Raw genomic sequence first — 996,983 nt, forward strand, 5'->3', positions numbered from 1 at the left:
GATGAGTATTTCCAAATTCTAATCCAAAAACATTTGCACAAATTCACTTCCCATAGTGGCATATGAGAGTGCCCATTGCCAGTCTCTGTCTGCTGATTGGTTACCTCTCATCCTACAGAAAGAACCAGAATCAGAATTTTACAGGATTTGTATCCTTAGACCTAGTCCATTTACTGGGCCACAGCCCTATTTCCAACTGCCTAATATATCCCATTTCCATCAAACCTCTATCTGCAACAGATCCCTCCTGAGGGCTCTGCTCCTGCTGTGGCTACTATCATCAGGACCACATACCCCTTCTTTTGTCTCATATCTGATCAGGAACTCAGTCTCTCATAATCTTTCTCTTCCCACAGTCTTTCTCATTCTTATTACTTTTTTCTAGCTCTATGGCTAATATCCCAGTTTAGGATCTTACTGGCCCCTGGCTGACCTCTCTGTCTCTGATCTCTTCTACCTTCAATCCAACTGTTCATCTTTGTAAAACTGTCCTTGGGTCATAGAGTCCTCTAATATTTGAGAACCTTCAGCTGCTCTCCATTCCCTGCCAGATCCTGGCTGAACTGTCTCTCCCATCACTGGCCTACTCCCTGAACCACCAACATGCCCGGTGCTTTTCTGCATTTGATCTTGTCAGTCCCTCCCTGAAGTTCTTTTCCTTATCTCTGCCTACCTGAAAACTATGTACCCACTGAGCCTAAATATATCTGGGCAAACAGATTTCCAGATGGGGGGGAACACTGGGGTTGCAGATTATGTAGAGCCTCTTAGGACATTGTAAAGACTGTGACTAGGGCTTCCCTGGTGGTGCAGTTGTTAAGAGTCCGCCTGCCGATGCAGGGGACACGGGTTTGTGCCCTGGTCCGGGAAGATCCCACATGCCGCGGAGCAGCTGGGCCCATGAGCCATGGCCACTGAGCCTGCGCCTCTGGAGCCTGTGCTCTGCAACGGGAGAGGCCACAACGGTGAGAGGCCCGCGTACCGCAAAAAAAAAAAAAAAAAAAAAAAGACTGTGACTAGACAGAATTGAAGCAGATATCATTATCTGTGGATATAGGCTTTGTCTCTGCTCACAGATTATCACCAAATGCTTTATACAAATCAAAGATTTAAAAAATAATAATGTTTTTATGGCAGGAAGAAATTAATTTGCTTCAGGTTAGAAAGGATGACACAAGATTTTGCCTCTCCCAGGAAGGATTTCATTAAGCAGAAGCAGAAACACTCAATCGAGCAATTGCACCTACTTGTGATGTATAAGGACCCTGAAGTAATGTCCTCCCTCTTCTTCTTTTGTGTGTCTTCATTAACTTATTTTTTTAATTTAATACAAACATGACAATCATTTCTACTTCTAAAGAAATGCTTCTTAAATCATAATAGAAAACTACTTGCCTATTTGATCTAACTTGATTTCAGATTTCATATTTATTCATTACTAATTTATAGGGTTGTTGGGAGGATTAAATGAGTTAACAGAAGTGCTTAGAACAATGCCTAGGACATGATAAATGGTCTATAAGTGTTTGCAGTAATAATGTTACACACGCACACATACACACACACACACACACACACATGCATGCACACAGTCCATTCATCCATTTACTCATACAGCAGATTACAGCTATGTATCAAGTACTATGCTATGCACTAGAAATGTAAAGACATATTAAGCTGGTCCCAAGGATATCAGGTCTAGTAGAGAAAACAAATATATAAGCATATAATTTTGAGGAATATTTAAGGGGAAGTGATAGCAAAAGGCAGGAATGAATAATTCTGCTTGAGAGAGAGGGTTACAAAAAAAATGTTGCTCAAGCCTTATGGCTAAGTGTAACCAGTTGAAGGAAGTTAGAATGTAACAAAGCAGAGGAAGCAAGTTTTAACAAAGACATAAAGTCATGGAGCAGCAGGGCATATCTGGGGCCTGTAAATATAGAATGGCTGAGGGACCTCCCTGGTGGTCCAGCAGTTAAGACTCCACAATCCCAATGCAGGGGGCCTGGGTTTGATCCCTGGTGAGGGAACTAATACCGCATGCCGCAACTAAAAGAAGAAAGATTTCGCATGCCACAACTAGGGATCCCGTGTGCTGCAACTAAGACCCGGCGCAGCCAAATAAATATTTTTAAAAAATCAAGCAACTGACTTAAAAAAATATAGAATGGCTGAAGCATATGTTAAAAGGGAAGATGGGAAAGTACTCAAGATTCTGAGAGTATTGTATCCATGATAAAGAATTTAGACATTCTTTATAGGGGATAATGGGCAATTGAAGGATTTTAGGTAAACTCCCATTTTAGAAATATGCAACAAGAGTCACAAATTCAAATACCTCTGAGGATCAAGCAAATAAAAAATGTGTAAATTGGGGGCTGGTCTCAAGTGGTGGGGAGTGGTGGAGGAGACAAACTGAAAAGTGTATAAAGATATTCAAGTGATTAAAAATGACAAGAGAATATAAGTTGCTAAGTAAATCTAGCCTGAGGGCTGCCAGTTTGAACCCCTAGTGTAGAGCCTGTGTTGACTCTTTGGGGAAGAGAGTGGAAGGAGGTTGGAGACTAATTAAAGACTCCCTTCATGCAAAACAAAATGAGGAGCAAAAGCAAGATAAAAACTGCAGGGGTGGTGAGAACGACCTGACTTGAAAGATACCTAGGGAGGAAAATATGCATAGGTCCATGATGACCCATGGGAAATAAAAAGGAAAGAAAGCTAGAATAATTCCCAAGTTTCTGGCTTAGATGACTAGATACATAATAAAACCATTTACCTCTATAGAAATGGAATGGACTGGGGAGCAGGTAGACATAATGAGTTTGGTTTTAGAAATATTGAGTTTGGAGTGTTTGTGGGTCATCCAAGTGCAAGCTCCCAGCGGATGGCTAGATTCATAGATGCAAACTATAAAAGAACAGGGTTGGAAATACAGATTTAGGAGTTACAGATGGAAATTAACAACACAGAAGTAGTTGATATTGTCTAGAAAAAAGTGTGAGCAAAATTATAGAGAAGAAATTCTTCATCTAAATGTTTTAAATGCTTTTGTTTCTGTGGTCATTTTCATATTCATTATATCCTAAGAATTCTTTTTACTTAATTTTTTAATTCTTTTTTTTGCGGTACGCGGGCCTCTCACTGTTGCGGCCTCTCCCGTTGGGGAGCACAGGCTCCGGACGCGTAGGCTCAGCGGCCATGGCTCACGGGCCCAGCCGCTCCTGCAGCATGTGGGATCTTCCCGGACCGGGGCACAAACCCGTGTCCCCTGCATCGGCAGGCGGACTCTCAACCACTGCGCCACCAGGGAAGCCCTTTTAATTCTTCTTATGTGAATTTGGAATGTAGTAATGACAGTGATAAGCTGTACAATTTCTTCTTTTTTCTTTTTTTTTAATTGAAGTGTAGTTGACTTAACAATGTTGTGTCAATCTCTGCTGTACAGCACAGTGACTCAGTTATACACATATAGACATTCTTTTTTTATATTCTTTTCCATTATGGTTTATCCCAGGAGATTGGATGTAGTTCCCTGTGCTGTACAGTAGGACCTTGTTGTTTATCCATTCTAAATGTAATAGTTTGCATCTACCAACCCCAAACTCCCAGTCCATCTCTCTCCCTCCCTGCCTCCCCCTTGGCAACCACAAGTCTGATCTCTATGTCTGTGAGTCTCTCTGTTTTGTAGATAGGTTCATTTGTGCCATATTTTAGATTCCACATACAAGTGGTATCATATGTATTTGTCTTTCTCTTTCTGACATACTTCAGTATGATAATCTCTAGTTGCATCCACGTTGCTGCAAATGGTGTTATTTCATTCTTTTTTATGGCTGTGTAGTATTCCATTGTATACATGTACATCTTCTTTATCCATTCACCTATTGATGGACATTTAGGTTGTTTCCATGTTTTAGCTATTGTGAATAGTGTTGCTATGAACATAGGGGTGCACGTATCTTTTCAAATTATAGTTTTGTCCAGGTATATGCCCAGGAGTGGGATAAGCTGTACAATTTAGCATGGGTATTAGAGAAACCAGTCTGTAAATAACATATTCATAGAAATTGTAATACATACCTGTATTTTTTACACATATTGTTAAAAGCATATATCATGCGATTTCATCCAATTACCTTAGATGGTTGCTTGCTAACTCTTTTATTTGGAAAGACATATGCCGAAAAGGAAGGGTGAGTATAAGTGTATGAGGTGAATGGAGACAGATTATACATAAAGAATAGCACAGCCATTGTCTAAAGATACTGTTTACATATTGTGAGTGTGTGAACTCACAAAAGGCAAGAAGTTAAGTTTTTAAAATGAAGGCTAGTTCCAGCTAACATATTGTTTACAATCTCTGTTTCTAACCAGCAGTGACTCAACCCTAATAAGAGCCTTTTGTCTGGAACATTTGGGAGCAAATCTGGAATGAGGCAAGAGTGAAACAGGCTCCCACGTTAAAGCATAACTATCCCAAACCCAAGAATGGGTCAATCCCTGTCCGAATGTTTACTTTGGGTCCATCTATATAACCTATTAAGAGTCAACTTCAATTAGCAAAGACAACTACTAGAAGGATAAGGGAGAAATATTTTGTTATCACTGTTTGCTCAACACTTGCCCCCAATCCCAACCAGCTGTTTCTATATAGCTGAATGACTTCAACTATTCCAAAATACTTCAAAAAAAATCTTCACTTCATTTAACAAATATTTATTGAGAATAGACTGTGTCATAATATGACTTAAGTACATATAATACAATATGAACTACATAATTACATAGTTATATGGCACGCAACACCAAATAATAGATGAAAAATATTCTTTTTGTTTTAGGTTCATTCAAAACCAAGAAACTTTAATTTTCCCTTTATAAAAATGCAGTTTGATTTTATCCAAGGATAATATAGAATAATACCATACTTTTCTATTTGGGCACGGGAGTACAAATAGCTATGTGGGTGATAGGATGTGCCTTTCATGAAGATATATCTTGGAATGCCTGCATTGTGCACAGATCCAGATGGTCAGCACTATTAGCATCACCAGGTCTATGAAAAAAGAAATTCCAACTTCCTCTGTTCCAGAAAGATATATAAAAGCAGAGAGAGCTTCTCGTGTCATTGATGGAATCTTCTCATAATTAGGAGAAAAGAGTAAAGAAAGAAAATACAGGGAGATAATTTCATAATAAAATCTTCTCTAGCTCTTGAAATTTTTTTTTAAGCAGAGATTTACTACTAGAATTTAACAAATTCTACTTGTAATCCCATACTTATATTTTTTAAAGCTTGTAACAATCCAGGTAAAAGGCAGGACTTTGAGGGTTTTTTTTTTTTTTTTTTTTGCGGTACGCGGGCCTCTCACTGTTGTGGCCCCTCCCGTTGCGGGGCACAGGCTCCGGACGCGCAGGCTCATCGCCCATGGCTCACGGGCCCAGCCGCTCCGCGGCATGTGGGATCTTCCCGGACCGGGGCACGAACCCATGTCCCCTGCATCGGCAGGCGGACTCTCAACCACTGCGCCACCGGGGAAGCCCAGGGTTTTTTTTTAAAGCACAAAAATACTCAGAAAGTTACACCCATAAAAACTTGTAGCCATCTATAAAATGTTCTTTGGGCATAGTGATATCCTTGTCACCTCAGGAAGTGAGGCATGTTGGGGAAAATGTGGACAAACTGGATCCAAATGAAGAGGAAGGACTTATCAGAAAACTCATCAACCACGGAGTCTGTGCTAACTCAGGAGCCTGGATATCAAACACAAGTGTTTGCTAAATGGAATAATACTTTTACCACATGGAGTATTAAGCAGTCACTGTTTTAATTACACTGAGAATGAATTACAATTGAGGGTTATGATCACCTTAATCAATGAACAACTGCTTGTCATGTCACTGAATTAACAGTTTTACAAAACATTTTAGAAAACTTCTGAAAATCCACTGACAGCAATTGAAGAGACCCAGCAGAGGTCCTGAATATCAGGATGGTAATTTGACCTAGATTCATGTCTTTTATTCTTTTTGATAGCTGTTATCTAAACTCTCACTCCATATTAAAAAAAATGTTTCCCCATAGAAGGACTGAACATCATGCAGAGATTCTTGGCTTAGAAGTAGGTGCAATAATGTGGCTCTGTATTATTTCCCCTTTGGGAAGAGAATGAACATGTTTTTGGTTGTAAATGAAAGAGCTGTACTATGCTTTGTGCATATTTAATCAAATAGTTTTTAAAATTATGAAACATTTTAGACACCAAAGTATAGACTCTATAAAGAATACTGAACACCTATGTAGCCATTTCTCAGCTCTTTAGAAACAAAATATTAAAAATATAATTGAAGCCATTTCCTCTCCTCCCACAAATGTAACTGTGAGAACTGCAGAACTTTTGGCACCCAACGACTCTGTCCAAACTCTTGCACTAAGAGACTTGATCAAACTCTAGCACGGTCTTTAGCAACTTAAGGCTGTGTCCCTAGGATGACCCTGGCCTCCAATGAACCCCATTAAAATGCCTGATTGAGAAAGTGCAGTGGCTGCCAGCAGAGTTTACTGTTTGATCTAGCCAACACCTGATGATAGGTTACTGATGTCTCTTGGAGCATTTACTACAAAGGGCTTACATCTGTGAATATGTATCTATTACAACTTAGACGTGTCCTTCTCAAGGACCTGAGAGCCATTCCTTTGAAATGTAATCATCAAGAAGGGCAGGGTCTCTGTCTCTCAGGCTCTGTGCGAGGGAAGAATCCTAACCTCGAAAATTACGAGCTAGCAGACACAGCTGGCCTAATCACAATTACACTGACCAATGCTTTGTAATTTTTCACTTGTCTGCCTCTGAGTCCCGCTCTCCCTGCTCCCTCTTTCTCCCTTTAAAACCCCTAATCACCTCTGCACAAATCAGAATGGATCTCAGCCCACGCCCCTACTGTCCGTAGTTTCTGAATAACATCTGTTTTCACTACTTAACTAATGTCTGGTTTTGTTTATCTTTGAGAACTGCCATTCCAATTTTTCTATATATCATTCTTGTGCATTTTTTAAAAGCACAATACATTCTATAAAAATGTATATTGTGCTGCCTATTTTTAAAGCCAAATATAAATGACACCATACTTTACCTACCCTTCCGCAATGTTTTGTTCATTTAACATCATATATTCCAGATTAATCCATATTGTTACATGTGGCTCTACTTCATCAGCATTAGGTCCAGGGCTTACAAAAGCATTTCCCTAGGTCCATCTTCCTGAACCCTGTGCTCAGCCCTAGGCCCAGGGATGGTCAAGGGGAAACCAAAAGCCGGCGCTTTGCTGGTGATGGTAGACACCGAGCTTGGATGTGGAGGCCGAGGAGTCCACCCACGTGGAGTGAAGGGGAAGTAGGGTGGGAAGAGAAGAAACTTGGCAGCTCTCCCTGCTTGGAAATCCAGAGTTCTAGAATTCTAAATTTGGACTTGCCCTTCTGTGTTGTTAGAAAGATATGTTTATAAAGGTGGGAGGCTAGAACATATTTCCTTTACTGTTTAGCTTTAAAATAATAAAAAAAAAACTTTTAAAGTATTCAAACATAAAGTACGTGGCCTCCATTTGTACTTCTGACCGCGCCCCACAAACAGGGGTGAGCGTGCCTTTTCCTTACATCCCACTCTTTTCTCAAACACAGCTGTTGCACGAGGAAATGGCCCAAATGTGGCTATGCTCCTATCTGCACCCTCCCTGTAGGATTCCCCCCTCCCCTCGCCTCTCCACTATTTAAGACAATCAAACATGACTTTAAGCAGGACGCCAAGACGCAAAGAAGCCGCTAACTGGACGCCAAGAAGCGACCCTCTCAAGGGCCTCCTACTGGGACGCACGCCCTCGCCAAGCCCCGCCCACTGCGCCCGGCCCGGTCCCCGCGGCATCCTGGGACATGTAGTCTTTGGATGGGGTAGCGGCTCTCCACGTCTCCTCCTCCAAGTTACCTTTCGCCCTCGGGACGTCGTGACGTTGCGTTCTGCGCGTTGTCGCCTCTTCCCTCTTCCTTTCCCTCTCCAGAAGCTCAGTCCCAGACTTCCGAGGACCTTTTACGACGTTGGGTCTGAGTTGGCCTCGGCGCCAGGTCCACTTTTCGGCAAAGTGACGTGGACGTCAACAGCAATGGCGGAAGGAGAAGAGGTCCTGCCACTGCCAACGTCGGGGGGCGACGGCTGGTGAGTGAAAGCCCCGGGCTGCTTTGCACTGCTTTTCTATTCTGCCTTGTCACCACCTTGCGGGTCCCTGCGGCACCGGCAGGCGCCGGCATGGAACGGGAAGACCCGTCCTCGAAGTCCGACGCCCTGCCCCGCCCCCTCTGCCTACTGGCTCTCCTCTGCCAGCCCAGTCCTGCCCAAGGGGCTAAGCCCGGACTCGATGGGAGAGGGGTGTCGTCCAGCTGCTGGGTCTCAGTTCGGCCCTCCTGGTTCATCCGCCGGTTTCCAAACTGTGCTGGAGAAGGGTGGCTTCAGGGTTGGGTTTGGCCGGAATTCCTGGCCCGGGGAGTCAGAATAGGCTGGTGAGGAAGGAAGATTCGCGGATGCAGATCTCAGGCACTGGAATACCATTTGAAGAAAAGACCCTTGAAATGACTACCGCGACCTTTGCCTGAGGGTTCAGAGGTTGAGAGATACACCCAGGGAGGATCCCTCCCACATAATTCAGACATTTTTTGTGCTAGGTTTTATTTCTCGTTTCGCGTTCCAATAGTTAACACCCTTCGTTTCTTGCACACAAGTCGTCTTTTCCCTTCCTACCACTTTCCTCACAGCTCGATTTCAGAGATTTGGTTGCGATATAAGACACTGTTCTTGCTTTACTCAAGCCTTTGTATGCTTACCTGATCTATTCTCAGGGTTGTAGGAGGATGTCGGACAATTTTTGGTAGACTTTAGTCACCCAGTGTCGTTAATCTCTGGGAAAGTCTCCTACTTTTGAATTAATTGATCTTCACAATACACTTTTAGGGACAGCAATGTAAAAAAAAAAAGTGGAACCTTTAGAGGCTTGTAGAATTTTTACAATTGATGTAAGTGTATTGACTGCCGGTATTAGTTTTAGATCTGCTTGTTCATCATATATGTACAGCTCACTGGCACTCTAATTATAATCCAGGACATTTGTAGACATGGAGTTTAATTCCTCAGGAAGAAATGGAAATCGGTGAAAGGGATAGATAATACAGTAATTGAGAAGTTCAAGTCTCAATTAGCAGACATCTCGCATCACCTTAGTACATGCACTCTCCAAGGTGTAGGATGAAAATTTATGTGACCTAGATGTAGTTTCTTTTCTCGATTTGCTTATCTTGGTGTTGGGGAGCTGTAATAGGAACACTCAGTAAGAAGGTAAAATTCCTCTGGTTCTTTGGGAGTGTGAAGAAAAGTGATATGAAAGTTCAGGGAGACAGAAACCATGTCCACTTGGAGTCATTGGGGAAAGCTTTACATGGCTGGAAGTGTTTGAATTAGGCCTTGAAGAATGAGTAGGATCTAGACCAGCACTGTCCAATAGAAGTGTAACGTGTACCACACATGTAATTTAAATTTTCTAGTAGCCACATTAAAAAGAAACAGGTGAAATTAATTTTAATTATCTATTTTATTTAATTGAATATATCCAAAATATTATTTCAACATGTAATCATTGTTTAAAAAAACAATACTGTTACATCCTTTTTGTACCAAGTCTTAAAATTCGATGTGTATTTTACATTTATCATACATCTCTGTCTGGTTTAGCCACATTTCAAATGTTAAATAGCCACACATGGCTGGTGGCTAACATGTAGGGTCAGATTAACAGAGCAGAAAGTTCTCTATGAAGTAATAGCATGAGCAAGGACATAGGCAAGAAAACTAATGATTTGTCTGGAGCGTAAGGACTAGAACATCATGAAATTTGCTGTTTTGGAAGAGTGAATTTGTTGTATTATAAACTGGCTGTAATAGCTGATTGAAGGCCACAAGGGGAAGTGTTTCTAGAGCTAAGGTGTCTTTAAGTTCTTAGGTTAGGAGGATTGTGAGCAGGTGTCTGATTCACAGGGGCAAGGACCATGGAGTGAATGGTTGCTAGAGGTAGTATTCTCTCTGGCATTTCTGTATCTTTGGTGAGGCTTCCCATTTTTCTCTTTTTATTTTCACGAGTGGAGGAACCCTGAGTGTTCTCTGATTTTTATTCTCCCTCCATTCTCTTCTAATCTTTTTCTCTACTCCCTCCACGCACTGGTCCCCTAGAAGTGAGTTTGAATAGAGTCAGAAAAGATTCGGATTTGGAGCCACAAGTTCAGTGAAGCCTCTGTTCTCAGAGTGCTTGTTAATTGGGTTGTTATAGAATGGAGAGGCTTTATTCTTTTTTAAAAAAAAATGCTGTGACATTTTTATTGTAATTTTTTTAGATAGAAATTTTTGTGAAATATATTATATATCTCATTGCCTAACCAAACTCATCTTAATGATTTAAGGTCATTCAGTTTACAAATGTAAGTGTATAAAAATAAAACTAGGGCTTCCCTGGTGGCGCAGTGGTTGAGAGTCCTCCTGTCGATGCAGGGGACACGGGTTCCTGCCCTGGTCCGGGAAGATCCCACATGCCGCGGAGCGGCTGGGCCCGTGAGCCATGGCCACTGGGCCTAAGCGTCCGGAGCCTGTGCTCCGAGGTGGGAGGGGCCACAGTGGCGAGAGGCCCGCGTGCCGCATAAATAAATAAATAAATAAATAAATAAAACTAGGTCCCTGTCCTCAAGGAATTTGTGGACTAGTTAGAGGAGACACATTTAAGAACATCAATAACTGTTATATTTCTGTAACACACTGACACCTTTCGGGCCTATTTAGGCAGGAAGGGTAGATTGTTGCTGTTTAAATGGTCCCCTATAGCCATCCCTTTTTGAGATTGCTTTTTATTAGTTTTTCCTGTTTTCTTTCTTTGTTGTCAGTGGTATCTCCCAGTTTGTTCCTGATCTGTGAAGGTAAGTAACTGAACTTGTTAAATTATCTATTCATTTGTAAAAAGGCTCAGGATGGGGCCTGAAGAGCTTAAAAGTACAAGATGTCACTTTTACTTATTTACAGTTTTTCAATTATGTTCTAGATCAGTGTTTCTCAAAACTTAAATTTGCATTGGGGTTACCTGGAGAGCGTGTTAAAATGCAGATTCTGATTCAGTAGATTTGCTTGGGACCCAAGATTCCATATTTCTGACTGACCAGCTACTGGGTGATGGCATTTCTGGTTCATGAACCATACTCTGGTTATCAAGGTTCTAGATAATGTGTATCTCCGAATGAGTTGGTCAGAGGAATATCTGTATGTATGTTATCTCTCTGTATGTTATAGTGTATCACCTAATACATTATACTATATATATTACATAATTATACTATAATTTATCTGACTACATGATTTATCATTGCTCTTTAGCTAGCGAACTTCTCATGGGCAGTGCTGATGGCAGGTGGCTCAGTAAATGTTTATTGTCTGAATGTGTGTATGAATGAATACAGACTTTTGTGAAATCATGTGCAGTAATATACCAAGCTGTCAATTCATATAAATTTTCTGACTCCATTGTTTTTGTGAGCTGTGTAATTGTCTGCTGGTGTAATGCTCATTTTTTATGGAAAACCAGGGTTATCAGAAACTGTGTCAGCTCTCAAACTTTCTGAAATTGCAGCCATATAAGCTCAGAGGGCATGGAGAAATCCTTGTAAAAATGTTTACAGTTTGAAATGATTTAAGTTTAATTAAAAAGTTAGTATAAGCTACAGGTTTGAAAATAAAAGAAATGTTAAATTATTACAGTCTAAAGATTGGTCATTATTCTTCTTGGTATTGAAGAAACCAGCTTTGAAATTGAGGCTTTCATTTTCTGAGGCTTTCTTTCTGAAATAACTCCTTAAGATCTAAAGTCATGATTAAAAAAAATTTTCTCTTTGGTGTACAGATGGATTGTACAACAACTGTTGGTATTCTGAGTTTGCTTAGTTAAAATTTTTTGTACAACTTTTCTTAAATTGTTGCTAAACTTCTATTAAAATTGTAGAAATATCAGTTCCATAAAGAAGCTTCTATTGTTGTAATTTGAAATGCGAATAGGAATTGTTTTGAGAATAATGGGGTCTTTTTCAAAGTTTTGTGCACTTTGTGAATAGTACTCTCAGTGCTTTCCATTTCATAAGCATTGAAATAGAGATTTAAAGGGTCACTTAGGGAGCAGGTGATTGCAATTTCAGACATGATAAAATCAATAAAGAAATACATTTAATATGAAAGAGAATGTAACCCATTGCTTAAGAAGAATATTGGTAGCTTGTAGTTATAGCAAGACTAGGTATTACCTTACAAAAAATGAAGAGAAAATGAACCTTACTGGCTGGAATTAGGAGTTTTTAAGTGACAACTGTTAGATTTTGTAAACTGTAAGTAGAGGGTAGACAAAAATTAGACATTAAGACTTATTTTGTTTATAGTATTTACATTAATGTTATTATTGTAATTCAGATTTTACTGTTTTTAGAGGTAATTCCTAAATAATAATTCACACTTTTAGGATTTTGTTCCTGTGGATGTTTTAATATCCACAGGTAAGAGTTAGTAATTGGTTTTTGCACGCTAAAGAAATGTATTCAATTAATTTATTTCTATTTATTTGTACTCACTGCTGAGAATACAGGTGCATTCCCTATCTGAGTATAGTGAGGCACTTCACGTAATTCTGGAGCACGAGTTAAGTGTACTGCGATACACAGCCAACTCATGAGTAGGTGTCTTCTGAACAGAATTGATAAAGTATGCTTAGCAAATCTTTTCTGCTGCTTATGGTGAAATGTGGATTCTACTTGGTATAAACCAAAGACAGTGCCCCCCTGCCCCGCCCCATGTATCAAAAAGCAAAATAGAGGCAAAGCATTCCTAATTCATTCAGTAAACATTAACTAAATACTGGTTATATTCAAGCTGCTATGTAGTGTTGTAGAAAAAATTTGAAACATTTAAAACCAGAACTGTGCATTGTTCTGACATTCTTGGGCACTGCAGTTTTTCATCATTTTAGCCCTAGGAATAGATACATGAAGATATCTTCTGAAGATACTTAAGTACTTGTGTTGTTGGAAATTACATGCTTTAGCAGAGTAGTATAGGATTATACAGCTTGAAAAGGGACAATGCTTGAAGTGACTTATTTAGATATTGAGAATTACACATGGAAAACAAATCAGTCCCATATGTTAGGTTCATAAGAGCAAATTGTTGTTTGTGGAAATGCAAGAGCAGTAAGAGCCAATTAAAAAAAAACACCTATTTCCTGAAATTTAATGTATATTTGTTTTTAAGAGTCTGTCTTACCTTTTGACCTGAGTCGAGAAAATGATGACTAATTAAATAATTTGTTTCACATCTTCCTTCTTCTCCAAGGTTAAAGGAGGTTTTTCTTATCCCTAAGCAGACATAGCATTTCGTAGTTGGGTGAGAACCCTGTAGCATGTGCTTTCATTACTTTAAAGCAGTTGTTACATAAAGCTAGTTGCTATGGTGGTATTTAATAATTTCACTAAGAAGATATAAGAAAATACTATGTTTACGTAGAGCTTTATCTTTTGTATACTATCTCATTTTGGCTCTTAGAACAATTCTATGCAGAAGGGAAATTATGAATTATTGTCCTTTCCTTGTTAGAGATGAGAGAACAGGCATAGGGAGGTTAGACAATAGACCCAGTGAGTGGAAAATCTGGAACTTAAACTCATGGCTCTTTAAGCCCTGTGCTCTTTCTAAAGTTGATTGTGTGTACAGTGTATAGTTCACAAATACTTTAACAGACAGCTAGAGAGAACCCAGTTAAAAATATGCTAATCCTATACCCAATCAACCATGTGTTTTGAAACATACAATATGCAAAGTTGTGCTTTGTTGAACATATGGTGTGTATTTTCTGTGGCACTTTACAAGGCTCTAAGGATATGCATAAGCTGTGAAACACATTATTTTTCTTGCATCCACAGGAAGGGACAATTCATGAGTGATATGGTGGGATATGATACAGAGCATTATATACTATAACTTTATATCTCTATGGTTTTCATAATGTGTCCTCATATCTCTTGCCAAAAATCACATAAATAGATTAGTTTTTTATCTTAAGATATTATGGTTACAGGGACTTCCCTGGTGGAGCAGTGGTTAAGAATCCGCCTGCCAATGCAGGGGACATGGGTTCGAGCCCTGGTCCGGGATGATCCCACATGCCGCAGGGCAGCTAAGCCTGTGCGCCACAACTACTGAGCCTGTGCTCTAGAGCCTGCGTGCCCTAGAGCCTGTGCTCTGCAACAAGAGGGGCCACTACAAGGAGAAGCCCATGCACCGCAACGAAGAGTAGCCCCCACTTGCTGCAACTAGAGAAAGCCCGCGCGCAGCAACGAAGACCCAACCCAGCCAAAAATAAATAAATAAATAAATTTTAAAAAGCTATTATGGTTAAAAATATCATCTAGATTATATATATAATATGTTATATATTTAAATGTATTTATGTAATAAGTTATATATTAAATATATGTAAATATATAAGTAATACAATTATATGTATCATTTATGGAAGTAAAATTACAATTTTTGATTTACTTATTTAGTTTGTGAGAGCACAGTAGTGGTATTTAATTAGAACATGTAAACAATTACACAGTTTTAATAACTCTCACCTCAGTAATTTTTTCATTGTTTTTATTCAGTGATGTAGGAGAAATAAGAAACTTGCTTTTAAAATCGCTTCCTTGTGGTTATTGTCCCTCTACAGAGTTTCTGGTCTCTGTTTTGAAGTATAAAAGTGACGCATAGAAGGATGTATTCATCTCATATGGGTGTGCAGTTGAATACCAAACATTCTTGAGCTTATTTAGTAGATTCCATTTAGATTTAACCACTGACATGAAAATAAATGAGAGCCTTTTTTATTGAATAAGTTCTCACTAATGTTGGAATTCAGGTTTAAAAAATAAATCCGTTATGTATTTCTTTGCCAAACTATGATCTCCATTGGTAAAGTACCTTTGGAAAGAATTGCCCAAATGTTGCAAATATTGTCACCTCATTTGCAGTAATTGTTCCTTTATCTTCCAAAATGATGGTTTCAAGAAAAGGAATATTGGGGGTATTTCTTTTCTCATTACATTTTGAGTAAAGTGGAAATTTGTAATAGAAACAGGTAATTTGCTGTTTTGTGTTGACTTGTGCTGTTTTCATCCCATTCTTTCTTTGAGGCAAAAGGTATACACTATTTTCAGTTTCCAGATAAACTAGTGCTTTGGTTGGGGGGTGAGGGGAAAGACGCTGATGCATTTCTTTTTGCCTTAAACGTGCTAGAAAGTCACCTTATATGTATAGAAAAGAACAGTGTGTTGGGGACTTTTTATTTTGAGGAAGCATGGAAGAGGAAGAGGATTTAGAACACTCTCTAAAGTTAACTACTCATTAGTAGAGAGATGTTCTTCCATTTTGTAAGCCAAGTCTTACAGAAAATGCATTGCAACATTACACATATGGTAAAGTTATAAGCAGCTGTTTTTTTAAATGCTTACACAAAAATTCCTGAGTTTTTTCTTAGCAGAAGAAGGTATACCATTGGTGCAATTTGATCTATGTGGATTATGGATAAAAAATAAGTTTATGAAAATTTAAAGCATCTGGTCCATTTGTACTGTAGTTAATTTTAGTAGTTTACAGAGCAGTCTGTGATCACTGTCTCCTTTGCCTATTGCACAGTGCTGAAATATTGTAGCTATCATGTTTGTTTGTCATCTCAAGCCAAGAGGACTAGATTTAGCACCTTCTTTACTTGGCCAAGATCCTAGTTAAACACAAATTCTGCAGAGGATTACAGTATTTGATAGGGGAATCTCCCAAAGCTGCTTTTGTGGATCTGATCCTGATACATAGTTTCACTATTTTTTTTTTTTCAAGCTGGTGGATGGGGTGTTTTTCCCCTTGGCATTCAAATATACATTTTGTTAAAATACTGTAACAGTGTGTCTGACAAGAATCCAGATAACTTCAAGATTTTGCAGTTAACAAATTGTGCTCTCATGGACTGTAAGGTGTCATGGTCATTTCCAAATGTGCCATAATACTATTTGCTGTTAGAATGCTTTGAAAATTTGAGATTGGTATTTTAAAATAAGTTGCATAATACATATTATGGTCAACTCCATCCATATCTACTGTACAAGCAAATCTGTAACAAAGTTCTGGTATTTCCATTTCGAACAAATGTCACACAAAATATTCAGGAACAAAGTAAGGAGTTTTGGTTTGGTAGTAATTTGTAACAAGTGTGCTAACAATAGTAGCAAAATAAGTTCAGACAAAGCTTTGGTGCTGATGTCTCATGACCTGGGCATTAAGAAATAACCAGAAGTCTGATGGCACAAATTAAGTCATGAAACCACAACTCAATATGTGCAACTTGTCACTGTTACACAATTTGCTGGTGCTCAGGACTAGTTAGCTGGCTATTTTTGAATTTTAAATAATTGATCAGAAGCTTGTGCCTGGGTATAATGTGTATACATGAGCAAGCTGGCCTGTCATTGTTTACTCTGTGCTCATCAGCAGTTTACATTCTAAACAAATTGGAATGAACTACAGCTCAAAAAGAGCCGCTCCTGTCTCTGTTCAATGGGATTAGATAATAGGACCTGGGCTAAAACCTTGGAGGAGCCAGCTAGACTGTAAGCTACATGAGAGCACCGGCTTTGTTTACTGCTAGATCTTCAGTGCCTCACACAGTGGCTAGCATGTAGTAGGTGCTTCAATACATATTTATTGAAGATTTGAAAAAAGAATACTTTTGTTAGGGAGGAAAGAATTCAGAGCATGGGTTAGAGAGAGTTACAGGAGAAGTACTGCAAACTGAAGGCAGAGTGTTTTAATGAGAGAGTCTAACTTTGCAGAGTATGTGAAGAAGATGAGGACCAGGAACGATGACTAATGACTCCTTGGAGCAGTTTTATTAGAGCAATGGAGGGTTTGAGTGAATGAGAAGAGACAACGTGGAGGCGAGTGGAGACTACAGTTTGCAGGGCGTTGAACCGTAAAGGGAAAGAGAGAGATGACTTTTTGAAAGGGAGGTCACATGTAGGACCTTTTGAATAAGCAAATGTGGAAATATTGGGGGAAAGGAGAATAATCATAGACTATATTGTTCTTTATATATTTGAATGCTAGGAATACTTTCAGTGAAGAGTTCTGAGTCCATTTTCTCTCTTGGCTCTGTTTAATACAGTAACCCCTCTGTATCCTTGAGTTCCATATACAGGAGTGTAGAACCTGTAGTTTTGGAACCCGGGAATACAGAAGGCCGACTGTACTATGGCGTTTTATATAAGGGATTTGAGCATCTTTGGGTTTTTGGTATCTGCAGCGGGTCCTGGAATCAATCTCCAACCGATACGGAGGGATGACTCTACTACTGCTAGCAGTCAGAGGTTTGAACAATATCCTTTGCAGTAGAAATAACACATTTAAGATGTTTACACAGCAGGTGTTGGGCTTTTATTGATTTCCCCTGTAATGCGGTTTTTGTATTTTTCTTGTAATCACATAATAATGTATCTTAGATCGTGACCATTTTAAGACACAAAATTAATTTTTTAAAAAATTGGTAATTTGGGTTTTCTCTAGTTTCTCTGTACTCTGCATTTAAGCTTAGGTGATTATGTATATTTCTAGGTCCTAAGTGGTCTTTTTTTTTTTTTTTTTTCGGTACGCGGTCCCCTCAGTGTTGTGGCCTCTCCCGTTGCGGAGCACAGGCTCCGGACGCGCAGGCTCAGCGGCCATGGCTCATGGGCCCAGCCACTCCGCGGCATGTGGGATCTTCCCGGACCGGGGCATGAACCCGCATTCCCTGCATCGGCAGGCGGACTCTCAACCACTGCGCCACCAGGGAAGCCCCTAAGTGGTCTTTTTGAACTACTATAATCTTTGATTTTTTAAATAATTACAGGAAAGGATTGGATTTTAAAGAATTTTGAAAACTAGTGAAGTTGACTTAGCTTACTTGGTAGACTGAGAAGCTTGATGAATTAAAACGATTTGTTTCCAACCCAGAAAACATTCTGTCCTAAGTGTTTTAGCAATTTATCTCAGTATGCTTTTGGGTGACAAGAGTCTATTTTGAAGTTGAATAGGCTTTGGGAAGTCATACAGGCCATCTAATAAGTTGCTGGGAATGATTGCTAATTGCTTAACTCTAGGGCTACTTCATTATTTCATATGTATGCTTTCTATTAAAAAAAACTTATTGAGTGCTTACTTTGCCTTTAAAGATTTAATCTTGACTAAATGAAGAGTTACTTAGTATTCCTACATGCATGTTTTCGCTTGTCTTCTAATTTTAGTTTTTTCCACATTTTACTGTTGTCTCATTTGTGCCTCAGGATTTGTGTCACATGTACCCAGCAGTGGTTCATGTGAACAGCAACTCACTGTCTGACACACTTCTTTTTGGGGAAACAGTGAATCTTCAATGCCTGTGGAGTCTTGTATGGAGACGGTCCTGAAAAAGAAAGTTGGAAAGGACAGATTCAGGCAAGGTGTAGTCATTAAGATGGAATGAAAGAGGAGTGGGAGTGATAGTCTAGTAGAACAGGAGATAATTCATGTGTTGTATAAATACTCTCCACCTCTTTTGATTGGATGGTATCTGATACTATCCCTGTTTTACAGGTGAAGAAACTGAGTTTGTATCTTAGGTCACACGGCTGTTAAAATTGTATAGAATCTGATGTCATGTTTTCTGATTTTAAATTTTATATTATTTTCTCTGTAACACATTGTTTCTAAGCCTTTATATTCTTAATTTTTGATGCTTTTGCTGTTGAGCTGCCATGGCAACTGTTTAGGAGTCTGTTCCTTTCCCACACCGGTATTTAGCAAGTAGTATCAATTTGAGAAGTTAAAGAGGCAAGGCAAGCTGTTACCCCCTTAACAACGCTAAGGTGAGGCTTGGACCCTTCATAGTGGTACACTCCCTTCATTGAAGTAGTAAATGAGGGTTGACACAAAAGCTTCCTCTTAAAGCCCTAAATTAAAGAGTCTGTAAACTATTTCTAATGAAGTTACTTTTTTGAGATGTAATTTATGAATCATAAAAATACATCCATTTAAAGTGTACAGTTCACTGGTTTTAGTATATTCCCAGAGTTAAGCAGTCATCACCATGATCTAAGTTTAGAGTGTTTTCATTACCCCCAAAGAAACCCCATACCCATTAGCATCCGTCTTATTCCCCTGTCACCCCAGGTCATAATGATCTACTTTCTATCTCTATACATTTGCCTGTTTTGGACATTTCATGTGAACAAAATCATACATATGTGGCCTTTGTGTCTGATTTCTTTCACTGAGCATAATTTTCAAGGTTCACACGTGTTGCATGTTATCAACGCTTCATTCCTTTCTATTGCTTAGTGTTCCAGTGTATGAATACACATTTTATTTATTCATCAGATGATGGACATTTGGATTGTTTCTACTTTTTTGGCTATTATGAATAATATAGTACTGTTATAAATATTCTTTAGAAGTTTTTTGTTGTTGCCTTTTTTAATGTGATAAGACATACATAACATAAAATTTGCCATTTTAACATGTACAATTAAGTGACATTAAATACATTTACAATGTTGTGCAACCATCACCACTGTCTATTTCCAGAATTTTTGATCATCCCAAACAGAAACTCTCTACCTAATAAATAATAGCTCCCCATTGCCCCCTACCTCCAGCCTCTATTCTACTTTTTGTCTTTATGAATTTACCTATTTTAGGTAACTCATATAAGTGGAATCATACACTGTTTGCCCTTCTGTGACTTTTTTTTCCCCACTTAGCATTTGTCTTCAGAGTTCATTCATGTTGTAGCATGTGTCAGAATTTCCTTCCTTTTTAAGGCTAACATTCCATTGTATATATATATATGTACCACATTTTGTTTATCCATTCATACATCAATGAATATTTGGGTTGTTTCTACTTTTTTGGCTGTTGTGAATAATACTGCTGTGAACATGGATGTACAAATACCTGTTTGAATCCTTGCTTTCAGTTCTTTTGGGTATATACCCTGAAGTGGAATTGCTAGGTAATAGGGTAAATCTGCGTTCAACTTTTTAAAGAACTGCCAAACTTTTCCACAGTTGGCTGTACCATTTTTCATTCCCACTAGCTAGCAATGCACAAGAATTCTAATTTCTCCATATTTTTGCCCCCTCCCCCCCCTTTTTTTTTGATACTAGCCATCCTAATGGATGTGTTATATAGTATCTCATTGTGGTTTATGTACAAGTTTTTGTGTGGTGTATGTATTGTATTCTCTCGTGTGTATGTATACCTAGGAGTAGAATTGCTGTGTCATATTGCAACTTTAACATTTTGAGGATCTGTCAAACCAATTTCAAAAATAGCTGAACCATTTTACATTCCTACCAGCAATGTATAAAGGTTCCAGTTTCTATTATGACTTTTTGGTATTAGCCATCCTTGAGAGTGTGAAGTGGCATCTCCTTTGTGGGTTTTCCTTTTTCTCATTGTGGTTTTGATTTGAGTTTCCCTAATGGCTAATGATGATGTGTGTCTTTTTATGTACTTATTGGCTATTTGTGTATCTTTTTTTTTTAAAGAAACGGTAGTTTTTATTTATTTATTTATTAATTCATTCATTCACTTAGGCTGTGTTGGGTTTTTGTTGCTGCGCGCGGGCTTTCTCTAGTTGCAGCGAGCAGGGGCTACTCTTCGTTACGGTGCCCGGGCTTCTCATTGCAGTGGCTTCTCTTGTTGTGGAACACGGGCTCTAGGCACAAGAGCTTCAGTAGTTGTGGCACACAGGCTCAGTAGTTGTGGCTCGTGGGCTCCAGAGCGCAGGCTTAGTAGTTGTGGCGCATGGGCTTAGTTGCTCCGCGGCATGTGGGATCTTCCCGGACCAGGGATTGAACCCGTGTCCCCCGCATTGGCAGGCGGATTCTTAACACTGCGCCACCAGGGAAGCCCCTGTGTATCTTTATTTTGGAGAAAGGAGAGTCGTCAGATGCTTTGGAAAGGTCAAATTAAGGTAAATGTTTGATTATTAGGAAGGAGCATAGGGAGAGTGGTCCCTCTGGAGTTGTGGGTGTCAGAGAAGGAGGAGGAACGATTGGGTGCGTAAGAGGAGGAGTTGAGTGGAAGATGAGGGAGAAGTGGTGACATATGTTGTCAAGAATACTTTCAGAAAGCTTTGCTGGGAAAGGAACAACCAAGAGTTTGGTTACCTACGTGAAAGGAAAGTTTGGAGGAGTTTTTGTGGTTGTCATTATCGATGTTGTTTCTAATAGCAATACTTGAGTATATGGCTCAGAGGAAAGAGCCAGTGGAGAAAGAGAAGTGGAAGATAGGAGAGAGAGGGATAATGGTGGCACATGGCTCTAGAGGAGTTGGGGTGGGGCGGGGTGGGGGAGGGAGGGATGAGGGAGATAAGACCCAGGTGAAGTTATCAGTCTTGGACTAGAGAAAGGATACCTAGACATCTGTGCATATAGGGAAGAAGGAAATGATGTCTGGGATAATAAGTTACTTATGTTTGGTTTTGGAGAGTGGCTGAGATCAAAGGGAAGAGAAGCCTGCTGTCCTATATTTTCTTTTTGGAGTCAGAAGTAATGTCACTTGAGGTAAAGTGGGCTGGGTAGGGAGTCTGAAGAAAGTGGTAAATAGAAGATTTTTAGGTAACATTGATGCCTAGAAGAAATAGATGGTGGTGAATATATGATAGCATCATGAAGTTGTCTTAATTTCTTTTCCCATGAAGTCCTCAGTGAGCAGAGTATAGGAACAAAGAAAGTAGAACTGGTTAGATTATCCCATTGTTAGGAGTTTGCAGCTTTCTGAATGTGGCAGGAAGACAGAGGAGTGAAGTTCAGGGTGTTAAGAATGTGCTTGAAGTCTTAGGCCATGGAATTAATACTGAGGACATAAAGTGAAGCCACATGAAAGTTCTTATAGCAAATCTGTGCCACCCTTCCACCCTCTACTTTTAACTCCTTACGCAGGAAGCATGGGGAGGATATCCCTTCTCCAAAATTAATTTTCTTCCATGCTCAAAAATAGAAACAAATATTTTTACATCTTTTAACTTCCTTCCAAGTTTATCATATATTTAAACTTTTAGAAAAGTTTGTTGTCTGTATGGGTTGCACTTGTTTATTTTTTTTTACACTTTCAGTATTCAGTATGAGAGAACTAAAATAAATTAATATATGTATGTTACATATGCCACATTGTTTTCTTCTTACTGATTATGTGAAATAGTCTTAAGTAGTAGATACTTAATACTTTAAGCAAGGACATATATGTTTGAGGTGAGAATTTTTATCATCTTTTTTCTCCTTGCAAGTATTTGTGCATTTTCGAGGATACAGATAATAATCCCCCCTAAAACAAAACAAAACAAAATAAATTAAAATTCCCCTGTAAGTAAACCAGTAGAAATAAACTTTTTAAATATCCTTCCCCATGTGTATGGGAAAGACTGGGTGGGGAGTGGGGATAATGTACTTTTTCTTTTAAACATGTATGCTTGGATGTTAATTTTATTTTATTTTTTTAGTTATTTCTGAGATATACATTTTAAAGTAATAACTAGAATTATGACTTATAACATTATACCTTCTACTCCACCATCTTGGTTCCTCCCTGGATGTTAATTTTAAAATTTTTTCTTAAAAACTTAATACATGTCCTTAATATCATAAACAGTTTCCATTTTATTAATTGTTTTTTAGCATTTTAAACTGTTGCTTAGTATTCCATCTGCTGATTTAAATCAATTCCTCATTTTAGGACAACTTACATTGTGTGTAGTTTTTCATAGTTAAAATAAGCACTGCTTTGAACATGCCTGTAGCTGACTCACTTTACTCATTCTTAATTATTGCTTGGTGAAAGGTATATATGTTAAAAGGGAATCCATAAATGTTATTTAAATTATTCAAAAAGTACATACAAATATAATATGTATTATAAGTATACTCAAGCTGTACTGACTGATGCTATGTGAGAAGTGAAAGTTTCCTTCCTATTTCATTTCTCTGAAGTACCCACCTTTCACGATTTTGTTTTTTGTTCAAATGGATACTATCATAATTCTAAATAATATTTGATGCCTGCATTACCTAACTTTTAACATTAAAGAATATTGATTATTGAATAATTCTTGAGGGAATTTGTGCTAAGGATAAGTGGGAAAAGATTAGCACAAGGAAAATTTAGAAAGTACATAAATACCAAACAGTAGGGGGACAGCCAAATCAATTACTCAGCCATTAAAAATCTTATTTTTTAAAAGTATTGAATGACTCAGAGAAATGTGTGTGATATTTTTGAAAAATATAAATGAGTGAATCCTGCAGAGCATAAAATTATATATTCAATATAAGGACTTACCTGGTAGTCCAGCGGGTAAGATTCCAAACTCCCAATGCAGGGGGCTCGGGTTCGATCCCTGGTCGGGGAACTAGATCCCTCACACATGCTGCAACTAAGAAGTCCACATGCCGCAACTAAAGATCCTGCATGCCACAACTAAGACCTGGCGCAGCCATAATAAATAAATAAACAAATATTTTAAAAATACGCTTATTAAAAATATACATATATTCAATATAACAGTTTTTATGTGTATATATGTTTCTGTACACACACACATACACTTACACACATACATATATATGAAAAACTGAAAAGTTATTTACGGAATGTTAATCTTATGGTAATAGAATTGTGGTTGTTTCTGTTTTTTTTTTTTTTTTTTTTACTTTTAATTGGAGTACGGTTGATTTACAATGTTTTGTTAGTTTCAGGTGTACAGCAAAGTGAATCAGTTACGCATATGGATATATCCACTCATTTTTAGATTATTTTCCCATATAGGCCATTACAGAGTATTGAGTGGAGTTCCCTGTGCTTTACAGTAGGTCCTTTTTAGTTATCTATTTTATATATAGTAGTGTGTATATGTTAATCCCAACCTCCCAATTTATCACCCCCCCCGACTTGTGGTTGGTTTTTATATTTTTTTATACATTGACCAAATTCTCTAAAATGACTTTTAAAAATGGGAGAATATCATTAAAATAAAGTAATATAAAGATAGTGTGTTGACTTTTGTTTGACAGTTTTACCAAAAAAGGCCATAATAGAAAATATAAATGCCATATAGACCAGTTAGCTGTTCAGAATTAGAAAAAGCCATTTAAGAGCCACATACTTCCCTCCAAGCCTTACTCCTTCACTCATAAATACTGGTCACAAGGAGCGCAGTTCCATATGAAAATGACTGAACAAAAATCTCAGCAAGATAGTAAAGAAAGCAGAAAATTTATCCTCAGAAGCATTTTCACATTTTAAAGAGAGGCAGTATTTTAATGCATTTATTTACTTGGTTTAACTTAAACTTAGAAATAAATTATTTGGGGCTTCCCTGGTGGCACAGTGGTTGAGAGTCCGCCTGCCGATGCAGGGGACACAGGTTCGTGACCCGGTCCGGGAAGATCCCACATGCCGCGGGAGCGGCTGGGCCCGTGAGCCATGGCCGCTGAGCCTGCGCGTCCAGAGCCTGTGCTCCTCAACGGGAGAGGCCACAACAGTGAGAGGCCCGCATACTGCAAATAAATAAATAAATAAATAAATAAATAAATAAATAAATAATTTGACTATGTGATCCCTAAATTATTTTGAAATTCCATAGGAACATGCTATCCCAAGTTCTTTATTAATAATAACACCATTAACTTTATAATGATGAAATATATTTATAAGAATCTTAAGGTCCCTTACATGTTTTTAGTTATCTTTTTTTGTAATATAATTTAAATACAAGAAAATGCACCAATTTTAAGGGTGCAGTTTGATGAGTTTTACCCAGCGTGTACAATCATGTATCCAGCACTGCACTTCCATCACCCCAAAAAGTTCCCTGTACTGCTTCGTAGTCAGTCCCTTTTCCTACCCCCGGCCCTGGAAGCCACAAATCTGTTTCTATCCCTATAGTTCAGCCTTCTGTAAAATTTCAATTAAATGGAACCATTCAGTATATACTAGTCTTTTGTTATAGCTTTTTTCACTAAAAACATAATGCTTTTGAGATTCATCCATGTTGTTACATATAGTTTTTGCCTTTGAAATTCAGAGTAGTATTCCATTTTATACTACAATTTGATTTTCCAATGATGAGTGTGATGGGCATATGTATTTTTCCATTTGGAGGCTGTTATAAACAAAGTTGCTATGAATATTCATATATAAGTCCTTGTGTGAATATACGCTTTTGTTTTTCTTAGGTAAATATCTAGAAGTTGAATGGCTGGGTTGAATGGAAAAAATTATGTTTAACTTTATAAGAAACTGCTGAACTGGATACCAAGTTCAGTTCCATTTTTCATGCCCACCAACTGTGTATGAGAGTTGCAGTTTCGCCCTACAATAAATAACATTTGGTGCTGTTAGTCTTTCAGTTTTTCTGGTGGGAATATAGTGCTATCTCATTATGGGTTTGATTTTTATTTTACTTTCCTAATGACTAATGATGTTGAGCTGCTTTTCGTGTACTTATTTGCCGTTCATATGTCTTCTTTTGTGAAGTGTCTGTTCAAATTACTTGCCCATTTTTTGTTAATCAGGCTTTTGTCTTACTATTAATGTTACTCAAAGTGGGAGTGTGGCTGCTCCCTGCTCTGAAGCCAATAAAGAGGCATGGTGGAAAGGAAGGTTTGTTTTATTTGGGGGGCCAGCAGAAGGGGGTGGGGGGTGGACTCCTGCCCATAGGCCAACTCCCACCCACTGACAGTCAGTGGGCAAGAGATTTTATAGGTGAAAAGAGGGGACTACATGCAGAAACCGCATAGTCAGCTCTGACAGTCACCTTGAAATTGGACATGTAGTGGTCTGATCAGCGTCATCTTGTTTGTTTTAAGTACAATTAATCTTCAGTTCCAGGGTCGGTTTGTTCCCGTTTCTTTGAGGACAGTTCTCAGAATTGTGGCAGCTTATGTCATGGCTGCAGTCTGGTCGTCAAGTAGTTAACTTCTTCCACCTGGTGGGGGTTTTAGTATCTATAAGACAGCTCACAGGATATGGCTCAGAATACTATCTGTAGCCATTAAAGAGGAACTAAAGGTCCTTGACTATGCTTAGTGACTAAACTATTATTATTTAGTTTGTTGGACTGTTTTCCTTTGTTTCTGCATTTTCTCACTTCTCTGATTAAACTTATTCTTTGGCTGAAGTTTTTCCACACACAAAAGGCTGGCTGAGGACATGGGGGCAAGGACCATAAGGTCCTGCTCCGTTTCATTAAGTTGTAAGCATTTGGTGTATTTTTTGGACACAGTCCTTTATCAGAAATTTTACATTTTTTTCTCTCATTCTGTGGCATGTCCTTGCCTTGTTTTTCTTTTCAAGAGACGTTTCTAATTTTAATGAAATCTAATTCATCAGTTTTTCCTTTTATGGATCATCCTTTTGGTACATATCTAAGAACTCCTTTGTAACCAAGGTTACAAAGATTTTCTCCTATGTTTTTCTTTCTAAAAGTTTTATAGTGTTGTTCTTGCTTTCAGATCTAAGACCTGCACCGTGCCTGCCTCTTGTCTGTGCTAATTTGAGATCCTTTCTCACTCTTCCCATTTGGTTCTTTACTTCCTTTTCTGCCTGTTTCTGGCTTTGCACACCTTCTGATCAGAATATATCCTGTTGCCTTTTCTGGGGACTCCGAGTTCCAGTCCTGTCCCATTTTTTCCTGGAGGTCAAAATACATTGGAAATCCCCTTTGATTTTGTTACGATAAGAAAAAGTCAATTTTTATTTTTCAGTTTTTTTAAACGAATTATTTGTTTTCTAATGCTGGTCCTGCCTTTTTAAAAAAATTTATTATTTTTTAAAGTTTTTGGCTGCATTGGGTCTTCGTTGCTGCACACGGGCTTTCTCTAGTTGCAGTGTGCAGGCTTCTCATTGCAGTGGCTTCTCTCGTTGTGGAGCACAGGCTCTAAGCACGCGGGCTCAGTAGTTGTGACACACGGGCTCCAGAGCGCAGGCTCAGCAGTTGTGGCGCACGGGCTTAGTTTCTCCACGGCATGTAGGATCTTCCTGGACCAGGGATTGAACCTGTGTACCCTGCATTGGCAGGCGGATTCTTAACCACCGCACCACCAGGGAAGTCCCAAAAAGTCAGTTTCAATTTAAAAGTCAGCTATTGGATTCTCTTTGGTTTTCTATATAAATGATTTTACTTAGAAATAATAATTATATATTTCATTTCATTTAGTCTACTTATATTTGTTTGTCTTACTGCATTGGTCAGGTATCTGGTAATAACGTTGGTAAGTAGAAGCAACACAGGCATTCTTGTCTTGTTGCCAATCTTAACAGGAATGAATTTCAAGTTTTGTTTTTTCCATTAAAAATGACATCTGCAAAAAAAAAAAAAAAAAAATGACATCTGCAATAGGTTTTTAGGAGAAAGCCTTTAAAAAGCTTAAAAAATTCCCTATTTCAAGTTTTCTAAGAGTTGATTCCATCTGGAGAAGAAAAAACTTAACTTTATTAAATCCTTTTTCTTTATCATTGATCACCCAATCTCTCATTCTTTGCCATTAATGTGGTAAATTACAGTGAAAGATTTTTTTTAAACACTGAAACTTCCTTTCACTTTTATGATTAATTCAACTTAGTCACAATGTACTATTTTTTAATACGTTGCTAGATTTGAATTTTTTGTGTTTTTCAGTGTCATAAGTCAAGTTGGCCAATATTTTTTACCTGTTTTTTGTTTTCAAAATTAAACTTAATGGCTTGGCCTTTTTCTTTGTTCTGTAAGAAGTTTTATGAACAAGGATTTTCTGTTCCTTGAGAATTAAATAGAACTTGCTTGTCAAAAAAAAAGTCAGCTATTGTTCAGTAATAATAACAACAGTAATAGTATTCGTGGCTTCTATTTATTGAAGAATTATTATGTGCCAAGTATTGCACTGAATGCTTTGTGTTCAGAAATTTGTTTAAGTGTTAACTGATCTAATACAGGAACTGCTTCTATATATGTTACTTGCTTAATATTACATGGCTATTGAGTTGGGCCAATATTGGTTCTCAGATCTGAATCTAAAGCCTGGATTCATGAACTTTTTTTAAAGATTTATTTATTTTATTTTTGGCTGCATCAGGTCTTAGTTGCGCTGCGTGGGCTTTTTGTTGTGGTGCACAGGCTTCTCTGTAGTTGTGGCGTGCAGGTTTTCTCTCTCTAGTCATGGCGCGCAGGCTCCAGGGTGCGTGGGCTCTGTAGTTGTGGTGCGTGGGCTTAGTTGCCCTGCATCATGTGAGATCTTAGTTCCCTGACCAGGGATTGAACCCACGTCCCCTGTGTTGCAAGGCGGATTCTTTACCACTGGACCACCAGGGAAGTCCCATGAACTGTTCTGGTATACTAAATATAGTTGAATTTTTAAAATTATGGTAGAATAGATACATAAAACTTATCATTTTAACCTTTTAAGTATACAGTTCAGTAGTGTTAACTATATTCCCATTGTTGTGCAGCTAATCTCCAGAACTCTTCTTCTCTTGTAAAACTGAAACTCTATACCCATTAAACACAAACTCCTCATTCCCCCACTGCCTCCAGTCCCCAGCAACCGCCATTCTGCTTTCTGTCTCTATGAATTTGAGTATTCTGGGTGCTCATATAAGTGGAATTGTACATCATTTGTCTTTTTGTGACTGGCTTATTTCATTTTGCATAATGTCCTCAAGAGTCATCCATGTTGTAGCACGTGTCAGAATATCCTTTTCTAAGGCTGTATGATATTCCATTGTGTGTGTGTGTGCGTGTGTGTGTGTATGTATACATGCATACATACATACATGTATATGTATACACACACACCCTATTTTGTTTATCTGTTTATCCATCAAAGGGTATTTAAGTTGTATCCACCTTTGGCTATTATGAATAATGCTGTTATGAGCATGAGTGTACAGATATCTGTTTAAGTTTCTGCTTTCACTTCTCTTGGGTATATATCCAGAAGTGGAATTGCTGGAGCATATGGTAGTTCTATTTTTTTGAGGAATAGCCATACTATTTTCCAAAGTGGCTACACCATTTTACATTCCCACCAACAGTGCATGGAGTTGCAGTTTCTCCACATCCTCACCAACATTTATTTTGTTCTTTCATTCTTTTTTAAAATAGTAGCCATCCTAATGGGTGTGAAGTTTTAATAGACTTGATTTTTAAATTCTTCCAGACTTTCTTGGGAAGAATGAATAATTAATAAGTATTATGTATGCATCATACACTTAACCAATTGAATTATTGATATTAATGTTCAAAATTATGAGACAGTCATGGATTTCCCTGGTGGTGCACTGGTTAAGAATCCGCCTGCCAATGCTAATGCAGGGGACACAGGTTCGATCCCTGGTCCTGGAAGATCCCACATGCCGCGGAGCAACTAAGCCTGTGTGCCACAGGTATTGAAGGCCGTGTGCTCTAGGGCCCATGCTCGGCAACAAAAGAAGCCACCGCAATGAGAAGCCTGCGCACCGCAACAAAGAGTAGCCCCCGCTCACCACAACTAGAGAAAGCCCACACACAGCAACAGAAACCCAACGCAGCCAAAAATAAATTTAAAAAAATAAAATTAAAAACAAAAAAGAGACAGTCATAATAGCCACAAAGTTGAAACAAATCAAATGTCCATTAAGTGATGAATAGTTAAAATATAGTACATTCAATGAAATATCTTTTGGCAATAAATAGCATGTGCTGATACATGCTACAACATTGAAAACGTTATGCTAAGTGAGAGAAACCAGACATAAAGACCATGTATGTATGGTTTTATATATAAAATATCCAGAATAGATAAATGTATAGAGACAGAGAGTAAATCAGTGGTTGCTAGGCTCTGAGAGGTGGGTATAGGGGAATTCAGAATGGCTGTTAATGAATATGGATTTTAAGTGCAGAAAGATATGTAAAAAAATTTTAGGCAATGGACTGTCTTGTTTTCATCCCCTATTTGGAGTGTGTACAATTAAACTTCGCAAACATTTTGAAATTATAGGGAAGAGAAGTGTTTAGAACATGATTAGGAAGAAAACAGAATTTAGAAAAAAGTGTAATATATAGTTAGTTTTTCCCAGTGGCAGATTTTCTGTAACTTTTTAAGTTTTAGGAACACAACATATAGTATAATCTAGTTGCTTTTAAAAATTAAAACTTTAAATATGATTCAATGTACAGCTTATTTGGAAAATAATTACAATACTTCAAATTGAATATATTAATCCTAGAAGCATTTAGAAATGAATGCTTAATTTGGTAGTGTTTGAAAATTCATGTCCCCTCACCCCCTTAACTTGTGTTGTGCAAATGCTTCAGTGTGCTAGAAGTTACTCACCATTTGGTTGAGGAAGAAAAATCTAATTCAGTTGCTAACTTAAATATAATCATTAAAATCATATAAATTTAGTCCCATTGTTTGCCTTGCTGTGATTAGCAGATCGGGTTACAGTGCTTAGATTAGGTGATTTTGCCTCAGAACATCAGGTATGGAGAAATTCCATTAGGATTTATTTAAGTTTTGAAAATATGTCATTGATAGATCATTGACAGAAACCTATACTATTTTTTTAAAATTAATTAATTTATTTGTTTTTATTTTTGGCTGTGTTGTATCTTCGTTGCTGTGCATGGGCTTTCTCTAGTTGACGCAGTCGGGAGCTACTCCTCGTTATGGTGGGCGGGCTTCTCATTGTCGTGGCTTCTCTTGTTGCAGAGCATGAGCTCCAGAGCACAGGCTCAGCAGCTGCCGTGCACGGGCTCTTCGGCATGTGGGATTTTCCCAGGCCAGGGATCGAACCGTGTCCCCTGCATTGGTAGGTGGATTCTTAACCACTGCGCCACCAGGGAAGTGCTATACTGTTATACAAACAAATGTTACAGTTTCAAGGTACAGGTACAGGAAGAGATGCCTTTCTGCTTCTTTCTAACCCTAAAACTTTGGATTTGTTTTGCCTTAAATCTTTGAGCAAAGAAGACAATTACTTACTTTTCGTATTTACTAGGATAAATGGACAAGGCCTGTACTTTTCTATTTTTAAGACCTGTCTGAATATCCAGTACATTTCTATCAACTTTATCTTGTAAGGATATTAAGAAGCCACCATAATCAGAGAAGACTTAAAAAATCTCAACCCACCCAGTCATACTCCACCAGACGTACATTTTTCTTTTGGATATTAGGTATTGCTTGTTCAAAAGTAAAAAGAAATTTGCTTTCCGGGAAGGAAAGTTCTGTCTGAGAGCTAAATGCCATAGAGTTCCTATCTCTTGTTAGGAAATTGACTCTTTTATGAATTAACTTCACTGTTTTCAGCTCTTTTACTAATTTTACATGCACATTTGTAATGTTCAAGGTCTGATAACTAAACATTTGAACACCTTGTTCAGAAGGTAACATTACTTCTAATTGTTTAGTTTGTGAGAAGTACCTTTGACTACTTAAGGTGGAGCATTTTCTGGTCTCTTGCTCATGGTTGTGTTCCTGGAAACCACATTTGTGGTTCCCTGGGGGCAGCATCAAATAATCCAATAGCAGCTGTATCAACAGAGATGTGCTTGTATATTATTATCATTATTATCAAGTACACTGAGGATTGGACATTTTGCCCCAAAGTACTGACTTTGTTGTCTGGAATAGTAAGGGATTTGGCAAAGTTCAAAAAGAAACCAAAGATTTTACACTGAAAAATGCAGAAATTCTAGGGACTTCCATGGTGGTCCAGTGGCTAAGACTCCGTGCTTCCAATGCAGGGGGCCCGGGTTCAGTCCCTGGTCAGGGAACTAGAACCCACATGCCACAACTAAAGATCCCGCCTGTCGCAACTGAAGACTCTGCATGTGGCAAGTGAAAGATCCCGCATGCTGCAACGAAGATCCCACGTGCCGCAACTAAGATCTGACGCAGCCAAATAAATAAATAAATATTAAAAAAAAAGAAAAATGGAAAAATTCTAGTTCTTCATTAATTTGGTAAAAAGAATTTTATCTCATTAAATGGGGTTTTCAGTTCATTTACACATTTAATCATTTAAAAGTATGGTATTTATTAAGAAAGATTCCATTACATTTTCTTTGTGTAATGATTACAAACAATCCTTCGAATTCTAACAGGCTGTCGTGTACATTTTGGCCAAATAGAATAGATAAACCCCAGTCTTTATCAACTATAGACCTTAATTAACTGTCTCAACAGTAGACATGACGTTTCTTTCACTTCCTGGTCCAACACTTCGGTAACCATATAGCAAAAGAACGAAATGTTTCTTGTGTGGTTACTAGTTAGATTCTTAAACATATGAGTTTGTAGTAGCTTGGTTAAGAAATCTTTCAAATTTGATCACGGCTTTTCTGTTGAATTTGAACCCAAGTGATTACATTTTCGTTTAATTCCTTTCCCTTAAGGGGGCAACACTTTGGGAAATTTATACAGTTAAACTAATATTCTTGGAATCCTATGAGTAGAGGAAGGGATTTACATTATCTTATTGAGAGAATGTAATGGGAGTAATTTATTTTCCTCAAAAACCACAAAAATGACAAAATCCTGGTTTTCTGATCCTAGTGGGATGCTCTGCCTTTTAGCCTGCTCCAAAGAATTTTAGGAATTGGCTAAGTTAGGGATTTTTATTTGTACAGATTTCTTATGTATTGTATGCTAAAATTGTAAACAATGACTGGAACCTTAGCCTTTGAGAATTCTGAGGGAATTAGCTATTTTAAGTAGTTATTTCCTGGCTAAAAAACAATTCATACCTTTGTGAAAGTTTTTTTTTTAAGTATTGTTTTAACCATATACAAATGAAAATAAAATTTATTTCATACTTACTTTTCTCCTTAAACATAGTAGACTAAACATAACTGCTTGATGATTTACTTGATAATTTATTTGATGATGTGGTATTATTTTGCTTTAATATATAATAAATACAGTGATGACGTTAGAGTTTTTTTCGTTCCTCTAACAGTTATTGAATATTCACTGTAAGACAGGTATTGTTCTAGGCATGAGATCTGTATAGTTTTGTAGTAGTATTCCCATACCTTGAATTCTTGGCCCAATTTTATGGTTTCTCCTTCTTGCCACCATCTGGCATAATGTTAAGAGCATAAATTCTGGTACCAGACTGTTAAAATTGCAATCCTAGTTCTACTGCTTACTAGTTGTGTGACTATAAGCTATACAACCGCCCTTTGCCTCAGTTTTTATGTCTGTAAGCTAGGGCCAGTGATATAATCTGTTTCATAGGGTTATTGCAAGAATTTAAAGGCATGTGAAATGTTTGAACTGTGCTTGGCACAAAGTTAGTGCTATAGAAAGTTATTAGTCATTATCCCTACTATGAATATTACTATTACTATGACTTCTCAATGCTGTTTGCCCTGTTTCCTGTTTTTAAATTTCTTTAATCTTAGCAAACAGATAACTAAGCTTGCTAGAACTAAGTGTAAAATAAGAATAAATTGACTGTATGAAACCTGAGATTTCCTTTCAAGAAAACAAAATGTAGTGTATGCCTTGGCATTATGTCTAAGAACCTTTCTTTCTTAGACATAACCTTTAATAGGTCATACTTATAAATGAGTACTGAGGAAGGAAAAACAAATAAAATTTATCTTAATAAATGGGACTTGTCTTTCAGGGAAAAAGATCTTGAAGAAGCTTTGGAAGCAGGAGGTTGTGATCTTGAAACTTTGAGAAATATAATTCAAGGGAGACCACTGCCTGCTGATCTGAGGGCTAAAGTTTGGAAGGTAACTAGAAACTGAAACAAATAAAATGTAATGACTTAAGAATAATATTTTAGAATTTTTATTTTCAGTTGTCTTAGTTGCAGAAGTACATGCCACACTTAGAAAATTCATCAAACAGAGCAGCTTGCTAAAATGTGTGTTTCTGTAGTGTTTGGTATATTTAATAATTCAGGTTTTGAAAGGCAGTGCTTTCTTTTGTAGCCATTAGAAATGATGTTTATGAAGATTGTTCACTGAAATGGGAAAATGCAACCAATGAGTAAAATAGGATATATAATTGCAGATATGGAATGATCTCAGCTATGTTTTAAAAAAAAAAGGTAGGGAGAAGAAACAGGTCTCTGGGTGTTAGAATTACAGGAGATTGTCCTTTGCTTTATTTTCCGCTTCAGCTGTTCTCTAGTACATGTGTATTATCATTTTTAAATTTTAAATTAAGATTTTTTTTATGATGAAAAAAGAAGTAGTTCCCTTTGTTAAAACGTGTAAGCAAAGTATAAGATAAAAAACCATCTGTTGGGCTTCCCTGGTGGCGCAGTGGTTGAGAGTCCGCCTGCCGATGCAGGGGACACGGGTTCATGCCCCGGTCCTGGAAGATCCCACATGCCGCGGAGCGGCTGGGCCCGTGAGCCATGGCCGTTGAGCCTGCGCGTCCGGAGCCTGTGCTCCGCAACGGGAGAGGCCACAATGGTGAGAGGCCTGCGTACCGCAAAAAAAAAAAAACCATCTGTTATCTACCACTTATAGGTAGAACACATAATAATGCCTTGGTGACACATCTCATTTTTTCCACTCTGCACATATATATGTAACATATATATGTAACATATATATGTAACATATATATATATGTAACATATGTATGTAACATATATACAACTGTATATAGCATTCTGAATGTTTTGTTATAGAAATTTAAAACACATACAAAGTAGAGAGACTTGTTAGTGAACCCCCATTTACCCATCACTTAGCTTTAACTGTTACCAACATTTGGCCAGTCTTGTTTGATTAGTATTCTATCCTTTCCTCCCCACCCCGCCCACTGGACTATTTTAAAGCAGATCCTTGGTAGCACACTAAAATATTTTAGTATGAAAGTCTAAAAGATAAAGACTTTTAAAATAACCATAACACTATTAAATTGAAAAGAATGGTAATTCCTTAATGTGTCCTCACATGGCTGAAGGGACAAGGGAGCTAACTGGGGTTTCTTTTATAAGGGGGCTAATCCCATTCATGAGTGTTCCACCCTCATGTCCTAATCACCTCTCAAAGGCCCTGCCTGTATTTACCAAAACATTGGGGATTAGGTTTCAACATAAATGAATTTGGGTGAGGGGACACAGACATTCAGTCTATAGCATTAATGATGTTTGCTTGAAATAAATTTACATATATAATTATGTAAATATTTTGTGTAATTCATTTTATTCACTGGATTAACATGAAATAGTAAAATTTGCTATAGATACATTACTTTGTAATCTTTGAAGTGTGCATTATTCCTAAATTCAGGCCTCCATTATTATAGCATATTTTCCAAGAATGAGAAATAACATATGAAGCTGTTTGCTTTTTTTAATCTTTCTTCCAGATTGCTCTAAATGTTGCAGGAAAAGGAGATAGTTTGGCATCCTGGGATGGTATTTTAGACCTGCCAGAACAGAACACTATTCACAAAGATTGTCTGGAGTTTATTGGTAAGTTTAATAATTGTTTTCAAACAGGGAAAAAAATTTCAAATAATTTTTGGATGGAGGAGTTGCTCTTTAGTAGAATTAACTTGTTATAATTTGGGATATGTTGAATTTGTAAAGGGCTAATAAATAGCTTTAGAACTTCTTTTTTGAAATTCTTATGAAATAATGTCTAATATTTTAAGAGAGTCTGATTTTTAGTGTTTCTTTCGCATTATGTTTGATTAAACATTAACATACTTATGTTTAATTCTTTAAGTACCTTTACAGTTTTGTGGCAGTTTTAAATTGTTTTTTGGATAATTGAAGATCTGTATGATTGTATACAGTCCTCAGATTTAAGGGGGCTGTGTTCCAAAAGTTCATCTGTAAGTCGTAAGTCATGATCTGTTATAGAAAAAGTATTGTAAATCATGGGTGAATAGGTTTCCAATCACCCCACAAGGTCTTTTGAAGATTAAATTAATTTGGTTTGTATTTTTCTTTTTTAATTCATCTATAGTCCATTGGTCTTTTTGTTTCTTTCTCTGTCACATTTTAGTTAAATTATTGGCTAAATAAGCTTTTTTGCTAACCTCAACAGAAGCACTATTGCTGATGTGGGCAAAGGAAAGGGAATTTGGTGGTGGAGAATGAATCACTTTCCCTCCCCTTGACAAAGCTATAGTGGCAGCTGCCCATTATGGGGCAGATGATAATCTGTTATTTGGAAAACACTTTTTTGCTTTCCAGGAATGTGGGTTATGCCTACCTTTCCTGCTTCAGATTGTCCATTCTTGTATATATCTATATGTTATATAGATACATATAAGATACATATATATCTATATAACATATATATATAGGTCAAGTATTATTAACTTAGTAAATACTGAATACCTAGTGAATATGAATAAGTATAAGGAAAAATATGCTTTTATGTAGTTCTATTTTGCCCTTGACATACTCTAAATAGAGTAAGGTAGTATTGTATATTTGTAACCCAGTATTTTGTCCAATAACTGAGCATCTAACAGGCCCTTGGTAACTTTATTTTGACACTTATTTTCTAGACCAGCTTTCAGTGCCCGAAGAGAAGGCAGCAGAATTACTTTTGGATATTGAATCTGTAATTACCTTTTATTGTAAATCACGTAACATTAAATATAGCACGTCCCTTAGCTGGATACATCTACTCAAACCGTTGGTGCATCTTCAACTGCCACGCAGCGATTTATACAACTGCTTTTATGCTATCATGAATAAGTACATTCCCAGGTAAAATATTATTTAGTTATTACACTTTTAAAAATGAATAAAGGTCTAGTTTGTTTTGAACTAAAGTTGTTAGATTTATTTTGATGGTAAAGTAAATGGTTCAAATAATTTTTAAGGTTGTTTGAATCATAATTGTTACTTGACTTTATTTTTGTGGTTATAAACATTTTTTAAAGGATTCTTTAGTTAAGAATTTATGCAATGGAATATTACTCAGCCATGAAAAGGAAAGAAATTGGGTCATTTGTAGAGACGTGGATGGACCTAGAGTCTGTCATACAGAGTGAAGTAAGTCAGAAAGAGAAAAACAAATATTGTATATTAATGCATATATGTGGAATCTAGAAAAATGGTACAGATGAACCTATTTGCAGGGCAGGAATAGAGACGCAGATGTAGAGAACCGGGGGGTAAGGGGGAGTGGGATGAATTGGGAGATTTAGATTGACATATATACACTAACATGTGTAAAATAGGTAGCTAGTGGGAACCTGCTATATAGTACAGGGAGCTCAGCTCAGTGCTTTTAGATTGACCTGTATACATTAACGTGTAAAATAGATAGCTAATGGGAACCTGCTGTATAGCACAGGGAGCTCAGCTTGGTGCTCTGTGATGACCTAGGTGGGTGGGATGGGGGTGGGGTGGGAGGGAGGTCCAAGAGGGAGGGGGTATATGTATACATATAGCTGATTCACTTCGTCATACAGCAGAAGCTAACACAACATTGTAAAGCAATTATACTCCAATTTAAAAAAAAGTAATTTATGCTTCTAGGGTTTATATATGCAGTATAACTCTTCATAGTTTTTTGATTTCTTTACTTATAAAACAGTAACATAGTGTCTAAGTAAAAAGTAAAATTTTTGGAGTGCTGCTACTTTTTTTTTTTTTTTTTTTTTTTGTGGTACGCGGCCTCTCACTGTTGTGGCTTCTCCTGTTGCGGAGCACAGGCTCTGGACGTGCAGGCCCAGCGGTCATGGCTCACGGGCCCAGCCGCTCTGCGGCATGTGGGATCTTCCCGGACTGGGGCACAAACCCGTGTCCCCTGCATCGGCAGGCGGACTCTCAACCACTGCGCCACCAGGGAAGCCCTGGAGTGCTGCTACTTTAAATGAGGTGCTGGGGTTACAGCTTGGAATGTAGTCCTAGAAATACAGGCGTTGAACAAGTAATTAGAAGTGCGCTGAGTGTCAGGAAGGTGAAATATAGAGTGCTATGGGAATGTATAATGGGGGTGACCTAACTTGCCCTGGAGGTCAGGGAGGTCACCTCTGGGAACGTGACACTTAAGTTGAGTCTAGACAGATGTGTAGGTCGTTGTGGGGGGCAGGGGAAGGGGGGTGGGTAGTAGCAGGTGTTGCACTTACGAGGCCAGAAAGAATTCTTGTAGTTCTCAGTGCTGTGGATCAGGTAGTCGGGATTTTAGAGCCAAAAGGGACTTTTGACATAATCTAGACCAGTGGTTTGGCTGCACAGTGAACCTTTGATGCACATTGGAATCATTGGGGGGAGTTCTTAAAAATTCTGATGCCCATTTACATACCTGACTAATTAAATCCCATCTCTGAGGAGGACATTGGTGCACTGATGTTTGTTTAGGTTTAGAGCTTCTCGCTTGATTGCAGTGTGCAGCTGTTCTGGAGCTTGATAGTTAAGTGACTACCATTTTTTTCTGCTTTACTGTGCGGTAACACACTATATTAGGTGTAGGTCCTTTGTGTATTTTCTCATTTAAACAGTGACCACTGTAAGGTATGTATCTCTGATTTACAGCTGCAGAAACTGAGGCAAAGAAGGACATTAAATGACTTATTCAGGATTACACTTCTGCTTTATGACTGAGTCAGGATTTGAACCTAAGTTTGATTGGACACCTGTGCTTTAACTAATAAGGTTCTCCACCCTCGTTGCTTATTAGAATCAACTGAAGAACTTTTTTTTTTTTCTTTTATAGCTTAAAGTATCATTCACATATTACAAAATTCATCCTTTTAGTAGGTACAATTCAGTGGTTTTTAGTATGCTCACAGAGTTGTGCAACCATAGCCACAATCACTTTTAGAATGTTTCTGTCACCCCCAAAAGAAACCCCAATACTCATTAGCAGTCAACTCTCCGTTTTCCCCTAATACTGTCAGCCCTAGGCAACCACTTATCTTTCTCTATGGATTTGCCTATTCTGGAGAATTTATATAAATGGAATCATATAATATGTGGTCTTTTATGACTACCTTCTTTCACTTAGTATAGTGTTTTAAGGATTCATCCATATTATGGCATATATCAGTACTTATTTCTTTTTATTGCCAAGTAATATCTCATTGTATGCACAATATAAAATACCACATTTTATTTACTCATGCAACAGTTGCTGGACATTTGGATTGTTTTCACTTTTTAGCTATTATGAATAGTGCATTTGTGAACATTTGTGTACAAGTTTTTATGTGGACATGTATTTCATTTCTTTTGGGTATGTACCTAGGAGTGGAAATGTTGAATCATATGGTAAATCCGTGTTTAACCTTTTGAGGAATTGCCAGATTTTTCTACAACAACATTTTATATTCCCACCAGCAGTGAATGAAGATCCCAGTTTCTTTGCATCCTTGTTAACATTTTTTTTTTTAAATTATAGCCAGACTGAGTGTGAAGTGGTGTCTCATTATGGTTTTGATTTGCATTTCCCTGACAGCTAATGATTTTCTGCTTTTTTTCATGTGCTAAGTGACAATTTGTATATCTTCTTTGGAGAAATGTCTGTTCAGCCAAAGAACTTTTAAAACATACTGGTTCTTGAAGTTTCAACTATAAATAGACTATGTAGAGCCATGTAGGGGTTTTTTTGTTTTTGTTTTAACTCCCATGTGACTCTAGTGTACTCCAGAGTGGAGAACCTCTGTGCTACCTGGAAGCGATAGTGCTTCATGTTAGGAAAACAGACCCAGAGATGCCAGAATACAGGGCTAAGGTCATGGTAAAGCTGAGACTGGAATTCATATTTGGGAGTCTTCTGTTATACTAAGTCTCTCAACTGCTTATATTCTACCACCTCTCAGTGTAACAGAGCTAGTAATAGCAAGGGACATGATATTCCAGCTTTCTCTCGACAGAATGTTGGCGGTGGTAGTTACTAATAGAGGGATTGGGGTTTACATTGAGCTGTGTAACATACCGTCTTGTCAGGTTCTCCAGTTACTGTTTCCATGAGTTCCACATGTAACACAATGCTCCAGGGTCAGTGTTAATACCCCTGCATAGGGCCCAGCCCCACAAAATGCTGCTAGAACAACTCCACTATAATGTATCTTCTTATTACAGATTCAGATATAACATAGGTAGAATTCTATCAAGCACAGTGCTTTGCAGTGGAGAGTAACTTTGTAATACACAGCTATTAAATGAATAGATGCTGTTGCAATGGCTGACTCTCTGAGATGTTCCACTTTTTCTGAGGCAAACTAGGCAATTGTCCTTACATCGTATGTCCCTACTCTGCTTACAACCTGTGTTTATGTGTTTTGTTTTAGCAGTCTATTGCCTTGCATACGTAGAGTGGGGAAAGTATTCAGATTAAGGAGGAAGTAATCTTGCCAATATGAATCCACTTCTGTCTTTGGGCATCTGAATTACCAATTTAGGGCTTTTTCTACAAAACTTCCCTGTTATCTGCAGTATTAGAAAATGGTAGATAGAGGGTCATACCAAATCCTGGCATTGACCTTAGAGCTTAGTTTTGTAGAAATTATTTTTCATTATTCCCATTGGAATAGCACTTTGAAACATTCCTTATCAATGCTTTTATGTTAAAACTGACATTCATTTCATTAACTTTTTTGCATGAAGCCTTTTACCTTGTTTCAGTGTTTTTTTTTCTTTGGCCATGCCCTGCAGCATGCAGGATCCTAGTTCCCCAACCAGGGATCAAACCCCCGCCCCTTGCAGTGGAAGCGTGGAGTTCCAACCACTAGACTGCCAGGGAAGTCCTTCAGCTTTTTTATAGTTTGCTTTTTTTAGACTGTACATCTACCAAAGTACCACTTGTTGAAATATTAAATTACATATGTGGAAGGGTAGTATGCATAATGGTTTAATGCCCAGTTTCTGTGTACAAGTCTTAGTTCCATCACTTCTTAGCTACATGACCTTGGGTGGGCTGCTTGACCGCAGCTAAGCCTCATTTTTCTCATCTGTAAAGTGAAGATGATAATAGTGTCTTTCATAGTTGCCTGTAAAGATAAAATGAGGTAACTTTGTAAAGTGTCTATTATAGTGTCTGGCACATGGTATTTCCTCAATAAATACTGACTTTTATTATGATGGCCTGTGCTTTGAGCTGTTTAAATTTTTTTAAGTTTTTAATGATTTATGAGACATAGGGGAACAAGGTAAGAAGTAGTACAGTTACTCAATAAGGTCAGTGTTTGGCACCTCCCAGGATTCACTCTGAGCACCTGATACCCAGGCCACTTCAACAGCTTCTAAGGCTCTGGGTCCACTATTTTGGAATGTTCATCTGTGGCCATTTCAGACTTGTACCTTTGCTGAAGGATTCCTAATTGAGTACATTAACTGTGGAGCTAACCTGAAGCCTTTCTAGGAGTTTCTTCTTATTTGGCAGGGAAGAAGGGAGCTGGACTTCCTCAGGACTCTCCAGATATCCTTTTGGGATCCAAAACTTATCAAAACAACCTAAGTGGTCCCACTGTTTTCATTGGTCCTTGTAGTCCTTTCTCCTGAGTGCTGCCTGGGTTCACCTGGAAAGACTCTGCCTAGAGTTGGCTGTAGACCTGATGTTTCTACAGACTTCTTTCAGGTCAGGTATATCAGGTGTTAGCAAGAGAGGTCTGCCCGGTTGTATCAGGCAGGCTTGCTGTTGTCAGTGCTGTGGTGTTCAGATGTTCTGTGGTAGGGAGGGGAGGTGGGTATTGCAGGAGGATCGGTTACTGACATGATCATTTCTGACCTATTAATGCAAGAAACTTTGCTGCTTTTGTTTTTTAGGGATTGTTCTCTGAAGGGGAGACCATTTCATCTTTTCCGATTACTCATCCAGTACCATGAGCCAGAGCTTTGTTCTTTTCTTGATACAAAGAAAATTACTCCAGACTCCTATGCACTCAACTGGGTAATAAAGTGAAAGTAGGAACACTTAATGAAAAATAGCTTTCTATAAAACTATAGTTAGGTGTTTTTTTTCCCCCCAAGGAAGAGAAAGAAAAGCACTAAATTATAGACTATTACTATTTAAACCAAAGGAGTAAAATTATTGGCACTTCAAAAATGATTTTTTTTTGCTCTTCACTTACATTAGTTTAAATTATTTAATATGAAGTTTAGCCTTTTGTTGTTTTACAAATATATGTAAATATATGTGATATATTTACTTATGTATAATATATATATGTAATATATATAAATATATGATCTGTATCAGTTCACTTTAAAACTGTGATTAAATTGTTGATAGTATGTATAAGAATTGATATCCAATGACAAGGAAAATAACAAGATTATCAAATGATTAATATAAAAGAATATAAAGTACATCTCAGGGACTTTCCTTGTGGCGCAGTGGTTAAGAATCCGCCTGCCAATGCAGGGGACACGGGTTTGAGCCCTGGGCTGGGAAGATCCCACGTGCCGCAGAGCAACTAAGCCCGTGTGCCACAACTACTGAGCCTGCGCTCTACAGCCTGCGAGGCACAACTACTGATCCCACGCACCACAACTACTGAAGCCCACGTGCCCTAGAGCCTGTGCTCCGTGACAAAAGAATCCACTGCAATCAGAAGGTTGCGCACTGCAACAAAAGAGTAGCCCCCGCTTGCTGCAACTAGGAAAAGTCCGCACGCAGCAATGAAGACCCAACGCAGCCAAAAAATAAATTAAAAAAATTTTAATAAAAGTACATCTCAGTACTCTGTCATTCTATATTTGTATTTTTATTTTTTTTAATTTTATTTATTTTTGGCTGCGTTGGGTCTTCATTGCTGCGCATGGGCTTTCTCTAGTTGCGGTGAGCGGGGGCTACTCTTTGTCGTGGTGTGCGGGCTTCTCATTGTGCTGGCTTCTCTTACTGTAGAGCACTGGCTCTAGGCGCACGGGCTTCAGTAGTTGCGGTGCGTGGGCTCAGTAGTTGTGGCGCACGGGCTTAGTTGTTCTGCAGCATGTGGGATCTTCCTGGACCTTAGCTCAAACCCGTGTCCGCTGCATTGGCAGGTGGATTCTTAACCACTGTGCCACCAGGCAAGCCCTATATTTGTATTTTTAAATGGGAAGTTCTGTTATTTCTAGGTCAGTGGTTCTCAAACCTTTTGGTCTCAGGACCTCTTACACTCAACATTTATTGAGGAGCCACAATTTATGTGGATTATGTTGGTTAGAAATTAAGAAATTTTAACCATTTATTAATTCATTTAGAAGTAGCGATAAATCCAATGCATGTTAACATAAATAGCCTATTTTTAAATGAAAATTAACTATTTTCCAAAAAGAAAATCAGAATAGTGACATTTTTTAATATTTTTGCAAATCTCAATATTTGGTTAGGGCACAGGCAGGTACGTTCTCATATCTTCTCTATTGAATCTGTGATGATACCATATTTCATGTAGCCTTTGGAAAATTCTGTTGTTCATTTGTGAGAGAATGAATATGAAAAAGGCAAAATCTAAGTATTATTATGAAAATAGCTTTGACATCACAAATACCCTGTAAATACTCTTGGGGACTTCCAGGGCTCCTCAGACCATACTTTGAGAACTGCTCTTCTAGGGTAACTTGAAGATCTTTCTGAAACAGTGATTGGGTTCTAGAAGAATATACATATATTCAAAATTTTTAATGTATTCCTTGATCATGTCTTACCTAGCTTTTCTTCAGGAAGGATTCCATTTCTGCCACTTATTAACCATGTGATTTAATACACTTAGCCTCTGAGCTTCGATTTCTTCATCTGTAAAATGGAACTAATAATAGTACCTATCTCAGAACATGATGAGATGAGTAATGAGGAAATGGTGACTAGAGAATCGCAACTGGTTTCAGCTCTGGCATACTAAATCTCACACTGCAGCAGCCTATTCTTTCATTCCTTCTCGGCTGCAGTCTTCTCACTTTGAGTAAAAATAATAAAATTGTAGTTTCTCTGAGATTCATATGTTGCTATTAAATCTACTTATTTGTGTTGAAGTAAGAAACTTTCTTTTAAGCATTCTGGTATGTTAATAGGGATCTCTCTTGTCACATTATGCCTGGTAAATGCCATTTCTGTGACCAGAACTCTGAAGTAGTACTCAGTGCTGCTAGCAGATTGTAACTGAGTACTGAAACTACCAGTTTCACTTTGTCAATGCCCCAAGTAGTTCATTCTTGCTACTAGTATCATGTCTATGGGATGGAGTCTTTTTTTTTTTTTTTTTAAATCATGAGATGAAACAAAATGAATTCCTAAACTTTGAGAACTCATAACTGTGAATGATGCAATGGTAGCTTTAGTTTAGCTAACTGAATTTAATGAAGACCATATCAAGATGCTATTCTGTTTGTATTTGCATCTTCTGTATTTGTAATAGTAATTTTTAAACAGTTACAGAAAGCATTCGAAGCATTATGTACTTTAAAAGCTTTGAGGTCAGCTGTAATAGCAGTTACATCAGCTGTGGAGTGTCAGGCTTTTTCTAGCCCAAACATCACCATTTACTAGCTCTGTGATGTTAGGAAGGTTATTTAATAGACGTCTGTTTTCTTACCTATAATATGGGGAGGAAAATGTCTATTTTGAAGGACTGTTGTGGGAATATTTAGAATAAGAGATATATAATAAAAGATATGTGGCAGTAATTTAGTACCTGGCACAAAATATTCACTAAATGTATTTGTTCTCATTAGCTCCCTTTAGCCATTAAGACTGTTTGAAATTTAACTTCTAGATGGAATTGTTTCTGTATCTAATAAAAATGGAATAATCTAAAAATATCACTGAATTTATGCAATTTAAAACACAGTTGGGCTCTAGAGGAACTTACACATTAACAATTCTTTTATTTGAAGTAGAAAACCATAGAGCTCCTGAAACATTTTGAGGGACGTGAATGTTGTCTCATCTGTTTCAAATGATGTGCAAGTAAGATTGGGGAACAATTTGCCTTTAAATTGTCCTTACAGTTTCATTTGGTGCTCTTAACTAAAATTACCATGCTTGATCCTCACAATTACCTTGCAAGTTAAGTACTTATAGTAGTTACCCTCACAGAGCTCGTGGGGTTATTATGCTGTGGCAGATATGTGCTAGTTACTGTATATATGTGCTAGTTACTGTATATACTCTAGGTTAGAGGATGGGTAGTAGTATTCCTTTTTTTTTTTTTAAAACAGAAGTAGAAATGGAAGCTCTAGAGGTTAAGTGACATACCCTAAGTTATACAGCTAGTAAGTGGCTTCATTGTGCCTTGAATCCACATGTTCTGCCTTTGGATTACATAGAGTAAAGTTAAGGTACAACTTAAATATCAGGTACAGACAGTTTGATATAGTGTTACTCATTTGCCTGAATACTTTTAAAAGAACAAGTCGTTGCCAGTGGTTTATCTCTCTCATTTCATTTCCTGATTACAGCTTGGAAGTCTTTTTTCCTGTTACTGTTCCACTGAAGTCACTCAGGCAATATGGGATGGATATCTACAACAAGCAGATCCATTTTTTATTTATTTCTTAATGTTAATAATCCTTGTTAATGCAAAGTAAGTATTAAGTTGACTAGATTTTTTCCTCTCTGTTCTCAGGGTGCTCTGTTGATATTTAACTCAAATTCATTTGATTCTCTTTTTACAGAGAAGTCATTTTAGCACAGGAGTCTAACAGCAAAGAAGAAGTTATCCGTAAGTATTATTTAATGTGGAGAAAACATTTCAAGTCAGTTTTCTGAAACTCGGTTTCCTCATGTATAAATTTAGAATACTCTAGAAGAGCTCTGAGGTTCCATTCAACTCTTACACACTCTCCACGTACAGACCTTAAAGACTGTTGCCCCTGATTTGCCACCCTTATTCATTCCTTCTATGTATTTTTCACTCTTTCAATTCTTTTCCATATACTCTTTTTTTGGTTTCATTGTTCAGATAAACTGCCCTCCTCTCACTCTCCCCTTCCTTCTTCCTTAATTTGCCTTTGAATACTCAGCTCTTACAAGTGTATCCGTTGTTGAAGTCTTGGTTCTTCGTTTGGGTCCTCCCCCACTCTAGCTCCCACACAGATTTAGTTACTTGCTCTCTATAGTGCCTGGCACTTTGTACTGTGTGTGTTACGGTGTTTGTCTCACTATGTTATAATGATTTATAGTCACATTTCTCAAACCAGACAAAGTTCCTTAAGTCAGGAACCATTTCTTGGTCATTTTTTATTTCCAGGGACCCTGACATTTATTATGTGTTCATTGAATAAATCACACTATTCCAATCGAGGCTAATGAATTTGATTTGATTGCCAGATACCATCATTCACTAAGAGCAGAACTGTATTAACAGTTTCAGTTCCTTTGGGGAAAATCCACTTCTCAAGCAGTTTTCAGTGCATCACTGTTGAGATTCCATTTATATAGTTCAGATGTTGAAGATAAACCAACTTTGATATGTAAATAATGTTCATTACTGTATTTTTCACAAAAAACCTTTTTAATATTATATTTGTAATCATATTTCAGAGTTCTTGGAAAATACTCCATCCAGTTTGAATCTAGAAGATATAGAAGACCTTTTCTCTCTGGCTCAGTATTATTGCAGTAAAACACCAGCTTCATTTAGGAAGGTATCAGACAAGAAATCACCTACTTCAGTATTTCACATTTTGTGCATTGTTTTATGTTTATGTTGTATCCACTTCAGTTAAAATACTCTAGGTTGTCCTTCTTTTCTTTTTATGTGTTACAGTTTTGTGTGATTTTTTTCACTGTAAATACTCTCCCTAACGGAGGAACAGACATTAAAAAAGATACTATACAAATATTCTAGGAACCATTTCACCTCTACTCTGATTATTATTTCTGATCATGAGACTATTGACTATAAGGTACTTCTTAAATTAATGCTTCCTTGATGTTAAAAAATATAAATATTACAAAAATCTGATGGAGGATATATAATTATGCCTTCTTTATCTGGAGTTCAGCTTTGCACAAGTTTAATGCTGCTGAGCTGTCTTTTAAACAGAAAAGGGTCACTTAGCTCCATAGAGACCTAGAACCTTTCTCAGATCAGACAAGTGCTTTCAAGAGAAAGGACACCAGATTAGAAGCCCAAGTGCTGTGAGCTCCTAGAAAGTAAAACTCTAAGAAGCAAAAGCTAGTAACGGGGAGGCACAGGAGTACCATTTATAAACAATTTGTGACCTCAGGTGCTCATGAGAGCATTATTGTTTTTTTTGTTTTTTTTTTTAAGGCATTCTAGCATCATAATTGCTAGTTGGAAGTTATCGTGTCACTGAAACATTAAGATGAGATTAAATTATGTTCAATATAGTGTGTTCAGGAGGCAGACAAGGGAAACCTTGTAAGAACATTTCCCTCAAAACTAATTAATTACAAAAGAAATTTATTTCTAGGGACTAGTTTCAGCTATTTTAATAATTGCCTTATGTAGAACACCTCATTTCCCAACAGTGTTGACTAAGTTAGGTGGTGGGGTAGTGGTTATGATACTGGATGAAAAAGAAGTCTTATCCTTTTCTTTCCAGTCTTTTAAGAGAATAGCTTTTATTCTTCAGACATAAATAATCTGCACTAGCAGTTGCTAATTAGAGCAGGTTTTAGCAGCATATTACACAATTTATGCCATGTTTTTGTTTTCATTTTATTAAAATATAAAAAGTTGTGAGTAACCATTTAAAAATTTACTATTTAAATATAGGTGATAATATAGAAAATAGCTGTGTAGAATGTGTTATTTTTTCTTAGTCTTTCATTTTGTGTGAAATCTAATGGGGACTTTGTATGCAGACTTTTTGTAGCTTTTAGCCTGTAAGATATGAGAGGATATGTTAAATCACATGACTCAAAGATGTTATGTAATTATTTTACCTTTTGTCTTGGTCTGTTGAGAATAGTTTTAGGAAAAAAGTTTGATTTTATTTTTTCTGCATAATGTTTCAAAAATTCCTCTTCACACAGGATAATCACCATCTCTTTGGTAGTACTTTGTTGGGAATTAAGGATGATGATGCAGATTTGAGTCAGGCACTTTGTCTGGCCATCTCCGTGTCAGAGATCCTTCAAGCAAATCAGCTTCAAGGGGTAAGTAAAAAAAAAAACCCACTGTTTATCAGAAGACTATCCCCTTTAAATGCAAGGAATCAACATTTCCTCCCTGTTTGTTGATTCTCACAAAATTAATTTACTATAACAATGTAGTTGTTTTGCTTTTTTTGAATGATTAATGTGTTAAATCTTCTGTCCATATGCTCATTTTTAAACTGCCAGCTTGCATGTTATTTTACTTGTCAACAACTAATTAATTTTGACACCAATGTTTGTAAATTGCCAAATCTTTTTTCATATTTTAGCAAAGCAACTGAATGTTATATAAAGTACTTAAAAGGGTGGATTTAGCATTTAACAGTTAAATTTTGGATACTTATACAGCTAATTGAATTACATGGTTTAATGCCAAAAGGCATGTTACAAAGGAGAATTGAGGATATACCATGGTTTTCTGTCTGTTGCTGTCTTCATGAAAATCTTTTTGCTAACAGTGCAACAGTTAACCGTGTGTGTTTGGAAGATGGGATGTATTTCGAAGATGGAGAGAAGAGGAACGGACATGGAAAGACAGGCCTTTTACAGTAGATCTTTTTAAAACAAGCATTTCACATATTTTTCTTATTAGAACTATTACTTAAAAACAAATCAGAGCATGTAATCTAGTTTAAAGAGACCCATGTGAACTTCTTCAGTTCAGACTGGCACTGGAGAACCTCCTCTCACCCCCAAAAGACATTTATTTAATCCTTATGTGAATTGCATTGTTGATAAGTGTGTGGGCTTATTTTCAGAAACAGGAATTGTATCTACATCTGTGTTTATTTTCAGAAACAGGAATTGTATCTACATCTGTGTTTATAACTACATAGTGTTTTTAAAAGTGTTTAACATGATAGACATTAAATTATTAAATTCCAGTATAATTAGTTTTATAGCTCAAACTAACATTCTTCTGCTACATATTTTAAGACTTTCTAGTCAAGAACAGTATATACAGAGTATTTTAACTACTTAAAATGAATAAAAGTATTTAAGATCTTGAGGTTATTTTCTTGAGTCTGTATGGATCCTCCTATGTGAGATCCATTTCTAATCTATCTGTTTCCCCTTCTTTGGTTAATTGTTAATATTATATTGTGTAAAATGTGACCCTCATGGCAAGTTTTATTTTGTCAAATGTTTCCCTTTTAGGAAGGAGTCCGGTTCTTTGTGGTGGATTGCCGTCCTGCAGAACAGTATAATGCTGGGCATTTATCAACTGCTTTCCACTTAGATTCAGATCTGGTTAGTATAAATGCTGATTAAAAATTTTTAAAAAGTAAGAGAAGAAATGGATTTCTTTTCTTTAGCCCATAAATAAATACACATGTACCAGATTGGGGATGTTTTTCTTTCTGCTTAAGGAGGGAGTCTCTGCCCTTATAAAAGTGTTGCCTCAGGTTTCCTTTTCACCTAGGACACCCTTTTGGCATCATAAAGGGTAGATGAAAGCACTGTTAACTATGGCTTACTGTTGCTTACCATTGTTATGTCAGTAAATTCTAAACTTCTTACTGTGAGCTACCTGATGTAGCACTCAGCATAGTGTCTTGCACTTAGTAAGTACTCTGTGAATATTAGCTCTTCTTATGATTGGGTAATTAGTCTATAAGCCTTTTTTTCCATCATGAGTACTTATGCATATAATAAAGTAATATTTAATAAGGGTGGTATCTGGTGTATAGGGGCTCAGTTGTTCAAATTGCTGTCCTAGGGTCACTTGAATTGAAGGACTAGATGAAGTAGATAATTAAATATTGTCAGAGATGCTTAGAGCATTTGGTAGGACTGGGACTGACATCATTTAAGCCCTTCTGGGGTTATTAGAGCCTCAGGGATGGAGAAGACAGAAAGAGGAATAACTTCTTTTGCTGACTATTCTATCTGCCCTTCTTCCCAACTTGTCTGAAAAAGTTGACACTGAAGCTGAAAGGCCATGTTGAAAGGTCTAGGTGGTATCAAGAGGAAACTCATGGAAAATGGAGGTGAAACAACCCAGAGAGTTTGGGGTGCTATAGGTGAAGAAGGCAGTCCTAGCTTGTTTGCATCCTAAAAGTGAACTCTGGGCCTTTCTCTTCCTTGATTCATCTAGGAAGACCTAAATGGTCCTTCTTTTATGCTTATTTTTAAAATGTATTCATCATTAATAACTTGGTTATTCTTAAAAAACTCAAAGGATGTCTCCAGAGTTGACAATTACTCTCAGTTTGTTTAATCATCCAGACCTTTAATATGTCTTTATATATTTCTTACTCACTTTTTTTTTTTTCCACTTGATTTTTCACTTAATAGTTCACTTGCATTTTCACTTAACAGTTTTTTGGAGATCTTTTCATTTTAGTACATTGTTTTTAATGGCTGTATAGTGGTCCATGGTACAGATATACCATAATTTATTGCCTGATTGATGTACATCTAGAATGTTTTCAGTTTTCTTGTAATAAAACAATGCTATAGTTAACATCCGTATATATATTTTGTGGACTTGTGCAAATACTTCTGTAAAATAGACCCCTACAAGTAAAATTTTGGGGTTGAGAGTTGTGGGCATATACAACATTACTAGAATCTGCCGTATTGCCCTTTAGAAAGGCTGAATCAACTGATACTTTACAACTGTAAGTGAGAATGATTGTTTCATACCATCAGCATTATTGGACATTACCAATTTTTTATTTTACAAGAATGATGGTCATTCTTGTTATTACTAGTGATGTGCATCTTTTTTCAAGTGTGCTGTTAATTTGTATTTTTTTTATCAATGCAAATTGCTTTTCTATGGTTTGTCCATTTTTCTATTGGATTTTCACTGTGCTTTTTTTTTTTTTTTTTTTGCGGTACACGGGCCTCTCACTGTTGTGGCCTCTCCCACTGCGGAGCACAGGCTCCGGACGCGCAGGCTCAACAGCCATGGCTCACGGGCCCAGCTGCTCCGCGGCATGTGGGATCTTCCCAGACCGGGGCACAAACCCGTGTCCCCTGCATCGGCAGGCGGACTCTCAACCACTGCGCCACCACTGTGGAAGCCCCACTGTGCTTTTTATGAACAGTTTTTTGAACAAATTTTTGTATTTATTGGCATACTTGTTTTCTTGAGGGTAGGAAATCAATTTTTTCATCCTCGTATCTCTAGTATCTAGAGTAGTGCTGATGAATAAATGGCTTCTACTATTTCTGAACTGTCCTCTAAGAAATTCATGGTTTGCCATGTAAGTGGAAACTAAAAAATATAGCTTGTTTCAATGTATTGTTTTTGTCAGGGACCCTTCCACTCAGTGTTAAACTTTTCTTGTCATGATACCTAAAGACACTGAAGCTTAGAAAACAAACAGCAAAAACAATTTTTTTTGTCTAGTAAAGTATTTTCTTTGCATAATTTAATCTTTCTGTGAATTTTCAACTTTTGTTTTCTGATGTATTATAGGTACATTTATACACATTTCTTTTATCCCAGGGATTTTATTTATAAGAGCCTTTGTTTGGGGAATTCCCTGGTAGTCCAGTGGTTAAGACTCTGCAGTTTCATTGTTGAGGGCCTGGGTTTGATCCCTGGCGGGGGAACTAAGATCCCACAAACTGCGTGGCATGACCAAAACAAACAAAAAAAGGCTTTATTTTCATGGTGGCAATATAAATATTGTTTTTTTTTCCCACCCTGGGAAAATATTTTGTTTTGCAAATGTATAAGAAACACAGGCTTGCCACATTAAAAAAATTTTTAATTGTCTAGATGCTCCAGAATCCGTCTGAGTTTGCACAGTCAGTAAAATCCCTGCTGGAAGCACAGAAGCAGTCCATTGAGTCTGGCTCCATCGCTGGTGGGGAGCACCTCTGTTTCATGGGCAGTGGCAGAGAGGAAGAAGACATGTATATGAACATGGTCCTGGCACACTTTTTACAGGTATGCCGACAGATTAGTTCAGTTTTCCTTAGTTACTGCTATCACCTTTAAGAAATTCTCCTAGGTAATTTTGTGCTGTTGTCTACCTTGTCAAATTTATCTGTTTTTTTTTTTTTTTTAACACTTTATTGGTTTTGTGTCTTGCCAACAAAGGTCTTCTCCCCCAGATTTTTCTTGCATGCTTATGTGTTATACTTTTATGTTTAAATCTTGGCCCATCTGGAATTATTTTTGTGTAAGTGAGGTAGGAATCAAAAAAAATTTTTTCCCCAAATAGCTAACCAGTTGTGCTGTCAATATGAAATACTACCTCTTTAATATACTGAATTCCTCAATGAATCAGGGTCTATTGCTGGATTATTCTTTTGCATTTTTCTCTATGCCTATTCATGCCTCAGCTTTTTACAGTTGCTATATAATTCATTTTAATATCTTCACTTTGAAATTGAATAAATGTACACGTATATGTATTCATGACACTTAGCCACCTTTCCTTTTTGTGTTTAAATGTTGTCTTCAGCACGACTAATTTGTATCAGCGATTTTATGCAACCTGTCCCCTCTACCTTTTCTACAAAGCCTCACTCAGTGATGGCTCTTTCTTTATAAAAATGGTTGTTTATTAGGTATTCTTTGGTAGTTTATACATTAAAGTCCTCATTTTGTGTGGCCCTGAACTATGGAATCAGGAAGACAATAGGAATGCTATTACACAAGCCACTCAATTTACATCCACTTTACTGGGAATCTGGTTTGAGAAAATTAGTCTAAAGCAGGGGTCCCCAACTCCTGGGCAATGGACGGGTACCAGTCGGTGGCCTGTTAGGAACTGTGCCGCAGAGCAGGAGGTGAGCAGTGGGCGAGCCAGTGAAGCTTCATCTGTATTTACAGCCGCTCCCCATCGCTCCCATTACCGCCTGAGCTCCACCTCCTGTCAGATCAGCAGTAGCATTACATTCTCATAAGAGTACAAACCCTACTGTGAACTGCGCATGCGAGGGATCTAGGTTGCGTGCTCCTTATGAGAATCTAATGCCTGGTGATCTGAGGTGGAGCTGAGGCGGTCCCACCATCCCCAGATGGGTCCATCTAGTTGCAGGAAAAGAAGCTCAGGGCTCCCACTAATTCTGCATTATGGTGAGTTGTATCATTATTTCATTATATAGTACAAAGTAATAATAATAGAAATAAAGTGCACAATGAATATAATGTGCTTGAGTCATTCTGAAATCATCCCCCACCCCACCCCCCATCCGTGGAAAAATTGTCTTCCACAAAACTGGTCCCAAGAAAGACTGGGGACCGCTGGTCTAAAGGACAATCCTTGAAAGACAAAATCAGAGAAGGAGCAAGGTATTTGGGAGAGGGATTATAAGGTAAAGTTATACTTTACTGGGGGAAAGATTTTAGAAGTTTATACAGAATAACAAAAATAGGTTCTCAAACTCATTTTACTTATAAATTTAATTGACCTATTCTAAAAATGGCCTGGTATAGGCTGTATATTATGAAGGGTGTCAGATGGCAAGAATTTGGAATATTGTGGACTTCTATTAATAATTCGAGCTCTTAATGTGGTTTTAGAAATCCCCCCCCCCCCAGTTTTTATTGTGGAAAATTTCAAACAAATCCACAAGTAGGGAGAATTGAACTCTATAAATTCTTTGTAAAGACATAACCACATTATCACTCTACACTTTATTATAAAAAAAAGTAACGAGTGTTCAAGTTCCCTTGGTTTTCTCAGGATCTAAAACAAGACATTGCACTCTGGTTGGTATCTTTTAAGTCTCTTTTAATTTATAGGTTCCCTTTCCTAATTTTTTTCCTTGTACATATTTGTTTGGAAAAACTGGTTACTTTGTCTTATATTTTTCCACAATCTGGATTTTGCAGATTGCATTCACACGGTGTTGTTTATCAGGTTCTATCCCTGGTATTTCCTGTAAACTGGTAATTAGACCTAGGGACTTGTTAGATTACTTTTGGGGGTGGGAGGGTTAGGAAGTCTTGGGTATTGTGTACTTCCTCAGGAGGTAAATACTGCCCAGATCTCTTTCCTTTTTGTGTCTTTGTTTGTTTATCATTGCTTAGATTCATTAATTTTTAGTAGTTTGTAAAATGTTAACGTTCTGTCATTTCTTCATAATTAGCTGTAGTATTTGCTTTTGTATTTCCTTTTTATAAAAGACCCAAAATATTTTGGCAAGCTTTTAAAAACCATTCTAGTAACATCCGAAAATACAGCGTAACTGATTTTGGTTTGACTCTGTATCGCACTATTGGGACTATAATACAAGTAAAATCACAGTCTCATTAGTAGCCATGAAGTTGTCCACTTCTTCCCACTCAAGCACCAGACCTTATAGTACACACGATAAATGTATGTACTTCTCTGTGCCAAAGTCCAAAATGTCAAAGAAGAAATTCAGAAATTTAGTATATAACCTTATATTACATTTGTCAATGCTTATAGAACTATCAGAAGTTTTATAGAATTTTTTTTAAAATTTATTTAATTATTTTATTTTTGACTGCGTTGGGTCTTGGTTGCTGCACGCAGGTTTTCTCTAGTTGCAGTGAGTGGGGGATACTCTTCGTTGCGGTTCGCGGGCTTCTCATTGTGGTGGCTTCTCTTGTTGCAGAGCACGGGCTCTAGAGCGCAGACTCAGTAGTTGTGGCACACGGACTTCATTGCTCTGTGGCATGGACCAGGGCATGGAACCCATGCCCCCTGCATTGGCAGGTGGATTCTTAACCACTGAGCCGCCAGGGAAGCCCCCAGAAGTTTTAATTAAATTGCATTTGGGAATAATTTTAAATTTTATTTTCCATTTCAGAAAAACAAAGAATATGTGAGCATTGCCAGTGGAGGATTTATGGGTAAGGTTTTAATTTATTAATCCCTTTGTCCCTACTTTTCAGAGGAAATTATACTATCACTGGAGCTGATTTAGAATGACCAAATTAGTTAATGGGTACACTTTCTCTTCAGTCATTCACTATTTTCAGAAAAGGCAAGGCCAGCAGGACATACAGATAAAGACAAACACAATAGACAATTGCAATGAGTGAATATATAGTGGAAGACTGTTGAAGTGGATGTGTATTAATTAGCTTGTATTTGTAGAAAATGTTTTTGTAAAGAGGGGTGAAAAACTGCCCCACATGATTTGTTTCTGTGGAGAAGGAAGGATAGATAGGACTGGGAAACAAGAGTAGGAGGAATAATTTTCACTGTATACTCTTTGCGCTATTTGCTTTTTTGTTTGCTCTGTTTTCACTTTAGTTTTGAACTACACGAGAGTATTAGCTGCTGAAAAAATGTTGACTGAATAGAATAAAACAAATAAGTTGATAATTTCAAGTCTGCAGATAATATCTGGTAATTCAGGATAGTAAAATGACAGAATCCCTACTAGCAAATATTTGAGAATATATGAAGGAGTAGGTCAGGATAGTAAGGTTAAAAAAAGACTATCTTTTTTCCTTTTCTTTTTTTTTTTTTTTACAATTATGTTATTTAAGGGTACAGATTTACAACTAGTAGATAAATAAGTCCTGGAGTACTAAGGCACAGTATACTAATGCACAGTATAGTGAATATAGACAACAATATTGTATTATAATCACCAAACTTGCAGAGACTAGATCTTAATTATTCCCACCACAAAAAAGAAATGGTAATTGTGTGACATGATAGAGGTGCAGCTGTTGCTACAGTGGAAGTCATATTACAGTATATAAATGTATCAAATCAACATTTTGTATACCTTAAACTTACACAGTGTTATATGTCAAATATATTTCAATTAAAAGATAAGGCGCCTTTCATTAGGAAAAGAGATATAAAAATATTGAACTATAATTACTAGGAAAATTAATGATAAAATCAAATTAATATTTGTTGGAGGCAATAGAATCCTGAGTTTGAATCATAAGAGTCTTATAAGGATTAAGTTCTGGCTTAATATGATTTTCTTATGTTATGACTTAGACATTTTGATAGGTTAGGGTCTATTTCTTCTTGGTCTTTGTTGATATTAGCAAGAATTATTTCTCCTGTATATCATGGCCTGATAACTAACTACCCTTGAAGCTCATACCCAAAGTGATTTAACAAAAGGTCTTATTTAAATAAGTACTAGTGTTAAGCAAGTATTGGCCTAAGGCCCAGTGTTATTTATTGGAAGTTCTGACAACATGATACAAAACGTCGTGATACAAGACACTTTTGAGAGTCTGAAAAGTATTCTTTTATAGCACAGATATCCTAGGTTTTAGGAACTTTTTTCTAAACTATGAATTATTTCTTTTCCAAGAATAATCTCTCTTTCCATAGCAGTTAATGCCTAAGACTGCTTCTTTATTATGGGAAGGATTAACTGATGTCTCCTTATGGTAAACAAAAGCCACCGTAGGTTTTCTATTAATCTTTTATGTCATAAAACCATTGCTAAGATTATTTATTAATACTTTAAGGATTACCTTCCAAAGAGGAAAACATCAAGCCTATATATATAGTTACTGTTACCCTTAGGGTCAATTAAGAAAAGTTATATGTGTATAGAGAGAGGGCTTTAGAAGGAAGAGGAAAAGGAAGGCTTTCTGTAGCCTGGGGTCTTTTAGTACTTTACAGAGGTACTGAAAGAAATACCTATGATTATGCCCTTGGATCCTTTTCATTCAGCTATGACATGTTTATTGTACTTCTCTGGTATTGAGTCTTTCCAAAGGGTTTGATACGTCAGGACTTTTTTTTCTTCTTCCTATTTATCTTTAAGCACTGCAGCAGCACCTAGCAGACATTAATGTGGATGGACCAGAAAATGGATATGGCCATTGGATTGCTAGTACCTCAGGCTCAAGGAGCAGTGTCAATTCTTCTCTTGATGTAAGTGTATATGTAGAATATGTCACCAGAGTTGGATAAATGCCCAGGTGATTAACAACTAAACAGCTACCATAACAGAAATGGAGTAAAAATAATTCAAACACATGCAGTGAGGAATCATATTATTGTGAGGTTAATGAAATGGTGGGAGCAGGCCTAAACAGCTAAACTAGCCAGGAGTTCTGGTGGTCTACCTGCTGAATTCAGATTTCTCCCTCTCCAGCTGCAGCTTGGTATCACCTAGTGACAATTTTCTACTCCAGCTTAAATGTCAGTGGAGATAATTCTGAGTCCCGTGACTAGCTAGGACTCTAAAGTGAGCTGGCTCTAGGAATCTCCCAATTAGTTTGGGTCTGGAGAATACTGAGGCTCATGTTTGCATCTCCAGCATACTGTCTCTGTAGCTCTCCTCCCCACCACATACCTACATGATTAAAACTTCAGTCCACCCATATTTGAGAATGGGCCAGGCAGAGGAAGACAGGAACCAGTTGCCAATCCCATTTTATTTGAGTTTTAGGTATTGAGGTGTACATTACTGCAGGGTTTTGCAATAGTGGGTAAATCCATTCTGTTCTACTTTGGAAATATTTGGGCAATAAGTCTTGTGTGTTTTCAGTATTTCATGTCATTTGAACTAGGTGTCATTAAATCATTTTCTTAACAAGTAATGGTCTTCATCTACCTAAAGGTCATTCTTTAAAGAAATAGAGGGAAAACTCCAGTACAGGGTGATGGTTACAAGCTTGGGCTTACCAGTCTGACTCACCTGGGTATTCAGGTTTTGTCTTCACAGTTTACTTTCTTCATGATCTCTAGCAAGATCTTTTCCACTCTGGTTTCTCCATCTGTGCAAATAGGGATGATGATAATACAGCTTTCTTCACAATAATGACATGAGGATTAAATGTGCAAGTGAATGTAAAGTGTAGTACCTGTCACTTATATATCTTATAGTAGTTATTATAAAATTGTAACTCATTAGATGATTGATTGAGGCTTATCTTCAGCCATGTAAGTCAAAGCAAATTATTGCCAAATTATCAGCGGATAAGTCTTCTCTGAGAATTAGGTTTTCAGCTTGATCTAGGTATCTAGGAGCTCACCATTTATTTAATAAGTATTTGCTGTTTTCATTTTAAATATCTAAATAGTATAGATGTATTATAATGTGTTCAGTTAGTCCCCTTATTGTTGAATATTTACATTGTTTCTAGTCTTTTACTATTATATACACTACTACAATTAAGTTTTGTAGTAATATATTTGCATATGACATGATTATTTCATCCTATAAGTGAAATAACATGATCAGAAGATTACATGTCAAAATCCTTAGAATTCTGCATTATTGTCAAATTGCCCTCCAAAAAACATTATTCTAATTTATATTCCTGTCCACAGCTTTGGATGGTCCTTGTATTGAACTTTTTATCTTCAGATTTGAAAAACAATGATTGAGGCTAAAGATAACTGTCTTAAAGATGTGTTACATTCAGAAGTACCAAAGAATTTCCACAGTCAGTTTAATTTGGTTTTGAATTTGGATATGGCAATGGGAACATGATTTTTGTGTTATTTAGTTAATGACTTCTCTTAAAAATAAGAATAAAAAAAATAAAAAAATAAGAATAATACATGTTCATTGTAGCATCATATATAAATATGAAAAATATAAAGAAATCAAAATTATTTATAACCCAACCATGGATAACAGCTATTCATAGTTTGAAATATTTTCTTTAAATCTTTTATAATGCATATTTGTTTAGTATTTTATTTTAAAAGTAGTGATCAGAGTGTACATACAGTTTTATTTTCTGCTTTCTCATTGAACATATGAGCATTTTCTAGTATTTTTAAATGCTTTTTTTTTTTTTTTTTTTTAGTATCAGTATAGTTTTCCACCAAATCCTAGGACATTTTCTGATTATTTCCTCCCCATAAATTCTGAAGAAGAATTAATAAGCAGAAGATAGGCACATTTTAAAACTTTTGACATCTACTACCAGCTTCCCCTGTAGGGTATAAAGGAGCAATTATATACAACTCAAGAATTATACTCACATCTATTACACTAGGTACATAAGAGTGACTTTTCTTGAGAAATTAAAGGCCTAAGTAATAATGTTTTAAACAGCAAAAATTTACAAGGAATAAATGTTTAAAAATTTAGCTATATGAATGATATTCTGATTATAATTTTGCTTATCTTTATAGAGTAATCTGAGCTAAGAAAAGGTCAATAACTTTATTTCTTATTGAATAAATAAGGTAATTTCAGCCTCCACACATTTATGTGTGTAATACATATCCTCATTTTTCATTTCTACCTTCCATTCCTAAAATGGTTTCACCCAGTGTATCGGTCTGCTGGGGCTGCCATAACAAAATACAACCAACTAGGTGACTTAATGTATTTTCTCATAGTTCCAGAGGCTACAGGTCTGGGATCAAAGGGCTAGCAGGTTTAATTTCTCCTAAGGCCTCTGTCTTTGGCTTTCAGAGTACCACCTTCCTGTGATGTTGGTACATGGCCTTTTTTCTGTGCATGTGAATCCCTGATGTATCCCCTTCTTCCTGTAAGAGTATCAGTCATATTGGCTAGGGCCCACCTCATTTAACCTTAGTTTACTCTCTAAAGGCCCTATCTCCGTATTCAGTCACTTTCTGAGGTACCCTGGGGATTAGAACTTGTAACACGAATTTATGGTCGGGGGGTGCACCCAGTTCAGGACATAGCATCTAGATAACCTTTAGCAGTAGCGTATCTTGCTAATCATTTGGAGAGCAGTTAATCCATCAGTAAGTTGTTGTTTGTTTTTCTTTTTTTCAGGGTGAATCTTCTAATGGCTCAAATGATAGAGGAATGAAATCACTAGTAAATAAAATGACTGTTGCTTTGAAGACAAAATCCGTTAATGTCAGGGAAAAAGTTATCAGTTTTATTGAGAATACATCAACTCCTGTGGACCGGTGAGTTGCTTATACAGTATGAATTTGTGATGAGTAATTAAAACTATAGAAAAGTATCTTAACAGTAAATGTTAGTTGAATAGAATGTGCTCTAGAAAAGGATCGTATATTACATTTTTTTTATTAGATGATTCCAGTTTTCGTTGTCATCACAGAGATGTTCTTTATTGCTATAAAATTTTACTGTAAAGATTAGTCTGTCTTCTCCCACTGCTCAGAATAGGAGGCAAGTAATAATTCTGCCCCTTCACGCCATTCATTAGAAAAAAATTATTCCAATGGTATTATGTATATGATACTTCATATAGCAGCTGCTTCCCACATGTCAAATGGTTGGGAATCATCTGCTAAGTGCAGTAATCTCATAGCAGGAATCTCTTTCTCCGCTTCAGGAATTTAAAACCTAGAAAATTTGGTCATACTAAATCAAGCAGAAACCCGTTTTTGTAAAGTTTAAGAATTCAGATCTTCATAGAATTTTGTTCACAGCATGTGTGACCCCTATTTTCCCAATTACAAATGAAGTATCCAGCTAACAAATGATAAGTTTAAGAATGTCTGTTATATTGTTTCTTACTGGAACTGTGAGGGCACAGTATGTTTTTTTTCCTCCACATGTTGGTCTCATTGATCTTTCTTGTTCTTAGGGTTCAAAGCTAACCTAATAATCCCAGCGTGAAATTTTTTCTAAGCAAGCCTGATCTTGGAAATGTGTTATAGTATTTAATTTCACTCCCATGTCTTACTTGCAGCACCCTAGGAGAGTTGAAGTATTTGATTTTAAGAACTGAATATAAGGCATTTACTAATTTTCACTTTATTAAATAAAGGACATATGCATACAGAGATTTTTTTTCCCATTTAGTAAATAGCAAAGAAGATATAGATTATTTTCACTAATCCAAAAAAATTGTACCTTGTCTACAATGGACTAATGTTAAAGTGTTGTTATCAAGGCTGAAAGGTTTTTTTTTGCTCATTAAAATTATGTCTGCTTTCAAAAGCCTTAATTTTAAAATTACTTTTAGTTAGTGCATTCTCAATTAGGGTACTATTTTTTTTTTTTTTTCGGTACGTGGGCCTCTCACTGTTGTGGCCTCTCCCGCTGCGGAGCACAGGCTCCGGACGCGCAGGCTCAGCGGCTATGGCTCACGGGCCCAGCCGCTCCACGGCATGTGGAATCTTCCCCGACCGGGGCACGAACCCGTGTCCCCTGCATCGGCAGGCGGACTCACAACCACTGCGCCACCAGGGAAGCCCTAGGGTACTATTATTGGTACATTTTGTAGCATGAACACTTAAAATTTATTTTAAAATGAACTAGTGATAATTCTAAATTGAAAAGACTATTTTCTCTTCGTTAAAGAATCACTTGAAACTGACTTTTCTTCATTTTTCTTTGTACTTGGGATGATCAAAATATTCTTTTTTAATATACCCCCGGGTTAGAAAAACTGATTATATTTTTGTTTTAAAGCTTTTGCATTTTTAATAATCATATTGTTCTGTCCTCTGCCTCAATTTGCTATAGAATGTCTTTCAATCTTCCTTGGCCAGACAGAACATGTACCGAGCGGTAAGCCAATGAGTAGAGCAGCTTTACTGGACCATCCTTTTCCTTTAGCATGCTTCATGCTGTCTATAAGCCTCATGTTGTCTTGGCTAAAATTTCATGCAGCTGTTTCAAGTGCTAAACTTTTCTCATTCTGCTTTTAGGAGTGTGTGATGCTGATATGTTTTCCTTTTGGTTTTTTGCTCGATCATTTTAATTTTTTTCCTTGCCTTCTTCTTTATATCTCCCATTCCTCATATGAAAATCAAGTACATTCAAACCCAACAACTTCATAAAATCTGCAGTTTTTATTCTGAGACAGAGGAAGGTGAAACAAAGAAAATATGTAGTCTCAGAGTTAGGAGGGTATTAGCTTTGGAGATCATTTACTTCTGTCTTGTGCTCTAACAGTAGGGAAAATTATAGCATCTGAGAAAAGGCACAGTTTGTGGTTCAAATTTTTTGTTATTTCATGTACACTATGTAGTTTTATAATATTGCTAGGTTTTTCTTAATAAGATGTATGTATTTAAGTTGGTGAGTTAACATTATATAAATTGGTGTGAACAAACTATAGTTCTAGGGTTCTACCTTTGCTTTTCCTTGAAAGAAATTAGGCCATGGTGGACATGTTAAAATATAATCCATCTCTTCTCTGACCCCAATAAAACGGGATACTCATCATTAGATTCCATAGGTTTAAAGTTTAGAAATCTACTGGATCTTCAATTAGGATAAACAAAAGAACATTATACTGTATGGCTTTACAGTTTTTATACTCATGATTTTTCTGCAATTTGAGTTTGAATATCAATTATAGCAATCCCTATGAACATTTAAAAAGAAATTCTAATCATACTTTGAATGTAAGTTAAGCTTCAGAATAATGGAGTTGACTTTTTTAGCAGGTCATTTCAATATTTTCAGTGAATTAGAAGTAGCATTTTTAACAATAGTTTACTTTCAACTTACGGATAAGAGTTGGCCAATGCCAGTTACAGACCTTCTATTATAATTTTAAAGGAGGTTGCTTCTTTTAAAATTATAATCTATTTGTGAATCATCTTTCTGTTTTCTCTTGTTACAGGACCATTGAATTAGTCTAATTTTAACTCCCAAGTTTTATCACAAATAATTCTTTAAACATTCAAATTATCTTCTCTAGTCCACAGGCAGATATATCCATTTTGAAAATAGAGTTTAGTGAAAAGTTAGAATAAATTGGGTTGGTTTTTGAGGTCAGTAAATCAGGTTAAAATCTAGTCAAACTCTTGTAGATTTTGTTTCTGCTAAAAAAGCATAGATATACTGCTTTTTTTTTTTTTTTTTTTTTTTTGCGGTACGCGGGCCTCTCACTGTTGTGGCCTCTCCCGTTGCAGAGCACAGGCTCCAGACACGCAGGCTCAGTGGCCATGGCTCACGGGCCCAGCCACTCCACGGCATGTGAGATCTTCCCGGACCGGGGCATGAACCCGTGTCCCCAACCTGTGTCCCCTGCTTTGGCAGGCAGACTCTTAACCACTGCGCCACCGGGGAAGCCCTATACTGCTTTTTAAAGAGTCCAGCTTTTTTTTTTGGATGTCATTTATATTCTGGTTCAAGCATTTACTGTAAACATTATCTTTGTTACTTTCTATGTTATAGTAGTTTATACTTCAATATCAGGAGAGCACCAATAACTTAATCTCATACAATTTTATAATCTAGACCGCACTAAAGTATTGTTACACAAAGCTGTATTATCTTTGCCTTTTGTAAGTAAGCTGAATCTGAGTTTCATAGGTATTTGAATTATTTCTTTCATTTTCTTTAATGAGCATAGTTTGATAATTTATTGGATAATTTTACATTAGATATGCTTTAACATAAAAAATGATTTTATAACTTAAACTGTAAGCAGTGTATTGATTAACTTAATTCTGTTATATACTCAACTCTTACTGGTTTTCTGTTGAGGAATGTTGTTTTGGGAGAAATAAAGATTTAAGCATATTTTAACAAAATTAGGTCTTCATTTTTATTGATGATATGTATTAAGAAATCATTTAAAATACAGATTTGATCTCTGTCTTCTGGAAAAATTGAATTCTAAGACTAAAGACACATAACTTGATTTTTTTCCACATTGAACTCTCGATACATGACAAGGAAAAAAAAGCCATAGTTTTCCTTCATCGTAGAATATCTTAGCTGAACCTTACTCTACAAATAATACAATACTCTTTCTCCAGAAACATGTGGTATTTTGTTGAAATATTTTAAGTTTACTTATTGGTTTATTTGAGGTTACCTGAAAAGTAATGAGGTATTGATTTTTATATTAAAAAAGAGAGAGGTCATACTTCCTGCAGAACTTACTAAGTTTGAGTTTACATGTTTATGTTTCTGTCACTTGAAAGTGAAAGGCAAATTCATTTTCATGGTTTATTTATGTAAAAGAAGTAACATCTTAGTTTCTGTTTAAACAAAAGTAACAGTAATGAAAAAAAAAATGAGAGGAAAAACCTTAAGACATTTGTACCCATATGAGAATTAGGCACTCCTACTGGAATTTGAATATTTGGTTTCATAAACTATTTTGTCTAACAAACGTGTATGTAGCACTTGCTGTATGCCAGGCATTGTTGTAAGAGCTTTACCAAATATTAACTGATTAAATTTTTTTGTTTATTTTTGGCTGCGTTGGGTCTTCGTTGCTGCGCGCGGGCTTTCTCTAGTTGCGTGGAGCGGGGGCTACTCTTCATTGCGGTGCGCGGGCTTCTCTTGTTGCGGAGCATGGTCTCTAGGCTCACGGGCTTCAGTAGTTGTGGCTCACGGGCTCTAGAGCGCAGGCTTAGTAGTTGTGGCGCACGGGCTTAGTTGCTCTGCGGCATGTGGGATCTTCCTGGACCAGGGCCTGAACCCGTGTCCCCTGCATTGGCAGGCAGATTCTTAACCACTGTGCCACCAGGGAAGTCCTAACTGATTTAATTTTCACAGTAACCAGGAAGGTTAGATATTGTTACCACCATTTTACAGATAAGGCACAGAAGCACAGAGAGGTTAAGGAACTTCACAATGCATTGGTTTTATGTGAACATTAAAATTGTTTAAAATTTAATTTTTACAGATTTGAAAACATTCCGCATACCCAAGACCTTATGCCACTTTTGCTAACAATTTCCTTATCTTGTTTCAATTTCCTTAACATAGCTCTCCTGAAACTGGGTGGTACATGGTGGGCGCACAGAACATTTGTATTTTGTTTTAATATTCAAATGATACTTGGTGAAAATCTTTGGTAACTTAAGTAATGATTTCCCTCCTAAAATTCTTTGAATATAGGCATGTGAGCAGCAGTGACAGAGTGGGAAAGCCTTACCGTGGTGTAAAGCCTGTTTTCAGCATTGGGGATGAAGAAGAATATGACACAGGTATGGCAATACACTAATTTATAGACTGCTTTCTTCAAGCACCAAGAGTGATTATAGAGATAATTCTGGGAGTAGCTGAACAACTGCTTAAAAAAAAAAAAAAAAAGACACAGTGAAATTCTGTAGAGGAGATTGGAGAGTCTGTGGTTTTTCTATTAAGAGTTTGGTTTTGGACATCTTAAATTATGCCATAGAAATGCTGAGTAGGCGGTTGATTATAGGAGTCTTTAGCTGAGGAGAGAAGTCTAAGCTGGTGATAATCTGGGAATTATCAGTGTATAAATAGTATTTAAATCCATGGGATTGGATTTAAATCCCCCTGATCCACCCAGGTAGGAGATTGAGGGAATTGAGACATCTGAAAAGAGCCTTTTGAAACTGGAGGCAGTAGCCTAAAGGGCCACAAGATGGGGATATTATGCCAGGGAAGCTTGTCATCCTCTGTGATTGTCTTTCTTTATATTTTAAAAAATAATTTATTACTTTGGTTCATAATCCCACTGCCCAGATTACCCTGCTTAAGTAATCATAATTAATATTAATGTGTATTGAGTTAGAAAAAATATATTAAAATATGTATGGTATGTAAAGTATACGTTATATGTAAAAGTACAAAATAAGAAAAAAATACTCCCAAATCTCATCTTGCTTTTTCCACTTAGTAATATATGTTTCATATTTTCCACCTCAGCCTGTATACCTTCACAATTCTCTTTCTATTATACAAATGTACCCTAATTAAATCATTCTGTTCTCTTTCTATTATACAAACATACCATAATTAAATCATTCTTCTCCCAATTGACACTGGTAGTTTTCCAGTTTTATTTCTGTTTCAAATAGCAGTGGCTATCTTTATGCATATATCTAGGTTAACTTTTGCAAGTATATCCAGAGGGTAAATTCTTAACAGTAAGATTGCCAGATTAGAGGGACTCACATTTGACATTTTAATGGATATTACAGAGTCAACTTCTTGAAAACTGCATTGAGGTAAATGTAATTTTCTATATATTATTTCCTTTTTTTTTGAAGCAAATACGCAGAATTTTTATTTTCTCCTACACAAAATTTTTATATTCCTGTATATAAAATCCAAAAATATACTTCTTCTTTTATTTTATATCATAGTAAAATAATCAGTACATTGTATTTTATTTCTATACAGATTTTTCCCCAACACCTTCTCTAGCTATTCTTTATCTTCTGTTTCATGCACTTCTGTGTGCTATTTGTAATTGTTTCCTTTTCTCTTTTTTCCTCCCCCTCTTTTGCCATTTTCCTGTTACCTGTCAGTCTCTATCTCTCTCTAAATATGTGTTATTCCATTAACAAAGGGAGGAGGGAAATGGATGAATAAATGATGGTATATTTCACATATCATACATGTATATATACACATATATATTTACACTCTGGAAAATTGCACAGTAATGAAAAATAAGAAAACTAGAGCTATGTGTGTCAACATGGATAAATTTTACAATGTTGGGAGTAGGATAGCAGTTGCAGAAGAATACAATTGAACAGTGTACTATTTATATAAATTTTACTTAAAATGCAAAACGCTACTGTATATCATTTAAGAATTTTCATGTTGGGTTAAAAGTAAAGATGAGACACCAAATTCACATAGTCACTGTTTCTTAGTGGGGAAGAAAGGGGGATGTGCCTGGGCAGAAATCCATGAGTGCTTCACTTTTTTATTTAAGCTAGAGGTGAATAGATATGTGAGATTTCATTTTTTTATTATGTCTTTTTATATTTTGATTTCTTAAAAAGCAAAGAGAAGAATATTTACAATTATTAACTCTAGAGAGTGTAATTCCCCTTTGTTAAATTAGAAAAGCAAAATAACTAGAATGTCTTATATTTCTTTCGCAAAAAATCCCACTAAATAGATTTTTACTTATCTATCCCAGCATGGATTTTTTTGTTGTTGTTATTTTCCTTAAAATCAGAAACCAGCAACTCTGCAGATGGAGTGCAAGCTATAAAAATATTGAATCACTATGTTGTACACCTAAAACCAGTATAATTTTGTAAATCTACTATACTTCAATTAAAAAAAAAAAGAAACCAGCAAGAGAAAAAGAACTCTGCCATCTTTGCCCTCAAGATAGATGCTAATATTATTATTGGACAATTCTGCCATCACTCAACAGACTAGTCATAGATTAGAGTTATGTTATATAAATCAAAAAAGTTGAGGGCTTCCCTGGTGGCGCAGTGGTTGAGAGTCCGCCTGCCGACGCAGGGGACACGGGTTCGTGCCCCGGTCCGGGAAGATCCCACATGCCACGGAGCGGCTGGGCCTGTGAGCCATGGCCGCTGAGCCTGCGCGTCCGGAGCCTGTACTCCGCAACGGGAGAGGCCACAACGGTAAGAGGCCCGCGTACTGCAAAAAAAAAAAAAAAAAAAAAAGTTGAAATTCCTCATAGTTTAATATTTTAAAAGTATATTTTCACACCATATAGAATGATGTTTCATAATCTTTTATAGTAGTACCAGTGGCATAAGGAAATATAGTTGCTGGGTTAGAATTTTTTTTTTTCCAACAGGTGTGTTTAAAATACTACTGAAATTTTTTTCAGACTATTAAAAAATGTATCATTCTTAAAGTTGGTGATACCCACTTTTAACATCTTATAATTCTTTATAGATGAAATTGACAGTTCTTCAATGTCAGATGATGATAGAAAAGAGGTTGTAAACATTCAGACTTGGATAAACAAGCCAGACGTCAAGCATCATTTTCCTTGTAAAGAAGTGAAAGAAAGTGGACACATATTTCCTAGGTACTTTTTAAAATACCTTCTTCAGAAGTAAAATTGAATTTAGGGAAGTAATGATATAAAAGGTAGCTGCAGAAGAAATTTTATGTATCCAAGTACAATAAGATATAATTTCCTGGGGATTTCCCTGGCGGTCCAGTGGTTAAGACTCTGAGCTCCCACTGCAGGGGGCACGGGTTCAATCCCTGGTCAGGGGACTAAGATCCCGCATGCTGTGCAGTGCAGAAAAAAATAATAAACACACAATGAGATATAATTTCCCTCTGTCAACTTGTATTATATGTCTTGAGTTTTAAAAAATATTTCTAATGTAATTTTTTATTTTGAAAAATTTAAACAGAAAAGTTGAAGACATAGTACATTGAATATCTTTATAAGCCTCTCTCAGACTCACCAGCTTTTAACTTTTTTTCACACTACCCCATCTCTCGTTATGTTTGTATATACATACACACATACACATACACTTTCTTTTTGTCATACCATTCAGAAGAAGCTTATAGATATGACACTTTACCCCTAAATGCTTCAGCATAAATCTCCAAAGAATATGAACAGTCTCCTCCACAACTCCAGTAGCATTATCACATCTTTAAAAACTTTAAAATTAATAAACATCATTCAACATACAGAACACACTCAAATTTTTCAGTGTCTCTAAAGTATCTTTTATCCTCTTTGTTTTTTTCTTCCTGGTCCAGGATCCAGTCCTGTTTCACACATTGCATTTGCCTGTTATCTCTCTTTAGTCTCACCCAGTGTAGAACAATACTGCTTCCCTCACCACACTTCCCCCTTTTCTTCATGTTGAATGAATCCTTTTTGAGTCTAGGCCAACTGTTCTGCAGAATGTCCCACATTCTGGATATCTGATGTTTGTCCTGTTGTATTTCATAAAAGTATGTGAGTATTATCACTATACTAAAAGTGAGCTGAGACACAAAGCAGGGTGTGTGTATTAATAATTCTATCCCTATTTTGCCTGCAGGATCCAGTTACAGAATATTATTAAATATGTAAGGCAGTCCAGGTATTGCTTAGTGGTCTTTGACATAAAGTATACGTTATGGTATGTTGAATGAGGATAGTTTACTGTTAAAAGTCTGAAAGGTAGTATATTCCAAATACCATATAGAGTAGATTCTAAAAATTTATTATTTTAATGATTTCTAATTGTATTGTAGTTTTTATTATATTAAATATAATTTTTGCTCTTAAACAGTTACAGGATTATCTGTTAATAAAACATTAATTTTGCATACAACTAAAGGAAAATTAAAAGCTGTTACTAGATAGCTTATTTGTTTATAGACGATCCTTTGCCTTCACTTTTTAACTCAAAAGTAATTTCATCTGGAGTTGAACATTTTTTATAATTGGGGCTGTTGAAGTAATAGTTGTTTTAAATGACATTTCTTTAAATTCTTTTTGTTTTTTTAATGCTTTTGTCCCTCTCAAGTCATCTGTTGGTTACTGCAACACATATGTACTGTTTGAGGGAGATTCTTTCACGGAAAGGATTGGCTTATATACAGTCTCGACAAGCACTAAATTCTGTGGTTAAAATAACATCCAAAAAAAAACATCCTGAGCTAATTACCTTCAAGTATGGAAACAGCAGCACTTCAGGAATAGAAATCCTGGCAATCGAAAGGTAAGATTTTCTTAGGTTGATGTTATCTGAATTGCTGAATTAGTTCATTATTAAACACGGTTTGTTTCTCTATTTTGGGGAATGGATGGTGGAACAGGATACTTGAACCATTTCTATTAGTATTCTCGCTATCTTTTTTCTTACAAATTTGTAGTAATATACGGTTTAGCCATTAGCACATGATTTCATTAAGTGCAGTAGCTAATTTCACAAACCTTTTGACAGAGGGGTCTTTAGGAATAATCTACACCAGTGCTACACTAAATGCTGGTTTGCAATGAAATACGAGCTTTTATTTTCCTTCATCAAATAATTCTTGTTTTAAAAACGTATCAACGAAGTAAGCAGTGTGCTGGATGATGTAGTTAATTTACATTCTGGTACAAGTTCTTCCTTACCTCATTGTGTACCAGTGACAAACAGTTCATGGACCGGCACAAGGGCCGTAGACCACACTGCTCTCGAAGATAAACCATCTTTAATCTTACAGGTAAAAATGTGAAGCCCAGAGGGGTTGAATGACTTCCAGGTCTTCACACTTGTGTTAGAACCAAATGTAGCCCTCCTGACTCCTGATCTCCAGTTCATTCCACCTTGCTCTATGCAATATGAAAAATCACCTTGCTTTTGCATTTAGATTTTCTTTCTTTAAAAATAACTCTTTTGAGTATATGTTGAAATAAGTGATGGGGAGTACATAGGAGGGCATCTGTGCTTGATTTGTAGGTTACTTCGACATTGGAATTGATATCTAAGATGAATCCTGAACAGAAGGCTCTATATTAATATATATATTTTTCCCCCGTAGGTATTTGATTCCAAATGCAGGAGATGCTACCAAAGCCATAAAACAACAGATCATGAAAGTTTTGGATGCTTTGGAAAGTTAAAATAAAAGAAAATTATTTCAAAAGAAATTAAGGCAACCAAGAGAACTATGGACATATTTTCCTGACTGAATACTAACCGGAGACTTTCATTTGCTTATGGGGGTGCTTGAATAGGAAGTCTAAGAAGGTGTAAATTATTACAATCAATCTCTGGAAAGTTAAATTTTTTTAAAATTTTCTTTTGCATTTTTGGTTTTGTAAAATGATTTCTTATAAAGGTCAGTTATTAAATGACTTTGAAGTAACTGACCGTGTGCCCTTATGAACTAAGGGTGCAGAATGCAGTTCTGTTTTGAAGAGCTGTTTTAAGGGAACATGCATCAGTTTAGATTTAAAAACAACCATACACATATATATTTGCAGTGTCTTCACTGAAAATTAGAGGTAGAATTCGTTGAAGAGACCCCTTTAATTGCTACATTTAGGTTTACCCACTGAGCAGTATCAGAAACTAAAAAGTATTACATAGATTAACAATTAGCTTGCTGTTTCTGTTCTTAAAAAGAGTGAAATCTTTTTTAATGCAATGGATGAAGATTCCAGCAAACTCAAATGCAGACCAACTAGTGAAATGTTGAAACATCAGTTTCTAAGGTCATCTTTGCACCATTAGCTAATAGTTTGAACACTTAGTGCTTCAGATACTAAACTTCATCCTAATTGTCTCTAAGGAGCAGTTAAAAGCATTATAATAAGTAGGTAGGCATGTTAAGATTAAAATTAACACTTGGGGGACTGACTTGTATCTTTAAAAATGTCATTGGTCTTTATTACCAGAGGAATATTTGATTTAGAATGTTTCAAAACAGGTGTTGAGTACACATGGATTTATCCTCAGTGAGATTATGTCTGTGACCGCACTATTATCCACCTAAAGAAAAGCCAGATAACCAGAGAGCTGTCTAAACTAGTTTTTATCATCACTTTCTGAAATTTCTTTTTCTTCTTTGGTTTTTGTTCTCTTACTAAAGTTCCAGTGGTTTGAAAAGATTTTTAGTCTCTTAATATGACAAAACTGAAAAGTGGTCTGCTTTATTTTGCAGCTTTCTCAGTTTAATTCATTGAGGTTCATATTAGACACATTTGGTGAAAGAAATCCAGGAACACGTTTGGGACCATGGAATGACTGCTTATAAAATCTGTTTGGGAAGTAGCAAATCCTCACAACCTGCTATGTCCTAAAATGTAATGGATTGTCTCTAAGGGGTTGATAGGAGAAATATTTAGATGTATTCTGTTTACAGCCAGTTATTTTAATTTACTTAATGGAAATCAAGTGAAAAAAAGGCAACATAATTCAAGATATTTTATTCTAATATCTAAATAATAAAGTTTGAGTGGTTGAAGACATTTGCATGAAATTGCACCTGGTGCAATACTTGATATTTATAACTCTCCCCACAACTGTTGTATTGCATTTTTTCCCTTCTTTTGGTGCCCCTTTTAGAAATGTCTTGAAGTCTCATTTTTTGCCCATTTCAGCCATGGGACTTCTTTCATAATATTAGTGTAAAGATATTTGTGTTACTCTTTATAAATTACAGTTGTAAATAAATCAGTACAGTTTGCTCAAAACTTTGTTCTTAAGGACAGTGTGTCTCTCCCTCTCTCTTTCTTCCTTTCCCCCCATTTGTAAATCTCTATGGATACAACAAAATTAGGAAATTGAGGGCTATCCTTTCAGTGGAATTTAAATGTTCAGATTTTAGGTTTGAAAGTATTAGATTCCTATTTCTGTTCTTCTAGATGGGGAGGAGGAAAGAGGTAGTTTAAAACTAATTACATTACATTCTACATGTGTAAATTCCTCCCTTGAACTACTCATCTGAACTTCAGTTTTCTCATCTGAAATAGCCCAGTTATTAGTCATGAATATCAAATGGAAAGATGTTTCATTGATTGTATTAGGCACTTATGTAGCTTATCCTCCCTTCACTGTCCCGATAACCAGAGAACTAGAATTCACTCTGGGATATCCACCTCTCGTGGACCTTTAAGGATTGCAGGGGTTGCAGCATTATGTGGTTGGTATTTTCTGTATTTTCAAGATGAGAAAAACAAGGCTCAAAGAAATTGAAAAGAAAAAGTCCCCCTCATCTCTCCCCAATCCCTGGGAATTATTATTGCTTATTAAGGTGTAAAATTAATCCCCTATGTAATATTTGATGACACTTGTCCACCATTAATAAAACATGTTTTCTAGTAGAGATGATAAATTTTTACTGATACATACTCAACCATTTTGCCACTGGTATGTTTAATACAGGACCATTAAAACTCCTTAGCATGATATTCTAACATACTAAACTAACTGCCATAGGTTGACAGTTCTATTTAAAATTTGACAGTTTGGCTCAGGCTGCCATAACAAAATACCATAGACTGGGTGGCCTGAACAACAAATTTATTTTCTCACAGTTCTGGAAGCTGAAGTCCGAGATCAGGGTACCAGCATGGTTAGGTTCTAGAGAGTTCTCTTCCTGACTTGGAGATGGGCACCTTCTCACTGAGTCTTTGTATGTCTTTTCCTCTATGCTCTCAAAGAGAGCTCTCTTGCTCTTTCTTCTTCCTACAGGAACACTAATCCCATGATGAGGGCCCCATCCTCATGATTTCATCTAACCCTAATTACCTCCCCAAGGCCCTGTCTCCAAATCACACTAGTGATTAGGGTTTCATCATATGAATTGTAGGGGTACACAAACATTGCCTGTGACAGTATTTTTTATCATGAACAGTGTTGGATTTTTGTCAAAAGTTGTTTGCATCTGTGGAGATAGTCATGTGGCTTTTCTCCTTTATTAAAGGTTTATTCCATTAATTGGTTTTCATATGTTAAACCAACCTTCTATTCCTGGGGTAAATCCCAGTTGGTCATAGTGTGATCCTCACAACAGTCTTAGGCTATGTGTGATATTATCCCCATATTATGGGTGAAGAAATAAAGGCACAAAGAGGATAACTATTTCTAAGATATATAGCAAATAAGTGTTAGAGCCAGGATTTAAAACCAGACCATCCAATTCCAGAGTTCATGCTCATGACTGATAGGCTATGCCTGACTTCTTTGTTGGGGTCTGGAAACAGTAGGCCAGAGCTAGGGGCCTCTATCAGGTCACTGCTCACTTTTCTCTCTTCAGGTCACCAGCTTCACTCCATAGGTACCTTTCTAGTCCATGTAGGTATTTTAAGTTGCTATCCCTATGCTGCTAATAACTTGCCCAAAGTTACATGGCCTTTCGGTGATGAAGCAAAGTTTTTAACTCTGGTCTTCTGATTTGTAGACAATTGCATCAGAAATTTAGAAGCAGTTATACATACATTTACATACACACACCACCCCTCTCCTTCGACTCTCACCCTGTGCAAAGCTCTAAACCCAATATGATAATTCCCAAGTTTGAGTCTTTTGTTTTTTGTAGTATCAAACATTCTTCTAGGATCTCATCCACTCTTAAAGTTTCTTCTCTTTTTCTGGTGCAGATGATTCCAATTCCTCCTCCTGATTTTCAGTCCTTCATCTCTCTTAGTCATTTGTATACCTACCTCACCCCCAAAATTGAACTCATGTTCCCCCAGACGAACTTGCCTAATACTACGAAGGATTGACTAGAGGGTAAGATGCTGGTGGAAAGGAGACCAGTTATGAGTTGCCTGTAGTAGTCTTCCCAAAATGAGGAAGACCTTGCTGTGGATGGTGGTCGTGGGGACAGAAAAAGGGGCAGCAATCAAGGGGTGCTTCAGGAGAATAAGAAGCGCCCTGTCGCTAGCCAGAGGTTGGGGGTAAAAGACTTGAAAGACACAGAAGTGACTTAGATTTTTGGGAGGAGGGGATGGGGAGCAGAGGGAACTGGAAAACAGTATAAAGGGTGGTGCCTGTGAGTGAAAGAGGAAAGTGCGGATGAGAAGCTCTTTTAGAGGGGATAAATTTAGTTTCAGACAGTTGAGTTTGAACTGGTATCAAGACATGTAAATAGAGATGGCTGGAGATGGTGGAATAGGTCCTCTGGAGTAAAAATGGGAATCTGATCAGTACCAGCCTGGACATGGACATTAAAGCGGTGAGACATGGTTGGCAACAGCAGAATTTTAGCTAGGTTTTTAGAGATCCATCTAGTGTAGTGATTTTCCTCTTCGCCTGCTTTTCAAATGTCTGATGAAAGGGAATATGGAAACACGCAGGCAGAGCTGCTGCGGTTGAAGGGGCAGGGAGTGGAGTGGTGGAAGGGCTGCACAAACTCAGCTCACCTGCCTCTCTCCTTCTGCCTCTAAATCCTTTTGTATTACACATGATGACAAGGTCCTGAGAGTGAGGTGATTTGCCCTAGGGTGTTAACATAAAATAAGTGGCAGAGCCAGAACTGGAACCCAGCATCTAGCTTTTCTATTATGCCCAGAAAGTTCTAAGGGAAAGCGCAAAAACAGTTTTCATTTTTATTACTTTCCTCTTCTCTAGAATCCGGGTTGGCAGTTTCCCTGCATGGGATGTAAGGAACACAGCACCCACCGGTTCTTGGGCTTGATGGTCTTCTCCTGCCTCTTGGATGGCTCTTTCCCAGGCTTCACAGGCCCCTCTTCTGCCTGTGCCTCTCACAGTCCACTTGAGTTGTTGTCATTTGCATTCAGAGCTCCATCTTGGTCTAACCTTCTGATGACTCCTAAATCAGTCTCCAGGCTGGGCATCTGAGCTTGAGGCTTATGTCCAACCGCCTACTGGGCATCTCTACCTGGATGTTCCAATAACATGTCCAGCCATGTTTGGAACCATTGTTGGATACAACTTTATGCCAATAAACTTCCAAGTCTAAATGAAGGGTGACTTTTTTTTTTTTTTTTTTTACAGATTGTAAGAGGCTAATATTGAATAAGGAACCTCAAAAGGCTATAAGTATAGCAGAATTTAAAACGTTATTAAAGATCTTTCTGCTGCCAAGCCAGGTCCAGATAGTCTGTTAAAGCTTCAAAAACCCCATAATTGCTATGCATTTCCCCTTGAGTTTACTATGAAAGTGTTAAAATTTAAACTTTTAAAAAGTCTTAAAATAGTACCATGAACAGCTATATATCCTCCTCCTAGATTTAATAATTAACATTTTGCCATATTTGGTTTATCTCTATATAAGCACATTTTCAAGTCAGACATTCTGACACTTCACCCCTAAATACTTCAGCATGCATCTCCTCAGAGTGAAGACAATGTCTGGCATAATCACAGTTATCACACAAAATTCATTAAAGCATCAAATATCCAGTTCATATTTAAATGTCCCTAATTGTCCCCAGAATGTTTTTTATATAAAGTGTCCTTTTAAAAACTAAGATACATTTCAATATAGTTTATTCCAGAGTATTAAGAATAGCAAACTTTATTCGTCTTATGATCTTTGATCCCCAAGCCTGACAAAAGCACAAACACAAAAATCAGAAAGCAATCCTGACTAATAAGTGCAAGTATCCTGAAACATTATTAGCAGATTTCAGCATATTAGAGGACTGAATTGTTGTTGAGGATATTCTGTCTGAACCCAGTTTCTCTTTTCCCCTCCCCAATCACGTAGCAGCCTTGTAGTCCAATCCCACTGTTGTCTTGAGTGCCTAAATTAACCTAGATAATTCTATCCTCGTCACGGCGACTTGTTCAAATAGCCCAAGGCAATCAGCCTCTGGTATTTCCCCTGGCCACAGAGGTGATGCAACTGGCAAGAGGCTCAGTTCTTTCGCTGAGAATCGAAGAGGCCGGTTGTTAAACATTGACTAGTGCACCACCCGGATTTTGGTCGTCCCTTGCCTTTCGAGGATCTGACTACAAGGATGTTACATAAACAGCGGGCGATTAATAGGTGTTTGAGGCTTGCTGGAAAGAAAACACCCTCTCCGCGGAGACAGCAGGCCAGGAGACGAGGCGGGGCGGGGCGGGGCGGGGGCGGATCCTCGGACGCTGCGGCACCGCCCCTCGCGGCGCCGGCGCGGTGACCCACAGACCTCCGTTCAGGCTCCGGTGCCAGTGGTGCTTCCTGGCAGAGCCATGGCTAGTAAGTAGCGCCGCGGCCCGAGCTCGGGCTGGAGGGAGGCTTCGGGCGCGGCGCCAGCGGACGGTCTCGCCGGCTCAGCCCCTCGCCTCCGCGTCGTGTCCCCGCCGCGCCCATGGCCTTCCTTGCTCCAGTGGCCGCAGGGCTGGGGGCCCGAGCGGCGAGGCCGGTGGGCGCGGGCAGGGCGGTGAGGGGAGGCCGCGGAGCACGGCGCGGTGCACGTCGGGGATTCCGGGCTTCCGGGAGGGCCGGCGGGGCCGCGGGAGCGTTGGGCCTGCGTGCCGGAAGGGCCCGCGCCTTACGTCCCACTGGGCTTGTGTGAAACGGAAGGCAGAGATTCCAGGTGCGTTCCGGGCGCCCCTACTCCAGATTCACCTGCGCGGGAAAGGGCGGGGGCAGGTGCTCATTTAAAATGCCACTTCCGCACCCTCCCTGTGATTCTTGCCTGTTTCTCACCGCTGCCCCCGCTCAGCGACCCGAAGACTGTGCACTTTCAGTAATTATGATACTTCTTCAAATGTGAAACTTTGTCCCGTGGGATTCTTGGAGACTGTTGCTAGGTTTTAGATTGAGTTTTTTTTTTACATCTTTATTGGAGTATAATTGCTTTACAATGGTGTGTTTGTTTCTGCTTTATAACAAAGTGAATCAGTTATACATATACATATGTTCCCATATCTCCTTCCTCTAGCGTCTCCCTCCCTCCCACCCTCCCTATCCCACCCCTCCAGGCTGTCACAAAGCACCGAGCTGATCTCCCTGTGCTATGTGGCTGCTTCCCACTAGCTATCTACCTTACGTTTGGTAGTGTATATATGTCCATGCCTCTCTCTCGCTTTGTCACAGTTTACCCTTCCCCCTCCCCGTATCCTCAAGTCCATTCTCTAGTAGGTCTGTGACTTTATTCCTGTCTTACCCTTAGGTTCTTTATGACATTTTTTTTCTTAAATTTCATATATATGTGTTAGCATACAGTATTTGTCTTTCTCTTTCTGACTTCACTCTGTATGACAGACTCTATCCACCTCATTACAAATAGCTCAATTTCGTTTCTTTTTATGGCTGAGTAATATTGCATTGTATATATGTGCCACATCTTCTTTATCCATTCATCCGATGATGGACACAGGTTGTTTCCATCTCCGGGCTATTGTAAATAGAACTGCAATGAACATTTTGGTACATGACTCTTTTTGAATTATGGTTTTCTCAGGGTATATGCCCAGTAGTGGGATTGCTGGGTCATATGGTAGTTCTATTTGTAGTTTTTTAAGGAACCTCCATACTGTTCTCCATAGTGGCTGTACCGATTCACGCTCCCACCAACAGTGCAAGAATGTTCCCTTTTCTCCACACCCTCTCCAGCATTTATTGTTTCTAGATTTTTTTGATGATGGCCATTCTGACTGGTGTGAGATGATATCTCATTGTAGTTTTGATTTGCATTTCTCTAATGATTAATGATGTTGAGCATTCTTTCATGTGTTTGTTGGCAATCTGTATATCTTCTTTGGAGAAATGTCTGTTTAGCTCTTCTGCCCATTTTTGGATTGGGTTCTTTGTTTTTTTGTTATTGAGCTGCATGAGCTGCTTACAAATTTTGGAGATTAATCCTTTGTCAGTTGCTTCATTTGCAAATATTTTCTCCCATTCTGAGGGTTGTCTTTTGGTCTTGTTTATGATTTCCTTTGCTGTGCAAAAGCTTTGAAGTTTCATTAGGTCCCATTTGTTTATTTTTGTTTTTTTATTTCCATTTCTCTAGGAGGTGGGTCAAAAAGAACCTTGCTGTGATTTATGTCATACAGTGTCCTGCCTATTTTTTCCTCTAAGAGGTTTTTTTTTTTTTTTTTCCCCTGTATTCTCAATTTGCTTTATTATTTATGACCTCCAGATCTCTGGTGAGGAGGACAGGACCTGTCCTGGGCTCCATTTTTTTACCAGCTGGTTTAGTCTTAAGTTCATGGCAGCCTGCCCAAGCTATGGCAGTTGAGCAAGCTTTAGATAGTAAAAGTCACATCTGATGTCCTTTGCTGCAGACCATTGGCATAAACTTATTTATTCAGGATTGTGTCCATGGCAGGCATGTTCCGTCCATGTTTGGCTGAAAGAGCAGGCAATATTGTCACATGCTCAGGGAAGCTTTCCTCATCTACCCCTTAAAGATTAGGTCAGGCCCCTGGTAAATGCATTTGTTGTATGAGTTTTTTTTTAAAATAAATTTATTTATTTTTGGCTGCACTGGGTCTTTATTGCTGCGCGCTGGCTTCTCATCGCGGTGGCTTCTGTTGTTGTGGAGCAGGGCTTCAGTAGTTGTGGCTCACGGGCTCAGTAGTTGTGGCTCACGGGCTCAGTAGTTGTGGCTCACGGGCTTAGCTGCTCCATAGCATATGGGATCTTCCCAGACCAGGGCTCAAACCCATGTCCCCTGCATCGGCAGGCGATTTCTTAACCACTGTACCACCAGCGAAGTCCCATGAGTTTTGTTTTGTTTTAATGAGTTTTTATGTAAATGAATTTTCCGGTTTTCTGCAACTTAGCTCTTGGATTCATTCTGGTTTTGACATATGTCTACTTAAATCCAGTTCATTCCTTTTATCTACTGCATAGTGCTTCATGATATGACCATTTTATGTTTTCTATTTTTACATCTTTATTGGAGTATAATTGCTTTACAATGGTGTGTTTGTTTCTGCTTATAACAAAGTGAGTCGGTTATACATATATATATGTTCCCATATCTCTTCCCTCTTGCGTCCCCCTCCCTCCCACCCTCCCTATCCCACCCCTCCAGGCTGTCACAAAGCACCGAGCTGATCTCCCTGTGCTATGTGGCTGCTTCCCACTAGCTATCTACCTTACGTTTGGTAGTGTATATATGTCCATGCCTCTCTCTCGCTTTGTCACAGTTTACCCTTCCCCCTCCCCGTATCCTCAAGTCCATTCTCTAGTAGGTCTGTGACTTTATTCCTGTCTTACCTTTAGGTTCTTTATGACATTTTTTTTTCTTAAATTTCATATATATGTGTTAGCATACAGTATTTGTCTTTCTCTTTCTGACTTCACTCTGTATGACAGACTCTAGGTCTATCCACCTCATTACAAATAGCTCAATTTCGTTTCTTTTTATGGCTGAGTAATATTCCATTGTATATATGTGCCACATCTTCTTTATCCATTCATCCGATGATGGACACAGGTTGTTTCCATCTCCGGGCTATTGTAAATAGAACTGCAATGAACATTTTGGTACATGACTCTTTTTGAATTATGGTTTTCTCAGGGTATATGCCTAGTAGAGGGATTGCTGGGTCATATGGTAGTTCTATTTGTAGTTTTTTAAGGAACCTCCATACTGTTCTCCATAGTGGCTGTACCAATTCACATTCCCACCAGCAGTGCAAGAGTGTTCCCTTTTCTCCACACCCTCTCCAGCATTTATTGTTTCTAGATTTTTTGATGATGGCCATTCTGACTGGTGTGAGATGGTATCTCATTGTAGTTTTGATTTACATTTCTCTAATGATTAATGATGTTGAGCATTCTTTCATGTGTTTGTTGGCAATCCGTATATCTTCTTTGGAGAAATGTCTGTTTAGCTCTTCTGCCCATTTTTGGATTGGGTTCTTTGTTTTTTTGTTATTGAGCTGCATGAGCTGCTTACAAATTTTGGAGATTAATCCTTTGTCAGTTGCTTCATTTGCAAATATTTTCTCCCATTCTGAGGGTTGTCTTTTGGTCTTGTTTATGATTTCCTTTGCTGTGCAAAACTTTGACGTTTCATTAGGTCCCATTTGTTTATTTTTGTTTTTATTTCCGTTTCTCTAGGAGGTGGGTCAAAAAGGATCTTGCTGTGATTTATGTCATAAAGTGTTCTGCCTATGTTTTCCTCTAAGAGTTTCATAGTTTCTGGCCTTACATTTAAGTCTTTAATCCATTTTGAGCTTATTTTTGTGTATGGTGTTAGGGAGTGATCTAATCTCATACTTTTACATGTACCTGTCCAGTTTTCCCAGCACCACTTATTGAAGAGGCTGTCCTTTCTCCACTGTACATTCCTGCCTCCTTTATCAAAGATAAGGTGACCATATGTGCGTGGGTTTATCTCTGGGCTTTCTATCCTGTTCCATTGATCTATCTTTCTGTTTTTGTGCCAGTACCATACTGTCTTGATTACTGTAGCTTTGTAGTATAGTCTGAAGTCAGGGAGCCTGATTCTTCCAGCTCCGTTTTTCATCTCAAGATTGCTTTGGCTATTTGGGGTCTTTTGTGTTTCCATACAAATTGTGAAATTTTTTGTTCTAGTTCTGTGAAAAATTCCAGTGGTAGTTTGATTTAGTTTTGAACGTGAGTTTTGCAAAGGCACCAACCCTGATTATTTGTAATTTGAGTCCTGTCAGGTGAAAATGAAGCACCTGTTTTCTTTGATTTGTGCTTTTGTGGTAAGAGGACTGATTAATTTGCTCCACAGTGAGCCCCCCTCACACCCACTGCAGAATGCCCACTTCTCTTGGGGGAAAAAAAAAAAAAAACTGGGCAAGTTTTTTCTGCACCTGGACCTTGAGCTTTCAGGTTAGGTATTACATGTTACTTACACATCCCCATTCTGGATCAGCCCCAGCGATGAGTTTCTAGCTGTGTTTGTTCCCAGATCTTTGCCTGATTCTTTTACATGAGGCAGTGGAGTGCTCTAGGCTCAAAGTCTGGAGACCGGGATTATTACAGCCTTAGCTCAGCCCATGTCAACAAGTCATTTGATCTCTCTGAACCTCAGTTTCCTGTCCTTTAAAATGGACATTTTTAAGAAATAAATGTTATTTTGAAACCCTTAAAAAAAAAAGAAATAAAATGGACATAAACTGTTCCTATCAAGGGCTAGTGAAGCTCCCTCAAGATGGTAAGTTTTGTGGAAGTGCTCTCTGTTTTTCATTTCAACCTCCTGGAGCGCAGTGCAAGTTGGTGGCTGAATGAACCCTCAGGATCAGGGTATAGAAGTCCTTTTAGGAACTTGCCTGGTGGCGCAGTGGTTAAGAATCCACCTGCCATTGCAGGGGACACAGATTCGATCCCTGGTCCAGGAAGATCCCACATGCCGCAGATCAGCTAAGCCCGTGCGCCACAACTACTAAAGCCCCCTCACCTAGAGCCCGTGCTCCGCAACGAGAGAAGACCCCGCTCGCTGCAACTAGAGAAAACCTGTGCACAGCAAAGAAGACCCAATGCAGTCAAAAAAGAAAAAAAAAAAAAGTCCTTTTACACACCTCCCTCTGAGTGTGACTGTCTCTTTCAGAAGAGGCTGATGGACTTGAGAGCTGTGGTTCTTGGTGGGGTTGAGGGTGGTGTTGATCTGACTCCCTTGAGGAATGTTTTCAAGTTACGTGACCTCAGCCCCACCCACCCAAAAACAAACAAGGTGCTCATTCTGTCTACAGTCCAGATTTTGGCTTGCTTCTGGCTGTGCCACTCACTTTGTTGACTGTCTTCGTGCAGCTTTTCCTCTGCAAGCTTCTTGTTTCCTCATCTACGAGATACTGTTAATGATACCTCACAGATGCTTCCATGTGTAAAGGATCTGCCTGTTCCTTCTGCTGTTTCCATGTTGGTCCCTTCAGTTAAGATATTTTATCCTTTGTTCCCCTTGGTAAGTCCCTAATTTTTAGAATACAATGAATATTAGTACAGCCAGGGACCTGACAATGAAAAGTAGTTTCATTTTACTGCTGAGGAGATGAAGTGACTAGTGTCTCGTCCTCAGCCTCAGGGAACTCCCCAGTGGTGGAATTGTCCGGCTTCAGCCCCCCTGTGGAGCGGGTGCTTTGCAGCATGTCGGGCAGTCCCAAGCCTGGTGCAGGACAGCTGCCTTTCTGGGTGTGATGGGCGAGAAAGGAAGCCATCAACAGAACCATGGTGGACTTCATCTTACCCTCCTTCAGAAGCAGAGACAAACCCAGCTTCTAAGTTACAGTGGAGACCTTTAGTTGGTCTGTGATGTTTTAGTGACAGCTCAGGCTGTTTGCCCCAAAGTAATTATCCCAGCTTTTGTTTCCTGTTTGGTTTTCATCCAGTCTTTGAAACTATTTGACAAACTGCATTCCGGGTTAAATTTAGTTCCTCTCAGTATATTTAGGAGAAGCCAAGGAATGGAACATCTGAGTTTTCCTACTTTTGGGGTTAACCCTGAGCCAAACAGGCCTTCATCAAAGGCTAGGGTCTGTCAGTGTTGCCTCTCTGGGGATGTTTTTACAGCTACAGGAGAGACCCAGAGAGAGAAGTCACGAATGGTGGGATTTCAGACTCCACAGCAGAGGCCAGGTAGGGAAGCGAGGCCAGGCCATTACTGATAATTCCTGAAGTTTTGCAAAACTTTGTGGGTTACGAAATGGTTTGGAACCTTTAATGTAGCCTTTCATCAGACCATAAGCAAAAACTGTCAGTCAGGGTCCAGGCAGGACTCGGAAACCACACCAGTCACTTGAACAGGAAAAGAATTCATATAAAGGACTATTAACCAGTAAAAGGTGATTACTGTAAGAGCTAAAAGAGAACTCTATAGGAAAAGCAAATGTAGGGTGTGGCTACTACCTCAAGGAAGGAGTAAGCCTGGAGGAGCCGCTAACCTGCTTGCCCCAAGGCTGACAGCAGGTCTGGTTGGCAGAGCTGGCCACATAACATGTGGGACTGAGTCTCCAGTGAAAATGTGGAGCCGCTTGTTCAGATAGCAGGAAAAAACGCTGTTCGGTTTTCCTTCCACAGTGTTTCCCTCAACCTCTCATGGTATTTTTCATTTGCTACTTAATGTTGTGCTCCTTTGGGCACGGGAATACTCATGGGGTGAGTGCAGACCTGCCCAGGGGCCCTGCCCTGTGACTAGGCACACGTGCAGCCCACTGGTTGCCAGGCTCCCCCTCTACCTGCAGCTGGACCAGTGCACTGTGTCCCAGCTGGTGACGGGGACTTCGAGACAGGCATGTCCACTTCCCATGGGCCTGCTGCCCCAACTCACGGTGGAGCAGACTTCCAAAGGGATTTCACCTGCTACGCTGGGAGGTGCTCAGCGTCTGGACTGGGGATAGACTGGAGGCCGGAGTTCACATAATAAGGGATAGTCGCGTACTCAGACCTAGTCTTCTTTCTTCAAGCCACATTCTCACTTGTAAGGCAGAAGCTGGCCCTGCCTGCTTCACTTCAGATTCTTGTGCCTGGAATGGGCTTTGCCCACGGATGTGCTCTGTCTCAGGGTTGCTCAACCTCAGCGTTATTGACATTTAGGACTGGATAATTCTTTCTTGTCAGGGACTGTCCTGTGCATTATGGCATGTTTGGCAGTGTCCCTGACCTCTGCCCACTAGATGCCAGTAGTACTGCATTAGCTGTGACCATCAACAATGTCTCCAGACATTGCCAGATGCCTTGGGGGGCAAAATTAACCTTCCATTGAGAAATGCTGCTCTGTGTGATTCAGCAGTCAGATCTTCTGACAGCTGTTTTGTTTTATCTTCATCCTCAGCTTTCCGCTTGGCCCTCATCCAGCTTCAAGTTTCTTCCGTCAAATCAGATAACCTCACTCGAGCCTGTGGCCTTATCTGGGAGGCAGCAAAGCAAGGAGCCAAAATAGTTTCTCTGCCAGTAAGTATGGAGGCAGCCACCCCTTTCTGGGAACTGTTGTCCCAGCAGAATAATGTCCGCTAGCTCTGGTTGTCCTTCTGTGTCCTGGGGTCCAGCAAGGTCCTGTGGGGCCCCAGGATTGTTCCATGCTTGTCTGGAAGATGACCCTAGCAAGAGTCTTTGTGATAAGATGTGCCTGCATGCTTACAGGTTTTTAATTTAGGTCACCTACTCTGTTCAGAAGCCTAGTAGGCTGAGGGACTTAACCTAAAGCTAAAATACTCAGTGCCTCAGATATTTACCTTCTTTCCTTGTGTACTTTAGTCTTTACAGGACCAGGACATATTGATTTTAGCGCTAAGCTTCCAGCATTTAAAAAAATTGTTGAAAGTTGTTGAAAACTGAAAATTGTTAGAGACATTTAGGAAGTCTGTGGTATCTTCCAAAGTGTGGTAAGCCAGTAGGACTCTGCATCTGTCTCCTACGTCATCTCTTTTAGAACAGAATCAGCTGAAGATTGCGCCACATTTGTTTGTCAGCAAATACAGGGTCAGCCCCAGAGAAGGTCCTGCACGTGTCAGGACATGCATCTACTGGCAGAGGCCTGCTGGGGTCAGTGGGAGAACTATTCCCGACCACCCAGTACCCCACTATGGGGAGGAGGCAGCCGTTTGCAAACCCTGGAGAATTTTCAGGGCTACCTTATATTTTATTTTAGGCTCCAGGCCATTACAACGTGGCCAGTGAGTAGGAATCTTCAACAAGGGAGCTCGAGATCTTAATTTTGCACCATGGGACTCACCTGTACTTGCATCTGATAACGGGTTCTTGTTGGTTTAAGTTGCTAGGGGTAAAAGAGTCTAAAGGCCAGGAGTGAAAGCACTTGAATTCCCCTCTACCTAACACGTGTTTTGTACAAGTTGGTGATCCTCGGCCTTGAGTTTCCTAGCGCAGTGCCTGGTGCACAGGCAATCTCAGTAAATGCGAAATGAATGAACTAGAGTCGAAATCTAGTAGTTTTGCTTTTCTTTTATCACAGAGCTGTTGAGACATATTCAGGGGAGTGAGAGATTTTGCAGGATCAGAATGATAGTGCTGGAAGGGAGCTTAGAAATAGATCATTTTATACATGAGGAAACACCCTAACCTCTGTGGCTTTCAAAGCTTCTGTATTTTTAAAAAACACAGGCTTTATTACTTTACATAGTTAATGATATAGTACTGAGACTATGGAGTCATCCTAATGCCCAAAGTCCTATGCGTAAGCCCAGTGGTAGTGGGGCCTGGGTGCCCAAGGCTGGGAAGGCGTAGTTCTCCTGCGGACTCAGGGAGAGGCAAGTGCGGTCTTTTGCCAAGGTGACCAGGATCTGGGATAGCACGCTGACTTGTCTCCTCCAGCCCCACCTGAGTCAGGGGCTGAGTCCTGTCTGTGTCCACAGGCTCTTTAGCCCTGAGGTGTCCATGTTTTTCTTATCAGCTGTGTTTTACCCCTTTGAGAGCTATGTCTTTTTACAGCAGAACTTTAAAGTGAGTTGGGTGTTTTGGTGTTTTTTCCCCCTTTTTCTCTTCCAACATTATTCTAGGAATGCTTTAATTCTCCATATGGTACGAAATATTTTCCTGAATATGCAGAGAAAATTCCTGGTGACTCCACACAGAAGCTTTCTGAAGTAGCAAAGAAGTGCAGCATATATGTCATTGGAGGTAACTTCCTACCCTCAAGGTATAATGGCCTAAACATTAAAAACATCTGAGTAACTTTTGTTGTTACATTTAAATCATGGAATACAAATTAGCTATCAAAAAGAATGAGGTAGGGGCTTCCCTGGTGGCGCAGTGGTTGAGGGTCCGCCTGCCAATGCAGGGGACACGGGTTCGTGCCCCTGTCCGGGAAGATCCCACATGCCACGGAGCGGCTAGGCCCGTGAGCCATGGCTGCTGAGCCTGCGCGTCCGGAGCCTGTGCTCCGTAACGGGAGAGGCCACAACAGTGAGAGGCCCGCGTACCGCAAAAAAAAAAAAAGAATGAGGTAGATCTGTATTTAGGAATGCAGAAGGATCTTTGAGACACACTGTTCAGTGGAAAAAGAGCAAGTTTAATATGAAATGAACAGGTACTTCCATACAGATGAATGCCCCACACAAAAGAAGGTTGTATATTTTTATATGTATTTATGTATGTAAGACATAGTAAATACTGTAGAAGGACACACACCAAACTGATGATAATTTTCTCTGGAGAAGGAGTTGGAAGTACAGGGGCAGGTGGAAAGAGAAACCATATCTGAATGTCTTTCATTAATATAGTGTTAAGATTATTTTTTTTCCCATAAAGAGGCCGCATACATCAAAGGTAGCTTAGAGTATTAGGCTTAGTGAATTAAGTCAGACAGAGAAAGACAAATACTGAATGCTATCATTTACATGTGGAATCTAAAAAAAGAAAACAAAGGAATGTATATAACAAAATGGAAACAGACTCACAGAGAGAACAAACTAATGGTTACCAGTGGGGAGAGGGAAGGAGGGAGGGGGAATATAAGGATGGAGGATTATGAGATATAAACTACTATGTATAAAATAAATAAGCAACAAGGTTATATTGTGCAGCACGGATAAATAGAGCCATTATTTTGTAATAACTTTAAATGGAGTAAAATCTAAAAAAATACATTGAATCACAATGTTGTATACCTGAAACTAGTATAATATTGTAAATCAAGTATACTTCAATTTTAAAAAAGTAGCTTTATTTATGTGGTTTTGTTTAAATAAAGTGTTCTGTTTGTTTAAATAAAAATACAATAAAACTGTTTAACATAGCAAACAAAATTATTTCTCTATTATCATATAGTAAGAATTAGAAATGAATAAGAGGAGGAGAAAAGAAGGCAAAGCAAGAAGAGATAGAATTGCAGGAACCATATTCAGTGATGGAAAGACTGGCTTACATTCCCACCTCAAGACCTTTTTGGATACAGTTATGTTGCAGGACCTGGTGAATTTAAGTTGAGCAACAGTGAATTCCCCGTGTTGCACCAATGCTTCAGATGAAGTGTTGCTCAAGATCAAAGCTGAATTCAGAAACAGTTTGGTTATTTTTGAAACCTTTCTTTGGCATCTAACCTAATTATATTTCACCTACACTCTGAAGTTGGTCTCTGAAAAATCATATTCAAGAAGAAAAAAACATGATTAACCCTTAGAAGATAGTAAACTTTATTGTGGACCCAAGAAGATAGTAAACTTTATCAAGCCTTTGTCCTGTTATCATAAAAGAATGCTTTATTCAGAGTGTTTTCTATGTCTGTGTGTTTCTCCTCTCAATGAAAGGTTCCATTCCTGAAGAGGATGCTGGGAAATTATATAATACCTGTGCCGTGTTTGGGCCCGATGGAACTTTACTGGTAAAGCACAGAAAGGTAAGTAGAGAATGTGGCAAGTCTCATTGCCTCCTGAGAATTTGCTTTGAAGTTCCCAGTAACTCTCATCATATGGTACACACATCAGGCATTTGATTAGTTGGCACAGGTGGCTATTCTTGGCTGTTGGCATTTTGATATAAATTGTAGGCTCAGCCTATCGATTTCAGCCAAGGAAAAACCTACAGGAATTTTGATTAGGATGGTATTGAACATACAGTGATCCAACTTTGGGGAGAGCTGACATCTTTGCAGTAGAAGTGCATGCATATACATTTAGGATTGTTAAGTCTTCTTGGTAAGTTGACTCTTTTATCATTATATGTCTTTTTTTTTTTTCATTGTAGTACTCTTTGTCTTGAGGTTTAGCTCTGATATTACTATAGCCACTCTAGCCTTCTTATACTTACTGCTTGTATGGTACATCTTTTACTAATCTTTTATTTTCAGTCTATATGTCTCTTTATATTTAAAATGCTTCTCTTGCAGACAGCATGTAGTTGGGTCTTGCTTTTTTTTCATTCTGACAATCTTTGCCTTTTAACTGGAGTGATTACTCTATTTATATTTAATGTAATTATTGATATGGTTGGATTTTAAGCAGATAGACATTTAATTATTTTTTCCCTTTGTTCCTCTTTCCTGCATTCTTTTGGGTTGAGTAGTAGTTTGCTTTTTTTCCCCTAAGTTGTTGCCCTGTGACAATATACACGCTTATATTGTCACAGTCTACTTAGTTAATAATATATTTCTTCATGTGAAATTTAAGAATCTTGCAATTGTATAGGTCATTTCTTTATGGTATGGTTTTCATACATATTGCATCTATATACATTATGAATCCCACAAAACACTAATTTTTAATTTAAGTAGTCATGTGTATTTTAAAGAAATTAAGAGAGAAATATTTTGTGTTTACCCAAATACTTACCATTTCTAGTGTTTTTCTTTTCTTCCTGAAGATCTTAGTTCTGTCTGGTATGTTTATCTTCAAACAAAAAGACCTCCTTTAGCATTTTTGTAGTGAGGCTCTGCTAGCTATGAATTATCTTAGTTTTTATTTATGAATATACCTTTACTTTGCCTTTATTCTTTTTTTTTTAAATACTTATTTATTTGGCTGCGTCGGGTCTTAGTTGCAGCATATGGGATCTTCATTGCGGCATCTTTCGTTGTGGCGCGCGGGCTCCTCTCTAGTTGTGGCGTGCAGGCTCTAGAGTGCACGGGGATTAGTTGCCCCACAGCATGTGGGATTTTATTTCCCCGACCGGAGGTCAAACCTGCGTCCCCTGCATTGGAAGGTGGATTCTTAACAACTGGACCACCAGGGAAGTCCCGCCTTTATTCTTAAAAAAGATTTTTGGTGGGGCTTCCCTGGTGGCGCAGTGGTTGAGAGTCCGCCTGCTGATGCAGGGGACATGGGTTCGTGCCCCTGTCCGGGAAGATCCCACATGCAGCAGAGCGGCTGGGCCCGTGAGCCATGGCCGCTGAGCCTGCGCGTCCGGAGCCTGTGCTCCCCAACGGGAGAGGCCACAACAGTGAGAGGCCCGCGTACCGCAAAAAAAAAAAAAAAAAAAAAAAAGATTTTTGGTGGAATAGAATTCTGGGTTGACAGTTTTCTTTTTTTCCTCAGAAGTTTGAAAGATGTTATTATTCAGTTATCTTCTAGCCTCTTTTTCTACCCCCGATATGAAGTTAGTGATAATTAGTATTGTTCTTCTGCATGCAATTCATGTTTTTCTCTACCTGCCTTCAAGGTCTTTTCATAATCTTTAGTTCTCACTATTTTGACTCTTATATTCCTAGATATGGTTTTCTTTGTATTTGTCCTGCTTTGTGTTTCTTGAATCTGTAAAATTTAAGTCTTTCACTGTATTTGGGAAACTTGGGGGCATTATTTTGTTAAATATTTTTCTGTCCCATTCTCTTCTTATGGGACTCCAGTTTTGATACTGTTCACCAAACCAGGTCACCAAGGCTCTGTTTTTTATTTTTGTTTTTCAATGATTTATCTCTGTCTTCTTCAGACTGGGCATTTTCCATTGACCCATCTTCAGATTCACTGAGTCTGTCTTCTGTAATCTCCACTCTCCTGTAAATCAATCCAGTGAAATTTTTAAAAAATTCAGATGTTGAATTTTTCAGTTCTAAAATTTTCATTTCATTCTTTTTCATAGCTTTTATTCCCTACTGTATTTTCTGTTCGTTTATGCATTAAGAGCTTATTTTTCTTTACTCTCTTGAGCTTAGTTTCAATAGCTGCTTTAAAGTCTTTGATAATTATCACATCTGGGTCTTACTGGGGTCTGCTCCATTGCTGCTTTTTCTTTAAGACTTTGGGTAATATCTTTGTGTATCTAGTAATTAGGATTGTATATTGGATTATATGTTGTTGAGATTCTAACTTCTATTACATTCCCCTGAAAAGTGTTTAATTTTTTATTTTAGCAAGTAGTTAATTTGGGCATACTCAAACACCAAACTCTTTTTCCTTTGTGAGGTGGGTAGCAACTTCAGCTGCTCTGTTCTACTGTAAAGTTGTTTAGCTTTAGCTGGGCTGCTTGGAGTTTGCCCCACACATCTTTAGTTCATTGGTTAGTCAGAGATTTGGACAGATTTTATATGTAAAATTTAGGGCTGTTCTTTGGCTTTCTCCTTTTCAGCAGCATTTCCCCCTCACTTTCCACCTGCCATGAAACTCTATTCTCTGGTTCCTCAGCTGGTATGATTGTGCGTAGTTGTCACCACCACTCCTAGCAACAGCTGGGGCCTTGCCTCCAACTAAAAGCTGTAAACAAATGGGAAACTCACACAGCACTAGTCCCTTCTTCCAAGTGTTGACTTCTCTTCTGTTTCTGCCTGATTTTGATTATTCTCAAGTGCTTTTAAGTAGTTGTGTTTTTTATTTTGTCCAGAGTTCATAGTTATCTGTGAGAAAGCTGGTCTGATAGGAGCCACTCTGCCATTAGTGGAAGAGGACCCAGCATTGAGCTATGTTTCTTTTTTTTTTTAAGTTAAGTATATTTCTTTTTAATTAATTAATTAATTAATTTTTTGGCTGTGTTGGGTCTTCGTTGCCATGCAGTCTTTCTCTAGTTGCGGAGCGTGGGGTTTACTCTTTGTTGCGTTGTGCAGGCTTCTCATCGTAATGGCTCCTCTTGTTGCGGAGCACGGGCTCTAGGTGTGTGCGTTTCAGTAGTTGTGGCGATTGAACTTATATTGTCACAGTCTCAATATAAGGGGGTGCTCAGTAGTTGTGGTGCATGGGCTTAGTTGCTCTGCGGCATCTGGGATCTTCCTGGACCAGGGCTCAAACCCGTGTCCTCTGCATTGGCAGGTGGCTTCTTAACCACTGAGCCACCACGGAAGTCCCAGCATTGAGCTATTAACCCAACTCTTTAAAGTGCTTGTTTTCAGAATTGAGTTTTCCAGGCCATGAATATGATATATATCTCTCTCCATTTACTTAGGCTTTCTTTAATTTCTCTCAAAGTTTTTTAATAGTTTTTTGGGTATAGTCTTGTATATCTTTTACTAGATTTGTTCCTAATTGGTATTTCTTGATGCCCTTTCATTTTGTGTTTCTTGCTAGTGTACAGAAGTAGAACTAATTTTTAAAATATTGACCTTGTATATAGTACCCTTGCGTAAACTTATTCATTCTAATAATTCATCTGTATATTTCCTTTGACATTTCTTAGGTATACAAATATATCATCTGAGAATAATGGCTTTTAATTTTTTCTTTCTAATCTTTATCCTTTTTATTCCTTTCCTTTGCCTTGTTGCTTTGGTTAGGACCTCTGGTACAGTGTTGAATAGCAGGTGTACTTACCTTGTTCTTGATCTCAATAGGAGAAGGGTTTTAATGTTTCACCATTAAATATGATGTTTCCTTAGATTTTTTTTTTGCAGATATTCTTTATCAGATTAAGGAGGTTCCCTTCCTAGAAGAGTTTTTCTGTTCCGTTTTTTAAATAAGAATGGATGGAGAAGTTTACCAAATGCTCATTATGCACCTCTTAGGATGATCATATGACTTTTCCCCTTTATTTTGTTCATGTGGTAAATCACATTGATTGGTTTTTTAATGTTAAATCACATTGGCTTTCCTTGAATAAATCCAATTTGGAAGTGATGTGTTTCTTTTTAATATATTGCTGCATTGGGTTTGCAAATTTTACCTATTTGTGATTGCTCACCCACTCTCCACCTCTTCTGCCAATGTATCAGTTTGATTCTGATTCTGAGAAGTCTTCATTTAGCATTTATATTGAGTAAAAAAGCTGCACATTAATTGCTTTCCATAAGAAATCTAGATGTTGATTTGCACACCACTAAGGAAACAAGGGTCTAAGACCTACAGCATCATTTTTCCAGTTCCCTGTGTTAGAAATCATTTTGATATGATGTCAGTCAGCTTGTGGGGTGGGTTGTGGGCAGATTGGGGGTGCTGTTTGTACAGTTGATCTTAGAACACCCCCAATGCTGGCCATGGAAAGATGTTTGTTATTATTGTCATGAACCCTGCAGAAAAGAGGTAACCGAATCCATTATTTGTGATGCAGCTCCATCTGTTTGACATTGATGTTCCTGGGAAAATCACATTTCAAGAATCTAAAACGTTGAGTCCTGGTGATAGTTTCTCCACATTTGATACTCGTACGTACCAGATAAATTCACCTCTTTTAGCAGTCCCTGTAGAAAAGGATCAGGTAGTCCTATGTTTTTCACTTCTCTCCCTTCCCAACCTCTTTACAAAACCTGACTGAAAGGCCAGAAGTGAGAAGGGCAGAGAATGGTCAGAGATCTAGAAAGGGGGGCTGGATGGAGAACTGAGGGTTTGACATGGTTTTGCTCTTCCATTTGGTCACAGCCTTTTATTAGTATGATAGCTTCCGGCCTGTACCCATTAGGCCACGATTGAACACCTCCCACTTATATAAGAAGCATTCAGTTAGAACGAGTTTCTCATCTCTGCTTTGCTGTTGTAAATGATGTCTTCACGAGGTGAGGTCCAGGCAGGAATAAGCTTATACATTTTCTCCATCCATGGGCCCTGCATGAATGTATTCCTGTCAGTGTTTTGTGATCATTAGATCTTGGAGGCTTTCCCCTGCTGCACCATGAGGGAGGAGCTTAACTTTTTGTTTGTATATTTTCTGTTTGGAAAACAGCTTACTGCAGAGTGGGCCTGGGCATCTGCTACGACATCCGCTTTGCAGAGCTGGCACAAATCTATGCACAGAGAGGTAAGGCAGCACTACAGTTATGTTGTGTGAATGCTTGGAGGTTTAATTTGGGCTGGTCTTTGTGGATAGAGGGAACCCTTGGTCAGAAAACCTGGAGGAGAGGTCTTAATTTCTCTACCTCCATATGAATTCTCAGACTTCTCCTGCATATGGACAGTATGGTTTTTTGGGGGTTGTAATTTAACACGCCACATAGCTGAGGGAGGAGCCATACTCCTAAACTAAACCTCTGCTCTACCCTTTGAGCCCTTCCGGCTACTGTGTTTGGAAAGAGTCACTCGGGGCCCAGTAGAAATGGTCTGCGTGCACATGGCTTTCACCACTTACTAGTCCTAGATGTTGGGTAGTTGAAATGTAGTCAGTGACATTTTGGTCCAGAGGAGCATGCTACCATCCTGGAGAAGCACCAAGTCAGATCAGAAGATTTGGGTTCTGGTTCCAACTCTTCCCCTTAATTGGCACAATACTTTGGGTAAATTACTTAATCTCTGGAAAAATATGCATCTCCACAGGAACAGTGTGAAGATTAAGGAGAGAGGACTTACAGAATTCCTCATATGGTACTCAACAAATATTAGCATACGTACTAGACTGCCAAAGATACTCTGATTCCAATTTATCTGTCGGTGAAAGTGAAGTGGGTGCAAACGGTTTGACTCCCTGCTCAGCAGAAGGTGGAGGCACAAGGGCTCTGGGTTGGCAGTCTCAGTTGAGTCTTAGCAATAAGTAGTAGAGCCCTACTCTGCCCCTCGTTTCAATTGACAAGCATCACAAAACATGGTCCTTGGCCATGGGAGCTGACCACATGATGCTGAGAGGAATTCGAATGACAGGTTCTCCACTTTTTTAAAGCAAAGTCACATGTTGTGGTTTTGGTTGTCAATACCACTTTTCTTGTGTGTATGTTTTGTGTGTGTGTGTCTAGAGGAATTTAGAGCCATACCTAATGCTGCTGACCCTGTCTGACTTGGCTGAATCTTTTTATGCTTGGGGAAGTTTGAGTTTGGTCCCTGCTGGGTAAGGAACAGAGGGAGGGGCTCGTGTGGTTGGGTGTCTACCTGCATCTGCTCTTTGGCCTTTCTCTCCCCAAGGCTGCCAGCTGTTGGTATATCCTGCAGCTTTTAATTTGACCACCGGACCAGCCCACTGGGAGTTGCTTCAGCGAGGCCGGTAAGAAAGCATCTCAAGCACACCTTCAGGAGTCTCAGTGTTTCTTTGTGGGAACATTTCCAGTTTGGTGGAAGCACCAACCTTCCCCGTAAGGAATGCTGCCTCTGACTCAGAATGCCCCGGCATCCAAATGCAGTTGAAAAAGGTGACTCTTTTCATCTTGCAGCCCAAAAGGAGGGCTTCTAGTGTAGGGCACCTTCTCCTCAGAAGCCACAGCACCAGTCTCATGGATTTTGGGGACTGTGAGTTTTGAATTTTGAAGAGCATTCACTGCATCAGGTGGGCAGCAATTTCATTCTTCTGTGTTCAGGCATGGATTGGTGTCTCTGATACAGTTGCCAGCGACTTTTACAGAGAATTGGAGACCCACGGAATGTATGTGTCCGAAGCCAAGGAAAAGGCAGGGGTTATTTTAGCCTGACAGCCCTAGGGAGAGACTTGTGGTCTGCACTCTGTGGACCCTGTGCTGCTCAGACTGGGTGTTTATCCTACTCCATCCTCCATAGTGTCCTGTTAGTCTTGGCACTCTGCTAAGAAACTCATCAGTTCTCGCTCTTGTAAGTCCTGAGCGTTGCACAGCTATGTTGTGCATGTCACAGTTGCTGTTTCCCTGGTCCCCTGAGGCTGAGGAGTGGTGAAGGGAAGATGGCAGAGGTGTGTGTAACATGGAAGGGGCAAGGAGTGTGACTGTGTAAAGTGTTCTGCAAAACAAATGCTGGTCAGAGATGAGTTTTTTTCATTAAAAGATTTTTAAAGTGAGGTGTTACATACTTACAGAAAAGTGTACTAGTTTTAAGTTTACAGGTTAGTGAGTTTTTACATATGTATTCACCTATGACCAAGATCAACATCTTGAACATTTCTAGTGCCTTGCAGTGCTCCCTTTTGCTCCTTCCCAGTCAGTACTCTCTTCTCTCCGCCCAGGGGTAGCCACTAGCTCATGTCTGGAGATGATGGTAATTTTTATTGGAAGGGGATGTAGAAGTGTTTGGCTGGTTGCGTGATGGAAGGCGGGGTAGGGGTACGTGATACCCATGAGTATTAATAAACGCTGCCTTGTTGAAAGGAAGAAAAGCTTGGGAGAGACTGGGATGGTCTGGCATGAATCTGTTGATTGAGCCCAGAGGGCTCTGGGTCAGGTGGCTTTGGTGCACCCGGGCTGCCACCCGAAATTCTTGCCTAATTTGAGACAATGGGGCTGCCACATTGGCATGGAAGGGCCCTGCAGCCCTGCAAGGTGTGTTGTCCCAGAGCAAGGCCAGTCCATTCTCTCTGGCCACCTTGACTGCATTAACCAGAGAAGCTCTGCTCTTTACTGTTACAGGTTGGCTCAGGCCGGGGTTTCTCGGCTTTGGCAGCACTGACATCTTGGGCTGGATGACTCTTTGGTGTGGGGGCTGCCCTGTGCATTGCAGGGTGTTTAGCAGCACCCCTGGCCTCTACCCACTAGATGCCAATAGCAATCCTTTAGTCGTGACAGTCAAAAATGTCTCCGGACACTGGCACATGTCCCCTGGTGGGCAGAATTGCTCAAGAACTGGCTTATGCAATAAGATCTTTTTTGAAGAGAGGGTTCTGTGGCTTTGGATGTTTCTTCCACATCTGAGCCAGCCTGTCCTATCCTAGTTTTTGAAATAAGGATCTGTACACTTAGGATAAAAAGTCACAGATCTATGTAATCACTGTATAATTTACCTCTTTTCTGTCCATTAACTACAGCGCTGTTGATAATCAGGTGTACGTGGCCACGGCATCTCCTGCCCGGGATGACAAAGCCTCCTATGTTGCCTGGGGACACAGCACCGTTGTGAGTCCTTGGTGAGTTGGCTACACAGGGACAGGCTCACGAGGAGCTCGGGAGATGGCACTTGGGCAAGTGGGTTGTCTGATTCCTGCCTGGTCCCGCCCCTCCCTCCACCCCCATCTCCCCACATGCCTGCCAGGTCTCCAGGTCTCTCAGTGAGAGAAGCTTCCACTTGAAAACCATGTGAGAGAGAAACGGTCCTGCTCTCCTGACTGAGTGCTTGGCCTCAGCCCTCTTCTGAGTTTCTAAGTGACTTTTAATGTCAACCAAACTTGGAAACAAGGCAGCAGTCACGGGTGGGTGGTTTTAGTAAAAGAGGCTCCCAAACTCTTGGCTTTTGGTTAAAATTTAGACAGGGTCAATGGTCCTAGGGCAGGAATGAGTTGCAGGTTGAGGATTTGCTCCCTGCATAATGATTAGAGGAGAGTGGAGGATGGGATGAATTAAGGGGAGCTGTGAACTTGTCCTCTGTGAGAGGGAAAAGCATTTTATTACTTAGCGAAACCAGCATGGAAGTCTGCCCAGATACATATGTTAATAGACATATCTTACTGGCATTTGTATAGTTTACATAGTACTTTCACACACATAATCTCAGTGTGAACTCTCAGGGACTTATCTTTATTTAGCCCAGTTTATAGATGGTAGACTTGAAGTTTACAGGATAAAGTGGCTAGAACTGGTGTTTGGATCCAAGACTTTTGAATTCAGAACTGAGATTTATTCCATACTACTTCTCATATGTCTGTATGATTACAGACACATAAGCACACACACACAGATACGCATTTCTACAGTTTCAGGATAAATAAACCGGTAACAAGGCTGAAAAGGCTTAAACGTCACTGTGGGGTTCCTAAAGTTTCTCTCTGCTGACTTTACAGGACCCACAGATTAAAGTGTGTGGTGGGGAAGGCCTTGGAAGATGTGACCAGTGAGAGAGTCCCAGTGAGCCTCTTGCACGCTAGGATTTGGGAGGCATTGAAAGACTGGAAGGATTGAGTTGGCTTCAGAATTAAACTTGACTCAGGTTCCTCTGCAGATGTTAGTGATCAGCTTCCTGACCTTTTGGGCAGCTCTGCTCCCCAGCTGGTTCTCCTAATGAACTCTGTTACTGATCAAGCTGGCTGCTCTGACACAAAGTAGTTGTATAAGATTTACCTTTATTTCTTCCTTTTTAGAATCCCCCCCCATTCGGTTTGGGAGCCCTCTGGCTTATATCAGCGTTGGTATAGGCGCCTGGGGTTAACATAGAGATCTTTGAATGCCAGGGCAAATGGGAAAGAAATAGAAGAGACTAGAAAAGGATTCAGTTAAATGGCATTAATGATGGTGTTTGTAGCTCATTGTGCCAAAAATTTGTGGCCATCTGGTAGATGGAACCAATTATTATGTCAGATTGTTTGTTGTATCAGATTACTTTGTTTTGTGCTTTGGAGAAATTTCATTTCACAGATATGTTTCTGAAGCTGTTTTGGGCCAAGAGCCTCAGCACGGGAAAGAGTTTTCCAAATCAGCTTTTCCTCAGATTTATGGAGTGTTGCTGTTCCCAGTGTGGGGTTCCTGCCAGGGCATGGTTCTACCATTTCTACCCAGGCCCCATAGGTTGAAACCTTTCCCTCAAACCCTGAAAGCCATTAACATAGGGATCCAGGGATCGCAGGCATGAAACCAGAGATCCAGGCAGATCTGGGCCCTGCCCAGGCCTAGTCTCACCATCCGCATGGTTGGGTAGCAGCCTTGGGAGGTGTGAAGAAACAGAGCCAGACTCCCCTTGTAAAGGGGTCTTGAATGTACTCACGAGGAGACAGATGGAGCTTCCTGTTGGTTATAGGTGTCTCTATTCCCAGATGTTTACATCCGTCGACAGAAATAATAAATAATCTATAATAGGAATAGAAAAGAGTTTTATTCAAGCCAAACTGAGGGCTGTAGCCTTTGAGACAGCCTCTCACACAGCTCTGACGAACTATTCTGAAGAAGCATGGTTTGCGGCACAGTTTTATATCTTGTCAGAACAAGGAATGTCAAACACAACAGGTGTACATTCTTTCAAGATTTCAAAAAAAAAAAGATCAGCATGTATACAGCAAGTGGTATGGCCTTGGTGCTTGGGAAGGGAGCCTTATATAGAAAGAGTATTAGCATTGATGTCTCAGGAAGGGAGGCATTTATTTCCATCTTCAGAACGAACATTCTTTCCTTCTGGACAGTGCACCCTTTTCTTTAATAATTAAAGCAGATGTACAATGTATGTGTGATAGGCCACAAGGCAGGCTGTTCCAGTTAGCATAAAGTTTAAGTTAAATGATGTATAAGCCAGAATGACTTCCCCATACCTCATTATGTGAAAATTTCTTCCATCACATCTTAGAATAATTACCATTCCCTAGCAGTTTGTGGGTTACAAAATACACTCCATAATTTTCTCACCAAGTCCTCACAGAGCTCATATTTCCACTTTATGGGTTAGGAAATGGAGATTCCAGATGACTTGCCACAAGGCCACACAGCTACTTCAATGGTAGAACAGGAATTTATGCCCCTACCTTCTTGTTTTAAATCTCAGATTCCTTCCCCTTTGGCCTGTGAGATGAGGAGGAAAAACAGAGAGATCCTGAATATCAGCAAACATCAGAGAATCCACTCATTCTTCCCCTGAATCTTTTTCAGGGGGGAGGTCCTTGTCAAAGCTGGCACTGAAGAAATGATCGTGTATTCAGACATAGGTAAGATTAGCTCTGGCACAGTTTAGGTCTCTGGTGTCCCCATTCTCTGAGGCCAGATTCCATAGCTGTGAAACCCTGTCACCTGGAGGGGCACCTTTATGCCCCACCCTCCTCATTTATCCTTGGTTCTCTGGCCAAGCCGTGGGGCTGTATCTCAGCCTGAGTTTTCTTGGTTTGGTTTGAAATGACTACAGGGGCATTGCCAGGCTGTCTGTGCCTCCAGACAAGGCCTGTGAGCAAATTACTTGCTGAGGCTCTGGTTGTTTTCATAGTGTTTGGGGAAGAAATTCCCGTCGGTCGGTAAGGAATTACATCTTACTAATAGTGCACTTTTCTGTTTTTGCAGACCTGAAGAAGTTGGCTGAAATACGCCAGCAAATCCCCATTTTTAGCCAGAAGCGCTCAGACCTCTATGCAGTGGAGGCGAAAAAGCCCTAATGTTTATGTTTCCAACGTGTCATGAAACAGAAGATATGTTTCTACAACATAATCAACTCCCTTCTGAATTCTTTAATGGAGATTCTTTTTTGTTTTTTTTTAATTTCAGCCTTTTCCCTTCCTGGATAGGGAAGCTCTCTGTTGAGATGGTGGAGCATCAACTGATGCTGGTATTCTCCACACCATATTAAATAGTCAAAAAGGACTCAGGCTGGCATAGACGAGCAGAAGGCAAGGGAATGGCTGTAAGTCTTCCATATTCAAGTTATCTCAAAGCAATTAGTAAAAGTATCAGATCTTGGTATCCTTAATGGTTGATTGACCAGATATGAATAGATCTGTGTCATGAACTTCTTATCTGATTGTTGGAGTTGGAATCCATTACGTAGAAAACTTGTTCTTTGAGCAGTACCTTAAACTTACATTTTTGGTCTGTGAGTAGCTATGGAAAGCAAGGTGATGGATCCTTGGTGTTGGCTAGAGGAGATGGCAGCACCTTTCCTAGCAGCCTTTGTGCTCTTCAAATTCAGGAAGGAGCTAACTATTTAAGACCCCCTTAGTTTTAGGGGAAACATTGTTTCAATAATGAGCCCCCTGGGAGAATGGCAGTAGCATAATTTGTCAAGGTAACTAAAGTGTGAGTCTCTGCAAAAGATTTTCTTGATAGGGGTGAGTGTCTTTTTCTTTTCTCCCTAGTAACACTTATAGCTTGATAAAGGTAAGTTTTTAGCCCAGTGGTTTTCAGAATCCTTTTACATAATTAAAAATTAAGAATTCCATTGAGGTTTATGTATGTTATAGCTAGTGGTGGGTTGGTAAATGTTTAATGACCAGCTGTCTGAGAAGAAGTCGATTTTGTAGTAGCATTTGCCAATTTCCATGGTGTACTTACTGCCAAATTCAAGCTATCAGTGTAACACCTCTAAACACAGAGCTGGGAATAGATGTGCTCGATTGGCTCTTGTGAGCTGGTGCAATTCTACTCTAGCACACCACTGTTTACATATATATAGATATTTGCCATACTGGAAAATAAAATTTAAAACAAAAGAATACACGAACACGCATCCCATTATCTATAAGAATGATGACATTATCATGTGCAGTTTAACCAGCACTGTATACGCAGAAGTGTTGTACAGTGAAAAAGGCAAATGACTTTTTAAAAATAAGTGTATAATTTGGCAAAATTTGACATGTATATACATGAAACCACTTCAATCAAGATAATGAATATACCCACCACCCCTAAAAGCTTCTTTGTGCTCTTTTATAATCTCTCTGGCTACTCCTCACATCCTCAGGCAAACACTGATCAGCTTTGTCAGTACAGATTAGTTTGAATTTTTCAAAATTACCCAAAAGTGGAATCATACTATAGTTTTTTGTGTCTTCTTTCACTCACCATAATTATTTGGAGATTCATCCGTGTGTGTGCTTCAGTAATTCATTCCTTTTTTATTGAGTTAGTAGTCCATTGTATGGATGTACTGGAATTTATCCATTTACCTGTTGATAGACATTTGAATTGTTTCCAGTTTTGGGCTATTAACAAATAAAGCTGCTAGCTACATTTTGTACATGTTGTTCATTTCTCTTGAGTAATGTCCAGGAGTGGAATGGTGGAGTCTTGCATGTATTTCACTGCCAGTGCCATTTTACTTAGCAGTCTGTCAGAGTCCTAGGTGCTCCACATCCTCATCACTTGGTATGGTAAGCTTTTAAAATTTTAACGATTTTAATATGCATGTAATGTTATTTCATTATAGCTTTTTCTTTTATTTTTTTTGACGGAACGTGGGCCTCTCACTGTTGTGGCCTCTCCCGTTGCGGAGCACAGGCTCCGGACGCGCAGGCTCAGCGGCCATGGCTCATGGGCCCAGCCGCTCTGCAGCATGTAGGATCTTCCCAGACCGGGACACGAACCCGTGTGCCCTGCATTGGCAGGTGGACTCTCAACCACTGCGCCACCAGGGAAGCCCTCATTATAGCTTTAATTTGTATTTTCCTAATGACTAAGGATGCTGAAGCATCTTTTCACGTGCTCCTTTGCTGTCTGTATATCCTCTTTGGTGAAGTGTCTTTGCGTATCTTTTTCCCCTCTTTTTATGGGGTTATTTATCCTCTTATTGATTAGTAAGCGGTCTTTATATATTCTAGATAAAAGTTCTTTGTTAGGTTTTAATTTTTACAAATATATTCTCTTAAGTTTGAGGGAAAAAAGTCTTCATTTTCTATTTTTTTTTTTTTCCGGTACGCGGGCCTCTCACTGTTGTGGCCTCTCCCATTGTGGAGCCCAGGCTCTGGATGCGCAGGTTCAGCGGCCATGGCTCACGGGCCCAGCTGCTCCACGGCATGTGGGATCTTCCCGGACCGGGGCACGAACCCGTGTCCCATGCATCAGCAGGCGGACTCTCAACCACTGCGCCACCAGGGAAGCCCAGTCTTCATTTTCTTAAACGTATTATTTAAAAAGTAAAAGTTTTAAATTTTCATGAAGGCCAATTAATTGCTTTTTTTAAATACAGTTTGTCATGAATTTAGGTCTATGACCCATTTTATTTTATTTTTTAATTTTTATTTTATATTGGAGTATAGTTGATTTACAATGTTGTGTTAGTTTCAGGTGTACAGCAAAGTGATTCAGTTATACATATACATACATATAACTATTCTTTTTCAGATTCTTTTCCCACGTAGATTACAGAGTATTGAGTAGAGTTCCTTGTGTTAAATAGTAGGTCCTTGTTGATTGTCTTTTATATATGGCAGTGTGTATATGTTAATCCCAACTTCCTAATTTATCCCCCCCCCACCTTTCCCTTTTGGTAACCATAAGTTTGTCTTCTGTGAGTCTGTTTCTGTTTTGTAAGTTCATTTGTATCATGTTTTTTAGATTCCACATATAAGTGATATCATATGATATTTGTTTTTGGCTGACTTAACTTAGTATGATAATCTCTAGGTCCATCCACGTTGCTGCAAATGCCATTAATTACTTCATTCTTTTTTATGGTTGATATTGCATTGTGTATATTTACTACATCTTTATCCATTCATCTGTCCATAAACGTTTAGGTTGCTTCCATGTCTTGGCTGTTCTAAGTAGTGCTGCAGTGAACATTGGGGTACGTATCTTTTCAGAGTATGGTTTCTTCCAGATATATGCCTAAGGATCGTGATTGCTCGATCATTATGGTAGCTCTATTTTTAGTTTTTTAAGGAACCTCCATACTGTTCTCATAGTGGCTGTACCAATTTACATTCCCACCAACAGTGTAGGAGGGTTCCCTTTTCTCCACACCCTCTCCAGCATTTATTATTTGTAAACTTTTTTAAAACTATATTATTTTATTAATCTTTTTTAACATCTTTATTGGAATATAATTGATTTACAATGTTGTTAGTTTCTGCTGTATAACAAAGTGAATCAGTTATATGTATACATATATCCCCATATCCCCTCCCTCTTGAGCCTCCCTCCCACCCTCCCTATCCCACCCCTCTAGGTCATCGCAAAGCACCCTGCTGATCTCCCTGTGCTACGGGGCTGCTTCCCACTAGCTATCGATTTTACATTTGGTAGTGTATATATGTCAGTGCTACTCTCTTACAAACTTTTTGATGATGGCCATTCTGACCCACGTGAGGACAACTCATTGTAGTTTTGATTTGCATTTCCCTAATAATTAGCAGTGTTGAGCATCTTTTCATGTGCTTTTTGGCCATCTGTATGTCTTTGGAAAAATGTCTATTCAGGTCTTCTCATGTTTTAATTGAGTTGTTTGGTTTTTGTATGTTTTTTGTTTGTTTGTTTTTCCGGTACGCGGGCCTCTCACTGTTGTGGCCTCTCCCATTGTGGAGCACAGGCTCCGGACGTGCAGGCTCAGCGGCCATGGCTCACGGGCCTAGCCGCTCCACGGCATGTGGGATCTTCCCAGACCGGGGCACGAACCCGTGTCCCCTGCATCAGCAGGCGGACTCTCAACCACTGCGCCACCAGGGAAGCCCCTGTATGTTTTTTGATATTGAGTTATATGAGGTCTTTATATACTTTGCAGATTAATCCCTTGTTGGTTGCATTGTTTGCAAATATTTTCTCCCATTCTGTGAGTTGTCTTTTCGTTTTGTTTATGGTTTCCTTTGCTGTGCAAAAGGTTTTAAGTTTAATTAGGTCCCATTTGTTTATTTTTGTTTTTATTTTCATTACTCTAGGAGGTAGATTCAAAAAAATATTGCTGTGACTTATGTCAAAGAGTGTTCTGCCTACATTTTCCTCTAAGAGTTTTATAGTATCTGGTCTTACATTTAGGCCTTTAACCCATTTTGAGTTTATTTTTGTTTATAGTGTTGGAGAATGTTCTAATTTCATTCTTTTACATGTGGCTTTCCAGTTTTCCCAGCACCACTTATTGAAGACTGTCTTTTCTCCATTGTATATTCTTGCCTACTTTGTCATGGAATAATTGACCATAGGTGCATGGGTTTATTTCTGGGCTTTCTCTCCTGTTCCATTGATCTTTGTATTTCTGTTTCTGTGCCAGTAATATACTGTTTTGATTACTGTAGCTTTGTAGGATAGCCTGAGGTCAGAGAGCCTGAGTCCTCCAGCTCCATTTTTCTTTCTCAAGATTGCTTTGGCTATTCAGGGTATGACCCATTTTGAATTGGTAATTGTTTGTATATGGTGTGAGGTAAGAGTCAAGATTTTGGTTTTTTTTTTTTGCTTATAGCTATCCAGTCGTTCCACTGAATTGCCTTGGCATCTTTATTAAAATGAATTGGCCATATGTATCTTGATCTATTTCTGGACTCGTCTCTTCTTTTTCATTAATCTATTTATCTTTACACCAGTAACTTACTATGTTGATTACTGTAACTTTATTTTTTCTTTTTTTAAATGGTTTGGCTCTTCTTTAAAAATTTATTTTATTTATTTTGGGCTGCGCTGGGTCTTCGCTGCTGCACGTGGGCCTTTCTCTAGTTGTGGTGCATGGGCTTCTCACTGTGGCGGCCCCTCCCGCTGCAGAGCACTGGCTCCAGGCACATGGGCCCCAGTAGTTGTGGCTCGCGGGCCCAGTTGCTCCACAGTATGTGGGATCTTCCCGGACCAGGGCCCAAACCTGTGTACCCTGCACTGGCAGGGGGACTCTCAACAACTGTGCCACCAGGAAAGCCCTGTAAATTTATAGTAAGTCTTTAAGTCAGATAGTATTAGTCCTCCAACTTATTTTTCAAAATGGTTTAAACTAAGTCCTTTGTATTTCCATACAAACTTCAGAATCAGGTTGTAAATTTCCCCAGAAAAAAAGCCTGTCGGGGTTTTCACTGGGATTGCATTGAATCTATAGAACAGTTTGGTGGAAAGTTGAAGTCTTATCCATACTGAATCACTGACTCAGGAACATGAGATATCTCAGTTATTTAGGCCTTCCTTAATTTCTCTCAGCAGCGTTTGTTAGTTCCAGTATAAAGGTAATGCCAAACTTTTGTCCATTTTATCCCTGAAGACTGCAATTGTTTTGATGCTGCAGTATTGTTTTGGAAACATTTCTAGTTTTTCATTGCTAGTGTATAAAATATAATTTATTTCTGTATATGGTCTTTTATCCTGAAACCTTGCTAAATTCACTCTAGCAGCTTTTTATATGTGTATTCCATATGATTTTTCACATAGATGATCATGTCTGCAAATACAGTTTACAAAATAAGCTTCTTCCTTTCCAATCTGGTTCTTTTATTAACTTATTTATTTATTCTGGCCTATGGCACTGGCTAGAACCTCTAGTACAGTTCTGAATAGACTAGTGAGTGAACATATTTGTGTTGGTCCTGATCTTACAAGAAAGCACTTAAGTCTTTCAAAGATGCCTTCAATGAGGTTGGGGAAATTCCCTTCTATTCCTAGTGTGCTGAGAGTTTTTATCTGGAAAGGATGTTGGATTTTTTTTCCAGATGTCTTTTCTGCCTTATTGAGACAAACTTATCTTTTTTCTTCTTTAGTCTATGTTTATATATTGTGAATTATACTGATTTTGGAATGATAAACCAAACTTACATTCCTGGGATAAATTTTACTTGACCATAATATATTAAGTTTCTTTTAAAATATATTGCTTGGGCTTCCCTGGTGGCATAGTGGTTAAGAATCCACCTGCCGATGCAGGGGACACGGGTTCAAGCCCTGATCTGGGAAGATCCCACATGCCACGGAGCAACTGGGCCTGTGCGCTACAGCTACTGAGCCTGCACGCTGAAGCCCACGTGCCACAACTACTGAAGCCCGTGTGCCTAGAGCCCATGCTCCGCAACAGGGGAAGCCACCTGAATGAGAAGCCTGTGCACTGCAACGAGGAGTGGCCCCTGCTCGCTGCAACTAGAGCAGCAACGAAGACCCAACACAGCCAAAAATAAATTTTTAAAAAAACCCCAAACCCTCTGCTTTGTTTAAAAAAATAAATAAATTGCTGGGTTTGATTTGCTTACATTTTAAGAATTTTCTTTCCTTGTAATACCTGTGTCTAGTTTAGGAATCAGGGTCTGCTGGCCTCAGAATGACTTAGGATGTATTTCTTTCTCTTCAATGGACTGAGAACTATGTGGTAATTTGTATCTTGTCTCTTAATTTTGATTATTCTGGTCATTTATCAATTTTGTTGATCTTTCAATAGAACCAGCTTTTGGTCCCATTGACTTATCTGTTTTTCAGATTTGGTTTTGCTTATTTCTGCTCTTATTTTCTTTCTTCTGTTTACTTTGGGTTTCATTTGCTCTTATTTTTCTAGTTTCTTAAACTGGGTGCTTAGGGTCATTGAAGACCTTTCCTCCTTTCTTATAAAGTTGTTTAATGCTATAAATTTCCCTCTAAGGATTGCTTTAGTTGCATCCCCAGTCTTTGATGTATTTTCATTTTCATGTAGTTTAAAATATTGTCTTATTTTCCTTTTAACATCGTCTTTATCCAAGGGTTATTATTTATGTTAATTTCAGAATATTTGGGGATTTTCCAAATCTTTCTGTTATTTATAATTTGATTCCATTGTGGCCAGATAACACACCTGTATAATTTGAATACTTTTAAATTTGTTTAATGAGATATTTTATGGCCCAGAATATGCTCTTAGTAAATGTTCTATGTGCAGTTGAAAAGAATGTGTATTCTGCTGTTATGGGTAGAGTGTTCTGTAAATATCAATTAAGTCATATTGGGTGATAGTGTTTTTAAGTGTTCTATATCTGTAGTCATTTTCTAATTTTTCTATCAGTTATTAGAGGGGTGTTGATATCTGAGTATAATTATGGATTTGTCTGTTTCTCATTACAGTTCTCTCATTTTTTGCTTCAGGTATGTTGAAGCTCTCTTATTAGTGCATATTTAGGGCTGCTGTGTCATCTTGATGAACTGGCCCTTTTTTCATTATGAAATAACACTTTATCTATTTTTTTTGCTCTAAAGGGACTCTGTCTGATAGTAATGCCAGTCCAACTTTCTTTTGATTAGTATTATCACGATACCTCTTTTTCCATCAGTTCTTTTAATTTTAACTTACTTGTGTCTTCATATTTAAAGTGGGTTTCTTTTAGGCACCATACAGGTGGATCATACATTTTTTTAATCGTTTGGTAATCTCTGCCTTTTAATTGGGGTTTTTTGACCATTTATATTTAATGTGATTATTGATATGGTTGCATTTAAATCTACCATTTTAAAATTTTGTATTTATCTTATTCTTTGTTCCCTTTTTCCTTGTCTTCTTCTTCTTAGATTAACTGAATATCATTCTTTGATTCACTTTGTCTCCTCTGTTGGATTATAAATGATAATTCTTTGTGGTGTTATTTTAATTGTTCCTTTAGGGTTTGTAGTATGCATCCTTAACATGTCAGTCTACCTTCAAGTTGTATAACACTTGATATGTATGGATCTTACAGCAGTATACTTAATTTCACTCCTTTTTTATTGTCATATTTTGTACTTCAACATATATATAAACCCCACAACACATTGCTGATTTTGTTTTAAACAGCCAGTAATCTTCTAAAGAGATGTTAAAAGTAGGTAGGTGTCTTTTATGTTTACCAACACATTATCATCTCTAGTACTCTTCATTAGAGTAGATCCATTTTCCTTCTGCTTGAGGGACATCCTTTTACATTTCTGGTACTGTAGATCTGCTGGTGATTAATTCTTTCAGCTTTTGTATATCTGAAAAAAAGTTTTATTTTGCTTTCATTTTAAAAAATATATTTTTATTGATTATAAAATTCTAGGCTCACCTTTTTTTTTTTTTCCTTTGAATAATTAAAGTATTTTGCTCTAATGTCTTCTGGCTTACTTTCTCAGAGGTGAAGTGTACTGTCATTTGTACCTGTTGTTCCTCTTGTAATGTCTTTTTTTTCTCTTTCTGCTCTTAAGATTTTTCTCATCACTGATTTTACAAAATTTGATTATAGGATGTGCTTTAGTGTAGTTTTCTTCATGTGTCTTATGCTTGGGGTTCTGTGAGAGTCTTGCATCCTTGGGTTTAAGTTCTCATCAAATTTAGAACATTATCAGCTACTGTTTCTTAAAAGTTTAGGTTTCTGGGCAAATGTTCTGCTCCACTGGCACTAGTTTTAAGTTTTTTATGCTGCTCCTTAAGCACTGCTGTATAGGTTTTGGTGGTGAATGGGTTTGATAAAGCCAGGTGATGGAAAGGGAAAAAATGTGTTCTGTGATGTCTGCACTCACCAAATATATTGCCAGGGTGGCAGGCTTAATATGGGCTTTTCTCCTTTATGCCTTATGAACACCTTTGTGTCAAGAGTTTCTTGTCAAATTATTATCTTCATTCAGGTCTATTTCTTCTTGAGTGAAGACTGGAGGGTAATTAAAAATATAGCTGTTGAAGAGACTTCACTTTAGGGAAAAAAAACGGTCTTGTTAAAATCAGGAAGTAAAAAATTAAGCCCCAGATCTACAAATTACTAAAAACACATACATACAAGGACATTACCTCTTGTTCAATGATTCCTTGGTAGCTGGTTCATAATTCACCAAATGAATAAGAATCTGGAAGAATGGAGCATGGTGGTAAAGGTGCAGTTTGTGATCCTAGCTTTTCTTGAAATATTTTAAACCCTATAAATGTATTTCTTTGTGTGCAACTATTCTAACTACTATTGTGTCTGTAGGATCATTCTGAAATTTTCTCCCTCAAAACAAAAACCATGCCATCCTGTAAAAAACTTTTCTTTTCACCCAGTTTCTTAAAGGAGTCATTTCTACTCACCAGTTAATTCTTGTTTTTCAGTTACTTTACAGACCCTTTTAGACAGATTCTCCCCTCATCATTCTAGTTACACTTCTCTGGCAAAGACTACTAATGATCTATTTGCAGACCTGTCCATTTGGCCTCTTGAAATGCAAGACCATCAATGTGACCTTGGTCTTAGGTCTTACTATCTCTCTGACCACTTTTTCATTGCCAACTTTGTCCCTTAGATGTTGATGTTTTTAGTCCTTTTTGTCCTGATGTAATCTCACCTACATGCATGGTCTTAAGTATATGCTGATAATCCTCACACAGGTAGTTCCACTATTGGTGTCTCCTAACCAGTTTAAAGAAAACAGCTTCATCTTGCTGGAATCTAACTTGGATGGCTTATTTTCAGCTCAGACTCATAATGTCCCTTAACTTAGTTTTTGTGTGTGTTGTTTTGTGATGTCCCCATCTTCTAGAAAGCTCCTTACCTAAATCCTAATTATTACTCAAGGCCTAGCAGAATTTATTACTGTCATGTATTTCCATACCACAGTGTATATAACTTCATGGCACTGAAACTCATCCTAGTTTTGGAGCTCCTTGAGCCACCCAATGAATATGTGCTCAGTAAATGCTGAGTTGCAGTGAATTCATTCCTACAGTTTGTACTTGTACATGTGCCAGTTTTCTGGTTAAATAACTTCTGTATATTCTGGAATGGTTCCCTTACCCTAAGGGATTCTAATCTGGGGAGATCTAGGACATGGTATAGCTTCATGTAATTTAGAGCTGGATGGGAACTTCATTTACTTAAGATCACACAGCCAGTGGAAAGCTGTGTTAGTTAGAACAAAGGTCAACTGATCCTCAGACCAATAAGACTTTTCTCTGCACTATGCTGTGGTCCAAAATAGACACTGTAATCTTCTAAACTCATGAAAGATTAAGCTCGAGATGAATTAGTAAGAGCTAAGAACATGTAGAGATGGGTAGTCCATTCTCCATAGGTCTCTCTAGTTTCTGCATGTCTTGCAAATAAAGGCACTGAGAGCTTTTATTCCAGACTGGTATTTCAAAGATGTTTGTATAAAGTGAACAGCTTTAGAAGACAGATGGTCTCTTTACTAACCAGTACAATAAAAATGTTTCCCTCTGATGCAAAAGTTAGGCAGGTTTGCGTGTGGCCAGCTCATTAAGATCTGGGTTTCCTAAACTCAGAGTTCCTCAGCTGTGATACAAACCCACTCCATGTGCAGCCTCCACCTAGATTATTCCAGGTTACCTCCATGGGATGTGGAGTGCAAAGCAAACATGAAGCTCATGTTGCTTACCGTGCTCTAAGTAATTAAATCCATTGTCTCTGACCCAGGATCTCACATCTTCTAGCCTTCATGAAACGGTTGTTTGAAGAAGGGTAAAATCTTAGACCCTTCAGTGTTCTTGTAGATATTCTGAGAAATAAAATTGGGTAAAATTTGCTTAATATAGCAGTTCACTGAAATTTAGACTATGGGTCATCTGTGCAGAGAATCCCACCTGCTCAATCTGGTCCCCCCTTGCTTTAAACTTTCCAGCCCCCAAAATGGTGTCCAGGAGTCTGTTTCAGTCATGGTCTTCCTCCCTTCTATTTGCTCTAGAAGCCCTGTCTGCCAAACCCTCTCATGGCCTCTAGGACAGCACTTGCAGAGTCATGGTATATTCCAGTGCTAGAAAAAATGCTGGAGAAATTGAACCACGTGTCTCTGGGCTCTAACGGTAGCTGTCATGTCGGCCCGCAGCCTCCTCCCACCTTGAACTTCCTCCCCTCCTTTGGTTAGCACCATTCCTGTCCCAGTGATCAGCAGGCTCTTTAATCTCTTCTAGCATGTAGGCCATCTAGAAGAGTCTAATATTAGCTCTCAACCCCCAACAGAATTTATGCACCTTCTGCTTGAAATAAACCAGACTGTAGTTTTCATACTGCCTAATTTTAAGAGTTTCAAAACACCTGGAAAGAGCATCTTACTTCTGATGTTTCTTCTAGGTATCAGCAGAGGCATCTCAACATTTTTACCTCATGAAGAGCAGGCTTTTGGCCTGGTGATTATACCACGCTCATATGTATTTTACATCACAGATGCTCCAGCTCTTGACTAAACCTCCACTCTGGGCCTAAAACACCTTTGGCCAAAACTTAAGTGCATGTGAAGTCATGCTGAACTCCGCGATACTCAAAATAATTCCTTTAAACTGTAAGCTGTGTTGTATACAATAACCGAAGGAGTATTAGTTTCCTGTGGCTGTTGTAACAAACCGCCATGTATTTAGTGGCTAAAACAACAGGAACTCACTCTCATAGTTCTGAAGGCCAGAAGTCCGAAGTCAGTTGCACTGGGCCGAAATCAAGGTGTCAGCAGGGCCGAGCTCTGCTCTAGGGCAGAATCCATTTCTTGCCTTTCCAGCTTCTGGTGGCTGCCAGCATTCCTTGGCTTGTGGCCACATCACTCTGATCTCTGCCTGTTGTCGCACTGTCTTCTCTTCTCCTGAAATCTCCCTTTTACAAGGACATTTGTAATTATATTTGGGGTCTACCTAGATAACCCAGGATATTTTCCCCATCTCAAGATTCTTAACTGAATAACACCTGCAAAGTCCATTTTTGCCACATAAATAGGTAACATTCACAGGTTCCAGGGATCAAGATTTGGATATCTTTTGGAGGACCATTATTCATTCTATTGCAGTGTGTTAAGGCTTATAAATAGATCAAGTTAAAATTCTTGTCACTTTGTTTGCCAATCAGTTTTGCAGAGAACTAAAGGTAGGCTTGATTAATTATTACCCCTCCCATCACCACTCCCATATTATTTCTTTATAAATACAAAGACCATACAACCCAACTTACCCAGGACAGTCTTGAGTAATTATTACTTTATGCTCAAAAATTTCTTGGGTAAATTATATAGTCTTCCTGTTTATAAACAGCCTTAAGAAGATGACAATTAGTTGAGCTCTCCTGGGAAAAAGGACTATTTAAACTACCATTTGAGTCTCCACAGGGCAGAAAGTTCTATCTGAATTGTGTTTTAAAGCCAAAGCTGCTTACTATTGCTTTGAGATGTATTCCCTATTCGTACCACAAATACTCAACGGTGGTAGATATTTTCAGGTATCCTCTCTTAAAGGCTCCAAGTGGTTGAAAACTGATCAAAACTCACTGGTGAAACCAGTTTTGAGTATAAACTTAGTCACAGGCCTCAGGTCTGATTGGTAACCTTCCAGGCTGTTGTGCAAGTATGGGTAAGGTATAGGTAGGAATAAAGTAAATGGCTCTACTAGCAGTTCTTAGAGCTTTGCTTCACCAGGAGGAAGGATGGGGAAACTCCATCTTTAATACCGAAAACTTACTGTGCTTCAGATACTAACGTGTCCAGTATGTCCCTTTTTTCAAAGTTAGTTTGAGCCCACAAAGAGAATGATAATGAATTTACCCAATACTATGGTAAATGAATACCTATCTTTCTATTTAAAGAATAGATTGAAAAGCTTGAATGTAATATTTATTTGGTGAATTTACACGTGAGATCATTTACAATAGAAAAGACACAGACAGATGCAGCTTTCAGTGCAGTTTCAAATATTTTTCAGAACAGGCAATAGTCCATGAGGATGTGGAATGTTAGTACTGAATGGTACATGCTTCAGTTTCCTTGGTGTGTTTTCTACTGAACCCCAAGGGATAGGAAGCGAGAAGAGAGAAGAAAATATCAGTGTTAATGTAAATACAGCCATGCAAATAAAAACTTCTTTTTAAAGTCAGAGGTTATTCAGAGATACAGAACATTTCTGTATTCGGGGCTTATAGTAGGTGCATAATTTAAAAACTAAAATGCAGAGCTCTCAAACATTCCATTATCCAAACCATCTTAAATTATGTTAACTGCCCCCCACCAATTATTGCCCCTTCAATATTTTCCAGACTCTGACTTTGGAAGGGAGTCATTTCTAGTAGCTTCTAAAAAGACAGCATTTTGACAAAACCTTTTGGTTTCAATAGGATAAAGCACCCTTTTAAAGAGGGGTAAAATGCTCATTTACTCCCAACAATGTAAACTCTAATTAGATTCCATTTCCAGAAAAGTACAACTGAAGGCTTGCTCTTTTTATTATACTCAGACTTAAGTAAACCTCTCCCCACCCTGAATATCTCAAAACAAGAGACTCTTTAAGAACACCTCTCCACCCCCACCAGAAAAATCCAGCATATAAGCAAAAGGATGATCTATAAAAGTAACAATTGGAAAAAACACAAAGTGATTTCTAAGTAAGAGGGTGAGGTAAAGGTAAAATGAACAAAACAAAATAAAAATCTGCTGTCAGAAACCTTAGTGTAGTGTGGACACGGTCAGTCAGCCGGGCCTTAGAGACCAAGGTTAGTTCAAAACTAAAATGCACTCCACGTGTCCTCAGCATCTTTGAAAATACTGGCTCAAAATCCCTTAAGTACATGTAGCCATAGTTAAGAAGCATTAAACTTGTCACTTCAGGAAATATTATGCTTCTGGATCTAAGACTTTCATCCTTTTTTTTTCCTTTTTCTTTTTTTTTTTTTTTGTGGTACACGGGCCTCTCACTGTTGGGGCCTCTCCCGTTGCGGAGCACAGGCTCCGGAAGCGCAGGCTCAGCGGCCATGGCTCACAGGCCCAGCTGCTCCGCGGCACGTGGGATCTTCCCAGACGGGGTCATGAACCCGCGTCTCCTGCATCGGCAAGGCAGACTCTCAACCACTGCGCCACCAGGGAAGCCCGACTTTCATCCTTTTTGAACTGTTAGGCCACATTTTCTTCACTAGAAATTTTAAGCTAATTAACTACTTATCACACTTACTTTGTCTTTACATACACAACCAACCTGCATTTTCTTTAAAAAGTACACTGTTAAATAGTAATACCTATTGTAGAAAATAGCCATGGGCAATTATAAATACATTTTCATTTCATCTTACCTCTTGCCTGGTCTGCTCTCCCATTAATTCTCAGTCTTCTAGCACATATATCAATTAGAATATCTTGCTTCTGCATAATTTACTCTATGAAAACCAGCTGCTGTAGACTTTAAGAACGATGTACATTATCCATTATAGTTGAAGGGGGTCAAAGGTTTAAGCGTCGCCACTGCATCTAACGTTCTGCAGAATCAGAGGCATTGTGCATGCTGACGGTGGTTAAAAGGGTCTCAATTTTGCTGTCGTAAAAACGAAATCCCCACTTAAGCTGTTTCCTTCAAAAAAAAATTAACTAAAAGGGATTAATCAAATCTAAAAGAATCTTATTTTACAGCACTTACTATGTTAATTTAAAAACCAACATGCTGTAAAACTGCAAAATACTCATATATTATACACACACACACGCACGCACACACAAAGACAAGATCATCCAGAACACAGTCACCCTCCCACCCCCCTCAAAAAAAAAAGTCAGATCAACAAATCAAAATTTTTATTTGCATGGCCAATTATCATTTGTACTCTTTGCAACTTCATTTTAATATCCCTTTAACAGGTTCTAAGCTTTTGTTGCACAGGGCATAAAAGCTGCAACACTGCAAACTTTCTTCAACAGGCACTCCCACAACACCTAAAAATGAAACAGATGTAACAAATGACAACAGCACAGACAGAAATACTAAGCTCCACCATTCAACGCAGTTCACGACAGTGTCTTTAGGGTTCAGTTGAAGAGGGGGTAAACTCCTAAAAAGAGGGTCATTTTCCTTCCCCCGTATTTTATAATGTCGGTGGTTTTAATCCATATTTCTTTGCAACTTCTGTCTGGGCATGGGCAGCATCACAGAGTGAGTATAGATGAGCCATCTCCATTTCTGATTTGGCCAGGTTAATAGCTTTGTTGAACATGTCAATGGCTTTCTCCATGTTTCCTCTAAAACAACAACAATTTTAAATGTTTCAGATTCAACAAGCACTTCACAGAATGCAATGAAGTTTATAAGTGAAGCTACAGGGAGCCTGACCTTTAAGTTTCAACTATGATTCTAATAAAATGCTTCTTTATAACAAAATAATGCCTAGCATATAGAAAACACTCAATGAATGTTAGCTACTATTACAAATACTATATGCTTATATTATGCTACTTGTGGTCTTTGTTTGTGGTCTTTGTTTACAGATAAGAACAGTGAGACTAGAGAAACTAAATGACTTATTTAAAATCATAATCATATCTGGTTCCTAAATTCTGCTTGTTTCTACTCCACCATGAGGCTCCTTTAGAAAGCAGTGACATAGCCTCAGAGAACATTACAGGTATTCAGGGGCCTTACCTTCACAGATCTGTGTGAGCCCCACCAGCACATCCCTTACCCAACACTCTACTCCATACACACGGGTCTCCCTGAGTTCACTCATGCTCATAATGCTCAGATTATTTACTGCTTCTCTGCCTGATTCTAGCCAAATCCTCACCTTTCTAAGGCCCAGTTCAAATACAATATCCTCATGAAAAATACTCTCCCCTTCCCACGCTAGAGGAATTGGTCGCTCCCTCCCCACTGTTCCCATGATTCTATTGTCATTCTATGCACAGTCAGATGAATATATATTGATATTTGTTTACACCACAGTCTTACCAGATCCTTACGGGACACCTTTCAATTCCTAGAACCTAGTACAATGCTTGGTAGCTAGTATCCATTTTTTGAATAAATGGATGAATATGCTTGGTCAAAAAATATATAATTTATCTCTTACACTCTAACTGTGATCAGGCTCTATATACTTGCCAAGAACCAAGAGCTATTTTAAGGTAACTAGTACTGGCTATGTATATATGCATACATGCATGTAATCTTAAAATAAATACTGTATTAAGTCCCCACTATATATATGCCAGTTAGAATCTAAGAAGTACAATGTACCTCTGGGGAGACTGTACTCAATCTCCTACTACATATATTGATACAGTACATAACCGACTTAATTAAAAAGAAAATAACTTTGAGAGTTCATGTTCAGATATTAGGTAGACTGCAGATTTGCTAAATCCTAGGATAATCAGCAATTTCATTCATTCACATTCACTTATCTATTTGTAAAGCAGGATTCAGAATGGATTTCTTAAAGTACAATTAACACACAAACAAAATTCATCAAACCCCATAAATCAGGGGTCCTTAACCCAGGCTCTAGGAACAACTTATCTGCAAAGAGTTTTTGTATGTGCATTATTTTAGGAAAAATCCACAGCTTTGCTCAAAAGATTAAGAACTATTACCCCATCATATTCTAGTATGAGAATATTTTATACACATTAACAAACTGGCAATTAAGAAATAATTTAATATTTATATGCAACTGTCAGTATAGATGGATAAAAAGAATCACAAAAATTTTCATCAGCCTATATATATTCTGCCTACTCTGGAGCAGAAAGAGGACCCCAGAAGTGACTGCATGACAGGTTATTAAGACAACTCCTACTAATTCCTGACAAGCAATGGTGGCAAGATCTGTTACTTTCGGCATCAGTGAAATATGGGCTCATGTCCTCTTTCTACGTGCTTACCATGTAACCTTGTTATTTTAACCAGTCTGGGCATCAGTTTCTACACTCTTCAATTAAATGGAGGATCATATAACCTCAACCTTTATAAAGACTGGGGTAAAAATCAATTGAAATAATATTTGGAAAGCTCCTAGAGTTCAGTACCTGGCCTAGAGTAGATCTCAAATGGACGGCAATGCCAGTATCAAGATGGTACATTACACTAAATTCTATGGCATAAAGAGTTATCACCTATTAATGGTGGATCTCAAGTGCAACTCTGGATAAACATTTACAGAAAACAAGAAGTTACATGAAAGAATTCCAAAAGTTCTTATCCAACTCCCTGATTTTAAAGAAAACTCGGGGGGCTCAGAGGTGATGGTGCAATTTGCCTAGCCACTTGGCTGTAGCAGGATCTAAGTCTTCGGGCAACGTGGCTGCCAATCCTTATGCTACACTGCACTGCCTAAGTACACTGCAGATGTTTTCCCTCCAAGAGAAATAATACAGGTGAAAGGAGGAAAAAACACAACAGGTATTGGAGAAAGATCAAGTTTCCCTTTCTAATGTATATGCCTGACTTAAACAACTTTTAAGTGTGACTTTTAAACAGGAAAAATAATTAAACAAGGCAAATCAAAGTTGTATAGTTTCAAGGGAATATTGCCTCAAAAGGCACGACATGTTAAGACTTAAAAATTTAATGATTATTGACAATAACCTGTCTATAATGAGAAGAATGAAAAGATAAATATGGAGATGCCCTAACTTTCCTAAGGACAGACTCTAGAAGTTACCTTTGTACTTCAATAGTTCCCATGGTTTCATATGCAAAATCACATTTATTGTCAATTTCAATAGCCTTGCTGATAAGCTCCAAACCTCTATCCAGATCTTGCTTCCACTGAAGCTGAAGTAAACTGCAAATGCAAAACAGCAGTCAGATGTGACCATGGCCCAGTATCAACTGGCTCTCAATGAATTTATAATTTAATTTACATGGAAAAACAAACTCTAAAACAGTACAGAATCAGCATCAAATTGGTTTTTTGCCCTCAATTTATAATGGTTTTGTAGTCTAAATTCCTTATTATGAAAAGAGTGTCCAATGGTCTAGGCTCTATTATTAACTTATTTTGCACAGCTTAATGTTTTACTCTGTATAAATTTAAGTGAAGTTTTAAAATGACAATTCAAGTATACTAGGACAGGAAAAACTTATCTTACATGTTTCCTATTTTGATACAAGTTAACATCTGACAGGATGTTCAGAACTGAAATACTTAAGCTAGGGTGAAAATAGCATATTTACTAATTATTGTATAATAATGAAACATAAGTAAAAGAAAAAGTAACAGTGAAGCATGCACAGCACTAAGAAATTTTTCAGTTAACACTGACACTATCTACCACAGTCCCCTTTCTCAGCGACCAAAAGAAATCCATCTTACTACTATGCAAGAAATTTAGTTTCTTACTGGAACAAACAGACCCACAAAAATACATACCCTTTATGAACGTATGTTGTGGCATTGTCTGGTTCCAAATTAATACATTTATCATACATTTCATCAGCTTTACCAAACTGTTGTTGATCTGTTAATGCCTATGTGAAGAGATACTTCAGTTAAATTTAGGTAACTGTCACCCTAAGCAGTTAAAAGTATACTGCTTATTAATTATTAAAATTTACTTCATGTAACCATTCATTACCAAATTATTGTTTTGGGGATTAAACTTATTTAAAATGTTGCATCTTAATTATTGGGGTTTTTACATAGCAATATTATAAATATGAAATCTTAACTGTTCTCTTTATTAAATTTGTTAGTAATATGCAATAGGAGAAGATCTAATAAACTCTAGAATACAGAAAATCCCACTCTTGGTGCAAGTTCTAATATCAGATTCTCACAGGTACATTCATGTCACTTATTCATAATTTATCATAATATATCCTAAGGGAATTACTTTAAAAACAATACTCATTTGGAAGGATAAGTTCAGATAGGTATGTTAACTGTTATCAGTCATTCCTTAAAAATGATTGGTCAGAGAAAGCAGCTACAATCAACTGTTTGAAGGCAAATCCCATGGCAGAAATGGAAGGCTTGGTTATGTGGATACAAGATCATGCTGATCAAACTGTAACTCTGAGAGTTAGCCAGCATCTAAGCTCAGCTTCAGGGTTCAAAGAAAAAAGTCATACTATGTAACTGTATGTAACTATACATAACTCTCTATGTATAAATAAAATTTGCTATATATAGTAAAGCAAACATCAGAAGAGGGACCAAAAGACAGAATCTTTAGTGCAAACAGACTTGTAATAATGCTAGTGCTGATAAGATGATGCTCAAGTAGGGCTTCCCTGGTGGCACAGGGGTTGAGAATCTCCTGCGAATGCAGGGGACACAGGTTCAAGCCCTGGTCCAGGAAGATCCCACATGCCGTGGAGCAACTAAGCCTGTGCACCACGACTACTGAGCCCACGTGCCACAACTACTGAAGCCCAAGTGCCTAGAGCTGGTGCTCTGCAACAAGAGAAGCCACCGCAATGAGAAGCCCTCGTACCGCAATGAAGAGTAGCCCCCGCTCGCCGCAACTAGAGAAAGCCCGCGCAGCAACAAAGACCCAACACAGCCAAAATAAAATAAATAAATTTATTAAAAAAAAAAAGATGATGCTCAAGTAAGCCAAAACCTGTTTTGAAGGTAACATAATGAGGGAGAAATGTACAATCATGAAACCTCTGCAAAAGAGTTGTTCCTAGTATTTGGTTTCTTTAAAAGCTAGTCAGTGGCCTTTGCTCTTTTAGCTGCTTATAGAAATCTGCACCAAAAAAGCCTTTCTGAATTTCATTTCAGTGATGAAGATGCTCCTGTCACCTTCTGGCTTGTTCCTAATTAAATATAAGCCCTAAACCCAAGTGTACTATTCAAGTGTACTATTCAATACAAACGTCATACAATTATAATGTGTGTTTGTCCTATTTTAACTTCTATACATTCTATAAAATTTTATATATACATGCTTTCACAATTAATTGAGCATGTAGTCAGCAACCAATGTATCATTTTGTTTTCTGTCTAGGAATTATAAGAACAAAGACTGAGCAGATAAGATTTCAAACTGAGGTTAATGAATTCCTGGGTTGCAGAAGTAAACCCACACACCTATGGTTAATTAATCTTCGACAAAAGAGGCAAGAATATAAAATGGGAAAAAGACAGTCTCTTCAGCAAGTTGTGCTGGGAAAGTTGGAGAGCTGCATGTAAATCAATGAAGTTAGAACACACCCTCATACCATGCACAAAAATAAAGTCAAAATGCCTTAAAGACTTAAAACATAAGACATGACACCATAAAACTCCTAGAGGAGAGCATAGGCAAAACATCTCTGACATAAATTATACCAATGTTTTCTTAGATCAGTCTCCCAAGGCAATAGAAATAAAAACAAAACTAAACAAATGGGACTGAATCAAACTTACAAGCTTTTGCACAGCAAAGGAAACCATAACCAAAAAGAAAAGACAACCTACAGAATGGGAGAAAATATTTGTAAATGATGAGACAGACAAGGACTTAATCTCCAAAATATACAAACAGCTCATACAAATCAACAACAAAAAAACCCAAACAACCCAACTGAAAAATGGGCAGAAGACCTTAATAGACATTTCTCCAAAGAAGACATACAGATGGCCAGCAGGCACATGAAAAGATGCTCAACATCACTAATAGAGAAATGAAAATCAAACCTACAACGAGGTACCACCTCACACCAGTCAGAATGGCCATCATTAAAAAGTCTACAAATAACAAATGCTGCAGAGGGTGTGGAGAAAAGGAAACTCTCCTACACTGCTGGTGGGAATGTAAATCGATACAGCCACTATGGAAAACAGTATGGAGGTTCTCAGAAAACTAAAAATAGAATTACCATATGATCCAGCAATGCCACTCCTGGAAATATACCTGGACAAAATATGATTCAAAAACATACATGTGGGGGTGGAGTCAAGATGGCGTACTAGGAGGATTTGGAATTTACATCTCCTTACACCTAGGGTACCTACCAGGCACCAGTGGGGAACCATGGTCAACTAAGGGGACAGGAGGAACTCCCAGTGACCGGGTAGGATGTTGGGTGTGGGGGGAGTGAAGGGGGAGAAGTGGAGGTGGGACGGGTCTGGTGCCCCTGAGGGGTGGCTGGGGGAGGGGAAAGGATCCCACATCCGAAGGGGAAATTGGGGAACCACTGGGAGGGCAGAGGATCAAAAGGGAGTGTAGCCAGGTTTCCCCTGCCCCCTTGGGCCCCCAGTAAGAGATACCGGGCCTGATCCTCTGCCCACCTAGGACCCCTCCAGCCACACGGGTCCTGAGGGAATGGGAGGCAGGGAAGGGGGAGCAAAAGTAAAGGCCAGACCTATGGGACTGGCACCCCTGAGGGGTAGCTGGGGGAGGGGAGGAGTTCCTACACCCAGTGGGACCTACCCAAAGTTAGGAGTCCAGTAGCAATGGGGGAAGACCCTGAGGAGACGGTTGGGAGAGGGGTGCGAAAGAACAGAAGGGAACACGGCCAGTGCTTTTCCTGTCCACTTAGGCACCGGGGAGCCTGTTGGGCTCCGAGGCCTAATACTCTGCCCTTAAAGCCTCCCTCCTGCTCCACAGAACCCAAGCCCCGACCCTACACCCCCACCCAGGACCCTACCTCTGCACTCGGAGACCCCTCCAACGCGCTGGGCCTAAACCCCACCCACACACCCTCACTCAGGGCCCGACCTCCAAACTCTGGAACTCTACACTCCGGAAGCCCTCCTTTGGACATACTGCCTCTCCCCTTCCTTGATCATTCAGGTCCTAAGCAGAGGCCCCACCCCATGCTTGAAAGTCACCCCGCCTAGGCTCCACCCCACACTTAAACGACACCCCCCCCACCTGCCTAGGTTCCGCCCCACCCTAAACCCCACCCCTGCTAAGTCCCACCCCACCTAAACTCTGCCACCACGGCCAAGGCTTTTTTTTTTTTTCCTTTTTCCTCTTTTAGATTGGGGTTCTGTTTTACCTTGTTGATTCACTGTTGTTGATTCTTTTATATTATTATGTTCCCTAATAAATTTTTTATTTTTCTAATTTTATTTTATTCTTTATACTTTGCTAGTGATCTCTCCTTTTGGCTTGTTCCCCCTTCCCCTTTTCTGTTTTCTTTTTTCTGGTGTGGTTTTATTTTACATTGTTGCAGTTGGTTCAATTATAGTTTTATTTTTCCTAATACATTTTTTATCTTTCTAATTTTATTTTCTTTGATACTGTACAGTTTGTTTGTTTTTTTCTGTTTTCTTTTTTTTACCGCACCACAAAGCTTGCAGAATCTTGGTTCCCAGGCTGGAGGTTGGGCAATGAGCTGCTGTGGTGGGAACTCCAAGTCCAAACTGCTGGACTAACAGAGAACTTAGGACCCCAGGGAATATCATTCAGAGTGAGGCCTCCCAGAGGGCCTCATCTCAGCACCAAGACCCAGCTCTATCCAACTGCCTGCAGACTCCAGTGCTGGATGTCTCAGGCTAAACAGCCAGTAAGACAGAAATACAGCACCACCCATCAAAAAAAAAAAAAAAAAAAGGAAATTATAAAAAATACGTTACAAACAAAGGAGCAAGGTAAAAACCTACAAGACCAATTAAATGAAGATGAAATAAGCAACCTACCTGAAAAAGAATTCAGAGTAACGACAGTAAAGATGATCCAAAATTTTGGAAACACAATGGAGAAAATACAAGAAACATTTAACAAGGATCTAGAAGAACTAAAGAGCAAACAAACAGAGATGAACAACACAATTACTGAAATTAAAAATACTCTAGAAGGAATCAATAACAGAATAACTGAGGCAGAAGAACGGATAAGTGAGCTGGAAGATAAAATGTTGGAAATAACTGTCAAGAAGCAGGATAAAGAAAAAAGAACGAAAAGAATTGAGGACAGTCTTAGAGACCTCTGGAACAACATTAAATGCACCAACATTCGAATTATATGGGTCCCAGAAGAAGAAGGAAAAAGAAAGGGTCTGAGAAAATATTTGAAGAGATTATAGTCGAAAACTTCCCTAACATGGGAAAGGATATAGACAATCAAGTCCAGGAAGCACAGACAGTACCATAAAGGATAAACCCAAAGAGAAACACACCAAGACACATATTAATCAAACTATCAAAAATTAAATACAAAGAAAAAATATTAGAAGCAACAAGGAAAAAGCAATACATAACATACAAGGGAATCCCCATCAGGTTAACAGCTGACTTTTCAGCAGAAACTCTGCAAGCCACAAGGGAGTGGTAGGACATATTTAAAGTGATGAAAGGGAAGAACCTACAACCAAGACTACTCTACCCAGCAAGGATCTCATTCAGATTCGATGGAGAAATTAAAACCTTTACAGATAAGCAAAATTTAAGAGAATTCAGCACCACCAAACCAGCTCTACAACAAATGCTAAAGGAACTTCTCTAGGCAGGAAACACAACAGAAGGAAAAGACCTACAATAACAAACCCAAAACAATTAAGAAAATGGTAATAGGAACATACATATCGATAATTACCTTAAATGTAAGTGGATTAAATGCTCCAACCAAAAGACACAGACTGGCTGAATGGATACAAAAACAAGACCCGTACATATGCTGTCTAAAAGAGCCCCACTTCAGACCTAGGGACACATACAGACTGAAAGTGAGGGGATGGAAAAAGATATTCCATGCAAATGGAAATCAAAAGAAAGTTGGAGTAGCAATTCTTGTATCAGACAGAATAGACTTTAAAATAAAGACTATTAAAAGAGACAAAGAAGGAGACTGCATAATGATCTAGGGATCAATCCAAGAAGAAAATATAACAATTGTAAAGATTTACGTACCCAACATAGGAGCACCTCAATACATAAGGCAAATGCTAACAGTCATGAAAGGGGAGATCGACAGTAACACAATCACAGCAGCGGATTTTAACACCCCACTTTCACCAACGGACAGATCATCCAAAATGAAAATAAATAAGGAAACAAAAGCTTTAAATGACACATTCAACAAGATGGACTTAATTGATATTTATAGGACATTCCATCCAAAAACAACAGAATACACTTTCTCCTCTAGTGCTCACGGAATATCCTCCAGTATAGATCATATCCTGGGTCACAAATGAAGCCTTGGTAAATTTAAGAAAACTGAATTTGTACCAAGTATCTTTTCTGACCACAATGCTATGAGACTAGATATCAATTACAGGAAAAAAAACACAAACACATGGAGGCTAAACAATACGCTACTAAATAACCAAGAGATCACTGACAAAATCAAAGAGGAAATCAAAAAGTACCCAGAAACAAATGACAATGAAAACACGATGACCCAAAACCTACGGGATGCAGCAAAAGCAGTTCTAAGAGGGAAGTTTATAGCAATACAATCCTACCTCAAAAAATAAGCAACATCTCAAAAAAACAACCTAACCTTACACCTAAACAATTAGAGGAAGAAGAACAAAAATATCCCAAAGTTAGCAGAAGGAAAGAAAACATAAAGATCAGACCAGAAATCAATGAAAAAGAAATGAAGGGAAAGATAGCAAAGATCAATAAATCTAAAAGCTGGTTCTTTGAGAAGATATAACAAAACTGATAAACCATTACCCAGACTCATCAAGAAAAAAAGGGAGAAGACTCAAATCAATAGAATTAGAAATGAAAAAGGAGAAGTAACAACTGACACTGCAGAAATACAAAGGATCATGAGAGATTACTACAAGCAACGATATGCCAAGAAAATGGAAAACCTGGAAAAAAATGGACAAATTCTTAGAAAAGCACAACCTTCCAAGACTGAACCAGGAAGAAATAGAAAATATAAACAGACCAATCACAAGCATTGAGACTGTGATTAAAAATGAAATTGAGACTGTGATTAAAAATGAAATTGAGACTGTGATTAAAAATCTTCCAACAAACAAAAGCCCAGGACCAGATGGCTTCACAGGAGAATTCTATCAAACATTTAGAGAAGAGCTAACACCTATCCTTCTCAAACTCTTCCAAAATATAGCAGAGGGAGGAACACTTCCGAACAAAGATGTCACAAAAAAAAGAAAACTAGAGATCAATATCTCTGATGAACATAGATGCAAAAATCCTCAACAAAATACTAGCAAACAAAATCCAACAGCACATTAAAAGGATCATATACCATGATCAAGTCGGGTTTATCCCAGGAATGCAAGTATTCTTCAATATATGCAAATCAATCAATATGATACACCATATTAACAAATTGAAGGATCACAACCATATGATCATCTCAATAGACGCAGAAAAAGCTTTTGACAAAATTCAACACCCATTTATGATAAAAACTGTCCAGAAAGTAGGCATAGAGGGAACTTTCCTCAACATAATAAAGGCCGTATATGACAAACCCACAGGCAACATCATCTCAGTGGTGAAAAACCGAAACCATTTCCTCTAAGATCAGGAACAAGATAAGGTTGTCCATTCTCACCACTGTTATTCAATATAGTTTTGGAAGTTTTAGCCACAGCAATCAGAGAAGAAAAAGAAATAAAAAGAATCCAAATTGGAAAAGAAGTAAAGCTGTCACTGTTTGCAGATGACATGATACTATACAGAGAGAATCCTAAAGATGCTACCAGAAAACTACTAGAGCTAATCAATCAATACGGTAGAGTAGCAGGATACAAAATTAGTGCACAGAAATCTCTTGTATTTCTATACACTAAGGATGAAAAATCTGAAAGAGATATTAAAGAAACACTCCCATTTACCACTGCAACAAAAAGAATAAAATACCCAGGAATAAACCTACCTAAGGAGACAAAAGACCTGTATGCAGAAAACTATAAGACACTGATGAAAGAAATTAAAGACGATACAAACAGATGGAGAGATATACTATGTTCTTGGATTGGAAGAATCAACATTGTGAAAATGACTATACTACCCAAAAGCAATCTAAAGATTCAATGCAGTTCATATCAAACTACCACTGGCATTTTTCACAGAACTAGAACAAACAATTTTACAATTTGTATGGAAACACAAAAGACCCCAAATAGCCAAAGCAAGAGCGAGAAAGAAAAACGGAGCTGGAGGAATCAGAATCAGGCTCCTGGACTTCAGACTATACTACAAAGCTACAGTAATCAAGACAGTATGGTACTGGCACAAAAACAGAGATATAGATCAATGGAACAGGATAGAAAGCCCAGAGATAAACCCATGTACATATGGTCACCTTATCTTTGGTAAAGGAGGCAAGATTATACAATGGAGAAAAGACAGCCTCTTCAATAAGTGGTGCTCGGAAAAATGGACAGCTACATGTAGGAGAATGAAATTAGAACACTTCCTAACACCATACACAAAAATAAACTCAAAATGGATTAAAGACCTAAATGTAAGGCCAGACACTATCAAACTCTTAGAGGAAAATATAGGCAGAAGACTCTATGACATAAATCATAGCAAGATCCTTTTTGACCCACCTCCTAGAGAAATGGAAATAAAAACAAAAATAAGCAAATGGGACCTAATGAAACTTCAAAGCTTTTGCACAGCAAAGGAAACCATAAACAAGACGAAAAGACAACCCTCATAATGGGAGAAAATATTTGCAAACAAAGCAACTGACAAAGGATTAATATCCAAAATATACAAGCAGCACATGCAGCTCAATATCAAAAAAACAAAGAACCCAATCCAAAAATGGGCAGAAGACCTAAACAGACATTTCTCCAAACAAGATATACAGATTGCCAAAAAACACGTGAAAAGATGCTCAACATCACTAGTCATCAGAGAAATGCAAATCAAAACTACAATGCAGTATCACCTCACACTGGTCAGAATGGCCATCATCTAAAAACGTACAAACAGTAAATTCTGGAGAGGGTGTGGAGAAAAGGGAACCCTCTTGCACTGTCGGTGGGAATGTGAATTGATACAGCCACTATAGAACAGTATGGAGGTTCCTTAAAAAACTAAAAACAGCACTACCATATGACTTAGCAATCTCACTACTGGGCATATACCCTTAGAAAACCATAGTTCAAAAAGAGTCATGTACCACAATGTTCACTGCAGCACTATTTACAATAGCCAGGACATAGAAGCAACCTAAGTGTCCATCAACAGATGAATGGATAAGAAGATGTGGCACATATATACAATGGAATATTACTCAACCATAAAAAGAAATGAAATTGAGTTATTTGTAGTGAGGTCAATGGACCTAGAGTCTGTCATACAGAGTAAAGTAAGTCAGAAAAACAAATACCATATGCTAACACATATATATGGAATCTAAAAAAAAAATGGTTCTAATGAACCTAGGGGCAGGACAGGAATAAAGATGCAGACATAGAGAATGGACTTCAGGACACGGGGAGGGGGAAGGGTAAGCTGGGATGAAATGAGAAAGTAGCATGGACATATATACACTACCAAATGTAAAACAGATAGCTAGTGGGAAGCAGCCACATAGCACAGGGAGATCAGCTTGGTGCTTTGTGAGCACCTAGAGGGGTGGGATAAGGAGGGTGGGAGGGAGACACAAGGGGGAGGAGATATGGAGATATACATATGCATACAGCTGATTCCCTTTGTTATACAGGAGAAACTAACACAACATTGTAAAGCAATTATACTGCAGTAAAGATGTTAAAAAAAAAAAGCATGTTCCCCTATGTTCATAACAGCACTCTTCACAATAGCCAAAACATGGAAACAACCTAGGTGTCCATCAACTGATTAATGGATAAAGAAGATGTGGTACATATATATACAATGGAATACTACTCAGCCATAAAAAAGAATGAAATAATGCTATTTGCAGCAACATGGATGCAACTGGAGAATATCATACTAAGTGAAGTAAAGTCAGAAAGAGAAAGACAAATACCATATGATATCACTTATATGTGGAACCTAAAATATGGCACAAATGAACCTATCTATAAAAAGGAAACAGACTCACAGACATAGAGAACAGACTTGTGGTTGCCAAGCAGGAGTGGGAGAGAGAGAGGGACAGACTGGGAGTTTGGGGTTGGTAGATGCAAACTATTACATTTAGAATGGATAAAGAACAAGGTCCTACTGTATAGCACAGGGAACTATACTCAATATCCTGTGATAAACTATAATGGAAAAGAATATATTAAAAACAAAGAAACAAAAAAAGAATTCCTGGGTTGTACTTCATACTGCAGAATTTCAACCCTTAATAATGCAGTGATGGTAGGACTTTATATAATAGATCCGACACAATCAATCTTCTATAGTCCCTCTCAATAAACCCTCAAAAAGAAAGTTTTATCCTGTGGAACTTTTCTTATAACTGGACTAAAGATAACATGAAGGAAATTAAAAACAAAACAACCCTAAAAATGTCTGGAGGTAGGAGTCTAATACAGACGGTCATTTTTAAATGCTTCCTGTTTCTGTGATGTTTGGGGGGATAAAGGAGGGAGGGGAACAACATTTCTTTGGAATAAGAAGAATAAGAGAAAATATATAGAGTTTTGAGATGGCTGGTTTTTGAGATACCAAAAGCAGCTTTCACCTTAAAGAGTAAGAAAGAAACAGTCATTCAGAGATCAGTTACTTAGAGGAAAAACTCTTTAACTGTGGCTATAAGAAGTTAATCATTTTCATTTAAATGGATAATTTAAAATTAATAAATAAGTTTTCAAAGACTTCAAACTATAATTTAAAAAGTGGGGCTTACCTGGTGGCGCAGTGGTTAAGAATCTGCCTGCCAATGCAGGAGACACAGGTTCGAGCCCTAGTCTGGAAGATCCCACATGCCACAGAGCAACTAAGCCCGTGCACCACAACTACTGAGCCCACACACCACAACTACTGAAGGCTTAGAGCCTGTGCTCCTCAACAAGAGAAGCCACTGCAATGAGAAGCCCACGCACCGCAACAAAGAGCAGCCCCTGCTCGCTGCAACTAGAGAAAGCCCACGTGCAGCAACGAAGACCCACTGCGGCCAAAAAAAAAACCAAAAAGTGAAAATAATCTGAATTTAAATCCTACTTTCCATAGCTTCGATCCTAAACCAAGGAAAGCTTCAAGAATTTTAAACAAACCGGAGAGATTAAAATGAGCTGTTACAGACTATCTAACCATTTAAAAGAACAGTGATCAAACAGAAGAAAAACCTTTCCAAGGACATTTCCCTCACCAATTGCATACAGTAGATTTTCCTAAGATAATTATATTTCGCAAATCCAATCCAAATGAAAACATGAGGGAAATGCTCTATTTAAGCTTCCCCATGTTACAAGTTTAGGGCCACGGTTTTCAAATTGTATAACATAGGAAGCCCTCTTAAGATGATCCAGGACCATCCTGGGGACCAGGAGAAACAAAGCAGGAACAAAGCCATCTGCTTCCACAAAAGCTGCAACAAGAGAAGCACTATTTTCTGATTTCCAGGCTAGCATTCAAGATATGAATGCAGTTCTTTAAAAAAGATCTGGCAAGTGAAAAAATATGAAAAATGACATTTACCTGGGCATATAATGCATAGCCTTCAGCACACCTTGGAAATTTCTTTATGACCTCTTCAAAACCTTTCATAGCTGCTTGGATTTGTGAAGAATTGTTTCCCGTATATGCTTGGCGATACTGTGTAAAAAAATCAAAACAGGCCGGTCAAATCAAGAACTCAAAAACTCAGGAAATGTTAACATATTATAAAAGTCACACAAAATTACATAAGTATTTCCAGAGAAGCAGGCAATCTGCTACATAATTTGCTGCATCTAAAAGGGTTCCACGGGAATATCTCTAGAGCAGGGATCCAAAGGCTATGTACAATTAGGACTTCATTGCCACTAAACAATTTCAAGATGTTCAGTATTCTAGAAGACGACAAACTAACTTGTAACAGGTTAACTTTGTACATAAGTAGGGGAATTTTAAATTCAATATATTATCACTTTATTATTTATTTTTTATTATTACTTCATAATGAAAGTATTATAAAGCTTCATCTGATAACATTTTTAATCTGTAATATAAATGTGTTTGTGACCCAATTTCTTTCTTTAAAAGGAAAATCCTTTTAGGACTCAGGGTATGGGGTTAACTGAAGTATCTGATTTCACTAGAAATGGCCTTATTTTACCTAATTTTCAACTTTGTGTTTCTGAATATTAATAGCTCTACAAAGGCGAAATGAGAGATGAGTTATATGGTGTCATGATTGCAGACTATTTCCTCTAAATGCTTTTGTTCTTCATACTGGTTTATGGTAGAGAATTAGAGAGAAGAGTGCTGTTTAGGGGGCATAAAATCAGGGACAAACATCTATCAAGATGAACCAAATAAGGCATCCAGAGAAATACTGGAGCAGAACCTCAAGTAATACACACTTCTACTTTCCTAAACTGACATTTTTTTCTCCCTGTCAGTAGATGATTTTGTAGACAATAATACTCATTTTTGTTATCAATGGGAAATACTGATGTTTAGGAAAATACAAAAGAAAGTCGAACCTACCAATGCAAAACATTTCTGAGCTTGTGCCAGAGCAGACTCAGGTCTTAATCTAATACATTCATCAAAATCTGCTACTGCTTCTTCAACTTGATCAAGCAGTATTTTCAGCTAAGGAAAAAAAGTACATAGATAAACGCAGTTCAAAATAACAAGTACACCAGTTAAATATGTACCGTGCCTCTTAGTTCAGCTCTGCATAATGCTATGCATGAAATTATTCAATATAGAATTACTTTCTAGAAATAGTGAACTAGAAAATCTTATAATTTTAAAGGAAAGATTCTAAAACTTAAAACCAGTGTCCAATTTTTTTAAAAAGCACTATAAACCTACCATTTTTCATCACTCTTAAGTGATTTTTCTTCTAGAAAATGAAGTATCTGTACTTTCAAACGTCAAAGTAGATCAGACAGTAGATAATTACATTTCAAATTAATCTTAAAAGACACTACCAGTAAGGATCAAAATACCAAGAATTTTAAGGTTATCTCAACACTTCTTAAGACCCTTCAGACAGAAATATGAGATAAAATTCTCCATTAGAAAGAACCTGACTTTTCTGTTATTATATGGATTAGCCCATACTTTCTACTCTAATGCATTCCAAGCAGCCACGTCACACAAGCAGATTTATAAAGCCGTGTTTTCTCCAGATGAGGCTGAAATTGGGAACTGTTTTCTTCACTATATATTTTTACTAAAAAACAAATGTGCATGTTATAAAACTCCATTCAGAAGGTATTTTTTTGATACTGTCTGGATAATTCAGGCTAATATTTCCTTACAGCAAGAAGCCCACAAAAATCATTCTGTTGATTCTAGCATTAACTCAAAATGCTCATTACATTTTCTTTCTTTGTCACTACATGTTTTTAATGTTTTAATGTTGAAACATGTTTTACATGTTTTTAATGTTGAAAACCTATGAAGCAGAAACACCTGAAAAACAAACCTGATATGCAAAAGCCAACATTTATAGCCTTCCTCTTCCTTTTTTTTTGCAAGTAAATATCAGGACAAATGTTCAAGATGGGACTAAATAAATGCCAACCCAAACTGTAAACCACTCTGATACTTTGTTCACAGCTATCACAAGTGATGCAAGAAAACTTTAAAGACATTCTCAAAATGGTATCAAATTCCTCAATTCAAAGATCAGAACTTTTTAAGAAAATTAATTTACCTGTCCTCGGTGGTGATAAACATCTGCATTCTGAGGATCGATGTCGGCAGCCATGTTAAAATCCTGAGTAGACAGCAAAGGCTGCTGCTGTTGCATATACATGCTGCCTCTTTTGATGAGAGCATTTGCTCGAAGCTATATACCCCAAATGAGGAAAGATTCATCATTACTACTTTTATTCTAATTTAGTTTTTTTAAAATAACAGCTGTATTGAGATGTAATTCACGTACCATAAAGCTCACCCTTTAAAAGTATATAAGCCAGTCATTTTTAGTATATTCAGAGTTGTGCAACTGTCACCACTAATTCTAGAACGTTTTCATCACTCCCGAAGGAAATCTCATACACATTAGCAGGCATTCCCTATTTCCTGCCTAATTCTCAGTCCCCAGAAACCATCAGTCTTTTTTTCTCTTTCTATGGATGTGTATATTCCAGACATTTCATACAAACTGGAATTGTACATAATGCAGTCTTTTTGTGACTGGCTTCTTTCACATAGCATGTTTTCAAGGTTTGTCTATGTTGTAACATGTATCAGTACTTCATTCTTTTCTTTTTTAAAATATCTTTATTGGAGTATAATTGCTTTACAATGGTGTGTTAGTTTCTGCTGTATAACAAAGTGAACCAGCTATATGTATACATATACCCCCATATCCCCTCCCTCTTGAGCCTCCCTCCCACCCTCCCCACCCCACCCCACCCCTCTAGGTCATCACAAAGCATTGGAGCTGATCTCCCTGTGCAGCTTCCCACTAGCCATCCATTTTACATTTGGTGGTGTATATATGTCAGTGCTACTCTCTCACTTCATCCCAGCTCATTCTTTTTTAATGGTTAAATAATATTCCATTGTATAGATATATCACATTTTATTTATCTGTTCCCCAGCTGATGGACATTTGAGTTGCTTCCACTTTTTTTTTTTTTTTTTTTGCGGTACACGGGCCTCTCACTGTTGTGACCTCTCCTGTTGCAGAGCACAGACTCCGGACGCGCAGGCTCAGTGGCCATGGCTCACGGGCCCAGCCGCTCCGTGGTATGTGGGATATTCCCGGACCGGGGCACGAACCCATGTCCCCTGCATCGGCAGGCGGACTCTCAACCACTGCGCCACCAGGGAAGCCCAAGAAGGCTTCCACTTTTTGGCTCTTATGAATAATGCTGCTATGAACATTCATGTACAAGTTTCTGTGTTGACATATGAATTCAATTCTCGTGGGTATAGTACCTAGGAGAGGAACTACTGGGTCACATGGTAACTCTATGTTTAACATTTTGAGGAACTTCCCAACCCCAACTAATTTCCAAAGGGATTTTACCATTTTATATTCCTACCAGCAATGTATGAGAGTTCCAACTTCTCCATATCTATACTAATACTTTTAATTGTCCAAATTTCTGATTACAGCCATCCTAGTGGGTATAAAGTGATACCTCGTTGTGATTTTGATTTGCATTTCCCTAAGGGCCAATGATGCTAAGCAGCTTTTCTTGTCCTTATTGGCTATTTGTACATATTCTTTGGGAAAATGTCTATTCAGATCCTTTCCTGGTTTTAAATTAGGCTATCTTTTTATTGTTGAGTTGTAAGAAAACTTCTTTAATATATTCTGGATACAAGCCCCTTATCAGATATATGACTTGTGAATATTTTCTCCCATCCTGTGGAATGTGTTTTCCCTTTTTTTGGTCACTTGTGCTTTTGGTGTCATGCCTAAGGAACCACAGCTTAATCTAAAGTATTGAAGATTTCCTCGTATGTTTTCTTCTAAGAGTTTTATAGTTTTGGCTCTTAACATTCAGGTCTCTGATCCGTTCTGAGCTCATTTTTGTACATAGCATATGACAGGCATCATCACTTGCCATTAAAACAAAAAATCATGATCATGAAATAAGAAATAGGGTTCTTCTCTAAAATCTTTTTCAAGGCAAAAGTACATACAAATGTCTTCCTCAATGAAACAAATAAGAATGCCCTCACAACAATAACAAAAACACATAACAGAACATATTTGTAATCATCAGGAAAATCAGCAGGAAATAAAATTAATTATTACTAGGGTATCTTCAACTTGAAAATCTATTTTGAGAAGGACTTTTAACACATACTTTTCATTTGGAGGTGAATAAAGCCAGAGTTCACTTAATTCAATGAGGAAAAAGAGATGTTAACCATCTAATAAGGAGTACAGCACTTTGGCAGCTAACCGCTATTCTTGTTACACTGAGTAGAAGGCTCATATTCGACAGCCCCCCCCCCCCACCGAATCTTAATTATAAAAATGACTACATACACACAAGAACACTTAGAAAACGAAAAGCTGTTCCAACCACACAACTGCAAAAACTTTTGGTATATTTCAGTATATTTCTATATTATATTTTTAGATCTTGTTTTTTCCTCATGTAAATAAAATCTTTCAGAATATATTAAATGTGTTTATTTTTTATTAAATGCATTTTATAACCCTGTACTACATATTGCATGTTATTTACAATACTACCTATAGCACTGCTACATCACCTTTACCCCTACCCAAATATAGTCCAATACAGTAAGCAGAAGCTATACGGGGAAGCTGAAGCTACCACATATTATAGGGGAAAAAAAAAGGTCCTTTCCTAGTTAAAGATATCTATCACTGACATTTATGATTCAGTTTCACTGCACCAACTCAATCATCATTAGGCGTAGTCCCTTCCAAAACAAAAAATAATCTTTTGGAGAATGGCAACTGAAATGCCAAAACTTTGGCAAAACATACCTAAAGGTCTTATTTTTATTTATTATTAATTTTTTCACATGCACACATACAGAGTTTTAAATGTACCTTCACATTAGCTTCTTTCAAGCTGATGACCTTATCTAAATCTGGTTTGGCTGCGTTGGCATTACCAATAAGCAAGTAGAAAGTAGCTCGTAGTAATAATGCTTCTGCCATGTATTTGCCTTGGGCATCTATTTCTTTTGAGCATTCACTTATGATTTTATCATAGTTTTCTTCCTCCATATACTGTTTGGCCTTTAAGTATCCAGAGCTGAAAATAAAATAAGCACAGGAAATTACTATTTATTACTAATAAAATGAACATAAAAAATTACTAAAAAAGCATCAAATGCTAAAACTTGCCACGTTTAGTATACCTGACTTAAACAACTGTCCTCCTCCCCTTAAACAAGTTAGCCAGTCAATGTGAGACTGGAGTGTGGGTGGTGGTATGCGGGGCAGTGTGTGTAACAGATTAGGATTTTTGATGCAGACTGGGATTTTCTTGCTGCCTTGAAGAAAGAGTTTTAAAAAAGGAAACAACACAGAAAATGGCAGAAACCTAGGGTTATTGCCCAGGCTTCAACATTTAGACACATGAAAAGATGAGCTAATGACAGACTGATCTGCAACATAGAAAATGATCCTGTCTTATTCACCTTCTTATCTGTGGCGCATTGATGGCACGCAACAGTTATTTTATGACTAACAGAAAGAACAGAGAAATAGAAAGTTATCAAGTGAGTTTAGGGTCACAGAACCCAAGGGAAGAGGTGTGACCTGAGTTGTACTTTGTAAAGATCACTCTGGCTGTGTTGTGGGAAATGGACTGTAAGGGAGCAAGAACTGGAGGCAGGGAAATGTCTATTGATAAAAGGCTCTCATCCAGAAGTTGTGCTGTTTCACCTAAAAGAACAGACCTAGAATGAATAGGTGGAAATATCAAAGAAGCAGACTCTTCCATCAAATAGTACTTAAAGAAAACACCTTCCCCTACTTTTTAAAAAGCAGTGACCACAATATCATCACTCTTTTAAGATGATGACTTTTATTGAGAAGGCTTGTAGAAGGAATTTTTTGAACTGAAAAGGAATTTATACTATATGTCCTTTAAGGGGCACTGTAAATTACATTTTCTTATTTCATTTGCTACATATTCTGAATAGAGAAAACTGGCAAGTGACCTAAAAGTTATGTCAGTCAAAGTCTTACAAACTCTGTGCTAACCTTTCCTATAATTACATTCTAATATTCCCTGCACTCTAGTTTTATTCCTCAGGTCACCAGGGTAAGACAAAATAATTATTAAATCAGATTGGAAGTAATAACGGTTCCTATTTATTGAGAACCTAAGTGCTAGATACTCACAAACATGACCTCTAAACCTCACAATAAGCCTCAAAGGTAATTATTACTTCCCCATTCAAAAAATGATGAAGCTAAGACTCAGAGTAAAATAGAATTCAAAAACTTAGGACCAATTCCAATTAGTGTTCTGGTGAGAGATAGCTATGTCCTGCCACCTCTCAAGACAGTTTTTAGAATAATGGTATTAACTTCACTGTAGTTTTTCTGGGATAAGGACTATTTCCTAATCAGAAGAGGCAATTATTGGCATCACCTTAAACATTTACTTCCCATCTACAATCTTCTCAAAGAGATTCCTCACGAACTCACTCAAACTTGAACATCTTGGCACAATTATACATAGTATCCTCCCTTAAAAGGTGGCCAATAATGGTAGAAAAATTGGGAGATACAACTTAAAAGCAATCTTTTTCCTTAAACCTTCCAATATGCTATAGATGCAAAATTATGCTTTGCTTTGGGAACAGTATTCCCTTTTCTTCCAAACTCATTAGAAAATGTCATGTTGGTAATAATGTTGTACCTTCTCTTAGAGAGGAGAGCTAGCCTCAACAGCAAGATAAAAGTATTGATAAATATAAATGGATAAGCAGGCTAGATAGCTTATATACTACATTATATCACTTGACCTCCAGTTGTAAACATAGTATCTTATACTTTGGTTTCAGCTCTCTACAGGAGCAAACACAAACCCAAAGAATGGCATTTTCCTAGGCATGCAGGAAAAACCTTGAAGAAAGTCACTCTTTTGGGCACTCCTAAAAATTAAATTATATATTATAAACTTTCTTGCACTAAAACATCTGGATATTGAGCTACACAATCATTTTTTAAGTTAGTGCCCCTGTTCAAATATAATCAACCACTTGATCTCCACTAGGATATCTCTTGAGAATATCATGTAGGACCTTAAAAGCAGGGCAGACTTCTGGCAGTAAAACCTTGAGTCACCAGAGAGGTAACTCTTAGGGTGTAATAGACATGTGTGAGAAGAGAAGTATTTTTATTATTATAATATTATTATATATTATAATTTTGTTATATTTATATCTATTTATAAACAGATTTTTTGGAGATAACTCAGAGTTCCACTTTGGCTCTATGGCAGTAAAAAACCCCACAACCACGCCCCCGCCAAAAAAAACACAGAACATTAAGCAGATACTATACTCAAGACACTTACTTTTCTTTTACTTCTAAAGCCTCCCCTTCCTTGTCTTTATCTTCATCAGACTTCTCTCCTTTAAGCATTGGCTGAGAAATTATATCATCCGTGAAAGAACTGAAGTAAGATTTGATAAACTGTGGAGATGGCATCAGAGGTTCACGATTCTGAAATTTAATCATATTTATACACATCAAAATAGAAAACACTAACCAAAGAAGCAGATGCTTTTGTAGAATACTGAGAACCACTGTCGTAAAAACTGGCGTCTCATTTTCAGATAACTGAAGAATATCAGGCTCCAAACCGTAGTGCAATAGACAGTGGAACTGGTAATGCTGCCAGTCCCAGCTGTTCAAAGTAGGTTTTAAATGAGAACCTTCCCCCTCTCCAAAGATGTAAAATGTCAAGAACTCTTAGAACCACTCACTAAAAGAAGGTGAAATCTGCAACAAAGGAGGTAAATAACTGCTGAGTTAAAATTATCTCCTTCTGAGTTAAAATTATCTTCCTGTCCTAGAAGATTAATATCTCAATTTACTACTCAGGACCATGTCTTACACAGGTGCTAAAATGTTAAGTCCATCTACCATGGGCTTTCATTTGTCCCCTACTTATTCTGCATCTGAAGATCTCCACTGGAGTAAGTGCCACTGAAAGCCAGAATGAAATCTCATTTCCTCTTTTAATTATTACTTTTTCCCATGGCAACCTGATTCATAATCATAGAAGTATTTTGTTTCTCCTTATTATACTTAAGATGATAAAGTTTTAAAGGAAGAAGGAAAAGGGACTAATGTCACCAAAGGGCTCTCATAACATATTTTGGATCCTTTGCAAAATTCAACCCGAAGACTTTAGAGTTGAAATACGGTATTCTAAATTGTACGTATAACAAATACCATTTCTAATATTTTGGTAGATTTAATGTCTTTGTATTTGAAGGAGGGGAAAAAAATGAATCTGGCTTTGTAAGTATATGATCTAATCTAGGATAGATGAGAGTGGGGTAAATAAGAAAACTGAATAGAAAAATCTAAGGAATTCACACTCTTTTTTTGGTGCTCTCTCTGGGGAGAGACTCAGTGTGTCTTTTTTTTTAAATGGTACAGTTACTTTTTAAATTTTATTTATTTATTTATTTATTTATTTATTTACTTTTGACTGTGTTGGGTCTTCGTTTCTGTGCGAGGGCTTTCGGGCTTTCTCTAGTTGTGGCAAGCGGGGGCCACTCTTCATCGCGGTGCGCGGGCCTCTCACTATCGCGGCCTTTCTTGTTGCGGAGCACAGGCTCCAGACACGCAGGCTCAGTAGTTGTGGCTCACGGGCCTAGCTGCTCCGCGGCATGTGGGATCTTCCCAGACCAGGGCTTGAACCCGTGTCCCCTGCATTAGCAGACAGATTCTCAACCACTGCGCCACCAGGGAAGCCCCAGTGTGTCTTAATTACCATTTTAAATCAAATGGTCACCACCAAGTGATAAATACACCTAACTTAAGTATTTCACTGAAGACCCTGTGTTGGAATATATAAGTGGCAATCATCTACCGCTTCAGGGAAAAAGCTTAAATAGAAATTTAAATAGCCCTTACTGAAGTTGAATAAATCATTAATGTCTTGTAGTTTCCTATTTCAGCTTAGAAATGAAGCTACCACTTCCGTGTCTTTCAGAGTTACAAATTTAAAATGAGAACAATATTTTATAAGTAATGGCCTTAAGTATCAAAGGAACAAGATATAAATTCTAGCTCTGCCACTTATTAGCTATGTGACCTTACACGTCATTCTCAGTTTTCTCATCTCTAAAATAGCAATAAAAATACTATCCTTATTTATCTTATAGGGTTATTGTAAAAATAAAAATAATAAAATGAAAAGTATTTTGCAAAGTGGAATTTACAAAGTGGAATACAAACAGGTTAGAAAATATATGTGGAAACTAATCTGGAACCTATATAAATGTAGGTTATCGTATTTTCTTACTACTCTGCAGTCCAACCAGTATAACTACTCAACAATAGCATTATACTCAAGGAAACGAGGTTCCTTCAAAGTTCAATTTGTGAGACTCTAACATGGTATTTTGCAAAATATTTTGAGGAGCACCAGTTCTAGTTCCTCAAAACAGCATGTTCTACCAGATGCTGAAGGGAAGGAAATAAGTTCCAGAGTTTAAAGAGACTGAGAACCAGTATAGCTGTATTTGGAGATTCACAACACATACTAGCACAAGAAAGTCCTGCAGTGAAGAAACCTGTTTTAACTGTTTTACTCAGCTAATATTCAGAGATGTAAAGTTAAAAATACAGATTATTAAATCAACTTAAGAGAAAAGCAAGTTATTATTAAAGAAAAAAGAAACAACTGCCTCGATATTATGAAATTTAGCAGAAAACCTCTACCTATGTTTAGTAATACCTGTGGTACTCCCACAGCCCTCTACTTATATCCCTCCATGACACTTTACCAATATCATGCCTTTTATACTTATTAATGGTCCCTCTCATTAAGGACTTTGTAAGGGCAAGGACCATGTCTTTGTACCTACCCTCCTAAAATGCCCATTATGGACCTCTGTTCAATAAATATTTCTTGAATTAAACCATGTACTAACTGTGTAAAACCAATGCCAATTTATACAGCATATCTTTAAAAACTTTAAAGAGTACAAGTTGGCAATTTTTTTCTGTAAAAGGCCAGATAGTAAATATTTTAGGCTTTATGTGCTATACAGTCTCTGTCACAACCACTCAACTCTGCTGTTGTAGCTTAAAAGCATCTAAAACAATGTGTGAGTGGCTGAGTTCCAATAAAACACTATTGGCACATTATTTATAAAAACAGGTGGCAGGCTGGATTTGGTCTGTAGGCCATTGTTTGGCAACTTCTAATATACATGAATTCTTTCAATATCCTCCAGGTGCAATACTGGACATAGTTTACATTCTTATTTTAAAAAAGTAAACCACAAAAGCCCAAGATTACAGGAAAAAGAAATATAATCTGGATCTAATTTCAGTTGTAACCATCATGCCCAAGTTTAAGCAGTATAAATTAGAAATGACCCTTCACAATGTATACTCCCTCTATTAACCAATTCAGATTAACTTACCTTATATTTTTCTTTGGCTTTCTCTTTTCCAAGAAGTTTAAGAACTTTATCAGCTAACAGCATGCTTTGCTGATTTTGGAACCCTTCTAATATACACACAGCAGTGACATCTAGAAATGATGCAGAAAACAAGAGTAAGTATGAAATTATCACAAACATGATTAGCAGCATCAAATGGATTCAATGTTACCACAGAAAGTCAAACTACATGCATAGCTTTATGTGGCTATCATTTCCAATAAACTGATTCTTAACACTTTAGTTTTACATACTTTACGACCAAACTCAAAGCTCAGAAAGTCACTCTACTTCTCTAGAATTCACTTTCCTCACCTGTGAAATGAAAGGGACTATACTACACCATTTGTGATGTTTCTCATCACTCCAACATTGTACATAGCAAATAAAACAAGTAATCCAGGAATATTCTTTTCTGGCCGGTTAAGTATATGCCAAATCAACATAATGTGGCTCTCTTATGTCTGGTCTTTTTATAGGCCTCAGGGTTACTCCTCGTCTCCAAAGCCATCTTGCCACAGAGCTCTCAATTAAATCTGCTTCAAAATACCATTTTAACCTGGCTATGCTAGAGCTCAACACACAGTTGGTCTGAAATTTAGAAGATCAATGTTTCCTTAACCTCTCAACTTTTCATTCAAAGTAGTGAACAATGGCTGTCTCTCTCTTTTTGAACTCAATTTCTCACAATTCCAAATCCTTGCTCCTCCAAACAAGTCAATCTGCTGTATGTTCCCCTGATAATCTGGCTAGTGCCAATGTCAATTCCCCATCCCATTTCTCCATCTAAAATCCATTTAAACTCCTCTCTACAATTATCGCTTAATAACTTCAAAGTTTGGTTCAAAACTCAGAAGTCTCTTTTCCAAAGCAACACTCCTTCTACCCACCATCAAAGTACATGATACCACAAAACCTCAAGTTTTTCTAAAATGTTCTCTAAACCACTCTCAATTGGTAATCCTGATTTTAAAAAATAAATAAATAAAACAGCTTTTCCCTTTTAAATAATGTTATCTAAAAAAAAATTATAGCTAAATTTCTGATTATTGATGCTTTTAAAGCAAATCTATGTAGTGGAAAGTACTTTTCGACTGCAGAAATTGCATTTTTGGTTTAGCTCTACATCACCCAGAAGACTGTACTTTATAGGCCAGTGACGGATACCCTAATTTGAAGTTTTGGCAACAGATATGGCCAATTAGAGGCCAAAGAATATTTATAATATTTACTGAGAATGGCAAATTCACTTGCTGCTTTGTATCAATTACATAATTTCTAACTGAGTATAAGATAATGTCTGAAAATTGCAAGGGCAAAAAACAAATGTTTTCTTTAATGATTCATCTCAAAATTATTTCATATTTATATAGGATATTAACTGAAAAATACGTAGAATCTTAGAAACACTATCGCTCACTAAAACCTCTCTTCTGATTTCTTATTCATGAAATTACACTGATGCTCATTAATTGCCAAGTTTAAAATGTGTGGTATATAAACTCTAAATCATTTAATTTACCATAGTGGGGAACCAAGACAGTACTCAAGTATCTGCAATCTCAATTTAAACTAGAAATCAAAGTCTCAATTGGGGAAGAGTAAAACTTTTAAACACAATTGATTTCTCTACTCATAGGCAGAGTTTCATATAAATTTCCCAATGACTATGAAGCCTTTAGTAATTTTCATACATAAACACAAAAATACCCTCACCTTCTAAACATTCCTTCTTATTGTCTAGCTTCTCGTGGGCTTTTGCACGTCTAAAGAGAGCTTTCACATATTTGGGATTAAGTTCAACAGCCTTTGTACAATCTTGTGCCACCTCTTTCCATTTTTGCTGTAATGAAAGTATTAAAAAAAAGTCACACTAAAGGAAGCACTGTTTGACAGAAATCAGTTTTCTAAACCCAGTAGGCCAAGTATTAAGAATCCCACAACAGAAAAAATATTCCCAATTCATACAAAGAGTTAATATCCACAATACATTATAACAGCTCATATAAATAATTGTAATAAAGATTAGCAACCTAATTTTTAAAAATAGGTAAAAGACATATTTAAGCCATCTTTCTACCACCAAATCTACAACCTACCTGCATCTATGTGATATCATCTCCTCCTTCCCTCCTGTTAAAACTGAGGAAACACCCCTCTTCACCAAAGGCCAACCTTCCACTTGTGGTATGGATCCACATTCTCTCCACTTCAAGGACTTCACTGTTAGCTATCCTGCCTCTGCACCAATCTGCTTCTCTACTGAATCATTCCTATTAGCATAAAAACACTTGCTTTAGTATTTTCCACCTTTTAAAAACACTCCTTTGATTCTGTAATTCCCTGCAGTTATTACCCCATTTCTTAGCTCCTGTTTATTGCCAAACCTCCAAGGAGTCGCCACTCTACTTGATTTCCATTTACCTCACCGGCTGCTCCTCCCCAATTTCTGTAGCTGACTTCTCCCCTTCTATCTGATTTTTACATGCTGGAATGCTCAAGGACTCATCCTTTCTCTCTCTTAGGTGATCACATCTATTGTCCTCATAGTATATAACATCTAAAATTAGATGACTCCAAACTTTATCTCTTTAACCCAAACCACACTCCTAAAATAGAGACATTTCTCAATTCAACTGTCAGCTGACTCACTCCTTCCTCAATCCACCATTATTAAAACTCCTGCTTCTCACGCTTCACATCCAATACAACAGCAAATTCTGTTGGTCTTCAGCTTTCCTTCATGTCCCACTTAGGCAACTACAGCAACATCCTTCCTTAGTCTCCCTGCCTCCACTCTTGCCTCCCTCCAATATATTCTTGACAGAACAGTGAGAACAATTTTAGACGATGTTCCTGCCCTATTTAAAACCCTTAAATATTTCCCGTTACACTCAGAATCAAATCCAACCTTCTTACCATTGCAAGGCTTTGCCTGATCTGGCCTCTGCTACCTTTCCAGTTTCATCTCTCTATACCCCAGGATCCTTTATACATACTTCTTTAATCATGGCAAACTCCTGCCTACCTCAGAGCAATTACATACACTGTTCCTCCATTTGTAACACTCTATTCTGCACTGTTTTACGCACCAACCCCACTCATTCGTCTATTATAGAATCAAAGCATTTATCAAAATGTCATTTAAGTTGTTTTGCGATCCTTGAGTTCTATGCATAATTGTTTGCTTTTATAGACCCAGCTCCTACTACACCTTTCATATACGAAACAGTCAATAAAATTTCGTTGAACAAAAAATGCAGAGAATATAAATACCGAATAAACATAGAAAAAGATTGTCCACTTCACCAACATCTCAAAAATTGCAAACTAAAACAATGAGAGAGAATTTTTCTCCTACCAGAGTGGCAAATATTATTAAGACTGATAATACACAGTCAGTGAGATACTGGAAAACAAACATGTTCATATATTACTATAATAGGTATTGATACTATCTTATTTCCATTTCTAGAATTTTATTCCCCCAAAAGTATGCAAAAAAATACTTACAAAAATATTTACTGCAACACTGAATGCAATAGGGAAAATAGGAAGTGATTCAAATGTTCGTCAACAGGGAGATGTTACAACCATGTAACAGCTACTACATATAGCCTTTAAAAAGAATGAAATAGATCTGTGTGTGCTATGAGAAGCTGTACAAGATACAGTGGCAACTGAAAAAATATGCTGCAAACAATGTAACAGGAATTCATCTTTTGGTCTTTTTCCCCCCACATATGCTACTATTACATATATGCGGACAAAAGTTGAAGAAATAAACTCAAACTGTTGAGGAGGATGGGGTCACCAGAAACTTTAACTTTCTGTATTATCTAATTTCATAAAATCTGATATATACAACTTTGGATTGTGTGTGTGATGAGCAAAACTAAAATTTGTTCTTTTATTTATTTATTTTTTTATGAGTCCCTAAAGGTAATTTACTGGTTTTAAAACTACTTTCATACAGAATAGACATTCAGAACTATTTTCTGAACTGTGTTTGGACAATTCCATATAATGCTTTGCATGAGAAGAGGGGTATCAAATCATCAAAATGGACTTTCAGGACAAAACCCAACCAACCATGGACCCAAGGCAGGCCCCCAATCAGTATTTTCTCCCGATACTGGTGTGAAAAAGACAGCTTAACCTTAATATCCCAAAGATTCTTTACTTTTTATTTTCCTTATTGGGACTCTTGAAGCCTTGTGCCTCAGTGTCTCCAGAGTCTTCCCTCTCTCTTGGCCAGCAGCCGCTGTCCTCCCCACTCTGCAAGGTGTCTATCTTTCTGCTTTCGACTTTTTTGCAAGTCTGCCATGAAGTCTATGCCCTGCTTCAGGCTCTGAATTCTCTCCTGGCTAATAATTTTCATCCCTGAGTGCAATAGCTTCTTTGCAGCTTTATAATAAATGGTCTCTGGTTTGTTGTAAATCATAGCATTAGTACACATTAGTTTGAAGTTATCCTTTAGTTCTTCTATGGACTGGTAATCATTGTTCTTGATCTTTTCTTTCATGGTACTAAAATCCATTGGGTGTTTAATGATCATGGAGTAGCTGGAAGCAATAAAATCAGTCACAGGAAATGAAAAGAAAGCACTTGGGTCTTTCCTCTGCAGTCGTCTCATCAGTTGATTCAAAGCTTCTTGAAGGGGTGTCTGTTCTACTTCTTGTTTGGCTAAAGAGCTTGCAAGAGGCTTCTCAGGAGGCAAGTCTGATCCTACGGGGGTCAGACGCTGGAGGTCTTTTTCTGCCTCATTGTCCATGCCGTCCCGATCTCGCTTCTTTTTATCTTCCTTTATTCGTCGCCATTTTCTCCCCTTTTCCTCCCCTGGAACCTGCTTCTCTCTTTTCTTTCTCTTTTTCCGCTTTCGGTCCTTGTGTTTGTAACGATCGTTTTTGTCTTCTAAGAGGCTGGAGTCATGCCCGGAGCTGCCCGTGGAGAGCTCCGTGATTTTGTTCCCTCCCACTTTGAGGACCAGCTTCAAGGGCTTCTCTACATACTCCTCGTAGAGCTGTTTGTCCGACTTGTGCTTCTTGTGCTTCTTGCCCATGTCCGACTGGGCCCCGGTGCCCGCCCCCCGCGCCAGGCCCAGGCCGTGCGACGCCGCTTCCGGTCCGGGCCAGGCGAGCGGAGGGCGGGAGCGGGGCCCACGAGACCCCGCGCCTCGAGGCAGTGGTACGGCGCGCAGCCTCTCACGAAGAGCTAAAATTTGTTCTTAAAAATCTATGTAATTAAAGGATATAAAAACCAAACAAAAATCCTGTAATTTCAAAACAACTTCTAAAAGTTTATTAGATTTGAGTGGCATTAACTGAAACATTATGCAAATAAAGAGAAACAAAACGAACAGAAAAACCAACCTAGGATACATACCAACTGCTCAAAGGCAGCAGCTCTGTTTTGATAAAACGTGGAAAGGTCAACATTCTTCTCTGTAGGGCACAAACTGATGGCCTCAGTATAGCACTGAATAGCCTGTTCATATTTTCCTGCTTTAAAATATTTGTTGCCTTTGTTCTTGGCTGCTTGGGCTCTATCAAGAGAGTTCTGAAATATGAGGAAACAATCATGAAAAAGTTATCAATACTCAGTAATAGATTTGGATCACAGTGATTAAATGACAACACTGAAGAAAACATGGGAGGGCAGAATGGCTGTTCACAATGCAAGTCACTCATATAAATATCGTCATGGGATAGAGTCTTAGTAACAGGATTGCTTAGCCAAAAGGTTTATATATTTTTAACTTGAAAAACACTCAGACTTCTCCCAAGAAAAGGCTGTAGTGCTTGAAAGTACCACTTTTCTGCCATTCCTGCCAGCAAGAGATATGATAGCTGTGTTTAATTTTTGCCAGTCTAATGAGTATAAAACAGTGGTTCTCAATCAGGGATGATTTTCCCTCTAGGGTACCTTTCACAATGTCTGGAGACATTCTGATTATCACAGCTAGGGGTCAGGAGGAGGCACGACTGGTATCTAGTAGGTAGAAACCAGGAATGCTGCTAACATTCTACAATGCACAGGACAACACCTGCACACCACCACCTTGATCCAAAATGTCAACAGTGCCTAGGCTGAAAAACCCCAGTGTAACATAATTCTAGTTCACATATTATTGTAATTCACATTTTCCTCACTATCAGTGAATTTGAAAATCTGTTCATGTTTGTTTATTGGCCACTGGACTTTTTCATTCTGAAAACCACTTATTCACACGTATTGCTGTTTTTCTATTAGGCTGTTTGTCAACAGTGTAGAAGAGATACTAGAAACACTTTGCCATCTTCATTACAATTGTTATCCCAAATCTATTGTTTGCTAATCAAATACATTTGGGGGACTCCTATCTTTGTCTCAGAATCTGCTTCCTAGAGGAGCCATCTCACATGCTTCATGATTTGGTAGTTAATACCCACTGAGGACAGTTGCAAAAGCTTCAGTCAATGTTTGGGAAACATCTTTGTAGACAAATCCAGTTATCTAGGTTCCAGCTACTAGGTCCAAGAGCTTCATGGCACATCTTCACCCCAAACTTTATTGTTTTTCAACATCAATTTTAACAAATATGTGATTACGAAAGAACCCGTGTTATCTCCAACAGGTAAGCATTGACAAAGCAAAAGCAGAAGTAGCTACCTCCACAACTAACTTACAGGGAAGGCTATGTTGCTTGGGGCCCAGGGCATCTCAGTCACAAAGAGACGATGGGATAGCAACCTTCTGTATCTGCTTTTTTCTCCCTTCCTCTTGCTTCATTCTTCTTTGCTACCTTTCCCCCCCATTTACCTTTTGTTTCCCTTCTCCTTTAGTCTGAATGTAGCTATAATTTTTTGTTTTTCTTGTTTTTTATTTTTTTTATAGTGTGCAAAGAAGGATGTGTAGGAAACTTTAAGTTCAGAATATAAAACAGCTAGTTTAAGCTAGCTAGTGTCAAGAAGAAACATGCTCATTTTAAAATAAGATGTGGGAGGATGAAAGGAGCCAACTACAACACAGAGTAACAGATAAATATGAAATCTTCCACTTGTAAATAGCCTAATCACCTTCCAAAAACTTTGACAGTAAAAATCCTCAGCACAAAACATTCATACTAGAAGACAACTAGGACTCTCTTATGTAGTTGTGGATTCTAGTTGCTGGAAAACTGCACTTGAAGCAACCTCATCAGTCCTCCCACTCCACTAAGAGAAAGAGAAGTCAGACTGGAGTAGGGCTGTATCATTCAGAAGGAGTGAGGATCCCCTCCACCCAAGAGACAAGTGACAAGCATACTTTGCCTATCTTCCAAGAGACCATACTGTCAAGAATTGCTAACATAAAGGAAAATTAATATCATAAAAGAGAGGTACCTGATTCAAATAAAAAACTAGTATTTGAGAAAGCGGGATAAACAAAGCAAACAGAAAATTTAACATGAGAGGAATGAGAGGTTATCACAGACATTTTTAAAAAGGCTGCTTCTAAAGAGCACCAATTAGACATCTTGAAAATTAAAAAGGTTTATTACAATAAACTCAATGGATGGATTGTATATTAGAATGGGCATAACAGAGGAGCAAATTAACAAGAAGAAGGCAGAGCCAAGGAAATCTGCCAGAATGCAACAAGAACAGAGGACAGGGAGGTGAGAAATTTGGAGGAAAAGTTAGATGATATGGAGTATAAATACTGAAGTTCCAATATCTATCTGAATTTTAGAAGGAAAGGCATAAAAAGGAGTGTTTTAAGAAAATATTAGAAAAATTTCTGGAGTTGAAAAACAAAGACACACATTTTTAGACATATCATGGTGAAATTTCACAGTAAAAATCCTTAAAGTTTTTAGGTGGAAAAAACCCAGATTACCTACAAAGAAAAAAAGAACCAAACTGGGGTCATACTGTCACCAACGTTAGGTATTTAAAAACAATGAAGCAACAACTTTAAAGTCCTGAAGAAATATTATCTTCAACTTAAAATCTTATACCTAGCTAAATTAGCATTTAAGGTTGAACACAAGAACAGAAACAGAGGTGTACAACTTCCTTACCACTAAAAATAAACCCCAAAGCAGTGGAGATGATTAATAAAACAAAAAGCAGGAAGGAGAGGGTAAAGGAAGAAACAAAAAAGCGGAGTACATATGGCAGGAATCATTAAACATGTCAATAATAACAATAAATGTGAATAGGTTAAATCTCCCTATTATAAATAAACTATCTATCTACCTACCTACCTATTTATTTATTATTTTTGGCTGCATTGGGTCTTTGTTGCTGCACGCAGGCTTTTCTCTGGTTGCGGCGAGCAGGGGCTACTCTTCGCTGCCGTGCGTGGGCCTCTCACTGCAGTGGCTTCTCTTGTTGCAGAGCATGGGCTCTAGGCACGCGGGCTCAGGAGTTGTGGCTCGCGGGCTTAGTTGCTCCGCGGCATATGGGATCTTCCCGGACCAGGGCTTGAACCCATGTCTCCTACATTGGCAGGCGGATTCTCAACCACTGAGCCACCAGGGAAGCCCAAATTATTTAAAATAAAAAATAACCACATGCTACCTATAAGGCATGACCTAAAACAAAATGACAGGTCAAAAAAGAATGTAAAAGTTACAGAATGTAAAAAAGAATGTAAAAACGTTACAGAATGCAAATACTTGCAAAGAAGAAGGAAGTATCAGACAAAAAGGCAGTATGAGACAAAATACCATTCACATGCCTCAGATGGAGCACTTCTGTGGGCAATTTTATTGATAAAAGATACAATCTGCCAAGAAAACATCATTACCACAAACCTTTGTATGCCTAATAAAACTTCAAAATAGTGAAACAATTACTTTTGATGTTAAATACAAAAACAAGAAAAACGTTATTTCAATTTCTTGTAAAAAGTTTACAATGTTTCTAAGTCATTGAGAACATAGCTAATACACAATCTAATAAGCTAGGGACTGCTGATAGAGAAAATAATGTATCAAATGCCTGTGAGAAGTATGTTCGGCTACAAACATATTGAAAATCTATTTAGTATTTTTACTAAAGATTTTCAGATTAAATAAAAAGAACGTTCTTTGGACAGAGTAATGACCTTGTTTCATTAACACAAACAGGCAATGAACTCTTTCCTGTCTACTGGAAGTTTAAGGCTACAGGATGTCACACAGACTACAAGGAGAAGCAGTCATGGTAAAGGCAGACAAGTTAAAAGAACAGAGAGAAAACTGGATAGGTATACAAGGCTTCCTCTCCTTAGAAAGATGGATACTTTCAATTTTTATTCAGCAAGGTCTAAATCAACCTAAAACCAACCAAGAGAATCTTTCAATTACCCATTTCCCTCCATTCAGTCAAGTTTTACAATAGATTCCCTTTAAAAAGTATTATAAATTCCTAGGGGCTTCCCTGGTGGCACAGTGGTTAAGAATCCACCTGCCAATGTAGGAGACATGGGTTCGAGCCCTGGTCCGGGAAGATCTCACACGCCGTGGAGCACCTAAGCCCATGCGCCACAACTACTGAGCCTGTGCTCTAGAGCCCGCGAGCCACAACTATTGAGCCCGCGTGCCACAACTACTGAGCCCACACACCTAGAGCCCATGCTCTGTAACAAGAGAAGCCACTGCAATGAGAAGCCCATGCACCGCAGCAAAGAATAGACCCCGCTTGCTGCAACTAGAGAAAGCCCGTGTGCAGCAACGAAGACCCAACGCAGCCAAAAATAAATAAATAAAATAAATAAAATTTAAAAAATTATTATAAATTCATTATCACCTAAGGCCTAAATCAGAACCTGCTTAATTTCCTTTCCTTACTGTACTGGAAAAAAAGAAAAGATGCTATGACATTGAGTGAAAAAGGATCAAATTACATAGGCAAATCACCAAATGGCAAATTTTCTCCCACTGTCACTGCAGAGCGCTACCAAACCATGTTTGGGGAGAACAATATCTCAGTTAACCTCCCTATCACCTTCTGCTCATTGCACCCCGCCCCCACCACCACATTACTTTCTGTCCAACTGCTTCCCTTCATTAACAAAAATGCAGAGAAAGAATGGCATTACAACAGGGACAGTACAGAAAAGCTGATTATTTTGGCCCACTGGTAAAATTTAGGACAAAAAGCTACTTAGCACAATGCCAGCTTATCAATCAACACCAGCATTCTGCTGTGTCAGGAATTAGACATTATTTTCACAAGCTTTGAGGCCAATACCAGGTAGAAATCAAAATAAATGCACTGGAGGAAAAAGTTTAAATTAGAAAATATATAACTACCAATTCTTTATAATATAAGGGATTTTTTTTTTTTGCGGTACGCAGGCCTCTCACTGTTGCGGCCTCTCCCGTTGCGGAGCACCCAGGCTCAGCGGCCATGGCTCACGGGCCTAGCCGCTCCGTGGCATGTGGGATCTTCCCGGACTGGGGCATGAACCCGTGTCCCCTGCATCGGCAGGCGGACTCTCAACTACTGCGCCACCAGGGAAGCCCAATATAAGGGGTTTTATTTCCAACTCTCAGGAATCCTTTGCACTGCTTTTCAGTCACTTTCTCCCCCACTCAGTCTACCTTCTCAAGTTATAATAAGAACTTTTGGAATTAAAGGTTGAAGTTGGAAAATAAGCCCAAAGACAATTTTGAAAGCATATTTCATAAATGAGAAATGAAGACATACAGCTCTAGAATGTAATGGGAACACCCTGAAATGCTATTATCTTTTCATGTGGTCTATTTTCATATCTAAAAGCTACTAAGGAGATTTAAAAGACTATCAAGACATTATGTTACTGGAAATCACTCTTGGTTTTGGTACCTTTTTAAGGTTCCGAACATTCCACAATATTTTACATTAAAATTCTGTGAAAATGCATCTTTCTCTTACTTTTCTTACAACAAATTAGTTTGATTGATCTGAAAGATCTTCTTAAGTAAGCTGGACCATATCATTTCCTGCTTAAAACTTTCCAGTAACTTCCCACTGCTATTGCCTATACATAAGCCTCCAAACTCCCATTACTCCACTCCTGCCACTCCAGCTTCCCACAGGTAACTTTGGTGGATTCAGAAAGTACTAATCTCTTCCTCAAAGAAAACAGTTTGAAAAGATTAGGTACTGAAAAGATCAGGTACTATGTACTCAATTTCCACAGGCATAAATTGAAACTTTGTGAATACTGGTAAGAATACAGACAAATTTTAAAAAAGAAAAGACATTCACTTCTGCCTAGTATGTCACACAATCAAAGTATTATTTAAAACAATCTATTAGATAACTTAGCTTTTTTTCCATCCAGGATTTGAATAAGTTTCATCTCTTCATAATGAATAACTGTCCAGCAGAGTCAACTCCATGACTCCATGTGATTCTGCTAAGTGAATTCAAAAAATATGTGGAGCTGAAACTTGTATAGAATCCTGACATTAATGCATGAAGCAAAAATCAATTGTCAAAATTACTCTTGAAAATTCTTCAGAAGAGTAACACACTGTAAATGCAAGTTAGGTGCTATTATTATCCGCATTTTACACATAAAGCAACTGAAGCCCAGAGAGATCAAGAAGCTTGCCCAAGGCAAGATTCAAACAAGCAATCTGACTCCACATTGCCTAAACTTTACTTCTATACTGCATGGATTGTCATCCACACTTTATGAAAAATGAATATCATCAGAATCACATCCAGACTCACACTCTGGAACTGAAACAAAGGAAACAGTTCAGGTATTATATCTTGCTCACTATTGACCCCAGAGCAAAAGGACAAAGAGAATCATCAGCATAATTAGGTCTTTTTCTTTTTGCCAAGCAAGTGTAACTGATTTCATTTTAGTTAAAAGCACATTTGATGTGACTCCACTGTACAACGATCATCAGGATAGTCTTTATCCTGAAGGAACTCTAGAGACAGTGCAGGATACAAACAAGTGAACTGGCAGCCTCTCAAAAGAACTACTGCTGATCAAACACTGAAACCCCAATTCACATTAAGAAAATGTACATTAGGTGACTAGAAACTTGTGTAGCTAATAACTAGAAAATTTTTAGTTCAAAGAGTAGCATATATACACATACTTACATACAAACTATGTGGGTAAAACATAAGGATTAGGAACAAATAAGTAATAAATCTAAAAGGAAACAATGAGAAACATAGTAAATACTATGTCTTCTTTCTCTACTACAAACACTGCTGAAACTTGTCAAAGAGACAAAACATAGGAACCTGCCCTCCACCTCCTGCAGAAGCAAATCTACTATGGAAAACAAGTTACATTTAAACACCAAAGCAACAAAGTATTGATACAATCCCCATAAATTTATTAGAATACAAAGTAAGAAAACAATCAGGGTTTGAATCATCAGTCAAGGCTACTTCAGTGAAGGTTACTTAGAACAATCTGCTCTGGAACGAAAATGACTAACAAACGACAGTCAGGAAAATACTCCACGGAGGAAAAACAACGCCAAAAGGGTTATTCAACACACAGACACAGAAGAAATTCAGGAGACCAGAAAGGGAGCTCTAAAACAAGTCCTGCGATGGTAATATGACTATGTTACAGACGGCTTTCAATGACATGAATTTGGTAATAAGGAATCAATGTAAATTCTTAGCGAGTATTTATAAAATATTACTCTGATGATCACACACATATAGTCACTAAAAGGAAATGAGCTAGAATCAGGTACATTAATCCATGTGTAAGGAAATAAAATAGGTACAGTAATCTCCCCTTTATCTATAGGGGATACATTCGAAGACCTCCAGTGAATGCCTGAAATTGTGAATAGTACTGAAACCTATATATACATTTTTTCCTATATATAAGTACCAAGGATAAAGTTTAATTTATACATTAGGCACTATAAGAGATTCATAACAATAACTAATAATAAAATCGAACAATTATAACAATATACTATAATAAAATTATGTGAATGTGGTCTCTTTCTCAAATTATTGTACAAATTTAATGCCTTTTCCATCTTAACTAAACACACACTGTGGCTGTAACTTTTGCAGTTTGAGTGTGACAGCAAAACTAGCACAGATTTCTTTCCTTCTTCACAGTTCAGAAATAGATTTATTCTCACCATAGATCTTAGCAACCTCACCATATGATTATTTTTCCTTTCCCTTTAAGTCAAGCACATTCACCTTTTCACTGAAAAGAAGCAGTTTAACGGCTTCTCTCTAGCGTATCTGAATTGCCAGCATCACTACTCTTGTGCTTTGGGTATTAAGTAAAATAAGGGTTACTAGTAGAAGAGTCAATCTGATAGCTACAAAGTGACTAATGGGCAGGATATGCTGGACAAAGGGATGATTCACATCCAGGGTAGGATGCAGTGCGACTGTGTATTGCTACTCAGAGTGGTGCACAATTTAAAATTTATGAGTTGTTTATTTCTGGAATTTTCCATTTAATATTTTCAGACCACCGTTTACTGTGGATAACCGAAACTACAGAAAGCTGAGACCGGGTAAGAGGGAACTACTATATTACTTATCACCATAATTACACATTTACATCCGGTTAAAATATACATGAGGTGGTTCCATGTTTCTCTTAAATGGTTTTATTCCCTTAAACTTACCAAATTCCAAAGGAATATTTTAAAATTTGGATCCCAACTTTACAGAAGTAGCAATCAACTCTGGAACACTTACCTCATGAGAAACAATCTTTCAGTATTTAATTGACCAATTGTTACTTTTATAAGAATCAAATCTAGGCTAAAAGATACCTAAGATATTAAAAGTCCTTTCCCATATTATGTCCTGAAATTTAAAAATCTACAACCACCCCACCTACTAAATTGTAACACAGAGAACTCTTTACCTAAGAAGAATCTACTTGTAACAATGCTGCTTCCAGGGCTTCCCAGGTGGCGCAGTGGTTTAGAATCCGCCTGCCAATGCAGGGGACACTGGTTCAAGCCCTGGTCCGGGAAGATCTCACATGCCGCAGAGCAACTAAGCCCTTGAACCACAACTGTTGAGCCTGTGCTCTACAGTCCGAGAGCCACAACTACTGAGCCCGCACACCGCAACTACTGAAGCTTGCATGCCTAGAGCCCGTGCTCTGCAACAAGAGAAGCCACCGCAATGAGAAGCCCGTGCACCACAACGAAGACCCAACGCAGCCAAAAATAAATAAAATAAATTTATATTAAAAAAAAGAATGCTGCTTCTGAAGGATTATGGTTGTAGTTCATACAAAAATCACATGATTTATAAAAAGAATGCCTAAATGAGGTTTACGACTATTAAACCAATTTCTAGGATAAACTGGTAGAATACAAGTGAAAAGCTGGAAATTTTGAAAAAGTATTCCGTTTGTGGGAATTTTTTAAAAATGTCAAATGATGAAGCTTCATCAGTTAATTCACTCAACACCTGCTATGTGCCAGTTTCTGAAAAACGGTGAGAAAGATAGAGCCAGTCCCAGCCTTCACAGAGTCAAGAGTTTAGTAGGAAAGACATGAATAAATGACTCTAGTACCATGTGGTAAGTGCTGTGGAAGAGAAAAATTCAGTGTTATGTAATCACATAACGGTATGCTTAGGTAGAAGTGTTTCAGAAAAGGTGAAATTACCTACATGTTGTGACTTGAAGGATGAGAAGGTAGGGGTATTGGGCATTGTTACAGAACATCCAAAGGCAAGAAACAAGTGGCAAGAGATGAAGACAAGAGGTAAGCAGGATCAAGATGACAGAGGGTCTTAAATCATGATGAATTTGAACTTTACCTCGGTGAGCAGTGAACAGACCACTTAACAGTTCTAAGCATGGGACTGTTAGGATTTACTCTAGCACTGACAAAATGGATTGGAGGAAGACACTAATGAGAGTATCAGTTATTCACTCAAGAAATAGCAGTGGGAATGGAGGAGTAGTCAGATATTTAAGAAGTAGAATTTTCTGGGCTTCCCTGGTGGTGCAGTGGTTGGGAGTCCGCCTGCCGATGCAGGGGACACGGGTTCATGCCCCGGTCCGGGAGGATCCCACATGCCATGGAGCAGCTGGGCCCGTGAGCCATGGCCGCTGAGTCTGCACGTCTGGAGCCCGTGCTCCGCAACAGGAGAGGCCACAACAGTGACAGGCCCACGTACTGCAAAAAAAAAAAAAAAAAGAAGTAGAATTTTCTCGACATGTTTCTAGATTGGATGTGGAGAACATGGAAAGAATAGAAAGTTAGGGATGATATCCAAGTTTCTGGCTTGGGAAACTAGTTAGATGACACACATTAAATGATAAGGAATAGTCTCAGGAGAAACAGGAGTCTGGTGTGAAACACTTGTAAGGTAATGAGGTGAAGATTTCCTTTAAATCTGGGCCTTTTGAGAGGTCTGGGCTATAAACAAGAAATTAGGGGGCCATCAGTATATAAGTGTTAAGTGAAGCTTCTGGAGGGCAAGCAAGCATCCAGTGAAGGTATGGAATATAAGAATGCCTATGACAGAACAATGAAGGTCACCAAAAGAGGCAGAGAAAAGAGCCTGGAAAGGAGACTGAGAGGAATCAGCAAAGAGAGGTATCAGGAAGTTTTAAAAAAAGCAAAGAAAATCAGGACAACACAGTGCCTCAGAAGCCAAAGGAAAAATTATGAAATTAAGAGAAGACAATGTGAAATATTGCAAAGCATCAAGTAAGATAAAGACTGAAAGGTGTTCTCTAGACTTAATTATATAAGAATGTCACTAGTGACCCTGATTTTAAAAAAAAAAAATTAGAAACAGATCATTGAGGGGGAAGAACTATTTCATTTCAACCATGACTGATAACAGCAGGTTACTCAGTTTTTGACCCCTTTATTAAAATGTTTAGGTACATCTCTCCCTTCCTATTCTAAAGGACTGACTTAGTGGTTCCTAAACATTTCCTGTTGGGATAACTCTTGTGTAACATTGAAAAAACTTGAACACTAGAATAACTGCTTTTTAAAATCATCAAATTAAAAACAATTGGATAAAACACTACTATAAAGTCAATAATAAATACATGCACATTAGAAAAAAAATCACAGGGACTTCCCTGGTGGTGCAGTGGTTAAGAATCTGCCTGCCAATTCAGGGGACATGGGTTTGAGCCCTAGTCTGGGAAGATCCCACATGTCGTGGAGCAATTAAGCCCATGTGCCACAACTACTGCGCTTGCACTCTAGAGCCCATGAGCCACAGCTACTGAGCCTGTGTGCCACAACTACTGAAGCCCAGGTGCCTAGAACCTGTGCTCTGCAAAAAGAGAAGCCACCGCAGTGAGAAGCCCGCACACCGCAACGAAGAGTGGCCCCCGCTTGCTGCAACTGAGAGCCCATGCGCAGCAACTAAGAACCAATGCAGCCAAAAATAAATAAATATATTAGAATAAAAAAAATCACAGGTTGCTTGAAAAAAGAAATACCTAAGACATTTGTGCAACCAGATACCATGCTTGGTGTATATGTGGGCATGATGCTCCCCTGTGATAACTCTGGTCCAAAGACTGAGAAGTCCTGTGGATTAGATGACTGGCAAAGAACCTTGCCAACTTTGAAAAATCTGTAATTCTCAAGTTTTCAAAATAAATTACTAAAGCAAAATGGCACATCATGGTAGATTTTATAATCGCCCGAAGTAGAATATGATTTAATACTTTACCTCTATCTCACACACTATCAACTGTGATTAGATGCCTCTCTGGTGAAATCCTAAAATCCCCATTAATTAAACAAAAATATGAATTTTTGCTTCTGCTTTACAAGTATATGCTATCCTAGAAAAAAAAATAATTTGATATAGCCTGCTTGCACGTGAATATCTCAAACCCAATAGACAGAAGCCCAGTTATTTTATAAGTTCATTTTTACATTAAGGCAAACATAAGCCAACAGACAATAACCACTGATTTTCCACTTTATTCACTGATATTGAACCCTGAACTGACAATATTTGTCCATTCCTTCATTGCCTTAAAAATTATAGCTATTGCTCAGGTGGAGAAAGAACAGTCAGAGCATCAGGATTCTGCCAGTTTTTCCATCAGTTCAAACAAATGCTTTCTTGTTTACAAAACCCACTGAGGTTGACAATTTAAAGGTGCTATTCAAATATAAAGCAATTTCTCCAACCACAGATAATAATAAATTACAATTTGTGGTCAGTTATATTTAGGTAGTCTAATAATAACTCTGAGAACTAGACTGAGAACTAGAACTAGAACTAGAACTAGACAAAAAAGTCTTTCAGTATTTATTGGTCACCATCAGCTAAAATACAAATTTCCATTAAAAAAATGGCAAAGACATTCTTACTGTTGCTTTACTAAAGGATCATCTAGTAACCCAAAGCAAGACTACAGGTACCACCCCACAAATTCCACAAGGACAGTATATGCAAGTGTTCTGCTCAGCTTTATTTTGGGTCAAAAGGAATCATTTTAAAGCAGTTCAAGTTACAAAGAATTCAATGTTAAAGTCTAATTTTTAGTGGCAGTCAGGTTAATTTAAAAAAATGTTCTGATAAAACTACAATACACCATGAAATTTAAATATTATCAGTGTTGACCTAGACAATGCTGAAAAGCTGAAAATGGGATTTAAGGAAATCTAAAATCTGAAAGACAGTTTGCTGAATTCTATCAAATACCAAACAGGTGAGGTGGGGTAGTATTTGAAACTGCAATGAAATATCAAAACCTTGTCTCTTTTATAGAAATTATCTTTATTTTTGGTGATTATTATAGAACAGAGAACTTTTATGTATTTTTCATTCACCTACTATTCTTCTGTGATTAAAATAAGCAAATGAAATAGGAAATGACCAGAGAATTTCATAAATATGAAAACAACAAGACAAATGATGACTAATTCAAAGAATCACCTTGATTACCACTCTCATTAATAGCACTCAGAATCACCAATTTTTAGGGCTGGAAGAAATATAAGAGATCCAATATTTTAATTCTCTTATTCTACAGGGATGACACTAACATCGAAGAGATAAAATGACTTTCTCAAGGTAACCATGTTGGAGAGCCCGATATAAAGCACACTTCTCCTGGTTCTCACAATCCATGGGTTCTTCCAGCATACCTGTACTGCATGCATTTTCTTTTTAAAGCAGTATCTTACTCTCCCATTAGAAAGACTATTTGGCTCTCTCAGGGCCTAGCACAACGCCAGAGATATAGGATGCACTAAACTAAGGTAGTTTGCTTCCACATCAGAACTTCCTTTAAAATTAATTTGACTATCTTAGTAAAAACATGTCTTCAGTCTGAATAATATAATGTGGAAATAACTTGCAAATGTATATAATTGGGAGTTTTTTGACCAAAGGTTACTGTGAACTCTGATTTACTCCGTAACCGCCACTGTACAATCTCAGACTCAGATAAAATCCTCCACCTCACGTCATCTCACCCCAGTATTGTTAAATGCAGCCAGGCCAATTCCCCCCACAGCTGTCAGATACCAGAAGGATTTAATAGTTCAACAAAGCCATACAAAGCAGTTAATTCACCAGACACTCCGACGCTTGGCTTAACCGTATGTCAGGCTTGGTCATGTAAATTTCCAGGTAAAATTTAAAAATGAATTTAAGATGCTTCTACCCCAAAAGTTTAAGAACTCATGCCCACAGATGAAATAAATGCCACTGAACACCATTTTACTCTTGTCAACCAACAGTCACTGTATTTACCTATCCCCAACCCTAAAATACTTCAAAAAAGGGGATTCGCTTGTTATTAAAAGATTATTACTAATTAAGTCCTAGGCCTTAGACATGACCAAGGCAATTCACATCACAACGTACCGATAGTTAAGGGAATTTGGCTTCCTTCATTAGTTAGTTAAATACAATCATCACATTTGCAAATGTCCCCGTACCCACAACGCTAAGGATAAATGCTGTGTCACTGAGAAGAAAAGCAAATATTTTTCTGAAACCAAAAGGAAGCTCTTAACGAATGTTGCTAACCTGTGCCCTCGGGCTACTCTATTCCCTATAAAGGCAGCCAGAACTGAGTTTCCCTAAACCCACGCGCTGCCTGTTGGCAGCTTCCGTCTGATGGGAAGCCCCCTGACGAGCACAACTCGTCAAGGAAAGGCTGCACCTGCCGGGTTCTACCTCCAGGGCTCGGGGCTGCTTCTCACCATTTCCAGGTGAGTACCGGGGCCCTCGGGGTGTCCGCTGCCCGGGGCCGGACTGGCCCTGCCCTCCGGGGTCTTCCGTTCACTGTTGCGCTTCAGGCCGCTGGCGTCGCCTCGGCCCCCGGTCTCCCGGCGCCGCCGCTGCCGGCTCCACAGGTACATGGCACCCGCGCCCAGCAGCAGGGGCGCCCCGACCGCCAGCGCCAGCTGCCATCGCGGCAGGCCCCCGGTGCCCGGGCCCGCAGTCGCACTGCCGCCGCCCACCCCACTCCCGGAGCCGGGAATAGCCGCTGCGACCACCGCCGCCTCCACAGGCTTAGAAGCGGCCATGACGAGGGTCCTCTGCCACCGCCTCCTTGCTGTTCACGGGCGCCACAGTCACCAGGCAGCGTGCGAAGAAAAACGGGAGGGAGGGAAGGACGGAAAGCACTGAGCGAACAAGCACGCTAGGCAGCAAGAGCGGACGACAGAAAAAGGCCAGAGGTCACCGGAAGCCCAAGGCATGCCGGGCCAGACCTGGCCGTCGTCTTTCCCTTCTCAACCAGGGAGGGAGGAGTGGGAAGGGAGGAGGAGTGGTGAATCACTTCCGGGTCAAGGTAAACTGGGCGTGTGGTGAAAGTCCCAGGCAGCCCTTTTTGTTTTCTTTCGTTCTGCTGCTGTTTGTGAGAGTAGCTTCTGGGATTTTGGGCCTCGGGTGGTAGCCGATGCCGTACCCTACGCCTTCAATAAAGAAGGGCAGAGGGCTCTCTGGTATAGCGAAGCGGAAGAGGGGCGCACATACTGCGGGTTTTTGGTGCTCGGGGGAGCAGAGGAAGAGGCTCTGTAACTGCGCTAAGAATGGGCGGGAGTAGCAGAAGAGTTCTGAAGATTATTGGCTGGCAGGAGTAGTGGGCGGGGCGTAGGCCGAGCTGCCTCGTTTATTGGTGGAATTTGGACCCCTGGTTTTCTCGTTACTGCCACGTTGACGCTACTTAGAGCCCGGCGGTGTTAGCTCCGTTGTCTGTACCCGTGTCCTCGGAAACCAACGGATTGGAAGGACTTTTAAAAATATGGGAGGAAAGAGCCAAAAGCTGAAGATAGCTCGCTGTATCACCGATCTTCTTAGCTCTACCATGGCCAGATTTTAGTTTGGACGAATTTGAGGTTATTGGGGGCAACAAAAGGTGGCACAAATCAGACTCGGTGGAAACGGGCAGATACAGGTTGGCTCCAGTTGAAACGGCTTGAACGGCGTCCCTGCGACTCACCGTCTGCGCCAATTACGAAAGCGATGACGCCTGTGTGTTGTTATGAGGTTCTCGAACTGAGTGGGTAGAAATGCGAAGACCTAGAGTTCCCACCTTTCTTGTACGTATTTGTGTCATACCGGATTCCGCTTGACACCTCGCTCCCTGGAGCATCCGCGGCCTCGCCAGTGCTCTGTTCCTCACACTGTCATGCCGTTTTGCACTAGATGTCTCAGCCCTGTTGCCACATCTCAAGTAGAAATGTCAGTTCATAGCTTTTATGTATCTAATAGCTTTGTCAAATCCTTTCCTCATGTTCTGCACCACAGGCTCCGGATGCGCAGGCTCAGCGGCCATGGCTCACGGGCCCAGCCGCTCCGCGGCACGTGGTATCTTTCTGGACCGGAGCACGAGCCCGTGTCCCCTGCATTGGCAGGCGGACTCTAAACCACTGCGCCACCAGGGAAGCCCTTAGAATTCTTGGTAGAAAATACTAAACAAGAAATTGTTTAGTATTTTCAAGAATAAAAGACAAGTATTAATAGAAAATCAGAATCCAGAACTATGGCTCCCCATTTCAGATATACTGATTTGCAGACCCTCATATTGAAAATTTACAAATAATGATTTTGCTTTTGGGTACAACAGGATTTTCAACATCACTATAGCGGTGCATAAAAATCGAGAAGAAATAATTTATTAAACGGCACTAAAATAGACTTAATGGCTTAATTAGAAAGCTTCAGCGTCATTGCTTTTCTCTTGCTTCATGTGGGTTCCTATGAGTAAATTGCTTTCGGGCTGTAGGGTTCCTTAGCAACAGGCTAAAAAGATGAGCTAAAAATAATAGCAATAGAATTGGTTTGATCAAATAGTGATTGTTGCAGGCAATGACTTCTCTCCCTTCCTGATTCCCAACCCCCAAAGGCAAATCTGCTGTTCTTAATGTAATTTTTCCCTTGCCTTTTCAGAACAGAGTTAGGATTTTTCTTTCTAAAAATTTCAATTTTTCTGCAGCCTCAGGGAATTGTAGAATGCTAGTAATTACAAACTACCGGTAGGAACTGAAACATATAAAGTTTTTAAAGAAACTTTATTTATTGGAAAAGGTAATAGATTGTTATTGTTAAAATTCAAAAGTTACTGTGAAAAGTGTCCTTAAAACCCTGTTCCCCAGCCACCCAGTTCCCTCCAAAGGCAATGTTAGAGTTCCTTGAAACATTTTGTTTAATTAGCAATTATTTATCTAAAGGGTTGGTTTTCTTTGGTTTTATTTTTAAGATTGGCATGTATATGAATTTGTCCTTGTTACTTTTATACTTTGTTAAACATCTGATTTCCATTCCCTAGTCTATTGATCTTTTTTCTCCCATTTTCTCCACCATTTTCTAATTGATTATAGTATAGAACTGAGTAAAAGTGTCACTACCTCTGTGACCTCACTGACCTGATGCATAAATTTCTAAGCTGTGAATACTGAAAACAGGTTATATTAAAGATTTAATTAGATGATATTTAAGGTCTTTTTAGTGTAATGTTTGTTACAAAACAGTAGACACTCAAGGCTTAGTTCTGTTTTTCTAAATTTTAAAGGCGAGAAGTAAAAAAATTGTCTCTTTTTTTTTAAGTTGAAGTTTTATATATGTGAACATAGATATTTTCTTGCTAGATTAATGGAAGTCAATAGAATAAGCTTTCTTCACTTTTCTGGTCTGTGTCTCAGGAGGCATTTGAATGAGGCTGAACATCTAATGGCCTAGGATGCAGAACACCTGAGTTCTTATTCTAGCTTTTATTACTACTAAGCTATGGGTGTGAATGGGCACCTGCTTTCTATATAATGTGACCAGTAGATTAGATGATTCCTAAAGCTTCTCGTAGCTTTAAAATTGTATGATTCTATCCCCTCAATTGTCATCGCTACATCAAAGCCTTTTTTGATTGGTAGAGTTAGTGGATAGCTGGTTGGTTGATTGGTAGCCAAGCCTTCCAGTGAGTCCACAAACATGCTTATCTTAGGCACATACATACACAGCTTGATTCTCTTTCAGTTCTTCCTTAGGTTTACATTCTTTCTCTTTTTCTTCACTGAAAAGTTACTTGAAAGAATTGTTTATACTTGTTACCTCTACCTATTTATCACCAATTTCATCCAAAATCTCTTATAATCTAGTTTCTAACTTTTTTACTAGTCTGAAACTGCTTTAAGAGTCACAAGTTATTGTTTGTTTTTAGCTTTCATATGCTTTTATTGGAGCACTTAATACCATGGGTCATTCTGTACTTGAATGGCTTTCAGGAGACTAAATTCTCCCCTTTCTTCTCCTCTGATGAATCTCTAGGTACATACTGTCCAATAGAACTTTCTGTGATGTTGGAAATGTTTTATAACTCTGATATTCAATATGGTAGACACTTGAAATATAGCTAGTACGACTAATTAAATTTTTCATTTTAATTTAAATTGATTTAAGTCCCTTCATGTGGCTAATGGCTACCATATTGGACAGTGCACCTCTAGATCTTCCTCAAGTAGGAGAATCCATAAAAATATATCCTCTTCTTTCTCTTCATTCTCTTCATTTGTAACCAAAGTACATCTCATTGTTTCAGGTACCATATCTCTGCAGATAATCTCTATCTTCACATCTCCTGGTATGACTTATCTTTTCACCTGTAGCCCTGTAATTTCCTACTGTTTATTCAGCAGCTTTGCCTGGATGCCTCATTTAAAAAATATATAACACATTGTCCTCCCTCCTCATTCTCTTCCTTTGTATAATCCTTTCTTCTCATAATACCACTATTACCTTGCTGGTTACCCATACTTGAAACCTTAGACCTTTTTGAACCTTTCTTTTTTCCAACTCTATCTACCCAAGTACAAGTAAATGTACCAATATACACATACATAAACACAAAATCAGCTGTGAAGTCTTGATGATTCTTTGTAATATCTTTTTAATATTTTTCTTCCTTTTCATGCCCCCTGCCACGTCCCAGTTCAAATATGTGAAAACACTTAAAAGCATGTCTGAAACATAGTAGGTGCTCAATAAATAGTTTCTTCCCTTCTTTTCTCTCTTTTTTCCATTTCATTCATCTTTCCTGAATGCTGTATTAGCTTCCCCACCTGTAGTGCCTCTCTTCTATGTGTCACTTTGCACCTTGATACTAGATTATTCTTCCCAAAGCATAACTCCAATTTCATTCTTTTTTTCTTTCTTTCTTTATTTGGTTACGCCAGGTCTTTCTTTCTTTATTTGGTTACGCCAGTTGCGGCAGGCGGGCTCCTTAGTTGTGGCATGCGAACTCTTAGTTGAGGCATGCATGTGGGATCTAGTTTGCGGACCAGGGATCAAACCCAGGCCTTTCATTGGGAATGCAGAGTCTTATCCACTGTGCCACCAGAGTCCCTCCAATTTCATTTTTGAGCTCAAAGACTTTTAGACTCACTCTACTTCCTATAAATGTCTCTGCCTACCCCCACATCCTTTCTTACACTTTGTCTTTTTCCTTGGTCCACATTCTTAGCAGTTATCAGTGTTTGAAATTATTTATTTATGTGACCCCACAATAGGACATAAGCTCCATGAGGATAGAAACTTTGTTCACTTTGTACTCCCAGAGCCTAGAAGGTATTCAGTATAATGGTTGATTTTATGTGTCAACTTGGCCACGAGGAACCCAGGTATTTGGTCAAACATTATTCTGGGTGTGTCTGTGAGGGTTGGTTGTTGTTTTTGTTTTGTTTTTTTGTTTGTATGTTTTTCTGATGAGATTAACATTCGAATCAATTCTACTGAGTGAAGCAGATTGCCTTCCCTAAAGTGAGTGGCCATAATCAGTTGAAGGCCTGAATAGAACAAAAAGATTGACCCTTCCTTGTGTAAGAGGGAACTTCAACTGTCTGACTACTTTGAGCTGGGACATTGATCTTTCCCTGCCTTTGGACTTGAACGGAAGCATTGGCTCTTTTCGGGTCTTGAGCTTGCCAGCTTTCACACTGGTATTTACACCATCAGGTCTCTTGGGTCTCTGGTTGTAGACTGCAGATCATGGGACTTCTCAGCCTCTATAATTGCATGAGTCTGTTCCTTTTATAAATTTCTATATAAATTTCTGGTTCTGTTTTTCTGGAGAACCCTAAGTAATACCAATACATTTTGGTACTAGGAATAGAGTACTGCTGTAACAAATACCAAAAAATGTGAATGTGGCTTTGGAGTTGTGTGATGGGTAGAGGCTGGAAGAATTTTGAAGCCCATGCTAGAAAAAGCCGAGATTGCTGTGAAGAAACTGTTGATTGGTATAAGGACATTAAAGATGATTCTGGTGAGGGCTCAGAAAGAAAAGAGGCAAGCAGGAGACAAAGCTTCCACCTTACAGAAATACATGAATAGTCATGAACAGAATGTTGGTAGAAATATGGATGATAAAGGCCATTCCAGTGACAACTCAGATGGAAATGAGGGAAAGGTTATTGGAAATTGGAGGAAAGAAATCCTCATAATAAAGTGTCAAAAAACTTGACTGAATTGTGTTGTACATGAATTTGGGGTGAGAAGGACATCAATTTGTGGGGGCTGGGGGCCTCATTCCCTGTACCAAAACTTGTGTTAGTCTACTAGGACTACTATAATCAAACACCATAGACTGGTTGGCTTAACTAACAGAAATTTATTTCTTACAGTTCTGTAAGGTGGGAAGTCCAAGATCAAGGTTCTGGACAGTTAGCTTTCTGGTGAGGGCTCTATTCCTGGCTTGCAGACGGCTGCCTTCTCACTGTGTCCTCAGGTGATTTTCTTTTTTTTTTTTCCTCACCAGAGGGGAGAGAGAGCTGCAAGCTCTTTAGGGTCTCCTCTTATAAGGGCACTAATCCCAGTGGACCAGGGTCCTACCCTCATGACCTCATCAAAAATATTCAGTGTATAGCAGGCACACAATATAGTAGGCACTCAATAAAGATTTTTTAAAGTAAACTATATTAAAGGGTATCAAAGAAGGAAAAAGTGGCATTCAAGATTGAATAGGTAGATTGCACCTTAAAACAATATTGAGTGTCTGCTATATGCAGGCTTTCCTTTAAAAACCTAAAATACTTTTTCTGGAACTTTCTAAAGCATATCACTTTTCTACTTGTTTTATAGAATTACATTTGTCCTACCTCATCGACTGGACTATAAGCATCCCAGGTCAGGATCTATGTCTGATTTATCTTGTGTCTTCTACAGTGCCTGTTCTAATGCTGTATGTCAAAACAAGGGAATATGTTTTCTCTTTTTGTATTGGACTATACAGAAGTTTATATTTCTTTTTCACAGTTACCACATTGCCATAATTATTTGTTCTCATGTGTGCTCCCCATACTCAATTTTGAGCGTCTGAAGGGTAGGGACCATGTTCTAGTCATCTTTGTACTCCCACATCTATTACGGGGCTGGGCATATAATGGGTATTTGTTAACATTTATTTATCTACCCAACATGATGCCCGAAATGTGGTCAATGCTGAATAAAGAGTTGATGAAGTATTTGACAGTTTCCTGACTACTGCTTTATCTCCATTCCTGTTGCCAGCATTAATGGTCTGGTGCCACCACTGCCGTCCAATATCACCGGTATCAGCTGGGAAATCAACTCAGTTGCTGCTACTGCTGCCATCACCAGAAATAGTCTGCTTGCATCACCACCATCATCACAGCTACTTGTTCCCAGTACTAAGCATGCTGTAATCACTGCTACCATCTCCACCACTGCAGCTGCTTTCACCAGGACCTGCTTGGTTCGTCCTTCGTATTCCACTCATATATACAAGTATTTGTTTCTTCTGAGCCCTCATGCTGTTAATTTTTCTCCAGTCTTTCTCATAATGGTTTCTGCCTTATTCAGCTTCCATCAGAGCATCAGTTGAGTGGGTGGTACTACTTTGCTTCTCAGGGGGAATGGCACTTTAATGATTCAATCAAGTAGTTGCTCTTTTTGCTGTCAGAAGAAGCCTCTGTATTATCTTCAGGGAACAATCTACAATAACCCTAGATCCCTCTCCTTAGCTGTGACTGTTAGCTCATATGTATACTTTATGCACTCATTTGCCACCTTTCTGCCCACTCACACAGATTCATAAGATCTTTCCATCCTCATCAACTTAGTTCATTGCCACCCACAAGAATCTATGTCATTTGCAAATGTAGAAACATTGCTTTGAGCTTTAATTTATAAAGATATTGCATATAGGTTATACTAATTGTGCCCTGCACAAGGATGCTGGGAGAAGTGGGGACTGAGATTCAGCCTGCACTTTGTTCATCACAGTCTAGTGTTAGGCTGTGCCTGCCAGGAGAAAGGTATTCCATTTTCTGATTTGCATGAAGATGCTGGCCCATCACTAAGTGACCCTGGTCATGCAGACCTGATCTTTGCACTGGTCTAGCACTGAACCTGAGATCCTCTATGCTATGCTTGCCTATCTTTACCTTTTGTTGTTTTTCCTAACCAGTGGAAAATAGCCTCAACTCCAGTAATGAGGAGGAGACTCAATTTTGTTAAATTTTGAAAAAATATAAAACCATAAAAAATAGTTTCTATACCTATCTTCCAGTTATCTATTGCTGCTTGGCAAACTGTCCCAAATGATAGTGGTTTAAAACAACTATTTTATTACATCTCACAATTTTGTTGCTGAGGAATTTGGGCAAGGCTTGATTGACTCTTTTCTTCTGCTGGTGTCAGCAGAGTTTACTCTCCTGGTGGATGGCTGGTCTGGTGGGTTCAGGCTTCACTCAGTGTCTTACACCTTGGTGAAGATAGCTTGGAGACTGGAATCATTTGAGACTATCAAGTGGAGCACCTTCTTGTGGCCTTTCCAGCATAGCAGTCAGGGTAGTCAGACTTACGTGACAGCTCAGGGTTCCCTGCTAGTGTGTCCTAGGAGTCCCAGGCAGAAGCTGCAAAGCTTTCCAAAATTTCACTTCTACCATGTTCTGTGGGTCAAACATGTTAGTAAGAACAGGACAGATTCATGGGGGAGTGAATTAGACTCCAACTCTCAATGGAAGAAGTAGCAAAGAGTTGCAATTAGTTTTAATCTACCATGATCTTCTACCAAGATGTAACCAAAGTTGTATTTTGCCATATTTACTTGTGATGCAATTAGAAAAACATTTTCATTATAGAACCTTGATAAAATAAACATCATATCTAAAAGTGAAATATTAGTAGTTTTCTTTTTGAAGTCAAGAACCAGTCAAGCTTTTCAGGTTTATTACATGTTACTGAAGTGTTAATAAGACAAAAAGGGAAATAAAAGGGCAGTGGAAACAAAGAAGTAACTTTTTATTATTTATAGACAATATGACTCCATAGAAAATCCAAGAAGATCTATAATCTAGTTCTAAAAAAATAGTTCAGCAACATTGTGGATAGAAGGATAACACGAATCTCAAATTGGTCCCTTGTGCTTTCTAAACTATTGGCTATTTTGTGATCCTCTTGTTCTTAGGTCTGATGGATGCCCTTTTATTTACTTCATTCTTCCTTCAGCATGGACAACTATATCAGGTCTTAGCTGTTGGTTGTGTGACCTCACACTTTCCACTTGGGGGTGGAGGACATCTTGTTGCCAATATTTGTTGCAGAGTTGTCCATGGGTGTTTTTTAAATTAATTAATTAATTAATTAATTTTTGGGTGTGTTGCCTCTTCGTTTCTGTGCGAGGGCTTTCTCCAGTTGGCAGCGAGTGGGGGCTACTCTTCATCGCAGTGCGTGGGCCTCTCACTGTTGCGGCCTCTCTTGTTGCGGAGCACAGGCTCCAGACGCACAGGCTCAGTAGTTGCGGCTCACGGGCCTAGTTGCTCCGCGGCATGTGGGATCTTCCCAGACCAGGGCTTGAACCCATGTCCCCTGCATTGGCAAGCAGATTCTCAACCACTGCGCCACCAGGGAAGCCCCATGGGTATTTTCATTTACAGTTGTGCTATTGGTTTTTATGTGGGGATTCAGAGAGATTGAAAAGCTATGCTATCTTCATTATTATCTTCCCAGAGTACTTGTGGTTCAATAGCATTTTGATCTAGTCGCTACCCATTTGTGTAACTCCCACTGTTTTATATATATATGCTTCATTAACGTTTTTCTTTTTAGTACGTTGAAGATTTCCCATTGTTTATTGATTCAAAATTTAATTTTTCCAATTTATTTTTCTAAATGTCATAAGTATTTTGTCACAATTCCCTTTAAATGTTTGGTGATCCACTCCTTTATTGTACATCGCAAAATTTTGCCCCTATTAGAAGTGAGACTCACAAGAGTCTAACTCCCCCAGCCCAGTTCTTCTCTGGAGCACTTCTCATGGGGAGGCTTATGGACTCAAGTTAAAAGAAAGTGCTGAGTTGCATCTATTTGACGGGCCTGGAGCAGTTCCTGTTTGCTAAGGTTTCCACTACAGATGCAAGAAAAAAGTGTCCTCACATTTTCCATGTGTCTGATTGTGGCAGCCCAGATTGCATGGGGGAATACAGGAAAAAAATTGCAACTCACAAATAAAAAAAAAGTACTGAGGCACTACCCTTAGACTCTGAAATTGCGCTGTGAAATTAATAACTGGGAGGAAGACTTTTCTGAAGTATAATACACTGATGAGCTGAACTGATAAAGTTTTTTACATAGTGGTAAATTTTAACAAACAGTGTGTTCAATCTGTTATAGAATAATAGGTGCTCAGGGATCAAAAAGACCTTGAGAGGTCGTACAATTAATAACACTCCTGGAGTCAGAGCTGCACAGGGTCCATCTCTGGTCCAGTTTCTGGCAGATGAGAATCAATGCTGTGTTTAAAGGTCTCTTGTGAAAGAGATGAGGTATTGTTTTATAAAAACCTATTACAGTATCTAAAAACTTTGACTCTGATGAAGCCTACCATTAGCCAGAATTCTGCAGAACTCAATGATGCTTAATGCCAAAGTAACTGGATATTTATACAACAAATATTCTAGTAGGCAAACCTCGAAAAACATACCTTATTTCCCTCACATATTTTTTACATCAACAGTGGTATATTTTTAAAATAGTTTTCATAATATAAGCTACATAGCTTTTTAGAATAAAAAATGATAATTATGTACCTTCACATACACGCTTTAGGACACTTGGTTAAGCAACAAGCAATCTGTGTCTTGATAATCACCTCAAAAGGCTTGCAAACTTCACAGTGTAACTGGACAACCATCATGGAAATGGATGATTACATTAGGATATGTTCCCTGCAAAAGAACATTCTGACAGTCAAGACATTAAATAGAACATAGCACACAGTTTCAAGCACTGCTTTCTGGCAAGTGAAAACTGTCTAAAAACCACTGATGTATTTTGACTACAAAAAAAAAAGAGAAAGAAAGGAAAAAAAAGAGAAAGAAAGGAAAAAAAAAGAGATGTAGCAGTGTAGTTCTTCTGTACATAGCATTTCTTTTCCAGAGTGAGACTGGCTTGGGCAAGCTTGAAAGCAGTGTGAGGAATAATTCTTCCCTTTAACTGTTAAGAAAAAATATGAACTAAAAAATACATTACTATAACATATAGGGGCTATGGAGGATGAAATAAAGGGAATGAAATGAAATAAAAGGAAATGAATGAAAGAGAGTGAAATAAAGGCAAAATCATCTATGCATTATTGCAGTCTTCTGGGGCAGCAGATGTGAAAGAGGGCACTGCAAAGCCACTTCATTTTTACACAGGCCAAGGATCATTGTCACTGATTACCTGGGCGCCCTTGATGTCTGATCACTTTATGAGAACACACACCACTAGTTTCCTACCCTCTAAGAGAAGGTAATTCCTTTCATATTAAGTACCATAAGAAAATGGACAATCAAACTCTAGAAAACTGCAGCTATCTCAGCCACTTGACACTTTGCATAAACACTGTGGCTTGGCAAGGCAGAGCATTAGAGCAGGGTCAAAAGGGCAGCTCCCTTTGGTCCCATGCTCCTGACAGCATTTCCTCAAGGCAGGTGTCCAAGCCCCTGCCAGGGAAAGCTGGCGGCTGGGCTCCCAGGGTGTGGCATGGCCTCCTATCACGCCCTGGCTTCCCAGACAGGATGGAAGAGCAGTTCTCCCCCAGCTGCCAAGACTTGACACCTGCTGCTGCTCCTTTGCTGTGCTAGATTTGTTATAAGAACTTTAGGACACGCAAAGTGGAGAGCTATCTTTCTCTCACACTTTAAAAGAGATGGGCTTAACTAGGGAAAAAAATGGAGGTGGACTAGTTTTATATAATGTAGACCAAATTCTTTTTCTTTTGGTGGTAAATTTATATCTTGTTACTTTGGGAAAATTTTTGGCCCAAGGTTTGAAGAGTTCCCTTTCCTTCCTGCATTGGGGTCCCAGAGACCACCCCCAGGCTTGGTGGCTCACTAAAAGAACTCACAGGGCTCAACATGTACTCATAGCTAAGATTTATAACAGTGAAAAGATACAAAGCAAAATCAGCAAACAGAAAAAGCCCTTAGGTGAAGTCCAGAGGAAACCTGCCTCAAGCTTCCAAGAGTCCTTTCCTAGTGGAGTCACACATGACGTGCTTAATTCCTCCAGCAATGTTTTGTGACAACACGTGTCAAGTGTTTACCAGGGAGCCTCAGAACCCTAAGCTTTTATTTGATGCTGGTCATGTAGGCATGCTCTGCCTGGCAGGTACCAAAACTCCGGACTTTCAGAAGGAAAGCAGTTGTTCAGCATAAATCACCTTGGTTGTACAAGCAGTATAGGCCACTCTCATCAGTTAGGGAGTTTTTTAATCTTTCTTTTTTATTGAAGTACAGTTAATATTCAATGTTGTGTTAGTTTCTGGTGTACAGCAAAGTGATTCAGTTATAGATATATATATATATTTATTGAGGTATGGTTGAATTACAATGTTGGGTTATTTACTGCTGTACATACAGCAAAGTGACTCAGTTATATATATATGTGTATATATATATATATTCTTTCCATTATGGTTTATTACAGGATACTGATTATATTTTCCTGTGCTTACAATAGGACCTTGTTGTTTATCCATTCTATATATATGTAATAGTTTGCATCTGCTACTCCCAAACTCCCAGTCCAACTGTCCCCTGCCCTCTCTCCCCCTTGGCAACCACAAGTCTGATCTCTATATCTGTGAGTCTGTTTCTGTTTTGTAGGTAAGTTCATTTGTGTCATATTTTAGATTCCACGTGTAAGTGATATCATATGGTATTTGTCTTTCTCTTTCTGACTTACTTCACTTAGTATGATAATCTCTATGTCTATCTGTGTAGCTGCAAATGGCATAATTTTGTTCTTTTTTATGGCTGAGTAATATTCCATTGTATATATAAACCACATCTTCTTTAACCATTCAACTGTCGATGGACATTTAGGCCATTTCCGTGTCTTGGCTATTGTAAATAGTGCTGCTGTGAACATAGGGGCGCATGTATCCTTTTAAATTATAGTTTTGTCTGGATATATGCCCAGGAGTGGGATTGCTGGATCATATGGCAACTCTATTTTTAGTTTTTTGAGGAACTTCCGTACTGTTTTGCATAGTGGCTGCGCCAATTAACATTCCCACCAACAGTGTAGGAGGGTTCCAGTTAGGGAAAGTTTTATATCACTACAGGGGACTGGTTACCAGCCAAGTTCCCAGATACCAGTTAAGGGCCAACCTTGCAAGGAGGCCTTTCTAAGGATAGGCAGTCTCAGCCTTCTGTGTTACCTCTTTTCTGCCGAGTCCACCTTCTTGGCCAAGGCATTTTTAGAGCAAAATTATTTTCAGTAGGACCCCATGCAGCAGGGTGAAAGTATCCTGTAATATTGACTTTTGTTATGCCCTCTAGGGGTCCTGGATTTAGCCAATTTAAACAAATCCCATTAAAAATAAAGATGATTCTTAGAAAGCTAGGTGGCTTTCTCCTTAAGTTTTTGTATTAACCTTTTTTAACCTGGCCTGAGCCATCGATTCAAGCACAGCACAATCCTGACTGGTAAGTTGAAGCTGATCTGCGTGCCTTCCAGGACTGAGATGGTCCATGATAGTCAAGGTACACACAGAGAGTACCCTTGGAAACAAAAAGTGTGCAACTGTTAAGTCACCCCAACAAGGACACACATTAGTCAGGCAATACAGGTTAACGAGGCTTCCAGTGTGGCTTCCCACTGTGGATCCTTCTGCCTTAGGGCTCTCTGTCCAGTCCAAATAATTCAGTTGAGTACCTAGTTTTAGAAGGATTTCCAGAAGGCAGTCAGTTTCAATCAGTTTTGCTTGTCTTTGACATCAGTTCATTTGCCTCATGAGTGGGGACAACATCTACAGGTGTTCTTCGTGGAAATTTAGGAGCTGGGGACATTCCCTGTTGTGTCACAGTCAGTGTTGTTAGGTGTGCTCATAGGCTCAGCAGTCAGTCTGAATTCAAGACCTTACAGCATCTTGGGAAGGCAGCATTGGCATTCAGGAGTGGTTCTTTTTTTTTTTGGCCGTACTGTGCAACTTGCGGGATCTTAGCTTCCAGACCAGGGATTGAAACTGGGACCCTGGAAGTGAAAGCGCCGAGTCCTAACCACTGGACTGCCAGGGAATTCCCCCAGGAGCAGTTCTGAAAAACAGCAGTTATAAAAAACAGAAATCATTACTGTCCACCTTTCCCTGCATCTCCCAGGTGCTGGCTTTTTGTTTTTTCTGTGTTATTACAAAATCAGTGTGTCTCATACAGTAATCTTAACTTTACATTTTTTTCCCAATCATTTTTTATTCTCATCTAGACCTTTCAGCAGGAAGTGTTTGGTATAAAGAGAGTGTTGAGAATTTAGCTAAGCTACTCCATGCTGTTGCTGCCTCAGCATCTATTTTGTTTGGCCAAGCAGCCAGCAGTGACCTTAAACTGACACTAGTCCCCTCAGGCAAACCCATGCCCCAGATGGCAGCTCACAGAGTCACAAGGAAATGTAAGTTCCTGATATGACCTCCCCAACAGCCCTTGTGATCAACAATCTCCCCTGCTTCCCAGTGCCTTCCCCTATATGCTCCTTAGATAAGACCAATAAGACCTTTGTGGGATTTATCAGAACCCTGCTCTTTTGGTTTGAATTGACCAAATCAGGCCTTAGCCCGGGAACCACAAAGCACTCTACCCATAGACTCTAATAAAAACATGTTCCCCAGGTCCTGCTTCTCTCTGTCTGCACTCTGCCTTGACCTCCCCATGTGGTCCCTCAAAGCATGCCAGGTACTTCCTCCAGGACCTGTGAGTAATAAACTTCTCTATTTTAATTCCTCTTGTGATCTACTGTTGAACTGCAACTCACCATCTGATACTCTGCACTCCACTTAATAAGTATTAATTTAACAAATCCAAACAGAGGAATAGAAAAATTTACATAGAAAAACAATTTTAATAAACTTAGCCAGAAAGACACATCATGTTCAGGAACTGGTAGGACAAAATCCTGAATTTTCAAGAATTTTCATAATGTGTTTACATAACTCTGACGCCTGTCATCCTGATCATTTATTCAGTAAATAGCCCAGAAAAGACCAATCTCTGTCTGGGGACAGCTATGTTTAATAATCAAAATTCCTAACTAAGAAGAAATGTGAGTGAAGTAGAATCAGGTCATCAGTCCATTGTAAATTTCAAATAATCTTAAAATCCAAACACAAGTCAACAGCAGTGAGACATGCCTGGGAAGGGGATAAGAACCCTATCTGTTAGGAGTGGGTGCAGAGGTCCCCTCCCCGTAATGTGCTCTCTCCCAACTTGGAGCTTTCGACAGGAATCACAAGTTAGATTTCTTGTGATTAATCATCTCAGATGCAATTAGTTCCTGCATTATACAGATCAAGCCACTAGAAGCTTGGTTTCATATGGTCCCGTCAGAGAACAAGCACTTTCCCATGGGCATCTGCAAGATACCTGTGTGGTCCAGTCAGCATCCATAATGTTTTTATAGTTTATGGCCCCATAAGGGGGGAGGGTCTTAAATCTACAATAGTCCCAGAGTCTGAGTTCTGTTCATTGAGCCTATGTCTGCTTTTAGAGGTCCATCACAATCCTTATGGACCAGCACAATCATTATGAGGTTTGATTCTACTGATAGGTCCAGGCAAATAGGATTTCTGAATTCAGGATTCCAAAAAGGACTTTTCTTCTTTAGCAGCGGCAAAGCCAAGAGACTACTGGGCCAGACAGTGAGGTTTCAAGTCCTTCTAAGCCCCTTTTATCTTGTCAGACTTAAAGTCCAAATTGACCCATTCAAAAATACGCACATTAGGCTGGAAAATCATCAGCCTCTAAGGGTTAGACATCTGCTTTTTTAAAAATATCTTTATTGGAGTATGATTGCTTTACATTGTTGTGTTAGTTTCTGCTGTACAACGAAGTGAATCAGCTATATGTATACATATATCCCCATCCCCTCCCTCTTGAGCCTCCCTCCCACCCTCCCTATCCCACCCCTCTAGGTGGTCACAAAGCACGGAGCTGATCTCCCTGTGCTATGTAGCTGCATCCCACTAGCTATCTATTTTGCATTTGGTAGTGTACGTATGTCAGTGCTACTCTCTCACTTCGTCCCAGCTTACCCTTCCCCCACTGTGTCCTCAAGTCCATTCTCTACATCTGCATCTTTATTCCTGCCCTGCCACTAGGTTCATCAGTACCGTTTTTTTAGATTCCATATATGTGAGTTAGCATACGGTATTTGTTTTTCTCTTTCTGACTTACTTCACTCTGTATGACAAACTCTAGTAGACATCTGATTTTATAAGAACTTATTAGCAAACTAAAACTTGCCTTTTAAAATGCAAAAGTTGATTTTCCTGTGGAGATTTTCTCTCCTTTTATGTTGTCTACCTTTTCCCATAGACTCCAACGGGCAAAAATCTTAGCAAAAATAATCAGATGTGAGATTTCGATACCCAAAGAGTTTAAATTTTAACCCATCCAGCAAAAGAGTTTACATTTTAACCCATTCCAGCAAAAAGCAAGGAATTTATGTTCTACTAACACCGTTTATTGGGCAGCTTTCCCTGACTGCGATAATCCCTCTAACATGTATGAAATTACAAGCATATAGTATTTTACATTTATTTTTATCATACATCCAGAAGCAATAGCCACAAAATAAAAAGCCATTTTTCTGAAAGTCTCTCTCTCTTTCTCTCTCTCTGTTTTTCATTGCAAGTTTACACAATCCCCTAGCAGTAAACTCAATGCTTTCAGAATTGACATTACAGCTGCTTAGAGATCCCAGCTGGAATGCAAGGGGCTGCTGTACCAGTGGATAAAATGTTGTTTTCCCCTTCTCCTTTATTTCTGATTTATCTAAAGTTTGTCTTGGCACTGACAGTCTTTTCCCCTCCCACCTGGAGGAGAGAACAAAACCCTAAGGCATCATCCAGGCTGCAATTGCAATTTTTAATCTCCTCACTTCAGCCACCATTGCCAAAAGCAGCCAGCACACTCAATGAGCCAATCCTTCTGGAGTTGGATGTATCATTTTAAAATTTCATAGGTAATCTCTACCTTTCATAGCAAACGTCATCTCTGCTGCCGTTTCATATCACAGATGACTAGGTAGCCACTTGGCATTGAAAGTTTATCATTATGTCCCCTTCATCCTTTTTCTAAATACTGCTTTAGCCATATTTCAGTGAGTTGGGCTTGTTTTAGTGAATCCCATTTCTGATACCAACTGCCACCCCCAGTTTGGAGATTTGTTAGAAGAATCCACAGGACTCATCATATAGTTGTATTTGTGGATAAGGTTTATTACACAGGATACAAAGGATACAAAGCAAAATCAAAAAGGGAAAGGCATATTGGGTGAAGTCTGAAGGATACCAGGAATAAATTTCCAAAATTCCTTTTTCCAGGTAAATCTCATAGGATGTGCTTAATTCCACCAGCAATGAGTTGTGGCAACACGTGTGAAATGTTTTCTACATGTTCATTAAAGACTTAGTGCTCAGGGTTTTTCTGGGTACTGGTCATGTAGGTACCCTACTGTGAACTGAATATCTGTGGGCCTTCAAAGTTCATATGTTAAAGCCTAATCCCCAATGTGGTGGTATTTGGAGATGGGACCTTTGGAAGGTATATAGGTCATGAGGCTGGAGCTATCAGGAATGGGATTAGTGCCTGTGTGGTTAGTTTAAATGTCAATTTGACTAGCTATGCGGTGCCCAGATTAAACATTATTTCTGGGTGTATCTGTGAGGATGTATCTAGATAAGATTAACATTTGAATTGGTGGGCTCAATAAAGTAAATAGGCCAATGTGGGTGGGCATGATACAATCAGTTGAGGGCTGGAATAGAACAGAAGGCAAAAGAAGGAGAAATTCACCCTTTTTTCTTGTCTTACTGCTTGAGCTGGGCGATCTCATCTCATCTTTTCCTGCTCTTGGACTGGGACTTATCAATACATCACTGCTTTCCCTGGAGGCCTTAGGACTCAGACTGAATTACGCCACTGGCATTCTTGGGTCTCCAGCTAGCAGATGGCAGACGGTGGGGCTTCCCAGTCTCCATGACTGTATGAGCCAATTCCTCATAATAAATTCTCCATATATATATATATATACCTTCTTTTCCCGCACATTTTCCAATATCTAAATTGTTTCTTGTTTTTTTTTTTTTTTTTTTTTTTGCGGTACACAGGCCTCTCACTGTTGTGACCTCTCCCGTTGTGGAGCACAGGCTCCGGACGCGCAGGCTCAGCGTCCATGGCTCACGGGCCCAGCCGCTCCACGGCATGTGGGATCTTCCCGGACCGGGGCACGAATCCGTGTCCCCTGCATCGGCAGGCGGACTCTCAACCACTGCGCCATCTGGGAAGCCCCCTAAATTGTTTCTGTGTATAAGGCATTAAGGGGAGGGCACAGAAGTCCAAGAAACTGATATTACTCAAAGAGGTTTTAAGATAAAGTCCTATTTCCTTTTCCCTGAAATACTTTGAAGTAATAATTAGATATTATCCGCTCTGGTTTCTCCATCCCCTGCCCACAGATTTATTTTTGTTTCAGAAACACACTTCAGAAAACACACTTCTGTCTTAGGAGGAATAGAAAAGAATAGGTCCATCCATAGTCAACTTTTGTGGACAGACCTGGTCCTGTTTCCCCAAGAAAAATTATTTGATTTCTTTCTTTAATAACAGAGACAACCAACAGTGATGACATAGAATTATGTGTTTTCTTTTCTCATCTGGGTCATTGAGAAGTCAGGCTTCTTCCATTCTTTAATAAAAATATTACAAAGTAACAAGCATGCGCCATGTTATTTAAAGCAAGAAATAAAAATGTTGCAAGCCATGTTGTGCTTTGGTTACTTTCCCTTAGTAACACAAGTTGTAGAATAGTGCTCTAGGTACATTGGTTACAGTTAAGCCAATTTTTACAGCTCAAGGAAGAATTTTTATATGGAAAATGTCCAAGAATGCCTCTATTTAAAAATGCAAGATTTAACTGGACAGCTACATGTAAAAGAATGAAATTAGAACACTACCTAACACCATACACAAAAATAAACTCCAAATGGATTAAAGACCTAAGTATAAGACCAGACACTATAAAACTCTTAGAGGAAAGCATAGGAAAAACACTTTTTGACATAAACCACAGCAAGATCTTTTTTGACCCACCTTCTAGAGTAATGGAAATAAAAACAAAAATAAATAAATGGGACCCAATTAAACTTAAAAGCTTTTGCACAGAAAAGGAAACCATAAACAAGACAAAAAGACAACCCTCAGAATGGGAGAAAATATTTGCAAATGAAACAATGGACAAAGGATTAATCTCCAAAATATACAAACAGCTAATGGAGCTCAATATCAAAAAAACAAGCAATTAAAATAAAAAATGGGTGGAAGACCTAAATAGACGTTTCACCAAGAAGACATACAGATGGCCAAGAGGCACATGAAAAGATGCTCAACATCACTAATTATTAGAGAAACGCAAATCAAAACTATAATGAGGTATCACCTCGCACTGGTCAGAATGGCCATTATCAAAAAATCTAGAAACAATAAATGCTGGAAAGGGTATGGTGAAAAGGGAACACTCCTGTGCTTTTGGTGGGAATGTAAATTGATACAGCCACTATGGAGAACAGTATGGAGGTTTCTTAAAAGACTAAAAATAGAACTACCATATGACCCAACAATCCCACTACTTGGCATATACCCGGAGAGAAAACCATAATTCAAAAAGAGACATTCACTACAATGTTCATTGCAGTACTATTTACAATAGCCAGGACATGGAACCAACCTAAATGTCCATCGACAGATGAATGGATAAAGAAGATGTGGCACATATATACAATGGCAAGTACTCAGCCATAAAAAGAAACAAAATTGAGTTATCTGTAGTGAGGTGGATGGAACTAGAGTCTATCATTCAGAGTGAAGTAAGTCAGAAAGAGAAAAACAAATACCGTATGCTAACACATATATATGGAATCTAAAAAAAAAAAAAAAAAGGTACTGATGAACCTAATTGCAGGGCAGGAATAAAGACACAGGCTTAGAGAGTGGACTTGACACGGTGGTCAGGGGGAAGCTGGGGCAAAGTGAGAGTAGCATCGACATATATATACTAACAAATTTAAAATAGTTAGCTAATGGGAAGCAGCAGCATAGCACAGGGAGGTCAGCTCGGTGCTTTGTGACCACCTAGAGGGGTGGGATAGGGAGGGTGGGAAGGAGGCTCAAGAGGGAGGGGATGTAGGGATATATGTATGCATATGGCTGATTCACTTTGTTGTACAACAGAAACTAATTGTACTGTGAAGCAATTATAATCCAGTAAATATCTATTAAAAAAATAGAAAGAGTAGTATTCCAGAGTAGTGTTTCCCAAAATGTATTCCGCCACATATTAGCTCTAAGAGTTGACCTTTGAAAAATGGATCCCATGGTCAAATAAATCTAGGTAATGTAGCAGAGCTATTCCTCTCTCATAGAGTTTAACCATTAGTGCATTAAAGGCTCTGATAAGTACAGCTATAAAGGACTTGTTTTTTGGACAATTCATGGAACTGGTGTTTCCTTAACACACTTCAGGATACACTGCCTCTGACAGAGGCTGTAATTGTCCCTTGTAACCATTCTCTTTTTCCTTTTAGTAAGAGAATCTCTGAATTGCAGTGAGGTACATAGCTTTCCAGGTAAACACTACATTTTCTAGCTTCTTTATAACCGGTTGCAGCTGTGTGAATGATTTTTTTGCCAGTAGAATGTGAGCAAAATTGATGTGAGCAAAACGGAGTGTTGCTCCTTTGAAAGGAAGTTGCTTGCCCTCTACTTTCCCCATTCTTGCTGGCTGGAACGCTAAATTGCTGGTGACTCAGTTTTGACCATCTAGCCAGACAACACTGCAGGGGATGCCAAATGAAAAGATATAAGGAGTCTGGGTCCTGGATGTTTTTGAGGACTCGCCGTTTATATCTGAATTGTTTCATGGAAGATAAATAAAATTCATTTTGTTAGAAGCATTCAAAAAAAAAAAGCGAGATTTATCAAAAGTTTCTTGGAATACTGGCAGAATGGTGGAGAGAACCCGGACTTTGTTATACTCCTTGCTCAAATGTGGCTGTGAAGCTTAGTAGTAATTTCACCTTGTGGAAATGATGATCTATTTGAATCTCAAGTTCCTCATCAATAAAATATGACGAAAATATCCCAGACACAGGCTTGTTAATAATGAAAATAGCGTACGTAAAATACTTGACTCCATATCTGGTGCAAAGTAAGGGGATCAATAAATGTAATATTCTCCTTACCTTGGGGAAAAAAAAACACTAAAAGACAGGGACTCTAATGCTCATAGAAGCTTTATTTATAATAGTCCCAACTGTAAACAACCCAAGTGGTAGCCCGAAATGACCATCAATATTAGACTGAATTTTTAAAGGTTGGATAATCATACTATGCAATACTATACAGCATGGATAAATCTCACTAACATAATGTTAAGTGACACGAAATAATACATACTATATAATTCCATTGAAAGAAAGTTCAAAAACAGGCAAAATTAATCTACAGTGTCAGAGGTCAGAAGTCTTAGCCTTTTGGAGGGAGGTTAGGTTGGAAGGGGGAAAGAAGGAGACTGCTGGGGTACTGGAAAGAGTCTATGTCTTTACCTGCATAGTTGTGGTCATTAGAAGGGTATATGTACGTAAAAGTTCATCAAACTGTACACTTAAGATTTGTACATTGCACATGTACATTATTTACCTTTGTACATATAAAAATAATATATCAACCCCCCAAAAAATTCCTCCTGTTTCTTTTGTCCCAGGAGCTAGATTTTATATCAATATCGAATTTATTCATTAGGAGAATATCTGGCTCTAGATATGACACACCATAGCTGGCTATCTTGCAGGCTGAGTCAGTCCCTTGTAAGTGGCCCCATTTCAGAGCTGGCCTGGAGGTGACAGGCATATTATGAAGGTCGTGCTCCAACACCATTAACAGCTGGAGATGCCATCACATGCCATCAGCAGCAAAACACAGGGAAAACCAGGCAGTGGACTGTGCTTCCCACCCTTAGGCTGCGAGGCACAAGCCCCAGCAATGGAAGGATTAAAAAGCATCTCAATTTAAGAAGACAGGGAGAGGGGAGGGGAATGTGGGCTGCACAATTTATAAATAGACATTACCAGAGGCTGCCTGATGGTGAAGTGGTTGTTTAGTAAATCTTTCTCCTTTAAGGATTCCATTATCAGAGACCATTTGAAAACATCAGTTTCGTTTTGTCTTTTGAGGGAGATCCTGGGTTTCATCAAGTCAGCCCTGTTGGGTAATATTTCTCTCTGGCAGATTTAGGAACAGGCCTTCGATATTTTGAATCACCTTTACATGGAGCACAAAGATGATGACGATGATGATGTGTCTTTTGCCAAATGGATGAGCAGCTTCTGGGGTCACAGCTGGATAGAGGAGGATGAGAGAGGACTCCGGGACCGCCATGGATCACAGAACTCCAGTTACAGGAAAACCTCCCTGCCCTGCCGAGTGAGTTATTATGACGGAACCGGGGGAGAGCTAGACTAGGGGAAGGGGATTTCTCTTAGATCTTTTTGAGAGTCCTTTGGTATAAAGTTATCTTTGGTTGAAAGTGAGTACTTCCAAACCTTTTTTTATACTCACAAAAATCCCTTTTATCGTTTTGTCTTGTCCTCCAAGGGACCTGATTTTCATCTATTAAGTAATGATTCCTTCATTTTTAGCAACCTAAGACATATTTAACCGCTATTCAGAGCTCCTGATAAGCCTGGCATAATCCTATTGGGTGGTAATATAATTCAAGCCAAAGGAAAGAAACCTGATGTTATAGTCTGTGTAGGATTGTTGTGGATCACTGTTTGATTTCCAATAGTCTTTTTGAAATACTGAAAATAGCTCCACTATTTGGTGACATCTAAGGAATTGGGGATTCCACATAATAAATCACTACCTCTGATAAATCTGATACACTCTTTCTGCTGGTTCTCATTTGGTTTCCTGGTGGGAGACAAAGCCAACATTCTACCACCCTCAGCACTATTTTTCCATGGCTAGGCAGAGCACCCGGTGTCAGGGGAGCAGGAAAGCTCCCAAGAGGGGAGCAGGTGGGCCTGACCAGGTGTGGACTCAGCAGTGGGTACACATGTCACTTAGAATTCCAGCTACCAGAGAATATTTCTCCAACCCCCTGCTACTGCTAACTCCAGAACCAAATAAGTTTTGGGGTAATGTTATTTTATTTTTAGCTCCAGAGTTCCCAGAAGCATAATGCATGTGAAGTAATTAAAACTTGTAAGGCAATCTTTTACGCCCAATGATCATCAAGTTTTTTTTTTTTTTTTGCGGTACGCGGGCCTCTCACTCTCGTGGCCTCTCCCGTTGCGGAGCACAGGCTCCGGACGCGCAGGCTCAGCGGCCATGGCTTATGGGCCCAGCCGCTCCGCGGCATGTGGGATCTTCCCGGACCGGGGCACGAACCCGTGTCCGCTGCATCGGCAGGCAGACTCTCAACCACTGCGCCACCAGGGAAGCCCAATCATCAAGTTTGAGGAATAAGACCTCTCTGAGACACAAATATTTGAAAATAGATCTCTTACCAAACGCGTAATCAGGGACAAAGGGCGCATTTCAACACCTCATTGAACTTCAGGTTCTTTAAGTAAAAAAGGAGAGAGGTTACACTGGTTGATCTCCAAGAACCCTTCTAGCTCTCGCTTTCCATGATTCTGTTATAAAATAAACACCTGCTTATCACACTCTCATTTCAATCTCTTATGCCCACTTTGAGTGAGGTATACATAATGTGTGAACCAGGAGTATGACTAGTGTTCAGCCAGACAGTGAGAACCAGGAAGAAACAAAGAGAAAAAATGAGATTCGCTATTGATCACAACAGCCCTTTGGAGCCGCAGAAACTATGAAATCAAAGAAAGAAACATGACTTATAAAATATAGTTTCTTGAATAAATTTTAATATCTGTTAGACTTTAAAAACTGGGATAATCTACCCTATTTCAAGAATCCACTTATAGGTTACAATATTGTTTGCCTTAAGCTCTTGGGGAATAGCAAAATTTATTTTGTATAACATTTCTAAATGGGGTCCATATATCTTTTCCTGCTCGTACTGGCTTTGGACATTTGCCTGAATTAACCTGTTTAGATTCTCTGAGTTGACAATGAATTCCATAATTATCAGGCTAACATGCAGAAAGCATGTGTTTATCTAAGGAGACAAATCATGGGATAAACATGACAACCTGACTGAGTTGAGAAAACACAGATCAGGGGACCTTGGGTGATGTGGGCAGAGTCCTAGAAAATGGGGGGTCTGATTCTTCATCTCTATTCACACAATGCCATGTATTTGTGAAGTGAATCTGTAGTTGGATACTTAAGTTTTCCTAACTCTAAGATGTGCTCAAATTTTTCGTACTTTAGAGATATGAGAAAAATTAGGTTTTGAAGTTTTGTGTTTTGCTTTGAGCTCAATAAAAGACCTTAAAAAAAAAAAAAGCTGGGCTTCCCTGGTGGCACAGTGGTTGGGAGTCCACCTGCCGATGCAGGGGACGCAGGTTCGTGCCCCGATCCGGGAGGATCCTGCATGCTGCGAAGCGTCTGGGCCCGTGAGCCATGGTCACTGAGCCTGCACTCTGCAACGGGAGAGGCCGCAGCGGTGAGAGGCCCGCGCACCGCAAAAAAAAAAAAAAAAAAAGCTTACTTTTAGCCTTATCTTTTTCCTTCTCTCCCCACTGCTCCACTCTAAGGCTCTTCCCTCTTGCAACCTATTAGTAACCTACATCCATCAGTATTGCATGCAAAGGAAGAGAAGAATTTTCCCCTTCTTTCCTATTTGAATGTGGTTTCTATTATGGCTCTTTGGCCTCATGGTTCTTGCAAAACCATAGCGATGGAGCATTAAATCATTAAACATATTTATAGAACACCTACTGTGTGCCAGGCATTGTGCAAGGCACAATAGGATTACAGGGAAAAAGAAGACATATGGTGTTTGTTCTTGTGGCACTTCTAATCTGGTGGAAGACACAAATTTGGCAGGAAGAATGAGGTAGACAAGGGGTAAAACTTGGTCCTTCTCAGAGAACACTACTTTTTGACAAGACTCATTATAATCTGCGACTGCTGATTTAAAGCAAATTAAAAAATCTAACTTTACTCTCCTGAGGTGCTTGGTGAAAAAAAAATAAGGTAAGTAATATGAAGTCTCTCTTATTACTCTCTCATATGAAGGTAGAACTAATCTACCCTCTCCCTCCATCGTCACAGGAATACAAACTTGAAGTAGAACAATCTCCATATCCCTTATTTATTCTACTCATTGAAAGTGAATTTTAAATAGTCTATTTGACTTTTTAGTCATCTTCTCCTTCAGCTTAACATGGTTTTCTTAACACTGTTCTATACAGTTAGGGCCTGGTGGAAGGGAGGATTATGCTGAATGAAAGATCTCTTCAAGGAGGAACTGAGTTCCCTGACCTGGGGCTTTGCTAACTCAACATGGACTTTCTCAGTGCTTCTTTGATGCTCACATAAGCACATGTGCTGGTCTACATCATATCATTTGAGGGGTACAAAATAAACCTCTACCTATCTGCACACAAGGGATTTTTTTTTCTTTTTGAAAATATAAAAGAGATGCAAGAGGGAGGGGATATGGGGATATATGTATGCGTATAGCTGATTCATTTTGTTATAGAGTAGAAACTAACACAACACTGTAAAGCAATTATACTCCAATAAAGATGTTAAAAAAAAAATCACCTTTAACCAATTTTATATTCTGTCATCATATTCTCAATTTAAAACTGTAGCAGATATATCTAATTTTAATTTTTATCTCTGATTGACCCAAGGGTGGCTACACACTCTCGTCCTTGTAGTATCTCACTGCAGCGGTGGTCCTCCTGTAGTTGCTCACTACAGGGATGGGGTGGGGCATGGCCTCCTTAGAGGATTTCTCAAACCCGAAGAGAGAGGGGATGCCCTAAAGTTTCATGACAAACAGTGGTTCCTTGTTTTTCAGATTAAATTTGTATTTAATTTTAAGAGGAGACAATGCCTTAATCCAAAGAAATGAAACTACGAATAGAATTTCAGGCATCAGGGATGTTTCTACAGAGGAGCTTTTATCATAATGTTCCATGGACTTGTTTCTTCTACCAGATGCTGAGATAGAGGAGTTGCTGGGAAGGCAGCAGAGTGGAGTGGGTAAGAGTGAGGGCTCTGGCAGCATTACTCTGAGCAAGTTACCTAACCTCTCTCTGTCTGAGATTCCCTCTATGTAAATGGAATTGATGATAATAGTACATACGTCATATGGGTATTGTTAAGATCCAGTGAGTAATGTATACAGCGTGCTTAGGACAGTGCCTGATACCTAATAAGTACTTCTTCTCCTCCTCTCCTACCCTGCACCTTCCCCTCTCCATCCTCCTCCTCCTTCTTATGTGTTAGAGTTTAAAATGTCTTTTAGTTTCCCTAAAGGATGCCCAGTGGATGGTAACTGGCCTACCATGTTGTTTGTTTTTTGTTTTTCTGTTTTTTTTTGCAGTACGCGGGCCTCTCACTGTTGTGGCCTCTCCCGTTGTGGAGCACAGGCTCCAGACGCGCAGGCTCAGCGACCATGGCTCACGGGCCCAGCCGCTCCGCGGCATGTGGGATCTTCCCGGACCTGGGCACAAACCCGTGTCCCCTGCATCGGCAGGCGGACTCCCAACCACTGCGCCACCAGGGAAGCCCTGACCTACCGTTTTACCAGTTGAACACTTGAATCTTTTTTTTTTCCTGATGCTGTTGCCATATATAGCTAGTTGACTATAACCCTCTTGGCTCTGTTGATAGGCAATTAGTCTACATTATAAAATATTCCTCACATAAAATTCTTTTAGACTAATTCCTAAAACCTACAAATTATTATTACTTTCGTAATCGAATTCTGTTACAACTGGTACATTATTAAAAGTCACGTTTACAGGAAGCTTCACATAGAAATAGAATGAAGTTGTTGCTGCTGTTGAAGACAGAAGTTTGGGATTATTCAGCCAAGGAAGAGATGTCTTACGCTTAGACATGGCACTTTACCTCTCCTGTAAAGTCACTAGTCACATGTCATAGGCAAGTCACTTAGCCAAACTAAGATTCATTTTCTTCATCTGTAAAAGGGGAAGAATAACTCCCTTGTAGGATTTGTTCTGAGGTTAGATATAAGGGCATGGTCCCCGGAGTCCCTGACACACACGGTGCACTAAGATTCAACATGGGTCTTACTGTCTCAACACCTGGATCTTTCTCCCTCTTGTTTCTCATCTTGCTGTTGATGGGTGGCTCAGGTGCTTTCATTTACTCAGAGGGCAGGAGGGGTACAACTGAAGGGTGATTGCAATTAAACCCAGAATAAAAAACATCAAGTAGTTAAGTTCTTGAAGTGAAGATGTTACATAACTTTTTTTTTTTTTTTTTAAGTGAGGACCTATGGCTTGGGGTTAGAGAGTGCATAGGATTTATTTTTTGACAGAAATGTTTTTCTGGGACCACAGTAGGAAACAGCATTGTTTTTCAGAGGCCTGTTTTCTAGTGAGAGTCAGGGCACTGGGTGGTTATTGCTCAGAAAATCCATGCCTGCTGCAGGCTTTGTAGCCTGGGAGCTGGAGAGTCCAGGTGTCGAGCTCGGAGCGTGGGGATCCCATTCCACGTTCTAGGGCCTGCTTCACGGCATGGGAGATAGATCCATAAGGTTGGTCCATGACCATGGAGGTGACAAGTCCAGACCTTGAAAAAGTCAGCTATTTAGGGCGTTGATTCAAGTCTTTGTGAGGGAACTTACATTAGAAGGGCATATAAAATTCCAAAAGTAGAGCTTACTTAGTAAGTAAACATTTTTAAAAGTGGTAGCTTTCTCCCTGTAACCAATTAGAGAACTCTTTTAAGCTTGTTTCTCACAAGGTCCCACACCAAAAGAGACTAACTGGAAATTTCATCTGCTATAAGGAGATATTGTTTATTTATATTGTGATGGAAACTCTTGCATTTTTTTTCAGGTCTCTCAATGGAAGAGGACATTTGTACAAACATCTGCATTTCACTCCCAGTCTCACATTTTTAAGTTTTATTTTTAAAATCTTAGTGTGGTGAGAATATGCAACATGAGCTCTAGTGTCTTTGGCAGATCTCTAAGTGTACAAGGCAATATTGTCATCTTTAGGCACAATGTTGTGCAGCAGATCTCTAAAACTTATTTTGCATAACTGAAATTTTATACCCATTGATTAGCAACTCCCCATATCCCCCTCCTCCCAGCCCTTGGCAGCCACCATTGTATTCTTGCTTCTTTCAGCTCGACCATTTCAGATACCTTATGTAATATTTGTCCTTCTGTGTCCCAGTCTCAAATTTTAAGTATTGTATTTTTCCTGATAATATAATACATGATCACTGTAGAAGACATGAAAAATACTAAAAAGGAGTAGGAAGAAAACAACCCCAGATTGCAGACAAAGGCTTTGATCACAGTTGGGTATGTTTTAAGATTGCCCATCTTATGATGTCCCCACAGCTTACCCATCCCAGCCCTCCCCCCTCCTCTCAGGCGCTCCCAGCCCTACCAGACTTCTCTTCCTTCTACGCCAGCAAGCTCCTTCTGTGGCAGGGCTTCTGCAAGTATGGTCTCATCCTCAGGCGGACAAGTGTTCTCTGTTTCCTAATTAACCCTGCTCACCCTTCAGATTGTAGCTTGTCACACCTTCACAGAAGTCTTCCCTCATCCTCCCAGTCACCTCAACACCCACCCAAATATATGTGGTTTTACTCTGCTATACCCTGTTATTGCACCTTGAACATTCCCTTAATAGCATTTGGCCAAGGATGCAGGCATATGCCCCATTTATTTATCTCCATTGCAGACATAAGTTCTAAGAGGGGGCCACTCTGTTTTGCTCCCCAATTTATCCATAGCACCAAGTACCACGTCTGACCTGCAGTAAATGGACTAATTTATACAGACTTACCTCACATATCTTAGCAACTTTACAAATCTTTTTTTAAAAATTTATTTTATTTAATTAATTTATTTTTGGCTGTGTTGGGTCTTCGTTGCTGTGCGCAGGCTTTCTCTAGTTGCAGCGAGCGGGGGCTACTCTGTTGCAGTGTGCAGGCTTCTCATTGCGGTGGCTATTCTTGTTGCGGAGCACGGGCTCTAGGCGCGCGGGCTTCAGTAGTTGTGGCATGCGGGCTCTAGAGCACAGCCTCAGTAGTTGTGGTGCACGGACTTAGTTGCTCTGCGTCATGTGGGAATCCTCCTGGACCAAGGCTCAAACCTGTGTCCCCTGCATTGGCAGGCGGATTCTTAACCACTGCACCACCAGGGAAGATCCAACTTTATAAATCTTTAACCATATTTCTGATTATTGTTTGAGAGTAAGTTTCTATATATGTGTATTAGTTTGCTCAGGCTGCCATAACAAAATACCACAGGCTGGGTGGCTTTAACAGCCATTTATTTCCTCATAGCTCTGGAGGCTGTAAGTCCAAGATCAAGGTGTCAGCAGGTTTGGTTTCTTCTGAGGCCTCTCCCCTTGGCTTGTATTGATAGATGGCACCTTCTCGCTGTGTCCTCACATGGTCTTTCCTCTGCGTGAGTATATCCCTAGTGTCTCTAATTTCCTTACTAATGTAAGAACATTAGTCAGATTGGATTAGGGCCACCCTAATGGCCTCATTTTAACTTAATCTTTAAAGACCCTATCCCAAATACTGTCATATTCTGAGCTACTCACGTAGGGCTTCAACATATGAATTTGGCAGGGTGGGAGTGGGGGGGAGGTACGACACAATTCAGCCCATAATAACGTGCAATGTATGGACCCAAGGAGGGAAATTATTTTAAGCCTTTTGACTCACTCATACTGCCAACGGCTTTCTAGGAAAGCTGTATCCATTTATAGTCCTACCAGCAAGGAATGACAGTGCCTATCCCCCAGCACTCTTACTAGTGTTAGTATTATTAAAAAAAAATTTTTGTTAACCTGGAAGGCAAAATTGTATGTGATATAATTTAACATAATTTTTGACTATCAATAAGCATAAACAATTTTTATGTTTGGTATTTCTTTTTCTTTCATTCTTTATACATTTATTCATTCAATATATATTTAATGAACTCATGCTATGAAGAAGGCAAAGTGCTGCATACTGAGATTCTAGCAGAGAATGAAATGTAGCCCCTGACATGAAGGAGCATACAGTCTAATGGAGAAGAGAGATGTGTAACAAAATTAACCAAATTATTGATGACAGCTATGATAAGTGTCATAAAGAAGTGTGAGATCTCAGGAGAGTGTCTAAATGGTGGTTCAGGGGCCTGAACCAATTGGGGTGGTAGGAAAGGCTTTCTGGGGAAATGCAGTTTCCACGGTGACTGAAGGGTGATTAGCCAGGGATGAGGCGAAGCGATGGGGTTGTGGGCGGAGTCACAGCCAGAGAGGACCACTTGTGAAAGTGCCTGTGCTGGGCAGGAGCAGGTGAGCTGGAGGAACTGACAGAAGACCAGTGAGGCTATGTCACTGAAGAGGTGAGGGTGGTGCAAGATGAGGTGTAAAGTGAAATGTGATCAGGTATGAATTTGACGTTGTTTTAACTATGCTGGCTGCTGTGGGAAAAGTGAAATAAAGTGAGTTAGGATGAATGCAGGATATCCACTACTACGAGGCTGCTGCTGGAATCTGGGTGAAAGGTAATGATGACTTGGATTAGGGTAGTAACAGTGGTGCTGGAAAAAAGTAGATGGTTTTGAGAGACATTTAAGAGGTGGAATCTGCTGACTTGGCAATTGGATGTGGAGGGGGGCTTCTGAATTACTGGTCTGAGTAACCGGGCAAATGGTGGTGCCGGTTTCTGAGTTCTGGGACACTTGAGAAGCAGGCTTGGGAAGGAGAGATGATGAATTCAAATTTGGACAAGTCAGGTGGGGTGCCTGTGGGTTACCAAGAGGAGAAGTTGAGTGGGCAGAAGCTCAGAAGAGAGGTCTGGGCTAACAAATAAATCAGAAACTCGGTTATAGATGGAAATTGAAGCCTGGGGGTGAGACATTGAGGGAGACAGTGTAAAGTAAGAAAGCAAAGGAAGGGAAGGAGGACTAGTTTAGAGTGTCGGGGGACGCCAACAGTTATGAGTAGTTAGAAGGGAGAAGTGAGCAAAAATGTCTAAAACACAGTGGCAGAAAGATCAAAGGGAAACCAAGAGGGTGCAGTGGTAGAAGGCAAGGGAAAGGCTGTTTCCAGAAGGGTTCAATAGGCAACTGGGTTGAATGCTATGGAGTGACTAAAGACCATTAAGTGCCCAGAATTTGGCAACACGGAGACCAATATCCTGACTAACATTAGTGTTAGATGAAAAAGTGTGATATAGCCTCATCCACCAGAGGGCAGACAGCAGAAGCAAGAAGAACTACAATCCTGCAGCCTGTGGAACAAAAGCCACATTCACAGAAAGATAGACAAGATGAAAAGGCAGAGGCCTATGTACCAGATGAAGGAACAAGATAAAACCCCAGAAAAACAACTAAATGAAGTAGAGATAGGCAACCTTCCAGAAAAATAATTCAGAATAATGATAGCGAAGATGATCCAGGACCTCGGAAAAAGAATGGAGGCAAAGATTGAGAAGATGCAAGAAATGTTTAACAAAGACCTAGAAGAATTAAAGAACAAACGAACAGAAATGAACAATACAATAACTGAAATGAAAACTACACTAGAAGGAATCAATAATAGAATAACTGAGGCAGAAGAACGGGTAAGTGACCTGGAAGACAGAAAGGTGGAATTCACTGCTGCAGAACAGAATAAAGAAAAAAGAATGAAAAGAAATGAAGACAGCCTAAGAGACCTCTGGGGCAACATTAAACACAACAACATTTGCATTATAAGGGGCCCAGAGGAGAAGAGAGAGAGAGAAAGGACCTGAGAAAATATTTGAAGAGATTATAGTCAAAAACTTCCCAAACATGGGAAAGGAAATAGCCACCCAAGTCCAGGAAGCACAGAGAGTCCCAGACAGGATAAACCCAAGGAGAAACATGGTGAGACACATAGTAATCAAATTGGCAAAAATTAAAGACAAAGAAAAATTATTGAAAGCAGCAAGGGAAAAATGACAAATAACATACAAGGGAACTCCCATAAGGTTAACAGCTGATTTCTCAGCAGAAACTCTACAAGCCAGAAGGGAGTGGCATGATATACTTAAAGTGATGAAAGGGAAGAACTTACAACCAAGATTACTCTACCTGGCAAGGATCTCATTCAGATTTGATGGAGAAATCAAAAGCTTTACAGACAAGCAAAAGCTAAGAGAATACAGCACCACCAAACCAGCTCTACAACAAATGCTAAAGGAACTTCTCTAAGGGGGAAACACAAAAGAAGAAAAGGACCTACAAAAACAAACCCATAACAATTAAGAAAATGGTCATAGGAACATACATATCGACAATTACCTTAAACATGAATGGATTAAATGCTCCAACCAAAAGACACAGGCTTGCTGAATGGATACAAAAACAAGACCCATCTATATGCTGTCTACAAGAGACCCACTTCAGACCTAGGGACACATACAGACTGAAGGTGAGGGGATGGAAAAAGATATTCCATGCAAATGGAAATCAAAAGAAAGCTGGAGCAGCAGTACTCATATCAGATAAAATAGACTTTAAAATAAAGAATGTTACAAGAGACAAGGAAGGACACTACATAATGATCAAGGGATCAATCCAAGAAGAAGATATAATAATTATACATATATATGCACCCGACATAGGAGCACCTCAATACAGAAGGGAACTGCTAACAGCTATTTTTTGCCATATTACAAGGTACTACAGAGTGAGGCCTGGAAGGACTTGAAGGTAACAACTCCAGCTTTTTGACAAATTCTTTGAGAAACCTGAGGACCTCCCCCGCCCCTAAAGAGGTTATCATTTACCCAAGGTCACACAGCTAGTGAGTAGCAGATTGACATACCTGGGTTTTCTGATTTCAGATCTGCTGGCCTTGTTGCTCCAAGTTAGCAGTTAGTAATGCCAGCATGCAGAAAGAGCACAGAGTGTGGTTACAACTGACTTGGATTGCAATCCTAGCTCTTCCCTTTATCAGCCATGTAGCTTTAGAAAAGCCATTTAATCAGCTTTTCTCAGATAAATAATAGCACTGTGGAAAAGCAAGCTTCTGCTTGTTGTGAGGGGCAAGTGTGTCTGCACATAGTAGGTGCTCCACCAACGGGACCTCATCTCAAACTCCAAACCTAGGTGTCTTTTATCCCAGAGTATGGGCCCCTTTGCCCACACGCTTGTGAAATGGGTCTAATCCTCTGTAACACATGAGATGCCAAGAAATCCTAAAGTCTCCATCAATTTTTATCATATGAAGTTTATACAGCATCATTCATTATAAGAAAAATACATATTAAAACAATAATACTATCTCACTCTTCCTATTTGTTGGCAGTTTGGGGAAACAGGCACACTCATGGTTTGGAATATTAATTTGTATCACCTCTTTGGAGAATAATTTGACAATACATATCACAATTTAAAATGCACTTATTCTTTATTAACCTACCTGTTTCACTTTTACAGATACATTCATACACATCCAAAATGTATATCACTGCAGCATTCTCTGCTACAGCAAAGTTTGCACAGGAACTAAATATACCTTTTAAAAAACAAAAACAAACAAACAAAAAAGAAAAAGTGTGAGTGAAAAAGCTGGAGTGGAGTGGGTTGGGGAGTGAGAGAAATTAACAGAGCAAGTGTCACAATTCTTTCCAGAAGTTTGGTTTATCTGAACTATCTTTTTTTTCATCATTTTCCAATTGTGATTTTAACACTGATGTCATTGCAGTACATGACCTCTATGTTTGTGTGTATTATGTGAAATACCCTTATTTTCAGAATATTTATTAAACATGCAGCAAATATTTTTAAAGTTTTTTCGTCTACCATATTATATGTTGTTTTTTATGCACATTAGCTTTATTTTTATATAGTTAAGTTAATTTTTTTCCTTATGACTTCTTCCATTGCTCTTTTGCTTAGAAATTCCTTCTCCATACAGAAAGCACACAGATATTTGCCTTTGTATTATTTCTTAAATGTTTATGGCTTCATTAAAAATTTATTTTGATCATTTTGAAATTTATTTTTACATATCATTTTAAGGCTGGAACACTTTATTATACCACCCTAATGATAGAGGAGCAACATAGCTAATATTGGGATGTTCTACTTACTGTTTTGACCAACTGACCCCACTGCCTCATTGCAGGAGAAAGCTCCTACTGATCAAGAAGATAAAATTTCAGTCCAACATGAGATTTGTTTGGTTAGTAATTTATGGACATTCTGTCTCTGTGCTAATATTGTGCAGTCTCTTTATATTGTAAAATTTTAAATTCTGTATTCCCAGTTTCCTGTGCTTCCCAGCATGATGTCATCTGACAGCCATCCTAGAAGTCATTCTTATGAGGACCAGGGATTTCAATGCCGTACTCACGTGCGGGATTACAGAAAATACTCAGAGGATGGGTCATTCAAGGAGCCCCTGGAATCAAAAAGAAGATCCCATTCCAAAATTCAGGCATTTTCAGAGTCCTTTGAACAGCAACTCTGCTTTAGAACCAAACGCTCTGTCTCTTCGGTACGTAACAGAGTTATTGAATATTTAAACCATTTTAGAAAAGGAAACCCAAAGGATTCATCCTCCCCTAGTTTGAGGAGAACAAATCTAACTTCTTCATTTACAGGTTGGTGTTGTGATCTTTGAAAAATGGCACTCAGTTTTAGATAGCCCAGGTGTACATAAAATTTTAAAATTATTATTATTGAAGACATGTGGTGTAGGAAGAATTCCTAAAGGAGCACATGTGGAATGTTTTTGTTACCAAGGTCCTCTGTTTTCATCACCCTTATTATAAATAATTGTGATTCATTCTCCTTCTACTATCTGAAGAAGAAAAAACTGCCCCTACTGCTCTTGTTCTCTCATATTTAATCTGGTAGGAAATAGTTTGTGATGGTGTTGTGTTCCCCTGTACTTTTAAAAAGCACACAGAAGGAACTCTCTGGACACTATGGTGTGAGTATCCAGGAATAGAGGAGCAATCCAGGCATTCACAGTGGCCTCGTCAGAGTCTAATTGAAGCCCAAGGGAGACAAAGGCAGGAAATGGGGGAAAGAATTGAAACACCACTGATGATGCCAAACTTGATACATAAAGTAATAAACTAGAGACCAATTAATTGCGGAGTAGTTTTTCAACTCTGCAACGTGCTCACTGAGTGGCCTTGAGCAAAATACTTTTGTTTTTGGTGGGTTTTTTGTTTTGGTTTTATTTTGCGAAAAAAGAATAATGATATGTTTCTGCCATGTAGTAGGCAGAGCAAATAAGTAAACCTAGGTGTATTGCCACCTGGGTCTTGAGCTATGCTCTGTGAATGGCCAGGGGAAGGCACTCAGGTGCTTGCTACCTCATTGTCCACCTGAGTGCGGTGCTTTCTGCCTAGCAGTGATGGCTGTTGGGATTGTTACTGTGCATCTTTGCCTCACAGGCGGCACCTCACTTTTGTCCCAGTGACCTTGTGTATCTAGATTCCCCTTCAGTAAGCTGCTCTCTCTACTGGATCATAAGAGGAATAAGGAAGGAGGCGTAGTGAACAGCTGTCACTTACTCTATCTAAACTTTATTAAGTTTCTGTTTTGTCTTTTCTTTATACTGTTTTTTTAAGATATGGTTTCAGACTTAGAGCAAGGTTGCAAGAATAGTACAAAACTACACCCTTCATCTAGATTTCCTCTAAACGTGAATATATTATCACATTTTCCTATACCCGCTCTCTCCTTCCCACCCCCAAACAAGGGCACAAGGACATAATACAGTACAATAATTAAACTCAGGAAATTAACACCAATACAAAACTTTTATATCTAATCTATTGACCTTATTCATATTTTGTCAGTTGTTCCAATAATATTTTTTAAAACGAGATTCCAGATCATGCAATGCAACCGATTTTCATGTCCCTTTAAGGTATTTTATTTCTGGAACAATGCCTCGGTCTTTTTCATGGGACTGGCATCTGAAGAGTACAGGTCAGTTATTTTTTAGAATGAAGCTCAGTTTGAGTTCATTTGATATTTCTTCATGATTAGATTCACATTATGAACTTTTGGCAGGAATAAAACAGGCGTGAAAAAATTCCTGTTTCAAAACTACGTGTTGAAATCATTAATTATATTAATTAGGGGACTGACTTACTTTAAATTCTTTCTGAAACAAGGGAGGGTATAAATATATTCTGAAAAAAATTTTAATCTGAACAATTCTTTGTTGATTCTGATGGCTTCAGAAAAACATTCATATCACATATTTACATAAGGGTGTAAATGTGAAATCAGTTTTTATTTAAAGAGATGTTCATTACATTATCCTTAAAATATAAAAATGTTTGTTTCATTCATTTCTCAAGTTCTTCCTTTTGAGTACCAAGATAACCAAGGCAGCATTTTCAACTTTTTTGACTCAAGAACTCTTTTCATAGTTATGTACAGTCGGCCTTTTGTGTCTTTGGGTTCTGTACCCATGAACTTGAGCATCTGTGGATTTTGGTACCTGTGGGCGGTCCTGGAACCAACACCTTTGTGGATACCAAGGGACAACTGTATAATAGCTAGAAACCTGCTAGGAATTTACAAAATCATTAAAAAATTTTTCATATTATATGATAAATAATTTTAAATTCAGTATTTATTTTATATCAGTCTTTAAAGAGTATATTATAAAGTTTATCTTAATGCAAAATAAAAAATTTGGAACATTGCATACTTTAAAACTTTTCTATTTAACAATTGATACACTTTTCTAAAGCTAACTACATTAAAAAGTGTGATTTTTCAGCAATTTAAAAAATAATATATATTGCCTTTTCTTTGTTTTGTTTTTTTTGTTTTGTTTTTTGTTTCTTGCGGTACGCGGGCCTCTCACTGTTGTGGCCTACTCCCGTTGCAGAGCACAGGCTCCGGACGCGCAGGCCCAGCCGCCATGGCTCACGAGCCCAGCCGCTCCGCGGCATGTGGGATCTTCCCGGACCGGGGCACGAACCCGTGTCCCCTGCATCGGCAGGTGGACTCTCAACCACTGCACCACCAGGGAAGCCCTATATTGCCTTTTATTTGGGGGCCAAATGTATGTATGTACTAATACATAGATTTAGATTTTACATCCTTTAGCACCAAGAAGAGCCAGAAACTGCTTTTGTGACCTGCTCATGACAAACAACATTAAATTTTTTCATTTTTATATTGAAAAACTCAACTGGCTTATTTTTTTTTTTATTTTTTATTTTTTTTATTTATTTATTTTTTTGGTACGCAGGCCTCTCACTGCTGTGGCCTTTCGCGTCGCGGAGCACAGGCTCCGGACGCGCAGGCTCAGCGGCCATGGCTCACGGGCCCAGCCGCTCCGCAGCATGTGGGATCTTCGCGGATCGGAGCACGAACCCGTGTCTCCTGCATCGGCAGGCGGACTCTCAACCACTGCGCCACCAGGGAAGCCCTGTAATTTAAGGGAGTGAACATAAGAAGGTTAGAATCATTCCGTGTATGATTCCCTTGCCACATTCCTTTTCAAAAAGCACCAGAAGGATATTAATTTTACTGTGCCATGGAATCACATCCCTCTGTACATTAGAGGCAGAGTAGTGTGCAGGTTGAGTTTCCTCCATAGACCACTTGTTAATGCCCAAGGCCACCTATTCCTTTATTTTATGACTAAACCTTTAGCAACACCCTTAGGCTTATGCTAATTTATTACTAGAAACTAAGATGTGAAAGTCTGCTAAATGATTAGAGTTTTCTTCATTTCTGATAATTAGGAAAAATGTGGAATGTTGTCAGATGTTGGCATATCTACCCTTTTCTGACCCTTCTTTTTCAGGGACCTGAGAGCAGAAAGGAGAGAAATGAGAGAGAATACCGGGCAGTGGAAATGAGGTCTTGCAAGAAAGTGGAGGAAAGAAGGAGCTCTGGGAAGGAAGTGTGTGGAGAAGCTTACCTGCCCGCCCTGTCTGAAAAGGGGCCCAAATAGTACTTTGTTTCCACACCATGACTACTGATGCTGCTGTGTTTTTCTGAGCCCCAATTCACCAGGCCCAGGAGTGGTAGCTGTAGAGTCTGCAGATGCTGAGTGACTCAAGTGGGTGGTTGATTCAGCTGCTCCCCAAGACAGCGTGCATCATACTCCAGCTGCTTTTCAGAGTGTGATCTGCTCTGTTGCCCTTTTATGGGAATAAAAAGGATAAAAGGTATTTTAATAGCATAAAGTAATTATTGAAAATGTGAAGAGAGATATTTAAAGAGCCACCCACACATCTTCACCAACCCTTCTTCCACATCACCCTGGCAAATAATCTTAAATAAAAGTCATTGGTGTGACTCGATGCTTACTCCCTTATTAGAAGTAATTATATAAGTATGTCTAAAGGCCATCATTTAATGAGAGCTGGTAATTAAGGTGCCAAGTACTGTGCTGGGAGTTTGAATGCATTACCTAATAGTCCTCACCACTCTGAGGTGGGACCTAGTCTTCTTTTCACTTGCTGGCTGAGGAAACTGGAGTTTAGGAAAGTTCAGTCACTCACTGGGGAGGTGGCAGAGTTAGGGCCGGAGCCCAGTTCATGCTGACTCATGTTGCTAACTTGAGGCAGGACCTTCATTTCCCTTTTGCAGTGGGTCCTGACTTAGTAGGTGTGTGATTTGCTTGTGAACGGGCAGATGTGAATGAGAAAAGCAGGACTTGGGAGTGGGTTACAATTTTGATGACGTGGGTGGAGACTGAATCTCCGAGATCAGCTTTATGCTCTGAGTTTTAACTTTATGAGACTATTTATTTTTTATTGAGGTATAAGTGACATGTAACATTATATTAGTTTCAGGTGTCCAACGTAATGATTCAGTATTTGTATGTATTGTGAAATGATTGCCACAGTAAATCTAGTTAACATCCATCACCATCCATAGTTACACATTTTTTTCTTGTGATGAGAACTTTTAAGATCTACTCTCTTAGCAACTTTCAAATATACAATACCATATTGTCAACTATAGTCACCATGCTGTACATTACATCACATCATGATTTATTTAAAACATATGGACCGCCTCCCAACTTTGCTTGTCATCTTTGCACAGGAGCTGTGCTAATCCTCTCTGTATCCAGAGAAGTTCCCGTTTGAGTGTATGTGCTACTGAAGCAGGCACTTCTTTTTTCCCCCCGGCTCTATTGAAGTATAATTGACAAACAAAATTGTATATATTTACATTGCACAGCATGATTGATATGTGTATGAGTATTTGACATACTTTGTAAAATCATCACCACGATCAGGTTAATTAACATATTGAGGCCATATTCTGTTTTTTTCCCTAGAAGAAAAGATAGTAGAATTCTCCCTATTTATTCTTTGTCTCTGTCTTGGATCATCAAATGCCCAAGGGCAGCTAGAATCTCTGTTTTGTAAAGAAGAAGGTCTCCCAAAACTACTACTCATTACTAATGTCGGAACTTACTGCTTATGTAAGAACAAACTAACTTTGGCATAGACAATAAAAAGAAGGAAAAGGAGAGAGAAAAAGAGAAGAGGAAAACAGTAAAAGAAAAGTAAAATAGTGATGATCATTAATTTGCATTCTTTCAATTCATACAACTTATACCTTCACCATTTTGAATTGACAGTTTCATGCCTCTTTTTAATGATCATTTTTCACACAGGTAAAAGATGTCTTCAGCTATTACATGGTGTGTTTGCCTGTTATTTGCCACCGCCAAGGGGGAGGATGGGACCTGACCTGCCTTTGAGGTCTGTGTTATACTATGTGTTGTTTCCACACCCTTGCTCTGGGTACTTTTCAGTCTTGCTAACCAAGTTTCAGATTTGGGCATGGTCTACTCATCTGCTGTGGCCCCAAAAGAAAGGTCTGGGGAGAGGTGGCCCACCCATGGAAAGGAGAGACGCCTGGAGTTCCCAGGGCCCATTGGCTGGCTGGCTGAGACAGTAGCCACCTTCCACTCCAGCCAGGATGTCTGTGAAGTTTCTTCCCCTTCAAGGATAGCAGTACCTGGGAAAATTAGGATTAGGACTTTTATACTATATTTTACCAAATTGGAGGAAAGTCTGTTTTCAACACACTTTCAGGACCATAGTAAATGGAAGAGGGAGGACTCTCTGAATATGAAGGTGACAGCTTATTGCCTTTTTTAAATATCACAAAATGATAGTCGTCATAATAAAAATACAGATCAAGAAAAAGAATGAAAATTAAAAACTCTTATTGTACCTACTCGGAGATAAACATGGTTAATACTTTGTTTTCTGTCCTTCCAGAATATTATCTATGTGTATACAGAAACACACACACACACACACACACACACACACACACACACAAACTTTTTTCCAAACATGAGTTCATTTCAGTTAATAGTGTATCATTTACATCTTTTAAAATAGTCAAGTGCATAATTTTAATGGTTCCTTGCTTAAAACATTCTCAAGTCTCTTCCATCTTTTTTTTTTTTTTTTTTTGCGGTACGCGGGACTCTCACTGTTGTGGCCTCTCCCGTTGCTGAGCACAGGCTCCGGACGCGCAGGCTCAGCGGCCATGGCTCACGGGCCTAGCCGCTCTGCGGCATGTGGGATCTTCCCCGCTCTGCGGCATGTGGGATCTTCCCCGACCGGGGCACGAACCTGTGTCCCCTGCATCGGCAGGCAGACTCTCAACCACTGCGCCACGAGGGAAGCCCAAGTCTCTTCCATCTTAAAAACTTCCCTCATAATATACCGATAGGTACCACTTTTTTTTTTTTACTTTTTGGCCACACCGCGTGGCTTGTGAGCTCTTAGTTTCCCTACCAGGAATTGAACCTGGGCCCTCGGCAGTGTAAGCACCAAGTCCTAACCACTGGACTGCCAGGGAATTCCTGCAAACTCATTTTTTTAAAGTAAGTAATTATTTCTTGCCCTGCCTGCCCCCAGTCTGTTTTCCCTGTCTCAGTGAATGGTTAGCATAATTTACCAGTTGTCAACAAAGAACCTGGTTGGGTTTGAAACCATCACGTACTCTTCTTGTTCTCCATTCAAATAATTATCAACTTCTGCTTATTTTGCCTCTAAATATCACTTGGACCTACCAAATTCCATTCTCATTGCCAGCATCCCACATCAGGCCCTTTATATCTTGCCTTGATTCCAACAAAAATGATAATATTTTGGATATGTTTGGTTAAATAGAATATATTATTAAAATTAATTTCCCCTGTTTTTTCTCTATTTTAATGTTGCTACTATTAGAAAATTTTAAAGTACCTCTATGTCTCATATTTCTATTGGGCAGCAATTATCTATACTCTAACTCTCAAGCCTCTTTTTATATTACTTGAATTTTATTTTTTAAATTCTAGGAGGCTTAAAAAGAATTGGAATTTAATTAATCCATGGTATTATTTTGGGTTAACTGGCCTAATACTAGTTACAACATTTTAAAGTTTATTAACCTGATTCTTTTTTCCTCCCTTCCTTCCTTCCTTCCTTCCTTCCTTCCTTCCTTCCTTCCTTTTTTCCTTCCTTCCTTCCTTCCTTCCTTCCTTTCTTCCTCCCTATTCTCTCCAAATAAAAATATCTCTGTTTATTCATATTCTCTTCTGTACTATAGTATGACTCATGTCAGTTTTATCATGTAATGATTTACTTACGTCTGTCTTCCCATCTAGACTGTGAACTCTTAGTAGTAGGAACCATATCTTAATCATCTTTGCATTCCCAGAACCCTTGCCTTTCACATAGTAGTGACGTAATAGATATAGTCTGAGAATGTGACCCTGAACAACCAGGGTTCTAGAACTTGAATTAATCCTGCTTATTTTAGGCAAGACACCGTCATATGATACTCTCTTGAAATAAAAAATTGTGTTGTAGATAGTATTCCCCCCCAATGGAAACATTTTTTACTTATAAAAATAACAGTATCGGACTTCCCTGGTGGTGCAGTGGTTAAGAATCCACCTGCCAATCCAGGAGATGCAGGTTCGAGCCCTGGTTCAGGAAGATGCCACATGCCGCGGAGCAACTAAGCCCGTGCGCCACAACTACTGAGCCTGTGCTCTAGAGCCTGGGAGCCACAACTACTGAAGCCCTCGAGCCACAACTATGGAAGCCCACGCGCCTAGAGCCCGTGCTCTGCGACAAGAGAAGCCACCACAATGAGAAGCCTGCGCACCGCAATGAAGAGTAGCCCCCGCTCGCTGCAACTAGAGAAAGCCCACGTACAGCAACGAAGACCCAACGCAGCCAAAAATAAATAAATAAATAAAATCTACGTTTAAAAAAACCCAAAAAAGAAACAAAAAAAAACAGTATCTGACATACTTTCAAATAATACAGACGCATGTAAAATAGAAAGTGACTGTCCTTTGGAAAAGACCAGTGTCAGAAATATGAAATTAATACAGTTGAGCACTACTGTCAAGGCACACTGATTACTCTAGGGGGCAGACTTGAGCCGACCTTTGGATGATAATGCTGGACACAGAGAAGTCTCCCTGTTGGGCCAATGACAAAATCACTAACATTACTTTCAGACAGAAAAGAGAACTGCAGCATTTCCTATCAAAACTCTTGGAGGTGGGTTTAAACTAATTAAATGTTGAGTAATTTTTATGACTTATTAATGTATTTAAAGGTACACATGAGGGAGGATGACAAACTTGTTATCTCTATGGGGCATGAAAAAAGAAAGAGGCATAAAATACTTGTGCAGATGATTTACATTTGCACAATGAGAAATTTTAAACTGGCAAAGGGAGGGATTATAAATTCTAATGATCTCTGTCTTTGGAGTTTTTAACATCCTACTGTAACCTTGGATTATCTAATTCTGTTTTGGCTGAATTCCTGCTACAACTTTGGAGCCAGTTATCATAGTAGTTGACTGAGAACAGTTCTGCCCCATCTGCTTGTATGGAGATGTGAGGAAAAAAACAACGGTGAATGGGAACCCTAGTGTACTGTTTATGGGAACGTAAATTGGTGCAGCCACTATGGACAAGGGTATGGAGTTTCCTCAAAAAATTAAAAATAGAACTACCATATAATCCAGCAATTTCACTTCTGAGTATTGATGTGAAGGAAACAAAACAGTAGCTCAAAAACATATCTGTACTCCCATGTTCACTGCAGCATTATTTACAACAGCCAAGATGTGGAAACAATCTAAGTCTCCATTGATGAGTGAATGGATAAAGAAGATGTGGTACATATATATGTATGTATGTGTATATATAATATATATATACAAATGGAATATTATTCAGCCATAAAAAGAATGAAATCTTGACATTCACGACAACTTGGATGGACCTGGAGGGCATTATGCTAAGTGAAATAAGTCAAACAAAGAAAGACAAACACTGTATGATGTCACTTATATGTGGAATCTTAAAAAAAAAAACAAGAAACAGACTCATTGATAACAGAGAACAAACTGGTGATTGGCAGAGGTGGGGGGTGGAGGGATGGCGAGGATGGGGGGTGAGAAATGGGTGAAGATAGTTGAAAGGTACAAACTCCCAGCTATAAAAAAAAGTAAGTCATGGGGATGTAATGTACAGTATGGTGACTATAGTTAACACTACTGTACTGCATGTTTGAAAGTTGCTAAGAGAGTAGATCTTGAAAGTTCTCATCACAAGAAAAACAAATTTTGTAACCATGTGTGGTGACTGATGTTAACTAGACTTGTTGTGGTGATCATTTCACAATAAATACAAATATCAGATCATTATGCTGTACACCTAAAACTAATATAATGTTATATGTCAATTATACTTCAAAAAGAGAGAGAGAAAACAAAAAACAAAGGAACAGAGAACAGATTGGTGGTTGCCTGAGGTGGGGAGGGGGTGTAGATAGGCTGTGTGCAAAATGGGTGAACGGGGTCAAAAGGTACAAACTTCCAGTTTCAAAATAAATAAGTCCTGGGGATGTAATGTACAGCATGGTGGCTATAGTTAACAATACTATATTGCATATTTGAAAGTTGCTAAGAGAGTAGATCTTAAAAGTTCTCATCACAAGAAAAGAATTTTGGAACTATGTGTGGTAGTGGATATTGTAGACACTGTAGTCATCATTACGCTATATATACAAATATGGAATCATTATATTGTACACCTGAAAAGAATATAATGTGTTTTTAAAAAATATTTATTTATTTATTTGGTTGTGCTGGGTCTTCGTTGTGGCAGGTGGGATCCTTAGTTGTGGCATGCGAACTCTTAGTTGCAGCATGCATGTGGGATCTACTTCCCTGACCAGGGCTGGAACCCTGGCTCCCTGCATTGGGAGTATGGAGTTTTATCCACTGGGCCACCAGGGAAGTCCCCTGAAATGTATATAATGTTACAGGTCAATTATAGCTCCATTAAAAAAAAAAAGCAAGCAAACAAAAAACAATAATGAACTGTGAAACTCCTCGATTTAAGCCGGCTTCTTTTCCCCAACTTGTGCATGCATGTGTGCCTAGCAACTCTTGAGTGACTTATACCCCAGAGCATAGCCCCCCTTGCCTTGGCTCATGATCTCTGAGTCTCTACCTTGTTCACTAATTGCCAGGATCTGCTTGTTCATTCAACAAAGATTTTTTGACTTCCTGTCCTATGCTAGGGATACAAAAGTGAGCAAAAGAGATAAAAACCTGTTTTCCAGGAGCTCACATTCCAGTGAGGAAGATAAATAGTAAACAAAAATCTACTCATCACTTCCTCAGAGATAACTAATTAAAAAAAATATTGTGTGCCTCTCTAGCTTGAAGACCTTGGCAAGCTCCTCATTATTTACAGAATTAAATCAAAACCTTTCAGCATGGCATCAAACACCCCAGTAGCTGGTTTTCAAACTTTAATGACAAAGTTATTATTTCAAACTCTTCTTACCTCCTTCTCTCTCTTCTCCTCCCTCCTCAGTATTCTGTGTCCTATACATCTTTCTTCACAGCAGATGTTTTCATTGCTATTGTGTAAATCGCCTTCAAGTGTTTTGGTGGAGGGATAAATGCAAACAAATGAAATCTTCATAGTGACTATTGTGTCTCTTTGTTTAGATTTTCCATTTGGGATGGGCACTGGTTAGCTGTTCATTAAGGGGTAATAATAATGTACTGGCCAGGAGCCATTTTAACCTGAGCAAGGAGCCAACCAAGTACTTTCCTAGGACTCTCTTTTCTTATCTCTGAAATACATTTATCACCTGTGAGTAGCTAATGCGTGTTTAAAGGTTGTTCTTTATGTTCTTATAAACAAGTGGCTTTTTTTCCTCACCTCTGAATTTGCAAACATAGTATGATAATGATGTCACCATTTCCAAGGAAGTGTAGGAACAAGAGAAAAAAAATGTTAAGAAGGGGGAATGAGAAAAACAAGATATGAGGACTTTTAAAGATCGTCTGATAAATAAGTTCTAGGGATGCAATGAACAACATGATGATTATAGGAACGACTGAGGTATGCTATACATGACAGCTGTTAAGAGAGTAAATCCTAAGAGTTCTCATTACAAGGAGAACTTTTTATTCCTGTTTTTTTTTCCTGTTTCTTTTTATTGTATCTATATGGATGATGGATGTTAACGAAACTTATTGTGGTAATCATTTCACAATATACATAAGTCAAACTTTATGCTGTATACCTGAAACTCAAACAATGATGTATGTCATTTATATCTCAATAAAACTGGGGGCGGGGAAAGGTCATCTGATTTAAGACTGTCTCATCCAAATTCCTAATTGATGTAAGAACTCCCTCTGCAGTGGGTCTGCCAGGTGCCTTCCAGGCTTCCTTCCCTCCCTCCTCCTGCCCCTCCCTTCCCTCCTTCCTTCCTTCCCTCCTTCTTCCCCCTCCTTCCTTTCCTTTTTCTTCCTTCCCTCCTCCCTTCCTGCCTCCCTCTCTTCCTCCCTTCCTTCTTTCCTTCCTTCCTTCTTTCTTTCTTTCTTTCATTTATAATTGATATATAATATTGTGTTCGTTTCAGTTACACAGCATAGTGTTCAGAATTTTTTTCAGATTCTTTTCCATTACATGTCATTACAAGATATTGAATACAGGTCCTTGTGCTATACAGTAAATCCTTGTTGCTTATCTATTTGATGTATAGTAGTTTATATCTGTTAATCCCATACCCCTAATTTGTCTCTCCACACCCCCTCCCTTGGTAACCATAAGTTTGCTTTCTGTGTCTGTGAGTCTGTTTCTGTTTTGTATATATTTTCATTTGTATTATTATTATTATTATTTTCTTTTGTGGATTCTTCTAAACGAGTAGAGGGTTTTGAAGTGCGACAAGGCATGATCCAAATAGTATCTGAATAAGATGACCTGGTATAGAGAACAGACTTGGGGGGATAAAGAAGAGAAACAGGGAGACTAGTTAGGTGACTATCATGGTGGTCCAAATAAGGAGATGTTTATGGCCGAGCTTAGGTTGGAAGTTTGGACCAAGTGAAAAGCAGTTTAATGAAGATTGTGTTTTGAAGGTGTAGCTAACAAGGCTTGCCGACGGATTACATGTGGGGTATGAAGGAAATAGTAACAAGGAGACAAGTCGTTGATGATTATGTGTGCAACTGGGTGGTATCACTTAGAAGAAGGGGGCTGATGGGAGGAGCAGCTTTTGAGGGAATATCAGGACTTCGGTTTGTTATCTTGGATGCCCTTTAGGTATCTAAGTGTCTGGACGGTGCTAAGACTGTACTTTCTATCTAAAGGTGTCCAAAGCTGCTTTAGATGGAAAATGTTTAAAGCTGACCTTTGCTGCTGCCAAAATAGTAGCCACTGGAGGCAGTCTGCAAGATGGCATCTTAGGTTTTTGAGGAAGCAATCAGAATACACAAAGGGGGAAATAAGTGTATAATTACATAATGTAGATTTCATATTTAATTTTATGGGAAAAGCAATAATTACTTGGCTTTTGGTTTTAAATGGAAATAGCCACTCATTGGGAAATAATTACTCTAATTTCAGTTTATTTTACTCTAGATCATTCTGTGATGAAAGCAGTTATCGAAAGAGGTCTCCAGAATGGAAGGAGTGCCAAGTCAGAGGTATATAATATGTTTTAATTCTCTCGGAAGAATTTCTCTTTAATGGCTTGTTTTTCATTTTCTTTCTTTCTTTTTTTTAACATCTTTATTGGAGTATAATTGTTTTACAATGGTGTGTTAGTTTCTGCTTTACAACAAAATGAATCAGATATATATATACATATGTTCCCATATCTCTTCCCTCTTGCGTCTCCCTCCCTCCCACCTCCCTATCCCACCCCTCCAGGCGATCACAAAGCACCGAGCTGATCTCCTTGTGCTACGCTGCTGCTTCCCACTAGCTATCTACCCTACGTTTGGTAGTGTATATATGTCCATGCCTCTCTCTCACTTTGTCACAGCTTACCCTTCCCCCTCCCCATATCCTCAAGTCCATTCTCTAGTAGGTCTGGGTCTTTATTCCTGTCTTACCCCTAGGTTCTTCATGACATTTTTTTTCTTAAATTCCATATATATGTGTTAGCATACGGTATTTGTCTTTTTCTTTCTGACTTACTTCACTCTGTATGACAGACTCTAGGTCTATCCACCTCATTACAAATAGCTCAATTTTGTTTCTTTTTATGGCTGAGTAATATTCCATTGTATATATGTGCCATATCTTCTTTATCCATTCATCTGATGATGGACACTTAGGTTGTTTCCATCTTGGGCTATTGTAAATAGAGCTGCAATGAACATTTTGGTACATGACTCTTTTTGAATTTTGGTTTTCTCAGGGTATATGCCCAGTAGTGGGATTGCTGGGTCATATGGTAGTTCTATTTGTAGTTCTTTAAGGAACCTCCATACTGTTTTCCATAGTGGCTGTATCAATTTACATTCCCACCAACAGTGCAAGAGGGTTCCCTTTTCTCCACATCCCCTCCAGCATTTGTTGTTTCTAGATGTTTTGATGAAGGCCATTCTGACTGGTGTGAGATGATATCTCATTGTAGTTTTGATTTGCATTTCTCTAATGATTTTTGATGTTGAGCATTCTTTCATGTGTTTGTTGGCAGTCTGTATATCTTCTTTGGAGAAATGTCTATTCAGGTCTTCTGCCCATTTTTGGATTGGGTTGTTTGTTTTTTTGTTATTAAGCTCCATGAGCTGCTTATAAATTTTGGAGATTAATCCTTTTTCAGTTGCTTCATTTGCAAATATTTCCTCCCATTCTGAGGGTTGTCTTCTGGTCTTGTTCATGGTTTCCTTTGCTGTGCAAAAGCTTTGAAGTTTCATTAGGTCCCATTCGTTTATTTTTGTTTTCATTTCCATTTCTCTAGGAGGTGGGTCAAAAAGAATCTTGCTGTGATTTATGTCATAGAGTGTCCTGCCTATGTTTTCCTCTAAGAGTTTGATAGTTTCTGTCCTTACATTTAGGTCTTTAATCCATTTTGAGCTTATTTTTGTGTATGGTGTTAGGGAGTGATCTAATTTAATACTTTTACATGTACCTGTCCAGTTTTCCCAGCACCACTTATTGAAGAGGCTGTCCTTTCTCCACTGTACATTCCTGCCTGCTTTATCAAAGATAAGGTGACCATATGTGCGTGGGTTTATCTCTGGGCTTTCTAACCTGTTCCATTGATTTATCTTTCTGTTTTTGTGCCAGTACCATACTGTCTTGATTACTGTAGCTAGCTTTGTAGTATAGTCTGAAGTCAGGGGGCCTGATTCCTTCAGCTCCGTTTTTTGTTCTCAAGATTGCTTTGGTTATTCAGGGTCTTTTGTGTTTCCATACAAATTGTGAAATTTTTTGTTCTAGTTCTGTGAAAAATGCCAGTGGTAGTTTGATAGGGATTGCATTGAATCTGTAGATTGCTTTGGGTAGTAGAGTCATTTTCACAATGTTGATTCTTGCAATCTAAGAACATGGTATATCTCTCCATCTATTCGTATCATCTTTAATTTCTTTCATCAATGTCTTATAATTTTCTGCATACAGGTCTTTTGTCTTCTTAGGTAGGTTTATTCCTAGATATTTTATTCTTTTTGTTGCAGTGGTAAATGGGAGTGTTTTCTTGATTTCACTTTCAAATTTTTCATCATTAGTGTATAGGAATGCCAGAGATTTATGTGCATTAATTTTATATCCTGCTACTTTACCAAATTCATTGATTAGCTCTAGCAGTTTTCTGGTAGCATCTTTAGGATTCTCTATGTATAGTATCATGTCATCTGCAAACAGTGACAGCTTTACTTCTTCTTTCCTGATTTGGATTCCTTTTATTTCCTTTTCTTCTCTGATTGCTGTGGCTAAAACTTCCAAAACTATGTTGAATAATAGTGGTGAGAGTGGGCAACCTTGTCTTGTTCCTGATCTTAGTGGAAATGCTTTCAGTTTTTCACCATTGAGGACGATGTTGGCTGTGGGTTTTTCATATATGGCCTTTATTATGTTGAGGAAAGTTCCCTCTATGCCTACTTTCTGCAGGGTTTTTATCTTAAATGGGTGTTGAATTTTGTCAAAAGCTTTCTCTGCATCTATTGAGATGATCATATGGTTTTTATCCTTCAATTTGTTAATATGGTTTATCACATTGAATATACTGAGGAATCCTTTCATTCCTGGAATAAACCCCACTTGATCATGGTGTATGATCCTTTTAATGTGCTGTTGGATTCTGTTTGCTAGTATTTTGTTGAGGATTTTTGCATCTATGTTCATCAGTGATATTGGCCTGTAGTTTTCTTTTCTTGTGACATCCTTGTCTGGTTTTGGTATCAGGGTGATGGTGGCCTCGTAGAATGAGTTTGGGACTGTTCCTCCCTCTGCTATATTTTGGAAGAGTTTGAGAAGGATAGGTGTTAGCTATTCTCTAAATGTTTGATAGAACTCTCCTGTGAAGCCATCTGGTCCTGGGCTTTTGTTTGTTGGAAGATTTTTAATCACAGTTTCAATTTCAGTGCTTGTGATTTTTCTGTTCATATTTTCTATTTCTTCCTGATTCAGTCTTGGCAGGTGGTGCATTTCTAAGAATGTGTCCATTTCTTCCAGGTTGTCCATTTTATTGGCATAGAGTTGCTTGTAGTAATCTCTCATGATCTTTTGTATTTCTGCAGTGTCAGTTGTTACTTCTCCTTTTTCATTTCTAATTCTATTGATTTGAGTCTTCTCCCTATTTTTCTTGGTGAGTCTGGCTAATGGTTTATCAATTTTGTTTATCTTCTCAAAGAACCAGCTTTTAGTTTTATTGATCTTTGCTATCCTTTGCTTCATTTCTTTTTCATGTATTTCTGATCTGATTTTTATGATTTCTTTCCTTCTGCTAACTTTGGGGTTTTTTTGTTCTTCTTTCTCTAATTGCTTTAGGTGCAAGGTTAGGTTGTTTATTCGAGATGTTTCCTGTTTCTTAAGGTAGGATTGTATTGCTATAAACTTCCCTCTTAGAACTGCTTTTATTGCATCCCATAGATTTTGGGTCATCGTGTCTCCATTGTCATTTGTTTCTAGGTATTTTTTAATTTCCTCTTTGATTTCTTCAGTGATTACTTCGTTATTAAGTAGTGTATTGTTTAGCCTCCACGTGTTTGTATTTTTTACAGATCTTTTTCCGTAATTGATATCTAGTCTCATGGCATTGTGGTCGGAAAAGATACTTGATACAATTTCGATTTTCTTAAATTTACCAAGGCCTGATTTTTGACCCAAGATATGATCTATCCTGGAGAATGTTCCATGAGCACTAGAGAAAAATGTGTATTCTGTTCTTTTTGGATGCAATGTCCTATAAATATCAATTAAGTCCATCCTGTTTAATGTATCATTTAAAGCTTGTGTTTCCTTATTTATTTTCATTTTGGATGATCTGTCCATGGGTGAAAGTGGGGTGTTAAAGTCCCCTACTATGAATGTGTTACTGTCGATTTCCCCTTTTATGGCTGTTAGTATTTGCCTTATGTATTGAGGTGCTCCTATGTTGGGTGCATAAATATTTACAATTGTTATATCTTCTTCTTGGATCGATCCCTTGATCATTATGTAGTGTCCTTCTTTGTCTCTTCTAATAGTCTTTATTTTAAAGTCTATTTTGTCTGATATGAGAATTGCTACTCCAGCTTTCTTTTGGTTTCCATTTGCATGAAATATCTTTTTCCATCCCCTTACTTTCAGTCTGTATGTGTCTCTAGGTCTGAAGTGGGTCTCTTGTAGACAGCATGGGTCTTGTTTTTGTATCCATCCAGCAAATCTCTGTCTTTTGGTGGGAGCATTTAGTCCATTTACATTTAAGGTAATTATTGATATGTATGTTCCTATTCCCATTTTCTTAATTGTTTTGGGTTCGTTATTGTAGGTCTTTTCCTTCTCTTGTGTTGCTTGCCTAGAGAAGTTCCTTTAGCAGTTGTTATAGAGCTGGTTTGGTGGTGCTGAACTCTCTCAGCTTTTGCTTGTCTGTAAAGGTTTTAATTTCTCCAACAAATCTGAATGAGATTCTTGCTGGGTAGAGTAATCTTGGTTACAGGTTTTTCCCCTTCATCACTTTAAATATGTCGTGCCAGTCCCTTCTGGCTTGCAGAGTTTCTGCTGAAAGATCAGCTGTTAACCTTATGGGGATTCCCTTGTGTGTTATTTGTTGTTTTTCCCTTGCTGCTTTTAATATATTTTCTTTGTATTTAATTTTTGACAGTTTGATTAATATTTGTCTTGGGGTATTTCTCCTTGGATTTATCCTGTATGACTCTCTGTGCTTCCTGGACTTGATTAACTATTTCCTTTTCCATATTGGGGAAGTTGTCAACTATAATCTCTTCAAATATTTTCTCAGTCCCTTTCTTTTTCTCTTCTTCTTCTGGAACCCCTATAATACGAATGTTGATGCGTTTAATGTTGTCCCAGAGGTCTTTGAGACTGTCCTCAGTCCTTTTCATTCTTTTTTCTTTATTCTGCTCTGCAGTAGTTATTTCCACTATTTCATCTTCCAGGTCACTTATCTGTTCTTCTGCCTCAGTTATTCTGCTATTGATCCCATCTAGAGTATTTTTAATGTCATTTATTGTGTTGTTTATCGTTGTTTGTTTCATCTTTAGTTCTTCTAGGTCCTTGTTAAATGTTTCTTGCATTTTGTCTATTCTATTTCCAAGATTTTGGATCATCTTTACTATCGTTATTCTGAATTATTTTACAGGTAGACTGCCTATTTCCTCTTCATTGTTAGGTCTGGTGGGTTTTTATCTTGCTCCTTCATCTGCTGTGTGTTTTTGTGTCTTCTCATTTTGCTTATCTTACTGTGTTTGGGATCTCCTTTTTGCAGGCTGCAGTTTCGTAGTTCCCATTGTTTTTGGTGTTTGTCCCCAGTGGCTAAGGTGGTTCAATGGATTGTGTAGGCTTCCTGGTGGAGGGGACTAGTGCCTGTGTTCTGGTGGATGAGGCTGGATCTTGTCTTTCTGGTGGGCAGGTCCACGCCTGGTGGTGTGTTTTGGGGTGTCTGTGGACTTATTATGATTTTAGGCAGCCTCTCTGCTAATGGATGGGGTTGTTTTCCTGTCTTGCTAGTTGTTTGGCATAGGGTGTCCAGCACTGTAGCTTGCTGGTCGTTGAGTGAAGCTGGGTGCTGGTGTTGAGATGGAGATCTCTGGGAGATTTTCACCGTTTGATATTATGTGGAGCTGGGAGGTCTCTTGTGGACCAATGTCCTGAAGTTGGCTCTCCCACCTCAGAGGCACAGCAGTGAGTCCTGGCTGTAGCACCAAGAGCCTTTCATCCACACGGCTCAGAATAAAAGGGAGAAAAATTAGAAAGAAAGAATTAGTAGAAGTATAAAGAAAGAAAGAAAGAAAGAAAGAAAGAAGGGAGGGAGGGAGGAAGGAAGGAAGGAAAAAAAGAAAGAAGATAAAGTAAAATAAAATAAAGTAAGATAATATATAATAAAGTCATTAAAATAAAAAAATAATTAAGAGAGAAAAAAAAAAAACGGACGGATAGAGCCCTAGGACAAATGGTGGAAGCAAAGTTATACAGACAAAATCTCACATAGAAGCATACACATACACACTCAGAAAAAGAGGAAACGTGGAAAACATCATAAATCTTGCTCTCAAAGTCCACCTCCTCAATTTGTGATGATTCGTTGTCTAAAGGAGGGAAGGAAGGAAGGAAAGAATGAAGATAAAGTAAAATAAAATAATTAAAATAAAAAGTAATTATTAAGAAAAAAAAAATAAAAAAAACCCAAAAAACGTTCAGAGAGAACCCTTGGACAAATGGTGAAAGCAAAGCTATACAGACACAATCTCACACAGAAGCATACACATATACACTCACAAAAAAAGGAAAAGGGGAAAAATCATAAATCTTGCTCTCAAAGTCCACCTCCTTAATTTGGGATGATTCCTTGTCTATTCATGTATTCCACAGATGCAGGGTACATCAAATTGATTGTGGAGCTTTAATCCGCTGTTTCTGAGGCCGCTGGGAGAGATTTCCCTTTCTCTTCCTTGTTCTCACAGCTCCAAGGGGCTCAGCTTTGGATTTGTCCCCGCCTCTGCGTGTAGGTCACCGGAGGGCGTCTGTTCTTCGCTCAGACAGGATGGGGTTAAAGGAGCAGCTGATTCGGGGGCTCTGGCTCACTCAGGCTGGCGGGGAGGGAGGGGCACGGAGTGCGGGGCGAGCCTGCGGCGGAAGAGGCCGGCGTGACGTTGCACCTGACTGAGGCGCGCCGTTCATTTTCCCGGGGGAGTTGTCCCTGGATCCCGGGACCCTGGCCGAGACGGGCTGCACAGGCTCTCTGGAAGCGGGGTGTGGATAGTGACCTGTGCTCGCACACAGGCTTCTTGGTGGCGGCAGCAGCAGCCTTAGCGTCTCATGCCTGTCTCTGGGGTCCGCGCTTTTAGCCGCGGCTCCCGCCCATCTCTGGAGCTCCTTTAAGCAGCGCTCTTAATCCCCTCTCCTCACGCACCAGGAAACAAACAGGGAAGAAAAAGTCTCTTGCCTCTTCTGCAGGTCCAGACTTTTCCCTGGACTCCCTCCCGGCCAGCCGTGGCGCACTAACCCCCTGCAGGCTGTGTTCACGCCGCCAACCCCAGTCATCTCCCTGCGCTCTGACCGAAGCCCGAGCCTCAGCTCGCAGCCCCGCCAGCCCCGGCGGGTGAGCAGACAAGCCTCTTGGCTGGTGAGTGACGGTCGGCCCTGATCCTCTGTGCGGGAATTTCTCCGGTTTGCCCCCGCACCCCTGTTGCTGCGCTTTCCTCCGCGGCGCCGAAGCTCCCCCCTCCGCCACCCGCAGTCTCCGCCCACGAAGGGGCTTCCTAGTGTGTGGAAACCATTCCTTCTTCACAGCTCCCTCCCACTGGTGCAGGTACGTCCCTATCCTTTTGTCTCTGTTTATTCTTTTTTCTTTTGCCCTACCCAGGTACGTGGGGGGTTTCTTGCCTTTTGGTAGGTCTGAGGTCTTCTGCCAGCGTTCAGTAGGTGTTCTGTAGGAGTTGTTTCACTTGTATTTCTGGTGTATCTGTGGGGAGGAAGGTGATCTCCGCGTCTTACTCTTCCGCCATCTTCCTGGAAGCCCTCCATTTGTATTATTTTTTGATTCCACATATAAGTGATATCATATAGTGTTTATCTTTCTCTGTCTGACATTTCACTAAGCATAATATTCTCTAGGTCCATCCACATTGCTGCAAATGACAATATTTCATTTTTTATGGCTAATATTCCATTGTATATGTACATACCACGTCTTCTTAAGCCAGTCTTTTCCAGATGACTGCCAGGGCTGGGAAGGCAGCCGATTTCATTGTGTTAAAGCTCTCGTGACTGATATTGTTAGCCTGCCACCCCTCCCCTGCAAAAAAGGTCCTTTCTCATACTGAGCTGCAATCTTCCTTTTGGAAGCTGCAATCTTCCACATGGAACTTGGTCTTTTTCTTTCGCTCTAGTCCCCTGCAGCATAGGTCTAGTCCCTCTCCTGAAGGGTGTCACTATAGTTCCTAGAGGAGAATGCTCATGACTTTCTCTGCCCCATGGTCCATCCCGTGGGGTTCCTCAGGTGAACTTTCTGTGTCATCCATTATTCCTCACAGAACCTGAGTTCCACAGCCGCATCACCCTAAATGCCTTCACTTGAACCTCTCTAGGTTGTAAATTTTCTGTTTAAATTATGGTATCCATAGTAATAAAAATGTAAGTGAAAATAAGAGGCCATTTAAAACTCAGACTTGCAAATGTTTAAAAAAATTAATTCTCAGAGCTTGGGGAGGGTGAGATACCATATTAAAAGTAAAAACTTGTTCGATTTTTCTTGAAATCATTTGTGTCACAAGAACAATGAAACTATTAGTAATGTAATCTCTTGGTCCATTCATGTAGCTTCAAATGGCATTATTTCATTCTTTTTAATGGCTGAGTAATATTCCACTGTATATATGTACCACATCTTCTTTATCCATTCATCTGTCAGTGGACATTTAGGTTGTTTCCATGTCTTGGGTATTGTAAATAATGCTGCTCTGAACATAGGAGTGCATGTATCTTTTCAGATTATAGTTTAATTATAATTATATTATATAATTATCATATTATGTAAGTATATAATTATATTATATATACTTATATAATATAATTATATACTTATATAATATAATAATTTAATTATTATATTATATAATTATAATTACAAATATAACTATATTTAATTTAATTATAATTATAACCAGGAGTGGGGCTGCTGGATCATATGGCAACTCTATTTTTAGTTTTTTGAGGAATCTCCATACAGGTTTCTTTTTTGTTTGTTTGTTTTTGGTTTTTTAATTAAAAAAATTTTTTTGGCCATGCTGTGCAGCTTGTGGGATCCTGGTTCCCTGACCAGGGATTGAACCCAGACCCTGGCAGCGAAAGTGCCGAGTCCTAACCACTGAACTACCAGGGAATTTCCCTGTTTTCCATAGTGGCTGCATGCACCAATTTACATTCCCACCAACAGCGTGAGAGAGTTCCCTTTTTCCACACCCTCTCCAGCATTTATTATTTGTAGACTTTTTAGTGATGGCCATTCTTACTGGTGTGAGGTGGTACCTCATTGTGGTTTTGATTTGCATTTCTCTAATAATTAGCGATGATGAGCATCTTTTCCTGTGCCTATTGGCCATCTTTATTCCTGACCACTGATTTAAAGCTGACTTGAATGCCTTTGAGGATCAAAGTGGAGTCACTGATCACTTCTTCTAAAGTAAGGGGTAAAATTTGCACCATCTTTTCTAATTGGATAACTCCTATTTTAGGGAAAAATGTTAGTAATGAGTCATTTATACCTAGGGGAAGCTTCTCGAAGTAGGATAGGTAGTCTTGTTTTTGAGAGATGTACATGGTCTACAAGTAACACTATCGGCTTGGTGGTGTTTGGTTAAACACTTGTATGTCCCTTATGAGCATTCTTAAGATGCAAGTAACTGTGTTTTGGAGACAGAGGCAAGTTAATGCCTGGCTTCCTGTTCAAGAAGTACAGTCTTGGGGATGCACATAGTGTCCTTGGAAAGACCAGGGTTGTTGACAGCTGTTGGGACTGCTCAGGGGAGTCTGCATTTTTAATTAAAATTTTTATTTTGAGATAGTTATAGATTCATATACAGCTGTAAGAAATAATACAGAGAGACCTGGACTCTTTAACTAGTTTCCCCCAATGGTAACATTTTGCATTACTATTTGCAAATATATTATAGTACAATATCCCAACTTTATCCCATGGATACAGTCAAACTACAGAACTCTTCCAACACCACAAGGATCCTCTATTTTGCCCTTTTATAGTCACACTCATTTCCCTTCCACCCCACCATCTCCTTAACCCCTGGCAATCACTAATCTGTTTTCCATTTCCATAATTTTGTCATTTCAAGGATGTTATATAAATAGAATCACAAAGTATGTACGAAAGGCATCTAGTTTTTCACATTAAGTATAATGCTAGCTGTGGGTTTTTTGTACCTGCTCTTGTGGAAGTTCTCTTCTCTTTTTCTATTTTTCCGAGCATTTTTACGATGCTGAATTTTGTTGAATGTGCTTATTCTATGTTGATTTATATGTTTGTGTTTTTTCTTTAGTTTGTTAATGTCATGGTTTATATTGATTGATTTTTGAATATTAAACAAGGACTGCATCCCTGGGGGAAAAAACCCATTTGCTCATGGTGTATAACGATTTTTATATATTGCTGAATTCTATTTGCTGATAGTTTTGCACCTATATTCATAAGGGATATTGGTTTGTAGTTTTCTTTTTTATTCTGTTTCTCTGGTTTTGCATCAGAGCAATACTGTCTTCACAAAGTCAGTTGGAAAGTGTTCTCTCCTGTTTTCTGGAAGAGATTATGTAGAATTGGTGTTAATTCTTCCTTAAAAGTTTGGTAGAGCTCTCCAGTGAAACCACCTGGGCCTGGAGATTTCTTTTTTGGGAGTATGTGAATTTGAATTAAATTTCCTTAATAGTTACAGGGCTATTCAAATGATTTATTTCCTATTAGGTGAGTTGTGGTAATTTGTGTTTTTCAAGGAACTTGTCCCTTTCATTTAAGGCAAATTTATGTGTGTAGAGTTGTTTGGAGTATTCCCTTACTTTCTCTTTGATGCCTGCAAGGTCTATAACGAGATCCCTTGTTTTTTGTACCTGACACTGGTAATTGGTGTCTTCTCTCTTTACTTTCTTTGTCAATCATGCTAGCAGTTTGTCTATTATATTGATCTTTTCAAAGAACTAGCCCTTTATTTTCACCTTATTATAGCAAGGGTGGAAGTCTAGGACCCCATTTGGCCTTTGCTGATGTGGATGTGGGGGAAGCCACAGTTTCTTCTGGGGTGTTTGGCTGGAGCATAGCCATTACTGTCTAAACTTATTTTGTCCTTCTGGGCTCCTGCTTCCTGGTTTTTTGGCTAACAACAAAAGACAACAGGCTTTTGCTGGGCTCCAAGTCTGGATCAATGAGACAAAGAGAAAATCCAGGGAACTCACCATCATGGCATTCCTTGGGTCCCTAGATTCCTAGCCCATCTGCCTCCTCTTTCAACCTTTCAGAGTCTTCTTATGTTTGTTTATATGTAAAGTCAGGATTTTTGGTGGTATTATACTAGCAGGAGAAACAGGGAAAATTATATCTACTCCATATTCTTGAAAGCAGAATTCTCCAGAAATCTTTTTTTAGTAGATTTTTGAGGAAGCAGTTCCAATGGTCAACAATATCAGATACTTGTCAATGGTAATGAATGTAGAAGCTTGATCATGTACCTTGACTATCAGCCCATTGTTGAGTAACTCTTGGGTTAAAAGTGTACCATTATCAGATTATGGATGTCCCAGAAAGCCAAACTCATGATTAATTTCAAGGGCCAAACTTGAAATTGAGTGTTGTGAATCCATTTACGTATTTTTTTACTTGGTGAGTGGGGCTCTGAATTTTTGGAGGGATTGTGGAGGTGAGATGACATGGCATTCAGGGCTATAGAGACTGAGGTGTCTGACTAGCCCATTGTGGCAGACAGACTCTAAGGCGGACCCCCATGACCTCCACCTCCTGGTTTTCAGAAACTGCAGGAGAATGAGACTAGAATCTAGGAGGCAAGGGCAGCTGCTAGCTGACATCTAGAAAGAAACTAGGGACACAGACCTACAGCTGCAAAGAAATGAATCCTGCCAACAACCTGAGGGAGCTTGGAAGTAGATTCTTCCCCCTTCCAGCCTCCAGATGAGGATGCATCCTGACAGACACTGTGAGTGCAGCCTTGTGAGACCCTGAGCAGAGGATCCAGTTAAGCCATGCCTGGACTTCCGACCCTTAGAAACTGCAATAGTAAATGTGTGGTGTTTCAAGCTACTACATTTGTGGTAATCTGTTACATAGCAATAGATAACAAATAGACCGACCAAGAGGACATTATCTATGAAGTGAAAGCTTTGGACATCAGAAGGTAGAGGCACTCACAATAAATTCTGACACCTATTCCTGGCAAAGGGCAGGTACGTTTATGTACCCATGTTGCGAACAAATATTGGAAACCTCAGTGGCATGCTGGGAGAGGCTGCTCTGTGTCTTGGTAGCCTCATCTGAAAGTGGAGATAATTTTAATATGTACTGCATAAGGTGGTTGTAAGTATAGGGGCTGGCCTAGTTCATGGTGTGTGACTCAATGAAGGTAGCTGTTGCAGTCTTAATGTTTCAATGAGCTCACATTTCTGTCAACACCCTCAAATTAAAATGGTGATTGATTTGCAGACTCTCCCAACTAATCAATCTTTCAAAGGTTTCCCCAGGATCAAAGCATCGTTTGGTCTACATTCTCACAGAACAAAGCAACATTTCTTGTTTTCCTACAGCCACCACCCAACAAAAATTCCAAACAAACCAAGTCTTCCAAGTCACTCCTCTAATCAGCCCTGGGCTTCTCTGCAGAAAGAACGACTTTTCTAGTTAATGAGGACTTCGGTGAAGGGTTCATTAAGTTTTTTCTTCCAACAAAAGAATACTGTCCCCATGAAACAGGCTCTTGAATTTCATTATTCGCTCCCTGGATAAAGAGGGGAGACTGAAGTTCTGAGACATGGCCTGAAGGCCCTTTGGGGGCGTGGGCATCCCTGAGCCCCAGTCCCTTTAACTCGGAAATGCTGGGGATTTAAGCCAGCGCGGGGCGCGCATTAATTTCAGCCCATGAACAGATTGAAATCATCCTGTTTAAACAAACCAGCCTAACTGCCGGAAAGGATCGGTATAACAGGGGCCAGGACAGGGGCAAGCCCTGGGTGAGGAGGACCTCTCTCCGGCCGGGCCCCTCCCACGCCCGCAGCGGCCGCCGAGTGCCACATCAGCGCCCGGGCTGCACTTCCAGGTTCCTCTTGAGGATGGAGCGAGCTGGCCCGGCGGGCGGGGGGCGGGCCCAAGGACCGAGGGAGTGGCGGGCGGGCCGGCCGGCCAATAGGCGGCAAGCGAGGAGCCCCGGAGACCAATGAGCTGGAGCTTCTGCTAGCCGTGGCCGCCGAGACTCGTGCCCCGCCGGGGAACCAGATGAGGCACATCTGGACAGCTGCGCTGAGGAACTGTGCGGCCCCTTCGCGGGCCCGACGTCAGCTGAGCACGTCCCCCACGTCCTCTCCTTTGAGCCACTTATTTATTCACTTTTCCAAAGAAGCAACCAGGAATCCAAGTTTAAAACTTTTTTCGCCCTAATGCGAGACGGGGCCAGATCCCATCCAACACACAGTTTAACTTTCATGGGGCTCTGGGATCAAAAGGACAGAAACAGCAACAGCAAAAGCCCAGCCGCTGTCTGATTTAAAACTGGCAAAGTGGGAAAAATAGCGTTGAGTAAGACCGAGTTGGGTAAGTTTTGGGTACGTGCTGGATATCTTATTTCTCCCGCTGTGATCTCTACCCTGCGTCTTTTTGCTGTTCTCACTAAGCCTTTATATCAGGGAGAGAAAAATATCGCTTGCTGCCACAAACTGCACAGAACCTCGTTTCCTTTTCTTCTGCTTTGCTAACATTTTAATGTAATTTAATTAAATTTAATTTTGGGGTTATCTGTATGCTATTTAAAAATTTTCTGGGAACAGAAATTTAACTGTTATCCTGTAAAAAGCCTCTCCTGACTTCAAAGTTGAATCTATTGATACATTTATTTTTCTATTTTCTTTCTGTGAGAACAGGTATACATTTGTAAAGCCGGAATTTTTATCCATCCCCCCTCCCTGTTTTTCTTAAAGTATTTATTTATTTATTTGGTTGCGCTGGGTCTTCGTTTCAGGAGGCTGGCTCCTTAGTTGCAGCATGCGAACTCTTAGTTATGGCATGCATGTGGGATCTAGTTCCCTGAGCAGGCATCGAACCCAGGCCCCCTGCATTGGGAGCATGGGGTCTTAACCACTGCACTACCACGGAAGTCCCCCCCCGCCGTTTCGTCAGAAGATTGAAAAGTTATCTGGCTTTCAGAATTAACAAAACTTTTGCTTCCTTTAATGGAATATTTAATATTAAATTATTTAAATCCTGAATTATATAGGTAATTACTGTTTCACTTACATGTGAATGTAGCTCAGTGTCTTTTCTATATTCTCCTGTCCTTAGTGGTAGGCCCAAATTCCTTGATGATTGTTAAAAAACCGTACTAAACGTGATAGACCACTGTGTGCATCAGTAAGCTTATAATTATATTATTACCCCCATAATTCTATCAGAGTAATATTCAGAGTGCTGTTAGATGTTTGTGCTTGCACATAATTCTGGTATATATTTCAGGACTTTAAAATGGAAATGATGGCAAATACTGAGCTAGGTGAATGGCCAGAGGCCCATTCCATCCCAAACATCTCTAATTGTCTCTGTTTAAGCAATGTTTTAGATTTGAGACTTTATCATATGTTATTTACTCTTGTGGCAGCTGTGGCCAGAATTGATCTTTAATTTTTGACTTAGAAAGCAGTAGGTGCCATAATTGCAAGTTGCAAAGTGTGTTTTTGATTCAGAAAGGCACTGCACACTGTGAGTGGAAGAGGTGAAGTGGTTTTCAGGGATGTAGGGTTAGAAGGAACAGTGTTGCAGAGAATCAGTATCAAGAGCCAGCTGGCCTGGTTCAATTTAAAACCCTGCCGTTTGACCTTGGGTAGGTTACTCAGTCCATCATACCTCAGTTCCCTCCTTTGTACGTGACGATAATAGCACCTATCTCATGGGATTGTCTTGAAAACTAGATGAGTTAACACGCGTTAAACCCTTGGTTCTGGCACAGAGTTAGTCTTTGCTGTTGTGCACACTCTTCATTGCCGTCCTTTTCGGCTTCCCGTGCTGCACTTGTTTTCCCAGCCAGCATTTTGACTTCTACACTAGCAACTAGTGTTTACTGAGTGCAGACCCCTTGTTAATTGGGCACTGTATATGGCTGTAAAGGAGAGAGAGTTTGGAGAGGGGAGTGAGGTGGAATTTATCAAGTGCCTTAGAAAGACCTAGAGGGCTCTGGGAAAGAGGATCTTTCCCTCTGGGAAAGAGGATGGTTTCAAGAAAGGGTTGGCATTTCTGGAAAAGGATTTTGCCAAATGGCTTTGGTTGAGGGGAAAGGGATCATAGAACAGAAGGTGGCAGGCACTCCAGGAGGAAGGGAAAGCATGGGCAAAAATGCACTGAGGCTGAAAAGTGTGAATTTCTCCTGGGGGGATGTTGGGTTGTGATGTGGGATAATCTGTGAGAGCTTAGTAGGTGGAAAGGTTGGAAAAGTGGGAGGGGTAGGAGAGGGTGGCATGGAGAGCCTCTCTGTGGGGAAGGAGAGGCTTGGGAAGTAAGATTGGTAGGGGGTCACAAGCTGAACTTGCAGCAGTTACATAGTTGGAGGTATTTCTGGAATGATCCATCTCTCAGTTTCTCCCCCTTGCCCAGCATACACTTCCTGATCTGCTCCACTGCTTCAGTGACCCCCACCTCAGGGCCTTGCAGGACTGACCAGTGAGTCTCAGCTCCACTTTTTGGACTCACTCTGTGAGTGAGTGGCTGTCTTGGAGCTCTACTGAAGTGGTCTGGCATCCTGGACTATTACCGAGGCTACATTTCAGAAACAGGTCATGCCCTAAAGTCTTTGACATGGATGTGATTGTTGCACCTGCACCCCTCCCCAACCCCTACACACACAGTGTGTGTGCCAAAAAGCCCTTTTTCATGCTGCTCAGAGAATCGAGCATTCACATGCTAATACTTATAACTTTAGGATGCACAAGTATTAAAGTAGATGAGACCTGTAGTATGCACCTAAGTGACAAGTCAGTTTGGAGAGCTCTGCTTTCTCTTCCTCGTGAGCACTGTGCTGTGTCAGAGAGAACCTGAGTCTGGTCCTGATGCTGCCGTGGACCACCTGCATGTCCTTGGGCAAGACATTGAGCCATTATGGCCCTCTCTGTGCCATCATCTGTAAAATGATCTCTAAGATCCCTCTTCCATTGGATGATCTTTTATTTCTTTTCCCTGGGACAGTCTGTTGCTTCTAGAAGGCTATTTGATCCATCTATGAGTAATGGATTTTCTGAACACTTAATATATGACAGACATTGTTCTGAGTACTTTACCTGCCTTAACTCATATAGCCTCTCAGTAATCCTGTGAGGGTTGGTACCTATTAGCTGAGGTGACAGAGGCACGGGCGGATTAAGAAACTTGCCCAAGGTCACACTGTACAAATGACAGACGCAGACCCAGACGGTGTAACTCCAGAGCCCAAGCCTTCACCACTAGTCTATGCTGCCTTGGGTGTAATACAGCAGGGCTGCTCTTCTTGTTTGTGGCGGTGGTAGTCAAGAAGTCCATGGAGGGAGAATCACTGGAGGGGGAGGGACCATTTGGAGGAGTGGGGTTGGTAAAAATTCCCTGCAGGGACTATAATACCAACATGAATCTTGTCTATGGGATGCATTGCACATGCAGACAGGAGATGTGTTACTTGTTTATTAGATGGAGCTCATTACAGATAATCATTCTGTCTTTTCATCTTGATTGAACAGAACCACCATAGACCCTGGACTTATGGTAGACATTCAGTAATGTCAGTTGAATGACTGTATCCTTTGAGAAACTGGAACAGAGTGTATGTGTCAAAAGTAATGGTTTCTCCTTTATTTACCTGCCTTCTTTCCATTTTACTACTTTCTCGAGAGGTAATCTTTGCTAATAGTTTGGTCTGTATCCTTCCAGTCCTTCTCCAAGAATCTACTCACAGGTATAGATCTAAACGTAAATATAATTTAAAAATATAAATGGAACTACAGTAGTTTTATTTAAAAAAAATAGAGAAACTATGAAATGTTCCAAGGCTTGTGGAAGAATGGGCAGATGCCAGGTACACTTTCTATTCCTATTTCTTGGGCAGCCTGGTTTCTTGTCTTATTTCTGGAGATGCTGTGGTTTGGGGATAGGAATGTCTCATGGTGAAGGTTAACGTAGGACTATTTTAGGTGTCTTATTATTAGTCATACCCAGTCTGGATTCGATATTTTTGGGGGAATTCATTCTTAAAATTTTTAATATGTTTAATTAACTTTAAAATATTACTTGAAAAACAGTTTAATTTGCTTTCTGTCTCATTACCTTAATGTAGTCACTCTTTTCAGTATAGCACACTGACCGAGCACATGGATTTTTGAGTCAGATGAAGGGTTTCAACCCTAGATCTGCTTCTTACTAGTGTGCCTTGAGCGAGTCACTTTCTCTAGGCTTTATTATTTATAAAATGGGAATATCAAAGGCATTAAATGAGAAAATCAATATAAGGCATTTAGCATGGTGTCTGCGTCATAGTAAAGCCTATACATGTAAGCAATTCATTTTTTTTTTACTGTGGTAAAATAAACATAACATAAAATTTGGCATTATAACCATTTCTAAGTGTATAGTTCAGTGACATCAAGTACATTCACATTATGGTGCAACCAGAACTTTTAATAAATAAATAAATTAATTAATTAGTTTGGCTGCCTTGGGTCTTCGTTGCTGTGCGGGGGCTTTCCCTAGTTGCGGCGAGCAGGGGCTACTCTTCGTTGCGGTGTGCGGGCTTCTCATTGTGGTGGCTTTTCTTGTTGCGGAGCACGGGCTCTAGACACGTGGGCTTCAGTAGTTGTGGCATGCGGGCTGTAGAGCGCAGGCTCAGTAGCTGTGGTGTACGGGCTTAGTTGCTCCGCAGCATGTGGGGTCTTCCCGGACCAGGGCTCGAACCCATGTCCCCTGCATTGGCAGGCGGATTCTTAACCACTGTGCCACCAGGGAAGTCCCTCCAGAACTTTTTCATCAAACTGAAACTCTGTATTCATTAAACAATAACTCTCTGTTACCTTCCCCTCCCCTCTCCTCACCCTCTGGGAACAACCGTTCTGTATTCTGTGTTTATGAATTTGACTACTCTAGTTACCTCTTATAAGTGGAATTATACAGTATTTGTCCTTTTATGACTGGCTTGTTTCACTTAGCATAACGTCTTCAAGGTTCATCCATATTGTAGTAAGTGTCATAATTTCATTGCTTTTTAAGGCTGAATAATTTTCCATTGTATGTATATACCACATTTTGTTTATCCCAAACAAAACGTTGATGGGCATTTGGGTTATTTCCGTCTGTGAACTTAACGTTTTGTGTCAATTTGTCTAGGCCACAGTATCCAGAAAATGGGTCAAACATTATTCTAGATATTTTTGTAAAGGTATTTTTAGATGAAATTAACATTTAGATTAGTAGACTTTGAGTAAAGCAGATTAGCTTCCATAATGTAGGTGGGTCTCATCCAGTCATTTGAAGGCCTTCACAGAACAAGACTGGTCTCCCTTGAAGAGGGAATTCTGCCAGTAGACTGCCTTAAGACTTGAACTGCAGCAGCAACTCTTCCCTGGGTTTCCAGTTTGTTAGCTTATCCTGAAGCTTTTGGATTTACCAGCCTCCACAGTCATGTGAGCCAATTCCTGAGATAAATCTCTCTCTCTCTTTCTTCATATATATTTACCTATATATCTATATCCTATTGGTTATATTTCTCTGGAGAACCCTGACTAATACTACATCTTTTGCCTGTTGTGAATAATGCTGCTATGAACATTGGTGTAGAAATATCTATTGGGGTTCCTGCTTTCAATTATTTTGGGTATAAACCCAGAAGTGGAATTACTTCTGGATCATAAAGTAATTCAATTTTTTATTTTTTGAGGACCTGCCATACTGTTTTCCACAGTAGCTGCACCATTTTATTTTTTTAAAATAAATTTTATTTATTTTTTAAAATAAATTTTATTTATTTTTGGCTGCGTTGGGTCTTTGTTGCTGTGCGTGGGCTTTCTCTAGTTGCGGCTAGTGGGAGCTACTCTTCGTTGTGATGTGTGGGCTTCTCATTGTCGTGGCTTCTCTTGTTGCGGAGCACGGGCTCTAGGTACGCGGGCTTCAGTAGTTGTGGCTCACAGGCTCTATAGCGCAGGCTCAGTAGTTGTGGCGCACCGCTTAGTTGCTCCGCGGCATGTGGGATCTTCCTGGACCAGGGCTCGAATCCGTGTCCCCTGCATTGGCAGGCAGATTCTTAACCACTGCGCCACCAGGGAAGCCCTGCACCATTTTATATTCTTATCAACAATGCATAAGGATTCTGATTTCTCTACATCCTTGCTAACACTTGTTGTTCTGGGTTTTTTTGTTTGTTTGTTTTTATTTTTAATAACAGCCATCCTCATGGATATGAAGTGATATCTTATTGTGTCTTTGATTTGTGTTTCTGATTAGTGATGTTGAGCACCCTTTCCTGTGCTTATTGACCATTTGTATATCTTCTTTGGAGAAAGGTCTATTTAAGTTCTTTGCTCATTTTTAAGTCAGGTTTTGTTTTCTTATTGAGTTGTAGGTGTTCTTTATATATTCTTGATGTTATCTATTTATTGGGCATATGATTTGCAGATATTTTCTCCCATTCCCTGGGATGCCTTTTCACTCTGTTGGTATCGTCGTTTGATGTAGTCCGATTAATATATTTTTTCTTTTGTTGCCTGTGCTTTTGGTGTCATATCCGAGAATCATTGCCAAATCAAGTGTCATGAAGATTTTCTTCTGTGTTTTCTTCTAAGAGATTTATAGTTTTAGTTCTGATGTTTGGGTCTTTGATACATTTTGAATTAATTTTGTATATGATGGAGGTAAGGGTCCGACTTTATTGTTTTGTATGTGGATATCTAAGCAATTCACTTATTAATCATTATAATGCTCTTCTCTTTATAAACACCATTAGAATACATATAGACATAGTATTAAAATATTGATTCATTCTTGACTTATTTTTAAAGCTATGTCTAAAGTGCTAATTTTTTCCTCATAGAATTACTCAAAATTTCTACTTCTGATAACTTTTACTCTCTACAAGAAAGAAAGATTTTTCCTATGGTTAAAGGGCATTGATTGCTGATAGCTTTCCTTCCTCTCTTTCCACCTTCCTCCCTTTCTTCCTTCCTCCCTCCCTCTCTCTCTCTCTTCCTTCCTTCCTTTCTTTCTTTCTTTTTCTTTCTTTCTTTCCTTCTTTCTTTTTTTCTTTCTTTTTTCCTAACCCTTCTAATTTCTTTTGGCTTTAGAATTAAAAAAGTAATCTATATGAGCTGAAAAAATTGAAACAGTGTATAGAGTCAAAACTAATGTTTTCCCCTTTTCTTACCTGCTTTCTTCCCATCCCACTACTGTCCCCGAGGTACCTTTGTTAGTAGTTTGGCCTGTATCCTTCTAGACCTTCTCCAAGAATCCACTCACAGGTATAGATCTAAACGTAAATATAATTTTAAAATATAAATGAGACCATATTGTATTCATTGTTCTGCCCTTGTTTTTTGTTTTTTTTTTTAGCTCCACACATACATAAGCATATACATGTATAATATACAAATCTCAACCTGTCACCTGAGATGTATAGATTTTTGTGGCATATCTTGTCATGGAGAACAGTAGGTGAAGCTAAAATGAAAGAATGTTCTTTTTCTATAGAAGACCATGCCACTTAAAGTAAGAGTGGCATTGGGCTAAGCTTCTCAAATCAGACTGCTTGCACTGTTCCTTGTGGCCTCATTCCCATGAAAACTCACTTCTTTAAGCTGAAAGGTGAACTCTTTCTCACCAAATTATGTAGAGCTCCCATTAACTTCACTTTTTTCAGAGCCAGAATTCCCCCGTGGCTGTGTCATTTCCTGGTAGGAACTTAGGTGTTTAGGAGGCATTTGAATTCCCTCCTAATGACCTGAAATCCTACTTACTCTGTTTTCTGACTTGAGTCAACAACTAGGTGGCCAAATAGACCCAGTTTCTTGTGTAGAGACACTGTGTTTATCCCTGGCCCAGAGTCTACCACCAAATACATTTTCAGTAAAAAGTATTATATTTCATTTGTCATAAATTTAATAGAAGAAAAAGAAACCAAAGTGAAATATAAGAGATTTTTGAAATTTGGGTAACTATTTCTTCAGAAAAAGATATATTAGTTCCTAAAATATTCTTCTACAGACAAAACAATAGATTAAAATATCAAAATATTGGGATTAATAACTACTCTCATAAAATTCAAATGGCATCCTTCATATCCAAGTAGCCCTATATTAAATTACTTCCTTACACTTTAAATTAAAAAAGTATAAAGTTCTGAATTTCACTTTGATATGTCTAGGTATGGATCTTAAAAAAATTTTTTTTAACATCCTGTTTTCTCTTGATGTGTCCTTTCCATTTGAAGACCCAAGTCTTTCTTTAGCTCAGAGAGTTTTTCTCCAATTATTTGATTCTTGCTTCCTCTCTCTGTAAGCCAGGAATAATTCGGACAAATGATTGTCAAAAACTCTTAAAGGAAGAGAGGAAAAGCCAAAATAGAGAGAGGTATGGTAGTAAGGAGCACATTTAGGACAGTTTTAGGGACACTGTATGTTTAATAAATAATGAAAATTCAATACCATTAAAAATGTTAGTGAAGAAGAAGAAAATCATGAAAAATACTCACACAAAAATCATGTCATAGCTGAACCTTGGGGATAAAGGTCCGAGGAAGAGAGAGTAATAAGGGGGAGAGAGAAAGTTGTGTTGAGGAAGAATGGGGGAACTGGGGTCAGAGACCTAGATGCTCCTTACCTTTAAGCCAGCAGGAAGGAGAACTGAACCCCAGCTTCTCCATCTCTGGTGTTGCTTTTCCTCCTCCTGCTCTGCCTTCGGTTTGTATGCACTAAGGGCATGAAGACAGACTGTGGAAGAGCACAGTGATCTTGGTTTTTTTCTTGCTGCTTGTGTGACTTTTCGGACAGGTTGTTTCCACTGTGGGGAGAAGAGGGATGAATCAATACCTCATCCTCCTGGGGCAAGTTGGGAACCTCTGTATGGACACTAAGCCTCATTTTCCTCATCAGAAAATCAGGCCTGTCTCTCCCTACTTCTAAGAGAGGAGTCATGAAGTACTGTATGTGATAGGGTTTTGTGAACTTTATTGTGCTCCACGGAGGATAGAGATTATGTAACCGTCATCATGCTTTAAAGCTCTTTCTTCCCAGAAAAATACACAAACAACTAATGGCTGAGTGACCATTTATGAGGTGTCAGCCCCTTCTCAGGGTTCTTCTCATTTTATCTTCATGGACACCTTATGGGATAGAGGCTCTTATTATTCCAATTTTATAGATGAGGTAACTGAGGCCCAGAGAGGTTAAGTAACTCTTCCAAGATCACACAGTGATGAAATCAGGACTTAAACATAGGATAACCTCATTTCAGTGTCTGAACACTTAACATTTATGCCATGTGTAATACACTCAGGAGTGAAGCAACTGCTGTTGATGGCAACTTCTCAGAGGGTTGGTGAGTAGTCGAGTCTAGTGCTGGTCAGCAGAGGTAGAGGTCTTTCTGTGTGCACCAGATTCCTTGTTCTGATCTGCCAGATTCCTCTTACCATCCTTTGTAATCCTGGGAGGGTGAACACTTTGTATCCTCTGTGCCTGATACACCCTAGTTCCGGCATCCATCACCCCTGGCCTGAATTACTGCCACAGTGTATTAAACTATCTGTGGTAAAGGATCAGTTTGGTTTTGGTTTTATTTTTTTTCCCTCGGTCCAGTGAAGCTTGACATTTTTGTAAAAATATAAAAACTCCTATTTGGATGTTGCAGCAATGTCGTATTACTCTAAAATGTTTTAAAGTTTCTAAACGTTTACTGTCCGTTTCCGTGATTATCTTGTTGCAGATGGTGAACAGTTTGCTTACTAGCGTTGGTCCACAGACTATGGCTTCACTAGCATTGTCCTTGGGTTCTCCTTGCTTTCACTCTTGCCCCCTGTAAAACAACCAGGATGTGCCACAAAGCAACCAGGATGATTCTTTAAAAATACACATAAGGTCCCATCATTCCCCTGCTTAAACCCTGCAATGGCTTCCCACTGCATTTAACATAAAGTCCAGATATTTACCATGGGCTGAAAGGTAATCTGGCTCTGCCTACATTCTCCCATCTCCATCTCCGCCTTGCCCACTCTTCCCCCAATGCTAATGAAATGTAGTCAGACTTTGGATAAAAAAGTAGGTTCAGGTAGAGAACACATAATGATTTGAGATGTGAGATACGCTTTGTTTTGTTCTTTCGTCTACAAGCTCAAGCTTGCACTGGTGCTTCCCTCACTTCCTCCAGGAGCGAGAACTTTGCCACTAGCTTCAAAATGAGTGAGATGGCCAATACCAAGTCCCAGAGAAGATTTGTGAGGAACTCTGCTCGAGTAATGTAACCTACTGCTCCTCTGATAGACTCAGCCTCATGATATCCGTATTCTGTTCACACCTTATACAAGCGTGTTAGGCTGTTTGTTTCCTTCCTCAGAAAATGGGACTGATATGGGTCAGGATTGTACAGGGGTCATTCCAATTGCTCTTGAGATTGGAGAATAAAAGATTGATAGTGTGATTGTTGTTACTGTTGATGAAAATTCATTGGTGGGGAGCATGACTTTATTCAGTGAGCTGAGGGGAAGCACACATCCTGGCAAAACAGTTTCTTGGTTGGTTTGACTTTGGCCCTGAACACTTGCCATCCAGAGGCCCTCTGTGTGGAGGCAGTCAAGATTCTCTCCCCATCTCACCATTGCTTTCTAGTCTCCAAATGGAGCACTACTGTTGCAATGAATGAGTAGGAAGCAGCTCCAGAATTGCTCATGTAGCCATGGAGAGTCATGGTTTATACAGAGCATGCTTTTGTAGCTGAAAGCTATAAAAGCTGGTGTGAACATCGTTTCAGGCTTTATCATTTCAATGCCTTTTTAACCCATTGCCAACATCATTTCAAGCTTTATCATTTCAATGCCTTTTTAACCCATTGCCAATTCTAATGATTTCCCAACTTTCAGAAGAGGAATTTTATTGTCTTTTGTTAATGAATTGTCCTGGTAATGAAAACAACTGTCAAATTTTAGCGGCAAGAAATTTATATTCAGTAGATCTGGGGATGTGAAGTAGGAATGTTCATTTTATCAAGCATCCCAGGAGATTCTCAGGCAGGCGGCTCAAGGACCTTATTTTGAAAAACACGGGTTAAAGTATTGATAGTATCTTTTCTGTGTAATACTGGTATTTAGTGCTAAGTTGACTGAATTTTAAAGAAGTTCTGTTTTTGCCCAAGATAGAGTAACAGGGCCAGATTTATTCTTTTGCCTGAAATAACCTGAAATAATATCAGATAAAATATATGAAACAATATACGGTTTTTGAAACGCTGGCCATCAGGCAGTGGGAAGGCAACGATCCCCAAGAAATCACAAACAAAAGAGGTGAGGGCTTGAGAATGAACTGATAGCTAGTGGGAAGCAGCAGCATAGCACAGGGAGATCAGCTCGGTGCTTTGTGACCACCTAGAGGGGTGGGATGTGGGAGGGAGGGAGACACAAGAGGGAAGAGATATGGGGACATATGTATATGTATAGCTGATGCACTTTGTTATACAGCAGAAACAGTAATGGGGAATAATTAACCCTACACTGAGCACTGCTCCAGACGTGCCTAACAAATCATAAAAAAGCAATATCCGGGCTTCCCTGGTGGCGCAGTGGTTGAGAGTCCGCCTGCCGATGCAAGGGACACGGGTTCGTGCCCCGGTCCGGGAAGGTCCCACATGCCGCGGAACGGCTGGGACCGTGAGCCATGGCCGCTGAGCCTGCGCGTCCGGAATCTGTGCTCTGCAACGGGAGAGGCCACAACAGTGAGAGGCCCGCGTACCGCAAAAAAAAAAAAAAAAGAAAGTAAAGCAGTTGTGTTTAAAATGTAAATACACTGTCCTTGACTGTCCTAGAGGTGTATTTCCATACACATTTTTGTACCATTAAAAAGTCAAATAGTCGAGGCCTTCAGAGTAACATTTTGTACATAACAAGCCGGAGTCTGCCACACCATGGTCTGTGTTGATATTTACCTTGGCTTCTGAGATAGCAGTTCCTCTTTGATGTCTATTGTTGTTTTTTTGAAATACTTTTCCTGTGTTTGATAACTCCAGCTTCCCCATTGGATTATGGTAAGGTAAACAGCCAAGCGCATCATGTATCCGTCCCAAGGGTTGGAGCTGGGAGTAGGGGACAATGAATGGAGGGCGAGGTGGGGCTAATTCTCTGAGGCCAATGGATGACTCGGAATCAAATGCCTTAGAGAGCAGTAAGGGCCAAACCAGGGAGGCCAAGATCTGCTGACAGGTCTAAGGGGTGGGTTAAGCCAGGGTCTAGAACCAGAAGCCTTTGAAATTCAACAGGAGTGTACAGGGATTGAAGTCACCAATGTCGTGTTAGGACTGTGAGCAAGGCTGAAGATTCAGACCTCTACTTCACCACCAGCAGTTTGAGGTTGGATCAGAGAGGTTACTCTGGGGTCATGCATGAGCTTAATGCTCTGGGGGTCCATAAATGAGCTCTAAGCTTTGAACCTGGGCTGTCTATTCTCCTCTGAGAATTAGATAGTTTTAAATTTGGTCACCAGGTGTGTTTCTCTGATTCATCACTGCCCTGAAGTTCAGCCTGACACCGTATCTTCTGGATATCTCTTCTTAGATGCTTTGCTGCTTGAAAAAACAAGTTTTCTTCAGTTTGGCTGGTGCTAAGCACCTTGCAATCCTCTCCCATTCTGCCGGTGCTGATATATGGCTTTTCTTCATACAACTTATAAATCTCTTGGATGCTGGAAAAGTATATGTTTCTTAAAATGTTGTATCTCAGATCAATTTGTAGGAAAGCTCCTACTTGAAGATGACAACAAGATACCATTACTCTCATTTGATGGAAATGTTACTTTCTTTGAAGGATTGGGACTAAATGGTCAGTCTTTGAAAAAATTGGAAGTCAGTTTGTCTTTTTTAGATTTTTCTTGACGTGGACCATTTTTAAAGTCTTTATTGAATTTGTTACCGTACTGCTTCTGTTTTCTGTTGGGGTTTTTTGGCCGCAAGGCATGTGGGACCTTAGCTCCCCGACCAAGGATTGAACCCACACCCCCTGCATTGGAAGGTGAAGTCCCAACCACTGGACCGCCAGGGAAGTCCCAAGTCAGTTTGTCTTTTAAAATTTTTATTTATTTATATATTTTTTACGCGGGCCTCTCACTGTCACGGCCTCTCCCGTTGTGGAGCACAGGCTCCAGATGCGCAGGCTCAGCAGTTGTGGCTCATGGGTCCAGCCGCTCCGCGGCATGTGGGATCCTCCCAGACCAGGGCTCGAACCCGTGTCCCCCGCATTGGCAAGCAGATTCTCAACCACTGCATCACCAGGGAAGCCCCCCAGTTTGTCTTTTAAAGCAGAGGTCTTAAAAGTCACATTTTCACCTAGAAAAGAGGCTTTTGATCAGAGGTCTTCAAAAACTTTACTTTTATTCCTAATGTCGACTGTACTATGGATTGGGTTACTGCAGCTGGGGTGCAGGGATGCATACTGGTCAGTATTCTCATGGTCACTATGATAGTTCTTGGGGCAGAAACGATTCACTTGCAGTATTCAATAATGATAATAATAACAACAACAGCAGCAGTGCTAGATGGTAGATGGAATAAGTTTATCACTTTCATTTCCTTCAAATCGGTATTGATTGGAGGAGGTTCTGTTCCTCTCTGGTGTTTTCCAGTGAGAGAGATAGGTATGAAAGAGATTAAGAGAGCATGGGTGATGGGACTTCCCTGGTGGTCCAGTGGTAAAGAATCCGCCTTACAATGCAGGGGATGCGGGTTCAATCTCTGGTCAGGGAACTAAGATCCCACATGTCGCGGGGCAGCTAAGCCTGCGCCCCACATCTGCTGAGCCTGCGTACTGCAGACTACAGAGCCCATGAGTCTGGAACCCGAGTGCCACAGCTGCAGAGCCCATCAGCCCTGGAGCTTGTGCACCACAGCTAGAGAAGACAAAACCCGCTACCACAACTAGAGAGAAGCCCGCACGCCACAGCGAAAGATCCTGCATACCTCAATGAAGATCCCACATGCCGCAACTAAGACCTGATGCAGCCAAAAAAAAAAATAAAGTAAGTAAATCTTAAAAAAAAAAGAGAGTATGGTTGAGGCTTTCTGCCTTTACCTGATGAGCTTAGGACCACATTCTGTATTCCTGCATGTATCTGGGACTTTCAGCCCACCAGGACGATGCAATCAAGGACAAAGGTTATGATTTCTGGAGAGAAATGCACAGAAAAGCTAGATACAATTTAACAATTGTTAATTGTGGTAGGCGGCGCTGGTTTTGTTTTGGCATTATTTTTAATTATTTCTGCTTGTGTGCTAATGAGTCAGAGAGGGTGGAATGAGTGGATGAAACAACTGAGCCCTGAAAAGCAGTTACATTCTGATTGGTTCTCAGGTGGAAGTTTATTTTTCCATGAGAAGAGAATCAGCTTGACAATGGGAAACCCTTGAAGGGGGCAGGAGCCTCTGACTTTGCTTCAGTCTCAGTCCTGCTTCCGTCTCCCCACTTTTGTCTCTGCCCTCTCCTCTCATGCCTCTTCCCCCCAAACCCACGATGGCCCTTCTGTCGGCAACTTTCTCCTGAACCTCATTTTCCCAGAAATTGCACAGGATTCAGAAGAGGCTATGGTGGGATATTTTCCCTCCTCTTTTCTGTGGATCTTATTTTTTGGATTGGAAATCTAATTTACATGCCACTCTAGAGGTCCTTCTTCAAGATTATTTTTTGAAATGAAGACAACCCATTTTTTTTTCCTGTCTTGAAAGGAGCTTTTAAAAACTTAGAAATGGAGAAAGGTCAACTGAGGGGATGTTTGGATTTTGAAGTATCCTGACACTGGCATGAAACCAGTTCTTGTGAAAACGAAAGGTTTGGCCTGTCATGAAAACACACCCGCTCCTATACTCAGACAGTACAGTGGTCCTACGTTTTATGGAAAACAGTGTTGACTCTTACACTGAGCACAGTGAAGCCTCTGGATTTTCCTTTTGGTGCAGCATCAGTCACTGATGGTGCTGAATCATGAAGCACATGGCCAGACTTGGGGATGGAGTATTGTTAATGAGGGAACTTTGGCCTGAGAAAGTAAAATTTCATGAAAAGCTGCAGGAGTATCATCTCTCCTTCATTGTTTGGCACATCATCACTTTATTTTTCCATGTTTTAGTTAACAAATGATATTGAGAAGTATCTTCTCCTTCACCATCTCCAAACCAAAGTCCATCTTTTTGTCTTTTTCCTGTGGGTATGATTTGAGAAGCAATCCATCAGGGACAATTCTGAGTCTATGTTGAATAAAAAAGCAAGAATAAAGGTGAATGATTATTTTTTCCTGGTGTTCTAAGTCATTGGAGAAATGATAAGGAAGTTAGCTTACATCACTGAGCATCTTACTCTTATAGAAAGGACCATTAGACTAGTGATTGGAGAAAGCAGTGGCATCCTTGGCAGAAAGACTCTGGTTTAAATGAGCTTCTCCACTGGCCTTCCTTTGGGCTCACTTCCACCTCTAGTCCATCTCATCATTAACCACATTTCTAAAATTAATTTATTAGAGGGGCAATTTGGTTCACAGGATGAGTGGATTTTGATTGGGTGTGGTGGTGGTGGTAGATGGAAAGGGGAGAACCTGATGATTATTCCACTGAGGGCCTGAACAACATGAAGAGGGAAGGCCAGTTAAGCAGAAAGAGAAAAAAGAAGCAACTGAGCCAATCTTCTAAAAACCTTTGTTGGAAATCTGCTTGAAGACTAATTTACTGCCCTTAGTCATATGGTTGAGTCATATTTTTTGTAACTAGTTCTTATAAAATCCAACCATTTCCAAGCTGATGACCAAAGAATTCTCTTCCAACTTGTTAGGGTAGAGAGATCTCTTCTTTAACCAAAATTACTGAAAATCTTTTGCCACCAAGCACTCAGATTTCTTACTGGGTCCACCCCTGCAAGATCAATTTTTCCAGATCAATCCAGTTGGTTAGGTTAACTGGGGCCCAGTTAATCTTAAATAAGTAAATACCAATTATAGGGGCAGAAAGCTTTCTTTTTTTTTAAATTGAAGTAAAGTTGATTTACAATGTTGTGTTAGTTTCTGGTGTACAGCAAAGTGATTCAGTTATTTTTATATATATATAAAACATATATATATATATTCCATATATATATATATATATATACACACACACACACACACACACCCCCCTATACAGGTATATCTCTATCTCTGTATACCTATACAGTAGGACCTTGCTGTTTATCTATTTTATATATAGTAGTTTGTAGTTGGTATCTGCTAATTCCCAATTCCTAATTTATCCCTCCTCTCCCTTTTCCCTTTGGTAACCATAAGTTTGTTTTCTATGTCTGTGAGTCTGTTTCTGTTTTGTAAATAAGTTTGTTTGTGTCATATTTTAGATTCCACATATAAGTAATATCATATGGTACTTACCTTTCTTTTTCTGACATTTCTTTTAGTATGATAATTTCTAGGTCCACCCATGTTGCGGCAAATGGCATTATTTCATTCTTTTTTATGGCTGAGTAGTATTCCATTGTGTATATATACCACATCTTCTTTACCCATTCGTCTGTTGATGGACATTTAGGCTGCTTCTGTGACTTAGCTATTGTAAAAAGTGCTGCTATGAACATTGGAGTACATGTATCCTGTTGAACTATAGGTTTTTCCAGATATATGCTCAGGATGGGATTGCAGGATCACGTGGTAACTCTGTTTTTAGTTTTTTACGGAAGCTTCATACCATTCTCCATAGTGGCTGCACCAATTTACATTCCCATCAACAATGTAGCAGGGTTCCCTTTTCTTCATATCCTCTCCAGCATTAGTTATTTGTAGACTTTTTAATGATGGCCATTCTGGCCAGTATGAGGTGGTACTTCATTGTAGTTTTGATTTGCATTTCTCTAATAATTAGTGATGTTGAGCATCTTTTCGTGTGCCTATTGGCCATCTGAATATCTTCTTTGGAGAAATGTCTATTTAGTCTCAGGGGCAGAAAGCTTTTTAATCTCCCAGGGGAACAGACACGTTTGTGGAAGTCCAGTTCAGGACTTTATCAGATGGCAGGAATTACTCTTCTCTCCAAGTGATACTAGAATAAAGTGACCCTTCGTAGAGTCATAGAGCTTTCCAGGGCATTCTGCCCAGGATGAATGATGCCCAAGAGCGTCTAATTCCACTATAGCTTCCCTACAGGTCTCTCAACAACCAGAAGACAAATTCTTTATCTCAGGGTCAGCTTCATGGTTGTGCCTTGTATAATAGCACAGGGCCCAGTTTTATTTTTTTGAATTTTATTTAATTTATTTTTTTATACAGCAGGTTCTTATTAGTTATCCATTTTATACATATTAGTGTATATATGTCAATCCCAATCTCCCAATTCATCCCACCACCACCCCTCCCCCTGCCACTTTCCCCCCTTAGTGTCCATACGTTTGTTCTCTACATCTGTGTCTCTATTTCTGCCCTGCAAACCGGTTCATCTGTACCATTTTTCTAGGTTCCACACATATGCGTTAATATTCGATATTTGTATTTCTCTTTCCGACTTACTTCACTCTGTATGACAGTCTCTAGATCCATCCACGTCTCTACAAATGACCCAATTTCGTTCCTCTTTACGGCTGAGTAATATTCCATCGTATATATGTACCACGTCTTCTTTATCCATTTGTCTGTCGATGGGCATTTAGGTTGCTTCCATGACCCGGCTGAAATGAACATTGGGGTGCATGCGTCTTTTTGAATTATGGTTTTCTCTGAGTATATGCCCAGTAGTGGAATTGCTGGGGCATATGGTAATTCTATTTTTAGTTTTTAAGGAACCTCCATACTGTTCTCCATAGTGGCTGTATCAATTTACATTCCCACCAACAGTGCAAGAGGGTTCCCTTTTCTCCACACCCTCTCCAGCATTTATTATTTGTAGATTTTCTGATGATGCCCATTCTGACTCGTATGAGGTGATACCTCATTGTAGTTTTGATTTGTATTTCTCTAATAATTAGTGATGTTGAGCAGCTTTTCATGTGCTTCTTGGCCATCTGTATGTCTTCTTTGGAGAAATGTCTATTTAGGTCTTCTACCCAGTTTTTGATTGGGTTGTTTGTTTTTTCATATTGAGCTGCATGAGCTGTTTATATATTTTGGAAATTAATCCTTTGTTCGTTGATTCATTTGCAAATATTTTCTCCCCCGGCCCCATTCTGAAAGTTGTCTTTTCGTCTTGTTTGTATTTTCCTTTGCTGTGCAAAACCTTTTAAGTTACATTAGATCCCATTTGTTTATTTTTGTTTTTATTTCCGTTACTCTAGGAGGTGGATCAAAAAAGATCTTGCTGTGATTTATGTCAAAGAGTGTTCTTCCTATGTTTTCCTCTAAGAGTTTTATAGTGTCCAGTCTTAACATTTAGGTCTCTAATCCATTTTGAGTTTATTTTTGTGTATGGTGTTAGGAAGTGTTCTACTTTCATTCTTCTACATGTAGCTGTCCTGTTTTCCCAGCACAACTTATTGAAGAGACTGTCTTTTCTCCATTGTATATCTTTGCCTCCTTTGTCATAGATTAGTTGACCATAGGTGTGTGGGTTTATCTCTAGGCTTTCTATCCTGTTCCATTGATCTATATTTCTGTTTTTGTGCCAGTACCATATTGTCTTGATTACTGTAGCTTTGTAGTACAGTCTGAAGTCAGGGAGTCTGATTCCCCCAGCTCCGTTTCTTTCCCTCAAGACTGCTTTGGCTATTCAAGGTCTTTTGTGTCTCCATACAAATTTTAAGAGTTTTTGTTCTAGTTCTGTAAAAAATGCCATTGGTAATTTGATAGGGATTGCATTGAATCTGTAGATTTCTTTGGGTAGTATAGTCATTTTCACAATATTGATTCTTCCAATCCAAGAACGTGGTATATCTCTCCATCTATTTGTATCATCTTTAATTTATTTCATCAGTATCTTATAGTTTTCTGCATACATGTCTTTTGTCTCCCTAGTATTTGATTCTTTTTGTTGCAGTGGTAAATGGGAGTGTTTCCTTAATTTCTTTCAGATTTTTCATCATTAGTGTATAGTAATGCAAGAGAGTTCTGTGCATTAATTTTGTATCCTGCTACTTTACCAAATTCATTGATTAGCTCTTGTAGTTTTCTGGTGGCATCTTTAGGATTCTCTAAGTATAGTATCACGTCATCTGCAAACAGTGACAGTTTTACTTCTTCTTTTCCAATTTGAATTCCTTTTATTTCTTTTTCTTCCCTGATTGCCGTGGCTAGGACTTACAAAACTATGTTGAATAATAGTGGCGAGAGTTGACATCCTTTTCTTTTTCATGATCTTAGAGGAAATGGCTTCAGTTTCTCACCATTGAGAATGATGTTTGCTGTGGGTTTGTCATATATGGCCTTTATTATGTTGAGATAGGTTCCCTCTATTCTCACTTCCTGGAGGGTTTTTGTCATAAATGGTGTGGAATTTTGTCAAAAGCTTTTTCTGCATCTATTGAGATGATCATATGGATTTTATTGTTCAGTTTGTTAATATGGTGTATCACATTGATTGATTTGTATATACTGAAGAATCCTTGCCTCCCTGGGATAACCCCAATTGATCATGATGTATGATTCTTTTAATGTGTTGTTAGATTGTTTGCTAGTATCTTGTTGAGGATTTTTGCATCTATATTCATCAGGGATATTGGTCTGTCATTTTCTTTTTGTGTAGTATCTTTGTCTGATTTTGGTATCAGGATGATGGTGACCTCATAGAATGAGTTTGGGAGTGTTGCTTCCTCTGCAATTTTTTGGAAGAGTTTGAGAAGGATAGGTGTTAGCTCTTCTCTAAATGTTTGATAGAATTCACCCGTGAAGCCATCTGGTCCTAGACTTTTGTTTGTTGGAAAATTTTTAATCACATTTTCAGTTTCATTACTTGTGATTGGTCTGTTCATATTTTCTATTTCTTTCTGGTCATTCTTGGAAGGTTATACTTTTCTAAGAATTTGTCCATTTCTTCCACGTTGTCCATTTTATTGGCATAGAGTTGCTTGTAGTAACCTCTTAGGATGCTTTGTATTTCAGCGGTGTCTGTTGTAACTTCTCTTTTCATTTCTAATCTTATTGATTTGAGCCCTCTCCCTCTTTTTCTTGATGAGTGTGGCTAATGGTTTATCAATTTTGGTTATCTTCTCAAAGAACCAGCTTTTAGTTTCATTGATCTTTGCTATTGTTTTCTTTGTTTCTATTTCATTTATTTCTGCTCTGATCTTTATGATTTCTTTCCTTCTACTAACTTTGGGTTTTGTTTGTTCTTCTTTCTCTAGTTGCTTTAGGTGTAAGGTTAGATTGTTTAATAGAGATTTTTCTTGTTTCTTGAGGTAGGCTTGTATTGCTATAAACTTCCCTCTTAGAACTGCTTTTGCTGCATCCCATAGGTTTTGGATCATCGTGTTTTCATTGTAATTTGTCTCTAGGTATTTTTTGGTTTCTTCTTTGATTTCTGCAGTGATCTCTTGGTTATTTAGTAAAGTATTATTTAGCCTCCATGTGTTTGTGTATTTTACGTTTTCTCCCCTGTAATTGATTTCTAATCTTATAGCGTTGTGGTCAGAAAAGATGCTTGATATGATTTCAATTATCTTAAATTTACTGAGGCTTGATTTGTGACCCAAGATGTGATGTATCCTGGAGAATGTTCCGTGTACACTTGAGAAGAATATTCCATGTACACTTGAGAAGAAAACAGTAATGTGCTGTTTTTGGATGGAATGTCCTATAAATATCAATTAAATCTATCTGGTCTATTGTGTTATTTAAAGTTTGTGTTTCCTTATTAATTTTCTGTTTGGACGATCTGTCCATTGGTGTAAGTGCGGTGTTAAAGTCCCCCACTTTTTTTGTGTTACTGTTGATTTCTTCTTTTATAGCTGTTAGCAGTTGCCTTATGTATTGAAGTGCTCCTATGTTGGGTGCACATATATTTATAATTCTTATATCTTCTTCTTGGATTGATCCCTTGATCATTATGTAGTGTCCTTCCTTGTCTCTTGTAACATTCTTTATTTTAAAGTCTATTTTATCTGATGTGAGTATTGCTACTCCAGCCTTCTTTTGATTTCCATTTGCATGGAATATCTTTTTCCATCCCCTCACTCTCAGTCTGTAGTGTCCCTTGGTAGGAAGTGGGTCTCTTGTAGACAGCGTATATATGGGTCCTGTTTTTTTATCCATTCATTGGACCTGTGTCTTTTGGTTGGAGAATTTAATCCATTCATGTTTAAGGTAATTATTGATATGTATGTTCCTATTACCATTTTCTTAGTTGTTTTGGGTTTGTTTTTGTAGGTCCTTTTCTTCTCTTGTGTTTCCCACTTAGAGAAGTTCCTTTAGCATTTGTTGTAGAGCTGGTTTGGTGGTGCTGTATTCTCTTAGCTTCTGCTGGTCTATAAAGCTTTTGATTTCTCCATTGAATCTGAATGATATCCTTGCCAGGTAGAGTAATCTTGGTTGTCGGTTCTTCCCTTTAATCACTTTATACATATCATGCCACTCCCTTTTGTCTTGTAGACTTTCTGCTGAGAAATCAGCTGTTAACCTTATAGGAGTTCCCTTGTATGTTATTTGTCATTTTTCCCTTGTTGCTTTCGATAATTTTTCTTTGTCTTTAATTTTTGCCAATTTTATTACTATGTGTCTCGGCCTGTTTCTCCTTGGGTTTATCCTGCCTGGGACTCTGTGCTTCCTGGACTTGGGTGGCTATTTCCTTTCCCATGTTAGGGAAGTTTTCGACTATAATCTCTTCAAATATTTTCTCAGGTCCTTTCTCTCTCTCTCTTCTCCTCTGGGCCCCTTATAATGCAAATGTTGTTGTGTTTAATGTTGCCCCAGAGGTCTCTTAGGCTGTCTTCATTTCTTTTCATTCTTTTTTCTTTATTCTGTTCTGCAGCAGTGAATTCCACCTTTCTGTCTTCCAGGTCACTTATCTATCTGTTCTTCTGCCTCAGTTATTCTGCTACTGATTTCTTGTAGTGTATTTTTCATTTCAGCTATTGTATTGTTCATTTCTGTTTGTTCTTTAATTCTTCTAGGTGTTTGTTCTTTAATTCTTATAGGTCTTTGTTAAACATTTCTTGTATCTTTTCGATCTTTGCCTCCATTCTTTTTCGCAGGTCCTGGATCATCTTCACTATCATTATTCTGAATTCTTTTTCTGGAAGGTTGCCTATCACTACTTCATTTAGTTGTCTTTTGGGGGTTTTATTTTGTTCCTTCATCTGGTACGTAGGCCTCTGCCTTTTCATCTTGTCTATCTTTCTGTGAATGTGGCTTTTGTTCCACAGGCTGCAGGATTGTAGTTCTTCTTGCTTCTGCTGTCTGCCTTGTGGTGGATGATGCTATCTAACAGGTTTGTGCACGTTTCCTGATGGGAGGGACTGGTGGTGGGTAGAGCTGGATGTTGCTATGAGAGCAGAGCTCAGTAAAATGTTAATCCGCTTGTCTGCTTATAGGTGGGGCTGGGTTCCCTCCCTGTTGTTTGTTTGGCCTGAGGCGACCCAACACTGGATCCTAGCTGGCTCTTTGGTGGAGCTAATGGTGGACTCTGGGAGAGCCCACACCAAGGAGTACTTCCCAGAACTTCTGCTGCCAGTGTCCTTGTCCCCACAGTGAGCCACAGCCACCCCCCACCTCTGTAGGAGACCCTCCAACACTAGCAGGTAGGTCTGGTTCAGCCTCCTATGGGGTCAGTGCTCCTCCCCCTGGGTCCTGTGCACAGTAGTTTGTGTGTGCCCTCCAAGAGCGGAATCTCTGTTTCCCCCAGTCCTGTCGAAGTCCTGCAGTCAAATACCACTAGACTTCAAAGTCTGATTCTCTAGGAATTCCTCCTCCCACTGCCGGACCCCAGGTTGGGAGGCCTGATGTGGGGCTCAGAACCTTCACTCCAGTGGGTTCTGTGTTATAAGTGTTCTCCAGTTTGTGAGTCACCCACCCAGCAGTTATGGGATTTGATTTTATTGTGATTGCGCCCCTCCTGCCGTCTCATTGTGGCTTCTCCTTTGTCTTTGGATGTGGGGTATCTGTTTTGGTGAGTTCCAGTGTCTTCCTATCGACGATTGTGCAGCAGTTTGTTGTGATTCCGGTGCCCTCACAAGAGGGAGTGAGCACACGTCCTTCTACTCCGCCATCTTGAACCAATCTCCAGGGCCCAGTTTAGATGGGAGGGCCTCATTCTTGGTTTAATGCTCTACTGTCACTGTTGTGGAAGTCCCAGAAATTTGTAAACAAGGGACCCCACATTTTCATTTTGCTCTTGGCCGTACAAATCGTGTAGCTGGTTCTGCCTGTATGCTCCAGGGTCACTCAAGTGTAACACAAGTGAGAAAATAAAATCAAGGACCCATTTCACCACCTTTCTCCAAGCTTATGTATCCAGACGAGCACCTAATGAAACTGCTGCCCATTCTTTGATCTTAATTGATTGCATATTTAACCTCCTTTAAGAGGAGTTGTCAGAGGTCTCTTTTCCCCTTCTAGAACCATTTCCATACTGATTTAGAACCTCTAGTTAAAAGAATGATTCAGGTCTTTGCAACATGTGGTACTCTTGTCCTTTGAAAAGAAGCATTTTCTACATCTCCTTGGTTTACTTTGGTTTATGGTACTTAAATAGCACAACCTCAATTTCATGTGTGCTTTTTACATACAGTCCAGTATGTCTTATTTTTTTAGGTAAGAACTAAGAAACATTATTATTGGCTGGTGGGCCCAAATACTGAACCCAGCAGCAATGGTTGTAAATATTCATTCCTAAGTTTTCTTAATCTTCATAGGTGCAGCTAAGCACAGGTAAGGGGTACACACACACTGCAGCATTTATCTACTCCCCTTGGGTGGGAATGAGTGTGAGTGGGTTGGCTTGGTAGGTTGACCCAGGAGAGAGAAGCAGCGTCATGGGTGGACCTAATCCCCAAGGAAGCCTTCGACTTTTACTGTGCTTCCACCCTGGCCACCTAAGCTAGATGGTTGAACAGTTTCATAGAAATGATTAGTCAGGAGGCAGACTTGGTGAGACTGGGAATAAAAGGATGTGACTCCTCTCAGGTACTGGAGAAACACCTGCAGACAGTGCCTGGGGAGTGCCTCCATGATTGCAAAAGAGTGTCTTCTGCTGAGCAGAGAGCATGCTTAGTGGGCTGACAGCCTTACATGTCTGATGACATTAATTACAGGGTATTATGGGCCAGGTTTCTGTAAGTTGGGTGGAGGTGGAGGCCACTGGCAATGTACACAATGCCCAGGGAGAAACATGTGAGTGGGAGGAAGAAAAGTAACTTCTCTGGGGCTGTTGCAAGGCTGATGCTGGTGAAAGATGCTTATTTTTCTTGAGCATTAAAGCAGCATCTGCCAGTATTGTCCGCTACTGAGCAGCACGTCTCTGATACTCATGAGCCGTGGGGAATGCTGGTAAAGGTAAAAGTGTGGTAAATTTTAATATTGTGTTTTCCTACTAGTTGCTTTTGGTGTGCACATGGATGTGTGTATGTGTGTAAAACTAACTGAAAGGTGTCAGATTACAGCCTATTGATTTTTTTTATTCTGTTAGCAAATTTTCAGCATTAACTAAGACATGAAGGCTTTGTTTTAGCTTCTTATTTCTTAACCCTTCTGCCTCAAATCTAAGGTGCTCGATCTACTCAGATCAAAGATGATGAGTGACTAGGAATAGAGCATTGGTTTGAAACAGTCAAAGGTTAGTTCACCATTTCTAGAGTAACTTTTAGTGTGAAAGAGCAAGAACTTTTCATTCATGTTGACCTAGTTTGACTCTACTGTGTATGTGTGATATTGTGCAAATAACTTAATCTTTCTGAACTTTGGTTTCCTTGTTTGTAAAATGGGGTTAATAATACCAGCTTCCTAGAGTGGTAAGGATTTAATGAAATAATGTTAGCAAAGAGCCTAGTGCAGTATCTGTCTCCCGGTAGAAACTCAATAATAGTTAGTTACCTTTAGTTTATCAACTTTTCCTCTAACCCTCCTTCCCTAGCATTGGAGTCATGGCCTGCCGTTCTCAACTCCCATAGTCATAGTGTTTCCACAGCCTGCTTATTGTAGGTTGTGGCTGATTGAGACAAAGCTAAGACCGTGTAATTCTAATGATTCTATGGACATTTCATTTTATGTTAGGATCTAGCATTGTAGTTAGATAGGCAGAGTAGAAGTGTGAAGGAATGTGTCTTAAATGCTGAATTCTACTTCACTTGATTTGTGACATTTTCCCCTTTTGGGATCTATAGGAATCTGGCAGCTAAAGCATACGTCCTGGTATCCACCCTTTCCATCCATCCATCCATCCATCCATCCATCCATCCATCCATCCATCTATCCATCCATCTATCCATCCATCCATCCATCCGTTCATTCATTTATCTATCCAACACTTAGGTACCAAACCACTATATGCCAAGCACAGTTCTAAGAGCCAGAGATTAAACGGTAAAGAAAAACAAAAAAATCCTGCATTCATGGAGCTTTTATTCTAGTGAGGGGTGATGCAATCAACAGAATAAGTCAGTAAAGTCTGTAGTATTTTAGATGGGGAATTATTATGGGGAAAGTAAAGCAAGAAAAGAGGATGGGGTGTTGAGGCACTTTGGGGTTTTCAATAGGGTGATCAGGGAAGGCCTCATTGAGAAAGTTTTTGAGCAAAGGCTTAGTGGAGTTAAGGGGGAAGAGCATTTCAAACAGGAGAAGCAGCAATTGCAAAGGCTGGAAGGTGGAGGTAAGTCTGGTGTGCAAGGAGAAGCAGGGAGGCCAGTGTGGCTGGTGGAGGAGAGGATGAGGAGAGGATGAGGAGAGGAGGCCGGAGGAATGACAGGGGTTAAATCACGTAGGGCTACGAAGGCTCTTGTGAAGACTTGGGCCCAACCTACATTTCAATAGAATAACACTGGCTCCTATGTTGAGAACCATCTGAAAGGGCCAAGGTGGAAGCAGAGTCCAGTTAGACCACTGTAATAATCCAGACCTGTACCAGAGTGGTCACAGGGGAGGGGGTGAGGAGTGGACAGGTCCTGGGCATATTTTGGAGGTAGAGCCAACAGGATTTTCAAATGGATTAGTTGTGAGAAGTGAAAGAGTGGAATCAAGGATGACTCTACATTTTGGAGGATGAGTAACCAGAAAGATGAAGTGGTCACTGAGTGAGGAAAACTAGAGCAGATCTGTTCAGGGATGTTAAGAGATCTGTTTTGGAAGGTTTTGGATTTGAGGTGTATATTAGACATCTGAGTGAAGATGCTGAGTGGGAAGCTGGATATAGGAGTCTAGAGTGAAGGTGGGAAGGCTGGGCTAAAGATAAAAATCTTGGAGTGGTGGACATGTGACATAATATTTAACACCATGAAGCAGAATGTTAGCCCCCAGTACTGAGGGTATATAGAAAAGAAAAGAGTTCTAAAAACTGAGCCCTAGGACATTCTAATTTTATGGAGCTGTGAGATTAGGAGAAAGCAGAAAAGACGGAGGGACCAGTGAAGAGGAAAAACAAGGGAAGAATATTTTCCAGCAGGGAGGCACTGATAGCTCTGTGAATTTCTGCTAGTGGCTCAAGTAAGTTGAGGACAGAATAAGCTATTGGGGGTCTTTTGTGACCTTGACAAAAGAGCTAGAATCAGGTAGGACCAGTAAAGAAGGGACAGATTGAAGTGGGGAAAGGTGAAGTTAGAGACTATAAAATTGCTGCCAATCTTCCTCACTCCCAATCCAGAAGAACCAAACCCCTCAACTTCCCATTTTTCTCATTCATCTTTATTTTTTTTTTTTGTCACCTCTATTAATCTTCATAAGCGACCTTAAATTCTTTTGGAATGAGCTGGAAAGTAAGCAAGATGGCGTGCTCCCCCCAAATAGGTTTGTCTCCCGCCTCTGTTGGGGTACAGGGCTTGTTATTACTTCCCTTCACGTCTGATGGTAGAAGTGTGGCCACCTGCCTGGTCCTGAGAGAGGGGGTGCCCCCAGGCACAGCTGTGCACACTGCCTTACACAGGCCCTTCTAGGAGGATGCATCTGGGGCGTGATCGTGGGGGGTACGTTGGAGCTTGCTCTCATCGCCTGTTGGTGAGGCCCCAGGAGTAACTGTGTTTTTGCACCTGTCTTGTTACAGGCTCAGAGAAAGGCAAATAGAACTCTTGAATTTGGGATAAACTAGAGGGATTTCAGAGGAGAGCAACAGAATGAGCAACATGATGGTGAAAGGAGGAAAGAAAATCGGTATACATGAGAAAGCTTCTCAGCTGTGGCTGTCGCCCTTTAGCGCTATGAAGATTCCTGTAGGCCTACATTTCAGAAGTGACTGTGGAGTTTGGCAGGTGTTTCAGGGAGGCTCCTTTTCCGGGCCAGGGCCAAAGGATGACTCAGCTGGCTTGGACATAGTTGGCTTTTGTTGAGGTACCAGGAGAGCTCTCCTGCAGGGTACTGGACACAATTCCCAGTAAACAGGAGTGTCTGCTGACTCCACCACTTCCCCCCTGTTGATTTGCTGAGGCTTCACCATTTTTGGCTTATGAAAACAAGAATGCTTTGGGAGCACAGAATATGATTTTGGGGTTTTCCTTTAGGACTGTGTTAGGATGCTAGTAGATGCCAGACACGGGACAAATTGGTGGGGCCCCCTCTTTGCTGCCCCTGCTGGGTTCTGGAAAGTGATACTGTCTGCTCTGCTGTTTATGTGACCTTATACATTGGGCATCTACTGGTAGTGCCTTTTTTAAAGATAGATTTATTTTTGTAGAGGAATTTTAGGTTCATAGCAAAATTGAGCAGAAAGTCCAGTGAGTTCCCATACACCCCCACCCTCCATACATGCACAGCTTTCCTGCTGCAGAGAGGTGCAGTTTGACACACCTACATTGACACATTATTATTGCTCAGAGTTCCTAGTTTATGTTGCAGTTCACTCTTGGTGGTGTACATTCTATGGGTTTTGGCAAATGTATAATGACATGTATCTACCATTATAGTATCATATGTAATAGTTTCACTGCCCTAAAAATCCTTGGTGCTCTGCCTGTTCAACCTGTCCACCTTTTTAATCCCTGGCAACCACTGATCCTGTTACTGTCTCCATGGTTTTGTCTTTTCTAGAATATCACGTAATGGAACCATATAGTAAGTATCCTCTTCAGATTGGCTTCTTTCACTTAGTGATATGGATTTAAGTTTGTTCCATGTCTTTTTGTGGCCTGATAGCTCATTTCTTTTTCTCACTGAATAATATTCCATTATATGGATGTGTTACACTTAATTATCCATTCATCTACTGAAGGACATCTTGGTTGTTTCCAAGTTTTGACAATTATGAGTAAAGCTCTTCTAAATATGCATGTGCAGGTTTTTGTGTGAACATGTTTTCAACTCCTTTGGGTAAATACCAAGGAGCATGATTGCTGGATCATATGGTGAGAGTATAATTAATTTTTGTGGGTTTTTTTTCTTTTTTGGCCGTGTTGTGTGGCATGCGGGATCTTAGTTCCCTGACTAGGGATCAAACCTGTGTCCCCTGCATTGGGAGCACGGAGTCTTAACCACTGGACAACCAGGGAAGTCCCAAGAGTATGATTCATTTTTAAAGAAGCTGCCAGATGGTCTTCCAAAGTATCTGTACCATAGTGCTTTCCCATCAGCAATGAATAGGAGTTCCTGTTGCTCCACGTTGTCACAGCATTTGCTATTGTCAGTATTCCAGAGATTAACCATTCTAATAGGTATGTAGTGGTACCTCACTGTTGTTTTAATTTACAATTTGCTAACGACATGATATTGAGCTTCTTTTCATATGCTTATTTGCCATCTGTATATCTTCTTTGATGAGGTGTCTGTTCAGGTCTTCTGCCCACCCACGTTTAAATTTGGTGTTTGTTTTGTTTTCCTTTCTTTTTTATTGAGATAAAATTGACATATAACATTGTATTAGTTTAAGTTGTACAAGATAATGATTATGTATATATATCGATATATGTATATATTGAGAAATGATTACCACAATAAGTTTCGTTAACATGAATCATCACACTCTGTTACAATTTTTGTAACAGAAAATTGTTACAAAATGTGTAATGAGTACTTTTAAGATCCACTCTCTTAGCAACTTTCTAATACATGCTATAGTATTATTAACTATAGTCACCATGCAGAATATTACATCTCCAGGTCTTATTTATCTTATAACTGGAAATTTGTACCTTTTGACCACCTTTACTTATTTTATCCCTCCTCTCCCACCAGCCTGTGGCAACCACCAATCTGTTCTCTGTATCTATGAATGTGGGGTTTTTTAGATTGCACGTGTAATTGAAATATTTGTCTTTCTCTCTCTGACTTATGTCACTTAGTATAATGTCCTCAAGGTCCATCCATATTGTCGCAAATGGCAGGATTTCCTTCTTTTTTATGGTTGAATAATATTCCATTGTGTATATATGTGTGTGTGTGTGTGTGTGTGTGTGTGTGTGTGTGTGTGTGTGTATGTATCACATTTTCTTTACCCATTCATCTGTCAGTTGTCACTTAGGATGTTTCCACATCTTGGCTACAGTAAATAATACTGCAGTGAATGTGTATATATTATTTTGAGATAGTGATTTTGTTTCCTTTGGATAAATGCCCAGAAGTGGAATTGCTGTATCATATGGTAATTTTATTTCTAAATTTTTGAGGAACCTCCATACTGTTTTCCATAGTAGCTGTACCAGTTTATATTCCCAAGAACAGTGCACAAGAATTCCTGTACTTCACATCCTTGCTAACGCTTCTTATTTCTTGCCTTTTTGATAATAGCCATTCTAACAGGTGTAAGGTGTTATCTCATTACAGTTTTGATTTGCATTTTCCAGTGACTAATGATGTTGAGTACCTTTTCATGTAACTGTTGGCCATTTGTATGTTTTCTTTGGAGAAATGCCTATTTCAGTTCCTCTGCCCATTTTTAAATTGGATTGCTATTTTTTTGTTATTGAATTGTATAAGTTCTTTATATATTTTTGATGTTAACTCCTTTTCAGATATATGATTTGCATATATTTTCTCCCATTCCATAGGTTGCCTTTTTATTCTGTTAATGTTTTCATTTGCTGTACAGAAGTTTTTTAGTTTAATATAGTTCCAGTTACTTTTGCATATTAACTTTGTATCTTAAAATCTTGCTATAAATGCTTATTACTTCCAGTTTTTGTTGATTCTTTTTGGATTTTCTACATAGATGATCATATCACCTGTGAACAAAGACAGTTTTGTTTCTTCCTTTGCAATGTATATTCTTTTATTTCCCTTTCTTATCTTACTGTGTTAGTTAAGATTTCCAGTACAGTGTTGAAAAGTAGAGGGAGTACCTTTGCCTTTTCCTGATCTTAGCAAGAGAGCTTCTCATTTCTCATCATCAAGTATGATGTTAGCTATAGATTTTGGTAAATAGTCTTTGTCTAGTTAAGGAAGTCACCTCTATTCCTAGTTTGCTGAGAGATTTTTTTGTTTTTTAACATGAATCGGTGTTGGATTTTGTCAAATGCTATTTCTGTATCCATTGATATGATCATGTGAATTTTCTTCTGTGGCCTATTGTTTTGATGGAGCACATTAATTGATTTTCAAATATTGAAACAGCTTTTCACACCTGGGATAAATCCCACTTGCTTGTGATGTATAATTATTTTTTATACATTGTTGGATTTGATTTGCTAATATTTTTGCTGAGGAGTTTTGCATCTATGTTTATAAGATATATTGGTCTGTAATTTTTGTTTTCCTGCCATGTCTTTGTCACATTTTGATGTTAGGATACTGCTGGCCTCATAAAATAAGTTAGGAGTACTCCGTTTGCTTCTATCTCCTGGCAGAGATTATAGAGAATTGGTATGATTTCTTCCTTATATATTTCATAGAATTCATCAGTGAACCCATGTGGGCCTGGTGCTTTCTGTTTTGAAAGATGACTAATTTTCTATTCAATTTCTTTAATAGATTTTGGGCTATTCAGATTGTCTATATCTTCTTATATGAGTTTGGTAGATTGTGTCTTTCAAGGAACTGGTCCATTTCATCTAGGTTATCCTAGAATTTGTGGGTATAGAGTTGTTCATAGTGTTCCTTTATTATCCTTTTAATGTTCACGGGATCTGTAATGATGTCCCCTCTTTCATACCTGATATTAGTAATTTGTGTCTTCTCTCTTTTCTCCTTAGTTAGCCTGGCTAGAGGCTTATCGATTTTATTGATCTTTTCAAAGAACAGGTTTTTGGTTTTGTTGATTTTCTATATTGGTTTTGTTTTCAACTTTATTAATTTCTGTCCTAATTCTTATTATTTCTTTTCTTCTGCTTACTTTGGATTTAATTTGCTCTTTTTTTTTTTCTAGTTTCCTAAGGTGGAAGCTTGGGTTATTCATTTTAGATCTTTCTTCTTTTTAAATATAAGCATTTAATGTTTTAAATTTCCCACTAAGCACTACTTTTGCTGCATGCTACAAATTTTCATAAGTTGTATTTTCACTTTCATTTCATTTTAATTTAATATTAAAAAATTCTTATGAGTTTTTTTCTTTTTCCCTCGTGTTATTTAGAAGAATGTTGTTTAATCTTCATGTATTTGGGTGTTTTCCAGATATATTTATCTTACTGATTTCTAGTTAAATTTCATTGTAGTCTGAGAGGATATATTGCATGATTTCTGTTGTTTTAAATTTGTTAAGGTGTGTTTTATGGCCCAGAATGTGATCTATCTTGGTTATTGTTTCATTTGAGTTTGAGAAGAATGCTGTTGGAGGAAGTAGTTTATTGATGTCAGTTATATTCAGTTGGTTGATGGTGCTGTTGAGTTCAACTATGTCCTTACTGATATTTTGCCTGCTGAATCTGTCCATTTCTGGTAGAGGGTGTTAAAGTCTCCAGATGGATTCATCTGTTTCTTTTTGCAGTTCTATCAGTTTTTGCTCGTGTATTTTGATGCTCTGTTTTTAGGCGCATATTCATTAAACATTTTTTTTTTTTTTTTTTTCGGTACGCGGGCCTCTCACTGCTGTGGCCTCTCCCATTGCAGAGCACAGGCTTCGGACGCGCAGGCTCAGTGGCCATGGCTCACGGGCCCAGCCGCTCCGCGGCATGTGGGATCCTCCCAGACCGGGGCACGAACCCGTGTCCCCTGCATTGGCAGGCGGACTCCCAACCACTGCCCCACCAGGGAAGCCCTCATTAAACGTTTTTATATCTTCTTGGAGAATTGACCCCTTTATCATTATGCAATGCCCCTCCTTATTCCTGATAATTTTCCTTGCTCTGAAGTCTGCTATGTCTGAAATTAATGTAAGTACTCCTTCTCTCTCTCTCTCTCTTTTTGGCCACACCACGTGGCTTGGGGGATCGTAGCTCCCTGACCAAGGATCAAAATCTCCTGGTCTCTTTTGATTAGTGTGAACATAATATGACTTTCTCCATCCTTTTACTTTTACTCTGTATGTACCTTTATATTTAAAGTGAGTTTCTTGTAGACAACATATAGTTGCATCTTTTTAAAATTTCTGATCTACTCTGACAATTTTATCTTTTAATTGATGCATTTTGATCATTGACATTTAAAGTGATTATTGATACAGTCAGATTAATATCCACCGTATTTGTTACTGTTTTCCAGTCATTGCCCTTATTCTCTGTTCCTATTTTTGTCTTTCTCTCTTTCTCTTCCTTTTGTGGTTTTACCTGTAATGCCTTTTTACATAACCACCTGTATTCCTCCCCCCACTTCGCCCCCGTGGCACACACACTCCAAAGGAACCTCCAACTCTGTGCAGCTTGATGTGAGCTGTTGCGGGGCCTCTGGTTCTAGTTTTTTCCCTGCATCCATTGGAGAAGCAAGCAGACACAGGCTGCCAACCTGGCTTCATCCTTTTGGATAACTGCAGCTTCTGTCTTCATCATTCCCTGTCTCTAAGCGAGTGGGAGCAGAGTATATCATCACTAAGAAAAATCTCTCACTTTTCCTGTCTTGTTCTAAGAGGTGGAGGGATAAGTGGAAGTGAAAAAATTAAGGTCTTCATGGTGGCACTGCCAGGCTGGGACGTGAAGCAACTTTTGCAGTATCAGGGTGGGATTCACATCAAGGAGATTTCCTGATTCTTCTTTGGCCCATGGTGGGTGATGAGTGGGTGAACATTTTATTAGCTTTCAGGATGGAAGATATTTGTTTTCCAGTCATTTCCAAATGTTGAAGAATACCTTTAGAAGCTGGGGGCAAAGTTTAGAGAGTGGAGCTCTGTGAAGGGCTTGGATGTGTTTTAACTTGGGATTTAGAAGAGCTTAAATTTCTCTGGCATGTGCTTAGTGCTCTACTGGCAATATTATGCAGGTGGAGTACGGGTGACATCTGCATCTCTGGCTGAGGTTGGATGTGGGAGGGATTAGCTTTAGTTTCCTCTTTTTGGTATCAGCCCCACCCTGGCATGATTTATTTGGATCTCAGATGTTAGCTGCTGCTGCTGCTTCTCAATGGCGCGCTATTTTATTTATTTATTTATTTATTTTTTCGGGCGTTAGCTGCCTCTTGGCTAGGGCTGTTAGAATACCACACTCACTTCAGCACGTACACACAGACCCTTGGGGCTGTTGACTCCATATCACTTTTTGCCAGCTGGGTCTGGCCTTCTCCTGCCCACTCAGGCCACAGCAAGGTGCTGCCAGCCAGAGCCACTCTGATAGGCGGGACTGGTGTGGCACCTGTTCGGAGTGACCAGAACCTCCTTGCCACATTTAGCTCCTGCCTTGCCCCTGTACCCTGGCTCCAGGATACCCCTAAGCCCATTTACCATGACTATGAAGAGTATTTCTGACCAGCTTAGTAATGTGGGGAGAGGTGTTTGTTGTTGATTGTTTATTGTTTCTGGTTGAGTAGGAGTTCAATAGAAGCCATGCTTTCCTAACACCTCTAGTCCTCTCTCAGGTAGCATTATGGTTCTCTGGTTATATACCTGCCCAGCAATGTTCAACCTTGTGTTCAGATCTACCCTTGAAAAGACAAAGGCAGGGAGTTCCCTGGTGGCCTAGTGGTTAGGATTCCGGGCTTTCACTGCTGTGGCCCGGGTTCAACCCCTGGTGGAGGAACTGAGATCCTGCAGGCTGCGCGGTGCAGCCAAAAAAAAAAAAAAAAAAGGCAAACAGTGGCAGGTGAGTACACGTTGGGCATGGAGATATTGCGCCCAGCTCCCTGACAATCATTCCCTCTTCCCCCTCACTTTCCAGCTTGTCCATGAGGCTATAATAATGGTATGCAGGAGAAATTCCATGAGATTTTTGGTTCCTAAGAACTAATTTCTCCCTGGACCATACCATGCTAAGAGGGGAGGGGGTGGGTCCCAGGCAGTGGTAGTAGGGCTGACTCTGGCCCCTGACCTGCCTCTCAGGATTAGGAAATATGGGCTATTTGGGGGATAAAGTGTCACTTGCCTTGATTTGTTTGTTTTTCGGGAGTGTGCCTTTGCTGAGAACCTGGGCCTTACTCTTACGGGTTATTGTTATTTAGTTATTTTTAATGGTACAACACCCTAGTGTTCCGTCTTCCATCTGAACTCACAGAAACACTCACACAAATAGGATGATCTTGGTCTGTACGTTTGAGAGCTTGAAATTCTTGTCCTAGCTACTGTCGTGTCTTCAACCCTCTACCCACTTGGCCCTGTCACAATGAAATAGTTTTTAAACATCTTAAGTCTCCAGTGTTACTCATTCATCTCACATAGTCTAACTCAATGCTTCTCAACATTTATCACGGCACAGAACACCTAGAACATGACACCATGTAGGTTTAAGTGCTCATTCCTAGGCAACAGGCCGGAGGAGGTCTGGCTTCCATAGGCTTTGGTCCCTCTTACACTCACCTGGCTGCTCCTGGGCCTGAGTGCATTTATATTCTCCTCTGGCACAACTGTTCCCACCAGGGGCACACCAGCATGCTGCCTCAAAGGTTAGAGGCTCTGGCCCAAGACCTAGTATAGACCACAGTCTCAGTGCAGTCAACATCTATAAGCATCTTTCAAGGTATCCTCAGAGGGTGAACATTCTTGCCCAGGGTATTGTGAGTTAGGGAGAACTAAGTTCCTGTGGTCCTGCCCTTTGCTCAGTGCAGTTTGCCACCATCTGCCCTTCCAGGAGGTAGATGGTTACCAATACTGCCTGTCCCCTGTCCCTTCCAGGTCAGCGAGCCTGGGCTCCTTGGCTCTGTGGCCACATTCTGAGGCTTAGCATGCTTCTTCCTACACTACATTCTTAAGTATTTTACAATTTCCACGTATTCCTGCCCCCTGGGAGCTAACATGGAGGCTAGTCCCAGGTTTGCTACATCTTCTGCACAGCTTAGAACATTGTTTCTTATGAAATGGTTGAAGGCATCCCAGGGTGCTCTGCTGATGCTGTCTGCTCCTGTCACTGTGACCCATATCCTGACAACTGGTCTGATGGGATGTGGATATTGCAAGAGCACACTAGTTCTCTTTTAGTTCTTTGGACTATGTGGTACCAGGTATTTCTTCTTACACTCAAAGAGGGCTATAAGCATTCTCATCGATCCATCCATTCATTTATTTACTTATTTAACAAGCCATTCAGCAAATGCTGGGCAATGAGGATGTAAAGATAAGAGACATAGTTCTTGCTTTCCAGAAGCTCACAGTCCAGTGAGGGAGACCCTAGATGTGTAATGATGGTATACACGAAAAACTCCGTGACAGTGCCTTGGGAATACAGAAAAGGGGACCCTCACACTTGGAAAGTGGGTCAGGGAGTTTCCTTGGCCAAGGTGAGATGACGGCTGAGTTGGTTTTTTTCTATCTCTTTCTTCCTCCTCTTTTCTTGAATTGAGTCATGCAGGATGTGTGTTATTGGTTGAAGGAAAAAAGGGTTCCAGGCAGCAGAAAAACTGTACAGAGCTAAGGAGGCATGTTAGAGAGCTTGACATATCTGGGGAACTTTAAATGCCACCATTTTGCTTGGTCATAGAGTTTAATGGAAGGCAACAATGGGATAAGAATCCCGCTAAAATACATCTGGAGGAGGAAGTGGACACTCCCATGTTAGCCTGCAATGGTCAGACTATACTTTAGAAATGAGAGTGTCTATGAGATTCAAAATAATATCTCATAGGAACCCTGGGATGTTTCACCTGGAGGAGAGAGAGGTTAGACAACAGTGTGGCATGACTAGACTTGTTAGGTATGGCTTCTGTGAATGAGGCAGCACAGTTGGGTAAGGGAGATTGGTTCTGAATCTTGCTTCTTTCACTCAAAAGAGAAGATGATGTTGGGACAGTTATGACATCTCCAAACCAATGTCCTCATTTATAAAGACTGTTCTCATAATACCTACCTCACCAGGGTTGATATGAGAATTAAATTATGTAATTTATTGATACATGAAAGAACTTAACGTAGTAAATACCCGAAAAGGTTCGTTTCTCTTCCCTTTCTTTTCCTCTCTCCTTTTTCTCCATCTTTCTGCCCTTCCCACACTCCCTTTTTCATGAATTGACTTTTTATTAAGTAAGGAGTACATGTCAAGCATCCTGCAAGGATCTATATTGTCCACTACAGCAGCCACTAGTCACACGTGGTTACAGAACACTTGGCATGTGGCTGGTCCCAACTGAGGTGTGCTGTGAGTGTGAAATACAGAAGTTGAGGACTTAGTACAAAAAAGGGAATGTAAGCTATCTCATTAATAATTTTTTCTATAGATCATATGTTTAAATGATAGCATTTTGGATATATGTGGTTACATAAAAATGTAATGAAAAATCAATTTCACCAGTTTCTTCTTACTTTGAAAAATGGGGCTACAGAAAACTTAAAATTACATATGTGGCTTACATTTTATTTCCATGGGACAGCACTGTGTGGGCTTTTGGGGACTCAATGGTGAAAAGAAAAACTGACTTTGCAGTACTTATAGTCTAGCGGGGGAAAGTAGAAAACCACCACCGACAACAAAAACAGTGAAAGGAAATAAAAACTAAATGGAAAAACAACAAATAAAAAATTTCACATTGTAATAAATACGGTGAAGAAAAGTTTCTATGCAAGGAAAACTGAAGGACCGAATTTAGATTGACTGGTCACGGAGGCCTCTCTGAGGGAGAGATGTTTGTGCTGGGCCTCCAGGGAGGCCTTCCTACATGGCATTTCCAGGCAAAGGTGGGAACACGGCATTCCAGCCAGAGGAAACAGACTGCCAGTCAGTATTTACCGAGTCTACCAACCCCTCAGCATGTGGTCGGCAATGGGGAAAAACTGCGGGGCTGCCAGACACAGGGTGACCCCATGACTCCTTTGAGCTTGTGGTCTGGAAAGGAGACAGAAGAGGCAGGTACCTCAGTGTACAGGGCTGGGACAACTACCAGCTCTGGTAGTGTCTTTCCTCCTCTCTCTCCCAGCCTCAGACCATCGTGGACCACAGTCTTGGCTATGCAGGTCCGTAGGGCTGGTCAGTTCTTCCTTCTTGGTGGGGAACACTCACATTCGGCTCTTTTTCCCTGTTCCCACTGCCCTGTCCTGACTCAGACTCATCTCAGAAATGATGTCTGCAATAACCTCTTAACCAGTTTCCTTGCCTCCAGACTCTTTTTTTTTTTAAGAAGATGTTGAGAATAGGAGTTTATTTATTTATTTATTTATGCTGTGTTGGGTGTTTGTTTCTGTGCGAGGGCTTTCTCTAGTTGTGGCAAGCAGGGGCCACTCTTCATTGCAGTGCGCAGGCCTCTCACTATCGCGGTCTCTCCTGTTGCGGAGCACAGGCTCCAGACGCACAGGCTCAGTAGTTGTGGCTCACGGGCCTAGTTGCTCCGCGGCATGTGGGATCCTCCCAGACCAGGGCTTGAACTCGTGTCCCCTGCATTAGCAGGCAGATTCTCAACCACTGTGCCACCAGGGAAGCCCCCAGCCTCTTGATTTAATATCTTTAATATCTTCTGTGCATTGGTGCCAAATTAATCTTCCTGAAATACTATTTACTATGCAACTTCCTTGCTTCAAAGCTTTTACTAGCTTCCTGATACTGACAGAGGAGCAGCGTGACCAGAGCTGCGGCCCCTCTCTCTCACTTTTCACCCTTTATCTTTCCTTCCCCGGGTAATGACAGTTCCCAGAGAAGCAGGGCCCACAGCAGGAAGAGCAGCCTCTTCAGATGGTCTTGAGTAAATTTTGAAGCCTCACCTCTGGCCATCTTCCATAATTCCATAAGGGCAGGAGCATATTAGTAAGAGCATGGGTTCCAGAGTCAGCCAGACCAGGTTCAAATCCCAGCTCTGCCATTTAACTTGCTGTGAGAACCCTTTCAATAAGCTATTAATCTTTTCTAAGCCTTACTTTCCTCCTATTAATACCAGGAACCTAATAGTAATTTGTACCCCATTTGAAGCCATGGATGTGCTGATTAACAGTGATGTCTCCTTTCATCCTGTATCCCTAGCGCCAGTTAACAGCCTCTTTTCACCTGGTAATGGACTGTGGTCCAACTTCTGTGCAGCTGTGATGTGGGCTGGAAACACTGGATGGAGACAGTGAATAGTGATGTCAAGAAGATGGATGGACCTCAAGAGACCATCCAGTGTGGGACCTCTGAGGTGCCCCAGTGTGTCCAAGTAGGTCCAGAGGAGTTAGTCAAAAAGCATATATATATATATATATATATATATATATATATATATATATATGCTTTTGGGGGTATTATCCACACAAGGAATCACTGAACAGAGACTTCACCTTCCTTTTCATTTATCTCTTTGGAAGATGTAGTATGTAGCGGGTAGCAGGTTGTCAACAAGAAAGGAATATAATATCTATTCCAGAATTAGTGCACCATAAATATTTGTAAAGTGAGAATACATGAAAGCTAATAAAGAAGTAAGTTTTCAACAACGCCTTTATGGAGATCAAAATGTCTATAAATTACCCCATCTAAATTACTGTAGTATTTGACTACAGGAAAAGAAACAAAACACCAACAGAAATTCAGAAAATATCTTGTATATTAGGCCCTTAATCTATATTTGCTAAATCTGTTGAAAGGAACAACAAGAATAATATAGTGCCCATCACATATGACCACTTTTATGACAGTTTTTACTTTGGGTTCCAAGACTTTCCTCTCTTATTCTACTTGCTCAGAACCAATTTGCAGAAGAAACAGTGATTCAGTGGCTCTGATGTCAGAATGCTGGGAATCATGAAGTGGTTGGACGAAGCACTGGAAATCCTCCTCGACCAATGGTTCCAAACGTATCATATGAGACTGACCCATTTTTAACATCATGGATTTCTAGCATTCCTCCCAACTGCATCCCACAATTTGATTGTGGCTATACTTTTACAATCTATTGATTGAGAAAAAAAGATAGCCATACCAATTCAGGTGGCCTCTTATCATGGAACCTTGGCCCAGGGATCCTCAGCTTACTTGATGGGACCACCAACATTTTAGACCAAATTTCTCATTGTATAAATGAGGCATAGGGCATTTTTGATTAAGAAATAGAAAAGGTGTAATTCGGAAAAGCATAGGATGTTTAAAAAGAGATCTGGAAATATTCAGAAGTCACAACCGAATCAACTTGGGATCTCTTACTTAGAGAAACATGCTAATGGATTTCATTCTTGGGGAGACAAAAACCCAGAAATTTCATTCTTGGGTTTTTTTCCTCTTATTTTCATGTGGTGCTTCACCATTTCTTCATTAGCTTCATGGACATTCCTTGAGAAATCTCCACACTGAGCTGTTGCAATATTCTTGACTCCATGGAAATACCTTCATGTGTTGCCAGATAAAACACAGGATACCCACTGAAATTTGAATTCCAAATAAGGATGCAATAGATGGAACATACTTAGGCTAAAAAAATTGTTCATCTGGAATTCAAATTTCACTGGTATCCTATACTTTATTGTTGTTGATAACTGTGGCAAGTAGACCTACCTACCTAAGTGCTGAAGGGCAGGAACTGAAAACCTGGGTGACAGTCTTGCAAAGCTGGCAACACTGGTTACTGACATGTTTTCTGGGGACCTTTCAGATTTCTGTCAAAAGAAGGCTCGTGTATGGTTTTCTCAGGGAGGCTTACTGTACTACACAGACACGCAACCAACTCAGACACTGGCAGCCCAGGCAGCAGCTGCTCATTCCTCTTTATTCCCTTTGTTCATTCTCGTTTACCTTGAGATTTTGACATGAACTTGCATATCTGACCTTTTGGGAGGTGGGGGCAGAAGCAAAGATGGAGATTTTTTTTTTCCTGAAATAATGGCTTTAAGTGTAAGATCAGGGGACAGGGGAGGAGGCAGGAGGGTAGGCGACTTCAGCCACTCAGACCCCCCCATTTTCCTGTACAAGAGTCACAGCATTTCCCATGGAGCATAGCGAGCTACAAAACTCTGCTTTTTCTTGTCTGAACTTGAATTTACAGGAGGCTGGAGTTTAGATGCCTATTTCTGTCTCATTTTTCCCTCACACCATTTTTCTTTCCCTCTATAAAGTAGATGCAAAAGAAAAACTGGCATTGGACCATTTTTCTTTTCATTAATTTAATTTATAAAATGGGATATCCTACGGTTTTTCTTCACTCCAATTGTAAAATCAGTGAATTTATTCCAAAAACATGCAGAATACTATGATAAAGCCAAAGAAACAGTTCATTTGATGGTTATTCACATTGAAATCCTGTCACCTAAGGGCAGACCTGTGAAAAGAATGACTTTCACAACAGACCCTAAGGGTCAGAGAGGTTTTCTTTTCTAGGAGGTTGGAAAGAAAGCTCTGCAAATCAGGCTACTTGTTGGATGAGATTTTGTTTTCTGCCCAGAAATGGGCTTTTGAAGGTTAATTTTACAAAGTTCTATGATGGTGAATGCCAGTGTCTGCCCTACCCATAAAGTGAGACCTCAAATGTTTGGTTGGTAGGAGGTAAATATTTGGAATCAGAGGGTATGAAGAAATAAAAAAAAACAGAGAAGTTAGTGGTAGGCTCTAACAGTTGACAGAAGAAACCAAGGACTAGAAGACAGTAGCACATGAGTTGGCTTAAAAGTTGGGCATTGGGCTTCCCTGGTGGCGCAGTGGTTAAGGGTCCACCTGCCGATGCAGGGGACACGGGTTCGTGCCCCGGTCCGGGAGGATCCCACATGCCGTGGAGCGGCTGGGCCCGTGGGCCATGGCCGCTGGTCCTGCGGGTCCAGAGCCTGTGCTCCGCAGCGGGAGAGGCCACAACAGTGAGAGGCCCGCGTACCACAAAGAAAAACAAAAAACAAAAACAAAAAACAAGTTAGGCATTGCTTAATTCATGCATCAAACATTTCTGAGTGCAAGCTTGGTGCTTGGATGAGTACGGAGCTCCTGGCTACTGAGAAGAGATTGAGAGTAAAAGTATAAGAAAAGTGCTGTGGTAAAGGGATGTGCAGGTGCAGTGGGACCAGAAAGTGTGCAGTCTAAATCAGACTGGAAGTTCAAGGTCAAGGGAAGAGTCACCTCCAAGGCCAGCTCCTTCGAGCTTTAACTTCTCTCTTATGGGTCACAGCCTCAGATTTCTCAGGATAGCCTGGATTTTCCATATGCTGTGCTGTCATCAAGACCTGTGACAAACAAAACAAAACCAAAAACAGGTCTCTTTCATTTCTTTTGGCTTGGCTCTTTCATTTCTCTTTATCTTTCCCAACTTTTAAGTAGAAAATGTCAAGACACAAAATAGTATCATATACCCATTAGCCAGTTTCAACAGTTACTAACTCATGGCCAATTTTGTTTTATCTGTTTCCTTACTCATTTCTCCTCTCTCCCAGATAATTTTGGTATTAGAATTCTCCAGAGAAAAAGAACCGAAAGGATGTGCGTGTGTGTATGAATATATGGAAAAAGAGAGAGAGACTGATTTAGTTTAAGGAGTTGATTCCTGAGATTATGGGGGCTGGCAAGTCTGAAATCTGTAGGGCAGGCCAGCAGGCTAAAGACTGAGGGAAGAGATGGTGTTGCAGTTTCTATTGGGAAGAAAATCTGGAAGCAGAATTACTTCTTCCTTGGAGAAACTCAGTCTTTCCTCTTGAGGCCCTCAACTGACTGAGCACACCACCTCCCTGCCCCATGCTCCCCCCACTGCCCCCACTCCCACTGGCCTGTGGAGGGTAATCTGCTTTTCTCCATGTCAACTAATTTAAATGTTGATCACATCTAAAAAATACCTTCACAGCAACATCTAGACTGGTGTTTGACCAAAAACTGAGTAGCATGAGCTTAGCCAATTTGACACACAAAATTGACCATCACAATTTGGAAACTAATCCAAGTCATCATATTATTTGGTCCATAATATTTTAGTATATATCTTTAAAAAATATAGATTAAGAAAAAAGCCTTAAATACAATACGATTTTCACCCCTATAAAATTAAAAGTCTTGAACTATTTTTGTGTGAATTAGGATCTAAATAAAGCTCATGCATTGCAATTATAAATAGGATTCAGGAGTCTTTGTTAATACACAAATTCTCTATTTGTTTTTCTTACAGTTTATTTGTTGAGAAGCCAGTTTGTCCTGTAGAATTTTGCATCATTTGGTTTTACTGGTTGCATCCCTATGATGTCATTTAACATGCTCCTCTGCCCCTACGTTTGCTGTAAATTAAGAATTACATAGAGAGGTTGGATCACACCTAGGTTCACTTGTTTTTGCAAGAATACTTCAGGTGCATCTTGTCGCGTCGTCTTTCTTTGTTATCAGTCGTCTTTGTTCATCATTGCCTGCATTTATTAGTTCATCAGGGCTTGTACAATTCTAAACTCTATCATTTCTTCTGTATTTATTAGCTAAAATATTTATATAAAGAGGAATTTCCCCTCATGAACTATTTGGGTACAGTTCTTCCTAATTTCCCCAGGTGGAGTTAATATACTTCTAGGAGTCTGCTGACATGTTCTTGAGGGGTGGGGAAGGAGGTCTGCAAGCTTTCTATTATAATCATCTAACTGCATTTTCATCCAGCAATTACTGAGAAATATTATAAGCCTATTCTACATCACCTGGGTGAGCATCTTGCATCAGAATTCAGCCAAACATCTCAGTGCTGAAGCTTACATTTTTGTACAATACTTAAGATCATGATGGGGCATGTAGCACTGATTTAATTATCAAGGGTTGATGAATAAAGAAGACGGGCTTAATATGTTAGACAACGTTCTGGTGGATTTTAGTTTGAATAGAGAGCTGAGTCAGTTTGTGGGGGGGACACAGTAGTATACATCTTCTGGACCAAAAAGTGTATGTGCTGTAGCTGTCAGTTTCAGAGTTACGTGTGAAAGCCCACTTATTTTAAAAGAAATAATTGTCTATTTGATTTGCATTAATTTATTTGATTTGTGTTGGTTTTGTTTCTATTTAATTTGTAAATTGGTTTTATTTTTGTAGTTGTCCAAGTACATATTTTTACTATTTAAGAAAGTTCATAATAAAAGCAATTTGTCAACATACTGGCTCTAAAAGAATTATTTTCCCTTTAAAATGTCTGTACCTTACAGACAGTTTGAGAAAGTGCTTTATCCCATTCTGGCTTTCCTAGGGCTATTAGCTAATCCCACCTTTACTGTAATTTGTCTTGTTAATGAGTGAGCTCTTTTATGAGCTCTTCAGGGGTTCTCTGGTGCAGCCAGGAGTGAGAAGTAGACGACACTAAGCCCTTGAGTCTCCCTCAGTGACGGGACCTGAGAGTCTAAAGAGGCTTCTTCTGCTCCTGTTCCCTTCTCCCCCCACCGTCTGTTCGTGATTTTTTTTTTTTTTTTTTGCGGTACGCGGGCCTCTCACCGTTGTGGCCTCTCCCGCTGCGGAGCACAGGCTCCGGACGCGCAGGCTCAGCGGCCATGGCTCACGGGCCCAGCCGCTCCGCGGCATGTGGGATCTTCCCGGACCGGGGCACGAACCCGTGTCCCCTGCATCGGCAGGCGGGCTCCCAACCACTGCGCCACCCGGGAAGCCCCTGTTGGTTATTTTTAAAGTTTTTATTTTTATGACTGTTAGAGGCCCTCCTTCCGACTGGCATTCCTAAGGGGGTATGGCAGGCTGAATAACGCCCCACCCCCAAAGATGTCCAGGTTCTAATCTCCGGAAACTGAGAATGTGTTGCCCTACATGTGTAGGGAAGGCAGAACTAGACTTCTACACATTTTAGGTTTTCAGCTGGGAGTTTTAAACAAAAAGACAGATTAACAGGAGGAAAAACTAACAGTCTTTTTTTTTTTTTTTTTTTTTTTTTTTAAGCACATGCAACACCCATCATATGGGACAAACCTCAATGAAAAATAACTCAAAGCAGCAGCTTAGAATTCTGGCTTATAGAGCATCGCCAATAAAGAACAATAAATTTGTAGAGAAATGATAGGACAAAGGAAAGCAGTTTAGGTTTCCAAGGGCGGCAAACTGTGGGAAGATAAACATCTGGGAACTAATGACAAAGATTTGTTTGACAGCTTCCTCTTGCCACCTCTGGGCTGATAAGAATATGTCTCCAGTGAAAGAAGAATGTATATCCTGCCTCTAGGAAGTAATGAGGAGGGCAGAGAGCTTTTCCTTATTTGCTGCTTCTTAATTGCCTTCAGCTCAAAATTATTTTTGTGTCAAAGAGGCATATTTTGGGGTGACGTATTCTGGTTTCCTTTAGTTCCCAATTTGAAATTTTATTTTTAGAAAGTGTCACATATTAGAAGCTGAGTTTGGTTAGAAGTTGTGAGATAAGAGATCAGCAAAGGGGGAGAAAAACATAGATAGGAACAAGCAGAAAAGGATGAAACACCGTTTTTCTCTCTACAATCATCACCCCCATTTTTACCAAAGATAGTCATAATAAGACTAATTGGTTTGCCAAATAAGTCTAATTGGTCTGATTATTTACATAAATGCAGCAAGAATAGAGATTGATCATGTAAGCTTTTTTCAGTCTGTTTTGCTAGAATTTTTGATAAAGAATATGAGATTATCTGGAAGCCAAGCCAAGGACTCACTTGCAATGCCTATAGATTTAGGTAAATTCCTCTCTTCCTGAGGTCTAAGATGTCATGAGGTTCTGGATCTGCTAGGAAATGACTTTCCATACTCATTGGTTAGGCTGGGAACCCTATAAACAAGATTTACCGGGTAGTTTTCTGAAGGGAGGCTTTATTGGCTCCATAAAGTCAACCTTAGTTTCTTAAAACCATCTGGTTATGTCCGAGTCTATGAACATCATTCTCAAATGTAACATTCCAGTCAAAGTCTTGGTAATATAACCAATATTTCCTACTGTGTTCTGTTCTAAGGAAAACAGATTCTCACTGAGTCTATGCAAATAAGTGTATTGCCATGAAAATAAGAATACTCAATAAGAACTTCTGAATTCTTGAGGGATCAGGTAGGGAGAAAATTCTGTTTACATAGATATAATTTACCAAGTTGCTGTTAAGTTATAAATAGTTTGATAGAAAAGAGAAAAAGTTTTTCTTAAATCTGGAAAAACAAAACATTAATGAACTGGCAATGTTTCAAAGAAAAAAGTCAGAAAATTATAATTCTCATCAGTTCATTCAGTTCTATGTAATTGTTCTGCTTGACCTTGGGTTAGCAGTTTTATGAATCAATCAGTTTCTCCATAACAATTCTGGAAATTCTTACGTAGTTCAATGGTATGATCTTAGAGTTATCAGAAACCTGTATTCTAGAGTACTTGTCAAGGTCTTTTCCATAAATCTCTTTAAAGACACAGCAATTTTGGATCATAGCTGCGTGTTAAAGCTTTCAGGAAAGCATCAGAATAATACAGTAATTTTCTGTGCATGCCAGAAGACTTAAACATGGCCACGGTTAAAGTTCTGATGAGAATTCATTATAATTTAATTGACAAGGAAATTCGGTTATTTGTGAGACAGACAACATTTTAAGGTGATAGCTGGAATTACGACTGATAACATACTAGGAATGTCAGATTTTATATGATTTCTGGACTACTTATAATAGTAACATACACCCATATAATATATTATAGGTATATATTGTATAATATATTATACAATATAATCTAAAGAAGGTTTCGTATCACTTCTTATTTCCATGTAATTTAACATATCAAATAAGCCTAATTAGTTTAACACTTCTCTTTTGAGAGAACAAATCCTTCCAGATTTTACAGGGGGCCTCTGGAAAATCCCAAAGTTAGGTCCAAATCAAAAAGACTTCATTTAGAGTTTGGTTTTGAAAAGTTTGTAAAAAATGTCAAGATGTTTAGAACACTTGATTTAATAGGATCGGAGGTCACTGTGAAATAATAGTTACCCATTTAACCACAGTGACAATAAAAAGATTTCAAAGGCAAATACACAAAGTTACATGTTATAAAAAAACCTTAGCTCTCTTAATATTGACTCAGTTTTTCTTCAGTAATCGAACATCTGATAAAGACAACATGAAGCACAGAAAATATATATTTTTTAACATCTTTATTGGAGTATAATTGCTTTACAATGGTGTGTTAGTTTCTGCTTTATAACAAAGTGAACCAGCTATACATATACATATGTCCCCATATCTCTTCCCTCTTGCATCTGCCTCACTCCCACCCTCCCTATCCCACCCCTCTAGGTGATCACAAAGCACTGAGCTGATCTCCCTGTGCTATGCAGCTGCTTCCCACTCGCTATCTATTTTACATTTGGTACTGTATATATATGTCCACGCCATTCTCTAACTTCGTCCCAGCTTACCCTGCCCCCTCCCTGTGTCCTCAAGTCCATTCTCTATGTCTGCGTCTTTCTTCCTGTCTTGCCCCTAGGTTCTTCAGAACCTTTTTTTTTTTTTTTTAGATTCCATATATATATGTGTTAGCATATGGTATTTATTTTTCTCTTTCTGACTTACTTCACTCTGTATGACAGACTCTAGGTCCATCCACCTCACTACAAATATCTCAATTTTGTTTCTTTTTATGGCCGAGTAATATTCCATTATATATATGTGCCACATCTTCTTTATCCATTCATCTGTTGATGGACACTTAGATTGCTTCCATGTCCTGGCTATTGTAAATAGAGCTGCAATGAACATTGTGGTACATGACTTTTTTTGAAGTATGGTTTTCTCAGGGTATATGCCCAGTAGTGGGGTTGCTGGGTCATATGGTAGTTCTACTTTTAGTTTTTTAAGGAACCTCCATACTGTTCTCTGTAGTGGCTGTATCAACTTACATTCCCACCAACAGTGCAAGAGGGTTCCCTTTTCTCCACACCCTCTCCAGCATTTATTGTTTGTAGATTTTTTGATGATGGCCATTCTGACCTGTGTGAGGTGATACCTCATTGTAGGTTTGATTTGCATTTCTCTCATCATTAGTGATGTTGAGCATCCTTTCATGTGTTTGTTGGCAATCTGTATATCTTCTTTGGAGAAGTGTCTATTTAGATCTTCTGCCCATTTCTGGATTGGGTTGTTTGTTTTCTTGTTATTGAGCTGCATGAGCTGCTTGTACATTTTGGAGATTAATCCTTTGTCAGTTGCTTTGTTTGCAAATATTTTCTCCCATTCTGAGGGTTATCTTTTTGTCTTGTTTATGGTTTCCTTTGCTGCAAAAGCTTTGACGTTTCATTAGGTCCCATTTGTTTATTTTTGTTTTTATTTCCATTTCTCTAGGAGGTGGGTCAGAAAGGATATTGCTGTGATTTATGTCATAGAGTGTTCTGCCTCTGTTTTCCTCTAAGAGTTTATAGTGTCTGGCCTTGCATTTAGGTCTTTAATCCATTTTGAATAGGTGCACATAATCTGTTTGGACTTGTTTTGATACGGTTGTTAACAGCTAAACTTGTTACATTTCTCTTTTTCCCAAGAGAAAAGAAAAAAAAATCTTTTTACGTTAAGGGGTTTTGACTAAGGGTCTTGTAAACCAGTACTTCTTATTTGGGAAGGGGCTCTGATTTAGCCCCTCAGGGGATATTTATCAATATATGTAGATATCTTTGACTGTCACAACGGGTGGAAGAGTGCTGCCAGAATCTAGTATGTAGAGGCCAAGGATGTTGCTAAACATTTTGGAGAGCACAGTCCAGCCTCACACAACAAAGAATTATGGGCATGAAATGTTAATAGTGCCGCTGTAGAGAAATTTTGCCCTAGACTAGTGTTTCTAGTTTTTAATGTGCATATGAATCACATGGGGATCTGGCTAAAATGATTCTGATTTGACCTCATGTCCCCAAAGGACAGAACTGGGCTACAGAGTGTTCTCTGTAGATAGGCATCCAGATATCATTATGGATAGAGCTCTTGATAACAGCGACTCCTTCTTTAGAAGGTGTGATGCAAATGAACGTGTCAACACTATTGATTCAGGTGTGGTCACTGCATTTTGGCTGTACATTGCTTAGTAAGTGAATCTAGGCCGTGGGGTGCCTGCACCTCTGCCCTGAAGCAGAGTGACATAGCTTTCTCTTCTGGGCAGGGAGTGGGTAGTAGAATACCGAGTTTGGAAGTCACATTTTTGTGGAAGCAGTTTGTCAAGACTGATGAATGTTCTGGGTCTTCCCTGGGACATCCAAGAGATTCAAGTTGGCTATGAGGCAAGGTTAACGGAGAGTGAGATTTGAATGTCACCAGAATGAGGTATTGAAGGAGCTGGAGGAGTCCCCTTTGCTGGACATCTTTAAATAGAAATTAGATTCTTATATTGTGGGAGGGTTTAAGGGGTCTGATGCATATCTCTGTTATATCCTTTCTTCTTTTTTTCTCAAACCATTCAGTTGCTTCTTATTGTCCATGGAATAAAGTTTAAATGTATTAACCTGGCATTTAAGGTTCTCTATTATCTGGCTTTAAAGACCCTCTTAGTTTTTTTGTTTGTTTTGTGTAGTTTTTTTTTTTTTTTTTTGCGGTATGCGGGCCTCTCACTGTTGTGGCGTCTCCCGTTGCAGAGCACAGGCTCCGGACGCGCAGGCTCAGCGGCCATAGCTCACGGGCCCAGCTGCTCCGCGGCATGTGGGATCTTCCCGGACTGGGACACGAACCCGTGTCCCCTGCATTGGCAGGCAGACTCTCAACCACTGCGCCACCAGGGAAGCCCTGTTTTGTGTAGTTTTAAGAAAAGTTAAAAAAAAAAATCTCAAAAGTAACAACCTAGGAATAGAGGGGGAACTTCCTCAATTTGATTCAGAATATCTACACAAAACCTACAGTTAACATCATACTTAATGGTGAAAGACTGGATGCGATCTCATTAAGACTGGGAACAAGGCAAGGTTGTCCCCTTTCACCACTAGTATTCAACATTATACTGGAAGTTCTAACTAATGCAATAATATAAGAAAAAGAAATACAAAGTATACAGGTTGGAAAGGAAAAAAAAAAACTGTCTGTGTTAGCAGATGATATGATTGTCTACGTAGAAAATCCCAAAGAATCAACAACAACAAACTCCTGGAACTAGTAAGTGATTATAGTTGCAAGATATAAGGTTAATATATAGAAGTCAACTGTTCTCCTATATGCCAGCAATAAACACCTGGAGTTTGAAATTAAAAGCATAACACTTTTTACCTTAGTACCAAAGAAAAAAGAAATACAAGTTTAAGAAAATATGTTCAGGACGGAGCCTGCGTTTCCACAGAGCTGAAAGTCCCGGCTTGGGGTCTGTTCCCTCCGCTGTCACGGAACTGCCCCGGAGCCCGAGGGGAGGGGAGCCTCACGGAGGCTGCCGGCTCTGGAGGGGCCCCGGTGGTGAAGCCGCAACAGTCGTGCGGACGACGGGCCGGGTTATGGAAGTTTTCAGTTCTTATGTCTTCAGGATAGAGACGAGGGGAAGATGGCAGAAGAGTAAGATGCGGAGATCACCTTCCTCCCCACAGATACACGTGGAACAACTCCTACAGAACACCTACTGAACGCTGGCCGAAGACCTCAGACCTCCCAAAAGGCAAGAAAGTCCCCACGGACCTGGGTAGGGCAAAAGAAAAAAGAATAAACAGAGACAAAAGGATAGGGACGGAACTTGCACCAGTGGGAGGGAGCCATGAAGGAGGAAAGGTTACCACACACTAGGAAGCCCCTTCGCAGGCGGAGACTGCGGATGGCGGAGTGGGGGCAGCTTTGGAGCTGCAGAGGAGAGCACAGTAACAGGGGTGCGGAGGGCAAAGTGGGGAGATTCCCGCACAGAGGATCAGTGCTAACCAGTACTCACCAGCCCGAGAGGCTTGTCTGCTCACTCGCCAGGGCGGGCGGGGCTGGGAGCTGAGGCTCAGGCTTCAGTCGGAGCCCCAGGAGAGGACGGGGGTTGGCGGCGTGAACACAGCCTGAAGGGGGTTAGTGCGCCACGGCTGGTCGGGAGGGAGTCCGGGGAAAAGTCTGGACCTGCCGAAGAGGCAAGAGACTTTTTCTTCCTTCTTTGTTTCCTGGTGCGTGAGGAGAGGGGATTAAGAGCGCTGCTTAAAGGAGCTCCAGAGACGGGCGCGAGCCGCAGCTAAAAGTGCGGACCCCAGAGACGGGCAGGAGACGCTAAGGCTGCTGCTGCCGCCACCAAAAAGCCTGTGTGCGAGCACAGGTCACTATCCACACACCCCTTCCGGGGAGCCTGTGCAGCCCGCCACTGCCAGGGTCCCGGGATCCAGCGACAACTTCCCTGGTAGAACGCACGGCGCGCCTCAGGCTGGTGCAACGTCACACCGGCCTCTGCCGCCGCAGGCTCGCCCCACATCCGCACCTCTCCCTCCCCCCAGCCTGAGTGAGCCAGAGCCCCTGAATCAGCAGTTTCTTTAACCCCGTCGTGTCTGAGCGAAGAACAGACGCCCTCCGGCGACCTACACGCAGAGGTGGGGCCACATCCAAAGCTGAGCGCCTGGGAGCTGTGAGAACAAAGAAGAGAAAGGGAAATCTCTCCCGGCAGCCTCAGAAGCAGCGGATTAAATCTCCACAATCAACTTGATGTACCCTGCATCTGTGGAATACATGAATAGACAACGAATCATCCCAAATTGAGGAGGTGGACTTTGAGAGCAAGATTTATTAATTTTTCCCATTTTCCTCTTTTTGTGAGTTTGTATGTTTCTGTGTGAGATTTTGTCTCTATAGCTTTGCTTCCACCATTTGTCCTAGAGTTCTATCCGTCCGTTTATTTTTCTTTCTTTGAAAAAAATTTTTTTCTTAATATTTTTTATTTTAATAACTTTATTTTATTTTATCTTTATTTCATCTTCTTTCTCTCTTTCTTTCCTTCCTTTGTTCCTCCCTCCCTCCCTCCTTTCTTTCTCTTTCTTTCTACTTTTTCTCCCTTTTATTCTGACCTGTGTGGATGAAAGGCTCTTGGTGCTGCAGCCAGGAGTCAGTGCTGTGCCTCTGAGGTGGGAGAGCCAACTTCAGGACACTGGTCCACAGGAGACCTCCCAGCTCCACATAATATCAAATGGCGAAAATCTCCCAGAGATCTCCATTTCAACCAGCACCCAGCTTCACTCAACGACCAGCAAGCTACAGTGCTGGACACCCTATGCCAAACAACTAGCAAGACAGGAACACAACCCCACCCATTAGCAGAGAGGCTGCCTAAAATCATAATAAGTCCAGAGACACCCCAAAACACACCACCAGATGTGGAACTGCCCACCAGAAAAACAAGATCCAGCCTCATCCACCAGAACACAGGCACTAGCACGCTCCACCAGGAAGCCTACACAACCCACTGAAAAAGCTTTAGCCACTGGGGACAGACACCAAAAACAACAGGAACTACAAAACTGCAGCCTGCAAAAAGGAGACCCCAAACACAGTAAGATAAGCAAAATGAGAAGACAGAAAAACAGCAGATGAAGGAGCAAGATAAAAACCCACCAGACCTAACAAATGAAGAGGAAATAGGCAGTCTACCTGAAGAGGAATTCAGAACAATGATAGTAAAGATGATCCAAAATCTTGGAAATAGAATAGACAAAATGCAAGAAACATTTAACGAGGACCTAGAAGACCTAAAGATGAAACAAGCAATGATGAACAACACAATAAATGAAATTAAAAATACTCTAGATGGGATCAATAGCAGAATAACTGAGGCAGAAGGACGGATAAGTGACCTGGAAGATAAAATAGTGGAAATAACTACTGCAGAGCAGAATAAAGAAAAAAGAATGAAAAGAATTGAGGACAGTCTCAGAGACCTCTGGGACAACATTAAACGCACTAACATTCGAATTATAGGGGTTCCAGAAGAAGAAGAGAAAAAGAAAGGGACTGAGAAAATATTTGAAGACATTATAGTTGAAAACTTCCCTAATATGGGAAAGTAAATAGTTAATCAAGTTATGCCAAGACACATATTAATCAAACTCTCAAAAATTAAATACAAAGAAAACATATTAAAAGCAGCAAGGGAAAAACAACAAATAACACACAAGGGAATCCCCATAAGGTTAACAGCTGATCTTTCAGAGGAAACTCTACCAACCAGAAGGGACTGGCAGGACATATTTAAAATGATGAAGGAGAAAAACCTGCAACCAACATTACTCTACCCAGCAAGGATCACATTCAGATTTGATGGAGAAATTAAAACCTTTACAGACAAGCAAAAGCTGAGAGAGTTCAGCACCACCAAACCAGCTTTACAACAACTGCTAAAGGAACTACTCTAGGCAAGCAACACAAGAGAAGGAAAAGACCTACAATAACGAAGCCAAAACAATTAAGATAATGGGAATAGGAACATACATATCGATAATTACCTTAAATGTAAATGGACTAAATGCTCCCACCAAAAGACAGAGATTTGCTGGATGGATACAAAAACAAGACCCATGCTGTCTACAAGAGACCCACTTCAGACCTAGAGACACATACAGACTGAAAGTAAGGGGATGGAAAAAGATATTCCATGCAAATGGAAACCAGAAGAAAGCTGGAGTAGCATTTCTCATATCAGACAAAACAGACTTTAAAATAAAGACTATTAGAAGAGACAAAGAAGGACACTACATAATGATCAAGGGATTGATCCAAGAAGAAGATATAACAATTGTAAATATTTATGCACCCAACATAGGTGCACCTCAATACATAAGGCAGATACTAACAGCCATAAAAGGGGAAATCGACAGTAACACATTCATAGTAGGGGACGCTAACACCCCACTTTCACCAATGGACAGATCATCCAAAATGAAAATAAATAAGGAAACACAAGCTTTAAATGATGCATTACACAAGATGGACTTAATTGATACTTATAGGATATTCCATCCAAAATCAAGAGTACACATTTTTCTCTAGTGCTCATGGAACATTCTCCAGGATAGATCATATCTTGGGTCACAAATCAAGCCTTGGTAAATTTAAGAAAATTGAAATTGTATCAAGTATCTTTTCCGACCACAACGCTATGAGACTAGATATAAATTACAGGAAAAGATCTGTAAAAAATGCAAACACATGGAGGCTAAACAATACACTACTTAATAGCGAAGTGATCACTGAATATATCAAAGAGGAAATAGAAAATACCTAGAAAGAAGTGACAATGGAGACACAACGACCCAAAACCTATGGGATGCAGCAAAAGCAGTTCTAAGAGGGAAGTTTATAGCAATACAATCCTACCTTAAGAAACAGGAAACACCTCGAATAAACAACCTAACCTTGCACCTAAAGCAATTAGAGAAAGAAGACCAAAAAATCCCAAAAGTTAGCAGAAGGAAAGAAATCATAAAGATCAGATCAGAAATAAATGAAATGAAGGAAATGATAGCAAAGATCAATAAAACTAAAAGCTGGTTCTTTGAGAAGATAAACAAAATTGATAAACCATTAGCCAGACTCATCAAGAAAAAAAGGGAGAAGACTCAAATCAATAGAATAAGAAATGAAAAAGGAGAAGTAACAACTGACACTGCAGAAATACAAAAGATCATGAGAGATTACTACAAGCAACTCTATGCCAATAAAATGGACAACCTGGAAGAAATGGACACATTCTTAGAAATGCACCACCTGCCAAGACTGAATCAGGAAGAAATAGAAAATATGAACGGACCAATCACATGCACTGAAATTGAAACTGTGATTAAAAATCTTCCAACAGGGGCTTCCCTGGTGGTGCAGTGGTTGAGAGTCTGCTTGCCAATGCAGGGGACACGGGTTCGTGCCCCGGTCTGGGAAGATCCCACGTGCCGCGGAGCGGCTGGGCCCGTGAGCCATGGCCACTGAGCCTGCGCGTCCGGAGCCTGTGCTCCGCAGCGGGAGAGGCCACAACAGTGAGGGGCCCGCGTACCGCTAAAAAAAAAAAAAAAAAAAAAAAAAAAAAATCTTCCAACAAACAAAAGCCCAGGACCAGATGGCTTCACAGGCGAATTCTATCAAACATTTAGAGAAGAGCTAACACCTATCCTTCTCAAACTCTTCCAAAATATAGCAGAGGGAGGAACACTCCCAAACTCATTCTACGAGGCCACCATCACCCTGATACCAAAACCAGACAAGGATGTCACAAGGAAAGAAAACTACAGACCAATATCACTGATGAACATAGATGAAAAATTCCTCAACAAAATACTAGCAAACAGAATCCAACAGCACCTTAAAAGGATCATACACCATGATCAAGTGGGGTTTATTCCAGGAATGAAAGGATCCTTCAATATACGCAAATCAATCAACGTGATACACCATTTTTACAAACTGAAGGAGAAAAACCGTATGATCATCTCAATAGATGCAGAGAAAGCTTTTGACAAAATTCAACACCCATTTATGATAAAAACTCTGCAGAAAGTAGGCATAGAGGGAACTTTCCTCAACATAATAAGGGCCATATATGGCAAACCCACATCGAACATCGTCCTCAATGGTGAAAAACTGAAAGCATTTCCACTAAGATCAGGAATAAGACAAGGTTGCCCACTCTCACCACTCTTATTCAACATAGTTTTGGAAGTTTTAGCCACAGCAGTCAGGGAAGAAAAAGAAATGAATCCAAATCGGAAAAGAAGAAGTAAAACTGTCACTGTTTGCAGATGACATGATACTATACATAGAGAATCCTAAAGATGCTACCAGAAAACTACTAGAGCTAATCAATGAATTTGGTAAAGTAGCAGGATACAAAATTAATACACAGAAATCTCTGGCATTCCTATACACTAATGATGAAAAATCTGAAAGTGAAATCAAGAAAACACTCCCATTTACCATTGCAACAAAACGAATAAAATATCTAGGAATAAACGTACCTAAGGAGACAAAAGACCTGTATGCAGAAAATTATAAGACACTGATGAAAGAAATTAAAGGTGATACAAACAGATGGAGAGATATACCATGTTCTTGGCTTGGAAGAATCAACATTGTGAAAATGACTCTACTACGCAAAGCAATCTATAGATTCAATGCAATCCCTATCAAACTACCACTGGCATTTTTCACAGAACTAGAACAAAAAATTTCACAATTTGTATGGAAACACAAAAGACCCCGAATAGCCAAAGCAATCTTGAGAACGAAAAATGGAGCTGGAGGAATCAGGCTCCCTGACTTCATACTATACTACAAAGCTACAGTAATCAAGACAGTATGGTAGTGGCACAAAAACAGAAAGATAGATCAATGGAACAGGATAGAAAGCCCAGAGATAAACCCACACACATATGGTCACCTTATCTTTGATAAAGGAGACAGGAATGTACAGTGGAGAAAGGACAGCCTCTTCAATAAGTGGTGCTGGGAAAACTGGACAGGTACATGTAAAAGTATGAGAGTAGAACACTCCCTAACACCATACACAAAAATAAGCTCAAAATGGATTAAAGACCTAAATGTAAGGACAGAAACTATCAAACTCTTAGAGGAAAACATAGGCAGAACACTCTATGACATAAATCACAGCAAGATCCTTTTTGACCCACCTCCTAGAGAAATGGAAATAAAAACAAAAATAAACAAATGGGACCTAATGAAACTTCAAAGCTTTTGCACAGCAAAGGAAACCATAAAAAAGACCAAAAGACAGCCCTCAGAATGGGGGAAAATATTTGCAAATGAAGCAACTGACAAAGGATTAATCTCCAAAATTTACAAGCAGCTCATGCAGCTCAATAACAATAAAACAAACAACCCAATCCAAAAATGGGCAGAATTCCTAAATAGACATTTCTCCAAAGAAGATATACAGATTGCCAACAAACACATGAAAGAATGCTCAACATCAAAAATCATTAGAGAAATGCAAATCAAAACTACAATGAGATATCATCTCACACCAGTCAGAATGGCCATCATCAAAAACTCTAGAAACAGTAAATGCTGGAGAGGGTGTGGAGATAAGGGTATACTCTTGCACTGCTGGTGGGAATGTGAATTGGCACAGCCACTATGGAGAACAGTATGGAGGTTCCTTAAAAAACTACAAATAGAACTACCATATGACCCAGCAATCCCACTACTGGGCATATACTCTGAGAAAACCATAATTCAAAAAGAGTCATGTACCAAAATATCCATTGCAGCTCTGTTTACAATAGCCCAGAGATGGAAACAACCTAAGTGTCATCATTGGATGAATGGATAAAGAAGATGTGGCACATATATACAATAGAATATTACTCAGCCATAAAAAGAAACGAAATTGAGCTATTTGTAATGAGGTGGATAGACCTAGAGTCTGTCCTACAGAGTGAAGTAAGTCAGAAAGAGAAAGACGAATACCGTATGCTAACACATATATATGCACTGTAAGAAAAAAAAATGTCATGAAGAACCTAGTGGTAAGACGGGAATAAAGACACAGATCTACTAGAGAATGGACTTGAGCATATGGGGAGGGTGAAGGGTAAGCTGTGACAAAGCGAGAGAGAGACATGGACATATATACACTACCAAACATAAGGTAGATAGCTAGTGGGAAGCAGCTGCATAGCACAGGGAGATCAGCTCAGTGCTTTTTGACCGCCTGGAAGGGTGGGTTAGGGAGTGTGTGAGGGAGGGAGACGCAAGAGGGAAGAGATATGGGAACATATGTATATGTATAACTCATTCACTCTTAGAAGCAGAAACTAACACACCATTATAAAGCAATTATATTCCAATAAAAATGTAAAAAAAAAGTTACAAACTGCTTTCCAATGGGGCTGTACCATTTTGTGTTCCCACCTGCAGTGTATGAGGTCCAGTTGTCCACATTCTTGCCAACCTGTGATATTGTCTTTTAAACTTTGGCTGTTCTAGTGGATATGTATTGGTATTTGTTATTTTAATTAGCATTTCCCAAATGAATAATGATATTGAACATCTTTTCCTGTGCTTCTTTGCCAGTTGCATATAAAAGTTTTAATTTTTGACAGATGACTAGACCTTTGTCAGATGAAGTCATTGCAGGCTACTCAGGCCAGCTTTCTTCTTTATTGTCAGCCCTGTGCATTCTGACTTTGACTACAGTAGTAGTAAATAAATAGTCTTGCTACGGGCAAAGTTTCACCTCCTTTACATGTGCTAAGAACTCAATGATAGACAGTCACAGAAGGAGGAGCCCTTTCCCTGTAGTGTTTAACCTCCTCAAATGTACTTGATGAAGACTATTTGATGGAACTATTCAGAAACCTTTTCTAGTCTCTGCCCTTATCTATGAGGAGGCCACATTTAAACCTGAGCGTTTTAGTGCCCCTTTGCTTGTCTCCACATACTCTAAGCCTTTGGTTCTCAAAACTCAAGAATACATAAAAAATAACTTGTGAGTGCTTGTTAAAAATGCAGACTTCTGGGGCTTCCCTGGTGGCGCAGTGATTATGAATCTGCCTGCCAATGGAGGGGACACGGGTTCGAGCACTGGTCCGGGAAGATCCCACATGCCGCGGAGCAACTAAGCCCGTGCGCCACAACTACTGAGCCTGTGCTCTAGAGCCCGTGTGCCACCACTACTGAAACCCGTGCGCCTGGAGCCCGTGCTCCACAACAAGAGAAGCCACTGCAATGAGAAGCCCGCGCACCTTAGCGAAGAGTAGCCCCTGCTTGCCGAAACTAGAGAAAGCCTGCACGCAGCAACAAAGACCCAACACAGCCAAAAATAAAATAGTAAATAATAAAAATAAATACTGGGGCTCCCCCTGCCGATTGATTTAGTAGATATGAATGAGCCCAGGAATCTGCATTTAATTAGCCTCTCCAGCTATTTCTTTTCTTTTTTTTTTTTTAAATGAAAGCTTCTTTCTTTATTTATTTTTGGCTGTGTTGGGTCTTCGTTTCTGTGTGAGGGCTTTCTCTAGTTGTGGCGAGCGGGGGCCACTCTTCATCGCAGTGCGCGGGCCTCTCACTGTCGCAGCCTCTCTTGTTGTGGAGCGCAAGCTCCAGACGCGCAGGCTCAGTAGTTGTGGCTCATGGGCCTAGTTGCTCTGTGGCATGTGGGATCTTCCCAGACCAGGGCTCGAACCCGTGTCGCCTGCATTGGCAGGCAGATTCTCAACCACTGCGCCACCAGGGAAGCCCTCTCCAGCTATTTCTGATCCTGGTTGCCACCGAGGCCAGGGTTTCAGGGAGGTGGGATCCCAGGCAGGAGCTCATCATTCATTAGCTATTTATTGAGTGCTTACTAGGTGTGAAATATAGGGGATATGGCCCTTGTTCACCAAGAGTTTACATTGAGGGGGGAAATAAGACTTGAATGCAGATAGGGTAACAGCTGCTTGTTCTCCAGGTTAGAGTTAGACTGTTCTTTCTTTCTTGCTCACATTTCACTTTGTGCAAGCCTCACATTGGTTTAGAATAATTTTTTCTAACTTATTTATTCACTTTTCTCTCTATCAGATTGTGTATTCCTTGAGGGCAAGTGAGCTTCACTGTTGACCTAAAGCATTTTTTTCAATCATCTTTTCCTATTCCTATAACTTTGATTTTGGCAATGACTTCAACCTTAGTACCTTAGCAATGACTCCAACCTTATCACCTTGCTTGAGGCACTGTATGTTACAAAATGGTTTCTCTTATCAATGATGCTTTATTATGTTACTGCTGCCGTAACCATTCCCTTTGTCGTCTGTCCATCTTGATGGCCTGGAAGAGAGGTAGCAAAGATCAGACATGCTCCATTGGCTTTGGTTTTCACAGCAGGTGGGACATGACTGTGGTCATGTGGGTGAGATGTCAAGGTGAGTCGGGAAGTACTCTACGGCACAACGTTTGGACTGGAAGTTAGGATGTTCAAAAGGGGGTGGTCCTTAGATTCACATTTATGCAGGCATTGTGACATTCTGAAGACTTATTTGCTCAAGTTCAAGCTGGAAAGATATGAGCACATAGGTTAAGTCTCCAAGGAGGAAGAGTGGGCAGTTTAGATTTAGACCAGTCGGTATCTACTTTTCCTTCTTGAGACTGGAACGATTGTAAATTCTCTTCTGGGAGAAGAGAGTTGCATTTGACTTGACACTGAGGAAAGTGTGACGGTAAGGATAATTTAACTAAGAATAGTCTTTCAAAACAGTTGAAATTTTGGAGAGAAAGAACTGGTATGGAATGATGGAGAATCAAAAAAATTTAAAGCTATATATGCTTGTATACACTTTGCTTTTAGAATTAAGGCAAACGGTAAAGTGAGCTCAAGAAATGGCTCTAATTGGTTTAGTGTATTGGAATATATAAATGTCTTGAAATATGAGTCACTAATTAAGACTTAGGGATACTTTATTTTGGTGCTGGCTCAAGATGAATTTTTAGTTTAAGTTTTTCTCCATGGTATTCATTTTATATTGAAGTTAGATATTTTGTTGAGATTCCAACAAGTAAATTGTAGGATTTCTTTCTCTGGGCTATTTTGAGTTCTCTCTTCTTTCTGTACACAGGTCTGGTTTTTGGTTTAAGTGACTTTGGTTAATGGGAATTAACACCTAACGCCTGATTTAGATCTTGCGATTTGCCCAATATTATCCCCAAGTGCTAGAGTTTAAAAATATTTTCGGGTGGTGAGTGAGTGTGTGTGTATGGCAGTGGTCAGGAAAAAGGAGCCAATGAGGATTTTAGGGGTTGCTTCTTGTCTTAGCCCAGAGGGTGATGGTTGGTGTCATTAGGAGCAGAGGGTTTTTTTCAGATGGGGAGGAATAAACATTTTTAGGATGAATGGCAGCTGGAAGCCAGTGATTGAATCTTGAAGCCCACCATTTTAGGTGGGCTGCCTGAACCTCTTTCCCCACGAGATTACAAATGGTGCGATTAAGCAGGGAGGATGTTGAGGAAGGACCTTTTGGTTTGCTATCCTGGTGATTTTCCCTGGGGTTTCTGCTAGCTTTCTGGCAGGTATGTTCTGCTTTGTGGAAGAGGAAAGCCCTGTGTTCTCCTTCCAAGGGCAATGTGTCTGCTTTTTTGATTGAGATCTAATTAAACCCTGGACTACTATGTTTTCATAAGCAGTGAGTTGTACCTGTAGGCAATAGAAAAACAGGTAACAAAAGACAGATATACAGAGAGTGGTTTTCTAGAAGTTGAGTGAAGTGTTGTTTGAGGATTTGAGTGATTTTTTCCTCTCCACAGTGGAAGTGAAATCAAATGAATGCCATTTTGTTGCCAGGAGCAACTGGGTCTGCTTAGTCCCTTAGCCAGGCAAATACAACAAGCTGCTTTGACTTCATTTTGTTTGGGTCTTTTAAACAGAGAAAGATTGGAAGCATCAGAGTGTTTCAGATTAAAAGGCTAAAGATACAGAAGTTCTATAACTGATACAAGAACAAGGAATCATTTCTTTTTTTTTAAAATTTATTTACTTTTATTTGTTGCAGTGCATGGGCCTCTCATTGCAGTGGCTTCTCTTGTTGCAGAGCACGGGCTCTAGAGCGCAGGCTCAGCAGTTGTGGTGCATGGGCTTAGCTGCTCCGTGGCATGTGGCATCCTCCCAGACCAGGGCTCAAACCCGTGTCCCCTGCACTGGCAGGCAGATTCTTAACCACCGCGCCACCAGGGAAGCCCGAGGAGTCATTTCTTATCCCACTCTGCTCATCTCAAAATCTTTCAACTATTCCCCATTGCCTCCGTAATCACATCCCAATGGGCTGTGCTGAGATATATTGGTCCATTCAGCCTTTGGGGCAGCAGGAACCTGTTAACTGGTCATAGAGGTGGATTTGGCCTAGAGCTGCACAATTCAGAAATTTTCATGTTATCTCCAAGATAGGTAGTATGTTTCACGTGTGTGTTCAAAGTACTTATTAGGTAAAAGTAAACATTTAAAAGCAACCACAGTTTTGGTAACTCTGTTTTGGAATTTTCTTCCTTTTTTTCCTATACCAGAAGCCTTAAAAAACAAACAAACAAACAAACAAACAAAAACAGGACCAGGCTCCTAACCTCTGAGAAACCTCAAGTACCTGCTTCACAGGCTTTCACAATATAGTGAAATTTCACAGGCTAATGGAGAAGGCAGACTTCCAGTAACTAATCACACAAAGAATTCATTGAAGTAAGAACTGGGTGCTTTGAGAAGGTATAAGAGCGGTCCTCTCCTATCTGGGCCATCAGGGAGGATTTCCCCAAGCAGATAAAACTGAAGAGGCTAGGGGAAGTCAGCCAAGTTTGGGGCAGGAGAGAGTTGACATAAGGAAGCAGAGGCAGTAAGTATCAATAACCAATTAGTTTTCAGGGACATAGGTGGACTTTAGGATGACTCTCACATTTTGGGTTTGGGCAAGTGGGTGAATGGTGGTAACTGGAGGAAAAATTATTTTCTGGTAATGGATGGGTAGATGATTAGTTCAATGGAGGTGTTGTATAAATATGTGATCTTGTATTATAAGAAGGGCTTAGTTACTCTTGTTAAGTTAGAACTTCACAGTGTATAAGGCACTATATAGGTCCAGTGGGGAAATAGAAGAATAGATTTATGGTTCCTACTTTCAAGGAGCTTATTCTTTTTTTTTTTGCGGTACGCGGGCCTCTCACTGTTGTGGCCTCTCCCATTGCGGAGCACAGGCTCCGGACGCGCAGGCTCAGCAGCCATGGCTCACGGGCCCAGCCACTCCGCGGCACGTGGGATCCTCCTGGACCGGGGCATGAACCCGTGTCCCCTGCATCGGCAGGCGGAGTCTCAACCACTGCGCCACCAGGGAAGCCCAAGGAGCTTATTCTTTAATTTCAGTCAAGGAGTTAAATAACCCCTGAAGATTCTAGTAACACTCTAAGACAACAGTAGGAGAAATGTTATAGGCAGTACACAAATGATTGCTAAGTGAATTGTATAGGTGCTTCTTGCTTTTCTGCAATTGGTATCCAAGTAGAATTGCTCATCTGGTTTTACTCTTGTTTTACTTTCATAGTTTGAGATGGGTTGAGGATAGCATGAGCTTGTTTAATAATACTGTGGGTTATTTGCTTTGGAATAACTCATTTTAATTTTAAATTTGTCTCATTTTACAGAAGAGGAAACTAAGGCATGAGAGGTTAAATAACTTTCCCAAAGTCATGTAGCTGGTAAATGGTAAAGTTGGGATTCAGATCTAGTCAACCTGAATCCAAAGTCCCCTCTCCTCAGTTTTTAAAAAATCCTATTCTTTTTATTTTTTATTTTTACTAAATATATCCCCTATCTCCTAATTTTAGGCGTATATATTGTTTCTAATTTGGTGCCTGTATTTCTGGTTAGACCTTTAGGATAAAGTCCTGGAAGTGGATTTCCTGTACCAAGGAATGTAAAATTTTTAAGGTTCCTTAGAACATATCAAATTCTTTTCCAGAAAAGTTCAAAAAATTTACAGTCGAGATGTACTTTTCAATCCCATGTAGAAGCATTTGTCAATTTCACGTGGTTGTCTAAGCCAAGATAAATAAGAGGACTCAGTAACACTGTGATAAAGATGGTGGTTAGGATAATGAATCACAGAATCTGTTAGAGCAGGAAGGAACTCCAGGTGTCATCTAGGCCACCTCTTTCTTTACTAATTAAGAGCCAAGGCTCAGAGAGCTTAAGGGACATAGTCCAAACCATACGTCTAACAGAGTCAGAGTTAGGATAAGAAGCTGCTCTTAGCACTGTGTGATACATTGAGTCAGAGTCTCTTGATGGTAGGCATGATTCAGGGGTGTGCTGAAATGTCCATCTGGGGTCTCAATTGGAGACTTAGCAGACTTTTAGTGTTGGAGTCAGCTTCATAGTTCCCCCTTGAAACTTCACAGTTGTGTCAGAGGGATGTGGAAGTAACTCAGAGGGATCTGCCCCGAACTGAGACGTCCAGTACCCACCCAAGGAGATAAAGAACTCTTCTGGGCCAGGGGGAACCCTGAAATCCCCTTTCATGAGTTCTCCTGCAGCTGGCCTACTCTGATCCACAGGGATGATTCTGAACTCTCTTTTCGTTATTCTGTAGATGGTACAATATGTTTGAAGAAAGGGCTGCTCACATAATTCAAAACTCATATAATTCAAAACTGGTTTTCTATAGCACTGACCAAAAAAGAAGGAGGATATTTCTGTTTTTTATTGCTCGATCATGTAGCAATAGTGTAAACAGAATTTACAAATTGATTTGGCTTGGTATCCCTCTGGATAGGCTGGGTTAAGCTGTTAAACCTCAACATTTTAATGACTTAACACAATAAAGGGTTGCTTCTTGCAAAAATCTGATGCAGGCTGGTTGACTGTCTCCTATGTTGCCGATATGCCATGCCAGGGTTGCCAAAGCATGGGAAAAGAGAGTTAAAGGAGCCATACAGTCTCTTAACTGACTCAGCCTGGAAGTGACAAATGCCACAGTCCATTGGCCAGAACTAGAAACGTGGTTCTGACTCAAATGGAGAAGGGGCTGGGAAAAGTGCATGGAAGAGTACACAGATACTTGATGAGCCCTAATGGTCTCTTCCACACACTTGATGCTTGATACTTTGAAATTACCTGCTTAAAATTTTTTGTAGGCAATTTCATATCATTTCAAGTTTTAAGCATAAAGGTAAAACTTTCCTGTTACTTTCTTTCAAATATGCTTAAAGTGTAACTGTTGGTTGAGTACACACTATCATTTTTAATAGATCTTTTGAGCTCCCTGTTAAAAACAATGAAACTTTTCAAAAATAGTTGTGAGATTTAGGTAAGTCATTTCACTTCTCTAAACCTGAATCCCAATTGAAAATGTGACTTAGCCCCTCATTCATGGGTATGTTGTGAAAATTAGATTAGAGAGCACATGTAAAACACTTGACACAGTGCCTAGAACAAGGTAAGTGTTCAACAAATGTGGATTTTTCCTCTTTTTGGTATTGTTGATATTTAATGGATCTACCACTGTTGACAGTAATACTGGATCCTCTGACTCAGAGGTGTATCCATCATCATCAGAAGATAGTGTACTTTACAGGAATAAGCGATGTTTTGGCCAAATTCTGGAAATGAAATGTCTTCATCTTCTATATGTTCTTATTTTGATAGTCATGGGGGATTTCAAAGGCCATGCTCTCCCTGGAACCTTCTTCTTTATCTTGGGGATTTGGTGGACAACAAAGTGCATTCTGAAATATGCCTTCAAAAAGCACAAGCGGACTTCCTACCTTGATTCCAAAGTATTATTCCATCGAGTAGAAATTTTGGAGGGAATCATAATAACTGGAATGGCTTTAACTGGTGAGTGACCCTTTTCTGTGTTCTGTCTGCTTTTTGGGGTATTTTCACATGCAAAGAGAAGATTCAATATCAAAACAAGAAATTGCTAAAATAAAATTTTTATTCAAAAATACCGAAATACATATTCTAATTGTAATTTCTATCTGATATAATTTACTAGAAGGTGATACTTCATGTTTATACAAAGGGCTATTCCTTAATGAGTTAGTCATAGCTGTTAACTTGCCTGCCCATTCAAGGTGAATTTCCTTTATAGAATTAGTTGGAGCCTTTAAAATAATTTTGTATCAATTATTCTGATGCCTGAAAGAGTAAACTCTATCAGAAACCATTTTTCAAAATGACACCAAAATAATCAAATGATTATGGGAAGCCTTCAATAATAAATCATTGCCGATAGGCTGTCCAGACGGTCAGGCTGAAGAAAACTTATCTCCTGTGCTCATCCTCTTTGTGTGATTACTAAGTTAGAGAGGGAGGTTGGGCCAGATGATTGTAAGGCCTTTCCATTGGCTCCATGATTCTGTAAAAATGTTCTGTGTTTTTAAAGTTTTAAAGAGAGGGATTTCGTTGCCAAATTCTATAGATTAATAAATAAAGCAGCATCTTCAAGAAAGCTTAAATGTGTAACTGACTAGACTCTATGCTGTATCTGTCTGTGCTTTCTCGGTTATCCTTAATTGGGGAGAAGCTGAACTCTAGCATTTAAATCCTGAACCAAGCACAACTCCCTACCCAAAGACATAGTGTATAAGAAGGAAGTAATCAGATGCCATAGAACTAATCTCACAAATCTAAATCCAAAATTACTCAGGATTTATCTAGTCATTAAATTAAAATAGGAACTAAGACCGTCAGTGGAACTGATCGGGGAACTCAGTGGAACTAAGATCATTAGCTTTGAAGATCTGAAATAGCTGTTTGACTAAATTGGCCATCTTTGACTAAAAGTGATTATCCAAACCAGTATTTGAAGCTCTAAAACCAGCCTAAAGAACCAGTGCTCAGCTGTTAGGGAACAGCCCCGAAAGATGAATCAATGTCATAAAAGGACACTATATTGGACTAAGCAGTAGGCTGATCCTTCTGCATCCTCCTGCTTTCTCAATAAAGTTATGGAAAGATTGCTTAAAGTGTGCTATGTCCCTCTGTAGGCATGCTTGGAGAACAGTTTATTCCTGGAGGACCGCACCTGACCTTATATGACTACAAAGAGGGCCAGTGGGTCCAACTCCTGGGCTGGCATCATTTTACCATGTACTTCTTCTTTGGGCTGCTGGGTGTGACAAACATCTTATGTTCCACCATCAGGTCACTTCCTGCCTCCTTTACCAAGTTAATGTTAGCAAATGCCTTATTTGTGGAGGGTAAGTATGAGTATTTTCATATACCTTTCACTATTATTGGACATTTGTCTAGCCCTTTACAATAATACTCCTTTAGTGTCCTGGTGCAGCCTTGACCCACAGGGCCATCTGTTTGGGCCATGGTGAGCTATTGAGATGTCCTAGACAGTATGCCCAAGTTTTTCCTTCCCTACTGACTCATTTAGTATAGCTGGACAAGCGCAATCATTCAATGTGTTTTATTCATATTTCACATCTGTCTTAAAGAACCACCTACCATGGTTATTTATCTCTGGTTTATCCTGGAGATTATCATTATTTCCATCTTTAACATGTGAAACTGAGCTCAGAGTAGTGAAGCATATATATCCTCAAACGAAGAGACCACTCACAGCAGAGTAGCTTCCATACCTACAAACTAGCCTTTTTAATATTGATATAGTAAAACTCCACCATTACATGATAAGCAGGGTCCAAAAAATTCAGTCACAGAAAAATGAGGTCCTAACATTTTTTTGTTCAGTTGGCCTCCCTGTTACTGAATAAGGAAACACTGAAAACAAGTATTTAATGATTTGTTTTCATTTATTTCATATGTAAAGGATAGATTGATCATAGAACTGAAAAAGCCCCCAGTTATCAGGAGGCAGTCATTTCCTAACGTCCACCTTGCCTCCCACGTCTAAAGGTAAGAGCTTTTGCCAAACGCTCTTTGAAAACAAGAGCTAGATAAAAGTTGGGCACCAACAACTAAGCACGATTCTCATTATCTCAGGATGTTACCATATTTTGAATGAACATCCTTTCCTCCTCATCCAAATGAAAAGAATGAAGCTGAAGCTGGAATCTGTCCATGGGATTAAAAAATGTAGCTAGTTACTACTTCTTGGAAGCTTCCAGAGAATCTTGTCGTACCCATCAAAGTGCACTTTTATGATTTGTGTGTATATCTGCTGCCTCCAGTGGACTGAATTCCTTAAGGCGAGGCTTTGTCTCATTCCTCTGCCTATTCACCCTAACTCCTGCTGCCCTACCCTCATCATGCTTATTATTCATCCTTTTGCATAAGAGGTGCTTTGAAATATAGTTGGTTGAAAATGTCATAACATATTGGAGGAGAGAATAAAGGTTGGGGAAGGGAAAAGGAGATTTCAAAGATTCCATCCTAAAGATGTAGCGGTGACTCCAAAAATGGTAGAGGTTTCCATTATTGTGGGAAGCAGTGGGCACCTGATATTTTGGACAGAGAAATGTGTGTGTTTGTAAAGTTTTGTGTCGAGAGAGAGAGAGAGAGAGAGAGAGAGAGAGAGAGAGAGAGAGAGAGAGAGACAGAGAGAGAGAGAGAGAGAAACAGTAGGTAATTTCATTGAAAAAGACAAACTATTTTTTCTCCCTGTATCAGGTTTTGTCTTCTACAATCACACTCATGGTCGGGAGATGCTGGACATGTTTGTGCACAAGCTTCTGGTCTTGGTCATCTTTTTGACAGGCCTGATTGCCTTCTTGGAGCTGTTCATACTGACCAATATAACTGTGGAACTTCTGCGGATAAGCTTTTTCCTACTTCAGGGAAGCTGGTTCTGGCAGGTGAGTTGGGCCTCCAATTAATGTACCTGGTATCTCCACTGATAACCTTCTGTCTTTGATTGGTGGGTGTTTTGCTCTAGAACCCAGAGACTTCCTTCTGATGTGCTGCTGGTAGTGAGAATGTGGACCTTTGAGAGGTGATGTTTCTTTGAGTGGCCTGGTGGCCCTGGTGGGAGCAGTGATAGCAGCAGGGAAGGAGGTTGGGTGTGTACATTTTCATCACACACCTGAGTATCCATTTTGTAGGAACTCTGAGCCAGTGATTTTAGCTGGAAGCAATTTCTGATGCTAAAGCAGCTTAAAGCCTAATGGGTAATAAGCTCTAGAAACATATGGAAGGCAGGAAAGGGAGGAAATTATTATGTACTGAGAAACAATTATGTGCCGGCCACTGTATGGGACTTTTACACGCACATTGTTTCATTTTGTCCTCATGATGACTTGGACGTTAGGTATTATCATCCCCAATTTACTGACAAAGAAGACTCAGAGAGACCAAGTTACTTTCTCAGGATCACACAGTAATGGAGCTAGCACCTAAATGTGGGTCTGTCTGACTCCAAATCCCAGGCACTTTCCATTTTACTGTTGACTCCCTGACGTTGGAGTGTTGAAAACATGTATTCCAATCAGTGAACATATACTTTATAGAGACTGATAAATCATAATCCAACATACATATATAGATGTAAAGAAAGTCTGGGATGAAAGGTGAATGTGGTTTAATCAGGGAAGATTTCTTAGAGATTTTTAGTCACTAAAGTGCAGCGATTTGGGATGAGGAGGTTATTCCAAGGATTTGCATTTCAGCGAGGAGTGGTAAGAAAGCACTGGTAGGCAAGAGGAAGAGAAACATCATGGTCAAAGCATCATGGCTAGGAAAGATGTGATATTTAAGCTTATGGGGGACTAGAAAGGCTGTTGGAACAGAGGCTAGTAAAGAGAGGACTAGATTCAGGGCTTATTTTTACTTAATTTAATTTATTTATTTATTTTTGGCTGTGTTGGGTCTTCGTTTCTGTGCGAGGGCTTTTTCTAGTTGTGGCTAGTGGGGGCCACTCTTCATCGCAGTGCGCGGGCCTCTTACTGTCACGGCCTCTCTTGTTTCGGAGCACAGGCTCCAGATGCGCAGGCTCAGTAGTTGTGGCTCACGGGCCTAATTGCTCTGCAGCATGTGGGATCTTCCCAGACCAGGGCTCGAACCCGTGTCCCCTGTATTGGCAGGCAGATTCTCAACCACTGCGCCACCAGGGAAGCCCAGGGCTTATTTTGAAGGAAAAATGGTATAGAAAAAATAACAAATACCTTATCATGTGATAAAATTGATAATCGGTGAATTTAACCAGTTGGTATACAGAAGTTGTTCTGTGAGATTATTTATCATCTGCTGGGAAGCGAAATAGAATGGCATGTAAAACATGATTATGTATTCTATATCTCTTGATTGGAATGTTTTGCTATGTACGTGTATTGCCAATTCAAAACTAAAAATTAATTAAAAAAAATTTAAAACTGATAACTTCCGGTCAAGATGACACAGTGAGTTTATGCTTCAGTGTATCTCCTCTGCTTCAAACATATAACAGTGACACATAAACTATCAAAAATACCTATAAAATAAAAAAGAAATCAAAAGAAGAGAAAAGTAAATGAAAGTAAGAGACTAAAAAATACGTAGTTGCAATTAAACAACAGACAAAAATAGGGCAAGCCACCTGTGGTCCAGACACAGAATAGAAATGCAGAGCCAGAGTAGAGCTGGGCTGCAGGCCTGAGGGCTCCAGGTCTAGGGTAGACATGGCAGTTGGTTCTTTGGCTCCAGGGGAGCTAAAAGGAAATTGAAGGGTTCCTCTTGATGTGGGGATAAAACCAGGTTCTTGGAACTCTTTTTAGTTATATGTTTACATATTCTCTGCTCCTAATTGCTTTTCATCCATTTGATCTTTCACTTTCTGATAGAGGTCTGTTAAAATTTTATCTTATAGTTATGGATTTGTTAATTTCTCCTTATTTTCAATTTTTTCTTTAATGTCATGTATTCTGCTGTATTCTGCTTCTGCCCGTCTAGTTTTTTGAGTTGAATGTTCACTTATTTTCAGTTTTTCTTGTTTTTAAATAAATACACCTAAGGCTATAGAATTTCTTCTATACACTACTGTAGCTACCTCCCGTGAGATTTGGTGTGTGGTAGCTTTCACTCTTGGGCAACTTGTTTTTTTTTTAACATCTTTATTGGAGTATAATTGCTTTACAATGGTGTGTTAGTTTCTGCTTTATAACAAAGTGAATCAGTTATACATATACATATGTTCCCATATCTCTTCCCTATTGCGTCTCCCTCCCTCCCACCCTCCCTATCCCACCCTTCTAGGTGGTCACAAACCACAGAGCTGATCTCCCTGTGCTATGCAGCTGCTTCCCACTAGCTATCTATTTTACGTTTGGTAGTGTATATGTGTTCATGCCACTCTCTCATTTGTCACAGCTTACCCTTCCCCCTCCCAACATCCTCAAGTCCATTCTCTAGTAGGTCTGTGTCTTTATTCTCTTGGGCAATTTTGAATGTTGCATTTTCTATGTGCTTTCCTTTTTAATTTATGAGTTATTTAGGAGTGCACTTTTCAGTTTCCAAAAATATTTTTTCTTTTTATTATTTATTTTCAATTCAATTGCTTTGTATGTGTTCTCTTTGAAATGTGTTGGGACTTCCTTTGGGACATAGCCCAATGTCAGTGGTAGTAAATGTTCCATGTATCTGAAAAGAAAGTATATTCTGTCTTTGCTGTGTTGAAGATTCTACATATATTTACTAAATCAAGTTTCTTAAAGAGGTAAATATTCAAATAAAGAAGTTAGAAAGTAAGAAAAAAGGGGAGGGCTTCCCCGGTGGTGCAGTGGTTAAGAAACTGCCTGCCAATATAGGGGACACGGATTTGAACCCTGATCCGGGAAGATCCCACATGCCGCGGAGCAACTAAGCCCGTGCGCCACAAGTACTGAGCCTGCGCTCTAGAGCCCATGAGCCACAACTACTGAAGCCCACGCACCTAGAGCCCGAGCTCTGCAATAAGAGAAGCCACTGCAATGAGAAGCCCGCGTGCCGCAACTAGAAAAAGCCTCGCGCAGCAACAAAGACCCAACGCAGCCAAGAATAACTAAAAAATAAACTTATATAAAAAAAAAAGTAAAAAGGGGAAACCCAAAGAGAGTTGAAGAAAGGAATAATAAAGGTAAGAGCAGAATTAATGAAACTAATTTGAGTTCCATTAATAATTAATGATTAATTAAATATCTGAGGGAGGAAGCTGTGGGGTGTCACAACTGAGAACTAGTTGGCTTAATTTTGTCCCTTTTGGCAGATAAATAATCTTTTCACATTTCCCCAGGAGCTTTTCTAAGGAAGAGATATGAGGTTAAAGTCTTGGGGCATAAATCTGAGATTATTTAAAAAATTTTCCAGCCATCATTATGTCTAGACTAGTATCTTTCTTTACCTGGCAGCCAGACTAAGTAACGTTTGGGACTTAAAGGAAAATGAACATTTCATACCAATGCAAACACACACACTGGCAGGAAATGAAGCTTTAGCCATAGTACATCTCCTCCCCCGCCCCCTCCCTGTTAGATTCCTCTGAAACAAAAATGTTTCAGGGACTTAGGTGAATTTATTATGCTTCCATGTTTTGTTGCTATGAATGTTTATGCCCCAAACTCTATCTCAAGCTAATACTATTACATTGTGATTTCCTTTTCACCATATTTTTTTCTCTCACTACTTCTCCATACATGGTTAATATTAAGCACAATACTAGCGCTTAAACAATATATAGACAGATTAGAGAAAAGGTACACCTAGATTCTTGGAACCATAAGTATGGTGAACTGAATGAGGCAAATGCTCACAGTGGCCATTTTTAAAATAACTCATCTATAAATAATTAGGTAGTAGACAAACCTGGAGGGGATTCTCCTCCCAACCTATTAAAAATGGTCTCTTTCCTAAACCACATTACAGCCAAATATATTTTCTCAAAAACCTAACCATGATGCAATTTAAAAAAGAAAAAAAAATCTCTTGGGTCCATTTATTCCATGAATTGTGTTTTCTGAGTCTGTGTGTGGGACAATATTTCTAAAGCTCACTTTAGAAAGCTCGCTTTGTCATTCTCAAATTCCCACCCTTCGTGGTCAGAGCCATGGCTCAGAGAGAATCAGGAAATGAGGAAGACACACCTGCTACCTTTGCTTCTCAAGATGTTGGACAATTGCTTCAGCTGTACCTCCCAGCTCCACTAATTGCACCAGCAACTCCCATGATCCCCAGATCTCTAAGCCCAAACTAAAACCCAGCCTTGTCTTACCTTTAAGAATGATAAAAGTTCATTTGAAAATGACAAAAAGACCCAACTAAGCAGCAGTGGTCTGAGGTCTGATATGGTAGATCAAACACTTGCTTAGGCTTATAGTGTTGAAATAAGTGACTGGAAAATAAGAAAGAAAACACTAGGAAAGTTGAACTAGCATATAGGTAATGGGCCCTGGCTGGATGCCTATTAGAGAAGATAATTATTTACATTTTAAATGTGATACTAATGAAGCTTAAACTAGTCTAAAACAGATGTTCAGGAGTGACATACAAGATACAGCAAGAAAAAAATTCTTTTTCAGACCTTTTTTTTCTTGGAATTTTATATTAGGAAGGAAATTAGGACAGCAGATGAAAGAATAGTGACTAACTTTTACATTTAAAGGAAGATTTAATGGGTTGTGGCATTATCTGGCCTTAATTTTCAACTTTCCTAATTTACTTGGGTTTAGCCTGAAGTGACTTTCCAAACGTTTCTATGGCTTTCAGTATAATCACATCTGTTAACTCTGTTCACAGGTTTCACAGTGGCCTTCAGTCAAATATTTAGCGTTCAGTATATTAGGCTATGAGGATCCCAGTGAGATTAGCAGTAGAGGCGTGCTCAAAGTTTCTCTTTTCCTGGTGTAAAACAGTAAATGCTTTGGTAAAATTGATGATGACTGAGAGATTTCATTTTGGAAGCTCCAAAAAAGGGTTGTGACTATGGCATGGAGGGAGAAGTCTGTGAGCTTCCAGGTCAAGCAGACCTGGGTCTGAATTCTGGATCTACCATATTAATCACATGACCATAGACTAGCTATTCTGTGTGCTTAAGGTTCCTCAAATAAAAAATAGAAATGATGTCTCATGAGACTGTTGCTTGAATAAAATATTCCAACCTGAAAATACCTCATGCCTTGAGGAGATATTGTTAATTCCATAGGAAGAGTGTTGAGAAAGCTTCCAGAAGAAGGTAAACTTGAGTTGGGGTTTGAAAGATGGTTGAGAGTCACCAGTGTGTCCAGGCTTGAGCTTTAGGACAGTTGATACTCTTCTGCTTATTTCAGGCTTAGCTCCTTCCTGTATTAGTGTCCTAGGGCGGCAGTCACAAATTCCCACAAGCAGGAAGACTTAAAACAATGGAAATTTATGCTTCACTGTTCTGGGAGATGGAACTAAGAATCAAGGTGGCAGCAGGTTGATTCTGTCTTGGGGGCCCAAAGGGAGAATTTGTCCCATGCTACCCTCCTAGTCAGTTGCCAGCAATCCTTGACTTGGCAGCATGACTCCAATCTCTGCCTCCATAGTCACACCTGTGTGTCTCTGTGTGCCTGTGTCTTCATATGGACTTCTTGTAAGGACACCCATCATTAGATGCAGGGCCAGTTCTGATCCAATATGACCTCATCTCATCTGGATGACATCTACAAATAACTTATTTCCAAATGAGGTCACATTCACAGGTATCTGGGGTTAGGGTTTCAACATGCCCTTTTAGAGGGCACCATTTAGCCCACAACTGCTAAGTCTTCCCTCTGGGAGCTGGAGCAAATCACTCCCCAATCGGGTAGATGGGTGGTGTGGACGGCATTGAAGGAAGATAGGTGACACTGATAGGTGGGAACTGGAGAGCTAGTCCATTGTGCATTAAACTCAACCTTCCTAAAAGGCCCTTTCTTGACCCAGAATTTCTCTGTCATCCTCCCTGAATTGATGAGAGAGGAGGACATGAGAGGCAGATTCTCATGGTCCTGGCACCCTCGCTAAAATGGCTGGGCCCCCTGAACTGAGAATTGACTACATGACTTCTTGTAGGAAACTTGTCAGTTTCCTTCTTGTCATTTCCAAACAGTGAGCACAGAGGAGCCAGCAAGTCTCGCTTTCTTACAGGGCCTTCAGAGACCTGGGCTCTGGTCACTGTGGTCTCCACAGTGAGCTTTCCTAACAGTATATAAAGGGGTATTGCAAAACACGGATATGTCCAAACAGCAGGCAAACTAGCTGGGTGGCATTTTTCTCCTGGAATTTCTGGATGCTGTAGGTTCAGATCTCTAATCTGATGACTGATCTATCTTTTGCCAGTGGTGTTAACTCCTCATTCCTTTAGAACGTTACCATGTCCTAATGCAGAATCCCCAGCCCTTGGCGGGCAGCAATGACGCAAATACTTTTGTAACTGTTTGGAGATGGAAGGGCAGGCTCGTGCGTTACTTAGTTTTCTTATCTCTAAAATAGAGACAACAAAGGGATTCTGTCTCCTGGGATGTAGAGGAGGGCAGGAAGGAGTTATTACACAGTACCTTGCTAATTTCAACTCATGATATTTTGGAAAACTTTATGAATGTGACATTGGTTAATAAATAAAATGCATAGCACCAGAGTAAAAATAAAGACCTCTGGATTGCTCCTCTTGGTCAGGCAACTACCAACCTGAATGATAAATCGATGGAGAGCACATGTTGTGGCTCATACTTTGGAAAAAAAAATAGAAGTATTTCTATTTTTAGAAATAAGCTGAGACTGCAGACTTTTGTGTGAAGTTCCCTAACTTTTTAAATGTTGAAAACTAATTCAAATTATTTTAAAAAGTGTGCAGGCCAGGCAAAGAATGTCTGTGATGCAGATGTGGACCAGGGTCTGCCAGTCTCTAATCTGTGTTTTAAGGGTAAGACGGTACCATGTCTTCATGGGACCAACTACCATCTCAGTACTGATTGTTCAAACTGTATCAGAACTGCTGAGGTGACTCACATGGACCCTGTTGTCCAGGCCACTGTCCTTCATACTGCTCCACGAAAGGCTAAATGATGAAAGAGAGTGTGGGGTAGAAGAAAGAACACACAGAGTTTTGCAGCCAGACGGTCATGGTTTGGAACCCTGTCTTAGTCATTTGGCCATTTTGAAATGTTGGGGAAGTTACTGAAGTCTCTGAGTTCCAGTTTTACCCTCTGTAATATGGGGATAATGATACCTTCTTCCTGGGGTTGTTGTGAGAATGAGAATTACTGTGAAGTTTATGTGTATGAGTGTGGTTAAAGTGCCTGACACATGGCAGTACATCTACCAAGTGGTACAAATGGCAGTTCTCCTTCCAACTAAAGGGAATCCTTTAAAATGGGAAACAGGAACACGTGATTAAGGCACAAATAGCTTTCCCCGATTTATTCACATTACTTGAAATTTCAAACAGAAATGGTTTCACTCAATATTATAAACTAAATCCTTTTTTTTTCCCCTGTAAGATTTCATTTATTAGATGTATGATCAGGAGCAAATCACTAAACCACCTAATTTTCTCATCTGGTTAAAGAGGATAACAATACATTAACTTGGGATAATAGCACATTATTGGGGACTTCCCTGGTGGCACAGTGGTTAAGAATCCACCTGCCAATGCAGGAGACACGGGTTGGAGCCCTGGTCCGGGATGATCCTACATGCCACGGAGCAACTAAGCCCCTGTGCCACAACTACTGAGCCTGCGCGCTAGAGCCCACGAGCCACAACTACTGAAACCTGTGCGCCTAGAGCCCGTGCTCCACAACGATAGAAGACACCGCAGTGAGAAGCCGGCACACCTCAATGAAGAGTAGCCCCCATTTACCGCAACTAGAGAAAGCCTGCACGCAGCAATGAAGACCCAACGCAGCCTTAAAAAAAAAAAAAAAAAAAAGACCACATTATTGAAGGGCCATAGTAAGGAAACCTCCTAAGCACTGTAACTGACACATAGTTAGCTAATATGATAGACATTTGTACAATTATCCAAGTAATTATCTTGGTTTTCTATTTCGTTTGGATCTTGAAACCTGACATCTGTTCCTCTATCTATCTACCTATCATCTATGTATCTTAAATTTTTATTGGAGTAAAATTCATATAACATAGAATTAACCTTCCTTCCTTCCCTCTACCTCCCTCCCTCCCTTCCTTTTCCAGTTTTATTAAGGAATAATTGATGTACAGCCCAGTATAAATTTACAGTGTACAGCATAATGATTTCACTTACCTAATGAAATGATTACCAAAATAAGTTTAGTGAACATCCATCATCTCATGTGGAAACAAAATTAAAGACAAAGAAAAAAAATTCTTTTTCCTGTGATAAGAAATCTTAGAATTTACTCTAACTTTCATATATAACATACAGCAGTGATAATTCTATTGATCATATTGTACATTATATTACTTATTTATTGTATAACTGGAAGTTTGTACCTTTTGAGTGCCTTTATCCAATATCTCTTCCTCCCACCTTCCACTTCTGGTAACCACAAATCTGATCTCTTTTTCTAAGAATTTGTTTGTTTGTTTTTGAAGTATAATTGCAAAATAAAAATTTTATTTGTTAGTCCCTCATGCACAACATAGTGATTTGATATTTCTATACATTTCAAAATGATCACCACAATCCTCTAGTTGCCATCTGTCACCATACGAAGCTATTACATAATTATTGACTATTCCCAACACTGTACATTTCATACCTGTGACTCTTTTATTTTGTGACTGGAAGCTTGTACCTCTTAATCTCCCTCACTGATTTCTCTCATCCCCCCCCACCTCTCTCCTCTCTGGCAACATTTTATGCATTTTAAAGTGTATAATTCAGCAGCATTTAGTACATTCACAGTGTTGTGCAACTATCACCTCTATTTAGTTCTAAAACATTTTCATCACCCCAAAAGGAAACCACGGATCCATTAACCAGTCATTTCCTTTTCCTCTCCTCCCAGTCCCTGGTTACCACTCTGCTTTCTGTTGCTATGGATTTACCTATTCTGGCTATTTCATGTAAACAGAATCATGCAATATGTTACCTTTTGTGTCTAGTTTCTTTCTCTGACATGTTTTCAAGGTTCATCCATGTTGTATTATATATTAATATGTCACTTTTTATGGCTGAATAATATACTGCCATAATACCACATGGTGCTAATTCATCATCAGCTGATGGACATTTGGATTGTTTTTAACTTTTGGCTCTTGTGAATAATGCTGCTATGAACATTTGTGTAGAAGTTTTTGTTTGCTTTCAATTATTTTGGGTATGTATAGTACCTAGAATGAAATTGCCAAGTCATGTGATAATTCTGTATTTAACTTTTTGAGACACTGTCAAATTGTTTTCCACATAGCTGTACCATTTTACATTCTCACCAGCAATGTATTACGATTCCAATTTCACCATATCCTTACCAACACTTGTTACTTATTATTATTATTACCATCCTAGGAGGTGTGAAGTGGTATCTCATAGTGGTTTTGATTTGCATTTCTCTAATAACTAATGATGTTCATAATTTTTTTTTGAGCTTATCGACCATTTGTACACTTTCTTTTGGAAAATGAGTCTTCTATTCCTTTGCCCATTAAAATTTTTTTAGCTTTTTGTTGAGATTTAGTTCTTTATATATTCTTGATATTAGTTCCTTACCAGATATATGATTTGCAAGGATTTTCTCCTATGCTGTGATTGTCTTTTCATTTTCCTGATCATGTCCTTTGATGCACAAAAGCTTTCTTTTTAATAGCTGAGCTTTTTTTTCCTTATTCTTATTATTTTTTTACATCTTTATTGGAGTATAATTGCTTTAAAATGGTGTGTTAGTTTCTGCTTTATAACAAAGTGAATCAGTTATACATATACATATGTTCCCATATCTCTTTCCTCTTGCATCCCCCTCCCTCCCACCCTCCTTATCCCACCCCTCCAGGTGGTCACAAAGCACCGAGCTGATCTCCATATGCTATGCGGCTGCTTCCCACTAGCTATCTACCTTACGTTTGGTAGTGTATATATGTCCATGCCTCTCTCTCGCTTTGTCACAGCTTACCCTTCACCCTCCCCATATCCTCAAGTCCATTCTCTAGTAGGTCTGTGTCTTTATTCCTGTCTTACCCCTAGGTTCTTCATGACATTTTTTTCTTAAATTCCATATATATGTGTTAGCATACGGTATTTGTCTTTCTATTTCTGACTTACTTCACTCTGTATGACAGACTCTAGGTCTATCCACATCATTACAAATAGCTCACTTTTGTTTCTTTTTATGGCTGAGTAATATTCCATTGTATATATGTGCCACATCTTCTATATCCATACATCCGATGATGGACACTTAGGTTGTTTCCATCTCCGGGCTATTGTAAATAGAGCTGCAATGAATATTTTGGTGCATGACTCTTTTTGAATTATGCTTTTCTCAGGGTATATGCCCAGTAGTGGGATTGCTGGGTCATATGGTAGTTCTATTTGTAGTTTTTTAAGGAACCTCCATACTGTTCTCCACAGTGGCTGTATCAATTTACATTCCCCCCAACAGTTCAAGAGTGTTCCCTTTTCTCCACATCCTCTCCAGCATTTATTGTTTCTAGATTTTTTGATGATGGCCATTCTGACTGGTGTGAGATGATATCTCATTGTAGTTTTTATTTGCATTTCTCTAATGATTAATGATGTTGAGCATTCCTTCATGTATTTGTTGGCAGTCTGTATATCTTTGGAGAAATGTCCATTTAGGTCTTCTGCCCATTTTTGGATTGGGTTGTATGTTTTTTTGTTATTGAGCTGCATGAGCTGCTTGTAAATTTTGGAGATTAATCCTTTGTCAGTTGCTTCATTTGCAAATATTTTCCCCCATTCTGAGGGTTGTCTTTTGGTCTTTTTTATGGTTTCTTTTGCTGTACAAAAGCTTTGAAGTTTCATTAGGTCCTATTTTTAAATTTTTGTTTTTATTTCCATTTCTCTAGGAGGTGGGTCAAAAAGGATCTTGCTGTGATTTATGTCATAGAGTGTTCTGCCTATGTTTTCCTCTAAGAGTTTGATAGTTTCTGGCCTTACATTTAGGTCTTTAATCCATTTTGAGCTTATTTTTGTGTATGGTGTTAGGGAGTGATCTAATCTCATGCTTTCACATATACCTGTCCAGTTTTCCCAGCACCACTTATTGAAGAGGCTGTCCTTTCTCCACTGTACATTCCTGCCTCCTTTATCAAAAATAAGGTGACTATATGTGTGTGGGTTTATCTCTGGGCTTTCTATCCTGTTCCATTGATCTATCTTTCTGTTTTTGTGCCACTGCCATACTGTCTTGATTACTGTAGCTTTGTAGTATAGTCTGAAGTCAGGGAGCCTGATTCCTCCAGCTCCTTTTTTCGTTCTCAAGATTGCTTTGGCTATTTGGGGTCTTTTGTGTTTCCATACAAATTGTGAAAGTTTTTGTTCTAGTTCTATACAAAATACCGGTGGTAGTTTGATAAGGATTGCATTGAATCTGTAGATTGCTTTGGGTAGTAGAGTCATTTCACAATGTTGATTCTTCCAATCCAAGAACATGGTATATCTCTCCATCTATTTGTATCATCTTTAATTTCTTTCATCAATGTCTTATAATTTTCTGCATACAGGTCTTTTGTCTCCTTAGGTAGGTTTATTCCTAGATATTTTATTCTTTTCGTTGCAATGGTAAATGGGAGTGTTTTCTTGATTTCACTTTCAGATTTTTCATCATTGGTGTATAGGAATGCCAGAGATTTCTGTGTATTAATTTTGTATCCTGCTACTGTACCAAATTCATTGATTAGCTCTAGTAGTTTTCTGGTAGCATCTTTAGGATTCTCTATGTATAGTATCACATCATCTGCAAACAGTGACAGCTTTACTTCTTCTTTTGCGATTTGGATTCCTTTTATTTCCTTTTCTTCTCTGATTGCTGTGGCTAAAACTTCCAAAACTATGTTGAATAAGAGTGGTGAGAATGGGCAGCCTTGTCTTGTTCCTGATCTTAGTGGAAATGCTTTCAGTTTTTCACCATTGAGGACGATGTTGGCTGTGGGTTTTTCATATATGGCCTTCATTATGTTGAGGAAAGTTCCCTCTGTGCCTACTTTCTGCAGGGTTTTTTATCATAAATGGGTGTTGAGTTTTGTCAAAAGCTTTCTCTGCATCTGTTGAGATGATCATATGGTCTTTCTCCTTCAGTGTTTTAATATGATGTATCACATTTTTGGTTTGCATATATCGAAGAATCCTTGCATTCCTGGAATAAACCCCACTTGATCATGGTGTATGATCCTTTTAATGTGCTGTTGGATTCTGTTTGCTAGTACTTTGTTGAGGATTTTTGCCTCTATGTTCATCAGTGATATTGGCCTGTAGTTTTCTTTCTTTGTGACATCCTTGTCTGGTTTTGGTATCAGGGTGATGGTGGCCTCGTAGAATGAGTTTGGGACTGTTCCCCCCTCTGCTATATTTTGGAAGAGTTTGAGAAGGATAGGTGTTAGCTCTTCTCTAAATGTTTGATAGAATTTGCCTGTGAAGCCATCTGGTCCTGGGCTTTTGTTTGTTGAAAGATTTTTAATCACAATTTCAATTTCGGTGCTTGTGATTGGTCTGTTCAAATTTTCTATTTCTTCCTGATTCAGTCTTGGCAGGTGGTGCATTTCTAAGAATGTGTCCATTTCTTCCAGGTTGTCCATTTTATTGGCATAGAGTTGCTTGTAGTAATTTCTCATGATCTTTTGTATTTCTGCAGTGTCAGTTGTTACTTCTCCTTTTTCATTTCTAATTCTATTGATTTGAGTCTTCTCCCTTTTTTTCTTGATGAGTGTGGCTAGTGGTTTATCTATTTTGCTTATCTTCTCAAAGAACCAGCTTTTAGTTTTATTGATCTTTGCTATCGTTTCCTTCATTTCTTTTTCATTTATTTCTGATCTGATTTTTTATGATTTCTTTCCTCTGCTAACTTTGGGGTTTTTTTGTTCTTCTTTCTCTAATTGCTTTAGGTGCAAGGTTAGGTTGTTTATTCGAGGTGTTTCCTATTTCTTAAGGTAGGATTGTATTGCTATAAACTTCCCTCTTAGAACTGCTTTGCTGCATCCCATAGATTTTGGGTTGTTGTGTCTCCATTGTCATTTGTTTCTAGGTATTTTTTAATTTCCTTTTAGATTTCTTCAGTGATCACTTCATTATTAAGTAGTGTATTGTTTAGCCTCCATGTGTTTGTATTTTTTTACAGATATTTTACTGTAATTGATATCTAGTCTCATAGCGTTGTGGTCAGAAAAGATACTTTATACAATTTCAATTTTCTTAAATTTACCAAGGCTTGATTTGTGACCCAAGATATGATCTATCCTGGAGAATGTTCCATGAGCACTTGAGAAAGTGTGTATTCTGTTGTATTTGGATGGAATGTCCTATAATATCAATTAAGTCCATCTTGTGTAATGCATCATTTAAAGCTTGTGTTTCCTTATTTATTTTCATTTTGGATGATCTGTCCATTGGTGAAAGTGGGGTGTTAGCGTCCCCTACTATGAATGTGTTACTGTCGATTTCCCCTTTTATGGCTGTTAGTATTTGCCTTATGCACTGAGGTGTTCCTATGTGATGCATAAATATTTACAATTTTTATATCTTCTTCTTGGATTGATCCCTTGATCTTTATGTAGTGTCCTTCTTTGTCTCTTCTAATAGTCTTTATTTTAAAGTCTATTTTGTCTGATATGAGAATTGTTACTCCAGCTTCTTTTGGTTTACATTTGCATGAAATATCTTTTTCCATCCCCTTACTTTCAGTCTGTATTTGTCTCTAGGTCTGAAGTGGGTCTCTTGTAGGCAGCATATATATGGGTCTTGTTTTTGTATCCATTCAGCCAGTCTGTGCCTTTTGGTGGGAGCATTTAGTCCATTTACATTTAAGGTAATTATCGATATGTATGTTCCTATTCCCATTTTCTTAATTGTTTTGGGTTTGTTATTGTAGGTCTTTTCCTTCTCTTGTTTTGCTTGCCTAGAGAAGTTCCTTTAGCAGTTGTTGTAAAGCTGTTTTGGTAGTGCTGAACTCTCTCAGCTTTTGCTTGTCTGTAAAGGTTTTAATTTCTCCATCAAATCTGAATGAGATCCTTGCTGGGTAGAGTAATATTTGTTGCAGGTTTTTCTCCTTCATCACTTTAAGTATGTCCTGCCAGTCCCTTCTGGCTTGCAGAGTTTCTGCTGAAAGATCAGCTGTTAACCTTATGGGGATTCCCTTATGTGTTATTTGTTGTTTTTCCCTTGCTGTTTTTAATATGTTTTCTTTGTATTTAATTTTTGAAAGTTTGATTAATATGTGTCCTGGGGTATTTCTCCTTGGATTTATCCTGTATGGGACTCTCTGTGCTTCCTGGACTTCATTAACTATTTCCTTTCCCATATTAGGGAAGTTTCCAACTATAATCCTTCAAATATTTTCTCAGTCCCTTTCTTTTTCTCTTCTTCTTCTGAAACCCCTATAATTCGAATGTTGGTGTGTTTATTGTTGTCCCAGTGGTCTCTGAGACTGTCCTCAGTTCTTTGCATTCTTTTTTCTTTATTCTGCTCTGCAGTAGTTATTTCCACTATTTTATCTTCCACGTCACTTATCTGTTCTTCTGTCTCAGTTATTCTGCTATTGATCCCATCTAGAGTATTTTTAATTTCATTTATTGTGTTGTTCATCATTGTTTGTTTCATCTTTAGTTCTTCTAGGTCCTTGTTAAATGTTTCTTGCATTTTGTCTATTCTATTTCCAAGATTTTGGATCATCTTTACTATCATTATTCTGAATTCTTTTTCAGGTAGACTGCCTATTTCCTCTTCATTTGTTAGGTCTGGTGGGTTTTTATCTTGCTCCTTAATCTGCTGTGTGTTTTTCTGTCTTCTCTCTTGCTTAACTTACTGTGTCTGGGATCTCCATTTTGCAGGCTGCAGTTTCATAGTTCCCATTGTTTTTGCTGTCTGTCCCCAGTGGGTAAGGTGGTTCAGTTGGTTGTGTAGGCTTCCTGGTGGAGCGGACTAGTGCCTGTGTTCTGGTGGGTGAGGCTGGATCTTGTCTTTCTGATGGGCAGGTTCACGCCTGGTGGTGTGTTTTGGGGTGTCTGTGGACTTATTATGATTTTAGGCAGCCTCTCTGCTAATGGGTGGGGTTGTTTTCCTGTCTTGCTAGTTTTTTGGCATAGGGTGTTCAGCATTGTAGCTTGCTGGTAGTTGAGTGAAGCTGGGTGCTGGTGTTGAGATGGAGATCTCTGGGAGATTTTCACCGTTTGATATTATGTGCAGCTGGGAGGTCTCCTGTGGACCAGTGTCCTGAAGTTGGCTCTCCCACCTCAGAGGCACAGCACTGACTCCTGGCTGCAGCACCAAGAGCCTTTCATCCACACAGCTCAAAATAAAATGGAGAAAAATTAGAAAGAAAGAATTAGTAGAAGTAGAAAAAAAGAAAGAAAAATGAGGGAGGGAGGGAGGGAGGGAGGAAGGGAAGGAAGGAAAAAAAGAAAGAAAGAAGGTAAAGTAAAATAAAATACAGTATGTTAAAATATAATAACGTTATTAAAATAAAAAAATAATTATTAAGAAAAAACGATTAAAAAAAAAAAAGGACTGATAGAACCCTAGGACAAATGGTGGAAGCAAAGCTATACAGACAAAATCTCACACAGAAGCATACACATACACACAAAAAGAGGAAAAGGGGAAAAAATAATAAATCTTGCTCTCAAAGTCCCCTCCTCAATTTGGGATGATTCGTTGTCTATTCAGGTATTCCACAGATGCAGGGTATATCAAGTTGATTGTGGAGATTTAATCCGCTGTTTCTGAGGCCGCTGGGAGAGATTTCCCTTTCTCTTCTGTGTTCTCACAGCTCCCAGGCCCTCAGCTTTGGATTTGGCCTCGTCTCTGCGTGTACGTAGCTGGATGGCGTCTGTTTTTTGCTCAGACACGACGGGGTTAAAGGAGCCGCTGCTTCCGGGACTGTGGCTCACTCAGGCCCGGGGGGGGGGGGAGGGGATCGAGGGGCACGGAATGTGGGGCAAGCCTGCGGCGGTAGAGGCCAGCATGACGTTGCACCAGCCTGAGTCACGCCGTGGGTTATCCTGGGGAAGTTGTCCCTGGATCCTGGGGCCCTGGCAGTGGTGGGCTGCACAGGCTCCCCGGAAGGGGGGGTGTGGTTAGTGACCTGTGCTCGCACACAGGCTTCTTGGTGGCGGCAGCAGCAGCAGCCTTAGCTTCTCTGGGGTCCGTGCTTTTAGCCGCGGCTTGCGCCCGTCTCTGGAGCTCCGTTAAGCAGGGTTCTTAATCCCCTCTCCTTGCGCACCAGGAAACAAAGAGGGAAGAAAAAGTCTCTTGCCTCTTCGGCAGGTCCAGACTTTTCCCCGGACTCCCTCCCGACCAGCCGTGGCGCACTAACCCCCTTCAGTCTGTGTTCCCACTGCCAACCTTAGTCCTTTCCCAGCGCTCCAACCGAAGCCCAGGCCTCAGCTCCCAGCCCCGCCCGCCCTGGCGGGTGAGCAGACAAGCCTCTCGGGCTGGTGAGTGCCGTTCGGCCCTGATCCTCTGTGCGGGAATCTCCCCGCTTTGCCCCCCGCACCCCTGTTGCTGTGCTCTCCTCCGCGGCTCTGAAGCTTTCCCCCTCCGCCACCCGCTGTCTCCGCCCGCGAAGGGGCTTCCTAGTGTGTGGAAACCGTTACTCCTTCACAGCTCCCTCCCTCTGGTGCAGGTCCCGTCCCTATTCTTATGTCTCTGTTTCTTCTTTTTTCTTTTGCCCTACCCAGGTACGTGGGGGATTTCTTGTCTTTTGGGAGGTCTGAGGTCTTCTGCCAGCGTTCAGTGGGTGTTCTGTAGGAGTTGTTCCACGTGTAGATGTATTTCTGGAGTATCTGTGGGGAGAAAGGTGATCTCCACGCCTTACTCTTCCGCCATCTTCCCGGAAACCTCTGAGCTTTGTTTTTCTTTCTTTCTTTCTTTATTTTTGGCTGTGTCAGGTCTTCGTTGCTGCGCACGGGCTTTCTGTAGTTGCGGTGAGCAGGGGCTACTCTTCGTTGTGGTGTGTGGACTTCTCATTGCGGTGGCTTCTCTTGTTGTGGAGCACGGGCTCTAGGCACAAGGGCTTCAGTAGTTATGCCATACGGGCTCAGTAGTTGTCGCATGCAGGCTCTACAGCGCAGGCTCAGTAGTTATGGCACACGGGCTTAGTTCCTTCGTGGCATGTGCGATCTTACTGGACCAGGGCTCGAACCCGTGTCCCCTGCATTGGCAGGCGGATTCTTAACCACTGTGCCACCAGGGAAGCCCCACCAAAGCTTTTAATTTTGATGTGTTTTTGGTGTCATGTATACAAAATCAGCACTAAATCCCAGGTCATGAAGGTTTTTCCTTAGTTTTCTTCTAAGAGTTAGGATTTTAGTTCTCATGTTTAGGTTTTTGATCCATTTTGCATTAATTTTTGAATGTGGGGTAATGTAGGAGTCCAAATTCTTTTTTTTTTTTTTTTTGCATGTGTATATCCAGTTTCCCCAGTACCATTTGTTGAAGAGACTTTTGTTTCCCCATTGAATGGCCTTGGCACTCTTTTCAAAAACCAATTTACTACAGGTGTATGGGCTTATTTCTGGACTCTCAATTCTATTTAATTGATCTGTATGTCTACCATTATGTTAGTACCACAATGTTTTGATTGCTGTAGTGTTTGTAGTAAGTTTTGAAATCAGTAAGTGTAAGTCTTACAACTTTGCTTTTCTTTTTCAAGGTTGTTTGGACTATTCTGGGTCCCTTGTAATTCCATATAAATTTTAGTATCAGCTTTCTATTTCTGCAAAAAAGACTACTGGGATTTTGATAGGGATCATACTGAATCTGTAGATTGCTTTGGGTGTTATTGCCATCTCTCTCTCTCTCTCTTTTTTTTAACGTGCCTATGAAAAAGGAATTTTTAAAAACTTTTATTATGGTAAATCTTAAATATATACGAAAGTAGTGATATTTATCATCCAGTGTATTGGTCAGGGTTCTCCAGAGAAACAGAACCAAATATATACTATATATATTTTATATAATATATAATTGTATCTATATCTGTAATATATCTATATCTATAGAGAGAGGAAAGAGAGAGAGAGATTTTTTTTGAGGAATTGGTTCCCATAATTGTGGAGGCTGAGAAGTCCCATGATCTGCCACCTGCATTCTACAGACCCAGGAAAGCTGGTGCTGTAGGTCCAGTCTTGAAAGCGGAGAGCTGAGGGTACAAGTTCTAGTTTGAGGCAGGAGAAGACCAAAGTTCCAGCTCAGTGGTGAGGCAGAGCCAATTCTCCCTCCCTCTGCTTTTTGCTCTCTTCAGCCCTCAATGGATTGTATGATGCCCACACGCACTGTGGAGGAGGATCTGCTTTACTTAGATTTTTACAGATTCAAGTGCTAATCTCATCTGGAAATACCCTCACAAACACAGCCCAAAATCATGTTTAACCAAGTATCTGTACGTCATATGACCCAGTCAAGTTGACATGTGAAATTAACCATCACATTTAACACTTTTCAACATGCCCGATCTTGTTAGATCTAGAGGTTTGATCAGATTCATGTTCTGTTTTTTTATTGCCATCTTAACAATATTAACTGCTCCAGTTCATGAACATGAGATATACTTCCAGTTATTTAGATCTTCTTTGATCACTTTCAACAATGTTTTGTAGTTTGCAAGGTACAAGTCTTGAACCTCCTTGATTAAATTTATTCCTAAGTATTTCATTCTTTTCAATGCTATTGTAAGTGGAATTGTTTTCCTACCTTAATTTTTTTGATTGTTCATTGCATGTTTTATGTGTTGATTTTGTATCCTGCAAGTATGCTAAATTAATTTATTAGCTCTAATAGTTTTTTTGTAGATTCTTCAGAATTTTCTGTATATATAAGATCATGTCATTTGTGAATATAGTTTTACTTCTTCCTTTGCAATCTGGATGCTCTTTGTCTGTTTTTCTTAGCTAATTGCTCTGGCTAGAATTTCTAGTACAACGTTGAATGGAATTTGTAAAATAAGACACCCTTGTCTTGTTCCTGATCTTAGGAGACAAGCTTTCAGTCTTTATCATTGAACATAATGTTACCCATGGGCTTTATTTTAAAACCTTTTTTTTAAACTCTGATTTTGAAATAACGGAGTTAAACTGCACAGCTTAGAAACCTAACACATCATCTGGAAGTCCACCAATCCCCAGAGATGATTCCTATTCATATTTTGAAAATTGATCTGTAAATATCCTTAACATTTTTTCCAAAAATATGATCGAGTAGATACTGTCTATATTACTAAAACAGGCAGCAGATATCTTATCTGTAGCATCTCAGGTAATGGGAGTTATCTGTTACCATTAATCTTGAAATGAAACATTTTGAAATGTACCATCTTTGGGAATATGGCTGGTATTTTTTAATGTGTGTTCTTTGTTTTAAATTACAGATTGGGTTTGTCCTTTATCCCCCCAGTGGAGGTCCTGCATGGGATTCAGTGGATCATGACAACGTTATGTTTCTCACCATATGCTTTTGTTGGCATTATGCAATAGCCATTATCATCATTGGAGCAATTTACGCCTTTGTCACCTGGTAAGTTAGTGATTCTTGTTCATGGAAGTTCTATTTTTTGGTATATGATCATCAAGGCTTGATATTACCAAACTTTAAGTTCAAAGAGGTATTTCATTCCTTAGCATTCCACAAAACAGGGTAATATAGCAGAAAATTATCTGCAAACACAAACATTTCCAATAAAAAGAATAAATGCTGGTTTTAGGGGCAGGACAGGAATAAAGACGCAGACATAGAGAATGGACTTGAGGACATGGGGAGGGGGAAGGGTAAGCTGGGGCAAAGTGAGGGAGTAACAGTGACATATACACACTACTAAATGTAAAGCAGATAGCTAGAGCGAAGCAGCTGCATAGCACAGGGAGATCAGCTCAGTGCTTTGTGACCATCTAGAGGGGTGGGGTAGGGAGTGTGGGAGGAAGATGCAAGAGGGAGGGGATATGGGGATATCTGTATATGTATAGCTGATTCACTTTGTTATACAGCAGAAACTAATACAACATTGTAAAGCAATTATACTCGAATAAAGATGTTAAAAAAAAGAAAATAAAAAATAGAACAAATGAGAAAACTAAAAAAAAAAAAAAAGAATAAATGCTGGTTTAAAGTTGGAATAGCTAAAAAGTGTCTCTGCTGTGCTCCTAACCTATGCATTACCCTTCAGCACACTCTTCTGTGCCTCCATGTCTTTGCATATGCTGTTTTCTTATCCAAATGGTCCTCCCCACACCTGCAGTGAGCCCTCCATTTGCCCATGTTTACATCAGTTATAGCACTTCCCAAGCTTGGTGTCATTTTTGACCAACATGTATGTCTCCCATTAAATTTGAGTATCTGGTTACTTTGACATTTCCTGTAATATTTCTAACAGTAAGATTCAGTTGAACTGTACATGTTTTTACAAGGACTTTGATACAATGTTTCAGGATGGGTGAGGAGCGATATAACAGATTACTAAGAATCCATGTTCCTAGCTCTGCTGCTTGTCAGCTGTATGACTTTGGGTAAACTATTTAACCACATTAAATATCAGTTTTGTCATTTACAAAATGGAGATAATAATAGTACCTAAATGAGATCATGTATTTAAACTGCCTACAACATAATAGGAGCTCAAGGAAGATTCTTCTTGTGTTTGTTTGTTGGTTTTTTTTTTTCAGTTTCCTGTGATAGATTTCTTTTTAAATTGAAGTGCAATTGACATACAACATTATACTAGTTTTAGGTGTACAACATAATGATTCAACTTTTGTATACATTGCAAAATGACCGCCACAATAAGTCTAGTTATACCATCTGTTACCATACAAAGTTACAAAAATTTTTTTCTGTGATGAGAACTTTCAAGATTTACTTTATTAGCAACTTTCAAATCTGCAATACAATATTACTGATTATAGTCACCATGCTGTATATAATATCCCCATGACTTTTTAATTTTATTTATTTTTCTCATTTTTTAAAGAAACTTTTAATTTTATATTGGAGTACAGTTGATTAACAATGTTGTATTAGTTTCAGGTGTACAACAAAGTGATTCAGTTATACATATACATGTGTCTATTCTTTTTCAAATTCTTTTTGCATTTAGTTTGTTACAGGATATTGAGCAGAGTTCCCTCTGCTATACAGTAGGTCCTTGTTGGTTATCCATTTTAAATATAGTGGTGTGTACATGTCAATCCCAAGCTCCCTAAATATCTCTCCCTCCTACCCTTCCCCTCTGGTAACCATAAGTTCATTCTCTAAGTCTGTGAGTCTGCTTCTGATTTGTATATAAGTTCATTTGTATCATTTTTTAGATTTTGCAGAGAAGCAGTCATATGATATTTCTCTTTCTCTATCTGACTTACTTCACTCAGTATGACAATCTATAAGTCCACCCATGTTACTGCAAATGGCATTATTTCATTCTTTTTAATGGCTGAGTAATATTCCATTGTATATATGTCCACATCTTCTTTATCCATTCTTTTGTCGATGGACATTTAGGTTGCTTCTATGTCTTGGCTATTGTAAACAGTGCTGCAATGAACATTGGGGTGCATGTATTCTTTCAAACCATGTTTTTCTCTGGGTCTATGCCCAGGAGTGGGATTGCAGAATCATATGGTAGCTCTATTTTTAGTTTTTTAAGGAACCTCTATACTGTTCTCCATAGTGGCTGCACCAGTTTACATTCCCACCAACAGTATAGGATGGTTCCCTTCTCTCCACACACTCTCCAGCATGTACTGTTTGTGGATTTTTTGATGATAGCCATTCTGACTGGTGTGAGGTAATATGATCATCTCAATATTTGCAGAAAAAGCTTTTGACAAAATTCAACACCCATTTATGATAAAAACTGTCCAGAAAGTGGGCATAGAGGGAACATACCTCAACATAATAAAGGCCATATATGACAAACCTACAGCTAACATCATACTCAATGGTGAAAAGCTAAAAACATTTCCTCTAAGATCAGGAACAAGACAAGGATGTTCACTCTTGTCACTTTTATTCAACATAGTTTTGGAAGTCCTAGCTATAGCAATCAGAGAATAAAAAGAAATAAAAGGAATCCAAATGGGAAAAGAAGTTAAACTGTCACTGTTTGCAGATGACATGTTACTATACATAGAAAATCCTAAAGATGCTACCAGAAAACTACTAGAGCTCATCAACGAATTTGGTAAAGTTGCAGGTTACAAAATTAATACACAGAAATCTGTTGTATTTCTATACACTAACAACAAAACATCAGAAAGAGAAATTCAAGAAACAACCCCATTTACCATCACATCAAAAAGAATAAAATACCTAGGAATAACCACACCTAAGGAGACAAAAGACCTGTGCTCTGAAAACTATAAGACTTATTTATTTTATAACTGGAGGTTTGTACCTCTTGATCCCCTTCACCCATTTTTGCCCGCCTCCCCCTATTCTGGCAACCATCAATCTGTTCCCTGTATCTATGTGTTTTGTTTTGTTTGTTCATTTGTTTGTTAGATCTCACAGGTAAGTGAAATCATATGGTATTTGTCTTTCTCTATCTGCCTTATTTCACTTAATGTAATACCCTCAATGTCCATTTCATTCTTTTTTATGGCTGAGTTGTATTCCATTATGTACATATAAATATAAAATATTTATATTTTATATATATATATAAACATATATATAAAAACATTTCCTTTATCCATTCAACCATTGATAGACCCTTAAATTGTTTCCATATGCTGGTTATTATAAATATGCTGCAGTGAACCTAGGGGTGCCTTTATCTTCTTGAATTAGTGTTTTCATTTTCTTCAGATAAATACCCAGAAGTGGAATTGCTGGCTTATATGGTAGTTCTATTTTTAATTTTTTCTTTTTTTTTTTTTTTGCGGTATGTGGGCCTCTCACTGTTGTGGCCTCTCCCGTTGCAGAGCACAGGCTCTGGACGCGCAGGCTCAGTGGCCATGGCTCATGGGCCTAGCCGCTCCGCGGCATGTGGGATCTTCCTGGACTGGGGCACAAACCCGTGTCCCTTGCATTGGCAGGCAGACTCTCAACCACTGTGCCACCAGGGATGCCCTATTTTTAATTTTTTGAGGAAGCTCCATGCTGTTTTCCACAGTGGCTGTACCAATTTACATTTCCACCAACAGTGCATGAGGGTTCTCTTTTCTTCATATCCTGGCCAACACTTGCTATTTCTTATCCTTTTGATAATAGCCATTCTGCAGGTATGAGGTGATATCTCACTGGTGTTTTGGTTTGAACTTCCCTAATGATTAGTGATATTGAACATTGTTTCATGTGCCTTTTAGTTATCTGTACGTCTTCTTTGGAAAAATGTCTATTCAAATTCTCTGCCTATTTTTATTTTGTTTTATTTATTTTTAACATCTTTATTGGAGTATAATTACTTTACAGTGGTGTGTTAGTGTCTGCTTTATAACAAAGTGAATCAGTTATATATATACATATGTTCCTATATCTCTTCCCTCTTGCGTCTCCCTCCCTCCCCCACCCTCCTTATCCCACCCCTCTAGGTGGTCACAAAGCACTGAGCTGATCTCCCTGTGCCATGCAGCTGCTTCCCACTAGCTAGCTAGTTTACGTTTGGTAGTGTATATATGTCCATGCCACTCTCTCACTTTGTCACAGCTTATCCTTCCCCCTCCCCATATCCTCAAGTCCATTCTCTAGTAGGTCTGTGTCTTTATTCCCGTCTTACCCCTAGGTTCTTCATGACCCTTTTTTTTTTCCCTTAGATTCCATATATATGTGTTAGCATACGGTATTTGTTTTTCTCTTTCTGACTTACTTCATTCTGTATGACAGCCTCTAGGTCCATCCACCTCACTACAAATAACTCAATTTCATTTCTTTTTATGGCTGAGTAATATTCCATTGTATATATGTGCCACATCTTCTTTATCCATTCATCTGATGATGGACATTTAGGTTGCTTCCATGTCCTGGCTATTGTAAATAGAGCTGCAATGAACATTTTGGTACATGACTGTTTTTGAATTATGGTTTTCTCAGGGTATATGCCCAGTAGTGGGATTGCTGGGTCATATGGTAGTTCTATTTGTAGTTTTTTAAGGAACCTTCATACTGTTCTCCATAGTGGCTATATCAATTTACATTCCCCCCAACAGTTCAAGAGTGTTCCCTTTTCTCCACACCCTCTCCAGCATTTATTGTTTCTAGATTTTTTGATCATGGCCATTCTGACTGGTGTGACATGCTATCTCATTGTAGTTTTGATTTGCATTTCTCTAATGATTAATGATGTTGAGCATTCTTTCACGTGTTTGTTGGCAATCTGTATATCTTCTTTGGAGAAATGTCTATTTAGGTCTTCTGCCCATTTTTGGATTGGGTTGTTTGTTTTTTTGTTATTGAGCTGCATGAGCTGCTTGTACATTTTGGAGATTAATCCTTTGTCAGTTGCTTCATTTGCAAATATTTTCTCCCATTCTGAGGTTGTCTTTTCGTCTTGTTCATGGTTTCCTTTGCTGTGCAAAAGTTTTGAAGTTTCATTAGGTCCCATTTGTTTATTTTTGTTTTTATTTCCATTTCTCTAGGAGGTGGGTCAAAAAGGATCTTGCTGTGATTTATGTCATAGAGTGTCCTGCCTATGTTTTCCTCTAAGAGTTTGATAGTTTCTGGCCTTACATTTAGGTCTTTAATCCATTTTGAGCTTATTTTTGTGTATGGTGTTAGGGAGTGATCTAATCTCATGCTTTCACATATACCTGTCCAGTTTTCCCAGCACCACTTACTGAAGAGGCTGTCCTTTCTCCACTGTACATTCCTGCCTCCTTTATCAAAGATAAGGTGACCATATGTGCGTGGGTTTATCTCTGGGCTTTCTATCCTGTTCCATTGATCTATCTTTCTGTTTTTGTGCCAGTCCCATACTGTCTTGATTACTGTAGCTTTGTAGTATAGTATGAAGTCAGGGAGCCTGATTCCTCCAGCTCCATTTTTCGTTCTCAAGATTGCTTTGGCTATTTGGGGTCTTTTGTGTTTCCATACAAATTGTGAATTTTTTTGTTCTGGTTCTGTGAAAAATGCCAGTGGTAGTTTGTTAGGGATTGCATTGAATCTGTAGATTGCTTTGGGTAGTAGAGTCATTTCACAATGTTGATTCTTTCAATCCAAGAACATGGTATATCTCTCCATCTATTTGTATCATCTTTAATGTCTTTCATCAGTGTCTTATAATTTTCTGCATACAGGTCTTTTGTCTCCTTAGGTAGGTTTATTCCTAGATATTTTATTCTTTTCGTTGCAATGGTAAATGGGAGTGTTTTCTTGATTTCACTTTCAGATTTTTCATCATTAGTGTATAGGAATGCCGGAGATTTCTGTGCATTAATTTTGTATCCTGCTACTTTACCAAATTCATTGATGAGCTCTAGTAGTTTTCTGGTAGCATCTTTGGGAAAGCCCTGCGGAAAGTAGGCATAGAGGGAACTTTCCTCAACATAATAAAGTCCATATATGACAAACCCACAGCCAACATTGTCCTCAATGGTGAAAAGCTGAAAGCATTTCCACTAAGGTCAGGAACAAGACAAGGTTGCCCACTCTCACCACTCTTATTCAACATAGTTTTGGAAGTTTTAGCCACAGCAATCAGAGAAGAAAAGGAAATAAAAGAAATGCAAATCGGAAAAGAAGAAGTAAAGCTGTCATTGTTTTCAGTTGACATGATACTATACATAGAGGATCCCAAAGATGCTATTTGCCTATTTTTAAATTGGATTTTTTTTGTTGTGGTGGTTATTGGGTTGTCTGAGTTCTTTATATATTTTGGATATTAACCTTTTATCAGGTATGATTTAGGAATATCTTCTCCCGTCAGAAAGTTTCCTTTTTATTTTGTTGATGTTTTCCTTCACTGTGCAGAAGCTTTCTAGTTGGTGTAATCCTATTTGTTTAGGTTTGCTTCTACTGCCTTTGGAGTCAGATCCCCAAAATTTCACCAAGAGTGATGTCAAGGAGCTTACCACCCATGTTTTCTTCTCAGATTTTTATTTTTATTCCTATTTTATTTTATTTTTAATCTTACAGTCAAGACTTTAATCCATTTTGAGTTAATTTTTGTGTATGGTGTAAGATAGTGGTCCAGTTTCATTCTTTTGTGTGTGGATGTCCAGTTTTCCCAGCACCATTTTTGAAGAGACTAGCCTTTCCCCATTTTGTGTTCTTGCTTCCTTTATCACAAATTAATGGACCATATATGTGTGTTATTTTTAGGCTCTTTACTCTGTGCCATTGATCTATGGGTCTGTTTTTATGCCAGTATCATACTGTTTTGATTTTACAGCTCTGTAGTATAGTCTGAAATCAGAGTGTATGATGCTTTAAGCTTTGTTCTTCTTTTTCAAGAGTGCTTTGGCTATTCAGGATCTTTTGTGATTCCATACAAATTTTAGGATTGTTTGTTCTATTTCTGTGAGAAATGCCTTTGGAATTTGGTAGGGATTGCATTGAATCTGCAGATTTTTTTGGGTAATATGGACATTTTAACAGTATTAATTCTTCCAATTCATAAGCATGGAATATCTTTCCATTTATTTTTGTCTTCTTCAGTTACTTTCATCAGTGTCTTACAGTTTTCAGTATATAGGTCTTTCATCTCCTTGGTTACATTTGTTCATAGATATTTTATTCTTTTCGATGCCATTGTTAATGGGAATTTTTTTCTTTCTCTTTCTGATAGTTCATTGTTAGTGTATAAAAGTGCAACATGTTTGCATATTGATTTTGTACCCTGCAACTTTACTAAATTTATTTATTAGTTCTAACAGTTTTTTGTTGGTGTCTTTAGGGTTTTCTATACATAGTATTATGTCATCTGCAAATAGTGACAGTTTTACTTCTTCCTTTTCAATTTGGATGCCTCTTTTTTTTTTCTTGCCTAAATACTCTGGCTAGGACTTATAATATTATTTTGACTAAAAGTGGTGAGAGTGAACATCATTGTTTTGGTCCTGATTTTAAGGGAAAAACTTTCATGATTTCGTCACTGAGTATGATGTTACCTGTAAGCATGTAATATATGGCCTTTATTATGTTAAGGTACATTCTTTTTATATCCACTTGTTGAGAGTTTTTATCACAAATGATGTTGAATTTTGTCAGATGCTTTTTATGCATCTATTGAGATAATCATATGATTTTAATCCTTCTTTTTGTTAATGTGACATATCACATTGATTGATTTGTGGTTGTTGAACCATCCTTGCATCCCTGGAATAAATTCCACTTGATCAGGGTGTATGATCCTTTTAACGTATTCTTGAGTTCAGTTTGCTAATATTTTGTTGAAGATTTTTGTACCTATGTTCATCAGTGATATTGGTCTGTAATTTTCTTTTTTATGTGTGATGTCTTTGTGTGATTTTGGTATCAGGGTAATGTTGGCCTTGTGAAGTGAGTTTGGGAGCATTCCCTCCTCTTCAGTTTTTTGGAAGAGTTTGAGAAGGATAGGTATTAAATCTTTTTTGAATATTTGGTACACTTTACCAGTGAAGCCATCTGGTCCTGGACTTTTCTTTGTTGGGAGTTTTTTGATTACTGTTTTAATCTCCTCACTAGTAATTAGTCTATTCAGATTTTCTATTTCTTGATGATTCAGTCTTAGAAGATTGTATGTTTCTAGGAATTTATCCATTACTTCCAGGTTATTCAATTTGTTGGTGTATAATAGTTCATAGTAGTCTCTTTTGGTAAATTGTAATTTCTCCTCTTTTATTTCTGATTTTATTTATTTCAGCCTTCTCTCTGTTTCTCTTAGTGAGTCTAGCTAAAGTTTTGTCTATGTTGTTTATCTTTTCAAAGAACCATCTCCTTGTTTCATCAATCTTTTCTGTTTGTCTTTTAGTCTCTATTTCATTTATTTCTGCTCTGTTCTTTATTATTTCCTTCCTTTTAGTAACTTTGGGCTTTGTTTACTCTTCTTTCTTTAGTTCCCTTAGGTGTAAAATTTAGGTTGTTTATTTGAGATTTTTCTTATTTCTTGAGGTAGGCCTGTATTGCTATAAACTTCCATCTTAGAACTGCTTTTGTTGCATTGCATAGATTTTGGTATGTTGTATTTCCATTTTCACTTGTCTCCAGGTATTTTTATTTATTTATTTTTTATTTATTTATTTTTGCGTTACGCGGGCCTCTCACTGTTGCAGCCTCTCCCGTTGCGGAGCACAGGCTCCGGACGTGCAGGCTCAGCGGCCATGGCTCATGGGCCCAGCCGCTCCGCGGCATGTGAGACCCTTCTGGACCAGGGCTTGAACCCATGTCCCCTGCATCGGCAGGCGGACTCCCAACCACTGCGCCACCAGGGAAGCCCTCTCCAGGTATTTTTAAGTTTCTCCTTTAATTTCTAACACTGGTGCTAGCAGGTTAGAAAGCGACTGCAAAAATGGTGACTGCTAGTGCTGGTGCTAACAAAATAGATGGGGCAGAAAGCAAAAATGGTACCTGCCAGTGCTTCCATTCCTGGAGAGAGTCCTAACAGATTTCTCCCTTGCTGGCAGATGCTTTAAAATTAACAAATGTATCACATTCACATATGGTCTAGGCGCTTTTCAAACTGTGGCTTTTGTGCTGGATTGCCAGGTGGGTGAGTCTGCATGCAGGACCTTTAAGAGTGGAATCTCCATTCCTTACAGCCCTTTGGTTTTTCTGGACGTCAGCCCTGTTGGTTTTCAAAGCCAGATGTTTTGGGGGCTCATCTCACCAGTGCAAGTCCCAAGTGTTGGGATGACTGATGTAGGGCACAAATTCTTGCTCCTCAGGGAAAAGCTCTGTATCTTTGAGATCCCTTCCGATTGTGGGTCTCCACACCAGGGGTGGGGTTTTCGGTGAGACTGTGTCTCTGCCTCTTTTACCCAACTCAGTGTGGACCTCTTGTCCTTTGCTGTGGAGGAGCTGTTTGGCTAGTTTTCAGGTATTTTTTTTTTTATAGGGAATTGTTCCTTAAATAGCTGTAGATTTGCTGTGTCCATGGGAGGAGGTGAATTCAGGACCTTCTTGGCTGCTCTCTTGAACCACCTCCCCCACCCACCCTTGTTCTTTTTATTATTCTTCTCGTTCTTGTTCTCCTCCTTCTTCTGTATCAAAAAATGTATAATGTGTAGACCCTATGGGGAGAGAGAGACAATTTAAATACAGTACAATAAATGGAAACAGTGTAAGAACAAAGCACTATTGGAGCCCAGAGGAGGCCTCCTCACAATTGAGAATTAAGCTGCAGCTTGAAGGATGAGTAGGAGTAGAAAGGAGTGAACATGGTTCCTTATTATTTCCATTAGCATGATAGCTAATGCCAAACCAGAGTTGGCCTGGCTGATCCCAACTACTAATCATGCAGACTCCAATCCTTCAGACTTTAGCACTGATTGAAATGTTGTATATCTGCAGCCTTCGTTATACAGCCATGAGCTATGTGTGGTTATTGAGCACTTGACATGGGCCTAGTGCCACACTAAGTTTAATTAATTTAAATATCCATATATGCATAGTGACTACCATATTGGATTGTACACATCTAGCAGGTGCTCTAGATCCCTAAATTACAGTAGCTGGTTCTAGGCCCAGTGGGGTCTCAGCTTCTGCCCCAGCTAGCTTTCTAGTCCTCTCTGTAGACATTTGCCCAGGTTACCTCTCCTGCTCTGTGCTTCTTTGAGCTTCACTGCTATAGGAGCTTTGGCGCTGTGTCTCTGCATAAGGAAACTATTTCCTTGTCTAGCTCCAAAATGTCTCTGGTAGGCTTTGGGTCAGCCCACTTTGATCTGTAGTTACTCCTTCTAGGGGTCTAAGTGCTATGGGTGCTGGGAAATTCTACTTTCTCATTGACTGATTTCTATTAGTCCTATTCATTTCCCTCAAAGCACGTTCATGGGCTGGTAGTTTAGGCTCGCTCAGCCATTGAGTGAAACTTGGCTTCTTCCTCCGCTGTTTTAGGCTGACTTCTGGGCCTCATCTCCTTAGGGGCTGGGCAGCTTCCAAGAATAATGCCGGCATTCAAGGAGACCCTCTACCCCATGTCAGTTCCCTTCCAGAGCCAAAAGAAGGCTATTGTCTCTTCCTGTTTCAAAAACCTTCAGACCCCTAATGAATCTCTTATCCACCTATAGTTTTCTAGAAACCAGAAACTCCATGTTTACTTTTTGAACTGCCTCTACTTCCCCAGCACCTTTCACTTTTTGACCATGTAGTTGCCTCTACCTGGCATATCCAAATTAAATGCTCATCTCTTCTCTGAAAACTTCTGTGATTGTTCTGGCCTTTGCTTATCTCCCTTCATGAGTGTTTACAGTACTTTAGTCTCTACCACACATCTTAACAATTGTGATCTATCTTGTGATATTTACTATTAGCTCATGTTAGTCTTACCTGCTAACTTGATTGTGTCACCTGGAAGAAAAGACCTTTTTCATATTTCTCACAGCTCTTGGCATACTGTCAAACATATAGTAGGTACTCAAGACACTTATTTGCTGTTTTAACAGATCTGTTTCAGAAATACTCGGAAATAGGGTTCAACATGATTTCCAAACATGATTGTTTGGAAATCATGTTTTATATGCTTTTAAGTTTTGCTCTCATACTGCTTTTGAAATATAAAAACAAGAACTTGTGTTCTGATATATTTTGATATAAACTTAAGCAGTAGCTTAAAGAATATCACGAAGATTGAATACTGACTTTCAGTGAGGTCATATGCAGGATAATTCAGGTGGATTGTAGTGGATTGTAATTCAGTCACAGGTGATGGGTTTTGAGGACATTCTATCCGCATTTATTTGACAAAGCACAAAGATCACCAAGGAACCAAAACTGGGTTATGGAACTACTGCCCCCGAAATCTCTGAAAAATGAAGCTGTACTTCCCAGCTCTCCAGAATCACGGTTTAAAGATTGCTTCATCTGGTCCCATGCCTGCAGTTCTCATCATGACAGCTCATAGGAGAGACCTATCTGTTGGGAAATCTTATTATGTGTTTTACTGTATTTCATATTTAAACACCACTGTGGTACAGAACTATTTCAAAAGCCCCTCTGAATGGACAGAGAAATATTACCCATTTTCAGGTTGGTTTTCCAAGCAAATGATTCTTGTGAGCCATTTTGAAGAACAAAATAGAAATGACCAAATTCCAGGCATATGGTAGTTTGCTTTCTGGATGTTTGATTTCCAGATTGACTCTGAAGTATACCCAAAGTCTCAGCTCTGCTCTTGTATTAACTGAAGAGAACATATGGGAGCAAAAGCCCAGACACACCCTGACTTTAGTTCTCTGGACTTGCATCATTCCAGGAACTAGCAGTTATTTGCACTTCCTCTTTATTACTCCATCCCTCAATCTGTCCCCAGTAGCCATTTCTGCATGTGCCAATACCAAGGGCTTCAGGGTGCAGATAGAGCCTGAATTTGCCTTAGCTTGGTGGTTTGTAACAACAGCAGATGAAACCCAGAGAGGAGGAGTGGGGAAGTGCAGGAGTCACTAGGGTCTGTGTTAACAGTTAATTTGTAATCAGTAGCCAGTTCTTTGCTTTATTTTCCACAAGAGTCATCAGGAATGAACGAAATGAATGAATTAACTAATTAATCCCTTTCAGTTAGCACATATTCAGGTTGTGCAATGTGGAGATAACTGTGTGGCTTTAAAAAATGACACATTGGGACTTCCCTGGTGGTCCAGTGGCTAAGACTCCATGCTTCCAATTCAGGGGGCCCGGGCTGGATCTCAGGTCAGGGAACTAGATCCTGCATGCTGCAACTAAAGATCCCACATGCTGCAACTAAAGATCCCGCATGCTGCAATGAAGACCCCACGTGCCGCAATTAAGACCCAGCACAGCCAAATAACTAAATAAATATTTTAAAAAAATGACACACTGTCCCAGTCATCAACTTACTTAACACTATTAGCCTTTCGTGAGAACAGTGCCTTGAAGAGTTGAGGACATTGGGAACGATGTCAATGGTCAACTAATTATCGAGGCAAATGATTTTGAATACTTTTTCTTGACTCTTGCCAAGTCAATAGTTGTTACTGATACTGCTCAGTTGTTGTATGTTGGAGGAATTAATGCTGAGTTGGAAGTGACTGAAGAATTACCTCTGAGGAGGTGAGTGATATGAACTCCTGGCAGATTGCTCCACAGCCCACTGAATCATCAAATATGTCATGAGCCACTATTGTGTACCAGACATTGTTCTAGACTCTGGCAGAGTTAGGGCAGTAAATAAGATGAAGTCTCTGCTCCTAGGAAGTTCATACTCTAGTGGGATCCAGAGCACAAGTAAAAGCACTGTATATTGAGAGGGGTGGGCCAGACCTTCATTGGAAGAAGAAAGGCAGAAAACAAGTGTAAAGCTACAGATAGGCTGGTGACGTTTTTCATAAAACGGGAATGATTTTGATGATTTGGTTTATCAGTTTGTTTGCATATCCCTGTGTATTTCTGGAAGTTAACTATGTTTTATTGACATGGTCGCGGCACAATGTCTTCACAAATACCATGCACAGGAAAAGCTTTGCCTAGTTCTTATTACATCAGAGAAAGTGGAGAGCCTGCTGAGTTCCTGCCACTAAGAAGCTTCACATCTTCCAATGTCAAAAATTGTAATTCCTTCTGACCTACAGATTCTCTTAATCTATGAAAACAGTTACAAGAATGGAGGTCACTTCTTTCAACTTCTTAATTCATCATGGAGCATCACATGCGGTTGAGCACCCTGTGGCCAGCACAAAAGCACTCCTCTGAAGACATGAATAGAGGCTGCAGTACAGACCAGACTTGACGTGGGGCTCAACATGGGGCAGGAGATGCCTTCATGCACTTCCTTCCTAGGAGAGGGCTCCTTTTTGGACCACACAGCTGAGCTTGGTTTCATCTGGGATTACTACAGCCCAGAGATTCTCTTGCTTGTTTTAGAAATGATTAAAGTTATAAATTTTGAATATGATGCAGACAATCATATTACACATTTAAGAGCTTTATGGTATCTGTTTGCTTATATGCTGCTTTAATCTACACAATATTTGCAGGTGGCTCCAAAGCCAAATAAAAGTGATTTTCTTTCTAGGGGTGCCTCTTCCATCTGCACAGATAATGTGGAGTTTGCTGTATTATAGATACATATAGTTTTGGGTTTTAATTTTAAACAGCATAATACGAGATGACTTTCATTCTCCTCAGGTTGGTTAAATCTCGATTTAAGAGGTTCTGCCCCTCAGAAGTTGGACTCCTGAAAAATGCTGAACGAGAACAAGAATCAGAAGAAGAGATGTGACTTTGGGCATCCAGTCTTTCTAGTTGAAATTTCTCTTTTTTTAAATTTTATTATTTTTAATCACAGTTTTGCCTTTTCACCTTTTGTTTGGAGAACAACTGGTTGAGAATGATTCTTGGTGTCATGGTATTTGGGGCTTGGAATGGCTCTCCCCAGGTCATCTAAAGTGTGATGCCTACACTGAAAAATATTGTTTTATTTGCCTTATAGATATATATGCTCAGGGTTCCTGGGCTTACTACCATTTGTAACTCATTATAGATGGAATTTCACTTGTTTATCTTGTTGCTGCAATGAGAAATAAATGAATGCATGGACCTTCGTTCAAACACCTCAGATCTTTGTTTTTGTTATTCAACTGCACCCCACCTTTATGTCATGAAGAAGACGCTGTGTGACACTGAAATTCCTTTTTGTGAGAAATCTCTTTCTGTAGCACCTGCGTTCTCCCCTGGGAAAAGCAAGCCGGAAGTCATCCTATGATGTACTCTCTCAGAGAAGATAAAAGGGCTGATCCACGGTTACAGAAGGGCACATGGTTGGTAAAGCCATGAAAATTTGGGAAAGGAGAGTCGTGATGTTATCCAAAGAGTAAAAAAATCATCACAGCGTAGTATGGCCACCATGCCCTCTGCTCTGCGAAAATAATTGAAGGGTTAAAACAAGGAAAATCCTTTAATGGAATACCTAGGTAAAAAGTCAGAGCCCTTCTCTCATTGGTGGACTAAGTAACCTCCAATGGAGAGTCAGGAAATCTTTTCTCATTCTGGCTTTACTATTCACCAGCCTCTAGGGTTTTAACATTTACCATGGCCTTCTCTCTGATGTTAGGGAATTGAATTGGATGAATCAATTTCCAGCTGTCACATTTTATGAATCTAGGGTCTCTGAGACAAAATCGAAGTTAATTTAGTACCATATTAGTCAGAAAGGCCAGTCTCTGCTGTGACAGGAAAGAAAAGGAGTACTGCAGGAGTCTGTGATGGTTGACTTGAATATGAAGGAAAAGAGGCAGTGTAGCGGGTAGCTGGAGGTGTCACATGGGCAATTAAAACCTGAAGCTCCCTGGCTTTCCAGAAGCACTGACAAATCCAGGAAGCTGCCCCAGTCTGGTCTTATCACATGACACTGAAGAGGGAGGTGAGTGGATTCTTTAGGCCAATGAATTGGATACATTTCTTTTTTTTAATGTAAGGGTTGAAAAGAGCAGATGTGAGTGCCTACATGTTTATCTTGAACAATGCAATCAATAGACCTTAATACATTTCTGGCATATGAAATGCCCACATGCCGTGGTCCCCAGGTGATCATGGCATTCTGCGCCATGTGTGTCCTGTATTTTAGGGTTCTTTTCCTTAGCCCAGCAAGTTTCTATGATTTTGACAAGTTTGTATTTCAGAAGAGTGAGCTGTCAACTGCAGGTTACGTGAAAACGGCATTGCTGGTATCTAGGCCTGAGCAGGAACTCTAGGAATAATTAGCATGAACCAGATTAAGACTGGAATTTTGAAAACTGTAAGTGTAAATATACTAGCAGTCTTTATGAGAGAGCAGAAATGTCCATTCCTGCAGTCTCTGCACACAGAGAACACAAGTGAGATGCAATCCAGTGAGTTCTCAGAGGAGGAACTTCTGGTTCAGGTCCAAGTCCATAGTTTGGGGCTATCTTCTAGTCCCTGAAATGAGCAATAAATTGAGCATGATTATTATAATTTTATGGAAGCCTTCACCAAGGAAGGGATGGAGGAAGGGTGCCCTCCCTTACTTTTGCTTGTATTTTATCTCAAATCTTCCAAAAACCTGGGGTCTCAATTCCTGAGTTTTTGCCAAACCCCTTCATGGGTATCCCATGCTTGATTTGCCATAACCAACGTAAAGAGACTCTTTTTTTTTTTTTTTCGCGGTACGCGGGCGTCTCACTGCTGTGGCCTCTCCCGCTGCGGAGCATAGGCTCCGGACGCGCAGGCTCAGCGGCCATGGCTCACGGGCCCAGCCGCTCCGCGGCATGTGGGATCTTCCTGGACCGGGGCACGAACCCGCGTCCCCTGCATCGGCAGGTGGACTCTCAACCACTGCGCCACCAGGGAAGCCCAAAGAGACTCTTTAAAAAGACTCAACGCAATATAACCACGGCTGTTAATGTGATAATACCTCTTCAGTGATTTCTGTGATCTCTAACTGCCTTTGCTTGGGAAACTGCAGCCTCTGATGGCACTACCAGCTCATTGTTGAAGTGGGAGATCAGGTTATGACCGTCTTGGTGTCCTCCTCATCATCTTGTCACTTTAGGGCTCATTAATCAAGGTTGTATTGATTGTATGTTGGATGTGGATTAATAATGTGGTTTAGGAGTCACCGGGGCTACAGGAACAGTGAAAATAAAAGCTGAGAAGTGACAAGTTCTTCCCAGTACATGGAGTCAATAAATTAAAAAGCATGAAAGAAAAGTCTGTATACATGGAGAATAGATCCAGAAATTCTATATTCTTTCTAATGTGAATTCCAGATGGGAAGATTGAGAGAATAGAGGACATGCGTGAAATAATAGAAAAGAATTTCCCCTAAATAAATAGCAGTGAAGGGAGATTTTTGCTTTAAGCTTAGAGAGGTGCTTCAAGAGATGTGCAGTGAATAGAGTGATTGGGTTTCTGGACCAAACTGGTAAAAATGAAAAAATATAAGCCATTCTTATACCTTTACGTTCATGTGATGAATATTATTATTCTATTTTTAAGTCTAGCAAATTTTAACACTCAGTTTTAAGGAGACTTTAATGTTTGGGGCACAGCTTTAAACTTAGATAATTAGATTTCCCTTTAAACTTCTTCACTATATGAATTAAATATTTTTTGTATTCTTAAGTACTTCAATTAACCAACAAATCTTCTCAAGTTGTTATTATTACAAATCTAATTTCTTAAACTTATAAATGTGGTGAAACTTAAGTTTTCTTAAATATTCCAATACTGTATAAACTTAGTGAGATTTCAACTGAAACTCGCAAGTGTAAATTTGTTAGTCAATTGCACACTTATAAATTGAACTTACAAGACTAATCTGCATAGATGAAATTATAATATTTGTAAAATTATAAATACCTAAAATGCTACACATGCATCATTCCTTAAGGCACAAATATCAACATTATGATTTTGATGCTCTTAAACATTTCTGTACTTAGCTCGAGTCTTTCCATGTTAAAATAGGCTTACTGTTAAGGAAATGATTTGTTTATGACAGACAATGTCAGGGAACACCTAGTCTGCTTGTTGAGATATTGGACCCAGATGTTGAATGGGACAGGATTCTTGGCAGTGACCCTAATGGCATGTGCTGAATGCAGTTACTTATAGTCACTACGTCAAACCCTCCACACAGGCTGTCTCCCAGTCTTGCACAGCACAGGGAAGGTGCCTTCCCCAGCTGGAGTCATACTTAAAATTGCCTGTCTTTTCTGCCTACTCATGAAAACCTGCCATCCCCACCCAGGCTGTCATGTCATTTGATGGGATTTCATTATTCTTTAGCTCTTAAGATATTAACTATATTTCCTTCTAAGAGTAAAACTTTCTGAACTTGAGGTAGTATTGCCCATTTTTCCCATATATTTCCTATCTGATGAGACTGCTTCCTTTTTACAGATGTTAAGACGATAGCCTAATGAATTCTAGGTCACTCTCTTTTAAAGATAATTCAACAGCTCTGAGCTGGGCTGTCAGTATTTCTGAGCCTTTAACTCTTTAAAGCAGGGACAACACAGCTGTGTTCAGTGCTGGTGTGAGTTTTGGGAGGAATTGATATGATTAATGCAAAAGGTTAGAATGGAGGCAAGAAAGTGCCTCTTACCTGCTTCCTCTCATGATCTTGAGCTGTTCTGCCTGTTTTCAAGTGTCCTAAAGGGAGGGTTAAAGATCTTTACTAAGAAGCTGGGGATGGAGCCCAATATAATCCCCCACTTGATAACTGGTGTCTGAAGCCAAAATACATACAGGCTCTAAAATGCAGAAAGAAGCCCAGCCACGTAATCAAGGGGCTTAGCAATTGAGGTTGGAACAACTCTCTCATCTGCTCAGAAACTGACTCAGGTTCCCTTGGCCTCTCAGATCAATTCTAAATTGCCTAGCAACTGCACCTGAATAAAATAAAATCACTTTGAGTGTATTTCAATATAGAGTTATACTCTCATATTGTCTAACATAACCCCTGTACCAATCATGCTGACTGCTCCCTGTTCCCTAAAACTTGTTTATTTTAATTTCCATGTCTAAGTTGTATTAACCACACTCTCTTCCCTCCTCCTCTTTGCAGCCTAAGTTCTGGAGATTCTTTAAGGCCCAGTTCAAAGCTTTTCTTTTCTGCTGCTTCATACCACACCTTCCTGTTTAGAAATTCCTAAACAGGAGCCCAGAGAGCGGATCATATGCTATTCAGTCCTCTAATTATCTCTGCACATACATGCTTCCTTCTTACTATATTATAATCTCCTAAAGGCAACCACACTTTTTTCGTCTCTATTGTAGCGCCTAAGAAATCCTTCTCAACCTGTAGCATTGAAAGGTGAGCTAGAGTGGAAAGGAGAGAGAAAATTCAAAGGAAGATATCATTTAGAGAAAATAGGTCCTCAGAGGTTGTCTATGGGTGAAGACTCAGACCAGAGTTTGTGACTTGTCTAAGATCATGCTGTCAATTAGTGGCCAAGCCCGGGATGGGATAGATCAATAAATCTCCTGACCCTGGGGCTGGGGGTGGGTGAGGGAGAGAGATGGCTCTTTCCACTTCAGAGGCTACATGACTGCACGGTGAATGGCTCAGTTCTTTCTTAAAGGGACCTGCCTTATTCTTAAGACCCTCTGTCCCCCAGCCCTGCTTTCCACACAAATGTTCCATTCAGAGGAAAAGACTTTGGCTTCTGTTTGAATATCTCTGGTGATTTGATTCTGGTCAGAAATTGTCTTAGTCAGTTTGGGATGCCATAATAGAACACCGTAAGCTGGGTAGCTTAAACGACAAATGTTTATTTCTCACAATTCTGGAGTCTGGAAGATCTGGTGTCTGATAAAGGCCCACGTCCTGGTGGGAGAAATAGATTATCTCTCTCCAGTCTCTGTTTTATAAAGGCATTAAGCCCATAATGAAGGCTCCACCCTGATGACCTAATTGCCTCCCAAAGACCTCACCTCCAAATATACCATCACGCTGGAGATTAGAGTTTCAACACATGAATTTTGGAGGTACACAAACATTTGGCCCATAGCAAAAATCCAGGAGAGGAATCGCCAGGACAGGGATGACCAGGACACTCTATTCTTCCCAGCTGATACCTTTGCCACTCCCCACCCCCCTGAGAAATGTGTCTACATTTATTTCATATCTGATATGCCCACATTATGGGTGAATGGCAGAGTACTGAAGTTACTGTGTAATAGGCTTAACAGCAGAAAAAAACAATAGTAATGATGCTACCCTCTAGTGGCAAAGCATGGAAACACAATGCATAAGCCAAAGTACCAGGTTCACATCTCAAAAGAAGCTTCCTTAACCCAAAATCAGACCACAAGCATTGTTAGAGGAAGAATTTGGGTTATTTAAAAATATCTTAGATTTTAATTTATTAGTACTCTAACCCATTATGATGGGTTGAATTGTGTCTCCCCAAGTTCGTATGTTGAAGTCCTAACCTCCAATACCTCAGAATGTGACCTTATGTGGAAATAGGGCTGTTGTAGACATAATTAATTAAGATGAGGTCATACTGGAGTAGGGTGGGCCCCAATCCAGTACGGCTTGCGTTCTTAATAAAAAGAGGAAATTTTGACAAAGATACACACATAGGGAGAATGCCATGTGAATAGGAAGGCACAGACCAGGGTGATATGTCTACAAGTCAAGAAATGCCAAAGATGCCAGCAAACCACCGGAAGCTAGGAGAGAGGGTTAGAACAGATTCTTCTCCAGCACCTTCAGAGGGAGGGAGCATGACCCCACCAATAACTTGATCTTGGACTTCAAAGCTTCCAGAACTGTGAGACAATACATTTCTCAGTTAAGCCACTCAGTTTATTGGTACTTTGTTACAGCAGCCATAGAAAACTAATACATTCATTACTCTAACAATAACTTTAAGTTTAATGTTTTAGACTTCAAAATAAGGCATGTATTTGAACTGTAAAATGGCATGCTGAAGGTTATATGGAAATGCCAGTGATGAAGATATTATCTCTAAGTTTTATTAGCAACCATAAAACGTGTTGTCTTTATTGAGAAGCTGCTGACAACCTGGTTTGGTTACACATTTATGCTCTTTCCACTTCAGAGGCTTTATGGCCCGCTCAGGTTGGCAAGTTTCCTTAACTTTTTTTGTCCAACATTCCTCAGGAAGGTAGAGTTTACACTTATAGAGTAAATCATTTATGAACTAGTAACTTCTGCTCCCATTGCGGAGCACAGGCTCCGGACGCGCAGGCTCAGAGGCCATGGATCACGGGCCCAGCTGCTCCGCGGCATCTGGGATCTTCCCAGACCGGGTCACGAACCCGTGTCCCCTGCATCGGCAGGTGGACTCTCAACCACTGCGCCACCAGGGAAGCCCGCTCTAACTTTTTATATGCTTGCTCTCTAGCTAGGTAACAAACTCCTTGAGTATCATATAATATTATTAAGCTTTCTGGGGATTACGGTCCTTATCTAGAAAATGCATGGTGTTTATTACAAGATGCCCCCTGTATTAGCCAACGTTCTCCAGAAACAAAACCAATAAGATATATATAGAGATAGATAGATAGATAGATAGATAGGTAGGTAGATAGATAGATAGATAGAGAGAGAGAGTTGATTTATAATGTTGTGTTAGTTTCAGGTATACAGCAAGGTGATTCAGTTATACATACATATATTATTTCTTTACATTCTCTTCTACTATAGGTTATTACAAGATATTGAGTACAGTTCCCTGTGCTATACAGTAGGTCCTTGTTGGTTATCTATTTTATATGTAGTAATGCATATATTTTAATCCCAAACTCCTAATTTATCCCATATATATATATGTAACTTATACATTTTAAAGAACTGACTCATTGTGGAGGTTGTCAAGCCCAAAATCTGCAGGGTGTGCTCCAAAGCTTTTCAGAAGGCTGGCTGGGAAGGCAGGCTGGAAAGAGTTGATGCTGCAGTTTGAGTTCAAAGGCAGTCTGCTGGCAGAATTCCCTCTTCAGTGGAGTCAGTGTTTTTATATTAAGGCTTTCAACTGGTTGGATGAGGGTAATCCACTTTACTCAAAGTCTACAGATGAAAACATTAATCTCATCTCAAAGATACCTTCACAGAAACATCTAGAATAATGTTTGACCAATAACAGGGTGCCAGGGTCTAGCTTAGTTGACACATAACATTAAACTTCATAGCCCCCAGTGAATTCTGCCTCCTTGAATTTGTGCCTTTTTGTAGCTCCCTCCAACATTGAATCTGGACAGGCCTTATGATTTTCTTTGACCAGTGGAATGTGCTAAGGGCATAATGTAGCAAATTATGGTCTTAGACTTTAAGAGGCCTTTCAGCTTACACCGTTGCCATCTTAGAACCCAGCCTGAATGTGAAGGAGGCAAGGCTATTCTGTTGGGAAATCTTCAAGGAGGAGGAGGTCATTGAGAAGCACAGACCATGAGGTAGAGAGAGGTCCAGTCAACTTGGCCTTTCTGGTCACCTCAGCTGAGATCCCAGACATGTGAGAAAGGCCATCTTGGATCCTTGAAGCTGCTGTCAAACTTCCAGATGACTTGGCTAAATGATCATGTGGAGAAAAGCCGTCGCTGCTGAGTCCTGCCCAAATTACCTGGTTATGAGCAAATAAATGGTGGTTGTGTTTTCAATCACGAAGCTTTAGAGTGGCCTATTATACAAAAATAGATAACTGATGTCTGTGCCCATGATTTCTGTAAAATAATTATACTAAATGGAGAGATTTAGGATCTAGAATATTTTCTTGTTAAGGTATAAATCATAGTGCTTTTTGATGAAGGACATTGAAAATATCAACTCATCTTGCCTCAGCTAAGCTTAAGATTTCATATTACTATTTTCAGAAGGACTAGTGTTACATGGGACTAGTATTTCTTGGCTGAAGCTCTTGTCTAGTTGCTATAAATTCTGGATTTGCCTTTCACCTGAATCAGGGTTTCTAGAAGGAAAAGAATAAAATCAAACTATTTCCCACACTATGTTTCTTAACCTAACCCACAATGGACCATTTCTATCTTCTTTCAATCCTGACCACGTACCTGTGCCCATTAGCTCAGATATGGGGGGTGAAAAAGAGGAGAAAACAGGAAAAGAAATATAAAAGGAACAAGTCAGAATAGATGAAGAGAGAAATCGAGGTTCTCTGGAGCAAGATGCAAAAGTAAATTTAAAACTAAGAAAGAATTTGAGGGTTCCTTTTCTTTCATCTTCTGGGGCATGGAGAGATGAGCTCAGGGTTACATTAAACAGAGTCCAGCATCTTGCACACGTACCTGAATTTCGTAGGCAACAAACTTCTACTAGTGTTAAGCAGTTACTTCCTTCTATGTATCCATCAGCCCTTGAGATCCCATCTGGAACATCTTGCTCTGGGCAGTGTAGGAGGCACCTGAAGAACAATGGCGTACAGAGCAGAGGAAAACCAGAAGGCACAAGGAAGAAAGGTGAGTGACTTGGTAACTTCCTCTTGGCCCAGAAAAACTTTTTTGGATACCTTTCTTCCTGTCCTCCATTGACCGCCAGGTAGAAACAGAGGATGGTAGGGTTGTGTATATATACAAACAGGTGAGTTCAAGGGTTTCTCTGTTAGCAGGGGCTCAGACTCTTCACTAATTAAGGGGTAGCTAATGCCACTGGGAGGCTTTCCAATGGAGAAACTCAGAGGCTCATCTCTAAGGTATAACAGGTGGGGAAGTTGAGGCTGGACTTGGTCATCAATGCCATGGGAAGTAAGGTAAGCAGGTTTCTGTGTACTTAACTCTCTGATGGGAGTCACAGTCCAGATGGTAGGGAAATAAAAAGAATTTCAGAACTTCTTGACAGTTCTGGGTATAAACTCATTAAAATCTGTTTAAATTGGGGCTTCCCTGGTGGCGCAGTGGTTGAGAGTCCGCCTGCTGATGCAGGGGACACGGGTTCGTGCCCCGGTCCGGGAAGATCCCACATGCTGCAGAGCAGCTGGGCCCGTGAGCCATGGCCACTGAGCCTGCCCATCCGGAGCCTGTGCTCCGCAACGGGAGAGGCCACAACAGTGAGAGGCCGCGTACCGCCAAAAAAAAAAAAAAAAAAAAAAAAAAATCTGTTTAAATAAATGAATAAGATAAAACAGAATGGTAGTTTCATATGTGACAAAAATACAGGCTCCTTATGAATTTTAGCATACTTATTTGAATATCTGGCAATCTTTAAAGCCATGAGATTTCCCATAAGCATTAACAAAGGAATGTCCTATTACATGAAAAAGCCATTTAATCTCTTGCCATTTGCTAATTTACTGCAAAGCATTCACTCCCTTTGGGAGAATTACCCTAAAGGGTAATTCTCACCAAATGTCTGTGGGCATCATGTTGGGGGACTAATTAAAACACAGATTGTGGGGCCCCACCCACAGAGTTTCAGATTCAGTAGGTTTCCTGTTTTATTTAATGGATTATAGTATTTTATAAGCATCATTTATTTTGATGCTCAAATTGTCCCCCATTTGGTAGTGGGGGGGTCACTTCATGCTGGAGTCTGTGTCCATTTAATATGTACCCGTCATTCCTTGAACGCTTTTTTGCTTTCTGGTATAAGATACTCTAGGCTCATCTTGGAGTTTCCCTGCCCCAGTCTTGGAATTAGCCATTTTCCCAAGAAGCCATATTCCTTTTAGTGGAAAATTGTTTTTAGATCAGAATCTGAGCTTTAGGTGTGCTTATTGCTAATGGGGTATAAATACTTCCAGGCCCTATGAGTGGCTAGAGCTAGACAATATATGTATGTAAATGTGTTATTTATTTCATAAATATGCAACATATACATTTTTGTGTATTAACATACCTTGCACCTATGTTTACTTCTATACTATTTATATATAAAATATATTTATTGAATATATATTGAAATATATATTATTAAAATATATTTAAAATCCATGAGTTTGTATTGATATATACATCCAATTCCAATTCAATGCTATAGTTTTTTTTAAGACACAATGGAAATTATTTAGGTCAAGTATTAGAAATAAAAAGTAATATCGGGCTTCCCTGGTGGCGCAGTGGTTGGGGGTCTGCCTGCTGATGCAGGGGACGTGGGTTTGTGTCCCGGTCCGGGAGGATCCCACATGCTGCGGAGGGGCTGGGCCCGTGGGCCATGGCCGCTGAGCCTGCGCGTCCGGAGCCTGTGCTCCGTAGTGGGAGAGGCCACAGCAGTGAGAGGCCCGCGTAGCGCAAAAAAAAAAAGTAATATCATACACCTTCTTTGAAACACTTGTCTTTGTTGTAGTCAAGTTTTCCTCTTTTGGATAAGAAGCTCAGGACTGCATTTACGCATTTTTCTGACAGCCACTTTCCCTGCAGGATATTGCTTCTTTCAGAATTGATTGCATGTAACTTTGTTTCTTTCTTCACATTTCTGATTACTTGTTTTGAAATTCTTATGGAAGTCAAGTTTCTCCCTTTCCACAGTTGTAACTCCCTTCTAGAGTAAGGAACTTGGCTCTGATTATTCTTAAATGTTTAGCTGTTTGATCATGCAGTATGTAACCAATCTTTAATCTTCACCCCCACCTCCACCCACGTGTGGACACCCTTCTCTTCCTGCCTGGGGTATGACTCCCTATTCCAGGCTGCTACCCCATGTGGATACCCTTCTCACTAACTATGGCTCTGACTTCCCACACCAACCAGTCCACCCATGAAGATGTCTTCCTGACCCCTCTCGGTCTCTGAAGGACTGCCCTCCTCTCTCTGCTGTAGCTTTGATTTCCCACATGGGGCTATCTCTCACCTGGACACGTTCCTCACCCCTTGCTTCTGAAGCCTCATGCCAGGCTGCCTCTCCCCATCACATGGATGCCTTATTCACCCTGCTTGGGGTCTGACAACTCATGCCAGGCTCTCCCCCGCCTTTTGCCCTCCCCCATTGTGGATCCCCTCCTTACCCCGCTGGATTCTAAATCTGCACTGGGCTTCCTCAACTATGATTTTAGGACTGAAATTTTCAGGAACAAAAGGCCTCAGATAGGTTGTTTAAAATATGAAGAAACAGAGATTCAAAAGCTTATGTAGCTTGTCCTGGGTCACAGAGCAAATGAGACAAAGTCAGTACAAATCCAGGCCTCCCTGAGTGTAAGCTATGTGAGAGCAGGGACCTTGCCTCTCTTGTTCACTATTTTATCCCCAGCCTGTAGCGTGACGTCTGCATGAGTAGAATGAATGAATAAATGAATTATTCCCTGTTTAGTTCTTTTCCTTTCCTTCTTTGTCATCTTAATATGTGTGTGTATATAAATTGATGACTTTATATATTTGTCTATAACCAATTGAAATTCATGCTGTTATATAAATGTCAACATCTAAATTTCTGTGCCTAGGGATTTCTTCTGTTTTATGAATTTCTAGAGTTCCTAGCTGGATAGTTGGCCTATAGATAAAGATACGAAAGCACTAAAAAGCTATGGCCACTGTAACATCCCAGAATTCCAGCACTTCTGTCAGGTGTGGAAGAAAAAATGTCTGAGCACCACCAAAGTCAGTTTTCAGTCACCAGTGTACAACCCCTTCAAAATATCTTGGGGCTTCCCTGGTGGCGCAGTGGTTGAGAGTCCGCCTGCCGATGCAGGGGACACAGGTTCGTGCCCCAGTCCGGGAAGATCCCACATGCCGCGGAGCAGCTGGGCCCGTGAGCCATGGCCGCTGAGCCTGTGCATCCGGAGCCTGTGCTCCACAACGGGAGAGGCCCGCGTACCGCAAAAAAAAAAAAAAAAATCTGGAACCCTACACGAGATGAATACCATTACCACATGGCAAACATGAGCCCATGATCAGTGCCTATAGTCATACAGTTCAATTACGACCATTCTGCAGATATTCATGCAAGACAGTGTTTCCAAAGCATATTCCTAAGAATGCTATTTCTGAGAGATTCTTCTCGAGAAGAGGGTTCTGTGGTCAGATAATGCTGGCAACTTGATAATTCACAAGGTGTTTGAACATTGAAAGGCTCTGAGAAATCCTAGAATTGAAGAAAGCTGTTACCTTTATGTCACCTAGTGTCACCCAGATTTCCTTAACCACAGAGCTCCTGTTGAGAGCAATACCACCCAAGTCTCATTTCTTCATTCGTGCAGTGGGTAACAGTATCTGTTCCATGGGGTTATTGTACATATTTATAAATGAGATACAGTTATGTAAAGTGCATAGCATAGTGCTTGGTATTCTTTTTCTTACATTTTCTATTTATTGAAAATTATTCCCTTTATTATTGAAGAAATAATAGATATATTTATTATTGTAATAATTGAAAAAATAATAAAGGCATAAGGTGAAAACTTCAAATCATAAAAGGGGTGTAAAATGAAAAATACATTTCTCATCAGATCCCTCAGATTCCCAAGAGGAATTTTTTTATGTACACTTCCAGACATTTTCTGTGCATGTACATGTAGACATATCAGAAACAGATATTTTTTAATCTATTCACAGTAAATGAGATAATGGATTCACCTTCATCTATTTTGTGTTTTGGCAACATTGCCTCTAAGTTCTTCCATTTTGGGATACACTGGTATGTTTTTCTGAAACCCCTGGGTGAGGTAAAGTTTAGAGCCTATGTGTGTGTCCCCTGCAAGCTTTGTTTTGATGAAGTGAGCATTGTAGAGAACAGGGAAAAATACATAGTTGTTTGGGGGTTGAAAAAATTCAGCTTAAATGTGTCCTCTTTTGTAAAACCTATCTGAATCTACCAGGAACAGAACTCTAACTGCATGCATTCATTCATTCTTGCAGTTGAGAGTGGAGAAGGGGTAGGGAAGAAGAACATGGGCCTCTGGGCAGGAGAGGGTCAGAGCTGCAGCTGCAGAGACACCAGCTGACAGTGACTCAGATGGTGGCTTGGTTTGCTACAGCTGCTGTAACAAAGTACTACAGCTGAGTGGCTTAAACAACAGAAATTTCTTGTTAAGCAGTTCTGGAGATTAGAAGGCCCAAATCAAGGCATTTGGCAGCGTTGGTTCCTTCTGAGGCCTGAGAGGGAAGGATCTGTTCGCATCCTCTTTCTTTGGCTTGTAGACGGCTGTCTTCTCCCCATGTCTCTTCACATCCTCTTCTCTCTATGCATATCTGTGTCCAGATTTCCTCTTTGTATAAGGACATCGGTCATATTGGGTTAGGGACAGCTCTAATGACCTCACTTTGACTTGATTACCTCCTGTAATGACCCTATCTCCAAATAAGGTCATATTCTAGGTACTACTTCACCATATGAATTTTTAGGGGAGCACAGTTCAGCCCATAACAGATGGGCCGTAATGCTGTCTTCAGTGCTTTTCAAAATTCATGTGCCAGTAATGCCCACTCACCAACTGTAGCTGTCAAAGTATGGGCTTCTTAAAGACGTGCAAGTACTGGAATCATGAGTGGACATCACTGTTCAACCTCAGTGGACAGTCTGGAGTGCCTGCTGGTCTACCTCTGCTAGAGCCTCCTAACAAAACACAGGAAGCTGAACCATAGGTGATCCCCAGGTCCACTGCCTTCCTGACTTCTCTTTTTTTTTTTTTTTTTCTTTTTTGTTCCCTTCCCCACTTCCTTGCTCCTCAGGACATTTACACTTTGACCCAGTTAGCTATTCCCTCCCTTTCTCCTTTATCGCCCTGAGTTATCTTCCTTCCGCATAACCCCAATCACTTTTTTCATGTTCTCATTCAGTGAAGGATGAGGAAATTGCAAGCAGACTGTGTACCTTTTATTAGGTGATTTGAACTGCTTCCTGCCTGAGTAACCTCAAAAATCCTAAAAAATGAGGACATCTGACTGCTAGAACCCTGAGAGAAGGAATTATTTTTTTTAGAAGAGTTTTTGATTAAAGTTCTTGGCTCAAGAAGAAAAGCAGCACAGTGGATCTGTGGTTTGGATTCCCCATGGCTTCCTGCCATGCGTGTAACCTCAAGGTGCTGGTGGCCACTGTGTGTGGGCTGCTGACCACCATCGTTTGGGGATTGGGCACCTGGAAGAGTGTAATCAGGATCCAGAGAGGTAATGTCATCCTGCTGTGTTTAATTCAGAGCAAGAGAAGGTATTGAGCCTTGGTCCCTGCCACCTGATATACCAGTACCGGAAAGTGCCATGTCTAGGCTGAGACTGCCCACCGTTTATGAACTATAAAAGACAAGGGTCAATTGATGGCTAGCATACGGTTGTATATACATGAATACATGCGTGTAACATGCGTGTGTGTGTGTGTTAAGTGTGCAGGGTGACGAACAACAGTTGAATTGGCCTGTTCATGTTCTTTTAACACCTGACTGAATGAATAGCCGAGTAATAATTTAAATCATTCATAGCACATGTTTGGGCTTGTTTAGCTAAATCCAAGGAAGGAAAATAGTTATGGACACACACACACACACACACACACACACACACACACTCACACACACACATTATTAAACATGCAGAATGAAATTTCATTTCAAGAAGAAAGTTTAGGAATGTTTTCATTAGGACTGTAAAAAAAATGATCTTATGTTTTGCACACAAAGTTCCCACTTTTCAGGTGTAGAAAACTAGTTAAAAATTAAGATCATTTAGAAAACAATTTTCCTGGTTAGTCAACTATTTGTTAGTCACCTGCTATGTGGCAGAGCTGAGCCTGAGAAGGGGAGGTGAAGGCGGGCAATGGTGTGTAAACAATGATGTTAAAGGAAAGCCCCAGAAACTCAGAACAGAGATTTTCCATAATACTAATGCTGGTTCCTTTGTGCCATGGGGTTTTCCATAAAGGGATCCGAAACTGGATGTGCTGAGCATTCCCTTTTGTAAAAAAAAAAAAAAGAGACAGAGAGACAGTTTCTAATGAAACTGAGTAAGTAAGGGTAAATAATGCCAGTCAGGAAAGGGCAGGAGAGATGGTCTGCCCCCAGAGAAGGTAACTGCAGAGGACAGAAGGTTGGGGGAGCACAAACCATGCCTGCAAAGATCCACTGTCAAGGACAAAAGGAGTCAAATATGTTGGCTGCAGATGGAGTGGTAGCTGAGAATAGATCTGGTTTTTCCCCAAAGAACATACTTAGAGAATATTATATTAATAGGATTTAGAGAACAAGCAAGAAAAAATTTATCAGAATAAAAGCAGTACAATTTAAACTTGGAGAAAATGTGGTTTTGTTTACGTAAGGTTTGTAGAATAATTTGAGGTTTAAAAAAATTATGAACTATAGGTTTCACCCTATTAAGGCTGCTAAATTTACAAGACCTAATTTAAAGGGTATACTTTTAAGAACCTTCCTTCCTTCCTTCCTTCCTTCCTTCCTTCCTTCCTTCCTTCCTTCCTTCCTTCCTTCCTTCCTTCCTTTCCTCCCTCCCTCCCTCCTTCCTTCCTCCCTTCTTGCCTCCTTTTCTTCCTTTACAAGACATCTACTTTTAAAGGGAAATTTGTGGTGAGTTATAAAGAACACAGGTACGATAGAACCATTAAAACAAGGACCAAAGTACAAAAACACTGTAAGGAAGAGGACACGTTTGGGGATAGAAAGTAAATGAAAATCAAAGGCTAGAAGGAGTTGCTAAAAATAAATACAAAACATATCCCTGGGTTTCCTGAGGGCTAAGGCCCCAAACGTACGATAATAAATAATAAAGAACCCATGTTTAACAATAAAAGCATACCAGCTCCTCAGAAAAGATGAACGTTTCCTTGCTCTGGCTGATTCTTTTTTGAAGTGGCTCTGAGGGACATCCCTCAGTTTTTGGGTAAACCCAGTGGAAAAGGAGGAGGTTTTCAGTACCACCTAAAGAGAAAGATTGAAGGACCGGTATTGTTTGCTGTTACTGTTTTGCTTTGTTCACTGTATTCAGACTTTGTCTTAGTTGGTAAATTCTGGCTTCTCCACTTCACTCCCTACCTCTCCAGTCATTCTCCTCCGCCCCTCCCCATCCCGTCTCGTCCCATGTCATGGAAGTATTGAACGCTCTCACTTTAGTCCCTTTACCTGGGCATAGAGATGAATTGTTTTTAAACTTATTTTTTAAGGGGAGGGTCATGGATATCTCTGAGAAACCGATGAAAACTATGAATGTCTTACTCAGGAAAAATATACATAAACACATACACATAAAATTTGGGGTAAATTAATTTTACTGCCTTCAAAATTTATTTTCAATATAAACAGAATATATATATATCTATGGTTTAGGTTTAACATATTTATATAAACAAGTTATATCTCTCTCGCTTTTATTTTCTATGAAAAAGTAATGGCCTCTGTGTAGAAAAAGTACAAAAAAATTTAAATTCTGCAGTAAGTAAATTTCAATTAGAAGTCGCTGTTGTTTGGCTATAGAGTGAACATCAATGTGGCTATATGTATACTATTTATATGTTTCATTTTTATAAAACGTACTGTTAATTTTTTTTTACTGTATTCTAGGTACTGTGCTAAAAAACTTCACATACCTTCCCTCATTTAATCCTGACAACTGTCTCTGAGGCAGTTATTACTATACCCATGTTACAGTTGCTTGGCTTTCATTTTATTCAATTACATACTCCCCCAAGAGGCAAACATGATAATAAATCAAACTCATGTGACTGTTCCTGGAGGGCAGGTTGCATTTTGGGGTTTAAGAAAAGTCCAGAGAAGTCTTTCCAAGATGGAGGAAGCTGGGTTTTAGGCAGCTGTACTTTTATTCAATTTTAATCCTGTTGTTGTAAATCTCTGTTCTGTAGCTTTACCCGTCTCCCTTCTTGCTTCCTCATATAATCACTCTTTAAATCAAGAAAATAATTCCTATGAAAGGGAAGGGATTTTTTGGAGGAAGAAATTTTATTTTATAATTGGCTGAGGGGCATGCATTATTTTAACATCAGAATCAGTGATGTTTAAGTTGATGATCCCGTTTTACAAGTCACTTTCTTAAAAGATTCTCTCTTTTTTAAAATTCATCAATTTTTGGTTGCGTTGTGTCTTCATTGCTGTGCGGGCTTTCTCTAGTTGTGACGAGCTGGGGCTACTCTTTTTTTTTTTTTTTTTTTTTGATATTTCAATTGTTTTATGAATCAGGAAAATAGCGCTTTTTTTTTTCCTGGATTTTTTTAAACATCTTTATTGGAGTATAATTGCTTTACAATCGTGTGTTAGTTTCTGCTTTATAACAAAGTGAATCAGTTATACGTATACGTATATCCCCATATCTCTTCCCTCTTGCGTCTCCCTCCCTCCCAGTCTCCCTATCCCACCCCACTAGGTGGTCACAAAGCACCGAGCTGATCTCCCTGTGCTATGCGGCTGCTTCCCACTAGTTATCTATTTTACGTTTGGTAGTATATATATATGTCCCTACCACTCTCTCACTTTGTCACAGCTTACCCTTCCCCCTCCCCGTGTCCTCAAGTCCATTCTCTAGTAGGTCTGTGTCTTTATTCCCATCTTGCGCCTAGGTCCTTCATGACGAATTTTTGTTGTTGTTTTTGTTGTGGTGGTGCGTGGGCTTCTCATTGTGGTGGCTTCTCTTGTTGCGAGGCACAGGCTCTAGGCGTGTGGGCTTCAGTAGCTGTGGTGCACGGGCTTAGTTGCTCCGCGGCATGTGGGATCTTCCCGGACCAGGGATCGAACCCATGGCGTCTGCGTTGGCAGGTGGATTCTTAACCACTGCGCCACCAGGGAAGTCCTACAAGTCACTTTCTTAAAGTAAGAGACTAGGACCTTGGTTTAGTGAATTTTTCCTTGATTTTCAGGTACTAGATATTTTTACTTGACATTCTGAATTCAATCCCACCCACAGGTTTATTTTTTATTTTTATTTTTTCAGTACGCGGGTCTCTCACTGTTGTGGCCTCTTCCGTTGCGGAGCACAGGCTCCGGAGGCGCAGGCTCAGTGGCCGTGGCTCACGGGCCCAGCCGCTCCGTGGCATGTGGGATCCTCCTGGACCGGGGCACGAACCTGTGTCCCCTGCATCGGCAGGCGGACTTTCAACCACTGCGCCACCAGGGAAGCCCACCCACAGGGTTTTGATAACACATGTTACTGAAGAACATCTGGTGTAGAGTGTGTACATGAGAGTTGGGGAAAAATACATGAGTAGGGGAAAAAAAGCCGTGCAGCCAGATTGCCTGGTTCTTACTGTGTAAACTGGAGCAAGTTACTCAACATTTCTGTATTGTGGTTTTCCTATTATTAATAATAAATCCTATCTTATAGGGCTGTTGTGAGAATTAGTTAATATGTTTACAGGTTTAAGATGATACCTAATACACTGTAAGCACTCAATAAATGTTAGCTACTATTTTTCATTTATATATTTTTTGATAATTTAGTGCATAGTTTTCTCCACTCCCTGAAACATACCTGAAAAGATGCCGTTGATCTAGTTTGGACCTTTGGATTGAAACTCAACCTATCAAACTGAAAGTCTACAGTAGGTTTAATCATAAATTTCAACTGATTAGCTCAAAAGAGAAACAGGAACAGTTTAAGAACTGCCATATCTCCCTGCATTTGTTTTTCAATATTTATAATTACTAGACAATTGGGGAAGTTTTTATTAAAACATTTAAGCAGTTTATTGGAATATGTAACCAGGTTGTTAACATTGAACAGCCTTTACCTTAAGTAAAGTCTATACTTTATGTATTTTATTTAAGTTTTTAAGTTTTTTTCCCATCATGGAATAAACTAATGTAACAATATAAAGAGATGTTAACTTTGAGATATGATTAGGAAACTTGAAATATATAAGGCTAAATTTCAACAGGGTCTACCAGAAATTCCAGAAGAAAAGAATAGAGAGAATACGGGAGAGGCAACATTGGAAGAAATAAAGACTAAGAATTTACTTGTATTGAAGAATGACTGAGTCTCAAGCAGGGAAAACAAAAATAAATCCACATCATGGTAAAATTGCAGAACATCAGATAAAGAAAACTTAAAAAGGAATAACAGATCAAGAAAAACTTCTCATTAACAGCAACAAATTCTAGAAAACAGTGGGGTAATATCCTCAAAGTGCTGTCAACCCAGAATTGCATACCTTATCAAACTGACAAGGGCAAGGGCAAAATAAAAGCCTTTTCAGGTCAACCTTGGAGAATCTGTCACTCATAGACCCTAACTGAAAGAAAGATTAAATCATATACTTCAGAAATCAATAAATTGAACCTAGAAGGAACAAATATAATCTATCAGGGCAAACAAACTGACAAACTTTTTGGTAGATTTAAATAGTTATAGATTGCTTTCTACATCTTAAAAGGCTAACGTTACAGGAGATTTAAAAACAAGGTGGCACTAAAATACAGTTGGCCCTCTATATCCATGGGTTCACATCTGCAGATATGAAGGGCTGGCTGAATGTACTATATCATTTTATAAAAGGAACTTTGAGTGTCCATGGATTTTGGTGTCTGTGGAGGTCCTGGAACCAATTCCCTGCAGATGCTGAGGGGCAACTGTACTAGAAAACAATGAAAGAAAGAAAGAAAATAATACCATTGAAGGCATCAAAGTAGAGGGTAAAACATGAAATAAGATAGTAGAAATAATAAACACAACAAGTTGAAGTACTTTAAACTCATCTGTTTAAGGAAAGGTATTGTCATATTGGATATCATTGAAGCAAAACAAAATGTAACCCCTGCTGTTTATAAGAAACACAGAACATTGAATGACACAAAACGGTGAAAAGCAAATGATGATAAAACCAATTCCAGGCAAATACTATCCAAAGCAAAAGAAAGCTGAGTTAGCAACATTAATATCAGAAAACCAGAACTTAGGCAAAAAATACTATGAGAATGAGAGTTTTATTACTCAAAGATAGAAGTAATTCAACAAGGAAGAATCAATAATCCTGTGCCTGTATGCATCAAATAACACAGACTCAAAATATATAAAGCAAAATAGGGCAGAATTATACAGATAAGTACACAACTTTACAATCGGGGTGGTTGAGTCTAATGCTTTCCTGTAAGAAACTGATAGGTCAAGCAGCGAAAATCAGTAAGGATTCAGAAATTTGAAAAACATAACTAACAAACTGGACTTAGTGGATTTATAAATTCGAATTGCCACAGAAAATAGAGAGTATATATTATTTTCAGAAGAAAGTCTTAGTGAGTACCAAAGAATGAATCCTATAGATTATGTTCTGTGAATACAATACAATACAATTAGAAGGCAGTGCATAAAATAACCAAGAAAATTCTAATAAATGTATAAAAAATTGTTTTAAATAATTCAAAGAAGACATCAAATGAAAATTACAAAATATTTAAAAATTCAGGGGAAAAACTCTATATCACAACTTGTGACAGTTAAAAATATAGTTAGAATGACATTTATAGCTTTATGTACATATTAAAAAACCAGACAGAGTGAAAATTAGTGATTTAAGGATTCTAACTTTAGAAGTTAAAAAAATAAAGACTAAATTCTAAGGAAGTATTTCTGGCAGTCATAAAAATAAGGACAAATTAATGGAATGGAAATCAAAGGAAAAAGAGCGGAGATCAGCAAAACCAAAAGCTAGTTTTTTGAAAAGATGAATTTAAATAGATACATTTCCAGTGAGATTCATTAAGACAAAAAAAAAAAAAGGCATAATTAAGCAACATATACGAAAATAAAAGGGTCGCGACCCTTTAAGCAAAATACTACTTCTCTGTGAGGCCAAGGGGACACGCCCACCCAGAGCCAGCATCTCCTCCTACGCATGGGTCCTCAGAAGCCCTGCTCCGCCTCCCGGGACTGGGCCTGCCTTTCCCACTCGTCGTCTGGAGGGTCAGCCACGCTGCCTGTGCTTCCCTGACCACGAGGGGTGGCTGTTCACAGTGTGTTGTGAAAAGAGCTTGAGGTATGGGCTGGGGTGTCTGCGTGTGTGAGCGCAGGGCCCCTTGAGTGTGGGACAAGACGGAGATGGAGAGAGAAGGGGCAGCTGCGGGCCTCTCACCTTCTGACGTAGGGCTTCGAGGAACCCACGATTTCTAAATTCAGACTTGGATTTTCAGGTCCTTATGAAGGTATGTTTATCATAGCATTAGAGTTTTGCGTTTACTTTTATGTAAATGGTAGATTGGTCTTCATTGAACGTTGTCCCAGACCCTGCATATGGTTACGTTGCTGGTGAAAATATCGATACAAATTAGTACAACCCTTGTGGGGCAAGATGCTAATAACTGTCAAGAAGACGAATGTGTATTCTTTGGCTCAGAAATTCCATTTCTGGAAATAAATTCTACAGATGAATTTGTACAATGGCAAAATGAAATGTGTAGAATGCAATTTTGAAGCGACAATTGAAAACAATACAAGTGTCATCAATAAGTGGTTAGTTAAATTAGGGCACAATCACAATGGAATATAATGCAGCTGTAAAAGAAGATGTGGAAGTTCTCTTGTAAACTGCTGTGAAAAGATTTTTTGACATCCATTAAGTGCGAGAGCAAGCTACAGAAAAGAGAGGGAGAAAATAAGACTATAAATTCATATTTGCTTATTCTTGTGAAAAGAAAGATTGGAAAAAATGAATAGAAATTATTTGTGTATATTTGGGGATGGGAACAAATGTTATTTTCAACTTTGAATATATTACCTATTAAAATATATTAAAAAAATAAGACAGTGATTTCAAAAAACAGTAACTAATGAGGAAAAACATAAGCAAATACCATGGAAAACCTTATCCTAGCTAGTATAAAACTTTGGTCAAGTGACAATTTTCTTAAAAAATGTAAATGACCAAAATTTACTCCAAAAGGAGGGGAAAATACCTAGATAGAAGAGTAACCATTAAAATAGTCATCAGTATTTTTTTAAAATGCTACATACTGATTATCTTAGACATACAGTAGTATAAAATGTGATGGGAAAGATAATTTCAAAATAGTGTTACTTCTAGGTAGGCGGGTAAAGGAATATTAATAGAAAGGAATTCAAAGGATTTCAGCTCTTTCTAGTTTCATTGCTCATTAAGAAAAAAAAGTCTGAAGCAAATCTGAGAGAAAGTTGCTATCTATTAAAACTGGTGTGGGTAGTTGGGGATGTTTTATTATTTTCCATACCTTGTGTATTTGAAGTATTTTATAATTTAAGAAGATTTGCATATTTCATTGGTCACATAGAGAAGTTTGTCACACAACAGTTACAATTAAATCTCTCTTGCTAGAATGTAAGCACTTTGAGATCAGGATCCATATCTTATTTTTTTTAATACTAATTATTTTTAGACCAGTTTTAGGTTTACAGAAAAATTAAGCAGAAAGTACGGAGAGTTCCCATTTACTCTCTCTCTCATCACTCCTCCCCCTGTATAGTTTCCCTTGTCAGCAATATCTCACACTTGTATGTTGCTTTTGTTACAATGGACAAGCCAATATTGATACATTATTGTTAATTAAAATACATAGTTTATATTATGGTTCACTGTGTTGTACAGTTCTATGGATTTTGACAAATACATAATGATGTATATTCACTGTTACAGGACCATACAGAATAGTTAATTGCCCTAAAAATCCACCACACTTCACCTGTTCATCCCTCCCTTCCCCAACCCCTGATCTTTTTACTCTCTCTATAGTTTTGCTTTTCCAGACTGACATATTGGAATCATACAGTATGTAGCCTTTTCAGACTGGCTCCTTTCACTTAGCTAAATATATTTAAGATTCCTCTATATCTTTGGGGGGCTTCATAGCTCATTTCTTTTTATGGCTGAATAATATCCCCTTGTATAGATATATTGAATATACAGGCTTTTTTTTAATCCATTCACCTATTAAAGGTCATCTTGCTTCCAGTTTTTGGTGATTATATATGCAGCTGCTGTAAACGTACAGGTGCAGCTTTTAGTGTGGGCACAAGGTTTTACTTATTTGGGTGAATGCCTAGGAGCATCCTAGAGTTTGCAATATACATTTACGATTACTTTCTATTAACAATATATGGCCTCATGTGTGATGCCAGTACTTTATAGCAGAGTATTCCCAATTCCTCCTTCTCTTTCCTTATAACATTTTTTTGGTCATTCATTTCATTTATCCATAAGCTATAATCACCTCATATATCATTATTATTATTACTTTGAACAAACTTATCTGTTAGGTCAATTAAGAATAAAAAACTAAAAGATTGTATTTTACCTTCATTTATTCCTTCTCTAATGCTCTTCTCATGTAGATCTAAGTTTCTGACCTATATCATTCCCTTCTTTCTGATTAACTTCCTTTAACATTTCGTGCAAGACAGAAATGGTGACAAACTACTGCTGACAAACTCCCTCAATTTTTCTTTGTCTGAGAATGTCTTTATTTCTCCTTTACTTTTAAAGGATAATTCCTTGGATACAGAATTCTTTGTTGTTTTTCATTCAACACTAAATATTTCACTCTATTCTCTTTTTCTTGCATGATTTCTGAGAATTCCAGTATAATTCTTATACTTGTTTCTCCATAGGTATTTTTTCCCCCTTTTGGCTTCTTTTGAAATGATCTTTTTGTCTTTGATTTTCTGCAGTTTGAATAGAATATGCCTAAGTGTAGGGTTTTTTGTTGTTGTTTGTTTTTAAATATTTATCCTGGTTAGTGTTCTCTGACTCTGAGATTCCTGAATCTGTGATTTGGTGTCTGTCATTTATTCTGGAATATTCTCAGGTACGAAAACTTCAAATGTTTTTTTCTGTTCCTTTTCCCTTTTCCTCTCCTTCCGGTATTCTCATAATGCAGGGGTCCCCAACCCCCAGGCCAAAGACCGGTACCAGTTTGTGGCCTGTTAGGAACCGGGCCACACAGCAGGAGGTGAGTGGCGGGCGAGCGAGCGAAGCTTCATCTGCTGTCCCCCCATGCTCTGCATCGCTTGCATTACCGCCTGAACCGTCACCCCCCACCCCCTGTTCATGGAAAAATTGTCTTCCACGAAACTGGTTCCTGGTGCCAAAAAGGTTGGGGGAACTGCTGCCATAAAGTATATGTTATACCTTTTGTTCCCACAGTTCTTGCATATTCAGTTACATTTTTATTTTTTCCTCTTTACTTTTTAGTTTGGGAAGTTTCTACTGACATTTCTTCAAGTTCACTGATTCTTTTCTTGGCCCTGTCCAGTCTACTGATGGACCCATAAAAGACATTCTTCATTTCTGTTACAGTGCTTTTAGATTCTAGCATTTTTTTAAACATCTTTATTGGAGTATAATTGCTTTACAATGGTGTATTAGTTTCTGCTTTATAACAAAGTGAATCAGCTATACGTATACATATATCCCCATATCTCCTCCCTCTTGCATCTCCCTCCCACCCTCCCTATCCCACCCCTCTATGTGGTCACAAAGCACGGAGCTGATCTCCCTGTGCTATGTGGCTGCTTCCCACTATCTAGCATTTCTTTTGATTCTTGCTTAGAGTTTCCATCTCTCTGCTTGTATTACCCCCTTGTACTTAAAGGCTGTCTACTTTTTTAAAGCTCTTAGCATATTAATCATAATTATCTTAAACTCCTGGTCTGATAATTCTAAAATCTCTGCCATCTATAAATCTGGTTCTGATGGTTGGCTTATCTCTTCAGGCTGTTTTTTGCCTTTCAGCATGCCCTGTAATTTTTAATTGAAAATCAGATATGATGTATTAGGTAAAAGGAATTGAGGAGATGACAGTGGTCTATGATGCAGGAAGCAGACCCTCACACAACACCAAATCCGCTGGAGCCTTCATCTTGGACTTCCCAGCCTCCAGAACTGTCAGGCATGATCCACTGCTACAGGAAGTAGCACCATCTCTGATTACCAATAATAATAAGAAGGAGGAGAACTACAATCCTGCAGCCTGTGGAACAAAAACCACATTCACAGAAAGATAGACAAGATGAAAAGGCAGAGGGCTATGTACCAGATGAAGGAACAAGATAAAACCCCAGAAAAACAACTAAATGAAGTGGAGATAGGCAACCTTCCAGAAAAAGAATTCAGAATAATGATAGCGAAGATGATCCAGGACCTCGGAAAAAGAATGGAGGCAAAGATTGAGAAGATGCAAGAAATGTTTAACAAAGACCTAGAAGAATTAAAGAACAAACAAACAGATGAACAATACAATAACTGAAAGGAAAACTACACTAGAAGGAAACAATAGCAGAATAACTGAGGCAGAAGAACGGATAAGTGACCTGGAAGACAGAATGCTGGAATTCACTGCTGCAGGACAGAATAAAGAAAAAAGAATGAAAAGAAATGAACACAGCCCAAGAGACCTCTGGGACAACATTAAACACAACAACATTCACATTATAGGGGTCCCAGAAGGAGAAGAGAGAGAGAAAGGACCAGAGAAAATATTTGAAGAGATTACAGTCAAAAACTTCCCTAACATGGGAAAGGAAATAGCCACCCAAGTCCAGGAAGCACAGAGAGTCCCATACAGGATAAACCCAAGGAGAAACACGCCGAGACACATAGTAATCAAATTGGCAAAAATTAAAGACAAAGAAAAATTATTGAAAGCAGCAAGGGAAAAATGACAAATAACATACAAGGGAACTCCCATAAGGTTAACAGCTGATTTCTCAGCAGAAACTCTACAAGCCAGAAGGGAGTGGCATGATATACTTAAAGTGATGAAAGGGAAGAACCTACAACCAAGATTACTCTACCCAACAAGGATCTCATTCAGATTTGACGGAGAAATCATAAGCTTTACAGACAAGCAAAAGCTAAGAGAATACAGCACCACCAAACCAGCTCTACAACAAATGCTAAAGGAACTTCTCTAAGTGGGAAATACAAGAGAAGAAAAGACCTACAAAAACAAACCCACAACAATTAAGAAAATGGCAATAGGAACATACATATTGACAATTACCTTAAGCATGTATGGATTAACTACTCCAACCAAAAGACACAGGCTTGCTGAATGGATACAAAAACAAGACCCATATATATGCTGTGTACAAAAGACCCACTTCAGACCTAGGGACACATTCAGACTGAAAGTGAGGGGATGGAAAAATATATTTCATGCAAATGGAAATCAAAAGAAAGCTGGAGTAGCAATACTCATATCAGACAAAATAGACTTTAAAATAAAGAATGTTACAAGAGACAAGGAAGGACACTACATAATGATCAGGGGATCAATCCAAGAAGAAGATATAACAATTATAAATATATATGCACCCAACATAGGAGCACCTCAATACATAAGGCAACTGCTAACAGCTATAAAAGAGGAAATTGACAGTAACAAAATAATAGTAGGGGGGGGACCTTGAAGATGGCGGAAGAGTAAGACGCGGAGATCACCTTCCTCCCCACAGATACACCAGAAATACATCTACACGTGGAACAACTCCTACAGCACACCTACTGAAGGCTGGCAGAAGACCTCAGACCTCCCAAAAGGCAAGAAACTCCCCACGTACCTGGGTAGGGCAAAAGAAAAAAAAGAAAAAACAGACAAAAGAATAGGGACGGCAACTGCACCAGTGGGAGGGAGCTGTGAAGGAGGAAAAGTTTCCACACACTAGGAAGCCCCTTCGCGGGCGGAGACTGCGGGAGGCGGAGGGGGGAGCTCTGGCACCGCGGAGGAGCGCACAGCAACGGGTGCGGAGGGCAAAGCGGGGAGATTCCCGCACAGAGGATCGGTGCTGACCGGCACTCACCAGCCCGAGAGGCTTGTCTGCTCACCCGCCGGGGCGGGCGGGGCTGCGAGCTGAGGCTCTGAGGCTCGGGTTTCGGTTTCGGGCGGAGCGCAGGGAGAGGACTGGGGTTGGTGGCTTGAACATAGCCTGAAGGGGTTAGTGCACCACGGCTAGCCGGGAGGGAGTCCGGGGAAAAGTCTGCACCTGCCGAAGAGGCAAGAGACTTTTTCTTCCCTCTTTGTTTCCTGGTGCGCGAGGACAGGGGTTTAAGAGTGCTGCTTAAAGGAACTCCAGAGACGGGCGTGAGCCGCGGCTAAAAGCGCGAACCCCAGAGACGGGCACGAGACGCGGCTAAAAGCGCGGACCCCAGAGACGGGCGGGAGACGCTAAGGCTGCTGCTGCCGCCACCAAGGGGCCTGTGTGCGAGCACAGGTCACTCTCCACACCCTTCTTCCGCGGAGCTGGTGCAGCTCGCCACTGCCAGGTTCTCGGGATCCAGGGACAACTTCCCCGGGAGAACGCACGGCGGGCCTCAGGCTGGTGCAACGTCACGCCGGCCTCTGCCGCCGCAGGCCCGCCCCGCACGCAGTGCCCCTCCCTCCCCCCCGCCCCGGCCTGAGTGCGCCAGAGCTCCCGAATCAGCGGCTCTTTTAACCCCGCCCTGTCTGAGCAAAAAACAGACGCCCCCCAGCGACCTACACGCAGAGGCAGGGACAAATCCAAAGCTGAGCCCCTGTGAGCTGTGAGAACAAAGAAGAGAAAGGGAAATCTCTCCCAGCAGCCTCAGAAGCAGCGGATTAAAGCTCCACAATCAACTTGATGTACCCTGCATCTGTGGAATACCTGAATAGACAAGGAATGATCCCAAATTGAGGAGCTGGACTTTAGGAGCAAGATCTATGATTTTTTTCCCTTTTCCTCTTTTTGTGAATGTGTATGCTTCTGTGTGAGATCTTGTCTGTATAGTCTTGCTTCCACCATTTGTCCTAGGGTTCTATCCGTCCATGGTTTTAAAAAAATTTTTTTTTCTTAATAATTAATTTTAATAACTTTATTATACTTTTCTTTCTTTCTTTCTTTCTTTCTTTCTTTCTTTCTTTCTTTCTTTCTTTCTTTCCTTCCATCCCTCCTTTAGACAACGAATCATCCCAAATTGAGGAGGTGGTCTCTGAGAGCAAGATTTATGATTTTTCCCCCTTTACCTCTTTTTGTGAGGGTGTATGTGTATGCTTCTGTGTAAGCTTTTGTCTGTATAGCTTTGCTTCCAACATTTGTCCTAAGGTTCTATCCGTCCCTTTTTTTTTTTCTAAATAAGTATTTTTTAATTCAATAACTTTATTATACTTTATTTTATTTTTACTGTATCTTCTTTCTTTCTGTCTTCTTTCCTTCTTTCCCTCCTTCCTTCCTTCCTCCCTCCCTCCTTTCTTTCCTTCTCGCCTTCTTTCCTTCTTTGCTTCTTTCTTTCTTTCTTTTTTCTTCCTTCCTTCCTTCCTTCCCTCCTTTCCTTCTTTCTTTCCTCATACTTCTACTAATTCTCTCTACTTTTTCTCCCTTTTATTCTGAGCCGTGTGGATGAAACCCTCTTGGTGCTCCAGCCAGGAGTCAGGGCTCTGCCTCTGAGGTAGGAGAGCCAACTTCAGAACACTGGTCAACAAGAGACCTCCCAGCTCCACATAATATCAAATGGCGAAAATCTCCCAGAGACCTCCATCTTAACACCAGCACCCAGCTTCACTCAACGACCAGCAAGCTACAGTGCTGGACAACATATGCCAAACAACTAGCAAAACAGGAACACAACCCCACCTATTAGCAGAGAGGCTGCCTAAAATCATAATAAGGCCACAGACACCCCAAAACACACCACCAGACGTGAACCTGCCCACTAGAGAGACAAGATCCAGCCTTATCCACCACAACACAGGCACTAGTCCCCTCCACCAGGAGGCCTACACAACCCACTGAACCAACCTTAGCCACTGGAGACAGACATCAAAAACAGCGGGAACTACGAACTGCAGCCTGCAAAAAGGAGACCCCAAACACAGTAAGATAAGCAAAATGAGAAGACAGAAAAACACACAGCAGATAAAGGAGCAAGATAAAAATGCACCAGACCTAACAAATGAAGACGAAATAGGCAGTCTACCTGAAAAAGAATTCAGAATAATGATAGTAAGGATGATCCGAAATCTTGGAAATAGAATGGACAAAATGCAAGAAACAGTTAACAAGGACCTAGAAGAACTAAAGATGAAACAAGCAACGATGAACAACACAATAAATGAAATTAAAAGTACTCTAGATGGGATCAATAGCAGAATAACTGAGGCAGAAGAACGGATAAGTGACGTGGAAGATAAAATAGTGGAAATAACTACTGCAGAGCAGAATAAAGAAAAAATAATGAAAAGAACTGAGGACAGTCTCAGAGACCTCTGGGAGAACATTAAACACACCAACATTCGAATTATAGGGGTTCCAGAAGAAGAAGAGAAAAAGAAAGGGACTGAGAAAATATTTGAAGAGATTATAGTTGAAAACTTCCCTAATATTGGAAAAGAAATAGTTAATGAAGTCCAGGAAGCACAGAGAGTCCCATACAGGATAAATCCAAGGAGAAATACGCCAAGACACATATAAATCAAACTGTCAAAAATTAAATACAAAGAAAGCATATTAAAAGCAGCAAGGGAAAAACAACAAATAACACACAAGGGAATCCCCATAAGTTTAACAGCTGATCTCTCAGCAGAAACCCTACAAGCCAGAAGGGACTGGCAGGACATACTGAAAGTGATGAAGGAGAAAAACCTTCAGCCAAGACTACTCTACCCAGCAAGGATCTCATTCAGATTTGATGGAGAAATTAAAACCTTTACAGACAAGCAAAAGCTGAGAGAGTTCAGCACCACCAAACCAGCTTTATGACAAATGCTAAAGGAACTTCTCTAGACAAGAAACACAAGAGAAGGAAAAGACCTATAATAACGAACCCAAAACAATTTAGAAAATGGGAATAGGAACATACATATCGATAATTACCTTAAATGAAAATGGACTAAATGCTCCCTCCAAAAGACACAGATTGGCTGAATGGATACAAGAACAAGACCCTTATATATGCTATCTACAAGAGACCCACTTCAGACCTAGAGACACATACAGACTGAAAGTAAGGGGATGGAAAAAGATATTCCATGCATATGGAAACCAAAAGAAAGCTGGAGTAACAATTCTCATATCAGACAAAATAGACTTTAAAATAAGGACTATTAAAAGAGACAAAGAAGGACACTACATAATGATCAAGGGATCGATCCAAGAAGAAGATATAACAATTGTAAATATTTATGCACCCAACATAGGAGCACCTCAATACATAAGGCAAATACTAACAGCCATAAAAGGGGAAATCGACAGTAACACATTCATAGTAGGGGACTTTAACACCCCACTTTCACCCATGGACAGATCATCCAAAATGAAAATAAATAAGGAAACACAAGCTTTAAATGATACATTAAACAAGATGGACTTAATTGATATTTATAGGACACTCCATCCAAAAACAACAGAATACACATTTTTCTCAAGTGCTCATGGAACATTCTCCAGGATAAATCATATCTTGGGTCACAAATCAAGCCTTGGTAAATTTAAGAAAATTGAAATTGTATCAAGTATCTTTTCCGACCACAACGCTATGAGACTAGATATAAATTACAGGAAAAGATCTGTAAAAAATGCAAACACATGGAGGCTAAACAATACACTACTTAATAGCGAAGTGATCACTGAAGAAATCAAAGAGGAAATAAAAAAATACCTAGAAACAAATGACAATGGAGACACAATGACCCAAAACCTATGGGATGCAGCAAAAGCAGTTTTAAGGGGGAAGTTTATAACAATACAAGCCCACCTTAAGAAGCAGGAAACATCTCGAATAAACAACCTAACCTTGCACCTAAAGCAATTAGAGAAAGAAGAACAAAAAAACCCAAAGCTAGCAGAAGGAAAGAAATCATAAAAATCAGATCAGAAATAAATGAAAAAGAAATGAAGGAAACAATAGCAAAGATCAATAAAACTAAAAGCTGGTTCTTTGAGAAGATAAACGAAATAGATAAACCACTAGCCAGACTCATCAAGAAAAAAAGGGAGAAGACTCAAATCGATAGAATAAGAAATGAAAAAGGAGAAGTAACAACTGACACTGCAGAAATACAAAAGATCATGAGAGACTACTACAAGCAACTCTATGCCAATAAAATGGACAATCTGGAAGAAATGGACACATTCTTAGAAATGCACCACCTGCCAAGACTGAATCAGGAAGAAATAGAGAATATGAACAGACCAATCACAAGCACTGAAATTGAAACTGTGATTAAAAATCTTCCAACAAACAAAAGCCCAGGACCAGATGGCTTCACAGGCAAATTCTATCGAACATTTAGAGAAGAGCTAACACCTATCCTTCTCAAACTCTTCCAAAATATAGCAGAGGGAGGAACACTCCCAAATTCTTTCTACGAGGCCACCATCACCTTGATACCAAAACCCGACAAGGATGTCACAAGGAAAGAAAACTACAGGCCAATATCACTGATGAACATAGATGCAAAAATCCTTAACAAAATACTAGCAAACAGAATCCAACAGCACATTAAAAGGATCATACACCATGATCAAGTGGGGTTTATTCCAGGTATGCAAGGATTCTTCAATATACGCAAATCTATCAATGTGATACACCATATTAACAAATTGAAGGAGAAAAACCATATGATCATCTCAATAGATGCAGAGAAAGCTTTTGACAAAATTCAACACCCATTTATGATAAAAACCCTGAAGAAAATAGGCATAGAGGGAACTTCCCTCAACATAATAAAGGCCATATATGAGAAGCCCACAGCAAACATCATCCTCAATGGTGAAAAACTGAAAGCATTTCCACTAAGATCAGGAACAAGACAAGGTTGCCCACTCTCACCACTCTTATTCAACATAGTTTTGGAAGTTTTAGCCACAGCAATCAGAGAAGAAAAGGAAATAAAAGGAATCCAAATCGGAAAAGAAGGAGTAAAGCTGTCACTGTTTGCAGATGACAGGATACTATACATAGAGTATCCTAAAGATGCTACCAGAAAACTACTAGAGCTAATCAATGAATTTGGTAAAGTAGCAGGATACAAAATTAATGCACAGAAATATCTGGCATTCCTATACACCAATGATGAAAAATCTGAAAGTGAAATCAAGAAAACACTCCCATTTACCATTGCAACAAAAAGAATAAAATATCTAGGAATAAACCTACCTAAGGAGACAAAAGACCTGTATACAGAAAATTATAAGACACTGATGAAAGAAATTAAAGATGATACAAATTTATGGAGAGATATACCATGTTCTTGGATTGGAAGAATCAACAATGTGAAAATGACTCTACTACCCAAAGCAATCTACAGATTCAATGCAATCCCTATCAAACTACCACTGGCATTTTTCACAGAACTAGAATAAAAAATTTCACAATTTGTATGGAAACACAAAAGACCCCGAATAGCCAAAGCAATCTTGAGAACGAAAAAAGGAGCTGGGGGAATCAGGCTCCCTGACTTCAGACTATACTACAAAGCTACAGTAATCAAGACAGTATGGTACTGGCACAAAAACAGAAAGATAGATCAATGGAACAGGATAGAAAGCCCAGAGATAAACCCACGCACATATGGACACCTTATCTTTGATAAAGATGGCAGGAATGTACAGTGGAGAAAGGACAGCCTCTTCAATAAGTGGTGCTGGGAAAACTGGACAGGTACATGCAAAAGTATGAGATTAGATCACTCCCTAACACCATACACAAAAATAAGCTCAAAATGGATTAAATACCTAAATGTAAGGCCAGAAACTATCAAACACTTAGCGGAAAACATAGGCAGAACACTCTATGACATAAATCACAGCAAGATCCTTTCTGACCCACCTCCTAGAGTAATGGAAATAAAAACAAAAATAAACAAATGGAACCTAATGAAACTTCAAAGCTTTTGCACAGCAAAGGAAACCATAAACAAGACCAAAAGATAACCCTCAGAATGGGAGAAAATATTTGCAAATGAAGCAACTGACAAAGGATTAATCTCCAAAATTTACAAGCAGCTCATGCAGCTCAATAACAAGAAAACAAACAACCCAATCCAAAAATGGGCGGAAGACCTAAATAGACATTTCTCCAAAGAAGATATGCAGACTGCCAACAAACACATGAAAGAATGCTCAACATCATTAATCATTAGAGAAATGCAAATCAAAACTACAATGAGATATCATCTCACACCAGTCAGAATGGCCATCATCAAAAAATCTAGAAACAATAAATGTTGGAGAGGGTGTGGAGAAAAGGGAACACTCTTGCACTGCTGGTGGCAATGTGAATTGGTTTAGCCACTATGGAGAACAGTATGGAGGTTCCCTAAAAAACTACAAATAGAACTACCATATGACCCAGCAATCCCACTACTGGGCATATACCCTGAGAAAACCGAAATTCAAAAAGAGTCATGTACCAAAATGTTCATTGCAGCTCTATTTACAATAGCCCGGAGATGGAAAGAACCTAAGTGCCCATCATCGGATGAATGTATAAAGAAGATGTGGCACATATATACAATGGAATATTACTCAGCCATAAAAAGTAACGAAATTGAGCTATTTTTAATGAGGTGGATAGACCTAGAGTCTGTCATACAGAGTGAAGTAAGTCAGAAAGAAAAAGACAAATGCCGTATGCTATGCTAACACATATATATGGAATTTAAGAAAAAAAATGTTATGAAGAACCTAGGGGTAAGATAGGAATAAAGACGCAGACCTACTGGAGAACGGACTTGAGGATATGGGGAGGGGGAAGGGTGAGTTGTGACAGGGCGAGAGAGAGTCATGGACATATACACACTACCAAACGTAAGGTAGATAGCTAGTGGAAGCAGCCTCATGGCACAGGGATATTGGCTCGGTGCTTTGTGACAGCCTGGAGGGGTGGGATAGGGAGGGTGGGAGGGAGGGAGACACAAGAGGGAAGACATACGGGAATATATATGTATAACTGATTCACTTTGTTGTAAAGCAGAAACTAACACACCATTGTAAAGCAATTATACCCCAATAAAGATGTTAAAAAAAATAATCGTGGGGGACTTTAACACCTCACTTACACCAATGGACAGATCATCCAAAATGAGTATAAATACGGAAACAGAAGCTTTAAATGACACAATCGACCAGATAGATTTAATTGATATTTATAGAACATTCCATCCAAACACAGCAGATTACACTTTCTTCTCAAGTGTGCACAGAGCATTCTCCAGGATAGATCACATCTAGGGTCTCAAATCAATCCTCATTAAATTTACGAAAATTGAAGTTATATCAAGCATCTTTTCTGATAATGCTATGAGATTAGAAATCAATTACAGGGAAAAAACACAAACTCATGGAGGCTAAAAATACGTTACTAAATAATCAAGAGATCACTGAAGAAATCAAAGAGGAAATCAAAAATACCTAGAGACAAATAACAATGAAAACACGACGATCCAAAACCTATGGTATGCAGCAAAAGCAGTTCTAAGAGGGAAGTTTATAGCTATACAAGCCTACCTCAAGAAACAAGAACAATCTCAAATAAACAATCAAAGCTTACACCTGAAGGAACTAGAGAAAGAACAAACAAAACCCAAAGTTAGCAGAAGGAAAGAAATCATAAAGATCAGAGCAGAAATAAATGAAATAGAAACAAAGAAAACAATAGCAAAGATCAATGACCCTAAAAGCTGGTTCTTGGAGAATATAAACAAAACTGATAAACCATTAGCCAGACTCATCAAGAAAAAGAGGGAGAGGACTCAAATCAATAAAATTAGAAATGAAAAAGTACAAATTACAACAGGCACCACAGAAATACGAAGCATCCTAAGAGACTACTACAAGCAACTCTACGCCAATAAAATGGACAACCTGGAAGAAATGGACAAATTCTTAGAAAGGTTTCTCCAAAGAAGACATACAGATGGCCAAGAAGCACATGAAAAGCTGCTCCATATCACTAATTATTAGAGAAATGCAAATCAAAACTACAGTGAGGTATCAACTCACACCAGTTAGAATGGGCATCATCAGAAAATCTACAAACAACAAATGCTGGAGAGGGTGTGGAGAAAAGCGTACCCTCTTGCACTTGCATTGGTGGGAATGTAAATTGATACAGCCACTATGGAGAACAGTATGGAGGTTCCTTAAAAGACGAAAAATACAATTACCATATGATCCAGCAATCCCACTACTGGGCATATACTCAGAGAAAACCGTAATTTGAAAAGACACATGTACCCCAATGTTCATTGCAGCCCTATTTACAATAGCCAGGTCATGGAAACACCCTAAATGCCCATCAACAGACGAATGGATAAAGAAGATGTAGTACATATATACAATGGAACATTACTCAGCCATAAAAAGGAATGAAATTGGGACATTTGTAGAGACGTGGATGGATCTAGAGACTGTCATACAGAGTGAAGTAAGTCAGAAAGAGAAAAACAAATATCATATATTAACAAATATATGTGGAACCTAGAAAAATGGTACAGATGAACCGGTTTGCAGATCAGAAATTGAGACACTGATGTAGAGAACAAACGTATGGACAGCAAGCGGGGAAAGCAGCAGGGTGGTGGGGGTGGGGGTGGGATGCATTGGGTGATTGGGATTGACATGTATACACTGATGTGTATAAAATTGATGACTAATAAGAACCTGCTGTATAAAAAAGAAAATAAAATTAAAGAAATTTTAAAAAAAGAAAAAAAAGGAATTGAGGTGCAGGCCTTTAGTGTGAGGTTTTATTTGTGTCTGGCTAGGAGTTAGGCCATGTTCATTTTTTATGGTAGCTGTAGCTGTTCCTTGCCAGTCAATCTCCCCACCTCTACTCCCCACCCTTTGGGCAAACACTGTTCTGATTTTATCATCATAGGTTAGTTTTGCTATCCTTGAACTTCATGAAAAGAACCATATAGGATTTACTCTTTTATGTCTGAATACTTTTGTTAACATAATGTTTTTGAGATTCATCTATGTTGTACGTATTGCTTTTTATTACTAAACGATCAATATTCTATTGTATGAATATAACATAATTTGTTTATTCAGTCTCTTGTCGATTGACTATTTGGGTGGTTTCTTCTTCTTTTTCTTTTTTTTCTTTTGGCTACCATGAATAAAACTTCTGAGATTGCGTTCCCTGGAAAACAGATTCTGAATTGAAGATTTTTCTGCATAAAAGTTTCAACAGGTGTTCTTGGGATCAGCTCTCCTAGGGGAGTAACAGAGGCAGGATTGGGTGGAAGGAGAAATTGAACTGCAACACAGCTGAAGCTGGGATGCCCCTCAAGAGTTGCCCTCTGTATTAGTTATCTATTGCTGCAGAAGAAATCACCCCAAAATTTAATGGCTTAAAACAACCATGATCATTTATTATCTTTCTGAGTTCAGAATTTGGAAGCAGCATGCCTGGGTAGTTCTGGATTAGGATCTCTCATAAAGTTGCCCGCAGATGGTGGGTGGAGCTGGGGTCATCTTAAATGCTTCTTCACCCATATGTGGTGCCTGGGCTGGGAAGACTCAAAAAGCTGAAACAGCTGAAGCTCCTCAGCCTTCTCTATCTCTGTGTAGTTTCTCCCCTTGGTATCTCCAGCATGGAGGCTTCAGAGTAGCCAGGTTTCTTAAATGTCTCCTGTAGGCTCAAGTCTTCTAAAGCATCTGTCCTGAGTGAGAGAGAGCTAGGTGGAAGCCAAATCACCTTTTATGATCCAGCCTGGAAGTCACACAACACATTTCTTTCACACTATTAGTCAAGATAGATACAAAAATCCACATGATTCACGGAAAGAACATAAACCTACCTCTCAGTGGAGAAGTATCATCATTATAGGAAGAGTGAGTGAGATGGAATACATAGTACAGCTATCTTTGGAAAATATATTCTTTGAGGTATTGAGGCTGTGGGTTGAGCCTTTATTCCCTGGTATTGACTAGTCATAGTGTGTGTCATGAGGCTCTTGGGTAAGCTGACTCTCTTCAGTTGAGGGCAATTTCTAGAAAAGGATTCAGCTGTTTTCTCAGTTGCCAACATCCCCCAAGGCTGGAGGAATGAGTGCTTCAGTCCTAAAGAGGAGGATCCAGGTGGCATACGATAACATCCACTGCAGGTAATAGAAACATTCAAGTATCTTTGTGGACATATATTTCCACTTATTTTGCATATCTCTCTAGATGTGGAATTTCTGTCATAGGTAGGTGTATCTTTAGCCTTATGATACTACCAAACATCTTTCCAAAATGGTTGTACCATTTGAAATTCTCAGCAGCAATTTGCTAGAGTTCCAGTTGTTTCACATCCTTAACAACAATTGGCATCATCTGTTTTTTAATTTTAGCTGTTCTAGTTGGGTGTGAAATGATATTTCATTGTGGTTTTAACTTGCGTTTCTCTGATGACTAATATGCTGATCATTTTCGTGTGCTTAGTGCCCTTCCATATAACTTTTTTTATGGACTGTGTATTCACATCTTTTGTCCATTTTAAAAAGTGGGTTGTTTGTATCTTATTAGTAATGTGCACTCTTTACAATTTACAAATTACAATCCTAATTTAAAGTTATAGAAACACTTCCTTTGTCAGAAAAGTACTGCAAATATTTTCTCCCGGTCTGTGGCTTCCATTTTTATTTTCTTAACGGTGTCTTTTGCTGAGCAGTTTTTAGTTTTAAGTACAATTTATCAATTTTTTTCTTTTATGTTTCGTGCTTTTTGTGTCCTCTTTAAAAAAAATTTTGTCTTTCCCAAAATTGCAAAGATATTCTCCTGTTTTCTCAGAGAAGCTTTGTAGTTTTAACTATTGCTTTTGGGTCTCTGGTCCATCTCAAATTGAGTTTTGAGTCCATTTGTTGAAACATTTTTCCTTTTCCAACTGAATTGCCTTGTAATCTTTTTAAAGAATCAACTGACTATATATGTTTTATCTATTTCTAAGCTCTTTATTTCATTGGTATATCTGGCTGTCTTTATGATGATCTCATAATGTTTTGATTGCTATGGCTGTATAGTAAGTCATAAAATTAGTAATGTCAGTCACCCAACTCTCTTTTTCTTTTACTTTTAAAAAAATTTTTATTGAAGTATAGTTGATTTACAATGTTGTATTAGTTTCAGGTGTACAGCAAAGTGAATCAGTTATACATATACATATATCCACTCCTTTTTAAGATTCTTTTCCCATATAGGCCATTACAGAGTATTGAGTAGAGTTCCCTGTTTATTTTGGCTTTTCCAGGTCTCTTACATTTCAATAACACTTTAAGATCAGTTTGTCAATTTCTACAAAAAAGTTCTTTTGTTTTTGGATTTTGGCCTTATCAATTTGGGGAAAATATACACCTTAACAACTTTGAGTCTTTCATACATACATGGTATATATTTCCACTTGTTTAGATCTTTTAAAATTTCTTTCACTAATGAGATCTTACACACATTTTGTTAAATTTATTTCCCAAAATTTTATAATTTTTAAGCTAATTTAAATGGAAATTATTTAATAATTTTATTTCCCAATTATTTGATGCTAGCATATGGAAATAAATATAATTCTGTTTATTTTGTATCATGAAACCTTGCTAAATTTACTATTACTTCTAGCAGCTTTTTTTGAGACACCTTAGGATTTTCTATGTATTTGATGATGTCATCTGCAACAGAAGATAGTTTTATTTCTCCCTTTCTTTATGCTTTTTGTTTCTTTTTCTTACCTATAGCACTGGTCAGCATTTTCAGCACAATCTTGAGTAAAAGTGGTTACAGCAGTTATGTTAAACTCTTTTCTGTCAGTCTTAGGGGGGAAAGCATTCAATATTACACTATTAAGTATGATGTTAGTGGTAGGGTCTTCATAGATGATTTTTATCAGTTTGAAGAAGTTCCCTTTTATTTCTTATTTGCTGAGAGTTTAAAAAATATGTTGGATGCTTTTTCCCCTTTATTGAAGTGATTTTTGAATTTATGATTATTGAAATGATCATATGGTCTTCCCCCTTTAATTTGGCATATGGTGAATTAAATACTTAATTTTCTATTGTTAAACCAACTTTGCACTCCTGGTATAAATCTCACTTTGTCATGATGGATTGTCAGTTTTATATATTGCTGGATTTGATTTGCTACTATTTCAAAAAGATTTTTGCACCTGTGTAAATGAGGTTTATTGGTCTGTAATTTTCTTTTCTTATAGTTTTTGTCAGATTTTGGTATGAGCGCTATCCTGGCATTATAAAATCATTTGGGAAGTTTCTCCCTTTCTCTGTTTTCTAAAAGAGTTTATACAAGATTGCTATTATTTATTCCCTAATTCATCAGTAAAACTGTCTGGGCTGGTAGTTGGTTGCTTTCAGTATTTTCTCCTTATTTTTGAGTTTTAGCAGTTCAACCATGATGTGTCTTAAGTGTGGTTTTCCCTGCATTTATTTTGCTTGAGCTTTACTGCGCTTCTTGTACCAAGTTTGAGAATTTTTGACCATTATTCCTCCAGATATTTTATCTGCCCTATTCCTTCTCTTCTCCCTTTCTGGGACTCCATTTGCTTATAGGTTAGACTCTTTGATATTGTCCCACATGTCCCAGAACCTCTGTTTTATTTTTTTAAGTCTTTTTTTTCCTTCAAATTTTAGGGGAATTTACACCCAGACTTTGAGTCTCCCTTCTATATGGCTCCCTCCTTTCCGGGATATCTCCCTTCAATTTCCAGTTGTGTGGTAGCCCCAGCCTGTCTCCTTTCATACCTCGACCCATTAAGACTGTGGCTTTAGGCTGGTGTTTCAGCCACTCCTGCTATACAGACTGGGTAGTGCTCTTAGTGGAGAGACTGTATAAAGTTGGAATAGCCTTCAGTTTCTCTCTGCTTTTTGTTGCTGTCCAATGTCCTCAAGTAGTTAGTTTTAAATTTTTGTCCAGTGTTTAAAATTGTCATCTGGGGGAGGGTTAATATGGTACAATCTACTCCATCATTATTGGAACTGGAACTCTGCTTCCTGTATTCATAAGGTTAGTTAATTTGTTCACCATCCACCCTGTCTTTCAATTTAGAGTCCCCAGTGTCCCCAATGTCCCCAACTCAAAATAACCAGTCACTAGATCCAAACAATCGAGTCTCAGTTATGCTCCTGAGTTGATTGACACCTGACTTCCTTAGAGCCACTGTTTTAGATCAGGTTCTCATTTAGCTAGCTGGTCTTCTTTGCCTCCCAGCCTCAGTCACTTCCCGTATTGCTTGAGATATCTTCCTAAAAAATATTCCTTACTATGTTACTTCCTTGTTTTAAGACCCCTCTAGGCTGCTGCAGGGTTAAATCTTTTCAGCTTGTTCTATAAAGCTGCTCACAATGCAGCTTATGTCCTGCTGTTGATCCACGTAGAACCAACGCTCCTGATATGTTAAGCTTTTCTCTGTTCTTGGACACATCAGAACTTTCCATGTTTTTGAATTTTTGCTGTTCGTATCCTGCCTACATTTTATCTGACTTCTTTATTTTTTTTAATTTTATTTTTATTTATTTTTTCACACACACACACTGTATTTTATTTTTACAAGAGATAAATAAACTGACACCAAGCATTGTAAATGGATGACCACAACAAAAGCAACAATGATTGCAATTACCAAACATGAAACACACTCATACTATGTCATAATATTGACATTCAGTCCAGTAATCCTCCACTGTAACAGCTTCTTTACTTTGCAGTGAAAATTGATTTGTATATTTTTTGCCTCTGAGTCCTTGTGGGATTTTTTTTTATTCAAACAGAAAGTCACAAAAATTATAATCATCCTCATTATCTGACTTCTTTAGATTTAGTCTTAAAATCTGATGCTAACACCACCTCTTCTGAAAAGTCTTCTCTGGATGGGTTACCTCTGTCCTCAACATCTCTCTTCTATATTCTTATAGCACTTATAGATCTGCATATTGACATGGTTCATCTATATCTATCTATCTAGTCTATATACATCATCTATATAATCTGTTTCCTTCAGTAGATTCTAATCTCCTTGGTCAAGGTGTCGTATCTTTCAAATATGGTTTTTTCATATCCATAACATCTAGTAAGCATTGTATACCCTGTGTAGATTCTCAGTGTATATATTTTTTGATGATCTTACAAAGAATATTTTTCAGCAGTGATATTCAAAATAATGGTTTTACATATAGAAATTAAAGGCCACAGACCCCAAAAGAGAAACTACTCAGCCAGTTCATATACTATTCTGTTATTTATTGTTTCTTTAGGAACATTTACCCCACATCTAGCACCCCTATAGAGTTCTGCAAGAATGGTGGAACCTGGGAAAATGGCAGATGCATTTGTCCAGAAGAGTGGAAAGGACGGAGATGTACGATCAGTAAGGAACCTGTAATCGAACATACTAGTTATTGTAATGGTAGTAACTTAACTAGATAAGAAAGTGTGTAGTTCCTGGCTGGTCAGTGAGTCCTATAAGCCTTCTATTACCCTTCGAATTACACCAGAGAGGTTTTGAACTTTGACTTTTATCTGGTTTGAAATTTGAGAAAGAAAAGTGAAAATTTATAATGAAAATTTTTTGATTAATGATGAATTTATGATGAAGAATATTTTTTCTTTCTCTTATAGTTAATTTCTGTGAAAACAGTACCTATGAGAATTTTACTTTTCACAGAATTCCAGTGGGAAGATATGGCTCTTCCTTGCAAACATGTGACAAGAACACTCTGAATGGTTTGTGCTTTTCCAAGCATCTCCTCTGTTTAGGCATATGAATTGCTATGCTGGGTCATACCTATCATCTCTCCAACTAGTGTTAGGTCCCTAGAAGAGGCATCAAGGAAGATTTTGTGGAAGGGTTTGGCTCCATTTCGTGATGCCAATGTTCAAAGTTTTGGGTGTTACATCACATAATTCCAGTTCTCCTAAAAACTGAAATATAGATCGGTAGTAAATTCCTTTTAATTCTTCAATATATTTATTCTTGCAGCCTCCTCCATCTCCTGGAGTTTGATCAGGTTAAGATCTGCTGTTACATAATTTATCTCAATTTTAAAGACTGGGTAGACTGTAGGTTTACACCGTATCTATTTTGAGACTTCATATTTCTAGGTAGAATTGCAGTTAAGTCTCTTCACAGTTAGGAGTCCTTCACCTCTTTGATCATTTTAGTTTTCCATCTTGGAACATTTTCTAGCTTCATCACACCTTTCCTGAAGCGTGACAACCTTGCTTGCACAGAGGCTTTCCAAGAATAAAGGAGCAAATGATATTTTCTATTTCTAATATGCCCCCTGATGCTATCTAGGATTTTGATGACATACACGATTTTAATGCCAGATTGGGTAATATCTTCTAAGAGTAGCCCTTTAAATTCATAGACCCCTTTCCTGACAGCTTAGAGCCCATTATCCCATATGATTTTCCCTAAACGTTTTAACAGTCCTTGGTTTGCATTGATTTTCATCTGACCAATCCTCCTGCCTCTCACACCTTTCTGCAGGTTATCATCCACTTCCTGCAGAACCGGATATCTCAGTAACTAATTCTAGATGTTTATGCAAGTGTTTGATAGTGAATAATGAACCTGGGAAAATTTTTCACATTTTATTTAGATATTTATTTCTATGTGTGTCAAGGGCTCTTTGAAACACTAAATAAATTGTATGCACTGCTCCTTCCTATGTCCTTCTTTGCCTTATTTATTCTAAGAAATTATTTAGACCAGCGTTCCATTTGCCGAATCTAAATTGCCTCTGCCCACATATATCATACTTACTCAAGTATTCATGATTCTACTCTTTACATAGTTCTTTCCAGCTTCTTGATTAAAAGCTCAGAGGTAAAAGAAGAGCTTCAACTGTATTGGTACTTACTTCCTGTGGTATGTCCATAGATACTTACCATCATAATTTATTTTTTATAGTATTTGTTTTTTAAAATTTATTTATTTATTTATTTTTGGCTGCCTTGGGTCTTCCTTGCTGTGTGCAGGCTTTCTTTAGTTGCGGTGAGCGGGGGCTACTCTTTGTTGCACTGCGCGTGCTTCTCATTGCGGTGGCTTCTCTTGTTGCAGAGCACAGGCTCTAGGTGCATGGGCTTCAGTAGTTGTGGCACACGGGCTCAGTAGTTGTGGCTCGCAGGCTCTAGAGCGCAGGCTCAGTAGTTGTGGCGCATGGACTTAGTTGCTCCGAGGCACGTGGGATCTTCCTGGACCAGGGCTCGAACCTGTGTCCCCTGCATTGGCAAGCGGATTCTTTTTTTTTTTTTAAAGAAGATATTGGGGGTAGGAATTTATTAATTAATTAATTTATTTTTGCTGTGTTGGGTCTTCGTTTCTGTGCAAGGGTTTTCTCTAGTTGTGGCAAGCGGGGGCCACTCTTCATCATGGTGTGCAGGCCTCTCACTATCGTGGCCTCTTTTGTTGCGGAGCACAGGCTCCAGACGCGCAGGCTCAGTAGTTGTGGCTCACAGGCCTTGTTGCTCCGCAGCATGTGGGATCCTCCCAGACCAGGGCTCGAACATGTGTCCCCTGCATTAGCAGGCAGATTCTCAACCACTACGCCACCAGGGAAGCCCAGGCGGATTCTTAACCACTGCACCACCAGGGGAGTCTACCGTCATAATTTTTATATATTTTTTGTGTCTTAAATATTTCTTTATAATTTACAAAACAGATACGGCTACAAAAAATAACTGTGCTGTTGAATCAGGAAGCGTAAAAATGTCAGTAATATAGCCATCAAGGGACATCACACTTGCTTGAAAGATATTACTTTTTTTGGGACAAGAGAATCACCATCTTTCATTTGGTTATGTATTTTTCTTTTCTGAGTAACTATTATGGTTTTTTGTGGGTTTATTTTTGTTTGTGTTTTTTTTTTTTTTTTTTGCGGTACGCGGGCCTCTCACTGCTGTGGCCTCTCCCGCTGCGGAGCACAGGCTCCGGACGCGCAGGCTCAGCGGCCATGGCTCACGGGCCTAGCCGCTCCGCGGCATGTGGGATCTTCCCGGACCGGGGCACGAACCCGTGTCCCCTGCATCGGCAGGCGGACTTTCAACCACTGTGCCACCAGGGAAGCCCTACATACTCTTTTAATTTATAACTTGTTTTTGTCACTTTAATACTTTGTAAACATCTTTTTAATATAAATACTTATACATCTACATCATAAATTTTAGATAACTGCATGATATGAGTCAGCTATTATTTAAGCGGTTCTCTGCTGCTGGACATTTAGATAGCTTCAAGTCTTTTGGTATTTCATTCTTGTACATAATCTTTGTTTGCATGACCTATTATTTCCTTAGGAGAAATTCCTAGTAGTTCTCAGTTCACTAATATTATAACCAGTACCTATTTAGTGTTGAGTCCTCAAAGTAGAAAAAGTGCAAATGCCTGAAACAGAACATTGACAAGATTATAATTCTGAGAGATGATGGTAGAGGTGTTATAAACAATTGAACTGGTGTATTTTATGACTTCAGATTTCTCTAGGAGTCTGGGTCCTTCTCACTGGGAGTGTGAACACTCCCATTTTTCTTGAAGTTGGTCCAGAGTCTATGTTCAGTGAACTCCCTTCAGAGCTGGAGGTTCTGTGTTTGCAGTCTTGCTGGAGGCAAAGGAGAGGAGTGGATGTTTTTGGTGAGAAGGCTGAGGAAAGAACCATTGTGGGATTTGGCTGAGAAAGTCACAGATCATGAGATAGATGAAAACACTGTCCCATTAATAAACAGTTATGAATTTTACTGGCTTAAGGCATGGAGAAAAAAGAAAACAATTATGTGTGATTTATGTGTAAAGTCCAAATGGCATAGAAGAAGGTGTTTAGAGGATAAATAAAAAATTCAATATAGGATGCGTTGAAATATGAAATGGTATAACCACACTCAATCCTTCCTTCCTCCCACTCTGAATTTCTAGTCTACTTATTTTTCTAATGATGGGCTATCAGTTTACCCTCTCCCAGGTGATCTTTTGTGTAAACCCTTGTGGACTCAGGTCTTTATTCATGTAAATAAGGCTTTTGCCTCAATCTCGAGCCCTAAGATCGTGTCAGCAAGCTCTTAGCTCTCCTCAGGAGAACACTCTTGGTGAGCTGCCAACAGAGGTAATCTCTCTCTCTCTCTCCTCTCTCCCCTGGAAGGAAATTAATTGTTACTTGGGGCAACTCTTCCTTTCCAAACTCCATCCGCTGAACTGAGACCAATGTGGAGGTCTCCTGATAGGCACCAGCCTAAATGGTAAATCTCACTCTGACTTTCCCCTTCTTTCATCTACAGTTTCCTTTCTGTGTCTCTAAGCTACCGAACTCCCCTTCTACACATATGGGGAGAAGTGGACAGGGTGAGAGTGAAACAGAGGAGAGTGACAGGGAGGAAAGAACTCACTCCAGCTTCATTCATCGCACGTTGTCACGGCAGAGTTCTCCAGCATCCTTTCACGCATTCTCTTGTTCTAAACTGGGAGGAGGCAGGGTGTTGAAGTGGGCCCAGCCAGGGCAGAGTCTCTGCTGGTAAAGGCATCTGACTCAATCAGTGAATCTAAGACCTTATTTCTCCATTTTGAACACTTGCTGTAAAGACTGATCCATAACCTTGAAACTTTGCTGTTACGTTCAAGCTCCTAGTTGTCCTTGTTTACCTAACTTTGGGAACATAAAACTGCTAATACTGACTACCTTGTACATTTCCATTGCACATTTCTGTTTGCATTTCTGTTCTAGCCAGCTTTCTTTGCTTACAAGACAGCTGATCAAGTTATCTTAACCAAAAGAGAGCTACTGTAAAGAGGCATATGGAATCTCCTGGGAACCTAGGAACAGGATCATAATACAGCTGGGCCCTGTGGATGCTGGACCAGGGGGATGGCAGGGCTTCCAAGGCAGCTTTGAAGCTCTTAGTAGAGCAGTTTTGGGTCTTCCCTGTGGGAGAATGTAACGGCAGTGGCTGTTGAAATCAGACGGTTCTGGATTCAAATCTTCGCATTGCTTTTTGGTAGCTACATGATTTAGTCCAAATTACTCCATATCTCTCCAAAGAGCCTCAGATTCTTCAGTGTAATATGGGAGTGATTTTGGGACTCGCTTCAGCAGGATTCTTGTAAGGCTCAAATGAGATAATGTATGTAAATCGCTAGCATAATACTGGACTTATCCATATTAAATCTTGGAAAAATAGGTTAGCAGCTGTGTTTATCATTAACATGACTCAGTAAACATGTATGTCTCATCTTTATTTATAGTTTCTGCTCTCTCATAATTTAACCCTTTCATGATGTTGGGGAAGTAAAATTAAAAACAAAATCTTCTCCCAACCCAGAAATCCTCTCCACAAAGGTAGTAGAGAAAGAAAACACTTTAATTATTGCACAGGCATTAAACCAGAATGTGACGAACATCACAGACAAACCCTTAATAGACTGGGAAGAAGAAGGGAATCTGACCTCTTTAGGTAGGCAAGCAGATACAACCTGTTACATACATGTTTTCAGATAAATAATAACTAGTCCTCAGTTAAGAGAACTCCACAGCACTATTTGCCACACACAGTTTATCCTAAGTTAACTGGGTAATTGAGGTGACCTTTTGTGTTAGCTAATTGACTTTATCCAGAGGAAGAACAAACCTTTCATATCTTTATGAAAGGAGGTAGTTTTGCAACTTGGAGCAAGGTGCCCACCCACCGAAGTTAGGCTACTACTCTCCCACAGAAACTGGGAGATAGGGGCACTAGCTAGCTCCCTCGATGTTTCCATTTCAAAGAGATGGTTCCCAGGTCCCTGAGAAAGACATTCCTAGGTCTTTGACAAAATGCCAATCTAGTTTTCAAAAGGATTTATTTACATTTCAAAGAGAAGAGAAAGTGCCTGCAAGTTTTCTAAAGTAAATGCTCAAAGAAAAAGGAGGGGAGGGAAATTTCTTCCCTTATTTTCCACAGGAAGAATTAAACCTCTCATTTTTAATTTGTATTTGTCCTTACAATGATATGCAATTCTCCCTCAGTATCCGTGGGGGATTGGTTCCAGGACCATCCCCTCTCTTACCTCCCCGGCTCCCCACGGAAACCAAAATGCCCGGATGCTCAAGTCCCTTATATAAAATGGTGTAGTTGGCTATCCGTATCTGCGTGGGGTTCCACATTAGCAAATTCAACCAACCACGGAAACGAAACCCGTGGATACGGAGGGCTGACTCTAATGACCTCTCTGGTTCCTTTGAAAGCCAGGCTTTTCTGATATAACTGCTGCACTAAATGGAAGATTCCTAGGGAAAAGAATCAGATTGCTTCTAGTCATTTGTACTAGGTTGATGGCCAGCCTCCTGATTGGGATCTCTGAGACATGCACCCACCTATCATCCAATCAGTTACGACAAGAGGAGGAAAGAATAATATGGAAGGAATAAAGGCCTTACAAGTGGCTGTGGCTAGAGCAGCCCTTTAAAAGCAGCAAACACCCCCATGTACCTGGCCCATTTTTCCCTTTAGTCTTCAAATGCCTGAAGGAGCTCCCCTTAGTATCGCCAGTGTTTCACAGGTACTGACCTTTTAGTGGGTGCTCAACAGACACTGTTGGTTGAATGAATGTATGAACTATGTTCTTAGCAGATTGCAGTTTTGTTAGGTACTCCTCCTGTCGAAAGCAGCTCTGGAGTATGATTGCTATTCATCAAGTGGGAAATGCATAGTGTGAATTGCTGAAAATTACAGAAAATGGTGTTATGAAAGGAAAATTTTTGAAATAGAGAAGTTGACTTGAATGTTTCCATATGAATGACTATCACATTCTTTTTATGAAGTTTTTTAAATTATTTAAAAATTTATTTCTTTTTAAAATCTCACTTGAGGAAGAGAAAAGATGTATTAGTGTCAGGAATAAAGATTTAGAATAAAGAACAATTACATATTAATGAAATTCTTTCATTTCTGGGAAAACTAGATTGAACCAGTTATCTTAAATAGAGACATTTTGTTTTATCAAGTACAGAAAGAGTGGAAATATTTTTTATAGGAAACAGGAAAAGAAACAGTCTTATGACTTACCTTTGGAGAGCACCAAATTAACAGATTCCCCCCACTCCCTCCCACCTTCCATCTAATCTATCTTTTAACTTATCCAAAGTAGAAAAGAACATTGTGAAAACCTGCAAAGTTTAGTTAATAGCCGAGGCAATGAGCTCAGAGATCTGCTCTTCCATAATTCCATATGAACTGTCACCTCAGGAGTCGACACTTATAAGAGATGCTTTGGAACCCAAGGGGTTTGTGTGAGAGGAGAGAGTTGAATAAGTGGAAATTGAGTCTCAGCACTGGAGAAACAAGAATCAAATGCCTGGTCATTGTAGGGTGGTAGCGCCATCCTTTTATGAGAAGAGCAGAATAACAAAGACTGTTTCTACTGGGAAATCTGTCATTCTTGAATTCCAGCTTTCTGGCATCTGTGTCCAAGGTACGCGTCAGTAGGAGGAGTCCACCAGAACTTTAAAAAAAGGTATATGTAACAAAGTAAGACTCTTGTAAAGAAAGTCAGATATTTTTAGGGAATTGTGCCAATATTGTGATCACATGAATTCTGTGCCCATTCCTTTCTACTGGAATGTGGGACACACACAACTGATTTTATGACAAATCTCCACAATATTATGTTGTTACATTTTATTCTATGCAGGCTTATTGAGCAAATTGAAACTTTTTCCTTGTCTTTGGCCAACACGTCAGTGGTAGAACCTAATATAGCAATACAGTCTGTTAATTTCTCTTCAGAAGGCACTGTGGGATCTACAGGTGTTCTCTTCACTGTGCTGAAAGGTGAGCTGTTTGTTTCAGGTTCTTGTAATAGCAGAGAGCATTCTGCTACCGATAATGCTCTATTCATGAAAGTGTAGACTTTTATGAAATTCTGCTTTTTTTCCTTCTCATAGGAACTAGGGATTCTCTGGTTTCTGGTTCCACAGTTGTAAATGCAAGTGTGGACAAACTGAATCTGAATGAACAGGCTGAACTTCAGATCTTGCTCAAAACCACGAAAAGCAGGTCTTAAATTATGTTACATGAAAAAATGCACTCCAATTCATGGAATTAATAACTTATATCCATTGAATGAGAAATAATGTTTACTGTTTCACACTGAATAATTTGTGTTTGAGTATGTTTGAGTTCTGACAAATTATGTTAATGTCAAGTCTACTATTCTAGGCCATAGAGATAATTTATTTTTTTATTTTTTCCTCTCTTTCTTTGCAAAAACCCTATGGAGGGTAGCAGAATTGAAATGCTCAGGCCATGGATGCAAATCTGTTTTCCAACAAAAATCTAGCTAAAGTAGTTCAGTTTTACATTTAAAAATACATTTAAAAAATACTCAGTCGTAAGCTTTGCCTGTGTTTACTAGTAGAATGGCACTCACAGGCTTAAATTCATCCTATAGACCTGACCTTGGGATATTTTATGTAATTGATGCAGTCATCATCTAGCAGTACCAATTTTCAGTTATCTCTACTAGTATGGTGCCCACCATGAGCTCCTTATCATCTTGCATGTGGCCCTTTAGAAATTCTTATGTCTATCTTGAAATGTTTGTACTTTTCTTTTTTTTCTTAATTAATTTTTGTTGGAGTGTAGTTGCTTTACAATGTTGCATTAGTTTCTGCTGTACAGCAAAATGAATCAGCTATACATATACATATATGCCCTCTTTTTTAGATTTCTTTCCCATTTAGGTCACCACAGTGCATTAAGTAGAGTTCCCTGTGCTATACAGTACATTCTCATTAGTTGTCTATTTTATACATAATACCACTAGCGTATATGTGTCAATCCCAATCTCCCAATTCCTCCCACCCCCACTCTTTCCCCCTTGGTATCCATACATTGTACTTTTCAGAGTCTAAAAAAAAATTGGTTAATTCAACTACAATAAGCAAACCAAACACACACATTTACTTTTATTCTCTCCCCAAATAAAAAAATCCAGTGCCAGAAAGTACATATTTTAGAAAGACTAAGTTCATAATTCTCACTGGTTATATAATTCTAATTGGCTAATTCTTTATTGGTTGTAGAAGTTGCAAATATCTTCTCTCCAGTCTATAGCTATCTTTTACTTGGTTTTTCATGTCTTTTGTCATACTCAAATTTTAATTTATAATGCAGTCCAATGTACCAATCTTTTTTCTGTAATTGGTACTTAAAAAAAATTCATTGCTCTACTAAAGTCATGCTAGTCTCCTATATTTTCTCCTGAATATTTTTAGTGTTTGTGTTTGTATTTAGGTATTCAGTACACCTTGAATTTATGTATTTAAAGGAAAACGTATATCCTTTAATAAATTCATTAGATAATAAAAGAAATTGTTAAAAAATAATCATTCAGCTAAAGAGGCATAAAAATTAAAATAAATGTAAAGAAATCTAGAAGGAAGAAATTAATAAAAATAGAAATTAACAAATGCTAGAGTTGATCAACAAAATAAAAATTTGATTCCATGAAAGACTAATGAAAAATATGCAAGCTTCTGACAAGTTTGATCAAGAAAAGAGAGAATATAAATAAACATCAAGGAGGATTATGTCTAGAGATATGGAGATTCTTTTAAAATTATAAGATAATGGTAAATATAATTTATTCTAGTGAATCTAATTATCTAGATGAAAAGATGATTTTCTAATAAATAACCAGAATACTGTAGAAATGAGGAGATGGGTGAGTAGGGAATTTCATGTTTTAAATCTATATACTTGGATGGATTTGGATTTTACATCAAGCATGTCACTCTTTTATAAAAATAAGATTAAAAAGAAGGCATACTACATTTTTAGGGTTAACTTTGTCACCTAGTATCCAGGAGGAACAATTTGGTGGGCTTAACGTGCCATGAAAACACCTCAGAAGCCAATGTCTTTATTTCCCAGATGAGGACAGAGCAAAGTGGCTGGCTGTGGAGGACATCTGGGGGGCTGTCAGGTCCTTGCCTGCCTATCTCTCAAAGCACAAGACTGATTAGGCTGGTCTCACCACCACCGCTTTAGTTTTCCTTGTATATATAATATACATATATGTGTGTGTGTGTGTGTGTATATATATATATATATATATACACACACACGTATATATATACACACACATGCAAATACACACACACGTTTTTCACTTGTGAAATACAGCAGAGTTCACCCTCTGCTGTTTCCCTGATATGCACAACTTGAGCTCCAGTCTGTTAATACAGTGGTCCCTGCTCAGTCCCTCTGAATGGGAGACAGACCTCACAGAGCAATCCTCTAGGTACAGCTGTCCTGATGTTCACCCTCTGCTGTTTCTTGTTTGATGTCTTGTCAGTGGGGGAAGCAACGTGGTCTTGAGCTACCTTCACATCGTGTTCACTCCGTCTCACTGCATAGAAAGTAAGAATGTTTACTTTATACATGATATACTTCCAATTTTTTTTCCAGGCGGATTAGACAGGAATTATGGTTTCCATTTAGAACATAAGGAATCTTATCTCAGGAAAAAAACTTAATGAGGGTGGACTAGCCAACCACAGATCATATGTTAATTACATACCGCAATTAAATAAAGGCAGCCAGCAAACCACGTTTTCTGTACTTTACCCAAGTATTAAGCAGTCATGCAGTTCAGTGATGGCATGGGACTTTGTTTCTTGCTTACCCTAAGGTTCATTTATTAATTTTAGTGTCCTTTTTTCCCCCTCACAGCTAATGCCAAGGCATGTGGCTTTGTAGTGTATCAAAACAGCAAGCTTTTCCAATCAAAAACTTTTATAGCTAAATCACATTTTAGTCAAAAAATTATCTCAAGCAAAACTGATGAAAATGTGGAAGATCAGAGCACTTCTGTTGAAATGTTTTTTAGTCCAAGGGTGAGTTTTCCTATTAACAGAAATAATTCAGCCCACTCTTGATTGCAAAACCAGGGACAGTTTGGGCAAAAGAAATTCACAGAACAACTCTTTGAAAGATTCTTTGACAGTGTTCACTTCAACTTCCCCCATCCATATTTTTGTAGACTAGCTAAACCCAAAATTAACTACTTTGAATTTTGTATCCCTTTTCCTCTCCTCAATCTGTAATGAAGATGCTATGCTTTGTACATATCTAATTGGTTTCTCATATGCTTATCTTGGCCTATTTGATTTTTTTCTACCCAATTAAGCATTTTGAAAAATCAGTTGCCATTGTCTTATCAATTCACAGTACAATGAAAAAGAATTCCAGCTTCAATCCTATGCCTGTGACTATTGGAATTTTTCCCTGAAGGATTGGGACACACATGGCTGTCACAAAGAAGGAGTCATTGATGGATTCTTGTGCTGCCGCTGCAACCATACTACTAACTTCGCGGTATTGATGGTAAGGGTGTGCACGGTAATCTCCTTCCTGACAAGAATTTCCTTATATATGATTTTGGTATGTACTAACTGGAGATAATTTGGGGGGTTAGTTTACATAGACACTCAACTCAGATTAAACAGAAAAACAGGGAATGGAGTTAGAGGACTAAGAAGGGAAGTGCTGGTAAAGGCAAGTAGAATAAAGTTTTTTGCAATATAGTCTCCGGATAGATGAGTTCAGTACTGTGTATTTAATAATGAGAAGGGAGCCCACGTGCAAAAGAGGAGCTGACGGACTGCACTCAACTAACTCACATATCAGAAGCATGAAGTTGCTACAGCCAGAGATAAGGCTGTATAGCTGTGTGCTGAAGACAGGTTCAGTACATACATAGCTGTGGGTGGGCAGTTTGCATCAGTTACCCACAGCTTTTTCCATTGTAATCATCTAAGTTACTAAGTTTATGCCAGAAGATATAAGAGGAAAAGCTCTTTAATTCAACTTGTCCCATAATACCTCCGTGTGTGCTATTTCATTCCAGTGCTACCCCGTACAAGTAACTGGCAACAGCTCTGGTGTGCAGCTGTTTATACACCTCTGAGATTTCTTGGGCTGACCTTTTTAGGAAGACGGGCTTCTGTTTGTTTCATTTCCAGAAACCTATTATTCTGGTGAAAACAAAAATGTTTGTTTATATACTGGATGGAATGTTTTTATATGCAGTGGAATGGGGAGGGATGTAGAGTGTCTTACCCTTACTAAGGGCCTAGTAACACTATGACTCTTCCAAAGAGAAGCAGATGTTTTAATTTTCTAGTAGCTAAGATGTACCCGTATTTGAGAAGCCAATGGAGATCCAGAACGTACTGGTACAACATAGAATATCAAATTATAGAGCCTTGCTTTTAAAATATTTTTGAGATAACTATCAGTTTCTTATTTTAATTACCAAATATTTAAAAATTGATTTTGACTATTTATTTTATAACTTGCATTACAGAGAGATCTGATTTCTCAATCAGAAATGTAAAGATAAAATTTTACCTTTTTTGATATCTTAAGATCATTAGTATTATTGAATAGCTGTGTAAAGCTCAGATTGCTTTGTATGTTAAATGATACAGACTATACTGTCATAGTTATTTTACTCCTTTTTTGAAGTCAGACTTTCAGCTATTCTTACTAATATCTGAGTCTGCCTCAATGCCCACCTACTCATGTTTATAATTAGTTTTGGTTGCAAAATTTAAAAAAAAAAGCTGATTAGAATTGTATGTAAAGTTTAAGAGTAGATAGGCTCTGAGTGTATAGATGATTTCTAAGATCTGAAGATATATGTATTCTATGATTCTTTGTCATGTACTTAGTATACTGCAGATAGGAAGTAATGTGAAATTTTTGTTTTGTTATTATTTTTTTTTGGCGGTACGCGGGCCTCTCACTCTTGTGGCCTCTCCCGTTGTGGAGCACAGGCTCTGGACGTGTAGGCTCAGCGGCCATGGCTTACGGGCCCAGCCGCTCCGCGGCATGTGGGATCTTCCCGGACCGGGGCACGAACCTGTGTCCCCTGCATCGGCAGGTGGACTCTCAACCACTGTGCCACCAGGGAAGCCCTGTTTTATTATTTTTTAAAACAAAGTTTATTTTATTTTTATTTTTTCCCTACTAAAGCAATACATACTCATTGCATACAGAGTGAGTCTGCTTACTCAACAGAAATATACTGACATGGAAAAATGTGTATGATATCTTAAAATAGTTTGAAAATAATTTGATTATGTTAACAAACCCCTGTTTATTTGTGCAAAGAGACATAAATAATATTTGTAAGCACCTATAAAGAGGTCACCTCTGGAGAAGAATAGGATTTCAAGAGGTAGAGTATGATGTGGGGTAGAGGCAGTAAAGAGGAACGTGTGCTTTTTAAAATTATGTTTCTATACTATTTTCATGTTTTATAAATAAGAATTTTCAGCTTTTCTAATTTTAACAATTTGAAAAATTAGAAAGTACAGACAAGCAAAAATAATTATGTATATATATCCTATCCACCCAGTGACCGCCATTATTACCTCTCCAGATTTCTAAGAGTACGTACTCATGTGGAATATATTTTTCTATGACTACATACTAAAAAGCTGGAGTAGATATAGATATACTACATAAAAATTATACCCCATTTTCCAAAGAAAAATGAACAGGATCGTTTGAATATCTTTCCATGTCCATAAAAATATTTCTGCAACTTTATTTTTAGTACATTAGCTTAGATATGCAGATTTTCCCTTGGATTATAGTTACACATAAAAATAATTTAATGGGTAAATAAAGCAACTCTAGCCAATTTAGATCTAACACAAACAACTTTGATTTTAGACATTGAGGAATAGTATATATGTCTTCCCTAACTGAATTAGTTAGGTAACTGTTCTTAAGCCTCTATTTCATGTAAACTGCTTAGAGATAAGGAGTTGATTTATTTCCTTTAAAAATATCACAGCTTGGGGCTTCCCTGGTGGCGCAGTGGTTGAGAGTCCGCCTGCCGATGCAGGGGACACAGGTTCGTGCCCTGGTCCGGGAAGATCCCACATGCCGCAGAGCGGCTGGGCCCGTGAGCCATGGCTGCTAAGCCTGCGCATCCGGAGCCTGTGCTCCGCTGCAACGGGAGAGGCCCCAACAGTGAGAGGCCCGCATACAGCAAAAAAAAAAAAAAAAAAAAAAAAAAAAAAAAATCACAGCTTTATATAAAAAAAGACATATCTGGCTATTTTGATCAATATATCTGATTGCTTTAATCAGTGTACCTCTTTATGATGTTGACTTTCATAGATAGTTCAGAATGGTTATTTAAAAATAATGAGTCAACTTACTTTCCAGAGTTTCAAAAAGGAATATAAATATCCTGAATCACTAGATGTATTTTCCACATTTGGATGTGCACTGTCCATTGCTGCTCTGGCTCTCACAATTATATTACTGGTCAGCACCAGGTAACCTGAAGGGAAGCAGGCTCTTCTCATGAGAGAAATTGCTATCCTGATATCATTTCCTTTCAGCATATTCCCATTAGAATACAGTCTCTTGGAACTGGAAAGAAAATCAGATTTAGTTCAACATATACATTTTACAAGATACTCAGTCCTGGAGAGACTAAGACATACATACAAATAAATGTATACTTACAAACTGTGGTAAGTGCCTTGAAGGAAAATTACATACCATGTAATTACAAGTTTGTCACATAAAATTAATGTGGTCCCATAGTTCATCAATGCCACACAGTTCCTTAGTGTTGAATAGAAGCATAACTGCCAATCTGCATTGGCAAACAGAAATGTTGCTAATCAGCAAGTTTTTGAGGATAAAAGTAAATTTTAAACTGTATTAAGGTTTCAAATGGTAAAACTTTTAAAAAAAATTTTGAGAGAGGACCTTCAAGATGGTGGAGGAGTAAGAGGTGGAGATCACCTTCCTCCCCCCAAATACGTCAAAAATACATCTCCATGTGGAACAACTCCTACAGAACACCTACTGAATGCTGGCAGAAGACCTCAGACTTCCCAAAGGCAAGAAACTCCCCCATGTATCTGGGTAGGGCAAAGGAAAAAAGAAAAAACAGAGACAAAAGAATAGAGATGGGACCTGCACCTCTGGGAGGGAACTGTGAAGGAGGAAAGGTTTCCACACACTAGGAAGCCCCTTGACTGGCAGAGACAGGGGGTGGGTAGGGGGGAAGCTTTGGAGCCACAGGGGAGAGCGCAGCAACGGGGATGCAGAGGGCAAAGCAGAGAGATTCCCGCACAGAGGATCGGTGCCGACCAGCACTCACCAGCCTGAGAGGCTTGTCTGGGGAAGATGGGGGCTGAGAGCTGAGGCTCCAGCTTCGGAAGTCAGATCCCAGGGAGAGGACTGGGGTTGGCTGGTGCACAGCCTGAAGGGGGCTAGTGCTCCACAGCTAGCCGGGAGGGAGTCCAGGAAAAAGTCTGGAACTGCTTAAGAGGCAAGAGACCATTGTTTCCGGGTGCGCGAGGAGAGGGGATTCAGAGCACCACCTAAATGAGCTCCAGAGACAGGCGTGTGCCATAGCTATCAGCGCGGGCACCAGCGACGGGCATGAAGCACCAAGGCTGCTGCTGCAGCCACCAAGAAGCCTGTGTGCAAACACAGATCACTATTCACACCTCCCCTCCCGGGAGCCTGTGCAGCCCGCCATTGCCAGGGTCCCGTGATCCAGGGACAACTTCCCCGGGAGAATACACAGTGTGCCTCAGGCTGTTGCAACATCATGCTGCCCTCTGTCGCTGCAGGCTTGCCCCACATTCTGTACCCCTCCCTCCTCCTGGTCTAAGTGAGCCACAGCCCCCTAATCAGCTGCTACTTTAACTCGGTCCTGTCTCAGCAAAGAACAGACACCCTCAGGTGACCTACATGCACAGGCAGGGCCAAATCCAAAGCTGAACCCCAGGAGCTGTGCAAACAAAGAAGAGAAAGGGAAGTCTCTCCCAGCAGCCTCAGGAACAGTGGATTAAATCTCCACAATCAACTTGATGTACCCTGCATCTGTGGAATACATGAATAGACAACGAATCATCCCAAAATTGAGGCGGTGGACTTTGGGAGTAGCTGTAGACTTGGGGTTTGCTTTCTGCATCTAATTTGTTTCTGGTTTTATGTTTATCTTAGTTTAGTATTTAGAGCTTATTATCTTGGTAGATTTGTTTATTGATTTGGTTGCTCTCTTCCTTTATATATATATATATATTTTTTTCCTTTTTCTCTTTTTGTGTGTGTGTATGTGTATGCTTTTTTGTGTGATTTTGTCTGTATAGCTTTGCTTTTATCATTTGTCCTAGGGTTCTGTCCTTCATTTTAAAAAATTATTATTATACTTTTTAGCACTTGTTATTATTGGTGGATTTGTTTATTGGTTTCATTGCCCTCTCTTTCTTTTTTAAATTTTTTATTTTATAACTTTATTTTATTTATTTATATTTTTTCTGTTTATTTCTCCCTTTTCTTTTTTTTTTTAAATTTAGGATATAAAATTAACCATTTTATTTATTTATTTTTTTAGAAATTTATTTTATTTATTTATTTTTGGCTGCTTTGGTTCTTCATTGCTGTCCACCTCTTTGGCTACTCTTCAGTGTGGTGCGCGGGCTTCTCATTGCAGTGGCTTCTATTGTTGAGGAGCGCGGGCTCTAGGCACATGGGCTCAGTAGCTGTGGCACGCGGGCTCAGTAGTTGTGGCTCGTGGACTCAGTAGTTGTGGCTCATGAGCTCAGTAGTTGTAGCTCATGGGCTCAGTAGTTGTGGCTTGCGGGCTCTAGAGCACAGGCTCAGTAGTTGTGGCACATGGGCTTAGTTGCTCTGCGGCATGTGGGATCTTCCAGGGCCAGTACTCGAAGCTGTGTCCCCTGCATTGGCAGGTGGATCTTAACCAGTGCACCACCAGGGAAGCCCCTTATTTCTCCCTTTTCTTCTAAGCCGTGTGGCTGACAGGGTCTTGGTGCTCCAGCCAGGTGTCAGGCCTGAGCATCTGAGGTGGGAGAGCTGAGTTCAGGACATTGGACCACCAGAGACCTCCAGGCCGCTCCTAATATCAAATGGCGAAAGCTCTCCCAGAGATCTCCATCTCAGTGTTAAGACCCAGCTGCACTCAATGACCAGCAAGCTACAGTTCTTGACACCCCATACCAAACAGAAAGACAGGAACACAACCCCATCCATCAGCAAAGAGGCTGCCTAAAATCATAATAAGGTCACAGACACCCCACACAACACCACTGGACGTGGTCCTGCCCAGCAGAAAGGCAACATCTAGCCTCATCCACCAGAACACAGGCAGTGGTCCCCTCCACCAGGAAGCCTACAAAACCCACTGAACCAACCTCACCCACTGCGGGGGAAAAAGTGGGAACTATGAACATGCAGCATACGAAAAGGAGACACCAAATGCAGTAAGTTAAGCAAAATGAGAAGGCAGAGAAATACACAGCAGATGAAGGAGCAAGGTAAAAACCCATCACCCCTAACAAATGAAGAGGAAATAGGCAGTCTACCTGAAAAAGAAGTCAGAGTAATGATAGTAAGGATGATCCAAAATCTTGGAAATAGAATGGAGGAAATACAAGAAACATTTAACAAGGACCTAGAAGACCTAAGGAGCAAACAAACAATGATGAACAGCACAATAAATGAAACTAAAAATTCTCTAGAAGGAATCAATAGCAGAATGACTGGGACAGAAGAACGGATAAGTGGCGTGGAAGATAAAATAGTGGAAATTACTACCACAGAGCAGAATAAAGAAAAAAGAATGAAAAGACTTGAGGACAGTCTCAGAGACCTCTGGGACAACATTAAATGTCCCATCATTTGAGTTATAGGGGTCCCAGAAGAAGAGAAAAAGAAAGGAACTGAGAAAACATTTGAAGAGATTATAGTTGAAAACTTCCCTAATATGGGAAAGGAAATAGTCAAGTCCAGGAAGCACAGAGAGTCCCATACAGTATAAATCCAATGAGAAACACGCCAAGACACACATTAATCAAACTATCAAAAATTAAATACAAAGAAAAAATATTAAAAGCAGCAAGGGGGCTTCCCTGGTGGCGCAGTGGTTGAGAATCTGCCTACCAATGTAGGGGACACGGGTTCAAGCCCTGGTCTGGGGAGATCCCACATGCCGCGGAGCAACTGGGCCCGTGAGCCACAGCTACTGAGCCTGCGCGTCTGGAGCTTGTGTTCCACAACACGAGAGGCCGTGACAATGAGAGGCCCACGCACCGCGATGAAGAGTGGCCCCCGCTCGCCGCAACTAGAGAAAGCCCTCACACAGAAATGAAGACCCAACACAGCCTAAATAAATAAATAAATTAAAAAAAAAAAAAAAAGCAGCAAGGGAAAAGCACCAAATAACATACAAGGGAATCCCCATAAGGTTAATAGCTGATTTCTCAGCAGAAACTCTGCAAGCCAGAAGGGAGTGGCAGGACATATTTAAAGTGATGAAACGGAAAAACCTACAACCAAGATTCCTCTACCCAGCAAAGATCTCATTCAGATTCAAAGGAAAAATTAAACCCTTTAGAGACAAGCAAAAGTTAAGAGAATTCAGCACCACAAAACCAGCTTTACAACAAATGCTAAAGGAACTTCTCTAAGCAGGAAACACAAGAGAAGGAAAAGACCTACAATAACAAACCTAAAACAATCAAGAAAATGGGAATAGGAAAATACATATCGATAATTACCTTAAATGTAAATGGATTAAATGCTCCCACCATAAGACATAGACTGGCTGAATGGATACAAGAACAAGACCTGTATATATGCTGTCTACAAGAGACCCACTTCAGACCTAGGGACACATACACACTGAAAGTGAGGGGATGGAAAAAGAAATTTCATGCAAATGGAAATCAGAAGAAAGATGGAGTAGTAGTTCTCATATCAGGCAAAATAGACTTTAAAATAAAGACTATTACAAGAGAGAAAGAAGGACACCACAAAATGATCAAGGGATCAATCCAAGAAAAAGATGTAACAATTGTAAGTATATATGCACCCAACCTAGGAGCACCTCAATACATAAGGCAAATGCTAACAGCCATAAAAGGGGAAATTGAAAATAACACAGTTATATTCAGGGATTTTAACACCCCACTTTCACCCATGGACAGATCATCCAAAATGAAAATATATAAGGAAACACAAGCTTTAAATAATACATTAAACAAGATGGACTTAATTGATATTTATAGGACATTCTATCCAAAAACAACAGAATACACATTTTTCTCAAGTGCTCATGGAACATTCTCCAGGATAGATCATATCTTGGGTCACAAATCAAGCCTTGGTAAATTTAAGAAAATTGAAATCGTATGAAGTATGTTTTCTGACCACAATGCTATGAGACTAGATATCAATTACAGGAAAATATCTGTAAAAAATACAAACACGTGGAAGCTAAACAATACACTACTAAATAACCAAGAGATCACTGAAGAAATCAAAGAGGAAATCAAAAAATACCTAGACACAAATGACAATGAAACACCACTCCCAAAAACCTATGGGATGCAGCAAAAGCAGTTCTAAGAGGGAAGTTTATAGCAATACAATCCTACCTCAAGAAACATCTTGGACTTCCCTACTGGCGCAGTGGTTAAGAATCTGCCTGCTGGTGCAGGGGACGTGGGTTAGAGCCCTGGTCTGGGAGGATCCCACATACCATGGGGGCAGCTAAGCCTGTGTGCCACAACTACTGAGCCTGCGCTCTAGAGCCCACGAGCCACAACTACTGAGCCCGAGTGCCACAGGTGCCAAAGCCTGAATGCCTAGAGCTGATTCTCTGCAACAAGAGAATCCACCACAATGAGAAGCCTGTGCACCGCAACAAAGAATAGCCCCTGCTTGCCGCAACTAGAGATAGCCCGTGTGCAGCAATGAAGACCCAACATAGCCAAAAAAAAAAAAAAGAAACAAGAAACATCTCAAAAAACATCTAACCTTACATCTAAAGCAAATAGAGAAATAAAAACAAAAAAAACCCAAAGTTAGCAGAAGGAAAGAAATCATAAAGATCAGATCAGAAATAAATGAAAAAGAAATGAAGGAAATGATAGCAAAGATCAATAAAACTAAAAGCTGGTTCTTTGAGAAGATAAACAAAATTGATAAACCATTAGCCAGGCTCATCAAGAAAAAGAGGGAGAGCACTCAAATCAATAAAATTAGAAATGAAAAAGGAGAAGTTACAACAGACACTGCAGAAATACAAAGCATCCTAAGAAACTACTACAAGCAACTCTATGCCAGTAAAATGGACAACCTGGAAGAAATGGACAAATTCTTAGAACAGCACAACCTTCTGAGACTGAACCAGGAAGAAACAGAAAATATAAACAGACCAACCACAAGCCCTGAAATTGAAACTGTGATTAAACATGTTCCAACAAACAAAAGCCCAGGATCAGATGGCTTCACAGGTGAATTCTATCAATCATTTAGAGAAGAGCTAACACCTATGCTTCTCAAACTCTTCCAGAATATAGCAGAGAGGAACACTCCCAAACTCATTCTACGAGGCCACCATCACCCTGATACCAAAACCAGACATAAGATGTCACAAAAGAAGAAAACTACTGGCCAATATCACTGATGAACATAGGTGCAAAAATCCTCAACAAAATACTAGCAAACAGAATCCAGCAGCACATTAAAAAGATTATACACCATGATCTAGTGGGGTTTATCCCAGGAATGCAAGGATTCTTTAGTATACACAAATCAATCAATGTGATACACCATATCAACAAATTGAAGGAGAAAAACCAATTGATCGTCTCAATACATGCAGAAAAAGCTTTCAACAAAATTCAACACCCATTTATGATAAAACCCTCCAGGTAGTAGACAGAGAGGGAACTTACCTCAACATAATAAAGGCCATATATGACAAACCCACAGCCAACATCGTTCTCAATGGTGAAAAACTGAAACTATTTCCTCTAAGATGAGGAACAAGACAAAATTGCCCACTCACCATTATTATTCAACATCGTTTTGGAAGTTTTAGCCACAGCAATCAGAGAAGAAAAAGAAAAGGAATACAAATTGGAAAAGAAGTAAAACTGTCACTGTTTGCAGATGACATGATACTATACATAGAGAATCCTAAAGATGCTACCAGAAAACTACTAAAGCTAATCAATGAATTTGGTAAAGTAGCAGGATACAAAATTAATGCACAGAAATTTCTTGCATTCCCATACACTAATGATGAAAAATATGAAAGAGAAATTAAGGAAACACTCCCATTTACCATTGCAACAAAAAGAGTAAAATACATAGGAATAAACCTACCTAAGGAGAGAAAAGACCTGTATGCAGGAAACTTAAGACACTGATGAAAGAAATTAAAGATGATACGAACAGATGGAGAGATATACCATGTTCTTGGATTGGAAGAATCAACACTGTGAAAATGACTATACTACCCAAAGCAATCTACAGATTCAACGCAATCCCTATCAAACTACCAATGGCATTTTTCACAGAATTAGAGCAAAAAAATTCACAATTTGTATGGAAACACAAAAGATGCCAAATAGCCAAAGCAATCGTGAGAAAGAAAAGCGGAGCTGGAGGAATCAGTCTCACAGACTTCAGACTATACTACAAAGCTACAGTAGTCAAGACAGTATGGTACTGGCAGAAAAACAGAAATATAGATCAATGGAACAGGGTAGAAAGCCCAGAGATAAACGAACGCACATATGGTCACCTTATTTTTGAAAAAGGAGGCACGAATATACAATGGAGAAAGGACAGCCTCTTCAATAAGTGGTGCTGGGAAAACTGGACAGCTACATGTAAAAGTATGAGATTAGATCACTCCCTAACACCACACACAAAAATAAACTCAAAATGGATTAAAGACCTAGATGTAAGGCCAGACACTATGAAACTCTTAGATGAAAACTTAGGCAGAACATTCTATGACATAAATCACAGCAAGATCCTTTTTGACCCACCTCTTAGAGAAATGGAAATAGAAACAAAAATAAACAAATGGGACCTAGTGAAACTTCAAAGCTTTTGCACAGCAAAGGAAACCATAAACAAGACAAAAAGACAACCCTCAGAATGGGAGAAAATATTTGCAAATGAAACAACTGACAAAGGGTTAATCTCCAAATTATACAAGCAGCTCAGTATCAAAAAGACAAACAACCCAATCCAGAAATGGGCAGAAGACGTAAATAGACATTTCTCCAAAGAAGATATATAGTTTGCCAATAAACACATGAAAGGATGCTGAACATCACTAATCATTAGAGAAATGCAAATCAACACTACAATGAGGTATCACCTCACACCGGTTAGAATGGGCATCATCAGAAAATCTACAAACAATTAATGCTGGAGAGGATGTGGAGATAAGATAACCCTCTCACACTGTTGGTGCGAATGTAAATTGATATAGCCACTATGGAGAACCGTATGGAGGTTCCTTAAAAAACTAAAAATTGGGGCTTCCCTGGTGGCGCAGTGGTTGAGAGTCCGCCTGCCGATGCAGGGGACGTGGGTTCGTGCCCCGGTCTGGGAGGATCCCACATGCTGCGGAGCGGCTGGGCCCGTGAGCCATGGCCGCTGAGCCTGCACGTCTGGAGCCTGTGCTCCGCAACGGGAGAGGCCACAGCGGTGAGAGGCCCGCGTACCGCAAAAAAAAAACAACAAAAAACTAAAAATTGAACTACCATATGACCCAGCAATCCCGCTACTGGGCATATACCCTGAGAAAACCATACTTCCAAAAGAGTCATGGGGCTTCCCTGGTGGTGCAGTTGTTGAGAATCCGCCTGCCGATGCAGGGGACACGGGTTCGTGCCCCGGTCTGGGAAGATCCCACATGCCGCGGAGCAGCTAGGCCCGTGAGCCATGGCCTCTGAGCCTGTGTGTCCAGAGCCTGTGCTCCACAACGGGAGAGGCCACAACAGTGAAAGGCCCGCGTACCGCAAAAAAAAAAAAAAAAAAAAAAAAAGGTCATGTACCACAATGTTCATTGCAGCACTATTTACAATAGCCAGGATATGGAAGCAACCTAAGTGTCCATTGACAAATGAATGGATAAAGAAGATGTGGCACATATATACAATGGACTACTACTCAGCCATAAAAAGAAACGAAATTGATTTATTTATGGTGAGGTGGATGGACCTAGGGTCTGTCATACAGAGTGAAGTAAGTCAGAAAGAGAAAAACAAATATCGTATGCTAACACATGTATATGGAATCTAAAAGAAAATGTTTTCTCATCTGGTTTTTCCTCCCAAACTCAAGATGTATCACAATGCTTCTTTCCTTCAGAATTATTTCTCTCTAATAAATTCCTTCACAACTGTTTTCTCAGATGTGTAGATTCTGGAATTTTTTGTTCTAAAGATATTGCCATTTAAACATTTTTTCCTGAAGTTTATTTAAAAAAATTAAAAGTCTGTAGAAGTGTTGAAAGAGACTAAGTGAACACCCAAATACCCTTCACCTTGATTCACCAGTTGTTAATATTTTGCCTTCTTTCTTTTTCTTTTTTTTCCTGAAATTTTGAAAGTAAGTTGTAAACATCATGACTGTCATCTCTAAATTCTTCAAGCATGTATGCATCTCCCAAAAACAAGGGCACTCCTAGATAGTATAATATTATTATCCTCACTCAGAATATTTTACTCAAGAATTTAACATTAATATAATGTTATCATGTTAATGTCCATATTCAAATTTCTCCAGCTGTTCCAATAATGTCCAATTTAGGTGTTCCCTCCCCAATTTATTTAGTAGTTGTGTCTCTTTAGTTGTCTTTAGCCTAGAATAATTCCTCTGCTTTTTAAATTTGTTTGTTTTGGTCTTTCATGACATTAAAATAAAATATTTGAAGTGTTCAGGTTAGTTATTTTATAGAAGGTAGAATATTCTACAATATAAAATTTCTCGGAAATTTTCCAATGATTAGGTACAGGTTACATATTTTTGATGAGAATTCTAATCATTAAGTCTTTTTCATTGTGGCACAGCAAGAAGTGTATGATGTCAGTTTGTCCCGTTATTGCTGTGTCATTTGCTTCCTTGTTTAAGTAGTGTCTTGTAGATTTCTATACTGTAAAGTCTCAATTTTTCCCTTTGTAAATAATAGGCAATCCATGCAGTGAAACTTTGGGACTGTGTGAATATTCTGTTCCCCAACTTTTACTCAGTGGTTTTGGTATTCACTGATGATCCTAACTGGTATATATGATTACATTGGTGGGTGAATGATGATCTCTAATCTATCATTCTTTCTATATTTAGTCACTATATTACTTTGGAAAGAAGTGTACTCTCCAGTGTAGCTGGAGGGAGTCCTTTCATGTTGTTTTTTCATGTCCCTATCAGTCTATAAGCGTTTCCTTATTTAAGGCACAGCAAGATGGACCAGGTACATCTTTCACTTTTTCTCCCCCATACCTAGAATCAGCTGTTTGTCCAGAGACCCAGAATTATTTTTGATTCTTTTCTTTACCTTTCACACTATGAGTCTCTTGCCCTTCGTTTAAGATTTTTACATTGAGTGCTTACTATGTGCCAAGCAACATGTGAGGAGGTAAATACAAAACTATGAACAAGACATATAAACTCCCCTCTCCCTTGGAATTTACATTCTCGGGGGGAAGACAGACATTGTACAAGTATATACAGAAATAAATATATAATTAAAAATTGTGGTAAGTGCCTTGAAGGAAAATTACATGCCATATAATTATGTCTGTCATGTAAAGTAAAATGGCTCTTATATCTGTCTTTTCATTTGTAAAGACACTTGAACAGACAGTTATTTGGTTCCATGTGAGTAAGTTGTGGTAGCTGCATAACTATTGGTTTGGCCAAAAAGTTCATCTGGGTTTTTCTGTAAGATGGCATGGAAAAACCAGAATGAACTTTTTGACCAACCAGATAGTTTCTTTGCCTAAAATCTCACTCTTTCCAATTGTCATCATATTTGTGTGTGTGTGTGTCCTCTATCAACTTGTTTTTAGCAGTTTTGCTGTCATAGATAGTAAATATATTATATATTTCTGTGCATATAATAAAAATGCACAGAATATAGTAATATACAGAAGACCCGTTTGAAAATAGCCTGTTCTCGCTGTAGATAATTTATGTTTGAAATTGGAGAAAAATTAAAAACTAACTTTACTTTTATATAAATGGATTCTTCTGAAAGCTTTTTGCATTTCTGCCCATTAAAATTTTCAGAAGGCTTAATAAAATTTTGAATTATCCAGAAAATCTCAACTAAAATATCATGAGGATGGACAGAGTTCTGTTTTAATACAAGCTTTTTATTCAGTGTGGGAATCCAAAGACTAAGTAGGACCATGGTGGAATGTTGTCTTAGGACCGTAAAGGATATATAATTAGCAAACAGATTTGTTCATCAAATTCTGAGACCTTAGAAATAGAGAAGTTCTTGAAGGTGTTAGAACTTTAAGCACATTAATAGTGAAATATTTATTTCAAGAGGCCTTATAATCTGAAAAATTCATAAGGATCTAGATGGTAGTGAATGAAATTTTATAACTTTCTTTAATACCGGAGAGACCTGTGATATGTCATGAGTTTCAAAGAGAACTTGGTTCTACACCCACAAATTATATCTTCAGATGAAGGAACAGTCCTTGGGCATGTTTTACATTAGAAGACCTTGTTGTGGACCACAGAAGTATAAACATATTGTGGACGCTAAGCACCACTGTCTGATGGATAAGTTGGCCCTGGCTGCCAGGCCTTCTGCTGCATTCTGTTAGTTATATCAAGTCACTGGACAGCCCTGGGAGGGGGCTACACTGGGCATAAACTCCAGGAAGTAGAGTTCACAGGAGGGCATCTCTGAAAAACAGCTATCACCTTGGATTAAAAGTCAGGTTCAAGAAAGGAGGAATCAACCTGTTTTCTCAAACTCACTTTGTGAGAATCAGATAAGAAGAGAATGTTTCTCTGGTGTAGTTGGGAAGGTCCGTTTACCAGCTGGCCCACTGAGCTATGAGCTAGATTTACAGTGGGTAATAATATTCTTTTGTTCCCTCATGATTTCACTGGAGTATTTTTTTTTTCCACTGGAGTATTTTTTGTAGTTGTTTTGTTTATTAATTTTATTTATTTATTTATTTTCAGGAAAGTCAGAAAAACCTCAGTAACCTGGGTATTGGTCAATCTGTGCACATCAATGTTGATTTTCAACCTCCTGTTTGTGTTTGGAATCAAAAACTCCAATAAGAACTTAAAGACACTATAGTGACACTGATAATACTGACTTGAGCAATAATGAAATGTCCAGACAAGACACCGTTGTCATCTCAAATCCCACATGCACTGCGATTGCTATCTTGCTGCACTATTTTGTGTTAGTGACATTTACCTGGATGGGACTCAGTGCTGCCCAGCTCTATTTCCTTCTTATTAGGACCATGAAGCCTTTTCCTCAGCATTTCATTCTTTTCATCTCTTTAATTGGATGAGGTAAGTGTTTGCTTCTTCACTTACTCAGGAATTTAATTTTGTTGAAATCACTTAATTTAAACAAACACCTATTGAAAACCTAATAGTACAAGGCCCTGTGGTAGGGGAGATGGAAAATCCAGCAATCACTAAGAGTGCCTTCTGTCTAGTGAAGGAGTGTCTTCTCCTGTGAAGAAGGCAGATGTGATCAAGGCAGCTATACTAGATACATCATGAGCTAACTTCAAGATGTTCATTTCCTTTAACATCTCTATTTATTTGACTTGAGATTTAGACCACATATAAACTTCCTAGCTACTTTATTTTTTTTGTAAATTAACTTTATTTCTTTTTTTTGAATTTTATTTTATTTTTTAAAATACAGCAGCTTCTTATTAGTTATCTATTTTATACATATTAGTGTATATAGGTCAATCCCAATTTCCCAATTCATCCCACCACCACCCTGACCCTGCTTTTCCTAGCTACTTTAAAAGAAATGTTTCAAGGCAATCAGAGTGACTCTTTTAAGAAAAATAATTTGAAAAATTTAATGAGTTCCAGCAAAGGAGAGTTGTTTTCGTGTTATCTAAATTTAAATTTATTCAAGTGAAAGAGGAATTAGACCATTTAAGAGTGGAAATTGTGGTAAGAGTTACAAAGAAATCAGAAATAGTATAGGATTGATATGTATAGCCAACACTGATAGGGAAAGGAAAACACAGAAAAACTATGTCTACTGTTGACCTACATCTGTAGGATCATTTAGTACACTGTCTATAGTGGAAAGAACAATACATCCTGAAAAAGGTCAGGTGTATAATTCATTCATGTTCTTTTATAATTAATCCCAGTCTTGGGTAAATTATTAATTCTATGACTCTTTATCACATAGGAGTCTCAGCTATAGTGGTAGCTGTGACAGTGGGAATTATTTATTCTCAGAATGGGAATAATTCACAGTGGGAGTTAGACTACCAGCGAGAGGAAATGTAAGTTTATATTTTTTCAAATGTCCATTTCTTTGATATGAGTGTAACTATTCAATGACATTGAGTCCAAGTGTCACTGTAATATGCATATCACTTTATAATTGTCATAACTGTGTATTTCAAATTCTCAAAGAATACATTATATTTTAAATATGGTGGCATGAAAATTTCCTATGATAAATCCTTTCATAAAGCAAGTAATTGTCTTCTAAATTTATAAATGTGAACTTTTTAATATTAAATTTGTCTTCTTTGATTAAGTTTGAAAATCACAGGACACAAGAAGTGTGATCATTAGTGACCCCTTATCTTAGTTTTCTCATCTAGAAAATGGGAATAACAATAATAGTAATACCTGCTCTGGGGTTACTATGAAGGGTTAAGCAAGTGTGAAAACATTTTCACACTTGAAAATGTTTGAAGAGCAGTATCCATGAAATATCCATGCTTATGAACCAATTCTATGTTGATATGATTATAATGAGTATTTCATGATGATTTATCACACATAAATTCTCCCTGTGACTCCAGCATGACTATTTAACTGTCAATAATGGAAGTACCTGAATGCATGGTATTTGCCTTCCATGTGGGGAGAGTAAGAAAGTGGGGCTGAACTCTATGTGTATTTCTGCTACCAAATGGCAACTGCTCTTTAATTTATCTTCCCTTCTTATTTTATAAATTCAACCATTCGGATCCCTGGATTCTGCCTTAAGTCCCAAACCAACTCTAATCAAAACAAAACTCTTGGAAATGTGCAAGTATACCCAAGGGAAGGCTCTGGTGTCAGAGTGCTTACCTATTTCCAGGGCTGACCATGACCAAGTGTAGAATAGGGAGCTAACTGCCTGGCTTGATTTTAGGAGCCATACACTCTAGGCACTATTTTCTCTGTTTATTTGGGATTAAATATCTTTTAATGAGTTTTAAAATTTTAATTCCACAATTAGATATCAGGAGTAAAATGCAAATATCTCATGGGAGAGGTAATTCACCTCAAATTGCATTATTATTAATTTCCTATCCTAACCCAGCCACAAGGCTAGACCTACTCCTACAGAAGTCTTCAGTAGAAAGAAGCCTGCTGTCTTAAATTTATTCACACCAAGATGTAAATAATTGAGAGCAGATTCTTTCCTGAGTACAGTATTAGATGTTAGGGAAGACACTGGGCGACTGATAATAAGAGTTGGGAAGAGGGGAAAGGATGTGTAACATGAATATCAGCTTCATCTTGGACCCTTATCTCCCACTTTCCACCCTATACACACACATCAAGGCTCACATTTCTTCAGGATATATTTAGAAAGAGGAGGGACTTTTTTGGGTTTTCTTGAGTTATCTTCCCAGAAATTGCTCCTCAATATATCATACTCCCTGTCCCCCCACCATGGCTCCCAGTTCTGCCAGTCATACCCGAAACCCCTAACCCAGTTCCCCTGATGTACTGCTATCTCTGCCAGGACCCAATTAAGGGGCGACTGCAGGGCAGGCCACACTCCTATTTAATGCTCTATCCCCCAAATCTCTGTCCCACCATATAGGCTGTTTCAGACTTCCCTGAAGGGTTGAGGTAACCATTGGGAAATTATAATGCATGAGGAAGAATTTTCTGGAAGCATATGCTATATCTTCTACAGCTGTCCTTTCCCATGTTTCATGACAAAATCACCAAGGAGTTAAACGCTTCATCTGAGGTTCACCTATGATGCTCTCCAGACCTCAGGTTCATAGATGTTTGTCAGATGCAACCTTGACCTTGTGACTCTCCAATCTCAATTCTAGAAATCCCACTCCTACAAGGGTTACTCTGCCTGGAGGATCCATCTGTCTCCTCAGCAGTCTGTTTTTCAAAATCTGGGTGATTAGATTCAGAATAGCTAAGGGAGAGGCTCATGAGAACAAATCCAGTCTGACTATCTCTCCAAGTAGTACAAAGGATGGAGGAGGTGAGGAGGTGTCCCTTCCTAGTGCACACCTCCTCATGGCCACAGGCATCCAAGCCTGTTTCCCATCCAGGTCTCCCCATTTGTGTGAGGTAACTGAGGAAACTTACAGACATTTGTATGCACACACACACAGATCTATAGTACAAATAGTAATACTTAGAAATTGTGTGTCTAAAGTTTAAATAACTCATGACTCATACAGATAAAGATAAATATTTCTCTAAATTGTTTCATAATTTGCAAGTCTGTCTTTATCCGATAGAGTTGGATATTCATTTTCTTTCTCTATCCTGTCCTCCCCTTTTAAACTGTGTTTCTCTAGGCTGCCTGGGTCAGAAATATGTCCATCTTTTTAATTTAAAACTTTGATGGCCACTTGCTTAGTCACCAAAGAAGTGTCTAGAGATGTGAAAGTACTTCTCAGCAGGATTTTATTAAATTCTTAGCCAAGTGCCCTCCTATTTCTTCTGTGTCGGGGGTTGTGAGATTGAAGATGGCAGGAAGGTTGTTCTTTGGTTACAGATGAAAGGACGTGGAGGCCCAAAATCCTGAAGATAAATTTTATTCTTTCTCACCATTTTACTTAAGGCTGGACCTAATCTATCATTAATGGATTGGAGGCACTCCTTTTCATTTTTTTTAACATTTTTTATTTTATATTGGAATATAGCCGATTAACAATGTTGTGATAGTTTCAGGTGCACAACAAAGCAACTCAGCCATACATATACATGTATCCATTCTCGCCCAGACTCCCCTCCCATCCAGGCTGCCACATAACATTGAGCAGAGTTCCCTGCACTATACAGTAGGTCCTTGTTGTTTATCCTTTTTAAATATAGTAGTCTGTACATGTCAATCCCAAACTCCCTACTACCCTTCCCTCCACTCTCCCCGCCCTGGTAACCATAAGTTCCTTCTCTAAGTCTGTGAGTCCATTTCTGTTTTGTAAATACATTCATTTGTATTATTTCTTTTTAGATTCTGCATGTAAGCGATATCATACAATATTTCTCTTTCTCTGTCTGACTTACTTCACTCAGTATGACAATCTCTAGGTCCATCCATGTTGCTGCAAATGGCATTATTTCATTCTTTTTTATGGCTGAGTAATATTCCATTGTATATATGTACCAAATCTTCTTTATCCATTCCTCTGTCCATGGACACTTAGGTTGCTTCTCTGTCTTGGCTATTATAAACAGTGCTACAATGAACATTGGGGTGCATGTATCCTTTCAGACCATGTTTTTCTCCGGATATATGCCCAGGAGTAGGATAGCAGGGTCATATGATAACTCTATTTTTAGTTTTTTAAGGCCCCTGCATACTGCTCTCCATAGTGGCCATACCAATCTATGATCCCACTAACAGTTAGGAGAGTTCCTTTCTCTCCACACCCTCTCCAGGATTTACTGTTTGTGAATTTTTAAATGATAGCCATTTTGACTGGTGTGAGGTGATATCTCATTGTAGTTTTTACTTGCATTTCTCTAATCATTAGCAATGTTGAACATCTTTTCATGCGCCTCTTGGCCATCCATATGTCTTCCTTGGAAAAATGGCTATTTAGGTCTTCTGCCCATTTTTTGATTGGGTTGTTTGTTTTCATGATATTAAGCCACATGAGCTTTTTGTAAATTTTGGAGACTAATCCCTTGTCAGTCACATGATTTGCAAATATTTCCTCCCAATTTGTGGGCTGTCTTTTTGTTTTGTTTATGGTTTCCTTTGCTATGCAAAAGCTTTTGAGTTTAATTAGGTCCCATTTGTTTATTTTTGTTTTTATTTCCATTACTCTGGGAGATGGGTCAGAAAAAATATTGCTGCAATTTATGTTAGGGAGTGTTCTGCCTACGTTTTCCTTTAGGAGTTTAATAGTGTCTGGTCTCACATTTAGGTCGTTAATCCATTTTGAGCTTATTTTTGTGTATGGTGTTAAAGAATGATCTAATTTCATTTTTTTACATGTAGCTGTCCAGTTTTCCCAGCACCATTTGTTGAAGAGACTGTCTTTCCACCATTGTAAAGTCTTGCCTCCTTTGTCGTATATTAATTGACCATAGGTGCATGGGTTTATTTCTGGGCTTTCCATCCTGTTCCATTGATCTATAGTTCTATTTTTGTGCCAGTACCATACTGTTTTGATGACTATAGCTTTGTAGTATAGTCTGAAGTCAGGGAGCCTGATTCCTCCAGCTCCATTTTTCATTCTCAGGATTGCTTTGGCTATTCAGGGTCTTTTGTGTCTCCATAAAAATTTTAAGATTTTGTGTTCTATTTCTGTGATAAATGCCATTAGTAATTTGATAGGATTGCATTGAATATGTAGTTTGCATTGGGTAGTATAGTGATTTTGACAATATTTATTCTTCCAATCCAAGAACATGGTTTATCTTTCCATCTGTTTGTGTCTTCAATTTCTTTCATCAGTGTCTTATAATTTTTAGAGTACAGATCTTTTGTCTCCTTAGGTATGTTTATTCCCAGATATTTTATTCTTTTTGATGCAATGGTAAATGGGGTTGTTTCTTGAATTTCTCTTCCTGATCTTTCATTGTTAGTGTATATAGATGCAACACATTTCTGTGTATTAATTTTGTAGCCTGCAACTTTATCAGATTCACTGATGAGCTCTAGCAGTTTCCTGATAGTGTCTTTAGGATTTTCTATGTATAGTGTCATGTCATCTATAAACAGTGACATTTTAACTTCTTCTTTTCCAATTTGGATTCTTTTATTTCTATTTCTTTCCTGGTTGCCATAGCTAGGACTTGCAAAACTCTGCTGAATAAAAGTGGTGAGAGTGGGCATCCTTGTCTTGTTCCTGATCTTAGAGGAAATGCTTTCAGCTTTTCACCATTGATATGATGCTAGCTGTAGGTTTGTCGTATATGGCCTTTATTATGTTGAAGTAGGTTCCCTGTATGCCCACTTTCTGGAGAGTTTTTATCATAAATGGGTGTTGAATTTTGTCAAAAGATTTTTCTGCATCTATTGAGATCATCATTTGGTTTTTATTCTTCAATTGGTTGATGTGGTGTATCACACTGATTGATTTGTGGATATTGAAAAATCCTTGCATCCCTGGGATAAATCCCACTTGATCATGGTGTATGATTCTTTTAATGTATTGTTGGATTCGAATTTCTAGTAAAATACTAGCAACTGAGGATTTTTGTGTCTATGTTCATCAGTGATATTGGCCTGTAATTTTCTTTTTGAGTGGTATCTTTGTCTGGTTTTGTTATCAGGGTAATGGTAGCCACATAGAATGAGTTTGGGAAGTCTCCTTCCTCTGCAGTTCTTTGGAACAGTTTCAGAAAGATAGGTGTTAGCTCTTCTCTAAATGTTTGATAGAATTCTCCTGTGAAGCCATCAGGTCCTGGACTTTTGTTTGTTGGGAGTTTTTAAATTACAGTTTCAATTTCAGTGCTTGCGATTGGTCTGCTCATATTTTGTAATTCTTCCTGATTCAGTCTTGGGAGACTGTACCTTTCTAAGAATTTGTCCATTTCTTCCAGGTTGTCCATTTCATTGGCATACTGTTGCATATAGTAGTCTCTTATGATCCTTTGTATTTCTCTGGTGTCAGTTGTAACTTCTCCTTTTTCATTTCTAATTTTATTGATTTGAGTCCTCTCCCTATTTTCCTTGATGAGTCTGGCTAAAGGTTTATCAATTTTGTTTATCTTTTCAAGGAACCAGCTTTTAGTTTCATTGATCTTTGCTATTGTTTTTTTCGTTTCTATTTCATTTATTTCTGCTCTGATCTTTATGATTTCTTTCCTTCTACTAACTTTTGGTTTTGTTCTTCGTCTAGTTGCTTTAGGTGTATGGTTAGGTTGTTTATTTGAGATTTTTCTTGTTTCCTGAGGTAATATTGTATTGCTATAAACTTTCCTCTTAGAACTGCTTTTGCTGTATCACATAGGTTTTGGATCATTGTGCTTTCACTTTCATTTGTCTCTAGGTATTTTTTGATTTCCTCTTTGCTTTCTTCAGTGATCCATTTGTTGTTGAGTAACATATTGCTTAGCCTCCAAGCGTTTGTGGTTTTTATAGTTTTTTCTTGTAGTTTGTTTCTAATTTCATAGTGTGGTCGTAGAAGATACTTGATATGATTTCAATTTTCTTAAATTTACCGAGGCTCCCTTGTGGCCCAGGATGTGGTCAATCCTGGAGCATGTTCCGTGTGCACTTGAGAAAAATGTGTATTCTTCTGCTTTTGTATGGAGTGCTCTATAAATATCAATTAAGTCCATCTGATCTAATGTGTCATTTAAGGCCTTTGTTTCCTTGTTGATTTTCGTTCTGGATGATCTGTCCATTGACAAAAGTGGAGTGTTAAAAGTCCCCCACTATTATTGTGTTACTGTCGATTTCTTCCTTTATGGCTGTTAACATTTGCCTTATGTATTGAGGTGCTCTTATGTTGGGTGCATATATATTTACAATTGTTGTATCTTCTTCTTGGATTGATCCCTTGATCGTTACATAGTGTCCTTCTTTGTCTCTTATAACAGTCTTTATTTTTAAGTCTATTTTGTCTGATATGAGTATTGCTACTCCAGCTTTATTTTGATTTCCATTTGCATGGAATACCTTCTTCCATCCCCTCACTTTCAGTCTGTATGTGTCCCTAGGTCTGAGGTGGGTCTCTTGTAGACAGCGTATGTACGGGTCTTGTTTTCATATCCAGTCAGTCTATGTCTTTTGGTTGGTGCATTTAATCCATTTACAGTTAAGGTAATTATCGATATGTGTGCTCCTATTGCCATTTTCTTAATTGTTTTGGGTTTGTTGTTTTATGTCTTTTTTCTTTCCTTCCTCTTTTGTTCTCTTGTGGTTTGATGATCATCTTTAGTGTTGTGTTTGGGTTGCTTTTTCTTTTCTGTATGGTTATCTATTGTAGCTTTGGGGTTTGCTGTTCACATGAGGTTCTGATATAGCAGTCTATGTATGTACAATGTTGTTTTAAGTTGCTAGTCTCTTTCCCACCAAGAGGAGTTCCTTTAGCATTTGTTGCAAAGCTGGTCTGGTGGTGCTGAAATCACTTAGCTTTTGCTTGTCTGTAAAGCTTTTGATTTCTCCATCAAATCTGAATGAGAGCCTTGCTGGGTCGAGTATTCTTGGTTGTAGGTTCTTCCCTTTCATCACTTTAAATATATTGTGCCACTCCCTTCTGGCCTGCAGAGTTTCTGCTAAGAAATCAGCCGTTAACCTTATGGGAGTTCCCTTGTATGTTATTTGTAGTTTTTTCCTTGTTGCTTTTAATAATTTTTCTTTGTCTTTAATTTTTGTCACTTTGATTACTATGTGTCTTGGTGTGTTTCTCCTTGGGTTTATCCTGCCTGGGAGTCTCTGTGCTTCCTGGACTTGGGTGACTATTTCCTTTCCCATTTTAGGGAATTTTTTACTGTAATCTCTTCAAATATTTTCTCAGGTTCTTTCTCTCTCTCTTCTCCATCTGGGTCCCCTATAACTTGAATGTTGGTGCATTTGTTGTCCCAGAGGTCTCTTAGGCTATCTTCATTTCTTTTCATTCTTTTTTCTTTATTCTGTTCTGTGGGAGTGATTTCCACCATTCTGTCTTCCAGGTCACTAATCTGTTCTTCTGTCTCAGTTATTCTGCTATTGATTCCTTCTAGTGTATTTTTCAATTCAGTTACTGTATTGTTCATCTCTATTTGTTTGTTCTTCAGTTCTTCTAGGTCTTTGTTAAACATTTCTTGATGTTTAACAAACATTTGTTAAAACATTTGTTAAAAAACAAATGTTTAACAAACATTTCTTGATGTTTCTTGATGTTTAATCGAGGAGATCCTCGATTCTTTCCTCCATCCTTTTTCCGAGGTCCTGGATCATCTTCACTATCATTATTCTGAATTCTTTTTCTGGAAAGTTGCCTATCTCCACTTCATTTAGTTGCTCTTCTGGGGTTTTATCTTGTTCCTTCATCTAGGACATAATCCTCTGCCTTTTCATTTTGTCTATCTTTCTGTGATTGTGGTTTTTGTTTTGCAGGCTGCAGGATTGTAGTTCTTCTTGCTTCTGCTGTCTGTCCTCTGGTGGATGGGGCTATCTAAGAGGCTTTTGCAAGCTTCGTGATGGGAGGGACTGGTGGTAGGTAGAGCTGGGTGTTGTTCTGGTGGGCAGAGCTCAGTAAAACTTTAATCTGTTTGTCTGCTGAAGGGTGGGACTGTGTTCTCTCCCTGTTGGTCATTTGGCATGAGGCGACCCAGCACTGGAGCCTACAGGCTCTTTGGTGGGGCTAATGGTGGACTTTGGGAGGGCTCACACCAAGGAGTACTTCCCAGAACTTCTACTGCCAGTGTCCTTATCCCCATGGGGAACCACAGCCACCCCCTCCCTGCCTTTGCAGGAGACCCTCCAACACTAGCAAGTAGGTTGGTTCAGTCTCCTATGGAGTCACTGCTCCTTCCCCCTGGGTCCTGGTGTGTACAAGGTTTTGTGTGTGCCCTCCAAGAGTGAAGTCTCTGTTTCCCCCAGTCCTGTTGAAGTCCTGCAGTCAAATCCTGCCTGACTTCAAAGTCCAATTCTCTGGGGAGTCCTCCTCCGATTGCTGGACCCCCAGGTTGGGAAGCCTGATGTGGGGCTCAGAACCTTCACTCCAGTGGGTGGACTTCTGTGTTATAATTGTTCTCCAGTTTGTGAGTCACCCACGCAATGGTTATGGGATTTGATTTTATTGTGCTTGTGCCCCTCGTATCATCTTATTGTGTCTTCTCCTTTGTCTTTGGTTGTGGGGTATCTTTTTTGGTGAGTTCCAGTGTTTTCCTGTAGATGATTGTTCAGCAGTTAGTTGTGATTCTGGTGCTCTCTCAAGAAGGAGTGATTGCACCTCCTTCTACTCCACCATCTTGAAACAATCTCCTCCTTTTCATTTTTAAAATTCATTACAGAGATCTGTAATCATTCCAATTTCCTTCTAGATCATTCAGATTAGAAATATGATTTCTAATAATTTAAATTGTAACAACATTCCAATGTAAAACAGCTTAGAAATCCTTTGGCATGTATAATAATGGTGTTTACCTACAAGGGAAAGAAAACAGACATTAATTGATTGCCAAATAATACCAGGGCTTCTCACATTATTTTGTTAATACCTACTGCCTACCTGACACCTTCACTTGGCTGGACAAGTGATGAGACATCTCCTGGTCTTCCCTCCCAAACCTGCTCTTCTCATCATCCTCGCCAACTCAGTTAACAGTAATTCCATCCTTCCAGGTACTCAAGCCAAAGATTTTGTATTCACTCTTAACTCTCCTATATCTCCCATCTAACCTATTAATAAATCCTTTTGCTTTACTTTTTTAAAATATATATATATATATATTTATTTATTTGGCTGCGCTGGGTCTTAGTTGCAGCATGCAGGATCTTCATTGTGGCATGCGTGATCTTAGTTGAATCTTTAGTTGCCACATGCAGGCTTTTAGTCATGGCATGTGGGATCTAGTCTCCTGATGAGGGATCGAACCCATGCCCCCTACATTGGAAGCATGGAGTCTTAACCACTGGACCACCAGGGAAGTCCCCTTTTGTTTTACCTTTAAACATATCTGGAATCAGACTATTTCTCAACATCTCCTCTCCCTGGTTCCAAGCCACCTGATTATTGCAGTAGACTCCTAGCTGTTTTTCTCCTTTGGCATGTGCTCTTCTTTTATCCCTGCATCTAGCTAAAGTAATACTTTTAAAACTAAAGACCAAGCATGTCAAGTTTCTCCTTCTTGCCAAGAGTACATGCAGTCACCTATAAAGCCCTGACATAATTTGCATCCTTTTACTAATTCCATCTACTTCATACTCTGTTCTAGCCACACTGGCCTCTTTGCTTATGCTCTCAACTCAGAGCCTTTGCACTTGCTGTTCCCTCTGCCTAGAACACCCTTCCCCCTCATCTACTTCAGATCTTTACTCAAATATTTTTTTCCATAAGTGTTTTCCTGACCACTCTATTTAAAACGAAACATTTCCTCCCCTGGTCCGCCAGGCACACACACAGACACACAGACACACGTATACATATACATAGTAATACCTACCCTCATTACCTACTTTATTTTTCTTCACAGCACTTGCTAACTTCTGTTATAGTATATATCTTATTAATTCATTAGTTTTATTTATTTTCTGAATTAGAATAAATTCACTAAAGAAAGGCAGTTTGTTTTTTCATTCACTGCTAATATCTTGTTATCTAGAACAATGTCTGGTACATAGCATGTACTCTGTAAATACTTATTAAATGAATGAATTTATTCTTACAACAATGCCAGGAGATGATTACTACACTTCACAGATGAGAAAAAGAATACCACCAAAACTACCACCAACAATAACAAAAAGACAAAAACAAAAACAGATGCAATGAGGTTAAAGAACTATTCAAATATTTTTTAAACATTAAACTTTAAAAAATGCTTATTAATAAGAGACAGTTTAAATAATTTATGGTATAATTAAATAATGGAATAATATGCAGCCATAAAAAATTATGAGGATAATCTTTATATTCTGATATGGAATGATCTCCAAGATGTGTTTTTAAGTAAGGTATAGAAGTATCATGTTATCCTTTGCTTCAAAATCAGGAAAAAATATACATTTGCTGGTGTATGCATAGTCTAAATCTGGAAATATACACAAGAAACATTGAATACCGCCGGAGATAAAAGCTTGGTGACTAGGGATAGTTGTAGGAGGGGTCTTGTCTCTCTATGATGATTTGTACCTTTAAAATTTTGAGCCATCTGAGTGTGCTACATAGTCAAAAAGAAAATTAAACAGTAACTTAACTAAAGTCAGAAACCTAGTAAGTGACAGACAGTGACATTTATATTCAGGACTGCCTAACTCAAAAGCCCACTTTCTTTCCACTAGCCCATATTGTCTCACAGAGAAATTTGGCAGAATCAATGCATTTAATTTTTCTACTTGGTTGAATTCTTGAAAATCATCTCTAATATATAGAAGGCAAAGAGATATTGACTTTTAGCAGGTCTTTCAGTCGAGTGAATGTCAATGGTGTGAACAGCATAGAGAAGAGTTTGTATACCTTTCTTCCTGCTGAAATCATTTCTTTTCTCTGCTTTCTTAGTCTGCTGAAATCATTTCTTTTCTCTCCACAGCTGCTGGCTGGCAACTCAAGAAAGCAGTGGTTTGATAACAAGTCCATTGTTGTGGTCATTCATCATACCTGTGACCATTATCCTCATTAGCAATGTTGTTATATTTATTGTCATTGTAGTCAAAGTGCTGTGGAAGAATAATCAGAATCTGAAGAGCTAAGATTCCCAATGAATCAGAAGCTGGAAGGCATGGCTCATGTAGTACTAAATATAGCACAGGAATACATCCACAGCTCCTAGAAGAGTTTCCAGATTTGGGGGAAATGGCAAGGATATGTGGTTTGCAGGACAGATTTTCTCTTAAACTTTGTCTCAGAAGGTGGATCTTCTCATCTTCCAACATCAAGACTACAATGTGAGTCTATTGCATTACCTAAGATACTTTTGCACTGTATGAGCCCAACTAAAAACCCAACCCAAAGACATCAAGAAAAAAATGTATCCCCCAATCCCCAATATTCATGAAATCAGATTTGAATAATTAAAAATATGAGAGGGTTGTGAGGAGATGCTGGTCACTGTATTTTCATTTTAGAAACTAGTAACTGTAGGTTATATTTTACATGTGTTGCCTGAATCACATAACAGCTTTAAATTTTTAAAAATTTGTTGCAAACATATACAAATTGGAACATTGGGCAACATTGGGCCCACATTCCCTGCAGATGGGGCATGTGCTCTCTGGTCTATCAGTTCCCACGTGGACTGCTTCTTTCCTCTCTGTAACTTTTCTGACCCCAATAAGCATTTTCATTGTCATCACTAATATACAGAAAGAGCTTTCAGTTGGAGAGACAAGTAACAGAAGCTATTAAACACATACACTCCCCTCACCTCCACATCCCACAGCATGAATTGGTTAGAACACAGTGCTAATGAGGCTGTGAATTCAGGCTTAATTCTACAAGACTCTTCTTAACCCAAGTAGACTTACTATAAGTACATCTGTGAACTTTGTTGGTCACCATATAGATCCATTTTGAATGAACAGATGGGTGAAAACAGCCATCATTAGTGGGCATGTAATCTTAAACATGTACTTTACCAATCAAGAGTATCATCTTTCCTATATGGATGATAACCCATATTGAGGGGAAAAATGTGGAGAAAAGCCTATCACTGATAATCATTCAAACCTATGTTTTCTTAACAATGCAGAAAAACCTTGGTGAAGTCTTGTTAGCCTAATTGTAAGTTAAGTTATATTTCTTTTATACAAAGCAATATCATTTTGGCCACAGACATCAAACAAATTTGTAATGTTTCAAAATTTTGACTGGCAACTCATGGTTCTTAAATTAGCTTAGTTACAGTGAAGAGCAGGTTACAATTTAATTGTTTAACAAATTATCTTCTATGTATCAGTTAGCTTTTGCTGTATAACAAATTACCCCCAAATTCAGTGGCTTAGAATGATAAATATTTATTACTTGTCATAAGTTTGAGTGTCGATCATGTAGTTGTTTTTGTTTTGGCTGGCTTGAATGCTGGTAGATAACTTAGGATGAATCACTTTCATGTCTGATGGTTGTTGGTTGGTTGGTATTGAGTGGGAACTGCTCATTTGGGAAAGCTCGCCTCTGCTGCATGTGGTCTCTCTCTTAACATAGTACTCTCAGGATTCCAAAGAGCAATAAGAAAAAACACGCCCTGATGAGTGGAATGCTTTCAAGACTTTGTTTGTGGAACAAATGCTAATGGCCCTCTGGTCAAAGTGAGTCATATGGCCAAGCTTAGGTTCCAGGGATATAGACTTAGCATGACAGGGAAGAAGGTCACTTTGTGCTTTAATAAATTTTCATTCTGATATTAACTTATGACATGGGACGGTCCCAGATGCCCAAAATAGGAATTACTGATCCAGTAGTTATAATCGCTAACATCAAATTCAGTTCCAAAGAAAGAGTTAATTCTATGTGAAATTTGCCTGCAGTAGTATTTCAGGAACTGTTTATGCCTGAGCTTTTAAGCAGATATCACTGTCTTCCACCCTTCCCCCTTCCTTCCTTCCTCTCTTCCTCTCTTTCTCTCTTTTATTCAGAGTGACATAGGTTTTTCCACCTGAGGCATAATATTGTTTAATGAACAGTGTATATGTGGAGCTGAATACATATTTTCAGTAGGAGGGTAACAATGATATTAATAAGTAAAAACCTGAATGAACCATATTTCCTTTCTTGTTTTCTCTTACTTAGCACAAAGAAGTTTTCTAAAGAAGTTTCTTAGCACGTTATCTGTTGCAGTCGTTTTTGGAGTTACCTGGATTCTGGCATACTTAATGCTAATGGATGATGATGGCATCAGGGTCACCTTCAGCTACTTATTCTGCCTTTTCAACACTACTCAGGTATGGTGTGGATTAGTCTGAAAGTAGTAGACTATGGAGTGGCGGAGATGATATCACCTGGACCAAAGTTTTCTTATCTTAAAACTCCCTGAAGGTCATTGCTTAGTTAATTTCGGGTGACTCTATTTTTAATACACTTTGAGGAAAGGGGAAGAAAAACTTTTTTATGACTTACCTACTATATCCTTTCCTGTACTGGAGTTCATGGAACATAATTGCAATGGGGTTGGCCAATGTTGGTCCCCCTTCTCTGAGCAGAAGAGATTTTGTTGAGCAGCTAGCTTGGGAGGCACCTCCTTTGCCTTTCTGCCATGCAGCAGGTTCACAGCACCTCACCGTGGTTATATGGTCAATGTTACAGTGATCCCTGGAGCTTGGACCCTGTGGGATTGGCTTAATTTCTTCTTTCTCTCTTTTTTGAAATTTTATGATTATCTTATTTTTTAAAAAACTTTATTGAGGAATAATTGGGAATAATTGCCAACTATTACTGTATATTTTAAAATGTACAACTTGATGATTTGATACACATATACATATAGAATGATCAAAATAACACATCCATCACTTTACATAGTTAATTTTTTTTCTTTTTTTTAAATTAAAGTATAGTGGAAGTATAGTTGATTTACAATGCTGTGTTAGTTTCTGGTATACAGCAAAGTGATTCCGTTTTTTATATAAATAAATAAATAAATAAATATATATATATATATACTTTTTCACATGCTTTTCGATTACAGGTTATTACAAGATATTGAGCATAGTTCCCTGTGTTATACAGTAGGTCCTTGCTGGTTACCTTTTTTTTTTTTTGGCTGCATTGCGTCTTTGTTGCTGCATGTGGGCTTCCTCTAGTTGTGGAGAGCAGGGGCTATTCTTCGTTGCGGTGCATGGGCTTCTCATTGTGGTGGCTTCTCTTGTTGCAGAGCATGGGCTCTAGGCACACGGGCTTCAGTAGTTGTGGCTCCTGGGCTTAGTTGCTCCATGGCATGTGTGGTCTTCCTGGACCAGGGATTGAACCCGTGTCCCCTGCATTGGCAGGAGGATTCTTAACCACTGCACCACCAGGGAAGTCCCTGGTTACCTATTTTTTATATGGTAGTGTGTACATGTTAATCCCAAACAATTAATTTATCTCCCCCCATCCTGTTATCCCCTTTGGTAACTATAGGTTTGTTTTCTATGTCTGTGGGTCTATTTATGTGTTGTAAGTAAGTTCATTTGTATTATTTTTAAATACATCGTTAAATATTTTGTGTGTGTATGGTGAGAATGCTTAACTACTCAGCAACTTTTAAGTACATGATACCATATTATCAACTATAGTCACCATGTTGTACATTGGGTTCTTATTCTTCTTATAGTTTAAAACTTTGTACTCTTTGACCTATACTACCCCATTTACCTCTCCCCCCAGCCCCTGGCAACCACCATTCTATTTTCTGTTTCTATGAAATTGGCTTTAAAAAAATTCCACATGTAACTGATACCACATGTGTTTGTCATTCTTGTCTGGCTTATAGCAATTAGTGTAATGCCCTCCAGGCTCATCTATGTTGTCACAAATGGCAGGATTTCCTTCTTTATGGCTGAATAATATTCCATTGCATGTATCTACCATGAATTTTCTTTACACATTCATTCATCAAAGGACATTTAGGTTATTTCCACATCTTAGCTATTGTGAATAATGCTACAGTGAACATGGGTGTGCAGTTTTCCCTTCAAGATAATGATTTCAATATTTAGGATAGTTTTTTCAAATTTTAGGATAGATGTTTCTGTGAAAAATACCATTGGAATTTTGGTAGGATTGCATTGACTCTTTAGATTACTTTGGGTAGTATGGAAATTTTCACAGTATTAATTTTTCCAGTCCAAGAACACAGATACCTTTCCATTGATTTATGTCTTCTTCAGGCTTTTTCATCAGTGTCATAGCTTACAGTGTATAGATTTTTCCTTGGTTAAACTTATTTCTAAGTATTACATTGTTTTTTATACTATTGTAAGTGGGATTGATTTATTAATTTCTTTTTCTTTTTTTTAAAATCTTGGTTGGAGTATAATTGCTCTACAATGGTGTGTTAGTTTCTGCTTTAAAACAAAGTGCATCAGCCATACATATATATTCATATATCCCCATATCTCCTCCCTCTCACGGCTCCCTCCCACCCTCCCTATCCCACCCCTCTAGGTGGTCACAAAGTACTGAGCTGATCTCCCTGTGCTATGTAAAATGTATCTATTTTACATTTGGTAGTGTAAATATGTCCATGCCACTCTCTCACTTCGTCCCAGCTTACCCTTCCCCCTCCTCATGTCCTCAAGCCTATTCTCTACATCTGCGTCTTTATTCCTGTCCTGGCACTAGGTTCTTCAGAAGCTTTTTTTTTTTTTTTGAGATTCCATAGATATGTGTTAGCCCATGGTATTTGTTTTTCTCTTTCTGACTTACTTCACTCTGTATGACAGACTCTAGGTCCATCCACCTCACTACAAATAATTTGATTTCATTTCTTTTTATGGCTGAGTAATATTCCATTGTATATATATGCCACATCTTCTTTATCCATTCATCTGTCGATGGACACTTAGGTTGCTTCCATGTCCTGGCTATTGTAAATAGAGCTGCAATGAACATTGAGGTAGATGACTCATTTTGAATTATGGTTTTCTCAGGGTATATGCCCAGTAGTGAGATTGCTAGGTCGTATGGTAGCCTATTTTTAGTTTTTTCAGGAACCTTCACACTGTTCTCTGTAGTGGCTGTATCAATTTACATCCCCACCAACAGTTCAAGAGTGTTCCCTTTTCTCCACACCCTCTCCAGCATTTATTGTTTGTAGATATTTTTATGATGGCCATTCTGACTGGTGTGAGGTGATACCTCATTGTAGTTTTGATTTGCATTTATCTAATGAGTAGTGATGTTGAGCATCCTTTCATGGTTTGTTGGAAATCTGTATATCTTCTTTGGAGAAATGTCTACTTAGATCTTCTGCCCATTTGTGGATTGAGTTGTTTGTTTTTTTGATATTAAGCTACATGAACTGCTTGTAAATTTTGGAGATTAATCCTTTGTCAGTTGCTTCATTTGCAAATATTTTCTCCCATTCTGAGGCTTGTCTTTTGGTCTTGTTTATGGTTTCCTTTGCTGTGCAGAAGCTTTTAAGTTTCATTAGGTCCCATTTGTTTATTTTTGTTTTTATTTCCAACTCTCTAGGAGGTGGGTCAAAAAGAATCTTCCTGTGATTTATGTCATAGAGTGTTCTGCCTATGTTTTCCTCTAAGAGTTTGATAGTGTCTGGCCTTACATTTAGGTCTTTAATTCATTTTGAATTTATTTTTCTGTATGGTGTTAGGGAGTGTTCTATTTTCATTCTTTTGCATGTAGCTATCCAGTTTTCCCTGCACCATTTATTGAAGAGTCTGTCTTTTCTCCACTGTATATTCTTGCCTCCTTATTCTAAAATAAGGTGACCATATGTGCATGGGTTTATCTCTGGGCTTTCTATCCTGTTCCATTGATCTATATTTCTGTTTCTGTGCCAGTACCATACTGTCTTCATTACTGTAGCTTAGTCTGAAGTCTGGGAGCCGGATTCCTCCAGCTCCATTTTTCTTTCTCACGATTGCTTTGGCTATTCGGGGTCTCTTTTGTTTCCATACAAATTATGAAATTTTTTTTTCTAATTCTGTGAAAAATGCCATTGGTCATTTGATAGGGATTGCATTGAATCTGTAGATTGCTTTGGGTAGTATAGTCATTTTCACAGTGTTGATTGTTCCAATGCAAGAATCTGGTATATCTCTCCATCCGTTCATAGCACCTTTAATTTCCTTCATCAGTGTCTTACAGTTTTCTGCATTCAGGTCTTTTGTCTCTTTAGGTAGGTTTATTCCTATGTATTCTATTCTTTTTTTGCAATGGTAAATGAGAGTGGTTCCTTAATTTCTCTTTCAGGTTTTTCATCATTAGTGTATAGGGATGCAAGAGATTTCTGTACATTAATTTTGTATCCTGTTACTTTACCAAATTCATCAATCAGTTCTAGTAGTTTTCTGGTAGCATCCTTAGGATTCTCTATGTATAGTATCATGTCATCTGCAAAGAGCGACAGCTTTACTTCTTCTTTTCCAATTTGGATTCCTTTTTTTTTTTTTTTTTTTTGTGATACACGGGCCTCTCACTGTTGTGGTCTCTCCCGTTGCGGAGCACAGGCTCCAGACGTGCAGGCTCAGCGGCCATGGCTCACGGGCCCAGCCGCTCCACGGCATGTGGGATCTTCCCGGACCGGGGCACAAACCCGTGTTCTCTGCATCGGCAGGCGGACTCCCAACCACTGTGCCAACAGGGAAGCCTTTGGATTCCTTTTATTTCTTTTTCTTCTCTGATTGCTGTGGCTAAAACTTCCAAAATTATGTTGAATTATAGTGGTGAGAGTGGACAACCTTGTGTTGTTCCTGATCTTAGATGAAATGGTTTCAGTTTTTCACCATTGAGAACGGTGTTGGCTGTTGGTTTGTCATATATGGCCTTTATTATGTGGAGGTAAGTTCCCTCTATGCCTACTCTCTGGAGGGTTTTTATCATAAATGGGTGTTGAATTTTGCTGAAAGATATTTCTGCATGTATTGAGATGATCATATGGTTTTTCTCCTTCAATTTGTTGTTATGATGTATCACATTGATTGATTTGCATATATTGAAGAATCCTTGCATTCCTGGGATAAACCCCACTAGATCATGGTGTATGATCCTTTTAGTGTGCTGTTGGATTCTGTTTGCTAGTATTTTGTTGTGGATTTTTGCACCCATGTTCATCAGTGATAATGGCCAGTAGTTTTCTACTTTTGTGGTATCTCTGTCTAGTTTTGGTATCAGGGTGATGGAGGCCTCATGGAAAGAGTTTGGGGGTGTTCCTACCTCTGCTATATTTTGATAGAGTTTGAGAAGTATAGGTGTTAGCTTTTCTCTAAATGTTTATAGAATTCGCCTGTGAAGCCATCTGGTCCTGGACTTCTGTTTGTTGGAAGATTTTTAATCACTGTCTCAATTTCAGTGCTTGTGATTGGTCTGTTTATATTTTCTATTTCTTCCTGGTTCAGTCTTGGAAGGTTTTGCTTTTCTAAGAATTTGTTTATTTTTTCCAGGTTGTCCATTTTATTGACATAGAGTTGCTTGTAGTAATCTCTCATGATCTTTTGTATTTCTGCAGTGTCAGTTTGTACTTCTCCTTTTTCATTTCTAATTCTGTTGATTTGAGTCTTCTCCCTTGTTTTCTTGATGAGTCTGGCTAATGGTTTATCAATTTTGTTTATCTTCTCAAAGAACCAGCTTTTAGTTTTATTGATCTTTGCTATCGTTTCCTTCATTTCTTTTTCATTTATTTCTGATCTGATCTTTATGATTTCTTTCCTTCTGCTAACTAAGGGATTTTTGTTCTTCTTTCTCTAATTGCTTTTGGTGTAAGGTTAGGTTTTTTATTTGAGATGTTTCTTGTCTCTTGAGGTAGCATGGTAGTGCTATAAACTTCCCTCTGAGAACTGCTTTTGCTGCATCCCATAGGCTTTGGGTCATCGTGTTTTCATTGTCATTTTTTTCTAGGTATTTTTTGATTTCCTCTTCGTTTTCTTCAGTGATCTCTTGGTTATTTAGTAGTGTATTGTTTAGCCTCCATGTGTTTGTAGTTTTTACAGATTTTTTACTGTAATTGATATCTAGTTTCATAGCATTATGGTTGGAAATGATACTTGATACAATTTCAGTTTTCTTTAATTTACCTAGGCTTGATTTATGACCCAAGATATGATTTATCCTGGAGAATGTTCCATGAGCACTTGAGAAGGAAGTGTATTCTGTTGTTTTGGATGGAATGTCCTATAATTATCAATGCAGTCCATATTGTTTAATGTATCATTTAAAGCTTGTGTTTCCTTATTTATTTTCATTTTGGATGATCTGTCCATTGGTGAAAGTGGACAGATTAGAGTCCCCTACTATGTTAAAGTCCCCTACTATGATTGTATTACTGTCGATTTCCCCTTTTATGGCTGTTAGCATTTGCCTTATTTATTGAGGTGCTCCTATGTTGGGTGCATAAATATTTACAAGTGTTATATTTTCTTCTTGGATTCATACCTTGATCCTTATGTAGTGTCATTCTTTGTTTCTTGTAATAGTCTTTATTTTAAAGTCTATTTTTTCTGATATGAGAATTGCTACTCCAGCTTTCTTTTGATTTCCATTTGCATGGAATACTTTCTTCCATCCCCTCACTTTCAGTTTGTATGTGTCTCTTGGTCTGAAGTGTGTCTCTTGTAGACAGCATATATATTGGTCTTCTGTTTATATCCATTTAGCCAGTCTTTTTCTTTTGTTTGGAGCATTTAATCCATTTACATTTAAGGTAGTTATCGATATGTATGTTCCTCTTACCATTTTCTTAATTGTTTTGGGCTTTTTATTGTAGGGCTTTTCCTTCTCTTGTGTTTCCTACCTAGAGAAGTTCCTTTTAGCATTCCTTGTAAAGCTGGTTTGGTGATGCTGAATTCTCTTCGCTTTTGCTCAACTGTAAAGGTTTTAATTTCTCCATCTTATCTGAATGAGATCCTTGCTGAGTAGAGTAATCTTGATTGTAGGTTTTTCCCTTTCATCACTTTAAATATGTCCTGCCACTCCCTTCTAGCTTGCAGAGTTTCTGCTGAAAGATAAGCTGTTAACCTTATGGGGATTCCTTTATATGTTATTTGTTGTTTTCCCCTTGCTGCCTTTAACATGTTACTTTGTCTTTAATTTTTGATAGTTTGATTAATATGTGTCTTGACATGTTTCTCCTTGGATTTATCCTGTATGGGACTCTATGTGCTTCCTGGACTTGATTGACTATTTCCTTTCCCATATTAGGGAATTTTTCAACTATAATCTCTTCAAATATTTTATCAGTCCCTCTCTTTTTCTCTTCTTCTTCTAGGACCCCTGTAATTCGAATGTTGGTGCATTTAATATTGTCCCAGAGGTCTCTGAGACTGTCCTCTATTCTTTTCATTCTTTTGTCTTTATTCTGCTGTGCAGTAGTTATTTCCACTGTTTTATCTTCCAGGTCACTTATCCGTTCTTCTGCCTCAGTTAATCTGCTATTGATTCCTTCTAGAGAATTTTTAATTTCATTTATTGTGTTGTTCAGCATTGTTTGTTTGCTCTTTAGTTCTTCTAGGTCCTTGTTAAACGTTTCTTGTATTTTCTCCATTCTATTTCCAAGATTTTGGATCATCTTTACTATCATTACTCTGATACTTTTTCAGGTAGACTGCCTATTTCCTCTTCATTTGTTTGGTCTGGTGGATTTTTACCTTGCTCCTTTATTTGCTGGGTGTTTCTCTGTCTTCTCATTTTGCTTAACTTACTATGGGGTCTCCTTTTTGCAGGCTGCACGTTCATAGTTCCCGTTGTTTTTGGTGTCTGCCCCCAGTGGCGAAGTTTGGTTCAGTCGGTTGTGTAGGCTTCCTGGTCGAGGGGACTGGTGCCTGTGTTCTGGTGTATGAGGCTGGAACTTGTCTTTCTCGTGGGCAGGACCATGTCCAGTGTTGTGTTTTGGGGTGTCTGTGACCTTATTATGATTTTAGGCAGCTTCTCTGTTAATGGGTGGGTTTGTGTTTGTGTCCTGCTATTTGTTTGTCATAGGGTTTCCAGCACTGTATCTTGCTGGTCATTGAGTGGAGCTGAGTCTTAACGTTGAGATGGAGATGTCTGGGAGAGCTTTCACCATTTGATATTACCTGGAGCTGGGAGGTCTCTTATAGACCAATGTTCTGAACTTGGCTTTCCCACCTCAGAGGTACAGGCCTGACACCTGGCTAGAGCACCCAGACTCTACCAGTCACATGGCTCAGAAGAAAAGGGAGAAAAGAAGGAAAGAAATGAAAAATAAATATAATAAAAGTTTTTAAAATAAAAAATTATGAAAAATAAATCAAAAAGTAATAAAAAAAGAAAGAAAGAAGAGAGCAACCAAACCATGAAACAAATCCACCAATGATAACAAGCACTAAAAACTATACTAAAAACAAAGAAACAAACAAAAAACCTGGACAGATAGAACGCTAGGACAAATGGTAAAAGTAAAACTATACAGACAAACTCACACAAAGAAGCATACACATTCACAAAAAGAGAAAAAGGAATAAAATCTATATATAAAAGGAAAAAAAGGAAGAGAGCAACGAAATCAATAAACAAATCTACCAATGATAATAAACTCTAAATACTTAACTAACATAAACTTAAAACCAGAAACAAATTATATGCAGACAGCAAATCCCAAGTCTACAGTTGCCCCCAAGGTCCACTGCCTCAATTTTGGGGTGATTCAATGTCTATTCAGGTATTCCAGAGATGCAGGGTACATCAGGTTGATTGTGGAGATTTAATCCGCAGCTCCTGAGACTGCATGGAGAGATTTCCCTTTCTCTTCTTTGTTCGCACAGCTCCTGGGGTTCAGCTTTGTATTTGGCCTTGCCTGTGCGTGTAGTTCACCTGAGGGTGTCTGTTCTTTGCTGAGACAGGATGGGGTTAAAGTAGCAGCTGATTAGGTGGCTCTGGCTCATTCAGGCTGGGGGTAGGGAGGGGTGTGGAATGTGGGGCAAGCTTGTGGCAGCAGAGGCCGGCATGACATTGCAACAGCCTGAGGCGCACCATGTGTTCTCCCCGGGAAGTTGTCCCTGGATCACGGGACCCTGGCAATTGTGGGCTGCACAGGCTCCTGGGAGGGCAGGTGTGGATAGTGACCTGTGCTTACACACAGGCTTCTTGGTGGTTGCAGCAGGAGCCTTAGGGTTTCATGCCCGTCTCTGGGGTCCGTGCTGTTAGCTGGGGCTCGCGCCCGTCTCTGGAGCTCATTTAAGCAGTGCTCTGAATTACCTGTCCTTGCGCCCCCTAAAACAATGGTCTCTCTCCTCTAAGGGAGTTTCAGACTTTTTCCCAGACTCCCTCCTGGCTAGCTGTGGCTCACTAGCCCCCTTCAGGCTGTGTTCATGCAGCCAACCCCAGTCCTCTCCCTGGGATCTGACCTCTGAAGCCCGAGCCTCAGCTCCCAGCCCCTACCCGCCCCAGCGTGTGATCAGACAAGCCTCTCAGGCTGGTGAGTGCTGGTCAGCATCAATCTTCTGTGTGGGAATCCGTCCACTTTGCCCTCTGCACCCCTGTTGCTGTGCTCTCCTCCGTGGCTCTGAAGCTTCCCCCACTCCCACCCACTGTCTCTGCCCGCGAAGGGGCTTCCTGGTGTGTGGAAACTTTTCCTCCTTCACAGCTCTCTCCCAGAGGTGCAGGTCCCATCCCTATTCTTTTGTCTCGTTTTTTGCTTTTTTCTTTTGCCCTACCCAGGTATGTGGAGAGTTTCTTGCTTTTGGGGGAAGTCTGAGGTCTTCTGCCAGCATTCAGTAGGTGTTCTGTAGTAGTTGTTCCACGTGTAGATGTATTTGTGGGGAGGAAGGTGATCTCCATGTCTTACTCCTCCGCCATCTTGAAGGTCTCCTGCAACTGATTTCTGTATGTTATTTTTTTATCCTGCAACTTTACTAAATTTATTTATTAGTTCTGGTTTTCTGGTGGAGTCTTTTGGGTTTTCTATATTTAAGATAATTTCGTCTGCCAGCAGAGACAGTATTATTTTTTGCTTTCCAACTTGGATGCCTGTTATTTCTTTTTCCTGGCTATTGTTCTGACTAGGACTTCCAGTAGTATGTTGAATGGATGTGGCAAGAGTGGGCATCCTTGTCTTATTCCTGTCTTAGAGGAAAGGCTTTTAATTTTCACCATTGAGTGCGATGTTAGCTGTGGGCTTGTCAGATGTGGCCTTTATTATGTTGATGAACAATCCTTCTATACCTTATTTGTTGAGAGTTTTTCTCATGAAAGCATGTTGAATTTTGTTAAATACTTTTTCTGCATCTATTGAAATATTCCCGATTTTTGTCCTTCATTCTGTTCATGTGGTATATCACATTTATTGATTTGCATATGTTGAACCATTCTTGCTTCCAGGGTTGAGTCCCATTTGATCATGGTGTATGATCCTTTTAATGTATTTTTGAATTCAGTTTGCTAATATTTTGTTGAGGATTTTGCATCTATGGTCATCAGGAATATGGCTTGTAATTTTCTTTTCTTGTAGTGTCCTTATCTGGCTTCAGTATTAGGGTGATGCTGGCCCTGTAAAGAGTTTGTAAGTGTTCCTTCATCTTCACTTTTTTTGGGAGAGTTTGAGAAGATTTGGTATTCATTCTTTAAATGTTTGGTATAGCTCACCTGTGAAGCCATCTTGTCCTGGGCTTTTGTGTGTTGTGAGATTTTAAATTACTGATTCAATTTCCTTGTTCATTATTGCTCCATTTAGATTTTCTATTACATCTTGATTCAGTCTTGGTAAGTTGTTTCTGAATTTTTTTCTTTTAATTCTTTTAAATTTAATGAGACTGATTTTATGGACTAATAAGCATTTGGTCTATCTTGGTGAACAAAACATTTAACTTGGAAAAGAATGGTATTCTGTAGTTGTCGGGTATAGTGTACTAAAAATGTCAATAGATGATTGTTAGTACTGTACAGATTTTCTTACCAACATTTTTGGTTCTCTCAACTGCTGAAAAAGGAATGCTAAAATCTCCAACTGTGATTGTGAATTTGTTTATTCTCTCCTTAATTCTGTCAACTTTTGCATCACATGTGTTGAGGTTCTGCTATTAGATGCATAGACATTTATGATTATTATTTTTTTTTAAGATGTTGGGGGTAGGAGTTTATTAATTAATTAATTTATTTTTGCTGTGTTGGGTCTTCGTTTCTGTGCAAGGGCTTTCTCTAGTTGTGGCAAGCGGGGGCCACTCTTCATCACAGTGCGCAGGCCTCTCACTATCGTGGCCTCTTTTTTTGCGGAGCACAGGCTCCAGACGTGCAGGCTCAGTAGTTGTGGCTCATGAGCCTAGTTGCTCCACGGCATGTGGGATCCTCCCAGACTAGGGCTCGAACCCGTGTCCCCTGCATTAGCAGGCAGATTCTCAACCACTGCGCCACCAGGTAAGCCCTATGATTATTATGACTTTGAATGAACTGACCCTTTATCATTTGGAAATGTCCCTCCTTAACTCTGATAATGCTCTTTGTCATGAAGTCTACTTTATCTGATATATGGCCTTCTTATGCATATTGATTACAGGATACATACTGTTTCATCCATTCACTTTCAACCTATCTGTGCCTTTATATTTAAAGTATGTATCTTACAGACAGCAAGTAGATGGGTCTTTTATCAATTCTGGCAATCTCTGTCTTTTGAGTGTTTAGTCTGTTTGAGCTAATGTAATTATTAATGTGCGTGAATTTATGTCTAACATTTTACTATTTGCTTTCTGTTGCCACTCTATTTTTTATTCCTTTGTTCCTCTTTTCCTGCCTACTTTTGGGTAAATTTAGTAGTACTAGGATTCCATAATTATATGTTGGTTATTAAGCAATATCCCAGCATATATTTTGTTGATTTAGGGATACATTATACATCCTTAACTTTCCATACTCAATGGAGTTAATATTTTACCACTTCCACTAAAATTTAAGACTCTTGTAACAGTATAAGCTTACGTGTTATTCTTCCTTCCTTTATGTTATAGTTGTCTGATGTACTACATGTGCATACATTATAAACCCCACAATGGAGTGTTATTGGTTTTGCTTGTTCTTAATCCCTTCTTGAAGATCTGAATTTCCATGTGATTTTGTTTCCCTTCAGGCTGAAAACTTTCCTTTAGAATTTCTTAGTATATATCTTCTGGTGAAAAATTCTTTCAGTTTTCTTTTACCTAAAAATGTCTTTATTTAGCTTTCATTGTTGAGAGACATTTTCACTGGATATAGAATTATGACTTGACAGAGTTTTTTTTTCCTTTTAGCACTATGAAGAAGTAATTTCACAAACTGGCTCCAGTTTCTAATGAGACAGCTTCAATGTTTTGCATTATTTTTCCTCCTGTTATATAATGTGTTACTTTCCTCTGGTTATTTTCAGGGTTTTCCCTTTATTTTTGACTTTTATCATTTTGACTATAATGTGCCCAGATATTATTTTATTTTATTTTTTGCATTTATTCTGCTTGGGATTGCTGAGCTTCTTGAATCTATTAATTTATGTCTTTCATCAAATTTGAGAAATTTGCAGCCATTATTTTTCAAATAGTTTTTGTGTCCCATTCTCTCTCTTCTCTCTTTCTGGGACTGTAAGTACATGTTAGTTAATTTAATATTGTTCTTCAGGTTCCTGAGCTCTGTTCATTCTTTCTCATTCTTTCTCCTTGCTATTCATCAGACTGGATCATCCTGGTGATCTGTCTCCAAGGACACTGATTTTTTTCTTTAGGCATCTTCAGTTTGCTATTGAGCCTATCCAGTGATTTTTATTTCAGATATTGTACCTTTATAGTTTACAAATTTTTGTTTTGTTATATTTTATTGTAGTACATTTTGCTTACATTTCCTTATTTTTGGCTCATTATGAGTACATTTTCTTTTGTACTCTATGAATACATCTGTAAGCATGTTGTAATAGTACTTTAAATTTCTTGTTTGCTAAATTTAACATCTGGGTCATTTTGGACATTCCCCATTCATTGCTTTTTTTCTATAGTATGGGCCATGTTTTTCTGTTTTTTCATATGTTTGGTAATTTCAATTATTTCCAGAGCATTATAGATCTTACACCGTCGCAACTCTGCATTCTGCTATATTCCTACCAAGAGTGGAGTTACCATACGATTAACTTAGCTGGACTAAAATTGAAAACTCTCTCTCCCTAGGGTGGGCAGCTGAAATCTCTGTTCAGTGTTTTTAGCCTTACCTGTGCTTCTCGGAGTCCATCCCAACCATTTGTAATTCAGAGGTTACTCAGCCATTTGGGCAGAGTTTATAAACAGACTCTGGAGCTCCTCCTCTCTGTCTTCTCCTGGATATTTATATCCATACTGTTACTTACTTTCCAGCTGCTGTGGTTGCCCTAAACCCTGTCTTCTGTTTTTTCAACCTACTAAAACTGCCTGTTTCAACTCCAGGTTTACTCATCCTGCATGGGCTGATTATGGTGTGACTTCAGGCTAAAAGATATTAAGCACAAAACAAAATATGGAAACCTACCCAGTGGAACTCCCTTTCTCCTAAGTGTAGATTCCTCTTCCAGTTTCTGACTGCTTTTGCTTGCCTTCCAATGTCTTCATATAGGTTTTAAAAAATATTTTGTCCAGAGTTTATAGTTTTAATATGCAAGAGGGTTGATTTGATAGGAGCAGAACCATATAAAGTTGTTTTTGTGACATAAGTCATACATAGGACTGAAGATACTTTTATTCCTTGAGACTTATCTCAAGAATATATTTAATAATAAATCTTAAAAAAAATTCCATTAATACTTTGTTTAAAAAAATCTGAATTGAAGATTTATATTCTTTTTTTCTTTGGAAACCATTCTGTTAACATCTTGGGAGTATCTACTGTGAGAGAAGCTCAATATTTAGGCTAAGGATTATGGTCACCTTCTGATTTTCATCATGGCAAAAATAATCATATAGATGAACCAAAATGGTAGATGAAAATAAAAATTCTGTTTGACCTCACAAGAGTTTTTTTTTATTATTTTGTATTTGTGTATCATACATGGGGGATGTCAAAATTTTAAGATAAAACAAGGAGGCATTATTGAAAGACTTAACCTTGAAATCAGGAATTTCTCTCTGTACTTCTTATTCTATCCCTCTTCCCATAGTGAACATTGCCTTTTACTCTGATGAAAAATATTGCAAGGACTTTTCCCTCTGTATATAGAGTTCCATTTTTTCTGAGTTGGCAGAGTGAATTATACTTCAATATAATGAAAGTACCCTTCTTTTTTAATTTATTTTTTTTTAAATTCAGGTATAGTTGATTTACGGTATTGTGTAAGTTTCAGGTATATGATATAGTGATTCACAATTTTTAAAGATTATAGTTCTTATAAAATATTCCCTGTATTGTAAAATATATTCTTGTAGCTTATTTATTTTATACATAGTAGCTTGTACCTCTTAATCCCCTACCTTTATTTTGCCCCTCACTTCTTCCCTCTCCTCACTGGTAACCACTAGTTTGTTCTCTGTATCTGTGAGTCTGTTTCTTTTTTGTTACATACACTAGTTTGTTTTATTTTTTAGATTCCACACATAAGTGATATCATACAGTGTTTGTCTTTCTCAGTCTGACTTATTTCACTAAGCATAATACCCTCCAAGTCTATCCATGTTGTTGCAAATGGCAAAATTTCATTCTTCTCATGGCTGAGTAGTATTCCATTGTACATACATACCACATCTTCATTTTTTTTTCTTTTAAAGTTATGGGAGATATACTTTGATTTTTCATCCATTCATCTGTTGATGGACACTTAGGTTGCTTCCATATCTTGGCTATTGTAAATAATATTATGAACATTGGGGTGCACGTATCTTTTTGAATTAATGTTTTTCTTTTCTTTGGTTGTATGCCCACAAGTGGAATTGCTAGATCATATGGTAGTTGTATATTTAATTTTTTTGAGGAAGCTCCATACCGTGTTCCACAGTGTCTGCACCAATTTACATTCCTAACGACAGTGGAAAGTACCCTTCTTCTAAACTACCCACCCTGCACCAGGATCATTTGTGTGAACAAATGTGATCACTGGACCACCTACATGAGGCAAGGAAAGACACTCCTTAGTGAGAGCTTGCTTCTTAAGCTCCAGACCTCTAACCCTGAAAGCAAAGGGATAATTCCTAAAATCCTACATAGATTGTTATTAGTATAAAAAAATTTCCAATTTAATATTTACTGAGATTATCTTCTGACAATATTTTTATATGTCACATATGTACTTTTTCAAGGGGATATAGTTTTCAAGTTATCTTTTGTAAAATCTTATTTACCTTTAACTTGTTTATCAAAGCCAGAGAAAGGCATGTAAAATTCCCTTTTACACTTTTCTACCAGTTTTTCTTCTGTTTAACTGTTTGTCTTTATACAAATTAATGCTGTATTATCATGTTTCTAAAAATTCATGGATGTTGTATATTTCTGGTGCTTGATAACTTTCATCAATATAACAGGTCACTCTCAGTCCTATTTTATCTTGAAATCTAATTTTCCATATATTAATGTAGCAACTTCTAATTTGTTTTTATGCGATGTTATCTAATCTATGTTAGTTCTTTTGTCATTAACCTTTCTATGTCACTTTGTTTTTGACTTACCTTTTTTTAGATCCCATATATTTAGATTATATTTTTTTTATAGATTTTATTTATTTATTTATCTCTGCATTGGGCCTTTGTTGCTGCGCACGAGCTTTCTCTAGTTGTGGTGAGTGGGGGCTACTCTTCATGTGGTGTGTGGGCTTCTCATTGTGGTGGCTTCTCTTGTTGCAGAGCACGGGCTCTAGGTGCACAAGCTTCAGTAGCTGTGGCACATGGACTCAGTAGTTGTGGCTCCTGGGCTCTAGAGCTCAGGCTCAGTAGTTGTGGTGCATGGGTTTAGTTGCTTCATGGCACGTGGGATCTTCCTGGACCAGGCTCGAACCTGTGTCCCCTGCATTGGCAGGTGGATTCTTAACCACTTAGCAACCAGGGGAGTCCCCAGATTGTGTTTTTAAAATCATTTTCTCATTGTTTTTCTATTTTATTTAAAAAGTTAAACTTTTATCTATATAGCTAAATATTGGTTATCAAAACTGGTATGTTTGATCTTATTCTGTTATCTTATTTTCTTTTTTTACATGTATCCATGATTTCTTCCTTTTTTTTATATGTTGTGCCATATAAATTATATTTTCTTTTATTTAACCTTCTCCAATTAGAACATTTTCATCCCATTAATTATTATTTTTGTTTATTAAACATTAATATAATTTATAAGATACAATTTTCAACTTCCAAAGTAAAACAATATGTATTGATTCCTCCCCTTTTTTTTTAAGTTGGAGTATAGTTGATTTACAACATTGTGTTCGTTTCAGGTGTACAGCAAAGTGAATCATTTATACATATACATATATTCATTCTTTTTTAGATTCTTTACATATAGGTTATTACAGAATATTGAGTAGAGTTCCCTGTGCTATACAGTAGGTCCTTATTAGTTATCTATTTTATATATAGGATTCTTCCCTTTTAAAGATAGTAAAATGAACACAGTTTAGCTGCTTCTTGTCTCCTGGTTTTATTGGTAAAATTTATCATACAATTATTGTTGTTAAATTATACTGTCTACATTTTCTTTCAAGAAATATTTATAATAGTTGGATTTTGTTTGATAATTGTACTAACTGCATTTTCTTATACTTAAATAGTTTCAATGCCTTTTGCCAGTCTTCTTTATTAGATTGTTATGTTATTTTGACTTCTTCATTTTAATGAATTTCTCATTAATAATAGCATATTTTGGAGTAATTGTTTAAAAGATAGTTAGTAAATATTAATGAGGACTTTCCTAGCTGATAATTTTTCTTTAGGTAACATGGCACATGAACCTTAGATTAGCTTGGCATTTAATTCTCGGCAATAATCTTTTTTTCATTGAAATTCTATAAACTTAATGAGATTTTATGTTGTGGATAAAAGGCTGAGAAAGGTCAGAATTTTTTTTTTTTTGGTTCTTCCCACTCTTATATCACCCATAAGAATATTTTTTGAAATAATTTTGAACTCATAAGAAGTTATAAAAATAGTACAGAGGGCTTCCCTGGTGGCGCACTGGTTGAGAGTCCGCCTGCCGATGCAGGGGACGTGGGTTCGTGCCCCGGTCCGGGAAGATCCCACATGCCGCGGAGCGGCTGGGCCCGTGAGCCATGGCCGCTGAGCCTGTGCGTCCGGAGCCTGTTGCTCCGCAACGGGAGAGGCCACAACAGTGAGAGGGCCCGCGTACCGCAAAAAAGAAAACAAAAAAGTACAGAGAGTTCCTATGTAGACTTCACCCAGCTCTTCCAGTGATAACACCTTATATAACTATAATAGATCTATTAAAAAATTATAACAGCAAACAAAGTAAATAAATAAAAATAAAAGAAAGACATTTTCCTACAAAAATAAATAAATAAAACCCAGGAAAGTGACATTGGTACAATCCACATAGATTATTCACTTACAGCCTTTAATCCCTTAAAATGAAGGTATTTATTTATTTACTTATTGGGCTTACTATGTGGAATGTGAGATCTTGTTCCCAGACCAGGGATCGAACCCTCACCCCCTGCACTGGAACCACAGCCTTAACCACTGGACTGCCAGGGAAGTCCCTAAAATGATGGGTTTTAATTCTAGATTTATTAATTCAACTATGAATTAAATAAATAAATTTGTTATCAAATACAATAGCATTATTGTAGTTTTGTAAGTTCATTTGTCCCTTTTTTCCTTGTACTCAAAAATTAACTTTTTATGGGTACAAGTCTCATCTCCTCAACTAGATTATCAGTTCTCTAGTGTAAGAAACATACTTGTGTGTATCTTTCACAGTAGATAACATCTAGTTTGATACTGGGATGGGCTATACTTCTCTAATATTTTGTGAAAAAACCATAGCATTTGATGATTGTCTCAGTGTTGGTTGTTTCTGGCTCTGGTCAAGTATCATTGAGGAGGGAAGTCTGATACAAAACGGAAATCATTGGGGAGGGCATTAAGTCATTTTGGCTTGACCACAATGATGGAGAGCCTGTAGAGTGCAGTGTGGGGAGCTGCTTGACTATCTGAATTGCTACCACCAGGTTTAATGTGTGTAGGATCTCACCCTCTATCTCAGGCAGCCCTCTCCAGTGCTTTTTGAGAATAACTCCATTAAACAATAGATGTGTGCCTGCCACCAAATTTGAATGGATATAAGGCAGACCTTTACTGTTTGCAACACCCAATGGAAACTCCCCAGAAGGGCAATAAGTAGTGTAAGCTTAGTCTGGGATTGCCAGCTGAGTCATGGATTTGTCACCTAGAATGACCAGTAATTTAGAAAAGTATCTAAAAGAAGGTCTAGGCAAGGATATTCTCTCCTGCATGCACAGGAGAGGCATATTACAAAATAGAGGCTTGTTACAAAATGTTAATACTTTGTGGCAAAATTGAAGGTGGCCATGTGGCAAGAGTGCTGGACTAAAAGGCAGGAGATTTAAGCTGTCTTCCAGCTCTACAATTAATTATTCATATGATTTTAGGAAAGTCACACATCCTTTCTGAGTGAGGCATGTAAAATATAAAATGAAGGGGGGCTGTTAACATTAACACAGTGCTTTACAAAGTGAGCTTGAATATTGCCTACATCAGAATTTACATAATGTGTTAAAATGCTGATTCCTGGGCCTCACCCCTTACCAACTCAGTCAGAACCTGTGGGCTAAGAGCTAGGAATCTTCAGGTGATTGTTATGTATACTAAAGAATAGGAACAACTAGCTTAGTTCACCTGGAAGGCTCCTTCGAGATTTAGAATAATCTATAATTCTAATAAACATTTACTAAGTGCTACAGATACTACTTAAAAGGTATAGTTTGATCTTTGTGCTAGTGAGAATTAGTTTGACCCATAGGTTTTGTCTTTTCAGATAACATCTTTGGGATTTTAGGGAGCACGGAAATATTGGGAGTCCATTCAGACAGAGTCCCTCAGGATGGTAGCTTTATGGATTCTCCGTGGTCTAGGTTTTTTCCTAATTATCGTACAACCAGAAATTCTATACAGTCTTATCTTTACCTTAGAGTTTAAAGTTTGGAAAATCCAGGTGAATTAGTGTACTCCACAAAGAGAATGCTTCTCTAGGGACCAGATTTTTCATGTCTCCAAAACAAATTTCTCTCCCTTGAACAATCAGGATGGCCAGTAGCCACTTTTGTCCTCCTGAAACCCATGTCCCATTGAAAACTTTCTTATGTCGTCAAGGCCTTCTTCAGGGGAGTAGATACCCCAATCAAGTTAATCTTCCTGCTTTTGGCCAAAGAACTAGTCTATCCCTTGCCAATATGTATTGATTTTATTAGTCAAACTCGCAGAGTTATCGAACCGTAGAACCAGAAGTCTGTAACGGTATTCATAGGATATGATTCTAGAAATAATCCTTTTAAGGCTTGGAGCCTAATAGATGCCAATCTGGGAGACATCCATGGATTTTTTTTAAAATAACTTTTTCATTTTGAAATAGTCTTACACAAGAAGTTTCAAAGATAGTACAGAGTTCCCATGTACTCTTTGACCAGCTTTTCCCAATAAGATTTGTATAACAGTGTCAAAATCAAGAAATGAAGATTGGCACAATATTCTCAACTCAACAGCAGATATTATTTAATCTGTTTTTCCACAAAGGATATTAATGAGGAATTATCAGGGTTTTTTAGATGCTGTAATACACTTTACATGATCTTTCTATTACAGTTACAAGCAAGAGACAGAGTAGTGTATTGGATAGAGGAGTTTTGGAGCCAAACATACATTTTAATTCCAGACTCTGATTACTGGTTGGATAATTTTAGGCAACTTACTTAATTTGTCTGAGCTATAGTTTCCTTATCTGTAACATGGGGTAATGAATCTTATATTATAGGGTTGAAGTTAGGACTAAATGAGAAGGATTAAATGATGAATATTGAAGGAAAAGCAAGTGTCTGGCATTAATAGGACCGCAATAAGTGGTTCTATGCATTTAAAAATGTATAGAAAATAGTGTTCAGTCTTTTGTGGGTTAATTACTTGTGCACATCTGGTCTTCATATGTAACATACAGAAAAGCAATGAGTAGAAGTGCTTAAAAATTTTTTTTGTCCTTAAATATACCAAACTTCTAGTTATTTTACCAAAACTCCAAAAATGTAGAATCATAGAATGTTGGAACTGTAAGAAGAATTAGGTAACCCATAGTCAATCTGCCCCATTAGGAAATCGAAGATCATAGACATCAGAAAAAGAGCAAAGTTACTGTGGTATACTAAAAAATTAATATTTGGTCTTTGTCCTCAGTTCCTGGCACACAGTTCCTTTGATCCTTGGACTCCCCGGAGTGATGAGTGTTTTTTGCATGCTGATAAGATGACCAGTCGCTGAGGCCCCCAGATTGCTTCAGTATGGAGGCTGGTCGGTCACCAGAAAGACCAAGGCTTGATTAGAAGCTTGGAACTTCTAGCCCACTCCACAATCTCCAGGAGTGGGAGAGGGGTTGGATATTGAGTCATTTGCCAACAGCTAATGATTTAATCAATCACAACTATGTAATGAAACCTTTATAAAAACCCCTAAAAGAAGGGGTTTGGAGAGCTTGCATGTTGGTGAACAGATTAAAGTGCTGGGAGGGTAACACACTCAGAGAGGGCATGGAAGCTCCATGCTCTTGCACTGTAATCTCTTCTGTTTGGCTGTTCCTGAGTTGTACCCTTTATAATAAACAAGTAATAGTAAGTAAAACTCTTTCCTGAGTGAGTTCTGTGAGTCTTTTCAGCAAATTATCAAACCTGAAGTGGGGAGGCAATAGGCACGTTGGACAGAAGTGTGGATAGCCCGGGGACCTAATACTCCTAATACTTGTTACTGGCGCCACTAGTGAGGGCAGTCTTGTGGGACTGAGCCCTTCACCTGTAGGGTCTGACACGAACTCTGAGTAGTTAGTGTCAGAATTGAATTAAATTGTAGGACACCCAGTTGGTGTCAGAATTGGTTGGTGTCAGGAGGAAAAAAAGCCTCCCAGTTGCACAGCCAACATGTGGCAAATGGAGACCTGAATTCAGGTCTCTTACCTCTACTACTTACGTATAGCACTTCAGATATGAGAAGAATATTGCCCTAACCCTCTTAGACAAAAAAGTACACAGCAGCTGCTGACTGGTAAACTCAGGTTCCTGTACATGAAGAAGGTTGGGTGGCAGGGTGAAATACAATTTCTTCCCTTATTCTGTATCTCAAGACTTATCTAATATTAAACTTTTATTCTGCCTGCCAGGGATTGCAAATTTTTATCCTCCACACTGTCAGAACAAAAATCTTCCAGAGTAAAGCTTCCGAAGTGTTGAAATCATTGTCGTTAACTGCTGGGAGGGTGAAAGTGCTGCCATCAGTGACCCCACTGAGGCTGTATGTAAGGATGTATAACATGCTCAGGTCATTACTAGCCCTAAATGAACACTTTTGGCTGCTGGAGCCATCTATACTTACTAAGGAAATGGCATCGTCTGAAAGTGACCAAGAAAACCCAAGCATCTAGACAGGAAAACTGTTACCTTTTGTGGTCCTCTTTTTATTCAACTCATGTGTTTCACTTTTTCTATTTCCTTCCTTTATTACCCAGTCTTCTCAAAGTCTCCCTCAGTATATTTTGCTTAAGGTTAAGAATCAGGTAAAACCTGTTGTTTATTATCATCAGGGATAGTGAATTTGGTAGTTTTTCTGTTATTCAATAGATTCTTACTCCAATGAAGTGAAGAATGCCACTCAGCTTTCAAGATAATCATTGCTCCGTACATCATAAAGTCTACGTGACAAAGTTTGATAAAAATATAGAACCTAAAAAATTCTTTTACTGTTTACTAAAAAGGACATGAGGAGAAAAATTTACCCTCCAGAACAAAATGACTCTTGGTGAACACTGAAGGGAGTAGCTTGTATGTATCATACTTTTTTTTTTTTTTTGCAGTATGCGGGCCTCTCACTGTTGTGGCCTCTCCCGTTGCGGAGGACAGGCTCCGGACGCTCAGGCTCAGCATCCATGGCTCACGGGCCCAGCCGCTGCGCGGCATGTGGGATCTTCCCGGACTGGGGCACGAACCCGTGTCCCCTGCATCGGCAGGCGGACTCTCAACGACTGCGCCACTAGGGAAGCCCCTGTATCATACTTTTAATCTGTGAATATTTTAAATTTGTATGTGCTTATACTCTTATTTCCAATTAAGAATTTTGCACCAATTTAACCTCTGGAAAGTATTTTTTTTTTTCTGTTAAAAAAGCATATTTTATGACCAGAGGAATTGACCCCATGAGAAATGGGAAGTGAGACTAGAAGAATTAGCTCGTTGCTAAAGCCTCTGAATATTTCCTTCCGGTTCTTGCTATATTTACCCTTTTATTGATGAAATGACAGTGAGGCTCAAAAAATGAAAAGTTAGTCACAATCATCCCTTATGGCTTTTAAAAGATCAAGCCGCTCATGGAGTTTCAAACACTTAAATTATTAATGGCTTCCTAAATAAAAAATGACCTCCACTGATTTGGGGAGCACTCCCACTGGACTTAGGAGATAGTCTTTGAATTGCTGTGTTCTGTTTTGTCCTAAACTAGGCAGCTGCTGTGAGTGCACTGAACTAAGGGACTAACAAATGTCATGTGAGCTGTGGCATACTCTTCTTACCACGCTCTAAAGAACATGTGTTTTTTATATAGAAATGGTTGTAAATGACTGTTAGATTTCTAGGCGAGCCAAGAGCATATTTCATCTGTAGTATAATTGAGACCTTACAGGATAATGGAAAAAAGTAAAAGGAAGAGAATATAGAAGTAAAGCAATTCTCAGAGGTTAGTGTTTTTAGTGGTGTTATAGTGCCATCCCTAGATAGGGGCTTGACTTTGGGACAATTACAAGATGTGGTTGACTTACTTTATGTCCTGGAATTTATATTCAGATTAAAATAAACCTTAAGTAAAGGCCACTTTAAATGTGAAAAAAAAATCACCAAAGAGACACATTTAGCCTGAGGGTGAAATATTTGTGTTCCCTTCGTGGTTTTAGTTTTCTTTGTACTTTTTTCAGCACTTTGGGGGGTATAGCAACCAAAATTTCACATAATGTTCCTGGAATGGCTCTACCATAAATGTACAAGCTCCACATACATACTGTGGAAGCTAAGTCAGGTGGACATTGCTATTCCCCTGCCAACCCTGAAATCCTACCTCTTGGAAATAATTCTCTTGATTTAAGCCTTTACCTCATGCACTGGTCTGGAATCTTTTAGTTTAGTTTAGTGATAGATTAGGTTAAGAGTCAAAGAGAGTTGAATGGTTCAATTCATTGTAAAGTGCAAGGGATGAGTTGGTTTTAGGTAGGGTGAACACGTTCTGGTTTGCCTGAGCCGGTCCCAATTTGTGCCTGTTGTCCTGATTCAAGTATTACCAACAGCCCCTTTTACTCTCGAGTGTCCTTGTTTGGGACACAAAATATATGATAACACTAACTTTAGGTCTAGAGTTCAAATGAAATGAGTTCAAAGAATATGTCAGTTCTCTTTTTCTCTCCCTGTTTCCTGGCTCTTTGTCCTTCTGTGTTTGGCTTCATCCTCATATTGGGTTTTCATGGTCGGACACTGGCCGCTGGCATCCCCTTCCTCCTGCCCTGCAACTTCCCATCAGTGTCTCCCATGGGCCGCAGCCAGCCAGAAGCCAGTTGAGCCAGGAACCTGTGGGGCTCAGTCCCTTCTGATACAGAGCAAAGCAGGGGCAGCGAGAAGAAAGGACCAAAGAACTGGTACACCTTGATGAGTCATGTGCCCACAGGCACTGTGTCCAGGGAATATTGATCCAGCCTGAGTCACATACTCACTGTGAAGTGGAGGGATAGGGGATGACCTGTTTGATAGGATATCCTGGAGTGGAGAGGGGACAGTTACACCAAGGATGGGATGCTGGCAGCAAAACGTGGAGGCGTTTCCACTATATCTCCTGACAAAATACAAGTGCCTCATGGGACAACAACTGCTTGCAGGCTTATCAATCAGTTCCCTGCCTCTGAATAAGCCTGTTAGATCCTTGTCTGAGCAGGGTTTGAATGGGGTGGGTAAGGAAAGCAAGAAATTTTTTGGTGCCTTTGAAGTTGAGGAGCAAGGGCAGGGACTCTAGGAGCTGAAGCGTGATTTTACTTAAAAAGAAAATTTCAGGAAAGGAAGACTCAGAGTACTGCAGAACTGGTTTTCATGATATTACATGGGGCCAACGTTTCCTGTTTCTGATATATTGTGTGTGATAACAGTACCCCTATATCCTTTTCGGTTGTGGTAGAACATGTCGTTTCTTCAGGGAACAACCATCCTAACCTTTGGGTTTCCTTTCCTGGGTCTTAACAGTTCAGAGCTTAATTGTCAGAGTCTGGATTGCTTTTTCTCTTACCCTTTCCATTTTGAAGTTCATGTTGCCTCTTTTTTTATGTTACCAACAAAGGGAGATCATTCTCAAGCTCATTGCTATCAGTTTGTCATTGCCTCATTCAGAAGAGCTTGGCATTCTTTGCCAATGCTTGGGAAACCTGGGCTAAAAGTGCCGACTGGATCATACCAGCCTGTCAACCACTGGAGCTCTCTAGCCCTGTGGAACCTCTTTAATGTTACCCTGGGATCTTCAGTACCTGGCTCCTTAGATGAGGTGCAAGACAGAGCCACCAGGATTGGTTCCATCCCCGGGGGTGGGGTGGGAAACATGGGGCTGTAGGGGGAGGGGCCAGTTACTAAGAGAGGAAAAGGCTTCCTGGTCACATTTTTAAAACATTGTACTAGCCGTGTTATGGCAATTTTAGAAGATATTTATAAATTATCTTTTTCAAAAAAGAAAAACCCGTAATTCCCTGACCTATCAATAATGTCTGTTTTTCCATGTTCCCTTATACTCTTTGTTTGAATACATAAGAATTTAAATAATTAATTACAGTAAATGAAATTTTATTCTGATTTTTAGTTACAATTTCCCAGTTCTTATTATAATTGATTGCATAATATATCATAAGTTACTAAGTTGTTCTGTTATTGGATGTCTAGATCATTTCAATTTTTAATATTGTAGTGACATATGATTAATAAACTGGTACATATAGTTTTTTTCCTTTCTTTTAAATTATTTCCTGCAGATAAATTCTCAGGATGATGTTAAGCATGTCAAAAGTATGAACATTTGTTTAGGTTCCTTGTATATATTACTATATTGTCTTGACAACATTACATTAATTTATAGTGTCACCAACATTTGGAGTTACCATAAGCAGGTTTTTGTATACTTTACTTTGGTATTTTATTTTTTTAATTATTTATATGCATTGTCCATCAATTGAACTGTTTTTTTTCCTCATAAATTTGTATGAATTCTTTTCTATTATGGTTATTAGCCCATTAACTATTACATTTAGTGACAATATTTTTCCTCAGTTTATTGTTTTCCTTTTTTAAAAAATATTTATTTATTTGTTTATTTATTTAATTTTGGTTGTGTCGGGTCTTTGTTGCTGCGCGCCGGCTTTCTCTAGTTGCGGTGAGTGGGCTTCTCATTGCGGTGGCTTCTTTTGTTGCGGAACACTGGCTCTAGGTGTGTGGGCTTCAGTAGTTGTGGCACATGGGCTCAGTAGTTGCGGCACGTGGGCTCTAGAGAGCAGGCTTAGTAGTTGTGGTGCACAGGCTTAGTTGCTCCGTGGCATGTGGGATCTTCCTGGACCAGGGATCAAACCTGTGTCCCCTGCATTGGCAGGCAGATTCTTAACCACTGTGCTACCAGGGAAGTCCCTGTTTTCCTTTCTTTTTAATATAATGAAATGTTCACTCTGCATTTGATTCAAAATATCCAAAAGATTTATGGAGCATTTAGCATTTCTTGAGTTTAAATGTCTTCATACAGGCAGAGTATTTTTTGTTTTGTGTTAAGGAATATCTTAGGGATTATGTAAAATCTTCTAAAATGAAGAACAGGGGCATAAATATGCCAGCCGAGGCCAACGGAATCACATATGACAGACACTTGCCATCTCTCACCCTATATTATATCGTACAGCAGTTGGGTGGGGTTCCATGACAGAGTTATTTTTTCCTCTTAAACATGCTTTCTGTCTCTTTGTGTCCATCCACCTTTTCTTAAAAATAAAACAGTAAATCTTGGAGAAGATTAGCAATTATTTGTTAACACACACAAAAACCTCAGAGAGATTCAAATGTTACATATGCATCATCTGTATTACTTCATTTACATATAGGTAACCTATTAAAATGTGTATTTGAAAAAAATGTAAAAGTTGCTGAAAAACTAAGTAAGGAAATCAGGAGGAAGAGAAAATAATCATAGGAGCAGAAAGTAAGAAGAGAGGTATGTTATTAGTACCCAAGGAACATGTCATAGCTTGCATTTTTGCTAGGAGTGGGCCACAGATTTGACCATAAGCTTCCTAACACCCGACATAAATAGGGAAATATGATCACACAAGTCACATACCTCTTAACAATTAAACAACAAACACACACTTCTTGGGAAAAACACAATTCTTCCAACACTACTTGAAATTGGTATTGATAAGTTTTTGTGAAAATGTCCACCTGACTATATTACCAAATGAGAGAGCAAACTATTTTGAATGAACAAAAAAGCAATCACATTTGGAAACGCTTATGTTCACAACCATACCTGCTAGTCCGCTCAGTGTAAACAGTCATGTGTAATGCTCAATGTTACCTCAAAGTTATACAATGCTATGTATATACAAAGAGACTCAATGCAGCATAGGAATCTTCAGTCTCATAAGTGGGTCACTGAAGACTGTTTTTTTTTTTTAAATATTGGAGTGATTTTCTTTAATTTTGGTTATTGGAGTCAATTTTGTTTTGTTTCCTTTTTTTTACTTTTAAAATTAACTTCATTGCCATATAATTTATATGCAACAAAATGCACCCATTTTAAGTGTATAATTAGATGAGTTTTAACAAATGTGTACACCTGTGAAAGCATCCTAAACAAGATTAAGAACACATCCTTCACCCTGTAATGCGCCCCGTCCCAGTTAAACCCCTCACCTGTCCCAGCTCCAGGCAACCACTGGTCTGCTTTCTACCACCATGTATTAGTTTTGCCTGTTCTAGATTGCCATGTGAATGGGACCATATCCTCTTTCGAGTCTGGCTTCTTTCATCCAGCATAGTGTTTTTGGGATTCATCTATGTTGTTTGTATCAGTGGTTTGCTTTTCATTGCTGAGTAGAATTCAGTTGTTTGGATAGATCATGTTTTGTTTATGTATTCACTAGTTGAGGGACATTTGGTCATTTCCAGGTTTTGAAAACCATGAATAAAACTGATATAACCGGGGCTTCCCTGGTGGCGCAGTTGTTGAGAGTCCGCCTGCCGATGCAGGGGATGCGGGTTCGTGCTCCGGTCCGGGAGAATCCCGCATGCCGTGGAGCGGCTGGGCCCGTGGGCCTGTGGCCACTGGGCCTGCGCGTCTGGGGCCTGTGCTCCGCAACGGGAGAGGCCACAGCCGTGAGAACCCCGCATACTGCAAAAAAAACCTGATGTAACCGTTCTTCTACAAGTCTTTGTGTGGATATGTTTTCTCTTGAAATGTCTAGTAGAGTGTAATTGCTGAGTCATAGAGTAAGTGTATATTTAACTATATAGGAAACTGCCAAACAGTTTTCCAAAGTAGTTTTGCCATTTTATACTCTCAATAGCAATATAGGGGAGTTAGTATTTAAAGTCCTGATTTTTGAATTGTTTCAAAAAGTAGAAATAGGTCATAAATCCTTTTTTCAAGCTACTGACCATGTTTCTGAAAAATCCCGTTGCTTGATATGTTGTTAGCCCTCTATTTTAACAAAGAAGAGGAACAAAAAAATAAATGCAAAGCAGAGTGGTATGATCTAATGCTGTTATCTCTTAAAAGTTATATTTTCCAGGGAACTATAGTCCAATTCTTATCTTCTTCCAGTAGAGTTTTGTTACACGTGGAAGTATGACACTGATAATTTGCTGAACTTTGATATAAGGTATTATGAAATCATGATATAACAATTGAGACCTTCTGGACCTTTGCAATAACAAAAAAAGAAGATTGATTATTCTGCCATAGTACTTACCAAGTAATAGCAGACTAGGGCAGCATTCTGGACTGGGAGTTGTGGTCCCAGCTACAAGTTATGTGACTTGAAGCAAGACATTTGCCTCTCTGGGCATAAGCCTAGGCTCTACCTTTGTAATGGGCAGGACTAGGTAAATTCTAAATTCTGTACCAGCTCTAAAATTTTGTGACTCTAAATGCAGGCTGAAATTACTTTTAAATCAACTTAAAGCATTTTTTTCACCTACATATTACATGAGTATATTCCTTAAAAAAAAAGGAAATAAATTAGAGCATGCCAGATAGAGTCAAAGTCCCAGCCCCTTCATCTCCTTTTCCTTCCCCTTCTCGCCAGAGTTAACCACTGTAATAAGTTTGCTGTGTATCCTTCCAAATTTTAAGAAATAGATATACAAAAAATTGTATACCCAGAGAAATTCATAGTCTTGTGTGTGTGCTTTTTTCTTCTCTTTTTTACATAACTGGTATAGGGAACAGATTTGGTGGTCCCCAGGAACACCCCCAGGTTCAATGATTCACTACGAGCACTCATAAAGTTCAGCATGAAGTCATATTTATGGCTATGATATATAGCAGGAAAACAATGTGAAGCAAAATTAGCAAAGGAAGAATTTGCATGAGTTGAAGTCTAGAGGAAACCAGGCACAAGCTTCCGAAAGTTCTCTTTCAGTGTGGTCACGCAGGATGTGCTTAATTCCTCCAGCAATGAGATGCTGTATACCAGGGAAAATCATTGGCGACTCAGTGCCCAGGTTTTACTCAGGACACGTCACAGAGGTGCACTCTGCCTGGCATGTACGAAAATTCCAGACTCCCAGAAAGCAAGCAGGTGTCCAGCATAAACCACGTTGTTCGTACAGTTTAGGCACAATGCACCATTCTTGCCAAAGAATAGTAGGAATGCTCCAAATTCCCACCTTGCAAGCAGGTCTTTCTAAGAACAGTGTTCTCAGGCTACTACGTTAACATTTTTCTGCATTGTAACATAACTTTTTGAAACTTGCTTTTATCACTTGATAAAATGTTTTTGAGATTGAACTGTGTGTGTGCATGTGTGCACATTTCTTTTAACTGCTCTATAGTCTTTTACTTGAAAATAACACATTGATGGGTATCTGTGTTCTCACATGCAAGGATTTCACTGGTACCCTAAAAGTAGGACTGCTGTGTCATATAGGGTTGGGTATTTTAGTTGCTGATGACTATTACCATACCACCTTTTAAATAGTTTATTTCAATTTATGCCCCACAGCAAAGTATGAATGTCTCTTTTGCCATACCCTTTTCTATAAAGTCTTATAAAATTTTATCCAATATGTGAAACATCATCTCATTGTGATTTTATTTTGCATTTTTATTATGAGTAAGTTTTTCTTCATTGAAATCACTTTTTGAGAATGTCCTGTTTAATTATGTATTTATATGGAGGGACTAAAAGCAGGATCATTGACATTAATGTTAGATCGTAGATGTGAGAGGCTCCCAGTACCCAGAGTTCAATTTGACAGGCATGATTTCTAGAATCTGACATCTAGATCTCTTAAAAGAGCTAAAAAAAGCTACTCAATCAAAAGTTGTGAGATCTCCTTGTATATCTTGTGGCATTAGTCTTTCAATGTAAACTCTGACAGAGTGAACAGAAGTAACTCAGCACTGTCTTCAGGAGACATAAATGAAGAAAAGTGAACAATTTAAGACTACTCAGAGAAGAAATCCCGTACTTCTAGGGAGCTAGGAACTCACCACTGATGGCTGCTCTCTGTTTCTGGAAGCCTGCTCTATAAAATGGTGTGGAACTTAATTTTAATTCTTTCATTCAATAAATATATATTGAATACCTAGGAGGAGCCAGACTCTAGGGATATAAAATCTAGAAAGAACTGCCTTCAAGGAGCAATTTCTCTAACGAGAGGTGGATGTAGAGCCCCATGGTAAGGCAAAGGCATTTTTGGTTCTCAGTGGATGTGCAGCTGGTAGGACAGACTAAACATTTTGCTTAGATGGTGCTGAGAATGACTCACTCAGAGGTACACAGTAAGAATATCATTCTTTTCTCCTTTATTATTTCTGCATGGGGTAGCAGCTCCCTTTGTTTACACAAACAGATCTTTATGGCCAGTCGTGGGGAGGCTCACCTGACCAACCAGTCCCTATGTGGTCCTCATGAATTTCCCCTTCTGTTTGGAGTTCTCTTATTTAGCAGACTGCTACAACAGAGCTGACTCTCAGGGAGGGACGTAACTTCTCATGAAATTCTCACCCTAAGAGGAACTTAACATTATTTTTTTGGTTCCCCTGAGAGTAGCTGAGATGATTGAAACTTTCAAAATGATTTACACTACCTGCTAAAGGAGAACATGATGAAACAGAGGTTTCATCCAATTTGTTTAAAAGGCTCCTAATCTTTGTCCCACTTCCCATCAGTCGGAGAATCTCCCTTTTTCATTCTTAGGATTTTTCCACTTCTATTTGGAGAGTGCTAGCCACACAGACTTTCGGGGAGAAAGAGCAGGTGGTAGGTAAATGAGTTGACTGCATCTCTCAAAATACACACACAATACAACTGTAACCCTTCTTCAGATGTCTGTGAAACTTGGTCAGTAACCTTCAAATGTAGAGTTCTCATTTCTCCCCTTGCTACAGGCAAAGCCAAAGGTCTTTCCTTACACTGCTTCTCCTTTCTTCACATATTTCCACCTTTCACATTTCTGATTCTTGGTGTTCATTTCAAAACAAGTTCACCTGGACATAGAGCAGAGGGCCAGGTGATCGTGAAGTTCAATTTACTCTGGTTCAGTACTTTTCTAAACTCCACACACACAAGAACGAGGGTAAGGTGTTTTTTGACCAGCAGCACTTTAAAGGTGTGCTTACTTACAGAATTCCTAGAACAATCTTCTCAGTGGTTTGATTGATGCTTATCCCAATAAATGTTACCAAAGTGGTTAGGAAGTGGCAGTTATATAACTTAGACTTTCTGGTTTCCCTAACGAAAGGCAGCAGTAACTAAAATCAATGTCTACACATACAGTGGGAGAAATGGTGTTCTTGGTAAGGGTGGTAAGTAGCTCAATTCAGGCTACTGCTCTCTGGCTGGTTATCACCTGCATTTATTGAGAGCCTAAGTACAGAGATCTGTATCATCAGCGACTGTGGCACATTACAGAAACAGCAGTAACTACTTCACTGACTCAGCAGATATTCATTGAATGCCACATGGGAGAGCAGCACAAAGGGAGATATAATTTATGGGTAATGTTCTAATCTTTGGGTTGGGTGTTGAGTTTCAGCTGTTCATTATGCTCTGAAATTAATTTTTAAAATGTAATTGTTATATAGGATCAGGAACAGGAAAGGTCACTGAAGTTTCAGTGGACAATTTAGTATTCAGCTGAAACAAGAGAATGCATAGGATAAGGTTTTGGTTATAAATGTGTTTATAACCTAAAGGGGGCAATTTGACAAACTCAGATGCTAATGGCCTGCACTCATATGACATATTACTAAACTCAAATATCCTTGATTTCATGCCCAATCACAATATTGTAAGCCTACATTCAGCTGGACAGCAAGAGGCAAAATCTTTTCTTTTTAAATTAATTTTTTAATTTATTTTTTGGCTGCGTTGGGTCTTCGTTGCTTCTTGTGGGCTTTCTCTAGATGCGGTGAGTGGGGGCTACTCTTCTACTCTTCATTGCGGTGCACGGGCTTCTCATTGCTGTGGCTTCTTTTGTTGTGGAGCACGGGCTCTAAGCGCGTGGGCTTCGGTAGTTGTGGCTCACAGGCTCTAGAACGCAGGGTCAGTAGTTGTGGCGTATGGGCTTAGTTGCTCAGTGGCATGTGGGATCTTCCTGGACCAGGGCTCGAACCCGTGTCCCCTGCACTGGCAGGTGGATTCTTAACCACCGCACCACCAGCGAAGTCCGAGGCAAAATCTTTTACGAAGTTCTTCATTGAAAATTTCGAAATGTATGTTTATTTAATGTTGCATCTTGTCTTCGTGTCACTTGAGCCTCTGATCTGGCTTCCAAATGATACTTTACTCTCTCATTTCTCACTTCTTGCCCCAGGCAGCTCCTGCTTCTGCTTTGACCTGAGGAATCATCACTACCCCATCTCTCAATTTTCCCAGCTGTAGCTAGGAACAGGTTTTAACATTAAACAAGACTTCACTAATTGCTTGAGGATGAAGCATGAGGCAATTACAACAAAGAACCTTAAGCTGCTCTCGGAGTCCACAAGCCCTACTCCCTCTGGAAGACCACCCTGTGGGTGCCTTTCTTGCCAGCTTCCAGCTGGCCCTAGTGTAGCAGGGATCAGTTTATTTCTCCTCAATGGCAAGCCCCTTTCCTGGGAGCCTAGAGAGATGAAGTGTTTTCCCCTCATTCCAGGCTAAGGTTCATCCCCTTATCCCCTGCCCCAGGTTCTGACCTCTCTTTAGGGAGATTGATAGTAGTATTATTCACTTCTTAAAGGAATATTTTACCTCTGTCTATATTTGTGTGGTTTAATCCAATCTCAAACCATCTCAAAGACATCAGAATACTATTATTGGACAGCAGTTCATTTCCCCAAATCTGGATTAGTCCGTTCTAAAAAGCAAAGAAAAACCGTCTTTGGAGAAAATCTGGAACTTTTTTTTCATTCTTTCTACAGTCTTCAGTTCCCCAAACTCTGCAAGCAATTGCTCAAAAAATAATTTCAGAGGCAAAAGCATTCTAAACGCATATATTTCACTCTCAAACAGAATTTTTCAGAGACTTTTAACTGCAGAAAGGTCATACTCTTTACAGTACTGAAAGAATATAACTTCTCATCCCGAATTCACTTTACCTATCTGGTGAACAACTGGGGAACAAGTAAGTTCAAATTGCTTTTTGCCTAGTCTCCGTCTTAGAAGGCAAAGTTCCTTGCAACTTTTAAAACAGCCCTGCCCCCATGCCCAGATTTTATCACCTATTCCCACCTTCCCCCAAAATTTTAGGCTTCAGGTCTAAAGCCAGCGCACTTCTTACATAAACAGGCATATTCAAAACAAATGCTTTAGATAAGACAGAAGGGAACAGTATTTAGGGTACGCTCAAATATCTTATTTCCAAAAAGGCTTCTGGAATCCTTAATCAGCCTTAATTTCCCAGCCTTTATCTTTTACACAGTCATAAGTTTGTCCCGTCTCGTAAACGCTATTCGGAACTCCTTGCTCACAAACTGATTCATTTCCATTCCCAGCACAGTTCTTGGCAAAGCGTAGGCGACCAATAATGAATGAATGAGTTTGTGGAAGGAAGGCGGGAAAAGGATTAGTTTTCTGGAGATATGACTAGGAGAACTACAATGACCACAAAACAAGAAGCAGCCAAACTTGGACTAACGCCCACTTTAAACCTGCTCTCAGAGTCTAAAACAGCAAATTACGCCCCGCCCACAGGCGAGAGACAGGAAATACTAGCGTTCCGGAAAACCGGAAGTGCCTTGTCACGCCTCGCGCATGCGTGCATCCATCCAGCTCGCATTTCCTACCCTCAGTCTTCCAGTGAGAAAGCACAGATTCAGGCTCCTGCAGGCTGCGGCGTTGTCAGTCCCCCTCCCCTCGGCGCTGCGCATGCCTGCTGGGTTGATTTGCTCGTTGTAAGGCGGAGCGAAAGGACAGATTTTCTTCTTGTTCCCGCCCCTTTTCTTTCCCCACCTGCCACGTACTGGGCCCGAGCTCTCGCTAGGCTTGGTGGGTCCGTGCGATTGGCCGGGGCCCGCGCGAGCCTGCCAGCGAGGTGCAGCGGCCCCGGAGGGCAACCGAGTGGGCCGTGACAGCAGCCTTCCCCCAACGCCCCAGAGCCCGGCGGTGGCGGCCTCTCACCGGTCGGATCAGCAGAGACCCGCGGAGGGGCGGCAGCGGGAGCCTCGGGAAACCGGTATGGCCGCTGGAGACAGGGGCGCGGCTGATCTCTCGGGCAAGGCGGGCCGGGAGACGTGGAAAATGCTGGGAGGGCCTCGTTCGAACCGGCGGGCGCGGGACGGGTGGGGTCGGAGGGGTCGTGGGGAGGGCTGGATGTCGGGAGGACGGAGGCCGGGCTGGGCCTCGTGTGGGGGAGGGGAGGCCACGTCCGGGGAGGGGAGGGGAGGGGGGCCCCGCTGGCCACAGTGGCAGCGAAGCGGGCCCTCTGAGGGGCTCTAAGGGGTGTTTGGGTCAGCAAGGGCACTTGCGCGGATTCCGCCTGACTTCTAGGGGTTGCACTGTCCGAGGGAGAGGAGAGGGACTTTGGGAGGCCTGGGGTGGTCCAGTGCCTAACCCTCAGAGGTGCTTGGAAGGGTGAGAAGGGTGGAGAATGGCGCCTATGGGAATAAGTTAATTGGGGTCACTTAGGAGAAACCTTGTTCCTTGGCTATGTCAGTCCTTAATCAAGCGCCGTCTGGAGGTCCAACCCAGTTTGATAGTGGTGATGACAACTAACTTTTAAGAGTTTACTTTGCTAGGCACTGTGCTAAGTATTTTAGCTGCATGGTCTCATTTAATCATCACAAGGATTCTTCCAAATTTAGATATTCCCATTTTGAATGTGATGAAAGTGAGGCTTGGCGAAGTATTTGCCTAAGGTCACACAGCTAGTAGGGGATATCTTTACCATCTTGCTACACTGCCTCTGGTCAGGCAGGATTTGAGGCTCCTTGCATTCTTTAGACTACTCAAGGGTTTGGTTTTGCTTAGGATTTCTTAAAGGAAATTGCTACCCTCTGGAGATACCTAAGCAGGCCCCTCTGAATTTGAGCAGGGCCCTAACTACAGGGCTCGTGGAACTGGAGGTTTGGTCACTGAACCTACATCCTGGTTTAAGAGGCAGGCTTTTTATGTGCTTCCTTGGGCCTGTCACTTTATTCTCCAGTTCTGAGAACAGTGTTCTTGTTGGAAGATTTCATAAGTTAGTGGCTGTGTCATTTCTGGACTTCAGAGGGAGTGGGGCAAGGACAAGAAGAAAGAAGGAGAAATGGGGAGAAGAAAAAGCTGTAAGGATTTCACCAGCAGCCCTAGGAACTAGTAGTTCACAGCAGTCTCTACCTTGTGATTGAAGTTAGAGAAAAAGAGGACCTGGATTCTACAGTTACGTAAACAAATGTGGGGATGGGATTTTCCCTTCCAGGGTACTCTTATTTTTGTGATAACTTGTGTGCATGCCTTATGGAGATGACTGCACAAACTGGGGACAACCTTAGGAAAGAAGGCCTGGTTCCTGGCTACAGGTAGGTTACAGTCCTGGTTACAGTCCAGTGCAACCAGTAAGTGAATTTGCAGGCAAACGTGGCAGATGCAAAGTGAAAGAGACTCATAGTTTCAGATCCATTGTAACTGAGCAACAATTCCTTCACGATCAAAAGGATTATATCAATTATATTTAATGTTGGAAATTTCTCTTGATTAGGAATATGTCTGTTGAAGGGAGTCACTTCTAGCTACATAAAGAAGGTACAGTGTGAAGGTTTGACTTAGTAACTGATCTGATCGTACAGCTTTCTTCTCTCAGTCCCTCTTTCAGAACTTTATTATTTGTCATACATCTTTTGTTTAGGGAGCGAAAACAAGTTTTTAAATATTATATGTCAGGCACTATTTTAGATGCTGCTGAGAATAGGTAGAACCATCCTGCTGAAGCTAAGCCCTGGTCCTTAACTACATTATCGATGGTTTACACATCCTGTAGGTAAGAGAAGGTTACATAGATTGATTTGCTGAAGTTCTTTATTATTCTCAGGCTGCAAGACAAACAAGGTGGAATCTTTACCATCTTGTTGAAGTAATGATACTTCAGAGCTTGGCATATAGTAGGTATTTAAGTATTTCCCAAATGAAGAGGGCTGGTTTGGCTAACAGGTGAAGGGGTTTTATGGGGGTTTCAATTAATCAGAGTCTTCATGAGAAGTCTTTTGTCAGAATTGGCAGATAAAAAGCTAACTGTATTCTTATTTTATGTCAGGACAAGCATAGCATCCAGATCGTAGAACACAGTCCACTCTGTTCTGAACTGACCTTAGAGTGTTAGATTCAATATTTTTTGCCCCATTTTAAGATGGGGCATTAAAGATTCACTCATAAAATTAATTTGTTCAGAGGATGTCAAGGGGGTCTACAGACATTCATTTAAGGAGTAGTTAATTGGAAGGACATGGGGCATTTATATGAAGAATATTAGGGCATTTATTTGTACTATTCATGAAATGAATTAGGATTCATGAAAACTTTCTTAAGTATTTGAAGCATTGATGTGTTGGGGGCCAGGTGGAGTGCTTTCACACACACACACAAAGGAGTAAATGTAGAGAATTATGAGCACTAAATATGATGTTAATGAAATAACACATTTAAGAAGAGAAAACAGAAAGCTGCTAGTAGAAAAGCATGGTGTTGAAACCAGAATGTGTCCAGTAGGAGATTATAAGGTACTTTAAATAGTCTGAGAGATCATTTGCTTGGGGCAGGAGGAGGAAGGAGTTGATGCTAGGGAAATGCTCCGTGGTTACAGATAATGTGTTCAAGGACATCTTGGTCTTGGAAAGAAGAGATAGGCCTTGAGAAGAAGAGATATTAATACATTAATTAAGCATAAGTGTATTTTCTGTTGTTATACGGTAATGGTATAAATTACTAGAGACCTCAGACATTATTTTGAATTTAGGATTACAGAGTCATTACAGGAGAAGTGCACTGAATAACCTGAAATAAGATTAAAATACAACCCAAGAAGGGAAAATTCAATAGCAAGTTAGTTCTCTGACACTGTCTTATTCTTCAAGTGTGCTGTCTAATCACACGCACTCAGGTTTGGGGAAGGGGTGTGTTATGGAAGATGTAGAAACAATAGTGGACAGTCTTGTTAGAAAGCTCAGGAGGGTATCACTGATTTGTTCTTCGTCCTCAAGTTTCCAAAATAGAAAAATTGGAGAAGATACTCGTGAGGTCTTTCTTATTTTAGTGAGAAAAATTTGAGACTATTTTAGTGTTCACACATGCTCTTCTCTTCAGGGCTAGCAGTTAGTATATACAGGCTAATAGAGTTTGGAAGCCAGTATTTATTTTCCCCTTCATTTAACGGCTATTGAATGATTAACTGTGTGCTAGGCACTGTTCTAGGCTCTGGAAATACAGTGAACAAAACCATTTATTTCCCTACTTTCTAGTGGAAAAGACAGTAAAAAATGAATACATTTTTAATATTTGGTAGTGATAAGTGCTTTGCAGAAAAATGAAGCAGGATAAGAAAGTGACTGTGAAACCATTTTAAGTTAGATGGCCAGGGAAAACCTCTGAGAAATTAACATTTGATCAGGGATCTGAATCATGTGAGGTGTGTGAAAAGGGCTCAAGATAAAGGAAACAGCAAGTGCCAAGTCTTGAGAAGGAGAATGTGAAGTATGAGTGTAGCAGGGTAGCCAGAGAGAGAGGTGGGAAATGAGGTTAAACGCTTGGCCAGGGACCAGAGGTCAGGTCATGACCTTGTAGTTCTGGCTTTTACCAAGAGTGAGATGGGAATCTGTTGGAAGATTTTGAAGTAGTGATACTAGATTTTATTTACCTACAGGATATTTAACTATATTTAACTATCAGGATAACTCTGATGTGTTGAGAATAGATTAAAAGCAGACAAAGGTAAAGGGCAGGCAGACCAGTTAGGAGTCTTTTGCAATAATCCAGGCAATAGATGATGGTGGCTTGGATTAAGTTGATAGAGGTGAAGGTACTAAAGTGACTGCATTCTAGAGATATTTTAAAGGTTGTGGCAGCTAGATTTGTTGGCAATTTGGTGTATGTAAGGTGTGAGGAAAAGAGAGAAACCAAGATTTTTTTTTTATCTTGAACAACTTAGAAGGAGAATTGTTATTAACTGAGATGGAGAAGACTACAGGAGAAGCAGATTTTGAGGGGAAGATGAGGACTTTGTTCTAGACATGTTAAGTAAGAAATCTAAATCAGATAAGCAGTTAAATATATGGGTAAAATAATAATAGATATAAAATAATAAAACTTATTTTCTTAGGCTCATAATAAAGCCACCTCCAGACCATTTTTTTTTCTTTTTTTTGTGATGTGCGGGCCTCTCACTGTTGTAGCCTCTCCCGTTGCGGAGCACAGGCTCCATACGGGTAGGCTCAGTGGCCATGGCTCAAGGGCCCAGCCGCTCCGCGGCATGTGGGATCCTCCCGGACCGGGGCACGAACCCGCATCCCCTGCATCGGCAGGCGGACTCTCAACCACTGCGCCACCAGGGAAGCCCCAGACCATTTTTTAAAATAAATTTATTTATTTTAGGCTGCATTGGGTCTTTGCTGCACGCGGGCTTCTCATTGCAGTGGCTTCTCGTTGCAGAGCACGGGCTCTGGGCACGCGGGCTCAGTAGTTGTGGCGCGCTGGCTCTAGAGCGCAGGCTCAGTAGTTGTGGTGCATGGGCTTAATTGCTCCGCGGCATGTGGGATCTTCCCAGGACCAGGGCTTGTACCCGTGTCCCCTGCATTAGCAGGTGGATTCTTAACCACTGTGCCGACAGGGAAGTCCCTCCAGACCATTTTAACATGAATATGGTAACGCTGGAACAGTGGATCTCCTTTGAAGGCCAGAATTTCTTAGATTCTAATCGTAGCTTTGCTTTTCAACTTTTAAAATATGTTTTATAGCTGTTTAATCATCAAAACCATTTTGTCAGTCTTTCTCTAGAGTTGTATATATAGAACATCCTGGAGTCCACCATGAATGGGCAGTTGGATCTGAGTGGGAAGCTAATTATCAAAGCTCAACTTGGAGAGGATATTCGACGAATTCCCATTCATAATGAAGATATTACTTATGATGAATTAGTGCTAATGATGCAGAGAGTCTTCAGAGGAAAACTTCTGAGTAATGATGAAGTTACAATAAAATATAAAGATGAAGGTAAGAGTGTTTCTCAAGTTAGTTTTTAAAAGTCTAAATATCATATGTGTTCTTTTGCCCATTTTTCATTGAAATCAGAATAAAAATTGTTTCCTTCCATGGTAATTGAGTACCACTTTCTTTTATTTAATGGAATGTTCATGTAGTTATAATTCTTTTGTAAGTTAAAAATAGCTAAGTGATTTATTATTAGAAGGGGGTTTTAAGTGATAGGACACTTTCACACATTTTTACAAGCCATTTTTTTTTCTCTTATGCCTGTGCAAATTCTGGCTTCCATTTTGCTTTAAAACCAAACTTTTATTTGTGTTTCCCAAAGTGAAAGGGATGTTAGTAGGTATTGAATGAGAAAGGATTTCATGGTCAACTAAGTCTGGGAAAGCTGGTTTAAAACAAGACAAATGTATTTATTGCAGGAATTTTCAAAACATGTAATATACTGATGTACGATGTCAGTTTATGCAGTGTTCTCAGGCTCATTGGACCACAGAACTTTTTATGGAGATGGGTTTTATATGACAAATGTTTCGTCAAACACATAGTAGAATTATAGTAGTAGACTGTCTTTATTTCTTTCTCTTTAAACCTGTCTTCTTTGTTAACATCTCTACTGATAATTGTGCTTTAGGTGGTTACCAGTATCTTTCTTATCGCTGAATTTATTTCCAGTCTATTTCACCTTGATCTCAATACTTGGCACTGCTATCCACACCATCCTTTTTTAAATACTCTTACCCCTTAATATCTCTGACACTGTGTTGTCTCAGTTTTCTTCTTATCACTAATAGCTTCTTCTCTGTTTCTCTCTGTGTGTTGGCTTGAAGTAATGCCAGCTGTTACAGCGGAAATCTTAAAATCTCAATGGTTTAACACTCAAGAAATCATTCAGGGACCCAGGTTGACAGGGACCCAGCTCTGATATATTCAACACATGGCTAACAAGCTCACCTTGAGCACTGGCATCCAGCAAGCAGCTGCATGAAGACAGAGTGTAGAGAATCACATGGGAGACTGTACTCTCTAGGCCTAGTTTCTGCTCACATCACATTGGTCACATGACTGTGTTGATGTCAGTAGGTTGGGAAATGTCCCTGGTTGGACAGGCACTTCCCAACAACTTACACTGAGGAAAGGGAGTATAAATCATTGATGATCAGCTAAGCTGATTATTTCACTACAGGTGTAATTCTCCTTTCTTTTTTTGCAATGTGTCATCTAATGGTACCCAGAACTAATTTTTGAGGGTCACCCATGTTAAGGAACAAAAAAGGAGAGCAGTTTTCTTCCTGTTCTCTTCCCTAGTAATCTCATCTACTTACAATACATTGACTTTCAACTTACAATACATTGACTTTCAACTGTTTGACTTCCAAATGTGTGCCTAAATTTGATCAGTTTGTCCTTTTTTTTTTTTTTTTGACTGTACAACTCGTCTTTAATGGTTTTACCTCAGATGATTTGCTCTTACCTCAAACTTGGCATATCTTAAGCTGAGTTTACTGTTTTACTGGCTCTCTCTTATTTTTGTTTAGGGAAGGGTCAGCATACTTTTTCTTTAAAGGATCAGATAATAAATATTTTAGCATTGTGGGTCACATAAGGCCTCTGTCTCATCTTCTTTTTTCTAGAACCTCTAAAAATATAAAAACCATTCTTAGTTTGAGGTCCTGTAAACAAGGATTTGTCCATTGGTTGCAGTTTGTAACCCCCTAGCTTTGGGTATCCTCATTGTTGAAACTTCCACATCTAGTTATCACGTTGAATTTGTTTTTCATCGTGTTTTTTTTTTGTTTGTTTGTTTTTTTGTTTTTTTTTTGCGGTACGCGGGCCTCTCACTGTTGTGGCCTCTCCCGTTGCGGAGCACAGGCTCCGGATGGGCAGGCTCAGCGGCCATGGCTCACGGGCCTAGCCGCTCCGCAGCATGTGGGATCTTCCTGGACCGGGGCACAAACCCGTGTCCCCTGCATTGGCAGGCGGACTCTCAACCACTGCACCACCAGGGAAGCCCCATCGTGTTTTTGAGTGCTTTGAATTGTACAGATTTGTGTTCCATAGACTCTTGGGCATGAGGATAGAGGACTGACTTAGGTAAAGAGTTCCTGCCGTCAGAGATATTGTTTCTGTTGTAGAAATCAGAAAAGAAAAAGGCAGTTATAGAAAGTTTCCTTCTTTTACATATATACTTTATTTTCTTAAAAATATGTTTATGAGTAGAATCCCTGAAGTTGAGCATTAGATGTTTTTGTTGTAAAATATGGATGTGGCTGTAAAGAGCAAAAAACAATGATAAAATCCTCAGTTATGGCTTTTATTGCCATCTTTGTCCAAAATGAGTCTGCCTAATCAGTGTTAAAATTGGTGTAGCAGAGCATCGCTGGAGCAGCCTCTCAGCCTCCCCAGGCACCCTCCTTCCCCACAGCTGTGTCGAAGATACTTTGCAGAGGCCCCTGATCAGTTCCTTGCTGTGGCTGCTTTTCTGTTCTTTCTCTAGCAATTTTTTTCCTAGCCCTTTGAAAGCTTTTGAACAGGCAGTTGATATGCTAATTATAGTATTCTTTATCCTTGGGGTCTAGGGTATTTCAGAATCTTGTGTATATGAATATTTTTCCTGTGGAGAATTGATAGTTTCCATCTCAGCATCGAGATGGTCAGGGACCTGAAAGACTCCACTGTCTATCCATTTATTAGGACAATTCTGCAAAAAGATTTTTTTTTTACAACCTTTTTAGTTACTATTGTATGTGGCTTCCCCTCCATTTGTGTCAGTGGAGTTTTACTGTACTTAGAATTAAAATTTGAACCTTGAGAATCATTATTTAATTTCTTTCTTTTTAAATAAACTTATTTATTTATGGCTGTGTAGGGTCTTTGTCGCTGTGTGTGGGCTTTCTCTAGTTGGGGCGAGCACGGGCTACTCTTCCTTGCTGTGTGCAGGCTTCTCATTGTGGTGGCTTCTCTCGTTGTGGAGCACAGGCTCTAGGTGCATGGGCTTCAGTAGTTGTGGCACGTGGTCTCAGTAGATGTGGCGTGCAGGCTCAGTAGTTGTGGCGCACAGGTTTAGTTGCTCCGCAGCATGTGGGATATTCCCGGACCAGGGTTCAAACCCATGTCCCCTGCATTGGCAGGCGGATTCTTAACCACTGCGCCACCATGTAAGTCCTTATTACTTTAATTTCTGATAAATACATTTAAATTTTTTAGAATGGAAAAGATTTCAGTCTAAACTGTAATCTCCTGGTGACTAGTAAAAGATTACTTAATGTATTAATCTTCGCTATGTGTTTGTTGGCTCTTCTTCTGAGGATATGATAAATATCTTGCCATAAAAGTAATAAGTGAAATTGATTTAGTATCATTTGAACAAATACATCTTTCCTAGATCCTTTATATTTAAGGTTTTTATGGGAGATGCTAATTATGCTCTGTGATCTACATTTTGCATTTAATTGAACATATATCCTAGTTTACTACTAATTCAAATCTGAAACTTTTTTTTGTTTGTTTCAGATGGAGATCTTATAACAATTTTTGATAGTTCTGACCTTTCCTTTGCAATTCAGTGTAGTAGGATACTGAAACTGACGTTATTTGGTAAGTGGTAAACTTTCTAATAAATATACTATTCATTGTATTTTTATGAAAAACTGTTTAGCTTTTTTCGTTTTAAAGACTCAGAACTAAGTGGTAACTTTTCAGCTATATCAGAATTTTTAAATTATTAAGGCTTAACTATATTCTTTTTCTTTGAAGATTAGTAGAAAGTAGACATATTTTAAATAACTCATCTGCTCGGTTACCCTAAATAATAATATGTGCCACTTGTATAAGTGTTTCCAGGACTGAAAATAATTGCAGTGTTAAAACTACCTTTATTAAGTTTAGTTCTCTAAGAATATATAATTATCTTTTCTAATGTAGTATGTTTTTATTTATTCTCAGGGTTTAACATATAGGCCTGATACTTTTTAGAAATTATTTTTCAAGGAGTACTTAAAGATTAGAGATAGTTCTGATAAAAAACAAATATAAGACTAATTTTAATCTATTAGATTCTGTTTTCTTATAGATCATGACAGATTTGCAAGGCAGAATGCTTAAGGGACAAGATAAGTGATTGCAGAGTTAAAGTGGTAGTATGATTATGTGAAAAATAAAATGTGGACTTTTTTTCTGGATGTTTTGGTTAGCATTTTAAAAAAATTTTGTGGCTCAAGTGGGGCAAAGGAAGTACCCTTTTAAAACTCAGGCAAACTGGGTGTTTGTCAGAGGAAACAAATTGTAATAAGCTTACCGGAAAAAAAAAAATTATGTGGCACTGACCATTACAGTTCCATGAAATATGATCATGGCCAATTGATTTAATTTGTATTTATTTCCTCTCCATCTAGGAAGGGTGAAAATGAATCATTTTAAAATGCTAACAAAAACTGTTAAAATTTTTTTTAAATAAAAGGTATCTTTTTACAATATTGAATCTAAAATACTTAACCACTATTGGCCATCTATCAAGCAGATTAGGTAAACTGAATCTTCATCCCAGAAACACTGAGGATGTGCTAAATAAACTATTTCAAATATATTTTTTGAATTACACACCTGAGCTTGCTCAAGAACTTGAGGAAAATGTCAGGGACCAAAATATAGTTGGAGTTAAAAACCAGCACCTGAAGTACCAAAAGCTGAGACTTGGGATGCTTTTGGTGGTGATGGTGAAGGTTTTAGTGTGCATAATCTAAGGATTTGTCATTTGGTATCTACGTGGTATAGGCCTTGGATCCTAGACCCTCAGTGGCTATACTCTCAAAAAGAATATTGTAGAAGAAAAATATCTCTTAGTTGGTAGAGTCAAGGAATTGACAGGGGAAATTCTCATATACCCTGGGATGCCAGGGGTTTGCAAAGGCTCCCTTGAGGATTCATAACCAGTGGTCCTTTGGGAACTCCCAAGCCCAGTTACTACCACGAAAAATTGCAAGAAACAAAGGCAGAAATCTCTCTGGAGGGTGTATGTTCTCAGTTCAAATCACATAGGCTTCTCACAGATAAAATCCTGTTGATGAACTTAGAGGTCAAAAGTGTAAGACACATGAAACATCCATGTAAGCAGGAAACAATGGATACAACTAATAGTAGGATTAGATTTCCAAGAACTTCAGTTAGTAGAAGTGATAATAAAATATATATTAAAAGTTATTGGACATAAAAGAAGAAATAAGCATATAAGAACTAGGCACTATGAAAAAAGGAACCGATTAAAAACTTAAGGTAGAGAAATAACAAGGAACTACAGTATAGCACAGGGGACTGTATTACAAAATTCAACCATCTTGTAATAACCTATAATGGAAAAGAATCTGGAAAAGATATATATATATATATATATATATATATATATATATATATAACTGAATCACTGTGCTGTACACCTGAAACTAGCACAACATTGTAAATCAGCTATACATCAATACCCCCCCATAAAAAAGAACTTAAAGTAACTTGTGGAAATGAAAAATATTAGTCAATTAAAATTGAAATTAAATACTAAGTGGTGAGTTAGAACAGCAGATTAGTCACAGCCAAAGAGGGAATTAGTAAAGTGGAAGGTGGTCTAAAGAAATGACAGAATAGAGCACAAAAACACAGAGATGGAGAATAATGAGAGGGAATTTGAGAAAGTCCAGCTTATTTCCATTAAGACTTTAAAGAAGGAGAGAATAGGGGAGTGGAAATATATGAGGAAGTAATGACTAAAGAATTTTTCAGAATTATATAAAAGATATAAACGCTCAGTTTCAGGAGGCACAGTGAGTCCTGAGCAGGGTAAGTAAAAATAAATCTCCATTGGATGTATTGTCATGAAGCTGGAGAATATATAAGACAAAGAGATAATCTTAAAAGTAGCCTGAGTGAATCAGCCTGTAGACTGATCACCTACAAAGCAATTAGACTGTTAGACTTCTTCACAGTAACAATAACAGAAATTGGAAGACAATAGAATAACATCTTCCACTGTTCAGAAAAAGATGGGTAGACAAGTAGCATTCTGTAGTCTGCTAAACTTAAGGAATAAGGGGAAATAACATTTTCAAACAAAGACTGAGAATTTAACAAGCGTCAAGGACACTTGTAAAAGAATTTTTAAAAATGGTTTGTCAGCAAAAAGGAAATTGAGTCCGAAGAATGGTAAAAGATGCAAGAAATTGTGAGCAAATAAACTGGTTAATGTATGAATTTAAATGAGCATTGATTATTAAATAATAGTTTTAGGAATATAGAAACAAGATGGAACAAAAATACTGAGCAATAATTATATGTAAGACAGGAGAGGATGATAGGAATTAAAATACTTTAAAGACTTGGATTCTTTGGGAGGAGGATAGTAATTAACTTAGGTTTTTTAAATTGAAGTATGCTTTTCTAAAATGTAAGAGGGATTATTGAAAGACTAGAAATAGCCAGTAGAGGGAAAAGAAGGAAACAAAGGGTACTTACTTGGTTAACTAGATGGTGAGGAAGGAGGAAAAGAAGCAGAGAAAGCTTGAAAAATAGAAAGTAGCACAAAATACTAACCACAGTACACATAAACAGACTAAACATACAAGTTAAAAGACAGACACTTTTATTGGTTAAACAATTTTGTTACATGCTGATTATAAGAGACATACAAAAAGATTATTATGCAGAGTTGGAAAGTAATGGGCTAGAAAAGTTTGTATACTAGACAAACTCAAGGCTAGTTTGTAGTATAACAGAGTAGACTCTTAAGTGAAAACTTTATTAGTAATAGTCACTTCATCATGATAAAAAATAATTCTCTGGGAAGATACAATAATTCTGAACACTTACACATCATAGCCTTAGATTTTTCCTCAAGGAAAAATTGACAGAAGAAGGAAAAATTCATAAGAGAGCTTTCAATACGCTTCTCTCTGAAACTGATAGGTTAAGCAGCCTCAAAATTTAAACAGAACAAATACAGGCTTGATCTTATACATCTAGCAATCAGGGCAGGATTCAGTTTTTCTTTAGTGCATATGGATATTTATAAAAGCTGACCATGTACTAGGTTTTCTAATGAGTCTCAATATCAGGGAAGGAATATCCTAGAGATCATATTCTCTGGTCTCATTAGGAACTATTTGACAAAAAAGAACCCAAACTCCCATACTTTTGAAGATAAAAATATGCTTTTAAGTAACATATCAAAGAAGAAATCACAATACGAATTAGAAATAATTAGTGATAACTTTTTTTTTTTTTTTTTTTTTTTTTTTGCGGTACGCGGGCCTCTCACTGCTGTGGCCTCTCCCGTTGCGGAGCACAGGCTTCGGACGCACAGGCTCAGCGGCCATGGCTCACGGGCCCAGCCGCTCCGCGGCATGCGGGATCTTCCCGGACCAGGGCATGGACCCCGTGTCCCCTGCATCGGCAGGTGGACTCTCAACCACTGCGCCACCAGGGAAGCCCAGTGATGACTTTTATATGACATAGTTTTTAGAGCATGCTAAAGCTAAAAAGAAAAAGGACAAAATAAGTCCAGGTAACTTGGAAGAAAATAATAAAGAGCAGAAATGAACTAGAAGTTGGGGAATTGACAGGATCATCAATTTTGAAAATATACAACTAGCAAACCTCTATTGAGATTACTTAAGAAAAAAGAAGGCACAAGTAAGCGGTTTTAGGAATGAAACGGGGCTTAATTTCAAATACATTGCAATGAGGGAGAATGAACACCATGGAGAACAATAGGGTGTCAGTAAAAACGTGTTAGAAAGGAATTTTCATAGGGCTTGGGCTTGTGTTAGATGATTTTGGATAAGGTTCAAGGAATGGGGCTTTGGTGGGGGTAGTGAATTGAGGCTAAAGCTGTGATTGGTAAAACTGCGACAGTCACGCATAATTAGCCAGGGATGTTTGGTCATTTTTGTGGTTTGGTCAACATTCTTGTTTTTGTCTAGGTCTCACATGATATGGACTGGTTTTCTTTTTTGTCTTGAGCTATCACAGTCCCACAGTGATCTTTTCTGATTGTTCATGTTCTTTGTTTTTTAAATTTTGAAAATTTTATTGAGATGTATTTGATGTACTGTTAGTGTTTTCTGAAATTGTTTATGTTCAACAAGGGAACACCACAACCTACCTGTCAGTGCCATGCCAGCTTCTAGCAACACTCAAGCCTGTCCTACAGTACTGGGTCAGTTCTTAGCTGTCAGGAGCTGCTTTTCTTCTTTTCAGCTATTAGAGAAAAACAGTAATGCCCAGTAAAAGCCAGCCATTGATACAGGTAGATTATATTGAACTTCCTCATAACTGTATAGGGAGTATGTAAAATACTGGTGGATTGTCTTTTAAAAGCTTATATTGGTGGTTTGATGTATGAAACATATTTTACAAAGAATCTCACTGAACCTTTATTTTCAAATAGATTTCCTTTTCTAATTTGGTGCCTTAGGAATTTGTATATGTGTATACTGACAATGCATAAAAAACATTTGAGTTTAGTTTAATTTTTCAACTCCTATCTTGAGGTTTGCATTCAGAGCCTTGTGAATTAATAAATTAAAAATTTTAAAATTAACAATCTCAGTGGTGATGGTCTTTGTTGCTGGATGAAGGATTATTTTTTAGTCAGCTGAAAGTCATTTGCACAAAATGGGTAATTAAATGAGGTAATATTGCCTTTGTTTAAAAAAACAATCATTATTGAATAATCTGACTTTATGTGGCTAATGTGCTGCTTTGGAAGTAACTACTTTGAAGGACAGTGGTGATGTGAATTTATGAATTCTGCATTTTTTTTTAATAGGTTACTTTTTAGGTCAGTTATTTTAGGTAGCTAATTTTTCTTGTTTTTAGGTCAGAAGTAGGCAAGAATGATAAAAAACCTGCAGTCATATTGTACCTTTAATAAGGTGTTTATTGAATATTTTAAGGCTATAAAAGAATTGTGTGAAATAAAATGAGCTTTTGAAGGTACATAATTTCTATTAAAATATATTAAAGCTTTTTGTATTTTTAATTTATTTCACTGTAGTTGAATTCTTTTAATTAACTTATTTTGTTTTGTTTTACCATTATGGGTTGTAAGCCATAGATCTGGCATCAGCAAAGACTAACGAATATTTATTTTTTCCAAAAATTAGTAAGTAGCAATGAAGAATCCTTTCCTTAAAAAGTTATTTGAATGGTGTCAATAGGTATCTTGTTTGATTTTGTTTAACTTTTTCAAGAAGTTATTTTGATTTTTCCTTATTGCATATTATTCTACTGATATCCTTATTGAAGAATATTTCCTAATTTTAAGAAAATTAATGCTTTTATTCCAGTTAATGGCCAGCCAAGACCCCTTGAATCAAGTCAGGTGAAATATCTTCGTCGAGAACTGATAGAACTTCGAAATAAAGTGAATCGCTTATTGGATAGCTTGGAACCACCTGGAGAACCGGGACCATCCACCAACATTCCTGAAAATGGTAGACCATGAAGTCATTTTATTCTGATTTATCCTTTTTATATCTTTTTGAAGTTTTTTTTTCTAACTCTTTCTCAGCAGTAGTAGGATGGCACCTCCATTGTTACCCTTTCTTATTCCTGCATCTGTGCTAATATTCATATCTGTGTTCCCAAACCTGGCCGTTCTTTAAGATTACTGGGAGATTTTATTATACCAATTCCTGGATCTCATCCCAGACCTCTTGGAGGGCAGGGCCTGGGGATCCCATTGTTAAAGTGCCCTCTGGGTGATTGTTTTACAGCTAGTCTTAGACTCCCGGGTTTATGACATAGGTTGGTTTTCAAACCCCTTTGGCTCTTGAACCCTTTTCAATGTAATAGTTAACTAATGAGCCTTAGTAATGGAAATCATTTCATGAATTTTATGTGATATATGAAGTATTAATAGTTTCAAATAAAAAAGTATTCTTAGATTAGTACACTCAAATGGTGTATAGTTTACCTTAAGCACAGTGTTCATAATATGCAAAGAAAAATGTATTTTTTTCCATTTTACAGATGACATGTACTATATATTTTTTTAATTGGAGTATAATTGCTTTACAATGGTGTGTTAGTTTCTGCTTTATAACAAAGTGAATCAGTTATACATATACATATGTTCCCATATCTCCTTCCTCCAGCGTCTCCCTCCCTCCCACCCTCCCTATCCCACCCATCCAGGTGGTCACTAAGCACCGAGCTGATCTCCCTGTGCTATGCAGCTGCTTCCCACTAGCTATCTATTTTACGTTTGGTAGTGTATATAAGTCCATGCCACTCTCTCACTTTGTCACAGCTTACCCTTCCCCCTCCCCATATCCTCAAGTCCATTCTCTAGTAGGTCTGGGTCTTTATTCCCATCTTACCCCTAGGTTCTTCATGACATTTTTTTTTTCTTAGATTCCATATATATGTGTTAGCATACGGTATTTGTCTTTCTCTTTCTGACTTACTTCACTCTGTATGACAGACTCTAGGTCCATCCACCTCACTACAAATAACTCGATTTCATTTCTTTTTATGGCTGAGTAATATTCCATTGTATATATGTGCCACATCTTCTTTATCCATTCCTCCGATGATGAACACTTAAGTTGTTTCCATCTCCTGGCTATTGTAAATAGAGCTGCAATGAACATTTTGGTACATGACTCTTTTTGAATTATGGTTTTCTCAGGGTATATGCCCAGTAGTGGGATTTCTGGGTCATATGGTAGTTCTATTTGTAGTTTTTTAGGGAACCTCCATACTGTTCTCCATAGTGGCTGTACCAATTCACATTCCCACCAGCAGTGGAAGAGTGTTCCCTTTTTTCCACACCCTCTCCAGCATTTATTGTTTTTAGGTTTTTAGATGATGGCCATTCTGACTGGTGTGAGATGATATCTCATTGTAGTTTTGATTTGCATTTCTCTAATGATTAATGATGTTGAGCATTCTTTCATGTGTTTGTTGGCAGTCTGTATATCTTCTTTGGAGAAATGTCTATTTAGGTCTTCTGCCCATTTCTGGATTGGGTTGCTTGTTTTTTTGTTATTGAGCTGCATGAACTGCTTGTACATTTTGGAGTTTAATCCTTTGTCAGTTGCTTCATTTGCAAATATTTTTTCCCATTCTGAGGGTTGTCTTTTGGTCTTGTTTATGGTTTCCTTTGCTGTGCAAAAGCTTTGAAGTTTCATTAGGTCCCATTTGTTTATTTTTGTTTTTATTTCCATTTCTCTAGGAGCTGGGTCAAAAAGGATCTTGCTGTGATTTATGTCATAGAGTGTTCTGCCTATGTTTTCCTCTAAGAGTTTGATAGTTTCTGTCCTTACATTTAGGTCTTTAATCCATTTTGAGCTTATTTTTGTGTATGGTGTTAGGGAGTGATCTAATCTCATACTTTTACATGTACCTATCCAGTTTTCCCAGGACCACTTATTGAAGAGGCTGTCCTTTCTCACTGTACATTCCTGCCTCCTTTATCAAAGATAAGGTGACCATATGTGCGTGGGTTTATCTCTGGGCTTTCTATCCTATTCCATTGATCTATCTTTCTGTTTTTGTGCCAGTACCATACTGTCTTGATTATTGTAGCTTTGTAGTATAGTCTGAAGTCAGGGAACCTGATTCCTCCAGCTCCGTTTTTCATTCTCAAGATTGCTTTGGCTATTCGGGGTCTTTTGTGTTTCCATACAAATTGTGAATTTTTTTGTTCTAGTTCTGTGAAAAATGCCAGTGGTAGTTTGACAGGGATTGCATTGAATCTGTAGATTGCTTTGGGTAGTAGACTCATTTTCAGAATGTTGATTCTTCCAATCCAAGAACATGGTATATGTCTCCATCTATTTGTATCATCTTTAATTTCTTTCATCAGTGTCTTATAATTTTCTGCATACAGGTCTTTTTTCTCCTTAAGTAGGTTTATTCCTAGATATTTTATTCTTTTTGTTGCAATGGTAAATGGGAGTGTTTTCTTGATTTCACTTTCAGATTTTTCATCATTAGTGTATAGGAATGCCAGAGATTTCTGTGCATTAATTTTGTATCCTGCTACTTTACCAAATTCATTGATTAGTTCTCGTAGTTTTCTGGTAGCATCTTTAGGATTCTCTATGTATAGTATCATGTCATCTGCAAACAGTGACAGCTTTACTTCTTCTTTTCCGATTTGGATTCCTTTTATTTCCTTTTCTTCTCTGATTGCTGTGGCTAAAACTTCCAAAACTATGTTGAATAAGAGTGGTGAGAGTGGGCAACCTTGTCTTGTTCCTGATCTTAGTGGAAATGCTTTCAGTTTTTCACCATTGAGGACGATATTGGCTGTGGGTTTGTCATATATGGCCTTTATTATGTTGAGGAAAGTTCCCTCTGTGCCTACTTTCTTCAGGGTTTTTATCAGATGGGTGCTGAATTTTGTCGAAAGCTTTCTCTGCATCTATTGAGATGATCATATGGCGTTTCTCCTTCAATTTGTTAATATGGTGTATCACATTAATTGATTTGCATATATTGAAGAATCCTTGCATTCCTGGAATAAAACCCACTTGATCATGGTGTATGATCCTTTTAATGTGCTGTTGGATTCTGTTTGCTAGTATTTTGTTGAGGATTTTTGCATGTGTGTTCATCAGTGATATTGGCCTGTAGTTTTCTTTCTTTGTGACATCCTTGTCGGGTTTTGTTATCAGGGTGATGGTGGCCTCATAGAATGAGTTTGGGAGTGTTCCTCCCTCTGCTATGTTTTGGAAGAGTTTGAGAAGGATAGGTGTTAGCTCTTCTCTAAATGTTTGATAGAATTTGCCTGTGAAGCCATCTGGTCCTGGGCTTTTGTTTGTTGGAAGATTTTTAATCACAGTTTCAATTTCAGTGCTTGTGGTTGGTCTGTTCATATTTTCTATTTCTTCCTGATTGAGTTTTGGCAGGTTGTGCCTTTCTAAGAATTTGTCCATTTCTTCCAGGTTGTCCATTTTATTGGCATAGAGTTGCTTGTAGTAATCTCTCATGATCTTTTGTATTTCTGCAGTGTCAGTTTTTACGTCTCCTTTTTCATTTCTAATTCTATTGATTTGAGTGTTCCACCCTTTTTTTCTTGATGAGACTGGCTAATGGTTTATCAATTTTGTTTATCTTCTCAAAGAGCCAGCTTTTAGTTTTATTGATCTTTGCTATCGTTTCCTTCATTTCTTTTTCATTTATTTCTGATCTGATCTTTATGATTTCTTTCCTTCTGCTAACTTTGGGGTTTTTTTGTTCTTCTTTCTCTAATTGCTGTAGATGCAAGGTTAGGTTGTTTATTCGAGATGTTTCCTGTTTCTTAAGGTAGGATTGTATTGCTATAAACTTCCCTCTTAGAGCTGCTTTTGTTGCATTCCATAGGTTTTGGGTCATCGTGTCTCCATTGTCATTTGTTTCTAGGTATTTTTTCATTTCCTCTTTGATTTCTTTAGTGATCACTTCGTTATTAAGTAGTGTATTGTTTAGCCTCCATGTGTTTGTAGTTTTTACAGATCTTTTCCTGTAATTGATATCTAGTCTCATAGCGTTGTGGTCGGAAAAGATACTTGATACAATTTCAATTTTCTTAAATTTACCAAGTCTTGATTTGTGACCCAAGATATGATCTGTCCTGGAGAATGTTCCATGAGCACTTGAGAAAAATGTGTATTCTGTTGTTTTTGGGTGGAATGTCCTATAAATATCAATTAAGTCCATCTTGTTTAATGTGTCATTTAAAGCTTGTGTTTCCTTATGTATTTTCATTTTGGATGATCTGTCCATTGGTCAAAGTGGGGTGTTAAAGTCCCCTACTATGAATGTTTTACTGTCCATTTCCCCTTTTATGGCTATTAGTATTTGCCTTATGTATTGAGGTGCTCCTATGTTGGGTGCATAGATATTTACAATTGTTATATCTTCTTGGATTGATCCCTTGATCATTACGTAGTGTCCTTCTTTGTCTCTTGTAATAGTCTTTATTTTAAAGTCTATTTTGTCTGATATGAGAATTGCTACTCCAGCTTTCTTTTGGTTTCCATTTGCATGGAATATCTTTTTCCATCCCCTCACTTTCAGTCTGTATGTGTCTCTAGGTCTGAAGTGGGTCTCTTGTAGACAGCATATATATGGGTCTTGTTTTTGTATCCATTCAGCCAATCTGTGTCTTTTGGTGGGAGCATTTAGTCCATTTACATTTAAGGTAATTATTGATATGTATGTTCCTATTCCCATTTTCTAAATTGTTTTGGGTTCGTTATTATAGGTCTTTTCCTTCTCTTGTGTTTCTTGCCTAGAGAAGTTCCTTTAGCATTTGTTGTAAAACTGGTTTGGTGGTGCTGAACTCTCTCAGCTTATGCTTGTCTGTAAAGGTTTTAATTTCTCCATCAAATCTGGATGAGATCCTTGCTGGGTAGAGTAATCTTGGTTGTAGGTTTTTCTCCTTCATCACTTTAAGTATGTCCTGCCAGTCCATTCTGGCTTGCAGAGTTTCTGGGGAAAGATCAGCTGTTAACCTTATGGGAATTCCCTTGTGTGTTACTTGTTGTTTTTCCCTTGCTGGTTTTAATATGTTTTCTTTGTATTTAACTTTTGACAGTTTGATTCATATGTGTCTTGGCATGTTTCTCCTTGGATTTATCCTGTATGGGACTCTCTGTGCTTCCCGGACTTGATTAAGTATTTCCTTTCCCATATTAGGGACGTTTTCAACTATAATCTCTTCAGATATTTTCTCAGTTCCTTTATCTTTCTCTTCTTGTTCTGGAATCCCTATAATTCGAATGTTGGTGCGTTTAATGTTTTCCCAGAGTTCTCTGAGACTGTCCTCAGTTCTTTTGATTCTTTTTTCTTTATTCTGTTCTGCAGTAGTTATTTCCACTATTTTATCTTCCAGGTCACTTATCGATTCTTCTGCCTCAGTTATTGTGCTACTGATCCCATCTAGAGTATTTTTAATTTCATTTATTGTGTTGTTCATCGTTGCTTGTTTCATCTTTAGTTCTTCTTGGTCTGTGTTAAATGTTTCTTGCATTTTCTCTATTCTATTTCCAAGATTCTGGATCATCTTTACTATCATTATTCTGAATTCTTTTTCAGGTAGACTACCTATTTCCTCTTCATTTGTTTGTTCTGGTGGGTTTTTACCTTGCTCCTTCACCTGCTGTGTGTTTCTCTGGTTTCTCATTTTGCTTAACTTACTGTGTTTGGGGTCTCCTTATCGCAGGCTCCACCTTCATAGTTCCCATTGTTTTTGGTATCTGTCCCCAATGGGTAAGGTTGATTCAGTGGGTTGTGTAGGCTTCCTGGTGCAGGGGACTGGTGCCTGTGCTCTGGTAGGTGAGGCTGGATCTTGTCTTTCTGGTGGGCAGGACCTCATCCGGCTGTGTATTTTGGGGTGTCTGTGACCCTATTATGATTCTAGGCAGCCTCTCTGCTAATGGGTGGGGTTGTGTTCCTGTCTTGCTAGTTGTGTGGCATAGGGTGTCCAGCACTGTAGCTTGCTGGTCATTGAGTGAAGCTGGGTGCTGGTGTTGAGATGGATATCTCTGGGAGATTTTCACCATATGATATTATGTGGAGCTGGGAGGTCTCTTGCAGACCAGTGTCCTGAAGTTGTCTCTCCCACCTCAGAGGCACAGCACTGACTCCTGGCTGCAGCACCAAGAGCCTTTCATCCACACGGCTCAGAATAAAAGGGAGAAAAAGTAGAAAGAAAGGAAGAAAGAAAGAGGATAAAATAAAATAAAGTAACATAAAATAGTTATTAAAATAAAAAATAATTATGAAGAAAAAAATTTTTTAAAAAGAAGATAACAAATATAATGGACAGATAGAACCCTAGGACATATGGTGAAAACAAAGCTATACAGACAAAATCTCACACAGAAGCATACACATAGACACTCACAAAAAGAGGAAAAGGGGAAAAATAATAAATCTTGCACCCAAAGTCCCCTCCTCAATTTGGGATGATTCGTTGTCTATTCATGTATTCCACATATGCAGGGTACATCAAGTTGATTGTGGAGCTTTAATCCGCTGCTTCTGAGGCTGCTGGGAGAGATTTCCCTTTCTCTTCTTTGTTCTCACAGCTCCCAGGGTCTCAGCTTTGGATTTGGCCCCGCCTCTGCGTGTAGGTCACCGGAGGGCGTCTGTTGTTCACTCAGATAGGGCGGGGTTAAAGGAGCAGCTGACTCGGGGGCTCTGGCTCACTCAGGCCAGGGGGAGGGAGGGGTGCAGATGCGGAGAAAGCCTGCGGTGGCAGAGGTTGGTGGGACGTTGCACCAGCCTGAGGCTCGCTGTGCATTCTCCCAGGGAAGTTGTCCCTGGATCCCGGGACCCTGGCAGTGGCGGGCTGCACAGGCTCTCTGGAAGGGAGGTGTGGTTAGTGACCTGTGCTCGCACACAGGCTTCTTGGTGGCGGCAGCAGCAGCCTTAGCGTCTCAGTCTCATGCTCGTCCCTGGGGTCCGCGCTGTTAGCCGCGGCTCCCTCGCGTCTCTGGAGCTCCTTTAAGCAGCAATTTTAATCCCCTCTCCTCGCGTACCAGGAAGCAAAGAGGGAAGAAAAAGTCTCTTGCCTCTTCGGCAGGTCCAGACTTTTCCCCGGACTCCCTCCCAGCTAGCCGTGGTTCACTAACCGCTTCAGGCTGTGTTCACGCCGCCAGTCCTCTCCCTGTGCTCCGACCGATGCCGGAGCCTCAGCTCCCAGCCCCGCCCACTCCGGCAGGTGGGTAGGCAAGCCTCTCAGGCTGGTGAGTGCCGGTTGGCACCGATCCTCTGTGCGGGAATCTCTCCACTTTGCCTTCCGCATCCCTGTTGCTGTGCTCTTCTCTGCGGCCCTGAAGCTTCCCCCCTCCGCCACCCGCAGTCTCCGACCGTGAAGGGGCTTCCTAGAGTGTGGAAACGTTTCCTCCTTCACAGCTCCCTCCCACTGGTGCAGGTCCGGTCCCTATTCTTTTGTCTCTGTTTTTTCTTTTTTTCTTTTGCCCTACCCAGGTACGTGGGGAGTTTCTTGCCTTTTGGGAGGTCTGAGGTCTTATGCCAGCGTTCAGTAGGTGTTCTTATATGTACTATTTACATTAAGTTAAAGCAAGGTTTATTGACAAAGTTGGAACTGAATATAGTTTGGGGACCAAATATATAATATAGACTGAAATATAAGTATGGTTTGAAAGTAGATTGTAAAAGAGTTGCTTTCCTCGACTTTTAATATTAGATGTTGCACTTTAAAAATAAACTTATTTTTTTAATAATTTTTGTGTTTGCATATAAGTTTCACATGCTTAAAACTGTCCATATTGTGAAATAGTAGTATTTTATAGACTCTGGATGACTGGCTGTAAGGGGCTTAATAGAAGATAGTGGAAAAGTGGTATTGTATAATCCCTTGCAACCTTTAGATTCTGAGATACTCTCTTTTTGGCCCCATTTAAATTGTGGAGTTTTGTTTGATTTAGTTAAAGGTGCATTATCCGTCATTTCCCTCTTCCTCCAGCCATGTGGAATTGTGTTAGTGGTAGATGGCTTGATAAATATTTGGTGATTGATTAGTAATTTCTAGTTTCACTTCCAGATTTCAGAACATACTAAAGAGATGTGCTGAAATACTACAGTGAGATCCTTCTGGCCTCTTTATGATGAAACCTTTTACATTTCAGGTCAAAGCAAATGGCATTTTTGAATCCTATCTCTCCAAACAAATATCTTCAAACAAAAATCTCCAATTTTAGGTCAAGGATCTGAAGAAAACTTTTGACCATTTTCCCAGAAGAAATCATAGATGCTGATACCACTACATTTGCATATAACTTGAAGGAGTTAAAGCATCTGTAGAATATTATGAAACTTAGATCAGAATTCAACAAGTAGAGCCAGTACTGTGCAGAAACCTACAGTAGCCTATATTCTGCTCTAAGGAATAGATTTATAAGCTTTTTGGTTTTGGTGAAACAACCTTTCTCTTCACTTATTTCTCTCCACATACTGCTTTTCTTTATTAGTTTATTTCCAGGTGTTCATATGTTTTATTGTTAATATCTCACCTATGTTAATGTAAAAGATGTTAAAAATTGGTTTCTTCTCTGCATCTTGGAAATCATATCATGTATTGTTTCTTTATATGGCCATCCTTCTAGTCATTGTGTCCTATCTGAGTTACTTAATGAACTGAATAGTACATTCTATGCTTTTTTTCTATAATTAAATTAATTAATTAATCAATTTTCATACAGCAGGTTTTTACTAGTTATCTATTTTATACATATTAGTGTATATATGTCAATCCCAATCTCCCGATTCCTCCCACACCACCTCTTTCCCCCCTGGTATACGTACATTTGTTCTCTATGTCTGTGCTTCTATTTCTGCTTTGCAAATAAGGTCATGTATACCATTTTTCTAGATTCCACATATATGCGTTAATATATGATATTTGTTTTTCTGTTTCTGACTTACTTCACTCTGTATGACAGTCTCTAGGTCCAGGGACGTCTCTACAAATGACCCAGTTTCATTCCTTTTTATGGCTGAGTAATATTCCATTGTATATACATACCACATCTTCTTTATCCATTCGTCTGTTGATGGGCATTTAGGTTGCTTCCATGACCTGGCTATTATAAATAGTGCTGCAGTGAACATTGGGGTGCATGTGTCTTTTTGAATTATGGTTTTCTCTGGGTATATGCCCAGTAGTGGGATTGCTGGGTCGTATGGTAGTTTTATTTTTAGGTTTTTAAGGAACCTCCATACTGTTCTCAATAGTGGCTGTATCAAATTACATTCCCACCGACAGTGCAAGAGTGTTCCCTTTATTCCACACCCTCTCTAGCATTTGTTGTTTGCAGATTTTCTGATGATGCCATTTCTGACTGGTGTGAGGTGATACCTCATTGTAGTTTTTTTTTTTTTTTTTTTTTTTTTTTTAGCTGTGTTGGGTCTTTGTTTCTGCGTGAGGGCTTTCTCTAGTTGCAGTGAGTGGGGGCCACTTAATCGTGGTGCGTGGGCCTCTCACTGTCCTGGCCTCTCTTGTTGTGGAGCACAAGCTCCAGATGCGCAGGTTTAGTAGTTGTGGCTCACGGGCCTAGATGCTCCGTGGCATGTGGGATCTTCCCAGACCAGGGCTTGAACCTGTGTCCCCTGCATTGGCAGGCGTATTCTTAACCACTGCGCCACCAGAGAAGCCCCCTCATTGTAGTTTTGATTTGCATTTCTGTAATAATGAGTGATGTTGAGCAGCCTTTCATGCACCTCTTGGCCATCTGTTTGTCTTCTTTGGAGAAATGTCTATTTAGGTCTTCTGCCCATTTTTGGATTGGGTTGTTTGTTGTTTTAATATTGATCTGCATGATCTGTTTATATATTTTGGAGATTAATCCTTTGTCCGTTGATTCATTTGCAAATATTTTCTCCCATTCTGAGGGTTGTCTTTTCGCTTGTTTGTAGTTTCCTTTGCTGTCCAAAAGCTTTTAAGTTTCATTAGGTCCCATTTGTTTATTTTTGTTTTTATTTCCATTACTCTAGGAGGTGGGTCATAAAACATCTTGCTGTGATTTATGTCAAAGAGTGTTCTTCCTATGTTTTCCTCTAAGAGTTTTATAGCGTCCAGTCTTACATTTAGGTCTTCAATCCATTTTAAGTTTATTTTTGTGTATGGTATTAGGGAATGTCCTAATTTCATTCTTTTACATGTAGCCATCCAGTTTTCCCAGCACCACTTATTGAAGAGACTGTCTTTTCTCCATTATATATCCTTGCTTCCTTTGTCATAGATAAGTTGACCATAGGTGTTTGGGTTTATCTTTGGGCTTTCTGTCCTGTTCCATTGATCTATATTTCTGTTTTTGTGCCAGTACCATATTGTTTTGAGTACTGTAGCTTTGTAGTATAGTCTGAAATTAGGGAGTCTGATTCTTCCACCTCCATTTTTTTCCCTCAAGATTGCTCTGGCTGTTTGGAGTCTTTTGTATCTCCATACAAATTTTAAGATTTTTTTTGTTCTAGTTCTGTAAAAAATGCCATTGGTAATTTGATAGAGATTGTATTGAATCTGTAGATTGCTTTGGGTAGTAGAGTCATTTTCACAGTATTTATTCTTCCAATCCAGGAACATGGTGTACCTCTCCATATGTTTGTGTCACCCTTGATTTCTTTCATCTGTGTCTTATAATTTTCTGAGGACAGGTCTTTTACCTCCTTAGGTAGGTTTATTCCTAGGTATTTTATTCTTTTTGTTGCAGTGGTGAATGGGATTGTTTCCTTAATTTCTCTTTGTGATCTTTTGGTGTTAGTGTACAGGAATGCAAGAGATTTTTGTGCATTAATTTTGTTTTTTTTTTTTGCGCTATGCGGGCCTCTCACTGTTGTGGCCTCTCCCGTTGCAGAGCAGAGGCTCCGGATGTGCAGGCTCAGCGGCCATGGCTCATGGGCCCAGCCGCTCCGCGGCATGTAGGATCTTCCCGGACCAGGGCATGAACCCGTGTCCCCTGCATCGGCATGTGGACTCTAAAACACTGTGCCACCAGGGAAGCCCTGTGCATTAATTTTGTATCCTGCAACTTTACCAAATTCATTGATTAGCTCTAGTAGTTTTCTGGTAGCATCTTTAGGATTATTTGTGTATAGTATCATGTCATCTGCAAACAGTGACAGTTTTATTTCTTCTTTTGCAATTTGTATTTCTTCTCTGATTGCTGTGGCTAGCAGTTACAAAACTATGTTGAATAATAGTGACGAGAGTGGACATCCTTGTCTTGTTCCTGATCTTAGAGGAAATGCTTTCAGTTTTCCACCATTGAGAATGATGTTGGCTGTGGGTTTGTCATATATGGCCATTATTACGTTGAGATAGGTTCCCTCGATGCCCACTTTCTGGAGAGTTTTTATCATAATTCAACACCCAACACCAAGGAAGCCCTATGCTTTATTTTTATAGATGGTTGTAACTTTTTTTTTCTCTCCTGTACTTAGATTGCTTACCTATTTTATGAAATTTCCTAAGCTTGTAAGCTCTTAGAACATATTCTGATTTTATAATCTCAAGAAAAAAAAACAAGCATAAAATAGGCCAAAAAGCTACATCAGAAACTGAAAGTCTGGTTCACCAAACAGAACTACCACTCAGGGGCTTCCCTGGTGGCACAGTGGTTGAGAGTCCGCCTGCCGATGCAGGGGACACGGGTTTGTGCCCCAGTCCGGGAAGATCCCACCTGCCGCGGAGCGGCTGGGCCCGTGAGCCATGGCCGCTGAGCCTGCGCATCCGGAGCCTGTGCTCCGCAGCGGGAGAGGCCACAACAGTGAGAGGCCCGCGTACCACAAAAAAAAAAAAACAAAAAACAAAACTACAATTCAGCTGTCAGTGCTCTTTAAAATGCTGTGCCTTGGGCTTCCCTGGTGGCGCAGTGGTTGAGAGTCCACCTGCTGATGCAGGGGACATGGGTTCGTGCCCCGGTCTGGGAAGATCCCACATGCCGCGGAGCGGCTGGGCCCGTGAGCCATGGCCGCTGAGCCTGCGTGTCCGGAGCCTGTGCTCTGCAATGGGAGAGGCCACAACAGTGAGAGGCCCGTGTACCGCAAAAAAAAAATATAGCTACCTATGTTTTTCAGCACTCTACCTCTGTAATGGACTCCTTGGACACTTGCTTGGACATTTGCTTTCCTCTATGAGGCAGATGATGTGTAGGCCACCTTAAATACTGGATTGACCTGTAGCAGTAGCTCTGCAGTAGCTACTGAAGGAAGTAGTGAGCTAGTGGACATACATTGTGTTCCCTGGTGAATTTAGTTTGCCCTAAGTGGAAGTATGCATAGGTAGTGGAAGGTAGCACTGTGAGGGGAAATAATCATAAGATTGGTGTGATGTGCTCTTGGGATGTGGCCTTGGAATTAGAGGAGGGAAATTGGTGAGGAAGATGGATGACTGGCAGACTTATTTTAAAGCAGTAGTTATAGAAGCTTTCTTACAGAAATTTAGGAAATATTAATGTAACTAAAGGAATGATAGGAATAAATGAGAGCTGTAAGCCCATGTGTGCTTATATTCCACTTAGTCCGTACATTTTTTCACAAGATAAATTTGGTCTTGATCACAGAGATGATTTAATAACTGATGTTCATTTACTTGGTTGGTAACAGAAAGGAATTGATAATTGTCTGTTATTTGAGTAAGTGGTTAGCAGTATTCTTTTCGTTAACTTGTTCGTTTTGTTTTTATTTGTTTTTATTTGTTGGCCTTAAGTTTCTATTTATAAAATGTAGGTTATTCTTGAACCCCTTTTCTTTCACAAGGTAGTGTAAATGCCTGTTTAGTACCGTAGTATCCTTAGAAGAAAAGCATGGTTTAAAATTTTTCCTGCTCATAATGTTTAAAATTCTATTTTTCAAAATATTTTATTATGGAAAAATTGAAACATATACAAACAGAGGCATAATACTATAATGAATTTCATGAACCCACACAGCTTCAACAATTATCAATTCATAGTATCATGCCATCTATACTTGCACACATTTCTACCCCCCCATGTTATTTTGAGCAAATCTCAGACACATATCGTTTTATCTGTAATAAGTAATAAGTATTTTAAAGGAAGACATAGTAAATTAAAAGTATGCATTGGCTTGAGGTTTCCATGTACTTTAATAATGAACCAGAAGACAAGTAAAAATAAAACATAGAAGTTGATATCATAACTTTAGTTAAGCTTTTTTATCCTTTTAGAAAATAAAGCATTAGTGCACAGTATGAGTCTGATATTAGGATATAGGTCATAGGTCTTCAAAAAGAAGGATAAAAATGTTTCTGTCTGTAAAGGTGCTTGTATTTTTTTTCTCATCTGATAATTCTTAGGGAAGGACATACATAATAGCTTTCTCAAGAAATTTTATCTATTTTGCATCTCTTTTTGACCTTTTTTCCTGATTTTACAAACAAAAATATAAACAAGTACAAAGAAGAAGGTAAAATTATCTATAATCCTATTTTCAGAGATACCCTCAACATTCCAGAGTATATGCACATATATATTTTGCTGTCATATATTTTATAGGCCTTATTGAGTATAGATAAAATAGAAACAAGTTTTTGCTTATTTCTTTTATAGATACTGTGGATAGTAGGGAAGAAAAGCCTGCTGCTTCTGATTCTTCTGGGAAACAGTCTACTCAGGTTATGGCAGCAAGTATGTCAGCTTTTGATCCTTTAAAAAACCAAGATGAAATCAATAAAAATGTCATGTCAGCATTTGGCTTAACAGATGATCAGGTTTCAGGTAAGTTAGTGCCTTCCTCCCATCCTTTATTCCCCCTCTCCTTCCTCCCCTTTCCTTCTTTCCTTCTTTAATGGAAGATAACTTGGATATGGTGAAGTGCTCAGATCTTAAGAGTTCAGTTCAATAAATGTTTATACCCTATATATATATATATATATATATATATACACACACACACACACATATATACCTTATGTACATACCCTATGTAAAATACCAACAAGATCAAGATGTAGATGATTTCCAGCACCCTGGAAAGCTTTCTCATGGCCTCTCCCAGGCAATAGAACTGTCCTCTTTAAAGAATAACCTCTGTTGGTTCAGGTAAATTTTATCAGAAGTAGAATTCAGAGGGTTTATTTTTTAAAAAATCTGAATCATTTATAATCTTATTTCAGATGTGTTGCTGGATTTAAATTATATTTGATATTCTTTCTTTTGATCTTAAATTAAGGCAATTTAAATGAAGATTTCTGGTTTAATTTAGTGTAGAAACTGCTTTTATTTGAATGTTTTTAACCTTAAAACAGCATCTATACTGTGCTTTCTTTTTATATTTTGGGCATCATTTCTTCAACATTTTTTCTGCTTTCTCTCTTTTGAGATTCCAATTATATGTACACTGGAGAGCTTGATTGTCCCATGGCTCTCTGAGGTTCATTTTTCTTCACTCTTTTTTCTCTCTGTTCTTCAGATTGGATGATTCCTGTTGATCACTCTTCACGTTCACTGATTTTTTTCTACCATTTCCAATCTGTTGTTAAACCTTTCTAGTGAATTTTACCTCTCAGTTACTGTGCTTTCAGCTCTAGAATTTCCGTTTGGTTCTTTTTATAGTGTTAGTTTTTTCTGTTAAGATGCCTTACCTTTTCATTCATTAAGATTGTATTTCCCTTTAATTCATTGAAGGTATTTTTATTTAATTCTTTAAAATTACTTATAAAGCTGCTTTGAAATGTTCGCTACATCCAGCATCTGGGCCTGTTTGGAGTCAGTTTCTTCTCCTCTTTCCCTCAGGGGAAACTGAGTATGGGTCACGTATTCCTGTTTCTTTGCACATCTGACAGTTTTTGATTGAAAACTGGACATTGTGGTTAATATGTTCTAATAACTTGGTATTCTTCAGTCTAATGCTCTCCCAGCTGAGCTATTTCAGCAAAGACTTGGAATTCTTTTAGGTTCTTGTGAGGATTTTTTGTTACTGCTGCTCTAGTATTTACTCAAATTACTCCTTCTTCCTCCTGGGATTATAGCAGCTGACCGCTCTGCTAAGTCCTTTCAGCTCTAGGTGTGCTGCTTTTTCTTCTGTGCCCTTTTGGTGTCACCCTCTCCCCTCCTACCCCCATGGTCAGCTGGGGGTTTGGGACTGAGCTTATACTCATATTTTAGGTTTCATTCCTTCAGTGACTCTCTTAACTCAAGGGCTTTTCCCCTCAAGTTTCTGGCTGCTTGACCAACCATGAAGTTAACACCGGTTTTCTGTGGTTCGAGCTGCAGAGGTTGGGGTTTGCAATTCTCACCTGTTGTAATTCCAGGGGGGTAAACTCTTGGTGTCTGCTGACATTTGGCTGACCTCTAGTCATTTCAAATAGTTGTTTTCTTCTATTTTGTCCACGTTTTTAAGTTATTTGTGGGAGGTTTTACCTGATCAGTTTACTTTGCCATTATCAGTAACTGGAAAGATAGAAAAAGAAAATTAGTAGAAAAAATCCTTTGAGACTTTTATGGGATTATTTATTAAAGAGAATTGTGTGACATTCTGAAAAAGAGAGGTGAATACTTATACATGATGTATGTTCTTGGTAAAAGAACATCACATAAGTGGTCCATCTGAAAAACACATTTTTAGAGCAACTGAAATATGAGTTAATATTACAGCTTCGTAATATTTAAGACTTCAAGATATGCCAGATAGAGGGAGTAAATAGTTATATATGAGGTCAGGCTTAAAATTTTTGATTAGAATATAGTATAGACCAGACTAATATGATTACTGTGATTCATATTATATTTGAAGACCATTTTTCTGGTAGCTTTGTATGTTGAATTGAAGTAGGAAGAACTGTACACATAGAAAATGCCAGGATACTTTGTGAAGTTACTCAGGTTATAATGTGAAAAACTTGGCTACAGTAGTGAATGTGTACATGGAGGGATGAACTATTATGATAGGAAAAGCAACATTAACTAATAGCTTATGTACAAGGAAGAAAAGAGGAGTGGAAGTAATATTTTTTTAGGATAATAACATAGTGTGTTTGTATTATCTGTGTTATCCTTCTTAGAAGGGACGTGTGTATTTATTTGTCTACATGTTGATAAATATCAGTGAAATGGTGGTACGCAGGAGCGACTGTCCATTTTACTCTGGCAGTCATCAGTTTCTCTTGCATTACCAGTACCATTATCCTAGTTTAGGTTCTCATCAATATCTGGACTATCAGCTTCCACCTATGTGCCTCTAATACAGTGCTAAGTTCTGGGATATACCAGTGCAAAGGATAGAGGTTTGGCCCTCAGGGAAATTAGTCTGCTAGTAATAGCAAGTACTTATGTGGAGCTTTCTAAGTGGTATTCACTTTTATAAGCTCTTGCTATATAATCATTTTTTAATTTTCATTTTTAATATATTTTATATTAAATATATTAATATATTTAAATAATGTTTTAATATATTTCTTTTTAAAATATTTTTTGTTGAGGTATAGTTGATGGTACAATATTATATAAAGTTTCAGGTGTACAACATAGTGATTCACAATTTTTAAAGGTTATACTCCATTTATAGTTATAAAATATTGGCTATATTCTCTGTGTTGTATAATATATCCTTGTAGCTTACTTATTTTATATATAGTATTGATAGTTTGTACCTCTTAATCCCCTATACTTCTTGCCCCTCCCCCATAATCTCTTTTATAAGTGTTTGCTATAAGCTCTTATTAACTCACAATCCTTACAGTAACCTTATGAAGTAGGAATTAGTATTTCTTTTGTACAGATGAGGAAACTGAGGCACAGAAAGAGATCAAGTAACATGCCCAGAGTTACACAGCTACTAAGTGGCAGCATTGGGAATTGAACCCAGACAGTCTGGCTCCAAAACTTGTGCTTTTAACCATTCTTCTATATTGCCTAAACAAAAAGAACTTAAAGAAGTCAACATATCTATAATCTACAGTTATCTTCAGAATGTCTTTTTACAGTATGGGAGCTGTAGCAAATTCTCTCCATTTACTTCTTTGTTCATTATTTTAGAAGAATTTTGAGTGGTTCCATGTGTAAGAGAGCTAGGTCTTGTGAGGCAGATGGAAGGAATCAGAAAGGGACCTGGCCCAAAGAGCTCCAAGTCTAAGAGGGAAGATGAGGCCTCTTCAGAAATACAAAGTAGAAGTTGGTAAGGGTCTTAATAAAAGTATACTCCATAGAAGTTCACAAGTGAAGAAAAGTATTTATGGGTGAAGAAGCCTTACTAGAAGTGTGGAGTTATAACTGAGTTTTAAGGAATGTTTATTTAGATATGTGAAAATGTGAAGGGAACAGTGATTAATGAAATGGAGGCAGAGAAAGTATTAGATCTATTGGGGGAATAGGGAATAGGTTAGTTTAACTGAAGGGCATGTGAGAAGAGGAATTGTGAGAAATGTTTGGACCCTTGAATACCAAGCTAGAGGCTTGAACTTGATTTATGGGCAGTGGAGGCCCATTGAAGAATGAAATGAGGGCTTCCCTGGTCAGTGGTTAAGAATTCACCTGCCAATGCAGGGGACATGGGTTCGAGCCCTGGTCTGGGAAGATCCCACATGCCGCGGAGCAACTAAGTCCGCGCACCACCACTACTGAGCCTGCACTCTAGAGCCTGTGAGCCGCAACTACTGAAGCCCACGCACCTAGAGCCCATACTCTGCAACAAGAGAAGCCACCGCAATGAGAAGCCTGTGCACTGCAACGAAAAGTAGCCCCCGCTCGCCGCCACTGGAGAAAGCCGGCACGCAGCAACAAAGACCCGACGCAGCCAAAAATAAATAGATAAATAAATAAATAAATTTATTTTAAAAAAAAGAATGAAATGATACTTTTGGTTGATCTAAAAATAGATTACATAAAGTGGTGGATACTGTTATCGCAGAGGTGAGTTTTGGTTTTTGCAGGGGGAGTTTAGGACTCAGGAATGTAGCACTCCACACTTTACAAGGAAGGATTTCCAGTTGTAGCTTTGGATTCTTGAGAGATTGGAGCAAAGGAAAAAAGTATATACATCAATATATAAGGCTGCATTTGGGTTGTGCTTATTCTATAGTACTTTTATTTTTAGTCTCTTAACCAAACTTATTATTGAGCTTGTTGGGGACAGGTCTTGTATTAGAAACTGAGCTGACTTTTCATGACCACCCAGGGCCACCCAGTGCTCCTGCCGAAGACCGTTCAGGAACTCCCGACAGCATTGCTTCCTCCTCCTCTGCAGCTCACCCACCAGGAGTTCAGCCACAGCAGCCACCATATACAGGAGCTCAGACTCAAGCAGGTCAGAGTGAAGGTAAAATAGCGCTTAGAGCACATGTGCGGAAAGGTACATGTGCAGAAACGTTTATTATGGCATTGTTGGTAACGGTGAAAAGCTTACGTGTGCATTCACGCTATGAACACGGTTGTAAAAATTTTTGATGTACTGACATAGTATACCTTTGGGTTAAAAATACCAAATAGAACAATGTCAGGTATGCTTCTGATTACTGAAGAGGAAAAAAAGCTAAAAATGTTCAAAGCATAATATTTAGGTGCTATTTTATTCCCTTCTCCCTTCCCCTCTTGCAACTGTGTATTATTTTTGTAATTTAAAAAATAGAGGTAAAGCGTAACATTAGTTAAGTAGTTTTTTTGAAAGATAAATAGCCATTTATATTTTTGTGCATTTAGCAATATGTCTTTTGTGGAAAAAGCAATGTATTTTAAATCAAACTTTTCTTCTCTAAATGATGTGTTCTCGGATGAGCAGTTTAATCTCTCTGGGTTTTTATATTCTCCCACTTGTGACTTGTGAAAATTGGACTAAATCAGTGGTTTTAAAAGAGGGTCTTTAGTCCTGAATGAAATAGAACTTAAAAGCTCAGTATTTAAAACAAGTAAGGGGTCACTGCCATTGTTGAAGGGGATTGAGGGGCCGCAAGCTCAGGACAGCAGACACTGAGGTGCCTCATTGAAACCCTTGGAGCGCTGCAGAACGTCGCCTCGGGGTTACTCATCTAGGGTTCCTTCTAGATGTTAAAATGTTATTTCTTTGAATTGCCCATGCTTGTTAGGCCCTTTAAAGCCCTATGTTTTACTTTAAAACAATCACCAGGTGGTGCTCTATTTGCGTAAAGGGGCCAGGTGGTATGACAGGATGTATTTTCAGCACGATAAGCAAGTGACTGAGTTTATTAATCACATTAAAACAAACAAATAAACCCCCCAAAACAGTCTAAAATGAACCGAGCACTTTTGTAATAGATTTCTAATTATTCTGTGGTGGTACTTTTAGGTTTGTCCCATTGGATAAATGATAGTGGTAGAGACTAGCAGGTGGCATTTTGCTAATAAATGAGTGGTTTGGGAAGAATTTCTTACTGCTAAAGCCTCTTCTCAACCAACTTTAGTCATAGTCTTTCCTTTGTACCAAGATGCAACTGCCAGAACTGGAATAAGCTAGAATTGAGGCAGATGTGTCTGAAACAGGGAGGAAGAAGCAGAGTTTGGATATGATGGGAGTTTAATGGCTATATCAGATGAACTAACATCTGTTTTGAAAAAAAAAAATCCCATTTTAAGCCGTGTATACTGTTGTAGGATGACAGTTGGAAGGGTAATTGTACCAAATAATGTTTGCTGTTCACTTATAAAGGAATGGGATTTAAGGTTCTGCTAACAATATCTCAACTTATTCTATCAGGGGTTTGTTTTAATGGAAAATTTATTTTCAAATAGGTAAAACTTTAGTAATATAAAAGGATATACAGTGGAAATTAGAAAATGCTGTTTCCCACTTCTGACCCCCAGCAACCAAGTTCCCTTTTCTAGAGGCATCAGGTTGACACCATTTGGTGTGAATTGAATTTCTTTAGGATGGCATTAATTGTATTCCTTCCTAAAGCCGTTACTTTTTAGTGTACATTAAAACATTGTAATGTACATTGTAATGAGAAATTTGTACAGTTATTAATGTGACATCAGTCAATAGATTAGCATTGTGGAGGTGAATCTCTAGATCAGTGTTGTCCAAAAGAAATGCCATGGAAGCTACATGTAATCTAAAATTTTGTTGGCCACATTAAAAAAGTTTTTTAATGGTAAAATTAATTTCCATTATACATTTTATTTAATCCAGTATATCCAGTGTATCAACATGTAATCATTATTAAAAAGTTATTAATGTTCTACATTCTGGTTTTCATACTGTATATTGGAAATCTGGGGTGTGACATCAATTTGAAACACTTCAAAACACGTACAGCATGTCACAGTTAAGACTGGCCACATTTCAGGTGTTTATTAGTGGTCATATGTGGCTAGTGCCTATTGGATAGCACAGCTCTAGATTAATGTATCAGTCATTTACAGATTCACAAGATGAATTACAGGCTACTTTAATGAATGCTTTTTGACGTATGATATATAATGAGTCCCTGGCATCACCAGTTAGTTAGATCAACTGCTGGTTATAATTTCAGCAGAATAATCAACATAAAAATCTACTACTAATAATTAATAATAGCAATTTCTTAGAATAGAATATGAAATAATAATCTAAAATAAAGTAAATAATTCTGAGTTATTATTTAAATTCCATAAAAGGGACCTTGGATTTGTAAATTTTTTTCCCAAGGATTTTAGTCTTAATATGTTGTTCAGTTAAAAGGATCAACAAAATATTAAGCTTCATGAAAAGAAACAGAATGGACAGTATTATCCTTTTTCGCCTAAGGCAGGTGCCTCTGTTACTGGAAAGCTATGTGCACTAGAGTAGTTGCCAAAAACATAATAAAAAAGTGGCAAGGATACAGAAAAGAGCACTAAAAGTCATCAAAGGCTAGGAAGTATTGCTGTTTGACAAGCTAAAAAGGTGACAAGGATATAATTGAAATCTGTAAATCATATGCCAATAAAATGGATAAGCTGAGTAGTCCTTTAAAGTAGCATTCTTTTTTCATCTATCTTGCCTCTTCCACTCCCCTCTTTTCACTCAGTTATTTTAGTATGCATGTCTAAATGATACTCTTTTCTTTTTAATGTAATCACCATATCATTATTATACATAACAATATTGTGATTCTTTTTTAAACTTTACTGAATATGGTTGATTTACAATGTGTTAATTTCTGCTGTACAGCACAGTGACTTAGTTTTATGTATATATATTCTTCTTTCATATTCTTTTCCATGTGGTTTAAGTGATTCTTAATGTCAACACATTATATTTGAATTTCTGTAGTTGTCTCATAGTTACTTTATAACAGTTGGGGGGCTTGTTCAAATTAGGAGTCTTACAACAAGGTTCACATTTTCCATTTGATTGTGTGTCTAAAGTCTTTTTTTTTTTTTTAATAGCTGTCAACCCTACATGTTTCTAAAGTCAAAACTATGTATGTTAATTAACTATTGCTATGTTAACAATTTACGCCAAAACATAGATGCTTAAAACAACAAACAGTTATTATCTCACAGTTTCAGAATCAGGGATCTGGGAGACGCTTAGCTTGGTGGTTTTGGCTCAGGGTCTCTCATGAGCTTACAGTCTTCTGAAGCTTAACCTGCACTGAAGGATTCACTTCGAAGATGACTCCCTCACATGGTTGTTGGCAGGAGGCTTCATTTACTCACCACATGGATCTCATAGGCTGCTTGGGTGACCTCATGACGGGCAGCTTCCACCAGAGTGAATGATCAAGACAGTAATAAGAGATGGCTGTCTTTCACGACGTATCCTCAGAAATGTCACTGTCATTTCTGCAATATTCTAATGATATAGAGGTCAGCCCTATTCAGTGTGAGGGGACTACACAAGAGAGTGAATACTCATGTGTTTATTGCTTGGTCTTTGCTAATTTTTGTATTGTGGAGTTAATCTTTCTAATTTCTAAAAATATAAAGGATACCAACCCCTTATCATATGCTATACATGTGCAGGAGTCATTGAGGGTCATCATAGAGGCTGGCTACCAATCTGTGTCACAAAGTTTAGTCCTAGAGGCCTCACCATTACTCTTTGCTTCATCCTATTCTCTTTCTCCCTAGGTAATATGTTTTATTGCTTTTACTTTTTTCTACCATTGATTCTTTCTGAAAATATAATACACAAAACGTAGCTTATATATTTTTTTCCCTCAGATCATAGCTTACTCTAAACTCTGTTGGCACCTTGCTTTTTCGCTTAATATATCCTGTAGCTCTCTCCTTCTTCAAGTATGTCAAGTTGTTCTTCATTGTTTACAACTGAACACAGACTTCTTAATTTTTAGAATACTGTGACAGAGAGTGAGAGTCCTGTTTTGGACTTGAATGAAGTGTATTTAAAATAAGTAAAAGAAATACTTCGTAGAAATAGTATTTAATCACAGGGTCGGCATTTTCACAATGAGTTCGAAGCAGATTAAGAAAAAAATAGAGCGTGCACTTGCTTTAAGAATTGTTGTACCCTGTCATTTTTTTATTGAGGAAAATGATTAGGCTTTTTTGAGTGGGAGATCCTTAGGCTCACTGGCAGCAGTCTACTACATGGAGCTTTAATCTCAGACTTTTCGATGATACTAAGTTAATGTTTATATTAAACAAGGTAACATGTACAAAACTCCTTTTAAGCTAACGCTCTAGAGTTATGCCTGGGTTCTGGTGATGGTTCTTACTAGCTGTGATGTATTGACCCCAGGTAAGTTGCTTAATCTTTCTGTACTGAAAAAAGGATTGCTAATGAGGTTGATTTTTTTTTTCCCCTATGTATTCATTGTGTGTTCTTTGCTCATTTTTGTATTGTAGAGTTAATCCTTCTGATTTCTAGGAATTAGAACCTACTGTCAAATGCTATGCATATTCCTCCCCTTTGATTATATTTCTTTACCAGATTCTGGCCACTTCCGTTCTAAAATTTAGTTATGAAATGCAATCTAGGATTAAGGCAGTATCTTCTAAAAGGTGGTTAACTTCTGTACTACCTTTTGTGCTATCGATAAATCTTGAACCATTAAGAAAGCATTTAAGAAACTTTTTGTCCGTTTTTGGTTGTATTTGGGAAGAGGATTAATAGCTTAAAAATAGTTAAGCAAATTTTATTTATATCATAAAAAGCATACCACTGCTTGCTAGGAAATAATCTGGCTATCAGTAAGGTCATAGCTCATTTAGTGCTGCAGTATGTGGAGCTGGGCACCCAGTCCAGTAGCGTGGGTTCTATCCTGGGATCGTAGCCTGTGAGCACTAGCTGCCTCCTGCATCTCAGTTTGAATGGCACTAGATAATGCATTGACTTTTTTTTAGTCATTGTCTTTTTCCGCCAAAAGTATGCTATTTACCTGTTGTCTTTTGATTAACAGCAGGTAGTTTGAATATTTTTTAAAGACTCAGCAACATAAAGTTGTTTTAAAGATTTAAATACTAGCTAGATTTTTTAAAAATTTAAATTCTAGCTAGATATTACAGTGCAAGTTTTATTGCTCTCTAGGCATTAGATCTAGCTAAATCCACCATTAGAACAACTGTAAAGTAATAGAGATAATAAGGACATGAACCAGTAAATTCTTACGTGTTTGGAAATCACAGGAGCTATTAATGGTATTTGCCCCTTTCCTCAAATTTTTATTTATTGATTTTTACTGAACATTAGTAGTACATATCTGTTGACAGTTGGGTTTGAAAACATTAGTTTTTCTGGAATTTCTGAAGTAACCACTCATGTTATTTGCTGCCGATTAGAGTTCTCTGCAGTTATTCCACAGCAGAGTGGCCACACTTGTTAAATTGTTCATTCTTCTCTTCATAGACAGAGGGGAACAAACACATTCTTGTGTCTTCGTTCTCAGTGTGTTTATGTGTGTGAATGGGGAGAGAATTAAATGTGCTTTGAAAGCGTTTCTCTTCTGCTGCGTTAAACCTGCCTCTTTGCCTTGTCTTGTCTCTTTTAGGTCAGATGTACCAGCAGTACCCACAGCAGGCTGGCTATGGCACTCAGCCCCAGGTGCCCCCCCAGCCGACGCAGCAGTACGGTATTCAGTATGCAGGTGAGCGGGTGTCCAGAGGGAGCTGTCTCTGTACTCAAGAAACTTTAATTCTTTCCCCCTAATTCCTTGATTTGTTATAGTAGGTATTAAGTATTTACTTGGCGGGGGGGGAAATAACACTTGTTTTATTTATTTTTAAATATTTTGCATAAAAATTTTTACTGTAAATCACCATTTCAGTTTTCCAGTGGGCAGGTAAAACTTAAAATCATAGTAGATGATTCAGTAGTAACCTGTAGTATAAAAGAGTTTTTAATACAAAGTTACCTCCTACTGATGTGATGACTTACCTGCTGGGTGATGTAGAGCTACAAAAATGCAACATTTTTTCCTCCATTATATGTAACACATTATCCCAGTGTACTCTTAGTACCTGTAAAAGCATTAACAGTTCCCTCATGGAACTTTCCATGGAACATGGAAAGAGGTGGTCTTATTAAATAAGAACCAAATTAAGCTACATAGGTTTTTAAATCTCCCAAAAGTATGTAGGAATACCAAAAACAGGCCATAAAAGTAGAATTGTGTAAAACGTAATTCAGGCAACTAAGAACATAAAAATCTCTCCGTGTAGCTTTGAATACTGTGGTTATAATTCAGGTAATTTTTACATTTGTTATATCTGAGAATTTTGTGTTCAGCTCTTGTTTTACAGTCAAAGATTTAAGTATCAAAATTTCAACTGTAATTTTAGAAAAGTAGTAAGATTAACTCCACAAAAATGAGCAAAGAACATGCAATAAACATGGGGGAAAACAGTCAACCTCATTAGCAATCCCTTGTGTACACATTATCTCATTTAATATAAACATTAACTTAGGTATCATCGAAAAGTCTGAGATTAAAGCTCCATATAGTAGACTGCTGCCAGTGAGCCTAAGGATCTCCCACTCAAAAAAGCCTAATCATTTTCCTCAGTAAAAATGACAGGGTACAACTATTCTTAAAGCAAGTGTGTGCTCTTTTTTTTCCCTTAAATGTGCTTGGAACTTACAGTGAAAACACCACCCCTGCAGTTATAAGGTTCAGAAACCATGTGGCCCCCAAAGCCTAGAATAGTTACTGTCTGGTCCTTTACAGAAAAACGTTTGCTGGCCCCCTGAATTAGACCATAAAATTCTACCATTGGAGTCTGACATATTTTAACACAAAGAACAATTTTTATTTGGATTGGATTTGCTGTGGAGTGATTTAACCTGTAACTGCTAGTTTTTAATTATATAAAATAGGTGGAATGAATTTGAACTTGGACTATAATATTGGGGGAAGGTTATTTTTAGGATGCAGTCCTTTAAAGAAAATCTGTGTTACAAATTATATAATTTGTAGAAATAATAGATATTAGAGTGGGAAAGACCTAGTTATCTAATCCAGGGGATTTCAGTCTTCACCATACTTCAGAATCACCTGGAGAGGTGTTTTTTGAAAGTTACAGGTGCCTGGGCTCTACTCCCAGCTATCTTGTTTTATTTGGTCGAGCATGGGACTCAGGCTTTTTTATTTTAAATGCTTTGCACGTCATTCTAAAGTGCAACCAGGGTTGGGGACCACTGATCTTGTCCCACCCACTCATTTTATAAATGAGACAACTAGGGTTCAGAGAGTTGTGATTCATCAAAGGACATGCAGCCATTTAGTGGGAGAACCAGACCAGAACCCAGTATCCTTGACTTTGTAGTTAATGACTTCTCTATACCATTCTACATTCTCCAACCATGACCAGGGGTTGGCAGACTTTTCTGCCATAAAAAGCTAGATAGTAAATATTTTAGGCTTTGTGGACCATATGACTCCTTGTTCTTTAAAATTCATTTATTCAGAGAACCACAGAATTTCCATTTCTTGCCATTTCTGGCAATTTGCACCAAAGTTACTCATTTATTTTGTTTTTCAAGGGAGGGGGGATTGGTGGTGGGAGGAGGAGAGTATATACATATAGAGGTATTGCTATATTATGGTCAAAGACTAGTAGGTTGCTAATGAAACAGCATCTTAGGCCCTTAGGGGTTATTCCCTCTCTTGAAAAATAGATATGGTTGTCCCCAGATGCTGTTAAAAAGCCAGTTTAGATTTCACCTGCCAGGATGAGAAGACAGCTTTTTTTTTTTGCTCATAATCTTAAGTTGAATAGATATTTTCAGTATAAAAGCTGAGTCCTTCTGTTTCTCCAAAAACATACAGTAAAAAAATTTTATGTAGAGGATAGGAGAAATTGTATGACATCAATGAATTGACTTTAGTTCAGTATTTAGATACTGCCATGAGTAAAATGCACTAGATATTTGATTTACTTATTAAAAATTAAGCTTGCTCTTAATGATTTTAGTCAGGGTCTTCACTGAGTAAAGTTTAGTTCTTTTCAAATTATTATCTCTGTATTTCTGATCCTGCTAGTCCTATTAACTTGAATTTGGGAGATATGGAAATAGTCAAGTAAATACTCTGCTTGGAGACTAAGTGGTGGTGGTAACATTGGACCATCTTTGACACTCTGACACTTTGGCAGTTTCCCTCTGTGACCTTTTCCAGTTTTATTCATGGACTGTGTCAGAAAGGTTTCTTTCATGAGTAAATTTTGAACCCAGGTTCAAGGTGAGTTCAGAATATACTCAAATTCATTCAATCCTTTTTATTTTTTTAAATGCAGGGTTGTACATATTTTAATAATTTTCTTATGTATCTGGTATTTAATGCTGACAGGATTCCAGTCAATGGAGAGGTTTCATTGCAAGTAGCTGCAGGTGTGTTTCATGGTAGAGATAAAAGTTTTTAGTGAAGCAGACCTTTTATTTTAAAAGACTTTACATCCTAGTAACTAATGAATATAGATGTTGATTTTTGTGGGGCAATATGATATGCTTTCTGTGTGTTACATTGTTACTGCTAAGCCAGAATTTTGAATTGTGAAGGCAAAAACCTTTACATCAGATACCAAATCTAAAAGAAAGATTTTAAGGATTGTGAAAATTGGCACTTAATGTTTATTCTTAAATGGCTTAGTTTTTATAGAGTGAATAAACCTTAAAGCATCTCATTAGCACAATAAGATGTATTTGTAGCACCATTGTTTCATTTAAAAATATTCATTCTCTACAAATAAAATGTGTTTTTATTTGGTACTGTTACTAAACAGGCCCCTCAGAACCAGGTTAATGACTAGCTTTTGCATTAATTCCTGCATTTATCATTTGAACATCTACTCTATACTGGGAGTTATGCTAGAACAGGAATTTGCTCTCAGGGATTATGCAGTGTAGGAGGAGTTGAAGTAGAAGAAGTATATATAGTGGTTTTAATTTTAGAGGGTTTACAAAATTGTCTAGAAAGTGCTTCTTGGATACTATGTGGTCTTGAAATATAGACTCTGCTACTCTACTCGTTGCATAAATACTTAGGATTAAGTTTGTTAAATTTCTCATTTTTTGTCCATAACAGTAAGACTAATTCTCTGGAAATTGGTCACCAAAAGGAAAAATAAGATATGTACGTTTTGCCTTTTCAGCAGGCTACAGTCAGCAGACTGGACCCCAGCAACCTCAGCAGTTCCAGGGATATGGCCAGCAGCCAGCTTCCCAGGCACCGGCTCCTGCCTTCTCTGGTCAGCCTCAGCAACTTGCTGCTCAGCCGCCACAGCAGTACCAGGCGAGCAGTTACCCTCCACAGACCTACACTACCCAAACTTCTCAGCCCACTAATTACACTGTGGCCCCTGCCTCACAACCTGGAATGGCTCCAAGCCAACCCGGGGCCTATCAACCAAGACCAGGTTTCACTCCACCTCCTGGGAGTACCATGACCCCTCTTCCGAGTGGGTCTAACCCTTATGCACGTAGCCGTCCTCCCTTTGGTCAGGGCTATACCCAACCTGGACCAGGTTATCGATAAGGAGGCTCAGTTACACTGATGAATGTAGCTGCTAGCTGTTCGCCTCCCAAAAGACTCCAATACTACTCTTTTAATTTGTATTGAAGTTCACAAGTTTAAAAAGCAGAGCATTTTTTTATGATATCATTGTTGCTGTTAATTGAAAGTTAATTTGCTGGAAGAAAAAAGACCAAAATGAAAGTTTTTTTCCTCCCCTGCTTAAAATTGTAGCAGCTCGCTAGTTATTTTGGAACACTACTCTTACATGTGTGCAAAGTGATTGACTTTCTAGCTTGCCTTGTCCAGAGGATATTAAAATGCTAGGTTGAAGTTCAGCCATCTTACTTGGCTTTTTACCATTAACATGATGTACTAAAGTAGATCCCTTTGCGAAGACTAGATATTATGTATAAATGTAACAAACATTGATAGGTTAATAAAGAAAGATGATTGAATCCATTAGTGGTCTTGTAATTTAATTTAGTCATTGACACTATATGTGTGTGTGTGTATATGTATATATATATATATATATATATATATATATATATAAATGAGAAAAAATACAAATCCTTATTGATGTTTTGGTCTTAAAATGAAGTATAGACCTTTTATGCCTTTCTTGTGAAATAGATTTCACAAGAAGATAGATAGATTATATAATAAATATTATTATATATAAATAAACACAGTAGATTAGATTCAGTATTAAAAGATACAAGAGGGGTTTGGTAGATCCTAAATAACTTGTGATTTTCCTTGTAGAAATGAACCATTCAGAAATGAAGAACTCGGTCTTAAAAAAACTACATCTCTTTATTGCAGAGTTTATACTTGTTTGAAAAATATAAAATGAAGTATTGATAAAACTGAAGCATGGTGAAAGGTGGTAAGCACAGAAAGGTCCTTTAAGGAGGAGGGCAACAATGCAGCATTCCCATCTCCCTCCCCAAATGAAGGAGAAAAATACTTTTTTTTTTTAAACATAAAAACGAGTCAGATTTTCATTACAGGTTGGGTTAGACAGAATTACCAAAACAGCCTCTGATACATTCATTCCCTAGAGATCTTCTGTGTAAAAATATAGTAAATATCCTATAAAATGGCAGGGATCTCATCATGCATTATCCTTTTGTGCTTAGACGTTACAGTCAGTCTCTGTATACAGCTTGATTAGAATTATATTAAAAACAGTAGGAACACAACTGCTTAAAGGGATAGTTTGACAAATAACATTCAGACATTGTAACATGTTTATGGGTAGAGAAAGAAAAAAATATGTAATGTATTTTGAAACGCTATATATAATTCTCAGTTCTATTTATAACAAATGAAATTTACTGATTCAAACAAAATCTTTTCAATAATTTGCAGATATTTGAGGAAATGTATACTGTCATGAATGGTTAACTGTTTAAACGCTTCAGAAAAGATATTCAGCTGTTGCTAAAAAGTTGAAGTTTAAATAAACATGTGAATATTAGCACCTTTTTCCCCCAGATATATATGCTGAAGATAATTTGATCTAATAAGTTAAACCAAGTAGAGGTTTATGGAATTAACTCACCAGTAGGAAGAATACAGAATAATAGTATTTTTAAAAAAGTATATTAGTTTTTTGATGTTAATTTTGTTATAAAAGTATCTCAAAACATCATTACAACAATATGATAAATAATATACAAATGATCTCTTAAAATACCATGAATAGGGAGCCAGCTTCCCCAAAAATGTTATTCTGTTAATGTCAATATTTTGCTTTCTTTAAATGACTTTGTAAAACCTGATAAATATTCGTAGCAATCTTCCTAGTAAACATCTAATATTGCTATTAATTAGATTTTAAACTTTTATACATAGTAAACATAAGAGCTTTAAATGCATGTGACAAACACCATACTGTTTCCAATTATTTTTTGCCATGATGAAACAGAAGGCACTTCTGAACGTGATTGCAGCATCTACCATTTTCCAGGAATTGTGGTCCCACATTCATACCACTGGACATAATTGATTTGGGTGTGACCACCAATTTCTCCAAATTGGACAGGTTCCTGGCGAACTGCTCTGAAATAGCCTGAGAGAAAATAATTAATTTTAATAGCTGCTATGATATATTTTTGTCCTCAGTGCTCATAGGTTGAAGGGTGTCATTGAATGCCTGAAGCTTACTCTAGGTGAAGCAGAGTATTTTAGAAAAAGGATAGTAAGAGAGGCCCTGGTGTCTTTCCTGAGGTGGTAATGGCTAGCTGAACATCAGGGACACTTGAAACTCCTTGACATCTGCCTTAATCTAGGATGGGATGGTTGGTAGTATTTGACAGATAAAGCTGAAAGGGGGCAGGAGTTGGAGAGGTTTCGTGTTTTGTTTGAGTATAACTGACCAAGTTCAGTACACACTTTGACCTACATAAAAGTGTACTTTCTGTACTTCACAGCCTAGTGGTGGTCTATGAAGTTACCTGGTTAAAGGAGTGTTGTACTAAAATGTTAGGAAACAAAAGAAGGATTGGTCTAAGATTGCTAGATTTCTCAGAACTAAAGTTTGATGAAATCTTCCTTCAAGGACCCTACACTAAGTGATTAAAAATTTTGCTGTGAATGTAAAATGTTACAGAAATAGACACAATTTACAGTATATTGTATATCTGGTTCCTGTGAGGCAGCAGTTTCAATTTTCTGATAATGAGTTCACAGATCTTATTAAGTCACCTTTTAGTGTGGTTGGTATTTTTAGTGCCAGTGACCAAAATGTGATGCTGAAAAGACTAGTCAAATAATTTTAAGTATTTAACAAGCCCCTCTTGGTAACTCCTGAGTAACATGGATGTGTAATTTACCCTTTCTTACCCTACCTGGACAGGGATTAAATTAATTTTCAGTCTTTTCAATTCTTACTAAACAGCTTGGTGCTAATGTGTCCGTAGCAAGTTACAGTGGTTAGTCATTTCTCAGCAGAATTCTTCTATTTTAATTGTATTTATAGAATTATTTATAAGGCAAGTAACATTCTTTTTTCCTTTTACAGTAGTAGTAAAGCTTTGAATTTCTTTAAAATTTTTTAAAAAGGAATAAAAAAAAATGCCTGTGTGCTCGGTATGACAAAAACCATAAAAGTAGTGCATGAATGATTTAAGCTGGGGAAATTAAGCTTCTTTTTTTATAGCTGTTTTTAAGCTGCTCTTTTATAGCTGCTTTTGAAAATTCAGGTTTTCTTAAAGTAGAATGGATTTATATAAGATGTTCTGTAATTCCCCTCAGCTCTAAGAAACAGAGTCTTAAGGAATGGGAGGAAAGTGAAGAAACTTCTATTAAAGTCTTCATGTTAAGGTCTTATGTGGGAAGTCCTTTTTCCTAGGCAGATGGAGTAGTAGTACTACAGAATTATTTTTAAAGTGATTGATTTTCTCAGCTTGAATGTTTTTTGGGTTAATTTGTAAAAGCCTCTTACTTACGAGGAGGCTCAGAAAACATACCTTCTTTGGTGGGTAACTGGTCAGAAGAGAGTTGCTGTCCTGTGCGTCCATCTAAAAATGAGTCTACGAACTGGCAGTGATCTTCTCCATGGCCTCTCTGATCACCTATGTTATAAAATTTTCCTGAAAAAAACAAATTAAAAGGATCATGAAGTATTGCTGCCTTTGATATGAGAGGACTCTGAAATAATCAAATTGTTTCAAATAATCTGTCTTCCTTGTTCTTGTACTTCTCCCCCCTTTCTTTCCAGTTCGAGCCACCAGTGTTCCTTGATTGAACTATGGAATCGTCTCCCAGCTGGCGTCCCTGCTTTCACTCTTGCTTTTCCCTATTTTTCCTCCTCTCCTCCTTTCACAGATTAGTCATCTTTTAAAAACGCAACTCAGATAGTGTTACGGCCCTCCATCAATCTCTCCAGCAGTCTTCTGTTATACTCAGAATAAAACCCGGGAGTCCTTACCTGGTTTCCTAGCTCCGCACGATTTCATGCTGCCTGATCTCCCCCTCACTAAGCCTCAGCCACGCTAGTGGAACCGGCGAGGCATTTTCTGCTGCGGGTCTTTGCGTTTCTCTTCCCTCTACCTCTGGTTCTTTATCCCTCGGTCTTTGCGTGGTTGGTTCCTTCTCATAGTTTTCTTCTCGGCACAAGTGCTACCTTTTGAGGGGGGTGCTTTTCCTAACCATTCTAACTAAGAGTTTTCATTCAGCCATTTTTTTCCTCCATTTTCATTCCATTCAGCCATTTTCTTTCACCCTTTTTCTTTTCTTCAGAGCACTATATGAAATTCTTATTTACATGTTTGCTTTCTGTCTCTCCCCGCTAGATTGTAAGCTACAAAGAGCAGGAACGTGTCTTATTTCCTGCTTTGTCCCCAGCACCTGGAACAGTGTCTGAACAAAGCAGATAGTTCTGTCGAATGATTGAGCAAATGTCTACCTTTCTGTGTTGGGCCAATCTTATTTAAAATTTTCACTGTATGAATATGAACCCACTGAGTCTGGAGCAAGGGGTTATAGCCCTTCTGGCTCAGTGTTTTAATCTTGCTCTTGTCTCTGACAGACTTAAAATCTTAAATACGTCGTACTCCTTCCATGATTATTGTTAGATACACTTTTTTTACTAGCAGTAGGCTTTTTATCCTGGGTTGGCTGTAACAAAATTGAGCTTGGATGTGACTAGTTTTTCTACATTCAGGTTCGCCATGATGGCACCGTTTCACATTGCATTTTCATTATTTACCTTCTTGTAGCATGTCTCAAATCCTAAGATTCCAATAACATCTTGCTCAAAAAGGAAACTTGTATTTACATCACACCTTCGTGTCTGGGACTGTCCATAGAAAAGGCTAAGTTACAGAATGCTGCAAAGCATTTCCTGAAGGATAATCCTCAAAACAGAACTGATGGCCGTGCTTACCTGTGAGGGAGTCACTCAGATAAATCTTGTATCTGAGAGAGTTGCACAGCTGCACCCCTACAAACTTTTTATACCACGTCCTTTTGACATACTGTTTGCCCTTACATTCTGAGTAAGAGTCTGAATTAAAGGGTCTTTCAGTCCAGATGGCATCTCTTCCTGCTGCATAAGAAAAGCACATGGTTTGAGTTTAGTATTTGACTTTCGGTCCTGAAGAGCTGTCTTCAAAGCTTTTAAAAAAGCAGTTTGCCAAGTTCATTGTCAACCTGCTCATAACTGGTTTTCTCCAGTGCTAAATATTGGAGCCAAAAATATAGGAGTAAACCCCCAATTAAATTTCCATCAATGATGAGGTAAATCTTGGAGCAGTATGTGTCAGAGTTGACTAGCCTCTGCAGTGCTCAATGTAGAACAGCATCCCTTTAGGAGCAAATTTAGGTTTCTTTTTTTGCAGCATATTATACAATTTAAACAGTTGCTTTAATGTGACTTGTTATTGAAAGTGGAAGTGAGGGTCCTGTATCTTGACTTAATCATTAAACAGAAAAGTTGAGCTGGTCTGTTACAAGAATGGAAAGCAGGTTTTAAAATGTTCAACTTGTTCCTGAAACAACATAGGCTGTCAGTGTTACTGAATGTTTTAGGTAAGCATTCATACCTGGTTGATATTCTAAGAAGACTAAGTGGACTAAAGTGAAATCATGACTAAAATTCTACCATGCCCGTTGAGTTGAATCACTGTAGGAAAGCGTGTAGCTGTGTTCTCATCCAGGTAGGTACTTACCAGAAACTGGCTCGCTCACTCTTGGGTCAGCTAAGGAGAAATAGCAAAGACAGAGTCAGAGGTTATTAGGTAAGTCCCAGTGTTCCAGTGACATAGTGAAGAAGATGGGTGCTTATAGTTGTTAAGGAATCTTGCAAAACGGTACACTCTTACTAAAGTCCAAATTTGAAAATTGTATATTTTGTTTTGGGAATTGTTCTCCAGTGGAGAAGCTCCTCTGCCACGTACTCAGCTGTATCTTTTATATGTGATTTGTGAAGTTAGTAGTCTTCATTGCTGTTCTAGATTTTACTTCCATTTTAAAATCTTCCTCTTTTAGTTTCATTAAAAAAACTATTGATGATAAAATCACCAAGATGCCATGAACTGCATTTGGTGTAAAAAATTATACACTAATGCTGTGAGTACAGATGTATCTCATTAAGGAATTGAAACTTAGGCCAAATTAGAAAATTTCACGGCTGTTCATTGTAAAAAACTCACATGAATTCCCTTTCTGGATACTGTGGCTGAGCGTCTGATATTTTGATTCTAGGCACAGATTCTAGGCATAGAGAGGAGCATTCATGCACTATTGAGTATAGACTGACTATATGCTTTTTTTCTTTTAAACTGATATGCCTAATGTTTTTCTGACATCAAGATAAATGAGGAAAAACCCAAGGGGTGTTTCCTTAAGGGTACCTTCATCAGTTTGCTTTTTCAAATGGATGGTTTTTTTTTAAATCAAATGCTTTACCCAGTGTTTAGCTAGGTTTCAAACAAGCTGTGCAAAACATGGTGACCCTTTATATCCTTGTTAGGAATTACTGCTGATGTGATTACCTGATTCAGTACTGAATGCCACCGTGTTGCTGGGTGGGCCTTCACCAAGTGGGTTTTTGGGTTTCACCTGGAACTCATAGCTGTGTAGGGGGGAAAAGAAACAAACAGAAAACAGAAATAATGTTCTTAAGTGGTAGGAAACAAACAATTTTCTTGTCATACCGACATTCTTCCTGATTCTGTTTTGAAATCATCATGACAGTGAATGGACATATGTTCTAGAAGAAGCTTCAGGAAAGAAAAATTCCTTTAATTCTGCTGTTCAAACAGCTTGTCTAATTGTTTTCTAGAAGAAAAGGGTTAAGTTAATAAAAAAGATTGTTGTCTTTTAAAAACTCCAAATTAATAGAAATAGCTGGGCAGGTTGCTAATGGACATACAGGAAAAGAGGTATGTGGTGGACCCAGGCTAATTCCAGTAACAAGGAGCCTCAGTTTCCTTCAAATGTTTAGCTACTTCCTGGGAGCGCAGAATAAATTCCTTTTTATTCCTTATTATCCCAACCCTGGGTATAGCCATAGACTTAGGCAGTGTTCTTCATTGTGGGGTTTGAGCTACCCATGTCAGAATCACATGATAGAGCTACACTGGGGAAAGTTTGTTTAAAGTGCAGACTTCTTGTTCCAGTCTAGCTACTGAATCCCTTTTTGAGGGATTCCAGAGAGGTATTTATAATAAGTTCCTGAGGTGAATCCTGTGCCCACTGACATTTGAGAACTACTAGATAAGCTATGGGAGCAGATGTACATGAAAATATTTTGTTGCAAGAAGTTCCTGGTTATATCTCCTGGAACTTGGGTCTTCTGTGGATCATAGGAAGCCACGATATATTCTGAGTAGGGGCATGGTAGTGTCAGCTCATGAAGAGTATGGGCACAAAGACACTTTTCTCTCCTTCTATAAACTAGATTTATATGGGCCAGGCCCTTAACCCTTTATGTTAAAAAAACAAAAGACAAAATAAGCCCATATCCCTTGCAGTTATGTTTGATTCTGTCCTTAAGAATTATGCACTAAATTACTATGCAATATTTGACAAACTTCATCCATAGAATACTCAAGCAGAGCAAACCCTTTTAAGTTCAAACAGTAAAGCTATTTGCTGTTTGTCTGAAACGAAGAGTTCCTTTCAGTAGCAGACTTAGCAGGAAAGTAATTTTGAATGTAAAACCAGCTTGAGTCAGCTGATAGAATTGATTGAGTTTCAAAATTGTGAAAGACTTTTGGGAGATAATTCCTGTTTTTAAAAAGTTTGTAATTGACTAAGAGTGCAAAACACAAAAAATACTTTAGAAAAAAGTGAAAAACAGAAGGATGACAGCTCTTAATTTGGTACAGAGGATACCAAGTGAGCAATAACAGAACTTTCTGGGGCTCAAGGAGTCAGATTTTTGACCATTGAGGTACTGCTGAAATCTATAAAGAAGACAGATTCTAGCATTACAATGTGAACATTTTTTGAGTGCCTACTATGTACCAGATACTACATAGGAAAAGTAATACACACAAACCCCAAGAGATAATTATTTTCCTATTTTTCAGTTAAGAGCAATGACGCTTTTAACCACTGTACTCTTATTGTCTTTGCTTTTCCAAACTTTGTGATATGGGGATTAAAACATGCAGCGTTTTCATTTATTTATTTTAAAAACTTTTTAACATCTTTATTGGGGTATAATTGCTTTACAATGTTGTGTTAGTTTCTGCTTTATAGCAAAGTGAATCAGCTATACGTATACATACATCCCCATATCTCCTCTGCATCTTTATTCCTGTCCTGCCCCTAAGTTCTTCAGAACCTTTTTTTTTTTTAGATTCCATATATATGTGTTAGCATATGGTATTTGTTCTTCTTTTCCTGAGTTACTTCACTCTGTATGACAGACTAGGTCCATCCACCTCACTACAAATAACTCAATTTCGTTTCTTTTTAGGGCTCAGTAATATTCCATTGTATATATGTGCCACATCTTCTTTATCCTATGTCGATGGACACTTAGGTTGCTTCCATGTCCTGGCTATTGTAAATAGTGCTGCAGTGAATATTGTGGTACATGACTTTTTGAATTATGGTTTTCTCAGGGTATATGCCCATTAGTGGGACTGTTGGGTTGTATGGTAGTTCTGTTTTTAGTTTTTTAAGGAACCTCCATACTGTTCTCCATAGTGGCTGTATCAGTTTACATTCCCACCAACAGTGCAAGAGGGTTTCTTTTTCTCCATACCCTCTCCAGCATTTATTGCTCATAGATTTTTTTTTAATTAATTAATTTATTTTTGGCTGTGTTGGGTCTTCGTTTCTGTGTGAGGGCTTTCTCTAGTTGCGGCAAGCGGGGGCCACTCTTCATCGCGGTGCTCAAGCCTCTCACTGTCGTGGCCTCTCTTGTTGAAGAGCACAGGCTCCAGACGCGCAGGCTCAGTAGTTGTGGCTCATGGGCCTAGTTGCTCTGCGGCATGTGGGATCTTCCCAGACCAGGGCTTGAACCCATCTCCCCTGCATTGGCAGGCAGATTCTCAACCACTGCGCCACCAGGGAAGCACTGTTTGTAGGTTTTTTGATGATGGCCATTCTGACCAGTGTGTGGTGATACCTCATTGTAGTTTTGATTTGCATTTCCCTAGTGATGTTGAGCATCCTTTCATGTTTATTGGCAGTCTGTATATCTTCTTCGGAGAAATGTCTATTTAGGTCTTCTGCCCATTTTTGGATTGGGTTTTTTTTTTTTGATATTGAGCTGCATGAGCTGCTTGTAAATTTTAGAGATTAATCCTTTGTCAGTTGCTTCGTTTGCAAATATTTTCTCCCATTCTGAGGGTTGTCTTTTGGTCTTGTTTATGGTTTCCTTTGCTGTGCAAAAGCTTCTAAGTTTCACTAGGTCCCATTTGTGTATTTTTGTTTTTGTTTCCATTTCTCTAGGAGGTAGGTCAAAAAGGACCTTGCTGTGATTTATGTCATAGAATTAAAACATTCAGCGTTTTTAGAGTGAAAAACTGCACATGAAAGCATTTTGTAAACTAATCAACTGGTAGAAAGTGCCATTATCCTTTGCAGTAAGACTGCTGATATAAAGCCACCCATCTCACTCATTTAAATAAATTGCACATACATGGGGTGCTCTGGCATAGAATATTTTCCACAGATTAAATTCTAGCTCAGAGGCCTGATGAACTTATTAAAAAAAAAAAATGGTGAACTGAAAGTGGAAAAAGAAATCACAGGCACCTGGACTTGGATTCAAGCAGGCAATGCATTCCACACTCCAGGCCATTGCCAAAAAGCTCTGTGCTTTGGCCAAGTCTGATTGCTGAAATTATTTCCATGTCTTTTTATTTCACAGTTATTTACACTTCAGCTATATTTGTAGAATGGCCACAAATATTGATAAGCTACTTTGGGGGATTGTTTTTGGGTTTTTTCCCCACCGTTTTATGATACTTGACAAGTTTTGAAGAAATCATTTTAAATTAATTAACTGCATGAGAACTAAAAGGCACATATTTTTGGCTCATTAAACAGAAATTATATAACACAATATATTTTAAAAGGCAAAATCTTTCCCAAGAAGCACTTTTTATCACAAGATTTATGACACTGTAGGTAGAAGAGAGTAATGTCTCAGAGAAAATATTGATTATACATAGGGAATAAGCATAGGATTTTAGCTGTGCAAAAATCCCATAGAGAAGAAAGTTATTTAAAATAAAAAGTTCAGAATAAATAAAACTTCAAATAAAATGTTTGGAAAATAAAGTTAAGGAAATTTTACAAATACTAGAAAAAAAGTTGAAAAATGAGAGAAAATATGGAAATGAGCAGATTTTTTCAGGGAATATAAAACTAGTAGGTTCTAGAAGAGAGAGGAGTGGAAAAGGAGGGTAGAAAATTATCTTAGAAAGTTTTTAAGTGATTTTCCAGAATTGAAAAACATGGGTTTCTAGATTTAAAAGGCCTAATATTTGCCCAGCAAGGTGAAAAAAGAAAAAAGACTAAAGCAAACAAATTGCAAAATTTCAGAGTACTGGGATAAAGACAAGATCTTAAACGTTTCTGAGAAGAAAATAGGTCCTATTCAAAGGATGCAGAATCAGAATGACGTGACATCTCAGCAGCTCTAGAAGCTAGAAAATAATGGAACAATGCTTTCAAGCGTTCATTTTATCCTACAATCTATGTTTGACTAAACAACAGTATCAGAATAAAACATTTTCAGACACGTAAGAACTCAAAAATATTATCTTCCATAACGTTTCTTCAAGATGTGTTTCTCAAGAAATCCCAGAAAGCGAGTAAACAAGGAAGACATGGGATATAGGAATTAGGGGGATTCGACATAGGAGAGAGGCAAAAGATGATGGTGAGGGCTTCCAGGAGATGTTGCCATAAACAAACACAGGTAACAAATAGATGACTTGAGCACTTGACCATTTGGAGAAATAGTCAGTCTAGACATATGGATTTAATTAACTGAAGAAATAGCTAAAATAATTGGGAATGAGAGAGGCAGGACTAAGGTGGTAACATAGGAAGCTCCTGAGCTCTCCTCCCCTCACATACACATTGAATGCACAGCTGCACATAGAGCAATTCCCTCTGAAAGAGATCCAGAAACTAGCTGAGCAACTCCTATGCATTGGGGAAATGAAAGAATACCCCCATCAAAATGGGTAGCAAAGGCTGAAACACACTTGACATAAATCCCATCCCTGACACAGCACCATATAATCAGGAGGGAATCCCCAACTCCCAACTTCTTCCTGAGGAGCAAAGGGTTTGTAACCCACATCTGCATCCCAGCTTTTAAGATTCTTACCTCAGGGATGGGTCCCCTAAACACCCAGCTCTGAAAGCCAACTGGGCTTGTGCTTATGAGACCCATAAGGATATAGCAAATCCACTTCTTCACAAGTGCATGAGCATTCACTATGGCAGAGCAAAAGGGCACAATCACCTATCTCAATATTTCTCTGAAAGGTGTGTGTTTATCTGCCAGTGTTTAAAGCTGCAACCTGAGGGTCAGGATTTTAATTTAGCAAGCTCTGGGGGCTATGATCCTCCCTGGAGACCAGGGAAGCCATTGGATGCTCTCCCACCTTCTCTCTCCAGCCTGCTCAAAGTTGCTAGTATCTGTCTGGAAGGAGGTTGTAAACATGTCTGTGCCCTAGTTTTTACAGCTTCCATCCAAAGGGATGAGTCCTTGGATCACCTGGCTCTGATAGCCAATGGGTTACTTAGCCATTCATGAGTCCCACAGGACTGTGGCAAAGAAGCAGTTTTTAACTAGCTGCCCCCCAGGGCTCAGCACAGAGGAAGCAGGCAAAAATGCCCATCTTCCTATCTTTCCCTGAGGGGTTTATATGCATCTTTTAAAAGCTGACACCTGAGGGTGAAGCTTTTAGTTTTAGCACATGTTTAGGGGTTGGCTGTGATCCTCCCCAGTGACAGGGAGGTTGGGATACACCTTCCCTGTCCTCTTCCCTCAGCCTGCTACAACAATAAAACCAAGCCACTAGTATTTCCCTGGAAGGGGCTTGTACAAATGGCTGACACCCCAGCTTTTGCAGCTGCTGCCCAAGGAATAGGTCTCCATAATGCCTGTCTCTGAGAGCCAGTGGGCTTGTGTTCACAAATTCCACAGGATTAGCAAACAAAAAGCAGTTTTTAATAGATGTAGGAGCACACTTCCCTACCCTACCACCCTGCCCTAACTATATCCTGGGCCCAGCAGGCAAAAACAGCCATCTCCTAGTGTTTCCCCTGAGAAATGGAATATTTCCTGTCATATCAGTAAACAAAGGATGTCACAGTCATCAGCAATTGCAGCCCTCCAATGTGAGCCCTGAGGGAACTCAGGAAGGAAAGAATACCTGCCATCTACCAGCCATCAGACTGCAGCCACTCCCTACAGTGAGCCCTGAGGAAACTCAGGATGTAAAAACACTGGCCCCAGATAGCTGAGGTGCATATGAAAGGAATGATTTCAGTAAGCCTAGACTCTTGCATCTTCCCATACAAAGAAAAGCTCTAAATTCCTTAACTTGGGATATCTGGTTTTCTTTAACAGTAATCTTTTGATGTTCTGACTACCTGCTCTTTGTTGCAAAACTATCCTGGTTCCCCCCCTCGCCTCTGCAGAGCAGTTCTCCCAGGGTTCCTTGAGATGCTGCCTCCCAGGCTTGAAGTCCTAAAAACGCCCACCAAATAAAATATAACGCTCAACTTTTAGGTTGTGAATATTTTTTAAGTCAACGCCCTGGAAATGGCTTAACTACGTAATTTCCCACCTGCTGCCTAGGGCCCAGCTTATAATCAGCCTGCATGTAAATGCTGACTGTGTTCCTCCCCTTTGGGACACTCATGAGTTCTGGCATACCCCCAACTACCAGGAGCCACTAAGAACAAAGAAAGTTGTTTGGACAATCTTAGAGGTTTGAGAAACAACTATGAGCTCAGGTTGGGCTGATTCAAGAGGTTCATTTCCTACCTGAGACCATTCTATTGAGACTGGGAGAGGCGGCTGTTTTATCTAATGTGCAGAAACCAAACAGAGAATCAAGGAAAATGAAGAAACAAGAATATGTTCCAAACAAAAGAACAAGAAAAATCTCCAGAAACAGATCTTAATGAAATGGATAAGTGATTTACCCGATAAAGAGTTCAAAATAAGTCATTAAGATGCTTACCAAGGTCAGGAGAACAATGCGTAAACAAAGTACAAAGGGATAGAAAATATAAAAAAGTGCCAAACCAGAAAACACAGAGTTAAGAATATAATAATTGACCTGAAAACTTCATTAGAGGAGTTCAACAGCAGACTAGATGAGTGGAAGAAATGGTCAGTGGATGCAAAGATGGGGCAGTGAAATTCATCCAATCAGAGGAGCAATGAAAAAGCTTAAGAGATGTATGGGACACCATCAAGTGGAGCAAGATATACATTATATGAGTCCCAGAATGAGGACAGGGAAAGAAAGGGGGCAGAAAGCTTATTCAAAGAAATAACAGCTGAAAACTTTCCTAACCAGGGTAAAGAAACAGACATCCAGATACAGGAAGGCCAGAGAGTTCCAAATGGAATCCAAAGAGGTCCACACCATGAGACCCACATTAATTTTAAGAGATCCACATTAATGATAATAAAATTGTCAAAAGTTAAAGACAAGGAAAGAATCTTAAAAGCAGCAGGGGAAAAACAACTTGTTATGTACAAGGGAGCTCCCACAGCAATATCAGCAGATTTTTCAGTGGAAACTTTCAGGCCACAAGGGACCAGCAGATATATTCAAAGTGCTGAAACTAAAAAAAAAAGAAAAAATTCTCAGCAAAGTTGCTCTTCAGAATTGAAGGCGAGATAAAGTTTCCCAGACAAACAAAAGCTGAAAGAGTTCATCACCAACCACTACATCAGCCTTACAAGAAATGTTAAAGAGAGTTCTTCAAACAGAAACAAAAGGATGCTAATTAGTAACAGGAAAACAAGAAAGTATAAAACTCAATGGTAAAAGTAAATAACAGTTACATTCGGAATACTCTAATGTTGAAATTGTCATGGGTAAATCACTTCTAACTCTAATATGAGAGTTAAAAGACAAAAATATTACAATAACTAACTATAATAATTTGTTAATGGGTATACAGTGTAAAAATGTAAATTGTGGGGCTTCCCTGGTGGCACAGTGGTTGAGAGTCTGCCTGCTGATGCAGGGGACACGGGTTCGTGCCCCGGTCCAGGAGGATCCCACATGCCACGGAGCGGCTGGGCCCGTGAGCCATGGCTGCTGAGCCTGCGTGTCCGGAGCCTGTGCTCCGCAACAGGAGAGGCCACAACAGTGAGAGGCCCACATACTGCAAAAAAAAAAAAGTAAATTGTGGCATAAAAACAAAACGCGGAGAGAAGAGTGTAAAAAAGTAGAGCTTTTGTGTGTTTGAAGTTGTCATCAACTTAAAATAGACATATGACGTTTTATGTAAACCTCATGGTAACTACAAAGTAATAACCAATGATCGATATACACACACAAAAAAGAGAACGGAATCACAGCATAACACTACAGAAATTCATCAAATCACAGAGGAAGAGAGGAACAAAGGAATTATAAAACAACCAGAAAATAATGAAAAAAATAGCAATAGTAAGTCCATATCTATCAGTAATTATTTTAAATGTAAATGGACCAAACTCTAATTAAAAGACATAGAGTGGCTGAATGGATTAAAAAACCAAGACCCACCTAATTCTCCTAAAAGAGACTGACTTCAGCTTTAAGGACACACATAGACTGAAAGAGAAGGGATGGAAAAGATATTCCATGCAAATGGAAACCAAAAGACAGCAGGGATACCTATATTTATAAAAGACAAAATAGACTTTAAGCCAAAGATTGTGATAGAACACAAAGAAGGTCATTATATAATGATAAAGGGGTCAGTTCATCAAGAGGATATAACATCTGTAAACATGTACACAACATAGGAGGACCTTAGTATATAAAGCAAATATTAACAGATCTGCGGAAGAAATAGCACTACAGTAATAGCAGGGAACTTCAATGCCATGCTTTCAACAATGTATATATAGAACACCCATACAGAAAATTAATAAGGAGACACTGGACTTAATGTTAAAGCAGATGGACCTAAAGGACATATAAAGAACATTCCATCCAACAGCAACAGAATACACTTTCTTCTGAAGAGCACATGAAACTTTCTTCAGGATAAGTCATCTGTTAGGCTGCAAAACAAGCCTTAATAAATTTAAGAAAATGGAAATCATATAAAGTGTATTTTCTAACCACAATGGTAAGAAAATAGAAATCAGTTAAAAGAAGAAATTGGAAATTTCACAAATATGTGGAGATTAAACAACAAACATGCTACTGAACAACGAATGGGTCAAAGAAAAAAAATCAAGAGTAATCAAAATATATCTTGAGGCAAAGGAAAATGAAAAGACAACATACCAAAATTTTGGAATGCCTCAAAAGCAATTCCAAGAGGGAAATTTATAGAAATAAATGCCTACATTAAGAAAAAAGAAAGATATCAAATAATCAACCTAATTTTACACCTCAAGGAATAAGAAAAAGAAGAAAAAACTAAGCCCAAAGTTAGTAGAAGGAAGGAAATAACAAAGATCAGAGCAGAAGTAAAAGAAATAGGGACCAAAAAACAATATAAAAGATCAACAAAACTAAGAGCTGGTTTTTCATAAAGATAAATAAAACTGACAAACCTTTAGCTACAGTAACTAAGAAAAAGAACTCAAATAAAATTAGAAAATCAGAAATAAAAGGAGACATTACAACTGGTGCTACAGAAATACAAGGGATCATAAGAGACTACTATGAACAATTATACACCAACAGATTGGATAACCTAGAAAAATGTATAAATTCTTAGAAACATACAACCTACCAAGACTAAATCATGAAGAAATAGATAATTTGAATAGACTAATTACTAGGAAGGAGATTGGGTCAGTAATCAAAAACTTCCCAACAAACAAAAGCACAGGACCAGATGGGTTTACCAGTGAATTCTAGCAAACATTTAAAGAAGAATTAACACCAATCCTTCTCAAAGTCTTCCTATAAATTGAAGGGGAGGGGGGAACTCCCAAACTCATTTTCTGAGGCCAGCATTACGCTGATACCAAAGCAGACAAAGACACTACAAGAAAAGAAAATTATAATCCAATATTCCTGATGAAACATAGATTCAAAAATCCTCAACAAAATATTAGCAAACTGAGTTCAACAATACATTAGAAGGATCATAAACCATGATCAAGTGGGATTCATTCCAAGAATGCAGAGATGGTTCAACAGCCACAAATCAATCAATGTGATATACCATATTAACAAAATGAGGAATAAAAATCTATATAACCTATATGAACTCAATAGATTCAGAAAAAGCATTTGACAAAATTCAGCATTCTTTCTTGATAAAAACTCAACAAACTTGGTACAGAGGAAATGTACCTCAACATAATAAAGGCTTATATGACAAGCCCATTGAGCTAACATCATACTCAATGATGAAATGCTGGAAGCTTTTCCTCTAAGATCAGGAACAAGACAAGAATGAGCACTCTCACCACTTTTATTCAACATAGCACTGGGAGCTATTAGTCAAGAGAAGGAAATTAAAAGATGCCCAGATTGGAAAGGAAGAAGTAAAACTTCTATTTGCAGATGATGACATGACATTATATGTAGAAAACCCTAAAAGCTCCACCAAAAAGCTGCTAGAACTAATACATTTGGTAAAGTTGCAGGATGCAATATTAATATATAGAAATCTGTTGGTTTTCTATATACCGAAAACAAACTATCAGAAAGAGAAATTAAGCAAACAATTTACATTTACAATAGCCTCAAAAATAATAAAATACTTAGGAATAATTTTAAGGAGATGAAAGATCTGTACACTAAAACCTTTAAGACACTGATGAAAGAAATTGAAGAAACAACAAATAAAATGAAAGATATTCCACATTCATGGATTGAAAGGATTAATATTGTTAAACTGTCAGTACTACCCCAAGTGATCTACAGTTTCAATGCAATCCATATCAAAATTCCAATGGCATTTTTCACAGAAATAGAAAAAAACATTTCTAAGACTCATGGAATCACAAAAGACCCTAAGTAGGCAAAGCTGGAGGCCTCACATGTCCTGATTTCAAACTATATTACAAAGCAATAATAATCAAAACAGTATGGTATGGACATAAAAAAAGACACATAGATCAATGGAACAGAATAGAGAGCCCATACATAAACCTACATGTATATGGTCAATTAATTTATGACAAAGGAGCCAAGGATTCACAATGGGGAAAGGTTAGTCCCTTGAATAAATGGTGTTGGGAAAACTGGATAGCCACATGCAAAAGAATGAAGCTGGACTCCTATTGTATACCATACCTAAAAATCAACTCAAAATGGTTCAAAGACTTGAACACGAAACCTGAAATCATAAAACTCCTCAAAGAAAAAATAGGTGATAAGCTCCTTGATATCAGTCTTGGCAATAATTTTTGGATCTGACTCCAAAAGCAAAGGCAACAAAAGCAAAAATAAATAAGTGGGACTACATCAAACTGAAAATCTTCTGCACAGCAAAAGGAAACATCAACAAAATGAAAAGGCAACCTATAGAATGGGAGAAAATATTTGCAAATCATATATCTGATAAGTGGTTAATATCCAAAATATATAAAGAACTCACAGAACTCAATAGCAAAAAAGCAAATAACCCAATTAAGAAATGGGCAAAGGACCTGAAAAGACACTTTTCAAAAGAAGACATACAAATAGCCAATAGGTACATGAAAGAATGCTCAACATCATTAATCATCAGAGAAATGGAAATCAAAACCCCAATGAGATATTACCTCACACCTGTTAGGATGTCTATTATCTAAAAGACAAGAGATAGCAAATGCTGGTGAGGATGTGTAGTAAAGGGAACCCTTGTGCACTGCTGGTAGGAATGTAAGCTGGCACAGTCACTCTGGGGAACAATATGGAGGTTCCTCAAGAAATTAAAAATAGAACTACCATATGACCCAGTAATCCCACCTCTGGGTGTATATCCAAGGAAATGAAATCATTATCTTGAAACGATATCTGTACTCCTATGTTCATAGCAGCATTATTCACTCTAGGCAAGGTATGGAAACAACTTAAGTGTCCATTGACAGAAGAATCGATAAAGAAATTATGATGTGTGTGTACACACACACACACACACACACACACACACACACACACACATACAGTTGACCCTTGAACAATATGGGGTGTTACAGGTGCCAATCCCCCAAGCAGGTGAAAATCTGAGTATTGCTATCTCTGCCTCAAAAATGGAGGAATTGATAAATGACTCACCCAAGGGCAAGAAGCTGAAATAGTTTGGATAGAATCAGGACTCAAACCCTAATTCTTTTGATTCTGCATATTATGATCTCTAATCAAACACAAACTTTAGTCAAAGATCTGTAAAATGAAAATACAGGTACTGTATTTATTGAAAAAAATCCACATGTAAGTGGACCCATGCAGTTCAAACCTATGTTGTTCAAGGGTCAACTGTATGTATGTATGTGTATACACACACACACAACGGAGTGTTATTCAGCCTTAAAAATGAAGTAAATCCTGTCATTTGCGATAACATGAATGAAACTGGAGGGCATTATGCTAAGTGAAATAAGCCAGGCAGAGAAAGACAGAGTTCATGGTATCACTTATATGTGGATCCTTAAAAAAAAACGTCAAACTCATAGAAACGGAGAGAGTAGAAAAGTGACTGCAAGGGCTGGGGTAAATAGACGTTGGTAAAAGGGTACCAACTTCAGTTGTAAGATGAATAGGATCTGAGGAGCTAATGAATAACATGGTGACTATAGTTGAAACACTGTACTGTATAATTGAAATTTGCCAAGAGATTATAATTTAAATGTTCTCACCAATTAAAAAATAGTAAATATATGATGTAATAGATATATTAATTAATTCAGGGGGAATCCTTTCATAATGTATATCAAGTCACGTTGTATGCTTTAAGTATCTTATAATTTTTTCATCAATTATACCTTAATAAAGCTGAAGAAAAGAACAAAATTATTGAAAATTGTTGCTTCTGGCAAATAGAATTTAGGAATAGGAACGAACTGCTTTGTAGTATTTGAGCTTTAAAACCATGTACATGTTCTTCTGATAAAAATGAAAATTAGATTTAAAAAGCTATTTCTAAGACCTACTTCATCAAAATGAATATCTAAGTGGAGTACAGTCCAGGTGACAGCTGCAGTCAAGCCTTTGGGCCTTGTAGAGGACAAGCCAAATGAATAGCACCCCTGGCAGAAGCCATGCCTGGTTTTGCCCAGATAGGTATGGATCCAAACAAAAACAATTTTCCCGGCTGCCCTATCAGAAAGCAGCATGGCTCTGTGGTTAAGGCCATGGGTTTTGGAGCCAGAAAGAGTTGGGTTCACAGCTGCACTAATGTGTAACTTTAAGGTAAGTAACTTAACCTCTCTGAGCCTCAATTTCCTCAAGTATAAAGATGAGGATAATAATGGTATTTGAGAGGATACTATCAATTATAGTAATTATAACCTCATAAGGGTATCAAAGTATCTGTGAGTTTCCTATGAGGATTAAATGAGATGATACATGTAAAAGCAAGGTACCAGGCACATAGTAAGTCATAAATATTCTCTAGTATCATATCTCTAAAGAATGTTTTTAAAGGTGCTTCTATTCTTGGGGAATTTGACACACACTGCCATAGAACTCTCAAGGTAGAACTGTTCTATGTCCACATACTTGCTTTTGTGTTTGTAAAGGTTATAGGAAGGGCATCTGTGGTTCACGGGCAAAACTGACAGAGATAGGGAAGCTCCGACCTGTGGGATCTAGCCTGAGGTAAACCTCCAGGTCTGGTTAGGGCAGACACTTCTCCCCGCCTCCCCTTCCTTTGCTCCTCTCTATAACGATTTTCCTCTATTTTTAGCCATAACATACAGCTGAAGTATAGTTTTCATTAGTTGATAAACAAAAGCTCATAAACCTCAGGCAACCACTTTTTATATAGAAAGTGCCGCCCCCCCCTCCCCGTAGCTCTTTGTTGGTTTGAATTGTTTTGTTAGCTGATTGGCCCCTAGTGTCATCTTGAAATATTTGGGCCCCATTCAGGTTGGGTTTCAGTCAGAGGGAAAGAAAGGGAAGAGGGGAAAAAGAAAAAAAAAAAAAAAAAAGAGTAAGGAGCAGTGGAATAGGGAAATCAAATCAGTCAGTTCTCCAAGGACACTGCAGGGTTATGGAAAGCATTTCTGGATACCTGCCATGTGCAGGCATTGTGCTGGCCTGGGAATACAGATGAGAAGCAAAGGGCAGAGCTTCGGAGATACTTCGAGGACAAAATAAGCCTAAATCGGACAGAAGGGAGAGGAGCCGGGCATCAGCAGGCATCAGGGATCATTAATTAGCTGCCCAGTAGGTCCTTAGGGACATTTCTTTTCTCTCCCATTTCTGTGGGGGGACACACAAATTCCAGATCTGGGCTGCACTCTAATTCTGTAGTGTTGCTATGAGTATCTCGCACCCCCCTCCCTAGATACTGAGGAGCTCAAAGTGAAAAGGAATAAAAAGCAGCCGCATAGCACAGGGAGATCAGCTCGATGCTATGACCACCTAGAGGGGTGGGATACGGAGGGTGGGAGGGAGACGCAAGAGGGAGGGGTTATGGGGACATATGTATACATAGAGCTGATTCACTTTGTTATACAGCAGAAGCTAACACAACAATGTAAAGCAATTATACTCCAATCAAGATGTTAAAAAAAAAGAATATGGCAATATGAAAAGAAGAATTGCTCTTTTTAGAGACTAGTGGAGTTCCGTGCTCTTAGCTGTTCTTCTGCCTGATGAAAAGTTGCAAACCTGAGCAATCAACTCAATTTCTTCCTTCTTTAATGAGGAAGCAATTATTCTTCTGCTGCTCAGACCTACAGTAAAACTAAATAAAATGCCCAATGCTCTGGCAGCTTATTTTATTCCTTTCTACAAAGCCGAGGAGAAGAGATATTGTAAGTTAATACAGACTGCAGAGACCAGAATTTCACAAAAACCATATGAATAAGGGCATAATGGCCATTCCACATACCTGGTTTGTTCAATCAGATTTACAGTATACAAGAAGTTGCTGCCTCTATTCCAGTTTATTTTTAGTGCCAAGGTTTTATTAAGTCAAACAACATAAACCAACGGTCCCAAACTATCTTTGCTGTCAGCTACAGGAAACTTTGGTAGGTTTTAGTCTCAGAGGAAGAACTGTTCTCCAGAATCCTCCCAAACCACAGACGACAGTTGAAGTACTTGAGCAGGTTAAGTAAACTTGATTTATCTTAATTCTCAGACAGAGTGCCTTTTCCATAGGAAATCGCTAGACCACATGTATGTCTAGCACACAAAGTGGATTCTTCAGTTTTTTAGCCAAGCAAGGAGACACATGGTCTCAAATAATTTGTCTGACAACAAATCACAGACCACAGACATCGATTCAAAGCAAAAATGCTTTATCAGGACAATTCTACTTGCTGTAAGATGGACCTAGGTTTTGGTTTTATTTTCAGTTCCAGTTTTCCCACTGATTCTGTGCATGGCTTCAGATAGCATAAGATTACATCATTTTAGAGCTGGGAGAGATTTCAAGATCAATTAGTCCACACTTTGTGTCCTTTTAAGCAGTGGTGCAACACAATTTTTTAAGCCATATACTTTATCATTTCTTCCATTCACGGAACTAAATATAATCATAGTGGTCTTTGCAAACAAAGTAGTTGGCTCCGGACAGGAGAGGCTCTTCTTAATATTTTTCTTTTAGTTCAACAAGAGCCACACAATGAGGTTTCATGGGGAAAAAAAATAAGTGGAAAATAAATATTGGAGAGTGGCCTAGATGGGTACTGATTCAGTGGACACTAACATCTCTACATTTTCTTTGTATTTTAGGGGCGGGGGTGAGAGAGGGATCCTCCAAAGAATGTGATAGAGTTGTGCCACAGCCTCTTGCCTCTGTTAACAGATCTCCTGCTTCACCTGACTAAAACAGCTCTGGCTGCCCAAACAGCCCCTCTTCCCTGCGTACATCTGTCACCCCAGCTGCAAGAAGCCATCAGCAAGACCGGGCCTGTCCCTGCTGTGCCGCCCTGGGAGCTGCACCCAGGCTCCTCAGGGCAGCCAAGCGGCTCCGTTTTCTAGAGACAGAAGCATCTCACGCCAGGTGTGCAGCTGAACTCTCCCAGCAGCAAGACACCTGCTGGATGGTCCCATACTGTGGGTTATTTTTTGAGCTTCTGCAGAGTAAATAAAACTTGGCTAAGTTGTTAAAAATGGGCAGGGAGACGGTAGCATCATTGACTGTCTTTTTGATTCTAGAATAGTGTGTGAACACTTAGAATTTTTATTCCCAAAAGCCCTGTAGATCTATTTTCTCTGCCTTGATTCTCCTGGATGTTCTAACACCAAGCTCTACTCCACCTATGTCACTGTGTAACGATTAGCCAGTAATTATCACCTGTTTTTAGAGCTCCTGTTTTTAAGTCAGGACAAATGATGGAAAATGCTACTAAAATAGATTCTTTATATGTGTCTCCTAGAATTAGAAAAAAGCTAGATATTCTTTCAGAAGTTATTATCTTCCAGCTTTTCAAACAGGGAATTCCAGAACCTCATGGGGGAATTTTAACAGCTATAATTCAAAGTTTGCTTATTTAGGGAGTTTACTATGTATTTGGACTCAAAATTTTCCTCAAGTAATGAAATGTGACTGAAGTCATTCTTTATAGCTAATAAAAACCACCTGCTAACTGCATCCTGTACATACTTCCTCTTTATTTTACAGGGAGTCTTTTATTAACATTAATCTTGGATCATGGTTGGGGTAGAGAAGATACAATAGAAAGGAACGTTGCCTTAACAACGTAAGACAGTATGAAAAAAGCTTGCATCAAAAGAGCCAACAAACCTACATTGGGGAACTCGTAGTTTTATTATACTTGCTGTAGCCTTGCTGTCAGTAGTAACTTTGAAGACTACTTATATTTCACCTAAGTTGTGCACGTGGATTTCACGTGGACTACTACTGTTCTTTCTTTTCTTGCCGGCCTGCTTCATGCCATCCTATCCTTTACTGTCAAGTTCTTGTCTCAAGTATTCCACGAGGCTTTCTCTCCTCTTCTAATTGCAGAACCTGGGTGTAAGTCCTACATCGGCATGTTCTTTTATTCTGTGTTATGATGTTTCATGGGTGTTAGCTTTGTTTCCTCAGGTAACTTTAGGCTCAGAAATCTCAAAGTAAATGAAATGATTTGACTTCACTTTGACTTCACTTTGGTTATTTGACTAATAGGGGTTTCAACACATAATTTTAATATTTCAGCTCAAAACATTTCTGCCCATTAGACAGATTAATCTCCATCATACCTCTGAGAGTGCAGAATATATTTACAAGCTCAGTGGGGGCTGGGATCTACTGAACTACTAGACCACCACAAAGTTTCCCATGGCATAGACTAAATAATTTTCATTAGAAAATTTACATCCATGTGTGTTACATTTGTCCCCAGTGTGAGAATGTTCTTTACTTCAAACTACTGATATACAACTTTTAAATCATGACCCATTAGGGACTATCAATATAAAATCCTGGTCAAATCACATTTATGAACATTAACAGTCTTTATATCTGAATGGATTTCATTTAATTGTACCGAACTAAAAATAACATTAAATAAGCCACATACAGAAATGCATAGTGGCCCCAACTTTATGCCAAGTTGTAAAACCTGGCATGGAGTTCTGATTACAGGGACTCCTAATCTTAGTTTAATAGTGCTTTTTCCAAAGACAAATCCAGAAAGGGCTTCCTTTGGGTTTTGCTCGTCTTGGGATAAGGATAGGTTGCAGGGGTCCTCCTTAGAAGGTGCACTGATGACAGACAGCAGAGACAAGCAAGACACATAGGAGGAGGGTGGGATAAAGAGGACAAGGCTGTAGCGGAGTCTGAAACAATTACAACCAGAAGCTAGATGTGAACCCCATGACCTGATCGGTCCTGTGATTCCAGAATGAAATCCAGCTCAGCCCAAAGGCACGTTTCTCTTATGCACCTATTTGACCAACTAGGTCAGATGCCAGAATGGTACTCATGAAAGAAATTAACAAAAAGTTCTTTTAGTTAGATTTGTTCTACCAGCTGCTATTCATTATAAGTAGCTCTAGTATCAAAAGTGATTATTCCAACTAAATGAAAGTCAGAATGAAAATGAAAGTCAGAGCAAGGCACTCTCCAGTTACCATCCTTTAGGGTCTCCCCATCACTTGACCATGTTTCTTGATCTGGCGCAGAAGGCCCTCCCTAACTTGGCTTCTGCTTCTCTTGGCTTCTACGGCTTCCGGACACTTTTCGCCCCTCACACTGGTGAAAACAGCCCGTTATTCATCACACACAACCGTGCCATTTCGGGCCACTGCTCTGACATGTGCTATCCTCCCTGACATTCCTTTCTCTTAACAGTCACTTAGCTGGCTCCAGCCTACTCCTCCTTCAAGCCTCAGCCTAGGGGTCACCTCCCCCAGGAAGTTTTTCCTAATTTCCCCACACTTTGCGACGTGCCGCCCACTCTGGGCTTCTGTCGCCCCTGGTGCAGACTTCTACCAGAACTCTCACCACTTTGTGTAGAATAATCGGTCATTAGCGACCTACCCCACTAGCCTCGAGCTCCTCAAGGGCAGGTACCATGCTTACTCCTGTTTGTAGGCACAACACGAAGCACAGGGCTGAGCACATTGTTGGCACTCAGTAAATGTTAGCTGAATGCAGACCCCAACCTTTTACCAACAAATCAGGTTTAAAAGGTCACTGGCATTATTCTACCTCTGATTATGAGCTAATAGGTGCACTGTGAAATCCGAGAACAGCCTGATTCAGAAAAGGAATACAATGAACATTTAGAAATTGGATGCCCTTCAATGTACTTTCTGCATACTACACAGCTCACTTTTTCTTAAGTGGAATAAAAAGCAAGAAACTGCAGAGAAAAGCCAAGTTTTGTAAGCCCAAATCCACCTATTAAAAAGTCCAAATTAAATGACCTTTTCTCTTTTACTCTTTCCTTAAAATAAATTATAGGCTCTCTCCCTGTTAATCTTGCTAAGGAAACAGAACCAAGATCATCAAATGGGCTTTTACTGAAATATATGCTTATTTTGGCTAACTTAATACCTTCAAGAAAATTAGCAGTTGCAAAATTCTCCATATTACAACTCAGAGAACTTAAAAGAAGAAAACATACACTGCTGGAAAAGTGTCGTTTTTGCTGTATAGGACTACGGTTTGTATACAGCAAACCATCTATAATGAATTAGATACTTCCTTTTCTCCTGAAAAGATTAGAAAAGTCTCCCTGCTGTCAGAGCCCAAAGAGGCTCTTCTGGGTGTCACAATCAATACCCAATTCAATTCAGTCACATGACAATGAAAGATACAAGAAATAAAACATGAAAAAAAAAAATCTCTGATGCTGAAGTTCCAGTCTTCACCTCCACTGATCCTTTTCAACACTGAGGAACTTTATCAAGTTATGAAATACTCAATCTGGAAGAACTCCTGATTGTGTGAAAATTGATCTATGTTGCTTGGGATACTATAACTTAAGATGTCAGGGGTGTTTTTGTTTTGTTTTATACTGAAAGTATAGACAGTTTATCAGACAATGTTTTGGAGCTTGAAGGAAGAAATCGATTTTTCACAGAGAGTGAAATTTAGTCCAGAAATGAATTTAGCACATTGGCTTTATCATGGAAATGCTTGGCTGTATCCATTTGAGATTCTGCTTGAGCAATACATTTCATAATTTAGCCAGGTAAAACAAAACAAAAACAAAAAACCCCTTCCCTACTACATTTCTAGAAATGCCTAAGGCCCTTATTTTTCTTGAAATAATAAAATGAACTGATAAAATATTAGGTATTTTAGATTTAAAAAGGAATCACAAAACTATACAGCAAGATAAACAACCTGGTATCAATGTGTAGTAAGGAATGCCAAGAAAAGTTGTTTATTATTGAACAATTGTTAATATTATATATGTCCATTTTCAAAAATCTATTCTCATTGGTCTATATTAAAAAGACCCAAAAGCAAAGGGTTACTGTGTCTGGGACTAGTCTGTAGCTATACTAAGCATTAACTATTACAAACTTTCACCTACATTTGTCCCATGGCTTTTGTTTCCTTGCCCCCTCCCTTCCAGCATGCCAGGCAACTTCTTCTGTGCTTTCAAATCTAGTTTACACCATCCACACTCCAGTTGTCTCTGGTCTATAGACTTTTCCTCCTCTAAATTTTGGTATTTAATATCAATGTTTGATATTAATGGCCTTCTATCTTTCAATGTTCCCAGCTGTACTGTTAACTTACAAGACCATCTTGTCAGCTCTTGTATCCCCACCAATAACTTGCATATTTGTAAACCATGACTCTAGGGGTATCTAGTGCTGTGTATGGAAAGCCAAAGAATGAAATGCAAACTAGACCCTCCCTTAAGATAGAGACGGGTGATGTCATTTTACTCCTTTGTTATGATTTTTGCACTCTCAGAATTCACCTGTAATAGCACTGGTGGCTCACCTTGTGTCTGGTTTTAGATTTTCTACTGTGGAGAAGGTTTGATTTGTAGTTTGAATGGACTTGTTCTTCCCACCGAATGACCCATTTTCTCTGGATATAACTTCATATTCTGAAAAGCAAAAAAAGCCAACAGATACTTGTCTTTATGCTCTGGTGGACTGAATGTTCTCGAAGCTAACCGCATAACAGAGTCAACTCTCATAAAAGTGAGCAACAAGATTGCAGGTCTAGAGACGTATTGATTGTACACATTAGCAAATTCCAAGTGGGGACTGTCAGAGGATGATGAAGGTCCCAAAGCATTTGGGGAGTTGCTCATTGACCATTTCTGTTTTCTCTTTACCATAGCAGCAAAGGTCTGGTAACTGTGAAGACTGTTGATGCTCCTATGGTAGCGTTGGTTATGGATAACCTATGATTTTGTTAGGTAAGTCGGATCGTCTGCCATTGCTGGAAAGCCCAGTTTGGCTTTGTAAAAAAAACATTGTATGAGGAGCGGTGTTTCAGTAGAAACACATTTCCTGCTCATGGGGCTTCACAATATAGCTGGGAAAAACGTCACTGGTACTGCTGCAAAACGTCACATGGTACTGCTGCAAAAAACTGAGTTGAAAACCACAGCAGCAAATAACAGTTAATCAAATAATGAACAATGAACTATACTTTTCTATAGTTCATTATTTTGAACTACAGAATTATGGGATTTTGATACCTACTGCTTATGTAAGTTACATAAATTTTGTACATACTGCTAACATATACCCCCTTGATAATTATCTTTGAATTAAAAAAATTATGCCCTTGAAGTCTGCATAGAAATCTGCATAAATTTAACTTAAGGGCAGGTGTCTATGAACTTGTAGGGCTAATCAAAAGAAAGAGACTTTCAGAATAAGAGAATATAATTTACTAATTTACTTTCCCTGCTCTCAGTTGGGGTTCAGTTTAATGCATGTGACAAGATCACACAGAGGGTTAAAAAAATCGAACAAAAAACAACAACCAACCAACAAAACCCTACTCAAAAACAGCTTCATCAGTATGAAGAAATACACAAATGGTGGGCATTAGGGAAAGTGGGAAGGTTGCAAAGGAGCTGGCAAGTTACTGGGGATTTCTGCTGTTAGCACTGAGACCAAAGGTAGGAGATGGATATCGGAAATAAAACTGAAATTATAGAGTAACTCATGGAGACTTATAATCACCAATTTTAATTTGGGAAGGATCTTTACTGGTGAATTTTAAAAAGCCAAAAAGGAGGATCACTTTTTCTGAGTAATTTCCTATGACCATCATTTTGAAAATTTGAAATTAAACTGGAAGGCATGGTCATTGTATCAGGACACATTAGTGCAGCTATTAAAGGACTAATGGCCCATATTTAAGATTCCTTCCTCAGACTCTCTGCTCCCAACCTATGTCTCAGCTGGCTTTCTATTCTAAAGGAGTGTGGAAAGAGAGGGAGAGGTAGGATCCCAAATTCAATTATGTTCGTTTTATATCTTTTCCTCAGCTGTGAAGGGACATTTACTAGAAAAAGATCAGAGTAATTAGAAAGGAAGTAAAATTGATTTTTAAAAAATGGAAACTGCATGACTTAATGGGAAGAGACAGACCAAGCCACTTGCCTGGATCTCAGTCTCAGTTTTACCATCTGTAAAATGTCCATAGTGTCTCTTCATAGTGTTGCTTGTAGGGATTAAAGAAGGAACATATGGAAAGTGCTTAATATTTTGCTCAACAGGTGGTACCTATTATTATTATATCTTTTATTATTCCTTATTATCCCCGAGTTGTGTTTTGAAACTAGGATCACAAAAATTTGAGAGATTCCAATTGGAAAGATTCAAGTGCTGCTTAGTCACCAAAAGAGCAATTTATATGACACTCCAGCTGGTTATCCATGAAAGCAATCACCTTCAAAAAACATCTTTGTTTGGGTCATTCCTCATCGACTGTGTGATATTCTTTGTAATATCACCTTAGCCTTTTAGTATACTTCAACACTTACAGCACATCTTTTATAATTTTCTTTTGACTCAAGTTTTAAATGTTAATTTAATACTATTTTTGTCCTGAAAGACTGGAGTTTTCAAAATGGATCTAGAAGTTACCTTCATGATTAAAAAGATATTTAGAATTTTTCTCAGAATTCTTGTCTTAGAATGTATATATCTTTCCTTTTTAATGCTTCAAAGTGATAATAGCTTTTCATAAATCCACGAACATTATAAAAATCTACCACCAACAACAAAAAAGTATGTGTCAATATTTCTTATTTTAAATAGGGGATTTAAAAAATAATTTCATTAACAGTAAAGATATAAGAAAATCTACAAAGAACTGACACAATAATTGGTCTGTTTTTTCCCCCTCAGAGGGTTTTATTGCCCTATTATGAGATAATTCACTTAGAACATAATTATTATAAATATTGGGAACATCACTGTCTGGTCAATACGGCATGAAAATAACAAATGGTGATACTACTCTCTGTTAAGTCTTATACTCACAATAAATTGATAGCAAGAAGAATTATTATTATAAATTAAAAAACCCTGAAGTTCAAAGAGGCTAATTATAGATCCAAGTTGCATTATCTAGAACACAGTTGGTCTGGGATTTAAATCTATGTCAGCATGCTCTTGATGTATCAGAAAATGACACCTTATAAGTAATTTAAGTTGTCCAAGGACCCAGGCTGTGGCCAATCTCTATGGTGTACCTATTTCTACTTTAGTGTAGAAGGGATATGGAGAAGCATCTGAATTTGGATGCATTTACTAGAGGTGAATACATGCCTATCAATTAAAAGAAAGATTACTGACAGAAGTCAACCTGGGGAATGAAGAATATGTTTCACTCTCTTTTTGTTATCTTTCTTAATTCTTTCTTGAAAAACCATTTCCAGTGACATGAGAATTAATCTCTGTATTATCTGAGCTGCTGGTTTATAAAAGATTACATTTGAAATCAAGTGGTATTTAATGGAACACTAAAAATAAACAAAAATGGAAAAAAATAGAACAGATCATTAGGGCATATGGTCCAACAGTGAAATATAGACTAAGTGAGTAATGGTTAAATATGGACTTATTTCTATTTATAAAATATAATAGTTATAGATGTGGTCCTTATCCATGAAAATGGTTATCATAAGTCCAGTATCTAGTGAAAGATCTCAAGCAGCCCGTTAACATTTAATAATAATAATAATGTTATAAAACTAGTTGGTTAGATAAAGTATATCCTATTCATGATTCTTTGAAATTACAGGTTTATATAATTTTAAAAAGTTACATGATGAAAGGAAAATCCTACTTTAAATAGCTAAATCAGATACTATTGACATACCCAAGTGAATATGTATTAGATTATTAAACAGATTAACCAATTCCAACTTGATGTCCTATATTTTTAAGGCAAGTGAAATTTTATAGTTCATTTGGTCTTGTGAGAATGAAGCCTCAGACTATCACAGGAACTCTTTATTAGCACTGCACATGGATTGAGAGTTTTCAACTTTTTAATACATGTAGATAATCAATACTTAGAGATTGATTTTTAGATATTGGGATGATAATACCTACTGGTGTAGTTCCAAGTAAAGAAGCAAGACTAGTCAAATCCCCAGGAACCATGGGCAGTGGCTGGTTCTTTCTCAAAACAAAGGCAAGCTTTGCATAAGAAAGGAAATTCACAAAATATGGTTAAAAATTTAAAAAGCCAGCTAAGCAAAGATAAGCTGCTTACACTGGAAGTTGCCCAGACCAAACGGTTTTGTCTGAGGAGAAATAGCTACTGTTTTCTCCTTTATTCATAGAAGACTTTTTTGGCAGATCCTGAATCTCCCCACTCCTCACCTTGCCCTGTGTACCGCTCTCTACTTTTCCTGACAGCCTCTTAGTGGGCAACTCTATTCTGCCTACCCACCCCAGGCACACGGTGGCGGGGACATGAGCAGCAGGAACCTTGTGTCCTCACGCTGTTTGCTACATCCTCTAGCTGATTTGGCTTGTTAGTCTTTCCACCCCTCCCCTCTACTTTGACTATCCTGTTCACTACAGAGAATTTAAATCCCATATAACAAATTCAAAGAATGACTCAGGGTTTCTTATTTTTCATAGTCATTTTTAGAGAAATTGGATGAGTGACAGCACAATCAAAATTTCCTGAGATAAGCAGAAAATTGACCGAATTAAAACAATTTTCCTAAAATGATTGAAATAACTTTTAGCCTGCTTGAAAATTCTAGGTCAATCTAGAAATTGGGACGGTGAAAGGAAAACAGGTTTAAATCTTATCAGCAGTGGCAACTTCCCATATGTGATCTGTGATTTTCAGGTAATGAAAAGACTAGATATACCTTCACATTGTGAAAAACAGTTCTGAGAGGAGAAGGAAGGTATGCAACTTAAAGAGATCTGCTAAATTAACAGGGAAACCATAACCAGGACAAAGATGATCTTTTCGCATCTTATGATACTTTTAACAATCATGTACCACAGGGACAGCAGAACTCTGCGGGGACTTGCTGTTCCTAAGATATGCCTTGCAGGCCACAGTTTGAATCAAGGTACCACATTCCCAATGCATCGCACTATCAATGCTTCCCACCGTAGTGATGGTCCATGTGTCATGATCTTACCAGTGACAGTGTCATTGAGTGGCTTATCCCAGTCCAAGATGACAAAGGAGGGACACCCTTCCACAGTGACAACAGTGAGGTTGGTAGGTGGGTTCTGCGGTGGGCTGGTGGCATTCCCTTCTGTGGCCTCCTCTTTGGGGAATCGCTTGACAGAATCAGTGATGGAGCAGGGCCTGTTGTCAGGCTTTTGGATATACCTCACGTGAGGACCTAAGACAGAGAGGACATGGAGCACTTTTTTTTTTTTTGAGCTTGGAAAAAAGGTGGAGGTGAACTCATAAATAAAATAATCTGTTTGAGGACATTTGATCTAACACTATAAGCAGATGGATGAAAGCAATGATGTGGATGGTTTGAATTTGTGAAAATCCAGAACCCTATCTTTGGGATACATGACATGGATGTTATTGTTGATTTACTTTTCTAAATAGGTTTAGTTTATGCTCATATCCAAAAGTAATTTGGTCTCCCTGAGCGTGGTTTAAACTGCATAATTTATGGAGCATTGGAAACAGTGCTCAAAAGGGTCTTGTCTCAGTACTGGGGAATGATTAACTTTACACTAAACACAGTTCTGGTCCCACCTAATAAATCTTAAAAGCCTGACTCAAAAGGATCAAGTGGTTTCAAGTTATTTAAACTGCATCCCAGAATAAAATACAAGAATTTTTTAGGAATAAAAATATTCCCAACTGGATAAAATAAACAGGAAGATATTACCCATAATGAGGAGAAAAATAAATCATTTGAAGCCAGCCTGAAACTTGGATAGCTGTAACAATCATCAGACAAGGACAGTAAAACAGTTATCATCACTATAATCCACATGGTCGAGAGTTAAAAAATGGAAGCTATAAAAAAGACCCAAATTAAATTTCTAGAGATCTTTAAAGGAGGCAGACAAGAAAAGACATGCTATACATAGAACAACAAAGAAGGATTATGGCAGATCTCTCATCAGAAAGAATGCAAGTGAGAAGGCAGTAGAGCAATGTATTTCTCTACTAAAAACAAAAACCAGAACAAAAAACCTTATCATCTAGAATGCTATAACTGGTGAAAATATCTTTAAAAAAAACAAAAGCAAAAGGACAAAAAAAAAGCAAGATACTTTTTAGACATACAAAATCTGAAAGAATTCATGACCAGCAGAACCACTCTACAAGAAAGATTCAAGAAAGTCCTTCAGGTGGAAGGAAAATGATGCTGGATGGAAATATAGCACTTGAAACAGTAACTACATAGGTAAATATACACAGTATTTTTCTTATTAAATTCTCTCTGAAAGACAATTTGTTGTTTAAACAAAATTATTAATAATTTAGTGTGATGTATATAACATGTAAAAGTAAACTATAATGACAGTAGCCCAAAGGCCAGGAGGAGAGAAAAGCTGCTATACTAATGTAAAGTTCTTACACTATTTGTGAAGTTGTAGGATATCACTGGAAGATACTGTGGTAAGTTAAAGACACATTCTATAAACCCCAAAGCAATCACTAAAATAACAAAACAAAAAAGTTATAGGAGTAGGACAACAAAAAAAGATAAAATGGAATCATAAAAATAGTCCAAAAGAAGGCTGAAGGAAAAAGGAAAGAGGGAACAAAGAATAGATGGGACAAATAAAACACAAATAGCAATATGATGATAGACTTAAACCTAACCATATCATTCGTCATGTTAAATGTAAGGTTCTAAACACCCAAAATAAAATGCAGAGATTGCCAGACTGGGTGAAAAAGCAAGATCCAACTATACGATACCTATAGGGACAACATTTTAAACAAACAGACTAACAGGTTAAGAGTAAAAGGATGAAAAGAAGAGATACCATGATAACACTTATCAAAAGAAAGCTTGAGTGGATATATAAATATCAACAAATTAGATTTTAGAGCAAAGAATATTACCATAAACACAAAAAGGTCACTTCATAATAATAAAGGACCAATTCCTCAGGAGTTTATTACAACCCTAAGTAATTTAGGTCTATATCTAAATACAGACCTTTAATATACATGTAGCAAAACTTGATAGAACTGTTAAGTAGAAATAAATTCACAATTAGAGCTAGAGATTTCAGTACTCTTCTCTCATTAACTGACAGAACAGTAGACAGAAAATCACTAGGGATGTAAAATAATTGCACAATACAACCAAGCAAACTGACCTAATTGACATTTTTATAGAACCCTTGTTATGGACTGAATTGTGTTTCCCTAAAATTCCTATGGTGAAGACCTAGTTTCCAATGTGAGAAACCAAAGATACCTTGATCTCAGACTTCTGGTCTCCAGAACTGTGAGAAAATAAATTTCTGTTGTTTAAGCCACCGAGTCTGTAGTATTTTGTTATGGCAGTCCTAGCAAACCAATACAACATTCCACTTAAGAAAAGCAGAATACACATTCTTTTCAAGTACACAGAGAACATATACTAAGATAGACTATATTCTGGGCCTTAAAAAATGTCTCAATAAATGTGAAAGTGTTCAAGTAATACAGAGTATCTGACAACAATGGAGTTAAATTAGAAATCAGTAACAAAACGATTTCTAGAAAATCTTGAAATATTTGGAAATTAAATAACATACTTCTAATAAGTCAAAGAAGAAACCAAAAGGGAAATTAAAATTATTTTGAACAGAGTACAAATGGAAACACAACATATCAAAAATTTTTGGATGCTGCTTAAATAATATCTAGGGGAAAATTTGTAGCACTAAATTCCACATCTGAAAAGAAGAGAGGGCTCAAAATCAATGAGCTCATCTTCTACCTTAAGAAATTAGAATAGAAGAGCAAATGAAACTCAGATTAAGCAGAAAAAGGAAACAATAAGATCAGAGTAAAAAATAAATGAAATAGAAAACAGAAAAATAACAGACAAAATCAATGAAAAAAAGTTGATCTTTTCAGAAGATCAAAAGAATTGATAAACCTACAGCCTGACTGGTTAGGCAAAAGAGAAAAAAAAGACACACATTGTCAATAAAAGGAATGAGAGAGGTGACATCACTACAAATTATACAGATATCAAAGTAAGAAGAGAATATGAATAACATTATGCCAATAAACTTGACAATTTAGAGGATATGGACCAATAACTTGAAAGACAAAAATTACCAAAGTTCACTATGGAAAAAAATATTCTAAATAGTCCTGTACCTATTAAAGAAAGTGAGTTACATGTAAAACCCTTCTCACAAGGAGAATATCAGGCTCAGATGGCTTTACTGGTAAATACTAACAAATATTTAGGGAAGAAGCAACACCAGTTCTAAACTCTTTCAGAAAATTGAAGAAAAATTCAGCATCATTTTGATACTAAAACTTGACTTAGACATTACAAGAAAACTACAGACCAATGTCCCTCACTGAACATAATTCTAAACAAAATTTTAGCAAATTAAATCCAACAATGTATTAAAATGAGAATGCACTATAACCAAGTGGAATTTGTCACTGGAATGCAAAGGTAGCCTACAACTCAAGAACAATTACTTTAACACATTAACACACTAAAAAAGGAAAACCACATAAGCATCTCAATAAAGTCAGAAAAATTATTAGACATAATCTAGCATTCATTTCTGATAATGACTCTCACCAAAGCAGGAATAGAAGAAAACTTTTTCAACACAGTGAAGGGCATCTATGAAAAACCTACAGGAAGCACCATACTTAATGGTGAAAGGTTGAATGCTTTTCCCATAATATAAGGAACAAGAAAAAGATACCTATCCTCACTATTTCTATTCAATATTTCACTAGAGGTTCTAGCCAGTACAGAAAGGCAAGAAAAAAAGATACTTAAGTTGGAAAGGAGGAAGTAAAACTTTCCCCTCAGATGACATGATTCTGTAGGTAGAAAATCCAGTGTATCTACAAAAAGACTACAGAGGTTTGCAAGGTTGCAGAATACAAGCTCATTGAACGAAAAACAATTGTTTTCCTATATACTAGCAATGAACAATTAGAAACTGAAATAAAAAATGCTACTTTTATGGTTTTCCTTACATGGAAAACTACAAAACATTGGTGAGAGAAATGAAGAACACCTAAATAAATGGTGAGATATACCATGTTCATAGGTAATAAGACTTAATACTGTACAGCTGTCAATGTTTCCCAGTTGACCTACAGATTCAATGCAATTCTAATAAAAATATAAACAGGCTATTTTTTTAGACATTGAGAAACTCATTCTAAAATTCAGATGGAAATATAAAAGGACCTAGAGTCACCAAAACAACTTTAAAAAATAAGAACAATGTTGGAAGACTAACATAACCTGATCACAGTGCTTATTATAAAACCAGTGATCAAGACACTGTGGTACTGATGGAAAGGTAGATAAGTAGATCACTGGAACAGACTAGAAAACCCCAAAATAGTTCCACATATATATGGACAATTGATTTTTGACAAAGGTACAAATTAAATTCAGTGGAGAAACAACAGTTTTTTCAAAAAATGATGCTGGAACGATTTGGATATCCATAAGTGAGAAAATAAATGCATTCATACTTTGGATCATATAGAAAATTTGACTCAATACAGATCATAGACCTAAATGTAAAAGTAGAAGACTTCTAGAAGGAAACAGAGGAGGTCTTTGTGAACTTTGATTAGTCAAGGACTTCTTAAATATAACATAAAAGATACAATCTATATATAAAAAACCAAATTGATAAACTGAGCTTCATTAAAATTAAAAAAGAGACGCCAAACACTGGGAGAAAATACACACTGCAAAGTGTGTATCTGAAAAAGGTCTTCAATCCAGAAAATATGAACACTCTTAAAACTCAATAATAAAAAAATAAGCAACTCCATAAAAAATAGACAAAAAAAATTGAACAGACACATCAAAAAAGATATACAGATGGCAAATAAGGACATGAAAGGATGTTCAGCATCCTTAGTCATTAGGGATATGCAAAATAAAATCACAATCAGATACTACTACACCTTTACTAAAATGGCTGAAATTAAAAAGACTGACCATAGCAAGTGTTGGCAAAGATGTGGAGGAACTGGAACTCTCATATACTGTTGGCACAAAGGTAAAACAGTACAACTGCTGTGGAAAACAGTTTGGCAGTTCCTTAAAATGTTAAATGTCCATTTATATACAATCTAGCCATTCTCCTTGTTGGAATTTGTCCAAAAGGAATGAAAGCATATGTCTACACAAAGACTTGTACATGAATGGTCATAGCAGCTTTATTAGAACAACCCAAATGTCGTGAACAGTTTTAATAAATTAGTATATATCCATATAATAGAATACTAGTCAGTAATAAAAAGGAATAAACTACTGATACATTTAGCAACATGGATGAATCTCCAAATAATTATGTTGAGTGAAAGAAATCACACACAAAAAGTTCATACTGTATTTTTTTCATTTATGTAAAATTTCCAAAAATGCATACTAATCTATAATATAGTGACCTAGGGACTAGAGGTCGGGTGGGAGGAGTGAGGAGGAGGGATTATAAAGGTACATGATGAAACTTTTGGAGGTGGTGCATGTATTCATTATCTTGATTGTGATGATATTTCATGGGTATATACATATGTTGAAATTTATCAAATTTTATACTTCAGAAAAACATATCACAAAAGGAAATACTGGGTTCTATATCATATAATCTCTCTTTTACTGTGGTAGATTAGATTACTGTTCAAAAACATTCTCTAACATTCTCTAACAAACTCCGCACTCCCAATGCAGGGGGCCTGGGTTTGATCCTTGGTCAGGGAACTAGATCCCACATGCTGCAACTAAGAGATTACATGCTGCAACTAAAAAGATCCTGCATGCCGCAATGAAGATCCCGCAGCGGCAACAAAGATTCAACGTGCTGCAACTAAGACCCGGTGCAGCCAAACAAATAAATAAATATTTCAAAAACATTCTCTATATCCATGGAAGGAGTACACTTCCCCAATCTTTGTTATGAGCTTGGCTATGTGACTTTCTTTAGCCATTGAATATTGGCAGGTATAACACAAGAAGGAGCTTGAAATGTGGTCAGGTTTTTGGACTCCCCCTCTCTTCACTTTGTACTGTCATGAGAATAGCTTCTCTTGGGTCACTGTTAGTCCTTCATCCTGGGCACCAAAATAAACAGATGTGGAGCAGACCTGAGCCCAACCTATAAGAGGCCCAGCTGTACCTGTTGCTAGAAGTAGAACCACCCAGCCAAACACATGGTAGATCAGCTGACCTCCAGGCAATTTGTAGACACATGAGAAATAAATCCTTTTTAGCGTATGCTACTAAGATTTTGTGGTTGTTTATTACACAGCAACAGCTGACTGATACACCCACCAAAGATAGCTTTGTTAAAATGGAGATTTGGAGCCAGTCATACATACCTTTGAATCTGGGCTTCCCAAGAGGATCAGTTTCTCTTGTTGGACTTGAACTAAAGTCAGTCATATTACCTGAGAATGGAAGATACAATGAAAAAGTAGTAAAACTATAAATATTTAATACATATGCCTCCTAGTCAATTCCTTGCAATTTGATTTCAATTATTATTAGTATTACTACACATATTATCCACACTAAAAGGCCTTTAATTGTGTCCTGCTGGTGCCCTTCAGTGTAATAAATAATGATTCAAAGATTACAACCAAGTAGCTAATACTCATTAATAAATTAAGATATGCGTAATTAGTAATGGCATGTGATTTAGTAAGAAGCACTGGGTAATCTAGATCTTTTTAGGAAGACTTTCCTAAAGATCTTGGGAACTTCATTCTATGTCTGCAAAGGGAAGGAGCACATTCTATAATAAAACATTAGAAATAAGTATAATTTTTAAATTAAAAAATTCATAGCAATCATAAAATTGAGTAAAATAGATGATCCAGAACTGGGACTCTTTTCTCTCTAGTTTGAAATCCTTTAGTACTTCGTAGCTAAGCATCCAGTGGGAAGTGACTGATATACTAACCAAGATCTTCTCCTGAGGCAGGAGCTGTTGGTTGCTTTTTATCTGTCTCTGTTTTCTCCAAGGGGGCTTCAGTAGGTCTGAGTGTTGCCCTCAAGGGTGGGGAAGTTACTCGGTCTGATGAAATGATTCCTGTAATGTAGAGCCAAAGGATTCAGGCTTTATAGGGAGCCCTGCTGAGTTCCCCATTTATTTACTCAATAAATATTTATTAGCGCTTACCATGTGGCTTGGCACTATATGCCAGGATTAGAGAGAAAATAAGACCTGGTGTCCTTGATCGGGAGAGATGTGTGAGCCAAATTATACTGAAGCATTATAGATATTGTGAAAGCATGGGATAAGGTCTCAGAGAGGACAAGTCTACAGGGAAAGATGATGAGTGTTGGGTGGGAGGAGGGCAGGAATGCCTTCCCAGAGGATGTACCAATAAAGAGGAGAAGTGATCAGTAGGTAAGCCTGAGAGCTGTATTCTAGTCAGAGGTTGCAGGAAGAACCAGGTCAGGGAAGCATGAAATCACATGGCGTGTTGAATTTGAAGGGGTGAGAGCCAAGAGTGCCAGGAGCAGTGAGAGCAGAGTACGGAGGGGCCGAGAAGGGCAGTTCATGAAGGGCCTTGCATACCATGGATTTAGATATTATTTTTAGGTGATAAGGACCCATTAAAAGATCTTCACTAGGGAAGTAACATGATCAGATGAGGAGAGGGTGAACAGTTAAGTTGCAAGGCTGGTGGCAGAGAGAGAAATCAAGAGATTAAAGCAGTTGCGTAGGCAAGGGCAGAGGAGGTGAACAATGTAAGAAGCAGTGAGACTGGATGGAAGGGGTTTTACATGAGAAATGTCAAGGGGATGGAGTGGCCTCACTGCAGATTAACTGGCAGGCATGGGAGATGGCTGGGGGGGAAGAAGAAGAAGTTTCTAAGGTAATGTCTGTGATTCTGGCCTGTAGCTAGAACAGTGTCACCCTGAGATGCTATATTCAACAATGTCTCCTCCACTCTAAAAACACCTATAGGTCTCCCAAACGGGATGCATCCCAAGGTCTAGGCAAGTATGGGTAGAATAGAGTGGAGGCTAGATTAGGTTTTATAGTCCTCCTGGGAAAAGGAATCATTCTCAGACAATAGGGAGTCAAGGGGTACAAGACTGACCCAAGGACTGTGGCCCAGCACAGAATCACGGATGAGCCATTCAGATGGGCTGCTGGTCCAGCCCCTGCAGACTTAAGCTCCTGGTCCTGGTGGGAGTAGGCCCCAATGAGAGGGTGAGTGAAAACCATGAGACACTGCACTGCAGCCTGAAGGAGCTTTTTAGAGGGTGCAGAGCAGCACTCGTCCTGGCAAGGAGAGCGGGACTGAGAGGCCTCGGTAGATCTGGAGATAGGGGACAGGTGGAGATGCCTCGTAGTAGCCTAAGACTGTTCTCAGAGGCACATGTGCAAGAAGGCTTGTGTTCAGAGGACTCCCAGAACATTGAGTTGATTTCCTGAATTCCGTATGCACTTTCTGTGATGGTCATCAGGCCAAATCTGTATAACTGACCTCATTTGTGTTTGGCTCTTCAGTGTAGTCATTTCTTTTGAGTTAGAGGTGGAAAGCATGGGGCAGGGAGGGCACCAGAGTTAATCTCAGAAGTGGAATGTGTTCATACCATCCCACAGGCTGGGTGAGTTATACCAAAGCTACACTTCTTGATGGCAGTGAGCAAGGTTTCATATGGCAGGAACCAAGGCCGTGGAGGTGCAACTGAAGACACACAGCCTTGTAGGGGAGCTCTGTGGTGGGAGGTTCCCCTGACTCTTCCATGGGGGAAACTGAGGCATCACTTTCAGTCTGAACTAAAAGCTACAGAAATTCAAGTCACAGCTGCCCCAGGTTACAATTAATGAGGAAAACCTGGTCTCCTCACTGGGGCCATGTCGCAAGGCCTGGACCCAGGAAGGCACCATCAGCATGGATGAGAGGCTGATTCCTCTTTCAGCTGATGGAAAAAACAATCTAGAGACCACTGTCCCCTTGCTACATCATGAAAGCTTCTCCATCACCACACCCTCCTTCATCCTGTGAAAAGAGTGACAGTCATTCTCTTTCTCAGAAATCCTTATCAGTTTCATCTTTCACAGCTGTCCTTAACACTGTTATCCTGATTCTGACTACAGAATATTTAGGAAGTAGAGATGAAGGAAGAGGGAGGAAAAAATGGGAACATGATCTGATCTGCTGGTAGGTCCACTGGAAGAAACTTTAAGAAAAGTGAGGTGAATCTTTGCTCTGAACTAGGTTCACTGATTCTTAATTTCACTCACATATTCACTCAGTGATTACTGGATTCAGTCAATGAACACTGGATTTGGTTCTGGGAATTCAGAGAAAATGTCATCTGTCATCAAAGAGCTCATGAAATAGTAGGGGAAGACAAGTACACAAACAAATAGGTATAAAACAGTGGTTTGCTCTAATAGAGGTATGTTTCAAGGAAAAGTAGAACAGAGAAGCAATGCTAAGTCTCCTTTGGGGAGCTAGAGAAGGCTTCTTCAAGACAAGGATGAAGTACAAGTATCCCAGGTGACTCGGAGTGGTCATTCTATGGGAAGAAGACAACACATGCCCTAGGATAGAGGCATGTGAGCAAGCTGAGAGGCAGCTTGACTTTAAAATATATTCCTGCCTTGTTGCACAGGCTAGACCTGCTCAGTCACCCTGAGTATTCCAGTTCCCAATCTCTCCCCTTGCACCGTAATACCGGGGTCAGCATGAAGGCTGGTGGACAAGGGAGCTATCAATGAGATGTAAAAGATTCTGTCTCAAGAGACAGGATGATGAGTGGACGATATTTTCCATTACACCTGGTGGGTTGGCAGCACAAAACATCTCATCCAAAATAATCCACTTTTTGAAGAAACTGTGATAGCTTCTGTCTCAGCACAAAGCACACAGCATCTAAGAAGCAAACTGGCCTAGATGGACATGGGTGGTTGCTTTCTCCCCATCCACCCAGAATCAGGATATGAGTCCTCAAAACTATAATTTACAGTCTGGTCTTTGGGGCCAAAACAGGCACATGTCACACACACCAAGGGCTCGTCCATTGCTTGAGCTATCACACCAAGAAGGGCTTGCGTTTGGCCAGTGAGATCAAGGAGGGAGAAGGAAGGTATGTGATTGACGTACCTGCGCTTCCTGGCTTTCCGGTGACATTATTTGGTGGTAAAGGCTTTCTTCGTGGGGGCATGGGTCTAGGTGGCAAGGGTGGGCGACGAGTGCCTGGGATTGTGGCTAGGAGATTATATTACAGATAAAGTGGTCATAAGGATTCACTCTATAAAAATCATGGGTTTTAAAAATATATAATGTTTGACAAGTAGCAGCTGGATGAGAGAGAATAGATTCTACAGAAAAGTGCCTGCAATACTTTCTGATGTTCTTCTAAATTAGTGCTTGTAACGTACCCAGGGATAACGAAGCACATTTGTGTATGGGTAAAATATTCTCTAATTATAGATGAAAATATATCAGTACATCTGCCTTTTGAAAGGAAAAGTAGAAAATAGATGTATAGAATTTATCATCTTTAGTTTCCTATATAGACTTGACAGTAGCATTTCTGTGTCTCATTATCTCCAATTGCCTTTGATTTGCAGGCTACAATTCCTACACCATTTTAGCTTTGAGTTGGTAAAGCATATAATTTCTCCTTTAGTAGGTGTTCCACTCCATCCTCCAACTCTATTATGTAATTATAATTAAACAAACACTTTCAGAACTTCTCAAACGATTACAACAAAATAGCCCTGATGGCAGAAGCAATAAGCCTGTGGCCATGGAGAGCAGAGTCACCACACACGGGCACCTGGCCAGGGAGCTGTAAGTGGAAGGCAAAGTTTCACATCCACTCTGCTCTCTCACACACCCATGAGCCCTGGTGCAAGGCTGCCAGCCCAGAGGAAAGGAACGTTTTTCTAAATGGTTTGCCCGAAGGGCAAAGGGAAGAGACACCTTTTTATAATCTGCACAAAGGTGGACAAGGCTAGAGGTACCTGGAGCAGACCACCTTAACCCAAATTTTCTTTTAAGTCTTGTGTTATAGCTTAAAAATTCATCTCTTTCTTTGCATAATATGTTGGTTTAAAAATCTTCAAGTAAAATTGACAATCCAGGAAAATACCCTGTGGCTTTAAGTACTTCCTGGGATATTAGGAATTGTGCACGTGTGTGCATGTACTGCAGGGCGGGAGGGAGAGTGAGTGGTGAGGATACGATACAGATCTCTAACCCAGACATTAATACATCAGAGTAGGTTTCACAGCATCCTTTTAAAAGCACAGAGTTCTTATTCAATGCAAAGATATTATCGCTTCATAATTTTGGCCTATTATATAGAGCACAGCCTCAAATTAGAAACATAAATCATTTCAGGCAAAAGGATATTATAATAAATTACATAAGAACAAAACTTGTATATGATGAAAGGTAGAATCCACCGTTACGCTTCAGCATTTGTCCACTGTGGCCCCTCAGAACATTATATAAAGTAATTATTAAATCAGTGGCTCGTTAGAGGTACTTATTAATATTCAATTTGTGCATAAAGTGCTTTTTATTTTCCTGAAGATAATATTTTGGTATGTTTATCTAGCAATACCCCTGTACTGTTAGCATGGTTCTGATGCTTTGGGGACGGTGAGGATGCTACTTTTTTTTGCTGCAGCACATGTAACTTGCAGTTACAAGTTTCGGAGCAGAGCTGAGTGAGGGAGTCAGCATTTTATTCCTTACTTGTTTTTTTTGTGGAGTAAGGAGAGTCCACTGACACATTTCCATCAGTACCGGATGGCAGTGGTGCTTGCTTGACCCCTGTGAGCAGAGAGGATGACAGAATAAATAGATAGCAAAAATGTGGTAAGTAGTCTTCACAGAAACTTATTGTGCTCTGAGAGTTTGATGGGCTTCTCCCATCTGTGTATAGGAAAAAAAACTTAAAGCCCTACTGCATTCATTAGCTGTGATTTTTTTCTCTGCAGAGTTAGTGTTTGATTGCAGAACGTGGTTTTGCCTTAATTTTCTATGATGTCCACCCCGCACTGCCTGCCTGGGTGATATTGTTTTGCTAGGAGTAGTTCATCTACAGTGATTGGCTATTTTTTTTTTTTTTTGCCAATATTCATGGGCAAATTTTGTGGTTTTTAAAAAACTTTTCTCCAACTCCTCTACCCCAATGAAAACCCTTAAAATTCCAGTGTGTTTGGGTTTGTACTTAATGAATTGACTTTAAAAATATTTTTTGAGAGTTCTTGGCTAGAAGGCTGGTTAGGCCACAGACTGGATCTGTGCTTTTGAGATTTGTAAATTAGGCCTGGGCACGCCTAGAATTCCAAATTGCTGTTTGGAAGAAACTGACCTGAAAATTACTTTGCGCGCTATTTTACCTCCTAAGTCCCTCAAACACAATCTGGTTCTAGGGTTTTGCGTAGCAATCCTAAGGGTAGAGGGAACCAATTTAGCTTTTGTCCTGCTTTTTAAAAATTATTATTCTTTTACATTATAAAATAATCTTCCCTGATGTGGCCGGCAGTCTTCATTAAGAAATAATAGGAACAGACGTTTTTTAGAATCTCAAAAGTAAATATTATCTTAGATATAATGGCTCATCCTAAAAAGAGAATCCATACTCTGAGGACCTGACTATAATTCACCAATTAAAAAATAAGAATAAACATTGAATTAAAATGCTAGTTAGTATATTAACAAGGACAAGCACAACAACAACCCTGTTTTGAGTTCCAGGACTCTGTAGGGACATTATACACCCAGTCTCATTTAACGTGTAGGCAGATATATTAAGTATACAACAGAAGCTGATATTTTTACATTAATTTATGAAATTATTATAACTATAATGGGCATTAGTCAGCATTATATTAACTTATTAGTATTATTAACAGTTATAATAATAATTATGATTAACATTAATTTATGAAACCCAATATTACAATCCCACACCCTCTGCTATTTGAATAAGAGATAACATATAAAATCAAGGTGAATGTATGTAGCCACGAATCAACTGCTGTTGATTTGTGGTAGGAATAAAATGTTTCTGTGGTCACTGACTATTTTGTGGCTCATCCCACAGGCATTGTGAGAACAAATAGCTCATTAGTTTTCTTCCTGTGCCCTCCTCTTAGTGGTAATGGAGGTGGGAAGTGACTCATTTGGGTGGTTACTCTGTCCATGGCTTAAGGGAAGGCAGAGTGCTTTCATTTGTGTCACCAGGATAATGTGGCTTGCTGAGATCTGATTTACCACTATTTTTTGAGGGTAAAACTGTATTATATCCTCTAGAAGCTTAGTAGGCTATGTGTGACTTCAGTAGATCCTTCTTCATAGCCTTTCTCCAAATCTTTCCACCCTTAAGAAAACAAAGTATTTTGATCCAGTACTGTGCAAGCGCCTTACATATTCATGACGTGATTTGATCCATACAACTCTTCTGGGTGGGAGATACGACCCGGGTCTCACAGATGAGGAAACCCAAGGCAAGGGGAGAGTAAGCACTTGCCCAAGGACTCACAGCTGAAGTGGAGGCATTCACACCCATGTGTGCCCAGCTCCAAAGCCCATCTCCTAAGCACTAATTGGGATAGTACAGAGTGCTTTTTCCTGTCATCTTCTTCCCTATGTTAAAGAGAAAACCACAGGCCCAAAACGGCATCACTTGTGCTAAAGCCCATGATACCAAGCCTAGACTTAAAAGCTGACTTAACTGCAGTTTTGACCTTCCCCAGAAATGTAATCTCAGTCAACCAGTCTGGAATATTCTGGTCAGCACTGCGCCCTTCATCCCCCAGAGGAAGAAGAGGCAATCTACTTAAAACCCATGCAACTCTCTTCTACCCAAAAAGAAGTTGTCCTGGCCTAAAAATAGTATTTTCTTTTCTTTTTCTAATAGTTCCCTTGGCCCACCCTTCTTCCTATTAAAAAAACCTTCCATTTTGTACAACCCTTCAGAGTGCCCTTCTGGTTGCTAAATGGGAAGCTGCCTGATTCATAACTTGTTGAATAAAGCCAATTAAATCTTCAAATTTACTTGGTTGAATTTTGTTTTTAACGCTTCTCTTACTCTTCACAATGACTCTGACTTTAGCCCTCGAGTCCTATACTTTTTCTTTTGGGTGGTTTGAAGTGCCACCACTGGGTAAGGGCTAAACAGCCATGGCTGGCAAGCACGTGTCATTCATTCATGCCACTGGTGTGTGGGACTCAGAAATACAAGGATGACATGGTTTCCCAACCAGGCACATGCAAATCCAACAAGTCACAGGCTGGTGAAATGGAGATGTAGGAGAGAATACAAAAGTCTGCAGGATTACTTTATGAATAAGATCAAACATGTAAACATCCCTGGCCTCTTTTCCAGTTACGGGAGAAATCAGCAGAAACGAGCCATTTTCTGTCACTTTCTGTATAGGCAGAGATGGAAGCATCACACTGTTATGATTCTTATAGGTTAAGTACCCAAATCAATAGAATGTCAGCTGCTAAACTGGACTTTGTCCAGCCTTTAGAAACAGAGAAAAGCCAGTAGTGGATGAGAATGTTGGTAAGAACCCAGCAGAAGGCAGCTGCGGGACGCAGGGAAAGAGCATTGAACAGCGGACAGGAGACTGAGCTCTAGTTCTGGCCTTGGTTCCACCTAGCTGTGGTTTGCATGTCAGCCAGGAGCAGTGTGAGCACAGGACCTGGAGACCAGTGAACTTCTGCGGCCCTGAAATGAGGAGAGCAAATAAATGCCAAAGGTAGCAGAGAGGCAATGGGAGGGCAAAGGAGAAGCCAATAAGAGCTATTGCAGAGAAAGAATCCTCAGGAATTGGCAATCAGCCAGTCTGGCCCAGGCTGTGACCTGAATTCTTTTTCCCTCAGGCAGGATTAATCCACTGTTTTCTAAAGGGCAGAGTTGGCTCTGGAAGAACCAAGACTTCAGCTTCAGTGTGAACCCCCACTGCCATATGGGACTTCTCCAAAAATATCTGGATTTACATAGTTCACCCTTTAGCAATTTACTGTCAAAAATGAAGTAAGGATTTGGGTATTTTTAACCATGGTAACAGAAGCTTTGCAAACAAACACAGTAAACTGGGAATCAATTTCCAAATGTAACAGAGACTATTCCCTGTGACCAAAAGGAGTGGTATTTATGGATGATTGGTTTCCTCACCCTTGTCTCCAAACCTTAGCACCTGGCTAAAAAGTCAGGGGTGATGAGCCAGCAGACTGGAAGATTTAGCCACAGCTCAGACAAACACATTCCTCACCTTGGAGGAGTCTGGGTTCTTGTTGTCAGGCATACTCCGTGTGGGGTCAGTGAAGTGTGGATTCCTCATTAGGAGAAGAAGGAGTAGAGAAAGGAGTTTGGGGTTCAGGTATCTAATATATCTGCCAAACCGCATGTGCCAAGTGCTTTCCAAACTACATTTTGCCTGGCACATAATGGGCTTTCAATAAATGTCAGTTGAATGAAAGAATAGTTGCACAACTCAGCAGCTTCCTTCCATAGGGAGAAAGTTGGAGAGATTGTCTAGCACAGAATGGGCAAATTTTTTCTGGCAGGGGTTAGACAGTAAATATTTTCAGCTCCGTGGGCCATACTGTCTCTGTCACAACTATTCAATTCTGCCACTATATTGTGAAAGCAAGCCATGTTTCTATAGAACTTTATTTACGAAAAAAAGACAGTGAGCTGGGTTTGGTCTGTGGGATTGTACTCTGTGCAATCCCCTTGGTCTAGGGCATGCTGTTGCATCTCTGGAGTCAGATCTCAAGTTGGTTATAACATGTAGAACATAATTAAGCTGAGATACATCTCTGGAAACCCTGAAAAAGCAGACTGCTGGGAAAATGACCTACTTAAAACTTCATTCTCTGAAGGCTACTTTCTAACTTTAAGGTGGAGAAATATTTATACATATACATGTGAAATAAACATAAAGCAGGGTAAATATCTATAATGATGTTATAAATCAAGAAACTTTGCTCAAGATAATTTAAAGATTCCTGGGGCTTATGGAATCATTGAAAGAATTGTGTAGAGGCCCAAAGAATCAAGGACCATAGTTTTGAGGCCTCAGAATCTTTCTTTTTTAGTTTTCCAAAGGCACAACATTAAATGGCCTAAAATCATGAAGAATATGTCCTATAAATCCTAAACACATCCTTTTATCAACTGATTTTTTTATATGTAAAATATCTGTGCTGAAAACTTCAGCAAGAAAAGCTATAGGAAAATATATGTGAGATGGATAACAAACATACATATTATGGGTGAAATGTCAAACTTGGATAAGGAATCAGTTAACACAAAAATGGTATCTCATTAAGACTCAATAGAGGTTAGAAGTGAGTATGAATGAGATAGTAGGACTGGGTCAGAGAAGAAAGAAAAGAAACTTGATGTGAATACCTGCATTTCTATTAACAAGTTAGATCAAAACTATGCACAGTCTAAGTAATGTGGACTCATGTAAGTCTACAACCTGAAGAGAACAGATTTAAAAACATTCTTTTTCTCACCAATTTCTCAAGACACTATTTCCCAGGCAAATACTTCAAGAGGTGTTAAATTTTCCTTTCATAATATGCTACACAATGGCATCTGTAATTTGCAATTTTTATACCATTACTTCTTTTCTTGCCTTATTGCACTGGCTTAACACTCTGCTTCTATTTTCAATGGAAGGGGTAAAAGTAGGAATCCTTGCTTATGTTCTTGATGTTAGAAGAAAAACATTTAAACTTTCACTGTAAAATAGGATGGTAGCTGTAGGTTTTTCACAGATGCCCTTTATCAGAGTGAGGAAAATTCCTTCTATTCCTAGTTTTCTGAGAGTTTTCATCATGAATGTTTTTTGAACTTTGTCTAATGGTTGATTTTTTTTTTAATTTATTGAGATGATATATGATGTTTTCCTTTGCTCTCTTAATGTGGTAAATTACACTAATTTGTTTGAATGTTAAACCAATCTTGCATTCCTGAGGTAAGTATCATTTGGTTGTTATATGTTGTGGTAGACAAGGAGATGTACCACCCATATCTCCAATCAAGGCCCTCTCAGCTGAGGCTGACTGTGAAGGATATGACAGTGGGATACTGTCTGTTGACTTCATTCCCTTCAGGTAGGTCAGGCAAGTCCTTCCCTGAAGGGGGATCCCAATAGACAGACATCAGAACATAGAACATGTGCAACACATTTTGATTGGGGATGGTAGTGGAGCAAGGAAAGGGGAAACAATGAGCTCAGCTTTGTTTACCTGTGCCTATCAACCTATTTCTTTTCTTTTTTTAAAATAAATTTTATTTATTTATTTATTTATTTTTGGCTGTGTTGGGTCTTCGCTGCTGCATGTGTGCTTTCTCTAGTTGCTGCGAGCAGGGGCTACTCTTCATTGTGACGTGTGGGCTTCTCATTGAGGTGGCTTCTCTAGTTGTGGAGCATGGGCTCTAGGCATGCGGGCTTCAGTAGTTGTGGCACATGGGCTCAGTAGTTGTGGCTCACATGGTCTAGAGTGCAGGCTCAGTAGTTGTGGCACACAGGCTTAGTTGCTTTGCGGCATGTGGGATCTTCCTGGACCAGGGCTCTAACCCATGTCCGCTGCATTGGCAGGTGGATTCTTAACCACTGCACCACCAGGGAAGCCCCACATTTTACATTTAGATCTATGATCCACCTTGAGTTCCTTTTTGTTTAGGTAGAGGAGTTCTTTGTTTGCTTGGTTTTTGTTTTGTTTAGTGTTTTTGCATACAGATATCCAGTTTTTCCAGCACCATCTGTTGAAAACACTGTCCTTTCTCTGTTGAACTGCCTCTATACCTTTGCCCCATGTCACTTCACCATAATTGTGTGAGTCTATTTGGTTGATGGTGCTGTTTAGATCTCTATTCTTGCTAATATCCTGTCTGCTCATTTTTTAAAAATTTATTTATTTATTTATTTATTTTTGGCTGCCTTGGGTCTTCATTGCTGCACGTAGGCTTTCTCTAGTCACCACAAGCGGGGGTTACTCTTCAATGCAGTACGTGGGCTTCTCATTGTGATGGTGGCTTCTCTTTTTGCAGAGCACGTGCTCTAGGTGTGCAGGCTTCAGTAGTTGTGGCGTGCGGGCTCAGTAGTCCATCAATCTATTTCTACCAGCAACCAACTAATTAAACTGAAGAAGTCCTGGTAAGAGATCATCCTTTCAAAGCTAACTTAGGTGAGTTATTACAAAGTTGACTTTATCTACACAAGAGGGTAACAGATGTCAGTTTGTATTACAAGTGGCTCTGGAAAAAATATTTATATTGCTAATAAACTAAAATATAATAATGCTCTGTTTTCCCTCCAAAAGACAGAATTTTCCTTGTGAGAATCAATGCTTGATTATACTGAAGGTTAATGGCTTTCAAGTTTGATCATAGCTACTTGTTCTTTGTTTTGTTAACATAAATGCTTTCTTCTATTTGTACTTAGGTAAACTCCAGGGAATTATTTTGAATATTAAGAAGGTGGCTCTGTTTAGAGCCAGACTGTTTACGTCAATCTGAGACACTATGAACTGCCTAATCCCACTTGGGAAAAATAAAAGGAACAGCTGAGCATAAATAGATATTGGAATGCTTTCTTGCTTTTCATGAGTCAGGAATTTATAGTATCTGCCTCATTAATTGAAGGGAAGTGAATTCCTAGAACTTCAGACATTGTAATAACCGAGTACAAAAACACACACTTAAAAAAAAATCTAAATCTTTTTTTTTTTTTTTTTTTTAGCGGTATGCGGGCCTCTCACTGTTGTGGCCTCTCCCGTTGCGGAGCACAGGCTCCGGACGCGCAGGCCCAGCGGCCATGGCTCACGGTCCCAGCCACTCTGCGGCATGTGGGATTTTCCTGGACCGGGGCACGAACCCGCGTCCCCTGCATCAGCAGGCGGACTCTCAACCACTGCCCCACCAGGGAAGCCCCTAAATCGTTTTTAGACTGAATACATGTCTTCAGGTAGTATTCATATCTCTTTCTCATTAGGGAATAATTATGGGTTGATTTTATATATACATATTAAATAAACTAATTTTTATGCTTTTTTACACAAGCAGGCACAAGATTTGCACTATTTAAAAAATAGTTCAAGGGAACAATGCAATCCCATATTAAGGCATTTAATAACTACCATTTATCCACTTAGTGAGTTGAGTGTTTGAACTTTTATCAGATCATTGTTCTATTTATCTGTATGATATTCCATAGACGAGACTGGATTAGGGCAATGTCACTGAATCAAACTGAATGATTTGGAAACACTGATATGCTTGTAACCAGGGTGATCATTTGCTAACTGCTCTTCTCATTTAAATGTCATATTCCAGGTGGCTAACAGATCTGGGTGTATTAAAAAAATTTCAGTGGTACTTGCGAAATTATAAACTGGAAAACGAAGTGATAACAATCTCAAAGACCAAACCTGTATATAGAAAGTGTTTTGAAGTTAGGGAAACAGCTATTTTGATATTTTAATTCAATAATTCATATTCAGGATATTTTTAAGAATCAAGACTATATATTGTAGCTGTAGCTGATTTAGTGGACTAGGCTGAGAAAAGTGAAAAACTATATTTTAATCTTTTCAGAGACATTTGAAATTTTGTTCTTGTTGTTGAAATTTTGACTTCAGAATGAATTACAAGTTTCAATTCTATGAACTTCCAAAACTGGCTGTACTAACAAAACTGGTAAAAAAAGGAATTGAAATGTGCATTCAACAAAATTATAAAAATTGAATGAAAACATTTAGAGTTTAATAGGATCAAAAGGAAATAAATTTGTGATCATTACCTGTTTCCATTCCATTCCCTTTGGGCATTGTACTGGGTTTGGGTCTTGTAGTTGTCCTATTCAGAACTACAATAAAGTGGGAAATAAGTAGTTTAGACATTTTTTAATTGAAAATTTGTAGCCAAGGAAAATAAAACTTTCCAGAGAATTGGAAGTCATTTAACTGGGCGATAAAAATATGATGACTCACCAAAAACTGTTGTTCAGAATATAGAAATCACAAGTCTGGTATAAAAATCATAGACTTGAATTTGAGGCCTGAGTATGTACTCTGAGGTGATCACTGGGCTTGAAAAAATAGAGGGAATTTATATTTCTAAGTGGGAACTAGCTGGCTTCATTGATAAGCACTAGACACATTCCAAAATGGGACTGAAGAAAGATCAGGACTACATATGCCGAAAGAAAACCCAAAACTTGATGTGTATTTATTTGTCAAGGCCTCCTAACACATAAGTTCGTGGTCACTTTGGAGGAGTCTCTAGGTACATACGCTCCCTCATAATCTTGGCCCAAGTCCACCGTTAAACTCAGAACTATGATAAAACCATTGAAATTTCTCTCCTGCTCTGTTGAGAGTCATAATAGTACAAAAACATTGAAGTCAGCTTTTTATCTTCCATTTAGCAGAGTTTTCAAGGAAAAGCACTAAGTGTATCGCGATTAAGAGAGTGAGTTCTTAAGCCAGACTGCTTGCCTTCGAATCCACTTCCCAGCCCTTCTTAAGCCTTAGCTTCCTCAGCCTTACCTCACAGGATGCATGGTTAGCACACCATCACTGTTAGCCATTATTGTTACTGTTTCCTTATTTTGTAGAAAGGTTTAATATAACCAGCCACACGTTAAATTCTCAACAGTTATCATGATAGAAAAATCACATGGAGTCGGAGGATTATTCCAAAAAATATGGGCTCCTCCATAAATCAAAGAAAAATGTATTTGTTCTTTCTTCCATGTGCCTGGAGAGATGTTCACCGGGAATGTTAGCTTATAAGCCATTTTTTCATTTAGAACTTTAAAACTTCTTAGAATCACAGAGGAGAAAAGGGGCAGAAAACACCAGAGTCTCTGGTCCAACTTGTATGTTAGCATAGGAGTGATTTATATGGACCAAATCAACCCCCAAGTTAACTTTTCACTAATAGTTCCAGTGAGGGAGATCCGAAATCCTTTGGTGAATTTAGATTTAAAGTATTTTCTGGGAATTCTCTACCAGTCCAGTGGTTAGGGCTCAGTGCTTTCACTGCTGGGGACCAAGTTCGATCCCTGGTAAGGGAACTAAGTTCCTGCAAGATGCATGTTGTGGGCAAAAAAAAAAAAAAAAAAAAAAAAAGTATTTTCCAGTTTATTTTCACTTTACTTTGATGTTTAAAACCTGTAAAATGTGTATTTTTGGTTTTTTTTAATCTGAAAGAATCAAGTAAAAATATTCTCCCAGAACAAGTCTTTTATAATGGAAGAGGTCTTTTCTCAAAAGATAACATTTGAAACATGTAATATATCATAGCTAATGCTAATGCTATCTCTATAATTGCCATGGAAAACTGAAGGAGGAGGGGAGAGTGTGTGTGATTTATGCAAAAATACTATTTTAAAAATGCTTTTATATTGTTAAGCTTCCGTGCTGGTATCTAAATCTGATTATCCTTAAAAATCTCAGTCAAGTCTTGCCACTTCCATGGATTCATTATTTCCTCTCTACTTACCCACAAGGATCAGAATTTTGTATGTAATTTATTTCAGTTTAAGGATATATAGGCATCATTTGGTATATTTGGCTGTTTCAATATTTTTTTTTTTTGGCAGTGCCATGCAGCATGTGGGATCCTAGTTCCCTGACCAGAGATTGAACCCGTGCTCCCTGCAGTGGAAGCGCGGAGTTTTAACCACTGAACTGACAGGGAATTTCTCAATACATTTTATATCTTCTTAGATATGCTGATTATTTAGGTCATCAGAAAGAGAAACAACTTACCAGGCCTGATGTGTGGTTTGTCAGGTGTTCTGGGCTTCACAGGAGTTGTATACAATCTGTGTGGTGCTGAAACAGAGGAAACGCTTCACATTTAATCACCAGCACTCCTGAGCTCAATAAATGGAGATTTAGTACTCTACAGACCAACAGCTTGTACACTTTGCATGGAAGTATAAAGAATATCCTTAAATCTCCAAGTATGCATTACAGCATTGATGCTGAAGGAAAAAAAGCAAGTGAAAATATTCATGCCTGGAAATTAAAGATGCACACAGTCAAAGTGAGGTAGGTCATTGGTAACGTGTGTTAAGGATTAGTCATCATTTAGTCCATGTTTTTCAGGGGCATTTATTTCACCACATGGTTGCTTAATATGGTAAACATATAAGCCAACCATCTACCCCTCCATCCATCCATGCGTCTGTCCATCAACCCATCCATCCATCCATTCACATCTCTCAATCAGGGAGTCACTGTGAAACATTATTTTGCCAAAGGAGACAAATAATATTAAAGGCAGAAAGAAAAATATTTTTAGGTATGTAAGAAGAAAAGAGTGGAAACATGTGGTCTGTATCTAATTGTCTTAGCTCATGAACCCGGAAGTGAATAAATACTCACTTAGTGCCATCCATTAAAGCTTTAGGGATGAGAGAAAATGACCTCTGGTATCCTGCCCATCAAGAGAGGGTGAGCAAAGATCAAGAACTCAGACAGCCCTTGGACCAACATGCCACCTTGTTACTTCCTGCTCCTGTTATCCAGGGCCTGGCACAGTGAGGACCATTAATGAAGAGTTGTCAAATACATTTAAAAAATTAGTGACCATTGTAAGCAGGCAAATTCATGAGAAACTCAGCTGAAATATTTTTGCTCCCTAAGCTTTTAAAGTGTGCATCCATCCTGGGATGTGTCTATCCTTGCCTTCCCTCCTCTGCCACCCTTGACACACCACGTTGCTTCCTGCCACCAACTTTCTTGGTAATGCTTTAGCTAAGACTGGAAAAAATTTTCTTGCAAACTTTGTTAAGTAGATTACACCATTTTCAATGATTTTGTTCACATCTTGAATGGGTATTTATGTAACCATAAATCAGCAAATGCCTTGCCTACCACATTAAAAAATATACCTGCAAAACAGATTATAATGTAGCTCATTTATAAACTTCCTATGCGAGGACTGATGAGTAGAATTTTGCCATACTCAGGCCAAAACCAGCAGACACATACTGAAATTCTCTGTAGGTTTAATGTGCTCCTTTCAAAGTGAAATAACTAGAGTGAACAGAGGTACTGATTTATTTAAAAATAATCAATTCTCACATGCCCTAAAATGTGTGATGATGATTTGCAAATGGTTTTCTTCAATTTTCTTTGAGAGTGGTAGGATTCCCTGTCAGTTGAACATATTTCAGCTTTCTTGTTAATTTCTTCAATGTTAGATTGCTTTTGCTTAAAGAAACATAAGAATCGTGGCTCTTATTAGTATCATTCTAGAACACATATGAATTTTAAAACTTTAGAAAAGAAACAGAGAAGAGTGTAGAAATAATCAGCACTACATTCATTATTTCAAAGCCACAGGATCAGAGTTTTGGTTTTATTTTTTATACAGTCTTTACTTAAATCTTGAAAGAACTTTTTATAAAGGAGCTGAAATATAACTTATGTTTGGGCTGTGAGTTATTCACATAGCTCATCACCAGGTAACACATGGCCTTGAGAAAACTGATTGAGGGTTCCAATTTTAAACTAAAAAAAAAAAAGACAAAGGTGCATTGTGAGAATGTAACATTGTAAATATCATCTCCACATAGCTTTTGGTGACTAATAATAAAAATAATTTTAAAAGATGGCTTCATATCTAAAGAGTTTTATAAAAATTATTTTAAAAGAACACTAAAAATACTTGACAAAGATAACATCAAAAATAGATAAACAAGGATTACAGGAGAAATACCTTGAAGGACCTTTGTTTTGCCCAGTATAGGGAGAGGGAAAGAAGGGTACAAGGGTACACCCAGGGAGCCCTTATGCCCTGGGCGGCATACGGATCAGGGGGCTGAAATAAGTAAAATAATCAAAATGTCCCCAGGATGCCTCTGGCCAAGTGGATTTCTACCATGGGTTGAGATGAGAGGGGAAAAGGAGAGAAGCTTGAGTTAGGTCAGGGTTTCAGTTATAGCTGCAGGGAATTGTATCAGCAGACAAAGAAGCAAGAATGATGCAGAGAAAATGTGCCGGAGATCCTACTAGTAGGTTCATGCTGTAGGCTTTAGACACTAAGTTTCTTTGGAGCACTTGGCCCCACTGCTGAGGGCTTGGAGACCAAAAAGCCACAAGGTCCTGGTACATGCGTGGGTGGAGTATGAAGACCAAGAGAAACAATTTCACGCCTACAGCATCTCTCAAATTGTTGTGCACTGTCTTGCACATCTGATACCTACTATTAGAAACAAAACACAACACAATAAAAATAATACAGTAGATTGACCTCCTTGTCCATAGAGCTCAGGCACGCATTTATGAGGGTTGGGTCAGAGTGTGATCCTAGGACACACAGTGTGCTGTTACTAAAGTTGACCCTCTACTCCCAAGAAGGGTTACTGGCCTGGACCAGGTTGGAAATGCATTTCTGGTGAGCCCACTTTAAAGAGCCTTGGCATGAGTCTAGAAAAGTGTGAATCCCAGAGCTGCACAAGTTAGGCTCAAGCTAAGGATCTTCAGAACATAAGAAAGTAATTAAAATACAGTACATTATATAAGTATGTTAAGACAATTCATAGAATGATATCAGATCCTGGATATACAACCAATCAACTGTGAAACTCATCTAATAAAACCATGTTCTAGAAGCAATTTGATAAAAATATTGATACTCCCATTAAAGTAAGAAAAAGCAAAAACAAGAAAAGAACGGGTCTATGATTTTTACCCTCAATTCTGAAATCTACAAAGCTTTGAAAAGCTGAAATCTTGGGGCTTCCCTGGTGGCGTAGTGGTTGAGAGTCCGCCTGCTGATGCAGGGGACACGGGTTTGTGGCCACTGAGCCTGCGCGTCCGGAGCCTGTGCTCCACAACGGGAGAGGCCACAACAGTGAGAGGCCCGCGCGACGCAAAAAAAAAAAAAAAAAAAAAAAAAAAAGCTGAAATCTTTTTCTCATTTGGCAATACAACCTGAGCTGAATAAAGTGTTTACCCTGCTTATTGTAAGTATTTATATGTTTTTTTGTAAAAACATCAATGTGTTTGATTATGAGAATCCAGCTATCTTCTATCAAGCCAGACATTAAAGAGGTTTGCAAAAACATTAAAAAATAAACATATAAAAATCAGGATGTGGTATGGATATAATAGGTTTGAACACCTGCTGTTAATGGCTGAAGCTAGTAATGAGGGTGTGGGAGGGCTGTCATTATACTGGCTCCTTACTTCTGTGTATATTAACTTTATTTTAAAAATAAGTAGAAAGGTAATAAAGTAAATAATAAAATAAACATTTAAACCATTATAAAAATTAAATGAAACAAGTTCAAAAGTTTTACAAAATTTACAAGAACTGTCTTGTACTGTAGAGAGTATTGTCAGTCATGTTTATTTAGAACAAGTACTGCTCTGCTTATTATAAAATATATACCTTAAGATTAGATTTCTTTAATTATCATCTCCTCATATTGCTTTGTTTCTTCCACAAAGCTCCCTCCCCAGTTATAACTGACAATTGAGTACAATAAATTTGTCTTACAACTCTTTAAAAATTATTTGCCCTTGTTTTTTGGGCTTTCTCCCATATGCTAGAGGTAGACATGGGCAAAAGAGCGTAATTAAGGGGAAAAAAAGAAAACACGAAAATACTAGAAATCTGCAACTGGTTACAGTCCAAGTAGGACAGAAAGATATAAAAAGGAAAGACTACCGAGAGCATGAAGATGTGAGAGGCAGCTCTGTGTAGATGAGCTAACTGCCCAAAAAGTAGAAGGAAAAAATAATATAAGGAGACCCCCGAATAAAGCTTCTTGGATGTTTTAATATTAATTCATCATTAAAAAATGATTTTTCTTGTTACGAGTTTCCTTTCTCAGGCCACAATACCAACACATTGATCAAGTTTGGGAGATGGGACAGAGGGAGGAGAGAGAGAGAAAGGAGGAGAAGAAGGAGAAGGAAATAAAGATTCTTATTTATCAGATGTGGAAAATGAGGCAAAAGAAGGTCAAGCAAGGGAAAAAAAATGGGAGCTCTCTTTCTTAGTCATCAGCATGAAGCAGTCAACCATACATTCAAAAGCACAGCTCTAACTAAAGAAATTGTCTTTCCTACATTCAACTGGTATTCATACAAATATTCCTATTTGGCTGATGTCCTGTACCTATGCAATGAAAAAACTTAACTCACTGTGATGAAAAATTACATTCTTATAAGAAAATTTTCTTCCTGCTTAAAAAAGAAGGAAAAGTTACTATCCAGAGGTGGGGAAATAGCATTACCCGGAGTTGTCTTTGCCAATTCAGTTGTTCGTGGAAACTTAGTTGTGAAGAGTTCTTGGGTGGATTGGTCTGTTTCTGCTGGAGGAAACACAGTAAGATGGCTGGCTTTAAACGATTATCATTATGAATGGGTCAAAAAGGAAACAAACAAACCCTACTCTTTTCTATCCCGTGCAGTGATAAAAGGGTAAATTGCATTAATAACTATGCCCAATAACCATCGTATGTCAAAGATAATGGTATATTTTAATAACTCTCATTTATTATATTTACTGTCTTCTTGCACTATTATTTTAATGATTATTATAAGGATTTCAAAAGCTTTTAGTTCAGAATTATCGTTTCATGATACTGGACGTGGCTATATTCTTGGATATGCCTCCTGTCTTTATGTATTATTGCCTTCATGTTTCCTCCCTATTTCATGAGCTCCACAAACTATTTAGGTGAGCTGGAAAAAAAATAGGTCATAGAAAATAATGTGTATTTACACCATAGAAGAATAAATATCCTATTTGTCTCATGTGAAAATCAAAGTTTGTTTATTGCCATACTGGTACATTACTCCTGACAAAATAAAAATAAGTATGGCAATACTCCCAGTCCCATATTATCTTGAAATCATTACAACATCATACCGACATAGCAAATTACACTGTTCACTTTGCTACCTACTGGATCCAAGGAAATACTTGGTGCAAATAATATGTTGTCATCTTATTTTCTGCCTGTTTTATAATCTGGATTCTGCTCATAAGAGAGATTCTTGTAATAGTTGGTCCAGTAAATGGGGTACATTAAAAAAAAAAAACAGGGAGTGGAATTTAGATAATTAGCACATCCAGCACTGGTTCTTGATAAGTACTTTTGACTTTGCCATCGTGGGTAATGTTGACTTTGAGGGCCTAGGCTACAATAGATGAGTATTTGGTAATTAGGATACATGTGCTCATTCAGTTTAAAAGTTTTTCCTTTGAAAAGGATTCCATTTTAAAATGTGATCAGTAACTTCATTTCAGCAGACACACACAAGGGATGGGTTTATCTGAAAATGGATGAAGGGAAGAAAATAAAACCACTGATTTAAAGAGCCATGTGGGATGTAGCATGGACAGGGCAGAGAAGCCAACAAACACAAGCTGGGAACTCTTGTTTTCCAGTTCATCTTCAGCCAAGTGTCAGGCAAAATTGGGTTTCCCACACAGTGAAGACATTGATGCTGAACTCTTCGAAAGCCTGGCCAGCTCATTCCAACCAAACTTACTGACTCATTCATGCATCTGTGTTCCTCCAGGCTACCCAGATGCTCATCAGATTAGTCTGGCTGCCATTCTCTACCCTGTGTCTCTTCCCTATCTGTCTTTCACCTTTCACACCTTTAACTTCAACTCTCATTCCAACTGGAAGACCCGGCATACATGTCACCTCCTCTGTGAAGCCTTCCCTGATACCCCCAGGTAGTTTCCTTGCTCAGCATGCTGCTCATTTCTCTATGAATTCATTGTATTGTATAACATGGGGGTGAATTCCAGGAACTCTGGTGACTGAGTATGTGGGTTCCAATTTGGCTCTGACGTTAGCTGTATGGCTTAACCAGATTTTTAAATCTTTCTGTGCCTCAATTTTCTAAGCTGTAAAATGGGGCAAGTAATAGAAACTACCTCACAAAGTTGTTACGTGCCTTAAATTTAAAAATACATGTAGAAGACTGGGTAGCACAGCTACTGCTAAATCCTGTCTTCATATTAGATGGCGAGCTCTCCAGGGTAACCTTTAAAACAGTTTTATTTTGGAATTCCTATTGCTTGGCATTGCAGTTAGCCCCCAAAAGATATTCAAATACTAGATGAAATTTTTCTTCCCAAATGCAGTTCCAAATATGAAAAAGCAACAAGAGAATATAGCATTGATATACTTTGGGAAGATTCTTTTTTAAAAAAATAATTGGAGGGCTTCCCTGGTGGCACAGTGGTTGGGAGTCCGCCTGCCAGTGCAGGGGACACGGGTTCGTGCCCCGGTCCAGGAGGATCCCACATGCTGCGAAGCGGCTGGGCCCGTGAGCCATGGCCGCTGAGCCTGCGTGTCCGGAGCCTGTGCTCCGCAACGGGAGAGGCCACAGCAGTGAGAGGCCCATGTACCGCAAAAAAAAAAAAAAAAATAATAATAATAATTGGAATTTTGTCAAGATGTTTCAAAATATTTTATATTAGAAATCAGCATAAATATTAGAAGGACAAATATACAGTTAATGTAAAAGAATCAAGTGAAATGGGTATTTTTTTATAATGATAAAAAGAGACCCTCTGTGGTTTGGAAATCTATGAACACAAACGTACATATGGCTACTTTAAGGGCAATTCCTAAAATGTTAAGTCCTCAATGGACTGAAATAGTAAAACAAAATTTACCCAGAGTGGTTTGTAGTTCCTCTTGACTAGAACTTGGTGAAATCATAGGAATGAAAGGGCTGCCTCGTGTCTCTAAAGGAGCTGAAAAGACAAGTACCAAGGTTGTCAATCTTTAGATTCAAAAGCCAGCACCCGGCCAGAATAATATTACATGAGATTCCTTTATTTGAAATAGAAAAACAGAAAACATTAAGTGAGTCAGGAAGAAGAAAGTTAAGTGTGCATAGAACCTTCAGGAAGATGACTGTGGAACATAGAATAATGGTTCTCAACTGTTTTTTCCACCAGGATAGATAATAAATGACATTCAGTGCTTGACATACTCTATGACCATAGCTGGTTAAGATGGGTGTGGGTAAGACATGGTCCTTGGTCTGTCAGCTGCAGCTCTCCCATCCAAGAGAGCACATAGGATTACAACAGGAGAGAGAATATCATCACTGTGGCAAGCACCTGGCGTCTGCTCAAGCTTATTTAAAAAAAAACGGGTGGCAAACTTTAGTATTTTGACCAATATTAATAATAATTACTTGCCAGCATCTTCCACAGCATGTTAGTGGGTTATAACACCACAGCTGAGAACCACTAAACCAGCAGAAAAAGTTAACTAGGTGGGCGTGAGTAAGGTGGAATCATTCTGAACACAGAGACAAATGAGGTAGGTGAGAATGGGCTCGGTAGCGAGCTGTCTTAAGTTGGTCTTCAGAGCAAACCTTTAGAACATTGCCCTTCTATTTTGAAACCACTGCCTTTCTATTTTGGAAAGAGTAAAAATAATGAGAATGAAACAACGAAGAGGACTGAGGACAGATGATGTTTCAATGTGATCATTTGAGAAAGACCTGCAATCTTGATGGCAGCCAGGAAAATAATTAGAGTGGGTCAAATGGGAAAACCATTACCTAGTGTTGTCTCTGGCAGATCAATTCTAAAGGTAACAGGTTGCAGAACTAGGCCAAAAGCAAACCAAAGAAATATATTTATGAGAATTACTACCTGGTGAAGTAAACCCAGTTTCTGTGTCTCTACAATGTACCCGTTTGAACATTTAAACATTCTCTTAGAATCATAATAAATACGAGAAAATTCTATACCTTAGGTGACACCCAGGGAACTTAGTTCAACTAAAACTTTAAAGTTTTCGTTCACTGTCACTATGAGGAAAATTTGATTAGGCACCCATATTTTTAACTTAAAAGTATACCCACATTTGGAATGTAGCTATATTTACATTCTGAAAGAAGGTGAAAATGGTTGGCTCAGGTAATAATTATATCTTATAACTTTAGCATGATTTTCTATTCAACAAAAATACTTTCAGGGAAAATAAACTAATTCTACACTATTCTCTCATGGGGAAAAATTTGTCAATCAGATTGTATGATTAAACCTCCCCAAAAGAAATACACATTTTCTACCCATAATTTTCTCAGAACTTCTTCCACATCACAATCATTCCAAAAATATATTTACCTCAAGAATATTTTTCGAAAAATACACTTCCTAACTGGGAAAATAAAACAATTCATTTACCAGGTTCGCTCTGAGAGACTTCAGGGTCTGGTTTATGGGGAAGGAGCACATCTCTTGGAACTGAAAGAAAAAGATTATAAAACACTGTGCACTCTAAATGTCATACTTGGAGTGAAACTTAACCCATAGACCTAAAACCCTGGGAAGCATGAATGAAGCCAAGATGTTTTCACAATGGCTAAAGGGCTAAGCCAAGAAGAGGACCATTTTTCTGAGATGGAAAAATGTCACTGTGTAGGAAAGGTTCTAATGGCAGTAAAACAAAGTTGGTCACAGGTCATTTCGAACATTCTGTTGAGGGAAAAAAAAGGAAGAAAAAACTAATGTAATTAAACACAAGGAGGTAGGTCTCCCTCAAGTTGTCTTCAAAGTAATAGGTCAGTTTTTGTCTGAAGAGGTTATAGCTGCCATTTGATATTCCTGCTAAAATTCCACTGACAGCAATAGAAACAACATTATCTTAAAGAAATGGCCTGGACTTCCCTGGTGGCGCAGTGGTATAGAGTCCGCCTGCCAATGCAGGGGACACGGGTTCGTGCCCTGGTCCGGGAAGATACCACATGCCGCGGAGCGGCTGGGCCTGTGAGCCATGGCCGCTGAGCCTGTGCTCTGCAACGGGGGAGGCCACAACAGTGACAGGCCCGCGTACCAAAAAAAAAAAAAAAAAAAGAAAGAAATGGCCTGCAAATTGAGGAAAACAGGAAGAAAGGCAAAACTCTTGAATATCTAAGGGAAGAACAAAGTTTTATTCTAAAAGGCACTAACAGTTATTATGGGGAGAAGATAAAGCAGGAAGGATCACTCACTCATTAGAAGATACTGAATGTAAAGTTTATGACAGTGCTTGTTACATAGTAAATGTTAGATAAATGTTGCCAGTTTTGTCATTCTTAGTGATATGGCTTCTAGTATAATAGGTATTAAGTATAGGTATTAGGGCCTCCTGACATATGAGAACATGAAAACAAAGGAGAAAAATATACACTAAACAATAATCATATTCAGTCCTGATATCCAGTATATTTTTAATGCCTGTGTCCAGTTCTACTTCGGCAAAATAAAATGGTAGGCTGGGAACTTGATACCTTATCTCTCATTGGGGAAAATACCAGGGTGATTTGCCTGTTGTTAGTACCAGATTTCTATGGCAAATCTCCTTGCAGGAGCAAGATGACGTATTTCTTTAACTTAGTTTCCCTGAAAGGAGGTCCTTGTCAACCCTACTCACTCACTGAAAAGCTTTCCTACCACACCGAATTCATAAATACCCTTAGGTATGCAGTGTAACTTTCTTGCATCTTATATGGTGCTGGAGGAAAAAAATTAGGATTCAGGCTACAACTCTGCCTCCGAGAAAGACGAAGAAAACTTTTGTACCATGAGGTGGACAAGCAGCACTTTATCATTAGTGTAGAAACAGATTATATAAGATGGACATTCATTCTCTTTTATGGCTTCTGGGATCACATTTAACGTGCACATCACATCTGTTCTTAGTCTAGGCCACTAAGCAAGTGCGAGTGAAATCACAGTCGTGGAATTTGGTCCACTGAAACGAAATGTGACTCCATTAGAACTTCTATGAGCTAAAGGGTAACCACCAGGGGAACTTGATATCTGGACTTTTTTTTTAAAAAGGTAACTTCAAAAAGATTAGTGGTGCACAAAGTTAAAGAAAACCCATCACCATAGTGAACACTTCACCTTTGCTATGTAGTATTTTTAAGGACTGAAGGGGTAAAATACGAGGAATTTCCAGTTGTAAATCAAACTAACTGTTATCTGGAGGGTGAGGGAGAAGGCACTTTGGTGTGCGTCTGAGAAGGTCACGGCCATACAGAGCAGTCTGAGTTTATAAACATCCTAACTGGTTGCAGTGCTAGACTATACAGAGAGGAGCCGGATTAAGGAAAGGAGAAGCTAAAAAGAAATGTGCTACCAATAAATCCACCATATACTGTAAATACATGATTCACTGCCTGCCTGCCTTAGTTTCCTGAGGAATTTAGACTAATGTGGATCCCTGCTGCTGCAATTGGCACTTTCTAGCCATGAAGGGATGATTTAATAACTGCCATGCCAGACGTTCTAAAGCAGGTGAAATCAGTGGAAAGGAAAGAACTAGAAATATTCACAGGAAAGGGATATGAATCATTCTCTCTCTTGGTCACCGGCAGCTCCAACAAATGCAAAGTTGTTTTTTTCTTTTTCCCAATGTGGCATTCCTCCGTATATTTAATTGAATAAGAGCATGACTCCTAAAACCAAAATCTTCCATGCTGGAGGAAACTTATCAGTGTAAATCATGACAATTTATTAAGAAGGCAGTTTTGATTTCTTTATAAGATTGCTTACCATTATTATATTTTAGACCCATTTGTATAAGCCAATTTACCATTTTTATTAAATAACCAATTCACTTACCAGTTATATTAACTGTCTTTTTGAATAAAGGGCACGTTTCCAAAGAACAATTCAACTAACATGAGACAATTGTGAGTGGAAATGTCCAATATGGACAAATGTAAATGAATACGCATGAATGTTTTGCCAGAGCAGATGAGAGAATGAAGGTGTCGCTCTCTGATAGAGATGGTGGAATAAGGAATCTTCAGTAAGGTTTACCCCTGCAATAGGCTACAAAGAGATTCTCTTAGAAAAGTAACACACATAGACCACACACCCTTTTCACCTCCAGAGTCCCTCTTCCTTTATTCTAACCTTGTACCCTAAGGTCCAGTCTGAGAGGAAGCAGGTTTCCTGCCCTTTCAGAGACCACTTGCAGAGTTTTACCTGTGCTCTTGGATCACCTTCCCTCCCGTCTCCTCTGGGGCCTTTTACTTTCCATTATTTCTATTATCTTCTATTTTTCTCCGTTAGTCCATATTTCCATTTATCCATGAGTTCCTCCCTCTCCACCCATAAAACAGCTCAAATGCTCCAACATCCTAACATTAATAACCATTTCCTTGACATGGCTTCCCCTTCAAACCATCCCTTTCTTGCTCTTATTCCCTTCATCTAAAAACTCTATCTGCCTCTGCTTCCTGGTCTCTTAACTGCATCTTCTCCATTCACCGTGGACTGGCTTCCCGATCTCCTGCACCCACTCCCACACCCACGGATCCATGAGGCCTCATCCATAGTTCTGAAGTTCAAAATGCTCTGAAGACAGAAAGTGTTTTTTTTTTCTTAACTTATTTGACAGTAAAACCTGACTAGAACTGACCTGAGGCTATTTGCAGTTTTTATTCACCCTGAGTAGTGTGACTGTTCATACCTCCCACTGCAGACTTATGAATATGCTTGTAATCAACGGTATATGTGCTATTTTACCTTTCCAAAGTCTGAAAATTGCTGAATTCTGAAGCATTGGCCCACAGGTTTCAGATGCAGGCTTTTGGACCCACACTGTCAAGTCCAACAGCTCTTCTGACACCTGTCCACCTCACTGTCATTGACGGCTGCCCTTCCCTGTCTTGCCTCCCGAGCCCCTCTTTCCTGCTACTTGGATCTTTTGACAGCAAATTCTGATGGCTCCTCTTCCTCTGTCCACTCTTGAAATATAACTGTGTCCCCTACGACTTTGATCTCTGATCTCTTATTTTCTGTCTGTACTTTCTCCTGGATGATGTCATTCACTCACAAGATTTAAGAACCTTCTATATGTAGACACATGACTCCCAAATCTACATCCTAAATATCGACCTCTGTTTAGATATCCAAAAATACATTTCAACCACCAGTCCTGCTGGCCCTCCAAACCTAGCACGTACAAACACAAGCCTTCATTCCTCCCTCTGTGTTCCCTGCCTTAGTTAATGGTATTATCATCTACCACCTGCCCAAGCTAGAAATCACAGTGTCATCCTTCTCTCCATAACATCATTCAGTCATTGTCTACATCCTAGCAATTCCATCTCCAAAAGACATTTTAGCATTAGTCTCTTCTTTCCTAACTGCAAAAATGCTGATGTGTGACTGCAAATTAGAATTTGCCCAAGAGAGCAGTTACAGAACATTTGTAGGATTGGATAGCCTGCTGAAATCTAAACTTTTTTGCCCCTGGTTTGCTCCCGATGACTGAAGTCTATCCAAATACTTCTGTGGTGACAGAAGTTCCAACAAAGCCAAGACAGCCCTTGGTACAGAAACAAATCTACAAAGAAGGCACAGCTCTGTTGAGCCAGGCATCAGGGCAGGTCCTTTTCTCTGAATTCAAAAGCATTCCTCCAAGGCAGATCAAAAGAAAAGCCAGTTCTGTTTTGGTTCTGGACATGATGTGTGGGCTCAGTTTGTCTAGATTCCTCATTAAGTGTTGTAGATAATTCAACTGAGTGACTGAAAGATATTTTCTAAAGGCCTAACTGGATGAAACCTGTGTTATACCTAGGAATCTATAGAATGAAAGAGCTGTACAGATAATCCGAGACTGACTTACTTGGTACCGGTCTAAAAATTCAGTTTTGTCACTTCTATCTCTCAGTATAAATTTTGAGATAAACATTGTGTTAAAACATAACTATGTCCTGATTTCAGTACTACTTTTTACATTTTTATAGAGCATCTATCTCTATAAAAAGGATAGAGATACAAGTACACATTAAGTTTACATGTAATTTACCCTGTTTTCTGAGGAGCCAGTAAACAAGGTTGTGGGCTCATTAGGATGCAAACCTGAGCCTAGATACAACCCCAAGACTGTTTGAATCCAGTCTGTTAAAACACTTGGGAGAACATTAAATAGTAGTAAAGACTGCCTGTGATTCTTCCTGTAGCATCACACCCCTGGAGCAATAGGGGAACCCCTGATGGACACAATGGCAGCACCAACACTAGGTTTAGAGACAAAATTCAATCTGAACATTTGGAACTGGAGAGTCAATAGAATAAGCTCAATGAAGGCTCCAGAGAGAGCGTTTGTGCTGTTGTTCCAGGGCTCAAACGTACAGATCAGAGTGTCTGTGAAAAAGAAGGTGTTGATGGAATTAAGGCAAATAGTAGACATTTAAAAAGGAAGAAAAAGTTGAACTATTAGATATATTGGTTTAATGAGATTATGTCATATCAGGACCAATAGTATTGCTTTCTCTAACGAAAAGTGAATATAATCGCTCATATCTACTGTTGTTATCTGTAATGACTTCGTTTCCGTTACATATTTTTTCCTCAGTTGAAAACAAGAAGCTGACCTTTTGCAAGTGGGAAGATCAGCTTTTTCCTTATTGGCATTTATAATATTGACTATTGCACTTAGCAGTACTAATTTAAAGTCTAGACTTCAGGGCAAAAGAGGCTCTTTGCAGCCTATCACCACCTGCAACAACCTAGCCATCCCACAGCGACAGTAACACCCTGCGCTTATACAACCTGGAAAACATGATAGCAAGTGAATTCACTTGCCTCCAAAATGCCATCATTCAAGCTACAGCTCAGAAATCCTTTGGTTCTAGGAATGTTCTATATGCTTCCAGGACCATCTAAGAATTTATAATAATTGCACCTTAAAAAAAAGCGGGGGGGGAACTTACTGTATTTCTCAGATACTCTAGTTAAAAACTTGGTTTGGCTTATTAGCCAACCAACAGTGAACTAATTAGTGTAGCTAACAGCAGCTTTGTATGGTCACTTGAGGATCTAGAGAAATGTCTGGGTCCTTGCAGTCCCTACCTTGACTACTCCCACAAACATGAGATTATTCCCCCCATAAAGGAGCAAAAAGCCTTCTCAAATGATAGGCAAGAAATTGATCTGTAACTAAAGAAATCATTTTTTCCTGTGTGAAACAAATTTCTTGACTCAAGCAACTGCTCCATGAATGGGTAAAATAGAATTTAAAAGTAAAAAAAAAAAAAGACCCTCAATACTGGATAGTGTAAAATGTTTGAACCCAAGAAAATGGTTAAACATCATTTCCTCCATTTGTAAAACATCATTTTATCATTTTTGTGGGAAAATCCCCAATTCTTTATTTTATCTTGGTGAAACATGAGCACAGCATAGTTAACATTGGTAGGTTATTTTTTGGAAGTCAAAAAATAAGAGAATTTTAATTCTAGAAGAAGCATTCTACCCTTGGCATAATTCTCTGCCTTTGGATTATATCAATGGCTTACCATATGAGCACTTAGATAACTCTTATGAACACTTTGAAATGATTATATCATGCATGATACAACGTGGTACCTGAACAGAAGTGAAACATGGACCTCACATCCATCAGTCCTCATGTTTCATTGCAGCAGACTGTGACTGTAGAATGCATTTGGTTTAAACATGAAATAAAGCATTTACCAGGCTGAGTATAGGACGCTTCTGGACTTGGTGATGTCTTTGGCTTCGGAGTAACATGCTGGAACACCTTAGGAGCTGAAAGAGAGAGCTCGGATCATGAGTCATTTGGTTTTAGCATCTCCCAGTCTTGCTTAACACATAAGATATGACAAAGTATAAGACTGATTACTGATTTTAAAAAAGTATTGAAATGGGATTTAGATGGAAAAATAAACCTTAAGCTCTAAAAATAGATCAGTTAGAATTCCAGATACGTTAAGAAAAATGAAATCTGAGAAACAGCAAAATTTGACTAAGCATAAGAACAGGATGAATGATTTTTTTAAAACATCATTTCAGAAGAGATAGCAATTTAATTAATGCAAGAGTGTTCTTCTTTTGTGGATGTTTGCTTGACTTCTTAAACCCATCCCTATGTCTTTCTGTGAAGATGAATTCAGTGAAGTCAGAATGGGATCCCATGAAGTATGGAAAAGAGCAGCTTAAAGTCAGCTCAGCAACAGCAGAAAGAGAAGTGGGCGACGGAATGGAATGGGTGGGCTCGCATTCTACATCTCCGGCAATTGTTAGGTTCTAAATAAACCTTTAAATGACATGTTCACAAACCAAAATTGTCTTTCCACAGCTGTTCCTTTGGAGTAACAAGGTGCAAATGTAATAGATACCAGGGGGAAAAAAAAAAGGTCTACTTTATTTATAGCTCATTTTACAATTTCAAAAGTACTTTCATAAGATTATGCCCTTTGATTCTCACCGTACTGCTGAGAGGAAGGAATTATCAGCTTCACTTTAAATCTATTTGCCTGGGGTCACGTGATCATTAAGCACCAGAGACAAGACCTGAACACTGAGGTCCAGATATGACTGCTAGGTCCCAACACTTGGGCTCGCTATATCCCAGCTCTGCAGGTCACATTTTAAATTGTTCCTCATTTTTTTAGGTGGAATTAATAAACCGGTCCTAACTGAAAGGGTGATTGTGAGAATTAAGTGTGAAATGTCAAAATGATGTGAAAGCTATACCCCTATAAATATCTGTTTCTACTTCTGGAGAATCTTTACAAATTTGACATTGAAGGATCTGAGTATATTTTGCTTTTCACATTGTTTGCCCCCTCAAGAATTAGGAGCAATTTTGATGGTTATAAGATTTCTAGATATAAAATCATTAACAGGACTGTTCATTATCACTTATGAACATAGGAATCTAAAAATCAAACCTGTATTTTAATGATGAAATATTCTTGATGGTTTCTTCCAAATTTTTGATCCCACTATCCCCTCAAATGCCAAATATAGTAAATTTAACTTTTGCTATCTAATTTATCAACATAGTTTAAGTATAAATGAGGTGGCATGCCCAATTACAGAGTTTCATTCTGAAAACAGTGGTAGATGAATACATTGCATTGCTCTTTAAGTTGTATACACTATTGTTAGATGATGCCCTTATAGCCCAACAATAATAATTTGCATTTGATATTGATATTGCACGTACGAACAGAACATTCTCCCATTCAAATGGCCTTTTGAAATTCACAACAGCTAGCCAGGGGTAAGGAGGGAGTACTACTAGGGTTTAAATATTTGTTTTTGAACTACTGAGTGATACATATGTATACATACACAAATATCCTTGAAAGACTATAAAAACCTAGGGTATTGCTGGGATCTATTAAGTAAAGCTCATATATTCCTGGGTAAGAGAGATCCTAATTTCACCCACTTTTAAGAGGAATAAGTAGAGTGCATTTTTTCATGATCAATTTTCCAAATAGTCCCCTTACACTAGGTTGCCCTGACAAAGCTAGAAGTGTTTGGATTGTAGCTACTTTCCAGGGGAGATGCTGATGGGCTGGGAGTTTGCTCAGTTGGGACAGAATCAGGATGCTCTCTTGTTGTAGTCTGCGGTCACTCCAGGGTTTCAGAGTGAGAGTGGAACCACTGAGCATATGCATCTATCCATTCTGAAGTTGCTTACCTTGTCGAGGAAGGTTAGCTAAAGGTCTAAATCAAAATCAAACAAAGTTGAAACTTAGAATACAGTGTCATAATGGGAAATTAGAGTAAGCTCCTGATTTACTATATTGTATTTTTATAAGTGCAGAGTACGGCTCAAAAAGATAAAATTATGAATAAGTCTTCCTTCTTAGTTCATATCTCCTTTACTTTTTAAAATGTTACTAATGAGGACTTTATATCCTCAATGTCTTAACTTCCAGCACTTCTTGTTTCTCATCTTTTCTTTTCTTTTCCATCATTCATTGTTTTATGCTTTCTTATTTCTTTCCATTTCTCCTTTTTCTGCCTCATTTGTTCTATGCTTTATATTCACATAAAAGGTTGAGAGCTTCTTCTCGTGATTTTATCTGCTGATTTCTTAAAGTTAGATTTTAGTTTCCTATCCACAAATTTAATATACTTGCTTTGTTTTTTATTCTTATTCTATTATTCATTACTTATTCACTAATCATCAATTATTTTTCCCAGTATTTCTTATATATTAATAGTTCAAATTTATTTTTTGTTATTATTTTAAATTTCTTATTCTTTCAGATGATTGCTGCTTTGGTACCTTCATCTACTTACATATCACACCCATATTATTTTTTAGCAAAGTTTTAGTAATTAAATAAAAACACATTTTAAAATACATTAAAGCAGATTTAAAATCATTAGCTAGATGTAGTAAATGGAACTGTTTTTTAAGGAGTTTTCCTTCAAAGAAAAAGTAATAGGTAAAATTTCTCTCAAAAATATTAAAGAAAGTGTTAATACCTCTCAGATATTAAAGACCATCCCCACATCTACAGTTTTTTTCTTTCAGTAGGGATACTGAGATATGATTAAAGAATTTGTGTTGGTAATTCAGAGCTACTACCTAGATCAAGCATAATTTTGATGCTGCTAACATTTTCCTTTCCCCAGACCACTGGTCATAGTTAGGGTTCCTTTCCTAGTAAATTGGGTAGGTGCACTTCATATGCTTTTTGGAAGTGGGCCATGTATAAAAAATAAATTTAGATTTAGGGGACTGGCCTAGACTATAACTTCCTTGACTACAGAAGGATGAAATTTTGTTTCACATTCCCAGTGTCTAGCACATTGTCTGGTGTGAGGTCAGCATGCAATAAGTAGTTGTTAAGTGACTAACTGATGAAATGAATTAATCAGCCACTTAAGCACCAAGGGTGGTACAATTTTAAATTAGGAGAGAAGAGAGACAGGAGATCAGTTGATTCATGACAATAGACTAGGCATGACTGGGTATATGCTTGGAGTAGGCACCAATGTTAGAGATGTCTGGAAAAACTGATGGACTGCAGAGGCCAGATGAGGAAGAGGATAAAAATCGATGTAAAATGCTCAGGATCTGCAACAGATATAAATGAGAAACTGAAAGGAGGGAAAGATGAGCTTTCTTTGAGGCATGTCAATTTTATGGTAGCCTGAAATTGAGATCTGCCAAAACAGTCAGAGGAACTGGACAAGATCTTGGTTGAGAAGTTAGGGTTAGAGTTAATCATTCAATCATTCAAGTAAGAGCTTCTTGAACAGAATAAAAAATAGTTTATAATGACTCTTGTTTAGGTCCTTCCCAAAATTCCTAGCAAAACAACCAAAGCAATATTATGTTATTATTTTACAGAAGAGGATATATATTAAAAATCTTCATGACCTAATGTTAAATAAAATTGACTGAAAGAAAAAAGAAATTAGGTGATTGGCAGGGGGAGGACATTCAAGGACCATGGAAGGTTTTCTCAAGCTGTGAGAAGTGAAGGGAGTAGGCAGGCTACTCTTTTAAGAAATTCCATTCTCCTCCATCCCCCTCTCAAATAATATAACAACAGGGAAGCTTCTGGAATAAGCTACTCCAATAATATACTTTTTGATAAAGTCTAAAAATAAATGTAAATATTTATTAGGTTTCAAAGGAAGTCTTATTTTATAAGGGTTAAAAACCTAACTTGCTATATAATTCAACAGAGTAACTCTACTAACATCAAATTTTTCAGGCCAGAATATAAAATAAGTATTTACCTGGCTGTGTCGGTGGGATTCTTAGACGTGGAGATATTTTTGGTTTGGGAGGAGCTCGCGGTGTCTGCTTGGGCACTAAAAGAAAGGATATAGGTTCGGAGCTCTTGAGGTCTTCAAGAGTCACAGTACCTAAACCTCTAGGATCTCAGAGACGTTTGTTGAGTAATTGAAGACCTAAATACACAGCAATTAAAGTTCCCAAAGAGCCACAAAGTATAAGAAGGTAATTTTCTTATCATAATGGAAAAAAAAAAAAACAAGGCAGCACATTAAAGATATCCAAGATATTCAGCTGGCAAATGAAACTGTTGGAATTTTAGAAATATCCACTTCAAATACCTATTAAACAGGTTAAAAATAAATTTCATAATAAAATAATTCATCATTATAAGTTCACATCATTTTATCAGAATAACCCAGTATAATATTTTAAGTGCAAAGAGATATAATTTCTTCTAAATAAAAAGCACATTACATTCCAAATATACCTAGAAAATGAATGTATCTTAATAGTAAGTGCTAATGGAAAAAAATTAATCTTGTTAAACAAAACACAATTTTTATTGGTCATATTGGAGAAGAAAAATTGAACAGAAATTGAAAGGATACATTATTGAAGAAAGTTATTCTTCTGCTGAGCAATTCCCAAAGAAGTTCTAGGACATTCAGTGTAAAAAATCAATTATTTCTTCACCAAGAAAATTAAAAGTTTATCCTGCTGGAGGAAAAGAATTATCAAATGAAAGATCGCAGCTTGTGGAAATACCTTGTTTGGTTGGGTTCAGTGTGTTTGGGATAAAGAGAGATAAGAAGAAACAAAATGGTTTCAAGGTCACAGAGTTTCAGGCACCTTAAGAAAAGCTTGCTGAAAATAAGAGTTATTAGATAAAAGAAGAAGCTGAGTCTGTAGGGACTTCTTCCTGATAGTCAAAATATACAAGGCATGCAATCGTTTCAGTGGAATCTTCTTGCCTGTGGAGAGATGAACAAGATATGTTGGAGATTACACTGGTTTAGGAGCCTGGAGCTGGGAGATTTAGAGTTCGCTTTGCGGATCACTCCGTCTACAACATTGGGTTCTTCATCAACAGTAACAGGATTTTTAAGAGCCCTTCCAACCCTAAAATTCTATATTTCTATGGTGTCCTTAGTCTTGTGATATTCTGACTCTGAACTGCTTTGCTTGCCGAAGTTGGTACTGATAGGCTATTTGCTTCCCCAGGGTATAAGAGACCATCTTGCAGGTAAAGGCATGTCATGAGGCAATTCTATAAAAAATGATTCAGAATGAGATTAGTATCACTGATAGTATCTACGATTAAATATTTCAATCATATTAATGATTAAAGCTATTTAACAAAACTTTAGAAAAGTTAGAGATAATTGACACAGATCCAGTTAATGCAGTCAGTGTGGAATTTTGGTAAAAATTAAACTGTAGAGTTTAAGAGGCAAAGGATATTAACAGGATTTAACAGGACATTTTAGAGGACAATGAATAAAATTAATATCCATATCTCCTTTGGAAATAGAGCCATATAAAATAGTTTAATGGCCATCAAAATACAAGTTTGGGCTTATTTATGATAAACTGACATTCCAAGAGAGCCTGCAGATATTGAGAAAATCTTCCCTTGTAAGAAGAATATTTAGTTATCCGCATCGATGATTTGTTTTCCCATATTTCAAATTCCACCATCAAGTAAACCCTTATGACTTGCCAAGTAACCAGTTTGACTTCAGTTTCTCTTATTTGTATGCAGTGAAATGGCCAAACTGCCACAGGAAGGAGCAGTAGAAAGTAGTAAGGGACCTGAATAATGACAAGATGACCGACCAATTGTACCCCTTTTTGTGGAATGCTCCAGTATTTCTGGAGGTTTTGGTTAATCTTAAACAAATTAACTATCTTAAAATAGTTTTTATATGACCACAGACCTTGTAAAACTAGTCAAGATGATAAAGTATTTAAAATTGGGATATTTATATTTTAAAAAGAATACAAATGTTCTTCACCAGAAACATTACTATTTTCTATATGAAAGACTTGCAGAGTAGCTGAGAGGTGTTTTTCAGTTATATCCTAAATAATGTTCACAACACTGCCATATGACTGGCTACAGATTATGGATAGAAGGAGGAGTGGGGCATCAGAAAGGTAGGGTCAAATACTGTGAGCAGTGATTAAGTTAGGGCTTTTGATAACTAGTAATAGTGCCCATATATATTGTCTTTCCATTCTTGTAAGTTCTGCAAACACTCACCTTCTACATGAAACACAAAATAACGTATTTACCCGGTTCGGTCTGAGGCTCATCTGGGCTGGGTAGGATTACAGTTTGGGAAGGCAGAGGTGATGTTTCTATGGTAATTGAAGGAAAGTACCCAGGGTTACTATAGCACTTCACACACCTTGAGTACAGATGACAGAACAGATGGTAACAAGTGGATTTTAAAGGAAAAAAGAAAGCAAATTGCAAGTCTACAGCAAAATAGCACTCCTACTTCTTCATAATGCATTTAGTTTAAAAGCTGCTTAGAGATGCCAGGTTACAAAATACTTTCAAGGTAAGCAATAGCCTTACTTTTAAAATCCTCACTCCACACTAGTACATCCCCAATAGTGCTAGAAAGATAGGTTCAGGAGGAACCATAAGGAGAAAAATTTTAAATGTTAAGGCATAAGCCATTCAGTAGCATTGAATTTTGTTTAACTAACGAAGAAAAAAATCAAACATGTAAATGAATGTGATGAAATGAGTGTTAATGGAAAGTATGTTGCTAGGGCAGAAGGTATAAATGGATCATCATACAAAAAATATTATCTGAAGTATTCAACGTAATACCAAGCTGGCAGAATGTTTAACATTAGGAAAAAAGACACTTTAGATTTGACAGTTTCAGTGACTGAAGTAGAGAGAGATCAAGGTCTAGATACAAAGCTGAATGGGAGAAGACACTTTTTGGACAATGGTTATGAATAGAAGCACCTAGAAAGAAAATTAACTGCCATGACAAAGAATGATGTTGCAACATGAATTCACAATGAGGGAGAACCTGGGTTCTCAGGTGATGGCGACAATGAGGGCAAAAACTGCCAAGGTGTGTCATTACCTAGCGTGATCTCAGGTGGTTCAGACACATTTGTAATAGATTCCACAACTGTATCAAAACAAAGGAGAACAATTTTAAAAAGCTTAAGATGTTAGGCCACAGTCAAGTATCTCTTTCTTGAATATCAACACACCTCATTCTCTTGAGAATCTGCATCACATTTTTACAGATAGGACAATGGATTAGGATAAGAAAAAAGAATCAAGAGGGAAATCCTATTCTATAACCCTAATCCTCCAACTAATATTTATGTTTTAACTGTCATTAACTGTCAAATTTATTATGCCTCAATATTTAGATACCACAGAGAAACCGAAATTTCTGTATTCAGAGAGTCACTTATCATTTTAATTTTAAGAATTCAAGAATTTTAGAAGCTATAGCCCTTCAAAGCTATTCCACTGTAGATTAAGTACCCCAGCTTGAACTTTCAAATTCCATGAAATGTGATACTAATTAAAAATTTTTTGAATAAAAGAATAGAAGCATGAAAACCTTTACCACCTTCAGTCTTTGACTCCTCTGGCCTGAGTGGTGCTTTGGCAGTGGAATATACATAATCTATTTCAGTTGGTGCTACGGAAGAAACAGGGAATGGCGGGTTAGTGGTGGACAGCCCATAGCACCCACTTTAATGGAACACTGTTTAATTTTAAAACAGAGGTTAATTAAGTAGATAGATTTGTGAGAATAAATAACATTTAGGTAGATTATAAAGATGACTACAATGAAGGCAGAAAATGAAGGCAGTGTGCAGTGTGGAACACATACACACACACACGATAACTGGCAGGGTCTACAGCAATTTCTACCTGGAGCAAAGCAGATAATTTCACTTCCTTATTTTTGTTTAAGGATTCTAGTGAGAAAAAGACATAGAGTGAGTCCTTTGAAAGCATGGGGATGAATCCTAAAAACAATATGAAAATGAAAAGTAGGATGTGCATATTTGTATTAAAAGTGATCAGAATATTAAAAAATGAAATTGTGCATTCACAATGAGAGGAAACTAAGCAAGGAAATTGTGAAACTTGCATAGCAACACAGCAGATACTAGCAAAATGGGCTGTATATAACATTTGACTGTCAAGTTTCACTGGATGAGCACAGGCAATACGTGAGGAGCCATGAAATGTCACAAAGCATGAGGACATCCCAAAATGACTTCCACAATGAGATGGAAAAGCACATATACCTGACTTCCCATTGGGGAACGTTATTACCTATAGCTTCCTTTGATGACTCAGTGCTAAATGTAACCGATTCCAGGACTTCAGAAACTAGCAAAAAACACAAAATGGTAAAATTGATCAAGGATGGGTTGTTGTGAGCATTGAATGAATTCATACAAACTAAGTATTTAGACAAGTGCCTTGTACCTGTAAGCGCTCAATGTCAGCCGTTACCATAATAACAATAGTACTATTATCCCTAAAGGAAACTCTAATAACCGAATTCAGAGTTTTATAAGTATTTTAAGTTATCATTAACAACCATAGAACCTTGTTCCATCAACATAAGCATCAAAACGCCATTTAGCTAATTAAGAGATACACAAAAGGAATGAAAAGAAATTACAATCCTATGTTAAAAATAAGATCTGGTGTTTCAAAATAAATGTCAGAGAGTTGCAATAGCATTGAAAAGTATGATCTTTAAAATTTGTTTTTAATTTTGAAAGGCAATAATGTTTAGGCTCATATTGTGTAAGGTGAAATTTTGTTATCTTTACTGAAGTGAGAACTTTCTCCTTCATTAATGGTCACAATTGAATGAGCATTCTTTTCACATAGCAGAGCAGAAGTTTAACTTATTACTAAAAAGAACCACAAGTCTGTAACTTAGTGAAAAATAAAGGTAAAGAATAAAATCAGTTCTTCTAAGTGGTTCTGTTGACTACTTAATCAGATATGTGATTATTCTCTAATATTATACAGAGCAAACCCAAATGAAGATAATTATTTCTATACAGTTGAATAACATAATTAACATGAAATAATGTATTACTAATTTACACCAGTATGCAATCATGGAAGGAGCATGTACAATATACAGAGTTGTTAAATGTGTATTCTTTTGTATTTTTTAATATTTGGAAATACAACATTTGGGGTATGCCCCCTGAAGCTCATGGTGTACCAGATAGATTAAATAATCTATTTACCAGGTTGACTTTGTGTTATTTCTAGGCTTGGTGATGTCACTGGTTTCAAAATAAGAGTATGCAGTTCAGTGGGAGCTGAAAGAAGAGGGTCTAAGATGTCAAACTAATTATGGATAATTTAATTCACAGGTAGCAACACATAGACCTTCAGAATCACAGGGTTATGGAGAGGCAATGCAGAGTATGCATTATTTAAAGCAGAGATTGGCAAATTATGGTCCTCCCAAATCCAGCCCTCTTCCCGACCTGTGAGCTAAGAGTGATTTTTACATTTTTAAATGATTGAAAAAAAATGAAAGGAAGAGTAATAATCTATGACATGTAAAAATGGTATGAAATTCAAATAAAGTTTTATTGGAACACAGCCACACCTACAAACTAAGATGATTCAAGGCATATTTACATATCACTTACATCTTGGCTTTGGTTACCTACAAGTTACAACAGCAGAATTGAGTAGCTGTGACAGACTGAATGGTCTGCAAAGTCTAAAATATTCACTATTTAACTCTTCACATAAAAAAATTTGCTGATTTGCTGATCCCTGATTTTAATTATCCTTCTATAAAAAGGAAGAGCCTATTTGAAAAACTGAGGTTCTCAATGACTACTGTATCTGAATCTATATTCCCACAAGGGCTTTCTAAGTATTTCCTACAGTATCATTAACAAAATGTTCCGTATCATCTAGGAGTGTTTTATTCTATGTTCCAGTTTGACCACCCCCTTGGGTACCCTCAATAGGTGTCAAAACTTTTTTATTTTGCTGTTCCCACCATTCCAACCACTAATTCAAATCCTACTTAATTTCAAAGCTCAACTATTCTTTATCAGCCCACATAGATCCTTGACTCCTTTAAGTATTTTCTTTCTAAAGTTTTTTACCAAACAAGCTGCTTTTGTATAAGCAAATTATCTTCTATCTAAGAAAAACTCAAGAACAGGTTTTCTTCACAATTATATTGTACTTTATTCAAGAGGTAAAACATGCCCTTACTTTTGATCTCTTCCTCTGCTCTACACCCTACCCTACTCAACTGCTAATGTGGTGCTGGGACCACAGAGGGCAAGGAAATGGTTGTTTACCTAAGACAAAGAAGCAATGCTATTTTAAAAAGAAATGAATGGAATAGAATGCTAAGAGAATTGAATAAGATGCATCTTTTGTCAGAGAGAATCCTTATGCATTTGGCTACCATATAAATCTCCAACCATGAACCTTCTTGTCCACATGAAATTGTAGAGATTCTACCTTCTCTGTTAGAGGGCACAGAGGTGTGAAATGCAAGTTAGCAAGCCACATCACTGTCACTCTTGGGGCCCAACTGCAATAGGCTGGAAGGACTCCTTAAACAGAAAACCATAGATTTTCTTGATTTTTAAACTGTGAAGCTTTGGGAAATTTAGTGTTTAGGAGAAGGATTTCTTCCCCTATGATGTGAAACTAAAGGAAGAAAATATTGAGTTGTATTGTATTTGTAGGTCTAGAAACCATCAACAGCATTGTACCTGTACCAATGTTTTGTAAAATATTAGATTTTCTTGAGTTTATTGCCTGAGTTTGAAAAATTTTACTTTACCAATCTAATTTGTTCCTTATCACTGAGGGTGTTTTAGAGACCAAAATTTGTTAATTTAAAGATATAGGTATTAATGTGTATAATTAGATACTCAGAGAGATTCCTACTTAGTAAAGGTTAAGAACCAATGTTAAACTGTTGTGGAGAATAAGGAATAGTCAAGTTCATCAATGATGGGGGAGCCTGTAACTTAGATTCACTAGAATTGACACTTCCAGGAAGCAACTTGTTTTTGGTAATTTAATATAACAGGGAAACCTCATTCCTTAAAATAGGAAGAGATTAATGAGGATATCACAAAAATCTTACAGAAAGTAAGTTGCTCGGAGAAATTTCATGGTACTTAATTATTATCATTTTATAGATCTAAATACCAAATAGAAGGCAATCAATTTGGACTTCAGACTCTTCACTGAAATCATATAATGAAATGTTAAAGGGGTTTTCATGGAAGATAGATTTCCTCAGCTGGATCCAGGGACAACTGTTAAAAGCAATAGGTAGCACCTTAATTAAGAATCCTGACTACGTAAAAGATGAAGCATGAAATAGAATTACAATAGCACTTGAAGGAAGCGGGAGAAACTCTGGCCATGACAGTGATGGAGTGAGTTTTTAATGAGTGTAAAAGCATTTAATGAGGTCACAAAAATCATTACCTAATGTTGTTTCTGGAGCTTCAGAGCTATGAATAACAGGTTCAAAGCTAGTAGCAGGAACTAACCAAAAGCAACAACATGAACACAAGAAAGTTTAAACACACATAGAAAGTCTTAATTTTTCTTTCAAAACATTAGTTTCAAATGACAATTTTTTTAAACTTCTGCATTCATAGAAAGCAAACAGTCTCTGTAGCTAGGAATAATTCATTGCAGAAGATAGGCACAACCTTTGAACTCTGCTATGAATCTTAGTATGGTCAACATGAGCCTTTCCTAGGTGTTTGATTTTCTGATTCTCATATGGAAGCTAGCTTTGGAAAATCTGTTTAGGCAATATACACAAAAAAATATGTGAAAGTAACTTGTTACATTTCTTGGAAGCTGAAAAAAATACCTATGTTTATGTACTCACAGCTATAATAAATTGATAATGTGTTTAAATGTAGATATAGCAATAAATAACCATGAGTGACTATGCCAATCTTGCTATAAATAAGAGAGACCAAGAACTTCACCCAAGAAGCAGCTGTTAACCACACCTCAATGCCTTGACTCTTAGGGAACATGAAGGCTGTTACTTCCCATTGGAGGCACTGCTTTGGGACTCCACTGGGACAGGCTGCTAGGGCTTACCCCTCAAACCATGAAATAACACATTTACCCAGTTTGGTCTGAGGTGCTTCAGGGCTTGATGTGGTTTTAGGTCTGGGACGTGGACGACGAACTCGTGATGTTTTAGGAGCTGAAGGAAGAAACGTTGGATTACTCTAGTGAAGGTGGTTTTGGAAATAAGGTTCCAGATTTTCTAAATATGTTATATTTCCTTGAAATTTAAGACATATATTTTAAAGATGCAAATATGGTTGCCTATTTTGTTAATTCTTTTATCACTGAAGATTCTTCGGAGGTAAAACTCGCACATAAAATTAAGTCAAGAAATGAAGAGTCTTGTAAATGTCTAAAAAAGGTAAGGAGTATCATCAAACCATAGTAAGTTCACACTAAGAAATTAAATATGCCCCCCATCCATGGAACCATACAAATTGTTATGATTTAATTGGTCTAGAGAAGACATAGACATTTCCATGTCTGAAACTAAGCTTTAAATGTGAGCACTGTTTAGACAAAAGTACATGATACAAATTCAATTAAGATTACATGGTAGACAGACATTTTGATCTAAGTCCACGCATAGCTTTTAAAAACAACAGGTAACTTCTTTTTAGAGTCTTCCATACTCATTAAGAAGAAAAATAAAGTTGAAGAACAGCAGAGGATGACAAGATAGTCTTATGAAGCTGGTGATAATGTTATTACAATGATGATGATGATAGAATGGATTGACAATGAGCAGGAAAAAATTGTTGAGGAACACAGAATATCATTACCTAACGTTGTTTCTGGAGCCTTGGTTCTAGGAGTGACATGTTCAAGGACTGTAGGAAGAACTGGCCAAAAATAATAAAATAAACCAAAGAGATTTTAAAAATTCACTTGAAGACTAATTTCAGAAGCCAGTTGTTAAGCTTCAGGACTGAGAGAAAAGAGACACGCACTTGTTCTTTGCAAATTTGACCAAATTGTGGTGAATATCAATTAATCTCATAAAATAGGTACACCATTGCACTTTGCTCAATATCACTATGGTCAACAAGAAATTCTACATGTTTGATTATCTGATTCTGGTATGAAAGACTCTGCTGGACAAGCGTTTTACACATTTATATAATATATACTTTTCTAACTACTGGAAAAAGCATTTATCAGTCTATTTGTACTTCTATACAAGTTGACATAAATGTCTACTATTTCAATAATCGTGGGTACAATAATGAGCTCATATGTTTGAAAGTATAAGGATCAATGTAACAAATGGAGTGTGTTCATCAAAATTTCAAAGTGGTCCTTGATTCAATAAAAGTTAAGAAACTCCGTCAAACCCTGTTAGAGAAGGAGGAAGAGTCAGCCTACTCTATCACAAAAGCCCATCATTTAAACCTTCAAGACTCAGGCACATTCAAAAATTTGACCATTAACTAAAAACATCATTCCTTGAAACAAGAGATCTACCAATATAATCATATAGATACTAATTCAATAAAAAGTAACACAATCAAAAAAACATGGTATTTCCACAATTGATGAGGAAAAAGCAAGTGATGAAAATAAGGGATAGATGGAAATTCATGTTTGAAAGGAAGCTTAAAATAGCCAATGCTATTTAAGCAAATGCACGTGATCACATGACACAGCATTGAGTGGTTACATAGCAGTTTGACATCCTGAAATTAGTATACACACAGTTCTCTTAAATTCAACAGATAACCTGACATAGAACGTAGCAAAATTGCAAGGTAAAGACTGCAATGGAATGACAACAGAGGGTATAGAAATGGTTTTAAGATGCAGGAGAACCTGTGGCTACAATGGTATGACAATGAGCAGGAAAAGCACTATTTGAAGGACACGCATTCTCATTACCCACGATTTCTGGAGCTTCAGTTCTAAAAGTACCAGGTTCAAGATCTGCAGTGGGAACTAGTCAAAAGCAAGGAAATAAACACATGTGAAAAGTCAGCAAATTAAATCTTACCAGTATAATAGTGCTTCAATAGGTATATTACAATTTGAAATTATTTTTCTGAAATTGCATACTTGATATTAAAGATTTGGTCACCTAAAGCCAGGTAAACTTTCTTTATGAGATAGTCACAGCCTACACAAACTGATAAATATCTCAATAAAGTCAACATGATATTCTCCTAGGTGTCTAAGTACCTAATTCCAATCATTGTAGAAGACTGACCTAGGAAACTTTAAACATTTTACCAAATGTATACTTATGTAACTGTTATGGCAGCTGGCTTTTCTGTGGAAGCTTTAAGAAAACAGCATGTCCAAGTGTTCATCACAAGGAAGAAAAATATCTTTTTTTCTATTTCTTTAATTTTGTAGCTACACGAGATGATGGATTAAACTAAGTAAAGTTATTGTGGTCATCATTTCACGATGTACATAAGTCAAATCATTATTCTGTACACCTTAAACTTATACAGTGCTGTATGCCAATTATATCTCAATAAAACTGGAAGAAAAGAAAGAAAATAGCATGTCTAAATAAGCATGGATACAATAAATAGCTTTCGTGTTTGAAAGGAGCCATAGAAAAGAATTAAGCAAAGTGAATCTTGTAGATCTTGTTGAGAGCTCATATTTAGAAATAGGCTGAGACCTTGTTTGAGGCAAAGGCACTCAGCAAATCAGGATAAAGAACATATAGTGTGTGATGCCCAGAAGAGCAGCTCTCTGCTCTAATCACATAAATTCCATACCCTAGATAGGAGGGAGAGACAGTTGCAGAAGAGATCACTGATGCTTCTAGGGTCAGACCCAAACTTCTGAGTCATACTTTCAAGGATTTTCTTCAACTGCTCCTATGGACCCATCCAAACTCAGTACTATTCATCACCTCTTGGAAGCAGAACCTCCCTTATTCCAGAAGTCTGTGCTCTCTGGTTGGTCTCTACACCTTACTTTCTGTCTATCTCCATGATTTTAAGACCCAACCTCGTTCCAACTCCTTATTCCTGTCCTTCACAGATTTTTCTCTCTTTCAGCTCAGAGATGTTTATAACCCCTACAAAAAACAGCTCAGGGCTTCCCTGGTGGCGCAGTGGTTGAGAGTCCGCCTACCGATGCAGGGGACACGGGTTCGTGCCCCGGTCTGGGAAGATCCCACATGCCGCAGAGCGGCTAGGCCTGTGAGCCATGGCCGCTGAGCCTGCGTGTCCGGAGGCTGTGCTCCACAACGGGAGAGGCCACAACAGTGAGAGGCCGGTGTACCAAAAAAAAAAAAAAAAAAAACCAGCTCAGTTTGCACAGACACACTGCCTTGGTTCAATCTTTTAATGTTTCACGTTGAGGCAGGTTCTGAATTTGACTCTACTACAGACTGCAAAGTAAAAACAAGCCGCCAGCTTCTGTGATACCCTCACAGGTCTTGATGGGCTGTGGGGAGACGGAAGGCACTTCGTGTTTGTCTCTTGAGATAAAAATGCTTGGTTCTATTTAAGACATTTTTTTCTAAGAGAAGAATGGAATGGAATAAGAAAAAGCAAATAAAATACATAGTAAAAGAGTAGATCCTTGTGTAGAAAGCACAGGGAATTCAGCTGCCACGCGCGTCTCCCCCATCATGTTTTCCTTTGCTAATGGGGAAGCAGCAGCAGGTCATTTTGTGCCTTTACCCACATGGGGCTCACAGCGGCTATCACTCCCACTACTAGCATCAAACCCAGACTCCCAAGAGCTGCAAGGACTCAGTCCTTTAACGAGAGACCCACATTTACCCAGTTTGGTTTGAGGTGCCTCAGGAGTTGGTGTGGTTTTAGGTTTGGGACGTGGACGACGGGTCCGTTTTGATGTTTTAGGAGCTGAAGAAAGAAAACCTTCAGTTACTATAGAGTCTGTAGTTCAGAAGCTATGGGTAGCATGACACATGGCTCTAGGTTTCCTAAAACTTATTAGATTTCCTCATATTTTAGGAAATGTGTCTTTGTAACTTTTTAATTGGAAACTTTCACCCTTATTATAATAGTATGGTTTTTTTTTTTACAAGTTAAAGTTCATTGGCAATGAGTCAATTATAATAGTGAAGAATAATTCAAGAAGTGAAGAATCATTCACAGAACTCTTGCTTGAATAAAAAGGATAAGAATCACTGCTAAAATATTATGGTAGTGGTGATAGCCAGGTACAAACTCTTTGACAGTTTACTAAAATAAGACCATGTCATTAACTAAAATGTCAGTTAAAGAACAAATATCACAGTTAAAAAAAACAGTAGACCTTTAGATCCACAAAGAACCCTCCCTGACACCATAATAGTCGTTAGAGTCAAGAGAATTGCTTTTTAAACCCAGCTTTTACAAAACATTGGTTAAAAAACATACAAGATGACAAAAACAATTTCAGATGATTACATGTATAACAGTTGACCTGAGTTAGGTTCATGCACGGCTCTCTTAAAAACAAGGAATAACTTGTTTTAAGAGTCAGAGACTTCAATTCTTTTAGGATGAAGAATATCATGGAGTGACAACAGAGGATGACAATGTAGCTTTATGAAGCAAAAGAACCTGTAGCTTCAATGTTGATGGAATGAGTTTGAGAGGATCACAATGTGTTATTACCTTGTGTTGTCACCCAAGCCTCAGTTCTGAATGTAACAGGTTCAAAGTCTGCAGTAGGAGCTGACCAAAAGTATTAAAAATAAACCAAGTGATTGTTTTAAATAAACTCAAAATATTTACTTCAAAAAGAATCTTACTAGTATAATATAGGTTCTAGAACTACATAGCAACTTATAAAAACTCTTAAACTAGAAGAGTAAAAGTTGATTTCCTAAAAATTAGCCATACCTCAGTCAGGTACCTATTTCCTTATTCCTCCTTCTTTGATGATCTGATTCTAACTAATAAGCCAATGTGGGATGTGTGGGTATTGCTAAGAACTTATCTTTGGAAAGAAGCTGAGGCCTCAGCATGATGAATCAAATTGGGTATCCCTCCAGACTAAGCAAAGAAAGAACATGCCTTCATGAGCAAAGAACAGCTTGCTGATATATACTTGATCAAATCTCAACTGCTTCATCAGGTGCCTAAAGATCTCCACCATGGGAGTCCATGGACCAATCAAGATCTAGAAAAGCTTTGACTACCACCTTGAAGTCAGACATCCTTTATACTAGTATTACAGTTAGACTTTCTCCTTTGGTTGGTTTCTACTTATATCCATTCTTTCTGATTTTATTCCTTTCCATCTTTCTACTCATCTATGTACTAGGATGATTTCAAGGCTCCACTCTTTTTAAATTTATCTTTCCCTGCTCCAAATATTTATGTCCCTAGCACATCTTGTTGGTAGCACCCAAATATCATTCTTGTATTTGCATAGATGCTGCCTAATGCCATCTTCTATTTTATTTACAAAGGAAATGCTTTTGTTCTTAACTGTCTTGCAGGTTTGAGGACTAAAACATGTCTCCCACATCTGATACATTAGCATCTTTAGAGGTATACAACTTGGAGGATACTGAAGGCACTTAGTGTTTGTCAATTTGAACTGAATATGCCTAATTTTTCACAAGAAGCTTTATTTTCAAGAGATAAATGGAATTTAATAAAATGCACAGTGACAAAGATTTTACAGAGGAAGCAAGAGGCATTCAGCTGCCCCACAGATCTCCCCCTACTGTGCTCTTCTTGCCAGCTCCACAGTGGGAACTGCAGCTTAATACGAGTTGTATCTTTACTCTCATGGGGCGTATTGGTTACTCCCCAAAACTGGGATTACTCAACACCCTGCTGGGTTAGGTTGTTGGGACTCTAAACCAGGAACACAAGTTTACCTGGTTTGGACTCAGGTACTTCAGGACTTGGATGTGGATGTGGATGAATTGTCTGTTGTGATGTTTTGGAAGCTGAAGGAAGAAATTCTTGGGTTATTACATAACTACATCAGCCATGGTTCTGGAAGCTACGGGAGGCAAAAAACATGACTCTAGATCTTCTACACCTTGTTAGATTTTTGCCTGTTTAGTTTGAGATTTTTGTCACATACATAATTCCTTTTATATCTTCTTTTACCAAAGAAGATTCTTTGAAGACAAAAATCACTTTTTAATATAAGAAATAAAGATTAGTAATTATAATCAAAGTCTCATAGAGCAGCTTGACTGGGCAACAAAAAGGTTAAGAACTGTTGCTAAATTTTAATGGATAATGAAGAATAGTCATACTCAATCTGAAGTTTATAATTTAATCTTCCAATCTTTCGTACATGTTCTAACTATTAAAATAAAAACGTATTATTACCTAAATGGAAACAAAACAACAAAATACTATGCAAATAGAAAAAAGGTAGAAATGTAGATGTGCAATGAATGGATCCTCCTGGCCCTATGAGAGCTGTTGATGACTTTATCTGTCTAGATAAGAGGGAGATTGGGATGTGTTTGAAAACCAGTTTTACCACAAGCACCGCTGGAATAAAACACAGAATGACACAATTTCAAACAGGTTACGTGGCAAATAAATATCCTAAAGTAGGGTCACACATGACTAGTTCTATTAAAAAGAACAGGTAATTTAAGCGTTTTCATAATTTTAAGAAGAATGTAATTGAATGGCCACAAAGAATAAAACTGTTGTTACATGGAGCAAGATGAAACTCTGGGTCTGACAACAAGCAGGATAAGTCTCATTGAAAACACAGTTTATCATTACCTAATGTTGTTCTGGGGGCCTCTGGTCTAAGAGTGACAGGTTCAAGGACTGTAGCAGGAACTGACCAAAAAAACAATACAGTAAACCAAAGAGATTTAAAAATACATGAAAAGTTAGAACATTCACACCCCAACAAAACTTGCTTATATATCATTCCTTCTACAGAAACAAAGAAAAAAAAAAAACAGAGAAGGAGTAGAGGATTGTTCTTTGAACATTTGGCCAAACGATAGTCATGGTCAGTCTTAGGCTTATCCCTGGAAATATCTTGAGGCAACATGAAATTCTCCTAGGTTTTAACTAATGGATTCTAATTGATATGGAAAACTCTGTACTGGAAAATATTTTTAGGCATTTACCTAACGTACACTGAAAAAAGAAACTGTCTTTTAAAAAATCTGATCAACCTGTACTTCTATGGAGGCTGAAAACAAGCCCTTACTGTGTTTAAGTAAACATGGATACAATAGACAGTTTATAAGTTTGAAACAGATATAAAAATTAATCATTGATGTGGACGGTGTTGGTCTTGCTAAGAGCTTGTCTATGGAAAGAGTCTGAGACCTCTGTCCAAACCATGACAAATAAAAGAGCAGGATAAAGATGGTTACTCAGTCTGAAATACTCAGTAGAGTATCTCTCTGGCCTAAGCCCAGAAAAAGTGGAAATCAAAGACTGTTGATGTCTCTCTATCAAATCTAAGCTCTTGAACCAGGTCCTCAAAATCCTCTTTCAAATGACTGGATGGATCCATCCAAATGTAGCATCATCAACAGCCAGGTTTTGACCATGAGAAGTAGGACAGTCTGTTCTAGGTACCCCCAACCACCACACTTCTGGTTCTTCTGCCTTGGGTCACATTTCCCTCCATGCATTCAAATCCTGTAGTGGGCCTAAAGCCCAAGGTCCAAGGTCCAAGTCCAGTCCACCTTGATCTTTTCCCTTGTACCATGCAAACATATTCTCAACTTTACAGTTTTAGAAATGAAATGTCTCCCACAGCTGGCATATCACCCACAGTTGGCAATATTGGTCCAGGAATTTGCAAGGTACTTACAATTTGTTTATTTACTTGAACGTAATATATTGGCTTTGCTAAAGAAGTAAAACTGGAATTTTATAGTAAAAACTATACTACATGTATGTCAAGACTCACACATAAAAAGAATGTGGGTATTCTGGCATCAACTGTATCTCACCCAGTCATGTTCTCCTCAACACCTGGTAGAGGAGACATTACTGATGATGCCTCATGACTTCATGCTTAGAGAGAATATGAGCTTGGCACTGCTTTGCGTCCTCAATTGGACAGGTTACTATGGCTCACCCTTAAACCAACGAATCACACATTTACCCGGTTTGGTCTGAGGTGCTTGAGGGCTTGGTGTGGTTTTAGGTCTGGGACGTGGACGACGAGGTCTTTTTGATGCTTTGGTAGCTAAAGAAAGGAAAGCCTTATGTTATTCTACATTGTATGGCTCTGGGTACTGAGGAGAGGTTTTTCCAAAACCTGTTAGAGTTTTTAAAGTTCCATGAATTTGTAGTTTAAAATTTTTACTCATTTTATGCCAATGCATCTTTTTTTTTTAAGGTTGAGGGTACTTTGGAGGCAAACTCATGTTTACAGTCAAATTACTCATTCAAGGCATGAAAATTAGCACTTGTAATCAGATACTCATAGAACTTCCTCACTGGGGGAAAAATGAGAAGGACCAGTTCTGGTGCAAGGGGAGGGGAAGTTAGGGTCACAGTGAGACCCTAACTTCAGATTTGGATAATTGCCTATTTGTCAAATTAGTAATAAAACACATCATTACTTAAAACACCAACAAAGAAACAAACATACCATGCAAATAGTTTTTTAAAAATCTAGAAACTTAGATGGCAAAGGAGCTTAAGAGTAGCTGTTATTGCTGATCAGCCTAGAGAGGAAATAGATCCCAATTTGTTTGAAACTCAGCTTTAACACAGAACACTGTTCAACGAAGCACAAGGCGATGTGATGATTTCAAATGCCCCACGTGGCAGGTAAACATTTTGAACTAAGCTCATGCCCGCTCTCCTAAAAACAACAGGAACCTTGTTTTTAAGAGGCTTCAGGGCTCTTCAAGTGAAGACAGTGGCCGAGTGGCAGTGCAGGATGATAGTGGTCATCTCGTGAAAGAGGAAAAGCCATGTGATGAGGATGGAGACTGAACAGACTGTACAAGGAGCAGCAAAAGATCTAGGCAAGTGGCACAGGGTCATTACCTAATGTGGTCCCAGAGGTCTCAGTTGTAAAAGTAACAGGTTCAAGGTCTGTAACAGGAACTGAATAAACAAGAGGTTTTTAAAAAAATGTGTATGAAGAGCTACAACATTCATGTCAAAATGAATCTTGCCAGTGTAACATTGCCTCTAGAATATATTTTTTTAAATTTCTGAATGAAGGGTGTTATGGACTGAATTGCCTCTCCTCAGAATTCATTTGTTGAAGTCCTAACTCCCAATGTGACTGTGTTTGGAGTTAGGTCTTTAAAGATGAAGTTAAGGTTAAAGGAGGTCATAAGGGTGGGGCTGTAAGCCAATAGGACTACTGTCCTTATAAAGGAGAGGGAGAGACACAGGGACGCTCACACATAGAGAGAAGGCCCTGGGAGGACACAATAAGATGGTAGCCATCTGCAAGCCAAGGAGAGGGACCTCAGGACATATTAAACCTGCTGATACCTTGATCTTAGACTTCCAGCCTCCATAGCTGTGAGAAATAGATTTCTGTTGTTTAAGCCACCCAGTCTGTGGTATTTTGTTACAGCAGCCCCAGCAGACTAATAGAAAGGGAAATCAATTGTTGTGCTCAGACTTGGCCAAACTGTAGTTAGGGACTTCTTCATCTCATGAGATAGTCATTACCTTCGGTCTCTGTTTAGCACCACAAAAGGGAAACAGTTCCCATAGTTAGTGCTTGAATATCTGAGTCTGCTATGGTAGACTTTAGGATATTGTTAGGCTTTTACTTAAATATGTTTCTAACAACCCTCAAGAAGCACGTGAAAAACTAACCTGTACTTCTGTGGATGCTGAATAAAGAAAATATCTACTATGTTTATCAAATTATGGTTGCAGAAAAAGTTCCTAAATAACCAAGCAGCCATTACACAAATAGCCAAAAACTGTTCTGATAATCTTGCTGAGAACTCAGCTTTGGAAAGATCTTGTGACTTCTGTCCAGACAAGAAGACTAGGTAAGAGGCAACTTCTTAGTCTGTGGCATCCAGTAAAGCACCTGTCCACTCTCAGTACAGGGAAAACTATCCAAGTATGGGAAGAAGAGACTTCTGATGCTCATTAAGAACAATACTAGCCTTATTCAACTAGTGTCATTCAAATGCATCATCACCAACAAAAATGTTTTGCCTGGCACTTAGAAGAAGCAGGGACTCTGCCCCCTCTGGTTGCCTCTCTCTATATCCTATGTTTTCATCTTGTTCACTCTCACCTATCCACTTGTGCAAATTCTGATGTGACGTCAAGGCCCAAACTCCTTCTCTGCTCTACTGAAGCCCACATTGATTTTTCGCTTCTTTAAGACTTGCTATAGATGTATGAGATGAGAGAATTTGGGGTCCCTCCATCACCAGTTAGGGAAGAACTAAAGACCAAAAGCACCCATTTTGGATTATATGTGCGTTAAAAAATAAAATATATATATTTCCATTTAAAAAAAAGAGCCACTATAATCAGTCTACACTTAATGTTTGTGTACCTAAGAAAAATCTTGAATTTGCAAAAACACCCTGCCCTGTTTTCATCCTCTAGGATTTTCACACAAGAAAAGCGTTTGTGCTCAACTAACCTGCAGACTGAGAAGTATAACATGTCTCTTACTATCCAGAATTGGAGAGAAGGTTATGTCTCTTCCAAACATGAACTCCTTGCCAGTTCTGAAGGGGCAAGGACTCTTCATGGTTCCCTCACTAGGGAGTATATGGGTTTACATTTTCAACCAGTGACAGGCTGCCAGGCTCCTTAAGCCAAGGGCCCTGCTTTTGTCTGGTGTAATCTCTGCTGCATCTGAACTTGGAGTGGTTTTAAGTTTGTGTTGTGAATGACATGTCCGCTGGGATGTTTTTGGAAGTAGAAAAAGATAAATTTCTGTTACTTTAAAGCTTCTGCAACTTACAGGTTTTTGAACAGAATCTTCTTTAAATTTTCCAAAGCTTGATAGATTTTCTTCAGTTTCAGGAAATGTTTCTTTCTAGTGTGAAAAGTTTGGCCTTACTATGCTACTGTATCTTCCTTTGTTATTGAAGATACTTTGGGGACAAAGTTGACACATTAAAATGAATTATTAATTCAGAGAGTCAAGATTGGTATCTTTTAACACATTCTCCTAGAGTCCCCTGACTGCATTAAAAAGGTTAAGAATCATTTCTAAACTATGGTGGAGATTAAGGGGGAGTCAGATTCACCTTAAGGATGGGGCTTACTATTTAAACTTATTAGCCTTGATCACATTATCTGTTAGACAATTCACTAAAAACATATTACCCAAATGTTAACAAAACAACAAAAAAAACAGGCAGATAGGGCTTCCCTGGTGGCGCAATGGTTGAGAGTCCGCCTGCCGATGCAGGGGACATGGGTTCGTGCCCCGGTCTGGGAGGATCCCACATGCCGCGGAGTGGCTGGGCCCATGAGCCATGGCCGCTGAGCCTGCACGTCCGGAGCCTGTGCTCCGCAATGGGAGAGGCCACAACAGTGAGAGGCCCGCGTACCGCAAAAAAAAAAAAAACCAGGCAGATAAAAAAGGCAGGTGTATAAAGGATGTATAAAGAAACTTCCCTGTCACAGCCTGGTTAGCATAGATCAGGATCAAGCACTCTTATAAATACATGAAATTTACCTTAACAGAGAACTCTGGTTGAGCTAAAAGCAAACTGGCTTGAAAAAAATTTTAACTGAAAAAATTTTAATTAAGTTACAGGGCAGGAAGATATCCCAAACTAGATCCAGGGATGATTCTCTTTAGAATAAGAAGTAACTTGCTTTATGCACATTTAACTCACAAGGTAAAGAATGTAACTAAATGGCAACAGAGGGGAATGGGCAGAAGTTTGACACTGAGGAGAAAAAGTGCTTGCTGAAGGTCAGAAAGTGGCATTACCGAATGCTGTCCCTGGAGCCTCTTTGATAGGAGCAACTGCTTCAAGGACTGTGGCAGGAACTGACCAAAAATAATAATAAAAAATGTTAAACATTTATACAGTCTCAGAGGGATATGGTGTGTCTGCACTCGGGTACCAGTTTATCACTCAGAAAGGATTGTCTCTGTACTCAGACAACTGTCCCTGAGAAGTGTCCCTGAAGTTTCTCATTCTGTGATGATCCTAGTCTAGGTAATGTGCCAAAGTAGACCCTCCCCATCTTGCTAGAAACTCATCTTTGGAAAGAGACAACAAGCTTTGCCCAACTGGGGTACTTAAGAGAGCAAGATAAAGGGCAGCCATTCAGCCTGTGGTTCAGCTTGTATCCTTCTGTCTCATGCCCGGGAAAGCCTACCATGTATGGATAATGATGATTCTTACATGAAACCCAAACTCCTAAGTCCAAGAGTAAAAATTCCTTTTCAGCTGGTCCTTTGAGCCCATTTAGCTACAACAGCTTCAATAAAATGCTCTGATCAGCACCTAGAAGCTGACAGCCTTCACTGGTCCGAGAAGCCTCTGTCTCCTCTCGCTGGCCTCCACACAGGTCCTGTCTTCTGAACTTCTTCACCCCACCCTCTCGCGCCCCAGCCATCCAAATCTATAGTGATTTCAATGCTCAAGCCCTTCCTAACTATTCTGGCCCACGCTGACCGTTTCTTTAAACCAGGGGTTCACAAACTATGGCCCATAGGCCAAACGTTGCCCATGGCTTGTTTTCACATAGCCCATTTCCATTTTTAAGTGATTGTTAAAAAAAAAAAAAAAAGGGGGAGAAAAGAAAACTATACATCAGAGATTATTGGGGCCACAAAGCCCCAAATATTTACTATCTTGCCCTTTATAGAAAATATTTGCTAACTCTTGCCTTAGATCTGTACTATGACTTATACAACTTTAATAGTTACCAAGAAATAGTCTATTTGCCCAAATATATGTTTGACCTATAGCTGTTTCAGTCCACTACACACATTCAATATATAGAGGATGGATAGAATTGAATGAGAAGCCAATGAAATAGACATTTAGAGAGAAGATTCTAATTCACAAAGGGGAAGGAATTTGGCTACCCCCTAAGACCTGTCCGACTGTGTTCTGGTTGTCTGCTCTGGAGTGAAAGTGGCCGCTGGCCCTGACTTGCCCCTTCACTTTCTCTAGACCTCACAGGGATGGGCTGCAGGATTCCTCAACCAGGATCTACACATTTACCCAGTTCAGTCTGAGGTGTTTCAGGATGCCATGTGGTTTCAGATTTGGGATGTGGATGATGAGTTCGCTGAGGCACTTTGGGGGCTAAAGGAAAAAAACTTCAGGTTAATAGAGTGTTTTTAGTTCCAGAAGCTGTGGATAGGATTATAGTTGTTATAATTTCTTGAATTGCAGGAAATTTTTCTTTTGAGTTTGAAACATTTGTCCGTATTTGATGATTGCCTCTTTTTATCACTTATATTACTGTGAAAAACAAAAATCACACAGAAACCTGAGTTGATATACCAAGGATATTCTCAGAAGGGATTTTGGAATGAAAAAAGTTCCAAAAACCTACTGAATTATTGTGATGGTGGGGAAGGGGTAGGGTGACTTTACACTAATGATGGTGCTGGTAACTTCAATTTACTAGCCTTGGACATATTTTCTATTTCACTCCTTACTGAAAAAAGACTATCATTATCTAAAATGGCAAAATAAAAACAAAATCGTGCACGTAGTAAAAAATATAGGAATTTAGATCTGCGTAAGAATTACGTCACACCATAATGGCTGTGACACTGTACTCAGTTTGGATCAAGGACAGACACTCCCACCCCTAACCCCCATTGATTGTGTCTGAAACTCAGTAACACAGAATGTGATTAAAAGGTTACATAGGGATGAGATGCCACAAATTCAAACGCATTGCCTTACAGATATGTATACTAAGCTAAGTTCATACTTGATTCTTTGAATAACAAATGAGTTGTTTTAATACTCTTCAATATATTAGGAAGTAATTGAATGACAACAGAGGATGACTCAGAGTCTTGTGGTAATGACAACAGAGGATGACACAGTGTCTTGTGGTTATGACAGTGGCGAAATGGGTCTGAAATGAGTAGGAGCAGATGCTTATGGACATAATGTGTCATTACCTACGGTCGTCCCTGGAGCCTCGGTCCTAAGAGTAACTGGTTCAGGGATTGTGGCAGGAACTGATCAAAAGTAAGAAAAGAAATCAAAGAGATTTTTGTGAGTGCATGAAATGTCAGAAAATTCATCTTAACAGTAAAAATAATGCTTCAAAGGGGAAAAGGGAAGGGCAAGGATGGATTACACAAAAGTTTAAAACCAAGTGGCAGGAACTATAGGGGTGGGAGGTGAGAGGTAGAGGCGGTGGGGAGTAGGGCTTCACCCTAGGGTCTGCCCACCACACATAGAACAGAGAGCCAAAAAGAAGCTGAGACCATACTCACTAAGTCCTTAGTGAAGAGAGTGGCATTTAATATAATAAGGTGAGGAACAACCTCTCAGTTTGTGGTATCATATTAAACTAAGCATCTTCAGTTCTAAGAATAGAAAAAGCATCGTCCTGTGTAGAAGTAAGGATCAGTGAAGCCCACTGGATCAAACTTAAGCTCTTGAGTAGACATCCCAGTCCTCTTTATTTCATCCTATAGAGGCCCATTCAACAGGAGTGTTATCAACAAGTCATCCTCTGTCTGGTCACCAGCTTCCTTCAGCACATTCCCTGTTTATCAGCCTTTGTTCCCTCAACCCTTCACTCATCCAAATTCTGCACTGATTTTTTTCCCCTAATTATCCTGGATCTTTTCCTGCTCCAAATATTTACTGTATTTGTAGCATATATCATTTGTACTATTTCAGAAATTATTTTACATTTGTATACACATGCTGCCCTATGTTATTTTCTACCTGTTTATGCAGGAACAGCTCTTGTTTACAACTATAGTACAAAATGTTTGGGAAATAAAGCATAATTCCTACTTCTGATTTGTCTCACAGGTGCTAATATGGCTATGGGGATATAGAAGGGATTAATAAGAAGAATAGTGTTTACTCTTAAGAGATATATAAGGCATGTACCGATTATGTGCACAGAATTCAGGGTCCCAGATGGGGTAGAATGCTTGGATTCCTTAAACCAGAAACAGCATATTTACCCAGTGTGGTCTGAGGTACTTCTGGATGGGGCGTGGTTTTAGGTTTGGGACGTGGACGACGGGGTCTCTTTGTTGTTGTTAGAGCTGAAGGAAGAAAAGTTAGGATTATTATAGTGCTGGTGACTCCATTGCCTCTGAATAGGATGATATAACTGGGCTCTAAGCCTTCTAAAACTTGCCAGAGTTCTTTTGAGTGGAGACACCTTTGTTACTTTGGTTTGAAATTTTATCCTTTAATATATTAACAGGTTTTCTTTTATAATTGAGAATTCTCTAGAGATTAAAAATTATATTATAATTATGTTTAAGAAATGAAGATGAGGGACTATCATTTTCTTGAAAGCGTCCCTAATGAGAAATCACGCTAAACTGTGAAAGCATGAGAGAAGTTTCAAACCATCCTACACTATTCACTTATAATTTAAAACAACTAGTCTTGGGCAAATTTTCCACTTGGTAATTTACTAAAATAACTACACAAAATTAGGTGCAACATCAATAAAGCAAAAAAAAAAAGTTATGTAGAACTTGAAATATAGAAAGTAAGATGCTTAAAGAAACTTCATGGTATCATAATTGACACTATATTGGTGGTCTAAATAAAGAATATATGGAGAATCACATTTAGCCCCCAGCTCTAACAAACAGTACTATTTAAACAGAGACTCAGATTGACATGATGCAATTACAAGCTGGGAGATGCAGCAAATAGATGTGTTGAATTAAAGTTTATACACATTAATGTTAGAAAGAAAGCCTTTTATATTTTAAGATGAACACAGCAATAGGATGACAATAAATTATGACATCATTGTCTCTACAGAACATAGATAAGTCTGACAACAAGAAAGCACTTGCTGAAGGATGTACAGGATCATTACCTAAAGATGTCCCAGTAGTAACAGGTTCAAGGTCTGTAGCAAGAAATGATCGAAAGCAATTAAAAAAAAGAATTGTTAAACACATAAGAAAAGTCACCAAACTCTCTTGAAAATGAACTTCACTAGGGTAGTGTGGTTCTACGGCCAGAAAGCAAAATTTTCAAAGTTCCAAGGTGAGGGTACAAAGATATATGATATTATGAAATGGTTATACCCTTATTATCCCTACATGGTTACCTACAAGTATTGCTTTTTATATCATCTGATAATATAATGGAAAACTCTGCTTAGAAAAATCTTTAGGCATCTGTCTAAAAACATTACAGTTAACAACTGTAAGAAAAGAATGTGAAAGTATAATTTATAACACAATATACTGGAAAACAAACAATTACATCTATGTCATGATAGATGCAATTGTTGATATATTTAAGCAGATATTGGTAATGAATAACCAAAATAGACAACGCTCCTTTTTGTTAAGAGTCCACTTTGGAAAAAGACCAAGACCTCTGTCCAAACAAAGCCATATAAAAGAGCAAGATACAAAGCGTCATTCAGTCTACAAAACTTGTCAGTTCATCTCTCTGTTATCAGGACAGAAAAGGGCTGACTGGAGAGTATGCTGCAGCCAAGTGGCTCAAATCCAATCATTGAAGTCAGGCACTCAGGTCCTCTTCACAGACCCATCTAAAAGTAGCACTGCTGACCACAATTTCTGAGCACCAGCCAAGTAAACATTGCCCTTCTCCTTTCTCACAATCAAGTTCTACTTCGAAGTCCTATCCTTCTGCTGTCATCCACACATATGGCACCTTCCAGCTTCTGTTTGTTATTCCTGCTCATCCCTCCAACAAATCTACAAACTATACACATTTCAAAGGTCCACATGACACTTATCACCCCATGGATCTTTCACTTCTCTAAGAATTAACTAACAGTTGGTAAAACTCAATAAATATGTTGCTTTTGCCCATTTTCCTTTCTATCTGCATATGAACAGTTTCACACAAGAGCAGCTTCCTCCCTCAATGAAGCCAAGTCCCTTGTTATTTCTAAACTATTCCTCACAAATGCTAATGTGGCAGTTCATTAAATATGAGACTAATTGAACTAAATAGGCTAGATACTCAACTAGATACGTTTTTGCGGAGCCAGAATCAAAGAGAAAATGTAATCGAATGGTGAGAGAAGCAAATACAAGGTACCAAGAAGATACTAAGTAGCGTGAGGAAGTCACATGAATTGACTAGAGCACTTGTAACTTGGGCATCCATCCTGAAGGATCGCAGGGTTACTAGGCAGCGAGTTACACTCCCACCACAGTATCACATCCAACCAGGTTCCACAGGTACCAGGAACCACATATTTACCTAGTTTGCCCTGAGGTGTCTCTGGGCTCGGCGTGGTTTTATGTTTGGGACGTGGACGTGGACGACGTTTTCTTGTTCTTTGTGATGTTTTTGGAGCTGAAGAAAGGAAACTGGTTAATGTTGTCTTATGACTCCAGAAAAAAAGGATGATACATGGCTCTAGGTTTTATAAAATTTTGCTAGATTTTCTGGAGTCTTGAGAAATTTGTCTCTGGGGTTTGGAATTTTCTTTGTCATCCATATGTCAAAAAAAAGTTGTGGGGGGTTGTCTGCTGACAGTTCTTTTGAGAAAGAACATATAACATTATTTTAATTATCTGAAAACTTTACTGTTATTGCTGGTATCAGATTTTCAAAGAGAACCCTGATCCAAGGGACGTCAGAAGCACAGCATGTCTACATCGCTTTAGAGAGGGACACAGGTTCACCTGCTTTGGGGAGATTATATTTAGAAATGACTTGGTTTAGGCATACATCCCATTAAACATTATTAGACTAAACACATCTCATTTCTTAAAATCATTGGTAGACCATAAAAATGCCTGGAATATCTTAAAACAACTTTCTTTTGATGGCCACAGAATTACACCTGATGTTCATAGGGCAGAGACTCCTAACTGCGTTTGGAATTCAGCAGAACCACTGGCTCTGTAAAGCTTTAAGAAAGCTGGATAATGTGGGTGATAGATACTCTGCACTAGCTTCAGAGATGCTTATATTCTAACCAAGTGACTTATTTTAAACATCTTCAATATGTTCAAAATGAAAGAATATAGCTGAGTGACAAAAAGGGATGATGAAAAAATCTTACAGAAGAGAAAACCCTTTGACCAACATAGTAATGGAATTGACTGGACCATGAACAGAAAATGCTCTTGCCTGAAGACATCAAAGGTCGTTACCTAATGTTGTCCAAGGAGCCTCAGTTCTCAGAGTTACAGGTTCAATGTCTCTGGCAGGAACTGACCAAAAGCAATACAATAAACAATGGAGATTTAAGAAACATAGGAAAAGAAACAAAATTATCTTGAAAATGAATCCTTTTAATCCTGTAATGTTTAAAAAGCATTTATGAACTCTGGAAAAAGAGTATTAGTTCGTAATAACTGGCTGTACTCTGGTACCCATTTATCTCACAAAACAGCCATACCCCTTGCACTTTGCATCCCTGTGAGGCCAATGAAAAGTAGGTTTTTTGGTGTTTAATTATCTGATTGCAGCTGTATTGGAAACTTGGCTCCAAAAAAATCTCTTAGCTGTCTGATATGTATTTTAAATTACTCTGAAAAATTATTATGAAAACTTCTGTTAGTATTTGAAAGGTTTTCACCACCATTATTCATATATTTTTTTGAGAAATGGTGGTAGTGGTGAGAATTTTTAAAAATGTTCTTAATCAGTCTGATTATTGGAGATCTGTGACAGTTATGCAAAAGATAACCTTGTGCCCTTTCTCCACAATAAATGTGATACTCTTTGCTACAATTTGTCCTTATTTATTCATTTATTTCAAATGGATACTTGGGAGATAACTATTCAAGTGAGGAACAGAGATGATTAAGAAAAAGGTCTGGGGCTTCCCTGGTGGCGCGGTGGTTGAGAGTCCGCCTGCCGATGCAGGGGACCCGGGTTCGTGCCCCGGTCCGGGAGGATCCCACATGCCGCGGAGCGGCTGGGCCCATGGGCCATGGCCGCTGAGCCTGTGCGTCCGGAGCCTGTGCGTCCAGAGCCTGTGCTCTGCAATGGGAGAGGCCACAACAGTGAGAGGCCCGCGTACCGCAAAAGAAAAAAAAAAAAAAGAAAAAGGTCTGAAAAGTAATAATTCAACTTTGGTCTGAATAAACAGGATTCCTCTAATTCTCTAATATTCTGAAATGATTGAATTACACATTGGTATAAAATTAAGACTTATGACTCCTTGGTTTTAAAATAGTGTCTCTATTTTTCAAGTCCATAAGATTAAATGTAACATTAAAATATCGTATCACCAAAAACTCTGTAAGCATTTATATGGAGATTGCCTTTTGCTGACTGTCCAAGATAACACAGCACAGAGTTGGTTTAAGCCACATCTGAGAACATCTTCTGAACTAAAGGAAAACATGGCATCCGGAAGAGATAGAAAGTGAGAACCACAGGACAAAACAATATTCAAAGCTGATTGCCTTCAAACAAAAGAGGAAAATCCCTATTTTGTTTGGAATTCAACACCACAGGACGGATTTATCAACAGAAAGGTCCAGTTGCATTCGAACAGTATGGAATCAAGAAGAAAGGACTTTTGCGAGAAAGAGACAATTTGTATTTTCTCAAGCCCCAACCAGCTTTTTCATTGTCCCTCTCCCACATCATAAATTATACATACATAAAACAGAGATTTCAAAAATGTCCTGGTTTGAATGATGGATGGAGAGAGCACCTGTAACTCTTGCCAACATCAAGTGCTGCAAGCAATCTGACTATCTCTGAAGATGATCAAAGAACAAAAAACATTCAGGGATTGTAAGCTGAGCGGCAGCTGTAAGAATGCCTAAGTATATTAAAAAGGTGCTTGTTGAAAATAGTAAACAGTTTTTGGGAATGAATGAAAAAGAGGATGAATGGCAATTGTTTACACAAGAGACTACAGACAGTGACAGAAATGAGAGGGTCAAGTTCAGAGAAACATCGACCAAGAGGGAAGACATCCATCGTTACCTATGGTTGTGGAGGGCGCTTCATTCTCAAATGTAACAGGCTCAAAGACTGCACCATAAAAAATAAACAGATATAGGAAACAAAACTAAGGAAAGCTAGACTTTTAGGTGCTCATTGATGCTTAATTCACAGGACACAGAACTTGGTTTATTCTAAGCTGATATAAATTGCCTCCTTGAGAGACTTATTTATTATGAGAGATGCTCTCAGTAAATTAGAATTTTATACTAATTGGCATCTTAGGAGAAAATGTCACTTGGAAAACAATTGAATTTTCAGAACTATTATATAATATCTTCTTATTTAGTAGAAAATCACTTAGTTCATAGGTACCATTTGAAAAGCCAATAAGGTATTTTAGAGAAAGCCAATCTCCATGTGCCTATAAGGGAAGAACACAGGGTCAGCCTCCCTAGTGGTAGCTGCTAAAATCACTTTCAAAAATGCTCCAGATACAGAAAAACCAGGCTTCTATTCATTACAAACCCGAATTGAGAAGACAGAACCTAAAAATGCTTTAAGAGTGGAATCTGTCAGACAATCCGATATAAAATTTACTAATTTCCCAAACATTAATTTGTTCATTTAACACATGAAACACAAGTGTGGCTACTTTGAGAAGATAATGAACAAAAGAACCATGGTATTTGGGTTTCTATGCTTTTATGATGTGACAAACTGTAAGCATCTTCAGCAACATCCCCAAAGAAAAAGCTTCTTAAGCCGAAGCACTGGAAATTGTTTACCGGACTTAGGTGGTGGCGTATCTGGTTTTGCTGTGGTTTTGGGTTTAGGAAGTAATTGCTTTGGTGATTTTGAATCTGAAGGAAAAAGGTGCTATAATTAGTGTCATGTCAGAGCTGTGAATGTCAAGATTAGTGCTACTTACACACCGTTTTCCTAGTTATAGATTAAGACATTGAAAGTAGAGATTACCAGGCTGGATTTGAGGTACATCTGGTCTACGTGTAGTTTTAGGTCTTTCGGATGGTTTCGACGCTAAAGAAAAAAGTATTAAGGTCACAGCTGTAACTGTCAATAATTAAGGACACATATGCTCAAGCAAAGATACTATATAAATTCAGTGAATATACAACAAAATTAATTCCTGGGGTGGGAAGGGTGGGAAATGTGTCCATTCCTACTGATTTTTCTGAAAGAAAAAAACCTTCAGGAAATGTTCAAAATGTGTCTCTCAACAAAAGTAAGGAGAACTATAAGAAGACTTTTTTCTGTATAAGTAATTTCTAAAATGACAAGTGTAATAGTTCTGTTTCTTACTGGATAGGTTTTTTTTTTTTCTTTTCCCCAGTATAAAAACAGTAAGGTAGAAATCTGAAACTTGCTTAGTAGGAAATCAGGAAAGTAACCCATAGATACTTGAAATTATACAGCATGTTACATGGCTATTTATTTCTGGAATTTTCTAAAGTAAACCAGTGACAGATTTATTGTGAATGCTGAGAAATTATAATGAAATAATTATAATCAAAACAGCATTAGGACTGAAAACAATAAAACCAGCTGGAGACTTTTAATATTCTCAAGTTATAAAGACCATACTATTTTTATCTTGGACCCTAGACAAAGAACAGTGTGTGTGACTTTGGTTATCAAAACATGCTCAAAAAAATTCCCCAGAGAAACAGAAAAGCTGAAGGAGCCATTATTTCATGCAGCTGTTTAAGAGGGAGAAAGTCTTACAAGTTGAATGAGTAAAGCAATGAAATGGTAATCATGACACTGGAATAAAACATTGCCATTTGCCAAGCCCAGGATGAGCACGGAAGTCCCTGAGAAAGAGTAGATGGTTTTCTCTACACGAGGACACGTGATGGGAGGACAGAGGGTTTCTGGAAAACCAGGAAGTTGTGTTCAAAACCATGGACTTTCCCTGAATTAGCATACAGAATTCTTCTAGAAGTTTCCTATCTTCAGGCTCTTCAGACCCAGATAGGAAAGGTGAGGGAAAGCATAGAACAAAACTGTGACACTGTGTATAGAATTGCAGTCATGCCTGGGCAGAGAGCAGGAAAAGCAAAAGTGACAACCTGGGAAAGCAATTGGAGGAGACCAGAATTACCAACTGTGGGCACCAAGGGCTCCAGTTGTACCGTAGCAGGTTCCAGAGCTATAGAGGCAAAACACCAAAAATACTAATTATGTCAAGAAGCGGCATCTTGAGGAAGGAAACATTACTCTTCCATCTTTACTTAAACCGTGTACTTTTTTTGAATGTGATTTTCCTTTTCATTTTTCCCATTTGCCCCTCTTCTCCCTATTGCTTTCCCACATCTCATCTGCCATGAATACGCATCTTGTGTAAAAGCTTTACGGTGCCCTACTTTAACGATCCACTTAGTGGCCCAGCTTACTGCTGTGTATACTTAATAACTACAAATAAAAAGATAAATGTATTCATAAAACGTGAATTTAGAAAGTATAGATCCTTAAATATAAAAATCAACTACACTGGTTCCTAAAGCCCAGCTATTTAGGAGGTAGGCAGCTACTATATCAGAAACTACCACATTCCACTTTCTATGTTAATTGGAACCCTGAAAATCACATTTACCAGGTTTGGACTTGGGCACATCTGGACTAGGTGTGGTTTTAGGGCGGGGACGACGACCTGGTCGTTTGGTCTTTGGTGGAGCTGAAGAAAGAAAATCAGCTAGTTAATACACAAAAGGTGGCCCTACAAACTGACCATCAATACTACGTGTATCTTAGAAGCACATTTAAGCCCTTTGATTTATTGCAGATACGTATCCTTCTGTTTGCCACTTTCTATCATTATTTACCCAGTTAAATGAGGTCTTGAATAATGGATTTTTATTTTATTTTTTGCCAAATATTTATAAATAACTGTTCAAAAGATCTCTCTATTCTATTTTGAGGTGGAAAATTCAGAACTTTGTACAGCTTGGAGAAGACGGTCTCATTAAATTTTTGAAGGTATATGTTTAACAGGAACATGAGAAAAGTTACTTTTAGAAGGCACTAGGGATAAAAAGTAAAATTTATTTGGCCTAAAATTCAAAAGGAAATGTTTTTCGCTTAGCATTTAAAAATCTGCAAATCAACATGGGGTGGGGTGGGGGAAAGGGAGGGTGGGATGAATTGGGAGATTAGGTCGGACATAAATACACTACTATGTGTAAAGTAGATAGCTAGTGGGAAGCTGCTGTACAACACAGGGAGCTCGGCTTGGTGCTCTGTGATGACCTAGATGGGTGGGAAGGGGGGTGGGGTGGGAGGGAGGTCCAAGGGGGAGGGGATATATGTATACTGATACATATATAGCTGCTTCACTTCAGTGTACAGAAGAAACTAACACAACATTGTAAAGCAATTATACTCCAATAAAAAAAATCTGTAAATCAGTAACATGTGCAAAAAGGCTTTGAATTCTCAAATTATTTCAGGGAAGGCAACTTTTAAAGAGTGAGATATAATTTTTAGACTATAGGATTTAAAATTTTTCTCCAAAGGAATAGAGAACACACACACACAAATGGACATTAATGAACAAATCCATTAATGTGAGCCTGTTAATAAAGATGCCAGCAGTCAGGAAAAGGAAAAAAAGGTAGGTCACTCACTGCATTACCTAATGTTGTTGTTGAAGGTTTAGTTCCCAGTGTTCCAGGTTCTAAGACTGCACGAAAAATGATCAAGAAGGAATCAAAATCAACGGAAAAATGATGAACTTTAGTAAAATATGAAAAATGCTTAATTTTTAAGTACTAAGTTGAGCAATCATAAATGGTGAAACTTTTATCCATATAAGACATTCCTTTTTTATGTAAATAGATTCCTGTGTTTTTAGACAAAATGAACAAAAACGCAGCTGGTCAGTTAAGTTTGGAAAGAGAAATGGAAAAAAAAAAAGGCATGACTCTCATTTGGAAGATGTAAATGCAATAAAGTAACCAACAGCTCATGTTATGAAGGAAAATGTGAATAACTGGCTAAGACAGCACTAGCAGAACAGTTTTTGCTCTCTTGAAGGAAAAGAAGCTACATAGACTGGGGTGAATTTTTATATTTCTCTCATTTAATGAATTTCCTAGTGACACATTAGGATATTTAGATCTGGAAAGACCATAATGCTTTTCAAGAAAGTCTGCAAATGTTAGAGTTTTGAAAGTAAGAAAAACACCTCTAAAAGTGAAAGCACAAATATGTCCTGGGGAAGCCATGGTCCTCTATGGGAAATAACCAGGTTAAAACAAGCTCAGGACATGGTGCTCAAATACAAGGAGGGACAACAAGGAATGTGACAAATCAAAATCAGTATGGCTTTCATGGCTGTCTCAGAGCTTCCACTTAAGCACAGGCAGGGAGTTTATCTTCTGGTGAAAATGGCTGAAAGAAAGATCTGAAGGACAACAAAGAAATAATCTTTTGAAAAGCCAAAGCTAAGCACAAAGGTGAACATAGAGGGTGTGAAAGAAAGAGAATTCTTTTTCACTCACTAAGGCAAACTTCATTACCTATTGGCGGCTGTGATGGTGGTGGAGTCTCAGGTTCCAGGGCTGCAATGAAAGCAAGTATTATCAAAGGGGATGCTGATGAGCACCATTTAAGCTAGAAATTAAAGGTCCTTTACCATAATAAGTGTTCTCTCATTGGTGAACCATCAGGTTCTATTGGCTTATGAAATAAAGCTCAATCAGCCTGCAGCCTCTCCACAAACCACAACAGAAGAAAGAATAGAGAATTCTAATTTTTGTTGTTGATTTTTAGCTATTTTCCCCACTACTGTTCCTCGTGCCTGAGGACATATTAAAGGAAGTCAGTGTAGCCTCTCAGAAGTTGTTCACCTGCCATTTTATTTTCATGCAGGACAGTCGGTTTCACCCAAGAAAATGGGAAGAGGCAACAGACCCATCAGACCTGTGACCGTGCCTGAGCTCTGTTAGTTTGGGATGATTTTCAGCCTGACCGGATCTGATATTCTTTCACAAAAAATAGGAATGGAACTTACAGTCTAAAAGGGGCCACAAGTGTTCATATGGTGTTCCCCGTATTTACTAGTATCTATTGCTGGTGAACAAATTGATTTACACATGAAATTTATTCCATTTAAATTATCAAATCAATAGAAGTCAGAAAGTAGTCTCAGATTTCATCAAATGCTGAATAAATTGAATAACAATATTATATAAATATTCTGAAAGATAAATTCTCCAATGCCATTCAGATTAGCAGTAAATAAATTATACCTCATGCTGAATATAGTTTGGTTAAAAAGTCTATTTGGGTTTTTTAAAAGAAGATCATCCAATAGAGGTTTCCTATTCTGTAGAACAAAAAGAATTCTTTTCTTTCAAGAAGAAAATAAAAAAGGAAATCAGTTGTTGAAATACAAAGTGAATATTCTTTGACTTTTTTTTTTCTTACAGAAAGAAACCAATTAATATGGCCCCTACTGACCAGCTTAACAGAACTTAAATCATTTTGCACTTATGTATTCCTTATATTACATTTACCAGGGTTATCTCTGATATTTCTGGACTAGGGGGTATGGAAGGTTTGGGGGAAGCATGTAGTGACTCTTTAGCAACTAAAAAAGAAAATATAATAATAAATAATTAGGATAGAGAATTTTCATTTATTCTGAATGCAAGGCACAGGTGTTACTGAAACGTAGCATCATTCATTAGAATGTCTGTGGCCAAAAAAAAGAATTCTGATTTCTCAAGAACTTGTCAGAAATAGATTATAACAGATGAATGGCAGAGCTGCAGTGATGTACGAGATAGAAGTACACTAGGCAAAGTAAAAAAATGTGTGTGTGGGAGAGGGAGGGGGCGTGGCTAAATGTCAGAGTCTACAGGAGAAAGGGAAAATAAATAGTAGACATCGGTAATTAAATACAATAAATATCAAAAAGCATTCACATCTGAAAATAGCAAAAAACAAAAATTCTCTTGAAACTTTGAGGTTGTAATTCAGGTTTTAATTTCTACAAAGTTGCCTTCTAAAAGTGTGAAAAAGTAAGATCTGGTACTTGTAGCACCTTTTAGCTTTCACAGAGATCAAAGAATGCTGTCTTTTGAATTTTATAAAGAAAAGTCAGCATTTTTTAGGTCCTGAGACTGAGGCCAAATAGGTATGGAGCCCCATCAATTAAGCTTCCAATTCACCTGAATATAAAAATATTAAAGTCAGTGTTTATTAAAAGTAAATACATCTTCTGATAAGACTTCCTCTATTTCATAGCCTTAAGGTATTACCGATAAAGGTGCAAAAATGTTCCATAAAAAAAGCTGAGTGGCATGCAAATAACTACACCACTCACCTCAGCACAAAACAAAGAAAACTAAAACCCTCTCATGGATTTGTGGCTAGCAATGAGTACAATTTACTATTCTGTCCACCGTGTCAGAGAAATGCATACAACAAACAGCTGTAATCGGAGGTCTCTCCCTTTTTTTCAGATCGTTAAAAGCTTGAAGAGCCGAACGTCATTACAATCTTAATAATTAACTATGAAGGAAACAATTCTTATTGGATGAGGCAGACAAGTTGGGACATGGTAGATGTCTGGGATTTTTCAAGAAAGTGCTGGATTCTACTTATAAAACAAACCAAAACCAATGTGGGTTTTTACTCATTAGCTTAACCACAAAGGAAAACCAAAGGAAAAGCAGCCTGTATGGAAAGTGAAACAGAAAAACAGGAGAGTGTGAGGAGAGGGCTGAGAAAGGCAATGAATGACTCAAATCAAAAAGCTTTCGGTGGTTTATTTGCTCTCTTGAACCTTGGCAGGAAAAGAAGTATTTAGCAGAGCTATAGTGGTGGTTGCCATAAAATAAATACATTTTAAAAAGCTAATACCCAAGCAATGGTTTATAGAGAACCAGTCATCACTCTATGTTGCCTCAGGCCACTCAAAGTCAACATGAGTTAGCTTAAGTTTAGGCACAGATTCTGAAGTGGTGATACTTGCTGTTAGGGGAAAAGTGTGGCTATTCTTAGGTGATTAGAAGGTAGAAATCAAAGGAATATAAACCCATTAGCTTCCAAATGATTTCCCCCATTTTAAAGGGAAATGTCAAATTAAGAAATCTCTTTGCTCAAATACCTTAGAGTGATAAGAACACACTCTCCCACCTTGATTTGTATTAATGAATTTCCTCTCAGAAACATTTTATTCCCCCAGAAACCACTAAAAGTAATAATATAGCTTATCATGAATAAATGGTAATAAACATTAGGAGACATTTTTTTGATGTTTTCAAATGTTACCTTGTAACAACAGAAATAATTAGATTGGAAAAACATTTACTTAAAGTTGGTGACCCCAAATGGCAGGGGGTGGTGGTGGGATGAATTGGGAGATTAGGATTGACATATATACACTAATATGTATAAAATGGATAACTAATAAGAACCTGCTGTATAAAAAAATAAAATTCAAAAAAAAAATAAATAAAAAGTTGGTGACCCAAACATAGAGTAATATTTCTCAAGCTGCTTGGTAATAGGTCCCTATTCAAAATACAGCTTAAATGTAAGAGTTACTACCTTATTCTAAAGTCCTCTGGGCATAATTTTAAAATAAATGTACATGAAATCCTTCTCTCAGATAGCTGACTGTCAGAGTTCTATGATTTAAACTGCTAGGGCTCTTGAGTTTTATTAGCTATGCTTCTTTCTCCTAATAAACTCTCTGAGTTAGAATACTTCATTCCATTTCTCTGACTTGGAGACCTCACCCCTGGTCACAGCATCAACTATACTCCCTTTGCCTAATCCATAATTTCTTTCCCTCTGACACCTACAACACCTGGAAATCTCACTGCCTCTTTAAAAGGAGTCATGAGAATTCTCTCTCTGAGCAGTTACGCTTTTCTTCCTTACCCATGTCTTTGCAAAAAACAAATCATGCCCACTTAAGCAGAAAACCTCTTGCTTTAATAATCCTACCTTGTAAATATACATTAATGAAAAATCCATATTACAGTGAGAAATATATTCTTCCCAGAGCTAAGGGGTTAAAGTTTTGATGAAAATAATGAGTTGTGATGAAGTTCCCCATATATAATCTCATACATCAACATTTCAGACTGTTGTAGAGATCCTGGATAGATGGCAAAAACAATTTGATCATTTAACATGTCCTGCAATCCTTGTGCAGGGAATTGTCTCTGTTTTTAATTACATACACAGAATAATCCCTCCCTGCAAAAAAAGAAGAAAAGAAAAAAACCCCTCTTTTCTTCAGCAAAACATCATTAATGTCTCCTGAGAAGTAAACAGAAGTCAGTGTTCGGAAATCAGACCCAATTTAGAAAGAAGCTATAGAACATTAGGGAAATACAACCATTGCTAGTCATGCAGCCCGAGAACTGAGAAGGCCCCCAACAAGGCAGAGTTCTTAGGGGATGGAAAGACTTCTCCACTTCTCAGCTGAAAGGCTACTGTTTAGTGTGACCTGAATTCCAATCAACTTTGGCACTGGAAACTATTTCACAGTCCTAGACAAGGGAGTCCTCAATCCTTCCCACCACTCTATTTCTGTGCTTTCTCTGTGATGGTCATGAACATAATGAAACACCACACAGCTCAGAGAGATGCTATGATAATATCAGAGGAGTTGGCTATAAACGACATCATTTCATCACACTTTCACTCTTTTCATGGAAAGTTATATCAAATACCAAGATGCAAATCAAAAGTTCTTGCTCCAAAGAGTGGCATAAAATAACTTTTCAACCCTACTTTTGGAATATCAAAATAAAGCTCAGGGTAATTACCAGGTTTGGTGGGTGTCACTTCTGGACTGAGAGGGATTTTAGGTTTCAAAGAAATAAACTGTGTTTTACTGGGAGCTGGAAAAATAAAGAAACAAAATAATCAACAAATCAATAATTAGTCATTTCAGTGTCTAAAACCGCAAAAGGAAAACCTATACCTCAAGTGCTATAAACCCATCATCTTGGATGATTTTGGATTCCATTAAAATAATACTTCACAGAGCACCATTTAATGAAAATACAGTAATAAATTTTCATCTTTTTGAAAAAGCATTTCAAGAGAAATAGCATTGTCACTAGTCACCACAACTACCCAAAGATAGTGATTTTTAACCCATGATTAGAAAACCAAAATCAGTGTAATGACTTTGCACCTTATTTCACATTTCTCAGCCACATCTAAATCTTTAAGCATCAGAAAAATGTTTTAAAATTAATATTTACTGATAGGTATAATGTTATGATCTACAGCATAAAGAAATTTTTACTAACACCATAACAGAAAGCTGTTTTGCCAAATGAAGTTGAACTTGAGGGCCTTACTTAAAAAAATGGAGAACTGTGTATAAGACGCAGCTTTAAAAACAATGGTTGCATAGAAGATGAGAAATCATCAGTGGTTTAACGGCTCTCCAGGGTACAGGATGATATCTAAATGCTGAGTTCACATCAACCACCACATGGCCAGCTATCCAAAACCATGAAAGTCATGGAGTTGATGTGCACTACGAGATAATTTAGTACTGCTGAAATGATCCAATTAGAACAGTGATTGAGACATTACAGAAAAGCTGGCATACTGGACTTTCCGTGGTGAAATGAAGTAACATATTTACTAAGGACATATTGTTACCCAGTGTTGTCCGTGTAGGTTCAGGGCTTTTAGAAATTTTAGATGTAATTGTTCCAGGACTTGTGGTTCTTTCTGGTGGTGGAAAGGAAAAAAATATATATTAAAATATTCTAGAGACAATAAAAAAAAACAATCCTCCAAAGAGGAACTGAATGACCTTTTTAAAATCCTGTAATATTTAGTCAGTGTTTACAAAGTATGCAGTGAGTAAAAGTTTGGGGAAAGAATTTTAAAATTTAGTCATAATAGTATAGCTATAAAAAAATTGTAATAAGCAATGGAATATCAAAGCCTGGTTTGTTGAGCATGATTCTGAGTGTACTCTTTGACAATGAAGAGTATCACATCCAGGTTGATAAACTACCTTTACCTCAAACTCTGTGCCATAATATATGTTGTTCCCCTCTCCTTTTCCTCTAAATCCTACACACATTCTGAGGCTTACATCCTCAACTCTTACTTTCTTTTTCTGAGCTTCCACACAGTATTATAGCTTCACAAGCAGGTTGTATAATCTTACATTGCTCTCATTGTTCATGATATAATCTTAAAAAAAAAAAATACAAGCAATTGGAAAGCCAGAGTCATGTCCTCTGCATCTCAGCCATCGCCCTAGTGCAAAACTGAAAACATAGTAGTAGGCAACGAAAACAGGAACTGTCTGCCTAATAACACTTAAACTCAGATGCATGCCAGGAAAATAAATTACAGTATATATCACTGTGACAGCAGGAATTGTTTCTATGTTTATACCAAAATTTGCATGCAAGAACATCATTCACTAAAATTGATCTAACAAGAAACAGCAGCATATTACTTAGAAATGTGGAGGTAAATACGAAAGAAACATGCTAAAGAATTGGAGAATGGGTCTCAAGCGTAGAATAGGGTAGGGCAGCGGACTCCTCTTGTTCAATCTAGGCCTTGTAGTACTTTAAAAAAAAATCTTTATGTATTACTTTGATTAAAGAAGAGTATTTCCCAGAAAAAAAGAACATCATTCACATAATTTTCAATAAGATCTTATTGAAAATGTTTGATCCTTGTTATTTTATATTAATTATTCATCTTCAGTCAATTCCAAATTTTACAGAGAATGTTTAATCTATAGAATCGTTTCTTTTTGTAAGTAGATGGACATTATCTATTTGGAATTAAATATCCTGAAAGGTTAAAGAGACAGTTATTTACCAGGTTTAGTTCTTGGTGTTTTGGGCCTGAAGCGTCGTTTAGGTGTAGAAGGGACAGATGTAGTTTGCAGGGGAGCTGAAAGAAGATTTAATATAGCTTTGATAAATGGTATTTCCCAGGGGTCAGTCAGGTTGTAACTGTAAACTTGTAAACTTCCTGAGGGCAAGAACTGCTTTTTATTTCTTTGTATCCCTAGAATGCCCAGCACTGTGTTTTATACACAGTAGGTGCTCAATAAGTGTTGATTGAGTCAAAAGAAATTAAATTCTATATGAGAATTGAAGGTACATTGTTCACTTAACTGTACTGGAAAGGGAGGACCCTTGTGGGATTTAAGAACACAAGGTACAGTTAAGAACTCAAAAGGTGATTTACTGAACAGCACGGGAGAAGCATAAATATTTGAGATTTAGAGAATGGAAGGTTCAGAACTTCTTTAATTCTATATCTCACTACTAACCTCACCAGGAGTTAATGAACTTCATTATTCCAATAATTTTCTATTATAGAGTATATGTGTTTTACTCTTTTATTCATCTTTCTTTATCATATCCAGGATTGCAGAGCCTACTTGATGCTCCTTATACTTAGGCTACTTGGAGAAAAACAGTCTGACCAAGTGGTATCTAAATATGCTAACTGAAGGGAATGTATTTTAAAATAATTATTATCTATAATTTTGCTGTTATTTTCCAGTGGCAAATTTGAAAGAAGTATAGGGAATAACAAGAAGAAAGGGAATAATACTTCAAAATAATGTATGCAAAGACTAAATTTTTATGTCATACACCTGCAACTAATATAATGTTATATATTAATTTTACCTCAATTAAAAAAATACAGAGACACCAAGATTATGAAAATTCTTCGAGGATTATCACAAGGCTAAGTAGGACAGATACCCCAGTTCTTTGAAGAATTTCATGGTAGAGAATGAAGGGAAATGTTTACTACTGAAAATATTCTGAAAAGGCCAACACATGACTGATTCTTTTTGTCACTTTATCCATTCTTTCAAAGTACACAACTATACGAATGTCATTAGTTACCAGGTGTTGTAGGTTGCATTTCAGGACTGGTAAAGATTTCCAGTTTTTGAGGAACGAATGGTGTTTCACTCGGAGCTGAAAACACAAACACCCCATCCCACCAAATAATTCCAGTTAAAATGAGGTATCTTAAGAGTTTCAGCATGCTTTTAGATGGTGTTACAAAGCACATGCTACAAGGACATGATGAAGGATGAAAAATGCATGAATGTTGTCTTGAAAGCTGGTGGATGAAATGATAATTTAAAGTGGAGAAAAGGTCAGAATGAGAGTGTTCAGTAGCTGACTCGAGGCAGACTCAGTGCATGGAAGAGAGGTGATACAGGCCACAAACACACGAGATGGGAGGGTATGGATGATGAAGATGTCCATGCAGTTTTCAAAGCTTTTCATTCCTTTAAGGATAGAAAAAATATCATCTATTACGGTTTAAAAAGAAAAAAGAGAGAGAGAGCCCAAAATGGAACATAAGATGCCTGCATTACAGGAAAAAATATATATTATATTCAGAAATAGGAAAGAAATAAATGATTAGATGTGATGGAATTAAATGGTCATTTGGAAGAAAGGCATTTACATGGATTTTCTTTCGATGGAAAACAAAGCACAATTTTTCTGTTAAAAACATTACCCAGTGTTGCCCTTGGCTGTTCAAGAGTTCTAGAAGTTTTAGATGGGACAGAATCCAGAAATGGATCGCTTGTTGCTGTTGGAATAAATGTCAACATTTTTAAAAGCAGTAGAAGGCCCCAGGAATAAAATACAAATTCCAGAGTAATAAATTATGCCTCAAATGGGGAAAAATATCAAGAACACTTGAGAGATTGCTGACCAACATTTGAAAACTAGTGATTCATTAGGAGTTGAAGATGACCTCATTTTTAAAAACATGCAAATTTCAAATGTTAAACCATGATAAAACAATGTTTCATATATTGAACTGTTTTCAACTGGTTTTTCTGGTTCCTTCCCTCTGTTTCTTAAACTGCTAGCTGAATCTACTCTTAGCATTCTATTTCATTTCTTAACATTTTCTGCTACTATTTAAAATTATTTGCCTTTATTTATCATGGCACCAATAGAGCTAAGATAAGGCTACATACACACACACACACAAATACCAGACATATGTCTTTGTGTGGCAGAGACCAGTATTATATACTTTGAACCTCCTGCAGTACCTAGTTTAGTAAGTGCTCAATAAATACTTGCTAGAAGGAACTATTGGACTGAATTAAACTCACCGTAGATGGATCAGTAAGTGAATGTCAAACATTAGACCCAACTGAACTTCTATAGACAAATGAGCGACATGATTGCTCGAGAGACGGATTTCTCACCTTGGCACTATTGCCCTTTAGGGTTGGATGACTCTGGTGTGGGAGCTGTCCTGTGCATTGCAGGGTGTTTAGCAGCATCCCTGGCCTCTACCCACTAGATGTCAGTAAGACCTTCCCCAGATACCAAAAGTATATCTAGCCATGGCCAAATGTTTCCTCAGGAGGAAGGGAGCAAAATCACCCCCACTGGAGAACCACTACACCAGGGGAAACTAAGAATCTAAAAGCTTTTTAGAATGACTCTGAACAACAGAGAGATAGGCCATTATTTTACTGTGCCTCAGTGGCAACCTAATCTATCTGCATCTCCCACATGTGGCAGAGTTCATTTACTGATGGATGTGAAGAAATAATCATTCAATGGGAGAGGTGGGTAGAATTCATCTCCCTGACACAGATTGCCTTGTCTCTCCTGTGGAGCTCTAGAGAGCGCACTTTTTCATTCGGCAAAAATGAAAGGGAGAACTAGGTGCAGTATTGTCAGAATACCTGGCATCCAAAAAAAAGAATTGAGAGGCTGGGTGTACCTGTGTGGGGCTCTGATATTTCAGGCTCATCTGATGTTGTAGGGCTTGAGAAAACATCATAAGTGGCTTTTAAAAGAAAAGGTAAAACAAAAAAGATGTTAATTTTAATTTTAAAAGATTTCATGACATATTTTCATGCTGGCTGAAAGAGGACATTTTCATGTAGGTGTTAGTGAGCTTTGGCTGTGGGCTACTGGTCATGTCAGCAACGTGTAAGCAATCACTAAAAGACTTGCCTCTAGTCCTTCTTGCCCTGAACTAAAGGCCTTTATGCAGTGAGCCCTGACACTGACCCCTAGGGTGATGTGAGCATAGTGCTATTTACAAGGAAGTAGTGCCAGCTGTAAATCAAATAGCTTCAAAGAGTACACACATAAATGAAATCAGATGGCAATTTGAGAATTCCAAAGAAGGAAACAGCAGTCACACTGAGGTAATTTGCACAGAGACTACAGCTTAGTCTTTGTACTTAGTAAAAGTTACCATCATGATGTCTGGATAGTACTTTACAGTTTGCACAGCACTTTGCAGGTTGTACAGCACTTTATAGTTTGCACAGCGTTTTCTCATATATCAGCTTATTTAACTCTCTTAACATCCCTGAGAAATAGGTGAGGTAGACATTAGCCCCATGTTATGGACAATGGGGTAGTTTCTCCATTTTCTAGATGATAAAATTGAGATTCACTGGGCAGAGGACATTTGCTAGTGGTCACGCACTGGGACTGTCAAATTCGACGTATTTCCCATTCCATTAGCAGGGCCAGGAATGGCAGAGTTAAGACCAGCACCTTCCTCTTGTCCCATCCTTCCTGCCATTTTACCTAGAGGCAGCTTTCTACATTCCTCCATGGAGCCAAAAGCCCATCTATAATCTAGGTGGGTTTAAAGATAAGTTTTATATTCTACATAAAGAAAAGTAGGGTGACCTTAACAATACAGCTTGATTTTAATGTAGGGATAATTTTCACGTTCACTTAAGAGTTGAATTTGCAAGCAAAAACAGCATCAAAATTAGAAAGTTCCCATTTCTGTACAAAGAGCCGTCACCATGGTAATGAGAGGTATAGAGGAAGCATGAACTGTCAGGAGGCAGGTGTTACTTCCCTTGCCCATTGAAAACGGCTGTACAGAAATAAACTATAAAGGCAGGAGCTCATGGGAAAATTTACACATTGGGGCTACTTGTAATTTAGTGACAGTGTAATGATACTGAACCATTGCTAGTTGAAGCTGTAGGGAAGCTAAGATCAGAGCCTGCGACACAGTCTGATATGCAGAGAGGGTAATTATATTGCACTGCATACAAAAGAGGCAGGAAATATATTTCAGTTTGTGAAGGTGAATCTACTGCTTTGCAAAATCTTCAAAAAAAGAAAGAATATTATGAGTTAAAATATGCAGATATCCCAAGAGTAAATTTATTACCTTGCAATGTAAAGCTTTCTTTAGTCTAGCTACAGTTTTAAAGGGTCAGATAAGAATGACTCATCTTTCAAAGGACAAAAATGTTGGCAGCTGCTGATCTTAGGTTCACTTTAAGCCAATTTCAAATCATGGATCCAGCAAAGTCAGCTCGCTCTAACTACGAGACAAATCAGGAAAACTTTACCAACTTGTATTTAAACCCCTTGTACTAGGTAAGAAATTGTGAATTAATAGCTGACTTATTTATATTTTATACTGTTGCTTTTGAAAAACACCATACTGTCTATATGTTATCCTAACTCCCACATTTCCCGTCCATCTAGTGACACTGGACCAACTTTCTTATATTCTTGTACTCTATTCCAAGAGATGATATTTATTCACCCTCTTTCTACTTCTTTTCCATATTAACAAGGACCTTCCATCCTGGAGGTTCCAAGCCAGGCCTCCATCTTCCCTCAAGTTATTCCCAGAAGACACTGTACTGGAGAAAGAAGCCCTCCTTCCATCATCCTCTGGCAATTGTGACTCACATCTGAAAGTTCCCAACTGTCAGGGACCTCTTACTTGCAAACATTTTCTCAAATATAATTAAGATTAAAATCACATGTTTGCCAGCAGGTTTGGTCCCTGATATTTTTATTTCTGGAGTTTCTGATAGCTGAGTGCTAAAAACACACAAACACCACTCGCTGGAAGTTTTATGTTGTTTGGGCAGCTCTGAGAAGCACACTACTACCTCATTTCATGGGTTGAACAAGAGTTTTTGACTCTGAAGTAATGGATGTCAGAGGATAAGACAGGGTGGAAATTAGAGTTCTCCAAAAATCAACCACTCTTGACTTCTTTACAAAACTCTTGATACAAACAGATGGAAAGATATACCATGTTCTTGGATTGGAAGAATCAATATTGTGAAAATGACTCTACTACCCAAAGCAATCTACAGATTCAATGCAATCCCTATCAAACTACCAATGGCATTTTCCACAGAATTAGAACAAAAAAATTCACAATCTGTATGGAAACACAAAAGACCCCAAATAGCCAAAGCAGTCTTGAGGGAAAAAAATGGAGCTGAAGGAATCAGGCTCCTAAACTTCAGACTATACTACAAAGCTACAGTAATCAAGACAGTATGGTACTGGCACAAAAACAGAAAGATAGATCAATGGAACAGGATAGAAAGCCCAGAGATAAACCCATGCACCTATGGTCAACTAATCTATGACAAATGAGGCAAGGATATACAATGGAGAAAAGACAGTCTCTTCAATAAGTGGTGCTGGGAGAACTGGACAGCTACATGTAAAAGAATGAAATTAGAACACTCCTTAACACCATACACAAAAATAAACTCAAAATGGATTAGAGGCCTAAATGTAAGACCAGACACTATAAAACTCTTAGAGGAAAACATAGGAAGAACACTCTTTGACATAAATCACAGCAAGATCTTTTTTGATCCACCTCCTAGAGCAAGGGAAATAAAAACAAAAATAAACAAATGGGACCTAATGAAACTTAAAAGCTTTTTCACAGCAAAGGGAACTACAAACAAGATGAAAAGACAACCCTCAGAATGGGAGAAAATATTTGCAAACGAATCAAGAGACAAAGGATTAATCTCCAAAATATATAAACAGCTCATGCAGCTCAATATTAAAAAAACAAATAACCCAATCCAAAAATGGGCAGAAGACCTAAATAGACATTTCTCCAAAGAGGACATACAGATGGCCAAGAAGCACATGAAAAGCTGCTCAATGTCACTAATTGCTAGAGAAATGCAAGTCAAAACTACAATGAGGTATCACCCCACACCAGCTAGAATGGGCATCATCAGAAAATCTACAAACAACAAATGCTGGAGAGGGTGTGGAGAAAAGGGAACCCTCTTGCACTGTTAGTGGGAATGTAAATTGATACAGCCACTATGGAGAACAGTATGGAGGTTTCTTAAAAAACTAAAAATAGAATTACCATATGACCCAGCAATCCCACTACTGGACTTATACCCAGAGAAAACCATAATTCAAAAAGACACATGCACCCCAATGTTCATTGCAGCTCTATTTACAATAGCAAGGACATGGAAGCAACCTAAATGCCCATCAACAGATGAATGGATCAAAAAGATGTGGTACATATATACAATGGAATATTACTCAGCCATAAAAAGGAATGAAATTGGGTCATTTGTAGAGACGTGGATGGACCTAGACTGTCATACAGAGTGAAGTAAGTCGGAAAGAGAAAAACAAATATCGTATATTAACGCATATATGTGGAACCTAGAAAAATGGTACAGATGAACCAGTTTGCAGGGCAGAAATTGAGACACAGATGCAGAGAACAAATGTATGGACACCAAGGGGAGAAACTGGTGGGGGGAGGTGTGGTGGTGTGATGAATTGGGAGATTGGTATTGACATATATACACCAATATGTATAAAATGGATAACTAATAAGAAACTGCTGTATAAAAAAATAAAATTTAAGAAAAACCCCAAAAAACAAAAACCCCCACAAAACTCTTGTAAATATACTTCTTTCTATACCAGAATGAAACACAGGAAATGCTTAGGTATCCCTGGTTTTTAAAGGGCTTCTCCAGCTATAAAATTGATAAATAGCTAAGAGGGGTAAACCCTTCTATTTTTTAGACTCTACATGCCATCATGCATTATTGTTTAGAGGCAAACATCTTCTGTCACCCATGTTTACTTTAGTGGGTGACATTCTCCAGCCATTTGTCATTAAGCACTCTTTCTAATCTTGCATTCACAGAATATAAATGGGACTAAAATTTGTAGGAGAAGTCTAATGCTAGTAAAATAGGCAGTTCAATTCAAAGGCTATAAAAAGCAATTTTAGTTTCTTTCAAAAAACAGTAATGGCTTATAATCATGATAACTAAATTTTATTTTTATATTTTTCAGAGAAAAAAATAATATGAAATAAGCCACACTACAATTTTCTCATTTGCTTATAACTTCCTAAAACTACATTGCTAAATTATGTTTTGTTGGCTGTACATTTTATTTTTACTTTTAAAAAACTGATTAGATGAAAATTCCATAATAAAAATACTTTGATATTGCTCTGGAAACATATGATGGCACACAGACAAGGCCTTTACAATGATCAAGAATTCATCAATTTATCTTATTCAAATTCCATGAATATTAATAACTATGTGAAAGACTTTTTTGTTGGACTGTTTCTAAATTTATTATTTTTTTATTGAAGTTAGTTTCTGCTTTATAACAAAGTGAATCAGCTATACATATACATATATTCCCACATCTCCTCTCTCTTGCATCTCCCTCCCACTCTCCCTTATAGTTTATTACAAGATATTGAATATAGTTCCCTGTGCTATACAGTAAGATCTTGTTGTTTAACTCCTTTTTTTTTTTTTTTTTTTTTTTTTTGCTGTACGCGGGCCTCTCACTGTTGTGGCCTCTCCCGTTGCAGAGCACAGGCTCCGGACGCGCAGGCTCAGTGGCCATGGCTCAAGGGCCCAGCCGCTCCAAGGCATGTGGGACCTTCCTGGACCAGGGCACGAACCCGTGTCCCCTGCATCGGCAGGCGGACTCTCAACCACTGTGCCACCAGGGAAGTCCCTAACTCTTTTATATATAGTAGTTTGTATCTGCTAATCCCAAACTCCTAATTTATCCCTCCTCACCCCCTTTCTCCTTTGTTAACCATAAGTTTGTTTTCTATGTCTGTGAGTCCGTTTCTGTTTTGTAAATAAATTCATTTGTATCATTTTCTAGAGTCCATATATAAGTAGTATCGTATGATATTTGTCTTTCCCTGTCTGACTTACTTCACTTAGTATGATAATCTCTAGGTTCATCTATGTTGCTACAAATGGCATTATTCCATCTTTTTTTTTTTTACAGTGAATAATATTCCACTGCATATCTATAAAGACTCCTTTTTAAATTCTTAGATGAAAGACCTCGTGACCTCATTAGGATAGAAACTGTGCCTGTCATGCTCTTTATGGTCTTCAAGGTTTACCCCAGAGCCTTGTACATGGGAAGACTCAGTGGAATTAATAATCGGCTAGATTTCCGTTACAATGAACAAATAACAATGAGTTTGACAGTTGGGTAGTTTATGCTCTTAGTAAGGATAGATGAGAATAAATGAACAGATCCTTTAATTATTTTATAACACACATATGCGTGCACACAAATCTCTCCCTCTACTACACAATTACCTGCCATATGCTTGCGTGGCCATACCCTGCCATGGAAATAGAATCCTAAACACACATATAAAGACACAAGGGGAAAATACAACAGGACCATCAATAAGTAGCTGGATGAGAAAAGCAGTTATAAACACCACACACAGAGTTCTCAGTACCATTTAAATAAGTACATAAAGCTCTCTTCATATCATGGAAAAATAAAATACCTTTCCGGTTGGCCTTGAAATTTGTGAATATATTGCCTGCAAGAAAATGCTCATGAAGCAAAACCAAAGGCTGCAGCTGTAAATCTCTAAGAGGCCACTGTAAATCCGTAAACCATCTGTATACTTAAATTCTATTTTCCTGATCTCAAAGCATCCACGCCACCATTTATTCCTATTTTTTCTCCTCTCTAGGGCTTAATTCAGTCTGGTGGGCCAGATCTATGCTAATCAACACCTCATAGGAAGACAATAAGGTCCAAATGCAGAGTTCAACCTCTTTTCAACCACTGTGAGCAAACCACTTGTGGCCGAAACTTTCCAACCAGTATACCACTCCTCAGGCATGCTGATCACTTCAGCTTTCAAGGCTTTAAATAATTTATAGAGCTTAAGTGCATATAGCAATTTACTAAAGTTCTACAAAGCACTGAAAGAATGAAACACTGAAAATAATTAGTAATGAACTCCTAAAGGGAGCTCCCAAAGTGGATTCTAATGAAAAGACTGAGGCAGGCCATCCTCAGTTCTGTCAAGGGAAGTCTCTAAAGATAACTGTTTATTGCTCAAGGGGAAATAATTATGCCAGAAGGAACTGTCATCTTAGTAATAAGTTACTGTACAATTAGAGGGAAAAGTCAGTTTGTCTGGGCATGCTAGGGGAAGAACAGGCTGGAGAGTTTTCTAAGGATGCAAATAAGCACACTGTATCATCTAGGGTTATATGAAGAAACCATTTTTTTTTTATTTGATTAAGGTTCAAATCCCTCCTGGTACTAAATGATGGTCTTTTAAGGGGATGACCAAGTAAATTAAGGACGCTTAACACTGATAGCATTAGCAAGCCAGAAACAGAACATTGATTTCTATCCTCCTTCTCCAACCATGTTCTACTGGCTACCTTCCAGTAGAACATAAGACCAATTCTATTGCATCACCAGAAAGATGGACTTTTCTGAATGATTGTTATAAGCACTTAAGTATTTCTAAAATATGGCCAACTTTCTTTTAATTTAGAATTTATAAATAAGTTTACATTCTGGCATATAGTGAAAGAGCATATTTTTATAATTTCCTTTCTGTCCTTTAAGAAAAGGTGGATTTGCTAAGGAAAGCTAAATCAGTCAATCCCACTTGAACATACTTTAGAGAAGGTTTAAACGAAATACAATTCCAAATAATGAGATCACAAAATGCAGCCCTAATGAAGGATTGGGGCCAATAGACTAAAAGTAGGGAAGAGTATGTTTGATGACTGCACTTCTCAGATTTCCTAGGACACTCCAAATTCCAAATACTCCATCCCACTCTTGCCATCAACTACTGAAATGATTTCAATATTCGACATGCAAGTTAGAATTTCCATATAACTTTTTATTGACAAAAGTAATACAGAAATCTTTTTAAGAGCATGCATTCTGATTATTTGATACAGAGTATGAAGTAAATGTGGAAAACAAATCCAGTAAACATTGAAGGAAAATGAGTTTTACAAAAGGTACTGATAAACCACGTTTAATGGTTGATAAAGAAACAAGCAGCCCCTGGCATCCAGGTGCTGGTCAGGCACTCGCAGCTAGGCTGTTGTGTTCACCTACGGAACATCGACAATTGAAAAGAACATCAACATCAGACAAGTTCACTTGGTGACAAAGATGGACCAAGACAAAAACAAGACCATTCTGTAACTGTGTGGGACACAAACGCATGAACACAAAAATTACTGTCCTCATATTCTGGCTAATATCTTTACCAGTCACAGCTTTAGTCTCATTCTTCTTTTCTTGCCTTCTAGTTAAGAATTCTTAAGATATTCTGTCACAAATTATTCCTATTTTCAGACAGCATCCAATTCAGAGCAAAGTTTCACTTCCTTAAACACTCCCCAGGATCACCTAACACAAGACTAAATCCCGTAACATCCTCTTACTAACAGATCCACAGTTCCTCATGGTCTGCATTCTCCATTGTTACAAAAAGTAAATAAACCTAACTCTGTTCAAATACAGGTGTGTTCCTGGTGGTCTTTGGCTGAAGGTAATTGACATAGTAAATACAGATGCATTGCATGCCAAGAGAGAAAACAAAATATGTTCATTTCGCTATAATGATGTCATTAATACCAGCTGAAATATATCATTTCTTCAAAAGATGTAACAACTAAAAATGAGACCAATGATTTTATGGACTGGCATTCAAGTACTATCTCTGCCTCTCTCTCTCCTTAATTCTCAAATAATTGCATTAGGAAGCCATGTGAGTAACTGGAAAATACAATGATCATATATGTTGAAACTAAATAGGAAATAGAAACTTAGTGCCTGTGTAAGTTCACACAAAGTCAATTGAGAACCAAAGGGTGAAATGAATAAAAGGGTTGTGTGAATATACCAACTCTTTAAATCACAAGTAACACATTTGATGAATTTTAATTTGAAATTTAACACGTTAGGAAGATGCCACAGAATATTTATACAAGAGGTAGATGGGAGTGTTAAAAATATTAGCAGAAACAAGAAATACTTAATCGCCCACTTTAAGAAACCAATTTTACATTGATTTCAGGCCTCCTGTCCTATAACTGACCACATTCGATGCTTCTTATCTGTACCATGTGAAGTATTACAGACTACAGTGTTAAGGCAGTGCTTCTTAAACTTTAATACTCACACAAATCACCTGGAGATCTTGTTAAAAAGCAGATCCTGATTCAACAGATTTGAAGTAGAGCCCAAGATTCTGCCTTTCTAACAAGCTCCCTGGTGATGCCAATGCTCTCTCTCCAAACATCATACCAAGTAGCCCAGTCATAACAATTCAGTGTTGTAAGGGCTGGCTAGGAAGTTTCTGTGGCTTATGCGTATGCCTGCAATCATACCGACCGAACTGTTACAGCCCATGACAGGCCCACACACTTCATCTACAGACAGCTGGCAGTCGACAGTTTTTGGAAGTTCTCTGGCAGCCTAAGGTGGCCCTAGCAGGAGGGAAGCAGCTGAATAATGAAACTGCTTCCTGCGGCATTAGCAACTATTCATACTCCACCGGGCAAAACCAGAATATTCCTTTTCTGTAATTAAGGCAAAAGGAACCTTTCTTTTACTGGGAATTCCAATCTCATCTATCTTTGTCTCTTTGTAACTCTACAACATTCACCTGCAAACGTATTTTCCCTACCCCCCCCCCCCAAAGCTTGCTTCAATTCAGGCTTATATATAATTCATATCCTAGGCATTGAAATTTCATAAGTGGTTTCCTGGAGGTTTTGGTCAGTTTGCTCTTAAATAATCATAAACACCAAAAATCTAGAGGCTGCTCAAGAGAAACCAGGAAGACCTTATATGCCCTGTGTTTACAGCCCAGAAGTTGAGAGATAAAAGGGACCTGAGTGTTCTACTAACTCAGTGGGTCCCAACAGTCTTTGGTTTGGAAGATGTGATACTTGTAAAGGGCGTGGGGGTCAGGCCAGCTGGGCCACAGTGCAGCAGATAAACCATCACACACGCCCACAGACTAGCATTGTTCCACAGTCTGCAGTGCAGCTGTGCCTCTGTGTTAACAGAACTAGAGGCTCAGTATGAAAGTCCACCCAGAGCCTGGATTTTAGACTCAGGTGACCTGAATTCTGAAGGTGTTCTTGCACCCACATTGAGTAATGGCACTAGAATTTCAGGGTCAGTGACATGGGGAATCAAGGCTTAGAAAGACCTAATTTAAGGCTTCTCTGTATTGGCTGACAACTATAACCAACTTATAAGTGTTTTCCCACGTGAGTAAACTAGGGAGGACCGTAACAGACATGCTTACTTCATTTGATGCCATCCTTGTATCTTTTGCTAAGATCTGAATCAATTACACTCACCAGAGAAAGGATCATTTGACTAAGATCTATGTGTCTGTAGGCTCATTCTCATCCTTTCTCAAACCAATCCTGTGCTGGACTCCTTTCTGGAGGATACCACCGAATGGGGGTGTGTTTAACATCATTACATGAACTTCTAACTACATTATATACTAATTATATGTACTCAAAAAAATCACCACTAGAAGGTTCACAAAATTAAAATACAAATAAGTAAAACAAAAGTCATAGAAGTAATGACACAAAATGGTTTTTGAGGTTTTCTTATAATTCTCACATGCTGAATATTTTCTTTAGTTGACCACTAGACATCAAAGAAAAGACGTAAACGCAAAAACTCTTTAATTGAGAAAAATCTATTTTTTAAAAAGGAAGCTATTTCACTCAATCAATTTTAGTGTTGGAACACAAGAATTCTCGGGAGAAAAAACCAATTGCTATAGTTTACAAAAGAGCAAACCAGGATCCAGGAAAGTAGAGAAAAATAACTAAAATATGTGGTTGGTAGTAAAGCCAGAACTGGAACCAAGGTCCAGTATTAGTGCCAAGACCTGTGGTCTTTCCTCTATATCACAATATGTTTACATATTTTAGGACATATTTTATGTTTACATATTTTATTATTTCAGTAATAATATCTTGCACAAAGTAAACTCTCAAATGTTCATTAGATATTTTACTGAAAAAGAGGCAAATATCTAACTGCAAGGGAAATATTAAATTCATACTCTTAAATCAGATCACGATGGGATTCTTATTTTTGTTACTGCTCTCATGTCACTAAAAAGATCTCTAGAAATTCAATGAGCCAATTCACAGTTCACCTTCTAGCCAGACTTCTAACTGTATATCCAGACATTAAAACACAGATCTTTAAAACAAATGCAAAAGCATTTTGCTTTTGTATTGAAAAAAATGAAATTCATCTAAGCATCAAGAATGGATTATAACTTTACCATTTACTACAAAGTATATGGATAATCAACTAAACAACCTATAAAAATAAAAACGAGAAGTTATTCCATACTGTTGCTCCAATCTATTTTTTAAAAAAAGAATGCAATTACCAGTTTGAGGCAGCAGAATTTTGGAATCTTCAGATATTTTACGTGTAGGCACAATCCATGGCTTTTGACTTGAAGCTACAGCAAAAAAGAAATAGAATTCACTGAGAATTTTTTTGAGAGGATAAAGAGACAGAAATAGGTTGCTGGTGTGGTTAAGTGGCTACCAGTAGCCTGAAATAAAAAACACATACTGATCCAATTAAACATTATCACGTATGAAGAAGAAATCAATATACACCCATTCAGAGAGCATTTGAGTAGAGACTAGAAAGAGACTAGAGTTTGGTGTCATACTCTCACTTTTTTGAGGACGGAAAACTAACTAAATGGGCTATATATGGAATTAATAGATTGATAATTGTTACTGAATTTGTAGAAAATCCAATCAGAGAAATAGTTGTTTTTGGCTTTTTTTTTTTTTAAACCAATCAACCACTTGTTTGTCTGAGTTGACTGAATTCAGCAGTTCATTGAGGTTTGCGTAGATAAGATCCAGTAAACGTGTCCTACAGAATTAAGCAATCACCACCCACGTTATAACACCAGATTTAAGGTGCTGTTATTACCCAAGGTGCCCCCAGGTTTCTCAAAAGGGAAGGGTGTTTTTGCCTGAGGAAATTCTGGAAGGCTTTTCGGAGCTGCAATGAAACACACAAGAAATGTTATGGCTTGAAGTGTGAGTAAGAGAAAAGGTTTTTAAAATCTCAAGCTTCAAAAACAAACACACAAATGCAAATTACTCAGGTAAGGTAAGGGACTGTTACTAGTATATATTTCTTACTCCTGTGTTTCAATGATGGATAATATAAGACAGCTTCTTTTTCTATTTTGTATAATAAAGCCACTGCATTTGAGGAGTTTGGGTTCTTTCTTTCACACTTATTAAACTAGTGTCCTAATTTCTTCAGCTCTGCGTATGTGTTCCCAGATATATTAAGTTTAAACTCAAGTCAAGCACCAAACACATATGAACTAGAAAATGTCTGTCCAATAGTTTTTAAAAATAGAATTTCAGTAACTATGTGACTTTATATTTAAGCTCCCCCAACAACTTTTTTGATATTGCAGGTAAATTCTAAGGATTCTAAGAAGCAGTCTGCAGAAATATCATAAATATATTTTCTCTTTCAAGAGAAACAGTTGAGTAAAAAGATATTTAGGAAAAATATAGAAAATAATTTATTCAGTGACACAATAATGTTGAATTAAAAGAATCAAATATAATATCAAAATATGACTACCCCCAAGAAAAATTACCAAAGGATTTGTCATAGAGAAAGACTCTTTAGGATCCTAGATTATAAAATAAAGAATTTATAACATTTAAGGGCTTGGTATTGGAGAGTTTACTGTTCTATAAGCCATGTGTCCCTTTTTTTCTGTGAGGAGATAAATTTGAATGAATTAGGCTAAGGACTTCTTTCAAGCATGCATAATATTTCCAAGGTAATAATAAGCTGCAGTGTTTAATAATTTTTACCTAGAGTGCTCAGTGGCAATTCAAACCTAGGTATTAAAATAGTTTGCGGTGTTTCGGGGGTCCTTCCCCTAAGAACTGCAATAAAGAAGAATTCAGTTAGAAACTCCCTGAGTCGGGATTTGACGTTGTGGCTTAACCATGTCATGTGAGGCATGCTCATAACAGAGGGTGCACTGGGCAGCTGATGCCTTTCATGGAAATAGCTGGCTTTCCCTGGAAAAAGTTTTACATAGTTATAATTTGAAGGTATACATTCAAATGGCCATGGTGTGGCATGGAAGATCAACATCACAAGTACAGAACAAAATACGTACATGCTGTTTTTTTTTTTTTTTTTTTTTTTGGAGAAGAGAATAAAGCAGGTTAGATTCTCTTGGGCCAAGAAGCAGCTAACTTGCATGACATGAAATTCTTAGTAAAAGGCATGTCACTTCAGGGGATTCTCCTTAAGTTTAGTACACACAAGACTTGGAAAAGCCAACTGAAATGGAAAGCACAGACATAGTCAAGACTCTCACTCCTCCAAGCTTTGTAGGTTAAAAGGTTGGCATTGTTTTTCTATACCTCCCAAGAGACTGGTAAAAAGGGTGTACAGTTAGCATATAGCAACCAGAGCTGCCTAGAATATTAGTCATCAGGATCAAGGTATGTCGTTAACACTTTAATGGAATTGGTCTGAGAAACAGAAGATGAACTACTGCCAGTAAGGTGGGAAAGAAAGTGGGGAGGATGGGAAGCCAAGGCATTGGGGTTACTTTTGTATGACGGTTGGGTCTTTTTTTTTTTTTTTTTTAAGAAAAAAAGTTCTTAGAATTACCCGGTATTGTTTCTGAAATGTCTAACGCACTAGACACAGTGGGTTTAGTGGTTCTTGGAACTGATTCAGGAGTCACTGGAAGGTAAAAAGGATGACTTTACAAATTAAGATAAATGATGAAACAACTCAAGACCATAAGGCACTTTTGTTGCCTTTTAGAATTAGAACTAACACTTATAGGGACTAATCCTTTTCAAGTTAATTATGTTAAGGGCTCCCTGGCTTGTGTCTGAACTGACACCTCCTCCCAACCCTTCCTTTCTGGGTTTGTCCACTTTCCATGTGTTCCAAAAAGCACGTGGAATTGACCCCCATGGAAGCATTTATCAGTTTAATCATAATTTTGGGTCTGCCCTTTTTTCTTAGCACAAAGTCTGCGATATAGTAAGCAAGCACATGATAAATATTTATTAAACAAGTTAATAAATGGGCAGATAACATAATGACCCAGGTCAAAAAGATTTATTTAGAACTATTACATTTTAAAGACTTCTCTCTTCCAAACTGTAGTCAACATGCAAAGCTTGGAACTGGGCTGAAATTATGAGGATTCAAATGCTCAGTCACAGGGTTGTTTCAAGTGCTAGATCAAAGGTAAAGATGACCTTCAGGTAAATAGTTTTTGAGGAATAAGAACCAGGATCACTGAGATTTGGAATGAATTGTGAGCTAGACAATTCCAGAATTTTGTAGGGTAAGGATATGAAATAAACACAGTGACACTGAATAATGAATTATGGTGTTTGCCTAAGTGTTTCTGAAGTGGAAAATCCTGAGGAAGGTTTGGCAGAGAGCTAAGAACTCTGTTGACTCTCCCATCAGATACTATGCCAAGAGAAGAAGTGTAGTTGGGAATGCTTTTCTTGGTATTGGCTAATTATATTGAAATCAGAAAACTACCTAGGAATTTCATTCAAATAGCTTATTCCAGCATCAGAGTCTACCCTTGCTCCAACTCCCATGAAGGTGGGGGATGGAAGGTCCATTTCTCACCTTTAGGTAGGACCAAGTACTTCTTACTCTGTCAGAAATATTTCTACTTGAATAGGTTTCTTGAAATCAAGCCATTTTATTTCCCCACCAATTTTTATTTTCTCTGGACTAGTTAGGAGTCCAAGAGTTTAGTACAAGGTAAATATCACTGATATTTCAATTTATGGCAATTTTATGGGTTAAGAAATTCACTTTAGATTGGAGTTACTTTGCTAAATGTAGATTTGGAGGAATTCTTGCCAGACATTTGTTTCACAGAGCTCTGGATGAAGTGGTATTGCTCTGGCAAAAACTCTGTAGTTCAGAGAATAACGTGTCCCCAGTGGGCTGGACTTGGGCAGTTTATTCACATAAGACGTGCTGAATGTTTGTTAGTAATGGTTGATAAACTGGGGAAAATGCGTACTGCGTTTATTCTTTAAAGGATTTTTACTGAACTATTAGGTATTTTCTACATGAGCATTGTTAATCTTCAAGAGACATTGTTACTAAATGATTCCAAGGTATTTTCATAGATATTAAACTATGGATTTATGAGGGATAATGGCATTTTGCTAAACCAATCACTTGTGAAAGTGAAGAAATGAAAAAATGCTCTCGTGTCTTCTTATAAAAGGAAAGCACCCAAACCATGGTGTTACATCTTAGTATAAAAATATTTCAGAATGTTGCGGTAACAACTTTCACTTAAAGTGAAAAATACATCTTCCATATTACATATCAGTTATAGAATTCAATGGTTCATTTGCATCTGCTGTTTTTCCAAACATTAAAGACCCAGAATCCCCTACTGTTGTGTGCTTATGATCAAAATGAATTTCCTACTGGCTCTTCACTGAAAAAAAAATACAGGCTTGTCAATCAGTTACTACTTGAAAATACATTATTTATTTTCTCAAAGTTAATAACGTAGGGATCTCATTACCTGTTACGGGCTGTGCTGGGATTTTTTCTATCTCTGGTGTTTTAGATTCAGCAGGCAGTGCCAAGGTTTCATTCTTAGCTAAAAAATTCAGAAAATAAACAATTTATCTCACTTCCTCATAATAGAGTATCCAAATATAATTCCCTCAAAACAATCAAGCAACAGACTATTTCAAGAAATCTGTTCTGCTCTTATCCCTTCCCACCAGGCAGTCAATAAATTTATTGTGCATTTCTACCAGGGACTAGTATTAGAAGTGACAGTCTTCAGAATTCTTTCTCATTAACCCTAGGTAATTCTTTAAGATCTAAGTTGGCACTGGAATGAGGAAAAAAATCACAACCCAGTACTTGGATAGCTCTCAAGTCATTCTGACTCATAAACAGAGTTTCTTGAAGGCACAGGTTGTAAGGCATATCAAATGCTCCCTGGAATTTTATATTCAATTACTCCTAATTTTTTTTTTTTAAAAATCAATGAATAGAAATTATCTGTTATTATGCATGGTAAAAAATATAATAGGCTATGGCTCTAAAGTTTTAGAAAAACATGAATAACACACATAGGAGACTAAGTTATTTGAAGATATTTGTGGTTAGGAAAAAATACCAACAGTTATTTATTTGAACCTCATGTTAACATAGATATTTTCTTTGGGTCTGTGTGGGAATTCAGTGTAAAAAAATGAAGTCTGGTTTTTTATTCTATTTCTTTTCTCTTCTGACAATTATTCAGGAAACTTTCTTCTAAAATTTAGGTATTCCTTTTCAAAGAAAGTACATTTCTGTACCAGAATTGCCCAATGATTAAGACATTCTCCATATTCTCCAAAATGCACTTAGGATTAACTTGATTCAGTTATTTAGCACACTGAATCAATGACCTACTTATAATATTTTGAAACAGTCTAGTGGCATGAAAGAATTCATTCATCTTTGAGATACCCTGATCATGTCTCCTTGAACTGATTATAATCAGATGGGATTTTTTAAGAGTCCTAAGGCTGTAAGGAACTTCTTGGGTTTCTCAGCTTTGGCACTACTGACATTTTGGGCTGGACAATTTTTTTTATGGGGTTTTCCTGTGAAATGTAGGATATTTAGCAGCATCTCTGGCCTTTACTCACTGGATTCCACCCTTCCACAGCTGTGACAACCAAAAATGTCTCCAGACACTGCCAAATATCCTGGGGAGGGGACAAAATTGACCTCTGTTGAGAACTACTGATCTAATCTGTTCTCTCAAAGTTCTTTGAGGATGTAAATTTTGTAACTTCTTCCTATAGTTCACATCACTGTTGTAAAGACCATTTTCTTCTTTTCAGTTAACATGGGCACAAAATATTCATTTACTTCTGATGGACTTAAAGACAATTATAAAGTCATCCCTTTCACAAAGATCATGGAAGCAAATCAATTTTCAATCTGTATTATGAAACTATATGATAGATTCCTTGAGCTTATGATTTTCAGGAGTGATTTGAGATGCTAGAAATAGGCGTCACAAGTGCTAGTGTACTTGCCATAGCTATCAGTCAAGTGTGTGTTCTGAACTGCTGTGCTCATGAAGCTGTACAGCATGTTTGTACAACAGAAATGTTTAATACCATTGTTCAAATTAATTTAGCAGGACATAAAGAGAAGGGACTCTTTCTGGAATAACTAAAAAAATAAACAGATCCAGTAAAATTTTATGATAAATTCTATTTTTTAGATTTCTAAATCTCATCAACATTTTTTTTCCTTCTTCTTTTGTAGTCACAGCTTTGGTTTAGAACCACTGTGAGTGTTAGCACAGGAAAAACTGTTCAGATTACAAATTTTGATGAGCTCTAGTCCTGTTATTTTCAGCATGTACCACAGGAAGATTTTTTTTTTAATGTAATTTTTTTCAACGATCTCTTCTTTTTCAGTGTCCTCTTCTCCTTCAGGATTATTTTTACTAATCCTTTCCCTCCTGTGTAATATCCTACACTCTTGGTGTTTCCCTGGCTGACTAGGACTGTGTATTTATTTATTTTAAAAAATTATTTATTTATTTTAACCTCCAGGTTCTAGACTTTCAGGCAATGCTCTGAATTGCTTTGCTTTAGCTCCTTATGCATGCTCTTACAGGGTAATACCATTAACCTAAAATTAGGCTGCTAATGAAGAAAAACAGTAAACTACCTTCCCAAGAGGTATTTGTATTCTCTACCCATCACTAATTCCTTATAGAGGCATACCGTATTTCTAAACATGGCTCTTCGGGTGTGAGAGAATTGATTGAAGGGAAAGAACTTGAATGGGGACTCTCTGTGACTCCTATCAAGCCATGAGCATTCACCTACACTATCTATGTACAACTGGTCTTGGCAACAGCAGAGTAAAATGCCATTAGAACATAGCCTAAACCCCAGGAAATTCCTTTTCCTCTCTGATTCTTCTTACTGTTTTTCAACACAGTTGTTTCCTTTCATTATTGGCAGGCTAAGTCTTGGCTTTGGCAAACCCTTTTCATGTCCCCAGGAGGTGTGTGTATTACTAGCTTTCTTGTTTATTTCTCTCATTATTCATACCATGTGTTCTTAGAACAAAAGTTATTAATTTCTTGATGTCCCACATTGGGTCCTGCTGGAATGAGAATATTATTTTTAGGATTTAACCTCTTGTACAGGACTTTTCTGAATTGCAGTGGTAAATAACTTCAGGAAAGTTTATTTCTCCTTCATTGGTATAAAGAACTGTTTATGCTCACACTCTTCATAAAAACCAGTAAATCTAAAATGTAGTTTGTAACATAGTCTAAAATGGTACATTCAGTGGGTTTACTGGACATCTTCAAACATACTGCCTATCAGTCTCTTCAATGTGTAAGAAATTCACCATGTATTCAATTTAAGATAGGTGCTTCCCTAGAAATAAGTTTTAAAATACATATACTATCTGCATTTTAATTTGTCTTCATTAAAATCACACTTAATCCTGAAGTTTCAGTGATTCGTATCAGAATAACAAAAGCAAAAAGCAAAGCAAACCAAAAAATCAACTGTTTAATTTTCTAAATTAAAGAAAATGAAAAGCTTGAACTGATATTAAGATAGCAGGTGGAACTTTGGAAAAACAAAACAAAACAAAAAATTTAGGAAATAGTCCTTAAAACCAAGAACTAAGGAACAAAACACATTTCAGTTCAACAGTGACATTTCTTGAAAGATGACATACAGATGGCCAAAAAGCACATGAAATGATGCTTGACATCACTAATTATTAGAGAAATGCAAATTAAAACTACAATGAGCTATCAGTCACACCTGTCAGAATGGCCATCGTCAAAAAATTTACAAACAATAAGTGCTGGAGAGGGTGTGGAGTAAAGGGAACCCTACTACACTGATGGTGGGAATGTAAATTGGTACAGCCACTATTGAGAACAATATGGAGGTCCCTTAAAGAACTAAAAGTAGAACTACCATATGACCCAGCAATCCCACTCCTAGGCATATACATGGAGAAAAACAGAATTCGAAAAGATACAGGCACCCCAATGTTCACTGCAGCACTATTTACAATAGCCACGACATGGAAGCAACCTAAATGTCCATCAACAGAGGAATGGATAAAGAAAATGTGGTATATATATACAATGGAATATTACTCAGCCATAAAAAAGAACAAAATAATGCCATGTGCAGCAATGTGGATGGACCTAGAGACTGTCATACTGAGTGACATAAGTCAGACACGGAAAGACAAATATCATATGATATTGCTTATATGTGGATCTAAAAAAGGGTACAAATGAACTTATTTACAAAACACTAGTAGAGTCACAGATGTAGAAAACAAACTTATAGTTACCAGGGGATAAGGGAGGTGGAGGGATAAATTGGGAGACTGGGATTGACAAATACACACTACTATATATAAAATAGATAACTAATAAGAACATACTGTATAGCACAGGGAACTCAACTCAATACTCTGTAATGGCCTATATGGAAAAAGAATCTAAAAATGAGTGGACATATACATATATGTATAACTAATTCACTATGCTGTATACCTGAAACTAACACAACACTGTAAATCAACTACACTCCAAAAAAAAAAAAAAAAGTGAGAGCAGTGGTGTGGGAAAAACTCTGCTCATTTTCGGTCTCCTTCACAAATCCTGGTTTTTGAATTCTGATGAACAGATTAGGGACCAAATCAGTAAGAGACTGGCCAGCTCCTTCCTTTTCTTCTCCTTCTGAACAACTCTTTCCCAAGAGGCCAAAACTAGAAACAAGAAAATCACAAATAGGAAAGCTCACTGGTAAAGACAAACATACAGTAAAAGCAGGAATTCATAAGCAAACATGATATCAAAACCAGCAACCGTGAGGAGAGTACAAAATGCAGGAAATCAGAATTGCATTTGAAATTAAGAGACCAGCAACTTAAAACAACCTTGTATATATATAGACTGTTTTATCAAAACCTCATGGGAAATGCAAACCAAAAAACTACAATAGATAAACACACAAAGAAGAAAAACCTACCCAAATACAACACTAATATGGTCATCAAACCACAAGAGAAGAAAAAAGGAAGGGAAGAAAAAAGACCTACATAAACAAACCCAAAACAATTAAGAAAATGGCAATAGGAATACACATATTGATAATAACCATAAATGTAATTGGATTAAATGCTTCAACCAAAAGACACAGACTGGCCGAATGGATACGAAAACAAGACCCATATATATGCTGTCTACAAGAGACCCACTTCAGACACACTTCAGACCCAGGGACACATACAGACTGAAAGTGAGGGGATGGAGAAAGGTATTCCACACAAATGGAAATCAACAGAAAGCTGGAGTAGCAATACTCATATCAGACAAAATAGACTTTAAAATAAAGGCTGTTACAAGAGACAAGGAAGGACACTACATAACAATCAAGGGAACAATCCAAGAAGATATTATAACAATTGTAAATATATATGCACCCAACATAGGAGCACCTCAGTATATAAGGCAAATGCTAACAGCCATGAAAGGGGAAATTGACAGTAACACAATAATAGTGGGGAATTTAACACCCCAATTACACCAATGGACAGATCATCCAGACAATAAATTAATAAGGAAACACAAGGTTTAAATGATACATTGTAAAAGATAGACTTAATTGATATTTATAGGACATTCCATCTGAAAGCAGCAGAATACATTTTCTTCTCAAGTGCACACAGAACATTCTCCAGGATAGATCAAATCTTGGGTCACAAATCAAACCTCAGTAAATTCAAGAAAATTGAAATCATATCAAGCATCTTTTCTGACCATAGCGCTAGGAGATTAAAAATCAATTACAGGAAAAAAAAAACTGTAAAAAACACAAACACATGGAGGCTAAACAATGTTACTAAATAACCAGTGGATCACTGAAGAAATAAAGAAGAAATCAAAAAATACCTAGCGACAAATGGAAATGAAAGCACGATGATCCAAAACCTATGGGACACAACAAAAGATGTTCTAAGAGGGAAGTTTATAGCAATACAATCTTACCTCAAGAGACAAGAAAAATCTCAAATAAACAACCTATCCTTACACCTAAAGCAACTATCTCGAGAAAGAAGAACAAGCAAGTCTTTCCCAGGCACGGGGCTAAGTATTAATAGGCTCTGGGCAGAGAACAGGTGAGTGCAAGAGTCCTGAGCTCTGGTTCTAAACACAGGTTCACTCAGGGAATTTCATATGGAAGCTTCCTGGCTTTTAGCACAGCATTTAGATGATGTAGAGTTGAGTCTCAGGGTTTACAGATAAACAGGAGGTGATCAAGTCTGATGCACAAATTAAAGAAATAAAGCCTAGAATCACTTGTCTACATTCTTGGAAGTAACTCACCATAGGACTAACAGGTATGAATGTTTTACAGTAAAAATGTAACAACTGCACAAAATCACAAAGATTTATGGGAAAATATGTTCATACCTTAATAAAATGGTGATGTATAGATTTTGAAAATTTTTCCAAAATTCTAAGTCCACTAATTATGCTTTTCTACCTACTTATTAAGGCTTTGCTCCTCCTTCTTCCAGGAAGTTCTCAAACTAACAGCTAAGGAGAACGTAAAGGTTTACCTTTTAGAACTGTTACAATCTGATTGCTTAACATCAAACAAGCAAACAGGTCAGACCTTCAATGAGGGAGGAGAAATTAAGTCTGAGGTTCCTGTGTGGGTGGGTCCCATGCCTGTGTAAATCACAATTATGTCCCGAGCTACTTGCAGTTCTGGCCCCGAGTAATGCTTAATAAATATTTGTTGAATAAATGTTGCCAAACAGGGGCTTGGGCCTGTTTCCACACCCATAAAATGTGAAGATTCAAGTATATAAGTGCTGAAGTTCTTAGCCATTGCCTAGTTCAAGAAAAATATTCTACATTTTTAAGTCTTGTTCAATTTCCACCACATCATGCCACCTTCTTCCATATTTATCAGTGGCCCAAGACATTCTCCAGAGACTTTACAGGGGTGGTTCTCAAAGTGTGGCTTCCAGACCAGCAGCACCAGTATCACCTGAGTACTGGGTACAAATGCAAATTCTCAGGCCCCACCCTAGACCCATGGAATCAGTATCCTGGGGGTGAGCCCAGCAGCCTGGGTGTAACAAGCCCGCCACGGCTTCCGATGCTTCATCAAGGGTGAGATCCTCTGCTACAGAGAGAATTCAGACTAATGTGATACTCAAATGCAGCAACTAGCTTAGCCCACTGGCCACCCCAATTGTTTCCTGGACTCCTTTTACAGAATTTTGCTGCTTTTTTCCCCAAATTGTTATGTTTTATGTTTTTTAAACACTAAAATCATATCAGGTGCTTTCTAGAAGTAGGAAGCAGTATCAATCTCAAAGTAAATAATAATTCTAACAGACCTGACCCTTACCTCAGTTACCACTGAAGACCTCTAGTGGCCCCTTGATAGTATAGTATAATAAGTGTAATTTATAACAATGACTCCATTTGAAAATTATACCTGTATAAATGTGTATATTTTGGTTAATTTGATCATTCACTTTTCTTTCATAAATATAAATATAAAATAACTATTTCCCTATAGAATGTGATTTATATGAATAACTCCAACACTCCATCCTATCTACCCTTTACTTTTTTTCCAATTTTTTTTATCGTGGTAAAAGATACATAACAAAAAATTTACAATCTCAATCATTTTTCAAGTGTACAGTTCAGTAGTATTAAATACATTCATAATGTTGTGCAACCATCACCACCATGCATCTCCAGAACTCTCCTTATCTTGTAAAACTGAAACTCCATACCATTAAACACTAATTCCCCATTTTCCTCCTTCTCCAGTCTCTGGCAGCCACCATTCTACTTTCTGTCTCTATGAATCTGACTACTCTAGGTACATCATATAAGTGGAATCACACAGTCATTTTGTCTTTTGTGATTGGCTTATTACACTTAGCATTATGTCCTCAAGGTCCATTTATACTATAGCAAATGTGAGAATTTCCTTCCTTTTTAAGGCAGAATAATCTTTCATTGTATATATATACCACATTTTGTTTATCAATTCATCTGTTGATGGATACTTGGATTGTTTCCACATTTTAGATATTGTGAATAATGCTACTATGAATATGAGTGTACAAATATCTCTTTAAGACCTTTTCCCCACCCAGTTCTTTTGGTTATATACCCAGCAGTGGAATTGCTGGATCATATGGTAATTCTATTTTTAATTTTTTGAGGAATCGTCATACTGTTTTCCACAGCAATTGTACCATTTTATATTCCCATCAACAGTGCACGTGCCTGTTCCTTAGTTTTTACTTTGAGATCCCCAAACAGCTCATTTGCTAGATCCCTTGGATATCCTAGGAATATCACTGCTAGTACTGTCCCTGCAAAGTTCACATATAGATCTTTGCTGCTTACCTAACTGTGTCTTGATTGCATCCGAAATCTCAAACATTATGGAGGTAGGAAGTTTTATGGTGGTTTCATTAAGACCTGGAATAACAAGGTGGACTGAAAGAAAACAGAAGTAAAAGAAAATGCATCCCATCACAAAGTTCAGAGCATTAGAAACCATGAAGTTTTGTGCTTATTTTGCTTAGTCAATTTTAACCCAAACTTTAAAATGTTGGAAAAAATATGACAGTAACTTTTATGCAGAATCTTTTTCATATTCAGAACTGAACCACCAAATATTCTGGCTTTTAATCCATAGACTCAAAAATTGTAAAATGGTTGCTTAAAATGTGTGAACAAACACCATTATTAATAACAACTTTTAAGAGAGTAATTCAATATGACAAAGACTCCCTCATAACAGCAACAGCCCTGTGGGGTAGGCAGGAGGGGAGCCATCATGCCCAATAGGCACAAGCTAGAGTTGTTTCTCTAACACACTAGGATAGAGGTAGCATCTCTTGGATCCTAGCCTGGAATGGTCACAAGCCAGGATGCTAAATACTGAAGGTAAATGAACCAACATCAATTTAACAGACCTGCTCACAGTGCAAAATTCCATAAGGCCTTATTATCAAAAAAAAGAGCCTGACTTGACTAATGTAGGTGTAGATTTCAAGATAGACTCACCCAGTATTGTTCCTCCATAGGGAGTCTTTTCTGGGGATTTAGTTGAGGCCCTGTGAGTAACATTCTGAATCACTGTTGAAATACCAAAAGATAACAGTGTGAATGGAAAAAAAATAGTCAGGAAGCAGAAAGAAGCTAATAACATGACACCATCTGCACTGGAGAAACCCTGATCTAACTTTTTAATTAACAGAAAGGAACTCATTGGGCTGGCTACACAGGCAACGAAAGGTCTAGAAGGCACATCTTATCTTAATTCCTGTGCCTTTAAGCAATGAAAGTGTTCCATTCTAATTAGCTAAAAATTTCCTTTCTCAGCTCTACTCTCTGCAGCCTACCCAAGTTAAAGAACTAGCACAAAATGAGGCAAAGACTGACTCAGTAAATAAAGAGATTTAGGAAATGTACATTTTCAGAGCAAAGAATCTTTGGATAATTCCAATACTGACTGACACTGTTTTGAGAATACTCTTGGGACATTGTGTTTCCTTAAAATGAATAACTATTTTAAGTGCTCAATCTCTTCCACCAAGAAACTTTCTGGAAATAATGGAGTCATTTAAATAATTTGAAAAACTGAAAGTCAAAACAAAAATGAGTGGAGGCTGAAATAAAACATAACTCTTAAAACCTGGATTTCTTTACTTTCCTTAAAGTGACCTCTATATCATAATTATCATTTCATTAATCCAAATATCCTATTAATGATTTTCTACATGTAAGCTATCTTAATCCTGAAGAAAGCCACATATATTTAATTGGATTTTAAAACTTAATGCTTGTTAGGGTTGCTCTGTCCCTGGTTGTCCAGCCAATGTGCTTTGCCAAGACCTGGCCTAACAGTACAAGAGTCAAAATTATGTCAACTTCTAATTTACTAGACTGATTTCTTCAAATTTTTTCTGGAAAATAATCAGAAAAATTGAAAAACTATGTGCTATGTTTAATTATCTCAGTTTAAAAAGTATATTAAAATAGTTCTAAACACATATCCAGAGCAGAGGCATACAAATTACCTTGCTTGATGATTGTTACTGGGATTAGCTTTTTTGGGACATATGCTGGCTGAAAAGAGAGGAAGAGAGTCAGCTTTTGAGTTACTGTTAACTTAAAAAAATAAATAAGTAAAAAAAACTGGAAGCACACCTTGTCTTTAGTGAAGTTCCCCATGACACAGGTTTAACAGCTGCTGAAAAGATCTTTAGTACATATATCTGCCTCTATTTTATTGTGCTCACTTGGTTTTCCCCATAAGTGTCCAAAGATTTGACAGAAGCAGTTTCTTCAAAACTCCCATTAGTTTAATTTACTTAGAAACTGCAATGGAAAGAAATTAAATCCTCTGAATTGAATACTAGTTTATTTTCACTTCATTTGAGAGGCGAACCAGCCAAATTCTGTCTTTACGCTTCCTCTCAAAAAAAGATTTCAAGCTACATATTCTTTTAAAAGCAATCAACATCAATTGTCTGAGTAGGCCCCACTGCTGCCCTGCTCCTTCAGATACAACTGCCGTGAACTCCTGACGCCACGTATTTCCTTGTCCATGAAGGCAGAGCTGGGACTCAGATCCAGACATTTCTACTCCCAAAGCCTGTACTTTTAACTATTCTGTACATATTCATGCCCAGAGGACCTCAAAATTGGAAGGGCAGGTCCCAGAGGACTGTGCATTCTCCCTTCTTCCATTCTCCCTTTGCCTCAGACGCCCCACAGGAAGTTTTGATGCCATAGAGTGGCTTGACCTAGGGGCACATTTAGTGTTAACTTTACAGTGGAGTCATCACTGGAGATTGTGAGCCAGGGATAAGACGGCCATGGGAGAGACACAGAACAGGATAAGAGAAGGGCAGCAAATATACAGAGAATTAGATTGAGGTAAAGGCGTAAGCATGACATGCATTTTTTGATGCTTGATTTAGCCTGTATGCATGGTATAGATACTCCATGTACTAGATCTGCTGACAATCCAGGATATGCTGAATGAGGTACTTAACCACATAGGTGTTTACAGTTGTGAACAGAAGAGACTTGCTAACACGTTCCCATTCTAATAAACGATATGACCATAATAAAGAAGTGCCACAATACCACATTTACTGTTGGCTATTTTTCTTCTTGTAGTAAAGTCCTTATGTTTAAAACACACAAAAAAATAAAAGTTTACTTTTATCAGATTATTTTTAAAAAGTATCTATACTTCTTGTGTTGTATATTGGCCCAGCGCTATAGACTGAAAGCTTGTATCCCCCCAAAATTCACGTGTTGAAACTTAATCCCCAATGTGATGGTATTTGGAGGTGGGGCCTTTGGGAAGTAAATAACTCATGAGGGTTCCACCCTCTTGAATGGGATTAGTGCTCTTATGCCAGAGAACTCCCTCCACCCTTCCACCATGTGAGATGGTTGTCTGTGAGCCAGAAGTGAGTTCTCCCCAAGACATCAAATCTTCCAGTGCCTTGATCTTGGACTTCACAGGCTCCAGAACTGTGAGAAATAATTGACCGTTTAAGCCACCCAGTCTGTGGTATTTTTGTTATAACAGCCCTGATGGACTAAAACACCCAGTGATTTCCTACTTAGCAGTCTAGCCTAAGGAAGTGATCAAAGATACAGGCATCATTTACGTGTAAGGGTGTTTATTACCACAATGTGAAACAACCTCATCATTCCAAAGCGGAGGTTTTGTTAAATAAATTATGGTTCAAATTTCTGACATCTATTTACTAAAGTGGGAAATATGTACAGTATAAATACAAAGGACACAAATTTATATTCATAGTATAACGTAACTGTATAACAAATATGTATAGACAAAAGACCAGAAGGAGATAGCTCTTTTTTTTTTTAACAGTAGTTATTTCTTATAATCTCATATTTTATTTTGTGTACCTTTCTATATTTTCCAAGTTCCTTACAAGGGTGAATTACATTTATAACTAGGAAAAGCTATTTTAACCAGCAGTCTTTTTAGCTACTATATATGCTTCTGTACTGCATAGCTCATACACTCTTGGTCAATAGAGGAATGATGTAAATATAATTTATACACAACTTTTCCCAGGCAAGGGGAGGGGAATAGCAGGAATGCAAGTATAACCATCAGTAGAAAAAAAAAAAAAGTCAGCTTTGAGGTCACACTGGCAGAAGACCTCTGGATTTACCATAAGAAAATTAAATAAGTGTACCTGCTCACAGGACCCTTCCCCAGAGAGGGACAGGCAGGCCCACAGCCCTGCACTGGTGTGTTCACCTTACGTCCACCTGTGCTGCTTCAGCGAAAGGGTTGCCACACGTGGCCTCTATCATTCCTGAGCATTTAACCCCTGCTGCGGCAACCTCCGGTTCCACAGGGGATGCTGGCCCGCGGAGCCGCAGTGTCCTTCCCGGTGCTAATAATCACGTTCGACAGAACTGTGTCTACCATTCCAAAGACTGTTGAATGGCTGGTCCTCTGTTTGCCCAGTGAGTCCTGCCATGTAGTGTATACTTGGCAGAGCGTGAAGTTTTTCAGAGACACATCACGTTATAGCAGAAACGCCTATGGGTTGATGTGCTGATTGCTTTTGAACGGCATTATTGCAATTCTTATTTCCTTCCCTGTGGATGATTTGTTTTAAACAAGTTTTTGACAAAAACAAGTGGAAAATATTCCACTCTTGGCATGAATGGAACACAGTGTCTGTTCGAGTTCTTATATGGGTACAGACCAGTGTTCTGTTAAGACGATGACATGACTATATGGGCAGCGTGTGCTGCCAAAAAACAAGGAAACCATTTAGCTGCAGAATCAAGTTCTTTCTAGACCTATAATTATTCTCTTGCCCAATCTACAATCCAAAGATGCGCCAAGACTAATGAGCAAGTACTAGCTCCCTCTCTGTAAGTAGGGTTTTTTTTTTAGTTGAAATATAGTTGATTTATGTTGTGTTAGTTTTAGGTATACAGCAAAGTGATTCAGATTATATATATATAAGAATGTATACATATATGTGCATATATACATGTGTATATATATATATATATTCTTTTTCAGATTCTTTTCCCTTATAGGTTATTACATAACATTGAGTATAGTTCCCTGTGCTCTACAGGTCCTTGTTGGTTATCTATTTTATACATAGTAATATGTACATGTTAATTCCAACCTCCTAATTTATCTCTCCCCTTCCCTTTCCCCTTTGGTAACCATAAATTTATGTTCTATGTCTGTGGGTCTATTTCTGTTTTGTATAGAAGTTCATTTGCATCATTTTTTTTTAGATTCCACACATAAATGATATCATATGATAGTTGTCTTTGTCTGGCTCACTTCACTTAGTATGATAATCTCTAGGTCAAGGGCATCAGGAAAATCCTTCTGCCCAAAGTGTTTAATGCTGAAGGCTCTAAAATTCCCAGTAAGAAATCCACACTATGAATTCTTTCCCTGTGTCTTTTTATAAAAATGTAGGGAAACATCTGTAACCTGGAGTTACTGAGAAATAAAATATTATGATAATTTCCAAGTTAACAGTATGTAACCAATTACAGCTCAATTTCAATTGAACTGTTTCATGTATGATGTTTATAAAGTTACCAGTAACCTTTCCTTACACTCACAGGTTTGCTGTTATGAGCATCTATCAATGTGTATAGAAGTCTCAGTGTAGCTGGTGTCGGGTGTCGGGGTGGGAAGCGAGGTAGTGAAAGTCCCGCATCCCACAAGATGCTGCGACAGTTTTGCTGGAGTGGTCTCAGCACAGTACTACTGCTCCCCACGGACACCACCCTGGTACCAGTTTTCTTTCTTAGGCCATTTCCTCCCTGGTTCTCTTTTCTCTGCTGCTTGCTGACCCCATTCCTGCAGCAAACCACCATCACCACTTCCTTCCTCAGCTCTCATCCCACCCTTCAGCAATTATTTTTTAAATGTTTATTGTATTCAAGAAGTGAGCATATTTCCCTCCTACCGTTTAAGGGATTAATTATTTTTTTCAGTTTTGAGGAATTCTATTCCTTAAGAACCCAGGTTGTGCTATATCCTGAGCAGGGTGACTGGCTAAGGGAAATCATTTTTACCATTTTTCTGGGGACACTGTGGCTGAGTAACCAGTTGGTCAGATTCAATGGGGAGAGGATGCTGAAGTGGTAAAAGGCAATGCCCCTGAGGGCCAGTCCAGCTTGCTTTCCAGTTCTGGTTAGGGAAAACCTACACTCATCTAGAAATAACCACAGCAGCAGTAGCCACATGAAAGACTTTGGATTCACCCTGCATTACACTATCTTCCTCCCGATATTATATTTTGAAAATTAGCTTTAATAAAAGTAGTGGTAACATCAGGGTGCTGTTCTTTGCAAGGTACTCTTTACAGGTTTGTCCATTTGATATTTTTGTGGCGGCAGCATATCCATTGTAGATTTAACTTTATTCTTAGGCCCTGAGATAAAGTGGAACTGTCCATTTGGGGAGTGGCTAAGGGTTGCTCAAAATCAAATTTCAGCTCTTTAGACTCAAGAGCTAAACAACATGAGAAAAACTTGGGCATGTTACATTCTGGTTTTAATTCATTTTTTGGATGTCCTGATGAAAGTTATGAAATATACTGATTCAATCTAACATCTGACTAAAAGTGAATCTAACATCCTTCTTGCAAAAGTCTCCATATTTCCAGTCAGCTAGGGAGGAATCAGACATACACCTTTGGTGATATCAGTGGTCTAGACGTAAAATTTTCAAGTTTCTGCTTAGGACGATGATTGCTAAGAATGGAAGGACACCTGATGTACTCACTGCATACAATCTTAGGGTGCGGGTGGGGACCACACTGTATTTTTCCCTATTCACTCATCTGCTAACTGTTACACTTTAAAAATTGGTACCACTTCTCTTTCTGCCAATGACTGAAATGGCTTTTTAAAAAGGTGGGTGGATCTCTGATGGAAAAAAAATGGAAGGGTGAAAACAGATGTCATATTTTAGGGGAACACTTATTCTAAGGAGATTTGGATTAATTAAATAATTAAACTTATATTTTAAAATATCTGTTAATAAATGCTACATACTTCAAAAATTTATTGTTTGGTTAGTGAACTAGTTAGATAACTAAGTGTTTTTAAAATATAGAGAGAATGTATTAAAGTTAGGTCCTTTTAGACATCATTCCTTTATTTTTTTATATAATAAAACCTAATGGGGCTTCCCTGGTGGCACAGTGGTTGAGAGTCTGCCTGCCAATACAGGGGACACAGGTTCGAGCCCTGGTCTGGGAAGATCCCACGTGCCATGGAGCAACTAGGCCCGTGAGCCACAACAACTGAGCCTGCGCGTCTGGAGCCTGTGCTCCGCAACAAGAGAGGCTGCGACAGTGAGAGGCCCGTGCACCGCGATGAAGAGTGGCCCATGCTCGCCGCAACTAGAGAAAGCCCTCGCACAGAAACGAAGACCCAACACAGCCAAAAATAAATAAATAAATTTAAAAAAAAACCAAAAAACAGTTTACACTTTAAAAAAAAAAAAAAAACCTAATGAACTTATTTACAAAACAGAAAGACTTACAGATATTGAAAACAAACTTATGGTTACCAAAGGGGAAATGTGATGGGGAGGAATAAATCAGGAGCTTGGGATGAACATACACACACTACTATATATAAGATAGATAACCAATAAGGACCTACTGTATAGCACAGGGAACTCTACTCAATATTCTGTGATAACCTACATGAGAAAAGAATCTGAAAAAGAATGAATATATGTATATGTATAACTGAATCACTTTGCTGTACACCTGAAACTAACACAACATTGTAAATCAACTATAATCCAATAAAATTTTTTAGAAGAATCTAACAGTAAACACTAGGTTTCACCTTGATAAAAAGAGTGTTCTTGCTTCTCAACGTGAAGAAAATAGCAAAATTATCATCTGTTTTTTCTTCTGCAGTTACATGGATCTCAAGTGATACAACTTATACGGGAAGAATCAGCGTTATTGTTTATGCATACATCTTTTCTCTGATTTTTCTAGAGGTGTAGGCAGGGATGATATTGAAAGTATTTAACAAGCAGTAGAAGGAAGGCACTAACCTATCAGAAGAGACCCCTGCTAAGTGTCCTCTGGCACAAGTGTACTGGGACTTGCCTGCAGAACACATGCTTAGATACATGAATTACAATATATAATGTAACAAGATGCTTAAGATGGGGCTGTATTTAACATTCAAATTTTTAATCTAAATATTATTTATCTGTTAAAAATGGATCGCCTCACGTTCAAATTGTTTTTCACATTTCCAATCTCTTTTCAGAAGGTGTGAAGGAGTTTCTGCTGCATTTAAGTTTTAGGTATAAGCATGCATATATGAATAAAAACATTTTTCAATGTATCTTTTACTTAAAACTCTGGAATTAATTTAATATCTCTTGAAATACTGCCTTCTAAGATCAGTCTCAGAGAAGAGATGGGTAAACATTGGATTGATATCGACTTAAAATATTAAAATATACCTCTGAAGTATCAAATCAACTTTCAGAATCAATTCTAAATGATTATATAAGATGGTCAAAGTCTATCCCAGCTGGTTCCTTTTCAACTTTCCCATGTTCCAGAGCTACCCAAATGCACAGAAGGCAGTTTGGGAAACATTTTTTCTGCTATCTAGAAGGTAACAATGAAGAAAGGCTCACAGAGAAGCCTTAAAATATCTTTTCAGTTAATTCGACTTTTCCTTTGGAAATACCCAAGAGTTTCAGAGCACAGCTCGTTAGAGCTGGCTGGAGTTTGGGGTAATCTGCCTCACAGCTTGAAGTGATAAAATATCTGGCTCTGTGTCATAGGTGCAGGAAGTTTCTAACTGGACCTTCTTGCCATGGCTATTTATGATGTGGAAAATAAATTAAATTTTTTGGAAATAAACTGTCAATCATCTTTCCCAATCTTGCTGAGTAACTCACCCTAAATGAAATATTCTGCCAAAAGAAATACAAATTATTGAGATGTGATTGCTGAGAAGAAGGAATGAAAGAAACGACATCGAGTCACATGTAAGATAAAGCAGGACAGCCAAGAGGATGGAGATAAGATGTGCTTCCTAGGAAACCACTCAACACAACAGCGAGGATTGTTCTAGAAGAGCATGGAAGAGCAACTCTATTCCCTGTGATTGGATTTAAGAGAGACAAAGACAAAGGGACCTTAGGGAATGGCAGAATTCAATACTTGGTGCTAAGCCAATTGGTTAATTATTTGGGAAAATATATAACCTCATCAATATAGGAACTTACTACATATAATATAGCAAAATAAAATCCACATAGGTTAGAGTTTAATTACTACAAAATCAAACCACTTATAAGACAAGAAAAAGAGAGAAATATTTATCTGATCTCTGGATAGGGAAGGGCTTTCTAAAATATAAGGCAATTGGAGATATGACAATGGAAAAGACAAATAAGTTGATTAAGCAAATTAAGACTTGCCTATTTCACAAATTCCCATAAAGAAAATTGATAACGAATGTGCAAATAATGTTTCTAGATGATATCTCAAAGAGTCTTTGCTCTTTAAAGTCTTTAAACTATTCAATAAAAAAAACCATGAGATGCCCAATAAACAAAGAACTGAAACTAAAGGTCATTAAATGGAAAATACAAGTGGCTAATAAATAAGTGAAGAAAGTGCTGCTTTATCAGCAATCAGAAATAGAAATTTAAAAACCATTTTATACTATTATACTAGCCAAAATTTTAGGGATGGAAATACATAATGTTGCAAATCAGGGTACTACAGAAAGATAACTCTGATCCATTGCCAATAAGATTGTAAATTGGTAAAACCTTTCTGGAAAGAAAGTTGACCAAACATATTAGAAAGTTTGAAAAAATGTTAAAACTCTAAACTGTTAATTCCTCTTCTAAGCATCTACTTTAAGGAAACAATCAGAAATGTGAACAAAGATTTATGATCATAAATGTTCACCATAATATGACTTATAATTAAACTGTTAGAAATAACTTAAATGCCTACAAATTGGAAACAGATTGAGTAGCTGATAGTGTACTTAGATTATGTAATACGCAGCAATTGAAACTATGTATATGAAAAGTACTTAATGACATGAACTATGCTAGGTCATATTTTGGCTAAGTGAAAAGAATGAGATATAAAATTGCACATATAGCATGATTTTAATTTTATAATGAAAACATGCTTGAAAAAAAATACAATGTTCTAAAGTTTTAACAGTAGACCATAAATGGTTTTCTACTGGTCTTTATTTGGCAGTGTTATAGGTAATTTTGTTAATTTTTCTTTTCTCATTTTTATACATTATAAATCTTTAAATATCAGATAATTAGAAAAATAGTCAAAACCAAACAGAGAAAGAGAGAGAGAGAGAAGAGATGGAGGCAAGAGAGAAAGAAAATAAATGAATCAATCAATCCAGGCCTCAGAATTTACCTACAATCTCCTTTCTTATATTTTGATTTTAAATATACCAAAATACTTTCCTGGGCAGTCACAATAATTTAATAATCATGACAATAATTTTCCAATATACACACTTTTCTGCCAGTTCAAACCAAAGAAACATTTCCTTTATCAGCAGTAATTCTCAGTTCTATTTTATCCAAACCCATTTTCTGTCAATGAAAAGAATCTTGCATATTTTTATTCACTGAGGTATGTACTACCATTTTCCCCCCACTGGGCTACATGAACAGTGGGTTATTCTGTGGACTATTCAATAGACATAAAAAACCATCTATCCACATACATCATGCACACATTGAAAAGAACAAATTTGCAACCCTGAATAGAGTCTTTGCATGTTCACTTGACTGTAGAATATTTCCCTGGCTGGATACTCCCAATACATAGACCAAAGCCAGCATCAAATTCTCCTCTTCTCACCAAAGTGCCTTCTCTACCTGCTCTATGACGTAATGTTCTTTACTTTATAATTAGGCATGTGATTTCAATGGCAAGTGTCTTTGTGATGGTTCTAACAATGGCTTACATTTATAACAGGTAGTATGGAACTGATATAATGCTTCCTGAGAACAGATTTTGAAAAGTGGAGGGAAAGAGGAGAACAAGGGACTGAGCTCCTAAGGTGAGAGAGAAAAGAGTTCTAGACGGGGAAAATGCTGGGCCCATAAAATATACAAACATTTACTGCACTGAATAGAAGCTGGGCATGTTACAAAACCAAACCAGTTGCTTCATCATTTTGAAAAGGGTTGGCTCTTTTAAGTAGGAAATGATAGAAAATAGAGGAAAGATTTGAACAATCGCAGGGTTAAGTAGTGCATGTACTTATTCACTCTTGAAACATGTTATAGTAAAAAACAACCCACAGGACAGAAGATAATAAGAATAATCTCAAAATACCTGGAATACTGAAATACTAGATAACTATACAGAATATCAGAATTTTAGAGCTTTAAACAAATTAGAGATAATCTGGTTTCATACTTCCACCTCCATTTTCTGAGAAAGAAACTAATTCCTAAAACATTATGTACTTGACCCAAAATCCTATAGCTAGGCAGTTAATCCAGCTTCAGTACCTCATAATAGGACTACTCCCTTATTTAAATGAAAGTATAATGCAGACACATTTTTAAAAGAACATTCTTGAAAATAAGCTGGTACATACCACTGTGTGGACTTGGTCATAGGTACTTTGGATTTTCCCATTTACTTTGTTTTTACCTGACAAAAACAAGAGGAAAATGACATTCTTTTCATTCTTCTTTTCCCTAAATCAATTCTTACTAGTCATTATGAAGACAACTACAAGTTCTGCTCTAACTTGGGCATATTATTTTATTTGCTCTCATTTCAAACACTGATTCCAATGATGTTCGAAACAAGGGATGATAGGAAGCAAGCCCAGCCCCATAAAGTCTGCACGTTCAATTCCACTGACCCAGCTTTTTAACTTAGCATTTGTACATGTTATCGATTTTTGGCTCAGTTAGTGTTCATAGGTCAGAGATTGATTTAAAATATGACAATGGCCAAATAAATTGTTATCAACGATTGCTACTGTCAAATATTAGTTTACCATTTTTTTAAAAAAACACTCACTATAAAAAAGATTCTGAAATATCAATGCTCAAATTCTGTTTACTTTTGTATTTTCATAAATATGGATAATGAGAATTAACTCATTTCCTATTATACAACTAATAAAATAATTTAAAATTTGATAATTAGGAAAAAATATTACAGAAAGCTCACTTAAATAGTTCTAGGTACTTACTTCCAACAATAGTCTTGTGATTAAAAATCTTACTCCAAATTCCACCTTCTACATTGTCTTTCACTCCGAATTCATAAACTGTGTCAGGCTTTAGATTTTCCACAATTGTTTCAGTGGCCGGACAGAGTTGAAAAATCCATTTCTTTTCCTTATCCTTTTCTCTATAGCGAATTGTATAAAATCTGTTGAATAACCAAAATATGCTATAAAACCACAGGGAGATTCAGAATGTACTTCCAGTTTCTTAATACACCATAGATTCCCACCTACTCTCAAGATTTCACATTGGCTTCTGTTTAGATTTTTTTTAATTTTCAGAGAACATAAAAACAGTTTCTCCGTGCGTGCTTAAGTTTTTAATTTCTAATTGCAAGTTAGGGGACTAGGTAACAGCACAGTCATGGTCTAACAGAATTCCAGATCTCTCAATTCTATTATCTGATACTTTCCAAATTGAAAGTTGGAAAACACTAGACATTCATTTTTTTCTAATTATGCATAGAGAAGAACATAGGCATATTTTTATAAATATTTAATATTATAATTTCATAACTGTATGGGTTTAAGCCCATGGAAGGTACATTAGAGGTAATATCGTTTAACACCATAGAAGGCACATTAGAGGTAATACCGTTCAATTTTGTAAGAGAGGAACCTGATGCACTCTAATGCATCCAGGACTTTATTTCAAGGGTGAAATTTTCTTACTATTAAAAAAAGCATCAACACCAATAGTCAGGCTGAGAGTACAATGAGAAAAATCGAACAATGCAAATTCAAGATCACTGTTACATATTTGCTTAGGGCTTCATAATATTCAGACATATATATCACAAGGTACTAATAATCCTCACTATTTTTTTTGCACATGGTAGGTTTTATATATATTATCTCATGGTAGGTTTATATATATTATCTTTAACACATGGTAGGTTTTATATATATTATCTCATTTAATTGTCACAAAAACATCTTAAGTGGTAGAAATCATTAATCCTACTTTACAAATGTGAAAACCATGTTTCAGAAAGATCTCTTAACTCGCCCAATGTCATCCAGCTAGTGATTTTTACTAGTGGCAGAACCAGAAAAGCAGGAAAAACTCCTCTGGCTCTGCTCTAAACAGTCTCACAAAGTGGGGAAGCAGGTCAGGAAAGGAAATTGCATTGCTACTGGATACAGCAATGAGAATGAATGAACTAGGGCTACGTGTATCAATACGGCTAAATTTTACAAACAAAATATTGAATGAAAATAGCAAAATGATGCATGTAGTTTCACACCATTTGCGCAAAGATTAAAACACTCACACAAAATATGTTACCGTATATCATTCCTGGCAGTGTAAAGGGACAAGAAATACTGGAAGGATACAACATTTATGGTAGTGCTTTGGCTCCCAGTGAGCAAGTAGGGAAATACATGAGACTAGAGATGGGGCCAACTGATAAACTTTATTTGCTTTTTATTCTTAAATAAACATTTTAAGTAAATAGAATAAAATAAAATAATAATTGTCATGTACTAACAATGGAAACATACATGCTTGTTATACTATTTTAGACTCTTTTTTTACATTCTAAATTTTCTCTCAAAACTTTAGTACCTCTCCCCCACTCCTCACCCTAAGATTCAGGTCAATTGCTTTTATTTAGAGCCCTAAAATCCCTCATTTACTCATGCTAAAAATGTTTATCGTGTCCTCTTTAAGTGCCAGGCACAAGCTCTTGATACAAAAAAAAAACACCCAGAATCTTTGGAAACAAGGGCCAGGACTGGCTACACAATTTGTGGAGTTCACAGCAAAATGAAAACATGGAGCCCCTTATTCAAAAATGATTAAGACTTTTAAGACGCTGACAACAGAGCATTAAACCAAGCATGGGCCCTTCTAAGTGGGGAACCTGTGTGACCGTACTGGTTGCACGCCCATGAAGTCAGCAAGGGGGTTATAGTTTCTTAAGTACAGAAAAGGGATGTATTCATACATTCAGCCTACTTTCTTACTAGTCACAAATTACTGAAATGTTCGAAATCATTCATTAGCTTGCGTCTTCCTCGTAAAAGCAGCTCTCTGGGCTCCATACTCCATTCCAAAGTCACGAAAAACAGAACGAGTGAAGGAGGCTGTTCCAGCCAGAACACTAACTGCTACTGGGAACAAATGTTACAGAATACGAATGCTCTGTGTCCCGTGAGTTGAACCATCAACAGTAGTTTATGAAACACATTTGTTGACAAGTACGTCGAACAGAATTTCTGTCGTTTTTCCCGTGCCCTGGCTATTACAGGACTTCAGGGAAGTGCAGAGAAACTAAAATCAGACCAGATGGGCCTCCAGAGTTATGTTTTTCTAGTTTGGATACATTTCTGAAGTCCTGAACTGCTTGAATGATCTGGTAGGGGTGTGGGGCAATGCTAACAGAACTACCAGAGGCCAGATTCCAGGATTCCCAGGAAGTTTGATTTTATATCCTCTTCCTAGGAATGAGACAGACATGTTCTAAGACTTTGTTGAAAAAAATCTAGCCTGTAAATTTTTTTCTATTTTGATCACAAAGCTTTCTAACTAACCTCTCTTGTACCAACTTGGTCAGGAAAAATAAAAGTACAGGCAGCTAGGCCTTCTCCTCGGCTTCAGTTAGGTTACCCTCACCAACATTGGCTTAATTGATACTTGTATAATATAGGCAAGTTCTAAATTTTTAAAAGAGACAGTAAACAAGGCTACTTAGCTATAAAGTGGTGAAGTCTATTTTCTTGATTTTAAAGCAAAATATAGGCCTTATGATGATAATACTGTACAACCTAGCACAGAGTATGTACTCCATATATGTTGTGGAACAAATAGAATGGATACTTAGGTGCTCATAGGGTCATTCTAAAATTATAGTTGCTCTAAATGGCCAATGACTCGATCACCAAAATATTCTGATTTAAGCCATTAGGTCTACAATTATATTTTGCAATATGTTGTTGCATAAGAGTTCATTTACCAAACCTCAGCATTCTTATAGAATCAATGCAAATGGAAGGAGAGTTCAATAAATGTCTACATGGTACATTTGCAGAGGGCTTAGGATTTTTAAATGTATTTCCATGTATCCACACAATAAATTCTGAAATGAGCACAGCAAGAATTATTATAGAAGAGAGAGGCCAAGAAGTGCCTAAAGCCTGAGAATCAGTGACAGAACCAGGCAAATGGCTGTTTTCTGACTCATAAGCTAATACCTTCTGTGTTGCATTGGACTATCTACTGCAGGGCTCAGCAAAAGGAGATGCAAAAACAAGGTAAAATGACCCAGAATGGAAGAGAAGTAAAAGGAATCAGAAGTTCTTTTAGCATTACTTAAGGCTTTCACATAATCACAGACTTCCCAATATTGTCTGAGGACATCCAGGATCAAATGTTGATTGCACTTTTTTTCTGTGGTTAATTAAATTTGGACACAAATGCATAGAGGGGCAACAAGTCTACTAAAGACGGAGGTAACAGCCAGTGAATGTCATCAGAGCAGACCTCTGCAAAGCCTGACTAGCAATTTGGATTTTAGAAACAAGGATATCTCACATCCTAATTAAGTGGTAAGCAACTGTTGAGGGCAGTGTTTGGTTCAACTGGTGATATTCTGTGCTTGGGTCTCCCCAAGAGTCTCAAAACTGACAATAATCGTTATTATAACTTAAAAAATACCATAGCTGCTCCAAATGTAATGGAGAAGGCAGATAGTGGCTTGGCGTGGATATCTGCCAGCTGCAAACTAGTAGCATGCCCTCAGGAGGGTCTCTTTGCCCACTTATATATCAAATTTCTACTTTGAAAAAGAGGGGTTGGATTAGACAATCTTTGAATCCTTTCTGTTTCTAAAATTTTATTCTAGCTACAAATTAGACATTCTATTCTAATAAAATACAGAGGCATAACACAGGCTAGAAACCCTAGAGGCAGAAATCCCATAAATAAAATTTATGATGTAAATGGCATTGAATTCTGCCAAGTGGAGAAATTGAATAGTGTCAATAAATTTAGTCCTTTCACAAACTAGCCTGGACTGATGCACATGGTTGGCCAGCTGTGGGACTTTCTATACTTTTTTCAGCAATTCTTTTATTTCTATGTGATTAATTACTATATTTCCTAGAACATCTATTCCACACCTCACACATTTTTTTTGCTCTCTTCACATCAAAGGACACTTCCTGACGCCCCCCGTTGTCAACATCCTTGCTTCTTGCCTTGCTGAGACTGTGACTGCTGATATAAAATCTGCCCTCACTCCCTTCCTCTCAAAGTCTCTCTCTCCCCCTTCACTCTCTCCTTGCCCCTCTCCAATTCCAGGGTTCTCCCTTCTTCTAAAAAATAAGTGTCTTGGTAATTTTATTCCATTTTCTTATTCCACCTACTCTGCATCCTTTCTCTTTATTCTTCAAGGACCTTTCTCTGAGTCAAAAAGTTGTTGAACTATTTCCCACTGTATCAAAGCAAAACTAAAACTAATACTTCTTATTCCTGCCATTACCTTTTAACACAAGATTTCTCAAAATTAATCTACTTTCTTCTGTTTTCTTACCACTCATAATGCCTAAATCTCTTTGCAGTCTGGTGTCTGACCTGTTAGTACAGTAAAACATCATGGTCAAATCCAATGATTTAATCATCTGTGAACTTCATAACTACTTTAAAATCTACTCATCTTTTCCAAATCTGTTCCTATTCCTGTTGTCTTCACATTCCTTCTCCCTGTGTCCAATCAGTTTTCAAGTCCAGTTATATTTCCCTGAGTGATACCTCTTGCACTTGTCTTGCCTCTACTACTAAGTAACACTTAACGGCCCAGTTTGGGTTCTTACTATCTCTGGACTCTTAGAATAATTTTCAAGCTGGTAAACCATTTCCAAAATCTTTTTATCACTCACTGCTGGCCTGTTTAAGCTCAAGAGAAAGAAGTTTCTAGTGATTTTAGCGGTATCTAAAATGGAACAGCGTGCCTGAAGTGGCAATTATCACATAAAATAACTAATATCAAAACTAACAAGACTAGCAGCAAACTCAGTATCATTTCTTTTTTTTCTTTTAAACATCTTTATGGGAGTATAACTGCTTTACAATACTACATTACTTTCTGCTGTATAACAAATTAAATCAGCTATACGTATACATATATCCCCATATCCCTTCCCGCTTGCGTCTCCCTCCCAACCTCCCTATCCCACCCCTCTATGTGGTCACAAAACACCGAGCTGATCTCCCTGTGCTATGCGGCTACTTCCCACTAGCTATCAATTTTACATTTGGTAGTGTATATATGTCCATGCCAATCTCTTACTTCGTCCCAGCTTACCCTTCCCCCTCCCTGTGTCCTCAAATCCATTTGCTACATCTGCATCTTTATTCCTGTCCTGCCCCTAGGTTCTTCAGAACCACTTTTTTTTTTAGATTCCATATATATGGTTTAGGATACGGTATTTGTTTTTCTCTGACTTACTTCACTCTGTATGACAGTCTCTAGGTCCATCCACCTCACTACAAATAACTCAGTTTTGTTCCTTTTTATGGCTGAGTAATATTCCATTGTATATATGTGCCACATCTTCTTTATCCATTCATCTGCTGATGGATGCTTAGATTGCTTCCATGTCCTGGCTATTGTAAATAGAGCTGCAATGAACATTGTGGTACATGACTCTTTTTGAATTATGCTTTTCTCAGGGTTAACATCACTCTTTTTGAATTACGGTTTTCTCAGGGTATGTGTCCAGTAGTGGGACTGCTGGGTCGTATGGTAGCTCTATTTTTAGATTTTTAAGGAACCTCCATACTGTTCTCCATGGTGGCTGTATCAATTTACATCCCCACCAACAGTGCAAGAGGGTTCCCTTTTCTCCACACGCTCTCCAGCTTTTATTGTTTGTAGACTTTTTGATGATGTCCATTCTGACTGCTGTGAGGTGATACCTCATTGTAGTTTTGATTTTCATTTCACTAACGACTAGTGATGTTGAGCAACCTTTCATGTGTTTATTGGCAATCTGTATATCTTCTTTGGAGGACTGTCTATATAGGTCTTCTGCCCATTTTTTGATTGGGGTTTTATTTTTGATATTGAGCTGCATGAGCTGCTTGTATAATTTGGAGGTTAATCCCTTGTCAGTTCCTTAATTTGCAAATATTTTCTCCCATTTTGACGGTTGTCTTTTCATCTCGTTTATGGTTTCCTTTGCTGTGCAAAAGCTTTTAAGTTTCATTAGGTCCCAGTTGTTTATTTTTGTTTTTATTTCCCTATCTCTAGGAGGTGGGTCAAAAAGGATCTTGCTGTGATTTATGTCATAGAGTGTTCTGCCTATGTTTTCCTCTAAGAGTTTTATAGTGTCTGGCCTTCCATTTAGGTCTTCAATCCATTTTGATTTTATTTTTGTGTATGGTGTTAGGGAGTGTTCTAACTTCATTCTTTTACATGTAACTGTCCAGTTTTCCCACACCACTTACTGAAGAGGCTGTCTTTTCTCCATTGTATATTCTTGCCTCCTTTATAAAAGATAAGGTGACTGTATGTGTGTGGGTTTATCTCTGGGCTTTCTATCCTGTTCCACTGATCTATATTTCTGTTTTTGTGCTAGTTCCATCCTGTCTTGATTACTGTAGCTTTATAGTATCATCTGAAGTCTGGGAGCCTGATTTCTCCAGCTCCGTTTTTCTTTCTCGAGATTGCTTTGGCTATTCGGGGTCTTTTGTGTTTCCATATGAAATGTGCAATTTTTTGTTCTAGTTCTGTGAAAAATGCCATTGGTAGTTTGATAGGGATTGCATTGAATCTGTAGATTGCTTTGGGTAGTAGAGTCATTTTCACAATGCTGATTCTTCCAATCCAAGAACATGGTATATCTCTCCATCTGTTTGTATCATTTTTAATTTCTTTCATCAGTGTTTTATAGTTTCCTGCATAAAGGTCTTTTGTCTCCTTGGTAGGTTTATTCCTAGGTAATTTATTCTTTTTGTTGCAATGGTAAATGGGAGTGTTTCCTTAATTTCTCTTCCAGATTTTTCATCATTACTGTATAGGAATGCAAGAGATTTCTGTGCATTAATTTTGTATCCTGCTACTCTACCAAATTCATTTTCTGGTAGCATCTTTAGGACTCTCTATAGTATCATGTCATCTGCAAACAGTGACAGTTTTACCTCTTCTTTCTGATTTGGATTCCTTTTGTTTCTTTTTCTTCTCTGATTGCTGTGGCTAAAACTTCCAAAACTATGTTGAATAATAGTGGTGAGAGTAGGCAACCTTGTCGTGCTCCTGATCTGAGTGGAAATGATTTCAGCTTTTTACCACTGAGAACGATGTTGGCTATGGGTTTGTCATATATGCCCTTTATTATGTTGAGAGTTCCCTCTAAGCCCACTTTCTGAAGGGTTTTTATCATAAATCCATGCTGAATTTTGTCAAAAGCTTTTTCTGCATCTATTGAGATGATCATATGGTTTTTATTCTTCAATTTGTTAATACGGTGTATCACATTGATTGATTTGCGTATATTGAAGAATCCTTGCATTCCTGGGATAAACTCCACTTGATCATGGCGTATGATCTTTTTAATGGCCGTTGAATTCTGTTTGCTAGTATTTTGTTGAGGATTTTTGCATCCATGTTCATCAGTGATATTAGCCTGTAGTTTTCTTTCTTTCTGACATCATTGTCTGGTTTTGGTGTCAGGTTGATGGTGGTCTTGTACAATGGGTTTGGACATATTCCTCCCTCTGCTGTATTTTGGGAGAATTTGAGAAAGATAGCTGTTACCTCTTCTCTAAATGTTTGATAGAATTTGCCTGTGAAGCCATTTGGTCTGGGGCTTTGTTGGAAGATTTTGAATCACAATTTCAATCTCAGGGCTTGTGATTGGTCTGTTTACACTTTCTATTTCTTCCTGGTTAAGTCTTGGAAGGTTGTGCTTTTTAAGAATTTGTCCATTTCTTCCAGGTTGTCCATTTTATTAGCATATAGTTGCTTGTAGTAATCTCTCATGATCCTTTGTATTTCTGCAGTGTCACTTGTTAATTCTCCTTTTTCATTTCTAATTCTGTTGAGTCTTCTCCCTTTTTTCTTGATGAATCTGGCTAATGGTTTATCAATTTTGTTTATCTTCTCAAAGAACCAGCTTTTAGTTTTACTGATCTTTGCTATCGTTTCCTTCATTTCTTTTTCATTTATTTCTGATCTGATTTTTATGATTTCTTTCCTTCTGCTAACTTTGGGTATTTTTGTTCTTCTTTCTCTAGTTGCTTTAGGTGTAAAGTAAGGTTGTTTATTTGAGATGTTTCCTGTTTCTTGAGGTAGGGTTGCATTGCTATAAACTTCCCTCTTAGAACTGCTTTTGCTGCATCCCATACGTTTTGGGTAGTTGTGTTTTCATTGTCATTTGTTTCTAGATATTTTTGATTTCCTCTTTGATTTCTTCAGTGATCTCTTGCTTATTAAGTAGTGTATTGTATAGCCTCCATGTGTTTGTATTTTTTAGTTTTCCTATAATTGATATCTAGTCTTATAGAGTTGTGGTCATAAAAGACACTTGATACGATTTCAATTTTCTTAAATTTACCAAGGCTTGATTTGTTACCCAAGATATGATCTATCCTGGAGAAGATTCCATGAGCACTTGAGAAGAAGTGTATTCTGTTGTTTTTGGATGGAATGTCCTATAAATATCAATTAAGCCCATCTTGTTTAATGTGTCATTTAAAGCTTGTGTTTCCTTATTTTCATTTTGGATGATCTGTCCATTGGTGAAAGTGGGGTGTTAAAGTCCCCTACTATTATTGTGTTACTGTCGATTTCCCCTTTTATGGCTGCTAACATGTGCCTTGTGTACTGAAGTGCTCCTACACTGGGTGCATAAATATTTACAATTGTTATATCTTCTTCTTTGGCTGATCCCTTGATCATTATGTAGTGTCCTTCTTTTTCTCTTGTACTAGTTTTTATTTTACTCCATTTTGTGTGATATGAGAATTGCTACTCCCGCTTGCTTGTGATTTCCATTCGCATGGAATATCTTTTTCCATCCGCTCACTTTCAGTCTTATGTGTCCCTAGGTCTGAAGTGGGTCTCTTGTAGACAGCATATATACAGGTCTTGTTTTTTTATCCATTCAGCCAGTCTGTCATTTGGTTGGAGCGTTTAATCCATTTACATTTAAGGTAATTATCAATATGTATGTTCCTATTACCATTTTCTTAATTGTTTTGGGTTTGTTATTGTGGGTCTTTTCCTTCTCTTGTGTTTCCTCCCTAGAGAAGTTCCTTTAGCATTTGTTGTAAAGCTGGTTTGGTGGTGCTGAGTTCTCTTAACTTTTGCTTATCTCTAAAGGTTTTAATTTCTCCATCAAATCTGAATGAGATCCTTGCTGGGTAGAGTAATCTTGCTTGTAGGTTTTTCCCTTTCATCACTTTAAATATGTCCTGCCACACTCTTCTCCTTGCAGAGTTTCTGCTGAAAGATCAGCTGTTAACCTTATGGGGATTCCCTTGTATGTTAATTGTTGATTTTCCCTTGCTGCTTTCAATATTTTTTCTTTGTATTTAATTTTTGACAGTGTGATTAATATGTGTCTTGGCGTGTTTCTCCTTGGATTTATCCTGTATGGGACTCTCTGTGCTTCCTGGACCTGACTATTTCCTTTCCCATATTAGGGAAGTTTTCAACTATGACCTCTTCAAATATTTTCTTAGTCCCTTTCTCTTTCTCTTCTTCTTCTGGGACCCCTACAATTCGAAAGTTGGTGCATTTAATGTTGTTCCAGAGGTCTCTGAGACTGTCCTCAATTGTTTTCATTCTTTTTTCTTTATTCTTCTCTGTGATAGTTTTTTCTACCATTTTATCTTCCAGGTCACTTATCCGTTCTTCTGCCTCAGTTATTCTGCTATTGATTCCTTCTAGAGGATTTTTAATTTCATTTATTGTGTTGTTCATCATTCTTTGTTTGCTCTTTAGTTCTTCTAGGTCCTTGTTAAACGTTTCTTGGATTTTCTCCATTCTATTTCCAAGATTTTGGATCATTTTTACTATCATTACTCTGAATTCTTTTTCAGGTAGACTGCCTATTTCCTCTTCATTTGTTTGGTCTGGGGTTTTTTACCTTGCTCCTTCATCTGCTATGGTTTCTCTGTCTTCTCATTTTGCTTAACTTATTGCATTTGAGGTCTCCTTTTTGCAGGCTGTACGTTTGTAGTTCCCGTTGTTTTTGCTGTCTACCCCCCGTGGGTAAGGTTAGTTCAGTGGGTTGTGTAAGCTTCCTGGTGGAGGGGACTGGTGCCTGTGTTCTGGTGGATGAGAGCTGGATCTTGTCTTTCTGGTGGGCAGGACCATGTCCGGTGGTGTGTTTTGCAGTGTCTGTGAACTTATTATGATTTTAGGCAGCCTCTCTGCTAATGGGTGGGGTTGTGTTTCTGTCTTGCTAGTTGTTTGGCATGGCTTGTCCAGCACTGGAGCTTGCTGGTCGTTGAGTGGGGCTAGGTCTTAGCGTTGACATGGAGATCTCTGGGAGATTTCTCACTGACTGGTATTACCTGGGACCAGTAGGTCTCTGGTGGACCAATGTCCTGAACTCGGCTCTCCCACCTCAGAGGCTCAGGCCTGACACTTGGTCGGAGCACCAAGACCCTGTCAGCCACATGGCTCTATAACTCTGTCCAGTGTAGTTTTTGCTTTGATAATTCTTATCCACATGGAAAATGAAATACATCCCACAGGATTCGACTGGAGGTGTCACTCGCGCAAGTCACAAGTCTCAAGTGATGCACTTTGGCAGGAGTATCACGCAAATGATGCCGTGTTCTTCCTGTTGCATCCTATTGGGGGGTGCACAATTTCAATTTGTTGCATTCCTTGTGATGTTAACTTTGTTTACTTGATTCATTTGATGAAGATGGTCTCTGCCAGATTTCCTAGTACTCAGAATCTAAGATCCAGTTGCTAAGTGGGTTCCTTGCTTTGGGATGTTACAGTCCCTCTCAGTGGATAAACCTGAGATGATGGTGGCTTGGACGAGGGTGGCAGAGGTGGTAAGAAGTGGGGGATTCTGGGGAATTCCCTGATGGTCCTGTGGTTAAGACTCTAAGCTTTCAGTCCCGAGGGTAGAGGTGTGATACCTGGCCAGGTAACTAGAGGCTCTTGGGAAGAACCTGCTTCTTAACTCATTAAGGTTGTTGGCAGAATCCAGTTTCTTCTGGCTATGGCTCCAAGGTCCTGTTTCCTGGCTGGCTGGGAGCTCGGAGCTGCTCTCTGTTCCTACAGGCTTCCTGGACTTCTTTTTGTGTACCCCCAAACTCCTCACGCCTCAGTATCATTTCTTGAGTATTCATTGCATGCCAGTGAACATACTCACATTTTACATGTGTCATCTCATTTAATTCTGACAACACTATGAGATATTACTGTTATTACTCCCATTTTACAGATGAGAAAATCAAGGCTTAAAGCATTTAAGTAACCTGTCCAAGGTCACTCAGCTAACAGAGCAGAAGTCTGAACTTAGGTCAGTCTGACCAGAATTTATACCCCGAGCAATCATGCTATGTACCATCCCTGGAGATACTCACTGTGACTGACGTCTGTTTGCGAGATGTTTCAGAGGAGGTTCAAGGGCTGAATGGACTAGTTAGATGATTTTTAAAGCTAGTTTTGGACATTCCACTTGCCTATTCATTCATGCATTTGTTGAGAACTACTGTTGTAAAGTGTGATGCAAGACAAGTAAGACGCTGGGCATAAATTAAAAAATGAACTCACAGAATAGGGAAAGAGGCAGGTGTACATTTGCATATGACTAAACAAGGCAGGATGAAAAGCAAAGCACCTGAGGGTGGCTGGGCATGGCACCCTGAAGCCTGAATTTGTAAAAAGGCTACCTTGTAAACCCCACCTCGGTGGTAGATTTAGAGCAGGAAATCCTACCCAGATCCAGGGAAAGCAGAGTAGGCCAGATTTAAACCCCATGTCAGGAGGATGACTCAAAGATTCCTTGAGATAGATTCTTGGAGAGAATCTATGACCTTTTTTTTTTTTTTTTTTTTTTTTAACCAGCCAGTGGGAACCTGGGGAAGATTCTTCAACAGAATCAACAGGTAAATAAAGTTGAGCAGTAATGAAGGAAGTTAGATTTATCAGCAGTAGAATAATCAGAGAAAAACTGGAGGGAGGAATCTCACTTTGCTGTAGTCCAGATATGAGATAACAAAGGAGTGAACCATGGAAGGAATAGAATGAAGGGGAAAAAAGGAACAGATCAAAGTTAAATTGATGAGACTAGACTCCTTATGGGATATGGGTGACAAGGGAAGTGTAAATAAAAATCAAAACTCAATATTCAAGCTTGAGAAGAGGGAAGTTAAAGAGATGGAAAAGGAGGTTTTTTTAGTAGTATAGACAACATTGATTTAGTTTGAGTTTGAGGTGCTGAACACTGTTACCTGGTCATCCTAATGAAAATATTCTACAGACAACTAAAAATACACTCTTAGAACTTTGGAATTGGGTCAAGGTCAGAGGTTTAGCATTGGAAGTCATTTACATCCTTATACCACTCCTGCTATTGCTTGTAGAACAGCAACGTCAAAAATTCCTGGGAGGTTTTAGAAATGCACAATCTCAGGCTATTCCTAAGGACTGTGGAATCAGAACCCACATTTTAACAATATCTCCCACATGATTTGCAAGTACGTCAAAGTTCAATATCTCCCACATGATTTGCAAGTATGTCAAACTTTGAGAATCACTGTTCTATATAGAGGTGATAGAGACATGGCTTATAGCTGAGATAAGGAGGATACATAGGTGGACATCCAAGGATATATCTCTATTCCACATTTGAGAGACAGGACAACAAGTAAGCAAAACATAAGAGGAAGAGGGTAAGAGGAAAATCGAAATAAAAATTTCAAAGGAAGAAAGAATTCAAGAATGGGAGGATGGCCAAAATTCCCACAAAGAGGTTTAAAAGGATAAGAACTGAGAAAACTCTACTGGATCTAGCAATTAATTGCTAGATCACCAAGAGAAGTTTCAGTGGAATGGTAAAAAGAGGACCGAAGCCAGTGAAAGAGAATAAAGACTGTGAGTGTGGTAGAGAAGTCAAGAATATGAGAGCACATTAATCTGATAAGTTTTGGAATTAAGAGAAGAGTCTGAAAAGTAGCCTAGAAGATATAACACAGTCAACAGAAGATGTTGTTTGGGAGTAGGGAAATCTTGAGCATGTTTGTAAGCAAGAGGCAGGGCACCAATATCAGTAAAGAGGCAAATGTAAAAGATCAAAGGCTTATGGAATATGGAAGCGACCAGATGATGAGCACTGTCTGAAGTCAGAAACATGTTCCTTGGTAAGAACAGAAGAGAGTTAAAACTAAATGTGGGATGAAGAAACAGTGAGCTGACGGCAAATAGCCTAAATTTTCTTCAGTATTGCAGAAACCAGGATGGATTGGGATACGAAAAGAGTCAGGGTCAGTAGCCAGGATGCTATTCCCAGGATGCAGGGTAAGGTAAGGAGTGTCTGGATTGGAATCATTGACATGGAAATGGAGAAGCAGAAGATAAAGATACTAATATGGGTACTTCTCAAAGGCAAAACCAATGTAACTCAGAGCCTCAATACCTATAGGAAATGAAGAATTTAAAGATTCATGAAGTTTCAAATTATGGAGAGTGAAAGAATTATGATACTTCAGAAAGTAATAGGGGAACTGATATTTCAAGAGAAAAGTATGAGTTCAATTTTGTTCTACGTTTGAAGTAATGGTAAGGCATAAAAGTGAAAATGCTAACATTTTACTGTTTATTCATTCAGTATAAATTTACTGAAGGCCTACTATGTGCCAGATGCTGGCCCGGGGACTGAGGAAACAATGGTGGATTAAGATACCCACGGTCCCTATCCTCACAGAGCTTAAAATTTACATGGCAAGACAAATGGGTAACAAGGCATTGGGCTAAATCAAGTGAGAATTTCCAGACATCAAAAATATTCACTTCTTAACAACTTGGGATAAAGAAAAAAAAAAAAGGCAAGAGTCAGCCCGGGACCAGCCAAAAAGGAGGGCCCTCACTGTACATTAAGAGCAAGTAAGTACAATGTGAACGTGTTAGAAAATGTGAAAAGAAAATTCTAAAAGAATCATAAAGCTTTAATAAGTTGGCAAAGGAGTGAGAACTAAGGCAATCTTGAACACTTTAACAAGCTGGAAACATGGGAAGGAAAAAATATGCTATTAATGGTGAAATAAATTGTGGTTTTAACTCTTCATCTGGGCCAATCTGGAAAGCTTTCTTTTGACCTTAGATATATTGAGGACAAACATGTACATTCTTCCTTTCAAAGCCCATTAAGAATAAAAACTGTAAATTAGGTACATCTACTCTCCAAAGAATGTGAACTCAGAAAAGGCTCTAAAAACATGGGAGAACCATATGGACCCTATGCAAATAGGAATGGAAACATACAACCAAGGATAAAGTGACTCATTAATGTTTCGAAGCTTAAAACAAATAAAACAGAAAACAGAGGTTTTCTCATTAGAAACTCACCATACGAGAGCTTTGATATATAAAGTCAAAAGTCAAAGTATAGGGGCTTCCCTGGTGGTGCAGTGGTTGAGAGTCTGCCTGCCAATACAGGGGACACGGGTTCGAGCCCTGGTCTGGGAAGATCCCACATGCCGCGGAGCAACTAGACCCATGAGCCACAACAACTGAGCCTGCGCGTCTGGAGCTTGTGCTCCGCAACAAGAGAGGCCGCGACAGTGAGAGGCCTGCGCACCGCAATGAAGAGTGGCCCCCGCTCGCCACAACTAGAGAAAGCCCTCACACAGAAACGAAGATCCAACACAGCCAAAAATGAATAAATAAATAAAATGTAAAAAAAGTCAAAGTATAATGTAAAGAAACCTTTCCAATAACTTGCACTTGCATAGTAATATGCAAATTACTAAACGATGCTATACAAACCAATGTGAAATGATTCTGTTTTAAAAAAAAACAGACTTTACACATAGTGCCAAATATTAGAGTTAAATGGATTAAAATTACATCAGTTGATGTTCCTGTAGCAAGCCAAGGGCATTCAGATTTCAACAGTTTTGTCAGAATATGCTCCTGAAGGAAAACTTGAGCTGTACTAATCTTCTAATTTTCAAGGAGGAATCATTCCCTGTAACTATTATTGCTTACTCTAACCTACTGGATTAATCTAAATTCTAAACAATACCATCTACCTAATCATATGAGGGTGGATTTCTCCAATTCTGCATCTAAGTACACCAATTGAGTTGTTCTGGTGGATTTATTTGGGTGCTTATAATATGTACAGTATTTCCAGAGCTTTTAAATAAGGACTATTATTTTTTCTCAAATGTCAGCTCTTTATTAACTGTTCTAACTAGGGAGAAAGGAGGGATGGGTAAATAAAATTCACAAGGACTCCAAATGCTTCTTTTTGTCATTACCATTTAATTCTTCCCCTTTAGTCATGTCCTAACAATTCCCTATTTCTGTCAGGGATACTTTGATCCTCCCACATACTCACGTTTGAAACTTGGCAAGCATCTTGACATGTTATTATTGAATCTTTTAAAAAACTTCATTCTAGGTAGAATTATTTATTTTAAATATTGTGATTTGATGGGCATGACTCCATCTATTTGATGAGAAGAGCAGAGCCAGGGTGTATGGGCAAGGGGATGAGAGGGTGAGGTACACACATTGTCTGAGTAGCTTGGGGCCTTCAAGTCAATTGCCTTGGATAAAATTCTAACTCTATTCCTACCTTCTGTTACTGTTCCTCTACCTTCTTCATATTCATGAAGAAGGGCAACTGTTCCTCTACCTTCTTCATATTCATTATCTCCTTGTGCTGTCAAACCATGGCAACCTCTATCAATTAGAATCAATCATCAGATAAGTCGTTTCATGGAGGGGTCAGCAGAACCAAGTGAAATTGAAGAAAAGGCTTGAGGACAGGGGAGGAAATCGTATCCAAATCCTGCTATATGAATTTGCAAGTTACTGAACCTCATGGATTTATCAAGCAAGTTGAGTAACCATTAAAATCAGCTACATTTTGTTACAAGAGTATAAGGTCTCCATCCTTCCCTTCTACCCTTCCTGCCCATCCCCTCCCCTCCCTTCTTTGTTTTCCTTCTTTCTTTCTTAGTAAGAGACTAAAAAAAGGAAAAGAAAGCAACCCTTAAGTGTTTGTTTTCTCAGCACTGGCACCCTGTGAACCCATTAGAAACTGAAGTTATCACAAGAAAGAAAGTTCTTTCAAGAGTCCATTTCCAAACAAAGTAAGTTATGGGTTTAGTAGTGGTTGAAATAAGGAATAGTTCAGATTCTTTGAAACAGCTCAAAATTACTTTTCAAAAAATTTAGTTTTGGCCTATCTTCTACATACTTTTCCCAAGAATTTCTTCCTTCAGAACTATGGACATGTGAAAGAAAATTTTTTTCTTTCTTAGTTTAGACTTCTTAATCAAAGTCATATGAAAGGTACTTCTGAGAACTTACAAACATTTTAAAGCTCTTTCTTTTCTGTTCAATTAAGACAAATAAAAAGAAATAAAGCACTATAAAAAATAGATATAAAGCAAAAAAAGTACATGAAAATGTTTTCGATATCTTTAGTACAAGGGAAATACATATTAAAATGGTAATGAGATACGACTACACTAGAATAGCTAAAATGACACAAAATGCTGGTGCAGATGTGGAGCAACCAGAACTCCCATATACTGCTTGTGGGAATTTAAATGGAAAAATTAGGCCCAAAAAAAAATCAAATATACATCTTCCCTGTGACATAGCAATTCTACTTTTAGGTATTGATCTAAGAGAAATTAAAAGATATATCTACAAGTCTTATACAAAAATGTTTATAAAATTTAATTCAAAATAACCAAAAAACAAGACACAATTCAGGTGTCCACCGTCAAGAAAATGGATCAATAAATTCTGAAATATTCACATAATGGAATACTACTCAGGAATAAAAAAAGAATGAACTATTTATACTTGCAATGTCATGAATGAATCTCAAAAAACATGCTGAATAAATAAGATAGACACAAAAAGAGAACATACTTTATGATTCTGTTTATATGGAATTCTAGAGTGGCCAACTCTAGTACTTTCTGGAGTAATGAAAATGTTTTATGTCTTGATGGGGTGTACAGTACATGGTTACACACCATTTTTTGTAATTGATTAAACTGTACACCTAAGATCTGTGCATTTTACTAGGTTTAAATTATTCCTCAATAACAAAGTTTTTTATGTAAAAAAGTAATGAAACAAATCTTAAACATTTAAGTCACTTTGAGTATTTAAAATTAAAAAAAATCTTCTAAAATAAAAACTCCTTGGTTGAAGCTTGAAAATTTTGATTGTCAGATGCAAAGTTTTGAATTTTGAAGCTACTGTAGTAAATACTTATGAAAAGCAAATATGATCTTATACCCAGTTTAGAATCATGGTTCAGCATTTATACAGTGCCCAGCACATAGACAATGCCAACTACATATGCTGGATGGATGAATGGCAGTAATTTAAAAATAAACTTAGGTTTTTCTTATTTTGTTCTGCCAAAGAAGATGGTAGCTTCATTTCCAACTGTGCTTTTCCTTGACCTACATTTCTCCATGTGTTCCTCCCTCTAGTTTTCTAAGTCAATGATCCCTAAGCTTAGGTGAAGTTTCTGATTCAGTAGGTCTGGAGACCTGAGAATTTCCATTTTTTATAATTTCCCAAGTGATGTTTATTGAGGCTGATGCTGCTTAGTTTAGGGACCACACTGAGAGAACTACTGTTTTAGCACTTCGTCAACTGACAGATCAAAGATACATCGTTTTCAAACCAAAGATGAAGCTTTGCAATTTTTAACAGTCTCTACTAAGTGCTTTCAACCTCATCCTCTGATTTTTTTTTTTTTACACTTATCACTGATAACCCCACTTGCTATTTGGCTTATTTTCCTTTCTAGTTTTTTCTTCAGAAAGAAAAAAAATACTTGCATGTGTTTTCTATTCAGATAGGTGATAACTCCCTGAAGGGTAGGGATCCTGACTAATGTATCTTCATTCCCCTCACACCTAGATCAGGCTCTACAGCTAATAGCTGATCTGTAAATACTGATGCTCCTGCCATTTACACATTCTTCTAAAGCATGTGCAGATACTATTGAAAGCAAGTGCCAATTTTCAGATGAAAAACAAAATTTTCCATAATGGTGAACTACCTGTCATTGGGACAGTGACTTGGCAATGTCCAGTCATGGTGAGGGTTGATGAGGAAGCCCCAGGACAGGAAGACTGAGCTTGGTGTCAGAGTGCCAACCACCAGCTGGAGAGGTTTGCGAGATCGTGCTTTACCTGCGGAGGTAACAGACAGGTTAATTCTCGTTAATATTTAGTGTATTTTCTTTTTTAAAAATAATTTTTAAAATATTTATTTATTTGGCTGCACTGGGTCTTAGTTGAGGCATGCGGGATCCTTAGTTGAGGCATGCAAACTCTTAGTTGTGGCATGTGGGACCTAGTTCCCTGACCAGGGATCGAACTGGGGTCCCCTGGAGTGCAGAGTCTCAGCCACTGGACCACCAGGGAAGTGCTTTATGATTTGGGTAAAATAGACAAAGGTAATTTAGCAAGAGATGAAGAATGTGAAAGCATTAAGTTCCTTTTCTTTTTATATAGTGCACAAATATTAATAATGGTTTGCCCATGAATTTAAGCAGGAATCAAATGAAATACCCTTTTGAGATTTATGTGTGTGTGTGTGTGTGTGTGTGTGTGTGTGTGTGTGTGTACACATATAAACTATATACATTCCTAGTTTTTATTTTCTTGTGAGTCAGGGATGAATATGGAGGTCTTGGCTATTATCAATGAAATAAACACACACACATATAGGCATATATATACATATATATATGTATATATATATATATACACTCAATTTTCTTTTACAGACAAAATAAATTATGCTTTTTTTTTCCCCTGGGACTGTGAATTAGTGTGAAATAACACTTTAGAAAAGAAAGCTTACCGTGTAGGTTGCAGGTTATAGTCTTTTTTTAAAAAAACTATTTGGAAGTGTAAAATCCCTTGTGAGACCATTGTAATAGCCTTTTTTTTTTTTTTTTTTTTACAGTGAGTATCTAAATGGAAAAGGTGCACACATTTTTAATACTGCTGGAAGAGTACGAATAATACAGGAAGCACAGTTATTCTGATAAGACTAACTGGATTGGGGCAATGCTAAGAGTGATGCTGATATACCATTCTATATTCTTTTCAAGTATGTGGTGGGGGTGCAGACATTTGTTTTTTCAAAAATATTTGAAATTGCAGGCATGGGAGGAGAGTGAAAAAGAGGAGGGAAGTTTTTCAACCATGGAAACCAACACTGGCTCATAAAAGAAATCAGGGTACAATCTAATTGGATTAATTAAAAATCCAATGGGACCTAATAAAATTATGCAGCACTAATGTAAAACATATATGCTTTGTATTTCCATTAATTCTCTTTTTCATTTCATGATACTACGTATATTTGCTATAAAAAGAAATTTTATCTTCATCTACTGTAGTGTGAGCCAAACAGCAAAATGGCCTGTGACCTTTAGAAGGTGGGTAGGAGGGTACCCCTTGTATGAGCTTAGCTAAGGTTATCTGAACCAAACACCCTTGAAAATTGTGCCATGACTGTTGCTTCTGTCAGATTTAAGTTGTATAAGTTGTTATTCTAGCGGAAAAGCCCTCTGAAACAAGAATATACACAACCTAGTGGTGGAAAGTTACTTCGCTGTGACATAGATGAATTTTTAAAAGATATCTTAAATAATTTTCAAAGATGGTTATTGTTTAATTACTTGCAAACATGCAACTACACTTCTCTGAAAATCTGTCCAGATCCACCTGCAACAGTACCTTATCTATGATTCAAAGGGTTCAAGTTTGGCCCCCAAGGAGGGCAGATTAGAATCTGAGATAAAGGTGGGGGACACGGGTAGTTTGAAAAAGCCCTGAGGTGATTCTGATAAGTCTTTTTCCACCCCTGCGTTGATTTTCACTCACTCACCTAACACAGCTGTCTCATTTTATAGATGAAAAACAAGGCCCAGAGTAGTTTCAAGGTTGTCCAAGGTTAAGATTCAAATCCAGGTCTCCTGAATTATAATCTACTTTTCTTTTTACTATATCACTGGCTTAGCTCACAATGTATGAAGATAATGCCACTTAGAGAAAAAAGGTACATTTTTCTTTCCCCAAGGAACCTAAGGTTTACATGACTATCAAATAATTATTTCACTAAGTTTGGATCTTACTTTAAAAATGATTAAATAATTAAAATTTATGTGGCAGATACAAATATAAAATGAATGGAAGCTAATCCATGACTCATTACATCACTCTTAAATGCAGATTATAAAAACAAAAATTATATCTGTTGCCTGAAAGGAAAGGTGGGGTATTATATCCTGAGTGGGATGAAACAATTTCCTGTGTTGGTCATCATACTGAAAAATAATCTCTAAGGCCAGCGTCACAGAAGCCCCCAAATGAAACGAAGTTATAAAATGCTATTAAGTTGTAATCACTCTCTTGATCTTCCTTACTTCTTTTTGTATATTTGTTTTATAATCATATTAAGAAAAAGTTCAGTGACTATGAAGCCAGAATCCCATAAAACCATACTCATGCTTCCTGACTTTATTGTTAAATATTCTGAAATAGAATCTTGAAATACTGATGAGAGTACATTTCTTTTCAAGTGTATGGAAAGCTGCCTGGACGACTACCATTAGTAAGTTGTAAGTACTGACTGAAATTTTCCTTGCACTTTGGGATAATATAAGAGGTCAAGGAAAAGGATCTGTATTTCTCAAAATACTTGACCATTTATTGCTTCTCTAAAAAGAAAAGGAAACCAACAGAAGGAGGGGAGGGGATAGTGGCAACTGATTTCTGGTAACCAGGCATGGCTAATACACCTAGGAGACAGAATACAGAGCTACAAAGGGCGCCTTTGCTCAGTGTATGTGAATATCTGTACGCTCCCCCAACCTTTCTCATCCCTTTAAGAAAGATCCTTTTTTCTGTGTGGCAACCAGAGTACTGTAAAAGACAAATATGATTAGGAAATAATTATTTTGAGAACAGTTCATATTAGAACATGAAAAAGAAAAGAAAAGTACTATGATCAACTTTATCTAGAGTAGTAAGATGTGACATCAGATGTTAAAAGCATATTTATAGTTCTATCAGTCCTTCGTAATAGCAACGGCTTCCTTATTTGATCTGAGAAGAAATTTTAGCAGTGAAATTGGGACAACACAGGATTTTTTTGGGGGGGCTGCGTTGGGTCTTCGTTGCTGCGTGCGGGCTTTCTCTAGTTGTGGCGAGTGGGGGCTACTCTTCGTTGTGCTATGCAGTGTTCTCATTGTGGTGGCTTCTCTTGTTGCGGAGCATGGGCTCTAGGCACGCGGGCTTCAGTAGTTGTGGCACATGGGCTCAGTAGTTGTGGCCCATGGGCTCAGTAGTTGTGGCCCATGGGCTCTAGGATGTGTGGGCTCAGTAGTTGTGGCGCGCGGGCTTAGTTGCTCCGCAGCATGTGGGATCTTCCTGGACCAGGGATCGAACCCATGTCCCCTACATTGGCGGGCAGAACGGCCCCATCAGGGAAGTCCCGGGACAACATAGGATTTTAATCTTCCTTAGTCATGCAGAAATGTTTCTACTTTTTTATACATATGGTATCTACTTTCCTGTTTTAAGTCTCCCTAGCCCTGGGAAGATGGGTGTTGCACTGCTGTTTTATGAAAGAAGTCCTATTTTCTATGTTTGACTAAATACAAGAGATTTAGAAGGAAGAGGTGTAAATAAAATCCAAGTTCCAACCCATTTAACACACACGTAAATGAGTTATGCTTTTGAAATGTCAACAGTTTCCTTCAGCAAAGGTTAGACATCAAATTTTGCCCTAAAAAATCTGAAAGGCACAAGAGCGGGCTTTAGTTCACACATTACAAAATAGAGACAGGCCAACAGGAGTTAACTCTAAATGAGCACTTGCTCTGGGCCAGGCCTGTCCTACGTGTTGCGTATTTGTGGACTCATTTAATCCTCATGCAGACCCTACCATACGTCAGAATGGAGGCACAGAGAGGTTCAATAATTTGCCTCAATCCCTGCAGTTTGTATGTGGTGAGGCTGGAAAAGACCCCAAGAGCCTCTCCCACCAGGCTATGCTACTCCCCAGGCAGGGTTGCGTTGACGGGGGTCTGCTGGGCATGGTACATCTTCTAACCTATATTCCTGAGACAGCCCCAAGCCACGTGGTCTTTGTGGGTAGAAAAGAGACGAAAAGGCATGCTTTAAAGTTAATTAAAAAAAAAAAATCAACAAAAATACCTGAGCATGACTTCTTTTGGCTGGGAGGAGGAGCGGGCCGCACGACTATCAGATATTTAGGCTCAGCATCTGGAAACAGTAACATTATTTATCAGTAAGATTCTTTGCGAACAGAGTTCATGACAGCAAACCCATTCCTGACTCAGTGTTCCCAGCTTTAGTCAGCTTTAGTCATCGTAACCACAGCACGGGTGGGTGAGAGGGTCCAGGAATTCAGAAAGTTCAAATTTCTCGGGATAGTCCAGGCCATTAAGTTTTTAAAATGAAAATTAAATCCAGATTTTCAAAACCCCATGGACAGGAGTCAGGGAGAAGTCTTAAAAGAATTATGCTAGACACAGATTTCATGCCACATTTTCATCAGTCCTTTTCTCTGAGAAGAGACTTTTTTAAAAATCAGATCATATTTCTTTTGTTATCCTACTCCTCACAGAGGGTCAGTCTGGTGCTTCAAAGTCAGAGAAGGAAAATCATACTTGTGCAGGACACAAGAGTCTCACCTGTTGAATGATCTGAAATTGCTCACTTTCTTGGGAATCTGAATATTCATAACATCCTACCTATTTTTTTATCCTGTTTGCATTTCAGTCTGTTATCACATCCAATCAATCATTTTCATGAACAATTTTTAAACAAAATCACAATTTAAGTTGGTATAATTTTCACCTAAAATATACCAATGGAAAATAGAGAATCTCTTTTAAAAAGATTTAGGTTTTATGAGGGAAATCTGTGGGCTGGTATCTTGATAATTTTAAGGTTCACAGGTGTCTGTATTCATCAAAACATTGAATAGTAATGACAAGGTCCTACTGTATAGCCCAGGGAACTATATTCAATATCCTGTGATAAACATAATGGGAAAGAATATGAACAAGAATACGTGTATGTATAACTGAGTGACTTTACTGTACAGCAGAAATTAAACACAACATTGTAAATCAAATACACTTCAATAAATTTTAGCAACCTAAAAGTATAAAAATTAAAATGTAGACAGTAAAAATAAAAATTAAAATATCTAGTTTTTAAATAAAATGATATTTAGACAATCAATATGTGTTAACTCAATCAGGGGCTGATAATTTATCAAAGTTTTTAAAATTGATGTTTTCAAGAGGAATGGTTGGGGCTTCCCTGGTGGCGCAGTGGTTGAGAGTCCGCCTGCCGATGCATGCAGGGGACACGGGTTTGTGCCCTGGTCCGGGAAGATCCCATATGCCGTGGAGCGGCTAGGCCCGTGAGCCATGGCCACTGAGCCTGCACGTCCAGAGCCTGTGCTCCACAACGGGAGAGGCCACAACAGTGAGAGGCCCATGTACCGCAAAAAAAAAAAAAAAAAAAAAAAAAGAGGAATGGTTGGTCTATACACAGTGTATAAATAAGCCAAATACACTCTGGGCATATACAATAGCATTTTATAAGCAGCTCTATTGGATTAATCAATTGATTGATGGGTATTATCTACAATATTTCTTCAGTAACTCTGGATCCTGGAACTCATTCTACACCACACTTCATCCGGATGCTGTAGTCAATCGCAGTTCACTCCTACTTGCTCAGACGGAGCTCATGTCTTTGTTTTCTTTCAAATATCTCCCCTCCATGTGTTTGAAGCCCAAGGCTTTATGGGGCTGACCTCATTCTCAGCCAGAGACAACCTGGCCTTCAACCATGTTTAATGACTCAAGCCTTTGTCTTTTTCCTGGACACCTCACCAGGCCCTATTTGCTATAACCTGCTGCAGTAATTACCACTGCAAAAGATAAACCAGGTAACCTCTTGAATTGACCTCAGAGCTTTGGCTCATTGATTGTATTGGTGCCTAATAACCAAAATACAGATAGAGGAGCGTTCGCTGTGTTTCAGTCTCATGTATTTGAAAGCATATCTTGCTTAGTGGAGCTTATATAAGGAAAAGCTCAACTTAAATCAAGTTCTGTAGTAACAATATAATAACCATTTCCTGATTTTATTTGGGATATAGAGCAATATAGGTATTAAGAAACTACTGTGTGTTGAGTACTTCCTATGTGCTGGATACATTATATTCATAATTTAGTTACTCCTCATGGCAATCCTACCTGACAAGAACTATTCTCATCCCAATTTGTAGATGAGGTCACTGAGGCAGGGTCAGCCTCATGGGCAGCATGTGCAGTCACATGGGCCCCATGTTCAGAAGGGTCCCACGCTTGGTTTAATATCCTGCTGTCACCATCATGAAACTCTTAATACTTTTATCTTTGAATTCATGTTTTATAAGGGCTGTCCAATGGGATAATGGAGCATGAGTGTGAGCAGAGCAGATGAGAACAATAATGCATGTCTGCACTTCCTTCCATCCATGTATAGCATTCTAGGTACCCATTAGCATAGCATTCCAAAGGGCCCATGTCGTGTGGGAGTCCAGTAAGACTCAAAGGTCAAATAAGGTAAGCGTATTACATCTACCACTGAGTAAGGGTCTGTGGAAGGGAAACTGACAGCCCTGTGAGGTCACACTTCCATTTGAACCAGAACTTGCTTCAAATGCAGAAAGAAGGCAACAGCATTTTAAGAAACAAAAATGACCAAAGAATCCTATCATGTCCTTTCTTATTCATGTTCCTTTCCTGTATTAGCCAGACACTGACGCTGAAAATTAGGACACAGAGGGAAAGGAAAAGCTAGAGAAACCCCTGCTTCCTTTTGTTTTCAGTTCTCCCTCACTCGTGAGTAAGTGGAAGGCAGAGGGTATTAGTAGAATGAGCAAGCATCAAAAAGTTGAGTTCTGTGCATTTCCACTAGTGTGGCAAGAATAAAGTACGTATGCATGAACTACAAAATACAAATTGTGTCATTTTAGTGATTCTGCTTAGGACTTAAAGGATCTTACATTTGCATTTAAAACTAGCACTGCACAATATAAGAAATACTAATAATTTACTCGTCATTTTTCTTTACTTAAATGACCTTAAATAGCAAATAAAAGAGCACCATGACAAGTTGAGAAACTGGAAAAAACTTTATATTTTAGTACCTTTAATGACATTTTTTTCCCGGTTTTTGAGCCATGGACCCTGTGTTTTTACTTTGCACTTGGCCCTGCAAATTATGTAGCTCTTAATCTTGTCCCCAAAATGCCCTTTTAATAAGTCTCTGGAACTCACTTCTAGAAAACAAAGCTAAATCCCATTTTTCTTAAATTGTTCTCATTGTGGCAGAGTAGAGTTAGCCTTTTATTTCCTTCCTTGATACACGTTAATTCAACTATACCTCAGTGGTTTTTTTTTTAAAAAAAAAAGGCCTGAAATACTAGAAAAATAACACACATAGAAGCTAAAGACAGTGCCATGATCTGAGACATATGTTACATGTTACATGAGCAATTTAAACGTAATTTTTGTTATGATCACAGTTGTTCTGCATAGAGCATAGGCTGTTACAGCCAATTACAAATTGGAACAGATGTCGGGACTTGGGTGCATATGCTGGCTCTCACTCTCATTAAAAACTTCCAAATTCACGCATTTCAGTAGTCTTTATGTTCAGTTGGGAACACAGACGTGGAAAAATAGAACAACTGAAAAACAAGATTTCTATTTCTGTTCTGCACTATGAAATTCTTTGTGGATTTGTAGCAGTCTGGAAATATATACACTGTAGCCTGATCAGAAATTTTGGCAACACATGCCAAAATCAACTACTTTTTAGAGAATGTGTATTATTAAGAAATTTTAAGAAAATGTATAGAATGCAGTTACCTTGACAATTTTTCCATTCCTGACAATGTTGCAGACTAATTAAATCTAATTTGCTTCATATTTTGAATGCCCTGTGGTGGAGGATACAGACAGCTTCCTGTTTAAGGAAATCTACTATTGAAATTCTTTATAAAGTCCTAGATTTTTTGGTAACACAAATAATCTTCCCATACTCGCTCTGCTCAAAAAATCCTAATTCTCACATTTTTGTTAGGGGACATTTGCATTGCAAGCCACACTACTTCAGGATGGTGTCGTAGTGAGGTTTTTTCTCCTTTTCCTGCCATGCGAGTTTCCACAAAAGAAACAAAATAAGCCAGGATGATCCTAAAGGAAATCAGGTAAGGGACCCGAACAAACAAAATAATGTACTTTACCCCTGTCATCTTTTTAACAGTTTGGTTTCATCAAAGACTAAATTTCTGGGTAAGAGCATGGACCCTGGAGCCTGCACTCAAATCCTGCTCAGCTAGTCGCTAGTACAAGGAAAAATACTTAACATCAGTGCACCTAGTTCCTCACATGCAAAATTGAAAACTCATAGTACCTGGGCTCATAGGGGTTTTAGTAATGATTATTCGCAGAAAGTGCTAATTTAATGTTAGCAATCATAATGATGATTTCTTAAAAGCAGAATTTTGTGTCCTAAGAGCCCTGAGGACATATTTTAAAAAGAAAATGTTCAAAGCCGTTTTTGTTTTGTTTTTTTAAAGAAGATGTTGGTGGTAGGAGTTTATTAATTAATTAATTTATTTTTGCTGTGTGCGTCTTCGTTTCTGTGCGAGGGCTTTCTCTAGTTGTGGCGAGCGGGGGCCACTCTTCATTGCGGTGCGCGGGCCTCTCACTATGGCGGCCTCTCTTGTTGCGGAGCACAGGCTCCAGATGTTCAGGCTCAGTAGTTGTGGCTCACGGGGCCAGTTGCTCTGCGGCATGTGGGATCCTCCCAGACCAGGGCTCGAACCCGTGCCCCCTGCATTAGCAGGCAGACTCTCAACCACCGCGCCACCAGGGAAGCCCAAAACCGTTTTTTTTTTTAAAGCAAGCAAAGATTTCAAAATGCAAAAATTTCACTAAAAAAGAAAATTACACCCCACCCTGACAAAGATTCTCTCTCTTGACCAAACTCTTATCAGGCTCTTCTGAGCTCTTGCTCAACTAGGCTCTGACATTTGGGCTTCTGTGTTCATTTCTGCATTGTCCAATTAGAGCAGGAATCCTGAGACAGTTGAGCCAGAATCCACCATCTTCCATACTTGATTACACTTGGTATCCAATCAAGTTCCTCATCACCCTCCATCTCACAGATGATATCTGATCACCCTGGCCTATCTTCATCAAGAACCCTGTTAGGTCAGTTTCGCCAGAATCCTCCCTGACCCCTGATGTTTCCTTTCAGTAATTTTCCATCCATTCACTCCTACTCTGCTCCTTAGCTATAATTCCCACTTTTCCTTGTTATATTTGGAGTTGAGCCCAATTTCTCTCCCTCACTACAAGACAACACTGCAATTTCCCCTATATCTATCACAAGAACCCCCTCCCCCTTGAATAAAGTCTTCCTTACCATCTTTAACAAGTGTCACTGAATAATTTTTCTTTAACATTACTTGCTCACAAATATCAATGCAAAAAATCCTGTAAAATATATTGACAAGCTGAATCTGGCAGCACATAATAGTACATTACAGCTAAGTGTAGTTTATTCCAGGAACGTAGAGAAAAAAAAGCACCGATTTCCACAAGTGCTGAAAAGGCATTTGACAAAATTCAATATCAATTCTTAATTAATATGGATTTAATGGAATACTTCCTCAATATGATAAAACCTACTGTAAAATATCTGAACCACGTTCTTTAAACATGCAGGACCCTAAACATACATTTCTGTTGAGTAACTCCCTGGCTTTATCAGAATATTGAACCCTCATTATTCTGTCCCTTTTATTACTAAATATTTTTAAATGTTACACTAGGATTTTTTTTTGTAACCTGCTTCAGCATTTTTATTGAGTGCCTGAGACATGGATTAGGAAAATAAACAAAGAATGATGTAACCAATTATATTACATATTCTTTTACTCCAATGATGTAGGAATATATAAACCGAGGCAGTGGATTGGAAGCATTACTGGAATATTTACACCTAAAGCCAAGCTTACCAGAATTGTGAGTTAGAACAAACTTGCTTATGAAGGCCCCAGATTTAAGCTTCCATGTCCATTTCCCTCTTTGACTATCTCTTTACCAGATGTGGTAATCCTCATCAAGCTTATTTTCATTTGTTCTTAGAGAGGATCACAAAAGCAACTATTTACAACTTAGCATGAGTGAATTCATATTAATACACTACCCCTACTCATGATCTGTTCTATTTTAATTACATAAAAGACAAGCATATGTCCTCTACTAAATATATACATGGTATCAAGTAACCATGGTATCAAGTAACCAATGGTATCAAGTAACCAAAGCACCCTTCCTAATTCTTTTCTTCTGTCCCTGAAATCACAATATACAGAGAGCCACCTTCTCCATAAGCTAAAGACAGCTGGCTTGCAAACATCCTGTGAGAGACCAGATCTGTGGAGGGTGTGCAGGCTTTACTCTAGCAGGAGAGGGCCAGGCACCACTCTGCTCTCACAGTTTTGCTTTTAAGATCTGGGACCCTCTGGACTCAATCAGGGAAGGTGGACATCATCCCAGACACTGTTCAAGGCCCAGAGAGAAGTTTCAAAATCAAAATCAATTTCCAAGTAACTTTGAGCCTGTTAAAGACAGTCCATAAACACCTTTTGTCAGTAGTTAGGTTTACTTTTGATTAAAAAAAAAAGAAGTCCAGACTGTTTCTATCGTGATTTGGACGTTTAGAAACAACACTGAGGGGGCTTCCCTGGTGGCGCAGTGGTTGAGAGTCCGCCTGCTGATGCAGGGAACATGGGTTCGTGCCCCAGTCTGGGAAGATCCCACGTGCCACGGAGCGGCTGGGCCCGTGAGCCATGGCCGCTGAGCCTGCACGTCCGGAGCCTGTGCTCCGCAACGGGAGAGGCCACAACAGTGAGAGGCTCGTGTACCGCAAACAACAACAACAACACTGAGGCTTAATCCTCGGTTCATCCCCAAACAGGAGGGAGACAACTCCCTCTGGGTCCCCAGTGGAGGCTGGAATCTCCTCTTGCTCTCTGGAGGTAGACGGAGTCTTAGGATGGACTGGAGAGTAAGACCCTTGAGCTGCCGCCCTGGAAACCTGCCAAGGAGAACACTGGGCACTGAGCCAGAGGCTTGTTCACAGAACAGGTCTCCTCTGAGCAGCTGTGCTCGCCCATGCAGGGATTTTGGCCAGCAGGCACCTGATACGGTGGTGGAGGACCAGCCAACAACAGGGCTTAGTGCAGGCGAGGTGGTCTTGAATGCAATTAAGCCATACAGCATGCAGAAGTTGGATGGGCCTCCATTGGGACTGTACCAGCTCCTTGGATTTTGAAAACTGTGGGGGCAGTGAAAGAGTCTTAAGGAAAAGATATTCAACTTTTCATGAATCTAGCAGGTGGAAGTTGACTGGTTTTAATTTGATCTGGAGACATAACATCAACATATTTATGTCTGAAACTCAAATGGTAATTTGACAATATTCAATATAAGGCTGTTTTATAGGAAATGGCATATTAAAAGTTCAGAATACCATACTTCATTGTTTCTAAGACATACTTTTTCCCCAGCTTTTGAAATCTTTCAAATACATTTAACAGTCAGTGGCATGGTACATTGGCCAGGGGCAGTTTGGTCCTTGCTGCCACTGCCTGACACCTTCCAGTAAGGTCAAGAAAGGAACAGCTTCAAAACTGGCTGAAGGGCTTCCCTGGTGGCGCAGTGGTTGAGAGTCCGCCTGCCAATGCAGGGGACACGGGTTCGTGCCCCGGTCCGGGAAGATCCCACATGCTGCGGAGTGGCTAGGCCCGTGAGCCATGGTCACTGAGCCTGCGTGTCTGGAGCCTGTGCTCCGCAACGGGAGAGGCCACAACAGTGAGAGGCCCGCGTACCGCAAAATAAATAAATAAATTAAATAACTGGCTGAAGAGGGTCAGTGATTTAGAAGGAAACCCAGGGGAGCAGTGTTTCTAAAACATGGCCTAACCACTGTTCATGCAGGCACAGAGTGATGTGGTAGAAAAACAAGGCTACCGATAGCTCTGAGTTGAAGGGTGAGGAATGAGAGTTGGATTCTCAAGGTGAAGAATATTTAGCAGTAATTTTTCTTTTGCTTACTTTCCTTTTAATTTTTTTTTAAGTAATACACCTCTTCCTCCCCAAAACCCCAGTCTAAACATGAGAAGAAACATCAGACAAAACTAAACTGAAAGACATTCTACAAAATACCTAACCACGACTCCTCCAAACCATTAAGGTCATCAAAACCAAGGAAAGTCTGGGAGATTGAGTCTACAGGAGCCTAAGGGGACATGACTAGGTGTGATGTGGTGTCCTGCATGGGACTTTGGAATGGAACAAGATCTTAGGTTAAAATGGAGGAAATCAAATCAATTGTGGACTTTAGCTAATAATGTATCAATACTGGTTCCTTAGTTGTGACAAATGTACCATGTTAACCTAAGATGTGAATAGGAGAAACTGAATGTCAAGTACACAGAAATTCTGTCTTATACTTGCAACTTTTCTTAAACATAAAGCTATTCTAACAAAGAATTTATTAAAAATAAAATCATCTGTTTTTACAAAAAATAGATAATATAAAATTTATGTATCAGGAGATGGCTTCAAGATGGCAGAGGAGTAAGACGTGGAGATCACCTTCCTCCCCACAAATACATCAGAAATACATCTACATGTGGAACAACTCCTACAGAACACATACTGAATGCTGGCAGAAGACCTCTGACATCCTGAAAACCATGTGGCTGACAGGGTTTTGGTGTTCCGGCCAGGTGTCAGGCCTGTGCCTCTGAGGTGGGAGAGTTGAGTTGAGGAAACTGGTCCACCAGAGACCTCCTGGCCCCATGTAATAGCAGTCGGTGAGAGCTCTCCCAGAGATCTCCATCTCAATGCTAAGACCCACCTCCACTCAACAAACAGCAAGCGACAGGACTGGACATCCTATACCAAACAACTAGCAAGACAGGAACACAACCCCACCCATTAGCAGAGAGGCTGCCTAAAATCATAATAAGGTCACAGACACCCCAAAACACATCACTGGACATGGTCCTGCCCATCAGAAAGACAACATCCAGACTCATCCACCAGAACACAGGTACTAGTCCCCACCATCAGGAAGCCTACACAATCAACTGAACCAACCGTACCCACTGGGGGCAGACACCAAAAACAATGGGAATTACGAACCTGCAGCCTGTGAAAAGGAGACCCCAAACACAGTAAGTTAAGCAAAATGAGAAGACAGAGAAACACACAGCAGATGAAGGAGCAAGGTAAAAACCCCTCAGACCAAACAAATGAAGAGGAAATAGGCAGTCTACCTGAAAAAGAATTCAGAATAATGATAGTAAAGATGATCCAAAATCTTGGAAATAGAATAGACAAAACGCAAGAAACATTTAACAAGGACCAAGAACTAAAGAGCAAACAAACAATGATGAACAACACAATAAATGAAATTTAAAATTCTCTAGAAGGAATCAAGAACAGAATAACTGAGGCAGAAAAACGGATAAGTGACCTGGAAGATAAAATAGTGGAAATAACTATCTCAGAGCAGAATAAAGAAAAAAGAATGAAAAGAATTGAGGACAGTCTCAGAGACCTCTGGGACAACATTAAATGCACGAACATTCAAATTGTAGGGGTTCCAGAAGAAGAGGAGAAAAAGAAAGAGACTGAGAAAATATTTGAAGAGATCAGAGTTAAAAACTTCCCAAATATGGGAAAGGAAATAGTCAATCAACTCCAGGAAGTGCAGACAGTCCCATAGAGGATAAATCCAAGGAGAAACATGTCAAGACACATATTAATCAAGCAGTCAAAAATTAAATACAAAGAAAAAATATTAAAAGCAGCAAGGGAAAAACAACAAATAACATACAACGGAATCCCGATAAGGTTAACAGCTGATCTTTCAGCAGAAACTCTGCAAGCCAGAAGGGAGTGGCAAGACATATTTAAAGTGATGATAGGGAAAAACCTAAAACCAAGATGGCTCCACCCAGCAAGAATCTCCTTCAGATTCGACGGAGAAAGTAAAACTTTTATAGACAAGCAAAAGCTAAGAGAAATCTGCACCACAAAACCAGCTTTACAACAAATGCTAAAGGAACTTTTCTAGGCAGGGAACACAAGAGAAGGAAAAGATCTGCAATAACAAACCCAAAACAATTAAGAAAATGGTAATAGGAACATACATATTGATAACTACCTTAAATGTAAGTGGATTAACTGCTCCAACCAAAAGACAGAGACTGGCTGAATGGATACAAAAACAAGACCTGTGTATGTGCTGTCTACAACAGACCCACTTCAGACCTAACAACACATACAGACTGAAAGTGAGGGGATGGAAAAAGATATTCGATGCAAATGCAAATCAAAAGAAAGCTGAGTAGCAATTCTCACGTCAGACAAAATAGACTTTAAAATAAAGACTACTACAAGAGACAAAGAAGGACACTACATAATGATCAAGGGATCGATCCAAGAAGAAGATATAACAATTGTAAATCTTTATGCACCCAACATCGGAGCACCTCAATACATAAGGCTATTGCTAACAGCCATAAAAGGGGAAATCGACAGTAACAAAATAATAGTAGGGAACTTTAACACCCCACTTTCACCAATGGACAGATCATCCAAAATGAAAATAAATAAGAAAACACAAGCTTTAAATGATACATTAAACAAGATGGACTTAATTGATATTTACAGGACATTCCATCCAAAAACCACAGAATACACTTTCTTCTCAAGTGCTCATGGAATCTTCTCCAGGATAGATCATATCTTGGGTCACAAATCAAGCCTTGGTAATTTAAGAAAGTTGAAATTGTATCAAGTATCTTTTCTGACCACAATGCTATGAGACTAGATATCAATTACAAGAAAAAATCAGTAAAAAAAAAAAAAAAGTACAAACACATGGAGGCTAAACAATACACTATTAAATAACCAAGAGATCATTGAAGAAATCAAAGAGAAAAGCAAAAAATACCTAGAAACAAATGACAATGAAAACACGATGACCCAAAACATATGGGATGCAGCAAAGGCAGTTCTAAGAGGGAAGTTTATAGCAATACAATCCTACCTCAAGAAACAAGAAACATCTCAAATAAACAACCTAACCTTACACCTAAAGCAATTAGAGAAAGAAGAACAAAATAACCCCAAAGTTAGCAAAGGAAAGAAATCATAAAGATCAGATCAGAAATAAATGAAAGAGAAATGAAGGAAACGATAGCAAAGATCAATAAAACTAAAAGCTGGTTCTTCGAGAAGATAAACAAAATTGATGAATCATGAGCCAGACTCATCAAGAAAAAAAAGAAGACTCATATCAACAGAATTAGAAATGAAAAAGGAGAAGTACAAACTGACACTGCAGAAATACAAAGGATCATGAGAGATTACTACAAGCAACTATATGCCAATAAAATGGACAACCTGGAAGAAATGGACAAATTCTTAGAAAAGCACAACCTCCCAAGACTGACCCAGAAAGAAACAGAAAATATAAACGGACCAATCACAAGCACTGAAATTGAAACTGTGATTAAAAATCTTCCAACAAACAAAAGCCCAGGACCACATGGCTTCACAGGTGAATTCTATCAAACATTTACAGAAAAGTTAAGAAACTTACACTTCTCAAACTCTTCCAAAATATAGTAGAGGGAGGAACACTTCCAAACTCATTCTACGAGGTTACCATCACCCTGATACCAAAACCAGACAATGATGTCAGAAAGAAAGAAAACTACAGGTCAATATCACTGATGAACATAGATGCAAAAATCCTCAACAAAATACTAGCAAACAGAATCCAACAACACATTAAAAGGCTCATACACCATGATCAAGTGGGGTTTATCCCAGGAATGCAAGGATTCTTCAATATATGCAAATCAATCAATGTGATAAACCATATTAACAAATTGAAGGATAAAAACCATATGATCATCTCAATAGATGAAGATAAAGCTTTCGACAAAATTCAACACCCATTTATGATAAAAACCCTCCAGAAAGTAGGCACAGAGGGAACTTACCTCAACATAATAAAGGTCATATATGACAAACCCACAGCAAACATCATTCTCAATGGTGAAAAATTGAAACCATTTCCTCTAAGATCAGGAACAAGACAAGGTTGTCCACCCTCACCACTATTATTCAATATAGTTTTGGATGTTTTAGCCATAGCAAAAAGAAATAAATAGGAATCCAAATAGAAAACGAAGAAGTAAAGCTGTCACTGTTTGCAGATGACATGATACTAAACATAGAGAATCCTAAAGATGTTACCAGAAAATTACTAGAGCTGATCAATGAATTTGGTAAAGTAGCAGGATACAAAATTAATGCAAATTAATATCTTGCATTCCTATATAGTAATGATGAAAAATCTGAAAGAGAAATTAAGGAAACACTCCCATTTACCATTGCAGCAAAAAGAATAAAATACCTAGGAATAAACCTACCTAAGGAGGCAAAAGACCTGTATGCAGAAAACTATAAGACACTGATGAAAGAAATTAAAGATGATACAAACAGATGGAGAGATATACTATGTTCTTGAATTAGAAGCATCAACATTGTGAAAACGACTCTACTACCCAAAGCAGTCTACAGATTCAATGCAATCCCTATCAAACTACCAATGGCATTTTTCACAGAACTAGAACAAACAATCTCACAAGTTGTATGGAAACACAAAAGACTCGAAATAGCCAAAGCAATCTTGAGAAAGAAAAACGGAGCTGGAGGAATCAGGCTCCCGGACTTCAGACTATACTACAAAGCTAAAATAATCAAGACAGTATGGTACTGGCACAAAAACAGAAATATAGATCAATGGAACAGGATAGAAAGCCCAGTGATAAACCCACACACATATGGTCACCTTATTTTTGATAGAGGAGGCAAGAATATACAATGGAGAAAAGACTCTTCAATAAGTGGTGCTGGGAAAACTAGACAGGTACATGTAAAAGAATGAAATTAGAACACTCCCTAACACCATACACAAAAATAAACTCAAAATGGATTAAAGACCTAAATGGAAGGCCAGACACTATAAAACTCTTAGAGGAAAACGTAGGCAGAACACTCTATGACATAAGCCACAGTAAGATCCTTTTTGACCTACCTCCTAGAGAAATGGAAATAAAAACAAAAATAAATGGGACCTAATGAAACTTAAAAGCTTTTGAACAGCAAAGGTAACCATAAATGAGACAGAAAGACAACCCTCAGAATGGGAGAAAATATTTGCAAACGAAGCAGCTGAGAAAGGATTAATCTCCAAAGTTCACAAGCAGCTCACGTAGCTCAATATCAAAAAAACCAAACAACCCAACCCAACCCTTGGACAGAAGACCTAAACAGACATTTCTCCAAAGAAGATATACAGACTGCCAACAAACACATGAAAGGATGCTCAATATCATTAATCATTAGAGAAATGCAAATCATAACTACTGTGAGGTATCAGCTCACACCAGTCAGAATGGTCATCATTGAAAAATCTACAAACAGGGCTTCCCTGGTGGCGCAGTGGTTGAGAGTCCGCCTGCCAATGCAGGGGACACAGGTTTGTGCTCCATTCCGGGAAGATCCCACATGCCACGGAGCAGCTAGGCCCGTGAGCCATGGCCGCTGAGCCTGTGTGTCTGGAGCCTGTGCTCCGCAACGGGAGAGGCCACAACAGTGAGAGGCCCACGTACTGCAAAAAAAAAAAAAAAAAAAGGAGAGAAAAAGAAAAGTACAAACAATAAATGCTGGAGAGGGTATGGAGAAAAAAGAACCCTCTTGCACTGTTGGTGGGAATGTAAATTGATACAGCCACTATGGAGAACAGTATGGAGGTTCCTTAAAAAACTAAAAATAGAACTATCATATGACCCAGCAATCCCATTACTGGGCATATACCCTGAGAAAACCATAATTCAAAAAGAGTCATGTACCACAATGTTCACTGCAGCACTATTTACAATAGCCAGGACATGGAAGCAATCTAAGCATCCATCAGCAGATGAATGGATAAAGAAGATGTGGCACATACATACAATGGGATATTAGCCATAAAAAGAAACGAAACTGAGTTATTTGTAGTGAGGTGGATGAACCTAGAGACTGTCATACAGAGTGAAGTAAGTCAGAAAGAAAAATAAATACCATATGCTAACACATATATATGGAATCTAAAAAAAAAAGGTTCTGAAGAGCCTAGGGGCAGGACAGGAATAAAGACGCAGATGTAGAGAATGGACTTGAGGACATGGGGAGGGGGAAGGGTAAGCTGGGATGAAGTGAGAGAGTGGCATGGACTTATATACACTACCAAATGTAAAATAGATAGCTAATGGGAAGAAGCCGCATAGCACAGGGAGATCAGCTGGGTGCTTTGTGACCACCTAGAGGGGTGGGATAGGGACGGTGGGAGGGAGATGCAAGAGGAAGGAGATATAGGGATATATGTATGTGTATAGCTGATTCACTTTGTTATAAAGCAGAAACTAACACACCATTGTAAAGCAATTATACTCCAATAAAGATGTTAAAAAAAATTTATGTATCAATGAGTCAAAGGAAGCTCCCTCACAAGCCCCAGGGATGCAAAAGCGGTGTCATTAATCAGCAGCTTTATTCTGTCTTAGATTTATATAAAATAGTGGTATGATTTATAGTTAAAGGTACTTTAGGATTTGATAAGCTAAGGTAACTATTTTATTGGAAATCAATGTGGCATATCACAAGACTCCTATTAAGTACAACGTCATCCACAAAACCTGAAAAAAGAATCTATGGTCATGGAAATCTCCATATAGAAAATTATTAGTTTTTCTCTGCATCTGCAAGCATCCACATGCCACACTTAGCTGTAATCTGACCTGAGGGGTACAATCCAAATTTAAGTATTCCCTTTATCTTTTAACATCTGGCAGACAGCTCCTGTGCCTTATTTCATCAACACTGAGTAATGTCTGTTTGAAAATTACCCTTGAAAAGCCTCCTTCTGTTTTAAGCCCAGGCAGAGAGTCCCACTCACGGACTATTCAGTTCTTAAAAAGCACAATCTTAAGTGCGACCACTCTACGGGTAAGCAAACAGAGCTTCAGGGGGGCCCTTAGTGCTGCAGTTCTGTCTCAGCTGCCTTGCCCGTGCTTCAGACACTGTTCCCTCACCTGCTGGTCCATGAAGGAGGGCTGGAAGAGAGCAGTCTCGCTGAGAGAGGGGTGCAGTCTGGTGAGGGGGTTGGAGGGTAAAAAGACCATAAAATGCTACTTGTCTACTCATCGCTTGAAAGGCTACTCTAAGCAGTTGTAAATTTCAGTCCTGTAACCAACCTTGCTCCCTGTGCCCACCCCCATTCTCACATTCCGGTGACAAAGTAAGGATAACAAATTGACACCACAGCAGCAAACTGCTTTCAGCAATGGGGTACAAATGATTTGTATTTGCGGTACACGGGCCTCCCACTGCCGTGGCCTCTCCCGTTGCGGAGCACAGGCTCCAGACGCGCAGGCTCAGCGGCCATGGCTCACAGGCGCAGCCACCCCGCGGCATGTGGGATCCTCCCAGACCGGGGCACGAACCCGTGTCCCCTGCATCGGCAGGCGGACTCTCAACCACTGCGCCACCAGGGAAGCCCAAATGATTTGTATTTGAACCGAAGTCCACATCCATTCTGAAGCCTGGTTACTAGAAAATGAGAAGCTCAAATATCACTGAGGCAACAGATGTATCCTGTCAAAAGGTAGTATTAACAAAGCTCACCACAAAACACATCTGTGATAATTAAGTAACCCTAAAGTAATTACATATTAACAAGCTCTAACAGTGGCCCTTGATAGTCTTGACCAACTCAGGAATATCACTGACATCCTTTCAGGACGTTCAGTGTCCCTTTTGGAAAAAACACTAATGGGGCATTTTTCTGGAAAATGGGGAAATCCTGCTAAGTCATAGCTTTGCAAAGCCTCATGGAAGCCAGAAGTCCAAATAGAAGACAGTAGTTATAAGTAGTGCCAGTTCTGCTCTAAATTTACTATGCTTACTGAATTTATGAATACAGAAGTTTAGCAATTTTTAATAAATCACTAAGTAGATTACTAGTACCTTGCCCTTAGCTGTACATAAAAATGAACGTCTATAGCATCATGAATCATCACAGATAGAAGTCCTCCACCTTTTAGAGTATTTCTGTAGGAAAGCCTCTGTAGGAAGATGTGGGCTGAGGATCCCGTGGGATCTGGCCCAGATTCAGTTCATATTTTGTTCATTTCTGTACCTTTAAACCTAGAAACACAGTAATAGCACAACAAACATTTTCTGAAAGAATGAATGAATCTTTTTCTCTACCCCTTTATTGCCTGGGGCTGGAGTAAAGATGGAGGAAGTTTGATGCTTTGCAGAAAGAAAAGAAAAATAAGTATAGGTCTGGGAAATAGCTGTCAGCAACAGCAAATCATCTTTTGAAAAGCAGGTAAACTTCAACCACTGAATTCGTCTTTGAGGAGCCTATCTGTAGAACTGATATTTTTTTCCTTTGAAGTTCTTTCTTATAAATAGTATGTGGTTTTGTGTGTAAGGATAATCCTTACCTTTCACCTGAAAAGTAATTTAAGCCAAATTTTAAAGGAAATCCTACTAATCACTGTTCAGGCCTTATTTCTGTTAAACGTTACAAAATCACTTGGAAAATGAACAAATGCCCATTTTGACAAAGCATTCTGCTATGCCCTGGGGCTCCGAGACAGTTCTGGCTTCTCTCAGCCCTTAAGAGGCAGCCTGAGGGCCCTGGCGCCCAAGCAGGGTGGGACAATGGTGAAGGTTAAACAAACCATAAAAGGCGCAGCCACCTTGGACCGCAGAGCAACTGCTAATGCAAAAATGACTAGGAGCATCTGCCATTGGTGGGATTCTAGAATGTTCAGTCATAGACCACAGAAGGGAGCTGACACGAAGCTCATGTTGGTATGTATGTTCAGAACAGATGGCAGCAGTAAGAAGCAGCCCCTCATCTCTGTGCTGCAGAGTGAAGCCTCTAAATAAGAGATGACAACCCAGCTTTGATGAGAAGAGAGGACGTGGAAAAGGTGGAGGTGGAAGGAAGAGGTTCAAAGGGGCTTTTCCTAAACACTGTACGGTGGACCCCCGAAAGCTCCGCCACACTCCTTCACTCTTCAGTTTGCTGTCTGGAAGGAAAGATGCACCCTTTTTCCAAACAGAGGAGCATTTCAACGACAGATTTCAATGTGGAAGACATTGCTGAAAACTTTTCCTGAGAGTCTTCCTATAATTTTGATGAGAGCTGGGGAGGCGAAGCTACTGAAAATACACACTTCGCCGGGTGCTTACTACGTAAGTTTATGACCCCAGTCAATGCAAAAATCAAACGATGGATCTGCTATTTTAAAAGAAACATTAAAGACACCAAAATATAAAACATTTTCTCTCTTTCATGGACTCTGTCTTGACCTGTCATGGTATTTACTGGTTATTTCATGTTGTGCCCTGCAGAGGCGTACAAACCCTCACCTCCCCCCATCCCCTCCCTCCTGACTGTGTGGGACCCTTTCCCACCAGAAGCAGCCTCAGCATCAAAGCACCTTACCCCACACCTTAGCCCCCAGGGCAAAAAAAAGCCAGTCTCCCTTTCCCAAAGGCCCGCCATCAGAACCCACAGACCCCAAGGGATTGTAACCTCAGTCCTGGGACAGAGCTACCTGAATGGGGGTGGGAAAGAAGCTAACGCACTGTGTCACTGCCAGCCAGTGTGGGGACTGCTGCCACCACATCCTGCAAGATGTCACCAAGGGGGGAGGTGCCCACCAGACCCTCCCTGCATCCACACCCAAGTCCCTGCGGAAGGTGGAGGGCAGTAGTAGTTGCTAAGTGGAGGTGGAAAGAGGAAGGCCTACAGCAGCGGGTGGGGGACCAGGCAGCTGAGAAGCAAATTAAGGGAGGGAGTGGCAGACAAAGACAAGAGCCCAGGCGCCAAGCCCTCAGCACACACACCGTTGTCCCATCCCACCTCACTGATGAGATAAAACTGAAAGGTAAGCTTACTAACATTTCCAAGACAGCAAAGCATTAAACTTCACTGCAGGGTTCCTCTGAGTGCACTGGTCACATGCCCAGGAAGCCACACCCGACCTGCCCCTCCATCCCCAATCCCTCCCCGCATCCTGACCACAACCCAGATGGACCAGGTAATTCCTCATTTCCTGTCATCCTGGCTTTCAGTCTGGAGCTTCTCACTCAGCCACTGTCCCTAGCTAACCCTGCCTCACTTGCAAGCGCTGACAAATTCTCTCCCTGACCCTGGAAACCAATACTTGAACTCTTTCTCCTACGACTTGCTGCCACAGCCAGTACCCATCCTTTCCTAGCTTAGAGACCTGTTAGACATTAAAACTGTTGACTTCATTGTCGTAGTTTTTTCCTTGCCTGTGTTTTATATGTGCACTCCACAGAGAAGTTTAATGTAGGGTGTTGTCTGTGAACTTGTTTAATGTTTGGCAAGGGCTGGCTCTTGATGGAGAGCCTGCACACACACACATTTTCCAGTGAATGCATCAGGTTTTTAATGTTATATCTACAGGAAATATGACTGAAAAGTTGGGACTTTGGATATTTTCCTTTCAAATAATAAAGCTAGATCATGTTAACTATTAGGTGGTAAACCAGAGCCTTCAAATCGGCAAGGTGTTTTCTTTCTTTTTAAATGCTCAGTCAGCGTTACCATGCGGGGGTTGAGGGGGTCAGGAATAATTCCCAGGAGACGAGTTTGTACATAGGGTTCAAAGGTCACATAACACTTAGACGCCATGGGGAAAGCACTATGGCATGGTGGTCAAATGTACGGGCTTTAGAGCCAGCCTGCCACCTGCAGACTCCTTCACTACTCAGGGATTTACTGTCTTCATTGGGAAGAAGAGGATGCTAATAGTAGCTGCATCAAGGGGTTGCTGTGAGGAATCAATGACCCGTCTCTGTAAAGCCCTTGGCCCAGCATGTTGTAGGTGCCCAATGACATTAAAGCATCAGCTCGTGGGTTGGTGAGAACTTCCACTCCAGCATTTGGTGAGCGGCTACTATGCACTCAGCCTCGTTCATGAAATGCATCAGGCCAACCAGTGGCAAACCTCTTCTCCTTGAGGAGTACCCCCAGTGGCAGAGAAAAGGCTGAGCTATTAGCTTGGAATCAGGTGATGAAAGACTGGGGGACGATGCTAAGAATTCAAGGCTTTCTCCCACGTGTATATTATGCACATAATTTTTCAACTAAACTGGGACACTCTTGAGAGAAATGGGAGCACCATTAATAATTAAGCCAGAACCGCAGGTGTAAACCATAACCAGGCCTGAGAAATAGGGTAGAGTCAACGCTGTAAGCCAGTTACATCATTTTTTTTCTCCTAGAGATTTCTACCCCAGGCAAAGAGGGACTTTATTGTGTTGACTGGGAGACCTGCCCAGCAAACTCCCAGCAAATTCTGGGGAGTCATTTCCTACACGCACAGATCTATTGACCCTGATCATGGAGTACACGAGGGACGGTGAGAGTCAGCTGTTTGTCTGGTGAGACATGACTAGTGAAAACAAAAGCAAAATAATGAAAATGGAACAATCCAAACCAGAATGTGAGTAAATGCTGGCGCTCGCAGCATAGCACTTCAGACGGGATCAGTATGTGACAGAGTGTTGTGTCCAGAGAAAGTAAAATGTTTAAGGAAATAATATATGGGTGGTTAGGAAACTAGGATTTGATCATAGTCCTTGGTTTTGAGACGCATTCCTAAAAGTAAAGGAAATTATAAAGTCTAAACATTATCTAGTATCTGTCCCAGATAACCCTCTAATTTATCCTCCTATTGGCAGCTATCTTTCTAAGACCACTTCTCATCAACAAGCCTCTTGCCATAAATCTGGGACAGGGTATACTTTTGACCCATGACAAAAGGGCCATATGCTATTTTGGGGAACCCTTCTAGAAATAATTAAGAATAAATTTTTTAAAGTTAGATTTTGGTCTCAGTGCACTGTGCGATACCTTTGAAAAAAATTGTTGTGCTTTATATAAGAATATTGAATTTCTTTTATTGTATTTCCAAGAAATGATAAATTTGGAGACAGTTTATCTATTGTCTGGTGAGATCAGGAAGACCATGGAAACATTATAGTTGAATCCGATAGAAAAAATAGAACTTTGAAAAGATGTTATCTTTTTTTATAAAAAATAGAACTTTGAAAAGATGTTATCTTTATCTTAAAACAGGTGAAATAGGCATCTGTTATCAAACAAGGCTTTTCTGGTATAAACTCATGGAGAATTGTTTCAGTGGTGGCATAACATTTATTAAGAAATTGGTACCCACTAGGCCAATTTCTTTAAAAATTCCCCTTTGAAGCTTACTTAAGTTCTGCTAAATTTTGCACCTTGGAGGAAAATAAAGTGATTCTGAGATTCCTATTATTTTAATGAAAAATCTGGATTAATCTTGACTATTTAAAGCCAAATACTTCCCAGTGATAAAACCATTTCCAGAGAAAGAACTAAGTAAGAAATAGTTTTAAACAGAAGAGAAAAATGCATCTTAAAGGTGACCCACAGCTATTTCAGACTTCCTGGGTCTCTCCCTTGACTCTCACCCATTCATTCATTCATCATGCTTCTAAATTATGACAACATTGGACGTGAAAAAGAAATCTAAGGCTTCTAGGGTCCTTAACTCCTGGGAGTTTTCTATTTGTATAGAGTCTGGGACTAGACACACCAAAATAAAAACAAATAGCAGTTTATTAAGAGTGATGGTCAAAGAAAATGCTTAGCCTCTAGGATATTCACTGAGAGAGACAAAAATGTTGCCTTCCTTGGCCAGATATGGCCTTAGGAAGAGTAGGGGCAGTAGGGCTTGACAGGGTAGCTCACAATAAAGAAAGATGGTGGTGGTGGTATGGGTAGAAGAGACCAAGTTTTGGGGACACAGGAACTGCTTTACATATTTTAACTCATTTAAACCTTAATGAGTTAGGTAGCCAATGGCTCCTTCCATGATACATGGCCTTTCCTTTTGTCTGTTTACTGTTTAAAGGACATTATAAAAAGAAAAAAATAAGTAAATAAAATAAAGGACATTATAGAAGCAACAAATCAGGGGCTTGTGTGTACTTTCCTCTGTAGAAGAACAGATAAAATTCCCTACGTTTTGAGAGGCGGTAGAGTGCAGTGTTTCATAGCTCAGGTTCTTGAGCCAGACTTCCTGGGTTCAAACCTTTGTGCTATTTACCATCTGAGGCACTTTGGGAAGGTTACTTAAAACTCTCAGAGGTTCAGTTTTCTTATGTGTAAAAGGGCACTAATACTACTACCTACCCCTGCGTAACTATCATATCCCTCATCTGCATTTTGGGACTACCTTGTATTCACCGCAGGAGGCTATTTTGCTCTTTCTGCTCAGTCTCCTGCTAATTCTGCCAGAGATGAGGAGAACTGAGCTGGCTTCAATGGCTGACACTGTATCTTTTCTTCCTGTTAGTTTACCTTGCCCATTTTCACTAGTTATTTTTCAGCTTAATTAATTCCTTATATAGTTCCTGCAGTTATTTTCAACCTCCAATTTTTCTTCAGTGAATCCACCATCACCTTCCTTGTGGCACTTACAATAAATATTCACTCATTTTTTGTCATTAGGTAATATTTATCCTTCCCTGTAATAAATAGTAGAATATCTATCATTTTGTATTTCATCCCACTTCCATAAAAATGAATAGAGCATGCTTAAATATTTTTATGACGAAGAGAAAATGACAGCTGAAGTTCTAAGGGTTGCAAGGATGAGAGAAAATTGCGCATTTGCTCTTGCTTTCTAAACAAATGTAAAAATTAAGGGGTAAAACTTGTAAGGGGTGTTAATAATATAGAGGAATATAAATTGCATTTATAAGCATATAATTTTCATATCTGAATCATTGTAAATAAATTTTATTCAAAAAAATTTTAAATGAATTTTCCCCAGTGAAATAAAAAGCAAGCAAGAAATGTCAGAATAAGAAACTGATGATTAAAGTTTGGCCTGAACTTGTTAAGATAAAACTACCATCAGTTAAAATAAATGAGACAGTGGCAAGGTCTTATTTTGATCTATATTTAGTAGGACAGGTCAAAATTCTTGCCATGTTCTTGCTAAAAATTGCTTTGTAAGACAGAGACAAGAAAAGTGAAATCTAGGGATGCCAAACCCTTTCAGCTGTATCTTGGGAAGATTCACCTTCTCCTTTGGAGGCCACAGCTGTGAAACTCTAATAAGAGTCACCTGACAACAGTATTCAGCCAATTGCACTGAAAGGGAATCCCCCCTTTAGGACTAAAAGATGGTGACTATGGAAGACACTTGTGTGTGAGCCAAAAGTGCTGTGTCACTGTCTTAGCTTTTGCTTCTTTGGTTTCTTAATCAGTTTGGGGAGTTATCCTTTCCAAGAAAACACTTCTTAGTTGCGATAGACAGTAGTATGGTTACTTCTTTTCAGTTACTGACAGCTCTGCTAAAACAATCTACCTCTGCAATTTTACTGACACTGCATCCTCCAATAAACAAACAAAACAGAAAACGAAAGCACAGGACTATTACTTGGACTAAGGTTTTTTAATCTAAGCGCTAAAATCTTAGAGCTGACCAAAACTTTACCAGTGATTTAGTCCATTCATTATTAGCAACTGAAACAAAGCTCAGAAAGTTAGGTATATTATCTAAAACCACTCAGTTTGTTATAATAGCAACTAACAAAAATTATAAAACATACCTACTCTGTGCTAGGGTTTATGTTAGTCTTATCATAATAATTTATAGTCTACACAAATAATTTATAGTCTTCACAACACTCCTGAATGATTATTTTTCTATTTTATAGATGAAAAAAATGAAACTGAGAGAAGTTCAATGACTTACCCAGAACTACTTCGTAGTAAGTAGTTGTGTTGAGTTTGAACCCAGGTCCGTCTCCCTGAAAACATACATATTCTTTCCCCAAATGGTGCTGCCTCTCCAGGCAGAGGAGGATCTTTCCCAGAATGTAGATGTTAGCATTCTGGTCCAGGATCTCTCCAGGGCAGAGCACCTCAGAGCTATCGGTATCGTGTCTGCCTCCTCCCTAGCAGGAATCACTCTGAGAGGTTACCGGCAAGATGGCGGCCAGGGCGAGTAACTGAGAGGCTCAGTGTGAGAAACTCGCTCTCTTAGGGCGGTGAATGTAAAGGTTAGCAGCTGTGAGAACCTGAGGATTAAGCAATTTGCCCTCTTATATCCCTTTGGAGTCCTAACACCTGGTTGGAAGACAAATCCTTAAGTCAGAATTCCTGGTAGTGATAAATATATATGACTTTTTTCCAATTTAAGCTTTTCTTGCAGTAAGGATACTAAAATAACTCCTTAACTTGCTCTACAAAACAGATGGAATGTAACTTTTTCCTTCCCAGGTGACGTTGATTAAAGTATTTTCAGAGGTCAAGAGAACATCATAAAGTATGAGTCTATAAAGATTCAATGTCAAAAAATTCTCATTTTTTTCCTTTTTTGGATGTTTGCAAAATTACCAACAGCTGAACATAAAAGTAACAAAGCAAAAATTGAATGTGCAAGCCAGAAATGAGAACATTCATGATGTGGGAAAAAAGGTTAGGGGAAACTAGCAGATCTATTATATAAGAATCATATTTTAGCACATCACTGCAGGACTCAAGGCTATTAATGGTTATTAATAGTCACCTGGGAAAATACTACTTTTTCTACTGCTCCCATTAATCTACAAAAATCTTAGAAGATTCTACAGAAGTAAAAGTTTTACAGACGTTTCATATGAATCTTAATTTCCAAAATAGCAAAAGGGAATATTTTGTTTTTTATTTTTACATGTAAGACCAGCAAGTGACTTTTGAAAATACCTCTGTCAATACTAGATAGATAGATATTAAAATAAATGTAGAAATGCTTATAAATGATTATTTACTAGGAGTCTTAGTCCACATATCACTAAACGTTAACTTCAATATTTCTGAATGATCAACAGCTTCTCATTTCAGTGGTGGGATCTTTTAAACACATCAAGAAGTGGAATGAGTCAAAGTGACACTTAATCTTTGTTTCGAAAACGAAAGTAAGTTACAATATTTGGGTATAGTTTGGTGCAACTGAAGAAATACTACTATCCTCTCACAGAATAAAGTAAGAAGAGGGGTTATAAGTGACGCTTTTTTTCCATAAAGAAATAAAAATTCTTTGCTCTTGCAACTTGGACCCAAGGGATTTCAACTCATCACTTTATGATCATGAATTTACTAACATGCCCACAGCACATCTGTGAAAAATAGACTTTATTACTGTTTTACAGATGAACAGAATTGAGAATGACCATACTGTAAATTGGTAGCAGAAAGGGAATAGAATAGAGACACAAATTTCAAACATACAGTCTGTGCCAGGCAGAATAATAGCCCTCAAAGATTGCCCACATCCTCATCTTCAGGACCTGTGAATATCTTAGGTTACAAGACACAGGAGAATTAAGGTTGCAGATACAATTAAGATTGTTGATCCACTGATCTTAAAATATGGAGAGTAGCCTGGATTATCCAGGTGGGCTCAATATAATCATGAGGATCCTTAAAAGTGGAAGAGGGAAGGCAGAAGAGATCAGAGTGATGTGGTGTGAGCAATGTTTGCCCCAATGTTGTTGGATTTTTTTTATTGAAGTATAGTTGATTTACAATATTATATTACTTTCAGGTGTACAGCATAGTGATTCAGTATTCTTACAGATTATACTCCATCAAAAATTATTATAAAATAATGGCTATAATTTCCTCTGCTGTATGATGTATCTTTGTTGCTTTTCTATTTTATACATAGTAGTTCATATCTCTTAATCTCTTGCCCCTGCTCCCTTCCCTTTCCCCTTTGGTAACCACTAGTTTGTTTTCTATATCTGTGAGTCTTTTTCTGTGTACATATATATACCATATATATATATATATACATATATATATTCATTTGTATTGTTTTTTAGATTTGAAAGTAGAAGAGGAATGTGGGCCCCTCTAGAAGCTGCAAAAAAGCAGGGAAACAGGTTCTCCCCTCAGAGCCTCCAGAAAGGAATGCAGCCCTGCCTACAGCCTTGACTTTAGCCTAGAGAGACCCACATTGGGCTTCTGACATACAGAACTATAAGATAATAAATTTGTGATGTTTTAAGCCGCCATGTTCATGGTAATTTGTTATAGTGGCAATTGAAAACTAATACACAGCTGTTTAATCACTTAAGAGCCATTACTACAATCATAATCATTAAAAAAGACTGTAAATAATCAATTTAAGCAACCAGAGGATAACATTTAATTTGGAAATGCAAGTCCATTTTGAAGTAATAAAAGTAGAAGCACACAGATTCCTTGGCATAAAGAAAGATGGAAAAGGAAATATCTAAGAGGAATGTTTTTTTCCTTTTCCACCAGAATACTAGAAGAGAAAGGAGATAAATAAAAAGAGCACATTGATCTAAAGGATAAGGTAAGAGTTTTAAAAATGCTGCTTGCAATAGCCTTCCAGGAGAAGTTTGGGAAGCTTTGTGCTTAGAGATCTTTAAGGTACACAGTGATCTATTCTAGAATGGTTTAGATATATATTAGCCTGATGACAATGGCCTAGACTAGACAATCTCTCATGGCCTCCTCCAGCCTAAATATTCTACACAGACTTGACTCTGTTCCATTCAGTGCCACAATATTTATTACCTATCTACACAATGTAGGTCATCCTGCTATGAATAACCAAATAAGACATAAACTTTGACTTTAAAAAGTTCACAGTTTAATAGTGAACCAGAGTTAAACAACCAACCATATTTAAGCTAGACAATGAAAAGAATCATAAGGGGTGGATAAGTGATATATTGATTAAAAATCATTAAATATCTAAAAATCAATGCAAAATAACCAATGCATTCTTACTGATTATAAAACAAACAACATCATTGGTCACCACTGCAGATTTCCAGGCATCAATTTATTACGATGAGAATTTATCCTGTCTTTCCTAAAACACTAGGTAAGAAACGTGAAAAAGTAAATAAAATTCTTTAATGTAGAATTTCAGCTAAAAATTACAGAAGAAATGATAGAATTAGATTCTATCTAGAATGTAAAACTACCAAACTACCATTTTACAACCTCTGTATAAAATAATGCATCTGGGCAATGAGCATTGATAGATGCTAAAACCATTAAGTGAAAATTTGATGATGAATTTTATAATGGAGGGATCAGGCTGAGGCCACCTAAACACACCAAACTGCTTTAAACATCACTAAGTATGACACCAGCCATTATGTACCTCTTTGGGAGTTATTAGGAAATAAATCATACCATCTATAAAGTATTCTTTCTCCCCAAATGCTTAACCCAAATCTAAATATCTTTCACAGGAAAGTCAGGGATAGAGGAGCCAGTTCAAAAAGACACGGAAGCAGTCAGTTAAATACAGAAGGTGAACCAGGATGCCTAATCCAATTTCTCCAGCAAATCAATGACATTTAAAAAGGGAAGGGAGAGAGGACTGTTATGGAATAAAAGAGACTAATGAGACCTAACAGCCAAATCTAACATATAGAACATATAGGATCCTGATTCAAAAAAGAAACAACTCTAAGAAGCATTTTTAAAGATCACCAGAGAAATTTAAACACGGACTAGGTATAAAAATATATTATGGGATTATTGTTATAATGTGATAAAAGCAAGGCATTATTAAAATTATTTCTTATCTATTAGAGGTGCATACTGAGGTGTTCATAAATTTTACAAATATGATATCTAGTTACACTTTTAAATACCCCTAAAAATAGCATGTGTGAAGAATACATGGAAAGAGATTAGCAAAACAGTGCTATGTATTTAAGTTGCATGATGAGACATGAGGGTAATTACAGGTTTCCCTCTCCTTATATGTTTGAATTTTTTCATAATAAAAAGTTTTAAGGAATGAAAATAATTGTAAAGAAATAAAAAGGTACCTAGTCTATTTGATCATCCCTCATCACTGAATTAGTGAAAGCTTGGTATATCTGTGGTAGAAATTTTCTTTATAGTTTTCTACACATTTTTCATTAGCAATCTGACTTCTATCACTTTAGGATTGAATGCCTTCCACATCATAGGGAAAGGATGTTTACTACTGACCAAATTTGCAATCTATATTACCAAGGATAAAAAATTATCATAAGTAAAATATTACTTCTAATGCTCAACAAGTAAAGGAGCAGTAGATCTGTTTCCGCTTGTTTGCGGGTACGTATACAGCTTCCAGTCATTTTTATAGTGGAGGGTGAATATGGTGGGGAAATATTTGCAAATTTTCAAATTCCTTATGGTTTATATGGTCAAGGTTAGTGTTGTTACATTTGTCAAAGTGCCTAATTCTCAAATTTTGAAGGGTTACAAACTGTAATGTGTCTGCTTTAAAGTGCTTATCTTATGTAAAATTCAGTCCAGACATTTATAATTAATAATGTTACTCTCTTGCCTAATTTTATTTATTTATTTATTTATTTATAAATGTTTTTTGCGGTACGCAGGCCTCTCACTGTGTGGCCTCTCCCGTTGCGGAGCACAGGCTCCGGACGTGCAGGCTCAGTGGCCATGGCTCACGGGCCTAGCCGCTCTGCGGCATGTGGGATCTTCCCGGACCGGGGCACGAACCCGTGTCCCCTGCATCAGCAGGTGGACTCTCAACCACTGCATCACGAGGAAAGCCCGCTTGCCTAATTTTAAAGTACAACAGAGACTTCTCTATGAGAACAAAGGGCTGCAGGACAAAATAGATTCATCTTCAACATTGCTACATATATGCATGAATGTCAGATCTGGTCTACAGTAGTTCAAGTTATAGAATTAAACTTTGGAAGTTCATGAAAAGACTGTTTAGCAATAATCCTAACAGTGGATCAAAATATAAATCTTATCTTAGGCTATTCAGGAAGCCTTTGACAGCATTTTAAATAGATGATCCCTTTTTAAAAAAATGTTATCCTTTAAAAACCTTTTATTTGCAAATAATTTTTCTGGAGATGGCTTGAAGGTACCTACATCCTCAAATTACATTTTAATGTGATTAAAAATATTTTCAAAGAAATTTAAAATTTCATAACACAAATACAAACTTTAATTTTTTGTCTGAAATACCCTAAAAATTTTTAAATGTAACACACTGTCTTTTCTTTTTAAAGGTAGCTTGGCATGAATAGACACCCAGAAAGCTGTAGATGGTATTTTCCACCAGAAGAAAGTAAAGACATAGTAGGGAGGAAAATTAATCCACATAAACAAGCTATGTTACAGAGATTTAAGGTATTTTAGCTAGTTTTTTTCCCTGTGCAAGTTTAGTTATGTGGTCAGGGACTGTAGGTATAATGGCAATGAAGTTGATTATTTCTGCAGTATAAGCAGGGTATGCATTACATATTTTTTAATGTAAAAAATTGTGCTATGGGTTACAACAATTATGAAGATGTTTTGTAATTATGGCATTTCGTTCGGCTGAGGGTATAGAAAGAATGATGCTTCGAGATTTATGTATCATATAACACCCATTACCTTTTTACCTCTTCTTCCTATGCCTGAAACCCAAAGATCTTACCAACCACGGCCTCAGTGTATTTCCCTTCCGCAGGAAGAGGGAAGTACTGGTTTGGTGATAAGTTGCTTCCGTATCCCAGGAGAAAACCTTCCAGTTTTACATTAGGATGTGGACGCAGGAACTTCAAGAGGATGGAGTCACTTGTGGTATTGATGTGGACCTTCAGGTTTGGCCTTTTACCTAAAGATGGAAACAAAAATATAGGTGGCTGTTACTTCACCTCTTTAGCATCCAAAGTTACTGGCTAGAGGCATTGTTACTGGCTAGAGGCATTGTTATTGGAAATCGTGATATCTAGCTACTCAAGATCACAGCACACCCACCAAAACAGCTAAAATACAGGTAATTTTGAGATCAAAGAAAACAGACTTAATAACATATAAAGCAAAAGCAGTCTAGAATACAAAGTAAAATCTTAGGGTTTAATATTTTGTAGTTTATAATTGAGCAGGTAAATGGGATTTAAGGCTACCTTGGCTATCCCCAGTTGGTCAGAACCTTCATTTTATACATCCTATCTGGGAATGGTGAAAGGATCTGAAATTTCTTATCGGTAAATTGAATTACTGCACTTTAAAACCCCCAGCTTCCTCAGTGCTGGTCTCCAGCAGTATCCTCGCAGGACTTAGTGATTAACAGAGTTGGAAAGGGAGGGAAGTGGGTGGGTTTTGTCTTAGGGGTAACTGAGATAGTAGAATAAGGGATTCTAAAAGGAGCAGGGCTGAGAAGAAAGATGATTAGTTCCATTTGGAGTTCACTGGGTCAGTGAGACAACTGACTGTTGTCTCACTGATAGTCAACTTACTGTTGGACATTTCCAACAGTAAGTTGACTATCTAAGTGTGATGCTCACAAATGGGGTCCAGATCCATCGGGGTGTCTTTAGTTTATAAATGATTATTGGGTGAACTTCCCCAGAGAGACTGCAGAGTAAGCAGAGAAACTCTATATTTTCAAGGCATTATTATTATTATTATTTGGGGCCAGAAGGAGCTGGGTCCAAACTGCAGCTCTACCATATACTTATAAGTGTGCCCTGGCTGCTCACTAACCTGTGCTTGAGCCTTCTTTCTTGATTTGTAAATTATGGATAACGATGTCTACTTTGACAGGTTGTTTACAAAGGTTAGTGCAAATGGCAATATCTTAAAGCTGGTACACAGTAATTGCTCGATAATTGGTTACTTAATCAGGTCCATCCAAAGCCCGTTAGTCATAGTTTAGAAATCCAAAAAGCTTTGTTAGGTTTTCGTAAGTTCATGTCAAACTAAGTTGGCAACAAAACTCAACCTGAACTGTTATGAGGCCACTTAGTCTTTCTTTAATCTCACTGAATAGTCAGTGTGACTTACTCACATGTTTAATTATAGGAATCTTTTTTAAAATTAATTTTTATTGGAGTATAGTTGCTTTACAACGTTGTGTTAGTTTCTGCTGTACAACAAAGTGAATGAGTTATCTATCTATCTATCATCTATCTATCTATCTATCTCCACTCTTTTTAGATGCCCTTCCCATTTAGCTCACCACAGAGCATTGAGTAGAGTTCCCAGTGCTATACAGTAGGTTCTCATTAGTTATCTATTTTATACATAGTAGTGTACATATGTCAGTCCCAATCTCCCAATTCATCCCACCCCCACTTCCGCCCTTGGTAGCCATAAGTTTGTTTTCTACATCTGTGACTCTATTTCTGCTTTGCAAATAAGTTCATCTGTACCATTTTCCTAGATTCTAATTATAGGAATCTTAATTCCTATACTTAAATGTGCTTAATTAAAGGGTGCTGATCAAGACCTCACTGAACAGGTTACTTAATACATGGTCTAGGCATCCTAGTACATTTCTAAAATCCAAAGATTTTCTGAATTCTAAAACAAGTCTGGCTCTGAGAGTTTTAGATAAGAGATTGTGGACTTCAATTATTTTCTTTCTTTCTTTCACTGGGAATTCATATTTTAAAAATATTTTACCTATTGGGAAGACTGTATTTACCAACTTAATAATTCAGTCTATTTCTCATTAATCAAAGACTTATATTGTATATATACCAGTCAGGACCTCTAAATAGCATGTGTTTCCCAAAGCTATCACTCTAAATTTATACTATTCCAGTAAAAAGTCATCCTGGGTGACCTCAATATAGCCACATAGAAGAATTCCATTAGGCCTTTGAAGCAATAAAAACAACACGTCTTGGAGACCAGGCTGTGGGAACCACTCTCTTACTTTAGCAGTCAGTACTATTTCCAGGTATGTGCATAATACTTTGTACTTCCCAAGAATTTGATAAAATTTCTATAACTTCTTGGTTCTCTGACTGCTATTGCTACACTTGTGGCAAAAAACCCAGAGACACTGAGCAGCTTATCCAAAAGTCTGAGGGAGACTCATCCCCAGCTCACCTAGTCCAATTCTCTTATAGGACAAATGACTAAATTGAGGGCAGCCACACCTCTATCAGTCTGCAGATTAAGTTCAGCGTCAAAACCGCATCTTAGGTTCTCGCTAGGCTGGACTTCCTGCTCTCATTTTTATTGAGAACTTTGTCATGACCCAAATGAGTAAGGAGTAGCTAACCCCCATACCATAATGCTGAAATTGATGTTAACTGATAATGTTTTGTCCTAACTTTATAAGATTTTGATAAGGTGATATATATATATCACCTTATCAAAATCATAGATAGACAGACAGATAATCTCACATATATAACACAGATTTTGGTCAAGCCAATTTTCCCCTTCTTAGTTATGTGTCTAGATTAACCCTACAGTTAATCTAGGGTTAATATTCTGCTACCTTATAAGGTTATCAGGTCTTACAATAAATCAAAAAACAGCTGGCCTCTTTCCAACACCTTGTTAGGAAGAAGAGATTAGGAATCTTCATGAACTTAGGTTGCACTCTTTTTGGGCTAAGAGTCAAGACTCACAGCATCATCACATTAGACCTTTGCTCACAGACTATGGCCTGATGTACCATGTTATTCCCCCCCTTGGAAAGTAGGAAGGATGGCTGTACCAACTGAGAAAAAGGAAGGTTGTAAACAGAACTACTGACTAACAAAAGTGGAAGTGTTCTTGCTTCCTCTGCCCAGAATTTTCATGACTCCAGTCTTTCTCCCTTTTGCTAATAATTTATGTCAATAAATACATCAACATCATGTAACTTTCTGAATATATTAGCATTTATCTGACCTACTTTCTCCAAAATTCCAATTCATACTACTCTCTAGAGCTAAACTTTTAAAAGTCCTGAGAAAGAAAAAAGCACACAAACAAATCTTTTCTCAAAACAGCATCACAAATTTAATAGTATATTGAGACTCTCATCTCAGTTCCTTACTGGATCTAGGAACTCAAATCCCTTTATTATCTTGCTACACATGAATTCTGTCTTTTTTAAAAAAAATTTTATTGGAGAATAGTTGATTTACAACATTGTGTTAGTATACTGGAAAATGAATCAGCTATACATATACATATATCCACTCTTTTTTAGATTATTTTTCCCATGTAGGCCGTTACAGAGTACTGAGTAGAGTTCCCTGTGCTATACAGTAAGTCCTTATTAGTTTTCTATTTGTTACTTCTCAACATCGCTCATTTCTCTTTGGCCAGTATAAATCTTCTCACATTCTGCAATGCATACGAGGCCCTGGCCCTACACATATGCTCACATTGTCACCCAGCATGGATTCCCTCAATACCCCTTTGCTCACTCAGTTATGACCCTACTGACACTTTCAGAGCTCAGCAAAATGGTTAAGTAATTTTTTTGTCCTTTTCATCTGAATAAGTTCCTCAAGTGTCCCTTCAAATGAATGTTTGGACTAGTATTCAATTTTACATTCTTAAACAATTTCCCCAGTATTTTAAGGTATATCTCAGTGCATTCTATAATAATTGTTCATCTTTGATAAATTTATCTTCACTCCAAGTAATTCTGGCTTAAAGGCCTGGAACACTAGTCATGTAATAACAGTTATCTTTCAACAGTTAGTGTGAAGACCTCAGGTGAATGACTTAAGATAGAGATAATAAAAAAAAGTACAACATGGTACAAGCTTAACTAGTAAAACATTGATAAGTAAAGTGGCATATATATCACCCAGGAAAGCCCAGGAGTACAGAGAAATAAGATTACTGGAAGAATATTTTATTGCATCCTATATGAGAAACAAAGCCTATACTAATCAAGAGTGAGAGAAAATGAAGAATGTGAGCATTTCAGGAAAGCAATACTAGAACGGCTGAAAAAAAAGATTGCATGTTGGCAAAGTAGAACTTTGGAACTATGACAGTTGTTTCTAATCCTCTGTTTGCAACACCCTAGGGTATCTCTAAATATTTCCAAGGGTGTTGTGAAATTTTAAAAGAAAAAAAATCCCTTTCAAAACAAAATTAGAAATAATCCCCATTTAATTTTTAAAAGAAAATACATGCCCTGTGGCATTGAAAACAGTGAGGAAGGTAGTGAGATGAGAAAATCAGACAAAAGGTAGAGCACTACAAGTTCATAGAACCCTCTGGATCAACCAGAGGAGTCAGGTTGCTATTGCTATTGCTACAGGCACAGGTGCTGAGCAGATATTTAATGTTGACCCCAGAATTCTGAGTGCCTGTGGTCAGTGTCAATAAAACTCTGTAAAGAAACATAGCCCAAACACAAGGCACTTAGCTAAGCCAGCTAAACTACCATGGACATCCAGTCACTGATCTGTGAGAAAGGAGTTACCATCACAACCCATTTAGGAGGAGAAACTCTTTCATGGCTAATTTCTCTTCAGGTTATCTTAACACTTTCCAAAATATTTCAGAATGTGGTCTAAATTGCTGATATGAAGTTGGTCATGTTGATAAAACCACTTCAATAGAAAAACTGCAAAACACGAAAGTTCTCTTCTTAAAAGTAAAAAATATCTATTAGTGTAGTAGCAGTAAATGCCTTAGCCTCTAAGCTCTCAGTGTTGTAAAACAGTAAATAGCAAGTTTGAGAATAATCAGATTAGCAATTATTTCCATAATATATTAAGTAAAAGAATAGCTATAATAGTGATGTCAATAAAATAATGATTCACTTGTTTCAGGATTAAAAGAATAAACCCTATTCTTTTCTATAAACCCATAGTATGTTCCTCTTTTTTTACACACATTCTATTTACATTGCCAACCTGTATACTTGTTCAGTCACTTATTTTGTTATACAAAATCAAATTTTCTCAGACATCAAAACAATTAAATCAGTTTCCATCAGTTCAGATATGATATGTGAAGCATAGGCTTTAAAAAATGATAAATTGGACTTGATCGGATTTTAGTTTTGAACTTTAAAGGGACTAATAAGAAAAAGAAAAGGCTAACTGTAGATTGGCAGAAAACATTTGCAGTACATTTACCAATTAGAGGCTTGCATCCAGAATATTTAGAAGAATATTTTCTACTCAAGCAGACAACAAAACATTTAAGAATAAAGGGCAAAAGCTTGAATAGATCCTTCACTAAAGGAAATATATGATAACCAAGAAGCACATGAAAAGATGACATGAGGGTTGTCAGATGTTTTCAGTAAGGGGTCAAATAGTAAATATTTTAGAATTTGCAGACCAGATGTTCTCTACTGCAACTACTAAACTCTGCCATTGTACTACAAGAGCAGCTATAGACATTATGTAAATCAATGGACATGTTTGTGTTCCAATTAAACTATATTTATAAAAATAGGCAGTTGGCTAGATTTGGCCACCCAGTCCTAGTTTACCAACTCCTGGTCAACATCCTTAGTCTTCAGGGAAATGCAAGTTAAAACCACAGTGAGGGATATCATACACATTAAGAATGGCACAAATGAAAAGACTGTCAATAACAAGTGTTATGCAGAATTTGGAGCAACTGGAGCTCTCATACATTTTGAGTGTGAATGTTAAATGTTTCATGAAGTTTCACCACTGGTGAAAACTGTTGGTCAGTTACCAAATAACCCATCAATTTCATTCCTAGGTATTTACTCAGGAAAAATGAAAATATAAGTTTATGCAAAGACTTGTGTGCAGATATTCAAAGCAGCACCAAAATGGAAAGAACCTAAATGTCCATCACCAGTTGAATGGATAAAAAAATTATGGCTTATCCATACAATGGGATATGAGCCAGCAATAAAACAGAACAACATTTCAATGTGGTTGAATCTCTCTGGTTTATCATAATGCCCCTGTAGAATAAGCCAAATTTTCCTCACCTCTGTAATCACCTTATACAGACTCTCCTGACGGGAGGACATTCAGGCATCTTGCCATTACAGCACTGGTGAAAGTAGTTTTAATAGTGCCTAATATTATTATTCACCATTAAACAAATGGTACATATATAAAAGCAGCAAGTCCTTTTCAGGCATTACTATGCTCCAAGAACTGAACTTTCTAAGTTTCAGATGTATTCTGTGTTCTTCTCAGACAGTTAGCTTGCAAGTGGAAACATTCCAATGCCTTCATGATCAGAGCAGCTAATTAAGGAACTATCAATATGTCACGTCTCAAGTGTATGTATTAAACAGGACAGTTACTGTCTGATAACACATTCAAAAGTTTCCCCCCAAAATCACAGCTGATGGCATAGATTGTGTTTAACTGAACTATAATGCTAAGTTATACAAACCATAATTTTAACATGGGACTTGGCAATAATTTAACATTTGTTTTAATTCTTAGCGAGTGAAAAAGGTATCATATAACAGTGGTGCTCACATGACTCTACCTGTCCTGGTACCATGATCCAAGGAAAGATGTTAGAAGGAGAAAGAAAACCATATGGAATTACATTAATTTTTCTGTGACAGCCACAAGGTAAAAGGAGTGGCCAAGGCAATTAGACAAGTGTCTTCAGTTGTTCCTGATCATTCAGTAGAAATGTGTAATCTGTAGTTTATAATATGGCTTTTCTTACCAATAACAACCACCTGAAAGCCAGTGACATGACTAGAAATTTTCCATAGCAAGAAAAGCACGGCACCTTCAGTTAAATATTTTAAGGAGAATGAAGATTAAATATTGCTATTAATCAAATAATATTGGGTATTATAAAAACTACTTCTACAAGTGCTGTAATGGCAAGATACTTGAATAACCTTCCATCAGAAGGAAAGTCTGTGCAAGATGGTTTCGAAGAAAAGGGAAGTCCGGGCCCGTTCTGCAGTGCATGATGGCATGCCAGACAAGATAGGTGGAAGGAATTAAATTGCTTTGGTGATGATGGTGGTGGTGGGGGTGTGTGTATTCAGAATTACAATTAAAAGCACTCACAGAATAATACGAGACAAACCCTTTTAAATTTTCAAGTTGTTATATTCTTTTTTTTTTTTTGTGGTACGTGGGCCTCTCACTGTTGTGGCTTCTCCCGTTGTGGAGCACAGGCTCCGGATGCGCAGGCTCAGCAGCCATGGCTCATGGGCCCAGCCGCTCCACGGCATGTGGGATCTTCCCGGACCGGGGCACAAACCTGTGTCCCCTGCATCGGCAGGCGGACTCTCAACCACTGCGCCACCAGGGAAGCCCCTGTTATATTCTTACTATTAACCCCATATATCTCACGGTATCCTGGCTCTCTGGATCTCCAGATTGGAATTCTTCCTCAAAACCCCATAGATTCTCTATCACTCTCTTCCCAACTCTTTACCAAGGCCCAGTAAAGAATTTTTGAGAACTTGCAAAGAGCTAGTGTGCAGTAAACACAGAGCAGCTCTACAACATGTCTTCCAGAAACAGGGATGTCAATGACAGTTGTTTAAGTTGCGCATTGCAAAAGTCTAAATGGCACCATTCAAACCATCTTTTATTTACGGCCCTATATAGCAGCCACATTCACAAAGATGATGCAAAAATAATTGCTATTTACAAAAATGGGCAATTTGGTAAAGGTAGACATCTTGAAATTCTCTAATCTCTTCCCATAGGTCTCAAACTGCTCCCACCCACCCACCCCCGCCTTCTTACTTCATGCCTTTGATTTCTATCTTCCCTACCTTCTGATTCTGCTGTCACTGGTAATGAGGAGCTTTGGGTGGCAGGTTGCCTGGCATAAGGAAGATAGGGACCCAGCTACAAACACTTTTGACATTGTGCTCCCTAACTTACAAATGAAATTACTTCACCAAATATATACAACTCAGATGATGAATCAGGGATCTAAATAAGAACAATTGAGGAAAAGGGATTCTGGGCATTCAGGAAACGATGAATTAATACCACACAGTTTTAGAGGTGAACAGAAGGCATCCCTTCTTGTGTTTTTTACAATATAAGAATATATGTATGGAAGCAATCTAAGTGTCCAGCAACAGGTGAATGGATAAAGATGTGGTATATACATGCAATGGAATATTACTCAGCCATAATAAAAGAATTAAATTTTGCCATTTGCAGCAACATGGGTGGACTTGGAGGGCATTAGGCTAAGTGAAATAAGTCAGACGAAGACAAATACTGTAAGATATCACTTACACATGGAATCTAAAAAAATACAACAAACTAGTGAATATGACAAAAAAAGAAGCAGACTCACAGATATAGAGAACAAATTAGTAGTTACCAGTGGGGAGAAGGAAGGGGGAAGGGGAAATATAGGGGCAGGGGATTGAGAGGTACAAAGTATTAGGTATAAAATAATATACAAGGATATATTGTACAACATGGGGAATACAGCAAATATTTTATAATAACTATAAATGAAGTATAACATTTAAAAATTGTGAATCACTATATTGTACACCTATAACTTACATGTTATATATCAACTATACTTCAATAAAAAAGAAAGTATATAAGAAATACCTTTTAAGAATATGTAAGAAAGTATCTGAAAGTATAAGAAAAAATCCTGATTAAAATAATTTAGATATATATAAAGCAAGATTTTTATAAATCTAAGGAAAGATGGCATTTTTTAAAAAGTATAGGAAAAAAGTTGTGGTTAAAGTCCCATAAGCCACATGGACAGCTGCCAAAGCCAGGGACTGGGGGGCTTTAAATAAACTCACAATTTGACTTTACACATACAGGATCAATGTTAGCAAGAAGCTCACAGCAGAGCATCCCGTGATCTCTGCTCCAGCTCAAGCAGAGCGGGCTGCTCCCTCTCCTGTGCCCCGAGGTGAGACTGCCAGCTGGAGGACATGTGCCCACAGGCAACATGTGCTCTCAGAGTTCAGGAGATAAAAAGTCCAGCTTACCTGGAGAGCTCCCCGCAGAAGCCACACCCGAACAATTCCCACAGAGCTAACACCCCCCAGGAGTCAACTAGTTAACTTTTATTAGGACATAATGGTCATCAGCTACACAGAGGATGTTTTGCTATCGAATTCAGAAAGAAATGCCATTTTGCCAAAAATCTGAGGGAGAAAATGTTTTCTTCCTAATGGGGCACTTTATATCTCTTTGCCCAGATGTTTGTGTAAGTGAGTTCCATTTCAGCTAAAACAACCACGGTTTCAACCAGTTTCCACCTGGGTAAGAATTCCCAATGCCCTGATTCCTCAGGCCAATACTTCACCGTCTGGTGACTTTGGATGACTGAATTAGACTGAACCTGCCAATGTTGCTATTTCAGCACCACTTGGCAGGGCTAACAGTTTTACCAAAGGAGCAAAAACTTCATTACCTACTTTATAACCCAACCAACAGCCCAGCAGGAAAATTACTTTTCGTAGACTACCTTCTAAATGAATGGCCTCTCATCCTTAAGGAGAAATCTTATCCTGAGACACATACAGTTGTCATTTGCACATACTTCCTTGATCTAATTCTCCCAAAATTAGTCTTTAAAGTCTGAAGCATGCTGGGTTTTTTTTGTTTGTTTTCTTTTCCCCAGGGGGTGGGTAGAAGGGGCAACTACATGCAATCAATGACCATATATTTGCTATAAGGGAAAGGAGGCAGTAACGTGGTTCACTTCAAACAACTACAAAGTCTAAATAAAATCTATATTTGCTTTGGAGAATTTAAGGAATTAGTATTTTTACTCATCTGCTTTTCATTGTATCCATTCACTTACAACAAGGTACTAGGCATTAGTGATACCAATTCAAATATGACCTATCTGATCACAAAATTGTGCATCCTAGTAAATGAGGCACATAAATAAGTCAACTATTTCAGTGCAGCATGATTAGAACAATTTGTTCAATGCAGCTACAGTACAGGGGCTCTAGATCTGATGGAAGGGGTGGAACAAGAGGATATATAACAAATGTGTCCCTTTGGTTTTATTAAACTGGTCACCAAAATAGTTTTTATGCCATGAGGATATGCCAAATTCAGGTAGGAAAGTAGATATCAAAATCTGTTTTGTAATACTTTTTCTGTACTGCTTTAGACAACTGGTAGATTCTTAGTAATTATTATTTTTTAATACATGTAAAAGAAAAAGAAGAAAAGGCTAAGGGGCTTAACAAAACTCATTCCTTTCTTTTCGTTCTTTTTGTGCTTGATTTCATGAAAATCCTGGAGGTGATTTTCTTACATGTTCTTGCTATTTAAAGTAAGGCATGATAACAATAGGTCCTCCTGATGGAAAAAGGGATAGGCTCCATGCCAGGGTTCTTAAAGAGGAGTCGCCCAATTAGAGCATCAGGATCACCTGGGAACTTGTTATAAGTACAAACTCTCAGACCCCACTCCAGACCTCTTCAATCAGAAACTTGTGGGTAGGGCAGTAACCTGTATCTCAACAAGCTGTTTGGGTAATTCAGATGCATACTCAAGTTTGGGAACCATTACTCTTTGCAAACTCAGTGCATTAAAATTAAAATTAGGGCTTCCCTGGTGGCGCAGTGGTTGAGAGTCCGCCTGCCGATGCAGGGGACACAGGTTCGTGCCCCGGTTCGGGAAGATCCCACATGCTGCGGAGTGGCTAGGTCCCTGAGCCACGGCCGCTGAGCCTGCACGTCTGGAGCCTGTGCTCCGCAACGGGAGAGGCCACAACAGTGAGAGGCCCGCGTACCGCAAAAAAAAAAAAAAAAATTAAAATTAATGGGACCAATGTCTTTTGAAAGAGATTTACAGATATACAATACAGTATGGAGGAAAAAGGACCTCACCCACAATGTTAAATTTCCTGTCATGAGAATTTTATATATATTTTGGTCTTTGAAAAAACTGTGAATTACACTTTTCTGGGATTACAATTTCTGGAGATACAAAACGTAAATTGTTTTTAAATGTTAGGAACATTTCTCTGACTTCTAGCATCAATTACATGTCTTTAAATTTGACCAATATTTAGAGACTTAAAATGTTAACTCATCTTTGCTTCTATGATAAAAAATTTTAAACATAAGAAAAGTTGTAAGACTTGTGCAGTGCACATCCATAGAGCCACCACCAAGAGTCAATGATCAATATCATACTATATTTGTTTTACCACATATTTATCCATCTCTCCATCCTTTCATCCATCCATCCATCTAACTTTTCAATGAATTTCAAAGTAAATTGCACTTCACTATTCTTCCTCCTAAACACTTCAGTATGCATATCATTAACTAGAGTTCAATATTTATATTTTTCTTTGGAGATAAAATTTACATATAAATTAAATACATAAATCTTAACTGTACATTGCTGATTCTTTCCAAATGCCATACGTATATGTAACCCAAACCTGTATCAGGATGTAGAATATTACCGTCAACCCAGAAGGTTTCCTCACATTCCTTGTCAGCCCATTCTCAGCCCATCTGCCTAGAAACAACTATTGTTCTATTTTACTGTCATAAATTCGTTCTACCTGTTCTAGACTTCAGTTAAATAGAATCATACAATATGTACTCTTTCATGTAAGGCTTCTTGCACTCAACATAATGTTTTGGAGATTTATCAGTTCTGTTTTGTGCATCAGTAGTTTTTGCTGTTGTTATTTTCACTGAATAGTATCCAGGTAATTATTAAAACTAACATTTTTATGTCTTCCGATGTCTTCACAAAGTATGAACCTCTCTTGATTTACTGATTTTTTAAAATATTGATTATATTGTAATACAATTTTCTCTGAGAACAAGTGAATTTATATATATACATATTTTTTCTTTCCAGGTATTTAACATTATGCTATTTACCAGGTAAACAAAACTATTTATAAACTCTCCTATTTACAATAGACACCTAATCATAAGACTTAAATAAAGGTTTAATGGTAAAGTCAGACAAAACTATATAATGATTTCATTTCCACTGGAAGGCTAAGCACTTGTCACTGATACTCAAGTTCTCTGATATCTTTCCCTGTCACTCCCAGCTAATGGAACACCAGGCCAAGTAAGCCACTTTTGAAAATATTGACTTTCTTACGTCTAAGAGTGATTTTTCACTAAGAAGAAACTAGATCAATTTAAACATGTGTCATAAAGAAAAACTAATTGCTTGTCCTGACAATCTCAAAATGATCATGTAACAAAAAACAGAAAAGCTGTCATTCTGATTAATATCAGTATCTTTGGTCAATTTTTCCAAAAGGACCAATATTTCTTATTCTTTTTGTTTCTCAATAGCTCCAATATGGGCAAAGAGTAAATTCTACTGACCAAGTAGAAGTTGAATTTAATCATAGTGCTTCTTTATAGGACAAAGCAGAAGATGCAAAACTTCTACCAGCACTATAATAAATCCCGCATATATGAGATTATATAGCTCTTGTTAAAACATTGCTTGAGGGATCAAATTAGAAATACTTTTCATAAAAATGAAAATTTTGCCATCTTGTAAAACACCATCAAACAGTAACAAAACTTCCTTACATATTTCTGGCATTCATTCATTTCTGCAAAGTCTCACAAATAAAAACATAAGATGGAGCTGGAACAAATGGTTTCACCCGCCATCACTGTTTAGACATTTGGAATCTTCATGAATTGTTTATAATTTGTGCAGTTTATAAATACCCAGTGCTGATGGTATACAGCTGCTTATTTTGAGATCTCACAGCATCAAAAGCCTTCCATGGGCTAGAAGAAAATGACTAAACCATCATGGGAGTGTGATCAGTGGTACCAAGTACTAAGGCAGGGTGGGCCAGGAGACTCAGGAAGCTCTAGGAAGGGCCATTTGCTAACAACCCTGTAGTAGGGCATCCCATTTTAATATGTTGTGGAAGAAACTGAAGAGGTTCTGGCAACAACTTTGCCTTTCAGCATGTTTGACCTAGGTCAACTTCCTCTCTAAGGCTCATTTTTCTCCTCTGTAGAATGAATTGGAGAATTCCAAATCCATTCTCAGTCACACATTCAAGGATATCTCTAATACCTCATCAAGAAAAAATACTATCTTTCTATTAAAATGCAGGAACATAAGTGAGAAAATAAACTTGTTTATAAAAACACTATCCTAATCATTTTCAGAAGATATTTTTCACATGACTCCAAAATTGTACCTCAGATTTGAAATAGAGAATAAATATTTTCATAGGCACATGGAAAGAATGTGTGTGGGCATCACATATAATTTTTAACAGCTTTTGTGAGGCATAATCACACACCACAAAATTCACCTATTATAAGTGTACGGTTTAAATTTATATTTAGCAAACTTCTAGAATTTACTGAATCCACCACAATCCAGTTTGAGAACATTTTCATCACTCTAAAACATTTCCCTGTATCCATTTGTAGCCAATACCTGCTCCCACCCCTAGCTCCAGGCAACCACTGGTCTACTTTCTGCTTTTCTGGTAATTTAATATAAATGTGATCTTTGATGTCTGGCTTCTTTCATTCATATTGATGCACAGTATTATGTAAGTTACATGTGTACAATATAATGATTCACAATTTTTAAAAGTTATACTCCATTTATAGTTATTATAAAACATTGGCTATATTCCCTGTGCTGTACGATACATCCTTGTAGCTTATTTTATACATAATATTATACATAATATAGCTATAATATTATATATATAAATATTATATATTTATATATATTATATATATATAATATATATATATTTTATATATATATTTTATATATATATATAATATATATAAATATTATACATAATATAGCTCTTAATAGCTTATTTTATACATAATATAGCTCTTAATCTCCTACCCCATGTTGTCCTTCCCCCCTTCCCTCTGCCCACTGGTAACCACTAATTTTTTCTCTATATCTGTGAGTCTGCTTCTTTATTATTATATTAATTTTAAGATTATGAATATTACTCTTGCTTGAGGACAACACCAAATTGTGAACATCCAGAAAATGAGCTATATTGTTCTATCACTACCGCTAAATATATGTTACTTAATAAAATTAATAATTTTAAACTCTGAGATTCTTCGTTAGTCATTAATGAAGATAAGACCACTCATCTTATTACAATAATTATTTTAAAATGTAGTAACTCCAATTTATCCATTATGCAAAAAATGAGCTTTCTGCAAAACAGTATAGTGATCATTGACATTCTTAACAATGATTACTATACAGGATAAATTACTGAGTTGTCTGCTCAATCTCCAATCATTTCAGGTTTAAGAATATTTTAGACTACACTAATTACGTGAATATATGTTTACCAGAGAATTAGCCAATTCTGTATACAGTAATATGTATAAAACATATAACTAATGAGAACCTGCTGTATAGCACAGGGGACTCTACTCAATGCTCTGTGGTGACCTAAATGGGAAGGAAATCCAAAAAAGATGGGATATATGTATACATGTAGCTGATTCACTTCGCTGTACAGCAGAAACAAACACAACCGTGTAAAGTAACTATACCCCAATAAAAAAATATATATATGTAGAACTAAAATTAAATAAAAAATTAAATATAAGCCCGGATAATATAAAACTCTTAGAGGGAAAAAAAAAGTGAAATTTGATACAAAGTTTGCCTTGTGAACTAAATGAAAATGACATAGTTGTATTCTCCTGACTATGTAAACAAATAGTTATCTATAGAGGCTTGGGACTTATTTCTATTTTAATACTATTTGTCACTGTTACTTTTTCAATGAATTAAAATTCAAACAGAATTAAACATTTTTGAATGTCTAAAATGTTTTTCAATATTGATAAGATATTGAAATTTCTGATCATTATACTTATCTCATGTATGTATATATCTCATTATTAATTTCTCTGATGTTTTATGACTAATGTAGCATTTGAACTTTTCTAGACGAGGAAAAGAAAGCCAAAATGGCTTGGTATCATTGCCTACTGGTCTGACATTATTAAATCTTCCCAGCCTGCACAGTGAATGTGACTCAAGCTTAAGACTAGGTACTTAAAATAGAATTTTATAATATTTGTAAAATGTTAGGAACATCTAACTGAATGAACTATTTTGGGGGAATAAAAGTCTTGTTCACTTAAAATTGCAGAAATAAGAAGGAAGGCTTCCTCATAACTCTTTTTTATGTAACAAAATTAGGGTGTTTTTTCTTTTTCTTTTCCTCGTGTTCAGAACTCAGGAGCTATGATGAATTGTCCCCTCTCTATTCCAAATTCTAAACTATGAAATGAAGAAATGAGATTGTTCTTTGAGGATTCCAAGTACTATTCATGGGCGATTGTTTCTTAAATACTGAAGATGTGAATAATTTAATTCCTACTGGTCACACCATTCCCCGGTGTGGGATGAATCACTTTAAATTGTAAGGGAAGCAGAAGAAGAGAGGTGAGGAGACATAAGGGACCAAAGTAAGTTGAAGTTGAGATAGTAAACTGTTAGGTAACAAGAGCGATGAGGCTGAGAAAAAAAGATAAAGAATACCGGGCGGGACTACCCTGGTGGCACAGTGGTTAAGAATCTGCCTGCCAATGCAGGGGACACGGGTTCGAGCCCTGGTCCAGGAAGATCCCACATGCCACTGAGCAACATGCAGTGTGCCACAACTACTGAGCCTGCGCTCAGCAGCCCACGTGCCACAACTACTGAGCCCGCATGCCACGACTACTGAAGCTCATAAGCCTAGAGCCGGTGCTCTGCAACAAGAGAAGCCACCGCAATGAGAAGCCTGCCTGCCGCAACGAAGAGTAGCCCCCGCTCGCCGCAACTAGAGAAAGCCCACACACAGCAACGAAGACCCAACGCAGCCAAAAATTAATTAATTAATTAATTTTAAAAAATAAATATTACATTAAAAAAAATACAGGGCAAGGCAGCTTATTGGTAGCAAGAAATAGACACAATGGAATACTAGAGTAAACACCCAAGGTTCACTGCTGAGGTGCCCAAACCTTCCACAGCACCACAACAGCTATGACCAGAGGAGGCAACAAGTCCAAAGGATGGGTAGGAATCAGTCAGTCAAAGTGTGTGTGCAAATGGGGTGAGGACAGAGTCTGGGAACAGCATTCTCAGGCAGCCAGAAGAGCAGGAGCAGAGGCGCTGAGGGAAGAAGTAACTGGTACATTTAGAGACCCTAAAGAAGGTCAGCATGGCTGGGATGTGATGGGGCAAGGGGTCGCAATGAAGCTTCGGAGGGTAGGTACGGCCCCTGTAGGCCACCTTTAAAGATCTATCAGTGTATTAAAAGCAAACCTAAATTATTTTCTTCCACTAAGTTACACATATGCACAAATTTCTGAGAAATGAATAATACAAAATGTAAATATTATACAGTTATAAAATATATCCACATGTTAGAAACCGTGCCTCACATGCCCTTAGCAAAAAGCAACAAGGTTTGGTCAGGAAAAAAATATGCTGTTTTTTAATCAAAAAACACCAAAGATATTTTACCAATAGATTACAGATTAATGGAATTCAATTAATACAGGTCCCTCCTGTGAACATCAGACATGTTACAGCAACCAATTCAGCCAGTTGTAATTGTGAAACAAGGAAATAAAGGCTTACTCCATTTAAAAAAACAAAAAATCAATTGTTATTAATTCTATTCTTTAGCTAAAAGCTAAATGAAAATAAACCAATTGACTCTGTTGCCAGGGACAGATGGAGAGTTACGCTGTTGACAATGTACTATAATCTGTCTTCCCCAAACCATTCCTGTATTGCACTGTCCACCCCAGGCTGCTAACATATTTCCTATTCCACTTCCTTGCACATTTTCATCTCCCTTTCCACCCCATCCCAATAATAATCCCTACATTAACTTTTTATTAACTTAAAAATAATACAAGTAATGCACTTATTTTAATGTACAGATTCAAATTAAAAAGTTAAAATTTTGCAAAAGTGTTGCAAAAGAGATAAAATTTGTTTTAAAAATTACTCATTATCTAAGATGCAGAGAGGTATTCAGTAAAGAAAATGTCCTTCCAGATACTTTTTTCCTGGTTATGATATATATGACAGTACACCAAAATAGGATTCTATTCTGTGCTATTTTATAACCTGTACTTTAACATAAATACACCTCTATATACTCATTTTTAATGACTGTACTATCTTTCAGCTAATTCATAGGGACCTTTCTTTGATAGTAGATAAACTGATCCCATAACACCTCAGTGAGTTAACAGAGTTTAACAATCATCTCAATAATTTTACAATTGAATTTATTTTTGTAAAATTTGGTATTAATTTTAGAGATAAGGACTTGATCTTATAAAGTTTGTATAGTTAGTTTGAGCCTAATTTTTCATTACATTTGAGAGCTGTCATATTGAATCCATATGACAATTGGATTAACTCGTATTGTTTGTGAGATTATTGCTAACATTTTTGGCCATGTAAGCACTAATATTTCCATGTCCTTGAGATTCTCTGCCTGGTCCTATAAGGTGTGGTGCTTTAGGGTTGGAGGACTGCATGGTGGGAAGATATGAGGTTTGGAGCCAGAAACCTGTATTCAAGTCTCAAGTTAAATCCACAATTGTCCTTGTCATATGAATAATTAGCCTAAGGTCTGACTGTCACATTCTTTCATCTAAATTAGGATTAATCATACATAGCTACCCTCTCAAGAGTTGCTAGTAGGATTAAGTGAAATAGTTTTGGAAAGCAGTTTCTAAACTGTACAGCTCAGTGATAGCTGTTATCAATGAGACCTTATTCATGGATTCTTTCAATTTGTGTGTACTTTGAATTTTTAAAGTTCCTTGCATTTCAACCAGGCATACATTCCATAAATAAAGGTATAGCTTATACGTGATTGGAAGCTATACAAGGACACTGTCCCTGGCACAGAGAGAATATTCAATAAATATTTTTCAAATGAACAGACACATACAACATTTTTATTAAATAGGAGTTAATGCTCAGATAAATAAGTCTCCTCAAAGACAATTGATTATTTTAGAGGGAACAGACATGTAAGAGTTATTACTCAAAACACACAATAAATTCTACATAGGAGAGTAAGCCTCAAGCTGAAGTAATTCAAAAGAACACTGACTACTTAGAAATGGGTGGGTCAGGAGTAGTGTCATAGAAGAAGCAGCCTCTGAGCTGGGTCTTGAATGTCAAGAAGGACTTGTCCAGAGAACAGGAGGAAGGGAATTTCAAACTGAAAAATAGTAAGGATGAGTGGGTGTGATGTCTGTGATAATCCATTCTACAAGACACTGTGTAAGGCATGTGCTATCACAATCCCTTGTTCAGGGCCTCCCTGGTGGCGCAGTGGTTGAGAGTCCGCCTGCCGATGCAGGGGACACGGGTTCGTGCCCCGGTCCGGGAAGACCCCACATGCCGCGGGGTGGCTGCGCCTGTGAGCCATGGCCGCTGAGCCTGCGCGTCTGGAGCCTGTGCTCCGCAACAGGAGAGGCCAGAACAGTGAGAGGCCCGCGTACCGCAAAAAAAAAAAAAAAAGAAAAATCTCTTGTTCAAAAGAGTCCTTCCAGCCATTCTTTAATTTAAAATTAGTATAAGATTATAAACATCTGGTGCCATTTCATATTCCCACATGGAAACCTTTCTTCTGAGTGGGGAGTTTTCTAAGGGGTCCAAACATCAAAAAATGCACATACTTAATTTCTGTGCTGTGCATCCTGTTCCAGGTATCTCATACTAGCCATTCACAGAAACACGATGTCCACCTTCATGGACCTGGAACAGCATGGCCAGGGGCCATGACGCTAAGCCCAGCATACTCAATTCCATCCAATGAGGATGAAGAAATATACCTCAGTTCCCGCTAATGAGCAGTGATGGGCTAATTCTTAACATTTACCTACTATAAAGACTGTTCATGGGAGAGCAGCTGAAAATCTATTATTTCCCACACCAGGATTAGAACAACTTCAGTGGTTTTAATGAGTCTAGAAATGTCTAAGTCTAGTGCAGATTGGAGAATTCCATGCTTCAGGTGTTTGCTTTAAGTCCCCATTCTTCATGATTTCTCTATAGCATTTAAAACCTCTGACCACCATAACACATGTGTTTCACATGTGCACTCACACATGCATGCAACCAGCCACCCACACCCATACCCACTTTGGTTTTACTCTGTGACACAATGGTATCCTAGATTTCATTTTTCTAAGAACGCTTCTCCACCTCTCTCCCTTACTTTTCTTCCTCTTCTGTCCCTCAAAGCTTGGCAATTCATTAAGATTCAGTCTTTTGCTCCTTCAGAGAACTCTTTTACACTCAGGCTTCAATAATAACTTAGCTGATAACTACTAAATACTTCGCTTACTCTGAATTCTGCACCTCTAGTTCTGCATACTCAAGTCCAGTCCACCCAACTTTCGGAACTACTGACGCTGTCATTGATGACACCAAATGCCAACCATCACAAGTGTCCTCAAAAACCAATTTACTTCTCTGCCTTCCCTACTTCGGCCACAGTCCTAGGCACCCGAGCCACCCTCGCAGAGTCATCTTTCATCCCTTGCTATAAAACTGGCATCAAACATGGAGAAATCCAAATGCAAAGATGCCTATGACTTGGCTTCACTATCATCCTGGGGCTTTGGAGGAGTGCTTCTCTTCTGAAAAGCTTAACTTGAGGAAAAATGTGACCTTTGCTCTTTTTTTCTCCATACTTAATCTTTTTTTTTTTTGGAAGCACTTAATATAGTGCCTTTCACTTTGTTGTTGTCTATTATTTTATCTCTGATGCTGGGATTAAAATAATTTAGTAGAAGGATTTGAAGACTTATCAGAGAATAATGACCTGGCTAATTTTCAATACCTGATCCTACCATAAGATTAGAGTGAAATATCAGGTATATTACAGGCTCCCGGCATCCTTACTTACTCTTTTTTTTTTTTTAACATCTTTATTGGAGTATAATTGCTTTACTCCATACTTAACCTTGCCCACTTCAGTATAGGTCGTTTCATCGCCCAGTACTTTTATTATAACTGAAGAGACTTTCAAGGAAAAACCACATATAGATTATGGTTTGATATCATTTAAATCACTTGAAATGAGTTGTAAATGAATCAGTGTTTCCCAGAAATTCCATTTTACCCTTTCCTAACCCTTTTCAATAAGATCATTGCTTATTTTTTCTCATTTACCACATTTGTATGCTCTCGAATAAAATCCCAGCTCTTCCTATTCGCATCCTAATCTCTAAGGGGAAAAGGCACTTTTATCTTTATCTACAAACGAATCCCTTAAATTTAGTTCAAAACTGCCCCTCTTCCAGTTCAATTCATCTCAAAAAAATTATTTTTAGGGAGCTTCTCATGAACAAGGCTCTATACCACACACTAAGGATATAAAGATGAAACCATCTCAACCTTGAATTGTCAGTTTCTCATATATGTAATCTAGATAAATTTTCCATACTATCTTTTTATTTCTGTAAAATCTTACTTAGTTCCCCTGAGCTGTTTACTTGCTCTAACTTTTTTTTCTCTCTGTTTCTCACTTTTCATTTCCATTTCTAAAACCTCATCCTGCATCCTCTTTATGTCATTTTTTTTTTCACTCTTCAAATACAGTCCTCCCAAACCCCCATGTAAGGTGGCCTCATCCCTCTTTAGGAAATGGGGCCACTGTGTGTTCTGGGCCTGTATAATATTAATCCATATATTTAACCTGAAAAGACCATTCAATCTCACCATTTTTATTATAATCACCAAAGTCATCACCATCTCCAATCTATCCCTCTTAATATTTCCAGGTTAATAATCATACAATCCTGTTTTATTATGTTACCTCTTCCCCCTTTCACCTCTAGTACCAAAACAGTAGTTGACTCCCGAATGCTCACAGCATAAAGGTAAAAATAAGGCTATCCTCATAAATGGGGAAAAAATTACAAAATAATGTTTCAGGCTCAGGGGGAAATAGTGCACATGCAAAAATGAGTAATATACTTCCCACCCTCGCCCCTCAGTAATGAGGGATACTGATCTCTAGTAACACATGGTAAGGGCTATACCCAGAGAGTTACATCTGCAAAGGAAGAAAAGGAGTTTTCTGAGGCATGGGAGGAAGATAATTTCAGGAACACTTCTCAGAGGAAATAATACTATTTTTGCCCTTGAGGAGATTACCAGACTATTGGAGAGAATATTGTTATACAAAACAAAGTTTACCGTATGAATTTAGAGGGTGTAGAGATTCATCTCCAGGGAAAGTTTGGTGGGGAAGGTGGTACTTCAGCAGAGACTTGAAAATAAGAGTCAAATGACAAGCAGGACTTGGAAGAGCATTTCAGGCAGAAAAAGGTAGAAGAAGAATGTCATGTCGAACTCTAAACCCTGCACACAGTTACAGAAAGCAAATAGGCCAGTTTGGCTGAAATCGAAGGTTCATATTAATAGTTACTTAGAATCTCAGAGTTGGAAGGGATCTGAAAGTAACTGCATTGGTTCTCTCTCTTGCATGACACTAGACAGATACACTGGAGTCAGACCGTGGATTTGCTCTTAGGATGAACTGAGAAACTTCTTCCCTCCTAAACACTAATTTGTCTAACAAAGGGCCAGACATGCAACCCTAGGCACTGCATTTCTGGTTTTCATCAGAATATTTTCCTCTCAAACACGGCATTTACAGATACATGTGAGATACTTCCGTTTTAGAAATAATTCAGTGGTCATTTGAAAGACTTGTTTTCTAATGTGGCATAATAAATCAAAACTTGGGATCAGCAATACAAACAGGAAGCACTAACTTCAGGCCAAAAAGGCAACAACTCTGATTTTGGAAAAATCATAAAAAGGCTAAAGAGGGTTGGGATTCATGAAATCTTGGAATTGCCCTTCTGATAGAATTTCACTGGCTAGCCATTAGTCACGGAATCACTTCTAATCAACTTAAGGATCATTTTCAATTGCGTGCTCTCTCTAAATTCCCTTCATTACATTTATCTTTATTTACTTATTTTTTTAATTAATTTATTTATTTTTGGCTATGTTGGGTCTTCGTTGCTGCATGTGGGCTTTCTCTAGTTGCAACAAGTGGGGGCTACTCCTTCGTTGCAGTGCGTGGGCTTCTCATTGCAGTGGCTTCTCTTGTTGCGGAGCACGGGCTCTAGGCACGCAGGCTTCAGTAGTTGTGGTGCGCGGGCTTCAGTGGTTGTGGCACACAGGCTTAGTTGCTCTGTGGCATGTGGGATCTTCCCGGACCAGCGCTCGAACCCATGTCCCCTGCATTGGTAGGCAGATTTCTAACCGCTGTTCCACCAAGGAAGTCCTACATTTATCTTTAGAATGATCATTCCCTGGTAGTCTCTCTCTCTTATTCCTTTCCGCTGTCCTTCACTGTTATATTGAAATATGAAATTTTGCAATGAAACAAATGAAGTAGCAGTAAACTGACTCTGGTAAGGAATCACAGTTACTTTGTTAGATACTCCCATCATTAACATGTGATATGAGACAAAACAAGTTCTAAACAGTTCCACAGGCCTTTATATTACACGTAGACAGTCTTAGTAGATAATCTGCGTAAGTTAGCATGAAAATGTTACCCTTTTAGGAGGCAAGATGTTAATCTGCACTAGTACTCAAGGAATGGTGAACCCTTTACCTCCACAATTCTGGGCCCCAATTAAAGTGCCAGATAAATTGTCATATAAATCCGCAAGACACAAAAGCGCACACAGTAATACCTATCAGCAGCTCTCATTGTTATCAGAAAACTGCACGTTTCTACCAAGCCTGGAGCAAAAGTAAAATGTGTTTGTAATTCCTTTCATCTTTTTTAACTCCAGTAGGGTTTTGTTTTTGTTTTTTTCACAGAATCATACAGCTTGGCTGGCAAGGGACTGGGCAGGGAAACCAGGACCTGTCTCCCCTTATAAACTCAGCAAAGGTTCTCCATAACCACACAGAGAGCAATCAACACACATTATCACCAGGCAGAAGGAGGTAGCGGTTTTGATGTTGAACATCCCTGTTGCATATTTCTAACTGAAAGGTCTTGCTGTCTGCCCAGGAAAACAACAGATAGGGCCTAAGAAAGAAACAAGTTCCTGTCCCTGACAAAAGTGCAAGCGCTGCATTCAGTGCATGTCAGACGAGTGTCACAGGAGCATCATCTGAGTGGGGTGGGCACAGAATTGGCCCTAGAGGTTCTCCTTCCTTGAAGATGAGTGGATTTTTGGAAAAACAAAAATGAACTTTGCCATCACAAATGACACTGATGATCTAGTGTCCCTTTGCAAGGTGTTCACTGTGTGACCTCCTCCTATCCCTCCCACGTAAATACTACTGGAAGATTTCTATTACATTTAACAACTTATTGGAAACCATACTATTGAATAGATATTTGACCTATGTATTTCTGTTATTCATAAGATTTTAAATTAGATTGTTCTCTGCTTGAATCCTCCATTATTTTGATAATTTTTAGAAATGTTTTTCATTTCACAGACATCTTCTAATTAGAATTATACAATAACAACAATAATAAGTAATATTACTGACAATACATGTAGAAGATTTTGCATTTATTGACAAATCTGTAGGGAAGGTAGGTTTTTTTTTCTTAACATCATTATAGAAATTCATTCATTCATTTATTTAACAAATGTTTATTGAACACCTAGAATATACCAAGCTCTCTTGTATGAGCTGAGAATATGGCTGTGAATAAAACAAATGAAAAGCCATGTTTTCATTGCGCTTACATTCTAGTGAGAAGTGCTAGACAAATACTAAGCAAGACATCTGGTATGTCAGATGATGGGGCAGATACCACTGCTGTTGTTGATAATCTGATTCCCCTCTAATTCTGAGCACAAGAAAGGAGTATATGTTTCCATATCCTTGTAATTAGTCATGATTATGTAATTAAGTCTCATCAGTAGGTTGTAGGAAAAAGGGATGGTTGCCACTTCCAGGCCAACACATTGAATTGTTAGTGCTAGACCCTCTATCTCTATTCTTCCCCTGCTGCGGGGAAGCGATTAACCAGATGGGGTCTAGGCCTTGAATGACTACAAAGAACAGAGGCCATGGCCATTATCAGTGGACATGGAATTGAGCAAGAGGTATATTTTTGTCATTTTAAGATTTGGGGGTTGTTTGTTGCTCAGGCATAATCTAGCCTAACCTGACTAGTGTAGAGGGAGACAGATGCTGTGGAAAAAAGCAAATCAGGGAAGCCGTTAGGAAGGGTCAGAGTGGGGAAGAAATACACTCTTAGGTAGAGAGAACAGAGAAGGCTTTGTTTAAGGATAAAGACCTGAAGAAAAAGACAAGGTGAGTCATTCAGATATCTGGGGGAAGAACTTTACAGGCTGAAGGAGTACCAAGTGCAAAAGCCCAAAGAAAGGAACATGTGGCTACCATGGCTAAAGGAAGATAAGCAAGAGCAAAATGGTAAGAGGTAAAGCAAAAGGTAATCGGGCATACTGATAGAGCCTTCTAGGGAGGATCTGGACCTTTACTCTGAGATGGTAAGTTATGGGAGGGTTTTGAGCAGAAGAAAGATAAGATCTGATTTATGTTTTAACAGATTGACTGTGAGTGTTGTATTGAGAATATTCTGAAAGGCAAAAGCAGGGAGACCAATTAGGGTACTACAGCAATAATCCAAGTGAGTGATGATGGTACTTTTAATAGGATGGGAGAGAATGTGAGTGAGAAAAATAAAAATTTGTGATAAAATTTGAAAGTACAGCTGAAAATATCTGCTGGTGATTTTTATGAGAAAAAAGGAGTTAAAAATGTCTACTTTTTTCAACCTGAGTAAAGGGAAAGAAGGAGCTTTCTTTAACTGAGTTAAGAAAGATTGCAGGGAAGTGAGTTGGGGAACAAGGGACTCCAGAGCTTAGTTTTAGACATGCTGAAACCTTGGTGTCTATTAGAAAGTCAAGTGGAGACAGTGAGTAGGGACTTGGATAAATGGGTCTGAAGTTGAGCACATGGTCAGGACTGGAGATATAAATTTTCCACTTATTAGTATTTAGATAGTATTTAAAGTCACTAGACTAGATGAGATCACCAAGGGAGTGAGAGGAGAGAATGCAAAAACTCAGTACTGGGATGTTCCAATTTAAGAGATTGGTGAGATGAGGATGAATCAGCAAAGGAGACGGAGAAGCTGGGGAGAAAGAAGGAAAACCAGACGCATGAAGAAATTGAAGCCAGCGATGGCAAATTATTTGCCAGAGGAGATTCAAACCTTAACTGTGACCCTGAGCCTCACTGCTCACAGCTCAGCTCATGGTACAGGGAGACTGTGCTGGGACTCAGCATAACTGCATATTATTTTTTGTGGACTTTCTCATAAAAGTAGTCCAAATTGAGAAACATGTGGCTGGTGCTACAAACAGTAAATTGACTAAGAAATAAAACAGAGAACAAAGGAGAAATTATATGAATGAGAGAGAGAAAAAGCAACAGTTGGCACAAGCATTTTCTTTGCAGCCTCACTCCATTAGATTGAGGATATGTACTTTGAGGATATATAATACTTCACTGGAGGGACAAGCAATTCAGTGTTTTTATCCAGGATAATTCTTCCATATGACAAATATCCTCTAATGTACTATTTGGGGAAAACTAATGAAAGGAGTATGTATATCTATAGTTTTAAAACAGAAATATAGTATAAAAGTGTTCCAAAACTTCTCTAAAACACTGAATTTCTGACTTCCACTTAGTATGTAGGAAACTGGATAAAACATCACTCCCATCTTTATAACAACAAAAAAAGTACCCCCAAACAAAGTTTAAATTTGCAAGCTTTAAGATAATAATCAAAGAGCTGAGGTGGTAGGGAAATGTGAAATCTAAGAAAAGACAAATACATCCAAGGAGAGATGTCACTGTCACTGGATGCCATAGAAGCTAGTAAGAAGAATTTGGTTAAAAGTTTTTTGTGGTTTTTTTTGTGTTTTTTTTTTCTTTTTTTTGCTGCGCCATGCAGGCATGCGGATCTTAGTTCCCTAACCGGGAAATGAACCCCTGCTCCCTGCAGTGGAAGCACGGAGTCTTAACCACTGGACTTCCAGGGAAGTCCCTGGTTAAGTTTTAATGAGTTCCTAAAGGCCTACTGTGTACTATAAAGAGAATATAAAACGCTTCAATTAAAAAAAAAAAGAGAGAGAGAGAGAGAGAATATAGAACCCTTGGGAGCCACAGATGCAAGGAGAATTTGCAGCCACTTGTAGGCTCTTCTCCATGAGCCTCGTGGTTGCTTACAGGAAAGACTGGGGTCTTTCTCAGGGTCTTGAGAAAGCCTCCTTTGTGGGGTAAGCCTGGGATGGAGGGTTAGAGTTGGGGAGGGGGGTTACAGAAGCCACTGTGGGAAAGTCATAAAGTACCATCCGGATCCTTCTCTCCTATCTTTCCTGTGGAACACAAGCCTAACATTCTGGGGGGGAAAGACAAGCTTGATGCCCAAGAGCACAGGTGAGAAGCCACTGCAACTGGGAGAAGGGAACAGAAATGCATACTTTATCCCTGGGAGAAAGGACAGACCCCACTCCTAAGACTAAGGCTTGATCAGAACAACAGAGGGAACCTGCCCAAGCCCCCTAGCAACTGTCTAATAAGCAGTGAATAACAAGCAACCCCGAGTTTAATGCTAAGGGAACATCAAGAGCATGGACAGAAACCTTCTCTGAGGTGTAGGCTCAAAGGGAAGACAATAAGAAATATCCTCTGAAAAACCAGTTCTCACTTAACAAGGGAATGCCAGAGAAATCTGAAGTCTGGTGCATTGGAGTAACCATGGCAAAAATGAAATACAAACCCAGCTCAACTCATGACACAATTGTCTCAACCTGAAGGCCTAACAAAAGAAAATCCATGCTAATTTTCAGGCATAAAAAGTATTTTCCTCTGTCTCTACTGTCCTGCAGAAATGTGGGATTTAAAACAAAAAATATAATGTGAGAGGTATAAAGAAGCAAGGAAAAACCACACACTGCCGAGAGACAAAGCAATCCACAGAACCAGACTTTTATATGGCACAGCTGTTGGAACTATTGGATGGGATTTATAATATCACTATGATAAATATGTTTAAGGCTCTAGTGCAAAAGACAGGCAGTTTGTATGATCAGATGATAATTTCAGAAGAGAGAGGAAATGTGTAAGAATGAATCAATTGAAATATCAGAAATGAAAAGTATGGTAATAGAAAAATAAAAAGAAGTGAAGCTTTTAAAAAGTAGAGAATCTAAGAGGGATGATATGAACCAGTTCAATATACATGTAATTGGAAGCTCAAAAGAAGAGATAAAAAATTGAACAGAAGAAATATTTGAAGAGAAAAACAGTTGAAATTTTTCTAAATCAATGATGGACACCAAACCCAAGAAACACAGAAACCATCAAAGAGAATAAATACAAACAACAACAACAACATACAATAAATACAAAACAACAGCACCTGCAAAATGAAATACTTATGTGTAAACCTAACACAATATGTATAATATATATATGAGGAAAACTACAAAACACTGATGAACAAAATCAAAGAACTAAATAAATAAATGGAGAGATAGCCATGTTCATGGACAGGAAGACTCAACACTATCAATATGTCAGGTCTTCCCAACTTGATTTACAGATTCAATGCAATCCCAATATAAATTCCAGCAAGTTCATTTTTGGATATTGACAAACTAATTCTAAAGTTTACAGGGAAAAACAAAAGACCCAGAATAGTCAACAGAAGATTGAACAAGAACAAGGTTGGAGGATTAACGCTACTCAACTTTAAGACTTATTATGAAGCTATAGTAATCAAGACATTGTGGCATTAGCAAAAGAATAGACAAATAGATCAATCTAACAGAATAGAGAGCCTAGAAATAGAACCACATAAATAAAGTCAACTGATCTTTGACAAAAAAGCAAAGGCAATACAATGGAGAAAAAATAGTCTTTTCAACAAATGGTGCTGGAACAACTGGACATCCACGTGCAAAAAAATGAATCTAGACATTCATTTACACTCTTCCCCCAAAATAACTCAAAATGGATCACAGATGTAAATGTAAAATGCAAAACTATAAAACCCCTAGAAGATGACATAGGAGAAAACATAGATAACCTTGGGTATGGTGATGACTTTTCAGACACAGCACTGTAGGCATAATTCATCAAAGGAAGAATTGATAAGCTGGACATCATTAAAATGAAAACTTTCTGTTTTAAGAAAGACAATGTCAAGAAATGAAAAGACAAGTAACAGACTAGGAGAAAATATTTGCAAAAGACACAACTGAAAAAGGGCTCTTATCCAAAATATACAAAGAACTGTTAAAACTCAACAATGAGAAAACAAATAACCTGATTTAAAAAATGGGCCAAAGACCTTAACAGAGAGACACTTGGCCAAAGAAGATATGCAGATGGAAAATAGGCATATGAAAATATGCTCCATATCATACATCATCAGGGAAATGCAAATTAAAACAACGAGATACCACTACATACCTATAAGAATGGCCAGTGACTAGAACACTGATACCATGAAATGCTGGGAAGAAAGTGGAGCAACAGGAACTCTCATTCATTGGTGTTAGAAATGCAAAATGGTAAGGCAACTTTGGAAGAGAATTTGGTGGTGTCTTACAAAAGTAAATATACTTTTATCTATGATCCAGTAATCATGCTCCTAGGTATTTACTTGAAGAAATTGGAAACTTACATCCACATAAAAATCTGTACATGGATGTTTATCACATCTTTATTCATACTTGCCAAAGCTTGGAAGCAACCAAGCTGTACTTAAGTAGATAGCTGTGGTATATTCAGACAATGGAATATTATTCTGTGCTAAAAAGAAATGAGCTATCAAGCCATGAAAAGACATGGACAAACCTTAAATGCATATTAATAAATGAAAGAAGCCAACCTGAAAAGGCTAGATACTGTATGATTCCAATTATATGACATTTTGGAAAAGGTGAAACTATGAAGACAATGAAAACATCAGTGTTTGCCTGAGGTGGGGAGGGGGAGGGGGAAAGATGAATAGGTGGGAGCACAGATGATATTAAGACAGTAAAAATACTCTGTATTTTGTATAATAAATTATACAAATAATAAATTTTGTATAATGATGGGTATGTGTCATTATACATTTGTCTAAACCCACAGAATGTACAACACCAAGTGTGAACTATAACGTAAATTATGCACTTTGGGTGATTATGATGTGTCAATGCAGATTCATCAACTGTAACAAATGTACCACCCTGGTGGGGAATGTTGATAATGGGGGAGGCTATGCATATGTAAAGGCAAGGGACATATGGGAAATACCTGTACTTTCCTCTCAATTTTGCTGTCAATCTACAACTGCTCTGAAAAAAACAAATAATGGCAGCAAAACATTGTCCTCAGCTGACCTCTCATCATCTTCCAGTTCCTGCTCCCTCCCCTCCTCTTCATAGCCAAACTTCCCAACATTGATTTTACTCATTCTTTCTATTTCCCTCACCCTTAGCCCATTGTGAATAGCTTCTGTGTCCATTACACAAAAGAAAGTGCTCCCTGTAAGTCCAACAGTAACTATTTTCTAGGTCACTAGATTCTATAGACATGCCTCGTCTTACTAGAACTTTGGCAGCATCACACACTGTCGACCACTGTCTCCCTTCAAACATTCTCCTAGTTCTATGACTGCTCCTTTTTGTGTCTTTGTAATCTCAAACTCCTCTACCTGGTAGTTAAATACTGGACAGCCTCGAGCCTCATTATGAAGGCTGTTCATCGTAATTTTATTAGTTAATTGATGTTAACCAACAATTTCAATGTGGTTGAACCCCAGTGTGTGAGATGTTCCTCCATCTCTCTCTCAAGCCTCATGTGTCAGCACTCTCCATTTGCTTGCTGCACTCCAATCACACTGGCCAACTTTCACTTCCTCTACCTTTCCTGCTCCATCCACAGCAGGATGTCTGCACAGAGCTAGCTCCTCTCCCAAGGAGGCTCTTAGTCTCACTCCTCTCCTCACCTGGCAAACTCTTACCCATCCTTCAGACTTGGCTTAAGAGTTCCTTCCTATGGAAGCCTTCCCTGACATCCCAGCCTAGACTTGGTTTCTCTTTGGGGGGCTCTTATTCATGAAAAACATTGATCTCAGCATTCTATTATATAATTAACACCTTCCTGCCCTCTAGAATGTAAGCTACATGAGAGCACAACTGTCTTCTTTTCCCTTCAGTATCCCCAATGCCTGAGAACTGGCACACAATAAGCACTCAGTAACTCAGAAATGTCAATTAACAAGGTACCATCCCCTCAAGCTCCCTCCCTCCCTCCCTTCCTTCCTTCCTCCCTCCCTCCCTCCCTTTCTTCCCTCCCTCCTCTTCCTTTTTTCCTTCCTTCCTTCCTTCCTTCCTTTTCCTTCCTTCCTCCCTTCCTTCCCTCCCTCCTCTTCCTTTTTTCCTTCCTTCCTTCCTTCACTCCTCCTCCTCCTTCTCTCTCTCTTTCTCTCTTTCCTTCTTTCTTTTTTTCTTGTTGATTTATTTTATCTTTAATTAGAAAGAACTTGAGACATTTAAATCATTTTAAAAGAATAATCATTTGTAGCAAGCTTCTGTTTATTGGTACTAGACTGGGGGGTGGCGGGGATTCTATAAACAAAAATTTCAGCATCCTCCTGCCTCCAGTTTTAACACATTTACCCCAACTCCTGGTTTCTGCCAGCCTCTCTACCCCCATGGGTAGAGACCTCCCTTCCTTAAAGCTCTTGTTGGCTGTCAACTGGAAAAGATATGAAGAGCTAATTCCTAGTAAGGTGGAAAGACTGATAAAGAACGAAGGGGTTTCTTATCTCATGGTAAATGTTCATATCAGTAAGGGAAACCAAACTGCATTATCTAACTTCTAGTAGTGTGAGTGCAGTGATCGCAGATAACCCGGGGGTGAAGGTTTCTCATTGGTCAATTGTAGCTCTTTTCCCATGCTCACCTCCTCTTCCACACACAAGCCAACGCTTTTCAGTGTGAATATAAAGCCAAACTTTGGACACCTGAATTAGCAAAATTATAGGTCTAAGATAAATCAACTTTAAGGGTCCATGATCCTAACTCATTTCAAGTTCCATCGTTCTCAAGTTCTACAAATCTCTCCTGCTTCAAGGCCTAAGAAAATTGGGTATGGTGACAGAATTCTGGGCAGCTCAAACAGTTAAGCACTCCAGTTTCTTTTAACAGCAGGGTTCATGAAAGGAATACAACTGTATAGCTTTAGCAAATGTCTTTCAAAATGGCCAATTATTGCTGGGTCAAAGTACATCCTAATAGAGTTGCTATAGTAATGACATGGAAACATGGGAAGTCTTTACTCTTTGAATTAAATTGAAGTATTTGATTCACCATCAGAAGAATGGGTTTTAGTAAGGAAAGGACTGAGTTTATGCATCATTATTTACTGAGTAACTTCTGTGTGCCAGGCATTCTTCTGGGTGTTCTGGTGAATGAAATCATGGCATGTTAGTGGTGGATCTAATGAATGAGGTCAACAGAGACCCAGACTGGTTTAGTGATTTTGCCAAAACATCACAGCTGGGGATAAAACAAAGTCCTTGTCCCCAACATGCTCAATTTCGTGTTCTAAATCATCCTTACAAATGATAAATGCTACCATTATTGTAGATGTGTCTGAAACACATAAATTCATGCATTTGCTGTGTCCCTGGGGTAAGGAAGGACTTAATCCAAGGCCAAAGATGGGCAAAAAGAAGGCCATGCACCAGACCTAGTTTTTTTGACTAGCTTAGTTTTCCTCCTAATTTAATCCTAAAAAAGTGACATGAAAGCAAGATCAGCTTCATCATCCTGAGAATGCTTCTGTTCTCCAACCTTAAGGGGTCACGTTGGACTCACAACATGAATTGTTTCCATTGTGCCCAGTTGTTATGTCACAAATAGAGAACAATGAATTCATGAGTGGACTATGCAGGCAAGAGATCTGCTATCAATAAGCCCAGTCTCTCTAACTTGATCATCTAGAAAACTGGGTACGTCCTTTATCCATTAGCATAACTTTTGCCAACTTCTCTCTAATGAAGTGAAGGAAGAGAGGCAATGCTATCTCTTCATTTCATGCTCCAAAGGGCAAACTGTGGCTCATGGGCCAAATCCAATCTGCCATCTGTTTTTGTAAAAACAGCAGAGTTGAATATAAGAAGTCCTGTACGGCTCACAAAGTATAAAGTATTTACTATCTGATCTTTTACTGAAAAAGTTTGCTGACCCCTGCTCAAAAGTAAAATAATTAAGCAATAACAAAAACTTAAGCATATTCTTCATTATCACAAGGTTGGATGGCAAATGAAAAGTTGAGACGGTTTGTTAAATATAGTTTCTTACTTAGGTAAACCTATGAAACTATAGTACGGTTTAAGCTATAGGAATTTTATGAACATAAAGATTCAAATACACTTCCCTTGATCCATCGCACATAGAAATGACTGGTCTGAGAATGTTGTTCTTTTTCTTTCAAGACATAATTGGTTAGGGGGCATTCTTGGTAGCACAGTGGTTAAGAATCCTCCTGCCAATGCAGGGGACACAGGTTTGAGCCTTGGTCTGGTAAGATGCCGCGGAGCAACTAAGCCCGTGCACTACAACTACTGAGTCTGAGCTATGGAGCCCACGAGCCACAACTACTGAAGCTCGTGCACCTAGAGCCTGTGCTCCGCAACAAGAACAGCCACCGCGATGAGAAGCCCGCGCACCACAACGAAGAGTAGCCCATGCTCGCCGCAGTTAGAGAAAGCCCATGCACAGCAGCGAAGACCCAACACAGCCAAAAATAAATAAATAAAATAAAATAATTTTTTTTAAAAAGACATAAGCAGTTATTTTTAATGTCAGGCTTGGTGGATTTATATTTATGATTACTTCCCTAGGAGACTCTGCTCTGTCTCTATGCCTTCCCCACTGCCCCTGCCTGCTGCCATGATGAGCACACGGTCTTGCACTAAGGAACTCAAATGTTGTTGCGTGTGCGCAATAAATTTTAAATCTCTAGAATTTGTAAGGCTTCTTTTCCTTCCTTCCTTCCTTCCTTCCTTCCTTCCTTTCCTTCTTTCCTTCTTTCTTTCTTTCTTTCCTTTCTCTCTTTCTCTCTTTCTCTCTTTCTCTCTTTCTTTCTTTCTTATACTGAAGATTACTCAGGTATGGGAAAGTTACTTATTCTTGTCCTTGACTAGCAGTGTTATCATGGTCAATTGACTTAATGTTCCTAAAACTCAATGTTCTTATCTGTGAAAGGAAAGCCTTGAACAGTATACCCTCTCAGATTTTGGGTTCTAAACTCTAAAGGTAAATCCCGTTAGATTCCCATCAATTCCTAGGGACAGATCAAGTTTTTGCTGTACTAAAATTTTGGTAAATCAAATATTATTTGTAATTAATGCTGCCTCATATGTTGGGCCTCTCAACCTTTTGGAGCACCAATATAACAAAGGACAATTTATCCTGAAAATATGCAGTAAATGCAATCAATTCCTACAAATGACCAATTTGAGCTACAAATGACCAATGAGTTTTATGGCAAGGTACCCACGTCTCTATGCAATTTTCCGATTTCAATCCATTCAAAATCAGTTCAATAGGTAGAATGATTACAACTAACCTGACATTTAAATTTTATTATATTAGTCTAAGAATAAAAATATCTCAACAAACATTTTATGAGAGGTAAAATTTTAATCTGCAATTAACCAATAGTTTTCAGTTTTGCCTGGTCTTCATAAAAAAATACATTCACACACATGAAGAAAAAAACTGTAGCTATCTAGGTTAGTAACCACAGAGCTTTGTGAAATCTACTAAAATAAATGAGATTAGGAAGAGCCTAATTACCGGATGGTTAAAGCTGCCATCAAAACAGGGCTCAGTGGTTTTGGAGGACAGAGGCAAAGACCATCATGGTGACCTGGGGGAGTTCTAGTAGAACAATCTGGCCATACCCGACCCGGATTCTGGATATGATTGAAGTTACTTCCAGCCTATGATCCTAATAGTATACTCTATAGCTTTGAATCTCAGAATCCTGTTAAGAAATGATACATCTCACAGATCTTAAATATAATTTGCCATCCTAAGATAAATACAGGTTATCCTTTGAATGTGAGTTTTCCTGCAGACGTGGCTTCATGCATAATTCTCCTTGGGATTTGTTGAGCTTTTCCAAACCCACAGGGGTAGTAATCTATTTATTCTCAGTTCACCGGCAGGGTCACCGTTGCCTCATCTTACATGGATCCAGTGTTTGACACAAAGGGCAGGGTGGCACAGACATGATCTAAGTGATGCAAACTATGAAGCAAGAAAATCACAGACATAAATAAGAGCCAAGCCGTCCACACGTGCAGCTGCAATGAGCCACAAAGACAATCCCCAGTGTGTTCTTACTTACAGAAGGCACCACCCTAAATTTTAGAGATAGAAAGGAGTTTAGAGATTGTAGAACACACTCTTCAGTTTAAAGCGGGGGTAACTGAGGCCAAGTGAGGTGAGGTGACTGCTGTAGAGTTCTAGTGCTAACTAGCAGCATTGGGACCCTCCTGTCCACGAATCAGCCCCATACCACAGACCCCACACTACCCAATGCAGAGTGAGAGACAAGAACTAAAGACATGGGTACATCTAGTAAACAGGGCCAGCAGCAGGTCCTGGACTCTGAAGTTTATTATAAGCTTAAAAATTTTTTCTATCAATCACATGTATAATAAATGTTGCACTCAGAACAGCATCTTGTTCCAAAAAACGTGCATTTGGAAAGAAAGGTAGAGAAACTGTGGTATCTACAAATCTCCAGCATAGCTCAGAACAGACAGAAAGGCAAATCTATGTCATCAAGATCTTTTAAAATATGCTTTTTAGAAAGAGAAGAATGGATTTTGCTGGAATAGAGTCTGGGTGGAGTAGAAAGAGTCCACATCTGAGGGTGTTAACTCATTTTTGTAAATCATCTGTCAAGAGTCAGAGGAAATCCCCAACGATATCAGCAGAGGAAAGGTTTTTTTTTTTTTTTTTTAAGATTTAAAGTAAAATGCATTCTGTGCTTTTTTTCCTCCTCATGTAAGGTTAACCCCAAACAAAAAGCTATGTTAGAAATATTCTTTAAAGGAAATCATTATTAAATGGTCTTTACTTACAAACCTCATATTACATAAGGAGTTACTGAATTTCTTTCAACAGAGCACCCCTATGGATTCCCACAAATACAGATCTTGGCCATCCCCCTAAAGCCTTGGTGCAGCCAGAATTCCCTTACAGCCATATGCCTGGATGGCCAACAGCCTCAGTAGCTGTTCAGGTCTATGTGACAAAAAAGGCGAAGGGCACTTTTATCCATACCCATTCTCCTATAGTGCCTGTACTGCAGAAGGCAATAAATTCATATTTTTAAATGAATTCCCGCTGCTTTGAAGCAGAAATTAGGCTTCTTATTCTATAACAATAGTGGCAAAATCAGAAGTATCAATTTAGCTTTGAAATGTATTTGTTTTTGCTTCTGTCAAAATATAGTGTCCAGTTGGACATCTGAGAAGTTGTTATAGGTCCCCCCAAAGCGAACACACTAAAAGAGATGACAAAGCCCATGAAGACTGACTCCCAGGTATCCAGTTGCAGAGTATTGTCACATTTAGAGACATATGGACCCAAACTGGGATTTGAGGTCTTCCTCTTGCCCCCCTCAAATATTCCAAAGAACCTAAGGACTTGGAGCCCAGCAACATGTATTAAATGCACTTGTTCTCACCCACTCCAGAGAGAGTCCCCAGACTCTCTCCTGACCAGACCTCTCTCATCTGTGCCATTCAGGTGATGCTCTTGCCTTTCTTGTCTCCCTCTCCTCTGGGCTGAGGGCCCATGAGCTCCGGGTTGTTACCTCTCCCTCCTGTAGCCATCCCCTGAGAAGGGCAGCTCTTCAGTATGTGCTGAAAACTTTCCTCTCCCTGTAGAGCATGAGGGAAGAAATACAAGTAGGCAAAGAGGGACCGCGGGGGCTGTGAGGCTCCACCTGTTAGTATGACTCCATCTTGGTATTCAAATGAAATTTGAATTTGAATTTGGAGTGGTCCACCACAGGTGTTCATGTCCCATGCTCCATGCCAAGAGTTGTTTCTTTAAATCTTAATTTAAACTGAGTTACTCCAAGGAGTTCATCAAACAAAAAGATCTTAAAACTGCTTTCTTGGTCATTATAACTGCTTCAAGAAATTTTGGTGATTGCTGATATCATTTTCTGGATAAATATACTACAGGCTTCTCCCAACATGCCTTGCAAGTCCCCTGCAAACATGTGTATTACAGTCAGGTCTTTCTGCAGTGAAGACATTACTTGGTTCCTTTTCCAGGACCCATTGGACATATAAACAGAATGTCACTTCTTTGGACGTGATTCGCGAGACATAAGGAAGACTGTCGTGCTTGAACAGATTCTTCCCCTCTAAACCTACTTGGTTGAAATCTTCCTGTTAGAAAAGATAAATCTGATTGTTTTGCATTAAGACTTTATTTATACAAGCATCTTCAGACAAAATGCAAATGTCTCAGAGATATAAGACATTTAGCTATTACCAGCCAGCCATTAACACTTTACTATGAACGAGAATATCAGATTATTTTCAAAGAGTAGGTTAGCAGGAATGGGGCACTGACTACGGATATTTTGACAAGAAATAGTTATGGGATAATCTGGAGTATTACAAGGAGAAGGAAAGTCTGGAGTGGGGCAATAAAAGTCTTCAGATATTGGGCTCCAGAGAGGACAACATTGAGAATGTGTGTGGGCCCCATAGATAAAATGTGCTTCCACTTTCACATTTATGCCTACACACATTTTGGATTTCCCCCGCTGAATTATAAAAAATACCTTACGTAGGATTGTATCACACAATAGAAATGAATATAACCAGCAAGTTAAGAGCTTGATAGATGTTTAACAGATGTTGATGGAAGCTGAATTTCATTCACCTACTTATCAAGGTATTTTTCTTTGTCCCAGCAAAACCACAGTTTTTTTTTTTTTTTTTTTTTTTTTGTCTGTTTGTTTGTTTTAATGAATGGATCAAGAATTAGGTCATTAGGGGCTTCCCTGGTGGCGCAGTGGTTGAGAGTCTGCCTGCCGATGCAGAGGACACGGGTTCGTGCCCTGGTCCGGGAAGATCCCACATGCCGCGGAGCGGCTGGGCCCGTGAGCCATGGCCGCTGAGCCTGTGAGCCATGGCCGCTGAGCCTGCGCGTCCGGAGCCTGTGCTCCGCAGCGGGAGAGGCCACAAAAGTGAGAGGCCCGCGTACGGCAAAAAAAAAAAAAAAAAATTAATGGAAATTAAAACAGAAAAGTGTGAGGGTTCTTGCCAGTGAAGTCAACTTGCCCTTTGTCAGTGAAAGAATCACAGAAATGTGGGCTGAGAAGGCTGTGCCTTCCGAAAAAGGGGTAGGAAGAAAGGCAGCCAGGAATGGAATGTCATCCTTCCCAAAAGCACTGGATACCCACAAAAACATTTCTGTAACCTGGTCATTTCACCTCACTAGCTCAAGGCATTGATGTATTTACAGTTTCCTTGATTTAATAAAGCTAAGACTGCCACTAAAACAACCTCTGTATTAAATTTTCGAAAATGAAACTTACACCATAGAAATTAAAGTAAGCAAAACCAAATTTTTACGTGGAGAAAAATCTACCTGTACTGAAAGGAATCTACAAATAAACTGATGATTGCAAATATTTATAAAGCACCTTTGAGATGTGAAAACTACTCTCTGAGCCAAGAACAGGAGTGATGAATGATCGCTTCGTTTATAAAGGACCCTAGAAGACAGCTGCAAATGTTCACAAACGCAATCAGGTTCCAGCAAGCCCTCAACCACCTTAAAGAAATCAAACAATGGAGCTATTATTTTTGCCAGTCAAGACTCTTCAACATGATGTTATCTTCATACGTTAATGCATATTTTTTAAGGTAAACAAGCAGCGCCACTCGGCTATCTGGTTTCCCTAATCTGCTTATGGTGTTTGAGTGAGATATTTAAGTATTGAGATTTCTTTTTTTCCTAATAAATGTTAGATTTCTCAGCCCCTGACTGGAGAAAACACCCATGCTAAGCAATAATAAAAGCATCACCATGTCCATTCACATAAACAACACATGTGATTCACCCTATGGAAGAGAGGTAGCAAATACAGTCCATCAATCCTCATTATTAGCAGAATCTGTATTTGTGAATTTGCCTACTCTCTAAAATTCACCTGTAACTCCAAGATCAATATTCACGGCACTTTTGCAGTCATTCATGGACATGCACAAAGTCGCAAAAAATTTGAGTCCCTCAATGTGCATCTTCCCAGCTGTGGTCAAACGGTGACAATCCACTTCCTTATTTCAGTTCTCAGACTGTAAACAAGCTTACTGTGCACAGTCCATTTAGTGCTGCGTTCTTCCCACTACTGTGCTTTTTTGGAGGGTGATTTCACAGTTTAATACGGCCCCCCAGTGTAGTGCTGAGGTGCCATCGACAGTATAAGCCCAAGAAGGCTGTGTTGTTTTTTGCAGAGGAAATATCTGGGCTAGATAAGCTCTGTTCAACCATGAGCTATAGTGCTGTTGGCTGTGAGTTCAGCGTTTGATAAATCAACAACATAGGTTAAATAAGGTGTCTTTAAACAGAAACATATGAAAAGCAAAGTTATGTATTGACTGGTTGACAAAAATGTTATGACCAGAGGCTCACAGGAGCCTAACACTGTGTTTCTCCTAGAAATAATGGTTTGGTTGGTATTTGCTAATTTGATGTTTGCAGCAACTTTATAGAACGTTAAGTACTACCAGTGATGAAAATTGACTGTATTATGCTCTGTGCTTTTAGGTGAGGAAACTAAGACCCAAAGAGACTAAATTATTTCCTCCCACGTCACCCATCCTGTTGGAAGCAGAGTAAAAACTAAAATTGAGGGGATTTTTTCCAAGTCCAGTGATTGTTTTTCTGCCTTATGCCTCCTTTCTCCAATTATACCTTGGTTATGAATAAAGAGAAGTGCTTTCATGTCTTCATTACATGGGATGCCCAGATTTACTTAGCATTCTCCTACCCAGAGCACTGTCATTCAAACTGTGTCTTTTCGGGACTACCCTGGTGGTCCAGTGGCTAAGACTCTGCACTCCCAATGCAGGGGGCCCGGGTTCAATCCCTGGTCTGGGAACTAGATCCCGCATGCCGCAACAAAGATCCCACATGCCCCAACTAAAAGATCCCACATGCCACAACTAAAAAGATCCCGCATGCTGCAACAAAGATCCTGCATGCCGCAACTAAGACCTGGTGCAGCCAAATAAATAAATAAATATTAAAAAAAATAAATAAAGTGTGTCTTTTCAAAAAGAGTAGGTATATGTATATGTAAAGCTGAATCACTTTGCTGTACGCCTGAAACTAACACAACATTGTAAATCAACTATATTCCAATATAAAATAAATTTTTTTAAAAACCAAAAAAACCCACAAAAACCCACCAAGGTATCTCTTTTCAAGTGTGTAAATCAGACTTACATTGGGTCAAAGCTGAAAGAGGCAAACAAACAAAAACAGACAAAAAAGTATGTGGCAGTTCAATTTAGATTGTATAATTTTAATGGGTGGGTTACGATGACTCATGAATACAAGATACAGGAAAGGAGAGAGATAAGAGTAAACTTTATTGAATGTTTTTTCTGTGTGTACCAGGCAAACATAGCCAATTTCCATATTTTATCTTATCTCATAAGAAATTACTGTGAATTTCAGCAAATTAATTTACCTGTTATCTTTTAGGAAAGATTGTCGTTTCTAAGAAAACTGATCTCATATTTTTTTAAAGAAAGATACCTATCAAGTGTAGGCCAATCTCTAAGGTGTAAAGGTGTGGATTCAAAACTTACCTGATTCATTCCTATTATACAGCTCAAATTAACAAAAAACTGACAATATCACGTTATGGCAAAGATGTGGAGCAACTGAAAACTTCATGCTTTTCTATAAAAAGTACTATAGCCACTTAAAAAGCAGTTTGGCATTTTTTAAAGTTAAATATACACTTAATATATGACAAAGCAATCCCACTCCAAAAGAAATGAAATGTATGTTCATACAAAGACCTGTAAGTAAATGTTTATAGCAGTTTTATTCATAACTGCCCTAAACTAAAACCACCCAAATGTCCATCAACTGGTGAGTGTGTCAACAAATTGTGGTCCGGCCATATAATGCAATACTATTCTACTAATAAAAAGAATAAACGACTAATACCAGCAACACCGTGGATATATCATAAAAGCACTATGCTAAGTGAAAAAATCCAGACAAAAAAGGCTACATAATACATGCTCCTATTATAGGACAGTTTGGAAAGGGCAAAACTGTAGGGACAGAAATCAGATCAGCAGTTACCAGGAGCTGGGACTTGGGGGAAGGAATTGACTACAAAGGAACACGGAATTTTCTGGGGTGATGGAAATGATTTAAATCTTGATTAAAATGGACAAAATATTTCTCGGATAGGATGAAACAATGGGGTAGACAAATAGGAAAGAGAAATGACATCTTTATGGTGTGTTTAAAATTTAGAAAGGTAAAAAAAACCATTTGTTACATTCCTCTAGATTAAGCTATAACTGCAGAGGACTATTTAGTAATTAGCTGAAAGTATGTAATGTTAAAATAAGTAACATTTAACTTTAGGGTGCAGAGTGGAATATCAGGTATCCCAAGAAAGGTGCACTCTGGAACGTCAAACCTGCCCTAAATGTGGTTTGAGGTCCAATCTCTGTAAGACAGAACAGGAACAGTGTTTGCAGACAGTCTGGACAAAAAATTTCTCCTGTTTGATAAGTTAGTCACTTTTATTTATTTATTTATTTATTATTTTTTTTTTATGCGGTACGCGGGCCTCTCACTGTTGTGGCCTCTCTCGTTGTGGAGCACAGGCTCCGGAAGCGCAGGCTCAGCGGCCATGGCTCATGGGCCCAGCCGCTCCGCGGCATGTGGGATTTTCCCAGACCGGGGCACGAACTCGTGTCCCCTGCATCAGCAGGCGGACTCTCAACCACTGCACCACCAGGGAAGCCCAAGTTAGTCACTTTTATTATATTTATCTGAAGATTATTTAATAATAGATATATTAACAATATTATAGGAAATTTCTTAAAGAACATCGGTGTAATTATGTTGCCTAAGGAAAAAGAGAAATAAGGATATTGAGAAAGTCAAAAATGTTTACATTTGAATGTAGATAAAAGCTTCTGGTCTTTGGAAGTTACTTCCTTATTTTATTAAACCACAATAAAACAAAACTTTTGCAAGCAAGATGACAAAATTGAACCTAGAAGCACTACGCTCCCACTTCCTAATGAATGAGTCTAGAAGAGCAATGTCATTTAAGAAGTAAGCCCCACAGCTGCCTTGAAGGAGAGGGGCCGGTGAGGATGAAGGGGTCCTACACTTCACGGACAGAGTGGGAAAAGGATTCTAAAGGGGTTGATTGCAAGTCACAGTCGTGACTTTTCTAGTAGTACACTGCCTGTTTGGATGAAGGTTTCAGACCTGACTCAACTTTTTGCCTTCCCTGACTTTTTTCTTTGCCCACAGGATCCTTCACAAGTAGAATGTGCTTCAAAAGCCTGAAAGTTTTGCTTGCTTAATTAGGTGTGTTCATCAAGAGTGGATAAAGCAGTGGTAGGAAATGAGTTGTTTTTACTGCTAAAACAGCCCTTCCTTGGTAACTATGATAAATGCTCTGGGAAGGTCAAGTCCATGGCGCCTTGAATCTGCATGAAAGCAAGGATCACATGGGGCCTTGTGATTCCCTGAATGATGATACATATTGGAAGAAGACTCTAGATCCAGACTGGAGTTTGTTCTGGGATGAGGGGCTAAGCAGGTCCCTTGTGGCTTGTATCATCCAAGTAACCCAAGTAACCCTGATATTGACTGGCCAAGGAACTAGCCAACTGGATGGAAACTCCCTACCTAATTTTATGTTTTTGTTACATGCTTCCTTATAAGGTCTTAGTAACTGACAATAAGTGCCTGTGATTTTTCTTTGTAATCATTTTATAAACAATGGTATTTTTCAAGGGAGCCAATGAGTTCAGCTTAAAGCCCTAATAGCATCCATTAATGAAGTACACTATAGGTAAAATATAGTTAGAACATCCTGAATGTTCTGGGAGAGCCCTAGTTTATGAATATGCCATCTATTTCTTCAAAAATATCTTTATATTTACCATGCATTCTGGTTTGGGGTTAGAAAAATTTGCTCGCCCTCCATAGACAGCACATATAAATTCCCCAAATGAAGTATTTTTTAAAAACTTAACACTTGTGGAAATGCCATAAAAATTTTTCATAATGGCAGAGAAGAGCCTGTTCAAAGTCTGTTCAATTCTTCCAAGCAAAATAAATCCCCTTTTTCTGTACGCCCCATTTCAGCTTTATTCATTCCTCAGTTACAGCCTTTACTACATTGTATTATCCTGTTTAGTTCATCTATTTCTTTTGCTATGATATAAACTCAAGGACAGTAACCATTTTTCTTCTTTGTAACGTCATGCCTCCTACTATAACATTAGATGTTTATAAAATGTTTGTTAGTTTGTTTTTCTGTAAGAGATAAGAAATTTCACAAAGACCTAACCTGAAGATATAATTACATGGAGAAACTTCAGCCTGAGGTCAAAGTTAGGGAAACGAGAGCCTGGCCTGATCCAGGTTTGTCCCAGGAGACCCATTTCCTCCTCAGGGGAATTTAGGGGTGTCAGTTAGCTACAGAGTGGATCTTGGATCTGGTTCTCCTAAAGCTGTCTTGGGTACAGGTTGACTCTTAAATGATAGCAGGACCAATACAGACCCACCCTTGGCCTAAGGCCAGCCCTGAAATCACCTCTGGAATGAATGACAAGGCCATTTACCAAGGCCTTGGAAAACGTGGTCCTTAAGCCACTCTAAGCTACCAAACATTTTCCATGATTACTTTAAAAGGTTATTTGTTCACATATTTTTCCAATTACTCTTTGGTCAGCACTTATGCCGAGCTTTTTGTGGTCCTGGAAAGGTAATTGATCCAAAAATTCTCTTTCAGAATTTATTTCCACTTACCCTTTGCCTGTAGGCAAGACTATATTTTCAAAGCCATATGCCAATAAAGACTACATTTCTTATTTTATTTTTAATTCCACTTAAATATTCCTTTAAATTATAATAAAAAGGGCAGCAAATACACTCCCCTTATTAATTACCTAACGTTGCACTATAAATTAGCCCAAAGCTTTGTGGCTTCAACAATGATAGCATTTGGAAGGAATGCTATTGTGGCTCAGGAAGGAACTTGGGAACAGCTGGGTTAGGTAGATACGATACAGAATCTCTCATAAGGTTGCAGTCATGATATTGTCCAGGGCTGCAGTCAGCTGAAGGCTTGACTGAGGTTGGAGGATGCACTTCCAAGATGGCTCACTCATATGGCTAGCAAATTTGTGCTGGCTATGGGCAGGATATCTCAGTCCCTCACCATGGGGACCTCTTCACAGGATTGCTTGAGTATTCTCATGACATGGCACCTGGCTTTCTCCAGATTTGGAGATTCAGGGAAAGAGCAAGGTGTGAAGTGAACTACAATGTCTTTCATGACCTACCCTCAGAAGTCACACATGTTCACTTCACTTCTTCTGTAGATAGGATACGGATGCACAGGCCAGCCACAATTCCATGTGTGAGGGGACTATACAAAGGGTAAATACATGAGGTGAAGGTCATTTTGAATTGTGTACTTCCACTTTTAATTTTTTTTGCACCATATCAAAATCAATTACATAAACTGTGTATTCACAGCTTAGTTATGAAGTTTGAGATTTTTCATGAACCATCTCAAAGGCCTTTTTGCATGTTTTATGAATATGGTGGTAATCCTTCCAGCCACTCACTTGAGGCATCCTAATTCTAACTCAGTGAAAGGCATCTGCCTAGACATGTGGTTCTTAACTTTCATTGGCTCTTAGACTTTTTGAGAATCTTAATATCTAAAGACCAGCAGCACCCCCCACCAATGTACATACCCACAAATGTGCTATTTTACATACAACTGGAAGACTTTTATGGACTCCTGTAGCTAAGAAAAAGAACTCTAACTTGCAAGCAACATACACAATGTTTTCAGCTGGCTGCCAAATATAAAGGTCACAGCTAATGTTCAACAAAAGGCTGATGCCCAATATTAGCTGAAAGACTGGCTAGTTAACAAGTCTATGTAAGTCAAAATAACAGAGGACTTTCATGTGAAGTATCAAATTCACCTTTTGTTTCACAGTGGTATTTTTCTTAATTGACCTGGTAAAGTAAACTGTTCATACTTTACAGTGGGCTATCTTGAGTTTGGGTTACACTTAACAGACGCTTCAGGCTAATATTAGGCATTAACTTTAATATACATATACACAAACAGAATGACTCACTAATATCTCATAATGTCACCCAAACCTTCCAGAGTTAAACATTACTCACCACCAAACAAGGTTAGTTAATGGTGAATGCTGTTCATGCTTCAGCTAGCAATGCAAAAAAAATGGTTTCTAGGGCTTCCCTGGTGGTGCAGTGGTTGAGAGTCCGCCTGCCGATGCAGGGCACATGGGTTCGTGCCCAGGTCCGGGAGGATCCCACATGCCGCGGAGCGGCTAGGCCCGTGAGCCATGGCCGCTAAGCGTGTGTCCGGAGCCTGTGCTCCGCAACGGGAGAGGCCACAACAGTGAGAGGCCCAAGTGCCACAAGGGAAAAAAAAAAATGGTTTCTAAGTATAAAGCCAGACAGAAGTTCATCACAAGAACTAGAGCTCTCACTGTCTGAAGCTAAACATTTTCTACAGTCATGTGTCATATGCTGAACAAATGAAAAGCACAGGTTCTCCAAATTTATAGAATTATAGTAAGTTAGCTAATTTCCTCTCAGCCACTTTCTTTGAATTAGTGCCCTAGTGCTTGGTACTGGTTATATAAACAGATCAGTTTCTATAACTGTGTATTTCTCCATACACAGTTAATCTCATCAGAATCATCAGTGACAGTGTTTAACATTCAGATGATCAGACCTACTAAATTGGAATCTGGTGTGACTATAGTAAGGCTAGAGGGAGTGAAGGGTGGGGTTGGGGGAGGTAGAGCTCTGCATACTTAACAGATTCACTAAGTCACTGGTTTGCAAAACATGGCCCCAGCATCAACAATGATGAGAAATGTAAATTCTCTGGACCACTCCACCTCAGGTCTTGAATCAGAAACTCTAGGGATGGGGCCCAGCACGCTGAATGTTAACAAGATGATTCTGATGCTTGTTCAAGCTTAAGGACCACTGCACTCAGTGATTCCTTGCTCCTCAGTATAGTTTGAGAATGATCATCTCCAGGGTTGTTAAACAGCTGTATCTCGATAAAACAAAACTCATGGGTTTCTTTTCCTATTCCCATCTAAATATCTTCTACAACCAGGCCTTGTGGATGGATGTAGGCTGCAAGTACCATAAAGGAAGAAGGGTAGATGGGAGAGAGACCTTAGAAAAAAGCAGATAAATGGAGGTACATGTTTCTCCATGTTGTTTGTTTAAAGAAACAAACAAACAGTCTCACAAAATGAGAACGTCCCTAGAAAGAGCCATCCCTAAAAGGATCTTGACTCCGCTAATGCTTATCTTTTAATGCCATTTAAATTATTTGATAACATAACTTACAGGAAGTTTATTTAATGTTAACATCTGTGGTTCCTTTGTGGTCTATGAACCTCTGTCCATGAAAAGGAATGTTTGAAATGGATGTTCCTGGGACAACAGAAAAACCTTACAGATGACATGTGAGCCATGGGTTATGATGACTTTGGAAAACACTACAGTAAATACTTGTTGTCTTAATTTTCTGACATAAGTGAAAACAGATGCTTGGATTGAATGGCCAGTGAAGAACAAGTGTTATATAATGCAATTCCGCTAACAAATCTAGGGTCTCCTAAAACTGGATGGTGTTCTTTGTACACAGCTGGGAAAGGCACCTGAAAGTATTTGAGAAAGCACTGACGCATTGGTGAAAAACTGTGAAAGTGGGACTTCTTGCCAAGAGTATGTGGAGAAAGAATTTTGACTAACCTAGATATGAAGTATTGTTACTTCTTTAAGTGATTCAAGGATATTTTTTATTAGTTATTCTGGTGATTCAGTTGTTATATCAATATTTTAAATTTGAGTTACTGTTCCCCAAATAGGATAGTAAAAACAATCACTTGCTCTAGTGAAAGGCTGTTTATAAAGAGTTTTACAACTAGGTTGTTCTGCATTAAGAACAAAACTCTAAATCACACTAATACCAGCATGTTAATCAATCAAAAATGAATGGTGAGTCACACCACATTTAATCCATTCTAGGACTTTCATCTATTTCATATTTATGTTTTTGATTTGTATTACAAGGAGAACAAATACGACAATGCAGCATGGCACATACATGTGTAAGCACATAAGCCTGGATCTGGAAATGTGATTTTATATATCTGTATGTATATATATATATATATATATATATATATATATATATATATATGTATATGTATATGAAACACCACCACTGTGATCCAGTTGCAAATTAGAGGATCACATTTCATGGGGACAGTTGACACAGAAACTCAGTTTCATGGAAATGTTGGCTACAAATCAAATGAAGAGAAACATGGCATTCACACTTAAAAGCCAACTCGAGCCACTGGAAAAGGCAAAGTTCTCTGCAAGTTCTTGAAAATATCAAACACCGACAGCTACCCTGGAACAAAAATCCAGGAACAAATAAAAAAATGACCTTACAAAACACTATGATATCTTGCGTTTATCATGCATATGTTATTGCCATAATTCATGGGACATGCTAACTTATGCCGTATTTAAAACCATTTAAGAATGAACTCTGGTGTTAATATACGGTATGGTTTGTCTCATCTGGTAGCACAGAGCTTATCAAATTAATGTAAATTTGTGCTTTTTGTAGGCTTGCTGATGCCAAGATAAATGATCAGGAAACCATGATATTTTCAATCAAGTGGAATGTTTAGCATGACATAGAAACACCCTTTCCTGCCTTGAAAAAATATACAAAGTGTGCATTGTCTTCTGAAGGGCTGATGCCTGCTGAATCCAAACGGATGAAGAGTCAACTGTGAGGTGAGGTCTAGGGCCAAAGTGGCCAATGGCAGAGGTTGGGGGTGGAAGCCAGAAGAATGGTCTGAGGACTCATGGTGTTGAGAGAAGAGGGAAAGAGGAAAGGAGGGAATTCAAGAGGAAAGAGAGAGAGAAGGAGACTGAAGGGAAAGAAGGATTACGAACAAAAAGAGGGAGGACAGAAAAAAAACAGAGTTCTCATTAGGGACTGATCAGTCATCTGATCAGACCAACGCAGTACCTGAGAGTTGACCAACAGACCAGGCATCCAGGAGAAAATCAAATCACACAGAACCACATCCCAAGCGTATGTGGAGGAAAAAATGACCAAGGACCATGATTTGTGCTCCCAATTCTTCCACAATAAAAGGTAAATCTTCTCTGAGCAAAAGCTTCCAAACCCCTGCGGGAGAGTTGGCCGGGGGAACAGGAGCTGCTGGTGGCAAGAATTATGTTTAAAAACCCAGAGCGTGGGGGCTTCCCTGGTGGCACAGTGGTTGAGAGTCCGCCTGCCGATGCAGGGGACACGGGTTCGGGCCCCGGTCCAGGAAGATCCCACATGCCGCGGAGCGGTTGGGCCCGTGAGCCACGGCCGCTGAGCCTGCGCGTCTGGAGCCTGTGCTCTGCAACTAGAGAGGCCACGACAGTGAGAGGCCCACGTACCACAAAAAAAACAAAAGAAAAAACAAAAAAACAAAAAAACCCCACAGCGCCGTGGCTCCCGCCTTCAGGCCCTGGGTCACTGTGAGGCTGACACCCCACACGCCCAGACACATGAGACTCTGACTTCCAGCAACAGAGCATTCTTTTAGCTCAGCCTCTTCTCAGGAAATGTCCAGGAGACAAGGGTGTCCAGATCCTTCTTTAGCTGCCAGGGCAGGTGAAGAGTTTTCAAAATTGTGGCTGGCCTTCCACATCTCCTCTTACTTAGGTTAAGAAAATTACTACCAAAAAACCCATTAAAGTCACCCTAGTATTATTATTTATTAGTGGAAGCTAAAAAGAGAACTGGTATTTTTATTATTCCCTTTTTTCAGGGAAGCAGATCTGATGTTCAGAGAGATCAGGTCACTTGCCAGGCTCACAATGACTCCAATACTTTACCCACTAGCCCCTATTGCTATTTCCCAATATTTATCCTCCCAATTCATAACAAAACTACAGTTTAGGGTAAACCTCAATGGCAGAACATGGCCAGCATCACTTTCCTTCTAATTCTAGTAAAAGTATGAGTAATTAGAGTATTATTCTGTGACAGCAGGATCATTGGGGTATTTAAAGAGGATGAGCCATGGGCTTCCCTGGTGACGCAGTGGTTGAGAGTCTGCCTGCCGATGCAGGGGACATGGGTTCGTGCCCCGGTCCGGGAAGATCCCACATGCCACGGAGCGGCTGGGCCCATGAGCCATGGCCGCTGAGCCTGCGCGTCCGGAGCCTGTGCTCCGCAACGGGAGAGGCCACAACAGTGAGAGGCCAGCGCACCGCAAAAAAGAAAAAATGGGCCCTTCTTCAGATCATCTGATACCTGATCCCAAACTTACTGGATAGAGATGCTTTAACTCCATCTGGGAACGTGAAGGGAGAAGGAAACTCTGTCCTGAATCCCTCACTGGCATATCTGTAACAGCACTGAATTCCAGAGTTCTCTGCCAGCATGACTTTGGCAGTCACCCCAATCCCCTCCTTCAATGACAGAATCTGCTGCTCTCAGAGAAGGAAGGCCTGTTAAGACTCGCATGCCCACACACGTGTGCACGGCGGACTCTCAGCAGGGTCCTTGGAAAACCAGAATGTTTTCTTATCAGCTAACAGATTGGAAAAATCAAAGGATGGCATTAAAGGAGGAAGGAAATCTGAAACTCCACTTTGGCATCTTGGAAGCAATGTACCCCCAGCTTCATCCTATCAGGGGTTCATTCTCCACTCAGAGAGATCTTTCATTTTATTGGAGACACAGCAGAATACACTTCAAAGATGTTTCAGATTATAAGTCATCCTACACGCTCATAAATTACCCTTAACGTAAAGCAGAAAGAAGATGGGCTGGAATGTATATGGTAACATGCACAATTAAAGGAAAAATTTCCAAAGGCAATTCTCATAACCCGGACCTTTGGAATGGGGGACATTTATTCAATGTTTTCTCAACTCGTATTTTGCATTGACTGGGATCATAGGGTGCTTTTTCTTAACATATTACATAAATCCATTTTTTCTTCTTTATGTACATAGGTATCACTTAAAGCTAGTGCATGACAACACAATGGAATAGCTTAACTCCTGCAGATTTTAAGAAAATGATCTTTGTGTGGCCAACATATATTAGTTTTAAATAGAACTAATTTCAAACTCCTGAAAGCATGAAATGTCTAAATCATCCTTATAATCCTAATATGATGATTTTTAAAATTATTTTCTTTTTAAATTGTATTTCTTTTTAAAGTTAATTTTATTTTTTAAATTAAAATATTTAAGTATGTCACTCCCCCTCCACTGGTAACCAGTTTGTTCTCCATATCTGTGAGTCTGCTTCTTTCTTGTTATATCCACTAGTTTGTTGTATTTTTTAGATTCCACATATAAGTGATATCATATAGTATTTGCTTTTCTCTGTATGACTTATTTCACTTAGCATAATGTCCTCCAGGTCCATCCATGTTGCTGCAAATGGTAAATGCCATTCTTTTTTAACGGCTGAGTAGTATTCTACTGTGTGTGTGTGTGTGTGTGTGTGTGTGTGTGTGTATGTGTGTACCAATAATATTAATGTGATGTTTTTTTTAAAGTTAATTGAATGACAGAATAAGCAAATGTAAGTCCAGTTCTGAAAAACAATCAGCCATAGCTTCTCAGATCTAACCTCTGAGATTTTGTAAAAGTAGACATTTGAACTTACGTTCTAACACCAAAAACAAATGTTAAGCTGAATTTTAAACATTTTCTTATTTTATTTGGCCTGAGAAGGAAGTTTAAAAGTTTTCCAAATAATGCTTCAAAATCCAGGAACAAAGTAGAACGAAAGAAAAATCACCTTTAAGTTTGTTTTAAAACTTAAATAATAAAATAATTCACTTGCAACTTTTAAATTTTACCCTGCACTCATCCAGAAAGATTTATGAAGCACTTACACATGCAAATTTTCAAAACCTGTAGATCAGTGGTCCTCAACTCTGGCCACATTAAAATCACCTGAGGAATTTTTAAACTCTCCCATCCCAGACCAATTAAATCATAACTGAGTAGAGGAGCAGAACAGTACTGATATTTTTGAAAACTTTGTTATTCTAATGCATGGGTTACAACTGCTGAGGATAGATATTATAGTATTTATACTCATAGCTAAACTTATTTTGAAAGTAAACACTGAGTTGCTATATCATAGGTGAAACTTAAGTTAGACCTCAATTTTCTCTAAAATTTCTAAAATTTCTAAGTTAGACCTCAATTTTCTCTAAAATTAATTTCTAATCTGACCAGAAGGTGCTTGGACTGGGTGGATTTGGTCTGATTTTCTAGTGTATGGCTTTAGATGTATAGTCCTTGATTGGAGAACAATAATGAAACTTCTATGAAGGCATCACATCTCCTAGCTCCTTTCCAGAATTCCACAGGGAGGGATGTTAGCTGACTTCACAGCCTGCTACACTGAGAAGGCCTAAAAACCTCAGACTAGCTTTAAGGCTCCCACATTTCTACCAAAATCACTGGGAATATAAGTCAGGGTTTTGTTAGATCAGGGAAACCTACAACACACTATACAAATCTCACTGTGGAAAGTTCTTGGTGGGGAACCCAAGCGAAAATTATGAGCAGTGGGGTGGGTAAGTCCTGATTCAGTCTTGCTGTCCACAGAACTTTTACAAAGTAGCCTGAGGCCTTGAAGTTTACCCTTCTCACCATGTACCTCCCAGGCCTTTGGGACACCCCAACACAAGAAGAGACTGTGGGCTATTCTCTATAGAAAATACTCGGTAGGGTATTCTAGTATTAACATTCTACAAGGTTCTGGGTGTCATATTAAGGATATATTTTGTGTACAACCTAAATTTTGTGTTTTGATTCCTAGGGCATATGGAAGAATTGTTGTTGTATTCATACCAAAAAGGAGCTGAAAGAAGCTCCTTTAGTTTAACAAGTTGTTGTCTCCATCATATCCACTGCTAGAAGTATACTTTCATCCTCCAAACAAAATTTTAATTCGACCTATAGCAACCCCTCCATATACTGGAAGAGCCACTCAGTGATGTTTCAGAAACACATTTTATGGAGACTGTATCATCACCTTCATAGGTGTTAATTGCTTAATATTTGTACATTTTGTCAAAGAGAACTTACATTTTGTCTTACGTTTTCTCTTTTTAAGAGATGATGGCAGCTGAGTCTTACAAGGAAGGAAAAGCTTCTATTTTGGGGGCATTTACTTTGCATACTGCTCTACATGGGATTGACCACACTTGAGGAATCCAGGCATTGACTGGCCTTTTATATACAGAAAATAGGGTCCACACTGAGTGCTGAATATATACCTTGAGTCTTCGTAGTAGTGAGATATTTACCTCAATTCTCAGGGATTTCCTACAACAACTCCAACCATGGAGGCAGACAAATTGGTTAGTTTGCCTGCTGGGCATCTGCCACTAAAGGCTGAACTCTGTGAGAAGTAGATGGGGTGTTAATGCCCAAACCAGTATATTTTTCTGGAGTTAGATTTCCTGTATTAGTTCCACTATATCATTTACTAGCTGTGTGACTTCAAGCTGCCATTGGCCATTTTGTGGTGGGTAGACTCTAAGATAACCCCCAGTAATCCTCATCTCCCGTTATTGGGTAATCCTCTTGTGTGACAGGACCTGGAAGTTGCTTCTATCCAAGAGAATATGGCAAAGGTGATGGGTTGCCACTTCCATGATTAGGCTGTATTGTAATTTCCGTCTTGCCTGCAGATGCATCTGGGTTTGTACACCTTGATGAAGCAAGAGGCCATAATAGAGAAGCCCATGAGGCAAAGAAAAGAGGTGACCTCTGGGCAACAGCCAGTATGGAAATGAGGCCCTTAAACCAATGATCCTCAGGGAACTGAACTCTACCAATAGCCACAAGAACTTGAAAGGTGATCCTTTCCCAGTTGAGACTTCAGATGAGACCTGAACCTGGCCAACACCTTTGCTGCAGCCTTGTGAAAGACCATGAAGGGGACGACCCAACTAAGCCAGACTCAGACTCCTAACCCACAGAAACAGTGAAACAAAAAGTGTGTGATGCTTTAAGCTGCTAATTTTGTAGTAATTTATCATGCAGTAGTCGATAACATACTCTTTACGCTTAGTTCCTCATCTGTGAAATGGGGATAATAATATATATTCCATAGGTGTAAGGATAAAATGAGACAATGTATATAAACACTTAGCATTAAACAGCATGCCTGATACTTAGTAATATGGTTGTTGTAATAGTCTTTAAATGTTATTTTAACAGAATGTACGTATTTAAACCATTGTTTTTCTTTTTTTAGCATGTTCATTCTTTGGCTGATACTATTTATTTTTATATTTTTATTTTACTACTCTCGTAATGTCTCACATTAGATTATCCTATTAATTTTTTAATTTTACATTTATTCTTAGATCACTTTCATTAAGTTCATCTATTTACTTTCCATATTCTCCCTTGCTTTTATACCTGCTTTTATAAATGGCAATCAGGAATCAGGCAAAAGGGAAATCATTCTGAGGATGGTGACCCAGATAGAATAGTTTGTCACATTTGCTTAATGCCCCTCCCTTCATTAGACACCTCACTTTCGTCTTAGACAAATATTCTGTCAACACACATTAACCTATAAAAACATTTTAACTGTCTTTTCTATAATACAGTATCAATGAATTCGTCGATTCTCAAGTGCTACCCTGTGCCTCATTAACTTTTTTTTTAATATATTTATTTATTTATTTTTGGCTGCGTTGGGTCTTTGTTGCTGCACGCAGGTTTTCTCTAGTTGCAGTGAGCGGGAGCTACTCTCTGTTGAGGTGCACAGGTTTCTCATTGAGGTGGCTTCTCTTGTTGCGGAGCATGGGCTCTAGGCACACGGGCTTCAGTAGTTGTGGCACGTGGGCTCAGTAGTTGTGGCGCATGGGCTTAGTTGCCCCGCAGCATGTGGGATCTTCCCAGACCAGGACTCGAACCCATGTCCCCTGCACTGGCAGGCGGATTCTTAACCACTGCGCCACCAGGGAAGCCCCTGCCTCATTAACTTTTGAGAGCGAGAGATAGAGACTAAAATTCCTTAATATTTAGTATCTCAGCCTGATATAGCAGTCTATAAGACCAAACTAAACTAGTGAACGTGTAATTAGCACAGAGACACCTTATTTTTAAGCACTGGGTTCTAAACATGATAGTCTTAGCATCAAAAAACTATATTTGATCAACTTTTACATTCCTAATACAAGTTTCTTTTATCACAGGGGCTGGATCTCATTCAGTTTTACCTAGTAGACAGTGCTTGAATAGACAAACAAATCTATACAACTGCCAAGAAACTAGAGCTGTAGAAAATGCTAAAATAATTCCCCTGTGGTTTTCAGACTTGTTTGTTTTCTTTTAGCAGTGGAACCATTTTTTCCTAACGTACTCTTTAATACAGTCCCACCAATATATAAATGTATACTACTCAAATAAAAGCAGAAATCCACCCATCAGGGTTCTTTGCCCTCCCCACTATTCCTCCCCCAAACTCCTTGTTCTAAGATGGAAAAGACCCTCCCTGGCTCCTTACAGGTATTAACTACCCTCTGGAGAAAGGGACTGGGTCACTGGAGTGACACATTCTTGTTTTGTCAAAGTGAGGTTGGGAGTGCTCCGAGGAGAGTGAGAGCTAGACTCCAGGTGAGTGGCTGGAAAAGTTTAGAGTAAGACATGAGCCCTCTTCTCCAAAGACAATCTGCTACTTCTGCTTTGTAATCAATCTTGGGGAGTCAAGACAGATAGAGACAAGGAAGACACAGTCACATCCAGTGTGGACTCAGTCTTGGCTTTCCCTCTGGGTACTTTAACACCTGCTGAGCTCTGGCCCCTGGAAGTGGCCTGGGCTCTGGCCATGCAGCTACCCCTGTCGGGAAGGCCCTTCCACTACTCTCCTCCTTGCCCCAGTGTATGTTTGTCTTCCAGGCTCCTACTTGGGTGCCTTATCCCCTCATAATTTTTGACCCCTCTAGTCTGGATTGGGCCCTTTCTGATTGTTCTCAAAGTTCTTTGTGCTTCAGCCAAATCAGAGGATGTTCTCACTCTAATGCAATTATTCCTTTACAACCCTGTCTTCTCCATCAACTGGTCAGGAAGACAAAACCTTGTCTTCCCAGCCTCAGTGCGCTGCATATACATGGAATACAGTTTGTTACTTGAACAAATTAACATATCTTTATGTAGAGCAAGGAACTGATATTACATAGAAATTAAAGGTATGGTCTTTTGCCACTTGCTGGCTGGATGACTTTGGGCAAACACTCTGAGGTACAATTTTATCCTCTGTAAATGGAGAGTAATAAAATACCTGCTTTACGAGAGAGAGGCATGGACATATATACACTACCAAATGTAAGGTAGATAGCTAGTGGGAAGCAGCCGCATAGCACAGGGAGACCAGCTCCGTGCTTTATGACCACCTGGAGGGGTGGGATAGGGAGGGTGGGAGGGAGGGAGACGCAAGAGAGAAGAGATATGGGAACATATGTATATGTATAACTGATTTACTTTGTTATAGAGCAGAAACTAACACACCGTTGTAAAGCAATTATACTCTAATAAAGATGTAAAAAACAAAATACCTGCTTTATAGGGGAACTTCGAGCATTTAGTTAGTTTTCCACATTAAAAATATTTAGCCCTAAATTACCACAAACAATATGAGCTCAAATAATGTTATCTATAATAATAGTGATGAGTTATTGATAGCTATGGGAGTTACTGTTATTAACATCATCTGCCCTGTGATTTTTTTTCTCCTTGGAGTCAGAGATTTCTACCCTGTCAGGTAAGAACCTGAGGCCAAAAGCCAGCTACCTCTTCCCTCTGCACTAGCCAAGAGTCACGGCCAAGAGCCTCATTCCCTCGGGCCATCTGATCCCACTTGTATTGGAGATGCTCCTCTCTGGTTTTCCTCACACCTACATCAGGAGGACTGATAGAGCTGCCTAGAAATAGTAGCCTATGCCTGCTAACTGACTGCACTTTTCCAAACACAGGAGTTTCTGCAGAGGTGTGTCAAGCCTCTCATGTCCCATTATACTACATACATATTGCTCTCTGTGGTTTTTATTTCTGCCTGTATGCCAGGGGAAAAAAAGTTCTATGGTTCCAAGAATAAAGAATCCTAGGGGTATCTGGAGCATAGGGGCTTTCAAGGATATAAAACAATGTGAGAATTCTTCAGAGCCTGTACTTCAGAGCCTGTATCCTGAAAAACAAGTTCAAGAGGATCTCTCCTGGAGGATCTGTGAGGCTTTATCAGTCCCCACAGAAAAGCTGATCCTAGGGCAAAGGTGCAGCTTTCCATAGAGAAAAGCAGTGTTTAAACTTGACAGTCAAACATTCGGTTGAGGAAGGTCGGGCTGGAAAACAGTAGAGTCCTTCTCTCATTGTCCTGCAGAGCAACACAGCTCCCTTGCCCCACCTTTCACCAAGAACATGCCACCTCATTTGCTACCCTCCCAGAGGTTTGTCAGATAGTCTGGACACAAGATCACATATTATTTGGTGTGCATATTTTTTTCGGTATTGATATACTTTTCTGCAACCCAATAAACATTTTTTCGAATACCTGTTATATGTCAGACCCTTTACTAAAAGTTTTGCAACTCTTACCTCATTTACTCCTAAAATACTGTAAGACGGTTATCATTATTCTCATTTTACAGATAAGAAAACTGAGGCTTAGCAAAGGTAAATGATTTGCCAAAGAACATAGTCATCAAGGGGTAGGGAGGAGAAGAGGTCCATTAATAATACTCTCAGACTTTAAGCTTTTAAAAAGTAACAAAGACTCTTGCAGTATCTTATTTTCTATAACAAAGTATGTGGCTATGTATGCAAGTATGCATAAGACACGTAAGAAGTGATTTCTTATTTAAAAAGTAATTTCTTTTCCCTATAAATAGTCAGCTGTATTTATATTCATCAACTATACGCCACCTCCCCCCCCCACACACACGCAGCAGACAGGTTCTAGGGAAAATGTGAAGATTAGGATAATGTTTAAAATCTTTACAAGAAACCTTTTATTCAAGGGAAGGACAGCATTCACATGTACACTACAGAACTTAACTCCTAAGATTTGGGTCGGAACAGAGCAGAACACAGATATCCAGTCAGGAACCTGGGATCCAGTCCTGGTTCTGTCATCAATGTGGGAAAGTTACTAAATCTCCCTGTATTTGGGTGCCTCCATTTGTAAAATAAATGATTATACTGGTCAATGGTTCCCAAATATTGACATGTGATGAAGTTTTCATCAGTCTGTGGTAAAATGAGAAAAATAGAACAATGGACTTATTTGTATCAATTCATTTGTTTTATAAATCTGTTAAAATGGTTAGCTTTTATGAGCAATGGGGGCTTCCCTCCTTTGAACATTCTCACATGGCATAATTCAAGTATGTTCTCTATAATGGGACCCTGATATTAAAAAAATATATGTATTTTTATGGGTCCATAAATCCAAAGGTCTGGGAAACCCTAGCCTAGGTGATCACTAACATCCTTCCTAGCTCCAAAATTCTATACTCTTCTTGAATGACAAATGATATTTAACTAACTCTAAAGTAGGAAGGAAAAAGAAAAGAAAAAACCTTTTATCTCTTTTTTTTTCTTATTTATCTCAGTATTTCCCCAAATGTGAAAAATAAGCCCCTGGCAAGATATAATAGCTATTCCACTAGAAAAAGGACTCTTAGTCAAATGAGTTTGGGAAACAATGGGTTAAATAGGTGGGACAGTTTTCTTTACTGAGAAATTTTCAGAACCTGTCAAGTTCTAAAGTCTGTTGTGACCCCACCCCAGAACAGAAAAAAGCATGAATGCTCCCCAAGTAATTGATGGGAAGAAGATGCCTGCCCTAAACCCCTTTTGAGGACAGTACACCTATTCCTGGAATGCAGTTTGAAAAAAGCCAACTTCAGCTAAAAGAAAGTCCCTTGGTAGCTTCAATGATAAAGAAAAAACTTAGCATTAGAGACAAGGAGACTTGCCATTTATTTTATAATTATATTAATTTGATAGTTTTTTTTCAAATTACTGAACCTATGGATATTTTTTAAAATTACAAAAGAAACCTGGATGAAAATACTTCAGATTAAAGTGCAATGAACAAGACAAAAGTTCTGTGGCTGTTTTTGACAATGTTTTTTTTACCATAACAAATAAAGGAAAATTGTGTCAAGAGATTTGCATCTAGTGATTGCAACATGATAATTAAAGCATTTGGAATTTGCAGAAGTCTGCAGTCACAAAATTATGGCTCTCATCCCTACACAGTAAATACAAGGTAAAATAAAAACATTTGGAAGTATTAAGCCTGAGAAAAACTCCAGACTTTTCTCAGATGGTGGGTCCTTGTTAAATATTTTAGCAGTAGGAACAGTTAATTCTGAATGCTTGTGGCTCATGACTGATTTATTTAAACACTTTTACTACGATCAAGAAACAGAATACTTGATAGAAGAGAAAGATCTAGTAGTGTATATTTTTATTTAATTTTATTTTGCAGAGTTATCGTAGAGTTGAAAAGGTTTACTCAGCCTTTTTTATTGCTTTTTATATCATCATGTGAAATATCAACTAGCCAAACCCTTCAGCTTTCACGCTCTGGATTCAAGTTTCACTTAATACACGGAAGAGAGAATGGTTTTCACTTGGGACAAGATGATCTTGGAGCAAACTACACAGAGGGAGGACCTAGCAGGATCTTTGGATATTCTGACCTGAACAATCTTTCTTTCCGACTCTATGCACAGCTGGGTTTTGACAAGCTCATGGCTCTGCATTGCCTCTGATATTTTCCATCATAACTGTATGAAAATTCCAGCCTGTTTTTCCTAATCCTGCTGACTACAGCAGTCTGCAACCATAAAAAGCCTTCACAGACCTGAAGTTGGCTTGGAAAAGTGCCTCTGCAAAGGAGCAAAAAACTACCTGCAACATTTATGTTCAAAGATAGGAGAGAGGTAAGCTCTTGTTTTGGTGCTGATGGGCTCAAGAGATTGTTTTTAGCGTCTAAATTAAGACAATTTCATTTTCTTCTGATGACATTTGTAAACAAAATACCAACACTAAAATGAGAGCAATTTAGCCAGGAAAAGGAGTGTCATGTCCAGCAGATCAAACCCTCTTCCAAATTCCACCAGAGAGAAGTGTCTATATATCAGCACATGACCGTTCTTTGTCGGTGTGCCCTGCCTAGAATCCTTCAGCCTCCAAGCTAACAGGTATGTGTGAGGTTTACACAAAAGATTCTAGGTTTCAAATTAGCTTCTTTTAAACCTTCAGCTAGCACTGATTTAGTCTCTGAGGAGGGGGATAAAAACACCAAACAAGTCTTTTCAGCAGACTATATAATACCCATCTATACCATACAATTCAATATACAAATACTGTAGTTGAAGCTATACCATTCAAGCTACTGTGAACATCTGCTAAATCTAATAAGAAGTTGGTTTTCATCTTTTGCAATAAAGAGATCCAACTGAAAATTAAATAGAGGGGGGTGTGGGGAAGCAAAAGTTTAAGCTACTTCTCCACACATTTGAATTCTGACTCTCCGAGAAGAACTCTATTCCCCCCATCTGGCAAAGCAGATCACATTTAATACCAATATTTAAAAACTAGTATCTTTTAAACATTATTTTGAAAACACAAAACATCAGAGCTACTTGCCTTTTGGCAATTTCTGTGCATTTCCCAGGGCTAGTGCAATACTTCCACAGAAAAGTAGACACCCCAAGCTGGAGAGCATGTTGCATTTGCCACCTCACACGGGGAGTGATGCTGGTGGGAGTCCCGCAACCCTGGAGCTGCATTTAAATGGACTGTCTCTCGGTGACAGAGGAGGGCGGCTGCACTTAGCTATGCTGTGGGCTTACTCACAGGGGGTGGAGACAAAATGACATCACACCCTTTCCCACACACACATCAAAAAAAAAACAAAAAAAAAAAACGCACAGCAGCAAAAACATATCATCACATTTCCTGCTAGGTTGTAACTGTCTGTCTCTTCTCTTCCCTCTATGATATAAAACTTGAAATTATGGTCAAACTATATTTATGAAAGAGAAAGTAGTTGGGCAATTTTGAAACATGTGATGAACTCTTTTTAAAAATCCAGAAAAGACATCTTTAAAACCTTTGGAACATTAAAAATATAAAATGAAACCTTATTTGGAAGGAAACTGTTTTTAATTATCTGGTAAACCAATCCAATTCTTCTTTCAAAGGGGAGTAAGCTCATAAAAATTCACTTTGAACCATTTGGAAGTTCCAATATCATGAGAAACTTTTAAGAGTAAGTCATTGGCTACACAGCTATTCATTATATATAATACACATGCATGCATACATAGATATACACACAGATATATATTGGGTTGGCCAAAATGTTCGTTTGGGTTTTTCCTGACTGATGTTACAGGAAAACCCGAACAAACTTTTTGGCCAACCCAATACATATGGATATTCTATAGATGTGGAGATATAGAGAAATCACTATCACTAATTGATCCCCAACTCTGGGACAGGCTCTGTAATAGTGTCTTTACCTACATTATTGCATTTTAATCCTCACAGTGACTACACAGGAGATCTTGTGTTATCTCTGTTTCACCAGTGAGAAAAAACTGAGCCTCAGAGAGGTTAAGAGTCCTGACCAAGCCAGTGTATTCTAATGGTTAATAATTTGGATGGGCTTTGGAGTAGAACTGGCTGGGTATAAACTTGGATGCTATGTGCCTTTGACAAATTTCTCCGTCTATATCTCATCAACACTGGTTACATTTAAGGGCTTGCTCCATGCCAGGCACTGATCTGATCAATTCACATCTATTCATATGTATTCCTTAAAATAACCTAGGAGACAGGCATTGCCATCACCCCCATTTTACACAGAAACTGGCCATAGGGAGGTTAAATGAAAAGCCCAAGGTCACGGTGCTAGTAAGCAACAGACCCGGCATTTAAATCAGACAATTTAAGCCCAGAGCTTCCACTCTTCATGACTACACTTTAAATTCAAAAATAGAGATGACAGTACCAATTTCACAAATTTGCTAGCAGGACTTTTGGACAGTACTTACCATAGTGCCTGGTACACAGGAAGCATATCATAAATGATAGTCAATGAAAACAACAAAAATAATGACAATAATAAATCCCCCAATTAAGCAGAACTATGATTCTAACCCAGGTACATCCACCTCCAAAGCCCATGTGTATCCTCTCTCCCTCTACATCACATGACCCCAAATACAGGCATTGCTGGAATGACTGGGTTAATAAAGCACTTTAAATGTTGTCATTTAAATCAACTCTTTGAAAATAGCTTATTTCATGCGGTTGCTGTAGCTGAACCAAAACAGTAAAAGGGAAATGGAATAATGGTGGTCCAATGAAATTCTAGTCAAAAAACTTACTAAAAGAAAAAAGACACACTGAAGAGATGGCCCCATCTTCCAAATAAAGCGTGAGAAGGCACATTGTTAAAGTCATTTAGAGCTGGCCCCGGCTAAGCTTCCAGCACAGGAATGCTCTGGCACTGGCTACGAGGGGATTGGGTTATTTAACAGGTCTTTTTCGTCTCTAATTTTTTACTTGAATAGGCAGCTCTCTCAAACCCCCAGTTTAGACATTCATCCAGCTGGCACTGCTGATTCTACTTCTATATCCATTGCCATCAAGTTAAGCCAGTGAGGCCACTATGTTAGCAGGAAATGACAGGGTTTTTTTCTTTTTTTTGAGGGGGGTAAAAAAGAGCAGAAATATTGGGGGGGAAAAAAAAGAGGCTGTTCTTTAAAACAGTGTGAGAAGCCGGCCGGAAAGTTAGGTAATGGAATTCAGGAATCAGTGTCTGCTTGGCCTGTGGGCTAAATCAGGTCTACATTAGCAATTGTTATTTGCAGATTGGAACTGACTGGGGGCTAATTAAACAAAGGTCAGTCTCTGATTAGTATTTTGTCAGAAAAAGTTGGTTGCATTACTATAGCTAGTGGGACAATGAACATTCAAGGAAGACCCTGAAAGTATAGAGGTCTCCTGAGATCCTGAAGGAGGCACGTCCTAAAGAAACGGACCACGTCAGAGAAGGCATTTTACCTTCTCAACAAACAAAAAGTTTTCTGTCATGTCAGAGTCTCAGCCCCAACAGGAGGTACACAAATAGTCCAGAAGAACTGTTAAGGGCCTTGCTCATAGAGGGCTGTGGTCATGTAACCACTGGAGGATTTAAGGCCATTTTTTAAGGAAGAATTACCTTTGCCTGTGGGTATATTGGAGATGATGATTGTTGAAGAATTTTCACACACACACACACACACACACCCCGTACATTTCCCAGGTGTCACAAGAGAGTGCCAAACCTCAGTCCTGGTTCAAATGCCTCTGCAGGCACCTGTGTCTGTGTTTACCTGGAAATACAGAAATGTGAAGCTCTGTTTGTGAGATGTAGAATCTCAGATTGAAAAAAGTTGTTTTACACATTTATTCAAAGTCCATAAGAGTGTATAACACCAAGAATGAACCCTAATGTAAGATATGAACTCTGGATGAGGACAGTGTGTCATTGGAGGTTCATCACTTATAACACATGGTAAAACCTCTGGTGCGGGGATGTTGGTAATGGGAGGGCCAGGGGTATGTAGTATATCTCTCCATGTGCGGGAGCCAGGGGTAGGTGTTTGGGAAATCTAAGTAACTTCTGCTCAATTTTGCTGTGAACCTAAAAATGCTCTAAAAAATAAAGTTTATTACCAAAAACTTTTGTTGAAAGAACATTTAGGAAGAACTTCTGGAAAATCCCATAAACTATACTTGTATTTTCCCTCTGTTCTGTGAAGGCAGGGGACCGCGCCTGTTTTTGTCTATCACTGTACCCAGTGACTAGAATCTGATAAGAATGCTATATGTTAAGATGAGTAAGGGTCAAATGAAGCAGAATCCCTCAATTCCTCCATATTGTCTAAAGGTATCAAGCCAGAGAAAGCTAGACTATGACTTGGAATGTACGATTGTTGGGGAAGGGAGGTAATTCTCCAAGAGTCTCTCACATTTCTGGATGTCCTATGAGAAGAGGCACTGATTCCCTGTGCTCCAGACTACCTTTTCAATGATGTTGCTACAGCAAACAGCCTTGGAAGAGAGAAGTTTGTTTACTGATTCATGTAATAAAGATAAAGTCTCCCTCTGGAGCAAAGGGAACACATGCTCATTGTCTATTATCAAAGATTCAAGTTCCCTAAGCTTGGGTTTCCTTTCTTGTAATATAACCTGTGGCATGTTTTTAGGTATCACCTGTACCTCTTGGTGTGGTCCTGTGGAAACTGGGGCTCCTAGAATGAGCACAGATGCTGATATTCAGGCTACAACTATTGCTGGGTGTAAATAACTGTCCTTTGTCTTTGGCCCAGCATCCTTGTGTCTCCTGCCATCATCCGTGAAGTGTGCGGGTTGGCTTGCACATACGGTAAAATCCCAACCCTTCACAATTCTTGACTTTAGCATTGACCCACTCCATAATATTTTGTTAGGTAATCTTTTGTATAGTGCCATTACCTACATTCAAGTTCACAGTAAGAATCAGCCACGAAACTATCGTGCATAGTTAAGAGTGCTGCCGACATTGCTTATTAAATCATATAGTACCCTCTTTAGAAAAGCCCTGGGGGAAAACCTCTGTTCTTTATGTCCAAAAAAATGTAATCTTTTTTCTGATCAGCTGCATTTATTTTGTGACATTGTTCTCTTTTTGCGTAGACCATTAGAAAACCAGAACCAAATGTGTCCCCCACCCATATTAAGTACATATAGGTCTTTGCAGTGCACATGTTTTGACATCATCCCTGGCTTTTTTTTAACCCCACCCTTTTTTCTTGCTTATTTTACTTAGAGTCGTTATGCAGTTTTCTAACTTGCTTTCATTTTTTTCTGGAACAAGGTGAAGTAATAAAACAAACCCCACACTGGAGTTATGTCAAAAATATGTGTCAAAATAGGTGAAGTGGGAATCTGTGAATGTGCTCTCTGCTTTCCTTTTCTACACAACAGTAAACCCTGATGGAGTTCTGGTACAATGATTGTAGAGCATACTTTCTTTATTTATATTTTCTCCTTGGGAAAGTGGGCAAAAGGCAGGTGGATGCCCAGAACACTACTCGTACTTTTCCGTCATTTTATGTTTGGCTTTTTAAGTGTTGAACATTAATTCCATTATTTGAAATGAGACTTCCACTAAAACTCATCAGTCTTTCAAATCTTGCCTGTAAACTCTGTGCAGTCATTTTACCCATCTGTTCACACTTTTGAGTCTCTCATACATAATGCCCTATGCTAAGAGAGTTTTAAAGGCTTATGGATCTACAACTAATAAAATGCAAAGATATGCTGTGGGTTTCTAGGGGATGCTAATAAAAATAATTTTTATTATGACTCATATTTGAAACTGGAAACCCAGTGTCCCATGTTTTCAGCCCAAACATTGTTTCTGTAATTACCGTACTGAATGAGACTCATGATCCAATTGGAGGAAAATCCTGCTCCAGTGGGGGTACATTTGACCAGAGCACGAAGTTCTTTTCCACAATGCTTTTTTGCCACAGGGAAGTATGGCCCTTTAAATGACTAAGTGATGTTTGCAGATCATTCTTCAGTCTGTCTAAATCTTGACTAGATATTTGGCTTCATAGCTTTGAAGGAATTAGCAACTTGTATTTATAAAAAACTGTAAAGAATTCTTTCTTTTTATTAAGCTGGAAACAGGCCTCTTTAAGACCTAAGTTGTACATCTCTGAGCTCTGAAGTTTGCCTTCCTTATTTTGTCTGAATTCTGCTTTCTTTGTGGAAGTGCTGAGTACTGAACTGAGCTTGTGCAGGTGAAGGAAATATCTCCCACCTAGGATTTAAATGATATAAAAATTGAGGGAGTCAAGTGCTGAGTGGGGAATACAAATTTGTAAACCAGAGAAGGGACTCTGAAAAGGAGGATGTGCCAGAGAAGGCTCCCTAAAGTAGAGTACAGCATCAGGGAGTTCAAGACCATGAGAAACATAAGGAGGCAGCAGAAGGTAGGGCAAGTAGCATGGTGATCCTGGGAACATACCCTAGATAGGAGATTCTGCCAGCAGGCTGTCTTTTATACTTCATTGCATGTGGTATATGAGAGGCCTGATGTGTACTAAAGCCTGGCATGAGACAGCCATGATCATGGCCTCCTAAACAACAGAGTCTGGATCTTTTTAATTTATTGTTTAATGGAAGTGCTACTTCTCTGGACACTTCCTAACTTTGTTACATTGTTTTTAGGTGTGACACCCAGGTTACAAGCAGAGTTAATTAAGTTCTTTAAAGATATTGCAAAAATTGAGGTTGAGAATTACATTGTGGAATGTCTGTATGAGAGGGTGAACAGAAATAAGGAAATGGAAAAAAAGGACCCCTTTGAAGACAATTTGAGGTCATATCTCCCCCCAGGATATGCATTTGTGGGTCCTTTGGGCCATAGCTACCACTGAAATAAAGCATAGAACAGTATTCCAAAGGGAAGGACACATTCTAAATCCAATTAGAAAAATACACCCTGAGGAGGGGGACCAAGGAGGTGGAGCGCGAGGACGTGGAGCTCAACTCCCCTCACAACACATCAAAAATACGTCGACATGCGGAACAATTCTCATGGAAAACTAACTGGAAATTGGCAGAAAACCTCCTATACAACCAAAGCTGCAAGAAGGATCTCCACGTAACCATGTAAGGTAGGACAGAAAAAAAGGCATTGGGTTGGGATCTGCATCCCTGGGAAGGGCCACAAGGGTGGACCCTCTCCCTAGGGAGCAAGTAGGCCGAGGCTGAATCTGGGTATCACAGTCCTGGGGTCCGGCAGGGAGGAAACAGGCCCGCTTACCTGCTGGGAAATCCACTGAGACAGATAAAAGGACTGGAGAAGCCTAGACTCTACTCTCAAGGAATGTGTGTGTACTGTTCTGCTGACAATCAGGACAGAGGCCTCACCACACTTCCCAATCCAAAGGGACAAACATACTGGCCCCGATCACTGCACGCCACAGCCTGGCATAAGATCTGGGCAGAGACTCAGTGTAACTGTGCAGAGACAGACAGGGGCACCTGGGGTGTGATCTGGGCAGAGCCATAGAGGCCAGTGTCAGTGAGTACACTGTCAGTGCATACACTGGCAGCGTCACAGGAGCATACGGTGGCTAAGCACTGATCACTGAGCAGACAGACCCCAGGAGAGGACTCGTCTAGCTACACAGAGAGCTCAGAGGGCCTGGGGTGTGGTCTAGGTGGAGGAGTGACAGCCATTGTCAGCATGTATGCAGCAGTTCATCTCCCAGTGAGAGCACCCCAGCTTTACCGACTCTACACTGCAGCTTTGGGCTAGATCTGGGGCAGACAGGTCCTGGGATAAATCTGCCACAGAGGCAGCCCAGATCTCAGGAAAGAGAGCAGTCACCTCATTTCCTGCAGCCACAATGCTCTGAGCCCCAGCCCGAGCCTACTCCCCACTGCAGCCTTGAACTAGATCTTGGACGAACACAACAGAGAAAGGGAAGCAAACGTGGGCTGCTTCTGAGCAGAACCATGAACACCTGCACAGGTGGCACACAGTTTGCTGTGACTGCAAGGGCCTCACTTGTTTCAGCAATCACCTCCTTCAAGGCAAGACACACACCCAAGAGCAACAGAGCCTGATCAAGCCCAACCCTCAGGGCTTCTCCTCCAACAACTGGGAAGCAGACCCCACCCCTGACAGGATGGTGACAGCCAGGAAGCCCTACCTCACATCCAGCACAGGCTCCAGATACTACAACACCAACCATACCCCTTACGAGGGGGACACTGAGAAGCACACCTTGAGGAAAGATGTGACTGGTGTCCATACCAAAACCAGCCCTCACACCAAAGATATTGGACATACACAGTCTACACAGGGATGCTCCCACATAAAAATACCACTTCAAGACCACAGTACATAACTGTTTCTCATAAATTCAGAGAGACAGAGAAAGTTAAGTAAAATGAAAAGGCAGAGGAATCACTCCCAATTAAAAGAACAAGAGAAATCCCTGAAAGAACAGATAATGAAAGAGAGCTCACCAGCCTACTAGACCCCAAGGTCAAAAAGGAGGTAATGAAAATGCTAACTAAATAAAGATTATTGATAGAAATTCAGATCACAGTAACAAGGAACTAGAAACTATAAAAATAAACCAATCAAAATAGACAATTCAATTGCTGAGATAAAAACCAATCTAGAAGCAATGAATAGCAGACTAAATGACACGGAAGAATGAATAAGTGATCTAGAAGAGAGAATAATGGAAATCATACAATCAGAACAGCAAACAGAAAGACAAATGAAAAAAATGAGCAACATATAAGACATATGGGATAATATAAAATGTGCCAACCTACGCATAATATGGGTTCCAGAAGTAGAGAAAGAGAAGAAGATCAAAAATGTATTTGAAGAAATTATGGCCAAAAACTTACCAAACTTAAAGAAGGAAACAGATATCCAGGTACATGAAGCACAGTGGGTCCCAAACAGAATAATCCCAAACAGACCCACACTAAAACATATAATTAAAATGGCAAAAGTTAAATAGAGGATTCTGAAGGCAGCAAGAGAAACACAAAGAGTCAGTTACAAGGGAACCCTCATAAAGCTATTAGCTGGTTTCTCTGCAGAAACTTTGCAAGCGAGAAGGGAATGGCATGATATATTCAAGGTGCTAAAAGGGAAAAACCTACAACCTAGGGTATTCTATCAAGCAAGATTATCATTTAGAATAGAAGGAGAGATTAAAAATTTCTCAGACAAGCAAAAACTAAAGAATTTATCAGTAGTAAATCTAACCTAAAAGAATTACTGAAGGGTCTTCTCTAAATAGAAGAAAAGAAAGAATCTATAGGCAAGGGAAAATCACAATAGGAAAGGCAAATATATAAAAGGATTGAAAATCACTTAAATAAACATGTACATAGATTTAAAAATAATCAAAAATTATAAAAGTGATTATAATTAACAGTAAAAGGATAAGCATGAGGCTGTAAAATAGGACATCAAAATCACAAAATATGGGGGAGTGGAGTATAAAAATGTAGATCTTTTAGAATGTTTGAACTTGAATGACTACCAGTTTAAAGCAAATAGATTCAGTTAAGGATCAACATACTTGAACTCCGTGGTAACCACAAATCAAAAATATACAATAGGTTCACAAAAAACAAAAAGAAAGGAATATACTACAAAAGAAAATCATCAAACCACAACAGGAAAAACAAAAAGAAGAAGAAATGAACAAAGAAGAATGACAAAAACAACTGGAAAACAAGGATTAAAATGGCAATAAGTACATACCTATCAATAATTAATTTAAGTGTCAATGGGAAAAATGCTCTGATCAAAACATAGAGTGGGAGTTTGGATGAAACAAGAACGTACAAGGTGCTGCCTACAAGAGACTCACTTCAGGGCAAAGGACACACACAAACAGAAAATGAGGGGTGGAAAGATAGATTTCATACAAATTGAAATGACAAGAAAGCTGGGGTAGCAATACTCATATCAGACAAAATAGACTTTAAAGCAAAGCCCATAAATAAAAACTAAGAAGGGCATTATATAATGATAAAGGGATCAATGCAAGAAGAGGATAGTACACTCATTAACATATATGCACCCAATATAGGAGCACCTAAATATATAAAGCAAATACTAACAGACTTAAAGGGAGAAAATGACAATAATACAGTAATAGTAGGAGACTTTAATACCCACTGACATCAATGGACAGATTTTTCCAGACAGAAAATCAACAAGGCAATGGAGGTCCTAAATGACACAGAGACCGGTTGGACTTAATTGATATTGACAGGACACTACATCCAAAAAAACTAGAATACACATTCCATTAAAGCACACACGTAAGGTTCTCTAGGATAGACCACATACTAGGTCACAAAACAACCATCAACAAATTTAAGAGAACAGAAATTATTATAAGCATCTTCTCTGACAACAACAATATGAAACTGGAAATCAACCACAGAAAGAAAAATGAGAAAGGAACAAACATATGGAGACTAAACAATGCCCTACTAAAAAACCAATGGGTCAACAATGAAATAAAAAAACAGAAATCAGGGATTTCCCTGGTGGCACAGTGGTTAAGAATCCACCTGCCAATGCTGGGGACAAGGGTTCGATCCCTGATCTGGGAAGCTCCCACATGCCATGGAGCAACTAAGCCCATGCACCACAACTACTGAGCCTGAGCTCTAGAGCCCACGAGCCACAACTACTGAAGCCCATGCACCCTAGAGCCCACACGCCACAACAACTGAGCCCACGCACCACAACTACTAAAGCCCGCGCACTCTGGGGACCATGCGCCACAACTGCTGAACCCACGTGCTGCAACTACTGAAACCCATGCACCTAGAGCCCGTGCTCCACAACAAGAGAAGCCACTGCAATGAGAAGTCTGCGCACCACAATGAAGAGTAGGCCCCACTCACTGCAACTAGAGAAAGCCCGGGCGCAGCAACGAAGACACAACGCAGCCAAAAAATAAATAAATAAATAAAATAGTAAACATTTTTAAAATTAAAAGAAAAAACAGAAATCAGAAAGTACCTTGAGACAAATGAAAATGAAAACAAAACCTTAAAAAAAATCTATGAGATGCAGCAGAAGCAGTTCTAAGAGGGAAATTCAGACCTTCCTCAAGAAAGTAGAAAAATCTGAAATAAACAACCTAACCTACTACCTAAAAGAATTACAAAAAGGAAGAACGAACAAAACACAAAGTCAGCAAAAGGAAGGAAATAATAACTACCAGAGAGGAAATAAATAAAATAGAGATTAAAAAACAATAGGAAAGATCAATAAAACCAAGAGCTGGTTTTTTTGAAAAGATAAAAAATCAACAAACCTCTAGTCAGGCTCACCAAAAAGAAAAGAGAGGACTCAAACAAATAAAATAAGAAATGAAAGAGGAGAAATAACAACTAATACCACAGAAATACAAAAAAAAATCATAAGGGACTACTAGGAATAGTTATATGCCAATAAATTGGACAACCTAGAAGAAATGGACAAATTTCTAGAATCATACAGCCTGCCAAAACTGAGTCAAGAAGAAACAGATAATCTGAATAGACCAATCACTAAGTGAAATAGTCTGTAATAAAAAAACAAACAGGGCTTCCCTGGTGGCGCAGTGGTTGAGAGTCCACCTGCCGATGCAGGGGACACGGGTTCGTGCCCCGGTCCGGGAGGATCCCACATCCCATTGAGCGGCTAGGCCCATGAGCCATGGTCACTGAGCCTGCACTTCCAGAGCCTGTGCTATGCAACGGGAGAGGCCACAACAGTGAGAGGCCCACGTACCGCAAAAGAAAAAAACAAAGAAACAAAAAAAAACCAAACAAAACTCCCTGCAAACAAAAGTCCAGGGCCAGATGACTTCACTGGGGAACTCTACCAAACATACAAAGAACTTAGATCTATCCTGCTCAAAATATTCCAAAAAATTGAAGATGAAGGAACATTCCCAAATTAATTCTATGAAGCCGCTATCATCCTGACACCAAAGCCAAACAAAGACATTACAAAAAAAAAAAAAAATTACAGGCCAATATCTTTGATGAATATAGATGTAACAATCCTCAACAAAATATTAGCAAACCAAATCCAACAATACATAAAAAGGATCAAACACCATAATCAAGTTGGATTTATTCCAGGGTGGCAAGGATAATTCAACATACACAACTCAATCAGTGTGATACACTACATTAACAAAAGAAAAGACAAAAACCACATTATAATCTCAAGAGATACAGAAAAAGCATTTGACAAAATTCAACATCTATTCATGATAAAAACCCTCACCAAAGTGGATATAGAGAGACTATATCTCAAGATAATAAAAGTCATTTATGACAAACCCACAGCCAACATAACACTCAACAGTGAAAACCTGAAAGCTTTCCTGCTAAATTCAGGAACAAGACAAGGATTATCACTCTCACCACTTCTATTCAACATAGTATTGGCAATCCTAGCCACAGTAGTCAGACAAGAAAAAGAGATTAAAGGTATCCAAGTTGGAAAGGAAGAGGTAAAACTGTTACTATTTGCAGATGACATGATACTCTGTATGTAGAACCCTAAAGCCTCCACACAAAAACTATAAGAACTAATATATGAATTCAGCAAGGAAGCAGGATACAAGATTAATATACAGAAGTCTGTTGCATTTTTTACACTTTCAATGAAATGTCAAAAAGAGAAAGTTAAAAAAAACTCATTTAAAATCACATCCCAAGAAAAATATCTATGAAAACTTAACCAAGGAGGTAAAAGACCAATATGCTAAAAACTATAAAACACTGATAAAGGAAACTGAACATGATTCAAACAAATGGAAAGATATCCCATGCTCTTATATTGGAAGAATTAATACTGTTAAAATGGCCATACTACACAAAGCAATCTATAGATTTAATGCAATTCCTATCAAAATACAAATGACATTTTTCACATAACGAGAATAAATAATCTAAAATTTTCTATGGAACCACAAAAGACCCAGAATTGCCAAAGAAATCCTGAGGAAAAAGACCAAAGCTGGAGGCATAACCCTTCCAGACTTCAGATTATACTTCAAACCTACAGTAATAAAACAGCATGATATTGATACAAAAACATACATACAAATCAGTGGAACAGAATAGAGAGCCCAGAAATAAGTCCACACACCTATGGTCAATTAATCTTCAACAAAGGAAGCAAGAATATACAATGGAGGGCTTCCCTGGCGGCGCAGTGGTTAAGAATCCGCCTGCCAATTCAGGGTACACGGGTTCAAGCCCTGGTCCGGGAGGATCCCACATGCCATGGAGCAACTAAGCCCATGAGCCACAACTACTGAGCCCATGTGCCACAACTACTGAAGCTCACGCACCTAGAGCCCATGCTCCACAACAAGAGAAGCCACTGCAATGAGAAGCCCCTGCACCGCAATGAAGAGTAGCCCCCTGCTCACCACAACCAGAGAAAGCCCACACACAGCAACAAAGACCCAACGCAGCCAAAAATAAATAGACTAAAAAAAAAAAAGAATATACAATGGAGAAAAGATAGTCTCTCCAACAAGTGGTGTTGGGAAAGCTAGACAGCTACATGTAACTCAATGAAGTTAGAACATTCCCTCACACCGTATACACAAATAAACTCAAAATAGTTTAAAGACATAAATATAAGACATGACAACATAAAAGTCCCAGCAGAGAACATAGGGAAAACATTCTTGGACATAAATCATAGCAATACTTTCTTAGATCCGTCTCCCAACGCAAAAGAAATAAAAGCAAAAATTAACAAATGGAGCCTAATTAAACTTAAAAGCTTTTGCACAGCAAAGGAAACCATAAACAAAATGAAAAGACAACCTACGGAGTGGGGGAAAATATTTGGAAACAATGTGACCATCAAAGGGTTAATATCCAAAATATACAAACAGCTCATACAACACAATATCGAAAAAACAAACAACCCAATGAAAAAATGGGCCGAAGACCTAAACAGATATTTTCCCAAATAACATACAGATGGCCAACAGGCACATTAAAAGATGCTCAACATCACTAATTATTAGAGAAATGCAAATCAAAACTACACTGAGGTATCACCTCACACCAGTCAGAATGGCTATTATCAAAAAGTCAACAAATAATAAATGCTGGAAAGGGTGTGGAGAAAAGGGAATCCTCCTACACTTTTGGTGGGAATGTAAATTGCTGAAGCCACTATGAAAAACAGTATGGAGTTTCCATTAAAAACTAAAAATAGAGTTACCATATAATCCAGCAACCCCACTCCTGGGTATATATCCAGAAAAAATGAAAACTCTAATTGCAAAAGATACATGCACCCCAATGTTCATAGTAGCACTAAAATAGCTAAGACATGGAAACAACCCAAGTGTCCATTAACAGACGATTAGCCTAAGAAGATGTGGTATATATATATATAATGGAATATTAGTCAGCCACAGAAAAGAATGAAATATTTCCACTTGCAGCAACATGGATGAACCTAGAGAATATTACACTTAGCAAAGTAGTCAGAGAAAGACCAATATTCTATGATATCACTTATATGTGGAATCTAAAAATAATACAAATGAATCTATATACAAAACAGAAAGAGACTCACAGACATAGAAAACAAACTTATGGTTACCAAAGGGGAGAGGGGGCAGGGAGGGACAAATTAGGACTATGGGATTAACAGATACTAACTACTATACATAAAATAGATAAGGAACAGAATTTACTGTATAACACTGGGAATTATATTCAATTATCTTATAATAACCTATAACCAAACTTATAATCTGAAAAAAATAACTGAAATCACTTTACTAAAACTAATACAATATGGTAAATCAACTATACTTCAATTAAAAGAGAATAATTCAGGGGAAAAAAAAGTGAAAAAAACAAAAGAAGAAAAATACACCCTGGTACAAAAGGAAAACATGTAGTAAATTGGTCTAAACTGAAAATAATAAATTTAGAAGGTGATAGCTTACAATAGATGAATAATCATGTATTTAAAGTAACAATCACTGACAAGGACAAAAGTGCACAAAATTTCAATTTGTGATGTTCTGTGTTTTGACTTTGTGACACTCTATTTTCTAATCTCTATCTCTTCTCCAGCTTAAAAACATTTGTGTTTGAAGTTAAGGAAAAAACAATAATTTGATGTGATAACTAAATGCTTTAAAGAAACTGCAAAACTAAGGTTGAGAATTACATCATGCAGTAATGTCTCAAATGAGAGAATAAACAGAAACAAGGAAATGAAAAAAAAATATTTCCTTGTTCTACATTTGCGCTTTCCAGTACAGTAAACACTAGCTACATGTGATTATTTAAATTTAAATGAATTAAAACTAAAAGTTCGGTTCCTCAGTCACACTAGCCATATTTCAAGCACTCAGTAGGTCATATGTGGCTAGTGGCTACCATATGTGACAGCATAGACAAACCATTTCCATCATCGCAGTTCTGTAGTATAGCATTGATCTTGACCTCGTCAACTAGCATCAAACTCTACTAGTGCAGAATGACAAACATTCATATTTGGAATGAGTAAATCAATAAATTAATTGATTTAATTAATGAAAGACTGAATTAATAAATCACTCTCTTTTGGCTCTTTATCTCTCTTTTCAATATAAATATAATATGCTTTTATTATTTGTCTTTGGTAAACTTCAACCGATATGGGAAGTTTTTCTCAAAATGAGAAAGTAACTAAGGAGGACAAAGGATTTTCACCTATAAATTTACAGCTCTTGAAATGTCAGGGAGCCAGGACTGCGAATGTAATCTAGGGTTGCTGACAGGATATATCAAAGTGGCCCAGCCACTGTTGGTTGGCAACCCTACAGTCATTCTCATCATCCTTTTTCTTCTCTAAGAGAACTTGCCTTTCATGGTAGAAGATGGCTTGGAAGGGCTATGTGAATAAACTCTAGCTAATAAATTTTAAAGAGATTTTTGCCAATGTGCTTCTAGCAAATATATATTTATCTGATGAAAAGAAACTTACGAGAAGGATAGCTCCTTCCCACCCCCTTTTTCCTGCTTTGAATATTATTAAATGAGGAAGAGATGCTTAGAGGCACAGCATCCATCTTGTGGTCATGATACAAAGACATAAAAGTGCAAAAAGCTCATCTAGGGCCCATATGCTGTTGACCCTAGGATCAATCATGGAATGCACTATCTATGGACTTGTTATAGAGAAGTTATAGTGTAAATAAACAAAAATGTATTTGTTTATGCCAATTCTAGTCAGATAATTTGATATTTGTACCTCTTTGTGTCTCAATTTCTTCTGTAAATTGGGATAGCAGTTTCTACCTCATAGGGTTACTGGGAGTATTAAATGGCTTAATACATGTAAAATACTTAGAACAGTGCTTCATGCATAGCAAGCACTCAATCACTTTTGGCTACTGGTATTTTATTGGTGGTGGTGGTGGTGGTGGTGATGGTGGTGCTTATAATCATTGCAGCTGAAAGTACATTGCAGCTGAAACACTTAACCTAATGAAGAGCACACTCCATGTAGGCCTGCTTCTCAGCAAAGACATCAATTCAGAAGCTGGGAAGTATACAGAAAGACTTAACTAACTTCTCTGAGAGTGCCTTTTCCAAGCATTTGGTTTGCTACTGAAGACTAATTGAGGCATTGAGTGAAACTATTATGAAAATAGTCATATTTTCAAAAGCCATATTTCAAAAAAGTTTTAGGTCAGGCATCCCAAAAGCTTAGGTTCACTGCCCTAAATCTAGTATCTTGGAAATGTATAAATAGTTCAAAGTAGTATATCAGCATATCCTTAAAAAGAGTCAAATGTATGTGGGTATATTATTCTTCAAGCCAAGGCTTTTTCTAGTATATTTTATTAGATTTATTTTATTTTCAACAGCTTTATTGAAACAAAATTGACATAAAACTAACTGCACGTATTTAAATTATACAATATGATGAATTTTGATACATGTTTTCACCTGGGAAATCCTCACGTCAGTCAAGATAACCACCTTTAAATGAATACTTGTAGCCCTTTTTAATCCCACCCTCCTTCCTCTCCACACCTCTCATCCAGTCCCTCATAACCACTGATCTGCTTTCTATTTTAATACTTTAGATTTCAGTTTCTAAAGTTTTACACAAATGGAATCATACAGTATATACTCTAGTTTTGACTGGCTTCTTTCACTCAGCATAATTATAATGAAATTCACCTACTTTATAATATGCATCAATAGTTCATCCCTTTTCATTGCTGAGTAGTATTCCATTGAATGGAAATACTACATTTTGTTTACCCATTCACCTGTTGATGGACATTGGGCTACTGCCAATTTGGCTATAAGAAATAATGCTGCTATGAACACTTGCATATATGTCTTTGTAGGGCTGCATGATTTCATTTCTCTTAGATAAACACCTAGGAGTAGAATAGCTAGATCAAATGGTAGGTGCTCATTTAAATTTTTAAGAAACTGCCAGACTCTTTTTCAAAGTAGATGTACAGTTTTACAATCACAGCAACAGTGTATGAGGGTTCCAGTTTTTCCACATCTTTGCCAACATACAAGTGTATGTCAGAATTTTTAGTTTTAGCCTTTCTAATAGGTATATAATAGTATCTCATTTTTATTTTAACTTGCATTTCCCTAATGACAAATAATGCTGAATACATTTTCATGTACTTGTTTGCCATTTGTTTTTCTTTTTTGGTGGCATCTCTTAAAAACCTTTGCCTTCTTTTGGTGGTGAGGAGATGGTTTGTTTTTTTATTATAGGTTATAAGAGTTCTTTATAAATTCTGGATATAAGTCTCTTATAAGATATATACTTTACAAATATTTCCTTGCTATCTGCAGCTTGTCTTTTCATTCTCTCAATAGTATCTTTTGAAGTGCAGAAGTTCTTAATTTAGGTGAAGTTTGATTTGTATAATTTTTCTCTTATGGATTGTGCTATTGGTGTCATAGCTAAAAATCCTTTGCCATTCAAGCTGATGAAGATTTCATACTTTTAGATCTTACAGTTAAATCTTTGATCCATATTGAGTTGATTTTTGCATATGGTGTATGGTATGGATTCAGGATCATTTTTTGCATCAAGATATCCAATTGTTCTGGTGCCATTCACTAATTGCTCTTGCACATTCATCAAAACTCAACTGTTCAAATATATAGAGGTTTATTATGGAATGTTTATTCTGTTCCATTACTCCATTCATCCTATCTTAATACCAATAACACATTTTATTGAATGTGTTAAAATTCTTGTCTTAAAATTAAGTAGCATTAATTTGCCTGTGAAGCCATCTGCATCTGGAGTTTTTTCTGTGGGAAGGTTTTGGGTTTCAGGGTTTTTTGTTTTGTTTTGTTTGTTTTTCTAAAAATTCAATGTCTTTACACTGATGAAAAAATCAAAGATGACCAAACAAATGGTGGAAAGACATACGGTGTTCTTCGATTGGAAGAATCAATATTGTCAAAATGACTATACTACCCAAGGCAACCTACAGAGTCAATGTAATTCCTATCAAATTACTAATGGCATTTTTCACCGATGTAGAGCAAATAATTTTAAAATTTGTATGGAAACACCCATAGACGAAGCAATCTTGAGAAAGAAAAACAGAGTTGGAAGAATCAGGTTCCCTGACTTCAGACTATACTACAAATCTACAGTAATCAAAACAGTATGGTACTGGCACAAAAACACAACTATAGATCAATGGAACAGGATAGAAAGCCCAGAGATAAACCCATGCACCTATGGTCAACTAATCTATGAGAAAGGTGACAAGGATATACAATGGAGAAAAGACAGCCTCTTCAGTAAGTGGTGCTGGGAAAACTGGACAGCTACATATAAAAGAATGAAATTAGAACATTCTCTAACACCATAAACAAAAATAAACTCAAAATGGTTTAAAGACTTAAATGTAACACCAGATACTATAAAACTCCTAGCAGAGAACATAGGCAGAACACTCTTGGACACAGACCACAGAAATATCTTTTTGGATCTGTCTCCTAGAGCAATGGAAATAAAAACAAAAATAAACAAATGGGACCTAATGAAACTTAAAAGCTTTTGCACAGCAAAGGAAACCATAAACAAGACAAAAAGACAACCATCAGAATGGGAGAAAATATTTGCAAACAAATCAACGGACAAAGGGTTAATCTCCAAAATTTACAAGCAGCTCATGCAGCTCAATATTAAAAAAACAAATCAATCCAAAAATGGGCAGAAGACCTAAATAGACATTTCTCCGAAGAAGACATACAGATGGGCAAGAAGCACATGAAAAGCTGCTCAACATCACTAACTATTAGAGAAATGCAAATCAAAGCTACAACGAGGTATCACCTCACACCAGTTATAATGGTCTTCATCAGAAAATCTACAAACAGCAAATGCTGGAGAGGGTTTGGAGAAAAGGGGCCCCTCTTTCACTGTTGGTGGGAATGTAAACTGATACAGCCACTATGGAGAACAGTATGGAGGTTCCTTAAAAAACTAAACATAGGGCTTCCCTGGTGGTGCAGTGGTTGAGAGTCCACCTGCCAATGCAGGGGACACGGGTTTGTGCCCTGGTCCAGGAAGACCGCACATGTCATGGAGCGGCTGGGCCCGTGAGCCATGGCCACTGAGCCTGCACATCCAGAGCCTATGCTCCACAACACGAGAGGCCACAACAGTGAGAGGCCCGCATACCGCAAAAAAAAAAAAAAACAACCTAAAAATAGAATTACCATATGATCCAGCAATCCCACTACTGGGCATATACCCAGAGTAAACCACAATTCAAAAAGACACATGCACCCCAAGGTTCATTGCAGCACTATTTACAATAGCCACGTCATAGAAGCAACAATGCCCATCGACAGATGAATGGATAAAGAAGATGTGGTACATATACAGAATGGAATATTACTCAGCCATAAAAAGGAAAGAAATTGGGTCATTTGTTGAGACATGGATGGATCCAGATACTGTCATACAGAGTGAAGTAAGTCAGAAAGAGAAAAACAAATATTGTGTATTAACGCATATATGTGGAACCTAGAAAAATGGTACAGATGAACTGGTTTGCAGGGCAGAAATTGAGACACAGATGTAGAGAACAAACATATGGACACCAAGGGGGGAAAGCCACGGGGCTTGGGGGTGGGGGTGTGATGAATTGGGTGATTGTGATTGACATGTATACACTGACGTGAACAAAATTGATGACTAATAAGAACCTGCTGTAAAAAAAAATAAAAATTCCCCCTGAAAAGCAACAGGGAGATCGTTCAGTATATAAAAGGATTTAAAGGGAAAAACGTCACTCCAGGGGTGCTACCTCCTCATCATATTATCAGAAGGACCAGATATATGCACTTGGAGCAGAAATACCAATTGTTTTCCTTCATGCTGTGGACTTGAATAAGAAAAATGCCTCCTGCCCATAATCTTACCATTTACTTTGGCTCCACCTATGTAGCCCTTAGAAGAGAATTTGCTAATTTTCTTCTCCAAGACCAGAGGGCTATTGATTTACTTGGGTGGTCGAAGGACACCTACTCTACTGGTGAACATTTCTGGGTGACACTTAACAGGATTCCAGGCCAGAGGGCAGGTGTGAGTATCCTCATTTTGCTAGAGGAAGGGAGACTCAAGGAAGAGAGATGGGACACGTGAGTGAAATCATGGGAGTTGGACTGGAGTCGTTTGATTTTGAATCTAGCATTCTCTCCTCTACCTGACACCTGGCAGATACCCGCACCCCGACAGACATGTCAGCCTCAGGAGAGCCCATCAAAATTCACAGCATCACAGGGACAAATTTACTCAAGATTTATATTAAGAGTTTTTCTGTTCATGTAACTCTGAGCTCCAAATGCAATACACGAGTGAGAAAACAGCATTCTGATGTTTTCAAGATATGCTGCCGAATTAACATTAAAGCATGGTGGACAATCAAAAAAAAAAAAAAGCCAAAGCAGTAAAAATAACCATGGAGTATTGGTTGAAATATTTTCAAACCCATCACTTCTTAATTCTACTTGAGAAAACCTAGCATTTACGAATTGTGAATGGATATGGTGTGTTAAGATCTCTCTACTGGATTACTCTTCCCAAACTGAATGTGTGGCTTAAACCATGTCCTTGTCACTGGGCTTCACATAAGTCAATAAAACCAACTCATCTAAAGTGTTCATACCCTGAATTAATAATTCAGATTGGGAAATATATGTCAAGTTAATGATCTAAACTATAAAGATCATCTAATTATCTTTCTGAAAATTTAAAAGTTTAAAACAGCATGAAACAACATAAGACATAAAAAAGAGGTTGGTTATATAAATTGAGGAACAATCTAATCAGCAAACATAATTTAGTCACTAAAATCCACACGACATTGGCCACATGAGAGATCTGAAAATGCTAAGAGAAAAATATGTAGTTTCTAAAATGTTGTATACTACCCAGACAATGATGTCACAAAGAAAGAACACTACAAGCCAATATCACTGATGAACATAGATGCAAAAATCCTCAACAAAATACTAGCAAACAGAATGCAACAGCACATTAAAAGGATCAAACACCATGAGCAAGTGGGTCTATCCCACAAACGCAAGGATTCTTCAATATACAAAAATCAATCAATGTGATACACCGTATTAACACACTGAAGGATAAAAACTATATGATCATTTCAATAGATGCAGAAAAAGCTTTCAACAAAATTCAACATCCATTTAGGATAAAAACCCTCCAGAAAGTAGGCACAGAGGGAACTTACCTCAACATAATAAAGGCCATATATAACAAACCCACAGCCAACATCGTCCTCAATGATGAAAAACTGAAACCATTTCCACTAAGATCAGGAACAAGACAAGGTTGCCCACTCTCACCACTCTTATTCAACATAGTTTTGGAAGTTTTACCCTCAGCAATCAGAGAAAAAAAAGAAATAAAAGGAATCAAAATTGGAAAAGAAGAAGTAAAGCTGTCACTGTTTGCAGATGACATGATACTATACATAGAGAATGCTAAAGATGCTACCAGAAAACTACTAGAGCTAATCAATGAATTTGGTAAACCAGCAGGATACAAAATTAATGCACAGAAATCTCTGGCATTCCTATACACTAATGATGAAAAATCTGAAAGAGAAATTAAGGAAATACTCCCATTTACCACTGCAACAAAAAGAATAAAATACTTAGGAATAAACCTATCTAAGGAGATGAAAGCCCTGTATGCAGAAAACTATAAGACACTGCTGAAAGAAATTAAAGATGATACAAATACATGGAGAGACATACCATGCTCTTGGATTTGAAGAATCAACTACCACTGGCATTTTTCACAGAACTAGAACAAAAAATTTCACAATTTGAATGGAAACACAAAAGACCTCAAAGAGCCAAAGCAATCTTGAGAAATAAAACTGGAGCTGGAGGAATTAGGCTCCCTGACTTCAGACTATAATACAAAGCTACAGTAATCAAGACAGTATGGTATTGGAACAAAAACAGAAATATACATCAATGGAACAGGAGAGAAAGCCCAAAGGTAATCCCACACACATATGGCAACCTTATTCTTGATATAGGAGACAAGAATATACAATGGAGAAAAGAGAACCTCTTCAATAAGTGGTGCTGGGAAAACTGGATGGCTACATGCAAAAGAATGAAATTAGAACACTTCCTAACACCATACACACAAATAAACTCAAAATGGATTAAAGACCTAAATGGAAAGTCAGACATTATAAAACTCTTAGAGGAAAACACAGGCAGAACACTCTTTGACATAAATCACAACAGGATCCTTTTTGACCCACCTCCTAGAGAAATGGAAATAAAAACAAAAATAAACAAATGGGACCTAATGAAACTTAAATGCTTTTGCACAGCAAAGGAAACTATAAACAAGACGAAAAGACAACCCTCAGAACGGGAGAAAATATTTGCAAATGAAGCAACTGCCAAAGAGTTAATCTCCAAAATTTACAAGCAGCTCAATATCAAAAAAACAAATAACCCAATCCGAAAATGGGCAGAAGACCTAAATAGACATTTCTCCAAAGAAGATATACAGATTGCCAGCAAACACATGAAAGAATGCTCAACATCATTAATCATTGGAGAAATGCAAATCAAAACTGCAATGAGATATCATCTCACACCAGTCAGAATGGCCATCATCAAAAAATCTAGAAACAATAAATGCTGGAGAGGGTGTGGAGAAAAGGGAACACTCTTGCACTGTTGGTGGGAATGTAAGTTGATACAGCCACTATGGAGAACAGTATGGAGGTTCCTTAAAAAACTACAAATAGAACTACCATATGACCCAGCAATCCCACTACTGGGCATATACCCTGAGAAAACCATAATTCAAAAAGAGTCATGTACCACAATGTTCATTCCAGCTCTATTTACAACAGCCAGAACATGGAAGCAACCTATGTGTCCATCGACAGATGAATGTTTAAAGAAGATGTGGCACATATATACAATGGAATATTACTCAGCCATAAAAAGAAACGAAATTGAGTTATTTGTAGTGAGGTGGATGGACCTAGAGTCTGTCATACAGAGGGAAGTAAGTCAGAAAGAGAAAAACAAATACCGTATGCTAACACATATATATGGAATCTAAAAAAAAAAAAAAAGGTCATGAAGAACCTAGGGGCAGGAGGGGAATAAAGACATAGACCTACTAGAGAATGGACTTGAGGACATGGGGGGGGGGTGGGGAAGGGTAAGTTGTGACAAAGTGATAGAGTGGCATGGACATATATACACTACCAAATATAAAACCAATAGCTAGTGGGAAGCAGCCGCATAGCAGAGGGAGATCAGCTCAGTGCTCTGTGACCACCTAGAGAGGTGGGATAGGGAGGGTTGGAGGGAGGGAGACGCAAGAGGGAAGAGATATGGGGATACATGTATATGTATAGCTGATTCACCTTGTTATAAAGCAGAAACTAGCACACCTTTGTAAAGTAACTGTATTCCAATAAAGATGTTTAAAAAAAAAATAAAGTGCATCACTTCTAGTCCCTAAAATACAAAAAAGAAAAAATGTTGTGTACTATATAGATACAATAATTTAAAAAATATGTATAGAATAAAAAGGCTGGAATGATATAAAGCCAAATCAGTTGTCTCTGCATGGTAGAAGCATGGTGACACTTTTTCCTCTATTTCTCCAAATCTGTGATAAGGAAGTACTTCTTTTGCAATGTCTGTTATGGTCTGAGTTTGTTCCCCCCAAAATTTATATTTTGAAACCCTAACCCCCAAACATAATGGTATAAAGAGGTGGAGACCTTTAGGAGGTGGTTAAGCAATGAGGGTGGAACTCTCAAAACTGAAATGAGTGGGGAGACCTTCAAGGTGGTGGAGGAGTAAGACATGGAGATCACCTCCCTCCCCACAAATACATCAAAACTACATCTACATGTGGAACAACTCCAACAGGACAACTACTGAAGGCTGGCAGAAGACTCAGACTTCCCAAAATGCAACAGACTCCCCACGTACCTGGCCGTGTGGTTGACATGGCCTTGGTGCTCCGAGTGGGTGCCAGGCCTGAGGCTCTTAGGTGGGAGAGCTGAGCTCAGAGCATTAGACAACCAGAGACCTCCAAGCCCCATGTAATATCAAAGAGTTATGACCCAGCTGCACTCAATAAGCAGCAAGCTCCAGTGCTGGACACCTCCTACCAAACAATTAGCAAGATAGGAACACAACGCCGCCCATCAGCAGAAAGGATGCCTAAAATCATAGTAAGTTGACAAACACCCCAAAACACACCACCAGACACAGTCCTGCCCACCAGAAAGACAAGATCCAGCCTCATCCACCAGAACACAGGTACCAGTCCCCTCCACCATGAAGCCTACACAACCCACTGAACCAACCTTAGCCACTGGGGGCAGATACCAAAAACAACAGAAACTACGAACCTGCAGCCTGTGAAAAGGAGACCTCAAATGCAATAAGTTAAGCAAAATGAGAAGACAGAGAAACACACAGCAGATGAAGGAGCAAGGTAAAAACCCACCAGAACAAACAAATGGAGAGGAAATAGGCAGTCGACCTGAAAAAGGATTCAGAGTAATGATAGTAAAGATGATCCAATATCTTGGAAATAAAATGGAGAAAATACCAGAAATGTTTAACAAGGACTTACAAGGACTAAAGAGCAAACAAACAAAGATGAACAACACAATAAATGAAATTAAAAATTCTCTAGAAGGAGTCAAGAATAGAATAACTGAGGCAGAAAAACGGATAAGTGACCTGGAAGATAAAATAGTGGAAATAACTACCATGGAGCAGAATGAAGAAAAAAGAATGAAGAAATTTGAGGACAGTCTCAGAGACTTCTGGGACAACATTAAATGCACCAACATTCAAATTATAGGGGTGCAAGAAGAAGAAGAGAAAAAGCAAGGGACTGAGAAAATATTTGAAGAGATCATAGTTGAAAACTTACCTAATATGGTAAAGGAATTAGTCAGTCAAGTCCAGGAAGTACAGAGAGCACCATACAGGATAAATCCAAGGAGAAATATGCCAAGACACATATTAATCAAACTATCAAACATTAAATACAAAGAAAAAAATTAAAAGCGGCAAGGCAAAAACAACAAATAACATACAACGGAATCCCCATAAGGTTAACAGCTGATCTTTCAGTAGAAACTCTGCAAGCCGAAGGGAGTGGCAGAACATATTTAAACAGATGAAAGGGAAAAACCGACAACCAAAACTACTCTACCCAGCAAGGATCTCATTGAGATTCAAATGAGAAATTAAAACCTTTACAGACAAGCAAAAGCTAAGAGAATTCAGCACCACCAAACCAGCTCTACAACAAATGCTAAAGGAACTTCTCTAGGCAGGAAACACAAGAGAAGGAAAAGACCTAAAATAACAAACCCAAAACAATTAAGAAAATGGCAATAGGAACATACATATCGATAATTACCTTACATGTAAATGGATTAAATGTTCCAACCAAAAGACACAGACTGGCTGAATGGATAGAAAAACAAGACCCGTATATATGCTGTCTACAAGAGACCCATTTCAGACCTAGGTACACACACAGACTGAAAGCGAGGGGATGGAAAAAGATATTCCATGCAAATGGAAATCAAAAGAAAGCTGGAGTAGCAATTCTCAAATCAGACAAAATAGACTTTAAAATAAAGACTATCACAAGAGACAAAGAAGGTCACTACATAATGATCAAGGAATCATTCCAAGAAGAAGATATAACAATTGTAAATATGTATGCACCCAACATAGGCACACCTCAATGCACAGGCAAATGCTAACAGTCATGAATGGGGAAATTGACAGTAACACAGTAATAGTGGGGGACTTTAACACCCCACTTGCACCAATGGACAGATCATCCGAACAGAAAATAAATAAGAAAACACAAGCTTTAAGTGATACATTAAACAAGATGGACTTAATTGATATTTATAGGACATTCCATCCAAAAACAACAGAATACACTTTCTTCTCAAGTGGTCACAGAACAGTCTCCAGGATAGATCATATCTCGGGTCATAAATCAAGCCTTGGTAAATTTAAGAAAATTGAAATTGTATCAAGTATCCTTTCCAACCACAATGCCATGAGACTAGATATCAATTACAGGAAAAAAAATCTGTAAAAAATACAAACACATGGAGGTGAAACAATACACTACTAAATAACCAAGAGATCACTGAAGAAATCAAAGAGGAAACAAAAAAATATCTAGAAAAAAATGAGAATGAAAACATGATGACACAAAACCTATGGGATGCAGCAAAAGCAGTTCTAAGAGGGAAGTTTATATATAGCACTACAATCCTACCTTAAGCAGCAAGAAACATCTAAAATAAAAAACCTAACCTTACACCTAAAGCAATTAGAGAAAGAAGAACAAAAATAAGCCCAAAGTTAGCAGAAGGAAAGAAATCATAAAGATCACATCAGAAATAAATGACAAAGAAATGAAGGAAATGATAGCAAAGATCAATAAAACTAAAAGCTGGTTCTTTGAGAAGATAAACAAAATTGATAAACCATTATCCAGACTCATCAAGAAAAAAAGGGAGAAGACTCAAATCAACAGAATTAGAAATGAAAACCAAGAAGTAAAAAATGACACTGCAGAACTACAAAGGATTCTGAGAGATTACTACAAGCAACATTATGCCAATAAAATGGACAACCCGGTGAAATGAACAAATTCTTAGAAAATTTCAACCTTCCGAGACTGAAACAGGAAGAAATAGAAAACATAAACAGACCGATCACAAACACTGAAATTGAAACTGTGATTAAAAATCTTCCAACAGGGCTTCCCTGGTGGCGCAGTGGTTGAGAGTCCGCCTGCCAATGCAGGGGACACAGGTTCGTGCCCCGGTCCAGGAAGATCCCACATGCTGCGGAGCGTCTGGGCCCATGAGCCATGGTGACTGAGACTGCACGTCCAGAGCCTGTGCTCCACAATGGGAGAGGCCAAAACAGTGAGTGGCCCGTGTACCACAAAAAAAAAAAAAAAAATCTTCCAACAAACAAAAGCCCAGGACCAGATGGCCTCACAGGCGAATTCTATCAAACATTTAAAGAAGAGTTAACACCTATCCTTCTCAAACTCTTCCAAAATATAGCAGTGAGGAACATGCCCAAACTCATTCTACTAGGTTACCGTCACCCTGATACCAGAACCAGACAAAGATGTCACAAAAAAAACCTACAGGCCAATATCACTGATGAACATAGATGCAAAAATCCTCAACAAAATACTAGCAAACAGAATCCAACAGCACATCAAAAGGATCATACACCATGATCAAGTGGCGTTTATCCCAGGAATGCAAGGATTCTACAATATATGCAAAGGAATCAATGTGACAAACCGTATTAACAAATTGAAGGATAAAAACCATATGATCATCTCAATAGATGCAGAAAAAGTTTTTGGCAACATTCAACACCCATTTATGATAAAAAACTCTTCAGAAAGTAGGGAAACAGGGAACTTACCTCAACATAATAAAGGCCATTTATGACAAACCCACAGCCAACATCGTTCTCAATGGTGACAAAATGAAATCATTTCCAATAAGATCAGGAACAAGACAAGGTTGCCCACTCTCACCACTCTTATTCAACATAGTTTTGGAAGTTTTAGCCACAGCAATCAGAGAAGAAAAAGAAATAAAAGGAATCAAAATTGGAAAAGAAGAAATAAAGCTGTCACTGTTTGCAGATGACATGATACTATACATAGAGAATCCTAAGATGCTACCACAAAACTACTAGAGCTAATCAATAAATTTGGTAAAGTAGCTGGATACAAAATTAATGCATAGAAATCTCTTGCATTCCTATACACTAATGATGAAAAATATGAAAGAGAAATTAAGGAAACATTGCATTTATCATTGCAACAAAAAGAATGAAATACCTAGGAATAAATCTACCTAAGGAGACAAACGACCTGTATGCAGAAAACTATAAGACACCGATGAAAGAAATTAAAGATGACACAAACAGATGGAGAGATATACCGTGTTCTTGGATTGGAAGAATCAACATTGTGAAAATGACTATACTACCCAAAACAATCTACCAATTCAATGCAATCCCTATGAAAATACCATTGGCATTTTTCACAGAACTTAGAATGAAAAGTTCACAATTTGTATGGAAACACAAATGACCCTGAATAGCCAAAGCAATCTTTAGAAAGAAAAACGGTGGTAGAGGAATCAGGCTCCCTGCCTTCAGACTATACTCCAAAGCTACAGTAATCAAGACAGTATTGTACTGGCACAAAAACAGAAATGTAGATCAATGGAAGAAGATAGAAAGCCCAGAGATAATCCCACACACATAAGGTAAGCTTATCTTTGATAAAGGAGGCAAAAATATACAATGGAGGAAAGAAAGCCTCTTCAATAAGTGGTGCTGGGAAAACTGGACGGCTACATGTAAAAGAATGAAATTAGAACACTCCCTAACACCATACACAAAAATAAACTCAAAATGGATTAAAGACCTAAATGGAAAGTCAGACACTATAAAGCTCTTAGAGGAAAACATAGGCAGAACGCTCTATGAGATAAACCACAGTAAGATCCTTTTTCGCTCATCTCCTAGAGAAATGGAAAAAAAATCAAAAATAAACAAATGGGACCTAATGAAACTTAAAAGCTTTTGCACAGCAAAGGGAACCACAAACAAGACGAAAAGAGAATCCTCAGAATGGGAAAAAATATTTGCAAACAAAGGTCCTGACAAAGGATTAATCTTCAAAATTTAGAAGCAGCTGATGCAGCTCCATATCACAAAAACAACCCAATCCAAAAATGGGCAGAACACCTAAATAGACATTTCTCCAAAGAAGATATACAGATTGCCAACAAACACATGAAAGAATGTTCAACATCACTAATCATTAGAGAAATGCAAATCAAAACTACCATGAGGTAACACCTCACACTGGTTACAGTGACCATCATCAAGTTCGGTGCTTTGTGCCCACCTAGAGGGGTGGGATAGGGAGGGTGGGAGGGAGGGAGATGCAAGAGGGAGGAGATATGAGGACATATGTAGATGTATAACTGATTCACTTTGTTCCAAAGTAGAAACTAACACACCATTGTAAAGCAATTATACTCCAGTAAAGATGTTTTTTAAACAAATAAATAAATAAATAAAAGCATTGGTTAGAGAGTAAAAAAAAAAAATCTACAAACAATAAATGCTGGAGAGGGTGTGGAGAAAAGGGAACCCTCTGGTACTGTTGGTGGGGATGCAAATTGATACAGCCACTATGGAGAACAGTATGGGGGTTCCTCAAAATACTAAAAATAGAACTACCATATGACCCAGCAATCCCACTACTGGGCATATACCTTGAGAAAACCATAATTCAAGAAGAGTCAGGTACCAAAATGTTCATTGCAGCTCTATTTACAATAGCCAGGACATGGAAGCAACCTAAGTTTCCATCAACAGATGAATGGATAAAGAAGATGTGGCACATATATACAATGGAATATTAGCCATAAAAAGAAACAAAATTGAGTTATTTGTAGTGAGGTGGATGGACCTAGAGTCTGTCATACAAAGTGAAGTAAGTCAGAAAGAGAAAAACAAATACCGTATGCTAACACATATATATGGAATCTTAAAAAAAAAGTGATTCTGAAGAACCTAGGGGTAGGACAGGAATAAAGATGCAGATGTAGTGAATGGACTTGAGGATATAGGGAAGGGGAAGGGTAAGCTGGGACAAAGTGAGGGAGTGGCATGGACATACATACACTACCAAATGTAAAATAGATAGCTAGTGGGAACCAGCCGCATAGCACAGGGAGATGAGCTCGGTGCTTTGTGTCCTCTATAAAAGAGGTTCCAGAGACATGCCTATCCCCTTCCTCCATATGAGGAAACAAGAAGTCTGTGATCTGGAAGAAGTCTCTCAACCAACATGGTGCCAACCATGCTGGCACCCTGTTCTCAGACTTCAAGCCTCCAGAACTGTGAGAAATAAATTCCTGTGGTTGAGAAGCTATTTTGGTATTTTGTTACAGCAGACCAAATGGACTAAGAAAATGACAAAATGTTCTAGAAATAATTTTTTCTTATTCCTAACTATCCCAATAAATAGCTGGTAGTAGTAGTTGAGTTCAGGAGGGATTAGATGTGAAGCCAGTAGATAATCAGCTTCCCCACTCTTTTCACCCAGGTGAGTTATTCTCAACATATAGCCACATCACAAAATGTACTGGAGTTCACACACTCAACACAAGATTAAAGAAAAGCATGAAATAGCAATGGTGTCTACATCAATCACATAGGCTGAGGCACAGTTGATAATACTTCCCCATGTTTAGGTGAGAGTGATCTGGTTTCAGACACTACACTGAAGGGTAGTACCTAAGCAGGGCTCATTCAGAACAGAGCAGCTGATGGAGGCCATTCTGGGAAAGCCCAGCATCCGTTCCATTGCAGACACTGAATAATTATCTCTTGAACAAGGAGCTCACATTGATTCCCCTTTGTTATGTTACATCACTCACAATACAACTGCAGGCAAATAGGAGTCAGTGGTTCCCAACTTCCAAATGTCATGTGGAAAAAAAGCAAAGAGAGGGAAGAAGCACTGTCTTCCATTTATAGGCACTTCTGGAGGGTGTGTGTATAGCCTCCCCTCACTCTTGGACCAGTGTAGCTGTTTTCTAAATTGTGAACAATTTTCAGGCCTCTACTACCTCCAATCCAATGAAAATTCCCTACATCCTATAGCCCTATCTGCTGTTTCCTCCCCCTGACCTGGCTCTTGCTGTCTGTTCCACTTATTAGCACTTAGTACCTGCTACTTGTTTTCAGTTTATCTTTTAAGTAAATGTTATTCATTTTTGCATATTAATTTTACATAATAGGTATGTGATATATTTAAGTAACTTATGGCTTTGGGAGTAATAAAGAATAACTTTCCTTAGATTATTTTTGTTCCCTTCTATTTCATGAATAAAAAGAAGGACGGGATAAAAAAAGGAAAATACGTTTAATGTGGAATCAGCCCAGTGATGACCATAAAAAGTATAATTAGGATCAGAGGTAGACCACTGCCTCAGTGGAAAGCCCTGGCCTCCATCTCCTCAATCTACTGAAAAACACAGGCATTTAGTTTGAGGGTTTGTTTAAATGTGAATTTACTTGGGAAAGGGAAGTTTTTAGCTATTTTTAGTTAGTTTGAGTGGACTACTAATACTTTCTTCATAACACATTTTTATAGGAGGGAAAGACAAGAAGTATCAGGATGACATTTTGGAAGCCCAGGGGAGGGCTGCATCAAGATAAGAAATGGCATAGGAAATGCAAGCAAGGGGCAATGCAGGGGCACAAAATTGACTGCATCATTTTGCTTGTAGCTAGCCTTACAACCACAGTAACATGTCATTTACCAAATCAAGATTGTGCATTTTAATGTGGCATCCCAACTTGGTGCTCAGGAAATCACAATCCAGGTGAAAAAAAAAATGAGCATTCCAAAATATATATCACGTGGACTTCAAGTGTCAGGAGAATATGTACTTTCCTTCCTTATCCCCAAAGCATGAAACCTGAGGCATCTTTAGCTAAGAATTATTGCAGAGCACATGATTCTTTGCTTATAAAAGATCTTGGAAGAAACTGGGGCTATACTTTTGGCTCTGAGTTGCAGATGAAGCAGGAAATGTAAAAATATTCTGAACTTCTTCACAAAGGCTCTCAGTCTAAAACCGAATAAGAAACTCTTTGGGAAATGATGGGGGATTAGCAGGTGTGGGTTTTAAGTGTATGCATTCTCCTTAGCTGACACTTGGAAGTGTCCCCATGGCTCTATCTTGGGGTGACAGAAGGAGATGAAGCCTTAGGCAGGCTGATGCACAGATACAAAGACACTTATGTTTGTCAGGAGCTAAAAGAAAACCATGAGTCACACAGGAAAGAAGGATTAAGTGTTTTAACAAGTTTTTTGCTTTCCTGGAACTCTTACTAGGAAAAAAGATTAGCTCCTTTTTCTTAGTGCAAAAAATACTATTTTTCAGCTCAGGGTGAAGAGTGTATTTATATGTACAAAACTAAGTGATTTTTCCAATTTATACCTCTTCTATTTCTTTAAGGTCAAGCAAAATGCCTTCTATCAGATGAACTGCTACTTCTTCAGACTTTAAAAATCTAAAGAACCTAAGTTTACAAAACTAAATGTTATAATATTTCTGTGCCACTAGAGGCAAAGGTATGCCTCTATTAAACATTGGCTACAATGGTTCTATACTACAGTTTAAAAGAAAAAGCTCTCACCTTGATTTCCCTTAAGTTTACCAGATTTACTGAATTTTATCCAAAGAATTACACAAGCAGCAAAGCATGTGGCAGACGGTGAGAGAAAAGAAACAAAAAAAACCTAACAATGCTTATGTCTTCCAGTTTATAAAACTCCACTCACTGTTTTTACTGGAGGATACACACCAGTGCTTAAGCAAATGTGCATGAATGCATACCTAAAGGAGGCTGTTTCTATTACTTCACTGAATTATCAAAATATGGGTGATGAGGTTGGCGGGTATGATGTCAAACACATACAGAAGGAATTAAACTATTATATATGCAGTCAAGGCTATTGTTTAATCTTCAAGTTCATCTTCTAGTTTGTTAGAGTGGGAACCATATATTCTGAAATTATTCAGCCCTGAGGTTCCTCACACTTAGGGATTTTCATGGATTTAAGCTATCAGGAAAATGATGTCTCTCTGGTGGTGGCTAATGGCTGGAATGGTTACCTCTCCTGTATGAACACCTTGAGCACCTCGGTGACTTGTACATTTTGTCAGATTTCAACTCCGGCCAATAAGAGATAAACTTACCCAAAGAGAATAGCTATTAAGAAGTAGAGTTGGAATCAAGAGGGAGTTGATTAAGGAAGTAGAGCTGGAATCCACTGTCAGCCAAAAGGAGAAGGAATAAAAAGACCCAAAAGATACTTCCTGTTGCTAAAAAGCCTCATTAGATAATTTGCTTCAACGTAAAGTTCAATTTTACACAGTGACTGGGTGAGTGGTGTTCATGTTCCTCCCTCAATACCGATGAAGAATGTATCATAGTATATGAATTATATTAATTGTACTTATTATTTTAATGTCTGAATCCCTTCCCCCATCTCCAGTGAAACTGTGAGCTCCTTGTGGACAGGAACTCTGTCTTATCCTTGTATCCCCACTGTCTACTATGGTGCCTGGACAGTGGAGCCCTTTGATAAATATAATTGGATATCACAATTGTGAGAATAACTGGAATTAAGGGTAGAACATAACAAAGAAAAGTCTGAAGATGAGAATTTGTCTGCATTCCCAAGACTGTTCCAAGGAAGAAGGCATTCTCTCAGTACAACTATTCCAGGTCTTTGGAAACAAACATCAAATATCCAGTATCTTGTAGAAGGAAAAAAGAAAGGGCTTCCCTGGTGGCACAGTGGTTGGGAGTCCACCTGCCAATGCGGGGGACACAGGTTTGAGCCCTGGTCCAGGAGTATCCCACATGCCATGGAGCAACTAAGCCCATGTGCCACGACTACTGAGCCCATGTGCCACAACTACTGAAGCCCGCGTGCCTAGAGCCTGTGCTCTGCAACAAGAGAAGTCAACGCAATGAGAAGCCTGCACACCACAACAAAGACCCAACGCAGCCAAAAATAAAAATAAATAAATAAATTTTTTAAAAAGGAATTTAAATTATTTTGTAAAAAGAAATGAAAGAGCTATCTAACAATTACAGAATGCAAAATATCATGAGCTTTCTTGGGAGCCAAGTCACAGTCAGAGTTGTTTAAGTAGAGGTAACAAAACTAATTGCAGATGGTGTTGTAAATGGATTCAATGAACTTTGGACCCTCAGGTTTCTTCCAAATTGAGAGTTGATTCTTGATCTCTAAACTGGAATTGGCCTAATCATTTGGCCACAATAACTTGTTGAGCACATCCCATAATGATAGTAAGCATCCTTGCTCTGCCTCTATAGTCACAGCTGAGAAGTTTCCTTATTGGTTTTCCTTATTTTCTAAGATAATTTTCCCAGCAAGAAGGAAATAAGTGCTCTAAAATAACTTAGCTTGATTTTAAGTTCAGGTACATCTTTAGTAAATTGCAGTCTGACTCTATGACACTAATCAGTCTTTTGTACATTTCGTTAGCATTACATAAATTCTATGAGGATTTGATAATACCCAGGAACCAGAGCAACATTTCCCAAGAGGTACCAGTCAAAATGTCAGGAGCTAAGTCTTCTTACTGACCTCCGTGCCTCTAGTTTTGTTCTGCTTAACCCATTTTCTTCTCTGACGTAAGAATGACCATTCAAAAACATAAAACTAAACATACTAGCACACCTTTCTTCATAAAATCCTTCAATGGTATCCAGTTGCCTTCAAAAGGAAGTCTAAATAGCCGTGGGTGATCTTTGCCTTGACTACCTCTTGGCCTCAATCCCTGATATTCCCTCCTTTGTTCTATGTTCAGACAGTTGAACAATTTACATCTCCCAATTGTGACATCATCCTTATCACCTTAGATCAGTGATTCTCCACCAGGAGCAGTTTTGCCCCTGGGGACATTTAACTATGTCTGGAGACATTTTTGGTTAACTCATGGGATGCTCCTGGCATCTACTGGGTAGAGACCAGGGATGTTGCTAAACATCCTACAATGCATAAGACAACTCCTTACATCAAAGAATTAACCAGCCCAAAATGTCAATAGTGCCTTTGTTGAGAAACTCTGCTTTAGATAAATGAATGAGAGCAACCATGCAAAACAAAAACAAACCCTGAGAAAAATTTCTTTAAGACAGTGCCTCTAAGATAGGGTTGGCAAACTATGCCCATGGGTCAAATTTGGCCCACTACCTGTTTTTGTAAACAAGATTGTATTGACACATGGCCATGCCTATTTATGTATGGTCATTTCGTCTATGGCTGCTTTTGCAGCAGAGATGAATAGTTGCAACAAAGGCCATCTGGCCCACAAATTCTAAAATATTTTCTATCTGGCTTTTTACAGAAAAAATTGCTGACTCCTGCTTTAAAACACCCCTATTGTTCTCCTGCTCCTAAGATTGCAGAATATGTAGTGTACAATTATAACTTGTACTTGGGAAAGAAAATATTTTCCCAACTGGCATACTATTTCTGTTTTAGAACAGAAAACTTAGATACAATAACTGAATGGCCATCTAGTTTTCTAGGAAAATTAATAATGAGCTTTGCTGGTGAGATATCATTAAAAAGAGGAATTCAGGGCTTGGAAGGAGTAGGTGTTGATGGGGGAGGTGGAGTGGGGTAAGAAAATGTTACCAATTCCTCCCTAGAAATTTCTACACTCAACATATTCTGAACATAGCCTAGCATGCCTTTTGAGGCAGGCAGATTCTATCACCCTCAGTTTCAGGCACTTTCTAAAATTTATAAGGGGAGATGTTTAGGAGCAGTGAGGCAAATTACTATTATGAGAAAAAAAGCTGATCAATAAAGTCTATAGCAGTCTCACTCTAACTCCTCAAAAACATGAACTTGTTTTGTTGTTAAATCTTCCTTTAACTTTAGCAGATTGCTAATAAAATGAGAATCATGCAGAAGCTGTGATAGATATGTGACACTTGAGATGTCTGTTAGTGTTTCCCCACAAGGCTACTGTTGACAAATGTAGCAGCTGAACAATAAAGACATATTTTACATGCACAAAATGCTAATTCAGTGTATAAGTTCTTTTTTATATAATAAACATCAATTTATTGTGTTTATAGAAACCAGCTCCTCATAACCATTGAGTATCCATATGCACACACATGTCACACACTGCTTCATACATCATGAGGTATTTATAGTTAGGGCAGCAGCCCAGGAGCTATAGGAGAGGGCGATGAGTTTCCATGGCTATCCACATGGGATGTATTTTCCCTGGGTGGGTGTATTAGGGAGCATATTGTTCCCATAATTGGGACATCCACAAATCAGGCAAACCAAAATCAGGATCTTCCCAGATATCTCTAAAAAATAATGTGTGCAAGAAGCTAAGAGAGTTAAGGTTTGTAAAATCTAAGAGACATTGTCCTGAGGTCAAATGCCTTTTTCAGCAGTGTGATCTGCAAGGATAATGCTAACTCAACTAGTGCCTTTGTGAAAATTATTTTACAAAGTGCTTTCCATGGGGGATGTAGCTATGAAAACACAAGATGAGACCTTGCAGCAGTAACAAGGCTGGGAAACTGAATATGATTCCTATATTAAGCCAGAGATCCTAAAGGGGAACTTTTCCTAGGAAAAAACAATAAATTAACAAAACTGCATTAATTTAGAGTAGAAAGCCTAAATATACTATAACCATCAAAGAAATTCAATTAGTAGCTTAAAATCTGTTCCAGTCAAAACAAAAAAGATTTTTTAAGGTGAATTCTATGAAACTTCCAAAGAACATCATCTCAAGCTCTTCCAGATAAGAAAAAAAGAGAAACATTCCCCAATGCATTCTGAGGCAAATATAACCGATGCCAAAACCAGAAAAGGATGGCTCAAAAAAAAAAAGATTACAGGCAAATTTTACCCAGAAGCACAGATGCAGAAATTATGAACAAAATATTAGCAAGCTAAACCCAGCAGTTTTTTTAAAAAATGTATATAAATAACATCATGACAAAGTTGGGATTATCCTAGGAATTCAAGGGTGGTTTGATAGAGTCTATAAATGTCCTTATCACATTAACAGATTACTAGACAAAAATCACATGATCTCAACTTCACAGAAAAAAGAACTTGATAAAATTTAATACAAATTCATAACAAGAGATTTTTTTTGTTGGTTTTTAAACATTTTTTCAAAATGGAACAAAGAGTCCTAAGGCAGACAGACACAAACATAGAAATTTGAAATGGTACATTACTTTGCAGATCATTTGGGAAAGGAAAGAACTTTTTAATAAACAGTACTGAGAGAAATGCTTCTCCCTAGGGAAACAAAATGAATCCAGATCTCTCACCTCATACCACATACAAAAATCAATTTCTTATGGATCAAAGACATCACAGTATGTGGCAAAATTTTAAGACTTTTAGAAGAAAATATGGGAGAATATCTTTATAACCTCCCATATTAGAAGGGTACGGGAGGTCATATTAAGACATAAAAAGCACTAGCCATGAAAAAAAGATTAATAAATTCACCCACGTTAAAATTAAGAACTTCTATTCATCAAAAGTGAATAAATAAAATGGAAAGACAAATCACAAACTAGAAGACGTTAACTGCAATGCATACAAATGACAAAGCTAAGTAGCAAAATGATATGAAAACTCTTACACGTCAGTAAGGGAAAGGCAAACAACCCATTAGAAAAATGTGCAACAGACTTGAACAGTTAATTCACAAAAAGAAAGGAGAAATAATCAATATACATATAACTGATGCCTAACCTCTTTGCTTCTTTTGATTGTCTTGGTTACTAATAAAATGGCATTTTACACCCATTAGATTAGCAAAAATTGCAAAGCCTGGCAATACAAGTTATTGGCAAGGATATGGATCAAACAGAATCATTACATATGTGCTGATATGGAAACTGCACAATCACTTTAAAAAACAAATGGGAATTATCTTCTAATGTTGAATATTAGTGTTACTGAGTCCAAGCTCACTCTGCTCACTGCACAACGGGCCAATAAATCAGAGACCAGGTGCTGAGACAAGGAATATGACCTTATTTGGAAAGCCAGCAGGCTGAGAAGATGGCAGACTAATGTCTCCAAGAAAAAAACCCATCTTATCAGGGTTTGGATGCAAGTTTCTTTTATACAAAAGAGAGGGGGTGGAGATGAGGAAGTAAAGTAAAAAGGTCATAAGTTTTGCAAATATCGCCTGGAAAGGCCAGCCTCAGGGAGGGGATGTGTTAATTTCTTCTTTCTTGCAGCCATCCACAGGTGGACAGGGTCAGGATGCTTCCCTGAAAAAAGGCACTTCGGTTTAAAATTCAGGCAGAGGGACAGGGTTCCCCGAGGCAGGCCAATGTGTATAGACAGTATCCTTTTAGTGAACAAAAGCAGCGGAAAACAAAGATTAAAGTAAAAGAAACAGATCCAACAAGTAGTCAGATTTGGCTCTTCCCTGTTACATTAGCATACACTGTGACCTAGCAATTTCACATTCACCCCCAAAGGCACGTATAAGAATGTTTGTGGTAGCTAAGCTCATAATTTTTAAAAAAGGGAACAATCCAAAAATTCATGAACAGGAAATACATTTTTGTATAGTCTCACAAAGGAATATTATACAGCAGTGAATACTATTTAACTATAATTACATATAACAACCCCAAGGATTACAAAATTGAAGGACAAAAGCAAGTTGAAAAAGACTATATTGAGAATGATAGCACTTCAATCAAGCTCAAACAACAAAATTCAACAAAATATTTTTTATAGTTACATACCTACAAAAACTGCCTCAAAAAGTGGGGGGAAAAGAAGTATGGAATAAATAAACATAAATTTTAGGATAGTGACTACCACTTATTGGAGGCAAGAGAAAGAACACACATGTATATGCAACAGCATTACTAATGTTCTAGTTCTAAATTTGGATTCACAAATGTTTATTATTATTTTGCTTCAGAACTTATCTATGTTACATATTCTTTTGTATGTACAGAATGTTATACAATAAATATTCCAATGCAAAAACCATTGATGTAGCGAAAGCTCAGAAAGAAAAGTCAAAGAACTTAAGACTAGCAGAAAACACTTGTGTTTACTCAAAGTTAATCAATTAAAGATGAGATTGCTTCCACCAATAATAGCAAACAGTCTTGCCTAAAATACTCATGAGCTATTACCTGGTCTTAGGGCCAAGAAGATTAGGTTGCTTCCTTAGATATTTACACAAATCACTGTATATTGTGTCTGAAACAATTTGAGATTTTGTAACAACATAGGGTGGAAATGAGAAAGAAGCAGGTCATGAAGAGCAAAAATTTTTTTCAGACTCTCAGAGTCAAAATAGGAGAATTGGAGAACTACCTTGGGCCAATGTGCCTGTCCTGACAATGAAATGCAGATTCAATCCCTTGTTGGCTGGGAAGAGGGGGACTCCAGGTCAGGGAAAGATGTGTCACCAATTCACCTCAGTACAAGGTTCTCAAATCTCTTCTTCAGATTCCCTGTTCATCAAGAATCATTCTAATTGAAATTTGATTTTCTTTTTCCAAGTAGTTTTTCCTACCATGTTCCCTCAGGTGAGTGAAAGAACTAAGAGGCAAAGTTAATCTCTTTATGTATAGTATACGTGTGTTTAAATCATACCCATTTTGTGGGAACGAAAGCCAGTCCTGTGTGAGTCTGGGCAGCATGAGCCAGCTGTTTCTAGATACCAACACCCCTGAGCTGAGCTGAGAAGACCATTCAAACACCACTGCAAGAAGACGTTCTACATAATGACTAAAGGACCTGCAGGGAGTCTAGTACAATGGCTGTCTAACACTGCCCTGCAATTGAATGCAGATAGGGAATCAGTTTGGGCATCAAAATACCTACTTGACCAAGGGGAACCTGTCCTAAGCAACTGCCATCTACATAAGCACTCTCTCTAGCTGACGTGGAGGCTGCTTTCAAATGAGTAATTGGACTAGGCAACTTCTCCCCTCTGCTTTCCCATGGAAGCAGATTTGATATGGTGTAATCTGGAGACAGGGTGGCTTCAGCTATCAGATTTTCCCTAAATCTTATCAGGTTCTACACCCTGTAGCCATGTTGCGTGGCACAGGATCAATTTCATTTATGGAATCACTAAATCTATGGCTCTCAGAGATGCTCTCCTGGTGTGGTCTTTTTGTTTCAGAAAGTTAGTCTTCATCAGTAACAGAAAACACTGCTGAAATTAACGTTGTAAAAAAGAAAAGAAACAACAGTGCAACTTAAAATACTAATATTTGCTTTTATTGATTGTTGAACATCATGGTTACTAAGTTGATCTTAGAACACAGAGAGTTTTAAACCTACATTAAAAGAAATTATTTTATAATGGAGTAAATAGTACAGCTCACCCACTTGGATAATTGAGGGGATGACTTTCATAATACCTTAAAAATTGATATCCATATTTTGTTCATTCCCAACAAAATGCATATAACTATTTTTAAACGGGGAGAGAAAGGGAGAGAAGGAGCAAGATCAAATGAACAAACAGAGGCAAATAGAAACAACAAATACTTCAGCTAGAATTTGGGAACAGAGTATCCTTCATCCAAGAGACAGTTTGTTAAGAACATGGTAAAGCCCTCCTCACACTTGTCCACTGAAGAAACCCAAAACCCCAGAATAATGAACTGGCAGCCTGGCCTTAGCCTGCCACATACTAAGAATTTTCCAGTCTTCCATTTTTTCTTAAAAATCCAAGTGATTTTTTCCTATTTGGCCTATAATATATCCATAGGAATACAGGAAGGCAGGATTCACTGATTTTGTCTCCATCAGTAGATTACAAAATCTTTAGGAATGTAAAAATTCAACACCTCACCACCCCTACAAATCTCAGAATGAAACTGAAGCATTAAGAAAAGTGTGCCATGTTTATGGGGGTGGGGGGTATACTCCCAGGCAGAGGGTAGGCACTAAATCAATTAGCACAAAAAAAATATGGAAAGGGAAAGAATAAAGTGTAAATAGATTTAACAAGGAAGAAAATCACTGAAAATTTAACTCTTAAGCTGTTTAATGCAACTCACTGAACTCTCCCCATTGATGGTGCCAGATCAAGGAGGGAAATAACAGTGTCACATCACTTCCTTGAAAAATAACACAGTGTCTTTAATTATCAGAGACTGAGCATTTGGCTGCCAAAGAAGAAGGATATATTCTTCCTAAATCCTTCGTGATCAGTATCTCAGAAACCAAAACAGAAGACCTCAGGGCAATGAATCAGGATGAAATAAAAGAAATATTCCATTTTAGAACACAGCAGTGTAAGAAATCTACTGAGGTGAAGTGTGAAAATATTTTTTCCTTAAAAAAAAGAAGAAGAAGAAGAAAAAGAAGCATCATACCAATCAACTAGTATAGAACTGAGTGGGTACCTAAATATTAGTAGGGACTAAATTCAATGACCTTGGAAATCAGGTTAAATATTATGCTTGGATATCAAGCATAACAATTAAAACAATGACAAACTTTCACCAAAAGGCTGGGCTGTACCATTCCACTTGATTTCACAGATACACACATACATACACAGAAGCTAAGGCCATGACTGCAGTTTGTGTGAGCAATGACTATTGTTGGCATGTGGGTGTGATAACTCTAGTAATCAGAGACCATCTCAGCTCCAGTGTGTACCTGGTCACAAACTTCCATTGGGTTTTCAAAATATTTCAATGGAAACAAGCAATCAAATTTTAATCTTTCAGGGGCTGACTACGCATATCACTTTTCTTTCCTTCCCCAGTAGTCTACTTTGCACATTTTACTACTCCTTGGCACCTCTTTCAATGTTCTGAAAAAGATGGCTGAAATTCAAATCAACCCATTTTGCCTTTCACTGCCAGTTTCACAAGGCAAGGAAATTGAAATACCACAAACTTATTTTTACCGTAGTTGTCTTAGATAAATTTTAATTTTCCCCACACTCGTGGTAGTAACATCACTCACTACACCACTGTCTTTTTCCAACCATTATACCTGCAATCCATCATTTCATGAACGTGAAATTTTACATGAACGTGAAAGTACTATTCTAACCCAGAGGAAAGCAAGGACTATTATTGCTATTCTTTACTTCTTAGACCAAGAAAATCAGCCAACCTCCAGTTTCCTTCTCAGGGTAAAACCATGGGATCCATGAACACGGATTAAAAGTAGTGTGTGGTGAAGGCTTCTTAAGCTCTAGTCTCCCAAGAGTAAAAGACAATTCACTCCGATCAGTGCATACCTGGTACTGTCATGTTCCCTCCAGCCTGGCACTGCCAGAAAAGCAGTGTAATGGAAGTCAGAGACCAGGGTTCTAGTTCTATTTCAACTACTCTTCATGTCCCTGCAGTAGCTGTATAACCTCTCTGAGTCTCATGTTTCTCTGAGTCTTGATTTGGACTCTAACTAAGGTTCCCTCCAGCTATGACCTTCTTTGAGTTCTTCCCTCTTCCAGCTGTATGCTTCTACTAACTAAAACTTGGAAAAGCTCAAGACTCATTTTTTTGGAGTCTTAATGGCTACTACAACCTCTGCCAAGTTGGGAATCACCTATGGCTGTTACTCCAGCTTTGAACCTCTAGGGAGACAGTTAGTCAGGAATGTTTTAATAAACAAGGCTAGCCCTTGGCTAAGCAGCTAAGTAGGTGCAAGTTTTGTTGTACACCCTTCCCAACTCCCTTACAGAATGCCCTTCATGCCAGGTAATTCTCTGGTATCCCATGGAGTCCAGTCTTCAGCAGTCAACTAAACCACAGGAAGATGATGGCTGATATGCCTAAAATAGGACTCCTTCCAGAAATTGTGTTGGAATAGACTAGAGAATGAAGAAGACCTTGAACCATTCCCTGCATCTACCTCTCTCTTAGTTTTTCCCACCTCTTCCACCCTTTTAGTTGCTCAGGCCCAATTCTTATGTGTTATCCTTGACTCCTCTTTCTTTTGTACCCTTCAATTAGTCGATGAGCAAATCCAGTCAGCCCTACCTTTGAAGTACATCCAAAATTCAACTATTCTTCACCACCCTCATTATTATTACTCTAGTTTAAGCATTTTACATTTGAGAGGTAGTAGATGGAGGGAAGTAATAGAATAAACAGAGAGAAATAGGCTGGATTTAATGTGGTAGTCAGTAGGTAGTAGAAAGAATTTTTTTTTTCTGAATGATTGCCATACAGAGGTATATTTTATTAACATAACTTAACTAGTACTGAGGGGAACACACTTCTCATCTGGCTTTGGTAACAGCCTCCTAATCAGTCTGCTTCTGCCCAGACCCTCCAACAGTCTATTCTCCTATGACAGTGATCCTGTCTTATAAGGCAAATAAGATCATGCTCCAAACTCCCCATGGCTTCCCATCTCTTTAGGATTCAAAGGCAAAACCTCAGAATGGTGTACTGGTCCCCACCACCTCTCTGATCTCTCTGTCCCTCCCTTGCTCTGCTTCTACTGCACCAGCTCCCTCACCATTTTTCAGATTCACAAGCCTGCTGCTTTGCACCTTCATGCTTGCTATCACCTCCACTTGGAAACCCATTCCCTTGGGGACCCACAAGACTTACTCTCTCGGTACATTCAAGGCTCTATTCAAATCTCTCTTTTAGAGGCTTTTGCAGACCACCTTGTATAAATGACCACACACCCCTCAACACAAACACACACACATACCCTCTCTATCCCCTTATTGCCATATAGATTAGATTATCTCTTACTCCCCTTCCTCCCTGCCTTTCACCAGAGCAGAACTGTGTCTTGCTTACTGTTGGACTGGTGCTGCTGGCACAGTGCCTGACATATCCCAAACACTCAAAAATTTATGAGATGAATGGGCTGAGGGCTGGATGAATCACTCCCTAACACAGGAAGATACATGTCGGTCCTTCTTCCAGCTGCTCTTCAGAACACATCTACTATCATATTCTAGGAAGGTCATGACTGAATGGCATCCAGCCCTGGTAGGACAGGCTTTGCTTCATTTCCTTCTTACAATGCAGTAGTATATTGCTAGCAATCTTCTACATATGAGATTTCTTCTTTTTGCCTTGCTTCAGTTTTGTCCAAGTGCATGAAGGCACTTTGATTGATGTGTACTATGATCATATAATCTTTCATTTGGTCTAACTCTATCAAAATAGTTTCTTAGAATAAGCTCTAGGAAGGGGAGGAGTTCATGTATCAAAACTCTGATTTCAATTATCTAGGGCTCTGGATCCCAATTCAATGACAACTGAACTATATGTATACAGATAGAAATAAAAATGAAAAGAACCAGAAGTCATTAAATCTCTACTAGGAGCCAGCACTGTGCTGAGAGCTTGATAAATGCTATCTCAATAAATCTATGGTATCTCATAACTGTTCACATGAAAGTGATATATTCATTACATAAATGAAGAAACTAAAGGCTGAGACAGTTAAAAAAATTAGCCAACATTTAAGTGAAAGAATTGAGATTCTGATGCAGATCTGAATCCAAAATCTAATCTCTTTCAATACAAAAGACAAGACATTCACACCATTCATGGGAAAAATTAGCCCTTTCTCTTCGCTTCACTCATCGGCCCATAGCTAATACTATTTGACTAAGGATTATTTGAGGGGTCGCCCTAGAAAATGTTCTAATGAGTTGTTCCCAAGCACAAACTCTACAGCCTCTAAAACCAAGCTTATCTAACATGCATGGGGATTTGCTCACTTTTCAAGCTTAGGAGAACACTCAAACACAGAATGAAGTCATATCTACATATTTAATTCCACATTAGTTTCTAAGACATTTAAAACTATATCCCAGACTAGTTTTCTTAAATAATAAAAAAGAACTGAGTTCCAACTGTTGTGTAGTATCTTGTAGCTCCTTCTCTGTAGCGATTCCAGAAGCCCAGCCTTTCACTCAGGCACTACTTGGGGTGCACTGGGTTAGTCCTGGAGATGCAGCAGTGAACAGCAAGCACTGTCCTGCACTTGTGAAACTTCCTGTCTAATGGAGCAAGCAGACAATTATGTGGTTGAGTGTTAATTACTTTTTGGTTAGATACTATCAACAACTACAGAGTTGGGCATTGTGGATAATCTCTTCTCAGGTGGTCATGGAAGTCTTCCCTAAGAAAGTAATACTTGAGCTGAGAGCTAAAGAATGAAGTGGCATCTCTTAGATGGAGGAGTTGGGAAGTGGTGACTGGGGTCAGTTTTACAGGCAAAGGGAACAAAATGTGACAAAGGTATGAACTGGGAAAGAGCTTGATGCATTTGAGGAATTACAGGGGTGGCAGTGTGGCTGGAAGCTGGATTGGAGAAGAGTGAGAAGAGAGGATGACTGCAATGAGATGAGGCTTCCAAGATGGGAAGAGACCAGGTCCTGTACAGCTTGTGAAGGATTCTGTGATGGACCCCAACAGCAATGGGGAACTAAGGAAATGTTTTAAGCAGGAGTGATAAATTCAGATTTGCATTTTGAAGAGATCACTCTGGATATAGTATAGAGAATGGTTTAATGGGTGAAGGCTGATAAATATGGATGGGGTATAGAGGGAGTGGGTGCTGAAATATATAAGCAGACTAGTGAGGATACAAAGGCCAGGAAAAACCAAGAGTAGTAACGAACTTGTAGAAATGCCAATGTATTTGAGATATATTTATAAGGTAGAATCAACAGAATTTAGGGATGGATTGGATGCAAAGGATAAGGGAGAGGGAGATGTTAAAAATGACTCCCTGGTTTCTGTAGGTGCTGTTGGCTGGATGGTGCTACTGTATCCTGGGGAAGAAAACACAGTAGGGGTAGGTTTAGGGGAGGTGGGTGGAAAGAGAACGAATTCAGCATTAGACTTGGACTCTGAATTGTCCGTGGGACTTCCAGTGGGATGTTGAGTCAGCAGCTGGCTACTTGAGGTCTAGAACTCAGATGAGCTCTCTGAACTTGAGATTTAAATGTAAAAATAGATGCAATCACTTAGGGAAAGAACGTAAAGTGTTAAGAGGATGGAGTCGTGACAAACTAAAACATTTAAAGGTCAGGTAGAAAAGGAAAGGACTAGCAAGGGAACATAGAATTTCCATCACAGGTGCCTTCATATTATAGCTCCCCTTGAAAATGCTGGTTTGGTTGCTTACATGGCACCACTAAAGTAGGGCATATCCAGGAAGTTAGAGTAGGCAATGTTTTCAATACTTTTCTGACAGCAGAGAGAGTCAAGGCAGGTCTTTGTGAATTGGCCAAAAACAAAAATTTTTTATGTACCCACCCACAGTTAAATAAGGCCTTGAGTTTGTTTTGATCCTTATCCCTTCCAGAAACACATTTTTATTTTTCAATCTTTAGATCCCGATTTTTGCTATCTATTCTTATGTTTCTTTAAACTACTAGAGGTCTAGCTAATTGGTATAATTTGGCAAAGTTATCTAGCCTCTTAATTGTTGTTTATTTTAAATAGAACATTACATATACATTCCCTAACCTCATTCTCCTCCTGTTTTTCCTAGAGGAAGTACCTATTCAGAATTTAGTGGGGTTTTTAATTTTTTTTTTTAAATTTTATAACCAACAGTGTATATATGGAATTGGGCAAAACTCTGTTCTCCATGTCAGGGTCTCTCAACCTCGGACATTTGGGGCTAGACAAGTCTTTGTTCTGGGAGACTGTCCTGTGCCTTGTAGGTTGTCTGGCAGCAGCCCTAGGCTCTATCCACAAGATGCCAGTAGCAGCCACCAAATTTCACCAGATATTGTCAAATGTGCCTTTGGAGACAAAACTGTTCCCCTCATCTCCCACCCTTGAGAGTCATTGCTCTAAGTCTTGTAGTCCAGGGCTTCACAAACTTAAATGTGCACAGGAATCCCCTGGGGATATTTTTAGAAGGCAAATGCTGATTCAGTAGGTCATTGGGGGGACCTGGCATTCTGCATTTCTAACAAGCACCCAGGCAATGTGAATTTTTCCAGTCAGAGTACCACACTTTGAATAGCAAGGTTGTAGACAGTTTCGCATTCATATCAACTGGTGGAATTCTCATGAGGATCCAATGACAGTAATTCTGGGAATACAAAATTTACAATGAACTATTGCCCAAACAGCCTAAGACAAATAGAAACTAAGAAAACAAGCACTGTCCCATCCTCCTAATAGAGCTGCCTTCATGTTTCCATATTTCTCTCCAGTCCCCACTACTTATTCATAATTGGACAACAATTTAGTGTATATTCCCTGCATATCTTAACACATTTACGAAATGTGTTCAAAAATATTTAATTTTTTGCGTGTTTTTAATTTTATAAATGGTATCACACTGTACTATCCTACAACTTGTTTTTCTTACTGAACACTATGCTTTTTCTATACACCCATAGTGATACTGGCAACTCTAGTTGATTCATTTTAACTGCTGTATAGTATTCCACTAACTGACTTTGCCACCATCTGTCTCTTCTCCTACTGAAAATTCAGGATGTTTCCATGTTTTTGCCACTGCACACAGCTGCAATAATTATTTCCAAACATTTTTTACATGTGCACATGTGCTACAGTTTTGCTGGAGTATGGACCTAGAAGTGTCAATTACTGGTCAAAGGATATATACATCTTTCAGTTTACAAGTTATTGCTAAGTTATACTCTAAAGGGCCACTAGCAATGTTTGAATCACTATTTCTCCATATTATCACCAGTACTTGATGTGTCACACTTTTCATTTTTGTCTCTCTGATGGGTATAAAATAGTTTCATTGTAAGCCTAAGCATTTTTTCATAGTTTTTCCTGCATTGCTAGATTTTTTAAAATACGTATATTCATATTCTTAGTAGTGTTTCTTATTTTCATTCACTTACATATACCACCCTAAAGATTCTGATACCCTATAAGGAGGGGTAGAGCACATTCCATGAGAATATGGGTATTTGAACTTTAATCCAGGTCTCCAGCTGACTCCAATATGCTTCTCTTCCCTATTGTGATTTAGAATAATGCACAAATCTTTACTCTTTTTGTTTAATTCTGAGCACCTGGTGCCTACCATAGACTTTGCTAGGATTAGATATACAGAGAGAGAAGGCACAGACCCTGCCCTCAATGAGAACCTTGTCTAGAGGTGATGGGAAAGGATCCAATAAATAAGCCACAAAATTTCAATAGCACGGAAATGCTGGGATGGGATGATCACAGGATGCTGAGGGCACCACAACCAGACCAAGGAGAGAAGATGATTTTGGAATGAGATCATATGTGAGCTAAGATTTGAAGGATGAGTAAGAATGCACTATATTGTTGAGAAAAGCATCTTTGATTTTGTAAAAGGCTAATAGAGAGTATGGCAAGTTCAAAGACTGGAAGGTATTCTGAAATGCCAAGAGACAAACGTAAAGAGGGAATGGCAAAAAAAGAAAGAGGGAAAGAAGGAAGGAAAGGAAGGAAGGAAGGAAGGACGGAAGGAAGGAATGGAGGGAGGGAGGGAGGGAGGAAGAAAAGAAAGGAGGAAGGAAGGAAGAAAGAAAAAGACTAAAGAAAAGTCTAAATGCAGATCACAAAGGACCTTGTGTCATGCTAAGGATTTTGGATTTGACCCTGCATGTGATGGGAAGCCTTCAAGAATATTTAGCAGGAAAATGATGCGATTAGGGTTTTTTTCGCTCAGTAAGATCCCCCTGAGTCTTATGTGATAGTAGCAAGGGGTGGGCAGTAATGATGGCAAGGAGGCCAATTTGCTTTTTTCAGGTTGCTGATCCAGACTGGATGGTTCCCAGACTGGATGATTCCCGGACTGGATGGTTCTTCAACCTAATAGCAGTGGGGATAGTGAAGAAAGAAATTACAGAGGTAAAAAAAATATTCAACAGAACATGAGGATAAATAATAGACAAACCTTGGGTTTGTGGTTTGAGGACCCTAAGCATTATGGTGCCAAACAAAACAGGGAATAGAAGAGGAAGAGATGAGGGCCCAGGGTGAGGGTGGGGAGAAATGATGATAACTTCAGTTTTACGTTTATTGATTGAGTTTAAGCCTCATACGGAACATCCAGATGGAGGTGTGCTGTTGACTGTTGGAATAAGGGCCTGGAATCCAGGTGGCAGATCTTGACTTGAGACTTATGCTTAGAAATTATCAACTTCCAAACAGAAAGTAAAGTCATGACAATAGATTCAGCTGCTCAGAAAGAGTATAGGAATTGGAAGAGTAGAAAAGATGGACAGAACTCTAGGAAGCAGAATGTAGAGGATTAGCAAAGTAAGAGAAACTAAAAAGGACACAGAAAGACTGGCCAGAAGAATAGGAGAAAAACCAGGGGATGCAGTGCCACCAAAGAAGCCAGAAATTTCAAATAGGAAGGAATGACAAGGGTCAAGTGGTCAGGAGAGCATTTAGACGAGACCTCTGAAAAGCACGGGCTGGATTTAGACACAGTGTGATCTTGGAAAGATCTCTGAAGCCACCAACATATGGACTATCTCTAATTCTGTACGATATGGATATTTTAAGTGTATTTCTACCAACCAAAAAAACAGCCTATTGTTCCTTTTAACTAAAACAAGTCAGGCCATCCCTCTAGGCTCCACTTTGTTGAGCTGAAAGAAGAGTGAGTTAATTAGATGACATACCAGGTTCCCTTCAGCTCTCACAGGTATGATTGCCTCAATACCATATAATCAGTTTCACCTTGTATCCTTGAAACTAATGATAAGCTACACCTTGGGGACCTCCTCTGGCTCCATTGACATCCTCCTCTTTCATTCCTAAGTCCCCCCCTTGGACTTCCAGTAACTCCACACTATCCTGTGCTTCACCCTGACTCACTCTTCCCAGAAACAGCCCACACTAACTTGAACTTCTTCTTTCCCTCCCCTCAATTTCCACTTTATGGAAACTGTGAGTCAGACGTATCCACACATCTTTTGACTTTAGCCCCTACCTATAAACAATGAGAACACATTTTACACACCATTGAATAGGCAAATCATCCTGAGGTGAGCTTCTTGAGGACAAGAATTGTGCATTTACTAATCTTTGGAAGCCAGGTCTTAGACAATACCCAGCAAACTATAATCATTCAAAACATTTATTTTGAGTAAGTGAAGAAATTGTGACAGCAATCCTGCCTGGGACCTCAGGAAGCATAGATCTTATACTTGGCACTGCCCTACAACAAAGGGATTACAATGCTGCCAGTCCTCTGCTGGTGGGCTCACTTCCAACGCCTGGCAACACAGCTTCTCCTGAAAATCAGAATCACAGGACTGAACTAAACACCTTCAGCTACTGCCTGGTTTCAGAGTCCACCAAGTCAAGGTAGGTGATGGACTCTACTCCAGTGGTGATACACTCAATGACTCTACAACATTCTGTTGTCCCAACACTACATAGGATTCACTGAATTGGGGACCATCTGTTGCTCACCTGTGCCCTGTTTCCATTCCTATCCTATGAGTAAGACTGAAATTCTCTTCCTCCTTGAGAAGATGACACTCAAACTCCCAGGGCTCTTCAGAACACTCCTCAGGTTCCCCAGTTTGCTCTGCATGCATGTTATACTAAACATTCAAACATACTGAAAAAGGATTTCCAACAATAAACATGATCTGTATTGGGGGGAGAGGGGGAGTTGTTTTTGCAAAAGCAAAACATTTTATAAATCTAATTTAATTTTCTGATTTAGTAAGAGCTTGAAAATAAATAAGCTCATTTATGTCTATTCATTTCAGTACCAGCTAATGTCAGACTGAATGATGATGCTGAAATGCTGTTTTGCACTCTTTGATGTGTGGAATTTTAAGAACAAGCATCATTTCTATCGGTCCTATTTTTATGTCACCTCCACCAAAATTTCTTTTATTTCACATTATTTTTCTTCATCAAAGTTCAAGTCATTCTCTTAATTTTGTCTCTCAAAACAAAATAATCGTTAAACTTAACTTTTCCAACAAAGCAAATCTGGCACCTTATTTCTTTATAGTTTTTTGCCAAGATCTAAAATCACAAATTCTCTCTGTACACTTTTCCAAATATTTAAAGACATATTTTTGCCGACATTTTAAAGTAATATTTATACCAGTGAATTGAGCTTAAGTAAACAGACCATTACCGGTATAGTCACTATACTATGATGTTCTTTGAATGTACCACAAAGAGGCATTTATCTCTATGACACCCCACAAGGGAAATGAAATCAAACATTTGCAGCCACCATAAACAAGTAAAGGTCCTGTTTTCTTTACCAGATCAAGGTCCAGCAAGTGGACCTAATTGAGTTAGGCATCAGGGAACATGTGAGTCAAATTTGGCACTCCCTCAAAGTTTGTGTTGAACTGAATTCAAATATCTGAAACTGCTTTTGAAAAAAAATACTACTTCCTGCTTTTAAATAAGAAAGGCAATTTGAAGATTGGATCATAAGGCTTCTTGGATATGGCAATACTCTCAAAAGAACCCTGAAACACTGAGCAATATTTGTTTAGTTAAACAAGGTTCCACCGACTCTACTGGAACCCTGGGGGAAATTTTTTGTTTAACCTTAGTGTAATCCAACCTCAGGCCTCATGGATAATATTTGTGTCTCTCCTTGTGATAAAGCAAGAATAAAAGGAGATATACATAGGTGATCACAGAAGAAGAGATGGCACATTTGAAAGGAAAGGGGGAAATTTATTGAATTCTTACAATGTATCCAACATTGTGCAAGGTCTTATTTAACTCCTAAAACAACTCTGTGTTTAAATATCACTATTCCTTTATTACAAAGAAGTAAGCAAGATCAGAGAACTTAAGTAACTTGCCCCAAAATGCATAGCTGGTAAGTGGTAAAACCAGGCTTATAACCCAGTTCTACCTGGTTTGGACCCCAAGTTTATCCTAATATTCCAGGGAGCAAGGACACCAGGGAGTCAAATCACAGAATTTCATAAAGCCACCTGCCAGTTGTACACTTATGTTTATAGCAGCGTATTCACAAATAGCTAAAAGGCAGAAGCAACACAGAGTCCATCAACAGATGGATGGATAAATAAAATGGGGCGTAAACATACAATGGAATATTTTTCAGCCTTAAAAAAAAGGAAGTTCTGACACAACACATGCTACAACATGGGTGAAACTTGATGACATTATATTGAGATAAGCGAGTCACAGTAACGCAAAGACTGTATGATTACAATTATATGAAGTATCTAGAGGAGTGAAACTCAGCAACAGAAAGTAGAATGGTGGTTGCCAAGGGTGAGGGCAAAGAGAAAGGTGAGGGGTTTTCTTTTCTTTTTTTTTCTGTTTTTTTTTTTTTTACATCTTTATTGGAGTATAATTGCTTTACAGTGGTGTGTTAGTTTCTGCTTTATAACAAAGTGAATCAGTTATACATATACATATGTTCCCATATCTCTTCCCTCTTGCGTCTCCCTCCCTCCCACCCTCCCTATCCCACCCCTCTAGGTGGTCACAAAACACCGAGCTATCTCCCTGTGCTATGCGGCTGCTTCCCACTAGCTATTTTACGTTTGGTAGCGTATATATGTCCATGCCACTCTCGCACTTTGTCACAGCTTACCCTTCCCCCTCCCCATATCCTCAAGTCCATTCTCTAGTAGGTCTGTGTCTTTATTCCTGTCTTACCCCTAGGTTCTTAATGACATTTTTTTTTCTTAGATTCCATATATATGTGTTAGCATGCGGTATTTGTCTTTCTCTTTCTGACTTACTTCACTCTTTATGACAGACTCTAGGTCCATCCCCCTCACTACAAATAACTCAATTTCGTTTCTTTTTATGGCTGAATAATATTCCATTGTATATATATGCCACATCTTCTTTATCCATTCATCTGTTGATGGACACTTAGGTTGCTTCCATGTCCTGGCTATTGTAAATAGAGCTGCAATGAACATTTTGATACATGACTCTTTTTGAATTATGGTTTTCTCAGGGTATATGCCCAGTAGTGGGATTGCTGGGTCATATGGTAGTTCTATTTGTAGTTTTGTAAGGAACCTCCATACTGTTCTCCATAGTGGCTGTACCAATTCACATTACCACCAGCAGGGCAAGAGTGCTCCCTTTTCTCCACACCCTCTCCAGCATTTATTGTTTCTAGATATTTTGATGATGGCCATTCTGACTGGTGTGAGATGATATCTCATTGTAGTTTTGATTTGCATTTCTCTAATGATTAATGATGTTGAGCATTCTTTCATGTGTTTGTTGGCAATCTGTATATCTTCTTTGGAGAAATGTCTATTTAGGTCTTCTGCCCATTTTTGGATTGTTTTTTGTTATTGAGCTGCATGAGCTGCTTGTAAATTTTGGAGACTAATCCTTTGTCAGTTGCTTCATTTGCAAATATTTTCTCCCATTCTGAGGGTTGTCTTTTGGTCTTGTTTATGGTTTCCTTTGCTGTGAAAAAGCTTTTAAGTTTCATTAGGTCCCATTTGTTTATTTTTGTTTTTATTTCCATTTCTCTAGGAGGTGGGTCAAAAAGGATCTTGCTGTGATTTATGTCATAGAGTGTTCTGCCTATGTTTTCCTCTAAGAGTGTGAGTTGTTATTTAATGAGTGTAGAGTTTCAGCTTTGCAAGATATAGAGAGTTCTGGAGATTGGTTGCACAACAATGTGATTGTATTTATGCATTTATTTTTACTTTAACTTTTTCTATTTGGAATAATTTTTTATATTTACACAAAAGTTGCAGTGATGGTATAGAGAGTTCCCATATGCCCCTCACCCAGCTTCCCCTACCATTAACATCTTATATAATCACTATATTTGTCAAAACTAAGACATTGACGTTGGTACAATACCATTAACCAAACTCCAGACTTTAGACTTTATCCACATTTCTCCAATTTTTCCTTGAATGTCCTTTTCCTGTTCCAGGACCCCAAAAAGGACACCACATTACACTTAGATGTCAAGTCTCCCCAGCCTCCTCTGATCTGTAACAGTTTCTCAGACTTTCCTTGTTTTTGATGATCTTGGCAGTTTTGAAGAATGCTGGTCAGATGTTTTGTAAAATGTCCACTGGATACTTGCTCATGACTAGATTTGGGTTATGAGTAGGAACTGGCTTTTCAATCTACATTTCATTAAAATTTAAAGTTGATACTTGATTCAATTACCACACAACTTTTAAGCATGTTTAGAAGAACTTGGATATGTGAATCTACTTTTTTGACTGTAAATTTTATGAAATCCAATTTCAGATCATTGATTTCTGATGAAAATATAGCATTCAAATTGAAATGTGTAATAAGTGAAAAATACATACTGGATTACAAAGCCTTACCACAAAAAGGATATGAACTATTGCAGGAATAATTGTTTTATATCTAATACATGTTGAAATATATTAGATATACTGAGTTAAGTCATACATATTATTAATATTGCTTTCACCAATTTCTTTTGTTTAGAACAGACCTTTTCTTTTCTTTCCTTCCAGTTTTATTGAGGTATAACTGACATACCACGTTGTATAAGTTTAAGGTGTACAGCATAATGGTTTGACTTGCATACATCGTGAAATGATTGCCACAACTTTAGTGAACATCCATCATCTTACATAGATACAACAAATGTGCATGTATTTATACTACAGGACTGTAGTATTAAAATCATGAAGATGACAATTTTTATGTTATATGTATTTTACTGTGATTTAAAAACAAACACCCCTGCCTAAGTTGTGTTTCCCTCTCCTTCACCAATCCTTTCATTTCATTTTCTGCTCAGTATTATGCATTTTTGCAGGCAAGAATCAGGGTCAATGAGATAAAACGTCCACACAGACACTCTATTTTACAATCTGTTCAAAGGACAAAAACAAGTTTTAAATGAAGACATGCCTCCAGTACACTAAATAGTCATCTGTTAAAGGACACAAATTCTTTAAAGCATTTACGTAGTGCATTGGAGAAAGGTTTCTATGTGAATTGACATTTTAAGGTCATATCCAATGTTCGTGTCTAGTTCATCTTCCAGCCAGGGCATCTCAAAAGATGACAGAGAGACCACTAGTATTTAATAAATGTCTATAGCACTCATTGTGTGTCAGGCACAGTTGTAAGCACTTCACAAATGTAAGCTTATTTAGCCCTCAAAACAACTCTAAGACGTAGTAGCAGTATTATCTTCATTTTATGTGAGCAAATTAGGACACAGAGAGGTTAAGTAACTCACCCAAGGTCACACAGCTAGTACGTGGCAGAGCCAAAATCTGAACAGAAGTAGCCTGGCTGCAGAGTTTATGCTATGTGGCCTGTCACTTATATTTTTTGTGGGCCCTTAGTTATTAACCATACACACACACACACACACAGAAATTTTTTAAAAACTTAAACCTCACTGCCTTCTTCCAAACCTGCCAGTGTTACTCACTGACTTTATATAAAACCACTTTTGGAGAGAAAATCAAAAGTCTAACTGTGAGCCTCCAGCCAGCGGGCTCTCCTGCTCTCTCTGCCACCATCTCTTCACTAGATTCTGCTTCCATCTACCCCCGATCTACCCTCAGTTCTAGTTCAAACCCAACCTCTTTATTACCACTTGCCTCCTGACTGGGCTTCCCTGGAAACTTCATAGTTTTCCTGACTTATTTCTCCTTCTCTGGGCATAGCTGTTGGGCTCAGTTTTCCAACAATTCCCCTGATCTAAAGGTCTTCTCTATGTGCAGCATCTCTTTGTCTTTGAGGTACCACATTCTTTCACAGCCTCCTCACATAGCCTCACTTCCAAAGCCCCTCGTCTCTCTCTTTGTTCTCTGAGGTTCATCTCTGGTCAGTACATGTTTCCTGATCTGTTATCTTTGCTCAGGCCAACTTCCACTTTTCTGGCACCAACCTCTGAAGGTTCTCAAGGCACACAGCATGGCAAAGGGCATTTTACCTCCATCTTATTATCCATGATTTCATCCCCACAGCCTGAAACTCACCTTGCTGCCTCAGAAATGTTAGACGACCTCCATAATTTTTCTCTGTAATTTTGAAGAAAAAAATGTAAGTGTTGGGGGCAGGGGGGTAGGAGGGTGGCTGGTAAAGAAAGCAACTGAACAGAGTGACCATTTTGTCAGCTGTACCCACTAACTGCTCATAAAGCTCAAACAATCCAAGTAGCATTGGATCCTGTAGGAGTTAAAACAGAGGTAAGCAAACTTTTTATAAAAGTCCAGGTAAGAAACATTTTAGACGTAGGCTACACAGTCTCTGTCCCAACTACTCAACTCTGCCATTGTAGGGTGAAAGCAACAGTAGATGAATAGATGAATGGGTGTGGCTTTGTTCCAATAAATCTTTATTCACAAAAACAGGCACTGGGCTGGATTTGGCCCATGGGCCATAATTTGCTTCTCTCTCAATTAAAATACTAGAATCCTTTGTGATGTTTTCTAGCTTTCACATGGGTTTCTGAAACCAGAGTCCCTCCTTACTGTTTTTTTAGACTATACTGTACTTCATTAACTCTCCACTAAAAGTAAACTTAAACTAGCATAAAGTAAAATAAGAAACATGATCCGTCACATCATTTGCCATGTTCCTTTAGGCAAAAGAACACATCCCAGACATGACAATTATTCACTGCCAAAACTGATAAACATCTGCTATCACATATGCTGCCCCTGTCAGGTACTTTTTAATTTCCATGAGGAAGCTTCTCTTACAAAATATTCATGAAGGATCTCCAGACCATGATTGGCCAAGTACAGCTTTGAAACGGCAAAACAAAGATTTGTGCAGGCATGTCATTGAGTGAGCACATGAACGGCATCAAGTGCTGAGGTCTCTGGAATCAATGGTCCACAAATACCAGCCTCGGAGAAAGTTTTCCCAATTCGGGACATTCTTAACTGCTCCACTTCATCCCCACAAGGCTCTGAGGTGCTCATTCGTTAACTCATTTTTTCATTTGCTTAACAAATATTTTGGAAGGCCTTCTGTGGGGCCAGACATGTTGCTAGGCACCAGGAATGTAATGGAAAGACAGAAAGACTGTTTGACAACAGGAAAAAAAGAAAAGAACCATTGTGTGCCCCTGCAGAGCTTACAGTCTGGTGCATGTTGTCCTACAGAACTTCCTAGGGTGATGGAAATGTTCTTTACTCTGCACTGCCCAACATGGTAGCTACCAGTGCCCAGACGGCTCTTGAGCACTTGAAGTGTAGCTGGTGTGACTAGGAAACTGAATTTTAAGTTTCATTTAATTCTACTTAATTTAAAGTTAAATAGCCATCTGTGGCTAGTGGCTACTGTAATGGACAGTGCAGATTTAGTGGGAAAAATGCTTGAATCAAATTAATGTAACATTAAACCTGTCTTATGTGCTAAGGACATTAGGTACTGAGGGCTCTGATCACTAATAATAGAAGGATTCAACCAACCCAGGAAGATCAGGAAAAACTTCTCTAAAGAAGTGGCAAAGGAGGAGAAACCTGAAAAAAAAAAGGGGGGGGGGGATCAAAAGGATATAGAACATGCTGAAGGATGGAAAGAGAAAGCACAGGGAGATCAGGAAACTATCTATTGCAGTGGTCCAGATGACCAATGATGGTACATGGCTTGAATCCAGACAGATCTGTGGGATATGTAGAAAGCAAAATTGACATATTCTGGAAGAAAACTGGATGTGAGAAATAAGGAAAGAAGATTCATTTCAAGGATGACAGTACAACTTGCACCTCCTGGTTGAAAGAGGTGCCATTAACTGAACAGAAAACACAAAGAGATGAGTGGGTCTGGGAGGATGTTGTTGGCTTGGTCTTCAACATGTTAAGTTTGAGGTGCTCAGAGACATCCATATGGTCTGTTGACCATATGGTCAACTCAGCTCAGAGGAGAGGTAAGAAATGAAGATAGAAATTGGTGGGTTGTTATTGAATAGTGTATTACTATTTCTGTCCCCATGATAATGTGAGGTATTCTTGGCAAGTTGCTATAATTTTTGTTAATTAATGCAGACAAGGCAGTATGTACAAATGGAATACATCCAATGCAATTCCATAATTACAACAGTAGTTTAAATGGGAGGAGATCAGGAAGGATTCAAATAGAGGAAAAATAATCCTGGGGTTCATTTGTAAAAGCTCTATAAGAAAGTAAAACTACCTAAAGGGATGTGAAATAGGCCATAAGAATTCACATACAGTGGATGCTCCTTGCAATTATAAAGGAACAGGAGAGATGGAAAGATTCAATTTAAGCTGAGGTCTCAGAGAACCACCTGACCTAAAAGAGAACACTGTAGTTCAGGTTAACAGATAGAAACAAGTATATGGGGAGTTGGGACAAGAGTGAGTGGCCCAGATAATTAACAGTGGTGGACATTTTTTAATTAATTTGTTCAGCTTCTGCTTATGGGTGTTAATTATTTATGGGTGATAATATTTGAATATGGATAAGTCAAATATTTAATTTAAAAATAATGTCACAATTGTCACAATTCAATACAATTGAATTGGAAAGCTGTTCAAGTCTTTCATCCCCTTCTCATACACTGTTTCCATCTTAGAAGCATGTCACCTAATAAACTGGTGAAAAGACAACTCATCAATTTTTAAAAATCTGCTCTCAGCTGGCCATGTGCATGACTGCATTTGTCTTCCCACTACTCCATTAGTTGACACCCATATCTTCCATTTAAAAGTCCTCCTACTGGACTATAGACTAGTGGAGAAATAAACTATAGAAAATGGTTACAATTGTTCCGATCAATAATTTTATAACTTGCCCTGAAAATTACAACACTAAGAACAAAAATTTTCAGTTGGCCTCCAAGTAGTAAAACTCTGTTGACTATAGTTGAGATTCTTGGAAATGTGTTCAGATTGTTTCAGGACATAAAAGGAAATGAGTCTAAATCTAATCAGAATATAAACAAACAAATATTCAGGTATTTCAGGCCAAGACATTGTACTCTTTCCTGCTACCAACATTTACACAGTCCCGTTCCCTCCATTCTTACCTTGAGGCAGCCACTAAGAAGAATGTAGCATATATCTCTTCCAGCCCAAGCTTTTATACCTTTATTACATTTATGAATACAAAAAATATATATAGCATTGCTTTGGGTTTGATTTACATAAATGTTATTCTACAATATGAATCATTCTAAAACTTGCCTTTTCATCTACCTTTTAAGATTTTTCCATGTTGGTTTGTTTCAATTGCTGTTAATTTTCCAACATATAAATAAACCACATTTTATTCATTCTCCTATTGATTGATATCAAATTACTTCCAGTTCACTATTCCAAAAATACAACAATAAAGTTATTTTAAATATCTTCCTGTGTACATGAGCAAGAGGTTCTAGATCAACCTAGATCAATCTAGATCTAGATCAAGAGTGTCAAAGGGTATGCTTTCACTAGATACTGGCAAAAGTCTCAAAAAGTGGTGGAAACTATTAACATATTAGCAGCAATGGGTAAGATCTTCTCTATACACAACTTTCTGATATTTGCCAGTCAAATGGGTGTGAAATGGTATCTCATTTTAAATTTTTTCCTGATTACAAGTTTCACTAATTCCTATGTTCCTAGTTAAGCATCTTTTTTATGTTTATTTCCTATTTACCTTTTACCTTTTATCTGAACTGCTGGTTCGTATCTTTTACCAATTTTTATACTTACCTGTCATTTTCTCCAGAGTTCTTTATATACGAAAATGTGTCTGGATATAAGGTGATCCCAAATATAAGGCTGTCTCTCCCAGTGTTCCAAATTAGGAGACACATAAAGTTTTGTACAACTTTAAAATAAAAATATTTATGTATAAAGTTAAAATCGAAGGAGTACTTCCCAGAACTTCTGCTGCCAGTGTCCTTGTCCTAATGGTGAGCCACAGCCACCCACTGACTCTGCAGGAGACCCTCCAAAACTAGGAGCCATGTGGAGGACAGTCTCTTCGTGCTCCAGCCAGGTGTCAGGGCTGTGCCACTGAGGTGGGAGAGCCAACTTCAGGACACTGGTCGACAAGAGACCTCCCAGCTCCACATAATATCAAATGGCGAAAATCTCGCAGAGATCTCCATCTCAACACCAACACCCAGCTTCACTAAATGACCAGCAAGCTACAGTGCTGGACACACTATGCCAAACAACTAGAAAGACAGGAACACAGCCCCATCCATTAGCAAAGAGGCTGCCTAAAATCATAATAAGGCCACAGACATCCCAAAACACACCACCAGACGTGGACCTGCCCACCAGAAAGACAACATCCAGCCTCATCCACCAGAACACAGGCACTAGTCCCCTCCACCAGGAAGCCTACACAACCCACTGAAACAACCTTAGCCACTGGGGACAGACACCAAAAACAATGGGAACTAAAAACCTGCAGCCTGCAAAAATGAGACCCCATACACAGTAAGATAAGCAAAATGAAAAGACAGAAAAACACACAGCAGATGAAGGAACAAGATAAAAACCCACCAGACCTAACAAATGAAGAGGAAATAGGCAGTCTACTTGAAAAATAATTCAGAATAATGATAGTAAAGATGATCCAAAATCTTGGAAACAGAATAGAGAAAATGCAAGAAACATTTAACAAGGACTTAGAAGAACTAAAGAGGAAACAAGCAATGATGAACAACACAATAAATGAAACTAAAAATACTCTAGAAGGGATCAACAGCAGAATAACTGAGGCAGAAGAACGGATAAGTGACCTGGAAGATAAAACAGTGGAAATAACTACTGCAGAGCAGAATAAAGAAAAAAGAATGAAAAGAAATGAAGACAGTCTCAGAGACCTCTGGGACAACATTAAATGCACCAACATTCGAATCATAGGGGTCCCAGAAGAAGAAGAGAAAAAGAAAGGGACTGAGAAAATATTTGAAGAGATTATAGTTGAAAACTTCCCTAATATGGGAAAGGAAATAGTTAATCAAGTCCAGGAAGCACAGAGAGTCCCATATAGGATAAATCCAAGGAGAAACATGCCAAGACACATATTAATCAAACTGTCAAAAATTAAATACAAAGAAAACATATTAAAAGCAGCAAGGGAAAACCAACAAATAACACACAAGGGAATCCCCATAAGGTTAACAGCTGATCTTTCAGCAGAAACTCTGCAAGCCAGAAGGGAGTGGCAGGACATATTGAAAGTGATGAAGGAGAAAAACTAACAACCAAGATTATCTACCCAGCAAGGATCTCATTCAGTTTTGATGGAGAAATTAAAACCTTTACAGACAAGCAAAAGCTGAGAGAGTTCAGCACCACCAAACCAGCTTAACAACAAATGCTAAAGAAACTTCTCTAGGCAAGAAACACAAGAGAAGGAAAAGACCTACAATAACAAACCAGAAACAATTAAGAAAATAGGAATAGGAACATACATATCAATAATTACCTTAGATGTAAATGGATTAAATGCTCCCACCAAAAGACAGACTGGCTGAATGGATACAAAAACATGACCTGTATATATGCTGCCTACAAGAAACCCATTTCAGACCTAGGGACACGTACAGATTGAAAGTGAGGGGATGGAAAAAGATATTCTATACAAATGGAAACCAAAAGAAAGCTGGAGTAGCAATTCTCATATCAGACAAAATAGACTTTAAAATAAAGATTATTACAAGAGAAAAAGAAGGACACTACATAATGATCAAGGGATCGATCCAAGAAGAAGATATAACAATTGTAAATATTTATGCACCCAACATAGCAGCACCTCAATACATAAGGCAAATACTAACAGCCATAAAAGGGGAAATCGACAATAACACAATCATAGTAGGGCACTTTAACACCCCACTTTCACCAATGGACAGATCATCCAAAATGAAAATATACAGGAAATACAAGCTTTAAATGATACATTAAACAAGATGAACTTAATTGATATTTATAGGACATTCCATCCAAAAACAACAGAATACACATTTTTCTCAAGTGCTCATGGAACATTCTCCAGGAAAGATCATATTTTGGGTCACAAATCTAGCCTTGGTAAATTTAAGAAAACTGAAATCATATCAACTATCTTTCCCGACAACAATGCTATGAGACTAGATATCAATTACAGGAAAAGATCTGTAAAAATTACAAACACATGGAGGCTAAACAATACACTACTTAATAATGAAGTGATCACTGAAGAAATCAAAAAATACCTAGAAACAAATGACAATGGAGACGCGACGACCGAAAACCTATGGGATGCAATAAAAGCAGTTCTAAGAGAGAATTTTACAGCAATACAATCCTACCTTAAGAAACAGGAAACATCTCGAATAAACAACCTAACCTTGCACCTCAAGCAATTAGAGAAAGAAGAACAAAAAAACCACAAAGTTAGCAGAAGGAAAGAAATCATAAAGATCAGATCAGAAATAAATGAAAAAGAAATGAAGGAAACGATACCAAAGATCAATAAAATTAAAGCTGGTTCTTTGAGAAGATAAACAAAATTGATAAACCATTAGCCAGTCTCATCAAGAAAAAAAGGGTGGAACACTCAAATCAATAGAATTAGAAATGAAAAAGGAGAAGTAAAAACTGACACTGCAGAAATACAAAAGATCATGAGAGATTACTACAAGCAACTCTATGCCAATACAATGGACAACCTGGAAGAAATGGACAAATTCTTAAAAATGCACAACCTTCTGAGACTGAACCAGGAAGAAATAGAAAATATGAACAGACAAATCACAAGCACTGAAATTGAAACTGTGATTAAAAATCTTCCAACGAACAAAAGCCCAGAACCAGATGGCTTCACAGGCGAAATCTATCAAACATTTAGAGAAGAGCTAACACCTGTCCTTCTCAAACTCTTCCAAAATATAGCAGAGGGAGGAACACTCCCAAACTCATTCTATGCAGCCACCATCACCCTGATACCAAAACCAGACAAATATGTCAAAAAGAAAGAAAACTACAGGCCAATATCACTGATGAACATAGATGCAAAAATCCTCAACAAAATACTAGTGAACAGAATACAACAGCACATTAAAAGGATCATACACCATGAGCAAGTGGGTTTTATTCCAGGAATGCAAGGATTCTTCAATATACGCAAATCAATCAACGTGATAAACCATATTAACAAACTGAAAGATAAAAACCATATGATCATCTCAATAGATGCACAGAAAGCCTTCGACAAAATTCAACACCCATTTATGATAAAAACCCTGCAGAAAGTAGGCATAGAGGGAACTTTCCTCAACATAATAAAGGCCATATATGACAAACCCACAGCCAACATCATCCTCAATGGTGAAAAACTGAAACCATTTCCACTAAGATCAGGAACAAGACAAGTCTGCCCACTCTTGGCACTCTTACTCAACATAGTTTTGGAAGTTTTAGCCACAGCAATCAGAGAAGGAAAGGAAATAAAGGGAATCCAAATCAGAAAAGAAGAAATAAAGCTGTCACTGTTTGCAGATGACATGAAACTATATAGAGAGATCCTAAAGTTACTACCAGAAAACTACTAGAGCTAATCAATTTATTTGGTAAAGTAGCAGGATACAAAATTAATGCACAGAAATCTCTGGCATTCTTATACACTAGTGATGAAAAATCTGAAACTGAAATCAAGAAAACACTCCCGTTTACCATTGCAACAAAAAGAATAAAATATCTAGGAATAAACCTACCTGAGGAGACAAAAGACCTGTATGCAGAAAATTATAAGACACTGATGAAAGACATTAAAGATGATACAAATAGATGGAGAGGTATACCATGTACTTGGATTGGAAGAATCAACATTGTGAAAATGACTCTACTACCCAAAGCAATCTACAGCTTCAATGCGATCCCTATCAAAGTACCACTGGCATTTTTCACAGAACTAGAACAAACAATTTCACAATTTGTATGGAAACACAAAAGATCCCGAATAGCCAAAGCAATCTTGAGAACGAGAAATGGAGCTGGAGGAATCAGGCTCCCTGACTTTAGACTATACTACAAAGCTACAGTAATCAAGACAGTATGGTACTGGCACAAAAACAGAAATGTAGATCAAGGGAACAGGATAGAAATTCCAGAGATAAACCCATGCACATATGGTCACCTTATCTTTGATAAAGGAGGCAAGAATATACAGTGGAGAAAAGACAGCCTCTTCAATAAGTGGTGCTGAGAAAACTGGATAGGTACATATAAAAGTATGAAATTAGAACACTCCCTAACACCATACACAAAAATAAACTCAAAATGGATTAAAGACCTAAATGTAAGGCCAGACACTATCAAACTTTTAGAGGAAAACATAGGCAGAACACTCTATGACATAAATCACAGCAAGATCCTTTTTGACCCACCTCCTAGAGAAATGGAAATAAAAAACAAAAGTAAACAAATGGAACCTAATGAAACTTCAAAGCTTTTGCACAGCAAAGGAAACCATAAACAAGACCAAAAGACAACCCTCAGAATGGGAGAAAATATTTGCAAATGAAGCAACTGACAAAGGATTAATCTCCAAAATTTACAAGCAGCTCATGCAGCTCAATAACAAAAAAATAAACAACTCAATTCAAAAATGGGCAGAAGACCTAAATAGACATTTCTCCAAAGAAGATATACAGATTGCCAACAAACTCATGAAAGAATGCTCAACATCATTAATCATTAGAGAAATGCAAATCAAAACCACAATGAGGGCTTCCCTGGTGGCACCATGGTTGAGAGTCCACCTGCCGATGCAGGGGACGCGGGTTCGTGCCCCGGTCCGGGAAGATCCCACATACCATGGAGCAGTTAGGCCCGTGAGCCATGGCCACTGAGCCTGTGCGTCCGGAGCCTGTGCTCCACAATGGGAGAGGCCACAACGGTGAGAGGACCGCGTACCGCAAAAAAAAAAAAAAAAAAAAAATATTTACAATGAGATATCATCTCACACCGGTCAGAATGGCCATCATTAAAATATCTAGAAACAATAAATGCTGGAGAGGGTGTGGAGAAAAGGGAACACTCTTGCACTGCTGGTGGGAATGTAAATTGATACAGCCACTATGGAGAACAGTATGGAGGTTCCTTAAAAAACTAACAGCAGAACTACCATACGACCCAGCAATCCCACTACTGGGCATATATACTGAGAAAACCATAATTCAAATAGAGTCATGTATCAAAATGTTCATTGCAGCTCTATTTACAATAGACAGGACATGGAAGCAACCTAAGTGTCCATCAACAGATGAATGGATAAAGAAGATGTGGCATATATATACAATGGAATATTATTCAGCCATAAAAAGAAACGAAAGTGAGTTATTTGTAGTGAGGTGGATGGACATAGAGTCTGTCATACAGAGTGAAATAAGTCAGAAAGAGAAAGACAAATACCGTATGCTAACACATATATATATGGAATTTAAGAAAAAAAAAAGTTCATGAAGAACCTAGGGGTAAGACGGGAATAAAGACACAGACCTACTAGAGCGTGGACTTGAGGATATGGGGAGGGGCAAGTGTAAGCTGTGACAAAGTGAGAGAGTGGCATGGATATATATACACTGCCAAATGTAAAATAGATAGCTAGTGGGAAGTAGCCGCATAGCACAGGGATATCAGCTAGGTGGTTTGTGACCACCTAGAGGGGTGGGACAGGGAGGGTGGGAGGGAGGGAGATGCAAGAGGGAAGAGATATGGGAACATATGTATATGTATAACTGATTCACTTTGTTATAAAGCAGAAACTAACACACCATGGTAAAGCAATTATACTCCAATAAAGATGTTAAAAAGAAAAGATAAAATCATCAAATGTCTATGTATCATACTGATGTTAATGTCATTTTAAATGCATATTCTAAATCACACATTAATCATAATAAATTATTTTCAGACTATTGCTGTCTCCTTCACTCACATTTCATGAAACAATTTTATTCACATTTCTAATGAGCATATCCAGCATCAGGGTTTTTCATGATTGAACCACTTTTTGCATCATTTACAGTTTTCTAAAGCAGATCACCTCCACTTCTATTCAGAAAAATGTTGAATCTGTGTTTAATACACCCTCTAGACTGTGCTCCAAAGTACCAAATACCACTTGCTATTCATGATTTTCACAATATGATCATGTAGCATATTGCTTTTTGTGCCAGTTATCATCATTTGCCCCTTCCAACCCACCCCCCCTTCCTTTTACACCCTGCTTTCTGCTCTGGAAAGCTGACCTGTGTGGGCCACATACCCTGGATCCCTTGCTCTCAGGCTTCCTGCTGGGGACAGCCAATGGCAGGCTTGGCAGGAGATGAGAAGCGGGGAGGAGAGTGAGGTTGGGGCATTTACTCCTCTGGCTCCCTCTCTTAGAGGTTGCCTCCGTCTGGCTACATCACTGGACAGAAAGTCATTGCTCCTCTCAAGGCACCCTACTCCTCATGACTCTCTCCTTCCGCATCCAGAGACCCCTCCTTCGCTTTACCCTTGCAGACCTAGGAGTGTTCATAGTTCTGAGCCTGCTAGCCCTGGGGTCCTGTGTTATTCCTTGCACTTTCCTTACACCCCTCCACACCTTTATAATTAGCCTTTTGATTAATAAACACTTCTTGAATTGTCCTAATTTGAATGTGCCATCAATTTCCCTTTGAGAAACTGACTGATCTTAATAGTTTAAAAATAATCTTTGGGGTTCCTTTTTAGTTAAAATTATTCAATTTCAAAAATCTTTAGAAGGCTTGCTTTCCACAAATCGAACTCTTGCAATTTGAAGTCATATTCCAGGAATAAACAATCTGTATTAACCTTCTTGATAGCCTTTTGTTAGTTTGTTTTGTTGTTTTAATCAGCGGCAACCTGGGTCCTTTACAAACATGCACAAGTAGCACTGACTGGGTGGTTTTAGGCTGCTAATACATTTCAGAGACTTGAAAGCCTCTGATAAGTCCTTTTTTCTGAGTAATCATTTTGGGGAAATAAACATTGCCTTATATTTCATCATATACAGTATTCCGAATCTTAATATTCTATTTGTGTTGTATATTTCTTCTTCCCATCTATCACTTGACTTTTAAATTTGTTTGTTTTGTCAAAAGGTATCAGTTTTAATTTAGACAAATTTATCTATCTTTTATTTTATGACTTATGGTTTTTATCTACTGAAGAAATTCTTCGCTACCCCAAGTTCACAAAGATCTTCTTCATGTTTACTTCTAAATGTTTTAAAGTTTCTTTTTTTACATTCTGATTTGCAGTTTGAGATAGAGACATAAGTTTATAATTTGCCCTATGGAGAACCAGTTGGCATCCCCATCTACTGAACAGTCTATTCTTTCCCAAATGACTTGAACGCCACCTCTATCACAAGGCTTCTGTATATACATGGTCTTCTCTAGGTTCTCAGTTCTGCTCCACAGTACATCCCTGCACCAACTCAACACCACGGTTCTCTAGTGATGATATCTAGCAGATGTACCCATCACGTTGTTCTTCAAAAGTTCTTGATTTCTTTGTCACCTGTGCCGCTAAAATAGATAACTTCTCCATAGAATAAAATGTGAACAGTGCCCCTTGGAGTTGACCACTTCTTCCATTTGAATTTTAGAATCTAATTGTCTCATTACATGAAAAATCCTGCTGGAATTTTGAGTGGGATTGCACTGGCTTTATAAATTAATTTAGGAGAGAAGAAACATTTTCACCATAGTGAGTCCTTCCATATAGCAACATGGTTCAGCTCCCAATTTATTCAGGTTTGCTTTTACATTTAAAGATTTCTTTCATAAGATTTCTTTTACATCTTTTGGTCACTTAATTGCTAGGTACTCTATAAAATGGAGGTTTTTAAGAAACTGAGTCACAGGTATAGAAAACAAACTTATGGTTACCAAGGGGGAAAGGAGGCAGGGATAAGTTGGGAAATTGGGATTGATATATACTCACTACTATATATAAAAGATAACTAGGGCTTTACTGGTGGTACAGTGGTTGAGAATCTGCCTGCCAATGCAGGGGACATGGGTTCAAACCCTGGTCCGGGAAGATCCCACATGCCACGGAGCAACTAAGCCTGTGCACCACAACTACTGAGCCCGCGTGCTGCAGCTACTGAAGCCCACATGCCTAGAGCCCGTGCTCCGCAGCAAGAGAAGCCCGCGCACTGCAACAAAGAGTAGCCCCCACTCTCCACAACTAGAGAAAGTCCGTGCACTGCGATGAACACTCAACACAGTCAAAAATAAATTAATTAAATAAATAAATTTATGGAAAAAAAAGATAACTAATGAGAACCTACTGTATAGCACAGGGAACTCTATTCAATGCTCCATAATGACCTATATGGGAATGGAGTCTAGAAGAGAGTAGATATATGTATATATATATGACTGATTCCCTTTTCTGTACAGCAGAAAGTAATACAAGATTGTAAATCAACTATACTCCAATTTTAAAAAGTAATAAAAAAATGAATTCTCACTAGATGAATAAATAAATAAATAAAATGGAGGGTTTTATATTTTCAAATTGGTTGTTACCAATACAGGAATCCTATTTTTTTTATTTAGCCACTATGCTGAAATTTTCAAAGTTTCATAGTTCTATTGGATTTTCTATGCATATACTCACATTATTACAAATAACAAAAAATTTGCCTCTTTCTTTCCAATCGTTACATCCCCTATTTCATTTCTTTGACAAGAAGCAATGACAGGGGTCCTTATCCTTTTCATGTTAAAAGGAACACTTCTAACATTTTTCCACTGGTGTTCACATAACGACATTTGATTCAGATCACAGAAATAATAAGGATGTTCCCAATAATTTTTAGTTTCCTAAGACTATATCATGGATGGGTATTGATTCATCACAAATGCTTTTTATGTATCACTTGAGATAATAGTTTATGTTGTCTTATGTTATAGATATAAACTATATATATTTAATTTTTACAGTATATATATATATATATATTACACATTTTCTTTAATCTGTTAATATACTACCTTATATAAATAAATGCTGAAATAGAGCTATCCCTATGTTCTTGGAGAAATCCTAACATATACTGATGAATGGATTTCAGGCTAGTATTTCATTTAGTATGTTTATATTCATGCTCATAAATGAAATTGGTCTGTAAATTTTTTTGCACTGTCCTTATTCAGTTTGGGCATTGTATTAGTTTCCTATTGCTGCTGTAACAAATAATAACAAATTCATTAGCTTATGCAGTTCTGAAGGCCAGGAGTCCAAAACATGTCTCAATGGGCTAAAATCAAAGTGTCAGCAGGACTGCCCTCCTTTCTGGAGGCTCTAAGGGAGAGCCCATTTTCCTTGCCTTTTCCAGCTTCTAGTGGCCATCCACATTCTTTGGCCCATGGTCCCCTTCCATTTTCAAAGCCAGGAATGGCTGGTTGAGCCTTTCTTGTATCATAACACTCTGACCTTTTTTACTGACTTCTTCCACTTTTAAGGACCCATGTGATTCTATCAGGTCCACCTGGACAATCCTAGTAATCTATTTTAAATTCAGCTGATTTGCAACCTTAATCTCGTCTGCTACTTTAAGTCTTTGTTATATACTGTGAATATGTAACATATTCACAGGTTCTGTGATTAGGATATCTTTGGGAGACGGTCATTCTGTCTACTACAGGTATCAAAAATTTAATAACCTTAAAATTAGTTGGAATATTTTCTCTTTATTCTCTGAAACAGTACAAGTTAGAGGTCATTCATTGCTTAAAGGTTTAATGAAACTCACCTTTCTTGTGTGACTCTTTTTTTCAGGAATATTTAATACTTGAATTAATAACTTGACTTTTTTCTCCCTTAGTTTTCTAGTGTCTATCACCAATTTAGACCCAAATAATCCACCAGAGACATAAAACTCCCCTCAACACACTGGGCGATCTATCCATTGATTTTTGTTTTCACTGGAAACATTCCACCAGGATCTCTGTGTTCTTAGTCCAAAACTAGACTGTTTGCTCTCTAGGAAGAGCTATCACTCTGAAGTTTCCCTTTGTTATCGTCTTGGGAATTCCTTTTATTGATATTTCTCTCTTCTATGAGATTCTCCTTTGCCTGAGTGTTTTGGCTTCTCATTTCTTATTTTTTCCTTTCTTTTGGTGGAGTATGTACTCAATTTCTACTACCATGAGGGAAAGGGTGTTGAGGGTAAATTATTTGACAGCTTGCCTTTTGGAGGTCTTTTATTCTATCCTGATACTTGACACATGTCTGGGCATAGAATTCCTGGTGCAAATCTTTTCCCCTGAACTTTAAAACAATGCCTCTGCTGTTTTCTAGATTCCAGGGCTACTGGTAAGAAATGAAATGCCATTCCAATTCCTGATTCTTTCCAGAGAAGGAAGGAAAATGTATGTTAAGACTGTCTCTTCATTCTTTTTTATAAAACTATTTTATTGAAGTATAGTTGATTTACAATGTTGTGTTAATTTCTCCTGTACAGCAAAGTGATTCAGTTATAGATTCTTTTTCATATTCTTTTCCATTATCCATTACAGGATATTGAATATAGTTCCCTGTGCTATACAGTAACATCTTGTTGTTTATTGTCTCTTCATTCTTATGCCATGGTAGATTCCCAATACGGACTTGAGGTATTGAATTCTCCAGGATGACACTTTCTATTCAGTGTCCACAGTACTCATTCTTGTTCTAAGTCCCCCAGCCTGCTTTCCTAGAGCCGGTTTTAGGAACAACACAGCCATCTTAGACTCCTTGCTTTATATGAGCAGCCCAATTCTAGCTCCTTCCACACATAGTAACTGCAGATCTAAGCCTCCCTCTAAGTGTCAAACCCCAGCCATTTAGGTCCATCTAGTCAGGATACACCCATGGACCATTCTGGTTTAGCTTTGCTTATCTCTGTCATTTGAACGTGTTTTTCTGTTTATTTTGTTCCCTGGGGATGTCCTTCTTTCTTTTTTTTTTTTTTTTAATATTCATTTAAAACTTGCTTTTGCTTCAAGTTTTCCCAAATATTCTATAGTTGGGTGCTGGAAGAGGCACATTCCTTATTAGTTAGTTTGTCAAACTTTATAGAATACATCTCTAAGACGGCATTTGGAAAGGTATATTGGTCTAGCAGAGTATAAAATACTAGCATCATTGGTTCATTTATTGATCCACTCAGCACATTTATGTGAGTGCCAGGTGTGTTAAGTTTTTATCCCTGGAAATACAAAGGTTTATCTCTTGATTTAAGACATCCACTAGGAACATACGTGAACACGTTAAAAGCAAACTGTGTCACATTTTCCTCAGATTTACAATAGGAAGGAAAAACACACATGAACAAAAAATTGTTTCAACAGTTAAATTATGATCCTGATTCTTCCTAGAAACCAGTTTTAGAGCACTCTAAGTTGTTCACATTTCCCATAACTTGATGAAACAGCTTTTCTCTTTAGTGTGATTATCTACAGCTGTAATGAATGAAGGCTCTCAATTTGACTGCTTGGTGGAAAAAGCAGTGAAGGAAACTTTGTACTTATATGTGTTCTTTAAATGAGATTGCATGAAGAAAAAACAATATTTAGTTGCTATTTTTAAAAATACTACATCCTTAAATTTCCACAGGTAACAAGTATTCAAAGATTCCACATTTAATCACAGTTCAAAGCATCTCAAGAGAATTATTTGCTTTTAAGCTTAATGCTTTTTTTTCACTTTTGTAGAACAAATAAACTAAAACATTTCATTAACTGCCTTGAAAGAAAATACATTAGCAAGGTTAAGAACAGATAGAACTATCTTCTTAGGACATATAAATTCACAGGAGGATCTAATATTGTAATGGACAGCAACAAATTAAAAATTTAAATCAAAGAGTGTAAGATATTCTTGGTATATCAGTCCTTCATAATCTCCAGACATCAAAATAACATGAACATATCTACGAGACTTCAGTTGGTTCATTCAATTATTTAATTAATGCCAACAGTCATGGAGGAACCATGCTGCCATAAACTCTGTCATCCAGAAAAGGAAAGAGTAGCTAATAATATAAAATCTATCCCGGGTTGTAGCATGTCTCTCTTTATTAAATGGTGGCTTATTAAATTATTAAAGTTAAATCAATATACCTGCAGCTGTGTCCTCCCCACTTACAGTTATTCTCTACTCCTTAAATTCATAAGGAAAATTGGTATCACTGTTCTCCATACCTGTTTGGATCAGTGTACAAAATGTCCAACAGTTTATGTGGAAAAATTCTAATCCAGCTAAGCTCAATGGGGTGGGTTTATCCACCATTTGGTATGTTCTAGACTCATCACAGAAGCGTCAAAGTTAAGAAGAAGGAAGTCAAAGACGAAAAGAAACAAAAAGCAGTTGAGGCTTTCACAAAATTTAAAATCTAAATTTCCATCTCAAAATTCAGGAATATTAAGCTACTATTTCTACATATTTAGTCCAGCTTTGATATCAGCTTCTTATAATTTTTCCCACATCTAGTGTTCATTTGGGAAACTTTTTTTGGTTTTGTTTTAAAGAACAACAGATGGGAGTAATCATGGCTGAAACCCTCACCCCTCCTTGTCTGTTGTTGGCCCAGTCCTTTCCAAGGACACATCTGGGCCTGGGATGGGTCCCTTTTTTTCAGTTTTCTCAAGAGCATGTGACTAATACATTTCACGTGTTTAATTAAAGGCTTTTTGTGTGCACTGTGCATAGCAAGAACCTCTTATGTTTCCAAGATCACATGTCTAAACTGTGACTCTGTGAACCTCTCATGTCTCACTCTGAGATTAAGTTCATTAAATCAGGATGAGTGGATGGTTAGAGGGAAAGAAGAGCAGAAAATGGAAAGTTATAAAACACCCAGGATGCTATGTTAATAACCAACTCAGGACTAGAACTCAGGTAGGTCTCTTAACTTGCTTCTAGGGTTCTTATTATACCCTTAAACATATAGCTGAAATTTTAAAGCCAAAGTTAAGAAAATCAAATTGTACCCCTACCATTATTAGATACTGTGCAATACCTGGGATTACAAACATGACTAATTTAGATTTCCTGCTCTCATAGGGCTTACGGGGGAAGACAAAGACAAACATAAATAACAGAGACAGGCTGGGACCTGGGACCTGAAACCATTTGCTGCAGTGCTTGCATGTGGATAAACATTTCCTCAAGTAACAGAATACAAAGAAATTAGAATGGACTAAAATTAACTGCATGCATGTGCAGTTGGGGCAAATCATGAACAACAAGATACAAAAAGATCCAAAACACAACTGCCACTTTTGAGGTGTCGGGAACAAAAGCAGGGTACTGTGCATGTACAAAGCACCACAAAGTGGGTGGGCCAACTACCTAAGCCATCACTCCAGCCCAACCCCTGGACCCACCCCAACCCTCACCCCATTTAAGAGACCAGCTTGCCTCGCCCCCATCAGGGAGCGAGCAAGGGAATCTGTTACTTGTTTTTGCTCCTACGTGCTGCAGTCTTGCCTGAATTTCTCATCTGGTCTCTTATCAATTTCTATTGATTAAAAAGTACAAGAACACTGGTCACTAACACAACCACCCTGGCAGTAACTACTGAAGGTACGTTAACAAAGGGCTGAGAAATCCCATAGACAGAGCAACTTCTTATCTGGAATTAATATTTTGTTGGATCTTGAAGGGTGAGTAGGAACTTTACAGCAAAGAACAACACAGAACAGTAAGCAAAGGAGCCCAACAGAGCCTTAAAGGATCAGGTGTGCTCCTGGAACTGAGCTGTACAGAGAGGAGTCGAAGGTGAGGTTGACAAGATGGGTTAGGTCAAATCTAAGGAGTTTCAATTCCATACCTTAGCCACTTGAATCTAACAGATTTTCAAATAGCAGAGATGTATTATTGAATATTTGGGGGGGGGGGGAAATTGGCATTGCTTAAATACTCAAGTATTTTAAAAACAGACGAGAATGGGAAACAGATTAGGATGAGGGATATGAGTAGGGAACCAGTTTCTACTCTTTCCAAGAAGGAAAAGATGATAATTTTAAAAAAGAAGTAAGAGCTGCTGCATCTTCTTTTTAAACTTCAAGTAAACTGATAGACTTAGGCAGGGATTATAAGCAGAATAAAGGAAAAGAGAGAATGGAGGAAACACAGGTTTCTGACTTGGGAAACTGAGTAAAATCATTAACCAAGATCATGAATAAAGGAAGTGTTAATTCTGAAAGTAAGAGAATAAGAACTTTAAGGACTCTGGAAATAGGGCATAAAGATCTAGAAATAGGCTTCTGACTCTACAAAGGAAATTTGCAGGCATTCTGTACAGCGTGACTTTCTCAGTCTTATAATTAATAACAGTGTCCTTCTCTGACTCAGTGATTACTGTTGGGACCACAGAAACTAACGCAACACTAGTTTAAATAACCACCTACTCACAGTTAACCATACATGCAAACAAAATCACAACTAACAGATTTTGAAGATAGATATTTCCTGTCTGCCTAAGTACTATCTTTCACCAGTGGTATCTAAATAGAAAACATTACCATTAAAAAAATACTTGAGTTCTGTTTTTAATGGCCTTTACTGAATGCCTACCAAGTAAAAAGAATTGTACCTCATTGCCAGAAAATGCAAAGTAAAATAAGAAACAGTTCCAGAACTCTACTCAATACTCTGTAATGACCTATGTGGAAAAAGAATCTACAAAAGTGTTAATATATGTATACGTAGAACTGATACACTTTTTTTTTAAACATCTTTATTGGACTATAATTGCTTTACAATGGTGTGTTAGTTCACGTTGTTGTACAGCAGAAAGTAAGACAACATTGTAAATCAACTTTACTCCAATAAAAATTTTAAAACATAATAAATTAAAACAAAGAAATTTATACCCTGGAAGCTGAATAATAGTGAGTATAAGTTTCCACTATATGGAATAAAATATTGTAGGAGCTGTGAGCAGTCAGGAAAGAGTTCTTGGTAAAGAAGATACAGCCAATAAGGAAAACAGTATGGAAGTTCCTCAAAAAACTAAAAACAGAACTACCATGTGATCCAGAAATTCCACTCCTGTATATGTCCGAAGAAAATGAAAACACTAATGATAGACTTGCATCAAAATGCAATCTCAGGGTGGGGTCAAGATGGCATACTAGGAGGACGTGGAATTTGCATCTCCTCACAACTAGGGCATCTACCAGGCACTGAAGGGGGACCACAGACACCTAAAGGGATAGGAGGAATGACCAGCACCCATTGTTTCAATTTAGTTTTATTTTTCCTAATATAATTTTTATCTTTCTAATTCTATTTGTTTTTTATACTTTGATATTGTACTCCTCCTTGTTTTCTTTCTTTCTTCCTTTTCTTTTTCTTTTCCATGACATGAAGCTTGTGGGATCTTTGTTCCCAGGCCAGAGGTCAGGCCCAAGCTCCTGTGGTGGGAGCTCTAAGTCCAAACCGCTGCATTAACAGAGAACCTCAGACCCCAGGGAATATCATTTGGAGTGAGGCCTCCAAGAGGTCCTCACCTCAGCACCAAGACCCAGCTCCATCCAACTGCCTGCAAACTTCATTACTGGACATCTCAGGCCAAACAACCAGTAAGACAGGAATACAGCACCAACCAAAAAAAAAAAAAAAATGAAATGACAAAAAAATATGTTACAGACAAAGGAGTGAGGTAAAAACCTACAAGATCAAATAAAACGAAATAGGCAACCTACCTGAAAAAGAATTCAGAGTAATGATATTAAAGATGATCCAAAATCTCAGAAACAGAAAGGAGAAAATACGAGAAACCGTTAACAAGGATCTAGAAGAACTAAAGAGCAAACAAACAGTGATGAACACAATTACTGAAGTTAAAAATGCTCTAGGGCTTCCCTGGTGGCGCAGTGGTTGAGAGTCTGCCTGCCGATGCAGGGGACACGGGTTCGTGCCCCAGTCCGGGAAGATCCCACATGCCGTGGAGCGGCTGGGCCAGTGAGCCATGGCCGCTGAGCCTGCGCATCTGGAGCCTGTGCTCCGCAACAGGAGAGGCCACAGCAGTGAGAGGCCCGCATACTGCAAAAAAAAAAAAAAAAAAAATCTAGAAGTAATCAATAACAGAATAACTGAGGCAGAAGAACGGATAAGTGAGTTGGAAGATAAAATGGTAGAAATAACTGCCAGGGAGCAGAATATAGAAAAAAGAATGAAAACAACTGAAGACAGTCTCAGAGACCTCTGGGACAACATTAAATGCACCAACATTTGAATTATATTGGTCCCAGAAGAAAAAGAGAAAAAGAAAGCATCTGAGAAAATATTTGAAGAGATTATACTCAAGAATTTCCCTAACATGGGAAAGGAAACAGGCAATCAAGTCCAGGAACCACAGAGAGTACCATATATGATAAACTCAAAGAGAAACATGCTGATACATATATTAATCAAACGATCAAAAATTAAATACAAAGAAAAAATATTAAAAGAAGCAAGGGAAAAGCACCAAATAACGTACAAAGGAATCCCCATAAGGATAACAGCTGATCTTTCAGCAGAAACTCTGCAAGCTAGAAGGGAGTGGCAAGAAATATTTAAAGTGATGAAAGGAAAAAACTGACAACCAAAATTACTCTACCCAGCAAGGATCTCATTCAGATTCAACAGGGAAATTAAAACCTTTACAGACAAGCAAAAGCTAAGAGAATTCAGCACCACCAAACCAGCTTTACAACAAATGCTAAAGGAACTTCTCTAGGCAGGAAACACAAGAGAAGGAAAAGACCTACAAAAACAAACCCAAAACAATTAAGAAAATGGTAATAGGAACATACATATCGATAATTACCTTATATAAATGGATTAAATACTCCAAATAAAAGACACAGACTGGCTGAATGGATACAAAAACAAGACCGATACATACTGTCTACAAGAAACCCACTTCAGACCTAGGTACACATACAGACTGAAAGTGAGGGGAGGGAAAAAGATATTCCATGCAAATGGAAACCAAAAGAAAGCTGGAGTAGCAATTCTCATATCAGACAAAATAGACTTTAAAATAAAGATGATCACAAGAGACAAAGAAGGACACTACATAATGATCAAGGGATCAATCCAAGAAGACATAACAATTGTAAATATTTATGCACCCAACACAGGAAGACCTCAATACATAAGGCAAATGCTAACAGCCATAAACGGGGAAATTGAGGGTTTCCCTGGTGGCGCAGTGGTTGAGAGTCCGCCTGCTGATGCAGGGGACACGGGTTCGTGCCCTGGTCTGGGAAGATCCCAGATGCCGCGGAGAGGCTGGGCCCATGAGCCATGGCCGCTGAGCCTGCGCATCCGGAGCCTGTGCTCCGCAACGGGAGAGGCCACAGTGGTGAGAGGCCCATGTACCACAAAAAAAAAAAAGGGGGGGGGAACTGACACTGACACAACAATACTATGGAAATTTAACTTTCACCAATGGACAGATCATACAAAATGAAAATAAGGAAACACAAGCTTTAAATGATACATTAAACAAGATGGATTTCATTGATATTTATAGGACATCCCATCCAAAAACGACAGAATACACTTTCTTCTCAAGTGCTCATGGAACATTCTCCAGAATAGATCATATCTTGGGTCACAAATCTAGCCTTGGTAAATTTAAGAAAATTGAAATTGTATCAAGTATCTTTTCCGACCAAAATGCTATGAGACTAGATATCAATGACAAGAAAAATAACTGTAAAAAAAACAAACACATGGAGGCTAAACAATACACTACTAAATAACGAAGAGATCACTGAGATAATCAAAGAGGAAATCAAAAAATACCTAGAAACAAATGACAGTGAAAACACGATGACCCAAACCCTATGGGATGCAGCAAAAGCAGTTCTAAGAGGGAAGTTTATATCAATACAATCCTACCTCAAGAAACAAGAAACATCTCAAGTAAACAACCTAACCTTACACCTAAAGCAATTAGCGAAAGAACAAAAAAAAAAACCCAAAGTCAGCAGAACAAAAGAAATGATAAATATCAGATCAGAAATAAATGAAAAGGAAATGATAGCAAAGATCAATAAAACTAAAAGCTGGTTCTTTGAGAAGATAAATGAAATTGATAAACCGATAGCCACACTCATCGAGAAAAAAAGGGAGAAGACTCAAGTCAACAGAATTAGAAATGAAAAAGAAGTAACAACTGACACTGCAAAAATACAAAGGATCATGAGAGATTACTAAAAGCAACTCTATGCCAATAAAATGCACAACCTGGAAGAAGTGGACAAATTCTTAGAAAAGCACAACCTTCCAAGACTGAACCAGGAAGAAATAGAAAATATAAACAGACCAATCACAAGCACTGAAGTTGAGAGTGTGATTAAAAATCTTCCAACAAACAAAACCCCAGGACAAGATGGCTTCACAGGCAAAATCTATCAAACATTTAGAAAAGAGCTAACACCTATCATTCTCAAACTCTTGCAAAATATAGCAGACGGAGGAACTTGCCCAAACTCATTCTACACAGCCACCTTCACCCTGAAACCAAAACCAGACAAACATGTCACTAAAAAAGAAAACTACAGGCCAATATCTCGGATGAACATAGATGCAAAAATCCTCAAAAAAAACCCAGCAAACAGAATCCAACAGCAGATTAAAAGGATCATACACCATGGTCAAGTGGGGTTTATCCCAGGAATGCAAGAGTTCTTCAATATATGGAAATCAATCAATGGGATACACCATAGTAACAAATTGAAGGATAAAAACCATATGATAATCTCAGTAGATGCAGAAGAAGCTTTCAACAAAATTCAACATTGATTTATAATAAAAACTCTCCAGAAAGTAGGCATAGGGAGAACCTAGCTCAACATAATAAAGTCCGTATATGATAAACCCACAGCCAACATCTTTCTCAATGATGAAAAACTGAAACCATTTCCTCTGAGATCAGGAATAAGACAAGGTTGCCCACTCTCAGTACTATTATTCAGCATAGTTTTGGAAGTCCTAGCCACAGCAATCAGAGAAGAAAAAGAATTAAAAGGAACCCAGATCAAAATAGAAGTAAAACTGTCACTGTTTCCAGATGACATGATACTATACATAAAGAATCCTAAAGATGCTACCAGAAAACTACTAGAGCTAATCAATGAATTTGGTAGAGTAGCAGGATACAAAATAAATGCACAAACATCTCTTGCATTCCTATACACTAATGATGAAAAATCCGAAAGAGAAATTAAGGAAATACTTCCATTTACCACTGCAACAAAAAGAATAAAATACCTAGGAATAAACCTACCTAAGGAGACAAAGACCTGTATGCAGAAAACTATAAGACACTGATGAAAGAAATTAAAGATGACACCAACAGATGGAGAGATATACTGTGTTCTTGAATTGGAAGAATCAACACTGTGAAAATGACTATACTACCTAAAGCAATCTACAGATTCAATACAATCCCTATCAAGCTACCAGTGGCATTTCTCACAGAACCGGAGCAAACAATTTCACAATTTGTATGGAAACACAAAAGACCCCGAATAGTGAAAGCAATCTTGAGAAAGAAAAACGGAACTAGAGCAATCAGGCTCCTGTACTTCAGACTATACTACAAAGCTACAGTAATCAAGACAGCAAGGTACTGGCACAAAAACAGAAATATAGATCAATGGTACAGGATAGAAAGCCCAGAAGTATACCCGCGCACATGTGGTCACCTTATCTTTGATAAAGGAGGCAAGAATATACAATGGAGAAAAGAGAGCCTCTTCAATAAGTGGTGCTGGGAAAACGGTACAGCTACATGTAAAAGAATGAAAGTAGAACACTCCCTAACACCATACACAAAAATAAGCTCAAAATTGATTAAAGACCTAAATGTAAGGCCAGAAACTATCAAACTCTTAGCGGAAAACATAGGCAGAACACTCTATGACATAAATCACAGCAAGATCCTTCTTGACCCACCTCCTAGAGAAATGGAAATAAAAACAAAAATAAACAAATGGGACCTAATGAAACTTCAAAGCTTTTGCACAGCAAAGGAAACCATAAACAAGACGAAAAGGCAACCCTCAGAACGGGAGAAAATATTTGCACATGAAGCAACTGACAAACAATTAATCGCCAAAATGTACAAGCAGCTCATGCAGCTCAATATCAAAAACACAATAACCCAGTCCAAAAATGGGCAGAAGACCTAAATAGACATTTCTCCAAACAAGATATACAGATTGCCAACACACACATGAAAAGATGCTCAACATCACTTATCACTAGAGAAATGCAAATCAAAACTACATTGAGGGCTTCCCTAGTGGTGCAGTGGTTGAGAGTCCGCCTGCCGATGCAGGGGACACGGGTTCGTGCCCCAGTCTGGGAGGATCCCACATGCCGCGAAGTGGCTGGGCCCGTGAGACATGGCCACTGAGCCTGCACGTCTGGAGCTTGTGCTCCGCAATGGGAGAGGCCACAACAGTGAGAGGCCCGCGTACCACAAAAAAACAAAAACAAAACTACAATGAGGTATCACCTCACACTGGTCAGAATAGCCATCATCAAAAAATCTATAAACAATTAATGCTGGGGAGGGTGTGGCAAAAAGGGAACCCTCTTGCACTGTTGGTGGAGATGTAAACTGATACAGTCACTATGGAGAACAGTATGGAGATGCCTTAGAAAACTAAAAATAGAACTACCATGTGCCCCAGCAATCCCACCTACTGGGCATATACCCTGAGAAAACTATAATTCAAAAAGAGTCATGTACCACAATGTTCACTGCAGCTCTATTTACAATAGCCAGGACATGGAAGCATCCTAAGCATCTACTGACAGATGAATGGATAAAGAAGATGTGGCACATACATACAATGGAATATTACTCAGCCATGAAAAAAATGAAATTGAGTTATCTGTAGTGAAGTGGATGGACCTAGAGTCTGTCATACAGAGTGAAGTAAGTCAGAAAGAGAAAAACAAATACCGTATGCATATCACATATCATGGAATCTAAAAAATAAAATAAAAAAATAAAATGGTTCTGATGAACCTAAGGGCAACACAGGAATAAAGACACAGACATAGAGAATGGACTTGCGGACATGGAGAAGGGTAAGGGTAAGGTGGGACGAAGTGAGAGAGTGGCATGGCCATATATACACTACCACATGTAAAATAAGTAGCTAGTGGGAAGCCATCGCACAGGGAGATCAGCTCGGTGCTTTGTGACCACGTAGATGGGTGGGATAGGCAGGGTGGGAGGGAGATGCAAGAGGGAGGGGATATGGGGATATATGTGTACATAGAGCTGATTCACCTTGTTCTACCACAGAAACTAACACAACATTATAAAGCAGTCATACTCCAATAAAGATGTTAAAAAAAAACACTAATGATACATGCACCATAATGTTCATAGCAGCATTATTAACAATAGCCAAAATATGGAAGCAACCTAAGTATCCATCAAGATGAATGGATAAAGAAGATGTGATATATATACAATGGAATATTACTCAGCCATAAAAATGAATGAAATTTTGCCATTTGCAACAACATGTTTGGACCTGGAGGGTATTATGCTTAGTGAAATAGAGAATGAGAAATACTCTGTGTTATTACTTATGTGTGGAATCTAAAGTATGAAACAAATGAATATAACAAAACAGTACAGGCTTACAGATATAGAGAACAAACTAGTGGTTACCAGGGGGAAGAGGGAAGGGAAGAGGGGCAAGATAGGGATGGAGGATTAAGAGGTACAAACTACCATGCATAAAATAAATAAGCTACAAGGATATATTGTACGGCACAAGGAATATAGTCGATATTTTATAACTTTAAATGGAGTAATCTATTAAAATATCGAGTCACTGTGTTGTACACCTGAAACTAATATAAAAAAATTAAAGCAGATATGTTACATAAAGCTAAAAATAGAAGAGAAAGGCTTCTCATGTATTCTCAGGCCATAAGATCAAATAATACATCTGTCTTAGTCTGTTCAGCCTGCTAAAAAATAAAAAGAAGATGCTTATGCTGAGTCATGTAGGAGGAAGAGTTTAAGATTTTTTTTTTTTAATTTATTTATTTTTGACTGCATTGGGTCTTCATTGCTCCAAACGGACTTTCTCTAGTTGCGGTGAACAGGGGCTATTCTTCGTTGCGGTGCGCGGGCTTCTCATTGTGGTGGCTTCTCTTGTTGCGGAGCACAGGCTGTAGGTGCGTGGGCTTCGGTAGTTGTGGCACACGGGCTTAGTTGCACCGTGGCATGTGGGATCTTCCCAGAGCCGGGATCTAACCCATTTCCCCTGCGTTGGCAGGCAGATTCTGAGAAAGAGCAGTCAAGGCTGGTCAAGCTGGTAAACTGTCTGCAAAAATGCACGCGACAGGAAAAGTGTTACCATATTCAGAGAATATTGCAGTTGCTCTGTGTGGTTGTAACTTTGAGTCTCTGAGAGTAAATAGTAGGATTTCTGGTTGGAAAGTTAAATTGAAGTCAGCTTGTGAAGGCCTTCATAGTAAAATGAGGTCTAGAAATGGCAGCGACAACAAAACGTTGGAGAAAATAGCACGGATAATTACAGTAGGGCTTTGCTGAGGCTCTGATGCAGAAGATCTGCCCCCCAAATCACTTATGTTGCAGAGATGTTGGGAAAACTAGTAAAATAGTCTTGTTCAGGCTTCAGAGGCAGAAGCAGGCCTCTGACTGACTTGTGAGCCTGCCTGGACAGCCTGCCTGCTGACACACCTAGCAACTGCTGCTAGCAAGTCAAGTGGCGGCGCGATAAGAAAGGGAGTGAGTCTTGGAATTTCTTGAGCCCTGGGGACCTGGCCAGTCCCCCCCCCCCCACCCCCGGGGTGTAGAAAATCTTGTGACTCACATGGTGAAACCAACATTGTTACAATAGTACCAGAGCTGCAATTTTGCAGGCAAACTGATAGTATCAGTTTGCAGCCTGGAATTGTAAACGGAAGCCCCCAGAACTCCAATCTCACCCATGGGGTGGATGCACCACCCGGGACCCTTTCCAACTGGGGCTCCAGATTGCTGTTACTTGGGACTTCCCAGCTGCTGTTTGGATCTGGAAGTAGGTGCCGGCCCAATTCAGTGATATATACCCTGTTATGTTTCTCTAATATTCTTATTCCTTTCCTTCTAATGATTGTATATTAAAATTAAGTTAAATCACCTTTCATTAAAAAATTAATTAAAGTTGTTTATTTGTTTGAAAGGAGTGGTTATTTTGCCAGCAAATCCAATGAATCTTAAAACCAAAAGCAAGCTTTCAGTAAAACAAAAGATTAGCCTAAGGAACTTCCCATGAGCCTTCTTTTTTCACTGCCCCACCTTGACCCCATACCCACCTCACCAAATTAGAAATGTTACAAAACCTTGCTTAATATACAAAATACATATACTTCACAAAGGAGTCTGGTACCCAATATGAATTTACTAATGTTTGTTATTAGAAGAGTAATAATAATAATAAAAGTGATAATAACAGCTAGTATTTGGAGCACTTTCTTTGTAACAAGAATGTACTGATGGTATTGTTTGTCCTTACAATAATCCTTTGAGGAGGGTACATTATCACACCAATTTTACAATGAGAATGATTTAAATGATCTTTTCACTGTTGAGAAGCTTGAGAGTTGGGGTAACCAAGACTACTGACATAAAAGCCCTGCTCTTTTCCTTATCCCACACTTGGCAGCCCCTTGTCTGCAACACAAGGATAACTTTTAAGGCATTCTCTTTCTCAGTCTCTCTCGGTACCCAAGGTAATTGGGCCCTATAAAACCACATAAGTGGAGGTATCCGGCATTTTTGATGTGAAGTATTTAAAAGGCAGGGGTGAAATAAAGGAAGAGGCAAGGAAGCCAATGCATTTGGGATTGTTACTTCTCAAATGCTACCCTGGTGAAAGTACCTCAGCTGTTCTCTAATGATTCAGGGATAAACTCCCTTCTGAGTCAGTGAATTCAGCTGAAAGACAAGAGCAAAGCTAGAAGAGCCATTCTAAACCAATGACTCACTGACCTTTGAAATCTGGCTAGTAGATATCTAATAAAAATAACCCCCTTCAGTTTAAGATATGAGAGATTTACTCCACACCCAAATGAACAGTACAGGGGACTTACAGGAATTTTAGATTGTTTTTTCCAAACACAGAACCTGGGAATATTTCTTCTCTTTCAAGACTGAGTAAAGCAATATTAAACAACATAAAGCAAGGAAGTCCCTTAGGGATTCAGGGTATACACATAAAATGATTTAGAGCAAGAAACTGATTTATAGTTAAAAAAAAAAACAACTAAAGATATTTTTAGAAATTATCCACTTTGTGTTTTTAATAAATTAAAAGAAAACAGACTTTCTGAGATGTAAGTCAAGAGATGAGTGTAAAATAGAATCAACTAAAATAAAAGCTAAGATTAAAATTTTAAAGGAACTGACCATTATAAAAAAAGAATTAAGGAGAAAATCTTGCATTCTCATTACCAATTCTCTTGCCAAAAACAATTATGAAAGCTGAATAAAAGACCTGAAAAATGTTTGAAAGCATCAGTGAAGGCATCAGAGATCAACCAAGACAATCAGCAGCTGACGGGCAAAAGTCCCAGAGAAAAGAAGGGCAGACCAAGGTGAACCCACAGTGATGACTGGTTTTTCCCTCAGAGGTGTTGGTGATTTGGACCATCATTTCTAAACACAAAGTGGTAGACTGGGGCTTGGAGCAGTTCCACCAGGGAGGATAGGTTGGGGAGGATAGACCAAAGAGGCCAAAGCATGACAGGGAGGAAGGGAAAAAAAGAGGATCGCCCAAAATGAGGCAGTAATTTGCCCTTGAGGCATTTGCCAACTCCTAAGCCTTTCTCATGCAGAGTGAGACTTGAAAATCCAAGCAAAAAAATCCAGCTGAGCTGCCAAAGCCTAAAGCCAAGATTTAGCAGTCATCAGTGCTAGAGAGACAGAAGTGGGAATTCATGACCCACCAAGGGGGTGGGGCGGGGAGGGGGGGCAGTTATTAAACATCCTTGCTTTTCAGTTGAGATATAACAATGAAGAAAGTTATACTTTTAAATTCCCCCTTAACTTAAAATATCAATAATAAAAATCAAATATGCAAAAGATTAGCTGGGCAAAATAAAATTCAATTCCCTATATGCCAAAACTATGGGTTAGAGCTTATAAAGCTGCTTTTAGTAAAAATAATAACCTTGAAGAAAGAGAATAAATGAATAAAACATTCAATTAAAAATTACAACTAGATTAAAAAGAGAAACATAAAAAGAAAGATAACAAAAAATAGAGAAAGCAATGAAACTACCAAAAAAATGCAACTAACAAATGTATCTGACACAACATTAAAGAATTAGTTCTTTTCACAGTTGAGTATGATGTCAGCTGTGGCCTTGTCATATGGGGCCTTCATTAGGATGAGGTACATTTTTCTAAACCTAACTTGATTCGAGTTTTTATCATGAAAGGTGCTGAATTTTGTCAAATACTTTTTCTACATCTATTAAGATTGATCATGTGATTTTTATCTTTAATTCTGTTAATGTGGTGTACCATGTTTATTGATTTATGTATTTTGAACCATCCTTGCATCCCAAGGATGAACCCCACTTGATCATAATGTATGATCTTTTAAATGTGCTGTTGAATTTGGCTTGCTAGTGTTTTGTGGTTTTTTTAACATCTTTATTGGAGTATAATTGCTTTACAATGGTGTGTTAGTTTCTGCTTTATAACAAAGTGAATCAGTTAAACATATACATATGTCCCCATATCTCTTCCTTCTTGCGTCTCCCTCCCTCCCACCCTCCCTATCCCACCCCTCTAAGTGGTCACAAATTGCTAGTGTTTTGTAGATAATTTTTGCATCTATGTTTATAGGGATATTGACCTGTAATTTCTTTTCTTTGTAGTGTTCTTGTCTGGCTTTGATATGAGGGTAATGCTATTCTCTTAAAATGAGTCTGGAAGTGTTTCCTCTTTTTAAATTTTTTGCAAGAGTTTGAGAAGGACTGGCATTAACTCTTCTTTAAATATCTGGTAATTTCAGCTGCAAAGCCATCTGATCCTGGGCTTTTCTTTGCTGGGAGGTTGTTGATTACTGATACATTCTCTTTACCCATCACTGGCTTGTTCAGATTTTCTATTTCTTCAGGATTTAGTCTTGGTAGGATGTATGTTTCTAGGAATGTATTCATTTATTCTAGGTAATTCAATTTGTTGGTATATAATTGTTCAGAGTAGTCTCTTATGAATCTTTGTATTTTTGTGGTGTGTTATAAGGCCTCATCTTCCATTTATAATTTTATTTGAGTTCCTCTCTCTTTTTTTCTTGGTAAGTCTAGCTAAAGTTTGGTCAATTTTTGTTTTAAAAAATCAAATCCAAGTTATGTTGATCTTTTCTATTGTCTTTCTGGTGTGTGTTTTATTTGTTTCTGCTCTAATCTTTATTATCTCCTGCCTTCTGCTAACTCTGGGCTTAGTTTATTCTTTTTCCAGCTCCTTGAGGTGTAATGTTAAGTTGCTTATTTGAGATCTTCCTTTTTTCTTAATGTAGGATTTACTGCTATAAGTTTACCTCTTAGAACTACTTTGGATACATCTGCATCATCCCATAAGCTTTGGTATGCAGTGTTTCATGTGTTCATTTGTTTGTTTGTTTTGCTTTTTCCCTAAAATCACGAACAAAACAAGCATGCCCACACTCACCAGTCCTATTTAACATTGTACTGGAAGTCCTAGCTTGAACAGTTAAGCAAGGAAAAGTAATTAAAAGCATCCAAATTGGAAAGGAAGAAGTGAAATTGTCTCTGTCTGCAGATGACATAATCTTACATAGAGAAAAATCTAAAGACCCCATCAAAACACTGTGAGGGGACTTCCCTGGTGGCACAGTGGCTAAAAATCCACCTGCCAGTGCAGGGGACACGGGTTTGATCCCTGGTCTGGCAAGATCCCACATGCCACGGAGCAACTAAGCCTGTGCGCCACAACTACTGACCCTGTGCTTTAGAGCCCGTGAGCCACAACTACGGAGCCCGCGTACCACAACTACTGAAGCCCACGTGCCTATATTCTGTGCTCCGCAACAAGAGAAGCCACTGCAATGAGAAGCCCGTGCACCGCAATGAAGAGTAGCCCCCACTCAACGCAACTAGAGAAAGCCCACGCACAGCAATGAAGACCCAACACAGCCAAAAAAAACCCAAAAAACAAAAAAACACTGTTAGAACTAATAAACTAATTCAATAAAATTGCAGGACACAAAATCAGGTATAAAAATTAGTTGCACCTCTAAATGCTAACAAAGAACTGTCTGACAAAGAATTTAATACAACAATCCCATTTACAATAGTATCAAAAAGAATAAAATACTTAGGAATAAATTTAACCAAGGAGGTGAAAAATTAGTACACTGAAAACTATAAAAGACTGACGAAAGAAATTAAAGAAGACAAAAATAAAGGGAAGGATATCCTAACTTTATGTATTGGAAGAATTAATATTGTTTGGGGACTTCCCTGATGGCACAGTGGTTAAGAATCCTCCTGCCAATGCAGGGGAAAGAGGTTTGAGCCCTAGTCCAGGAAGGTCCCACATGCCATGGAGCAACAAAGCCCGTGCGCCACAACTACTGAGCCTGCGATCTAGAGCCTGCGAACCATAACAACTGAGCCTGTATGCCACAACTACTGAAGCCTGCACCCCTAGAGTCCAAGCTCCGCAACAAAAGAAGTCACCGCAGTGAGAAGCCCGCACACCACATTGAAGAGTAGCCCCCGCTTGCCACAACTAGAGAAAGCCCATGCCCAGCAACGAAGACACAACACAGCCAAAAATAATAAATAAATAAATAAATAAATAAATAAAAGCTTCTGGTAATCAAAGGAAACCATCAGCAAAATGAAAAGCCAACCTACTAAATGGAAGAAAATATTTGCAAATCAGATATCTGATAAGGGGTTAATATCAAAAATATATACAGAATTCATATAACTTAATAACAAATAATAATAATGATGATAATCTGATTTTAAAATGGGCAGAAGAACTGAATAGGCATTCTCCAAAGAAGACATTCAGGTGGCCAACAATTATATGAAAATGTACTCAACATCACTCTTCATCAGGGAAATGCAAATCAAAACCACAATGAGATACCACCTCACACCTCTTAGAATGGTTATTTAAAAAAAGACAAGAGACAGCAAGCACTGATCGGGTAGGAGAAAAGGAAACTCTTGCAGACTGTCGGTGAGAATGTAAATTGGTACAGCCATTATGAAAAACAGTAGCCATTCCTCAAAAAATAAAGAGAACTTCCATATGATCCAGAAATCCCACTCCTGGGTATATGTCCAAATGAAATAAAATCAGTATATTAAAGAGATATCTGCACTTCCATGTTCATTGCAGCATTATTCACAATAGCCAACATATGGAAACAACAAAGGGTCCATAGATGGATATAGGTAAAGAAAATGTAGTATGTATAAACCACACACACAAAAAAAGAAAATCCTGCTATTTGTGACAATACGGATGAACCTGGAAGACATTAAGCTAAGTGAAATAAGTCAGACATAGAAAGACAATTACTAAATGATCTCACTTATATGCGGCTTCTAAAATAGTTTAAGTCATAGAAACAGAGAGTAGAATGGTGGCTGCCAGGATTGAGAGAGTGGGGGAAAGGGGAGATGCTGATCAAAGGGTACAGACTTTCATTTACAAGATAAATAAGTTTTGGGGATCTATTTTACAGCATGGTGATTATAGTTAACAATATTGTATTGTATACTTGAAAGTTGCTAAGAGAATAGATCAAATGTTCTCATCAGAAAAAGAAATGGTAGTTATGTGACATGATGGAGGTCTCTGCTCACACTACAATGGTAATAATTTTACAAAATATCCATTACTATTCATTGTAGTGGAGGTTCTAGCCAGTGCAATAAAGCAAGAAAAAGAAGTAAGAGATTCAAAGTTCAGACAGTGAAGAAATAAGACAACAATTATTTGCTTATGATCTGCTTGTAGAATATATGAAATAATCTACAAATAATCTCCAAATTATTAGAATAAAAAATGAGTTTAGCAAGATTGCCAAATACAAGATCAATATGACAAAATCAACTGCATTTCTGCACCAAGAGCAAACAGAAAATGAAATATTTAGAGGTGTCATTTATAATAGTGTCAAAAATATCCAATCCTTAGGAATAAATCCAATAAAATATGTGAAAAATCACTACCATGTCTGACAGAAAATAAAGACCATAAAGGAGGTATGGCATTTCTTACATAGAAAACTCAATCATGTAAAGCTGTTAGTCCTCCCCGAACTGGCCTACAGAGTTGATAAAATGCTAATTAAAACCCAATAGGAGGGCTACATCAAGGAGGAAACAGATGGTGGAGTACAAAGACGTACTTTCACTCCCTCTTGTGAGAACACCAGAATCACAACTAGCTGCTGGACAATCATCGACAGGAAGACACTGGAACTCACCAGTAAATATACCCCACATCCAAAGACAAAGGAGAAGCCACAATGAGATGGTAGGAGGGGTGCAATCACAGTAAAATCAAATCCCATAACTGGTGGGTGGGTGACTCACAGACTGGAGAACACTTATACCACAGAAGTCCACCCACTGGAGTGAAGGTTCTGAGCTGCACATCAGGGTTCCCAACATGGGGGTCCAGCAATGGGAGGAGGAATTCCTAGAGACCAGAATGTGAAGCCATGTGGGAATTGATTGCAGGACTTCGACAGGACTGGGGGACACAGAGATTCCACTCTTGGAGGGCACACCAAAGTAGTGTGCACATCAGGTCCCAGGGGAAGGAGCAGTGACCCCAGGGGAGACTGAACCAGACCTACCTGCTAGTGTTGGAGGGTCTCCTGCAGAGGCGGGGGGTGGGGGGCTGTGGCTAACCGTGGGGAAAAGGACACTGGAAGGAGAAGTTCTGGAAAGTACTCTTTGGTGTGAGCCCTCCCAGAGTCTGTCATTAGCCCCACCCAAGAGCCCAGGCAGGCTGCAGTATTGGGATGCCTCAGGCCAAACAACCAACCCCACCCACCAACAGTCAAGTAGATTAAAGTATTAATGAGCTCTGCCCACCAGAGCAACAGTCAGTTCTACTCACCACCAGTCCCTCCCATCAAGCCTCTTATATAGACTCATCCACCAGAGGGCAGACAGCAGAAGCAAGAAGAACTACAATCCTGCAGCCTGTGGAACAAAACCACATTCACAGAAAGATAAAATGGACACAGAAAATAAAATGGACAACCTGGAAGAAATGGACAAATTCTTAGAAAGGTACAACATTCCAAGACTGAACCAGGAAGAAATAGAAAATATGAACAGACCAATCACAAGTAATGAAATTGAAACTGTGATTAAAAATCTTCCAACAAACAAAAGTCCAGGACCAAATGGCTTCACAGGTGAATTCTATCAAACATTTAGAGAAGAGCTAAAACCTATCCTTCTCAAACTCTTCTAAAAAAAACTGCAGAGGAAGGAACACTCCAAAACTCATTCTATGAGGCCACCATCACCCTGATACCAAAACCAGACAAAGATACTACAAAAAAAGAAAATTACAGACCAATATCACTCATGAATATACATGCAAAAATCCCCAACAAAATACTAGCAAACAGAATCCAACAACACATTACAAGGATCATACACCATGATCAAGTGGGATTTATCCCAGGTATGTAAGAATTCTTCAATATACACAAATCATCAATGTGATACACCATATTAATAAGTTGAAGAATAAAAACCATATGATCATCGCAATAGATGCAGGAAAAGCTTTTGAGAAAATTAAACACCTATTTATGATAAAAACTCTCAAGAAAGTGGGCACAGAGGGAACCTGTTTCAACATAATAAAGGCCATATACAACAAACCCACAGCAAACATCATTCTCAATGAGGAAAAACTGAAAGCATTTCCTCTAAGATCAGGAATGAGACAAGGATGTCCAATCTCACCACTATTATTCAACATAGTTTGGGGAGTCCTAGCCAAGGCAATCAGAGGAGAAAAAGTAATAAAAGTTATACAAATTGGAAATGAAGAAATAAAACTGTCACTGTTTGCAGATGACATGATACTATACATAGAGAATCCTAAAAATGCCACCAGAAAACTACTAGAGATAATCAAGAAATTTGGCAAAGTTGAAGGATACAAACTTAATGCACAGAAATCTCTTGCATTCCTATACACTAATGATGAAAAATCTGAAAGAGAAGTTATGAAAACACTCCCATTTACCATTGCAACAAAAAGAATAAAATACCCAGAAGTAAACCTACCTAGGGAGACAAAAGACCTGTATGCAGAAAACTATAGGACACTGATGAAAGAAATTAAACATGATACCAACAGATGGAGAGATATACCATGTTCTTAGATTGGAAGAATCAATATTGTGAAAATGACTATACTACCCAGAGCAATCTACAGATTCAATGCAATCCCTATCAAATTACCAATGGCATTTTTTATGGAAATAGAACAAATCATCTTAAAATTTGTATGGAGACACAAAAGACCCCGAATAGCCAAAGCAGTCTTGAGGGAAAAAAAACTGAGCTGGAGAACTCACACTCCCTGACTTCAGACTATACTACAAAGCTACAGTAATCAAGACAATATGGTACTGGCACCAAAACAGAAACACAGATCAATGGAATAAGATAGAAAGCATAGAGATAAACCCACACACCTATAGTCAACTAATCTATGACAAAAGAGGCAAAGATATACAATGGAGAAAAGACAGTCTATTCAATAAGTGGTGTTGGGAAAACTGGACAGCTACATGTAAAAGAATGAAATTAGAACACTCCCTAACATCACACACAAAAATTAACTCAAAATAGATTAAAGACCTAAATGGAAGGCCAGACACTATAAAGCTCTTAGAGGAAAACATAGGAAGAACACTCTTTGACATAGATCACAGCAAGATCTTTTTGGACCCACCTCCTAGAGTAATGGAAATAAAAACAAAAATAAACAAATGGGACCTAATGAAACTTCAAAGCTTTTGCACAGCAAAGGAAACCATAAACAAGATGAAAAGACAACCCTCAGAATGGGAGAAAATATTTGCAAATGAATCAAGGGACAAAGGATTAATCTCCAAAATATATAAACAGCTCATGCAGCTCAATATTAAAGAAACAAACAACCCAATCCAAAAATGGGCAGAAGACCTAAAGAGACATTTCTCCAAAGAAGACATACTGATCATCAAGAAGCACATGAAAAGCTGCTCAACATCACTAATTATTAGAGAAATGCAAATCAAAACTAGAATGAGGTATCACCTCACACCAGTTATAATGGGCTTCATCAGAAAATCTACAAACAACAAATGCTGGATAGGGTGTGGAGAAAAGGGAACGCTCTTCCACTGTTGGTGGGAATGTAAATTGATATAGCCACTATGGAGGACAGTATGGAAGTTCCTTAAAAATACTAAAAATAGAATTACCACATGATCCAGGAATCCCACTACTGGGCATATACCCAGAGAAAACCATAATTCAAAAAGACACATGCACTCCAATGTTCATTGCAGCACTATTTACAATAGCCAAGTCATGGAAGCAACCTAAATGCCCATCAACAGACCAATGGATAAAGAAGTTGTGGTACATATATACAATGGAATAGTACTCAACTATAAAACGGAACGAAATTGGGTCATTTGTTGAGACATGGATGGATCTAGAGACTGTTATACAGAGTGAAGTAAATCAGAAAGAGAAAAACAAATACTGTATATTAACGTATGTACGTGGAACCTAGAAGAATGGTACAGATGAGCCAGTTTGCAGGACAGAAGTTGAGACACAGATGTAGAGAACAGACGTATGGACACCAAGGGGGGAAAACCACGGTGGGGTGGGGATGGTGGTGTGCTGAATTGGGCAATTGGGATTGACATGTATACACTGATGTGTATAAAATTGATGACTAATGAGAACCTGCAGTACAAAAAAACAAAAACAACCAATACTAAACTTTCTTTGGGTTATATGTATGAAATATGTTAATATAAATATTTCAGACATTACATGAAATTTCTAAAAATCTTATATGTTCTGGTATAATGTTGTAAGTCATAATTCTAGTTATTACTTTAAAATGTATATCTCAGAAATAACTAAATTTCTTTGTTGATTGCATTATTATGAACTTTCATTAAATCTTTAACCGTGGTCATTTTTAAGTCTTTTCTCATTTACAGACAGTTCTGGGTGTACTCTGATGCTTTTGCAATAATGTTCCTGTAAAAGGGTTTCATCTTCAAGGAATTCATGGAAAAGACTGTGACAAGTACAGGTTTCTGGTAACTGACTATACTGCTGAACTGAATGAATAAGCATTTTCAGAACTCTAATGGAAAACTGATGAATTCATAAAAGTGCTAACAAAAGATCAAGATGAAAAAAAAATTAATTACATGGGACTGAGTGAACTGATGAAGATGATTATAATTTTTGTGACTTTCTGTTTGAATTAAAAAAAAATCCCACAAAGACTCAGAGGCAAAGAATATAAAAATCAATTGTCACTGCAAAGTAAAGGAGCTGTTACAGTGGAGGATTACTGGACTGAATGTCAATATTATGACATAGTATGAGTGTATTTTGTGTTTGGTAATTGCAATCATTGTTGCTTTTGTTGTGGTCATCCATTTACAATGCCTGGTGTCAGTTTATTTATCTCTTGTAAAAAATAAGATACTGTGTGTGTGTGTGTGTGTGTGTGTGTGTGTGTGTGTGTGTGTGAAAAACTTAATTAATTAATTAATAAACAAACCCAATAGGAGTGTGTGTGTAGTTTAACAAGTTAATTCTAAAATTTACATGGAAATAAAAAAAGCTAACAATAACCAAGATGCTCTCAAAAAGCAAAGTAGAACTTAATAAATATTAATATATCTATACAATTAAGATCATATGGGGCTTCCCTGGTGGCGCAGTGGTTGAGAGTCTGCCTGCCAATTCAGGGGACACGGGTTCATCCCCTGGTCCAGGAAGATCCCACATGTCGTGGAGCGGCTAGGCCCGTGAGCCATGGCCGTTGGGCCTGCGTGTCTGGAGCCTGTGCTCCGCGATGGGAGAGGCCACAACAGTGAGAAGCCCGTGTACCGCAAAAAAAAAAAAAAAAAAAAAAAAGATCATATGGAATCAACACAAAGATATGCAAATAGACAAGAAGAAAGAGTTCAAAGATCCAAGTGTGTATATACACCTAATTTATGACAAAAGTGGTACTACAGAGCAATGGAGAAAGCAATCTTTTCAACAAAATTCATTCTGGTCAATTAGATGTGGGAAAAAATATTGAGCCTAACCCTTATCTCATACCATACAAACACACAAAATCAATTCCAGCTGGATTGTACATTTAAACATAAAAGACAAAGCAATAGCCTCCTAGAGTTGCTTTGTTGGATACGGTAGTTCCCAGCCACAAAGAGCTAAATTAATTAAAATTAAATAAAATTTAAAATTCAGTTCCTCAGTCTTACTAGCCACATTTCAAGTGCTCAATAGCATCTGAAAATAGTATGTGACAGCCCAGATACAGAATATTTCCATCATTTTTGAAAGTTCTATTGGATAGTATTGCTCTAGAATATAATAAGGTATATCATTATGACCTCAGCATTGGAAAGATGATTAAAACAGAGCACACACAACAATAACAACACCACCTAACCTAAAGGAAAAAACTGATCAACTAGACAACATTAAACCTAAAACGTTCTATTCATCAAGATACACCACAAAGAGAATTGAAAAAGCAAGCTGCAGATGGGAGCAGATATTTGCAATACATCAGCAAAAGGCTTATATCCAAAATATGCAATGAACTCATACAAACCAGGACACAGACAACCCAATAGTAATGGGAAAGAAATTCAAAGGTATGTCACAAAGAGGATATCCAAATAGCCTACTTTTCTGTTTCTTTTTAATTTAATTTAATTTAATTTAATTTTTTATACAGCAGGTTCGTATTAGTTACCTATTTTATACATATTAGTGTATACATGTGAAACCCAATCTCCCAATACATCTAACCATCACCACCACCACCCCACTTTCCCCCGTTGGTGTCCATATGTTTGCTCTCTACATCCATGTCTGTATTTCTGCCTTGCAAACTGGTTCATCTGTACCATTTTTCTACATTCCACATATGTGCGTTAATATACGATATTTGCTTTTCTCTTTCTGACTTACTTCACTCTGTATGACAGTCTCTAGGTCCACCCACGTCTCTACAAATGACCCAATTTCTTTCCTTTTTATGGCTGAGTAATATTCCATTGTATATATGTACCACATCTTCTTTATCCATTAGTCTGTCGATGGGCATTTAGGCTGCTTCCATGACATGGCTATTGTAAATAATGCTGCAATGAAAGTTGGGGTGCATGTGTTTTTGAATTATGGTTTTCTCAGGGTATATGTTGAGTAGTGGGATTGCTGGGTCATATGGTAGTTCTATTTTTAGTTTTTTAAGGAATGTCCATACTGTTCTCCATAGTTACTGTATCAATTTACATTCCCACCAACAGTGGAAGAGCGTTCCCTTTTCTCCACACCCTATCCAGCATTTATTGTTTGTAGATTTTCGGATAATGCCCACTCTAACGGGTGTGAGGTGACACCTCACTGTAGTTTTGATTTGCATTTCTCTAATAATTAGTGATGTTGAGCAGCATTTCATGTGTTTGTTGGCCATCTGTATGTCTTCTTTGGAGAAATGTCTATTTAGGTCTTCTGACAATTTTTTGATTGGGTTTTTTGTTTTTTTAATATTGAGCTGCATGAGCTGTTTGTATATTTTGGAGATTAATCCTTTGTTCATTAATTCATTGGCAAATATTTTCTACCATTCTGAGGCCTGTCTTTTCGTCTTGTTTATAGTTTCCTTTGCTCTGCAAAAGATTTTAAGTTTCATTAGGTCCCATTTGTTTTTGTTTTTATTTCCATTTCTCTAGGAGGTGGGTCAGAAAGGATCTTGCAGTGATTTGTGTCATAGAGTGTTCTGCCTATGTTTTTCTCCAAGAGTTTTATAGTGTCTGGCCTTACACTTAGGTCTTTAATCCATTTTGAGTTTATTTTTGTGTATGGTGTTAGGGAGTGTTCTAATTTCATTCTTTTACATGTAGCTGTCCAGTTTTCCCAGCACCACTTATTGAATAGACTGTCTTTTCTCCATTGTATATCCTTGCCACCTTTTTCATAGATTAGTTGACCACAGGTGTGTGGGTTTATCTCTGGGTTTTCCATCCTGTTCCATTGATCTATATTTCTGTTTTTGTTCCAGTACCATATTGTCTTGATTACTGTAGCTTTGTAGTATAGTCTGAAGTCAGGGAGTGTGAGTTCTCCAGCTCAGTTTTTTTTCCTCAAGAATGCTTTGGCTATTCAGGGTCTTTTGTGTCTCCGCACAAATTTTAAGATTTTTTGTTCTATTTCTGTAAAAAATGTCACAGGGATTGCATTAAATCTTTGGATTGCTTTGGGTAGTATACTCATTTTCACAATCTTCCAATCCAAGAACATAGTATATTTCTCCATCTGTTTGTATCATCTTTGATTTCTTTCCGCAGTGTCTTATAGTTTTCTGTATGTAGGTCTTTTGTCTCCTTAGAAAGATTTATTCCTAGGTATTTTATTCTTTTTATTGCAATGGTGAATGGGATTGTATCCTTAATTTCTCTTTCTGATCTTTTGTTGTTAGTGTATAGGAATGCAAGAGACTTCTGTGCGTTCATTTTGTATCCTGCAATTTTACCATATTCATTGATTAGCTCTAGTAATTTTCTGGCAGCATCTTTAGGATTATCTATATATAGTATCATGTCATCTGCAAACACTGATAGTATTACTTCTTCTTTTCCAATTTGTATTCCTTTTATTTCTTTTTCTTCTCTGATTGCTGTGGCTAGAACTTCCAAAACTACATCGAATAATAGTGGTGAGAGTGGACAACCTTGTCTTTTTCCTGATCTTAGAGGAAATGCTTTCAGTTTTTCACCACTGAGAATGATGTTTGCTGTGAGTTTGCCATATATGGCCTTTATTAGGTTGAAAGTGGGCATAGGTTCCCTCTATGCCCACCTTCTGGAGGGTTTTTATCATAAGCGGGTGTTGAATTTTGTCAAAAGCTTTTTCTGCATCTACTGACCTAATCATATGGTTTTTATTCTTCAATTTGTTAATATGGTGTATCACATTGACTGATTTGCATATATTGAAGAATCCTTGCATCCCTGGGATAAATCCCACTTTATCATGGTGTATAACCCTTGTAATGTGTTGTTGGATTCTGTTTGCTAGTGTTTTACCGAGGATTTTTGCATCTATATTCATCAGTGATATTGGTCTGTAATTTTCTTTTTTTGTAGTATCTTTGTCTGGTTTTGGTATCAGGGTGATGGTGGCCTTGTAGAATGAGTTTGGGAGTGTTCCTTACTCTGCAAATTTTTGGAAGAGGTTGAGAAGGATGGGTGTTAGCTCTTCTCTAAATGTTTGATAGAATTCACCTGTGAAGCCATCTGGTCCTGGACTTTTGTTTGTTGGCAGATTTTTAATCACAGTTTCAATTTCATTACTTGTGATTGTCTGTTCATATTTTCTATTTCTTCCTGGTTCAGTCTTGGAAGGTTATACCTGTCTAAGAATTTGTCCATTTCTTCCAGGTTGTCCATTTTATTGGCATAGAGTTGCTTGTAGTAGTCCCTTAGTAGTCCCTTAGTCCCTTCTGCCTTGCAAACTGGTTCATCTGTACCATTTTTCTACATTCCACATATATGCGTTTGAGTCCTCTCCCTCATTTTCTTGATGAGTCTGGCTAAAGGTTTATCTATTTTGTTTATCTTGTCAAAGAACCAGCTTTTAATTTTATTGATCTTTGCTATTGCTTCCTTTGTTTCTATTTCATTTATTTCTGCTGATACTTATGATTTCTTTCCTTCTACCAAGTTTGGGATGTGTTTTTTCTTCTTTCTCTAGTTCCTTTATGTGTAAGGTTAGATGGTTCATTTGAGATTTTTTCTTGTTTCTTGAGGTAGGATTGCATTGCTATAAACTTCCCTCTTAGAACTGCTTTTCCATATCCCTTAGGTTTTGGATCATCATGTTTTCATTGCCATTTGTCTCTAGTTATTTTTTGATTCCCTCAGTGATCTCTTGGTTATTTTGTAATGTATTGTTTAGCCTCCATGTGTTTGTGGTTTTACGTATTTTTCCCTGTAACTTATTTCTAATCTCATATCATTGTGTTGGAAAAGATGCTTGATATGGTTTCAATTTTCTAAAATTTACTGAGACTTGAGTTGTGACCCAAGATGTGATGTATCCTGGAGAATGTTTTGTGTGCACTTGAGAAGAAAGTGTAATCTCCTGTTTTTGGATGGAATGTCCTATAAATATCAGTTAAATCTATGTCATCTAATATGTCATTTAAAGTTTCTGTTTCCTTTTTGATTTTCTGTCTGGATTATGTCCATTGTCGTCAGTGAGGTGTTAAAGTCCCCCACTACTATTGTGTTACTGTCAATTGCCTCTTTTATAGCTGTTAGCATTTGCCTTATGTATTGAGGTGCTCCAATATTGGGTGCATATATATTTATAATTGTTATATATTTTTCTTGAATGGATCCCTTGATCATTATGTAATGTCCTTCCATGTTCCTTGTAACATTCTTTATTTTAAAGTCTATTTATCTGATATGAGTATTGCTACTCCAGCTTTCTTTGGATTTCCATTTGCATGGAAAACCTTTTTCCATTCCCTCACTTTCAGTCTGTATGTGTCCCTAGGTCTGAAGTGGGTCTGTTGTGGACAGCATATATACGGGTCTTGCTTTTCTATCCATTCAGCATGACTGTGTCTTTTGGTTGGAGCACTTAATACATTTACATTTAAGGTAATTATCAATATGTATGTTCCTATTACCATTTTCTTAATGGTTTTGGGTTTGTTATTGTAGGTCCTTTTCTTCTCTTGTGTTTTCCACTTAGAGAAGTTCCTTTAGCATTTGCTGTAGAGCTGGTTTGGTGGTGCTGAATTATCTTAGCCTTTGCTTGTCTGTAAACCTTTTGATTTCTCCATTGAATCTGAAAGAGATCCTTGCTGGGTAGAGTAATCTTGGTTGTAGGTTCTTCCCTTTCATCACTTTAAGTATACCATGCCACTCCCTTCTGGCTTGTAGAGTTTCTGCTGAGAAATCAGCTGTTAACCTTATGGGAGTTCCTTTGTATGTTATTTGTCATTTTTCCCTTGTTGCTTTCAATAATTTTTCTTTATCTCTAATTTTTGTCAATTTGATTAGTATTTGTCTCGGTGTGTTTCTCCTTGGGTTTATCCTGCCTGGGACTCTCTGTGCTTCCTGTACTTGGGTGGCTATTTCCTTTCCCATTTTAGGGAAATTTTCAACTATAATCTCTTCAAACGTTTTCTTGGGTCCTTTCTCTCTCTCTCCTCCCTCTGGGACCCCTATAATGTGAATGTTGTTGCATTTAATGTTGTCCCAGAGGTTTCTTAGGCTGTCTTTATTTCTTTTCATTCTTTTTCTTTATTCTGTTCTGCAGCAGTGAATTCCACCATTCTGTCTTCCACGTTACTTGTAAGTTTTCTTCCTCAGTTATTCTGCTATTGATTGCTTCTAGTGTATTTTTCATTTCAGTTATTGTATTGTTCATCTCCGTTTGTTTGTTCTTTAATTCTTCTAGCTGTTTGTTTTTTATTCTTCTAGTTCTTTGTTAAACATTTCTTGCATCTTCTCAATCTTTGCCTCCATTCTTTTTCCGAGGTCCTGGATCATCTTCACTATCATTATTCTGAATTCTTTTTCTGGAAGGTTGCCTATCTCCACTTCATTTAATTGTTTTTCTGGGGTTTTATCCTGTTCCTTCATCTGGTACATAGTCCTCTGCCTTTTCATTTTGTCTACCTTTCTGTGAATCTGGTTTTCGTTCCACAGGCTGCAGGACTGTAGTTCTTCTTGCTTCTGCTGTCTGCCCTCTAGCCTACTTTTCAGTAGCTGAGAAAATGGAAATTAAAACAATAATGAGGTACTTCCCTGGTGGCACAGTGGTTAGGAATCCACCTGCCAATGCAGGGCACACCAGTTTGATCCCTGGTGTGGGAAGATTCCACATGCTGCGGAGCAACTAAGCCTGTGCACCACAACTAATGAGCGTGCGCTCTAGAGCCTATGTGCCACAACTACTGAAGCCCGTGCTCCCAGAGCCCATGCTCTGCAACAAGAGAAGCCACCACAAGAAGAAGCCCATGCACCACAACTAAGAGTTGCCCCCACTCGCCACAACTAGAGAAAGACCGCACAGAGCAATGAGGACCCAACGTATCCAAAAATAAAATGTTAAAAAAAAAATACACAACCAAAATGAGCTCCCACTACACGTCCAAACAGGATGGCTCAAAGTAAAGAGGCTGATAATACAAGGAATTGGTGTGAAAAAGGAAAAATGGGAAGGGACTATTCATATACTGCTGGTGAAATTTTCAGTAGCTGAGAAAATGGAAATTAAAACAATAATGAGGGGCTTCCCTGGTGGCACAGTGGTTGAGAGTCCGCCTGCCAGTGCAGGTTCATGCCCCGGTCTGGGAGGATCCCACATGCCACGGAGCGGCTGGGCCCGTGAGCCATGGCTGCTGAGCCTGCATATCCAGAGCCTGTGCTCCACAATGGGAGAGGCCACAACAGTGAGAGGCCCGCGTACCGCAAAAAAAAAAAAAAAAGAAAAAAGAAATTTTAAACTGAAATAATCACGTTAGAAAAAAAAAATTGACTGTCCCAAATAAAGCTATATAAATACCCATCCATATCCTATAATCAGCAATTCCACTCCTAGTGGAACCCAACAGAAATGCATACACATGTATGAGAATATTCACAGTAGCAACATTTTTCATAGCTGTCAAAATTAGAAACCCAAATGATCAATCAGTAGTAGAATGGATTAATTATGTAATATTCATAAAACAGAATATTACATAGCACTGAAAATGAGTCAAATAAAACCATATGGAGTCATTTTGAAAATAATATCAAGGAGAAAAAAGTATACACAAAAGGATATATACAGTATGGGTTTTTTTCACAAAACATTCTTTAAAAAGCAGGCAAAACCAGAGGGTTAGAAGTCAGGAGAGTGGTTTCTTCTGGGGGGAGGAGGCAGTATTTGAGGGGAGAGGAAAGGGGCTCTGAGATGTCAGTAACCTACTTTTTGACCTTCATGTTTATGTGGGTATTTTCTTTGTGTTATAAATATATTACATGTGTTTTGTGCAATTTTATGTATGTATATTAAACTATATAATTATATAGTTAAAATGTTTCATTCTTTAAAATAAACTTATAAGGACTAATTTTTTATGGAAATGTTCTTCTGAAATAGTACAACTTAGTGGCTCAAGCTTTTAAAAATAAAATAAGGAGCCCCAAGAAACACAAGGCTTATTCTAGTTGAAGTGAACATGGAATAGAGGTTAGCTCCGGTTGCTTGGTGTGTCTCTCTGTTATGCACCACTACCACTTCCAAACCTTGGGGCACATCTAAGAGGCTTGATCTCCTTGGAATGCAGTTTAAAAAGCACTGATACATAATTCATTCTTTTCACCAATATATGAGATCTTACTATTGGGGACATAGAAGATAGAGCAATAAACAAGGCAAAGTCCTTGCCCTCGTGGAGTTTATATTCTACCATGACACTGAAATGTGAAAAATCAATAGCTTAGCATATTTTCTTAAGAGGAAGTTTAGTTGATAGAGAATTAGAGCTTTGAACTGAAAGAATTAAAGGTAATTCATTCCCATAGAAGGAATTTGGGCATGACATTACCCTGATCTGATGCTCTTCAGAGTCTCTATAAGCCAAATCTTTTGTAAGTATTCATTTATTTTATAATATCTGAGGGCCAATCATATGCTCTACACTGTATAGAGCCATTGAGCCTTGGGAATACACAACAGTGAATAACACAGGGATGTTCCCTGCACTCAGAAAACATACAGTCTAGAGGGCGAGATAGACATTAAACAAAGTACACAATCTGTAATTAAACTTAAGGAAAGAAGTAGAGTTAGACACTATACTGCTTCTTACCACCTGATGACTGTATTTCATCTGTTATTGTTTAACTTGACTCTGTAAAGCACCTGGATAAAGTCAATGAATTCTAGTATTTTTCAGTCTATCAAACAGTTTTACAGCACTTAAAATTCTGATGGCTTGGAGACACCCAGGACCAGGTAAGTCAGACTGGGGTGGGACCCAAGCATCAGTGCTTCTTAAAGCTCCCCATGTGGTTCCAATGTACAGCCAAGGCTGAGAATCTCTGATTTTGGCACAAGTTTACTCTATATGTTTTAAATTTCTTTCATATTAAGCTATAAACTTATTTTCCCTCATATTTAATATTTCATGGCCTTCTAATTCATATGCCTGCTTAGTCGCAGAAAATATTTAGATTTCATTACCAAGTGCAAAATTTCAGAATGGGCACATATCCTGAGCTAAGTAGCTGGACTGTAAAACTGGCCATTTCAGATAATCTCAGGAAAACAGGAAGCAAATTGTTTACTTAATATTTATTTCAGCTATTATTTAACTCCATGCTTCAAACTTCAACGTAATTCATGTGAAGCTAAACAAGAGTCACATGTTTCTGATGCCCTTTTTGCTCTGGAGAAGCGTAGCATCAGTGAAATAACTACCACACACCCCTAGGATGATAGTTTAATGTCACTCCCTAAAAGCAAAGAATCGGGCTATATACAATATTAGACCGATCCTCTACAAACCTCTTTATGTTGCAAGATTTGTCTAATATGTGTATGGACAAAGGACAAATGTTAGTGTTCAGAAGACCACACCAAATACTGTGGAAAGAATGTAAAAAGTCTTATTATTACCAGGTGGGCAAAGGAACAAACAGAAACAGAAACTAGGGGCTTTCCAAATGTTTCCTCAGCTATTTTCCGCTTTGATTATAAAGCTGTCTTTGGCTGTGATGTTTGGAGATCAGCCGGCTGGTCTCCAAAGCCAAGGGCAAGCCAACTGGCTCTAAATGCACTGGGTTCCAACTATGATGCCATAGAGATTTCTCTCTTTCTCTCTCTCTCTTTCTGTCTGTCTGTCTGTCTCTCTCTTGGTGGGGGGTAGGGGATAAGACAAAGTCCTGCCATTTTGTAAGCAAATTTCTAAGTTTTGTTTTGTTTTAGGACTCTCCCTACAGCAGCAATTGTTGCAATGATGTATACACATTTTGAACTCACGAGTAAATCCTTCAAAGTGGTTCCCTTATCCCAAGTTAATCATTCAAAAATAAAACCACAAGAACAAGTCTGCGGTAGAAAAGAGTTCTCTGCAAAGCAAAAAATATATGAAGGGATTCCATAAGACCCCATGAAAAAATAAGTCTATTTTCTAATTAGGGAATGATTTCACAGCATTCAAAAAGAAATAAACCAAAAATACATCATTCTTTAAACTATTTTGGCCACTTATTTCCAAGAGTCAAGAAACTACAGAACCATGAAAGTTGATTCAACAAATCCTGCAGCAACTACGGCTTGCCAGGCTTCATGTTAGGATCAAAGGTTAGAAGAGCATACAGGAGAAGCAAGAACCGAAGCCTCATAAGTAAAAGAAGACAGAAATGGCTTGATGAGGAAAGAGAAGTAGTCAAGCAATCTTATATGGTCAGATTCTTTGTTTTTTGCCCTGCTCAGAGCTCATGAGTTTTCATGCAGAACAATGTTGTCCCCTCCCCATCCCAGGGTGGTACTTGGCCTTAAAAAGTTCTGTAGTTAAAAAGCTCAATTTAATTTCCAGCTTTTTAAATGCCATCAAGTTCTCTTCTCCAGGGACTCAAAGGGAGAAGGTTGTGTGATTCCCTCATGTATTATATAGTCAGTTGCAAAGAATGGAAACCAAATCTACCTGACTTAAGCTGCAAAGAAAAAATGTTGCTGAAGTATATGGGTATTTCACAATTCCTGGGGAGACTGGAAAATCAGACTCAGATCAGGCAGGAACAAAAGAAAGCTCTGCAGGTAGGATCACACCCAGCGTCCAGCACAGACCAGCTGGGAGGACATGTAGCCCCTACCCTGCCTCCCCACCCCCAGAACTGGAGCCGCTCCCTGGACACACCTGCTGCTGCCCTCAGAGAGCACCTCCCTATCTAGACCTCCAACTTGGCTCCAGGAACTCCAAGCTGAACAGCCCAGACCACTATATCTGATCTACCTAGTCCCATAAGAGCTAGAGAAGCAATTTCTGAGAATTTTCTGTTTCTATGATGTTACAAAATTTTCCACTTCCCTAGTGGGAGGTGGACGCTGCTTCCCAGCAGAACCTCTGCAGCAAGGAATTTTCAAAATATAGGAAAGAGGTAAAATGCTGGAGAGCTTTAAATAGAAAAAGGTGACAAACAGGCACTCTTCCACAAATGTCTCAGGTAATTCTTTCAGGAAATGTGTCCAGTGTATTCTCTTTTCCAAAACTCTAAGGGAAACTGGATTTTCATGGCCATTCATAAGTAAATAGCATGTCTACTTTCATATGTAAGTCCCAACTTCTGTTACCCAAACACCACTCTCTGAAGTCCTCTACCAGTGCTATAACGATTAAATATTTTTCTGAGTGATCTTGCCCATACAGTCTTACCCACTAAGACCTGGCCTCCACTTCATGTGCAACTTCGTGCACTGCAGTCGCTCTTCAGTATCCATGAGGGATTGGTTCCAGGACGCCCGCATATACCAAAATCCGAGGATGCTCATGTCCCTTACATAAAATGGTGTGGTACGGTTGGCTCTCCCTAGCTGCGAGTTCCGGAAAAGCAAAATCCGCTGGAAAATCAATCCGCAGTCTGTTGAATCCGCGAATGTGGAATCGCAGATATTGAGGGTTGACTGTATTTTGAAATCTAGCTCACAATTCATAGCCTTCTTGCTCAGGTAGAAAGTTTACTAGGTTTCACTGCTGTGTAAGATAGCACTATCTTCATCGTTCCTTCCTTTGCTGGCCCACGACCCATGTCAAGTGTACTTTGAGTCCTCCTTCCCTAGTCAGACCTCTGACCAGTTTCTCCCTCTGTGAGTACTAATCCTGAGCTGCTACAATGTTACCTGTAAGTAGATTTGTCAGACAGAGAAAGGTCACCTAAAACAAAGTCTACCACTTTATAAAGAAAGCAGAAACAAGTTGAAGTATGTCTGAGTCCTCACTTGGTCTCCCATGCCACCTGCATTCCTCCTATATCCAGTACCCTTTTTTTTTCCCCCTCTTGCTTAATATCCTCCAAAAAGAATCTGAAACTCAATCACTAACTAGTCATTTAGAATGATTGATATTTAAAGAAATTTGTCAAGGCTCAAACCTTTGCATCATGCACCAACCCAGGGCCACCCTTGAGCTCTGTCCAGATGTTTCAGGGATTCACTGAAAAGCATCTTCCATCTAAGAGTGAAGGCTTAAAACTAACCAAGAATTCCTGATATTTCTTTTACTATATTCTTTTACTATACTATACAGCTTCTACAACTTATTTCTAATAGAGAGTCCAATACAAGAGTTAAACACTAATGCTAGATATTTTGAAAAAAATCTATCATTCTATTTTTGGATGCAGAAATTCTGATTTATTTTTTCCCTCAGTTATAATTTTATCACAGACTTTCCCCAAAGAGTTAAAATTCCTATGATTAAGAGTTATATATCAAGTTTTCTTTAACCAAAATCCTAGAACAAAAGTCACTGTGCTTTCTGGCTAATTTCATCAGTTAGATCTGTGATGGCTGACAACCTGATCCCTGACTTGATACAACAGTTTATTTAAAAGTACAAGTTCATACTCAAGGTAGTACCTATTCTGACAATGATATTAAAGTATCCTATCGAAAGGAACCCCATTACTCCCATTAGCATCAATGAGGCAAAAATCTAGAGCCATTTATCAGCATCATTCTACTAAATTAAAATTTAAAACTAGACCTCTGTGGTAGAAAAACATAACCAAGTTATTTAGATAGCATGCATTGATATCTTATTCAATTAAAAAACTATACAGGGCAACGAAATGGTGACTATAATTTATTGACTAGACCTTTTTTACAACTGGAAGAAACCTAGGTATCATTTACTCCAGAAGTTTCAACTTGACAGGTGGTTTTGCAGTAGTGATTTCTTTCGTCTGCGATGTTTGATTTAGTTTATTACCAATATTAAATGACAATACGCTTCATATGAAAGTTACAGACTTTTACCTCTTCTTAAAGATTTAGACTATCTAGTGCAATTTCTCACATTTACATGGGGCAAGTGTCTTCCAAAATGTAAAATTTACTCACTTAAATTACCTGCATGGTTTTAAATTTTTTTTAATTTTTTTAAATAAATTTATTTATTTTTGGCTGAGCTGGGTCTTTGTTGCTGTGCACAGGCTTCTCTAGTTGCGGCGAGTGGGGGCTACTCTTCATTGCGTTGCGTGGGCTTCTCATTGCAGTGGCTTCTCTTGTCGCGGAACACGGGCTCTAGGCACACGAGCTTCAGTAGTTGTGGCTCATGGGCTCTAGAGCACAGGCTCAGTAGTTGTGGCGCACGGGCTTAGTTGCTCTATGGCATGTAGGATCGTCCCAGACCAGGGCTCGAACCCATGTCCCCTGCATTGGCAGGCGGATTCTTAACAACTGCGCCAACATGGAAGTCCCATGGTTTTAATTTTGAGTTTAACTGACAGTGACAGACTCTCCACTATCACTCCTCCATCGTGGTACAGATAACTATTCTAAACCAAGTGTTAAAAACCAACCAACAAACCACTACCAAAAGGAATCATTGTTCTTAGTTTCATTAGGGCCTGAAATCTAGTTGATAAAACAGAGTACTGCTTCTCAATCTTACTGGGACATAATACTTTACTTCTAAAGCTCAAGACAAGAATCTCTTTTTATTAACATTGCAGGATTAGAAAGTAAGAACTAAGCAGTGCAGGAGACAGTACTAATAATGTTCATTGCAGCACTATTTATAATAGCCAGGACATGGAAACAACCTAATTGTCCAATGACAAATGAATGAATAAGGAAGATGTGGTATATACATACAATGGAATATTACTCAGCCATAAAAAGGAACAAAATTGGGTCATTTGTAGAGAGTGCATGGACCTAGAGTTTGTCATATGGAGTGAAGTAAGACAGAAAGAGAAAAACAAATAACATAATATTAACGCATATATGTGGAATCTAGAATAATGGAACAGATGAACCTATTTGCAGGGCAGGAATAGAGGTGTAGACATAGAGAATGAACATGTGGACACAGTGGGGAAGGAGAGGGTGGGATGAATTGGGAGATTAGGTTTGAGGTAAATACATTACCATGTGTAAAATAGATAGCTAGTGGGAACTTGCTATATAGCACAGGGAGCTCAGCTCGGTGGAGCGGGGGTGGGCGGGAGGTCCAAGGCGGGGGGGGATATAGGTATACATATAGCTGATTCACTTCATTGTACAGCAGAAACACAACATTGTAAAACAATTATATTCCAATAAAAAAAATCAAATTGGATATAACCCTTAAATTGTCATTTGAAAGACAGAAAAAAATAATCTTTAAAGTGGCATGTGTTTATTGTATGTTGTATCACAGCAAAAGATGTAGCTATATAGACATATAGATATCATATTTTCTTTATCCATTCATTCATCAAAGGACACTTAGGTTGTTAGAATGTCATGGCTACTGTGAATAATGCTACAATGAACATGGGGGTGCAGATATCTCTTTGAGATACTGATTTTGTTTCCTTCAGATATATACACAGAAATGAGATTTCTGGATAATATGGCAATTCTGTTTTAAATTTTTTAAAGAACCACCATAATGTTCTCCATAGTGGCTGCACCAATATAAATTCCCACCAAGAGTGTACAAGGGTCCCTTTTTCTCCACATCTTTGCCTGCCTTTGTTATCTTTTATTATTATTATTATAGCCATCCTAACAGGTGTGAAGTGATACCTCGTTGTGGTTTTGATTTTCATTTCCCTGATGATTAGTGATATTGAACGCCTTTTCATGTACCTGTTGTCCATTCATGTCTTCCTTGGAAAAATGTCTTTTCAAGTCCTTTGACCATTTTTTAATTGGATTTTTTTTGTAATTGAGTTGTATGAGTTCCTTACATATTTAATCCCTTATGAAATATCTGATTTGCAAATATTTTCTCCCATTCCATAGGCTGTCTCTTCACTACTGATTGTTTCTTTTGCTGTGCAGAAGCTTCTTAGTTTGATGTAGGCTTGCTTGTTTATTTTGCTTTTGTTGCCTGTGCTTTTGGTGCCATATCTGAAATATTATTGCCAAAACCAATGCCAAGAAGATTTTACCCTATGTTTTCTTCTAGGAGTTATATGGTTTCAGATCTTACATTTAAGTCTTTAATTCATTTTGAGTTGGTTTTGGTGTATGGTATGAGGTAGTGGTCCAGTTTTCCTGATGCCATTTATTGAAGACACTATCTTTTCCCCATCGTGTATTCTTGGCACCCTTGTCAAAGATTAATTGATCATATATGCATGGATTTTTTTTCTGGGCTCTCTATTCCTTTCCACTGGTCTATGTGTCTGTTTTATGCCAGTACCATATTTTTTTTGATTACTGTAGCTTTGTAATAGAGCTTTAAATCAGGAAGCATGATGCCTCCAGCTTTGTTCTTCTTTATCAAGATTACTTTGGCTATTAGGGATCTTCTGTGGTTCCACGTGAATTTTAAGGTTGCTTTTTCTATTTCTGTGAGAAATGCCTTTGAAGTTTTGATAGAGATTGCATTGAATCTGAAGACTGCTTTAGGTAGTAGGTACATTTTAACAATAATAAAACTTCCAGTTCATGACAATGAGATATCTTTCCACTTATTTGTGTCTTCTTCAATTTCTTTCATCAATGTTTTATAGTTTTCAGGGTACAGATCTTTCACCTTCTTGGTTAAATTTATTCCTGTGTGTTTTATTCTTTTTGATGCTAATGTAAATGGGATTGTTTTCTTAATTTCTCTTTCAGATGGTTCATATACTGTATGATTTCACTCATATGTGGAATGTAAAAAACAAACTATTAAAAATAAATGAATAAATAAATAAACAAAACAAACACACAAATACAAAGAACAGAGTAATAGGGCTCAACTGTATGGTGATGGATGGAAATTAAATTTTTGGTGGTGAGCATATTGGAGGGTGTACAGAAGTAGAAATATAATGTTGAATACATGAAACTTAGATAATGTTATAAATTGACATTGCCTCAATAAAATAAGTTCTGAAAATTAAAATTAAAAAGGAAAAAATGGTAACTGTGAGGTGATAAATTTGTTAACTTGATTGTAGTAGTCAGTTCACAATGTATATGTATTTCAAATTGTCACACTGTACAGTTTAAATATACACAATTTTATTTATCAATTATATCTTAATAAAAGGGGGGGCAATAATTAGTCTGAAAAAGAGCACAGGGTGCTAGGAGCTAACTCTTTGCATTTATCCTAAATAAGCCTGTGGTTATAGTTGCATTTGTTAGTTACTTCATTGTAAGAGAGCCAAAACTATAGAGAAAATAATCAAGTTGTGTGGCATTTTACATAAGAAATTCCTTAATTTTCCCACTTACTCAGGCTGACAAACCTATTTTAAATTCCTTAATAACTTTGTCTGGTATGTCAAATTCATAAGCTCCAGGAATTTCCAGAAAGCAGGATATTAGAGCTCAAAATCATCTAAGAAAAATACTCCCCTAGAATGTTTATCTAATAGCAAGTAACTTGTATAAAAGTTTACAAAACCTTAAATAACCCCTTTTTTAGAAACTTTTAGATTCTCTGAAATTAGTTATTTGTTTTACCTTCATAGAGACATATGTCTAACAGTACCACTATATAAATAACGAACATATTTGTGTGGAAGCATATTTCCCGCACAAAGTAAAAACGTCTATATTAAAAATGGGTTTTTAGGCTTAAACAAACATAGATTCGCCTTAACAGTACTTCCTCAATTAAAAAAAAAAATCTGTTCCTGGAATAATCTAAACCAAAATCTTTTATGTGACCACAGACAGTCAAGATAGATTAAAAACAAACATTTAAAAACAAAATCTATGAAAGTAAATAACATCTAAGGTCAATGCAGCAGCCACCTTTGGGAATATAAAGTCTGTTTCCCCACAAAATGTAATCTTTATGAGGAAGTATAGTCTATACAAGCTTAGAGTCTTCCAGGAGCTTTCTGATTAGTCATCTATCATCCATCTCTTCAAATCAGTAGCCTGAAGGTAATCAACCATAAAATGTAATCAGCCTGAAAAGCTGCTTAAGGTAGGTTCTAAAATAGTCAAATTTCCTGGGTGAGTTTCACCAAATCTATAATCCTGTGACTGATTTCTCAGGACAAAAGCCTGGAACAAAAGCTTCAAGAGCTGTAGTACAATGAGAAGAATAAAGTCATAGGTGCATCTTGAAAAAAACAACTCTTAAAGAAGTATGCCATCAGCACAGTTTATTAAGACATGGCCATGGAGATAGGATTCCAGGTAACAACCAGAACTTAATAATTTATATACAAATCTGCAAGTAATATGTTCTGTTGTAATTGTTGCACCAGAGTTAAATACCATTCTTTGGCCCCAAGGACAGTTTCAATATCATAAGGTAAAAGAGCATCAGTTCTGAGTGGTCTACATTCCTCAGAAGCACTGGTCAGGTTCAAAAACTCCTGGGCATTAGGGAAGGTACCCTTGTGCTGGGTACCTTGCCTTCAACATGGCAAAAACTCCATAGGAAACCCATGTCCCAAGAAGCCAAGAATTTCTTGTACTGACGAGTATACATAACACAAACTGAATGTCTTTTTTTTTAATGAGGTATTCAGGCAGTGATTGACATCACTGAGGCAGTAACCTGAGAAGATGACAGTTTCAACTTTATATCTATCCTATCACCAGACCACCTGATGCTCACTGAAGTGATTGCAGTTTTTCCTTTCCTTGTGTTCATAAGACCATTGTCTAAAAATGGCACCACAGGACTCTTGAAAACCAAGAAGAATTTACTCATAACAAAAGTTGTCAATGGAACATGCCCTGCATGGATAGATTAATGAGGGAAAGCTATTGACACTTTTTATAGTTGGCCTTCTCATGGTATAAACGCCTAGAACACTAATACCTACAGGTAAACCTGTTATTTTCCAAGAAATTTTGGCCATTTATCTCTATGACTTCTGAAAACTACCCTGATGCCCATACCAGGTGAGGAACTCAATTTATACTCTCATCAAGCCCTCTACATCTCTCATTTCCAGCACTGCCATCTGTAATCACATCAATCAACAAAGGTAATAACTTCATCAATACTTGTCTTCCACCTTTTATTGTAAGCCTCTATGAGAGCAGAACCTGGCACATAGTTTTTTAATTCTAATTATTAACCGATAAATATATATACATGTGAATAAATGAATCTTCATGGAGAAAGTAAAAGCACATTAAGATTTCATTGATGGGTCTCACTGGAACTGTATTATAAAGTCTACTTATACTTTTTAACTACTTTGTCAATGGGCCTTAGAATTATTCATCATAAAAGGCATAATTATCAATTATTGATATGTCAAGATAGCATTAGCTTTTGTTTTACACTCCTGGGTAATTATATACATTATTATAATAACTGTACCTCTTTGTATCTACCATGGATCTTGTCATGTGTTGTTAACACATGCAGAATAATGAACCCTCCCAAAGCTATCCTCATTGTAATCCCCAAAACCCGTGAATATGTCACTTTATATGGCAAAAGAGACTTTGCAGATGTAATTAAGTCAAGGATCTTTAGAAAACTTACCTTGGATTTTCTGGGTGAGCCCAATGTAATCAGAAGTGTCTTTATAAGAGGAAAGCAGGAGTATCTGAGTCAGAGAAAGAGATATGATGATAGAAGCAGAGGTCAGAGTGATGTAGCCATGAGCCAAAGAATGCAGACAACCTCTAGAATCTGGGAAGGGAACAGAAATTAATCAACCCCCTCTGAGTCTCCAGAAGGGAACACAGCCTTGCAGACTCCTTTCAAACTCTGACCTATAGAACTATAAAATATTTGTGTTTTACAATTCTGAACTCAATTTATAAGGCCTGCATTACCCTGATACCAAAACCAGTGAAGACACTACAAAAAGAGAAAATTGCAGGCCAATATCCCTTATGAACATAGATGGAACAAACCTCAATAAAATATTAGCAAACCAAATTCAACAATACATTAAAAGGATCACACACCATGATCCAGTGTGATTTATTCCAGGGATGCAAGGATGATTCAATATCCATAAATCAATGTCATATACCACATTAACAAAATGAAGGATAAAAATTATATGATCATGTCAAGATAAGGTGCAGAAAAAGCATTTGACAAAATTCAACATGCATATATGGTAAAAACTCTCAACAAGATAGGTACAGAGGAAACATACTTCAACATGATAAAGGCCGTATATGACAAAACTACAGCCAACATCATACTCAGTGGTGAAAGCGTTCAGCTTTTCTAAGATCAGGAACAAAACAAGAATGCCTACTCTCACCGCTTTTATTCAACATATTATCTGAAGTCCAGCCAAAGCAATTAGGCAAGAAAAAAGATAATAAAAGCCATGGAAATCAGAAAGGAAGAAGTAAAAATGTCATTTATGCAGACAACATGATCTTATATACAGAAAACTCTAAAGGCTCTACAAAAAAGAAACCTGTTAGAACTAATAAATGAATTTGGTAAAGTTGCAGGAAACAAAATCAATATACAAAAATCTGTGTCATTTCTATATACTAATAACAAACTACCAGAAAGAGAAATTAAGAAAACAATCTGATTTACAATAGCGTCAAAAAGAATAAATCACTTAGGACTAAATCTAGCCAAGGAGGTGAAAGATCTGTACCCTGAAAACTGTGAAACACTAATGAAAGAAACTGAAGATACAAATAAATGGAAAGATATTCCATGCTTACGCAGAAGAATTAATATTTTTAAAATGTCCATACTACCCAAAGCAATCTACAGATTCAGTGCAATCCCTATCAACATTCCAATGGCATTTTTCACAGAAATAGAAAAAAGCCTAAAATTTGTATGGAACTGAAAAAGAACCCTAAGAGCCAAAGCAATCTCGAGAAAGAAGAACAAAGCTGGAGGCCTCACATTTCCTGATTACAAAGTTATAGTAATCAAAGCAGTATGGTACTGGCATAAAAACAGACAAATAGATCAATTGAAAGGAATAGAGAGCCCCAAAATAAACCCACACAAATATAGTCAATTAATCTTTAACAAAGAAACCATGAATATACAATGGGGAAGGGTTTCCTCAAAAATGATGTTGGGAAAACTGGACAGCCATATGCAAAAGAGTGAAATTGGACCATTATCTTATACCATACACAAAATTAACTCAAAATGGATTAAAGAATTGATCTTAAGACCTAAAACCATAAACTTCTAGGAGAAAACATAGGCAATAAGCTCCTTGACATTAATCCTGGTGATGATTTTTTGGATTTGACATGAAAAGCACAGGCAACAAAAGCAGAAGTAAAGTGGGACTATATCAAACTGAAAAGCTTTGGCAGGGAATTCTCATTCACTATTGGTTGGAATGTAAATTGGTACAGCCACTGTGGAAAACAGTATGGAGGTTTCTCAAAAAACTAAAAATAGAATTACCATATGACCTAGCAATTTCACTCCCAGGTTTATATCCAAAACAAAACAAAACAAATGCAAAAACACTAATTTGAAAGGATACATGCACCCCAATGTTCATAGCAGCATTATTTATAATTGCCAAGACATGGAAGCAACCTAAGTAACCATCAACAGATGACTGGGTAAAGAAGATCTGGTATATATACATATATACAATGGAATACTACTTAGTCATTAAAAAAATAAAATTTTGCCATTTGCAGCAACATGGATGGACCTGGAGGGCATTAGGCTAAGTGAAATAAATCAGACAAAGAAAAATACTGTATGATATCACATATATGTGGAATCTGAAAAATACAACAAACTAGTGAATATAATAAAAACAGAAGCAGACTCACAGATATAGAGAACAAACTAGTGGTTACCAGTGAGGAGAGGCAAGGCGGAGGGACAATATAGGGGTAGGGAACTAAGAGCTACAAACTATTAGGTATAATATAAGCTACAAAGATATATTGTACAACACATGGACTATAGCAAATATTTTATAATAACTATACATGGAGTATAGTCTTTAAAAATTGTTCATCACTATATTTTACACCTGTAACCTATATAATATTGTATACCAACTATACTTCAATTAAAAAAAAGAAAGTTTTAACAATTTTGCTTCCATTATAAAAAAGAAACTAGGTTCCAAAGAACGGAAGCAACTCATTCAAAGTTACAGAGCCCAGACTAAGATAAATGCCAGATCGGAGCCTCCTGATTTCCAAATTAGTTTTCTTTCCAGTACATCATGTGCCTGCCTATAATTTAGTAACCAAAGGGAAGCAGACTGAACTCCTTATGTCTTGTGAAAGCCAGAGCAAGCTCATATTCATACTTGACATAGTTGTCATTTTCTTTGTTTGTTTTATGTAAAAGCCCTGGAAATCCAACCCAAAAATAAATTCTGTGTTGCTAAACCTAAAAATAATAAATAAAAATCAAAAAACTTCTGCACAGTAAAGGAAACCATAAACAAAATGAAAAGGCAACCTATGGAATAGGAAAAAGTATTTGCAAATCATATATTTAATAAGGGTTTAATACACAAAATACATAAAGAACTCACACAACTTTACATCCAAAAAAATCTGATTAAAAATAGACAGAAGAACTGAATAGATATTTTCCCAAAGAAGTCATACATATGGCCAACAAGTACATGAAAATATGCTGAACATCACTCATTATCAGTGAAATGCAAATCAAAACCACAATGGAATATTACTTCACATCTATTAGAATGGTGATTATCAAAAAGACAAGAGAAAACAAGGGTTGGCAAGGATGTGGAGAAAAGGGAATCCTTGTGCACTGTTGGAATATAAATTGGTACAGCCACTATGGAGAACAATATGGAAGTTTATCAAACAATTAAAAATAAAACTACTATATGATTCAGAAATCCCACTTCTGGGTATTTATCCAAAGGAAATAAAAACACTAACTCGAAAAGATATACACAGCCCCATGTGTATATTGCAACATTATTTACAATAGCGAAGAAAAGGAAACACATCCCCATGTGTATATTGCAACATTATTTACAATAGCGAAGAAAAGGAAACAACCTAGTGTCTATCAAAGAATGAATGGAAAAGAAAATGCCTATATATATATAGGCACACATGTATATATAAATGCATATATTTGTATAACACACACATACACAACAGAATATTATTCAGCCATTAAAAAAGAATGAAATCCTGCCATTTGCAATAACATGGATAGAACTTGAGGGCCCTTTGTTAAGTGAAATAAGTCAGAGACAGAGAAGAACAAATACCATATGATCTCTCTTTTAAGTGGAATCTAAAAAAAAAAATACTGGGAATTCCTTGGCAGTCCAGTGGTTAGTACTCTGTGCTCTCACTGCCAAGGGCCTGGGTTCAATCCCTGCTTGACATGTCATGGGGCATGGCCAAAATTAAAATCAAAAAAGTAAAAAAAAAAAAAATACTGAACTCATAGATACAGAGAACAGATTGGTGGCTGCCAGAGACAGTGGGTGAGAGCATGTGAAATGTATGAAGAGGGTCAAAAAACACATACTTTGATTTACAAAAATAATTAAGTCCTGGGGTGTAATGTACAACATGGTGACTATAGTTAGCAGTTGTATATTTGGAAGTCGCTAAGAGAGTAGATCTTAAAAAGTTCTCATCACACTGAAAAAATTTTGGAACTATATGTGGTTATGGATGGTAACCAGACATGGTGATCATTTTGCAACATATGCATATATTGAATCATTATGTTGTACACCCAAAACTAATATAATGTTTTATGTCAGCTATAATTCAATTAATTACTGCTGCTTTAAGTAACAGATTTTGTGGTAATTTGTTTCAGCAACAATAGAAAACTAAGACAGCTATGCACTGGGGATATATTAAAAAAGTGACTGACTGTGAAAAATGGTAATGAGAGAAATGGAGCACACCTAGCAAAACCGAGATTGAGATGCTAATGTAGGACACTAATAGAATGCAGAGCAACTTGTTATAGTGAAACATCTAAGGTCTTCCGGAGAATCCATGAGCAATTGAAAAGAAACATCTCTTTGCTTACTATCAACTTGTCCACATCTTGCCCAAGAAAACAATTTGTTGTTTCTGAAAGATCTATATTTTTTCTTCTTTGCCACTTTCTCTTATATAAATCCCAACTTTCCCTTTAATAGATTAAATCAATTTACTCTTGGTTCCCTTATCAACAGAGTGCTAATAATTAATCATATGCTGAGTTATACTTCAAAAGTCTTTGATAAGTTTCACACAGATATAAAACAAAAGCTATAGTTTGAAATATTTGTGAAGAAAAGCCTAAAAAAGGATTGGTTAAATGACATTCATCTAACAAAAGTTAGAATAAGTAAGTTAAAGCAAAAAGAAAAAAAAAAGAAGTCAATATACAATAGTCTGAGTTCTTGGTTTCAAGCTGAAACTAATCTTGGCTAACTGAAAAGCAATCATATTAGTGATATAAAATGCTAACTATTGGATAGATTAATCAGATATTCGGTAAGCACTAAATATATGCCCACAAAAGTTAAAAGATTTCTCAACTAATTAGCAGCACACTACGTTCTATCAACAAAATGCATAATCGTTTATTCTGTAAGGGCATTCGATTTATGGACACAACAATTTTTAAAGATAAAACTTAGTATGTTGTGTTGCCATGGAAATTCATAACAGCATCATCACCTAAGCCAACCTCTTCAATGCTGATGTCTTAATTCTACTTGAGTTTTTATAGAAGTATATGAATGAAACACGTTTTGCTCATATTGAGTTTTTACCTCAACAAAGACAGGTTCCTCTCCTCTTTTCTATTCTTCAACAGAGACTAAGGCACACAGAGGTTAAATAGCTTGCTCAAGTCATACAACTTGTTAATAACAAAGTCAAGCCTCCTGACTCCTGATCTAGGACACTCTACGTACCACCATGGCCCCAAACTATGCAAACTAGACCACTGTGAAGAATGCCACACACCATCATGCCATGCTCAGTAAGAATTCAGGTGCTTGCGGGTTTAGGTTGAAGTTTCTCACAGGTTAGCCCTGACCAGGGATCCTGTATTTAACACTGTGACTGATTCTCTATGCATTGGAGGAGGAGGTAAAAGAGAGCCCCAATTTCCACAAAGAACAAACACGTATTTTCTCTGTGAAGTTATACACATGTAAAATATAGACACTTGTCAAGATTCTGTTTGATTTCCCTCATGTGCAAAAACAATTCATCACTGAAACCGGGTGAGAAGGGGGTATGATCTCTATACACGAGAGCCAAGAGAACTTTTTTTAAATGAAACTCTCCCCCAGTTCACACCAGCATCTACGCGGTTAACATCTCTTCTCACTTTCTGTATTTACATGATCCCTTTCTCTACTTCCTACCGAAAAATGTCTAATTTATTTCCAGGCTGTTTATTTTAAATTAGATGAATTTAAACAAAGGTTAATCAGTCTCAGTTGTTTAAAAGTGGGTCACAGATTTGTTTCCCCTTAAATTAAAATGCCTCACGACCGTTGATGTGAGAATACAAAAAGGACACCAGCTTTCTTCCTTTGCCTTTTTTTTTTTTTTTTTTTTGGCGGTACGCGGGCCTCTCTCTCACTGTTGTGGCCTCTCCCGTTGCAGAGCACAGGCTCCAGACGCGCAGGCTCAGCGGCCATGGCTCACAGGCCCAGCCGCTTCTTGGCATGTGGGATCTTCCCGGACCGGGGCACGAACCTGTGTCCCCTGCATCGGCAGGCAGACTCTCAACCACTGCGCCACCAGGGAAGCCCCCTTCCTTTGCCTTTGAAAATAAAGAAGACACTAGGAAATTTTTTGACTAATTTATAGAAAAATTATTTATTATGCCTAAGAGTATACATATTAAGAATCCTTCTCACATGCCATAATTTTTCCTTAAATCATTTTATAGCCTTAGAAATCCAGGTAAAATGCTGCCAAGAATAGGTGTAGCATCTTCATGGGCTCAGGCTGTGTTGTGACACGCAAGGAGAAGCTGGAGGCTGCTAGAGCCAATGGCATGAGCCCACCTGGGGGTTAACCATTTACAGGTTAATGGAGGGCTTCATGAGAGGTTTTGCTTTAATTTTCAATATCAACCTAGTATATTTTCTTCAGTTAAGTAATCACACACCATAGGATCACCTATGTCACCCTTAACCTAGAATAATACTCCTGCTATACTATTGGGATCTTATACTATTTCCAAAATGTTAAGATACTTGCTAAATTTGAAGTAACTTAGTGCTTCAATTTTTTTAAAATATTTATTTATTTATTTTTGGCTGTGCTGGGTCTTCGTTTCTGTGCGAGGGCTTTCTCTAGTTGCAGCAAGCGGGGCCACTCTTCATCGTGGTGCGCGGGCCTCTCACTATCACGGCCTCTCTTATTGCAGAGCACAGTCTCCAGACGCGCAGGCTCAGTAGTTGTGGCTCACGGACCTAGTTGTTCCGCGGCATGTGGGATCTTCCCAGACCAGGGCTCGAACCCATGTCCCCTGCATTAGCAGGCAGATTCTCAACCACTGCGCCACCAGGGAAGCCCAGTGCTTCAAGTTTCTAGTTCAATTCTACTAATTCAAGAATGAGATAAATGGAGTCCACTTAACTCTTTTTTTTTTTATCCCACAAGAACATAACAAAGAAACCTTGGACATCTGATTTCATAGATTTTTGTTAAGCTGTGATGTTTTATGTACTGCAAGTGGTTAGGAAGAAATTTAACATTTTTCCTATGGTCACAGAAGGCTAATATAAGAACCATGTGTCCACACACATATCAGCACGCTCTCAGAGTGTACCCACACACTTGAAGATAATGAGGATCTTCTCTCACAAGACACATCCTCCATTCTAACATTTTGGTCCCTATTCTGTGTCTGCACCACATACTGTGCTAAGCATTGAAGAAAGAGGGAATAAGGATATAGAGGATCTATTCTTCTGGGACCCATTTAGGCTAGATAGCTAAACCAACAGCCATAATATAATGTAATTAATAGAATATGTAGTGGGAAGAGGGATTAGTCCTTGGAAGAAGACATGAAGAAGAGAAGTGGGGGAGAGAACAGTGTGGGATGGGGATGTTTACAAGCTTTTGTATGAGGCAGTAGAGATTCAAGATGTATAAAGCACATTACAGGATATCTAACTGGAGGAATAGTAAGATTACAGGGCAAAATAGCAAAGGGTGTAACCATATTTGGGAGAGGGTACAAGGGATGAGAAGAATACAGTTATATATGTACAAATACACACAATTTTTTCCATTTTTCTAAGTGGAAAAAACTCATAAAAATAGTGTGGGGCTTCCCTGGTGGTGCAGTGGTTGAGAGTCCGCCTGCCGATGCAGGGGACACAGGTTCGTGCCCCGGTCTAGGAAGATCCCACACGCCGCGGAGCGGCTGGGCCCGTGAGCCATGGCCGCTGAGCCTGCGCGTCCAGAGCCTGTGCTCCGCAACAGGAGAGGACACAACAGCGAGAGGCCCGCATACCGCAAAAAAAAAAAAAAAAAGATAATAGTGTTTTCAAAATCATCTACTTCCCTTGTATAACAACGGGCACACTTGTTTCTCTTGCAACAGTGTAAAAATTAAGTTTTAGGGAGACCTACCTTTGGTCCGAGAAATGGATTGCCTTCACCCCAATGCTACCAACTAGTTTAGACACACTATACATCTACTAAATTGTACTCATAGTCAGATTGAGAATTAAAGTCCCTGGACTATAATAGCATAACAGCCAAGCAACACCTAGCTTGAGGGGTGAGAAGGACACAGAACCATAAGAACTTGTCTCCAAGACATCCATGAAGGAGATGAGGTTAGAAAAGACAGAGTTTCAAGCACACTGCTTGCCTCCTAACTAATAATCAAGTGGGGAACTAAACTCATCTGGGTTTGAGAGTAGAGTGGGTACCAGCACTAAACTTCCCTTTCTAGCTCACTCTTCCAATAGAAAATTCATCTTTTTTACTTAAGATTCTTTAACATATCATAATAATCATCAATTAATTATTTTTTAGTTTTTATCTAAAAGTTACTTTTAAGTGATGCTTACCATCATCATTACTAAAGTTCTTTCCCATAATGTATTTGTAATCCTAATGTGCTGATCAAATGCTATGCGGTAGAAATGTGCTGGCTTGGACGACATATAGCTGAAACACAGGAGCTGTAAAAGAAATTGGTGTAGTATCTTTTTGAGGTTCAGTAAACCAAGGGATCAATCATGGTAGGATACATTTTATGGGAGGAAAATTATGCCATATATAGTTGAGGAGGTAAAACATGAAAATTAAAGTAAGACAGTATTGAAAATTAAAGTAAGAAACGATTGAACCATTAGCAAGAAGGAAAACATTCATGGAGTAATTAATAGTTAAAGAACAGAAAGGAAGCCATATTATTTTCCTGTGAGTTTCATGTCCATTCTGCAGGGTTGCAATAAAGAGCTGAGTACATACACACTATGTCATATACTTTCACTCACATGAAGCCTGGCACAAAGTATTAATAGATGACCAATGAATGTATGTTGAACCTGGATGCAAGGAGCAGAGAGCAGTAGAAAAGCAGGAGTAGGACGATGAACATTGTGTTGTTATTTAAGTACCAACTACATTGGAGGAGCTATAAATAACTGAAACGATCTATTGTGGCAACTAGAATAAATTCTCTTTGTTTTTATGACACATACACCTTTCTGTGTCAGTTCTCACTTTAAAATGCTCAAGTTTTCCAAGTTATTCAGATATGAATTTATCTGGAAATTTAATAATATATATGACCAAATAGAGCAAAACATTGTTTAAAAAAATCCAATTGAACCAAACTTTTTAAAAGTAAAAGAAATGTAGGAAAAAATACTCATATAAACTAGAAAGGTGAAAGGCATATTTTCACTTTAGAAATTTTTCCTTGTTAAAACAGATGTTAAAGCTAATTTAAATAAAAAGGATTGAATCTTAAGGAGAAAAAAAAACTTTTTAAAAATAAAAGTCAATATAATGTAGCAAGACAATCCCATAAGCAATATTTGAAAATCAGTCTTACCAGTGCTAATATCCAAAGTCAAGAGACCTTGGGACAAAATTGGCCCTACTACTAGTTAGCTGTGTCACCATGACTCTATCACTTAAGCAAGCTAGACCTCAGTTTCAACGTATATAGAGTAGTGCATGGAAGGTCTAATTATAATGTTTCAAGATCATTTAGAAAAAAACAGTTCAACTTAATACATTTAAGTTGAACCTTAACAGTTCAACTTAAAACATTTATAAATGTTTTATGTGTCCTTCATGGCTTATATTTAGCAGAGTCATTAAGGCACAAAAGAAATAATGCAAACTTTTGAACTAGAATAGACTTCAGACTAGTTTCTTTTTTTCTTTTTTTTTTCAGATAGATTTTATTCATTTTTTAAATTTTTATTTATTTATTCATTTTTGGCTGCATTGGGTCTTCGTTGCTGCACACAGGCTTTCTCTAGTTGCAGCGAGCAGGGGCTACTCTTTGTGGTGCGTGGGCTTCTCACTGCAGTGGCTTCTCTTGTTGCAGAGCATGGGTTCTAGGCACACGGGCTTCATTAGTTGTGGCACATGAGCTCAGCAGTTGTGGCACGTGGGCTCAGTAGTTGTGGCTCACAGGCTCTAGAGCGCAGACTCAGTAGTTGTGGCACACGGGCTTCGTTGCTCCGCGGCATGTGGGATCTTCCCAGATCAGGGCTTGAACCCGTGTCCCCTGCATTGGCAGGTGGATTCTTAACCACTGTGCCACCAGGGAAGCCCCCAGGCTAGTTTCTTAGCCTCAGGATAGTCAGTCTCCTTGAGTCTGATCACTTTTGCATGTTAACCTCATTAATACCCATTTTATAAGGTTGTTATAAATTTTAAAATAAATGTACTTAAAAATGCATCTCACTAGTAACTCTCATTCATTGCTGGTGGGAATGTAAACTGCTACAGCCACTTTGGAAGACAGCAGTTTCTTATCAATTAAACATACTCTTACCATATGATCCAGCAATCTCACTCCTTAGTATTTATCCGTAGGAGTTGAAAACTTATATACAGCCAAAAACCTGCACACAGATACTTACAGCCACTTTATTCAACATTGCCCAAACTTGGAAGCAACCAAGCATTCAGTAGGTGAATGGATAAATAAACTGAGGCCCATCCAGACCACAGACTATTATACAACACTGCAAAGAAAAGAGCTAACAAGCCACATAAAGACCTGGAGGAACTTATTGGGTACGCGGGCCTCTCACTGTTGTGGCCTCTCCCGTCACAGAGCACAGGCTCCCGACGTGCAGGCTCAGCACGCATGGCTCACGGGCCTAGTTGCTTCGTGGCATGTGGGATCCTCCCAGACCAGGGCACGAACCATGTCCCCTGCATCGGCAGGCGGACTCTCAACCACTGCGCCACCAGGGAAGCCTGACCTGGAGGAACTTAAATGCATATTACTAAGTAAAAGAAGCCAATCTGAAAAAGCTACATACTGTATGATTCCAACTATATGTCATCCTGGAAAAGGCAGACTAAGGAGACAGTAACAAGATCAGTGGTTGCTGGGAGGAGGGGGGAAGGAAGGATGACTAGGCAGAGCGCAGAGGATTTTTAGTAGAGTGAAACTACACTGTATGATACTATAATGGTGGATACATGATATTATACATTTTCCAAACCCACAGAATGTACAGCACCAAGACTATATAGATGTTGACTATAGATATTTGTCAATATAGGTTCATAAGTTGTAACAAATGTAACCATCTGGTGCAGGATGTTGATACTGAGGGAGATTATGCGTGTGTAGAGGCAGCAGATATATGGGAACTCTGTACTTTCCACTCAATTTTTCTGTGAATCTAAAACTGCTCTAAAAAATAAAGTCTATTTCTTCAAAAACTACATTACACAAAGGGGGCTTTAAGAAAATTCTAACTCAGGCTCTTTTCAATTCTAACTACTGAGCCTGCTCTCTAGAGCCCGCGAGCCACAACTACTGAGCCCATGTGCCAAAACTACTGAAGCCAGCGCGCCTAGAGCCTGTGCTCCACAACAAGAGAAGCCACTGCAATGAGAAGCCCGCGCACCGCAACAAAGAGTAGCCCCTGCTCACCACAACTAGAGAAGCCTATGCGCAGCAACAAAGACCCAACAGAGCCAAAAATAAATAAATAAAATTAATTAATTAAAAAAACCAAATATCTTGGCTCTACTCTACTTTTGGAATGAATCAAGTCTTTCCTGTGCATCTACTGTGAATAAAGAACAATGACACTTCTACAAAACTTTTGGATAACTGCAGTAGTCTTTTCTAATTTCTTCCTTTCCCTTCTCAGGAACCAGATAGATATATGTCATCTTCTTAATAAATTTTTTTTTAAAAAAGCAAACACTAGGACATGTTATAAAAGCTCATCTAAGAAAATGGAATAAATATCCTAGCATCACGGTTTATTTTCCATCTAGGACTAAAGATTTAGGTAATGGGATGATTTGATATACTCAGGACCAGTAGATGGCTGGCTAAAGAAAAGTTGGTTGATGGGGACAATCACAAATTGATTAGTAATTTAAGCATTTTACCTAAAACATGAAAGTACACATTTATTTAACCAATCTTCAGATATAAGGAAAATTATCACAACATCACATTAAATTCCCAATCAGTCTCAGGGCAGGAAAGAATACAGGGTCCCTTGTCAAGCAGTTTAAGTGAAAATGTTTTCTAGATTAGTATGATCCTTCCTTCTGATCTCAATTCTCTCATTCACACCTAATTAGGCAGCAAGCACAGTGCCATGTTTTTATCAACATCCAAAGCATTCATCTTAGTTTTCCTAGAAATAATTCTCCGTCCAATATTTGTTTCATTGATGTATACAGTGTCTAATAAGATTATATAATTATAATATAATAAACATAGATTGTATAAAATTTAAAAACTGGAATAAAAAGATTTTAGAACAAACAATTTCATCGGTGGTAGCAGAAGTATACGGCTGTGATAGAAAGTAGCCTACAGGGATTCCCTGGTGGCACAGTGGTTGAGAATCTGCCTGCTAATGCAGGGGACACGGGTTCAAGCCATAGTCTGGGAAGATCCCACATGCCGCGGAGCAACTAGGCCCATGAGCCACAACTACTGAGCCTGCGCGTCTGGAGCCTGTGCTCCGCAACAAGAGAGGCCTTGATAGTGAGAGGCCTGAACACCGCGATGAAGAGTGGCCCCCGCTTGCCACAATTAGAGAAAGCCCTCGCACAGAAATGAAGACCCAACACAGCAAAAAAAAAAATAAAAATAGAAAGTAGCCTACAGCTTACGTGAACAGGCTCAGTATGCTATCAGTATTGAAAACAGCCTTTAAGAGGGGAAAAAACTGCAGCAAATACAGAAAATTGGTGAATGAATGTCAACTGGAAGTGCTTCTATCAAATTAATTGGAAATCTGGATTATGACCAAGAGAAAACAGGCCTAATTTACACCTTTCCCAAACATTGTTCCAAATCCATCATTTGGGTGTTTCCAAAAGTCTTATTTTTCTCTGGGGGTGGGGGGGGCCGGTGGGTTGGTGGGGGTAAGAGGATACTGTGGACTGTCTACAAGTGCTCTAGGAATGTTTTTAAAGCTTATTTTTTTATTTGGCAACTTTAAAAATTACGTGAATATATCCTGTATCATCCAAAAAGCCACCTCAAAGATGAATCCTGCCTCCCCAAGAATAATGATTATGGGAGCACCAAGGACCACCTAAAGTCACAGAACTTAACTTTGTATGTGGGAATAAGCATGGCTAACTGCTATCGTTTGGTAAGACCTAGTGTCAAGCTAACTGTTCTGCATTGTTTTTGTATTGAATTATTTTTATCAGTTATAAAGACAATTTCCTTTTACCAAGAGAATCTATAGTTGAAAAGCATGTCTTTCACAGAAACAGACTTCAGTTTAAGGTACTAACATTGAAGCCAATTTGATATAAGAACACCATGGTATGGTGAAGAAAGGTACTAATTTAATTGTCACAAATTATGAGAAATAACATAAACATGGACTTAAGATCTAAATGTACTCACATCCATCAAGGGAGAAATAGAAGTTTTCAACAGTTTAAAATTTCTAGCTAGGGATTAAGAAAAGGAATAGGGAAACCTGAGTTACAGTCATGTCATTTTTAAATGGGGTGTACAAATCACTTCCAGTATTTACAGATAGGCCTCAGTCTGAGAGCAGGCTCAGTGTGTGAACTATTACCATTTTCAACATCTGCAAAAATCAAGAACTTCAGATATTTTTCTTCTCCAGTAATTTGATTAGATGCCATTGTAATATAGAATTCAATAACAACACAATGCTAATCTTGTCTTGAATAAACATGGAAGCTTTCGAGTTAAAATGATATATTATTGACAGTGACATCTAGGGTTGTTCCTTGGTAGAGTTTTGATGAAGGGTGAACTGATTATAATGAACTATTTTAAAAGCTTTGAAATTATTAACGCTATTCTGTACAACATACTTATATACGCAGGCATCCTCTGCATCTGTAGAACTGAAGCTCAAACACACAAAGTAAATATATTACACCTAACAAAAGGTAATTTAGTTTCAACAAAATATGCATATTAAAACAGGTCATTGACTTATATTTGATTTTATAATATTATTTGCTTACTTGCAAATTTGTTTCACATTTGTGTAAAGAGTCACAGATACAAGGACTTGATAAATATGGACAAATATAAAATAGCTAAGTAATAGTAAAACACAGATAGTTTAAGTCCAGTGGGAGACCCTCCAGGTAGCTCCCATATCCTTTGGGGGTCCCACCTGTCATTGCACGCATCTCAGCCTGCTGGCACCACAAGGTGTTTAAGGCTCACCTGTGCCCTCCTTTCCCAGGACTGTAATCAGGCATTTCTCAAAAGCAGGGATTCAGAAGACAAGATCTGGGCACAAGTAAAATTGTTACTATGATGCTATTGCTTCTATGCCCTTCTACTGGACAGAATTAGGAAATACATTTTTTAAACATTATAAATTCATATTGATTAGTTCATACTTATATCCCCAATTCAACTTCATTAAAGCACAAGATTCTTCCTCACCTTCCCAATTCTACATTTGTCTCTCCTTTTTCTTACAGCAAGAACCCTTGTTCCCAACATCAATATTTTTACTCACTCTCTCAACGTGATACGCATACAAGTTTCAGAATTAACTCTTCAGTACTATAATAAACCTCAATACTTATACATAAAGTTCAAGATTTCTGTTCTGTCCTGCTCTCGCTTCTTCCCAAACACCACAGTCCTAGAGCTATTAGATGGAGCAGAGTAAGACAAGCACCTCTATGAGATGGGGGAGCCATCGTGGCTCAGTGTAAGGAGTAGAAGCCCAGGGTCCCTGAGACCTGTTTATGTGATCTGGCAGGTCAAGACTATCTTTAGAATAACACTGAGATATTATTTGCTTTTGCACTTTTATTGTCTGAAAAGAATACTATGGAGTTCTTCAAAAGCTACAGGACTTCAGAGACAGAGAAAGAGAAATATCGTAAGATATCGCTTATATGTGGAATCTAAAAAGAAATGAAAAAAATTAATAAAAAATTTTTAAAAATAAAAAGAAATGATACAAATGAACATATTTACAAAACAGAAACGGACTCACAGACTTAGAGAATGAACTTATGGTTACGGGGGGGGGGGGAAGGGTGGAGGGAAGGGTTAGTTAGGGAGTTTGGAATTGACATTTACACACTGCTATATTTAAAAAGGATAACCAACAATGACCTACTGTATAGCAAAGGGAACTCTGCTCAATGTTATGTGGCAGCCTGGATGGGAGGGGAGTCGGGGGAGAATGGATACATGTATATGTATGGCTGAGTCGATTTGCTGTGCACCTGAAACTATCACAACATTGTTAATCAGCTATACTCCAATATAAAATAAAAAGTTAAACAAAAAAAAAATAGAAATATGAGTCAAAAATTAAAAGTAAAAATAAATAAATATCCATAAAAAAAAAAGCTACAGGACTTCATAACTGTATGAAGGCTAGATTTTCTTCATATATATATATATTTCTTCATATATATGTAGTCATATGTATTTCTTCAATCAAATTAACATAATGCAGTAGTTTGAATGCAGAAGCAGATGTGGAATCTAGCTGCCTTCTAGTAAGCCAGACATTAGCGATTTGTAGAAGTGTAAAACAGTGCTATTGTACTTCTCACTAAATCAGTTTTGTTTTGGAAAATAATTATTTTTCATAAAATTTTTATTTATGTTAACATGCAATGGGTTTACTATTATTATTTTTAATGAAAAAAATTATTTAAAATATTTTTATTAATATATGTTTTAAATTTGTTTTATTTTCTAATTGGTAAATATTAACTCAATAAATTAAAAACAAATTAAATTATAAATAATTCACATAAATTACAGCTCTTTGGAGTCCCCCATAATTTTTAAGAGAGTAAAGGAGTCCTGAGGCAAAAAAAAAAAAAAAAAAAAAAAAACCCACAAAAACTGAGAACCAGTGCCCTAACACAACACTGATAAGGAAAAAAAACAAGGAGTCAGAACTCCGAAAGATAGGATAGGAACTTACATAATAACCAAATGTAGTGAATGTGTCTTGCTTGAATCCTAATTCTAAAAAGTAAAAAAGACATTTCTGAGATACAAGGAAAATTGAACTATGTACTATTTTTTTTTTTTTTTTTTTTTTTTGCAGTACACGGGCCTCTCACTGTTGGCGGCCTCTCCCGTTACGAGGCACAGGCTCCGGACGCGCAGGCCCAGCGGCCATGGCTCACGGGCCCAACCACTCAGCGGCATGTGGGATCTTCTCGGACCGGGTCACGAACCCGTGTCGCCTGCATCGGCAGGCGGACTCTCAACCACTGCGCCACCAGGGAAGCCCTGAACTATGTACTATTAGATGACATTAAGAGATTTAAATTTGGTTTGGTTTGAAAATGGCATAGTGATTATGAAGGAAAAAAACAGGTGAAATGAAATGATGACTAAAATTTGCTTTAAAATACTCCAGAAGAAAAAATGTAGCAGGGAGTAGAAGCAACAAAATTGGGAACTGTTGATAATTCAGGGTGATGGATATTTAAGTTAATGATAATACTCTCTACATTTGTATTATGGAAATTTTCCAAAATAAACTTTACAAAAAAGAGAAACAAAAACTTAGAAAATACTGATTTGAAGATTTCCAGGGGTACATATCATACAGAGATTGAAACTAATTTTTAATCGATAAAGTTCAGTTTCTAAGTACAGTTAATGAGAATTTCAGTAGATGTTCACGTACTCCTTCTTCTACTTCAAAAATTTTCCCAGATTATTCTGCAGATATCTCTGACTCTATGGGAAATCCCAGGAAACTCCGAAGTTGCAAAATAAATTTAGTTATTGGAATGTGAAATACCTAAACTAATTAGGGGATTCTAGTAAGAAAAACAACTTAGAGTAAAACTGGAAGTGAGTTTTTTTTATTCTTAACCAAGTAAGTTAACATCAGTTAACATTTTCTAGCAAGAAAGGGAAGCTTGCTCAAGTATTAAAGTCTTCTGGCAACAGGTTAATTAATCAATGTAATTACACAACTGTCTTGGCCAAAGCAGAATTTTGTGAGGTAAAGTATGTATATAATAGTGTTCCCACACTTTAATCTAGTTAGAGAGCTAAGAGACAGGAAGACTTAACTATACAAAACAATAAAGTGTCCAGTGTGCCACAGAAAGGATAAAAATTTCCCATATGTTTGAGTAGGGGCTATTCTGTCCTCAGCACTAACCTTACTCCATCCCTTGGTCTTAAAGCAAGACAGGTGATGAAAACTACTCACTCCACATAGACTCTTGGTAAAAATGGTCATTCAGAGAAGACATTTAAATAAAGAAATTTAGAAAATAAAGCTATGCATAAAATAATAAAGGAGGCACATGCCAGTTATCCTATACTTTAATCAGGAATGTAAATGGAAAACTAAGGACTACCAGGTATATATATGAGGAGAACCAACTTTATAAAACAGAAAGACCTCCCCACCTCCCCCCAAAAAAAAAAAGAGAAAAAAAAAAAAACAATTTTAAGATCTTGGTAGAAACAAATAATTCAAGGTATAGAAGAAAAAAATTTAAAAGACAAAAGAAAATTTATAATTTACTCAGAAATTACATCCATAACACTAAAATAGAAAGCAATGAAAAAGGAAGAGAACAAGAAAGCGCTTTTAGAAATTTTTTTAAATAGCCAAAATAAATATTTGGTATAATGACTGGAAAACAAAATTTTGGTAATCTCCCAGAATAAGAAGACCAAAACATGGACTCTATGAAAGACAGGAGACACGCAGAACAAATCCAGCAGATTCAATTAATGGGAACTTCAAAGTGTAAAAAGAAAATGATGAGAAAAAAAGTTATCAAAGGGGATAATTTCAGGGTTTAGGGACAAATCTTCAGATTGAAAGTATCCACCAAGTATACATTAAAATTACTTCTTAGTAATATTTTTTAAATGTACCTAGATGCACCATTCTGAAATTTTAGGTCAAGGATAAAGAGTAAATCCTAAACAAAAACAAAAGGATAAGAATTAGACTGGCACAAGACTTCTCATCAGCCACATTATATACTAGAACACCGTAATAAATTAAGCACATTACTGGCTCAAAATAATAATCTCACCATATCAAACCCTTTGCCTTGTAAATTTGTAGTCTTCTCTCATCTGACTCTTAGCTTAACTACATGACTTGCTTTGACCAATGAGTTATTAGCAAAAGAGATTTGAAAAGGAGCTTGTATGTGTTCAGCTTTTTTCTTGGATCCCTGCTACTGTCATGAGAACATATTCAGGCTAACATGGAGGGAGAATAAGAGAATGATATGGAAAATAGCTGAGTCACTCCAGATGAAGTCATCCTAGACCAGCCTACAGCTAGCCAATTCCCAAATATGTGATTCCATTTAAAATCAGCAGTCACAGAGCTACTCTTAACAGACCACACTCATAAGTATCCCAACTGAGACTAAAAGAATTGCCCAGATAACTCACAGAATTGGGAGCAATGATAAATGTTTGGACTTATTTAAGGTACTTTGTTATTCATCATTGTTGTGGCAATAAATAACAGACAGAAACACAAAGGACCAATGCCCTCAAATTTTTTGAGGAAAAGTTTTAAAGCTAAAATTCAATACCTAGCCAAACTATCAATCAAGAGTGAAGGCAAGAACAAGACATTTCAAAAATGCAAGAATACGTACCTATTTCTTTTCACATATCACTTTCTTAAGAAATTACTTACAAAAGTTTTCCAGGAAAATGAAGGTCAAAGCAAGACAGAACAAGGCACTGTATCTAGAAAACAGTGAATCCAATCCAAAATGTTTAGGATAAAAGCCATGCTGTAGGCCCAGGGAGAATGTCAAAAGACTGGATAAGGAGGACACAGGCTCCAATCTTTAAGAGGGGTGAGGGGCAGGGACTCAATAAAACAGTAAATACGACTGAGAGATTAGAAAATGGTGAGAATGTAACATAGAAATAACAGTGCAGGGGTGACATCAGTGAAAATGGAAGAGTAAAGACATCTGAAAAACCTCTCCTACATAAAAGCAATGAGAACACCGGTAAAATTTGCCAAAATCAACTTTTTTAGAACTCTGGAAATTAACCAAAGGCTTGTAGCAATCCATGGAGCATTTGTTCAAAACAAGTGACTGAATCTCAGGAAATACAGTGAGTTCTGTGGCATTTTAACTTGCCCTATTCTCATCCCCCACTCTCCAGCTCTGTAGTATCCTTGGAAAGCAACAACCCATGATCATGGTGAAAACCAGAAGCTTGGCAGCCACTCTATGGGGCTTCTCTTTCCCAGAGCACTGCCATTATTTGACCTATCTGGTCATCCCCTGGAAGACTCCATTCACAAAGATATCTTTATTTGATCTTCTTCAAATCTCATCCAAAGACAGCCCACAGAATGGGAGAAAATATTTGCAAATGAAGCAACTGACAAAGGATTAATCTCCAAAATATACAAGCAGCTCATGCAGCTCAATATCAAAAAAAAAACAAACAATCCAATCCAAAAATGGGCAGAAGACCTAAATAGACATTTCTCCAAAGAAGATATGCAGATTGCCAACAAACACATGAAAGGATGCTCTACATCACCAACCATTAGAGAAATGCAAATCAAAACTACAGTGAGGTATCACCCTCACACTAGTGAGAATGGCCATCATCAAAAAATCTACAAACAATAAATGGTGGAGAGGGTGTGGAGAAAAGGGAACCCTCCTACACTGTTGGTGGGAATGTAAATTGATACAGCCACTATGGAGAACAGTATGGAGGGTCCTTAAAAAACTAAAAATAGAACTACCATAGGACCCAGCAATCCCACTACTGGGCATATACCCTGAGAAAACCATAACTCAAAAAGAGTCATGTACCACAATGTTCATTGCAGCACTATTTACAATAGCCAGGACAGGGAAGCAACCTAAGTGTCCATCAACAGATGAATGGATAAAGATGTGGCACATATATACAATGGAATATTACTCAGCCATGAAAAGAAACGAAATTGAGTTATTTGTAGTGAGATGGATGGACCTAGAGTCTGTCATACAGAGTGAAGTAAGTCAGAAAGAGAAAAACAAATACCGTATGCTAACACATATATATGGAATCTAAAAAAAAAAAAAGGTTCATCAGAACCTAGGGGCAGAGCAGGAATAAAGACACAGATGTAGAGAGTGGACTTAAGAACATGGGGAGTGGGAAGTGTAAGCTGGGACAAAGTGAGAGAGTGGCATTGACATATATACACTACCAAATGTAAAATAGGTAGCTAGTGGGAAGCAGCCGCATAGCACGGGGAGATCAGCTCAGTGCTTTGTGACTACCTAGAGGGGTGGGATAGGGAGGGTGGGAGGGAGATGCAAGCGGGAGGGGATATGGGGATATATGTATAGCTGATTCACTTTGTTATACAGCAGCAACTAACACAATGATGTAAAGCAATTATACTCCAATAAAGATGTTAAAATAATAATAATAAAAAGTCATCCAGTGTGACAATTAGATCCTCACATGCAAAAGAATGAAGTTGGGCATCTACTTCACACAATATACAAAAATTAACTCAAAATGAATCAAAGACCTAAGAGATAAAACTGTAAAATTACTGGATGAAAACAGATATAATTTCTGTGACCTTGGATTAGACAATGGTTCCATAGATATGACACCAAAAGCACAAGCAAAGAAAAATAGATAAGTTGGACTTCATTAAAATTAGAAACTTTTGTACTTCAGAAGACACTATCAAGAATGTGAGAAGACAATCCATAGAATAGGAAATCATACATCCAGTAAGAGTATAATATTCAGAATATATATTTTTTAAAACTCTTAGCAACTTATCAATAAGACAACCCATTAAAAAAGGCACAAAGAATCTGAGTAGACAAGTCTCCAAAGAAGATATACAAATCTCCAAGAAGTGCATAAAAAGATGTTCAATGTCATTAGTCATTAGCAAAATGCCAGTCAAAACCATGATGAGATACCACTTCACACCAACTAGGATGGCTATAATCAAAAAGAGAAACAATAGCAAGTGTTGGTGAGACTGTGGAGAAATTGGAACCTTCATACATTGCTGGTGAGGATGTAAAATGATGCAGCTTCTTTGGAAGCAGTTACAGTTACTCAAAGGTTAAACACAGAGTTATCATATGAGTCAACAATTCCAGTCCCAAGAGAAATTAAAACCTATGTTCACACCAAAACTTATAAAAATATTCATAGCAACAATGTTCATAATAGCCAAAAAGTGGAAACAATCCAAATTTCCATCAACTGATGAATAGGTAAATATAGTATATTCATAGAATGGAATATTATTTAGCCACAAAAAGGAATGAAATACTTATTCATGCTACAATATGGATGAACATGACAAAACATGGATGAAAACATTATGCTAAGAATCCAGACACAAAAGATTACATATAGTATGATTCTATCTATATGAAATGTCCAAAATAGACAAATCCGAAGACAGAAAGTAAATTAATCGTTGCCAGCACCTGGGGTAGAGAGGAATGTGGAATGACTGCTAAACAAGTTGCTTTTGGGGAATGATGAAATTATTCCGAAATTAGATAGTGGTGATGGTTGCACAACTTTGTGAATGTACTAAAAGCCACTGAATTGCATAGTTTAAAAGGTTAAGTTTTATGATGTGTGAATTAAACCTTAATTTTAAAAAATAATGCAGGATAAGAATCCCAAAGCTCCATCTCTTCGAAAAGTCACTTTCTAAATATGCAGCAAACTGAAATGGGAAATAATGTTAAGCAATTGATACAGTATAAGAAAACAGAATTCAAGACTTCTGGTTTCTGGTACAACATAGGACTTTAGAAGTCACCACTCCATCCTAACAACAAAGAAAACGCGGACCACTCCATCCTAACAACAAATAAAAAGCGGAACAAATTGAAGCATTCACAACTTTTCTTAGATGCAAAAGAGAAGTAAAGTCATGGGACAAACTGCTGCCCCCAAAATTGGAGAGTCTGGTAAGTGAATTCAAACAATCGCAACTTACAAGATAGAAACCCACAGCTGAAATCTCTACAGGAACCAGTGCTATGGTAGAAAAATCAGAACTATAATTGATGAATTTTTGGAAGCTCAGAGTGAACAAATCTGACAGTAAAAAAACTTCAGGAAGACCTAGTTGTAGGAGAGCCTCATTCTTTTATGGCTTTTATCTCTAAGATATCATACAGGTTCTTACAGTAAATATCAGAGAAAAATCCCCTAATGCTTCCAGCAAGGAACAGGGAAAGGAACTAATTTGAATACGCTGGAACACACTGTTCTTCTTAAACAAGGTCTGTGCTCCGGAGAAATTACTTGACCACAGCCTAATCTGCTAGAGTTTTATCAGAGTCCAGCTGACCTGGAGGAACGGAAATGCACAGCTCCAGCCCTTTCTAGCCTTCCATGTGGGAAAAGGGAAATAGCCATCTCCAGACCACTCAAGCCATACTGTTTCACCTAAGGTGGGGGAAAAGAAGATAGAAGCATTTGTGAAGTTCACAGTCCAGAGGGACAGGCTGACTAAAAGACTGAGACGTAATCATAGGTCTCTAGAACACTTCCCCTTTCCCCATACATTATGCCCATGTTACTAAAGGCCTATTTACATAAATTCCTTTCATCTAGTACATCTATGTTTGGCCATTTTTAAAAATTACAAGACATACTAAAATTAAAAAAAAAAACGTTGGAAGGGACAGAGCAAGCATTAGAAACAGACATGGCAGGGATGTTGGAATTATCAGACCAGAAACTTAAAACAACTATGCTTACTATGTTAAAGGCTTGTGATGAGAAAATGGCTATTTTGAGTTGCTGTGTAGGCATTTTACAGTATAACAACCACGCTCACACCCAGAGTCTGGACGTTTAGGATCTGAGCTTAGGATTCCTGCCACAAGTTCCTACTTTGCTTTTCCCAGGGCACCTTTTAAAATAACTACTTAGAGTTGAGCCCACAAAAAGTTAGTGACCTCAGCCCCAACCCCCTTATAAATAATAGGTGCTGTCTTCTATCTCTTTCTTGCCTGTAACCTGGGATGGAGGACCACCCTTCTCCCAGCTCACTGCACAGACTGCCTCCCTTGTTTCTGGGATTTGTAAGTAATAAATCTTGTGACTTTACTTCCTCTATGTGAGTGTTTTAAACTGCATCTTCAATCAAAATGTCCCCATGGTTTTCATTTCCCCAGAGTGGGAGCCCAGATGATGAGGGAGCTACCTGTCATGTGGATGGCTTGTGCCTTCTCATTCAGCAGGTCATAATCTGTATAATCTTAATTTAATACACCAGCTACAGGCCCACCAATACAAGGCTTTAATGAATAAAGTAGACAGCATGCAAGAACAGATGGGCAATGTAAGCAGAGAGATAAAAATTCTAAGAAAAAAACAAAAGGAAATGCTAGAGATAAAAAACACTGTAACTGAAATGAAGGATGCCTTTGACGGGTTCATTAGTGTACTGAACATGGCAGAGGAAAGAATCTCTGAGTCTGAGGATATCTCAATAGAAACTTCCAAAATGAAAAAGAAAGACTGAAAAAAAAAACCCCACAATACTCAAGGACTACGGGACAACTACAAAAAGTATAACACATGTATAACGGGAATATCAGAAGGAGAAGAAAGAGAGAAAGGAATAGAAGAAATATTTGAAACAGAAATAAGTGAGAATTTCCCCAAATTAATGTCAGACATCAAATCACAGATACAGGAAGATCAGAGAACTCCAAGCAGGATAAATGCCAAAAAACTATACCCAGGCATATCATATTCAAATGGTAGAAAATCAAAGATAACTAAAAAGTCCCGAAAGAAGCCAGAGGAAAACACACCTTACCTGTAGCAGAAAAAAGATAAGAATTACATCTGACTTCTCCTCAGAATCCATGCTGGCAAGAAAAGGGCAGAGTGAAATATTTAAAATGTTGAGAGAAAAGAATCAAAAACCAGAATTCTGTACTCTGTGAAATTATCCTTCAAAAATGAAGGAAAATAAAGACTTTCTAACACAAACAAAATTGAGGGAATTTGTTGCCTCCTTACAAGAAATGTTTAACAAAAAATTCTTCAGAGAGAAGAAAAATTATACATCAGTAATTCAGATCAACATAAAGAAAGGAAGAGCAACAGAGAAGGAATAAGTAAAAGTAATATAAAAACTCTTACTTTTCTTATTCATAATTGATTGAACAGATAATAGTTTTCTCAAAATAACAATAACAACAATATTGTATGTATGTTTATGTATGCTTATAGACAAGTGAAATGAAAGACAGCAATGATACAAAGGATGGAATGAAGGAATTGGCATTATTTACTTATTATAAAATACACTATCCATGAAATTATAGTGTTATTTCAGAGGACTTGGATTAGTTGTATATTTCAAACTCTATGGCAACCACTTAAAATAGGAAAAAAATGTATAACACATGTTAAGAAAGGAGAAAAATTGGAATCATAAAAGGCTCAATTAAAAAAATAAGCAGAAAAAGAGTAGAAGACAAAAATAGGAAGGGCAACAACTCAAAGCAGTAACTAATATGGTAAATATTAATCCAAATATATCAATTATCACTTTATACATCAATGGTCTAAATAAACCAATTAAAAGACAAAGATTGTCAGAGTGTATCAAAAAACAAGACCCACTCTATGTTGTCTACAAGAAACCCACTTTAAACATAAAGAACATATTGGTTAAAAGTAAATGGATGGGGCTTCCCTGGTGGCGCAGTGGTTGAGTCCGCCTGCCGATGCAGGGGACGCGGGTTCGTGCCCCGGTCCGGGAAGATCCCACGTGCCACAGAGCGGCTGGGCCCGTGAGCCGTGGCCGCTGAGCCTGCGCGTCTGGAGCCTGTGCTCCGCAACGGGAGAGGCCGCAACAGTGAGAGGACCACGCACCGCAAAAAAAAAAAAAAAAAAAAAAAGTAAATGGATGGAGAAAGATATACCAAGCCAACACGAATCAAAAGAAAGCAAGTAGAAGTAGCTATATTAATTTCAGACAAAGCAGACTTCAAAGCAAGGAAATTTATCAGGAAAAAGGAGGGGCATTACATAATGATAAAGGGGCCAATTCTCCAAGTTCTCCAATTCTCCATAATCCTTAACATGTACTAACCTAACAAAAGAGGGGCAAACTACATGAGGCAAAAACTGATAGAACTGTAAGGAGAAATAGATGAATCCACTATTCTACTTGGAGATTTTGACACCCCTCCCTCAGGAATGGATAGATCCAGCAGGCAGAAAATCAGTAAGTGAACTCAAAATCCCAACAATCATCTGGATATAATCAACATCAATAGACTACTTCATCCAAAAAGAACAAAATACACATTCTTCTCAAGTTCACATTGAAATTCAACAAAATAGAAAGATAGCCATAAAACATATCATAACAAATTTAGAAGACTAGAAATCACACAATGTCTGCTCTCAGACAGCAATGGAATTAAACTAGAAATCAATAACAGAAACATAAATGGAATCCCAAAAAAACATGGAGATTAAACAACACATTTCTAAGTAACATATGGGTCAAAAGAGACATCTCAAAATTTTTTTAAAATATTTTGAACTAAATGAAAGTGAAACACAACTTATCAACATTTCTAGGATGCAGACAAAGCAGTGCTTAGAGGAAAATTTAAAGCAGTGAATGCATATATTTAACAAATTCAATGTCAATTCATGATAAAAACTCTTAGTAAACTAGGAATAGAGGGGAACTTCCTCAACTTGATCAAGTAGCCACAAAAAACTTACAGCTAACATCATATTCGATGATGAGAAACTCAAAGCTTTCCTATTATGTACAGGAATAAGGCAAGGATGTCCCTTCTTACCACTCTTTTTCAAAGTTATACTGGAAGTCCTAACTAATGTAATAAGAAAAGGAAATAAAAGGTATACAGATTGGGAAGGAAGAAATAAAGCTGTCTTTGTTGGCAGATGACATAATTATGTAGAAAATCCAAAAGAATTGACAAAAATCTCCTAGAACTGATAAGCAACTAAGGCAAGGTTGCAGGATACAAGGTTAATAAACAAAAGTCAATCACTTTCTGTATACCCACAATGAATAAATGGAATTTGAAATTAAAAATACAATACCATTTACATTAGCACCCCCCAAAACTGAAATGTTCAGGTATAAATCTAACAAAATATTACAATACCTTATAAGGAAAACCACAAAACTCTAATGAACAAAATCAAAGAACTAAATAAATGAAGAGATTTTCCATGTTCATGGATAGGAAGACAATATTAGTAAGATGTCAGTTCTTCCTAACTTGATCTATAGATTCAGTGTAATCCCAATCAAAATCCCAACAAGTTATATTGTGGATATTGACAAACTGATTCTAAAGTTTATATGGAGAAGTAAAAGACCCAGAATAGCCAAAAAAATATTTAAGAACAAAATTGGGCTACTGATATTATCCAACTTCAAGATTAATTATAAAGTTACAGTAAGTATGCCTGTGTGGTATTGGCCAAGAATAGGCAAATAGATCAATGGAACAGAGTCCAGAAATAGAACCACCTAAATATAGCTAACTGACCTTTGACAAAGGAGTAAAGGCAATACAATGGAGAAAGAATGTCTTTTCAACAAATTGTACTGGAACAACTGGACATTCACATGCAAAAACATCAATCTAGACACAGACCTGATACACTTCTCAAAAATTGTCTCAAATTGGATTAGAGACCTAAAATAAAATGTAAAACTATAAAACTCCTAGAAGATAAAATAGGAGAAAACCTAGATGACTTTGGGTATGGCGATGACATTTTAAAGACAACACCAAAGTTACGACACATGAAAGAAAGAACTGATAAGCTAGATTTTATTAAAATTAACTTTTTCTGCTCTGCAAATGACACTATCAAAAGAGTAAAAAGACAGGGCCAGAATGGGAGGAGATATTTGCAAAAGACATGTCTGATAAACAAAGAACTCTTAAAACTCAACAATAAACAGAAAACCCAATTTAAAAATGGGCCAAAGACCTTAACAGACACCTGATCAAAGAAGATGTACAAATGGCAATAAACACGAGAAGATGGCCATATCATATGTCATCAGGGAAATGCAAATTAAAACAAGATACCACTACACACCTAACAGAATGGTCCGAATTCCCAACTGACACTATTTTTATGTCACCAGAGGCTGGGAGGATGTAGAGCAACGGGAACTTCATCCATTGCTGCTGGGAATGCAGAATGGTACAGCCACTTTGGAAGACAGTTTGGTGCTTTCTTACAAAACTAACATATTCCTACCACATGATTCAGCAATTTTGCCCCTTGGTATTTACCCAAATGATTTGAAAACTTATATCCACACAGAAACCTGCACACAAGTGTTTACAGCTGCTTTATTCCTAATTGCCAAAACTTGGAAGCAACCAGGATGTGTTTCAGTAGGTGGATGGATAAATAAACTGTCAGACAATGGATTATTATTCAGCACTAAAAAGAAATGAGCTATCAAGCCATGTAAAGATGTGGAGGAAACTTAAATGCATATTACTAAATGAAAGAAGCCAATCTGAAAAGGCTACACACTGTATGATTCCAACGTAGGACATTCCGGAAAGGCAAAACTATGGAGACAGTAAAGCGATCAGTGGTTGCCAGGGATTAGGGAGGAGGGTGAGATGAATAGGAAGAGCACAGAGGATTTTTATGGCAGTGAAACTACTCTGTTTACCATAATGGTGTATACATGTCATTATACATTTGGTCAAATCCATGGAATGTACAACACCAAGAATGAACCCTAATGTAAACTATGGTCTTTGGCTGATAATGATGTGTCAATGTAGGTTCATCAATAATAACAAATGTACCACTCTGATGGAGGATGTTGATAACAGGGGAGGCTATACATGTGTGGAGGCAGAAAATACATGGGAAATCTTTGTATCTTCCTCTCAATTTTTCTGTGACCCTAAAACTGGTCTAAAAAACTAAAACCCTTAAAATACAAATACACATATATATACTATTATACATAATTATATTAAATTATATAAATAAACCATATAATAGTATATATATAAAACACTATAATATATACTATTATTTTTATTTCCTCATAATCATTTCTTCTTAACAAACAAACAAAAAACCAGAAAATTCAATAGGCCCAGAAACAAAGCACATGTTCCTTCAGGGCCTGGGGATCACAACATTGCATCTATAGGGAAGGAAATGTAATGGGGATCCAGCTGTGGAGATAGATAGATATAAAATAATGCTATAATAATGTAGCCAGTATTTATTGGGTTTGAGCCTTTAGAGATAACCAAACAGAAAACTTAGAAGTGGTTGCAGATAGAAGGTAACTGTGGACTACAATAAAGATAGAGGAAAGGGTAAGGGCACTGATATTCTCATTTTACAAGAGAAGATCAAGAAATAATACCAAAAGTTGAAGGACAAGAAATAGATGCTTATATAGATTAAAATTTCAAAAGTAAAGAAATAAAAGAATTACAAATATAAATACTGAAACATCAGAAGAAGAGGAGGGGTAACGAATCCAAAGACATATTATGTTTTATGTTGGGAAGTCAATAGCATGAAGTTGGTAGATCAATAAATAAATACAGCTATAAGCACATTACCTATAGTTTTTTTTTTTTCTTAAGTGGCCACTTGGAGAATAAAACACAGTTAAAGTATAGTTCCTCTGAGAGCAGAAGTGCAGGTGGGGAAGGAATAAACAGAAAACTACTGCTTTCAGAAGTTGTTCTCTACTGCTCTGATGCCATGTACTTGAAGTAGTTTAGTTAAAAAGAGTTAATGGGGGCTTCCCTGATGGCGCAGTGGTTGAGAGTCCGCCTGCCGATGCAGGGGACACGGGTTCGTGACCCGGTTCGGGAAGATCCCACATGCCGCGGAGTGGCTGGGCCCGTGAGCCATGGCCGCGGAGCCTGTGCGTCCGGAGCCTGTGCTCCGCAACCGAAGAGGCCACAACAGTGAGAGGCCCGCGTACCGCAAAAAAAAAAAAAAAAAAAAAAAAAAGGAGTTAATGGGAGCTTTACGACTCACTGGATCAGTGGTGAAGGAGAAAGGAATGAAGGCTGACCTTGTTTGAGCCCAAGTGATTGGGAAAGGGAAGTCAAAGACACAGAAAACCAAGATATGAAATTGGTAACTGATTTGAGAGAAGAAGATAAGGACACTGGGAGATGCAGTAAGAATACAAGTGGTTAAATAAGTGTCTGGAAAAAATCTGGAGTAAAATATGAATTTGAGAGACATTTACATATATGTTAGAGTTAAACTGATAACAACAAAAGTTTGAAGAGGAAAACAAAACAAAACAAAATTTAGAAGCATCTCAGTTAAATTTAGAGCACCCTGGTGAAAGTGCAGGAGGAAGAAGAAAGAGAAATGCCATAGTGTTAATGGGGTCCAAGGAATGAGAAAGTTCACCAAAATGTGTCCACAATTATAAACACTGACTCCATCAATGATAATCAAAAGAGCAGAAAATACAAAGATGCCTCTGGCATTCACAGACAATACTTAAAATAGGCTCATGGAAGTTGAAAGCCGATCCATGGCTTTCCTCACTATTTATAATTGGCTATCTCACAACACAGTTGAAAAAAACTGCTATTTATGATTTTAACTGCATAACACATTAAACAAAAGAAAACAAAAGCATTGTGCCAAATCTATTCTAAATCATACTCATCTGTTGTGATTGGCTCCAAAAGCATACCATTTGGGAGAACAAATACATGCAATCACAAAAAGCTTAAAGCCAAATTTTTTTTTTTTTTTTTTTTTTTTTTTTGCGGTAGTTGGGCCACTCACTGTTGTGGCCTCTCCCGTTTGCGGAGCACAGGCTCCGGACATGCAGGCTCCGCGGCCATGGCTCACGGGCCCAGCCGCTCCGCGGCATGTGGGATCTTCCCGGACCAGGGCACGAACCTGTGTGCCCTGCATCGGCAGGCGGACTCTCAACCACTGCGCCACCAGGGAAGCCCCGAGGGGATTTTTTTAATTTATTTTTTGTATTTCTTAAAATACAAAAAATTTCTCCCTCAATAAGCATATGTTGCTTTTATAATCAGAAAAAATATATAAAAAGCAAAGCTTTGAAAGAATAACTTTGTCATTTAAAGCAGTAGCTCAATTTTTTTTTAATAACAAAGGGTTTTTGTCATCAATAACATGGTCCCCCAATATATTTGAAAAACTAAGTGGAGACCAGCTTCCTTAGGCAGTTTAAATCTTTATCACCAGGCAGAAAATACTTCATTGTTTGGAAGTAGTCCTGAAATGTCGCTTAGAAACTAGCTTATTTGAGTCCAAATCCCATCCAGTGATTGTGAAATAGGCATGTAAAGTGGCCTTTTATCCCATTTCTCTGATTAATATTTTATTCAAGATATTGGTATTATTTAAGTAATTCTTGGTTATGCCTCAGTAGCAAATAAATCCTGCAATTTCAGTGGTTTAACTGCAAGGGTTTGTTTTGTTTTGTTTTGTTTTGTTTTGTTTTGTTTATCAATCCAATGCAAATCAGTTGGGCAAGCAGTGACTTGGGGCCCCAGGCTCTTCAATCTTGCAACTCCAGCATCTTGGATTTCTCCAGTTACACAGATAAAAGAGAGACAGAGATGGTAGTGCCACATTGGGCCTTAACTGCCCTGGCCAAGAAACCATCTCTTTACTTATATACTTTTTTGCCTGAAGGAGTCACATTGTTCCCACCCTAACTGCAGAGACTGGGAAATGTAGAAATGTGCAAGAATATTTGGTTATTATTAACAGTGTCTGTCACAATATTTAATTTTAAAATTTCAAATAACGTTAAAAAAGGACATAAGATTTACCACAATATGACAAAGTTTAAGAGAGGTTGTAAAACACTATATTAGCAAAAAGTAATTTTTTAAAGATGCATGTACTTGAAAAAATTCTAAGAGGATATGACAATACAGATTATTGATATGAAGTAGGGCTGAGGGTGAGATTAAATAGAGTTAAAAGCATGAAACGATACCCTAAGATCTACTTACATCCTCTGATTTCCAGAGGTCCTATATTGAGACAAAAGAAAAAAAGTGGGGCTTTTAAAATGCCCCAACAGAAGCTGAGAGCTGCCACAGTTTGTTACAAGATTTTATTTGATTTATGCTGCTTACAATAAACTTCAAAGAGATTCATGCCAATGGTTCCTAAATGTCACATAAACACAACTTTATATAAACATCAGTCTGGAATTCTAGTAACCTGTACAGATCTAGTGGGTATTCAGCAGAACAAACTAGCAAAGGACTTTACTCTCAAGCCGTCACAACTGAGCATAACTTTGTCCATTTTTCTACTTATTTAGTAGAGTGCCGGTTTAATGTTTCTATTTTCACACAGCAATGTATGTTCCCCATGGTTTTACACATCAGTTGAGATTTCTCAAGAACGTTGTGAATTTACGAGAGGCTGTTTTCCAACCAAGTACACTGTGCCTAGTATTGTGCTCTGTATACTCAGTGGTCTTCTATAAATGTTGGAGATTGATGCATAAGTATTGTAAGTAAAGTCAATGGGAGACACACTTGAAATATGATTCTGATAAGGTATGTGCATGAAATAATTTTTAAAATGTGGCCTCATTCCTATCACTTGGATTAAGTGCATTAGCGCCAAAATGTGAGATAAGTTGTTCCCATATCATATTTTCCTATAAGTGGCCAAGAAAGATTTAAGGTAGAATAAGGCTTAACCAAGTTATATTTTTCAGATATTTGTAAAGGATGATCCTTGCTCTTCCACTTTAACAATAGGAGGGAGGGAGGGAGGGAAGGAGGGAAGGAGGGAAGGAGGGAAGGAGGGAAGGAGGGAAGGAGGGAAGGAGGGAAGGAGGGAAGGAGGGAAGGGAGGGAGGAAGGGAGGGAGGGAGGGAGGGAGGGAGGAAAAAATCTGTTTTGCACTATTTAAAGAATATTTGGTACTGTCTTTAGATCCTGGGTCTTCAACTTTGTTCTCCTTATTGCCATCCAGACAGTATAAAACCATTGACAGCAAACTATAAAATTCTTATTTGTTGTTAAATAGACAATGTGAAATCAATAGTTTTATTCATTAAGGGATGGAACCTCTGAATAAATGATTTTGTTTGGCTCTTATTAACTTATTAGCCTCTTGAAAAAGAATGAATCATCAGTTTAATTCATCAAGAAATCTCTAAGAAAGTTCAAGTTTAAATAGCTTTTGAACCTAAAATGGCCAAAGATGTAAGCCACCTCAGCACATCCTTCAATAATTTTATCTTGGTTCAGAATGACTCAAATTATTATATGAATGAAGGAGTTGATCCATCATTTCAACTCCCTTATCTTGGACACACTGCTGAAACAATTAAATTTAACTTCCAATCGTGGGGAATTAAATAGGCATGATTTGGTAGGAGCCCTGCTCCAATTCTTTTCTTTCTCCTACAATAAGTCAGTGAAGTTTATAACTGAAACCAGTCTCACAGACCTTTGACTCTGCCATTTTCTCAGCACAAATGTTCCTGCACTATTGCTCCGCTGTTCCGGAACAGATGACGTGCCACTCACAGGACAGTCTTTACAATGCTGAACCTCTCGTAACTGTGTGGCAGAATTAAGAGCTTCTCTGACGTCCTAAAAGCAGAGAGGCCTGGGGCCAATTACATGGTTGGGGGCTGTATTTGAAGTGTCTGTTTACTAGTCTGTTTCCCACATTAAACTGTGAGCAACAAGAGAGAGTCCCTTGTAAGCATCATTGTGTTCTATTTCTAGCATGTATCTCAACACTGACAAATGTTTAATTCCTTCTTTTTTTTATTTGAAAGGTGTTCATGGAATACTAAATTTTAGTTAAATCAATACATTCAGGAGTCGTGGGGCAGAAAAAAGCAGGTAATTAAGTTATTTGAAGACTTTCTCCCTTCTATCCAAATTTTTTTTCCAAATGCTAGTCATCTAACAAAAGGATCTCCTCCTTGTGTTCTTGGCCTTAACTAATGTTGAAAAATAGAAAAGGAGATTATCTCAGATAAACCATTGCCATGAATTCTAGCTGCATGAAGAAAGCTAGGAGGAGCTGAAAAGACTTGGAAATTTTAAGTTATTTTACTCAAAAAAAAACTACTAATATGTGACAAACCTCAGCAATGCATTTGATGCTAAAATTCCTACTCATATTTGCAATCCACATTGAGTTTTTGGATAGCAGTCCTCTCCCTCTCCTAGTCTCCTTCCTGTCCCCAACTTTCCCAGATGGAACAAGACTTCTGTTTTGAAGTTTTCTACTACGGAAGGAGCTAAGTCCACTGAGCTGGGAGCATTATAAAAAGAAGAAGAAGAAAAGGGAAAAAAACTGCTACAGCCTGTCACTCAAAAGAGGAATGAAACCTGGAAGTGCGTTAATTAATTCTAGATGTCTGTTTCCCTTGAACATGTCCTCTTGGCCAGTTTCCACATAGTTCATACACATGAAATACATAACACTGTAAGATATGAAATAAGATTGACAGAGGGGCTTCCCTGGTGGCGCAGTGGTTGAGAGTCCGCCTGCCGATGCAGGGGACACAGGTTCGTGCCCCGGTCCGGGAGGATCCCACATGCCACGGAACGGCTGGGCCCGTGAGCCATGGCCGCTGAGCCTGAGCGTGTGGAGCCTGTGCTCCGCAACGGGAGAGGCCACAACAGTGAGAGGCCCACGAACCGCAAAAAAAAAAAAAAAAAAAAGATTGACAGAGAAAATAGGAATTGAAAAAGAAAATAATTGTCCATAAGACATTTGACTGGAAATAGGGAGACTCACCTCCTATTAAGAAGCTGCGGCCGTGATCTCAGACTGGAGCGATGCCCGCCAACACTCGACTCTAGGCCAGTGGTTACTGAACGCCACCACACATTAGACTCAGCTGGAGAGCTTGCTAAAACACAGTTAAAATACAGATTGTAATTCAGAAGGGCTGGGATAGGACCAAGAATTTGCATTTCTAACAGGCTTTCAGGTGGTGCTAATGTTGTTGATCCATGGACCAGGCTTTGAATAGCACTGCTCTAGACTACAGAGTTAAAAATAACAAAACCAAAAACTATTTTCACTAAGAATCAAAAGGATATAACGATGCCTAGTTGTAAGGAATAAGATGCCAAAATTTTTAGCTTAATGGTGTCATTGACCTGCTTGGAAATTAAAAAGAAAACCAGTAAGAAGAGTGAGAGATGAGTTTTGTTTTTATAAATGCTGGATTAGAGATGACATCAGGATATCTATATGTCCATGACCTGTCAGAGGGCAGGAAATAGATGGCTGTCACAGGCATAGAGTTAGAATTCAGGTTTAAAGATAAATATTTGTCTCATCAACTCAGTAGCTAAACCCAAGAGCCCATAAAGACTGAGGTCTGGGAAGAAACCAGAGAGCTATGCACAGAACCTCAAAGAATTCAATATTATGGGTTAGGAGAATAAAAGACATCAAAGGAGGGCTTCCCTGGTGGCGCAGTGGTTGACAGTCCACCTGCCGGTGCAGGGGACGCAGGTTCGTGCCCCGGTCCGGGAAGATCCCACATGCCGTGGAGCGGCTGGGCCCGTGGGCCATGGCCGCTGAGCCTGTGCGTCCGGAGCCTGTGCTCCGCAATGGGAGAGGCCACAACAGTGAGAGGCCCGCGTACCGCAAAAAAAAAAAAAAAAAAAAAAAAAAAAAAAAACTAAAAAAACAAGTGGTCTCTGCTGAGTGTTTCAAAGAGAAAGAGGAGGAAGAAAACCAAAGAGAAACGCTCCAAGATTAGGCTTTATAGTCACTGAAAAACTTCTGAAAGCATTGTATCAGCTGCACAGAGCAGAATCTAAACTGCAGATGGTTAAGAACAAAACGGGAAAAGAAAAAGCAAGGCAGTCAGCACGATTAAAAGGCAGAATCGTATTGAACATAAACTTTGTTTACAGAACTAGGAGTCAGTGACATCTATGATGTTTACAACCTCCTTTTTCTTTTTCATTTTAAATTTCCAAAGAGCCATTTATAGGTTGTGGTAGGCTAGAAAATGGCTCCTGGAAAGAGATCCACATCCTAATTCCTGAAACCTGTGCATGTTACCTTCCATGGCAGAAAAGGGTCTTTACAGATGTGATTAATTTAAGGGTCTTGGGGAGAGTAGCCTGGATTATCCAGCTGTCTCCTAAATGCAGTCACAGGTATTGCTATAAGAGGGAGACAGAAGGACATTTCATACACCAGAACAAGAAAGTAATGCAACAAGTGAAGCCAAGATGTTATGCTGACAAAGGCTATGCTGATGGAGGAAGAGGCCATGCAACAAGGAATGCAAGGAGCTGGAACATACAGAGGGAGAATGGTCCCCTAGCATGTACAGAGGGAGAGTGGTCCTGCTGACAGGATGTCAGCACCTTGATTTTGGCGTCTGAGCCTCCAGAATTGTAAGGGAATAAATTGTGTTGCTTTAAGCTACCAAGGTTGTCGTACCTTGTCACAGCAGCCAGAGGAAACTAATATATAGGTCAATACTCAATATTATCTGGCAATAAATTTAGTCCATTCAGTCACCTACTCAGACCAAAAAAAAAAAAAAGCCCACTCTGAGAAACTATGAGATATTTCTCAGTGGAGGGTCATGATATTTTATTCCTCTTCTCTCACCCAATTTGGTTAAGAAATAGATTTGCTCTGTTGCATGAACTTGGAGGCTATCACTATTTAAATAATTTGAAAAATTAGAAGATATGGATTCTATCCTCTAAAATGTTAACTTTTTAAAAAAACAGGGTAGCCAAAATGGGTTGTCCAACTAGCAATTTAGTCAGAACACATGCCAGAAAGTACAGTCATCAGTATTTCATAACACAGATGCTGAGATGAAAATCTCATTTTCCCAGGAACCATTTTAAAAAAAATCAATGAAAACAATTCTGACAGGAAAAAATGAATGCTCGCTTCGGCAGCACATATACTAGAATAGGAAAAAATGAAATTTAAGCATAGCTAGGAAATTCCAGAAAATCAATATTGTATGGAAACTGAGAGTTTTGTCTAAAACAAGATACCTTGTATTCAATAGTACTCTTAAAAAAAACATCATCACTTAGAGCAACTCAACAAAAAAACAACTCAATTAAAAAAATGAGCAAAGGAATCAGACATTTTTCCCAAGATATATTAATAGCCGATGAGCACATAAAAAAATGTTTGACAATACTGACCATTAGGGAAATGTAAATCAAAACCATAATAAAATACTACTTCACACCCACTAGTTATTATTAAAAAAAAAAGAAATGTTGGCAAAAATGTGAGGAAATTGGAACCCTTGTGCATTGCTCGTGGGAACATAAAATGGTGCAGTCGCTATGAAAAACAGTATGGCAGTTCCTCAAAAAAATTAAACATAGAATTACAGGTTAAGGCTCAGCCCCACAAGACTGCCCCCCACTTCAGATGCCAGTCACAAGTCTGGGCCTCCCCTACTTCTGGATGACTGGCTATAAATCAGAGATTCCCACAGCCCTTTCCTTAGGTCAATAATTTGCTAGAATGGTTCACAGAACTCAGGAAAACCCTTTACTTACTATTACAGGCTTATTGTGAAGGATAGAACAAGACAGCCAGATGGAAGAGATGCACAGGGCAAGCCACAGGGGGTGGGCAATACAGAGCTTCTGTGCCCTCTCCAGGACTGCCACCTCCTAGCACCTCAATGTGTTCACCAACCCAGAAGCTCTCCCTTTGTTTAGGGGTTTATGGAGGCTCCATTGCATAGGCATGATTGATTAAATCATTAGCCATTGGTGATTAACTCAATCCCCAGACTCTCCACCCTCCCAGGAGGGCAGGAGCGGGGCTGAAAGTTCCAATCCACTAATCACTTGGTCGGTCCCTCTGGCAACCTGCGCCCTCCTCTGGGAGAAACCTCATTAGCGTAAAGTTAGGTGCGGTGAAAATAACAAAAGCTGCTTCTCCTCACCGCTAACACTCTAGAAGTAAGGGTTTCACAAGATTTGCTCCAGGAACTGGGAACAAAGACCAAATGTATATTTCTTATTATATCATAATATCGAGAGGCAACCGGAATCCAGATGTCAGCACTATTGTCATTTACTCCCATGATTAAATCAGTATTTCTCATGCCGGAGTTCTCCCTGGTGAGCATGATTTTGCCTGTCTCTGACAGTGGAAGTATTTAATGAGTGCCTGTCCTCTGTATATCTGAGCAAGATGGAGATAATGATTCTTTCTAGGGTTTTGATCATTAAATGGGAGAACACAGGGCATACAATTAGAATACAAAGGCATTCCATAAGTTAGCTACGTGTATGTATAAGGTATTTTTTTATTTTTATTTTATTTTTTTTGTGGTACGCGGGCCTCTCACTGTTGTGGCCTCTCCCGCTGCGGAGCACAGGCTCCGGACGCGCAGGCTCAGCAGCCATGGCTCACGGGCCCAGCCGCTCCGTGGCATGTGGGATCCTCCCAGACCAGGGCGCGAACCCGTTTCTCCTGCATCGGCAGGTGGTCTCTCAACCACTGCGCCACCAGGGAGACTCTATTTTTTTAATTTTTAATTTAATTTTTATTTTATTGGAGTATAGTTGATTTACAATGTTGTGTTAGTTTCAGGTATATGGCAAAGTGATTCAGTTACACACATATATATATATACATACATATCCATCCTTTTTCAGTTTCTTTTTTCATATAGATTATTACAGAATATTGAGTAGAGTTCCCTCTGTATACAGTAGGTCCTTGTTGATTATCTGTTTTATATGTAGTAGTGTGTATATGTTAATCCCTAACTCCTAATTTATCCCTTCCCCCAAACTTTTGTATAAGGTATTTAATTGGACATTTTCTGTGTGCAAAACTTAATCCCCCAGCAACCCTATATGAAACCTTTATCCCAATTTTACTGACAAAGAAACTGAGGCTTAGAGAGGTTAACTAGATTTTCCTAGGTCACAAGACTGATTTTATAACAAATCTGTGGGATTCCATTCCTTCATTTACACCATCCTTTACCCTACAGCTAACAACCTGAGAAAGATAACACTGTTGGAAATATCTGATGTGCATTAAACCCAAAAATCTTTTAAATGTTAATATTACTTAAATGGAATAATAAATTGGTTTGCCATCTACAAAGGTTATTTTAGTAATACATAGCAAAAGACTCAGACTTTTGTGCTTTCTCCTTACCTGAGTCCATTAATTGGAACCTAAAGAAAAATAAAAGATGTTTGTGAGGATTTAGGCAAAAAAATCTTCACCAGAATTGTCAATAATTGTGAAATACTGGAAAGCAGTCCAACATACCTAATAGGAATCGATTAAACTAAAGACTGTAACAGAATGTTATGCCATTATAAAAGTCTCATAGACATATATTTGACACATCAACACATAAAAATAACATAAACAGGGGCTTCCCTGGTGGTGCAGTGGTTGAGAGTCCGCCTGCCGATGCAGGGGACGCGGGTTCGTGCCCCGGTCCGGGAGGATCCCACATGCCGCAGAGCGGCTGGGCCCAGGAGCCATGGCCGCTGAGCCTGCGCGTCCAGAGCCTGTGCTCCGCAACGGGAGAGGCCACAACAGTGAGAGGCCCGCATATCACAAAAAAAAAAAAAAAAAAGATTTATTCTCTAATCAGAGATACACAGAGTCTTCTAACCTGAACAGCCCTACTCAATGATTCTGAAAGTAGAGACACACCTTCCTTCATGACAGATCTGGTTTCTGGTTAGAAATGACTTAAGAAGCTACAATTTAGAGTCCCCTGCACCCTAAAAACCTCTTACACTTCAACATCTTTTCCTCCTTGTAACTTCATATTTAATTGTTATAATTTTAAATCTACTGTTCTCTGTAGTGAGAGAGTGCAGTGCAGTGATTAATTAGCTAAAGAAGCTTCATATTTGTATTTTTGAAGACAGGCATAAAGGACTTACAAGATCAGACAAGGCATATGGTACACATTCATGTTGACACAACGAGAGCTCTTGAATTATTTTTCCAAGTCAATACATTTGCCAGGCAAAACAAAAACAACAACAACAGGAACCTGTCAGGGAGGCAGGAAGACTTCAGCCATGAACTCCTAGATATTTTGTACATAAGCACACAAACATATTCACACACAGTACATAAACCCTACTCAATTTCTGTCTGGAGAGAAAAACATGCTTCGATTTCAGCGTTGTTGCTAATGACTGAGGAACGTGATCCCTAATCGTCACTGAAATCCTCACAACAAATGCCTTGGGCTGGATTAACATCCTACGGCATTTTCCTCAATTTCTTAGGTTTTGCAAAATTATTTGACCTTTTAGTATATTTATCCTACCTACACTAGATAGTTTGAACTAGCTTCTTTAAGGCCAGGAATGTTCCTTTTTAAAAAAAAAAAAAAAAATCTTTATCCTACAGCACCTGGTACCAATTAGCAGTCAAATAACAACTGAATAACATTTGTTTAAAATCTTCTTTACCCTAAAGCAGGAGCTCGTGTGCATGTGAATCCAAGTACACATCCTCGAGTAAATGAAGTCTCCCCATGTTCTATTTGTCATACGGACCTGTCCTGTTAAGATACTCAGATATGGGAGGAAAGGGGGACAGGCAGCTGGAAGTGGTGGCAAAGACAGCTTCTTGGCTTTGGGGTCTCAGAAGCAAGTTCCCTCAGTTTCTCCATTCTCCACTGCCATCGGGAGGTTTCAGAGGGCATCAGGGGCAGCAAACATCACCAAGGGAGAAGCCCAAGGCCCAGGAGGAGAATAGGTTAGGGTAACTGTGGCTGTCATATTGATCTGTGGTCAAATGGGCACTCCTTTGGGGGAAACCCAGAAATATTAGGGGAGAGGGTCCCTTGTTAGCAGGGGTGGGAAAAGTTCTACATAGGCATTTGGAGGCACAAACAGAAACTTGAGCTTACTGGTGTCCTTGTGCCCATTTGTCTCCTCAGGCTGGTGAAATATGGTCATGCTGAGTTGTTGCCATGTGAGAATGCCAGAGACGTGCCACGTGTGCTTTCTCCTGATGCTCCCGAGCCCTCCGTCTATTTTTATTGTGCCTCCCTGCTATCCCAGACCCCTCCTCTAACAGCACAAACCATATATGGATGAGGGTTGGGCTTGGAGAGTCAAGGTTCAAACCTTAGACTGTGTGAGATATTCAAATCTCATGCGCTTTCCTCTACACCATGCCATGTGTAGGTCAGACATGCAAATAATGGAAACATAAAGTAGATGGTACCTTTTACAGAATTTACTACCATTAAGGAAAAAAAGTATCCAAAACAAAGAAATATGGCAAAAGGAAACCTGCATATCTTTTCAAAGTCATCCCTGAACATCATCTATGAGGCCCACTCAAGGATTATTTCTTTCTCTGGGGGAATATACCTGTCTCTAACTTACTATTTAATATGATTCTACAAGGTTACGTAAAAACTTGTCAACTTTTGCCCAGAAAAGATGCAAATCGTTTCTGTTCAATAGAAAAAAATAACCACAAATATTATGATTTTATTGCCCTTTAGGATATTAAACAATTTGTCTCTAACTTAGCCAATTTATTTTAGCACACCATCCCCAATAAACCATAAAATTCTCTGTTCATCAGAGAATTTTTTGAACCAGCTTATCCTGCTTGTTCCTTCATTCATGAGTTAAGTAAATCTTTGACAAGTGCTCACTGTGTACTTACAGAAGTGTCATGATAAGTTTTTGAAAATCATGCTTTGACACTACAACACATTGTGAAGATCTAGCATAAGAAGTGTTTTTATGCAGTAGCGGCCAAGACAAAGGAAAGGCTTCACAGATGAAATGGCACTGAGGTGAGCCTTGAGGCATGGACAAGATTTCACCAGTGGCCATAGGAAGGAATGCCAGTGCAGGCACAACTTCAAATATTAGCAGGTTTACATGGAAAGCTGACACAGAGGTTCTAACCTTGATCATTTAGAAATACTTATTTTAGACCCATTTTATGTAATCTTCTAAATTAAATATTATCAAATAGAATCCATTAATGAAAATAATACATTATGACCAAATAAAACTTATTCCAGGAAGAGAAGGGATGTTCAATATCTGAAAATCCATTGACATAATAAAGTATATCAAGAAATTATAGGGGAGGGCTTCCCTGGTGGCGCAGTGGTTGAGAGTCTGCCTGCCGATGCAGGGGACGCGGGTTCGTGCCCCAGTCTGGGAAGATCCCACATGCCGCGGAGCGGCTGGGCCCGTGAGCCATGGCTGCTGAGCCTGCGCGTCCGGAGCCTGTGCTCCGCAACGGGAGAGGCCACAGCAGTGAGAGGCCCGCGTACTGCAAAAAAAAAAAAAAAAAAGAAATTATAGGAGAAACACCATGTAATGTCAATAAATGCAAGAAAAAAGACTCAAAATTAGATCACCATTTCTAACAGAGACAGTAAGTAAAATGGAAACTACTTAAATATAATAAAAGTTATTTATCAAAAATCAACGGCAGATAGCATAAATAATGAAAAATAAAGCCATTTTTCTCTCTCTCTCTCTCTTTTTTTTTTTTTTTTGGCCACGCCTCAAGGCTTGTGGTATTGTAGTTCCCTGACCAGGGATCCAACCAGGGCCCACAGCAGTGAAAGCACATAGTCCTAATCACTGGACCACCAGGGAATTCCCTAAAGCCATTTTTCTTAATACCAGTACTAGATAGAGTTGATGGCTGCAACCATTATTATTCACTGTTCTGAAAATGTTAACAAATGCCACACAAGTTTTAGAAAAATCAAATACCATGTAAAAATCATTGGAAAACAAGGTTAATCCCTTTGCAGACAAGACTGTTTTATAAAAAAGAAAGAAAGAAAAAAGAAAGAAAGAATTTACATGAATTGGTGAGGTGGCTAGGTACAGGATAATTTGTTTAAATCAATAATTTTCCCTGTTTAGCAATAATCACTGAGAAAGGGAAATGAGAAAGAATTTCCCTTCTTTATGACAATAACAAGGAAAAATACATAGGAGTAGATTTAACAAGAATTTCATATGAAAAAAATTTTTAATTCTATTGAAAGACACAAAGTAAGATATGAAGAAATGGAAAGATGTGTACTATGTTCCTGGATAGGAAAAACAGTATTATGGAAACACAGATTCCTCCAAAATTAACATATAAATCTAATGGAACTTCAATTAAAAACCTACCAGAGATGATTAAATTATATATTAAATTCTTTATAGAATCTTAATTCCCCTAAAACCTATCTTGTGTTTGGAAATGTTCACAACCTCAGCGTATAGCCTTTTTTTTCTCCACCAAATTTCCACCAAGGGGAGGGTTATGCTATAGTCCCAGGTTTTCAGCTCTCTTTCTACCTCTTCTGTGTGGTTGCTGTCCTACAGAAAACTCTATTATGTACTAAAAGAGGCTGAGAAGGGATATTTGCTCTGGTTTAATGCATGGAGGAAGGCAGGGGCAGAGAGGGAGGGATGAACTAGGACCAGTAGCGTTCCTCTTTGTACGAAAGTTTGTTTATTTTTTCTAAAATATTTCTCGGAAGGCATCTTACTCTTTACCATGAAGGCCCCGTCTCACTTACATGATAAATGTACAATCCTGTTAACATAACCTAGACCTCGTTTCCTGTGCACAAATAACTTTAGTCTAAAAGAGCATGTGCCCGTCCCTGCCCTGGGCACTTCACATCGAAGTTTTCCTTCCTCAGTGAACAATGAAAAACACCTTGTTCACATGGGCTCTTTCTAATTCCTATTTTTCTCCTCTTGGTCCACAAAATCAGCTAAGGAGGAGAATGGATGTTTGGAGGTCAAGTTGTCCCCAGAGGAGTTTAGAAGGACAGAAGCCCTGTGAAATCTGACACTGCCTTCTTCATACCCCAATCTGGGGCATTTTGTCCACAGTTCCTGGAGACTCCTCTGAGGTCCTCCCAGGGAGATCCCAGAACCTCTCAATGACAATATGCACTCTTCTTGCTTAGCTGAAGTAATGCTGTGTGAAGCTCTATTTCCTCTCATGAACACATTGTTTTTTTTTAATGGGTAGAAAACATTGTTTCATTCAAACACTTCGCTGTGTTGAAACTATAATTTAAAGTTTTATAGAAAGACAGCTACAATGAATTTATGATAAGTCTGTCATTTCAACTTCCTAAAACCACAAATATTATACTCCCCTGGGCATCAGTTTATTTAAATTGCAGGGATCTGTTATTGTTGTTTTTAAATAAAAGAGCTTCATGGCTTCAAGAATCTCTGTTGAAAATTAGTCTTTGGAAAATCAGCCATCTGCACAGAACAGTTAAAAAGAAGTCAGACTACTTAATTTGCCTAATCAAGAACTTGAAACCTTCATCCTCAAACTCATAACATTTTCCAACTCATTAAAAGAGGAATTGCTTGTGTCTGTCATCTACAAAGAGCACCACTGGACACTACAAAAGATAGCAATCTGAAAGCATCCTTTTGGGTAATAAAACCACAGCTGCTGTCCAGGCAACAATACTGTTTATTATATTCAATTACCAAAACAAAACAAAATATAAAGTGTTTAAAATGGGCCAGCTAATAAACACCCATTACTTACTGCATAAGCACTGTCAGGAAATACTTTACATCATAAACATCAAATGATCCGGAAGACATTTTTGTTATTCTCACTAAACACAAAGCTACTTCTCAGTCAATAGTTACTCAATTTGTTCTTCAAATCCCACTCCTCCTTCAACAATAATCATTTATGAGCATCTATGTGTCTAGCACTAATCCTTCCTAAATGATCCGTATTAGTTAGTGAGTTTTAGTTTTTCATATCCCAAAATGTACCTTTCACATCTGACAGTTTTAAGTGAAAGGCAACTCCTTGTGATGTTAAAAGGTTACTCTTTAAGTTTATGGTCACGTGTTAAACCTAATCCCCTGAAGTGAATTCATTTTAAGCAAATATGAATTCACTCCTATGGCAGATTTCTCTGGAATAGCTGTCTCCTGGAGTCTTCTATTAAAACTAACCCCAAACAAAGCTCAAGGCAAGAAAAAACTCCAAAAATCCTTCTGCCATTCCAAAAGCAACCTTAAAGTTCCAATGAGTGAAGTAGAGTTTGACTAGTTAATTTCACTCTATTAAACATGCCAATAGCTTTATCAAAATATCTGTGTTCACCAGCAAAGGATGGCAGGTTGCTTACCTGCTTCTTGACTTTGACTTGCTCTGCCAGCAAGGCTGTTGGAAAGTTCAGGACTTTTAGAGATGACTCAGACGGTGACGGGATCATGTGAGCTCTGAATGGTTCCCTGCTTCTTCATGAAGCATTGCAGAAAGCCATGAAAGCTGTTCAACCACGGGAAATGACTGGGGAAAGAGGAGCTCGGCTGACAAATGAATATCACTCATCTCACCCCACAACAGCGTGTCAAGCCAGCTCCCACTTCTGAGCTGCTTCGCCATCTCCTTGAAACCTTTTGCGAGCTGAATTCATCTTTTTGAACACAAACCTGAGCCTAGACAAGTTCTAAATTCCTTGAAGCACAGGTTTTCAAAAACTCTGGAGTGCATTAAGAATTACCTGGAGGGTCTCATCCTAGCTCCTCTGAATCAGTATCTTTGTGGGGCTGGGGCCTGGGAATGTGTTTGTTTATATGCTGCCCAGATGTTTCTGAAAGAGTTGGTATTATTTTAGGAACACTGGTTTAGGACAAAAAGAAAAGAAAAATCCACTCCTTAATGGACAAGTATAAGAAATGACTGCTTTACTTTATAGTGAAAAGAATTCAGATTGGTGTTTAATGCCTCCTGGAATAAAAAGTTACCAGGAAAAAAAAAAAAAGAGTTGAAGTCTAGCTGAGGCTGAGAGCTAGATCACATCTCACTTAAATCTAGATCAGGTTATATCAGTGTTTTTTCAAAAGTGATACCATCCACTCTACTCAGATAAACCACAAAGAGATGAAAAGGGAAAGAGATGTCACCAGCATAACAGTGATTCCTACAGTATTAAGCCTTTGTGCAAAAAGAGCTTGGACTAAGAACATGATTTTGAGAAGAGTAAAGGAACTTGTGTTCCACAGAAGCAGGAGCTGAAGCACTTAAAAGCAAAGGCTCAGCACTCTCTCCAAAATGGGTGGGGTGAAGGCATGGATACGTATGATGCCAGCTGTGTCTTTCATATCTCGGACCTCAGCTGAGTCCTTCTCTTAATGCGGGAAAGCCCTGTGCAGCAAGAGGCCACACAAATACACCCCTTCTGTAAACCAAGGGGACATGAGCTCACTGTGTAACCCTCCTTCAACTTTCCCAGCTGTCTTCCCCTTGATTAGCTCCTTCTTGGAAAGGCCTATCGTAAGCCCATTCTACTTTGCTGGACGATAAAACTGCGAATGTATTGAAGTAGACGTAAGCATTAACTTCACTTTGGGGAATCTAATCTGAACACCAAACTGGCCTTCTCACAAGCATCTTAAGGAAGAGGTAAGACCAACATTTCGCCCTTTCAGTCACCTTTCCAGGAATTCCCTTGGAGGCACACCAATGCTGAATCTCTATTTTTCTTCAACACTGGTTGTCAGGACTGGCATAAATCTCTGACTGGTCTGGGACCAGACCTGCACCAAGTTGCTATAAAATAAATCTGAGGCTTCTGAGATCTAACCAAGACTTCTTATGAAGAGATCAGGAACTCAAAATACTAACCAAGGGTGAGGCTGGGCCAAGGTGAAAATATCCAAGAAAGGGCTAAGCCTTGGCTCACCATGGGTGGGCAGCGACAAGGCTGTCACCTCAACATGTGAGATGTCCTTGTCTATTAGAGTCAAGCCATCAGGTTGGGAGACATCTCGGAAGAACAGAGGGAACATATGATCAGTGGAAGGGTCAGAAAACATTTTTAGGAGCATGTGATCCACAGGAGTCAGTGTAAGCAAAGAGGGCCTTGACAAAACTACCGTGTAATTACCCAGTAAAGCTCCTGGATCCTTGCATCTGAAGAACAAGAAAGCTCAAATGGTGAGAGTGAAAACATGTTTTGGTATTAAGAAACCCCCACTGAAAGCTAACTTACGAATTTATATATCATCAACTAGGCCTATCACCCATACAAGACGAGTCCAAGGAAGGCAGTGGCCTTGTGTGTTTCAGTGTCTAATTAGTTGAAACACTAATTAATTTAGTTTTATCATACTTAGCTTGATCAGTATAACTCTATGATGAGTGTCTATCCCATATTTCAGATACTTCAGGAGTGATGAAACAGAAATTACGTCAACCAAAAGCGAGCTAGACAACACTATATCCGAACTTACTGTAGCCCCCACTATCTTTACACTGACTCTACTCTTCTAGGCCTGACTTCCAGACATTTTATGAATTGACCCTTCTTTCAATGTCCAAGGTTATTTCCCAGCATCGGCCTCTGCTCCAAGCGTGAAAGCCTCATTGCATTTTTACAATATGTCACAATCTCCAGGTCACATTTCTGCCTCCCTCTTCAGAGTTTGCAACCACCTTCCAAGTCCTCCTTGAGAACTGCTTTGCCCACATTTGGGGGGTTGGACTGTATTGCGAATATCATAGTTGGAAGTGAAACTGGGTCCTAACTCTCTGCAAAGACATTGTTATCTATCTTAACCAGTTCCTTGAATCTAGTGTGTACCCAACCCCAGTGTACTTCCTGTTCCTGGTATTTCCGTTAAATAGAAAAAACAGACAATTGATGCCAGGTCTCTCTCTCTCTCTCTGGCTCTTTCTCCTACAACTAAAATACTTACACCAACTTTTCCAATAGTACATTTTATTGAGCAATGGGAACAAACTGTTAAACCAGTGGTAGATCACAAGAAATCCCGGGGACCTAGTAGCCTAAGTTACTTGGATGGCAGTACCTTTTGAATCTCTTTGGAACTTGAAAATACTATTTAAGCATATTAACCTATTTTCCTAAGTGTTAATGATGATAGGGGATCAAATTGCAGATTGACTAATGAAAGATTTGGAGATTTAAAAATAAAGAAGAGGGAAGAACTTCAAGATGGTGGAGGAGTAAGACGTGGAGATCATCTTCCTCCCCACAAATACATCAAAAATACATCTACGTGTGGAACAACTCCTACAGAACACCTACTGAATGCTGGCAGAAGACCTCAGACCTCCCAAAAGGCAAGAAAATCCCCACATACCTCGGTAGGGCAAAAGAAAAAAGAAAACACAGAGACAAAAGAATAGGAACAGGACCTGCACCTCTGGGAGGGAGCTGTGAAGGAGGAAAAGTTTCCACACACTAGGAAGCCCCTTCATTGGTGGAGACGAGGGGTGGGCAGGGGAAGCTTCGGAGCCACTGAGGAGAGCGCAGCAACAGGGGTGCAGAGGGCAAAGCAGAGAGATTCCTGCACAGAGGAATGGTGCTGACCAGCACTCATCAACCTGAGAGGTTTGTCTGCTCACCTGCCACGGCAGGTGGAGGTTGGGAGCTGAGGCTCAGGCTTCGGAGGTCAGATCCTAGGGAGAGGACTGGGGTTGGCTGCGTGAACAAAGCCTGAAGGGGGCTACTGTGCCACAGCTAGCCAGGAGGGAGTCCGAGAAAAAGTGTGGAACTGCCTAAGAGGCAAGAGACCATTGTTTAGTGGTGCATGAGGAGAGGGGATTCAGAGCACTGCCTAAACAAGCTCCAGAGACATGCGCAAGCCACGGCTATCGGCTTGGACACCCGAGACAGACATGAAATGCTAAGGATGCTGCTGCAGCCACCAAGAAGCCTGTGTGCAAGCACACGTCACTATCCACACCTCCCCTCCGGGGAGCCTGTGCAGCCCGCCACTGCCAGGGTTCTGTGATCCAGGGACAACTTCCCCAGGAGAACACACTGCGTGCCTCAGGCTGTTGCAATGTCATGCTGGCCTCTGCCACCACAGACTGGCCACACATTCCATAACCCTCCTTCCCCCTGGCCTTAGTGAGCCACAGCCCCCCAGTCAGCCGCTCCTTTAACTCCCTCCTGTCTGGGTGGGGAACAGACACCCTCAGGCGACCTACACGCACAGGCAGGGCCAAATCCAAAGCTGAACCCCGGGAGCTGCGCAAACAATGAAGAGAAAGGGAAATTCCTCCATGCAGCCTCAGGAGCAGCGGATTAAATCTCCACAATCAACTCGATGTACCCTGCATCTCTGGAATACCTGAACAGACAACAATTCATCCCAAAATTGAGACAGCAGAATTGGGAGCAACTGTAGACTTGGGGTTTCCTGCATGCGACTGACCAGTTTCTGATTTTTATCTTTATCTTAGTTTAGTTTTTAGCACTTGTTATCATTGGTGGATTTGTTTATTGGTTTGTTTGCTCTCTTCTTTTTCTTTATTACTTTTTTATTTTAATAACTTTATATTATTTTTCCTTTCTTTCCTTTTTTTTCTCCCTTTTCTTCTGAGCCATGTGGCTGACAGGGTCTTGGTGCTCCAACTGGCTGTCAGGCCTGAGCCTCTGAGGTGGAAGAGCAGAGTTCAGGATATTGGACCACCAGAGACCTCCCGGAGTCACATAATATCAATTGGTGAGAGCTCTCCCAGAGATCTCTGTCTCAACGCTAAGACCCAGCTCCACTCAACGACCAGAAAGTTACAGTGTTGGATACCCCATACCAAACAGCAAGACAGGAACACAACCCCACCCATTAGCAGAGAGGCTGCCTAAAATCATAATAACGTCACAGATACCACAAAACACACCACCAGATGCAGTCCTGCCCACCAGAAAGACAAGATACAGGCTCATCCACCAGAACACAGGCACCAGTCACCTCCACCAAGAAACCTACAAACCCACTGAACGAACCTTACCCACTGGGGGGGGAAACCAAAAACAATGGGAACTATGAACCTGCAGCCTGTGAAAAGGAGACACTAAACACAGTAAGTTAAGCAAAATGAGAAGACAGAAAAATACACAGCAGATGAAGGAGCAAGGCAAAAACCCACCAGACCAAAGAAATGAAGAGTGAATAGGCAGTTTACCTGAAAAAGAATTCAGAATAATGATAGTAAAGATGATCCCAAATCTTGGAAATAGAACGGAGGAAATACAAGATACGTTTAACAAGGACCTAGAAGAACTAAAGAGCAAACAAACAGTGATGAACAACACAATAAATGAAATTAAAAACTCTCTAGAAGGGATCAATAGCAGAATAACTGAGGCAGAAGAAGGCATAAGTGACCAGGAAGATAAAATAGTGGAAATAACGACCACAGAGCAGAATAAAGAAAAAAGAATGAAAAGAACTGAGGAGAGTCTCAGAGACCTCTGGGACACATTAAAAGCACCAACATTCAAATTATAGGGGTCCCAGAAAAAGAAGAGAAAAAGGGACTGAGAAAATACTTGAAGAGATTATAGTTGAAAACATCCCTAATATGGGAAGGGAAATAGTCAATCAAGTCCAGGAAGTGAAGAGAATACCGTACAGGATAAACCCAAGGAGAAACATGCCAAGACACATAGTAATCAAACTGGCAAAAATTAAAGACAAAGAAAAAATATTGAAAGCAACAAGGGAAAAGCAACAAATGACATACAAGGGAACTCCTATAAGTTTAACAGGTGGTTCAGGAGAAATTCTGCAGGCCAGAAGGGAGTGGCAGGACATATTTAAAGTGATGAAAGGGAAAAACCTACAACCAAGATTACTCTACCCAGCAAGGATCTCATTCAGATTCAACGTAGAAATTAAAACCTTTACAGACAAGCAAAAGCTAAGAGAATTCAGCACCACCAAACCAGCTTTACAACATATGATAAAGAAACTTCTCTATGCAGGAAACATAAGAGAAGGAATAGACCTACAATAACAAACCCAAAACAATTAAGAAAATGGTAATAGGAACATACATATAAATAATTACCTTAAATGTAAATGGATTAAATGTTCCAACCAAAAGACATAGAGTGGCTGAATGGATACAGAAACAATACCCGTATATATGCTATTTACAAGAGACCCACTTCAGACCTAGGGACATATACAGACTGAAACTGAGGGGATGGAAATAGATATTCCGTGCCAATGGAAATCAAAAGAAAGCTGGAGTAGCAATTCTCATATCAGACAAAATAGACTTTAAAATAAAGACTATTACAAGAGACAAAGAAGGATACTACATAATGATCAAGGGATCAATACAAGAAGAAGATATAACAATTGTTAATATTTATGCACCCAACATAGGAGCATCTCAATATGTAAGGCAAATGCTAACAGCCATAAAAGGGGAAATCGACAGTAACAAAAACATAGTAGGGAACTTAAACACCCCACTTTCACCAAAGGACAGATCATCAAAAATGAAAATAAATAAGCTATAATAAACACAAGCTTAAAATGACACATTAAACAAGATGGATTTAAATGATATTTTTAGGACATTCTATCCAAAAACAACAGAATACATTTTCTTCTCAAGTGCTCATAGAATATTCTCCAGGATAGATCATATCTTGGGTAACAAATCAAGCCTTGGTAAATTTAAGAAAATTGAAATTGTATCAAGTATCTTTTCTGACCACAACACTATGAGACTAGATATCAATTACAGGAAAAAAACTGAAAAAAATACAAACACATGGAGGCTAAACAATATGCTACTAAATAACCAAGAGATCACTGAGGAAATCAAAGAGGAAATCAAAACATACCTAGAAACAAATGACAATGAAAGCAAGATGACCCAAAACCTATGGGATGCAGCAAAAGCAGTTCTGAGAGGGAAGTTTATAGCAATACAAACCTACCTCAAGAAACAACAAACATCTCAAATAAACAATAAACCTAAACGTACACCTAAAGCAATTAGAGAAAGAAGAACAAAAAACCCCCGAAGTTAGCAGAAGCAAAGAAATCATAAAGACCAGATCAGAAATAAATGAAAAAGAAACGAAGAAAACGATAGCAAAAATCAATAAAACTCAAAGCTAGTTCTTTGAGAAGAAAAACAAAATTGATAAACCATTAGCCAGGCTCATCAAGAAAAAAAGGGAGGAGACTTGAATCAACAGAATTAGAAATGAAAAAGGAGAAGTAACAACTGACACTGCAGAAATACAAAGAATCATGAGAGAACAATACAAGCAGCTCTATGCCAATAAAATGGACAATCTGGAACAAACGGACAAATTCTTAGAAAAGCACAACCTTCTGAGACTGAACCAGGAAGAAATAGAAAATATAAACGGACCAATCAGAAGCACTGACACTGGAACTGTGATTAAAAATCTTCCAACAAACAAAAGACCAGGACCAGATGGCTTCACAGGCGAATTCTATCAAACATTTACAGAAGAACTAACACCTAGCCTTCTCAAACTCTTCCAAATACAGCAGAGGGAGGAACACTCCCAAACTCATTCTATGAGGCCACCATCACCCTGATACCAAAACCAGACAAAGGTGTAACAGTAACGAAAACTACAGACCAATATCACTGATGAACATAGATATAAAAATCTCCAACAAAGTACTAGCAAACAGAATCCAACAGCGCATTAAAAGTATAATACACCATGATCAAGAGGAGTTTATCCCAGGAATGCAAGGATTCTTCAGTATACGCAAATCAATCAACATGATACACCATATTAACAGACTGAAGGATAAAAACCATATGATCATCTCAATAGATGCAAAAAAAGGTTTGACAAATTTCAACACCCATTTATGATAAAAACTCTCCAGAAAGTAGGCATAGAGGGAACTTACCTCAACATAATAAAGGTCATATATGAGAAACCCACAGCCAACATCGTTCTCAATGGTGAAAAACTGCAACCATTTCCACTAAGATCAGGATCAAGACAAGGTTGCCCACCCTCACCACTATTATTCAACATAGTTTTGGAAGTTTTAGCCCCAGCAATGAGAGAAGAAAAAGAAATAAAAGGAATCCAAATCAGCAAATAAGAATTAAAAATGTCACTGCTTGCAGATGACATGATACTATACATAGAGAATCCTAAAGATGCTACCAGAAGACTACTAGAGCTAATCAATGAATTTGGTAAAGTAGCAGGATACAAAATTAATGCTCAGAAATCTCTTGCATTCCTATACACTAATGATGAAAAAAGCTAAAAGAAATTAAGGAAACACTCCCATTTACCATTGCAACAAAAAGAATAAACTACCTAGGAATAAACCTATCTAAGGAGACAAAAGACCTGTATGTGGAAAACTATAAGACACTGATGAAAGAATTAAATTAAAGGTGATACAGGGCTTCCCTGGTGGCGCATTGGTTGAGAGTCTGCCTGCCGATGCAGGGGACACGCATTCGTGCCCTGGTCTGGGAAGATCCCACATGCCACAGAGTGGCTGGGCCCGTGAGCCATGGCCGCTGAGCATGCCCGTCCAGAGCCTGTGCTCCGCAATGGGAGAGGCCACAACAGTGAGAGGCCTGCGTACTGCCAAAAAAAAAAAACAGATGATACAAACAGCTGGAGAGATATACCATGTTCTTGGATAGGAAGAATCAACATTGTGAAAATGACTATACTACCGAAAGCAATCTACAGATTCAATGTAATCCCTATCAAACTACAATGGCACTTTTCACAGAACTACAACAAACAATTTCACAAGTTTTATGGAAACACAAAAGACGCCAAAAGCCCAAAGCAATCTTGCAAAAGAAAAACGTAGCTGGAGGAATCAAGATCCTGGACTTCAGACTATACTATAAAGCTACAGTGATCAACACAGTATGGTACTGGCATAAAAACATAAATATGGATCAATGGAACAGGATAGACAGCCCAGAAATAAATACATGCACATAGAGTCACCTCATATTTGACATAATTGGCAAGGATATACAATGGAGAAAAAACAGCCTCTTCAATAAGTGGTGCTGGGACAACTGTACAGCAGCATGTAAAAGAATGAAATTACAACACTCCCTAACACCATACACAAAAATAAACTCAAAATAGATTAAAGACCTCAATGGAAGGCCAGACACTATAAAACTCTTAGAGGAAAACAGAGGCAGAACACACTATGAGATAAATCACAGCAAGATCCTTTTTGACCCACCTCCTAGAAAAATGGAAAGAAAAACAAAAATAAACAAATGGGACCTAGTGAAACTTAAAAGCTTTTGCACAGCAAAGGAAACAATAAACAAGACAAAAAGACAACCCTCAGAATGGGAGAAAATATTTGCAAATGAAGCAACTGACAAAGGATTAATCTCCAAAATATACAAGCATCTCATGCAGCTCAATATCAAAAAAAAAACAAGCCAATCAAAAAATGGGCAGGGCTTCCCTGGTGGCAGAGTGGTTGAGAATTCTCCTGCTGATGCAGGGGACGCAGGTTAGTGCCCCGGTCCATGAAGATCCCACATGCCGCGGAGTGGATGGGCCTGTGAGCCATGGCCACTGAGCCTGCGTGTCCGGAGCCTATGCTCCACAATGGGAGAGGCCACAACAGTGAGAGGCCCACGTACTGAAAAAAAAAAAAAAAGGGCAGAAGACCTAAACAGACATTTCTCCAAAGAAGATATACAGACTGCCAACAAACACATGAAAGGACACTCAATGTCACTAATCATTAGAGAAATGCAAATCAAAACTACAATGAGGCATCACCTCACACCAGTCAGAATGGTCAACATCAAAAAAATCTACAAACAATAAATTCTGGGGAGGGTGTGGAGAAAAGGGAACCCTCCTACACTGTTGGTGGGAATGTAATTAGATACAGCCACTATGGAGAAAAGAATGGAGGTTCCTTAAAAAACTAAAAATAGAACTATCAGGCTTCCCTGGTGGCACAGTGGTTGAGGATCCACCTGCCAAAGCAGGGGACACAGGTTCAAGCCCTGGTCTGGGAAGATCCCACATGCTGTGGAGCAACTAAGCCCATGCACCACAACCACTGAGTCTGCACTCTAGAGCATGCAAGCCACAACTACTGAAACCCACGCACCTAGAGCCCGTGCTCCACAACAAGAGAAGCCCCTGCTCACCACAACTAGAGAAAAGCCTGCGCGCAGCAACAAAGACCCAATGCAGCCAAAAATAAATTAATTAATTAATAAAAAAAGAACTACCATATGACCCAGCAATCCCACTACGGGGCATATACCCTGAGAAAACCATAATTCAAAAAGAGACATGTGGATTGGTTCAAGATGCTGGAGTAGAAGGACGTGCTCTCGCTCCCTCTTGCAAGAGCACCAGAATCACAACTAACTGCCGGACAATCATCGACAGGAAGAAACTGGAACTCGCCAAAAAAGATACCCCACATCCAAAGACAAAGGAGAAGCCACAATGAGATGGTAGGAGGGGCGCAATCACAGCAAAATCAAATCCCATAACTGCTGGGTCAGTGACTCACAAACTGGAGAACACTTATACCACAGAAGTCCACCCAGTGGAGTGAAGGTTCTGAGCCCCACATCATGCTTCCCAACCTGGGGGTCTGGCCATGGGATGAGGAATTCCTAAGAATCAGACTTTGAAGGGTAGCAGGATTCAGTTGCAGGACTTTGACACGCCAGGGGAAAAAGAGACTGCACTCTTGGAAGGCACACACAAAGTAGTCTGTGCATCAGGAACCAGGGCAAGGAGCAGTGACCCCATAGGAGATTGAACCAGACCTACCTGCTAGTGTTTCAGGGTCTCCTGCAGAGGCGGGGGGTGGCTGTGGCTCACTGAGTGGACAAGGACACTGGCAGCAGAAGTTCTGGGAAGTACTCCTTGGCATGAGCCCTCCCAGAGTCCACCACTAGCCCCACCAAAAAGCCATGGTAGGCTTCAGAGCTGGGTAGCCTCAGGCCAAACAACCAACAGGGATGGAACCCAGCCCACCTATCAGCAGACAAGCAGATTAAAGTTCTACTGAGCTCTGCCCACCAGAGCAACACCCAGCTCTACCCACCACCAGTCCCTCCCATCAGGAAACTTGATCAAGCCTCTTAGATAGGCTCATCCACCAGAGGGCAGACAGCAGAAGCAAGAAGACCTACAATCCTGTAGCCTGTGGAATAAAAACCACATTTACAGAAAGATAGACAGGGTGAAAAGGCAGAGGGCTATGTACCAGATGAAGGAACAAGATAAAACCCCAGAAAAACAACTAAACGAGGTGGAGATAGGCAACCTTCCAGAAAAAGAATTCAGAATAATGATAGTGAAGAAGATCCAGTACCTAGGAAAAAGAATGGAGGTGAAGATCGAGAAGATGCAAGAAATGTTTTAAAAAGACCTAGAAGAATTAAAGAACAAACAAACAGAGATGAACAATACAATAACAGAAATGAAAACTACACTAGAAGGAATCAGTAGCAGAATAACTGAGGCAGAAGAATGGATAAGTGACCTGGAAGACAGGATGGTGGAACTCACTGCTGCAGAACAGAAAAAAGAATGAAAAGAAATGAAGACAGCCTAAGAGAGCTCTGGGACAACATTAAACACAACAACATTCACATTAAAGGGGTCCCAGAAGGAGAAGAGAGAGAGAGAAAGGACCCGAGAAAATATTTGAAGAGATTATAGTTGAAAACTTCCCTAACATGGGAAAGGAAATAGCCACTCAAATCCAGGAGGCACAGAGAGTCCCATACAAGATAAACACAAGGAGAAACACGCCGAGACACATAGTAATCAAACTGGCAAAAATTAAAGACAAAATAAAATTATTGAAAGCAGCAAGGGAAAAATGACAAATAACATTCAAGGGAACTTCCATAAGGTTTACAGCTGATTTCTCTGCAGAGGACATATTTAAAGTGATGAAAGGGAAGAACTACGGCCAAGATTACTCTACCCAGCAAGGATCTCATTCAGATATGATGGAGAAATCAAAAGCTTTACAGACGAGCAAAAGCTAAGAGAATTCAGCACCACCAAACCAGCAAACAAATGCTACAACAAACGATAAAGGTACTTCTCTAAGTGCGAAACACAAGAGAATAAAAGGATCTACAATAACAAGCTCAAAACCATTAAGAAAATGGTACTAGGACATTACATATCAATAATTACCTTAAACGTGAATGGATTAAATGCTCCAACCAAAAGACACAGGCTGGCTGAATGGATACAAAAACAAGACCCATATATATGCTATATATAAGAGACCCACTTCAGACCTAGGGACACATACAGACTGAAAGTGAGTATGGATGGAAAAAGATATTCCATGCAAATGGAAATCAAAAGAAAGCTGGAGTAGCAATACTCATATCAGATAAAATAAAATTTAAAACAAAGAATGTTACAGGAGACAAGGAAGGACCCTACATAATGATCAAGGGATCAATCCAAGAAGAAGATATAGCAATTATAAATATATATGCACATAAAATAGGAGCACCTCAATACATAAGGCAACTGCTAAAAGCTACAAAAGAGGAAATCGACAGTAGCACAATAATAGTGGGGGACTTTAACACCTCACTTACACCAATGGACAGATCATCCAAACAGAAAATTAATAAGGAAACACAAGCTTTAAATGACACAATAGCCCAGATACATTTAATTGATATTTATAGGACATTCCATCCAAAAACAGCAGATTACACTTTCTTCTCAAGTGCACACGGAATATTCTCCAGGTTGGATCATATCTTGGGTCACAAATCAAGCCTCAGTAAATTTAAGAAAATTGAAATCATATCAAGCATCTTTTCTGAGCACAACACTATGAGATTAGAAATCAAATACAGGAAAGAAAAAGTAAGAAACACAAACACATGGAGGATAAACAATACGTTACTAAATAACCAAGAGATCACTGAAGAAATCAAAGAGGAAATCAAAAAATACCTAGAGACAAATGACAATGAAAACACAATGATCCAAAACCTATGGGATGCAGCAAAAGCAGTTCTAAGAGGGAAGTTTATGACTATACACGCGTACCTCAAGAAACAAGAAAAATCTCAAATAAACAATCTAACTTTACACCTAAAGAAACTACAGAAGAAGAAAAAACAAAACCCAAAGTTAGCATAAGGAAAGAAATCATAAAGATCAGAGTGGAAATAAATGAAATAGAAACAAAGAAAACAATATCAAAGATCAATAAAACTGAAAGCTGTTTCTCTGAGAAGATAAACAAAATTGATAAACCATTAGCCAGACTCATCAAGAAAAAGAGGGAGAGGATTCAAATCAATAAAATTAGAAATGAAAAAGGAGAAGTTACAACAGACACCGCAGAAATACAAAGCATCTTAAGAGACTACTACAAGCAACTCTATGCCAATACAATGGACAAACTGGAAGAAATGGACAAATTCTTCAAAAGGTATAACCATCCAAGACTGAACCAGGAAAAAATAGAAAATATGAATAGTCCAATCACAAGTAATGAAATTGAAACTGTGATTAAAAATCTTCCAACAAACAACAGTCCAGGACCAGAGACGGCTTCAAAGGTGAATTCTATCAAACATTTAGAAAAGAGCTAACACTCATCCTTCTGAAACTCTTCCAAAAAACTGTAGAGGAAAGAACACTCCAAAATTCATTCTATGAGGCCACCATCACCCTGATACCAAAATCAGACAAAGATACTACAAAAAAAGAAAATTACAGACCAATATCACTCATGAATATACATGCAAAAATCCTCAACGAATACTAGCAAACAGAATCCAACAACACATTAAAAGAATCATACACCATGATCAAGTGGGATTTTTATCCCAGGGATGCAAGAGTTCTTCAATATACTGAAATCATCAATGTGATACAGCATATTAACAAATTGAAGAATAAAAATCATATGATCATGTCAATAGATGCGGAAAAAGCTTTTGACAAAATTCAACACCGATTTATGATAAAAACTCTCCAGAAAGTGGGCATAGAGGGAACCTATCTCAACATAATAAAGGCCATATATGACAAACCCACAGCAAACATCATTCTCAAAGGTGAAAAATTGAAAGCATTTCCTCTAAGATCAGGAACAAAAGAAAGATATCCACTCTCACCACTATGATTCAATGTAGTTTTGGAAGTCCTAGCCATGGCAATGAGAGAAGAAAAAGAAATAAAAGGAATACAAATTGGAAAAGAAGAAGTAAAACTGTCACTGTTTGCAGATGACATGATACTATACATAGAGAATCCTAAAGATGCTACCAGAAAACTACTAGAGCTAATCAATGAAATTGGTAAAGTTGCAGGATACAAAATTAATGCACAGAAATCTCTTGCATTCCTATACACTAATGATGAAAAATCTGAAAGAGAAATTAAGGAAACACTTCCATTCACCATTGCAACAAAAAGAATTAAAATACCTGAGAATAAACCTACCTAGGGAAACAAAAGACCTGTATGCAGAAAACTCTAAGACACTGATGAAAGAAATTAAAGATGATACCAACAGATGGAGAGATATACCATGTTTTTGGATTGGAAGAATCAACATTGTGAAAATGACTCTACTACCCAAAGCATTCTACAGATTCATGCAATCCCTATCAAATTACCAATGGCATTTTTTACAGAACTAGAACAAATCATCTTAAAATTTGTATGGAGACACAAAAGACCCCGAATAGCCAAAGCAGTCTTGAGGGAAACAAATGGAGCTGGAAGAATCAGACTCCCTGACTTCAGGCTATACTAGAAAGCTACAGTAATCAAGACAATGTGGTACTGGCACAAAAACAGAAATATAGATCTATGGAGCAAGATAGAAAGCCCAGAGATAAACCCACACACCTGTGGTCAACTAATCTATGACAAAGGAGGCAAGGATATACAGTGGAGAAAAGACAGTCTCTTCAATAAGTGGGGATGGGAAAACCAGACAGCTACATGTAAAAGAATGAAATTAGAACACTCACTAACACCATACACAAAATAAACTCAAAATAGATTAGAGACCTAGATGTGGGACTGGACACTATAAAACTCTTAGAGGAAAACATCGGAAGAATACTCTTTGACATAAATCACAGCAAGATCTTTTTTGATCCACCTCCTAGAGTAATGGAAATAAAAACAAAAATAAACAAATGGGACCTAATGAAACTTAAAAGCTTTTGCACAGTAAAGGAAACTACAAACAAGATGAAAAGACTACCCTCAGAATGGGAGAAAATATTTGCAAATGAATCAATGGACAAAGGATTAATCTCCAAAATATATAAACAGCTCATGCAGTTCAATATTAAAAAACAAAGAACCCAATCCAAAAATGGGCAGAAGGCCTAAATAGACATTTCTCCAAAGAAGACACACAAATGGCCAAGAAGCACATGAAAAGCTGCTCAGCATCACTAATTATAAGAGAAATGCAAATCAAAACTATAATGAGGTATCACCTCACACCAGTTAGAATGGGCATCATCAGAAAATGTACAATCGACAAATGCTGGAGAGGGTGTGGAGAAAAGGTATCCTCTTGCATTGTTGGTGGGAATGTAAATTGATACAGCCACTATGGAGAACAGTATGGAGGTTCCTTAAAAAACTAAAAATAGAATTACCATATGACCCAGCAATTACACTACTGGGCATATACCCAGAGAAAACCATAATTCAAAGACACATGCACCCCAATGTTCATTGCAGCACTATTTACAATAGCCAGGACATGGAAGCAACCTAAATGCCCACCAACAGACAGATGGATAAAGAAGATGTGGTACATATATACAATGTAATATTACTCAGCCATAAAATGGAATGAAATTGGGTCATTTTTAGAGATGTGGATGGATCTACAGACTGTCATACAGAGTGAAGTAAGTCAGAAAGAGAAAAACAAATATCGTATATTAACACATGTATGCGGAACCTAGAAAAATGGTACAGATGAACCGGTTTGCAGGGCAGAAATTGAGACACAGATGTACAGAACAAATGCATGGACTCCAAGGGGGGAAAGTGGCTGTGGGGGGGGTGGTGTGATGAATTGGGAGATTGGGATTGACATATATACACTAATATGTATAAAATGGATAACTAATTAGAACCTGCTATATAAAAAATAAATTAAATTAAATTTAAAAAAGGAGAGAGACATGTACCACAATATTCGTTGCAGCACTGTTTACAATACCCAGGACACAGAAGCATCCTAAGTGTCCAATGACAGATGAATGGATAAAGAAGATGTGGCACATATATACAATGGAATATTACCCAGCCATAAAAAGAAATGAAATTGAACTATTTGTAGTGAAGTGGGTGGACCTAGAATCTGTCATACGGAGTGAAATAAGTCAGAAAGAGTAAAACAAATACCATATGTTGACACATATATATGGAATCAAAAAAAAAATCGTTCTGATGAACCTAGGGGCAGGACAGGAATAAAGACACAGACGTAGAGAATGGACTTGAGGACACGGGGAGGGGTAAGGGTAAGATGGGATGAAGTGAGAGAGTGGCATGGACATATATACACTACCAAATGTAAAATAGATAGCTAGTGGGAAGCAGCCGCATAGCAAAGGGAGATCAGCTCGGTGCTTTGTGTCCACCTAGAGGGGTGGGATAGGGAGGGTGGGAGGGAGACGCAAGAGGGAGGGCATATGGGGATATAAGTATATGTATAGCTGATTCACTTTGTTATACAGCAGAAACTAACACAACAATATAAAGTAATTATACTGTAATAAAGATGTTAAAAAATGCTTTTATTAAAATAAATAAATAAAAATAAGGAAGAATGACCTCATGTGTATTCTTTTTTATCATTTGGCAAATGTTTACCTAATTCCTGCTGTGTGTAAGGCATTGTGATAAGAGCTGGGGCTACAACAGGGAGCCAGTCAGGCATGAGGAGTTGCCCAGGTAGTAAAGGCTTTATCCAGAGAGCTCAGAAAACAAGATACACTCTCCCATGCCCAGCATGGGTTTCAGCTGGGTAAACACACTAACCCTTCAGATTCTTGCTGGAGCCATGACGTTGAAGTACCCACACACCCCAGGCCCAGATCCACCACAGCGCTGGCTTAAAGAAACTCCTCTGGCACCATAGATTGCCATCAATGACCAAGGTCCCTTTCCAAGTTTTCAAGGGTGACAGCTTCAGTTTCAAATCAGATAAGGCATTATCTGTGGGACATTTTTAGGGGAGTTTAATTTGTCAGACTGCAATTTTCTGAAGGATTTGCCTCACTGTTAAGATAATATCTGGTAAGTGTGTTACTGTCTTCAGAAGAAAAGTATAAATATAAATACCAAACTCCTGGTGTGGTTTTTTTTCTCATTGTCTATATTCTAACTCTTTGAGTTGCCATTCTTAGACTCTTCTGATTTGCAGGATCCTGCATTCTTGCCATTGGTATGTAATCTGTCTGCAGAGCTGGGGCCGGGGGGCACATTTTGCCATAAGGCAGGGGTATGAATGCTGCATTCCTTCCAGTTGCATGATTGGATGAGGAACAGACTGGATATGGGGAATTACATGTAGCTGAAACATTGTCTCATGATATATAATTTTCCCTCAGGGAGAGTAGCACAGGCCCAGCATAATGGTAGTGGGATTCTGGGGTCCAGGCCTTTATCATGTCAATAAGTGACAAAGCCTAAGATGAGTTCAAATCCCAGGAGATGGATCAAAACCAGGAAAACATCACAAAAAGACAAATACTATATGATTCCATTTATATGAGGTACCTGGAGGTATCAAATTCACAAAGACAGAAAGTAGAGAGGTGATTGCCAAGGGCTGAGGGGGGGTCGTGGAGTGGGGAGTTATTGTTTAATGGGTAGAATTTCTGTTCTGCAAGATGAAAGGAGTTCTGGAGATTGGTTGCACAACAATGTGAACGTACTTATCACCGATGGACGGTACTCCTAAAAATAGTTAAGATGGTAAATTTTACATTATATATGTTTTACTACAATTGAAAAATGAAACAAAACAGGAAAGCTAAGTCTACTGATAGATCAAAAATGTTTAGTAAAGACAAAAATGGACAGCAAAGCCCCAAAACGGACAGCATTAGGACAGACATTGGCTCAGAGCAGGGGCTGCAGGGAAGGGACAGTGTCCAGGACTGTTTTTGAAATCAGAGTTTTATATTCAAAATTTGCTTTTGTTAGAAGTTGACTATGCAATCCATCTGGTTGTCCTGGTTTAGAGGCACCAGTCATGGTGAGCCTATCAGACAGTAGTAAACACCTCCCAGATGGAAGTAGACAGCAGAGGAATATACCACAGAGATACAAGGTCCTGCACCCTTAGATCCAGCTTAAGAACGGGGCAAAACTTTTCAAATTGTACCTAACATATTGTCCTTTTGGACTTCACCAAATTGGGCAAAAGCCTCAGAAAGGAAAGCATTCCTTCCGTGGTTAATGGCCTTCAGGAAGCAGCAAGAGGAGAAGGAAAGGATTCAGATGGCGTGGCAAAAAGAATCAAAGAGAAATATTGAGGGTTATAATGTCCCATAAAAATTTTACTACTTGTTTAGAAAGTCTTTGTAATGTTCTCAATTTTGCCACTCAAAAATAATCTGGTCACTCCAAATTTAGACCAGATGAGATTTTCAGGCTGCAACCCATAATATCACATTGCAGAGGGCCAGATTCAAATTTCCAACTGCCCGAGGGCTATTCACTCTTAGTTGTGCCCTCTGAACTTCAAGCTCAATTTGCAAAATTGAAGACAGACCAAACATGCTTTTCCTTTGAGTCCCCTTTCTCAGTAATGGCACCAGCATCCTCAGAGTCACCCAGGTGTGAACTATTGGGAGTCAAAGGAATTCTCCTCAACCCACACCAGTTTGGTTACCAAAGCCCTTCAACTATGCTTCAGTGATATTTGCTCCCAGCCCCATCTCCTCCTATCCCCCGCCTCCGCCACTGCCCTAATCTGGCTCTTAAAATTAATCTTTTGCTTGGTGTGTTGCTAAAGCTTCCTAACTGGTCCCAGCTTAGACTCTTGCTTTCCACTCCAACCTTAAAATAGCCACCTGGGTTACATGCTTATATTCCCTCTTTAAATGCCTTCAGTGGCCCCCGAGTATTCACAGACCAAAGTGAAAACTCCTCAGCCTCAATTTCAGGTTCCCATGCCACTTTTCTAAAACTCCCCCTTAGCCCTATCACTCACCATGTCTCTTTAGGTACCTATGTTGTACCATATCCAGCTAGTCACGATTACCCAAACGTGTTAGGAAATTTTACATGTCCATACTTTAAGCTGTTCCCTCAACTAGAAAGCCCTTATTATCTTCCCCATCTTTTTCACTTGTTGAAATTTTACCCATCTTTTGCAATTCAGCCCAAATACCATCTCTTCCATAAAACTTACCATATGTCTTTCCATTAGAATGAATCATTTCTTGTTCACACTCAACTGTTATTAAATACCTAATACTAGGCATTGGGTATCAAGCCACAGATCCTGTTCCCAGAAAGCTTACAGTGAGCTATAAAAATATATACTCTAGTCTCTATGCTATTCTTGCCTATATTTTTATTTACATTTGTTAACATTTTATCTTCCCAGCAAAATCATAAATTTTTTAATGGTAGAAATCATGTCTCATTAATCTCTTTAACCACCATTGATTGACCTAGTATTAGTGTTCTGATGTTAGCAGGAACTCAATAAAAGTCAATTAAATGAATGATAAAAATAAGTAAATAAACACCTGGAATAATTCATCTTACCATGCCAATTTACTGTATCATTACATTCTGGCCTTTAAAAGCAACAAAACAAATATTTTCACCTCTGGGTTTCATCCTCAACCAGGATCTCAAAGTTACTCATTTTCACATTTTTAAAATCCAGTGTATTTGCCAAGTTATATTTGAAATCCAGGCATATATGCATCCCAAAATTTCATGTACCTTCCTAAAAGGTTCTTTTTATTTTTTAACAGCAGTGTTAGTGGATTTATTTGCCAGCTAGAGAATATTATATGTATCCATGTGTTGTGGACATTTCCAAGAAGAATGCAGAAAAAAAATTGCTCTTCTCCTGAGTGTTGAATTATATTTTAATTTAGGTTCTGTGGAGATACTGAATGTGCAGGAATTAGCAGCAGAATTTACCGCTAATATATTTAATTTTTTTAGGCAGATAACTGTATAGCTTTGAGGAGAGGCAGTGCTAGAGAAAATTCCACGAAATCCATCAGAGAATTTTCTATCATTTGTGAACATTTCCCTTAACCCATATTCAGAAGGTTAACAAGAGGATAATCACGTGCTTCTTCTAGCCCAGATTGGCCATGTGACTTGTTGAGACCAATAGAACATTTTGAGGCATGACATGACTAAAAGCTTGCAAAGCACTTGCACAATTGGCCTTGGTCCCTTGCATTTCTGCCATCTCTGTGGGAAGAGCATCCATGGGGGAGCTTGATGGTCCCAGGAAGTAGAGACACATGGAACAAGCTGCTCCAGTCAGACCACCCCAACTAGGCCCAACCTAGAAAACACACAGATGCATAGGCTAAGTAAATGCTTGCTGCTGTAAGCCGCTTAGATTTTGTGGTTGTTTGTGATGCAGCAATAATATGGTGAGTTAATAACTCCCTTCTCCATATCCCTCTAATCTGGCAAACAGCCATCTTCATCCTCACTTTTTAGACTTAGTCCCATACCTGATGTCTTGTGCTGGCCATCTCTTATTTCTCCTCCAAATCCACTCCCCGTCCTTCTGCATCCTGCCTTCTACCCTGGGACACTGACCTGGATGAACTGTTATCAACAGCCTTCCTTCTCTCAGACTTCCAGTTGTGATCAGCCACTGGAGAGCCACAAAAAGAGATTGCTGGGAGGGAGGAGAGTGAGGACAGGGCATTTATTCCCCTGAATCCCTGCCTCACTGGTCCCTTGACCAAGGGTCACTTCTCTAAGGAAGGCCTCCACTACATAACTCTTTCTGAATTCTGGGAACAGTTCCCACCCTTATCTATTTGGGCCGACAGTGGTAATAGCCCAATTGCCACTAATCCCAGGTTACTGCACCATCTCCTGTGGTGCCCTACACTCCAGAACATTCACCTTTACAGATAGTCCCTTTATAAATAAATCTTTGTGGAAATGTCCTAATTTGAGTGTTCCATCTCTTTCCTGTTAGGGTCTTGACTGATATATGTCTCCTCTGGGCCTCTTACACCTTCTGCCAAGCATCACTTTTCTGAGGGCAGCTTATCTATTGGATCCTTCACCAGCTGTCATCATTTTGACCCCTGCTTTATTGGTCCACCCTGTCTGATTTAAATTCTCTGATCTTGGACATGGTCAATGAGTCAGTCATTGAACCAACGTTGACTGAATGTGTATTAAGCGTTACTAGACACTAAGAAATCCCCGCCTTAAGGACTTTATCATGTAGTGGGAAAGACAGGCAAATCAAATTAAAATTCAGTGTGTCAAGAATGTGATAGGGGGCTTCCCTGGTGGTGCAGTGGTTGAGAGTCCGCCTGCCGATGCAGGGGACACGGGTTCGTGCCCTGGTCCGGGAAGATCCCACATGCCACGGAACGGCTGGACCCGTGAGCCACAGCGCTGAGCCTGCGCGTCCGGAGCCTGTGCTCCGCAACGGGAGAGGCCACAACAGTGAGAGGCCCGCGTACCGGAAAAAAAAAAAAAAAAAAGAATGTGATAGGGACATGAATAGAATGCTTTCAAAGCCACAGAAGAAGGGGATCTAACACGGGATGTCATGAGGATAAAGAGCGCTAAGCTTGAAACATCAGAGTTAGAACAGAAGATGAACTCTGCAATCACACTTATACAAGAATAGGCAGGGCTAATGGAGATTGTTTGCTAACAGCTCAGTCTGGCTATTTAACTTCACAGCAATGATCTATTATTATCTCTCAACGTTCAGTGGCTTGCTGGAGCCAAAGTTTAGCATGTATCAGAATCACCTGGAGAGCTTCTTAAAACACAAATTTCTGAGCCCCATCCTTAAAAATTCTGGTTCAGTTGGTCTTGGGGAATTCTTGGATCAAGAACTCCCATTTCTAAGAAATTCCTACGTGATGCTTGGAGGGACCACACTTTGAGCACCACATCTTAGGGGTTCTGGGGAGGACTGAGTAAAGGAAGAGAAATGCTTGTAAAGGAAATCACAGGGAAAAAAAATATTTTTCTGAGCTGAAGAAAAACTTCAGTGTTCAGAGCAAAAAAGCACCTTGATAATCAGAAGACATAGTGAAAGAAAATATATCTAGAATATGTTCTAGTGTGATTTCTGAATTTCAAAAATAAAGAGAAAAACCTAACAAATGAAAAGACAAAATAAATATATTACTGACAGGAAAAATAAACCAAGAGCAGCTATGTAAAACTTACTACTAGGCAGAAATGGTATAATCTCTAAAGAATTTATCAAATAATTGTGACCTTAGAATTCAATATAGAACCAAATTGTCATTTAAATGTGAGGACAAAGGAGAAACACTTTTGAATGTGTAAGGACTCAAAAAATTTACTATTCACTCATTCCTTCTGAAAAATATTACTTAAGAGTGTCTCTCAGAAAAAAAATGATTTAAAATTATCAAAAAGTTTTTAAAGGGCAAAATGGTATATAGTAAACAGCAGAGAACAATGAGACCAGTGGGGGAAAAATACTTAATTCCAAATAATTATTGAATAATATGGCTATAATTTTAATACAAAGAAGAAAGGATTCCCCAATCTAAAATATGACACAAATGAACTTATCTAAGAAACAGAAACAGACTTGCAGACATAGAGAACAGACTTGTCGTTGCTGGTGGGGAGGGGGGTGGAGGAGGGATGGATTGGGAGTTTGGGATTAGCAGATGCAAACTATTATATATAGAATGGATAAACAACAAGGTCCTTCTGTATAGCAAAGGAACTATGTTCAATATCCTGTGATAAACCATAATGGAAAAGAATATGAAAAGAATGTGTATATATGTGTATAACTGAATCACTTTGCTGTATAGCAGAAATTAACACAACATTATAAATCAACTATACTTCAATAAAATAAATTTTAAAAAAAAGATTCCCCCAAAATACAAGGCACAATATTTTTTAAAAACCCAAACTGAAATTCCAGATCATTTCAACAAAACCTTTAGTGAGGGGTGGCAGTGGCAGGGAGCTTCTTAAAGCTAGAAGTTTGCTGCATTCTACAAATCAGATATGCCCACTCTGGACTTTAAATTGAGAGATGGTGACACAAGGGAATAAGATCCATAGGCAACTCTCCCTCATGGAGTGGCAGTTGAAGAAAGATGGACTTTCTGGGGTAGGAGAAGCAGTGGTACAGGTTTTAATATCCAGAGTCAGCACCTTTGGTGCTGCTAATAGAGATTCAGTGCTTAAAGCTTGGCCCTCATGATGACGGAGCAATATTCTCACTGGGCCTCTTTCTCAGACATAATTCAGGGGCATTGCCCTTGACTGCTTAGCCTCTGATGACCTAAATAAAGAGGTAAACTGAGGCAAGCTCAAAGTTATCAAAAAGATAAGTTTATTTGGGAATAGCAGAGGAATTGCAATATGTTAAAGGTAAAGTAAAAGATGGTAGGAAAACTAGGGAAAGGACAGTTGAAGGCCTGATTGACATGATTTAATTAAACATAGAGTAAAAAGAAAAAAAGATTTTAAAAATAATGCAATTTACACAGGCCCTGGATATCTTGGGTAAGCTGTCTACTATAGATGCTGTCTACATCAGTCCCTAGAAATTTTCAGTTTCAAGTCACCAGTTGGTACACAGGACCTATCAGTTTTTAGGACTTGCTTTAGATATGATACATGAATCCAGGAGTCTATTCCTTGAAGACTGTGCACAGGGGTTAGTTAATAGCACCTGGTAGGGGCCTTTCCAGTGCGGTTGAAGACAGTCTTTTTGGAGATGTGTTTTCCAATAGATGAAATGTCCGGCTGTGAAGTGTAGTGTTTGATGTCTTCATCTCCTGGGAGCACACTGTGGAAAGCTTGTTCTACCAAAGCATAATTATTTTCTATGGACTTGATCAGGTCTTTGCAAAATTGAAGTATATCCCCCTTTATTAGCTGTGGGTGAAAAGAAGCAGGGACTAAGTGTATCGGCCCTCCTGTAATTATTTCAGAAGGCGAAAGTTTATGTATCTTGAGGGAATACATCTAAGATTTAGAAGAAACAGTGGTAATGCTTTTGGCCAGGGTAATTGGAGGGTTTCAACTAATTTAGCTGAGTCTTAATAATTCCATTTATAACATTCGATCACTCCTAAGGAGTGAGGAGGATAAACACAAAGAAAGTGCTGCAGAACTTGCCAGACAGCACAGAATTGCCAAGTTTTGAGCAACAAAGTGGGTTCCTCAATCACTATGAAGTTCAAGGGGGTGTTCCCCAAGTGGGAATAATTTTTTAAATAGGATTTTAGCTACAGAAGATGTACTCACCTGTTTACATGGGAAGCCTTCAGTTCAGTGTGAAAACATGCAAACCATTACTAAAACATACTTGTATTCATGAGATGGGGGCAACTGTATGAAATCCATTTGCCAAACCTCAAAAGGTCTATTAAATGGTAAATTAAAATATCCAGGGTCAGTACAAATGGGTTCCTCTGGGTTAAATTCAGGACAGATAGAACAAGCAAGATAAGCACTTTTTGCAGCCCTGCAGTGTTGGTTTCCCCACCAACATTGATTCATGAACATTATCACTTTATCAGTTGACCAATGATTTAACTCGTGTATGGTAATCAATAATAAAAATTTTAGATTTTCTGACAGCACCAGTTCATTATTGGGTCCGATCTCCAAATTTTAGATCTCCAATTTTGCTTTTTCCTTTTCAGGGTCCATTTGTCGGATTTCCCTGGTTAATTCTCTTCTGTTGTTGCCAGAGGAAATAGTTTTCTGGACCATAACAAAGGTTTGGTCCATGGATCCTATACAAGCAGCATTTTCTGCATAGACATCAGCGAGGCGGTTTCCTTTGGTTTCCAGAGAGTCAGACTTGGAATACCCGAGAATGTTGAATAACAGCCAGTGCTGCTGGCAGGAGTACAGCGTTCACTAAGTTTGGAACATAAGGGCCATTTTTAATTTTGTCTCCAGTGGAAGTAAGAAAGTCTTGTTTCCATAATATTCCAAAATCACGGGCTACTCCAAAGGCATATCAACTATCAGTATAGATGTTTGTGGTTTTACCTAGCTAGAATACATGCTCAAGTAAGAGCGTATAATTTGGCTTTTGGGGCTAAAGTGGTCAAAGCTAAGGGTCTTTGCCTTAGTGATTTCAAAAGGAGTTGATGTTGCATATCCAGCATGATGTTTACCATTTTCATCTTTCAAGTAAGGGCTATCAGTATTCCATGGGAAATTAACATATGTTAAAGGGGGTTTCTTGTAACTAGGGGTTACTAGGTGATCCATCAAAGTCAAACAGTCACGAGGGGTTTTGTCCGTGGAAGAAGGAGGAAGGGTAGCAGGGTCAAGATTGTTACAATGAACAAGGATGATATGGGGGACATTTAGCAAGAGAATTTCATAAGAAGTAAGATGGCTTGCTGAAAAGTGTTGGGTGTGGTGTGAGTGCAAGAGAGCTTCGACAGCACGAGGTAGAAAGACGGTCAAAGAGGGAGGATCCCTTGACTATTTCTTCAGTGGCCTTTAACAGAAGGGTAGTAGCAGGGACAACCCTGTGGTATGGAGGGTAACCTCGGGCTACAGGATCTACGATTTGTGACCTAGAGGTCAGTGGTAGCACCCATGTTTTACAGTAAGTACTCCAAGGGCATCTCCCTCTTTTTCATATACAGAAAGAACAGGATAGTTTGGATAGCCAAGAGCAGGTAGATTTATTAAGCTTTCCTTCAAGGTTTTAAAGGCTAAGTCATCTTGGTCTTCCCAGACAATGGAATCAGGTTTAGTGGTTTATGATAAGACATACAGGGGCTGGGTGATTAAGGAGAGGTTTGGAACCAATTGTGACAATAACCAGCTAGCCCAAGAAAACCCTGTAGCTGACTTCTGGTTTTAGGTTTTGGGAAGCTCAAGATGCTATGAAGCTTATCAGGATCTAGGTATAACCCTTCTCCTGAGATTGAATTTCCTAAATGCCCAACTTGAGTTTGAACAAATTGCAATTTTTCACTTGAGACCTTGTGTCCCTTAGTGGTTAAGAGTTTTAAAAAGTGAATACTGTCTTCTTGTGAGGAGGCTTGAGAGAATGAGCAGAAAAATAAATCATCTACATATTGTAGTAAGATGGAGCCTCTAGAGAATTTTATATCATCCAGGTCAGCTCTTAAAATTTGTGAAGAGTAAGAGGGGTTTTCAGTAAAACTAGGGAGCATTACTATCCAGGTATATTGTTGTTCTTCCCCAGTAAAGGCGAAAGGATATTGGCTAGCCTTATCAATTGGAATACTAAAGAATGCACTGCATAAATCAAAGTAAAAAATTTGCTTTCAGTAGGGATGGACGCTAAAAACACCACATGGGGATTAGGGACAACAGGATGGTGAAAAATAACAATATTATTTATTGCTCGGAGATCTTAGACAGATCTCCATCCTTGACCATTAGGTTTTCTTACAGGTAAAATAGGGGTTTTACAAGGACTGATGCAAGGGATAGTAAGTCTCTGTGCTTTATGAGTCTTCTATGATAGGTCTTGTGCCCTGGAAAGCTTCTTTGTTTATAGGGTGTCAATTCTGGGGAGAGGATTTAAGGAATGCGTTTGGCTTTTAACGGAGAGACTCTATAAATTCTGCCCATGTCTGTGGAAGATTTTGCCCACAAAAATCTAATCTAAATCTAATAATGGGGATAAGTCTGAAGTTTGGGATCCCCTGGTTTGTAAAGTAATATGAAAGAAAAAGGGTTTGGATTTTCTTGAGGATGAGATTCTGAGATTCAAGGGCTTTGACCTCGTGTTGTATCTCCTTTCAAGAGAAAGAAATAGCAGCATGATATTTTTCTAGGAAATCTCATCTTAGTAAGTGGACAGGAGATGATTCACTGAGGAGAAATGAATGTTTATCTTGCAAAGATCCCAAGCAAAAGGGTATAGGTTTAGAAATAGGGGACATGTTTTCGTTTATTTGAGGCCACCACTATTTGAATAAATGTACTACTCTGAGAAGAGACTGTTTAATTGTAGTAGGGTTGGAGCACAGAGAGAGCAGCTACCTGTTTAGATGATTATTGTAAGGGATTCATCCCCAATCTAGAGAGTAGTTTCCCATGGCCTATGTAATGGTAGGATGGGAAACAGTCCCTGTGTTTCCTCGGAGTCCCATGATTGGGATGAGTCTGACCCTCGGCTCTTAGAAAGCTGCAACCAGCTAGACCTTTTTGATCTGTAGCAGTCCTTTTTCCAATGGCCAGTTTTTTTTTTACAATAATGACAGAGCCCAGGAGGGAAAGTTTGGGAGATTCCATTTGTTGAAGTTGAAGATTTAAAATTTTAGTTGCCCTTCTTTTGGAATCATCTTCTAGGGTGCAGGCTAACTGATTAGCTAGATTGACAAGATCAGAGGGGGGCATTGTTTCCCATTCTATGCGAGTTCTCTTGACTAAGAGGGATAGATCTGTTTAAACCATTTCTAAACATTGATTTAAAGGCTACCCTGGTAGATTCAACATCTATAGCAAGTCCAGAATTTTCTTTAAAGACAATTTGGAGTCTGCTGTAATAATCATAAACAGATTTGGCAGGCTTTTGGATACATGTCTGAATTTTGTTCCAGTCTACTGGTTTAGGGAAAGCTCTTGGGATGGCAAGATGCTACCTTTTGGGTATGGCATGAGCTTGGTCATATAAAAGAGCCAGTGGTTGACTTACTTGGAATTCTAAGGATTGTTTGGGGCTTTCCCAATTAACAGTTTTCATCCAATGCTGGGCTTAACCTTTTCCAGAAAGCAAGTGCATGAATTGATAAACACTGGAGAAGCCAGGTTGATAAGTCTGAATTACAACATTGAATTCTTCTGCAAATCTATGAGGCTCTTCAGTTACGTTAGGAAAATCTTTTATTATAGCTCAAGATTCAGCTTTGGTCCATGGAATGTAAGAAATTAATGGTTTAGCAGAATCCTCAGAAAACCTAATTTTTAAAGGGAGAGTTGGTAAGTTTCAGCATTAGAGAGGAAGGAAAGTTCAGATAAAGGAAGGGGGTTAGAAGAGGGCAAAGGTGTACACGGAGGAGGTGGAGCAGTAGGTTGAGAGAAACCTCGGCTCGTGCTGCGCAGGAAGAGATCTCAAATGATTTTTTTCTCCTTTCAGTTGTTTATTTGCTTCAGCTAACTTAGAAATAGTATTTTGTAAAGAGGCAATTTTTTGAACCCTGAACACATTTAGAAGCCTCTATGTACCAATTAAAATAGCTATCTCATTAAGTTTGTCTAGTTCTATTGCCACAGTCTTCTAATTTACTCTGGAGAGAAACAAGTTTGGGGAGATCAAAAATTCCCCATAATGGCCATTGAATTTCTAAATTATCTCTACTAAGGTTGGTCCATTTAGTCAAAAATGCACGTGAGGGGCTTCCCTGGTGGCGCAGTGGTTGAGAGTCCACCTGCCGATGCAGGGGACACGGGTTCGTGCCCTGGTCCGGGAAGATCCTACATGCCGCAGAGCGGCTGGGCCCGTGCGCCATGGCCGCTGAGCCTGCGCGTCCGGAGCCTGTGCTCCGCAAAGGGAGAAGCCACAACAGTGAGAGGCCCGTGTACCGCAAAAAAAAAAAAAAAAAATGCACGTGAGGAGAGACCATAATTCTGTAACGTCAAACTGGCTGAGGTCCCTGAAGGAGGGCCACCCTTAGAGCGTTTAAATGACTGGAATCCCGTACGTCATAGGTTTTTTTGAGAGCAAAAGAAAAATTCCTAAACAGCTTGATGGGTATGCTTTCAGGGTTGAGAGTTGTGTTTTGTTCTAGAGTGTGCCTTTCACAAGATCTTTAGATTTTTCTTCCAGGGGATGGCCTTTGTCCTGGTTATCTGACCCATGACCAGGTGCCCCTTGTTGCATGAAAACTGTCTTGCAGTTGGCGGGTGACTTAATGTCAATCAGCCTTATCCTCTCATGGGAGTCTTTTGTCTCAGAGACCAAAGTCTCTCATAAGGAGGTGGAAGTGTTCTAATAGTATTTATTTGCTCCACTCACATCCACTTATATTATTTTTAATTGTTGCTCTCAAGAATTCCAAAGGAATTAAACCGAAATTCTAGCGTACTTCCAATAAGAAAACAAACGAGTATTCATCAGAGGATAAAGCCTTCAAACAGATCCCAAATAAAGTCAGAAAACTCAGCCAAAGGGAGGAAGCTCAGGATCTGAGAACAGACTTTCCAAACCGAAAGTAGATGGTAACTCACCGGAGTGATGAGGGCAAGGGACTTGGTGTGGGCACCTTGGTGTGGCATTTTTGAGGCCAAGGAAAAGTTGCCTGTAGCTTGCTATGGTTTGCCTGTCCTGATTTGTAATTTCTCTCTGCTATTCCTGAATAAACTCATCTTTTTGACAATTTTGAGCTTGCCCCAGTTTCCCTCTTTATTTAGGTTGACATCTCCAAGCCTGGTTCTCCAATCCTCATTATAATTCTAGAAGACACCTAATCTCATTTGTAAATTGGACCATTACATTGGCAATAGAGACTGAAAAGCACCAGAAAACAAGTGTCATAACATTCCGTAGTGAGAAACCAAACCAAATTGCAGAAGTTTCCAATCAGGCAGCAGAGAAATGTTTCCTCTGCTTAACTTAACCAGATTTAATGTCTACTCTTCGAAGTTAAGATACCTGACAGATACAATCTTAACCCCTGACCAAAGTTGATTGTCAAAGGATAGAAATCTCATCCCAGCTTGACTTTCTGGTTATGCAGTTTTGAAAACAAAACATAGTGGCCTTAAACAACAATTTATTTCCTCTCAATGTTCAGGTGGTTGCTGGACTCAGCAGGAAGTGTCACTTGGCATCTCTCATGCACTTGCAGTCACATATCAGCCAGGCCTGCAGTCTTATGAAGGTTTGACTGAGCTAAACGTCTAAGAAGTCTCACTTATATACCTGGTAGTTGTAACTGGCTATCAAGGGGAGCTCAGCTCAGGCTGTCTACCAGAGCCTCTGTACCTAGCATCTCCATGCGGTTTGAACTTCTCACAGCATAGGGGCTGAGTTCCAACAGGGAGTATCCAAAAACTAGAATTGCAAGAGGCCCAGGTAGAATTATCAAGGCTTCAAAAGCCACATACCATCATTCCTATTTAAGATAGAGTCACAAGGACAGCTCAGATTCAGAGAAGGGGCTTATATAAGGGCATTAGGATATGCAGCAAAATGGCCCTCCAGTGATGTCTGTATTCTAATCCCTGGAACCTGTAAATAGGTTACCTTACATGGCAAAATAGACTTTGCAGATGTGATTAAGGATATGGACATTGAGGGACCTCCCTGGTGGTCCAGTGGTTAAGACTCCATGCTCCCAATGTAGGGGGCCCATGTTCGATCCCTGGTCAGGGAACTAGATCTCGCATGCATGCCGCAACTAAAAAAAAAAAGAAAAGAAGAAAGAAAAAGATCCCTCATGCTACAACTAAGACACGGCACAGCCAAATAAATAAATAAATAAATATTTTTTTGTAAAAAGGATATGGACCTTGACGTAAGGAGATTATCCTGTATTATCCAGGTGTGCCTAATCTAAAATATGAGTGCTTCAAACTGGAGAAACTCTCAGCTCCAAAGAACCACAGAGACGGCAGTATGAGAAGGACTTGGCCTGTCATTGCTCACCTGAAGCTGGAGAAAGGGAGCCATGAGCCAAGGCATTCAGGTGACCTCTAGAACCTGGAAAAGGCAAGAAAACGTATTCTCCCTTAGAGCCTCCAGAAAGGAGCTCAGCCCTGCTGACATATTGATTTTAGCCTAATGAGACCCATGTTGGACTTATCACCTACAGAACTGTAAGATAATAAATTTATGTTGTTTAAGCCACAAAATCTGTGGCAATTTGTTATTAAGTATAATAATAAGAAACTAATACAGCGTGGGACTTCCCTGGTGGTACAGTGGTTAAGAATCTGCCTGCCAGTGCAGGGTTCGATCCCTGGTCCGGGAAGATCCCACATGCCGCAGAGCAACTAAGCCTGTGTGCCACAACTACGAAGCCTGCGCTCCACAGCCCGCGAGCCACAACTACTGAAGTCCGCATGCCACAACTACTGAAGCCCACGCACCTAGAGCCTGTGCTCCACAACAAGAGAAGCCACCACGATGAGAAGCCCGCGCACCACAATGAAGAGTAGCCCCCACACGCCGCGACTAGAGAAAACCCGCGCACAGCAACAAAGACCCAACGCAGCCAAAAGTAAACTAAATAAAATAAATAAATTTATTTTTTTTAAAAAAGAAACTAATACAGTGTGAATACCAGGAAATATAGCTCATTGGGAGATCATCTTTGGACACCAGCTCCCTCACCTGATCTATGAGTCCTTTCTTAGGAATGTAGAATTAGAACTAGAAGACCATTCACCCTCTTAGATGAAAAATACCTAAATCCAGAAATTGCTGATAGTAGCCCATTTTCTAACATGCACTCTGTGATCAGAATACACCATTTACAGTTTAAAAAATGAATTGATGATATCAACACTAATTGAAAAGTGAAAAATCTCAGACCCTTAACATTCTGTATTTCTTGTGTTGTGCAAAAGAGGTTTTATTGATTTATTTAAACAATCAGTCTATTGCTTTCAACAATGAAATCATTTAAGTCTAGAAACAGTCAATTTTGCCTTAACTAATAAGTTCCTTGGGCAAGAAAGAAATGTATACACATGACTTGGTAGATATAAAATGAATATTCCTTAAGCGGGAGCTAGAATAGAAAGATATCCTGTGCTCTTGGATTGAAAGAATTAATATTTTTTAAATGGCCATACTGGGGCTTCCCTGGTGGCACAGTGGTTAAGAATCTGCCTGCCAATGCAGGGGACGTGGGTTCGAGCCCTGGTCTGGGAAGATCCCACATGCCGCAGAGCAACTAGGCCCGTGAGCCACAACTACTGAGCCTGCGTGTCTGAAGCCTGTGCTCTGCAACAAGAGAGGCCACGATAGTGAGAGGCCCGTGCACCACGATGAAGAGTGGCCCCCGCTTGCCACAACTAGAGAAAGCCCTCGCACAGAAACGAAGACCCAACACAGCCAAAAATAAATAAATAAATTAAATAATTAATTTTTTTTAAAAAGTGTCTTAAATGGCCATACTACCCAAAGCAATCTAAAGATTTAATGCAATCCCTATCAAAATACCCATGACATTTTTCACAGAGCTTTACTTATATTGAATCTTGGTGAATAACTTTTGCTGAATTGAATCCAAAAAGGCCAAGCTAGAGAAAAAAAAGGTTTGGGGCAGGGGAGTGATATTGTATTAAAATAGAAGGTTAACATTCTTAATTTGACAAATTCTACAGTCATTTACACCACAGTCTACCCAATAGCTACTAAGTAGGCAAAAGAAAAGTGAATCTCTAAGCCGAAAAGGTTAATGACAAAACCAATTCTATTCTTTTCATAATTTTTATTTCAAAATCTTTGGTCTAACCTCCTGAGATTTTGCCAAGCAAAAGCTGGAAGACTGGCTGAAACCGTGTCACGGTGTCCACATGCTTGATCTTTAGTACCTGTCCAAGGCAGTATGAACCAGAAATATCCACGCACATGCCGTTAGACACAGAGAGCCTACTTGTGACTCACCTGCCATGAGCTGACAGTCTGAGTGAGGGACAAGAGGAGCTGAGGTCACCATGTGACCGTGTTGATGATATCCTACAACTTCCATTCCAAGAATATCACGCAGGAAATTTATTCTATTTATTATCATCCTCTTGACAATGTCCACTATGAATCTCCACAGTATGCCAGCAGACAATACCCATACCAGCCAGGGGTAAAAAACACCATGTGCTTTGCCCACAAGTGAATGGCTATACAGCCTAACGGTGAAGGGAACATGCTCCGGATTTAAATCCTGACTATACCTCTTACTAGCTGTATAACCTTGGGAAAATGACTAAACTTATCTGTGCATCAGTTTCCTCACCTCTTCTCAGGGGATAATAATAGTACGCACCTTGATTTTCCCCACTATTGTAAATATCTTAAGGATATTACTCTATTTACATAAAATATGATAGTTACTGGCCACCATGGTAGTAAGCACACTAAATAAATGTTAGTTTTCACTGTTATCATTATTACTGTTTTAATTAATGAAGAGACATATGCTGAAATCAACAATACCAAGAAGACAGACAGATACTCTAATTGGGACTATCTGCACATATAATCATGAAAACTCAAGTAAAAGTAATAAAATCCAGATCTGTACTTACCAGATTCATCTGGCAAAAGTTCCAAATATCTTTATTCATAAAAGTTAATGTATGACTTTTCATGTCACCCTCAAGGAGAGCTGTTTAACTTTTAATTTATCTAGTATTTTCATCTTCCATCATACTCTGGACAGGCTAATTAATATAATATCAGTGGCTGGCCTGGCATATTCTCATTATACCAACAGTCTTTTAGGGAAAAATGAAGAGGTGAGAGGGGAATATTGGGTCTCAGAAACAAACAGTGGTAAGTATGGGCAAACGATGAACACCCAAAACCAGGCAAAACACCAGATAATTGTCACCTGATCACTTTCTAAATAACTGTGGGTTGATTTTAGTGAACAAAATATGAAGATGTATTTAAAATTGTATGTTTTCAACTGCACAGCATAAGAAGTGGTGATTTGAATTTGGTGTAGTTAAATTTCTACAGCTCTTGAGACTATATCTCTATGCCCAAATGGTAAAATAATCAGCAGATTCCATAAAATAGTATTGCAAGTCATTTGATTTCTAGCAAAAAATATATATATATTCTTGGCTTTCATAGTGGTATTTGGAAGGCTGTTTTAGAATAAATTTTATTAGCCTAGAAAAGACAGTAAATGAACATCCCAGCTGTTATTCCATGAAATAAAGCAATGTGATTGTCCTTCTTGGGTTTTTTTCCTGCTTCATTATATATATATATTTAATTATCAAATGTCAACTAGTCCTTCCCAAAATTCAATTTTTAAACTATATTAACTTTAAAGAGTTGGACCTGAGGGGAAAGTGGCAGTGTTCCTAAAGGGACAAGATATAGTAATACATCTTATTGACTGTCTTTACGTGGTTGATTTCCAGAACTATTGTTTTTCCACTTCTGGAATTCATATCAGCAATGTGGATCTTCTTAAGAAAACCATTTTTTAAGCGCAACCAAAAAAATGCCTGTTGATTCTCTAGGTGTCTCACACTGACTGTGCCTTTGTCTTGTTTGGGTTTATACAAAAATTTGGCATGCTGGCAATATTTATGTGCAGAGGGGTAGAGCTGAACAACCTTGAGTTAGAGATGAACACTTGAAAGCTTGTAGCTCATGTCTGATGCACTGTCACACCTTTACGACCTCCACCCCAGCAAGTCACAGGAATATGAAGAGTCAAGGAATCTGTGCTCAGTAACTTCATTATTACTCAAGAGGTTATGAATTATATTTCATCCTCATCAGGTGAGATGATACATTAAGTGTCGAGGTGTGCACTAGGACACAGGTTTTCTCCATACCTCCTCATATTTGGGACTTCCTCATACTCTCAACACTGAGCCCCACTATGTTAGAAAAAGCTAGATTCCAGGGTTTTTCAACATGGTAAACATTAAGTAGTTTACAAATAGTGAGAACTGAAAACTCCTTCATTTGTTTTCTAACTTGTAATGTCTAACAATATGAAATTGAGCAATTAACTTATGCTTGTCTGGCTGCTTTACTTTTTCCAGGAAAGAGATATTAGGAAAGGTTGTGAGAGCTAATAAAACCATGATACTCTACTTGGGAATGTTTATGAATTATCCCTTCTCTAAACACAAAAATTCTAGTCACATCAGACTCTAATTGTCCATTGCAGAAAACAATGAAAATATCTTGAAATTTGTATCAACTTAATGTCTGCGAATATTTTCTTAAAAACAAGCAGCTCACACACACCTGTAACGGTGGCCAGATGATTTTTCTAGTGTGAATTTTGTCAGCAAACACTCTAGAATAATTTGGGACCAGAATGTTCATCACAAATGACCTCATATCCTCTTCTCCATTTCTAAGAACAGGACATATGTGTGTGTACATGTTTAGGGCCACAATACAGTACTGTCAGCACATGAAACAACCTGAGATTTCTTAATTTTGCTAAAACGTGATGATAATTACAAAAAAAAAGATGAGGAAGGGAACATGGTGTTCAATTTTACTTTTGATCTTCTAGTTAAACATCAAAGCATCTCTGTACATGTTAGAACTTTACTTTCCCTCATGAGCTAATAAACTCCTCCTAAGACGTGGAAATTGCTCTGCAAAGCATACTATGAAACCCTTACCAAATCGAAGTAGCAAAGATATTTCACTAACTCAACATCCTTAGACACTTTTAGTGGGAAAAATAGTTGGAAAAGTCAAGCCACAATATTGCCAGACTTTACACGTGGACATAAACATTTGTTCTAATGTCAGAGCTATTTATTGAAGCTGTGGAATAAAAATGAAACACTTTTCATATTAAATGCAACGAATCATGTACATGTACCTAATGGTGAAAATTCTAAATACTGTGAAATGCAAATTCCCATTCCAAATTTAAAAGATGTGTATTAAATACTACCTTGTTTGATATGTATGTTTTAATGTATGATTGTTTTATACAACAATTCTATAGAAAACACAGTATTGAGTAGTAATAGGACAAAAAGTAAAATATATTTTTTCCATACTCAATGAATTTGCTAAGTTTTTATTTCACTCAAATTGTATTTGCATTGAATTCTAAAATACTTCTAGAATAGGGAAAAAAATCCTCCAGCCCTTAATAAATATTTTGTGAATAAATGAATGAATAAACAAAATCTAAAAATGAAACTTAAAAAATAATAAACCTAAAATTTTTAAATAAAAGAAATTAAATCTTTATATTTGTTAAACTAGTTAAGAATGAAGACGTTACAGTAACCTGTTAATGTGTCTCATAACCTTCCTCAGTCTCTCTCCAGAGGCTGTGAAGGAGCTGAAATTAGGCTATACTCCAGAAAGGTGTATCAATTTATAATCCACCCCAACCTACATGAAATGGAGCATATCCCTGAAAACTCACTTTACTGTTACAACCGACGTAGAGTATATTATAGAGAAAATTTGAAGGCCTTGGAAATAGTATTTCAATTAAGATACCGCCAAATATATGTAAAATAGATAGCTAGTGAGAAGCAGCCACATAGCACAGGGAGATCAGCTCGGTGGTTTGTGACCACCTAGAGGGGTGGGATAGGGAGAGTGGGAGTGAGGGAGACCCAAGAGGGAGGAGATGTGGGGATATATGTATATGTATAGCTGATTCACTTTGTTATAAAGCAGAAACTAACACACCATTGTAAAGCAATTATACTCCAATAAAGATGCTTTAAAAAAAAAGATACTGCCAAAATTTAATTAATAGCCACTTAATGGAGACAGAGTATTTTAAAATTCCTCTTAGTGTATTCTTTTACTCAATTACATGATAAGAGGAGAAGGAGCATCTTGCGCATCTAAAAGAGTCTGTGGCTTGATTTAAAGGAAATCTTCCTCTAAATTTCAATAAAGTTACAGTTTCCTGACATTGAACAACAGGGTTTGAACTGAGCAGGTCCACTTATACTTGGATGTTTTTTAATAGAAAGACTGCAAAACCACACGATCTGCCATTGGTTGAATAGCGAATACGGAACTATGGATACGTTGGTTGAATAGTGAATACGGAACTATGGATACGGTGGAACCGCGTATATGGGGGATTTTCAACCATGTGGAGGTTCAACACCCCTATTTCCCCACGTTGTTTAAGGGTCAGCTGTACGCTTTTAAACAAGCACTTTTCAAATTTTATTGTGTTTACACATCACTTAGGGATCTTGTTCAAATGCAGATTCTTTTTCCTGCAGGTCTGGGAAGTGACCTAAGTTTGTTTGTTTGTTTTTCTTTTGAACAAGATCCTAGTGATGGTAATGCTGATGGCCCTTGGACCACACTTTGAATAGCATTTTGAATAGCTGACAAACCACTTTAGAGTCTCTTAAAATCACCAATGTCTCTAGAAACTTTTACTTCAACTCAAGATCCTAGTTTCTCAAGGGAGGGAACTGAATTTTTATTTCTGATTCCATCAACTCTATTTTATAAAACTAGTTACTCATGTAAAGTACCAGAAAGACAGGCCCAAGACATTTAGCAGTTTTTCTACTAAAAAAAAAAAAAGGGAGCTCTGCCAACCAGAGCAACAGCCAGCTCTACCCACCACCAGTGCCTCCCGTCAGGAAACTTGCTCAAGCCTCTTAGATAGTTTCATCCACCAGAGGACAGACATCAGAAGCAAGAAGAACTACAATCCTTTAGCATGTGGAACAAAAACCACATTCACAGAAAATAGACAAGATGAAAATGCAGAGGGCTATGAACCAGATGAAGGAGCAGGATAAAACCCCAGAAAAACAACTAAATGAACTGGAGACAGGCAACCTTCCAGAAAAAGAATTCAGAATAACGATAGTGAAGATGATCCAAGACCTCGGAAAAAGAATGGAGGTGAAGATTGAGAAGATGCAAGAAATGTTTAACAAAGATCTAGAAGAATTAAAGAACAAACAAACAGAGATGAACAATACAATAATGGAAATGAAAACTACACTAGGAGGAATCAATAGCAGAATAACTGAGGCAGAAGAATGGATAAGTGACCTGGAAGACAGAATGGTGGAACTCACTGCTGCAGAACAGAATAAAGAAAAAAGAATGAAAAGAAATGAAGACAGCCTAAGAGACCTCTGGGAGAATATTAAATGTAACAACATTTGCATTATAGGGGTCCCAGAAGGAGAAGAGAGAGAGACAGGACCCGAGAAAATATTTGAAGAGTTTATAGTTGAAAGCTTCCCTAACATGGGAAAGGAAATACCCACCCAAGTCCAGGAAGCACAGAGAGTCTCATACAGGATAAACCCAAGGAGAAAAATGCCAAGACACATAGTAATCAAATTGGCAAAAATTAAAGACAAAGAAAAATTATTGAAAGCAGCAAGGGAAAAAAGACAAATAACATGCAAGGTAACTCACATAAGGTTAACAGCTGATGTCTCAGGAGAAACCCTACAAGCCAGAAGGGAGTGGCCGGACATGTTTAAAGTGATGAAAGGGAAGAAACTATGGCCAAGATTACTCTACCCAGCAAGGATCTCATTCAGATTCGATGGAGAAATCAAAAGCTTTACAGACGAGCAAAAGCTAAGAGAATTCAGCACCACCAAACCAGCAAACAAATGCTACAACAAATGCTAAAGGAAATTCTCGAAATGCGAAACACAAGAGAAGAAAAGGACCTACAATAACAACACAAAACCATTAAGAAAATCGTACTAGGACATTACATATCAATAATTACCTTAAACGTGAATGGATTAAATGCTCCAACCAAAAGACACAGGCTAGCTGAATGGATACAAAAATAAGATCCATATATATGTTGTATATAAGAGACCCACTTCAGACCTAAGGACACATACGACTGAAAGTGAGGAGATGGAAAAAGATACTCCATGCAAATGGAAATCAAAAGAAAGCTGGAGTAGCAATACTCATATCAGATAAAATAGAATTTAAAACAAAGAATGTTACAGGAGACAAGGAAGGACACTACACAATGATCAAGGGATCAATCCAAGAAGAAGATATAGCAATTATAAATATATATATAAATATATATATACTTATATATATATATAAATATATGCACACAAAATAGGAGCACCTCAATACATAAGGCAACTGCTAAAAGCTACAAAAGAGGAAATCGACAGTACAATAAGAGTGGGGGACTTTAACACCTCACTTACACCAATGGACAGACTATCCATACAGAAAATTAATAAGGAAACACAAGCTTTAATGACACAATAAAATGAATACAAATAAAAGGAATACAAATTTATGACACAATAGCCCAGATACATTTAATTGATATTTATAGAATATTCCATCTAAAACCAGCAGATTACACTTTCTTCTCAAGTGCACATGGAACGTTCTCCAGGATAGATCATATCTTGGGTCACAAATCAAGCCTCAGTAAATATAAGAAAATTGAAATCATATCAAGCATCTTTTCTAACCACAACATTATGAGATTAGAAATGAAACACAGGGAAAAAAAGTAAAAAACACAAACACATGAAGGATAAACAATACGTTACTAAATAACCAAGAGATCACTGAAGAAATGAAAGAGGAAATCAAAAAATACCTAGAGGCAAATGACAATGAAAATACAATGATCCAAAACCTGTGGGATGCAGCAAAAGCACTTCTACGAGGGAAGTTTAGGGCTATACACACGTACCTCAAGAAACAAGAAAAATCTCAAATAAACAATCTAACCTTACACCTAAAGAAACTACAGAAAGAAGAACAAACAAAACCCAAAGTTAGAAGGAAAGAAATCATAAAGATCAGAGTGGAAATAAATGAAATAGAAACAAAGAAAACAATATCAAAGATCAATAAAACTGAAAGCTGGTTCTCTGAGAAGATAAACAAAATTGATAAACCATTAGCCAGACTCATCAAGAAAAAGAGGGAGAGGATTCAAATCAATAAAATTAGAAATGAAAAAGGAGAGGTTACAACAGACACCGCAGAAATACAAAGCATCTTAAGAGACTACTACAAGCAACTCTATGCCAATAAAATGGACAACCTGGAAGAAACGGACAAATTCTTAGAAAGGTACAACCTTCCAAGACTGAACCAGGAAGAAATAGAAAATATGAACAGACCAATCACAAGTAATGAAATGGAAACTGTGATTAAAAATCTTCCAACAAACAAAAGTCCAGGACCAGATGGCTTCACAGGTTAATTCTACCACACTTTAAAGAAGAGCTGGCACTCATCCTTCTCAAACTCTTCCAAAAAACTGTAGAGGAAGGAGCACTCCAAAACTCATTCTATGAGGCCACCATCACCCTGATACCAAAACCAGACAAAGATACTACAAAAAAAGAAAAGTACAGACCAACATCACTCATGAATATAGATGCAAAAATTCTCAACAAAATAGTAACAGAATTCAACAACACATTAAAAAGGATCATACACCATGATCAAGTGGGATTTATCCCAGGGATGCAAGGATTCTTCAATATATGCAAATCAATCAATGTGACATACCATATTAACAAATTGGAGGATAAAAACCATATGATCATCTCAATAGATGCAGAAAAGGCTTTTGACAAAATTCAACACCGATTTATGATAAAAGCTCTCCAGAAAGTGGGCATAGAGGGAACCTATCTCAACATAATAAAGGCCATATATGACAAACCCACAGCAAACATCATTCTCAAAGGTGAAAAACTGAAGCATTTCCTCTAAGATCAGGAAAAAGACAAGGATGTCCACCCTCACCACTGTTATCAAAATAGTTTTGGAAGTCCTAGCCATGGCAATGAGAGAAGAAAAAGAAATAAAAGGAATACAAATTGGAAAAGAAGAAGTAAAACTGTCACTGTTTGCAGATAACATGATACTACACATAGAGAATCCTAAAGATGCTACCAGAAAACTACTAGAGCTAATCAATGAAATTGGTAAAGTTGCAGGATACAAAATTAATGCACAGAAATCTCTTGCATTCCTATACACTAATGATGAAAAATCTGAAAGAGAAATTAAGGAAACACTCCCATTTACCATTGCAACAAAATGAATAAAATACCTAGGAATAAACCTACCTAGGGAGACAAAAGACCTGTATGCAGAAAACTATATGACACTGATGAAAGAAATTAAACATGATACCAACAGACGGAGAGATATACCATATTTGTGGATTGGAAGAATCAATATTGTGAAAATGACTCTACTACCCAAAGCAATTTACAGGTTCAACGCAATCCCTATCAAATTACCAATGGCATTTTTTACAGAACTAGAGGAAAAAAATCTTAAAATTTGTATGGAGACACAAAAGACCCCGTATAGCCAAAGCATTAGTGAGGGAAAAATATGGAGCTGGAGGAATCAGACTCCCTGACTTCAGACTATATTAGAAAGCTACAGTAATCAAGACAATATGGTACTGGCACAAAAACAGAAATATTGATCAATGGAACAAGATAGAAAGCCCAGAGATAAACCCATGCACCTATGGTCAACTAATCTATGACAAAGGAGGCAAGGATATACAGTGGAGAAAAGACAGTCTCTTCAATAAGTGGTGCTGGGAAAACTGGACAGCTACATGTAAAAGAATGAAATTAGAACACTCCCTAACACCATACACAAAAAATAGACTCAAAATCAATTACAGACCTAAATGTAAGACTGGACACTTCTTAGAGGAAAACATAGGAAGAACACTCTGACATAAATCACAGCAAGATCTTTTTAGATCCACCTCCTAGAGTAATGGAAATAAAAACAAAAATAAACAAATGGGACCTAAAGAAACTTAAAAGCTTTTGCACAGCAAAGGAAACTACAAACAAGACAAAAAGACTACCCTCAGAATGGGAGAAAATATTTGCAAACGAATCAATGGACAAAGGATTAATCTCCAAAATATATAAACAGCTCATGCAGCTCAATATCAAAAAACCAAACAACCCAATCCAAAAATGGGCAGAAGACCTAAATAGATATTTCTCCAAAGAAGATATACAGATGGCCAAGAAGCACATGAAAAGCTACTCAGCCTCACTAATTATTAGAGAAATGCAAATCAAAACTACAATGAGGTATCACCTCACACCGGTCAGAATGGGCATCATCAGAAATTCTACAAACAATAAATGCTGGAGAGGGTGTGGGGAAAAGGGAACCCTCTTGCATTGTTGGTGGGAATGTAAATTGATACAGCCACTATGGATAATAGTATGGAGGTTCCTTAAAAAACTAAAAATAGAACTACCAATATGACCAAGCAATCCCACTCAGAGAAAACCTTTGTAATTCACAAAGACACATGCACTCCAGTGTTCATTGCAGCACTATTTACAATAGCCAGGTCATGGAAGCAACCTAAATGCCCATTGACAGATGAATGGATAAAGAAGATGTGGTACATATATACAATGGAATATTACTCAGCCATAAAAAGGAATGAAATTGGGTCATTTGTAGAGAGGTGGATGATCTAGAGACTGTCATACAGAGTGAAGTAAGTCAGAAAGAGAAAAACAAATAACATATATTAACGCATATATGTGGAACCTAGAAAAATGGTACAGACGAACCGGTTTGCAGGGCAGAAATTGAGATACAGATATAGAGAATAAATGTATGGACACCAAGGGGGGAAAGCAGGTGGGGGTAGGGGTATGATGAATTGGGAGTTTGGGATTGACAGATATACACTGATGTGTATAAAATGGATGACTAATAAGAACCTGCTGTATAAAAAAATAAATGAAATAAAATTCAATAATTCAAAAAACATAAAACAAACAAACAAACAAATGTTAAAAATGTCACATTGCATTCAGTTTCTCCTAATTGATCCTATTTAGAGATTTCTGCAGCCCACAGTGTATCACAGAAAAATCAAAATGAAATATTATGATGGATGTGTGTATTTTTATGGAGCAGGGAATTAGGGTGTCATATTCATCTCCTGGATGACATCCATTGCCAGTTGGCTAAGCTTAAGAAATTCTGAACACTAGTCTTGCCAGAATTCTGCCCCCACAACCTGGCTGACAGCTTTATCAACAACCAGGAGGCAAAACAGGCCCCAGTCTGGCTTCCCATCTCTGTAGTGCCAACTGCAGTTCGAATGTTTGGGCTTCAGCAGTAACAGAAGCAGACAGGCCCTAAAGATCTAAAGTGAACAGATACTGCTTTTACTAACAACAATAATGAAAAAACCAATCTCTGACATTCAGAATGTGCATGCACTTTTAAGGCAATGATGGCTTAAGCAATCAGTAATATAAATTCCTCAATGATATTTACTGAATATGTATTTGAAATATCAATGATCATTACATTAGGAAATAAAAATCACCTTCCTTAAACAAATATATCTTTTAAGTTTCTAGAAGGTAAACCATACCAAGAAGAAGAGAATAATGAACACAGCAATGGATCAGGCCAGATATGTCAAATCCCTCTTAACCTGCATGAATAGTCAAAGCTGAGTAAGATGACACACTATAGAAGGATCCTGTAAAGAAAGTTGATGCAAACTTATTACTCCTGAACTCTTTTTGTTGAATTCCAAGTTGTCCAACAAGCTTCTCTATTATTCACCCATCAGTTTCCCAAAGAGGTTGGCTGGAGGTGACAAGAGGGAAATGACATCAGCAAAGACCCCCCAAAGAGACAGCTAAGCAGTTCAGTCTCAGCAGTTTTGCTTCAGGGGCAAGGTTGTTCCAGAGGCAAGACTGGCCAGAAAGTTGCAACTAGCTGCTCATAGGAACAAGCTAGTAAGCAGTAAAATATTATTAAATTTATTGTTATTTAATAATGAGACTTGGCTAAAAGATAGATAAGACATCCATTAGGTAGCAATCATAAAAAAAATACTAGAAAATAACAAGTGTTGGCAAGAGTGTGGGGAAATTGGAATCCTTGTTGCATTGTTGGTGGGGATGTAAATTGGCATAGCCACTGTGGAAAACAGTATGGCAGTTCCTCAAAAGTGAAATATAGAATTACCATATGATCCAGCAATTCCACTTCTGGATATATACCCAACAGAACTGAAAACAAGGACTCAAACAGATACTTATACACTAATGTTTATAGCAGCATTATTCACACTAGCCAAAATGAGGAAACAACCCAAATGTCCATCATGAGATTAATGGATAAACAAAGTGTGGTATACATGTAAAATGGATTATTATTGACCTTTAGAAAGGAATGAAATCCTGATACATATTACAATATGGATGAATCTTGCAAACATTATGCTAAGTGAAATAAGCTGGACACAAAAGGACAAGTATTATATGATTCCACTTACATGAGGTGCCTGAAGTAGGTAAATTCATGAAGACAGTAAGAAGAATAGAAGATACCAGCTGCTGGGGTGTTATTATTTAATGGCTATAGAGTTTCTGTCAGGGATGATAAAAAAAGTTCTGGAAATGGATAGTGATGATGGTTGTACAACAGTGTGAAAGTTTTTAATGCCACTGGATTGTACACTTAAAAATTAAAATGGTAAGTTGTTATATGCATTTTACCACATAAAAAAATAGAAAAAAATTAATCCATTGAATACTTAAAGAACCTGATTTAAATTTTTTCTCTTTTATTTCATTTTTTACTTTTCCCCATAAATTAAAATTTTTAACAAGAGCTAAGTATAGAAAGTGGACCTTAGAAGACAGGCACATGTACTTGGTACCATTTTCTTTGTTTTCTTTGCTCTAGTTAATTAGTGCCTGTGCTAATACAAAGGATTAGACTCACACAAATCAATATCTTACCCAGTATCAAGCCTTCATAATGATGTAAAAGAGTCAGGTAATCCATGGGCTCAGACAAAGCAGAGAGGATTTGGGGACATTGAGGTGGCCTCCCTTCTTATGATGAGCACTCACTCTCTGGTCCAAAATGATAGATGAGCTCTCCAACAGAGGATATATGGGGTTATCTCACAGAGTAAGGGAACATTTTATTTATGATACATCTCTGTTTTATACCCTAGCTTTCATGTCAGTTTTCAAGGACATCTTACTAAGAGCACTCCAGCTAGCATAGATCATTAGCCTAATTACCTAAAGGTCCAGAATCACATTGTCTAGGATTGGATTACCTGCCTTCTTCCCCCTCATCCTAGGTGGAGCATCCCCTGGTAGTCAGGGGCAAACTGGGTTACAGTCCAGTTACATTAACTCCTTCCTCATCATTAACAAATTTATTCTGATTGCACACATGAACTAGTATGTACATATTTGTCTTCAGAAATAATCATTTAATGTACAAACCTGCTATGATATTTTCATGGGAGTTTCTACTCCTAAAGCTTGATGTCTAGACCTCTACATTAGGAACACTCGCCAGACAAGTGCATCAAATATCCCCTGGTGAGGGTGAGAAGGAAAAGACTGGGTTTCTAAGTCCTCACATAGCTCAACAAGGTCTCAGATCCAACAATTCAGAGGTAAGGAGCTACAGGCAATGAAAACCTAAAGTAAAAGGAACATTGCTTTCACATCAATCACATTTCAGGCCAAAAGGCATTGAAGGAATGGATGCTTTGTTGTCTCAGAAGGGTTTTCCAGGGTCTGCATAGTTTATTCCATCTTTCCCATTCTCCGTTGTTAACCTTTCACATCAGAGTTTTTGTTCTCCACCTCCCTGCTTGGACTGCAGGATTCAGACATTTCTTTGCATCCCAGGTCAACCTTGCCTTTAACAAGAACATAAATTTCTCCTTGCCGCAAATTCTTGGTTTGGCCTCAGCCCATTCCATCCAGGTCCCACCTCTCGAGACATAAGGCTGGGTCAGAGGACTAGGTCTCCCACAGATCTGGGAGGAAAACCTGGATAAAACTGGTGGCAGGAGCAGCTGCCACCCCAATCTGACCACCATGCAGAAAACTTGGCCCTTTCACCATCACTTGCCCTCAGTACAGGGCTTCTCTCTGCTCTGTTCCTCCTACTGAACCAAATCTTTTGCAAATGTGGGCAAAACAGCAGTAGCAGGGAGAAGCCTAGGCCCTTAAAACTCTCCTCAAAGTGTCTTAAAACTCTCCTCAAAGTTCCCTGATGGTGGTGGTGAGTCTGGACTCTACCATCACTACCTAAAATTCTGAGATTAATAGTGGCACCAGGGAGCCACAGGAATGGAACCAAAGCTGGTGCCTCGGTTGTGACTATATAGTGCTCCTAATTAATCCCATCTGTCTTCATATAATTATCTAAGCAGAAGTGCTGTTGGCATTATTTGAATCACAGATTTAGCTCTGGCTTCTGCTGGTAGCTATAGGGCCCTTTCTTCAAAGCATGTAGCAATGCAAGCAGAAGGAATAATTTGCTTCTTATAGACATATGCCCTGGACAAGAGACATCTTCTGGGTAAGATACTACCAGAAACATAATCCATAACCACTAAAAAAATCCTTTCTGGGGCTTCCATGGTGGCGCTGTGGTTGAGAGTCCGCCTGCTGATGCAGGGGATACGGGTTCGTGCCCCGGTCCAGGAAGATCCCACATGCCACGGAGCGGCTAGGCCCATGAGCCATGGCCACTGAGCCTGCGCGTCCAGAGCCTGTGCTCTGCAATGGGAGAGGCCACAACAGTGAGAGGCCCGTGTACCGCAAAAAAAAAAAAAAAAAAAATCCTTTCTGTAAATAGTGCCAAATGCAATTTTAAAACCTTATAAATCATGATAGTTTAAAAAATGAATGGCACATCACAGTTTACAAAGTATTTTCACCAGTTTTCCCATTTGAAAGGAAAATATGGAGTAAATGTCACAACTTCAAACTAAAAATAACAGAAGAAGAATTGGCTTTAACTGGGAAGAAGAAAGAGTTAAAATACTCCCTCTCACCAAGAAATAGCAGGGGAAATAAATAAGAACACAAACAACTAACCTAAGACCAAACTTCAACATCAATTTTATATGTGCCCCTGTCAAGGGGACTACGATGTGAAGTCCCAACACGCTTTGTGGTAGGATTCACCTGGGTTCAGGTATTTCTGGAATTCTGATTATACAGGCTTTTCAGAAACTTATACTGCTAGACAATTCACTCATGGGAAGAAAACGATTTGGTTTAAGCTATAGAATATGTTTTCAAGAACTGCTATGTTGTGATCATACCTGTCCCTCATAATCTTTACATTTCAGTTTCTGAAGAAAGAAAAGCAGGATTTTCACTTTATCTATATGCATCAGAGTAGTGCAGGAAAACATTTCCATGAAACTTACTGTGGCTGACAATCTGCTCAGTTGCAGCAATGTGTTTGATATGGGCTCTGGACACAAAGCAAACCCCCATAGTAGAAAATGACAACTGATGCTCTTGCCAAAGCCTGCCAGTGGCTGGTGACCATGACCTACCTAATCCTGAGTGCTTGTCTCTTAGTGGTGGTTCCCTGTGTATGTGTGTGTCCCACCAGAGTTATCTGGGTGGGTGGTCTATGAAATATTTGGAATTTATGGACAACCTTGCCTACAGACAGGCAACTACTTTAAATGCTATTGCCTGCTGTTTGATTATGGAGTGGTACCTGGTTAATTCTCCCCAGAATCAAATCAAACACTAATAATGCTATGAGATTCGGGTTACTATTAGTATAATTCATTTATGTGCAAGGGTAAGACTTGCCAACACATAAAACATATCCTTCAGAGCCAAGGTGAAAAGGAAATCATTCTTTGCCACTTCTTCAAAAAAGAAGAGGAAAGAAGAAAGTGAGATACTATCCTGTGTAAGCCCACAGATAGCTTCTCTTTTCTGCTAACAGTTTTATTCTCTCTCCAGAGTTCTAATGTATGTCAAACCACTGCATAATATTTCTCAAAATTTTAAATGTCAGTAAGAATTTCAAAACAAAACAATCTATTTTTGAAAAAGAAATCTTTTCTCATTGTGAAAATAATTATTCAAATGCCATACTAAGCCATTATACCTTCAATTTAGAAAATGTAAATACCCTTAGAAGAATAATACCATAATGTATTTGACATTATTTACACTTATTATGAATGAAGGCTATGAGAATTGGCTTTTACTGGGAAGAAGAAGGAATTAAGACACTAACTCATCAAGGAAGAACAGAAGACTGAAAGTAAAGGAATAGAAAAAAATAACCCATGCAAATGGAAATGAAAAGAAAACTGGGATAGCAATACTCATATCAGAAAAAACAGATTTTAAAATAAAGTCTGTAACAAAAGACAAAGATGACCATTATATAATGATAAAGGGGTCAATCCAAGAAGAGGATATAGCATTCATAAATATATGTGCATTTAATATAGGAGCACCTAAATATATAAAGCAAATATTAACAGACATAAAGGGAGAAATTGACAGTAATACAATAATAGTAGGATACTTGAATATACCACTTACATCAGTGGACAGATCGACCAAACAGAATATTAATAAGGAAACAGTGGCCTTAAATGACACATTACACCAGATGGTCTTAATAGATATCTGCAGAACATTCTACCAAATAAACAAACAAAAAACCCCAGCAGAATACACATTCTTTTCAAGTGCACATGGAATTTTCTCCAGGATAGATAACATGTTAGGCCACAAAACAAGTCTTAATAAATTTAGAAAATTGAAATTATTTATATTAAACAACTTTTCCAACCACAACAGTATGAAACTAGAAATCAATTACAGGAAGAAAAATGGAGGAAACACAGACATGTAGAGACTAACAACATCTTACTAAGAAAAGAGTGAATCGACAAAGAAATGAAAGATGAAATCAAAAAATACCTTGAGATGAATGAAAATAGAAATGCAACTTTCTAAAATCTATAGGACACAGCAAAAGCAGTTCTAGGAGGAAAGTTTATAGTGATACAGGCCTACCACAAGAAACAAGATAAATCTCAAATAAACAACCTAACTTTCCATCTGACAGACTTAGAAAAAGCCCGAAGTTTACAGAAGGAAGGAAATAATAAAGATCAGAGCAGAAATAACTAGAGACCAAAAAAGAAAAAAAAAAAAACACAATAGAAAGATTAATGAACCTAAGAGCTGGTTTTTTTGAAAATATAAACAAAATTGATAAACCTTCAGCCAGACTCACTAAGAAAAAAAGAGAGGCCAAATAAACAAAATTAGAGGTGAAAAAGAAGTAATAGAAAAAGCCACAGGTACCATAAAGTGGTCAGTCTATCATGGTATAGTTTAAGGCTGTCACCTAATGGAAAGGTTTATAGAGCAAATGTTCTCTCAATACTCAAAGCACAACCTGAATGTCATTACTTTCTTTTGATTAAATCTCCACTAAATGCTCCTGAAAATAGAATATACTACTGAAATATGGTTTGAGTACTTCAATATTCCAGGCTTGTACATAGCCATGCAGGCTGTGCTTGCATTAACAGCATCCTGAGCAACAAGACATGTAGGAAAACTGATAGTGACTGGTATTAAGATGCTGTCACTCCTGTCCTTTCTGTGGCTACAGGACATGTGATTGGCAGCTGAGGTAAGCACATTCCAGTCACAAGGTGAGCTGTACTGTATTTCATTCAGCAACTGCTGAGAGGCCAAGAAGTAGGAATTCCTCTAGGGCAATCCCTGGAAACAGCAATGGAAGTAAAGGAGTGCTACAGTTATGTCTGCCCAGATTTAGTAAAAGAATTTAACAAGTATGACACAGAGGGGCCAACTAGATTAAACAGTATACTAGAATCAAGGCAATCTCAAAGAAAGAATTTTCCATTGACATTGGTTACGACAGATCCTTGGAACCTAAAATCTTTTTTCATCCAGAATTTGCTAATCTAGAATTAACCTACCTAACAAGTAGTAAATGAAGTAATTCAGCATTATCTTATTGGTGTCAGATTTCTCTCTACAAGGATACTGACCTCACTTAACTGGATGTGCAGAGACTTTGAGGGTCACTCATATTTTGAAGGAAAAAAATGACCAAGTAAAAAGTACATTTCAAAAAGTAGCTTCATACACAACAATGTGAATGTATTTAATGCCACTGATCTGTACACTTAAAAATGGCTAAAATGGTAGATTTCATGCTATATGTTACCATAATAAAAGAATTAAAAAATTTTTTTAACTTTAAGAGGCCTCATGACACTTGCCCTTACTCATTCATGGGCCAAGGAATTCCAGTAATTAGGAAATGCTGCCCTCCACACTAAAAGAAAATTGGTTTTTGCTGCAAGTGTTTTAGAACTAAGAAGCTAGTACAGTTGACCCTTGAACAACAAGGGTTTGAACTGTGCAGGTCCACTTATATGTGGATTTTTTTTCGATAGTAAATACTACAGTTCTACACAATCTGTGGTTGATTTAATCCATAGATGTGCAACCACGTATATGGAGAAACCACGTATACGGAGGAACTATGAAGGGCTGACTATAACTTATACACACATTTTTCACTGAGTGGAGGGTCCACACCCCTAACCCCACATTGTTCAAGGACCAACTGTCTATTGGATTAAGTTTAATTCCTTGGACTCTTTTTCTTGATAAAAAAAAAAATTTTTTTTTTTAAATAAAAACAGCCTGTTGGATCTTTTTTTTTTTAAAAAAAAAAAAAAAAAGAAATGCTCACAACATTCAGGTATTACCACACCAGTTTCAGCCTCTGTTTATTGAAATTTCTTCCTGGTTCACATGTCTAAGCATTTGCCACTGACCCAACCTGTGAGAAGCAGACACAAAGTGGTGTTGCAGATGCAAACAGTTGTCTACTTTGACTGCTCTTCTAACCCCTCTCCTACGACAGAAATCACTGGCAATGCCAATTAAATCTCTATCAGCTGATTTTGGGGTGGTTCTAATGCACCTGTTCCTTCTTTGTTCTTTTTTTTTCTCTCTCTTTCTTTTTTACTTTATTTTTTTGGTGGGCTTTGTGTCTGGCTTCTCTCACTTAACAAGGTTTATCCACGTGTAGCATGTATCAGCACTTCATTTTTCACGACCTTAGTCATTTCAGGCAGCTATAACAAAACACCATAGACTGGGTGACTTAAACAACATTTATTTCTCATCGTTCTGAAGCCTGTGAAGTCCATGAAAAAGGGGCTAGCAGATTGGAGATTTGGTTCTTGGTGAGGGCCTTCTTGCTGACTTGCAGATGGCCAACTTCTCACTGGATTCTTTAATGTCTTTTCCTTTCCTTATAAGGCTACCAATCCTATTATGTGGGCTCCACTCTCATGAGCCCATGTAAACCTAATTACCTTCCAAAGACCTCTTCTCTTCATATCATCACATTGGGGGTAATGGCTTCAATATTTGAGTGTGGGGGGCAGTAGGGGAGACAGAAACATTCAGTCCATAACATGACCCAATAATATACCATTGTACAAACAATACTACATTTCATTGATTCATTCATTAGTTGACAAGCATTTAGGTTATTTCCACTTTTTGACTATTATGAATAATGCTGTTATGAACATTTGTGTGCAAGTTTGTTTTTTTTTTAAATGTTGAGCCTTCTTTTACTTATTTTTATTTTCGTCTGTGTTGGGTCTTGGTTTCTGTGCAAGGGCTTTCTCTACTTGTGACAAGCGGAGGCCACTCTTCATCACGGTGCGCAGACCTCTCACTGTCGCAGCCTCTCCTGTTGCGGAGCACAGGCTCCAGACGCACAGGCTCATCAGTTGTGGCTCACGGGCCCAGTTGCTCACGGCATGCGTGATCTTCCCAGACAAGGGCTCGAACCTGTGTCCCCTGCATTAGCAGGCAGATTCTCAACCACTGCGCCACCAGGGAAGCCCTGTGTACAAGTTTTTTGTGGCCACGTGTTTCAATTCTCTTGAGTATGTACCTAGGAGAGGAATTGCTAGTTTATATGGCAACTCCATGTTTAACCACTCAAGGAACTGCCAATCCGATTTCCCAAATGGCTGCACCATTTTACAATCCCATAAGCAATATACGAGGGTGCAATTTCTCCAAATCCTCACCAACACTTATTGTCTGTCTTTTTTATTATAACCATCCACCCTAGTGGGTGTGAAGTGGCATCTCGTGATTTTTGATTTGTATTTCCCAAATGATCACCTTTTCTTGTGCTTATTGGTCATTTGTATATCTTCTTCAGAGAAATGTCTATTTGAACTATTCATCCATTTTTAATTGGATTATTTGCCTCTTTTTTATTGAGTATAAGAGCTCTTTATATTTTAGATACATGTCCCTTATCAGATATATGATTTGCAAATATTTTTTCCCTTTTTGAATTGTCTTTTTATCTTCTTGATAGTGTCCTTTGAAGCACAAAAGTGTTTTTTGTTTTTTTTAATTTTGATGATAAATTGCTTTTTTAAAAAGCTTTTGGAGGTCTGGATCCAGAATAATGTTTTCCTAACACCTCATGAAAAGTTTCATAGAATTTTATAGCAGGTAGGAAGGTAATTCAGGTGTATAGTACAAGAAGAACAAGAGAGTTTAATTGATAATTAATTAAAGGGGAAAATATTTTGATGGGTAGAAAATTAAATTTCACATAGTTAATATATAAGAATAAAGGCTCTGTAATATATTTTTACTTCTTTTCATATGTGTAAATGCACATTTTGGGGTGGTGCATTAGAACCACCCCGAAAGGAGATCTCCTTTCACATAAAACAGATTGAAAGGAGTTATTTTATAAACACAAGCCAGAGGAAAAAAATCTATGCTTGCCCCTAACACTGACTAAGTGAAACTGAAGGGAAAACAGAGTTGTTTACTCAGGTAAATATGTTGGGGATCTATAAATGATGAATAGCTTTATTAAAGAAGTTATTAACTTTATATCCTGAACTAGTGCTAATGACATTTTAATAAAAGTTGCTTTTGAAATAAACTTTTCTGGTTAATTTCTCCACTCTCTTTGGAATCTTTGGTAGGTAAAAAAATAAGCTAAATTCACATCTGAAAATTTTATAACAGTTTATGCAGAGCATACAAAGTTAACAGCTTATAAATTCTCCTTACCTCAAGAAAGGAAATGGGCAGAAGTAACCATGAATGGCTACTGCAGTCGCTCCTGCTAAAATACTTCTCCAGTGTACTTTTAGCTATTCATTTCCTTCTTTTTTTGAGTTATAACAGACATATAACATTATATTAGTTTCATGTGTACCATAATGATTCAGTATTTTTATATATTGCTAAATGATCACCACAATGTCTAATTAATATCTATCACCACACATAGTTACAAAAAAATTGTTTTCTTGTGATGAGAACTTAAGATCTACTCTCTTAGCAATTTTCAAATATACAGTATAGTATTACTAACTATAGTCACCATGCTATACATTGCCAGGACTTATTTATTTTATAACTGGAATTCTGTACCTTTTGACCATCTTCATTCATTTCACCCACCCTCCACCACCCTGCTTCTTCCACCCACCAATCCATTCTCTGTATCTATGAGTTCAGTTATACATTTTTTTTAGATTCTACATAAAAGTGAAATTATATGGTATTTGCTTTCTTCTGTCTGACTTATTTCACTTATAATGCCCTTAAGGTCCATTTGTGTTGTCACAAATGGCAAGATTTCATTCCTATTTATGGTTGAATAATATATAAATCACATTTTCTTTATCCATTCATCCACTGATGGACACAGTTGTTTCCATGTCTTGGCTATTATAAATAATGCTACCATGAACATAAGGGTGCACATATATCTTTTCAAGCTGGTGTTTCGTTTTCATCAGATAAATACCCAGAAGTGAAATTGCTGGATCATACTGTAGTTCCATTTTAGATTTTTTGAGGAACCTCCATATTATTTTCCATATTGGCTACACCAATTTACATTCCTACCAACAGTGCACAAGGATTCCCTTTTAGTCATCTTCTCACCAATACGTGTTATTTGTTGTCTTTTTGATAATAGCCATTCTGACAGGTGTGAGGTGATATCTCATTGTGGTTTTGATTTGCATTTCCCTGATGGTGAGTGATGTTAAGCACCTTTTCATGTACCTGTTGTCCCTTTGTATGTCTTCTTTGGAAAAATGTGCATTCACATCCTCTGCCCATTTTTTAGTCAGATTGGTTTTTTGCTATTGAGTTGTATGAGTTCTTTATATATTTTGGATATTAACCCCTTATCAGGTATATGATTTTCAAATATCTTCTCTCATTTGGTAAGTTGCCTTTTCATTTTGTTGATGGTTTCCTTTTTTGTGCAAAACCTGTCTGCTCTTTAATGATAATATTAAACAACAAGATGGCACAATTTATGGACAAATATTTTTCATAATAAAAAGTACCCTTTGTATTGCTCCATTGTTGCAATAATATGAAATTTAATCTTGAGAAAGATGCACTTAGGTTTTGGTGGTACTTTCAAGAAAACACTAGTTCTCAAAAATGTTTGTTATTTCTAGTTATTCCCAAGAAAAATGCTGAAACATTAAATGAATCTAAATATTATAGGGCTCCATGTGAAGCCGCATGCTGAGCCTCAGCTCTAGTGAGACTGTGCAACACCTTGATTTTAAACTTCTAGCCTCTGTGAGAGAATACATTTCTATAGTTTTAAACCACCAAGTTTGTAGTACTTTGTTACAGCAGCCCTAGAGAAGAATACTCTAGCTAACAGTCTCCTCATTGTTCATGAAATACATCAACCTGTTTCCCACCTCCACACCTTTGCTTAACTATTCCGTCACCCCAAATGTCATACCTTTCACCTTTCCACTTATCCTTCCTAGCCTTCGGAACCTCTCTCAGTCCTACTTATTCCAAGCAATTTTCTCCAGCTCTTCCTACCCACTTATGCTCTTAACTGTTCATCGCAATATATATTATATACACTCTTCTCGTACTGCTTAAGGTTCTATGTCTTGCTTCCCCAAATGAAAGTTCCATGAATGCAGATTCTTATGATGCACTTATGTAACCTTAAACTTATCAAGCACGAAGACATATTTAATTACTGCATAGCGTCAGATAAACCAAGATAATGGGCCTCACAGCTGTAGCACCACCGATATTAAAAACCAAATCTCAGTGACCTTGCTGCAGACTCCTCCCCAGATTCTACACCTCACAGGCTTAACTGCTATAACCCAGTTAGAATGGAATGAATGAGAGCCCAGGTCATTCCCCCGTTGTGCTGCTCAGGGTTAAAATTCCACCCGAAAAGCTATTACTGTCACCTTGTCGTTGTTTTGTGAAATAAAAAGGGGATCTATGAAAGGTTACCAGAGCAAAGCTATAATCCCTACAGAATTATAGTAATAGTGATATCAAAGATCTTTGATGCATTTAGGTTGCAGAGGTCTGAGGTTGCTGAGCTTGATATTAATCAAAGAGAAGACTAATAGTAAAATAAAATGAATGAAACAGACCTCAGGAAAAATCTTCCAATCTTCCTTTGTGATCCAAGCATGAAGGAAACATTTTCTCAGAGAGGAATGGCCTTGAATGGATATTTGCAAATTGTCTTTCTTTTCTTCCTTCTTTGTTCCCAGGCAATGGCTTTAGATAAACTCTGCTATCATCATATCTTCTTATGTACCTATTTTCAGGAGTCTCAGGTAAGAACCCATGACCCAACTCCTTGCAAAATGTAGGAAAGCTAACTTGCTGCAGGGAAGAACCTTGAATGCAGTTATGGACCAACTGTCAAAGATGCTGTTAGGACAAGGTACACACAAGACACTTCCTCCTCTGGCCTCTCTTGTTAATACAATATGAGTTATAATGGGACTAAGTGGGTGGAACTGGGAAGTTACATTATCAAGACAAAGTCTTCATGGAAGTTCCCCTCTCTGAGTCAGACTTGGGCCAGGACATTGCCTGCCTCCCATGGAATAGTGGAATCTACGTGATCAAAAAAATCTTAGGGATTCTCCAAGCCAAGAAGTCATTGCCTCCCCTAAATTATCCCAGAATCCAAAGGGGAATGGCCACTAGATCCTGATGAAACAACTCTTGAATTTACCACCAAGACTAGCTGAGCAAAGATTTCACACCCAGCCACCATGATTCCCATAGAGAGGACGCCACAATTTATTAACCCTCTTCCGCTATCCTCCCCACCACGGGTCACAGCCACTGGAGCTACAGAACTGCCACAGTGAGAGTTTTCCCTCTCTTCTATTTTATACTTGGTCCGCATGATTTCCCAGAAAAACTGAGTCTCAAAAGACTCTCACAATTTCTCCCTCTTTCCCTCCCTCTCCTTCTCTCACTCTCACTCTCTCTCTCTGTGTGTCATACACACATGCACACACACACGCACACACGCACACATGCATGCATTTGAAGGGCTTGGTTTGTCTCATTATTTCCTTTTCCATAATTTCCATTCATTCAATAGGTTACCAAGTATAAAAAAAAAAAAAACTTTTCTAAGACACTGGGAAAAAAGCTTTGGCCTCATGGTGTGTCAATGTTTATGATATGCAGGGCCCTCTTGCTCTGTCTGTGGGTATAGCACACACACGCACAGAGCTGGCCATACGGCTGACAGGCACGAATGCCACCAGCCACCACCTTGCTGGGCCTTCAGGCCTTCACAGTGAATCGTCTCTCAGGGACCTACAGTCTTTCCTGAAGTCTGATCCCTATTGTCAACACTCCAGGTCTACAAATAATTTTGTACATTCTAGAATAGTGGTTCTCAACCTGGGTGCACGTTAGAATCACCTAGAAAATTTTATTTAAAAGGTGATGCCTGCCCATCCTAGAGATTCTGGTTTGATTGGCTGGGAATGGTCTAGGATCAGTGGATTAGTCACCAGGAGGCTATGATGTATGGCCCAGGTCAAGAGAACCTGGGGAGGTGGGGAGTGGGTCAGTGTTCCAGCCTCTTTTTCCAAAAGGCCCACAATCTCTATGTAAATTCATATTTGCAAACAGATTTGGGAGGAAAGTGAGATGCTGACTAACTCCTCTCACCATGGGGATTTTAACCCTCTCTGCCCACCTATTAGAACTATTTCCCTTTCAATTATAGCCAAAAGCAAATATAAAGAATTTTGTTGTAAACAACATTGTTTCTCCTTCTGTTTACTGCCTCAGTAGGAAGATGTAACTGTTGGCATTGCATTATTATAATAAAGAGAGAAAACACACCATTCCAAGTGACATTAGAATGTGTTGATCATGCAATCTTGTCCTCTATTCACTCATTTTTATCTAAATTCACAGCAGGAAAAGGGGTCATAATTTTCCTATTTTGTGCAACTATAGGTTATTTTAATAAGAAGCAAGCATAGATAATTATCTGAAAGGTCTTCTATTATAAGAAGCAAATCACTTCTCCTAAAAATACTAGTAAATAACACCCTTATGTGACATATAGTCATAACCCTGCTCCAAGGGAGGACAAGGCCAATTTATCAGATTTTCATCTGCCTCATTAAATTCTCCACTCTTTTCAGAACCTGCAATTTAATTGCAGAGAGAAACTATAAATGACCCTGCAGAGTGCATGTGGAAGAATTAGCCATCATCTTTATTTATAAGTTATTCTAAACAAAGAAGCTAAAAATATGAACACAGTCGATATCTCCCAGGCCACACCAACTGGGGGTAAAAATAGGGTCACATATGTTATAAACAGGAGTTGTTGATTTTGTTCTCCATCTACTCTGCCAAAACTCTGGTCCCCTCAAAATAACTCTCAAAGAATTCTGGGAGTCTTAAGGGGCTACAGGAACTAAGGCTTGTATTTGCTATGGACGTCTGCCCTTTTCCTCTGTCCTGCCCAAGCTCACTAAAGTGAAAGCGTCTCAGACGTAGAGAACAAACGTAAGGACACCAAGGGGGGAAAGCGGGGATGGGATGAACTGGGAGACTGGGATTGACATATATACACTAATACATATGAAATAGATAACTAATGAGAACCTGCTGTATAGCACAGGGAACTCTACTTTGCTGCGCAGTAGAAACTAACACAACATTGTAAAACAACTATACCCCAATAAAAAATAAATTAACTAAATAAAGTGAAAGTGTCTGTTTTGGAGGACTCCAGAGTTGTGAGCTACACCATCACCACCTTTATGCCTGGAGTGGTTGCTATTACACAGCCGATGCTGACTGACACAGTCTATACCCATGGAGGTTTCTCTTTTGACTCTTTCTTGGAGTCACCTTATCTTAGAACTTAAGTGTGACTCCGTGGAGTCTGAGCTGGAGAATTATATGGATGAAAGGCATTTGCTCTGTGTAAGATCATCCCTCCTCTCTGGCTTTGTGCCATTCTCCCAGAATCAAGCATTTTTGTCTTCATTTTCTCCTATGAAATTTTTTATTGGAGACTCTTCAGTTTACCTATTCACCCCTCCCCACCCCAGTCCTCCAGATGTATTCATTCATTCATTCACTCAACAGTTAGGCACTGTTGAGGATACAACGATGGCCTGGACAGGTACAGTCTTCTCCTCATAGACCAAATGCCATAAGCAGGTTCTCTGGTGGGGAAGTTGAGGATGCTGTGAGCAAGCAAAGGACAGGCGCTTCCTCCCATATGTGTGTAGTCAAGGAATGGTTCTCAGAGGAAAGAAATGGCCTCAGAATGGAAGCTAAAAGAAGGAGTAGGAGCTGGTCAGGCAAGGCAAAGCAAGAGCCAAGGCACAGAGAGAGAGTACTGGGAGGTGGGACAAGGAAGGCACAACTCCAGACATAAAGAGCATCATGTACAAAGTCTCAGAGGGTAGGCAGAACATTGCAAATTCCAAAGATAATCCCAGAAGACTCACTTCCATCAGAAGTTTTACCTTTCTGTGCCAATAACTTGTAATCAGAAAGCGGGAAAAAAACAGCTGATTGGGCTTGCTCTTCTGAGTGGTTTTTTTTGAGGTGTTAATTAAGTAGGGACAGGCTCTGAAGTCAAATGGAAATAGAGTTGCCAGATAAACTACAAAATGCCCAGGTAAATTTGAATTTCAGATTTTATATATATATATACATATATATATATTCAAAAAATAATTTTTAGTACAAATATTGCATGGTATATACTAAAAGTTATTTGTTGTTTATCTGGAATTCTAATTTAACTGGATGTACTATATTTTTATTTGCTAAAGCTGGCAACCGTCAACCATGAAAATGACCAAAAACTTGGTCACATTCACTGGAAAATCAATTGGAAAAAGAAGAGATAAGATTACAAAAGCAGACATCAATGGTAAAAACATAAAAAAAAATGCAATTCACAGAGAAAAAGATTACAGCAGGTCAAGCACATTTCCTTGTCTGAATTCTAAATAACTAAAACCCACGGAGAATGTCTTACAATAGCATATAGAGCGTTCTTTGCCACAAGCACTTTATAAGAGCAGGATTGCAGAGGAAGGACCCCTAAGACTGAGTCCCCAACTCACTAGTAATTATCAGTACAGCCAATGAAACTGACACCAAGAGAAAAGAGACCTGCAGTCATCAAACAGCAGGGTCAGCCATCCTTGGACTCCCAGTCACGCACAGACACGGTGGTGACCACCTTGTGGTTCTTGAGAATTCTGGTGGATGAAAGCACATCTAAATGCATGTGTGTTTGTCTTCTGGCCGCTCATTATAATAGAGCCTTGTGCCCATGTCTTGTGGTCCAGTCTCAATACATAGGCCCCACCTCTGACTCTGAAGGAAATGGATGAGAAACAGCATGTCCACTGGGAGGAAGAAAGTTTACAACAGCAGAAAACAAACAAAATAGACTGGGAATGGGGAGCAAAGGACTGCTTTCTTAGTCCTGATATGAAGAACAGTAGTGTTTGATGAAGAAATTAAATGGGAAGAATAAATTTATTTATTCATAAATAAATTTTCCATAGATAGGCTTGTAGCAAATCTGAGTTTTTAATGGACACAAGAGAAAGACTGAAGATAGAATATTTTTCTTCTGTTTGCAACTTGAATAAACTGTTGACCTTAAGTGGAAATACACTAAGTTTGAGGACAGATGAGAACAAAACCAATAAATTTCATAGGACTGTAGTGAACACCAGATGGTGAAAAAGAATCTTACCAAACCAGACATCTGCTTTCATCTCTAAGAGACAAGAGAGATGTACAAAATATTTTTAAAGGATACCAAAAGAAGAGACATTAGAGATGACAGAGTGCAAAGGCACAGCCTCAGATTTCAAATCGAGAAGTACCCGCATGGTCATTTGTCCATATACCCCTTACCCCCAGCCTTCTGCCCCAGACCCCTGAGCTTCGACAGTAGCTGGTAGTCTCAGTTCTTCACATTCAATCCCAATCTGAAATTGTAGTCTAGAGTCCAGCTTTGAACTATTCAAAGCTGAAACGCCTAAAACCCCCTCTTCCTATTCCCTTCCCCTTTCAATCCATCCTCCCCTGCAATAAAACTAAGTATACTCATTCCAGGTTCCAAGACAGAGACAGCCTCTTCTTTCCAGAAGCAGGCACAGCAGTGGGGTGGGTCATGTAGGTTGATCTTCCCACCCAGTTCTTTACATCAAGTTAAAATAAAAAGTAGTTTTCACTCATGAGGTTCATATGTTACACTAGACTTGAATATATATGTTGCATATTTTTTGCAATTAAAAAGTAGGGTTATTTGTAGACATTCCAAAACATATAATAAAAAAAAAAGGAAAGTTAAGCTTTGTTTGTATGAAACAATGTACAATAGAGGTGAGCCATGTTAAAAATAATCTCAGTTGGATGTTCTTATGAACCAAAGCTTCATTAGAAACCATGCTTTCGGATCAAATCATCTACTGCAAAGTGAACACAGCCTTAAAACAGGTGATTAATTCCTATTCTTTCTTTTCTTTAAGAAATAGTTTTCTTATTTCAAAAATAATACCAAGGGACTTCCCTGGTGGCCCCGTGGTTAAGACTCCACACTTGCAATGCAGGAGGCACGGGTTCAATCCCTGGTTGGGTAACTAAGATCCCGCATGCCCTGTGGTGCAGCCAAAAAATAAATAAGTAAACAAATAAAAATTCAAAAACAAAACAATATCAAAAGTTTGGGAAACCAAAAGCACAAAGAAGAAAATTTAAATCACCCATAATCCTATCACTTAGAAGTAACTACTATTAATTTATATGTTGTTATTTAGCCTCCTAGTCTTTGTTCTGTATTTACATAATGTTATTATAAAAATGAAATCATCCTGTGCTTATTGTTTAGTAACAACTTTACCAATAAACGTATATGGGCAACATGCTTACATCATTAAATATTCTTCTAAAACACATAGGTAATTTTTTTTATTGAAGTATAGCTGATTTACAATGTGTTAGTTTCAGGTGTACAACAAAGTGATTCAGTTATACATACTTCTTCAGATTCTTTTCCATTATAGGTTATTACAAGATATTGAGTATAGTTCCCTGTGCTATACGGTAGGTCCTTGTTGTTTATCTATTTTATATGTAGTAGTGTGTATCTTTTAATCAAGCACCATAAAATATTGTACACTGAACGTAAGTGAAAAGGCACTAAATTTGAGAAGAGATGAGAACAAAACAATACATTGATTTTATCTTACAGATGTGCCTTAATTTATTTAACCAATCCTCCTCATTTACCAAGAATTTAGATTATTCCCCACACCAGTTCCCTCGCTCTCGCTCTCTTTTCTCTCCCCATTAGCAATAATAAATAGGACATCCTTGTAGTTAACCTTTTTGCACATCTAGTTATTTCCTTAAGATAAATTCCTAGAAGTGTAAGTGCTGGGTCAAAGGGAATTTACTATGCTTCCTGAACCAAATGTTTCTGTTTTCCTCCTGAATTTTTCTAGAATTAAGCAAGATCTCCACATGGGCCATTTTGGTGATGTATGCAGTTTACAAGCATATTTCTTCTTGCATAATTCATTTACAATTTCTAATTTCATTCTACCAAGTGGCAGATGTTAAACACATGTCTATTAAATTTTTTAAAAAATCAGTCACCGTAACTTTCTTATGCTGATGACTCCAGTCATTTCCAGTTCATTAAACTGCGTCGCAAAATTAAATCAATCCATGAAAGCAACTAAACCTTGTAAAAGCAAGAAAGGGCTCATTTCTGTCCGAAGTAGTATAGAGAACTGTATTATTCTTAAATCTGAAATCAGTGCAGGCACACACAACAACATGAATAAATCAATAGGCATTGTGCTGAGCAGATGAAGCCAGGCACAAAAGAGCACATATTTATGATTCTGTTTATGTAAAGTTCAAGAATAAGCAGAACTCATAGTGAGGGAGAGAAGTCAAAATAGTGGTGACCTCTTGAGGTCATGGAAGATGACTGACTGGGATGCAGCCCAAGGGAGCCCTCTTGGGTCCTGGAGATATTCTATCTATTGGCCTGGATGACAGCTGCACAGGGATACGGAAGAAATTATTGAAATGTACATATAAAAAATTGAACAATATATTTAAAATTTGTGTACTTTTACTTTATGTACTTTACTGTTGTATGTTGTACTTTGATTTTTTTAAAAACTCCAAAAAAATCAAGTTCTAAATCAGTGGTTTGTGTATTCGTTTCCTAGGGCTGTCATAACAAAGTACCACAACCGGTCATCTTAAAACAACAGAATTTTATTCTCTCACCGTCCTGGAATCCACGAGCTGAAAACAAAATGTCAGCAAGGCCATGCTCCCTCTAAAACCTGTAGGGGGAACTCCTTCCTTGCCTCTTCCCAGCTTCTGGTGGTTTGCCAGCAATCTTTGGCATCCCTCGACTTACAGATGCATCACTCCAATTCTCTGTCTTCATATGATGTCCTTGCTGTGTCTCTTGTCTTCACATGGCCGTATTCTTATAAGGACACCAATCATATTGAATTAGGGGCCCACTCTTCCCATTTGACCTCAACTAATTACATTTGCAACAGCCCTATTTTCAAATAAGGTCACATTCTGAGGGACTGGGGGTTAGGATTTCAACATACAATTGGGAGGGACATGATTCAACCCATAGAAGTTTACACTCATCTTTTACATTTTCTTCCAAAAATTTAAGTTCTGCAAAAGGAACCAAAATGAAGGAAATGGTGTCTGGAAGGTTTTATATCAGTCAGCAGTAAATAAACTCTATTTGCAAGGAGATTCCTCAGGAAATCCTCAGTCAGGGCTACAGATCTGTTCTTAGTTTCCAGAATATGTATCAGAGGGAGGGAAGACACTTGTGAAAAATTACACAAGGGGAATTTGAAGATATGAAGAAAGAGCTCACAGGCATAGCAATTCAGTGCAGTACTTCTGAAATACTAAGATATGTTATGGTTCATTGTTGTCCCAGTATCCAGCCAGCTGGCTGCCTCAAGGAAAGTTTTTTGGCAGCACAGAAAACAGCAGTAGAGAGTCAGCCTCTCTGGGTTTTGTATTCCAGAGTGAGAAGAAGATTAGGTGTGTAGCCACAATAGTTTGGGCAAAAATTTGCAGGCAGAATCTCATCCCTGCACCTTAGATGTGAGAAGGATTCTTTTGGCATTGGCATGGAAGAAAAAAGAGAAAGGGGGCTTACTTTCTGATTCCTAGTAGACCCACTCAGGTTGGGAGGGGGTCAAATGCCAGTGAGGGAAAAACTGCAGCAGAAAAGACCATGGACAGCCTCACAGGTATTTCTGTCCCAGGTGTGGCCCAGCATCAGCAGAGGGCCCAGGGCCATGTGAACAGCTAAGGGTCACCTCAACAGAGACCTACGAAAGCCAAGAATTGAAGGGGCTTCTTGCCCAACACGCAGCAACAAGAAAAGTGATTCATTAAACTGATTACTAAATCTGACATAGTTTGTCCCCATTTATAAGACATTTCAAATAAATAAATGTACAAATCAGAAAAATACATCCCTTGTCAGATCACAAATTTCAATTTTGGGTTCAGGGATCATAGTCACCAAAAAAAATCCAGCAAAAGGGAAAGTTATTCAGTGTTTCTAAGAGCACCAAGAAGGATAGGAACTAAAATTGAATTAGAGCTGAAACTTGGAACCAATGATTCAACTTTTATCAACTGTTCAGTTCATATCTAAAGAAGAAGAAACAAAAAGTATCTGGCATGCTGTCCAGGATATAAGAGCATAAGAGGAACTCAGACCAACAAGAGCTGGTCAGTCTTGCCCACAAAAATGAAACTGGCAGAAGAAAGCAATAGGTGGGAAGCAAAGCGAGATCTGTGAAAAGGATTCCAATGGTAGCTGGGCATGCCTTGCTGCTTCTCTTAAATCCATCTGCCAATATTATCTTAACCACGAGCGGCTCCCCAGCTGTAAAAATGTACTCTGCTAACAAAACCACTTTTAGAAGAACATCGACCAAAAGCAGACGTATTTATACATACACAACTTGATGCTGTCTTTGCAGACAGGACTGGCCTGTATCCATTTGATATGTTCATTGTTAAATAGTTCTACCTACCCATTTTAGCAACACTGAGTAGTTCTGCCTTTCACCTGACCTCTTAGATGACCGTGATCTCTGAACCAAATTTGGAAAGTCTGATCTGACAAGGGAATCTTTTTTTTCTGATCTGCGAATTTATTTGTGTAATGTATATATATATTTATAGTCTTATAAATGAGGACCAATTATGTCAGATTTAATTAGAGGTTTATTCATTTTACTGAAAAGAATAAAATTACATGAAACTGAGTCTTGGCAAGAAAATCCAGGACATATGGTCATGAGACGAGGAAAACTGGGCTTTGTAGAGGAGAGAGCAGCAGTCATCTGGAAACTGTCCCTTGTTTCTGGCAGCAGAGGAATTTACCTCCAGAAAATTGATCCCTCTGTGAGTGCAAGGTCCAGCTCAGCCTCATGTGCCAAGGAAGACCTAACTATCATCTGGTGATGATAATGAGAAAAGAATGATTCCACAGGCTGAAGCAAAGCATGTGCTCGGATCCAATTTCCTTTGACTGCATTCAGACAGTCCCTGGTCTACTGTCAGCAGGCCCCTATGTGCTCCTTTCCAACCTAAGCATACTTGTGTTGCTCCATGGATGTCTGAGGTCTCTTTCTAACAGACCTAACCACGAGATGGACTTTCCTGCATGTTTGCCGATTCTGTTAGTTACATCTCGTGCTTTGCATCTCAAATTAATTCATCAGCAGATGAATATTTTGGCCAGAGCAAAATTAGTGAATATTTCCATTTCTAAAAAATCATTACAGAAAATAAAAATTACTTCCATTCATTGATTATTCTCCACCATGGACCTATACATTTAATCTTTAAAATAAATAAGCTGATATCTTGGTTGAGGGTAAAAGTATGACAGTTCTGAAATCGTGAAAAGAAATAAGTGAAATTGATTCTTCTGACGTTATGCAGGAGACCTGACATGTAATAAAACACGCTCTTCTATAGATGAGGACCTTGACTCACAAAGCGCTTAAGGCAGCAGCTCTCAAACTGAACGTGTATCAGAACCTCCTGGGACGTGTCAACTCCAGCATCAGAGATTGCTGCAGTGGGTCTGGAGGGGAGGGCCAGGAATCTGCCTGCAGGAGGGTATAACCTACATATTTAACAATCACCCAGGTGATTCTGTTGCAGGTGATGTCCAGAATGAACTATGAAAAGATATTGAAACCACCCCCCAGAGTCATGAAAACAAAACCAGCAGAGTCTGAGCTTAGAATGTGGGGACTGAGATGAGGGATAAGGAAGCTGTCCGGGCTCTTGGGCCTGACTCTCCCTCCTCTGCCCTGCTCCTCACTGCCAGGCTGCCCTTGTACTTGCCCTGAAAGCTATCTAAGTTAAGATTATATTGGAATTAAAATTTGAACGACATGGTGCAATATATACTTCAATGTATACCACTAGACTATTATGCCCCCATAATATACATCAGGTAATTTTATTACCTTTATATCACAGGAGATTGAAATGACACTCAAAATAGTTAACTGTCCAAAATCACACAGCAAGAAAGTAGAAGAGCCAGATACAAATTTACCCTGGAGGCACACAATCCTCCTACTGCTTCCCTGAAGGGTCCAAATGGGATGAATCAGCTTTTCCTACTTAAAAGTTTGCCACCATCAAGTGGCTCCAATTTCTCTGCTAGTCCTTCCATCAGTCAGTTAGTGACATTTACTTGGCACCCGCTGTCTTCAGAAGGCCAAATACAGGAACTCAAAGGCCCCCAATTGCTCTTACAGGAGCTCAGGACACTCTAAGGCCTGAGAGTACTTTTCATGTGTACCAGTTGACTTTTTCACTTCTGCAGGAGCACATCTGGCCTTCTGGATGGAGCTAATAGTGGGTTATAATAAAACTTTTTTCCAAATTGCTTCCTGATTTGTATTCAGTTTTTAAAGCACAACGTGGTTTGGAGTATTTAACTCTTGCTAAAAGCAGAACTGGGAATTCTCTTGAAAATAGAACTGCCACTTGTAACTTAAGCCCCAATGCAAAATCCAGAGCCTTTAGAACTGACTACTGAGCGACCTCAAACTTGAGAGAAAAGATATTCTGTACCCTTGAGGCACAAATGCCCTCTCCACGGCCAATCCTATTACCCTCAGCCATCAATCCAGTACCACCCCCTTCCTGTGGGTATAAAAAGACAGCTGGGAAGGAGTGGGAATTTTCTAGAAGTCTATGGAGAGGTTTTTTGGCTTTTCCTCCCCTTCCTTGAGAGGCAGGAGCAGTATTGCTAAAAGTGAATGTCTTGTAATACGAAGATTAGCCTCAGCAATCTTCACACTGTGGGCCCCCGGCTGTCTCCTAAACATTTTCAGGGGATTCACAAGGTCAAAACTCATTTCATAAGAATCCTAAGATATTACTTGCCTTCTCACTGTTTTGATTTTTGCACAGATAGTACGAAAGCAGTGGAGAGTAAAACCCATGGGTACCTTAGCAGGAATCAAGGCAGTGGCACCAAACTTAATCATTGTATTCTTAACATCCACCACTCACAGTTAGGAGAAAAATGATACCCACAAGGATGTCCTTGATGAAGTACTAAAAGTTATTAATTTTATTATACCCTGTCGCTTGATTACCTGTCTTCTTAATATCCTGCAAGAAAATGAAGGGAAGTACACGTAAAGCACTTCAGCTGCATACTGAAGTAGCCTGTTGTCTTCAGGGAAAGTATTATGTGATGGAGTTGTGAGCTGAGGTAGCTGCTCTTTTCATGGAATACTGTATTAGTTTCCTATTGTTGTTATAACAAAATGCCACAAACTTAGAACAACACAAATTTACTGTCTTACATTTCTGGAGGGCAGTAGTCTGATGTAGATCTCACTGGGCTCAAGGTGTCAGCAGTAAATTCCTTCTGGAAGCTCTAAGAAAAAAAATCCCTCTTTTTGTTTTTTTGGGAGGCCTTTTCCAGCTTGCAGAATCCATCTGCTTTCTTCAGCTCATGGCTTCTTCTTCTAATCTCAAAGCCAGCAGGAGAGCATCTCCAAATTCCCTGCCTCCCTCATTCACCTATAAGGACCCCTGTGATTACACTGGGCTCAGCCTGGTCATCCAGGACAGTCGCCCTGTCTTCAAATGCTTACCTGAATCACGTCTTCAATGTCTCTTTCACTAGCAAAGTAACATATTCACAGGTTCCAGGGATTAGGACGCAGACATCTTTGGTGGACCATTATTCTGCTTTCCGTAAACATTATTTTTACTTGAAGGAATGAATAATAGACAAACTATCATTTTGCAGACTTGGGTATTTGCCAGATACTTTCTCAAAATCAGCAAAGTAAGCCTGTCACTTCTAGGAAAACAGCTCATAGTATTTGTTATCAAAAAAAAAATTCAAGTTCTCAAGTGAAAATTAAAATTTTGGAAAATTTGTGTCTACCACAATGACCTTGAAAACTTCCTGATACTTAAGGACTTTTCTAATGACATTGGTATGTGATACTTTGGATATTGCATAATGAAATATGTTCACAGTTGGAAGATCTGATTAGGTGAACCAATATTTTTCAAATAGTCACTGCATATTAAGAAATCATGCATGGGTTAATGATTATTCAATGTGCAAGAGGGATCAATGGATTTTAATGCAACATAGTATGAAAAGTTTGTTGATATGGTTTTAAATTCCACATTGCAACCAACCTCTAAGAAACTACCACTTTCAAATTTTGGTATAGTATTTAAGAAGATTACTCACGTCTGTAATAACCTATATGGGAAAAGAATCTGAAAAAGAATAGGTATAACTAAATCACTTCGTTGTACACCTGAAACTAACACAACATTATAAACCAAATATACTCCAATATAGAAGATAAAGAAAAAAGAAAAAAAAAAGACTACTCACAATTACCTGAAGACACTATCAGAATATTCCTCCCTTTCCAACTGTGTATCTGTGTCATGCCAGATTTTTTTTATGTCTCAATTTTAAAAAGATCACAACTTTAAAGACTAAATGCAGAATAAGATATTAGAATCCAGTTATAATCTATTAAGCCAGGCACTAAAGATATTTGCAAAAATGAAAAACAATGCTACTCTTCTCATTGACGCTTGTTTGGGAGAATATAGTTATTTTTCATTAAAAATAATTAAGTTGATATGTAATGGGTTTATCATTGTTATTTTTAACTGAATTAATAAATATTTTTCAATTTCTCAGTTGTAATTTTAGCATGGCAAATATTGAGAGCTATAATTCACACAAACAAAAGACATTCAGAGTCCTCAATAATTTCAAGAGGATAAAGTGGTCCTAACACCAATAACCACTCATCTACCCTAAACCTACCAGAGCAAGAAACAGAAGTGAAGAGATGATAGGGTAGAGCGGAGCCACAGTGAACCCTAATAATGATTTCAAGTGACCCTGAGTAATGTAACTTATACCATCTTCTCAATGCCCTGTCCCCAGGGAGAGGGGAACAAGCACAAGGCAGTTGAAGGGGGTTGAAGAGGTGTAGGCAGGACACAGTGCAGTAAGCATCCCCCTATCAAACCCTGGGAGAATAGAGTCATGTGCCCCCACGAGGGCACCAGCAACTGTGACACCTGCCATATAGAAGGCATCAGCACTGGTCCAGAGTTAGCTAGAAAGGCAAAGTCAACCAACACAGTGTGATATTTGTCCCTTTCCTTCTCTTTTATCAGGGTCCCAATCCACCTGAGGAACTAGGGAATCAGAAGGAGAAGGGGGAAATCCAGAAGGAGAAGGGGGAAATCCAGAAGAAGACCACACACCATCAAAATGAGAAGGGTACAGGACTAGAAAGAAAGACCAAGACCCATCCCATCTCAAGTTCCTCCAGCCACAAATCTGGCTAGTAATGGAGGAGACTGAAACTTTAAAATGAGAACTTTGAATCTGATAGATTCTCACTAACCAAAGGATCTGGAAAGTTAATGAATCTATCCAATATAACAGGAAGGAATCTGTTACTCAGAGGGTGTAAAGTTAGGGAACAGTCCCCAAAACCACTGTCACTTAAGGCACCAATTGCAAGTTCAGGGATCCCCAAGACTACCTCAGATTCAATAATTGACTAGAAGGACTCAAAAAACTCACTGAAAGCTGTTATACACATGGTTTTGTTTTGTTACAGTGTTACAGTGTTAATGCAGATTAAAATAGCATTTTAGGGCTTCCCTGGTGGCGCAGTGGTTGAGAGTCCACCTGCCGATAAAGGGGACACGGGTTCATGCCCGGTCCGGGAAGATCCCATGTGCCGCGGAGAGGCTGGGCCTGTGAGCCATGGCCGCTGAGCCTGCGTGTCCGGAGCCTGTGCTCTGCAACAGGAGAGGCCACAGCAGTGAGAGGCCCAAGTACGGCAAAAAAAAAAAAAAAAAAAAAAAAAAATAGCATTTTAATAGCTATTGAATAGATGCATGGGACAGAGTCCAGGAAAGCTCTGCACACAGAGCTTCCAGTTGTCCCCTCCAGTGCATTCACAGACAACATTAACGTTCCCATTAATAATGTGTGACAATACACACTGAGTATTACCAATAGGCAAGCTCACCCAAACCTTGGTGACCAGAGCCTTTACTGAGGCTCACATGGCTGACCTCCACCTCCAGCCCCTCTCGAGAGTGAGCTGATACCACACGACCCAAAGTCCCCACTACAAACTACACTGTTAGACTATCTGGTGTGGCCCAAGGTCCCCAGATAAACAAAGAAACTTTTATCAGGCAGAATATTTCAAAGGCTTAGAGATTACCTCCCAGGAGTCAAGGTCAAAGGCCAGACCTCTCTCTGAGCAAAGTTAAATTCTTTACTACACAGCAGGGAAGGGAGATTCAATTCAATGAAGCTGGTGGAAATGATGGGCAAAAAGTAAAAATATTTCTTGTTTGTGCTCCACCCACTGACCACAGGGATGTGGCCTTACCCTTCTTACCCATGACCTGAGCTTTCCTCCTTTGAGCCTCTCTTGGCACTGGTATGAGTGACTGTGCATTGACGTAGCCTGTATATACCCCTCCCCATCTGAGAACAGAAAATACCAACTAGACAGAATCAGGCAGGAGTTTATAAAAAAACACATGGGATGGAATTCCAACATAACATCCTCTCATTTTTATTAGCTCTTCTTAAAATGCAAATATAGTGGGAAAGCTAGGACATCAGTATCTATCATTCTAGCTTCCATATGCGTTAGTTTTATCCTACTGCTTTGCATCCTGAAAGCTGAATTAAAAGAGCTGTTTGGGAGAAATAGAGATTAAAATATGGTGAGTCATGGAAGGCCTTTCATTCAAGCAGATGAGTCTTTGAAGCCACTTCTGTTGCTAACTTTTCTTGCTAATAGTGTCCAAAACTCCTAGAATTTCTCAAGAGTTACCCAGAAAGACACTTCTCAAGTGATCATCATTTACTAGTGTCTACCCAGAGCATCATATTGAGAAGGATTCTGAAGCCACACCTGAGCTCTGTTAAAAAAAGTGTGGTAATCCATTAGTAAGGTCTGTAAGACCACAGGAGAGGAGAGTAGCAGGATCTGTGCCTCATATTTCTTATCCTGATCTAATCCTTTGACTTCAGCCCCATATGCTGCTCTTGAGGGAAGCAGCACCATTTGTAGACCCTCAAACTAAAGACTTTGACGCTTCATCCTTTCCCCACTCACTGACCAATCCAGTCATCTGGTCCAAGTTTCTCTCTTTGTGATAATGTTTAACTCCTGGTGGCCCAGAGACTATGTACCATCCAGCAAGCACCACTGACTCTGAATTCAAGAGCAACAATTGTCTCTTCACAGTTGTGCTTAGGGTTAATTCCTCAGCATGTTCTGAATGCCCAGACCCAAAAAGGAGATGGCAGAAGTGGGCTTAATTTCTCCAGAGCAGTGCTGCATATCTACCCCTAGTGACTGAGAAGCATCAAGTTTTAGCTCCAAGGGTCTGACCACGTCACCAGCAGCAGCACAGCTAAAATTTGTGTATTTACTATGTGCCAGACATTAAGCTAAGCACCTTTAATGTTCTACCAACTCTGTAAGTTGCATATGACTATTAGCCCCATTTTATAGAGGAGGAAACTGAGAGGTAAAGAGGTTAAGTAACTTGCCCAAGGTCTAGCAAGGTTTTAAGTGGTTCACATGAGTCCAGAATTTCTACTCTAAATATTACATTTTATTGCTTGTATCTTGGAAAAAGCAGTCAGGCACAATTGTGTTCTATGGTTTTAAGTCATGCTGATTACATATTCTACTCTATAATAAACCTGAGTGTTTTAATATAAAAATTATATTATTTCCCAAACATCTTAGTAAAGTTGATACTCCAACAAGAGATGACATATTTATCCTGAGGCTCTGTTCCCTGAGGAACTTCCTCCGGGAGTTCGGGTACAGTGTGAGAGAAACAGCAACAGAGCATTTGATTTTGCTCTACCTACACCAAATGATAAAATCTGTGAACTCAGAAAGCGGATGACGTGATGAGGTTCTCCATCCATCCATCCATCCATCCCACATGCGTTTCTATGAACAATGGGGTGGAGGGTTCAAAAAAGAAAGAAGGCCTAGGATATTCTAGTAAAAAAGAAAAAGAGAAATAAATATTTTCACTTATAATAAATATACAGATTGACAGCATTTGAAAATCACTTCCTACTTTCACAGAGAAAATAAAAGAAATAGTCATTATTAATTATAGGGAGCCATTAAGTTGGGTCATATAAATGGTCATGAAAGTAAATAGTTTTTTTAGAGCTCTAGGTCTCACTTCTTATTCCTCAGTTCAAGACCCTCGAGCCTTTGTCCTGTCACCTTTCCTAACATCAGTGACATGTTTCACATCTAAGTACTTGGAGGTAAAAGTTCTACGTCATCTCAAATCCCCATAAGCCAAAATGTTTAGGGTTAATAGCAACAAAGCATTGTGTAGCAAATTACAGATAATTACAAGCGTGAAATAACACATAGCATATGTCAGTAATATACTCAATACTGAGGCCAAATTCCATAAAGATCAATTCTCTGGAGATTCCTGGGACAACTCTCTAGAACTGTATTGTGTCTGCCACATGATACAACATTGCATACTTTCAGTTATGTGTCATCTCCTAAGGTATGTGATCTTAATCTCCAGTATTTGATGAGTAACCTTCGAAATGTATATAATTAATCCTATGTGAGAAACTTGGCCAATATAAACTGAAAACCTAAAGGCTGACCTTTAGTTGGCTTTAGCAGGTGACATTCTATATATAGACAAAATAATCAAATAAACCAACAAACCAACCAGAACAGCAACACTTTTTTTTTCTTTTTCTGTATCCAAGAGTGCAGGAACGTTGTCCCATGAACAGACGGTAGCATTTTGACTGTCATACCAGCAACATATTGTTTACATGTGGTTTTGCTCCTCCATCCAAGTGCTGAGCCAATGCCAGACCTACATAAACCTGAGGCCTACAGCAGGAACCCAAGCTTGCTCACACAGGAGGAAAGTAAAATGACATGTGGAATCCCTGCTCCCAGCCTTTGACCAGCTGCAGAGGCCAGGCCTGAACACCAGCTCAAAGAGAGCTGGCTCTCAGCTTTGACCATCCTCTGGTGCCTTGTCAGCAATGGGCAAAGGCAGGCCTGCCACCAGGGAATGCAGAGGAACAGGGAGCGACAAACTCAATACTAACCAAGTTGTTCCCAGGCAGAAGTAAAGAAGAAAATGCAGGTCTTCAGGTCACACCTGCACTCCTTCCAGCCCCTTTACTACACCACTTTCCACTGCTGGAGACCAAGTAGCACTTGATCAGTAGATAACTGAACACCTGACATCTACCTCTAATACAGTGTATTCGTTTGCTAGGGCTGTCACAACAAAGTATTACAAACTGAGTGACTTAAACAACAGAAATTTATTGTCTCACAGTTCTGGAGGCTAGAAGTCTGAGACCAAGGTGTCGACAGGACCGTCTCAGGACTGTGAGGGAAGCTGTTCCACGCCTCTCTCCTGGACTCTGGTGGTTGGCATTTCTGTTTATGGATGCATCGTTCTGATCTCTGCCATGATGTTCACAGGGTATCTTCCCTGTGTGTATGTCTGTGTCCAAATTACCCCTTTTTATAAAGTTGTATTAGATTAGGGCCCACCCTACTGATCTCATTTAAATTTGATCATCTGCAAAGACGCTATTTCTAAATAAAGTCACATATTCAGGTGTGTTAGGACTTCAACATCTTTTGGGGGACATAATTCAATCAAAAACATGCGAGAGGGGCTTCCCTGGTTGCACAGTGGTTGAGAGTCCGCCTGCCGATGCAGGGGACGCGGGTTCGTGCCCTGGTCCGGGAGGATCCCGCATGCCGCGGAGCGGCGGGGCCCGTGAGCCATGGCCGCTGAGCCTGCGCGTCCGGAGCCTGTGTTCTGTAACGGGAGAGGCGGCAACAGTGAAGGGCCCGCGTACCGCAAAAAAAAAAAAAAAAAAAAAAAATATGCGAGATACAAATATCTCGTAAAGAGGTGAACTGGACTCTGTGGCTCAGCCTAGAGCCTAAAGAATCCCTTCTCACAAAATAGAGATTGCCTGGAAACAGGAAGGGAAGAGTGAGTCAGAGCACGGGTTAAGGTGCAGCTATCTGCCCTCTAGTAGTAATAAGTGACCCAGTGAATGCCTGGGTTCTAAAAGGCAGGGTGAGGATTCTTGGGAACACGTTAAATTTAAGTGGCCACATCAGAGAGGATGTTACCCATCTCAAGTCACAAAAACACTCGTTATTTGTTTTGTTCAAATGGCAATTACCAGGATGCAAGGATGTATATATTTTTGTGCGAGTCCTGGACCTTTTACCCTCAGTTCTATTTTTATCCCTTCCACTCCTCTACATTCCGTCTCAGGGGGCTGACTCTGCAGGCTTTGTTTCCCAGGATCCTGTGACAGGTGGATTCTGGCCAAGTCAGGCCAACGGGAGGTACTGAGAGTAGATGGGAGTGCAAGAGGAAGGGAAAAACCTCTCCTCCTCACGCGGCTTCTCTTGTAGCAGCTGCACATCCTCCATGGCTCAGGTTCCCTCTAGGCAGTCCAGTACTTCTCAAACTTCTTCCAGATGACCTGACCTCCTGAGCACACCACATCCCCCTTTTGGCCCTCTAGCCTAAGGGCGTTAGTGGTTTCTCTGGGTTGCCTTACTGACCCCTATTTGCCTCCAGCTTCCCCATCAGCAGTTTAATCTATTCCCTGAATTAAATCTCCTCTGTTAGAATCTGAAAGCAGCAATACCTCAAAGGCAATGAGCACACTCAGAGCCAGGTCTTTATCTCTATAAGTCATTCTCCAGCGCTGGGGTAGGGAAAGATTAAGACGAGCCTGGAACATCTTTTGGGATCAGAATGTAAGAAAATACTCAAATAATAAAGGGGACATGTCAAAAGGACACAGAAGCCAGAATGAAGTGGTTCCCTCTGGACAAAATAGGGACAATTTGAACATCAAGATAATGATAGTAACATTATAATTCATTAAACAAATTATGAAAACAAGATTTCGTACTGATATGAATGGATTAATTAAAGTTTGATGAGGAACAGGATATTCACATAGTCTCAAAGTAAACTATCTCTTCAAATAGTAGCTATAAAGGGGGAAAGATTAGCTTTATGGTAGAGAAGTCTGACAGACTACAAGAAAGTGATCAAAGGGAACATGATCAATAACAGGACAAACCAAAAATGTGTGCCACCTGATGGGATGCATTGAGAACACAGCATCACTCATCACTCCTATGTAACCTGAATCTAATCATGAGGAAACATCAAAGCCAAATTGAGAGATATTCTACAAAGTAAATGGCCTAGAATCTTCAAAAGTGACAAGCTCATGAAAGTTTATGGTTGTTTCAAAGTAAAAAGAAATAAATAAACCCCTCTGTTGAAAACTTAAAGTGATTTCTTTTCTTTTTTTGTTTGTTTTTTTGCGGTACGCAGGCCTCTCACTGTTGTGGCCTCTCTCGTTGCGGAGCACAGGCTCCGGACGCGCAGGCTCAGCAGCCATGGCCCACGGGTCCAGCCGCTCCGCGGCATGTGGGATCTTCCCAGACCAGGGCACGAACCCACGTCCCCTGCATCGGCAGGAGGACTCTCAACCACTGCGCCACCAGGGGAGCCCTTAAAGTGATTTTTGTTTTCTGTATACTTGATTGACATCCTTACCTTCTAAATAGTAAGCTCTTATAGGCAGAGAGCTTCTTTATATCTTCCACAACACAAGCCCAGTGGCATGCACGTAGTTAATACCAAACATGTATTTGTTGGTTTGACTAATGGAAGAACTCGATAGTCCATTTTAGTGAATTTGTAAACTTCAACTGGCAAAGCTAATCAGTCCAACTGACTAAATTGGTCTGAAGGCTCCAAAGTCAATTATCCGTCCTTATGATCTGTGGTAACATGCCGACTGTTGGGCTTCATTTTAACCCCAGCCTAAGCATTGGTTATTTGGGTTTAATAGCATGCTTTTATTTAAACCCTCACATTGTCTTTTTGCCTACACAGCAACCCTGTGAGATAGGCAGGGTTGGTATTTCACCTCTACTCTATAGATGAGGACAAAGGAGAGAGAGTTAAGTGATTCAGCCAAAATTACCCAGTTAGGAAGTAGCAGAGCAGAGATTTAAACTCGCTATTTCAACTCCAAATCTTCCACACACATCTCTGAGCGTGTAAAGAACTAGGAAAGGAGTGTTCCTGTAGGTGACTCATCCAGCCAATTGTTCCAAAAAGGATTTGAGTGGCTAAGGGTGTCAACAGCTTCAAATCCACATATGAAGGATCACATGGTTAGATGATAATGTCTACCTCTTAAAGTAAGCTCCCTCTCTCTTTGACAGAGAATTTGAGTAGCATCTTACCAACACAGACTTAAAGACCCTTCAGATGATATAGGCAATAACACATTTATAAATAATTGTACTGTAAAACCTCTTAGACATCAGAAATGTGGGGCATAAAAAACTAAACAGTGATTTTCAAATGCCTAAAAAGGCATCTTGCTAATAAATATTCTACAGATTAACAGTAAATAAATCAAGAAACACAAACACTAGGCTTGATACTGAAGCATGTTAGCTACATAAATATTTACATTTTGAAAAAAGAATGCACGGGTACAAATACTTAAACTGAATTAGGTTCTATTTTACACTTTGCTCTGTTTTCCAAAGTTTTCACAGTGAGCATCTTCTCCTTAATCATCTGCTTTATCATTGCTATATTCCCAACACTAAATAGGTTACTAAGTGGATCTTTGTTAGATTAATGAATCAATAAATCAATCAAAAACAGAATAATAAACTAAAATGTGGAATCAAACTGTCTATAGTATTAAATTTTTACTTCACATGCTTCTCTTCATATTTACATTTTGGAAATCAGTACTGCTTCAGATTACCAGACATTCCAACAAGATGTTAAAAGGCAAAATTGTAGACACTGCTGAGTTAATATTTAGTATAACATTTAATAACTCTACTGCAAAAAAAAAAAAAAAGCTTGTCAAAAAAGGCAGGTATAGGAATGTAGTCAAAATGGAGACTTCAAAACAAGAAAAATATAGTCCTGCTTAGCTAGAGTTAGGAAACTAAGCACTGACCTTATGCTTTCCCTTTTTCTCTTAAATGACATTAACATAATTTCTAAGGATATGTAGGTGTGGCACCAGACTTCCCTGATGTATAGTGCAAAGTGGCCCAGTCATCTGACAAATCCTGTGGGATTAAAAGTGGAGCCTGGGGAACATAGACCAAGCAAAATGATGCCCCCATAAAACAACTTGTTCATGGGACTTCCCCTTCCATGCTCCCAACGCAGGGCGCCTGGGTTCAATCCCTGGTTGGGGAACCAGATCCCGCATGCATGCCGCAACTAAGAAGTCCACATGCCGCAACTAAGAGTCCACATGCTGCAACTAAAACATTCCCATATGCTGCAACTAAAAGATCCTGGGTGCTGCAACTAAGACCTGGCGCAGCCAAAATAAATAAAGTAAATAAAATAACAATGATTCTTAAAAAAAAAGAAATAACTGTTCATTAAAAAAACTTAAAAATTAAAACAACTTGTTCACTATATAGCATATTCATGTAAGAACAAAGGCAATCAAAAAAGTCATAGAACTCTGGATCTGGAAAGGATCTTAGATGCTACCAAGTTCAACCTCCCCACACTCCCACCCCTACTTGCAGATGAGGACTCCAGGGCTAGAAATGGTGAAAGACACACCCAGGTAGAAGAATTAGGAATAGAAAAATAGTTGTTGAAAGTCCCAATCCACGACTCCTTCAGCTTCTCCATATTTTCCATAATTTAAATTTAAAATGCAAATATGGTGTAGAGTAAGGTTAGGAAACTTTTTCTGTAAAGGGCAAGATAGTAACTAATGTAGGCTTTGTTGGCCATATGTTCTACTATGGTCACTCAAGTCTGCCACTGTCGCATGAAAGCCACCAAAGACAAAACATAAACAAATGTGCCTGTGTTCCAATAAAACTTTATTTACAACAAGAGGCACTGGGCTGGATTTGCCCTGTGGGCAGTAGTTTGATGACCCCTCCTGCTCTAGAGGAACAGCACTGCACTTCCTACATCTCTGGATTCACTGCCTTCAGATTCATTGTTCAGTCTATGCATGTGTGAGTGTGGAATAAGAGTTGCATTTTGACCCATATCCCCAAAGCGTCTAGAAAAGACAAAAACACTCTCCCCAACCAATGTCATAAATTATTAAAATCACACACTTATACACATACCTCAGAGAAAGTGTGAAAGGGTGGGGAGACAAGCCAATGAGTGAAAGTTCTGGTTATGAATCAGCTGCCTCTTTTTCCTCCTAGCCATTTAATTAATGAGATCAAATCACGTGGCCAAGCTTCTGTGTTTTTTGGTATTTAGGGTACTCATTAACTACCTATAAATCTCTGCTGCTCTCTGGTGGTAACATGAAACTGTTAGAAGACATTCCAGTAAAGTTGGGTACAGTAGAATTTAGAAACTGAATTTATAAAATACTCTAGGACAATTAAAGAACGAAACAAGAGTGAGATGGAGAATTTTCAAACTTACTAGGCAGAATTATAACCAAATCCCTAAAATACTTCCATAAATGGTTTTCCTTGGTCTTAAATCCTGATTTTTTACTATCAGGACAAGAACCAGTTTTTCTGACACCAGAAGTTTCTGTATTTTTTTCTTTCTCTAAAGCAGGAGCATCATAATTGATAAACCATGGCTCAGAAGCAGCTTTAATTCTTTCAGAATTTTTGGATAGGGCACAAAAAAGTGCAGCATAGAGTCAAAGGAGATTAAGTGTCTACCTGGCAGCTGGCTGACAGCAAAGGAGTTTTTAATGGAAATTACAATTCCAGGTGACATGTAGCTAAATGACAGCAGATTCTACTTCTCTTTAATGCTGAAAAAAAAAGATACCTTATTTCTAATGGCTTAATCACACCAGAGGAGCAGAGAACCCACCTGCAGTTTTCTCATCACTGAAAACTGTCCTTTGGGGAGGGATTCACACTTCATATCAGAAAACAAAGTCAGACCGCTATGTTCATATCAGCACATTTGTGGTTCCTAGTGACTCAAGCCAAACAAGGAGGAAACAGATTGCAGAAACCAGGGATAAGGAATAGTAGGAAGAGGATAGCTTGAATACTCTGAGCACCAGGGTCATGCTCTTCCACACACTGCAGTTAATGCATTCCAGCTCCGGCACAGAGACTAATACATTGTAGGGACTCAATACACCATTACTGAATCGGTGGAGAAATAAATGAATTAACCATTAGTGTTTATGAGAGTGGTTTATAAACGATATAGTATTCTACAAATGATCATTTTATCCATATTAGAAGTAGAGAAGAGGTAAATAACAAATCAGGAGATAATGACAGAAAATGGCACGGCTAATATGGAAGGAAGTTCTTTCCAAACTCATAATTCCATGACTCATTTCTCAGTATCACAGTATCACAGAACATTGGAGTTGCAAGGGATTTTAAGGCTTTTCTTGTCCAAAAATCCACCTGATGGTCTTTATTCACAATATTCCCACCAAGCATTGGTTACCCAGCCTCTGCTCAAACACTTCCAGAGACAGGGAACTCAACATCTGCAAATACATTTTGTATTTTGGGTGGGAAAGGGAGTTGGAGCAGCCAGCAAGGGTAGAAAAGGAAGATTCCGGAGCTGTGCTGTTTAATATGGTAGACAGTAGCCACAAGTGGCTATTGAGCATCTAAAATGTGACAAGTTCGAACTGAGGTATGCTATGATTTTGAAGACTTAGTACAAAAAAAAAGGATGTAAAGTATTCCATTCATTCTTTATAATGATTATATGGTGAAATCATACTATCCTGTGTACCTTCAGTTAAGTAAAATACATTATTAAAATTAATGGCACCTGTTTCTTTTAACGTTTTTTTGTTTTGTTTTGTTTTTTGCGGTACGCAGGCCTCTCACTGTTGTGGCCTCTCCCATTGCGGAGCCCAGGCTCCGGACGCGTAGGCTCAGCGGCCATGGCTCACGGGCCCAGCCACTCCGCGGCATGTGGAATCCTCCCGGACCGGGGCACGAACCCGTGTTCCCTGCATCGGCAGGAGGACTCTCAACCACTGCGCCACCAGGGAAGCCCTCTTTTTACGTTTTTAATGTGATTGCTAGAACACCTAAAAGTACATATATAGCCCACAATATATTTCTACTGGATAGCACGGTCTAAAAAACACATTTTGTCTTTCTCTCAGTTTAGCCAAATAAAAGTGATGGCTTTAGGAGACACTGATTTGGAAACCCTGGTCCACTTTTACTATGGAAATCAAAATCTTTACTTTACAATTTAAATCTTGTCCACACTTTTGTGGTGCTTTTGTCTATGTATGTTCCCTTGGCTATGAAATGGAAATAATATTTTCTTCTCTCTACCTCCACAGAGAGCCAAAGACTCATTATGAGCCTCTCATAATTATAGACTCCCATTACCCTGGAGATGGTGTATAAGAAGAATTGCCTCAGCTCGGTAAAAGGAAGAATTTTCTAACAGAATAAGAATGGTCAACTTGGCTAGACACTATCCCAGATAGCAGGAAAATCCTACATTTTACAGTATCTAAAATGTCATAGCAGCTAAAAATAGGAAAGGAAAAAAAAGTTCTTAGAAGCTCCATGATAGAAAAAAACAATAAATCTTAATCAGTTATTATAAAATGTACAGTTATTTTACTATATGACTACAACTTATACATGTAATCACGAGTAATAACCCTTCAGTTAAAAATGCATATGATATTTAGGACAAGCATAATCCTTAGGTAATACAGTGATAATTCAGTTCTTAAAAATCCATTTGAGTATCATTTGACAGCATACCTGTACTTTAAAAGTTTAAGCCCTTTAATTTATTCCAGGGATGCAAGAATGGTTCTATATCTTCAAATCAATCAATGCAATAGACCACAGTAACAAAAGGAAAGGTAAAAATCATATGATCATCTCAATAGACACAGAAAAAACATTTGACAAAATTCAACATCCATTCATGATAATAAAAAAAAAAAACCCTCATCAAAGTGGGTACAGAGGGAACATATCTCAAAATAATAAAGGCCATTTATGACAAACCCAGCTAGCATCATACTCAATGGTGAAAAGCTGAAAGCCTTTCCCTTAAATTCAAAAACAAGACAATGATACCCACACTTGCTATTTCTATTTAACATAGTATTGGCAGTCCCAGTCACAGCAATCAGACAAGAAAAAGAAATAAAAGGCATCCAAATTGGAGGGGGAGAAGTAAAACTGTTAATATTTGTAGATGACATGATACTATATACAAAAAACCTTAAAGTCTCTACCAAAAAAAAAAAACTATTAGAAATAAGTGAATCTGGTAAAGTTGCAGGATACAAGATTAATATACAGAAATCTGTTACTTTTCTATACACTAATAATGAACTTTCACAAAGAGAAAAAAAATCCCATTTAAAATTGCATCAAAAAGCATAAAATACTTAGGAATAAACAACCAAGGAGGTGAAAGATCTTTACTCTGAAAACTATTAAACAATGATGAAGTAAATTGAAGATGACACAAAGAAATGAAAAGATATCCCATGTTCATGGGTTGGAAAAAATTAATATTGTTAAACTTTCTATACTACCCAAAGCAATCTAAAGATGTAATGCAATCCCTATCAAAATACCCAGGACATTTTTTACAGAACTAGAACAAATAATTCTAAAATTTATATGGAACCAAAAAGACCCCAAATAGCCAAAGCAATCTTTTTTTTTAAATATCTTTATTGGAGTATAATTGCTTTACAATGTTATGTTAGTTTCTGCTGTACAACAAAGTGAATCAGCTATATGTATACATATATTCCCATATCCCTTCCCTCTTGAGCCTCCCTCCCACGCTCCCTATCCCACCCCTCTAGGTCATCACAAAGCTTTGAGCTGATCTCCCTGTGCTATGCAGCTGCTTCCCACTAGCCATCCATTTTATATCTGGTAGTGTATGCCAAAGCAATCTTGAGAAAAAAGAACAAAGCTGGAGGTTATCATGCTCCCTGACTTCAAACTTAACTACAAAGCTACAGTAATCAAAACAGTATGGTACTCGCACAAAAACAGACATATAGATCAACAGAATAGAATAAAGAGCCCAGAAATAAACCCACAAACTTATGGTCAATTAATCTATGACAAAGGAGGCAAGAATATACAATAGAGAAAAGACAGCTTCTTCAGTAAGTGGTACTGGGGAAACTGAGCAGCTACATGTAAAAGAATGAGATTATATTTTCTCATACCATATACAAAAATAAACCCAAAAGAGATTAGAGACCTAAATGTAATAAGACCTAAAACCATAAATATCCTACAAGAGAACACAGGCAGAATACTTTTTGACATAAATCGTAGAAATTTTTAAAAATCTGTCTCCTCGGGCAAAGGAAACAGAAGCAAAAATAAATAAATGGGACCTAATTAAACTTAAAACTTTTGCACAGCAAAGGAAACCATCAACAAAATGAAAAGAAAACATACTGCATGGGAGAAAATATTTGCAAATGATATGACCAATTAGGGATTAATACCCAAAATATATAAACAGCTTATCCAACTCAATATCAAAAAAAATTTTCAAAAATGGGCAGAAGACCTGAATAGACATTCTTCCACATAAGACATACAGATGGCCAACAGGTACATGAAAAGATGTTCAGCATTGTTAATCATCAGGGAAATGCAAATTAAAACCACAATGAGATATTACCTCACAGATGTCAGAATGGCTATCATCAAAAGAACACAAATAGCAAATGTTGGCAAAGATGTGGAGAAAAGGGAACCCCAGTACACTACTGGTGGGAATGTAACTTGGTACAGCCACTATAAAAAAACAGTATGGAGATTTCTCAGAAAACTAAAAATAGAACTACCATATGATCTGGCAACTCCACTTCCAGGTATCTATCCAAAGAAAATAAAAACACTAATTTGAAAACATACATGCACCCCAATGTTCATAGTAGCATTATTTACAATTGCCAAGATATGGAAGCAACTTAAGTGTCCATCAACAGATGATTGGATAAAGAAAAAGTAACGTATATACATACAATGGAATACTACTCAGCCATAAAAAAGAATGAAATTTTGCCATTTGCAACAACATGGATGGACCAGGAGGGTATTATGCTTAGTGAAATAAGTCACAGAAAGACAAACACTGTATGTTATCACTTATATGTGAAATCTAAAATTGAAACAAACAAATGAATTTAATAAAACAGAAACAAACTCACAGATATAGAGAACTAGTTATTACCAATGGTGAGAGGGAAGGGGAGAGGGGCAAGATAGGGCTGGGGGATTGAGAGGTACAAACTACTATGTATAAAATAAATAAGCTACAAGAATATATTGTATAGTACATGTAAGATAGCCAATATTTTATAACTTTAAACAGAATATAACATGTAAAAATATTGAATCACTACGTTGTATACCTGAAATTATATAATATTATAAATCAACTATATAAAATTTAAAAATCCAATAAAACTTACATATTTTTAAAAAGTTTAAACCTTTTAAAATTGTTTGCTGAATAGTCTGGAGACAGTGGGTTAAATATGAAATCATTTCACTTTACTCATTTTACTCCGTCATGAATATGTGCAGGCTTTATGAGTGACTCCCACTAGCTTTAGAGAGGAAGCACCACCTCCTTACACATACACATACACACACACACACACACACACACATACACAGGTTAGTGACCCAACTCCAAGCATTTCCTCTTTCCCACTATTCAGATTAGAGAGATTTGGGTTGGGACGAGAGGGGTCTATACTGATTTGGGAAGGGTCACTTCTCCCTCTTCATAAGCCCTGGAGGGTTATCTGCTCCCAAGCCTGGAACGACAGAATTTGACAACTGATGTGTCAGAACTGCCAACTGTGAAAAATGATTTTAGGCAATATTTGAACTGCCGTGTGACCCTAACATTACTTACATAGGAAATGTAAAAATGCATTTTCTGACATTTATGGCTATTAACTTCAAATTTAATAACAAAACGATAATTAATTGTGACTATCTTTGTCTTTGGAGGTCTTTAAGATCAGAGAAAAACCTTAACTATCTGAGCAGAATATTCCTTTATAGGGCAATGAAATAAAAGTTCTCCCAGCTCTATCCAGCTACACAGACTTAGGTCACTAAGCTGTTTCATGCAGCCCTTCAAGGGTAAGAACTTCCTCATCTTCGGGGGTCTTTTCTTGGGGTATTTCTCTTTATTTTAGGGCAGAGAGTTTGACTGAACTACCGAGTTAAGCATTTTTCCATCAGGATAAGTCCTAGGCATTCCAGGAAATCTAGTTTGATTTCCTAAAGAAAGAGAAAATAATTCATTCTTTTATATGAGTGAGGGAAGAAAACAGCAGTGAGATTTCTCCTTGCCATGCACACATCTCTTATATGGACCAAGTTCTCTGACCACTTGTAATAACTGCAGTAGAAGTAGAGGCTTCTCCTCATTCCATTCTAACAGAATTTGGCCACCACATGGAATATTGAATAATTCTACAAAGCTTGAAACAATCTGGATCAGTGGTTCTCAAACTTAGCAAGCACCAGAATTAGCTAGAGGGCTTGTTAAAGCACACAGTGTGTGATCCACTCTCCTAGTTTCCTATTCAGCAGGTCAGGGATGGGGGAATCTGATAATCTGCATTTCTGACATGTTCGTAGGTGGTACTAATGTTGCTGGTCCAGGGACTACACTTTGAAAATCACTGATCTAGAACAGATTATTCCAATAAAGAAATTCAAGAATAAACATAAGAGCTGTTCTTTCAGAATTCAGATTGAAAGCTCCCCTCTAAAATACTTTCAAACAACTTATTAAGGTCATTTTTCAAAATATTAAACATGAGCATCAAAATCTGCTTCATAAAGATGGTTTTTCTATGCTTGATTAAATAACTTATGAATGCAGAGCATAACATTTGATATGAAATACAGTCATTTTCCATGGTGATTATTTCTACTAGGGAAAGCCCTGGAAAAATGAACTATATTCCTTGAATTTTAATCAGTGTAAAAAAATTGCCACTTCACTATTACATGGCTTTTTTGTTGTTGTGCTCCTAATACACACTTTCATGCTTAAATCCACTCAGTTTCAAGTAACCGTAAAAAAGTTTTTGAAATATTATCAAACGCACCTAGAGTTTATTTAAAATCTAGTTCACCTTGAAAAATCTAATAATTTTCTAAATTATCTAAACCTGTCAGTGGCACTTCAGGATTACCAGAGGCCCCGCAACTTTTAAAAGACTAGATATCCAGGTTTTCAAATATTAATTACCACTAAAACATTTATACAAACCACTAATGAACATTAAGATGACCGAGGCCACCAATTAAGCCTCTAATGAATGTTTAAGCGATCTTTCTAAACTAGTATTTGGACTAGGTCTTTTAGAACACTTAGCCAAGTTCTTCCTGCCAGAAGAGCACACTCCCTCATCCTCCAGCTTCCCTATTCTCAAGGAGCTCAAGAAGACAAGATCCCATGGGACAAGATGAAGAGCCTGAGCCATGTGCCTGGGGAGAACATATCCTCTCCTCCCTGAAGAGCACAATGACCCAGGCTCTCATCAGGAGTCGACTGGATGCCCTCTTGTATGTGAGAAAAACTCACGGGGCTCGAGGGGGTGAAGGAAAGCCCTTGCAAACTGCTTGGCCACTGCCTCTTTGGAGTGTACCTACCCAGCTTCTACCTATGTGAAGACGAAATATTTCTGGCTGTATCTCTTTTCAGATCATCATGTGACCTGAGCACAATTCAAAAAAAAAAAAAAAAGCTGCAAATGAGGCATGGTTATAAATAAATGTAATAAAGGCCAAAAAGGGGGGAGAAAAATAGACCTATGAATTTTATGGACAACAAACGAAGCCTGAGCCATAAAAGTGATGCAGCCGCTGCTAATATGAATACATCTCAGGTAAAGAGATGTCATGCCTATCTTCCTCAACGGGAGACAGGCTACTTCTGCTACTTCTACTTCTTCTACTGCTGCAGGAATGCTGCGGTAATGCTGCAAACTCCATCTTAGGAAAGCCATCAACACACAGGAGAGCCCCCGGAGGTGACCAGGATGGTGGAAGGTCTGAAAAGCATGTCTTTGGGGGAACATTTGAAAGAACTTAGAATGACGGGAAAAGAGTTGGATGTGGGGGGAAGGGACACATACACGTTCTCTGGAAATATTTGAAGAGCTGTCACAAGGAAGAGAAATTACACTTGATCTTTTTCTCAGCAGGTGAAAGAATAGGAACCTATGAGAGTATCAGGTAGATCAAGAACACAGATTTGAAGTCAGGCAACAGATTTAAGACCTTGTTCCAGACACTGCTGAACTTATAAACTTGGACAAACTGGTTAACTTCTGTGAGCCTCAGTTGTTCATCTGAAAAGAGGGATATTAGAAGTACCTACTCCTGGGTAAGGATTAAATGAGATAACAGGTACAACAGACTCAGCACAATGCCTGATAAGTGTTCACATAATATTGGTTTGAATCAATTAAACAGAGATGCCTGAAAATGCAATGAGCTGCCTCTAGAGGGGGGTTTGAGCACAGGCTAAATGACCATCTGCCAGGGAAGCAGCGGTGAGAATCCTGCATTGGGTAGAACTAGGTAACCGGTAAGGACCGTTCCAATGCAACAATTCTTCACCGTTGTTAACTAGCACTTCAATTTCTCTCTCCTGTGCCCTACAGCACTTCATTCATAACCTTATTGCAGGGTTGCTCAGTTTCTCATCATTAGTTATAAACATATCCATCACCCACCTAGTGTGTGAGTGCCCCAAGGTCAGACTATGGCTCATCTGTCTTTGTTCCCCATGCACCTCGCCCAGCACCTGGCATAGAGCTGGCATTCCATAAACACCTGCTGAATGAAGATACTCAGGGCTAGGCCTGATCTGGGCTCGTGGCTCCTTCTCTACCTGTATGTCAATTCCTCCAGGAAAGGGCCTAGCTAATACTTAGTCCTGGAAGTTTTAGAATTCTTGTGATTATACTGGAAACATCACTCAGTGGACCTTAAGTTTCTGGGTGAATACAGTATTCGAAATGCACAGTATCAAGTTTGGATAAGTTCCTGGTTCCCAGCATGTGACCTCCCCTCCTAGGCTCCCAGGCCATGGCTCTGTGAGTTCTCCTGCACATTCTCCACAGCCACATTTTCCAGATGAACTACTTTCCAGTAGTTCAATTCATATCCATGGAAGAGGCATAATACTGCAGTCCAGCCGTGGTATGTCAAAATTAACAACATCTGCTCATTTATCAGAAAAGCATGTTTGCGTAATTACCAACTCTGATTCTTCTAGTGCCTAAGCTCTCCCCTGGATAAAACTGAGGTATCTTTCTGAACCCCAGACTTATTAACCCTTAATATCTTTGTCCAAGTACTTACCAAAATATTAATTTTCCTTTAGTTACTCAATAAAAACTTGATGAGCTGTAACAGTAAACAGTAACCTGATGGCACGACAGAAATAACACAGATTCCAAATGCGCTTAAATTATAGCCATGGAGTAGCTTAGGCAATTAGAGAAAGTATTTCAACTATCATTCGTTGCAGGAGAAAGGTTTTAATACTTTATACTCTGAATAAAACCTGTTCTGAAAGAACCAAAACTCTCCAAACCACCTAAAAACTCACAATGGGATATAAATAAAAGCAGTCCGTGAACTGCCAGTCCTGTTCACCCACAACACATTGCCATGTGATCCTAAACATCCTGCCAGTGGGTCGCTTCCAACACTACACGCTCTCTGCCCTGGAATGCGGTGAAGGAAAGTCTAAAAGCAAAGTCAATCTTGGCAAAATCTCTTGTTCTTTCACGTCTTCCAGAGACATGAGGCTCTGGGAGCACTCAACTCCCCCCCTGCACATGACTAAATCTGACTTTTTTAAACTTCAGAACAACAATTTCCTTCTGCTTCAAACAGTACGTGCAGTACCCAGAGCACAGAACCTACCCAAACTGCAAAAACAAGAAAGTATATATTTTCCATCAGGATTAATTTCCTCAGCAATAATCTGTTATTTCCTTATGATATTCTTGAAGCCCATTATTTTGCTATAAACTGTGTATGAGGTTTTTGGTGAGGAGATGAGAAAAAAAAAAAAACACTTTTCCTAAGACAGTGTCTGTCTAGATCTCCATATAACTTTCTAATTCTTTGTGTCATTTGTTGTAATTCTTTGTCATTTATGTCCTTACTGAGGAATCATCTACACCCACATGTGTATCTATATATAGTTTGTTACATTTGGCCAGTGATAATCAAAAAAACTTTTATATGCTTTTCTGACAATTATTGAAAGAATAAGTTAGGAAATGTGAGACAAAATGGTAACCGCCCTAGTACCTATTGACTCTGTTGATGTTTATTACTTATTATTACTGTGATATATGTGGTGAATCGTTAGTAGGCTCAATAGTTTTGTGTTTCTGTTCCTCCGTGCCATGAGTTTAGGGTTGCATGGGTTCAGAGTAATTTTGCAAAATGAGAAGACTTTCCTAGATAACATGGTTAAGAGAGTATCTTATACACAGAGTTCATTAATCAGGGCCACTTGGCGAAACCAATTTGACAATTGTAATGACCAAAGGAAAGGCCTGCACAATCATTACACCTCATAGAAAGTAAGGGGGAAAGACCTAACATAAATGCTGCCTGCAAAAGCCAGCAGGGTGAGCAGAACACAGGGTATCTGAATATCATTTAAGAAACACCAACCCTCAGTCACACTGAGCAAGGTCATACAGTGCTCTGCTTACATATGCAAGGAAGTTTAAAAGAGGAAGGAAAGACCACCCTGACAGAGGTATGCTCTTTACAGTCACCAAAATAATGTCAAGAATTTTCACAGCCCTTCACCTGGCAGTGAGGGATCTTGAATGTAGCCAAGCAGACTGCCTAACATAAAGCTGAATTTGGAACAGTACTTATAAATGTCCATAAGTAAAGTGGAAGTCACTCCAGCAGTGATAAAACCACACTCAATAAAGATAACTTTTACAACATTTTTTCATAAACGTGTATATCAAAGATGCTAAGATCACCAGCCATTTTCTTTGTAAGGGATTACAAAGCTCTTACTGTTCACATGGCTAAAACCAGAGGTGAGATTATACAGTAGGGCTCCTCCAGATGGAAGAGACCCCTTATAAGAGATATTTCCTTGAGAGAAACAATTACACAGTACTAGTAATTAGTGCTGCTCTGTGCATAATAGTGAAATAGTCTAGCTATAGAAGCTGTTAACAAATTGCCCAACATATTCTAGAAGAATTCCAAACATACAAAAGAAGGAAATGGTGTCAGCCTACCTGGATCAAGCCTTTTCTTCAATTCACTTAATCTTCTCAAAAAGAAAAAGTAAGGGAAGGAGGGAGGGAGGGAGGGAAGGAGGGAGGTTGGTTGAAACAGAACCTGGATATCAATTGTATGTACCCAGAGGATCACACTGGTTATACCATGAACAAATAATGATGGTAAGCAAGACTGAGGGGAAATGAGCCGTGAGAATGAGGGCCTAAAGTAGTATATATTCCTAATGCATCAACTCTGTACTTTTCTTCTTGAGATCCTTGCAGAGTGTGACCATGCCCAAGTAGAACAACAAATACAAGACACTATAGTGAACACACAAATATTTCTCAATCTGTGAAGAGCATTCCCAGTTAAGGAATTCTTCACTTAGAAATTCCCTTTGCCCCTTTAATATTCTATTGCTTTATAGAAACCTTGCTAAGATTCCAGATTTGCTAATGATATAATCAATAATTACTATTTTATAGTTTTTGCATTTTGTGATATAATTTTTCATAAATATTATCTCATTTAATACCTGTGAGGTTGGTCTTACCATGATTCCCAACTAACAGATGGGGACACTGAGGCTCCCAGGGGCAAATTATCTTCCCCAATATCATGCAGCCTATGAAGAAGTCAAGACTTGAACTTGGATTTTCTGAGTATGACTTCTTTGGCCTTTTTTCTACATCATGTTCTCTGACCAATGATGAGGAGATCAAAGTTTAAATTTTAGAGGCAGCCATACAATATTTCAAAATACAAGTGAAAGCAAGAGATATATAAAACCATACCTATGCAACTTGTACTCATTCTCTCAAAACAAAACTAGTTTTCAGGCTTCCTGCTGCTACTGTATTTCTACCATATTCTCCTTTCCTAAAAGTCAGGTACTGCCAAGTCATCATTACCTAACAAGAAAGGCTCTCCTTGGGAGATCTTTGCTGGAGGACGATTTCCAAAATGTCAAGAGACTTTTAACTTCAATTTCTGGGCTAGCATATTAGTATGAATATAAATTTCTGTTTCTTACTACTGACATTCCATCTAAAAATGCTGGAACTGAGCTTTGCCACAAAATACCAGCTGTCACGGAGCCCTGATCATAAATAATGTCCCATACCGAAAAGAACTGGACATAAATTGACAAAGGAGTTTTTGTGGTTATCACAGAAGGCAAGAATTTCCAAAATAATCCTAACATCATGCCTTGACTGTTTATTCTATCATCAAGCCATTGGTAGGTCTTTTCTCTAAAAATAAGCCTTTTCTGTTGCTTCTATTACTATGGAGGCTACTGTGAGTCTTTTACTCAGTACCCATGACCCCTACTTACATATAAACCTCAAAGGACAGAATTGCTCGCTGATACCACTAACATTACCATATAAGTGCAGCCCTTTGCTGGAAATTTTTATGTAAGAAAAACTATCCAACTCACCTTTGCAAGCTGATCAAATCATTAGTTAATTGTCTCATATCTTAAGCTGGGTGTGGATAGAAAAACTGCTGGAGAAATTTAAATTTTGACAAAGACTGAGCATGAATCACCTTTCCATAAATGATGTCTTTCACGGGAAGTTACGTAGTTACCCAAAAGGCTGTTGTTTCTAGCTCATTTTGAAAGTGTTCACATGAATATATTGCTTTCAAACTACGTCTGCAGACCTGACATTGATTTTGATATGAAAAGACTACAAATCACTGTAAAACATGCCAGGCCACTCAGTATAGCCCATGAAATACACATACATTTCTATGTAAATTGACCAAGGAAGGATAATCAAGAATGTAATATTGATTTGGAAAAATCATTCCATGGAAGACATTTTTGATCGCATAAGACTCCTACTCAAAACAGCTTGAAACAATCCTGGCTCCATCTTGCAGTACTAGAAAATGAATCACAGACTTTAGAATACAAGAGACCTTATCATCTGGTTCAACCTCCACAGTTTAGTTGGATGGGAAGGAGGCAGGATGACATTTGTGTCTTTTTTATGTGCGTTCCAACTTTTTTTTACTTTTTATTACATTTTTAAACACACCTAAAGGTAAGGAGACAATAAACTCTGTTGTATGCGTACCAATCAATCTAATTGAGCTGCCAATCTTTTAACCTTCTTACCTTTTTCCATGAGGAATTCAAACCCAAAGAAGTGACTTGACCAAGGTCACTTAGTTATTTTGTGGCTGATCCATGGCTGAAAGTTAAGTCCTAACCAGCCCCATTCCCCAACTAGTGCTTTTCCCACTCTTTCCTCATAGCTCTTGCCATTTGTAATACATGGATTGGTCAGATACTTTCATTTCTATTTTTATCACCACACACACAAGGAAAGTACCAGTATGAATGAATGATGTAGAAGACGAAGGACATCCTGGTCTGGACTGTGAGAACACCCTGGCCAACTAAGTTATTCAAAACGCCTCTCCATGTTCAGCAACTGGAAGAAGTTCCACTGACTTAACAATGGAACAGTTTTCAACAGCTATGGTAACTACCTTCTCCCAGGTCTGGCTGACAACGTTCCACACAAACTATAATATACTGTCTTAGTTTTTTGCTACATCTACTATTAGCTTACTTTCAGCACAAGAGACCAGAATCAAATCAGTGTAAAGCTTTATCATTCCAATTAAGTTGCCAGATCCTGTGTCATCCACTCTATCCTTTAAATCAAACCAAACTACCCATGCAGCATTCAGCCGGCAGTCTATAAAAACAAGTCACAGGTGATCGTACTCTATAAACCTGGTATCCCCTTGTTTAGTTCCTTAATCTTGCTCTTGCTCCACTCTATCCCAGTTTGGGCGTTTCCAACCCCTCTCTTACCATTTGTACTCTGTGTTTAACTTTGTCTTAACCAATTTGGTATCTTTGTTGCACTTTAAAGAATCAATTCACTGCTTGGTTTCTCTTGGCTCTAAGTGCCTTAACTCACCCTTTCTCTTGCCATTCCTTTGGAAGCCAAACCCCTACAGAGAGGGATTTAGGAATATATCATATGAAGCCAAGGCTGCTGACAGGTATGTGGCAATTCCATGTTTATGGACTGGGAAGTCATTATTCCCTCCCAGGGAAACTTGGCTACCATTACTATTTGTTGATGTTTTTTCACATAGACCAACCAAGAGGTCATCTCACCCACAAATGTGAAGAAAGAAATCATTGTTTTCTGCCTTTTACAACTGGTGATGGTAATAGAAATACTTGATGTCCCTTTTATACTCATCTGATAACCTAGGAACAGCCTCAAAAATAGATTCCAACAGGCTTATTAAAAGAATTAATCTTATTACTTAATTTCTTTGCCAAGGAGTTCAAAGTTTCTTTTAAGTGTGTGCAATCATTTGTTATAATGTTTGAGGTAAAATTCCCCAGAGTAACGTCTGCAGCAAAAGAAGACCTGTTTATCTCTATCCCATGCTCTACAACCCAACCCAACCCAACCTTTTAAACATTAAGACACTATTCTATTCATTTCTAAGGAATGAACATTCTAAGGAGTGTTTCTTATTCCTTCTTTGACATCTATAGTTGAAGAGTAAATAAGTCAATAAAGAAATATATACGGTCAAGGCTCTAAAAAAATACACTAACCCACTATAGGTAAGGCATAGATCTGGATTTGTGTATGTATGTGTGTATGTGTACATGCATGTAGTGCGTGTGCACATGTGGGTGCATGGATGCTCACATACATGTTTTGGAAGCAAATGAATTTGCATTTATTCATTCTCTTAAACTCCCAATTTCCCCCATTTCAACAGCATAAATTTGAAATTGGTGAGTTCACAATTAGAAGCAAAGTCTGTTGCCGAAGAGCAGAGCAAAGCTAACCGGTTCACATGGGAACAACAAAAAAACAAAACTCATGATGTTTGTCTTGGTAACATTATGAGGCTGGAACATAAAGAATTCATTAATCTTAGAAGAAAACCTTATATCCTTCAAGACTAAACAGTTAACCTACCATTTATTCTCTTCTCACCTTTAAATTTGCCACTTAGTATTCTAATATAAACAAAACCAAACCAAACCTCAAAAGAAGAATGGGCTGATGGACAAGCTGAAACCATTTCTAAAGCTGGACATATAACCCTTTCTGCCATAAAGTAGTATACAGTCTAAGCATTTCTGTTTCTACTTAAAGACTCCATAATGCTCCTTGTGCCTAGAACTTGAAATTTTAGTCATCTGACTTTTTTTTTTTCCTTTTCCTCTACTCCATATCCAACTATTCTTTAAATATTGGCAACTTTGCCCATATAAAATTTCTTCAATGCATTCATTTTTCTGAAATATTCCACATCCCTACCCTCTTCACATCATGCCTAGACTATGGCGACGCCATTTAACTGTCCTCCTTGCCTCTATTCCTTTTCTATTCTAATAGAAAGGGAAAGAAAAGTCCCAGGAAAGGGAAAGAAGAGTCCCCCAAGTGCTGCCATCAGCATGTTTTTTACTTCCAAAGGCTTCCCAGTGTTTGTCAGAGTAAGTTTACAATGCTCTGTCTGGTGCTCCACATCTTATAGCCACCGCCCCTCCTACCCATCTGAATGTATCCCCTCCAGCTTCCCAGCCTAAATGCTCTGCCCAGGTAGGCCAGTCTCCTCACCTGCCCTAAACAGCTGCCCCTGTACTACTCACCCACAATGTCCACTAGAACCTAAATTCAATCTAGGGCCACGTTCAGGACTAACCTGCCGGTTCAGCCTACTGACCCCACAATGAATTATTTCTTCCTCTGACTCTCCTGAGCACTAGAGGTAGTCTGCTCCACCCAATCTTGTACTTGATTTTATTCTGCGTTTGTGCCCTGTCTTCCCAACTAGATTGCAACTCTTTAAGGGCAAAGGTTGTGCTTCATACATCTTTGCCTTTCCCACAACAATATGCTGAGTGTGTAGAAGTATTTAATAAGTAGCTGCTTTTAAAAATATTCTTGAAGCAATGAGTTGGGAAAATCTCTGAAGAAAGGTGAGTCTTGAGATATAATCTAAAGTAATGGAGATGAACTGAGGGGAAGAGATAAACATAGTTTCTCCTTTAATAAAAGTATCAAGATCAAATGAATATTACTCATCGCTCTATACTGATATTTTATATATAATTATTATGGGTTTCTCATTTGGTATAGGGTGTTTATAAATCCTAGTTCAATACAAACTTTTATCAAATAAAACATATTTTTCTAAACATTAAAGTATGGCCATATACTCAACACCCAAAAGTCTGTAATTCAGAACAAAAAAATTAAGAATATTTTTAAATAACTGAAGTAAAAATTCATTTTTTAACAATGATCTTGGGACTTCCCTGGTGGTGCAGTGGTTAAGAGTCCGCCTGCAGATGCAGGGGACACTGGTTCGAGTCCGGGTTCAGGAGGATGCCACATGCCACAGAGCAGCTTGGCCCGTGCATCACAGCTACTGAAGCCTGTGGGCCTAGAGCCCGTGCTCTGCAACGAGAGGCCACCGCAATGAGAAGCCCGCGCACCGCAGCAAAAGGTAGCAGCCCCCACTCACTGCAGCTAGAGAAGGCCCCTGCGCAGCAAGGAAGACTCAATGCAGCCAAAAATAAATAAATTAATTAATTAATTAATTAACTTTTTTAAAAAGATAACTAAAAAAACCCACAATGATCTTATATTCAAGTAAAAAGTAAGTCAATATCACAAAACTGACTTGTACTAATTCACCTCTGATTTAAAAAAATAACAGATTAAAGGACATCCTGGCCAAATTAACTTGCACCAAGCTCCTAGCAAAGAGGTAAATGGAAAGTCAGGCCTGGATACGCTCTCATGCTGGCCACGGAGAGCCCCTCCATGCCAGCAGCAGGCCCAGCCTGGCCAACGCCCATGCAGTCAGTCCAAGACCCTGCTTACAGACACGACAAGACTGGTCAATGGAAAGAAGGTTCTGTGGTTTGATTGCCAAGAAAATGTGACAAGAAAAGCCTTGAAACCTCAATGAAATAAATCTAGTTCTAAAAATCTTTCTTAAAGAAACATTTAGAAATACAGAAAATACAATGGTATTCCTTCTATTATTCATTCTGACAATTTTAAAAATCAGAAATAATCTAAAAGTAATCACAATACGTGAATGAATGGCTAATGTAAGTTTTGGTAAAGCCATCCCAGAACTCTCAAAGCACGTGCTGAAAGTGGCCAGACAGGTCACCTAGACGAGTGAAGTAGGCTAGGTGACGTGAAATCTCCTGATTTTAAAATATACTGGCAAGTAATTCAAATATTCGTGAACATCACAAAGGCCAAACAAAATATGTCTACGGGCCAGACTCAGCTACACACCACCAGTTTGATCTCTGTGGTGAAATGTTTTCGAAAATTATGTGACTAAAGAATTTGTAATGAAAATGCTCTTTGTATAATATTAGGTTAAAAGGAGGAAGGGGAGTGTAGTCCTAATTACTTAAGAGACGTGGGAAAAAAGACGAGCAGGGAAAACATCAAAATCACAATAGCTGTATCTGGAGGGAAACTGTGGGATGATTTGTTTTCCTTACACTTTTCTGTATTTTAAAAATTCTCTTCAAATAAGTATTTATTACTTTATAATATTTTTTAAACTATCTTAAAAAAACAAAAACATGCATTTTCTCAGCCTTTCTTTTGGTTCAACATTAATGTTGCATCTCTAATTGGGCAATGTCCCTAAAAGGGGGCAACTCAGAAAGGTTGACATTTCTTCTTTTTCCCAAGCCATCATGTTAAATTTTGTATGTAAAGGGCTGTTTGTGAGGCCCTAAAATTTTGAATTGCTACAATGCTGAATAATTTAATATCATTAATGGGTTGGAAATACTGCTGAAGGCAGTTATGAAAATAATGCAAAGAAATAATACATATATAAAGCACTCAGCCCAAACACACTCAGTAAATGGTATTCCGAAATACCTGCCTTTGGTATTTGCCAAATACCTTGTCTTGCTTGTATGCTGACCTCAGCTCACCCTGATTCTGAAACCATTATCTACGGCTCAGTTACTAGCTTTTCTAAACCTACTCCCCACCTCCTTCCTCTGCCCCCATCACCACCTGTGTTTCAGATTCTCATCATCATGAGTGACAGGAAACCAGGATCCTGATCCCTTCCAGGTTCTCCTTGACCAAGCCCCCAACCCCTGGTTATCATAATCCAGTAATAAAAATGTGATTCTAACATCTTTAGGGAAGCTTCGTTCAAATATTGGCTGGAAGTTTGTAAAGTGTGTGTTTATCATAGCCTGCTTTCCCTTCTTCCCTTTTTGCCCCCAATTAGCCAATGTTTATGACTTATTCTAATCTTTATTTTCCACTCTGCACCACTCTGGAACTCTTTGGAGAAAAGGTATTTGGAGATTTAGAAGAGCATGTTCTCTTATCCTCAGGAATAAATGAGATGAGACAGTGGATTAATCCTGAGATAACCAGGTGACTTTTCATGAAGCAAATTCACCTATATTTACCTTTATGTTTTGATTAGACAAATATAGAAGTTATTTTGCATTTTCCAAACCCATGTCAGGAAGGTATAAAATTTTACCATGGGTCAATGAGGGTTGCCTGTGGTCATATTTTTCAATAATTCCAGAATCACATAGGACCCTCAAACAACTAGTAGACCTTCAAAGACAGGCATATCAAAGAGAACCACAATATTGTTACAAAAAACTTAATTCCTTTGGGAATGTAAATTTGATGATAATATTCACATGTAGACCAGCTGATTTTTTTTTAGTGTTCATCTTTAGAAGAGTGTCCAGTTTAGGGGCTAGGAGGAAAGATGTCATTATTTATCTGCCACATCTTTACTCACCACTTTAACAACAGAATGTACTTTTAGCCTCTGTTTGCAGCCACTTAGCCCAAACGCTCTCCCATCTACCCGACACTGTGCTGCACAGCCTCAGACACAAGCTTTCTGTGAAGGTGATGACTTTGAAGCACAGATGCTGAGCTCACATAGTAACCATGAGTACACACAGGTCACTACAGCCGGGGCAGAAGAGGATGCCAGAGCTACAAGCCTTCAGAAACTCAAAACATGTGGAGGGACAAGAAAGCACATTAAGGGGAAGGGCAAGGTACAGACATTCCATGTACCCATCAACATAAAAGCACTTCCCACCCCACTGATGGCTGAAACAGGAGTTAGGTTTCCAGGCCTGGGTGGCTTGTGAGTTCTGTATGACATGGTCTAAGTTTTGGCAAGTAGACTAATACTAGAAAATTGAGTCTGATGACACCTTTGTTGGCTAGAATTACTGTATTTTCCAGTCTCCTAGAAAATAAAAAGGCAACTTGAAGCAGGAAAGATATTTTACTTGCTGTTTCTGGTTCTAAGGAATAGTATTATAACTTGGGAATGAGATTATCTGCCCCTTAAATCCGTATAAAAGTTGAGAGGTTAAAAACATCATCTTTCGATTGACATAATTTAGTAATAAAAGATGGCCTCAACAATGAACATTTTAGGTAATAACTTAACCCAACCTTCCATTCCAAATCAAACTGTACTGGGGACAAAACTTTCTAAGACAATTAGATGTAAACCCTGGAGCAACCAAATTGCAAGTTAACATGTTTGTCTCTGCAGGTTGCCATGTAACTCTCATCTTTCCCCAGTGAGTTCTGGAACAGACAGCAAGGACCTGGCCCTCACTTGGTGCACTGCTGAGCCCTCCCAAGTGGGGGTCAGTGTGAGGTCCTGATGTAAACGTGTACATGGAGAGCAGCACAGTGTATCACAGGCCAGGGACAAGAAGAAATGATGAAATGCCATCAATCAGTGTGGCTCCCACCTCGGCACTGAAGAAATACTGGCAAAGCCAGTGTTTTTATACCATGTTCACTAACATTATCATATAGCTGCTCTCTCCATCTTGGTTTAATAAAACTGAAAAGAATCACCTGACTTTATAGATCTTTCCAAACTGTCAATTTTATATTTTAAGCCCAAATTAAAGACTGTTCTCAAAATAGAATAATGTCTAAACCTGTTCATTAATGGAAAGTCCATTTAAGCTTGCAGCTTCGCAATTCCAAGTTAAATTCTGATCCTGAAACATCACTGGCAAATATGAAAGTAAAATAAGAAAAAGTGGAGCAATGGAAAAAAAATCTTCCCTGGCTCAAGAAGGTATTTCCAATCCTCAACATGTGTTTTTGAACTTTCTTTTATGAGGAAGAGAGATCATTCCACTACTGTCATGGAGAGCACTTCATAAGGAAAATAAATTTCTCTAGAAATAAGTTATATTTACATTTACATTTTTAAAGAAACAGGCAGCATTTTAAAGGGGCAATTCCAACCCAACAGTCTCCTTATCTGTATACTTTCAAGAGTATCATGTGCCCTGGAAACAGGCCATTAAATCCATTTTCCCCGTAGTAACTGCAACATGAACTATTGATTGATTATTCATCTAAAATGAAATTGTCACTAAATGGTAGAATTGTCTACTAAATAGTAGAATGGTAGAATGCTCATTTTATCTGTGGCATTCCAAATCCAAATAGTATTAAAAAAGAAAAGGTAAGGAACTATTCTTTAATTTAGATCATCAACCTTCTCTCATAAAGTAGTAAGACACCAGAAACCACAGATTCTTTAAGAAAAAGAAATATTTCACAAAAGCTTTCTGTATAAAAACTTTAAAAACGTGTCCATAGCAAAATAAAAAAGGCAGGGAGAGGGTCACCTTGACCAATTATCGCTAAAAAGCAATTAAAAATTAAACCAGTATCTGTTTTTAGATCAATACAATTTAGTTTTTCCTGAAACTTTGAAATCTTTCTAATCTATTTCATTTTTCTGTACCTTCCAAGCAATAGCAATTTAAAATCTGAATCAAAAATGAGTTTCCCTCATTCATTAGAGGAAAGAAAATATTTAACATTTGTTTTGTTATCACATAAACTTTTGATGGTTTCATAGTAGCAGCAATACCACCCTCACTGAGTATTTGACAATTATGTGACACTGAGCAAAACTAATACCCATCCCCTAGGAGCATGGAGCCAAATAGATGCTTCCAAGCACCTACATCACAGAAAGGGAAGGATGGAATCTTCATCCTGGAGGAACCTGGCGTGATGCCTTCTCTTTTCAGGGCCTTTCCTTTGGGGCACAGGGATACCAGCCACTCTGCTGGGATTAAGTTACTTAAATAGGAAGACAAGCAATCTTCCCCTCATGGTAAACGTTGGGAAACTGAGAGGTAATACCAACATTGGTTGCTGTTATGTACAGGATGAAGAAGATCAATATTGAAAGTGCATCATCTCTAACTCTCACAAAACATTATTACTAGAACTTAAATAAAACTGACAGGTTTAACCAACTACTCATCCTTCCCCATGGTTGTGTTTTTTTAAAAAAATGGGAAGAACTGAGTCACACCTTCATCTGTGCCCTGCTCCCTCATGCCTTTATTTTATTCTGCCCTGCACAACAAAGAAATAAAAAAGGAATAAAATTACTTTTTTTTAAAAAAACCTGTTTTTTAAGATTAAACGATGTCTTCTATATGTGTCATACTCCCCACTCCAAAAGAAAGTAGAGTTGAATTTGTTTCCACAAACCCACCTGTCTCCACAAGCTCCCCAGTCTTCGTTCCTCAGCCAGCCATAGCACCTGAAGCTTTCTCTACCATCCAGCACCATTCCCCACACTATTCCACCTCTTCATCCTGCTTTCCTCCTTGAGTCTGTGGTTAAGAAATACAGACACTTTATTACATCTCAATGTAGCAGTCCATACATTCTGATAGGATTTTCTAAAACGCTTACTACTTTATGATCTGCGAATTACTCAATGAGAATAGATTGATATAAATGTATGAATCTGATCTCTTGAAACATTTAGGGTTCTTTTTATTTTATTTTATTTTTTTACATCTTTATTGGAGGATAATTGCTTTCCAATGGTGTGTTAGTTTCTGCTTTATAACAAAGTGAATCAGTTATACATATACATATGTTCCCATATCTCTTCCCTCTTGCGTCTCCCTCCCTCCAGCCCTCCCTATCGCACCCCTATAGGTGGTCACAAAGCACCGAACTGATCTCCCTGTGCTATGCGGCTGCTTCCCACTAGCTATCTATTTTACCTTTGGTAGCATGTATATCTCCATGCCACTCTCTCACTTTGTCACAGCTTACCCTTCCCCCTCCCCATATCCTCAAGTCCATTCTCTAGTAAGTCTGTGTCCTTATTCCTGTCTTACCCCTAGGTTCTTCATGACATTTTTTTTCTTAAATTCCATATATATGTGTTAGCATACGGTATTTGTCTTTCTCTTTCTGACTTACTTCACTCTTTATGAAGACTCTAGGTCTATCCACCTCATTACAAATAGCTCAATTTCGTTTCTTTTTATGGCTGAATAATATTCCATTGTATATATGTGCCACATCTTCTTTATCCATTCATCCGATGAACACTTAGGTTGCCTCCATCTCCTGGCTATTGTAAATAGAGCTGCAATGAACATTTTGGTACATGACTCTTTTTGAATTACGGTTTTCTCAGGGTATATGCCCAGTAGTGGGATTGCTGGGTCATATAGTAGCTCTATGGGTGTAGAACACCCATACTGTTCTCCATAGAGGCTATACCAATTCACACTCCCAACAGCAGTGCAAGAGTGTTCCCTTTTCTCCACACCCTCTCCAGCATCTATTGTTTCTAGATTTTTTGATGATGGCCATTCTGACTGGTGTGAGATGATATCTCATCGTAGCTTTGATTTGCATTTCTCTAATGATTAATGATGTTGAGTATTCTTTCATCTGTTTGTTGGCAGTGTGTATATCTTCTATGGAGAAATGTCTATTTAGTTCTTCTGCCCATTTTTGAATTGGGTTGTTTGCTTTTTGTTATTGAGCTGCATGAGCTGCTTGTAAATTCTGGAGATTAATCCTTTGTCAGTTGCTTCATTTGCAAATATTTTCTCCCATTCTGAGGGTTGTCTTTTGGTCTTGTTTATGGTTTCCTTTGCTGTGCAAAAGCTTTGAAGTTTCATTAGGTCCCATTTATTTTTGTTTTTATTTTCATTTCTCTAGAAGGAGGGTCAAAAAGGATCTTGCTGTGATTAATGTCACAGAGTGTTCTGCCTATGTTTTCCTCTAAGAGTTTCATAGTTTCTGGCCTTACATTTAGGTCTTTAATCCATTTTGAGCTTATTTTTGTGTATGGTATTAGGGAGTGATCTAATCTCATACTTTTACATGTACCTGTCCAGTTTTCCCAGCACCACTTATTGAAGAGGCTGTCCTTTCTCCACTGTACATTCCTGCCTCCTTTATCAAAGATAAGGTGACCATATGTGCGTGGGTTTATCTCTGGGCTTTCTATCCTGTTCCATTGATCTATATTTCTGTTTTTGTACCAATACCATACTGTTTTGCTTACTGTAGCTTTGTAGTATAGTCTGAAGTCAGGGAGCCTGATTCCCCCAGCTCCGTTTTTCGTTCTCAAGATTGCTTTGGCTATTCGGGGTCTTTTGTGTTTCCATACAAATTGTACAATTTTTTGTTCTAGTTCTGTGAAAAATGCCAGTGGTAGTTTGATAGGGATTGCATTGAATCTGTAGATTGCTTTGGGTAGTAGAGTCATTTTCACAATGTTGATTCTCCCAATCCAAGAACATGGTATATCTCTCCATCTATTTGTATCATCTTTAATTTCTTTCATCAGTGTCTTATAATTTCCTGCACACAGGTCTTTTGTCTCCTTAGGTAGGTTTATTCCTAGATATTTTATTCTTTTTGTTACAATGGTAAATGGGAGTGTTTTCTTGATTTCACTTTCAGATTTTTCATCATTACTGTATAAGAATGCAAGAGATTTCTGTGCATTAATTTTGTATCCTGCTACTTTACCATATTCATTGATTAGCTGTAGTTGTTTTCTGGTAGCATCTTTAGGATTCTCTATGTATAGTATCATGTCATCTGCAAACAGTGACAGCTTTACTTCTTCTTTCCTGATTTGGATTCCTTTTATTTCCTTTTCTTCTCTGACTGCTGTGGCTAAAACATCCAAAACTATGTTGAATAAGAGTGGTGAGAGTGGGCAACCTTGTCTTGTTCCTGATCTTAGTGGAAATGGTTTCAGTTTTTCACCATTCAGGACGATGTTGGCCGTGGGTTTGTCATATATGGCCTTTATTATGTTGAGAGAAGTTCCCTCTATGCCTACTGTCTGGAGGGTTTTTATCATAAATGGGTGTTGAATTTTGTCAAAAGCTTTCTCTGCATCTATTGAGATGACCATATGGTTTTTCTCCTTCAATTTGTGAATATGGTGTATCACATTAATTGATTTGCGTATATTGAAGAATCCTTGCATTTCTGGAATAAACCTCATCTGATCATAGTGTATGATCCTTTTAATGTGCTGTTGGATTCTGTTTGCTAGTATTTTGTTGAGGATTTTTGCATCTATGTTCATCAGTGATATTGCCTGTAGTTTTCTTTCTTTGTGCTATCCTTTTCTAGTTTTGGTATCAGGGTGATGGTGGCCTCATAGAACGAGTTTGGGAGTGTTCCTCCCTCTGCTATATTTTGGAAGAGTTTGAGAAGGATAGGTGTTAGCTCTTCTCTAAATGTTTGATAGAATTCGCCTGTGAAGCCATCTGGTCCTGGGCTTTTCTTTGTTGGAAGATTTTTAATCACAGTTCCAATTTCAGTGCTTGTGATTGGTCTGCTCATATTTTCTATTTCTTCCTGATTCAGTCTTGGCACGTTGTGCATTTCTAAGAATTTGTCCATTTCTTCCAGATTGTCCATTTTATTGGCATAGAGTTGCTTGTAATCTCTCAAGATCTTTTGTATTTCTGCAGTGTCAGTTGTTACTTCTCCTTTTTCATTTCTAATTCTATTGATTTGAGTCTTCTCCCTTTTTTTCTTGATGAGTCTGGCTAATGGTTTATCAATTTTGTTTATCTTCTCAAAGAACCAGCTTTTAGTTTTATTGATCTTTGCTATCGTTTCCTTCATTTCTTTTTCATTTATTTCTGATCTGATCTTTATGATTTCTTTCCTTCTGTTAACTTTGGGGGTTTTTTCTTCTTCTTTCTCTAATTGCTTTAGGTGCAAGGTTAGGTTGTTTATTTGAGATGTTTCCTGTTTCTTAAGGTAGGATTGTATTACTATAAACTTCCCTCTTAGAACTGCTTTTGCTGCATCCCATAAGTTTTGGGTCATCATGTCTGCACTGTCATTTGTTTATAGGTATTTTTTGATTTCCTCTTTGATTTCTTCAGTGATCACTTCATTATTAAGTAGTGTATTGTTTTGCCTCCATGTGTTTGTATTTTTTACAGACCTTTTCCTGTAGTTGATATCTAGTCTCATAGCATTGTGGTCGGAAAAGATACTTGATACAATTTCAATTTTATTAAATTTACCAAGATTTCATTTGTGACCCAAGGTATGACCTATCCTGGACAATGCTCCATGAGCACTTGAGAAAAATGTGTATTTTGTTGTTTTTGGATGGAATGTCCTATAAATATCAATTAAGTCCATCTTGTTTAATGTATCATTTAAAGCTTGTGTTTCCTTATTTATTTTCATTTTGGATGATCTGTCCATGGGTGAAAGTGGGGTGTTAAAGTCCCCTACTATGAACGTGTTACTGTCGATTTCCCCTTTTATGGCTGTTAATATTTGCCTTATGTATTGAGGTGCTCCTATGTTGGGTGCATAAATATTTACAATTGTTATATCTTCTTCTTGGATCGATCCTTTGATCATTATGTAGTGTCCTTCTTTGTCTCTTGTAATACTCCTTATTTTAAAATCTATTTTGTCTGATATGAGAATTGCTACTCCAGCTTTCTTTTGGTTTCCATTTGCATGGAATATCTTTTTCCATCCCCTCACTTTCAGTCTGTATGTGTCTCTAGGTCTGAAGTGGGTCTCTTGTAGACAGCATATATATGGGTCTTGTTTTTGTATCCATTCAGCCAGTCTGTGTCTTATGGTGGGAGCATTTAATCCATTTACATTTAAGGTAATTATCGATATGTATGTTCCTATTCCCATTTCCTTAATTGTGTTTGTTATTATAGGTTTTTTCCTTCTCCTATGTTTCTTGCCTAGAGAAGATCCTTTAGCATTGGTTGTAAAGCTGGTTTGGGGGTGATGAACTCTCTCAGCTTTTGCTTGTCTGTAAAAGTTTTAATTTCTCCATCGAAACTGAATGAGATCCTTGCTTGGTAGAGTAATCTTGGTTGTAGCTTTTTCTCCTTCATTACTTTAAATATGTCCTGCCAGTCCCTTCTGGCTTGCAGAGTTTCTGCTGAAAGATCAGCTGTTAACCTTATGGGGATTCCCTTGTGTGTTATTTGTTGTTTTTCCCTTGCTGCTTTTAATATGTTTTCTTTGTATTTAATTTTTGACAGTTTGATTAATATGTGTCTTGGCGTATTTCTCCTTGGATTTATCCTGTATGGGACTCTCTGTGCTTCCTGGACTTGATTAACTATTTCCTTTCCCATATTAGGGAAGTTTTCAATTATAATCTCTTCAAATATCTTCTCAGTCCCTTTCTTTTTCTCTTCTTCTTCTGGAACCCCTATAATTCGAATGTTGCTGCGTTTAATGTTGTCCCAGAGGTCTCTGAGACTGTCCTCAGTTCTTTTCCTTCTTTTTTCTTTATTCTGCTCTGCAGTAGTTATTTCCACTATTTTATCTTCCAGGTCACTTATCCGTTCTTCTGCCTTAGTTATTCGGCTATTGATCCCTCCTGGAGTATTTGTAATTTCATTTATTGTGTTGTTCTTCATTACTTGTTTCATCTTTAGTTCTTCTAGGTCCTTGTTAAATGTTTCTTGCATTTTGTCTATTCTATTTCCAAGATTTTGGATCATCTTTACTATCATTATTCTGAATTCTTTTTCAGGTAGACTGCCAATCTTCTTCATTTGTTAGGTCTGGTGGGTTTTTATCTTGCTCCTTCATCTGCTGTGTGTTTTTCTGTCTTCTCCTTTTGCTTATCTTACTGTGTTTGGGGTCTCCTTTTTGCAGGCTGCAGGTTCGTAGCTCCCGTTGTTTTTGGTGTCTGTCCTCAGTGGCTAAAGTTGGTTCAGTGGGTTGTGTAGGTTTCCTGGTGGAGGGGACTAGTGCCTGTGTTCTGGTGGATGAGGCTGGATCTGGTCTTTCTGGTGGGCAGGTCCACGTCTGGTGGTGTGTTTTGGGGTGTCTGTGGACTTATTATGATTTTAGGCAGCCTCTCTGCTAATGGGTGGGGTTGTGTTCCTGTCTTGCTAGTTGTTTGGCATAGGGTGTCCAGCACGGTAGCTTGCTGGTCGTTGAGTGAAGCTGGGTGTTGGTGTTGAGATGGAGATCTCTGGGAGATTTTCGCCATTTGTTATTACGTGGAGCTGGGAGGTCTCTTGTGGACCAGTGTCCTGAACTTGGCTCTCCCACCTCAGAGGCACAGCACTGACTCCAGGCTGCAACACCAAGAGCCTTTCATCCAAATGGCTCAGAATAAAAGTAAGAAAAAGTAGAAAGAAAGAAAGAAAGAAAGAGGATAAAATAAAGTAAGATAAAATAAAATAAATTTATTA

The 996,983-nt window shown here is 38.4% G+C and overlaps 9 protein-coding genes, 2 non-coding genes and 2 pseudogenes across 33 annotated transcripts; 8 read left to right on the top strand and 5 right to left on the bottom strand.

The window, feature by feature from the left end:
• The first annotated feature begins 8,036 nt into the window (after positions 1–8,036).
• TBC1D23 (TBC1 domain family member 23) lies at positions 8,037–75,067 on the top strand. Of its 3 annotated transcripts, none has more exons than XM_060010542.1 (19): positions 8,037–8,207; positions 33,813–33,924; positions 35,522–35,627; positions 36,677–36,881; positions 41,889–42,012; positions 45,504–45,628; positions 45,720–45,766; positions 46,588–46,691; positions 48,049–48,171; positions 49,330–49,422; positions 51,908–52,078; positions 54,919–54,961; positions 56,863–56,972; positions 59,809–59,948; positions 61,480–61,524; positions 64,825–64,913; positions 67,576–67,711; positions 69,168–69,362; positions 74,709–75,067. In XM_060010542.1, exons 1-19 carry the CDS (start codon positions 8,155–8,157, stop codon positions 74,773–74,775), a joined length of 2,088 nt encoding a protein of 695 aa, XP_059866525.1. In that variant the 5' UTR covers positions 8,037–8,154; the 3' UTR covers positions 74,776–75,067. The 3 variants fall into 3 exon arrangements, with proteins under 3 accessions (XP_059866525.1, XP_059866524.1, XP_059866526.1); XM_060010541.1 differs by lacking the exon at positions 74,709–75,067 and adding an exon at positions 70,171–72,935 and having other exon boundaries at positions 8,038–8,207; XM_060010543.1 differs by lacking the exons at positions 61,480–61,524; positions 74,709–75,067 and adding an exon at positions 70,171–72,935 and having other exon boundaries at positions 8,038–8,207.
• Positions 75,068–75,581: 514 nt separating this feature from the next.
• NIT2 (nitrilase family member 2) lies at positions 75,582–100,277 on the top strand. 2 transcript variants are annotated; one of them, XM_060010546.1, is made up of 10 exons: positions 75,592–76,284; positions 83,786–83,904; positions 85,467–85,587; positions 87,216–87,304; positions 91,873–91,966; positions 92,482–92,556; positions 93,648–93,726; positions 95,446–95,544; positions 98,204–98,259; positions 98,606–100,277. In XM_060010546.1, exons 1-10 carry the CDS (start codon positions 76,278–76,280, stop codon positions 98,695–98,697), a joined length of 831 nt encoding a protein of 276 aa, XP_059866529.1. In that variant the 5' UTR covers positions 75,592–76,277; the 3' UTR covers positions 98,698–100,277. The 2 variants fall into 2 exon arrangements, with proteins under 2 accessions (XP_059866530.1, XP_059866529.1); XM_060010547.1 differs by lacking the exons at positions 98,204–98,259; positions 98,606–100,277 and adding an exon at positions 98,100–98,203 and having other exon boundaries at positions 75,582–76,284.
• Positions 100,278–103,660: 3,383 nt separating this feature from the next.
• TOMM70 (translocase of outer mitochondrial membrane 70) lies at positions 103,661–158,295 on the bottom strand. 8 transcript variants are annotated; one of them, XR_009519239.1, is made up of 14 exons: positions 157,826–158,295; positions 144,082–144,255; positions 140,413–140,539; positions 138,679–138,788; positions 135,585–135,733; positions 133,097–133,304; positions 130,259–130,393; positions 129,076–129,183; positions 128,083–128,199; positions 116,995–117,092; positions 116,284–116,406; positions 109,274–113,863; positions 107,694–107,749; positions 103,661–107,596 (listed from the first exon to the last, which is right to left on the bottom strand). XR_009519239.1 is itself a non-coding variant. In XM_060010545.1 (12 exons), the coding sequence occupies exons 1-12, from the start codon at positions 158,150–158,152 to the stop codon at positions 113,710–113,712; spliced, it is 1,830 nt and encodes a 609-aa protein (XP_059866528.1). In that variant the 5' UTR covers positions 158,153–158,295; the 3' UTR covers positions 103,661–113,709. The 8 variants fall into 8 exon arrangements, 1 of the variants encoding a protein (XP_059866528.1); XR_009519240.1 differs by having other exon boundaries at positions 103,661–111,643; positions 112,927–113,863; XR_009519241.1 differs by having other exon boundaries at positions 103,661–111,646; positions 112,927–113,863.
• On the bottom strand, positions 142,152–144,035 carry LOC132424039 (bromodomain-containing protein 7-like). Its single transcript, XM_060009856.1, has one exon. The coding sequence runs from the start codon at positions 143,756–143,758 to the stop codon at positions 142,919–142,921; it is 840 nt and encodes a 279-aa protein (XP_059865839.1). The 5' UTR covers positions 143,759–144,035; the 3' UTR covers positions 142,152–142,918.
• A 165-nt stretch (positions 158,296–158,460) lies between the features above and the next one.
• Positions 158,461–196,045, top strand: LNP1 (leukemia NUP98 fusion partner 1). The gene is made up of 6 exons (XM_060010548.1): positions 158,461–159,169; positions 163,742–163,845; positions 164,628–164,832; positions 179,903–180,097; positions 192,073–192,303; positions 195,598–196,045. Exons 4-6 carry the CDS (start codon positions 179,942–179,944, stop codon positions 195,745–195,747), a joined length of 537 nt encoding a protein of 178 aa, XP_059866531.1. The 5' UTR covers positions 158,461–159,169; positions 163,742–163,845; positions 164,628–164,832; positions 179,903–179,941; the 3' UTR covers positions 195,748–196,045.
• Positions 167,438–167,568, top strand: LOC132425154 (small nucleolar RNA SNORA31). The gene has a single exon (XR_009519354.1). It is a non-coding gene; the product is annotated as a small nucleolar RNA SNORA31 (small nucleolar RNA).
• A 760-nt stretch (positions 196,046–196,805) lies between the features above and the next one.
• On the bottom strand, positions 196,806–196,919 carry LOC132425219 (U6 spliceosomal RNA; annotated as a pseudogene).
• A 1,643-nt stretch (positions 196,920–198,562) lies between these two features.
• Positions 198,563–198,636, bottom strand: TRNAV-UAC (transfer RNA valine (anticodon UAC)). The gene has a single exon. It is a non-coding gene; the product is annotated as a tRNA-Val (tRNA).
• A 19,240-nt stretch (positions 198,637–217,876) lies between these two features.
• TMEM45A (transmembrane protein 45A) lies at positions 217,877–319,130 on the top strand. Of its 3 annotated transcripts, none has more exons than XM_060009858.1 (6): positions 217,877–218,092; positions 282,139–282,330; positions 283,485–283,697; positions 285,079–285,263; positions 304,875–305,020; positions 318,710–319,130. In XM_060009858.1, the coding sequence occupies exons 2-6, from the start codon at positions 282,141–282,143 to the stop codon at positions 318,801–318,803; spliced, it is 828 nt and encodes a 275-aa protein (XP_059865841.1). In that variant the 5' UTR covers positions 217,877–218,092; positions 282,139–282,140; the 3' UTR covers positions 318,804–319,130. The 3 variants fall into 3 exon arrangements, with proteins under 3 accessions (XP_059865841.1, XP_059865842.1, XP_059865840.1); XM_060009859.1 differs by lacking the exon at positions 217,877–218,092 and adding an exon at positions 241,993–242,175 and having other exon boundaries at positions 318,154–319,130; XM_060009857.1 differs by lacking the exon at positions 217,877–218,092 and adding an exon at positions 241,998–242,175.
• Positions 319,131–332,943: 13,813 nt separating this feature from the next.
• On the top strand, positions 332,944–421,926 carry ADGRG7 (adhesion G protein-coupled receptor G7). Its single transcript, XM_060010127.1, is given in 15 exon segments — positions 332,944–333,074; positions 360,064–360,176; positions 360,428–360,532; positions 366,287–366,335; positions 367,467–367,606; positions 367,720–367,827; positions 370,511–370,674; positions 371,009–371,164; positions 374,024–374,136; positions 385,865–385,978; positions 385,980–386,209; positions 387,084–387,180; positions 398,297–398,451; positions 400,492–400,643; positions 421,666–421,926. Coding segments are annotated over 15 exon segments (2,088 nt in total).
• A 12,130-nt stretch (positions 421,927–434,056) lies between these two features.
• TFG (trafficking from ER to golgi regulator) lies at positions 434,057–477,243 on the top strand. 6 transcript variants are annotated; one of them, XM_060010556.1, is made up of 9 exons: positions 434,057–434,434; positions 439,211–439,437; positions 442,945–443,028; positions 448,764–448,910; positions 462,510–462,677; positions 467,074–467,202; positions 472,829–472,924; positions 475,625–475,665; positions 476,427–476,563. In XM_060010556.1, the coding sequence occupies exons 2-8, from the start codon at positions 439,254–439,256 to the stop codon at positions 475,657–475,659; spliced, it is 843 nt and encodes a 280-aa protein (XP_059866539.1). In that variant the 5' UTR covers positions 434,057–434,434; positions 439,211–439,253; the 3' UTR covers positions 475,660–475,665; positions 476,427–476,563. The 6 variants fall into 6 exon arrangements, with proteins under 6 accessions (XP_059866539.1, XP_059866537.1, XP_059866538.1 ...); XM_060010555.1 differs by having other exon boundaries at positions 434,058–434,434; positions 467,074–467,214; XM_060010554.1 differs by lacking the exon at positions 475,625–475,665 and having other exon boundaries at positions 476,430–477,243.
• A 336-nt stretch (positions 477,244–477,579) lies between these two features.
• On the bottom strand, positions 477,580–736,233 carry ABI3BP (ABI family member 3 binding protein). Of its 6 annotated transcripts, XM_060010557.1 has the most exons (68): positions 735,953–736,233; positions 676,505–676,684; positions 647,881–647,949; positions 643,704–643,836; positions 625,422–625,603; positions 624,813–624,868; positions 615,185–615,233; positions 614,169–614,240; positions 613,503–613,595; positions 605,562–605,639; positions 603,644–603,718; positions 602,827–602,901; positions 601,913–601,984; positions 601,347–601,421; positions 590,556–590,621; positions 589,320–589,394; positions 588,689–588,763; positions 587,640–587,714; positions 586,449–586,520; positions 585,596–585,670; positions 581,324–581,365; positions 580,438–580,479; positions 579,400–579,480; positions 578,908–578,955; positions 577,761–577,823; positions 577,571–577,645; positions 576,825–576,872; positions 575,030–575,089; positions 574,128–574,223; positions 572,755–572,787; positions 571,874–571,957; positions 570,845–570,904; positions 569,925–570,008; positions 568,676–568,735; positions 565,780–565,839; positions 564,884–564,967; positions 563,530–563,589; positions 562,653–562,724; positions 561,436–561,495; positions 560,593–560,676; positions 558,725–558,781; positions 557,632–557,691; positions 556,905–556,985; positions 556,241–556,300; positions 554,002–554,076; positions 553,061–553,117; positions 552,342–552,413; positions 551,838–551,885; positions 551,020–551,085; positions 548,724–548,798; positions 544,680–544,754; positions 538,386–538,445; positions 537,755–537,802; positions 536,853–536,933; positions 534,445–534,522; positions 529,958–530,023; positions 527,983–528,048; positions 519,899–519,976; positions 518,294–518,398; positions 515,125–515,253; positions 514,541–514,609; positions 508,149–508,358; positions 503,501–503,609; positions 483,292–483,371; positions 482,467–482,496; positions 481,683–481,844; positions 480,265–480,387; positions 477,580–478,865 (listed from the first exon to the last, which is right to left on the bottom strand). In XM_060010557.1, exons 1-68 carry the CDS (start codon positions 736,029–736,031, stop codon positions 478,750–478,752), a joined length of 5,358 nt encoding a protein of 1,785 aa, XP_059866540.1. In that variant the 5' UTR covers positions 736,032–736,233; the 3' UTR covers positions 477,580–478,749. The 6 variants fall into 6 exon arrangements, with proteins under 6 accessions (XP_059866540.1, XP_059866541.1, XP_059866542.1 ...); XM_060010558.1 differs by lacking the exon at positions 581,324–581,365; XM_060010559.1 differs by lacking the exon at positions 537,755–537,802.
• Positions 736,234–940,287: 204,054 nt separating this feature from the next.
• On the top strand, positions 940,288–940,906 carry LOC132424383 (actin-related protein 3 pseudogene; annotated as a pseudogene).
• The last annotated feature ends 56,077 nt before the right edge of the window (positions 940,907–996,983 follow it).

This window comes from Delphinus delphis, chromosome 4 (genome assembly GCF_949987515.2).
Source record: "Delphinus delphis chromosome 4, mDelDel1.2, whole genome shotgun sequence".
Taxonomy (NCBI): Eukaryota; Metazoa; Chordata; class Mammalia; order Artiodactyla; family Delphinidae; genus Delphinus; species Delphinus delphis.

Excerpts from the sequence above, each read along its gene's own strand:
- TOMM70 (XM_060010545.1), bottom strand. The coding sequence starts at position 158,152 with ATGGCCGCTTCTAAGCCTGTGGAGGCGGCGGTGGTCGCAGCGGCTATT. Across the intron at positions 129,184-130,258 it reads TTTATCACCACCGAGGACAG|CTGAAAATACTGCTTGATCA; the intron begins GTAAATTAATTT and ends TTTTTTCCTTAG. Across the intron at positions 117,093-128,082 it reads GCTATGCATTATATGCCCAG|GCATTAACAGATCAACAACA; the intron begins GTAAATGTCATT and ends CTCTTCACATAG.
- TFG (XM_060010551.1), top strand. The coding sequence starts at position 439,254 with ATGAATGGGCAGTTGGATCTGAGTGGGAAGCTAATTATCAAAGCTCAA. Across the intron at positions 448,911-462,509 it reads CACCAACATTCCTGAAAATG|ATACTGTGGATAGTAGGGAA; the intron begins GTAGACCATGAA and ends TTTCTTTTATAG. Across the intron at positions 462,678-467,073 it reads AACAGATGATCAGGTTTCAG|GGCCACCCAGTGCTCCTGCC; the intron begins GTAAGTTAGTGC and ends ATGACCACCCAG.
- ABI3BP (XM_060010557.1), bottom strand. The coding sequence starts at position 736,031 with ATGCTCTCCAGCTTGGGGTGTCTACTTTTCTGTGGAAGTATTGCACTA. Across the intron at positions 588,764-589,319 it reads ACAGCCAAGGGCAACACTGG|CTCCGAGTGAAACACCATTC; the intron begins GTAATGTTTTTA and ends TTGTGTTTTCAG. Across the intron at positions 576,873-577,570 it reads TACGCCACCACCTAAGTCCG|TCTTTGAGCCTGTTACATTT; the intron begins GTAAACAATTTC and ends TTTATGGTGCAG.
- LOC132424039 (XM_060009856.1), bottom strand. The coding sequence starts at position 143,758 with ATGGGCAAGAAGCACAAGAAGCACAAGTCGGACAAACAGCTCTACGAG.
- TBC1D23 (XM_060010541.1), top strand. The coding sequence starts at position 8,155 with ATGGCGGAAGGAGAAGAGGTCCTGCCACTGCCAACGTCGGGGGGCGAC. Across the intron at positions 8,208-33,812 it reads ACGTCGGGGGGCGACGGCTG|GGAAAAAGATCTTGAAGAAG; the intron begins GTGAGTGAAAGC and ends CTTGTCTTTCAG. Across the intron at positions 49,423-51,907 it reads TCCACTTAGATTCAGATCTG|ATGCTCCAGAATCCGTCTGA; the intron begins GTTAGTATAAAT and ends TTAATTGTCTAG.
- NIT2 (XM_060010546.1), top strand. Across the intron at positions 83,905-85,466 it reads CCAAAATAGTTTCTCTGCCA|GAATGCTTTAATTCTCCATA; the intron begins GTAAGTATGGAG and ends ACATTATTCTAG. Across the intron at positions 87,305-91,872 it reads TACTGGTAAAGCACAGAAAG|CTCCATCTGTTTGACATTGA; the intron begins GTAAGTAGAGAA and ends TTTGTGATGCAG.
- TMEM45A (XM_060009858.1), top strand. The coding sequence starts at position 282,141 with ATGGGGGATTTCAAAGGCCATGCTCTCCCTGGAACCTTCTTCTTTATC. Across the intron at positions 282,331-283,484 it reads AACTGGAATGGCTTTAACTG|GCATGCTTGGAGAACAGTTT; the intron begins GTGAGTGACCCT and ends GTCCCTCTGTAG. Across the intron at positions 285,264-304,874 it reads AGGGAAGCTGGTTCTGGCAG|ATTGGGTTTGTCCTTTATCC; the intron begins GTGAGTTGGGCC and ends TTTAAATTACAG.
- LNP1 (XM_060010548.1), top strand. The coding sequence starts at position 179,942 with ATGGAGCACAAAGATGATGACGATGATGATGTGTCTTTTGCCAAATGG. Across the intron at positions 180,098-192,072 it reads AAACCTCCCTGCCCTGCCGA|TTTCCTGTGCTTCCCAGCAT; the intron begins GTGAGTTATTAT and ends CTGTATTCCCAG. Across the intron at positions 192,304-195,597 it reads CCAAACGCTCTGTCTCTTCG|GGACCTGAGAGCAGAAAGGA; the intron begins GTACGTAACAGA and ends CTTCTTTTTCAG.